A 1,153,433-nucleotide genomic window follows, 5' to 3' on the forward strand; every position below is an offset into this window, starting at 1 on the left:
GTTAATGTAGCTTAGAGATCTCACTATGGGCTGAAACGTTCTCCTAGAATTCCTACGTTAAAATTCTATACCCAAGGTGATGGGGTTAGGAAGCAGTAGGCCTGGGAAGAAGTTGAGGCCATGAAAGTGGAGCCCTTATGAGTGGGATTGGAGCCATCATAAGAACAGACAGAAGAGAGTTGTTGGCTTTGATCTCCACCATGAGGACTCAGGAGAAGACAGTCATCTGCAGAACAGGAAGAGAGACCTCACCAAGCCCAGACCTGCTGAGCTCTCGGGCTTGGATTTCCTAGTCTCTCAAACTGTGAAAAATGCCATTCCATTTTTCACATGTCACTCTATGCATGGTACCGTGTCATAGCAGCCCGGAGACAGATATTTCCATATATCTAGCACACACTGATTGCCCTCCCTGTGTTTTATTGCTGCATACGACACCTTGGTGTAGGAATCCCATACTTTGATTAGTCTTTTTGATGAACAATAGAACTATTTCAAAATTGTCAACAATAGTATAATGCGTAATTGCGTATATATTCCATTTACATTCATACAAAAAGATTGAGCAAAATGCATCTCTCATGTTACCATCTGTACAAAAAAATAAATAGAATTATGTAACTACGTTGGCTGATCAATCATAATAAGTCATTGAAAGCATGAAGAAAGAACTATGTCTTTGTTGGAAAGGTTGGAAGTAGAATCCAGCCAAACAAGGTGAAAAGGCTTCATTATCTGAGTCATGTGACTGTGCTGCAGCACCACACAGCCACTTTGACAAGTATGTAACAGGTGCAGGAATCCGTTAAGAACACATTTTAGATAAACTTATAAGGAGTTCTTTTTGTAAACGGACATCCCAGTGCCCTCCCTGGCTTGTGGCATTACTATCAGCATCAATTTTTATGATGTTTCTTCCCCAGGTAGTTCATTGACTATTGCTAGAACCATCTTTCTTTTTCCGAAATTTAAAACATGTTAGAGTTATGATGGGACTTCAATAATTTATGGAAAAAATGAATTAAAAGATAAGTTAACTTTGGTGCAAAAATTCTTGAAATCTATGCAGTTTTTAAAATAATATGCATGTCCATGAACTTTTGGAAGTTCTCTTATACCTACTATCTCAAAAATGTGTTTATATAAAAACAAAGAGTCCTTAAGTTCCATTTTCACAAGTTTTGTATTAGTTAACACACCTTCCCTAAAAAATTGCATTAAGAAATACAACTAAGAGATGGCATCCAAGGACAGTTGGTTAAACCACCATTTGAAATGCCAACATCCCATGTCAGAGTGTCACTTTGAGTCCCAGCTTCTCTGCCTACCATTAAGTTCCCTGGCAATGCATCTCGGAAAACATCAGAGGATGATTGAAGTACTTGAGTCCATCCACCCATATGGATGAGTCAAATGGAATGCCTAGCTCCTGAATTCTGGCCTGGACCACGTCCAGCTGTTGCAAACATTTGGGGAGTGGACCAACAACTGGAAGATCTATTTCTTGCACTTTCTGCAACTGCTTTTTCTCACACCCGTGCTCTCTCTTCAATGAAAATTGCTAAGGATATTGAAAAACTCAATCCTTTAAGGTTCATGGATCTTTTTCTCCTTCCTTCCAGTCCTGGATTTTCCCCCTCTCTTTCTCCTAAGAGCCTTCCTCCATGAAAGATAGGTTCTAGTAAGTCTTTCACTCCTCAGGCTTAAAACTCCCTCTGTAGTTGCATCATTTTAATATTACAAGTGAATTCAATATGTCACATTGATTACATCATACTAGATTGTCTCTTTTTAGAATTCTAGCAGAAGGTTAAAAAATGGGGAAGCAGCAGGGATGGCTCAAAGTCTTGGGACACTACCCACACGGGAGACCTGGAAGAAACTCCTGACTCCTGACTTTGGACTGGCTCAGCTCCAGCCATGGCAGCCATTTGTGGAGTGAACCAATGGAAGGAAGATTTCTGTCTTTCCTCCTCTCTGTAAATCTGCCTATCCGATAAAAGTAAATAAACAAAAATTCTTATTCTAAAACAAAGTGACAAGGGATCCAAGCTTCCCCAGCATTGCAAATATTCATGGGGATATATTCACGGGAATAAAGGGAGGTAACTTTGTTTTCATTTTCAATATACCCATGTGTTATCAGTTGAATTGTACCTTCCCACCCCTGCCTCCTGCCTAGATGTGTTTTCTTCCCACACACTCCACCTTCAATCTGTGTATAAGGCCTTCTGTAGAACCTGGGGGGGGTGAAGATACAATCAGATTACAGTGAGGTCATCCTGGTGTAGGTTAGTCCCTGATTCAGCGACTGCTGACTTGATAAAAAGATGACAAATTACATACAACCAAACACAGCGGGAAGACAGGCATGTGAATGCTGAGGCAGAGACTGGAGTGAGGCTTCCAGGAGCTGCAGGAGAGATAAGAATTCTGCCCTAGTCTTGGGAAAGAGTAACCCTGTCTTGCAGCTTCTGGAACTGGGAGAGAAGGAAATTCTGTCTACTAATATTTTATAATCCCTCCTGAATCAAGGGGGATTTGTTCCAAGAACCCCAAGAGATACCTGAAAACATGGGTAGTGAGGAACCTCCTACAAGTGCACTTTTTAGAAAGTTCATTAGGAATGAAATTAACATATGAGTGCAAGAAGTTTTTACATCCTTGCATTGCGATTAACAACAGTGAAATAGAACAGTTAGAATTATGCTGTGATGAGGATAATGTGAATGTCCTCCCCCTTTTCAAAATTCCCATTGTCTCAATTTGCTGTGCGCTGTGGGTAACTGTAATCGAGGATAACAGGGACCTATTGTGCCAAATGTGAGGGTACTTCAGAAAAGTTTATAGAAAATGGGATCAAAAGGTGTGAATCATTGTGAAAAAAATCTTAGATATCCATGAGTAGTTTCTCTTTAATGTGCATTTCAATGCATTCTTTGAAAATCCCTTGTGTTTATTCATTTCTAAAAGCGTCCAGAATGTGCCCCACGCCCCATCTGTGTTTCCATCCACTCAGTCCCAGACCAGAGAGAATGTCATTCAAGTACCTCAGAGAGGCTGCAAGCTGCAGTAAAGAGGCCAGCGTCGCATCCTGTGCCCTAGAATCCGAGGCCAAAGGGCTGGGCCATGCCATTTCACTGCCATCCTCCATTGGCCATTCCACAGCCTGGGCACCACATGGGGTCTGGGGTAGGTCCCAGGAATGTTCAGGAGACCAGAAGTCTGGCTCCATAGCATCACCTTGCACGTAATCCCCGCATTCAAAGGGCTTCCCGATCCTGTCTCGCTCTGGCTACAGGCATTTGGAAAACACATCTTGCTTAGCCTCCTTCCACCTCATCACACAGGGAGCCAAACCCATTAGCTTTGTCTGGCCCAGGTGCCTTTGAGCTCTCCATTGACTAACAGCAGAAAAGAGCCATTTTCAAAGTCATTTGCTTGCAGAGCACCTGGAGGACCGCTTTGGCAGGTTCTTCCTTCAGATTTCCTTTCAGGTGATCACGGATTTGGCAGTGGGGCACTTGGCTAATCCTCAAAGAACACAAATCAAAATGCCCCTTTCTCCTGCCCCATAATTACATTATCCAGTTACTCCCGTGAGCTGGCGATAAAAGGAAATCTACCCAGTGGGTGCTCAACAGGTAGCCTTAAATGGTTTAAATTGCCACTTGAAGCGGGGCTGATGAAAGAGGGCCTTGCAGGTGTGACTGAGGCAGACGCGGACAGGACACACTTGCTTAGGGTGGGGCTGCTCGGAGCGCGCACGCCCTGTGGTAGAGGATTAAGTAGATATCTCGCTTGTGGTTCACTTCTGGCTACTGATCCAGTTGCTGGGGCAAAGCCTGTACCAGCGGCAAGACTAGCACTGCACGTGGAGCAGTCTTCCGCAGCCTGCCCTGAGACCACAGACGGTCTGTTTCATCACCTGTTCTGCAGAGACCTGAAAGAGTGTTTTCTGGTAGCCTGAGAATGTGGAAAGGTTCAGCTCATTTAGGATTTCATCTTTGAGATCTTGTCTGATCCAACACATTAGCATTCAGTTACCTCCCTTATTTCATCCTGTGAAAAACTCTTTAGGAAGCTCAATGTGTTGTTCTTTTACACAAGCATTCTACTTCCTCTCAGATCTCATGTTTCTATGAGCTTCTAAGAAATTTGAAAGTCTCCTGTCCCTCTTGGGCCATTTCCAGCTTTGGGATTTCTTATCTTGGGATCATGTTAATTGTTTTCTACAAACTTCTTGAATACACACAAGGGTACATCAAGAAAGTTCATAGACAAATGCAATTAAACAGTTCATTTGGTGCCAAAAAGTTTTGAAGTGCATGCATTTTATGATATGTATTTTCTATGAATTTTTAGAAAACTTCTCCTTTGCACAGAGTTCAACTTTTTTCACCAAAATTGTTCTATCTCTTAAGTCCTTTTCCCATGATTATTGTGAAGTCATCTCATGTTTCCCTAAGGTCTACTGCAGGCAACCTAACAAGCCCAGTGTTCCCTTGGCTGTATGCAGTGTTAGAATAAGAATACCCCTTTCTCCGTGGGTTGCTCTGACTTTGTCACCAGCCAGCTCCTCATTTGGTTGAAACTGAATTCCAAGGAATTAGGATTCTCTATGTTTCATCTTTTTCCAGATGGATTTGCATGCACAATAGAGAAGCATCATTACTCTGGGGAGGAGAGCCATCTCCCACACATTCCTACTGTCAACCAAACCTTTTTCAGTTGCTATCATTGGTACAATATTTAGGGAATGGTCTTGGTTTAGGCTGCTATAGAATTACCATAGACCGCGTGACCTGTATTCAACAGAAACATATTTCTCACAGTTCTGCAAGCTGAAAGTCTGAGGAATCAGGGGCCAGCATAGCCAAATTATGAAGAGGGCTCTTTCAGGCTGCAAAGCACTTGATGGAGAGAGAAGCTCTGTGCTGTCCCTTGATAAGGAAACCAGTGCCAAGCCTGAGGGTCCCACCCTCCAGAGGGCCTCGCCCTTTGATTTAGCAACTGTTCAGAAGCTCTGTTTTCTAATACTGTGACCTTGAGAGTTAGGATTTCAGCATGAATTTGGGGGAGGAGGACATAAATACTTCCTTGCAGGAATGTTACCTTTGGGTTAGTGAGTGGGGCTGTGGTGAGCTAGGAAGTCTCCACAGATCTTTCAAGTGAATTTTGCCTGATTTTTTGCACTTCACATATTTTTAAAATTTTTTTTAAAAGATGTATTTTATTTTCCTTGAAAAGTCAGATACACAGAGAGGAGGAGAAACAGAGAGGAAGATCCTCCATCTGCTGATACATTCCCCCAAGTGACAGCGACAGCTGGAGCTGAGCTGATCCAAAGCCAGGAGCCAGGAGCCTCCCCGGAGTTTCCCACTTGGGTGCAGGTTCCCAAAGCCCTGGGCCGTCCTCAACCTTTCCCCCAGGCCACAATTAGGGAGCTGGATGGGAAGTGGAGCCACCAGAATTAAAACTGGCACCCAAATGGGATCCCGGCACATGCAAAGCGAGGACCTTAGCTGCTAGGTTACTGCGCCAGGCCCAAAAGTTTTGATTTTTTAAAACTTATTTTGTGAAGTACACAGTCTATTTCATGCATTTTTGAGAAAGCACCATGCTTTGTGCAATTGTGAACATTATCCTCTAGAGAGATGAGAAAACATGGGTATATTATCTCCAGGATGCACTTCTTCCAAACCTTGGGCTTGCCATCATCTAGTCTTGAATCTCATCCATCCTACAGGAGAACATATTGTCTTCCTTGGTGGTCACTGGGAGCCACTAACAGCCACCAAACATCAATGCCGAATTTACTCACAGCCCAGCTACAGTGACTGAATCTTCACAAGCAGTCAAGGCAGCTGTGTTCTCCTTTTTCTGAGACTCCGTTTCTTGACCTTCCCAGGGCTGGGCCAGGTGGCCACATGACCAGGTTCTAGCCAATGAGAGAGAAGGTGAGGTTGTGAGGGCTGCCTAGGAGAATCTCCTGCCCTGATAAATGAGTGGTACTTGCTCTCTTACCCACTCCTTATACGTCCTGCTAGGGATAACGCGGCAGCAGACAATACTTCTTCCCCAGTAACCAGTAATTCAAAACTATCCCTGCCTCTGGTCTCTTCTCTCCCACTCCTGCTTTTATGTTATTTCCATCATTTCATAAACGAACCTGGCTTCTCTTGCCTAAGGGATTCCTCCAAATGCCCCCACTTAAGGCTAAGTTTCGTCAACCATGAGAAACTTTGGTACCTATCTGTTGATGCAAGGCTTGCAGCTTGAGGCAGAAGAGCACATGGCAAGGAAGAGCCATGCACATGGGTAGAAGCAGGTCAGACCCTCTCTTGAAACACCCCCTTACAAGGGGAAAATCACTAAGTCTCTCATGATTGTTCTCAGCATCCACTGATGGAGACTCTCTCAACCTGACTCAGTTTCTCGTCTTCTTCACAATGTATCTTGCCTTCCTGTCACTATCAGCTGCTTGAACGTTCTCACGCCTTTTTGTCTTTATTCAGGGTTCTCTCACTACCTAGCAGTGTCTCTCATGTTTCTGTTCCAGGCTGGTATGCACTCATATCCTTCCTTCACATTCAATTCTAGTGGTTTATCCTACCGAACTTCAGTTAATTTTGCTTAGGCAGGTTTAGTCTCCTCTGGGCATTTTTTCTCCTCCTCAGTGGCAGACCAGGCACACAATGTCCTGTGGCTATTAGTTCACACCCTTGTCTTGAGGTCAGCGGTAGGTTTTTGTTTGTTTGTTTGTTTGTTTGTTTGTTTTTTAACCTAGTTCTCAGTTCTGGGCATCCAGCATAGTGCACTAGAGGTGCATAATAAATGCTTCTTGATATAGCAATCACTAAAGCCTTTTCTATCCAAGATGACCTGCCACCATTCCATGGTAGGAGCCCAGGTCACACCACTTCCCTTAGCCTTTAACATCCCCTCATGCACTAGTTGTTTGTTGACAAGTGATTCCTAGAAGACTCAGATTGAAAGAGACTTTAGAGTTTTCTTAAGGCCTATTACAACTACGGCTATTGAGGAAAATAATGGATTCTAGGAACAAATATCTTTGGGAAAGCCTGAGACAAATACAATTTAGCCAAGACCTTCACTGAAGAACTTCCGAGAACCCAACAGATGATGTGTGGAAATCTCTGAGCAAGGAAGAGTGCAATGTTTCTGAACATTCTGCCCCATGTAGAACACCTCTCTCTCAACGTGCTCTCCGAAAGCATTCCATGGCATCCACAGAGGGACCCTCAGGTGCCATCCTAGCTCGTTGTTCTCAGGAAAAGAATCCACTGCCTTGGAACATATTCCCAAGTAGAGCAGGCTGCCTGCCTCCACATTTGGAATTGCTTCATTTCACCCTGTGGCTCCATCATCATCTTCTCTACCACTTTCTGTCCACACCACCAATTTAGCACTTTGCATAGTTGGTCATGGATACACTTATGTCTAGAACTAAATTATAACTTTCTCAAGGGGAGGGGCCATTTCAACGCTCTTCCAGTCTCCTCACTGTACACAGAGCCAGACATGTGGTCACTGATACACTTGTACTGAAGAACAAATGGTGAATGAATGACTATCACACAGATAAAAGCTTATCACATTGTTTCAAAGAAAGACCACATCTCCTTGGGGACAAGAATAGATGTGCTATTATTTTTTGTGTGCATTGAAAGAAAAATGCTTTCCATGACCTCAGCACAGTGATTGTTTATCATCAGTTGTAGGGAGGACCCTAATTTAAAGGGTGTTAAAGCAAAAACAAATATGTATTTTTACAGTTAATGAAATACAGTAAAGAACTGTACTTGAAGCAAAATTGAGTGTCACAGATAACCTTGTTCAGTTGGAAACTCACTTTAAAATTGCCCAAAGCCTCAGAGTGTATAGAGAGCGGGAAAAGCGAAAGACTTGGGGTCACAGGATTAAGGAAGAACACTAGGAAAGTTCTGCCAAGGGCCAAAGTTGCGAGTGCCTGAGGTTTCAGAGGGTGGTGGCCATTGCTGCTGGGAAGCCTCCAGCAGAAACCCAACAGGCAAGGCACACAAATGGCATCAATTAATCTGAGATTGGTAATGATATGTTTGCTTAGGGTTGAAAGAATGTCATTGTGGCTTCAATGCAGTGGCTCGGTTGCTGTGGATGGAGGGTGGAGAGATTTGTGTCCTGGACATGGTCATGTTATGGCCATTGGAAGCCACCCAAGAGGGTTCTGGGGTGTTTGGGAAGAGTTGGAAGTTTCTGGGTAAAATCATGTTCTCCAAGAGCCTGCAAGAATGCAGCAACTGCATACAATGATCCTTTGGAGCAGGGGACAGAGCTCACCTGCTGATGGCCATCAGGCATTTCCAATGGATTTGCTTCATTCATTGACAGAAACTATAACACCCTCAAGTCGATCTGCACATCTTCCCTACCACCCCTTTCTAAAGAAAGGCTTCTTTTTTTCTGACTGTGTAAACACTGGGCAAGAGAAAGTCATTTTCCCATTTCCAGAACCCAGTTCAAGTTCACGAGTTCGACTTCTCAAATCAGACCCAAGCCCTTGGTGGTCAGGTTGGTTTTCCTTTGACCAGACAAAACCTTCTGCACTTTGAGAGGGTGGTCTGGGGTGGAAGGGCACTTGCAAGGCTTATTAAAAGGGGCACCCAAGTCTTCTGAGGAAAGAAAACAGCTCTTTCCAGAGAGATTTTTCATGATTAAGTGCAAATGAATCTGAAACACATGTATTGGATTTCCCTAAAATTACACAGTTTTAAAAATTAAGGGGGAAAGGATGGTTTTTCTGGTAACCCCAAAACATCTGAAGAAGTATAGACACACACATGTAGTCATACAAACAAAAATAAACCCAATGATGGTGTCAGGCCTTCTATTGGTACAGGATTCAGCTGAGGTTGGCCTTTCTTGGAGAGTATGGCCAGGCCTTCACCTCTGCTCACCAAACAGGAGAATCTGCGGCTGGAAAACTTTCTCCAGCTGAACACGCTGTAATTTTGGAGAGAGAGGCAGGGCATCCGGGGAAAAGCCCATTTTCTGTCAGTTAAGCTGCCCCATTAGTTACCTGTACCTCTATGAATGCTGTTAAGATTTGGGCTTTAACATACATAACTTTAAATCAGGGATGCCTTCATGGTTCCATGATTTGTCGGCTCCATATGTAACCTCTCAGCCCGCTAAATTGGCTCCGACTCAAATCCTGTTGTTCCTTTACTTTCAGATTTCTTTCTGTTGAAAGCGAGGGGGCATAAGGGAAGGAAAGAGCAAGCAGAAGAAATCAAGAGAAGCTAGGGAAAGCAGAAAAAAACCGGGATTCTTTCTACTGAAACTTCTAAATGTGGAACTCATTGTCTGAACTGGCTTTGAGGCAGAAAAAAAAATAAGTTTAAATATTTGTTGAAGTCTGGACTTCCCCCCACACCCGTCCTGCTCCCCCACCCCATTCCCTCTTGTAAAATTAAAGCTGAAGCTAGCAGTTCACGTCGAGCTTTGGAAATGTCACCAGCAATGCTGCTATTATTCCGATTTTCTGGGCAACGCCCGGCGGTTCCCTACTGCAGCTCAATTAAGCTAACTCTGCTTCTCTCAGATCTGGCCTGACAGCTGCATTGAATTTGGGTTTGCTGGGTGATTTATCGGGCCTGCTGATGTACAGCCACATGATTTAAGAGTGAAAAAAAAAAAGCCCAGAATGCACTGAGAAAGCAATATATGCATTAATAATAATAATAATAATAATAATAAAGATAAATGTCAGCCCCAAGTGACTCTGGTGGCCCTTGCCACTCCATTTAACATTTTAACAGTCGCATGTGGCCCCTGCGTGGCACTTGGTTCTGTCTGGTGCCTTCTAGGAGGCTAAGAAAAGGTTATTTGTCAAGCACTAGGTCCGAGTGCAGGGGGGATACTTTCAAAGCTCTGGGTCAGACCAGCCCAGCTGCATTCCTGTCCCTGTCATTGAACGAGCTGAACTTTGTCACATTATTAAGCTGTCAGCAACGCCAGGGCGTTGTTTAGATTTCTGGTGGGAACTCCTCACACATGCTCTGGGGCTCCATGGGGATTTTATCAACACCATTGTAAAACATGCACAAATGAGCTGTGCTGGAATTGCCCTGGGAAGACCAGGCTCACTCGGCCTCATCAGGCAGGAATGGAAATACCAGAGCCAGGCTCTGGTGCCACCCACAGGCATCCTGCCCAGTACCCTCTGCAAATACCCACCGCAGAACAGGACCTTGGCCTTGCCAGGGCACTTCTTTCTGGATGTTGGTGGCTGAAAGCTTGGCCTTGGCCTTCATCATATTGGATGCTGAGAAGCTCATCAGAGCTCAGATTCAAGTGGAGCTGATGTGACCTACCTGGACTAGGCCCATAGACCAAGTGTTACCCTTCTGCATCCCTGTTTTTCTCACCCCCTCAGTGCAGTTCTTCCCTCACCCATGAGATTTGCATGTCTGCCTATTGTTAGTTTTGCAGGCCAGACCTGGGAAGGCTCCAGAAACAAATAAAAGAAGTTGCCTTGTTAAGAATCATAGGGTGCACCAACACCCTGATGAAGGTCTGTATTCAAACGGGAACTAAAATCAAGAACCAGGCATCAAATGTTACCTGTTAGCAAAAAGACTCCAGGCAAAAGGTACAAGCCTTGGGGCTTCCCTGCAGCTTTCACATTATACCACTGCACTCAGCCCATTCTTCCCACTGTGTGAAATGTCCTCTTTGGAGGGGCTGAGCAGTGTGGAGAGAAGGGCAAGTGGGAAAGCAGATGGAAATTAAGACCCTGCACCGCAATTTCAGGATTCCTCAGGTCTTTGCAATCAGCATTCCTAAATTGAACAGCCTCATTGCCTAAAATGGGCAAAGCAACTCCAGGATGGTTCTGGTATGTGTGAGATCTGTTAAAACATAATAGTTTGGAGTAGTGTGAACAATACCTCCTTCTACTGGGTTCGTGAGTTCAAGTGTTGGATGTGAAGGATGTAATAACCAAGAAGTGAGGATATGAGAAAATAACACAGATAACAATGCCGAGCTTAATCCTCAACATACTAGGTGCGCAATAAATTTGGCTGTCATTATTATTCCCCATCACAAAACAATTGATTTTTTTCCTCTTGCATCATTTATATGAATATAGAAAGACAAGAAATAGGTTCCTTAAACTGGGCCACAGATACACATTATGCTAGTCTTTGGATGTCTTGTAGGAGTACAAACTGTTAACCGGATTTAGAAACTACTTTTAGACAACATTTGATCCACTAAAAACTTGTATGTGTTAAGAGAAAAGATGGATGGATGGAAGACTCTGTGTGTAAACATGAGAATACAAAAAGCTTTGGAAAATGAGTAAAAGATTAAGTTTTTAGCACAAAATATTTAAGATATGTGCACTTTTTAAATAATGTGACTTCTATAAATTTTTTGAAGTACCCTCAGATGTATGAAGTATAATATTATGGATCATATTTAATCAATATACATGTGTACATATACCATAAACGGATAGAGAGATGGATGGATGGATGGATGGATGGATGGACAGAATATTCCTTATGCATGCTATGTGTGCCAATGTGTACGTATGTCTATTTATTTATATGTATGGATATGTTCACATGGGTGACAGACAAAAGATGGATGGATGGAACAAAACTATGGGTAAGTAGATAAAGATAGATAAGATGCACAGACCCACAGATGCACATACAAACCTGTCTCAGATGATTCTTTGTGTTCTGGAGTCACAAAAATCTGTCCCTCCATTTTCTGGGAAAATCAGAGCCTGGGCCTGGGTACTTTAGGGTTGTGTCATACGGCTGCTCTGACATTAACCTGCTGTGTGAACTCATTCAACCCTTAGGTCGTTGAGCAAGGGACATTAATTACCCAATCCTCCACTTCCATTATTCTTTCTCACCTTACATGACCAAAAACAGAGTGAAAGAATCAAGGCCAGTATTCACAGCCCACAGGCTACATGAGACTGAACCAATGTAGGCAGGGACACTCACACAAATGAGCACCACACACCTAAGTAGAAGCACATGACCACATTCCTTCCCCATGCCAGTGCACACAAGCATGTGGGTGGTCCTCACAGGGGAGTGGAAGCATGTACCTGCTCACAGGCTTATCTCCCCTTAGACTTTTCTCCAGCCTTTCCATGGCCGATTCTTGGCCTATCACCTGACAAAGAGCACCTTAAGCAGAGAGCATTTCCTAACAAGGTTCCTTGCTATCACCACAAGGAACTGGTTAACAACATAATTAAATTGAGTCCATCCAGACCTTGGGATAACTGCTGTGAGCATATTATGCTAGGACATGACAGACCAAATCAGTGCTTCTGCTACCAGTGGTTGTGGTGGTGGGCTGTTAGGAACAATTAAAGATGGCTATTTCTCTGACCGTTAACAAACAAAGCCAATAAGACATTGAGATACCAAGACAGAACATAACTCAGACCTGGATTTAAAACGTGAAAACTCAAATGCATGCTGGTTCTGCTGTCACATAATGCTTGGGAAGCGCCTGATTGCAGCACGGCAAAGGGGTTGATTAGACCTGACATACCTGCTTTCCAAAGGGGCTTTAGTGGGTAGGAATAATCAGTGGAAATGGGGTTTTTAACTAGTGCCAATCTCAAAGAAGATTAAAAACTATAAAATTCTTGATATAAAGGCAGATATAAGGAGCTGGATCCTTATTTGCTGTTATTGTCATTATTGATGTATCTACCTTCTAGATGTAACTATTGCTGCATGCGTAAGATTAGGATTTCATTCAGCCCTCATGACTTGCAGGGGAAACTAATCCTTCATACAATGGAAAACGGAGGCTCTTGAGAGGGATTCCTCCCAGGTTTCCAAACTGGGCTGAGCTCCTGCCCAGGCTTTGCAATCCAAAGCTAGTACTCTTCTACTTTGTGGGAGGAAGTATGAGAATATTGGTAACTGACTATTGTTGTTTCTCAAAAGACCTTGGCTACCTAACATGGTTCTCCTCAGTGAGTATGCCTCTGGTGCTTGCACCAGGATGCTCACCTATAGTGGTCCAAGTGATAAAGGCATTATATTATCACCCAAAACAGTAAGAGCAGCGAGTGATTCAGTGTCTTCATGAAGTCAGAACATGAATGGCTTGGGTCATCTCTTAGCCCTTTCAGTTTGTTGTAGCAAACTTTCTTAGACTAGGTCATTGAAAGACCATGGAAATTTGTTGCTCACGGTGCTTGCAGGTTGGGACTGGTTGGAAGAGACACAAGCATTCAGACCATAGCAAGTCATTCTCAAATCTCCCCCTAGATGGCTGCCAAAGATCCAAGCAACACAGCTTCATCCTATGGCATACCTAAGAGAAAGGGGATAATAGGAAGTGCCTTGCTGTCTGTGCCTCTCTTTTTCAGACCTACAGCGAGTTCTGCCTCAGTCTAATTGGTTGGCTTGAAAGTCACACACCCATACCCAGAACAATCACTGGCAAAAGGAAAAAGAAGGACTGTAATTAGATTATAAGAGTTATACCCATCTCCTGACGTAAGAAGGAATTGAGTTTCTGAGCACAATGGAAGGGGACCAAGCTTTGGTGATCAGCACCTCTTCATAGCTCTCAGTTTCCCATTCATCTGCCTACCTAACAAGACCACTTCCCTGTTGATGGTCCAGTTCATCTTGTCCCCTGCAGAACCCTCCTATGGTCAGCTAGTCTCCTCAGTATTTGATACCTATGCCATGCTCAGATCTAATTCTGCTTTCTCCCTAATGCTCCCTTTCTTCACTATGCCAGTCCAGTAACAATACATAGACATCCCTAGTGAATGCAGTCTCCACCAATATCAGCTCTGTGTAAATTCAAGAGCAATTACCACATTACTCAGAGGTGATCCTGAGTGGTAGTTAAAAGAACAGAGTCTAGATCCACTCTGATGGAGCTGGAATCTTGCCTGCATTACCTTCAAGAAGTGTGAGCTTAGGAAAGTTACATGACCTTTCTGGGTCTCTATCCTTATCTATAAAAATGGAGTGAGAGGCTAGTACAGTGGCAAATGGGTAAAGCCACAGCCTGCAGTGCTGGCATCCCATATGGGTACCAGTTCAAATCCCAGCTGCTACACTTCCCAACCAGCTACCTGCTGATGACCTGGGAAAGCAGAGGAAAAGGGCCCAAGTTTTTTTTTTTTTTTTTTTTTTTTTTTTTTAATTTTTTTTTTAAAGATTTATTCATTTTATTAGAGCCAGATATACACAGAGGAGAGACAGAGAGGAAGATCTTCCGTCCGATGATCCACTCCCCAAGTGAGCCGCAACGGGCCGATGCGCGCCGATCCGAAGCCGGGAACCTGGAACCTCCTCCGGGTCTCCCACGCGGGTGCAGTGTCCCAATGCATTGCGCCGTCCTCAACTGCTTTCCCAGGCCACAAGCAGGGAGCTGGATGGGAAGTGGAGCTGCCGGGACCAGAACCGGCGCCCATATGGGATCCCGGGGCTTTCAAGGCGAGGACCCTAGCCGCTAGGCCACGCCGCCGGGCCCAAAGGGCCCAAGTTTTGAGCCTCTGTGTATATGTCGAACACTCAAATGAATCTCCCAGCCCACAACCAGCTATTAAGGCCATCTGGGGAGTAAACTAGCAGGTGGAAGATCTCTCTCAGTCTCTCTCGGTGTGTGTGTGTATGTGTGTGTGTGTGTGTGTGTGTACGTGTTCCTCTCCCTCTCTGTAACTCTGTTTTGTAAATAACTAACTAACTACATAAGTATTTTTTTTTTAAGATTTATTCATTTTTTTATTACAGCCAGATATATACAGAGGAGAGACAGAGAGGAAGATCTTCAGTCCGATGATTCACTCCCCAAGTGAGCCGCAACGGGCCGATGCACGCCGATCCGAAGCCGGGAACCCGGAACCTCTTCCGGGTCTCCCACGCGGGTGCAGTGTCCCAATGCATTGGGCCGTCCTCAACTGCTTTCCCAGGCCACAAGCAGGGAGCTGGATGGGAAGCGGAGCTGCCGGGATTAGAACCGGCGCCCATATGGGATCCCGGGGCCTTCAAGGCGAGGACTCTAGCCGCTAGGCCACGCCGCCGGGCCCTACATAAGTATTTTTAAAATAATGGGATGAACAATGACTCTACCTTATAGGACTCTGGTAAAGGCTAAACGGATTAATGTCAAATGACTCGCTTTCTTATTAAACTATTCCTTTCACTATCTCTAGATGATAGGACTGAAGGACAATGCATACATCTGTCAAATTATGTGGTACTTAAGGACATGAAGGGTTGCAGAGTTTTAAAGTGATTTTTTTCAAGATTATCAGTAGGCACTTACATAATACAGGCATGTCATTGAGGCATGGTTGTTTTGTGAAAGTGTCATAGATGCTCTTGATAAAACTGTGAAAAATTTCCAGTCACTAGACCAGGGCTTCTCAAAGAAGTTCTAGACCAGAATTTCACCATCATCAGAATCCTCTGGAAACTTTGAAAAATTATGATTTTTTTTAAGATTTATTTATTTTTATGGCAAAGTCAGATATACAGAGAGAAGGAGAGACTGAGAGGAAGATCTTCCATCCAACAATTCACTCCCCAAATGGCCACAACAGCTAAAGCTGAGCCGATCCAAAGCCAGGAGCCAGGAGCCTCTTCCAGGTCTCCCATATGGGTACAGGGACCCAAGGCTTTGGGTCTTCCTTGAATGCTTTCCCAGGCCACAAGGAGGGAGCTAGACGGGAAGTGGAGCTGGGATCAGAACCAGTGCCCATATGGGATTCCGGTACTTGCAAGGCAAGGACTTAAGCTGCTAGGCTACTGTACCTGACCCAAGTGATGATTCTTGTGAGGGGTGTGTGACATTGTGGTTCAGCATTTTGAGCTTCCCCAGTACAGCTGCATCCTATGTCAGCTGAAGTGTCTGGAATTGAGTCCCATCTCCCTTTAGCTTTCCACTGATGCATAACTTGGGAGGTTGAAGGTAATGGCTCAAGTACTTGGGTCCTGCCATCTGTGTTGTAGACAGATTGAGTCCCAAGCTGCTAGTGTCAGTCTGAGTTGTCAGGCCCCAACTGTTGTAGCCACTTGAGGAGTGAATCATAATCTATCCCTCTCTCTACCTCCTTGACTCTGCCGTTCAAATAAAGTGCATAATCACGATTCCTGGACTTTGTTTGAGACCCACTGAATCAGGCTGTCTAAACGCAAGGCTCAAATCTGCTGTTTGAACTAATTGCTCAGATGATCGATATGAGCATTTGTCCTCATTGCTGAAGAGGCTGTCACTTCTTTCAGACACAAGGTTCACATGAACAGTGCCTAGGAGAGGGAGAAGGACACCTCTAAGGACCAAACCTGACTTCTGTGGTGTCGTGACCCAGATTCAGGCAGAAGAGCATGTGGCCAAAGAAGCTTTGACCCTATTCAGTCACCATTCATCAGAACCTGCAGGATTTTTGAGATGGAAAGGCTTGGTCAAAGCTTTGGATTTTCTTGAAGAACTTGGCTGAAGGTTGAGATAAGCTAGGCAGGGGCCATTTTCTTGAGATTCACCTATCACTCAGCTCTCAAAGTGGGCATTTCCCCCAGGGACTAATTCCATTTAAAATGTTGCTGGAGAAGCTGTAAGACTTGAAGCACAAGTAGGATAAAAGGCCTCAATAGTAGATTTCTATTGCTATGAGATAAATTGCCACAGACTTAGAGGATTATGACAACACACATTTTTGAGCTCACAGTTTCTGTGAACCACAAGTTGAGGCATAGTCAGTTGGGTTCTCTGCCTGGGGATCCCTCATACAGCTGCATTTAAGCTGGCACTGAGGACGCATGCCAGGGACTGCCCAGGGAAGAAGTGGCTTTCTGGCAGAGATGGCTGTGGGAAACACGCAGTTCCTTATGAGTTATTGATGTGAATTGCTTCTCTCAGGTTGCTGCCATACTGTTGGGCTCTCCAACATGGTAATTGACTTCACCAAAGCCAGCCGAGGCGTCTGCTAGTGAGAAGCAAGGAATGATCCACGTAACTTATCCATGTAACTTAATAACAAAACCTAACCCACCACCATATTCTATTGACTAGAGGAAAAGTGATTCAAGGAAGGCATGGCACAGAAGGTGAATATCAGGACTTGGGGAGCATGGGAATCATCTTACAAACTGCCTGGCACAAACCTTGATAAAGTTCTGAGTTCACCAAAGGGACTGAAGCCATTGAAGAGAAATTCGGGAGGTGCATACCATCACATGGGCAGGATCACAAGCATCCTGGTGTATTAGCTCTCAAATCACTCATTTGCCATAGTCACCTCACATTTTTTTTTTAAGAATTGCTCAGAATTTGGTAGTTTCCCAACACAGGTCGTGAATACAAAAGGCGACTATCCTAAAGACATGTTTTTAGTTCAAAAGGAAAGGTAAATGATTACAGTGCCTGTTCTGGAATTCTATTGCCCAAATCCTCACTGAAGTTGCCTCTGGAAGCCAAAGCACAAGTTCTCCCACAGACTCCCAGGAAACATAAATGGGGCATCCCAGGAGGGTAACATTGTCTTTGACATTTGAAGGACAGTCACAGGACAGGTACCTGCCCTTGGAGGCAGGATGATGAGAGCAGTGCTGCCCAAGCCTCACAGGGGGTTGAAAGGAGCCTGGCAGGTCTGAGAATGGGAGAAAGACTATGACAGAAAGTGCTGGAAGGATGCTTTGCCAAAGGAACATTCTCCACTAACACTTCTGTCTGGGGTAGACTTGAATTTTACCCAATAAAAAAATTGGCCAAAAATGGCACTTGATGAAATACGAATTCCTTTAACCAACAAACACCTCTCCTATTTGAATATTCTAAATGCAAAACTAAGTAACAGAAATGGGATCCTTAAATGGTTTTATGAATTCAACTAACACTTACTGAGTGCCTACTCTATGCAAAGCCTGCAAGCCCTGTCCTTCCTCCTGTACAACTTGTCCTGTGACAGCAGCAGGATAGCTCCGCGCCCCCCTTGTAATACATGGGAAGAATCATTGTACAGTTAGCATGGGAGCCCTGCCAAGAAGAATAAAATATGACTCCAATCTTTGCATGGAGCACTCTGTGAGTGAACAATGAAAGAAGCCAAGCTGAAGTTTATAAAGTGGGAGCCTCAGTGAAAAGCACTTTGTGGAAAAACAGCGGGGCCCAGTGGCTTGGAAGCAGCCTTTGATAATGATGCTGAGGGGCTTCTCCTTTTGGAGATTGTAACCTGGTCCCTGAACTCCAATTAGTGTGGGAGAAGCTAAGCTGCAGAGAGAAACAAAGCATCATTTGAAAGGATGACTGATGCCTGCAAGCATCAGTGCCAGGCTCACTCCGGGCCAAAGAGGATGAATGCTCAGGCTCCAGAGCAAAGTCAGTTGCTCTAAGTTGTCCAAAAACACATGGGGCGAGGAAGACAGAGCTGAATGTCAGCCCGAGCTACCTAATTTTTGTATTTTAAGCCTCTGGCTCTCCTGATAAACACCACAGGTATTTAGTTACTCAAACTTTCTAAATCAGAACCACACAGAGAAGCAAGCATTTGGCACAACAGTTAAAATGGCCACATCTCATACTGAAGTACCTGAGTGAATCCCGACTCTGCTCCTGATCCCAGCTTCCTGCTAATGCACAGCAGGTAATATCTCACATATCTGGATATTTTTCACCTATGTGGGAGACATGGATTGAGTTCACAGTTCCTGGATTTAGCTTGGCCCAATCCTTGCTCTTATTTCAGGCATTTGGGGAGTGAACACACAAATAAGAGTGATCTCTCACTCTCCTTCTCTCTCTCTCTCTCTCTGTCTCTTCTCCATTTAAATAAAAATTGAAGCTAAAATATCTATCCATTGAAAATACACATATTATAGTGCACATACATGGAAGAACAAACCAACCCTCCCCCCTCCTCACCTCTGGAAAAACAAAAGGCACTCACTGAGAACTCCAGCCTTCACAAGGCGGATTATTCTTGCTTAGAACAATCAATCAGGGCCCAGCGCAGTGGCCTAGTGGCTAAAGTCCTTGTCTTGAACGCGCCGAAATCCCATATGGGCACTGGTTCTAATCCCAGCAGCTCCACTTCCCATCCAGCTCCCTGCTTGTGGCCTGGGAAAGCAGTCGAGGACAGCCCAAAGCCTTGGGACGCTGTACCCGTGTGGGAGACCTGGAAGAAGCTCCTGGCTCCTGGCTTTGGATCAGCACAGCACCGGCTGTTGCACTCACTTGGGATGTCAATGATCAGACGGAAGATCTTCCTCTCTGTCTCTCCTCCTCTCTGTATATCTGACTTTGTAATGAAAATAAAATAAATCTTAAAAAAAAAGAACAATCAATCAGCAAGTAGGTAAAACCAACCAGCTTGACTCTTCTGTCTAGCAAGTTTCATGGTAGCCCTTTTCATTCATCATAACAAACTTGGTTTCCACCGTTAAACATGATTAAATAACATACCAATAACTGGCCGTGAAACTTACTCCAGGAACCAAAGGGAGAAAACTTCAGAATGAGAAGCCTGTTTCCACACAGACATCTGGGTCAGCTGAATATCAAGGGATGTATTGGGTAGAGCTGTCTGCCTCTTTTCTTTCCAGGACTCTAGGAATTACAGTTATTTACCTCAAAAACACTATATATAAACAAGCATCTCCCCCACTTATGCTCCATTTTTTCCATCCTTTATGGATGAACCTGAAAGAATTTGGTTCAACCCAGTGAGAAGTGTTGAGGCAGGCAGACACTCAGCAAGAATTACACGTTCAACATATTAGCCATAGATGCGTGTCTAACACTACAATAGAAATATCTAACTTTTACCTATGTAGGATGAGATAATCCTCAGGCAGACTTAATATTGCTGTTTTGGTTTTGAACAAATGCAAAGATCTTCTTTTCTGAGTGTGGTATAGTGGTTCAACAGGCTAATACTCCACCTGTAGTGCTGGCATCCCACATGAGCACTGGTTTGTGTCCCAGCTGCTCTACTTCTAATCTAGCTCCCTGCTTACAACCTGTCAAAGCAATGGAAGATGGTACAAGTGCTTGGACTCCTGAACCCACAGGGGAGACCTGGAGGAAACTCCTGGCTCTTAGCTTTATATTGGTCCAACTCCAGCTATTGCAGCCATTTGGGGAGTGAAACAGCAGATGGAAGTTCTTTCTCTCTTCTCTTTCTCCCATCTCCCTTTATTCTGTTTAAAATAAATGCATAAATATCTTTAGGAAAACAAATTAATAAATTATCAGTAATATTTTTAAGAAATAGCACACTGAACCTCTCAAGAGTACATTAGTTAAATACATATATAGTAAGACAGAAATTGTCATGACTGGTCTGCAATCATGTCAAAATCACATTTTAAAAAATCAGAAGCATAAAAATGCCATCTCCAGTGTCCCTACCCTGCATTTAAATATTTGTTTCACTTTGCTTCTACTGTATCTGTATCTTCAAATTCATGCCAGTTCCTAGAAATCATTAATTCCAATGAGGAGGGCCCAACCCAGTGACTTTGACCTAGACTGGCCTCCAGGCTTGCATCCAGCTCTTTGGTGGCATCTCAGAGTCAGCTCAGGCTGTGGAGCCAGCATGACAGAAAGGTTCCACGAGAAACAGCTGAATGTCAGCATTCAATGCCTCATAAGGCTTGCATGTAGGATGAACCTCCAAGCCAAGGGAGGGAGAATCGGAAACCCAACAGAACCATAAAGACTGTGAGACTCGGACCACAGAGCTAAACTTGGGGCCAAATGAGGTGGGATGGTAGGTCTTGTTCAGAGGCAGGGTAAGGTGTGTTGAGAGCTAGTCTTGTCACATCCGACCGACATGTTGAATGATGCGTGTACATGGGACTGAGGAGAGAGAGCAGTCACCTGACTTCCTGTGACTGCACTCATAGCTGCTTTAGTTTTTCTTTAAAGATTTATTTACTATTGTTGTTATTTCATTGGAAAGTCAGATTTACAGAGAGAAGTAGAGACAGAGAAAAACATCTTACATCTGTTGGTTCACCCCACAAATGGCCGCAACGGTTTTGGCTGAGCCAATCTGATGCCAGGAGCTTCTTCTAGGTCTCCTATGTGGGTGCAGGGTCCCAAGACTTTGGGCCATCCTACACTGTATTTCCAGGTCATAATCAAGGAGCTGGATGGGAAGTAGAGCAGCCAGGACATGAACTGGCGCCAAATGGCATGCTGGTGCTGCAAAGCAGAGGATTAGCCAGTTGAGTCATTATGCCAGCCTCTATTTCTCTTAAGTTTTTCATTTCCATCCTGTTTTTGATATTTGTGATCTTTAGACCAACAGAGAACAATGACATAGGCCACACATGGCGCAACAGAATATGTTGGACTGGTACAACATTATGGTTTGTGTTGTTAAACAAATGTAAGACTTACCTCCTTGCCCCCAAATTGCTTCTCCACATGCTGAAGTCAGAATTGTCAGGGTAGCAGGATGTGATGTGTGAGTGAATACTGGGAGGGGTGGATACAGAGACGGAAGCCACATCAACTTGAAGTCCCTTCCAATACCTTGATGTGACCCTTATGACCTAGACAACGCTCCTGCAGGTTGGGTAGAGCAGTAGAAAAGAGGAACCTCTGGATGTTGGAAGAGGCAATGTGGAGATCCTGTGCTAACATTCATTCAGTTCAGAAACCAAGAAACGGAAGTCATTTCCCCAAGTCACAATGAAGAAGGAGCAAAGCCAGGATCCCAGGCAGGTGAACTGGCTCCCAAGCCCAGATTCTTTCTCCATGTTCCTCTGCCCTGGGGAGATCAGACACTGGTACCATAGTAGGATTCGAACATCCTACATACTTGTTCCCAGTCGTTTTATAAGAACCTTATACAAAGTTCATGAAAAATGTGCATTATCATTTAATTCCATGTGATCATGAACTTTGCAATGGACTCACATGACCCATCTCTATTCTGTTCTCCAAGAGTCTCTCTGTTCTGACCTTTATGATGTATCTTCCCTGGTGCTCCTTCGTTTGCCCAGTCTTCTCCTGGGTGCCAGTAGATAAGTGTTTGTCCAGTTGAATTAAACTTGGAGACAGAGCACTCACCTTTCCCACCCCTCTAGTGTAACTTTCCATGGAATAATCTTAGAACAACTTCACACACACACACACACACACACACACACACACACATGGAAAATAGCAACAGTTAGCAGAAAGAATCTGAATCTAGGAAAATATGAGTCCGAATGCAAGAAAATGCAGAGAAGATACTTTTGCTCAAAGAGCAGAGCTGATCTGGAAATAATCTGGTTTCGATATGCCTCTTGTGTAACCCTTTCAATATAGGAATTCACTATCTCTAATTTCTTTTGTATCAATTTTCCAATAAAAACTGGCAGGGGGCCAAGTTCTCAGAGAACTAATGGGGATAAGAATGTCCCTGATTTTCCTTCAAAATGAGAAATCATTTCATCGTGAGGAGTCCAGCCACAGCTGGCACCAGCCCCGCGGCTCCCTGGATTTCAGGAAGGGGACCAGGACTCCCTCTGGCCATCCCAGCAGCCCCTCAGACTTATAATTATTCAGTCAGCAGCCCAGAATTGTGGCCTACTTAGTTTTCTCCAAAAGCACTTAAGGACAGTTTAATGAAAGGAAAGAGCAGCAGAGAAAAGGGAAAAAATGCTTTTTTTAGGAACTGCACAAAATATCATGTTTTCTTCTCTCTCTCGCTCTCTTTTTTCCCCTTTTTGCAATATTTCTCCTCAGAGAAAATTATAGTCTGCAGGGCCAGCAATGTGCTCTGTATGTTTTGCTTATTACAGTGGTTAAAATGAGAACCATGGGTGATGCAGTATCATTATAACATTCTTGATACTCCTGATGTATTTGTGCAAACATAGTTGTGGGCCATGCATGCGCAGTGATGAGCCGGGGCTGTCTGGAGGAGTTTCTCGTCAGCTTTGTTTATTTGCACAGCTTTGTGCCTTACTCTGGAATCCATAGTTTGTGTTCCTTTTTACAGTTTCAGTCTCTACAGAGTACGCCTGTCTTTAACTTATCTTCTTGTCCTCCTGCCTCAAGCAGGGTTGAAACATTTCTATGCCAAACAATTTGCAAAGGAAATGGCTCAAGCTAGAAATGGAAGAAAATGGAGGCCATAATCACAACACAGGATTTCTGCCGGTTACCATGCCATTCCCTTTGGTTTATATCTGAATCTCACTGTGTTTTTCATTCTTTATCCTGAGAGCACAAGAAAAAGCCTCTGTCCCCCTACATAGGGAGCCAGAAAAATGTATATATATAACTCTGAGCCAAATGCTGGGGGCACCAAGGAACTGCACCCTCCCTTCACCCCATTTTATGCCCTAAAGATACTTTAAATGCACTGAAAAAGAAGATACGAAATTGCAATGTGGATGGCAAGTTAAGGAGTACAAGGGTACTGAGAAACAGGAGTCCTCCAAAGACTGGAGGATTCTAGGAGGCTCCATGGAGAATCAGGACCTTTGCAAAATCTGAGATAAGGAGATAGAACTTTCCAGAAATAAGGGTAGTGGGACTTGAAGACGGGATAGATACCTCACCAAAGGGAGGGCTTTTGAGAGGTTTGTGGATTCCCCTCAGGGAAAATTTACAAATGGTGTGGGACTTTGATTCTGTATCCCACAGCCTTCACCCTCTTTGTTCACCTTTAGTGCTGATAATGCATCTTCCGTGAGGCTGGAATCCCCTTTTAAAATTGTGCTTCTGTGACCAGTGTTATGGTGTAGTCGCTTAAGTTGTCGCCTGTGATGCCAGTATTTCATATTGGAGTGTCACTTCAGGCCCTGATTACTGCTGATGTAGCCCTCCTGATGCACCTGGGAAAGCAGCAGACAATGGTGTGAAATGGTTGGGCCCCTGCCACCCACTTGGGAGGCCCAAATGTAGTTCCGGGTTCCTGGCTTTGGCACAACGCAGCCCTGGCCTTTGCAGCCATTTGGAAAATGAATCAGTGTATGGAATATCTCCTCGTGTCTCTATCATTCTGCCTGTCAAATAAAATAAAATAAAAAATGTTTAAATAAAATATTATTTTAAAAAGTGATTTTTGTTCATATTCATAGCCAATTGCAAGAACACAAAAGTTGATAAATAAAGATTGAACAATACAAGAGTAAAGTATGTGTCTTTCACTTTTGGGATCCCTGGGACTTCTTTATTTTTTAAGATTTGTTTATTTATTCTTATTGGAAAGGCAGACTTACAGAGAGAAGGAGAGACAGAGGGAAAGCTCTCCTGTCCACTGTTTCACTTCTCAAGTGCCTGCCAACTTCTGGAGCTGAGCCAATCTTAAGCCAGAAGCTTCTTCCTGGTCTCTCACAAGGATGCAGGGTCCCAAGGCTTTGGGCCACCCTCCATTTCTTTTCCAGGCCACAAGCAGGAAGCTGGATGAGAATCCAGGATACAAACCGGTGCCCATATGAGATCTCAGAGCATCAAGGTGAGGATTTAGCCACTGAGACATGGCATTCCCTATTCCCCTTTGGAACTTTTGTTTATCTGCCTTCTCTAGACCCCACATTTATTGTACCCATTGCTTCTAAGTACTCATGTAAAGATTCATTGGATCTGCCCTGTGTGGTGCCAGATTCTGTGTTGGTAACCTAAAATGTCCTTTTCAGGAATCTACTTTTTCATTGCTATTTACCCATCTTGCATCTGCTATCTGGACAGCTGGGCTATCTCTGCCTCTCTGGTGGCAGCTCACCTGTTCTAAGAATTCTCCCTGTCATGGAGAAGGAAGAGAAAGAAGCAAGGTTCCCAGGTTTCCCACGTGCAGCCACTTGCATCCTCAGCATTGCTTTCTGGAGGCAACCTTAATTTCTAATCCTGAAATGTCTAAACATCTCCTGGGAGGGAAACAGAAACTCCTGTATGCTGTTGGAGGGTGAGAGAAGACACTTACAGGGCAGCAGCAGCTGGCAACACAGCCTCTGGTCACACTTCACATTTAAAATGCAAGCTTGAGAAATAACACAAAAGCTAATCAAGCTTCCTTTCATAGTCATCCAAGAGCCTTGTTTTGCAAGCCTTAGTAAGCCTTACTAAGCCAAACTGTCCTAGGGAATTGTTGCTTCGGTTTGGTTTGGGTGTTTTTGTGTTTTTTGTTTGTTTGTTTTTGTTTTTTTTTGACATATTTAATACTGATTAGGAGCTCAGACTCTGTAAGGTTAGATGCTAATTGGCAGAAGATTGATAGACTGCTTATAATTTCTGTCTGGCAGAAATGCAAGTAATTTCTGCTTGGTAGAAAAAAATAGTAACTCCAAAGATAATAATTTTATAGTGCTATGAGATACCTACTAGCTTTGTATTTAGCATTTTAATCTTATTTTAGTAATCTTTCTTTCATTGATTCTGTATGCTCCACCATTTCTCATATTAAGTGAGTTTGTAGCATCTTGCAGGATTCCTGGCTAATGAGGTCAATACATCTTTGTGTACTCCTCCTCAGTGGCTGTATGGGAACGTTTATAGCTGCAAAACCGTTAGCTACAAACAGAAACTGGTGTCAGAGGTTGTGTCAACACGTGGAGTGCAACAGGGCAGCCCTGCCAGCCTCAATGGTGCGCAGAAGTCACTTAGGAACTAGTTAAAAAGTAGGCTTTGATTTGGCAGTTCTAGGGTGGGTAATCCTTACCAGCCTCCAGGTAATGTCAGCTCCTAAGTGAGGCTATGGCATCCAACTCTCTTCATAAAACCTCTTGAAGCCACAACCCCAGCCCTGTCCCCAGTCCCCTAAAGAACTCCCACCACCACCAACACCAAAAAAAAAAAAAAAAAACAGTCAAACCTGGGAAGGAGTTCTTGTTGCTATTTGGGGGAGAGGCTTAAGTATATTCAGAGGGGTGTGCATGTGGAGGAGGAAGATAGGACAAGAAGGAAAGGCAGTGACACACGGAAATCCAATCTCCCCAGTGCAGAATCAAGTGTCCACTTGGCCTGCTGCTCTCCCAGCAGCGTGGCCTTTGCCTTCCTGGAGCGGCCCCACCCATGCTCTCCACCACACTTGTCTGTCAAGTGCATAGAGCTCTCAGACTCAGCTTTTTACCCCCTGTGGCCATAAATCTGCTTGCACTTTCTGTGAGAAGGAGAGAGGTGGACCTCTTGTTTCACTGCAGTGGTGGCCCAGTTTCTCTTACGTAAGCTTCTCTTACGTCATCACAGTTCACTTGTGTTTTTCATCCTTCTCGTTCTTGTAAACACAGAGAAACATACAGTGGGTTAAGTTCATGGCTACCTTGGGGGCTTAAGCAAAATGAAGGAGTATGTGTTCCCAGAGAGGGTGGAAAACTTAAGTGGCTCTAGAAATCCTGTTTAAGGGATAGATTTTAAGGAAATGGAAGAAAGAAAGAGAGGGTCAAGGACTTAAGAAAGGATAAAATTATTGATAGAGTGAGATTCTTTTTTTTTTCATTCCATGAAGGAACTGTTCATTATCTGAAAGGACTTTCTCTCTTTTCACAGGAAATGTCCAATGCTTTCATAGAAATTATATTGGCAGTACATGGCAAGAGTTTTGCTTTCTGTTTTTCTATACCTCCATCAGTAAAACTAAAAAGTTGACAGTTGCATGTTCATCCTCCAATCATGGGTGGGAGGAATGGTTCTGCTCTGCAAAACCACACACCCAAGAGCCTCTGGGCTTGGGGTCTGCTGATAGGACGCCCGAGGGTAACAGTCCCCACCTCCAGCTCTCTGGGAAATCCACAAGTGGGAGTGCCCAGTCTTCTTAAGACAGGAGTGCTGGGAGAAACACAACAAAGTCCCTGGTGCTTTTGTTTCCTACAAAGTTCCAAGCCTGGGAGTGAGCAGCTCTGGTTCTGCCACTGAAAAAGCCCATGAACTTCCAGTGTAATCTTTTTGAGGCTGAAAAACTTTTCAGAGTTGCCAAGATAATAAAATCAGTAACATATATAAAGAGCTCTGTAAAACATAATGTAAAAGAGCTGTGAAAATAAAACATACCGTTACCAAACCCCCTGCTCCCTGCCTTGCATCACGTTTCTTCATACAGTCCAAACCCTGCAGAGAAGATAGTTAATGTTTCTACTCACTTATATTCAGTTTTGGTGTGGGCCAGCCCAAATGATCTTTAAGACAAGCAAACTGACTTCTAATTATTCATTAGATTTTATTGATCGGGGTAGTTAGGGCATCACACATCTTCCAGATAATTCCAATATGTATCCATGATCACTAACCATTGCATTATAGAAAGTGAGATATAGAAAAATACATACTAAAGGGGGGTCTTCAAAAAATTCATGGAAAATATATCCTATGAGAAATCTATGCATGAATTTTTAAAACATTTTGATTAATTTCCTTGGAAGTGATTACAAAAAGCAAAAACATTTGGAAACAGCAAAAATTATAATCACTGATTTTTTTGAACGAGTTATTTCATCAGAAGCCAGAACTTACTCTTTTTTTCTGTAAATTGGATAAGTAAAATATCATTTATGTTTATTTTGTTTGGTGAATGGAACTTCTCATACCTGAAGGGTTAAGTAAAACGTTTTTATGTGATTCACAAGGAATATCAGCTAATTCCTTGAAGTGATATTGGACATTATCCCATCAGTATAATGCATGAATCTGTTACTGATGCTAAACATCTAATTGGGGGATTGGAAACATAATAAAGAGAATGTATACATGAGGAAAACTAAACTCCAAAATACTGTAAATTACAACATGATGCCTTCCACTTCATTTAATCAAATCCTTTGTTATAACTCAGTTAAAGTAAGAGAGAAAGAAAAGTCAGACTAAAATTTATTCTCAATTGTAACTCTGAAGTACATAAGAATTATAATTATTTGGTGAAATAGTTTAAACTTTCCAAAGAAAAATAGGTTTGTTTTGTGTGAGTGGTGTGTATGTGTGTGTGTCTCTGTGTGTGTGTGTATACCTTAATCATCTTAATTCTCTAATCTAGGAAACTTGAGGTTAGGTGATGTGAATATACATGTTGTAGAGATGTTCTTGGAACACAGTGTTTAAATGAACAAGGGTCGGTACAAGAAGATTCAATGGTATTCCCAAACTTATCAACTGAAAAAAAATAAGACCCCAAAATGACCCATTTGTAAACCATAGCTTTTGAAGTCCATGTTAATCTAAGAATGATTTTAAAAAGGGGCAAAAAATAAAATCTTAGTCCTAAAGATTCCTAGTTTTATCTTTTCTCTTCCCCTTCAAACCCTCCTATCCCAAAGACACCACACGTGATGGGTGCTAGCAATGAGTCTGCTTCACACGGCAACAATGGAAGCCGCAGACACACCCCTGGAGGGTGTCCGCTCCCTCAATATGGAAAGTTTCCAACCCAAGGGAGACCCATTGGAACAGAAGAACTTTGCCTTGCTCTTTGTTTACATGTTGTTCTAGGGCTACTTCTGTGCTACAAGGCAGGATTAAATGCTTGCCATTGAAAGCAAAGGGCCACAATGTGTGAAATTTCTTTCCTGTCTGGTTTCTTGCAGAAAAGGTGTGCTGGACTTTGTTTTAGAGAGAGCTCCAGCTCCAGAACACCAAGACTGTCATATTCCGAGCTCTAAAGGCTGTGTTTTTCAGTCCTTCTGTAACACCTCCATACCTGAGGAAGAAACATTCCCATTATACACACTGTCTTACACCTGTAGTGGAAACACATCTAGTATGCACATCCTTGAGAAAACAAGGCTCCATGGATTTAGGAAAATTAAGCTCAGAGTCACTCACTTCCACAGGGTGGGATGCTCTAGTGATATATTCAGGTGAAGTTAAGGTTGGATGTGCTTTGTTCCCTAGGGGTCCATGTAGTGAAAGTGTGATGTTCAATGTGGTGACATTAGGTGGTAAGCTCTTTTTTTTTTTTTTTAAATTTTATTTTATTTTTAATTAATATTTAGCATTATATGACAGTTTCATAGGCTTTGGGAATCCCCCTCCCCCTCCCCCTCCCATCCCCCCTGGTGGATTCCTCCACCTTGATGCAGCGTTTTTTTGTTATTTTGTTCTTTGTTTTTTTGTTTTGTTTTGTTTAGGTGGTAAGCTCTTTAAGTGATGGGGTCTAGTTGGAGACGGTTGGGTTACTGAGGGTACTTCCCTGGAGAGAACTAAGATAGCGCTCAGAAAAGGGTTGCTACATCAGCAGGGCTGGTCCTTTCCTGCTTTCTGTGACTTTCTGTTTCTTCGTGTAATCTCTCCTGTCCCTGACATTCACCATAGTACTATTTTCCATGAAGCCCTCATTAGATCTGGCACTATGTTGTTTCGAGTTTCAGCCTCCAAAACTGTGGTTTAAATGAATCTATTTTCTTGATGATGTATCAAGCCCCAGGCATTTTATTACAGCAGCAGAAAACTAATTAATATCTATGGTTGTATGTTTTCATAGTATTTGAAAAAAATGAATTGCAGAAATCATTGTCTTTTCTCATTCCAATTTTGCCTCTATCAATCTGTTTTTTAAGAATTATTTTATTATTTATTTGAAAGGCAGAGAAGAAGGGAATGAATGGGGGGACAAAAGGGGGAAGAGAGATTTTCCACCCCCTGTTTCATCCCCCAAAATAGTTGCAATAGCCAGGACTGGGCTAGACCAAAGCCAGTAGTTTGTAACTCCATTATGATCTCCCTTGTGTGATACAGACCCAAGGACTTGGGTCATCATCTATTTCCTTCCTAGTCATGTTAGCTGGACACAGGATCAGAAGTAGAACAGTTTGGACTCAGAGGCTGATGTCAAATAACAGCTTAACTCACTGGATCACAATGCCAGCACTTGTCTCCATCAGTCTTGTCCAGTGATGGGTGGTACAAAATGCTGGTGGGGATTTTGAAGAGCAAACTAAGCAGAGACTGAGTTGAGGAGTTGGGGATACATCTTGTTTGGTTTTAATGGGGCATAAGGAAAAGAGAGAAGTGCAGTCATTTCTTTGTCTGAGTAAGTTATTCCTGGTCTTATCAAGGTAGGAAACACAGGATCTTCCTACTCCCCATTGTGTTGATCCATTTCGTGTTGTGGATATGAGAGTCCAACCTCAGAGGTCTTAACACTGTGTGAATACATCCTGTGGCACTTCTCACTGAAGTGGGTGGTAGTACGGGAGAAAGAAGGTTTGAAATGTGTGAAGCCAGAATCTAGTCTGGAAAATTCCTCCAAGCCTTTTGGTTCATATAGGAAAAAAAGCTTAATAGATTTTCCCAAACAAGACAGAAGTCTTACAAGGTTTAATTACACTATGAATAACAAGTTGCAAGGCCAAAAGCAGATTTTCTTTCAATGTTATGTAGACGTCTCTGTCAACACTTCTAACAAGAAATAAAAGGGGTTTTTTTTTCTATTTCTCTCTGCAAAAATGTTTTTTTTTTTTTTTAAATGGCAGTGTTACTGTAGAAAGACATAACTAGAGAATGGAGTCACCAAATGTGGGAAACCAGAAGGTGTCAAACTGTTCCTTAATAATATATATTTTCCAGGCTCAGTAGCCTAATGGCTGAAGTCCTCACTTTGCACATGCCGGGATTCCACATGGGTGCTGGTTTGTGTCATGGCTGCTCCACTTCCCTTTCAACTCCTTGTTTGTGGCCTGGGAAAGCCATCAAGGATTATCCAAAACTTTGGGACCCTGTGCCCACATGGGAGACCTGGAAGAAGCTCCTGGCTCCTGGCTTTGGATCAGCCCAGCTCCAGCCACTGCAGTCATTTGTAGAGTGAATTAGTGAACAGAAGATCTTTCTCTCTGTCTCTTTTTCTCTCTGTAAATCTGCCTTTCCAATAAAAGTAAATGAATCTTTAAAAACATTACTAATTTCTAATCATTTCATTTTTGTTCTGAAAATTTTACATCATCATTATATATCCTTTTCCTAAATGTCCCCACCCCATCAGGTATCAGGTAAGCTTTAATTCCACTAAACCTGCCCAAGCATACCTGTTGCACTAACACTTAATTCAAAACCACATTTCTTTCTTTTCTGTTTCTAACTCTGGTAGTCAGACACCACAATGTGGATACAGTGGCCTAATAATGAAGAGAAGGCAAATGAACTATAAATTTATGAGGCCCCATTGCTAACTGCAGCTTGCATCACTCCCAGCAACTCTGCTCCATTTTGCAACCAAAGGAACATGGATCCCAGAGCTCAGCCCACCCAGGTCCAAAACCCAACTTCACTGTTTTTGCTCAATGAGTTCTTGAACATATTATCTAAGTTTCCATTTCCTCTGGTTCTTTTCCCATCCAACAGGGGAAGGCATACACTTGATTGGGTCTCTGGGAAGGTGAAACAAGCGGGGGGTGGTGGGAGAGGGGAGAGGACCCTGGGCCCAGGACCCTGCAAGTGCAGGTCCTCAGTGCCCTTGGCTTCAGCACTCACATCTCCCAAGGAGCCCCCCGTGGCTTGTGCATAGAGAACACAGCTGGCAAAGAGACATTCAGGGGAAAGCCCCCGTAATTAATGTCATATTCACTCAATTTCAAGTCTAGACAATATTTTTCTAAAACAATTGCTTCTGAGGGCCAGTAATAAAAACAGAACAATGTCAGTCATCAGAACTCAGAAACAGGAGGATAAATACTGCCTGACGGGTTCGTTCTAACTTTGATCCAAGATGCCGCATTCCTCCGGGAGACTCGTAGTAAATGATTTCCACACTTCTCCTCGCTGTGGTCCTTGCTTGCTGTGCACACCCTGGGTCTTGGGAACAAAAGACAGGAATGCAGGGAGAAGGTGGATTGAACTCTCCCCTATAAAGGGCCAGAGGAATCACAGAGAGGAATCATCCCCCTGGAAATTATTGTTCTTGATGCAGGCAGAGATGGGGACTCTGAAAGCTATGGGCAACCCCAGACCTCTTACCCAGGGTGTTCTGCTGATGCTCATTCTACGGGGCAGCAATTTCTACCCATCTGCATCTTGGGGTTTGACCTGTTGCCTACAGCGATAGGTCAGTTTGTCTTGGTATTGAGCCAGTGGAATGAGGGCTTTACTGTCACTCCATCCTTGCCCTTCCTGTTTCATAGTGAGCCAAGAGTATGGCAGGGACTGGCCATGGCCACCCAAGTATCACATCTTAGAGAGGGTGACAGTCTGGTGGCATGCCATGCAGATGACACCCTCAGATACGGCCACGGTTGGAGCCCAGGTGCTGGTATTTGAGTTTCCTGTCCAAGACATGTTTTCCCCTCTCCCTACATGGAGAGAGAAACTGCCACTAGAGAAACTGAGAAAATACAGGAAATTCAGAGAAAGATATCCAGAGGTCAATGGAGACAGGGGGACTCGGGAGCCAGGAGCAGCAGAAAGGCCTTGGTGATGGTTCCAGAGAGTAAACCAAAAGGCTCTTTCAGCAGCTAGAGTTCAGCAAAGCAACTGGCAGGAATACATAGGACACAGCACGGGGACGGGCCACCCGGCACTCCAGCTCCTTTTCCAGGTCCTGGCATTCTGACACCTGAAGGAGCTTTCCCAGTCAACAGGGGCCCTGGGAGACCCGTGTGTTTGCCACCACCACCTCAGAGCCCTTTGGCTGAGTGAATGAGGACACACCCTCTGGGATTGAAAAAGAAACTCCGCATGACCCTCATACTCCTCCTACTCAGTAACTAGAGATTTGGGGTACATGAAAGCACAGCTCAACCCCAAATGTTGGGCCCACTCCCCAATCACCTGGCAACTCATTTTAAGGTTTCCTTCAAACCTCCCAAAATAGGTCTTCCTCTGCTTGTGCTCCAGCTGAAAAATACAAACAAAACAAAACCACCTTTTTCTCATGGACAAGTACAAAGGAGGATCTGATTTAACCAAATGTGACCTTTCTCAACTCTCTCAGGACCAGTCCTTCTGCAGATGGCAGCTACCAACAAACAGAACCTCATGGTGAATCTGTGCTTTGTAGGCTTTCCCATGGGGTGGCAAAGGACAGAGAAAAGCTTCAAGAAGTATAGAAGAGAAGGCTGAGCTGGTCTCCTGGCTGCTTCAATCATATTATGAGTGCCACTACTTCCTCCATTAGAGCTACAGCTGCTTCAGCGGCCAAGCAAACCCACTCCTACTTTTATCAGAGGCTAGCTCCATCTGCTTGCTTCCATAACACCAACAAGAACATTAGGTGCTGGCAAGGCAGTGGCTGTCCAAGTGGCCAGGCAAGCGTCACCTGGGAGAGAGTAGAATGCACCTTCTTGGATCCCTTCTTAGACTGAATCTGAACTCTGGGGGTACGCCCAAGGACCATGCATGTTTCCATAGCCCTCCAAGGACCACCTAGGTGAGACAAACATGGAGAACCACCTAGGCAGAGCATGGTGACCTGGGAGCATTCTCCCACCAGTCTGTGCCTCAGCTAACTCTGTGAATGGCAATGTTTCTGAATGTAAAAGAAAGTGACTGAATCTCATCTATGTTCAGGGAAAACCAGCCCTTTTAGATGCTCCATGAAGAAATTATTTTACTGCCAAATAATTCTGGGAAATCCCTTCTTATGTAGCCATCCTATCTATTAGCCTTTTACAGACTCCAAAAACCTAAGTAACAGTGAAAAATCTTGTTGAACCATGTTTATCTCGGCTTGCCGGATGCTTTTGACCACAAATTATCTTTCTTAGACAATTTACCTAGAACAGGTGAATTCAGACGATGGTCAGGGTCTCTCCCACCGCTGGCTGTAAAATCCTACAGGTTCCAGAGCAACCCCTCAGTTCCACGTTTGCTGCCGCATTTGTAAAATCAGCTCCATCAGGCATTGTTCAGCCTACCCAGAGCCTGTGGCCTGCACCAGGGTCAAAGTCGGTAACTGTCCGTGTGCACTCATTGCGTTCATGTGTCTGCAGTCTTACCTTCCCTTGCCACCCAGGGAAAAACCACAAGGTAGAGGGCTGCATTACCCAGTTCTGAGGGTCGGAGGTGGGGTGAGTGGGGAACAGCAGAGGAGGTGAGGAAGATGTCCTGGAACGAGGGAAGGGTGCTAAGACTGGGACAGGAACTAGCAGGGTGTGGGTCAAGATGAAGGTGGTGTCAGAGAACCATCAACTGTCACAATTTCTCCTTTCTAAATGCTTTGCCTGTCTTAGGGGACACAGAGGATGAGTTCCCTGCCTGGAATGACCTAGTGTCTGATAGCAGATGGCACCAATCAAAGGACTGACTAACTAATCACTCTGCTCTGCTTCACAGAGCACTTCACAGAGACATCTGCACACATGCTTCCTTCATCTTTACAAGAACAAAATTGTGGAGCATGAATGAATGACTTCCATCCTCATTTTATAAACAAGACAACTGAAGCTTTGTTGGAAACTTCTGAGCTCAAATGGCTGCAGGTAACTGGACTGGACACCAAGACTCTTACATCAAGGGCCACAGACTTCTATCCTCAAGCAATCTCCACCCAAAATCCTTGTTGGTGTATGCACAATGTTTAATTGATTTCGCCATAGCCATGAAAAGAATAAGTGGTGTGATGGTTAAGAACATGGTTTCTAGAACCAGTCACTTGGAATGGAGCCTAGCTTGTAACATCAATTGTGTGATTATAGGTTTTGTGAGACTAGCTCAGTGCCTGACATTCTAAGTTGTATTAGTTTGCCTTTCATCACTATTACAAAACACGTACAGCTGTCTCACTTCCTAAAAGAAGCAGGCTTATTTTGAGTCACAGTTCTGGAAATTCATAATCCAACATAAGGCCCAACTGGTGCAGCCTCTTTAGAGGTGTTGTTCTGGCTAATAGAGCTCCAGGATCAAGCACAGCCTCACTCCCATGGACCCCAGCAAGCACCTATGTCTGTTTTTGTCTGCGATCTTAAAAGCCACCAGGGTTCAGTCATGCAGACTGCACTCTAATGATCTACTTCAATCTAACCATTTTCCAAAGGTCCTGCCTCTGCAAATCAAAACTGAATTAAGTACCATTAACATCAGAGACTCTGGGTACTAAATTTATAAGTGTAGGGAAACAAATATTCAAAACACAGAATCCATGCTCCTATGAATGCAGCTGGTGCTGAAAGAGTATAGACTTTGGTCGGGCTCAGATAGCAAGAGAGATAGCACTATGATGAAAAGCCACCAACTGTGCCAAGACCCAGGAGGCAGATACCAGACAGACTACTGGACATGAGAAATGGAAGACTTGGGGTGGAATCTTTGTTGCTTAATTGCAGGTGACCTTGAGCAAATAACCAATATGCCTTGTTTTCTCTTCTGCCTTTTGGGGTTGTTATTGATCAACTTGCTTTCTACACAGGTTGTCTGAAGTGCTCACAGGCCAGGCATGGGTACTGTTGGTTGCCTATGTCTTAGTCACTCACACTGATTTCTTGATAACTGAAACATGATTTCTATCCAGAGCGCTGCCTCTCAACATATGGCCACACACTCAAGGGGATTGCTCTCTTTTGTCTAAGCTCATAATGGTGGCTACATTCCCTCTGCCAATGAGGGGGTGAGGAAAGGTGGGGGATGAAATTCTAATCACTGAATCACCCAGACGTGAATAAACGATGGGTGTGAGGACTTGGGAGAAGAGGAGAGTTTTTTGTTTTGAGGGTCCTAAGAAAGAAGTAATATGTTCTGTCCCTGGCAAGGGCCAAATCTGGATATGATATTGGTCCTGCTATTACAGGTGTCTTGACACTGTAAGGACAGGAACTTAAGAACAAAGCCAAGTTTCCAAGGGAAGCCTAGCATCCACAGAGACAGGTGGCCTTCAAAAAGTTTGTAGAAAATTACATTTGAAAAACTCATGGATTTTTTTATGCATCAAATAGACATCCTTAAATTTCATTTTTCATGAACTTTTTTCCCCATGAACTTTTTAAAGTATCCTCATAGACTCTAGGTGCGAAATGGAACTTAACTGAACTTTTCAGTGTATTTTCCTCTTAAATTCCATAGTTCACAACTATGCCTCCTCTGTTTTTTATGCTCAAAGCATATTAAACATCCAAAAGGGGGAGAAAACAAACATTCATAGATATAGAAGATAGATTAGACAGAATGATAAGTAAGAAAGGCAGATACTTTGCCAAATCCAAGTATTCTCTCCTATGTCATTGAGATTTCCAAAACTTCATGCACATTTATTGTACATTAGAATATGGGTAAGCCAACCGTGCGAAATAATTTGAAAGTCACAAGCCCAAGTACTACTTCTTCTTCTTTCTTTCTTTTTTTTTTTTTTTTTTTTTTTTTAGTGAAATGGAGAGATGCTGGCTGGACAAAGTGCTCCATTTTCTAAATAGAATGCTTTATTTGGCTAGGCCAGATATGACCTAGTGACAGAGATTTAGTTGCATCTGAAAGGAAGATAAATTAAAATATAAGTAGTGAAGCTGCATATTCTTACCAAACTGAATGTGGTGCAGAAATTTTTTCTTCTAATACTGTTCACGCTAGCTGTTCTCACTGATTTGACAGCAAATGGCAAATGTCTTCAAAATTATTTAAAATGTTGTGGGGCTGTGTTTATTTTAAATTTGGGCTTGGGAAGGCAGACAACCATTCCTGGTAAAGAGTCAGGATAATGTCACAGAGTGTCTTGATTGGACTTGTTACTCCTAGTAATGACAGCCCATGTTTGGTTCTGGTATATGATGAGTGCCCAGCAAATGTTTATTGAAGAACTGGAACACAATATCCTGTTCTTCAGTGGAAATCCTATAGATCCTTGAAATTATTAGCAGCTTAATATTAGGTGGATAAGTTTGAGATACAAGTTGTAGTAAATTTCTGGAGTAAGCAATAATAAATCTTATTCATTAGAAACATCTGTATTTTTCAAAATTACATAATCATGGTAATTGATGTCTGTGATGAGTCCTTGGACTCTTGAACTCTATGCACCTTTATTGGAAGCATTGTTATAAGCAATGGAATCAGGAGTCCAGGCACCTGGGATTCTATTTTGTTCTTTTCCCAATGACTGGTTGTAATGCCCCAGGCAGGAAATTTAGCCTCTGCAACCACCATCACTTCTCTAGTGGCCAGACAAGGACAGGAATGTCTACCTCCTAATGTGGTTGTGAGATGTGATAGAGTTATTTCATCGAAAGTATTTGCCAAGGCACCTGGCCCTTCAGTGCTTGCTAGAACCACCCAAAATATAATTAATTAAATTGTGAATGTAGGCCTTGGAACCCAATCTATGATATGATATTCTGTGTGATCACTCTGTGTATGCTACACATAGAAACTCAGCTAACCAGATTCTTGGATGAACCAGACTTTGTTTCTACAGTTGTATATACCTGCCTGTATCATCATTAGCTGTCTGCAAGTGCATATTAGGGGGGATATGAGCCATATTCATCATTTTATCTTCAATACATAACGTTCGTCACTTGGCAAGCACTTAATAAACAAACATTTGTAAAATGAGTCAGTGAGCGAGAGTGAGTAGAGAAAGTATTTTGCCTCAGGCCAGACCTGGGTTCTGTATAATATTAGATGATTGACAGGGAACTCATTGGCAGTCACTAAGACAAATCAAGATGAAGCCACTACAGAGAACCCTCTCTGAAGGCTAAAAACTATAGGCTCCTATTGCTCACCCTGCTGCCAGACGAAAACCACATTGTGTGGCAATTTACATTGTGTTCTCCTAACATCCAGAGATTCAAGACAGCCTGGCTCCTACCATCTTATGAAAAATTCTGCTCCAACACACTGGCTACTGTTCTCTCTATTGAATTGCAACATTTTTCCCCCTCTGGGTATCGATAAACAGCTGCAGAGTCAAATTAGCACTGTTTACTGTCAAATTATAATGGAAAGCGATCCTCTCTGTTCTTTGTTTACAGTGCCTGTACTGCTTGTCCTGAGCCTCCAGTGTAACTAAATGCAAGTGGACGGCTTCTGACGGTGGATGCTAACCCAGATCAAACAGAAGGCAGATTTTGTTTGTCTTCTAAAATAAACTATCTTTTCAGGTTCATGGGCTCGGAATAACAGCTATCATATTTCGCCAGCTGTTTTTTATTCCTTTCCTAATTTTACAGCTTGGTCTTTTAGAAGGAGGGCTCTGTCTTTGTTCCATTCCTATGGTGCTGGTTCAGTGCCAGGAGAACAGAATATTCACAGACGCTTAGGAAGCCAAGAGGGAGAGAGAGGAGAGTGTGTTTGTGATTTGGATGCGTGGATAATAGTGTTCTGAAAACTCATCATGAAATAAACAGTGTTTATTGTCAAAACCTAAATACTCCAACAATCTCTAAATAACAGTTTTAAATATCCTGGTCCTATTACCTAACATCTATTTTTCCTCCCAAACTCTTTACCATTTACATATTCAGTAAGTAGTCCTAAATGGCTCCCCCCGCCATCGTTTTCTTAAAATATTGAACAAGACAGAGATCAGTAGCATGTCATTTGAAACTACAGACTGAAAAGATTCAGCGGTCATTACTTTGGGGACAAATCAACAAAGTGCATCATCCTTCTGCTTACTTGTTTGTCTCTTGTTCATCAGTCTGTTTATGATGAAGAATCTTGCAAATTGCCTCACTAAACTCCAGATGCTCAATTTCTGTTGCATTTTTTGGATTGGCCAAGTAGTGCAGGTAACAATGGGAGTGCCAGGGGAGGGACATAAAGAATCCCCAGGGAATGCATGTTGGCTCCAGGGGACTGCCAGTCCTTCCCTTTGTGCTCTTAAACAGGTTTTCAACGGCTTGAACTGGAGTCTAGCCAGCAAGCCAGGTCACATTAATTGATCTGTAGGTAGAGCCTATTGTTTTTGAAGATAGGGCCTACAGTTTGCCAACCTCACCTGTCATTCATTCCACAATGATTGATTTTAGTCTCCATGATGGTTTTAGAAGACAACTACCACATCCCCGGCACGTCCTGCATGAGCGTTGCAAGCAATTGACCATTTGTCATGTGAACTCTCCTGCTGCAGCTTCACGTCTCTTCCCTGCAATTCAGAGCCTCAGCCTGGCGTCTGAATCCTCTCTGTTGTGGTCCAGCCCATGTTACAATTGTCTACCTTTCATCCTCAATGGTTTAAAAGTTTGTCCTCACAATTCACATGTTGGGAACTTAATTCCCAAAGTCACATGTTAATGGTATTTGGAGGTGGAACCTTTGAAAGATGACTGGGTCATTGGATCAATAATCTATTCATGGGTTAGTGGATTGAAGGGTTATTTAAGGAGTAGTTTTGGTATAAAACAGCCCTCTTTCTGGTACGTTTGTTCTATATGGCCACCAGGAGCCCTGGGTCAGCTCCAGTCTCTATGAAGAGACCCTAACAGCAGGAAGTCCCCACCAAATTTAGCCCCTCACCTTGGATTTTCTTACCTTCAAAAGTGTTAGAGATAAATCTCATTTTTTATCAATAATCTGGTTTCAAATATTCTAAGACATCCTCCACTTGAAGCTCCAGTAAATCTAGGCTACCCCCTAAACCTGCATGTTGGATATAATTGCACCATATTTTGGTTACTGTGAAAATACTATAGCTTCTCTGAATCCTTCCCACATGCATATACAAAGAGTTATTGCCTAGTTTGGTGGGTCAACTGACAGCTGAAACTTTTGCTGTTAATCTTGTGTGTCTGTAGCTAGCTTGTGAGATATGAAAACTTCTTGTGCAGTCACCATTCATTCCATCATTCTTCAGTAAGAAGGTGGAAACCATTGACCATTGAAAATATCAAGAAGAACAAACAATTGTACGAAGAATGATTCCCTAGCTCAAGTTGATGTGAAAGACAACCTCAAAGACCATAAATCAAAGCAGTTGCACACAAAAGTCTCATTAAGCACAAAGATACAGAGCAATCTCAGAGTTCAGAAGACAAGAAAAGATACTCTTGCTGGCTGTAGAGACAAGATGGAGATTAAGAAACAGGAAGGACTAGAAGAGATAAATGTGTGAAGTGATGACCAAGTCTCTGCTAGAGCATATGCTTCCTTCAAGCCAGGGGGAGCAGCACAAGAAAGACTGAAGTAAGCTTTGAGCATCAGCAGACACTGTTCTCTTTTACAGAGGGAACGCAGAGCCATTGAAGGTTTCCGAGCTGAGTTTTTAGACCTGCTATGGCATACCATCATTATCATAATCATCTGCAAAAGCAGTAGCATCACTACTATGAGCCTGTTCTCTGCCCACTCTTTGCCAGATTTAACTATAGACTCATTTAATCCTGCCATTATTGTAAGTCAGAGAACAGCGGGTGACCTTCCATATGTTCAGCACAGTATTTTGATTCTAGGATCTAGTTGTAATGTACATAATCTAGACTCCAAGGAAAATTTCTAATCTACGTCCTGGGAACTAGTCCATGATGCAAGATGGTATCATTTGAGTTTCCGGCTTGGCTCTATCTTTGGACTTGATTTGGATCAAGATTTTTCTTCAAATACTTCTTGAGCATCTGCTATGTGTCTTGCATTTTGGTGAACAAGGCAGGCATGCTTCCTGCTTTCACGATGATTTGTGTTTGAAATGTTAGAAAGTAGAAACATCCATCCCCAACTCACAATAATGAGGATAGCTGGGTGTAAGCCTTGCCTCCGATGATAATTATTCTGGGACCTTGGCCAAGCGTAACTTCTCAGAGCCTCAGTTTCCTTGTGGTTAGGAAGACAGAATTCACTTGGGAGAGTCTCTGCTCTCCATCAGAGACTATGATTTCCAGAATCTCAAAGAGTGAAGTTGTACTGTAGTCAGATGCTTTCTCCGTCTGCTGGCTCAGCCTTTTGGCTACCAAGGCTGAAAGGGCAGGCTTCCACTTGTGTCTATCTCGCAATCCCTTCCCCAGTGATTCTGATTGGAGTCACTCCAATTTGGGAACACCTACATTCCCACAGGGCCTAACAGCTCTGATCCAGCTGTTGGCTAAGCGTCACTCTGAATTTAAGCCTGCCCCATTTTAATCAGACTGTTTCTCTGCTTGCTTCACTCAATAAGCATATCATTTACTGCACAGAAATTTCATTTTGAAGATGAAATGGAATTGGGTGTGGAGCCAAAAAAAGAAAAAACTTTTCTTTCAACTTCATTCTCTGATTTTCTTGAGCCCAGTGAATAAAACTGAAAATTGGTGCCTTAAGAAGACACATGGTCCCTGCACAATGGACTCATTTGGATAATTCCTGCCTTGCAGGTGCCAAGCTCCACTTCCCATTCGGCTCCCTGTTTATAGCCTAGTAAAGCAGTGGATTATAGTCCAAGGCATTGGGACCTTGCACCCATGTGAGAGACCTGGAAGAGGCACCTGACTCCTGGGTTTGGATCAGCTCAGCTCTACCCAGTTGTTCAACTGGGTAAGAGCAACTGGATTCTAGTTGCTTGGGGAGTGAACCAACTGATGGAAAATCTTTCTCTCTGTTCCTCCTCTCTGTCTTTCCAATAAAAAAAAAAATAAAAAAAAATACACATGCTGACTGATATTGTGACACAGTGGGTTAAGTCCCAACCATGATGCTGGAATATCATAGGAGTGCCACTTCAAGACTCAGGTGCTCCATTACCAATCCTGCTTCCTGCTAATGCACCCAGGAAAGCAGCAGAAAATGTCACAAATGCTTGGGCCCCTACCACCCACATTGGAGACCCAAATGAAACTCCATACTCCTGGTTTTGGCTTGGTCCAATCCCACCCATTGTGGCCATTTGGAGAATGAAACAGAAGATGGGAGATTTTCTCTCTCTCAAGTTCTTTTTCTGTAATCCTTTCAAAAAATCTTTTTAAAAATACATAAATGGGGAGTAATAGATGGCTTTCAATTGATTTGATTCCCAGTAGAAACCCAAAAGACCTAATCTAATCCAATCCTACAAATATCCGGTGAGCACCTACTAGACATGTTGCTGTGCCATGTGGTGTCTCAGATGGAGCTGGGTTCTAGTTCTCTCTGTGCTGCTAATGAGCTCCCTGCTGCTCACCAGCTCCAGTGCCTCTGCAAAATGAGCAGGGGGAGTTCTCATTAATGATTCTTCCAGCACCAACATGTTACAATGCTAATGAATGCAGGGAAAGAAACTAAAACCCAGCTTCTGCAAAGATGGAATAGCTTTGCCATTTCTGTTCTTTATTTGACCACAATTACTGGAATTATTTAGAACATATTTCCATGTTAAGGTCTAATTACAGAATTTTCTAATTTTATGTTTTGTTGTTGTTGCTGTTTAAATCCCACTTGTTTTGTTCATTTCCTTGGGTGGAAACTTTTAACACTGAGTGCATTTTTATGAGTATCTTTAAAAGAGAGACTTAGATGTACTCCCTCTGCCATGGTCTGGAGTTCCCTGAAATTTACAGGAAAATAAAGCATCTAGTCACTTTGAATTTAGGTCAAACCAAATTTTAATATCTGAAGAATTTAATCAGAAGGCTGGAGTCCACATTACTGCTTTAAGATACCAGATTTGGCACATGTTCTATTTTGTTATAAGGTCTCTACCCATCTCAAGGCTAATGCGGTACATATTAGCATTTGAGACCTCAGGAAATCTCATTTTGGTTTAAATTTAACTCTATATGTCCTAGATTTGTTAAAGAACCTGTTGCTTCAGATACAGCTTCAGAGATCATATTCAGATTTATTGGCATAGTTTAGGGTGATTCAAGATTTATCAAGTTGTTTAACACATTCCAAATGCAGATATGGCTACAATAACATCTCATTAACTTGGATTTCACTGAATTGTCTTGTGCACTTTGAAGGTAAAAAGGTATCAGTGATTTGTAAGGATTGTTTCATGTTCTTAAGAAGACACTGATTTCAGTTTGTTAAACTGTAGTTTTGAGGGAGACAGGTTGATGAACTCAGTTATTAAGGTGCTTTAATAAGCTCTGGCTCCTGATCACAGCTTCCTGACATTGCAAACCCTAGAATGAAGAAGAGACAGAACAAGCAGCTGTGTTCCTGGCACATATGTGAGAGACCAGGATCTTGTTCCTGCTTGTGGCTCTGGTCCTGGTCCATCCTCACCACTTTGGGCATTTGGGGAGTGAACCAGGGAATAAGAGTACTCTCCCTCTCTCTCTGTGACTTTATCTGCCCAATAACTAAATATATAGTTTTAGACTTTTTTGCATTAAAACAATACTAGATACAATTCACCCTAAATTACTTTCAGAAGTTAATACATTAGCTTCACTTCGCATAGTATGTGCTTAGTCATTATTTATGACACCTACTGTAGTTGAGCTTGTTTTTGAAACATGACATAATTCTGTTTCATTTTGGGGTCATGCCCATGTCCCAATTTAATAGAAATTAACACTATTACTGCTATGTAATACACTACACTGAAAAAAGGGATGTATTTGAATGTGGTTATAGAAAAAAGTGCTCTTTCTTTACATGACTCACGTCAGGGTCATAATGGAAGCTTTTATGAAGGCACCAACATTTGAGGTGGGTTTGAGTAAACTTAGGTGAAAAGCACATCAGTAAACAATGGGCCCAATCAACTCATCGCAGGGAAATTAGGACCAAGAAAATGTTGCTGATTGGTCTAAGAAGCTTCAGGTTAGCAGGAAGTGCAAAAAGAATTAGAACACATGACTTCTGACTATAGGCTCAGGCTGTTTCCTCTGTCCTGGTGTTTAGTTTATAAAAGGATCTGACCTCACTCTCCGCCTGACTTGTTCATGGTTGATCTCAGGCGACCCAGGACCAAAACATCACATAGCCTCCTAATCACTGGCTTAAGGCACATGGAAAGCCTGTTCAGTTTCCCCAAACATGGTACGCCCGCTCCAAACCTTGCTTTCACTCTAAAGCATCTGTTCTCATAGCAGCCACATTACTCTGTGGTAGCAGAGGACATCTGTGCCCCGCCACGTGACTTAGCCTGACCCTTCTGCCTCTGCACTGACGACCCAAGGCTACATGGGCGTTGTGGGCAAAGTGTGTTGGGAGATCACCAAAGCCACTTGGGTCTTCTTCCAGCTCAGCTGAAGAGCCACAGGCCACACAGTAACCTGATTCTTAAAATGTTCACCACGGTTTCTGGAAGCTGTTTTCTTTCTGGTTTGTGATTTTTTTTTATTAAGGTCTCAAGCAACCAGTTCGGGCAGAGGCAGGGAGAGCAAAAAGAGAATGAGCAATGAAAGAAAAGCCCTTAACCTTCCCAAACGAGGCATTCATTACAGTCATTCACACCACGGCCTCAAGGAAGGTCACAGCTACTTAAAAATTGGCCATGGTGGCATGGTAAGCACCAAAAGACGTTTTTTGGTCAAACAAGCCAATTAGCCAATGATCGTATCCACTTCCTTGCTCCTTCCTGAATTTCTTAAACATGTATTTTTTGGACTCTGTCTCTTTAGCCACAGAGACCAGAGTGACAGATCATCATACCCAAAGATCCAGTGGTCACAACACAGCATTAACATGTGATGTTGCTGCTGGAGGCCCAGGTTATGCGATGAGCCAGAGTTCCAAATGTGGAAGGAAGGAAGGAAGGAAGGAAGGAAGGAAGGAAGGAAGGAAGGAAGGAAGGAAGGAAGGAAGAAAAAAGAAAGAGAAAGAGAAAAAAAGGAAGAAAGAGAGAGAAGCAAATTTGTCTCTCTTGGCTAAGTAGTGTGCTCAAGAGTGAAGTGGTGGCCACTCCCAACTTGCAGAATGTCCTGACACCTGTTACAATTGAGGAGAAGCTCAGGAGAACACTGTCACCAGGGACAGGGTAGCTGGCTGCCATGGAAGCGGCAGCCTAGAGGTTACTGTAGTCCTCACACTAGCACTCAGTTCGACAGACTCAACAGTTAGATTCCATCTGCAAGTCCCAGAGGTGGAAAATAAGCAGCTCATGGATGGCTGCTTGATAATCAAACAAGGAGCTGATGTAGAAACGCAAGATTAGCCTACAGCCACAGTGGGTAACTCTGTTTGGGAGCTTTGCCCTGTTTCCCTACCCATTCTCATCTGCAATGCTCTGACCTGGGTAGCTGGGCACCCAGGAATCTAAAGGCAGCCAGCCAGCTGAAGGCCTTGACTCAACGACTACAGGAAGAAGACCTTGCAGGGCCATTTGCCCCAGGCAAGCTGGCTCTCCTGTAGACGACCCTGCACCTTTTTTCCTACAATTCCAAGATGCCTGCTTCCTGTTGTCTCTGTCTTTCTCAGCATTTCTGAAGCCTGACTGTGGGGAAGCCAATATATGAAGCCCTTCGTGTCTTTCTCCAGCTACTTCCAAGATGTCCTTGGCCTCTGCAGCAAGTATGGTTGCTTCCCTTACTTGGGTCATTTGCCTGAATTTTAGCTGAGGAAGTGAATGGTGAGGCCTTTGGCTGCCTGTGGCAGAGAGAGAAGGGAAGAGTCTACACGTTTGAAGACAACTCACCATTGGTGAGTGAGTGAGCCGCAGCGGGGAAGGGGATAGAAGATCCTGGAGATCAGCTTTTTTGTTTGTTTGTTTGTTTTTTAATTAAAACAACACAAGTGACAATTATACTGAGGAGTCCACCTGTTACATGCTAATCTTTCCAACACCCTTTCATTGCTTTCCTATGTTGGTAAGTAAAATCTAATAAATACAACTGAACCTTTCTTAGATTATTGAATGTGTCAGTATGCTTCGAAAAGTTTGCGGGAGAAAGCACATGAAAGGATTAGAAGTGCATGTATACACGTGCTTTTTGATAACACACATTTCCATGCTCATGTGATGGGCATGAAGTATTACAGATATAGCTCTAGCTGACAGCAAAAATGATTCCAATCCCTGTGTTGTTGCCATTTTCTGCTGTCCTGTAAGGCAAGCTTGTTTTCTTGTGACTTCTGAAAGCTGAAGTAAGATAAACTCCAAGTTATGTGAAGGTGAAGAGCCATTAACCTGTGTCTACTTGGAGTTTTCACAAGCATAGTTATTTGCAGAGTCTGATCATTGATAGCATGGGGGATCCTGGTAGTACCAGCCGAGCACTTCGTTACATACCCAGTTAGTAGTAGAGTCAGCATGTCAATCACATCTCGCAACAGATTAAAGGTTCTTTCCAACCAAATGGAAATAAAATCAAGGATCAGGACTGTCACAATGATGAGAGGCAGAAACACAGAGGATGTCCTCTTATCTTGCCTCATTGTTTTTCTGAGATCCTAAAAGTCATGAGACCCCAAGCAGCACCAACTCTGAAGGCAGCAGAGCACTGCCTCACTCCTGTACATTATGGCTTACATGCTTGAGCACATTTCTGGACTCCACCCAACAGAATCACAGAGATGGCAGGTATTCAATCGCAGACCCTTGGCTGATGTGAACCCAGTGTCACCACCACTGTGCAAAAAAATTGGGAGCCAGTGAGTGAAAGACTCAGCATCCCTGATGGATCTAGACTCCAGGAGGGAGCTAGTTCCAGGGAACCAAGGGCAGGGCAGAGAGCAAATGGAAGCCGGGTTCAGAGTTTCCACTGGGGCAGGGTTGGGAAGCAAGCTTCGTTGCAAGCAGCACCCCAGGTAAGAGAAGACCCAAGCAACAACCATGTGGGAAGATGGCCTGTGAGGGTGAGCTGCAGGAGGTCCCTTTGCTGGGAGCCAGAAGCACCCTGTGGTGCTGCTGTCTGATGGGAAATGGAGGGGGGGGATGGGGAAACTTGGCCCTGGCTTCTCCCCCAACCTCAGCTGGAGGGCTGCAGATGACGCGGATAGGAAGATGGCGCAGTTCCAAACACTCTAACGCCGCATCCCAGCCAGAGCCAGGTCATGTGGAACCTGAAGCTGATACAATTAGATTTCATTACAAAATCAATGCAGTTATGACACAGGTGATGAGTTTTGTTGAACATAACCTCTTACATATGCCAACCTTTATGTATAATGAGAAAGGAAATCACAACACTACAGCCAAGAAAAGGCTATCAAACAGCACCAATATGACAAAATTTAGAAGTTAATAAAATGAAATTGTATCCTCTAACTCTGACACCTTTTGCTATGTTCTGCTACATTTCTAATCAGTATATTCTTGGAGCATCACCTCTAAAGAACAATGAATTTTAAGTGCGATTTTTTATATATAGAAAAAAAGGAATTTCATTCTTCTGCAACTGATCAAAATTTGTTTTTCTTTTCTTTTTCAGGATTTTTAAATAGCGATTTTAGTTAGGTATAAATGAGAGTTGGATCTTCTCAGTTCAATGTGAGACACTGAATGGTAATTTTTGCCCCAAATATCTGCTATCTTGCTTCCCCCATCATACCTTGTACCATCTATGCCAGGTGCTTTAGGACACAGGAAAAATGAGAGCTGAATCTGATCATGCTCTTTGGTGTCATGTTAGGGAGGACAGGCCTTCCCAGTCATGATAGGAGCATCTCTGTCCATCCAACTCCATCCCTGGCACAGAAAGCATGGCAAGCCCTAAGACACCCCAAGAAGGCTGTACTAATCCTCTTTCCCATTCAGTTGCCCTCTACCCATAGCCCCAGGTTGCAAAAGTCCCGCCAAGAGAGTCTGATGAAACGCAGGTGGGGAATAAAGGCCTATGGCCCTCCTTCAATGGCTATGTGTAAAACTGCTTACTTTGGCAAATTTTACAGATGTATGAGCATTAGGACCCCTCCCATGCAAGTGGTAGGGAGTGGGAGTGGGGAAGCAGTCCTGCAGCGTAAACTTCATCGGCCTTGTACAGAATCTAGGGCTCAGTCTGGAACTGCCAGGCCTGCTGATAGTTGAACAACCCGTTCCCCAGTTAGGCAGGCTCACCTGGTGTCTGCACGAAGGAGTTATCACAAGTCTACTGTAAGGGCATGGCACTGGGGGTGGTCCCAGATAATCCTTAAAACAAATCCATATGTGCCTGGATTTGTCTGATGGAGTGAGCAGGAGGGTAGGGAACCAAAACAGGCAAACATCTATATCCAGGGGCTGATTAGCACCATAGGGGGAAGGAGATGAAAGCAGAGTCCTGTGTTAGTATGGGAAACTGGGTGGAGGGAGGAGAGCGTGCTGTCTGATACACATACATAAACCCGCACACACACCCATGCACATGCAGGAGCACACACATGCATATGATTCCAAAATTGGGTGTGGGCAGAGTTGAAGACTGAGGCTGCAATGTGGAGCTGCAGCAGGGGCTTCCTAAGGACTCCCCGAGTCACTAGCCTCTCATGTCATCCACTGCCTAAGCCCCAGGAACTAAATAAAGTGTGTGACAGACAAGGTAGTGGGCCTTGCATGATTCAACAGAACATTGTGTAGCTCTGGCACCATGAGGGCTGGCAGCTCTCAGAGGAGATGGCCCTGAATGTGTGGACCTTTGGTATTTACTCCTGCCATGGGTGCTGGAACAGGGTAGAGGGGAGGAGAGGATACTGCAGGCAAATGTTGCTGACACTGGTGACGCATTGCGCTGAGACTCTCAGTGGGGAATAACATTGCAAGAGGAGTGGTGGCAAGTACAGGAGGGATGTTGTTGTTGCCATTGAAGGCCACCTCCCAGACACCAGCATCTTGGTCTGCATTGTCATGCACCAGAGTTTGAGGGCTAGGCAGGAGAATGCTGTGATCCTCTTCAGGCCCATCCTATAGGAGATACAAGATTATATTGGAACAACAATCTACTTACTCATTAAATATTCATTCTTCCATTGTGTGCCAGGTACTGTTGTCGGGTGAACCTGAGAATTCCAGCTGATAGACCACAAAACTGCTGTGCACACTACAGGAGGCAGGGCACAGTCAAGTTCTGTGATATGGTTTGCACTCACAGCCCTTCCCAGCTGTGAAAAGCAGAAGAGTCATTGAACCTCTCTGAGCCTGTGACACATGGCCCTTCACTATAAGAGCCTCAAAGCCCAAGGATTAGTTGTACAGTCCTGAAAGTGTTGGAGTTGATCTTAGTACACAGGAAGGCTGAACTCTTCATCCTTTGCATGTGCCACGATTCTCTCCTGCTCCGTGTGGAGGAGCTACACAGCAGCACAGAGCTGTGTGTGTGGCATTGCACACACAGTTAGAAAGCTCCACCTGCAGCAGGCAACAGCAGGAGCTGGTGTTGGAGGCTCAGCACTATGGCACTGAGCCCACTGTCAGCAGCAGTAGAAACATGGCACAGCTCTTCCATGGAGAAGAAGAAATCAAGAGTCATGAGAGACAGGTGCACCTGCCAACCCAGGGAACAGTGGCAGAGACTCTCAGGGAAACTGGAAGAGAGGGCATCAGAACGTGGTTGGGGAATCCTGAACCACAGCTGGGGCCAGAGCAGGAGAAGGTACTTTCACGGAATTGTGCTTTTCCCTCCAAGCTGGAGGCTATACCAGAAGTTCCGCATCCATACCTTTCCAGGCACTGGAAAGGACATGGCACTGAGTGCATCTGGAAAAATCAGTAGGTGCTTGCCAGGTAGACCACCAAACATTCTTGGGAGCTACCTCAGTCCTACAGGGCAGGGGGAATGGTGCGGATGGGAATGCCTTTGAAAAGATAAGTGGGAGCCAATCGGGCAGAGCTCTCATGCTAAACTCTACCCAACTCCTCAGGTTCATGGACCCCACTGGGATTGGATAAGCTGGAAATAGAAAACAGAACAATCAAAAGTTTGTTCCATTTAGGGTTCCTATGACAGCTTGGGGAAAATTGTGTGTGTGTATGCATATGTATGTGCAAGTGGAGAGAGAAAGACGAGTGGGGCTTCAGGTCCATAAACATATCAGAAAACGGTTGCTGTTAACCATAGTGAGATACGAGAAGGACCAACGAACAGGTGGAATGTGGAGTTCTCTCTCTCTCTCCAGACTTGGCAACTTCAGATTTTCCTCCAAGGCTGGAACATACCAGAAGCTCCTGCTGAGAGAGCTGGCTCCTCTGATTCCTCATCCATAGAACACCTTGGGAAACTTGATAGAATGTAAACGTCTGTATGTGCAGAGCAAGGCCACTTCTGAAGCAGCCTAAGAACTTGGAAAATGTAAGGTTCCACGGAAGCGAACGTGCATGGTAAGTTTATCTCAAAGCCAACTTTCTAGTACCTTAGACCAAGCCTGAGGTGCTTTCCAGGCTTATTGAGCCAGGTTTGTAGTTGTGCACTAATGAGATGTAAACAAATGATCTGAGAAAGTCAAGAATGATTCTTCTGTGTTTAAGTTGATTCTCTTTATCGCATTAGGTTACAAACAAGCCCCAAACTGTGACTATGGATTCTTGTTCTTGCATTCTATGTGGCCATCATCAGGACATGATGGAGAGTAGGGAGACAAATGGATGCTTTGGATAGGACATGCTAACTCTGCAGTACCCTCAGGACCTTCAGAGCCTGGCCCCTTCCCCACTCCTCAGCAGCCCCCACATACCAGCAGCACCATCTGGAGCAGGGATCAAGCTGTGCACAAGACAGACGGGACCCTGTCTTCATGCCCTCAAGATGACCCAAGAAGAGGCTGTCCTGTCCACCATAGATGACGTAACTGGATATTCAGGGAGTCAGATGCTCATCCCCAAGCCTGTGCTGTGGGGAATGATGAAGCCAGCAGAGGCAGCTCAGAGTGACTCCAGGCTTCTAGGCACCGCAACCCAGTGCTCATCAACCACGGTCTCATAGCACACCATGTCAGAGTGCAAGTACCTTCAATGATTTCTTGTTTGTGTGTGAAGGATTTATCTCCTGCACTGACTGAGGTAGTTTAAGGCAGAGGCCTAGTCTTCATGTCATTATTTCCCACAACACCTGGTGCCATGCTAAGCCTCAAATATTTGCGCAGTGAGACAAGACCGCTTTATCTGGCCCCCAGACTCCCGTCTCCATTTTTTTTAAATCCATAAATTAAATAACAGAGCAAGGGCCTGTGGGGGTCCAAGATAGAGCTGAAACTCCAGACAGCCCTGCTGTCTGCAGGACCCATCTCCTCTAAGCTTGTAGCAGTTGCTCTGATGTCACAGATGGCCTGGATATGCAGTAGGTAGCAAGAATCCTCTGGATGTACTCTCTACTCATGCCACATATGCCAATCCTGTGACATCCTTTCTGTCTCCCAGGCAAACCATGAATTACCGATAAATCCTAAGACATGAATCCCCAGCCAGGCGTTGTTCTACATCAGCATGAGCCTCACCCAGGAAACTATTGGAATCGAGCATTGTAGGGGGCCCAGGGAAGCCCAGCCAATCAGTGTTTTCACAAGCCCTCCAGGGGTGACTCCAGGAAAATTGCAGTAGAGAGCCACTGTTATCAAGACTTTTCATATCTATCTATAGATAGATAGGGAGATATAGATATATATATAATTTTTGAATTACGTGGTACAGTTTCGTACAGACTGGGATTTCCCCTAGACTCCCAACCCCCGACACATTTTCCCCATTTTACTACAATGGTGTAGTCCTTCATAATGAATCACAATTCCATAAGTCTCTTATTTAAGTGTACCCCGCCATTGCTGGTACAGACAATGTCAGACAGTTCAGCATCCCATTGTCTCTACATTTCCAACGGTTTCATTGGGAATCCATCTTTTGTCTGGAAGGAGGAATGCATGTTGCATTGTACTCCCACACCTGGATATGATGGACCCCAGTACTCCATCACTATTTTCATGGATCAACTCATTTCATTCTCATCCCAACCCTAGGAAGCAAGCTCTATTATGAATTCCAACCTTGTAACTGGGAGAACCAAGGCAGAGAGCAATTTCATATAGCTAGGAATCAAACCCTGCTAGGTGTGCCTCCCATGTCCAGGCAACGGAGGGAGAATTTGACCTAGGAGCTTGAGGAAGCCCAGTTAGGGAAGCTGACATATGCTTAAAGGTGATACAGTAGAACAAATAAATCATGCTTATTTTAAAATTTTTATTTCTTTATTTTGTCCTTTTGAAAACAGTAAAAGAACAGGAGTAAGTGTGAGAGCAAGAATGAAAGAGGGGCTAGTGTGATGACTCATTTGGCTAATCCTCAGCCTACAAGTACTTGTATCCCAACTGGGCATGGGTTCATGTCCTAACTGCTCTACTCTCATCCAGCTCTCTTCCTGTGGCCTGGGAAAGTACTGGCGGACAGCTCAAAGCCTTGGGACCCTGCACCCACACGGAAGACATAAAAGAAGCTCCTGGCTCCTGGCTCCTGGCTCTTGGCTTCGGATCAGCTCAGCTCTAGCATTGTGGCCACTTGGGGAGTGAACCAGTGGATGGAAGATCTTTCTCTCTGTCTCTCCCTCTCTCTACAAATCAGCCTTTCCAATAAATTAAATATTTTTTTGAAAGAATGAAAGAAAGGAAGAGATAGGGAAACAGAGAGCAACAGAGTCAGTCCCCAAATACAACAGCTGAGGCTAAACCAGGCAGGGGGCAAGAGACAAGAACTCAGTCTGGGTCTCACCTGTGGGAGCTGGGATCCAAGGACTTGAACTACTTCTACCTGCTGCCTCCCAGAGTGCACATTAGCAGGAATCTGGAAGCAGGAGTGGAGCTGGAACTTGAACCCAAGGATTATAATATGGGATGTGCATGTTCCAAGTATATCTTACTTGTTGTGTCACCTAAAGTATTTTAAAAATCACCCTCTCCCAAGTCCAGACTGTTTGCTAATATGCTGTCCTCAGAGCCTAAGGCAATAACTAGCCTGCACTTCAAACTTGAGTCCAGTGACAAGTTCAGCAGGATGCTGCCACAGCCCTTGACCATGGAATGTTGGCATCAACCTTGGACCAGAGGCCTAATTTATCCTGTCATCACAGAACAGCCTTATCCAAAGGGAGAAAGAACATCCAGGAGACTCAACCACCTAGATGCCAAATCCAGCTGAGACCCTCTACCTGGGGCCCTGGGGTGAAGTGCAGCTACCTTGCACTGTAAAAGCATGCTTAAAGATTACACTAGCTCTGCGGGTTGGGGAAGAGACAGAGCAGTAACCACAGAGAGACCCAGAATCAAGATGTGAAACTGCAGTGAATCAAGCACTGCAGCTGTAAGCAGCTTTCATTTCTCTTCTTCTATGCTGGTTCATTCGCTGGTCTCTATGGGAATGGAATTAACCTTCCCAGAGAATCCATAGCAAGTGTTCTCCACATACCAACCTGATCCAACAGCAACACCACCCAACATGGGCACTGTCATCATACTCACTGAGCAGAAGATGGAACCTCTATTTTTCACTAATCCCATACTTCTGTTGCATCAAATCATCCCAAGGAGTCTTCCAGATGTAAAACAGATCTGCAGACATAACAATAACTGTACTTCAGAAACATGAAGTGGGCCAGCACTGTGGCAGAGTGGAGCACCAGTTCAAGTCCTGGCTATTCTAGTTTTACTTGTCTACTTATTTATGGGGAGCAAGAGGGAGAGCTAGAGAGAGAGGTTTTCATACTGGTGGTTCACTCTCCAGATAGATGCAGTGGTCAGCTCTGAACCAGGCCAAAGCTAGTAGCCAGGAGCTTCAAGTTCCCCATGTGAGTGCAGGTGCCAAACACTTGGACTATCTTTCATTACTTTTCCCAGATCATTAGCAAGGAGCTGGATCAGAAGTGAAGCAGCCAGGATTCAAATCAGCACTCATTTGGGATGCTAGCAAATCCAGTGGTTACTTTACCCACTATGATTCAGTTCTCTACTAATGCACTAGGGACAATAGCAGAAGTTGGCCCAAGTACTTGGGCCCCTGCCACCACTGGGGAGGTGGGGTGGGGCTGGGGAACAGATGGCGTTCCAGATCCTGATTTCAGCCTGAACCAATCACAGCCATTCGAGGACAGTAGTGGATAGAAGAGCACTTTCTCTGTCATTTTGCCTTTCAAATCAATGTTTAAAAATAAACCAATCTAGGGCCCAGCAACGTAGCCTAGTGGCTAAAGTCCTCACCTTGTGTGCATCGGGATCCCATAAGGGTGCAGGTTCTAATCCCAGCGGCCTCCACTTCCCATCCAGTTCCTTGCTTGTGGCCTGGGAAAACAAGGGAAGGCAGCTCACAGCCTTGGGACCCTGTACCCACATGGGAGACCTGGAAGAAGCTTCTGGCTCATGGCTTCAGATTAGCTCAGCTCTAGCCATTGCGGCTGCTTGGAGAATGAATCAGTGGATGTAAGATCTTCCTCTCTGTCTCTCCTCCTCTCTGTATGTCTGCCTTTCCCAATAAAAATAAAATAAATATAAAAATATAAAATAAATGAATCTTACTAAACACATATACAGTATTTTTCTTTATTCTTACCCTCATTTCTGCACCCCAATCCCGAACTCCATTCTCTGTCATCTCATCAGTACATAGACAGATCAAGTGAGTGAGTCCAGATGTGGATACGCATTTATTTAGAGTGACATGAAGTGACACTGTTTGTAGGGGAACAAGGAAGCACACAAGAGCAGGTTCTCTGACTCCTGAGTCCCCACTACAACAACCCTTCTCTCCTGGACCACAAGATCTCATATTCATTTATGGAACAATCACTTATTCATTTCAAAATCACTTTTACATTGTCTTCCCTCAATTCTACCTCAATCCACCAAAAATAACAACAAATGCAAAAGAATAATCTATTATAAATGAGGAATGATATTAATTTAAAATCAACCCCCCCAAAAAAATTATAAATGCTTGAAAGACAGAGAAAATGGGAACACGGTGATAGGTAAAACTTAAAGGAGAACCTTCAGGACTAGGGAGAGGAGCTTTCTCTGGTCCTTGCCCGGTTCCGACTTTGGGTCCCCACCCTCTCTCATAATGACCATCAGGATTGCTCCAGAAACCCCTCAAAACAAACAAATAAACAAACAAAAAAACTAGAATAGATAGACAGAGAACAACAAGGAAAGCTTAGAAACATACAGGAAACATTCAGCGGGGATGCACTTATAACTCACTGGGTGGAACACAAAGATTAGTTACTCCTCACTGGGGTATTGAAGGTTTCTCTGCACTCCTCTCCTAAAACTGTTCACCTAAACTGTTGACATATGTCTTGTTAGAGTTACAGAGTTAGACTACCCGAAAAACTGCCAGGTTCAGCAAAATCATGCTTCAACGCTATAAACTGCTAAACACTAAAATTAAAATAGACACGAGACAGCTGAATAGTAATCTATAGCCATTTTAAGGTGTATAGCATCCGATTGTATATAAACTAATAATTGAAATGTCAATGTAGAAGTCACAGGATGTGGTTCAGAACTTACATTCTTTTTTTTCTTTTTCGCTTTTAACATATTGGTTACTCAATACCATGTCAACTAATTCCGTAATGTTGTAAATTGTTACTGATGTCATGTCGGGGCTTTTAATATATAACTCAAAGGAGAAATCTGCACTCCAAAGATACGTGCAGGAAAAGCCTCATGAAGGATGCCTCCTGGAGCTCCCAGGTCACGGGTTCCAATACCTCTTGGATTCAGAGCAGGGATGGATTCCAAGGGAATTAATTACCTAACTGCTTTACCAAAGTTGGCAACATCCACCCTCCTCCTCAGAGAGCACTAGCTGCAGAGGCTTTGGTTTCTAGAACATTCTCTGCAGTAATGTGAATTTGATCATACTTTTCAGTTCTGCAGTAGAGGATCTTTTCATGATCATATGCCTTTATGTCTGTGGATTGTTTTTTTCAGTTCTTTGAAGCAACCTATCTGTGTCAGGACTGTTCTGGGCCCCTCTAGGCATCAAGGCACTAAAACAGACATTCTTGACCCAGGGATGTTTCATTTTAGTGGCAAGTCAAGGGCTAAGATCAAAAAGTGGATGAATCACAAGAGAATTTATGTATATTAAAGCCATTGCAAGAGTTATTGAAGATAACACGAATGTGTAAGAAAAATCGTGGGAGCCAAGAGACAGTGTAGATGTGTTAAAACTAGTGCCGAGGCAGGGATGAGGGCACGGCTTAAATTGGATGATTTCACAAAGCAGATGTAAAGGCAGTTACCTAGATTTGTGGCAGAAATCACCAGGAGTGAAAAATCTACATGGTTAAGGAAGTGCATGAGCCCAAAGCAGGCAAGCAAGAGACCTCTTCTCCACAACTTCTGATAGTTTTCTTCATGTGTGTGCATTATTGAGAAAAGCAATCAGTAAGAAATAACTTTGTATGCATACTCTTGGAGAAGTATAAGGAAATGTGGAACTTGAGGAAAACAGAACTAAAAGATAATGTGAATTTTCCTTGATTTTTGGAAGTCCCTTTGCATTGTCTTCCTGTTTTACACTGGCCTAAACAGTAGCCTGCTCTTGATTTTGTTTCAGGGATTAGAAGCCAGGTCTCTTGACCACCAGCTTCAAATCCCACCTCCTCCCCAGTTCCCTAATCTTCTGTTTGCATGCAGATTGTCAGGGGTTGGAATCCTCAATACTTTGCTGTGAACCCTGAGAAATCATGCTCATTTGTGGAACATAAACAGAAGCACATCTAAAGCCTGTGATGAGGGCAAGGAGTCCACTGTTCTATTCCTCTGTTACTTTTTTTTTAACTCATCCAACATTTACAGCATGAATATCATCTGTAGATCATGGTACTTTCCTATCCTTTCATGTGAGTTATCGTGAATTCTAACAGTAATTTCTTCTAATGTGCAAGCTCAGCCACAGCCAGCTCAACAAGATAGGAAGTATCAAATTTAAAACATTTGGCAGGCAGGTGTAATTGCCATGACACACACAACCAATGGTCCAGTGGGTGTTTGTGGGCCTTGGATGTGAGGGATGATTGGAAGATGTGTCCGTCCCTTCATCCTCCGAAAATAATGCCAACCTACTGACCCCACTGAGCTGTCACCTGAGGACATTCTTTTAAATCCTGATAAACTAGAGCCAGCATGGTGGCATCAGTATCCCATACAGGTGAGAGTTTAAGTTCTTGCTCCTCTAATTCCTATCCAGCTCCCTGCTTATGACCTGGGAAAGAAATGGAAGATGGTCCAAAGCTTTGGGGTCCTGCACCTGTGTGGTAGACCAGGAAGAAGCTCCTGATACCTGGCTTTCAGTTAACCTGAACTCTGACCATTGTGGCCTTTTGGGGAGTGTGTCAGCAGATGAAAGACATCTTTTTCTCTGTAAAACTCTATCTTTCAAATGAAAAGAAATGAATCTTTTTAAAAAAAATTCTGAGAATTTTATATTTCAGTTCCCTTGTGACAATGCTAGCTACCCTAGTGATGGCCAGTTGGAAGGTGCCACTGTCCAGTTGATAAAACATGGTCCCAGGGATTAGATCCCAATGGTTTGTGCTAGAATGGATGGAGAAGAAAGAGGGAGGGAAACAAATAAGCATTGAAGAGCAAGGAGCCATAGACAATCTCACCAGCTCTGTAGGCTTCTCCTGCCTGCTGTGTCCTCTTCCCAAGGGCCCTCAGTGATTAGCACATAGGAGCTAAGTGCATCTAACAGGAGCTATGCATAATGCTTCACAGGCATTAACTCAGTTAAACGCCACTATTGTTATTTCTCTTACAAGTAGGCTGGGTGTCATGGTCAATGACACAGTTGTATGACAGAGCCTGGATAAGCCCAGACCAACTCAACCTAGGCTATGTTTTCACCATGTGGGAGCACACACACTCACATGCAAGCACACACAGTCCTTAGAAAGACTTGCACACTCCAGCCTGCACTCAAGAACTGCTAGGTGTCAGGTTCTACATTTCAGAGGAAGTGAGACAATGAGACCTCTTTCCATCGTATATAGAGAGTATATCTGACACATTTTGGTGGATCTACCTCTGTCATTGCAAGCGAAGGACAAGTCCAGAGAAATGATAGGTGGTACTTACAGGAGGCAAATGGCAATTCAACATAAGCATATAAGAAGAAACGAAGAGCTATCGCTTCTCGGCCTTTTGGCTAAGATCAAGTGTAGAAGACATGAAGAGCTGAGTGATAGGGATTGAGATCCCTGCTGGTGGACAAGTTTCAGTTTGGGCAGCTTCAGTCTGAGACTATGCACATCATCTATACCTTGGAGACAGGTTGGAAGAGATGGAAAAATAAGCTCCACCACCAGCCCAGCCTTCACTTCAAACACAGGTATCTAGCTGGCTTCTGGAAAGCAGTATGCAGAACCAACCAGATCCACACTGGCCTCTCTGAAGTTTACACTGCGGTTCTCAGATCACCTCTTATCATCTTCGTAGTGTTGCTGGGATGAATTTAATAACAACAGTGAACAGTCATTCCTTTCCTCTCCTAAGAGTAAGTCCATCCTGACCTGCCAATTCACTTTTCTCTTCCCTGTCTGCTTCCGGAGAGCATTATGGGGATTCAGACTTACTTTTTTTAAAAAAATTAGACAGACCCATGTATGATGCGTTCTGCACCTTTGCCTCCGCAGAGGAAATGCTCCGTGTTACTGTAAATAATAATTTGCAGGTCAGTGAGGGGTGTTAAATGCCCCTGATGCTTTTTCTCACTTCCCTCCAGACTCTCATAATTACTGTTGCTCTGAACCCAGTGGGGAAGATGCATATTTCTCTGTCCAGGAAATGACAGCGATGAACACCCTCTTCTTAATGCGGGAAAAGCTTGCGTGTCTGTGTATTGGGCCCATCAGAGCCCATGGTAGAGCTGTTCGCATGCTGGCACAGAAGGAGCCCCAAGGGGATGTAACAGGTGGTGATTCAGAAGCCCTTGGTTCTAAATTTGGCTGTACCACTGGATGTGTGACCTCAGACAAATCACCGAGCTCCCAGGATCACTGGTTCTTCACTTGTGCAGCATTTACCAAGACCAGTAAACCTGCTGTTATGAGAATTCATTCTTTCATTCACCATTTTAGTCAAATATTTGTGGATCATCACTAAGAACTGGGCTCTGTGATAGGGCCTGAGCATGCAAGAGTGTAGAAAACATGTGGAAATCTTCCTCTCCCCCAAGTTCCAGTTGGGAAAAGCAGATCAAAAAGCGTATACACATAGCAAGAAGGATTTTTAAGAACTTGGGTGAAAAGCAAAGTAGTGAAGATAAATGGGGAATGCTAGGGAGAGAAAGGAAGACACTTTGGGATGGTGCCATGAAGAGGTAAGGATGTGAGCTGAGAGAACATCTGGAAAAGGAGTATGCAGCTGTGACGATAGCCAGGAGAGTGCAGTAGTGATGCTGAGTCAGGCATCTTCATGAGACAGGCTGGAACAAAGCAACTAGGAGGAACACAGTCACTCTGAACTCATAGGAAAGCAAGACCAAACACGGCAGGACTTTGTAAAGCTTTTGTCTTTTCCTCTGAATGCAACGGGAGCCACTCATGGGTTTTGAGCAGAAAAGTAGCATAATCAGATGCAGGTTTAAAAAGGATTTCTGCAAGTGCTATCTAGATCTAGAAAAAAGAATCAAATGAAATGATATCATTTTGGTGTTTTGAAAGCACAAACTGCAGCATGAAAGTGAAGAACAGCAAAACCCCAGTCCTCTGGACCCCTCAGGGCGTAAATTTTTGGAGATCAGATACGGTGGACTTAATGGAGCCATCCATTCATTGTCACTTTCCCCCACTGCGATGCCCTAGAGTCCACTGCTTAGCAGCAAAAGTTGACAGGAGCGACGTCATGGCAGGTCTAGGCCCTGGCTTTTAGAGAACTGGCAGTTTCCGCTCTTTATCTCTCGGACTCTTTACTGCTGAGACTGCTCCTCCCAGGGCTTAAGTCAGTTGCCATGCTGTGAGCAGCCAGTCATACGGGGAGGTCAAGGTTAGACACTCCAGGTGGCAGACAGCAGCCACCAGCCATGTAAGTGAACCATATCAAAATGTTCTAGGCCAATAAACCCCCAGATGACTTCAGCCACAGCCAGCATCCTTTGAGGAAGAAGAGCCTCCCAGCTGAGTACAACCAGCCCACAGTATCATGACATGTAGTAAAATCACAATGTTTGAAGCCACTCCATTTTGAGGTACTTTTCACACAACAATAGATAACCAAAACCTCAAGGTTTTCTAATGAGAAAAGAGTCTACCCAGTGAGATAGCAACCTGAAAAAGAAAACTATAAACCATATTGAATAAGAAAACCTCTTGAAACAGAATATGTATTTTCCTTCCTTCCTAAAATTCACCCAAAATGACTTTTTCTTGTTTTTTTTTTTAAATCAATCAAGCGCAGATGTATATTTGTCTTGCTCTTGTAATCTAGTCATGCCCTAAGAACCTATAATTGTTTTTTTTTTTCTTTCTACTAACAGGTCCTGCACCTGTTTTCTGTGTGCCTTCATCATCTACTTCCTATACCTCTCCTAATTTGTTCTTGGCATTTTGAATGAAAGAAGCATTTTAAAAATAATTCAATGAATATGAATATATGTGCTCTAAAAAAGAATGTGACTCTGCAAAAAGTCAGGGCTTAACATTAGTGAATTTTGTCACAGCTGTTGGCTTATACTCTCATTCTTCATCACCTTCCCTATGAAGAGGCCTGCTAGAGAATGGACTTTAGGGTGGGGAAGGGCTTTCGTATTATTTCTACAAAGGTAGTTAGGTATGGCTTCACGGCATCCAAAGATGGAAGAACCTTCCAAAAAAGTTTAAGTTCTGTCCAACAACATGCAGATGAGGGTTCAGAATATATGTTTGACTTGTATAAGGTCAAAGAAAGTGTTAAGAGCTGAAGCAAGGCTAGAATCCAGGCCTCTGCCTCACAGGTCAGGGTCTCCCACTAGGTTCTGCTTGGCGTGATTCTTTCATGCTGATCTGTAAGTCTGTAGTGGTGCCAGGAACTCCAAGAAACATATTTATGAGTGTCTGTAGAGCATAGAGGAGACACTCTGCCAATTATCATCTGATACAGGATAAGTTTCTTAGGCCCTCTGAAACAAATTATTTAGCATAGGAAATATCATTCCAGGCTTAAGGAAAAATAAACAAGATAATACAAATTCCATACCCAGCATCATGTCTGATATACAAGTATTATTCACTTAATTATCATTAATTACTATCACTCCTTTGTCATGTCCTGTTATTCTAACTGCCCCACCCCCATACACACACATAGAGGCTCCCTAGAGCTTGGATTAAAGTCCCTGTAACCTAAAGCACTTGACAGGAACATTTCATATCTAGATGCTCCCTCTCTGAGGATAGCCTTCCAAAGGTAGGAGATTGTCCAGTGAAGGCTTCTGAAAGATGCACACAATTTTGGGACAGGGAGAAGTTGCAGAGGGAATCCAGCCCCAAAGAGTGCTAATTCCTGTTGATGGGTCCCTCTGCTGGATAAGGACTTCCTCAGGGATTGCTTAGCAGAATGGCTTGCCAGAGAGCAGTGTGAAGGAGACACAACCCTAGCAATGAGATGCAAATACCCTCCTTCTTCGCCTCTTATGCGTCCCTCATGCCTCCCCATCATCAGCTCTCCCTGAAGACTGTGAGGCCCTCAATACTTGTTATGGAGAGAATTTAGTCAGTGTTCAGAGGAAAGACAAGGTGAGGGGAGAGGCCAGTAAATCAATAACAGATTTTCCATCCCATCAGTTGGTTTAAAGTATTGAGCCAATGTCAACCAAGCTAGAATTTCTAAGTTGTAAATAGAAAAAATTGAACGGTAAGATTTTAATCTGAGCTGTTCCATAAAAGCCACTATTCAGAGTCTGGATTTATCATACTCCTCACACAGTCTAAGCCAAGACACAGGGGCAACGCCTCAGATCAGTGTTGGGAATTCAGTAGGAAAATGTTCGTGTCTCCCTGGCTCAGACATGACACTTCAACCAGAGCCTCTCGTTTCTCCTCCAGTTTCTTTTCCTCACAGATTTCTCACACCCTGAACTAATCCTATAGAAGCATCAGACCAGTGAAGGACACTGCAGTTCCCTGGAACAACTTCATTGTCTAGGTTTCATCAGTCAACTTATTGCAGCCTCAACACTGGACAGTAGCAACAACAACAACGAGAATGATAGCTACTCTTTATTGAGAATCTACCTGGTGCCAGCCCTGAATCAGCCACTTTTCCTATATTGTTTCTGATTCTTCCAGAAGTTGAACAAAGCAGTTCTTATTACCTCTGCTGTATACGCAAATAACCTGAATTTAAGCAAAGTTTTGCAACTGTTGAGAATGAGAATGGGAAACTATATGGTAATTTCCTTGTCCTCTGAGTTTGAAGGAAAACCATCTCTCACCAATTATCTAGGCATGTTCTCTTGCTTCTAGGCACACATTGACATTCATACAGTCATGAATTTTTACAAAGTACCTCCTAACTGTATCTGCAAATGCAATATTGAAATTAGGGGTGTTTCATTATTCAGCTCTGAGGAACGTAACAAAGAGAGAGAGACAACAGTGTGGACCAGAGAAACTAGGGAAGATTTCAGGGAGGGCAGGGGGCTTGAATTGAATTTTAGAGAATGAGAAACTTTAGTCAAAAGGCATTCCCAGCCAGGATAACATAATGAACCTAGTGCTGAGACAGGAGCAAGCATGACAAGGAGGAAATAGAAACAAATCTTTTTTTGTAAAAGATTTGCTTATTTATTTGAAAGTTAGAATCACTGAGATGAGAGAAGAAGACTCTTCCATTAATTGGTTGACTTCCCAGATGGCTTGGAAATAAGTCTTCAGTGGAAGAAAAAGACTATTCTGACCTCCTGCCAGGATTGGGCAAGAGGATAGCATTCATCTCCAAACGTAATTAGGCTATTGAAAATGATCACTCCAGCCAGCATTGTGGAATAAGGGGTTAAAACACCACCAACATCCTATAGGGTTTGAGTCATGGCTGCTCCACTTCTGATCCAGCTTCCTGCTAATGTGCCTACGAAAGCAGCCAAGGATGGCCCAAATGCTTGGGACCCTGAACCCACAAGGGAGACCTGAAAGAATCTCTTGATTTGTGGTTTCAACCTGGCCCCACCCTGGCCATTGCAGCTGTTTGGGGAGTGAAGTAATATATGGAGAGCCTCTCTTTTCCATCTCTCCCACTTTCTCTAGCTCCACTTCTCAAATGAAATAAATAGATCTTTTTTTAAATTATCATTTCAATGCTTTAAATCCCTTATTATTAGAATATTTGAAGATATATTTAAAAGGCAAAGATAAATGGAAAACACTACTCTGCATTAATACATGGATCACTAACTCTGCTATGAGAGAGGCAGTCTAACAAACTGGGAACTAATTGGGAGAGTGCTTTCTTCCCCTCTATGGAAACTCTTTGTCCTCAGAATTCAAGAGTGAGTGAGAGAATGAGCGTGCATGTATTCACATATCAACAAGGCATCAGAAAACTAGACACACAAGAAAATGTAGCTTCACCATAATGTGGAAAGTTCTGCAAAGAAAAGGCGTACTGTGTCCATAGTCTCTGTGAATTAGTCTAAAGGTCCTAGAATGTCAGAAATCATCGCAGGCCATGTCACTACTCTTCTTCCCTCACCAGTAACTCCCAAGGAGAGAAAAATATTCAACAGCAAACAAATCAGATTTAAGCATCTACTGGATGAAGGAGGGATCTTAGGGTGAGAGGAACTCCTAAGAGCAAGGTGGCACTTCTCATAGTGAAAAGAAGGAAGCGCTCACAAAAGGAGAAAGAGACTTGAAGACAGAGAAGGGGAGCAAGTTTAGGAACTGTGAAAACTTTGAGTGAATTTCCTAGGTTGTCTAACTTTGGAGCCATTCTTCAAGGAGGGAGAATCAAGACATTTAATTACAATTTTCAATGGTTTCCTTTTGTGACAGAGCCCACTGGCTGTCCACCTTGTGCTCCCCTTTCATTATGCAGAATTATTTCTGAGAAGTGACCACTCCGCCAGGGGTCTCCTTTCCTAGCTCTCCTGGATCTAAGTGAGATCACACAGAATGTTACATGGATGGTATCTCCCAGGGAATTCTGACTGTTCAGGTCATGGAAGTATCTTATTCCTTCACATCCTCCCTTGTTTCTTCATAAGGATTCCATTGCTGATAATATTTCAATCATCAGGATAATAATAGTTTACAATAGTGTCTACATGTATGATCTCATTTGATATCAAAAATTCTACCAAGTAGACACTTGTGACTATCACTATTTTAGAAATGAAGAAACTGAAATTTGTGTGTTCCCCGTATTGGTAAGTGGTGGAGCCATAGGTGGAGCTCACACTTAAATGAATGAATAGTCTATAATGCAGAGTTGATGGGGTCATTTCCAAGGAAATCCTTGGCTGTCTCTGCCCTTTGTCATGTTGTTGTCATAGTGCCTGTTTTCTTCTACCCTCCTTTGATTGTTCCCGATGAGACAGTTCTCTTGCATTTTCACACCCAAACAGATAAAACACTAAGAAGACTCTGAGGCTTGTGGTTTACTTCAGAATCTAAAATCAAAATAATAATTAGATGTGAAGAGAATAGCTCAAACAATGACATAGAATTGGCTAGATCTCTGACTACAGGACTCTGCTCATACTGTTGTCTGGCTATGAAGAAGCATTCTGTGACCTCAAGCAACACATTACTTTTGTTCACTCAGGAATAAATATGTTTAAAGCTTTGTTTGTCAACTTTTTAAAAAAATATAATTTCCCCAAAGAGCTTTTTTAGCATCATGAAACATTAATGTCATGGGTATACTATATATCTATTTATGTACTGTGGCTCCGTGAAGGGCAATAAGCCATTTTACCAATTTTTTTTCCCACAGCCCATGCCCTGAGAATCAACTTTCATCCTTTGGGGACATTATCAGCCCCATTGAAGATGCTTGGTTTAGACCAGTTTGTGTGAGGTATGTAAAATGAAATCAACCAGATCCTTGCCATCATGAGCAAGCAGGCTTTGTCTTGCATCATCAACATCTCAGGAAAGGAGAGAAACCAGAGGCCCTGGCTAATTTTTGTCTAAACCACCAAAGGTGATTTTAAATCCTTCTCAACCCAAGAGTTTGGAAACATTAGATTGGGTTTCAGTTCTGAGCCATCATTGCCAGGGACTCTATGTATAGAAAAATTGGCAAAGACCTAATGCCTGGGTGGAAACATGGTTGGGAGGAATTCACCACACATTTATGGCATGAGGAACAATTTTTACAAAAAGAAAAAAAAAAGAAACTGTTTAGGTTGAAACACAAGACAGAATGGAACAAATTCCTCCAAAATATGTTTTTGTTAATCACTTCTATTGAAAAACCATTCGGCAGGATTTAAGTAGCCAATCCTACTCAAGATAATGTTTCAGTTGCTTTAACAAGGGAAAGAATTTGAAGCTGAAAAGCTAACTGCTGCTTCATTATTTTAATGGAAATAGTTTTGAATGCTGTGATCCACTCAATCAGGGGCTCAAAGAGTAAAGTCACACAAAGGAATTAAATGGGAAAATCATTCTCTTTCACATTAGCACCTTAAGACATGATAGGTTACTGCTTCTGATGGCATAGGAGAGAAAATTAAACATGTGCCACATTCTTTCATCTAGCCAAATTTTATTAAGTGCTACTAGGTACCAGGCATTATGTTAGGTGTTTTTCAAAAAGTTCATTAGGGAAAAAATTGAGACTTTTCTAGCATCTGAGCAAGAGTGTTTCATATTTTACACAAAAGCAACAGAAGCCCAGGGTGCTACATTCACTACTGAGTCTCTGCCTACGGGCCTCTGCCAACTACCTAATGTCTCTACATCTTGTTTCTCCATTAGCAAAATCCAGTGTGCTCCACTAGACCATGGCTCTTAGCTACAACTGCTACCTGGTCAGCTGGAAGGGCATACAATGTTGAGTCACAACTACGGACTCAAAAATCTCAGGAAGAGAAGGACAGCTAGGCATAGATTGGTATTTTTAAAAACTTGCTTAGCTCTATACTCCTTGCTGGAGATTAAAGACACAACTCTAGAGAGAAACAGCACCTATAACCAAGATGGAAGCTCTGACTTCCTGACCACAGGGTAATTAACATAAAGGACAAAAGGCAAGGTCTGCCTCCAGTACTTCTTGTTCCCTTTTAGCGTATTTATTCGTTCCTTCCTCCTTTCCTCATTACCATCTGTTTCCTGGTCCCCTTTCTCTTCTCACCCACTTGATATGGCCCAGTGCTTGTTGCACTTTCCTTCTGCTTTTTGTAAAACATATGGTAACATTCATTTGCAGCTGAAAAGTGAATTCATTTTAAGAGTTCTTCCTCTAGGGAAGGACAACCTGCAACAGTAAAAATGAAAGGCTCTGTAAACTTGAGAAAGTAATTACAAGCTTCAGGAAAAATGGTTGGGACACTTACTCGGAAGCATCAGGAGCAATCCAGAAATGAAGCCATACAGAAAAGTAACTTCTTTGGCTTTGCATAAAGAGTACATACACTTGATCCACTATTGGGCAAATCTGGCAACCTTTACTCACAGTTTAACCTAAAACGCTAAGAAATATTGGCTGGATTGAAAAGGGTCTTTGTCAAAAACTACCTCCTAAAATTTAGGTTCCCAAGTACATCAGCACAATTTCATCTGATGTTCAATTTGTGGGTGCTTTCCTCAAAAACTGTAAGTTGCATTAAATTAAGAACTTTTTAAAAAATCTCTCCATACTGAAAACTTCAGGTGCTCATTGAAAGTTCACTTCTTTTACCTGTCTGAACACACACTACACTGACATTCCTAGCTCACACTCACAGTAATTTGAACACACAAGGTATTCGACTAATACTCCCTACTCTCCTCTTGAAGGAAATACAATCCACAAGGTTAAAGTAAGTCAAGACATTTTGAACAAATGGCTTACTTTCATCCCCCAAGCCAAAACCTTTCAAGGGAAGAGAAATTGAATGTATGTTTTCTCTCACTTGGTAGAGTGTCACAGGAATGGATGGATCAATGAATGAACAATTCTTTCAGTGATGACATCCGTAATTTCTGTATCAACCATTTCCTTCTCTTATTCTCAAGCACGTGTTCTCTCCCATCACAAGGTGACTTCAAGAGCTTCACGATTAAGCAGCTTCAGGTCCATACTACCTGTGTGGTGGCCACCGCCCACCCTCCCTGCTCGGGTCAGGTATACCCTGTGGATTCATTTTCTACAGAGCTTTTGTCTTTCTTTATGGGTCCCATCAGGTCACATAAAAATTCCCTGTGGTGTAGTTATGAAAGGTTTATCCATTCCTTCCGATCACATTTCTTAAGATAGTTTTTAGCTTTTGTTCTAAAATAATTCCATATTCACAAGAAGTTACTGAAATGTGCAGAGTGGTTACTTGCACCCTTTGCCAAATTTCTTCAATTTATCAAACTAGCTTGCAGTTCCCTGGACTAATTTTTGCTCAGAGTTCTCATCTGAGGGAAGTGGAAATTGGGGTGACCAACTGTCCCGATTGCCCAGAATTAAGGCAATTCCCACAACATAAATGACTTTCAGTCTGAAAACTGGGACAGTCCCAGTAAACTGGGAGGAGTTGATCACCCTAGAGATATCCACATAAAATTGCAAAAGTAAGCAATGTCTGTTTGGGACACACTCAAATAAGTACTTTTGAGCCTAGAAGAGGCTTGTTTGTGCTACATAGGTACTTTCATTAATTTCTCTTTCTGCTTCAGGCTTTCCCTCTTCACTCTCTGATCCTATATTTACCATCCCCTACCCCATACCTTTTAGAATTTTCTGCTCAGTTTTTTGAATCTACCTTTGGTTACCGAAATTCTCCTTCATTCCAAGGCATTGAAAAGAGCTCTAGGTGAGGCAGTAAGAGGAAGGGGTTCTTGTCTCTTTCCTACCACCAGTTGTTTAATTTGCTTTGTGCAAATCACCTTCCAGCTCTGAACTCCGTAGTATTGAAAAAAAAAAAAGAGAGAGAGAGAGAGAGAGAACCAGAACCAGTCTAAAAACAGGCTTTTTCACTGACACTTGGGGCCCAATAATATTGCCCTGAGGGGCTGTTGTGTGTATTGTACGTGGTCAGAAGCATTCCTAACTCCTGATCACTACAGATCAAAAGCATCCCTACATTGTGACATCCAAACGTGTCTCCAGACATTACCTTGAGTTAAGGATTGGCCTAAAATGATTTTCAAGTGATTTCTAGTTCTGAAATATTTGATCAAATTAATCTCCAATGAAATATGGTGAGGTTTATTCTAGCACTCTAAGAATATTTGCTGTTTCAAAGTATCACTCATATTTAAGAAAGTCTGAAAGATTCTATTTGAAAATTTAAGAACTTATTTCTTAAGGTTTAAGTTTTCTTTCTCTCTTCCCCTCTCCTTCACCTCCCCCCTTCTCCTCTTCCTCCTCCCATTCCATCTCTTCTTCATATTCATTTTTAATTTTAATACCTATATGATCCTGCTTTGCTCAAGTTATTTAAAAAATAAACCTGGATATTGTCCATTCCAAAAAGAAATCAGTTGGTGGAATTTTAAGTCAGCATGGGGAGCCCGAGTTTAAAGAGGAGAGATTACAGTAAAAACAGTGCTTCACAAAGTCCCATCATTTTGAACTACATAGATGTTTTCATATGGCTGTATTTACTTGGAAACTTGTATGATGCATTTCTCCAAATCAAATTGCTTTGGCAAACAAACAAGAGTTTTTGAAAATACTTTTCATGCCAGAAGCAGCCTTCCAGTTCAGGGTACCTTTGTCAATCAAGCCTCCCCAGATCTCACCTCCCAGAAGCAAAGTCAACCAAAACAACTTCACCTTCAACATGGGCCTGTCTGCCAGAGGCAGAGCCCTAGAGAACAGACTTCCTGAAAAAAAAATTAATAACACTTCAGAAGCTTCTGAATCACCCACTCCATACCATGTAGAAAAAGGAACTGAACCATGTAAAGCTGGCTATCATTACCTCTTTCTGACCTACAAAAATGGCAGTTTTATATGGTTTTCCCGATAGCAATGCTCAGAAAATGTTGAATAGGGTAAAAGATTCACTCATCAGCTGTGTGACGCAGGCTGCTGTTTTGACACCTGAAGTGGGTGGACCAGAGGAAGAGGAGATGGGGTCAACCCTACCAAGTGTCAAAACCCTGGGTGGTCTATTTCATTGCAACCTGAGTGGTGGGGAACAAAGCAGACGCTGTGACCCTCCTTAGGCTGACTTGATCCACAGTGTTACCAAGAGAAAACATCTGAAGAGTCCTAGCTTTGGCTCACACAATATGCAAGCTCCTTGAGGGCAGGGACTCTGTTCTATTTATGAAGCTCTGTACGTGTGCCTCTCAGGCTGTGTTACCTGTAGCAGGGACCCAATAATGACTACTGATATGTTATGTGAACATAGGCTTCTCATTCATTTAGCGTGACGACATGATTCATTGTGATTTTCATTCACTCACAGGTTTCTTCATTCAAATTGTATGTTTTGCATAGTGTTTGCAAAGGAAAATATTAGATAATGCGGCTGGGTTAGTTATTTTGTTCTAGCTTCCAAGAGACTTTGGTCCCATGCAAATTGGGCCAAAGGAAGTAGTCTCACAACGCAGAATTCAAGTGCTACATGGCTCCTCATGAATGACTTCACCATTGAAGTCAGTGGTCTGGGGGAGTTCCGTTGAAGTTATGTTGGTGACCCTTGCCTCTGACAAATGACAGTACAAGCTAAAGTCAAGCCAATAGTCTGTTTAGAATACAAAAAAATGCATTAATAGTTCAATATTCTCAAGCTTTGCAATTCATTTTTGGACTCTTAAGACTTGTAAATTTGGTCCTATTGCCAAAAATACACATTAGCAATAAATATTCCAAAAATATTCTAATATGTTAAAGTCAGATTGAAGCAATGAGAGACTAACTCTAAATTTTTGGATTTTTTTTTTCATTCATAATATTTATGGTTTACTAGCAGAATTAACTGGGTTCAGGTCTTACCATTGGTGGAAAGTCAATTAGAGTCATTCCTGACTCTCAGACTGCCATTAGCTTTGACTTGAGTGCAATAGAATAAAGAAATCATTATTCAAGAGTGTCTTGAGACATTCAAGTTGCTATAAAAAAATAACATAAGCAAGATAAATTGACTTCTTCCCAGTCCTGGAGGTTGGATGGTTTAAGATTGAGGGGTCAGTGGTTTAGTGTCTGATGAAGGCCCCCTTCAGCTCCATGGATGCCAACCTAGGCTGCACCATCGCAGAGTAGATGGGGCAAGCCAGCTCACTTATTCAACACGATCACATGCATGAAGGCTGCATCCTCATGACCTATTTACCTCCCAAAGACCTATTCTCTCAACACCATCACATTGACATTAGAATTTCTGAAAAGGAATTTGGGGCAGGAGAATCCTAACATTTCAATCCGATCAAACAAGAGGACATTGTTCAATTTGCTATGACTTTCAGCAAGGTTCTGAAAGTCTGATAACCTGTTAAAACCTTTTCTCATTTTGCCCCAACATTTGCTTTACTAATAATAGCTTCTTCCAGCATGGATTTGAATGGCTCTAGGTGGCTGTTAGAATTGCACAGGACCATCTGCAAGAGGTTCAACCTTGTATTGAGAAGTGGTCCCACTCTTTGAAACTTGACTCTCAAGTTACCTGTAATTTAACTTCAGTCTCTTCTCCTAAAGAGAACCTCACCTTGGTTTCCTAGGTTCCTCCGCAGACAGCCAACATTCCCAGAGAACAAAGAAGGGGGGTGGAAAAAATGTCAGGGAAGAGCAAAGGGACTGGAGCCTTGAGTGCAAACCCCGCCTTTCTACCTCCTGTGTACCCAAGAGCATCTCTGCACTGTCTCCCACCTCAGCTACCAATTCTATGCATTGCAGGGACTGAATCAGACAACCCTGAAGTCACTTCAAGTTCTAAGTCTTTGCAATTCAATGCCCAGTTCTGGAGGAAAAGTATGCCTCTTTTCTGCTGTCTACTCTCCCTCCTTCCCTTCTTTGCAATCTTTCTCCCCCTCTCCCCCTCTCCTCCAACCCTTCTTTTTCCATAGGGCTTGCTAGAGACTGGCAAATGCTTCGCAGCAGCCAAGTAGAAGTCATTACCAGAAGCACCGCAGCTAAACAGAGGGAAATGTTTAGGTAAGCATTATAATGGGCATGGAAATAAAGAGACCACAATTCAAAGCATAAGTCATCTTCGATGAGAATGCACATGTTTGGGGCTAGGTTTATGAGAAATGAGTGCGACGATGCTGCGCTGGCGAATCTCTGGGTCTGTGTTTTCTTAATGCCAGGAGTGATTTATTTTCTGGTAAACAGTTTTGCTCAAGTAGGGCATCCAATTACTACAAACCTTGTTTGGTATAAAAACTAACTGCATAGAAAAATATTGCCTTAGCAAGGTTTAACTGGTTGTTAATCCAAACATGTGGCGGAGCCCAAATTCCAGGGCTCAAAATATCCTCCCCCTGTGCTGCAGCACCCGAAAGACCAGAGATCATGGTCATCGCTCGCAATGAGGCATGACTTGGGGGTAGTGTATGGGAAGAGGACATTTCCAGAACAATCATGGTATAGAATCCAGGCTTGCTGGGGGCAGCAAGGCCTCCTCTAGGTGAAAGTTCTGCTCTGCTTCTTTGAAGTGCAAGGTTGAGCTGCTCCAGGGGAATGTTGAGAAGGATGAAAAAAAGAAACTTTCAAATCCTCCTTTCCTCACAAATCTCTTCACATACAGCATCGTGCCCTGGGTTGTTTCAACACCTTAAGAAATATATTTAAAACAGACACTGGTAAGAGGATCTTTTTTCCTGAGTGAAAAGAAGCCTTAGACTTTTTCATAGTTTACAAAGAAAAAAAATCTAATTGCCTCCCTTAAATTCTCTGGGTTTGCCTCAGCATCCATGAGACCTAATTGTCATACTTTAAATATTTTGTTTTCAAGGAAGGAAAAAAGGCAGCTTAGAATAAGAACCCAGGAGAGAAATGAAAATGAAAAAAGAGAGAGGGACAGTATGGGGGAAGAAATTCGTAGTCATCAGGAAAATCCAGTTTGATGTGTCAAAATACATTTTACAGAGAGAAAAGGAGGTCTGTGTAACATCCTAATGTTCCCATTCCTCCCTCTCTTTTCTAGGGATTTCCATGGTCTCTAGGAGGTGTCCGGTGACCGTGTATTACAAGAGCACGCTGCGAATGCGTACTCAGCCTGCCTGTCCTGGAGGATTTGTTTAAAATACTTTCCCTATTTCAAGGTGGCAGTTGGCAGTTAGAGAGAGCCTAAACGACTTTGGAGCCATTTGAGTAGAAAGGAACGTGAAGTGTCAGCTTACTCCAGCACGCAGAGGCAGCCGCTTTGCCACAAGGCAGCAGGCTCCTGGCTTGTTGCTCTGGCTTCCCTGCCATAGGCAATAGATTCAAAGAATCATGCTACATGGGGGGAATTGGCCTGCACAGTCCCAGGCTGCTGGCCCCTCCTGTGGCCAATGAGCAGATAACAAAACCCTTCCACCATGTCAATCCATGCAGATCACATTAATTTGAGAATTCCAAAGATGGGGATTTCACTATCTTTCTTGGTTGTTCATTCCAGCTTCACAACCCTATCAACCAGGACCTTCTTCATCTCTCACCCTAATCTCTCCTGATGCAATTCCAGCCTCTGGGGTTTTTTTTTTTCCATCTTCACTAGAAATGAAAAACAGCTGGACACCATCTTCTGCATAAAAATCCTCCAAAACCGGGAGGCCACTCCAGTTCTCCAGGTTGCATGACGCCAGTGCCTTCAACTTTCCTTCTAATTTGCTGATTTCTTATTCATTATTGTCAGGACTCCCTGTGTCACTCAAATTGTATAGGACCAAATGGGAACTTTCTGAGGAGCTAATACTAAGTAAATAATGTGTGTGTGTGTGTGTGTGTGTGTGTAAAGGAAGTTGAGTTCACAGCCCTCACAAGCAAATTTTCAAAACTTATTTAATAGTGAAAGATATCCAAAAGTTTACAGAAATGTACACACAACTTAAAAACCCAAATCAAACAAAAATCCTTGCTTCCCTACAGCTCTTTGTTCCAGGAGCATTGACTTTGTGTTCAAGATTGCTTTATTTGAGACCTTAAAGGGTGATTCTATTTTAAGACATGTACATGTCAATCGCATTGGTCATGTTTTAAGCAAATGATACCAGGTTAACTTAGACACGTTTGCTAGAGCTGCTTTCAAATCTGACAACATTTTAGCTGAGGCATCCGATGGCCCAGGCAAAGAAAGCTGAACACAAATCAAACAATCTTTAAATGAGGAATGTTTTCAATGAGCCAACTTTACTGAGTCTAGTTCTCTGTTATTGAAATATTCATGTCTGAGCTAAGACACAACATTTTCATCAGGAAATGTCAGGAAACAGGCCATTTAATCATGTCTCTATCAGATGTTCTTTGATGGTATCATTCCCATCATTCAAACAAACTGCCAAGAATCAGATGTGCCTGGGATTCAAGCTCCTCTAAGATTTATTGTCCTGATTTTTATATATCTTATCAGTCCAAAACATACCCCTTTAGGAAAACAGCTGAAATGCAGCAGCATTAACTAATCACTATTATTTTGCATACTTTGGGGGAAATATGTTAATAAAGTATCCTTTCATCATAGATCCACAGCTTTCCATTTTAGTCAGTCTGAACTCTGCCTGAGTCAAAAGGTTCCCGGACAGGAGGCTACAACTTTCAGTTCACTTGATGTGAAAGGATTTGCAAGCGTTCCCTGTGCCATCCACACGGCACCAGTCATTGGGCCTGATCTCAAGAGGACTGCGGGCCCAGCAGGATGGCATAGTTGTTAAGGTTCTCACCTTGCACACGCCGGGAACCCATATGGGCACCAGTTCTAACCCCGCCGGCCCTGCTTCTCATCCAGATCCCTGCCTGTGGCCTGGGAAAGCAGTCCAGGACGGCCCAAAGCTTTGAGACCCTGCACCCACTTGGAAGACCTGGAAGAGGCTCCTGGCTTCGGGATGGCTCAACTCCAGCCATTGCGCTCACTTGGAGAGTGAATCATCAGACGGAAGATCTTCCTCTCTGTCTCTCCTCTCTGTATATATGCCTTTCCAATAAAAATAAAAAATAAATCTTTAAAAACAAAACAAAACAAAAAAAAAAGAGGACTGCGTTACCCTGATCAACTTTTGATTGCTGACTTCCCATGTTGTAGAAAAGGATCTGAATTAATTGCTCTGCTCTAAACACCCTTGTGCCTCTGTTCCCCCTGGCACACTGAGGTCATTCTGGCTTCTTTGCTTTGGTTGGTTGGTTGGTCTTCTGTTTACTTCCCACCTACCCATTCTGTCCTATTTATTGTACTTGGTGTTCATTAGGTGCTTCTCTCAGGACTTGACAAAACTCTGTGACTTGAAGACAAGAAATTTATTTTTGTTTTTGAAAACAAACCTCAGTGACTATATCACATGTTCCATGGAAGTTGTGCACAGTTTATATCCTGCACACAATCCTTTTTCTAATACCCACACTTTCCTCTTAGCTTTGGAGAAAATATTTTTAAACTAGTTTCATGCTCTCTGAGAAATTATAAAGACTATTCGTTTCTACTTTTTTCCCCTTGTGAATGCCCGTGTTTTATTCTACTTCCTGTTGGTAACACTGAGAACCATATAGAATATTTTTCTCCTCTACGCCAATAACTTCCCTGTGAACAATTTCTGCAAGGATGTCTCCCCATCTTTAGAACCTAAGCCAGATGGTTTCTTGCCCTCATTAAAGCCACTATGGAGTCCAGACAGAGCAGGACCAAAGAGCAGGCTCTGTGCAGATTCCAAGGTAAAAATGACCTGGGCTACCTGTCCTATAAAAGAGAACCTTGTCCATTAGGGCCACCCACCTGACACTGTCCTGGAGCTTCCTTCTGGCCTTTTAAGAAGGAAGGGGTGGGGGGAAAGAGAGGCAGAGAAAAAATAATAGAGCAAAACCGATCTCAGCACTACCCATGGAGTCATTAATGTGGTTTCCAGCAAACTGCTCATAAAATTCATGGCAGCGGCTAATTGCTACCATGTTCTTCCTCATAGACTCCCATATTAAATTTGAAAGAAAGAAAGAAAAGCTCTTTCAAAGCCATATTAATCCATGCACAGCAGTGGAATGCATGATCTAAAGTAAGCCTTTCGCATCACCACAGCTATGTGGGCTAGCTGTCAAACGGTGGATTTCATGTCACTCACAATACAATGAACAATGCCTTTGCCAGCCGCTGGCTCTGCCTGAGCCCAGCTCCTCTTACTCCCGGCAGCACTCACCAGCACGGAGGGCCGTGTGGGCGCATACATGTGCATGTCAGCATATCAGCCTTCAGCTGTCTCCAGGGAATTCGAACGAACTCTTGGCATGCGTTTTTGTGCCTCTACCCCACAGACACGTTTGCTTCAAAGTCTGTAGCACCAGAGTGATGGCCAGCAGCCAGAATACAGCTACTGACTTATCCCCCACCCCATGATGATGTTTCATTAAATGTGCTGTGAAACAGGCTAAGAAGAGAAGACCAGTGTTGCCTCAAAGAGTGCTTACACCGACTTAAGGAATCGCAAATTCACTGAGCCTATGCTACAACCTGAAATTCTTACCAATAGGAGGCTCCACCTGGAATTCATTATTCCAAGTATTCATCTGAATTGGTTGCTGCTCGGCTGGTCTGCCCTGGTAGGGCTGTCCCAGTGGCTTAGGGTCAACTTCTGTTGGGCTGGTTCTGAGGTCTATTGTGATTGGGCATGGCATCCTCTCCAGCTGATCCTGGCATTCCTTCTGGTTGTTCAAGCCAGGGTCCAACTGATCGTTACATGTTGTAAACATAATACATGTGGGAAGTCTAGCCAAAAAAAACCAGTACATTCAAACAATACATTGGGAAAACTGAGTAACAGCTAGCAAAGTCATGCACTGAGAATTTTCCTGCCACCCGAGAACAGCAGCCTCCCTCAGAGATATCAGGGATATTATTGCAGCATCACTACAGATGACTGTCTCTTCTCTGAATCCTCACTTTTTTTTTAGTTATATTTTTGGTTCCAAAGTTAACAACTTTTAGCATTTTCTACCTTTGCTTCAAATATAGATATCACATATATACACAAATATAATATTTTTCTTGAAGATAGAAATACTAGTATCACAGAGTGAACGATTCATGGCAATGATCATAAGGGATGGGGAGAAGAAGGGTGTCTTGCTGCTTAGTAGGATTCAGTGAAACTGTGTTTGTAACCATAGGCTCAGAAGGACTAATGTGGGTCTCTTGGTGAGGAATGATGAGTTTGCATCCTCTCACTGGTGAGTACCACATCTGTCTCTCCTACGGCAGCTTTATCTGCATTAGGAGCCAAAACACTTCCTGTTCCACACCCCACACCTATTCTTACCTCCACCAGCCCTCACAAAGTAAGGCAGTAAATTAAAAACCTATTCCTCATCCACAGCATACTTGAAGCTGGTGGGGAGTTAATTCTACAAACTAATGGCTGGTAGGGATGGGTGGAGTATTCTGTGAACACCAAACTGCTATCCTTAGCCCCATGCGATCATCCGTCATTCCTTTGCATCTCATTGCTTCATTGGAGGTGAGTACTGTGTTCTGTTCAAAACCCCACAAATGCCCTAACAATGATAGCCCTAACCTTCCCACTTCCAGAAATAACTCAAGGTATCTCTTCTCCAGTTGGCATCCTCACTCCCCTCATCCCTCTGTCTGCTCCCAAGAGGAAGACTTCTAATAGCATGGGATCCCAGTAACAGAAATGAATCTCACATCCAAGCAGTGTTGCTTTGGACGGGAAAAGATTGAATGAGCAAGAGCAAGGCTTGTTTCTTTCTTGTGCACTCCTTAACTTGTGTGATTCCTTACAGCAGAGTGGTAATAATAAAAGCAGACAGGAGGTCGAAGAGGTTTGATGTTAGTCTAAGTCTTGAGTTAGAGGAGAAGGATGAGGTGCTTATAGTTTACACATAGTCCACCCCAGTGGCTCAGGAATGAAATGAGAGAACTGTGTCCACAATCTACACTAGAAATGTTTCCCTTTTGCCCTTTGCCCTAGTGAACCTATACTAGTGAAAAGCGACTGCCCAAGCAGTACAGATTTACAAGTTTGGCAAAACATGTCAACAAACATCATTCTGGCCCAGTTTCTTTCCCTAGGTTCAAGGGCCTATTTCCCATACTCTCCTATAGACAAAGTTCTTAGATTTACGAGGCATCCACTCTCCAGATAAAGAACGTTGTCCCTATCCAAATACTTATATTGACTTACTCCCCATGCACTAAATCAGCATCTTAAAATGTTTTTGTCAGGCCTGGTGTGATAGCCTAGTAGCTCAATCCTCACCTTGCACAAGCCAGAATCTCACATGGATACTGGTTCATGTCTCAGATGCTCTGCTTCCCATCCAGCAACCTGCTGTGGCCTGGAAAAGCAGTGGAGGATGGTCCAAAGCCTTGGGACCCTAAATCCTGAAGATACTCTAGCAGTTGCAGCTATTTGAGGAGTGAATCAGTGCACAGAAAATCTTTTCTATATATATCCTTCTCTCTGTATAGCTGCCTTTCCAATAAAAATAAATCTTTCAAAAAAATGTTTTTGTTAATCATATTAAACCCAGGTTCAGGCACTGACCTTAACCTGGTGACCTACACTCAGCCATTCTGGGGACCAGTTCTGGAGTTCAAACATTCTAAAATTGTCCTACTTCTGCTGCCCTGCCTTGGAAGTATCAATGTGCTCATGTTCAAAACTAGAATTGTCCCTGAGTGTAGATCTACTACATATCAATGATTGTGCAAGGGGAAAACTACAAGGCAGTTAGACAAAGTCATTATGCAAATCAAATTTTCAGTAGAAATTGAGGTGTAATCAATAGCATTTACCAAAGTCATTTGAGGGAATTCAAAATCTTCCCTAAAACAGAGGCTGGTTTATTTGTTCCTGTCTGTGGTGCTGTAACCAAATGCCTCAGATGGAGTAATGCATAAACAACAGACATGTGTTTCTGGCAAGTCCTGGAAGTTGGGAAGCCCAAGAACAAGCTGGTAGCACTGATTGTCCAGTGAGGGCCAGCTTGCTGCATCCTCACTCTGCAAAAGAGCAGGGGACAAGAAGGATGGAACACTGTGACCTTACGTGGCAGAAGCGAGGTAAAGGCAAGAGTGGGTTCAACTCCTTTGATATGGGGGCTGCCCTTGGCCATGTGAGTGAGCTCTATAACTTAGTCAACACCCCTAGACCACATCCTTAATGCTATAGCACTGGAGATGAAGTCTTGCGTTTCAGCATGACTTTTGGAAGGCACATCATCATCCAAACCATAGAAGTTCTGCTATACAAAACAAGAAGGTTCTCATGATAGACCTCAAGCGACCCAAAACCTACAGCTAGTAGGCATTATCTTTCTGTTCAACATTGAATATTCAATATTGAATATAGATTAAATCGAACTTTAATCTGCTGCAATGGTAGGGAACTCAGTGCCTCCCCAATATTTCTCAGGAGTTCCCCACAATAATTAGATTCTTCTACAAGACAACATATATGTATCAGCCTCCTTTTATTCCACACAGCACAACTGCCACTCACCTTGGGTAGAAAACACTACAGAAGTTAAGTGATAATACAAAACAATTACAGTGAATACAGGAAACAAGTTAAAACTGGATCTCAGACACAAATGCCAACATAATTAGTTTCCAAGATACTCATGGAGAATGCTTTATCAGCTGTCTCCATCCTTCTTGGGTCACCATGTGACTCCAGACTAACCCATCACAGATGACAGAATCTCTTTCTAGTGACCTTCTACTCCAGGTCTCAATGTGCCACTCCATCTCTTTCCCAGTGGTGTTCTTGTAGGTTTACCCAAAGGTCACAGAAACTTGTATAAAAATCATGCAGAGTCACCACAGGCTATTCTGTGATCCAAAACCTTCCACGCACAGACAACATTAGCACTTATTAAAATGCTAGCTTAGGGAAGAGAAGTTCCCTACTTAATGCAGAAGCTCTGCCTTCCTTCCAGGAGGTGGCATGACAGCAGCTCTGAAAAGCAGTATCTTTCTTCATTTGGTTCCACTGTGATAGGTTAATCCTAGGATTTATTCCAATCAATGTGGAGGGGTTTCAACGTTCTTAGTTTCTTAAACATTTCCAGGTGGAGTTTAGATGTGTCCTTGTATTTGGAGGAGAGAGGAGAAACTGCTTATACACTAAGATAGCCTTTTGTTTGATGCATAAGCAAAGAGAAGATGATGACAAGAACTATGTTGTCTTAGAGATTCCCAGTTTTTAGCAGGAGGGTCTTGAATCTGGAATTGGAAAGAAATAGACTAGTAACAAATGCCAAGGAGAGAGGCAGTTACTTTAAAATTCTCAACCTTAAGTGAAATAAACCAGTCACACAGAGACAAGCATTGCATGCTTTTTCTCTGATTGATAGAAGTAAGTATGAAGTATGTCATATAATTTGGTGTACAGTCATAAATATTGCTTCACAAAGTTATATCATTATTATGATCACTGCCTTGAATCTCTCACCTTGAATCTCTGCCTTGAATCTCTGTGTGATATTAATATTTTTTCATTTATCTAGAATGCAGAAAAATATTACAAACTTGTGATAGAAAAGTTGCTAAACAACATGTGGAAGTGAGGGGATAAGGACAGGAAGAAGGACATTGCTGTGGTTAGAGAAGGACATGGTCAGCCAGAGGATATGCATGGTGCCAGCCAAACACAGTGATGGTGATGTGTTATGAATAGATAGGCAGCAAGTCAGGCCTAAGTAAACTGGAACTCTTGCAGCTTTTTGATGTAATGTTTATCTCTTTCACTGTCAGTTAGATACACACACCTTCCCCAAATGCCACGCCTTATCCAGCATCTATCTAAACAAAGTACAATCCCATCTCAAAAAGAGGCTGAGAGATCATGAAGCGGCCTCTTTTGGCCACAGATCATGCTTGGAGGTGCCACTCTTTTTTGTCTCACAGGCAGCTCTCTGTCCCCTCATGATGGATATTTCTGTGTGTGGGGCATCCCACACTCATGTGAGTATATGCTTATTCCTTTACTGTTTATTAAATCCTGTTCTGACTTGTGATATATCTATGCGTGTTAGATACACTGTTTCTTCATATATCTTTTTCTATATGTATGTAAGTACTTTCACTTTCAGTTCTTACCTGTATAGGGTAGAAATTAAAATACTCAGATCCACATCATTTGGGCGCCCCAATAGCAGAACACCTACCAAATGCTCTGGTTGAAAGGGAGCTATCATCTGAAGACTCAACCAGAGGCATGTGTCAGAGAGAGTGAGAGACTTTTTTTCAAGATTTATTTGTTTTTGTTGCAAAGTCAGATATACAGAGAGGAGGAGAGACAGAGAGCAAGATCTTCCATCCAGTGATTAACTCCCCAAGTGACCGCAATGACTGAGGCTGAGCCGATCCAAAGCTAGGAGCCAGGAGCTTCTTCTGGGCCTCCCACATGATTGCAGGGTTCCAAGGCCTTGGGCCATCCTTGACTGCTTTCCCAGATCACAAGCAAGGAGCTGGATGGGAAGTTTGGCTCCCGGGATTAGAACTAGCGCCCATATAGGATCCTGGTGCATTCAAGGCGAGGACTTTAGCCGCCAGGCCACTGAGCTGGGCCAGAAAGATATTTTAAAAGTGCAGGGAAGCAGTTATTTCTGTGATTTGAAAATTGCATCTCAAATTCAAGTGAAAGAAAAGAAGGAAATGCCTAAAATAGGCAAATGGTTTATTTAGTTTTTTTTTTTTTAAGTCATGTGTAACCTATAGCACTGCTTCCTGTACTCAATTTAAATACTAGGGACTTGGTATAAATTTAGAGAAAACTAAAAGTTGATTTAGTTTTCAGTAACTTGAGAAATTTATAGTAATAAATTTAGAGCCAATGAATTGAAAGGAGTCAGGTAATATGTTGTCCCTGACCAGTGACAAATGTGTTCATTTTGAGACTATCACAGAACTCAAGAAATCCCTTCTCTTACATCAGTACAACAGTCCTCTTATGGTTCTAGTCCCTTCCCTAGATAACGTTGGAATCAACCACATCAGAAGGCAGACACAAGAGAATCGGGTTGGGTGGTATCTGCAGAAGGTGTCAGTGCCTGCTTTCTTACTTAGCATCATCATAGTACTATTGGCTTGATATTTGGATTTCATCCTTTTCTAAAGATTAATGTTAACACATAGAAGCTTTTTTGACTTAGAAAACAACACAAAGTGTCCTAAAACACTAACCTGTAACCATACATAACTGATAAGGAAAATCAGACTGTTAATCCATGACTCACTGCAGAGAGGCAGAAGACTAGCACACAGACAAATCCTGGCAAGTCTGAGTCCGCACCTGGATGCTTATATAGGAAGGTCCAAGTATTCACTCATCCAATAATAATCAAGCAACACGTCCATCTGGCTTTAAGAAAGTAAGATCATTGAAAAACAAACAAACAAACAAACAAGACCCTGTTGCATTGGAACCTCTTGAAGAAATATTCAAGAGACAGGCATAAAAACAATCATCAAACATGAAAATGCATGTCTGGTTTAAGTTAGAGGTATGTCAAGAAGGTCAATGCCTTTCTTGATAGGATGACCTGTCATTCTGATTTTCCGTCCCCCAAGGTTATGCCCAGAATATGGCACTTCCAGTGCTCACACGGCCAAAGCTCTACACAAACCAAGGCATGCATTACCCTGGTCCACAGGAAATGGGGCCAATGACAATACAAGAATCTGAAGAGGACTGTGGTAGCATGCAATGAGAGAGACGGGGGGCTGAGTGCAAAGTGCATCTTTGAAGGATAGTGTGATGGAAGTTGCAGATCACCAACATCTTTGTTTCTGTGCTGTCTGGAAAGAATGACTTTCAGGCCAAGCATAGCATTTACAAAGGGATCAAGAGTCTACCAAAGTTCAAAATGCATGTGGAGCTCATTAGAGTTGCCCAAAATGAAACTAACTTGTTGATGGCCAACAAGTGTTTACTCTGAGAGACATTGCTGTGGACACCATGAAACCTCTGTGGATAGTCTTCAGTCTTCCAATCTCAGAGTGCTTCTTGTCTTCCTGGGAAACATGTTGAGACTGCAGATGGCAGCACCCCACCTTCAGATAGTCCTGTTTGATGGCTCTAAGACACCAGTCTTCCTTTTCAGTAAACACTCTAAGTGATGCTTGTAAACATGGGCCTATAGTGGTCTGTTCTGAGAAGCATGCCTTTAAAGAGTGTTACTGAATCAACTGGTAAGCATATACCAATTCAGGAACACACACATACTATGTATTTAAGTATGTCTGTATTATCATTTTAATTTCTTTTTTCCTAAACATCAGTCCACTTTATCTTTCCCAATAAATCAGTAACATTTTTCAAAGTATAGAAACACCGTCTTTTGGGAAATGAGATGATGTTGAGAAGATGTCAGTCTAAATTTTCCATAAAGATCCTTATTCCTAACTCATTGAATGCTTGTCAGATTAGTTCTGTTATTGTTTTTACAGGTCTCCTATATGAGTGACAGGGGTCCAGGGACTTGGGCCCTCTTTTACTGTCTTTCCTAGTCATTAGCAGGGCGCTAGATTGGAAGTGAAATTACTGACACATGAAACAGTGTTCATATCAGATGCCAGTGTTGCAGGTGGAAGTTTGCTCACTGTGCCACAACAGTGGACCCTGGATTTCATTCTCTTTTTTTGTGGCTGAGTTTTATTCCACTGTGTGTGTTTTTGTAGAGATAGATAGATAGATAGATAGATAGATAGATAGATAGATAGACCAACTACATTTGCTGCCTTCATCCATAGGTGGATATCTACGTTGATTCCAAAACTTTACTAGCCAATTCAATTCTTAAATAAAAAATTTCTGTGGTGGATTTCACAAAATGCAGCTTGGTGAACCACATGCTGTTTCCTATTAGAGGCAGGGCATTGCCTCTCAGAGTGAATCAGAGTGAGGCCAGCACAATTAGTAATGGCAGGGCCTGGCCCTTGACACCCAGTGTCTCCTGAGAGCTTTGCTGCGAGCATACCCAAGCAGTGCTCTCGGCCAGCTGTTTGTGTGTTTGAGGTCAATGTCTTTATACAAAATAATGAACCTTAAAGTAAAAATTAAAGATTTTCTGGCAAGATGAAGCATAATACATATATGTATCAGTGGAGGTATTATTACTCATCTGTGGGCTAGACAGTTGCAGATATGCAAATCAGTCCTGGAAATCACACCACCAAAAATGCCTCAGCTGGCACCTCCCTGCCACACCGCCAGCCCATCTTCTAATCATAAATGGCATTTCTACATACCTGATAGCTAGCTCTCTCTGAGATGCAAAGAAGAAACATAGGGAAAGACATTATCTTCCCACTTGCTCCACTGAAATAACTATTCTTCCCAGATTGAAGATGTTTATCTCTAGTTAACTTGGTCCCTGAAATAATAACTAACATGTGCAGGGTGATCTATTCTGTATCAAAGTCCTTTTATGTATATTTTTCTCTTATTTGATCCTCCCATCAGCCCAGTGAAGTTGAGAGGACAAAGGGCTGAGGCAGGGACAGAGTGCAGTTGATCAGAGCTGGGACTCAGTCTCTGTCTCCAAGTTACAACTCTGAAACCACAGCCCCCTGGAGCCAGACAATATCATCTCCTTAAATCCTTTGTGGAAAAAGTGCAAATTACTTAACGATATAATTCAACCATTAAAGAAACTGCTCAAACAGTTGTGGCTAGTCTCTTGATCACCGTGATATTTGTGTTTGCTTTTCCTCAAAATATCAAAATTAACTTCATTATGTTCAGGAGTCCTCGGATGCCAACACGTATCTACAGGAAATTACAATTCTAGGCTGGAAGGAAGCACCAGCTTGGATGTCTTGTGAGCACTGTGAAGGAACTTGATGGAAATTGGACCTGTCGTTAATGAGACAGGGCAATTTGGCACAGGAGGAAAGCAAACCTCCAGCAACCTCACGGCTGCTCTCTGTTGACACAGCACTGAAGGATGGCGACCATGTGAGTACACACTCACATGTCCCAGGGTTCCTGGAACAGTGTCACAGGTGGAGTGGGTGCCCAGGAAGATTTGTAAATGAATAATTCAAGATGCCCACATATTGAGTTGCAGGCACCAAAGTCGAGTACGAACAACTCAGCACCAGGGGATATTCATCCCAGATCCAGCCTTGTCCTCTTCTTTTTCCTGGGTAAAGCATTCTTCCCTCCCCACGGCAGAGGATGAACTATACATATTAATGCTCAATGTGCAAAATCCACCTGATGGGGTTAAGCAAGAAAAGCAATGACAGCACAGAGCAGATTAACCACAGAGGAAGAGCAGGACAAATCCATAACTGGGACTGCAAAGCATCCTCAAAAGGTTCACAGGCAACAAACGTTATACAAGAACAAAAACAAAGAACTCTGAAGGAATTTCTGAATTTTGAACTCAAATAAACTAACCATTTAATCCCATTTTCCCACAAAGTTGCTGATGTACCTCCCTCCGAAGGAAGATAAAATCAGCTTGCCTTTGTTCAACAATCCTGGCTAATGCAAGGTGGATGCCTGCTTAAGGGTTAACTGCATTACCAGCTGGCAAATGACCTCAAGAGAGAAAGGGGAAGCAAAAGAGGCCAAGGCTTCAGCAGGAACTTGTTTAATAAAAATCTCTCCCTCACATTTCTGACACCACCGGGCAGTCACACCATCCCGCCTCGGGTCACCAGACGCAGCCCCGTGAAGTCAGAGGAAATTACAGAAATCCATCATGGCTGAGCTTTCTGATCTGGTTATTATTCGCTGCTTTATATCTTCCAAAAGCTCCCCCAATTTAATTGCCTCCTTGTAATGGATTAACCTCAGAGGTCCACAGTAGCATTTGTATTGTGTTCAAAGGGAAGGCTCAGGTTCAGAGGATGCTGGTTAACATAGTCAAGTCACCCCTGCTCAGCTCTGGGTGTCTCCAGTAAGCATTTGTCTCCAGGGTCACATGAATGCCTGGCAGAGAGAAACAGAAAAGCACGCTGACTTCCACCTGAAGAAACCAAAACTACACCCTTCTCAAGCTGATTTCAAGATGGAAGAAGAGTAGGCTGTGCCCATTTCAACTGTAGCTTTGCAATGGATAGAAAAGGCATTCACTTTACATCACAAATCAATAAATCTTACCCAGATCTACATTTGTTTTAGAGCATCCCCGCTCACAAATTAACAGTCCAGCTATCAAGTGTTTGTCTTGGCCCACATCTCTATTTTTTTGCTATCCCTTAAAAATAAAATGGCCCCAACTCTCTGACCATTGCAGCCATTTTGGGGAGTGAACCAGTGAATGGAAGCTCTTTCTCTCTTGTCTCTCCTCCTCTCTGTGCAATGCTGTCTTTCAAATAAATAAGAAAATAAGCTATTGAAGATAAATAAATAAAATTCTTAGAAGATACTATCAACACAAGCAACTTGGAATTATTCTCCCACTCCCCTCAAACTTCTCTGTTGGAATCTTCCACAATCTTTGATGGTACCTGATTCAAGATGTAATTTGTTTTATTCAGTTCCCCAAGTAATGCGATTTACACAGAAGACGGTCCCTGCTTTTTTGAAAAAGTCCTTCCTATCAGCTTTATGAAACCCACCTCCACTGGTTTATTCCCATCTTTGACCATTCCTCCCACACCTCTGGGTCAGCTTTACTACTACCTCCACCTTAGCTATTCATGTCAATGTTCTTTCTGAACCTTTTCATTACCCTGCGTCATCTTTCCCTGGAGATCCTTTATTCCTAAAGCCCTAAGTGCCACGTATCTACTAATAATTCTAAAATGTGCAGCTCTAGTTTCTAACTTTTTTCTAAACTTCAACCTAGAACATTCAATTATTTATCTATCATTACTGATGCATTCCAGTATGATCATAAACATAGGCCCAAATCTATTTTCTTGAACATTCACCATCTCAGTAAATGGAATCACCATCCATCCAGTTGCTCAAGATAAACCCCAACTGGGAGGCATCGTTGAGGAAACCTACCCCACTGATTGAACATCCTTAGTATCTTCCTGGGATCATAATAGTCTCTCTAAAAGACACATCCATGTAAGAACTGCTTGGGTTCAGACCCAGGGAGCTGAACAAAGTTCTTTATTTTTGGAAACCTTTTGTTGCCTTAAAGGACAGTACATGTTGCCACCGCAAGGGCAGATAAAGAGAAGATATGGAGCAGAAATGTGTGTTCTGTGTGCAAGTCCTGTAGATATGAGCGGAGGAGACAAGTTCCGAGAGAATGGGAGGTTGCAGCGGCCACTAGCAGTGCTCATGCCTAGTCCTTCCTCTCTCCTACATTCATGGTTTGTTCCATAGAGTTCATGTAACAACTCCTGTGAATAAGACACAGTCTTGACAGCTGGGAGGAAGTGCTGTAGAGCACAAGAGCCATAATTTCTGACCAGTTGGGGCTACAGTCAAGTATGGGCCAAGATATGAACAACTAAACACGGATAACTGCTGCTGTCTTTCTTTGATTCTGAGACATTAGCTGTTGTAAAGAATGCTATCTCATTGTATGTCTTTACAAGTTGTAGGCTGTAGCTCAGTTAGAAAATTTTTAAGTTCTGGAGTTGGATATGTGTTTCTGGGAATGAAACAAAGCAGGATCTCAGAGCACTATAGGAGGTGCTAGTGTAGTACAGGGAAGATGGATTGAGAGGTTTTCTCTTACAGTGAGTGATATGACACACAAGGTCTGAAGAATGAAGAAAGAATTGAGCAGGTGGAGAAAGGTAGCTTGAGGAACTATCACTTGGGAAAAACTTCAGGCAGGACTCATGCTAGAGACCTAAGGATTTGAAGGGACAACTTGGTCCTGGTGGGGCAAGTGTGTGCATGAAGACGAGAGACAGTGTGATATGAGGGTAAGATTAGCCATCAGTCATCATGTGGGCCCTCACAGGCCTCATTAAGGACATTGGGTTGTATCTTGAATTCATGGAAAGCCATCAATGGGTATTAAGCAGGGAAGCGACATGGTCCATTTCTTCCTTTTAAAAGTTACTCTGGATGTACTACGAAATATAGATTGAAAGAGCAAGGGCAAGCAGAACATGAGACCCTTGCAGCCTCATAAGGTCCTGGAGACCCACAGCAGTCCAAGAAGAAAAGATGGACCCTTAAACTAGGAGTTTGGAGGGAAGCTGACGGATTCTAAACAGATTGCGGAGATATAATTGAAAATACTTGGTGGCATTTGGCCATATCAGCATTGACAGATTTTGGTGATATTCTACATCAGGTCTAAAGAATGTAGGAAGAGGTGGCTAATTACAGAAACAACGCTTTTAAGAATGTTGGCTGGGCCCAGCAGTGTGGCCTGGTGGCTGGGGTCCTCGCCTTGAATGCCCCGGGATCCCATGTGGGTGCCGGTTCTGATCCCGGTGGCTCCACTTCCCATCCAGCTCCCTGCTTGTGGCCTGGGAAAGCAGTCGAGGATGGCCCAATGCATTGGGACCCTGCACCCACGTGGGAGACCCAGAAGAGGTTCCTGGTTCCCGGCCTCACATCGGCACGGCACCAGCTGTTGCGCTCACTTGGGGAGTGAATCATCGGATGGAAGATCTTCCTCTCTGTCTCTCTGTATATCTGACTTTGTGATAAAAAAGTAAATAAATCTTTCAAAAAAAAAAAAAAAAGAAGGTTGGCTAACCATGCCAGTGCAATACGGTTAGTAAGAGTGATGGAGTCCAGGGAGGGTATTGGTTTGCTTTTATTTGGAGAGTCATTTGAACAAGTGAGAGGCTAGCACAATGATCCAGACAAGAGTGAATAGCTGAAGATATAAGTGAGATTACTGGAAGAGTAATGTACCTGAGACCTTGCGGACCCTTGAATCCAGAATATAGCATAAGCCACTACTCTACTTTTAAATTTCCTAGCAGCTGCATTAGAAAAAGTACAAAGAAAGGAATGAACTTAATTCCAGTAATGTATTTCATTTACACTGTATATTACAAATACTATCATATCAACATGTAACTAATTTAAACCTACGAATAATGGTTCATTAGATATTTTACGTTCGTTTTGCATTTGAAATGCTCCATAAACCACTCGTGGCTGATGGCTCCCATGCGGCAGCTCAACATGATAAGAGGATCAGCCTGTGGGGCAGTTGACAACATCTCCACTGAAAGATGGGAATGAACAAGAGCATAGCTACGAAAAGGTTTGAAGATTTGTTGATGGACAAATGAGAGAGGATGGGGAAAATATTAGGCCATTTGTTGTAATTGCCAATCTGTCCATCAACGGACCTCCTATCCTTTGAAATTCCTTTGACTTCCTCAGTACTTCAGCCTTTACCAGGTTTCTTGAATCAGAGCCTATAGGTGGTTTTTATACTGGAGAGCTCCCCCGTAGCATCTCAAGAAAATCCCTTTTGAAGCAACAGGATGACTTTTCACACATTTTCCTCCCATACATTTGGAGAGACAAGGACTTATCCAGTGGCAGATAACGTGTAAGTTCTGGGTCCTAATGCCAGACTTATCACTAACACTTCATGGTGCTAGGAAATGGGGGCTGGAGGGGCATTCTGCTCAATCAACAAAGCAAAGGAAAAGACACATTGTTCAATGCCAAAAGGCCTCGTTCACAATCAGTAACAATAATAACAACTATGACAAATGTACACACCGCACCAACTGCATCCCCCTAGTCTCTCAACTGAAGATCCCTTGCCCCAAAACTGTCTTTCATGCATGTAAATAAAACCCCAAGTGTGACTCTGCCTCAGCCTCCCCCTCTTTTCCTTCAAACCCGCATGTACTTTGAGGTAAATCTAATCCACATGTTTCTGATTCATTTACACTTAACTCATCAAAATTTTGTTTTCTAACAGCTATTTGATGGCCAAGAAATATTTCTTAAAGCTCTTTCCTTAAAAATAGGATGTTGTGGTTTGCCAAGGCGGGTGGGGGGAGGCGAAAGCAGGGAGGGCAAGCTCATCCCCAAAGGTTTCAATTCAACTTGAAACTAAGAAATTATGAAGGTTGGACCAAATCTGGTCCAATGTTTTCTCATTATTCATAACAATCCTTCTCCCTCAGGTGATTTTTCAACCTGATCCCATGATGGGACCCAGAAAATGCTTAGGACAGATAGAGTGGCTGGTCCTGGATCGTACTTGATTGCATTTGAGGCAAGCTGAAGCAGACAAGAGGATGCAAGCAGAAAGGATAGATACCATTCTGTGGATTTGTGCTGCCTCTCTTGAATTCCCTTTACCCCTTGTTATCTCAGAGGTAGCTCCCATACTCACCAGAGCACTTGCTGATCTCACAAACTGTTCCCCTAGGGTGGGTTTATTCATGGCACTTGGAACCCTCTTCGTTCTTCATTTCCTCTTCTCAATGAGAGCTCTGTGTCAAAGGCTTCTGAAAAAAAAAAAAAAAAACAGAAATCCCAGAGCATGAAGAATGTCATGGCCCTGCAAAGAAACAAAAGATACATTAGGCTAGATGGGAGGCTGATAAACTCACCAACTCCCTTTAACTTAAGACTTTAATTAAAATGATCCTTGTAAGGGGCATGAAAAATAAATAGCCAGTTATGGCTTCTTGCTGCAATCCTGTGTAATGTACATGAATGCACAGTTTCTAGTTTATTGTAGCTTCTTAAGACATCCTGCCCAGATGGATTTTATTCCTACCATTTGAAATGAAGACTACTCTTTAGCAGCCCTCACAGCCATAGAAACTCTGATCTTCCTCCATGTTTGTTTCTCTTCAGGCAGCTTCCAGACATGGGCCATTGGACACATGTGACTCTAGTGAGATGAGTTTATGAGGTCTCTATGGTGAAGGAGCAAACTGTGTAGTCTAGCAGCAGTAACTAGGACATAGTAAATGTCCAAAAAATATGTATTGGATTAATCTATATCAACAAAACTCAGAGGTCTGTAGACCCAGTGGAAAAGAGAGGCGGACTGGTTTGCAAAAGATGGAAAGAAACAGAAAGACCAGGGAGGGGACTAGAATGAGAACTACAATGAGGTTCCCAATATGTCACTGTGCAGACAAATCCAACCCCAGATCTTCAATGACCATTTATAGAAAGCTTTGCCTAGGTGTGAAAATTACAAAGCTAAAAAATAAATAAATAAATAAATAAAATTAAAAAAAAAAAGAAAATTACAAAGCTAAGGCAACTTTGTTACTATCTTGCTAGAACAGGGTAAGAATACCACAGTTTGTTGCATTTAAATACAATTTTATTTTGAGGGGACTTCATGTTCTCTCTGTGAAGAAGGTAGGATGATGGAAGAAATGAAGCAGAATTTTTATAAAAGAAGGACTTTCCTGACCATCTCAGAGGCTAGGGGTTCACTGTGCCCAAGCCGTAACACATGGATAGCTGGATCCACTCCAACAGTGAGGATGAGCTGCCTCCCGGGAGGGTAGAAGGAGCCAGTAGCAACAGCAACTCCGATTTCTGGAGGCAAGGCAATAGTCAAGATGCCTCACAGACACATCCGGTCAGTCTAATGTTCCAGCATCAGTAATGAGGTCCACAATGAGCAGTCCCTGTGAACTTGAGGGCTCCGTTTTGATGCTCAAGTGAGGGCATCGCCTGTAGATAGCCCATGAGAGAGCAGAGGCAGCATGAGTCACTGCAAATGCACCAGAAGTAAGAAGAGCAATCAGAACCTGCAGGTCTGATCTGAGCGCAGCCTACAGCAAAATTCCCGAAAACAGATGTGGGACGGGGATCCTGCCTAGTAAGTCAGCGAGCAGTGGTCTGTGTTCTAACAGTCTGGACATGAAGCAGAACTAAGTTCTTTAGAACCTAAGTATGGAAGCACATATAGGGGCTGTGATTAACCCGGTTCCTCAAGCCCCAGTACACTGTTGAGTCCTCAAAGACTCACACTTTAGAATGCCTCTCCATTTGAAACCATATCTGCCATCTTCTGCCCCAACATGAAATATCTCTCTCTCTCTCTCTCTCTCACTCTCACTTACTCGCTCTAGCTCTCTCTTTTCCTGAAGTAAAATGAGGGGCTGGAATTGAGGGTTCATTTGCATTTGTTAAGAAAAGCAGGCAAGTTGATTTTAGCCGAGTTATATTCCTGAATGCCCACCTAATGGGGAGCACCTTCCTTGAATTAAAACACTTGAAAGTTCCTATTCCACATTCAGGAGGATTCCAATTCCCTTGCTTGCAATCTGCCTCTGCCAGCTTCTCTTCTCTCTCCTCCTCAAAATACTGAGCTTTCACATATCGACGGCCACATGATGAAAGATGTTTTCCAGACCTTGTTCACTATGACCCATAGTCTGAAACACATTATAACTGACATCCACGCATACCCACATACCCATGTGTGCACACACTCACAGACACAGCATTTTAATTTCATTTTTTCCAATGTTTTGATTTTTTTCTTAAATGTTGGTCTTACCCATTAAACTGATTTTTATAAGCCAATAATGTTTACAACCCATAGTTTGAAAAACATTGAAATGGATTTGGGCAGGTGTGTGTGTGTGTGTGTGTGTGTGTAAAGAAGAGAAGGAGAAAGAATAAGAGGAGAGAGACATGGAGCATAGAATTTGGTCCTTGAGGGTCAGAAAAAAATGAGACTTTTATAGCCTAAGAGTAACTTTGGAGCAGATCATAGACATTTAACGAGCATTTACATCAGTTTCTTCTCTAAATTGCAGGAGAATCTGCATTCATCAGTGTAGGAATGCTCAGGGCTTGAGCTACCTTGCTGGAAAGAAGGTATACAAGAAAGCACTATACCAAGGCAGGTATGTTATAGCTGGTTAAGACACCTGCTACAATGTAAGCATCTGGTATGGGCACTAGTTCGTATTCTAGATGCTACACCTCCAATCCAACTCCCTGCCAATGGAGGTAAGAATGTTTTCTTTTTCAGTAACTTTAATAAACTATATTAAGAATAAATAGATTAGGGAGAATAAAAAGAGCTAAAATTAAGGATAAAAATTGGAGATAAAACAGCTAAAAATAATGATAAAAATACTAGCTTTTGATATGTAATAAAAGTTTGAGGCACAAATTTTATCATATAGCTAGCATGGTTTTTATTTTATTATTTGTTTGAAAGTCAAGTTGCAGGGTAGAGAGATGGAGAGAGAATCTTCCATCCACTGATTCACTCCCCAAATGCAACCAAATCCAGGAACCAGGAGTTTCTTGCAGGTGTCCCATTGAGGTGCACAGCACTCAGACCAGCCTCCACTGCTTTCCCAGGCCATTAGTACAGACCTGGATCAGAAGTGGATTAGCTGGGACTTGAACTGCAGGTGCCCATATGGGATGCCAGCCTTGTTGGTGACAGATTAATATGTTACACAATAATGCCACATCTTCTAATGTTACAGTGGTCACATGATTCACATAATTAGAACAAGCATGTACACAAAAGCCCACCAGCAATGTAAAAATGTAGTGATTAATGCTGTCTTTCTGTTTTTATGTTGTATCAAGCTTTGTTTAGGCTAATACTGTCAATAAAATGTTGGCATATACCACTTGGGGATATATGTACATTTCTATTGCAATTAGAATCATGTATTTGGGATAGTGATAATTCCATAGTTTCAAACAAATTATGCGCTTACTTCTTAAGAGAAAAATAAAGGCTTGAAAATCTCAGGAGGGCAAAGAATCTTACCCAAACACAGAATTTTGTAAAGAACTCTGAACAATTGGAGTACAACCAGATTATCAAAAAAATATGTATTTATATATGGCTGTTCATCTCTTCTATTTTTTAAGAATTATTCATTGCGTATAGTTTAGAACTGACCACTTAATAGGTCATTGAAGCAGGGGCCTGACTGTTGATCAAGTTATTTTCATCTAAGTTTAGATTTTATCTGTAACTGTCTCGTGTACGCATATGCACACATCAACACATCTGCAGTCAGATGAATACCTCTTCCTTCTGACACGTTGCTGGTGTATTTCCCAAATAAAATAAAGCTCATCCATTTAAGGTTGTATTTTTAATTGAGATTACAAAATTTTCTAAAAGAAAATACACACTGCTCCAACTTCCTAAACAGAAAATCTTCAACATGATATAAATTGTAAACAAAGACTCATGGTGGTTCTAATTATGAGCATCAGTCATTTCCCTGAGCCCTCACCTTCATCGAGAGTCTTTTGACAATCACCAGCCTATTTTTTATCTTTAAACTGCTTTCCAAATAGCTGAGGTGGCACCTTCCTTCTGCTGGCACCTTTTGGCTTCAGAATAAAACCCAAGAGTTGGTGTCTGCAGGAAATAGGTTTTCTGCCTGAGAAAGACCCAGAATTGTGGCAGAGACCTTATTAGACAAATCTGTTGGGAAATCTAACCATCACCCCAATTAGATTGTTAGGGAAATAAGAAATGGTTCCAGCCAGGAGCAAAACAGCCCCAAAGGACAATACCCTTAGACTGAAACCTTCTTTAATTGTCCCCCATGGGATCTGCAAGCTGCCCCATGCCCATGAACACTATAAGGAAGCTTGTGCTCTGCTCAATCAGAGATGGCAGCCTGTGGTACTGCTCACAAGAGAAACCTGTTGGGCAAACAGCTCTCCGTGAAAACCAGGAAACCTCATCACCAAGGCTCAGCCAGTGTTGCAGAATGACTGATCCCATACAAGATCAGAATCCAATCAATAAAGGATTCTGTTTGGGGACCACCATTATTGCATGATGACTTAAGTTGCTGCCTGAAATGCTGGATTTTCAAATGGGCACTGGTTCATGTTTCTGGTGCTCCTATCTAGTTTCCTGCTAATGGGCTTAGGGGAACATTGGTTTAACAGTTCAAGCATGTGGGTTTCTTCCATCCATGTGGGCAGAGTTCAAGGCTCCTGGCTTTGGCCTGACCCAGCCCCAGTCACTGCAGCCTGCTGAGAATTGAACTAGCAGGTGAAAAATGCCATCTCGCCTCTTTCTTGCCAATCCTTCTGTCTCTCCCTTTCACCCTGTGACTCTATTCAGAGAATATAAATGATATTTTCTTAAAAGCAAAGTTGGTATTCCCAGAGAGTTAAGCAGGCAATGCAGTAGAAGCCAAGACAAGATTGCTAAAATGCAAGAAATATTTAAGAAGCAAAAGTTCCTGAAAATTGGGCCCGGCGGAGTGGCCTAGCAGCTAAAGTCCTCGCCTTGAACGAGCTGGGATCCCATATGGGCACGGGTTCTAATCCTGGCAGCTCCGCTTCCCATCCAGCTCCCTGCTTGTGGCCTGGGAAAGCAGTTGAGGACGGCCCAAAGCTTTGGGACCCTGCACCCGCGTGGGAGACCCGGAAGAGGTTCCAGGTTCCTGGCTTCGGATCGGCACAGCACCGGCCGTTGAGGCTCACTTGGGGAGTGAAAACATCGGATGGAAGATCTTCCTCTCTGTCTCTCTGTATATCTGACTTTGTAATAAAAATAAATAAATCTTTTTAAAAAAGTTCCTGAAAATAAAAATAACAGTCACTTCAAAATTAAACATATCAATTATAAAACAAGGTATAACAGTCAAGGTGGTGATATGGACTGTGGAACTGAACAAAACTGTCAGAATGTAGAGCAGTTAACAAAGAGAAGGAAACTACAACAGGAAAGGGAAGAAACATGGGGAGGTAGACCTACTAAACCAATATACATGCAATATACACATGAGTCTTATTTTGTTTTGTTTTATTTTATTTTATTTTTAGTGGAACGGCAGATTAAATGGAGAGAAAAAAGAAATAGATTTTCTGTCTGCTGGTTCACTCCCCAGTTGGCCACAATGTCTGGAGCTGAGACAATCTGAAGCCGGGAGTCAGAAGCTTCTTCTGGGTCTCCCTCTTGGATGCTGGGTCCCAAGACTTTGAGCCATCCTCTACTGTTTTGCTAGGCTGTAAACAGAGAGCTGGAGGGAAAGTGGAGCAGCTGAGACACAAACTGGTGCGCATATGGGATTCCAGTGCTTGCAAGTGAGGATTTAGCCACTGAGATATCATGCCTGACCCCATGCAGTATGAACTTTAAGAAGAGAGCAGAAACAAGGACAAGAAGAAAACTCTCTATAAAAGGTGGGATAAACTTTCCTTGAGTTGAGAAACAGTAAAACTTCAGATCAGAGGGAGTCCATGAGATAACAGAAGGCCTAAAAAATCCTACATAAGGATAGGAGATATGTCAACATTTTAAAAGTGAGTAGAAACATAAATGCTTCTAGGAGAAACCTTTTTTCCATAAGAATCTTGCATCAAAGTCACATCAGACTCCTTGTATTGATGATATCTAACAGAAGCCAGTTAAGCCATGCGAACACCAGCGAACTTCAAACTGTTTATCCTAAATAGAAAATAGGGATAACTGTTTGGGTGCAAAATAACTGAACTCCACACTTAGTTTTTTTTTCCCATGATCTCTATCACTCGTGTGCTGTTTGAAGATTCCCCTCATATGCACATGAGACAAGCAAAGTACTCAGAGAAAGTACCTGTGGATCATACAAGGAGGCTGTGGACAGACGGGGCTAGTTTCTTGTCAAACTAGTTTCTTTTCCTATGAGAACCCTAACTTCTTGGTAGTGGAAAAGCAATAATGTTGCCAGATAATATTTCTCACATCACCACACACCCTGAAAGCTGAGAGAAGCTCTGTGGGAATGGATAGTTGGCACAAGTGTGAAGAATACACTGCTTGCTGCTCACACATCCCGGATCAAATAAGCTGGGTTCATGTCATGGCTCTTCTTCCACTTCTATCTCCCTGCTAACATGCACCTTGGCAGGCAGCATGTTGTGACTCAAGTAGTTGGGGTCATTGACACCCAAGTGAGAAACCAGGAAAGAGTTCCAGACTCCAGGCTTCAGCCTGGTCTAACTTTTGGGAAATCAACCATCAATAGAAAACTCTCTCTTTTTTTCTCTTTATCCCTCTCTTCCTCCCACCCTCATGACCCTTAAAGATGATAGATAGATAGATAGATAGATAGATAGATAGATAGATAGATAGATAATCTTTTAAAGTAGTGGTCATATGACCCAGTCCTGGCCAATGAGTATAATCACAAAGTGATCATTGCAACTTGCTGAGTAGACGTCTCAGTCTTCATAATTGTGTCATTCCTTTGTCTGCCATCTTTTTTCAGAACATGAACTTGGTACTAGAAATTCACATCACGTTTTGTCCAAAAGGACCAATTCCTACTCAATAAACATGCTACTAGAAAGAAGGGACAGAGTCTGGATCCCTAAGGAAAAAATGGACTAATTAATGTAATAAAATGAATGTGGAAAAATTAAGAACTTTTAAGGAGAAAGGGTCATCTGATTGGCACCCAAAACACAGAAGTCATGAAAGAAAGATAATTTAACTTGGCAAATTACATTTTTAAAATTTCTGTATGGGTGTATGGGGGGGGGAAATAACCTCACAAAGTAAAATAATTGAAAGCAAAATGGAAAATACAATTGCAATTCATATCATAAAAAGGTAATTTCCTCAAATATAGCGAATTTTCTACAAATTACAATAGAAAAATGACTTGACTCAAATAGAAAAACAGGTGAAAGATAAGAACAATTCACAGGAAAATACATGTTATTGTTCTCATGGAAAAAGATGTTTCACTCAGAAGAAGATTAATGCAAACTGAAACTAAAGTAAAATGCCATATGTATACTCCTATTTGAACTTTTATATTCAAAAACTCCTGAGGAGACCAGCAGGACAATCACCTTTTGATAGAAGGATTGGATATCTAAGAGACAATAACAGATGAATTTTACTATTCACCTCTAACACTGGACATTCTGATATAGTTACAGATTCACAGATAAGTTCCTTTGCCCTTTACCAGTTACCGCTAAAGAAAGCAACTTGCAAAACTGAACAGCAGCACAGCTAGGATATAAGACGCGGGATTTTCTTTTCTCTTAAGATTTATGTATTTTTATTGGAAAGACTAATTTACAAAGAGAAGGAGAGAAAGGTTTTCCATCTGTTGGTTCACTCCCCAAGTGGCTGCAACAGCTGAAGCTGAGCCAATTAAAAAACTAGGAGCTTCTTCCTGGTGTCCCATGCAAGTGTAGGGTCCCAAGGCAGGTGCAAGATCCAGTGCTTTCCCAGGCCACAAGCACGGAGTTGGACAGGAAATGGGACATGAACTGGTGCCCATATGGTATCCTGGTGCTTGCAAGGTTAAAATTTAGCCACCCCTGCCCCCTTTGCCTTTTTAAAGCCTTTTATACCTCTCAGGCCCAATACCCAGCAGACACTAATTTACTATTTCTATAATTTTGTCCTTTCAAGCATATTATACAAACAGAACCAAATTCCTGCCTCTTAGCACAAAAAAGTCAAAGTGGAGTCATACAGTTTATTACAGGTAATACAAAAGTGCTCACTCAAGAAATCAGTCAGACCAGTTCCACAGAGAGAGCTGCTTGAACAGTGAAAGCACACAAACTAGAAAAAAACATATCCTCAACAAAGAGGAAACAAACAACAACAAAAAACAGTGTCAAAGCTGCCTTTGACCAGATTAGCCCTTCTCTTGAAATCACCCAGAGTTCATACAAGGTGGTAGATGGGTTAGAACACAGCGGAATACTCCAAAGCTGGCAGAGTTTAGGTGGAGCTCAAACACTACCCATTTGTATGCCATTTTCTGGAAACATCACAAGTGTCAGGTATCAGGTGCATAACAGAAGTGGAAGTGCTTCCATTGCAACTTATCATAATGATCTAAAGCTCAGGGAAGGAGGTAAACTCGTCCTTTAAAAACCAGAGTAGATGTTTCCAACTAGCACACTGTGGAACTTGCAGTTTCCTACCGGGAGGGTGGGATCTTGGTGGTTCCTGGACGGTGGATCCAGAGAGTACACAGAAAGGGAAGCTTGGGTTGATGCACACAGATGAAGGGAATTTGGATGGTGCACAGAAACAGAGTTGTCCCACAGGCAAGGATGGATCATGAAGTGGGGGCTGGCCACAAATGTCCTCTGCAGGTCACATTCCCAGTGACAGCCTGGGGACGGCCTGCTGCTGTCAGTCAGCAGCCCTGGAGGGTCTGTTGGAGCTCCTCCACTTGTCTACCTAACTTCCCAGGACAAGAGAGTATGCAGTCTTTGGCAATCAGCTTTAATCTCACAGCAGTCTTCCCTGGAGATTCAACCAAGTCTCATATATTAACAGTTTCTTCCTTTTCAGTGCTGAGATACTCCATGGTATGGTGCCTACAACATATTTTTGAAATTGTTCATCTATTGTAAGACACTGGCATTCCCCACATGTTTCGACTACTTTGAATATTTTGAATGTTGTTATAAACATTCATGTATAGACTTTTGTATGAACCCAAATTTTTCTTTCTCTGAGACAAATTCCCAAAATTGTAATTGATGGGTGGGTTGGTTTAAGAAACTTCCAAACTCTTGTGGCTGTATCATTTTACATCACCATCACTAATTTTGTGTTTAATACGTTCATCATCCATTGTTAGTTAACTTGTGTAACGTGTGAGGTCAAGGTTATTCTACAGGAAAGAAGTGTTCCGGATGCCCAATGTCCCAGGTCCATTCATTAAAAGGGCTGCCTTTCCTCCACTGAGTAGTTTTTGCAGCGTTGTCTGTATGGTTCTATTCCCAGGTTCTCTGCTATGTTTCCTCAATGTGTGTGTGTCCATCATACCACCATCAATCACCACATAGCCTAAGTGGCTGTGCATCTTTAAATCAGGTGCATTGATTTCCTTCCATCCAGTCTTCTTTTTCAAAAACTTGTTTCATTATTCTAACCCCTTGTCTTTCTATAAGTTTCAGAATTACTTTATTGTTATCTACCAAAATACTTGCTGGAATTTTGATAGGAAATGATTTAAATCTACAAATCAACGTGGGGAGAACTGATATCTTTAACTATTTTGTCTTTCACCAGTAACTATGGGGCCAACTATAAGGGGTTTTGTTTTGTTTGCATATCATCTTTATTATCCTATTTTTAAAATCCTGCTACAGGTTTTTCCTGCAATACTATCACAAATGGTTGTTGAACTTTATCTAGTGCCTATATTGGACCGCTTGATATGCTCAGGTGATGACATGGTTTGATTCTCAAATATTCCAACAGTTCTGCGTTCCTAGAATGTACAGAAATCAAGGATGATTCACACAAGGCCGTTGTGGTCTCTCAAGTAAGCCTCACCTGCATCATCCTTTCCCTGACTTCACTCTCCTTCCTCCCCTGCCGGAGAAGTTACTCAGACTGGCTGTGATGGAACACCAAGAAAAGAACACTGGGTTGAGGTGCTGCACATGCGTGGGCAACCAGTGTTTCAAAGCAAAGAGTGCTGTGATACATCAAGGTAAAGAAGGGAAATGTGGGGCACTCCATGCCAACTTGCTGTCTCCAAAACCCAGTGATGAACCCGCCTTCAGCTGGCCAACAGTGCTGCTTGAGAACAATGTGGCTGGTTAATTCTGCATCCACAAACATGTAGAGCAAGAAGGGCAATTGTATCAAGTTGTTGCTGGAATGTAGCACTCAGAACACAGAAAGGTTCACATTAGCTTAATTTGCCACACTACATTCTGAGAATTCATTTTCCATTTTTATGTGTGTGGAATAAGTTCTTTTCATCAGCTCCTAGGTTTTGCCTTGTTAATTCCATGCTATGACCTAAAAATACTCACAGGCCTTGAACATTGCTAACATACTAGATTAGTACATTGGTGAGAATGGAACTTGGAAACTTCCTTTCTAACCCAAAGTCTGTATAGCATTTGAGACACCTGGAAAAAAACAGGCAAGATTTGGTGTGTATAGCCTCCTTTGAGTCCAAGACCTCCAGGGAAGACAGAAACAGAGGCAAATCTCCACACAAGAACAGAGGCCATCTATAAATCTGATTCTCTCACATGAGCCATCAAGACAGGAAATTACATAAGCCTAGAAAAGTGGAAAAGCACTGTCCAGCATTTTAAATTCAATGATTCTATTTTTCTGTTTCTTCTCCTTAGACCAGAGTTTTTCAAACTGCTTTCATTATTACTCCAAGTAAGAGAATATGTAGGATACATTTATTTTCCTAATTGTCTTCTCTAAGGTCACCACAGAGATACTGTGTGCCTGTTCAACTTGCTGGGTAGAATTGATTTTGGAGATCCACAGATCACCGTGCTTTCTTCACTCCCTCCCCACCCAGTTTGTCCCTCTCGGGAGCAATTATTGCATCAATTAAAAATCTGTATCCTAGAAGAGTGAGTCTTGAATTCTTCACAAAAACAGAAGCAATGAATATGATTTTTAAAGCAAACACAACCTTGGGACCAGTGTGATGGCTCAGCTGGTTAATCCTCTATCTGCCAGTACTGGCATCCCACATGGGCACTGGTTCATGGTCTGGCTGCTCCACTTCCCACCCAGCTCCATGATGATGGCCTGGGAAAGCCCTGGAGAATGGTTCAAAGCCTTGGAACTCTACACCTGCATGGGAGACCTGGAAGAGGCATCTGGATCCTGGCTTCAGATCAGTTCAGCTCTGACCATTGTGGTCATTTGGGGAGTGAACCAAAGGGTGTGAACCAAGATCTTATAGTCTCTCCTTCTCTCTGTAAACCTGACTTTCCAATAAAAATTAATAAATAGTTTTTTAAGTCTTAAATCTTAGAACAGTGCCCTTCCCACAATTTAGCCTAAAGAAATCTGCCCCAATATTGCTCCATAATGCCTTTCGTTCCCAATGGGATACTTCTATTTGTAATTTTGGTGATTCTGAAGTTTCTGCCAGAACCATGGCCCTTGTCCGCAGGGTTTTCTTGGCATTTCTTATCATGGACTCAGCAGAGAGTTGCATTCTTCCTTTCTTGTGCACCTGTAGGGAAAACAAAGCAGGAAAATACAGCATGGTGTGAGAGAAGGGATTCAGAGGAAAAAAAGACAAAAGGCTAAAAAGGCAAGCAGACTTTTAAATACAGAAGCAAGTCCACAGCCTGTCTTTGGGCTGTTAGATACATGATACAGACTTGGCTGACCTTCCTCTCTGATTCACCCCCAAGCTACGCTTTCCCCAGGCATCCACAGCCATTTTTGCACACCTATCTGAAGCCACATCCAGGAAACACATCTTCAGAACAGCAGAGGTACGTGTGTGAGGCTGGAATGACCTGTAATCAGCCATCAGCTATTCTGCAGATGGCTGCAGTAAAACACAGCCATGGACCTCTTGTTCTGCTTGAAATAGCACCTCAGAATCTGGGAATCGTAAAAATGACTATTGACACTAGTAAGGAAATGTCTCCCTTTTATTTTAGAGGCTGAAACCACTGTTTTTATTAATTATTTATGATTCTTTAAATAAGCTTGTATTTGAATATTTTCTTTAAAAACACAATCAGTATAACAATATCAACTTAAAGGCATATAAAGAAACATTTGGACCAGCATAGTAGCAGGCTAATCTTCAGTCTGCAGTGCCAACATCTGACATGGGTGCTAGTTCACATCCTGGCTGCTTGAATTTCAGTCCAGCCCCTTGCTTATGGCCTGAGAAAGCAGCAGAAGGTGGCTCAAGTTCTTAGACCACTGCACCTACATGTGAGACCAGGAGGAAGTTCCTGGTTTCTGACTTTGGAGCACAGTTCTGGGCATTATGGGCATCTGGGTAATGAACCAGTAGATTGTTCTGTCTCTTCTTTTCTCTGTAAATCTACCTTTAACATAAAAACAAATCTTTAAACATATACACACAGAAAAAATATCACCTCCCACATCTCTCCCTTTACATTTGGAAACTACATTTTTTTTATGTCTTTAAATGGTCTCACGTGATCTTTTGTTGTTGAGTTCTACAACTGTTCGACTTGTCATATCTTGTTTTTCCTTAGAAAATGCTATTCTCTAGATTGAATTAAGGTTGAGCTATGCTGATTTTTCTGGGAGGAGAGCCTCTCACCCTGCCCCCCAACCTTGTTTTATGGGGAAGCTCTCATGCCAGGCATTCCCCGTCTTTGGGTGGCAGCTCCCTGAATCAAAGGCATAAAGCCTCAGTGTATTTAACTTGGCTTTTGAAAGTCTCCTTACAAACTCCAACTTACTGAGGACAGGAAAGTTGTTACAGAAGTGTTCTTCGTGGAGCACAGAGGGAGGGTGCATTTGCCACCAGTCAGTGACAACAGGCTGCACCCCACCCTGTATCTGTGCCAGCTCAGCCTCCCAGAATTTCCCTGAGGCCTCATTGCCTCAAAAACCCAATAAACAGTCTAGGTTGTTTATTGGAGAGAGCTCTGTTCCTCACCCACCATTCACCATGGTCGTGGGTGGCCTGGTCACCCTTGCTTTTAGGTTGGGAAAATGGCAAATTCAGACTTATGCAACATACTGAATTCTCTCCTGGAAGAAGAAAACAGAAGGAGGATAAAAAAAATCACTTACATTGATCATGAAAACTTGTACATGAGAAGGAGAAGAGAAGGATTGCAGACTTGGCTTGGCTTTGAAGATGTCGGGCCATTTTGTGATGGTGTCAGCCCATGCAAATAGCATCTTTCAAGCTACAGGTTGGTAAACTCAGACCTGCGCGTTTTCCTGTAAGTAAAGATTTAGTGGAGCCCAGCCACACCCACTTGTTTACAGGGTGCCTGTGGTTGCTTTTTGTGCTACAGAACAGAACTGAATAGTTGCAAAAGAAACCATATTTGGCCCACAAAACCAAAAATATTAAATACCTGGTCCTTCACAGGAAAGCTTGCCAACCCACCTTAGTCCAACACTAATTTAGCATGAGGAAGTTTACATATCAATGCAGAAGTTGAAGTTTATTAACCTGTCATTGTGTTCTGTACTAGAAGCTTATTCTGGAACCAGGTACTCCATGCTTATCAACCATAAAATTTGGAACTAGTCATATGTTGAGCCATAACCTCTCATGCCTCTGTTTTCTCATCTTTGCATGGGGACAGCAATGGCACCAATCTTGTTAGGTTTAATGAGGGTTAAATAAAACAATACATGTGACAACACCTGGCCATAGTGTAGCCTCAACGAACATTGCCTCCTAAATATTTCCTTTCTAATCTGTAGTCATTTCTTTATCCCCAACACTCCATGAAGCTTTCCTGTATCAGAGAGAGGCTAGAAACCCAATTTGTAATTTAACAAGATCTAAATTACTATCCCTCTTTTGCAAGAATACTTCAAACAATTGCTGAAAATTTAAAAAAATATATTGATTTAATTGTAAAAATATGGAAACAACCGAAATGCCCAACAGAGAACTGGATAATCTAACTATGGTTCATCTACTCTATGGAATACTACTCAGCTATTTAAAAAATGAAATACATTTTTTTTTTTTGGTGTCCAAATGAGCCCTACTGGAAACCATTATGCTAAGGGAAATGAACCAATCCCAAAAGGTCAGATATCATACGTTTGCCATAATATAAGATAATACAATGTCAAATCTAAAAATTATACCTGTGAATTTATCTTATTGTACTTCCTGTCTGTGTCACATGTAGTAAGATCTTGTGATATAACCTATTAATCAATAATTCATGAGAAACCAATTGCTTGTGATCACCTGAGATTAATATCCCTCCTATCACTGTCATTACCACTACCCATGGGTAGCAATGATCTAGTCCTTATTGTACTCCCGTTTGAGCCACACAGGTCATATGCCAGCATCTATTTCTGCAGGAAGATGTTGAACACTCTTTTGTACCACCCTACCATCACTCTGATACCTCTGTTATGAGTTTGACAACACCAGGGAGATGAAGACTCACTATTTTATTTTATTTTAATTTTTTTCTTCTCAAACCGTGATAGACTATACCTAAGGGGATGTATAATGGAAGCATAGAGGAAATAAATATGTTCATAGGTAGAAACAGAGAGCAGTATGCTCCTGTGCCTGCAGTACAAGGATGAACAACAGATAATCTATACTGGTGGGAGACACCTCAATGGCAGTGTGATGGACTTCTGAGGGTACACGAACGGCTGGAAGGCAGAACAATGGGGGAGGAGAGTAAAAAGGGGGAATGCCTATTAAACTGTGTCATAAAACAAAGAATAACAAAAGGAACATATTGCAGAATATTCTTGAAATCCACGCCTAAGCGGTATCGCCAAAAAGTTCTTGGAAAAACGCATAGTGTGAGAAGGCTTAGGCATGGGACTCAAAGCTTCAGGTATTGAAATCAACTTAACTCTTAATTTCATCTTCCCATAAACTTTTAAGCACCTTTGTATTTTTCCTACAAACGGTTCAGAACCCATACACCAGGTGTTTTAGGACATGGGCAACAGAATGACAAATCTTTGCTGCTTGCCGAGGAAAAAGACCAGCCTTGGCTGCATAGGAGTCTTCCACTTGCTGCTTTCACGCGCCCGGTTACTTCTATTCACTCTGATGTGTCTGTGGCTCATGTGTTCTTGGATAAAAATCTCCTGTCGCAGCTCAGCACCCAGCTCTTCCAGAGTACCTGCATACATCCGTGTGCCACAAAGTCACACAAGGTACAGGATTGCCAATCAGGGTTTGAAGACAGAAAATCAGGCTGTTGCTCAAAGCCTGGTCTGGAGAACAAGAGGGTAATTTGCCCCCAAGCACCCAGCCCAGCGTTGCCCCTTGACAGGACTGTGGAATCAATTAGCCTAATTAAATGAGGTGGAAAATTACTCACACAAATAAGTTGCTGTGAAAGGCAAGTCTTAATTTGGCCTAAGGGAAAGCAAACAACTCTCTCTATGTCTTGCCAAAGTTTTTGAATGGGAAATAATTGGCAATGTGTTTGTGTGTGTGTGTGTGTGGTGAAGACCATGGGACAAATATATTTTTGTTGACAAGCAGTAGAGGCTTTCCCTGGTATAAAGAAAGGATTTCTAATTAAAGGATGGTATCATTGTGTGTGTTGGCACATATATCCTCTGTGTACGGTGGCTCACACTTCGGCTCCCTGGGATCCACCCCACCACAAGGAACAGGGACTCAGGCCAAGTTTGACCTCTGGGTCTAGCAGCTCCAACCAGTAGAGTAGGCCTTCACTTCTGCCTCCATCCCCAGGGGAGGGCTCCATCCCAGGTGAGCTGGAAAAGGACCAGCATACAGCTTATAAGGATGCACAGGAATGCACTGCAGACCTGCAGGACAACCCTGGAGAAATATGCTTCTCCTGTAGGGAGGCAATGGAAATCACTTAGCTAGACAAAGTTCTAGGGTGGTCTATGATGGTGTGGACACTGCTCTCTTCTTTGCTCTGGTGATCCAAACCATGATACCCTCTAGACACTGCCCATTTCACAGCCCAGCATTAACGGGGTCCCTCGTCCAGCGAGTGAAGCTCCGACACAGGTGCTTGCTCTTATGAGGATTTATTGAAGGACAAACTAATTACATAACATAACAAAACAAGAAATCCAAGTATAATACAGAAGGACAGTAACTACAGCATATTTACAGGCTTCCTCTTCTACTACTACCACTACTCTACCACTCCTCCTCTTTGTTCTCTTCTTTGTTCTCTCTCAAACTTATGTTAAAACCCTCTCAACAGCCAATTGCAACAGAGCTGCTTGGCCACGCATCAAACACACCAATCACAGCCTTGATCACGCACACACACACCAATCACAACTCTGATCACGCGCACACCATGCAGACTGCATGAGACCTTGAACCAATCCTCTGCAACTTCCTAAAACTTGTTTACTGCCTTTGTGCCATGAGAAGACAATAACAAGCGCCATCTTGGGGCATAGTCCCGCTCTCCACACAGCATGACCTGGGGGGAACCTCAGAACTCCTGTCTCAGGAATAAGGCTTCAAGTTCCTGCGTGATCTCAGAAAGAAACATCTACAAACCCAGCAAAAAAGCTTTTGTGTTTTTTAAGTCTTTTTTCCTTCCTTCCTCCTTTCTTTCCTTCCTTCCTCCCTTCCTTCATTCATTCCAGGATATCTTATTTTAAAATAATCAGAGGGTGTGAACTTATCCAAACAGCCTATTCCAGAGTGACTGTAGCCGTGCGGCTCCAAGCCCAGAGGCAGCTCAGATGAACAGGGCCAGCATGAGATTCTCAACTGTTAATGGCTTTCTCCCCTGGTTACCTATACACTCAAACCCCTATGGTTTGCTGTGTTTCCTTGGGAGCCCAATGCATCCTTGATACGGGCTTCTGGAATCCTGGACAGGGTCCTACTACACTCTCCTCCAGTGTAGCTGAGGACAACTGAATGATGAACTCAAGACCCAACATGGAGAAGAGTCAATAAACCTGAGATTCCAAAGAAGAGAACCCTTGGAATGATAAAGGAAGACTCAACCAACTCATGTGTTAGTTGACTGAAGGCCTCAGTATAACACCTGCAGATGTCAGGAAAATTAGTGCCAGTCCTGCCATGTCACAAATGGACAAAGGTTCAGGTTTTTAATGTTAAGTTTTGAGGCGGTATGCTTTAGGTAAGAGTATAGGCTCTGAAACTAGCTATAAGGAAGAAGAGAGTATAGGAGGAAGATAGGGAGGAAGATAGGAAGGAAGGAAGGAAGGAAAAAAGGAAAAGAAGGGTACTAATTCTATGCTTGGCATGTGCTATGTTCTTTTAGAACCATTTCATTTAAACCTGCACAACAGGCATTTGATCAGCAGCTGGGATGCAGCTTGGGATGCTGATTTGGGTACTGGGTCATGTGCACCCTGAGGGGCAGCAGGTGATATTACAGCCAGTCGGCCATTGCAATCCATATGGATGCAGTTGGATTGCATTTGTTGTAGTGTCTTGCGAGTGAACCAGTAGATCTCTCTCTCTCTCTCTCTCTCTCTCTCTCTCTCTCTGTCCCTTCTCTCTTTCTCTTCTGCCCCCCTTCTCCCCTCTATGCCTCCCTTCCTCCATCCTTCATTCTGCCTTTCATATGTAAAAATCCATTTTTAAAAAGCCTATCCAAAACCTATAGAATTAATCACCAAAAAGATACATTTCAAAGAGCTGCTTATTTATAAAACTCATAAATCATGGTATTGAATATTGCATGCAATTTATGGCCCTCCACCCATCCCTGAACTCCACATTTCTGTGACCCTTAACCTTGAGCCTGATGTATCCTCAGATACCCTCCTATCCCTGAGATGAGCTCACGGGTGGAGTAGGAGTCAGGAGTCTGAGTCTGTGTGATCGTTTTTTAAGATTCTTATTTTAAAATGGATTCTAATGTTTATTCTTGAACTCTCTCTGAAAATGAAAGTATAGGAGCCAGCCTGGTAGCTCAATTGGCTAATCTTCTGCCTACCAGTACTGGCATACTTTGTTGGTTGTTCTCCTGGCTGCTCCATTTCCCATCCAGCTTCTTGCTTGTGACCTGGGAAAGCACTGGAAAATGGCCCAAAGTATTGGGATCCAGCAGCGGTGTGAGAGAGCTAGAAAAAATTTCTGGCTCTTGGATTCAGACAGTCTCAGTTCCAGCCATTTCAACCATCTGGGGAGTGAACGAGAGAGAGTAGAAGATCTCTCTGCCACTCTCTCCCGCTCTCTCTCTTTCTGTCTCTTAAATCTGTCTTTCAAATAAAAATAAAAATTGCTTAAAAAGAAAATGAAAGTAATAGAAACTTTTTGTAGCAAATACAACAACAAATAAAGAAAAAAAATCAGTAATTCTTCAGCCAGGTCTCACTCCAAGTGATAGTTAATGTTAATTATGTGGTTATTGTAACATAAATGAACACACACATCCACACACAGACCATTGATCCTTGGTATCCACTGGGAATGAATTCTGGGATCCCTGCTGATAGCAAAATTCTAGGGTCCACTGTGACTTAATTATAACACAGACTTACAGATCTTGCCCATCAAGCATCTAGAAACATACATACCAAGAACAAGTAAGAAGTGCCTATCCAGTCTGGCAACCAGTAACACATAGCAGATAGGCTAACAGGGCCATCAGGCTCATCTCAGCAAGCCAGTGGGAGTCCCCCACAATCAAGAATTTTTCAAAATAGCATTCTGAGTGATGGATATATGGACAGTGGGCTGAACTAGCACTTGAAACATTCACATCCTTTATCAGAATGCTGATTTGAATCCTGGTTATTCTGCTTCCAGCCCAGATTCCTGCCATAATAACAGCAGATGATAGCCCTAGTACTTTGGTTCCTACCACTCTTACAACCCAGATGGAGTTCAGATTGGATCAGCCCTAATTTTTGGAAGCATTTAGAGAGTAACTGAACTTCTCTCTCTCTCTCTCTCTCTCTCTCCTTCTCTCTCTTTCCCTCCCTTTCAAATAAGCTTGTTTTTAAAATACATATAATATTAATACATGTCATATAACTTATATTATAGATAATAATAAGCATTCTGAGGTTTGTTAGAACTTCTGTGTCTCTACAAAATCTGGATAGCTCTGTGGAGCCAAGTTGGAGCCAAGATAAGATTAAGCAGAATTGTAGAGATTTTCAGAATAAGCAGTTTCTTACTATTAACTACAGGTAAGGCTTAATCCCACCTCTCTGTTTCTTAGTCTAAAAGGATATATAATAATTTTACTGTGTGTTATACATAGTGTGTGTATGCGTGTGTCTGTGTGTGGCAAGTCACATACGCACATGCATAGTATAAGCAATAATTGAATGGCCATATCCTCATTTTCACACTACAAAGTTGACCAAGCTTATAAAGAAAATATCTATTATGGATTCCAACACGCATTTTTTATTTTCATGCATATGTGTTTATAAAACTAAGCAGATATATCTCCCTTTTCTTCTTCCTGCTTCTACTCCAAAATTTTCATCAAATTGGACATTCATTCTTTTCTATTTCTGTCCAGTCCAGATTTTGTATTAAATCAACTTCAGGATCACATCAGTGAATTTTTGAAGAGACTGAGTCAAAGGACCCAGAGCCCCTGATTCAGCTTTCCCTGCTGACTATGACCCCCCTGGGCTATCTCCTACCAGAATTCTCCAGAAACATGTCATTAATCAGGAAGCATGACCAGACTTCTTGAGTGTTCCTTCTGGGTTATGTTATAAATTTTGGCTGAAACATCAACACATGTCAACATGTTACTTTCAGTGACATGTTTGTCTTTTCTTTGTTAGCTTTGGTTCAAGGCTGCAAATCCATTTGGGGAAGCAATGTTTCCAAGCCTAAGCAAAAGTCACCTAAAATTCCTAGTAGACCTTGGGATTTCTCTGTACCCACTCCCTCCTTCTATCCCATCCCTCCTCCCTTATTTTTCTTGAAAATCCAACTGAAAAGGATATTTAGTGATCAAAGTGAATTCAACTGGCAGGGTATGAATGAATACATACCAATAGGCTCCCAGTGACCTGCTGTCTTCAGTGGCAGCTTAAGGAGATCCATCCATAGACCCACATTTGTTAGCTGTGAAGGCATGACAACCATCTTTGCTTTTCTTAATCTGAGCTCTGCAGTCAGTGTCTCTCTCTCTCTCTCTCTCTCTCTCTCTCTCTCTCTCTCTCTCAGGATTTTTTTTTTAAATGTATTTGTTCATTTGAAAGGCAGAATGACAGAAAGGAAGACAGATCCTCCATCCATTGGCTAACTCCCCAAAAAGCTACAGCAGTCAGGGCGGGGCCAGACCAAAACCAGGAGTCAAGCACTCCACCCAGGTCTCCCACATGGGTGGCATCATCCATCTTCTGCTACCTCCCAAGCACATTAGCACAGAACTAGAACAGGAGCATAGCAGCCAAAATAGAATCAGTATCGTAATGTGGGAAACAGGCATGCCAAGCATGGCTTGACCTGCTGTGCTACACCACTCACTCCTTTCCCTCGTGTTTTAAGATTTGATTTATCTGAAGTACAATGAGACAGGTGGAAAGAAAACTCCCATTCAATGCTTCACTTCTCCCAAAGGTCTACAACAGCCAGGACTAATTTTGTCCAAAGCTGGCAGCTAGGAACTCAACCTGGGTCTCTCAAAAGAATGACAGTGACACAACTGCTGTAGCCACCACCTGCTGCCACACAGGGTCTGCATAAGCAGGAATTTGGAATTGGAAACCTAGCTCAGACTTAAACACAGGCATGCTGATATGGGGATGTAGGTGTCCCAAGAGGGATCTTAACTTCTGTACCCAACACTGGCCCCTACAATTGTCTCTGTCTTGTCATATATCACAGTGGTCTGCAAACAGGCTTAAGCTTGTGACTCCCCTGTTTCATTATTCAAAATATCTTTGACCTGTTGGTGACAGGACCCTGGGGTATATGCAAATGATCCTTTCAAGAGTTCTTTGAGTTCTAAATTCATGTATAATTGCTCTACAGGGGCTGCTTTTCCACTTACTTTTCTGGCTTCACTCTATGCAATGAGGAAAGCAGTGCCGAAGTGGACAAGCTCAAAGGTCTAGCTCATGACAGTAATGTAAAAGTGGAGGTGCACTGCACTTAGATCTGACCAAAGGGAGACTGCAGGAAGTCAGTGCACGGGTAGCAAAGAAAGATGCTGTGACTGCTTCTTCCTTTAAAAGAGAGAGAAAGAGAGAGAGAGAGAGAGAGAGAGAGATGCTCCTTAGGTTTTGAACAAGAAATATTACACAACAGGGGTCTTCAAAAAGTTCATGGAAAATGTATATAATGGAAGAACCAGCATAGATTTCAATTTGTTGCACCAAAATAAACTTATCTAAACTTATCTTTTAATTGCGTTTTCTCATAAACTTTTAGAAGCAGCCTCATATCTCATATATAGCTTGAACACACATCTTGATCACCTACCTTAAATCTAACTCAGTTTGGGCTGTTGTAGAAACCCATCCACAAAGACTTGACCAGCCCACCAGTAGGACATCCCAGAGAATTGTCAGAGACACTGAAAAAAACCTATATTGGAAGACAACAAAGGACAGTGATTGCACCAATAAGTGAGAAGTCATGGTTTCACAGTTCTAACCCCAGAACTACCTCTGTGAGACCATGAGCAATTTATTTAATTACTTTAGGCTTCGATTTCCTTATGGTAAAGGACGGAGGTGGTCTAATCCTTTAAACTTCTATGGGTTTCAAAAAAAAACTTTCCTAAAATATTGCCAGCAAGCAATATGAAAAAAACCCAGCATTAGTATTCTCCCAAGGCAACTGCTTTGAAGAAAAAATATATATTTATTTGGATATGTAAGTTCTGGTGTTTGTTAAAAAAAAATTTCATTGCTTTATAATCACACCTCGTATATTCCAGCTTCTGTTAGAAGCCTTTTATGACTCTGTCATTCATAAATTTGTCCAAACTCTTTTTTAATCCATTTACATTTCCTGTCTGTACAGCCTCTCAGGGTAATGAGTTCCATAACTTTATTATGTGCTACGAGAAGTATTATTTCCTTGTTTTTCCTAAACTCACCTCAAGCTTCCAAACTGCCTGCTTGCCCTAGGATTTCAGGATTTGATGAACAAGTTTATCGATAGTCCTTGTTTTATAAACTGTCATTAAAATCGTTTTAGCCTGGTTTTATAAAGCAGCAGCCCATTGCACACCTTCCCCTAATGACTGTAGTTACACAGTAAGTAATTCACACAATAAGCATGAGCCCCAATGGTGGAAGGCAGTCCTGTCTCCAAATGACTGCTAGTCAGGCAATGCCTGGAGCTCTAACACACAGGCTTTGGAGTCCAGCGAACCCAGCTGAGGGCCCAGCTTTGCTGCTTGCTGTGAGATCTCTCAGAGCTTCATTCCGTTATCCAGAATGTGGAAAAGAGTACCTACTTCAGATGCTGTTGAAAGGACTGGCTAATATAATTTTTCTAATGTGCTTAACACAGTGCCAAGTCCATTGTAAATCTAGCAACGCTTGGTGATAGTGAGTGCACAGCCTCACCTTAGGTAATTTCCAGTGTTCAACACAGTCTAGAATCATGGCTCAGTCTGTGAGTAGGGAGCACATAGGTGGTTGACAATGAACAAGCAAAACTTCCACACATAGGCTGATGGGAAGATGACATGAAAATAATGCCTCGGACACCAGCAACTGGGGATGCTAGAAGATCTTTGGCAACAGATGTGTAAGAAAGCTGCTCTCAGCTTGAACTAAGTGGCACCAGACATGGACAATAAATATTTACAAGGTGCTAGAGGGAGATTTTAAACCAAAAGAAGGAAGAGAGGAGGGGAAGCCAACATGTTCTTTACAGAGCACTGGTCCTTGGGACTCAGGGAGCAGATACTTGGTATCATTCTAGCCCATTCTAACCAGCCCTGAGACCTTGAGCAAGTCAACGCTTATCTCCAATTCTAGGTTTTCTTGTATATAAAATGCAATTAGTCTAATTTACTTGCCTACAAACTATGCTTCTTGATGCATGTGCTATGGAGAAGAGGAAATAAATAGGGAGTAAAGATAAAATTATTCATTCTTAACTCAGTGCAGGCAGCTATACTGATAAGATGCTAGGATTGGCTCATAAAGTATATGGAGTTAAAATCACTCTTCAAAAATTCTAGAGGTGGGGCTCAGTGCAGTAGCCTAGTAGCTAAGGTCATCTCCTTGCTTCGGCTGGGATCCCATATGAGCTCTGGTTCTAATCCAAGCTGCTCCACTTCCTATCCAGCTCCCTGCTTGTGGTCTGGAAAAACAGTAGAAGTTGGCCCAAGGCCTTGGGACCCTGTACCTGCGTGGGAGAGCCTAAAGAATCTCCTGACTCCTGGCTTCAGATCAGCTTAGCTGCGATCATTATGGCCACTTGTGGAATGAACCAGAAGGTAGAAAATATTTCTCTCTTTCTGTCCTCTCTCTGTAAATCTAACTGTAAAAAAGTAATAAACTTTAAAAAAAATCCTAGGGGTATGTATTTGGCAGAAGATGTTAAGTCACCACTTGAGATGCCTACATTCTGTAACTGAGTACTAGTACTCCACTGAGTATACTAGTGGAGTCCAAACTCCATTCTCCTTTCCAGCTTCCTACTAACGCACGCCCTTGGAGGCAGCAGCTGACAATTCAAGTTTTTGGACTCTTGCTACCACGTGGAAAATCAGCATTGAGTGTCAGGCTCCAGTTTGCCTCTCAGCCTTGGCTGTGGTGAATATTTGAAAAGTGAGCCAGCAGACGGGAGATCTCACCATCTTCCTCTCTGTGTGTCTTTCAAATATATATTATTTTTAAAATTAAACCATGCAAATGTACAGAAGGATCAAAACCAAATGAGAAAAAGCAAAATCTCCTCTTTCATCTTACAGTTACTCTGGGATCAACCCTCAGACTGAGTGTTCTGTCTCTCTCTCCCTCTCTCTGTCACACACACAGACACACACTCCTCTACAAGTACATATGCTTTAATTCATTTGCAAAACTGAGCTATGTTCCTGTACCGGCTTATGTTCAAGGATGAAAAAGTAAAATAATTGATACCACTAACTAAATGCTGAGGTACCTCCCATTCTAATAAACTAAGATTACAATGGAAAGAATTTCAGCTTTGATTCAAGATTCTCAGTAAAGGGTTTTGGAAATAATCCCATTCACATAAGGAGAAACTGGGACAATTTATTTGTTCACCTACTCAGGCAACCAACAGGTGTGGGAAATGGAAGGAAAATAAGCCCAAATACGCAAGCATTTCTATTGTTGTTAAACAACAGAAAGAAACACTTGGCATCCAGCAGCTCCATCACCAACTGGCATCCCCACAAACAACTGATTGCAACAAAGGAATGCAGGAGACTGTGTAGGCTTTTCCCTGAAGACATCATCCCAATGTGTGGCAAGGACGGAAAGGGCCAGTAACATTCCAGGCACATCATCAGCATGATGGCTTTTTAAAAAACAATGGACATTTTATCCAACCCATAAATAAAGACACAGTGTAACTCAACTGGCATAATTTACGTTGTGCTCATTGTCTCATCCTAAAAATATCTAATGACCTGGGCAAGGCAACCTAGTGCACAAAAAAGGATAGTAGAGCAAAACAAATACTCCAAAGGGAATGAGAGAAGGAACCATGGAGGTCAAAGAGAAGAATATCAAAATAGGAAGAGGCTGGGATGATGAAAGAGATAGGAAATTCTTCAATTAAGAACACTTGAAAGACATGTCACCAATAGCTACAAAATGAGAAAGAGGAAAACCAGGTGTCCACAAATTTTACCTTTCCTTCCTCTCATTCAATAGGAGCTTATAGAAAGACATTTGGTGACTGACAAAAAGCACACTTAACCTCACATACTTACGTCACACATCACAAGTATAACATTCCCACTTCTCAAAAGTACAGAGAACCTAACAGATGTCATAAATACATTTAAGAAATATCAGGAAAAAATTCAGATAACTTGGAATTTGATTTAAGGTGAACACAGCTCTCCATGTCTCTGACCAAAGCATATGACTGAAAAAGGTACTTAAGTGTCTTTTCAGTTCCCTATTAGTCAGGACCCAGTCTTATGCTTCTCTGTATCCATCTAATTCTCCAGGGAGCACACTGCCTGATCTAGACTCAGCAGTAATTTATGTTAGGAAAAATGAATCTAATTGCATCCACAAATGGGAAAAGCTGATAAACATGGGCTCTCTATAAGGACCCTTGATGCTTTCAGCATTCTGTTTGGATACACAACGTCAACCCCATTACATGTTTGTCATCTGGAAAACTTTTTTTCTTCTCTTTTTTGCTTCTTTGAAAGATCCAACCTATTTGGTTTCCCAAGATTTCCATCAAATAAGTCTTTTATAAAAGCATGCAATTTGAATAACAACAGAATGAATTTAGCCTTTGCCTATTTGTGATACTAGGAAACAGTCAGGGCCAATCAATTTCAAAGCAAATCCCAGGGTTAGTGCATCCAAATAAAACAGCAGTCAACCAACAATTTTCTTCAGAGCATGACCATTGGTGCTTTGCCTGAGAATGAAAAGGATTACCCTTGCCCTATAGGGATTTGTCATCATGCTTTCGGAGTATCCAACCAGGTCACAGGAAACGCTTCCGCTCAACTCTAAGCTTCCTCTCCCGAGTGAACTCCGACTTGGCCCTTTTGGGCCTCAGTTTCCACTACTTTAAAAGGCAAGAGGTTATTTACTAAGGTCACAGCACTCAAATTCTAAACCTCTAGCTTTTTAAATCTATTGATTAAGAAATAATATGTGGGCCCGGCGCCATGACCTAGAAGCTAAAGGCCTCGCCCTGAACGCACTGGGATCCCATATGGGCTGCCGGTTCTTATCCTGGCAGCTCCACTTCCCATCCAGCTCCCTGCTTGTGGCCTGGAAAAACAATCGAGGACAGCCCAAAGCCTTGGGACCCTGCACCCACGTGGGAGACCTAGAGGAAGTTTTTGGCTCCTGGCTTCAGATCAGTGCAGCACCAGCTGTTGCGGTCACTTGGGAAGTGAATCATTGGGCAGAAGATCTTCCTCTCTGTCTCTCCTCTTCTCTGTATATCTGACTTTGTAATAAAAGGAAATAAATCTTTAAAAAAACAGAAATAATGTGTTTTCAGAAAATAAAATTGTAAGTTCCATTTTTAAGAAGATGCATTATCTGTCTAATCCTAGCTACAGAAGATGTTTAAAAACCCAAAGCAATATGTGATGTGTGTGTGTATGTAGTGTGTGTTTAGGATAGGATGGGGTAAAGAGGGTTACATAAGATAAGAATTCATTAATATACAATCCCTAAATTCCCTTGATTCTGGAAGAAGCCAGATTTTCTCTTTGGTGTAATCATATATCAAAGCACATGTCCACGCATGGCACAGTCTTCCAAGAAATGTTCCTTGAGAATTTTTTATTTTTTTGAGGCCTTTTCTCTCCTCAACCCCTTGATGAGGGAAAAAAAAAAAAACCTTCTGCAAGGTGGAAACTTTACATCACAGTTCTGAAATGGTTCAAGAAGAAAAAAAGGGAAGAATGGTGCTAAAAGAAGTGAGCTCTGGAGCATCCCTTCAAGTCTTGTTAAAGAAGTCAAAGGTCAGAGTCTTGCTGGCTCATTCTGGACAGCTACAAACCACAAGGCAACAGAAGTCTGCCTCCAGAGAATCCTACAGCCCTCCAGAATTCCAGGTCATTAGCAGTCACACAAATTTATATCAATGAATGACATGTGGTGTCATGGCAACAGGCCCCCAAGAAAGAAAGTAAAAATAAGAAAGGACATGCTCCTTAAAAGACCAATGGACCCTAATGACTAGTGCTTGGCTCATGGTAAATACTACAGAGGTGTTTGTAAATAAGTAAAAGGTAAGAACTTTTATGAGTCAAAACCCACATGAAATATAAAACTTTCACAAACACCCTAAAACATGTTTAGCATTGATATCTACAAGACTTTCTCCATTCATATAAATAATAGGTCTGGGCTCTAACTGTGTTGTAACAAGACTAAACTGGGACATACCTTGCTCAATTGAGGCCAACTTACTTGAACTGAAGCCTGCTTTTCCTGTAGGAAAGGAAGATATAAGAAAGCAGAATACAGGAAAGTAGAATGAGTAGCAAGATCACAAGGAATTTTCCCAAGGGTCCTAGCTGACAAGGTAAATTTTATGTGTGTCTCCAATTAAACACCTACACAAGAGATGCTATCCAACAACGTAAGAAACCCCAAGTGCCTAGGACAGACAGGCTTGCAATAGGTGAGAGGATGGGAAGTGGAGGAGGCAAGTAAGAGAAGACACTGCAGGGAAGGGTTTTGCAAGTTAGGCATGAAAGACAAAGGGAAAAGGAAAAAGAAAGACTTCCAGAAAGTTGGAAGGGTAAGTAAGCAACACCATCGTCAGAGGGGAAGGAGCACTTCATGCAGGGTGGCATGGAGACTCAGCAGACGGCAGCAGTAAGATGATACTGCAACAACTGGCCTGGCCGAGCTGATGGCCTATATCTTTTTGAATAATAAGGAAACCTTAAGGTTACATGTTGCAAGACAGGTTCTTCCAAAATTTCCTAGGTGAATCTAGAACATTGCTCATTTCTATCAGTGGTACTCCTTGCTTCTGATAGTCATGGAAATACACACCAATACATCCTCATCACGTCACAGATCTTCCTGAGTATTGAGTATCCTGACAACCCAAACAAAGTCTAGAACCACAGTAAACCAAATTATCAAATCCTATTTCCCAGTCAATGTAGAATTTATTTTTTTTACAATATCCTCAAGAATCATGTATTCATAGGTGGCACTCTACCTAAGAGGAACTCCATAAAGTTTGATGAATAAACAGATGAGCAGTCATTCTTTAAATGATCTTGGGAACATGGATTTCACTGGCAGGGTTAGGCAGCACTGACACTTTAGAAATTTTTTTCTTGATTTACACTAAGATTTATCTAAGAAGAGTCCAATGGTTCTGATTCTGTCATCCAAAAAAAATGTAGAGAAAAACTACTAACTCTTCCATGGAATTTGTCTTTTAATATCTGGAGACGCTTTTTGTCTTCTTTGCTTCTTCCTGTCTAACTAAACAGCTCTAGTTACTTTGTAAAAAGCTCAAATGAATCAACCTTCGATTGTGAATAAGCTGTGTTACTTTTTCTAATTCACCAAGAAAGATAGCTCTCTAAAGGGCTGGAATATAGATTGTGGAAGGAAAGGTGTCTCCAGAAGCTAGATCTTTGGGTCTTAAGCATATGTACCCTGCTTTTCCAGGGTGTACACTCTACCACCACCATAGCCACAGCCATCTGGCCACTTTCCATTAAGTCTGATCCCTTCTTTCCATAAGTCCGCAAGCCCCCAATACTGTAGGATCTGTGGGAGCTTGTCAACATCCCCCACTTTCATTTCCAACAAATGGCATTTTCCCAGGAAGGAGCTTTGTCAATGTCTGTTGGCAGCCTTTGCTTCTAGGCTCTCTGTCTACTCTAAATCACAGCCATTCCTATCTAAACCCACTTCCTCCAGTTTGGTCCCCAGCGCCTCCAGCAAGCAAGAGCAGCTGGATCCTCATCCTCCACACCATAATCCTTCAAATCCTTGAAAACCTTCATTAAATCACAATCCCACCAATGTCACCACACCCCTAAGCTTCAGAAAATGCTCAGCTACAAACCTACCCTTCACCTTCTAAGAGGGTCATAGAAAGCATTTTAAGAAAATAAAATTTCAAAGGTTAGACAAAGAATGCAAGATATTTAATAAGCATAAATATGGTTTCTGAAGATTTTGTATGTGAGGATGTTTTTGTTCAGTTATATATGTATAGATCCTTTATCCTAAAAAAATATTTCTTGTACACTGAGATGAAACATTAGTGTCTTTGTTGTAATGGGTCATGGTCAAGACTATATAAACACCTTTTCCCCAGCCAAAAGTTGTGGCTGTCTCTAGTTCATGTCTGAGCTTATATGACTATACGGTAGAAACAGCACCAGGTCAAGGTCATTAGATCCTGGGTTCTCATGGCAGGTACCACATGCAGCCTGTTCACAGGGGTATTCCTGGGTCTATTTCAGTGTCTGACAAAGTGAGTGTCTCATAAATATTGAATAAATTAATCAACATCAGCCACTAGTGTAGTGACCTCTGAGACTCAGTCCCCTCTTTGTAATATGAGTTTTCATCACTTCATAATGAGCTTTGTGCTCACTCAAATCTTGTCCAAAGAATCCAAGACCATCATTTGCAATAATAAAAATCAACTCTGGTGACTTCTATCTTCTCCCAAACTCACACTGTACAAATAACCACCTCTGGGTAGGAAGTGTGAGGATAAGCTGGTGCTGAAAATGAGCTATGAAAAAATATATATATAAAGCAAATCCTGCCCAGTGTATGTCAGCCTGTGGTTTGTACTAGATTAATGAAAGCCCCACATGGCATAATTGTGTTTACAGTGAGCTTATAGGAGTTTTCCCTCAAGGTAGGGAGAGGGGATGGGGTTAAACAAATTATTTAGCTTTTGCTGACCTGAACTGGCAACAGTGATGGGGAGCAGTAGCAGCTGAGGCCTGGCCTTCTCAGTGTCAGCCCCGACTATACTGCCCTTGAGCTCCTTTGCAACCAGATGCGGCGCTTCCATCAGGGAGGTGGAAGACAACTCCAAGGTTTAAAGTCCCAAATTGCTTCCTGTAGGCAATTGTACCATGTCCAATTGTGTGGAAGCAACTTCCAGCTACACGGCAATAAGCAGCTGGCATTACAGGAATTAAAAGTTCTGCTTTTTGGATGGAAAAAATCAAAGCAAATAAGTAAATTTGATTGCCCAGAACTAGAAAGCTGTTATCTTTATGGCTATCGCCCAAATTTTCTTCCTAAAGGAAAAACACTCCATGGAATTATATGCAGCCCACCTCTGTAGGAATGAAATATAACACCCTTCTACTAAAAAGAAAACACAAATCCTATCTGGATCTTGATTCTACACAGACATAAAAGGTATCATTTAAATTAACATTTTGACTGAATGGATTCAATGAACTACATGTTGCAATGGTATATTTTGGTCTAAAAGAAAATTAATTTTAACTACAGCTTGGGGAATGTGGATATAATTTTGCTCAGTATTTATATGGTTGATATTTTTTTGCAGTCAATCTATGGCCTTTGCCAGCTTCCCTTTAGTCTCTGAAGATATTTTTAGGTATGAAGCAGTACTAACAGGATGTATGTAATTTATTGGCAGAACTTTTCTGTCAACCTGTCAGTCATTTTTGATTCCAAATTACATGGGCCCAACCCAGGTCTGGGATGCATTCACATTAAATGATCGAGGATCATTTATTTCAAAAATGATAGGTTGAAGAAAATGTGCTTTGCACATGAGAAATGAAATCCCACAGCACACCAAGTTTCCTGTTTCCTTGAGATCCTAATTTTTCCATTTAGTTCTTATTTTAACTTTTCCTTTCTTACTTAAAGGTCTAGAAAGAATCCAAAAACAGACCGGGGAAGGCCTCGCCACCCACTCCCCGGCCTTTCCTTGTGTAAAACCACACTCCCAAAGCGGGGGGAAGGAAATCATCACAATCACAACTGACATTCTGGAGAAGCCTCCGGAGTTCAGCAAGGGAGAGAGAAGAGACGTGAAGACCTACATCTTCCGCAGACCTAGGCTCACCTGGAGCAGGTGTCAAAGTCATGGTCACCCAGCAAGGAAATAAACACTACTCATTTGTTACCTATTCGTGTGTTCTCACAACCCTCCTTTTTCTCCTGGAAACAGACCCCAATCAGCATGAACTTCCTCATGTTCCAGTGCCCTGCCCAGTAACTGTCCCTAGCCCTCAGCAGCCTGCATTGGCCAGGGCTCAAGCAGAGAAGCATAAAATCTACAACTAACACAATGAGAGTGCTCAAAAAATTCACAGAAGGAGAGAATTGAAGCATAAGCATAGAGAAGTGAGAAACAATTGAAATGCAGGCAGATTTGTGTGTAATATGTATTTTCTGTATTCATTTTCATTTTCAAGACCCCCCATGTGCATGAAATTCAACAATATTTTCCACCCTAGTACACTTATCTTTCAGTTCTGTTTTCCATGAACTTCTTTGAAGTGGTTACAGATGTTCTAAGATGAGCTCTTCTACAGTCCTGGAAGTGGGTGGGTTAGGTGGATTCTAGAAGTCTTCTGCCCACTGTCCAGATGGGCAGTCAGGAGGGAAGGAGGGAATGCTGATGGGGAGGCCATGGAAACAGGAGCAGTGTGTATGTACCTCTCCAGGTGTCACACCAGGTGATGTGGGAGGTGTGTAGGATGAACCAGACCTTCATTTCAAAGCTGCCCTTGTCGCTGGCCCAAGCCTTGGAGAAACTGAAGAAGACATTTTGGTGGCATCTAGGAGTGGCAGGCTTGTCCACTGCTACTAGCTTTAGAGGCCAGTCAGCTGCACCACAGCCATGAGTATGAGTACCAGCAGCACTTCTCCATCCTTTACAGAAATATATGTCCCAAAGCAGCTACACTGTTTCTACAGAGGGGCAGTTCTCTCACAATCTTTATTATCACTTAGATTTTGATAAACTTTTTCCAGAGTTGCATTTGTGAATCTCACCTATAACTGTGACTGACTTTGACCAACACCTACCTCGCTGTAATGCGTACCCTTACCAAGATCCCTTCACTCTTTCAAAACATGTGCTCCCTGACAGTTAACACCTCCCCTCCTCAGCACCACCAGAAGCAACCACTGTAGTACTGCCAATTCCAGTACATTAGCTTTAGTATGAAATTAGTATTAGAATGCTATAAGAATAAACAGAATCCCCTAGTATTTATTCTTCAGTGAGCTGGATTCTTTTATGTAATAGAAGGGAACTTCAAAGATTCCATGGAGAAATGGAATTAAAACAGAAATTTGTTTTGGTGCAAAATATCTTGCAATTCATGCATATTTTTGTTTTATTTTGTTTTTCTTCAAATTTCCCATCTTCTATGAATCTTTTGAGGGTTCCTCTTAGGCGAGGGGTTCTTGTTTCTGCACTAAGATAGACTTACAATTCATTACATTTCCACAATTTTTTTTGCAGTACCCTTGCATAATATGTATAAGATTATATGAGGCATTTGGGGGAACAGAAAGTGATTTAATTGGATACTTAAGAATGGAATTACTGAGTCTAGCATTGGGATATGTTTAATTTATTAGAAACTGTCAAACTGATTTTTAGAATCATTGGTCACAAGCCGAATTGTATCCCTGCAAATTTTTGTGTTCAAGTTCTAACCTCCAAGACTTCAATGACTATATCTGGATGCAGGGTATTTATAGAAGTAATTAAACTAGAATGTGTCTTCATCTAATGTGACAGCTATGCTTATTGAAAAAGAGATTGTGACACACACACACAGGGAAGACTAGGTGAGCACTCAGGGCAGAGAAATTAGCCATGTACAAGCCCAGAAGAAAGGTCTCAGAAGAAACCGTCTGCTACCACCTTGATTTTAAACTTCAAGCCTCTGAAATGAGGAAGAAAGAAGTTTCTGTTGTTTAAGTCATCAGGCTGTGGTTGTTGGATACAGAGTCCCCAGCAGACTAATCCACAGTAGTGTCCTTCTAAAACCCTCAACAGCACAGTTCAATATGATTGCCAATCGCTCCACATCCTCACCAAACACTTGATATTGATAGTATCTATTTTTACCCCCTTTAGTGGATGGGAAGCACAGATGATTGTGATATGCATATTCATTTCCTTGGTAACTAGTGATGCCCAACATAATTTATACACTACCTACCAGGGGTCCACCCACATCTACACTAGCCTCTTCCCAAATTGGTTTCTATACCAACATCTGATCTTGTCAGCATCTAAAGCCCTAAAATCTAAATGACTTCCTGTTTTTAAGATGAAGACAGAACTCCTTCCCACAAGTTGTCAGCTGGCCTTGCCTTGCACCCTGGGCTACATGCAACCTGGATTACATGTACCTTGGATTCTTCAATGCCCTGTTCTTTCTGCCACAGATTTCCTAGTCACTGCTCCCTATGCTTGGAAAATGTTGACTTGTTGCCCTTGCTCGGGAACCACATGATCCATGTAGCTCAAGCATCTCTTCTTCAGGGAACTCCCCTTTAAATCCCTTAGTCATGCACCCATTCTCTCTCTTTCTCCTATAAGCTCTGTGCGCCTCTCCTTTACATCAGTAATCAGGAAAAGAAATTTTCCCTTGCATTTCTTATTAATTGATTAACTTACCAGTGCCCCATTGTCCTCCTCCCACCATAAGGACAAGGATTGTTATAGATTCTGTTGATCTTTATATTTTAGTACCTATGTCAGATCTCAGTCCTTAGAAGGTGCTCAGTAAATATTAACTGGATAAATGAATGAAAAGCAACGAAGTCAAGGAAAAGAAAGGACAAAAGCCTGCTCCGTTTTTGCTTACCCCATCACCTTTCAACACAGTCACATCCAATCCATCTTCAGAGTGTAAATTCCAAGTCGGATCACTTCTCACTATCACAGTTCTTCAGTCTGGTCCAGGACACCATTAATCTCATTGAAACCACTACAAGAGCTCCCTTCATGGCTTCTCTTGTACTCTAAGTACATTTCAGAGCAGCATGCATAACCATTTTGAAAACATGAACTGCCCTGGGAGCCAGCATTGTGTCACAAACAATTGAGTTGTCCCACTGTAATGCTAGCATCCCATATAGACATGCCAGTTCAGATCCTGTCTGCTCCACTTTCAATCCAGTTCCATGTTAACGCACCTTGGAAGACAGCAGAATGCTCCAAGTACTCGCACCCCTGCTATCCACTTGAGCAACCTGGATGGAGATGAAAGCTCCTGACATCGGCGTTGGCCAAGTCCCAACCACTGCAGTCATTTAGACAGTAAACCAGCAAATAAAAAAACAAACAAAACCCTCTTTCTCTCTTTCAAATAAATAAATAAATTTCTTAAGGTATATAAATACATTGCTCTTAACACAATCTAGAAGCTCACTACAACAGTCATGGGACATTCAGAAGAACTGGTCTAAGATGTTTGATCACCACTCCCAACTTTTCATTATTCCATTTATTAGTCCCAATATAGCCACTCTAAATACCTCACTGCTACTTCAATACATCAAACCCATTTCTGACTCTGGGGCTTGGTCATGAATATTGGAACTTTAAAATAATGCAAAGAAATCTAATCTGAGGGTTGATATTCCATAGTAAGATAGGTTCAAGCCTTTACAGTTTATCAGATATCCACTGAGAAACTTTTATTAAAAAGTCAGATATACAGAGAGGAGGAGAAATAGAGAGGAAGATCTTCCATCCGATGATTCACTCCCCAAGTGAGCCGCAACAGCCGGTGCTGTACCAATCCGGAGCCAAGAGCCAGGAACTTCCTCCTGGTCTCCCACGTGGGTGCAGGGTCCCAAAGCTTTGGGCCGTCCTCGACTGCTTTCCCAGGCCACAAGCAGGGAGCTGGATGGGAAGTGGAGCTGCTGGGATTAGAACCGGCACCCATATGGAATTCCGGCACGTTCAAGGTGAGGACATTAGCCGCTAGGCCATGGCGCTGGGCATGAGAAACTCTCATATATGGTAAAAGGAGAAGAAAAATATTTAACATCAAATCCATCATTTTAGCTATGTTTTTAGTGAAAAAGAAAAAAAATGTTGAAAGCAGTGTTATTGACATTCATTCCACACAACTCAACTTAGAGGAGAATCATCCTGAAAAATGATGGTGCTTCCCTAAAATCATACAATGTTAAAAAATGAGCATATGTCACTCAGGTAGAAGTTGACTCTTAAAACCTCCTGCCAGTATCCTATCTATAAAGAATATGAGCCCAGCATTTATGTAGAACTTATCTGCCTTTGTTGGTGTTTATGTGAAAAAAAAAAGAACAAAAACTAAGGTTTCTAACTGAGGAATATTGCCCATGAACACCTTATAAACTTTTATTTAGTCGTTTTTCTAGCATTCCATTGCATAGTATCTAATTTATATTATTTATACATATTCAATAAGTGTTTAATAAGGATAATATTCTCTGTGCTTCTAATATTATTTTCTTAGTGGCAGATATTCTTATGCATTGCATATGTTGGAACTTAAAGCACTGAGCTTGCAATATTGTAGTGCACTAAAAGGCCTCTTAGAGAACTCAAAGGAGGGATTGTAAAAAATTTAATGAGAAGGGATATTGTTTTGTTAAATGCTTGAGATGTAAAAGTAAAAGCCTTTGAAAACCGAGTTTAGTTTGTAGATTCCTAAAAGCCAAAGCCAAAAGGGAAACATGATGTCTCCCAGTGAAATTAAGCCTCTCACTGGTGCAAAAACATGCATGGAATATCACACAGAGCCTTGCATACGTATATAACACCTTGAAATAAAATGGATGTCTTTAGCTTAAATTTCAGAGAAAATACAGAACTTGTCTTCAACATGGCCACAAAATAAAAGCCAAGGGTACAGCATCCATTAAGACACACACACACACATATATTCAGGTACATGTATGTGTGTATGCATATACACTTCTTTAGGGACCCTGAGCATCAGCCTTGTGCTGACAGTATAGGCTTGGGCGAAGACTCCATAAGGACACTGAGCTAAACCCAGTTCTTCTCGTGGTAATGGCCAGGGCAATACCAATGTCACCAGAAATGAAGGTAAGATATCTTTGGAGAGAGAGAAAAATCCTACCAGCTGATCACAGTGCATCCTATGGTAGGACATTGTACTCTGGCACAGCGACAGAACCTGAGCTGAGAGGTGATGACCCCTGGGATTCCAGAGTCAAAATTCTGGGCTACCTGCAGTACCAAGATGCAATTGGGCAAGTCTCAGGGGATTAACCTGAATGTAAAGTGAGAAGAGAAGTGCAGCCACTTGAATGAGCTGCTTGTCACTTGACAAAGTAACGGAAAGTGTATGACTGTGAATTGTGATCATTCAGCCAGGAAAAACAAGTCCCTGCATGCTCCTTCTGTATTTTGTTTCAAAACAAATCTGCTTTTCTATTTTTTCCTACTTTTTTGCACAAATACCCAGCAACCATTAGACCTCAAACTCCGGGACAGTCATATAACTATGGTGCAATTAAGCACCCACTCGCCTGTATTAAAAAATACCTAGAAACCTGGTAAAACATTATTTTGGCTGTGTTTTTCTTTGAAGGTGTTTCCAGAGGGGATTAACATGTAAATCCAAGTGGAATACTTGGGGGAAATATAGTTTCAATGTAGGCAGGCACTATTCAGTCACTGGGGAACTGAAGGGAACAGAGAAAGCGAATGTGACTGTCTCATTTCCTCTCATCTTCTCCCTTTGGAAATCAAGAGCCAGAGCTTGGCCTCCAGGGCTTAGGACATCAGCACCATTCTCTCTCTCTGAGGCTTCTGCTTTGATCTGAGGGGGACATCATCAGCTTTTCTGGTTCTATGACCCCTGGACTTCGGGCTCAGACATGCCATGAGAATCCAATACCCTCTAGCTTGCAGATAGCCTGTTGTGCAATCTCTCAGCCTCCAAAATCAAGTGATCCAATTCCCCTATTAAATTCCTTCTACCCATACAGACACACTTTCCTGGCTCTGTGACGAATGTAGGAATGGTCATCAGCATATCATTTATTTCATCTGACAATCTCTGTCTTTTAATTGGTATGTATAAGTCACTGGGGTTTAGTATAATTATTAATAAGGTTTGATTTACATCTACCATTTTATTATTTTCTGCTTGTTCCCCGATTTCCCCTTCACTTTCCTTCCTAGTTTTAGATTATTTGGCTGATGTATCTATTCATTTTTGGGGTTATGTATTACCACACTTCCTTAGTGGATGTGCTAAGATTTGTATGTTTAGCCATTTACAGAATAAAGATGTAGACGCTTTCAAATAATATGGGGAAGCCTTACCACTACATGCAGATGCTTTAAAGAAAAAGAACTCTGGCCCGGAGGCATGGCCTAGCAGCTAAAGTCCTCGCCTTGAACGCGCCCAGGATCCCATATGGGGGCCGGTTCTAATCCCAGCAGCTCCACTTCCCATCCAGCTCCCTGCTTGTGGTCTGGGAAAGCAGTCGAGGACGGCCCAAAGCTTTGGGACCCTGCACCCGCATGGGAGACCCAGAAGAGGTTCCTGGTTCCCAGCTTCAGATCAGCGCAGCACCGGCTGTTGCGGCTCACTTGGGGAGTGAATCATCGGATGGAAGATCTTCCTCTCTGTCTCTCCTCCTCTCTGTATATCTGGCTTTCCGATAATAATAAAATCTTTTTAAAAAAAAGAAAAGAAAAGAAAAAAAGAGAACTCATGGGAAGTGGAATTTTTATATTGTTTATATAGCCCCTTCTTTAATTATTACTATTCTCGTTATTTTTATTTGGCAATGTGGTTCTATAGATGCTGGGGTTCCCCCCTCCATGTCTCTTCTACTCACTGAGTTTCCCCATGTTGCTGCCGTAGTATAGTCTTTCACAACAGTCACATGGTCATCAATCTTCTAGTTAAGTGTAACCTTACATTTTAAGTAGGGACAATGACAGAGTGTCCAGTGTCCTATTGTCAAGACACATTTAATAGTTTCTTTGGGAGTTCATCTTCAGTTTGAAAGTCGAGATGTGTACTGCATTGCATCTTCACAACTGGTTATAATAGTTTTTATTACACTGTTACTGTAGGAAAGTGGAATTTAAAAAATAATCTTATTTTGGCTCAAAAACTTTAAAACTTGCTTTTTTTTTCATCTTATACATTTCCCATGAGCCTATTTTATTTTCCTCCTGAAGAACTCCCATTAGCATATTTCTTATAGCAGTCCTGCAAACAAAATTCCCTATGAACAAAATTAGGTTTTCTATCACCTAGCAATGTCTTTATTTCGTCTTTGTACTCTTGAGAGATTTTTGTTTTGAATTCAGAATTATGATTTCACAGCTCCTGTTTTAAAAAAAGATTTATTTTATTTTTATTGGAAAGTCAGATATACAGAGAGGAGGAGGAGGAGAGACAGAGAGAAGATCTTCCATCTGGTGATTCACTCCCCAGGTGGCCACAATGGCCAAAGATAAGCTGATCCGAAGGCAGGAGCCATGAGCCAGGAGCTCTTCCAGTTCTCCCACACGGTGCAGGGTCCCAAGGCTTTGGGCCATCCTCAACTGCTTTCCCAGGCCACAAGCAGGGAGCTGGATGGGAACTGGGGCCGTCTGCATGAGAACCAGCGCTCATATGGGATCCCGGCAGGGGTAAAGTGAGGACTTTTAGCCAGTATGCTACCACATTAGACCTGACAACTCCTTTTTTAATTCGTAATTTTGAAGGTATTGTTCCACTGCTTTTTTTGTCTCCTTGGTTTCTAATGATAAATTCGCTCTCATTAAAATTGTTCTGGATCTATACATGCTGTGTTTTCTTGGATTCCTTGGAGATTTTTTTTTTTGTCAGAAACTTGATTATGATGTATTCAGGACTGTTTTCTTCTCGTTGTTATCTTGAATGTGTATATTTATTTTTCCACTAATTTCAGACATTATGATTCAAATTTTTCATACCAAATGACCTTACGTTCTGAAACTCCATTAACATAAATGTTAGACCTTTTGATACTGTCCTAGAGGTTGTTGACACACTTCATTTTTTTTTTCTTTTTCTTAGTTGTTCAGACTGGATAATTTTATTAAAATTATCTTCAAGTTCATGGTCTTTTTTTCCTCTGTCATCCTCATAAATCCATGGATCCCATCTCCTGAAATTTTAATCCAGGAATTGTACATTGTATTTCTGAATGCCTTCATTTGTGTTTTTCAGTTGAAAACTTCTTTCCATATTCCTTTCAAAACTGTTCATCTTTATCCTAAAGGCATGATTCTATTCATTTCTACCAATCGGAATATTCTAACATCCATGTGCCCTTGAGTTTGGCATTTCCTTCAGACACTGGTGTTATTTTTATGATTTTCTGTATGACAAGTTGTCACCACCCTGAAGCGACACTAAAATGACGAGGAATCTTGAGGGCCTGGAAAAAACAGGAACCTCCACCGCAACCGGCACACACACACACACACACACCGAACGCACACACACCGAACGCACACACACACACCGAACGAACACACACACACACCGAACGAACACACACACAAACGAACGAACACACACACACACACACACACCAAACGAACACACACACAAACGAACGAATGAAAAGCCGAACCAAAAACAAGGCGAACTAAAAGGAGAGGGCAAACGAAAAAGCAAACAAAAAAAGGGAGGCAAAGGAAAAAGCCAAACGAAAGATTTATTGCCGGAAGCGGGCTGCTTATATACAGTTCTCCACCAATCACGTCTCCCCATGGGTCCACGGGGCGCTATCTGATAGGCCAGCAATCACAGCGGGGAAGCATTAGCCTATCCTTGTGACTTCCTGCCTGCCTACTGGCGGGACAAATCCCGCCTCCTGGCCCTCGGCCAGCCGCCATCTTGCGGCCCCTCATACACGTGGGGTCAGCTCCCGGTGCACTGCTCTCCACAGCAAGTAATTCTGGTTTGCATTTTGAAAATGTGAGTATTATGTTGTGATACTCTGAATACCATTAAAATCTTTTGAAAAAATTTTAGCTTCTGTTTGTTGTATAAGACAGTCAGTTGAGGTTTGAACCACAGTCCTGCTTGGTTTTCTGTGGGAGTTGGTGCCAATGGTAATTCAATTTTCAGAGTCTTTTCTCCATGGTTTGCAGCACTCAGCGCTTGGTGTGGCTCTTGGACGTTAATATCTCAGTTCCGTTCTCAAGGACACATGCATAACTCAGGGTGAAACCTGAACTTCTGCTAGTTCATCCTTGGAAGGTAGGGATCTCCTCTCCTTTTATAAACTTCCTCCAGACCTTCCACCTCCTAGAGGCTCCCTTCCCTAGTTCTTAAGGCAAGCAATGTGCATTTCCTGCAGAGTGGCAATGTCTTATGCTGTCATGCAGTTTTGCATGGCTGGAGCTGTCTCAGAAGAAAAAAAAGAAAAGGAAAAAAAATAAAGATTTCCTTCACACATTTGAGACTCCAGGAGTCTGTTGTCTCTTCTCTACTAACTGGAGAGATGGATTTTTTTTTCTCTTTGAATTTTAGATGCATTATCTATGATCATATTGATAGTACAGCTTCATAACAGAGGCCATTCTCCAGGCAGGCCCAGGAGAGAAAAAAGATCATAAAAGGAAGGAAGAAAAGGGGATTTATCTGTATTCTCACGCTCATGTGGGCCCATTTTCGCTTTAACTGGAAACAAAGATATTTTTCCTCCAACTGAACAATTGTTCCCTTGACTTATAGGTCACCAACCTGTCAACTGACATTGGGAATCAATACTCTTAAAGTTTTGTTTCCTTATCTAATATTCCTGCTAGTATTTTCCCTCCAGAGTCCTCATTAAGTTGCTTCCTTTTTAGTCTAGAATTCACAGTTGTCTTCAAAAGGAAAGATAAATTCTCTTTCATTCCTGATATCGAAATTGTGTGATTTTTTTCTTTTATCTTTGTAAGTCTATATCTAAGAGTTTAACAGCTTTGGATATTTTTCAAGCAATTAGTACTTAATTGTGTTGTTTTTTTAGGTATCTATTATGTATTTCACTGATTTCTGCTCATAATCTTACTGTTTCTTTTATTTCATTCATTTTGGATTGAAAATCTTTTTCAAACTTACAAAATTGAAGCTCAACTGGTTTCACACCTTGCTTTTTCCCTCTGGCTATGCACTCCCTCCAAGTTACATTCACAAACTCTGAAATTGCTTTTTCACTATAATTCAATTCAAATTAGTTTTCCTTCTTTCATCCCCAGGTTATTCATGTTGATCAATTTTAAACATTTTATGTTTTGAAGGATATTCTTTTGTTAAAAAATATTTATTTTTATTGGCAAGGCAGATTTACAGAGAAAGGAACCACCATCTGCTGGTTCACTTCCCAAGTGTCTGCAGCTGCCAGAACTGAGCCGATCTGAATCCAGGGTCTCCCACACAGGCACAGGGTCCCAAGGCTTTGTGCCATTCTCTATTGCTTTCCCAGGTCACTAGCAGGGAGCTGGAAGGGAAGTGGAGCAGCTGGGACAGGAACTAGCACCCACGTGGGATCCCAGCATATGCAAGGCGAGGACTTTAGTCACTAGGCTATTGTGCCGGGTCCTCGAGCATATTCTTAATAATTTACTTCTAGTTAAATCTCACAGAACATATACTCTTTATTATGTCAGTCCTTTGGTATATATTGAAACTTGTTGTGGATCAGAATGAAATTATACTTTCTTTTAAAATGTCAGCTACTTAAAAAGAATTTGTTCTTTGAAGATTTAATTGGTAGTTTTTTGATAGTGTTAATGAAATGTACCATTTTGTCTCCAGAAGTATTTCTTGTTCTTCGAACTATGTTGTCTGATATTCATTTACCCATATCAACTTTTTTTAAACTTCTTTTTATTATTATCATTTTATGATACAGTTCCATAGGGCTTGGAATTTCCCTTATCCTCTCCCCAATTCCCTCCCCTCACTGAGTTCCCCTATAACATTATTGTAGTATAGTTCTTCATACACAGTCATACGTCCATTATTTCGGGCATGGATAATGACAGAGCCAGCATGCTATTGTCAAGATACAGTAAACAGTTTCATTGGGAGTCCATCTTTGTCTGGAAGTAGAGATGCATACTGCATTGTATCCTCACATCTGGATATGATAATCTCCTTTACACAGTTGCTATATATTCCGTTAAAGGAAAAGCCACAATACAAAATCAACAACAGGAAGAAAAATACAAATTTACAATTCCATGAAGTTCTCAAGGGGTTTTGATAGTTCAACAGTCCTGAATAGTTGTCAATCCCACCACTCCAATCACAGAGAAATCTCTCTAGAATCCACTGGCATCTATGGTCCACCTTAGAGTCTCCATCTGCCTAGATATTCACTGGCAAGGCTTGGTTGGAGTAGTTGATCAATTTGTTCTGTCCTCCGTCCTCTGCCATGGTACCAGACATCCTCTGGAGGCTATAATGTACTGCTATATCCTCCATGTGCATTTGGATATGTTTTCCACTGCTCCTTCTGAACCACTGAGGAGGCCCAGCTCTGACACATGCACTCCATGGTCAGACCATGAAACCTGCAATTCTCTCTGTGGTTGGGTTCTGAGTCCAGTGGTTCAGTTGGTAGGGAATCGCCAAAGAAACCTCACCTGAGGTGATCCCAGACATGATTCTTGTGTGTGTTTGCTAATACATGGTCCGACATAGCCCATCACCTAAATCAGCCTACTCACACACTGGTAGTTTCAATTGCTGGATGAGTTCTGTCTCCAGCCCTCTATTTTATGCAAACCAATGGATGTTGGAGTCAGCCCAATCCTGCCCACCACATACTTGGCCATCACATAAACCAGTGGGAGCTGCAGCCTAGTTGGAGCCACCTGCACTCACCTTCACCAGGTTAGCCCCCTACCCTGGTTCCCATGCTTACTGGTATGTACAGCTGACTGGTCCTGTCTGTCCCAAATCCCAATCAGCTCTCATACATGTCAATTGGCATTGAAGCCCATTTCATCCCAACCAGCCCCACTATCCAATCCATACTGGTGCCAGCGGGTGCTACCATCTGTCTAGCCATGCCTGCACCTGACAGAATTTGCTCCCCATGCCAGCATCTGCCAGCAACTGCAAGATGATGCTGCAGCAAAGCCTGACCCACCCACACCCACTCTGACTTATGCATGTCCAGAAGATACAGTCAGTCTCAGCCTGGTTTTTCCCTGGTATTTTTGTTTTTATCTGTGCTTTTTAATCATATGAGTTAACTTTTCATCCATATTGCTTGTATCACTTTATGTTCTAATTGTTTTGTTTCAGTTAAGTTCTCCAACTTAAACTTATCACAGTCTATCAGATATTTTATTTCACCTACTTCCAGTACCTGCCTGTTGTACTTTATCATCATGTATTTTCATTCTTCATATGTTATTATCTCCCTAACATGTTCTCAATACCTTTTGTTTCAACCTACTAGTCTTTATAAGAAACTAAAAAGAGTGGAGGAGGCTTTTACATTTGCTATGTATTTAGCATTTCTGTATCTCTTTATTTCACCTTGTAGTTCTAAGATACTATCTGGTGTTCTCATGTCATTTTGCTTCTAGTAAAGGTCTTCAGCTTTTATTCTAATGCTGATTTGATGGTGCTTAATTATGCAAAATATTCTTTTATTTATACTTAATCTTTGAAAGATACTTCTGCATATTACAAGATAAAGAGTTCTTAGTTGAATCTTTTTGTTGATTTCAGCACTTTGAAGATAATTTTGGAGTATTCTTACAGCATTCAATTGTATCATATTTCTCCTGTTTGTAGAATTTTTTTTCCATAATGAGTTTTCTCTTTACCTTAGCTTTTCAGCACTTTGATTAAGATACAGCAAAACTGTGCTTTTGTGATTTCATTAAGTTTTGAGGATCAGTAGAATTATGTGTCTCATTATGTTTTTAAATTTCAGCCTTTAAAGTATGTTTTCTGCCCCATTCTAACTTTTTGTTCAGAGATTCTGACTGCACACATGTTGAGCAACTTCATACTGTCTTGCAGAGTGCTGCCTCTGGTTTTGTATTTGTTTCTTCTTTCTATGGCTCTCATTCCCGACAGTTTTTCCCTCTCTCCTCGAGCTCACTGTATTTCATCATGCCCAATCTATTGCTAAGCATTTCTACTGACTTTTTTTTACCCCTGATGTTATATTTTCAACTCTGTATTTCCTTTTCCATTGTGTATATATATATAGTGTGTATGTGTGCATATATGTGCACACACATATATATAACATGTGTATTTTTCCATTTCCCTACTGAAATTTCCCATTTGTTATTTTATTACTTTAATGTTTTTCTTTACATCTTTGAACATATGTTAAAATGGAAGTTTTTAACGCCTTGTCTGCCAATTTCAAATCTTTGTGATCTGTGCTTGTTTATATTGACTAGTTTTTTTCTCCTAGTTGTGCATCACATATTGCTGTATTGTCATATGGGCAACAGGACAAGAACAAAAGAAGTTTCAGGAATAAACTGAGTATCTGGTGTTTTTTTTAAGATTTGTTTATTTTTATTGGGAAGTCAGATATACAGAGAGGAGAGACAGAGAGAAGATCTTCCGACTGGTGATTCACTCCCCAAGCGGCCACAATGGCCAAAGCTGAGCCAATACGAAGTCAGAAGCCAAGAGCTTCTTCCAGGTCTCCCTCACTGGTGCAGTGTCCCAAGGCTTTGGGCTGTCCTTGACCGCTTTCCCAGGCCACAAGCAGGGAGCTGAATGGGAAGTGGGGCTGCCGGGTTTAGAACTGGTGCCCATATGGGATCCCAGTGAGTTCAAGGCGAGGATTTTAACCACTACGCTATCATGCCAGTCCCGAGAATCTGGTGTTTTTAACAATAACAATTCAGCAGCAGCAGCATGAGTATCACTTATTTTACAGAACCACAAAGTCTCAGAATGGGAAAAGACTTTGAGCTAATGAAAGGGATTCCAAGAACTGAAGCATCCTCTCTTTTCTGCTCTTTAGATATACCTGGCCTCCGACAAGGCAGCCTATCGAAAATACGAAAATACGAAAATCAGTTTAATAAGCCTTAGCTGTCTCAACCTCAGCTGTTCAGTAGCTGAACAGCTACTTTTGGATCCTTGAAACACTGGGAGTTTTCAAGGTAAAAGGTCATAACATTCTTACTTATTTATAGTGTAGAACATAGAAGAAAAATAAACACTGCAATGTAACTCTAAGCAGCACAAATAGTTGGCCTAGTAGTTAAGAATCTGGTTAATATGCATACATTTGGAGCTAAGGGAAAGACTAATCCTCCATCAGCCCTGGCTGCTTCATTTCTAATTCAACTCCCTGCTACTCGCCTAGGATTCTACTTTCTGCTAGAAACAGCTGAGGATGTCCCAACATCTTGACTCAGAAAAAGCTCTTAGTTCCCAGTTTTGGACCCACTCCTCTCTGGCTGTTGTCACCATTTGGGAGTGAACAAGCGGATGGAAGAGCTCTATCTATCCCTGTCTCTCTCTGTAACTCTGCCTTTCAAATAAAAATAAAATAAATCTTTAAACATATACATGCGTTCCTTATTGGAGTACCTGGTTTCAATCCCTAAATCTAGCTTCTCATTTCAACATCCCCATTGCAGACCCTGGCAGGCAGCAGTGATGGTTCAAGTACCTGGGCTCCTTGCAGGAAGCCCAGACTGAGTTCCTGACTCCAGTCAGCCCCCAGCCACCGTGGACATCAGGAGAATAAACCAGCAGCTGAAAACTCTCTATCCCTCTGTCTCTCTGTTCTTTGACTCTATGTCTCTACCCCTCAAGTAAATTTTAAAATAACTCTAATTGAAAAAGTTAGACTTACTTTCTGTCTGCCCTCGTCACCACCATTCTCAACAACATTATCAGACAATTAAATAACAGAGCTCTTTGAAATCTTCTCTATTCTCCAGGAGTTTACACTCATACGAATACTAGACATAGTATAAAAAGAAGCATAAACATTCAGACGTGATCAAATCCTCAAAGGTCATTTCAGACATCATTCAATTCTCCATTGTGAAGCTCTTGTTAAAAACCAGTAACGTTCTGATTCTCTTGAAATGAATTAAGGACACCTAATACCAGCTCACCATATTATTTTGGTCAATTTAGGCTATATTAAAAAAAAGTGAAGTAGTGCAACCACTGATGTGGCCGCCTGTGAAACATTATTGAAGGTTGTGTAGAAACTCACCCCAAAAAGGCAACTGGCAAAACTGTCAACTTTCCATTGTTTACACAAAGACAGAGCTATTAAGAAAAGCCTACCAACAAAAATAAATAAATACATAGATCTCTGTATCTCCGCCATCATACTGGAAGACAGGTTCTGAAGAACCACAAATGAGTAGAGAAATGACTATTAAAAAATTGAATCCGTGTCTACACAAGGCCAAAACATCTAGTAAGTCTGGTTTAGAAAAAAAAGAATGTCAACCCAGATGTTTGGCACTGCATAGACAAAACATCCAGATGACTGGCTGAACTTGTGAATAAACTGCTGAAATGGACCAGATGTTCTGGCTTCTCAAGCCTTCAGGGCCTAGAGATCCCTGGGGACATAAGGAAAAAGCAAATGTCCCTAGCAGACCTTCACCACCTGCATACCTTCCCTAGAAACTGCAGTGGGTGTGCAACACAGCATAGTTTAAATTAAAAACGTCAGCAACCGCTTTATGAAAACCTAGTGAAAAGTACAAGAAAGGACATAATATGATATTTATCTGAAATCCATGTTTTGGGAAGTCATTGAGTCACATCTATCTTGAGGCATTGTGGTTGCATTTCTAAATAGTTTTCCCCTCAAAACTTTCTCCTTCAACCCAGGCCTTGGGCTACCCTTTCCAAACCCAGGGTACTGAGGGGTTTTTTTGTTGTATAGACAAACAGTGGAAACTGAAATCTAGAACTTTTTCTCTTTTCCTCATCACTCTGCCCCTTTCTTGCTCCCTTCCTCATGCCTCCTTCCGTGCCTTTCCTTTCCTATTGTGTGCTAAGTGGTAAAAGGAGAAGAAACATGGCACAGATTCTTCTAGTGCAGCCCAAGCCATGGGTGGCCTTGGCAGGAGAGAGCCAATGCTGAGCATGGCTGGGCCAAGCAGGGGTGGATGTCAGGAGCAGGGTACAGAGAAGCGGTGGTGCTGCCACCGGGAGGAGCAAACCCACAGGGCTGGCAGCTGGTGCAGGCTCAGAGCAGCACTTAGAAGGATGCTAATTGACAGGGTGGGACAGAGCCACAGAACCCAGGGTGCCCTCCAGCAAATTTGTCTAAAATGATGCCTGGCAGGAAACTGAGGGCAGCAGGAAAGGAAACGTCTCAAAAAACACTGTGTGATTACTAAGCTCCCAACTGTATTTAGAAAACAGCTTTGGCTTCCGTCAGAAAGTTCTGATATGCATTTAATTGGTTATATAATTTTTGCCTTCAGAGAGGGATATGGTTTTGCTTCTTTTTTAAAAAAGTCATTAAAAGATTTCCTTCACGTCAGTGTTTTCTGGGGCCTTTTTGGGACAATTTCTGCTGTTTTTTGAAAAGAAGAGAGAGAGAGAGAAGGCAAGCTTTCTTGCCTCCCTCTGAGAGAGTTTATTCAAACAACCTTCCAAGGACGCTGGAGGAGGACTTAACGCATCTCTCATCAGGATACAATTAATATAACAAGTGAAGCGATGTGGGAAAGAAAAATAAAAGAAAGACTCATTCCCTGTTCCCTTTGTGAGGCTGGCCAGAGTCTTGGCTGGCAGAAGAAAACCAGGGCACCAATCTGAGCGCTGACAAAGCCAGAGCTACACTCCCACCTGGACGCCAAGACCCATGGGACACACCCAAGTTCACGGATAACAAAGGATGCAGAGAAAGGGCCATCTTAACACAAGAATCAGCAGAATTACATTCTTTTCCAAAGAAAAGTCTCTCCACCGTTTCTAACCACCCCTACCCATCTTGCTTTCCCCCTCTCCTTCCCTCCTCCTCTCTCAGGGATTGGCTTTATTTAAAAAACTATATTTCTGCCCAGGCATTCAAAAATGCTGAGTGCCTGAAGCAAAGTAGTAGAATAAGCATGTTTCTTACTGCTTCTTGGCAACTTTGCGGACCCAGACCTGCTTCCAATTAGAGATCATGTGGCTTCAGTTTAGTATTATCATGAAAATGAAATTACCACTTTAGAAAAGTCAAGTTATTTTGGAAGTGAAAACTGCAGGTCAGAGCCCACCAAAATTCCAAAAAATTTGCTCAAGAAACATCTTGTTGAAGGGTCAAAATGGCCTGGCTGATTTGCGCCATTGCTCCTGCACACCCTTCTTCCCCCTCTCACCCTGCCCCAATGCCCTGCCCCACTCTGTTCTGGTGGTCAAGTTCTTTGTCCTTGAAGAAAAGGCGTCCTTCTGATGGCAGATCCAAGCTCGCCCTGCTTGCAGAGAACAGAGCCAGTTTCTCTGAAAATTCTTCGACCTCCACTGTTCACCTGCCTGACAAATATTCTACCTTAGCTAGCTCCTTCTCAAGTGGGCACCTTTCTTCCCCAACAAGATTTCTAAATTCCTGAAAGTAAAAACCATGACTTTCTTTTTTGTTGTAGCTGCATAAATCCTTAGAATAAATAAAGGGACCTAGTCCAATCCCCAAATTTTAAAGATAGGGCCTATTGGCTAGTTTCTGCTCCACATGCAATGAGAGCCAAGGCCTCTGGCTGCATCAGGGCCTGCCCTGACCCCACAGACCACCTTCTCAGCAGGTGCCCTTGAGGGGTGGGGCCTTGGCCAGACATGACAAACCCTATATACCAGGACTGTGCTCCAGACCCTTGAGATCCAGAAGACTAGGTTTAATACCTAATGCCTTCACTAGCTAGCTCTGTGATCTGTGATCAATTGCTTTACTAACTCAAGCCTTCATGCATTCATCTTTAAAACTGGGAAAATAGCCATATCTACCTGGTTGGCTATCTAAGGATTAAATAAATGCATATAATATTTATTCCATGTGCATCCAGTTAGTAAGTACTGCATAAATGACTATTGTTTTATTTTCATTACTATTATTATTAGAAATGTGATCTCTGGAGCACAAACACAGTGTTTCTTTAATAGAAACCTCCACAGCTATTCATATGAAAACATGGGTTTGTTTAGAGGAAATGGCCTGTGTCAGCTTTCTGGAATCATCTCTGTCATTATGAAATTCCAGGAACTGGAATAAAAGAGCAAAGGGGTGGGAGAGAGGGCAAGTTGGTTCTTTACAAAGCAACGTGGACCAACCAGCCAGATCCACAATTATAGGTTGTGAATCAACAACATATTGAGCACACTTTGAGTATCAGGCGCTGTGTCAGGCACTGTAAGAAACTCAAGAAATATTACACACACACTGAATCTGCCTGTAAGTAGACATAAGGTAGCCATGCATATCAAGGGCATGGGAAGAAGGTTCCAGATGTGCACACGGTGTCTCCTGGAGTCCTCTGACAAGGGCCACAGGCACTTTCAAAGGACATGCATTCTCGGTAGTGTGGGCAGGCAAGATGCCTTAGCGGAGATGGAGCGTCAGACAGGTCTGGAAGGTGTAGGAAAACTCCACTGCAGAGAGAGAAACCAGCTCTCCATAACCTAAGGAAGAGTCTGTGCAAAGGCCCCGAGGCAGATGCATCAGGGAATATTTGAAACCAGTGAAAGGTATCAATCGCTCTAGCAGTCAAATGCCCCCTTGAGACACCTGCATCCATTTCAGAGTACCCAGGTTTAAGGCCTAGCTTCACTTTCTGTTCTAGCTTCGTGCTCACACACAGCCAGGGAGGCAACAGCTGATGGGTAAAGAAGTTGGGTCCCTGCCGCCTACATGGGAGACCCCCCACATTGAGTTGCTGGCTCCCAGCTTTGGCCAGGCCTAAGACTAGACAGTCTAGTCTCTCTGTGTCTTCTCTTCCTTCTTCCTTCCCCTTCCCCCTCACTCTTAAATAAATTTTAATAAATAAAGGCAGTGAGACCAGAGTGGCCAGAGGTGAAGGTACACCTGCAGGCTTAGGGAACGTGGGATTGGGAGCTCTACTTGGAGCCACACTGCAAAGCCCCCTTGAATGCTTTGCTTCTTCCAGGACCTCCACGTGGTTGCTCAGAGATCAGTGCATTTGAGCACTGGGCAGGGTATAATTTAAACTGTACTCAGCATGTTGCTTAACTCTGCTCTTCATTCTGCACGTTGTTGTGAGGTGCTAAAGTTTGTTTTTGAAAAGGATATCAGAATATAGTTTTTCTATGGAATACTGAGGATCATTCACTCAACTTGAAGGAGCTTTGGAAATGGACAGCAGGTCATCAAAATAATTGACCAAAGATTGGGGCGGGGGCAGGATGTAGAAGGAGAGAAGCTGACGTACTCGGGGTTAGGGTTTTGGTTTTTGTTTAATTGCTGGGTTTTTTTTTTGCCATTCACAATCTGAGCACTTTGGGAATCCAAAGAATATTTGTCCAATCTAGCAGTTTTTTTCTGAGATGATTGACAGTAGAAAAGTATATAGAGATGATTGACAGTAGAAAAAGTATATATTTAGATAAATAGGTAGATGATAGATAGATAGATACGAAGCACATCACAATCAGATAACCTGTATGACAGTCAGTTTCTTCTTATCTAGTAACAGAATTTCCAAAGGGGTCGAGGGGTGTGTGGCAGGTTTGTGGGGCAGAGAAGCAGGCAGAGGAGACAAACCCGCTAACCTTTGCCAAGAGTAGGGAATGAGGCAACAGGTGGGACAGAAACGGATTGGGTATCGATTTGCCCTTTCCCTGTCTTCGAGAACAATGGTTTCGTGGTCCATGTCACAAACAGAGACAGCTCCAGGAGTGTGCCAAGAAAAATTTCCCTGGATGGAGGATAATGCTGAGCCTAACAGGAGATTTTAGGGGAGGGAGCGCGTTGCGAAAAGCAAACAGCGGTGTGTGGTCTACACACACACACACACACACACACACACACACACACACACACTCTCCGTGGCAACTGATGGGTGACTTCTGGTATATGCTACTGCAAATGCCACTGTGCTGAGTCTCTAAACCGTTGCCTGTCCAGGGAAGGAGGAATCCTAGGGCACCCTGAAGGCTGCCGGCTGGCTCCCCCTCCTCCTTACCCTCCCCACCTCCCATAGCTCTGGGTTCCCCTGCACCCCAGGGTGGACTGAAACTCAAAGGGGCTTGGAGATTTTCCTGGGAGCCCTAAAGGTGTGGAGCTGGGTGGAGGAGGGTGCCAGAGGGAGGGAAGCAGATGCCTGGGGGTTTCTGCCATCAACACCTACTTGTAGAGTCAGGTCAGCAGTCCTGTGCAAATGCCTGAGTAAAACAATCCATCTCCCTGCCCTCGGCGGAGCATGACTTGGCTGGCCGGACAAGGCATCCTGGGGATAAAAGGCAGCTGACTGGGAACTTCACAGAAAAAGTTGAAAGATCCCGCCTCGGGTCCAGAGGGCTCTGCAGGGTCCGGGGAGCCCAGAGGCCCCCCAGCAGGCGCCGGGGGTGCTAGAGAGCACGCTCTCGCAGCGGGCAGGGTGCCCCGGACCCGCAGCTTGTCTCCCTGAGTACTTCCGGACCCCTCTTCTGGGGACATCGAAGGACTCCGAGATGCTAAGGGGACGCTCGCTGGCTTGGCCGTGCTTTCCTAGTTCACCGCACTGTTTCTGTGCCGCTAGGGACGTTCCAGTCCAGACTGCTGAAGGGCCGCGGAGCCCAGCGCCGGGGCTTGCAATGCCAGATGTTCCAGTGGTCACCCGCCACTTTTCCCGCCTTCTCTCCCTGTCTTTGCCGTGTTTTCCGCACACTCACATAAGTGTGTGTACACTCGAATATCCAGTCACAGCTCCCCTTCTGATCCAGCTTCCTGCTTAGGCACACCCTGGGAGGCAGGTGTGGTTCAAGGACTTGAGTCCCTGCCACTCACATGGAAAAACTGGCTCCTGGCTCAGTCCCAACCATCGAGGACATTTGGAAAGTAAACCAAGGGATAGGAGCTGTCTTATTATTTTTTTTTAATTCAAAAAAATTTTTTTGAGGAACAAACTGTGCCTCTCCAGTCTCGTCTTTGTCTATACCTAAATGGGTACCATACACCTTACTCAGGTAAGACGCAGATCTGTAACTCTCCTTTTTTGTGTCACTGTACATACAAAGAAAAAAAATTCTGCCAAATTATGGTGCCATGGGGTAGTATGTTTAACCTCAACTCCAGTTTATGTCCTGCTTCTCCACTTTTGATCCAGCTCCCTGCTTATGACATGGGAAAGCAGTAGCGAATGGCCCAAGTCCTTGGGCCCCTGCACTGCCCTTAAACAGGTGCATGATTGCCAGCGGGCAGGTGGATTCCCAAAGTAGTTTAGGTGGACAGCAACCATCTTCAATCAAAAACTCAACCAAGAGAAAGTAAAGAATAGCATGTACACTCAGTGTCCAGTGTATTTGCTGTAGCTTCCTTGGGCCAAATCTGCATGTTTGTGACTAGATTTCTCTGGGCTATTGACACAGGAGTTCCAACTTCTCCTGTGTATGACAGACTTAAGATGGAAACATCCTTTGCACTAATTTTTCTCCCGTGTCTGACCTCATCTTTTTCCTTTTATACAACCTTCATTTTGGATTAGAATGGTCTCTTTTCTTTCCCCTTTGGACTTCTTAAAATGCTGCACAAGCATGTAGGTTTGGTTAAAGATTCTAAGGCCGCCATTTGATGATGCGCTTCGTGACAGCTGGCTGGAGAGTTTCCTGTCTAGAGATTGCACCTTCTTGTTTCATTTGCCCAACACTCTTTCCAAAATAAAAACCTTGCTGGGCCATCTGGAAGGGGTGGGGACAGAGTATGCTCACTTTCTTGAAATCATTGTCTATTGCTGATTGAAAAGCTGAGACAGAGTCAAACTTTTGGGGACGAGAAATGGAAATGAAATGGAAAAATAGGAAAAGGGTGGGACACTAGAAAAGGAGAGAAAAGAGGAAGAGAAGTGAAGAAAGGAAGAAAAAGAAGTGAATGATGGCATGGTAAGTGTAGCGACAGGAAATATCTTAGAAAAATATTTCCAGAGCTTTGTGATGTGCTCTTTGTATCAGGCATACGGGCCTCATTAGTGTGTGAGTGTGTGTGAGTGTGTGTGTGTGTGTGTGTGTGTGTGTGTGTGTGTGTGTGTTGGAGCATGTATTAATCACCCTGGTGACGAGCAGATGAAATCCGTGATTTCCAAAACTTCCTCTGAAATCAGCTGGAGAAACCACGAACGTGATGTTTCCTCAAACTGGCACCAACATGTTCATCCTTCATGGGCCAGCGTCCAAGATGCCTTCCTCTTTTGCCTAACCTCACACATAGGGAGAAAGCCCCTATGCCTCTTTTTCTAGCCTGCAGGGGCAACTTCTGTGCCATCCATCTCCCTGCCAACCTCATCCAGGCAAAGCATGTGCCTCTCCTCTCACCTTTCACACTCTGTCTATAAACTTCATTGCTCCACTTTCTTCTTTCTGGTTCTTGTTCTCACTGGCATCCTTCAGTTCATTTTTCACCCCCACTTGCAGGTAGATATCCTGGTCTTACAGAAACAGTTTTCACACTGGGTATGTGAAGCCCTGCGGGGACCCAAAGACTTCACAAGAGGGGTGAGCATGTATGAATCACTTCAGAGACTCATTTGCAAATCCTCAACAGCCACAGAGGCTCTCAAACTCGGCACTCATGGTGCCACGCTTACACCTTTCTGCATCCCCTTTCACCATTTTCCTGCTTCACAAAATGTGATATTTTTCTTGTCCACCCAAATCTCACTTTGGTACATTACTTTGGTGATTGAAACATCTGAGACACCAATAGGGGACAATTCAACAACACCATCCTCCTAGAACACCAAATCAATGAGGAATTTAATAAGAACTGTTGAATGAAAAGAATCTCACTTTTTCCAAGAAATCAACTATCGACAAAACTCTATGCATTTAACTGTGTGTCTGTCTCCCTATGATTTATGATTGGATTGTTGCCATGGGGATGCATGAATAAGTGTATTTGAGTTGGAAACATAAGTCAGATTTGCTCTCTTAGAAAAAATGGGACTGATTTAATGTGTAGTCTGACCACATGAGCCACTTTGGCCAAGGGGTTTAATATAACTGGATACAGTCGCAAACTGAGTTTTAAGATGATGGCCACAAGTACATAGAAAGCAAATGCATAGTATTACAACATGAACAACTATTAAACTTGTGATGATTTTTTAGGTGTTGTGATTTGCTGCTGTCTTTATGAGAAGACTTTCCGGGTGGCTTGCTGTAGCCTGTAGAGTGGGAGCCTCAGCTGTGGCATGAGGCTTCACAGGTCACAACCGGGTTCTGCAGCACTGGTGTGTCCTGGCACTTGAATCAGCAGTTAAGGTGCCACTTAGGATACCCGCATTCCATACTGGCATGACCAGGTCCCAGTCCTGGCCTTGATACCTTGATACTTGATACTACAGCTTCATTCTGATGAGTAACTCAGGGACAGTAAATGATGTCGCACATACCTGGGTCCCCATCACCCATGTGAGAGACCTGGATTGAGTTCTTGGCTCCTGGCTTTGGCTTAGCCAAGCTCTAGTAGCTGCCAGTATTTTGGACTGTTCTCTCATTCTCTGTCACTCATTCTCCCTCTCTGTCTCTCTGTCTCTCTCTCTCTCTCTCTCTCTCTCTCAACCTTCCTCTCACATTTTTATTGCAGTGTCCTCAACAGTTGATGCTCCTTCAAACTGAATTTTAGCAAAAAAGCAAACAAAATAATCATGGAGGTCAAACATACAGAAAACCTGCAACCTTGTGTCAGGTAAGCAAAAAAAAAATTTAAAAGTCTATGATATTGAAAGTCCAAGATTCATCCAGTAGCTGTGAAATGGAGACTAACATATCCAGAGGTGAGAATACAATGTAGTATGCATTTCTACTTCCAGACAAAGATGGACTTACAATGAAACTGTTCACTATATCTTGACAATAGGATGTTGGACTCTGCCAATGTCCATGCCCGCAATGATGGACATATGACTGTGTATGAAGAACTATATTTTAGTAATGATATAGAGGAACTAGGTGGGGGGAGAGAATTGGGGAGGGGGATAAAGGAAATGCCAGGAGCCTATGGAATTGTATCATAAAATAATAGTAATAATAATAAAATGTTTTAAAAAGTCCAAGATTCAGAGTAGATTACTGCAGCATAACTTAATTAAAACTGAGCAACATGCTGGGGCTACTGACATGACACAGTAGGATAAGCCTTTGCCTACAGTGCTGGCATCCTATCTGGACGCCGATTTGAATTTGGTGGCACCACCTCCAATCCAGCTCTCTGTTAATGTGACTAAAGCAGCAAAAGATGACCTTTTCAAAGTTTATTCAACAATTATGAAAGTAAAAATTTAGAGAGTTTCTTTTTAGAGCAATGCCATTTCCCATTAAATAAGTCACCTTTCACTCTTCCTTCACATGTATTGTTAGGTGCTAACACTGACACACTCCCTAATGTCAAGTGTATTGAAGTCTAATCACAACTGAGATATACAAGTAGGTGCTTCATTAGATAACGAGTATGATTGTGGATGCAAGTACCCGAAACACAGATATCACAAAAATAAATGGCTGCACTTACAGAACTAGAAACATATGGTATTACCAGAATCCACTCTGAAGGGAAAGTGCAGTAAGCTACGGCCTCTGGCTCCTGGATGCTAGAACTCTGGCTTCTGCTGTTCATGTGCTTGTATCATCCTCCCTCTTTGGAAGTAGGAGAAACAAAGATTTGCTGCTGACCAATACAATATGACAAATGTGGTGATGCATCACCCTTAATGTCTTGTTCCTTTACCTAAGACACATGGAGGACTTGTACTAGAGCTGCTTTCCCCCCATGAGAAAGCAACTTCGTCAAGTAAGTGGAAGCTCATGTGTCAAGAAACTTCTAGAAATTTCAACTGACCAAGTTTGGTCTCAGTCTGCAAAACAGTGAAATAAATTCTGACACTCTCTGTGGAGACAGTAGCCATTGCAGCTAGGTTACATAGACTGGCTACAGGTTCTTGACCCACAGAAGCTGTGAGATACCAAGTATATTTTGCTTTGCATCACTAGGTTCATGATAGTCACACAGTGGTAAAAAGAAAAAAAAAAAACAACTAAAAGACAGCTAGAGAGAAGGAAAGGTGTTGTGCTATACAGTTCAGGTTTTATTATAAGGCCAATGAGTATCCTGGAGCATGGTATGCTCACTTCCTTGAAATCATTGTCTATTGCTGATTGAAAAGCTGAGACAGAGTCAAACTTTTGGGGACGAGAAATGGAAATGAAATGGAAAAATAGGAAAAGGGTGGGACACTAGAAAAGGAGAGAAAAGAGGAAGAGAAGTGAAGAAAGGAAGAAAAAGAAGTGAATGATGGCATGGTAAGTGTAGCGACAGGAAATATCTTAGAAAAATATTTCCAGAGCTTTGTGATGTGCTCTTTGTATCAGGCATACGGGCCTCATTAGTGTGTGAGTGTGTGTGTGTGTGTGTGTGTGTGTGTGTGTGTGTGTTGGAGCATGTATTAATCACCCTGGTGACGAGCAGATGAAATCCGTGATTTCCAAAACTTCCTCTGAAATCAGCTCAACTCAGGAGATGCTAGCATAGATGCCAAGGAGTCCATTTTGAAACTGGTACTGCCACCACATACCTTGTGTTGGCCTCCACCCAGAGCACAACACACAACAATGTTGGTCACCTGGGACAGAGTGGCCCCCAGATACAAGAAGACACAACTAACAGTGGGTAAATGACTGTCACAACCATCCCTCGAAGCAGGGTAAGCAAGGTCACAGAATAACCAAATCTCACCCACATCTCAAAATGTATTGTTCTTCAAAGAGCCCTGAAAGGCAGTGTGAAAAGTGAACCGCGCTGGCTTGGCAGCCCCACTCCAAAGCTGCACAATGCTTTTATTGGCAAGTCCTCACAACAAACTTAGGAGCTTGTTGTTGTTTTAAAATCATCATTGGTAGATAAGAAACCAGGAGATTTTGATCACCTAAGGTCAGCTGGCAAATTAACAGTGGAACCAAGGTTCAAACTCCAAACCGCTGAAGAGTCAACATATTTATTGAACAGGCATTGTTCAAATGTGAACTCTCAGGTTTCATCTGGTGATTTCATTTCAATTGCATGTAGACCGAGCAAAACCCCAGTCTGGCAGAGGACTTAATCATTAGAATTGTAAGAGGATTTAGAACTTGCTGGGGTTAATGTCAAACTCAATGCTGAGGACAGACTGTGAGTTAAGAGGAAATTAATACCCGAAGAACATGACCTTTGTGAGAGAAGCAAAAGGGGAAAGTTGAAAGAACCCAGCCAGGCAGACTTGGAGCTCCAGGAGATCCCTGTGCAGGGAGAAGGGGTCAGTGTTGGGTGCTTTTAGCAACTCGGAAGAAATGTGCTTTAAAACTGGGGTCAATGAATACATTGAATTCTGGCTCTAGTGCTTCCTGTCTGGGTGACCTCAGGAAATTGATTTAATCTTGTTAACTAGTACTTACCTCATGAAAATGTTATGAAAATTTAAAAAGTGGGCAATTCCAGTAAGGTAGACAGCCAACCATAGCTTGTGGATCCAATCAACTACCTCTTATTTCTATAAATATGGTTTTATTGAAACATAGCAACACCTGTGAGATTGTGTGTCATCTGCAACTGTTGTCATACTACGATGATGAAGTTGAGTAGCTGGAACAGAGACCTGGGGCCCTGCCAAGCTGAAAACCTTTACTTCTTGACCTTTTCCAAATAAGTTTTCCAACCCCTGATGCATAGCTTCTAGCAAAGTATGTTTCATACATAGCCTAACACTAAACACAGAGGGCTCCTGATACATAATGGTTTAACTTGCAATTGTTTGACTTACAGTGTAGATCACAATTAATACACACTCAGTAGAAACCACACTTAGAATTTTGAGCCATAGTTTGATCTTTTCTAGGGCTAGCAACATCTAGCACTATATTCTGTTGTGATGCTGGACAGCGGATGCTTCCCGTCGGCTGCATGTCCGTGAGGCTCCAGTGAGCTCTGTGGCTAGAATGTTTGGTAGGTTAGTTGTACCTAATGCATTTTCAGTTTATGATGCTTTCTACGTTCCATGACTTCACTGGGATGTAACCCCATGGTAAGTAGAGCAGCGTGTATATTAGCTCTTACTATCTAATCCCTTCTTGTTGGGTCTAAGGAGGGTCGATCATTTTCTCAGGGCTGCTGAGTGAGGCAGTAGAAAAGAAACAGGGCTCAAGAAAGAGGATTAGGGGCCAAGCCAGCTATATCAAGAAACATGATCCCAGAAGAGTGCATGCCCAAAACACAGGAAATTCATTTCAAGGAAACCTGCATGTCAAATCCAGTGTCTTACGATTTGAACTGGCTAAAAAACCAAAAGTTCTTTAGTCAAGAATAAGAAGGCTCTGAGCAATAATTTTTCTAATGTATGTTTCCCTAATGTATGTTTTTTAAAGAAAAATCGGGGAGTATGACCTAGAATGAAAGGCTTTCCGAAAGACGCTTTTGACCTCTGACTAAATAGCGAATCTCTATCTTAATTAAGTTTGGGGATTAACTAAACATTGTGATGCATGACTTATATACCAGGACAGTAGATATGAAACCTTCCATTCATTTTGTGTCTTATAGCCCAACAAATATAACCTAGGGTTTAAGCAATAAAAATAAGTGCTGTCAGTTCGATCATACCTTTGAAGGATCAAATAACCTTTTGGGTGTGTTTGAAGGAGAAGCACTCACAGAGTGCGCTTTTTTGAGCAAGCATACAGTTTTGAAGCAGCAAGACCAGAGGCAAACATGGTCTCATTGCTGGTTGCTTTTGTCTTGTTTTGCTTTGTTTTATTCTTCACTCACCCATGACATCTAATGCAGGGATGGCAAACACTGGTCCAGTGTGCTTTTGCCCCTCTGTCCATGGCAGACATGAGTATTTGATCTTGGTGCATTTTCTCACAGATCCCAGACTGCTTTGGAATCCTCTGGAAGGTTAGGTTTTATGAATCAACTAGATTACATACGAAATGAAGATTTCCATCTCAGATCCATGGCACCTGGTGGGTGATTTAGTTTTTATTGAATGATAAATGAATAAACAGATTAACAAATAACTGAGTGTACTTTTCTAAATGTAGTAAACATGAATCATAAAGAGAAATCGATCAAGCAAATATGGGGTTGGTACAGGTTTGGATTTTTGCTGGAGAAAATCTACAGCATATGCTCACAGCCTTGAAATAATAGTGGCAGCTATATTTCTAAATCCGTATGAAAGGAAAGGTCTTTGGACCCTGCTTATTGCAATTGTCCAGCAGTGTGAATTACTAGGGGGAAGCCTCATTCACTGATTTATGCCACAAATCTTAATTTTGTCACTCAGAATCCCAGTCAGTTATAACGAGATAATAAAGGAAGCAGATAACCACAAAGATTGTTGTTTGAGTTTAGTGAAGCTTCTGTTAGGGTAGGACAGTATGGTACTCGGACAAGGAACAGAGGAGACACATCACCCTATGATGCCTTCCCATGCCTTCCAGGAGCCTATCAAGACCTTGCTGCAGGGTCCAGCATGGTAGCCTAGTGGCTGAAGTCCTCGCTTTGTACGTACTGGGATCCCATATAGGTGCCGGTTCTAATCCCGGTGGCCCCACTCTCTATCCAGCTCCCTGCTTGTGGCTTGGGAAAGCAGTTGAGGACGGCCCAATGCCTTGGGCTCCTGCACCCACGTCGGAGACCCAGAAGAAGCTCCTGGCTTCAGATTGTTCAGCTCCAGCCATTGTGGCCACTTGGAGTGGGTTTGGAGGAATAAAAGCAGTTCCCGCCATGAGGCTGGGGGACCGAGGCCTGTGAGGCATTGTTCCAGACAGGAGGATTCAACAGGGAACCAGAGGAGCAAGTGTCCCTTGTTCACAGGAAGACTGCAATCCATAGAAGGGGGAAAAGAAACCCTGGACTAATTAAATGTAAAAGTAAGATGATTTCACATAGCTTAGGAAGCCCAAAGCTGGTGGTCTTTTACCATATTTTTTCTATGACCTTTTCCTAAGTTGAAAGATGAAGCATCACCAGTGGGTAACTGTTTATTCTTAAAAAGAGAAATCAGGCACTATTTTCCTGTCTTGTCTTTGAATCGCATGTTGACTTCCAGTGTCAGTCTCTCTTTCAGAGTTTTGGTTTTGGAATGGGTGCCTTGTTTAATCCTGGCTTCTGCAATCTTGGTAAATCAGGGAGAAAGATATATTCAGTGGGCAACACAAGAATGTTTTATTTGCGTAAGAAAAAGAAAATAAATATTTTTTTTCTGAGTTGCAGGAATCGAGTCTTAACCAGACTTCAATCCTTACCATCCGCTCATCCTAACAAACTTGATTTCCAATCTGTTCTGGATTCTCTTCCGAGAGAACCATGACTTTCTCTTTACCGATAATGTGTCAAAGGATATTATTCTATGTGGTCTCTTTTTCCCCTAGATTGTGAAAGGAAGTGATGCTTTGTCTAAGGTCTTTGAAGATGTTTTTATTGCAGGGACTTTAGGGAAGGGTTGACAAGAGGGCAGCGAAGGGGTTGAAAAGTTTCCTTTTGCTTCTAGAGTATCTATTAACAGGACACCACGTCCACATCCCAGAGTCATCAAGCAAAGTTAGGAAAATGGAGAAGGGCTGGCCAGACTTCAGAAAAACATACAAACAAACTCACAATGAGATGAGTTCATATTATTAAATGAAGTGATCAGCAATCACAAATCCTACAACACATTCCAGAACAATGAAAAGAGAAAGGACTCAAGACCCAAACCAGCTGAGCCAGTACTGAAAGGCTTTTTAATTTAACAGAACCCATTTTGTATGATATCCAGGATATGTTTCTGGCTTTTCCAGCTGTCACATGATCTCGTGTCCAGATGTGAGGGTGTATCTGAGCCTGCACCAGCCAAAGACCGCAGTGCTTGCAGCCTGTTACCGTAACTCAACCGTACTCCTCTCGGCTACAGAAGCCCCACATTAATATGTGGTACAACAACAATAACACAGGAGGGGATAAAGTTAACCAAAACATTCACATGAATCTGGAAAAGGGGAAAGGCAGGGGGCGGGCGGGAGAGCCAGGCCAGCTCAGTTTGTCAGCTCCACGCAGCCCAGAAAACGAAACCTCCATGTGTGTGGTGGACCTGAAGACTTCCCTTTTTCTCACCTACTGTGAACAGCTTTTACCCCAGGACAAGACTTCCTGGAGCTTTCTTCAGGAAATTAGCAAATGCCTCAGTTTGGAACGTCAGGTTGCAGGAACCCACAGCCAGGCCTGGGCAAGCCTCAGGAACCACAGAGGGCAGGGCTTCCTTCAAAGACATTTCTGGAAGCACAAGCCTTGACCACAGAAGGGGTGAGAACGAGGAGGGAGGGGGCTACTGCCTGCCTCTGCGACTTTGCCTGTGACCTTTGGGAAACCAGCTCTTCATGCTGCGCACACGGCTGCTGGCAGCCTATTCCCTGTGTTAAGCCTTGATTTCCTGATGCGTGGAGGGGAGATGCAGAAGCTGCCTCCAGGGCTGTGCTCTGACTTGGTTATGAGCATGTAGCACGGCGCCTACCCGACAGCCCGTACTGACCTTCGTTCTTACTGACTTGACACCCACTCTGCACCTGCTGTCCTTGAGCACGGCCTGCCTCGGGGTGCAGAACAGACAGGGGCCCTGACCTGACAGCCTCACACAGGAGCGCTGGCAGAATCAGCGTGTATGGAGGCGACCTGTGTTAAGGGCAAAAAAACAAAGGGAGAGTGGGAAAGGCAAAGGCAGCCTGGGACAGAGATGTTCAAGGAGCAGGTGCCACTTAATACAATGATCAGCTCAGCCCTTGCTGAGAAAGTGGCTTCGAAATGACTTAAAGAAGACAGATGGTGTTTCCAATCTTGTTTAAATTCACAAAGGACATCTACACAGCCAGCAGCACATCTCACCTTTATTTCTAATCCGCACTGTCGAGAACAAGTGGACTTCCAAGGATGGATGCAAGTAGCTGGCTAGGACTAGAACGGGGTGTCTCGGAGACTCCCCCCATCCACCCACCCACATAGGGGAGCCGTTCCTCTGCCTGCCTGGCCCACACATCGTGCAGCTGGCACAGCCGGGCTGTGGATTTCCTCTCACTCGTGAAGCCAGGACCTTAAGACAAGCAGAGCCCATGTCCATTTCACGGTACTAGGAGAGGCAAGAGCAGGAGAGTTATTCAGGGTGCCTTCATAACCCTTTGCGCCTGCGCTCATACGCTTAGGTGCTACCCGGCAGACACCACAAGGAGTTGTGTTCAGGGCACCTCCCTCGACCCATCGGGCTTTCAAGCCACTTTCCCTTCTTCCTGTGAGTGTCAATCCTCCCAAATCCTCTGTGCTCTACTCGGTTTGACTCCAGCCCCAGTGGTGAGAGGAAAGATTTATTTCTACAACTTTCTGTGGGGAGTGCTTCACAGAAGACGAATTGTTCCGAGCGAGATTTTCACCAGGCTGGGTGAGAGGCAAGAAACCTGCTCCCCGCCCTCCCCTCCTGCCCCTCAAATAATGTCACCTTGCTGTGAAATCCCGGACTGTGGAAAAGAAAGAAAGCAAAGCCTATAAGCGTTTGGGTTAAGGAGGACGAAGGTGTCTATATTTTATGTATAAATACATGCAGGCATGTGACATTGCACACATATACACATATTAAATCACAGACGCTGAGGGTCAGAAGGGCACGTATAGTAGAAGTTCTCCCCTCCCCACAAGGCTCAGTGAATTATGCCTGCCTTCAAGGTCACGTGCATCACAGCCAAGGAGAAACAGGGACTCAGCTGCCGTCCAGCCCAGCTCTGAAATCCTGCAGATGGCGCCTGACAAAGCCCGGATCTGAACTTGCAGCCTGAATTATGAAAATCAGGTTCATTTGAAAGCACTTTTACTTAGTTGAAGGTGAGTGTAAAGGTAAACAAGTTCATGAAAGACTGTTACAGTTCAACTGCAGTTTCCATCTATAACTGTACTGCAGGTTTACCTGGACTGTAGAATTGTTCCTTTGTAATCTGCAAAGTCTTACTTGCAAAGTATTCCAGAATTCACTGTACAGCCTTCTTTTGTTTTTTTTAAAGGATTAATTTACTCATTTAGAAGTCAGTTACAGAGAGTGAGACAGAGATTCCTGAAGTCTTCTACCTGCTTCTACCCCAGACAGCTACAACAGCTAGTTCTGGGCAAAAGTACAACCAGGAGCTAGGAGCTTGGCTCACATCTCTCATGTGGGTGCAGGGCCACAAACACTTTGGCATCTTCTACCAGTTTTTCTATGTCATTAGCAAGAAGCTTGATAGGAAATGGAGCAGCTGGGACTCAACTGGTACCCATATGATATGCCAGCATTTCAGGTGGTAGCCTTACTCACTATTCTACAACACTGGTTCCTCCGCTATACTAAGTTCATTTTTGCAACAGTGAGAAATATTCTGCTTGTAATAATGAAAATCTGTAGCAATAAAGTTCATAATTTTCCACTGATAGTGTCTGCAACGTGAACTACTCTCCTCTCCACCACATACCCATCTTACACTGCTAATAGGCTTTTGATTCTCCGTTGCAGGTAACTGGCCTGGTGGAAAGAATATTGGTCTAGGAATCAAGTAGTATAGTCATTTCTGTCTCTGGCACCAATTAGCTGTATGGTTTTAGGTAAGTTGTTTACCATCCTAACCTATTTGCTATTTCATAAAATCAACATGATTTTAGGCTATCCTGAAAAGTCATTTTCTTTAGAAATAAGGCATTGTGAAAGAAGTGTGGATTTTTTGAAAAAAAAAATCTGTTTATACATCTGAAAGGCAGAGTAACTAAGAAAGGGAGACACAGAATTTTAGAAAGAGAAGGAAAATGTTCCATCCACTGGTTTACTCCATCAAATGCCCACAATAACCTAGCTAGGCTAAGCTGAAGCCAGGAGCCACAAACTCCATGTGGGCATCCCACATGAGTGGCAGAAACTCAAGTACAGGGACATTGATGGAAAGTGGTGTGGGGCCCAGCACAATGGCCTAGTGACTAAATCCTTGTCTTGCACATACCAGCATCTCACATGGGCACTGGTTTGTGTCCTGGCTGCTCCACTTCCTAGCCAGCTCCCTTCTTGTGACCTGGGAAAGCAGTTGAGAATAGCCCAAAGCCTAGGGACCCTGCAGCCACATGGGAGACCAGAAAAAACTCATGACTCCTGGATTTGGATTTGTTCACCTCCAGCCATTGTGGCCACTAGGGGGGTGAGCCAGCTGATGGACGATCTTTCTCTCTGTATCTCCTCTCTGTAAATCTTGCTTTCCAATTTATATAGATATAGATAGATAGATAGATAGATAGATAGATAGATAGATAGATAGATGATAGAGAGATAGATACACACATATGTTTTAAGTGAAATGGCAGAGACTTCAACCAAGATTGTGCCACAATACCTGCTAGAGGGATGGGAGTTTAATTCTCTTCTCAGCCACTTCCTAAGCAGTGGATCTTGGCTTATCTTTGAGTTACAGAAACTCATTGGTCAAGTTTATTGAGAAAATGAATTGAGCTGCTACACACGAAGCACCATTGCAAAACAGACACAGATAAGAAGTCTTCCCATTCCACTTGGGTCCCTTCTTCCCTCAGAATCCTCTCTCATACCTTGTATTGACAGATGACACTAATAAGTTAAAAAGTGGTTAAGACAAATGGAATTTCTACTTGGCATATATTTCCATCTGGTAAAATTATTTTTTCCTACTCATATGGCCTGAAGGAGACAGAGCTACTCAGCAGTAACCAAGCCTTTTACCTTAATTTTGCTTCCTGGAGTTAATGATCCCCTTTGAGACACTGATGGTTGAACATTTTGGGGCTATGGAAGGAACATCCGGGGACCAAGCCCTGCAAAGAAACCAGATCACATTCTGTGGTCACCCATTGGTTTTTCTAGTGTTAGAGAAACCCTATGCATCTTGGTCTCTTTAGTCACACTGAGGGCTGGACCTCTGAGTGGCTATCTTTGGGTGAATCTGATGTTTCAGGCTTTCCATGGGAAGGTGAAAGATGCTTAAGAGAGAGAGAGAGCAGAAGCTGGCATTCAACCTATAAGTTGAGATGCCTGCATCCCAGATCAGAGTGTCTGATATCAGCTCCTAGTTCCAGCTTTCTAACAATGCAGACTCTGACTGGGTCTGTGATTGCATCCCTGTCACTCACATGGGAGATCTGGACTGAGTTCCATGCTCTCTAGCATGCCTCTAGCCAGCTATGGCATCTCTCTATCTCTCTCAATCATCCCTTAATTAAACAACCATTTTTTAAGGCAGAGGGAAAGAGAGAAACCAGACATTTTCTTGCCATCCCTGCAAGGCTTTGCAATAACCCAGGTGTCCTGGGGCTTTGCCTAGCCCTCTGTGTGGAAGGCTTCCCACCCTGAATGGAACAGTCCCTTTGATTGCTTCCCATGTCAATCCCAGGAGATTCTGAGCCCTGCATAACTCCTTGCTTCATATAGCCAGACTACAGCTAAGGGAACATCATTTAGTGTCTGGATGGCTTTTGTGAGTCTGGAGATGGGAAAAACATCAAAATCTGATCTGTTCCCTGAATGAATATGTTTTCAGGTGGGAGGGTGGGAGGGAAAAGAGCAAAATGAACTGGAGCTGTGTGAAATTCAGCAGTTTCCGTTCACAGGGGTGCTAGATAACTTATTTTAGTTTCAGTTCACGCAGGCTTCCCTCCTTTGGTGAAAAGTTTTGACTTTCAGGTTGAAAGAATCTAAACGGAGCCGAAACCACAGTATTTGACGTACTTTCAGGTTGAGTCGAGGAGAAAAGAGGTGGAAAGGTTGTTCCAGCTTCATTCCAATTTCTCCTCCAAAATCTGCCCCCAGTTCACACCCACAGTTCTGCGACTTCCCCTAACTAGACCTGAGTTGTGAGTTCCCCCAAATATTGATCCTATCCAGCTCCCTAGATCCAGGCCTGAACTGGAACAACCAAGCCAGCCTTTGTAGAAGGGGCAGCGCCCATCCTGAAGGACCTATCTCTGATCTGTTGGCCTTATCTGGTCTCCATGGGACCAGGGCTGAGGTTCAGTGGAGAGTGTGGGCTTGAGTTCCACCTCCTGAGTTTACCATCTGTAGGGTCTTGGGTGGGTTGATCACCAAACTCTTGATGCAAACATCAGTGGGGTTTTTTTTTATTGTAACATTTGTATTACTGACCTGAATCACATTGTTTCCCCAAGATTGGTCAAATCAACACATTGAGAAGCAGCTGGTTCATCTGTGGAGAACCCAGTTAAAAGGATCTGGGGGGAGTTCAAACCAGAGGAGTTCAGTGTATGAGGGAATGGAGATTGTTAAGCCACTGAAGAGAACAAGGATGGCAGAGCTCAATGCAGCCAGACCTGTGAGGGTAGAGCACCCAGGAGGAAGGTAGAGGCTTGTAGAGTGGAGCTGGACAGTGTTGAAACTAACCCCACCTCTTGCAAGGTTCAGCCACAGACCTGAATACGCCCAAAGCCTCCAACAAACATAAGGTCCCTCCCCACAGCTGTGACTGCAGCCATCCCTCCCCATCCTCTCCCTCTCTGCCCCATTGTTATCCCTTTTCTGTCCACACCGCACACATCCTATCCCGTCTGAGCTTTCAAGTTAAGGAGTGGATGGCCAAGGGATCAGTCCTGCCTACCCCATGTTACATGCATTTCCAACAGATGAGAGGGAAAGGGAGACAGGGAGAAAAGTATGGAGATGATCCTGCTCACAGGAAAGGCAACTGCTTTCCAGATGGTGTTGATTTCCAATGACAAATTCACAAGCACCCTGACCAAATCCCTGCTGTAGGTGGAATAGCTTTAGGCGGGCCTCACACCGCAGAAGGAGGCAGGATCAGATGTGATCTAGAGTAGGAGGAGGACTGTCAATTAATTCTGAAAGACCCAATCTATGCAAATCTGCATTGCCAGACATTCTTGAGTAACCAGATGGGCTGTATTAGGTGGTTAGGAAAGCCTTTGTGACACTGATTGCAATGGCCTTTTTGTCTGTTTGTTTCTTGTCCTCAAAGAAAAGCAATCAAAACTTTCAAGGCTGATCTGGGCTCAATACTGACTCGAGCTACTCTTTGACAACCAGGGTCATGTGCACTGATGCCACAACCACACATAAAGCACAGTATTTCAGAAGCACCCCTCAGACCAAAGCAGAATGGCCAAGGGCTGGGCCACCAGAATGCACCTCCTACTGCACAAGGTGGAGCAGGTGCATGGGGTGGGAGGCTCCACCCTGATGTCAGGGCTTGGGCAGAAGGAGATGGCTTATCTTAAGACATGTGTCCCAAACTCTTAGCCCCTGGTTACCTAAGCAAAGATTGTTGGACTACCTCTCTGGACTGCACAAAGCCCCGGCAACTGAAGTGACAGACTACGACTGGTACCTGGTTTCTCCTTCTTCAACAGTACTGAGATCCATAATTCCTTGTGAGGAAGCCAGATGCCAGACTATAGAACACATCTCCCATGCTCCCTGACAATGAAATGTGACTCCATAACTCAATTCTTGCTGCTGGGACTAAAGTGGTGCATGCAGTCTACCAGGAGTGATTTCAGAAGCAAGATTGTGCCCTTTATCCCTTGACCTTCCAACCCAGTCTTCTTCCTTCCCACCAGGTGGAATGTAGATATAATAGCTGGAGTTACAGCAGCTATTGAGGACGATGAGATAACTTCAGAAAGCCATACATGGAGGAAGACTAAGATCAAAGATGCCTGAACTCCTGCTGTCATGGACTGATCACCTCAAAGTGTCTTGAACATGAGATATAAACATCTACCTTGTTTATGCTGTTGTTCATGGTGCAGCTTCAGCATCATTGACACATTCCCGTCATAGACTAAATATTTGCCTACTTCGTGTCCACTTATTTCAATGTTCCTCTTCCAAAAATTCCAATTATTAAGTTCACAAAAATGAGACACAGTGTGTGCTATGTATGTGAAACTGGTCTAAATCTTTTAAGAAAGAAAGATTTATTTTTATATGAAAGGCAGAGTTATAGACAGAGAAGGAGAGCCATAGAGAGATCTTCCATATGCTGTTTCACTCCTCAAATGGCCAAAACAGCCAGAGCTAGGCTGCTCTAAAGTCAAGAACCATGAAATGTTACCATGACTCCTGTGTGGATGCAGGAGCCCAAGGACTTGCATCGCCTTTTGTTGCTTTCTCAGGTGCATTAACAGGGAACTGGATCAGAAGTGAAGCAGCCAGGACTCCAGCTGATGTCCAAATAAGATCCCAGTGTCACAGGTAGAGGCTTAGCTTGCTACACCATACATAGTTCCATGGTCTAAATATGTTATTTGAACTAACTTAATTGTCACAATTATATAAGTAGCTACTTTGTTCATGGATATTTATTATAAGAACGCTTATAATACCAAAAAGATGGGAAACATTTCTGTCAATTGCGAATTGATTAAATAATGCTGTGTATATATGTATTAAAGGAATCATACAATTTTATATGCTGTGTATTGATCTGCAAATATCTCCCAGAAATGTGATTCAGTGAAAAAAAAAAGCAAGTTGTGTGTGCTTTCGTAAATCACGAAACTGAGTCATGAAGTAAAGAACTTGCTCTAGGTTTCATTTCTTGTTTGTGATTTGGTTTCTGAATCCAGATGATCTGATTTCAACTGCAACAACAGTAACAAATCCTAGAGAGGGAGTGTTGTTGTGGGTGTTTGTCACTGGTGGAGGTTAAAGATGATGGATAAATCCATCCACGGAGTACAGTTTCTGAGATCCATTCTATTCCATAGCAGTGTGAGTGGAAGCAATGTAAGCTCCTGAGGTAACCAGTAATGATTTACCACCAGGCATTTCACTTCTCTTTCAGAGAGAAAACTAAGTGACCTGGAATGTTCTAGATGTATTTTTTGCCGTTGTTCCAAGGTGAGTCTCTGGATTCATCTGAAAACTCCCTAAGAACTCCTCAAGTTTCTGGTTAACCAGTTCTCTTCTCCATCACTCATGATTTTCTCAGTCCAGAGCAAGCCAAATGCTTTCCATTTGTCAGTCACTGTGCTGAACGGACAGAGAGGTGTATCGATGAACCAAAATAAAGAACATGCTCTAACTCCAAAGACCTGTGAACACATGGAATGGATCCTACAGAACAGTCTTACACCTGAGACCAAGTTTGAGTCCTGAGCCTCAAGAAAGTCACTTTTTCTTCGTTGAAGATCAAGTTCTTCCTGAGTTAGAACTGATGAGACTTGGCTCAAAAAGTTGGCATGAAGATTAAGTGGCACAAGCAAAATCTTATAAACCAGATAGTACTGCAAACACATACAATTTGTTGGTACCCTTCCTCATCCAGGTACCCCTTCATGTACATGTTCAATATCACTTGTTCCTCATGGAAGTCCTTTGAGATTCATAACGTATTCTTGCTCTCCCCTTCTTGCAGAGGGGGAACTGGGACCCAGAAACATGAAGAAACTTGGTGAAGTTCTTTTCTGCTGTGCAGCGGAGTTGGGTTTAACAGCAGAGAGCCTGTCAACTGAAGTCCCAACTGTGTCACCTCCAGATAGTGCAGTTACGGAGAGAAAACTTGGTGACAAAGGACATGGGCTTGAGCCAGGCTCCAAGTGTCACTCCTATATCTGCCACTGCAGTCTGTGTGACTCCAGGAATGTGAGCTAATCTCCTCTAGGCCACAGCTTCTGCATCTATAAAAGACCAAATACTGAGTCAGGGTTAGTGACTCTGTATGATATTTCGCTCACACGTTAGCTTATTCTCAGATCTATCCACTAACAGAAGGCACTTTGCTAAATAACAGTACAAGGACTGGTGCACTGAAACAGTGAGTTTGGCCACCACTTGGGATGCTGGCCATCCCACATGAACACTGGTTGGGGTCCTGGCTTCCGCCCCTTGCAATCCAGCTCCCTGGGAAAGTAATGGAAAGATGGCCCAGGTGCTTGAGACCCTGCTATCCACAGGGGAGACCCAAATGGAGTTTCTGGCTTTAACCTGGCCCAGCCCCAACCTCTGTGGCCAATGGGGGACGAATCATTTGGGGAGTGGCTAGAAGATCTATCTCTGTGTGTGCTTCTTCCTCTCTCCGTAATTCTGCCTTTCAAATCAATCAATAAACTTTTTTTTTTCTTTAAAGGGCAGTCTCATGCTTGTTTCTAAAGAAGCCTGACTTGAAGTTGGTCCCTTTTGCCTGTTCTCTGGTTTGTGAGTCTCTGCTGTCCACACTGTTAGCCTTAGTTGGAAACTTCAGGAAGGCAATGGATAGAACAGGAAGCACTTTATTTGCACACTGGGAACTAGAAGCCATGGCTGCAACACTCGCTGTGCTGAGTGCTTCCACCTCTCACCATGACAGGAAACAATCCTCAGAGCACCAGGTCACAGTGGGCAGAGGGAGCAGATCCTGGCTGTCCAGCAGAAGTCAGATCAGTGACTGTCACCATGGAAACACTCTGCCTGCGCAGGGCACCCATGGCCACCTTCATATATACGTTTACACTGGGATGAAGTGGATGAATTGGTTCAATTCACTAACACTTCTGTTTAATTTGGAGCCATGAACACCCAACTGCCAAGTGCAATGGCTGTCTTAGCAAGCGCTTGTGTATTTTAAAGGAACATTGTATGCATTTTAACCTAATATTTCCTCTGTGTGTCTGTTTCCAGTAGTGCAAGTGCCAGCAGGCAGTAATTTTGCTGCATTTCCACTGTGGTTGTTGGGACAAAAAAAAAACCAGCCTCCAGGAAGACACCAAAGGATGGCTGAACTGGGGGTTCTGTGGGTTCCTCTGCCTTCCCCTGCCCATTGTTCATGGATTGGAAGAAGATACCAGTTTGTGGAGGAGGAAGATGCTGGAAAATCTGAAGGCTGGTGTGCCTGCAGATGATATATTTTATTCAAGCTGTCATGATAGTACTTCCTGTTTGACAATTGCTTTTCAGGTGGGAATTCTTTCACAAACATTCTGCCAACTCCCATGAAGCAGAAAGGCTACTGGTCTTCCCATCTGGTCACCTCCTGGGGCATGTGTAAGATGATCCTCGGCTCAGGCAGGAAGCATAACCCAACAGTGGCAAGTGCCCTACTCACTGAACTCATACCACATCCAAGGACAAAGAGCTGAAACACACAACTCAGACTCTGAGTGATTCTCTTCATTTGTGTTCCTACTGATGGGCTTGTTCACACATAGAAGAACTCAGACCAGGGATAAGCATGTGGCACAGGGATTAAGATGTTACTTGGGACATCCACTCCCAGTATCGATATTACCTAGTCCAAGTCTCAGCATCTGCACTTCTGATCCAGCTTCCTGCTAATGCACAGTCTAGCAGGCACCAGATGATGATTCAAAGACTTGGGTTGAATTCTGGGCTGTTGGCTTCAGCCTGGTACAGTCTACAGTCTTGCCTGTGGCAGACACACACACACTCTCTCTCTCTCTTTCTCTCTCTTTCCTAAGGTAGGTGTGTGTGTGTGTGTGTGTGCATTTGTCTTTAGAACATAATTAAAAATTATATATTAAAAATAATATAGAATAGTGATGTAAGAACAGGTAAGATGATTTACTCACCTTCTTTTTGGTAAAAACAGCAGTGGATTTCCTAAGACCTAAATCAGTAAGCTACTATGCTCATGTCTAATCTTTACATGAGCATATGGAAGGTTATAAAACTAGATCAAGGTCACATTACCAGCGAAAGGCATAGGATTTGGGTCAGCCTATCTTCATTTCACACCTTTCCCATCACACCTTACTGTGCACCTCCACTCTCCTGTAGATCATTAGTCGGGCAACACTGAGTTTGCTCCACCCTGACCCTACATTATATGAGTAGTGAAGCCAGCAATCCAGATGCTTCAAAGAGAAAGGATGAAGTGCTTTCTTCAAATGAAAAGATGAAAGATCTTGACTTCCTAAGGAAAAGAAAAATAAAGCATATGCTGAGGCTGGTAAAAATCTACACTGAGAATGAATTTTCTCTTGGTAAAATTATAGAGAAGGAAAAGAAGTCATACTAGTTTTGCTATCTTACTTTAAATTGCGAAAGTTAGAGCCATAATGCCTAGTTAAGAGCCATGGTGCTTAGTTAAGACGAAAAGGCATTGTGTTTTAGGGCTGTGTACCCTCAGCAAGCACTGAGGTTCTTGAGACCTATGCTCTTTGGATAAACTAGAGCAATGTAAGCTGCTAAGTGCTGGATGAGCTGAGTGGTGTCAGCTCAACACCCATGATATAGGCCCTTGTTTGACCCTGCAGTGTAATTCTTCAAAATGAAACATTGGCCCACCAAATGTTACCCAAGGGGTCTATGTGTGGTCATGCTCTCTCCTCAGTCAGCTCTGTCTCTAGACGGGAAGAGGTGATGGAGCCATTCAACTTCGTCTTTAACTATGCACACCTTAGAGATCTGAATCAAATCCCACCTCTTCCTGTACCAGCTGTGTCCCAAATAATTTCAATAATACATAACATATATATAACACAACACAATCTTGACTGGCAGAGATGCAGATAAAAACAGGTCCAGCCCCATCCCTAACAGGAGTCAAGACTTGGTCAACATAAAATGGTCATACTTCTCAGTAGAGGACAGAGATGTGCAAAGGAAAACCCTGAACTGAGGGGTCTCTTGAAGGCCCCTTGGACTACAATAGTCTAAGTCTCACTTGTACAGGTGAGGAGGAGAGGCCCATGTCCCAAGGCTGAGTGCGAGAGAGATGAGTTGTTGGCTCTGCCCTTCCTGATGCATGTTACCACGCTGAAAGGAAGAAAGTGTAGGAATGGGAAGTGGGTCTTCATCCCAAGTTAAGATGCCTACATCCCATATGAGAGTACTGGCTTTGATTCCTGGCTCAGGCTCTGTCATGTGACTTCAACTGATGCAGACTCTGGGAAGCAGCTGGTCTTGCCATCCACATGGGAGCTTTGGACTATGTTGCTAGTTCTCTGCTTCTGGCCCAATTAGAGGCCATTGAGGCATCTGGAGAGCAAAGCAGTAGATGAGAATGTGCGCTGTCTTTATGTGTCTCTTTCTCCCTCTATCTCTCTCTGTTTCTCAAATAGATAAATAATTTAAAGAGATTATGGGGTGCTGGGGTGAGTGGCAGTAGTAGGTTTTGGTGGCTGAATGCCTTCTGCCAGTCTCTTCACAAAAGAGATTGAACATTGTAGTTCAAATGTTCATCATCAGGATTCCAGAACAGTCGAGAATCTTCACAGAAGTTCTCAGACCATTAGCCAACCCAAAACACTTTTCTAATGACCTCAAGTGAGGGAACATTGTTGTCATCTTTTGCTTCCAGAAGACCTGCTACAAACTTGGGAATCCATCTTCCACTGACCCCATCTTCCCTCCCACTTGAGCCAAGCACAGAACCAAGGCTTCTGTTTCAAGGCTCTAACTTCCTGGAGAACTAGTGCCAGCCACCACCACTTCCTCTGGCTGGATTGCAGAGGGTATCCTGCTCTTGGTTAGGACGTGATGAAATCTGCACAGGTTGAGGAGCAGCCAGGCCTCGGCCCACAGCATCCACCTCCTGTCACATTTGCTTATCTGGTAAAGGACAAGCCCACAAGGATAAGCTAACTCCAGAGTCAAGACACCTGCAGGATGAAACCAAACTTCTTGGGAATCATCACCTAGACATCCAGTGCCTTCTGGTCCTGATAGTGCCTGGGCCCTGCTAGGGCATCCAGGAGGCGGGTACCACTGCAGAACTGGTGGTGCTGCTCTCCACCCCTATCCAGGGAAATTAGGTCCTGAGGAACTCTAAGCTTCCTTCTTCTTGGACTCTGTTGACTTTGGACATACCTGTCCTAGTCACATCCGTATCTTAAGAGAAACATGTAGGAATGGGGAACAGGTGTCCCATGCCAACCTGGAGAGGAGCCTAGGAAAACTGGGCCATGTGTGTATAAGACATCATGCACATCAGGCCAAGTGTGGGAATATTGGGTGGCTCACCTGGGTCAAAGCCTAGAGACATGGACACTCCTCTCCCCAGCCCCCAATCTGCAGACTAAAACACTGTCTTAATAATGGCCTTGTGTAGGTAACAAGGCAGCCACGTAAGAATGTGACCCAGAAAAAGCTAACCCCACATCACAAAAAGAATTAAATCCAGGCACCATCCTTACAGAGAAGTGCACTCATCCCATTAGCTCCAGTCTTACAGTGGCCAAACACCTCCTCTGTCCATGCAAACAGCAGCCAGGATGGAAAATGATTGCTCAGCGCTGCAGCCACTGATTCTGCAAGAGTTCTGATCCCAGACCAGAACCCATAGCTCTGGAATTTCCTCCAGAGCATGAAGCTTTCCCCCTCCGTGTTGAGGCAGTGTCCATGTGCAGGCTGATTCGGAGGAAGAGCCTCCTGCCTTGGACTGGGACTGGGCTCAGGTTCCCACCCATCATGTCATTCTGCTGAATGATCAGAGGACAACGAATGGTCAGGATCACTTGGCTTCACATGAGTCTTAAATCATCTGTATGGAAAAAAGCAGCTTTCTTTCTCAAATCCACTTGAGTTACATTTTTAAATAATCTCTACTTCAATGCATTGCACAGTATTTCTATTAACTCTTAGACTCCCATTGGTGTTGACCACAAACAGGAACAGTGTAGAAGGCAGCATAGTGATGTTGTGACTCTACCTACATGTGGTACTTGCTTCAGAGACCCCCTTTAGACTCCTTGCCCCCCCAAACTCTCTCCTGCTAGCCTGTCAGCATCCAAGCACTTGCCATCATTTAACGTTTCATTCCTTTGGGTTAAGATAGTGTCCTCTGTCAAAATACAAAAATTCCTGGGAGGGCTAACACATTGAGTATCAGTCTCCAACATCTCAGAATCCATTTATCATGTTTTCATCACCCTCGCCCTGAGCTTTGCAGTGGCCTCCTCACTGGCTGCACTGCAGCTCTGCTCTCCTCCCTCCTGCTCAGCTTCCGCTTCATTGCCAGCAACAGCTCTGTAAAACAACCAGCAGCAGTTCTTGTCACTTCCCTGCCTGGAAATCCGTGTTAACGCCTTTCTCCTGTGACTCTGACTATGTCTCTTCAGCATTCAAGGCCTCTCGAGTGGCAAGGAGAGAGTGCCTGTGTTCCACCTGTGTCCCAGATGCTGTACCCCAGGGTCCAGGGCACCTGCCAGAATCACCAGGCTTGGTCACATCAACCTGTTTCCAGGCCATCCTACTGGCCTTCCTCCATTTCTCCTGAAAAACTGCCCCTTCCTCCCAAAATTTATCTTGACTGTGCCGAGTTCCCATGTCCCTAACCTACACTTCAGTCCTGTTCTTTTCTTCATCTCAAAGATGTTTTCTGGAACCCTCTGTGAGGTCTGTCACCGCATGACCCTATGATTGTACCAGTGTGCTTCAGAAACATTTGTGGAAAAGAAGAGTTAACAACTTGGGTTTATTCTGTTTTCAAAAACTCTTGAAATGGGTGCATAGGTTTTTCACAGTATGTGTTTTCCAGGAACTTTTTGAAGACTTCCTTGTATATGATTGTGACAGATATTATATCTCTCTGTGTGTGTCTATGCATGTACATGTGTATGAATATGCGTTTGTATATATAAAACAGACATGATAATATTCTGTTCTCCCTTTCCACCTTGTACCCTTTATGAGTGCAGCCTATGTTGTAATCATCTGAGCATCCAACTCCAGCAGCGGGTCCACAGCCAGCCTCCCCCAAGTGTGTGTTCTCTTCATCTCTGAGAGCCAGCTGGGAGATTCTGAGAGGAAAAAAAGGAGGGATGCGGGTTCAGGTGAAATGCAACGGCCAAGAGTAAAAAATGCAATTTATGTTGGTCTTAAACCACTTAAATCTCAGAGGAAGGAGGTGAATCCTAAAAGGCAAAGAATAAGGATAAACGTTGTCAATCTGGCAAAGTTCTCCAAGGCCTGCTTCGACTTGGCCAAGAGCACTAGCTTCCTATACATTTTAAGAAAGTTTACATCATTTATCTTGGATTTCCAAGTTATTGAGAAATGTGTTTCAATTTCAGTGTCTCTGTGTATTACCCTGTTGTTATTAGTTACAAACCTAATTATGCTGTATTCAAAAGAGTCATCTGTGGGTTACTGATTTATCCATTGTTTCATGTGTGGCCAATTTTGTAAGCATTTTCACAGGAAGGATAATGTTAGTCACCATTGGGTGAGGGAAGGGCATCTAAGGCTTCCTATATATCCATCAAATGTGAGGATGCTTCAAAAAGTTTGTGAAAAAAGAAAGTTAAAAGATAGGTAAATTTTCCATGAACTTCTCGAGATACCCTTCATAGATCTGATTCAATGGACTGTCTGAACGCCCCACCACCACCACCACCATGTTCTCCTGTGGGCTGTGGATCTAAAGAGAGTTACCATCTTTCCTTCCAGGCCACTCATTCTTTAAAAATTGTATGTTCTCACTTGTTTCATGGAGTTGTCAGCTAGGAAGGAGAGATGGTTCGTAACCTACAAAGATTCATGTGCAAGTCAGTGGTATTGTTGAAAAACCTCACAAGGCCTAGTATATCCTGAGAAGAGTAAAAAAGCCTTTTTAATTGATTTGAAATGTAGAAACAGTGAGAGATCTTCCTTCCATCACTCTACAAAAGCCTGCAGCAGCCAGGACTATGTCAGTCCAAAGCCAGAAACTCAATCTGAGTCTCTCACATGAATGGCAGGAACTTGAGTCTTCGAGCATCATCTGCTACCTCTCAGGTTGCCCATTAATTAGAATCTACAAGAAAACCTCAGAGTCAAGTTCGTGCATTTACATGTAGAATGCAGGCATTCCAAGCCACATCTCAACCACTAAGCCAACATCAGCTTCCTGAAAGCATGTTTTTAAAGTTTATTTATGTGAAAGGCAGAGTTACAGAGAGACAGGGAGGAAAAAGGGAGAGAGAGATGTTCTAACTGCTGGTTCACTTCCCTGATGACCCCAATGGCTAGGGGTGAGCCAGGGCAAAGCCAGAAGTCAGAAATTCTTCCTGGTCTCCATGTGGTACAGGGCCCCTTTGGCTTGGACCATCTTCCACCACTTTTCCAGGTGCATTACCATGGAGCTGCGTAGGATGCGAAGCAGTTGGGACTCCAACAGACACTCATATACCAGTTCCCTATAATAAGCCTTTTTCGCACCTCTGTAGGCCTTTCTCCCTAACCTTCCTCATCATCACTCCTACTGTGTGTGGTCCCTTCTCTCTTGGTCCCCAGATTTATCTTCAGATCCCCACTGAGAGGTGTCCTTAGTCACAGAGGGAAGAGCCGGGCCCAGATTCCTTGTTAACAAAGCAGCAAATCCTGGAGCAGAGCCCAGGCTGGCCCACATTCAGCACTTTTGCCTTTATTACATTTTGTTTCATTGCTGAAGTTGTTTTTCTAATGATGAAATATTTCATAGAGACACATAATAATACACATCACACCCTGTAGAAGATATAAAGGACGGTAAAACAAGCTCGTATTCCTGTCACACAGCCTAGCACAGAGCTGTGAGTGCACCTGTCGCTCCCTCTATTCCCACGCCCTCACCCCCTTCTCCAAGGCAGCCCTCCCCTGAATACTATGGCTTACTTTCTCAATAACTGTGCTATAGATGTGTATACACAGATACATATAATGACCAATTATTAAGCTATGTTTGACTCTGAACTTTGTCTAAATGGGTTCGTCTTGCACAGCTTGGGAGAGTCATCTGTGTTGATCAGCTGGAAGAAGTCTATTTCTTGGTCCCCTATATTCAGATGCCACTGCTTATTTATTTCTGCCATTGCTGGTGGCTGTTCAGTGTGTCCCTGCTCTTCACTAGAGTGACAGTGCTGTAAATACCCTTACCTGTTGGTGCACACATGCAAGAGTTAGTTTCTGCAGGCTGTAAACATGAGGAGTGCATCTCAGTCAGGGCTGCCAAAACAAAAGAGACTGTGAGACTTAAACACCAGAAAGTTATTCTCTCATAGTTCTGAAGGCTAAAAATCCAAGAATTGAGGCGATGGCGTTGCTAATTCCTAGTGATGATCATCTTCCCTTGTAGACAACCACTTTTTCTCTGCGTCTTCCTGTAATAAGGTGAAAGAGAGAGAGCAAGCTCTCTCTCCTGATAGAGGCACAATCACATCACATAATGTACTCTCCATGACCTCACCTAAATTTGATGATTTCCCCAAAACCCTATCTCCAAATGCCATCCCAAGAGAGGCAGGTAGGGCTTCAACTTATACATTTTGGAGAGACACAAGTTCAGCCCATGACAGACTGGAAACTGCTAGACTATGGCATATGCCTGCCATTGACCTCATGGGAGATTGCCAAACAATTGCTAAAAAAAAAAAAAAAAAACCTCAACAATCCATGCTCTGGACTAACTTCCTGACTCAACCACTGACCTCTTCAGTTTTGTCTGCCTAAGAATCCTTCAGGTTGATTCAAACTTTTTCCTCTCCAAGAGTTCAAGAATTTTCCATGTATCGTAACCTATTGCTTCTTCCTACTCTCACCCCCAGACTCCAGGCCTTGGTTCTCTTCTCATCTTCCTGGCAGTGACAACTGACACACACCCACAACTCCACTTGTATGCTCACTCACCTTAAGAGAAATCACAGTCCCAGGAATCTGAAACGCTTCTAGGGCAGAACACAAAAGAGCATCTGTCTCTCAAAGACACCCTCAGAAATGGTGGCCAAGCCTCCTTACAGTTCACCAGCATGAAGAAGCCAGGTAGTTAGGGAATCAATGGGCACTGAGAATCTTGAAGTTAGAAGATATCGCAGGAATTCTCAACTGGTCCAGCTCCCATCCCAAAAACGAAGGCCCCAGGGGGTTAGGATGTGGGAGAAGTGCTTTTCCAAGCACTGCCAGGAAGAGCCAGCTGTGCTGGAACCCTGGCCCTGTATCCTAGGGAAGTTGCCATCCAGGCTTGCCACACAGGTGAAGGGTGGAGAATGGATTAGGGAAGTAAAGTAGAAGTAGAGCAATGGTTGCTGCAGTTGTCCAGATTGTGGGCAGGGGTGGAAGTGGGAGGCCGAGTATTGCAAGGAGCCTTTGAAAAGCTGTCTTATTGTGAGGAGACCTAACAGGAAGCACCAGGAGGATTTCCTAAAGGATTGGATGTAAAGAATGATAGGAAGAGAAAGTTGGGATGATTCCAAGGACTTTGTCCAGTACACAGGAGAATGGAGCTGCTGAGGGATGAAATCAAGGCACACTTCGACCAGCGAGTTATACTTTACATCTACTCTGGCCTCCTGAATTTAATTTTTAACTTGGGAAATAATACAGCACAACTGATCACTTACTGAAGCATCAGAACTTACTCCTGTCAATGAGCACTGTCCCCAAAGCTCTACAGGTTTCTTCCAAGCCTGCTGCCAAACTATTTTTGGAATCTCTTTCTAGGAATGGGGTTGATTTACAGACCCTACAAGAAAACAGACCTTGTCATGTCTCCCTTGGAAGGTCAAGTTAAACACTTACTTTATTCTCCAGAGCTGGCCTGTCTCCCAAAAACTGGAAACCATTTCCATGGGATGACCATCTGTCTCTCACAAGAATGTGCTCATCTCCACCTGTGCTGTGTCCAAGGAAAAGCCAGCTCCCCTTCCCAGGGAGGAAGAGCATCCTTCTAGAAACCAGGAATTTCAGCACTAGAAGTAGAAAGTAACCCCCTACTTCCTGTTACACAGGGTGGGGGAGCAAGGTCGAAGATCCTCTGGCCACTTCTGCACTCACTTGGTAATGAATTGCCGAGTAGACTATGGTACTTACCATGTGCTGCCTTTTGAGAGTAGATTATCTACCTATCTCTTGTGATGTGTTTCTCTCTGGTCTCAATACCAGGCCTAGTTCTGATTCTCTCATGGTCCCAATGTATTCAGATCTCACCAGTTCAGTGAATATATGCTCGCTTCTACGTCTCGCTTAATTCCACAAACTGGGAAATCCTCTGGACCCAGCTTGCCCAACTGTAAAGTATGGTCAGATTGTGTCTTTTTGTTTTTCACTTAAGAGGCAGAAAGACAGAGCCCTTTTCTACTCATTGACTCCCCAGAGGCCGCAGGGCCGGGCTGAGCTGAAGATAGGAGCCAGGACCTCAGTCCAGGTTTCCTAGCTGGGTGACAGAGAATCAACCACTTGAGCCATCACCTATTGCCTGCTAAGGTATCCATTAGCTGGGAGCTAGACTCAGGAGCTGGAACCAGGACTTGATTCAGATACCCTGATACAGGAAGCAGCCAAATGCTGTGCCAACTGCATGCTCTCCAAAAGCAGTTTTGAAGAAGAAATCAGACATTTCATCCACAGCATTTCAAATGATGTCAAGGACACTCTTCAGAGAACCCTAATCCAGACTGTCGTACCTGTGTGGGGCCCCAACCACCAGACCTCCTGTTCTCACCATTTGTGTTTCCTTTAAAGAACCTGCTTTTCAGTTCCAAACAATTGTGTCATGCTTTTCTCATGTTTGTCTGTTGCTCTGAAACCCCCTTTGTGTAACTACATAATTGGGAGGATTGGGATGGGGCAGGTGGTTGGGGCCTTGGCCCCTTTGGCCCCTCTGTCCACTGACTGCCTGTACCATTCCAGAAGCAGGAACGGAACGGTCCTGGCCAGCCCACCATTCCTTACATCATCAGCCTCCTCTATGTCTTTCATGAGTGGCATGCAGTTGCTCGGTACTGCCTGGCTCCACCTGAGTGGAATCATTTTAGAGGCTAGGTGGAGTTTCCAGGCAGATCAGGAGAGGTGACATTGACACAGGGATCCCCTCCTTTCTGTTAAAAACCAACCACCAAGTTTGTCATTACCTTAAGAAATGGCATGTGCTAGTTCCGAAGATTTGCCAGGGATATTTTTGCAAGGCTATCTGGCTCATGCCTCCAATCTGATTTAAAAAGGCTGAGGAATTGGGGATTTTTAGTCCAAATAGTTCAGCCCAGAATGTCTTTTAGATGTACATTCTGCCCATGAACAATTGTCCATCTTCTTGGTTGGACTCCAGCTTAGAGTGGATCCTATAGGCAGAGTGATGCTCCTCTCCATCTGCCCTTCCCTCCTTCCCTAACCACACTCCTTCCAGGAAGCATCCTGCACTCTGGTTAACCGGGTCATTATCAGATGAGAAGTAGGTTTCCAAGTGTCTCACTCTGGGCCTGGTATGCAACAGGCACTTTATCAAGGTCAAATGAATCATCTCTCAATGCTGCATTTGCCCACCAAAACCATGATGCTCAGACTCCAGCAGCTAGCACTCCAGAGTTGTGGACAGGCCACTGAGGTCCCAGCCCATAGAGCCTTCCCCAGCCTATTTAGTGCACCTCAGTCCAGCTGCCTATGGACCAGCCATGCCTGTCTTTCTTTCTGAGACTCCTGACTTTGTAAAAACTTCCAACCGTTTGATTTGACAAATGACTTTCTGAGTGGAGGGGGGGTGACATTGAATACAGATCATAAGAGACACCAGGGCCACGCTCAGGAGATCAAATAGTTTCTTCAGCTAAGAATGTAAGCATTATCCCTATTAATATCTTTCCAACAAAGGCCAGGCTCCCCCACCCCCGTCCCCCATCATCTCAGTTTATTAATGTTGTAGCCCGTCCCCCGCTCGGCAGCCCTCACCACAGACTTTCATTCCAGCCTGATGTATACTCTCCATAGAACACACATCCTTGGCAAGTGCTTAGAAATGTAAAAAAAAAAAAAAATCCTCCATCATCATAAATCGTAAAATCAAACAACTGTATACCCTCTCCTGGGAAATAAAATTCTGAAACTTTAAGAAGGGAAAAGAGAGCTCTAAGATTATTTTAATCCCATTCCAGATGCTCAACGACTCTCCCCAGACAAAACCCAAATTAAACTTGAGTCCAATTCAAAGGGATAGTGACTGTACAAGTGCATGAGATGGCCCTTGGCAATTAGTAGGTGCTCAGTTAATACACACAAAGCAGCAGCCCTGGAGACTGTGCCCAGTCAAGCCCTTGCCTGACCAGACAAGCCCAGTTGTTGTAACTGCAGTCCTCACACTGACTGGGGGTGTTTCCTCCCCCTCATCAGATGAGTTGATTCATGCAGCATCACACAGCTCGCTCTTGACCTTGACTGACTGTACCCTTCAAGGTCCCTTGAAGGATGCAGTAATACTCACACAAACACTGAGAAAACCCTGTTCTTACGAGTTTTGAGCTACTCAGAAATGTGGAAACCTCTATCAATACTACAAAAAATGGCTAAGATTGAGAATGTTGGTTTTTCTTTTCTTTTTAAAAAGTAGAGTAAATGCAAATATCTTCTTTACCAACACCACCACCACCACCACTAGAAAGGCACTGACCTTGTAGGGTGGCTACTTCAGATCCAGAGCTCAAAGGGACAAATATGCCAATGAGCGAAGCTCCTTGCTATGTAGCCAAACCAATTCTGAAATCAGTAACACAGTCATGGGACTCCCTGGATCCTGGTTTCTGCAGTTGCAAGGCTGAAAGGAAAAAAAAGGAATTTGAGCCTCTCTACCTGTCAGGATTGCTGGAAGAATCCAAGCTGACAGCACCAGACATGACCTAGAGGACCAGAAACTAATCCATATTAACTGCCAGCAACAGAAGCAGGAGAAAGGACATGAGAACTGAGGAAAGGTGGTTCTGGATGCTGAGCAAGAATGACCAGGTTCAGCTTGTATTAGAGATAGCACTGGGTGGACATTTGTAATGTCGCCTGGGCCAGATTCTTGGCTGCCCTGGCTGAGAACGCCAGAGCCAACACAAGGCCACACCATTTTGTCCCTTGGCTCCCACACCCTTTCGCTTCCTGCCATGCAGGGTAGACAGACCCAGAGAACCTCCGTTAGGGCACAGGGAGGCGCTATTCAGATATTGGTACAGTTCGAAAGCCTTCAGAGGAACCACTCTGCTCTCAGAGACCCCTTGAGGGGCAAAGGTGCTTCATTACAGCGTTCTGTGTAACTTTGCCTCAAGTTCTGCCTCATCACTCAGGGTTTCCTCCCAACACCCTCTCTGCAGAACCTCCAGGAGCCACAGAGAGTCCCATGCTGGGCAGCAAATGGTCCTTTGCCTCCTGTTCAGTCAGTCCCTTATTGGTGAAGGTGGCACCCCGTGGGCAGGAAGGACAGCCTACAGCATGGAGTCTGGTGACAGTCGGAACTGGAGGTCAGTTCCGGACTGGGTGGCATTCACACCTAGCAATGCCCTAAGCAATTCACTAAACTAAATCATGCCACTTTCTTCTGCGTGGTTTGTTCATCAGCTTTTTAGCACCACACCCCACTACAAAATACTAAGCTCTCTCAAAGATTTTGCACCAGTGTGCTGGCCCTGGAACAGCCCCTGCCTCAAATTCTCCTCAGACTTCAGTGTTCTATAAAAGGACTTGGAGACACCTCGCTGCACTCTAACCTGGGTCCCTGGGATCCTCATGTTCTACCAAGCAATGGTGGGTACTGGAGCTGTTCTTGAGGTTTTTCAAAAGCCATTTACGAAGGTGCATCAGGTGACCCCAACCAGGCCTCCTGGCATTCAGGTGGAATGATGTCAATTCCCTTTGACCTCTCTGGCTAGCTGATATAGATCCAAGTTCTGAAGAGCAATTTATAGTTTCAGATGTTAACAAAATTATTTTTCATAATAGCATACACAAACTTTTTATCTGAAAAGCAGTCTGGGGAGAGAAAATCATGAAAGAGTTCCTCGGTTACAAAAAGGTGGGGAACCAGCTAACCTCCCCATATTCCTTGATTGATTGACTGATTTATGGACTGACGAGAGAGAGAGAGAGAGAGAGCGCGCACTCTCATTTTCTGTTTCACTCCTCAAATGCCTGGAAAGATTGGGGCTATATTGAGCCAAAGCCGGAAGCCAGGAACTCTATGCATGTTCCCAATGTGAGTGGCAGTGTTCCAAGTGTTTAAGCCATGGCTAGCCAGGATGTATATGAGCAGGAAGATGCAGTCAATATCCCGAAGCCAGGTATTTCAACATGGTGTCCTCACTACTAGGTTAATTGCCTGCCTCTCAACCTCGCCATATTGTAAGAAAGCACACAAAGTTCCAGGATTCAGATCTTTCCCAAATCCACCTGCCTACTCAGGAGCACAAATGAGCTGCTTATCGCAGTGTTGCTGCCTTCTGCCCCAGCGGTAGCTGCTCTGCCATGTCCTGGCTCCCAAGCAGCTCTCCACCCAGCCCCATTGACTGGCAAATGACACCTAATAAGGAAACCATTGTCTTGTTGGTCAAATGATGCAACAGTCCCTTTTAGGTCTGTGCTGCGCAGCAGGGCACCACTAGACACATGTGGCTATTTCAATTTAAATTCAATAAAATGTACAATTTCTCAGTCACACTGGTCACATTTCAAGTGCTAAGTAGTCATATGTGGCAGGTGAGAGTCCTTTCTGACATGGCAGAATGTTTTACTGGGCAGATTGCTTTAGACATAGGGATTTGAACAGCAAAGCCTTATTGACCCTGTGATTTGGCAGGAAGTGGCCTGGATGTATGTTCTGTGCATCACCGAGGAACAGGGGCCAGATCCTATCTGGCTCCCATTGGCCAGGGTCATTGGAGTTCTAGATAACCCCACCCTCGGGGAAAGTGACTCTGAAGGACATACAGAGAGAGAATTCAAAGGACCGCTTCTTCCTGAGCAGTCTTCCAAACTCTATGGTATCAATGACCAGAGCTGCTGTCAAGACTCAGTGAGGCACTACTCTAAGTGACCCTATCATAGCAGAAAGAGCATGCCAGCGGAAGCCAGGAGAAGGGGCAGGGCACAACAGCCCCAGGGCTGTGTGCCTTTAGCATGGACTACTGTACCTCTGGCCCTCAAATCACACCTCCCCAAGGGAAAACAGCCCGGACTCCCCAAATCGAAGGACCCTGTGCTGCTCCTGCCAACATTTCCAGCATCATTCTTTGGATATGTGTCTAATCTTTTGGGGGTTGTGCACCTTTAGAGAATTTTCATCTTAATCAGTGGAGTTGTGGAGGCAACAATGGGAAGCCACCTTAGCAAACTCGAGTGTGCGTTTCAATGTCCAAAAGAAGTCCCAGAAGATTCTCCAAAGGCAGTAGCGGGCGGCTGGGGCGCTGTCTTCTCTGCAAAGTCCAGTAGAGGGGGATATTGCACAGAGCCGCGGTCCCAGCAGGCCTGGCCTTGCTTGTCATCCTGAGTGCTGGAGCACAGAGGGGAGGAAACATCTTGTTCGTCCTCGCAGGACCCCAGATATGCCCTCCGTTTACCAGGACTCAATGACTCACAGCTGAAAGGTTTGGGCAGACACAAGAAGTCCCCCCCCCCATGCTCTTTCTGTGCATTTAACTGTAATGAGTTTTCCCTTTCCACTTCCAAATTATAAGACGGGAGCTATTTTCTCAGGTGCCTTATTTAGCAGCTGTCAAAGGCTGGAATCTGGCAAGATCAACAACTGTTGAACAGCTCAAAATTCACTAATGTCCTAGATGGGTTTTTCCCTCTTCTACACTCCCCCTCCTTTCCCAGAGCTAATGTTCAGTGGCCACCATGGTGGCCCAGACCCTATCCGTGTTTCTCATGCCATGAAGGAACATTTTAAAGGAAATAAAAACTCCTTTCCCATTTACTTGCCTGGCTGTCTCATATTCCATCTCACCCAGACCATGGGATTCTTACATCCCCCACTCCCACCCCCGCCCCGGGGCAGGCTGATTGGCAGCTGGCATCCACAGTCTCATAAGAATGAGACTCAGACTCCCATCCTCAGCACAGCAACTAAGACCAAAAGGGTCCTCAGAATTTCCAACCCCTGTGATTTCTCCCTGCAGTTCTTCTTCCAAGGAAACCACAAGGTGGAAGATTCTGAGAGGCCTCCTCACCCACTATAAGCCCCCTCAGTGGGGCTGGGGCTGCGGCATCAGCAGGGCCCGTGTCCTTTGAACCTTCAAGATGAGATTTCTTAGAAGGGATGTTATGCTTGTAGATATCCCATTGAAGGCTTAAGGACTGCATGGGGTAGGTAGGCCTGGATTCCTGTCAAACGAGGATCGCCCTGTGCCAGACTTCCTCTGAAGCCGGGACGGGATCTAGTAGGATTGAGGCCTCCCATGACCAAAGCTTTGGAAGAAACCAAAGGTATTTTTCTTGTAAGTGAAGATATGTACAGCAGTCTTAAATTCAACCCAAAAAGGGGGCAGTGAGGGAATTTGGTGTGTGTCTCCAAGCTGAATAGACCAAGCTGCAAGCAAACACCCTATGTGGCATATACATAAGCTGAGCTGGTGAGTGAGGGGAGCATCCAGGCATTGGGATATGACATTGGTTCAAACCAACCTCGTCACTTTCAGTCTACTTGTATTACTTCAGGTGAACCACTGAGACCCACTGAACCTCCGGTTTTCTTATCTCTAAAACATAGCAGTACTGACTTCAACAGATTTATTGCGGGGAATGAATGAAATCATCTACTTAAACTCACTTAGCACTGTGGCTGGCATTAGTTTAAAATTCTGACGCCAGCATGACTCAAGCCTGACCCAGAAAGAAATGTCACAGGAGATTTAGACATGCATTGTCCAGAATTTGCTTCATGTTCTACGTCAAAAAGCCTGTGTTTGGGGAGTTTTACATATAAAGTCACATGGCAGAGATCTAAGGGAACAAAAGTCAGCTATGTCTCAGATTTAAGGGCAACACATTCATATGGAAACACACAACCATGATCTGGTCACTTGAGTTCCGACTCAAAGGGTCGATGTCATCATTCTAGACCCCATCATACTGACTAGACATTTTCTCTGATGGAATCCTTTGGGCTGCGTTTGGAACATCAGAGTGAAGTTTTGGGTGTGTTTGGGGTCATGGGGTCATTAGCCCTGGTCCAGCACAGATCCGACTTCAGTTCTCATCCTCATTCCTTAGGCTCCAGTTGGGGGTCAGGCATGGCAACACAGCCTCAACCCCAGCTGCCACTTTTGCAAGAGAGGTCCTCTGTTGTGCCATAAGTACCCAAAGTCCATGCCAATAAAGCAAGTTTTAAATATTTAAAAATAAATGAAAATAAGAGCACAATTTCCGTGATGGAGGCTTTCCAGCTTGCTTAGAAACTGTCTATGACACATGCCTCAAGAGGTCAAGCTGTTGCCCCATTTTCATGTTTTCATCAATTTTTATAAAGCACCTACGGCATAACAGACCATGTGATTAGGTCCAGAGACTCAAGAACGAGCTGGATGCAAGCCCAGCTACCAGCGACCTCACCAGGGTGCAGGAGAGATTAACAATGTGTGAGTAGGGGTTGGAGGTGCCAGGCAAGGTAAGTCCCGAGCTCTGTGCTGCCAGAGTCACGAGCCAAGGTAGTTGTCAAGGCTACTTGGTGGTTACCAGGTCAAGTTCTGAGATGGGAGAATTGGCATGCCCCAGAGTGTCAAGGGACTCTGGGGGACCTGGAGGAGGAAGCAGGTGAGGAGAGCCTGAGGTCAGAGGAGGTTGGGTACAAGTGCAAGGGCTTCAGGGTGAGGTCAGCAATGGTCTGGGACAGTCTGATTATCTCCTTGATGATTACACATTGAGAGCAAAGCTGTGCACGCAGTCTCTGATGCTCCCTAACGATGTCATGGCGTTCTTGAATAATCATTTCTGATCTTGCTCTTTGAAAGTCTGGAGACATGTCTCACACAGCCCTATCCCACAGTGAGCCAGCAATCTCTCACTGGGTCCCTAGGATGGGTACAGACTAACATTATTAGTTTCATAATAACAACTTGGGGAGAAAAACCCTCACAGGATAAAACAATGAACAAAATGACCCATGCGTTGAACTTCACTGTATTTCCTAAGTCAGCGAGTCTGAATTAAATGCTGGGCGATGGAGTCTCCGGGGGGAACTGGGGCCAACTCACCCCACACTTACTTAGGATTTGCAAGGCGCCAAAAAACCTGCCCTTGGTGGCAGCATTCCAATAAGTTCTTCAGATTTTGAGGGAAGCTGGTAGGGGTTTAGGTTATTACTTGTTTTTCTTTTCTTTTTTAGCAGAGGAAACCTTCTTTCCAATTAAATTTTACATACTACCTGTATGTTCATGACAGCAAATTCTAATACAGTAGTTGTAAGTTACTGTACACTAGATGTTTTGACAGCAGCCCTGCAAGGTGCAGACAGTGGCCCGTCATGTTTTATAAGGCACAGAGAAGTTACATGACCTGCCCAACCTCACGTGGCTGACAGGTGGTAAAGCTCAAGTTCTGGCCTCAGCAGTCAGGCTCCAGAACCCACCTCTCTCTGGCCACCACTGTGTGTATTGTCCCATGGTAGAAGGTATAGAAAGGTCGATTGGCCCTTGTTGAAGCCAGACGGAGAACAGGGGTACAAGATCTATAGGAGAGTCTCAGGCACATCCATGGACATGTAGGACTCCTCAAAACAGAGTTCTGAAGTCACTGGGTTGAGACATTGTCTACCAAAGATCACTTTAAGAAGCAACTTCCTGGGAAGGAGTGATAAAGTAGTGAACTAGTGGGCACTCATTCATAGCTACCAGTTCTAGGAGCAGATATTTAGCCTCACGGCCATCATGCCTGCATCCTGCTTCACAGTGCCTGATTTTAATTCCCCCCTCTGGTTGCTAATTATGGCTTCCCTGCAGCAAAGGCCCTTGCAGGCAGCAGTAATGGCTCACATCATTGGTTTCTCATCACCCACATGGCAAACCTGGATGGTGAGTCGTGCAGTTCTAACTTTAACATGTATTTAGAGAGTTCTCCAGCAGATGGGAGTTCTCTGTGTCTCTGTCTTCCCAACTTAAAAAAGATAACAGCACAGGCATTTTGAACCATTATTACGAGAATGTCATTTAGCTCACGGAGGTAGTGACTGAGAAGATCCCAACTGCAAGTCAAGGACACCACTCCCAGGTTCACATGAAAGAGGGGGCTGGACTTTTGGGTCAATGTGGGAGGGAATGAGAGTGACGGCGCTTCCAGGCAAAGCTGGGTTCTGACCTCCCAGGAAACAAGAGAAATCAGGTCTCAATATGTGAGGACTGTCTGAAGGACCTCAAAGCCAGCAGTGTGCTGGGATGGAGCACTGAACAACAGGGCCATGCCTTCAGAAAACCATAGCGTGACTGGGTTCAAGGGGTGGGTGAAGAGAAGAAGTCTGTCGTGAGACTGCCAGGGCTCCTCGTGAGGTGACAATCGGCATTCTGGTTTCTATCTTGATAAAAATGTTTGTGATTTTTCATAACTACAGAACAAACAGAAGACTGACTCATATCTCACAATTTGCTGGGAGAACTCGCTGTCTGACCACGCTTCTTGCAACCACACATTTCTCGGGGGCAAGAGGACATCAGCACAGAAAACTTGGCCCATGGGGCATGTTTTCCTAGGGATAGTAGGACATCCGTTGCACCATCCCATGTCCACACTCATTCCCAGAAGCCAGTGATTTATGTGCACACAGCTCCCGGCGAACCTCAGAACATGACAAGTTTTGACATATCCTCATGTGGATTTTACTGTCTGATTTTTAATCATCTCTGAACCACATCTCCATTCTCTGCAACTTCATGAGATGACTTACTTGAGGTTCATGATTTTTTTCACAAAATGATTTTTAAATTAGAAGGGTGGGAGTTTGAACAGAAATCTTTCAGATAACGTAATTCAGAGCTGCTGAGACATGTAATGATCCTGGCACTGTAGGGGAACAATTAAAACATCACGTGAAATGAAAACTAGGAGTTTTGCCCGTCGGTTGTCAATTGAGGAATCAAGTGAAGAAATGTGTAGTCTCTAGTGAAACAGACACAGGGATCGGCCAAAGCTGTGTCACCAGTAGGTAATCCATAGTTTCATAAAAGAGATCATCAATTGTGAATGAGTATGACCCTGTATATAAACATACAAGCCTGCTGTCTCTGTAAGTTGAAATACAGGACGCCATCTTACCACACTTAGGAACCGCTTTCCTAAGGTTTTCGTGGAATCTGTTCCCTTTAAAAGGTGTGTTTGTTAACTTTGGAAGTGACTTTGCATGCCAAAAGAATTACTCCACGTCCCTTGCTTATATCTCCCATTCCTGCAGAGCCTTTCACTCAAACTCTTGGAAATCATCTACATTTTCACTTCTTAGGCACAGGTGGCCTGTTGATGCTCAAGGTAAAGGTCACAGCTTTCCCTGTCGCACACCACGGCCTGCCCTCTCCTTCAGGTGTTCTTGGGGAATAGAAACCCGAGACTGGTTAGAGCACGAGTCATTTAAAGAACAGTCTGAAACCAGCATTTGCTGGCCGCCTACGTCTCTGGGCATTGATTGGCACAGACCCGGAGAGCATCTTTGCTTCATTCAGTTCTTCCAAACCACCCACGTTCCCTTTTGGACATGAGGCCTTCAGACACTCATCTGAGCTCCAAAGACAAGAAATGACAGCAGTGGGATCCCGCAGGCCAGGTGTGAGTCCAGCCTTTCCACCAAGGGCTAACAGCGTTAGTGCCGATGGGAATGAACAGAAAGGAGCATGTTAACAGGATTAAAGCCAAAGGGAGAACGCTGAGCAGCAGACCCAGGAGCACAACCGGTACTGAAGAGACCCCCTAAGACTCATCAATGCCGCAGGCTATGCCCAACAGCTTCTGAGCCCACTCTTGTTACTCTTCAAGGTCACCCCCCACATCGAGCCAGCCTGATGAGATGCAGGTCACCCCCTTTGACACTGTCTTGTGAGCCCAGAATCAAAACCATAATTGCCACCTCCTAAATGGCCCCTCCTGACCAAGCCACACTCATCTCATCCCTGTGGCTAGGCTCTCTGCTCCTCGGGCACAGGATGCTGTCCAACTTCGTCTCTCAGTCAGGGTTCTTTTGCTGCACTCCTGCTCTTTTTCTCTGTCTCAGGGTGCGTCCCTTCCTCCAAGAGGCCCCTGTGGTGCATCCCAGGGCACCCAGCACTCATCCATTTGCCTAAACTTACTGCTGCAATCCCACACCCCAGGCAGAGGGGGAGCTGTGACTTGAGGCACAAAACCGTATGAACCGAAACAGCTTCCCCTTCTTCCTTTCCTTGTTTGCTACCCGCTTAGCCACGTCAGCACCTGACATGTAGGCGCGAACTTCACCTATGCGGCTGTCAGTTACACAATCACAGCACCTGCTACTCAGGTCCCAGGCCCAAGGCCTCGGAGTATGCGGGCGTGCTAAGCGCCTGACTTCCTGCCTTCCATCCATCCACAGCCCCGGAGAATCTGGCGGAGCAAAGGCGTGGCGCTCAGGCCCGCCCTGGAACGGTCCCCACCCCACCGTGCTTTCCTAAGCTTAGGAACCACCAGGGCTCATAGAGTGTAACGAGATCTTAGTAGCTGCAACCCAAATCCACATGCGCGGGCCTGGTTTCCTGAGATCAGAGCTGAGTCACAGGAAATCCCAAGCTTTAGCATGGAGGATTTGCTCCTCCCAGACCTCACCCCCTACCACATCCGCCCCCTAGCGCCTCAGCCCTGCTGTGTGGGGCACCACCTGCTGGTCTTCTCCTGGGCAGGACCTCAGCCTGAGAGCTGGGCTGCAGGGTGCTCTGGACCCCAGTGCCTTTTCTGGCTACATTTTTCTCCCCCTGACAACCACCATCTGCTAGAACACTGGTGGTGCTACCTGTCTCTTAGTTCCTGGAGCACTGACTGGATCCCAACCTCCAACAGCAAGGAGTCCAGCTTGATCCCCAGTAGGAAAGTACGTCTTTCTAAGGTTGCCAGGCTGCCTGTAAGTGGAGGCGTTTTGCCTATGGTGTTCTCTGCTCTGTTCTTTCTGCCCAGCACATGGGAATAGCAAACATCAGGAGTCTTTACAAAGTTCATTTTAAAAATGCCAGCAGTCTATGCTTTTCTTTGCACCAAAATCAACTTATCTTTTCATTCCATTTCTCCAAGGACTTTCTAAAGTTCCCTTTTAGGTGGGTTGTCAGTGGGCGCCCTCATTGTATCCTTGCCTCAGTCCCAAGGGATGTACACGGTACCCCAGCTCCTTCCTTGCCGCCTTGTCTGCTGATGACAGAACTGCCCCCCACCTCCACCCCCTCTGCTGGGTGGATGACAAAGAGAACCAGGAAACTGAGTCCTCTGCACATACGGGGCTCACAGCACACTCTAGGCTGTCCTGAACTGGTGCCATGTCTCATTGTGCTATGCCTTCTCTCTAGCCCAAAGTGTGCCACCTGGAACTCTGATCATTGCTTGGCCCATTGGTCATTCGATGTGGGTTAGAGATGGAGGTCAGTGGGGTGGGCCCTGCTCACAGCTATGGCTTCTGCTACTCAGTAACCACTTCAGGGTCTTTCTGCTCCACTGCTTCCTTGCTGATTTATTTTTCAAAAATAGATCCTATTAACCTTCTAAATATGGAATGTTTAAGAAAAGCACCATTGTAAAATAACGCTCCTGGCTAAACACAGAGTCATCCACACCCCCTGATCCCAATTGCCAAGGGCCACATGGGTGCAGCTGGGTCCCAACTAGGAATAAACATTCAACTTCTTCTCAAGGCCCAGGTTGTGCTTCTGCACACAGGACAGGCTCTGGGTCCTGAGAGAACCATGAACTTCTCTTCCCAACCCATGGCTACTCCAGGTTGCTGCTCTCTCTCGCCAACATTTTGCTGCCAGGTAAGGCCTTGTCAGTGTCTCCAAGTAAACACTTCACTCTGTGACTCCACCCTTGCTCCCCACTTCCTGTCCTGTGTCTGCTGCCCTACCCCTTCCTCCAGTGTCCTCATCTGCAAAGTGTTCCTCTGTATTCGGGACAACCAATTCCTTCTGTGCCATCCAACTGCTGTGCTCTCAGATTCCTCCCTCTCCTTACATCTCTCTTCCCTCATCAGTGAAACCTTCCTGGGAGGAGTCTCCCTGCCTCCCGCCACTCCACTCTGAGAATCTGAAGGGGAAAGAGTAATAGTAGAACTGAAATTCAATGTCAGTTTCAATTAAGCTGAGTAAGACACACTTTCACCGAGTGTTTCAGGTCTTGCCTCCTCGACAGATTAGGATCACAACAGCATGGGGAGGTGACCTTCATCCTCTCAATCACAATTAACTCCTGGTTCTGAATAAGCAGGATAGGGACTCTGTTACATTCTCTGATGCCAGGCAGTGGCAGGGCACCGTGCCCCCGGGCACTCCTTTGGGCAATCCATTACAAATGCAGCCCATAGTGATCATGTGATTTGTTTCTTTGAATGCTAGGGGTTTTACAATCTGCAAGAATGCTCTGCTGTATTGCAGATATTCTAGAACCGTGATATATTTTCTAAAATAGAATTTATTTTGATAACTCAACTGCTTCATTTGAAACCCCATGGCATTTTGGGACTTGGCAAAAGAGCTGAACAAGGGCTCAGGAGAACTGGAAAGGTAGCCTGTCGGTTCTACTTATTGGGTGATTAACTGTGGGGAAAAAAAAGCCTGTCTCCCTCGTGCTTTGAAAGAGTGTGACAGCAGATACCCTACCTACATCACAGGAGCTGCTGTTTCTTATTCATCTCCATGTCCTTGGCAATCAACAAGATGCCTGATACAGCAGTCTTTGCAAAAACACAGACAGAACTGAAGATTCCAGTTAAATTGAGTTAGTAGTGACAAAGAACCTTTTTATGGAGTCAGACTTTGCTGAGATGAAAGTTCTGTTTCTGTCGAACAGAATTCTGTGCATCCTTCAAGGCCTGGATCTAACTGGATCTAATACAATTTTATCCAGCAAAGGGCAGCACCTCCACCCAAAGGGAGAAAAGAACCAAGAAGATTGGGTGGCATCTTCGGACAGCAGATCACACTTAGGAAGTGCAGCCCTCTGGAGTGGAACTCTTGAGGACTGGCACAGGAAAAAAACCCAGTGCAGGAAATGAAACCTGGGAGCCCAGTTCCTGCAGTGAGGAGAGGCAGCACCGAGATCGAGAGGCCAAAAGGAAGACTCCAAGCTGTGCAGAGTAGGGACAGAGCAGATAGGAGACCTGGGGAAGAAGGCTGGGGTTTGTGGAGGACACAGAATCAGTGTCAAGGGACAAGTAGGCAAGGACAGAGTCATACTCTGAGTGCTGGAATGTTCTCATGCAGCTGAATCATGCTGGATACAGACCATCCACCCTATCTCAAATCCCATAGCGCTTTGTTCTTCTTGGGGCACTGCCCAAACTGCCTGCCTCTGGGGTTCTTTGAGGATCTGCCCATCCTCCTTTCCCTTCCAGAATATAAACTCTTTGAAGGCAAGATCCAAGCTTTTCTCCTCCTTGCATCCCCTTCCCAGCCCACACCCAAGGCCTAGCCCAATGTCTTGCATATAGTCGGTATAATAAATATTTGCTCGATGGATTAATGAAAGCATGATACTCTTTTGGCTTCAAATATAGCCAAATAAAATACAACCCCAAACATTATTGAACCTTGTGAACGAATTTGCTCTAGCTTTGTCCTCTGGCTTTTAAGTTTTCTGCCCTAGCCTTCAACATTTTAGAGCAAACTTAGTCTCTCCATCTGATCAAATCACTGCTCCCCTGACTATGTGTTTCAAGCCAAATAATGTCAAAAATGACTAGCATTCCCATAACATTATGGGAATCACTAGTTGTGGGTTAGAAATGGTTGACCACTTCCATAGTATACAGTTATTGCTGAAAGTTAACTGCTACACTATTCCTACATTTCCTAGCATTCCTTGTGCTTGGATGAGGTCACATAAGTGTTTACCGTCAAGGAAATGTGAATGAAAGTGGCTAAATCTCACCTCTAAGTTGACAGCCTTCAGAAATAGGTAAGGCTTTTCCACTGCCCCCTTCATTTTTATCATCTGGAAGCAGAGGGCTTTGAAGTTCCAGTGGGTAGGGAATTCATAAGATGAATGTGTGGATCCCTGTGTCATCACACGAAGGAGAACCTCCTACTGTCCCCATTTAGTCTATTACATGGACAAGAAGTCAACCTTACTTACATTAAACTGCTAGAATTTTCATTTAACTGTTAGAACAGCTAATGTCACCCTAACTGATACAAATACCTAGTATGATTTGCCAGCTGTGCCACACAAATGATTTTGCTGAACACTTGCAAGAGTCCTGCATGATAGCTATCCTGACCCTTCATTTTTATTTTCCAGATAAGTAAATCAAGACACAGAGGGGTTAAGTTCTTTAGCCAGGTTGTCTCAGCTGATAAGTACTGGAACTGCAATTTGACCCATATTTGTCTGGCTCCAAAGGCTGTGTTTTCTCCAACTACACGATACTGTCTCCCATCAATTGATGATCTTGCACTGTTTCTCTGATATCACATTTAAGTGAAGGGGTCCTACCTTGGTCTTGACCTACACTTTTTAGAAGACCTTTAGATCACTGTCTCTCCTTTCTTTCATAAAAATCAAAACCTCCATCACCTAAAAGAAATATGTTTCCCAAGCTCTAAAGTTTTCTGTAAAGACTTACTTTCTTCTTCACCTGTTTTGATGTAATTCTTTTGCTGTCAACATTAACTTCTTTCTCTAAGAAAATATATCAACTCAGTATGGTGTGGCTTCTGTTTCAACACCAGTTACCCAAGGTGAGAAAGAGATTCACAGGGCTCGGCGGCGTGGCCTAGTGGCTAAGGTCCTTGCCTTGATCCCATATGGCCACTGGTTCTAATCCTGGCAGCTCTACTTCCTCTCTATCTCTCCTCCTCTCAGTATATCTGACTTTGTAATAAAAATAAGATAAATCTTAAAAAAAAAAAAAAAAGAAAGTGATTCACAGTGGTCATGGAGTAGGACAGGAAGGAGAGTACAGCAAGAGAAATTATATTGACTCATCAAATCCCTTCGGATCCTTGCTTGCTACAGGAAGCCTCTGAGACCTTCGGTATACAGCATTTATGCCTTCCACTTATGTCTGCATTAGTTTTGTTTCCTTTGTACCTTTTGCCTGAAGCACAGGAAAAGTTCAAGTGACTTATTCAAGAGGCAGAATTGCAAGGCCAGTTATGTGGCAACAAAAGGCCTAGAAAGAGAGGTGACTCATTCACAAAGACAAGCTCATAAAAATGGGGACTTTCTCTGAGCCTTTACCTAGGAGTACAAAATGGCAGTTATTCAGTTTTGAAAGTAAGTACAAAGAGTAATCAAGCCAGATTTTTTTTTTCAAAAAATTAAAATGAGCTTCTTTAGCTACCTGAGTGGTAACCCTTCTGAAATAGATATACTTGCTGCCTTCCTAAATTATATGAATGATTCTTGATGATTCAAGATCAATACAGATTATTAGAGGGAATTGCTAGCTAGTGATGCCAAATAGGATGTTAAAGAAAGCAAGAGTATTGGGCCCTGTGATAATCATCCTCAAAGTGCTGGATGTTACTAATTCAACAGATTCCATGGAAGCAGAGATTTGGTCTGAAGTAGCTAGCCAATGCCTGGCATGTAGTGATTGCTCCGTAAACAGTTGATACTGATTGAAAAAAGAAATTGGGGAATGTTTTGCCTCCTACTCATCCCATCTCCTTCTACATCAAGCTGTTATTGTCATCATCCACTGAGTGTTCACTACTTCCGATTTTCTATGTGTTGGGAAGCCGGAATATAACTCAATAGAACAATAGAACTTTGAGAACTTTCTGCATTAATGAAGCTGTTCTGTATGTTATGTCTACTTACCACTGTTGGACACTTCAAATGTGACTACTTTGGGCCCGGCGGCGTGGCCTAGCGGCTAAAGTCCTCGCCTTGAACGCCCCGGGATCCCATATGGATGCCGGTTCTAATCCTGGCAGCTCCACTTCCCATCCAGCTCCCTGCTTGTGGCCTGGGAAAGCAGTCGAGGATGGCCCAACGCTTTGGGACCCTGCACCAGTGTGGGAGACCTGGAAGAGGTCCCTGGTTCCCGGCTTCGGATTGGCGCAGCGCCGGCCTTTGCGGCTCACTTGGGGAGTGAATCATCAGATGGAAGATCTTCCTCTCTGTCTCTCCTCCTCTCTGTATATCTGGCTTTCCAATAATAATAATAAAATCTTAAAAAAAAAAAAAAGAAATGTGACTACTTTGGCTTGGGGACTGAATTTTAAACTTTATCTTAAGTTCTATTAAATGAAGTTTAAATAGTCATTTGTGGCCAATGGCTATTATTCAGTACAGCACAGGTTTTGAACTAGGTACTAAGTAAGAGTCAATGAAAATTTGTCAGAAGGCCAAGGGACAGATATTTTGAACACTCAGCACTCAGCAGCTTTTTTTTTCTTTAGCTTCTGCCCTGCTCTGAAAGCATAGTGACGTGATCAAGGCCTAAGTAGAGAGCAAGGGCTAGGGGTGGAGGACAGTTCTGCCCCAGTGATCATGGTAAGAAGACTGGGAAAACAAAAAATCTCTGCCAGCATGCTCCCTGGGGCAGGTACAGCTGGAGGAGGGAGCTCATCTTGCTAGGGAGAAATCCTGATGACTCAGGTGGACAGACAGAACCTGCTGGGATGCCAGGAGCGGCTCAGAGGGCCCACCAGGCCACAGCCTGACCAGTGACAGCCAGCTGCTCTGGAGTTTTATTTATTTTCTGAGCAATCCCCACAATTGCACAGCACAGAGGACTGCCAGCAGATAAAATTGGCATGAGAGGTCTTTTGTTACTATCCTAAGGGGCGAGGATCATTCTAATTTAGCTGAGACACTTTAGGTCCCCTGGCTTTACTACACTGGGGGATTTGGGGGCTGTTCTGTGTCCTGAGGGAGTTTTTTGTGCTTGCTGTAAGGAGAATGACCTCAACATCACCTTTCTAAGTATTTCCTGGAAATGGGCGCATGTCAGTACTTTAGACCTCACAGCTCATATAGACCCAATCCAAGCTCTGCTTTATTCAGAAATAGCACCTGCTTATGTCTATGCAGAAAAAGGCCTTGCTGCTGGGTAGACTGTGCCCTTCCTGGTCAAGGATGACTGTAGCTGTGGTATGACCTGCAAGACTCAAATTACCAAGCTTACCCACTTGCTCCCTCCTAAAAGCAACAAGATTTGTGGTAATTAAGTTTTCACCAGGTCCTTTCTGTTTCAATACCAAATCTATACAGCTCTTTAGTTTCTGAAATAGAGAAATATATTAAGATACATCATCAGACATATATCTTAATATACCTCGATAGATAGATAGATAGATAGATAAATTTCTTACAGCTTTGCACTGATGAGGGACTTTCCCCACCTAACCCAGCTATCAACTTTTTATCTTGCTTGTTTTCTGTGACCATGAGAGTATTTTCCTTAGCACCATACAGACTTGGTGAGTATTCTGTTAAGAGCAGTTGCCATAATCATTAACCATTGCCACTCATTGAGGACATTTGTTCTCTAGCACTATCCATGAACAAATTATGCTATAAAGCAACTTGTCCCCAACTTGCACCACTTTGGGGATATCTTCTTCAGGACAGAAGCACAGAAGAGGCATTTTTGAACACAAGGTCATGATCATTTGTTGAGTGGAAAACTCCAAGATTGGGAGCTGAGTTTCAAAGTGGACGAACACAGCCAAGTTTCTGAACCAGTAACCTTGACCATCGTGATGTTCCACTCAGAGATTCCCAAACAAAAACCTTGTTATAGTTGGATTGTCTGGACACCTATTTAGCTCCATCTACCCAGAGCAATGCTTATGTACTGAATCAGTTTCCTGGGTTGAGTGTGGGCAGGGATGGATAATGCCTCCTCCTGGGCAAAGCAAGCTATAGGCAGGAACACATTTTGAAGAGCAACTTTATGAACCTTTTCCTCTGCAGATAACAGGCCTATTCCTAACCCTATCTCTTGGTAAGTAGAAAAGGTTCCCAGTAGAAACCAACGTAATCCCAGACTGTGGAGGCGTCATGTCGTCATCCCAAACTGACATTCCCCTGAGGAAAAGCCTTTGCCCAGTGTGACCTTGGGAAGTCAGCTTTCCTCATTTCACTTATACTCATTTTCTCTGTTTTTCCCTTGTAAGCTCTCTAAAATCCCCTTGGTTAATATTCTTATTTTCTCTTTCCTGATTGGTGGAGAAAGAGAGACTTGATAGCGAGAGAGAGAAAGAGAAGGAGAGAGCTGATAGTTCTAATTTTAATACCCAACCACCTCTCTGAAGTTTCAGTAAAATAATGTTACAATGCCACCAAGGGAGAAGGTTCTGGAATCATTGGCAAGATCCAGCAAGGAGGAAAAGAGAATCTGTCTCCAACCCAGGCTGTGTGAAAACTCTCGAAACCCTCACCCTCTCCCTCCTACCCAGGGTGCGCCCATGATGTTCTTTTGATTAAGGAACAAGTAAGTCACACAAACCAAAACTGAGAAACAAAGACAGAGGCACAACTGGGGTCGAAAGCAAGGGACCAGTTGTGAAGGCTATGGGACCTCAGGCCGAAGTAGAGTGTGATCCCCAAGGCTCCCACTCAATGGGATTGAAGGGAAGCAACTTGCCTCCCACATCTTGGCCCCAGGTCAAAGTCTGCTTCTTAAAGAGGCGCTGAAAGGGCGTCTGAGTATTCATTTGTCTTTTGTGAGACATTTTAGTGCTTTCATAAATCACGCTAGATCATAAACAGGGCCACACCAGAGGTGTCCCTAAGCTGCCTAAACTTGATGAGACATGAAAAAATTCCCACGTGTGTGTGTGTGTGTGTGTGTGTGTGTGTGTGTGTGTTAGAGGTGGGGGATGGAAACCATGATCCATCTTCAGCCACCTGAAGTGGTTATAAGGTAATGGCTCTGGTGCCACAAAAAAAATCACCCAACAGAAGTGGACCTGGAGATGGGAGTTTTTAAAGGAAGTATTCTTCAAAAGCAGGGATTGAGTTCAAGGTTCAAGATGGGAAAGACAGTTTTGATTGTTTGAGAGAGGCTTCCTCTATTAGCCAAGCAGTTAGCCAACCCTAGGTGGGTCAGGCATGCACATGAGACAATGACCAGGACTCCTGGCAGCCTGGCCAGGTCATGACTGTCACCTCAAAGGAACACAGTGCCTTGGACTTTGAAGTCCCTTTCCCCACATCTCAGACCTTCCCGTAGCTGCCCAAGGATGCACCAGCCCCCAAGAGCTCATTCCAGAGTGTTCCAAGAGATTAGAACACAGGCAATGCAGGAACAAGCTCACGTTCTCACTCTCAGTCTATATGCTTCTTCTCTTTGGAAAGCATTCAAACAGGGCCCAGTGTGGTGGGTGAGTAGCTAAATCCTCATCTTCTAAGCTCCAAGATCCCATATGGGTGCCAGTTTGTGTCCCAATTGTTCCACTTCCCACCCAGCTCCCTGTTGTAGCCTGAGAAAGCAGTGGAGGATGGCCCAAACCCTGGGATCCTATACCTGCATGGGAGACCCACAAGAAGCTCCTGGCTCCTAGCTTTAGATCAACTTAGTTCCACCCATTGAGGCCACTTGGGGAGTGAACCAATGGATGTCTCTCCTTTTCTGTGTAGATCTGCCTTTAAAATAAAAAATAAATAAATCTTTTAAAAAAGCATTTAAACAAATGGCCAGACACACCCCAGGTCCCCCTCCACAGATTCCTGGAGTGGGACCCAGGAAACCAGGAAACTGGGATGTCCTCTTTCCTTGGAAAGATTGTGGAATTGGTGGTTGAAGGACCTTTGGGGACTGAGCCTCTCTCCCTGAGCTCCTTGGCTGCCTCAGTTCGGGGGAACCGCAGTAGAACGCCTCTAGCCAGGACAAAGCAGCTCTGACATAGACTGTCCTGTGGGGGTGAAAAGGCCATGGTTTCACAGCTCTTTTCTTGGAATGAATCTCTGAAGAAGGATGATGCATTTATTTTTGTGCACCCAAGCTGATGACTCAATTCTGGCAGCAGCTTTCTTGTAAGATGGCCTTTGTCGGGCCCCCTAAGCACAAAACTTAGTCAACTTTGCTAATTCAGGTAGAGCTATAATTAGCTGAGTCAGACCACACCTCACCTTCAGAGTGACCCTTTTAGACTGTCACACTGTTCCCGAAAATTTGTTCTCCCCTTATCCACCAGAGCAGCAAACACACTCGTCAAGTGATACAAGCTCTAAATAAATGTTTATTCAGCTGAACTATTAAGATACTGGGGCTGCTTGTTACTGGAGCCATAGCAGCCATTCTTTCATCCAGCTTACTTCTTTTACGTTTGATGGACAGATTGTGAGAGACAGAAAGCAAGAGACAATTGCACAGAGAGCAGCCTACCCCCCATTTGCCATACCATTTGCCAAATTCCTGCAACAGCAGGCAAGGGGCCCAGCTGGAATCTAGAAACTCAATCCGGGTCTCCCATGTCATTCCTGCTTCCCAAGCTCTGCATGATCAGGAAACTGGGATTGGGAACCAAGGCAGATACCAATCTTAGGCACTCCAATATGGATTACAGTCAGCCCCAAACAGCATAACCCTTAGGCTAAACACACAGCCTTTCCCTGCAACACCTCCTGGATGCCAGGTACCAACATCACATGCACAGAAACTGACCATGGCCCACAAGTCAACTGTATCTCCTGCTGTGGAAGCACACCAGGCCACCCTCCATTCAAAGCCCTTCAAGGAGCCTCCAGCTAATTCAGAATTAAACACTGCATCATTCCCAATGACCTACAGGGCCCTGCTCACATAGCCTGGCCCTTATCACATCTGTGACTTCATTCTTTCCCACGCCTTTGCCCACCTGTCTGTCCAGCCACATTGACCTTGCTATTGCCGCTTGAAGACCCCACAAATACTCCTACCTGAGGGTCTTTGCACTTGCTGGTCTTGCTTCCTTGACTGTTGCTCCCCAAGTCAGCACAAGGCTCACTCCCTCACCTTCTTCAGTGTCACCTAAGACTTCCTTGACCACCCAATTTGAATTGTAACCCTCCTCCCTTGCTCTCCTATACCTCACCCTGACCACATCTTTCTAAACTGCTCTTATCACCATTTAAATTGTGTGCATCAGCAGCCGAATCAGTAGAGTGCATGCTGTGCAAACTCACAGACTCAGAGAGGCAAGGCGTCAGGACTGCTTGCGAAGCAACAGTAATGCATCTAGGACCCTTTTTTTGTGCACTGACATTTGCTCGGGGGACGTGGACGCACTGATGAGGAATCCGCTGTCACATACCTGGATGTGAATCAAGCCAATGACACCAAACTCTTCCCCTGCTCTCCATACACTCATGATTGAAAATAAGCTTGTTGTTGTTCTTTCCTCCCATCCTTCCTTTCTTTCTTTCCTTCTTTATTTCTTTTCTCTCTCTTCTTCTTCTTCTTTTATTTTTAAATGAACAATGTTCGTGATCTCAGCTGTAGGAAACTCTCTTAGCTGCTTTCTACCTAGGCAAGTGTTACACTGGTGGGAGAAAAGCAGCCACCAACTGGAGGACATTCTGGACCAGGTGAATGCCAAATTTATGTTAATTATACCAGTGTGCCAGAATAGTTGCCTAGTCTTTTTTTTTTTTTTTTAAGCCTATGTGGGGAAGAAGGAAACATCAGACCTGGACACGCCACTCCAGCCCCCAGATGGGGGCGCTAAAGATTGCCTGGAGAAGTGGGTTGGGGATGTGTTGGAGTGGAAGCTGTTGAAGGCGTGTTGGACAGGGTAAGAAAGACTTCTGAGGACTTTCACAGACTGGACCACTGCACTCACAGGTAGGTGAGGGAACTGAGATGGAGTAGTTAAGAGGAGAGAAACCAGAGGGCATGTCTGGGTCAGACCAAGACACCCACCCGTGGGAGACCTGGGCTGAGCTAAGTAGCATTGCTCACTGCACGTAAGCACACATGGAAGCAGGGGCTGAGGGTGGGGATGCATACCTGGTTGGGTTAGACCATGGTATCCACCTGTGAGCATTGGGACAGGAGGTGGGCCACATGAAGCTAGGCTACAGCACTGACCAGAACATGAGAGAACTGGATCTGGGGACATATTATGTAGAGGACTTGTTGTCTCACCTCTGTGGAACTGCAGCACTTGCAGTTTGCACGAGAGGTGGGGGTGGGGGTGGTCCAGGCCAGGCTGGACCATGGAACTCATCTGGCGCATGCAGGAGCTGGGACTGGGAGGAAGCCAGGTTGGACCAGGCTGGAGCACCCACTGGCAAATACAAAAGCAGGACTAAGAGCAGACCATGGCAAGCAGGGCTGTGACAAATATTGGCACACGTGAGATCTAGGGCTGGGAACGGGCGTGGTAGGAGATCTTGAGGAACTCATGATAAGCATAAGAATTGGGGCTAGGGGCGGGCCAGGTAAGGCAAGGTTACGACCCACATGAGAGCCAGGACAGAGGGCCAATCACATCTGACTGGTCTAGGCTGCAACACCCTCCAGCAAGAGCCATGCCAGGCTAGATTGAAGTACCCACCAATACTCCAGAATAGGTGTGGGACAGACTGGGCTAGGTCACAGTACCTGCCAGGGCACATGAGATCTGGGTCTTAGATGGAGCAGTCTGGACTAGGCTGTAGCACCCACCCAGTGAGAGCTGGAGTGAGTGAGTTAGACCACAATTATGCCATTGAGTGCTAGGACCTGAAGCCAGCCATGTTAGACTGGGTTATCACATCTGCCAGTGCATGCAAGATTCAGGGCTGAAGGTGGGCCTGGTAGGGGAATTTGGAACACATCCCTGCTAGGCCACAGCTCAAGCACAGAAGCTGCGGCTGTGGGCAGGCCAGATGAGGCTGGGCTGTAACACCCATTGGCATACATGTGGGGTGGGTCTGGGGGTGGGCCAGGTTGGGCTAGTGTACAGCATACACTGGGACAAACAAGAGCCAGGTCAAGGTGCAGACCAGGCTGAGGTGGACCATGTGCACCCACCAGTTCACATGAGAGTTGTGATTGGGTGTGGGCTAGGCTGGAATACCTACTAGCAAGAGCTGGGACTGGTGGTAAGCCATATCAGACTGGGCTGCAGCATCCACTGAAACACACAAGACTCAGGGCTGGAAGTAAGCCTGGTAGAGGAACCTCAGAGACGCCCGTGTTGGGCCACTGGTAAGCATCAGAGCTGGCACTGAAGGGCAGGCCTGTCTGGTCAGGAATGCAGCACCCATCAGCTGGCATTTGGACTGGATCTGAAGGTAGACAAGGTTTGGCTGGGCTGCCACACTTACTGACAAGTTCCAGGACTGAGTGTGAGTCTGTCAGGCTGGACAGACCTGGCAGGCATAAGATCTGGGGCTGGAACATGTCTGGTAGGGGAACTGTCCACACTCCCATGCTGGGCTGCAGTTCCCACTGTTGTGCATGAGAGCCAGAGTTGGGGACAGGCCAGGCTGGTCAAACAGTAGCACTCATTATATTGTATGAACTTGGGGAGACAACATGTATTGAAAACCTGTTTAATACTAGGCACGGGCTTACAGGTGAGAACAGACTAAAGAATCATGAGACATGCCTTTCCAGGTGGGCTGGGTTGGGCTGAGCTAAACTGCAGCACCCATGAGTGTGCACAAGAACTAGATAAGATATAGAAAGGACCAAACTAAACATCAGCACATGCCAGTACATGCAAAAAAATGGAGCTAGGGGCAGGCCTGGTAGGAATTATTGGTGGTCATCCCAGTTAGGCCATGGCACTAGCTGGTGTGCATGAAGACTGGGCTGGGCTAGACCGCATCACCTGTCCGTTCACATGGGAGATGGGGCTGGGGATGGAGCTGACCAGGCAGCTGCATTCACTGGTGCATGTGTTGGCTGGTGCAACTGATAGACTGAACCTGAACCTACGCGGGTTGGCACACAAAGTAGTCAAGCCTGAGATCATCCCATATAAGGTTTCTTGTGGGACTCTTAAGTGAAATCACTGGACGCAAACCCTAGCCACAAGCAGCTTATCCAGGCCAGCAAAAGATGTTAACTGCCTTGTCATCAGATGGAAAGCAGAACAGGTTGGACAACTCTCTTGGTCAAGTTTTGCAGAATGTTCCTGGGTCTGCAGATGCACTAAGTTGGACTTCATCAGCCAATAGACCTTGGAAAGATTTTCTCAACCCTGGTACAAAGAAGCTAATAATGTTTCAAATCTGTCAAAACCACTCAAGTAACATCCTCAGGACACTCTTCCCCATATCAGGCGTCTCTAAGGCTTCATCAAATGACTATCCTCATTCCCAGGGGATTGATGTAGTTTAACAAAAAGAAGTGACCTCTTTCTCTTCTTCCATTGCAGGCACGGGAGGAAAAAAAAAAACGAAAAATTTTACTACTCACCTTTTTCCATACCTGACCTTCCCCACCCTAATCAGAGATCCACATAGGCATGCATCCCTCTAAACTATGTAAACAACATTGAAAACAAGATTAAAAGTTAAAAAAAGAATGCTCATGAATGAAATGTACTAATTATTAACTTCATTAAATCTAGAGCCCTGAGTATCTACCTTTTTATGATTCTGAGAAATTCGCATAAAGCTTTCAGCCACCAATCATAGTAGTCCTGGCAACTAAGAAAAGGACTTGTACAATTGCATGACTTGCAACTTAACTGCCTGTTGTTTTCATGGATACGTTTATCCTTGCAAAAATGGTTATTGACAGACCAGTCACGCTTATTCAGATGGGAGTATTGTAGGCGGTTTCTGAAAACTGACAGTATTTTTTGCTAGCAATGCAATGCAGGCTTTGAACAAACGTTTTAATTTTTCAGAATTTTCATCTGCTACTTTCTAATATTTAGAATTTTATGATGTGATGTATAATGCTAACGTATGTGACTTTAGGGTATTGGATGGTAAAACCAAACACATCGTCATGTTGAAGATTTGCATAATTTGGTGAACCCATAATCAATACATTATGTATGAGTAAAAAGTTTATTGAGAAGGCAAGACTGACCACTGAATCTTAATGAAACAGTCTCTACTTTGAGATTTGACATTGCACATGGCGTTTAAGAAGCTGCCACTTTTTGAAATCTGGTGAAGCACACCCACAATTAAATAAAACAACTATTGAAAGTCTCCCACTTTCAACCATACGTCTGTGAGAGAACTGATTTTCATCATATACTTCAGCCAAAACAAGGCATTAACCCATATTGAATATAGAAGCAAATATGAGAATCCAGCCCTCTTCTCTTTTCAAATCCAAGAGAGCTGTGAAAAAAAAAAAAAAGCAAAATACTTCTCTAAAGTTTTTACTTGGAAAAGCAGTATTTTTCATTAGCATGTCATTTGTATTAAAATTTAAGGTATTTCATTTTTATCTTAAAATTCATGTACTTTACAATTTCATAGTTATAACTCCCAGTACTATAAATATCAACAGCTATAGTTTACATTAATGAAAATTCTTGGGCGTCCTCAATAATTTCCAACACTTTAAAGAGGATCTAAGGCCAAAAGTTTGGAAACTGCTGCCACATATAACATAGTGATTATCTTTAATTTTTTCCCTTTAGAACATAAGTTACAAGGAATTGTTCATCAGTGAGTCCCTAGAATTCGGACAGCAGAGTTCAGAATAGGATCTAGCACCTGTAGGCACTGAGTAAGAATCTGTTATATGGGTGGTTGCATGGATGGATGATGAATGATGAACGCATGGATGGACGGATGAACCCATGGATGGATTTGTTCCTGAGTGTATGGATGCTTGCATGGCTACATGGATGGATGCATAGAAAGAAGCATGAATAATGGCTGAATACTTGTATGCATGCATGAACAGATGGATGGATGATGCATGGATAGACAGTAACTCCATGGATAATACATGGATGCATACATGAATGAATATATATTCATGGAAGGATTGATGGGTGCATGGATGATGAATGGGTAGATGGGAGGATGAATGGACAGATGGATGGATGCCACCCAATGATATCCTTCACTTCCCAGTGCCTGTCTGTTCACTTCCATGAACACCCCTGAGGCACAACCTACAAGGCAGAGCCAAGATCCCATATCCAGTCATTCATTGTAAGATGTTTTCTCATTTCATGCACTCTTCACATCAAACCTGTCTCACCCATTCTAAACTCTCCATGAAAGCCACTCCCTTGCCTTGTTTATGCATCTTTCCTTTCCTTCCCATCAGACTGTGAAATCCTGGAAAGGCATGTCTCATGATTCTTTAGTCTGTTCTCACCTCTAAGCTCGTGCTTAGTATTGAATAGGTTTTCGATACATGTTGTCTCCCTAAGTTCATACACTATGTACATCTGTTCATGTGAAGATGCACATACATGCTTAATCACAAATCTTTGTTCCCAGGAACCAGTTAAGACCTTTTTCCATGGACAACCTGGATCCCATTCATCTTCTCTTAGACTAAATCCTTCCCCAGATTCTAGAGAACTTCTAGCTGACATGCCTTCAGGCACATCTGGACCACAAGGCAAGTGATTCAGAATCAATGCCTTTTTGGGGAGAATCCCTCACTAGCTAGTGTCACAGATCTAGTGCCTAGACATTCTATTCTGGCAGCCACAGGTCCAGTTATCAGGCCATGCATCATCTCCTTACAGGAGTTCTGACCTCAGGAATATAGGAAGGATTTTTGAGCATCTCCAATATGTCAGTGAGCATAACCATAAATATACATGATCCCCCAGAACTTCCAGGCCACTAAAGAGGAAGAACCCTAAGAACCTAAAGTAAGACTATATCTACTATATTTGCTCCACAATCAGCCCCTACCATTGTGTTTGGTATAGCTGAGCTCAGTTAATGGTTGCTGAATAAATGAGTGACTCAACCCCACAAAACCAATGTTCCTAGGCCATATTAGGGAACAGCAGTCAAAGCCTCTCAGAGATCCCACAGGTATGCGTCATGTCACCAACCCCTCTACACATTCAGTGCTACCACGGCCTTCTCTCTATCCAGACGGACATTGTGATTTTTAGCTTAGAGACCTTCCTTGTCGGGGTTGTCCCCAGTGTTCATTCAGCAAGTCTCCCAACTCCAGTCACCTGAGCCAGAGTACCTCAACTCTACCAACCCTGTAATCCTTGGCAGATGAAACAGGTGTGATTGCCAAGTGCCAGTTAGACCTCTTGATTTCAACTGATCCATCGATTCTTGGGTATAGCCAGCAGCCCAAAGAGCAGCACACCCAGGTCAAAGCAAAGAGATGCAATTGGGCAGAGAAAACAGAGCTGGAAAGCAACAAAGAAGATCAAAGTCTGTAACCTTCCCCAATGTCCAGTCCCTCATCCTAAACCCTGGCAATGATCTCACCACCAGCATCCTTTGTCAGTTATGGCCACTGTCAGCACAAGGAGCAAGGATTCCTTTAAGGTAGATAACCCTGCAGCTGGGAAGGAGCACCAGGCAGGGTTATAGGTAGGACTGGGAGGCCCTGATGCATGCAGGTGGGAGGGCGTGTGAGAATCTCAGAAACCCTGTGGCCAGGGGACAGCACCTCTTGGCAATGGAAATTGAGAATCTCAGAAAAAGCATGTCCCTGAAACCTCTGCACAAAACTCAGAAGCTGTGAGGGCCTTCATCAAAAAAGAAACAGAAAGGAAAAACAACCAGCAAGAAAACAGTATTTCACTACTTTAGATTGTCATACAATTCAAAAGTAGAAAATTTGAATAATGCATCAAAGCCTGTAAGAAGATTTAAACTGCCCATGGTCTCATCCATCACTTATAAATGAAAGCTATGGAAGGAGAGTAGGCATTTGGCCTATCGGTTAACAGACTTGTTAAGATGCCCACATCCCACACTGGAGTGACTGCGATTGGTGCCCGGCTCAGACTGCTGGCTCCAGCTCCCTACTAAGGCAGACAGACCATGAGATCCAGTGGTGATGGGTTCCTGCCACCCACAAAGGAGACCTAAATTGAGGCCATCATCAGGCCTGGAAGTTACAGGCATTTGGCAGGAAAACCAATGAATGGGAGTCCTATCTCTCTCTCTCTCTCTCTCTCTCTCTCTCTCTCTCTCCCCCAATCTGTTTCATTAAAAGAAAGAAGTGACTACTACAGACATTTCATAGAAATGTTCTGATCATCTTTCTACATGTGTATTTTTTTAACGTATTGCTAACATGAAGTTGTACTGCTTCACAAGCACTACCAGATAAAAATTTTCACCACCATAGCAAATACGACTGTGTTATTTTGAAAGCACACTGTCATCTGGAATTTATTTAAGCCTTAATTTTTTCCTTTAACTGTCCCTCTTCATTGAGTCTCTACCTTTTTTCCTTTTTGTCCACTATTCTACAGTGTGCTGACAATCTTGAACATAAATTGGGCACTTCTTCAATTATTGCCTTAGGAGAGTTACTAGAAATGGAATTATCGGGTCAAATAATATACATTTAAAAAAAATTTAACAGTCTTATTAAAGTATAATTGATGTACAATAAATTGCACATATTGAAAGTGCACACTTTCATAATTCTTGGCATATGTGGACACACATGAAAGCATCGCCACAATTACCATGATGAACATGTCCACCACCCCTGTGCATTTCTGTGTGGCCCTTCCTAATCCCTCCCTCCCTCCCTTCTCCCATTTGCCAGGCAAGCACTGCTCTGCTTTCTGTCACTGTAGATTAGTTCTCACTTCCCAGGCTTCAACATAAGTGGACTAATACAGAACAAGCCATTCTTTCTCCCCAGCTGCTTTTGCTCGGGATAATTATTTGAGATTCACTTGGATTACTGCATCCACACGTACATCAATAGTTCATTCCCTCTAATTGCTGAGTCATGTTCTATGGACTAGGTGGGAATGTGGCCCTGGCTGTCACACTCTGGAAGCATCCAACCACTGGCACCTTGGGAACCCTGGGTGTGCATGATCTTTAAAAGAATACCCATTCTCAGAGTTGATACCCCCTTCCCCCCCCTCCTGAAAAATCTGGGATTGGAAGTCCTCTTGTTCCCAGGCACCACTTTTCCCTGAGTCATTTGACCTCTCACCTTCTCTGGTTGCAATGCTGATTGTTGGGGAAAAAAGAAAATCTGGCGCAGAGACCAGGAAGAAGCCCAGGAGAAGCATAGCAGGTGCAGGAGACAAGGTGGACATTAAGTGCTGCTGAGTGGTCAGTGCCTGGTGTCATGCCAACCATGGGTGCTATCCACCCAGCAGTGGCAGCCTATGGAAGACCTCCTCCCGACAGTGGCAGCCCATGGGTGCCGTCCTCCTGGCAGTGGCAGCAAAGTCAGCACAGGTGGTGAATGCTGAGCAGGGCACTGGAACGCTGTGGCTCTCAGACCACATGAGTCAAGATGCCAGGACCTGTGTTCCCCTGTCCTTTGCACAGTGTGTTAAGGTTTTATTTCTACTAACAAAATGCCAAGGGATTCTGCCAGGGAGGGAAATGGAATCAAAAAGGAAGTTTATTTTGCTGCAAAACATTTTGAAATTCACAGAGTTGGCTTTTTTTTGAGTCTGCCTTTTCTGCCGACTGTTTGAAAACTAGTCCACCCTTATATCTGCTATTTGCTTCCCTACCAGACTGTAAAACCACTCGGGGGTGGCCGCTCAGGCTGACTCATCTCACCCACACCTCTGTATTCCTCTCGGTCCTCAGTGCACTTTTCTGGAAGGTTGTTGACTACTTTTTTTTTTTTTAAAGAAATAGCTCAGCTGCTGCCCAGCACCACCACTGAAGCAAAATCAGGTGATGGCAGGGAACATGGCGGGGGCAGGGGACTAGGACAGTTAGGAAAGGTGTAGCCTTCTCCCCACCCTCTGCCTACTCACTCCATCAGCTCCTTCACTCACAGTCCAGGGTCCCTTATTTAAAGCCACTCTAAGCTCCCCACAGGAAGTTGGTCGCTGAGCCTGAGGGAGACTGGGCCTGAGCAACAGTGCTGAAGACCCACAGGAGCTGTCTAGATGCAAAGATGCCAGAGAAAGGCAGGAGCCAGGACACAAAGATTAAGAGGCCGGTGGAGTGGGGGGTCAGGGAGGGCCAAAGGAAAAGTCAAAGCCAAGCCTAGCAGAAAGACTGGACACAAGAACCCAAGAGTCTGTTTGATGGCTCATGAGTGTCTACCAAAGGCAGAGCTGGAGAGACAGGTGGAAGACAGAGATCAAGGACTCTGTGCTTCATGTTGCAGGGACAAATGGGAGGCCGAGGGAAGGCTGGATGAGTGACTTCCTAGAGGGACAATGCAGGTAGGTCACTTGCACTGGGGTTTGAGGTTAGTTACAAAGGAATTTCAATAAATATAGATAAGGTAGTAAAAGACCCAACTGGGCAATGGGATGCAGAAGCCTGAGTGGAGTGTGCATTTAGAAGTTGAAATTGGTACCACCTCATGCTTGAGAGCAACACAGGGACAACAGTCACTCTTGGGTATCCTAAGTGGCACATGTGAAAATGATGGCCATGTCCACATCATCTCAGACACTTCTGGCCTATCTGTGTCTCCTACCCCAACAGCAATGCTGTTAGAAAGACTTAGCCAGATCTTGGTAAAGGCAAATGAATGAATGAGTTGAAAAGCAGAGCCATAACTTGTTTTCACACCTTACCCCAAGGGGACATGCACAGAGTTCATCATGACAAGTATCCCAGAGCAGAACAACTGTCAGCCCTGCAAAGAAAGCCTCAGTCTAAGGATGTCCCTGTCTCAACCACCTAAACAAGTTGAGGACTCAATGGTGCTAAGGATTGGGGGATGCTAAGCAGAGGTGCCCTGAATCCTTGTTGCCTTTCCGCCATGGACAGCTCATGACAAAGCCTGAAGCAGAAGGGTCTCAGGAGCCTGACTTGGCAGGAGAGAGATGAGATCCAGGGTTCTTGTGTCAACCACAGAGACTGCAAGTGGACAAGACCAATATTTGCAGAGTCAAGGGGAGGAGAACTCAACAAGGAGAGCCCAACTGCTTTTGGAGGACAAAGAGGTTATTAGAGGTCAACTTAATGGAAACTCGACTTTCTGTAAAAGGCATTTCATAACATGGCAAACCTCCCTCTCCTACTAGAAGATTAGAACAAGTCCTAAAATTGATTTTAAGAGATTTTAACTAAGCAAGACTCGTGAATGACACATTGGGTACATGGAGCACATCTTGGTGCAGGGTAGAGCAGCTGAGTGCTTCTCTCTTTTTTCCTGCTCCTATTCTCCCTTTGTTAAGAAATTCATGGCTGTGTGACTTCCCTGGGAGAGCCTTCATTGTCCTCTAGCACATTCCTGAATTTTCCATTCCTCCAACTCTTCTCTATAGAATGATCATCATAAGACTAACCACGGCCGACTGTGGTGAGACTGATAGTTCACATAGTATGTGTTCAATAAATGAAAGATTGTTCTCAGAGGCAGGTCCCTCTTATTCTCTTCACACAAGTCAATCTTTCTGAGCTTCAGCTCCTCCCACTCAAAGAGATGCATGACCAGTTATCACAGACATTAGATAATGGAGAGTGGCATGTTTGGTATGTTGTAAAGAATTGCTTAAAAATCAAATGACCTTGGTTGTATGAGGATTAGGAAGAGAAGCCAGGCCTCTGATTCCCCTGGAGGGACTGAGGATTTTCACCCGGAGCAAGCTACTTTTTGTCTTTAATTCAAAGTCTGCAGCTCAGGATGGAGAGCTGCACACTGGACTGCCCACGAGGTAGATTGGGGACCCCCTTCCAGGACCACCCAGGTGTCTGAGCAGCCACAGGACGCCAGCAGTGTTGACTTAAGAATATGAACCATTGGAATGTATTACACCTGTCTGTGCTGGCTACCTAGCCTTTCAGTCGTTCAAGGTGTTTAATTTAATCTGCAGAACCCTATACAGTGGGACCCTCATTCCCTCTGTGGTTATTGCTTGCTTTTATAACATCAAGGTAGGAAGTTATAAAATTGCAGAGTGTGGGGAAAACACCAAGAACCTAACCTTGCTTTGACCACCAACCAACTGTGTGGTCTTGAGCAAATTGTCTCACTCCTCTAAGACACGGCTTCCTTTCCTGCAAACCTGAGCTCTCAATCCCTGCTGTTCATTCAAGGTTGCTATCAAGGTCAAGAAAGCATTTAGTACCATCTTTAAACACATTCTTGTCATTTCCGTCCCATTAGGATAGGGTACACAGGACTGTGATGACACAAGCTGTTCCTGTATGCCCAACAATGTGTGCCAATTGGGTGGCTCCTTGGGAGCAACTCTTCGCTACGGCGACTGAAAGAACCTAGGCTCCCTCCATCCCAGGAGGAGTTAGCAGGATCATTACAGCAAGGGAGATTATCTTGATTTTGTTCATATAATGGTTAAAAATGACAGAGTGATTAGAGTCATGCTTTGTCTATGACGTATCTTTAGAACACATCTTTAATTGGTATAAGCCTGTTTTTCTCCAAATCAGGATGGTGTGAGTGCCAGAGTGTTGTATGCAGAATTACAATAAACCACAAGTAAGATAAAACATTAAAAAGTGGGATAAATAGTTGAGTGGGTTTTTTTTTTCCTCTCTTGTAAGTAGGCATGCATAATGAGGGAAGGCCAGCGCTGCTACTGTGACCATCCCATCAGAGATCAAGCTATTCTATGCTTCCTGTCAGTCCTTATCAGCCAGTCCTCTCTCATCAGGCTGTCATATGCCCCAGCTTCAACTTTTCCCCCACTAGGCAGCAAGAAGGAAAAAGGTAAGCTCTACCTCCCAACCAAACCTTCATTTGCTTCTCATTGGCTGAAAAAACATCACATGACAGCCCCTTTCTACAAAGAAGCTAGGACATGTAGGTTTTCAGTTGGGCATGTGCTTCTGATGTAAGAAAGAAGAGGAGGATGAGTGCTGGGTACACATTTAACACTGTCCTGAATGTATTTGGGTAGTCATTTGAAAATAGGAAAACACCTGTGATTAAAATACATCTCTGTAGGTATGCTCATACGGGGTCATTCCCCTTATCAGTCATCTCCTTCCTCAGCATCAACTGCCTCACGATCAGCAAGCCTCAAGGTCACGCAGCAGTAAACATCTAGGGTCAGCTGGAGGTCAGCTAGGCGGCTGTGCTAATTTTGGCCAGACTTGCTCACATATCTGAAAGCTGTCGCCAACAGTTGGGGATCTAGACTGGGACAGCAGTGACAGCTTCTCTGTGTTCCTCAAAGTCCCTTCCTCCAACAGAACAGTTTGAATGTCGTGTCATGCTGGTGATAGGTGCATAAGGACAAAGAGAAAACCTTCAGGCCTCTTAAGGTCTACGCTTGGAAACGGTACATGCCAATCTCACTTTCCACTTGCTGGCCGAAACAGGACAGTGACCAAGCCCAGAGACGATACTTGAGGGGATGTTAAGCTTCATGGTAAAGGGCAGGGAGACAAGGATGAAGAATTGGGATTCTTTATACAGATTTCCACATCCTCTCTCCATGGACCCTCAGACCTGTAAGCTAGAGGAAGCATTAAGTGGTGAGCGAAATAATTTTCTAAAAAAATCAGGTTCCTCACGTTCATGTTCAGTCATAGGTCTGTGATAGAAAGGCATAAAAATTTTAAGCTGTATAACATGATGTATTTATGCCCTCTAATATGGAGACCATGGATTTAAGAACCCTTGTTTTATTTAGATCATCAGAAGTTTGTGGCATTTTGTTGCCACTTTTATTGTGGTAAAGACTTGCAACCTAAAATTCATCATCGTCATGACTTTCAGCATCTACTCCCAGTGGTATTACGACTGTTTAGAATATTGTTTAGCAATCACCAGCATTCTCTCCACTCTTTTCATCTCGTAAAATCGAAACTGTTCTCATCAAACATTGATTCCCCAGCCTCTTCCCCACCCCCAGCTCCTGGAAATCACCATTCTGCTGGCTATTTCTGTGTTAGCTTTTCTAACTACCACCTGTCAGTGGATCACACAGCATTTATAACTAGATGAGTTCACTTAGGGGAATGTCCTCAAGTTGTATCTGTGTTTTAGCTCATGTCAGACATTTCTTAATTTTTAAGAAAGAGTAGATATATCACATTTTGTCTAACCATTCACCTGACAGTGGATCTTTGAGTAGCTTCCACATATCTGTTGTGAATGATGCTGCTATGAATATGTTGTATAAATCTCTCTTAGAAAGCCTTCTTTCAATTATTTCTGGCCAGGCATACATAAATGGAACTCATGGATCATGAGTTCTGTTTTCAATGTTTTGAGGTACTGTTGTGCTATTTTCCGCAGTGACTGCTGTGCTTCACACACTTACCAACCACGTGCAATTGTTCCAGTTTCTCATCATCCTTGCTAATCTTGGTTTTTTTGTATTGCCATTGTGGTTTTCATTGTATTATGAGTCTTCCTTATGGATAAGAGGTAGTATGTCATTGTAGTTGTTGGACTGCAATTCCCTGTTGACTATTTAGATATCATCTCTGGGGAAGTGCCTATTCAAGACCCCTGCCCATCTTTAAATTAGGTTCTCTGTTTTATGTTGCTGAATTTTAGTAGCAATCTTTGTGTTCTGAGTATTAATCATGTCTCAGATAGATGGTTTATAAATATCTCCTCCTATTCTGAAAGCTGCCTTTTTATTCGGCTGCTGATCATATTTTTTCACACTGTCCATTTTGAGGATGGCATCCTTCCCAGAACGTGGAGTGATGATGGCAGAAGTGCTACAAGGAGATGATCCAGGATGCCCAAGGCATCTGAGGGGTGGAGCCGGAGGCGGGGGAGAAATACAAAATTTCAGCTGAAGAAGCAAGCCCTCGTCTGATTCACTAACTGTTTGAAAGCCACCTGTTCTGCACAGTATTGCCATTGTACTGTGGGTGGCACAAATGGAGCTAACCCTACAACACCCATGTCCCAGGATATACCCTGCAAGGTTTCTGTGGAGCTTGTTACTCACACCTCGCTGCTGATTGCCCATTCCCCAGGGTGGCACACAATGGAAGTAAGGACTGTTTCTTTAGGGTCTTGGGCTTGTGCATTTGTGATCTTCTGTAAGTCACAGCAAGGAGCAAGGAAAGAAAAGCACCCTTAAGAAATGGCCAGTGGGACCCAGCGTGGTGGCCTAGTGACTAAAATCCTCCCCTTGAACATGCCAAGATCCCATATGGGTGTCCGTTCTAATTCCGGCAGCCCCACTTCCCATCCAGCTCCCTGCTTGTGGCCTGGGAAAGGAGTCAAGGAAGGCCAAAAGCCTTGGGATCCTGCACCCACATGGAGATGCGGAAGAAGTTCCTGGCTCCTGGTTTTGAATCAGCGCAGCTCTGACCATTGCAGTCACTTGGGGAGTGAATCATTGGACGGAAGATCTTCCTCTCTGTCTCTCCTCCTCTGTGTATATCTGACTTTCCAATAAAAACAAGCAAATCTTAAAAAAAAAGGAATGGCCAATGGCACCAAATCTGGTGTAAGCCAGTTTTGGAAGAACCTAAAAGGGATCCTGATTTTCCACAGGGGAAAAGCACAATACTGCAGTCAGCCAAGGCTTGTGCTAGGATGGAGCTAGCTGGAGTTGCTATAGCATGAGTCCTGCATTAGGCAAACAAGTGGCCCTATCTACATCTCAGTTTGCCCCACTGAACAGATAGAGCTGAGTGAAGTCTGCATTTGGGGAAAACCAGGAGGCCTTCCCACACCGGGTATCTGTGCAGGCCATGTGTGTTGTTCCACATCAGAGAGGTGGTGACTGGAAAGCAGGCCCCTAATGGGAGTGTACTCCCAAGGGGGCAGTGGGCATGCATGGTGCGCCCCAGAAATGGGGTTACCAGACAACGTTGGAAAGGGGTTTGAGAGGGAGCTGATGCAGAAGGCAAGTTTTGAATAGGGCATGGGCTGTCCCCTAAGTGTGTGGTGGCAGCACCCCAAACTCCCAGCTCCCAAACAGATGCCTGTATGTACGGAGGACAGCCAGGTGGCACATCTGTGTGTGACAGATAGTTCTAAGAGGCATGTGGATGGTCACATTCAGCATGGCTCCAAGTCCTTCAGTGAATCACACTTGAACATCTATTTGTCAACCAAGCTGACCTGGCCACCTGGGGGGCATCTTGTTCCCTTCCTGTCTCTGTGGCACAGAGGACAAGTGGCACCACCTCTCCACTGCTGAGGGCAGAGATATAGGCTGGGACCCTGGCCAGGGAGCCCTCCAAGACATTCCAATCAGCCCTGGAAGAAAAAAAAGCAGCAGGACGGCCCCCTGATCCTTTACATTGTACCTTCTGGACCCCATTTCCTGGCCTTGGGATGTATGTGTCCTTCCACAGGGCCAAAGAACACAAGAGAGGCCGTTTAAGATGAACACGCTCAGGGAAAAAGGGGGAGGAGGAAGGATCTTGGGAGAAAGCGAGTGATTTTCTTTCAGCGTTTGCTTTCCAGTCTGGAGATGGGGAAAACGTTGATTCATGACTTTATAGTTCTTACTCAGCATTGATTTATGGCCTGACCAATCTGGGTCTAATCAGTAGGAGAAGGATTGGGGGCTTTTGCCTAATAATGTGATATTTATGAGCCCGCCAAGTGCACCGTGACTGCAGCCCTGGCTGGAGTCAATGAAAAGAACTTCTGAGGTCTCAGAGAGGCGCTCACAATCATTTTCCGCCCCCGCATTGAGCTAAAGCGCCACTGTAGGCCACGCCACTGTCTTCGTGTGTTGGAACCCCCATCGGCTTGCCTGTAAATCTCTAACTCCAGTGAACAGCTAGGGCAGGCGGGCAAGCTTGAGTGTTCCTGGGCCCAGGCGTCTGTCCCTTGCTGTTTTCCTCTTCCAATCCCTGATGGTGCAAGCTGCACTTCTGAGGCTGGGGCTGCAGCCATCTGCTGCCCACTGCTGACTGAATGCTGCCAGCTGCAGCCACCCCAACTGGAGCCCAGTGCTCACTCGCTCACTGGCGTGGGGAAACCCAGCCAAGTCTGCGAGGAGTTCAGCAGGTTATCGTGCGCTTCCGGCTTGATTTGTGGTTATTCTGGTTCAGCGATTCTAAAGAAATAAGCAGCCTGGCTAGACAGGATCTAGTTGAGAAGTCTGTCATGTCGGGGAGGAAATAGAAGTCCTCAGATGGCGTTTGCTTTGATGGAAAGACCTTGTGGCACCCTGTGGCTGGCTGAGACTGCTGGCCACTTGGCAACCATGCCCCTACCTCCCTGTCACCAGGCCACAGGTGAAAGTCCCCACCCTGTGGCTAATTCTGGGGAAGAGAAGGGCTGAACAACAGTGGGACTCTTGGAGAAGTCTCCGGCATCGGATGGGTGAAGAGAGACAGCTGCAAATCCTACAGGGCAGTATCTGTGCTGTGGGGCAGGGGACTAGCTCCACCCACCTTGGGACCCATCTCCATCCCAAGGAGACAGCTAGCAACACCGGGGTGGACCATCACAGGGACCTCCATCAGCTGAGGTTGACCTGTTTTTTCTCTGCTGACAGCTGGAGCCCACACTCTCTGCTTTGAGGGTCACATATGGTCTCTGTCACTTGTCCTGCTTCCACTGATTCTAGAAGGTGAACGTCATTCTGAATGAGTATGCTGTATAAGATCAGGCCACCACTGGATGATGCCTGCTTAAGATCAACGCAAATCTTTCCATTTAAAAACCTTGAGCCCCTTCCCCATGTGTGCACAAGTGTGAGAGTGAGTGTGTGTGTGTGTGTGAAATCAAGGAAGAAGGCTGCGAAAGAAGAGACAGCCTCCCAGCTCCAGGTGGCTTTAGCCCAGCACACATCACTGTCCTGGGGTAGGTGTAATACTGGGAAGATTCGAGGAAGTTGAGCAAGGGCAAGCTCCCATGGCAAACTCCAGGGCCTCGAGAAGCACCAGGGTTCCTTCTGTGCCCAACAACCCCAAGCATGTGGTTAGAAGTCTTCTGGCCTCCATCTGGGAGGTGCAGGGGAGACCGCCAGATAAATTCTAAGCTTCCTCTCAAATGAGATGCTCAACCTGGGCATCTCCAGCCCTGGGTGGCACAAAATGGAGCATCAGGGGAAGGCTGGATAAAATTGGATATATTGTTCACAGCCCAAAGCACAACCAAGTTCAAGGTGACCCACACTTCTCCCCTCCCCAATCAGAAAACTCTCTTTTGGGAACAGAGTGACTGGTCTGAGCCCTGCTTGGGAAGACCCAGGAGAACTGCCCATCAACCAGGGAGGTTGACCATCCGGTGGTACTCACCACGGAAACAAGCTGTGCGGCCCACTCACTATGCCAAGAATCTGGGCTGCTGAAGGAGCCACGCCGTTGTGGGCAGACACCGAGGCTCCAAGAAAACAAGCAAAGGCGAGGCCTGGAAGCTGCAGTGGAGACAGGTTGTCACGACCTTCCCTCCCCAGCCAGCGACAGACTGGCCCACAGACAGGTCTTCATCTCCAATCCAGGCAGCCTGGATGCCCTTAGAAAGTGAAAAATGGGGCTCACTGCCACCAGGCAGGGCCCCAGGACTGTGCCCTCCATTGGCATTTGTTGAGCTCCAGCTACGATGAGCCTGCAGGGAGTTGGGTGGTGTGGGGCTGAAGTGGGTAGCTAGGAAGGATGGCTGGGCCAGAGGCTCAACAGCCTTCAGCGAGTACATGGGTATCTCATGTGATTTGGAGGAAGAGGATGGAGCCCAAAGGTTTGGAAGATGCTCCCTAGTGACCTCACCATAAAACTTTGCACATCTGTTTTCCAGAGGCAGAATTCATTACCTGGGTACCCAAGCAGCCCTATGCAGAGATCCAGATCTGACAGCTGGAGTAAGGCATAAGTGGGGACCTTGTTCTAGAAGAATCTCAGCAACAAATTGGTAGCAAGTGTTCCTGGGCCTTGGGGTTTCCATGCAGTCACCACAGAGCATTGCAGAAATCCTTGCAGATTGGTTGTTTAAGTCATGGTGTGGAGGGATTTGGGGAAGAGGGGATGTAGGAGACAATAACAGCACATAATGCTGTGTGTGTGTGTGTGTGTGTGTGTGTGTGTGTGTGATGTGGTTCATGGCGTTGACCCTAAAGGCCCTACAGAGTTAGGGACAGGACTTCAGAGCCATCAAATTAGCCCAACCCTCCCACCCTCTCTCCTCTTCTTCCTTGCACCTTGTCCCACCCTCAGCACCTTTTGTCCTCCCTCCCCAAGGGCAAGGATTATACATCACCATGGATGCTGCTGTGGGCAGAAATGGGACAGTGGTACTTGTGGGGCGGGCCTTTCTTTTTGCAACTTCCCATTCCAGTTTCCTTTCTCGCTCTCTCTCTTTTTCCAGGACAAATACTTCCACAGAACAACTGTGCCACCACCCAAAGGGAAAACCACCAGCCAACAGCAGCTAAACACTTCTCAGGCTTTGAAGCATTCCTGAACGGAATGGGAAGTCCTTGGGCAAGACGGGGGTGCGGTGCACAGGAAGCAGGTACAGCACATGGGAAAGGCACACGGATAGAACCTCAGACACAGATAGATCCTGGTTCTGTTAGTTCCGAGCTGTGCGATGGTGCACAGGCCACCTACCAGCTTGCCTCCATTTCTGATTGGAGAGACAAGAGCGCCCAACCTGAGAAACATACAGGGTTGCTATGAGAAATCAGTGCACCAGGGCAAGGCGTTGGCCAGTGAATGCCTGATCCATGTTAGTACAGGTGTCCTTCTGCTAAAGAAATGGCCAAAGGCCAGGCCCTGGGGGTGGGTGGCTATGGTCTCAATGTGTGCATCCTTCCACAACTATATTCTAGTTCCTAGGACCCAGTGTGACTGTATTGAGAGGTGGGAACTTGGGGGAAATGCCCAATTTCACAAGGGCCTCAACCGCCCCATCATGAACCCTGGCAAGAGGCTGGCTGTCACAAAGTGCAGAGGAATCATTCTCACTTCTTCTCTTCTGGATTCCAGCAGACTCTGAGGCAGTCAACTGAGCTTGGGGGGACACCCCCAAGGTGATGTGATAAAGGCAGCCTCGAGGCTGGGCCACCCAGGGCTCTTCCTGATTTCCTCTGATGCGGCTCAGTTCTGGAACTGGAGTTCAGGCTTCCTATGGATCCTGGTCCCTGGGAGACCTCCCTGCTCTGGCCCTCCAGTCCAGGGCATGTGGCCTCTTCCTGCAGCTGCTAGTCTCTGGTTATCCACACACTCCATTACTCTGCCCACCCAGCACCCTGATTCCCAATTCCCCAATTACGTACCCTCAGCTGGACAAAGCTGGACTGCTTCTATCTGCCGCCCAGCCCACAGCCCATGCCCCTTATGAGGGACCATCCACAAGTCAGCTCTGCAGAGTGGCTGGTTTGACCCACTGTGAGCGATTTTAAAGCTTAACCTACAGAAGACAGCCTTGGCTTTACTTCCTTTTGTGCTCAGCCTCTTGAATGAAGCAGTCCTAGGCTCCATGCAGGAGCCATTTATCTGTCTCCCCTTTCTGAACTTGATGGAGCCACAGCAGCAGTGGCTTGAGTAAAGAGGCCAGAGTGAATGTCTTTGGATCTAGCAATCATACCTCTAGGAACTTACCACACCTAGGGAAGAGCCAACACAGCATGCTCAAACACATTCACCTCAGTGCGGCTTATCATTATGAAAAGTCAATGGTACAGACAGAACATTGTTGAGTGCATTGTGCTTCATAGGCAACATTTTTTCAAATTTTCCTTGTAAAGATCTGAATTTATCAGCTCTCTCTGCGAATCTAAAAATGTCAATACCTCATTATCTTTTTTAAAAATTTTATCTATTTATCCGAGTGACAGCAAGATTCTCCATCTGTTAGTATACTTCCACAAATGCCCACAACAATCATGGCTGAACCAGGCTGAAGCCCAAAGCCAGGGACACAAGCATTTGAGCCATTATCCACTGCCATTCCAGGTCATTAGCAGGAAGCTGGATCTGAAATGGAGCAGCTGGAACTTGAGCCAGCACTCTACCACAGAATATGCGTGTCACAAGTGACAGCTCAACCTGCTGTGCCACAACATCATGTTTAAGTTTGTTTTCAATTGCTTATTTTTACTTATTTAACAGCCACAGACTAAGAGAAAAGCAGGCAGAAACAAAGGCTCCCCAAATGACCACAGCCTCTGGGGTTTCGCTAAACCAGAACTGGTAGCTGAAAACTCGATTCAGTGTGCCTACCCAGGTGGCAGGAACTCAATTACTTGTGGCATCACTGCTGCTTGCCAGTGTCTGCTTTAGCAGATGCTGGAGTCAAGAGCAGGATAGGAATCAAACTCACTCACTCTTATGCGGAACAAGGAGTCTTAATTGATGTCTTAACTATTAGGCACAACACTTGTCCCAACATCTGTTTTGTTTTGTGTTGTTTCGTTTTGTTTTGTTTTCTAATAGAAAGATTTCTATCCCAGCACACTATGATCACAGTTAAGCAGAACTGCATACAAGTAAGAACCTATGCAGAGACACATGTGTGTCCAAGAGTGGCTGCCAAAATCCTGACAGTAGTTATCTCTGGGGGAGGAATGAGTGGGTGGAACTCTGGGTGGGTTTTATATTCAACCACCAGCTAGACACACTCTAGTCAGAGAACTCATTCACTGCATCTGGATTTACGGGCCAGTCCTTCATTCCTCAAAGATCTGGGCTTCCGTTGTTTGGATCATGTACAAAGGAAGTCAATGTGAGAGAACAAGTGGGCGAAGTTCCTATGCTTCTGGTACCCGTGGTCCAATGCAAGCTTGCTCTTTCTTCAGCTGAAGGGCAGTCACTCTGGGGCCCCAAGTCCTCTTCCTGAAAACAAGAAAGGGGGCAGGGCTTCATCCCTTATGGGTGAAAGAGTAGCTAGGACTCTGTATACAGGTCTCCACCAGCAATTCACCTTAATGACATTGCAGCTGGAAGACTTGGAGGGAGGAGGAGGTAACCGAAGCCGACAGCCATGCACGGGCATGTGAGCAGCACACTGGAGCAGTGAGCTTGGAGGGATTAGGGCCTCCCCTCCCCTCAGCTGATACAGATTGGGTGATGGAGACCTCGAGGAGTTAAAGAACCTTCACCAAGCCCCACGTCAAGAAGCCAGGCCTCCTGGGAATGTTGTTTTCACCACACCTTGCTGCTTCCCCGAGCCCCTTCAAATTGTGTGCACATTGGCACTGTTGATAATCCCTCTCTGTGTGAGACTCGGTGCTGCTGGGGAGATGCTGGAGGGCGGGGACCTTGGTCTTCTCATCTGCATGTCCCCTGAAGCACCAGCATCGCAGCACTCCATAAACATTTGTCAAACTGGAGTCAACTGCACAGAAACCCCTTTAGAAGTGAGTGACTAGCCCCAACACAGCCTGCCTCACAAATAACAGGAATCATCACCGTCATGAAACTAACAGTCCTCCGAAAGAGTAGCATCAAATGTTTTGGTTAGAGGCTGAGCAATCTAGGTTGCTCTTGGATATAAAGACAAGAAGAAGTTCCTGGAGGGAACACTGGCAAGCACAACAACCCTCAAAGGGAATCTGGACCAGAAAATCAGCATCTCCCAGGAGTGGAGGAGGGACAAGAGCCTGATTGGAAATGCTGAGGCTCGGGCCACAGGATCAGAACTGCGTTTCAACTGTCTCTTGGGGTGGTGCCTGCCTGCTGAGATCTGGAAGGGACTGAGGGGCACAGTGCTGCAGACACCAGGTTGCCAGCAGCCACAGTTGTGCCCTTGTGGGAGTCCTGCCAATACACAGGGATAGACTTGTACCCTGTGCAGTATCTTTGCAGACTACTGGGGGACCAAAAAAAAAAAAAAAAAAAGGAGCGTGTTTGCTTGTGGTAAGTGAGCACACTTTATGAGAATTCAGATCCCAATAGACAGCTAGGAAGAGACCTGTCTCACTGTGGGAAGCCAGACCTTGCAGAGTGTTGGTTTGTCCCAGGTGTCTGAGAGACTCCCTAGGTTCCTGGGTCTCAACCAATAGGCACCAGCAGTGTCCACAGCCACATTTGGGTGCCTTTCCTGGGGAGCCTGGTGCCAAGGGTTTCTAGTGAGGAGAGGCCAGAGTGGCTGGCTTCCCCGGGGCCCAGTCCTGCTGGTACTCAGGGTTCACTGAGGTTCACAGGAAGTAGATGGCTTTATTAAACTCAGAGGGATGTTGAGGTTTTAGTTGAGAGCCATTAGGATGTTATTCTTCAGAAACCTGAGAAAAGCTACAGTGGGACCCAAGGAGTGGAGGGTGGCTAGGACAACCTGCTAAAAGCAGGAAGCAGGAGCAGTACAGGCAGAAGCATGCATGGAGAGGGCAATACCCAGAAAAGACTATAAAGGAGCCAGCTCCACAGGTAAAGTTGCCACCTGTGACCCCAGAATCCCATAGGGGCCTTGGGCTCAGTCCTGGTTGCTCCACTTCCCATCCAGCTCCCTGCTCATGGACCTGAGAAAGCAGTGGACAATGGCTCAAAGCCTTGGCACCTTGCACCCAAGTGGGACACTAGGAAAAAGCTCCAGGCTTTGGACTGGCCCAGCTCCTGCAGCTTTAGCTATTTGGGAAGTGAACCAGAGGATGGATGGAAGATATTTCGCTCTCACTGTAACTTTACGTTACAAGTAAATAAACCTTTTTTTAATGAATATACTTTATTTCTTACACAAAATTCTTATTCAAACCAAAGACTTAAATACCCTTATGTCCCTCAAATACATCACACTTACATTCACTTCTTTACTTTGCAAACTTCTTGAAATGCAGTTAGAACGAAAAACAATAAATTTCATGTGGGAACAAAATAAACAGTTTTTAAAAAGGAAATTGTGCAAGTCACCAAACACTGGTTCATGCCATCCACGACTCAGCCTGGAGCTGCCCTGACCTCCGCTCAGGGATCAAGCGAGAGCCAGCCCACCTGCACCTGTACCGGAATTCTCAGGGGGTGGGATATAAGAGATGGATCCCCCAGCCCCCGCCGACCTGAGGCTGTGACAAGCAGCATTGGAAGGACAAGAGAGCCGTCGTCGAAGGTGTGGCAGCACCGGCCTGGCCTTCCTTCCGGGCTCACATGCAAGGTGATGTCCATTCCTGGCTGAGTCCTCCGGGTTGATTGTGCAGCACCAGCGGGTAAGGAGAGTTCCTTTGTCCCGGATCGCCCGGTCTCGCCCAAGCTGAGCGCCCTTAATTGGCGTCCGGTGCATCCGGCAGGGCCTGTGGCGGGGGTGAGGGACCCAGAGACGAGGCCAGTTTAGTGAGTGCCCTGGCTATGACGTCCAAGTGGCCGTTCATCGTCCGCAGCTCCACCAGGATGTCCCCAACATTGGCTTCCAAACTCGCGGTGACGGCGGCAGCGGCTGGCGGGGCGCAGGGCGGCGGAGAGGCGCCCGGGTCCTCGGTGACCTCCTCCCTGGCCGCTGCTCCCCGGCGCGGCAAGCCACTGCGGCCCCTCTCGGCGCCCTGGGCCGGCGCCAGCCGCTCCGACTCCTCCGCCCGGACGCCGGCCGGAGAGGAAGCCGAGGGGCAGCCCGGCAGCCAGTCAAGGCGCGCGGGCGCCTCCGGGGAGGTGGCGACGACAGCGTAGAGGCCGCCGCGCCGTGGGGCGCCCGGGCCAGGGGGTGCAGTGGCGGCGGGCAGCGCTGGGGGCGGCAGCAGCGGGGGCAGCCCTGCGGAGGCAGCGGGGCCCGGGGAAAAGGCCTGGGGCTCACAGGAGGAGGCTGGCGATGGCAGGGCAGCAGTGGAGGGACCCGGCTCCTCGGAAGAGAGGAACAGGGTGGTGGAAGACTGGGAGTCCAAAGTACTGGGCTCTGAATCTGTCAGGGAAGAAAGAGGAGAGGGGTCACTCGGGTAGTCGTGCACATCAGGGTGCCCAGCTCTGCCCTAGGCACCTAGGAAAACCAAGGAGAGGGGATTTATAGGCTGCCCCCCGCCCACCATCACCACCACTAGGGACCTGGCAGTCCGGCCAGGAAAAGGGGCCTGTGTGAGTAGTCAGTCTCAAGAACAAAGCAGGTGCACTAGGTTGTAACGTGGGAACTGGGAGTGGCATCAGAAGGCAGCCTGTGGGGCAGTCCAGGGACCAGGAAAGTGTCTCAAGGTTAGGGGACCCAGCTGCGGCTTATCCCCAAGTGATCTGGCCAAGGAGGGAAGGTGAAGGCTGGGACAGAATTCTTCCCTGATACCCTCAGAAACAGAGGTGTCACACGTACCCCTTGCCCACACCAGCAAAGCCAGCATCTCAGGATGAAGGTGCAGGAATTCAAGACCTGGAATCCACAGGCCTTAGTATTGCACCAGCAAAGGCCCTGGCTAGGATCTTGGACAAGCCTGGTCCCTCCTTGAGGACTTAGTTTTGTTTTCCCATGCAAACAGTCAGGTTGGGCTTGGGGATGTGTCAGCCCCTCGAGGACACATCTCTTCCGGCTCCACCTGAGTCCACAGCAGGCTGCACCTGACGCGCTGGAAGCTGCTCTGCAAACCTACCTTGTTGAGTTCTCCCCTAATCCCTCTTGCCTCCCAGTAGAAACTGTGCTGCTGCAGCTCTTTGTGACTGGCAGGGAAGCAAAGTTTCCCAACCTCGGATCAAAGGATCCACATCAATGCAAAAGACCTCAGCTGGGCTGCCTCAGCCAGCCTGGTTGCCACCTCTGAGAAAGGGTTCGTGCTCACACTGTACGTGGTTCTGGGCCTTCCCTGAGCCAAGTCTCTGAAACCCCGCTCATCGTTCCAGCCCCACGTCTAGGCTGGGTTCTTTGCATTGTCCGTGCTGGGGTCCACCCTTAAGGCCCCACCCTCTGGGGAATCTTTTCAAAAGGCAGAAGCTGCTGAGTACTTGGCTTATTATGTTGGGGTGAGCTGACTCGATGAAAGAGACCGGGAGTAAACATATAAGGGGCCACCGCCCATGAACACGTGTGCATCCGTGTCGCGGATGAGCTGCTCCCACAGCTGGCGTCTGGTTGGGGCTCAGGAGCCCTCGGCAGCGGGTGCACCATCCCTCAGCTGTCCCAACTCCAATGACCCACGGAGCTCTCAGACCCCAGAAGTGCGGGTAGGCAGTTTGTGTGGTTGTAGGTCACGTCTGATGGAACCAGAGAGGCAGCAAGGCGTCATGTGACAACCCTGGAGAAGCTGTCAGGGAGCCCGAGAACTTCCCTGGTAGACATTTCCAGTTCCTGCTGTTGACTTTTACAGAGCTGCCTCTTCTCCACCCAGGTGAAATCTCCCAGGATTCTGTGATAATCCTTTGTAAACCAAGAATCACAGACACTTCTAAAAGCAGAGCTACTAGGAGTTGAAAATAATTTAAAAAAAAATTTTTAAGTAGGGTCCAGCAAGGTAACCTAGTGGCTAAAGTCCTCGCCTTTCACACACCAAGATCTCATATGGACACCGGTTTGTGTCCCAGAGGCCTTGCTTCCCTTCCAGCTCCCTGCTTGTGGCCTGGAAAAGCAGTAGAGGATGGCCCAAAGCCTTGGGACCCTACACCCATGTAGGAGACCTAGAAGAAGCTCCTGGCTTCTAGCTTCAGATCGGCACAGCACTGGCTGTTGCAGCCACTTGGGGAGTGAATCAGTGGATGGAAGATCTTCCTCTCTGTCTCTCCTTCTCTCTGTATATCTGACTTTCCAATAAAAATAAATAAATTTTTAAAAATAAATAAATAAAAAATAAGACAACTTTTTTAAAATGTAAAAGTCCATAAACTGTTCTGGTTTGCCTTAGGAAAGATATTAATGAGCTTCACATGTGCCATGCTTGTAGCACATCAGAACCTCTGTGTACGTTGTCACAGAAGTCAGATGTGTCAAATGAAAAGAGGCAAACACATAGAATGCTCTGGGTTTTCCCAAACCTTCCCCTGGGAAATGGCAGATCGGGACTGGAGCCCTAGGGCCCTGACTTTCTTAACAGCTCCCAGTGATACCAATTCTGCTGATCTGAGGAACACACTTGGAGCAGCAAAGCGTGGGGAAATACACAAACTTGGCAATGAAACACAGGATTTAGGATCAGGGAAGCCAGAGTGACCAGGAGTAACGAAGCAACCTAGAAACCAGTACGATCACGAAGCTTGTGACAGAGATGACCCTGAATTCTCTGGGCTGCCGTGAGCTGAACAAACCCAGGCTGAGTCCCAAATGGAGGAGCACCAGCTTGCCAGAGGGATGCCTTAAGGAAGAAAACACTCCACCCCAAATGAGAGTTTCCAGGACTTATCCCAGCTGGAGAGGTGAATCAAACTGAGAAACACACATTTTTCACACAGACATCGCTACCTGTAACTTCCTCCTGGATATCAAACTTGGCCACAGCCCTGCTTCAGCTGAAACGAGAGCTAGATGTTTTCCTGAGCTCTTCCCTTCTAGCAGGTGCGCATTTTATCTTTGAGTTGGTCCAGGGCTTGTACTGATCAGTGTTCGGCATCGCCAGGAGCTTGCTGCACAGCCCTGGAGGTGCACAGACCTCAGTTCATCAGGTCGCCTAATTCCCTCCACCGTCCCTGACACAGTCTCTCTTTCCCTCCCTATTTCATGAGTGTTTTGAGTGTGATCTGATAATGTAGGCATTTGCTATGATTACTAACCAAAATGTCAGCCTGATGAAAGCAGGGACATTGCTTATTTCATTTTCTGCTGCATTACCAGGAGCTAAACAGTCTTCTCAATAAGTACTTATAGACATGATGCCATACATCATCTTATGTCCAGAAACAACTCCAAATGCAACAAGCTAATCCACCTGTGTGTCCTCAGGCCATCAAGTGGTCCGTGACCAGTGGTGCCCGTGTGATACTTTGCGGTGGACTTGTGCCACAAAAGGATTCCTTGTTTAACTGACATTCACCATTTAGCTGTGTCTCCTATTTTTTGCTTTGGGAACCTTTGAAGAAGTCAACATTTCCATCTTGTTTCATAGATGAGGACATTCAAGCACCAGATGAGCTAAGCATCCTCCCAGAACTTCAGAGCTAGACGGATTCTTTTCTATTGTTTGCACCAAAATGTGGCCATGGAGACCAATGAGAAAAAGGGAGTAGCCGCTTAGTGCCACAGCAAAGAGCAGAACCGAGAAGAAGAATGGTACCTCTTCTTCCTGGGCATGGAGCAAGTATGTATTGAGGGCCTACCATGTACCATGATGTAGTAGGTTCTGGGGACACAGCTGAGCCAGACAGGGTTCCCACCTGAAGGAACAGATGAGGCCATGTGCTGCCTGCTCTCCCAGTCTGTGAAAGCACACTTGTTCCAGGAAATTCTTTGACCTGACTTCTGCTGCCTATAGCTTGCTAGGTTGGAAGGTCCATAGTATGCAAAAACAGACCTAAACCCTGCCCTCATCTTGGGGTAGAGAAAAAGAATCCAATACTTGCACACACCAAATATGCAATTGCAAGGGCACGGCAATCTGCATGTTACAAATCAGACACGTGAAAAATGGGAACCCCTTCTCAAACAGAAGGTCTGAATAGAGCTCTGAAGGTGTACAATTACTTAGGCAGGGAGGGGAGGGTGTTTATATGTGAGCAGGCTCTCTGACTGGAAGGTATGTTGCAAATAGGTAGACTCCATGAGAAATCCTAGCGCACTAAAGCGGAGAGCAAGGGAAAAGCGAGCCTGGGGCAAGATGAGGCTTTAAGAAAAAGGGACCATCGGATAAGGATGTGATACAACCTGCCAACTGTCAGCCAATATCCATTCTTCTCCCTCTGCCTTCTCTTTTTCTAAAAGCTGGGCCATGGTCATTAGAGTAAAAATGATCTTTTCTACACTCTCTTGAAACTAGCCTTAGCCATGTGACTAAAAGCAGCACAGAAGGATGCAAGGTAGAAATACTTCATGCAGTTCCTTCTTCCTGTGGCTTAGGATTTGATTGCAAAGGCTGGAGCTCAAGCATCCCTCTTGATTCATGCAATAGAAACAACATCCTAAAGGTGATGTAGCAGAGCAGTAAAGTAGCCTGAGTCCTCAGTGACTCTGAGGAGTTGTATGTTGATTCTGTCTAGTTTAACAATTGACTCTCCTTGGAAGAAAACAAAATTATATCCATTAAAAGTTAGGTATTTGACACATTTGGCCTTGTCACATTTGCTATGACGTTTTCATTATCCTAAGTGAAATGAAAAGCTTTGTAAAGACTTTGAGAGAATCATGTTCAGTTATGTATTTTGTGGAAGTTTTTTCTTGTAAAGATTTATGTATTTGTTTTTGAAAGGCAGAGTAACAAACACACATGCTTGCATGCACACACACATGCACACTGGTACACATATACAGAAGTTTCATCTGCTGGTTCACTCCCCAGATAATCACAGCAGCCAGACTTGGGCCACATCAAAGCCACGAACCAGGAGCCACGTGCTTCCCTGGAGGTCTCCCACATGGCTGTCAAGAGCCCAAACACTTGAGCCATCTTCCACAACTTTTCTCAGGCCATTAACAAGGAAGAGGATCAGAAGTGGAGCAACTGGGACACACACCAGCGTCCATAAGGGATATTGGCATTCCAGGTGACTACCGGTTATACCACAATGTGGCCTCCTAGTTTCGTATTTTAAAACATTCACCTGTGGCAGGTTTGAGGGGTGCAGTGGAAATGATGGGACAGATAGAGAGAAATTAGGAGGTTGTAATTGCAGGTAAGAAACTGCAAAATGAGGGCAACTTTGGCAGCAGTGGTGCTGCGGTGTGGACATTCCAGAGACAGATGGCACTTGGAATCCGTGGGGCATCCCAAAAGCAAGGATATGTAAGGCAGGTGAGCAAGAAGGCATCAGCCAAGTGGGTGTCCTGCCTCACTCACTACTGCTTCAGCTTAGGTCTCCTAAAGTCCTGCCTCCAGAAAGGAACTTTCCCTTTCTTGTTCTCTGGAGGTTGGGTGGCCCCCTCCTGGCCTACACCCAGCCCTCCAGTATAGCTCAGCCCTGACACACCCCTGGAGGGAAGGGAAACTCCGTGGCCGTGGGGGACTGGAGGCGGCAAAGCCCCGTGGGAAGAGGATGATGCGTTCTGTCTACAGGAGAAGCAAACCTCTCGGCACTTGGTTGGGTGGCGGGCGGCCCGCTGTCTTCAGAGCAAGCAGCACACAAAAGGCAGGGCTTGAGCGTGTGATGAACTCAGCCCGATAATATTCACTTCTTTTATTTTTCCAGGAACGTCATGAGACCCACAGGGCAATCTTAACAGTTTTAAGACCTAGTGAGTCAAGTCTACAAATACCTCTGACTCAGTCTGATCCCAAGTTCTCACCCATGAATGTGGCTCTCTCAGCAGGGGAGCTGAAATGGGCCAACCCCTACAGGGAAGGGGAGGGTGGGGTTCTTGGATTTAGCGTGTGGAGAGGAAGGGGGATAAGAAGGGCTGAGATTCTTAACTTGACATTGACTGTACTCACAGGAAGAGACAACATGTATAGAGCACTTAATAACTCCATGCCGATGCTTTAGTCTTCTATTTTTATTTTTTGATGGGAAACCATGAGTGAACTCTCATCCCCCTGAGGAGACTGAAGCTGAGCGATGTTAGATCCCCTGCTTGCCTGCGCAGGACTGGGATAGGAAGCAAGGTAGCTAATGCCAAAGGCCTGGAAAGAAGGGCTGAGAAGGGAGGCTGGCCGATGCGCAGGGTCCACCACACTCCAGGCCTGTGATCACCCACTTGGATGGCACTTGAGTAGCAAAAGTGAAACCCAGGCAGGGTTAAAAAAAAAAAAACTGGTTTTTAAGACACTATGGAATTCCCAAAGAAGACTAGGACTGCTCAGCTTAGATGATTCCTGTATTTTCTCATTTTATCCCAACAATGACCCCAAACCCACTTGCTGGTGGACAAACCGAGACTCCCAGCATTGATGTGCTCTAAAGAAAACCCAAGGCTGGCAAGACCTGTCTTCCTCCATGTTTGCTTCCACCCCAATTCCTGTGCTCACCCATGATGATTCCATTCTGTCATAGTTTGACCTCTTCTGTTTTGAAACTTTGTGAGTTCTTGTATATAGAAATCTTTTATTCAATTTGCATCTCTTTTGTTCTCATTTAAGTGCTGGCCCAGGGGCTGCTGAGATCATGGTCTCAGCTACATCCAGGCTCTGTTATAGCTGAAAGCACCTGACTCGCCAAAAAGGTGCCCAGGAGCCCTGGCCAGGGTGTGTGCCAGACCTCTGTGAGCTGAGGATTAGAAGGTCCAACCCTGGGGCAACCCTTGCCTTCCAGGGGTGTGGGTAGCATCCCCTTCACCTCTATATAAAGCATCCAGCCCCTATCTTTCATGTGGCTTAGGGTTGAGCTATTGGGAAATAGCATTCATCACCCAGTAAGGTAATCAAACAAACTCACTTGCAAAGGAGAGGGCAGCCATGCCAGATACATTCAAGCAGTTGGAAGGCACTCTTGCTCAAAGTATACATACAAAGAAGGAGCTAAAGAAGTACAGGTAGGCATCTGTACACCTGTGCATGTCATCCATCCTTTCTTAATTGATGAACACACAGCTCCCTCCCACCTCTTGGCCATTGTGAAACATGCAGTCTGTCTGTATAATGGATGGACCTCAAAAATGAAGGCATTTGGAGAAACACTATCTGTATCTGTGAAGACATTATGCTGAGTGATGGCAAGGTGGTCACCAAAGCTAACGCACACAGTACAGGCACAGAAAGTAGAATGGTGGGTGCCAGGGGTTGGGGGTGGGAGAGTTCATGTGTAATGGACACACAGTTTCAGTGGAGAAGGATGGGGAAGCTCTGAAGATAGAATACTTCCCCAACACTGTGAACGAACCTAATGCCACAGACCTTCCTTTTAAAAATGGTGAGAACAGGGCAAGGGTTTGGCCTAGTGGTTAATACACCAGTTAGGAGTCATGTCTCATAGTGCAGTACTTCAGTTCAACAACCCCACTCTGGCTCCTGAATACAGCTTCCCAATAATGCAAACCCTGGGAGGTAGTAGTGGTGACGCAAGTGGTCAGGTTCCTGTCACCCCCCCCCCCCCTTGGGAAACCTGGTGCCTCTGGCTCAGCCCAGCCTTGGCCTTAGCAAGCATTTGTGAAGTGAACCCACAGATCAGAGAGTCCTCTACTTCTCTCCCCTCTTTACTTCTCCACTAAAAGACAAAAATGTTAACGGTGAAAGTGCAGTTTCATATTGAGTATATGTACCATAATCAAAAGAGAATGACATCCTGATTCACAATTTTCCCCCCAAGCACTTGAAAGGAAATCTATCCATGACTTTTCCATAAACATCCATGAAATGGGAATAGAGAAGAACTGATAGAGTTAAGTGGCTGCTGAGAAAGTTACAGATCAGGTGTGGGTTAGACACACCAAGAAGGCCCTCAGAAGGGAAATCACTGGCCCAGTCCTACACCTCAAGGATGAATGCATCCTCAAGGATGTCATTTTTCAGTCATCCTCTGAAACCGTGAAAACCTCCATGTGTGCTTGCAGGTTGGAGAAAAAGAAGTCCTAGAATCTGATAGCTGAAGAACTACTATTAGGATCACTCTGCTTTTGTAAGCAAGATTGCTGCCACCCTTCCAGCATTTTACAGCCAAGCAGCTGGCTTCTCAGCACAATGCATCCTCACAGGCACATGGGGTGTGAATACAGACCAAGAGCTTCCTGGTCCTTAGCCAGAGGACCCTACCCCTGCCCCAGGAAGGTAGAGACAACTCTATCTCTTCCCTCATGCCTGGGATGCTGTTCCTGGAGGTAAGCACTTGGCTATGTCTCTCATCCTCTTCAGTCTTTGCCCAAGATCACCAGCTCAAGAGTCTTACTCTAGCCACCCCATCTTGCCACGTCAACTTTCTATCTCTCTCATCCTATTCAACAGACACTTCTAACACCATCTCAAGTCCGTAGGACACTGCAGGTGCAGGGAACATGCGAAAGCAGGAGACTTAAACAGACAGAAATGACTGGAATGCAGAGTGTACTAGCTGCAGGCTTTCCTAAAATGGCTCCAGGGATCACAAGGACAGAAGGCAGGGGAGCTTGTCTACTAGACTGAAGACATTGAACTTCAACAGGCAATGGGAAGCCATCAAAGGATTTTAAGTAGGAGAGTGATTGATTAGACTTGTATTGTTAAGATTACTCTGGCAGCTGGTCCCATGGAGGCTGCAGTGAAGGGCTGAAGCTGGAGGCCAGGAGACCAAATGTAAAAGTAACATCTTGGACGTTGCACGAGCTGCAGTGAGCTGCAGCAGAAAGGAACAGCGGAGTGAAGTCCAGCCAACCAGTATTAGAAGCTATTATTATTTTTTTTCTAGGAATTTCAGCAAGAAAAAGCTGCACTTTGACTTTATGACTTTTTGACAATGCCTTGAGATGCTGGCTCCAGCGCCACTGGGGTTGGCCACCCTCGGCCTTCCCCACATCACCATTCAATAAAAGTAAGCATAGGTTTTATGGGGTTGTTTGTTAAGGCCCAAGCCAAGCTTTGCTGCTCAGGCAGGGCTGCTCTGGTCATTTCCAAATTGGCTGCATTTTACTTATAGGGTGTGAAAGATATCTCTATGCATCTCTGTGAACACACCCAATCTGCAAGGAGCCGCATGTGGCGATATATCATATTTTTATGTGATGTCTCAAAGAGCTGTTTATACAACCCATAGTCTTTGGCATGGATATTCCTGCAGCATGGAGAAAGAAAGAGGCAAGCCGAGAAAGCTATTCCCACACCACAGCTGCCTTGGCCGATGAAGGGAAATCCAAAATAGATTATGTTCCTGAGCGATGCTGCTCGCAGAGTTGAACCATGCCCAGATGAACTCATTTAATCTCTCCTCCTGGAGGGTAACTCACCTTTGAATTTCATGGCTCTTTTATAATCCATTACAAAAAAGCGGTGAGATAGCACAGCCCAGACCCTCCTCCTACCCCAGAGGAAGAGCTCCACCAAAGAGGCCATCCCCTTGTTAAACATAAAATAAAATAAAAACAGACTGCCTGATGAACTTGATGGAAAGTGCCAGGTTGTAAATGATGGCATCTGGCTTTTAACAAGGCCAGGAAGCCCAGAGTGGAGCCAGCTGGGTAGTCTGAAGGAACCCGAGGATATTAGAACCCTGGGGTCACATGGAGCTGGGCTGTCTCCAAGAATGCAAGCGAGAGAGACAGTCTGGCAAGGGGCTGAGGGAGCAACTGGAACCCCACACTGCCAGCTCCATATGAGTTAACAGCAGACAGAGGCAGTGGCGGCCAGGAGGGGCCAGGCAGAGTGGTGACCCTGCCTGGCAGAGGGCAGCTCTGTGCCCAGATATTCAGGGCTGGCATGGGTCCCTAATCATACCACAGGTTCCACAGTTCTGCGGGGAGCCAGGTATGGCAAGTGGGCAGATCAATCAGAATAGGCAACTCTGAGTTTGCACCATGGCACCATCAGGCTTGATCTGCTCTAAAGAGGGAAGCAGTGGCAGGGATGTCCCATCTGGAAAGGAGGGAAATCAATGGTTCCATCTCCCAGAGCAGTAAGTGGCCTGGTCTTTGGACAAGGATATTCAGGAAGTTTGGTACAGAGCAGAAATAACCCAGGATCCATCAGGACCCTCTATTGTCTCCAGGTACAAAGTGGCCACATGCAGCCCTAGACATACCAGTGGACTGGGTGAGCCTGCTGCTCTGGGAATTCCATGGAGCAGCCCCTGCCCTCATGTCGGCCACCATTCACAGCCATAACTGCCCTGCAAAAAGTCCTAAGGATAGGGCCCGGCGGCGTGGCCTAGCGGCTAAAGTCCTCGCCTTGAACGTCCCGGGATCCCATATGGGCGCCAGTTCTAATCCCGGCAGCTCCACTTCCCATCCAGCTCCCTGCTTGTGGCCTGGGAAAGCAGTTGAGGACGGCCCAAAGCTTTGGGTCCCTGCACCCGCGTGGGAGACCCGGAAGAGGTTCCAGGTTCCCGGCATCGCATCGGCGAGCATCGCCCGTTGCGGCTCACTTGGGGAGTGAATCATCGGATGGAAGATCTTCCTCTCTGTCTCTCCTCCTCTGTGTATATCTGGCTGTAATAAAATAAATAATAAATCTTTAAAAAAAAAAAAGTCCTAAGGATTGTTGGTCCAGAGATGGCTCCCCAATGTCTTGTCATGCCCAGTCCTTTGTCCTAAGAATTCTTCTGAGACCAGACCTCCCAGCCTTGCCACTGCTGCTCTTCCTTGCAAAATTGTTTCTAATTTGGGTCCAAGCTTTCCCTTCTCTGCGTTTTATGCCATTCTCCGTAATGATAACCTTTTGTGCCAGCCTCAATTACATGCAGAGCTCAACTGAGCAACCCCAATGCTAAATATGGCCCCATCAATTGGAAGGGGGGGGCTTGGGCATCTTGCTTGGTCCAAAAGTGGAGAGATGCTGCTTTCCCCCATGAGGAAACAGAGCCATGGATATGGAGAATGTAGAGGGGAGGGGTACTTTGGGCAAAAATGCATGAAAGTCTGGAATGACGAGAGACCAGCACTGGCTGCCCCTGATCAAGGGGGCTGGGGACGGAGTCTCTGTCTTGAACCAAGACCCCTCTGCCCTGGCACAGGCAAGCAGAAGCCACCGATGAGCTTTGATTCTCCCTCCAGCCTGACCCTACCTTTGCTCTAAACAGGGTTAGCAGAGGGTGAAGTGAGAACATTGGTCAGGAATTTCCTGACTTCTGTGGATTTTTTTTCTCAAGATCTGGTGTGAGACAATGTGATACACTTTGTGACACATGGAAGAGCTCACAGAGGTTACCCCTCCCCTCTGGGATACCGTGAAAAGCACCTCCCAGCTGAGTAACTCAGGGTGAAGTTTGAGAAGAGCCCACCCACACCCCACCCGGTTCTTCCTCCACACCATCACCAGTGCAGAGGAGCTGGGGGGTGGGGGGCAGAATGCAAAGTATCACAGAAAGTTCTCGGCCAGTCTTCCTCCTGCTCCCTTCAGAAGTTAAACAATCCTGGATGGTGTCAATGGCTTTGCTATTTGGATTATCTGGAAAACGGGAGCAGAGAGGTGATGAGAAGGGGCACAGGGAAGAATAGGGGGGAGCACTACCCAGATTTACAACGTCTGAAGAGCTCTGAGGACCATCCCTCCCCCCGCAAAGGCCCCAGTAAACTGGGCTGCAATAGGTAGGCAGACCAATCACTTCAGTTTTATTGTTGCTGACAACTCATCTGAATTACTCAAATGCAGTGGATCAATTACAATTTGCTGTGTAATTTGTCTGCCCATTACATGCCAAAGGAGACCAGCTTGGATCAGTCTCTTCCAAGGATCACTGATCATCATCTTCAGAGTCAGGATGGTGAAGGGAGTAGCGCTCAGATCAGTGACATCCTTGAAAAGATCCTGGGCTTCAAAACCCAGCCCGTGTTGGAATGGGGAAGGTCAGTGTCTGGGGAGCCCAGCCCGACATGGAACTGCTGGCAGCAGAAGCGGAAAGCCTCTGTGATTGTCAGCTGCCAACCAAACATCGAGGTACACATGCTCAGTCAACATTTGGCAAAGAAGCAAGCCTTTTATCAATGCAGCTAGAATGGCTGGCACGCTTGGGATCACAGGAGCAAGGATACAGACGAAGCTGAGCCAGGCACTGAAGGCAACAGAACTCCCCATGCCCTAAAGCCACAGAGCCAGAAGGCCCTCTGTCCTCACATCACTGGGCAATGCCTACCTTGGGAAGGACTGTCCCAACTAGAAGCAGGAGCTGGCTGAGGAGTGTGGCCCCCCCAGTCCTGCACAGCAAGAGTGGCTCTGAATGGGGACAACTGCAGGCAGTTTTGCAGTCCCGTGCTGCTCAGGACCCAGGCTGTCCTACTGTCCTCCACTCTGTGCCACCTGCCAGACCTGCTTCCCAGGGTCGCCACGCAGCTCTCACAAGCCCTGTTGTCCTGAGATAAAACCAATGAATGTTTTCAGAGACTCTCTCAACCCAGATGAGGAAGATAATTTTCTTTTTCATCCCCTTTGTCACTCCACCCCTGCCAGTTCTGGAAAAAAAATTTTGAATAGCTGTTCTTATAAAACCAAAACAAGAGAATAAACTGATGTTTAAAAAAGTCAAATTTTGATGACTTTTGGTCCTTTTTTATGGAAACTGGCATTTTATTTTAAATGTTATTTAGTTATGTATTTGAGCTCCCACTGCTTCACTTCCCCCAAATGCCTCCAAAGGCAAGTGTAAACTGGCAGCCAGGAGCTCAATCCAGGTCTCCCAGGTAGATCTGGTGACCCCACCACCAGAGCCATCATTAGTACCTTGCACGGGACACATTGTTAGGAAACAGAAAATCAGAAAAATAGCCAGACATGGTGTCCCAGCCGGCATCTGCCCTTAAACTATGATTTTTTAAAATTTTTTACCTTGAATATTTTTCATGGCATTTTGTATTAGATATCTTCATTACTTATGTACTGTAAGCTAACAGACCCTTTCTCTTTCCTGGCCAGTCATCTGCCTCCTTCGCTCTTTATATTTGAGGTGCAGAGTATCTGAGTCTGGCTTTTCTGAAACCCAACAGGCTGCTCTCCTTAGCAGACTCAAGGAACATCTTCTTCCAGACATTTGTGCTGTGGTTCACCTTACATAAAATGGGCAAACGAATGTTGATGCTCACGGCTATGGGATGAGGTTTACTCATCACAAATAAATTGAGTGTTTTAAGTCTGGATTAAAGACACAACACAAGGGGGGAAATGCACTTTAGTACAGAGTACAGACCTTCTTGGTGGTCATGTGTTTCCTGTATCTCTTTTCCTATGTCTTCTATTAGTGGGCATGAGTCCGATGAACTGGGAAGTCTTTTGGAAGGCCTTGAAGCATTTTCCTGGCCTGCCTTTCTTTACAATTTTCAAAGATTATTCTGCCGCTGATCCTCCTTTTCTTTTTCCCAATGCAGCCAGATCCTTTTCCTCCTTCTGTGTCTTATCAGTATGAAGTCATGGCTGGGGACGGACCCCTTCCCATCTCTTTCCTTTCTGTCCCTAGTCCCTTCCTCTCTGCTGTCTCCACTCTCCTGCACCTGCAACTCCTCCTAGCTTTAGTTTAGCATAAAGTTTCCATTGATCCAAGCCAATGTAACTTTGGAGTCCTTGGCTGGGAAATCTGTTTCTGCCACCTGGACTGATCTGAGAGATGGGTATTGTGCGAGCTGTCGACCCCAGAAGGGCAGGGTATGGGCACAGCAGAATGACGGGAGCAGAACCCTGGTCCAGGGAACTCAGAGCTCATTCCCACTCCAAGCTTCCCGACGTCAGCATCACACTCGGAATGTGGGAACACACCCAAACAGCTGCTCGGGCCGCCATGAGGCAGGGCCAAGAATGCTTCTTGTTCTAGCCACAGCTGCGTGCCCCCGGTGGCTGAGTGCCTGTGTGTGTCACATCCTCCTCCAGATCAGGGACACACTGGTGCACACAATTGTGCACCCGAGAGCTCTCTCCCACTCCCCCCACACCAGTCCTGTGACTGTGGAGACTGTGACAAACAGCACCCAGCGCCACGTTCCTCCTCTGACAAAGGAGGTCAGCCCCTCCACGGGCCCCTCTCCTCACTGCAGGGGAGGGGTGTCTCCAGGGACGATGTATCTGACCTCTTGTTGGCCAGCTTCACAAGAGGGACCAATCAGCAAATGCCACTCCACGGCACCCTCACACTAGAGTTCTAGTTAGGCTCCAAGTCCTCTGCCTCCCCAGATGGAAGAACCCAAGCAGGGCAAGCAAAAGCAAAGCTGAGGTTCCCTGTGGTTCTTTCTACTCTCCCTCGCCACCCACACCCATCCTCCCTCTCCTGTCCCCGCCAGCCTGCCCTCACTCCTGTCTCCCAGCAATGCACCTTCCTCTCAAGATGCGTGGTTAACTTGTGTGTGCACATGTGTATGTGTGCACATGCATGCATGTGCAGTGTATGTATGTGTACATAGGCGCACATCTGTGTGTGCACCACTATATGTGCATGTGTATGTGTGCTTCCATGTGTGTATATGGGTGCACATGCATGTACACTATATGTGCATGTGTGTCCACACATGCATGTCTATGCATGTGATATGCATGTGAACATACATGCACTCTGCGTGTTGCTCACTCCAGACCAGGGTAGGAATCATGTCTTACACAATAGACACTATAAAAACTAGTCTCCTGGCCTTTGGCAAAGAGCACAGCCTCAGAGCTCCAGCAGCAGGACCTGTGGCCCCACAGCCTAAGCATGACAAAGCACAGCCAGCCACAGTGCTGTTCCTGTAGGCTGTGCCTGTCTTCACTGACAGCCATGCCCTCCTGTGTCCCTCTCTCAGTCCTCTCTCGCCCCTCATTAGGGACTCTCACCTCCCAGTTCCCAGAGGGCTGGCTTCATGTCCAGATGACAAGGCCCTGCATCTTGCTCCCTTCTGTGGCACCCCAACTGCCCTCTGGCCTGAACACATATTGAAGGACTGGATTTGTTTCCCTTGAATCCTGGGAGAAAGTGAAGGAGGCCTTTTAGCGTCCTGGGAATGTTGGCAATGTGTGAGCAACATCCAGTGTCAGGGTATACTGCAAGCATGGGAGCTTTGCATGTTGCAAAGGATCTTTGTGCCAGATGCTACTCCCAGAGACATTCCCTGTGGCCACTGAACTCTCTCCCATCCATTCCTCCTCATTCCTCACTCCTACAGGGTTCCCCCACAGGGGATGGGGCTACATAAGAGTCAAGCAGGGCTAAGAACAGACCAGTGGCACTGCAGGCCAGCACATGTCTTCCTCTTCCCCCCCTCCTTAGGCCGGAGGACCCCTGTGCAGCAACCAAGAAAGCCCAGTACGGGAACCACCAACACTCTGGGTCCTGGTGTGGTCACTTTGCAGCCCAGAGTCTCAGCATATTCATTGGCAGCCTAAGGTGCACGTCACATGCAGGTGTGAGTACATGAGAGAACTAAGTACTAATTGGCCCTCTACTGTTCCAGACTCCAGCCAGCCAGCCCATGCATGAGGGGACAGGAGATCAAAGAGCATTAGATACTTAGTACTGATTTTATGGCCAGACTCCCCTGAGTAGCCTGAACTGGGAAAAGCAGTGTGTGTTTAGGAAGATGGCCCTAGCTCGTCCCTTTCCATTTCCCCTGTCCTAAGGTTGTCTGAATACCCAGAGCTGTTGAGCAAGCGCTCTCCTGGGAAGCTCTCAAAGAGAATGGCACAACAAGTATGACTTTGAACCTGTCTGAATGCTAGCCCATGTGGTCATGCCTTCCTCTTCCTGGCACATCTTTGTGTGGCAAGGTGTGGATGGTCAGACCGAGTGCATGGGGTGGTGAGATGATAGAAGATAGGGAGGAAGAAAGAGTGGCTTTATTTATGCTGCATCATCCGTCCTCCAAGCTGGCTGCCCAGGACAGCATCCCAGCTCAGGCACACTTGGCAGTGAGCTGCCCACATTCCTGCCCAGCACAGCTCCAGTGGAGGCCCAGGACTGCGCAGATGCCTGTCCTGCACAGAACCGCTCTCCCGAGCGCCAAGCCTAGCAGAACATTCACTTCTGGTTCCTGGGTTCTTGTGCCTGGGACCATGTCTTGCACTGCCTGTACTCAGCTCTTCTCAGAAGTGTCGTAACCTTTCACACCCCTCCAGGGCCCGCAGAGGGACCTACACATAACCTTCAGTCTCTAAGTTGGTTCAGACAACCCCTGCGGCTCACCCAGTGAGGCAGCAGAGGAGCAAGACCCAAGAGACTTAGATCTCAAGATCCAAGGACAACAGCCAAGGATATGAGGGTTGGAGAGAAAAAGGGCAGCCAGCACTTGAGGAGTGAATCATCGGACGGAAGATCTTCCTCTCTGTCTCTCCTCCTCTCTGTATATCTGACGTTGTAATAAAATAAATAAATCTTAAAAAAAAAAAAAAAGAAAAGAAAAAGGGCAGCCAAGGCCAGGAAAGACCCCTTTCAAAACGAGCTTTTTCTTCTAGACAAGGCTTGGGGTGGCAGACAAATGTCACGAACAAGAGTGCCCATGGGTGCATCTAACTGACGATCATTTTCTGGGTGGGTAGAGAACGTCCGCTGGTGGTCTCCCCTTCTTCTTGGGGGGTCAGCCCTCATCCCCGGAAAGGAAACTGGGTCATCCCACATCTGGGCCAGTGGGTGCCAGACGGCCAGCGAGGGAGCACAGTGGGCGGCCACACGGCAGCATGCGGTCGGCCCAAGTGTGTGAGCAGCACTTTGATACCTGGCCACGACAGGGCCTCGTCTCAAAGCCCCCATTCATGGACCCTCCACAGAGAAGCAGCACACAGAGGAGAGAGGGGGAGAAAAGGAGTTGTTTCCCCACTGGGCTAGCAAGGTGGATTCCTGTTTATTAATGGGAGACCACATAAAGAGTGCGTGGTTATGAATGTTCCTCCGAGCAGCGCGTCAGACGGCGCCCCTCCATCCGCTGACGGCTGGGGACAAAGACCAGCCGCCACCACCGCCGTGCTGGGTTGGTGTGGAAGGAAAACCCAATCGAAAGCATGGGCAGAGAGGAGAGCGGGGGCACACAAAAGTGTGGCTGTCCGAGGCCTGATGTCAGAAAGGTCAAGGCGGTGGGGTCGGCAGCACCAGCCAGGACCTACCACCGCCTCACCTTGTTCTTCGGTCTACTCCCGGTCTAGCTTTCCTTCCAACTTTGCAGCAGTGGTGCAAACATCCAGGGAGGGCTGTGAGAAAGACCTTGGGCGGTCATGTCCGTTGTGGAAACTGCAAGTTCGGAGCCACGAACACTCACGAAGGGGCGGCTGTGGCGTGGCCACACCAGGAAGGTTGCAACCTCCTTGAGAGATCACAGACTTCTTCCCACCTACAGCAGGGACCGTGGAAGATGAATTATGGGGCAAACTGGAGATAAGAGGGAGGCTCGGGCTGCCTTTTGAAGCTTAATTAAAGCAAACCGATCAGCCTGCTCCCGCACATGCCGCAGACTACACAAATGGCGAGGATAATGGTTGCCAGGGAGCCGCCTTAGTGCAGCATAGGGGTGGAGAGGAAGCCACTGGGGCTTCCAGCTCAGTGCAGAACCTCTGAGCCGCCATAATTAAATACAAGTCGCGCCTGGAGGCAGAGGAAGCGGGGAGGTGTGGGGGGGAAAAAAACCTGGCCTCCCAGATAAGGGGAAGAGAGGACCAGCAGGGGAAACGGATCCATGGCCATTGCCGTTTAATTTTATTCCTTTGGCAGATTCTACTTATTTCTGGGTGAGGGGATCAAATGGGCCTGTCACCAAATCGCAAAGTTGTCTCAGATATGTGCAAACGTGTAACAACCCCCTTCCCCCAAGCTCCTGGACCACCAGCACGTTTTACGGTTTCTTTAGACTACAAATATTTGGTGTGCTGAAATCACCCAATAAAATCAACCTGGGCTTCATCTGTAGGTTTGAGGTGCTCTCCAAGTGTTTGCTGGAGCCTGGCCCACAATAACCTGCGAAAAACATGTGCCCCTTCCCGTGTCTGCCTATCATGGTCTATGAGTGAAAGGAAGGGCTCGCTGGGGTGCATGTTGCTGTGGCTGCTGACAGGCGGCTGTTGTTTTCCATACACACAGACACAGACATGGTCAAGATGAATTGCCCGTGGGTGACAGCCAGGTCCCATGAGCAGACCACAAGGGCAGTCCTGACCCCCTACAAAGTGTCTAGGCCAGCCACCAAGGCCGAGGCCATGCCTGCCCACATGGGCAACCACAGAGGTAACAAGACCTGAGTCAGAAGGTTCAGATTCTTCCACTCTGAGGCCTTCTCCTCTCTCTTGCCCTCCACCTTCCAGTCTGGGCAATGAAGCCAGGCCTTGTTCAGGCAGGGATGCCCCCAGAAACAGGAGCTCAGACCTGAGTCAGGGAAGGATGCCAGAGGTGGCTGCCTAGACAAGTGCTGGCCAGGACCCAACTTACACCAAAAGACACCCATATCGGAGTGTGTTTTGGAGTCCTAGCTGCTCTGCTTCTTCTGATCCAACTGTCTGCTGATGTGCCCCGAAGAGTGGCAGAAGATGGTCCAAAGACTTCGGCTCCTGTCAGTTATGTGGGATATCAGGATGGAGTTTCTGACTCCTGTCTTTGGCCTGGCTCATACCTAATGAACCAGCAGATAGGAAATATCTCTCTCTCTCTCTGACAATTGGCCTTTCAAATAAATATGTTTTAAAACAAGTTTTGTTCAGGACAAGAGAGAAAGAAGAAGGGAAGGGGTCCGGCATACTAGCCTAGTGTCTAAAGTCCTTGCCTTGCATGTGTGGGAATCCCTTATGGGTTCCGGTTCCTGTCCTGGTGCTCCACTTCCCTTCCAGCTCCCTGCTTGTGGCCTAGGAAAGCACTCAGGGATGGTCCAAAGCCTTGGGACCCTGCACCCACATGGGAGACCTGGAAGAAGCTCCTGGCTTTGGATCAGCTCAGCTCTGGCCATTGCAATCATTCGGGGAATGAAACAGTGGACAGAAGATCTTTCTACCTGTCCCTCTCTCTGTAAATCTGCCTTTCCAGTGAAATAACTAAATCTTAGATATAAAAAAGAGAAGAGGGCAAGGTGGCTCAGCCATAATTCTTCAAATCATTGGACATGGAGGATCTGTCACGAGCGAGACGATAGACTGTCTTTATCACAGCAGAGCCCACTGCACATTGAGATATTCACACATGACTTTATTATCTTTCTCATCGAAGGCAGGGGTCCTTGAAGAATTTAGGTTCCAACTCAAAGCCATCCTGGCATTGTGTAGAAAAGTTGGGCTAATGTTCCCCTCTTTACAGATGTGAAAGCACAGTACAGAGAGAAATCAGTGACATAGGAAGTCCAGCAGGTGACCCCTGAAGCTGTACAACCCAGACGTGTCAGTGCCTGAAGGAGGAGCCTGGAAAGTCTTACGGGCATCTTTAGTTGGTACATCAGCTTCTCTGCCTATGCACGTAGGACCATGGCTTAGATCAACTCTCTTCTTCACAAGCCAGCAAGCTTCCAATGCCTGGATGATGCCATATGAAGGAAGAAGTCATGCCAGGCAGTGGCAACAGCACCAGACAGCTCATCCTCACATCCTGGCTCACAGGCAGAGCAGGCCCCAGCACCCACCCTCCACTGCCAAGGATGCTCTCCAGGAATGGCAGCTAACGCTTGGTCCAAGGGAGTGTGAACAAGAAAGTCCCAAGGATCATCAAGTGGAGATAGCCCTAGACTACACAAGGCTCAGGGCTAGTGCAGCGTTCCCTCCAAGACAGCACCATGCTGCAACACAACCAACCATTCTGCTTCTGTTCAGTGCCTGCCTGGCCAGTGACTTCCCCAGCTTGCCCCTTTCTTGCTGCCCCGAGTGTGGCTGAGATGCCCTGTTGCTGATCAGCCCCCTTCACACTGGCATACCACCCAGGGGAGACCCACCACGGTCTACCTGGTGTCTCATTATCAGTACTGAGCATAAGTCCAGAGTAGATGGCCTCACCCCATTCCATCCTCCTGGGTCAAATGAGGCCCGGGGAATTTCAAGTGGCTTTTGATTCATCCAATGACCCTTTTCGGCCCCACTTCCTCAGGGTCTCTCATGTGGCAGTGATTTGGCCCATGGCTCAAACCCCGTCCCCCTCACACAAACCTCTTCCCAACCTGGCTGCACACAGCTCTGTCCTGCTCCCCTGTGCATGCTTCATCGTCCTCTGCAAGTTATGTAACTTTGTATGGTTCTGACCTCCCCCATGTTCTTCACAGAACCTGCCATGTCTCTCTGAGAGTGCTACCTGTTCACTGTGCTGCATGGCATCTCCAAGATGCTACCCTTCCCCGTGTATCATGTTAAAGAACATGATGAAGATGGACATCGCTTTAATCCAGTCAATCTGAAAATTCGGATGTATGCTGGAAATTAATTAGATGGTCATTTTTTAAATTCATAAAATAATTCCTTGCCTTGAGGACAACATACAAACACCGGCATCCCATGTAGGCACCAGATCATGTGCTAGCTGTTCTGCTTCCAACCCAGCTCCCTGCTCAATGGCCTGAGAAAAGCAGAGGAAGATGGCCCAGGTGTTCGGGGCCCCAGCTTCCCAATGTGGGAGACCTGCATCGAGCACTTGGCTCCTGGCTTCAGCCTGTCTCAGCCCTGACTATTGTAGCCATCTGGGGAGTCAATCAATACGTGGAAGATTTTCCTCCCCTTTCTCTGTCTCTCCTTCTTTCTTTGTAACTCTTTCAGATAAAAAAAAGTGAACAGATAAATTTTTTAAAAATAGTAATTTCTTGCCTAAGGAAAGAATATGTTGGTTGGGGTTACCAAAATGCATGATTTGTACCCAGCATTTTGGGTGCAGACTTATTGCATTAAAAAGATGTGGGCACATCTGGGTCCCTGTTGGGGTATATGTTTCTGCCTCCATGAGCTCAGGCCTGTGGTCTCTGGCCTCTTTAAAATCAGGACCAGGTTGCCTGCCATTTAGCTCTGCCCTGGCTGCCACTCACAGAAGCAGCCCCGGCCGGCCAGATCTCTGCTGTGCAAACAGGTGCTGCAGGGTTCACCCAAAGCATTTTTTTTTCCTTAAAAAAATAAAACAAAAAAAAAAACTTTCCACTTTTTTTTAAGTGTTACTTAACAGAAGGCCTCCTAAAGCTCATAAAACCTTGGAACATCTGGTAAACAGTGTCAACTTCACAGTCTCCAGCACAGGCTGCAGGGCTGTTGTTTGCACTGGTGTAACTCAAGGATGCAGAGCCTTGGGCTGGTGTGTCTCCAGGCCTCTTGCCCGCCCTGACCTCAGGGGACAGTCCCAAGCCAGCAACTCTGTCTGCACCTTCCACCAGCCCAGCAGCCTCAGATCCAAGAGACAGAAGAGGAGGTGAGGAGAGTAGAATAACCCAAGGCCCCAATGACATTGCCTCTGCCGCGACAGCCACACACTACATGCTGTCACCTGTGATCAGCAGGCTCCCTATTTGGGGGGAGGTTGCCTTTTAAACTATCATGAGAAACATTGCTCCTAAAATGCATTAATTTCTCCTGGGTGATAAGAACACTGCTTTTTGCCTGGGTCGCATGCCAGAGTTCTGGGAGGGTGACTCAAAAACATTTAAAACCAACGTTTCCAGAGTCTTCTGGAAATGAGGCCATGGTTCCATCAGCAAATGCTTTTTCTATATCTGTTTTTATATCTTGGCAAGGAAGGCTCCCAAAGGCTCCACCGTGAGATCCTGGCTTTGCTATCAGAAGAAGGCTTCTTTCTCTCAGGCTGGCCTGGCTTCCTACTGACAGCAGTGAGAAAACATCAGAGAGATTATGTAAATGCTCAGCCCCTGAGCATTTGGCGTGTTTGGTATGTCTGCATCCCAATTTGTAGTGTCTGGTGAAAGTCCCAGCTTTGCTTCCCGTTCTACCTTCTTGTTGATGCACACCTTCTACCTTTTGTTGAGAGGCTCAAGTATGTGTGTGCCCACCACCCATTTGGGAGACCTAATTAAGGTTCAGGCTCCTGGCTTGGGCCTGACCTAACCTTGGCTGTTGTAAGCATGTGGAAAGTGAGACATCCAGTGGAAGACTTTCTCTCTCTCTGATTTTCAAATAAAATGAAAGTTAGCAACAATAGCAAAAAAAAAAAAATAGGATTCCTGAAAAAATATCAGACAGCAAACCCTCTGGGCACTTGCATGCCCCTTTGAGGATGCATGGCATTTAGGGATCAGGATTGTTCCAGCATCCCAAACCCAAAAAATACCCTGGCTGAGCAGGACCCCGCCCCCAAGCTGAGGAGTGCTGACTGAAGGAGCACTGACTGTGCATTCCTGGGAAAGTCAACCGAGCCTTACCCTTCATCTGACAGCAGCTGTGTCTTTCTCATAGGACTGACTCAAGAATCAAAAGGTTTAATATGCCTAAATGTTATGCAAGGCCTTACACAAACGCTACTTCTGCATTTGTCAATGCTGTCATCTGCACTTAAAATCCCAGGGGAGAGCAAGGCAGTGCTGAACGATTTCAGGGAAAGGAATTTTGTGACTGCTGAATCCACTTGTGGCAGAGAAAGAAGTTGTGGGCTGGAGGGTACGTAAGCCCCTCCAGAATGTCACAGTAGCCCTTCTACAATCAAGAGGCTGCAGACCTATGGGTGAAAAGTCACAGGACTAATGCCAGCAACTGCCTAATCTGGACTTCTCCTGTGTTAAGAAGAAAACCCTACTTATGTGATGCCACTGTTAGCTGGCTTTCCTGCTTACTTACAGCCAAAGGCATTGCAATGGATTTGGTTCCCCTATTGTCCCTTCTCATAAGACCTTGTATTTTCCCCTAAAGAATTCATCACGGTTATAATTATTTAATAACTACTTGATTATTAGTGTGCTTATCTGTCTAATGTCTCTATCTGCAACTAGAACCTAAGTTCTAAGACAGCAGGAAGCACGCCCATCTGGTTCACCACTGATACTCCAGTTCCTAGCTCAGTGCCCAGGACACATGTAGTAAATGTTCAGTTAATGATGATTGAATGAATGAGTGAGTAGCATTTACTCTGAGAAGATGCTAGTCACTTTGCTTGCTATAGCACTAATACTGTGATCTCGCAAATTAATCAGTTTTGGCAATATGGGGCAGCTCCCCTAACGCTGACTTGATTCAGATTTTTTTCTGCTAGGCAAACAACCTCTCTTTATGAAGAATAATGCCTCGGAAGAGCCTTAGTAAGCATTTGTTGGATAAAATTTGTAGCCTGCAAGAGTCACCCCCTACCCCTGTGAGATGCACATCCTCCTTCCTAAAGGCAGTTTGAGTCCCTTCCTCTGAGCTTTAAGCCTTGCCTATAGCTTTGAGAGCAGGCAAGCACCGTAGTAGATAATATCGCCCCATCTTCACCCCACCCACCCCTGAGAGAGACCTGATTTCCCTTCAGGAAAAAGGAACAAAAGTGTCAGAGTGAAAAATCCTTCCTCCCTTTCTAACTGCCGAATGGGCTATGTGTTACCACTTCTAGACTCAGCTGGAACTGACAACCCAAAAGCAGTCCCAGAATAGGAAAGGAAAAAGAATTAAACCACACCATCCACAGAGGATCAGAAGTTTACAAAACCTTCGCCCCATGGTTGGCTGCACATTCAGGATGGAGGGTGGTCTCTTGCTTGTCAGTGCTGCCCCCTGCCCTCTCTGTGCAGAGGGGTATATATTATGACCTCTCCCTTTTGTCCAGTGCCAACACCCAAGCTCCTGGAAGGGGTCCGTCAGCAATCCACAGGCACGAAACTAGAGGATCCCCCATCTCCACATCCTGTCTCCATTCGCAATGTGCCTCCCGAAAGGAGGGAGCCGGGCTCCCAAGAGGCCATCAAGCGTGATGGTCCAGAACCAGGATTCCAGACCTGGGAACTCCGCCACTTCCTGGTTATATAATCCTGGCTGCTTTATCCAACCTTTGTATAAACTTACTCTGCATTGGTAACATGTAGAAGTAAAGGAGACAGTCCATATGGAGTGCAGGCTTACCACACAGCAAGCCTCCAACAAACTTCAGGCGGGTATTTTTTTTTTTTAATCCAAGCTCATCTAAGCTCAGGTATTTCATAGGGCATTGTTCCCCCTGGAGGTGTTAAAAAGCCTTCAAAGCTTTTCCTCCAGAATAGTGGATTCCCACTCCACCACCCAGTCTTGTCTATGTCTTCTCGGAGGCCTCCGACCATCCCTGGACTCACTTCTCCTCAGCAAGCTGCTTCAACGGCACAAACACCAGCCCGGATTCTCCCTCACTGTCTTCATCCGCCTTAACCTTGCTCTCCTGTACTTTGCCTGGCGCGAGTTTCCTCCCTCGGCCTGTTTTCATCGTCTAAAAGTCAGGGATAGCAATCTCTGCTTTGCAGGGCTGTTGTCAGGTTTAAAAACTAAATAGCTGTAAAGTGCCAGGCACATACCAGGCACTCAAATCAGGATGAGTGTTACTATTATTGTTGTTGTTGTTATTGTTCAAGATCCAAATTAGCATATGCCTAAGTTAACTGGGGGCAACTGTGGGAAGGGGTGGAAGAGAAATAAGAAAAAAAAAGCAAAGGAAAAAAAGATTTTTTTTTTTGTTATTTTCTTAAAGCTCAGATGCAACTTGGCATTCTGCTGGGGTCTGGAACGGGAGCCGGCCAGCCACCCAACGCGCCACTGCTTCCCATCATAGCCCTTCTTGGAAGCCCAAGTTCCCTGGGCAGGGTCCAGAGATGCTTGGCGCAGTGCTGGCCCCACCACACAAATAAAGAAGAATGTGTGGTTGCAAATACAGGTACAGATTTGGGTAGAAAACAAGGTCCCCGGATGGACTCAGCCAAACTTACAAAGATTTCTCTCTTTCTCTCTCTTTCACTCTCTCTTTCTCTCTGTCTCTATCTGGCAATGTTCAGGACTCCTGAAAATAGAGGTTTATTATGGAAATGCTGACAGACCCTTAAATAGAGCACTGTATTTGCAACTCTGTAATTATGCCTCCATTGAAAAGCTCCAAAGAAAACATGATTTCCTTGCACAAATAAATCATGCGTGGCTTTAAAGGCTCAGATTTAAATCATTTGGCCCATAAAGGATCACCATCTTCCATATATAAATGGATTATAAATAATAATGACTTTAAACAAAATCTAGTTCTATACCACTAAAATGTAGACAGACCTCTATCGCATTCTGTAAAACTGGACCTACCTCTCCTTACTATACTACTGCATGAGAAGGTGCCAGATTAGCCTTGTTCCAGTGTTGGCTTGATCAAAACCAACCTCAAAATCGCCCCCCTCCCCTGGATAAATAAGAGCCCGATACCCTCTTCCATGTGTGCCTAGCACATGAGTCTCTGATTCAATCTCTCCTTGCTACCCTCTGGCACTCTGACATAGTTGCTCTGTGCCTTTCCTCCACAGTTGCTCTGTGCCTTTCCTTCCTTTCCTGGAAGCAGCCTGGACCCTGTCACTGAGCACCTCCAGGTGCTGCAGTAGCTCCGATGCGTGCAGCGGCCACACATGTGCGTTCTCCCTCTCCACACGTCTTGTTGAAGATGTGAGGCCCTCCCAGGACTTCAGAACATCCTGACAAGCACTGTGTGTTTGACATATAGCATGTGTCTGCAGCCCCAGCAAAATGCGCTCCAGATTTCACAGCCATTGCTGCAGGACTGGATAAGGGGCCATTATGTGAATTTGCAGCAGCTCCCAGTAGTAATCAGAGAAGCAGACCCTTGCATGGGAGGACCAGCTTCCCCATGCCCACTCCCACCCCAGGCGGTCCTGATTGCGGTTTGCTTATTTTCACACAGCTATTGATACTTCCAAATGGTAGTCACTAAGCGACAGGCTTCATTTAGATGATTATCAGAAATGAAACTAGCACACTGGAGGCTATGATTCTTTTTCTGAAGAGCAAGAGAAAATCTGCATTGTAACTATGGAAAACCACATGCGGTAATAAATCCTGACCCCACCAAGAATCAGTGTTTCTTCAACAAGAAGGCCATACCTAGATTTTTTGCAGCTGTAACTTTCATGTTTTGGTGGTAGGTTAACTCCTAAAACACCTTTCAAATAAGAATTGAGATGAAATTATACTTCTTCTTGATTGCATTATAATTCTTTGACAATTGGATGCGACTTGCCTGAATCCAAGCAGCACATATCCACCCACCTAGCGCATTCTGCACAAGAGCTGTGTAAGAACACAGTCCAAGAGAAACATCAATATAGTTGAAAAGAATTTAAACCTTTTCTTATATTTTTACAAAACATGAAGTATATGCTTGACATCCTAAAATAGCTTTTAAACTTTCTGATATGGACAGAGTCATTTCCCATGGGATCCATATATGAAAGCCTTAACCCCTAAGCATGACTGTATTTTGAGACAGAGCCCTAAAGGAAGGATTGGGGTTCAATGGGGGCCATTAAGGTTGGGTCCAAGTCCTGCAAGCCTGTTGTGCCAAAGAGACTGACAGGAGTCACCAAGGAAGCAAAAGCAAAGGGGTGATGCTAGGCAAGGACACAGCTGGAAGACAGTCACCTGCCAGCCAAGGACAGCAGCCTGAGGAGTAAGCAAACCTGCTGATAACCTTGGTCTTGAAATTCCAACCCCCCAAGCTGCAAGAAAGCAAACTTCTGCCGTATGAGTTACCAGCCTGTGGCAGACTGTTACGACAGTCCTGGCAGACTAAGACAGTCTTCTTTAGCTGTCCTGCCACATTCACTGCCTCTCTTCCACCCACCTGTCTGAGCTCCTCTCCCCAAATCCATGGACTGACCCCCTCTCTGAATGGTCCTCAGACTGTCCTGCAGGTACCTTTCATGCCTGTTCTCAGTCCTCTCTCCCTGTCCCCATCTTTGGCTCGCCTATTTATTATGTACATCAACTGGGCCTCTCTGGCTCCTTGAGATATTTGTCTCCCCCTCTCTCCTTTTCTTCTGATCCTAACCAACGTAGCACATTCCAGAAACTTACAAGCCTTCATGCAAAGAGGAGGTAGAGACAGAGACTACAAGCATGAATCACAATCTTTTTCCGTGTTACATACTTCAAGATTATCCTGTCACAGTGACGGGGAAGAAAGAAAGAGATGAAGGCTCAGGACAACAGAGGTGCAATCAGCAGCCTTGCATATGTGACGTCAAGAGTGCAGCAGAGGCCACCAATGTCTTGTCATCATTAAAAAGCATCCAAATGATTGTCGCACTGACAAAGTGAACCAAACGCTGTTCAATTGGTCAGAAATGAGGCTGCAGTGATATGTTTGAGTCACTCCAGGCTCCTCTCTAGCAGAAAGTAGACAACTCAGAATATCATTTGGCAACCTCCTTCACAGGAGAAGGGAATCGGAAATGCTCCACCATGGAGCAAGCACCAATGAAAAGCCTGGTTGTTGTTTTTTTGGTTTTTTTTTTTTTTTGGTTTCCGAATGAGCTTGTTTACAACCGGCAACCAAAATATTTAGACATGTAATAGGGAGAAAAGGTCACCACCAACTCCAACAGATTCTACTATTAGTCAGCAAAGTGCCTGCCAGTCTGGATCCAGGCATCTGTGTGCAATTATGACAGTATTTACGACGCACTCTTCACCTTCAAAGCCCTTTCCCCAAAATTATCTAATGAATCCTCACAACACCCCGCCCCTCCCATCGGAGGTGTGATTACATCTGACTTGCGGTGAGTGGGTGGGGTAGCTCAAAGAGGCTCCACCTTCTCGACACTTCTCAAGATGCAAATCCTTGGCAGGCTCTGGTCGGTGGGAGCTTTTCCAGGCCTCTGAGGACTCCAGGTTTCTGGGAGCCGGAGACCCAGAGAGGAGGCCACGCTCCGAGAAATGAAGGACACAACCACCCTCTCTTGGGGGAGGGACAGAAATGAAGGCTCAGTTCTACAGCCAGATTGGCATGTCTCCTCCAACTATCAGTTTTCTGGAGTCCTCTTGCAACATGTGTGGCTTTGTCCTGTGTCGGCATAACTCAGATGTAACTGGGAGTCCCAGAGTTCTCCTTTGTGTGTGGTGCCAGCTTGGAGCTGGCCACAAGAGACTTTGGAGAGAAATCTTAGGGGAGGAAGTAAAGCAACTCCTATTATGACAGGAAAGAGTTAGGGGGTTCCCAGTGCCTCTGCAGCTTGCACTTGCTGCTGCTGGTTCACTTGCTCACATTTCTGGAAGACAGTGGAGCTGGGTCTATCCTGACAAATTTGATCAGCTCTCCTCCAAGCTAATCACATGCTCAGCTCCTTGAAGAAAGGTGCTTGCTTTTAGACATCTTCTGTCTTATCAGTTGCAAGTGCTACGGTGTAAGTGTTGGTGTCTACCCAACATTTAGAATCTAAAGATTCCTAATATGTGATAGCATACAGAGGTGTGACCTTGGAGGAAGTGATGATAGCATGAGGGTTCTGCCTTCATCCACAGAGTGACTACCCTTATGAAAAATATCCAAGGCTCTGTGTTTGCCCCTTCTGCCACACGAGGAAACAGCTAGAAGGCATCGCTTGAGAAACAGAAAACAAGCTGTTCAAAGCACAGAATCTCCAATCTCCTGGAAGCCTACAGAGCATATTGGATGGCGACCACAGTCTGAGTGAGCCTCTTGTTTTTCCTGTCTGTCAGTTCTGCCTGCTTGGTCTCATTCCTTGAACCAGGACTCAGGAGACCTGTGAGTCTGAACGAAACACCAGGGCACGGGCCTTGTCCTCTCGTCTCTCCCTTGCATCACTCAGTGAGGGTGAAGGACATGACAGCATAGCATCCAGCCTGAGTCATCACATGTCCAGTCTGTATAGCGTGGAGCTGCCTAGTAGGTGCTCCATCCATGCAAATGTCAGTTTCAAGCTTGAGGCTAGTTCCCATAAACTGTCAAGGTTTCTCCAGTGCCTCCTGCTTGGTTTGATCAATGAAAAACACAGGCAGAAAATTGGAGAAAGGGCAGAACACAAAAGCTAGATGCTCACATCCTTCCCGATTTGAGGCTGAATTTTCCTCATCCAGAATAAACCACTGGGATTCACTGGAGAACCAGCTTCCAGCAGGTGTCCCAGGTTCTGGAGCTCACAGACTATCTTCATTCTTCCAGCCCAAGGACAGGTAGTAACTTTCAGCAATTGCTAATCCTGGGGCTGCCTGGCCTCCCCTGGTTGCTCTTCAACTCTTCTGAAAGCCTCTGTAACTAATTTCCCATATTAAATTTCCTCTATTAAATCACACTGCCTAGGTTTTGTTTTTTCTGGAGAGACATTGGCTGATACAGATGCTTTCAACTCCAGGGACCAGAATTTGCCAAAACTGACTTCCTTCCAAGACCTTAAGCTCCCTGGACTAGCACACTTTCTAAAATTGCTTGTAGACAACAATATACAAAAGAGGAAAACTGAACAGTGACTCTGTACTTCTCCTCTGTGTGTGGCAGGGGTGGGCATGGGTACAAGAGAGGGAAGATTGACTCAATTTTCCCCTAACCCACAAAGAGCAGATATGTAATGAGGGAGTTTCTCAAGTCATAACTAATGAGAGCTGGCTTTCTATTCACCTCTTCCACACTGTCTCACCCAAATTTCATATCTTTGGCTGAATCTACCAACTTATTTGCGCATTTACTAGGGTTTGAGACTACAAAATGGGCAAAACTGTTGCTGATCTCAGGAAACTTTTAATCTAACAATCACATAGGATCATGGACAGGCCCATTCTAGGATCAGCCTTTGCCTTTAGAACAAAATGAAACTATATCTGGCCTTACTGGATTGAATCTGTGGTACTAACTTAGGTTAAACCCATGGTACCCACTTGAGTCAAAACAATCAGATGAATTTCTTCAAAACTGGACTGTTTTTAGTAAGTTAGATAGAGGTGTTTAGAAATGTAGGGTGATTCATGTTCCTCCTCACAGTGTATTACTGGGGTCACTCACACAGAAGGGCAGTAGTATCCACCAGAGTAGAAATAATACTCTCCCTCTAAATTAGGACTTGGTCTCTTTCAGGGCTGGGCTTCCTAACCCTTCATATTCCTGCCAAGTGCACTCTATTTTCTAGTCCCATCTGCTAAATCTTCCAGGGCTTCCTAGTCTTTCAATTTCAAAAGATGTCTTACCTTTTGTCTTCCTCTTCTCTGATACACAGATCCTGCCACTCCATGAATTTCTTTTGCAGTATTTCTCAGTTCTCGGTTAATTTCTAACACATAGAGAATATTCAATCAGAGTTTTCTGAATGAATGTTTGCATAGATGCAGGGATGACTTGAGTGAAAATAACCACTGAGAAGTTAGCTCAGAATTCTCTATAAAGTACAGGTTTAGAAATCTTGTTCTAAGTGTGGGAATGTGCTCCTTCTCAACCATCATTTGACTTGTATGCCAAAAAGAAGACTTACAGGGAAAGAGGCTAAATCCCCATCCCCAGGCATAGGCCAGGCCCAAGGTGTGCAAAAGCAGACTGGCTGCTACTCCTAGACCTGCAAAAATACTTTTGTCCCCAACTCAGCCCATTTTAGGAAAATCAAAACTCCTAAGAAAATATTTAGCGCTCATTTCCCAGAGCCTCCCCCTGAAGTTGGCTCAGTGTTGATTCAATATTTTAAAATCACTGGTATTTCTAGTTGCATAAAGTGTGGATCATAACAGACTATAGGCAGACAACTTCTCCACTTTGCCAAGGTAGCCTGCAAACTCCTTCTCCACTTTAGCTTGCCAACAGAGCCTGCAAACTTAACACCCACAAAGTCCTCTGCAATGCAAATCAGAGACCACAGGAGAGTGTGTCTGTTTATAGTGCTAAAGCTCTTGCTCTTCCCAGGCTTCCAACTTTGGTCTCTGGCTCCTTAATGTTAGAAAGTATACTCCCCCAAGGCCCAGTTCTATGCCCAGACTATGAGAAATAATAAACCAGAGGTGACTCAGCTGCTACCTAAACCCAGACTGACTTTTTCTACAAGCTGTGCTGTTCTTTTGAGGTATCTAATCATGTGTGTTCTTGACCCTATATATGTTGACCACCAAGACATATTAGCTTTCTCTGGCCTCTACTCATAAACTGGTTGGGCTCTGGGCTAGCCTTTGACCTTGAGAGAACAGGTTCATCACTCCTAGTCTACCGGCCCCGCATCTCAATTTCTGCCTCGACTCTACATGTCCAGTCCTGACTAGAAGCCACCCACACTCTAATCTGGGAATACCTCTTCCCACACGAGAAAATAAAATATAAATCAACAAAAAAACCCTAGTTGAGTATTAAATAGCAGATTCTCACAGACTTTGGTGCCATATAGAATTATCTAGTATGCCTCATGCCATAAGGTGAAGTCACAGTACCCCAAGATGAGCCAAAGGATGGCCTTCAATGTCCCCCTACCCTGCCAGGACTGACTGGCAAAGGCCTGCCCTCTTCCTGCCCTCCCTTCTGGGCAGGAAGTCTTACATGGTTTTGCATTCCACCTAAAAGACAAGAGAGGGGGTGGATTTCTCTGAACCCTCTCCAGGTTGCACTGAGGTGGGTGTTGGGTCTTTTGAAGCTGTCAGAATGAGTGTGCTTCTGATTATGGGGTTCCCAAGACCCTGAGCCAGCTTTTTTTTAAGCACATACATTTTCTTTCTGGACCAGTGCCACATTGCTCTGACTATGTTAATCCCCCTAGCAGTCCCATTGCTTTCCAGGGCATTCAGGGAATTGCTCGTTTTAGGGCAATCCTGTGAGTTTGAACTCTGTTCAAGAATGTGACCAGTGTACTTCATCCCAGGAGCAAAGTGGGATTTCACCTGGAGAGTTAAAAGCCATTGGGTAGTTGGGGGTGGAGAGAGGAAGGATTGGCCAAAGATGATCTGTGAGACTAGGAAATACAGGTGAATCTGGGGGATTGGCTAGCATGGTTCTGCAGTGATCTGACCTAGGATCTTGGAGATGGCCAAACCCATGAAAGATCTGCTTGTATTATGATGGAGGCAACTCGTGGGATTGTCTTGGTTACTCTACCTCTTCTTTTGGAACGTTTTTCTTCTAGTACATTCTCTATGCCCCCATCCATATCTGAGGCCCAAGTCTTCTCAATGAACTGCTTTTCCTGATGAGAAAATAATGCTACTCTGTCTAGGTATTTCCCTCTTACTCTCTCAACTCATAAACACTTGCCTGTACTGTCTCTATGCTGATAATAGGAGATGATGACTAGCCTACTCTTGTGTTGTCCAGGGTAAATCTTAAAAAGGAACAGGAGTAGGCCCTTCTATATGATGGGACTTTGAAAGCACTTGTGCTTTGCCTCCCTTATTCTAAGAACTCTCTACTTTTGAGTCAAGGCTCTTTAAGTCACTAGGTTCACCCTCAAGAGTAACTCATTTGGTTTAAAGTTTCTATTATACACCAAAAGGCAAAGCAAAGACAGTTTAATAGACTGGCTGGAACATGAGACCAAGAACCTACATGGAATCAGGGGTCTCAGTCTTCCTCTGCATTTCTTGGTTGTATGACTTCAGCGAGTGGCTTCCTCCCTCAGGTCCTTGGTGTGCCAGGAATCGGTCCGCAAGAACATTGGCATCTTCCTGAGTCATTACATTACATGGTCCTGAGCACTACCAGTAGGGGCACCAACTAAATATCTGATGAGCAGATGTGTTCCTTCCATAGCCTAGCCTGCAGGCCAGTTATGACCTCAGGACCACGTACACATGTGTGTTCATCAGATTCTTTCCTAGGATAGGACTTCGTCTCACTGGGGATGGCAAAAAGAGAGAAGAAGAGAAAGGGAAGGTAAGCTACAGAGAAAGAGGAACCAGAATACACCACCAAGAAAAGGAAACAGCAGAAAGAGAAGGCAAAAGTAGTAAGTAGTGCCAAAGAGCAAATGAGCCTCTTTCACACATTTTCTCAAATGTGCTTCTCTTAATTATGACACATTTAAAATGTACTGTAGGCCCTGTGTCTCAGCAGACATGTTCTGAATTTGAATCCAGAATCTACCTCTCCTTTGAGAAATGGATTTAGTCTTGCTATGACCTGAATTCTTACTCAATAAAGGGAAGTTAACCTTAGTATCTATCTCCATTGGTTATTTTGAGGACTAAAAATAACAAGGTATGTTAAATTCTGTCCTAACCTGGTTTTACTCCCTGAATTCCAGCAAGTGTCTAAAAGAAGAACTATTCTTTACACAGGATAACCAGGCTAGTGAGGGTTACAGAGTTTCTTGGGTCACACGAAGTAAAATAAAAGAATTAACTCTTCTGGATGAATTACATGAAGAAAATGCCTGACACCTGCTTCTAAACTCCAAGTAATTCATAGATACCAAGTTACTAGCAATCTGAGTGCTAAATGCCAAATACGATTATCATAACATGGGATTTCACTGCACCTGTACAATATATCCTCTTTGAAATACTCTGAATTTTGGTAGTTCTTGACCACTGAGTTATTATTTTTAATTTTTAAAAATATTTGTTTATTTTCAGGTTTCATTTGAAAGCCAGAGAGACAAATAGACGTCTTCGATTTGCTGGTTCATTTCCAGAATGCCTGCAACAGCCAGCACTGCACCAGGCTGAAGCCAGGAGCCTAGAGCGCTATCTGGGTCTCCCATCCTGGTGAGCGCCAAGCACATGAGCCATCCCCAACTGCCTCCCAGGGTGCCCATTTAGCAACAAGCTCAAATTGGGAGCAGAACCAGGACTCTATCCCTGGCTCTAACATGGGACACAGGTGTCCCAAAGGACATCTTAACCATTGTGCCAGATGCCCCTTCCTCCAATGAGATATTTTTATCCAAGAATAAATAGACCAAAATTCCTTATAAGTGAAATTATCATTTAGATTACAGCCAGCTGAAGCCAAACCAGTCAGCCAAGCTCAAAGGGAATGGGGATGAGTTGGGTGAAAGCCACAGCTTGAGTTGTTTTTTTGCTTTTGTTGTTGTTTGTTTGTTTTGTTTTTAACTAACAATAATGTTGTAGGCTCACAGGCCACAGTACCTTAGTGAACTGTTATGACATAAAGAAGTTATGTGAACGAAGAATGTTCTAATAAGAACACTTTTAAAATAATTTTGTAGAGTTCTGAGTCCCAAGTCTCTACAATGGTGGTGATAGTCCACATGACCTAGCCTCTCATATGACCTTATCTCCTTCCATTCCTACCCTGCTCCTCCTCCATCACTGCCAACGTCATGCTTCTTTTACTTGCTTAAATCTGTTTCTAGAAAATTCTTCCCACATTGCTTGCTCCTTCACTTCATCAAGATCTCTACCTAAATGCTACCTTATCTCAGGCCCTTTCTTCATTGTGCTATTTACAAGCAATACCTATAATCTCTTCCCCATTACATTCTGCTAAATCAGAAGGTATTTGGTACCTCCTTACATATCAATACAGGAGTGGGAAAGTTTCTATTTTCTTCTATTCATTTGAGTATTTGTACACAGGAGCAGGCACGTTTGACACCCAATGCCCACTTCTTGAATGAATGAATTTGCTAGATGTATGGTGTATGAATGAATGAATGAGAGGTAGTAAGGTAAGAACCATCAAGTCAATACTGATTCCAGGAGTTGGCTCTTAGAGAAAACCATGTGATAGTAATTCTATGCTTTGTTCTTTTTATTTTTTTTTCAATTTTTCATGATATAGTTCCTTAGGCTTAGAAATTTCCCCTTCCACTCTCCCTCTCAACCTCCACCCCCTGTTTTTCCATATATTATAACAATAATACAGTTCTTTCAACAAGAGTCACAAGGCCATCATTCTGCTATTAAAGTGTATCATGAAATTTTAAATATACACAATGATGCAAAGTGCAGTATTGTATTGTCAAGATATATGTAACAGTTTCATTTGGAGTCTATCTTTTCTTCAGAAGTAGAGATGTATACTGCGATGTATCTCGACTTCACGGTATACTTGCCTCATTATGCAATTCCTCTAGATAAATATATTTATATACATGTTTACCTATATATCCATTTTTTCTATGAAAGAGAGCATAAAATAGAAGATTTGACCTTTGTCTAGAATCCATTTGTGTTCTTACTTAGTCCTGAAAGTATGAATGTAGCCTTCAGCTCATTGTGGGTACAAGAACCCTGTCATGGAGTCGGTAGTCTCTGCAGTCAGTCCTGGTTTGCTGACTTCCAGGAGCATAATCATAGACAAGACACAGGAGATGCCTGACTCTGAATTTTCTCATAGGTAAAATTAAGCTAAAAATATCTTATTTTGAAGGTGATGAGAATTAAATGAGATGCTCTTTGCAAAAGCCCTTGGAATTGTAAAATTGGTGAACTGGAAGGAAGTGGAGGTAGTAGTCAGGACTGTCTCTAAATCAATGCTTTTTTGAAACTGTAGGCATTATAAAGTCAATTCAGTAGCTTAAAACAACTGTTCCATTGGAAAGAATAGAAAATATTAGGATAGTTCACAAAATATTTATTTTAATTTTGCATGCAATAGATTTTTTTCACCATGGGTAGTCTTTTTAATGCTTGAAATGTACTGATTTTAAAGGATTTATTATGAAATAGTTTGGGTGGCCACAGCCTGAGTTTGGCTAGGAGTAATAAGAGATCAACAATAATGAATTTTATTATTATCTCTTCACAGTAACTGTGGAGCAGGTGCTGTGCCACTGATTTTTCAGAAGTTGGAAACCCTCTGGACTTTTGGTCCACACAACCAAAAAAATGCAAGAGCCTGGTTTTCACCCAATCTTTTTGGCCTGTTACTCCAGACACTATAGTCTGATCGCTGGATCATCTGCCTCACTTCCACAGGGACTGAGGGAGAAGATGAGGAATCTAATATTGATGCTCAGGTTTCAGCACTAAATGGTTGAACAAATGCTTGCTTGTATGAATATCCCAAACATGCACCATAGCAGAATGAGTGGTCTCATTGGGGGAGCAGGAAAAATATGAATTCTTAAGAAACAGAGGGACACCCAAGTATTTAATTTGCAAGCAAAACAAACCAACCAAAACAACAAAACTGACAAAAAAAAAAACAGCCTTCAAGCCATCAACAGAGATCATAGGATTTTGTGAGAAGTGAGTGACCTCTCCCTGGGATCTTGGGGTCAGAGCCAGCCACTGATGCCCCTTGTGTAAAGGTGCACTCCCGCTATTCCAAGACAACCTCCAGGTGCCTGCGAGTGGTGCACTTGCCTCATTGTGGCACCAGCAGTCCACTGGCACAGTGGGATCATGTGAGTCTAGCAGCCTGCTCCTGTGTGTACACTTCCACTATCCAAACCCCAAGTTGTCCACCACTTAGAAGTCCAAGGATACAGTCTCCCAGGACCTCTCAACTATCCCTTAACCTTTTCCCTCTCCAGGTTGAGAAGCAGCTGACCCTGTCACTTGCCCCATGCTTAGCTCTTGTACAGGGAAGTCTTCATGTTTGTAGTAGAGCGTGGCACCAGGAGGAACATTGCCTTCCACATAACCACTGGCCAGGGGCAATCATATGTTTAGCAGATGAACTGAAAGCCAGCCTTATAAGACTAAGGACCAATTAAAGTGTATACCTCAGCCAAGAGTTAACAACATGACACGGATGGACGGAGTAAAAATCACTACCCCTACATTGGTACAGAATGACTTAAACGACTAGATCATTCCTCTCTATGCCCAGACCAGGTAATCCTCACCAGTGAGACATATAGCTAGCAAATAGGACTGTGGAATTGGAAATCCGAAGCTAATGACAACATAAAATAAGTGGCTAAGTTGCTAACTAGGCCATTATATCATATTAATGATTAGTCTGTGGAACCTGAACAGGAGTATCCCCCAACATAACCACACCCCAATTCCCCAGAAGTGGTGCCTGTTTCCTTAGCTTGGAAAAAAAAGTAACTTTGCTGAAGTTGAGGATTCTTGAGATGAGGAGATAACCTTGGATTATCTAATTGCGTCCTAAGAAACAATCACAGTGCCCTTCTTAGGAGAGGAAGGCAGAGTGAGATTTCACAAAGAAGGAGGAAAGTACTGTTTACCACAAAGGCCAAGATCACAGTGACATGGTCAAAGCCAAGGAACACTGGCAGTTACCAGGCTCTGGAAGGGGAAAGGGACAGATTGTGCCCCTGAGCAAGTGCAGGTGATTTCAGCACCATGCTGCCTGTAAAATTATAAGGGCAAAATCTCTATTGTTTAAGCCACTGTGTGGTGATTTAATATAGCAACCATAGGAATGACTACAGTCTGCAACACATATATGACAACGCCTTCCACAGTTAGTGGTAGACAGTGGGTATACAATAAATGTCTGCTTCTTAGGGCCACCACTGTGGCACAGCCAGTTAAGCCTCCACCTACAAGACTGACATCCCAAATGAATGTTGCTTTAAGTACCAGCTGCTCCACTTCCAATCCAGCTCCCTTCTAATGGCCTGGGAAGGCAGCAGAGGATGGCCCAAATGCTTGGGCATCTGTACCCAAGTGGGAGACCTAGAAGAAACTCTCGGCTCCTGGCTTTGGCTAAGTCTAGCTACCATTAGCTCCAGCCTTTGGAATATTTGACAAGTGAACCAGAAGTTGAAAGATCTCTCTCTCTCCTTCTTTCTGTAATTTTGCCTTGCAAATGAAGATAAATTAAAAAAAAGTTTGCTTCTTGCCTACACACCTTTCCCCATTTCTTTCTTACGTCGCCTGCTTTCTAATTCTTCATCCTCTTATAAACAAAATGTCAAGTGTGGGAGCAGGCCTTTGGCCTAGATTTTAGGACTGACAAGTCGTACATCAATGTGACTGGTTTGACTCCCAGTGCTGCCTTCTAATTCCAGATTTCTGCTAGGGCAAATCCTGGGAGGCAGCAGCAAGGGATCAGGTATTTGACTTCCTGGAACTCATGTGGGTAACCTGGCCCAGGCCTGGACTTTGCAGGAGTTTGGAAAATGAACCAGCAAATAGGAAAGTCTCTTTCTCTCCCACTCTCTGTCACATACATCAACTAATACATTTAAAGAAAAACAATTTAGATAATCAAGATGATGGAATAGGGTAAGGACATATTTAAACAGACAGAGAAACATTAGCCTGTGTGAAGCAGAGAGCACATTCCAGGAAATAAGAGAGGACAGAACAATAGCAGATGGGCACCTAGAGACTGACAGACACGAGAAAATAGCAGACACAATGGTGTGGTGTTGCAGTGACTGATAACCCAGTGGCATTCCATCTGAACTGTACCAGCAGCCTGAATTCCACCAACAACAAGATGGGAAGAGATGTTCAATGGGAGATCAGGAGGTGAACCCAGACAAAGAACTGCCCATCCTGCTGGCCTGTTTGATTTGACCAGATGCAGAGACAGAGTGGAAGGTCTAGGAGGGTAATGTAGGAACAGGGTGGATTTCATAGCCCAGTTTGCCCCCTAGAGCTGAATCCGGTGCCATTTTGTGTAGGGAAACAAAGACTATGAGACAGTACTGCACATGCACTGAGTTGGGAGTGAACTCATTTCTGGCTCAATGAACTGCAACAACATGACATCCTACAGGTTCCACACAAGATAGGTCAGGTAGCCCTCAGATATGACAGTCAGCAGATCAAGAATTCTAGCAGTAGTACATCAGGAACAATTTTGTGCAGTGTGGCGAACAAAAGCTTTAAAACTGCAGGACAATAGTGAGCTGCACATGTGCTGAGCTGGCAGCAAACTCACTAAGCTCAGTGCATTGCACTGATCCCACAGGGAAAATAATACTGACTGTGGCATCGTATGGGTCAAAATAGGTCTGGTGGGCCTGAGACATAACAACCAACAGGTTCTGGCAAGATCAACACTGCCAGCAACCTAGCTATATAGGACTCCTGGTGTCTCCCTAATCCTGGGAACTGCTCTAACTGAAAGTGGGAGAAAGTTGTACAGACAACGGTGCAGCCTCAGCATGGTATTCCAGGAGGTGGAAAGTGGTGAGCCAGGAGCTGGGGCTACGAAGACCATGGTGGAAGTCTAACATAAGAACCCAAACCTGGAACTCACTGGAGGGAGTTGCACAAGTGACTGCAAACAAAGACCCATGTGCCAATCACAATAAGTGAAATAGGATTGTAGACCTGTGGGTGACACAGCTTAGAAACCTGCCGCAAGGAGAAGAATCTGATAACCAGACGTACAATGACCAAGAGTAAAAGAAGAGACAAAAGCACAATGAATATTACTGAAGACTCCCCTGCAAAGGAGCAAAACCCTTTGTCAACCTCAGAGTTAACAGAGGAAGACATCAAGAAAATGTGGGATACAGAATTCAAACCACTTGTTACAGAGCTTTTTATCAATGAGAAACATATAATATAGGAGCTCAAGAAATTTAAGGAACAGGTCACACTGCAAATGAATCAAATGAAACTTGTTATATCAGAAATGAAGAATGCAGTGGAGCAAAATTAAAAGTACAGTTGAGAGTCTCCAAAATATACTGAAAGAGGCAGAAGAAAGAATCTCAAAATCAGAAGATGTTTCCTGTCACCAGGAAGGAACAAACAAAAAGCTGGAAGCAGAGCTGCATCAAGCTAAATAAAGTATTCAAGAATTGAAAGACGCTATTAAAAGGCCAAATATAAGAGTTAAGGGAGTCCCAGAAGGTGCAGAAAGAAAAACTGGGTTTACAAATGTATTTAATGAAATAATAAGGGAAAATTTCCCTAATCTAGAGAAAGAATTGGGAAACAACATCAAAGAGGGGTACAGAACTCCCATCAGGGTTAACCAAAAGTGATCTTTACCATGATACATGATAATTAAGCTCTCTTCAATCTAACACAAGGAAAAAAATCCTTAAATGTGCACGTGAAAAAAAAAAAAAAAACAACTGACATATAAAGGAACCCCAATCAGACACACAAGAGACCTCTCACTGGAAACTCTACAGGCCAGAAGAGACATATTACAGATTCTAGAAGGAAAACTGTCGGCCCAGATAACATACCCAGCAAAGCTTTTTTTTGTCTTTAAAAATGAGATAAAATTCTTCCACAGTAAAGTTAAAAGAATATGCCTCTTCCAAACCTGCCTTACAAAGGATACTTAAAGATGTTCTCTTGACAGAGAAGAGGATTAACACCCACCACAACCAAAGGCAAATGTGAAGAACATTCCAGTAAAATAACAACAGAAGACTACATCAATGAACAACACACTGCTAAAATGACAGCAGCAAATTACCACCCATTCATGTCAACCCTGAATGTAAATGAATTAAATTCATCAATCAAATCCAATCTATATTAGTAGATTGGATTAAAAACAAAATCCATCTATCTGTTGCCTACAAGAGACATATCTCACCAACAAAGATTAGTAGAAGCCATATCTCATGGATTTTGATTTTTTTTTTAGTTTCATCTCTTCAAAACTTTTTCTCATTAAATTGTTCACTGACTTATAGATCATACAGTAGCATCATTTTCTTCAAGAAGCATTTCGATTGTCGTTTATTTCATTTCTTCAGTGACACGTTAATCATTCAACAGCATGTTATTTAACTTCATAGCATTGTAAATTTCTGTTGTGGATTTTGTATTGTGGCTTTTCATTTTTAAGGGGATGTATAGTAACTATGTAATGGAGACTATCATATTCAGATGTGAGGATACAATGCAGTATGCATCTCTACTTCCAGACAAAGTTGGACTCCCAATGAAACTTGTAACTATATCTTGACAATAGGATGCTGGACTCTCTGCCATTGTCCATGCCCACAATGATGGACATAAGAATGTTCATGAGGGGGCCCGGCGGCGTGGCCTAGCGGCTGAAGTCCTCACCTTGAAAGCCCCAGGGATCCCAGATGGGCGCCAGTTCTAATCCCGGCAGCTCCACTTCCCATCCAGCTCCCTGCTTGTGGCCTGGGAAAGCAGTTGAGGACAGCCCAGTGCATTGGCACACTGCACCCGTATGGGAGACCCGGAAGAGGTTCCAGGTTCCTGGCTTCGGATCGGCACAGCACCGGCCCGTTGCGGCTCACTTGGGGAGTGAATCATCAGACGGAAGATCTTCCTCTCTGTCTCTCCTCCTCTCTGTATATCTGGCTGTAATAAAATGAATAAATCTTTAAAAAAAAAAAAAAGAATGTTCATGAGGAAGTATACTACAGCAATAATACAGAGGACCTCAGTGGGGGAGGAGGGGACTTGGAGAGGGTTGGAAAGGAAAATCCCAGGGCATAATGAACTGTATCATAAAACGCTACTAATAATTTTAAAAATTAGAAATAAATAAGTTAAATACAAACCAAAAAAATTTAAAATGTAGTCTATAATGCATAGAAACAAAAAATTATAGGCTTTGAAGTCAGAGTTTACACTGAACTACTGTTCAATATTTGTAAGACTTAGGCTCATTCCATAACTTCCTTCACTTTTCCTATCTGCAAAATGGCAATAATGCCACCCACTTCATGAGGCTCTTGATATATCCCAGTCTTGATATACAGTTGGTTTCTATCATATATTTATTTACTTCATAGACTCACTTTTATTTGGGGGACAGGGAAGGAAGAAGAACAAAGAAATCATCATAATAATAAAAACAACAGGCAAACAGAGCTGTGACGTACGCCTAATGTTTCTCTCTGAGGTGTTTGCCCCAGCCAGCATGCAAGAGGAAAGACACGAATCTTCTGCACGTTCTGAGCCTCAAGCCTCAACTGCTGCTGCAAGTGCACATGCTGAGTACATGCTCAGGCCAGAAAGAAGCACTTCTATGCAGCATGATCTCTACACACAACTACTTTGTCCTCTGGTACCTAACTGAACAAGCAGAAATCTCATCCTAACCACAGAAACACATAGAAAAAATCACCACGAAGGTGCCTTTTTATGTATTTTCACTAGTGATTTAAGCATTTGTGGTGTACACTACCTGCAGGGTGTTAACTCCAAGGTGTGGGCCAAGGTAGCACATGTCTCTGTGAGTAGTGATTCGTCATTCTCCTCCTGTGCAAGGAGGCGCAGGCTTGCTCAGCCCTTGCCTTTCATCCGCAACTGAGCCACCTCTCACCAAGCCCCCACAGACACTAAAGACCACTGACTGATTTTTGCTTGTTTGTTTTTTCAGCAACATTTTATTTGAAAACAAGTCTCCTTTCAGAATCTTCATTACATAATTTTCATGCTGGCATGCCAATTACTGAAGCCATTCCTGCTGCTTCCATGAGTCTGCATTAGCAAGAAGATGGCATCAAGAGTCACAGCCAGGAATTGAACCCTCGTACTCCAATATGAAAGGTAGCATCTTAACCACCAGGACCAATGCCCACCTCTGAAGTTATAGTTTAATTTCATTTTCCATGAACTTTTGGAAGTCCACTCATACATATTTAGAGACCATTGGGTTTCCTACAGTCTTATACCATTTCAAAAGTCATTTTTAAAATTGTGGCAGATGTTACTGCTACACAACCACTTCTACAGTCAATAGTTTTTTGAGAAATTATAAAACCAACAAGTACCTCTATTGGAATCATAACAGAGCAAAAACCTCATCATACAACTGAAAAAACAGGAGACCAGAAATTTACCCTTCCTACATTAAAATGGAAGTCTGTCAGGGAGAAAAAGAAAGGAGGGGGAGACGGTTTCTCTGGCTTCTTTAAATATCTCCCTGTATTTAATTTCACTGAAAACCACACTCCTGTCCCTACCATGCCGGCAGCCTTCTCATTACCTCCAGCAATTTACATTGCATCTTTTTTGAACTCTGAATTCCCGGACAGAGTTGAGTGTGGTGCAGCAAATTAGTGAATCATAAAAATTAGAGCTGGAAAAGGCCTCTGGGGTCATAGGGTTATCCTCTGCCAATTCTAGACGGTTCTCTGTGGTTTATTCTTGAATGCTTTGTTCAAACTGGTTTTAAATCAACAGAACATCCCAAGGGAGGGGGCGGGGGAAGAGTGGTAACAACAAGGAAGACTTTTACTCATACATTCTCTTGCCAGCCCAACCCAGGGTACAGGAGCCTAGGGTTAGTGACTGGGAAAGCAGAGATGAATTACTGGACAAAAGGGCATCAAAAGGCATCTAGTCTAACATTAAATTTTACAAATAAGGAAAATGAGGTTCAGGTGGACAAAAGCACAATCCCATGAGGATTACAAGAGACCCATGGCAAGGAAAATGGCCTGCTACATCAAAGGAATTGACAAGTATTGGTTCATTTCTTCCATCAAATCATTAGCTTTGTTTTGCAGCATGCTGTATACTGGATTAAATTGTGGCTTGTGATTCCTTGAGTTTCTATCTTATTTTTATAATCCCTACAGTTTCTAGATTAGGGTCCTGCCCACAGAGGATGACTAGTCACATTGAGTTAAGCTACTACCAAAAAATGATCTCTCACCAGCTTGTATGTGTCTATGCTTGTCCTGTCCCCATCTTTCAGACCTAAGAACAATGGATGTACATTACAGAAAGTAAGACCAGAACTTTCTATGAAGTGCGCATGACATGGACTGGTCTGTTTCAACGGGGGTGTCCAACAGAACAGGACACTGCGCAGAGACTTCAATGGGAACTCAAACATGGGAACTGACCTCTAAGGGCCCATCCAGTCTTCCAACTTGCAGACTCCGTGATATAAACGAGTTTGCTTCCAAATGCACATAAGGTTTCAACTAGTTGAATCCCTTAAAAGTCAACGCCCTCTCAAGACAGATCCCCTAGTCCCTCACCCTTATAAATCAACGACATAACAATATGGCTCCTACCATGGGCAAGGGGAAAGGGTCGTCCCCAATGTTTTTTCTCAAATGCACCTCTTGATGTAGCTTAGAGACTTCAAAAGTTATCCTCTAATACACTTTTTAAAACCTCATTTAACATAGTCTAAAGTGGAATTAGTTCTGTGACTTAGTTTGGCAGAGGGATGAAATCACATCAAATCCATATTCATTATAGACATCCCATATGTCATCTACGAGGATGGATGGGCACCCTCTTTCTTGTGGGAGGAAGGGTAGCTAGGTAGAAAAACTTGGAGGCTTTTAGAGACCTGTCTGCTGTTTTCCTGCTTCGCCTCCTTTTAATTGATTCATCCCTGAACACTGGGCAGCGAGAAGGACTCACCCATGCCAGCTGAAAGCTTCACATGCTCAATACCCTTGTTCCCACTCTTAGCACCAGCTAGTTCTATCTAAGCAGGCCTTTAAAGGCCATTCTGATGTGTTGTTCTAAGTTTTAACTTATTTAAAATTGGGAGTTCTATGGTAGAACAATTAGAAAATGCCAAGAAATAAAATCCCCATCTCCTAAAGAGAATCCAAGGACTCTCTGCTTAAGTTGCAAGTTTTAAAAGTATTTTTCTCCCTTGCTTGTCCTATTGAGCAATGAAAGAATGGGTAGCTTGAGAGAAAATAGCTTTACAATCCAAGCCACAGTGAGGTCCAATTGTAAATTCTCTAATCTTCACTCTAGAACGCTGAACATGGAGCGAGCCAACACCAGGGGTTAATGAAAAAAAACCTTTGGAGAAAAAAAAAGCCTTTCCCTCTCTTGAGAATAATCTTGAGAATAAGGGAGCAAGGAAAAGGAAGGGATGACCTTTCGACCCAAACTATTCAGATTTCCCATCATCGTAATCGTAATCTTAGCTAGCATTTATTCCACGTTTACAATACACTGGATATCTTTCCTCTCACTGACTTCACATTTCCCGTAGCTCTCCAAAGGCTGCTGGTAAAGCTTAAACACTGGTAAAGCCTGGAAGAAAGCCCTGACATGCAGCATTTGCCATTTTCTGTGGTGTAAATATTCCTGCCAATTTTAAGCTACAGCACAGCGTTAGGAAGAGAAACTCAGGGTACCACACCACAAAGTAATTCTGCCATTCAGATGCAGCAGTTATAACTAGCCACAAGAGCATGGACAATACTGAAATGGAGCAAGTGCTCAAGACTCTAGTGAGCTGTATATGCTTTTTACTTATATTTTAAAATGATTTATTCAATGTAAACTTTACATAACTTAACTTTTCTTAATGGCTTTAACAACTGGCTCACAACATTTCTGGAAGATGCTGGTTATTGTGAGCTCCAACATACTACGGAGACTTCTTCCCCACTTTTCCATCACCTTCACTGTTAAATTGAGTTAAATATAACCCAATTCAGGAGATTTTGCTTCACCTGGTTTTAAGTTTTGTTTGCATTTCTTCCCCATCCTTTGGTCTTGCCTTCCAACAATGGGAGAGGTTGGAGTGGAGAAGGAAAGTCAATGTCCAGAGGGAATGACTTGTTCACTGAATAAGGATTTTTAGGTTACTAGTGTTTGGCACACTTCATAGTGAAGTCAGCCTTGGAATGCTGGGATCCCATATCAGGGTGACTGGTTCAAGTCATGGTTACTCAACTGCAGCCTAGCTTCCAGCTAATGAGCATCCCGGGGAAGTAGCAGATGATGGTTCAACTACTTGGGTGCCTGCCACACACATGGAAGACCTAGACTCAGTTCTGTGCTCCTCGCTTTTGGCTGTTGCAGACATTTTAAGAATAAACTAGCAGATGGCAGATCTCTCTCCAACTGTCTTTAGGTCTCTCTCCCCCTCTGCCTTTCAAATAAAATGAAAATAAATAACTTATAAATGTTTCAAAGAAATGAGAGCATTGAAGCAATAAATATGAGACATGCTCAAAAGCTGCAGTGTCCAACATGGTAACAACGATGTCCAAAATGTGGTTATCATGTACTTGAAACATAGGCAGTGTAAGCCGAAATATGCTGTTACTGTAACGTATATGCCAGATTTTTGTTGACTTAGTTCAAAGTTATGTAAACTACCTCATGGATAATTTCACATTATATGCTGACAAATTTTAAATGATGGGTTTAAAATTATGAGATTAACTTCACCTGTTGTAACTTTTAAATCACATCTACTAGACAATTTTTAATCAAACATTGTAGCTTGCATTATCTTTCTATTGAACCGTGCTTCCCTAGAGAATCATCAGGGCTCAAGGATAACAGAGACGGCACTCTGACTTACTTAGGGCCAGCTTTCTCCAGCCGGGGCACAGCTATGAACCTTGGTGGAAAGGTTCCCTTAGGGTCGCTCAGAAACTTGGGCTGGCCCTGATTTGTTCCACGCTGACTCTTAGATGCAGCGGGAACAAGCAGCAGCATGTGCCACTACAGCTCTAATGAAACACTGCTGCCTTGCATCATCTGACTTCCTGGCTGCACCACTGTCTGCAGACCCAGCAGCACTTAAGTGGCATCCAGTGAGGAACTCTTGAAAACAGTGGAGTCAACTGAATTCCTGAGCAGCTACTAACCACTTTCAGTGTGTTCACCTTGGGCTGAGGGCTGTGACACAGTGAGGCTCTGAACTACAGAATAAATATGGAAGAAACCATTGGCAATCTTGCTTTGGACAGATTTCTCAGTTATGGTAATCAAAGCACAGCCAAGCAAGGAAAAACATTGAAATTGGCTTCAGCCAAATCAGGAATTTTGATTCTTTTAAAGACACCGTAAAGAAAATTAAAAATACAAGCCACACATTATATAAGAAAAGTTTATAAATCACACATCTGATAAAAAAAATCTAGAATATGTAAACAACTCTCAAAATTCAACAGCAACAAAGCAAATTAGCCAATGTGGAAATGAGCAAGTGATTTGAACAGACATCTCCCCAAAGAGGATTCACAGATGAAAAGGTACTCATCATTAAAAGGAAAATTCAAATTAATTCCACTCAGCATCACAGTCATATTAGAATGTCTAAAATTCAAAGTTCTAACAGTAAGAAAAGTTGAGAAAGATATTGGACAACTGAAAATCTCCTATAATGGTGGATGGGTAGGTAAAATGGCCCAGTCACTTCAGTAATACACTGTAGCACATTCTTGAAAAAAAAAAAAAAAAGAAAGAAAAAAAAGAGATTTATTTTATTTTTATTGCAAAGTCAGATATACACAGAGGAGGAGAGACAGAGAAGACGATCTTCTATCTACTGATTCACTCCCCAAGTGACCGCAACAGCCGGAGCTGCGCTAATCTACAGCCAGGAGCCCGGAACCTCTTCCCGGTCTCCCATGTGGGTGCAGGGTCCCAAGGCTTTGGGCCATCCTTGACTGCTTTCCCAGGCCACAAGCAGGTAGCCGGATGGGAAGCGGGGCTGCCGGGATTAGAACAGGTGCCCATATGGGATCCTGACACATTCAAGGTGAGCACTTTAGCCGCTAGGCCACCGCACGGGGTCCCAGTATAACACATTCTTAAAGTTATACATACACCTGCCACAGAAACCGTTCAATGTGGATCAGTTTACTAGTGAAAAGGGATGGACTGTTAACATGCAAAAGCAGGACTGAATCTCTGAATATCTGTGCTGCGTAACTGAATCACCATTGTGGAGATGTGGCAGGGAGGGCATATATTATGAATACACTTTTGCAAATTAATCTGCAGTGACAGAAAACCAATTAGTGATTGCCTGGGGATGGATGTGATGAAGAGAGGACCAGGAAGAAACAATTATAAAGGATCACAAGGAAACATTTTAGGATTTTAGGAAAGATTCTGAATATGGTTTTAACCAGTTACATCTTTATGTATCAAAATTTACCAAATTGGTGCACACTAAATACGTTCACCTTACTATCAATTACATCTCAAGAAAAGAACAGTATGTGAGACATGTCCTTGACCTTGGGAGCTTGCAACAGAAAGTGTACAATCCAGATTCACAATGGTTTTCCCTAAAAGACCAGCCATCTGAGGGTGGCCTCAGCGCTTCTATAGAACAGAGGGTGACATTAACGGAGGCAAATGGGTGCCAGGGAATTCTGGCACCTTATCCTGAAGCTGAGTTTGCACAGAAGCATGTTAAGATGTTTAAATTTGATGTTTGGGAGACTGTAGGTATTTGTGGAGATGACAGGAAGCAGGCCAATGGCCTCTTCCATCCTCACCTGAGACTCTGCTGCTGCAGCTAAGGCTCTGCCAAGAATCCTAGCAAGCACACAAGATGGATTTCATTCAATATTCACTGCCATGTGACCCAACTTGGGGCCCACCCTGGGCAGCCCTCCCACTGCTTGTATTCCATGTCACTCCCTGCGGCCATGTTTCCATGCCCTTTGAGTAGCTCTGATGCCCATTCCTCTCATTGAGAAATCAGTATCCAGCAAAATGTTTCTGTTATTCTCTCAGTGGGACCTGCATTTGTATTAATCTGCTGAATGAAAAGACTGAAAAATATTCCTTAGAGGGACATTTCAGAACTTGTCGAGGCTAGTGAGACCTCACAGCCACCGGGACAGCCTCCTACAATCACAAGTCAGGAGATCTTCAACCCTTGGTGCTGGCAGAAGGAAGCCAAGCTAAAGTCTCACTGTCCTGCAAGTTCAACACTCACAAACACGGGTAGTGGAAAAGCCCAGGAGCCTCTGCCACCTGCTAGGAACCCAGGCGTGCAGTTTCCACAACGGTGAGCTCCTTGCTGAGAAACGGGACAAACTCAATGTCCCCTGAAGATACATGTTACCTAGACTAAGCATCCTGCCCAAGAATGGCTCAAAATCACCCTAGAACAGGGTCTCTCTGATCTTCAGATAGCAGTGACTGAACCAGGTTGGCTCCACTTGAAGCCCAAGGATGAGCCTGGACCGTGACTCAAAGGCCCCGCTCTCTGCCTCGTCCAGGGATGGTTAAGCCCAGGTCAGAATCCAGACAAAAACATACAACCACAATACTGCTTCTTGAGTGGGTTTGATTGTCTTTTGATTCTTTGGGAAACTTGACAAAGGAGCAGGAAATCTCAGCTGGGGAACAGTAGATGCATTCTAGCCTGACTACCTTGCTGACACATAAATCTCTACTCATCATACCTGAGAACCGGCTGTCTCGTCGGTCTGAATGCCTCCAGTGACAGAGTTTTATTTTAAAACAAGCTCTGATTGTTAGAACCGTCTTCCTTATGTGTGCAGCTGTTGAAAAGAATGAGGAAGTTCTCTTTGTACTGATGTGGAAAAATCTCCAAGATATACTATCAAGTGGAAAAAAAAGTGATCAATGTGTATAATACATGAATGCTGGGCCTTCAACCTGAGACAAACAAGAATTCATGTTCATATGTGCTTATAAATGCATTCAGAGACTCTGAAAGAATACTCCAGAGAGTTTAAAAAGAAATGATTGCTTGTAGAGGACAAAGGAACTCTAAGCAGAAAGTAGAGTAAGCTAAAATATATACGAAATTTACTATCTTCTAGGGACTGTTCTGAGTTCTTCATACACTCAACTTCTTATTTCTCAAAACAACCTTACAAGACAAGTATCATTATTACCCATATTATTCTCGCTAGGAAGCTGAGAAGCAGAGAGGCAAAATGATTTGCTGAAGGTAACACATCTAAGAAGTGACAGGGCTAGCACAGAACCAGCCTGGCATGTGGGACAGCACTCTTCACGACCATGCCAGACACTCCCCACCAGGCCATAAGAACAAGGGAACAGGTGGTGTTTTCCTTGTGAATGATTTTGTGCTTTATATAAGGTACTTATTTACTTTTCATGCATTGTTTACTTGTTCATTCACTCATTTGTTTATGTGGCTGGTTGGTTGATTGGTGTTTGAACAACGTGAATACATTGTGCTTGTTAGGAGTTTCTGTGGCTGTTGTGTGCAGGCAATGTTAGAAGTCGGGGGCATAGGTAAAAAGGTAGACAGGTGGGCGTTGTGGAGTAGCCAGGTAGGTCACATTCCGTGTCAGAAGGCCTGATTCAAGTCCAGGATACTCCATTTCTGGTCCAGCTTCCTGCTAATTTGTCTGGGGTAGGCAACAGATAATGGATCAAGTCTTGGTTCTCTGACATCCATGTAGGAGACACAAATGTACTCTGGGATCCTGATCAGCCTAGTCCAGCCCTCCCTCTGGTGGAGCCATTTAGGCAGTGAACCAGTAGACACAAGATCTTTCTCTCTCTCTCTCTCTCCCTTTCTCACCCCTACCCCCACCCTTCTCTACTCAACTTTCAGATGAATAAATAAATCTCTAAGAGGGAGAAGGATATATAGAAAATGAAGGAGGAGGGAGAGGAATAAAAGATGGAGGAGGAAGGAGACAGAAAAGAGGAAATGAAGGGAAAAAAAGATGAAAACTCTTCTGAGAACTGAACTAAACCCACTTTCCAGAAGCTGTTTTGTTTCTTCGTCCTATGTTGGGTCTCTGAGTGTCCCCATGATTGAGAAAAGATGTTTTCAGTTCTCTCCACCTATCTCTAGAGGCACCGGGGAGTCTGAAATACAGTTCAGGGTATCACTGCCTGACAGAAATCAGCTCATCAGCACCAGTGTGGCCAAAATGGTTATCAACACTCTTGTTTTAGAAGTGTATTTCTAGTAATGCAGCCTATGTTTGCACTTCTGTTTTGGAATTCTCATTCCCATGTTGCAATTAATAAAATATCCAATGGTTATTCCCGGAACGCCTGCTCCACTCAGCCCCTCCTCATTCCTGACAGGTTCTGGTGTTTTCTGAGCCTCTGAGACACGAATCTCTCCCTCACTAAACTCTGTCTCACCGGCCTGTTTGTTCATGCCTAGTCCTGAATCCCACCAGCTCAGTTTCCCAAAAGAGCCAAGATCCTACCCAACCTCATAAGAGTCGTTTGGTAGACAGGGGCACTCAACCCAGACAGGGCACTTGCCCAAGATCTCACCAGTGTGTAGGTGCCAGGAGGCAAAATGCACCAAGAGCTCTTGATGACCACTCAGTGCTCATTTCAGTAATTTCTGGGGCCATCTTAGGCCCACAGTTAGGTACCTTTCGGAAGAATGCCATCCTGCAAGCACTGCTCCGGCCCCAGTTTCTGTGTCACCTCCCTGGCAACCGTGCTAGCACTTTGGGTAGCAACCAGGGAGACCCACCCTTGTGATCCAGTGCTATAGTGAGAAGAGAGGGCTGCCATGTGCAGGGCACATGTCTGAAGCTGACTGTTGATTACAGCAGCTTAAACCATCATGTTCTAGATTAGTTGTGTGGGGTTTTGTGAAGCTTGTGCCGAAAACAGAGATGCCGTGGGGATGACATCTTCCTTATCTGTGAAGTGATGGGAGGTTGAGTTACTCAGCAAGCAATCCCCAGAGATTGCAGCCCAAGGAACCCGTCCAGAATTCCGCTTTCACTGGCTCATTTGCCAGATGTGCGGGTCGAAGCGCGGCCCCTGCTCCACATGTCTGCTCTCCAGGAGAGGAGAGCCATGCCATTCCCAAGGCCAACCTCAATTGCAGCAGAGGGGCTGCTCTTACTCCTTGGCTGGCGACTGCAGGCAGGGGGATGGAAGCGATGTGGAGGGAGAGTTGGTGGTGGGAAGGTGAACAAAGTGAGAACAGGGCAAGTCCCTGGGTGAATCAAGCAGTGGTGGGGAACCCATCAGGAGACATGGCAGCAGGGACAGAAGGAGCATCCATGGGAAAGTCAGGAGGATCTGAGGAACACCAAGTGACCCCCAAAGAAGATGCCTTTGCAATGAAGTGAGGTTAGGTTGCAGAGAAGTGAAAAGGTCAGTGCCCTTCCAAGGTCACAGAGTAAGGACTCAAGTCTCAGAAACTCTTAGAACTCTGGCTTCGCTGCATGGAGCTGTCTAACTAAGGAGCATTTGATTATTACATTAAAAAAAAAAACTGAGTACCTTAGTATTCCCATTTGTGGGTGGATGTTGGGAGAGCAGGAGGCACAATGAAAGAGATGATTAATGATCCCCACCCTGCCAGAATAACTGATGCCCTATAAATACAGAGGTGATAACATCAAGAAAATCTTCTGAGTTATTCCCAGAATGACAGAGAATAAATAGCGTTTTTTATTGCTGCTGCCATGAGGAAATGCATAAAACAGCCCGTGAGGGTATGTCTTCTGAAATCCTGAGGTGTAGCCTCTCTCTCAACTGTCTAAGTGTTCACCTTGTCAAAATGCAGCACGCAGAGTCCCCAGGACTTTATCGCGATAAATTACACCCCTGGAAAAGCTGAAAGATCTCTAAACTATGCCCTTCTGACCCCACTCCGGTGCAGGAAGATGTTTTAAGCTTGTTCAGTTGTGAACTGGGTGCAGCTGGCACCCCTTACTGGATAAAACTGGTTCCAAGAATGAGTCATTCTGAGTGTACCCTCGGGACATCATTCATAAATATCATCTGTCCCCAGAGCCATCCAAAACGCAGGAGTCATGGCAAAAACCCACACATACACACATATACATGCAAGCAGGCCTTCTAACAATCAGGCCATTGTTCACGGTAGAAATGCCAGGCACACCCTCTATCTAAGATAAAAGGAAAATGCAAAATGCAATCAAATGAAACCCATCTTGCCCAACCTGAAAAGCGACAGCTGGATGAGAACATGGTCCGCAATCCACCTTTTGGGGAGCATTTCAGGCAGCAGGAAGGCTTCCTCTGGGGGGTTAAGGGGCCCTCACTGCCTGAACCTGTGAACCCTTTTTTGGGGGACAGTATTCCCAACAGGTCCCATCCTGCCAAAAAAAAAAAAAAGTTCCCAGAAATCAGTTTCTCTCTCTCCCCCTGTCTCTCTCCCTCTCTCTTCCTCTTTCACAAGAGTAAGAAATCTTTACACATAAATGCTAATTTCAATGGGGCATCGACAAGTTCTTAGAGAGAAATCCAGAGACACGAACAGAGAAAGTATGATCCAGTGCCACAACCCAGAGCCTATGACTCAGTACCTCAGGGACTCCCTCCCACCTCCTCCTTCATTCCCACACAGAACAGAAAGTCTCTAAACCCTGACATAGTGGCTATCTGGTCCCTATGGTCCCCTCAAAACAAAATGCCCCAAGGACCCCTTTCCACAAAGCTGACTTAGTGCAAGCGCAGGTACAGGATCCAGTCACCCTCCCTCTGCCTGCAGGTATGGTGCTGAAGGTTCAGGCTGTGTCTAACCTGTCCATCTCCTTGCGAAGACTGACAAGCCACAGAGAGATATGCATAGGACGGACTCCACGGCTCTCCCCACTGCTTCTTCCTCACCAGCATTTTGGGAATTAGGGACTCACGGGATCCTTGCCCACTTCATATGAAAGCTCAAGTGAGGCTGTGGCTCCCAGACCCACACCCTGCAAGAGCACCAACAGTCAAAGGGAAAAGACTTCCCAACTGCCCTCTTTAAGAGGTCCCAAGATAAGCAACTCCCCGTTAGACACACAGCTAAGTCATCCATAGAGAGGTTGTTATCTCCATTGTAAACTATTCTAGTCGTGATTCTGCATGTTCAAAGCAAGGAGACGGAGAAAGAAACACAGATACAGAGCTCGGGAAGGGAGGGAGGGTATCACAGGCCCCCTATGGCTTGCCAATCCCTCCTTGTTTTTTCGGTGGTGTGGGGTCTGTTCAGGTTTTGCATTTACTTCAGGTCAATTGTGGTGATATCCCGTAGGAAACTGTTCACTTGAGTTTTCCCCTTTACATTATAAGGTTATTCAATGCATACCTGTATTTTGAAACTTCATGTGCATTGTTGTGTCTTCTCTTTTTTATTGGTTCTCCAGATTTAATTTTAGCACAGTTTTGTCTAGCAGTCCTTACAAGGGGACGTTTTTATTTTTATCAATTCCCTATTGATTTGTTTCTGCTTCACTAATCTCTTCTCATACGATTATTTGTCCTTCTTTCTACTTCCTTTACCTTTCCTCTTGATTTGCCCCTAATTTCCTAAAGTGGTCACTTGGTTCATTCATGTAAATGTTTTCATTCATAATTGCAATGCCCAATCTCAACCAATTGCATGACCACAAGAAGTGCCTAGGATCAGCTTCACTTAGAAACTGTAAGACAAGAAACACAGCAGCCAGCAAGCCTGGATTAGACAAGAGCCTTCCATAGAAGTTCTCAAAATAGTCCAAAGGTTAGTTTGCTTTTATTTTTTTAATTTTTATTTATTTACTGTTTCAGAGAGAGAAAGAAGAAAAAAAAAAACCTCCAGTCTTCTGGTTCACTCCCCAAATGCTTGCAGCGTCCAGAGCTGGACCAAACCAAATCCAAGAGCCAGAACTCAATACAGTCTCCAAAGTGGGAGGCAGGATCTCCACTCGAACCATCACTTGTTGCCTCTCCTGTGAAGTTCCAGATCTATGAACGTTGACTATCTTACCAGATCCCAATGTATTCCTTAATTTACTTCCACAATGCTTTGTAGTTTCAAGGGATAAATCTTACACTCCCTTGGTCCAATTTATACCTCTCTCTTCTTTTATTCTGTTATACTTAGAAATTTATCATTTTATTTTGGATTATTAATGGTTGATGTTCTAAAAATAAAATTGAATTTTGTATGCTGATATTATATCCTAAAACCTTGCCTGATTTACTTATTAGCTCTTAAAAGCTTTCTGTGATTTTCTTGGAATTTTATATACATGCATAAGATTATAGCCTATTTCCTATGCAAAATAGCTTTGTTTCTCACTTAACAATTTGCTTGCCTTTGATTTATTTCATTTTCCTAATTTACTGGACTGAAATTTTCAGTACAAAATTTAATGGAAGTTGTGAGAATAGGCATTCTGGTCTTATTCCTTACTTGTGTGATTTTTAGTTCCAGGTTTCTCATCATAGATTTATGGGCATGTGCAGCAGTGCGTCTTATCTCAGAAAGCTAAATACAGAAACAGACAATTGGCTTAGCCACCACCTGAATTGACTATATCCAAATCAGAGTACCTGATTCAAGTCCCAACTCCATCTGCTGATTCCAACTTCCTGCTATAGCACATCCTGAAAAACAACAGGTGATGGCCCAAACAAGTGGATCCTATCATCCACCTGGGAAACCATGATTGAATTCCCAGTTTATGGCTTCAGTTTGACCCTGTTCCAGCCATTATACACATTTGAGGAGTGAAACAACATGTAGCAGCTTTTTCTGTTTCTCTCTCTCCACACACAGACACACTTTTCCCTGCCTTTTAAACTTAAAATAATATAAAATTAAATATGAAGTTCCCTTAAGACCTAGATATTCCACCCTTAGATTTATAGTCAAAAAATTGAAAATGGGCCTACATAAAACCTGTACATGAATGTTCACAGCAACATTACTGAAAATAGTCAAAAAATAGACCATCCCAAATGTCCAACAACTGAAGAATGGCTAAACATGTAGCATATCCATATAATGCATCATTCAGCCATGAATAGAATGCAGTATTGGCACATGCTACATATGGATGAACCTTGAAAATATTATGCTAAGTGAATCAAGACAGATACAAAAGGCCACATGTTGTATGATTCAATTTATGTTAAATGTCCATAGTAGGTAATCCAGCAAATAGCAATAGATGAATGATTGCAAGGAAATGAGGGAAGGGGGTAATTAAGTGACAAATAATGGATACAGGTTTATTGTTGGAAAGATTAAAATGTACTGAGGTTAACAGGTGATGGCTACAAAACCCTGAATATACTAAAACTACTGAATTATATACTTTAAAATGTGAAGTATATCTCAGTAAAAAAAAAATGTTCTTTAAAAATGTGTTCTGAGGTCAGTCCTTTGGCATAGGAGGTAAAGCCACCATCTGTGGCACTGGAATCCTGTGCTGGTATGGATTTGAATCCCAACTGCTTCATTTATGATCCACTTCCTTGCTGATGTGCTTGGGAAAGCAGCAGAAGATGGCCCCTGCACACTTGTGGGAGACCCGGAAAAACTCACAGTTCATGGCTTCGGACTGGCCCAACTCTAGCAAGTGCAAAATCTTTCTCTCTCTCTCTCTCTCTGTCTCTCTGTCTCTCTCTCTCTCTCTCTCTCTCTCTCTCTCTCTCTCTCTCCCCCTCCCACCCCTTGTCTCATCTTTCTGTAACTCTACCCTTCAGATAAATAAATCTTTCAGAAGTTTCCCTTCTAAGTATTTTAGCAACAACATAAAGTCTGAGTGATTTGTTTTATTTTCATTCAGTTAAAAATATTTTCTGGAGAGTTGTTGTGACATAGTGCTTTAAGCTGCCACTTGGAATGCCCACATCCCATATCCGAATGCCAGTTCAAATCCTAACTACTCTAAATTCAGCTTCTGATTAGTGCATCCTTGGAGACAGCAGATAATGATTCAATTGCTTGGGTCCTTGCCACCTACATGGGAGACCTAGATGGAGTTCCAGGCTCCTGGCTTCAGCCTGATCCTACCCTAGCTGTTGAAGACATTTAGATAGTAAGTCAGGGTTTCACAAAATCTGTGTATTGTGTGTGTGTGTGTGTGTGTGTGTGTGTGTGTGTGCGTGCACACACAAGCGCACCTTTAAAATAATATTTTTAAGATTTATTTTTATTTGAAAGAGCAGGATTAGAGGAAGATAGAAATCTTCCAAAATACTGGTTCACTCCCCACATGGCCACAATGGCTAGTACTGGGTCAGCCCAAAGCCAGGAGCCAGAAACTTCTTCTGGGTCCCCTATGTGAATACAGGGGCCTAACGATTTATGCTGTCCTCTGCTGCTTTCCCAGTATAGTAGGATGGAGCTGGAATGAAAGTGAAGCAGCCAAGACTCAAACCAGCTTCTATATGGGATCCTGGTGCCACAGCAGAGGCTTAGCCACCTACACCAGTGTCAGTTCACAAATGTAATTGTTTTAAAATAGATTCTGATTTCTTTTATGATCCATGGTTATTGAGACATGTTTAGTTTTATTTCTAAATATTTAAGGTCTTTCATATTTATGTTAATTTGTAACATAATTCAATTGTATTTAGATAACTACTTCAAATTGTTTAAATGCATTTAAATTTTTTGACATTGCGCTTCATGTCCTGGCATATGGTCTGTCCTAAAGAATGTTCCACTTATGTTTGGAAAGAATATGGAATCTCCTACAAATGTCAGTTAGGTCAATTTGGCCGACAGTTTTGTTCAAATTTTGGCAGCTTTCTGTGTAGATAGTCTATCAATTATTAAAAGTGGGGCACTAACAGCCCCAACTATTGTTGAACTACCCATTTCCCCTTTTAATTTTGGCTCACATATTTTAGGATTCTTTTCTTATGTGTGCCTATTTTACAACTTCAAATCTTTTCTTGTTTAATTAATTCAGTTGTCATTGTGAAATGTCCCTCTTTGTTTCTCCTATAAGCATTGGTTTAAGTCCTGACTGGTTTGCTTCTGATCCAGGTCCCTGGTATTGTGCCTGGAATAGCAACAGAAGATGATCCATGTCCTTGGGGGCCTGCAACACAAGTGGAAGTCCCAGATGGAGTTCAAGCTCCTGAATTTAACCTGGCCCAGCCCTGGTTGTTTACAGCCATAAAAGGGAGCAAATTCAGTGGATGGAAGAATCCTCTCTCTCTCTCTCTCTCTCTCTCTCTCTCTCTTTCTAATAAATAAATATTTTAAAAGTTATTTTCTTAGTGATTACCCTGAAAATTACAGAATATATCTTAATTTATCACAATTCACGTTAGATTGTTAACTGAATTCCAGGGACATAACACCAAAGTCTGTTCCAATAAAGCACCATCCCATCCCCTCTCCTGTGCAATAATACTATTATAGTACTTCTTCATATATATTAAGACCAATAATATGGTTTTATAAATACTGTTTTGTGTGATTACCTTTTAAATCTGAGGATGAAAGAGAAAAAAAAACAAGCAATACAGTCATTTCATTTCCCTAGTTAGTTACCTTTCCCAGTGCTCTTTATTTCTTTATGTAGATTCAAGTTATTTTTCTGGTATCACTTCCTTTTAGCCCAAATGATAGTTCTTATAAACTAGATCTTGCTGGCAATGAACACTCATCAGTATTTGTTTATCTGGGAGAAGTGTTTAACCCACCTTCATTTTTAAAGGAAACTTTGCTAAATAACCTCAGCTGACTTTTTCTTCCCTTGTACTTTGAATAGCTTATGTGTTGCCATCTGACTTCCAATGTTTGTGATGACAACCAACTTTGATTATTCATTATACCAATTATATGTGTATTATGCCTTCTTTTGCGTCTTCCAAATTCTTCTCTTAGTCTTTGAATAGTTTTAACAAGTCTTTATGAAGATCCATTTTATTCTTATACAACTCGCCTGTTAATCTTCTTGGATGGTTAATCATTCTAATAAAAATTCGGGTACTTTTGAACCATGTTTATCTAGTTTTTTGCTTCTTCCCCCTTTCCTTTCCTGAGACTCACATTACACATGCTCATTTGCTTGATTATGCTTCATCAATCACTGTAGTTCTATTCATTTTTTATCATACAGTTTTCTTTCTGCTCTTCAGTTTGAATTACTTCTACTAATATTTCTTCATGTCTGCCAATTCTATTACTATAGAAAAATCTGCTGTTGAGGATCTCCAGTGAATTTTTCATTTCACTTATTATACTTTTCAACTCCAGAATTTCAATCTGATTCTTTTCTATAATTTATCCCCTTATTGATATTCTCCATTCGGTATGTCATCACTACACTTGGATTTAATTCTTTAAACATGGTTTCTTTTAGTTTTTGGAACATGTTTATTAGAATTGCTTTGAAGCCTTTGCTACATTCAAAATCTGGGTTTCCTCAAAGGCAGCTTACATCAGCTGCTTTTATTTTTTTTCTATGTATGGATCATGCTCGTCTGTTTATTTGCATGTACTGTAATTTCCTTGTTGAAAACCGAACATTTCAGTTACTATATGAGAGTAAGTCTGAATTCGGATTCCTCTTTCCCAAGGATTACTGTTGCTATTTAGTTTTTTGGTTGGCAATTCTTCGGAATAATTCTGTACAATTTGTCTTCCTCCAATGTGTAGCCACTGATGAAACTGCTCAGAGTTCTGTTTGTCTTGTTTTAAACCTGGCTTCCTATACCTCATGTGTAATCACAATTATGTGGACATATCAGGGCCTGCTCTGGACACTCTTGGGTGAACAGCTTTGCATTTGTGTACAACCCTTATCCGGCCCCTCCTTTTGGGCAAATAGCTTCCCTGCTGCTGGCCTGAAGCAGACTGCAACCACAGGACTATAATGTTAGCCTTTCCTTTCGTTTGCCACCAAGACAGTTACTAGGTATTCATTTTGCTGAAGGTAAAAAAAGAAAAAAATAGGAAATGCTTTTCTATTTTATCAGGAAAATCTGGCTTCTTTCAAAGATTCACAATATGTCTAAGGTTTGTAACCTGAAAGGTTATATGTAATCTCCTTCCTCAGTAACGAAGTGTTTTTCAAATCACCTTGCAGTACAATTTAGCTGAAAGGCAGCGAGTGACTTTCAATGACTCTTTCAATTCTGCCTCAAAGTCCCAAGTTAGGACAGCAGACTCTTCATCCAACCCCAACACATGGTGCTCATTTCTGGTGCTTTCACACCTTTCTCTGGTTCTTGTAATAAAATAATAGTCTTATGAGACACACTCCCCTTTATGTGAAGCCAAATCCATATTCAAAAGAAAAAAGCACCCACTGTGTGAGTTTCAATAAAGAGATGTGTAAAAGCACCACTGGTTGCCAGGAAAATCCCCCCACTTGATTTAACACTTTCAGGTAAGGTATAATCTGCAGAATTTGACTGGGAAAGCACCTACACTGCCTTGCACACATCTGCTTAAATACACCAGCACAGCAGGCTGGCCAGCCTTTGGAAGCAGTGACTGTAACAGAATACTGACTTAGATCAGAGGAACTCTGATCTGTGAGCAATGAAATACAGTGGCTGAGACCTACTGGTACTGACAAAGGAAAAACTCATATACATTCAGAGAGGAGTGGACCAGTGGCATGAGACATTTGTCCTTCACAAGTATCCTTTGGTCTAGTCTTCACTCACATCATGCAAAACTTATTCCTTGGAAGCAAAAGCCAGAAATAGGGGCCTAAATCCTGCACCATGGCTGTACCTCCACAGCCAGCTGGAGCCATAAGCATATGTTTTCACATTCACATTTATATTAGCTTCATTTTGCTAGAGGTTTCATTAAAACCCACTTCCAGAGCTGATAGGTGCAACATGAAATCCTCCCGTTGAATTGGTTCTGGGGATAGTGACAACACTCTCGCCACACTCCATGGATCAAATTTCTCTTCGTCCACTTGACTTGACCAGAATGTAAAAGCAAATGCTATGAAATCAATAGCTACAGAGTGTTTGGTTTTGGCTGATATTTTCCCCCTGTGCAGACTCATAGGAGGCTGACATGCAGATTAGACAAATCACTTTTCATAAGCCTAAAGACTGCTGCATGATGTATTCAGAGTATTAATCAAAGGCTGAGTCCGAGTAAAATGTGAATTAAATTTCTTAATGGAGAGAGACATGAACTTTCTATCCTTAGATCTCTGGCTGTGGACGTCTCTAAAGCAATGAATAATGCAGTTACCCAGTTTATAATATTGTGAGGGATATATCACAAAAGTGACACAAGTTATTGTGGTTATAGTTTCTGTTTAGAGAACTTAGTTTCCGATGTGGTCAAAGGAGCTCTAGGGTTTATGTCACAGAAGTTCATGAAAATTTAGGTCGTTTAGAAATTCCATGATTCTTTTCTCTAGTGTCTTGAAGCTTGCCCTGAGTCTCTATCAAACACCAGTGGCTTAATAGGTTTCAGTTAGTCTACAGAATTGTAATAAATGAAATGTTATTGCTTTCTGCATCAGCAAAGCTAAGATGGGCCATAAAGAAATAAGAATGAAAGACAATGAGATTTAATTCTGAAGTTGGGAACAAACCTGCATCATGGTCTCTTTGGGGAAGGCTGAACTCACACCAACTGAAATCACTGCTGTGACACTGGTCACATTAGGTCAAATAGCGAGCAAAAAGATGAAACAAAGGCTTTTGTTGTTGTTGTTGTTGTGCCTCAAGAAGCAACCTTCAGGAATGTAGCAGGGCAAAGTCAAATCAGTACAACTGCCAACCTCAGAGAAGTGAACAAGGGCTAGACCTGATTCCACCCCTTCTGGGACTGTGTTGGACATGCCAAGGAGAGATGCGGCTATGGACCCACAAGGATATTTTAGAGGGCACAGTGTTTGCATGCAAGCAGCTTTCTCATTAGGGCTTAAAAGGTTTTTATTGGCATTATATGATTTATCCACACTGTCTCCTAATTGGATGAAGAGAGGAAACATCAAACAGAAATCCATGAAGACTGCGATAGGACGGATCAGCCACTTGCCTAAAATAACACAATCTGGTCAAAAGAATGAGAGGCGTTCGGTTTGCTCAAGGAGTTGGTAACTGCAGCACTGCAGGACTTGTCTCCCCCATCAGGCACATGCCCCTCCCTGTGACTGAGTTCTTCGTTTCTAAAATAGAGCTTATACTGCCTATTTTAGTGCCTTGCGGGATTTTGATGAGGATTCAAGGGAAATTATCTAAGATGAAAAGTTTTCAAAATTTTCAAAAGTAATTTTCCCCTAAACTCTGCTTATCTTCCTTAGCTGATTTTGTCCAGAAAATGAACCAGCCACAGAAAGAGGCATACCCTAAGAGGCAGCCCATTGAGTAGCTGCAAGGGTTGAAGCTTACAACAACCCCTCAAGCAAAGCACAACAGAAGAAGGCAGCATGATAGAATGCAATTTCCATTAGGTTGTTGAGAGTACACTGGATCCTTAGCTGGAATTTCAGCTTCCCCAGCCATGCCCATCACTTCTCCTTGCCACTAATGGAGTTCTCAGTAATTCAGAAAAGGCAAACTCTTCTCCCTACTACCCACTCCATTGTACCTTCCCTCCCGCCCGCCAGGCCCCCCTCCCCTCCCTGCACACACACACACACACACACACACACATACACACACACACACACATACACACACACAGAGTTTGGTGACCTGGTGCACACAGTTTGGTGACCCCATGGGATTATCGGCAATTGTGCAGTAAATCTTGAAGATCTATCCCTCTTCAAATGCAGAGTGCCATAGCACACCCGGTTACTACAAGCATAATTAAGGCCCATTTGGCTGACAGATTAATGGGAGTGCAACAAAGGCTAGATGACAGTAAATTAGGCAGCCAAACACAGCACCCTCTGGTTATCACTGGCATTGCAATTTCATATCTTTTATGGCGTGGTGAACACCTTTTACAGATTCTTAAACATGCATCCGTTTGATGAAGTCTTTTTTCCTAAGATATGCCTCAGCATAAATACAGTACAGGGAGCTCAGCCTACTTGCAATCAGCATTCCGTTGCCCCACCACTTCAGAATCACCTGCTTGATATGTTCATGTGCACATCGAAAATGCTTATTATGAAAAAACTGTCAGTGGATTTCAAAGACTCTTTGGATTGAAATATCAGCTTTTAATTCTACTTTTCAACAAAGCTTTTGAAGTAGCTTCATGTATAATATATTGCCAGGACCTACCATTGCATGAACAGCTAAGTGCATATTCGGCAACAATTTCACAATATGACTTGCAAACACTCTTCCTAACAAGCTAAAAAAAATACTATCAAGCTCATTATGTATGTACATTACCGCTGGTGAGAAGAAAACTAAATTCCAGAGTGTTCAAATGGCTAAAACAGATACACCTGAATGACCAGATCAGTGTATTTTCATTCTGGATAGGATAGTTTGCCAGGCCCATGAAATGTCAGACAAATTCATGCCCCTAGTTTAGATAACAGTTTCTTCCTCCCCATGACCTTCTCTGCCAGAACCTCTGAATTCTTTTGATCCTTTTCCACCTCTTTTCAGATTTCTACAGCGTTGAGAGTGTTTTTCTAATCGCAAGGCTCTTTTCTGCCTGTACACAAATGTCCTTCCTCCTTGTCTCTGTCTCTAATTTTTCTTTTAACCAGAGGTCTTCAAACAATTTATGTACATCCTAAAAGAATGTGTTAAGACTACATTTTAAAGGTGGCACCTGAAATTCAAGTTACACCTTCTCTTGGTGAGGAAGGCAGTGCTGCTGGCTGGAAGCCTGTGCACTCTGCTCATCTTCAGCTCCAGTTGTAACATCAGAGCTTTCCTGTCACTGATTTAGCTATTCTGGTTCAAGGGGATGCCTGCCATATGACCTAACAGGCAAAGCAGCTCTCGTGGTGAATCCAATTAGCCACATCACACTCGCTTTCTCACAGAAATTCTAACCACATTTTTCAGTTAAAAGAAGTATGTTCATGTGTGTCCCCATGGCAACTGCACGGGTGCTGAACTGTCATCCTAATAAACAGCTGAAGCAGTGGACAGGTGGACAGTTATGGTGTCTAAGGACATGCATATGCACACACAGACATGGAGGTTGGCCATGAGTTTGTCAAGGGACAAGCAGGGCTCAGCCCCTTTTAATGTTTCTCCCCAGAAGACCATTGCTTTGTTCTCCTGGGATTCTGCCTTGGGACAAATCTCTATCAGTTTACCTCAGTGTTGGGAGACCTAAACATATCTCCATATTTAGACCCTGAGCCAGTGCTCCAGAGGGAGCCAGGGATGGTGGGAAGACATCTCTTATCTGGAAGTGTGAGAGGGGTGATTGTGGAGGGGTGGTGAGAATGGAAAGCTGGTGGGGTTCAGGAAGAGGTGACTTGGAAGCTAATGACCTGGAAATTTGCAGCTGCAGTTGCTGGAAAACCTTCGGGTGCCACCAGAAGACAGTCGATGGCAGATGAGACAGGGGCCACTCTGGGACGAGCCACAGGACATCAGCTGCCTCTGCTATGCCAGCGAAGCAGGAGGCTTCACCAAGGGTTCCCATATTCATTTATTCATTCAACAAACATCTTTGTGTGAGGCACACCACTTTCATGTACTGCCTTGGCACATCACAACCTGAGGAATCATCCCATCCAAATATGGAAACTCTCAGCCCTCATTGGTGATAGCTGTATCATGACAAAACCACGGTGTACGTGGAGAGTAACAGGTCATTTGGTTAGGAAAAACAAATCTGTCTACAGTATTTCCAGATGCTCCAGCCATCAAGTTTCCAGATCCCAAATAAAACAAACTAAAAGAGTTGGGAGGGGTGCCTGAGGGAAGAGGTCATATCCTAAACTCATCATTAAATTGCTGGGAAGTGTGAGTGATGAAAATGGCCAGAAAATATGATCCTTTGGTGAATTGGGATCTCGCTAACATTTAATTGGGTCTCCTGTGAAACATTTAAATCTATGGGCAGCTATCAAGGGTGAGAATTCGACTCTAGAGGCCCCCAAATGATTTCACCTTCACTTTCATTTTAGTGGTGGAGGAAAGCCAGGACATTTGCTAAAATATTTGAACTATGGGTGTGTGTTTTAAGGTCTGTATGTGTGTGGCAGTCACCCCTGAGGAAATTCAGAGTCCGATGGTCTCTTTCAGCACATGAGCTAAAAAAAAAAAAAAAAAAAAACCAAAACAGAGCAGCCACTCTGGAGTCCCAGTCCCCTCATACATACCCTGGCTTTCTCAGTTTCCCTCCAAAAAAGCTTTGCTACGGCTGACATTCAAGTGCTTCCAAACAAGCAAAATGTGCTGGCAAAGCACTTCATAGCCTCCGCACCCCACGATTTTCCCAAACTAAACAAGAAGGGGAGATGTGGTACTTCCTCCTTTTAAACCCCACCTCAGTGTTACAGGTGTATAGACCAAGACAGGCTGCAGACACATGAGCCAGGAGGCAGGAGGTGGTAGCTTCAGCCTCAACATGGGCCATTCTGGCCTTCCTACTCCTTGCTGTATGATCCAGGACAAGCCATTCACCCACACTTTGCCATCTGGTTTTTGATCTCAGGGAAGAGGAGCTCTCCGCACCCCTGACGTCTCCACAGGACTGAGTACGAGTGTGTACGGAAAGTGCTTAACCTTGTGGACAGCAAAGACGTTGGACTCAGTTATGACTGTGTGGAACACCGGCCCAGTAAGTCGCTTGGTATTGTTAGACCCCCATTTCCTCCTTAGAACACACACACACACACACACACACACACACACGCTTAAAGTGTGAGTTTCACCGAAGGATGAATGGATCAAAGTCATTCTCTTCCTCTATAAAACTGCACAATGTCCTAGGGCCTGAAATACAAATCCTGTTTGTTTTATCTTCTGACCTCTGATCCTGCCCTCTGGCTCTCTCCACTGCTTACCAGCACTTCCTACGAGTGGGCCAACAATGAAGAAATGGCTTCTGTCCGAGTGACCTCTAGGGTTAGCAAGTGATAAGGGAAAAAATGAGCAGGGCAGTTTCTGTGGGGCTGTTAGATGGGCCTAGGAGAGTCTGTGCCAAGGACAGCGGGTATATCTACTGGTGCTTCAGGGAGGGGCAGGTGGCTGCACAGGAGGAACACATTTCTGTCATGACTGAAGTGGCATTAACTGACCCTGAGACTTCACACAGTAACATAAATCTGTATCCAGCACACGGAGATGCCACTACTACAACAGAGCAGACAGACATATTTTCACTCTTGAATCTGATTTTGAAATTGATCTTTCAAAAATTAGTGTGTGGGGGGAGAAACTGAGTTACATGTTTTCCGTCTTTGCCCTTTCTTGTCTTCTGTTTATTGAAAATGTCACCGAAACCTTTTTTCTTTTTTCACTTTAGAAAAGAATGACCATGAGCCCCTCTCCCATGTGGAGCTCCCCCTGCCCTGCGAACAACACCAAGGACAGAGGCACCCCTCCCCACCTGCCTGAGGAGCCAGGACACTACACAAGCAAAAAAAAAAGCCTTAAAACCAAAAACAAATGGGAATTTGTTTAAACACTAAATGGGAATTTCTTTCATCTTTCTTTTAAAAAAAAGTGTTTTACCTGGCACGTGTTGTCTGTGATGACTAACTTCGAGAACATTCTTGCGGGGAGCGGGGAAACCCACCTCACTTCCACCTCTAGGAAATTCCCTCTTCGCGGGAATGAAAATCCCGGCTCCCACGCTCTCGGATCTGGAGAGCACAGAGTGGGGAAGGGGCTTGCCTCCCTCCCGGGGGAAGCTACAAGCCCCAGGGCCGACCAGTGCTCGCTCTCTAGCCAGATCATATTTTTCGATCTGAGCGATTTTATGGCGGGGGCTTAAGCGACTTCCTACGTTCCTGTTGTTGCTCTTAATTTCTTCTGCTTGGAGTGAAACCCCTACTGGGAAGCTGTAAAGAAAATAGAATAAATAAAGAAGGAAGAAAATGTTTCTCTTCTCTTTCCTCCCTAAACCCCCACTCATAAACATCCCACCCCATGTCACAAAATGTATGGCGCGCGTTAAGCCTCGGCAGTATTTTGACGCGGTGCACGGCTCTTTTCTCCTCCCCTGGCCCTTTGAGGTTCATCTCGCAGCCTGGGGCTCTGTTCCCCTGCCAACTTGGTGGGAGTGTTTAGTGACTGGAAGGCTGTGGCCTGCTCTCCCCAGAACTTCACACTTCATTTTTCCACATCCCTGGGAGCAGCAGCAAATATTTCACCAGCCTGGTTTGTTGGCTACTGCCATAAATCAGACTTAGGCCTCAAAAAAATATCCAGGCCTGTCAAGGCATTAAGCTTTTATTTTCTGACTCGATCCAGTGGTAAATGAGAGCTTGTATTTTCCTTTAAAACTATAGAAGGATTTTTTTTAGGATTGTCACTGGATGGCTGCCAACTGCGACAGATACAATACAGCATGTAGTTGGTTAGAGAGAGATTTGAAAAAGTCTTAAGTATGAAAAATGTCTTTTCTTAAAGGTTTCTCAATGAAATAAGAAACGGGACTTCAATTTCATAAAGTTTAAAAAAAAATCTTGACCTGTTGATGAGAAAAGCATTAGGAATGGAAGTGCCCTGCTCTTGGGGCACTGTGAGTTATATTTGTTTTGCGTGCTCGCTCCTGCTTCCCCATCCCCACCCCATCATCCGCGCTTTCTCTGTGTACACAGATACTCGGGCCGGTTCATTAGTCAGTTCCTGCCATCATTACTGATGATATGACAGCAAGAACAAACAGACTGGACAGTTTTATGTGCTGTATATTAATTGCTTCATAATTTAGCTCTGCAAACCAGGACAGTGAAGCAAGTCCACTTGGAAAACCCCCTGCTTAAGATTCTAAGCAAGTTTGCAAGGTGCAAAACATGCCTGTGAGATCACTCCTTAATGTTTCCCCTGGTTGAGTCATCAAGTCTTACACGCCGAATGCTGAAAGCTGCCTTGCAATGCAAGAGCGATGGAGTTAAAGCAGGCAGGTAGTGTACCAAAACACCATGTCCAGGAAATCTGGCAAAAGGTGCAAGGGACCAGGTCCTAGGCGTAGAAAAACAGTCTGCTTAGATTCTGTGATGTGTCGTGTTTCATTGAAGTGCACAGTTAGTTTCAGTAACATGTGATTAAACAAGAGCAAACATAACCTTTCCTCTGACTGGTCAAGGTCACTGCATGTACTTGCTGCGTGGGGTGGTGCCATGGAGGTCTGAGAAGTGGGGAGGAAATAACTAAGGAAATACTGACTCTGTGTTTATGAAGCATTCAGGGTAGCACTTAAATCAGATGAGGCTGGTGAAGACAGTAACGAGGCCCTTAAGACAACATGATCTGATTTTATGGTCAGGACAGTTGGGAAGGAAGTGGGTGGGACTGATGGGAGCAATGGAAGCCAGGAGTGGAAATGAGAATGTGAGTGAGTGTAAAAGCATGAAGGAGAGCCGTGGGGAGGGGGGCAGGTACCCCTTGAGCTGGATTGCAAGGATACCCACACCCTAGCAAAGTCATTCATAGTGCACCTGCCCCTCTCTCAACATCAGGCTGCCCAGTAGTGTGACAGCGAGGGTGTTTCTTGGGGGGAGCTTTGTTTTTCCTTCGTGAGGGAGTACTGAAGAACCTGAAATCAGATTTCTAGCCTAGTAGCTTGAGCAACAGCAAGAACCTTGGCGCACTCCCAAAATAGATATAGTTTCGAAAGCTCACTCCAGCTCATCTGCCATCCCTGCTGCTGCACCCTCAAGTGGCACATGGAGCCTCACTGCTGGTTGTCTACTCCTGCCCAGGCCAAGTACTATCACAACTTCAGTCAGTTTTTTGAACAGCCTTTGGCAAACCATGGCCAGTATCTAGTCTGCACCTACTTCATATGGTCCTCAAGGTAAGAATCACTGTTACTTGTAGGAATGCTGTTTACGAAATCAGAAGAAGAATATTTTGTGACGTGTGAAAAATTACATGAAATTCAAATTCCCATGGCCATACCTAAAGCTTTATTTATTTTTTTTATAAACACAGCTCTGCATATTTGTTTGCATATTGTTCATAGCTACTTGACGTAGAACGGCCCAACTGAGTGTTTGTGACAGAGAAGATATTACCTAGGGACATTCACTACCTGGCTCTCCTTCCTCTGATCGCCTCCCACCTTCACACTGACCTAACCAATCCCTCTTCCTTCTGGTAGCCCCTTGGACTAAACTCCTAATCTGGTTGCTCCTGATGTATGCATGCTTGCAATTCTTGCATAGGCAAAAATGTAATGTTGAATTCATTTTTAAATGATTTTTTCATGCCATCTACAAAATGGCAAAACTAGTACACTTTAAAATAGTCAATCATAAAAAAAATAGCCCTAACTCAGAACTGGAATAATACACCTAAAATGATCAAAGTGATTTTCCATTTTGGTGGAATTTAGTGTGTTTTTCAGTGTCTTTGTTTTATATACACTTTCATCAAACATTTTTTAAACTTTGTCTATGGTTCTGAAATTTCCACAGTGTGAATTCTATCATGTAAATATGTAATGTTAGTGGGAATTTTACAAAATCATGTATCATGCAGTTTTCATAACCAAAGCACTGAGCTAAGCACCATGGAAGAAATGTGAAATTTGCTTATCGGTTGAGTATTCAAGACAGCAGTGACTGTTGGTCAAAGAGATGAGTTTTAAGTATTACTGAATGGTGTACATCCATATATAATCTGTGATCTATTTTATTCCCTTCTTCCAGGGTGTCTACTTAATTACTATGATACCTTGAATGTGTTCATATCTTTATTAAAAAATGAAGTACAGGCTTTCATGTACATGAAAGGTATCTGCTATACCATCATTATTTTACTTTTATTTCTTTAAAAGAATTCTTTTGTAATTTTCCCCAAAGATTGGACAATCTTCTGTTCAGTCAATTTGCAGGTTTAGCTGATGTTGTGAATGGTATCTCATGGTCTCCTATCTTTTCTAATTGATAATTGCTGGTGAATAACAAATCTTCAATACAGCAAGCTTGCCTGGGAAAGAAAAAAATTAACACCAGAGAAATTTCCTCCTGAGCAAACTATGGAGTTTGAGGCTGCACTTGAAGTCTAACAGACTGGGGCAGGGTGGAGGTGGTTAAGGAGAAAAGACATCTTTGTCACCTGTCATTAAGCATATATTCCACCTTGTAACTGAGTCCGCTGCATAGACCCAGCATGACCTGCCACCATTTCACTGACAATCCAACCATATGTTGAGTCCCAGTAACCATCAAGTAATCCATTCTTTCTTTCTTTCTTTTTTTTTTTAAAGATTTATTTTATTTTTATTACAAAGTCAGATATACTGAGAGGAGAGATAGAGAGGAAGTGGAGCTGCCGGGATTAGAACCAGCGGCCATATGGGATCAAGGCGAGGACCTCAGCCACTAGGCCACGCTGCCGAGTCCCCAATCCATTCTTTCTTAAAAAAGATCTATGCATTTTTTGGTTTCTTCCTGTGGAGTCTCGCCATGGAGTCTAAGAGTCTGTTGGAAGAAGTAGCTCTGGTTGTATTCCCTCCCTCTACTTCAAGTTTCATTTGTTCTCTCTGAGCTTTCCTGATGGGTTTCAGTTGCCTGCAGTATCTGCCACATAATGCTGAATGGAGTTCCCTATTCAAGGGCACACCTACCACCAATCCATCAACATCTAGAGCCCTGAGGAATGATGTCATCATCACAGGCTTCAGTTCTTGCTTGGTCCTCTTACCAACACTACCATCTGGGCTGAGTCATTTCAGTGATGTGTCAGAACTTCCTAGTTCTCCCAGGAATTTTCTAGACATATCACTTCACTAGGTGAAAAATGAGCTTTGCCCATGTCCATAAATTGGTAGGAAATTAGCATATGAGAAGCTTATCAAAAACCTGAAGGTAGTCAAACCAACCTCAGCCAGTGTTCATGTAGGAAGGAACAAAGCTTACTCTTGTTACTGTGGCTGAGCTTGACATTGATCCCCAGTGTCTTGTCTGCTTTGGGTTAGGAGAGAGCAGATGACTACATATAATTTTGATGTAACTCCTGATTGTTGAATTTTTAAATTTACATTTTCATGATACTACTCCACAGGCTCAGGAATTTCCCTTTCCACCACCTTCATATTCTTCCCACCCCCACCGCCACTGTTTTCCCCCATACTACTGCCGTAGTATAGTCCTTCAGCAACAATCACAAGTGCATCATTCTGCTATTTAAGTGTATCATGACACTGTAGGTATAGACCATAGTAGAAAGTCCAGCATCCTATTGTCAAGATATATTCAACAGTTTCATTAGGAGTCTTCTTTTTATTCTAGAGTAGAGATGCATACTGCGACATATCTTCACTTCCAGTCCCCATTAAACATTTCCTCTAGGTGAATAGATGTATATACATGTTTACTTATATATCTATTGACCTTGCATCTTGCATGAAGATTGCCTTATATCAGAGAGATAATGTCTTGCTTTTTAGGTACAGTTGAATCATTTGTTTCCTTCAAGAACTATACCAGTGGCTCTTAATCACCTGGGAGTTTCTAACAACCACCAATACCTAGGCCCCACCCAGAGAAACTGAATCAAAATTCCCCCATCTGCTATGCAGACTGTCATATTCTAGTCTCTGAGACTGAGTTGGGCACATCTGAGGGGTATGGGAAGGTGGGGGAGTGGGGTGGAGAGTTTTTCCTCTGACCGCACCTCTCTGTAACCACATCTAAGTTAAAACCACAAAACCAAGTAAACAGGCAAGTGAGGGTTGATGCAGTGATTGGTGGAACAATGGAGGAAGGGAGGGGTGGGGTGTTGAGTGAGGGGGAGAGGCCACATTTCATTAGCAAGGTATTCCCCAAAATCAAAACTCATAGTCCATGGGGGAGTGATCTTGGAATGCCAGGGATGCATTGCTGATCTGAGCAGGGCGGGACGGTGCCACCCAGTGTCCAGACAGGAGAGGACCGGGCCTTGGCTAAGTTCAGGCATCACTTTTGCTTCCTTCCAGCAGCATCTGGGTTATCCTCACACTTCACCCTAGCACTCTCCAAATTCACAGTCACTCCATCAGTGCTACTGTCGCCTGTGCTTCTTGGATGTTCCATCCAAGGAAGATATTAGCTTCCAAAACTGCCACAGCTTCAGCAGGCCATGTCCAGCGTGGGTAGCAGGGTGGACCAGGTGCCTTGGGAGAATGTATACCCAACTACGGGGGTGGGGGTGCTGAATGCACATATTAGGGATACTTGTAGATTTTGTTCACTGGGATGTTTCTGAGAAAGAAGGAAATCAGCACGAGGACCATCTCATGTTCATCAAGGTTAGGAAGTCATACAAAGAACTTGATTCCATGTTCATTTCCTGCTAAAATTACCTCTGTTTCTCAGTACAGGCTTCGAGTCCTCCCCATTAATAATAAAGATCTTTTATTGAATGCTTGCTACTTACTATGTACATTACATGAAGTGTTTTTCCTGTTTGCTTTTCTGCAATACCCTGTACATAAAGAGATGGAGGTCCAGGGACAATGCGGGCTTGCCTTGAGTCACAAGGTCAATACTCGCAGAGGAAGGTGTAGACTCAAGATTAAAACTAAAGTTAAGAGCTGTGTAGGTTAGAGATTCGGCTTGTCAACCAAGTCTGACCTGGCATTCAAGGATCTCTCATCATTGAGAAGGTTCATCAGAACTCAGAGCCACTTGGAAGACTCTGAAGGGAACAGTATAAGCTCATATTTGGATCATCCTCAGGTTTTGACTCAGTTGGTTATTTGGTTCTCCATCCTTCCTACCCATTTGTAAAATGGAATGCCTGTACCTACAGTGGATTCATTAAGTACCAATCAGGGAGAGTTCCATGTAATATAGCCATCTTACTATTAATAGTGATGTGATTAGCAGTATAACAGGAGAACATGAACTCACTCACTGAATATATATACAGAGAACCCTGTCCCACGCACCAAGACACATTTGTGCACCATACATGGAGTGGATGAGTTCATTCTCTCTCCAGTCAGAAAATCTGCTACAGAAGGCAAATCGCTGTCAGAACAGATGGAAATTGTGGAATTATCGCTGAACAATGATAGGTTCCTGATTTTGCTATCTTGAAGTGGTTACTTCCCTTCTAGCATATTTGAATGCTGGAACCAAGGCTCAGGACAATCTGTTCCATGGACAGAGTGTTGAGAAAAGAAACCAAGACTGCACAGCACCTCTTTGATGGATGCCTATAACTCACAATGAAGGAAATGGTTTTAGGGAGCACCTGAGATGCACTCCAGAAGCAGGGAGTCACAGCATTAACTGACACTGACTGCGTAAGAGAAGAGTCCAGAAGGGAAGAACTCTAGCTCTGTACCAAATCTCTGTTTCTGTCATGTCTCCCTCTCTACCTGTGAGCTCTGAGCAGGTGATTCATACTCTCTCAGCTTAGATGTCCTTAGCTGAAGGAAATATTAAAGTATAACTGTCAGGGTTGACCTTGTGGCACAGCAAACTAGGCCACTGCTTATAGTACCAACATTCTGTATGAGTGCTGGTTCAAATCCAGCTGCTACGCTTCTGATCCAGCTCCCTTCTAACACACCTCAGAAGGCAAAAGACAGCCCAAGTGCTTGGGCCCCAGCATCACATGGGAGATCCAGGTGGAATTCTAGGCTCCTGGCTTTGGTCTGGCCCATACTTGTCCATTACAGCCATCTGGGCAGTGAAGAGCTAATTGAAGACCTCCTTCTGTCTCCATCTCTGCTTTTTCCGGATTTTGCCTAATAATTATTATTTTTTTTTTAATTTTAAAGCATAGCAGTCTCCCCAGCCCCATACCCATAGTTTAATTCTCCACAGTTTTCATCACCCATGGTCAAATGTGGTTGGAAAATAGTAAGTGAAAATATTAAATTAGAAATAAACTATTTATAAGTTTTAAATTGTGCATTGTTCTGAGTAGCGTGATTAAATCTCACACAACTCATGCTGTCCTGCCATATATGAATCATGTCTTTACCCAGCCTATATATGTTTCCTGTCTGCTAGTCACTTAACAGCTATCTCAGTTATCAGAATGTTGACATCCTGCAGTGGTTATGTTCCAGTAACCTTTACATTGTAGCCTCATACTATGCCACCTGTCTAAGTCATCCCCCTTATTTTATCTCATCACACAGGCATTGTATTGTCTCAGATTGTCACAAGAGGGATGAGTATATAACAGGACATTCTGAGACACAGAAAGAGCATATTGAACTACTTCTAGCACAAAATTTTATTGCAATTATTCTATTTTATTAATAGTATTAATTAACCCCTTTTTCAAGCTCCAAAGACACTACTGCACCTACTTCTTTTTTTTTTAAGTACAAAGACAAGTTAAAACTTATTCGACATTAAATCAAATGATAAATGCCAAAAAGTCATAAAGATGAATTAATGAATAGTTATTGCATTTGTGGACATTACATTTTTACCACATATAATGTTATTCTGAAAAATAAAAAAGGTTGATAAGCATTTCTTTCCATATAGCTGTTTCTTTGTTCACGTGGAGTTGAGAAAGCAGTGTCTATAGGATCTTAAGTATCCTTTCTCATCTTTGTGTTGTATCACTTTTAAAGATTTTATTTCAGAAAATCAGTTATTGGTGGCTAGAGAAAACCAACGGTTAGAATTATAACACAGTTCTTTTCAGGTTTTTGTTGTTTTTGTTTTTGTTTTTAGCTAAACTGTTTCCAGTGAATATTGATCAGGTCTTTAGTGGTCGCCATGAATTCACCAAAACCATATAATCATGTAGAATCTAAAAGATTTTTGAAATTCAATAGTAGACAATCTATTGGTAGGTCTTCTTAAATCTATTTCCAAAGGATATAAAACCAGGGGTGTGGTCTTAACATGCCATATGCCATTGACATGGTTCTATTCCCCCTGCCCCGGGATAGCATACCAGCCTTGGGGAAAGGCCCCAAGTTGGAGCATATTCAAGTTAGGGACCTCCCCCTAGTTAGGAGTACTCCTCAACCCCTTCTCAGAAACACAACTACAGACTGTCTCTAGGCGCAGCCTTCTTTTGCATATGGTTAAGTTCACCCACAGGATATCAGTTCTAATACTTCCTTAGATGGCAACCGTGGCACCTGGCTGTGGTGGCACAAGTCCCAGCCACTCATCTGAGACAAGTGAGCACATTATCAAGCTGCAGAGGGCACAGCCCCATGACGCCTTCTGTTTCCATTGTAATTCTGAGACACCGGGCAGACGTTACAGTACCAAGCAGTTCTTTCACACAGCTGTGGCTGTGGGTCCTAGACATCAGTGAATGAAAGTGTACAGGGGATATGAATGAGAATAGGAGATGAGAATCACAGCATGTACAACTTCCCTGAAACCACACAGTCTCCTTTTCTGCTTTGCACAAAAGGGGATGAACCTGTGTGAGACCACTTGACCTGTCCAAGGCCATGTGCATCCCAGTCAGAAATCAGCTGTGTTCCTCTTTGGGCTCTGAAAGCCATTTGACCCAGAACTTCATTAACAATGCTTTACCATGTCTTTTCTTCAATGGGTAATTTAGAAACAGAAATAATAATAAATAGAACACCTCATTGTATATGCACAGCACCTTTCCACCAGTAAATGGTGTGCTTTGACTTGGCCCACCCATGCTGCACAGAGCAAAGTGTTTCCACAGTGGATCCTGACATCAGCGAATGACCAGGCTCTAGCTTCCAGGCCACACACACACACACACACACCTCTATCGAGGCACAGCTCAGGGGACAAGGCTCATCGTTGTTACTAACAGCTTCAGGAGAAGCCTTTAAATAGTCCCTCTTCCATATAATATATGTGAGAAATATTTTCAGAAGGTTGAGATTTTAATGACTTTATAGTTTCCTTTAAACAGATATATTTCTTAGTCTTCCACAGAATAAAAGATCTGTGATGTGAGTTGTAGTAGTTGTTTTACTAATAAAAACTGTAATAGCATTAGTAGCAATAAGTACTGGTACTAGTACTAATAGTAGCAAAAGTAACAAGCTTTTATAAAGAAGACAGTTATATCTACTATTTTACTGAACATCCACAAAACTCTTAATGATGTAGGTATTATTTAATCTTACTAATGAAATAAACTAAGCATCAGAGATATAATTTGGCCAATATTACAATGCAGAGCAAAAAGTGAAGTTTTGTCTTTTTGGTATGGGGTTAAGGCTGACTTTTCAGAGCATTCCTCAAAGCATTAGGCAAAATATAAAAACATTTTTTAAAACATATGACAGATATAGCTAGGCAAATTCCAATATTGTATGAGAAAAATACTTTTAAATGAAGCCTTAAAGAATTACTATTGGGGCTGCTACAATGACTCAAGTGGTTAATCCTCTAACTTCAAGCATGGAATACCATAAGGGCACCAGTTCTAGTCCCAGCTATTCCACTTCCCATCCAGTTCCCTGCTTGTGGCCTGCAGGAGCAGTAGAAGATGACCCAGCTCCTGATACTTTGAACCCATGTGGCATGTGGCAGACCTGGAAAAAGTTCCTGGCTCCTGGCTTCAGAACAGTTCAGCTCTGGCCATCGCAATCATTTGGAGAGTGTACTAGTGGATGGAAGATCATTCTCTCTGTCTCTCCTTCTCTCTGGTTTTCCAATAAAAATAAATAAACCTTTAAAACAAGGAATTACTGTGTGTTGTTATGAGGTAAATAAGGTGTTTAAAATAGATCATTAGACATACTACTAAATAAATCACTAGAATGAGAGTCAGAAGAATAATAAACTTTAGAAGCAGACACAGATCCTAGTATTACACAAATGCAGAAGATAACACGAAAAGAAACAGAAAGTACACCAAAGGGAAAGGGAAAAAAAACTACCATAATTGTCCACAATTGGAAAAGAATAGAATCAAAATTTAGAAATCAAAAAATATGACAAAGAGGGCCTGGCACAGTAGCCTAGTAGCTAAATCCTCGTCTTGCATGCACCAGACACCAGTGATTCATACCCCAGCTGCTTTAGTTCCCACCCAGCTCCCCGCTGTGGCCTGCAATAGCAGTCAATGACGGCAAAGCCTTGGGAACCTGAACTTGTATGAGAGACCCAGAAGAAGCTCCTGGCTCCTGGCTTTGGATTGGCTTAGCAGCAGCTGTTGCAACCACTTGGGAGGGTGAACCAAAGGATGGAAGATCTTTCTCTCTCTGTCTCCTTCTGTCTGTAAATCTGACTTCCCAATAAAAATAAATAAGTCTTTTTAAAAAGTAAGACAAAAGAAATTAGAATTTTAATAAAAAATACATATGAGACCATAAGCACCCTGGAAGTTGCGGGACCCTTTTAAACCTTTCCAGTGCCTCCAGAGAGGGATCCCACGGCCTCTTTGTGCAGTCTGCACAGGTTAGTCACTTCTCTTGGCCCCAGCTTTCTCATGGGAACAAAGGAAGAGACAACTGACAGATCAGAGAGCACTAAAGGTTAGCAGTGAGTGTTAAATGGGATTTTATCAGAGAAACGACTTGGTACAGTACTTGACCAATGTACACATTTAATGCTTTTGCTTTTTTCTAAATTAAGTTTTCTAGAAAGAGAGGCTAAAGAGAGCCTTTCTGCTTCTGGAGACGAGCTAGTGAAAACATACAGGCGAAAAGAATTTTAAAATACAGTGGAGGACAAGCAGCAGCAATGGGACTGAACAGAGAATGACAGAGATGGCATTTTCCATGAATTCAAAACACACAAAGTTCAGGCCCCTTTCAAGAACTATGTTATCTGCAATCAAAACAGAGATGGCTGTAAAAGAAGTCTTATCTGTACAATGAGATTCTAAGATATCTGAGGCAAGAAAAAAAAAAATGCTTCTTTGTCACACCACTGAGCACCAGTCAAATACTATTTTAGTTCTAAAAAATGAAAAGTGCTTTCTGGATAAACACTAAGTAGGTGAACAAGTACATGAATAGGGGAAGAGCAAAAGGATAAGGGGGGAAGGAGAAGAAAAAGGGGGAGGAGCACACAAGAGGTACTGTCTCCTAAGGCTGGGATTGCTGGTGATTTTTGCACACTAAGGAAGCTGCTGTTGAGGCATCCATGACCACCGTTTTATTGTTTGCCAAATTAAGATGGGATACTAAACCTCGAGGACTTTTGTATAATACTAACCTGAATCCTTTCTGAGTAACTGACACTGTCCTGAGCTTCATCCTCACTGCTCTCCCACTCCTCGCCCCTGCCCCCATACAACACACCCCTCAGAGTATTTCTAGAGGTCTGAGCTCTCAAACACAGCCAAATGGTTAGCAATTCATCCAAAGGTGTGTGACCATCACTGGTTTTGCAAGTTACAAGTGCAGAGGGACATCCTGAGCCTGAGCTTTTGGGTCTGCTCTGCCCCAGGTCTAATGTTCACCAGAAAGCTCCCAAGGCATGAGCTGACTAATCACTGGTATTTAATAGGGTCCCCCATCAATACTAAGTAAAATGGTATTTGAGAACCCTGTAGAAGGAGTCAGGAAATGGATGGAATTCTTTTCCCTGAAGATGGTTTGTTCTTTTGATAAACTGAAGTTTTGCTTTGTTTTGTTTTATTAATGCCAATGGTAGATGGAGTTTTCTCATGATTAAGCTTGTCTCCTCCCCCTTCAGACTGTGTCTATAAATAGAAACTTCTTTGTTCTGTGTCCTCTGGGCAATAATTGCAAACATAAACTGAGCGAGACACCCTTATGTCTTTCCATGTCTCTTGGTTGTTTCTCCACAAGTAGGCAGTTGCACAAACAAACAGGCTGCTCTGTTTGTGTTTTCTCTGAAGTCACCATTTCTTCCACTAAATGTTTATGCATTCCAACATCTCAAGAACTTCAGGGCCAAGATTGATGGTCTTTTAATATTTGTTTGAACATGTGCACTTAATGTGTTTGGTTAATTGGAGTAATTAGTCGTCTTTTCATTTCAAGGCCATTGCTGAAATTAAAGCAGGGCTGTTACTTCTCTAAATGGACTAACTGAAGAATTCTTGCTTTGAACGTGGCACAGGACTGATGGAGTTGAAGGTTTGCTCTGCAACAGGGGAGGAAGCGACAAGCAGGCTGAAAAGCTGAGCATCTTTTGGGACACACCCAATCTCATTTAGTCCTTCTAGGTTTCAATCTGTCAAGAGTTACAACATCCAGGGGGATAGAATTTTGTTACCCAAACCAGGACACTTTGAAGAACGAGATGGAGTCCCATTAGTTGTTTGACCAGGAAAACGGTGCTGAACAGGGTTTGGTCCCAGGCTAACCGGGAGAGTGGTTGCCCTATCGATGCCTAATGTGTGTGCCTCTTTACATAGGGGATTCACTATTAGACCCCATTTGTTCCTTACACTCAACCAGGAGGGAGAAATTAAGCCCATTTAACAGATAAAGTAACTGAGGCTGCAAGGCTCAGTGACATGCCACAGACACCCTGGCAGTAGACCGAGTTGTGCTCCACCCCCTCTCTTGTTCAGAGGCTTAGTCTTTGCCCACCACATCTGACCTGCAATCCTGATCCATCAGGAAGGTACTGAGGTTCGTTAGTAGCATGTGAGCATGTGTGGCAGGGCTGGTGTGGCAGACAGAAGAGCTGTCTTGGTGAGAGGAGCTGGCAGGATGGTTGGCTCGCAGAGCTCACAGGTCAGAAAACTGGGTTTCCCCAAGAGGTGAGCTTCTTGGGGAGTCTCCAAATGGTTGCCACCTCAATGTTCTGACCCAGCTTGTCACTCCTCAGGTAGCATGCTACTGGAAAGAGATCCTGGGGTCCTGTGTGGCCAAAGGAGTTCATTTTAAAAGCACCAATTGTTGTGAACATTATTTTCCAGAAGGTGATTTTTGACAAATCTGTAGACTGAGAGAGCACTGGCCTTAAGACTGCAGTGGTGTGTGTACTATTACAATTCATCTCTAAATTACCCTCAACTCTGACGTATCCAACAGGCAGCACCAATGCTCTAGTTGCCTCCCGTGGCTTCTCACCACCTACCAGCTGCCTGGCACTCATCATCATTCCAGCCGAAGGAAGGCAAACGCTAGCTCCCTGTGCTTCACTAATTCCCTCTGATAGCGGCATTTCTAGCTTCACAATTTGACGTCCCTGTGAAGTTTCCCTTTGTACATTTTCCTGTTCCCATAGTCCCATTATTTAGGTATCATCACTCAATAACCATCTGACAGCAATAACGTTCTTCACATGGAAAGAATTGGGGTTTTATTGATGGCAAATGTTGTGATGAACTTTCGTGCCTGCTTGGAGCCTGGGAAGCTCTGCTGTTGGGTGAACCTCACTTAAGATGTGGTTGCAAGAAATGTCTTTGGAGTGTGGACCGGGTTGTACTTTTGGGTGCAGGTCTTGTAGCTGGTGTATAGTGGCAGGGCGTAAGGGGGAGAGTGTTTTATCATGATCAAAATCTCATCAATCAAAATGTTACATAGCAACATTCCTGATGATTCTACGATTGCCTCACATTTAGCATTTTTAAGTATGTCCTTGCAATCCTACAGCTAAGGCAGGGCAGATATTATTATTTCCACATTACAAATCAAGCAACACTGTCACAGGACTGACTGATCCCATGTGCAAGAGATCAGTTGATAAACTGACGAGTGTCCCGTGAAGGGGAGACTTCTCGCCAGCCTTGGCACTGCCTTTGTAGTCTGCTGTTGCTTTCTGAAGATCAGGAATCCTCCCGAAGATGAACTTTTCTCAGGCCTCCTCTTCCCCAGTCCCAATAGAAGAAGCTGGACAAGCATTTCCTGACATGGCTGTCATCTCAAGTGCCCACCTGCAGTGCAGTCAAGTGGTCTAGACACAGTGAGAAATGAAGGACTATTTAGCAATGTATGTCACTGGCATATAGTGTGAGGTGGGATGTGAATGTCAGGGATTAAGTGTCCTACAGACTAGGCTGGAAGTAATGTGGATAAAAGTCACAGGCACTTCTCTACGGGGACCCAACAAGAGAATGGCAAACCCTGGATGACAGAGGTGGTGATGCCGGTGCATCCCCTTAGGTCACCAGCTAATCCAGCTGGGACCCTAACCCAGCCCTGTACTCTCCAGAAGCCAGTCTTGGCACCTGCGTTGGCAAAAAGAAAATGAAGGTGTTAAGCAGAGTTTGGAAATTATCTGGAGCTGCCACTATCACCACATTTTGTTAGCAAGAAAGCCAAACCAGAATGGGAAGAGACTTATCTCAGTGGCAAGATTGACTAAGGCAGAATGGTGGTAGGGCAGAGACAGTCATCCAGTCTCACACACTGAACCGAGAGGGTTTCCTCACTCAACAGGAGTTCTTTCTCCTGCTTAACCTGTTAACTTTCCCGAATTGTTGTCTGCAGCTGGTGTTCAGTGACTGAGTTGCGAAGTTGCTACACATCTTCTTTTGCGCGCTCTGTCCCACCCTTATTGTTGCTACAAAGTGTAGCAGGTGTCCATCTCCTTCATGACAAGGGAGCATCCACCCACCCGAAGGGCAAGGCTCCCTGAGTAGCTAGTTATGCAAGGAGCATTGGGAAACGGGTGTGAACCCGCAGGGTGTCATAACTCAGTGGAAGAGGTACTTGCTCGTGTGCACCTGGCATATCCCCAGGGGCTCGCTGTGGCCTTTGCCCTGAACTCAGCTTCGCATTTGTCCTGGCTCTGAACATACTACATAGCACAGGAATGTGCTGGGAAGCAAGGTGCCTTTGTTTCTCGGCCACCTGCTTCCATTACTCATCATCATCTCTCAACAGGGCCATGCCTCCTTGATGTGTAACTAACTGGCTCATAATGGAACCCTTGGACCTTTTGGCGTTCAGATCTTTCATCATTTCACACCTAGCCATTCCTGACTCAAGTCTCAAGAGATGTTTTTTGCCTGTCCATTTTGGTTTGCTCTAGTCCTTCATGGGCTTCCCATGTTCCACACACCTCATAAAATGTCATTGTCATTCTAAGCCAATACACTGCTCCTACCTCAATCCTATTTCGAGCAGAAAAGAAGAGAAACTGAGGCCGTGATTATTGTCTATTGACACTAAGATCATGGAAAATTCCAACAAATCTACAGCTAATCACTAATAGTACAAACAAGGCCCTTGGTCTACATTTTGTTTGACTAAAGAAACAACTCATGGGAATGTTTTTCTCCCTTACTTCCCTTCAGAAACCAGCCTTCTTAAAAATCAATCTTCTGGTGCTACTCCTACCACCAATCAGTTGAATATGAAGTCTAAACCACCAGAGGCAGGTAGCAGTTAACAAGTCCCTGTTTTTGTGGCTGTTATAGCATCTCTGATGCGGCACTTGCCTCACCGATCCTTCTTGTCCTCTGTTTCTTTCAGCATCTCTCATGCCAGGTCCCTCCCTCTGTCTTTATTTCCACTGGTTCCTCTGTGTTCTTGTGATGAGGACTGCTTCAGAGTTGCTCTTATGCATACCAAGGCCCATGTTCTTCACATTGGTGAGATTGTGAATTGAACTCTTTATATAATTTTTGACATTTTATGTACTTCACATACATTATCTCGTGTGATCATGGGAACAAAGCTCAAAGAGTGTAATAAGTGCCCAAAATCCATGAAAGATTGAAATTTGTCACCTAATTCCAAAGTTTGTGCATGATTCAATACTCCACCACTCTGTCAGTTTCTACCAGGGCGCTCTGCCAAGCCCAGACACTTTCTTCATAAACCAGATTTTCTCCTTTCTCTTTGCATCTAATTCTTTTTCTTCCTATTGCCTAAGCTTACAGGCAAGGCTGTGACTGCAGGGAAGCAAGGATCATCTATCATGGCAGCCAGCAAATTCATTCTGGTGAAGAGACACAACTATGGTAGGATTAGCAAACCTGAAACAGTTTAAAACAATAAATCCCCTCAACTTCAGCCACACACACCAAAGCACAGGCAGTTTCTAAGTGCCGCTTAGAAAGTTCATTTGTGGTTTCCATTCAACAGTTAGGAAGAGCCACCGGAATCTTCGGAGCCCTCTAAAGAAAAAAAATTAGGTATTTTGTCGAAACAGAAAGGCTGGATGTGCTAGAGTTGGTCCCCACCAGCTTGTGGGAACCAACTGCATGCATAGTTTCTCCACTCTGGTTCCAGTGACTTCTTACTGGCAGTCTGAACTTGGCCACAGTATGAGTATTTATATCACACACACACAAAAAAAATGGTCAGTATTGCAAATGAAGTTTTTTGTCTTCCCCCCTCTTCCTCTATTTTACCTCCATTTTACAGAGAGTTAATGATTACACACACACCAGCATTTGCAGTAACAGGTACCACAACGAGAAACAGCAGAGTAGGTAGGCTTTGAATGGCTCCCATGAATGCCATCAGTTCAACACTCATTTGCCATGTTGTCTCCAAAGTCAGGAGTACTTCCCAGACCAAACCACAAAAGAGATGGCTCTGCCTGAAAGTACTGGACACAATACCCCCACCCCAGGGCGCCATAGGTGTGGACCAGACTTCCCCCACCCCCGAGTCCCACCCCCTTAGGAACTGGCTTGCTCAGCAAGGACAGATCACTAGCTCCATGCTGAGGACAACAGCAGCTGGGTCTGTAGCTTTCTATTCTACCTTCCTGGTGGTGGGATGGGAGCTTACAGCCAATAGGAGGGTGAAAAAAGAACTTTGCAGAGGCCAGAAATTGAGCTAAAAATTGAAACAACAAATTTCCTAGGTCCAAAGCTTTCATTTATTCCTTTTCAAGTGCTAGGAAAGGACTGCTCTGGTGCACTCCTCCCCACCTCCATCCTATGGGGTTCCCTGTTCTCTGACCAAAACCCCAGCTTCTTCTCTTGCCATATCAAGTTTTAGGTAAAGATTTCTGAAGGCAGGGGTGAGGGGAGGAAGTTCAGGAAGAGGGAAGGGGAACAGAAATGAGGGTAGAGGTAAATAAGCCAGCAGAGGAGAGGCCTAGGAAACAGCACTAGTGTTTTAGGCACTGGAGTAAAGAAGCGAGGGTAGGGCTTGGAAAAGGATAAGGCCAGGCAAATGCCTCCTTCGTTCCTTCGTTCCTTCCTTCCTCCCTCCCTCTTTTCCTTCCTTCCTTCCTTTTTTTTTTTTTTTTTTTTTTTTTTGCATGCAAACAGATGACTCATTTTAGTGACAATTTAGAAGATAGTCTCCCAGAATGTTTCTCAGCTAGCAACAATTAGTCACTAGCAAGTCTGTACTTACATGCATTTACACCTTTAAATTTTTTTTTCATGATACAGTTCTATAGGCTCCAAGATTTCTCCTTCCCCCTTCCCCATTCCTCCTTCTCTCCCACTGTTTTTCATTACTACAATAGTATAATCCTTCAGCAACAGTCAAGTCCATCATACCGCTATTCAATGTATCATGGCATTGTAGATATAGATAACAGCTGATAGTCCAGTATCCTCTTGTCAAGATATATTTAACAGTTTAATTGGGAGTCTTCTTTTTATTTGGGAGCAGAGATGTATATTGCAATTTATCTTCATTTCCCATTATGTCAGTACCCGTTACACACTTCCTCTAGATGAATATACGTATATACATGTTAATCTTATATCTATTGATCTTGTATTTTGCATAAAGGTTGCCTTAGATCAGAGAAAACATATGATATTTGTTCTTTGGGGATTAAATGCCGCCATTTTTTTATTGCAAAGTCAGATATACAGAGAGGAGGAGAGATAGAGGGGAAGTTCTTCCATCTGATGGTTCACTTCCCAAGCAGCCACAGCAGCCAGAGCTGAGCCAATCCGAAGCCAGGAGCCTGGAGCCTCTTCCAGGTTTCCCACACAGGAGCAGTGCCCCAAGTCTTTGGGCCATCCTCGACTGCTTTCCCAGGCCACAAGCAGAGAGCTGGATGGGAAATGGGGCCGCCAGGATTAGAACCAGTGCCCGTATGGGATCCCAGCGTGTATGAGGCAAGGACTTTATCCACTAGACCACCATGCTGGACCCGCTGTCATTTCTAACACAAAGTCCATTTGGCAGATGAACCACTCTGGAATACCACTTTCACTGGATCATGGTCAAATACTTTCAGTGAATCCCTAAGAACCAAATCACTGGTTTCACACCTAAAGTCCAACTTATTTGGCACAATCTCCCTGTCAAACCTATGTCCCTTTTCCTTCCCCTAAGGTTTTCTTTGTATACATAAAGAAAGGCACAATGAAATATCAGTGAATAATCTAGATGAAGTTTCTGTTAAAGTTCTTTCAGCCTTCTGATGGCTTGAGGATGCTCAGAGTAGATTAAAAATAATAGAAAAAATAAGACCTTAGCACTCCTGCCCTCTGTCCACTCTCAGCACAGCTTCCACAGTGACCTTGCGACAGAATCTTCCTCTCCACAATCCCTGCACAGCTTGGCCCTTGCCACTTCCCTGACATCACCCCCCACTGCTCTCCACTCTCTTACCACATGCCAGCTACAGGCGTCCCCCTTTGTTTGGAGAGCCAAACAAGCATCATCAGATAAGGAATGCAAGATGGGTTTGTGTTAGTGCAAGGAAAACCAAGGGTGTGCCTCCTTTTGCTCCTAGTGGACCCTGTTGCCTACAATAATTTCAAAAGCTAGTAGGGTTACATTCTCACATTTTTCAGGTGTCTCTTCAGGTAGGCACTATTCAGAAAGCTCTCTATTAGCCAGCCCATCTTAAATGATAGCCCCACCCATTCTTTCCACTTCCTTGGCTTTTTGTTTATGCTAAGCACTTATCACAACTTAGTGTTGTATTGTTTATCTTGTTATGAGTTTACTGTATATCTGCTAGTGCCTAGAGCAGCAGATAGCACATGTCTCATAAGAAATGCAAAAACTAATGACTAGATGTGAACTGCTTGATGCCTGAAAGGGAACTGTTGGCTACTTTTCCAGGTACATGCCTCCTTCATCACAAGTAGTTGTGGTAAATTACTTTTCACTGTAATATTCTTGCCTGAGAATAATTTCAGGAGAGACATAAATGTGCATACAAATGCCTCCTTTTTTGGGACATATACAGTGAGAGAGCCTGCGCTGTAATCCTGGCACTACCAGCAACTGTTTATAGACATCAGCCAAGATGCTTAACCCCTCCAAACCACGGTTGCTTTACCTGGATGTCCTTACTCACCCTGCTTTTCAAGGCTGCTACATAAAAGAAAGTCAAGTATGGGAGGACAGTTTGCAAACTACAAGTACCTGGAAAATATAGTATTTTATCTCTGAGAAAGACTTGAGGAAAATGGTACTTCAAGTACCGCTTGTTAGTTTTTTTCACCACAAACCCAAGACACCAGACACAATAAGCAAGTCACCGGAGAGGTCTTAATTTCAGCAGAGGAGGTAGCCATGGGGGAAGGGAATAGCGAGAGTGGAGAGAGAGAGAGAGAGAGAGAGAGAGAGAGAGAGAGAGTCAGAGAGAACAGAGTAGAGAGAGAGACGGAGCAGAGATGGGAGAGAGAACAGAAGGAAGAGGCAACTTTATAGTCTAGAGGAGGGTGTGGGGTGCAGGGTCAGAGATGGGCAGAGGTGGCTGTAGGGGCACACCAGAGGTAAGTGCCTCAGGGGATTGGTGGAGCGCACAGTTTGAACCTGAAGGTCACTAAACTTACTTAGACAAGTGGTCCTTAAGGGGGCCCTAGAGGAAACCTAGGTTATTTAAAGTAGTGTTGGGTACAGCAGGTGTTCAAGACATTCAGGGAGGCACTGAGTCCAGGATGGCAAGATCAAGGGTCAGTTTTCAGGGCCTCTGCTCAAGTCGCTCCTTACACCAAAGTATTAAACTAGTAATAGCACTAGGTATAGACATGCAGTTCTTCCTTTACCTGCTCTTTAAAGTAGCACTGCCCCAGATCCTGCCACAGCAAAGGAAATCCTCTCCGCCTATACCACCTAATGCGGTAGCCACTAGTCATGTGTGACTAATGAGACTACAAGAGAAGGAGAGCAGAGGGCTCCTTCCCTGTCCGGTGGCCATGCCCTGTGGCCATGGAAAGTTCAAAAAGCCCACAGAACCTACCCCCTCTGGAATGTCAGTGCCCCCCTCCTCTTTCCTGTGTGACCTTGGAACAGATTTTCAGCCCCTCTTGAGCTGGATATTTTAGTGTAAAATAAGTCATGATGCCTACCTCATAGGAGTATCATGAGGCTCAAATGAAACAGACTATTTCACAACATACAGAATACAGTTTCCAGCTCAGAGCAAACTCCGAACTCATCTCCCTCCCCACACTCTCCTGCTATTTCAGGCACTACAGGAGGTAAGGCGGGGAGCACACAGCACTGATGCGTGTTTCCCACCGCTAGGGCAGCTTAGGACAGCACTCCAGCCTCACATGGTCCTGAGGAGGCCAGGGCTGGCGCACACCCAGCCTCCCTCCCTCCATTCAAGACTCCTGAATGCCGCGACCTCGCCCAGCACTTTGCACTGAGGATCCTGAGGGCTTCAAAGGCTGCTCTTTGGATTCCATACAAACCATGTTCCTTCTGGGTGTGTACACAGGTGGGGGAAGACAAGCGGGCGGAGCCCAGTCACCTCCTGCAAAGAATGACACCATTCCCTCTTCGTTCCTAGGGCAACTTTCCCTCAGTGCTTTGTGCTCTGCTGTCAGTAAAAAAAGAAAGGGTGACGTCTAGTTAATCGCTACATGGGAAGTAGTTCAGGAAAGGGGTCCTTTGGTGTCCACTGGGGAAGTCCAATCCAGTTTTTATATTTTTAAGATTTACTTTTTATGTATTTGCAAGGCAAAGCTACAGAGACAGAGGAGAGACAGAGACAGTCTTCCAGCCCCAAATGGCTGCAATGGCCAGGGCTGTATCTGGCTGAAGCCAAGAGCCTGGAGCTTCTGCCAGGTTTCTCATAGGGGGTGCCAGGATTCAGGGACTTGATTTGTCTTCCACTGCTTATCTAGGCAAAGGAGCAGGGTATGGTGGATCAGAAGTGAAGCAGCAGGGAATCAAATCGGCATCCACACGATAAGCTGTTGTCACAGACACAGCTTTATCCAGGAGGCCACAACACCAGCCCCCTTTTCCAGTTTAAAAAGCAGGCAGCGGTGGCCCAACTTTTCAGTGAAAACTGAAAACCATAAACCATCACAAGATGGTGGCCTTTTTAATCGCCCTGTTTCTATGAACTTCCAAAATGCTTCAGAGAGCCGATCTCATCACATACATTGCCTTTTCCTCCTGGAAGTGGCACCAGAATCCCTTGAGAGGCAGAGATTTCTGTCGCTGTTCAGAAAGTGGGATCACAGGTGGGACTAGAACAACACAACTCTCTGTTCCTGTGAGTATGCTTTAAGCAACCAACTACAATTAGAGTGGCACCAGTGGCCTCAGTAACGATGCTGTAAAAGACCATACAGCTCTCACCAAGCTGACAGGAACACTTGTTCTCAGAGCCCACGCAGCCTTGGAAGAAGTCCCAGCACCCTAAGATCGCTGTGCTATAGAAGCCATGTGGAGGCCCGGCAGAAAGTTAGTCTCAACACAGATGCCTCAATCATGCAAGTCCAGACCCCTGACCTAGGAAGACACTTCAGCAGAATGCAGCCCCAGCCTTTCAAGTATTCCCAAGTGGGGCCATTCCAGCTAAAGTCAAGATGAGCCATTCCTGCTGAACCTGGCCAAATTCCTGATTACTGAACCTGAGAGCATGCTGAAATGTTGTTTTGGGGTGATCTGTTGCCTGGTAATAGTTAGGGCCCTGCTACACTATGTCACAGGACCTAGGTCTCCTAAATCCCAGCCTGCCTGGAGACCTGAATCCAGACAGACAGGCCCTGCCTCCTCGTGGCCCCCTGCAGTTCCCACTGCTACTGTTGAGAAGAGGAAGGCAGAGCTGAATGTGTACGTGGAGTCTGCAAGAGAACTGGCCAGGAACGAGACAGTTTGTTGTTTTATTTTATTGTAATTCTGAACTCTAATCTTTAAAATAAAATAGAGGGGGTGAGGGTGAACACTTGGCCTAACAGTTAAGACCTCAGTTAAGATGCCAAGGTTTGATGCCAGCTCTAGATCCTAACTCCAGCTTCCTGTTAATGCACCTCTGTGAGGCAATGGTGATGGAGTAACTAGCTGGGTTCCTGCTGCCCACATGGGAGAGCTGGATTCAGTCCCCTGCTCCCGAATGTGCATTTGCGGAGTGAAACTATAGATGGGAGTTTCTCTCTCTTTCTTCCCTGTCTCTCAAATAAATTAAAAAAAAAATGAAAACTGATAAATAAAGGAGCAGGGGGCTTTTTGTATGTTATTTAATGGGGCAGATTTATTCAGATCCTTGTGTTGAAACTGTTGCTGTTTTAGTTGATTTATTTTTGCTTTAACATTATGCTTTGCTTCTTAAGTTAGCATTTCTTCTTCATCCCATGTGCTTCAGGGTCATATGGGAACTCCAAGAACAAAGGTGATTTGGTAAATGCCTCCTACCTCTACAGGAGTTTAAGCACCTGCAGAACACAGAAAATCCTGGGGAAGAGGCAGAAGCAGGATTTACCAATATGCGGCTTAACCTGAGGAAAATCATTTCACTGCCTCCAGGCCTCAGCGTGGTCATTCACAAATTAGATTTTGTGATTTCTAAGGCCCCTTCTCTAATATTTTGGAGAGATAAGTTAGTATGCATTAAGTGTGAGCACCAGGCAAGGTCCTTTATAGATTATTTTATCTGTATCAATATCTATATAGATATCTAGATAGATACATTTATATACTATATATACATATACACTATACACACACATACATACATACATACAAGTTTTCAGAATCGTCACCCTCATTGTGTATGGGACACAGAGGCTTCATAAGATGGAGAGATCTGCATTTGGGCAGTGTCTGGACTCCAGAATTAACAGGGTCATTCCTCAACCCACCCAGGGATTGTTGCTTCCCCCTGTGTGCTTCCCCAGTGTTCCCCCCTCTTGTTCCCACAGGCTCCCATAGTCTGGTGTTTCAGTATCTAATCCTCCATAGTTAGAAGGGAGGTCCTACATTCCTTTGTACTGTCATCACATACTTGAGGTGGCAACAAACAATAGCCTCTTTCTCTGGAGAGGTGAAGCACTGCCTTCCTGGTTCTTCAGATCCAACTGAATCTCTGAGTGACAGTCAGGGCAGTCCTGCCAGCCCAGCTGCCCCAGGTGTCCTGGGCAAGTCTAGAGGAAGCCTGCCACCGGTCTTCCCTGCAGACCTAAGATTGAGTGATGTGACTTCCATTTCCCCCTTACCGAGGGGCACTCAACTCTACAGAACATATGAATCCTTTTATAACACACATCAAAACGTTCAAGAAAAAAATGAAATCCAAAGGACATGTGCATTTTTCTGTGAACTTTAGGAAGACCTTTTGTACTAAAAACTCAAATCTTCTTGCCAAATATGTACCTTCTGCATACCAAGATGTCTCTTACCCTTATGTTTGATGGAGAGACATCTATGTGCTTGTGCAGCATCCCTCATGCCTCCACATCCCTCCTCCCTGCACAGCCGTTATCAATGCCAGTATTCTGAAATAATCACCAAACTCTTTCTAAGTCCCATTGTAATCTGCACTGAGATGGATCTCGAGACCTGAGATACCTCACAAGAGGAATCACTACAGGGTGGGTGAGATCATGAACTTGAAAATCAGACAGGATGGATTTCAACTTCATGTGGTAGCTTAAAGATAACTGTAAATCCTTTGTCTCTTCCTATCTTGCTGCCCTTGCCCCTAGCCTGGCCTCAGTGACTGACTTTGAACAACTGAACACAGTGGACGTGACCCTTACTAACCCCCTTTCCAAAAAGATTTACAATTTCCAGTTTTGTGCCTCTTAGAATCCTGTGCTATGTAAGAGTTCTGATTACACTGGGGCCATATACTCTGAGGAAGCCCAAGCTAATGGCATGGGGAGAAAGTCCATGTGGTAGAACAGCACAACACTAGACCCAAGAGTGAAGCCTACATGGACTCTGCAGCACAGCCCCAGTAGATTGCAGCCTTGTGAATGATGCTAGCTGGTCCCCTGTGAAGCAGAACCACCCCACTGAACCCTACCCAAGTCTCTGACCTATAGAACCATGAGCAGTAAAAGGGATGTTGTCCCAAGTCATTATCCTTTGGTGTAGTTTGTTAACCAGAGAAAGATAGCTGGTAGCGGATACAAGATTAGAGTATTAAATTAACAGTAAAGCCATTTATGTGATTGCTGAGCAGCTGGGATAGAATAGCAAAGAAATCTTCAGAGAAGGGCTTGAAGGTCTGAAGAAGAGGATGGGTTCAGGTGAGTGAAAAGACAAGGTGCAAGGGTAGGAAATTCTGCCAAAATCCAATCACTCCATAGGCCTCAGGGAAACGTGCTGAACACTGACAGAGCTTCTCAATTATTTCTGCTGCAGCTCCCGATTGGCTTAACTCTGGGGAGTTGACCTAAGTTGGCAAAAAGGAATCTCCTGCATGTAGATTATTTCTCATGTACCCTGCTTTATCTGTATAGATCTTATGAATTTTCCAATAGAAATTCTGTATACAGAATTCCAACACAATGCTCTGTAGTTTATTCATCCATAATTTTACATAAAGATGGTTGCAAATACTTACCAATTAAGCTACTAAATCATATCTTGGATGACATATCCCTTCCCACTCCATGAAGAATCACAATGAGACCCCAAGATTCTATACCTGTAGAGGGGGCAGCTTCCCTCTTTCCCTGGAATTAAAGACTCAGGACAATTCTTTCAGAACTGAGTCACACATATGCAGTAGTCAGAACTGGCCTTGTGGGTTTCCCTACACCTGTCTCAGTCCAAGCTTTAAACCATCCTTAGATTCCTAAGGAACATGGCTTGGGAGCTGACCTTCTGACCTGCTGATCCTCTCCAGATGCAGGTTGGGGAAAAAATCTGCTGCTGCAGGACCAAGCTTTGCCCACCCCACCCCCCAGCCCCTGAGTCTGTGCAAGCAACCTGAGACAGTTCTTGGTCTGTCCTGAACGCATCCAAATGCTCCCCCAGTTTTGTCTTAAACAGACAATTCACATACACATTGATAGACTGTGCAGGTACGTTGACTCTTAGAAGCAAAAGAGAAGAAAGTTTTATTATTGTTTGCCATTTGCAAATGATTATCTGGTGGAATGATGAGTATTGAAGGAGACAACTTGCAGTTAGCATCCCCGGGAGAGCTCTTTCTAGACCTGGGTGAATTGAGTGAGCCTACACTCCCCCCAGGCTTTGAGACAGGGGCCTGCCTGGTGTCAGACCTGGATGCCTCCCAGCATAAGTTAAAGCAGGACGATGCTTCCTCGATGGGAGGTGAGATGCTGGGAATGAAAATGCTAAGAATTTTTAAGGGATCATCACCTCAGCAGGAAACCAGAAATATGCAATAGAAAAAGTAGCTACCCCAACAGACGATCCTCTCTGGTCCAGAAAGTCATTGATTCCATGTTACTGTGAGATTCCAGATCATGTCTCTGATGTGCTTCACCTGGGCCCCAGTGCAGATCCTCCACCCTTTCCCCTAAGAAATTCTCTCTCTCCCTCCCTCTCTCTCTCTCTCTCTCTCTCTCCATAGTCCTATCTGAAAATAATTTCTTAATGGACATTGTGCAACTCTAATAAGATGTTTTGTGGAAACAAGGCTAACATATTCAAAAATGGATCTAACAGTAGAACCAGGGAGCAACTGCTTACTGGGTTCAGGATTTCCATTAGGAGTGATGAAAGTATTTGGGACTAGTAGGAAGTTGCCATGGAATCCATCGCTTATGCTGATGCTAAATCTCACACACATACAAAACATATATATATATATACATATATACACACATGTATGCACATATTTATGAAATAACACAGGTGTGTGTGTGTGTGTGTGTGTGTGTGTGTGTGTGTGTGTCTAAGATAAAGCTTTCTAGAATTTGATCAACCAGCATACATTTGACTCTGGAAACTTTGTGCACTGCTATGCTGATGGGATTAAACTGCAGGTGAAAGAATACTTCTACCATTATATGATTGTTTCAATCCTTAGTAGGACAAGGACTTCAGATGATTTCAACTCAGAGGGAAAATGAGATCAGTGAGTCTGTAGAGTAGGTCAAGTGGCACCTTGTGAGCCCAGATCCCATGTAAGAACGCCTGGAATTGAGTCCTACCTCTGCTTCCAATCCAGCTTCCTGCTGATACATCTAGAAGGCAACACAGGATGACTCAAGTAGTTGGGTTCTTGCCACCACGTAGAAAAACCAATGGAGTTCCTGACTCCTAACAGCCTGGCCCGGTTCTGGCTGTTACAGATATTTAATGGGTGAAGCAATGAAAGGCAAGCTCTCTATTTCTCTTTCCATCTCCCTTTCTTTACCTTTCAAAAAATAAATAAAACGTAAAAAAGTAAATCCAGTGAGTTTCCCAGTAGACTAAAATTAATTGATCCTCAATGGTCTGGATTTGACAGTGTCTAAACTTCTCTTGCGTTTCTCCTCTGTGAGAGCAAATATACCATGTGAGGCTCTTGAGAAGAGACCATAAAAATGATTACAAGACTCAGGCCAAATCTAGGGAGTTATACATTCGAATCCTTTCTTTCTTTCTCAATAACTAGGTCCCCATGTCAGGTAACACAAGAGCTTTCTTAATGTAAAACTTTTGTCTTCACCAGCCCTTGCCAATTTACAATAAAAAGAAGAGGATACTGGGAGTATGCACCCCACAATTTGAAAATAAAACTAAAAATGGTCTCATCTTGTACTTCAGTGAGTTGATTTGGTATTTGGAAAAATGATCCTTTGACCAAAGAGTATTTTTACTTTGTGTGTCTATAGAAATAAGGTTTTAAAAAAAGTATGTAGAAAGCACATCAATATTCTCTTAAAGCTAAACATGGTTTTGATTGAACCAAGCTTACATTTATACCTGAAGCACATTTGCTAACAATAGCACTGGCTTTCCCATTTGCCAAGATCAATGTTGACCTGTTTTCACCTAACTTTTATAGATGTCAGAAAAAGAAACTGTTCACTAACGCAGTGGCATACCCTGGCCTTTTTCAGCCACACTTGCCTACATTTTTGCAGCTCCTTTAAATTCTCCTTGTCACAAAAGCTAACAATAAGGTCAAGTATTTCAGTAAGAAATATTGAATTATTATCCAATGTTGTCAAACAGCCAAGAACCTACGAAAGCTAAACACAAGCTGTAGAAGAGCACAGCCTAATCTCAGGCCTCCAGGCCCTGCCTCTACTGCACGGGGAAGGATTTTTGGCACTGAGAGGGTTAGGGAGGAAGGGGGAGGGTGGATGAGTGGAATGGGAACTGGACAGCTCACAATCACGTCCAGGCTCCTGTCCCTCAGGAGTGTCTTGTTGCGCTCGTTTGCTGCTGCAAAGAGCCAGCTTTGATTTTTCTTGGAGAGGACTCCAGGCACCCTATCATCTCAGCCATGCCAACACCACAAGGCTGCCGAGCTCTCCTGATCCCCTGGCCATATCCCTGTCCATCAAAGCTAATTTCTGTGACAACATAAACTTCACTGTGCAGCCAATAAACTCGAACCCGATGGAACCTGATGTGGCCAGGAAGGAGAATGACAAACTGGCAAGCCATCAGGGCCTGAAATAGAATTCATTTCACCAGCCAATGGTTTGGGAGGGGGTAGAGATGGATTTATGTGTGTGTATGTGATTTATTTGTTCTAATAATTCTAATAAAGATTCCATTAATCAATAAACAGACTCTCATAAAGACAGAAATAAACACAAGGCTGCAAAATGGGTCCCAGGTAAAACCAGGACTCTGGCTCACCTTCAGCTTAATCCACAGAGGCTAAAGGTGCAGATCCTTATTTCAAGAGATGTGGGTGGGCAAGAGAGAGAAGCCTGAAGGAATCCCACACCTGGATGGGAGGGGAGGGATGCCAACAGGGCTGTTAGGGAAAGTCCCTGTCCTTTTTATAGACTGAGACTTTGCAGATGAAGTTTAGTGGTTCCAGCGAACTTCCTTTGAAATGCAAACAAACTCGCTCCTCAATAGCAGGAGTCAAAACAGGTTCATTCTATAAAAAGGGCAGACCATAGTACAGTATGGGGGTAGCCTGAATGGGTTTGGGATAGAAAACAGTGCATGTGAGGTCATTTAGGGGGCAAGGTGGGCCTCCAAAGAGAGGTCTGGAGGTGCGGGCAGAGATGACCCCAAAAACTAACTTTAAAATATTATTTAGGGTAACAGGCATAGGTCTTGTTCAATTCTCTGAATATGTGACCTTCCAAAGTGCAGATTTACCCTACTGTTAATGTGTGTCATCCTTCCCTGGTCAATGCCAAAGAGCCCTGGGGACAAAGATACCTTTCACTGGAGGCCCAGCTCATATAGTAGTTGGTGTTGAGTTGAGCAGTTGGATAACAAACTGTCCTCAAAATTTAACATTCTGTATTGTGGTCATCTCCTAATTTTATGTCTACAGTCTCATGCAAACATTAAAATCTCACATTCTTTCGTGTTACGTATTTTGATAACATAGGTGTTTCTGCTGATTTTTTTCTTTGTTTTAAAGTTTATTTATTTATTTATTTATTTATTTATTTATTTATTTGAAAGGCAGAGAGAGAAAGAGAGAGGCCTTCTATCCACTGGCTCACTCTCCAAATGCCAGCAAAATTGCCAGACACTGGACCAGCCTGAGACCAAGTTGAGTTTTCCAAGGGAGCAGCTGGGAGCCAACTACCTAACCATCAGCTATTGCCTCTCACGGTGCTTTTTAGCAGGAGGATGCTATCAGAAGTGCCTTAACAGCTGCGCCAAACACCTGCTACTCCTCGCTTTCTGATAAGCTGTGTGTGTGCACTCTATGGTGAGGGCACTTCTCTATTGCCAGGCACTGTACTGTAGGGAGGATGTAGAGCTACACCAACTTAGCTTTGAACCCAGACTGGCAATGAAGAACCAGCCTTCCAGACCCACCTCCAACGTCATCATCCTGACTTTCTCAGGAGTTGCAGCCCCCTTGGGGCCCCAGTGTCTTTGGTTCACATCTCTGCTGCGGCACTTGCCAGACTGTGAGTTTGTATTTCTGTCTCCCTGTGCAGATGGTGAGCTTCTTGAGGGAAGCTTTGTGTGTCACACATTTCTATTCCCATCACTGCTCATAAAAGTTCAAACAACACTTATTAAATGATTAAAATTGCAATGTCTCAAGCAAGAGATAGGGTGAGGTTACCAATTCCTCCTCCTCTCAGTCTTCCACCTCCTGACATCCTGCAAATGCCTAAGCTCTGGTATCTGATCATCACTTGACACAGTGGCAGTTACGTCTATCATTAAACAGGGGTTATATAATTCACCATGTTATCAATTTTGTCTACATTTAATACTGTGCTCTGTTGCTGCCCTATTAGCACAGCTCTCTGCTTCTGTGTTTTCAGTTGAAGAAACACTGGTTATAGGTAATTCAGAGACCAGGCAGAAAAGGAATGCAATTGAGCTGCAGTCTATCTTTCCTCAGAATTAACTGCTTACATCCCATTTGCTGAGGTGCCTAGAACATCATGCTAATGAAGTCAGGAGTGCAGCCTCCTCTCTGCAGGCCAGAGAATGGAACAGATAACTTCATTTTTCCTGAGCACTGAGGGCAAAGGGGTCCAGGCGAGAAAAATTCTCTAGGCAACTTGAAGCACATTGCCAACAGTCTGGCCATCATTGTCCAAAGAGTGGCACTGCCAGTCTTTGGCTGATTTTCTCACTTATCAAGTTACTGGTATTCTAACCTTGTCTGTGAGCTTTTCTTTTTCGGAAAACATACAACAGGTTTTTTTTAAATAAGCTTAGCTCAAACATGCTATGGAATAAATATACTAGAAATAAATTGATAAGTGTGAGAATGAGTTAAAGAATGTTCGAGGTTATAACAAAAAAAAAAGGACTCATGAAGGTGGAAAAAGTAAATACAGTGCTTAATGAAAACATACTGAGGCAGATACTACTGTTAGAAAAAAGGGAAATGTCTCCCTCAGTGAATGAGCGTAGGGACTGCTTTGAAACAGACGTGCTAATCCTCGACTTCCAGTCATCCATCTCAAGCATGAGCTCATATAAGTGATTTGACCCCTCTGGGATTCCATTTCCTCATCCTCCATAAAATAGCCATTTTTGTGTGTTTGGTGAGAAACAATAGATCCTATTCTCTCTCATAAAACTAGGCAAACTCTGGCTATCTTTTAAAATGCGCCATAATCTCTACACTCCAAAATCCATTGCAAACCTATACATAGGAGTTGCATGGTACCTCCACAGACTACATGTCAGGCAATATATTATTGGCTACATTTAGGGAAAAGGTCAAGAGGAGTTAAGTGGCTTGCTCAAGGTCACACATCTAGTTAGCAGGGGTTAAGAATCTGGAGTGCAGATCTTTCTGCCCTTTCTGCCCATTTCAATACGCAACTGCTTAATGCATGGTGGTTACATGGCTGCAACAAGGAAGGGAGAGTGGAAAAGAAGCATTGTATAAAAATATGTTTATTGTGATCTAGAGAAAAACAAACTGAAGCAAAATGAGATGCTGTTTTTCACATACTTTCTTCAGTAGCTGTGTAATGGAGACTGTCATATCTAGTAACATGTCATTTAACTTCATGGCATTGTAAATTTCTATTTTTCTTTCTATTGTTGATTTTGTATCATGACTTTTCAATTCAGGGGATGTACAGTAGCTGTGAAATGGAGACTAACATTCAGATGTGAGGATACAATGTAGTATGCATTTCTACTTCCAGATAAAGATGGACTTACAATGAAACTGTTAACTGTATCTTGACAATAGGATTCTGGACTCTCTGCCATTGTCCATGCCCGCAGTGATGGACATATGGCTGTGTTTGAAGAACTATATGTTAGTAATGATATAGAGGAACTAGGTGGGGGGGAGGGAACTGGGGAGGGGATAAGGGAAATGCCAGGAGCCTATGGAACTGTATCATAAAATGATAATAATAATAATAAAATGTAAAAAAAATTTAAAAAACAAATATCATGGCAATGGCTCAATTCTAGGTGGCAATGTCATAAGCCACTATGTAAATGTTTTTTTGATATATTTACTGGCCATAAACTGTTTCTTAAAGGTAAGATCTTGTCCAAGCTACTTTGGACTTGAACTCAGAAGAACAGACTTTACCGCTCTGAATATAAGAAAATCACCCACTCTCGAAACACCATGGCACCCAAAATGTGGTAGGAAGGAAAGACTTGTATGACTAAACATAGATACTGAGTACCTGATAAAGACTAGAGTGTTTCAGGAAATGAGAAATGGGAAATGAAATTGGCTATAAACAGAAGTCGAAGCTATCTAAATTCTCCCTACAAACTAACTGCTAACTTTGTAACCTCTGCTTTTTTTTTTCTTGGCAATTTGCCTAAAGAACAGCATGACAGAAACTTCTCAAACTGAGACAAATTGGGTTGAAAGTAAGGGCTTTCCAATTGCTTCTTTTTTTTTTTTTTTTAAAGATTTTATTATTATTGGAAAGCCGGATATACAGAGAGGAGGAGAGACAGAGAGGAAGATCTTCCATCCGATGTTTCACTCCCCAAGTGAGCCGCAACGGGCCGATGCGCGCCGATCCGAAGCGGGGAACCAGGAACCTCTTCCAGGTCTCCCACACGGGTGCAGTGTCCCAATGCATTGGGCCGTCCTCAACTGCTTTCCCAGGCCACAAGCAGGGAGCTGGATGGGAAGTGGAGCTGCCGGGATTAGAACCGGCGCCCATATGGGATCCCGGGGCGTTCAAGGCGAGGACTTTAGCCGCTAGGCCACGCCGCCGGGCCCCAATTGCTTCTTAATGATGGTAGCTAGAGTTCCACAGATATTCAATAGACATTTGTGGAGAGAAGAAAGGAAACAAGGTCCAAAGGATAGAGAGAGTTCATTTCTATTATTTGAACTTCTAGTAAAGTGAGATATTATTTTCATACAAAGTGCATTTCAGAAAAATGATCTTTAGAGTGCTTTAAGATACTCAGAGAGAAATGTGCTTATTCATTCAGAGTGACTTACTTAAGTGATCATGCCCCATCCCTGGGTTTCTACAGATCATTGCATATGGGCAAAAATCATTGTCCTCCCCAGAAGATCCATTTCACCTGTAACCAGGTTTCCCTAAGCTTCAAATCTTCCAGATCAGCTCTCTCCACTCCCCTGCACTTAGTGATGTCAATTCAGCAAGTATGGGACTGGGCGCTGCCCCTTCATCAGGTGGCAAGGAGGTGCAAGGAGGCACCCACATGCATTCATGGAAAAGTAAAACTGACAGGAGTTTCTTGGCCTGGGTCTTTTTCTTGTAATAAGATGCCAAGGTTGCCAAATAAGGTTCAATAATCCCGTTTCCAGTGACTGTGCTTACAACCCAATTCACCCAAATAGAAAACATTGGGTAAGGCTATAGATTGGAGGTGGGGATCAGAAAAACAGTTTGTTTTTCTGATCAGCCCAGCAACCCATATGCGTACTGATTCTAGCCCTGGCTGCTTCATTTCCAATCCAGGCCCTGTGAAAGTAGCACAGGACGGCTCATGTCCTTGGGCCCCTGCACAATGAGGGAGACCCAGAAGAAGTTCTTGGCTCCTGGCTTCAGATCAGCTCAGCTTTGATCACTGTGGCCATTTGGGGGAGTGAACCAGCAGATGGAAGATCTCTCACTCTTTCTCTCCTTCTGGCTGTGTAACTCTGCTGTTCAAAAACAAATCTTCTAAATAAATGCTCTGCTATGGCTGTAGCTCTTTTGAGATTCAAACTAATTGAATATTCTATTAATTTTAAAAAATATTCATCTTATTAGTATAATAATCACTACCACCTATTTTATATCTATCACAAACAGACACTTTGCTAAGCATTTTCATGTCTCATTAATTTATTTACTTCTACTAGCCTCCATTACACAGATGATAAAGAAGAAGGGTCCAAATGTCTAGATTAGGAATATGATCTTTGGAACAAAGTAAATCTAAGCTTAAGTTATTAGTTGGATAACCTCGAACAAGTCAAGATGGCACAGGAACACTAATGCTTTGGTAGGTTACCGGGAAAATTGGAGATAGGGCAGTGAACTAAGAAAAGTACTAAGAAAAGCACCAGGTCCCCAAATGATGATCCTAAGGGTACCAAGTCTGACTACTTGCCAAAATAAAACTAAAGCCATGGCCTGTAGAGCCACCCTGAGAGGGGGAAGGAGGAGAAGCATCTTGAGTCCCCATTCGGCTCTCCCTGCGGCTGTTGGTGTTGGTGAGGTGGGGCCAAATGAACAACCAGGACAGATGGGGAGGAATAATGAGGTATGGCCAGGACAGTGTGCTGCACGCAGGCGCAGGAGTGGAGGTTGTTGAGAGGAAGTCGTGGGGCTCAGGTGGATGGTGTGAAGAGGACTGGAAAGCGAGGGGCCTCTGGGGACCAATTATCTAGGGGTGAGCTTCTCATCCTGCTGCTAACATCCCTTCCTTCTCTTTCCCCACTCTCTGCTGGCCTTGAGACAAAACCCCAAGAGGCAATTGGACGACAGTTCCACGCACTCCCGCCACAAAGGAACCCTGCTCTCCACGATGCTACAGCAGCATCCTAGGGTGGCACAAGCCAGCAGAAGCGTGCCATTCAGTCACCATCTGCTTCGGTCAGCCTGTCTCCACAGAGCCGCACACTGGCTGTGGCAGCTTCCCACGAAGGAGAAGGCAGCATCTTGTACGTGTGGCATATTCCAAAACAAAATAATATCTGACAGGTTGGTTGAAGCCTGACAGGAGAAAGTAGGGAATAAAAAAATGGAACAAAGATGCCATTTTAAAACTATTGGCTCACATTCAGGATTTCATTATTTTCTATGGCCAAGAGCGAATAAAAAATTCCTGCTATTGATGAGTATTTTTCTACAGTCATTGGAAGTCAAAGGACTCGGGCTTCCTACTTTCCCTCCTGGGGAACATGTGAGCCAGTCCTCTGGATAATTTGGAAAAGGGCTGGATGGTGAAGGGGCAGCCCAACAGCTCCAAGCAAGCAGTTCAGCCGAGGAACGGGTGCAGAGAGGACACACCGTGTTTTCAGTTCGGAGTCTGTGATCTTTCTGCCAAACGGGGGTTTACAAAGCAAAAACCTCCGGAGAATTCTCATACTCTCTGGCTTATTCTCCTGGTGTTCATCTTAACAGGAATCAGCTGTTTGCCTTCTCACTTATACAGCATGTGGCCGAGGAGAAGTTAGCATCTGGTCTGGCTATTATTAAAAACAAGAACATCCTGCTCTGTTGGGAGAACAGCACCGCTGGCGATCGGAGGACAGAGATCATTTGCATTCGGGATTCCAGAGATGTGTTTCGCTTCAGTCTCTGCTCTCCCTCCTCCACCTCTGCTGCATTTAAAAATTTCCTGATGTATCCATCATTTGGTCTCCTTTTTTGTGAAACAGGGACAGACCTACTTTTCTGAGAGGCAGGAATCACTGGAGCTGTTGGAGCCAGATATGTTCCTGCAGTGTGATAAAGTTGAACTACCAAAGGAATTTTTTTTTTTACAACTGCGGAAATGAAAAAGTAAACAAGACTGGGACTGCATTGATATTTAGGCTCCAGTTTTTTGTTGTTGTTTTTGTCTTTTTCCTTTTTTAAGCATTGGGCTAAGAGCCTAGAGGAACCATATAATATGAAAAACCCTAAGAGGTTTTATTAGCTAATTAAAAAAAAAACTCGGTCACTATTTACCACTTAACTCTTTCCTAGAGTCTGTGGCTTACTTCCTCCTGGTGCAGCCCTTCTTCCATGCCCACCAATCTCTTCCCCATGCAACTGGGATTCTCCATTTGCCTTCTAAAATATGTGGCTGAAAATTACTTTCAAAACCATCTCTGCATTTCTCATTTGTGAAATCACCAATAAGATTTCCATAAAAAGTCAAATCTCTTATGTCTCCACAAAGCCACACATGCAGACTCTAAGCACTCTGTTAGAAAGCAGTAGGTTACTGTGCTTTTCATGATTGTAAACATTAGAGGACTTAAAGATCATGAAATCCAGTGAGGGTGCTCCTGGGACCAGTAGAGAACCTACGCACCTCAGAATGAGGAGAAACAGAAAGTGAAACCGGGCAGAGGAGTGACACAGTCAGAGGAGAGTGGGATTGTTAAAAAATGCAGAAAAAAAAAGACTTGATTTAGGAAGAAAAGTTGTCACAGAAGACTTAAAACAGGCCATTTTATTAATACTCTTCCTGTTATGTGCCACATGGTTTTGTTACCTGCTTTTCCTTTTTAAGTAGTGACTGCAGAGACATCAACCCACCATCTGCTTGTGTTTGGGGGTTCTTGGTACTCATATTTCTCAAAAACACCATTAAGTTCTGATACTATCCTGTGTCTCTAATTCCATCAAGCCTACTACACACTAGCTAACTCCCACAGTCTTGGTGCCACAGGAGAAAGTTCCTCTGGCCTCAGATGCACACAGCTACAAGACGGGGCTGCATTTTCATGTTCTAGCTCCACCTGAAGGTCTGCTGGGAAGAATTTTGCTTTGGGGTCTTGGTTTGTTTGTTTTCCAGCATATTGTTATATAGTCTTGCTTTATTTAGGAGAATGGCAGGTGGGTGGAAATTCTTCTCCATCAGCTGTGAAGTGGGGCAGAATGACATGAAGAACAGATAGCGATCGGGAAGTGAGCTATGTTTGTAATATGAAAACATAAAGCAATTCTTCCAGAAACCGCTCTAAGGAGCTCAACATCCTGCAACTGGATAATGAGTAAGTTTTAGTAAAAGTTAGATGTGGTTCCACAAATTTGATCCTTCTGCTTTCCAACTGCATGATCAGGGCTGGATGGAGTCATAAGAAGCTTTGGAACAGAAGCTTTACAAAAATCAATAACCTCTTCTTAAATGTCAGCTTCACCATGCTGTGCTAGTATTAATTGGCCTTTCAAGGAGCACCCTGTGTTCCCTGAAGAGTAGTTGTGGGAATAACTGAGGTAGGAAATGTTCTGCCAGGGGCACAAGCATGGGGCAGTGAGTTTCACCTTTCCCTGAATGGCTGCTCAGCTGTCCCCTCCCACCACCACCCCGCTCTAGTCAAGTGTGCATGGTGCATACACCTGCACAGACATGACCATCTGCGCATGCACACGCATGCTCACACACACATGTTGGTCTAATAGTTTTGCATCTGCAGTCGATCTTCTTTGTAAACTTCGATCCATAACTTTCCTAAATTTCAATTCCAATGCCTTCTGACTAGATAGTTACTACGGAGAAACCCTGGGAAGGCAGAGAGAGGCTAATCCCAGTGATTGGGAATAGTGGTGAAGAGGAGAACAATTCTTTCGTCTTTACTAAGAGACTGTAATGTAAGTACGAAGCATTAGCTGTGTCTCGGATCCTACCTGACTTCTTTTCAGCTGCTCTTCAGATGCAAGCAGTGAGCCAATGAGGGAAGAGGGCATGGGTGGAGATTAGTTTGGAATACAGCCAGAGCGGATAGTCATGACGTGAAACCCAGGTGTCTGACCACCTGCACACTCATTGCACCATTGTCCAGAGAGCTTAGCCCTTTAGGAGCTGACTGCAGAACCAATGCATGAGTCTGCCATGCTTTTAAAGGCGAGCTGACCTATATGCTGCACAACAATGCAGTCAGGCTGGCGGTCCTCCGCTTCCCCACATAGTGCCCCATACCTTTGTAGGTATCCTGAGCTTTTATTTTCTAGAACTGGTGTTTCAAATGATTTTCAAAGAGTCCTGACAGAAGGCTTATTGTTGGTGAACCTGATAATTTCCGTAGGAGTGTTTGTTTTGATCAAAGCAGTACCTCCATTTCTGCCATGTCTCCTGACTGTACCATTACTGTCCGCTCCTTTCTAGAGGGAAGGGAAATACAACTCACCAAGATCTGCAGGACCTGCTGCTCACACTGACTAAATGAGGGCTTCCCCGACATCCTTCCTTGCCTTTCAGACTGCTTTCAAATCTCATAAATATAAACATGTGGCTCTTCAACCACATCTGTAGATAATAACTTCAGGGGGCTTCCTGTTTACACGGCAATACCCATTTCCCAGCCAAATAAACTCTGCAACAGAGAGCTGAGGTGTTTATTGGGCCAGCCTTGGCTGGGATTCAGTTAACAGGAAACACCCACTCTCTCAGAAATGTCTGATGATTAAATATTTGGGGGACGAGGGATACAAGGGGTCAAAAACATTGGAGAAATTGCTTTCTTCATCCGCCTGTCGTTTCCGTGAGAAACGAAGGAGCCATGATAAATATGGCCAACCAGCCCAGGTCCAGCACTGCCCCACAGCTGTGTGGCTCGCGGGCTGTGGAGCCTGTGATGCAGACAGGAAGGAAGAAGCACAGTTGATGAAGCTGAGTAACTGGCAGGAAGGAGTGGAAAATGCAGAGGTACACTCATCACTGGGCAGCCCTTTGGCCTCCTGCCTGGCTGCCCTGTTTTAATGAGCAGTGAAATTTCATGTCGGCTCTGCCAATCATGCCTGACCTAGGAATTCAGAGACGGCCTCAAGCCCGCCAGTTCACGATCAGTGGAGATTTTGCTTCCCCCGCCCACATGCACATACCCAGAGGACATTCCATTTGGCAATGTCTGGAGGCATTTTTGACGTTTTTGGTGGTCAGGCTTGGGGGAGGGGAGGACAGGACATGCTACTATCATCTAGTGGGTACAGGCCACAGGTGATGCTAAACATCGTGCAATGCACAGAGGAGCATCCTTGACACACACACAACAATGGACCATCTTGTCTGAGAAGTCTAAAGTGTCAAGTTTTAAAGTTCCTGGGTCCTCCCGGCTTCAACCTGTCCCAGTCCATTGCAGCCATCTGGAGAGTGAATCAGCAGATGGAAGATCCCTTTCTCTCTCTCCATTTCTCTCTGTAACTCTTTTAAATAAATAAACAAATCTCTAAAAAAAGGGGGAAAAAAAGTGCCAACGCCTAACCCAACATCTTTCTGTAAACCAAAAACTGAGGTTGAAAGGAGTTAAGTGGCCTTGTCCCAAACCATGCTCTGGAGAAAGATCAAAAGGGAAAGAAAACCATTGTGCCCACCTCCCTTGTAGATGCCCTTTAAAGTTACACAGAGTTAACTTAAATTAATATATCCTCAAAGAAACTGCAAACAAGTTCCCTGTCCAAAGCCCACCCAAGTGTTTGCATTGCTCCTATTCTTAGGAATCAGCTGTTCCCAAGATTTCTCAGAAAGCAGTGCCAGTGGATTAAAAATCAGCAAATCCTCTGTGAGGATGCCGCCTCACCCCCTGGTGGGACTGAGTTGCTCTGCACCACAGGATCCTGGGTCCCACCTGAAGAGGTGCAGGAAGGCCAAAGCACCCTGAATGCACAGGACACAGACCTGTAACCCCAGGCCCTCAACCTTGCTGCAGGGGAGGGACTTACTGAAAATAAACAATGGCCAAGTAACAGCCCTCTCCAAACCATAACCGTGTTCATCAGCAGAAGTGTCCTGACACTATAGCACTCTAGGGTCATTTTTACTCATCTTTGGGTTTTGCTTGACCTGCAGAATCAAAAAGTCATAGGGATGCCTGGAACCATCTGACTATGACCAGGGGTTTCCTTGCTGGGTCCTGTTCATGTTCCCAGAGAACAGAATCATGAAAGCATTGAGGCTGCAGTTTATGTACCCTGACTGGTCCCTGAGTTGGAGTAAGGGCTTCTTCCCCAGAATGAGTCAAGTACTCTTCCCTTTCCAGGTTCCTCGCCCACTCCTCTCAAGGAGCGGAACAAAGTAACAAGACAAGGCTTATCAAGCTTTTTTTTCCTCTCACCAGTGATAATAGGATCTCCGCTCTTACCCAGCCCAGGCAAGTCCTAAGTAAGTCCAGTAAGCACCCAGGTGTAGGCAGGGGTAGGAATATCACACCAGAGAAGAAACCGCGGATGAGAAAAGACCCAAGGTACACACATAACAAAACCAAAAAAGCCATTTTATTGAAAATTAAATTCAAACTTCAAATTAATATTACAATCATGAGAAAAACGCCAAATAATTCAATTTACAGTTGCAACATACAATACAAATGGTCCCTTTGAAGTTAAGGGTAAACTCATCCACAATCATGTCCTGTGGCACAAAGCAGAATTTGTACAATATGTGCATGGAAAGCAAATCTTGGGCAATAGCAATGGAAAAAAATAAAAACGAAAGCTTGTATTTACACAAAATGCTACAAATATTTTTGTTCCACAGAAATCTAAAAATGGTGAAGCATATCCAAAAAGTGGAATTTTATTCAGAATACCTAAGAAATTACTGTAAGTTATGTTTTGGCTGATATATTTCAAAGTACTGCATTAAAAAGCAAACAGTTATTTGTAAACATGAAGTAAACACCTAAGAAATTCTCACATAGAAATAATTTTTAAATGCATTATCTTTTTAAGAACAACAAGTTCAAGGTTTGGAAGAGTCATCATTTATTCTGTGTATTGTTTTCTTGTTCCTTCAGTACCATGGGTGTAATGATCTCTTCTGCCAATGCTTTGTGTTTCAGCATCTTTAGCCCAGATCCCGGGTCAGTCCCTTTCCTCTGCATAGAGGGGACCTTGGAGACCAGTACACATCTCCTCCCTTCTCAATTTACAATGGAGGCTCCCTAACTGTGTGGATTTTTCTGCTCATTTTTAAAGTTCTGAAGGTGGGTGGGGCATGACAATCTAAAAAGCAAATAGTTCAAATGTTGAGTCTTTCAGTTCTAGACTGAATGTCTCTCTACTAATCTACGGCTCAAGTTGTGGCACCTGCTCTGGGAACTCTGACATAAGTTAAAATTTGTGAGCAACTGAAATGGACTTTTTCAAAAAATGCACTGGTCACGCTGTAAATTCCAGCAATGTTTGTACTACATCAGAAACCACACTATAACCCCAAGGAAAGACAGTGCTGACTAGAACATGGTTCATGATAGAAGTAAAATTTTACTTTGGTTTTGAAATCACAAATCTTATACACGACACCCAGTACAAATAAAGGGTTCAATGAAAAGATAGTTTTAACCCCTAGGCCAAAGAAGAACAGAATCTGTTGAAGAAATGTCAATTACCCATTGGAGTGGTAAATGAGGGTGCAGCAAAGAAGTGCTTGAATTTTTCCGAAGGAAAAAAACTTTTTAAAGTGTTTCTGGGTTGCTGCCTGCAGCCACTCTAATAACATTTCAACACTAGAGCATCCCTATGTGTACTCATTATGTGTACTGTAAACTTTTAAAAAGCCCTTTAATATTAAAAAAATAATGCACAATTAGAGTACCTTTTTCATTAAATAGGGTGCAGCTGGCACTGGTGGTAACATTTTTATGTCAATTAATTAAACTGGAAACGTGTAACCAGACACTGGTATTTTTAAGTGCTGTTGAGACAAACACACATATTTCACACTTAAAAATAAATGGACAGTGGCGTGCTTCAAGCTACCACACACAAATAATAAATAGTATCAATTACTACTTCCATCTTAAGCAACAGAAAAGTGGCTTATTTATCTAAGCATACTTGGTATACATCCTTTAGAAGGCGAAGTGTTTTGTTTTGTTTTGTTTTGTTCTCTTTCCCCTCCATTTTTATTGGCAGATGTCAGGATGAATTCCAAGAGAAATTTCCCAGTAGAAAGCATAGGTTTGGCTGCCCCACAGACTGTCCTACATGGCCTGGCAGCCTGTGAAGGTGAGGTGGGCTTCAGAATGGTTGAAGAACCCATGCAGTGGAGGAAACCTCTGCCAGCCCTGCTCAGGAAGACAGCATGAGCACCAGTGGACCTGACCTTTGAGAGGGGGCAGGGAGTTGCCTGGTGTTGTCATCAAGTGATCATAGCTTGGATTAAGGATTTACACCTGGGAATTTGACATGTGGGCTCTGGAGTGGACAAAGTGCATCCTACAGGAGGGCTCTTGCTCAAATTCATACACAGTAGTAAGCACCAAACTCCCCACTGCCTAGCCCTCCCTGGATCCTCCATCGTGAGAAATGCCAATGTCAAAGGCTGTATGTGGGTGCCAGTTCGGCTATGTGTGCTCTCAGATTAGTACCTGTGCAGGATGGGTCGCTATTGAGATAACCCCCCACCATAGGACAGTGGTTCCATTCTGCTCCTTTCAATGCAAATCATGTGGGAAGTTCTACCTGGTGGGGACTCAGGTAAGGCAGATTTGGTTCCCCTGATGTACTGCTTGGTAAGGCCAACTGGTTAAGAGTCCCTGGTGCAATTTTGCTTTCCTGTCCTCCGTTTATCATGATGGATCCTTTCTCCATATGCATGACTCTAAACTGTTTTCACTATGAAGCCTGGTAATTTAGAGTTTTGCTTAACTATGAAACCACAGAACATTTCTCTGCAGTCAGTGATTCAGTTGTGCTTGTGTTTTTATATGACAAGAATCATAATGACCCAAATGAAATTAGGAAACCACATCACTCCAGCATTTCATGCTGATAAAGGGCAATGTGAGTGACAAAGGGCTAAGAGTTGCTTTTTACATCCATAATTATTGCTTTAAAAGGCAAAGCTGTGTTAGAGGCAATCCTAGATAGGAAAGAATTAAACATAACATTTCCTTCATACGTCACAAAAACAAGCTACATCTAAAGTACATGGAGACGGAAGCATTTTTAAAAATCACATTGTGCCTGGATAAACTGAAATTGCTTAGCAATATTTCAGATATGGCTCTAGCCCACTGAAGAAATTTGTTATTTAATAAAGAGCACTTTTAGAGACCGAAGTCAACATATCAATACACTAAGAAATGTTTCAAGGGTCCAAATGTCATTAAATAATTATAAATATATCTTTAAAGTTATATGACCATTCACGTTAGCAAGTTACCTCAGATTTTTACACATATTCATAATTTAAAAAAAAAAGAAAACAAATAACACACAGCCAAACGCAAACACTATCTATACCATTATGGCTATAATAAGGTATTGCCATTTTTAAGTTTTGCATAATAGGAGGAGAGCTTTAAGGGATGGGATTTTCTTTTTGGTTAAATGGGAGAACAGAGAAAAAGTATTAAAAAGGCAAAATGAAATAATCTATCCTGATCAGTATTTTTGAAGTCACTTTCCTAGAGGAAGATTGGGGGGCGGGGATGAAACTGAATCAGATAGTTCAAATGTGTGCCCGCAGCAGGCCTGTGAGCAGATCCCGGACAATCACCGTGTACACCTGCTGCTGGGGGGGACGCATCCATTCTACCTGTCCCCTCTCCGCACCCCCACTGGCTTAGTAAGCTGCTCGGCAGAGGGCACAGGCCTGCACGGCTGCGACCAGGCCATGCAGCTTTGGGCACAGAGAGGAAGCAGCTTTGCTCCTTTACCTCCTGTGTCCGGAGGCCACATCTCAGCATCAGCCCGTTAACCGCTTATTTACAACAGACCAAAAGCAACATCAAAAATACCTTTTCCTTTGTTTGTTCATTGCAAAAGTACTTCTTAAATAGTAAACAATCTGAAACCCGATTATGATCATCTCTCTTGGGCCTTCTGTTTCTAACATCTACTCTATTGTGTCGGTCAGATCATGACTGAATGAATGAATGAAACCTCTTCTTAAAAAAAAAAAAAAAACAGGCACTTTGTAGATAGTTAGTTGATATACATATATATGCACTCTCTATATATGTATATATCGATACATGTGGGATGTGGCCCCAGATACCGCTGGGCCACTGCTGGGCCATGGCTGAGGAATTTCAGTATGGTCGCCAGACAGATTCATCCATTCTGCCACTAGAATTCAAAACAGTTGGGGAACTGCTGTGGCTTCCATCAGCGTCAACACCATCATTCTGGTTAGGCAAATTGGGGTTTAATAGCGTGCTGCCATTCGAGGTGGTGCTGCATGGCGGAAGCATTCTGGAAGGAGACCGGTCTCCCCCCGGCACCATGGGGAACTGATAGGATCCTGATGAAGTGCCATAGTAGAGATATGGAGTGCTGCTGGTCTGGAAGGGTCCACTCTGGCTTTGGGAAGAGCCGGGGTAGGGTGGTGGCAGGTAGGTATGGTAGTGAGTGGTGGCGGACATACCGAGGGACATGCCTGAGGTGACTGGCGGGGTGTAAGTAAAGGTGGCTGGATAGTGCATTCGTGGGTTGGAGAAGCGGCTCTCAGTGAGGGATGAAATGCTTGGGAATTGCCTGGGGTCTGAAAAAGGGCCCAGTTCTGAAGCACCTAAAAATTACAACAGAAGATGGGGGGAAAAATCTGTAAATATCAGTTAAAATAATGATAGAATTTTTACAAGAAAAAAGAAAACTTTAGCTTTCCCAAAAAGGACAGCAAGCCACAAACAGACTTTCAAAGGCACCAGTCACTTCACAGACTTTTTTTCCCCACTTTGTAGTCTTAACAGCATTTATCCTTTTTGTTCTTTACCTACAGAGAATCCCGAAGGGCTTTAAAAACCCAAACGTGAGCTAGGTCCTCTGTGTGAACCAACCCAACACTCATATCATATAGGTTCACTCACCAGACTTTAAAACAAATCTTGTTAATTTGTTTGTTTGTTGCTCACTTCAGATATTTGAAGTAAAACTTTTACTATATCAGACAAGTTTATTTTTCTCAACCCAAAATAAAGAAATTCCAAAATGATCCGTTTTATTATTCGTGCTCCTGGCAGGATTCCCTGATCAATGAAGGGACATCAGAAAGACAGCCTAACGTGTTCCTGTCATTTCTTTTAAGCACTTAAAAGACCCCAGAATTTCATCATAATCTTCACCTTAGTAACAGTGAAATAAAACCATATTCCAATATTATCTGAAACTATCTTACTTATCCAGGAGCTACAGGGAAACCCTAGCTACCAGAAATTTTCTGACCAGTCATAAACTAGTGGGCTATCTGGGAGGGGAGGAGAGGCTTATCACCTTAGAAATCACTGCGTTTCAGGCCTTAATGGAAGATGCAGGCCTGTTCTAGATCAGGTGCCATAGCAACACTGAGACAGGTGCACTGCATAGGGGTGACGCAGGGGAGAACATCTCCCAGCCCCTCCATCAAATTCCCACGCCATGTCTACAGCATCAGTTTCAGGTCAATCTGAAGCAGACCAAAGGGTAAAGATAGGTTTCTCCTGAAAGTGAAGTCCTTTCATTGCTGAAGCTAATAGTATGCTTCCCCAAGAGCTACTTCTGGTGCCTAACATATGAAACCACAGTTATGAGCCATTTCATATGGAAATAAGTTTTCTGAAATAACTGAAAACTTATTGCTGAGATCTTTAAAGACTGGATCAATTATGATTTTCTGGATTTGACAGAACTGTTATAAGCCCATTGGTAATACCAGTGCTCTTGCTAAGATTTCAGTCCCTTCTAAAATTGTTAAAGGATTTGGATCTCATGTCATGGCTTTTTACCATAACTTCTAGCTACAGGGAAGAGTACTCAGCCATTCTGGAAGACCTCAGTACTTCTTTGGCCTCATTTTTATTCAGCCATTTCCCTTGGATATCTCAATATTTACTAAAGGAATAAATTCTAATGCTTTCCTTTAAAGATGTTGATTGGGACTTGCTGATTTTTGTTACAATGCACACTGCTATGACTACCTGAAATACTAGGGGGCTAACTGCCTTGATGTGCATTTGTAATGTAAAGTGACTATTTGAAGGCATACATAGCTAACAAAACTTTCGCTCACAAATCGGATAGTATCAATCAGACAGCCCAGCCCGGCCCAGCCCGGCCCAGCCCAGCAATTGTTAAAAATCTCACCTGCCTGGCTCTTCTTACTGAGAGTGGAAGGCCAGAGGCAGAAGTCAGAAGTGGCAGTGTCATCATCTGTAAAATGAGGGGGATGAGCTCTAAGTTCCCTTCCAGCTCTAATGTTCTGTGACCACGGATTGCAAGGCAGAAGAAGAAGCAACAGCTTTAGAGGTGGGGCTAGACAGACAGGTTCCAACCCCTCATTAGTGCTTTCCCGGAACGCCCAGGCCCATAAGCAGAGGGTAAAAAGTTAGCGAGCAGCTTCTAATACCAGAAGCAAACACTTTCAAGATGACAAACTCAAACTTACATAGACCCAGAAGTCACTCTCTGCTTTTCTTCCATCCTCAACCTGCCTCTGCCTAATCCCTCCCCAAAATGAAATTCTGACAAGCTCAAGTTTTAAAAAATATGGGAGTAGTGATTATGACAGAATCAGAAATGGAAGCAGATGAGATGGAACAGCTCCCGTGCCCAGTACTTCCACACAGCCTTGTACAATACAAACACTAAGTGGGGATACAGATGTTCCTCAGCCAGCCTTCAGTGCAGAGCATCTAGGTGAACTCGGGTTGGCAGAGCTAATAGTTATAGGCAGGTCACTTCTGTATGCATTAAGTTCAATACTCAGCTCATATGAGAAAAACCAGAAGAACATGAGCAATTTAAAACAGAAAGAAGTCACACTTAAAATGTCAACATTTGCCCCTCACAAAGGCTCACAGATAGGTACGTGGATGTTAAACAAAAAAAAACAAAAACAAAAACAAAAAGATTTTTCTGTGAATTTATATGTAAAATATACAATTAAAATTCCATGTGGATTCATTTATTTTGATGCAGAAGCCTCATTAAACTTTCAGTGTGGGGTCCTGCCAGTAAACGCCAATATGGTTTTGTATATGCCAACCCCTGCCTTCTTCTCTATTTTACCTGATAAATTTTGCCAATGTCTTTATTACCCTTCATGTGCCAGGATTACTGTACCTCTGTGGTTTACAGAAGACAGCTAACACAAACAGACATTCATTTGTCAATTAATGAGCTCTGGTTGTGGTTTATCGAAGCAATGTAGCAAATATCCACTGGGTTTACAATATTTGGACAATTCAGTTGTCATTTGAAATTATAGTATCTTAAGGGTGAGCTCTTCATTGAAAAGAGTTAATATGGACTCTAAGTGGATTACAGCATAATTTTTATAACTCACAGACAATAGAATTTTCTGGAATTTGCTTAGTCCTTTTTATGTTACTAAAAAATGCTTCTGAAACATACTGTAATATATTCTGTATGAAGAAGTTTTAGTAATTTGCTGCAGTATAAAATGACATCTCTTATATAACTGTCTATGAGGGGAGGTAGGAGGGATCCTACCTAATCTTCAACTTAAATCTTCAATGTACAAGAAAATAATATAATTCAAGATTCTTTCACAGAATAAGGCTATGTCTGTACTTCTAATCTTTGTTTTGTATGTGAAGTCAGGTTTTCCTTTATTCCTTCTTGGATATTTTCACATTATGTCCTAAACTATTCAGACCTTGTATTATTGGACCATGTTACAGCTACAAACTAAAAAAAAAAAAAACAAGGACTGGATATTACATCAGCTAAAGCCAAAAAAAAAAAAAAAAAAGTAAACTTAACTTACCAAAAAAGTCTACAAGATTAAAACTAACCACATTCTAAAAGCACTATTTCTCACATCTAATTTTATAAACATACACCCAGAGTTCAGCGACGGCCCTAGTACTGTCTGTGCCTGGCAACCTCCAAGAACCAGTTTCAACTCCTGAATAAAACCTACTTAGCAAATAAACCCAGGGTGGTTTGGAACCTTTCTAAAATAAGAAACAACTTTCAAAAACATCATGCACTTTACTGTTATCCATATGTATCTTCTGTGTCCCTAAGCAAAGCTGCTCAAAAATGAGGGGTGCCCCAACCAGGAGTACAACAGCTTGTCCTAGAAGTTCCAAAATGACGGCATATGCCAGGAGTTCCTGGAACCCAAAGATAAATAAGGTGCATGTTCCTAATAGGATGGTTTTAGTTACCTTGGGGAAAGGTACGCTACTAGGTAAAGTAAATCTGAATATGATACAGAAGAGAATGTTTGGACAAATAAACAGTTTCAACTACATCTAGCCCTCACTAAGCTTTCAGCTACACCCCAGATCTCTAAGGTGCCCATGTCTCTCCTCTGTTGGGTGGAGTGCCCTCACGGGAAACTTCAAACTATGCTTAGATAATTCTAACCTAATCCCCATTTGACAAATAGATAAGCTCAAGACCAAAGAAGGGACACTATATACTCAGCATTCTGGAATCACAATTCAGGCCAAGCACAGACACTAGAGAGATTTCTTTGACTTAAAAATTATGTAATCTGAATTTTCCTTCAGGAATTAAGATGACATGATCATAGATTTCTCTCTCTCCTTATCTATTTATCATTCTGCAGAAAAGAAAAGTACTGAAGATCTTGATGCTTCAATGAGTATTACTAACTTTGGGATACTATTAACAACTCTTTTCAGCCTTGTTGTTGATCTAATCTTCTAAATAGTATACAATCAGTTCTCTTGCTCGGGGCACAATATGGGTAAGAGTGAGGTCAAAGGTTTGATCCCTCTAGGACCTGCTGGCTTCCTATACATGCACTTCATTCCAAAGCTTCTGTCTACACCCCAGTCACAGCTAGACAGCTTGCAAACAAATGGAACTGTCACAGAGAGTGCTGCAAGAACCTTAAAACAGCAGCAGTAACAGCAGTTTCTCATAACTTAATATACATAGAGAAGAATGTATTAATAAAGCGCCCACAAAGCTTAAATAAAAATAAAACCATGAAAATTAAAGCATCTTGCCCCAAACCACAAGGTCTACGAGGGGAAGTGAAATAGCCTTTCTTCTTGAGGTTCAGAGCAAGTAAGAAGTCTGTGAAACCAAGAGGGAGGAATGAAAGAGAACCCCCATTCTCTTTTATTCATAGCCCGCAGTTCGTCATGTGACATTTTTAACATGTTACCTTCTAAGGTTGCCTGAGTCATGGTTGACTCTTGGTGAAAAAGCAAGCTGTTGAAGGCACAGAGCTGGTAATACCTGGTCTCCCTCTTAGAAGTTAATAGCAACAATACTTGATATCCCTAGGCCTTTACCAAAGTCTTTACTTTAACATGCACTTTCTCCTAAATGAGAGACCCCGAAATGAAAGGAAAGTACAGGGTAAGAATAACAGACCAGAATTTTGCCATTCAGGCTGTCAGCGGGAAACATCACACCCATGTTATCTTCCCTTCTGAGCCCAGTGAAGAGGCAGACCAAGGCAGAAAGAAGCAATTAGGCCTTAAGTCCAGATTTGAATATCGGCATATTCAGAGCCCTCTGCTCCACATTTTTAATGTGATGGCATCATCTTGCAGAATGAAAAAGCCATCATACTTCTCAGCAATGAGGTGTTAACTTCAAAGCTTCATTGGGGCCTTTTAAATGGTAGGGATTATTGCTTCAACAAATCTCAAATAAAGTCCTAGAACTATTTTATTAACCCCTCCTGGCATTCTACTGGTACGTGAAGCATACAAGATCCATGCAAAGTGTTCTCTGGTAGCTGGAGCTTCTTCCTCCCTTTTGAGAGCATTTATTTCCTATCTCACTCTTATGGGCCTTTGTTCACAGCTTTCCAGAATTATCAGCTGTCGCTTAATGTGTGATTTTCAACTACAAAGTCAGCTTTGGAAGGTAAGAAATTTATTTCCCTCTCATAGACCTCTCGGAATCTAGTACACTGTAAGTGTTTAAAATGAAAAAAAAATTATACATCTATATGTAAGGATTGGTAGAGAACTAAATGAATCTAAGGACCAGGAATTTTATACAATAGCTAGTGCATTTCAACACATTAAAAGAAACAGATACGAAACTGATATAGAATCCAAATTGTATTTCATATACATTCTATATCTTGTAAAACTTAGAGTGTTCAAAGCTGTTCTCTGCATGCCTACATCACTTGATCTCAGAGAGCAGACAGCCCCACCAACAGTATCTGCCAGATGTAAACAAATATAGCACCTGTCCTGTTTCAGAGCCAAGGCCTATGTGCAGGTCCACACTGGGAAGCATTGAAGAGAAGAAAGAGGAAAGGGGACTGTCCAGAAATGCCTGACCTGCTGGAAAGTATCCTATTTCTGCTCCTCATGATCCTGCAGCAGTGACTGTCACTAAGGTGATGGCATTGGTTTGGAACAAGTAAGGCAGCAGAAGGTAAAATGCATATCTCATCTGAATTCTAGACTAGTATGTTCAACTGGTATGTTAGAATCAACAAGAATTACTGGGAACTTTCACAGATGAGGACAAGGAAGTCTGTGGTTTGGGTGAGCCTAAGTGGCTCCTTGGGAGTCAATGATCTGGGCTTGCGCTATGCTGCTGCTGCCTGGCACAGCATGCTGGTGCCAAAGGTTAGCGGCTCCACTATGAGCTTCCCAAGATCTGCATTCTACAAAACACAGAGGAGAGAGAAACTACCACTTACACACTACTTTGTCAAGGCACACAGGTGGCAGTGCCTTAGGACCAGTGTCTCACCCCTTTCTTTCATAGGGCACAACCAAGCAACTTTGCAAAGAAGGCATGGGAAACAAGGGTGAAGCTGCAGGCCTCTGCTGGCATATACACTACTGAGGACCCTCCCGGGAGATGTCTTCATGCTAGCCTCTACACATGTGACCATCTCTCTTCACTTAGCCAGACAGGGTACAGAAACAGTCTTCAAAGCTCACAACTATACTAGTATAGTATATCATTACCATACATACTTTGGGCATTTATATACATAAATGTATATATAAATCACATTATTCTGTAGGTTCTGAACCATGATTATTGCTTTCAAGCAAGAATTTTAATTTGTCAGCCAAAGAGAAAGCAAATTAATAAGATCCATATATCCTTTTAGCTCTTACCTACTGTGCATGTTGCTGAGAAAACCCAGATGTTTCAAAAAATACTCAAGAATCTCTACACAGCCTCAAGCAGACATCACAATGGAAGCAGATATGTTCTTTACACATGACCCAAAAAACTGAGACTATTCACATGCAAATACTACTTCATTCATTCACACTAAAAAGCATTCCAGTCTCTATACCAATGCATTTTACTTTTAATTCTACTAGCTTCTAGTAGAGAAACGTAATGGATCATGTTGACAGAAAGAAACCAGCGGAAGAATTTGAGATCGATTTTTCTTAAGATAATGAAATGACTAGAAAACTCCATAATTTTGTAAAGACAGGGAAAATGCCTCAACTATCCAGTATAAATATTTGTTTTCCATGTTGTAATGAATTGTACTTTTCCACTGCATGCTCACAGATTTTGAAAGAAGCAGCTGAGCCTAACTAAGGCTAAGAAACTATGTTACGCTGGAGGAAAGACTGAGACAGAAAAAAAAAACTGGCAATTTTCAGAAACTTCAATCATTCCTTAAACCAACCAAAATTTTGCGGCTATTGCTGGACTAATGTATTCCCTTTTCTTTAAGGCAAAGTGAGCAGGCAGTAGAAGACATGCAAGCGTATGTGTTCACATATGAGGAGCCAGGGCAAGAGAGAAAAGGAGCCGAAGAGAAGAAGGGGAAAGGAGAGGAAAAAAAGAGAGATCTTCTTGCTGGGCCTTGATTAAGAACTTTTTAAATCCTAGGAAGGGTGGAAGGTCTTTGAAACCAGATCCACTGCAGGCAGGAGGCCAGCACCCAGGACACCGTGTCTTTCAGAAGGGGCCACCCACAGTGCCATGGCGGTCATATGACTGCTTTGTCACATCCTGAAGCCATTTCCAGCCCATGCACACGTCTGTGCTCCCATTTACAGAGGATGGGATATATTGGGAACACACATATGGAAACACTTTCAGAGAATCAGTTTCCATGAAATTCATAATGAGCCAAGTGGCTTCAGATGTGGTTGCGTTCCTCCGATTAGCCAGGAAAAAAGAAAAAGAAAAAAGGAGGAAAAAGGGGACAAATCCACCCTTTCAGACCTTATTTCAGTTTCAGAAAAATTAGAAACCACTAATGACTTATGGCTACCAAAACAGAGAGCCACAATTAAGAGAAGAGGAACTAAGAAAATGAGGGACAGAGGTTTAAAAGCAATAGCCCTTTTTTCCTAAAAATAACAGCTTCAGTATCAGTCATCTCATCATACATCAGGGGGAGGCGTTCCAGGATGGTATTTTCCTTGGCAGTGGGGCACGGTAACTCTGCTGGCATCCAGGGTAGCACACATGCACACCTAAGGGTGCTGGAGGAGGTAGAGATGGAGAAAGAGACAACTGCTGTAAGACCAACTCCTATTTGATAACATATGTGGTCAATTAAGATTATTTTTAAAATTGCAACTAAATGATAAATTGCTCCTAAGTAAATCTTTCAAGAAGAAAGAGGACAAATCTTTCAAAAACAAAAATTCGGAGGACAGCCTGGCACTTTCCTATTGCCTGGGCTACTGTTAATTTGAACTACATAAAAGCAGATACATGTGAACTGACTGAGATTTGATATGTTGGAGACCAAAGCAAAGCTGATAAGAAGATATGAAACAAAAGAAAGGGACAAATGGGGGCAAGATTTTAAACATTTAGCTAATGGTAGTAAGTTACAACAGTTTTATATTAGAGCAGAACCAGGCACATTATGGAGTAAAATTCATGAATTTTTTCAGGTAAAACATGACACTTGAAAATATTCCCCTTAGGTGGCTGTGGTTGTTTTAGATTATGCCTCAACAATGGAGGTTGGAAGTGTAGGTATAGGGAAAAAGTCCTTGAATTCCCTCTACCGTTTGGGGTGCTTCTTCGGCAGGGGGTGGGGAGTGAAGGGGTTCTGTCAAGTTGGGTTGCAAAGCCTAAACCCACTGGGCAGAAATGTTATTAGGATACTTGATGATTGGCTGGGAACCAGAACTGGCTCTTGCTTAAAAAGAAGTCTTTGCTTTGCCCCTAACCATACAGATCCTATAGGTGATTTGAATATTCACAGCATCCCACTTAAGAGTAGAGTGGCTAACCAAACAACTAGGATGCCATTGCTGGGACTCGCAAGATTTCATTAAATTCTCTGAGAGATGGAATATTAGTGATTCCACTTCTTTCGAGAGTTATTTATTTATTTATTTATTTATTTATTTATTTATTTATTTATAAGGCAGAGTGACAGAGTGAGAAGGAAAAAGATCTCACGCCCGTTGGTTCACTCCCAAAACAGCCACAAAAGACCCATCTGGGCCAGGCTAACGTCAGGAGCCAGGGGCTCCATTCTATTCTCTGACACCAGCATCAGAGGCCCAAGTACTTGGACTATCCTCTGCTGCCTTGCCAAGCACACTGGCCAAAAGCTGAATAGGAAGCACAGTAGCCAGGGCTTGTAGTAGTGCTCCAATATAGGATGCCAGCACTGCACGCAGAAGCCTAACTTGCTGTACCACAATACTAGTGTCTCCACGATGACACACTTGGGCTCCAAGACATTGTGTGAGTTCCTCAGGGTTACAGCACAGTAAATGGTGTCCTAGCAGCTGCGGGGGTCTATTGCCATGATTTCATTGAAAGGAACAGGAACTGGGGGTCTTTTTCATGTGAGTTCTAACAGCCCTGGACTTCTTGGGGGCAATGATGCAAGGGATTTGGCTGAATTATTAGTGGCAGCCCTGGGGATGGTGACTGGAATGGAAAGTGGAATGGGAAGGCCAATGCCCTGACATTCCAATATTATCGTTACTCCTGATGTTCTGAGTGATCTGAAGCAGCCTAGTCCTCTGGATTAGACCCTCATTCGTGAAGACTGGTAAACAAACAAAAAAATACAACAGCAGATCTCTCCATCTCACAAATGCATTGCCTCTTGCTGATGCTCCTTGAAATAGTACAGCCAGAGGGAAAACAAACAGGGTCCAAGCTAGAAAACACATGAGTTGAGAGCCAGAATCTTGAAGTTCCTGATTAACTTCACATACTCAGCATCACATCCCACCAAACTTATCGTTTTACCAACAATAACAACAACAAAAAGTCACCACTCCAACAGCAGAAAGGAGGGCAGTGAGAGCAAATGAACAGCAGAGGGGCTGGCTTTCACCACTCTGAATGCACACACTGTGTTTTCAGATAGACTTTGAATTCTCTGCTTCCAAAAGTAAGAAAAATCTCCCCCCACCCCCATTAAATAAATACCAACCCAGTGTTACAACTACCCTTATAGCTCGTTCTAGCCCTGAATTGGAAGAGGGGCCTATGGAAGGAAGGCATCAGTTGCTTCTGAGGCAGAATCACACAAAATCTGACAAGTATGTAATCCGATTTTTTCTGCTACAACTTCCCAAGTTAGACTTCAAAAGGCTTAATCCTCTAGTGTGGACAAACATATTTGGAGCATCACAGACCTCAAAGCATGTGGCCCAAACTGCCCAATGCCCCCACATTCAGAATCTGAACTAGATTACCAAAGTGCTGTAACTTAGCTCCAAGAGATAACAGCCACCCTAGGCCTAACACAATCCACACTTGTCAATGATCAAAGCCACAGGTTCTAGCCTTCAACTTTTCCCCGCCAGAACCTATGCTTACCTTTGCCTTCTCTTCCATTACAAAGCATGCATGAGCTCATGCCTGGAGATGGGTTCCTGTTCTAACAGGAAGGCTTCCTGGTTGTGATAGTGGTAGTCTTATACTCCAGTTCCACTTCCACTTGGGTGGCTTATCTGGGTTTCTGAATCCTTGCCTTGCTTTTGTTGTCTCAACATTTCTTTGATCATGTCTGCCTACCTGTTCTGTAACTTCATGCCATGCTTTTTAAATTCAGATGTGTGTATTTCTAGAGCTGTGTATTAGGCACACACAAACATTTTTGGGAGCAACGAGCTTTTCCCAACTTACCTTTGCAGTCTCGCCTTTCATTCCAATCTGTGAGCTCTACAATCCTAGTCAAACTGGATCCTCTTCCATTTCATGCACTACCCTAAATTATCAAACCTTCCTTACTCCCTCAGCCCTTAACATAACCCGAAACACTCTATCCCAGTCCCTTGACTTTCTAAGCAGTCTTTAAAATTTGACAAACACCCTCTGTTTCAAAGTTTCTTCCCACATTCTTGTTTTAGCCCGCAGTAACCTTGCCTCCCTCCACACTTCTCCATCTGTATCTCTCTTGCAGTATACAGACAGAGCAAAAATCATCTTGTCATCTGTTACCTCAGATGCCTTAAGAATGGGAAATCTAGGACCAGCATTGTGGCACACTGAGAAAAGTACTGCCTATGATGCCAGAATCTCATGTGGGCACAGGTTCAAATCCCAACTGCTCCACATCCAGTCCAGCCCTGGGTTAATGGCCTGGGAAAAGCAAAATAAGATGGCCCAAGTAATTGGGCCCCTACTAACCATGAGGCAGACACAGATAAAGGTCCTGGCTTCAGCCTGACTTGGTCCCCCTCTCTGACTCTTTTGAATAAATAAATAAACCTTTAAGATTAAAAAAAAATGAGAACTCTTCCCTCTCATCTGTCAATGCATTTTAGCCCCCTCTAAGTGGGGTGAGGGTTATGTAAAAAGCAGTTAAATGTATGTGAGAGAAGAAAAAAAGAGCAATACCAGATGTAACTAAAATCTTTGTCTCTGGTTGTAATCTGTATGTCCCTCCTCTCTGCCTATACATGTCAATTGCCTTCCCCAACCTACTACCCATACATGCCAACTGCTTTCCCTAACCTACTACCCCCGTCTTTACCAGAAATCAAAGGGTTCCAGTTAATTATAGAGCCACAGTTGAGCTCTGTTAGTTCCATACTGTCACCCACTGAGACCTGATCTCCAGCTTATTCCCTTATCGTACAAACAGAACTTTTTTTCTGATCTTTCCATTCCAGCAATCTGCAAGGTATCCAATGACTCTTAAAAGTAAAATTTAAATAAAAACAAAACATTTCAAATGTATGAACTGCATTTTAAGGGGCCAACTCACAATGAAGCTTAGTCAAACGAAGAGTGTACCATCTCTAGGATACAGCTCATCAATGGCAGAGCCAAAGGAAGTTGCTGGGTTTCCTTATATGTGTCCCCTTTCCCAGCAGACCTGCCTCGGCATCTACTACTTTTCATCCAGATACAAGTCCTGATAGGGAAAATTATGCTGTTTTCTTTAAAATGGAGGATACTTGAACTATTTTGCTTTAAAGTGTCTAGTATGAGAACTCCTTTCCTACATTGGATGTTTATATCCAAAGACATCAAACACCGAATTGTTACCTTTAACTTAACTAAAAAACTAGCTTACTTGAAAGGAATTTCTTTTTCTCTGTTGCTAGGATATAGCCTGAAACCACGTGTAAGAGTCATCACACTATCATGAGACAACGCTCCTTATGTAACTCCCGAATCCAGACGTGGTGCTGAGGTAACTGACAGTCTCAGAGTTTTTCCACTCAAGCCCTGCACACAAAACTAACTCAAAATTCTGCAACGAAAACGTCCTTTTTAGAGTTGGATTTGGCATCCATTTCAAAGAGCTGTTTGTATATTTTAGAATATGTAGAATTTTCCTTTGATTGAAACCTCTCTTTTAACAATGGACAAGAGATGATTTCTCTTCTGAATGTTTTAAACAAAAACAAACACATGCTAGTTATATGGAACCTCGTTCTCAAAGTCATTTCTTGAGAGAAATCAAACCCTTCAGATTGGGAAGCATTTGGAAAAACCCCTTCAAATAACCAAACAGTGAAATTTTCCTTGTAAAAAATAAACAAATACTAGGGCAAATATGAAAAAAAAGGACTTCTTTCACTTTCTCCTCTGCTTGATAACATTCCCATCTCAGTTTACAGATGAACCCTCCCCGCCTTCAGAGGGGTTTCATCTTTAATGTTTATTCCTAGTGCTATAGCAATAAACTCATCACAAATGGACAATTTCAACATCTGTTCATGGCTGCTGCGAGGCTCCATGTTTTTTTGGGGAGGTGAAGTCCTGTCTCCCAAGTATAAACAGACGCACCTAATTATGTATTAAGGTGTATGAAAGGAGCTGCTTGTTTTGATGACTCTAAAAAAGAAAAAAAAAAAAAAAAAAGAAGGAAGACTGAGTCTGCTCACTGATACTTCAGGCCGTGGGACCGACACACAGTACTTCAGTAGCACTAGTAGCTCCTCACGCAGTGAAAGTCCCTTGCCTGAAAAGCACAAACCTAAGTCCTATTTTTCTCAGTTGAAGAATAATGTCCACTCAGTTCATTCCAGATACGGACCAAACCACCAGCAACTGGTCAAGAGAGATGGTGCTGTCATGGATTTAGGGAAAAACTACTCACTTTCTGCATAAAGACTTAATTTTAAGATGAAAAGAGTGAAGAATCAACAATAGGGAATCCAGAGATAATTTGGTTCTTCTTTTTCTTCTTCAGATAGCAATGGCCACGTACAGTCATCATCAGCACCACCCGAGGAAGAGTGAATGAATGAACGCTGCTTGGGAGGAAATGGACCATTCTAGAGTGTTGGGACAGCAGCTAGCCATGTGGGACCTGGTCACAGCATTGCCCCCACTGAGCAGGGTGGTCACAATGGACAGAGCCTTTCCTTCGCTAGAACATTCCTCATCACTAAAACCAAGGGATTTGGCTAACTCACCTCCCTGATTAAGTCTGGTTCTGCTACATATTATACAACACTGAGAAGTAAAGTACAAAAAAATGCCTTGAAGTTTTCCACTAGAAACTTCTGCTCCTGTAAAGAAAGGTCCCCGTTCATTAAAGAACAGTACAATAATTTTTAAAATGAAGTAATAAATTTATACAGCTAACGTGCAAAAACAATCCAGGTTTTTTTTCCCTACATACAAAATAGAAATTCAAAAATCTAGAATTATTTCCACAAAACTAAAAAATATATATAATTACTAACAATTTACAGTAGAGAACTAAAGAAAATGACAACACTATCAGTTTTTCAAGAAAATTACTTTCATCAGTAAATTCAGCAGTAAAGGAGGCTAATTTTAGAATATATTAACATTCTCTGAAAAGTATGATGTGAGTTGTCTTTTTTATTTGTTTCAGATTCTTTAAGCAAGGCAATTCTTTGTTTCAGATTATTTTAGTTGTTTTTATCTGAACTATCTGAAGTTAAACAATTTTTACGTCAGTGTTCCTAAGTCTTCTATGGTGAAATCTACTGTTAATGTGTAAGTTAAATAATGTCAAGTTCCCCGGTCCACACATAAAGATATATATTTTCAGGTTTTAAAATAATTCATTAATATGTGCATTTTTAACCTCTAAAACAAAATTCAGTTGTATAGAACTGGGGAGAGATTATCTCCACTGTTATTTCTGGCTAGGAATTTGGTGAGCTTTCCTTTCTTTTGGGTCCCCTACCTACATCAAGCATGATTGCTGACGGCTGGCATTACCCAGATATGGCTTGGAGAGAACAGTGAGTTACTAAATTCATCTTAGGGCCATTTCAATAAACTTTAGTAGTGAGGTCCATTTAAGATTCCAATGACAAAGCATGGCAGGAAACAGCTCATCGCTAAGAGGATGACAGAAATTACTTAAAGCTGTGGGTAAAGAACACTGTGGTAAAACCTTAGACAAATTAAACACGGGGAAAACAGGAAGGATTATACAGCAGCCAAGCAAAGGTGAAAGTAAAAATAACTGCATAGCAGACATTTGTCAGCGTCACCCTTTCATGTTCCAGGGACTCGACTACAGGAACCCGCATCTCTTGAGGTTTGTTCAAATTCCCTGTATAAAATGGCATAGTGCTTGCAACTAACCTGTGCATAGCCTCCTGTGTACATTAAATTATCTCTAGATGTTGGAGTTCTTGGGTTACAGCAGGCTATGCTCCTCAGGATGCTTCCTCCTTTCTGGTGGTATCCTCAGATTATCTCTTGCCCCTCCTGAACCTCCACCTCTCTTGGCTGACCCAGCTGTTAAGCCAGAAGCAACATCCTGAGACAGCAGCTGACAGGCTGCTGGAGTCTATGTAACAATAGTGCACCATGAGCCTCTTCACATGCAGGGGGTCGCTGTGAGAAGTGCAACAATCTTCTCACAGTTTGTACCCATATCAGTTTCTTTTTCTATCTTTTCCTAAAGGTTAATCTGCTTGTTTGCTACGCTTGTTAGTGTTTATGTGGTGGATACATTTCTAGATAAGTAAAGGGGGTCAACTCAGAGTGAATGGCTTCCATTTATCTTTCTGTATAGTATAACCTAAATCAGTACTATTTGATTTTTATTAATGTTTAGATTTTCCAAATATCTAACTAGAAGCTCTATAATGTGTGATTTAAAACTGAACCTTTCTTCTTTTTTTAAAGAATGTTGATAGAACTTTGGTCCAACCAACATGGCATAAGAGAGCAGGGACATATAACACAGCCACCTGCAGGGAACCTTGGCATAAACTGTGGTTTTGCAAGTAGAAAAATGACACTGATTTAAATGCTAGCTAAGAATGTATGCAGAAAGGCTGAAACATAACCACATTTTCAGTTCTTTGATTTTAAGGTCTTTAAATGTGTGTCTTATCTGGTTACCTAGCTCCTTAACTCATGTTTGTGGTGACTTTCCATATTGTACTGCAGGGTTGTGGTGAAAAAGATCAATATCCAAGCTTTCAGACTAGAGGAGAGGGCATGCAGGAGCAAGGCCAGTGCTTCATCTAAAGAGGAGAGAAACCAAATACTTCTGTTCCATTAAGTCTTAGACCTCTTGGCTCATGCAGAGAAAACGCTCCTCCTTCCGACAGACAACCCGAGAAAGTCACTGCTTTTCCCAGTGTCTCATTATTTGCTGTTTCTCATTCTGGTTTTATATCCTTCTTATGTTGAAGTTTTTTTCATTACATTCCTTTTTAACATACTCTTCTAAGTGAAGAGCCGGAGAGAAAGGTGGGAAATGAAATTGCCAAACAGTCTACTTATCATCCAGAGCTTCCATCTATATGTTTTGAGAGTTCTTAGAATCAAACCAGATTTCCTTTGAACTACATCTTCTCATGAATCCTTAGAGCTTCCAAAACTCAAAACAAATCCATTAAACATATTTTAAGTAGCTTATGTCACTAGGAAATGTGCTCTCTAGGCCTATATTTTACTGCTGCTCTTTTAAAAACAAGTGGCTGTATTGGTTTTCTTTTCTTTTTAGAAGGAAAGGCAGAGTTAGAGAGAGAGGAGAAACAGAAATATCTTCTATCCACTGGTTCACTCCACATATGGTTACAATGGCCAGAGCTGGGCCAGCCCAAAACCAGCAGCCATCTTTGGGTCTCCCCTGAGGGTGCAGGAGCCCAATAACTATGGCCATTCTCTGATGCTTTCCCAAGGCATGTTAGCAGGGAGCTTGATCCAAAGCGGTATACCAGAACCCATATGAGATAGGTCACAGCACTGGCCCCTCTAATGGTTTTCAGCATACACTAAGTTTCAGTGTTTTCAACAGCACCTCTACACTTCAGGATACCATGCAGAAGACAAAGTTTATGTCCACGGAGAACAAGGCATGCTGCTTTTCAATCAAAAATCTATAAGAAACTGTTCATGTTTCTGTAAGATCTTGAAGCTAATGTTTAGAGTGCCAAACCAGTGGTTTTCTGAGAAAGAATGTCGTTTTCAGCATTTAGTTAAAGAAGCTGAGAATGTCTTTTTAGGCACAGTTAAAGAAGCTGGGAAGGAAGTGATGGCTTACTACAAAAGCTTTACTTTCTTAACCTTCACTTGCACTTATGAGATTCTGCTTCAAACATATTCCTCAATCTTTCTATTTAGCATGTGTGAAGACTATTTGCTTCTCTGTGAAGAAGCTGCTCGGGATGTTGATCCCAGGGGGGACCTGTGCTGGTATCTCACCCAGCTTTGACTTTCTAAGTGCAGGAAATCAGCATGCATGCTTGAAACGCCCATTGATCACACACGTGTGTTACTACACACGCCACTGCATATATTAGGATGATTCTCTGGTGAGCACTTAACATAGACAACCTGGTCATACCTACAAGGTGATCATCCTTTCAGCCCACATTAAAAGCAATAAAAGGAATTGGTATATATAAAGGGTATTAAAAATTCTAAATCACACAAGGGCAAGGTGAATACAGAAGTCTTGATTCAGGCCCTAAAGCTCATCTCATCATTGCATTTCACCACACTGACATCTGGCTTTACACAGTGCCACAAAGCAGAGCCACTTAAAGTAACCAGGTTAACATTAACCTGTTATTGAATATTAACCATTTTCAAACAGACATAACATTTTACTCCTCAAAAATGAATTTCTGGCCTGAATTTTCTACACGGGTCATTATGTATTTGCACAATAAATCAAGTAATTTCTGAAGGACCACTTCACTCTAGGGTATGAATAGTGTCTAAACATTAATTAAAATTTCGTAAGATGTGGTATTACAACTTTTAAAGGAAGGTAACAGTTGAGAAAAAAGTATGACTAAACATTGTGATGCCATAGGCATACCCTATAGAAGGACAGAGCAGGCCAGAGAAGCCTCCTCTCTACATTTGCAAGAAAGCCCTGGCCACCACCCCTCACCAGAGTGACCACCAAAGCCTCTCAACCATACAGCTTGCTTCCTCTCCCCTACTCTCCACTCTCTGACAGTTTCCCACCAAATATTCAGAATGATCATGGACAGAGAAATCAGTTAACATCATGACCCTATTTAAAATTTGCCGACAGTTTAACACTATACCCACCAGAAACTCCAATATTCTGATCCGGATCATTGGAGGCCCTGCAAGGACCTGGATCAGCCTACCCCTCTGATTCATGCCATTTGCATACTCTAGTCACTGGGCATTCTTCTTCAAATGCCCCAAACCTTCCCCACTAAAGGCCCCTGCACTCCTCTTTTCTCACTACCTGGAATGTCCTCCCTTTGCTTCATCTTAAGATCTACACCTAAACCTCAAATCCTTCACATCACACTCTTTTACTTCTTTTGAAGCATATATCCCTAGATAATATTTTTCTTAATTTCAACTGGCCCACCCTTCCACGGTAATAACTAACTTTCACTGAGTACTAGGAATCATTCTAGCTAATCTCTAGTCCCTATAACAACCTTTTGAGGCAGTTGTTATTGCCCTTGTATGCTCATTTCACAAAGGAGAAACCAAGGTATGAGTAGGTTGAGCGATCACAAGATCAAAATGGCTGAACCCAGAACATCTGACTCCAAACCCTGAGTGTTGTATCACTATGGCATATGTCAATAGGAAAAAACAAACTCCATGGGCTTCCCTGTCTGTTCCACCAATGCGCAGAACTGGACTCAACAAGTTAATATTTTGTATTAACAAACAGTTCTATCATGTAATCATAAAACACGATGACAGAAATATTTCACTGAGAGGAATTCTGTTATGATTCAAATTGCTTTTTTTTCCAGCCTGTAGCTAATTTCTTTAACGTAGTAAACTTGGTCCTCTAGTTCCATTTATTCTGTTACTAACAGAATTTCCCCTGTTCCTGGATTTTAGTTACCATTACTTATAAGAGCTAACGTTCTGCAGTAAGGTAAATTATTCTTCACTATAGTCTTTCTCATACCAAGAGAATTAACACAGATCACATAAAACTACACAAGGGAATGCAATATATCAACAAAATAAAATTCCTTAAATTTAAATTCCCTTGGGCCCGGCGGTGTGGCCTAGCGGCTGAAGTCCTCGCCTTGAAAGCCCCGGGATCCCATGTGGGCGCCGGCTCTGATCCCGGCAGCTCCACTTCCCATCCAGCTCTCTGCTTGTGGCCTGGGAAAGCAGTCGAGGACGGCCCAATGCATTGGGACCCTGCACCCACGTGGGAGACCCAGAAGAGGTTCCAGGTTCCCAGCTTCGGATCAGAGCGCACCGGCCGTTGCGGCTCACTTGGGGAGTGAAACATCGGATGGAAGATCTTCCTCTCTGTCTCTCCTCCTCTGTGTATATCTGGCTGTAATAAAATGAATAAATCTTTAAAAAAAATTTAAATTCCCTTAAATTCCTTTAATTTAAAATTATATGTCTGTGATTTCAAAATCTCTAGTCTCTAGCAAACACGTTCATATAGAAGACTTCACATTAAAAGGAAGTTAAGCTGAGAACAAGTGTCACATTCTATATGCACAATTTTTGGCAACAGTCAGCTTCAACACTGACTGGAATAACACAGTAAAACTTTCTCTGACACTGACAGCACTTGTTCCTCTTAATTAAGTTTCCTCAAATATTGCACTAGCCTTTGTTGTTATTATTGATGGTGGTATTTAGTTTTACAAGGTAATGGTTACTAATTTGCTTCTACAAGAAAACCTAATGTTTGGAGCCTTGATTTAGAATCACAGCTAAACATAGAAAACATCTAATCCAACCATCTTAATTCAAACTGAGGAAACTAAGACCCAGGGAAGTGATGTGCTGAAGAACCCAGAGGCAAAGGCAAAGCCCAAAGAAAGATCCCCAACTCCAGGCAAGTTCCATTTCCAACATGCTGTTAAAGATATTATAAGAGTTTAATTATTATGTCATATGTCTGAACAGCAAAAGAAATGCTTTCCTGATAAGTCAAAAATCAAGTCAATATAATTTTATTTAGAAACTCCTATTTGTCAGTGCTGGGTTCAGTCCTCCTTGATGCATGCCCTGATTCAAACACTTCACCCATTTGCTGGATTATGAAATTAAGGTTTCATTTATCTCTGAAAGGGTACCTGTGACACATTCCAAATCTTAGAGTCACAGAACAGTTACCTTTATTTATTGCCCAAATAGTCAAACTTTCCCTTGAGGAATCTCATAGTTACGAGGACCTGCAATAAGTGGGTAAAGCAGCCCACTGCAACACATTCGTCACATAGGACAGCAGTTCAAGACCTGTCTGCCCAATCCAATCCGGCTCCCTGCTAACATGCCTAGGAAATCAGTGGAAGATGGCCCCAGTACTTGGAACCCTGTATCTACATGAAAGACCTGTCAAGAAGCTTCAGGCTCCTGGCTTTGGCCAGCTTTGGTTGAGTGAACTAACAGATAGAAGATGTATCTCTCCACCCCGTCTCTAACTTTGCCTTTCAAATAAATATTTTCTAAAAAAAATCATAGGTCAGTTCACCACTGTACCTTTTCTGTAATGTTTATTTATTTTATTGATCTGAGAGCAAGCCATGCTGAAAACACACTGTGAGCTTACGGGTTTGTTTTCTTTAATGATAAGTATCATACACACTATTACTAGACTTTTCCAGGCCTGTTTTTATTTCCCTTGTAGTTTCTGCTTAGAAAAGATTCTCCTTAATTCTGTATGGACTTATTGTGGCCAGATCGCCTTGGCATAGGGCAGAGTGTGTTTGTAACTATCATTAGATTTGTTATTACTGTTCCAATAACTGCAGCATTATTGCTGATTGCCATGGGGAGCTGGACCAGTGACCATTTTGGTTGGAAAGAGAAAGATAAATCTCAGTTACAGAAACTCTGATCCCAGGCTGCCTGTTTGACTTAACTTCCAGGGTGGTCACTTAAGGTCACATTCTCTCTGGGAAAGATATGACACCTTCCTGCTTAAGAAATCCTTTGACACATTCAGAAACAATGTTGTCTGAGTCTCATTTCATTTGCATAACTTTTGTGGATTTTAAATTCCTTAATATCTTGGGTTACATTAAAATGCTGCAGACAATACAGTCAAATAAGGTACGAGATTTGCCACAGAATAAGTTACTTAAATTCTGACCCAATTAGGTATATATGCCTTCCTGACTGATTTTCAGGAAAACAATTTGAAAGTCACTTTGAACTGTTCAAAATAAAGTGATATTCACCAATGACTTTGAACAATCAAAACTGAAGTGCTGACATTTGCATTTTATCCCTTGGAACTTAATTATAAAAAATATTTATTTGTTCACTTTTTTTCTAAAGTTTCCCTTATACTCATTTCTACAAAACAGCAAACTGAAGAACTGATATAAACTAACAATCAAGTTTCTCTGCCCCTTTTTCATAAGAAGCGATCAATTAATACTTCCCTGGGAAATCAATGCTGAGTAACATAACAAAATAATACTTGGATACATGACTGCAAAGATCCTATTTTTCCTGCGATAGAGGGAACATTACCTTGGCTGGGTATTTATGATTGTGATAATGTGTCTGTCAAGAATACTTGCAAGCATGTTCAGTCTAAATGTCACGACTAGGTAAATATACACACACGAGCACACCCATGTTAAAGCACTGAGTTAACAATATTGTTAAACTTCGTCAGAGATATTGGGAATTCCATAATACGTCATGTGCTGGGATCAGACTTGCGTTTATGGAATGTGAAATAAAGGCAACTGTCATTTGTTTCTGGTAGAACCCCGCTTCTGTATCTACAGCCAATTCTCAGTGACAGTTACAGCAGTGGTGATCCTGAAACGTGTGCAGCACTGACTGGAGGGTGGATTTTTCTGTCAGATACAAGTCTGTCCCATGAACATACACATGCAGAGCATTAAAGTAAGAATTACAGAGAGACAACAAAGGACTAGAGAGGCAGGCTTTGGTTCTTTGGGAGCTTTCAATGTGACTGGACTTGTGCAGAGATACCAAAGGATTCGAATGTAGGCCCTGGGCCTGGGGGGAGGAGGGCTTTCAATTTAGCTGGGAGAAGACAAGATCTTATATAGTCTTCCCACATCTTAACCTCTTGAAGCCACACATATCAACATGTGTACTGTTTAAGGTTGCAAATGTAAGTAGTGAAGCAACTGAAAGTTAAAGCCTAATATGAGTAGAACTATATTGAAACTGATTTAATTTCCTAAAAGAGACAGCTTCAAGTTGGTTATGGATGAGAGCTCACAGAGCAGAGCGGCAAAGGAGATCTCCTTTCATTAAAACCCCGAGTCTTTGCATATTCACACGTCTGCAAGAATTAACATTGTAATGCAACTATGATCTTTGTTTGATCCTCTTGTCTCTTAAATGAGCATGAAAAATCTCATGAAGGCACAGAATGTGTCTTCTGTTTGTTCTTTACTCCTTGTCTGACTAAGCACATTATACTTGCTGAGCTGACTTGAAATGATTAAAATGAACTGCAGAAAGAAGAAGGAATGCAAGAGGCACTCATACATAGACTAATAAACTTTAAATCTAAAAGATTTTTGGAGAGCAGAAATTGAATCAAATACAGATAAAGCTTAAAAAGAATAACAATAGTTAACCTCATAGACAACAGCATAGGTAAAGCATGGGAGAAAGGCAGATGACAGAAGAGTAAATGTGAGAAAGCAGTGTACCAAAACAGCACGGGTCACTTTTAGCCTGCTGAAAGAGACAAAGAGAAATTTGCCAAACATAAAAGAACATTTACAAACTACAACATGTGTACAGACCATTGAGCAAGACAGTGAGACAATGTAAAACCATGTCCTGCAGAAAAAGTTTAAAGGGTGGAGGGGAACACAGTAGAATCTAGCCCAAAGAACATAAAACTGGGTAAGAACGCAAGTTGCCACAACCAGACCTTCTGCTTTGCCTTAGAGGAATAACTGCCTTCAGTCTACAACTTGGCTGAATTTTTTTTTTATCATTTTCTCAGAAAAGACCTTGACACTTTATTATATGATGCCTGTAATTAATGTCAGACTCTAAATTAGAAATCAAAAATTCTATTTGATCATTTGCTTTCAAGCCGGACCTAAAGTATGTTTGGCATTATTACTAACTGTTAGCAGCGAGTTAGTGAAACAGATGCAGTCTTGATATGTGTTCCAAATACGAAACACATTGCAAAGACTTGGAGATAAAAATATATACTGCTTATGTACACTCTTACTGTGCTCTTTCCTGTCCTTATCAGCAGTAAAAAGCTTCTTTTTTGTGCCCTTTCTTTGGTATTCCAGGTAAACAAACATTTCTCTACATGCATACCTTTTTCTTTTTTTTCCTATCCCTATTTCCACTAATACTTGTTTTGGACATCACCAAGCATCCTCCATGGGCCAAAAATTATGCTAGCTTGTCAAGATTCAACAGTTTATAATTGCTGGTTAAAGAAGGATTACCTTGCTTAACAATGGAAAAGCCAGGGTGGCGTGGTGGTTCAACCAGTTAGTCCTCCACCTGCTAGCATACTATATGGGTGACAGGTCAGGTTCTGGCTGCTCCTCTCCGATCCAGCTCCCTGCTTATGGATCTGGGAAAGCAATGGAGGATGCCTCAAGTCCTTGAGCCCTGCACCCACATGGGAGACTCAGAAGAGGCTCCTGGCTCCTGATTTCAGATCAGCTTAGCTCCAGACATTGTGGCCATTTGGGGCAGTGAACCAGCAGATGGAAGATCACTCTGTCTTTCCTTCTCTTTGTAAATCTGCCTTTCAAATAAAAACAAATAAATAAATCTTTATTGAAAAAAGGTGAATGGTACATAATCAGTTACACAAAAAGAAGTATACACATTCAAGGTGACCCAAAGTGTATAGGTGACGTGCAGTGACTGTAAACACAAAGGTAACTCAGTTTGAGGAAAGTGATGGTTGTAGAACTGATACCCAAGGGACAGCAATATGACTGTGCCACAGATGCAGAGAAGTGAGCTGGCATGTAAGTGGGAAACAGCAAAACAGACTAAAGAAACACCTGCCAGGCTTCCTCAAAGGGAAGAGGAACATGCATTACCTAGAAGAATTTAGAGGCAGCTCAGCAATCACTTTTTAAGTATTAAAAAGTATTACTTTTTAATCATGTTTGTTCTGTATTGAATTCATGTCAATGATCATCTAAAGACGAAAATTTAGGAGTTTATCTACAGGGAAAAGTTTTAATTAAACATCGGACCAAATCTATGGCATTCACAGAGAAAGCACTCCCCAGTAAAGACTGCATGAAAAAGCCTTCCAACAGGAAATAGCCCAGGCAATGCATCAGCAAAGGCATAAGGGAGGTAGTACTTCTGGGGACAGAAAAAGCAAACTATCATTTTTTAAAAAAAAATATGGAATCCTTTTATTGAGGTGCTCCAGTCAAGCCATGGACGCTCATGGAGGAAACCTGCATGCTGCTAACTAGGAAAGGAAAAACCACAGAGATAATAAAACAGTGGTGGGGCTGATGTTGCAGCATCAGCTGGTAAATGGGTGCGTGTTCGTATCCTGACTGTTCCACTTCCAATTCAGCTCCCTGTCCCAAATATCTGGGCCCCCTGACATGCACATGGGAGATCCAAATGAAGTTCTTGACTTTGGCCTGGCCCAGCCCTGGACATTATAGCTGTCTCGGTGGGGAACCAGGAGATGGAAGATCTCTATTTCTCTGTTTATATTTCTCCCTCCCTCTCTAACTCTGATTTTCAAATCTATAAATAAATCATAAGAAAAAAATCAGTGGTTTCCAGGGGATAGAAGGAGAGGAATAGATGAGAGAGATTTTTAGGGCAGGAAATTATTCCCCACGAAATCTGTAGTGGGCATTATGCATTTGGCAAGACCCACAGAAATACACAATGCAAAGAGTGAACCTTAAGGTAAACTATGGACTTTATTTAATAACAATGTGTCAATATTGTTACATCAGCAAATCTAAGATATAAACAACAAAAAAAGCGGAAGGTAGCAGTAGAAGATATGGCAACTCTACCTTCCTCTTGTGAGTCTAAAAAAACTACTAAAAAAAGTTAAGTGTTAATTTAAAAACATAAGAATATATTTCTGTTCTTGTCAAACTAATAATACAACTTAGCTTTTCCACTACCACTTATCTAGCAAGGCAAACTTTATCAATAGTTTTAAGAAAAACCAATCACTGGACAGATATCATCTGATACCTTGCAGAACCTCTGAGACTGAAGACTAGACATGTTTAAGTAAGCCTTTTACATTGTGCTATTGACTCACAGTTTGAGTAAGCAACATGTCTGATAGTAACACATAGAATCTCTAAGGATATTAAAATATGGTTTCTGAAATTATACCATGTGTTCCCCCTTTCATCCCATGCTAGAGCTCTACAGAAGCCACTGTAGTTGGAAAATTAACATTTTTGGTCACATGAGATTCATACTCCCAAGTTTTTTTCTACAAAAAGGAGATTGCAGCAAATCTGTCAATAAAATTTATAACCATATGTTTGCCATCCCCGTATAAGCATGATTCCTCTCATTACTAAATCTTTTCCCTATGTGTGGGTGGTTGTACATGTGTCAAAAATAAATCCCCTCAAAAACAACGGACAAGAACCATGTATAAAATCAATCAAACCACATCCACAGGCTTCGTTCTGAGCTTTGGTACCCGAGTCTAGCCACGAATAACAATCATTAGTCATGGCCAGGCTTCGTCAGCTATGTGAGCAGGGTCAGCCATCTCCCACTGATTTAGTAGGAAAGAAACCACTTCTCAGGTCCTCAGCACCAGTAAATCAATGGTTACAGTAAACTGAAGTCCAGGTAAGATTAAAACATCACTTGTTCATGCCAGAAAATGCCTATTTTTAGACCAAAAAAATGAATCAAAACTTACAGAATGCAAAAATAATCTAATTCGTCTTACTGGATAAAAAAGAAAAACACTAAGCATTCAGCTGTTAACACAGGGCTCTGCTTTTGTTGAGGGTCCATTAAGTTGAACAACTTCCCCTTCTGTGGCTTTAAACAGAGAACTTCTTCAAAATAAGAGTGGCTCCTATTAAACTTAACTATTTGCCCGTGGCTGCTGCAAACAGGTGGCTCTTACTAAAGGAATGATTCTGCAGTTTAAAAAGTAGATGCTCAACTGTTTTATTACAATTGCTTTAACTTGCTGGTTTATCGGTATTGATAGCTGGCGTTTTCCGAGTAACCTTTCTGAAGGCGCTGTTCCCTCCTGTGATTTTAAAGCTGCTCTGCTACAGCTAGCATTCATATACACTTGGCATATTACTGAAGCCCCGGGCTTCAAAAACTTGATGGAGACGTTGTTATAAGGAACATCCCTAAATCAACTTCATCAAACTCCACAGGCTTTGAAATTACATGAAATCCTCCTGGCAAGGCCTGAGTGATCAACTTGGGTTTTCCACAGGCAATTTCCAGATTTTTTAGTAACTTTATTTATTATTCTACTGCCTAGTCTGCTGACCTTTGAATCCAAGATAGCTCAGCAACTGACACTCAGAAAAATGGAGACAACTTTTACAGACCTATGCCGTTGACTAAATTTTCCACAGGTAATTATTTTGAAAAAAAAAAAAAGGAATTTAAAACTTCTTCCTTAAAAAGGCAAATAAAAAAACCTTTTCAAAGACCATAGTTTTGAACTCTGTCCTGTTTAAGAGAAACTCCACAGGTGGGTCCAGCAGGTTGCCTCAGTGGCTAAATCCGCACCTTGCAAGCACCAGGATGCCATATGAATGTGCCTGTTCAAGTTCTGCTGCTCCGCTTATCATCCAGCTCCCTGCCTGTGGTCTGAGAAAGCAGTGGAAGAAGACCCAGAACCTTGGGACGCTGCTCTTGGTTGGGAGACCTGGGGGAAGCTCCTGGTTCCTGGCTTTGGATCGGCTCAGCCCTGGCCACTGCAGCCACTGGAAAAGTGAACCAGCAGACAGAAGATCTCACCTTCTCTCTATAAAGCTGCTTTTCCAATAAAAATAAATAAATATTTTTAAAAACTCTACAGATGTAGAGAAAAATTATCCATACAACCTGTAGTAGCCTCTCCCAGAATGACTAAAGCAAAAAACACCCAGGGCTCTCTCCTGTGCATGTAGTCCTATACATCATAAATTAATGTATGGTTACTACATCTTAAGTCTCTAAGAGGCCTCCAGAAAACATCAAAGGGGCCCACTGGCCACTGACCACCATAAAAAAGTGATTGTGCTAGCCTCTTCCACCTCAATTATGCCAAACAGTGGCACAGACCTAGGTCAACCACAGGGGCGGGACAGAGGAGTAGTTACCTGCAATAGAGAAAATTTACATAAGTTCTTTCAGGAGACTGAGCCATAAGCCAAAGAATCAGGATTAATAAACTCGTGTGATTCTTTTCATAGAGGATAACTACGTAAACTACATTTTGGAAGTCAGCAACTATTTATTTACACAAGTCTTCTGTAATGACCTCCAGAAAAAGTGACTATAATCTTTGTGTCAAGCTTCACAAGTGCTTTGAATATCAAAAATGCTGTGGTAGTATTACTACAACAACGCTGTGAGCTGTTTAGAGCGAGTTGGCCCTTGTCTTACTATACAGAATCTCTGAGAATGAACTTTTGGCTACCACTGTATCGTAAAATTCTTCTCGGACTACGTAAGATGAGATAATTTATAAAATCATTTGGGTAGTTATTAGATGGTAAAGCTACACACACAAACTGCAGGAGAAGACGGCAAGCTCTTCTGCTGCTTCTGCTCTATACTGATAGGTAGTGCGTGGTTATTATAATGTATCTCAGTGCAATTCTAACTCATCATAGAAATGCAGATCCTGTTGGTCAATTACTTGTGAACAACATTGTTGATTTATAACCTTAGCACTGCTACCATTAAAAAAAAATTTAAGGCTATCCAAGGTTGGGGAAATACTTCTTGAATCTTCGTATTGTATCTTTGAACATTAAGATATTTGGGATTTTTTTCTCTACTGAAATGCATGGTATTAGAGGTAACACAACTTAGCCACATCAATTTATGTTATCTTACTTTGCTTTTAATTTGCATTCAAAAAGAGTCTAAGGAAGCTTACAGAAACATTCAAGCCAGCATAACCGCCATTATTATAATCCATTAAGTTATGGAACTGTAGTCACACATAAAAATTTATTCAAAAAAACACTAACCAGGGCAAGTATTTGCTGTAACAGTGGTGATGCTACTTGGAACACCAGCATCACACACTGGGAAGTCTGGGGTGTAGCACAGTTCTATTCCCGGTTTCAGCCTCCTGCTAATGAGCACCCTGGAAGGTAGCAGAGGGTGGTTCCAGTATCGGATCTCCTACTCCTACAGGGAAAACCCAGATTGAGTTATGGACTTCTGGCCTCAACGTGGCACAGCCTCTGCCATTTTGGGCATTTGGAAGTGAATCAGTGAATGAGAGATCTGTTTTTCAAATAAATAAAAATTAAGTAATATTTTAGAAGAAAAAGGTAATGATAAAGTTGTGAAAACAGATCCCCTTAATACTGAAGAGAGGGAAGGAAGGGAGGTCTGGGGGAAGTGTGATTATCTTCCTGGAACTATACTTATGGAATGCATAAAATCTATTCTCTTCTTATTAATAAAAATTTAAAAAATGGACTCTGAATCATATTTTTTTCTCTGGAATGATCTTTTAGGATGAGACGTAATTTCTTTAGGAACAGTTCTTTCAAACAGATCTTTTAAAATGCGCTTATTCTTATGATTCTTTGGAACAAAATATTATCATCCCCAGGCAATGTAGTGTAACAACATTTTCTATTTTCAAGCATAACTGAAGAGCTATTTTTTTTCTTAATGCTTTACTGATTTTTGTGTGACTGGCTCCCTACTGTTTTTTACTATGTAACTTTTCATTTTAAGTCTATAGTAATAATAAACACAACATTTGAGTACTTTGATGTTTTAGTACTTTGTGAAGTACTCTGTGAATACTGTAGGTATTAAATTTAAGTAATCCAAATTATTTTTATTTTAAATATGTTCTTTGGTAACTCATTTAGTAAAACCAATAATCCCACTTAAAAGTTCGGATTTTTATGTATTTGGTTCCTTTAAACCAAAGTTTACCCACAAATTACACATGGATATTTAACTCTTAGTAATTTTAACTTCATAATATCAGTTACAATCTATCCAGAACATGCTGTGTCAGATACGAGTACATTATACCCTCACAATAACCATAAGGAATAAGGACTGTAGCCCTGTTTTACACGTAATGAAGTTTCAGGGAATTAAGAAGCTTGCCAGATATGGGTAGAATCAGGAATTCAAAATTGGGTCCAATCTTACCCTGCAAGTAGAGAATTTTATACTTCCTTGTTCCAAATCATACAAGATTGTTTGGGGGAAGGGAGAAGGCAGCATGGTGACATAACATGCTAATCCTTTGCCTGCAGCACCAGCACCCCATATGGGTAACCACTTCCAGTCTAGCTCCTTGCCTATAGCCTGGAAAAGCAATGGAGAATGGCCTACTGCCTTGGGTCCCTGCACTGGCAAAGGGAAACCTGGAAGAAGATCCTGTCCCCTGGCTTTGGATTAGCCCAGCTCTGGCCATTGCAGCCACTTGGGGAGCGATCCAAAGGATGGAAGATTTCTCTCCCTTTCTCTCTCTTTCTCTTTCTCTCTCCCTCCCTCCCTCCCTTCTGTAACTCTGACTTTCAAATAAAAATAAATAAATCTTAAAAACAAAAACATTATTTTGTGTATCCCTTTACAGGGAAGTGATTTCCACACATAAAAACAAAATGTGAATTTTTCCAAGAATCATCTCTGTAGGTGACCGTGGAACTGCTTGGGCACATGAGCCGCACTTTCTATTTTAGCTGTGCACATGGATAAAGGGAGTAGCATGATTTAACACAGAGCATGGGGAAGACTAGTGGCACAGGGATGGACTTAGGCCACAGGGTGTTATTCACAAAAGCACTGAAAAGAGGAGGGGAAAACCTCTTCATTACTGAATCTCCTTGCAGGATCCCCCAGAACAGAGACTTTGGGAACAGCTTTACCTAGGCAAGAGGCTGATGAGACAGAAATGTGCTCTTGGCATCTGCAAGACAGGGCCTAGGAGACAGGCTCCTCTCTGCAGAGTTTCCCAGCAGGTCTACCCCCGGAAGTGAGAAAGGCCAGGGCTGAAGTGCAGCCTCCCAGCCCAGAGCAAGGCCAGCAGGTAAATCAGGGTGCCTCCAGTTCCCTGACAGCATCTGGTTGCTTCTTCCTGTTTCCCGACATGCTGACAGGAGGGATTTTCTGTTCCCTTTAATGTTTATACAGAACCTTCCACCCCTGTCACCTTGCTACTTTACCAGTAGATGCCTGGGGTAGGAGGAAAAAACTGGACCAAACTCAGTTGTAAACTAGTTTAAAGCAGAGCCGCATCCCTACCTTCTGCCTAAGTAACTGCTTTCTGTGCCCAGCTCCTCTTCTGTGCTGTCTTAAGGGGATGTTTAAAGTATTCCTCAGTAAACTGACTCAAAGTAAACTGGATGCTCTACATTACACTTTAAATGATAAACACTGAGTACACATTTATGCAGCATTTTTTTCAATGCTATTTCCAACAGTCTCCCAATGAATTCACATACAAACAAACCCCAGTAAGAAAATGCTGTAGACAAAGGTCTCTGAGGCTACCATCACTTTCTGAAGTGTGGTTTCTGCCTCCTCCCACCCCATGTACTACTAGAGAACAAAAAATAGCAAGATCTGCTTCAGCCTCAGAGGGCTGGGCAGATGAAAACCCCAGGGGTACAAGTCATAGGTCTGTACTATTAAAGTGACATCTTGGCCCCATGTAAAACAAAATGGATGCTTTTGGTGTAAAATATAGAAGGCATGACTAGAACTAACTCAGTGTCATAAGACACTGTGCCGTCAACCCACAATATCCTCCCTGGCTCTCACTCCTCTTTATTATGTCTGTAATTTGTGTCCAGCCAGAGGGACACAAATAAAATCTATACTCCGTACAACTCCCCAGTAAACTCCGTACAATTCATAAAAAGTAGTCATAGCAGTCATAACACAAAGTGGTCACATGGTTTTCCAAATAATCTTGCCGTTCTCCCTCCACCCCTCTTTCCCTACTCACCCCCACAGGAGTCCATCTGCTGCAGAAAATGTGAAGCCACTAGGACCAGAGAGCCCTTTCCTGCCATTGCTTGAGAAACAAAGCCTTCCCTCCTCCCAAGTTGAAAGAAATAAAGGAGTCTGAACTAATCAAAACCTGCAAGCCTGCTGGCGGAGCTTCAGCTTGTCAGTGATGCAACTCAGCGGAGTGAGTAACGGCTTCGAGCTTTGTGGAAAATGAGAGAAGGGAGAGAAACAGAGACAGAACACAAAAAGAAAGAAAGAAAGGCATTAAGCTGGCCAGGATTCACACAGGTACTTGGGGCCCGAACCCAGAGAGAAGTGTTTGCTAACACAGAATGCAATGGATTGGGTTTGTTTGTTTGTTTGTTTGTTTATTTATTTATTTATTTATTTATTCATGGGGGACAGTATTGTAGTTTCTGCTCAAGGGTTTTAAACTTCCACTCTGTCAGTTTAAAGCACCTCATGGATGCTTTCTGGCTCCCTAGGATGAGTTCTCCAGGAGAGAGAAGGGGAGCAATGAGGTCATGTAACGCTCCCATCATAAAGCACAAACGTTGGTGGTGCCTTTGGAGCAACGTGCAAGCAAAGGGCTACCACATAGAAAGTGAAGGCAGGGTGCTCCATGCTTCACAGAAAGGTCTGTCCTGTCCTTGAGCTGGCTGTTCAGAGGCCACACACTGTCTTTGAAAACTCTTCCAGCCCTCATGACACTTCAGGTAACTAGTTTCTGATAAGGATCTTAAGTTGGCCCCCACTGTCTTTGGGAGCTGAATAGCTTGGACTCCTGGGATCTGTAAGCCTTTAGGAATGGGGCGGCTGTGCTGCCAATCAGGAATCTTGTTCACAAGCAGAAGTTAGAAAAAGAGAGTAGCGCAAGCAGAGGAAGGCCCGGCTTTAGACCCTCAGGAGAAGGCCCTAATCAAGAGATAAAATGCCCACCAAATAGGATACAATTCAGCAAGACACAAACCAGGTGGTAATAAAGGTTATCCTATGAAAAATATGCCACCACTGGTAGGTTTTTAGTCTCTTGACTTTAAAATGCTTGAGTGTCTGATAACCCCATAATTCAGAAGACCCAGTTTGCCCACTGCCACACCCTTGCCCACATGCCTCTAACAGGACTGCTGTAAGTGCAGATAAGACAAAGCTTGGCCCATCCCACTTCCCTGAACCCCTGCACCAAGGTAGGTTTTTAGTTCAAGCATAATCTTTACCTGAAATACGCCTGGGCACATCGGTGATGGCAGGAAGCCCCGTGCCTCTTGTGGAAGACAGTGGGGTGGTGGAGTGAATGGACGGGGATGTCATCTGGCTCAGGTAAGAGGGGTAAGACTGATCATAGGACCACGGCGGAGAAGACTGTGCCTGCCTGGGGTCTGAGAAAAGGAGCAAGGAAGAAATCTTTAGCATACCAGCAACTGAAGTCTTGAGAAACATGCAACTCAAAACTCAGGAAGGACTAAGCAGAAAAAACTAGAATATGTATTAAAAAATGACATTTATTCCCCACAACCTCATCCTTTCATGGCCTGACCAGCAACAAACAACAAAGTACCTGGAGTAAGGACTCTCTCTCACACAGGCACTTGTATTTGGAAGCCTAATGTTCATTTAGAAAACAGTCCACCTTGGTTATTTTTACACAGTGAAATTATGTCTTACTTACTTTCTACATTCTCCAAAATTCCTCCACTATATATAATATATATGTATATCATATATAATTATCTAAATATATGTGTATATATAATTATCTAAATATATATACATATAATTATCTAAATATATTTTCTAAAAACATTACTAACATTATATTTATATAAATTACCTAAAAACATTTATCACCTTTTATATATAATATGCATATACACATAATATAATGTGCATTATATAGTACACATATGTAATGCTAGAAATGTTTTTTAGATAAATAACTTGGTTAAAGGACATATAGACTGTGCCCTTTTACTGCTATATATCCCGTGGGGGAAGAGCTAAGGGGACAGCTCCTAAGATGAACAGAATGGAAGGAAGCCGACTACACCATTCCTATGCTAATTTAAACCAGAAAATAACCTTTAGGGAAAAGATAAAAGTTAATTTCAAAGTCAACTATCATTAAAAACTGAAACGCTTCATCACTATCCGGTTTCAATGTTAAGTTTCACTCAAAACAGGAGACCAGGGAAATGTGTTTAATTCTACTAGGATCTGACTTCAAATTGTCACATGTTTGGAATGTGGCCTAGTGTTACAGTCACGGTGGGCAGTCAGCTGGGTAGGGTTAATGACTGAGCAATGACAATACATTCTGAAGCATCTCTATAGAATCCCTTGGAGGTACAAATTCAAAGTCCAATAAACTGACTATAAGACCAGTGTACCTGTTGTAAGTTTCCAAGGCAAAAAAAAAAAAATTTCAAAATTTTACTTTTTCATCTTGGGACAAATCAAATAATCATAAGCAATTTGCTTTTAAGATATGTTTTGGTGCTAATTTTCAAACTTAATACTAATTTTTAAAATTCTTACAGACCAAATAGTTCACAGGGCAGTTCAGTCTATCAGAGTCTGTTTTTAATTGTTCAGAATTAGTCCTCACTACAAAATCTCATTAGTAATGAGACTTCTACTTTCCTATGCTCTTGACTTAATGATTCAGTCAAATTTCTCTGAGTCTTGGTTTCCATTTCTGTCAAGGGGAAAGAGTTAATACTATCTGAATTACAGGGATACAAGACTTGCACAATAAACTAGTAAGAGTAGCATGAGAGATACTCAAAAGTATAAATTCTTATCTTTAAAAAAAAACACAAGTGGAGCTCCATTAAAACACCTCCAGTGGAGATTAAACATTTAGAATAGTTTTTAAGTTATCCTGTTATCTATCACTCCTTTTAAATGAAAAATTTAATTCTTAAAAAGCTATTAACTTTCAGCAGTAACTTCAACTTTAAAAACAAAACATATGTAGTAAGACAGAAGTTTCTCTTAAAATAACTTCTCTTTTGAAGCTTCTCAATGTTTCTGCAGAGCCAAAGCAACTGAATCTCAGCTATTCCTTATTTATTTGTTCAAGTCAGAAACAATGTATTTAAAGAATGCCCAAATAAGACATATCTCTCTGAAGTAATTAAATACACCTGAATATTTATCTGCTGGTTAGCAACATCAACAGACACAAACAAAAAAATTCATTCAATTTTAAGGAACATGGCACCAGAGTTTGCAATGTGAACAAAAGTGCAATACTGTAAATTGTTAATATCTGATTTCCTTCTGACCATGAATTTGTGCGTTTTAAAACTCTCAAGGCTGAGATGGCATAGATAGGCAACATTTCCAACCTGAGTGATTGACCTTGATATACAGCTGTTTTATTCCATAATGTAATTCATTGTACAGAGAAATGGCAAATGATCTTCAGGTGGGAAAAGATTCATTCCTTAGAACATAAAAAAGCAATTTCACAAAGGCAAGCCCTTCTCTCAGACAACATGGGAACATGGTACTCAACTTTAGAGTTGAATTCTAATCTAACTTCACCAGATAACTTCATGAGCATGCTGTTTAACCAAAGGTTGCAGCCTGACATGGTAAAGTGAACAGCCTAACAGCTGGGTAGAAGGACCAAGGCTTGAATTGTAACTCTGCATCATGCTTACTGAGTTACTTGATTTTTAGGTCCTTCTGCATTTTTAGGTCCTCAATTCATATGAAAAACAGGAATAATGGTACGTGTTAGGGCTTTTCTGAGCTTCACATGGAGTAGGCTGTGTCTGATAAAGTATCTGGCACTTTTAGCACACACTGAAATATATAATAGAAATGCTGCCTACAATATGAATACAAAAATGACTACATCATGTTTGAAAAATCAAATGAGGTAACATAAGTAAAAGCACTTTGGTAATTATAAAACACTAAGTTAAAACTATCAGTATTCTGTTTAGGAGCTCATATGCCCAAGGGTCCCTACCATGTGACCTGAAGTGTGTTTAACGTTGCTGAGCATTAATTTCTTCATCTGTAATTCAGGAATGATAATACTGGGTTTGTCCAGAGTTGACCCTAACAGCTTTCAACATCAAACTCAGTAAAATTAAGTAGAATGGCTGATACTCAGTAAACAACTATTGAATGAAGGTCCCAGGATAGTTTAGCTTTAATGAATAATGGAGTATTAAAGCAAAGTTACAAGAAACTATTTCATTTCGCAGGCTCTAATACATCGACGAAATTTTAAGTTTGACACAAATATCCTGGTTGCCACAACATACACTAAGAATAGTCTGTTAAAAGATAGTATGATTTATAGTTGAGGCCTTTCCTGAAGATATGCCAAGATTTAAAAAAATTAACTTTTTGTTATTCTGAAACTGGTGAGATGATCTGTGTTTTTTCATGTCTCGCAGGCAAATTACATTCTAGCCAAGTCTAGCCAATTTTTTTATTCCTGTCCTAATATTCTGTGCAAATATACTTACAAAAAAAAGAGGACCATTATAGAAAAATAAGATACAAGGTCCTCCATATAGGACAAGCCAGATTCTAGTATAAATAATCTCAAGACAGGGACCACAACTTAAGGAGAAAAAATAAGTAATGATCTCCTAGACTAATATCCTGTGGATGCTTGATCATCAAGCCCAGATTCATAATTTCTGAGCTGTGTAACTGAACAAATTATATAACCCAAGTTTCATATTTCTGTCTTTAAAATGGAGATAAATGAGATTATTTTCTTCAGAAAACTGTTACCCGAATAGCATGAGAGAAGGTAATAACACAGAATGAACCTGATAAATGTTAGAACATCTACCCTTACTGCACTTTCATGCTAGCCTTTAAACTCTTATTCTGGCAGAGCACAATGTTGAAAGATTCCTACAGTTTGTAGGTTCACAAGGTGGAGAACATGTCTATGTTAGCTGTGCAGATAACTTTGATGATCACTTAACTTCCCTCATGTCCTTCTTAACCTTTGTTTCTTCCCAGAAGGAAAGATTCTATTCTTCTTAGTTTATTTTCAAATACTGCACACTTTGACAGTCTTTGGTGGACAAAAATGTCCAGAAAGTATCTTGACTTCCTAAATGTTAAATCATCAAGAAAACACAGTCCTATCATAAACATATGTTTATGGCATACTTGTCTTTTCGTGGGTAATTATTAATGCTTATGGTAGAGAAAAGTCACCATAACCTGATCTCATAAATAATTTCAAAACTCAACTTCCTGAAGAAACCTGAGACTTCTGAGATTCACTCTTAATTTTGATGAGTCAAAGGAGGTGACAGAGGGTGTTTTTGGTATCACCGGTGAATCTTATATTTACTAGAGAAAACACAGGGCATATCCATTAACTATTTATAATCAAAATTGCTTTCATCTCAACTTCAGGTTCCATACAGCAGATAAATCCATTCCTACAGAGTTATACTGCATGGTTGGACCTTCACAGCACTCTGAAACATGGAGAGAAGTACCATGTCATACCACTCCAACAAAAAAATGACTTCCTGACTTTTATGTCCTGATGGACAGAGGTGTCAACCACAGCCTGAAGGTGATATCCGTCATGACAAGTAACTGCCAGCCTCTATCAGCTTGCAGAGGAAAACTCAAGAGGAAAACTATTGCACAGAAAGTTTCACCAAAAGATGAAAATTGTTATGGAACTTTAAAATCTGTAACTCATTCTTTATATGTGGAAAGCTTCACAAGTAACATCAAAATTACTTTCATTACTGTATTACACAAATCCATTGTACTGTATAGTTTGTACATAACTACGACAAACCTGAAGCCAAAACTTGGGTATTTAGAGTTCTGTGAGTACATTCTTTAGCACTTGGAAAATTTCACAAGAGCATTTCAATATGGCTTCATCCCTATATCTTCACAAACTTCTCCTCTGTTACCTAAAATAAGGGATTTTAGAAGCACGTGGGAATCAAATTTGACCTGCGATATAAACTATCAGCTATCTCCACACCCACCTCACCGCTCCCCTTTCTGACCCTTGAGATAAACAAATCTACACGTTTTTCAAAGATCTTTCACTTTAAAAAAGAAGAAGAAGAAGAAGAAAAGGAAGGAAGAAAAGGAAATGTATCATGGAGGACTAATGTCAGAACTAACTTCTGGGGGATACTGTTACTTAGGACCAGACTTCATGGAAAGAGCTTGCAACTCCCTTCCATGCTGTAAGCTCCCAAACCTTAAAACTAGAGGGTAAGATTCAGAGTATGCTAAAAGTGCTAACTGACAGAGTGATGGGCTCATGTCTCAAGCTGGCAAAAATGAAGACAATCATATGAAGAAAGCAAATTGTCTTCTTTCAGCTGAACCATAATGTCTGAAGTTCTATCACCCAAATGGGTAAGAAGAAAGGGGGGTTGCATACTCCCTAAAAAGAAGTACAAGGTTCCAAACCCCACAAGTCTCCATACTCCATACTCCATACATGAATCAATAGTGAAATTTCAGATCTGCACAATTAAACCCTAAATAATCTGGGTTCCCAATAAAAAAGGAGGGGGGACAGATGGTTAGAAAAAAAGGGCATCCTATGATCATGAATTAATTAAAAGAAATTATGTTGGATTTTCTTTCAATAAGTCAGTTCAAGCATGAAGAGAGCTTTGTAAAAAGTAGCAAAAGGTATGCAAGTTTGCTACTAGCAAGTCTCCTTTTGTAAACATTTTGGCTAAACACATGTGGGTGTGAAGAAGGATCTGCTTTCCTAAGAATCACTTACAACAAGCACACTACGGGCATGGCGCTGGGTTTCATGCAGAGATGGGAGGAAACAAATCAACAAGGGCAAAGCCCAAACCAGCACACAAAAGACTTCTTCCTGTTTGTGCTGCCAGCAGGCTTCTATGTAATATGAAACTGTGACCGCCAAAGGTTCCTGCCAAAGACAGTATGTCTACAGTGAGTACCTGCTGTATTTGGGCAGTAGGGTACAATTAGGGAGCCCTACATTCTAACCCATTATCCTGCACCCATCTTTCCTTAGTACTCAAGATATATTGTGTAAACTTCAGCCTCATCTTGAGAAGATAGAGATATTTAAAACAAAATATAATATGGAACTAAATATTTTAGAACTATACCTCTTAATTGCTACAACTGCTCCTTGGGTCAAATAGAGTTGATCATTTTCACACACAGGAGTAGATGACCATTTCCTATCCTAGTTCTGTCATATTACTGCCATTCATAACACAACCATGTTCATACACACATTCATGCAGAGTCCATTTCAAAACAATTTACACAAAATACTAAATGTTGAATTCTGTATTCTCTAGGGGCTCTTTTTGCTAGACTAGATTTTTAGAATGAGTTTTCCACACTGAAGTCTGATTCTTTTGACTAATAGAAAATACAGCCTTACAACAGCCTCCCTTCATCTACAAAGGATTTGGTACCAACTATGCAATGGTGAGCAAAGAATTTACCCACTCTGAGTCTCTTTGTTCTCGTAAGAGTGGATGGGTTATCTCCAAGGCATCTTGCAACTATAAAATGCTGTGCTTCTTTCTACTCGAAGAAGTGAGCTCCCTAAGCTTGGTCCCTTGTAGAGACAGTAGCTGTATCAGAAATTACTCCGGGCATACAGAGCTGATGTGGAGTGGCTACAAAAGGTGACTGACAGGAACTTGTGTTCATTGGCACCTCCTGTTGGCACAGAAGAACCAACAGCCCATTCTGGTTCCTCGTCTTGTCACCACCAGGGGCCTTGTGAAACTGAACAAAGTGGTGATCAGAATCACTTTGCAGAAGACCAACCCAGACCAGAGCTTTCAAGTGAAATTCGAGAAAAGTGCAGCAAACTAGATAAAACTGGTTGCTATATAGGACACACCAAGCATGACAACAGGTTTTAACAATGCAAACAACATGAGCAGAAGGGCTTAAGTCTTAGGAGAAATCACAGGGAGAGAAAAAGAAACGCTATGGGCAGCCTAAGATACCACATCCTGCAGTAAAATGTGAAAAAGAAAAACCAGAAGGAAGATGCACTGTTAAGACAGGGTGATAAATAGCTCACCTATAGCACTGACTTTTGACTGGACAGGACTCAACGACTGTCTTACAGAAAAAAAGGAGGGGCTTTTCTTCTTAAAGAAAAAAACTAACAGAAGAAGCAAGAGGTTAAACTACAGGTCACATTTGGACTAGCCTCAACCTTGGCATATCCTAAACCTCGATGGTAAGGAGAGCAGAAGGGAAAAACATGTGATTACATACGACCTGAACTTGCAACGTAACTGGGATTGGTGCTGGCCGGGGGAGTGATCATAGTTCAAATTACACTATCAAAGTGGGTGTCATGCATGCAGGTTCAAATCAGGATGGAGTCAATATCCTGTTCCAGTTGGAACAGGTAAGATGTTTTGGATACCTACTGTCAGGCATCCATGGTTCAGGAATTGTCTCCCATTCATTCCTTTAATACGTATGTATCATGTGTTACACATATGTGAACACTCTGAACACTGTGCTAGCACACCAGGATATTACTGGAAATTAAAGATAGTCTCAATCCCTGCTCTCAGAGTTTACAGTCAAGTGGAAGAGACTGACATTAAACAAATAATGGAGTAACTGTAGGATATGTCCAGGGCACTGTAAGACTATGCTAACTTGGGCATTAAGCAATCTTCTCTAAGGTGATTGTAATTAAGTCAAGACCTGAAGCAAAAACAGAAATCCAAAAGATGAAAAGGTGGGCTCAAGGGAGTTTGTAAGCAAAGAGAACAGCATGAATCCACTTTCCAGAATGGAGTTGCACCACTTTCGAGTACTTGATAAAAAGCCAGTGTGTCTGAAGCACCGACAAAGTTCAAAATACTGTGAGATTAAATAGGAGCACAGATAGGGTGTGCAGAACCTGCTGCTTAGGACCCAGCACACAGGGACGAGTGTGTAGGATAAACAGCAGCGGAAGTGGTGCTGCACTGAGAAAACTGGAAGGAGGCTTAAGGCACGTAGCCACCCCCACATGTCATCTAACCACAGGATAAGATCCCTGAGATGCTCCACGTTGAACCAGTATTGGCTCTGGATGCACATGGTGAACATGAAGCAACAGGCTTGTGCCTACAGCTGCCAGGTGATGCTGGTCAGCTATTCTTCTGCGAAAAGCCTGGACATCTACATGTTTAATACATTCCCTGGTTCATGCTAATAGACACCAAATTTTGAAAACAATAGGCACAATCTTTATTAGTAACAGTTAGAAAGGAAAATCACCCAATACTATTTTGATTTAATCATTCATATCAAGCTAGATCTTCAAATAGAAAGGAGCAGAACAAACATGCATAAGAGGAAATTAAGGACCAAGAGAGGAGACAAGATAAGGAAGAATAGCTTGCTGGTCTAAATGAAGTCAAGACTCTGCCCCAAGATAAACGATATCCCACAATAATGAAAGAAAATACAGCCACTAGTAGGCAGCGGGCATCTCCTTGACAGACTACGGAGCTAACATTCTTCCCTACGTTAAGTAAAATGTGTCTATGCCTGTAACTCCACTCACTGATAATCTTCAAGTTTGCTCTCCTAGATCACTATTCAATATGTGTCACAAAATTATGTGAAGATAATGCCTTTCAAATTAACCATAGGGGTGATTCTGTGGCTCAGCAAGTTAAGCCATCATTCTCAATGCTGACATCCCATATGGGTTCCACTTCAGGTCCTGACTACTCCGCTTCTGATCCAGCCCACTGCTAATATTTCTGCATGAGCGGGGGAGGGTGGCTCAAACGCTTGGGCCCCTACATCCATGTGGGAAACCTGAATGAAGTTCCTGGCTCCTGGTCCAACTCTGATCATTGCAACCATTCAGGCAATGAAACAGTGGGCAGAAATATGCATCCTCAACCTTGCCTCTGTAACTCTGCCTTTCAAATTAATAAATCCTTTTAAAAAGAAAAAGTAAATTTCATATTTGCTATTCCATTTTCCGTATTCTAAAAGTGGTACTGCAGTGAGTAAAACCCAAGTTTCAGCTAGTTTGGGGGAACCATTATTGGTGTTGACTTGTCTGCAAATGACTAAAAGTCGTTTTCAAGAACCAGTATACAAATAGCTTTTCATACTTGAACTCCATAATGACCACCAGAAACCAGAAGGGATCCACTAAAAATCTTTCTCCTAGGATTACTGGAACAACAGATTAGAAGAAAGCTCCTCAACCTACTGTGTGTCTGGACTTCAGCAAGACACATGCCTTATCTCTAAGGATTTATAGCTATTTCACTAAAAGACCGACAGGGAAGTGGTTGCCAATCTAGGTCACAGCTTAGAGACAAGTGTGTAGTGGCACAATCAAGGGCATCACACTTTTAATCTGTCCAGCATTTTTACTGGTCTTAAACATATTATTTTAAGATCTATTAACAATATGTGCTGACCCCTGCTGACCTAATCAGACATGGCTCAAGGACTGTATCCTTGCAAGGCACCACTACATTGAAGCACTGCTGTTGGACTTCCACTGCGAGGAGGGACTGAAGAAAGTGCAAAGGGCTTGTACCTACTCTCGGTCTTTCCACATAATATTCCTACTTCCCACCTGAACTGGAATTTTGATTTCCCCCAGATCTTTCCTCTTGACCCTTCTATTTGGCTGCTGGTCAATTTCTAACCTGGTAAGTTAACTCCAGAAGTTTTTCTTATCTTTGCTGTATCCTACCAAACTACCAGACATTCCCACTTTGTTAACTACTAGCCCACTTTCTTTCTTTACTTGTACTGAGTCCTAGGAGATGAGGTCGTTCACCCTGATGACTGACCACACTATAGTCCACTCCTGTTCACAACGTGAAACTGCTGCAGGAGATAATCATGCTGAATGGCTCTCCCAGTGATCTCTATCTTCATTTGGGTCCTGTCCCATCATTCACCCTGGTGACAGATCCAAACATTTACTCTTCCTCTTAATGCTTTCCCCTGCACTCTTACCCATTCATATTACAATGAACAAAGCCCTGGAAATAATGTAATGGTCATAACTGGAACTGATGCCATACAATCCTATGCCTACAATACTTTCATATACATTACACTATAATAAAATACTTTTTTAGACTGATAAAGCCTACAATATGTCATTGTTATGAGTACTGCAGCACTGTGAACCAACTTTCTCAAAACTCCAGCTGTCTGTCTCTGTGGCTGAACATCAAAACATTTACAGGCATCCACTGTACCAATCTGCATGCCTGACTTGCCCCTCTCCGGGTTAGCCCTATGGCTGAAGCATTTCGTTTAACTTCAGTCTTATATTCTGATTCTTTGCCAACAGCCCACCACAAGGTTTAAAAGAGGGTAGCAAAGATCCTTTGGCAGCTAGTAAAGAGAAAAGTATTAATATGTGTGTAAACACATATGAAGACACTTCAGAAAGTCTGTGGGAAAAGAGAACTAAAAGATAGAAATTGGTTTTGGTATAAGGAAATTTTTAAGTCCATATATAACTCTTTCTTAATATGATTTACTATGAACTTTCTGAAGAGCCCTATATCAAACCATGAAACAGAGATAATGCTTTGGAAAAGAGTAGGAGAACGAAACCAAGATGAGTAAGAAATAGAATAGTCTTGGGGAAGAAGGATAAAGTGAGCCATCATATGGAAATGGATTCTTATCATAATGATAGTAACTAAGGAAGAAAAAGATCACAAAAAGAAGTTTCTGGAAAAAGAAACTAACTTTTCTTAGAATGCCACTCCTAGGGCCCAGCATGATGGCCTAGCAGCTAAAATCCTCGCCTTGAACGCTCCAGGATCCCATATGGGTGCCAGTTCTAATCCCGGAAGCTCCACTTCCATCCAGTTCCCTGCTTGTCGCCTGGGAAAGCAGTCGAGGACGGCCCAAAGCCTTGGGACCCTGCACCCGTGTAGGAGATCGGAAGAGGATCTGGGTTCCTGGTTTCAGATTGGCGCAGCACCGGCCGTTGTGGTCACTTGGGGAGTGAATCATTGGACAGAAGATCTTTCTCTCTGTCTCTCCTCCTCTCTGTATATATCTGACTTTGCAATTAAAAAAAATTAAATAAATCTTAAAAAAAAAGAATGCCACCCCTCTCTAGTTTTCTAACAACATAATAAAGCCAGAAAAAACTTCAATTAACAAGGGAAGTCCAACTGATACCATCCAAAAGAGAACGTCCTTGAGAAGCTAAATGTGGGCAGTGCTAGCTAGCAGGCTGAGCAGCACATAACATTCTGACCGTCAGCCCTCCACAGACCCTTCAGAATTCCATTCTTTAAAGCCAGCACAGCCTGCACTTAAGTTCTGCTCTTCCTCATCAGGTGGCTGCCAAAGCTGAATAGACGTGAAGCAGTGTTTACACATAGGATTTGTGCATCTTTTTAAAAATAAGGATCGTGACCAGCAACCTCCTCTAAAGAGATTTCCTGCTGACTATGCTTGGCAGCAACAAATAGGCACAGTAACTTTCCCAAAAGGTCTCAAAGGAAGAAGCTAAAGCAAGATTTTCTAATAACTTCAGAAATTAAAACATACCACCACCAACATAAAGATACTTCTAACAACCTGTCTTCGAATGTTGAGCTGAGCCCAAGCGAGTAGAGCCTCACCAGTTGTGAAAACTGACAGCTCTCTTACCTCCCACTCTCAACATCTACACTTAAAGTGCCCTGCAGATCTGCCTACTCACCAACATCCCTGACACTAATGGGTTCATTCACCCTCATACTCAATAGCCACCACTCTAGGTCCACTTCACCTCTCAATATGCTTCACATTAAAGAATTACGTGGTTGCCCAGTACTTAAACAGTATAACAATTTGAGACACATGCTACTCATCTGTGCTTTCCCATTTCTGTTTCTGAAAGTTCTACACTAATAAATACTCCACGAGGGACAGGCACTGTGGTGTGTCACGTTAAGCTCCCACTTGTAATGTCAACATCCGGAACAAATGCTGGTTCCAGCCCCAGCTGTTTTGCTTCCTATACAACTTCAATGCATATGACTTGCCACCCAAGTAGTAGACCCAGGTGGAGTTCTAGGTTCCAGATTTCAGCCTGGTCCAGCCCTGGCACTACAGCCACTTGGACAATGAACCAGCAAATGGAAAATTCTTTCTTTCTCTCTCTCTCTCTGTCTCTCTCTTCCCTTCTCTCTTTAATTGCACTTTTCAAACAAATAAATAAATGTTATTTTTAAAATAACATTTTAAGAGGTAGACACATATTCCCTAATCCTGGCTGGCCTAATTGATGGAAAGCTTCTTAATTCTACAAGGAGCACTGTTTACTAAGAGAATACAGAATCACTCAAAGGTTGGGCTGAAACCACTTGGTTTAAGTCAGAGTAACTTTTGATAGGATCATTATTATTCCATAGATGTCTGGAAAGCTGGTTCTTTTCCTCCAAGATACTCCTAAAAGTATTACTTGGAATGCATGCTTTATGCAACTGTAACCCAATCATTAAAAACCATTATATTGAATTTCAAAGTATATACCAGACACTCTTTATTCACCCTTTTAATGACAACATCCTCTCTAAGGAGCCCAAATGAAAAATAAATTAGTCTCTTGGGACCCATGCCATTCAGATTATCAATATGTCCTGTTTGATGGGGAGGGTAGGTAGTTGCCTGCTTAGAACTGGAACTCATAGTCAGCTATAATGACTAAAGTGGTCTTCAGCAATTCATTTCCCCAAGAATCCATTTATCTGTAAAACACGTGATTTTCAAAATTGCTTTAATGTTTTAGTGAAAACATAAATAAAACTAGTTTGTACGTGAAAACTAGTTGCACAAAGTTGTTAGGTACACAAGTGGGAGGACACTAAATCACAATCAACCTCTAAAGGGTACAGGGTGCTAAAAGTACTGGGCCCTGAAGTATGTAGATCTGGCCTTAGAATGTGTTTGCCACTCACTGACTTTGTAATGGAACTTCACTGAATTATCTCACCTCTCTGACTCTGTTTCCATAATAGTGTCACTTATTTCATATAGCTATTATGAGGAGTGTAAGAGTCAAGTTCATTAGAACAATGCCTAACACAAGATAAGCATTTAATAAAAGTACCTAATAGTAATTCAACTAACTGGGCACTAGAAAAAAAATAGCACAGCTAAAATAGTAATGGATCACATTTCCTCAAGAAGTCAGCACCAGGGACCCAGTGTGATAGCCTAGCAGCTAAAGTTTTGGCCTTGCCTGCCCAGGATCCCATGTGGGTGCTAATTCATGTCCTGGCAGCACCACTTCCATCCAGCTCTCTCCTTGTGGCCTGGGAAAACAGCCGAGGACGGCCCAAAGCCTTGGAACCCTATGCCCACATGGGAGATCCAGAAGAGACTCCTGGCTCTTGGCTTCGGATAGGCTCAGCTCTGGCCATTGCAGCCAATCAACTGGGGAGTGAATCAGTGGACAGAAGATATTTTCTCTCTTTCCTCCACTCTGTTTATCTGACTTTCCAATTTATATTAAAAAAAAAAAGCACCAGAAGTCATCAAACAGGAGAAAGAATGCACGATAATGGGTACAGGACATTGAATAAATGTAGGTGTAGACTTGGAGCTTTTAAAAGTCTGATAAAAGAGACAAGCATGCAAGCAAGTAAGTTATCATGGAGAACATGATATAATAGAGGATTGTACAAGGTGGTATGGGAACTTGACTCAGTTTGATTATGTTGCAAGAGACTTGACTAAGGTGGCAGCATTTGGGGTAAGTTCAGAAGATAAAATAGAAATGAGTTTAGAAAAACAATATAAGGAAGGGCATCCAGGGAAAGACAAATGCATGCAATATAATAACATACTAATTTAGCATCCAAAAAATAGAAGGTGAAACGTCAGATGAGCTGCTTGTATATTACAAAAGCAGAAAGCCACCATAAACAACACAATGGAATGCGCAAGCAGTAAATGCAGAAGTAACCTAGATCTGTTCCTGACAAAAGCCACAGCAAAGGGGGTAAATGTTTCTGTGCACTTCCTTCTAGTATTTACATACAGGGATAAACAACTTTCATTGAGTGTTAGGGGAAAAAAAAACAACTAAGAATCAACAGCTGCTTCAAAAGAGAAAGGAATCACAACAAGGAATCCTGCAAACTAGGAATAAGCATGGGAAAGTAAGCTCTTTGGATGGGATTGTAGTGGAAATTTTGTGCACTGTTACTGTACTGAAAATGTCATTCGTATTCTCTCTCTCTGTCTAGCACCCTCTCCTTTCTCCATGTGACAGCTTTTCTGGGCTCCCCAACTGCACCCCAGCCACATCCTTCCAATCATCCCATATCAGTAAACAGCACCGCCAGCCTCTATTTCCCATATCTTTTCTTCTTCTCACCATATCTCGAAGATATGAGGTCTCTGCATTTCTTACTAAGTGTTCAGAAAATGTTAGCATCCTTCTGTCTCTACTACAAACACCTTAACTCTCTCTCTCAGTATCTTCCTGAACATAGTCATTCTTCTCTCTTTACCCTCTTATGATCTATTCATCACACAGCATACAAACAGATTTTATTCAAATGTGTAAAGTAGGTAATATCAACCTGTTCTTCACATCTTTGAATAGCACCCATTACAGTCACAACACTCAAGTGCCTTATGGCTTTCAAGAGCCTCCATAATCTAATCCCTGCCTGACTTCCTGTCATTCCCTTTGCCTGAGTTTGCCACAACCTGAAGTGCTGTTTCTCACAGATCTTTAAATCTATTCAAAGAACGCTTTCCAAACCTTCTAATCAAAATGAGCTCTTTCTATCCCCAAATTGCTCTTCACCAATTACCTCATTTTATTTTCTCACAGCACTTGTTATTATTTGAAACTATTTTCTATACTTGCGTGCTTATACTAAAATCTAAGCTACTTGTGGGAAGAAATGTCTGTCTTGTTCACTTGAATTAATGCCTAGTCCTCAGTACTTTTTAAATAAGTGAATGACAGAAGAACAGTGTCCTAAGGTGAGATTAGTGTTCCAATCTATCCAAAAGGTCTGAGTCAGTATAATTACTTTCCCATGTAGCTGAGTGATCCAGAGGGTACTGGATTGAAATAGCAATTATAATGAGATATTTACTAACATAGTATCCTTACTCTACTACGATCACCACACTCTCAGTTTTTAAAAAAAAAAAAGTGGACCTTTGTGACTGAGTAGGTATTTCCTGGTGTCCAGAGGCAGGTAACAGATATCAGAGCAATTAAGATATGCAGAGGAGTAAATTTTCTTCGGAAGCTGAGGGCATGCCCTGAACACTAGGGTGGAAATATCAGCCTCAAAGACTTCAACAGAGTTAATATCGTCAGATGGGCACTTCAAAGAAGCAAGCTTACCCTCCACTAGTGCCTTTGTCCTAGGAATAGCAAGAGACACTGGAGAAGGCCAACAATTCTGAAACACTAAATGTTTATGACTTCCTCAACTTAAAATTTCTAATTTCATTTCACTCTTCTAGGAGCCAAAAGAACCCTGCCTTTTATGGTGGTAAGTGGGAGAACTAACGGCAACTACACAATCTATACTATCTACAGTTTTAGGGTAAGAGCTTGAGATATTGAAGTGCCAAGCCAACGAGAGGCAACTGGGTCCCTCCTGTTACAATGCCTTTGCCCAATGGCCACATGAACTAAAATGCACATGTGGAGGTGGGAATCAGCCAAGCAGTTACGATGCCAGTTAGGATCTCCACAACCTGCATGGGAGTCCCTGAGTTCAATTTCTGACTCCACCTTTTGCTAGTGCAGACCCTGGAGGGCAATAATGAAGACTATATTAATTGGGTACCTCTCACTTAGGTGGACTGAGTCGTGGCATTGCTTCTGAGGAGTGAACCAAGACAGCAGATAAGAGCTAGTTCTCTAATTCCCTCTCTCTCTCTTTCTCTCTCTCTCTCTCTTAAATGTTTTTTAGAAAATAATAAATATGCTGCTTAAAATACACTTGTAGGAGCGAGTGGCAAATTAAGTCAACACCTGCAGCACAGGCCTCCTATTGGGCACTGGCTCAAGTCCCAATTGTTTCTCTTCCAATCCAGGTCCCTATTCAGGTGTCCAAAAAAACAGCTGAAGATAACTCAAACGCTTGATTATCAGAAGACGTGTGTTATTTCACTAATAATGTGGGCCCATTTAAAGAAATCATGTATATGTGCATCTACAAATTTGGAAAGTTTGCTAAGAATTTTTGGATCCAAAACCTTTGTGGGCAGTACCGAAAATGTGGGGAGAAGACAAGCTAGATACAGTTCAGCCATTTGACCTGGTGATGAAAACACTTGCATCCCATACTGGACTACCTGAGTTCAATTCCCAGCTCTGCTCGCAGGTAATGCATACCCCGGGAAGCAACAGGTTACAGCTCAAGTGCTTAGGTCCCTGACACCCATGTGGGAGACCCAGACTGAGTTCTTGACTCCTGGCTCCACACCTGGACTCAGACCTGCCTGCTGCAGTGACCCAGCAAATGACAGCTCTCTCCCTGTCTCTCTCCCTCTTGCTCTTACTCTTAGTATCTCTCAACCTCTAAAAACATTTCTAAAGAGAACGTTATTCCATAAATCATTTCTACTAACACTAATAATCCTCAAATTAAAAGCTCACACTCATAAAAATTTCAAGAAACTATCAGCATCCAGAAGTAAATTTGCTTTATACTTTCACTTTAAGAAATGTATCCAGTGAATATGTCCACTTTCCTGCCACAAATTTTCTGCACAACTACAGACAAGAAGGTTAAGCTCCGCAAGCCTCCACCACCAAGGAGGGTAAAGAGTAGCAGACACCAGAGAAGCATCTCTGTCTCTGTCTCTCTCTCTCTCTCTGTGGAGGTGGCCACAGTCCTGACCTTCTTAGTTGCTCTTCTGACACTGTATCTGCACAGCCTCACTCCCTGCACTCACCATTGGTGGGCACAGAGGCTGCTAAAAAGGAAACACTCTTCACAACTTTTTCAGTCTTTGGTTTAACGGTATCTATCATGCTTCTGGTTCTATTGTATGATCTCACCTTTTTTTTTTTAAAGCAACAGGCCATTAACATAACAAAATTAGCAAACAATTAAAACTAAAAACATAGAAATCAAATATTTAAGGAAACTAATGGTTACCAAGCCCTGGAACCTCTATTTACATAAATGTGTGCAAACAGAAAGTCTAAGAATTACTGTAAATACAAAGAGATTCATTTTTTATGAGCCTTAATAATCTTAAGTCGACTATTTTAAATGCAGGTGTACCTACAGCTACAAACATAAAAGTCAGAAGTTAACATTAATTTCACTCTTGCATATTTATCAACTATACATGTCTAGTGAGTATATAAACATTTAAACCATTAGATTAGCAAAAACATGGCCTTTTTCATAGATTTCTGATCTTTTTCCTTGATATAGATGTTTGGTTGTCTTCAGTGTTGGAATATTTTATTTTTATAACTCTATTTTTAAAAATATATGTGCATATAAAACTATATACTCATATATCTACATATATATATAAACTGAAACCTGCTCTAAGAAAATATTCAAGAATACATTTACATAATATGGGCAGAAGAGAAGAAGTGGGTCATTTAGATTATGAACAATTATGCTTTGAGACTGTTAGGAACATTCAAGGCTACCCATTATAGTTGAAAATCTATAAAAAGATTAATGTTAAGGATTTATTACATATTTTGTTTTGACTTATTTTCCTTCTATTCTAGTACACCTACACCAACAGTAACAACTACATGACATACAGAGTGATCTTCATCTCTCAATACTTTGTGATCTGAAAATTAAAATCTATGTTGATTAACACACTCTTTTGTCACTGTGATCAAAAAACAATCAAATTAGTCCTAAAATAAGATTTGCTTCTGTACAAAAGAGCCACAAAAAAAACCAGAGTTGGGGGTCTTAATGACATATTTAAGGGAAAAAGGTAAAGTGGCATACTGGAATGTATATGGAGAAATGTTGCATGATGGATTGGAGTTAAATATAAATCAGAAGTGGTTCTTTCTGCCCAATGAGTTCCTTACTGATCCTGTCCTGTAAACAACCACTTAAGGCTTCCTGTTGACCTTGAGAAATTTTCAAGCAAACTTAATGAAACAGTTATACAAATAGGAAATTTAAGCCCAAATCCGAGACAGCAATGCTAATTTTCTAATAGTGAGGATGTGATGTACCACCCTGTACCACCCGGACACAACAAAGAAACTTAAACATTCTCCCAAACAGCACAGTTATTATCATCCCAATCAGTGTGTAGGTTGACAACACTGCAGAGTACAACATCAGTATAAGTTTCCCCAGAAACTTTTATCCCAAACTTATTGAATATTCAAATTTTACATATAAAAAGAAAAAAGCAGTATCCTGAAGTTGATTCTTTAATAATAACCCATTTCGTGGCTCCAGGAGTTTTCAATGAACACATCTCATCTGGTAGCCCCTCACCCCCAGTCTGCCACTTTGTGCAAGTGAAACCTAGGAGTCTGTCTTACCTGTAATCTGACTCTGTCCTTGTGGATTAAAAGGACTTGGTGCAGAGTTCAGGGAGGGCCGTGGGTTCTGAGGCGGGACACCTACTCTCATACTGGGATGAGGAATGCGCCCTAAATCACTGAGGCGGTCAGAGAACAAACTAGGTTTAGAGTCATCAAGCTTCTGTCTGTGCCCTGGAAATAGCAAATCATAAAATAAAAGCATATTAATTAGCTGAACAATTGACCATACTAAATAGATATGTGAACATACATACTGGAGGTTTAAGCCAAGGAATCAACAATACTGGTATTTATAATGATGTGTCTACAAATGCCTTACAATCCCAGTAGCTTTATAACAATTATCTGGTGGTAAGCGTTTCTACTTCTGCTCTATCAGTTGACACTTAAGGCCCCTGAAAGTGACTTGGGAGAGCTCATGAAGAGCTTTACAGACACCCCTTCTAGTACTCTCAGTGAAAAGATGGGGAAGGCAAGTGTGAATTGAGCAACGTTTGCTTGTTTCATGTCAGAGGAAGCCCCCTCAAAAGGCTCAAAGAGTTCACACATGTCAGACACACGGTCAGAGAACTGGGGCAGAAACAGAGACAAACATTTGCCAAAGGGAAAATTCCACAATGATCACAGTAACCTTTTCTTTTTTATGTTAAAACTGTCCCTCTCTGAGATCTTTTTCTAAATAAATAAATAAAACTCAAACCTGGAACTTTAATTAAGGGGAAAAAAACATAAATATGAGCAAGGAAACTCAAATTTTCTAAAAGAATCTAGATAGTTCGTGATACGCCAAAGCCCAAAAATGCATAACAAGCTCTGTTAAGTCTGAGAGAATGCTTTTTTATTTTAAATTTACCACTGTAGTTTTGTAAAAGAAACTGAAAAATATTCTTTGGCTGAATATGCGAATGCAGTAGTCCATTTAACTAAAAAAAAAAAACAAACAAACAAAAAACCTTTGTTTTATTTAGATTTAAAGCATAAGAAGTCTGGATAATAAATAAATAAGTAAATTAAAATATACCCAAGGCAATCAGATTTTCTAGAAGTCATCAAATTATTCTATTCAGATGAGGATACTGGATAGTGTCTTGGTGCAAATATTACAGTAAAACATCTGAAGCTAGTCTGACACAGCTAATTCTAACTCTGCAGAGTGGTACTGTGATGAGCAAGTACAATGCCTAAAGCATAAACAGGAATACACAATAACTTCCTTTCCTCATATTCTGAATCTAGCATTACTGTTCTGGTATTTCAGCAAAAATATTAAGAGACTGAAGCTGATTCCAAGGACGCATACAATGATAACTGGATTCTGAATTTATCCTTTGTTAGGATTATCATCCATAAAAGAAAAAAAACAAATCTTGAAGGGGAATTATTAAAATTCTTCAAGATGGAGAATCCCTCACTAGGTTATGGATGTTACAAACACTATGTTCCATGTAAGCAGGACAAGAGGACTGTATCAAGATAGGGTTAAATTGAACATTACCGTTTCCCAACTATAAGCTGTCTTCATAAGACAAATTCCTTATTTTATTTGCCCCAAAATGTATTTTCCTGTCTCCTTTTTCATTGCCTACCCAGACCAAAGAAAACAGACAGGAAAGCCAAGGCTTGGTAATATGAGTGTAACTGTCTCCACAGCCAAACATGTTCCAACTAGACCCATTAACTGAAATGCACCCACCACCCTATTTCCTGCCAGTGCAAATTTGGGGCATCTGCTAGAAGGACTGGACCTGGTTAAAAAAACAAAAGACCAGGAAAAACTGGAGAAATTCATTGTTTATTAGTTGTTTTCCTCCGTATTTATGAATTTTTAGACAGATTGCAAAGTGATTTTTAAAACCCTCAAAGACTTTTAGAGGTGATCCAAAATAGCTCCTAGGCCAAACAAGTAAGGTGTTAGCAAATAAAGAAACCAATGCTTGTGGAAGCAAGACAATTAGCCTGTAGTCCTCAGTTATTGATAAGAATAGTGTAGTCCAAGTTGACTGAGCTTTCCGTTCATCACGTGCTTCCATCAGTGTTGGCTTTCTAACATTCTCTACTCTTTCCACAATTGCTATGCAAGACTAAAAATAACCAGACTGTAGTACTGTAAGACACCTAAGAACTAATCTCAGTGAGGTGCCACGGCTGGTTTTCAACATAAGCAGAAGTAGCAGCAAGGATTCAATTACAAAGTTAATAACTCACTCATTACCCTAAACAAATGGCTGCAGCCTAGCTCACCAATCCCATCAATACATTTCGCCATGTCTAGCAATTAGAGAATTATATAGTATTTCTCTTTCTCCATTCCCCCCACCACACACACACACACACACACACAAAATGTTAGTGTTATGTTGATACAGCTGTAAACATGAACAAGAAAGCTTATAGAATTGTCCTTGGAAGTTATTTTTCTTAACAGGCTATATTTTTGGAACACCAGATCCCCTAAGGGATAAGGGGAGGGCTACAGAAACTTGCATGGTTCCTTTATGTGCTAAGACTTTATGTGGGCCATGGGTCACAACAAAATTTAATAAGTTTTCCTCTGATTTGTACGTAAAGCCTCTTCATTAGGTTTTCATGAAGGCTGGATAAGATGTGAGCTCAGTATATGGATAGCTGAGTACACTTTTATTTTCTCTTAACCCAGCACTTTAAGAAGTAGTAGGAAAGTGCAGGCATAGGTAAAGAACCGGGAGTAGCACTGGGAAGTGTGAAAAATTTAGGAGCAGGTAAAATGCTAAAGTTTCAGTGATCTTTTGGCAGTCATCTTCAAAGGAAGCTAGCAAGACTCTGTTGACATCAGGGAACATCTCTCTGCAGATGCACATACACAAAACACACACACTTCTCCCTGAAGATGTCTACCCCTTCACAGCAACCACTGCAACCACAAGAAAATTCCTACAGTACAATTAAAAGCAAAACCCAAACAGGTTCTTCATCTTTCAACCATGACAAATACCCACTACCACTAAACCACATCAGGGTAACATTCAAACGATGGGCTGAAAGAAGAAAAGAAGATTCACTTAAATCCTCAGCACTGAAAAGGCACCTTCAGAAATCAAGAAGACGGCAAACAAAGGACACACTGACTGAAACCAAGGACAAGATAATTGGTCAGGGTGCACCAAGGACAATCATCAAAAGACCAGTGGGTAGATCTTCCAAAGAGGGAAGAAGATGAAAGAATGGAACAGTTGTGTTTTACTAGAGACTATGTGAAAGTTCAGTTGCAAATCCTCTTCTCCAGTTGTGTTCCCTCCTAAAGCAGTGGATCTTCCACCGTGCAAAGATAAGAAAGCTCTCTAGGAAGCTTTGAAGAACATGGTTGTTCAGGCCTCACAAAGAATTTCTGGGAGTGATTACTGGGGAAAAGCATCATTTTATTTTACTTTTATTTGAGAGAAAGTGAGATAAAGAGACAAAACACACATACACACACACACGTGTAGTCCATACTTTGATTCACTCCTTAAATGTCTGCAATAATTGGGGCTGAGCTAGGCTGGAGCTTGTAACCAGGACACAATCCATGTCTCCCATATGGGTATCAGAAACCCAACTACGAGAGTCATCACCACTGCTTCCAATAGCCTACATTAGCGGGAAACTGGAATCAGGAGCTATAGACAGAATTGGGAACTGTACACATGCACTTGGATTTGGGAAACAGTTATTTCAGGTGCCAGGATAAATACTCTCAAAAGTCATATTTTAAAAGTGCATCATATGATCCATTCCATGCAGCCAAGGTTGAGAACACTAGTCAAGATGGTGTCAGTTCAAGGCATGAACTGTCACCTATGCACTCCAAAAACTCCCTTGCCTCTCAGGTAAATCAAGTTCTGAGTTTTAGAGTATGTGTCTCTTTGCCTACTTGACAACTCCCCTGAAAAGTATATTAAGTGCAATATATTTGAGGCATAATTCTTGATTCTTCCCTCCAAAGAACTTCTTTCTTCCCTAACAATCCCCTATCTCAGTAAATAACAACAAATGCTTAACTCAAAAACCCAGATATTTTTATTTTTCCCTATTTCTTACCTCCTAGGTTCAATCCATTACCAAGTTTCTCCAATTCTATCTCCTTGCATTTCTCATCTGGTTCAATTCTCTCTACCTCTACTGTTACAAGACTCTATCATCCCTCTCTGGGCATCCAAATGCCTCCATTTCATTTCCCAGCATAATAGCTATGCATCTTTCTGAAACACTTCTTCTCTGATTCTCTCTGACCTGTTCCTTCTTATTCCTTAGATCTCAGGGTGAACACCACCTCCCACTAGAGTCCTTTGCCTGTTTCCCATAACCAAAATAGTTTCCCACCCTCTCATGCATGCCCTCTCTTTCTTCCTTTATGGTGGTTACCACAATCTATAATTTTCTTGCATATTTGTTTGTCTTTTCTGCCTGCTAAATCCCATGAGAACTGAGTACTCTGTCCTGTTCACAGTTGTATTCTCACAGCTTACTTCAGCGCCTGCTGTACAGCAGGTATTCAATGACTATTTGTACAATAAACGAGTGAATACATATTCTCCTCTTTTAAACAAAGGCCTAATTGAAAGAAAATTTTCTGGTCCAAATATCATATTACAGCAGTATCTTTCCCCAGTGCCTCTCAAAATTTTTTTTTTCTTATTAGGCAATCCAGTGAATCCAGTGGGCAAACCCTACAAACAAGCCTTGATTGGTATTTCCTACAAATTTTTACCAAGAAGTATTCATTTCAGAAAAGTTTTCTTTCGTTCTGAAAAACCCCACTTGTTCTTGTTGTAATCCTTAAGTATTATTGAAAGTTTGAGAGTGATTTAGAATTAGAAACATGAACAGGGCAACAGAAATAATTTAAACTAAATTTTCAAGTAATGTACTCCCTTTTATGAATAAGGACCCTGAATCCCTGAGAGAAGACATAACTTGCCCAAAGTCACCCAGTTAGTGGCAGGACTAGAACTCGGGTTTCCTAAATAGTGCTTTCTTCTCTCTTGTGAACATATAGCTGGTTTCAGATATTTCTAGTGTGACAGCAGTTATTCAAAGTAAATCATGACCAAAAATGAATTTAAAATGGCAAAGAAAAAAGTTTTCAAAAAAGATTTCCATCAAAAAGGTAGGTATGTTTTGCTGAATATGACTTTTGTTGCAATAAATTCAAGAACACATGATCAAAAGGTCAAAGAATTCACACATCCTTAGACCAAAGATTCTAGAGGAACTGTTAAGTCACTAAGCAAGTCCAGCTTACCACCTCATTGTTCCCTATCCAAAATGCACATTAGCAATGTAATTTCTGCTCTCAAAACACCACACACCTAAAACTGGTACATAAAGGCCCTGAAAATGTGGTTTGTAAACTGCAGAAATCACTTGCCTCTTTAATATAATCCATTTGCCCACTTTCATAAAAATTGATTGAGAAATGCATAATAACTTTGAAGAGCTGTATGGCCCCCAGGCAGACACCACTCAAAGCAAAATATCTACAACATGATACATTACACCAGTTAGAGCATCACCCCTAAATAATGCCATGATGCATTAAAAAAAAAAAGCAAAAATAGGAGGGGCTAGCATTGTGGCTCAGGGCATCAGACCACCATTTGCAGCACCAATATCCTACATTAAATCTCCAGTTCAACTCTTGGCTGTTCAAATCTGATCCAGCTCTCTTCTAATGAGGTGACAATAGAATATGGCCCATGTGGGAGACATGATTGGTGTTCTGGGATCCTGGTTTCAGCCTGGCTGAGGCCCAGCCTTTGCATAACCAGTGGATGGAAGATCTTCCTTTCTCCCTCTCTCTTTCTCTTTCCCTCTCTGGTTCTCAATGTGTGCGCATCACTTTCCCTTCCAAGTAAATAATTCTTCACATAAATAAATAAGTATGCTATTTTTCAAAAGCAGTATGTTATCTGCAGCTCACCCCACTAAGGCACAACAAAGTTATTCTGCTGATTATTAGGGCACACTGTCAGGAAGCTCATTTTTTTACAGCTGTGTCTTAAATAGTTTTAAACACTCACTTCTTTAATAAGATATATATTTGTAGTATCTTGGTTATCATCAAGGTGTAATTTTTAGCAAAATTTAAAGATCCACAATGTAACATCAGTAAAGATTCACAACATCCACATTCAAACCAGTTATTCCAACCAGTGTATACTGGATATCTATTCCATGCAAGTCTCACTAGGCAATAGAGGAGAGAACAGCAAAACATGTTAACATAAGCTATTTGTTTCGAAGAGTCATAATCTAGTGGGGAAGACAGGCAACCAAAAAAACACTACAGAATACAAAATTAATGAACACAAATCAATGGCACTAGTGTATACAAATAATTCCACGGATAAGAAAAAAATTTAAAGTACAGTCCCCTTTAAGATAGAGGAGAGGAATCTTAAACCCCTAAGAATTAAACTAACTATATATGTGAAAGACCTCTATGATGAAAACTATAAATCATCTAAAAAGGAAATAGAAGAAGATCTTGAAAAATGGAGAACCTTACCATGTTCCTGGATTGGCAGGATCAACATTATCAAAATAACCATATTGCCAAAAGCAATATACAGATTCAATGCAATCCCAATCAAAATCCCAACAACATTCTTCTCAGAAATAGAAAAGATGACACAAAAGTTCATCTGGAATCACAAAAGGCCACGAGTAGCTAAAGCTATTCTGAAAAATAGAAATCAGGCTGGAGGAATCACAATTCCAGACCGGAAGACATACTACAGAGCAGTGGTCATCAAAACAGTCTGGTACTGGTACAGAAACAGAGAAGAAGATCAATGGAACAGAATAGAAACACCAGAAGGGAGCCTACACATGTATAGTCAACTAATCTTTGACAAGAAAACTGAAAACAATCCAGGCAAAAATCCGGGTCTATTCAACAAATGCTGTTGGGACAACTGGATAGCAGCATGCAGAATTAAGAAGCAAGACCCACACCTATCACATTATACGAAAATTAGCTCTAAATGGATCAATGACCTAAATCTACACTCAGAAACCATCAAACTATTAAAGGAAAACCTAGGAAGCACACTCCAAGATATAGGAACAGGGAAAGACTCCTTAGAAAAGACGTCAAAAGCAAAGGCAATCAAATCCAAAATGAACAAATAGGACTGCATCAAACCAAAAAGCTTTCTGTACAGCAAGGGAAACAACAAAGTGAAGAAGCAACCAACAGAATGGGAGGAAATTTTTGCATACTACACAAGTGATAGGGGACAAATACTCAGGATTTACAAAGAAACCCAGGGACAGAAAAAAAAAAAAAAAAAAACCTGTAACAAAATGGGCAAAGGAAATGAACAGACATTTTTCAAAAGAAACAGATTCAAATGGCCAACAGACATATGAAAAGATGTTCATGCTCCCTATCCATTAGAGAGATACAAATGAAAACCACGTTGAGGTACCACCTGGCTCCAGTGAGATTGGCCTACATTCAAAACTCGACTAACAACACATGCTGGCATGGATATGGGGAGAAAGGCACCCTCCTTCACTGCTGGTGGGAGTGAAGGTTAGTACAACTACTGTGGAAATCAGTATGGAGAGTGCTTGGAAAATTGCAAGTAAACTTGCCATATGACCCAGCTATCCCGCTCCTAGGAATATACCCAATAGAAGTGAAATCTGCATATGAGAAGGGGATCTGTAATCCTATATTTGCAGCGGCACAATCTACAATAGCAAAGACATGGAAACAATCCAGATGTGCATCCAAAGAAGAGTGGTTAAAGAAACTGTGGTACATCTTCTCCTTGGAATATTATTTAGCAATTAAGGAGAATGAAATTATTCTATTTACAATCAGGTGGTCCCAGCTAGAGACCATTATACTCAGTGAAATGAGTCAATCACAAAAGAACAAATACCATGTGTTCTCTCGTATACAAGGAAACCAGCATGGAAAGTATAACTTCAATAATCCAATCCATACTGTTTTTGTTTGTTTGTTTGCTTTTTTGACTGTCTCCCATGTGTTTTGATGTTTTTTTGTATTTCAGTTTCATTTATTCCAAATAATTTATTTTCTCTTGTCGAATTCATCATGGGCTCATGGATTATATGATGGCATCATTTTTCCCAAGAGACTTTTGTGTGTCCTTTTTGTCACCCATGTGTTGGTACTCAGTGGCGCATTTTTTTCATGGTGCTGTGATTTGTTGTTGATGTTGTTGTTGTGGCTGTTCTAACACATACCAGTTGTTGACCTTGTTTTATGACTTCCCACTTATGGAAATGTATAATGATGGAGTACTTGGGTCTATCATATACAGACATTGGGGTATAATGGAACACACATCCTTGCTTCCAGACGAAAGATGGATTCCCAATGAAACCATTGGAAATGCGTAGGCAATGGGATGCTGGACTGTCTGACATTGTCTGTACCAACAATGTCAGGGTATACTTAAATAAGAGACTGGTAGAATTATGATTCCTTAACAAGGACTACGCTATTGTAACAAAATGGGAAATATCTGACAGGGGTGGGAGTTTGGGGGGGAATCCCAGCCTATATGAAATTGTACCACATAATTCAAAATTCAAAATAAAAATATATTTTAAAAAAAGAAACACTATAGAGAAGGGAAAATTACTGAAACACTAAATTGGGGATCAATTGAAATTTGAATACGAACCATTTCAAAGTCTTAAAGAAACTCAGATTTTTTTGTTATTATGTTAAAAAGTCCTCATTTTTTTCAGATAGGCATATATTTAGGGGTTAAATGTCTTGATGTCATGTATTTGCCTTAAAATATTTACGCAAAACATATGTAGCAAGGATGGACAAAAAAAAGAAATGTGATGAGTTTGGGGAAATTTATTAACTTATATTTTCACATACATTTTAAATTTTTTATTTTAAAACTACCAATAAAATGTCATAAGAAATACAGAGGAGCAATTAACTTTCATCTGAAAGAAAGAAGAAATCTTCCCTTAAGAGATCATTATTGCCTAGAAGGTTGAGTAAGATTTTGATAAGCAGGGAAAACAGGAAAGCTAGCTGGAGAGCAAAATTGGACACATAATAGTAAATATCTTGTGAGACTGAGGATGCTGAACACATATATGATAGCAATCCAAACGCACACCATTCCTCCACGACTGCTCTAGTCTTACTGCATACAGTAATTGTATGGACTACTGCAGTCCATATGGGACTATGTCCTTTAAAAACCAGTATTCTGATCATAAAATGATACTTTGGTAATCCATGAGCCTCCAGGAGATGCACTGAGGCTTCCCTGGTAGAAAACAGTGACTAGAGAGGCATTAGCTAATTCTGCTGTCACCAAGTATGTGATAAAAAGAAATCTGATCCAATACTCTAGGGTACAAGCCACAGGATATCACAGTTTAAGAATGATTTGACAATGATCCTTGGAGCAGAAAAGAAGAGACAGATGACTTGAATCAAAATTACCATGTTTCCAAATAAGTAGGTTATATGTCAACAGAACTGCTACTCCACAGCAATGCCAACAAATGTTATGAGGGAGGCCCTTTCATTCTAATCGGCTATCTTGAAATTGGTACAAGAAGGTACACGTTTATAGGGACAGGCTGACTAATTATGATGTCAGAATTAAATTCCTAATAAAGTATTTGGAATTCTAATAAGGACGAGCCTTAGTGTACCTTCATGAGTTCAGCCAATGGCTTCCAATAAAAACAACAGGTAAAATTACATAGACTTGGGAGGGTTAGACATGAAAGGTTCTGAGCCAAACACAGTGTGAATACTGAAACTTCAAACTAAAAACCTTGATTTTCTGCATTCCTACATATGCCTGAAAATACTATTGAGAGAAATGAAACTCTTCTCTGTTTACATTTATATAACAACACTTCACCAGAGGCTCATCGAAGACCTATAGATTAAGGCTTATTTGAGTCCTGTGTGCTTCCTCTTCTCTAACATTACAATACTGTTAACCTTTTCTAGTTTAAGAGCCTCCAAATCTAGCAACCTACTTTCCTAGATCCCATTATCCATTCAAGCCCATTACAGTTTCTTCAGGAATGGTCCGTTGCTTCCCACTAGCACCGCTCCTAACTTCTAGCTTTTGGCTCATACACCACAACAGCAGATTGGGCTATTAAAAAGGGCACCAACTGGTCCCTATAGCCATGGAAGAGATTTAATGGAACTCTGTAAATCTTAGTTTCTTTGATTAACAAAAATAAGTGGTTAGTTGCGCTAACTTTTTAAAAAAGATTTATTCATTTTTATTGAAAAGTCAGATATACAGAGAGGAGGAGAGACAGAGAGGAAGATCTTCTGTCCAATGATTCACTCCCCAGATGACCACAATGGCCGGAGCTGAGCCGATCCAAAGCTAGGAGCCAGGAACTTCTTTCGGGTATCCCACACAGGTGCAGGATCCCAAGGCTTTGGGCTATCCTCGACTGCTTTTCCAGGCCACAAGCAGGGAGTTGTATGGGAAGTGGGACTGCCGGGATTAGAACTGTCACCCATATGAGGTTCTGGGGCATGCAAGGCAAGAACTTTAGCCACTAGGCTACCAGGTCGGACACAGCTGCCCTAACTTTTAAAGCTTCTTCTGCCCCAAGATATTAACATCATATTGCTTAACTTAAGCTCAAACCTTTCATTGTTTTTCTACTGGTCATTAAAAAATTGAGCCTCTTGAGCTCAGAAAGCAAGGACTCTGAGAATGGGTTCCCTGTTTGTGATCATGCTCATCCAAACTCAATCATTCCTAGTTTGTGCTCTACTCATACCAGTCGATCTACCACCCTTCAAAGAGGCCCCACACCTCTAGTCAAGTTGTCCCCTTACTTGGAACACGCTCTCCCCAGAAATTCCATTTTGCAAAATCATTTCTTATTTTCAATTTGATTATCACAAGGTTCTAGTATTTTCTGTCTCATAGGCCTTGGTGATCCCTTTACTTGATGCAGCTGAGAACAGATATAACCATTTTTGCTCGTTTGTTTTAATTTTAATTTATTCAAGAGGCAGACAGGGAAAAAGCTAAAGACAGATAAACTGAACTTGCATCTATTGCAACATTCAGGGCTGGACTGCAGCCAAAGTCAGGAGCTGGGAACAAAATCTAAATCCCCTATGTGGGTGTGACAAGAACTCAATTACTGAGCCATCAGTTGCCTCCCAGGATCTGCACAGGCAGAAAGCTGAAGTCTGGAGCTGGAGCCAGGGATCAAACACAGGTACTGCAACATGGAGTGTAGACGTCTTAACTACCAGGCTAAACGCCTATTCCTACCACTGTTTTTTTCTCTACTGTACATGCTTTTTGTTTAAGTACAGTTGGTATTCAGTAAGAGCTAATTTATTATAATTGATACAAAGTATTTCACAAAAACAGAAATCCAATTATATTAGATTTTCCTAGACTTAGCTGTGAAATCCATGCAAATGAGTATCATATTCTATGTCTAGCACAAACGTAGACCCTAGGTACATACAGAGAAGGTACAACAGATGCTTGTTAATTTAATAAGTAAGAACATGAATAAGTTTAAAATTATCTCTCCTTTTGTCAAGAAAAGGCAGAAGGTGGGGGAATATGGAGGGAGCAGTGGGACTGACTATTGGGAAACATTTCCCACAGTAAAATTGATGAGTCTATAATCTTTGCTGGGAAAGGCTGCTGACTCATCTTTTTCTCCTAAGAGTATACTGTCTGGTTCAGGTCAAAGAGCTATTTCTGGACTAGAATAATGAAACTGACTAAGAAACTGTCTTCATGTTTAAGGCTTCTAGCCCCTCTTAAGCCACTGGAAATTAACAGCCGTGCAGATATGACACAGCACAGCTCGTGAGAGGAGACAGCCCTAAAGCAATGTTAGTGTGTGACTTCAGACAAAGGACCACAGATCATAAACAAAGCTCCTTCCAGGAGATTCTTCTCTGATGGCATTTCAAAAATGAGCTAACAGAGCTCCTCTCTAAGGGCCACTCTTAATATATAAACCAATTACTAAAGGAAAAAAAATTATAATCACTGCCACATATCTTTAAGAGCTCCCTTTTCAGCCCTTGAACAGAGTCAGGCATGCAGGATTCAGAGTTTGTCAAGAGAAAAGAGAGGAAGAGCAATTTCACCCAAGAGAGGTCTGAAGCCTTTCCAGTCTCTTGGGTAAAACATAATTATGGGAAGAAAAATATAATCTACTCAAGAGACATAATAACATAGTTAAGCCATAGACTCCATAGAAATATTCTAGGAACTCCAGTTCATAGGAGAAAAAAAAAAATGGCAAAGCTGAATTTGCTATCTTTCAATAATAAAAGGCTGCAGTTTAGCTTAATAACAAAAAAGTTCACTCTCCAAAAACTACAATTAGATGCGGGTGGAAGGCCTTAAGACCCATCCCTTTCAAAATTAGCCCTCTAAACATTAAAGAATTCAAGACATTTTCATAAACATACAAACCAAAGATTGTAAAATATTAATTTTCATACAAGGTTTTAGGTTGTTGCACATCACAACAATCCAAAGCATACAGTGTTTAGAAGAAATGTCAGGGCTTTCAGACTGTGGCTGTATCAGTCACACATTAGCGAGTAAATTCTAATAGCCATTTACTTAAAGCATAATCCTTTAAGAAAAAGCAAACTCAACAACTTGAGACATTTAAGAAAAAGAAAATTCATGGGAGGTAAAAAGAAAGAAAGGATTTAATTTTTTTTTAAAGAAATACCAGATGAAAGCATAATGGAAATATAAAACAGGAGATATGGGTAACATGTTTGCAGGAAGAAAACTAAAAAAATAACTAATATTGTGATTTTCTTAAATCATTGAACAAGGCAGTGACGTAGGAAGCATCAGACCCCTCCTAGAAATCAGGCTTCCCACACATGCAAAGAAGACTAAGAAAAGCTGAGGAAAACAGACCCAAACGACAAAGTAGCAAAAAATAGAGAAGCTGACTTCAGAGATTTTAAGACATTATAGCTTGTCTTTCTGATTACATTTTACCACAATATTTCTTGTTCTCCGACTAATTACAACTCAACATACACAACCATCCTGGGCCATCTGACCCTTCATTTCTCCCTTCACTTTCCGGGAAATGAACAAAAGATCTCTTTCTCTATGTCTACTCTTTACTCCCAAAACTTAGTAAGACTTGAGTGGCTTAGTTCCAAAAACATTCTTTTGCCTTCTTTTACTCTGATATATTCACTCACACACACACACACACACACACACACACACTCTCACACACACCCCATAGTTCTTAATGGAGACCTCACCGAGATGTGAAGATTTACTTTTAATAAGGTTTTTAGCAGTGAAAATGGTAGTTTCCAGAGCTGAACAAAAAATCACTGTTTATTTGCCAATAATCCAGCTAAACATGGATGGCATTATTCTTCAAAGAGTACAATGACAACTAGTCTATAAACGGACTGTCACGCAATTCCTGGTTTCTGGCTCAATTTCCTTAGTATGCAGTCCTCCCTGTTTCCCCGTCACTATGATGGTTTTATGCATGTTATGTGAGACAAACAGAGAGAGAGAGAGACGGGGAGAGACAGAGAGAGAGACAGAGAGAAATTTAAGCAAAAAGAAGCACTACACAATAGTAAATAAGAAGTACAAAGGGCTCCCTTTTTTTTCTTTGTAATGCTTTACAGTCAAAGGCTTCTTAGAGATAACACTTAAAGCACAACAAATAAAGAAAGCAATACATAAATTTGACTTCACCAAATGAAATAGTTGTGTGTATTAAAGGCTATGTGAGGTGAAACAAGTAGGTGGCTTAGTAAGGTACACCAGTGATTTCCCCACAGAGACATCGATTTGAATAGCTGTTCGCCCACCAATTCACCTTTAGAAGAGGTCACATAAGCCAGGTAAGAGACCACCATGCCTGATTTTAATACAATAATTATAAAAGGCACAGTGAAGAATGAAAGTAAGGATAGAAACCATGTCATTGATTCCCTCATCTTCAACTAATGCAGTATAGACACAGATAACTCTTCTCTTAATTGGAAGCAAAGGGCTCCTCTCTTCTTTGTTACTACAGCAGCAGAACATCATTCTCAATTTTCCCATTTCTGAAACAGTGAGAAAAGGTTAGAAAGTAATAACCAAGGAAAGAGTCAGCCAGCTCCTGCAGTCTGGTCTTGCTGTGCTGAATGGCAGGGAAGATCACAGATGAAGAAAAAAGAAAAAGAATTAAAAAAAAGGGGAGGGGGTACTTCTTACTTAAATTGGACCTAGTCCAGCTGGCAAGAAGAGGTGGTTTTCTTAACGCTTGCGAAACCTGATTACTTTTTAAAGGAATGAAGAAGAAGGAGATGTAAACACAGCCATTAAAACAGATTTAAGGTACTTAGTTTTAATCTAGTCTAAGGCCTCTCCAATTGTGTGCTCCTCTGCAATTCTCTGCTTGCTAGACATTAAAACAGCACATACAGCGCATGTCAGTGTCTTCTCACCAGCGAATGTGGTCGGCTGAGCTCTGTGGTTACCCTCTCAGGTCAGGCATGGAAGGAACAGCAGCTTAAGCAATAAGGGATGGATGTCTATTATGGGCTATGTCTGTCAGAAGTCTGTTTTATTACATTAAAGGACTATTGTGTTTATATCTACACAACAGGTCTTAAACAGATTGTTTAAACATGATTAAACAAGATATGTCTTTGAAATAACTCCCCTAATAAAATTCAGATGGGTAAGGAACTAAAAAAATGCAGCCAACAATATAAACAACAAAAAACCATTTCTCTCTAGGCAGCAAGGGTAACATGATACACACTCCAAAATAAAACAGTTTTCACAAGTTAAACTGGAAGATTACATCACATATCATCACCCATTTCTAATGCAATAGCATTATCCACCTATCCATCCACCCGTCCTTAATGCCACTGCACAGTTTACCTGTCTTGATAGACAGGTAATTGCTGTATTCAGCCAGATGTAATGAAGGGAGCCTGTTGTGTTAATCCCTGTATTCTTATCTCCTGTGGACGCTGAATAAGAAACTGAAAACTCTACTCTTCATTCTAAAACTCCTTGAGTTTACTCACATTCAAATCTTCTAAAGTGTTCCTACATTCCACTCTGTCACGAAACGTGCCAAGTATTTTGAGTAGGATCAAGTTATTGTTATATAAAAGGGAATCTAAAGTAATGTTAAATAGTGTTAGAAGACACAAGTTTTACGCCTTTTGTTCAAGGTACAGCAAATTAGAAAAGTGATTTCAAACCAAAGGAAGTAAACAGGTATGGGTTAGTATTTTTAAAAAACCTACAAATGATTAAAATGAAAATTTCTTTCTGTATTCAAAAGCAAGGATAGTGTCAAGTTTTGTAGATTTCTGTAAACTAGCTTCAAGGTGAATTATTTAATTAGCAATGATAGTTTAACAATTTTTTCTTCCAACTATGTGCAGTATATAAGATAAACGTGTCAGTCACATATAACATATGTTCAGTGCATACATACTTACAGGGAAGGAGTGCCCATCAGGGACAGCAGGCCTACTAACATGAACTCCACTTCTCTTCAGCCAGCAAGGGATGCTGTCCTCTTGAAAGTCAACCCTCACAATAGGAATACATTGGCACCAAGACTCCAAAAGCACTCTTGACCACAGCACATACCTTTCCTTGCTGCACAATATTCTCAGATTAAAGATTAACTACATGATTTCAATTTATTTTAAAATGATGCATGCTCAAAAAATTTTGAAAACCACTAGAAAAGAAGTAAGATGATCTGGAAGATTAAGTGATCAATAAAGAATGTCGTCATTTAATTCTTTCTCTTCTGGGTCCTAGCCCTCTCACAGACTTTTCACTGAGAATATTAACAAAAATGGTATTCTTTCTGTACAGATAGGCTCTTGCCAAGAATTCACTGGCCTCAGGGCTAGTGTTCGTGTCTGGGATTGGGTATGACCTCTACCTCTGCTTCTGATCCAGCTTTCTGCTTATGTGGTGCCTGTGAATCAGCAACTGATACGCATATAGTTGGTTTCTTCCTCATCAGTCATGTTGGAGACCCAGATGGAGTTCCTGGTTCCTGGCTTCAGTCTAATCGTGCCCCAGCTATTGTGGGCGTTTGCAGAGGAGATGGAAGATCTTTCCCTTCCTCGACGTCACTCTGCCTTTCAAATAATTAAGCACATACATTCATATATACATATATGTGCATACTTCAAAAAGAGAATTAACTGCTTAATGGCTCAACAAATTCTACTAAACAACTCTGGAGCTTCAGTAGTGAAACTCCAGTAGTGAAACTCTGTCCTATAGAAATAATGATTGCCAAAAATGTATTACAAAAGAGAATATGTGAGTAAAAGGAATCCCATCACTCACAACAACTCATGAATTACTCATTACAGAATTATTCACATCTGTGGTAACAAACTACCCAACTCCATTTAAGAATCACTGATTCCCCACTTGCCCCATTGAGTTACACATACACACAAACACACAATCAGTGAGCTTCACACAATGGTTTAAAAACAAGGTTAACAGTGGTCTTTCTACTTTTTAATTCTTGAACTCTTTACTTGGTGAAGCACTAAGTCTTTGACTATAAAAATATACTACTGCAAAATGTAAGGAAGGAAAGAGGGAAGGAAACAAAAAGGGAGGGAGGGATGAAAAGAGGGAAGGAGGGAGAGAAGGAGGACAGGAGAAAATGAAGCAGGGAAGGAGGAAAAAAGGGAGGGAGAAAAGAAGGAAGGAGACATGGGGAAAAATGAGTGAGGGAGAAAAAGAGAGATGTACGCATCATATTCTTAGACTTCCATTTACCAACTTCACTGATTCTCTATATAAATAAAAATTTAAGTAAGTATATAAAGAAATAAAAGATCTAGGTTATATCTAGTAAAAAGTAAAAGGCCTTATCTAAATCCCAGCCTGACTATACAAGAAGCAGAAAAACTTGAAAGTTCCACTTTGCCACTAACATGGCTGTGAGAGTGTGGGCAAATAATCTTTTGTTTCTGTGACTCAGCTCTCTCCCGTGACTCAACTTCCTCATCTGTCAAATGGGGATCAAAGTATATGCATCATATGATGTCATCAGCACAAAATGTTAAGAGGTGTAAATGTCCTGCACAGGAAAACTCACTATGCAAATATAATATTCATTTAATCAATGGAAACACTCTATGTACTTATTATTCACTAGGAACTATGCTAAGACAAGGGCTCCACCATATAATGGGTCGAAGATATCATAAAAATAAATGATTACAGCAGTAGTTATTCATTATTATTCATTATTTCTTTATTATTATGTTAAAGAACATAATAAAGGAATAAATATACAACCAAAGGAAAACCAAAAAAACCAAAAACCAAAAAAAATCAAACTTCCATGAGCAGCCACGAAAAGTTCCCAGAAGATGGCATCTAAGAAGACTCAAAGAATGAGTAGAATGCAGTCAAGCAAATGCAAAAGACATTCCAAACAGAAATAACAGCAGATGCAAAGACCCAGAAATAACAAAGTGCAGGGTGAAGCAATTTGACAGGGCTGGAGTTCAGCATCAGAGGTATGAGTGAAAGGCACCTGGGCAGATCAGATGCTGAAGGGTCTTGTCACTAGAGCATGGAGGCAGAATTTCACTCTTTAAACAACAGGGAACTGCAGAAGAAGGGGTATGCCATGAGCTGGTTCCAAGTTTATGTATATCCTTTTCTTTACAAGGAAAGATAGGTTTAGAAGGGAGTAAAGCTAGAGGCACAAAACCAGTTAGGAAATTACTTTTCTAATCAGGCCAAGAGTTAAGTATAAACTAAGCTAAAATATCACTAACAAATATGAGGGAATGCATCTGAGATGTAGACCATAGATACAGACAACAGTGCAGTGGAATCAGATGTAGGCAATAAACCTGAAACAGAAAATGAGTTTCAGGTTTCTGGCTTGGTCAACAAGATCGAGTTAACTAAAAGAAGTTCATGTGTAAGTGGAGAACTTAGGCTGAGGCAGAAGTGGGGAATCCCAAATGTCACACTGGATGCATGAAGTACCCATGTGTGGCACATGCGTTTGAAGAACCCATGGATATAATTAGGTGGAGATACCCAGGAAACTAGAAATATGAGTCTGCAGTTTACAAGAGACTGCACACGCATTTTCAGCAGTCATCCAAACATGAAGCCATGACTCTTAGGGAATAGGTGTAGAATGAAGTGTTTAAAATGTGACCCTAAAAAGCACAAGTATTTGAAGGGTAACAAGAGAAGAGATGAGCGAAGAAAGACTCAGTGGTGTCATGAAGATCAAGCAGGAGGCAGCACCCATCCTAGAGGACTGTAGGACAGCCACTGAAATAGTTCTGAATCAGCTCTTGGCTGTTTCAAGGACAAAAAGAGTAGGGCAAGAGAACCTGCTATTCCAAGATCAGAATATAAAGTTAATTTGGACACGAGCGTCAAAAAGGACAATTTTCCTCTATTAATTCCATTCCCCAAGCAACCTCACTAGCACCTATAACTTCAAGTTCCTATGACTACTGAAGATGCATCCCCAGACTCCTGAATGTCAGACTCATATTTCTTGTTGCTTCACAGGCAGCTTTGTATAAGAATACTTACTATGGTTATTGTAAATTGTTTACACTGTTGCAGAGAGAGAAAGTACCTGACCTAAAAACCCACCCAACTGTATGGTGACAAGCCCTTCATAGGCCAACTCACAGGACAAACTTCAGTTCCATACTTCTCTTTGGCACAAGTCATAGAGTCAATGTTTTTCTCGCCTCCATATTAAATCAAGAATGCTAATATCAAAGTCAGCATCAGTGGAGAGACAGCAAAAGAAAGTATGAAGTGGTAGCAAAATGTCCTACAGTTAACCACCCTTTCCAGCATAATCTTCTCAGCAGTTTTTCTCCAAAGGCTCCTTCTATCTCAGGGCACAGTGTATCTGATCAGTTCTCATCCCATCAGCTGCCAGCCTCATAGCCTTAAGAGAAATATGGGGAAAAACTGTAAGACTCAATGCCTCTTTTCTAATCCCCCTTTTGCAGTCACAAACCTTAAAGAATGTATATAAGGATGAAAGAAAGAATTCACCTGGTATGAATGAGGATATGGCAGGAATCCAAAGCAGACAGCATCATTTAGAGACCAGTACATACACAAAAGAACTTTACCAAGAAAGGCTGAACCACCCAGTTGACTTGAAAAATTTGGATCCCCTTTTCCTCCCTACGAAAACTGAACTCCCAAAGTTGCTAAAGTCTAGAATAACTTGGAATATTCAATGAAAAACCACTTCGTCACCTCTAATAATTTTCTAATGAAATTATTTTATATTAATTCAAAATTAGACTCCAGACTGATCTTTAAGTTTATAAACCATTTTGCAGTGTAACTTTTTATTCCTTAACACTAATCTGAAAACAGGCTTCAATATGCATCAAGGGGATTCATTCAATACCTGAGCTATTTTTGTTCAATCAAATTATATTCATCTGAATATCTACAATGTGTAAGATACAATCACATTGGTGATTTTGGTGCAGCCTTAGCAGGGAAGATCAGTAACTACAGAGTTCACAAGTGGTAGAACTGTTAAGGTTCTAGAAAAGATGGCATTTTAACGTGGCCCTCAATTTTGAATCAGTCCTAGATTAACAGACAAGAAAGCAGATAACAGTTGTAATAGAAGAAATCACCTGAGTTTGTACCTTCATTATAAAGCTGCAAATGGAGTGGATGAAGGAGTTTTTTTTTCTATGATAAAAATAAAAATCATATCATGTTAACCTTTTCAAAGACATCATCTATGTATCCAGTGTTTAAACCAAGAATTTCTGCCAATAAGTTTAATCAATGATCCTCAAGACTCAGCTCGACTTTAATAAAACCCTCCTTCCACAACCTAAATAGAAGTAAAACTACTTCTTCACTTCCACATCATTTTAGCTGTCAATTTTTTATGCCCTTTCTCATTTTCTATCACAGTCACTAATATCCATGCCTTATTTTCTTATTATATTAAGCTTCTAATTTGGGGTTATATAATGATGCCTAGGTCACTGCTTAATTCTCACACTACTTTTTGAAGTTCACATAGTAGATACCCAAATTGTTTACTTAATAAGTAAATGATTGAATACAAATGTGAGCCAGTGACTGAAATAATCTGTATGATAGCAATCATTCCACCTAACAAAAACATTCTCACAAAAGAATATTCTTTACAGTAATGGGATATTTTGCCTTCTTCCTCTTGGATAGGAAATAAAAAGCTGAAATAATGTTTAAAAAGTACTAACTTTGAGTCTTGCACTCAAGGAGGCATTTCAACTGCCAAGCATTATCAACAGCCAGACTAAGCTCTACAGAGCCTAGTAAGATTTCAGGCTCATTAACAGACATCAACAAATACCAAATTTTATTACATTCTTTCTACAACAAGGACTAAAGTTGAAAACTGCCACCCCCCACCAAAAAAATTTGCAATCTACATTTATTCATTGCAACTGGCACACTGTATTATATTGTTAAGTACTCAAATATATAGATATAATTAAAATATTATAGATGTTACGTAGCAATGACCTAATACAGTTCATTTGCAAATATTTCTAGCCATTATCTACCTTCTTATTTGACTTTTTGCTCCAACAGTGCTATTTCTGGGAGACCCTAGCACTGTAACAAGTAGTTCAGAGGAAAATTTTATAGCCACTGATGCAGAGCAAAGGAAAAAAATAATAGCAAAGCCAACTAAATCTGCACTAATGGTTTATACAGGCAGAATGCAATTATCCTGAGCTTAAGATGTGTTTTCATTGATGACATCTACTCCATGGACTGCTACTCAGCCATTAAAAAGAATGAAATTCTTTGCAACCAAATGGTCCCAACTAGAGACCATTATGCTCAGTGAAATAAGTCAATCCCAAAATGACAAATATCATATGATCTCTCTGATAAGACAAGCTTCATGCAAAATACATGATCAATAGATGTACAGGTAAACATGCATGTACATACAATCATTTAAACGAACTATACAATAGAGACTATCATATTGACATGTGAAGATACAATGTAGTATGCGTCTCTACCTCCAAATCAAAGATGGACTCCCAATGAAACTTAAATATATATTTGACAATAGGATGCTGAACTCTGCCATTCTCCATACCTACAATGTCAGGATACACTTAAATAGCAGAATGATGGACTTACGATTGTTTTCTGAAGGATTATATTATTGTAATAAAATAGGAAAAATCAGTGGGGGTGGGGGAAATTGCAGAGTCTTTGGAACTGTATCATAAAATATTTATAAATAAATTTCAAAAAATTTTTTTCAAAAAATTTTAAAAGATGTGTTTTCAGTACTGACAAATCACATTGCACTGGATAAAGGGAACTGTAACTTTTCTTCTAAGAACAAAACTCTTGGTCCTAACTTTTATACCTGCAGCAGCTGTGCTGCTGTAGCCCACCCTACTTCTTCCCAAGGACCTTGCACCTGGTGACCACAGTGACATCTGTGAACAAGGCGAGGTATCATCTGACTCTCACAGCTATGCCTGAGGAAGAAAACTTGACAGTGGTTTGCACACATATGTGACTCTTTTCAAGAACTCCTGACTCAATATTTCAGAGGGAAGTGGCCCTGTAATAACGTCTCTTCTGAGAATAGTGCCATATGTTTTTAACAGAGGTTTGTTTCCTGAACCCAAAGAGGGCTGCTGATTCTCAATCCAATGAAAATAATTATGCAGACAATTTCACTCTATTACTTTCAGTGAAACCCATTCTGTGTGGTCCACATATGCCTGCTGACACCTTCAAAGAGACATTAAGCCAGTTTTATGTACCATGCCCTTAATGGGTGGAATGCAAGGTAAATTTCCTTGAAGATTAGCACCTGTCGTCATGTGTAAGGCACCGCTACCCCCATCTCTGACTGCCACATGTTAATGCTCTGCATGGGTCAAACAGAAAAATGAACTGGACTTCTCAGTTCAGAAACAACTAACTATCAAGCAGATATTAAGGCGCACACACATAGAGTATGAAGCGGAAATACTGCATCTCCCAAAGTTAATAGCTCTGCTGGGAAATGACTTCAGCCACAATGGGCAGGTGAGAAAACTGGAGCACGGTGGAGCTGGGGGGAGGGGAAATGGAAACCACACCCTTGTGTAAATTCTAGCAACATTCAACTACTAACACTAAAATAATCAAGAGAGCAGGAAAATCAAATCCCTTCAGTGAAAAGGCTGAATAACACACATGCTATAAAAATAAAGACTTAAACCAAAAAAATACTACTATTACACAGTGCTTTCAAGGACCACCCTTTAAGCCTTAAGAATATTCCCTTAAGAGCAGAATATGCTAACCTATGCCAGAATGCCCCTGAATCCAAATTTTATTACGGAAGTTGGCTACGAAACCAACTAATTCTCTGCTTCACACTAACAAAAATCAAGTTTGAAAATGAACCAGTGAAAACTGTTTTTTATTTTGCTGATATACTTGGCACACTGCATAAAGAATCTCTTTGCTTCCCATAACATCTTTGCCTTCTGATACCCACCCACATCTCTTTGGATCAGTGTAAGAATAACCCAAGCAAGGTAAACTTGTTCTAGCTATCCGTGGCAGTATCACTAAATAAAACAAAAATCACAAATATTCTTTCAAAGAAAGCAAGAAACAGAGAGAGAGAGAGAGAGATTGTAGGGGCCGGAAGAGAAAGAGAAAGAATGGCTTTAAGAAAGAAGTATCGAAGGCCCACAAAGTCAGAGCAGGAATGAGATACAAGCTGGCACAGTGTGAACCACAAGGCAGACCCACAGGCTCTTCAGGACTGTTTTCTTTAGAGTGCCTGAAAGGCTTGCCAAGAAGCAGGCTGATGCTGCTGAAAGGCTATCTTCCACAACTGGCATCTGGGTTCCGTGACAGACGGCCCTGTTCCTGCGTGTGTGGCCTATAGAACGTATCGAAAGCTTGGGAGGGAATACTTGGCAGTACAGGAGAGAATCTAAGGATGTGCTTTTTGAGGGAGAAGGAAACATAATTCCAGATCATGTACATCTGATTGAAATTTTGCCTTCACTGCCAACACTCAAATTTTGTTTCTCACTTTTGCTATTTGTTTCTGATGCCTACTACTGATTGAGTAGAGAAATCCCTCTGCCCACTTTCATTTCCAGTAACCTTCACATCTCAGTTTTGCTCAGCGAAAACTAAGGGGTTTTTTGTTTGTTTGTGTGTAATAATATAGGAAAAAATGTTTAAATAAAAAATGAGCTGAAAATCTTGAAATTTCTTAAGAACAGAAACAACTAGAAACGGCCTAGCTATGCATTAAAAACATGTCACCAAACAAGTTTTGAATTTTCTTAAATAAAAAAATTAAAAATAGGGCCCAGTGCCATGGCCTAGCAGCTAAAGTCCTCACCTTGAACGCACCTGGATCCCATATGGGTGCCGGTTTTAGTCCCGCCAGCCCCACTTCCTATCCAGCTCCCTGCTTGTGACCTGGGAAAGCAATTGAGGATGGCCCACAGCCTTGGGACCCTGCACCTGCGTAGGAGACCTGGAAGAGGATCTGGGTTCCTGGCTTCAGATTGGCACAGCACCGGCCATTGCAGTCACTTGGGGAGTGAATCATTGGACAGAAGATCCTCCTCTCTGTCTCTCCTCCTCTGTGTATATCTGGCTGTAATAAAATGAATAAATCTAAAAAAAAAAAAATTATAAAAAAAAATTTAAAATAAACTTAATTTCATTTATCAGATTTGTTTCCTTAAAACAAAATCAGCATCAAAGTTTAACTTGGATAGTATAAAAGCTAAAACAGTAAGACAAGAACAGAAATCTGTTAAAGAAAAGTAGTGTCTACTGTACATTCTTGGTGCAGGAGTAGGGGACAACCCAGCATTCAATAGATAAAAGGCAACTGCACCTGGGAAATTAACCATCAAAAGAGAATACTCATTTTACAGACTTATGTATGTTAAATTGTCTAGACAATTTAACTCAACAATCCTTGAAGATGCCTGGAGTGAGAAAGACACAAGTTGAGTTTTGCACATGGGGAAAAATCGCACAAAATACTCTGCTTTTAAGAAAAGACAAGACAGAGCTATTGTCTTCATTACAACCACAACTGTCCTCCAAATGCTAGCCTTCACAGGGAAGCCATGTGTACTCAGGATGACCAGCAACGCCTCTGCTCTGGACTTGGCTTTTTCATGTAATCAACCTTGTGAAGCCCACCAGAGGGAATCACTCTACCCAATTTCAAAAGGTGAGGCACTTTTGCAAAAAAAGAAAAAAAAATAGGAAGAAACTAGTCATCTCCCACACAACCCTATGCCCAACTTCCATATGTCCCTGTTTGTTAAGATGGCTCCTGGGTTGATTTTCTTTCACCCTTGGCTCTCACTGGCAAAACAAACGAGCTATACCAGTATGATTACTACAATACCATTATTATGTGAGCTTCTGTTAAATCTCAAATTTGAAGGGCCTGAATCCACAAAACCTGCAAAAAATTTTCCAGGAACAGAGTAGTAAAGGGAGAGGGTTAAAATGAATCAGTTTAATTTCCATGGAAATTTTTGCTCTCCCCAAAAGCCACAGAACCCACCAGAGTCTTGAGCTAACAAACGTTAAGAGCTACTGACTTTGAGGCATGTCTTCAGAGAAATATATTACAAAGGGAAACAAGCCTGGAAGCGACATCTTTTAATGCCCAGCCATGGTGCTACAGAAGGCACAGTTTTTGAGCCCAAATGGAAACGTTCATAGAATTCAAGGGAAGTATTTTGGAGTACCAAAAAAAGGACAATCTAATTGAAAGGCAACCTTAGAAGAAGGCCAAAATCACCACCGACCCTGAACTAAGCAGTACTCTTGTCCGTATCACTCAGGTCACTCTCCTTTCCGCCTTTGTAATCTCCTATGCCAGGTATTCCAAAACGTCCAAGATTTATATAACATCACTAAAGGCAAAGTACATCTTTGTACTCCACTGGGTGATTCAAACTATGAGAAGAGCTGGCTTTTAGTTGACTGAATCGTCCAGGGTCTGGGCGTTTTTCTTTCATGTTGGGGTCTGCGCAAGGCTTAAATGCACATGAGGCAAGAAATGGAAAGAGAGTAATGAAAATTAATCATGTCATTTGACCGTATCATTTTCTTGGATCATTTTGCATGGTCTCTACATTCAAAGAGAAATATTTCCTACTTGAGAAAAAATTATAAACAAGGAACTATTAAGTTTCTCATTACCATAACTTTTCATCATCTGCTTTCATTATTAACGCCTATAGACTGACTATTTAATACATGAAAACACAAAATGAACACTGTATATTGCTAGAGAATTGCAGATGGAATGCCAGAAAAAAACAATATCTACTTTTCCAGTGGCAGTAGTAGTGTGCAGTAGCTTAAATGTGTTTTTCATTGTTGAAGGGGTCTGATTTCTTTCATACGGATATTGTTAGGAGGCTGAGGACTGGTGATGGAGTTAAGATGACAGAAAATGAAGGCATGGCAGGAAAGACTGCACAAACGCTTCATGCTCCTCTAGTTAGAGATGAAAGGTGGGTGGAGTGAGCAGTGGGCTTTCCTAGCTCATGTCACTGGAGAGGGATGCTCAAGAAAGTTAAAAGCTTTCAGTTCTTGGAAAATTTGCTCACTCTTTAGACTGTATGTGTTAGAAGGAGATCTTGAAGGAATTACCCACAGTGGTTTTGAGGTTTCTGAATAAGAGGGGAAACAGGGAAGCAGCATGTGCATTCTGATTGACTTCAAAAAGCTGATTTTATCTGTACATCTCAGAATCAAATGAAAAGGAGGCACTTTATCCACATTTTACTACAAGGCTTGAATGCCAGTTTAATTGCACTCCAAATTCTTACATTTAATAGCAATCAAAAACAAAGATATCTTTGCAAATATATAAACAAATCAAGTCACAAAACTGTATTTTATATGCTTTTTCTGGTACTGATTCATACTACTAGAAGTTCATGATATGAATATAAAATGTAAACATCATAAAAACAAAGCAAATTCCATGATCAGAACCAATTTTTCCTCTTGTTCTTCTCTGCAAACATTCTTTCAAAAGTATGCATTCTCTTACCTAATAAGCATCCACTGGACACCTACTTTGTGCAAGACTTTTGCCAGATATATTGAGAAATACGAACTCTTACACGTGATCTGTATATTCAAGGACCTTACTTACAAGCTGGCAAGTAAGATAATAGTTGTACACAGTACAAAGCATTGGTTTCAAATACTGTGAAGTGTCGTACCCAGAGCACCACAAGATTGCAGACTGACAGGTATCACTCCTGAAGAAAAGGTTAATGGAGTGATGCCATCTAAGCTAGAGAGATAAGATTTCAAGAGGATAAGGTTTCAAAAGATGGAAATGAGAGAAGTGTATTCAAAGAAAAAGGCACAGCGGGAAGAGAGGTGCCACCGGGAAAGGGCCAGACATGTTCGCCAACAGTGAGATCAGTTTGGTTACAATGGTAGTTCTCAGTACAGGACAGCACGAATGCCTGGGGAAATTTTGAAATCTGTGGCAATTCTGTCACATGCTTGAGGATGTACAACTGTAACTTGGAAAGCTGAAGCTATGGATGCTGGTTATCCTACAATACACAGGACAGTCAGTCTTACAGAATGAGAAGTCCCACATATCTCATGACTTCTGGAAAACCCATCAGACATTCAAGTAGGTGAAAAAATGTGGTTATAATTATCTGAGCCTAGAATCAAACCCTACTTGAATATAAAGTGGTTTTGCTACAGTTTTAATGTTTTTGGATTGTCTAGAAATAAAAATAGAGACCCAACGAAGAGCGTACTTTCTTTTTGTTAGGAACTTCAATTAGCTTTGCTCTACATTTCAGAAAAGAATTACCCAATACCATCGTTCTTGGTATCTGAGCCACGAAGTACACATTTGCATCAATCTCAACTTGCAACTGTCACATTCAAGATGGGTATACACGTGAACAAGCAATTGACTAAGCTTTCTGTACACTCCTCTCCAAACAGATATTTTAAAATCTCAACATATTGTAGTTGTAATTAGCTTCACTTTTTTCCTTTCATATTACAGTAACAGCATTATACAAGTCTTTTGGAAACTGTATGGGTACACCGAGGACATCTCTGAATTTCATTTCAGGATGGTAGGGTGTCTAGGAGCATCTGCACTCCAAAAGTGCTGGCTTGAATATGCTTGCAAGTCACTGAACCAGAATGTGTGTGATAAAGTGACTGCAACTATAAAAATAAAATGGGGTAAAGTTGTTGTAGGTGTAGGGGGACAGGCTGAGAAGCTGTTATTGATCGTATGCCATGCATACGGGGCAACATACAGGGGTTGACAACAAGAGACCCTCATGTTCCCCTAATCAAAGCTGAACCTCTGGAAGACAGGGCAGCACCATGTAAAGAGAACTTCAGCTAAGAAAGAGCGAATCTGGAAGAACCATCAGTAATCTTGGCTTATCACTGCAATTTCCGTTATTAATACACAGCTTTTATAGAGAGACAGTATTTAAAAAGTCACAAAGGGAACAGGGGCTTAATAGAACCTTAAAGACCTCCATGTCACTCACTGTTGGATTCCCATTTCTGACTCTAAACTGTAGCTTCCTGCCAGTGCTGATTCCGACAGGGAGCAGTAACGGCTCAGGAAACTGAATTCTTACAACACTTTTCAAAGTCCTAGGTTGTGGGCCCAGCTCATAAGCTCAGTGACTAAATCCTTGCCTTGCAAGTGCTGGGATCCCATGAGGGCCAGTTCATATCCTGGCTGCACCACATCACATCCAGCTCCCTGCTTGTGGCCTGGGAAGTCAGGGGAGAATGGTCTAGAGCCTTAGAACCATGCACCCACATGAGGGACCTGGAAGAAGCTCCTGACTCCTGGCTTCAGAATGGCTTAGCTCTGGCTGTTGCAGCCACTTGGGGCGTGAACCAGTAGACAGAAGTTCTTTCTCTCTGTCTCTCCTTCTCTCTGTAAATCTACCTTTACAATATAAGTAAATAAATTTTTATTTAAAAATAGGTTGCATTCCTAGCTCCTTGCTCCAGCTGCAGTTTACACCCAGATACTGTGGGTATCTGGGGAATGATCCAGCAGATGACAGTACTGTCTCTTTTCTCCCTTTCTATCCCTATCCACCTCCCCGACTTTTTTTTAACTTGTATTAAAGAACAAAAGGATCCTGTGTCATTCATTTTAGGAATAGGACAGGAAATTTGATCTGAATCTGATATAAAGAAGTGGCACTTATTCATAAAATCAAGGTAATAATTCTGAACTTTCCAGAGCGCCTAAAATAAAGCAAGTGAGGAATGGGGAGGAAAGGAGGACTGGGAACCAGGAGACAGGAAGGACAAGTTCTAAACTTTGGTTCTGTTCACTAAAGGGAGTCTACAAGCACCCTGTAGAAGAGCAGCACCTATCAGGCTGGAGGAGGAAAAGTGGGAGCCGAACTGCAAGAGGCTGAGAGTAAATGGTGACAAGAAAGTGGAATCTACAGGCCCAGTGCCATGGCCTAGCAGCTAAAGTCCTCACCTTGAACGCATCTGGATTCCATATGGGTGCCGGTTTTAGTCCCGCTAGCCCCACTTCCCATCCAGCTCCCTGCTTGTGGCCTGGGAAAGCAATTGAGGATGGCCCACAGCCTTGGGACCCTGCACCTGCGTAGGAGACCTGGAAGAGGATCTGGGTTCCTGGCTTCAGATTGGCACAGCACCGGCCATTGCAGTCACTTGGGGAATGACTCATCAGACAGAAGATATTTCTGTCTCTCCTCTCTCTCTCTCTCTCTCTCTCTCTCTATATATATATATATATATATATATGACTTTACAATAAAAATAAATAAATCTTAAAGAATGTGGAAGCCACAAGTCCAAGTGATTTCTTCAAGAAACTTGGTAGTTTGAAAGAGAAGGAGTAATTAAAAAAAAACCATTTTTTTACATTTTACGGTAGTAAATCTGACCACCTACACAGAACACCACAGGGATTGTCCGTTTCCTTATCAGTCAAACACATGAACTGAACCAAAACAGCCTTTGTCACAATTCTAAGATGCCATGATGAACTGCTCAGATTTACCAATATCTTATTCATTAAGATATAAAGCATTCCCAACAAAAATCTGTTTCATGCAAATAGAAAACATGAAGAAGGAAAATGATAAAGGTCTATTCCAACTAGGTTGCTACTGAAAACTACAAAGCAAATTACTTGAAAGGATCACCAAAGTTGCCTGTTGAAGAGATGCCGGAGCCAGACTGGCTGCCCTTCTTCTGGACTTGAATGACCACTGCACAGCGACACTCAAACACTGCAAGTTAAGCCATCACCTGGACCACCAACATCCCGTATCATGGTGCTGGCTTAAGCGTCAGTTATTCTGCTTCCTGTCCTTCCAGCTAATGCGTCCTTGAGCTATGACGGCTCAAATGTTTAGGGTCTGGCCACCATGTGGCAGATCCAGGTGGAGCTCCAGTCTCCTGTTTCAGCCTGAACCATCCCTGGTTGTTGAGGGCATCTGTAGAGTGAATCGTGGGATGGAAAATCTTGCTCATTCTCCCTCTCTTTATCTCTCTCTTTCCCTCACTACCCCTGTGCCCTGCTTCTCTCCATTCTTGCCTCCTCCCACCTTCCCCATCACTGTCTTTCATGTAGATGAAAACAAACATTGGAAAAGAAAGAAACCCATGCACAACCAGGCTAAGAGATGCCCCACAACCCAGTGAGAGCTCAAGATCAGATGTCAATCCTGAGTTACAGTTCTGATTCTGCAACTCCTTGAGTGTAAGGACTTGGTCATGTCATTGAACTTCTCCATTATTTCTTCCCTTCACATTTAAATTGAAATCACACCAGCACCTACCTCAGATAGGGTTATCAAGATATGATATAATGCAAGACATTATTATTCATATTCTTAATATCTCCATATTACAGATATGAACTGATTTTTCTAATTTCCAAAGAGGGATAAGTCAAATTTGTAAGCTAACAATATGTAATCATATCAATGAAACCAAAACTACTTTTTTATTCCCTGAATAGTTTATACTAGTTCAGATAATTAAGTTTTGGTATCTATTATAAAAGATAAGTGTGGTGCCAAAATCAGTTACTTAAGAATAGGACTCTTGCATCCAAAAAGATTTATTAACTTATGAATACTTGGAAAATATCATATAACTAACAATGAAAGACTAATATTTCAAAAGAATGAACTTGAAGGGTAATTCATGTTTCCATTCTTCCACCCTATGATACCTTAGATGTTAGTAGGAACTTAAGAGTTCTCAGAGTATGTATAGAAATACCCACAGAAAGGGATTGCCAAGGCTTACAAGTAAGTCACATACAGGTAAACTTATTGTGGAAGCATGCTAAGAGGATTATGAAGAAATGTGGTACAGTCAAAAGAAAGGGCATCATTTATAAATCCTAAAGCATTCCCTCTGCTTTTAAATATTTATCTTACAAGGCACAGAAGATGACAAACCTTATGTACTTAAGAATCAGCGTCACTCCCTTTAGAGTTTCCTGGTGTTTGGAAGCAGTGAAGCAGCTGTGATATAAATGTTTCAGATACTTCAGAAGCTGCCGCAATCCCACTGTGCATGAGAGGCACTGGGATCCACACCCAGCAGAGACTTTGCTCTGGAGGACACTGAGGCACTTTCTGAGGAAAGTGATGATATGGGTAGCGTTAGGGCAAAATGGGGAAAGTGAATGTACATATCTGCTCCATCACATACAGATTCTGAAGAGGAAATTCCTGTAAGAAACTATGTATTGGACAATGTGGTGATGCTGGTCTGGGCTGGTTTTTCCAGCTCACAACGGGCATACCAATCTTGTTTGAGGCAGCTCATGTCACCCAAGGGTCACTGTAGAGACAACTTTAGAGTAGTAAATGCTCATCAAAATGAAATCAAGAACTTACACTTCATTTTTCACCATTCTTATAGCAGAAAACATGTTTATATTTAGGGTATTTTTCTTGGGCTCAGCTGCCACTTAACAGCTCACTTACTTCTTTGAAAACTTTATTGGTAATCACTACCTGATAATGAACTGAGACCTTGAACACCAGGGTGGAAATACAGTGCTAAATATAGAGAAAACTTGCTAAGTGGTATCTTTGTTGTTGTCAACATTCTTTTTTTTAAAAAAAAATCAAAATTTATTATCATTAATTGCTTTATTTTAATATTAATACAAAGGTGAAGGGGTTGCAAACTCCTGTGGGCCTAGTATCTTTGCTGTTGTAAACATTCTTCTAATTTTGAACAAAACTCACAACGAGTCCATGTCATTATCTAGTTTACCTTATCTCACAAACTAATACAAATAGAAACATTTCCATCCATTTCTATATTTCCAAGATAAAGTGAAAATGAAGAACTGGATGCAAACACTTTATTGTCTCCAAACAACATGATCTAGTTCAAAAAGAACAGCAGACTACAGACTACCAGACACTGATCTTTCAAGGAAAAGTAAACGAAAAGAAAAAAGGAAAAAAAAACAAGAGAAAGGGGAAATAATTTCTTAAAATATTAAATAAATTTGAGCATGGCTCTGTAGATCTTCTTGGTCTACTGCTACAAAACTTTTGCTGAGAAAATCCATTAGATTTTAATTCTACTGACAAAACAAAGGAGGAAAAATTCTGCATAAAACAAATGAAACAGATTTAATATTGGAAAGAATTACTCTCCTCAGCTAGAAAGGAAATATCTCCTTTTCTTGGAAATAATGAGCGCACTTTAAATGCCTTAATGGCAGACTATTTCGTATATATTCTACCTTATAGCATTACCTTAATATTTTGTGTCTTAGTCAATTCACTCACTTTTTAATATGCCTAAGAATGATATAAATGCCTCCTTGTACAGACTTTTCCTCCTGCTTCTGTATGGAAAGCTTTTATTTCTATTGGAGAGAAACTGTATGCATTTTATTTCCATTGGAAAGTACCAGAATGTACTCTATTTCCTCTGCTTATATGACCAAAGAGAAAAACAGTGACCCAGGAACTAAACCTTTTGGTACAGATTCCTCTTTAAAAGTCATGAAACACTATTTACCGGAAAGAGAAATTGGTTGTGATGTGCTCCTGTTTCAGCTCAGATACACAAGTGGCTGCTGCTCCACCAAGCCACCTGTGCCAATGTATGCATCCTTCTGGCAGGTCCAGATGGGGATGACTTCAGTCTCAGGGGCTAGCCAGCCAGCATGATCTGGGGTTAAACAAGCAACTCATTGCTTCTCTTGCATGAGCACAGAGAGAAAATTACAGTATGGCCCACAAGAAGTATAGCAACTGGTGATACTTTCCAGACCTCTATGTCAAAATTAACTTGTAGCCGATGCCCACTTGCTTAAGTTTCATTCACTTGAATTCAAATTATTTGCTTTGAAAGGGAAATGTTTACTTTTATACACATTTTGGTTTTAACCTCCAAAACCATGGCTAGAAATTAATCTTAACCACTGAACATCTGCTTTGAAACCCAAACCCAAGTCCATCATTTTAATGACATCAATTACAAAAGTATTGTACTGTTTTGAACACTATTATAAATAGTGGCATATGGTCATCACACAAATTATGAAAACAAGAGTTCCAGTCCTGATGAATTATTCAAAACTATAGTTTGCTAATTAAGTGAGCACTCATTATTTCATGCTTAAAGTTAGTTTTTAAGCCAATTCAAGAGCTCATTTATTCATGTGTCTGTTTATTCTCACCTAAATCTCCAGTGACACTGTTGTCTCCTTACATATCCTTTCCACAGATACACATAAAACCTATGAGACCACCTAGGTCAAGAACAAACTGTGGTAGAACTATCATATCCCATTAACTGAATGCTGAATGAATGATGGTGGACCAGTGCCATCCCCTTCCTATTCCCTTAGTAAGGATCCAACCAACACTATTCATAGGATCAGAAACAGCAAAATGTGCCCCTTCACATATTATTATAAATAACTCCACAGTACACCTCATCCATTCTAAATCCTTTCATGTATTTAAACAAATTTCCTTAATACAGACTGTCACACATAAAACCTTTGTTCCCTTGATTTTCAATCAGTGTTCTCTGTAAATTTCATGCTATTTCTCCTAAGTAATGCCTTCTATTTTGATTACATACTCATCTGAGTGTCACAGCATGGCTATGGTGCTGGCAGGGGTGAACAGGACACTCTGTTTCAGCAGCTAGATAAGCCAAATCTGGTCATGCATTCCAGCCACAAATGCACTGGGAACATTTTTAAAGCTCATAATTTATATTACCCAAATTACATCTTTTTTTATCACAGCATCAGATATGTTGCTAATTCCTTTAACAAACATAGCTAATCCATTTAACAAACTATGTAGTAGACAGAGAATATGCAAAATCCAGTTAAGTTATACTCCCTCACAAAACAGAAAGGAAAAAAAAAATGCAAGCCTACTTCTGTCACCATTTGGCTTCCTCCCACACATTTCCTGCCATTAAGCATGTTGTAGTCCATGCTTCGAACAGAATTTGGAGCAGCGCCCAGACAGTGTTGAGAACAGCAATGGTGCATAGTAGATTCTCAGTAGTCGCTTGTGGACTGACTAACCTAGGACTCGTTTCACCAGCTTTCCCTCCTTAACACACATCTTTTCCTGAGACTTTCCTGCTCCATGATGTTAATATTGACTTTAGTAGCACATGCACTTCCTAACAATGAGGTTCAATCCTGATTATCATCACTCTTAGGTTGCAGAAATAACTTTCCAACTGGCTTCCCTGTTTTCCATATATTCCTTACCTCCTGTGTCTTCCATGTGTTTGGTTCTTCCCACATCCCCTCTGCAAACCAGGACATCCCAGTTGTTTCCAAACACTAGATCTCTTCTGTAGACACCGAACTTCTTCCAATTCCTACAGTTACACACCATGCAGAAATCCAAAGCCTTTCCTTTCAATTACCTGATTGGAGAGCTCACAGGGCCACCCTACTACTGGCCCCTCAAGATACTCTCTTTTTTGCTTTTTTTTCAGTCCTGCATTACTGACCCAATTCTACCTACCTGATTTGGCTTTCTTCCTCTTCCCCAACATTTACTCTCTGTTCCAATTAGCCCTTCTCTCCTTACTTCATTCTCACACTCCCTGGTCTTTCCGTGCCCCTTCCCAATCCAAACATTCGTAACTCTTCTTCAGGACTCAGCTTCCTCTAAATGATCATGTCTTTGTGAATTTCTACTACAAACTAATGAGGTGATAACTTGTGCATTTATGATGCCCTGTACAAATGACAAAATTCTTATTATACACTATACCTTATAATCACCTTTACTGGTAAGTTTTATTACTCCCATTTTAATACTGAAGATGCCAAGGCCCTGAGAGGCAAAGCAATTTGTCAAGAGTCGCTTTGAACAGTCAGCATGAGGCCTCCAGTTTTGTAACTCAAAGTCCAAATGATCTTTCCACTATGCCAGAACCTCTGCCAGTCACTGCCTCATTTCTTCGCTGCGTTTACAACGAACACTTTGAAAGTGTGACCATTTTCTCAATTCACTATTCTTACCTATCCTCCGTATCTCCAAACTTTTCGCCAAACTGTCTTTTGGATCTATCCTTCTACTGGCATGTCTTTTGCCAAGATCATTGATGGTTTTCACATTATTAAATCCACTGATAGTTCTGGGCCCGGCGCAATAGCGTAGTGGTTGAAGTCCTCGCCTTGAGTGCCAGGATCCCATACCGATGCTGGTTCTAATCCCGGCGGCCCTGCTTCCCATCCAGCTCCCTGCCTGTGGCCTGGGAAAGCAGTCCAGGATGGCCCAAAACCTTGGGACCCTGCACCCGCGTGGGAGACCCAGAAGAGCTCCTGGCTCCTGGCTTCGGATTGGCTCAGCTCCAGCCATTGTGGTCATTTGGGGAGTGAACCATTGGACAGAAGATCTTCCTCCCTCTCTCTCCTCCTCTCTGCATATCCACCTTCCAATAAAAAAAAAAATAAATCTTTGTAAAAAAAAATGAATCCATTGATAGTTCTTAGTCAGCAAAACTAACACAATAGATGTCAATCTTGAATACTGAGTCCCTGGTTGCCTGCATGCCACATTCTCTGGCTTTCCTACCAACAATGGCTGCACCTGCTTAGTGGTCCTCACTGGCTCCTCCTCTTAATCCCTGTTTCAAATTATGGAAATTACCTCAGGGCTCTGTCTTGGCCATCTCCCTAAGTTTTTACTATTCTTTTACAGCTTTAAATATCACTCCAGACTTGATTTTTTTTTTTAATTTTATGGTACAATTCCATGATGTCTCCAGATCTTAAGCCTGCATTCCAGATTCATGGTCTACATCCTACATTGATGTGCCTTGTCCAGCACCAGAATTCCCAGCCTGCACCTACCACTGAGTCTCTGTGGCCTCATTGCCTATCATGTCCCCAGTCCCTCACACTGGCATTCTTGCTACTCCCTAACCATGCAAAACAGCTTGGTCTCAATGCTTTTGCTTTTGACATTCCGCCATGTGGACCCCACCCCCCACCACCCCAGATATTCATAGGTGACTTTCTTTCTAATTTAATGCAGGTCTGAATTCAAATGTAATTCACAAAACCTGCCAGATCTATATGAAAAGCATCCATCTCCCTCCATTGTCTCTATCTCCTCTCTGTTTCATTTTTTTTAAAGATTTATTCATTTTATTACAGCCAGATATACACAGAGGAGGAGAGACAGAGAGGAAGATCTTCCGTCTGATGATTCACTCCCCAAGTGAGCCGCAACGGGCCGGTGCGCGCCGATCTGAAGCTGGGAACCTGGAACCTCTTCCGGGTCTCCCACGCGGGTGCAGGGTCCCAATGCATTGGGCCGTCCTCGACTGCTTTCCCAGGCCACAAGCAGGGAGCTGGATGGGAAGTGGAGCTGCCGGGATTAGAACCGGCGCCCATATGGGATCCCGGGGCTTTCAAGGCGAGGACTTTAACCGCTAGGCCACGCCGCCGGGCCCTCTGTTTCATTTTTTAAAACAGTTATCACTGCATGTATAGTTTCCATATTTTTTTTTTAGTTTATTGTCTCTCTCCAGGAGAGGAAAAATCTACATGCTCTATGAAAGACTACTTACTATATCCCTAACACAAAAAAGAATGTCCAAAATATAGGCCTCAATAAACACCTGTTGAAGAAGCGAACATGCTATAGCAGCACACAACTGAATACTTAAGTGACACCTGATTGTTTATTGTACTGGTATGATTACAGTAGTAGCTTCTGACCCACATTTTAATACCTTAAGAGTAGAATTTTGTGCTTTTTATTGCAAATTTGCACATAGTTGGCACAGTTGCAGGCACATATCAGTTGCTCAGTGAAGACAATAACTACCTGATTTGAGCAACATAGAGAAAAATGAGATCAGAATTTCATGTATATTCAATAAGTACTTTTAGATAATTCCATATGTGAAGGTTTGTATAAAGAAACTTAACTGATATAGTCCATGCCCTGTGGGAATATAGTTTTTATAATATTAAAATGGAAAATCAGAAGTGGGCATTTGGCATAGCAGTTAAGACAGTGTTTGGAACACATACATCCCTTATGGTTTGCTTGGATTCAGGTTCTGTCTCCATTACCAACCCCAGTCTCTGGATAATACCTATCCCGGGAGGCAGTAGCCATGCACCAAGTAGTTAGGACTGGATTGAGCTCCCAACTTCCACTTCAGCCCCAACTTTTGCTGGGGCACTCGGGAATAACACAGTGATGGAGTCTCTGACTTTCACATATATAAAATAGCTGATTTTTAAATTCAAGACTATAATAACATTAACAAATAAATAGGTTAAGCTATTATGGTAAGAACGCATGCTGAAATAAAATCTCAAGCATAGAAGAAGAGTTGTGACTGAAGAGGGAATATGGGTTTTAACTCAAGAAACACAGTCCAAAGTAAGGAGGGAATATTGTTACACACAGGAGAGATGAATCAGATGAGAGGAAGGAACACATAAGCAGCTCAAAGCTACAGGTTACTGACAGATTCTTAAAACACACTCCCTGGAACGCAGCAGTAGTTCTCTGGAGTACAAGGTTTTCCTGGGGGATGGACTATGAGCCTTGAGGCTTTGTCCCAGTAGTGCCCACTACATCAGCTCACACCTGAAACACTAACAGAACAGCAGATCTGAAACTCCAGTTTTATTTTAAATGGATATATGAACCTATCAAGGTTCATTAAGCTAACTGGAAAATTCTGCTGGCAGTTTATTTTTCATAGATTGTCAATGGGATTGTTAATGTCAAAGAAAACAATTGATAAATTATGAATTTACTGACTTCAGTTACATAGGAAAAAAGAAGAGAAACTGAAATGGATTGTATTATAGTTTTCAATTAACAGTTTTGGGCAGTGATTGATTGAATGAATAGTTCAAGTTATCACAGTTCTGTATAAATCCAAAATTTCTTTCTGATACTTTAATATGTAAGTAGAATGCACTCAGTAGCTTCATCATAAATTTTCAATGCTTAGCAAATGCTCTGCACTGCCTGTAAGTTAGCACCATTCTTGTTTTTAACTCCCTGCCCCAGAACATTACTTGTTTAGTTGCCATGCTGTCTATTAGGACAAGATTGGTTGTCTTTGTGTATCACTACACACCACAGTGCTTTTTAGAATCATCTTTGTGCACTTTCCACAGATCTTTGAAATGCAACAGTCTGCCTGAGCCTCTACTCTTTCTCCCTCAGTCACAATCAAGTGCCAATGTCATCGCTTCTTTCTTCAGCACTGTTCTGCAGGACAGATTCCCCAACGTATGGACACTTGGAATCAAACACTAGAAGCGCTGCTTTTCTTTTCACAGGCTTAAAATAAAAAATAACAATTCCCATTACATGTCCTGGTAGATTCTGTGGTTTAAAACAAAGCACCTGCCCAGCAGTATTTCTTATTTCCCAGATGTCCCTGTAAACAGACAACATCAAAGTTTGCAGGATTTTGCAAGCATGTTGCATTTATAACCTATTATCATCTTTCAAAATTCTAGAATCTAGAAATAAGAAACAGTATTGTTTGACACTACGCCTTCCCTCCATCTCCCCTTCACTAGAGAAAAAGAACTACCTTACCTGACTGAATTAATCCTAACCTGACCCACAATCTTCTTGGGTGGAGAAAGGTTAACATATTCCCTTTCAAGGCCAGCACCATGGCTTATCATGCTAGGCGTCTGCCTACAGTGCCCGCATCCCATATGGGCCCTGGTTTGAGTCCTAGCAGCTCCACTTCTGATCCAGCTCCCTGCTAATGATCGGGGAAGGCAGCAGAGGATGTCCCAAGTCCTCTGCATCCATGCAGGAGACCTGGAGGAAGCTCCTGGCTCCCAGCTTTGAGTCAGCCTAGTTCTGCCTGTTGCAGCCATTTGGGGAGTGAATCAGCAGATGGAAGATCTCTCTGTGTCTCTCCTTCTCTCTGTAACTCTGCCTTTCAATTAAAAATAAATCCTTAAAACAAGAGTCCTTTTCTTTTCCAACCCCACTAGTGAGCAAGCTGCTACACTAAAGAGACCATCTTCATCAACACATATATTTTTTCTACATTAATTCCCTCTTGCCTTATCTTCCACCAGGACAAGAGAACAAAACTATCAACACATAACTCTCAAAATTGATTTAAATTGTCTTTTCTTCCTTGTGCCTGATTCCTACTTCTCATAAAAACTTGTAAATTTCTACTTAATCAGAAATTATTGTGGCTGCAGAAACTTAGTAATATTGTCTACGTGTTCCTTCAACAGCTTTAAATCATGATTCTTGAGTTTTTGAATCAAATAGAAATGTGTAAAACTGACAAGTCCCCTAACTTCTCAAGTCCCCTTTCTCATTTGTAATATGGAATATTCTCTTCCTACGTCACCATGAAGTCATCAGTATCAACACAAACTTCGCAAACCACACACATATAAAAAATTTATTTTCTTAGCAGACCATGCTACAGGGCAGGTCTGAGCATCCTAGGCTAAGGCTTCTAAGAATACAAAAGATGACAAAGAGATGAAGCCTAAAAGAAGTATGAAGAGGAGACTGAAGAGTTCCTCTAAGCATGATTATGGTACCCAAAACAGCACATTTTTATTTACTTAGCCTCCCATACATCTCATGAGCACCCAGAAAACATAATAAAAATTAAAGAAAATCAAAGGCAAAAATAGCAAGGAAGAGAATGTACAAGTAACAAAAGTTACATTCTGACATAGGCAACCAAATCAGGAAATGAGTAGTCCAGTAGACTCCAACACAATGGAACTTCAGAAAGTTTGTAGAAAATAGAATGAAAGGATAAGCTATTCTGATGTGTGATTTTTCATAATACGCATTTTCCATGAATGCTTTGAAGGTTCCACATGAAGGAACAAAACTAGGATGTTTACACTAATGTTTATAATTATTGAAATTTTCATCTTTACCAAACAGAAGACATACCATGTTGAGATTAAGAATCACGATATAGATCAATCCCTTCTAATAAATAAAATCGTACAATCTGCTTGGAAGATGTAATAATTATATAAAATAAAATGGATATATATATATATATACACACTTACACAAATATGCACATAGGAAGATAACTGAGATTATCTTTGGTTTTGTGTTTCAAGTGATCTGAACTTTGTTTCTTTCTTTTTCTGAGCTCTCTGAGAGAAATTTGTGGACATAAGACATCTTATGTGAACCCTTGTAAGCTAAAGGTTTTATCTGCCAGAACAAACACACACTTTACATTAAATGAGTGTTAGTGCACTCTCTTCAGCTTTTGAACCCTTTCTTTATATCCTAGCATTCTCAGGCAGCCTTTTGGGCAGGCGCAGAGGTGCATCCTCTACTGAGTGCGAGTGAATGCTAATGATGCTGGGCACTGAAACTAAAAGGTGCTGGTCAGGAAGTCCGTCCATGACATACAGGGAAAGCCGGCAGAGAGGGGGTGACATGACAAAAGATCAAGTGTGAGGCTAGGGAAAGGTGCCCAGTGAGGGCAGAACCAGGTGTGGTGGAGACTGGGGACTGAAGGCTGTGGGAGCTGTAGGCCAGAGGGGACCACTGACAACAACCTACACTTTTATAAATCACAAGCTCTTATAAAATATTAAGGGATAAAAAACTGAGATGTCTGTTCATTTTCTCCACAAATTCCGCCCCATATATTCAAAATAATATTCTGTACTACTCTCGGCTTTATCACCAATTCTGCTGGTAGCCTTGGAAACTTACTTTTTTATTATTATTAGCAATTAGCAATGATAAATACTATGGTAAGATGACCAGTTCAATACTTACTTTATAATAATCTGAATGTATTTGGCATACAAAGGCCCTGTGACAAAGTAGGCATGATGTTTGCCCAATCAATGTAGAAACAGACATGCAAATATTATCAAAGCAGATTCTCCTTCTAGGATTAATTTAATTGCTAAAGTCATAGAAATCAAAAGGATCTCAGATTCAATATGAAAATTTCACTAGAATATAATTACTGGCAATTAAAATAAAGAATTTCTTCAAATTGCTTCAGGAAATTTTAAGTTGAGCAGAGGTCTTGAAATTCAAGATCCTAATGTATAAAAAAATACTTCAAAGCAGTCATTTAAAATAATTTTAAAGCCATGAACATTTTAGGAACCTGGCTAAGTGTGGAAGACACCAGTGTCTTGAAGTGAAAAAATATTAGAATCAAATCCAAGAACTAGCCAAACAGCAACAGGGGTTGGCCTAGCAATAGAACTCAGCTATGGTTCAGCTTCTTGGGCTCTCCCTGCAAAGGCAAAGCAAAACCAATTTTCTTCTGTTAGATTGCAGGGGGAGGGGTGCGGGAGGGCAACAATTTATTTCAACCTAGAACACATTAAAGCAAACCTTTGAAAAGTAACCATAAGTGTCACCTGTTCTTTCAAACAAAGATTTCTCTCTCTTCCTTGAACATTTGTATTCACAGCTGCAACTGATGCATCCTGTTGTGTTCCTAGCACAGCAGTGCTCAACAAACTTGCTGCTAACCAGAGACATCTATTTAGATCATCAGGCTCCTTCCCTTGGTCTGTATGCACCAGGAATCTCATGCTACAAAAACTGTATTTCATCTAATGTCAACTGCAAATTTGTATTCACTTAATATATCACTTCTCTTAACAAAAGCAAATAAGTGTTGGTTCCATACCACTAAAGGGCTTTTGACAGCCATAACTGACTATGGAGGGTTGATCAACAGCAAAAACAGGAATGCTTACGGCTGTTATGCTTTGTTAAGTCCCTTTCTTTTAACTGGACTAGCAAGTGAGAAATTAACTATAGTCAATATCTCGATCCACCACCCTCAGCACAGTTCCTGGATAGTCCCTGAAGAAAGCAATGGGAAGAGACATCTTTACATTTTATGCTGTTCAGGTCCATTAGTTCTTCTAAGGAACTGCTGCCCAGGCTTCTCAAATTATAAAACTAGCATGTAATAAACACACACACACAAAAATACATGCTTTGTACAAAATGAAATGGGCATTCATTCTTAGTATGTACCATCCACACTTTCCCAATTATAGAATCTAAAAACTCTTAAATCCCTGCCCCCTCCACAACTTCCCTTGCTGTGCCTGTCTGTGCCAGCAAGGTAGAACTCCACAAATACCCAGAGGAGAGTCCATGTGGGAATCCCCTGAGAAGTAATCAAAGCACAGGACCAGGACTATCCAAATCACCCACTCTTATTTCATTTAAATCTTAGTCTTTGACAAAACCCCTTGATTATGTTTTAGACATCATCATGGTCATGAGCCCAATCTTCCATTATGCTCTGACCACTGACCACTCTCACTCACTTTCCATCACAATTTCTCCTAACAAAAAGGAGGCTGCTTCTTAAGTCTTCCGTCATAAGTATTGTGGGAAAGAAAGGAGCTCAAGGAAGAACAGACAACCAATAATGCCTATGAGTGCATCGATGAACCCATGGGTCAATCTTGGCTTGCTTCAGATAAACCAGTGTATGATCCATTTTACAGCTTAGTCCTTGACAAAATTATATCTAACTTCAGTTCAAGGTATGTCAAAGTTATTACATTAAAGTGTGGAACAGCTGCCTCTCCCCTGCATTGTGTAATGAAGAATTGTATTGTGCAAAGTATTCAGGAAGAGGGTGCCTCCTTTTTAAGATTTATTCATTTTGTAAAGCAGAATGACAGAGAGGGTCAGAGAGAGAAATAAAGATCTTCATCTGCTGGTTCACTTCACAAAAGGCTGCACCAGGACTCCATGAGCCTGAAGCCAGGAGCCTGGAATTCCACCTGGGTCTCCCACGTAGTTGGTGTGGTCCCTAATACTCACAGGTCATTCACCACTGCCTTCCCAGTTGCATTAGCAGGGAGCTGGACCTGCAGTTGAGTAGTTGTAACATGAACAGGAGTTCTAATGTGTTATGTTGGGGACACAAGCAGTTTAACTCACTGCACCACATATGCAGGCCCCAAGAGGTTTACTTTTTAAAAAGATTAACAATAGAAAAAAACCAGAACCCGCTTCAGTAGATTTTCCTCCCTGCTGCCAATCGTTTGACCTCAAGAGCATAAAAGAAGGGCTGCTAATTTCCTAAGGGGCAGTAGTTATCAACAATCCTGACAAGTGGCTTCGAAAACAAATTATCCTAAAGTGAGGAATGAGGGAGACAAAACCGTAGAAATAACGAAAAGGACTAAATAAAGCCCAAAGGTGCCAAAAAGGACCACTAAAAAAATCTTACAGATGAGGAAGAGAGGAGGGCAGTAGCGGAAGCAGGTTGTGACTTGTCACGCAGCCGTAGGCCCTGGGTGGCTCTGCACCGGAGGCTTTGGAAAGGTAAAGGGTCTGAATGTGCTTGATGATCCAAGAAGTCGAAGTTATTTTCGGAGGAAAGAAAAATATGTTTTCTGAGTACTTTTCCTTCCCTGTAGCTTACCGCCACACCCACTTAGCCTTCTTCCCAATCCTGTCACCTGTTTCAAAGTCTGTTTCTTTGATTATTTTTTTCCCTTAGAGAAAACTATCTACAAAACAAAGAACTCATCCGAGAACAGAAACATGAGTGTTATATGCTTTTGTGTTTTCCACAGTTTCACAAGCAAGCTATCATGCCTGCTTAAAACAAATCATCTACAGACATGTTGACTTATTACAAGCATTGCTCAGACAGGTATTTAATGAACGAGTGGATTAAAGAATAAATGTACAAGGAAACAGTCTGCTGCATGGCTTCTCGGAGAAACGTTAGCCTAGGGTGCAGAGCCCTGGGCTCCCCTACATTGCCAGCTAAACAGCAAGAAGGGCTCACTCAGCCGACCTTTCTCCCACCAGTTCTTTCAACTTCTTCACTTCCCTGCCAGCTTTTAAATGCACGAAGGTCTCTGTTTTCAGAAATAAATCCTGCCTATTTCCTCTCTCCTTCCTTCTCTCTGACGATCATTTCCCTGAGGTTGACTTTTGGATTGCATCTCGCAAGCTCCCAGGTTACACAAAGTTTTAATTTCTCCCAGTAGGAAGAGAAAAGAGAAAAAGAAATTAGCTTCGTAAAACCCTATCCTCTATACCTGGAATATGAAAAAATCAAGCAAACCTGAATTTTTTTATCAATAAAACCATTATCTTCATTATTAAATTCTTAGTAATGCATCTATTCTGATTACCAATAACAATTTTTTTTATTATGTGGCAGATCTGTTTCTCTTTTTGGTCATATTTCTCTCAATTAAAGATTTTAATGGCCACTGAAGCAAGACAAATTACCCTCATCATTTATGTCTACAAACCCCTGTGACTGTGCACTTCAGAATCATAATAGAAAACAGAAATCCTGCCTTTGATTTTCAACCCAGCAAGGTGGCACTTTGCTGCACTTCAGCACAGAGAATCACTAGGACAGAAGATGATCTGAAAATCCCTCAGCCCACTGTAACTCACTTTATTTAAAAATTCTTAAGAGCCGAAAAGTCCTTCTTTAAATCTAACCTAAATATATCATGCTTCAGTTAAAAACCCAGTTTTCTTTCTCTGACTTCACCAGGAACAAAACAGCTGGTCACCATACATGGCTTAATAACTCTCATAATTTTGAAGTCTGTTATTAAGTCATTTTTCAGTCTCCTCTTCTTAAAGCTAAATAATCCTAACTCTTTCAACTTATCCTTATAGGTTCAATTTTACAATCCTTTAATCATAATCAGTGCTCTTTGCTAAACATTCTGAAATTTTCCATGCTGCTCTTAAGTCTTGAAACCCAGCTCACCTTTGGAATTGCTTCTCATTGTCCATAAAAGCCCAAGACTTTAGTGCATTACACACAATCCTAAGAGAATCTACTCAAATAGGTGACCTACTCTTCAGGGTTATTTGTAGTATAAGCCCCCCTCCTATTTCTTCTTCTTTGAGAAAAACATGATCTTTAGGATCCGGTACCACACCAAGTGCTGCTCCAGAAGAGATCTTCCCCATCCACCTCTTCTGCCCCACCAGTGATCATCAAGGCCTCTCTCAACCCATTCGGCCTACCACTTTGAGTCCCATGATCCTCTGGTTACAAAATTAGTAACTAACTAATCTGATCAGATCCACTTTTTAAAACCAACTTGTTAACCAAAAATGGCTTAAAATGTGTTATTCTTTGCAGATAGCATCAATCTACATCCTGTCCTCAAAACCTTAACTCAAAGAAGATTCTCTGGCACCTGGTAAGAACAATACAATAGAGTCTGGGGCCAGTGGGGTTACCCATGAAGAATCAGCTGTGTTCCTCAAATTACAGCACAGCAGCCCGGGATTGAACTACAAACAGGCACTTCCGGCAACCTTTTCTTCTCTTCCCATTTAGGCACATCCTAAAGGATTATGTCCTCTGTGCTTTCAACATGAGACGTCAGATTCTGATCCTGAGGGAGCTCCAGGCCTTGCACAGAATGTGCCCATTGCCCTGAAGTTGCCCCCTCAACCACCTTATCCTTGATCTGGCTTTTGCTCGCCCTACAGATCTGTACTCAAGAGTAACCTCCTCAGAAAGGCACTTTTTGGAACACTGTGGAATAGGTTTATTACCACATCAGTCCCCCTTCCAGCACTTATCACAATTTGCAATTAGATGCAATTACAGATAAATGTTCATTTACTCATTTTCTCCACTGTCTTCCCTGCAGAATGCAGGCTCCTCAAAGGCTGGGATCTGGTCGGCCTTGTGTTGTATGTCTGGCACCTAGCTAACAGTAAGTGTTCAAAAATAATGTTTTGGAAAAAGCATTCGCACTACTGGAAATATTTGTATTTTTTAAAACACCAGCTCTCATTGTCACAAGAAAGGCTCTGTCAGCTCAAACAAAAGATGGTGTTTTGGGAAAAGGAATGGGGCAGGAAGGGGATAAAGGACCCTCTTAGATCCATCTAGCCTCACATCCTCCAGGTAAGCACCTCCCTTCTCATCTCAGAGGCAGCTAGCAACTGCTCTCCCTCCTAGCCTCATGCTCCTTCTTAGAGCAATTATTCTCATTTATAATTACTCTCTCCCAATTCAGCTTCATGTAGCATTGCGCTCCACAGCATCTCACACTTTCCTGATGCTCTCCTCACTGTCACTATCTGCACAGAAGCAACAGCTTTGTCACAGAAACACATGCGGGAGATATGCATCACAATACCACTAATAGCAATCTTGAAAGGTGTAATTTATTTGTATAATTTTTAAAGTTAACTTTTTTCCAAGTACTAACTTCACTGGTGTTTAATGAATTCAATATTCATTCAACCAACATAATAAACACATATGAAGTATATGAAATTCATGCCTAGTGTGTGACAGATCTTACACTTCGGACTTATTTATTAATTAGCAATGTTACTATGTCACTGTGCATACTGGTGCCAATGACATTGTATTACCAAATGGTATTTCCTAACAGTAACCTAGAATGTCCTGTGCCCAACACCAGGAGCTTCCAAAACTTTACTGACAAAGGCATCGAGCAGGTTCTGTAGTGACTAACTGAACAGAAAGAGACCTGGAATCCTTGCCCAACCACCTCTATGCATCACTGGCTAACTTGCAGAATAATGCAAAGCAAATGAATTTTTTCAACTTCTGTGCCTCAGTTTACCTAACTGTAAAATGTGTAATGCCTCCCTAGAGGGATGTAAAGAGAATCAATGAGGTAATGTCTAAGCATTTGGAACTCCTTGGCAGAAAGGCGCTACATAATTACTATTTGGTATTTAGGCTGCCCTTCATGAGTGCCAAGTACTTTATAATCATTCCTTAAGAGTTACTCCCAACTAGTCCATAAGTTGTCTTCATGTCTATTTCTACTTTAAAAAAAAGAAATGGAAATTACGATTTTAGTGATTCCTCTGAAGTTACAAAGATGGTACTGAGATTTCAAAAGAATTTTCAAATCTTTCAATAGCTTTAGCCATAAGTGAATTCAATACAAACCATCCCTGTAGATGAGTTCCTTAAGCTGCTCTGAAACAGATCTCAAGGTATAAAAACACACTTCGTCACTAACTTGTGTATGCTACAGTGAATGGTTAGGGGGTGAAACAGAAACCAAAGATCTAGAATTAGTAACCCAGAGTTTACACGCATTTCTTTTTCTCACATCTATGTTTCTCCTCACTTCCTGCCTTCATTTGGTAGCTAACTTCATAAGCTTCTTAAACGGACTCATTTAAAAATATATATTTATTTGTACTTGAAAAGCAGAGTTTCAGAGAGAGAAGAGACAGAGAAACCTATTCCATCCATCGATTCACTCCTCAAGTGGTTGCAAGAGCTGGAGCTGAGCCAATCTGAAGCTGGGAGCCAAGGGCTTTTCCCAGGTCTCCATGTAGTGCAGGGGCCCAAGGGCTTGGGCCATTCTCCACTGTTTTCCCAGACCACTAACAGGGTGCTATATTGAAAGTAGAGCAGCAGAAACTAGAATTGGCACCCATACGGGATGCCAGTGTCCCAAGAGGGGGCTCAGCCTGCTGCACTATGGCACTGGTCCCCAGTAGAGCTCATATTTTTATACTGGTAAAATTTAAACAGGAGAAAGCATACAGACTGGATGAAATCATCTTGAGTATCCCCGTCAGCCAAAATACACCTTAGCATTTTTACCCAGATTGTTATCTCATGAAAATTAACTCCAAGAAAGCAACAAATAAAAAGGTGGTAATGATGTTGCATAGGCAAGTCTGAGGATGAAAAAGCAGAAGGGAGCACACACCTGCCCCTTTCTGCACAACCCCAAGGAAATGTGCACTGAACTGACATGACCATCCACCTCACCCAAACCACAATCTCTGGGTGCCTCACTACACCACACACCCATTGTCTTCCCTCCGCCTCATTCAGCAATCAATTCACAATATGAAAGAAACATCTTTGGGTTCTGAGTACTGTACTCTCACTAAAATGACAGAAATGCGCGGGTTTTTCTTGATCGATAAGTGGATGACTTCAAAAGATCAAATTTGAGGATTAGAGTGATTACACATAAACTGGGTAGAAAGTTTGAAAGTTCCATGATGGGATCTACTCAAAGAAAAACTGTGAAATAAGGGATTTAATTCCTTGTTTTCACCTTCTCCTGGCCAGAAGCTTTCCCTCCCACCCACTGGCCCTGGACTCTTGAAACTTCCCCATGCTGACACGCACTCGGAAATATGTCCTGTCCTCCACCTTCCATGGAGACTTACTGCCCTGTGTTCCATCCCCTTAATCACTACTCCAGCTAACCTGGCGAAAATGACTTGAAAGTCTTACCACACAGGCACTGACTACAAGAATGGCTCTCGGCACTCAGAGCAGACACTCTGGACAGGGTGTCTCCCACATCTCCACATGCTGCAGCAGCCATGACACACAACTGCTAACATTCTCAGGAACAAAAGTGTTAACAGTTTGCCAGAAACAGCCTTTCAGCGAAACAACTACTGTAGAGTTGACATCAAGAAAAAGGAAACTGAACCCAGAAGCAAGGTTGAATAAATAAATCAGAAACATTAAGGAGTAAATACACACTAAACACAGTTTGGAACACTGACTAATGATGAATCCAGTTAGTATAAAATAAGGATAAACTAAAATATCAAAAAAGCATTAGCAATGAGGTGAGTAATTGCATTTTAAATTACACCACAACTTTTCATTTGACAGAGATCATGATTAATTTTATTGACAACTATATATGCTTAAGTCTTAAGGATAAAAACTAAAAGGAAGAAATTAAAATGATTTTTTTTCTTAAAGATTTATTTTACTCGAAAGATAGAGTTACAGACACAGAGAAGCAGAAACAGAAAGAGAGAGGTCTTCCATCTGCTGGTTGCCTCCTCAAATGACCGCAGCAGCCAGAGCTGGGTCAGTCAAAAGCTGGGAGCCAGCAGCTTTTTCTGGCTTCTACATGGGTGCAGGGGCCCGAGCCCTGGAGCCAATATCCATCACTTTCCCAGGCCATTAGCAAGGATCTGAATCAGAAATGGAGCAGTCAGGACTAGAACCAGTGCCCATATAGGATGCTGGCATTTGCAGGTGGAGGATTATCATGCAATGCCACCATGACGGCCCCTAAAACGATGATTTTTCAAACCTGTACTGAGGAAAATCCAACGTGTGCATAAAGAACAAAATCTAGCAGGAATATTCTGAAGGGGAAACCTTTGCAAAGGTAAAAATACAGAAACGCAAAGTCTTAGTTTAAAATCATGACACTTTAACTAATGCAGTAGACCTGAAATGCACTGGGAATCCACACTGCGGTGGCTGACGTCCTGCAAGTGAATGGCAAGGCATGAAGCTGCCAACCACTGCCTTCAGGGATGCACACTTTGAGTCACTGTTCACTTTCTGGTACCCAGAACTGCATGCATCACTCTTCCTCTCTTTCTCAAAGCCTAACTCCCACTGAAGCAGTCTGTATCACTTATTTTAATCTTAAAATCAGTTTAGACTACCTTTGACAGAAAGGCTTCAATTTAAGCCCTAGTCCTAAATGTGAAGAAAGGAGTTTTGTCTACCAGCAAATAGCTCATAGTCATCAGTGCACAGGAGCAGAGGAATTCTGACAGAGGGGGCTCTGTTTTTGCCACTTCCATACCACATTACAATCACGATTTCTTATTTAAAGTGTTTCATGTGATGCTGAATTACCACTTTAATGTAAATAGTTTATATCCATTTTTGCTGTTTCCAAAGTTTCCAATTATTTTCCATATTTGTTTAAGTAGAAACTTTTAAGATTTTCCATGGGGACCAAAGATGTCCTTTAGTTGATATCATAAACGAATCCTATGAAAGTGCAAATTAGGGGGCCTGGCGGCATGGCCTAGAAGCGAAAGTCCTCGCCTTGAACGCCCCGGGATCCCATATGGGCGCCGGTTCTAATCCCGGCAGCCCCACTTCCCATCCAGCTCCCTGCTTGTGGCCTGGGAAAGCAGTTGAGGACAGCCCAATGCATTGGGACCCTGCACCCGTGTGGGAGACCAGGAAGAGGTTCCAGGTTCCCGGCTTCGGATCGGCGCGCACCGACCCGTTGTGGCTCACTTGGGGAGTGAATCATCGGACGGAAGATCTTCCTCTCTGTCTCTCCTCCTCTCTGTATATCTGACTTTGTGATAAAATAAATAAATCTTAAAAAAAGAAAAAAAAAGGAAAAGAAAGTGCAAAGTACAAAGTAGGGAGCTGTCCGAATGTGAAAAACAACATGGTGAGTCTTTCTCCCTGTTAATTTTAAGCATGTCCTATGCTCCTCATTTTCTATAGCACAAGCACAGTGAAATAAATGAAATGCTTCAGCTGACTGATCAGCAATTATCTCTTTTGAGGAAAATGAACAAATAAGACACCCCCTCTCAGGCAATGGAGCTCATTCTCTCAAGTCCCTGTTTTAAAAATGAATGGTTTCTGACTTACACCAAGATACAAACTACTTGACACACTTGGATCAAGTATGTGTGTGTTTTTAGAACACATATCACTTAAAAACCTGCCATGCTATATTTAGTTGGAAGTAAATGTATCAACTGGAACATATGCAAGTGGAAAATGTGCTCTGATGGTGAGAGCTGCAGGTCCTTGTTAACACAAGTCCAATACAATGAGAAAGCACATTCAGAACTGGGAAGCCAGCAAGAGTGCAAAGCAGGGACACGAGCATGTTTTAACGGCTGTGATAATTTGCCATGAAAGGATGTTAAGGCCATAGCTCCTTGCTGCAGCATGCCATGTGCTGCTGAATTAAATTACTGCCATGCAGCCTGCTAGCAAAGGAATGTGTAAACAGGCCATATATCCTTGCATCAGTTCCACAGAATGTTGCACAACACAAAATGCCTCTCGATGTGTCATTTCCTTCTTGGCCATCTTCCCAGCTCCTGACAGCCAGTCAACCAAAAAAAAAAAAAAGAAGAAGAAGAAGAAGCCAAAAAGCAAGTACTGAAGAAATTTAAAACTGCTCTTCTCAAAGAGCACATTCCACCAACACCAGAGACAACCTCCACCAGTGCTTCTGACTACCACGCCCCCACACACACACCCGCTGCCAACACAAGTTCCTTGGAGAGGTGGGAATAGCGGGCTATTAGCAATTATTATTCTCTTCAGTCAAAGACTAGCAACATTTTTAAAAGCTTATTTTTATTTATCTGGACAGCAGGACAACAGAGACAGTGAAAGAAGAAAAGTTCTTCCACACACTAGTTCACTCCCCAAATTCTCACCAGAGCCATGTCTGCGACAGACCAGTGTCAGAATTCTGGGACTGTATCAAGCTCACCCATGAGAGCGGCAGGGCCCCTAGCTCTTGAACATGACTCGCTGACTCCTAAGGTGTACATTAGCAGGAAGCTGGATCAGAAGTGGAGGCTCTGGAACTGGAGCCAGACACTCCAGATAATGGGACACATATCCAGAATAAGCAGTGGCTTAATCACCATCCCATAACAGCCACCGCAAACAATGTTTCATATACTAGCAGCCAAATGATTAATGTCTACGATAATCAAACTACTTCTATTTGTTGACTTGTAAATATTGAACCATGACATTTACTCTTAACTGCTTTTCCTTACACACTTAGAACGAAGTCGTGGGAAAGTCTGGAAGCTAAAAATCTAGGGACTCTTCTGCCAATGATCTACACTAAAAACCAAAACTTGGGTCTGGGGCATCATCAGGACTATGGCACAAGGCCTATCAAGAGTTCTTTAAATTGTCTTCGCAGACAGTGAGAATGAAAATGCAAGCACTCTGACCAGAGGAATCAAATAACCTTATAAATTCTTCTGCTGTTACTCCATTCAACACATTGTACATGTAACACCACCTTCTTTCATATGTGACCAACCTCCAAATAAGCATTTGCCATTGGTAAATAAGCAAAGGTCAGGGGTCAGCCACCATAAAAAGCCTATTCTTTCACCCAACAAGGATGAAAAGTAATGGGGGAAAAAAGCAAACTGTCCCTGACATCATCTGGAAAAGAGGAAGAGAAAATGCCAAGCCCTCCAATCTCTCTGCCTTCCCTGAGATGGCAAACAGTCTCAGAACTAGGAATAGCCTGAGAGAAAAATGAGATGATGCTTTGCCCAGACCACCTATTTTGTTAAATCCATTATCTCAAATTTAGAACGTCTGCAACTGGACGTGCCATAAGAATAAGTAAAACCTCTCAGCACAATTATAAATTTGCTGATCCTCTGGGCACAGATAAGTAAACAAACAAGAAAAAAAATCATTTAGCTGCAGGACCAAAGTCTAACAAAACATGCTAACCATGCTTGACCTGGGAAAAGCAGTAGAAAACGGTCCAAGTACTTGGTTCCCTGTACTGGCTTGAGAAACAAATAGTACTCTCTCTTTCCAGATAGCTTCTCACTCCTAAGCTCCTGCCACTTGCAGGAGTCACAAAAGGAATCACTCAGAGAACTGTTGCAGTCCTGTATTCTAAGCCTGCAGGAAGGGAGCTAGGTCCCTGGGAGAAGGGGAGAGCATTTCCTTTCTCCCACAGGCCAGGACAGGTGGCTGGTTAGTGGTGAACAGTAGCGCACCAACAGGAAGTATACAGTTGACAGCTTGGTATCTCCTTGAGAATAACTGTGGCTTTCATTCCTAAGGCACAGCTCAAAGCAACTCACAGAAAATCATCTGAGTCAAGTAAGGTTTGCAGGTGTCCCAGCAAGAGAGTTTCAAAGCTGGATGATGTAAAGTAGCACACAGAACCTCTAGGCATGTCTGTCTAAGGATTCAGGGATATTATTGCTATAGGCTCAGGCTTAAGGCAAGTCCATACTTCATTTTCTCCAAACATGTAATATTCTCTTAACAGTATAGGTCTGGCTCAATCTAAATATTAGATTTGCTAATAAGAAACATGTCTAGATAACAGCCTCCTTAGTTCCTCTGATTTTTGCCAAATTTATTCATCTCAGGAGAAAGCTACTATAATTGAAACTTGGAGTCACTTTTCAGAACTCTCAATGTGCCTCTGATTGAAAAAAAGAAAACAGATGGGGCCAGCATTACAGCATAACAGGTAAAGCCACACCTGAGATGTTGGCGTCATTTGAGTGAGCATAAGTTGGAGACCTAGCTGCTCCATTTTAGATCCAGCTCCCTGCTAATGACCTGGGAAAAGCAGTAGAAAATGGCCCAAGTACTTGGTTCCCTGTATTCACATGGCAGATCCAAAGCTCCTGGCTCCTAGATTCAGCTCGGTCCATCCCTGGCCATTGCGGCCATCTGGGGAATAAACCAGCAGATGGAAGCTCTCTCCCCTCCCCTCCCGTCCCCTCCCCTCCTCTCCTCTCCTCTTCTCTTCTCTTCTCTTCTCTCCTCTTCTCTCTCTCCTCCTCACGTTTCTGCTCCTCTAGATAATTCTACCTTTCAAAAAATAACTAAGTCTTTAAGAAAAAAGCCAACAGACCTTTCAGAAAACAGCACCTTGAAAAAAATTACTTCTGACATTCTCCTGTCTAAATAGCAACATTTAGCAGCTCAGCATCTGTGGAAGCTAATGAGGAAGGGAGCCCAGGGAGCCATTCAGCCCATTCCTTAGAACCTTGTGTAACTTCTTCCCCTTGAATTCAAGCTGCTTCTGTACCTTGCTTTAGAAACTGTGTTGCTGCTGGCGGCAGGTGAGGGGAGGAAGTAACTTCGTGCCAGGTCTGAATCTAATTGTTAAAAAAAAAGCCCCAAAGCTCCCAGTTTGCACCTTACAAAGTCCTACAATGACTTATAAGACGTTAGCCACTGCTAACAGAGTGGACAGGTCACAGTGAAGGGAGGGTGTGTCTTAGGACACCTGGAAAGAGACAGAAGCCTTACCATCTCATTGTTCCAGCTGAGCTCAAACTCCCAACCACCCCACCATGGCACCAGACACCTGAGTAAAGCCATCTTGGATGTCCTAGCACCAGCCCCCATCTGACTAACAGCCACATGACAGATTCCAAGGGAGACCACAAGACAAATCATTCAGATGAACCCAAATCAACCCACTAAATTGGGAGAAATAATAAACTGGTCATTGTTTTATGACATTACATTTTAGGGCAACTTGTCAGCAATAAATAATCAAAAACACCACAAGAAATCAAGGGATTCTGACTACACCAGATAATTCATTTTTTTCCATCCCTCTCATGGTGAACAATATCTTTTTCCATCAATCCTCTTCCCAAACTCTGAACTACTACTGTGGAACATGACACTGCCAACCAAGTTTTCACCTTCCAGAAGAAATTTCTTAAATCAGATTGGAGTTTGAACCAATTGCATAATTGGAACAAGGAATCCTAATAGGAGTTGATGCTTTAAAGTGTAAGGCATCCAAAGGCATTACCATTGCTGCTGCTGCTGCTACTGCTGCTGCCGCCGCTGCACTAATTCCTGCTGGTGAACATACGGCACTTGTCTCCATAGCTAACTTGCCAACACAAGGTCAAAACGCCTCGCCTAAACACAAGACTTACAAATTTGGGATCTTAAGTATGATGTCATGTCTTAAAATGATAAGCAGGCAAAGAAAATAAATGGCATTTTGCAAAGATGTGCACCGTTTTCATGTTTACACTACTTAAGATGAAGGTTCTAATAAGTCATCGGCTATGTTCCTTTAAAGGGAAGTTTTATAACTGAGATGAATCACAACTGCAGAAGATCAAAGTTAAAAAACATCAATGATGCCATGGGGTACTTTTTAATCTTGTAATGAGTGATGATCATGTGCTCTTATGAAGTTAGTCCAACTGCCAACGCCAGATGTGTATATTAAGAAAAGAAGTTGTTTGTGATGTGACAGCACTGATTCAGCTGCCAGAGACAGAAAACATAGACGGATGAAACCTTTTGGATTTTTGAGTGAAAAGCAAGTCTTGGCAGATGCGCTGATAAGCAGGGCTTCAAGAGTGGGTTACTAGTGCCATCGCGTCCTATCTTGGCCTGCGTGCAAATTGTATTTGTCATCGATTCCACACCAGCTATCCCTGGAAAGCAGGAATATCTGCGCAAAGCATGATTTGTAACAATTATTACTGTCATTTACCATTGAGCCAAAATCAGTAAAGTCATCTGCAAGGGAAACAGTCATGCCCTGGAGAAAAGAAGCATGATGCTATCTGCTTTCTAGAAGCATACCATAAGCAAAGTCTGCAATAAACCTGACACGACAGAAAATGGCCTAATAATATCTGACATTTAGTGGGCACTCAGTGCATGGCAGTTACTGTGCTACTCATCTCGCACACATTATACAACAGCCTGGCAGCAACGGATGAGAAAGATATTCATTTTTATGAGAAAATCAAAGTAAAAGAGAAGCTAGGTGACTTCACCTTGTTCAGACAGCTGAGCCACAGGAAACAGCCTTTTCAATATATGCTCAGATCATTAGGGGAAGGAGAAAAATCCCAGTTAACAGCAGCCAATAGTACAAAACCATCAATGCCTTCAAATTATCACACTAATAAATAGAAGTATACTATTTCTAAGAAAAATAGCCACTTCTTAAGAAATGACAATTTCATGGGCCTGGCGCAATAGCATAGTGGTTAAACTCCTCACCTTGAACACGCCGGGATCCCATATGATCGCTGGTTCTAATCCCAGACGACCTGTTTCCCATCCAGCTCCCTGTTTGTGGCCTGGGAAAGCAGTCCAGGATGGCCCAAAGCCTTGGGACCCTGTACCCACATGGGAGACCAGGAAGAGCTCCTGGCTTCTGGCTTCGGATCGGCTCAGCTCCAGCCGTTGCGGCCGCTTGGGGAGTGAACCATTGGACAGAAGATCTTCCTCTCTGTCTCTCCTCCTCTCTGTATATCTGCCTTTCCAATCAAAATAAATAAATGTTAAAAAAATGAAATTATAATTTTAGAGAAAGAGAAAGTTAAAACAATTGCATTTTTTTTCCTCCTCTGTTCAGGAAAGCCTTTTTATTAAAGCTTTTCTCAGTTAAAAGGTAATAAAATAAAAGCCACTTTGAAATCCAGAGCAAGGATTGACAAAGCATAATTTGTGGCCAAACATGGGCCACCCCCCATTTTGTCAATAAAGTTTTATTGATCAACCAATTATGTATTAGCCTAGGCTGTTTTTGCACTAAAACGGGCAGAGGTGAGTGCTTGTAACATAAACCACCTTGTGAGCCACAGAATTATTCACCACTTGGCACTTCACAGAAGTCTGTCAATCTGTGTTCTAGACTCCTCTGTTCAACGTTACATACAAGTCAACCAAAACTCCCTAGTACTCACTCTTGAACAAAAGTGAAAATCCTGTCTGCTTTGCACATTCAAGAGTATCACAATTAAACATTGTTGACAAGAGTGCTACACTACAAATGGTCAACACCCCAAGATGGCCAAGAGCAGGATGGAAATAAATAATCCAGCGCTGAGGCCCGGTGGTAACATTAGTACCGTTATTGGTAACCAGATCCATCCTGACTTCAGATTCTGACGTTAGCAACTGACCACATGATGCCAGGGAAGTGACGTTACATTCCCACAGATATTTTCAGCTTCCGAGAAACGTAACCCAGGATGATGTAGGACAGGTGGTCCGCCACCTGCAGATCTATGTCTGCTTCTCTCGCCCAAACCTGAGCACCACCCCAAGTCTGAACTCCTGTCCCACAGAAGCCATGGACTCTCTCTACACCTACCCTCACTGCTTTCACAGCTTTTCTTATAGCAATGAGTCTATTCAGTAATTAACTCTTCCCAAAGCCCTTTGAAATGAGGTAATGCTGTCCACACTTGAAACACAAGCAACTTTCCCAATGCTGCTCTGCCTCCTGCTTTGTCATGTCTTTCAGAATGGGGCAACACCTGCCCCCCCTTTCCTGTTTCCTCAAAAAAAAAAAAAAGCAAAGAAAAGAAAAGAAAAGAAACTTGTTTGAGCATCAACTCTGGAGTGTATGTTCACATCCACACACACAGACATACACACACATTAATGGTTTTTCTAAGAACTGAGAAGAGCAGCTGAGATCAGCCGGAAACATCTTTCAAAGACAAGCATTAGTGGTGCAAAATGTGAAAACTTCTATCCTGCTTTCTGCACTACTAAAACGGACACCCTTGCCTTTTCAGAAACTCGAGGGCTAGTTAGAAATTGTCTTGCATCGTAAGATCTCATCTTTGATTTATGGCAGTCCAGAAAAGTTAAGGAAAGTCCCAAACCAGGCCACATAGCTCTGCTCTACTCTGTTCACCAGCCCTGTGTAAGCATTGCCCCTGGGACTTGAGCCTTGGGGTTCCATACACATGTGTATACCAACCACCTAATAGGACATTCCCAAAGTGAACACAGGACTAGCACTGACCCAATGTTATGAACTTGGAAGAATGCCCATACACATGAAAGGAGAAAACAAAACCTCAAAGACTAGCTTTTGAGGCAGGAAACCTCCCTAATTCAGGCAACCAGTCAGCCTTTGTGAAAGGAGACAGCAGCAAAAGGGATGGGAGCCACTGTATATTCCCACTGCTTGAAGACAGGGTACTAGGGGAGAAGCTAAACCTTTACCAGCCTGCTTCTCATACCAGGGGAAGACATGCCTCTCTCATGATCTAGGCAGATAACTGCTATAGAACCAATATTTGTGCTAGCTGTGCCTCTACCACAAACCAAATTTAACTCCCTAAATGCAAAGGCTAGGCTAGGACTCTAATATATTCACACAGCAAATGCAGAGTGCTATACGATGTTTCTATTGGCACAGAACTGTTCATTTTTAATATATCAAATACTATTTAATCTCTACATATTTTTAAGTTCTGCCATGCCAAGTTTGGTCAAGTCAGTTTTGAAGGGAAAGCCAAATCTATTTCAAGTTAGTTTTAGAAGGAAAATACATACTGGCCCAAACAGATTCAATGCAGTTATCTTAATCTGACTGCTGGTTAAACTTTATGGGTGATCAGATGGACAAATAAATCAAGAGGGTTTAAAGCTGGTTTGACTCTATCTGTTAAAAGAAATTATCTATAACAATTACTTGAACATGACCAAACAACAGTGTTGTAACAATCAAGCAAGTTATCATTTGCAAATAAATTCTTTGTAATTAAGCAGTGTGCTCTTTATAAAGGGAATTGAGTGGGCGAGTTAAAAAGCTAAAACACATTCTTAGGCCATGGGAATCATACACAAATGCTTTTTGACTAAGCTCGAGATTTTTAAGTTTATTGTTTTTCTCCTTAGCTCTCATGGGTCTAGTCTGTCCTGTCTATTGTGTGCAATGGATGAGCAGAATTTCTTAGCAAACAGTTACAGAGAGTGAATAATTATTCATTGGATTGCCAAAGTTACAAAGGCCTTAGTAATGCTGTGGCAAAAGTTAAAAACTATAATTTTATCTTCTACTAACTCCATAATTCTACTAACTGTCCCTCACTAAAAATATACAGGTAACAAACTTTGCAAAGACACACCTTGTTCATGAGAGTAACACTAACTCATTTGGGATGAATTCCTCATGGGGGCTCAACAAACTCTTACCCTTTTCAACAGAAAGGCAAGTACTCACTTCTGGGTTCCCGAGGGCCATCCACTGTAACTTTAATAGCTCTGTGATAGGTGGCTACTTGGGGAGGATTTGTGAAGACAGTTATGGTCAAGGTGAAACTCTTGCCTGCAGACAAAAAGGGGAAAAACACATGGTGAATACAAGAAAGTCATACTGATGACTGTATAGCTTCATAGATGTCTAAATTTTTTCAGAAGAGGCAGTGAAATGAAGAACCACAACTTCTTACTGTAAGTTGGAAACCCTCCAATAGTCCCTTTAGGACGTTTGTGAACTCACTGAATGTTGAGACCATTCTTAACATTCTTTATGGCAGTATCATACAAGAAGACTCCCTTTCCAAAAAAGCTTCTCAGTAGCAACAGTTGTAATAAAAACAAAACCCCGGTACACTTGAGGGTTCTCTTCCTTTCAGCTTTCTCCAACATGAGGAACATATCCAAGCACAGACAATTTTAGAAGTCTTTATTTAGGATTAGGTCATGACCCCATGAGAGAACAATGGTAAATCATTGTTGATTATGTTATTTACTTCACATGGCTTTAGCATTTCATTTGCTTAACTGCACTACAATAAGAAGATGAAAGAGGAAAGTTCTTATGGGAATCATTTTAACAGGAGCCAGTGTCTCCTGTCCTGGCCTTAATGTGCCTGTGGTATGATGATTTCATCATTACTGGAACAAAGTTTTTTTTTTCTCCTCCCTGTCCACCCCTCCCCTAACATACAGTCCTGCTGTTAAACCTTGAAATAACTCTCTAATAGTGACTTCTTCTTCTTCTTCTTCTTCTTTTGCTAAATGTATATGACAACTCTTAACATAAACATGCAGAGCTGCACTTTGAGCAGAGGGTATGCTTCCTTGAAATGTTGCATCTGATGCTTCAACTGAATGAGCTAAAAGCAATGAAAATAAAAGGAGGGCAGACACAGGAAAGGTTCAGCAGCTGCCTTGCATGTCTGCTTTCTCCCGAAGACACCAGACTCTTACCCAGACTCACTGACAGTTGTAATCAGTTAGATTTGCAACGGTTAGTCATGTCAGATAGTCAAAACTGCAAACTGTTACAAGACAGGAAAAGGTGGGCGTGAAACAGTGACTCAATAAAACATTCAGCAATCTTGGGCTGAGTCCTCATTTTGTCTGCTCCTGTAACCGACCTTTAAAAAGCTCCTTTTTGTTTTGCTTTGTTTTTTGTTTTGTTTTGCTGTTTTGCTTGTTTTTGTTGCTGTTGTTGTCAGACTCTTTTTCTCTTTACTGAGAGTTGAGGGTATTAATCTTAAACAATATGTAGCAATGCAAAGTCTAATACAATCTTTTCAAAACTTAATATGGAACAGGTTACAGACAAGGCTTAATGTGGAACAGGTCTTCGGCTGTCAGGTCTAGTGAAGGGGTTTTCTTTTCAGTTCAGACCATGTAAAGTTCCTAAAATCTGTTTAAGACACACATCATTTGTTACTGAGGACTTATGTAGAATCTTAGGTCTTCTTGGTTATACTTTTCCATGGCCAAGGGAGGAAAAATAGAAATGAAAAGGTAAAGATGGGGGAGGGGTGAACATGCAAAGATGAACTCTGACTGGACACCCATTAAGAGCAGCCACTTCAAACACATCATTGTCTTCGGCCTCCCCATGACACACACACCCGTTTCACAGATGAGGACTTGAAGCCCAGAGAGGCTTAGCCATGTACCCATGGTCAAACATTCAGGAAATGGGAAAATCAGGATCTGAACCCAGGCTCTTCAAACTCCAAAATTAACTCATTTTGCTTACTACCATTCTGCCACTTGCCCACCCCTCCATTTTTTGAAACATTAATGGGTAATTTACTCCTAGATGTATCTCAATCAGTTCCATGTGTTCAAGAAACAGAAATACACATGGACAACTGTCATCTTTTAGGATGATGAAAGCATCTCTAACATAGCAAATTTTACCCACTATATATTGGCTATTTCACATACTTAAGTAACTTAATTTGATAGGGAAAAGAAAATTTATTGTAAACATTAAGACTAACCAGGGCTGGCAATTAACTTACTGGTTAAGCCACCGCTTGGGATTGCCCATGTCCTGAATCAGAGGGACTGGGTTGAAATCCCATCTTTGCTTCTGATTCCAGCTTCCTGCTAATGAGAACCCAGGGAGGCAGCAATGACAGCTCAAGTTCTTGGATCCTTTCCATCTACATGGGAGACCAGACTGGATTCCCAGCTCCTGGCCTCAGCCCGGCCCAGCCATGACTGTTGCATGCATTTGAGGAACAAAGCAGTAGACAGAAGACATTAGACATCTCTCTGCCTTGCTCTCTGTGTCTCTCTGCCTTTCAAACACTTTTTAAAATATATATATTTTAAGACGACTGAGCAGAACAAAACAGCCAAGAGTCTAAACTAGTTACAGAAAACTAAAAGCCTACAAAAACGGAAATTAAAAACTTAAGAAGGAAGTTGTTGTTTCAGGTGGAAATCTCAAAACAGTGGAAAGATATGGAGCAGTAAAATAGCTAAACCTCTAGATTGAGAGGTAAGGTGCATTGCAACACTAGAAGTGCCATCCTGGACCCAGGGCTGCATTTCCAACAGCTATTCAGAAGGCACTTGTCATCCATGACACTAAACTTAATAAATCAAGGATGTGTCTATCTCAATTATGCTTAATGTCTATAATTAGCCTAATAGAGATGCCATCCATATATTTAGTTAGACTCATTTGGGGAATATTTCTACTTTAGACCTTTACAATTTATTTAGGATTTTAAAAGTCCTTTATGTGTTTCTCAATTCCGCCCTCATGTAGAAACCAAAGCAAAACTCAAAATTCACTCTTCAGACATCTAAATGTTCAGACAGGAACCATGTTTTTCCATAAATACTTATTTACAAAAGGAAGGAGCCTGCAGAAGGAAACAGGTATTTAAGCAAAACTATGGTCTTCCAAAATCAAATCATCAGGATCAAGATGTACTTGAACCTAAAACAAGACAAAAAGGTTCTTCCTTCAGAAAAAACATGCACATAACACTGAATGACCTCTGAAAAACTATTGCCCAAACTGGAAGTTGGTTTTCCATCTGAAAATAATGATGCATTTCTTAAGTCAAATGTTTATGTGGGAAGTCATGATTTCCTTAGGTTAATATATAGAGATATAGATATCACTTTCCATAAATGATAAGAATGCAAACTCTTATCAATGGAGGCGTTTCCTTATAGAGCTATTCCTTACTGGGATAGCTAATTCTATCACCCACAACTTCATCATGAATTTATAACATCCTCAAGTCATATTTCCTAAGATAAACAGAGAGCAATGACACTGACAGATAATTCCCATCTAGCTTGATGGGCTGCCAGAAATAGTAGGGTGGGAGTCGGGGAAGGGCAGTGTGAGTGGATTGTATCCTAAATTGACAAAGCCCCATGCCCAATACACTGTAGATGGTTAACAACGCTGTAAATTAAAAAGCAGCATGCTTGCTGTCAAAAGAGAGGAAGCAAAAAAACAAAAGACCGAAGTCATTTAAAACACTTCTGCTTAAAATATGGAGAGAAAAGGAAAAGACAATTACAAACCACCAGGCAATGCAAGTTCATTGAGGCTCTACCTTCGTTCCATGGCACTTCTGAAAGCTGTGGTCCATAGGATGACCCATAAAAGCCAAGGTAAGAAGTAATGGGACTCCAAGGTAAGTATAAAAATATTTTACTTTTTTTTTTTTTGAGAGTATATGTTCCCACCAATGAAAAGTGAAATATTGTACTTTTTGAAGAATTTGGTACACTTCTATATTTGCTAAGGCTACTAAAACAAACAAACAAAATCCACGCTAGGACAGAAAATACATTGGTAGTGCTGTATTGATCCAGCTTAGTCACTTACGAGAAAAGTAGAAGTGTGGAAGTCAAAGAGGAAGCTGGAAAGAATCTGCTATAAAGCAGGTCAGGTGCAAAGGGTACAAAGGCAGGTTAAAGAGTTTCCTGACACTGAAACACTGGCTTATTTTTTTTTTTTTAAGAGTGTGATCTCTTCTCAGTGTTCCCTGCCTGTTTCCTCTTCATTTCACCTTGATATTACTGTTTCCTTCCATACAACATTCATGTAGTGATTAAAAACTCTATTATTAGTGATAAATCAATTTTTCTTTCTCTCTCTACCCACCGTCCCAGCACCCCCCCAACCTAAGTCTGGAAGACAAGTCTGGACCAGTTTCTGCATCCTGCCTCTGGCAGCAGACTGTAGCGTTTCAGATCCTCCACCAAGTCCCGGCTGCTTCAAAGGAAAAATCCTACTTTCTTCAGTTAAGATCATAAGAAATATAGGGGGAGGGGGTCAGCTCTGTTTGGACATAATTACACTTCATCAAAAGAAGCTTTCTTCATCTTCCATGCGTGAAAAGTCTGCAAGCAGTTAAGTCTGTCTTTTTTTTTTTAAATATAAAAATTGCTATTTGGGAAACCAGCCAAAACTCAGAAAGCCAATATAGTAAAACAGTGCACACCCTTTGTTTCTCTTTGAAGTTTCTTAAATAAATATGTTGAGGGCTTACAAAGTACACTATCACTTTGCCATAGTTTCTACTCAAATTGATCAGAAAAAAAATAAACTATGCAGCATCTATATGACACACACACATACAAAAAAAGACAAACAAAAAGACTAGCTTGAATCTGTAAAGCAAAGCTACATAATGCACCAAATCCTTTAAATACTCAAATTCATTACTCTGGTTAAAAAGAAAATAATTCTATTAAGAAGAAGATGCTATTTGGAGCATACAGGTGAGTAACCATATTCACATTTCTCCTGTTCCTTTCTGAAAGAGATAATCAGAGGAGGCAAGTTAGGAGAGGGAGAGCGGAAGAGAGAGAATTTAACTGTACTGTGGACCTGCATCAGTAACGGGGGGAAAAAAATGAATACACACACACACCCCAAATCTAATCAGTCAGTACTGATGCAGGATGTCTCTCTCTTTTCATTTAATGAAAGTGAACTAAAACTGATGCACAGATAACTCTTTTAGTTTTGATTGTACCAGAGGCTCTGCACCTCATTTTATTTCAAACAGCCTTTCAGTGACACTGTCTCATTAGCATGCATCATTTTTTTTTTCAAGTGAAAAAGTACAACTTCTTGGCTCTGTTCCTAGAAAGTAAACTAAAACTACTCATCGGAAACAGCCTTGCTTGAATTTCCCTTATCAAGTTTTTACAATGGTAATAATTTGACATCTGATCCAAACTAAAGAGCAATTATTAGCCAAGGCTTCAAAACGGGTGCTTCCCGTTTCATACTTCAAACCTGAATTGCAGTGATTGCATAGCACTTGCTCGTTTTATTTCACTTCAGTCCTAAAAGGGTCCGTTTTGCTTGTTCTTATCAACATACATACAAGGGAAATACTAGTGTACATCATATTTCTAATAGGTGAGTGACTAAAAGAAGTCTCTGTAGGTAAATAAAAGTCAAAATATTGGCCATCTTAGACTCCATGAAAAAACATTAACTCCATTTATGAAACAGCTGTGGAAACCCTAAAAGGGATTATTTTTTTGCTTTATAATCCTTTTAAGGATTCTTAACATTTGAATATGGATTGAGATCATGGGAATCCCTAAACAGCGTGAACCACCACACAGATCACTCACTTGTCCTGGCAACGTCACATAGTCATTTTCACATAGCTAATACATTAGTCATTCATTCAAATGAAATGCATTCCAATAAAAAAAGCATGACTTTTCCTAGATTCTTATTGTGAGAAAAAAATTAAATTATATAGAGGTAACATGTGTGATAAGCACAAAAAATTTTCCTAGCTGCTCTTGCTACAATTTAAAGTAAAACTGATATCATTGGGAAATGGAGCCAATGCATTCATTTTTCCTACCTTTGCCATTCAATGTACTTGGTTGTTTGACTTCTAATTCAGAACTTGATCCTCCAACTATTTCCTCCCTTCCCTTCCACTACTCACACTAACATAGTTAGGAGTTAGCTCTTTCAAAAACATGGCTCAAAATTGCAATATTATAAAACAAATTTTAAAAGGCCTAAATACTCTGAAATAACACTTAATTGTGTTTGGGTGTGTTTAAATAAAATTTTAAGTAATTCCACTCAGTAAAAGGTGCTGACTTATATGCAGACTAGTCTACATTTCACCAGAGGATTCTATTGTGTTTATTCCATTATCCACATTAAAAAAAAAAAAATCAGAGACCTACCTCGTCCACTCCGGCCTACAAATCTCAGATCGTTGAACCTTGCTACTTGGTTTTTCATAACAGCAGAGGCATTCCGGAGCTCAGCAGAATAATTTTCGTCATTACCCGCCATGACAGTAACCACAGTCCCATCTGGTACCTCTCCAAGGGCTACCACCTACATGAAACAGGAAACACAGCAGCAATAATGGCACATTAGAAAAGCTTAGATTGAAAACAAACTCTCATTGTAAACGATGTCTTATCAGGCCTTAATGCTCCAGTCGATAATAGTAAGCAAAGCATCTATCCCTGGGTTAGGATGCCACTTCAAACAGAAATTTTGAGATCCACCCATTCCAAAGGGAGGCAAACATTTCCTGCATTTGTTGTTGGATTTTTTTGCAGAATTTGTGTACATTTGTATTAAATCCCCATGTTAGGTTGTTCGTGCAGTTATACCACAAAAAGAAGGTTGATGCCCATCTGTAGATTGCAACCTGCATAGAAAGGCATTGCCTGTCTACAACTGGGAAAGCACTTGGGTACAATCTCAACCAGATGACAGGCTTAAAGAAAATCCAGTTTGCCCTATAGGCAAAGACTTAGGTGAAACCCTGGAGTTTCCGACTACATGGAGCACCAGAAAAAATGGGGTCTAGGGCCACCACTGTGGTGCAATGGGTTAAGCCATCATCGCCTGTGATGCCTGTGCCTGGGAAGACAGCAGAAGGTTCAAGTACTCGGGTCCCTGCAATCCACATGGGAGACCAAGACGGAGTTCCAGGCTTCAGGCTTCCACCTGACCCAGGCTGAGCCACTGCAGTCACTTGGGGAGTGAACCAATGGATGGATTATTTCTCTCTCTCTCTCTCTCTCTCTAACTCTGCCTTTCAAATAAGTAAATAAATCTTTAAAAATAAAACAGTGACACAGTCTACATAGTGTCTCCTTGCTTTGACTTACATCTTCAGCTTTTAATGACTCTACAAACAAAACACCCACCCGCAGTAAGATAGCCAAAGTCATCAAGAAGTTTACAAGCTTAGGTGCACGACAAAGCTACAGGCCAGGATGGAAACCATCAATGACTAAGTCACACTTTTATCCTGAAATACTGCTATTTATCTTCTATTCTAAGCTGCCCTTAGTCTTGAAAAGTTAATCTAGGCCCCAACACGATAACCTAGTGGCTAAATCCTCACCTTGAAATTGCTGGGATCCCATATGGGTGCCAGTTAATGTCCCAGCTGCTTCACTTCCCAACCAGCTCCCTGCTTGTGGCCTGGGAAACAGTAGAGGACAGCCAGAGCCTTGTGACTGACCCTACACCTGCGTGGGAAACCCAGAAAAAGGTCATGGCTCCTGGCTTTGGATTGGTTCAGGTACAGCTGCTACAGCCACTTGGGGAGTGAACCAACAGATGGAAGATGTTTCCTTCTGTCTCTCCTTCTATCTGTAAATATGACTTTCAAATAAAAGTAAATAAATCTTAAAAAAAAAAGTTAATCTGGGTGGCAGTTCTATGACATAGTGGGTTAAAGCTACCACCAGCAATGCTGCCATCCCATACGGATGCACTTTAGAGTCTTAATTGTCCCACTTCTAATCCAGCTTCCTGCTAATGCACTTGGAAAAGTAGCAGAAGACGCCCCAAATCCTTGGGCCCCTGCAACCATTTGGGAGACTCAGAAGAGGCTCTTGGCTTAAGACCAACCCAGCTCTGGCTGTGGTTACCATGTGGGGAGTGAGCCAGCAGAAAAAAAGACTTCTTTCTAACTGTAACTCTGTCTTTCAAGTACATAAATACATTTTTTTAAAAAGTTAATCTGATACAAGTTAACTCAGTCAAGTAAAGATCCAATAGAACCAGTTTTTGAAGCTAATACGACTAAGACTCCAGATGAAGAGTCACACTTGAACGTATGTCTGGTAACTTAACAATGTGTCCCTCTGATTAGCACAGAATCTGGAAAGTGCAGACCCCTTAGCCATATTGATGGTACTTCCAAAAGCTCAAGGAAATGGAGCTAAAAAAAAAATCTCTGTCTCTCTCTTTTTTTTTTAAGACAGAAAAGTTTATTTGCAAAGGGACCAGGTGAGCAGGGAAGGGACAGGGAAGAGGAAAGCACCTCTGAAGAGAACACCGGGAAGTGGGGTACTTCTCAAAAGAGGAGGGAGAAAGAGACACCCAAAAATCTCTCTTTTCATTAAAAAAAAAAAAAACTTAGGTCATACGTGCTATAAAACACACTATTCTTAGTCCACTGTCAAGAGATTACACCTCAACAACAGTACTTTAACTCAACTATCTTCCTTTACTGATTATCTCTTTATTGAGCTTTCAAATGCCCTCTAGCTTTCTAAGCACTGGTTAAGGTAGCCTTCTATTCCCAATGATAGCCCAGATGTGCTTATCCATCTGACAAATACCCATGTATCTCTACTTCCAATGTTATTCTATTCTTGAACAAGATTCCCAGAAGACAAACTCAAATATTTAACCCTAGGCTCCCAAAATACCTGATATAGATGCTCATTAAAACAGTTGCTGGCACAATGACTCAACTGGCTAATGTTCTGCCTACAAGAGTCAGCATCCCTTACGGGTACCAGCTTATGTCCTGGCTGCTCCATTTTCCATTTAGCTCCCTGCTTGTGGTCTGGGAAAGCAGTGGAGGACGGACCAAAGCCTTGGGCCCCTGCACCCACATGAGAGATCAGGAACAAGCTCCTGGCTCCTGGCTTTGGATCGGCTCAGCTCCAGCCCTTGCAGCCATTTGGGAAGTGAATCAGCAGATAAAACATCTTTCTCTGTCTCTCCTTCTATCTATAAATCTGCCTTTCCAATAAAAATAAACAAATCTTAAAAAAAAAAAAAAAAAAGCTCCTACAGCATGATAAAACAGACACCATGCTTTCATTTTGTGGCTAAATTTTCCCCATCCATGAACCTAGTTTCCCCACCACCCAGCCACCACATCCTCTCCTCCAACCAGGGAAACAGGCAAATAAAAAAATTCCATCAGTACTTTTGTCATTCTCAGTTTTTTTTTTTTTAAGGCTATTTCTCAGTCCCTCCTTGTTACTTTGTTATTTGTATTTTGCATTTTGTTGTTCAAGTCAAAACTACAAAGCTTTGCTTTATCAAACCCAATTTCCACAGCATCCAACTAAGATTGCAGTGAGCATCATTTCAATATATATATGCATGTATTAATGATCTGTCTACTATCTTGAAATACCTAACGCTGAGGGATTCACTGCTAGAAGAACACATGATTATATTAGTCTGGAAACTACATGAGGCAAGGGCCTTTATTCACCTTGTTCATCTTGGTGCTATATGTGCCCCACACAGTGCCCAGAACATAGATGTTTGATAAATACGTTTGAAATGAGTAAATGAGAGAGATCCATAAAAGAGCATCTCTGCCCACAGCCAGGAGTCTAGGGAGCTATCAGCTAAAATGCTAAGAGAGAGAGGAGTTGCAGGTTGAGTCAGCATCTGTCCCCAACAGCTATGTGCCTGCTCTAGTTTCTGACTTCCCAGGGAAGAGGGAATCATGCTGACTACCCTTGGGCTACCTCAGTCTGAGAGGTCTCCTGGGTCAGGATTTATAAATGCCTTAGGCCAATTTCCCCTCTGCATCCTTGACCTGGTGCCACAGTTAGCACTGCACTCCTGAGAGAAGCAATGTGCTTTGCAGTATTTCAACTGCATCGTGTCTAAACTGCCAACATTTGAAAATACTAAAACAACTGACCACCTTTGCCAGTATTCATCTGGATGGTAGGCATTTTGTGCATTCAGCATACTGTGTTTTAACACCTGCTGTGTGGCTTTCTACGTCAAAGTAAACATGGAACCAGCAAGTATATGAGTAAGAACTGAAGAAAAGCCGTTCTGTCCGAGAATGGTTACACTAAAAATCAAGGCGATCCACTTCTTTCCCCCACTTTTGCAGCCTATCTGCTGCAACCTCACACAAATAACTTCGTCTCCAGGAACCATAGCCTTCCAACAAAAATGCGAAATAAATTTTTAAATCTCTAAGATGTGGAAGATACTGTGTAAGTAAAGTGTAATGATGTGCTTTTTTTGTACCGTGAGAAGGGTAGCAGTGTTTTGTTCCAAATCCACTGCCTGCTGAGCACAGGCTTTCACCATCAGCACCCTCACGGGGTTCACTGAACATAGGGTTCGTCATGCCACATCCTACTATGTTCTTCAGTGTTGTGGAGGTACAGGAAGGCTGTTGGTGGGTTTTATTCCCATATAGCTAAATTTCACAAACAAAAGAGAAATCTGTCCTAGTATCAAGGTTTTCAACAGCTTTAGGACATTATCATTTTACTGCATATTTTTAACATAATGGATATTTTTTAGAAAGAAAAAAAGAAAATTGATTCAATATGAGAAAATATGGAAAAAATATCCCTAAGAGGGAAATATATAAATCCATTTCACTTTGCCTAAGTAGCATAAAAATGATCATATTAATCAGTGGTAAGTTTTATGTATCACATTCAGCAAAACAAATAGATAATCACAAGTTGTATGAGTCTCCTGTAAGGTTTAGGATTTGGCCTGAAAAAGTAAAAAGCTAACAAAACACAGCAACAATCTTTCCTGTTATGCCCAAATTCTAATTTAACATATATATATACAGATATATAGATACATATATATACCTTTTTTTTTTTCTCCTGTAATTCACCCTACCAAGTCAAACTCCCAATGTTTTTCTGGGAGGAGAGGGGAAGTATGTGTTGGAGATGAGGGGAGTACTGTATTTGACTCGACATCCATTGGAACTGTAATTACATGTTTGAGAAGTTTTTGGATGTAGACCTCTGAAACTAAAAAGTTTCCCTTGGAGATTCTCAATTGTGTTTATCTAAAAGAAAACCAAAAGAATCAAAAATTTTTTGCACATCTCATCTGTACCAAATCCAAGCAATGAAAAAGCATATTAAGGGGTAAAGCACAGTTAAAAATCGTTGTTCAGTTAGCAGACATGAATTAAAGTTTGTATCTGTAACCCAATACAAAATCAGATTTTGTGACAAAACCTTAACAATTACATTCCTAGGTCTTTTTAAAATATAAGGCATACAAATTCAAGAAATTTAATGGGAAAGGAAGAAGTAACTTTCGGTCTTACCATTACAGAACAGAAAGTCCTTTACTTTAGCACACCTCGTCACATGATATGCACCCTGAATGAAATAAAGGGATCCTTAACTCAAGCAATGTTATTGAAGTCTTGCATGAGACTCCTTACGACTTTAACATGAACTATTCCAAAAGAGAAGCAATGGAGATTTAACTCAGACCCTTAAGAGGGTTTCTGTAGTCTTATCACGTGGAAATTAAAACTGTCCACCACATTTTCATGGTAGAAATTTATCCTTAGCTACTTGATTACTCTTACAGGCCAACAACATTTGGCACATTGCACTTGCAGTACAATTGTGATCTAATTTTTTAAGCCAGAATCTGATACAATCCAGTAAAAAAATAAATGAGACTAACTGCAAAAAACAAAAATTGTATGCTTATGGTAATTATTTAAAGATAATGGTAAATAAATTTTTAAAAATATTTTGACAGAAGGACTACACTATTGTAATAATATGGGAGAAATCAGTTGCGGGGAAGGAATTTGGGAAAGGATAGGGAAAAATCCCAGAGCGTATGGAATTGTACTATAAAATAGAGAAAAAAATATTTTGACAAATACTACAGCTAATTTTTAGAATGTAATCCAAGATTTACAAAAAAGCTATTTGAATTCTAGAGAGAAAAAATACATCATTCATATATTTTAGAATTTGAAATGACATGCATACAGATGCCAGAGAAAAACAATGAAAGATATCTACCACACTTTTCTTACATACATATTTCCTAAAACATGTTTTAAATATTGATTTTTCATCTAAAATTACTTGTTTTGGCTGTCTTATTAAGTTTTAAATATTAACCCCAAAAATATTTAACTATAGGTGCTTTTAAAGCCATGACACAAAAATGCATCCTTTTTCACACAATTTTAAAATCTCCTCTGATTTACTCAGTTTTGCAGAGTAATTTGTACTGAGCTTACTGAGGATTTGACAGATTTGGTACCTATTTTCCACTGTTCGGATATAATCGGATTTAAAAACATACAAATATGAAACCTAATCATTAAATACACAAGGGAAAATATAATTCACCGATGTTTAGTATTTACTAGTTGCATAATTGTTTTTGAAGAGGAAAATGGCCAATGGTGTCAAAAAGTATTTTCAAATAGAAATTGCTCTGTCATTTTGAAACCCTCCTTTTAACAATACTGAAAGTTCTTATTAAAGATACAAAATCAGCTACAAGTACCGTATCATAAATCTAAAAATGTGCCTTCTTCCCTTAATATGGTCAGGAAAACAGATGATTCACGCAAACAAACTGTCCAGTGTTCTGTAACTTAAGACAGCACAATAGGCTTACACTACTTTTAGTCTTTAAACATACCTCTGGACTTAAAAATTTTTGCATGGTGTTTTAGCTTAACCTATTTAAAGACACTTAATTATGAACCCCAAACATCAGCCTTCATAGTGGAAATGCTGACAGACCCCTCACTGAAGGGCCCTCCAAGATGCAGGCTGGACACGGTCCATGTTTCCTCCACTATTTTTAAATGACCCTCGGCTAAGGAGTCGCATTTGCAAAATAGCTTCTTGGTCCTAGAATCACCTAGGACAGCAGGGGCCTGGGATCTCCTAATAGCATGCCTTAACTATTTTAAGCTTTCAGTGAGATACACCTGAAAGAAATGTTAAAAATATTTTCATTTCCTTGACACCTGGGGGAAATGGACATTTCAAAACTGCAGCACTTTGCTAAAGACACTGTATAAATAAATAACTTTACAAAGGTATCAAGTACACTGGCTGGCTTTTACATTTTTACATATCAACTGAAAATGAGTACTTTTTAATCATCCCCAAATAAGATCAGATGAGCAATATTCATAATCACTTAGTTCTTAATGGAATGCATTGTTGAAGCTCTATATATATTAGAATATGAAAACACAGCCTACTAAATTCATTTCTGATTGTCTCAGAACAGTGCCAAGTTGAGTGTCACCGGCATAGAATATTGTTGTATGGATTTGGATATCAGACTTCACAACAATTAAGTCCTCTGTGTGTGTGTGTGTGTGTGTGTGTGTGTGTGCATTACCTACCTATCTATCCAACACTCACTCCAATTTATTTTGTACATAGCTCTGAATAGAATAGCCAAACTGCTGTCACCACTTCTAAATTGGAGACTTCTTCACACAATTTCTTCCCTGCAGATGTGTTTGATTACATTGCTACAATGTGGAAAGTCTGCTGCTCTCTAACTTTAAATCCAAAAATAAGGCAAAGAAAGGGTGTTTTACACCATTCAGGTGGAAAAGACAAAATTGTTGTGGAAAAATGTGAATATTTGAAGTAACTACATGTTGTTGTTTTTTTTTTCAGCAAAAGAAACTGCATTGTGGAGATTTCAGCTATCCTTCCACTTAATTCCATTCAACACAGGTATGGGGTGAGAGTCAAGTTTTACGATAACTAAATTCCTTATTCAATTAATACGAATTAAAATGCTCAACTTACTAAAGCCTTGTGTTATCTATGATCGGTTTACTGATTAAAATAACAAAAATGGACTCTGCATAATTAACAAGTATGATGAATCGCAAAGAAACCTATTTTCAAAACCTTCTCAAAGGCTCATAGTGAGAAAATCTAGATAATGAAAATATCCAAATAGTTCAAACTAAATCACATTTTACCTTTATGCGAAAAATGTCCTTTCCATTCAGAATACTATTCAACATTATAAACCTAACAGTTCAAGACAGTCAAGCCCCAAACATATTTGGCAGAAGGGTACGCAGAACTTCCAACATCTGTATATCTTTACAAACATAAACACCTATCCCTTTATTTTCACATAACCTGATCTGCAAAGTGCAAAGTCCTGTACTGTGCAAACTGCCTGCTGTTTCTCCATTTTTGCTGTTTTTTTTTTTTCCTACAAGGCTTTTTGGTCTAGTTTTAGGGACTTTGGGGGGGAGGGGATTGGACACAAATTCCCATGGTCCCATGGGGCTAATTAGAAAATTCTGGGCCTTTGAATGATGTACAGTGTAGAAGATATCTCCTGTATGGAAATTTAATTTTCTATAATTCACATGTACTGTGATTTTGATACTGCAAGAAACAGAATATTACCCTATAAAAATTGGGTGGTTTATAAAAGGAGAAATGTGACGGTTTAAAAAAAAAAAAGGGTTTCTTGGGCCAACTGCAAAATGAAACTTGCCCCAGAATGCAACATCCCCTTTCCACAACAATTCATTCTGATTTCTGTTCTGATACAGAGTTAGTGAGATAACCAGCTCTAATTGACCTGGGCTCCTTTCTTTCCACCCCACCCACACACGGAATCTGAATTGGTGCGTGGGGTGGGGGGGTGGTGATCAACAACCGGGAACTGCCAGTGGCCTGTGGGAGTTTAGCCCCGGGGTTCATCAAGCAGCGGTTGGCACGATTCCTCCCTTTTCAGTATTTTTTTTTCCTCCCGGGAGGCCTCTGCTGACTTCCCTGCTCCCTACAGATCCCACAGCCCAGGGGGCCAGGCCCACCTACTTTAGCAAAGGCTGTGAAATCTGGGGAGCGCGCTCGCCGCCCGTGGGGCCCCGCGCAGGTCTGGCCTGGCCGGGTGGGCAGCCGGAGAGGTGCTGCCAGGGAGCGCCCGCCCCGGGGCTCCGCGTCTCCCCCTGGCGAGGGCTCCGCCGGGAAATCTGGATCGAGTTAGCGAGCGCCTCGGGACCCTACACCCGCAGTACCTGCCGAGCGGCTGCCACACTCGCCCTCCAACTAACGGGCCGGCGGTGCGGAGGAGGCCGCGCTCGGGTCACCGCGACTCGACCCCTCAGCGCCCGCGCCGCGACCTCTCCAGAAGCACGAGTGGTCTTCAGGCTTTTGAATCCCTCCAAAACTCAAGTGATAACAAAAACACACCGTCCAAAATTTCACCTCAGTTTTCCAGTCGGACGAACGCAAGTACTTCACGAGTTTCCCTCATCCCTCTCAGGCGGACAAGCTCGGTCCCGGCCCGTGAGGCGGCCGAGCCCCCGCCCCCTACCCCGGCCCCCGGCCGCCCCGCACGCCACGGCCCCGCTCGCCGCGGACGCCGGACCTCCCCGCCTCAGGGCGCGCGGAGACCCTGGTGGCCCCGCCTTCCCCCCCGGTAACGGGAGCTGCCGCGGGTCGGCGGGCAGAGCAGACGCCCCCATCCAGCGCCCTCAGGTTTGCTCGCGACCCTCCAGAGCTCAGGTAGCGCGGCCCACGCGTCGCCCCCAGCTGCTTGCTTCAGCCCCCGACGTTGGTGCGGGTCGCCAGCACCCCGCAAACGCCGCCCCCGCCCCCCGCCCGCCCGAGCCCGGGAGGGGCCGGGGCTCGCTGAGCATCAGGCGGGTCAGAGCAAGGGGATGCGGAGACCCGTGTTTGGGAGAGAAGGGCTTGCGAGTGCCTGGAATCCCGGATAGAGGAGGCACGAGCCCCCGGCGCCCCGGGATGCCCAGGGAGGGAGACGCGGGAGTCCCTGGAGACTGCCCGGGGCAGGGGGCGGGGTGCAGCGAGTGGGGCTGGCGGGGCACAGTGGACACTTTAGGGCTCCTGGGGGGAGGGGAAGCGCCTCAGAGGAGTGGGGTCGCACGGAAGCTGGGAGACTGGCGGGGTGACGAATGGGTCAAGGGGGCTTGGGGTAGAGGTCCTGGCAGCAGCGGACACAGGTGGGCGAAGGAGGAATTCGCGCGCGGCGACTACTCCCCGAGCACGACTGGGCTGCCGGGGAGAAGGGGGCAGCCGGGGAGAAGGGGGTGATCCCCTGGGTCAGAGTCGCCACGGCAAGAGGTCTCAGAGGACGTCCAGGTGCCCGGCCCCCCGGGGGCACGGAGGCGGCGGCGGGCAGGTTGCGCGGGGCCCGGCCGGGGGCGGGGGGCGGCCGTAGAGCCTCTTACCTTGAAGGCCACGGGTAAGGTCTTGTTGCAGCGCCAGTGCGAGGGCAGCACCGAGCACAGGAAGTTGGGGCTGTCGGTGCGGACAAGTTCGGCCGGGTGGTCGGCGATGATCTCCACCATGGTGCGGTTGTCGTGTGGCGGCCTCAACCGGGGCACCGCTGCGGCCGCCGCTGCAGCAGCCGCCGCCGCCGCTGCCGCCGCCGCCGCCTCCTGCTGCTGCTGCTGTTGCTGCTGTTGCTGCTGCTGTTGCTGCTGCTGCTGCTGCTGCTGCTGCTGTTGGGCAGCCACCACCGGGCTCACGTCGCTCATCTTGCCGGGCTGCAGGCTGCTGGAGGGGGGGCTGAAGCGCCGGCTGGTGCTCGGATCTACGGGAATACGCATCACAACAGCCACAAGTTAGCGAAGTGGCCGGGGGAGGGGGAGGAGGGTGGAAATGAGGGGCGAGGAGGAGGAAATTGGGGGGGTGGAGGCGAGACGGGGGGTGGGAAAGGGATGGAGGTGATGGGGCTGAGGAGGTGAGAAATCAAGTTCGTAGAAGCCGACTGCCCGGCGGAGTCTGAGGGGGGCCAAGTGGTGGCGTTGCGGCGCAGTTGGGGTTGCGAGCAGGGAGTAAACCCGGAGGCGCAGATCTGGTGCCAGAGCCTCTGGAACAGCCCCCCCGAGGTGGCAGCTGCGGACGGGCGCGGGGGTGTGTTTGGCCCGGAGAGGCAAGGGACTTGAGTTTGCAGCGTGGAGTGGGGTCCCTTGGGGCACCGCGTCCGGGGTGTGCTGGCGCCCCCTCCCAGTTCGAGTCCAGCGGTGGAGCCGAGTCGATTCAGCAGCCCAGCCCCGGGGCCGGCACTGCCCCGCGCTGTCCGCCACCGCCGCGTCGCGCGCTGCTACCCAGCCGCAGGCGGCCACGCCGCCGCCCTCCCGCGCCGCCGCCGCCGCCTCCTCCGCGCCGGCCGCCGCTCCCCCCGCGCGGGCGGGCGGCACGCTCAGATCCCTCCCGCGGCGGCTGCCGGCCCGGCTCCCGGGCTCGGCCGCTTCCTTTCCCTTCTTGTCTTCTCTGTCCCTCACCGCCACCTCCTCGCATCCACTCCCTCTTGCTATTTGCAAAGCTCCCCCTGTCCCTCGCGCTTCGAGGTGCCAGGAGGTAAGTCGCGGGCAGCGGATCTCGGGGCAACGGATTTCGAGCCCGCGAATCGCTGCCGCTGCCGCTGCCGCCGCCCGCCGGCCGCGCGAGAAGGAGCCCCCCGCGCGCCGCGCGCAGCTTCCCAAGCCGAGAGGAGGCGGCTCCCAGGGACCCGGTCGGAGGCGATCCCGGCTGGTCGCGTCCTCCTGCGCGCGCCCCCACCCCACCCCCAGAACTAGGAACCCCCCTCGGGGTCGGACGAGCTGGAAGCTGAGCCGTCAGAGAGCTGCCGGCTGATCTGACTGTTGTTCTTTTTTCGTGGTAACTTCAGGAGAGGGGGAAGGAAAATTCTTGAGCTTCTGTGCCGACTTCTCAGCACTCTTCACCCGCCCCCCACCCCGCCCCCCACCTCTGCCCGAGCGGCTCCCGGGAAGAAGAAAGATTTTAGAAGGATTTGGTTGGGTTTTTGTCTTAAGTGACACCAAAAATAAGGGGGGCGGTGGATGTCCCTAGTTAGAAACTCAAGTGAATGGCTGAGCACCTCCCCCCCTTTTATATTCCTTTCTGTCATTCTCAGAAAAACAAGGATGAGTTTCTTAAAGACTGGGGAACTGTCAGCTTGGTGATTAAAATAAGTGGCAAAAATTCCTGCAGGGGTGAAAACTCCGGGAAGGTGCTATAAATTTCAATCTTATTAAGGTCCTCTCTGATTCTAAACCTACGTCTGGCTTCTCTTTTTACCCTCCGCTGCTACAGTAAAAGCTACATAGGTTAAAAATACAAAATAAAAATGCAAAATGCTTCAATGACTATTTATGTATTTCTTTCCTAAAGTGGGTTTTAAAAAGCGACTTTGGATTCCCCCAAAACGTTGTGGTTGAGAGGATGAAGGAGTGAGCAGGGGGAAAGCGGCAGTTTTTACCTAAAATGTGGTTTTTGGAGGCTGGGATTTCTAATGATTAGGTTTTTGTGGTTTATATAGACACGACTCTGGCTAAAGCGATCATTACGCTGATGAGAGTCAGAAGCACGTGGGTGTCTCCGACTGGCCTCAAGCTCGGAGCCTTCAAAACAAATAAAACAATGTGCGGCGCCCGCAGAAGCCGGCAATGAGCTGGAGGCTGCTGCGCCCGCAAACAGCAGGCGCAGGGCCGCACCCTCTGTGCCGCCGCGTGCTGCTGCGTTTCTTGTTTATTTTCAAGCTCCTATAAGCCTTGCAAAGCCTGAAAACGTTGCAAACAGAATCACCAGTTGTCAGAGTTTCAAAGAACCCTAACAGGGTAGCTGACACAGAGATAAGTGATTTTATTAAAGATTAGCACGCCTCCCTCTTGGTGCACTAAGGAAATAAGATAGTTGCGTCGTCACTCACCTCCTCCCATCTTATTTTAAAATCATCGCATTTCCATTAATTGGTGTTTTTATTGCTCAGGGTAAGCACTCCCCTCCCTATGGTAGCGACCTGGCACGACCCTTCTACAGGGTGGGTTTTATTACTTTTTTTTTTCCTTTTCAAGTGTGGGTTTCCGGGTCTATGCCCTTGAATAGGCAGGCAGGAAGGGGGTCCTGAAGCCATTTGGGGCTCGGGAACCCAGTTGAAGCACAAAATGAAGGCTTGCACACCAGGACTGCCTGGGTCTTAGGGCTGTGTGCCAGGCTTTGGGGCTCAGGTGGAGCCTCAGGAGGTCACCAAGCTGGCGCTCTCACAGGGTGACGATGGAGCTCTCGGGTCACTGTCGTCCTTTCTCTTGGGGTCTATTTTGACCTTTCCTTTCTCTAGCCTCGACTGTAAATGCCACCTTCGTCCTTCCCTTAATCCACATTCCTTTCCACATTCCCACCTTTTCCCCCAAATCCCACCTCAGACCGAAGCCTCCTGGCCGCGCCCCTCCCGCCTGGTCGGCCTTCCCAAGGCCGCCTCTTCCCCCTCCACCCTCGGTGGCGCTCAGCAGCGATGCTGCAACGCCCGTTATGACACCCACATCCAAAGCTACTCCTCCCGCGCGGCCTACTGGCCTGCGGGTCGGGACGGGACGGCCCGGGGCTTCGAGAAGCTACTCATCTGGACCAACCAGAAGCGCTGCGACCCAACGAAGCCATCTCCTGCGCGTGCGGTTTTTAATTATCTTTTTCGTCACAGGGGAGAGCTCTAACCCCGGGCACGGCCGCGCCTGGTGCGTGCACACGTCTCCCCTAGCCTCAGGGAAGGAAAGATTGACTGCCCCCGCGGCTGAAAAAAAGAAAAAAGAAAACATGGGGGGGGGGGGACTGGGGAGGGATGGGGGGCGTCATCCTTTCTCCTCCAGCTTCATGCCCTCACAAGCACCCTCGTATCTCCGTAGGGACACAAGCCTGGCGCTTTCCCTTTGGAGTTTTATTGGCGGCACGTTGTGCCACTCTTAACAGAGATCTCTGGCGTGTTTTGTCTTTTAACGTGTGGGACCGCAAGTTGCAGAGGAGTGCAGGAAATGGATTACTTCTGTGGTTGAAGGGAAATCGAAATTCTAGGATGGGTGATGGGCACCTTGTGGTCTGGTCTTGTCCTCCTCTCAGAAAATTCAGGGGGCAGGGGACTCCAGTGAGAAGCAGTCGGTACTTCAGCTGCAGGCATTGACCACAAGGACTTTTCTTGAATAAGAATTCCCGGGGCTGTTGAAATTTAAGAAATCATCTTGGACACTTCTACTCTTTCTCAGTCGCTGGTTTGTCCTTTGTTTCCCTTGGTGTGTAGTAAAATGTGCAGGCCTCAATGTTTGGGGATTTTAAGGGCAATTTAATCAATGGTGAGATTATTTATTTTAATTAATCATATCCGGTAATTCAGCTTTATAGCCTTCCTCACATACTCCCTCCATTAAACATTTCAGTGGAACTAATATAAGCAGCTCTTGGAAGTTACTAGTCTTGGATCCCTTAAAATATCCTACAGTTATTTATAATGTGGAAATGAAATTTTCCACTGAATACCCTAACAACGTTTCAGGTCTCTGGCACAGAAGATTTTCAGTCTCCTTTTTAAAATATCCTCTTGCTGAACATTCACACTCTCAACTGGAACTGACACTGTCTTGGCTCTGAGTGTTACACTTCAAGAAGAAAACATTTTTACAGACCCCCTAAACCAAACCTCTCCTGTAATAGTAGGCACATAGGAAAACCATGAGGCTTGGTATTTTGTGCTCAGTCCCCTCGATCTCACCCTTAGGCTTAGCTTTTCTTCTCTGTCACAATTCAGAAATACTCATCTTTTCACTTATGTGTTGTGGCATAGGAAACAGCACACACTATGGCTGCTCTGAAACATACAAGTGTGTTTTCCTGCTCGCTCTGCTTTAACATTTAGTAGAACTGTTTAATAACCACACCTGAACATTCTGACTTTCCAGACAGGGTATGATAATGAAGTGATCGAGTTTATCTAGTCAAAAAATGGAACTCTCCAAGTAGGACCAGAACCTCAGTTTCTTTCATTCTGGTTTCCTGATCTAAGTGTTGTAAGTTATTTTTTTTAACAGTTGAAAGTAGAAGGGATTTTAAAAAAAACCCTGTAAAATAATGTTATTATCAATAATAGAGGCAACCAATGGAAAATTATGGACAGATTGATGAGTCCCTAAGGCTTGAAATGTAGCTGGCCTAATGCCTGTTTTTACACAACCTACACATTAAAGATTGTTCTTATATTTTTAAAGAGCTGAAAACAAGTAAAAGAATAATAACCAAGGTATTTGAAAATGATATTCATTGCAAAATTCAGTATCTGCAAAATTAGTATCTAAATCTAAAGATTTATGGAATTTAGAAATTTTGTGTATTATCTGTGAGTGCCTTTCCTAGAACAGTAGCATTGTGTGATTGACAAAGATTATATGGCCCAAAAACCTATAGTATTTACTGTTGTTTTTGTAGGAAAAGTGTGCCAACTCCTCCCCTAAAGTGAAAGAGACATGGGATCTAGAAGATAAGAAGACAGAAAAGAGTAAATATCAAAGACAATATTGAGCTGAAGTGTGTCTGAAGTTCGGATTAGTTCTTTAAAAGAGAAGAATATGTAATTTAACATACTTGTTTCTGAAACACATGTTAATACCTTACATAAATGTTTTTCGCTTACTAATTTTAGAAATGACAAAACAAAAAGATGAATGAGGAATTAATGCACTTTGATAAGTTCCTTAAGAATAACTAACACATCTCCATAAGCCAGCATCTTCCCTTATCCTTAAAACACAGTGGGAGCATATTAATTACATAAATGAGAAAAGAGTAAGAAATTCTCATGTACTTTGAACTGAAGAGGTAAGACTTTAATAGGTTTTTATTCTATCTGGTTTTCACATGTTAACACATGCAATACAAATGAGCAAACCAACAATTTTCCGGTATTCAATATATTCACAAGTCCTATATACACTTTTAAGAACTCATTGTCATAACTTGAGTGTCTCAGAGCTTTCTAACACTTTTTTTTTTTTTGCATTTTCGTTTTTACCCAGTTAAGAACTCTAATTTGTTTGAAGCTCAGTAAATTTCCCATTGCCAACAGACCTGTAACAATTTGCATGGCTGTAACAAGAGATGAAATGTTTGTAGTGGAGGACTTAGCATCGTAAACCACTCCTTGTTGTTCTATTGAGCTTTCCCCTGGGCCATTTCCAGGTCCTTTTAAGAGAGTACAGGGTTGTCATAAAAAAGCTGACACTTGCCACATGACCTTTCGGAATCATGTTTATGGAGCAGCTATCTAACTGCTCTTCCGGAATGCCACTGTCTAAAGAGGTATCCAATTTATTCAGCTCAAATACCACCTTACTAAATAGCATCCTAGTTACTGGAAGAAACTATGAGAATTTCTAAAGAGGGCCTAATTAATTACCGAAGAGTTCAAGAATCAAAGCTGATTTTTTGGAATCAGCCTTCTGGAAGTTTGGCTTTGGCACTTGGCATTCATCTCTGAGCAGCAATGGGAGTTACACGTAATAGTGCATGGAGGCCTGCAATGAACCATCTGAGAAGACCCTAAAATTCAAGGTTTCCACACAGTATTTCATTCTTCCTTTATCAATTCACTTACCCAGTAAGATGTCAACCAGTTACAATTCTTGTGTCCAAGACCCCAAAATTTCCCATAAGATTTTGGAGCAATGGCCTAAACCTTTTCTTCCCTGTCTATATCTTGCCATCAGGATGATACATATAAATTGCAATACTCTCAGCCCATGTTACAAAGTAAAAAAATCAACATTTATATAGTGGGAGAAATTTGAATTACAAACCAGAGAGGAAAGGAAAATATAACAGAAAAAAAACATAAAGGCAAGAGTCCAAGTTAGTCCTACTAGCTGCAGTCCCACAAGATGCCCTTCACAGGACACCATTTTAAGTGCTTTGCTCGTCTGCATTTCAGACATACAAATTCTCCTTTGAGTGTGTCCCCCCCAAGCTTGCCTTTACTGGAGTTTTCTCAAAGGATTTTCTTCTAATCTATCCATAATCACGTCCTATAAGCATAATTATTTCATCTTTTCCAACTTTAAATGGTCTCTTGGGGCCAAGGTTGTGGCCTAGTGGGGTATGCTGCCTTTTGCAGCACCAGCATCCCATGAGGCCATATGAGTTCCAATAAAATCCCAGCTGCTCAACTTTCTGCCTGAGAAGGCAGCAGATCATGGCCTAATGACTTGGGCTCCTGCTCCAAGATGGGAAACTAGTTGGAGTTCTGGGTTCCTGGCTTGGGCCTGTCCCAGTCCCGGCTATTGTGGTCATTTGGGGAATGAACCAAGGCACTGAAGATATTTTCTCTCTCTCTCTCTCTCTCTCTTTCATTATTATTCTGCCTTTCAAATAAATCTTTTACTTTAAGAGTGACTCTTGAATTTTCTTTTTTAATGGTAGTATCTTAAGTACGTTACTACCAGTCACTGTTTTTCTTCCCTAGATGTATCCGTTATCAGGATACTTCCTCTCAGCTCCAGATTCACCTTAACTACTTGCTCTGGGGCAATAGATCTGGGCCTGTTCAGTTGTTTCCTTACCAGCCAACATTGATATTTTGCCAGTAGGGGGCGCTAGAGAAGCGTCGCAGGGGGACGAGAATTTGCTTCCCCTTCTCTTTGGGTTCTGCAGTACAGCAAGAGGAGCTTCTCTTGCAACTGACACACTCGCACACAACACACACATCATTCCTAAGGTCCAGCTGCTCCAAGTGAGGTTGGTTTCTTTGGGGCCAGCATCCTAGGGTTGATGTTAGCCAGCAGCCCCCAGCACCTCGCCAGTCCTCCCTCATCCACCCCCAACCCTGTATTGCCTGTAGCAGCGTGCCTCTGCTGAGACGCTTCCTTTGGAGGAGCGTTCCACAGAACCAGAGCTGGAAGACTTGCAGCCTTGTCCACTGACCCAGTACACATTGCCTGCCATCCAGCGAGTCCAGGCCATGGAAGGCCTGAGTGGGTCTCAGAGACCAGGGGAAGAATTCCACTTGGCTTGTTCCATGTCAACGCTGGGGAAAGTGGATGCCTCTATCCCTACATTCTTTAACGTTGTCTTGACGTATTCCTAGCCAGCCAGTTCCTTATTACTCCAAATCCCGTTATTGTCTATATCAAATGTTACTTGTTCAAATTATTGTGTGATTTCTCTCTCTTCATTAAATCCAAACTGTTATGCTAAGATTTCCATTTCCTGGCACCTAAGATGTTCTTGTTTGTGTTGTCAATTTTAAACCCCTTAATTTGTATAATAAGAGCATTTCTAACATCACGTCTATTGAATGGTTTAACTCCACCTGATAGGGATGGTAAATACACATTTAAAATGCTAAAGAAATGAATATGTGGTAAGAGAGTAGAGATATTATAAAGCATAGGTTAAAACCAGTGAATATTTGCCCCAAAAGTTCCCCTCACATCTTCCATTAAACATGCCACACTTCAAAAACCCATCAGCTGCTCATGACTGGATGTGGTAGAGAGCTAGGGCCAGGGCAAGGGAATAGATAGCTTGCAGGAGCAGAAAAGCAAGATTCTGCTACCAAGGAAAAGAGGGACACAAAATGAGATGATTGCTACTCTAATGTAGCTGAAATCAGAGATAAACAATGCTATGGTGTATGAAATAGGCGGGGGTGGAAGGAGAAGTTGGGGTAGAGGCATTTAGCCTAGAGTTAAGAAGCCAGTCTCCCATATGGGAGAAGCTGGGTTCAATACTCAGATTTCTAACTCCAGCTTCCTGCCAGTTCAGACTCTGGAAGACAACAGAGATGGCTCAAGTAACTGGATTCCTGACATAGTCTTGTATTCCACGTTCCTAGCTCCTGGAATGTTTGTGGGCACTGGAGTAGTGCAACAGCAGAGAGGAGCACACATTCTCTCTCTCTCTCTGTCTGTCTCTCTCTCTCTCCCCACCCCAGGCCTCTCTGCCTCCCTCTCTTTCCTCCCTTAAATGAACAAATAAAAAATTTTAAAAAACAAAATTAAATTGAGGGACTGGTATTGTGATGTGGCTGGTTAAGCCACTGCCTGCAGCATTGACATCCCAGATGGATGCCAGTTCAAGTCCCAGCTGTTACATTTCTGCACTAGCTCCCCACTAATACACAGGGAAAACAGCGGTATATGGCCCAAGTACTTAGGCCTCTGTCATTCACCTAGGAAATCGAAATACTCTTCTAAGCTCCTGGCTTTGGCCTGGCAAAGTCCCAGCCACTATGGGTATTTGGAAAGTGAAACAACAGGTGGAAGAACTCTCTTTCTCTCTCTCTCTCTCTCTCTCTCTCTCTCTCTCTCTCTCCCTCTCTCTTTCTCTCTCTCTGCATATGTCTCTCCTCTTTCTGTAACTCTCCCTTTCAAATAAATAAGTCTTTTTTTATAAAATACAAAATAAAATTGTGAAGGAAGCACTGGATTAAATCAAATAAATTGATGTTGTCAGTTTTCTCCCACTTTTTACTATGCTATATACATCTTGAATCGCCTTGAGAATCTAAAATACAGGATTTACAAACATAATTATTGCTTCCAAAGTAGTTTAAAGGTCTTTGAATATTTTTAGAAAATGCTGAGCTAAATCAAGGAGGGGGAAAATTAATTCTATTTGCTGTCTAGATGAGAATATTGTAATGTACTAGAGCAATAAAGGCAGCTAGGCTGCTTGTAGCTAGGTCACATAGGGCTTTAGTACCTCAATTTCTACCTTTGTGTACATTTAAAAGAATATTCGGGTTGAATTTAGAAACTATGCTGCTGATCCCTGCCCCAGTATCCCTGCCCATAACCATACTTGGTCTGAGTAGCAGAGATAAAAAGAAGATTCTCTGGTCAAGGACAGAAGAGTCATACAAATACAGGTTGGAATCCTTCCCTTTTTAAGATTCATTTGTTTTTGTTTATTTGAAAGGAAGAGAAAGAGAGCTTGAATCTACTAGCTCATTTCCCCCATGTGCTCGTGTATTGGGCCAGGAAAAGCCGGAGCCCAGAACTCAGTCCAGGTCTCCTATGTTGGTGGCAGGAACTCAAATGTCTGAGCCATCACCCAGGCACATTGATATGGGTTGCAGGTCAAGTGACATTTTAATCATTGCACCAAATATCTCACTGGTCTTTATTTAAATTTTTGATCATTGGCTAATCACAAATTCTGGGGTGTTAAATTTTATTTTTAAGTATGCAGTATTGAAATATGACCTTAAATACTAGGATTTTTGAAATCTCCTTAAGTTTTGCACCCAAGGCATGTGCTTTATTCATTTCATCCTAACCTTGGTCCTGCCAGAGGTATTACCAGCAAGGTAAGCAGAACTTACAGATGTTTCAAACCTCCCTGCTTCACCAACAACATCTTTCGTTTTCTTGCACATTACTAACAGCAAAAAACAACTTTCAATCAATCCATATTCCACAGAAGACAGCATTTTAAATCTTCAGTACCAACTGAGGCATCAGCAGCACGCATATATAACTAAAGTTGACCTATGTGATTGGGAGTGTGTATGTGTAAAACAGAGAGAGATTTACCAGTTATCACTCTTTGGCAGCAAAGATGCGAATCATCTGTTTATTAAGTAATTTTCAAAAGATGAAATATGTGCCTTCTCCATAGCTTTCACTCATTTTAGAATTATCTTCAATTTTATTTACACATGTTGCAAGCAGAATACTCTTAGGGCCTAGAAACTTTCATTTCTGTAAGCATGGTGTCTTTGCTACTAAATTAATTACATAGTTCTTTCAATGAGTGAAATGGGTTCCATTATCAAATCTTTACAAGCATTTGAAAGAAGTATTCTCCACTGGTGTCATTATAGAAAGTAGACTTGCAGCAACGTGGGACAAAAACAGGAAAATGAAAAGACATTTTTAAAAAGCAGGCTTATTGGGGCCCGGCGCAATAAAGTATCAGTTAAAGTCTTTGAACGTGCCGGGATCCCATATGGGTGCTGGTTCTAATCCTGGCAGCTCCACTTCCCATCCAGCTCCCTGCTTGTTGCCTGGGAAAACAGTTAAAGACAACCCAAAGATTTGGGACCCTGTACCCACATGGGAGACCTGGAAGAGAATCCTGGATTCGGATTGGCTCAGCTCCAGCCGTTGCGGCCACATTGGGAGTGAACCATTGGACAGAAGATCTTCCTCTCTGTCTTTCCTCCTCTTTGTATATCTGCCTTTCCACTAAAAATAAATAAATGTTAAAAAAAAAAAAAAACAGGCTTATTGGAATCAGCATGCTGCCAGCTGATCCTGCACCTGCTAGCTTTGGCAGCCCATTTGGACACTGGTTCATGTCCCAGCTGCTCCACTTCCCATCCCTCTCTGGTTATGTCAGGGAAAGCAGTGGAGGGTGGTCCCAGGCCTTGGGCCCCTGTGCCCATGTGGGACACTGGCAGGAACTCCTGGTTCCCAGTTTCAGGTCAACTTAGTTTTGGCCATTGTGACCATTGGAGGAGTGAACTAGCAGATGAAAGACCGAGTCTCTCTCTGTGAAAAAATGCCTTATAATAATAATAATATATATATATATATATATTTAAGCTGACATGGTCAGTAGTCTTTCTATCAATACAATTCTTTTTCTGTTAATGCACATCTTTACTCCAGGCAATATATTTACTTCTGTTCCCTAAGTAAAATCTCTAGCATTCTATGGTTTTTGCTGCCCAGGTTTGAACATTCACCTTTATGGGCGATTCTTGAGCTTTTTGAAGCATGACTCTTTCACACATCTTAAAATCATCCTCCTCATATATACAGAAGAGTTTTTACCAAGTTTTAAGTTAAGTAGCTGCCTCAATAGTTAAGTCAGATTTGCATGCACGTGGATAATCAACAAATCTAAAATCCTATCGGGTGACACTAAACTCACTGATTCTTAGAAATAAATCCTACAGTAAATTAAACTGAATGAAATTTTCTAGATCTTCATCTGATGCATTCCGCCTGTGCTTATTATTCTAAGGATTGCTTGGATGTGGTTTATTTTATTGAATCTGCTTTTTTTTTCTGTTTTTAACTTATTTTACTGGTGTTCATTCTTACTGAGGGAATTATTATGGTATGTCCATGACTATAAACATGGAAACTAGCTGAAGTGTTAGTCTGTTACATCTTGCCATTCATGATTTAATCACAGCTTCTCTGATGCTAATGATACTCATTCAGAAAAAAATAAATACCTTTTTCTTATAGGAATCCATGGAAAACTGTGAAACACTGAATTCAGAAAAAGAAATTGCTAGAAGTATAATACATAAAAAGCATAACTCATCTTACAGTCAGCCTTAAAAATTGAAAGCCTTTCAATTTTTAACTTTGTTTTGCTAGCGTTTACAAACTCAACCATAAAAATTCCCTCTAGGCAGAAATCTGGCAAAAACATTCAAGTTCAAAGCCAAACTTTATATAGAATGCTTCTTCCTGTCAGTATTAAAATTACAAAACTGGAAGAAAAATAGTTGGAAAGTTGCTTTGCACTTGTCACTGAAAAAAGAAGGAGAGGCATACATCTAAATAGATTAAAGTCTAAATATTCCATCAGTCATCTTTATTAGACATGTATGGAAAGAAAAAAGAAAAATGAATTCATTTTAGCTCATTCACTTCACCCTTGAAATTGTTCTATATGAAAAACCTATGCGGCCTTGATATTCTTAATATGAGTTGCTCAATTTTCTAAACTTTTTAGTTGGAGAGTATATAGTTTGAAGCCATTGCATGAAATGAAAAGGGGAGAAGGGGTATGTTGGACTGGAGGAATGGTCTCTTCCCTTTGAACTTCCTTCCAGGAGCACAGCAACAAGATCACATACTCATCCTAGGCGAATAGAGCTGCAAAATGGGACGGATACTGGCTGCAAGCCTGTTTAAACAACTCACTATGAAACTCTTAACAAGGGCTCCCAACAAATGTATCCCATGGCCTCCTAGAAATTTCCATCTGGAGATTTTTACAAACCCTTCAAGGTCAATATATCCAGTATTCTTAACTCATTATTTCAGACACACAAAGACAAAGGCAAAAGGCAGCATTTATGATCCCATGACGCATCACCCAGCAATTATTTTTCCTCCATCCTAGTTAACGGCACCACTGGACACAGGACTGAGCTCCACAAGAGGAAGAACTACATTGGCCTGGCTCACAGAGCATCCACAACCACACCATTGAAGACCAGGGAGTATCATTCCTACTCCAGTCCATATACAATTCGTATGAACAGTTTCCCTTGGAGTCATGTAACATGATAGCTATAGGTAGCTCCCACAATCAACAAAAGGCCTAGCATACAGCAAGTGATTGATATATATTAACTCATTAGATGAGTGAATATACTCCCCTAGGTGGAACGTTGGCTATTGTGATTAACTGTTATCTCCTCCATCATCTTCTATTTCTTCTCCATTACCCAATTATGTTAATGTTATATCCTGAAAATAGTCATGTCTAGTTTCTTTTCATATTCATTGTCAATGTCTTATGTTAGACCTTTCTCATCTGGAATCTCAACTACAAAGGACCCCTAACCTGTTTCCCTTCCTCCACTCTTGCCCACTTCAATCCCCATTCTTCACATTGCCTTCAGCATTCTTTTTATAATACATTCCAATCACATTGTTTGCATTCCTTAAAACTCTTTAGTGGTTCTATATCATCTCTCATATAAAATTAAATCCCTTCATGCCCTGGTCTTCTCAGATTATCAACACAGAATCATGATTTCAGAGTTTAAAAAGATGATACCCAAAGCCAGCATTGTGGCACAGTGTATTAAGTTACTTCTTGCAATGCTGGCATTCCATATGAGCTCAGGTTTAAGGCCTGACTGCTCCAATTTCAATTCAGATCCCTGCTGGTACAACTGGGAGAGCAACGAAGGACGGCCCAGGCACTTGATCCGCTGCACTCCTATGGGAGACCCAGATAGGATTCCAGGCTCCTACTTCTGGTCCATGACAAGCCTGGCTATTGAAGGCATTTGGGGAGTGAATGACCAAAAAGCCTGTCTTCATCCTCCCTCACACTGGAACTCTGCCTTTCAAATAAATAAATCTGCTTTTTAAAAATGGCACCAAAATTTGAAAACAAAACTGTCTTATGAAAAATCACAACTGTTCATCTGTTAACATCCTTTGTACCAAACTGGACATATTTCCATCTCTCTTTGTAAGTGCTGCAACAATTGGTACTTACCTCCATTATTGCACTTATGAACTGGATTCTTTTTTCATGTATAGGTTTCTCATATAGAGTATACTTTCCTTAAGGATTGGGATAAATTTTATTCATCTTTCTTCCTCACTGCTGGAAATAATGATCAGAAGACAGCAAGTGCCAAGAAATGATTGTTAAAATGATGTGAATTGGGAGGAAAGACTTGGGACAATAGTCTGACCTAGTAAAGTTGAAATATATGTTCTATAACTTAGTGCTGCCATGACTAAGTATCATGCTAATTACAATATGCATGAAACATGCTAATATTTCATATACATTTTGCAGTAAAGCAATGAGAAGTTGGGGGGCAGTGTTGTGACACAGCTGGCTAAGCTGCCACTTGCAAACCCACCAGCATATCATATTGGAGACACAGCTGTCCCTTTTGCAACCCAGCTGATAGGTCCAGAAGGCAGCAGATGATGGCTCAAGGACTGTGGCTTGTGCCAACCGCATGGGAGACAAGGATAGCGCTGTAGGCCCTTGACTTTTCCAGACTCTTGTGGCCATATGGGCAGTGCACCATGCTGGAAGCTCTCTCTTTCCCTAACCTCAAGTTTCTCCCACTCTGCCTCTTTACTTTTCAGCTAATTTAGCTTAAGAAAGAAATCAGAAGTTGTGCTTAGAGTCAGGAGAGTGAAGCTTCAGCTATCTCAGTCGCTGTTGTTGGGGATCAGTATGTCCGCACCTGTCCCAGTGGTGGTTTTCCAACCAGATGTAATGCAGGGCCAGGCATTATGGCATAGCAGGCTAAACTTCCACTTGGAGGTGCCACATCCTATTTTGGTTTTCCTATTTGAGTCCCACTATCCCACCTCCAATTCATCTGCCTCCTAATATACCAGGGAAACAGCAAATAATAGCTTATGTGCTTGAGTTCCCACCACCCATGTGGGAGACCTGGATGGAATTCCTAGGTCCTGAGTTCAATCTGACCCAATCCCAGCTGCTGTGCCCATTGCGGGGATGAACTAGAGGTTGGAAGAGTCTCTGTCCCCTTCCCTCTCCCTCTTCACTCTTTCTCAATTCATTAACTCTTGCTCCCTCTCTTTCTTTCCCCTGCTTGCTCACTCTCTCTCTCTCTGTTATTCTGCTTTTCTAGTGAATAAATAAATCTTTAAATAGATTCATTTTGTTGTGAAGATAGGAGGAATATATCCAAAGGATAAATAGAACAGCTACTAGCTTCTGAGCATGTTAGACATAATGGAGATAATATGTATGGGTTTAACCTCAACAAGGAGGGACAGAAGGACCAAGAACACCAGCTATTAAGCATATGCTAAAGATTTATCAGATACTTAATATTCATAAAATGTACACTTGATCTCTTATTGATAACATCCATCCTAGCAAATGTGTCCTTGGCCACTAAACCCCATAGCTGCTTATCAATCTGAGTGGCCAGGTACACAGCAGAAAAGTGTTACTGGCTTCAGGCGCTGAGGTCTAGTGCTGAAATCTAAATCCTGCCTTGCAGCCACATCATCAAAAAAAAGACTGACACACCAGATATAGGTAAAATGCATACACTCTGCTTAATTCAGGTATCAGGCTGTGTAGACCTTCCATCCTGCCTGTACCTTATCCTACATGTATTAACCTGTGTCATCTCTATTCTCATACTTTTCTGTTTTAAACTAACTCATTAAATTCCATAATAAGAGCATCTGAGTTTGGTCAGAAAGTCTTTTGGTTAGGGAATTTTAGGATTAGTTATCTTAATGTTCTTAAAGACAATCATTGCACCAAGGCAGTTTTCCACATGATCTCAGGGTGAGTGTACCCTGGCAGGAATAAAACTCTCCATGAGGATAGTTTTATGAGAATTGGTTCCCAAGTCCTTTAAATAATAGATACTCCTTCCTAGAAGTGATCTGCCTTCAAATTTGCCTAGGGTTCCCATTTTCTCCCTTTGCATTTCGCTTTTCTTATTTCACAAACGCAAAGATACCTCCATAATATTTACCTGCCTTTGCGATTACTCAGGGTCCCCAGGCACAAATCATATGATTGTCACACAGTCAGTACACTAAGAAACACAACCACTTCATTCTACTCCTAGAAAGATGCACTTCCAAAGAAAGTTGAACTTTTCATATTTAATAATTATTGAAGGAAAACTAAAATACAACTGTGTTGTTTTCATCAGTCATGCATTATGATGGTAATAGTATTGTAAGACTGGAACTGGAAATGTTTCCACAGATAGTAGTCACCCCACACAGAAAGGAGGGCAGTGACTGTAAAGTAACAAGCAGAGAATTGCTAGGATGTGTATTGTTTTGTGTTTTCAATCTCAGTGCAGCTTAAATGAATGTATTCACCTGTGGAAATTCTTCAAGGGCCACATATTTCTGTGTATAAATTGTGTTTCAAATAAAAATGAAAGTTAGAAAGAAAAACCCAGCCAGTTGTTGAAGAACTAGTGAAATGTGATTCCATTTATGAGAAGTAAATGATGTGAATAACCAAATCATATATTGCAGACACTAACATTTGGTAAAGTTATAAAGTAAATCAGGAGAATGATAAACTCCAAATTCAAGTCTGTGGTTACCTTTGTTCAAAGACCAGATCAAGGTTTCACAGGTGATTTACTGTTTTATTTTATAATCGGGTGTTTATGATAGTTATTCCTTATACCCAGTAATGTAAATAATTTTGTTTTTATACTATTCATTTAATGAAGCATTTTTTAAAACTCTATTGTGGATAGGTTTTTTGGAATAGTGAATTAAGCCAATAACTTCAATGCCAGCATCCGATATGGGCTTTAGTTCAAGAACTGGGTGATCCACTTCCAATCCAACTTTCTGCTAAGGCTTTTGGGAAGCTGTGGAAGACGGTCCAAGTGTTAGGGACCCTGCACTCACACATGGGATACAGATGAAGCTCCTGGCCCCTAGCTTCATCTAGCGCAGCCCTGGCCATTTCAGCTGTTTGGGGAGTGAATCAACAGTGGCAAGATCTCTCTCTTTATGTAACTCTGCCTTCAAAGAAATAATTTTTTATTATTTTTTTAAAGATTTATTTATTTTATTACAAAGTCAGATATACAGAGAGGAGAGACAGAGAGGAAGATCTTCCATCCGATGATTCATCCCCAAGTGAGCCCCAACGGGCCAGTGCTGTGCCGATCCGATGCCAGGAACCAGGAACTTCTTCCGGGTCTCCCACATGGGTGCAGGGTCCCAATGCATTGGGCCATCCTCGACTGCTTTCTCAGGCCACAAGCAGAGAGCTGGATGGGAAGTGGAGGCGCCGGTTCTAATCCCGGGGCGTTCAAGGTGAGGACTTTAGCTGCTAGGCCATGCCTCCGGGCCCAAATAAATAATTGTTTAAAAAATACAATTATATGATTCTGAATACCAAAATCTATAACTTAAAACACACATTTCTCAGTGCTGGGTTGGGCTGGAGATTGGTTGGAAAATGTGTTATTACTTTTAGAATCTTCTTTTTTATTTTTAAAGATTATTTTATTTACTTTTTTTTTTTTTTTTACTGGAAAGTCAGATATAAAGAGAGAAGAGACAGAGAAGATCTTCCATCCAATGTTTCATTCCCCAAACGACTGCAATTGCCAGAGCTGAGCCAAGCCGAAGCCAGGAGCCAGAAGCCTTTTCCGGGTCTCCCATGCAGGTACAGGGTCCCAAGGCTTTGGGCCATCTTCCACTGCTTTCCTAGGCCACCAAGCAGGGAGCTGGATGGGAAGCGGGGCCACTGTGATTAGAAATGGTGCCCATATGAGATCCCGGTGCATGCAAGGCAAGGACTTAGGCGCTAGGCCACCACGCTGGGCCCACTTTAGAATTATTATACATTATTAAATTTTCATTTGGTTCAATCAAGAAATTAGGGAAATGAAATTTTTTGGTTAAATATAATGTGAACCAGTTAAAGAAAAAAATCAATAGTTAATTGCTGAGTATAAGCAGCAATGAATTCAAAATTACACAAATTTTATTTACAAAAGGATTTTTATAGTAGTAAGAAATAAATCAATAATTTGTCATATAACAGCATTATGAAAATTGATCTGCAAAATCTAATTAACATACAATAAATCTGAATATATGCTAGTCTTACATTCTTCCATTGATTCTATGGAAAACAGGTCCAACTATGATCTGAAAAATCGAGATACCGGAACAAACCGCTGACTAGTACAGCCTCAGTCTCTTAACCAGTGATCATTTCTTTTGTACTATCTAGACAGAGGGATTTCTACCAATAGTTAAGTTCCCTTGCATGAGAGGAAGGTTAAGAGGAGTCTGTTGGGATAGCAAAAGAGGTATACTGAGGAGTTGTGGAAAGTAATGCTGCAGAGACAAAGTGTGATTGTGTCGCAGTGTTGAGAGCTTTGCAGAACACAAGACAATGTGTGAATGACATAGATGCTTTCATAAAAATCAAGCTATCAGTTGCTGAAGACAGAATATGTACCAAAGCTTTTTCTAAATGCCTCCATACACTCACTTTGCATTTTTCCAAAATGGCTAATTTAAAATCCCCGTTTTTAAATGAAGAAAATGAAATGAGCAGAGTTATCTTGCTATCATGCAGTTAGTAAGTGGTAAAGCTAGACATGAATTCCAGCATACTTATTTATGGAACTTAGCAATACTTTGGTATAGATGTTCCTATCCAAGTTAGTTTTAGGCTACCAAACTAATAACACAAATCCTAGGTTACAAAGAGATGTGTACAGCTGGCAATGACAAGCTTCACAAGTCACCTGTAGTGCCTAACTAAACACAGATTTATCAAAGGTACAAAACTGTTTGATATCCAGTTCTTGACCTTGTGGTAGAGACAGTCTGAATGGACAGCTAATGAAATGTGAAAGAATACGTACATGTGGGACTGGTGTTGTGGTGCAGTATGTTGAGCTGCCACCTGCAACATCAGCATTCCATATGTTCAATTTCCAGCTGCCCCAGCTCCAACCCAGTTTCCTGCCAATATGTCTAGGAAAGCAGCAGAGGATGGTACAAATACTTGGGCCCTGGAGACCTGACTGGCATTCCAGGCTCTTGGCTTTCATCTAGCAAAGACCTGAGCAGTGGGGCCATTTGGGAAATAAACCAACAGAGACATATCTCTCACTCTCTAATAATTCCACCTTTCAAATAAGTAAATACATCTTTTAAGACTGTGTGTGTGGGTGTGTGTGTGTAATTCTAAAGAGGGATGATAGTTCATATTTAATTGCCAAATAAATGCTCCAGATATTACTATACAGGTGGGGATAAAGGCCATAGCTTCAATAGACAAGTAAGATTTTCTTAAGAATTTAATTGATAATCATTGCAGAATTTGTTGAGTGAAAAAAAAGAATTCTCAATAGGAGTATAAGCACAAAAGTACTATTTTAGTAAGCTAATGTTCTTTCAAATCAGTTCAGTAAATTGGACTATTGAGATAGACCAGAACTCTCAATGGAAATTTTCCCAGTGACCTGATTTTCACTATGGCAGGAGCAGAGGGGAGGAGTTGGGAATTACTCAGATGACTTTTAAAAATCTTTTTCAAGTTTGCTGGCTCATAAACCCATAATTCATTAGCCTATCTGATCTCATGTCTATACCATAACTTTTCCTGAAATGCATTCATGAAGAGAGCATTGAAATCTAATCTTCCAAAAGTCAATGATCTGGCTCTGGAACGTGGAGAATCTTCCTGTGGCTAAGATAAAATTTCACATCCTTTTTGTGTCAAACAGTGAAGTTTGGCCCCTGTGTATTTCCTCTCAGTTAACAGGTTGGCCAATTATGTGGGAGTCTAACATGTTGACAGACATCCTGAGAACTGCACATTCTGTTCAACTGCATGAATGTTTGTTTTTAAATACTAATTCACATTTTTCACAGGGATGGTCTGTTGGAGGGAAAAAGACAGAAAGCTGTTTCTACATTGTTGGATTCCATAATGGCAGAGAAGGAGAAGAAACATTTTTGAAGGCCATGGAGGGGGGAGAACAAAGAGGCAGGGACTTGGGAAACGGAGACACTGTGGAGTGTGAGTGTTTCAAGGTGAGTGCGTGCACATGGCCGAGAACATTTTTCTCTGCAGGATATCTGTAGGGTTCACTTGCTTTCCCTTTTGTAAGTTTATTTTCATTTTATTTAAGAAAGAGCCCTTCCACCCATTGACTCACTCCCCAGGCACAGACTGCTGGCTACAGTCAGGGCTGAGTCTGGTCGAAGCCAGGAGCACTGACCTGACCTGGGTCTGCCTCAGCTACTCGAGCCATTACCTTCTGCTATCCGAAGTGGATATTTTCAGCAAGTGGTGTGGAGCTGAGACTCAAACCCAAATATTCCACATGAGATGCAAGTGTCCCAAGGACAATCAGTGTTCCAAATGCCCACTCCTGACAGCTCTTTTCCCTAGGACCGTCCTGAGACCATGTTTATGAAATCCCAGATGTGGTCTCTGGACCAGACTGGCTGCCTATTTCCTTTCCCTGTTGGTTTTTTTTCCCTCCTTTTCTTCAATACTTCACCATTTGATGCATATTTGCTTGTTTATAAACTGCTTTCCCTCTTTTACTAACTCACAAACATATTTATGGTAGAGTCTCATCCACATGACACCTTGTCTATTTTAGTTATTGGTGAATCTCCATAGGCTTTCATGCAGTGCATGCTAGTTTGAATAAAAGTAGATGAAGAAGATGTGATCATGGAAGTTTGGTCTGCTTCATTAAACACACTTCTATTAATTAAAAGGAAGATCAAAATGATTTTTAAGTATTGAAGAATACAGCTGAAGTCTATTTGTAATTGAAGATGAACAAATTACAGTTTAATCATGTTTTTGTGTCAATGGTACACCTTATGTAATGCACTTGGATCTTTACTGTAAATGTTGTGATGATATTCTTGAGTTTATAACATTATGAAAAATGTCCTGTGTGCATTACTTTTTAAAATTGCATAGATAAATCAAAATATTTGCCATTTATGTAATAAAGATATTATTTTAAAACTTATATACTTTTTTTTGCTTTTCCAGAAAGATCTATCAGATATTTAAGCACTGATGATCAGACCAAGACTTTTAAAAATACTTTCAAAAGTATTAGCTTTGGAATTTTAGAAAGAACATCTGTAAAATGTTCACTAAAATACACATCAAACAATAATATATATTTAATCAACTTGGTCAAATCATCTCAAGGTTTTAAAAAAAATTGTACTTATCTATTTAAACTTTGGCTTTCAAATGACTTACTCTGGATAACATTCTAATATGGATTGACCTTTCCAAATCCAACTGGTAACCTATGATTTTTGCAACTACAAGTTTAGTATAAGGCAGTTTGCCAAATTTGCCAGTTTGTAAGGGGAAATTTCCTCTTAATCCTCATTTATATTCATTTCCATTTAAGAATTACACAAGCTAAAAAGAGGCAAAAATATGTGTAAATTGTTTTGAAGCAAATGAGATAGTAAAGAAACTCTTCAATAGGTAAACAAAAATCTGTGGAGAGGAAGATAAACACAATGAAATGTTAGCATATAGTATAATAGTGTAAATAGCCAGCACTTCCCTGGCATTATCTAACAGTATAACAGAATGGTAAGTAGGACATCCCCTGATGCCCCTTGCAGTAAGTGCTAAAACCTAAGGAAGACGGAATCAAAGCTGAAGACGAAAAGAGATTGAATATTGGCACTACGACTATGTAAACTGACATGGATACACGTGTTTTGTTTATGCCAAATGGGTACTATGGAAAGTAGCTAAACTAGAACCATCTGGAGGGTATCTTATTTAAGAAGGCTGCCACTGTGTTTGCAACAGGGGGTAGGAGGAGAGAAGAAGTTTACATTCCATATTAGGAAAACACACTGGCTTCAAATGCCTGTAGTTCATTAGCCAGAAAGGCAAAGACCCCAAACAGTCACACAGTTCAGTCACATAAACAGGTTTTGCCCTCTGTTCATTATCCAATTATTCAATTATTAGTTGTAGTTTTAAAAGCCCTTATTCAATTTAATTCTCACAGCAATCCTGCAAGGTAGATACTGTCTAAAACTCATACATCATTTTCAGGTCAGAAAACTTGGAAGTGGCCTCAGAGAAGCTATACTGCTAGTCCAAGGCATCAGACATAGTGAGAGTCTGGACCTTCACCTTTTATTTTTTACTTTTTCATCATGTAACACAACCTTGTGGTCATATTCAATATTTCTTGAAGACCATGTGTTAAAGGGTACACAGATATATATAAAATGGCTTTTTATTCTTAAAGAATCCCTAAAGAGGTCTTTGTTTAGGAGTGGATTTTAAGCAGTTTGATTGAAATGACCAGAAGGCTGTGGTTAGTAAGTGATACTACAGCAGAGAAAACTAAGCTGCTTTCATTTGAAATGAGCAGAAAATTTGATAGTTTTCACTCCACAATTAAAAAAAAAAATTAATTAGGACCTGGCATAGTAGCATAGTGGCTAAAGTCCTCATATGGGTACTGGACTTCATATGGGTACTGGTTTGTGTCCCAGCTGCTCCACTTCCCTTCTAGCTCCCTGTCTGTGGCCTGGGAAAGCAGTCAAGACAGTCCAAAGCCTTGGGAATCTGTGTCTGAGACCCAGAAGAAGTTCCTGGCTCCTGGCTTCGGATCGGCTCAGCTCTGTCTGGCCATTGTGGCTGCTTGGTGAGTAAACTAGACAATGGAAAATCTTTCTCTGTATCTCCTTCTTGCTGTAAATCTGACTTTTTAATAAAAAATAAATCTTAAAAATAGTTCATTTAAAAAGCAGAATGACAGAGACAGAAAGACACATCTTTTGTTATGGGGTGCAGCCAGTGATAGCCAGCACCCATTGACAGTGGGCAAATGAAATTTGGCTGTGTCCCCAACCTCTGTCCTGAAGATGGGTCCTACAGCAATGTAATAGTAATTGCATCCTCAACCACTTCCCCCACATCCTAAATGAGCCAGGATATTGGAAGTCCAATTAGTCTAGGTGTTTTTAGCTACAAGCCCAGTTCCTGTTCCTGCCCATCCTAACGAGTATTAATCAACTCTTTAGCCCACAACACTTGGGTATTTGCTCTTGCCCACCTGTGACTCACCTATCAACTGAGAGGGGAGGGTATTACATTGTTGTGTAACCACTCCCCTCACAAGCCCCTTTAAAAAGGCCCATGAAGCAGGGGCTGTCACTCTCTTTCTGGCCAGGTGCTTCTGTTACTCTGCTACCTCGACTCTTGGCTGACCCAGGACAGGTAATCCCCTGAGCATGGTCCCTGTGTGCTGCTTAGATGGGACAACGGTTATAATAATGTTGTTACTGGTTTGTGTACTATCGGGAGTTCCAGGAGGGGTGAGGCCTAGCAGTAGTAGAATGTGGGCAGAGAAGCCAGGGAAAGGTGAATGTCTGCAGGTTTGTAAGTGTGTCCAGGTTCTTTGTGAGTGTGTCCCGGTTATTTGTTGCATGTCTCTTAGGATAACATATATTGTTGGGGAAGCTGGGACATAGGTCTTCAGCTTAATAGATGGACTTAAGGATGATGACCATTTGTTTCTTTTGGGATTATGATTGGTTGGATTACGATTAGGTGGATTGCTGTATGGGCTAGTAATTTGCCATTGTGCTCTGTTGTTTTCAAGCTTGATTAATAAAGACTCCTTAATAAACCTTAGACATGTCTGGTGTGATCTCGCTCACACCCTGCAACACTTTCATCTGCTGGTTCATGTCACAAAGGGCTAGGTGAGGCAAAAGACAGAAATTTCTTCTGAGTCTCGCAAATAGGTGGTAGAAGCCAAATCACTTGAGGCACTATCTCCCACCTCCAAGAATGCAATAGCAGGAAGTTGGATGGAAATAGAGAAACTTGTTGACCCCAAACTTATCTTCTATTTTCTGTGAACTATTTGAAGTATCATCTCATCTGCTTTATTATTCAAGTATACATATATTCATTTCTTATTCAGCAATTTGTCTTCCTACTAAGATGAATTTCAAGTCAAACGCAGACATTAATACAGTTGAAGATATTCCTCTAACAAAAAAATTAAAGGACAGGCAGAAAGAATGACAGAGAGAATGCTCCTATTCAATGGTTCACGCCCAAGGTATCAGCTGTCACAAGTCTGGCACCATCAGTCATTAGAGAAATGCAAATTAAACCACCTGAGATAATTTCACACTTATTGGGAGATTATAATCAAACAACTATCAAATGTTTTCAAGGATATGAAGAAACAGAAAATTGCAAATGTTATTGGTAGGGAGATTAAATGATAAAGCATTTTGAAAAGTAGTTGAATTGTTTCTTTCACGTGCCGGAATCCCATATGGGCAGCAGTTCTAATCCCAGTGGCCCTGCTTCCCATCCAGCTCCCTGCTTGTGGCCTGGGAAAGCAGTTATGGATGACCCAAAGCCTTGAGACCCTGCACCCACGAAGGAGACCCAAAAGAGGCTTCTGTCTCCTGGCTTCGGATCGGCACAGCTCTGGTCATTGCAGTCACTTGGGGAATGAATCATTGGATGGAAGATCTTCCTCTCTGTCTCTCCTCTCTTTATATCTGACTTTCCAATAAAAATAAAAAATAAATCTTAAAAAAAGTTAACCATAAATCTGCCAGATGTTCTATAGATTTTATTCCTCACTTAGAGCCAAGAGAAATGAAGGCATACATGTGGATTAAAATTTCTATAAAGTGCATATAAATGTTACTCATAACAGCATTATTCTTAGGAGTCAAAAGATGGGGATGATCCAAATGTCTGTCAGCTACTGAATGAAAAAAATAAACTGTGCTCTGTCCATTCCATGGCTATTATTATTCAGCAGTAAAGAAGAATGAAATACTAATACATGTTCTAAAGTAACAGCATGAAAACAGATAGCCACATATTGCATGATTCTATTTTCAGGAGTCCAGAATTGTCAAAGACTCAGACACAAAAAGTAGAATGGGAACCAAGATTAACTGTAAATAAGTATAAAGACTTTTCCTGGGACAATGAGAAGTTTCTGGAATTGGATTATAATGATTGTACAACTCGGTAAACTAACAATCATTTTTTGTGGCACTTTTTTCTTTTCCTAATTTTCTTTCATATTTTCTTTCTTTGCCCTCTCAAGCATTTTTGTTTCACATAGAATGGACATTGTTCTCACCTTACAGGTAAGAAAATCTGTGCTTAGGTTGAATGATTCAACCTAAATAACAACTCTATCTGAGAGCAAAGTAATTTGTCATTATACTGTTGAGCAGAATCCGAATAACTGATGCTAGCTGGTAGGATTCTAATATTCACCAATTAGTTGTATATATGAGATTGGAATGCATTTCCAGATTCAAGTTCAACATCTAAAAAATCTGGAAATCATCACTGTATATTTCATGGTAAGTAAAAAGTTAAACAAACTGAGCATTAACCCTTTTGTTTGGTTCCATCAGGTCAGTGAGGCCACTGGACATACCACTGTCAGAAACACTGGGGAGACAGATCAATGTTCATGGAGTCGATCACACCGTACCAGCAATAGACCTGTGGCTGGAATCTAGAAGCAACACTTGGAGGATAATTGAGCAATTGCTAGCAGCAAAGCTTGTGGAGTACTGAGAGAGAATTTAAAAACTCCTAGACTTGGCCTCTCCTCCCACATTGCTGGGTTTTACCTCAGAAGTCCCATTTAGTCAAAAAGGAGCAAATATTTTTTTTTTTTTTTTGCCCTGAGCTTCCAGAAGGCAAGGAGGGAAAGTAAACTTTTGTCAATATACTCAGAATCTGAATAACACCAACAGGCTCAGAACACGCTATTTCGTTTAACAAAACCCTGTCCTCAGGGGATTGTGAAAGCCAAAGTCCACGAAGACTGAAACTTCATAATGTAATTACAAAACACTTCTGCCCCCATACTTTCCTACATGCTTCATAATAATGGAGGCTGCAAAAGATCTGCAAGTGTCAAGACTCAGTTTCCAGGAAAATAAATGGGAGATAAAAATTCAGGACATTAGACTTTGACACCACAACTACAGCAAAAAATAAACTTAGTCTAATTTTGGCCAGATAAACATAAAAATTCACACACAAGCTCTACATATCTCAGGTCCTTTTTACCAGGTATGTTATATCTTGTTTTTAACAAAAACATTGCTAGGTGCACTAAACAAACAAACAAGCAAAAACCCATTGGTCTGAAGAGACAAAGAAAGCTTTTGAACCAAAATATTTAAATACATTGAATTTTTTGATGAATGCTTTTGATGTGCTCATCAGTAGATACAATATGGACAGAAAAGGACTTAGTAAACCTGAAGACATGTTAGTAGAAACTTCCAAAACTGAAGAGCAAAGAGAGAAAGAAAATGAAAGGCCTGGATAGAATAGCCAACAGTTTTAGTGAAATAACAAAAGGCATAACATACTTGTAATGAGACCATCAGAAGGGAAGACTGGAATACAAGAAATATTGGAAATAGCAATGGCTGAGAATTTTCCAAAAATTAATAGGAGACACTAGATTACAGATTAAAAAACTCAGAAGACATGAAATAGCCCCCAAAGTGTATACCTGATTGTTTTCTAGGTAATTTCTATACCTACAGATTAATAATATTATATTTCCCTGGTTCCCTCTTCTGTCCTCTCTGACTCCTCTCACCTAAAATTTCTCCTGTCTGAAGAATGTGAGAGCAAAGTTACAGGGGTATGTGTAATCTATTTATTTTCTATTTTAAAGCAGAAATGTATTATTAAATACAAGGATGGGCTGGCATTGTAGTACAATGATTTAAGTTATTCCTACTGACGGTGCTATCCCATTTGAAGTCTTGGATGCTGCATCCCAGTCAGCTTCCTGCTAAGGCATTTGGGAAGACAGTGGGTGACGGCCCAAGTCTCTAGGCCTCTGATGCCCAGGTGAGAGACTAGGATGGAGTTCCTGGCTCCTGGCTTCAGATTGGCTTAACCTTAGCTACTTTGGCCTATAGAGGAAAGAAATGAATGTGAGATTCTCTTTGTCTCTCTCTGGACAAATACCTTTCAAATAAATAAGTACGTAATTTTTTTTTAATGCAAGGTTAAATAGTAAATGACAGCTTTATCTTCTCAAATGGACTAGACATTTCTTGAAGTCAAGGATTATGTATGATGTAATTCTGAATTCCCTAAAGTCTCTGGTATGTTTCAAGTGTACATGTAAAGGACATGAAGTCTAAAAGCTTAACGGTACCAGGACCTGCAGATGAACACTAAAAGCTGAAGAGAGGTTCCAATCAGATTACTTAATATTACTGAAGTATCTTTGAAGTAAACACATATCCTATATGCTTCCATAATATATTGTGCATATGTAAATCCCATAATAATTTATGAGAAGCCAGTTCTCCTGTTAGACTTTATGTTCCTTTAGGTCAGGGGTCATAGCTTTCTTTCTTTTTTAATTAATTAAATTAATTTATTTATATTTGGCAAATGAGTAAAATTAAAGATTATTTCCAGGAGGAAAGAGTGTCCAATGCCATAAAGCATTACAGTCACACATTTGCAAAGAATTACCTGAATATTATACTGTAGAGTAATTTTAAAGACTTTCACACCAAGATGCATCTCCTTGCCCCACAATTTAATATTCTTTTGGAGCTTGAATTCTCAATCACTCCCTATCTCCCCTATAATTTTCATAAGTATATTTACACTGACTTTTTCTCTTCTCTAATCTATCTTATTTTCACAAGAAAATGAAATCTTTCTATTTGCCCTACTATCTTTTCCACATCTCATTTCCGTTCTTCTTTTAACTGCTAAAGTTCTTAAATGAGTGTTCTGTTCAAGACAGTCTCACTCACACCTCATCATACCATGAGTTGGTTACAAGAAGTCTAAAAAATATCTGATGAGCTCAGAAGTCACTGCTCAGTTGCTCATCATCTCAAATTCTCTATGTCTTACAATCTTTCCGTAAGACAAATGATCTTTTTACAAAGTGAATAAGCATGTGGCAATTTATTTCCTTTGTTAGTGGCCCAGAAGAATGTCAAGTTTCTATATTGGGATGCTGCAATGGAGGACTGTGTTTCCCTCCCAGACTGTCTTCAGGTTTGGGGTTTTGCCCCTCCACTCGCTTCAGGAAACATATTACTTGCAGAGGAAACCTACTGTAACTTATTAGAGACCCAGAATAAAAGCCAAAATGTCACGTTATTGATTGGCAGTGAGGAAAAATAACTGTTGAACCGAATGAAGCTTCCTAACAGTCTGATCCTCACTGTATTTGGAAGTACAATGTTCTATTATTTGACAACCATCATACTATTCACGGAAACCAAAATATCTAAAGATTGCTTAGTTGCAACAGGATCTGGATAACAGCAGTTACCTACAGATTTTGAATTTTACAATGATATTAGATCTCTGATTTTGACCCATTTATATTCTTTCCCTTTACCTCTACACATTGGTATTACTCTGTCAAATGTTCTAATTGTGATTTTTCTATGCTTCAGGAGTAATCAACCTTTCTTCTTATCACATCATAGCGTAATCAGGTTATGACTAAATGTTGCTGACATGCAGCTATCCTCCTATCTGGTGTGTTACTTATTACTTGTTTGTTGTATACATTCTCTTTCAGAGTTTAGTCTTATCTGTAAATTATTGAGGGAGCATGCCAATGTTATCTACATGGGCCATTATGGTTTGCAAATATGGATTTCTGCATATTATGCTACATTTTTTAAAAAACAAAGCACATCTGGAAAAATAAGGTTGATTATCCATATCCATATTTGTCTGTAAACTATGTGATCCTTTTGGGCCACAAGCTTGTTGGCCTTTCTATTGTTTAGGATATTCAAAAGAATATCTAGTTAGATCATGAAGTTAGTTTCAATTTACATTTCAAATATTTCAGTGATGACAACTTTAGAACAATGGTAGGAAAAATTTGTTATTAGCAATGTAATATTAAACTCACAAATATGTGGTTAATTAAACAGAAATATTAGGATTGACATTACAGCACAGTAGGCTAATCCTCTTTCTGCGGTGCTGGGATCCCATATTGGCCACTGGTTTGAGTAGTTGTTCCATTTCCGATACAGCTCCCTGCTAATTGTCTGGGAAGGATGAATAGTATGACCAAAGCCCTTCACCTCTGTACTTACTTGGAAGAACCTGGAAAAAGCTCCTGGCTCCCAGCTTCAGATCAGGATAACCCTGACCATTGTGGTCATTTGGGGAGTGATCCAGTGCATAAAAGCTCTCTCTCTCCCTCTCCCTCCTTGTAACTCTTTAAAGTATGATAAATAAATCTTTTGAGAGACAGGGGTTGGAGGCAGGAAGGAGATAGAGAAAAACTATTTAACAACGGAGTATTAACTAGATTCAAGTTCATTAGAAGTTGATTCAAGCCCACAACATTTGATCACTTATTTTGTCATCTACTAGCACTTGCTGCAGGATAAATATTAGCCAGGGCCAAAAATTTAGGAAATGGTTATAGAAGAGTAACTTAAAATTGGGAAAATTTAATTCATAAACATGTCTCCTATGAATTGGGAAATGACCATCATTATTTAGTTAGAATGGGATGGCACCAGTTCCAGAACATAACTTGAGAGCTGCTATTATAGAGTGAGTCACTGAATATTTTCGACACAGTGAACAATAATTTTATTATTTTCCTATTATAATATAAAAATTGAGAGGCAGGATTTTTTCCCCTACAGTATGTGCTGTGTAAAATGGGAGAAAGGAATCCTTTTGTTCAGAGCTTTAAATCTTGCAGCACATCCATGTCCAGAGAGAAACCAGTGTGCTTCAGAGTCACCTGGAGGGCTAAGGTAGCCCTCTGTGCTCCATTGCCAGAATTTTTTCATAAAGTAGGTGTGGGTCAGGTGTAAACAGCCATTTCTAGCAGGAAGCAGATGCTGTAACTACACCTTTAGAACCCCTACTCTATATCATGTGTTATACTGTACACCACCTGCTGCTAAGTCTAAATGTCCATCTACTCTCCTGAAGTCTCAACTTCTTCTAGATTCTATTCTCACCATTATATGTATATATTAGTTATATACACCTGGCATTCTGTATACCAAAGATGTCTAAAACACCACTTCTAGTATTCCTTATCTCGATAAATGGGGCCAATATCTATCTGTTCAGTAAGTCAGAATCCTTGGCCTCATCCTTGAATTCCTTTTGTTGGTTTTCTTCTATTTCCTCCTTTGAAAAAAATTATTAAAAGAGGAATTACTTATTTATTTATTTGAAAGGCAGAAAATGATACACACAGAGAATAAAAAAGGAGAATGAAAAAGAGAGAGAATGAGAAAGAAAATGAAAGAGAGAGAGGAAGATATCTTCTACCTGCTGATTCACTTCCTAAATGAGTGCATTGGGTCAGAACACATGGATGTTATCAGCCCAGGCACTTGGGCGATCTTTGGTTACTTTTCCAAGAGCATTAGCTCGGTACTAGATTTGAAAGTTGAGCAGCTAGGTCTGGAACTGAGACTCATATGGGATGCTGCTACTGCAGGTGTTGACTTAACCCAGTGTGCCATAATGTTGGCAACTACCCTTTTATCTGTGTTGCTATTAATGAAGTTCCAAGAAATTCTTCTTCCTTTGGTATTCCTCCTACCTATTATCTTCTATTGTTTCCTATTTCGATAACTTAGCTATGTCCCATATCATCTCCTTCTTGAACTATTAGATTCTGCAAGTCTTTAGCCCTTCCAACCTTTATTGCACATTGCTGCCAATTATCTAATATGTAAATTCAACCATTTCATTGCATTAAAACAAAAAAGATGTGATAGCCTAGTGGCGAAATTCTCACCTTGCATGCACCAGGATCCCATACAGCACCGTTTTGTGTCCCGGCTGCTACACCTCCCTTCCAGCTCCCTGCTTGTGTCCTGGGAAAGCAGTGGAAGACTGCCCAAAGCCTTGGCACCCTGCACCTGCATGGGAGACCTGGAAGAAGCTCCTGGCTCTTGGCTTTGGATCTGCTTGGCTTTGGGTTTTGTGGCCACTTGGGGACTGAATCAACAGACGGAAGATCTTTTTCTTTGTAGTTCCCTCTCTGTAAATCTTCCTTTCCAATAAAAGTAAATGAATCTTTAAAAAAAATCCCTTCCCAAGCTTCTCATTTTTCATTAAGGTCTAGATTCCTTAACATGCTACTTAAGACTGTTTCTGATCTGATCCCAAATTACTAGCTTCCATTTTTGTACCCTACGGTCCCATAATACTGAACAAGTGAGAGCCAACTAACACTGAGACTTTGCCAACAGGGCTCTCTCTGCTTAAGTTAGTTTCCCTGTCTTGTTTAACTGGCACTCACTTTTGAAGATGGACTTTTGGGGACAGTGTTGTTGTGATGCAGCTGGTTAAGTCACTACATGCGAGCTCAGCATCCCATTTTGGAGTCCCCAAAGTTAGAGCCCCAGCTTCTGGGCTTCTAATCCAGTTCCTGGGGAATCAGTGGAAATCAGCTCAGTACCTGGGCCTCTGCCACCCATGGACCTTGATGGAGTTCTTGGCTTCCTACTTTGGCCTGGCCCAGCTTGGTCGTTGCTGCCATTTGATAAGTACATCAGCAGACAGAAGATCTCTTTCTCTGTTTCCTCTGTTAAATAAATACATTTTTTTCAAGATTTAATTTTGAGTTTTCTTCTCAATAGTGAAGATAATATTGATGAAAATCAGTGTTCATTAGATACATACTGTATACAAGACATTTTATATATACCTTCATGTAATCTTCATAGCAGGACTTTGGAGTTCATATCACTATCCTTGATTTAGAGATGAGGTAACTGAAGCTCCAAGAGGTTGCCTTGGGCTTGGTGCAATGCTTCAACAGTTAAACCCATACTTTGTAAGCACTGGGAGCCTATATAGGCACCAGTTCAAGTCCCAGCTGCTTCACTTCCCATCTAGCTCCCTGCTTATAGCTTGGGAAAGTGACAGAGGATTGCCCACAACTTTAGGACCCTGCGCCCATATAGGATAACTGGAAGTAGCTCTTGGATCCTAGTTTCAGACTGGCTTAGTTTCTCCAATGCGACCATTAGGGGATTAAATCAGCAGATGGAAGATTTTTCTCTCTATTGCTTCTCTCCATAAATCTGATCTGGTTTTCCATTAAGAGAAATAAATCTAAAAACAGGGTTGCCTCTTTTGTTATCATTTGTTGCTCTAGTCATTCAGTATCCTCAAATTATTACTCCCTAATTTTTTTTCTTGGCTATAATTACTTATATAAACATGAAATAATTTATATTAGAGCTGATAGTTTTGAAAAATATAGTCTCCAAATTGCTTAAGAAATTTTACTAATGAGCTACAGGGTTATTAGTAACTTCTCAAAGACTTGGCTGCTAGAATCTAAGAAGCACATGAAATAACCTAACTATCCAGTGTTAGGAAGAAATGAAAATTTACGAGTGAGGAAGAGCTGAGAAGGGTTGAGTAGAATGCAGGACATTGTTGAGAAACATGCAATATGACACGAGGGCAGTTAGGGTTAAGAACTTACTCATAAATTGTTTCTATGCTGTAAACCCTTTCCTAATCTCAAAACTTTAGTGAATCTGCTTTGCCTACGCAGAGTTTTGTGGAAGCACTTTTGGGTGAAATCTATGAAGAAGGCTAAGTTCTACATCGGAGCTGATGTTTGTGGGCTACGGGCAGATGATAGCTCACTTATTAATCTCACTCTTTGCAGAAGAGGAAGTTGCAAGTCAGCAGGAACTCTGAGAATATTTGTTCCCTAGGAACATGATGAAATCTTGGATTGGCCATTAGGCTTGCAAATGAGGTAGGATGGGGATTCAGGCCAATCTTAACCTATATCTTGAAAGTCAGGGAGCTCTTAGCTAACACTGGACTTACATACCATCATGGCACTCTTATTTGTTTTTATTGCTTTGTCTCTGCTAAAGCAGCCTTTTTGAGGGCAGAAATTCTGTTATTTAATACTTATATACCCAAGTTTATATATAATACTTATATACAAATAACTGGTATATAATAAATGTCAAGAGAATGTCACAGTTACATGGATTTATAGAAATAAAAAGAAATGATCTGTAAAACTTGAGAGATTTTGTGTTTAAAATTCCCATGCCTATTGCATTAAAATAAAAACATATAATTACTCAAAAAGCAATTAAACGCTGGAAAAATAACAGTAAAAAAAGTTGGGTATTTTCAGTTGCCAGGAACTTCCCATTTCAATCCTGAAAACAACTCTACCACTCAGATAGTCTTGCATGTGTCTTTTAGTGGAGGATACTTTTCTTCTTCAAGGGTTAAATAGCTTATCCAGGGTATTATAGCTAATAAGTGGTATCAAAGCCCATATTTTACATTTTGTACTGATTAATGAGGTTGTTTAAGATAGATCCTGGAAAGAGAAAGTCAGTTTATATTGTGTCTTAAGAAAGGTAAAAATAAAAACATATTTAAACCTGTTAGTACAGTGCCTTGGTCACTACTTAACAATTGATCTGAACATTACAGTCAAGGAAGTTTATTACATGCAGCTTCAGATTGTGAAGTAGGAATCGTGGGTTATATTCACTATGCTGTGGTTTACTTCACATGGCACCAATTAATTTTTGGCTCTGTTTCCATGTGTAATAGAAAAGGAAGGTGGTTATTCAAATAAATCACTGAAATACATCTAACTTTACACTTTTCAAAGAAAGTATTTTGAGAAATTGGATGTTTCTTTATATTTACCTCAATTAAATTATATAATTTACTTTCAGATATTGATAAAAAAACTTGTATAATTTTTTCATGGTTTTAAACAAAGCGATATTAGCTTTTCTCACATTTTCTTAGAGCAAAAGTAAAATATTCTTTGACATGTTGGACAGGTCAAATTTGGCCTTTATGCAAAAAGGACTAAAAATTAATTAAATAATTATTATTATCCCACAACTGTATCTTCCTTCATTTCTATGAGAATGTATCTAATGATGGCAAAGGCGTTAGTGATAATACAGCTATTGCACTGGATTACCTATTTATTCCCCCAAAAGTTCTTAATTTATTCCACACAGCCAAGATACTCCAACTCCACATTTCCTCATTTTAGCTAGTATAGCTAAGTCCATTTCTTTTTAATTTCTCAAAACTAGATCTTACCTAATCATCATCTCTTTCTCCGGAACCCCAAAGCCTGTCTGTTGGCAAATCATTCCAGGACAAGTGTTTTACATATTAGACACTGGGTTTCACAGCAATGACAGCAGTTAAGTTTCTTTGTGCTCAGGGAGTTAAAGGGCTCTAAAACCCTGAGCTTCTATGATTCCTTCTAATTTTGGTTCTCAAAAACAGTGATTGCTTTGTGTATAAACTAAAATTGAAGTATAGGTGAGGTGGTCACAGAAGGTGGCTGGGGAGTGAACCAAGGACGGAAAGACTTCTGTCTCTTTCTCCCTAAAAATCTGTCTTTATCAACAAATCATTTTTAAAAAAGTTATTTGAAAGGCAGAGAGACAGAAACAGAAATGTCTCCCATTTGCTAGTTCTTATCCTAAAGGCCACACAGAAGACAGGAGTCTGAAACTCAGTGTGAGTTTCCCAAGTTGGGATCAGGGATCTAAGTACTTGAGTAATGACACATGGGGGGTGCTGATGAGTAAGAAGCTGGAATGGAGAGCAGAAGTAGGCCTCCAGCCCAAGCACTCTGACATGGGCTGTGGCGTCCTAGAGAACCACTACATCAGAAAACTACACTAGACATTCGTATTTTAAAGCAACATAGGATTTTAGGACGGTTCAATTTTAGTTCATTTTGCTCAATTAACTCATTTTATAGATACAAAAACTTAGATCTAATGATAAAGGTACCACAGAACTGAGTAATTTCTATGATCAAAAATTTCCTTTAAAAACAAAACAAGTATCATCTACATTTCAGTTGAAATTGTTGTCAATGTCAGAAAGCAAACTAAATATAAAAATAATTAAAATACATAATTATAAACAACACAGAATTATATCTAGTTTATTTCTATGATGACAATTTGAGCATTAAAAACTTAAAAATAGCTAAGAATAGGGCAGGTACTGTGGCATAGTGCATCCCACATGGGTGCCAGTTCAAGTCCTGTTTGTTCCATTTCTGATCTAGCTCCCTGCTGATATGCCTGGAAAAGCAGTGGTGGTTGGTTTGCGCAGTTGGGCCCCAGCACCCACATGGTAGACCTGGAAGGAGTTCTTGGTTTTGGCCTGATCCAGTTCTGGCAGTGGTGGTCATTTGGGGAGTGAATCAGCAGATGGAAGATCTCTTTCTGTTTCTCTTGGCTCTGTAAACTCTAACTTTCAGATAAATAAATCTTTAAAAAAAGAAGTTAATGGATACATGAACTTTCTTTTTGCATTAGTGAGTCTATATAAAGGTCATCATGTCTGAGGAATGCAGAAGTGTCAACTAACAGTGTTTCACTTTTCTTTAATGACACTGATGAAGAGATTAGGACATTTTTGTGGTCGCAGGAATTCAGTTGTTCTCCTAATGTGTTTTCCCCACTTGCTTTGGAAACCTTTTCTTTGAGATGTGGTAGTCAGCCACACTTTAACTTCAGTAACATCTTAATTATTTTAACTTTGCCCTAATTAAGATAACCTAACAATATTAAGTAACTCAGTTTCCTTTCTCCACACCTACCATTAACTCTTGTTGCATGTGCTATCTGGCAGACATCAATAGCCTGAGTGTAAGAGGACCACTGTTCTGTTCTGATGAACGTAGTCAAATTCGGAGGATTTCCAATGCAGCGAAACACCTGTGCAAAGAGCTACTATGATTACTTCAGTTGGATTTAAATTTACTTGAAATGATCAGTTTGCGTCATATTTCCTTAGCTGGGGTAGCTGAGTTTAATTTCCCAACTATTTTCTTGATGATACAGTCAAAAAAACTTTTCAATTACTGCTGAAACTCGACTTCCTTTTCCAGAGGTTACACTGTTATTTTTCCCTATACTGCATACTTTGCCCAACATCGAGCAGAACCATGATTTACACATCATGTTTAGCCTCATTTCCTACATATATTTCTAGAAGTTTAAATATTTGGCAAATATTTAAGTTTGGGGTGGTGATTAAAGAGAGCCACACAGAAAATTAACAGAAGGGTTGTACAGTCCAAAGAGGAAATAATCAAATAAATTGCTATTTTTAAACAACATCAGCAAACAGAAGGAAGGAAGGATTATTTCAGAATACATTTATTCATAAGCAAGAAAATAACAGAAACGGTAATGTTTAAAAAGACTGCAAGGCTAATAGTCGAATCCCCATTAAACGTTTTTCATTTGACGTCTTACTAGTGGATGTGAGCATTGATAATTAGTTTCCTTTCTTAAGCAGCCAAAAAGGATGTTAAAAATATAAATAAGACTTCAGAAAACATGAAGAGTGAAAGCAACCGCAATCATTGTTGTAGGAATTGTATTATTTCAAGAACTGCAACTGCACTGATCAACTGTGAGAGCACAGGATGTACAGTCCACCACGGGGAGTGTGTGTGTGTAGGATTAAAAAACGAGGAACATGCCAACATCCTCAGGAAAAATAAACATAGTTTCGTCCATAAAAAGCCTCCAAGCAGAAAAAAAAATTTCCAGTAACAAAAAACACAGATTTCAAATGCCTGGACTTAGATTTAGTTGGGGAGAGGTCGGGGGCGATTTACTGCAGACCAGCTCCCACCATCTCTTGAGTGATTCTGAGCAAGGGTTGGGCAAGCAGCAGAGCGGTGAGGGGACAGAGCAAAGATTGGGATTTCACCGTCCCAGAAAGTGTTCCAAGGCCACACCTTGTAGTGGACCCAGGAGCATTTCTTCCTGATCTCTCCCTTTTCCGTTCACTAATCAAGTGACAGTCCAGTTAAAATCTCCGACCGACCTCCATTGCTGAACAGAAGTTATATGAGCCTGTCTCCGCCCCGGCACATGGAAAACAAACTTCCAGGGTACGCAAGCACAACTCTACCACCCTTCAGCCTCAGTCCTAAAGAACTGCAGTTTGGGCCGCTAAAAGGCCTAGGTCTCGCAGCTCACCCCTATGCATCTCCCAGCAAGCCCCGCTCCGGGGCCCGCCACGTGGCTGTGGGCGGCCCTCAGGACGCTCCGCCCCCGGCAAGTGTGGCGGAAGTACCCTGAGGAACACGGGACCGCGCGCCACCGAACCGAACGCGCATGCGCTGACGCCGAGTGCGGGGCGGCCGCCGAGCTCGCTCCCTCCTCTTAGTTTCTACGGCCCCCGCTTCAGAGTCGGCACACGCCATCTTGCACCCCCCACACACAGCCGAGTCACCTTTATCCTTCTTAGTTCCCCCGCCATCACCCTTCCCGCCCCTTTTTAATCCTGTCGCGGGCCGCCGCAGCAGAAACCGTGCCATCTCTGCCCCCACATTCTCCACGCGGGACGCGCTGCCGGGCCACAAGTGTTCTTAGAGCAGAGGTTGTAGAGGGCGTGGGGGGCGGCGCGGGGCGCGGTTCGGGGAGCGGTCAGGGCGCTGGGAGGGACGCCGTGCGCGGCACCGTGACGCGGGGCTCCCCGGCCGGCCACGCCCCGACCCCAGCCCGAGGGCGGCCGCCGGGGAGTCGGCGGCGAGTGCGCGGCGAGGCCGGGGGGACGGCGGCCGCGTGAGGCTCCATCTCGGCGCCGCTGCTCTCCTCCGGCTGGGATGGAGTCGGCGTAGACTCCTCCCCGCCGGCGGGTGGGCGTGGGGCGCGGGCGGCTCGCTGAGGCGTCGCTCGCGTGCCGCCCGGGCTGCGTTTTGAGGGGAGAAGGCGGGTGTTGCTTTACAACCCGTGAGGAAGAGCGAAGTGGGCCGTAGTGGAAGTGGAGCTCCCAAGCGAAGGAATAATCAACTCTGGCCTCCCCGGGGTGCGCCCATCACCGTGACCCCTGGGAGAGTGAGTTAGCCTCCATCAGGACTGGGAGCGTGATGTGATGTGATGTGAGATACACGTTAGATGCCGGTCCTTGGCTCTTCGTGTTTTAAGAGCTGACAATGTTTTGTTCATTAAAAATCAAGACACATGTCTAACAAATGAAAGGGCTAGTGGAAAATATCTGAGTATCTGACTATCCTGGATACAATGTTACCACTTTACAGGTTGATCAATTAGCTTGTTCCCACAAGCCTGTTCCCCAAATAACTAGAAACGTGTGTAAGTTTGGAGCAGAAGGAAAAAAGGGAGGGGAGGTGCAGGGGAGACCGTTGTCTGAGGACTTGAAGAGCAGATGGAGGTTGGCAGTGGTGGGATTTATGGTGAATTCAGAAAAGCCTTCAAAGAGAGTGGACCTGAATTTGAGGGACAGTTTCTTGATAGTGCATTGCAGAAATGGAATGCATTCATCATACGAGGCAAGAAAAATATGCCTAGGTTTTGAGCCCCAGTAGCCAAGAGGACTTCCTGCCATTACGGAAGTGCTCTCTAACCTGTGCCTGTCCAATATGTTAGCCATTAAGAGATAAGTGGCTCTGGGGCACTTGACATGTCACAAGAGCCACGGAGCGTCTTAATTTTAAATTTTATGTTTTAGTAAATTGATTAGCATTTGCGCTTATGCGGCCACATGTCCTTACTTCATTGGACCACATAGGTTTTGATTGTGAGAGCCCTTCGAATTCTTAATTGGGCGGAGTTTTAAAGCCAATTCTTTGAACATTTATTGCTGCAGGGAATCATAATTATATTCAAAAAGTACCTTTCATTCAAATACTGTATTTGAAAGCTTGGGTCTGTTAGTATTTATTTACAGCTTGACAAAGCAAAGCATTCTTTTGACTCCTACGTTGTGCACAGCTAGTGCCAGATTTTACGGGAGAGCCAAAACCATGCTAAAGGGAGCTTCCTGTAACAGTGATGGCACTTCACTGTGTGCATGAGTTTACCCCTAACTTTTATCATTTTGGTTGGTTTTTCAGTGACTTTGCAATTCTTCATCCTTTTTATTCCTGGAGTTCTTTTCATTTGAAAGGTAGTGTTTTTTTTTTTTTTTTTTTTAACTTTTTATATAATGAAACAACTTGATAAATTACTTAACAGTAACTTTTGAGCATTGGAATATTTTAGAAGTATTTTTATGGTTACTGTAGTCAGACTTTTTAAGGAGATAAGGGAAAATTGGTGATGGGTGTTTCGCAAGATTACTTTGTGAGGATTCTCTAAAATATATATATGTCCTACTTTACAAGCAGCTTTTTTTTTTTTTTTTTGCAAGACAGATTTGAAAGTAAAATTTTGGAAATACTTTTATAGAAAACACACTTGACCCTGGCTGTAAAATGGTGCCCTTGGTCTTTAGGCAGATGATAGTTGTAATGATCTGGAACAGCTTCAGTTCATGAATTTAAATCATATGCAGACAAGTTCATAATCAGAATGAGTTGCTCTATGTCAAGTGACTGTATAACTTTTTTTTTTTCAGTGACAGTTGTGGTTGTCCCAGGATAACTATTAATATAGTCCCTTTCACCATAAAAAATGTCCCAGTTGGGACCATGTACTGATATAGCCACTGTACTTTTTGACTTGCTGAAATTTGCAATACAGACTGCTATAGAACAGTGGCAGAGTTGCTGCTTTTGTATTTAAGTAATAGATCGACTGTCTGGCCAGCAAGTGACTTGTCCATTTAATACACTGATAACTTAAATATTTTTCTTTGGAAAGAAATTTTGAACACCTTGATTTTGATTCTCTAGAAGAAAATGAAATTTTGGTATAGAGAATGCCAGAGAAAGTTAGGCTCTGTATCTCAGAGAAGCAGCCGAGTGTTTGTGGTGGGACTTTATCAGGTCAGAAGTCTGATTGTTGTAGAATAACATCGTCAAGAACAAGTTCACTGATTTCATGAAATAGTAATCTAGCCAAGTGTATTATTGTGTTCACGTATGCTTCAGTGGATAAAATAGTAAGGGTCAAACACTTGGTTTACGTCCTCCCTCTGCTACTTTTTATCATGTGATTTCAAGTAAATTATTTAATCTTTCAGGAAACGTCAAGTTTCCTCACTTACAAAATGAAGGTAGTAGTACCATTTGCTTGTAGTTCCATAGGGGTTACGTGAGGCAGCCCACATGATGGGCTGGGTGAAGCTCAGTGCATCTGAGCTGCCGTGGCCTTCCGTCAGTTGCCTAGCTAATGCTCTGAGATGCACAGTGCAGCAGCGGAAGGAGCGCTCAAAACCAGATCTGGAAGCTTAGCTTTTGCCCTTTTCTGCCACATTCTCTCTGTGACTTTGGTTAGCGTATTTAACTTTTTGGAGTTTCAGTTTCCTCATCAGTAAAATGGATTAGTACAAAACTTCATCTTACAGAATTGTTGATGGACCACAAATGAGAATATTTCCACGTTTTTGTCTTATTTCACAGACATTTTAAAATTTAATTGGTTGTCTTATCTGGTGTACTTTCTTCCTCAAGAAAAGACTGACGCTGAATCTGCAAAGGGCGTATATTGTGTGTAACAACATAAATAGTGTGAGGCAGGCACTCTACCAAAGTTCCCTTTTACTAATGACTCTCTGGATTACAATAATTGCTCTATTATACTAGATGAGAATCAACATTTTCTTAGGCATTTGTTGTGAGCCATTCACTGTACTAAGCACAATACCTCATTTATTTAACCAAAATGTCATTTCCACTGAAGATAGTTTTACTTTCTGGATCAGGTCTGTCAGGCATTTTTCATAGTATGAAAAGATTTGAATAAATACATGGAGAAAGGCTATTTGGTAAGTTTCTTTTGGTGCAAAAAACTAAAGTCAATGCATAGCTTTCTCATAAGATACATTTTCTGTGAAAAAAAGTTTTTTAAAGATTTACTTGTTTTTATTGTAAAGGCAGTACCGTAGGCAAGGGCTTAGCCTTATATGCCGCCATGCCAGCCCCTCTCATGAACTTTTTTTTTTTAATTTCCTTATTATTTCTATTGGAAATTCAGCTTTACAGAGAGAAAGATCTGCTGTCCGCTAATTCACTCCCCAAGTGGCTGCAACAGCTGGGGCTGAGTTGATCCATGGCCAGACGGCAGGAGCTTCTTCCAGGTCTCCCACAGGGGTGCAGGGTCCCAAGGCCCTGGACCGTCCTCTGCTGCTTTCCCAGGCCACAAATAGGGTTAAGCAGGTCTGAACCAGTGTCCATATGGGATTCTGGTGCAGGCAAGGTGAGGACTTCAGCCACTAGGCTACTGTGCTGGGCCCCCTTTCCATGAACTTTTAAAGACTGTTGTATGCATGGATTTTAAAAAAGTTTTTGTACCAAAATAAATTTATTCTCTTATTGTTTTTCCAGAGATTTTTTGAAGTACTGTGGTATAGTACTGCCTACTGATAGTTAAAGCGTAGTGAAGTAACAAGGTATTAATAATGAAAATAGCACATGGCCTAGCGTATGATATGTGATAGTTATTGAAAAAAATGTATTGATTGAAATCAGGAAATATTAAAAATCTAAATAATTTGTATGAATGTGCTTTATAAACAAATACTGTACCAATTTATTTAAAAATCGTGAAGAGTACTTTTGCTATTTAATTTCGTTCTAATATGTTTTTTGACTCAATCTTCTGTATTTCAGTTTAGTCCTATGTTTAGAAGAATTCTTAATCATGACATTCTTTGAGAATATACAGTCTGTTTACTGATATCCTTTGTGATGTTTTTAAGATGCTCTGTCTTATCATGGTGACTGACATGCACTGGGTGCTTTACATGTGTCAGGTATTATTATTATATTATTATTGCATGTAGCCTATTAGAGGAGCTGTTCTAATTGGCATTTTAGAGATGAGAGAAACTGAGGCAGGGAGGTAACATGACTAATTCAATGGCACTTGTTGTTAATGCTGTGTTTGAACTCCAGAGCCCAGGTCTTGACTGCTACCCTGTTGTTCAGCATAGGCAGGTATTTCACAACAAAGTTTACTGTGACAGACACATTGTAGAGGTGTGGTGAGTTAGTCATGATAAACTTTTATTTGTATGTTCCTCGTTGTATAGTAGCAAGAACTCTGGACCAGGAGTCAGGGGAACCTCAGTTTTAGTCCCAGCGTGTATCACTAAATAGTGATGTGTCCTTAGGCAGTTCAAGAAACCTCTCTGGACTTCAGTTTCCTCACCTGAAAAATGAGGGATTTGGATGAAATTAGTGATATTCAAACTATGATTTGAAGGCTTGTCAGCTGTCTTTAGTCCCCTTCCCTCCATTTTGCTATAATAATTGTTTATCTATCTCCTTAAGATTTCTGCTAAAGAATTCTGAATTTAATGTTTAAACTTACAAGTCTTCAAAATAGGTTAATGACAGTATAATTCTCCTGACTGCTATGTATACATGGTTCAGCAATTTCACATTAAAAAAATGTATTTGTTGATAAGTATTTGTATATGTATGTATATGTACACATACACTCACATACATGTATGTAGAATATATCATATTATCAGCTATGTGGGATAAAAGAAAGCTCTTTTAAAAAAGATATTTTAAAAATTCATTATTTTATTGAAAGGAAAGATTTATAGAAAAACGGAGAGACAGAAAGATCTTCCTATCCACTGGTTCACTTCCCAGATGCCTGCAATGGCTAGATCTGTGCCGATCCGAAGCTAGGAGTCAGGAGCTTCTTCCTGGTCTCTCCAACTAGGTGTACAATCCCAAGGCTTTGGGCCATCATCATCTGCTTTCCCAGGCCACAAGCAGGGAGGTGGATGGGAAGTTGAGCAGCACAGATATGAATTGGTGCCCATATAAGATCCTAGCACGTAAAGGGGGAGGATTAGCCAATTGAGCTACTGCAACAAACCCGTATTTATTATCTTTATCCAGTCTTGTTACTCCTAATTCTCTTGTTTATAGAGGGAAAATATGAAATATCTTCTTAAAGTCCATGAAAAATGCATATTGTAAAAAAATGTGCATGGGACTGGTGCGGAGGCACAGTTGGTTAAGCCATTGCCTGCAGCACCAGCATCCCATTATGGGTGCTGGTTCAAGTGTGGGCTGCTCTCCCTCTTTGCTATTGTACCTGGGAGAGCAACTGGAAATGGCCCAAGTACTTGGACTCCTGCTGTTGCGTAGGGACCTGAAAGAAGCTCCCGACTTCTGGTTTCTGTCTCTCCTACTGCTGGCTGTTGTGGCCATTTAGAGAATGATCCAGTGCATAAGATTTCTTTATCTCTTACTCTGTTAGTTCTGGTTTTGAAATAAGTAGATGAATCTTTTAAAAACATGAATTTTTTTTTTGCACCAAAGTAGTATCTTCCAATTGAATTTTCTGCCAACTTTTTGAAATATCCTTATGCCTGCCTTGTTGGGTGATTCTGCAGAAATGTGAGCTAACACGTGTAGAGAGACCCTCTATGGATTGCCAGTTCATTTGGCTCTTTTGCATCCTGTAGTGAATCTTCCATTCTTTCTGGCTCATCAACTGTATTTTTAACCAAATTAGACATTCTGTTGAATGGTTTGCTTAATATACATCTCTTGTAAAGTTGACTATTTCTGAGAATATAGATTGGGAGAGAATCTAGATATTTAAAGGACATGGTCCTTCTTTGCATTTTTGTAAAATACACTTAATTTTTACAGTAGGAGTACAGTTGATTTCAAAATTCCTCATAAAAAGTCTCATAAAATGTCTCTAAAAAGTTAACATTAAATAATTCAATAAAACTCATGACGTTTTGGTCTGGGGTAAGTTAGTTTGTTATGAGCTGTTTGTCAGAGTTGGGATGTTGTGTGTTTTTGTGCCTGTTAGACACATTTGCAATGAACTTTTGGCATCATTTTGCATAGAAAAATTTTGTTTTGAATCTTAACTTTTTGTGTAAGAGTACCGGATAAGAAAGCACATAGAATAGAAAGTTATATTAATAGGAGAGTAAAGAAAATATGATAATGGAACCTCTGAGTGGTGTTAGTGGTGTTCTATGTCTATAGGTCTTTCTACAGGATATGTAAACACCCTGTTCCCTTTTACCTCTCCTCCTCTCTCTCTCTCTGTCTCTGCCTTGATTCCCTCTAGGAAGAAAGAAAAGGATTTATGTAGTTTGCCAGCTCTCTTTTTTAGTATTTCCAATTCTCATACTTTTTGAGTGATCCTTTGATAAGTACTGTGGTTTTTATATTACCTTGAGATGACAGAAATAATTTCTCTTAGCGAAGTTTAAGAGATTAACTGATCCTTATACATAGTTCTGTAATGTTGGTTAATCCTTAACAAAAATCCTGACTTTTATTTTAATTTTCTACCTTATAATACCTCCCATAAAGGAAGAATTTCATCTCCACTTGAATATATCATTCAAAGGTATTTCATAAATTTTGTGGAAAAAAGTAGAATTGAGAAGGTAAGTTTATTTTGGCATGAAAAAAATTTAAAATTCATGTCTAATGTTTTCATACAATACATTTCCATTAACTTATTTGAAGACGTCACATATAAATGACTTTGATTTTTTTTGAGTTATATATCTCTTAATTCTATCTTCATGAGTTTTTTTTTTTTTTTAAGATTTATTTACTTGAAAGGCAGAGTTAGAGAGAGGACAAGACAGAGAGAGAAATCTTCTATCCATTAGTTCACTCTCCAAATAGCTGCTACATGCAAGGCTGGGGTAGCCCTTATCTCTCATGTGACTACAGTGGCCCCAGTATGTGGGCCATCTTCTGCTGCTTTTGCAGACACATTAACAGGGAACTGAATGGGAAGAGAGCAGCCAGAGTACCAGCCAGTGCTCAAATGGGATGCTCGTGTCTAAGGCAAAGGCTTAACCTGCTGCCCCACAGCATTGGCTCCTTCCATGAGCTTTTGAAAGTGCTCTCATAGTTGCATCAAACTTGATGTGATTTGAACTGAACTCCTGTTTTGTTCTTTTTTTTTCTTCCCCAGCATTCCTAATCTCAGTAAATGGAACCACCATTCAACCTGTTGTTTCTCCTCACTCAATGTTTAATCCATTAGCTCTTTTTTTTTTAAAGATTTATTCACTTCATTACAAAGTCAGATATACAGAGAGGAGGAGAGACAGAAGATCCTCCGTCCGATGATTCACTCCCCAAGTGAGCCGCAATGGGCCAGTGCGCGCCGATCCAAAGCCGGGAACCAGGAACCTCTTCCGGGTCTCCCACACGGGTGCAGGGTCCCAAAGCATTGGGCCATCCTCGACTGCCTTCCCAGGCCACAAGCAGGGAGCTGGATGGGAAGTGGAGCTGCCGGGATTAGAACCGGCGCCCATATGGGATCCTGGGGCTTTCAAGGCGAGGACTTTAGCTGCTAGGCCACGCCACCGGGCCCAATCCATTAGCTCTTTAACTCTGCCTTCAAAATTATTCTGGAAATTGGTCATTTGTCATCATCTGCACTTGGTACATTAATTTGAGTTAGTCACTTGCCTTTATTGTGTAAGTAACATTCCTAGCTGGTTTCCTTGATTGATTCTTGCTTTTTATAGTATATTGTCCTAGCAGGTGGAGTTATTTTTGGATTTGGTTTAAATTTTTTTTCTTTAGTTAATTTACTTGAAGGACAAAGAGAAAACCAAGACTATTTCAACTAACTTCCTTTTTAAAATTCTCTAATAGCATCAAATTTTACTAAAGTAAAGAACTTAGCAATCATTGGAGAGGTAGAGGGAGTGAAAGAAAAGAAGGCAGGATTTGGAGCAAGGGAGCTTTCATTCACTGGTTTCCTCAGATGCCCAGGTTAGCCTGGACTGGATCACACTAAAGCTGGGAGTCAGGAGCTAGGACCCAAACCTAGGATTGTGGGTTTCTGGGACCCAACACTTTGATCCATCATTTGCTGTCTCCCAGGATGTGCATCAACATGAAGCTGGATTATGTGTAGCAGTCACTCTGACAAGGGATGTGACATCCCTGTTCATATCTTAACCCATAGTCCGAATGCCCACCCCATGAAGTAACATTTAGCCTATGGCTTGGAAAGCTTTAGGAGATGTAACTTGTTTCTACCTCTCAAATCTTATGTTCTATTGCTTCTTTTTTCACTTAACTCTGCCACATTGTCCTTAACAACTGTTCTTTTTACATAGAAGTTATATGCTTCTTCCTGAATTTCATTCAAATATTATGCTAAATGTCACCTTCTGGTTGAAGTAAGTTAATTTTCACAGCATTTGTTACAATCCCGAGTTATATTTATTGATTTGCTTATCTGTTTCATGACAATGCAGTTCTTTTTGTCTGCCTTGGTCATTGGTATATCCTTATTTCCTAGGATACTATTTGGCCTATATCAAGTGCCCAATAAAGAAATTATAATAATAACACAAAATATAATTAATGTTGCCTTTAAGAAGGTACTACTCTGCTAAGAGAGTAAAGGAAGCATATGCAGTGTCTTTGGTAAAGGAGAGAAGAGGGAGTTATTAAATTCCCTTTTTATTTTTTTATGAAGTTGATACTGCCTTCTGCAGTAGTTGGGGGAGGAATTTGATGTGGAATAGGCTTTATTGTTAAACTGAATAGAGGTTTGTTACTAAAGTAATTAGTGTGCATTAAAATAATGTAATGTTAAGATACAGTAAATTGAAATGATTATATGTTAAGAGAAAGGAGAATTCTTTATGCGTTTGTATATAGGACTACTTAGAGATGTTGAACTTGGGTCAATTTTAAGTCCGCTAGGATTTGGGTAGACGGAGAGGTGTGGCATTGTATCAAAAGGTGTTAGAAGCAGGAAGAAGTGTAGAGACGCTGAATGCCTGATTTCACTGCTGTGGAAAAAGAGGCTGGGAAAGACATGTGACTGATTTTAGACATGTTTGATGACCAGGATTTTAAAAATATGTTTTTTAAATTTAAAAAAATAAACTTTTTCAAAATTTGAAAGGCAGAGTGAGAAAAAACGAAGAAAGAGGAGAGAGAGAGAGAGAGAGAGAGAATGAGAATATGAATGAATGAATGAATTATGTCTTTATTCCAGTGGTTCATTCCCTAAATGGCCACACCAACCAGGAACCACGAACCAGGAACTGCGTCTAGGTCTCCAGTGTGGGAACTGGGCTAGGTATTTGAGCCATTCTTTAGTGTTTTTTTCAGGTGCATTGGGTTACACAGGAAATGGAGCAGCTGGAACCCAAACCGGTACTCATGTCACAGGTGGCAGGTCAGCCCTCTGTTTCATAATGCTGTCTCCTTTTCATAACTTTAAAGGTCTGCTTGAAATGGGGAATATACAAATATATTGGAATTACCACTGTGATGCTCAGCGCTAGATACAGATTCTTTTATAGGTACTTCAACATTTGATTTTTTTTAATTCTCAGTAATTCAGTGACTACTTGATGTTTTTCATATCAAGAGAAATTTACATTATTATGCAACCTTGAGTTTCTTTTTTTTTAAGCAAATGTAAAATGCAGTGTGTAGTAGTGTTTAACATAATTGCTTCCTCCCTTTAAAAAATTATGGAAATGGAAATGTTCTAATTATAAGAATATTTTATTTTTATATTATGTGGGTTTGTCAGGATGCCAATAATTAGAATTGAGACTGTAGAGTCTCTGGATCAGTACATAGTTTGGCTGAATTAATTTTTCTCAGCAGTGATGACTGAAGAAATGATAAAAACATTCTATTAGTTTTTAATTAGTAGGTTGACTGATAGATTTCAGCTAAGATTTTAATGTTGCTTTGAGGATGCAAAAACTAATAACAAGGTTCCCAACTCTTTGAAATATTCTAAGCTTAAAGATATTTTGTGATATTTCTTTTGTCACTTAGTCGCCAAAAATGCAAGCCTTAAATAGAAACTGTAATATGTTTATTGATGCACTTTTTGTGGTAATTTTACTAGAATTGAAACCTCTTTTAAGGAGGTATTGTTGTTTTCTGAGGAAAGGGTATATCCTTAAATTCCATTGTTTTAAATTAAAATGCTAATTTTCCTTCTCTGGAGCAGGATTATGTAGGTGTGACTTAGTATTGGTCATTGGTTTAATGATCAGGTTTAAGTAGTATTAATCAGAATTGAACTTATTCCTTGGGTTCACATTTAAACTGGCATGTTGAAATAATCTAGGTCCCAATCTGCACATCTGAATTCATTTTGTAAAATATGGCAAACAGCTGCATTTCAACTGAAAGCTGAAACAACTGCAGGACATTAACCCATTGAGAAGATTACAGTAGGTTTTCAGTTCCATGTTAACTGTATTTATTAGAGAAAATTGACTTGAGTCCTGCTTTTAACAGACATTTTTTTAATGTCTGGAAGAAAGGAAATAAAACATTGAAATGATAGGACTTTGATGTGTAAAGAAGTTAATGTCTAAAGAAGTTAATTATCTAAATCATCAAACAGAATGTGGATACGGGAAATAATTATTTTAAAGAGTTTAATGAGCTATCAGCTCAAAATGTCAAGAAAAATGTTATTCATTTGTTTGATTTAAAAACTAACTTGACTGTGAAAGGATGATCATTGTTACAATAAACAAGGTTTAAGACTTTTTATCTCTCATCAAATACCTTTGATGTGAAACCTTTGCAGTAAGGAGGCAACTGAAGAAAGCTGTGATTTTTAACATGAATTTACTCTACGAAATATCTCGTCCACAGAGAGAGTTAAAACAGGGGGGCAGGATTTGAAGATGGGAAGGTTGCTCTAGGGGTGTCTCGGGACAGTTGGCCATATGATAATCTCACAGAACGAAATTTGTGTCATCTAACTTGAGTCAGTTTAATGTCATGACTGTGCTTTGAGGCTAGGGTTCATACATAATCTTTAACAGTTCCTCCAGGATAGCTTCATCATTCAACAGTTGGGACAGTCAGTGAAGGTTTTCTTAAGTCCTTTAGAAATCCAAAGAAATCCAAACCCCCCCCCCCCTTTTTTTAAGCTCTTTGTTCTGATTCTACAAAACTGTTTGTGGAATTCTTTGGTTTTCTTTCCATTTTGCTCCAGTCTTGGAAGGTGTTGTAATTTATTTTTAATCTCAATTTTCAAATGGTAATTTTTTTCCTATGTCATTTGTAGAAAATACTTATTCCAATAATCTGTGCAAAAAATAAAACAAATTGAAGTTTAAGAAGTTTTTGGCTATTTGGGCAGCAGGTTATTTATGTGCTTGAGAATTTTGGTTGTTAGACCACATTTGAGTGGAACCTTTCCTCTTTTCCTTCATTTTCTTTGCTCTTGCATTACCTGGTGGTTTTGACCTACCCTTTTGGGCCCTCATTCTAGGCCAGAGGCAGTGGCATACTGGAATATTTTACATCTAGTCACTTAGTTAATGTGCTATTCGTCTTACATGTTTGTCTTGCTGCTCATCTCAGACAGTGAACTGGAGTAGTGTTTTTTTAACAGCTGCCTTTATTGAAACCCTGCCTGTCATAGCAGCCCTTGATGTATGTGTCTTTGGTTTAGGTTCCCTTTGTTAATTTTTCCCTTTGTTATTTTAGAAATGGATTTTTTTTTTTTTAAATTTAGGTGGGAAGTGGAGAGAGTGAGTAAATCAGCAGGAGAGCAGGTGTGTGCCCTCCCTAAATACCTGTAACGGGTAGGGTAGGGCCAGGGAAAGAGCCAGAAGCCAGGAATGCAAATCACATCTCCTGTTTGGGTGGCATGAACTCAGTTACTTGACCTGTCACCTCTCCTTTCCAATGTCTGCAGTCAGGAACCAGAAATGGGAATCAGACCCAGGCATTCCGGTGGGCAGTATTTATATGTTACACTAAATGCCTCCTTCCCTTTTATTAGGTTTATCATTATTCATTGTTCATAGGAGTCATTATTCACAGGCAGCAATGTGGAGAATTAATCAAGATGGAGAGAGAACATGTATTAAGAATTTTTAGAGGGTGCCTGGCACAGTAGCCTAGCAGCTGAAGTCCTCACCTTTCACACTCCAGGATCCCATATGGGCACCGGTTCTGATTCCTGCAGCCCTGCTGCCTATCCAGCTCCCTGCTTGTGGCCTGGGAAAGCAGTCGAGGACAGACCAAAGCCTTGGGAACCTGCACCCAAGTGGGAGACCCAGGAGAGGTTCCAGGCTCGTGGCTTTGGATTGGCTTGGCTTTGGCCGTTGAAGTCACTTGGGAAGTGAATCATTGGATCTTCCTCTCTGTCTCTCCTTCTCTCTGTGTATCTGACTTTCCAATAACTGTAAAATAAATCTTAAAAAAAGAACTTTTAGAGGGCCTTAGAGGTTGAGAAGGAGTAGAAACACGTAATAACAGAAACTATAATTTGTCTTATTTCAAAACATAGGGCTCAGCAGGATCAAAGATAAGAGTTTGAGATTTAAGCAAATTTTTTGAACAAAAAGGTATCTTATTTGTTGGAAAGGATAAGAGACAGAGGTAAGGAGAGGAAGAGAGAGAGGCAGGCAGGCAGACATCTTATCCCTCCCTTGGTTTGTTCCTCATACACCTAAAACAGCCAGGAATGGGGTAGGCCAAAGGGTGGAACTGGAAACTGCGTCCAGGCCTGCAGTGTGGGTTGCAGGGACCAGGCCCAAGAGCCACTCCGCTGCTTGCCAGGGTGCATGTTATCAGGAAGCGGGAAGCAGGAGTGGCGCTGGGACTTCTACACAGGCACTCCAGGATAGCTATGCAGGCATCCCAGGTCGTGTCTTAGTCACTGTGCCAAACTCCCACCTCAGGACAGATTTGGAGCTGCAGAAACTAATGGTTGTCTTATTATAAGCTTGTTTTATAAGGAACCTACTTAATATTTGTTACAATTGATGTCTTTCGATGAAAATATTTAAGATTTTTGAATTTGTGTGATTGTGAAATAAAGGTAATTAAATGTTCAATAAGGGGGATTTCTTGAAGTCTTTCTATTGATTGTAATAGCTAACATTTGTTAGGTACTTTCTGTGTGCTCAGTCAAGTTTTACATTTAATTCTCACAACTCCCTTAAGAACGTGCGTCTGTCATTCTTGTGTTAAGGGTGAGGAATCAGAATTATGTTGCCCAAAGTTCTAGTAAAGTGGCAGAGCTGAGATTTGAACCCAAGCAGTCTGACTCTAAAACCTACCCCCCGAACTGCTTTATTCTATTTTATGTTATGAACTTGTTTCTTCTTTAGAAGTTTTTATTTTAAGGAAAATTGTAGCATTACAAAATTTACATACATAAAGTAATATTTATTGGGCATTTACTATATAATAATTGACAACTTTTGTTTCATGGATTTATTTTAAAGTTGTCCATTTTGATGTTATTTTGTCTAATACAGCATTAAATAAATTGGCATACACCATGATTAGTATCTAGCTTTCTCGTCATCAGCTTAATTTTATGAGTGAAAATGCCACATTTTAGATTAGATGAGTCAGTTTCTCATAACATTACACCATACCCATGTTTACTTTTTTTTATCTGCTGATTAGTCTTATTCAAGGTCACATAGGCCTTGATTCAAACAGAAGTTCAATTATGCTCTTTAAAAATTTATTTTTCACTGGTTTTTGAGATAGGATTTTGTTAGTTTATATTACAGCAGATTTTGCTTTGGTTTTCTCTTTAATTCATTCGAGAAGCAGAAAGAGCCAGAGAAAGAGTTGCAAGTGAGTGAGTGAGAGATAGGGCCTGCTCCAGAGGGAGAAAGAGAGAGCTTGCTAGCTCACTCACTTGCTCACATCCTCAGGTAGCAAAGACTCAACAACTTGAACCATCACCTGTGCATCCTGGGAAATGGGGTGCTGAGCTTAAAACCCACTCCACTATGGGATGTGTTCATCCCAAAAGGCCTCTTAAACTCTGGACCAAATCCTTGTCCCTGCTGTGGTTTTCTAATTTCCTCTTATAATTGTGATTTTTTTTTTAAAAAAATCTTGCATGGAACTTTGTACATAAAATAGAAAAATTATTATTTTAGTGGTAAGATGAAGCATATAGAATGTATGTATTTGTGGGCACTATAAACTCTATGAAGAACCATTAGTGAATCTTGGGTCTTCCTGAAATACATTTTGAATAATTAAGCTTTACTATGGTATCTTTTGTTTTATTACTTAATGCAGAGTAGTTATAAAAAATATTTTTCATTCAAATGAGTAGCTGATGTATTAATTGAACAGTATTTTCTACTTTGCTATTTCGTTTTAATAAAGGAGAGTACATATAAAAATTCAAATCCAATGAAAATAATTGGACATGTAAAGTTTTATTTTTTGAATTTATACTTGCTTATACTTTAATGCGTTTTTTTTTTTTTTTTAAGGGTTTTAAAGAGATTGTAAGCCTGATTTCTCCTTTCTATTTAGATGAATAATACTGCGGCTAGCCCAATGTCTACTGCCACCTCAAGTAGTGGAAGAAGTGCAGGGAAGTCTATAAGCTTTGCAGCTGAATTACAGAGCATGATGTAAGTATGTCTTTGCATACAGTTGCTAGTGCGGCTCATGTTGATGAAAGACAATAGAAATCAAATTTATAAAATTAATTTGGAAATATTTTTCACTTAGTCAAATCAAAATGAGATAATCTGATAACATCTAAGATAGACAGTGTGGAAGAGGCAAAATTGCTTAACAATGCTGGAGTTGTCCTGTATTTAAAAAATGAATATTATTTCATCAGTACAAAATGGAATGAATGATCATTCAAGTATATTTTGTTTAATTATTTTCAAATTTACGTTATGAATTGTTCATTATTGCTTTAGTTTTATATTTAGAAAATTTTGAAACTGATTATACTGATTTTCTTGAATAATTTAAATGTCTTGGAGAAGTTCTGTTTATCTCAAATGCCATAATACTTCTGTGAACCTAATTTAGTTTTTAGTTTTTGTAATACTTGAAACCACTGTATGCCAGAATGTTGGGAAAAAACTTAGAACTTTTAAAAACATGTTTATTTAATCTTTGAGAAATTGTAGCCGTTAAGATTGCTTTCCTAAGGCGTTTTCCAGCTTGATTTCTGGCTTCTAGTATTGAGAATGCATATTTTAATTTGATGAGGCAGCATATTTATTGGAAATGTCTGTTGGCACGTATTAGTTTCTCTTTACTATTGGTTCAGGAGGCAATTATGTGCATGGGGTGGGGAACACATTATAAGTCTTCTCCTATGGATACATTATTCATGACTTTCCAGATAGTTTAGAAGAATATTCCTGTTGACATTTTAAGTGTCTTCTTGTGGGTATATGCTGATACCTTTCATAGTGGATTAAGTCTACTCTGTGATGACTATCATGAAAGATAAAATGAGTTTGAACATATATGTCTAAGTTGCTTGGTGAAAGTACTTTTAAAAAGCCTTGAAAATTTTGAGGTTGGGGGCCGATGTGGTGGCATATCAGGCGAAGACTGCCTGAAAGCAAAGACATTCCATAGGGCACTGGTGCGAGTCCCAGCTTCTCCACTTCTCATCCATCTCCCTGCTTATGGGCTTGTTAAGCAGCAGAGAATGGCTCAAATCCTGGGGAACCTAGGGGAGGCTCCTGGCTCCTGGCTTCAGATTGGCTCAGCTGTGGCCATTGTTTCTGTTTGGGGAGTGAAACAGTGATTGGAAGATCTTTTTTCTCTCCCTGTCTCTCTGTGCCTCTCTTGTACCCTCTGTAACTCTGCCTTTTCTATAAAAATATTAATAAATAAATGTTAAAAAAAAGAAAAAATGTTGAAGTCATAGATTTTCAAAGTTATGATTTCAGGATTCCTTTTCAGCTGTAATTATTAAAAATCAGAAATGCTTATTTGTAAGGGTTATACCTTAATATTTGTATTCTGTATTTAGAGTTCAGAAATAAAAAACTACATTTTAAAATTGGTGGACTTATGTTATAAATAATGTATTTCTCATAGTATAAAGGGAAAAATTATAATACTTTTGATTAGATAAAAATGGGCATAAATTAAATGTAGTATTTTAGGAGCTGTATGATATAAGCCTGTATTTTGAATTAGGGAAACTTTAAAATTTTTACTTGTATATGCTTTTGTGGTTTAGTTTTCCATTATAGTTTAGTGATTCTATGTTAAGACTTTTATATTGTACTAGTTATATTTAAAAATATAAAATGTATTATATAATCTGAAGAAATTTCTTGTAGAGCTTATTTAATTTGGATGTTTTAGAAACTCAATTTGAAACTTTTAAGCCCTTGAAATTATAGAAATAGTATAATAAATTCTACATATCCATCACCTCTAATTGTTTTGCCAGTCTTATTTAGCCTTTCTTTATGCTTTCTATTCATTAAAAGATTTATTTTATTTGAAAGTCAGAGATAGCAGAGAAAAAAAAGGAGAGAGAGATCTTCTACCCATTGGTTCACTCCCCAGATGACCATAACGACGAAGGCTGGTCTAGGCCAAAGTCAGGAGCTCCTGTGTGGGTGCAGGCCTCCAAGGACTTAAGCCATCTTCTACTGTGTTGCCAGTTGCATTTAGCAGGGGGCTGGATCAGAAATGGAGTAGCTGGGACATGAACCTGTGTCCATATGAGATGCTAGTGTATCAGGTGATGGCTTAACCTATGCCACAAAACTTTTCCCCTATTTCTCTTTTAATGAATATTTTAAAGATTTTTATTTATTTTTATTGGAAAGTCAGATATATAGAGAGGAGGAGAGACAGAGAGGAAGATCTTCCATCTGATGATTCACTTCCCAAGCAGCCACAACAGCCAGAGCTGTGCCAGTCCGAAGCCAGGAACCTGGAGCTTTCTCTGGGTCTCCCACTTGGGTGCAGGTTCCCAAGGCTTTGGGCCGTCCTCGACTGCTTTCCCAGGCCACAAGCAGGGAGCTAGATAGGAAGCAGGGCTGCCAGGATTAGAACCGGCGGCCACATGGGATCCCAGGGAGTGTGCATGGCGAGGATTTGAGCTGCTGGAATACTACGCTGGGCCCTTAATGGATATTTTAAAGAAAATATCAGGTATTTTATAACAAATTTTGTAGTATTTATTAAAACAGTGTATCTTTTATTCAAAAAACACATAGTCTATAGAAAGGTCAATGATACATAGTCTATGGGAAAGGTCAGTGAACCAAGACTATGGTTTTGCTTAATCATTTTGTAAGTACAGTTTGTTTTGGGTCACAGCTGTGCTGACGCATTTATCTGTAGTCTTGTGGCTGCTTCCATGCTACATGGCAGAGTTGAATATTTATGACAATGATTGTATGGGCTGTAGAGATTGAAGTATTTTATGTCTCTTTACAGGAAGAAAAAGGTTTAATGTCATATGATTATAAAGCAGTTATGTTTAAGAAGTAAGCTGTTGCATGGGATTTTTTCCTTTGCCACTTGTATGGAGGAGAGGTTCTATTTACTATATTTGAATGACCTTAGACCATTTAAGAAAATTGAGTAAAGTTAAAATCTAAACTCAACACTTTTCTTATGAAATTCTTTTGCAAACATCTTCTCAACTAATGTACCTAGGCTGGATTCAGAATGCAGCAGTTATTGTTGGCTACAGCTCTGGAAGAAATGTACATTTTTGTTCTATTTTAGATTTCATAGGCCACTTCTAGCGGTTATAATAATCATTGTAGTCTGGAGTTATTTTCTTCTCTCTTATGAATTTCTTCATGGAAAGGGACATGAATTATTATTGGGGCAGTCTTAGAATTCACTAATATTTCATATATATATATATATATATATACACACACACAAAAATTTCATCCTTTGCATAAAATTTGAATCAGACTGTATTTGATCCTTCCTGAAGTACTTTTTTTTTTTCAAATGAGAAGCTATGTTGCTGGGCTAATTTTGTATTGTAAGATTTCTGTTCCTCAACTTTCTATTTTACTGTTGCTGTTGCACACACAGTATTTCAGTTATTGCTAAAGAGGCCTAATGTTTATAAAATATGTTAGTTTAGGGGGCCAGTGTTGTGCTGTTATGGGTTAAGCTGCTGCCAGTGATGCCAGCAAATCTGGTCGCTCCACTTTTGATCCGTCTCCTTGCTGACACAGTTGGGAAAGCATTGGAGAATGACACAAGTGCATCCGTGTGAAAGACCCCGGTGAAACCCTTTACCCCCAGCTTCAGGTTGGCCCAGCCTGGCCACTGTAGCTATTTGGGTAGTGAAGCAGCTGATGGAAGATCTCTTTTTGTGTTTCCCTTGCTGTTTCATTTATGTATAGGTTGTTTAAAATATATATTTTTGTGAAATTTTTAAAGACTCCCGATAATGCTTTGCCAACATTGAGTAATGTATATTTTTTTAGTAAGACTTGTTTTTCATGTAGTTTTTAAAGGTAATATATTTAGACATTAAACACTAGTTGTGGAGTCACCACTGCTTCGTTATCCATGTTGCTTTCTTTCCTCCCTTTGAGTAACAACATTCTTTTTCCTAAGTTCTTTCAATTTTTTATCCACATGCAGGCTAATGCAAAACACTTTTCCTTTTTTACAGAGTAAAATATGTAAAATACATACATGTATTATGTAATGTATTATATTTATATGTATGCATATATATTAGGTATTTTTCAAAAAAGTTTTTAGTAGTTTTAGTCATTCTGCTTTGTCAATACCTGTGTTCCCCCGATATACTGAAAAACTTTATAGACTTCATTTTTTCATTATAGCAGTATCTTTTATGTCATTAGTTCTCTGTTAAGTCAGTTATTTCCAGTTTTCTACTGTTATTAAGAATGATGTAATAAGGGACTGATGTGGTGACTTAGCAAACTAAGCCTCTGCTCTATTAACATCCCGTATGGGTGGCAGTGGGAGGCCTAGCTGCTCCATTTCCCATTCTTCTCCCTGCTTGTGGCCTGGGAAAGCAGTCAAGGACAGTCCAAAGTCTTGGGACTCTGCACCCATGTGGGAGACCTGGAGGCGGCTCCTGGCTCCTGACTCCTGGCATCTGACCACCCTTGATGTTGCCATTGCAGCAGTTTATTGAGTTTGAACCAGTTGGTGGAAGATCTCTGTCCTTCTCTGCCTGTAACTCTGCCTTCCCACTGAAAATAAGTAAATCTTTTTTTTTTTTAAAGTTTTATTTTATTTTTATTACAAAGTCAGACACACTGAGAGGAGGAGAGACAGAGAGGAAGTGGAGCTGCCGGGACCAGAACCAGTGGCCATATGGGATCAAGGTGAGGACCTTAGCCACCAGGCCACGCTGCCAAGCCCAAGTAAATCTTTTTTAAAAAGCTATAATAAGGTTTTGATAATTACTGCCTTAAAATCTTTGCATTTTTGAGCCTAAAATCTCGTTACCAATGTTCTAATTTTTTTCCTTCAGGAAATTTGTATTGGTTTACTTACATTCCCATTACTATTCCAACTTTGATAGTTGAAATAGTAGTTTTTTGTTGTTTTGCAGGTTTTTTTTTTGAACTGCTGATCTTGCAAATGTTTTAGCCATTTGTATTTCTTCTTTTTTTTTTTCTTAAAGATTTTATTTATTTTATTACAAAGTCAGATATACAGAGAGGAGGAGAGACAGAGAGGAGGATCTTCCATCCGATGATTCACTCCCCAAGTGAGCCGCAACGGGCCTGTGCGCGCCGATCCGAAGCCAGGAACCAGGAACCTCTTCCTGGTCTCCCACGCCGGTATAGTGTCCCAATGCATTGGGCCGTCCTGGACTGCTTTCCCAGGCCACAAGCAGAGAGCTGGATGGGAAGTGGAGCTGCTGGGATTAGAACCGGTGCCCACATGGGATCCCAGGGATTTCAAGGCGAGGACTTTAGCTGCCAGGCTACGCCGCCGGGCCCTGTATTTTTTTGTGGTAGTTTTCAGAGTCCCACTGTAATTGTATCAAGTTTCTTGGATTTTTTTTTTTTTTTTTTTGTGACTAATATTTAACCAGAGGAGAGTCATTGACCCTTTGTTGTTTGTATTTGGCATTCTACCTCTTCCTGTCAGTCTTTTCATTTTCTTAAGGTTTGTTTATAGTGATTTTTAAAAATGATGTGAGTTTTCATTCGTGTTTGTAGTATCTTCAATCATATATCTGACTGCTTTTACCTTTGAAAGTCTTAATGTTAGTTTTGATACATATATATGTTTACTTCTTATATTTCAGGTTTTTATTTTGTGAATTTAACATTTACTCTTTTTTTTCATAATGCTCAGAAGAGTTCAGAGTTAAATCAGTTTTATTTCAAATTGTTTTGTCAGTGGTCATACCACCAAACCCTTTTTCCTCAGAATTAAAATGCTACCTTTATGAGATTATAAAATATTACTTTTTACTTTTGGCTTTGTTACATTGAATTGTCTATTTCTCTGCCAGTACTGCTTTATTTTAGTTATTATAGCTTCTTAATATGTTTTAATATTTGGTATTATAGTTCAAGTCCATCTGCATAACTTTTCTTTTGAAAATATTTTGGACTATTTTCCTATTTTTATTTTACCAGATGAATTTTTAAGAATCATTTCATCAAGCTCCAAAGCAAATTCTAAGTATGAATTTAAGCAGTTTCATTTTTTTCCTTTCCTTTTTATACTCTTTACTGTATACTCAGATTTCAGACATTGGTTTGTATGATTCATATTACTTTTTAAAATTGATTAATGAAGTAATTTTACATTTAGAAAGTTTATTTGAAAGAACACTGGATAGAACAGCAAAAACAACTGACTAATGAGTAGGTTGGTTAGCTAGTGTATGATTAGAGACTCTGAAGAACTTCTCAGTTTTCTTTAATATTTATTTTTCTTGTTTAAATGTAAAATTGTGCTGTGACTGCATTATGTAAAAATCAAGCTGTTCCCTTAATTTTAAGTTGCTCAGTTATTGTCTTATTTTTAATGGTGAATGTGGTTGGAAATAAAAAGCCAGTTTAATCTTTTATGTAGGTATGTAAAACTGCATTTTTTACTATTGAAATTAAATATAAGGCTATTTCTGTCATAATTCATAGAAAATAAATATATTGATTCATTCTTTTTATAAGCACCTGAAGATGATTTAAGTTATTTTGGCCATTATCATAAAAATTATAATAATAATGATACTGATAATTTATGAAAAATATATACATAGAATACTAACTACAGTTGTGCTGTGGTGCATTTCACTTTGGTAATGGTTATGTCTTTGGGCACTGTAGAGGGAGAAAGTGTGATTTGCTTAAGTGATAAATTTTCTTTGCTATATCATTTCATAATTTTAGGTTTTCTCTCTGCTTGGCAGCTGCTGTTTTTCCTGTAATGCCAGACTCTAGGCATTTTTTACTTTCCTAGTGTTTTGAGTACTACTACTTGTAATCAGATTTCTTTGGTTTGCTTCTAACATAAGAGTTAACAAACAATGAAAATTACACACTTTTTCTAAAAAAGGTTGTTTAATTTCTGGTGCATTAATATCGTGTTGGGAATTGAGGGTCATATTTCTCAGTTCAGATTTTTATTATTTTCAGTGGCTAAAATTGTTAGGTAGCAAGTCAAAGTTTATTTTCAGCTTCGCCTAATTATCCCTGCTATACAGAAGGAGTAGGTAAGGCCACTAACTGGAGGGGTGTAGGGAGTGTGAGCATTGGAAATTTGTGGAGATGATAAAGATCTATAATGGCATCAGTAGAGCTAGAGAACACTTAATTCGATTAAAAATATGCTTAGTGTGGCTCAGATTACCCAGGATTCAACTAATTTAGCAAGACTGTATAATTTTCTGTAACAGTACTGAACTAATAAGCGCAAGACTAGGAAACAAATATAGTTGGGTTGATTTGCCAAAAGGAAATTAGAGGTGTTGGAGGTTCTGATCATTGAACTAAAGTTGGGTACAGAAGTATGGAATAGCAAGTAGGAAGGACTTAACTTGAGAAAAATGGGGAAGGAAGAAATGTTTCAAGTTTTAACCAAATAGAAATTAGGTGGTAATAATTAAGAGAGTGAAAGATAGAAATTGTATCAAAAGATAGATGTGCTAGATTGGACTTCTCCAGGATGTCTTCTAGGTGCTCTCTCGTCTTAACTGCTTGTTTGCTGTGGTACCTCCTACTACTGTTCTAACAGTCTCCATTTTTTTATTTGACAGTGCTTGTCTTTCCGTTCCCACTGTAACTTTTCTGATTACAGAGATTGTTTAAATTCTCTTGTTTTGCAGTAGTTGGTACCTAGTATGTGTCTAGCAGGTGTTGACTTCTATAAATATAAAGTTGTAATCATAGTAGAGTATTGTTTTAGAAGCCAGCCTCATGGGGTAGCTGGAATTGAGAAGAGGTTAAAAGTCTGAAAAGCTTGAAAAATGTAAGTAGTGAAAAGAATTTGGTAATATCTGAGTTTTCATATTAGAAATTCAAATTACTGTCTTATTTTGATCATCCTGTTTTTTTTTTTTTAAGATCCATTTATTTTACTCAGAGTTACAGGGAGTGAGATACAGATCTTTCACCTGCTGGCTCGCTCCTGAAGTTGCAATGGCTAGAGCCTGGCTGATCTGAAGCCAGGAACCAGGGGCTTCCCCTTGCACTGGGGTGCAGGGGAATCAACAGCTTTGCCCATCCTCGACTGCTTTCCCAGGCCCCAAGCAGGGAGCTAGATTGAAAGTGGAGCAGCCAGGATTCGAGCCAGTGCCTGTGTGGGATCCTGGTGTTTGCAGGCCAAGGCTTAGCCGACAGTGCCAGCCCCCAAGTTATTTTCTTATGTGCTGTTAGGGATTCAGAGTTGCTCTCCCACTAGGATGACCTAGTGGAGTGACACAAATGTGGATGGATCTCATTAGTTCTTTTTTAAAATATTTCTTTGAAGCTTTTATTGTTTATGAAATCCAAATAACAATTTTCATCCATCAGGCTATTATGTGTGTGGATCAAATCAGATTTATATAGACAATGGGTATGTGTTCTTTGCAAATCTATATCTTTCAAATTAGTTAAGCATTGTAGGATTCCAGGTAGAATTAATTTCAGCTTTTTTCCCCCCCTTTTGGGGCCATCTAAATGCCTTCATTTAGAAATAGTGAAGTGGGGCCAGCATAGTAGCGTCATGGGTTAAGCTGATGCCTGCAAGACCTGCATCCCACATGGGTACCTGCTCAAGTCCTGGCTGCTTCACTTCCGATCCAGCTCCTTTCTGTGGCCTGGAAAATCAGTGGAAGAAAGTGCAAAGTGCTTGGAACCCTGCACCCATGTGGGAAACCTGGAAGAGGATCCTGGCTCCTGGCATTGGCCTGGCTGGCCAAGACCAGCTATTGTGGCCATTTGTGGAATTGAGTCACCGGGGGAAGATTGTTTCTGAATCTCCCTCTCTAACTCTGCCATCCAAATAAGTAAATACATAAAATAAAATAAATCTTTGAAATAGAAATAGGAATATGTGTATGGGTAATATTAGATAGTGTAAATGGACAATCTGAGTCTTTAGACATTATTTATTTAGTCTTTTTATTTGCTCATGAAAAACAAAATGCTGAAAAGGTGAGGAACTTTGCTATAGCATGTGCATTTGGTTAGTTGTGGCCTTAGGGGTGTATTACCCAGTTTTCTGAATGGTGATCATCTATACTTTCTCAGTATTTCTTTGCAATAAATTGGTGTAACTTAGGTTCTTCTTATTATTTATTGTTTCTAAACTGCAGTAACTTAGTTGTTTAGATTTGAGATGACACTAGGAAACTCAGCTCGTTATTAATTGATGGGTAGTTACTTACTACCAGAAATGTTTTCATTAGTACAAACCAATTTTTTTTTAATGAATCAGCTGTTGTCAATATGTAAGGACTTCATTAATTTAGACACTACTGGAGTGTCTTACATTCATTAATTAGAATTTAAGAACTTACCTTAAACTTTTTTGTTTTCATGTATTAAAAAGCTTTCTTTAAAAGACATTGTGATATGGGCCTGGCATGGTAGCCTAGAGGCTAAAGTCCTCGCCTTGTACATGCCGGGATCCCATATGCGAGCCAGTTCGTGTCCTAGAGGCCCTGCTTCCCATCCAGCTCCCTGCTTGTGGCCTGGGAAAGCAGTTGAAGATGGCCCAAGACCTTGGGACCCTGATTGGCTCTGCTGCAGCCATTGCTGCCACTTGGGGACTGAATCAGTGGATGGAAGTGCTTTTTCTCTGTCTCTTCTCTCTGCATATCTGACTTTCCAATAAAAATTAAGTAAATCTTTTAAAAAAAAAGACACTGTGATGTAATTATGGGATTTCAGTAGTCAGACATTACTTTTTACAAATAATTCTTTGGTATGAAGTTGTTCTTTTCCCCATTTTAATTTCTTTTTTCATTTTGAGAGAGACAGACAAGTAGAGACAAAGATATATCTCCCATCTGCTGGTTCACCTCCCAGATGCCTGTAATAGCTCAAGTAGAGTGAGGTTAGCCAGGATCTCACTCCCGAGTTCCACGAGTTTGGCAAGGACCCAACCACTTGAACCATCATCTGCTACTTCTAAAGATCTGCATTGGCAGAAACCTGGAATCCAGAATCCAATCCATGCACACAGACCTGTGAAGCGGCCGATGACATGCCCTCTTCTTCCCTCTTATTTCTTCCTCTTATTTCGGCTCATTGCGTATTCTGCAGCAGTGTTTCATAGCCAGTTTGGGATCTTTGTCTTCTGCGATATAAGTGTTTTGAGCTAGAATGTGGATCAATTCTCTGCTTTTTTGTCAAGAGTTTTCTAATGGTGAACTAGGGCTTAATTGAGTTAGAATCACCTGATGCTGTTGGTTTACATTCTGCCATGTATGCTTTATAAATATCTCATTGTGGATTTTAACAGATCTGTTACTAGCACTTGCTGGCTGACCATATTTGATTTAGAGTATTATTTCATATGAATGCTTTTTGCTTAGGTATTCCTACTTTATTTATGCCTACTTTGTGCATGAAGCTGTTCTAAGCTCTGGAAATACATGTGTGAATAAAATAACAAAATCCCCAATGTCAGGGAACTTTATTATTATTAGTGGTGCTATTATTATTATCAATATCATTGTTCCTCATTTCACAGAAGCAGTATTTTTGTAGTAAACTGTATACGTCCTCCCAACCCTGTCCCATTCTTAAGGGAGCAGGAGGTTGGGAGAGAGCAAGACGGCTGCAACAGCTCTGAATGAGCCAGCACCAAGCTAGGGTTCTGGAACTCAGTCCAGGTTGGCCATCTGGATGGCATATTTTTAAGCATTCTAAACATCATCTACTGCTTCCCAAGCACATTTTAACAGGAAACTGGAATGTAAGTGGAACAGTTAGGACTTGGAACAGTATTTTGAAATGGGATGTTGACATTTCATTTCAGCTTAACTTGCTGTTGACCTGGAAATTATGTTCTTTCAGTTCAAAATTTTGTGACTTTTTTTAAAAAGAGGTCTTTGACTTAGTCATATATACATTTATATATGATGGCAATGCTACTTTTTTTTAAGGTTTATTTTTATTGCAAAGGCAGATTTACAGAGAGAACGGGAAAGAGAAGAGTTCTTCCATCATTTGCTGCCTCGTGCGTCTCAGGGTATGCATAAATCAGAAGCTGGGATTGGAAGCAGGGCACAGACTAAGTCACAGACACAATCATGAAATGCAGGCATCCCAACCTCTACGCAAACATCTGCCCCAGCGATAATTCCCGAGTTTTTTTTTTCTCAGATAATTTTATTTTTCTCTTGTGTTTTATAAACTTTTGAAAATAATAATTGTAAGTTAGAGTCACCACGTAATTTTAGTTAAAGTTAGATTTCTGAAACAAGGCTCTTTTTAAAGGAGGAGATGTAGAAGGAATTGATTTCCAATTAAAGAGAATGATAAAAGGAATTGATTATGTAGCAGATAGAGTAGTATGTTAAGCAATCATTGCTTGATTGTCTTCCTTTATCACTGACAGTTGTGCTGTATTTTGGAATTCATACTGAAATGTTAATATATTGTTGAAATATGAAGACTGATGATAAACAAAGCCAGTGAAACAAACTATTGATAATAAGCCTCTAATACAGTGGTTCCTGGACCTCAAGATGCCTTAGCGTCACCTTAAGAATTATGTTTCATCCCTTAGCTTTCTGGTAGATCTAAGTGAATCCAATAATTTGCATTTTTAATTAATTATCAGGTGATACTAATGATCTTGGATCATACTTTGAAAGCTGATTCTGTAATATTATCTAGTAGCAGCTTGCTGACTCGTTGATAAATGATTGATTTAATTATAACTTGAGCAATTGGTGATTTGAAGAAAACAGACATACCAAAAACCAAGAAAGAATTAATTCATAGTTTAGTAGATTTACCAGTGGAAGATCAAGGAATGTAAATGTAGAGAATTATTGTGATTAGAGCTTTGACACTTTATGTGGAAAATAACTAAAAATGTTGGTGGTGCTGTTTCAACTGGATCCAGAAGAATAACTGAAACTTAAATTCACAGTTTTATTAGACAGTAACTTCTGTAATCAGAATCCCACTGATTGTGTGCAGAAACAATTTAATGATAAAAGGGGAAAGATTGTAAACCTCTGTTTATAATTTCTGGTATTTTATTAAAAAATGCAATGTGCTATGCTCCATGTCCATGTTTATAAAACAGTGTGAATTGTATAATGGGGAAACTTAATTTGGGAGTAGTCTTTTAAAGGAAGTTCATTGAAATTGAAACCTGGATGAAGAGCAAGTAATACTGTTTAAATAGGTTTGTACACTAACGTCTTTCTGAATACTCTTTAACAGATATGCTAATTGGCTGAAACTCAATTGTTTTAAAGGATTTTGTTTATTTTTATTGGAAAGGCAGATATACAGAGGAAGAGAGACAAAGAGAAAGATCTTCTGTCTGATGGTTCACTCCCCAAGAGGCCGTAATGGCCAGAGCTGAGCCAATCTGAAGTTAGGAACCAGGAGCTCTTCCTGGTCTCCCATGTGGGTGCAGGGTCCCAAGGCTTTGGGCCGTCTTGGACTGCTTTCCCCGGTCACAATCAGGGAACTGGATGGGAAGCAGGGCCACCGGGGTTAGAACCAGTGCCCATATAGGATCCCAGATGCACTAGCAGGGAGCTGCATTGGAAGTGGAGCAGCCAGTACGTCCATATGGTATGCTGGCATCTTGGGTGGTAGCTTAACTCACTTTGCCACAACACCAGCCTGGCCACTCCATTTCTAATCCAGCTCCCTGCTAATGTGTCTGGGAAAGCAGCAGCATAGGATGACCCAAGTGCTTGGGCCTTTTCGCCCAAGTGGGAGACCTGGATGAAGCTCCTGCCTTTTGATTTCAACCTGACCAGTCCAGTTCTTTGCTCTTTGATGAGTGAACTAGGCAATGGAAAGCTTCTCTTTGTCTCTGTCTCTCCCTCTCTTTCTCCAAGTTGGCCTTTCAAATAAATCTTTTAAAAAAAAGTACAGAAGATAAAGCTGTCATTTGATATCAGAATGTGGCAAGCTTTGACTAACAAAGAGCCTAGTGTTTTTCATGACCTCTAAAGATCCTAAAAGGTATTTTAAAAGATAATGATAGGGGTCAGCGCCATGGAATAGCAGGTTAATCCTCCGGCTGTGACACCAGCATCCCGTGTGGGCACCAGTTTGTGTCCTGGCTGCTCCGGTTCCTTTCCAGCTCCTTGCTTGTGGACTGGGAAAGTAGTAGAGGATGGCTCAAATCTTTGAGCCTCTGCATCCCTGCGGGAGACCTGGAAAGAAGCTCCTGACTCCAGCTTCAGATTGGCTCTGCTCTGGCAATTGCGATCATTTAGGGCATGAACCAGAGGATGGAAGATCTTTCTCTGTGAAAATCTGCCTTTCAAAAAAAAAAGATAACATGTGTACTGATGCTGATTAAGGTGGATTGATAATAGACATTGTGTAAAATAGTCCATCTGTGAAAAGTTCTGTTATTATAGACGACATAAGAGGAATTGCAGTGAGAAACACTATTGAACAGGTGCAAGTGATAAGATTGTTAGATTTTGGGGACTGATGAGGTTACTAAATTGTATTCTGAAGATTTTCAGGGTTTGTATCATAGAGGAATTGGAAACTCATGCTGCCAGTTTGAGTACTGGTAGCATTTGTATTTATGTTGATTCCAAAAAGATTTGAGAAATCTTTCATAATTGTTTTGAATACAACAGAATAGGATACAAGGAAAAAGGAGATGAAGATGAACCCTGAAAAGAGTTTAGAGACAAAATTATCCAATAGATAAAAATGTCTGAGATGTACATAATAAAGTTCCTGTAATGTTGTTGAAATTGGGCAGAATGTGTATGAAGATAGCATATGAGTCTATACTATACTGTCTCCAGAGAAGCTCGATTACCAGTTAATGAAATACCACATAGCAGTTTTATGAACAGAACATTTTTTGGTGATGAGACTTGATAGAATTTTCTTTCTCAAAAGCTTTTGTGGACAATTTATTCTATAATCAACTCATCCGAGAGCCTCCAAGAATTTTGTAGGGCAGCAGGTGTTTGGTGTAGCCGTTAAGATGTGTGTGTTCCATATTGGAGTGCCTGACGTCAATTCTCACTTCCACTCCTGAATCCAGCTTTTTACTGCTGCAGACCCTGAGAGGCAGCGATGATGGCTCCTGGCTTTGCTTTCATACCGCCCATAAGATTTTGTTCCTGGCTTTCATGCTAAGACCAGGACAGCGGCAGACAGTTGGTGGAGGGGAAGTAAATCGGCAGATGAAAGTTTGTGATCTCTCTTTCTGCTGCTCAGATAAAATAATAATATAAATTTTGTGGATAAATGAGATTAAAATAAATTTTATTTTGGTACAAAAACATTGAAAGGCATGTTTTTTTCATAATATAGATTTTCCATGAATTTTTAAAGATTCATTGTACCCTTCATTATAATCTGCTTGTAAATATGGTGTCATATTCTGCTGAATTTTACATCTTTGATTTGGTGCTAAGGAAATAGTGCTAATCAATACAAGTACTTTTATTATTTCTTTTATTATTTATTTAAAAGAGGATAATGGAAAGTCTGATCTCAACTGATTTTAAATAGTGCTGTCTGGAACTAGAAGAGTTTCACCATGGACTTTCAGTTCTCTCTTCAGTTGCTCTTTCTTTAGTCAAAGCAGCTCCAGCTTTATCTGTTTTGTGAGTTAAGTTTGAATTTCAAACTGGTTCTGTTCAGATAGTTCTACAGACTTTAAATCACTGAAATGCAGTGTGAATTCTGAAGTGTTTTTGGAAATAATATTACTGAAACCTCTATTAGTATATATTTTTTATACTATAATATTTGTGTTTTCAAAAGTAGGTTATAAGGTAAATAATACTTTAGAACAGTAACACTTAACTGCATATAATTTTCAAACAAATAATACAGTGATCAACATGGTTTTTTTTAGCTGATGGACAGAGTATAATAAGAAATATTGATGATACTGAGCTACAGGAATATATAGAGTAAATTTGTGATAATTTTAATCATTTTACTGTTTTGTTTATTTATTTATTTACTTTTAAAGATTTATTTATTTTTATTACAAAGTCAGATATACAGAGAGGAGGAGAGACAGAGAGGAAGATCTTCCGTCCGATGATTCACTCCCCAAGTGGCTGCAACGGCTGGAGCTGAGCCAATCTGAAGCCAGGAGCCTGGAGCTTCTTCCGGGTCTCCTATGTGAGTGCAGGGTGCCAAGGCTTTGGGCCATCCTGGACTGCTTTCCCAGGCCACTAACGGAGCTGGATGGGAAGTGGAGCTGCAGGGATTAGAACCGGTGCCCATATGGGATCCCGGGCATGCAAGGCAAGGACCTTAACCACTACACTATTGTGCCGGGTCCCATTTTACTGTTTTATTTATATGTTTTTGAGGGGAGAAATAAAGAGAATTTTGTCTACTGATTTATTCTCTAAAAGTACAAGACCTAGGAATTCAGTCTGGTTTCCCATAAGCTGGCAGGGACGTAATGATTTAAGCCATCACCTGCTGCCTCGCAGGATGGATGTTAGCAGGAAGCTAGCATTAGGAGTGGATTTGGGACTCAAACCCTGGTGTTCTGATATGGGATGCAGGCATCTTGCCGAGTGAGTGCTTAACTGCTGCAGTGAGCCCATGCTCCTGTGTGATAAGCATTTTTTTTTTGCGGGCTGTTAATAGTTTTAAATGCATGATAATTTAGTGCTTAATTACATTATTATTATAGGTGATATTTAAAGAAATCAACAGATATGGACAATACTAGACATTTAGGATCTAAGGGCTCATAGGACAGGAAGGAATGAAAAGAAGGTACAGCTAGAATAAAGCAGTTCATGAATGGGCAACAAAATAAGTTATTTATACCTGAGGGTAAGGCTGTTTTAAGGGTAGAGCAAGAATAAATGTTTTTTTTTTTTTTTAAGAATAAATGTGTTTTTAAGGATAATTTAAGTCAAGTTAATGAGGAATTTCCTAGCTAAAAAAGAAATTATAAAAAGTCAAATGTTACGCTTTTCTCTTAAAGGAAATTTAAGTTATTATACTGAGCTTAATGTACCACCGAATCTTACAAATTTTTTTCTGTTCTACTTATTACCTTTTATGTCAATAAATTTGAATTACTCCTTGATAATTTTTCATTTATACTTATTTTGTTCATTTGTTGTTTTATTTTAACAGTAGTGATGTGAGGAAAAAAAAAGAATAGGCATCGATGACTGTAAAATATTTTCTCAATACATATTTTTCTCAGTACATCGAAGAAGAGGAGCTAGTTGAAAAATGGAAGTCTGTATACCTGTCAGCTTGAGACCACTGCTTGCTGAAGTTCTAGACTGGATTGTTAAGGCGGAATTTATGAGCACCTGGAAAATGAGTGTTGGAAGCCAAATGATTTTTCTGAGCAGATGGTGATGTCTCATGCTGTTGTAGAAGCTACTAGTTAATTGTCTCAGGAACATGGACAGATGTGGCATTTTTAATCTTCAACAAGGTATTTCATAAGTTTTGATGAGACACTGACTAAATAGAGAAATCTAAACATGTCTATCAATATGATTTTACAGCTTAATTTATATAATATCAAATTTTTGAAAACATTGTTTTACAAGAGAGTTACACACATCAAACTCTGTCCTTCAGCCATTGTAGATAAACTGAGGGGTTGAGTGATATTTTGTAAGTCCTTGGTTTTGAAGTTACTTTTTCTGAAAGAGGTTTACATTCTTTTTCAATTCTTGAGTTTCTCAGAATTAGGAATTAAAATTAACTATCAGACATACTTCACTCAGTATTAGAATTCAAGTAGAGAGATGTATTAGCCAACTTCAGGGAGCTGCTAATGTATAGACTAGCTGTAGATTCCTTTCTTTGAATGCAGTTTTGAGCAGGACTTCTCAAACTGTTTTTCCTGAAGAGCTTGTTAAAATAAAGAAAGGTCTAGGACAGGGTTTTAGATTCTGCAGTTTTAATGGCCTTTCATGTCTTAAATCTCACTGCTCTGTGGTTTGCAGTATGAGTAATTTAGTTTAGACATCACAGGATTTAAAGATTGGAAAGCTGATTTTATTTGCTAACTAATGAGTTTGTCAGATCAGGTGTAGGCAATTTACATTTTATTTAGTTTTCGTAGAACTTTCAGTGTAGGTGGTAATATTTTTTACATGAGAAGATTGAGTCCTGGGACATGTGAATAGCTTATTCAAGATTTTACAATAAATGGCGTAACTGGAATTTAGAGCTAATACCCAAGCCCTTGCCATATCTGTTCCTTTCCCAGGACACTCTGTGATTAATTGTGAGAATAGTTTTTTCCCTTAGCAAGAGTTTCTAATTGGAGTACTCAGCTCTGTTTCTTCTAACTTGAGCATGAGAAATAAAAACATTGCTCCTTGTATCAAATTTGTTGCATGCGTTCAAAGTATAGTATTAGCTAAATCTTAAAAATTGTAATATGTATTCATGTTTCTTAGTTGAACAGTATTGGCAAGTGTAAAGAAGCAAAGTTTTATATTCCTTCTATAATATCACAGAAAATGATTTTGGGTTCCTCTAATATAGATAGACAAAACAGTTGATGTGTTGTAAAATTTAGTTTCCCCTTATTTTGCTCTAAATACAACTTCAGTAATAGCAAAGATGTAACTCTTTCTACCTTAACCTTTTCCCATATTTTTTTGGCACCATCACCATTCTGTCCTCAGCTCCAGTTTTATTTTTGATACCCTTTGCTTCTTCAATTAATTGAAAGATCCCTAGTCATAGTCTTCTGGTGGTTTCTTTGTTTCTTCCCTTGATTGGCAACTGTTTTTTTTTTCTGTGATATCTTCAACTTGTTCATGTTTTCCAGATTTAATTTCAACCTTTTAGACTAGTCAGTGACTACTGAATCATCCTGCCATTCTTAACTTTGTTTTGTTGCTTTGATTGACTGGATTTCACAGGAAACCCTATGTCTTAACATCTTTTTAAAGACATGTGATGAAATAAGTGCCAATATATTTGGAGCTTAAAATGAAGTCAATAAACTGTCTTGACCTATCACCATTTATTTCTAACCAGATCTTTTCCTGGCTTTGTTCCATTTCCAGAGAGCATACCAGAATCTGGGAATTTATAATAATATTGCAATTACTGAAGCCTGAAACTATCCCTTATTCAGCTATTGTTTCCATGTCTGTACAATATTTTGCCCAAATATGGTTTGCCTTCTCTTTGTTGGAACTGATTGTGAATGGAATTGGAGTATTATGTGTTGAAGATTTTCTTCCTAGAATATTGTGAATTATATCTTTGGTAGACCAAAAGGTAAATTTATCAATGGGGTGTTGGGACTATCAAATATATTGGAATTTAAGAAATTATAATTAGAAATTGAGGTTGTGTAGGTCAGCATATATATGGGGATGCTGGCCTGTTTGGGTGGAACAGTAAGACTGGTCTCATTGTTATAGGAAAAACTACTGACAAATACAGAACTAGAACTTGAATCTAGATCTGATTGATACCAAAGCCCATGATTGTAATCATTATTATTTTAATTTTATAAATAAGGAGTTCTTAGTGTGTAAGAATTTAATTTTTAAAATCCCAAATATGATTTTCATGTCAGATGAAATATATATTGTTTTGTGTCAATATTGAACAAGATTGTTTGTTATGGTTAAATGTATACTGATCCTTGTAGCTTTTGTTTTCTTATCAAACCTGGCCTAAATCTTACCTGTTGGTATATGTATGTCTGTGCGTGTGTGTGCATGTGTGTGTGTGTATTTTATATATATATATATATATATATATATATATATATATATATATATATAATCTCTCTGCTCTCTTTGATCAGTATTACTTAAAATGAATAAAATGATCATTTGGAGATAAAAAAGAAGATCTCCCTCTGTGTGTGTGTGTGTATGTGTGTGTCTGTGTGTATTTGTGTCTGTGTGTCTTCAGTTCAAAAGCTTAGAGTAATTAACATTTTCGTATATGAGGGCAAGAAAGTCATTTCATTAAGTCATGCATAATACTGTTACATAGCATCAGTTAAAACACTTGGGTTCAGTTTTCGCTTTTCATGTGTGCTTGGACAAGTTTTATTACCATTCTCTTTTTCTTTATCTTTAATTGCTCTGCTTGTCTCACAGAAGAGAGTTGGGAGAATTAAAGGAAATAATGTTTGCATAGAGTTTTGCACAGTACACTGGTGGAGTAATCACTCAACAAAGAAAAGCTAACATAAAAATGAAGGATAATTGTAAGGAGGGTATAGTTGTAACAATCATGACTGTTAGTTGCATTGATTTTTCAGTGTATGTTAATGTTTAACATACTGCTTTTGAAATAGATTCATTATTTACTTTATTTACATTATTTATTTATATAACTTTTTGAGCCTAATAGAACTAAGTATTAGTTTTTTGACCTTATTGATATTATTGAATTGCCTATGTCTCTTTATTTTCCTTATTAGTATTACTTGTTGATCACCTAATCATTGAGTGAAGTATGGGCAGAAAGGAACTATAATGTCTTGTTCAACATACTTTGCAAATGTTTTGTGGATAGACATTTTGTAATTAATACATTTTGCATCTCTAGCTTATTTTTAGCATGTTTTGTTGGATTCCAAACTTGCCTAATGTGCCTGGGGAGCTTTGTTTAATAATAATTCCCAAGGCTGTTTTTTCTTCTAGCCCCATCCCCTGAAGAGCAGATTACTATACCATTGGACTACATGTGTATCCCTCCATGGATAGCTCTTCGAACTTTCTAATGGAACATGCTTGTCCTTTTTCTAAAAAAATTCTGGCCAGATAATAATTTCTTTTAATTTATTTTGCAAGATACTTATTGCAAATGCAAGTCTCGTTTAGGAAAAATTGAGAGCTATTTACGTCATCTCAGAACTCTGTAGGTTTGAATTAAATGTGATCATATATTTTAATGATCATATTAGAGTACAAATTAGTTAATTCAGTAAGGACTTAACTTCAAATTGATCCTTTTTAAAAAATATGAATCGGATTATTAAAAATGTAAGTGTTCTCATTCCTCATGATTTTTATTCTTTTAAAAATGATTTATTTCAGACGTGAGAGACATCCCCATCTGCTGGTTCACTTCCCCCCATGCCCACAATGGCCAGGAGCAATTAGGGAGCTAAGAAATTAGTTAAGCCATATTATCCACTTGGGTGACAGGAATCCAATTACTTAAGCGTTGACACGTTCCAGAATCTGATTAGCAGGAGCCTATAGTCAGGAATGGGAGCTGAACTCAAAGCTACTTAAATCCAAGATTAGGCTCAGTTGTCCTAACCAGTGCCTATCTTCCACCTTTATACATAAAAAAAAAAAAAATTATTTGAAGGACAGAGCGATACAATGAGTAATTTTTATTGTATTTCCATATTGCTACCTTTTGTGTTATCCTGCTTAATTAATACATATCTCATGAAATGATTTATAATATTTGTGTTCAGAACAGCAGTAGCATGAGGTACACAAAATACGTAGGGTACAAAATAAAGGGAGGCTGTGACTTTGAAGGTTGTACAAGAGTGAATATCTCTTTGAATTGTACTTTACACCCTGACTTGTCTTGTCATAGGTCTGGCCTTGAGGTGTAGGCTATACATACATCATTTTGATTATCATTTAGTGTAATCTCATGCATGTTGAGATGTTCTATTAAGAATGATAAGATGAAAATAATATATCCCAAGTTTCTGTTAGCAAGGTAAAAGCTGTTAACTATTTGAGTTGAGAGTGTTATGCTTTTATCTTGCGCCTTAATTGTTAGAGCTTCGAATGTTTTAAGTGAGTGGAATTTTGTCAGAAACAGAAGTTTGTCAGTTAGTTTACCTATTGGCAGCTACCTGATATCAGTGCTCTTGTAAGTATCATAAGCTTCCTAATTTGCAATATAGTGCTGTCATCTCTAAATTTAATTTAAGAAAAGATTTACTTATTTTTGTTGGAAAGATAGATTTACAGAGACACAGAGGAGGAGAGACCTATCTTCCATCCACTGGTTCACTCCCTGAATGGCTGCAATTGGCAGGAGTTGAGCCAATCCGAAGCCAGGAGCTTCTTCTGTGTCTTCCATGTGGGTACAGGGTGCCAAGGTTTTGGACGATCCTTTGCTGCTTTCCCAGGCCATAAGCAGGGAGCTGGATGGGAAATGAAGTAGCTGGGACAGGAACTGGTACTTGTAGGTTGGAGCTTCTCCAGATGAGCCATCATGCCTGCTCCGTTTCTTAATTTAAACATACTTTTATGTGCTTCTTGAAGTAACAAGCAGCTACTCTAGTTTTTCTATGTTTTCTACTTTTTAAAAATCAATTTAGAATTTGGAATTTGTGTGTAAAATTTTTTTTGAGTGCTACATCTGGAAATGCTTAAAAATTGTTTACCATTTTTTAAGAGAACAGTCTGCAGTGAAAGTGCAACTTTTAGAGGTGAGAGTTCAAGTTAGTGAGTGATGACCCATAATATGTAGGAAGCATAATATTGTGTATTATGAATTATAATTTGGCAAATATACCTAATGAAGGTATTAGTTGCTGAAGTTTTCTCTGAAGTACCACTTGCAGAAAGCTAGAGAGATAGGCTATACAGAATTTTCTCTGTAAAGTTTCAGAATGTAAACTAGAGTACAGCTTGGTTTTTTCAATAAGGACTAAATTCTTTAAGTTTGATATGTGTGTGTGTTCCAGGATTAATGTATAATTAGAGTAAGAAAGGAACATTTAGAATCTGTTAAAATTTGTAGGTGTGACATCATTGTCAGGAAAGGAGTTTTATTTCCTTAAGTTAGATTTTATTTAAATGTTTTTTTCTCTAAAATACATTTTTATTTCTGCTTACAGTAGTGCCAAAGCTGTGTGTTCACAAATAATTTTTGAATATTTAGCTCTATTGATAGTGTTTAAAATAAACAAAAATAAACCCATAACAACCCTGGGTGGAAGGGTGTCTAGATTTGTTTTTAGCTTTCTTTTCCATGGCTTTTCAGAAGTGTATCGTATTATAAATACATTCAAAATGTTTTGCTCTGAGGATATGCAGCATTCCTATAAAGGTTAAATCAATAAAAATGATTTGGACACATTCCTAAGCGTGGCTGGAACAGGTAGCCCGTTGTTTTAGGTACCCTTGAGTTTCTGGAGCAGATCATTATGGCGTAGTAAAGAAACTCACTAAAAGTTGCTTTCTATGCATCAACTTAAAAAAAAATTAGGTTTTCTAGCCTTCTTGAAGTGAATACTCTTAAAGTATCCCTGAATATACTGATTTGATTATGTTTTTAAAATGTAGTTAAAGTTTTGGAGCTGCTTTTTTACTTTCCCTCGAATGCTGAAGATACACCGTAATTGATAAGGAAGAGGTATGTACAGGAAAAATGTTATGAGCAAACCTTTTCCAAAAATGTAGAATAAATGGCAGGGTTATGATTGAAGAAACTGTCACATGTTATTATAATCATAAAAATAGGAATTAGTTGTAATTATTTTTGGTCTTGCCAGTTCAGAAAAAAATTTTTTAGTTGCTGGAATGTTGCTCTGTTCATTTGAGCAGTTCAAAAGCAAAGCTTTAATTTGAGCTTTTATGTTTAAAAGCCACATTGTGATCTCCTGTACTCGGGGTTTGCTTCCTATCGTGTTACTGTTGGTAGGTAATTTTGTACATTAGTTTTAATTTTTCTTGTTTATTTCATATGTTTGGGTGTGCACATTTTCAGATCACACTATCCATGGCTGCTTTTTGAAAACTTGTCAGTTTATAATAATGAGCAAGGGCACTTTCCTAAGTTTATTTCTTCAAAGAGCATTGAGTTCACCAAATGTTTTTGGGTGAAAACATAGGAAATTAACCATGTATTTCAATAAAGAAGGTGTTGAACAAAGGTAGAACATTTGGTGATATGTGCTGATGTAGTTTTATTGCAGAAAATCTGTTCGTATTTTTCAATATATAATATATAATCACTTTGCAAATAAACTGAAAAATACTGATATGTTATTTGTTGGAGCACATACTTTGATTTAATTAGATAAGAAAATGCTGCAGCTATGTCTCAGTAGAAACTTTGACATATATGCAGAAATTTAGCCATTTAATAAATGAAGTATCGATTTAAGCCAAATTATTTTACTCTTAAAAAATAGCAAAATACATTTGATTTATTTGTGTCTTGGTAAACTCAGAATATTGTGTCTTGAGAAATTCAGAAATAATAAAATAAGCCTAATGTAATATAGCTCTATTTTCTTTCTGAGTTCTTGGGACTATGTAATTCTCCATGTCATGTTAGTATACTAAAATGTTCTGCAGTGTGTTTATATTTGTTATAAGGGAAATATGTTTTCCATATTTATGATATGTGATTACACTTAAAGTGTATATCATTGATGAAACGTTTTAAGAATGTTAAGTTTTCCTCCTTATTTACAGAGTGTATGTGTGTATATATGTGTCAGTGTGAAAATGTGACAAATTCTGTGAGCACATTGAAGTCTACAATGTGAAAAAACATGTTTCTGTGTAACAAGAAGATTGAATTAATGATCCAGCTTTGACTTACATTGACTTTCATGTTAGTATTGCCTTACAGTTGTACCATATCACAACATCTTTGTGAATAGCATTTACTTTATGGAGTATGTTCTTAGTGACTTTACTGTTTGTGTTGAACCATGTATTTGTAAGAGCAGGAGCAATTGTTTTTACATTATATCAAAAGTTGAATTACTTAAAGCTTTTCAAATTTCAAAGATGTAAATTGATTTCACCAAATTATCTTTTAGAGCTGGTTATCACCACCTATTGTTTGGATGCTACTGTCTTGATGGAATTTTGCTGGTAGACTGCTTGTCAAAGCATCTTAATATTTTTGGTTTGGATGTTTGAATCTTACAGTGTGAAATGTTTATTTACAGTTGTCAGTTTCAAGGAAAACACAGTGAATGCTATAATGTGAATTAGCAATGTGAAGAAGTTTTCCTTAATTGATATTGTACTATTTTGCAGGTATCTGTACTCTTAATAGAAGTTTATAAAATAGGAATTCAATTTGCCTATAAAATAAATTTAAAAAATTGATTTGCTTACAAAAGCATTTGTAATCAATTATTATGAGTTTAAAGCTGTCTGTATCCTGTGTCTTAATAGTCTTGCACATACTTTTTGATTCAAATATTAAAGCAGCAATATGGCATGTTATTGCGTAATGAAATAGGACAAATGTGATTCTTTTGTTTTCTACTTCAAACAGAATTCACGTTGAACTAATTGTTTAGAATACATTTTTAATTATTTGCTAGAATTTTTGATACCTGTTAACTTAGATTGTCCCAGAAGCTTGAAGTCTTTAAGGGCAGTAGTTCAATACAGAGATTTAAGAATAAAATTAATTATAATAATTGAAGCCTGCAAGATAAAAATCCAGTGTTTTAATTGTTTACTCAAGTTACATGGACAATAATTAAGTAATATGTAGAAAACATGCCTGATTTGCTATATGTCAGATTTGTTCTTTCAGATAATATCTGTAAGTACTGTTTATTAGATTATGTTCATATTCTTGTAAATTGTAATGATTTGTATAATGTCAGTTCTTAGTTGGTATCATTCAAGAATATAGCTGTGAAGTATCTTTGGGATTTACAAGTATTGTATTAATTCTTTCAGTTTTGACTTTTCTAGTAAATGTCTAGTCTTTGTTATTGGTTTCATTGGTTGATCTTTCTTTGTTAATATACATGCAAATAAATAGTTATAGTTGACTAGTTACAAATGGTGCTTAAGTAATTTACAGTGTTTTCCTGGTTTGCAATCATCATATCAAGGTTTATAGTCATTGTTGTGTATTTGTACTCATGTAAAGAATTGTGTGCTGTATATTAAGATTTTCAGCCAGTTTGATAACTGCCAAGAATTAAAATTAATTAAATGTATGTTACAGATACTTTGTTTTTATATGAAAATATATCCAAATACATGTAAGTTTCCATGGAATACGCACATCATTCCAATTTTTCTGAAAATGGAATATACATATACCAGCATATATTTTGAAAGCATTATTGATGAGTATTATAGTGAGTTAGCTAGCGTTTTTCTAGATGCTATTAATGCAAAATAAAATTCAGTGTATCTGACAAACAGTAAAATTAATTGATTTGATTTAGAGATAAGAATCATTTGTCCTGCATAGAATGTTTGGCTTTGTTAGAAATATCACTCATCAAATGTAACTATATAATTTCTGAAGAGAAATGATAGAAATAGTGAAGATAAAATCTTTAAACTAGCTGCTAAAATAAACATGCACACCTTCCTGAGAAAACTGTTAGTTTGGCAAATTTTCTGACATTAGGATAATAAATACTAAACATTATTGAAAATTTCACTTAATATGTCTGCATGGTGAAGGATTCCATGTTTTGTGGGACACTGGCTTAAAAGATGAAAATCATTTAACCAAGGCAAACTCATGTTTATCCTTTCATTAGAGGCAAAATTCACACTTGGTGTACTTTTTGGTTTTGTGCTTTTTTGGCTCTTGGGTATATTTTTTAATATTAACAATATAGGACATTTACAGGAAGTGACTTTAAATTCTGTAACCCATCTTATTTGGAGGTTTTTTCCTACATCCTGTTAGATGATACACTTTGTATTTGTTGGTAGGAGAAGGTATCTGTGAAAAAGCATGCTTCTGAGTGAGTTCATGTTCAGCAATAATAACAAAAACCCTAAAACATTTGACAAAGTGTTGCTTATATCCATTCAGTGCTGCCCAAAGCTTTGAATCGCGGGACCTTAATAAAAAGTGTTAGAAGTAAGAAATGGCTGAGAATTGCACACAAAGTGAAGATATTTTATACAGTGCAATAAGGCAATATTTAATCTCAGTTGTTACACAGGTCTCAAAGTTATTTGGGAATATATGGCTTGTTGTGTGTGTACTTGCTGTTAAGTTGACAAAAGCTTGTGGTTAATTGTGGTAGGGAAACTGCCTTTGAATAGAATGCAGAGTTTTGAATTATAACGCATTCATCAAAATACATAACCAGTGAATCCTACAATCTTTTTCAATTGCAAGAGATTGTATTAAGGTATAAAATTTTGCTCTATGATATTTCCTTTTCTAAAAATTTGTCTCAAAACACTAAATATTTCAGATTTGATGAAGAATTTATACATACCTTAGAGTATTTTACCTTTGGAAAATATAAGGTTATCCTTAATATGGGAGCTTAATGACAATTCTCTATTTTTGGGTGGGATTTTATTCTCAGAGCAAACTACAGAGTTCTTGGCATAGGAGAGAAAAACTGCATTAAGGTAATTTATTAGAAAGTCTATGCTTAAATTATCATTTGTTTTAGTACCCATTTAATAATAAGCATGACATGATAAATGGTTAAAAAATAGTTACGGTTTGTCACAATTATAAATTTAGTACTAGCAAGAAGGAGTTTTTTTTTTTTTTTTTTTTTTTGCTGTTGAATTGGTGGTAGTTTGTCTATCTGGCCACACATATAATATTTTTAGGGAGACATGTAGGAGTAGACCGTTCCAGTGAACCCTTTTAATAAAAATACCTCTAAAGATTTGTGTTAGGTAATGGTGTTTGTGGTCTGAATGTTTTTGATGAGCTTTTGTATGATTTCACTATTGACTTGCAGTTTCGTATCTTTTTATCCTGTAACACGTGTGAGAACAGCATTTTTGAAAGGTTGTATTTGTATGTTTTTGGAAAGGAATTTGAGATGGTGCCTATTTTCCCATCAGTTTTCAAGTATGCATGGGTGCATCATTAATCATAGGAAATGCAAAAATAAATGATCCAGTCCCATTGGATTTTTTAATATGAACACTCACCTTTTCGTGTGTGTGTGTGTGTGTGTATGCAGTTGAGGTATTTAGGTAACCCCTAACTTTTTGCTTCAACAAAGAAGTACAGTATAAAAATATTACCACAGTTTTCATGTGAGCAGTTTTTTAGAAGGGGGGAAAAAAGCCCTCTAGATGAATATTCGTTGAGAAAAAAAGTTGTGATACAGAATGTCTTAACTCAGCTCCAATACAGTACTTGAGGACCACCAGTGTGTAAAATTGAAAGCACATGAGTTTTGAAGCACTAGAAAAGGTTTGTAATTGATTAGCGCTGCTGGAAAGTATTGAAGTACAGTGAATTTTGATTTGTGAATGGTTCTATTCAATAAAGATTAATTTTGTGTGTTTGATAAAATCTTAGTGCCTTCGATGAGTTAGCTGCCCCCATCCCACCGCCTGCTGTTTATTTAACCATCAAATATTTCAGTGTTCTTTTAACAAACTGGAACATTTCTATCTTACTGAATTTAACTTTAGCATGACTGATTTAAACAAGTCAGACTATCAGTGATTAGCTTTCAGGATGTAATTGAATAAATAGATTAATTTTTTCTTTAAAAACTAAAATATACATTAATGTAATCATGTATATTTCATGCTTTTCTTGTAATTTAGGAACTATTAGGAGGGTCACACAGACGATGATCTTTTCTTGATTTCTTAATTTTTACATTTCAAAACATTTAAAAAAGTACAGGAAGTATTTAACAAATCTTCATGTATAATTAAAATTAGTAATAAAATAATTTATAAGTGGGAATCATGTTGATGTTTCTAGCTTTTAAGGGTGATCTGTGTTTCTTAGGGTTTTGGAATTTAGCTCTCTTGTTTTAAAGGCAAGTTACAAAACTTTGGCACTATTAAATTTTGAAACTGTTATTGACACAGACTGCATCTATTGCTTTGGATATCATGTTCTCGAATTGTGTTCATTTAGTTCCTGTGGTCAGTTACAAAGAGTGTATGAAGAAGTTCAATTTGTTTACTGATCTATTTTCTTAAGTTCATGAGTCACATCTATCATTTCTGGCAAGCTGTATTTATGATAAATAATAACAGAATTTGAATAGCACAGATTGAAAATTGTTGATTAATTAAAAGTAGAGTATAATGAGATCAACATTTAGAATCACACACACAGACACATGCTTTCACTCTTCTTTGGGGAGAAGCATTTGGTCAGCATGTGCTTTGTCCCTCATCTTGAAAGGGTTATATTATTTTTTAGCTACTTTATAAAATCAGGGCATATACACAGGACATATCTTGAAATGGTTAATGATAATCATTAAATAAATAGGAATATGAAGCCTGGAGTATGGTTTTAGACTTCAAATAGATCATAGAATGTGGAAATGTTTGCAGTGTGATGATATTCTGTAGAGAATGTCCACACTCATCTGTAATTAGGTTTATTAGGTTCATGCTATGTTTTCTATCTAAAGTGTAAGGTACATTTTCTTTCCCTCCCTCCCTCCCTTCCTCCCTTCCTTCCTTCCTTCCTTCCTTCCTCCTCTGCCTTTCTTGTAAGTGGAGGAAGGGAAGATTGAGATTTAATTTTGGAATAGGAAGAATTAGTTGTACTATTACATGTGACATGTAATAGAAGATAATATCTTTTTAGTTTGTTATTATACCTTGCTAAACAACTTAAGGTTGGAAGTTGCAGTGTAAAATAAGTTAACAGTGTCGCAAAAATTTACAATTCCTAGTGTGAAGCAATAGGGAGCATTTTCATATTTTTTTTGGTGACAGCCTTACTTCTAATGCTGAAGTATTCTTTGAAATTTGTTCCTGGTCTGCTTAGAAACATTCTTTTTTAAAAATGAGATTTTTCTAAAAGTGCTGCTTTACTGCCTGACTCGTCTATTTTAAGTAATGCCTCCATATAACAATAGTTTTAGACATTTTTTATTTCTCCTGAATAGTAAGAGCAAAAATTCATAAGTATTACATATAATTGTTATATGGGCTATAAAGTAGTCTAGTTATATTTGTATTCTGCCTCCTTAATACATGATTTTTTTGAGTAATGCCTAATACTCACTATTACATTTCAAATATTTTATGATTGTTAAATTACATGTATTATAACTGAGGGGGCCTACTTACAGCATTTTACATTTTGGTAAAATATGAAGTACATGTCTTCATCTTATAAGATCACCTATTTTCTCCCTTTCAGGTTTAATTATTTCCCTTTAATCTCAGCTGGGACTGATCCTCTAGTAGTAGCCAGTCACAGTGTGTGAAGTAGGAGGAGGAAAGAAAATTCCAGTTGTTAGTTGAAAATTACAAAGACAAATTAGTACAGGTATACACAGCAAAAGGATTTAATTCAAATGAAAACAGGAAAATTTGAAAACATAGACTTTAAGTTGGAACATGTTGAAGATCATAGAGAATCCTGTGAGTGTTTAGTGTTTAGATATTTTGTTGTAATATGCAAACTGATGAATTTGAGGTCATTTATGTATCTGTAGCAACATTTAACTTGGAATTAAATATGAAGGGACTATATTATGCCTGTTTTATTTTGAAGTCCAGCATGATTTAATAGGTAAAGCTCTTTTAAATCATGCCAACTATCCTAATGGAGCTTTATTTTTCATAAGGTTTATGTTTTGTGGCAGGTCAAAGAATGTGATTAAAACAATCAGTTATTTCAGTGAATGCTGTATGTTTATAACAAGTTCTGTGTATGAATAATACAGTATTAATTCAATTAAGATTATGTAATAAACAGCAATTCCAGGTATATTTTACAATTCTTCTGTGGACTTCTTATCCTATGCTATTGTAAAGATTCTTTTGAAACTGGCTATGAGATCATGTTTATATGACTTTGTTTAGAAACAAACTTATGTAGTTATGCACATTAAAAGTTTACATGAATTTTTAAAAATTGAACTTGTTAAAATATGAACTGTATTGTAAGTTTATTTCTCTTTTTATACATGGTAGACCATAATACTGATATAATTATGTGGTCTGTTATTTTGAAAATTACTTCCTTTTTGAAGTTTGCTCAAATATTGGGAGCTGCCGGAGTCGATAATTTATGATATTTTGATTAATCTAGGGTCTAATTTTATTCTAGTAAATATTAATGAGACTATTAAACTATTTCTCTTACTGTTTTAGCATCCTGATTTCTGCAACTCTAGAAAACATGTTGATTAAAGCAGAATAACTTAAGTTTGTCTATTTTAAGTCATTATTCTGAGAATTAGTTGTTACACATGCCAAATGCAAATATGAACAGCAATTTCACTTTTAATGCAAGAAAATATCATTGTTATGATATTCAACATACTGTTATTTGGAAAAGCTAGCAGCTTAAGAAAAAATTTTTATGCTCAATAGGTTTATATCTTAAAGGATTTTAAAATATAACACTTACCCCAAAAGAAGTTTTGCTGACATGGTGTCACTGTGCTGAAGAGGCTGTTTGATGCCATAGTCCCTCCTTTTTTTTCAGATAGAACTTGTGCCCTCTCTTGTAAATACTGCTTGCAGCCTTAAACTGAAAATACAAACCATACCCAAACTTTGTTTTAGTTTTACAGTATGTCTGGAGTACATAGACTTTATATTTATTTTTTCTGTCAAGAAATTATGTAGCTGGTAACATGTGAAAAGCAAGGAAACAAAACAAAAAGAGAATGAGCAAATATTTGAAGGACCTACTATTACTGCATAGACTGTGGTTAGAGAGCACTCACTGACTCTGTTGGTCTCGGTGGCTGGTAGTGACCTGCGAAGATTAACCATTTAAAAACCAGAGACTTGCTGTCCTCCTGGAGAAAGTTTGCACCGCACTTGTGGTTCTGTGGTTGTTTGTGAGGCGAATGAAGCATTCACACAATCCAAAAAAGCAAAAGCTTTAAAACTCCTTTTTTTTGCAAGCACTATTACTGGAGAGAGAGAATCATGTGGTTTGTGACCTCACAGTACTCAAAGTAAAGTGGGACTGCCTACCACTGTGGCTTTTCCCCCTTGCTCTTGCTTGCTCTCTCTCTTTCTCTCTCTCTCTGACAAAAGGCTTGTGGTAAGGCCTTTCCTGGCATCCAGAAGGATATAGCTTTTTAATTTTTGTGACTCATGAGGATTTGGATAGAATACAAATGCTGTAGGAGCCCAAACTCCAGGTTAAGCATTTGTAGAACAGAACTCTGCAGTTAAGGGCTTTCCTTTCTGCCACCCTCCCCACTTTCCCCCCCTCCCCCTTCTAGTTCATTATTGTGTCTGTGGCAAAGTGAACAAAATTGGCTCAAGAGGCTGTGTGAAATTCTGAACAACAGTGATGATTTACAATAATTTACATCTTTGGATTGTATCACATTCTGGGGTCTGCTTCGTATTTACTTGGTGGCTGGATTCCTTCTGTTTTCCTTTTTCTTGTCTTCTTAAACTTGTGAATCTGTAACTCATTGTAAAAAAGTTTACCTTTCTTAAGGTCTGGTTGCAAACTGCTTGCTGGACTTGACTGTAATTGGTTGTCATAAAAGTGCTAGTCTGGGGATTCCTTTACAGATTTTAAATCATGTTTGTCAAGCTTGTTATCAGTATTAGCTATGGACTCTTAGAACACAGTTGAAATGTAATTGATATCTTTTATATTAGGTATATATCTTTATCTCTGGGTTAGTTTGATGGTCTTAAATGAGTGATAAGAATTGTAACAATTTTCCTTATGAGTATAGTTTTGTTATTCAAGGAAATGTTCTTTTTAAAAATAATTTCTCAGTGAGTAGCCCGGACATTAGAAGGTTATTGTTATTATTGTTATCAAATCTTATTATAACTTAGATGGTTTAGTGTAGGTTTTCTAAATTCAGAGTGGAGTGGGTTAACAGAAACCCTGTTTTTGTGTTTATAATGGAAGCTTTGAAATAAATTGCAAAATGCTGTGTGTAGTAAGGAATAATGCACACAGACAGAGTATGTTAGTCGTCTCGATTTGCTAATTCTGATTCAGAAGAAAATTGAAAACATCTTTGGGAAACTATCTCCTTTTTTACCCCTTTGGACATGTATGTATAGAACTCATTTTCCTATTAGGATGATTATATATCATAGACAGTGAATTTTGTATTTATGAATAGAGCTTCCTGTTTTCATCAGTTGGGAACGATGAGGTATTTTTCAACAAAAATTATAAAGGCGAACAGGCCAATTTTCTAGGCATTTTTTGCCATTTATCCACGCCGCTCTGAATTTGCATGTTAGGCTTCTTTCTGGTGTGGTAGTCACTAGGAGTGGCATGAAGTAAATGACTGGGATGGTGGGTGGAGACAGTGAATTACAAAAGATTTTTTGGGGTATACATTGGTGGAAGGGTTGGGGAAACACTTTGGGAGGATGTTAGATCTAAAATATCCTTGTGTGTGTTCTTCCTAGTACGGTTCATTATCTGCTTTTGGTTTATATTAAAGATAACTTTAGAAACATGTTTATAGATTGCTCTAAAAAGACTGATCTTTCCAGAATGCTTTGAAATGGCATGATTATGATTTTAATCTTTTATTATTCAAATATCCAGAACTTTTTCAGACTTAAATTGTAGTGGTCAAAAAATACACATTGGTGCTTTAAGTATGTGTTTATCACGACGTATTGTGTATGCAAGCAAGTTTTACAGTGAAAAGTAAAAATTTTCATGTAACAGGCAGTTCTTCAATCGAAGAGATTTTTCTCTTTCACAAATAAAAGTATGCTTGTATGATCCATATCTCTCTCATTATTATCCAAAGTAAATACAAGGAGAGTTTTGCTCATCTAATTTGTGGGATTTCCAAACATAGTTCCATATGCATGTGTGATAGCAGAACCAGGCGGTTGAAAAAGTTTAGGTAGCTGCAAATGGTTTTCTTCTTTTAGGACACATTTATGGTTTCTGCCTCAGAGTTCTCTGACACATCTTAAAATCCAAACTTTTTGCTGAATATTACTTCCTTCAGATTTTAACAATTATATGTATTTCGGCTCTCCAAATTTACTTCATAGGAATTTGAATAATTTTTTTACATCAGATCGTCTTTTAACTGCTTGTTCTCTTTTTGCAGGTAGCTTTCCTGCATGTAATCTTTGGGTCAAGATCATCACTCTTTTGTGTTTGAGTTTAGTACATACCATTGAATATATCTTCTCTGTCCTGTGTGAGACCCGTGAAATTGTGGCAGGAGAAAAATAGTAAAATCATGTGCCTTAATATTTGTATACCCATTATCTACACATTTTTTTCTCTCTAAATTGAAAATAAATCTTCTTTGGAACAAGTATAACTTTGTGGTAAACTGCTGAAAACAGCAGTGATAACTGGTATGCATTAGATAACTGGCAGAGTGTTTCATTAGAAATGACTTACTGCATGTGATGAAGAGACTGATTTCTGAAAAGCCACTGCAAAGAATGCTCTTGATTATAGATTTATACCCTGCTTATATTCAGAAATGGACACCACAGAGTTTCCTGGTTGTTATTTTGCTTTTGGAAGAGCCTTAAAACTTTATACTTTTTAGGGCTATTTTAATATTTACTGTGTTTTAGAAACAAGTTTAACATCACTGCATCATTTTGTCTTTAAATGCTATGTAAAGAAAATGTAGCTTTGAATCAAATCAATTTGAAAAAAATAAAAAAGTGTCTTACTTCCTCATCATTATATAGTTAATAACATTTGTCAAGCCTTTAAAGATATCAACACAATCAGAAGATAATAGCTTAACAGTGTTTGAAATGGCAGTCTTCATTGTTGTATTTCAAATTTTTATTTTCTCAGATTGCATTTTTAATAGTTTTGCTTTATCAATGTTTTATTCTTTGCATTTTTAAAAGGTTGTTTCAGACTTTTGTTTGCTGCTATTTTTTTTCCCTTTAGTTGGGGTAAGAATCTTATAAACTGTGAAATTCCTAATTTGTGTTATAGTATTCAGTGAGGTTTTAGCAAGGCATTTTCTTAATTTATTGTTTCAGCTTGTTATGTGATTATTTTTCTAAGCTTTTGGCTAATTTTATTATTTTTCCATTTGATATATAAGTTTTTGAAAAGCTTTTTGTTTACATAATACCAATTGGACTGTATTTTGCCAACTTAAATTTTAAAAATTAGAATGTATATAGTTGCATATATTAAATTATTTTTCCCTTATTTTAATGGGATTATCTTTGTACACAACTGTGTGCATATATGTCAGTTTGTGTGCATGTGCAGGGTATTATTTTGTGTTGGTTTCTGTGATGAGAACATTTCTTTCCTGCATAGTTTGTTTTAATTAGATCATGTTAAAACCCAAAGTGGCACCATTTCCTTGTTTGAATGCTCCATTTGGATAGTTTTAGTAGCTGTCGGATCAGATTCTATGGAAATTGTATACTAAAGGAGAAAATACTAAATCAGTTTCAGTCTCTTCCTTTTTTCTTCTTCCCTCTTTCCTGTCTTTTCCTTGGGCTTTTTTGATTTTTCTTTCCCTGTTTTGATGTTTCTATACAATCTCAAAGTAAATTTTTAAGGTGGTGGTAGTGGATATTGACATTCATCCTCTCCATGAAGACCTAGTAGATTTGAAGCTCTTAACATTCATTGCAGATTGTTAGATCATGATATATTGTACCTCATTTGTTAGTCTTGGCATCTGATTACAGATTTCCCTTCTTACAGTTCCTTTAATTCAAAGTTCCTTGAATTCTTCCTTTGTGTTAATTTTCTTTAACACATGTTTCATATGACAACGTTTTATGAATGTGACTTTATTTATTTTTGATTATTCTTTGAAGTATGAAGTGATCCATACTTGCTTAATGTAACTGTATAAATCTTTTTTCTTTTAATTATTAGAATTATTCATCTTGTACTGCTGAGTTTTGTAGGAATAAAAAAAGGCGAGAACTTGCAGAAAATATGGGAAACATGCTCATATGACAGCTGAGGATGTGGCTGGAGTAAAGCAGGAAACTGCTACCCACAATGCAATGTTACATACACTGCCACTTAATACAATTTATATCAAACATGCTACTGACAAAACCAAAGAAAAATAATATCCCAACTATGCTTGTTAATATGTCTAGGAAAAAGTAGAGCTAATCTTTTTAGAATCTTTGTATTTAGTGTATGTAGTAAATGAAACTGTGGAGCATCATAGTCCTTTAGAGTTTGCTGTTTTTTTGCCTTTTGTGCTGTGAGACTTGGGTGTGGGTGAAACTCTTATATTGTGAACCTTCTAGATATCTAGTATACTTTTCTTAAAGAAAGTATAAAGGACACCCTCTCTTTCTCATTTGATTTTTCACAGTATTAAGTAGTGTTAGAAGATATTGTCATCTAAAAGGAAAAAAGTCAGTTTAATTTTCAGATATTATAATTATCCAAACTTTACAGTTTATTTTAAATTGTCTTTTATTTCTGAGCTGAAGTGTGGAACTTTTCCATTGAGACATACTATTTTCCAAGTAATTGTTTTTCTTGATGTTTATTTATTTACATTAATCCAACCATAGCTCATCTGATCAGTCTGTATGTCTTACTATAATTTACAGCAAAAATGTGAGCGCCTTTTATAATGAAAAGGAGTTGAAAAGATGGCAATTGATTTTCTTGAAAGTTAAGTTTTAATAAGTTAACGGTTTCTGTTTATACATCTTAATTATTTTCTTAGCTGTCAGATTTACGCACGTGTGACAGCTTTGGTATCAATATTTCAGATGAATTTTGAGGTTTTGCAAAGCCAGGTGTTTAAGGTTTAAATAAAGAGATGCAGTTTTTGAATTGATAAATATAAATAAATAGAAATATTATTGATAAGAAAAGATTGTGAGATACTGTTATTTAAGACACGCACCAAGGCTTTCAGTATATACATCATCACTGTTTCAGAAATGATGCAACAATTATTTCATCACTCACGTGCGAATGTCGTTGTCTATAACTCTTTTAAAGATGATTTATTTCATTGTTTGAAGTATTTTTCCTAACCTTCTTATCAGTAACAGCTGTAGTGCTGTGGCTTCTCTCCGTGAAGTCTTGGTGGTCTTTGGAGCAGCAACCCCCAACTTTGACAGGTGACACAGAGGCTCTGCAGTGCCACTGCTCTTGGATGGATCTCACTGTGGTTGGAGAAAGTGCATCTTGCCAAAATATATGGGTGAGACCACACACAGCCTTTAAAATAGTTATTGTAGGCTTATTTTTAGGAATACATATTTTGACAGTCTTTTATTTGCTTGCCAGTTTCATTGCTGCATATAGAATTTTTTCATTTGCTTCACTCAAGGGCAGTTGCAGATTTAGGTCTCTGTTTATTAAGCCTTTGTAATTTTTGCTGGAAAATAAAATGACTTCAAGCATGATTAAAAATATTGAAAATATATTGAAAATGAAGCACTAGCACTATTTTTTGTTTGGTTTTTATGAATTTGACATTCCCATTACAAATCTCAATTTCCCAATTTAGCAGTGAAAAAAGGCTCCAGTTTGAAAGATTAAAGATATTGAGATGATTTAATTACGTTAACAGTAACATAAATTTTGTAGTTTTTATTCAAATATATATTTTATGATAGTTATTTAATAAAGCATTATTTAAAATATAATTTCATACTTTGTGGAACCTTGAAAGAACTTAAGCAGATGATTGAAGAAGTTCGTTTCTTAATACATAGGCATGATATGCAAGTTATCCAGTCTTTTTGTAGGATGATTAGAACATTAATTCAACTTAATGAGCTGTAAAGTTAACTGTAGGATTTTGTTTTTAGTTTGTAGACTGCTTCAGTTGCTAGTAGAGACACTTGGACTTGTATAAAATATTCCTCTTCATCAATTGATACTTTTGGATAATTTTTCATGGTCTTGAAGTCACTAATTTTAACTGTTAAAAATGAATCTATTGATTCATGGAAGAAAATAAAAACTTTAATTTGCTGAATGTTCCTATGTTTATGTAGACTTTTACCATGTAAGATAAGATTACAGTTTCATTCTAGTTAGCTTCATTAAACTCTAGAAAGACAAATGGGAACTTAATTTTCCCATCATTATTGCAGTATCCTTCCACTGCTGAATGATTATGACAGAAAGGTACTGAGGGAATTATGTTCCATGTTTTTTAGGAAATAAGTTTATGAAAAGAACTAAGACCATATCATATATGAATAGAATACTTTAGGAAAGTATTTGGGGAAGTACATGAGGAATTGTTATGAAGTTAGTAACATAAGCAACTAGGTACATAAGAAAAGTGTGCCACAGGATTATTAATTGGGGAATCTAAGTAAAAAAAAATATGAATACCAAGTCCTGATTTTATTATTTTCAGCCTAAGTAGTAAGTTCTGACAGGTGAAACTTTTTGTGTTTAATGAATATAGAAATCAAATAGTTGGGAAAATTCTTTTGTATGTTTAGCTAAATGAAAAAAAGTGAGTGAATACATTATGTTATTCATAGCAATTTCAGATTTTGGCTTATGTTTTTATTCTTTGTATTTAAACTTTGTTCACACATAATATGACTAATTTTTGCAAATTTATGTATGGCAAAATATTTTCAAAAATTTTAACTTAAAATTTCAAGTTTGTACTTTAGTTACTCATGACTAGCAAGCTTTTTGAGGATAAAACCAAGCTCGTATTACTGGTATGTCATTTGTTTATTCTTAACTGGATGTTTGTAAAATATGTATGTAATATACATGAATGTACACACACTCGCACATATATGTATATGATGTCTTTACACGTTCACTCGAGATTGGCATAGGATTTGCATAGTTATTAAGACATTATTTGTTATTCTCATGTTTCATGTTAGAGTCCTGGATTTAATACCTGGCTGCAGTTCCTGATTCCAGCTTAATACTAATGTGCATTCTGGGAGGAAGTAGTAATAACTGAAGTGGTTTGATTCCTCTACCCATGTGTAAGACCTTGATTGAGTTCTGGCCTATTATACTTGGCCTGCCCCCAGTCCTAGCTCTGATGTACATTTGGGGAGTGAGCTGAGAAATGGGAATTCTACCCTCAAATAATTATTTAAGACTTCATTCATATTAAATAAATACCATTAAACTAATTGAACTTTCTCAATAAGAATTTTAATGAGCAGAAGTCTATATCAATTTATGCAAAATATTAATTTAGAATTTGCATCATATTAAATGATGCCAGGGTTAGACACACTTTTTTTGTAAAGGACCAGATAAGTAAATATTTTTTTATTTTGTGAGCCATGAGATTACTGTCAACTGCTCAACTTTGTTATTGAAATCTGAACGTAGACAAAAAGTTAATGAGTGGATGTGATTTTATCTCAGTAATATTTACTTACAAAACTAGACAGCTGTGTGTGGAAGGACATTGTGACTCTTTGCCAGTGTAGAGTCAAAGCTATTTGCAGTGCCACATGGAGGGTCTCAGGAACAGTTAATGTGGAAATGAATAGATAAGAAACTCTCTAGTCTGCAGGTTTGGATAATAGGTCAAAGAGAGGTGCTCCTTTCCCAAGGCAAGGGAACAGGAATTAGCAGACTGAGGAAAGGAACCTGCTAGAGGAACAGAAAGTGTATTAGGTCACTACCTTTTGCTGTTGAAATGTAAATTCCTCAAACCCCCTCCCTGATTCTTACATAACAATCTCTTTTAAAAGTCTGATCTGCTATTGATCATCAGTCACTAGTCCACGTGTATTCTTTGTCAGGCTCCGTACACCAAGTCCATCACTGCTGGACAGGGAACAGCTTTGAGTTGGCATTGTGGCACAGCAAGTTAAGCTGCCACCTGCAACACCTACATTCTGTATGAGCTCTGTTAAGTATTGGCTGCTCTAATTTTTTAAAGATTTATTTTATTTTAATTGGAAACTCAGATATACAGAGAGGAAGAGAGACAGAGAGGAAAATCTTCGGTCTGATGATTCACTCCCCAAGCTGCTGCAAGGGCTGAAGCTGTGCCGATCCGAAGCCAGGAGCCAGGAACTTACTCCAGGTCTCCCACGTCAGTGCAGGGTCCCAAGGCTTTGGGCTGTCCTCGACTGCTTTCCCAGGCCACAAACAGGGTACTGGATGGGAAGCAGAACTGCCGGAATCTTGCCCACATGGGATCCTGGTGTGTACATTTTGGGGACCTAAGCTGCTAGGCCAGTGCTGTGTGCCCATCTGCTCCACTTTTAATCCAGCTTCCTACTGTTGCACCTGAGAATGTATTGTGCTGGCCCAAGTGCTGGGGTTCCTGGGGTTCTGACTGTCCTGACACAGCCACAAGCAATGCTACCACTTAGGAAATAAAACTAGTGCGTAAGAGAAATTTCCCTTTCTGTCTCTCTCTCTCTCTGTGAGTCTTTCTTAAAAAAACGAAATAAAATGAAACCAGGGGTGCAACAGTAGTCGGCCATTCTGCCTACCATGCTTTATCAAAGTCCTTTAAAATGTTTCTGAAGATCAATTTTATGGTGGTACTAAAAAAAAATTCCAGGTCTATTTATAGTTTTACATAATGCATTTTCTATGCGCTTTTTTTTTTAAAGATTTATTATTATTGGAAAGCCGGATATACACAGAGGAGGAGAGACAGAGAGGAAGATCTTCCATCCGATGTTTCACTCCCCAAGTGAGCCACAACGGCCAGTGCTATGCCGATCTGATGCTGGGAACCAGGAACCTCTTCCAGGTCTCCCACGCGGGTGCAGGGTCCCAAGGCTTTGGGCCGTCCTCGACTGCTTTCCCAGGCCACAAGCAGGGAACTGGATGGGAAGTGGAGCTGCCGGGACTAGAACCGGCGCCCATATGGGATCCCGGGGCTTTCAAGGCGAGGACTTTAGCCGCTAGGCCACGCCTCTGGGCCCTTCTATGCGCTTTTGACCTTTATATACAGAACTTTGTGGCTCAGTGGATATCTTCTTATAGGACAAATAAGAATGATGTATAATCATGGTGACATTTTAGTCTTCATAATGGAATTTTTCCTAAACTGTTGATATTTTTCAAGTAGCTGTTTAACTGTATGTATTTATTTTCATTTTTTATTTGAAAGGCAGTGCAATGTCCATAGAACCAGTGCCGAGTGGAAACCCAGAGCCAGATATTCAGCCTGAGCCTCCCACATGGTTGGCATAAACCTGTCTCCTACATACTGCCTCCCAGTGAGTGCATTATCAGGAAACTAGAATCAGCAATGGAGCCAGGACTTAAACTCAGGCATTCGATTTTAGGATGCAGGCATCTGAAGCAGTGTCTTACCTAGTATGCCAACAACCTGAATGTAGAAAAACTCCTTTTTCTTTTTTGATTTTAAAATTTAGTTCTTTTTATTGGAAACACGGTTTTACAGAGAGAAGGAGAGACAGAAAGATGGAGTTTCCATCCACTGGTTCACTACCCAAATGGCCACAACAGCTGGAGCTGAGCTGTTCTGAAGCCAGGAGCCAGGAGCCTCTTCCATGTCTTCTACAAGTTGACAGGATCCCAAAGCTTTGGACCATTCTCATCTCCTTTCCCAGGCCACAGAGAGGGAACTGGAAGTAAATGGAGCTTTCAAAACATGAACTTGCCCATTATGGGATGCTGGCGCTTGGAGGTGGAAGGTTAGCCAGTTGAGCCAATGTACTGGCTCAATGTTATTATTATTTTTTTAAAAATATTTATTTAATTTTATTGGAAAGGCAGGTTTATAGAGAGCAGAGACAAAGATTTCAGGAAAAACTATTTAAATTGTTATCTGAAAAATGATCTGTGGTGCTAAAAACAATCCACTGAATTCAATGACGTTAAGTGTCTCTTATTTTTAAAAATAAATTAAGTGTGGGCCTGGCACCCTGTCCTAGCAGCTTAAGTCCTCGCCTTGAACGCGCCGGGATCCCATATGGGTTGCTGTTCTAATCCTGGCAGCTCCACTTCCCATCCAGCTCCCTGCTTGTGGCCTGGGAAAGCAGTCGAGGACGGCCCAAAGCCTTGGGACCCTGTACCCCTGTGGGAGACGTGGAAAAAGTTCCTGGCTCCCGGCTTTGGATCAGCACAGCACTGGCCGTTATGGCTCACTTGGGGAGTGAATCATTGGACGGAAGATCTTATTCTGTCTCTCTGCTGCTCTATATCTGACTTTCCAATAAAAAAAATCTTTATATTTCTAAAAAAAATTTTTTTTTTACAAATTCATCTTGATTGTGTAATTATTACATTTTTTAAAAATTTCATTTTATGGGGCCTGGTGGCATGGCCTATCGCCTAAAGTCCTCACCTTGAATGCCCCAGGATCCCATATGGGCGCTGGTTCTAATCCCGGCAGCTCCACTTCCCATCCAGCTCCCTGCTTGTGGCCTGGGAAAGCAGTCGAGGACGGCCCACTGCTTTGGGATCCTGCACCCGTGTGGGAGACCCGGAAGAGGTTCCTGGTTCCCGGCTTTGGATCTGCACAGTACCGGCCATGGCGGACACTTGGGGAGTGAAACATCGGATGGAAGATCTTCCTCTCTGTCTCTCCTCCTCTCTGTATATCTGACTTTGTAATAAAAATAAATAAATCTTTAAAAAAAAATTTCATTTTATGACACAGTTTCATAGGCTCTGGGATTCCCCCAACCGCTGATTTTTCTTAAACTCCAAATTCACCTGTAGTCTGTGATTGGCATTCAGATAGTCTTGTTTAGAGGCCTTGCACAAGTTGTTATTACTATTTTTTTTAACTTTGCATTTTCCTTTAAAATTTTTTTTTACATTTTATTATTATTATTATCATTTTATGATACAGTTCTATAGACTCCTGGCATTTCCCTTAACCCCTCCCCAATTCCCTCCTCCCCACCTAGTTCCTCTGTATCGTAACTAACATATAGTTCTTCATACACAGTCATATGTCCATCATTGCGGCCATGGACAATGACAGAGAGTCCAGAATCCTATTGTCAAGATATAATGACAATGACAAATGACATTTCATTCTAAGTCCATCTTTGCCTGGAAGTAGAAATGCATACTACATTGTATGCTCACCCTGGATGTTAGTCTCCATTTCACAGCTACTGTACATCCCCTGAAACGAAAAGTCATAAAACAAAATCAACAATAGAAAGAAAAATAGAAATTTACAATGCCATGAAGTTAAATGACATGTTACTAGATATGACAGTCTCCATTATACAGCTACTATACATCCCCTTAAATGAAAAGCCACAAAATAAAAAAACATCAGGGAGAAAAAAAAATTAACACCAAAAAGTTACATAACATGTTATTAAATGACTAACGTGTAGCTGAAGAAATGAAGATCAAGAAGCTTATTGAAGAAAATGATGCTACTGTTTGATCTATGAGTCACTGAACGATTTGATCAGAAGAAAGTGCTTTGAAGAGATGAAACCAACAGAAAACAACAAAACCCATGCAATATAGTTTCCGCTGATTTTTGTTGGTGAAGCGTATCTCTTCTAGACAATAAATAGATGGGTTTTGTGTTTTAATCCAGTCTACTAATCTTTGATGTTTGATTAAGCTTAAGCCATTTACATTCAGGGTCAATATATATGGGTGTTATTTTGGTCCTGTCATTTTAGCAATGGGTTGTTCATTGGTTTAGTCTTCTGTTGTCATTTTACTGGGATGTTCTTCATTTTTGCCCTTGGTTTTGGTAGGTGCTATTCCTCCTCTCTGCCAAGAGAACATCTTGAAGTATCATTTGTAGGGCAGGTTTGGAAGAGGCAAATTCTTTTAACTTTTCTTTACTGTGGAAGAATTTTAAATTTCATTTTCACAGACAAAGGAAATTTTTGCTGGATATGTTATCCTGGGCCAACAATTTTTTTCTTTTAGAATCTGGAATATGTCACTCCATTCTCTTCTTGCCTGTAGAGTTTCCTGTGAGAGGTCTCTTGTGAGTTTAATTGGCTTTCCTTTATATGTCATTTGATTTTTTTCACGTGCACATTTAAGGATCTTTTCCTTATGTTTGATTGAAGAGAGCTTGATGATCATGTGTTGTGGTGAAGATCGCTTTTGGTCAACACTATTGGGAGTTCTGTGCCCCTCCTGGATATTGTTTCCCAATTCTTCCTCTAGATTAGGGAAATTTTCCCTTATTATTTTATTAAATATATTTTTAGACCCAGCTTCTCTTTCTGCACCTTCTGGGACTCCCATAACTCTTATATTTGGCCTCTTAATAGTGTCTTTCAATTCTTGAATACTTTTTTTGGCCTGATTCAGCTCTGCTTCCAGCGTTTTGTTTGCTTCCCCCTGGTGACAGGAAATATCTTCCAATTCTGAGATTCTTTCTTCTGCTTACTTCATTCTATTTTGGAGACTCTCCACTGTACTCTTAATTTGCTCTACTGTGTTCTTAATTTCTGAATATATCAGCCTTGATTTGCTTTATTGCTTCCTTAAATTCTTTGAACTCTTGCATGAGCTTCTCTTTGTTGATCAGAAGCTTTAAAATGAGTCGTATGGATTCTGTGTCCCCCATTTTCTCGATGTCTTCCTCAGTTAACTCTGAGGTTGGCATAGGGTTTTGCTCCCTTGCAGGAGAGTTTTCAGCAATATTCATTGTGCCTTTGTCTCTTCTTTTGCTCTTGAGCATTGTACTTCTGGTTAGCAGAGTCTTCTCCTTGGGGCAGGTTTCTAATCTGCGTAACCCACAGGTCTACAATGCGATTTTACTTATTGTGGTTGGTACACAACTTTTTGCTTGCACCCACTTGTGCCACAACCTCCAGCAAGTTCCAGGTCTGGGTTCTTATGTCAGATTTCCACCGTGGTCTCCACAGCCCCAGCTCCTGGCTCACCACTCTCCACCTCCTGTGATACCGTGCTGAGGCTGCACTGTTGTCTCTGCAACCTTCCTCCCACTTCCGGTTGGAGCAGGTCCCAGGAATAGAGAGACACCAGGTGTCCTATATAGTTAGGTAGCTGGTGGTGCTGATCTTGTCAGAACCTGTTGGACGTTAGGTCTGGGTGACACATGAACCTATTTTGAGCTGTATGATGTCACAGTCGGTATTATTTTCCTGCAGGACCAGTGCAATCTCGGACCTCAGCAAGTTCTCGCGAGATCAGCACATGCGCAGCTCACTCTGGTCCCCTGCAGTCCCAAACCTATTGCCACAGTGTGCCAAATGGCGCCTGACTACCACTACTAGAAATCTTGATCTGTTGGCCCTCAGTTCTGAGGGCTACCCATACCTGTCTTTGGTGAAACCTGTAGAATGCCACATTGCTGCAGTTCACTAAGTCAGAATGGAGCTCACTCCCAGCTCAGCGCATGCTCAGTCCTCTCCCTTGCCCTTTCCTCCTTAGGCAAAATGGCGCCCAATTCAGCTCTAGGGGGCTGACTGGGCTATGAAATCCACCCCGTTCTCACACTGCCCATCTGGGGTCCTCTGCTCTGTCTCTGCTCCTGGTCAAATCAAACGGATCAGCAGGACGGACAGTTCTTTGTCTGGGTTCACATCCCAAGCTTCCAGTGAAAGTTCCTTCTCACCTGGTTGTTGGTGGAGTTCCGGCTGCTCATGGATTTCAGATCACCCATTAGCTGAATGCTGCTGGAGTATTAGTCACTGCCACACCACACCATTGTTTTTGCTGCTTTCCTGTGTCTGTCAGTCTCCAGGTACCCCTCTGCTGTAGTTCTGTGCTTTCCTATTTCCTGAACTATGTCCTCTCTGCTTCATCCTGATTAAATGTTTTTCCGTCCGTTTAAACATGTACTTACCGTATGCTGCCATCTTGATTCTCGTTATTACTATTTAAATCTTTATTTATTTGAAAGAGTTAAGGAGGGACACACACATATACACACACACACAGAGAGATCTTCCATCCTGTGGTTCACTCTTCAGATAACTGTAATTTTCACTTGGCTGTGATGTATTATCCATTTTGTAGATTATTTTGCTAATGTATTTTTAAAGATGTAGCTTTGCTTCCCTAAAATGAATATCTTCATCTGGTTTTAGTATTTGTGTAATATTGTCCTCAGAGAATAAGTTTAAACATATTTCATGTTATTCTGTTACCTGAATAAGAGAGGGAGAGGGGAACAGAGGAAGAGAGAGAAGAGAGAGGAAGAAAAGGGGGAGGGTGAAAGAAAGAAGGTGGGAGATGGAAAGACAGAGAAGAGGGGAGAGAAGAGGATAAAGTGAGAGGGATTGGAAAAGAGGGAAAAAGAGAGGGATAAAGAAAGAGATGGAGGATAAAAGAGAGCTGGGGAGAGTTAGAGAGGGGGAGATGAAGAAGGGAAGTGGGAGGAAATGGAGAGAGATTTTTCATATGCTGATTTACTCCTCAAATAACTGCAGCAGTCAGGTCTGGGCCCGGCAGAAGAAATGAGAAACTTCTTCGGAGTCTACAATTTGTGATACAGACATCCCCAGTGGTGGCCTAACCTGCTGTGTCAGAGTGCCTGCCTCCTTTTGTTTTTGTTTTTAGGATTACTTATTTATTTGTAAGGCAGAATGACACAGAGATCTTCCATCCGCTAGTTCATTCCCCAAATGCCTGTAGTACCTGGAACTGGGCCAGGCTGAAGCTAGGAGCTGGGAAATGCATCCTGGTCTCATGTAACTGGCAGCAACTGCTGGAGCCATCATCTGATGCCTTGTGGTCACATTGTTAGAATACTCAGTGGGAAACCAAGTAGCCAGCACCGGAACTAGGCACTACAGTAGGAGATGTGTGTATCCCACAAGTTGGCGTATTTTGTGGCATTATTGTGCCTTTTCCCATGTCTTCAATTTCTTTTATCAGTGTTTTGTAGCTTTTAGAGTACAATGCATGGCTTCCATGTTCTTGGTTAAATTTATTCCGAAGGGAGCATGCATTTATCCTAATGTTTAAGACACATGCCTCTCATGTTGAAGTGATTGGAGTTGATTCCTGGCTCTAGCTTCTCAGTCCAGGTTCCCCTGATGCAGACCTTGGAAGCCCGCAGTGATGGCTCAAGTAGTCGGGTTTCTACCACTGTCTTAGGAGGCCCATTTGTGTTTCCGTTTACTGGTTCAGGCTCAAGTCCTTGGTGTGGCCAGCTCTGGCCTTGTGGAGTAATCCAAAAGTTGGGGGCTTGTTTGGTCTGAGTAACTGCTGGTCACATAAATTGTTTAAACGATTAATATAATTATCTTGAAATATTTTATTCATTGTTAAAGCTTTTATAAGTGGAATCATTTTCTTGATTTCTTTTTTGGGTAATTTATGTTTATATAGAAATGCTACTCATTTTTGAATATTGATTTTGTATCTTAAAACTTTACTGAAATTTTAAACAGCTTTTTAATGAGTTCTTTAGCTTTTCTGTAAATAAAATGTTTATAAACAGATTATTTGACTTCCTTTTTTCCTGATGTAGATGCTTTTTTTTTTTTTTTTTTTGCCTTAGTGTTGTGGCTAGGATTTCTGGTACTAGGTTATCAGAGGTGGGCAAGCATGGTTATCTTGAGCTTGTTTTTAGTCATAGAGGAAAAGCTTTCTCCATTTCTCTATTGACTTTGTGAACTTTGGATTTATCATAAATGGTCATAATTGTGTTGAGGTACAATCCTTCTATGTATACTTTGTTGAGAAACGTTTTTTTAAGATTTATTTTTATGGGTAAGGTAGATCTGGTTTATGGAGACATGAACAAAATGCTCAGGCTCCCTCGCTATCAGGGAAATACAAGTAAAAACAGCATTGAGGTTTCACCTGATTCCAGTGCATTGGCCTACATCCAGAACTCTAAATCTAACTGCTACCCTGGTTACACTTTTGAGGGGAATGTAGGCTAGTACAAGCACTATAATTGTCACGATGCACTTAAATAGAAGAATGATGGACTTGTGACTGTTGCTGAAGGACTGTACAGTTGTTACAGTATAGAGGAAGACAGTGGACTGGATATGGAATGGGGAAGGTGGAAGGGGAACTCTCTGAACCTAAGAAACTTTATCATGAAAAATAAAAATTAAAAAGAGAGAGAGAAAAGGCGAGACAAAGAGAAAGGTCTTTCATCTGATTAATTCCCCAAATGGCTCAATGGTCAGAACTGAGCTGATATGAAGCCTAGAACCAGGAGCTTCTTCCAATCTACCACGTGGGTACAGGTTCCCAAGTCTTTGGATCATCGTTACTGCTTGTCCAGGCCACAAGCAGAAAGGAAGATGGGAAGTGTAGCAGCTGGGATTAGATCCAGTGCCTATGTGGTATCCTGGCGATTGTAAGGTGAAGATATAGCCGTTGAGGCGTCATACTGGGCCTGAGAATTTTTGATAAATTATAACAATTTTCAGTTTTTTCTAATGCATCTTCTGAATCTGTTGCTGATTTTGTCATTTTTGTCTTCTACTCTGACAATATAGTATATCGCATTGATTGCTTTGTGTATGGTGAACCATCCTTGCTTCACAGTGAGAAATCCTGTTCATGGTGAATGCTGTTCCTTTTAATGTGCTGTTTTATTTGGTTTGCTGTATCTTTGTTGAGAATTTCACATCCATTTTCATAAGGGTTGTTAGGCTTTTCTTGAAGTGTCTAGTTCTGTCTTTGGTATCTGGGTGATGATAGTTTTCTATAATGAGTTTGAAAGCCTTCCTTCCCTTTTGATTTTTGGAGCAGTTTGAAAAGAATTGGTTGTTGGGCCCGGCGGCGTGGCCTAACGGCTAAAGTCCTCGCCTTGAACGCCCCGGGATCCCATATGGGCGCAGGTTTTAATCCCGGCAGCTCCACTTCCCATCCAGCTCCCTGCTTGTGGCCTGGGAAAGCAGTTGAGGATGGCCCAAGACTTTGGGACCCTGCACCCGCGTAGGAGACCTGGAAGAGGTTCCAGGTTCCCGGCATCGGATTGGTGCGCACCGGCCCATTGCGGCTCACTTGGGGAGTGAATCATTGGATGAAAGATCTTCCTCTCTGTTTCTCCTCCTCTCTGTATATCCAGCTTTCCAATAATAATAAAATCTTTAAAAAAAAAAAAGAAAAGAATTGGTTGTTGTCTTGTTTAATGTTGTCTTGTTTAAATGTAAGGTAGAATTTATGACTAAAGAATCAAATCTGGGCCTTCCTTTAATGGGAAACCTTTTATTAATGATGTGGTCTCCTTACTTGTTATTGGCAATTCCAGATTCTCTACTTATTCACTATTCAGTCTTGGTGAATTCTAAGTGTCTGGGAATTTATTTGTTTGTTCTAGGTTGTTTGGTTTGTTGATATATGATTATTTGTGCTAGTGGCTTATGATGCTTTGTATTTTTGTGATGTTAGTTGTAATATTTTTTTCCTTTTTAAATTAAGATTTATTTTTGTTTGAAAGCCAGAGTTAAAGAGGGATAGAAAGAGGAAGCCATCTTCCATTTTCCACCCACTGGATCATTCTCCGAATGGCCACAGTTCCATCTGAGTCTGCCACCTTGGCACAGGGCCAAGTTATAGGGCCATCTTCCACGGCTTTCCATTAGCAGATGTGAGTCTGGACTTGGAGCAAGCTGGTACATGGAACTGGCACCCTAATGGGATGCCCGCACCACACTGCTGGTGAAAACTTAATCTAGTGTGACATGGTGCCAGCTCCTGTTGTGATATAGTTTCATTTTTATTTATTTGAGTCTTTTTTTTTCATATATGCCGGAGTCCAGCTCCAGCCTGGGTTTCGGAACTCGGGAAGGGTGCGTGGATGAGGTGCAGAAAGAAAGAGACGGACCACTAGGATTCCATGATGATAGTGGACTATGCAATAAAGCCGTCTGCTTTATTTATACAGAATCAGTCAAACTCTGGCTCAGACTTTTTACGTCATGATCAAATGGGTGTTGCTAAAGATAATTCTGCCATTTGTTTCACCTAAGGCAAGCTCAATCAGTAACACATACCTCTTGAATCAGCTAAGGGTGGAAATGTAACTCAGGAGGCAGGACCCAAAGATCAAAGGAAGAGGGAAAGATTGGGTTTCCCCTTTACCTGGAGACTAGCACCCTTGATTAGCACAAGGTCAATAGGGGAAGAGGATTCTAAGTGAAGGTAACTGCTATGCCTCTGATTAGCATAGGATCAAAGGGGGCAGCCATACGTTAACTGTTAACTCTGCAGAGGCAGACAATGCCTAAATAAATTACAGAAATCTCAGTGGGATAGTCCGGTGTCCATGTAAAGGGAGGTGAAGCTGCATTCAGGTGATCTAGAGATATTCCCGCAGGAGCCCTGCTGCACAGCAGGAGGTTCCCTGCGGCCCTGCCAGCAATGGAACAATATTCTTTACACCTTCCTGTCTTCCACACCCATCACAGGGACCCCAGCAAATATAGATAAAATTCCATTGATTGTATATATCTTTTTGAAAAATAAACTCTCAGATTTGTCTTTTTCTGTCATTTTCTTGGGTCTATTCGAGTTACTTCTGCTCTGATCTTTTCCTTCTGTTAACTTTAAGCTTTGTTGGTTTTTCTTTTTCTACTTCAGGTACAGTATTAGGTGGTTAACTTTGGAGATCTTTCTTCCTTTTGTTACACATGTTTATTGCTATAAAATTCTCTCTTTGGATAGTTTTTGTTGTACTTTCTGAGTTTTGATGTATGGTATTTCCATTTTGGTTTGTCTCTGGGTATTTTCAAGTTTCCATTTTAGTTTCATCTTTGACCCATCAGATGTTTAGGAGCAATTGCTCCCATTACTGATTTCTGCTTTTGTACCATTGTGGTCTGAAAGATACTTGGTACAATTTCAATTGAAAAAATTGTTTAAACATCTCTTATGGTATAACAAATGCTGTGTACTGGAGCATACAGATGTTTTCTGTGCACTTGATAGGAATGTGCGTGCTTCTGCTGTTGGATGGAAGGTTTCATGTTTTTTGGTAACCTTCATTTGTTCTGTATTTCTCTGGATAATCTGTCTGTTGTTGACCATAACTATATTGATCTTTCTTCAGACCCATTTTATTGTTCCTGACTTGTGGAATAACTGGCAAAATTACAGTAAATCATCTAAAATGTTTGATTTTTAATTGTGATCTAAAATTATGACTGCTGAGCTGAGCATTTGGAAACTGGCTTAATGTTGGCTGAGGTAAATTGGGCCTCTTATGGTTGATTTTTGTGAATTTTCTGTGTTTGGGGATCCTGTTTGAATATTCATTTTGATAATGTGACATTTAGCAGAAATGACTCAATTCTGTTTTGATTAATCTCTTAGGGTTTCACTTGCTTCTCGGCCTTTTGGCTAAGATCAAGTGTAATCTCTTAGGGTTTCTTTTAGGAGGTTGTTTACAAATTTGGTCTCCTACAAACTTTATGAAGTCAGATCTGCTTTCATAAAGGGTATTGAAAAATGCCTTTTGGTTAAATTAAGCTATAGTTATATATTAAATTCCTTTTAGTTACATTAAAACAAAGTACAGTGTAAAAACTTTTTCAATTTTCTACTGAGAGCTATATACCAATGATATGCTAGACAGTTCTTGCTTTCAGGTATATTAAAATTTTAAGATCACATAGTATTGCAAACAGCATGAAATCATATCTATAAACAGGGATTTTAGGGACATAAATTATAGTAATATTTTCTGCCAGATGATGTGACATGAAGAGTTTGCCTTGGGGGAAACCAAAGGAGGGCAAAGATCATCACAGGCTGACCTGAAGGAATCATACTGACTAGAAAAAAAAAAACACCTGAAAAAGAAAGAGAAAACAGTGGTATAGAGGTACAGAACAAAATCCAAAATGTTCCCCTGAAAAACCTCAAACAAATCTAAAAGTAATAGCCAGGGGTCAAACATAAAGGACTAAAGAACGGATAGGAGTGCACATGAAAATAACTTAATATTACATTTTAATAGGTTAGAATCTAACTGAACATGGAATAGAAAGTAAGTTCCAGTTCCAGTTATACATGCTTTGTGATTCCCAGATAAATCATTCAATTTTATTAAGCCACCGTTTCCTGCTTGAATCCTTTTACCTGGATGGTGTGTCCTTGCATCTCTCCCATGTAGTGTGAATGGGTGACTCATAGCCCTCAGTTCTTAGCACCTCCATAGAATTGCTGGGAGCTACCTGCTCAGGGATTTCCTGAGACATTATGCTCTCCACTTTCCCAGGGAGTGGATAGGTGACTTCTGACCAATGACTGACTGATACAGAGAATAAGAATTTGGCCACTTCTCAAGATAGAACAACACCCTGGTACCAGTTAGACTCCAGAACTCACATTATGATCAGGTTGAGGCTAGATTTTAGCTGAACCCACAGATTTGTTGTTCTATCCACTTCCTTGAATTTTTAATTAGGAATACTTCATCAGTAAGGCACAAAGGTTTCTTTTTGATTTTCCAGGAACTTGTCATAAGAATTGCCCCCTCACTCTCTTTATATTGCTTTCTAATAGATGCATATAAAATTTAACATTTCAAATAAACATTAAATTCACAGTATTACAAACTGGATCATTTTAAAATGTACAGTTGACATTAAGGAGATATACTGTGTTGTGCAACCATCACTGTTGACTAGTTCTTTTTAATAAACCCATAAGAAAACCCCAAATCCATGTAGCAGCCATTCCTGTTTTCCCACCCTGTGTTACCACTGGTAACACAAATGGGATTACTGTGTCATGTGTCTGAGTTCTTAAGTGGAATTTTTAAAGATGTAATTTTAAATATGATTATTTTGATGCAAAAACATTTGAAATCCATGACGTTTTCTTATGTTTTCCATTAATTTTTTGTGAACTTCTCATTTGTATGGATTTCAAATATTTTTCCACCAAAATACTTTTATCCTTTTTTCTATGAACATTGCAAGTTCCCTAAATAAGTGCATGTAACTCATTTTGGAATCAGCACTTATTTTCCAAAGAGGCTGCTTTGTTTTATTATGTTCTTATTAACAATGTGCTAGGATTCCACTTTTTTATGTGCTTACCAGGATTTATTATTTTGTTTTTATTTTTGCCTAGTGAATATGAACAGTCCCATTTCAAATTGAACTAATATTCATCTTAAATTATTGTGAAAAATCAGACAAAACATAAGCTATATTACAAACAATTGTTTGTTTGTTTGTACAGAGGGCTTTACGATGCATGGTTCTAACTAAAGTTGGGTTTAATTGGTAGTTTTGTTCCATCTTAGTTTTTCTTTGATTTGTGTAGAAAGAAAATAGAAATATCTCGATTGTGATACAGGTAATAGGTGAGATTAAAATGGTCTGTGATATTAAGCTTTCGCTCATTTCCTTTCACATTTGAAAAGTGTTATTCTTTTGAGCAGGAGCAGGAAAAAGATTTTTTACTTGCTGGTTCACTCCCCAAACATTGCAGTGGCCAGTGCTGCACCAGGCCGAATCCAGGAGCAGAGAAGTCAATCCGGGTACTCTGTGCGGGTAGAATGGACCCAGGTACTGAGAGTGTCCCCTCTCAGAGTGTACTGAGAGCTGCCTCCCAGGGTGTGCATTCGAAGGAAGCTGGAATCAGGAACAGAGCAGAAACTCTAACTCATCCAGTCCCAGGTAGCAGTTGGTGTCCCCCGCAGATTCCTGCCCCATTGTATAGTTTGTGGCTCTGCTTCCAATCCATCTCTCTGCTGAAGTGCCTGACAAAGCAATAGGAAAAAGGCCCATGTGCTTGGGCCCCACTCACTTGAGAGACCCAAACAGAATTCGTGGTTCCTGGCTTAGTCCTAGTTTAGCACTAGCTCAGCCTTGGTGGTATATTCATTTGGGGAATGAACCAGTGAATGGAAGATGATCTGTTTCTGTCACTTAGACGTGCAGATAAATAAAATGTATGCTTTTTAAACCAGAAGAAACAGTTTTGTATCTGTTTTATTTTTGGAACCTGCTATTAGTTAAAGGACTTCATTAGCAAGAATCTACCATTGTTGTGTTTTGTTATTAATCATATTACGTACTAATTTAGAAAATAGAAAAATATTGGACATATGTAAAAAACATAAAACCCTCAATTCTTTTTCTTATAGATAAAGATTTTAAATCAGTCTTTTTTCTTTTTGTATGTCTTTAAGATGTGTGAGTGTATGGTTTAAGTGTTTTTAGTTGTTGTTTTGTAAATATATTAAACATTTCTATAGCATTTTCAATTACTAAATAATATTTTTTCTTACAAAAATTATGCAATTTCCGTATGTTGAAATTACATTTCTTGGTATATGTAACACATATTTTATGTATGTGTGAATCTGTAGCTGTTAAAAATCATAGATCATTTTAGTATTTTTGTTTATTGTTTACCTATTTTCTATTCTTTCTTTTTTGTATGGTCATTAAGATCATTGCTTCATTTTAATATTAAGAAGTTAGTAATTTGTTTTTTTTTTTTTTTTTATTGGAAAGTCAGATATACAGAGAGGAAGATCTTCTGTCTGATGATTTACTCCCAAGTGGCTACAATGATCAGAGCTGAGATGCTCTGAAGCCAGGAACCAGGATCCTCCTCTAGGTCTCCGAATGGTTGCATGCTGCCAAGGATTTGGTCCATCCTCGACTGTTTTCCCAGGCCACAAGCAGGGAACTGGATGGGAAGTAGGGCCTCCAGGATTAGACCTGGCACCCATATGGGATCCTAATGCATGCAAGACAAAGACTTCAGCTGCTAGGCAACTGCACAGGGCCGAGTTTGATTGTTTTAAAGCTTTGCACTTACAGTTTTATAATTTTCTGTCAGAAATAATAAAAAAGCAAAGGATTCAAGTTTTCTGTATTTTGGAAGCATTCATTTTACTCTTTCATGTAGAGTTTAAACATTTTAATACAAAAAATGGATCTTTGTGAGATCAAGGTAAAGTTAATTGGAAATTTTAAAATACAACTTGGAGATTTCAGATATGTTTGATATATTCTATGGGCTAGGTTGATAGATGTAGATTGCCAAAACAGACTTTAAATTTTCCTGTTTAATTAATAGGAAAGTTGGGCCCGGCAGTGTGGCCTAGCGGCTAAAGTCCTCTCCTTGAAAGCCCCGGGATCCCATATGGGCACCGCTTCTAGTCCCAGCAGCTCCACTTCCCATCCAGCTCCCTGCTTGTGGCCTGGGAAAGCAGTTGAGGACGGCCCAATGCTTTGGGATCCTGCACCTGCGTGGGAGACCTGGAAGAGGTTCCAGGTTCCCGGCATCGGATCGGTGCAGCACTGGCCCCCTTGCGGCTCACTTGGGGAGTGAATCATCGGACGGAAGATCTTCCTCTCTGTCTCTCCTCCTCTCTGTATATCCAGCTTTCCAATAATAATAAATAAATTAAAAAAATAATTAATAGGAAAGTAAAGAGTAAATTGATAACCTTCATTCACTGTTCTTTGTCATTTGAGCAGATCTGGTAGTTGTGTATGTTTTCCCATGTAATGTTTGGATGTTAGTTATTTGTGATTAAGTTAGAAAACATTTTAAAAATATTTAAAAATATAGTCCTTCTTGAAAGATTGTTCTGATTCTTGCATTTTTTAACAGAAAACATGTTATAGGTAAGTCAAGGCACAGCTGCCCGAGAGTTAATTATGAAATATCTATAATTCTCTAAATGCTTCCTGTTTTTCTGTTAAGTAATTCTTTTAAAAATGAACTTCGGTTTTATTCTAAACTTTATTCATGTACATTGTTAAAAATTATTATTTCAGTCAACAAATCTATAACTATCTGTGAGCCTTTTATTTTAGTTATATTTGTGTATCTTTTTCTTCCCTTCCCTTTTTTCCATCTTAACTTACACCCTACCGTCATCGCCACTTATGAATTATAATGAGGCCTCTTGCCACTGAATTTATCCACTTAGTCCTTCTTTTATAACTACAACAGTTATACATTACAGCAGTAATGTTTTCAAAACTCTTATATACCTGTGTCCCTTCTCTTACGTTAAAGGTTTGTTGTAGGTAACTATGCTGGAGGTCATTGCCTAACCTCATTCCTTGCTGTATGTCTTTCTGTGTTTGCATTCCATTCCTGTTTTCTGCCTGAAACGACCTCCAGATCTCTGCAATGTCCTGATCCTCCATTTAAGTTATCATATGTCTTAACATTCATAAGGTTTTTCAGAATAGTCTAATGCAAAAATAGATGGGCCCAGCATGGTAGCCTAGTGGCAAAATCCTCGCCTTGCATATGCAGGCATCCCAGGTAGGCACCAGTTCATGTGCCAGCTGCTCCACTTCCCATCCAGCTCCCTGCTTGTGGAAAGCAGTAGAGGGTTACCCAAGGCCTTGGGACCCTGCAACCCCCCATGGGAGACCCAAAAGAAGTTTCTGTCTCAAGTCTTTAGATCAGCTCAGCTCTGGCCGTTACTCTTGGGAAGTGAACCAGTGAATGGAAGATCTTTCTCTCTGTCTATCTGCCATTCCAGTTAAACAAACAAACAAACAAACAAACAAGTTAAATAAATAAATACATCCATAAAATAATTCTTTAAAGATTTTTCTTTTTATTACAAAGTCAGATATATACAGAGAGGAGGAGCAGAGACAGAGAGGAAGATCTTCCATCCGATGATTCACTCCCCAAGTGAACCACAACGGGTCGGTGCGCCGATCCGAAGCTGGGAACCAGGAACCTCTTCCAGGTCTCCCACGCAGGTGCAGTGTCCCAGTGCATTGGGCCGTCCTCAACTGCTTTCCCAGGCCACAAGCAGGGAGCTGGATGGGAAGTGGAGCTGCTGGGACTAGAAGCGGCGCCCATATGGGATCCCGGGGCTTTCAAGGCGAGGACTTTAGCCGCTAGGCCACACTGCCGGGCCCGCATAAAATAATTCTTAAAGGAAAAGCAAAATGGGTGAACTTAATTATGATTGTAGCATGAGGCTATGAAAACTACAAACTTTGGATATTTGTCAGAATATCATTCCAGTTTTATCTATACAAAAACTGTAAACCCTGTGACCTGAATCAGGTTGTGTGACTTTTCTATTTTTCTGCTTTTTTGTCTCTAAAGTTGGCATGATAATATTTTATGGATATTATTATTGAGCATTAATTGCAATAATTGTTGTAAACATTATAAGCCTTATAGTTTGTAAACAATACCTAGTACAAGGAGGTGGTATGCAATTTATGTTCAATCACTAAATACCGATTGATGTGTACTGTCGGCTGAATTTTGTGTTGGTAATGGCCTACATGGAAAGATGTTGAAATTTTGGGATTTTATATTACCTTTGTAATTTGAAAGAGGGAAAATATATAGGTGAGATAAAGCAAGACTACCCTTTTTTTTAAGGGTAAAAACAAAAGTTTGCCTGATTTCGTGTTGGGAGAACCTGTTCCTTCTAGGTATAACTACAAGTTAAAAGGTTGTTAAAACGTCTTCAGAGTCGATCTGACCTTTTGCTGCTTTGGGATGGTGTGCTATTGGGTAAACCTCAGTATTTTCATTCATAAAGTGTTACAAATTGCTTTCCCTTCTGTTTGGCTTTTATAAGTTTTTGACTGAACATGGTACTTCTCATCTTCACAAAAAGCCTACTGAATATCTGATATTTTGTTTGTATTAAAACATGGAAGCAAACAAACACTTAAGTGACTTATTTATAGTTTCCTAGTTAATTGTGCTGCCATTGAAAGCAGCTGCCATTGGCATACACTTCTCCCATTGTCCTCTGCTACTTGTGGTCTGATCTCAGCGGTTTTCATATATTGATTTTAATGCACATTTTTGTTTCATAGGGCAATATGCAAGGGGAAAGAACTACAGTGAGTTTTCCTTGGCTGCTAAAATTGATAGGAAATCGTGCATAGGTATTTTGTGATGGTAAAGGAAGGGATACTGTTTGTCTTTAAGATTGTTAGATTGCTGATCTGATAATCTGTTTGTAGTTCAGATTAACTTTTAAGAGAAAAAGTAATAATCTGAGCTCCTCATTCTGTTTGGTGATGCCTTTGGTATAAAAGGAACAATGTAGTACCTTTGACATTTGTAGTGAATTTTAATCTTTTATCATTATCTCTGACTTGGAGTAAACCACTGATCTCTGACATGCCATTCTAGACTATCGAAAAGAATGGTAATATTTCTTGAAGGATCATAGACTAAGATGAGGTAATGTTTAATTCCTTTGTAGAATGATTCGTTACTTTGCTCATAGTAGATGTGACATTCCTGTTTCCTTACTTAATCTTTGTCACTTGTGAGTGGTGCTCTATTTTTATCCCTATTTGCATGTGAGGAATAGTTTAACACAGATGTATTTTAAATGGAAATTTAGAGTAAAAATGAGAGATCAAATATACTGTAAATATCCAAGAAGGTCCTTTGAATTTTACACTGTATAGCTTAGTGCTGTCTCATAGGATTACAAGGCAAGATTTTTCTTTACCCTTGCAGTACTTGGTTTGTATTTGAATGACCATGTTGTACAAAAGTTACGTAAGATATTTTTATACAGTAAACAAAACTAAATACAGAGAAATGCTCAAGCTGGAAGAACCAGAAAAAATTTATGCTGAAAAAAGAACATGTTTTCTAAGTCACACTGAAAGGATTTGTCAGTTGAGGGTTGTATTGGACATTGAAGTGACAGTTTGAAATTATCCCATTGTAACAAATTTGTTATCTGTGTTTATGTGTAATTTTTTAAATTGTGGATTGGGAGGGGCAGAGATTTCTTTTTGTATAACTTCTTAAAAGTCTCTAAATGCTTGATGATAATAGAATAAGCTGAGGTTTAAAGTATTTAAACATACTTGAATAACACTTTATGCTTGCATTTCTGCTAACCTGTCTTTGCACTTCCATGATTGAAGAGCTCAGTACGTAAAAATACAGAATATATTTTCATTTGAGAAAATTTTTCCTTTTGTTGTACTGCTGTGACTTTCCTTATGGTTTTTGTCATTTCTGATTGTGCATTTTGGGATCCCACAGAGAAAAACATGATGAAAGTAAATTTGCTTCTTCATGACCTTTCAGGTGCTTTAAAGGATCATGCTATCACTATAGGACAGTCTTTTCTGTAAGGCAACCTTCTTATTTTCCTATCTAGAGAGGTAATGCTAGCATCCCATTTCAGAGTGCTGGATGGAGTTCTAGCTGTCTCGTTTGCTAATGTGCCTGAAAAAGCAAGGGATGATGTGCTTGGGTTCCTGCCACTCATGTGGGAGACCAGAATGGAGTTCCAGACTCCTGACTTCAACCTGGTCCAGCCCAAACCCTTGTAACCATCTGAGGAGTGAAGCAGTAGATGGGAGGTCGCTTTCTTTCTCCGTCTCTTTGTCATCTTGTCTTGCAAATAAATAGAATGAATCTTACAAAAAAAGAAGAAGAAGAAGAAGCAGCAACACCAAAGTTCTTGGTTCTGAACCCTGGTTTTATCAGTTTCTTGCTGTACGATAGGATGAAGTTCATTGTTGTCTCTATGCCCGTAGCTAACTTTTAACTTCAAAAAATTTCAAGGTATGCATCAAATAAAGTAACTTGTGTAGTTGCTTGTCACAAATAGTTATTAGGATAAATCAGTTAAAATCGAGATATTCCAGTTTGTTTATTCATTTATTTATTTGTTTATTTTTTGGAAGAAAAAGAAATGGTTCAAGTGTATGAATTGTCTTGACCTTGTCTAAAATCTTACACAGTCTTTCCAGGTGTCACTCTTACTGCTGTTTGGAGCTCTTCCATTCTTTTATCTACTTGGCTGTTTTACAGATCTCTGCTCCTTGACTTTCCCTAGGGAAAGTGATGGCACAATTAAACACTTTTTGAGCTTTAATTATTAGTGGCTTTATTTAGAGAATTTTAGCAACGAAGTAAGGACTATAGACTAACCTGTGTGTACCTGAATTTTACCTGATCATATAGACCTGTGATTTTTAGGTGGGTATCCTTTGAGCTGTATTCTGGAGTCATCTTAAGACACCCTGCTTGACAGAAGTTTTAAATCAGTGTTTTTTTACCGTCTTCTAGTTTAGGCTTATAACAGGGCTTACATATGAGATAGTTTGTGTCTTATCTCTCTCTACCTGTCCTGCTTTGATTGAATTAGACTATTTTTAAGCCTAGATTACTCCATGTAGCACATTTTTGCGATTGTGGAACTAATACCCATTCTTATAAGTGAACTAGAAGGGCCTGGCATGGTAGCATAGTGGCTAAAATCCTTGCCTTGGACATGTTGGGATCCCATATGGGCACTGGTTCTAATCCCAATGGCTGCACTTCCCATCCAGTTCCCTGCTTGTGGCCTGGGAAAGCAGACAAGGTTGGCCCTAAGCCTTGGGATCCTGCACCTGCGTGGGAGACCTGGAGGAGGGTCCTGGCTTCACATTGCCTCAGTTCCAGCCTTTGTGGCCACGTTGGGAGTGAATCAGCGGATGGAAGATCTTCCTCTCTCTCTCTCTCCTTCTCTCTATATATCTGTCTTTCAATAAAAATACATAAATCAGAAAATGACTCCTTCTTTGGGCTATTTCTGTCATCCATGGTTAGGTTGTTTAGCCTTTCCTTGTATTCCCAGTTAAGTGCTTTTGTTCAATGTCTAAGTCCTATCACATATCACAATAACCAAGTTCATTTATCCCTAACTTGTATTGAAGATCACGTGCCTTGGAATTAGCATATACTTTATTACTTCATTGTTTTATTCATTAATCTTACTGAAAAAGTATTTTCTAGTATGCACTATCTGTATAATTATGCTTGGTGCTGAAGATAATGTATGGTTAAAGACCATTAAAATGTATTGCGTGGTAAATAAATGTATAATGGAACATGTAATAAACAAGAGATGCTTAATTTACCTGAGTTGATCTTGGTGTGAAACTTGAAGTGACTCTTAAAAATGGTGGTAAGGGACCCAGTGCAATGGCCTAGTGGCTAAAGTCCTCACCTTGAACGTGCCAAGATCCCATGTGGGCACCGGTTCTAATCCCAGTAGCCCCGCTTCCCATCCAGTTTCCTGCTTGTGACCTGGGAAAGCAGTTGAGGACATCCTGAAGCCTTGGGACCTTGCACTCATATGGGAGAACCAGAAGAAGCTCCTAGTTCCTGGCTTCAGATTGGCTCAACTCTGGCCATTGCGGTCACTTGGGGGGTGAATCATTGGAGGAAGATTTTCCTCTCTATCTCTCCTCCTCTCTGTCTCTCCCCCTCACTGACTTTGCAATGAAAATAAATAAATCTTAAAAAAATGGTGGTGAGGGAGAATCAAGATGGCGGAATAGGGTAAGGACATGTTTATACAGACGGAAAAACATTTAACCAGGATGAAGTAGAGAGGACATAGTTTAGGAAATAGGAAAGGACAGAACAACAGCAGAGGGGTACCTGGAGACTGACAGACACAGGAAAGCAGCAAAAACAATGGTGTGGTGTGGCAGTGACTGATACACCAGCACAGCGATCTGAACTCCACAGCAGCCGGAACTCCACCAGCAACCAGGTGGGAAGGGACTTTCACTGGGAGCCTGGGTAGTGAACCCAGACAAAGAACTGTCCGTCCTGCTGGTCCGTTTGATTTGACCAGGAGCAGAGACAGAGCAGCAGATCTCAGACGGGCAGTGTGAGAACAGAGTGGATTTCACAGTCTAGTCAGCCCCCTAGAGCTGAATTGGGTGCCATTTTGCCTAAGGAGGAAAGGGCAAGGGAGAGGACTGAGCATGCGCTGAGCTGGGAGTGAGCTCATTTCTGTCTGGGTGAACTGCAACGACGTGGCGTTCTACGGGTTCCACTCACGGCAGGTCTGGGATAGCCCTCAGATCTGACGGCCAGCAAATCAAGAACCTTCGTGGTTGCACGGCAGGTGCCGTTTTGGGCACACTGTGGCAATAGGTTTGGGACTGCAGGGGACCAGAGTGAGCTGCACATGTGCTGATCTCGCGAGAACTTGCTGAGGTCCGAGATTGCACTGGTCCTGCAGGAAAATAATACCGACTCTGTCATCGTACGGGTCAAAATAGGTCCGTGTGTCACCCAGACCTAACGTCCAACAGGTTCTGACAAGATCAGCACCACCAGCTACCTAACTATATAGGACACCTGGTGTCTCTCTATTCCTGGACCTGCTCCAACCGGAAGTGGGAGGAAGGTTGCAGAGACAACGGGGCAGCCTCAGCACGGTATCACAGGAGGTGGAGAGTGGTGAGCCAGGAGCTGGGGCTGTGGAGACCACGGTGGAAGTCTAACATAAGAACCCAGACCTGGAACTTGCTGGAGGTTGTGGCACAAGTGGGTGCAAGCAAAAAGTTGTGTACCAACCACAATAAGTAAAATCGCATTGTAGACCTGTGGGTTACGCAGATTAGAAACCTGCCCCAAGGAGAAGACTCTGCTAACCAGAAGTACAATGCTCAAGAGCAAAAGAAGAGACAAAGGCACAATGAATATTGCCGAAAACTCTCCTGCAAGGGAGCAAAACCCTATGCCAACCTCAGAGTTAACTGAGGAAGACATCGAGAAAATGGGGGACACAGAATCCATACGACTCATTTTAAAGCTTCTGATCAACAAAGAGAAGCTCATGCAAGAGTTCAAAGAATTTAAGGAAGCAATAAAGCAAATCAAGGCTGATATATTCAGAAATTAAGAACACAGTAGAGCAAATTAAGAGTACAGTGGAGAGTCTCCAAAATAGAATGAAGTAAGCAGAAGAAAGAATCTCAGAATTGGAAGATATTTCCTGTCACCAGGGGGAAGCAAACAAAACGCTGGAAGCAGAGCTGAATCAGGCCAAAAAAAGTATTCAAGAATTGAAAGACACTATTAAGAGGCCAAATATAAGAGTTATGGGAGTCCCAGAAGGTGCAGAAAGAGAAGCTGGGTCTAAAAATATATTTAATAAAATAATAAGGGAAAATTTCCCTAATCTAGAGGAAGAATTGGGAAACAATATCCAGGAGGGGCACAGAACTCCCAATAGTGTTGACCAAAAGTGATCTTCACCACAACACATGATCATCAAGCTCTCTTCAATCAAACATAAGGAAAAGATCCTTAAATGTGCACGTGAAAAAAATCAAATGACATATAAAGGAAAGCCAATTAAACTCACAAGAGACCTCTCACAGGAAACTCTACAGGCAAGAAGAGAATGGAGTGACATATTCCAGATTCTAAAAGAAAAAAATTGTTGGCCCAGGATAACATATCCAGCAAAAATTTCCTTTGTCTGTGAAAATGAAATTTAAAATTCTTCCACAGTAAAGAAAAGTTAAAAGAATTTGCCTCTTCCAAACCTGCCCTACAAATGATACTTCAAGATGTTCTCTTGGCAGAGAAGAGGAATAGCACCTACCAAAACCAAAGGCAAATATGAAGAACATCCCAGTAAAATGACAACAGAAGACTAAACCAATGAACAACCCATTGCTAAAATGACAGGACCAACGTAACACCCATGTATATTAAACTCTGAATGTAAATGGCTTAAGCTTAATCAAACATCATAGAGTAGTACACTTGATTAAAAAACCAAACCCATCTGCTTATTGTCTGGAGGAGACACACTTCAACAAAGATTAGCGGAAACTATATCACATGGGTTTTGTTATTCTCTGTTAGTTTCATCTCTTCTAAACACTTCCTTCAGATTAAATTATTCGATGACTCGTAGATCATACGGCAGCATCATTTTCTTTTTTTTTAATTAATTAATTTATTTATTTCATTGCATTATGTGACACATTTTTTTTTTTATATACTGGAATTCCCCCCGCCCCTCCCCAAACCCTCCCCCCTCCCCCGCCTCGGCGGATTACTCCACCTTGTTGCATTTCCATAGTTCAAATTCAGTTGAGATTCTTTCATTGGAGGTTTTGACCAATCATAAAGTCCAGCATCTTATTGTCCTGGTAAGTTCAATGGCTTCTTGGTGAGACCATCTCTGGTCTGAAGGTGGAACCAGGAGAGTATCATCCCAATCAAGTAAAAAACCCAACATAATAGTTACAACCATTTACAACATTAAGGCATTATTTGACGTGGTACTGATTAACCAATATGTTACTAGGGAAATGCAGGTTCTCGACCGAAACCTGTGACTTCCTCATAGAGATTTCAATTTTGGTTTATATTCAACCGTGTTCCATATACCATAAAATGGCTATAGATTGCTATTCAGCTGTCTCTTGTCTATTTCAATGTTAGTATTTAGCATTTTATAGCATTGAAACATGATTTTGCTAAACCTGGTTGTTTTTCGGGTAGTCTAAATCTATCACTTTAACATGACCAATGTCAACAGTTTAGGTGAACGTTTTTTTGGGAGGGGTGTGCAGAGAAATCCTCAACACCCCAGAGAGGAGTAACTGATCTTTGTGTCCCACCCAGTGAGTTATAAGTGCATCCTGGCTGGCACTTCCTGTCTGTTTCTAAGCATTCCTAATTGTTCTCTGTCTATCTATTCTAGTTTGTTTGTTCATATGTTTGTTTGTTATGAGGGGTTTCTGGAGCAATCCTGATGGTCCTTACAAAAGAGGGTGGGGACCCAAAGTTGGAAGCAGGCAAGGGCCCGAGAAAGCTCTTCTCCCTAGTTGCGAAGGAAATTTAGACAGCATCATTTTCTTCAAGAAGGTTCTTGATTTTCATTTCTTCAGCTACACATTAGTCATTTAATAGCATGTCATTTAACTTCTTGATGTTGTAAATTTCTTTTTTGTTCCTGTTGTTGATTTTGTTTTGTGGCTCTTCATTTAAGTAGCTGTGTAATGGAGACTGTCATATCTAGTAACATGTGATTTAACTTCAGGCATTGTAAATTTCTATTTGTTGACTTTGTATTATGACTTTTCATTTAAGGGGATGTACAGTAGTTTTGTAATGGAGACTGTCATATCTAGTAACATGTCATTTAACTTCATGGCATTGTAAATTCCCTCTTTTCTTTCTATTGCTGATTTTGAAACATGACTTTTCATTTAAGGGGATGTACAGTAGCTGTGAAATGGAGACTAACATTCAGATGTGAGGATGTAGTGTGGTATGCATTTCTGCTTCCAGACAAAGATGGACTTACAATGAAACTTTACTATATCATGACAATAGGATTCTGGACTCTCTGCCATTGTCCATGCCCGCAATGATGGACATACGACTGAGTATGAAGAACTATATGTTAGTAATGATATAGAGGAACTGGGGGGGGAGGGAACAGGGGAGGGCATAAGGGAATATGAAACTGTAGTATAAAATAATAAGAATAATAATAAAATGTATTAAAAAAATGAAAAAACATGGTGGTGAATATAGGTTATGCTCAAATTTTATTTCACATGGCATATTCACTTTAAGGCTTTGTATAAATATTAATTCATTCCTGTCTCTATAAAATAGTTGGCTTACCCTTAATTTGTTCATAAGGTTTTTGTCAAGTTGATACAGGATTTAGATCACATTAGAACAAGAATTTAGAATCATGCAAATCCAGATAGTTGGTCCCAAAATTTGTAGTTTTTAAAATAGAGTATTCATGTATTTATTTATATTGGAAAGTTCAATATAAGAGAGAAGGAGAGAGACAGAGAGTAAGATCTTCTGAATAGCTGATCCGATGCCACTAGCCAGGAGCCCCCTCCAGGTCTCCCCCCTGAGTGCAGGGTCCCAAGGCCTTGGGCAGTCCTCAACTGCTTTTCCCAGGGCACAAGCAGGGAGCTGTATGGCAAGTGCGGCCACCAGGGCACGAACTCGGGCCTATATGGGATCCCAGCATGTGCAATGTGAGGCTTTAGCCGCTAGGCCATTGTGCTGGGCCCCAAAATTTGGATTTTTACTTTTAAAGATGTCTATATTTATTTGAAAAGCATAGTGACAGAGACAAGGGGATGCTTCATTTGCTTATTCATTTTCCCAAACCTTCAGCTTATTGGAGTTGCTACAGCCTAATGCCAGAAGCGTGGAACTGAATCTGGTTCTCCGATATGGATGTCAGAGACTCAAGCCTTTGTACCAGCATCTGTTACTTCCCAAGCATATCAGCAGGGAGCTGGATTCTAAGTGGAGTAGCTGGGAGTTTAATCGACCCTCCCTTATCGGAAGTGAATCTTTTAACTATCCCCTTAATTGGCTTTGTCACCATGCCCTCATCATCCAAATTTGCATTCTTAACCATGATGCTATGCTGTAAGTATGCATGAATTCTCAGGGTTGAGGGTTCTGCAGAAGGTTGTGGGACAAGTGGAAGAATTATGCTATTAGGGATGCAAGTCTTAGAATGTCAGAGAGAACATTGGATGCTTCACTTCAGAGACTTGAGAGATCTTAACCTTACTTAGGTCATGGGAACTGCAGGTTTTATACTTTATCCTAAGCTATCATGTTGTAAAGATTTGTGAGCTGTAACTCCAGCAAGGGAATGGACTTAGATCATCAGAAACTGAGTACCAGGCTTACATTATACTGCTTTTGGGGGTAATGTGTGTGAGTTCTGTGGTTTACTTTTAAGCCAAAATTAATCTTCATTGTTAGTTTCATTAACATGGAATGGGGAGTAAGAATGGGTTAAGTTTTTTAGCAGATAAGAAAGTTAGGGTTTCTGTCATATAGGGTTTTGACTATTAGTGTAAGGACTTCTCTTGTCCTGCAAAATGCGAACATTACAATATGTTAGCCAAAGGAGTGGTATGATTTTAATTTTCAAAGTACGATTTTGTGCCCTATTGAAAATAAAGTGTAAGGAGTCATGAGTAGAAGAGAGAGACTTGTTAGGAGGCATTGATATAGTAACAGTGAGAGGTACTTTGGTGCAGTGTGACAGTAGCAGAGGAGATGGCAAGACATGATCAGATTCTGGATATATTTCCAAAGCCTAGTCAAGAAGCTGTGTCAGGAAATTAGACCTGTGAGTTGAAAGGAAAACAGTTAAAAGTGACTCCACCATTGTCTTTGACAACAGCTATTATGAATTGTAAATAAGCAAGGAAAGGGAATTGAGTTTAAGTTATCTTAAGTTTGAAACAATTCCTAGATGTTAAGTTGTAATATCCAGTTTGCAATCAGGTATGATAAATCCAGGGTGGATTCTCGACTGCAGATACTGGCTCAACACTATGAAGATTTTTATAGTCATATTTGCATATGTACATACACATCTGCACATGTAAGTAATGCACACATATGTTTACATACAGAATATCTAAATGATTTGTCTTAATTTTTTTCTTTAAACAGTATGAACATTTTAGCTTGTCTAAGGTGATGCCTAATAATTACATGGTTTTTTGTTGTGCTATTGTACCATAATTTGATTTAATTAATATTTTTGTGAGGAATGTTAAATATTTATGCACTACTTTAAAATAAGTCATTGAAGTGGTATTAAACAATAAGGTATACTAGAATTTTATTGAATGAATTTTCTTCTTTGTACTTGAGTTTTGCATCAAGTGAATTACATAGAATATTTCCAAAAAAATCAAATATTCAACTTTTTTAGCACTACGCTATTTAGCATAGATTCTCCATCAGATCTATTTTATGAAATGATTCTTAATGTTGTTTGAAAGAGTGAGGTCTTTTTGAGTTTATTCATGGATGATTTACAGTCTTCCTAAATATGTCTGCTTGTTGTCCAAAAATGCAAGTCAAATGTTTTGAACTGATTGTTCTGTCACTCATTATAATCATCATCACTGAACAATTCACAGAGTTCTCATTGTGTTCTCCTCAGTATAGTTCTTGCTCATAAATTGTAGTTCTTTGAGGAAATCATTAGTTCTTTTGAAATGACATTTAAAATGAAATCAACATTTAGTTTTCAGAAAAAGTTAACAGCTGTGACTTTATGAGCCAGTATTAGTTGTCAAAATGAGGTCATCTTCCAAAAGAAAATGCAGTGATTTACGATCTTGTTTTATCCATACTGGCCTTTTTATCTGTCCAAACATTTTCAAATTATACATTCCTAATGACTTATTTCCATAGTGTTAGTTAATGTTTTGATGGGACTTTTTAACATATCCAGTACGTGATTTTTATTTTGTGCTATAGCTAGAAGAAGACCTCTGTATACTAGAATAGTAACAGTGTATATTGCCAGTGGGAGAACCAAGTAGTCTTTAGAATTCACTGTATAAATCTCCTAAAAACAATATGGAACTCTACCAAGAACTGTGTTCTCCTGAGTTTGTGTAGGCCAGTGATCTTGTTAGTACAAGACAGTCCTCATTTGCTTGACTGCCTTTGGTTTCACCATATGTCTTCGTATTTCTGGAAGGTGTCTGGCTCTCATGATTTATTGCATTGGAAAGACTATGAAAAATAGAGATAAGAAGTAACTGTTCTATTCATGGTCATCTGTTTTCATGATGCCTGAATTTTCTCTTTTCTCCTGAGCTATGCAGGTTCATTATTCTAGCTTTGAAGATCTTGACACTTCGTATGTTTACTGATGTTTTATAGAATATTTCATGGACAGTTTTGAAAGGACCTGTTATGTGAACATATTTGGAATTATATTATAGTTAATTTTTTCCTTTTGCCAAGATTAAAAATGTAAGACATACATTTCAAAAGGAGCACACATCCTAAGTATACAGCTCAATGAATTTTAAGAACCTGAACATAACTCTTGAAACCAGCATTCAGACCAGGAAAGAGAATATTGCCGTCATATTAGAATTTTCTTTCCAGTTCCTGATTCATTTATTTCTGTATTCTTTCAGTCTATTTTATTTAGTATTACTGTTATGAAATCAGGAATCACAAGAAAAGTACAGATTAATATCTTGTAACAATTCATGCACAAGTATCTTCAACAAGTATATTGTCAGCATATAAAGATTATGTAACGGACCAAGTATGATTTATCCCAGGATATAAAGTTGGTTCAGTATCCAAAATTCAGTGTGGCTCATCTTATCAGTAGAATAAAGGACAAAATATACATGATCCATTTCAATAGGCACAAAAATCACATTGGATGGAATGCAGCACTTTTCCAAATGGAGAAACTGGACACAACCAGGAATTTTGTCAACCCCTGAAATCCCCACAGCCTACATCATATGTAATATTATAAGACTGGTGGCTTGCTCCTTAGAATAAAAATATGGGAAGGGTGTCTTCTATTACTATGTGTATTCAGTGTTTTTCTGGAGCTAGGACGATAAGGCAACAAAATGAGGCAAAAGCCATACAAATTGAGGGAAAAAAGTATATTTTGTCACCTGTATTTTCAGATGACATGATCTTGTAGCTTAAAAATTTCTAAGAAATGTAATCTAAAAAGTTAGATAAAACGATCTATGATTGATACACAAGAACCAATTATGTTTCTTTTCTTTTCCATTCTTTTTTGAAAGGCAAATTTGCAAATGTAAAGAGAAACAGAAAGAAAGATCTTCAACCCACTGGTTCACTCCCTCAGTGCCTCCAGTGACTGGAGCTGTGCTCCAGAAGGAAGCCAGGAGCTAGGAGCTTCTTCCCAGTTTGTCACACAGATGGAGGGTACCAAAGTTTTGAGCCATCCTGCACTGCTTTCCCAGGCCGTAAGCAGAGAGCTAGATGGAAAATGGAGCAGCTGTGACATGAACTGGTGTCCGTATGGGGTGGTGGCACACTTGTAAATGGAAGATTAATTAATTGAACCACTGTGCCAACCCCCATCAATTGTATTTCTATGTATTAGTAATGAAAAATATGAAAATAAAATTAACAAAATAAGGATAACATAAAAGATGAATCTAACTCAGGAACCTATACACTGAAAACTAAAAAAAAAAAAAACAAAAAACTAAAGAAGACATATTTATAGAAAGTATTTTTAAGATGACAGTATATCCCAACCAAAATCTAAAGATTCAATACAATTTCTACCTAAATTCTTCGTGCATTTTTCTTAAAAGATTGATTTTTAAATTTTCTCCTTTTTTAAGATTTATTTTTGAACAAACTAAAAAAAAATACAAAAAAAAAAAACCCTCAAGGAAAAAAAAGATTCATTTTTTAATGTGAAAGCCGATATATGGAGAGAAGGAGAGACAGAGAAACATCTTCCCTGGGCTGATTCACTCCCCAGTGGCTGCAATGGCTGGAGCTGAGCCAGTCCCAAGCCAGGAGCTAGGTACTTCTTCTGGACCTACCATGTGGAAGCAGGGGCCCATATCTTTGAGTCATTTTCCACTGCTTTCCCAGGACACAACCTGGGAGCTGGATGGGAAGTGGAGCAGCCAGGACATGAATTGGCACCCATATGGGATCCTGGTGTATGCCAAGGAAGAATTTTAGCCACTTTGTGCCAGGCCCTTGATTTTAAATTCTTATGGAAATGTAAAATTCTGGCATGAATGTGGCTTATTTTTTTTAGACTGCATAGCCGATTCTACTAGAGAAAGAAGGATAGATGTGGCTGGCTCAGCCTGTGGTGTTTTTGTCCTTTGGGAGGGAAACTCGTAGGTGGAAGATTCTCTCTGTGTCACTTCTCTCTGTGTAACTCTTACTTGCAAGCAAATAAGTATTTATAGTCATTGATTTTGTTAGCTTTGAAACATCCTAATTGTGAAAAAAAAATAGTTGTGCCAGTAATGGTGATGGGATGCATGCATAAGAATGAATTTTGACCTTGTTCAAATACTGTATGTAAAAATCAAAATTCATTATGCATCCAAATTTGATAACTAAAACTATAACTTAATTCATGGAAATATATGAGTAGATATTCACAGAGGCTAAGGGTAGATATCTATAGATATGACACCAAAAGTACAAGCTACCAAAATCTGAAGGCCTTTAAAATTTTCGCTAGACTTATAAGTTCTTCAAGGATTACTACTTAAAAAGTGAACAATTAGCTCATGAGGGGGAGAGAAGTTTTATAAATCATAGTTTGATAAGTTGTGAATGGATTATACAGCATTAGCCACTCAGTCAGTAATAAAAAGACAAAATGATTGAAAGATGCGGAAAGAATTAGATTTACAAATGACCAGTACATACTTGAAAAGATATGACTGTTAGTCATCGGTGAATTATGAATAAAAATCTGACATGATAGTTTTACATCTACTAGAACAGTTAATGACCAGAAGGAGGTGAGAGGGTGTAGTCGGGATGTCACATGATTTCCCTGCATCATATGTCATAGTACCTCAGTTCAGTGCTTGGCTCAAGCTGTGGGGGTGCCAGCTTTGCACTAGTGCACATCCTCGGAGGCAGTAATGATGGCTCAAATAATTGTGTTCCCGCTACCAGCATGGGTTGAATTTCTGGCAGCCATGATAAGATGGACATAGAGAGTGAACAAGGGGTGAAATTTCTCTTTCTTCTTTCTTTCTCTTCTCCCCTGTCCAAAAAAGAGAAAATGAAAAAGAGAACCCAGTTTAAAAACTAAGCACATCATTGTGCAGAAACTGGAATCTTTTTATATTAATGATGCAAATGAATCTTTTTATATTTTAATGAAATTATGCCTGGTACATTCACTTAGAAGAACATCTTAGAAGTTCTTCCAAAACTTAAACAATTTTGCCATGTTATCCAGCTGTTTCACCGTGAATGCAAGAAAAAATGAAAAGAAATGGAAAAGATTTACACAGAACTTTGTGAACATATTGCCATAGCATTTTTTTCATAATGATAAAATAGTGGAATTTGTGACAGATGTTGTCATATAGCAAATTAAGCCACTACTTGGGATGTTTGCATCCCATGTTAGAGTGCATATTTTGAGTGCTGTTTATTCTGTTTCTGATCTAGTTTCCTGGTCCCTGCTACCCATGTAGGAGAATTCAATGTAGTTCTAGATTCCTGGCTTTGGCCTAGACCAGCCCTGACTGTTATGAGCAGACGCAGAGTGAACCAGTAGATGGAATTCTGCCCTTCTCTATTGTAGGAAGTTGAAATAACTGTTTAAAAAAGTGGAGATGACCCAGATTTTCATTATTTTATGAATGAATAGTAAATACGCAGTTATCGTGCATGAAATAAAATGTTATTATTGATATATGTTAAAACTTGGATTAATATTGAGAATCATATCAAGTAAAAAGCCAGTCAAAAAAGGCAGTCTATCATATGATTCTATTTATTTGAGAAGTCTACAAAAGGTATATTAATAAGAACAAAATATCTGGGTATTTGAGTAGGGATGGGAGCAGGGAGCCAAAGATCAGGATAGAGGAATGGCTGTAAATGAATAGAGGGTTTGTTTTTGGGGCTATTAAAACTTTCTTAAGTTAGATTGTGTTGATGGTTGTACAAGTTTATGAGTTTACTATTTAGTTTGAATGAATTAATTTGTGAGTTATTATTTAATTAAGCTGTTAGAAATGGTGATAGAGAATGAATGTTTAATGATTAACACTTCTGCATTATACATCAGAATACCTGGATTCAGTTTTGGATCTGGCAACATGGGCCCCAGGAAGTCAATGTTAATGGTTTAAGTAATTCTGTTCCTACTTCCCAGGTCGGAGTATAAGTTGTTTTACTAGCCTCAGATTCCAACCCTGGCTTGATCCCTGCACAGTTTAACCATTGCTAGCATTTGGGGAGTTAGCCTGTGGATGACAATTCTCTCACTGCCTGTCTTTGCTTGGTTGTTGTAATATTTTTTTACTTGAGAGGCAGTTAGAAAGCTATTTTTTTGTGTGCTGGTTCACTCCCCAAATGGTTTCAGTGGCTATGGCTGGGCCAAGTCCAAATCGGGAACCTGGATTTCCATCCCAGCCACCCAGTTGGGGGCAGGGGACCAAGTTTTGGACCATGATGGTCCACTACTCTCCCAGGTATATTAGCAGAGACTGGAGCACAAGCATATACCCAAAACTTGAACTGCTGCTTATTTGGGATCCCAGGGTCACAGGTTCAACTTGGCATGCTGTGCCACAAGGCTGCCCCTACTTTCTCTGCTTTTGAAAAAGACATCAGTTATCTCTTGGCCTTTATACATATTTCTTGCATCAATATCCAGTTTGTTAATTTCCCTTCTTTAAAATTTGTATTTTTTTCTCTTTCAGTGTTAACACTGATACTGTGTTATACTGTGTTATACTGATATTCTTTGCAGTAAAATAAACTTGTTTATTTTTATTGTGTATACATTCAAGTTTTATTCAGTTTTATTTATTTGAAAAACTGAGTGATAGAGACTGGGGGAAAGCAAGGGAGATCTTTCACCGACAGACTAAATTACACAACTTCCTCAATAGTTGTTCCTAGGCTAGTCTAAAACCAGTAACTTAAAACTCAAACTGCGTCTCCCATAGAGACTCAAGTAGGTGGGCCAGCATCTGCTGTTCCCTGTGCTGTATTTCAGCAGGACACTGGATTAAAAGTGGAGCAGTGGAGTAGGGACATGTGCCCAAATATAAGATTCAGGCCTCCTTTAGTGCCATCTTAACTGCTGTAGCAAGTGCCTGCCTCTGAATTTATATTTTAGTTGTATGTTTCTTTAATCCTATTTCCATATACTTTTAAGGCTGTTTTGATAATTACAGTAAGATGACAATGCTAGTCAATTTCATGATTAAAACCGTGTATTGCTTGAAAAACTATTTGTTCTACATTAGCATGTCCTAACATTTGTGAGATTTTGTTTTACATGTTTCGTGAGGGGAAAAAGTACTACTTTTAAGTGAATGTATCCTCTTCTTGGTGTTTAATACTTTCATACCATATTAAAAGCTCTGGGTAATCCTATAGTAAAGAAACTCATTTTGTGTAGCTTAGGGTTTCCTAAACGCAATTTACCCAGTATTCTGTTTTTCTGAGGCTTATAAAGATTTACATAAGTGTTTATTTTGAAAAAGAGAGTGAGAATGAGTGAGAGGGAAATATCTTCTGCCGACTGGCTTACTGTCCAGATGTTTGCAATGGTCAGTGCTGGGCCAGACCAAAGCAAGGAGCTTTAGCCCATTCTCCCACGTGGGCGACAGTGGGCCACATACCTGGACCATTCTCTGCTACTTTCCCAAGACACTGATACAGAGCTGGGCCAGAAGTGGAGCAGTTGGGACATGAACGCCTGCACATATGGGATGCAGGCATTGTAGGTGGCAGTTTTTCTCATTGTGCTTAAATATCAGCCCTTGGGCCCGGCGGCGTGGCCTAACGGCTAAAGTCCTCGCCTTGAAAGCCCCGGGATCCCATATGGGGGCCGCTTCTAGTCCCAGCAGCTCCACTTCCCATCCAGCTCCCTGCTTGTGGCCTGGGAAAGCAGTTGAGGACGGCCCAAAGCTTCGGGACCCTGCACCTGCGTGGGAGACCTGGAAGAGGTTCCTGGTCCCGGCATCGGATTGGCGTGTACCGGCCCGTTGCGGCTCACTTGGGGAGTGAAACATCAGAAGGAAGATCTTCCTCTCTGTCTCTCCTCCTCTCTGTATATCCGGCTTTCCAATAACAATAAAATCTTTAAAAAAAAATTTTTGTCTCCCATGAAGTTTTGGTGTTTATCACATTCATTGAGTTTTTTAGTTCCAGATTTCTCTAGCTCTGCTGCATTTTCTTATTCATATCTTGAATGTTTTCATATTTTTATTGTTGTCTACATTATTTATTTAATGATATAATTCCCTAGGCTCAAGGATTTCCTCTCCCCCAATCTCCCTGAGTCCTAAATCTATCATTCTGCAATTTAAGTGTGTCATGACGTCATAGGTATAGACAAGAGCACAAAGCTCAGATTTCTATTGTCAGGATATATTTTAACCGTTTCATTGGGAATCCCATCTTTGATTTGGAAGTAGAGATGCATACTGCAATGTGTATTCCTATCTCAAATGATAATACCTATTTATACAGTTCCTCTCTGACTATGTACACATGCATGTTCATGTATATATCTATTGATCCTGTATTTTGCATGAAGGATGCCTTATATCAGTGAGAACATGTGGTATTTGCTCTTTTTGGATTGGCTTATTTCACTGAGTATAATGGTCTCTAGTTGGTAACATTTGGTTGCAAATCGTAAAATTTCATTCTTTTTAATTTTTTTTATTGAAAAGTCAGGTATACAGAGAGGAGGAGAGACAGAGAGGAAGATCTTCCATCCACTGACTCACTCCTCAAGTAGCCAAAATGGACAGAGTAGAGCTGATTCTGAACTAGGAACCTCTTCTGGGTCGGCCACACAGCTGCAGGGTCCAAAGCTTTGGGCCATCCTCGACTGCATTCCCAGGCAACAAACAGGGAGCTGGATGGGAAAGTGGGGCCCCCAGGATTACGACTGGAGCCCGTATGGGATCTTGAAATTTCATTCTTTTTAATGCCTGAGTAATATTCCATGGAGTAGATATACCACAGTTTCTTTAAACACTCCTCTTTCAGCAGGTATCTGGGTTATTTCTGTGTCTTCACTATTGTGGATTGCACTGCTGCAAATCTAGGAATACAGGTCACTTTTCCATAAGCAGATTTCATTTCCTTAGGATATGTTCCCAAAAATGGGATGGTTAGGTCATACTGCAGATCAATTTTCAGTTCTCTTAGCACTCTCCACACTGACTTCCATAGTGATTGTGCTAGCTTATACTCCCACCAACAGTAAAGTATGGTACTTTTCTTCCCACTTCCATCCCAGCAGATATTTTTAATAGAGTTTCGATTGTATGACAGCTACACTGGAGTTAGGTGAATTTCAATGAGGTTTTTAGTTATTTATTTTTATTGGAAAGTCAGAATTACAAAGAAGAGAGACAAAGAGAAAGATCTTCCATCTGCTGATTTACTTCCCAATCGGTTACAACGGCAGGAGCTAAGCCAATCTGAAGCCAGGAGCCAGGAGCCTCCTCTGAGTCACTCATGTGGGAGCAGAGTCCCAGGACCCTGTGTCATCCTTGACTGCTTTCCCAGATTACGAGCAAAGAGCTGGATAGGAAGTGGAGTAGCTGGGATATGAACTGGCGCCCACATGTGCAGGTCAAGAACTTTGGCCACTAGGCTACTGTGCTGGGCCCCTTTATTGTGGTTTTTATTTGTATTTCCCTGATTGTTAGGGAGTCTGACCATTTGTTTCATATGTCTATTAGCCATTTGAATGTGTTTTAAAATATGTTGGTTTTCTTTGCCCAGTTCTTCATAGAGGTGTTTGTTTTGCTGTTGTTGAGTTTCTGCAGCTCTTTATAAATCCTGGATATTAGTCTCCTGTTAGTTGTCTAGTGTGCAAAGATTTTCTCCCATTCTGTTGGCTGCTGCTTCACTTTGTTGATCGTTTCATTTTCTGTACAGAAGTTTATTAGTTTGATATTCCCATTTGTTTGTTTTAGCTATGACTCTTAGAGAATCTCTGTATTATTTCAAACTTGTTTTCATGTAATTTGTTGTTTTCCTTAGAGTCTGATGCTATTGTGATATTACATGGATTCTTTTGTCTTTTTTTTTTTTTTTTGACATCTGGTAGGCTCTCTGCCTCTATAAATTTTATGTAGTGACTTTCATCTTAAGTTTTGCTGGTAAGGTATCCTTGAATATTGGTCAGATGTGCTATCTTGACTCTGATTCCACGTGGACCCTTATTTATTGTTTATGTTGTGTGGATGTTTCTCAGGATTTGTGGGTTTTGAGCTACTTTGAACGGGGGGTCTGGTTCCTTCCCAGCATTCAAGGTGTGTGTATTTTGTGGTTTGCCTGGCTATTTCCTAGTGCCCCAGGAATATGCATTTGAAAATGTAGACTTCTTGCTGTATTTGACTATTCTTGCCCTTTGTCTCTATTCTTCAAATAGAATAATTCTCGATATCACTGGTTCTTTTTTTCCTATTATCTGAATTTTTTTACTGAGTACCTCTGGTACATTTTTCATTTTAGCTATTGTGATTTTAAACCTCAGTGTTTTTACTTTTCTCTTTTTTTATAATTTCTGTCCTTTTATTAATATTCTTTCTTCAGGGCCTGGCACATTAGCTTAATGGCTAATTTCTCTCTGCCCCATGGCAAGTTTAATTACAGGATGGATTTTGTCTTATTCTCCATATCTTTAACATCTGATGCAGAGTTGTACCTTCTAGAGAATAGGCAATCATATAATATTTCTTGAATTAATGAATGTGTCTGAGAAACTTTTCAGTGTAAATATAGTTGATAAACAGTATATAAGACATGATTCTGTACAGGCTCAGAGAATTGTAGTATGTAAGTGTAATATTTAGAAGTACATGCCTGATGGGTTTTCAAGTTAAGAATTTGGCTTTGGATAAATTTTGCCAGCTAAAGTGTCGAAATGTTTCACTGAAGAAGAAAGCTCTTTTGGAATCTGACAGGAAAGAGCTGGCGTGGATTGGCTCATGCCTCGCTGGGTGGGACACAAAGATTAGTCACTCCTCACCATGGTGTTGAGGATTTTCCTGCACGCCCCCCAAAAAAAATGTTCTGCACCTTAATTGTCGACAAATGTCTTGTTAGAGTTACAAGCCAGTCTAGATTATCCCAAAATCTGCCAAGATCAGCAAAATTATATTTCAACACAACAAATGGCTAAATACTAAAATGAAATAGACACGAGACAGCTGAATGGTACCTTATAGCCATTTTAAGGTATATAGCAGCTAGTCCTGTATATAAACTAAAATTGAAATGTCAATGAGCTAATCATAGGATGTGGTTAAGAACTTGCTTTCTTTCTTTCTTTTTTTTTTTTTTAGCATACTGGTTACTCAAAACCATGTCAATTCCATAATGTTGCAAATTGCTCTTGATGTTATATTGGGACTCTTAATTGACTGGGATGATATTCTACCATCTCTAACTTTGGACCAGAAATGGTCTCCCCAAGAAACTGTTCAACCCATCTGGACAATAAGTAGCTGGACTCTATGCTTGGTATACGTTTGCAAGGAAAGAATCTTGATTGAATTTGAACTGTAATACTGCATCAAGGTGGAGGAATCCACCAGGGGGGGAGGGGCGTGGGGAGGGGTGGGGAGATTCCCAGAGCCTATGAAACTGTCACATAATGCAAAATCAATAAAAAAAAAAAAAAGAAGAAGACAGCTGTTTGAGCTAGGCAAAGGTGGAATTGAAATCTGCTGAGAAAGGAGACAGAAAAAGAGTTATGAAAATATCCTTGTCCAAGAAAAGCAGAGGAAAGAAATAGCATAACAATATAGTGTTTCTCACATGATGGGATAAAAATCTTTTCAGGAAAGTTCTTCAGCTGTTGGACTAAGAGACACTTTCTGCTTTTAGCAGTCAAACGCCAACCCATTGAGAGAAAATAAGCTGGTAATGCATGTCCATTTTCCAGGAAGTCTGACTTAGATAATTGTGGTGTTGTTAACTTTTACATGCATTCCTTAGGGAACAGAATTTACTGCTATTATTTTTCATTGTTGGCTTTGAATGTTTAAGATTGTTGTCTGCTATATTTGATATTTATTTTCACTTTTTTCTGAGTTTAAATTTTTGTCAATGATGGTGATTTATTTCTCTGAGATGTTGAACAACCATAGGAATTATTTATATTTATCTAGCTCAGTTTCCAGTGTAATACTTCGTACATTAAAAGGAGCAAGTATATGCTTTATTTGCTTAGGCGAAGTGAAAATCCCTGATTTGAGCCATTTTGCTTTTTTTTGTGTGTGATGAACATGGGTATCCTTAAATATATAGAGACTTCCTTAATGTTGTTGAAGATGATGTTGAACCTTTGTGTACCCAGTGGAGCAGAAGATTATCAATTGCTGTCCTCTGTTGCAATCTTTGTCTCACTAGGGAGAAGAGTAGTGACTGGTACAAAGGATTAAGTTGGTCATCTTCCTTAATCTGTGGCGTTGAAGAGAAGGAATTTTAGGGGCTGCTCTTGGGGCTCAGGATTAAGCCCCTGCATTTCCATATCAGCATGTGCTTTGAGAGCTTACTGCTCCTCTTCCAAACTAGTCCCCTGACATTAAGCTTGGGAAGGCAGTGCAAGATGGCTCAGATGCCTAGGTTTCTGCCTCTCAGGTGGGAGACAAGGTTGGAGCTCTAGGCTCCTGACTTCAGTCTGGACTGGCCCTAGCCCTTGGGAGCATCTGGGGAGTGGTCTTTCCCTCTCCCCCATCCACCCCCCCTCCCTCGCTTCTTTTGTTTCTAAAAATGTGTTTATTTATTTGAAAAGCAGAGTTACCGCTAGAGAAAGGGAGTGGGGGAATCTTCAATCTGCTGGTTTCTTTCACCAAGTAGTGGCAGTGGCTGGGGCTGGACCAGGCTCAAGCCAGGATCTAGGTGCTTCCTCAGGGTCTGCCCAGGAACCCAAAATCTTGGGCTATCTTTTGCTGTTTGCTGTTGCATTTTGATGGGAAGCTGAATTGGAATTGGAGTATGTGGGACTTGAATGGGTGCCCATATGGGATGTCAACATCACAGGTGGCCGCTCTATCCGCTGTGCTACAAAGCTGACCTTCTTTTGAGGAGTAATTTATTGTAAGAAATTGAAGTGGTATGGTCAAATAGCTAGATCGAAAATCTCTGTTACTAATTTTAATCTTTGTGATTTCTAGTTTAGCTCTGTGAGGTTTTCATGTATTTCTTTACCTTGAGAATATATATCTTATTGTGATATTTTCATTTGGCCATTGTGTCAGCTTAGTAAGAAATTGTTCCATTATTCAGAAGTGATTTTGTATAACCTATAAAAGAATTTTCAGGATATTTTTATTCCTCATATAATAGTAATGATCAGTTGAACAGCTTTGTATACTGGTCCCCCCCAAATTTTTTTTTAAGGTACTAAAGATTCTTACGCAATTTATGCCAATGCCTTGTTTGTTGAATTGATATATAGAGATAGCAAATTATTTGCACTGCGAAAGATCCAAATATTAATAAAATTATTGTTACTTTTAATTATAATTTAAAAAATTATGATTGTCTCTACTGAAAAATACTACTAGAAAGCTGTTACTTTATTTGAATTTTTCCAAAGGTGTTAACTTTCTTAAGGTACAGTGATTTTTTGATAGTAATAAATTGAATGTGCAGTGACCTTGGAAGCTTTGACCATGATTATTTATGTAATCCACAGCTAATTCATAAAGTGCTGTGGACCCTTTAATACCTACCAAAAGTGGGCAGATTTTCAATTTGGAAGTTTCCATCTGAAACATATTCTTTCATTTGGCCCCTGAAAAACTTTCCTGCAGTGAATAGAACTTAGTTTATTTACTGAGAAGAAGGAATGGTTGAGTCAACTCACAGGAGATAAATCTGTGGTAGGTGTTACAAGGCTGATTTTAAAACCAAACAACATCTCTCTCTTTTAGTTTATTTTACTTGCTAATATGTAAATTTTATGATGAAGCCAGGAGTGCTCATTCAGAGGTATTTTAGACTTCTTTCAATGAAGAAAAACAGTGCTTTTGTTAGAACTAACAAATTAGTTTTGTTTCTGAGTGAGTTCAAAGCTTTTAGGAAAAAGATTAGATTATTGTTTTAATCTATGAAGATACGAGAAAATAACTATCCAATGTTAATTTATGTGTGTAAAGATTAATTTACAGTGATAAATTGTAACATCCAAAGTTACCTTCCTTGAGATTAACTGAAATGAACCTATCATTTCCAACGTGAGTTTTGGATGTCAGCATTAGGCTGCCTGTGGTGGAGGAGATTCGCAACAGTACCCAGATTCCAGCCAAGGCCTCGCTGGGCAGCAGAGGTCCTTGCTTTACATGGCTTGATTTCAGAAAGAGGAGGTTCTTAGGCCCTGAAATTTTCTCTTTTAAAGCAGGCACATTTCCCAGTGCAAACATGATACTTCTATACTAATCAGAACACAGTCTTATCCTGCATGGGACTTAACATTTTGGGCTTTTCACCACATCATTGCTGTTTTCTATGTGGTCAAAAATAGATATAGAGTAAACCAACTCCAAAAGTCAATTACAGGGTTTTATAGTGATGTACTGTGAAAAATTTGGTCATGTTTTTCATTATACAGAATGTTCTTTCCAGAGACATAAACAGAAAAAGCACATATGTTTGATTTTAAAAATAACTGTGCTTAGCTCTTGAAAATGCTGTGGACACTTTAAATGATCATCGTTATTATCATTACATGACAAATCCTTTATCTAAAGGAAGGCTTCATTTGTAATTATTTATTCAGTTGTCTTACCTACCTTTAAATCAGCCTTTTTATTTTAAATTAAAGTAGGAATAACAGATATACTCTGAAAGTGTATCTGATGTCCAAATGAATGATCTGATAAACTCAGTCTTTTCTCATCTTTTTTGGTGGCATGAATGCTAAAATGTACTTGTAAAACATTTGGAGTGTACATGCTACTTTACAAGTATTAAATAATTAAGAGTGGAAAATGAAGATCATTTGCCTATTATAAATGAATAGCATATTTAAAATACGATTTATGAGGTTAATTGTACAGTTGCTACAATTATATAGTACCGAAAATTGTTTCAAATTAAGCTCTCTATGATGTTTATTTATTTTTAAGAAAGGCAGAGAGAAATGTATTCCTTCCATTGGTTCATCCTGCAAAATGCTACAACAGGCAGATCTGGGCGCTACTGAAGCCAGTAGCTAAGAGCTCCATTCTGAACTGCCATGTGAGTGGTAGAGTCCCAGCCATTTGGTACGTCCTCTGCTACTTTTCTAAGAGAATTGACTCTTAAGAGAGTTGAATCAGAATTGGAGCAGCTGGACCCTCAACCATGGGATGCCAGAGTTAGAAGCGGTGATTTAAATTGCTGTACCACATCGTAGGACTCAAGCTTTATATTGTTATGTAAATTTTACCTGTGCCTCATAAACCTTTATGTTTAGGCTCTGTGTTTGTGCTAGCACTTGTTCAACTGTTTGGGATGTCCCTGTCTCACAGCAGCTCATCTAGGTTTAGTGCTGAACTCTTGCTAAGGAGTCCAGGTACCTGTTGGTTGGCACCTGAAGATACAGTGGTGACATCCCAGCAATTGAGTTGTTACCACTCATGTGGGAAACCTGCATTGAGTTTCCCTGCCCTGGCTCGGCCCTGGCTCTGACTGTTGTGAGCATTCTGCTAATGAAACAGTGAATGGGGAGCTTGATTGTTTTGTCTGTTTGTGCCCATCCCCACGCCCCCCCCAAAAAGTTTTAAGGACATTTTGTTGAAAGGAGGTACTTTGAAGACTTGTAATTTAAAATCTTCCCTCCTCCCCCCCTCCCGCAAATGATTATTTTCTGGATTTCAGCTTTAAACTCCAGTTTATGTTTTGGAGGGTTGGAGAGTATGTGATATATGTTTATTTAATGCTTTCTTCCTATACTCAAAGCCTCATTTTTCTTAGGGACATTTCAATCTAATGCAAGTTTTAGTTTCTTTGCTTTATTGAAATTGGTAATTCCTGTGTTGTGAAGTCTTTTTCTGACTGACATTATAATTACATATCTACTCATAGTTCTGCAAGTAACACCAGCACAATAGAAGTTGAATAATGACATTTTATCTTACTGATATATTTTCTCATTTCTAAGATAGTCTAAGCAAGAAAAATAAATGGTTTGTTTTTATATTCATTTGATCAAGAGCTGTTCTTAAAGTCTTTTTGAAAGAGCCCTCAATTTGCTTGGAAATCCTGAGTAATTTGAGAAAGTTATGGTTGTTACTGGCTTAAATGTTTATCTACTCCAAACCGGAAGTGGAAAGTTAAATCCCAATATAACAGTAGGAAGAAGTGGGACTGTCAAGAGATGATTAGGCTATAAGAGTTCCACCCTGGTGAGTGGGATTGGTCACATTTTAAAAGAATGAATTTAGCCCCTTCTTGCTCCCTTTTGACCTTTCTATGTTCAGCTGTAGGATGATGATGCAGCAAGCAGGCCCTTGCCAATTGCCAGACCATCAGCCTTGTACTTCTAACCACTAGAACTGTGAGCCAATGAATTTTGGTTTAGCTCAGTTTGTGATAGTTTGTTCCAGCAGTAAGAACAGTGTAAAAGAATTTTATTCCTATTCTGATCAATAATGGCTTTAGGAAAGATCATGTGCCCTGTTTGAAATTGGACAAGTCTGAATGCCTTCTGCGACTGTGTCACTGAGAAAGCATACTACCTGGAAAAGGCAGCTGCTGGAGAATAAGAAAAGATTCTGGGCCCACCATTCCACTTGCTGCTTTCCTTACTAACTTTGTGACTTTAGGCAATTTATTGTTGCTAGTCTTTGTTACTTCAGTTTTTCTTTTGGTAAAAATGGGATTGATATTCATTTGGAATGTTGGGTATTAGACAAAGGATGTTGTAATTATTAGGGAAATGCAAATGAAAATCAAGATGAGGTAATATCTCTCTCTCTGTAGGGTTGCAAAAGCTGAGAGCCTGAAACTCAGCCTGGATCTCCTACATGAGTGTCAGGAAGCCAAGCAACTGCACCTAAACTATGTCTTAATTGTTGCACCAAATGACCACCTCTGAATTGTTTACTTTAAATGGGTAAATTACATATGGCATTCTAGTTAGTGAAATTGGAGATTTGGAGAAAGCTGTCTTCCCTGCTTTGAGACTGCTTCTGTTATAAAACAAGATGTGTGATTTTTGTGCTTTCTATTTAAAGTTTTCTGCTGCTAAAAAAGAAAATTTTCTGATTCTTACAACTGAAAGCCTTTTAACTGGTGTAACTCCCTTCCTCTGTTAATTTATGTGTTCCTGATCATAGAAGATTGTCACCTTCTATGGACTATAATAGTCTTTGCCCTCTTTTTTTTTTTTAAATAAATCTTAATGTCCTCGTGACTAATTTATTTCAAGAATTTTATGTCCTTTATATTACCAAGTCCAGGTCTTAGGTTACTAACATTAAATAGTTAATCCTTTCTTAATAAAGAGAGCAAGGAAATGACTTACATTTTGCAGTATTCACTTAAAATTTGCAGGTTTCTCTTTTCTTAAGCTTGAAATCTTCCTCATCAAGCTTAATACCACATGGCTTCTTGTTTCAGTTTTGATTATACTAGACATTGAAATTTGATAACTTAAACTTTCCTTTTGATTTATTTATTTTTAATAATTTATTGATTTTTTGGGAGGGGGAGTAAGAGAAAGAGAGAGAAGGAGCAGCAATGAGAGAGCACTCTAATCCCCTGGTTCACTGTCCGCAAAAGCCCACATCAGCCAGAAATGTGCTGGATAGAAGCCAGGAAACCAGAACTCAATCCAGGTCTCCCACGTGGATGACAGAATTGAACTATGTGAGCCTTCACATGCTGTCTCCCCAAATTCTTACTAGTAGGAAGTTGGAATCAGGAAAGGAGCAGTACTCTAATGTAAGCATGCCAATATATGATGCAAGTTGCAATCCACTTGGCAATTTAACTGTTAAGCTAAATGGCCGCTCCTGAACTTGACATAATGGTTTGATTGTGTTCTGAATCATGACCTTCATTTTCTGGCCAACTCTTCTCAATTTGTCATCAGAGAAATAATATTTCACTTAGTTCTCTAGCTTTGATCAATAGCACAATGGATCTAGAAGTGGCTTTATTTTTGTTAAATGTGGAATTGTATTACAGTGTTAAGAAGTTTGAGACATTTCAATCTTGTCAGTTGCAGATAATGACACTGATATTGGAGAAGTAGGCAGAAAATGGTTGAGCTGGGAGATTTTTTTTCTCACAATTTATGTCTAGCTCTGCATTTTAACTTCACCCTTTATATGTCAATCCAGTAGACCTCTTTCTCATCATACATCTGCTTCTCCTGTACCAGGAGATAATGGTAGTATGAAAGCTAAGCTTCACATCGAAAGGTCAAGAAATTTCCAGAAAGCCTTATACATACTAAACCTCACCCAAACTCCATAGTGTTTGAGAATAGATTTTTAGATTTCAGATCATTTTGCCTTTATGTTTTCAATCCTTTTCACCACTCTTTTCTTTTCTTTACTTTTTTTTTAAAGATTCACTTTATTTTTATTACAAAGTCAGATATACTGAGAGGAGGAGAGATAGAGAGGAAGTGGAGCTGCCGGGATAAGAACCAGCGGCCATATGGGATCAAGGCGAGGACCTTAGCCACCAGGCCACGCTGCCGAGCCCTTCACCACTCTTTTCTAACCTTCATTGTTATCAGAATTTTCATGCCATTCTGATCCAAGGAATTTTTTTTTTAAGATTTATTTATTGGAGAGAAGAATGAATGAGGGAGATTGATTGAGCTTGCTTCTGCTAGTTCACTCCCCAAATGGCATAATGGCTGGTGCTGGGGCAGGTTGAAGCTGGAAGCTTGGACCTCCATCCCTGTCTCCCATACAGGTGGCAGGGGCCCTAGTACTTGGGCCATCCTAAACTGCTTTTCCAGGGGTTTTAGCAATGTTCTGGATTAAAATGGGAAATGTGTGACTTGAACTAGTACTCTTATGGGATGGTAGCGTGTAGTTGACAGTTTAAACCGCTGTGTCCCAATACTGACTACAATCCAAGGGATTTTCTATGACCCTTTCTTCTCCTCCTTTGTGACGTTTCGTCTGTTGTATTCTGAAGTTTTATGATTGTGCTGTAATATAAGTCTTTTATCTTATTGTTGGGTAGTTTTCAGTTTGATTCTTGGAAACTTTCTTTAATGATTTCTTTGTTGGGTTTTCTTTATTTTTCTGTTTTTCTTTCAGGTTTCTAGAATTGGTACTTTTCAGCTCTCAGATTTCTTAATCTGGTTCTTCATCTTACAATTTGTTTTCTCTATCCAATTTTTCACTCTTTGTCTTCTATTTTCTAGGCAATTCTTTTCCAATGTGAAAAATTTTTAAGCCTTCTGGATCTTTTCATGGGTGGAATATTGTATTACCAAAGTATTTGTTAAGATTGTATGAATTTTTTAAACTTTATTTATTCTGCTTTCTGCTTTCCTTTTTATGTTGTTTGCTTTGCCTCTCGTTGTGTGCAGTAGCAGCAAGTTGAAATTAAAATACAGCCAAAATATGAACTCATACACTCCAATAAAGGATGTGGCTGTCCCTGATGCTGTCTTTACTGTTGTACCAAATACTTGCTCCTCTTAGAATTTTTGTACTCCTCATTTAGAAAGTTAGGATGTTATGTAATTTTTTTCTTCTTCTCTTCCCTTTCCTCCTTCTCAAACTTTTTTTTTTTTTAAGATTTATTTGAAAGGCAGAATGAGAAAAAGGCAAAATTGTGGGGTAGGGGCAGAGAGGGAGAGAAAGATAGAGAGATGGAGTCCTATTCTTCAAAGCTGGATCAGAAGTGTAGTGTAGCCAGAATTCAAATTAAGCATTCCAATGTGGGTGTAGGTGTGCCGAGTAGAGGTTTAATGCCTTATGCTACAACATCTCTATTTGTATGATTTTTAAGTGATAGGTATTGTAGAAGTAGAATTGCTAGTTCATATGATAAGTTTGTGCTGAAGTTTATTTAAAAATGTCAGATTGTTTTCAAGAGTAACTGTCATACTTTATATTCTCATCAGCTGTAAGTGAAAAGCTAAATGTTTGAACTATTCTAATACGTGTGAAGATGTACTTCACTGTAAATTTATTTATTATTTGCCAAATAACTAAATGCTTTTGAGAGTCTTTTCATGTTCTTATTTACCATCTGTGGAGCTACTTTGGCCAGGTATATTGTTTGGATTTTCTTTGCAACCTCTATTCCATTGATCTTTGATTCCAGCCTATTTTCAAAGTTTCTTCAAAACTGTAGCCTTGTAAGAGAACAAAATATAATTCTCTGTGCTTTTTTAAAAATGTTTTATATTCTAAAAATGAAGTTTAGAATTGACTGCTTTTTTTTTAAGGCTTTAATTAGTTTTATTTGAAATGGAGACTTACAAAGAGGAGAGACCTAGAGAAAGATTTCTCACCTACTGGTTCATTCCCCAGATGTTTAAAATGGCTGAAGTTGGGACCGTCTGATGCTGGGAGCCAGGAGTTTCTTCCAGGTCTACCATGTAGGTGCAGGGTCCCAAGGATTTGCACCATCCTCTACTGCTTTCCCTGTCCAATAACAGACAACTGAATCATTAGTTGAGGTCCAGTACGTTGAACTGGTGTTCATATAGGATGCTGGTGCCACAGACTGAGGCTTAGACTACTACCTTATAGTGCTAAAACCCCTAAAATACATTTGTTAAATCTGTTAAGACATTCTTTCTAATTCATACATTACTTGCAATCATGTTTTAAAGTTCATGAGTATTTGGAGAATTTTTCAGTTATCTTTTTATTAATTTCTTTTTCATTGATATTCATAGTATATACTGTAATATCTTATTTCTTTATATCTGTTAAGATTTGATGATATTGAATAATTGAGTATTATGGTTAACTTTCAAAAATATATGATTCAATGAAAAGAATGCACATTTGTAATGGAGTGGAGTATACTTTGTCTTTAGAGCAAGTTGCTTGGTAGTATTGTGTGATCCTAGATATTTTTGTTAGGTAAAGCTGTTGAGCTCTTCATGTCTTACTAGGTTTTTATCTGCCTCATGTGACTTTATTCTGTGTGCTTTTTGTATTTAAAGGCTCTGTTGTTGGGTGCATATACATTCGGAATTTTGTTTCTTCATGATGAAGTAAGGTTGTTTATTTCTGGTAATTTTTGTTGCATTTGAGCCAATTTTATAGATCATTAATTTAGTTTCTATTAGTTTTCTATTGATTAATGTTGGGTTGTTTTGTTTTTAACCTGCCTATACAATTTTAGTTGAAATATGTTAAACCTTATTTTGTTGATGCCTCTAAATTCTTGAATGGATTATGAAGAAATTCAGCTTTTCTACTCATGAATGAAGTTAAAAAAAGTTTTGGGATTAATCAGGAATTGAAGTTGTTATTGAATTCTTATTTTAGGATGTGGTTGTAATTGGATTGCACCACTGGACCACAGTACCCGGAAAAGTAATAAAAAGAATCAGAACACTCCTCTTGGGAGCAATTGCCAGCCTGTCTATTTTGAGGTTTATTTATAGGCCCTGGGTAAAATGCCTTTTGCACTCTCTATCAGGATCCTTTGTCACAATAGGCAATGTCACTTTTCAGGATCAGGACTGTTTGGATCACCGACAATTTTGTTTCTCAGTAGTGTGGGCTAGTAACATAAGTATTACAGATTGCATTGATACTTGGGAGTGATGTTTGTGGTAAATAAAAGTTTTATGAAACTTCAGTACTTCGAATTGCTCTGCAATTTCTTTTGCATTATCTGTGGAAACCATTGTAAGAAGGCTAACTCAACTTTGTGAAGAATTATGTATTTCTCAGACAGTGAAACCTAGTCTATATGTTTCCTTTTTTATATTTCTCAATATTTTCTGTGTACTTCATGGAGTTTATTTTCTGGAAACATAGATAGCATAACACGTAGTATGACAATACCAATTTTAAAAAATGGTCTATTCAACTTTCAAATGCTAATTTCAGCGCTTGTACAGTATTGCGTAGGAAGATTATATCACTAGTATTTTCTGCATCTGGAATCTTTGTTAAACTGACTCTAATGTGCATTATCTGTAGTGTTTTTTCTGGTCTTATCCTTTCCAATACCTTTAAATATCGTTTATATGTTGATGACAAAGTTGTATCTTCTGTCTGTACTTTTTTTCTGATCTCTGCATTTTTCAGTTGCCTAGTCTACATCTTCATTTAGTTTTTTAACTGTTTAGAACAACATTCTTGATTCTCTCTTCCAAACTCCCTTGCTTTACCAATTTTAAAATCTCAATTTGATACTGGATTCCTTACCTCATCTTTTCTTTATTCTTGTTATTAACAAATCCTGTCATGCGTTTCTTTATGATTTCTTTAAATCAGGCTACTCTTTCCTAACTCCAATATATGTATGTATGTATTTGTCTATCTATAATGTGTGTTTGTGTGTGTGTGTGTGTGTGTGCGTGCGCGCACAGACAAGAGAACCAAATTTCAGGTGGAAAAAAAATTCGTTTTTATATATTCTATTTCTGCGACCTTTAGTAGGTTTTTAAATATCTACGTGTATAAGTTTTCTCTCTCTTTTTTCTTTTGTTTATTCTTTAAGGATGTATGTTATTTTTATTTGGGAGGCAGATTTTTACAAACAGGGAGAGGCAGATCTACTGGTTTGAGTGAGGGACACAGATGTGGTTGGCAGGATCGAGTTGGGCTTCAACACCCTTTTGTTTGTGTAGAAGACGGGGCTGGAGGCAGAACTGACCCAGCAGTTGCAACTACCAGCATATGCATAGGCTGATTGGGGCGACAGTCTGTGCTGGACCCTGTTCTGGCAAGCACACACAAGAATCTGCTCTTGGATCACCTCAGCCGACATTTCTTTATGGATCCCTCCAGTCAAACTGCTGGACTCAGAACCTCAGCCATGAATTGAAGGGTCCATGGTCTGACCGTGGAGTGCATGTGTCAAAGCTGAGCCTCTTCAATGGCTCAGACGGAGCAATGGATAGCATATTCAGGTGCACATGGAGGATATGGTAGTACGTAGGAGCCTGTATAGAACACCTGGTATCACAACAGAGGACAGAACAAATTAATGGAGGTGCTAAGGTGGACTGTGTCAGCCAGTGGATTCTGAAGAGATTTCGTTGTGCTTGGAATGCTGAGATTGGCAGCAATTCAGAACAGCAGAACTATCAAAACCACTTGAGCAGTGCCCTCAGAACATGCCCTGTATCGGGTACCCTAGGATGGTAAGGAGAGTGGCTTTGGCTTCTCCCTTTGTTCCTTCTCTTCTTCCCCCAAATACAGGAAGCAAAAAAGAGAATGTGGAAAAAATGGTCTTTCCCATTTTCCTGTAGCCCTTGACCCTTTGTGCCCTAATCAAGTATGTAAAGGTCATCGAAATTAAAACAAACAAAACCATTTTTTAAACCCCCCCCCCAAAAAAAAAAAACAAAGAGGTAGAAGCAGAGAGATTTTCTGTCCACTGGTTGACTTCCAAAATGGTCACAAAACTGGGAGGTGAATCAAGGCGAAGTCAGATTCTTCTGGGTGTTCCACGTGATATATCTTGCCCCAGGACTTAAGACATCTTCCAGTGCTTTCCCAGGCCATAAGGAGGGAGCTAGATGGGAAATAGAATAGCTAGGATGTGAACTGGTAGCAATATGGGATGTCAGCACTTGCAGGTTGAGAATTAGCCATCTGTGCCAACATGCTGACCCATTTTCTAGTCTAAAAAATAACCTCATAAGGGTTCCAGTGAAAAATTTGAAAGTATTTCAAAGATTCTTTGTGCATGGTAAGCTAGATATATATGTGCTGTTATCTCCTGCAATTAGTTTTTTTTTTAAACACCATTTTATTATTTTTCTATCCCAGAGTAGTAAACCTCAGCTTTGTTAAAAAATCCTACATTATCTGGTCCTAGCTAGCTCACATTGCCTTTCTTAGGTATGTTCATAGCATTCTAGCTACATTAGCTTTCTATTTCAAAAACATAGCAATCATATTCCTAATAACAGTAAAAATTCATAGTAACAAAATGTAGATTAGGGTTTGCCAGCAGGACTGGAGGTCAAAGTTGGTAGTTGTTGCCTAATGGGTATGGAGTTCAGTTTGGGGTAATGCAAAGTTCTGGCTATGGATAATGATGGTTGTACAATGAAGTGTGTTTTAGAATACCGTCGAAGGTTCTTAACTTTCAGAGTTGGTAAGCTACTTTTGTGTTTTGGGTATTTTAACTCACAAAAATGAATTCAGTTACATTTTAGTTGTTTGAATTTCAGTATAGTTTACCAGTAGTGGTATTACTTAAGGAATTAAATTCTCAGGTTTCAGCAAAAGGATACATTTGGAAAAATATGAAATAGTTGCAGTGAAAAAAATGCACAAAATGTTAATGATTTTGTTAATAATAAAACCAATACCAGTCCCAACAAACACTTCAAAAAATTTTAACTTATTTCCACTTTTTACTTAAAAGGCAGAAGAGCATAGAAACCCACACACCCAACATATTCACACAATGATTCTCTATCTGCTGGTTCATTCCCTAATTGCCACAAAAGCTAGGGCTCACCATACCAATGATAGGTCTCCAGAACTCAATCTGTGTTTCTCACATGGTAGTAAGAGGGACTCACTTTCCTGCCTACAAAGGAGCTCTTTTAACAGGAAGGTTGATCAGAAGCAGAGTAATTGAACTAGGCATTGCAGTATTTGATATGGACATTTCAAACTTTGAACTTTAACTATTGTACTCAAATATCCACCAAGAAAATATTTTTTATAAAATCTTGAATATTTGAGGTAAAACAAATTTTACTGTATAAGACTTATTAGAAAGTGCAATTATACTTATTTTATATGCTTTCATAGATATTTAGCAATGTCTTTGTTGCTTAAATCAGCTCAAATAAAATACTTTTGAGTGCTTTAGATGTGCATTTGTTTTATTCCCTTAATTTTGTAATTGCATTGAAAACTGAGAAACTTTTGGAGGAAAGGAGTGAGCAGGCATGTTTCTTAGAAGATTGGGTTGGACTGTATTTTATTTGTTGGTTAAAACCAGTGTTTTTGGATCACCTGTGTACCTTGTCAACATGCTGTTTAAAGTGTTTGTGTGGTAACACTGTTAAGTTGCAGACTCTTTTAACCCCCTTGTTTTTTTGGGGGGTGGAGGGGTTTTCACTCTGTTTTTTTTTTTTTTCAACAAACTAGATACAACTGGAGACTACTAGTTTTTTTTCCCCATTTATTTGTTTTTGTTTTATGACAGTTTCTTAGGCTCTGAGATTCCCCATCCCCTTCCCGTGCCGTCCCACGATGGTGGATTCCTCCACATTGTTGCAGTAGTACAGTTCAAATCCAGTCATGGTTCTTTCATTGCAAGCATGAACTGTGTATAGAGCCCAGCATCTTATTGTCCAGATAAATTCAACAGTTTCTTGGGGAGACCATCCCTGGTCTGAAAGTAGAGCTGGAAGAATATCACCCTGTCCAATGAAAAGCCATAACATAACATCAACAACAATTTACAACATTATGGAGTTAATTGAGATGATATTGAGTGACCAGTATGTTAGAAAGTGCAAGTTCTTGACCACATCCTGTGACTACTTCGTTGACATTTCAATTTTAGTTTATTTTAGCCGCTAGGCCACGCCGCCGGGCCCTCAATTTTAGTTTATATACAACCGGCTGCTATACACCTTAAAATGGTTATAGGGTATTCAGCTGTCTCGTGTCTATTTTCATTTTTATATTTAGCTGTTTATGGTATTGAAGCATAATTTTCACTGAACTTGGCAAATTTTAGGATAGTCCAATCCGGCTTATGACTGTTACTAGGCATATGTCAACAATTGAGGCACAGAACAGTTTTAGGAGGGGTGTGCAGAGAAATCTTCTATACCTTAGTGAGAAGCAACTTATCTTTTTGTGTTCTACCTAGTAAGGTATATGTGAGTCCAAGCTGTCCATTTCCTGTCTAGTTCTAAGCTTTCCTTCTTGGTCTCTAGCTAATCTAATTTTAATTTTTTTAATTGGGGGGTGCACCAGAGTGACCCTGCTGGTCATTGCAAGAGAGGGTAGAGATCCAAGGATGGAACTAAGTAAGGACCAGAGAAAGCATCCTCCTCCCCACCTCCCCCCAGTCCCAAAGGAAGTTTCCTGTTTATTGCGAAAGGTTTATAGAGGATAGGAGAGATAGTGAGGAAGATCTTTCATTGATGATTCACTGCCCAAGTGATTCAGTGGTCGGAGCTATGCCTATCCAAAGCCAAGAACCAGAAACTTCTTCCAGGTCTCCTATGCAGGTGCAGGGTCCCAAGACTTTGGGCTGTCCTCAACTGCTTTCCTAGGCCACAAACAGGGAGCTGAATGGGAAACAGGGCTGCAGGGATTAGAACCTGCGCCCATATGGTCCAGGCACGTTGAAGGAGAGGATTTTAGCTGCTAAGCTACCCGGGCAGGCCCAAGAAATCAGAATTTTAATTTTATATGGTTTTCCAAAATTTTAATATTTGTCCTAGCATATTTTAGAAGACCAACTTATTTATTTAAATCAATGCTTTCATATAAAGGTATGTGTTCCCTTCAAAGTGTCAGAAATTCAATAATCTCATTGATAAAGTGATTTTAAAGAATTTTTTTGAAGCAGTGTTGTCTAGAAAGCCTGCACTGCATGTGTGTTTCAGTTTTCACCTACTCATATTTTGATATAAAATGAAGATATGAAGGTTTTTAAAAAATACATAGATAGGACCTATTGTGGTGGCCTGGTGGTAGAGGTTTTTGCCTTCCATGTGCTGTAACCCCATGTGGGCATCAGTCTATGTCCCGACTGCTCCATTTCCCATTCACCTCTCTGCTTGTGACCTGGGAAGGCAGTGGAGGGAGGTCCAAGACCTTGGGACAAGGCCACCATTTTGGAGTTCCCGAAGAAGCTCCTGGTTCTAGTAGAAATAAATAAATCTTTAAAATATTTATATATACAAAAAATAATTATTCTCCGAAACTTCCTATCCCATTGTAAATATTATATTATCCTAAGATACTGGATGTGTTTGTGTTTCTTTAACAGGGCAAGCAAAACATTTCATTGAGGAATTGTTACTGTTGAGTTGCTGGTGACGTAGCTAATACTAATGTTCTGATCCTTCTCTTTTTCTTCCCTTCCTCTTTCTCATTGCCAACAAGTAAACCTGCTAGGTGTTTTCATACTCCTCAAATCTACGCAGCAGCTCAGTGTGAGCTGGGCAAAAATCAGGAACGTGGAACTCCAATAGAGTCTCTCATAAGCATGGTAGGGCTTGAGCATTCATTTACTGGCTTTCCAGGCATATGAGCAGGAGGCTGGTTCAGAAATGGAGTGGCAGGAATGGAAATCTGTTTAACTACTGTACCACAAAACTCACCTCAATTCTTTTCTCATACTACTGTAACAAGTCAGATGGGCTAATAGGTAGTTAGGGTCTCAGGTCCCTTATGAAATTTCTCTTTGAAAATATAAAATCTTGCTCCTCCATTTTACCCTTCTAAGGGCACATTCTTCCTAGGTCTTTTTTTTTTTAATTTTTAATTAAAAAAAATTCTAAATGATAGCAATTTTGGAGGTGCCTTGTTGGTTCCACTGGCTAATCATCCATCTCCGAGTGCAGACATTCTGGCTGCTCTATTTCCCATCCATCATTGCTTGAGACCCAGGAAATATTTGGGACCTTGTAACCACATGGGAGTCTGGGAAAAAGCTCCTGGCTGCTGGGTTTGGATCAGGTCAGTTCCTGCCATTGTACTCATTTGTGGAAAGTAGCTGCATATAGAAGATCTTTGTCATTATCGCTCCTCTCTGTCAATCTGCCATCTCAATGAAAATAAATAATAAAAAAAAAATTTTTTTTTAAATAGAATAGTAATTTTGGAGCCCCTATCGGAATGTAAATTCTGCCTCCCTGAGTTTTAGCTATGTCAGGAATTCTCCTTGAGACTTCCCTTCTCTGAGTTTGCATCGGGAGAAAGCAAGGAGAAGGTGCCTGATTATTCATTCTGTCACTAAGGGTGGGAGGAGGTTGCTGCCAGTCCCATTCCTCTGAGGAACTTTCATCAAGAGCAAGCTAGACAGGATTACAGTGGTGGCCATCTGAGGGGCTTTGTCCCTGACATCTTGTTGAGTTTTAGCCATTCACCTGAATTGTAATTAAGAGGCAGTCTTTCCACTATTTTCTTGAGTCTTTCCTTTCTTGAAGCCTCCCTGCTGTCAGTATGACAGAGTCCTATCTCTGAGATTTATTTGAAATTGTGCACATGAAAATTATTCTTGAGGTAGTAGGAGTCGAGGTTGCCCTTAAGTCATTTGCATCTAATTCCCTGCAGCAGTATTGTCTATCATGAATTTACCAGTTAAATTAATCACAGTATGAATCTATTTTTTTTTAGATCTATTTTTATTTTTATTGGAAAGGCAGATATACAGATAGGAGGAGAGACAGAGAGGAAGATCTTCTGTCCAATGGTTCACTCCCCAAGTGGCTGCAACGGCTGGAGCTGAGCCAATCTGAGGCCAGGAACCAGGAACTCTTCAGGTCTCCCTTGCATGTGAGGGTTTGGGCCGCCCTCGACTGCCCTCCCAGGCCACAAGCAGGGAGCTGGATGGGAAGCGGGGCAGCTGGGATTAGGACCGGTGCCCATATGGGATCCCAGCGCGTTCAAGGTGAGGCCTTTAACTGCTACACTATCGCACTGGGCCCGAACCTATTTTTATGAGGCAGATCTTGGCCTTTTGGGAATAACTGTGGGTGAAGGATGATGTTGGTCCTCAGATACTGTAATTTTAATTGAAATTTTCTTTCACTATTTCTTTCTCATTAATTAAATAGGCTTGATAGTTGCATAGCTGGGAGATTTTTAAAAATCCTTTTAAGCTAATAGTCACTAAAGGAATTAAATTTTGATTAATATTCTATAAGGTTATTGAATATCACAGTGCATTCAGTCATTGTGCAGACCTAAAAATTTATTCTGTATTTGAGTAATCAAGCTTTATGCATGTATAAACTATATCCTTAGTCCTGGTGTCTACCCAGTTGTTCAGAAAACAATGTAAAACAATTTCATTTCCTTAAGATAGTAATATTTTTCTGAAATAAAAGTTATAGTTCTAATATAAAAATTTTAAAAATTTACGATTTCCTGGATTTTATTTGGTTTGAAATTAAAAGAATAATATGTAGAATTATCAAGGAGATGAAATTATGTACTATACATAAGGAGCATACTACTCAGCACTTTTTTTAAAGTTTTATTTATTTTTATTGGGAAGGCAGATTTACAGAGAGGAGGTACATAGACAAATATTTTCTGTCTGCTGGTTCACTCTCCAAGCAGCCACTCTGGTTGGAACCAAGCAGATCTGAAGCTAGGAGGCAAGAGCTTCTTCAGGGTCTCCTATATAGGTGCAGGGTCTCAAGGCTTTGGGCCATCCTCCACTGCTTTCCTTGGCCATATACTTGGAATAGGAAGGGAAGCAGGGCATCCAGGACAACAACTGGCACCCCTATGGGATTCTGGCTTCTGCAAGTGGAGGATTTAGCCACTGAGCCCACCCCTGGGCACTTTGTAAGTGCTCAGTAGGGTTCATTTTTATCTGATTCACTGTATTGAGGTCTCCTGATGATGTCAGTTTTAGGTTGATTTTTCACCTTAGTATATTTATCACTCTTCTCTGCTCAATTACACTAAACAATTTCCTTTATGCTCGTCATTTATTTGTAGAGACAGAAATATTTTAATGATGTATTTTAGTTTTACCACAAACAATGGGAGAGGTGGAGGTTGAAGGCTGTGTGTCTTTTTTTTGGGGGGGGGAGTGTGTTTAATGTGAGAATTGGGTGAAGTTTCATACATAGTAGTGTGATGAGAGTGAAATGTGCTACATTGTGTATTTTGTTCTAAGGTAGTCTCTGAAAAAGTAGATTTTTGTCATATGCCTTATATATGTTTGTATTTGAGAAAGAGACAGTGATCTCCATTCCATTGATTTATTCCCCAAGTGCAAAAGCCAAAGTTAGTTTTCAAGCTGAAGCAAGAAGCAAGAAGCTGGAAACTCCTCCCTGTCTTTGTCATGCATGATAGTGACCAAACTGTTTGAGCCATCATGGCTCACTCTTCCTGTGTGTATAGGCAGAAAGCTGCCTTGGAGGGCCAGGGTTGGAAATCAAATCGAGAAATCTTGCCAGTGGGTTCAGAGTTTTTTAACTCCGAGCTAAAACACCTGCATTTTTAAAGGAAAGGATTGAGTAAAGTCTCTAAGATGCTTTCAGGCTGAGAAAAACCTAATGTAGAAGTTTCAATCAGTTAATGTTTCTCCACAAGTGAAGGAGACAAATGCATTCATAAGTTCTAATTTTAGCAAGTGGTAACAAATTTTGTAAAAATGATAGCTTGGGGCAGAATGAGAATATGACAGAATAGCTCTCTAATGTTGAACCTGAGCCTTGAAAGTTAAGACATTCTGAAAAATGTAGAATAAATTACTTTTTTGTGTTTGTCTGAATGTTCTTTTGGCCTTATTGTTGAAGATCATAAAATCTCTTCTTACAGTGTGGATTATATATGTAACATTTTGATCATTAAATAAATAGGGATTTGTGTGTGTTTAAAAATTTTAATTTTGCTGCTTGAAATTTTAGTGACCGTGATTGATATTGTAGTTGATGAGATACTCTGTTGCCTTTGTTAAAGTTTAATAAAATTTTGGAGATATAGCTTTAAATGAACTGTTGTTACATATTCAACTGATGGTAGCCTAGATGTGTAGTTTTTTTAGATTAATTTGTACTAAGATACTGTACAGTGTATGGCGTCACTATTGTATTTTTTTTTAAAGATTTATTCATTTTATTACAGCCAGATATACAGAGAGGAGGAGAGACAGAGAGGAAGATCTTCCATCCGATGTTTCACTCCCCAAGTGAGCCGCAACGGGCCGATGCGCGCCAATCCGATGCCGGGAACCTGGAACCTCTTCCGGGTCTCCCACGCGGGGACAGTGTCCCAATGCATTGGGCCATCCTCAACTGCTTTCCCAGGCCACAAGCAGGGAGCTGGATGGGAAGTGGAGCTGCCGGGATTAGAACCGGCGCCCATATGGGATCCCGGGGCTTTCAAGGCGAGGACTTTAGCCGCTAGGCCACGCCGCCGGGCCCTTGTATTTTTTTTTATGATGGTGAACTCAGAGTGCTGACAGAATCACACAGTGAGAACCATTGTTTCAGTATGTCACAGCTTGTTCTGCTTAAACCATAAAATATTGTACATCTTTTAATAATCCTTTTGAGAGAGTTGCATGTTACTTGCATATGTAAAATGACAGCATTTGTAGTAGACTGTGGACTATGTGGAAGCAGGACAGCTTAGAAACAGTGACCAGTAAGAGTCATGTTGATAAATCTTAGTGATATATTTGGATTTCATTGATCTGTACATTTGATTTTCATTGCTGTAAATGCATACTAATAGGAAGGAAATTGTTCCTGTTCCTTTGTGAAGTTGTTTTAGAAGTGTCTTTATGTACAATACATCCTAAGCTTAATGAATGTCTGAGAGGACTACGGAGAGTTCATGGAAAACAGTATTAAAAGATATATTTGGGGGAGTGAATCATCGGACGGAAGATCTTCCTCTCTGTCTCTCCTCCTCTGTATATATTTGGCTGTAATAAAAATGAATAAATTTAAAAAAAAGATATATTTGCTATAAACTTTTTTGAAATTTTTATATAGATAAGGGTTCTCGGGTTCCCTGGAAATGTATATTATGAAAAATTGAAGATGGCTCTTAAAATTTAGTTTAAATTCTATTTTTTATGTTTTTTGAAGTGCTCTCATATAATCAACCCAGATTTTTAACTACACATTATTATGACTTATTGAGGTAATTTTATTTTGGAAAGTATCTCTATTTGTATATAGGATTGTGTTTTTTTTACATAGCATCACTAGAATAATATTGTACATGGTAATTTTTTTATGATTGCGGGAAACTCAAACGGTAAATGTTTTGTTGCCACATTTTTCAAATCAGTGCATTTGTTTTCCCATAATGCACACATCCCACAAGTTTTTGAAACTCTTTGGATAATAAAATAGATTAAGAAATCTATAATAATAAGATGCTGGACTCTATGTTTGGTATATGCTTGCAATGAGGGAACCACAACTGAACTTAAACTGTGGTTATGCAACAAGGTGGAGGAATACACCATAGGGGGAGGGTTTGGGGAGGGGGTGGGGAGAATCCCAGTACCTATGAAACTGTGTCACATAATACATTGTAATTAGTGAATAAATTAAAAAAAAAGAAAAAAATCTATAATAACTATTAATGTTTGTCTTAGAGGTTAAAAATACCTGGATTCTACATCTACCTCTGACTCTGTACTCCAACCTCCTGGTAAAGCCCATCCTAGGAGGACAAATAGCTCAACTGATTAAATTCACACCAATCGTGTAGGAGAACTGGAATTAATTTCTGGTCACTGCTTTTGGACTGTCTTTCTACTGTGGAGGGAACCAGCAGAAGAGAGCCTTCTATATGTGCTTCTCTCTGCCTCTAAATTAAATACAAATTTTACAACATATAGAGAATTTAAAGTAGAATTTTAGAGTTTCCTAGTAAATTATCAAGTAGAATTCTAGTTTTCATTTAAATGTTTATTTTATTTTGAAGGCAATTTCACATCTGCTGGTTACCCATCAGTACTTGCTGTACTCCTGACTGGGCCAGGTTAAAACTGGGAGCTAGGAGCTCAGTGCAAATCTTACCAATGAGTGTCAAGAAACCAACTACTTGAGCTATTGTCCGCTGTCATCCATGCTTTGCCTTAACAGAAACTAGGCTTGCTAGTAGAGGTGGGACTTGATTCCAGATACTCTTATATGGGAAGTGTCATCCCAAATTTGGTAAAATGACAACCATTCCTCCTTATATTTTGTGTTGCATTAATATATTTTTAATATATATCATGGTAGGATAAGTATAGTAAATATGTTTTGTGCTTTAAAATTTTAGACACCACTCATTTAGAATTTGCTGGTGTTTGATGTAGTGTACAGGCTTGATTTATGTGTTGTAATAACTTAGAATACGATCTATTAAATTATGAAAAATTTTAATTTACAAGTCACTTAGTAAAATTATAATGGCCTAATACAGCATGATTTAACTAACCAGTAAAAATTTAAATGTTACCAATAGTTTATATTTTAATTCTAAAAATCTTAGATTGGAATTGCAAGTCAAATGATTTTGATAATGCACACCTTACTGAGATTTTACATTAGTATATTGTGCCACTTCTTTCTTTATCTTTTTGAATTAATATATTTTTAAAATTTCAAATTCAAAGACAGTTGTAAAAAATATTACACAGAGATTCCAGTGGTAACATCTTGCTAAAGTGTCGGATTTTTCAGAATTAGGTTATTAATATTGATGCAATTCATTAATCTTAGTTCAGAATTCTTCAGTGTGTGTGCTGTGTATGTTTACTTTTATGTGTGTTCACTTTTATTACATGCGGTTTCATTTGGTCGCTAGTCCAGTCAGCATGTAGAGCAGGTCCATTGCTACAGATGTATTTGTGTTACCCTTTAATTGCTTTTCAGTATTAATGATTTCACTCAGCATAATACTGTGGATTTAAATCCACATTTTGGGAATAATCAGTTCATAGTTGTTTGTTGCTGAATAGTGTTCTGTGATAAGCAGGCATCACAGTTTACTAGTTACCCGTTGCAAGACATCTGAATTATTTGCAGTGTCTGACTACTGTAGGAAAAACTTATGATACTTTTAATATCTTATTCTGCTAGTTCTTTTCCACACTTATTTGTGTATTTCTAAATTTTCATCCAGTTTTATGTATTTTAAGGCTTTCTTTGGAAGCTTTGCTTTGACCCATGGATTACTTAGAAGTGTGCTGTAAAATTTCTGAGTACTTAACAGATGTCCTTATTTTTGTTCTTTTATGCGCTAATTTGAATTATGGATAATATGCTATGTGTGATTTTGTTTTTAAAAAGATCTTTTTTTGTTGTTTTTGTTGGAACGGCAGATACACAGAGAGAAGGAGACACAGAGAACGATCTTTTGTCTCATGGTTCACTCCCAATGTGGCCCCAGTGCCAGAGCTAAGCCAATCCAAAGCCAGGAACCAGGAACTTCCTCTGGGTCTCCCATGTAGGTGCAGGGTCCCAAGGTTTTGGGCCCTCCTTGATTGATTCCCAGGCCACAAGCAGGGAGCTGTATAGGAAGCGGGACCACCAGGACATGAGCCAGTGCCTGTGTTGGATCCAGCTTAAGCAAGGAGAGGATTTAGCCACTAGGCCCGTGCGCTCATGTTTTATTAAATATGTTGTAATTTATTTTATTGTCAAATACATAGGCTTACTTGTTGACTGTTCTGTAGCCACTGTTATTGAGTAGAGTATTCTCTGTTTCAATTTGACTGTATTCATTTTGTTTAGATTATCTATGTTCCTGATGACTTTTTTTTTTTAACTTATCATCATCATCATCATCATTATTTTTTTTAAAGATTAATTTATTTTTTATTACAAAGTCAGATACAGAGAGGAGGGGAGACAGAGGGGAAGATCTTCCGTCCAATGATTCACTGCGCAAGTGAGCCGCAACGGCCGGTTCTGTGCCGATCTGAAGTGGGGAACCAGGAACCTCTTCCGGGTCTCCCAAGTGGGTGCAGGGTCCCAAAGCTTTGGGCTGTCCTCCCAGGCCACAAGCAGGGAGCTGGATGGGAAGTGCAGCTGCCGGGATTAGAACTGGTGCCCATATGGGAACCCCGGGGCATTCAAGGGGAGAACTTTAGCAGCTAGGCCATGCCTCCGGGCCCCCTGATGACTTTTGGATTAAATTATCAGTTGCTTAGAAGTGGCTGCTGAGTTCCTCAGTTATTGTAGTATTTTTGTTTCTTTCTGCTTCCACTTTTTTCCTTTATGTATTTTTTTTTTGAATGTTTGATTTTGTGATATGATTCTGTAGAGTCTGGGATGTTCCCCCCACCCTTAAATTCTTACCCCCTGACTGATTTTTCCCATATTGTTACCGAAGAACGTGGGTGTTTTCTGCCTTTTGTGATTTCTGCCTTAATTGCTTGGCTGGGGGCTGTGTGAGCTCCAGACCTGACAGTCTGTGTGACAGCCAGCAGGACACCTGGCAGGTCACTTAGGCAGACCACTCCTCAGGAAGGAAATACGTGGTGTTTGATAAGACCCACTACCCTATAGCTCACCAATTTGTACGTTTTGAAAGTTGCTGGCTTCAAACCCACCAATAGAACCCTGCTACGTCACGACTATATAATTAATATCCTGAAATGTATAAGAACCCTGTGCTGTTCAATGTGTGGGCTCTTTTGCTCTTTTTTCTGCCCTGCTGTTCCTGCAGCAGCCTAGGCTGCAGCGGCCCCTCCCCTTCCAGCCCTGCTAGGCTGGGGTCAGGGGGGCTGAGAGACCTAGGTTAACCTAAATAAACCACCTTTATGCCTTAGCACAGACTTCAGACTCAGTAATTTTCTGGGGATATCAAAATTTGGCACAACATTAAAATAGCATAATCCTTCACAAGAAGTTAGAATTCCATCAGTGCAATATTTAAATGTGCCCCTTCATTGCTGGTATAGACAATGTCAGACAGTCAAGCATCCCATTGTCTAGATATGTTCAGCAGTTTCATTGGGGACCCATCTTTGATTTGGAAATAGGGATGCGTATTGCAATGTATCTTCACATCTGGAAATAGTAGTCTCTGTTACTCCATCACTATGTATTTCCTTTAATGAGAAGCCACAAAATAAGGTTAACAACAGGTATGAAGTTAAAACAACAGCAAAAATTACAGCACCATGGAGCCAAAAAAACATACCACTGAATAACCAATGCGTGGTGACGAAAAGAAAACGCAAAAGCATAATTTGCATGATGGTTTCCCTATATTAGAGCGTATGATATTTGTCCTTTTGGGATTGACTTATTTCCCTGAACATAATGGTCTCTAGTTGGGACCATCTAGTTGTAAATAGTATAATTTCATTCTTCTTAATTGCTGAGTAATATTCCATGGAGTAGATGTATCAGTTTCTTTAACCACTCCTCTTTGGGCAGGTATTTGGATTGTTTCTATGTCTTTACTATTATAGATTGTAATGCTGCTAATATTAGATTTCAGATCCCCTTCTCATATGCAGTTTTCTTTGGAGGGGGGACTTATATTCCTAGGAGTGGGATAGCTAGGCCATATGGCAGGTTTATTTGCAATTCTCTAACCATTCTCCACCCTGATTTCCATAGTGGTTGTACTAGCCTGTACTCCCACTTGCAGCGAAGGAGGGTACCTTTCTTCCCACATCCATGCCAGCAGGTGTGTTAGTAGAGTTCTGAATGTAGTCCAACCTCACCGGAGTTAGGTTGTACCTCAGCATGGTTTTCATTTGTATCTCCCTGATGGCTAGGGAGCCTGAGCATCTTTTCATATGTCTGTTAGCCATTTGAATCTGTTGTTCTGAAAAATGTCTGTTCATTTTCTTTGCCCATTTTTTCATGGGACTTTTTTTTTTAATTGTTCCTTGGTTTCTGAAGCTCTTTGTAAATCCCGAATATTTGTCCCCTATCATTTGTGTAGTGTGCAAAAATTTTCTGTCATTCTGTTGGTTGCGTCTTCACTTTGTTAATTGTTTCCCTTGCTCTACAGAAGCTTTTTAATTTGATATAGTCCAATTTATTTATTTTGTCTTTGACTGCCTGTGCTTTTGGCTTATTTTCTAAGAAATTTTTTCCATTGCTATCCTGAAGAATAAAAATTAAGCTGGAGGAATCACAATTCCAGACCTCAAGACATACTATGTAACAGTGGTCATCAAAACAGTCTGGTACTGGTACAGAAACAGAGAAGAAGTTCAGTGGAAGAGAATAGAAACAGCAGAAGGGAGCCTACACAGGTATAGCCAACTAATTTTTGACAAGAATACTGAAAACAGTGTAGGGAAAAAACGTGGTCTATTCAACAAATGCTTTTAGGACAACTTGATAGAAGCTTGCAAAATTAAGAAGCAAGAACCTCAGCTGTCACATTATTGAAAAATGAGCTCTAAATGGCTCAAGGACATAAGTCGACAAACAGAAACCATCAAACATTTAAAGGAAAACCTGGGAAGCACTCTCCTTTATGTATTTTATATTGTGTTTTTTGTTTTGTGAATAACTATCATATGGCTAGGTTCTCTTAGTTGATCCTTGTTTTAGGTAATGCCTATTTATTTTCTTGTCTCTGAAATCTACCTTATCTAGTATTAATATGCAAATGGTTGTTTTTCAAGCCTTTATTTCTAAAAGAATAATTTTATGTCTTTATGAACTTTTCCTGATTTAAATGGTGTATTTTAAACATTTCTACTTAATTTAGACATTAATATGTTACAGCTTGTTCCAATTATATTGTTTTTGTTTTTTCTTTATATTTCTTAACATTTCTCTGTTTTTTTTTTATTGACCTCTTGTGAGAGCTTGAACAGTTGCTTTTGGAAGCCATCTTGAGTTATTAATAGTTTATTTGTGTATATTTTGTGCAATTTTAGTAAGTTGCTAACTGGTTACTCTCAGGCATTATAATATTAGGCTACTGATATGAACTTTGTCGTGTACAAGCTTCATTGTTAGCTAGCTCTAGTTAAACCATTTAAGAAGCTGTTGTGGTCATTTCTGGATGAAAAAGATTTGAATCTGTTTTGGAATTGCAATAATGAGAATGGATAAAGGGGAATAGAAGTGAAAAGGGAAGGACACCAGGATCTTGTGGTTTATTGGATGTGCAGAAATCAGGAGTAAGAATTATGATGTTTTGGGTTTCAGCTTGTATTATTATGGGTGTATTGGTTTGTATCAAGCAGTAGTTTGGGAGTGATTACAAGAAGAGGACATCGTATATGAATGCTTGAACTGCATCAGGATTTGAACGTTTTTCAACATACATGTTTTCAAACTTTCTAAAGTAATATTATGTGATGACTCAACAGTCAGAAATTACTGAAGTCCTCATTGAATTGCTCCTGCCTAACATTTGGTGATGGCTTGTGCAACTTCTGGGTTGGGTATGTCTTACTGTGTCTTCTCGCTTTAGTAATTAACCATTATTTATTGTTTCAGATTTTTTTCTAGGTTCTCGGAAATTGTTGAGTAAGAGATATGATCTTTCTGCATTTTAATTAGAGTTTATTCTAGAGAGGTAGTATTTAAAGATAGCTAAACATTATTACATAATTCTAAGCAAAACTTACAAAATGTTAATAGAGAAGTAGCAGATCTGAGTTAGAAAGAAGATCTAGTACTACAGGGATTGAGGAGACTATTGAAGAGAACTTCCTTTGGATAGGTTTGTTTGAGCTTGCCTATAGATGGAGATAGAAAAGAGGAGGAGGGCAGGCAGAACAGGTTGTATATGGGAAAGAGAAAAATTCTTCATGACCTCCTAGGCAGATGAGGTTGGAGAAGTGTAAGGTGAAGCTGGAAAGAGACACAGACCAAATCAACCTATGTCAAATGAAATATTCAGGGCTTTATTTTGAGAGCACAGCTAAGTCTTGAGCAGTTTATTGTGAGGGAATAACATGACCTTAATGAAATTTCAAGCCCACCAATGTGGTAGCACAATGGAGAATGGCTTTTAGATGAGAGTGTGGTTGCAATGAAGTTTAGGGACATAGCAAGATTACCTTGCAGGCCAGAGCAGTAGCTTAAATAGGAATTGATAGTATATGTGTGTTACTGGGTAAGTAAAAGAACTGAAGATTAGCTTGGAAAATAGAATACATTGGAAATTGGTGATCATTTAGCCTGAAATAGGAAGAAGAGGAAAATAATTTGCTGACTCTTGAGATTTTGATTCAATAGTTGGGTCATTGTAGGTGCCATTTATTAAGATTATATTGTGGCCATTAGCTCCTTTACCTTAGTTGTTTGTGTAGTTTTTGTGTTCATCTATTTCATGCCTGCAAGTTCTCACTAAAGCCTTTGAAGTAGCTGCTAACCTGCAGCTCAATTCACTTTGAGGATTTTTCCCAAGGCATAGTCCATGACTTCCTTCATGGAGCTTTTTGTCATTACTCTCATCTTGTGATTATTTATCTTTATTTTATTGTTTATCAGTATTTGTGTATAATATGTGGCTTACTGTGTTGCACTGGAAACATTTTGTAGTTACTGTTTAGGTTTTTATGTGTATTTCTAATAACATCTTTATAACTACACCTGAAAAACATAATAAAAGGCACAAATACCACTTCGTTCACATTTTTCTTCAGCATGTTTAACAGAATTTTACACGTCATACATTTTACTGAGACGCATTCATGTAAACACTTTAAATTATAAAGAAACTATGTGATTAATAAAGAAGATTTATGGGAGAAGTGATAATTGTAAATTTTGAAGTTAGTTATTAAGAAAGATTTTTGCATAAAATAATTTAAGTGACCAAATTGGAGATTTAACTAGCTTTCATAGAAAGGCCATTAAGTAAAACCTATGAGGTTTTTAACTTTGTAAATGGTTCTGAGTTTACTTTTAGATTACTAGTAATCTTACTTTTCAGTTTTTGAAGATGCTCATTTTTTAAACAATTTATTCACTACGAATCACGTAAAGAATTTATTCTTTTTCCTTTTTTACCTTTCTCTATCAAGCATTTTCTTTTAAACATGTCTTGTTTTTTTCTTTTTAATTCATTTAATACTTATCTATAATTTTTTAAGTTCAAAGGAGGATACCATCATTAATTAAAATGGTCATATAATATCTTAATAGTGCATGTTTTTAATATTTTTAGATATCAGGTAGATCAAAAGTAAAGTGATATTTAGAATTAGTTTTATTGATTTTTGTGGTCTGATTTCAAAGTTTGATTACTGAATTTTGGAATTAAAGGGAAATTAACTCTTAGTATTAAAATAGCAAAATATATGTTTGTACCATTTTTGGAATTTACATAAATGTCAGTCAATAACAAGTTCCAAAACTTTGGAAATCACTGACAAGGCATGCATACTATAATACTTTTTAAAATATTGTTAACATAATTTAAAATTTTGAATTATTGTAAGAACTGAACTATTTGTAAATTGAAGTAAGACAAAATAAAGCTACAATATTTTTAAGTCTTAGCATAAGACGGTTTGGTAACGTTTAAGAACATGAATGTTTTAGTTGGAACATATGTGAAAGACATATTATTTAAAGGAAAATGAGGTCCACAGCTATCTGTTGGAAATGCCTTTCAATTACAGTGGCGTCCGTGAATGTTGGATTTGAATGAAGATTTGGCCAGAACTTCTCTCTTATCCTATTCTGTGCTTCCTTCTGAATAAGAAATAGCATGTGTGAAATGCATTACTATAATCCATTCCATACTGGGTAATAAAATTTCTGTAAAGAATGATTATGCATGGCATGAAATTACCCCGATTATATGTTTTTTTCACTTTTAGCTAGTTAGTATTTTAAAGTCTTTATAAATGTTATAGAGTGTGTTGATACATTAATTTATTTTTTTAAAGTGGCAATATGGAATAACTAACTCTTGTTATAGATAATCACATTCCTTTGGTGGTGTTACTTCCTGCGTTTAACTACAAGTGAAACATTATTCATTGAGAAAAAAAATAGAAACGTTTTCTGAATGAATAACAAACTCAACTAGTAGATATGAATTACTTGCATTTTAATTGAAGAAGTTGCTGAATCAGATTATTTGCATAAACCCATTCTTGTATTAACCTGTAAGTTGCCGTCACTCTCTAAATTGAAAAATTAGATAATTAAGAGACTAGCTTTTAGTTTACATTAAAAGTAGAATGGTGAGTATATTATCTATATCATTCATTTAACAAAATACTGAAATTTCAATATATAGAATTTAATATCTATTTTGTTATGTAAGCTACTAGTCATGAGAAATATCTTTGTGCATGATCTGAAGTAAGTTCAGTTATACTGAAGGTTTTGTGCTATTCCCATATGGAATTGACATGTATGTGGATGTGTATACTTGTACATTTGAAATTTTTACTAAAATTAATCGTATAAAAATCAGTTTGATTTTTTTTTTACTCAGTGTAGAGGCTAACAAGTGAGGTTAAAAATGGTCATTTATTCAAAGAATAGTAATTTTGTGTAATGTTTACAGTAATATACTCATACAGGTACCTGCAAGTTTGATCCAGATTTTATATCAGTGAACATTATTTTTAAATTTCATAATGTCATAATTTTACTGAGATTTGTTTGTAGGTAGGCTTGCTCTGGAAGCAAACAATCCTTTCTTAACTGTGCTATCTGGTAAATTACTTCAATTTCTGAGTCTCATTTTAGTCATTGATAAAATGGAGATTGTTTTGAGCATTAAGGAGGTTCACAAATATAAAGTACTTACCAACATCAGTTGCACATAATCAGTGGCATTAGCATATTTTACGTGTTAGATAGCTGGTGTTGAACATAGGTGATTTGGAGGTATATTGATAAATGTTCATTTTTAAAAAATGGGTCAAAAGAGAATATGCTTTGTCTCTTGCTGGATATTTTGGTTATGGGTTTATTTTTCATTAATACATTAATTCATATTTGTTTTCGTTTAACATTTGTAGAATTTATGTTTCATTTAATCTTGGTAGCTTTTTTTCCCTTTAAGAACAGAGAGCCAATGAATATATCCCATAAAGAGCAACAGTATTTTATACAACAATGTAGAGCACAGATTTGTAGATGTTTTATAAGGAAAACTATGAAATCCCCAGAAATATGGCATTCATTATAATCACCTAATAAGATTTTGATAAATATTTGCTAAGCAGAATAGAAACATTTAAATAGTATATTAAGGATAAAGTGCTATTGCGTTTTTAAATCAAAGATGTTTTATTTCTTTACATCATTCTGCTTTTCATTTTTCTACATTGGTTGTAGTGAGTAACACATTCTCTTACTTGGTTGATGGAAGGTAACAAATGTTTTATGAAGCACTACTACTGTCGATGTCTATGAGCCTAGAGGCTAGATTATAGTATTTCAGATACAAACTGACCAACTTTCCCTGGACCAGAAGAATTCTTGTCAGTTAAGCCACAGACTCACATAAATAAGGCTCTGGTCTTAAAGAAACACGATGTTTAACTGATCTTTGAAAAAAATCTGAGTTCAAAGTCATGCAATGCGGAAAAATTTTTCTGAATTATGAATGTTTTTTGTACTCCTGATAGATAAAAGATATTCTTTTTAAGGTTTAAGAAAGAAAAAATACCGATAGGAATACATGAAATGTGTTATAAGTTTAACAGTGGTTTGAACTAATGTAAAAAATTATGCTACGATGAAATTACTAAAGAATTATCATCTAGCTATTGAATTACCTACAAATGTCAGTTTTCAGTATTTGGTAGGTTTGTTGCCTGACCATAATTTAGAGAAAAGAGTCTATTGGAATACCAGATATTTTTAGTATTTTCTTTGCTCTGAAATAAGTGACTGTTTCTTTGTAAGAATCCCAGGAAGTAATCTTAATATGGTTAAGAAAGAAATGTGCAAAAATTATATTTTTCTTGAAATCTTAAAAGGTGCTGCTGGACTGTGAAAGTTCATGCTTTAATTGGTAATTCCTCATGTAGCTACTGTAAGTCTCCTGTTCAATTATTTGTACATAGTTTAATTTCTGAATGGTGAAAATAGTTACAAAGTAAGTCCAATTATTTTTCCTGAAAAAGAAAATTTTAATAAATTTTATATCTTTATATTAGAAACCCATTAGTCTACTATTTCATTTAATCTAATGTTGCAAAGAGATTTTAAAATAGCTTTTAAAACTAAGTACAGTTTATTATCTTTGGGACAATACTTTTGAAATACTAAATTGAATGCATTTCTAATTCTAGAGGAATTGTATCTCTAACAATAACAACAGCTTTTATTTAAAAGCACTTGGAGAAGTATACTTATTTCTAGTCTTAAGATACAAAATGTTGTGGAATAACACAAGTATCTGTAAGGGAAATAACAGTATTAGTAATAAATTATTTGTAGGTAACTTCATTTTTATATACCTTGAATCACATTACTTAGATTCATATTTCAGGGCTTAATATAATAGATATGATTAGAAGTTAATGTTTCTACTAAAGAATAGACAGCTATTTCAGGGCAGTAGTAATTAAGTTGTTAGTGTCCAAATGCCATAATTTCAGGTAGTATGACTTAACTCCAAGTAACTCAAGGACAATGTCAAAAAGCATTCATGTCTAATATTGTGAGTACCTCAAGAATTTCTAGTTTTCTTCAAAACTAACTTGTTTGACTTAAAATAGAGAGTTCTTCTAAGTGTATAAATGTTATTATAGATGATAACATTGATACTTTTTTGATGGCTGTTCCCAAATTCTGAATATAGATTTGTTCTTTTGAGTGGAATTTTCAGCAAATTATCTTGATATCTTGGGACCAAATCTTTTCTTTCTTTCTAATTTTTTATGGTTAATTTCTTAAAAAGTTATTCAATCATAGTTTTCATTAGGAGGAAAGTTTCTAGTTTTAAATATTGAGGTTTGTATGTTCCATTTAGTGCTTATGCTTAATTCTGTATTTCTTTCCATTTCAGACTTTAGTATTATTCAAATGATATAACATTTATACTTTTCATTCTTTGTTTTCATGCTGTTGCTAATATAGAATGATACTTGATTTCTGTCGAAGCATAGTGTTTCAGATTGGAAGCCTGCATCATTGGAATTTATATTCCTGTTTGAAAAGTTGTTTTGAAAATATTATTTTGTTTCTGGCCTTCATATTGATTACAGCAGCTCTTATATTTGTAAATTTCATCTTAAAGTAATAGTAGGCAATTCAAGCATCTAACATTTTAGCTAAGTTGTTTAGCAGAGCAGAAGATAAGTTGCGAACTTTGAGAGATTTTGTGGTGATAACTAGAAAAGTAATGATATAATATTACCAGGTTTGTGTTAAACATATTCAGAGTAGGAACAAGCAAATCTGATTTCTTTTGTAAGTTTATGGTCTGAATAGGTGCAAAAAATACATTTTTATGTTTTGAAAGTCATGGTGTAATTTGGATTGGATTTTGAAATTTTTGGCAGTTAAGGCTCTTTCCAATTTGTAAATCCAGTGAAAAGCAGTTACTTAGCATAATTTAATACATATTAGAATACACAGGGAGAATAGCAAGGTTAATTTAGTATATTTGGTGGCCTAAAATACAAATGTAATAGTTTTACAGCCTGGAGTTTCTTGTCTTAAATACAATAAAATATGTAGAACTCAATTTTTGTGTAAGTAATGCAGAAATTTTTCAAATTCAGTTTACCTTTAATTTATTACAGTGTGCATTTTAATTTGAATTTTGGTAATATTTTTTGAACTTTAGAAAGTATAGTGTGATATTTGCGTAGCATATTCATCCAATTGAATAATATATTTAATGTATCTTTGAAAACGTTTCTTGCTTAAATATGCATGGGAAAAATTCAAATAAAAAGAAAGCACCATGAAAAGCAGGAACCACTTAAAATACTCATTATTGGATTTATTTTTGTTTTTAATCACTAGACTAATTCGATCATAGCACTAAATATTGGTTGCTGGATTTTTTATCCTAAATTTAGATAAGTTTGTGAAAAGCAGAAGTCATCGGAAATGTCTAAGTTCCACCCTTTCTGTAATTATTTAATAATTTACTCAGTGTTGTTAACAACTTGCTTATTGAATACATCAATTGATGAAAACAAATTTTTCAAAATTACTACTACTGGTCTTCAAAACCAGCTTTAATATGTAGCAGGTGGAATTTTAATATTGAAATGAGTAATAAGAGTATTAAAATTATTCAGAATGACAAAACATTTCCATTTATTATTGATTTTAATGTTATATTATCTACTTAAACTTTTTGTACCAGCAGTAGTTTTCCTTTTTTTTTCTGCTCAGAAGCTAACGTGTGTCATTTTAGATAACAGGGAAGAGACATAAAATTCAAGTTGTGGATTACAGATGGTATAATTAGCTTTTTTTCTTTTTTAAAAATTTAGAAATTCAAATCAGTGTTTTTCTGTCTCTTTGAATCATGTTCATAGTTTTGTCTTTTAGCAGTAGTTTTGTAATATTTTTTGTGAAATCAAATGCCTAATTGACATACAGAGATAATCTTTGAAAAATCATAAAAGTGTAATTCTTAGTTTTAATGATATCCATAAAGCATAATAATCTGAAAAGAGATATTCTATTTAGTCAATTTTAAATCTAAAACTCTAATGCAAAAGGATATCTAAGGTGAAAGATGTTTGTGTAACGCTAAACATAACCAAAGAAACTGTGGTTTTAGCAAAGGTACTATTGCTCTATTTTATCAAGTGCCAAAAGCTGCATAATGAAAGTCTTTCAGTTAGTGAAAATATAAGTAAAAAAACATAAAAATGCCACCCAGCTGGTAGAGATCTTCCTAATTTTTACCTGATTGTATTTCTGAAGAAATATGGCAGGACTGTTGTAAATTTTCAACATGAACTGCATTTTTGTTGCCAATTTCCATATCCTTTAAAAAGTGCTGAAGCGTGCATTTGCTATTTATGTTTGCAGTAGACTGAGTACACTTTTACTATTTGTGGTTTTAGAAATTGGAAACAACCAAACAGTGGTGCTATGGTCTAAAAAAATAAATTTTAAACAGCTGCCGGGCAGTATTTTTAGAATGGTAAGAATCCTTCTAAAGCAATATAAATGCTCCCACCCCCATTTAAAATGATGAGATAGTGTCACAAATATAGTTTAGGGGCAGGCTTCCACTCCCTTTCATCTGTGCTGGCTTAGATCACTTGAAATACTTGAATGTATGCTTTTGATTGATGTAAGCATACCTCTAGCATCCCAATGTTGGCTCCCTTTGCTCAACTGGAAAGTTTTCAACTATATTCTTGATGGTGGGTTTTCACAATTTATCAGCATATATTCCTCACTAACATTCCTCTTGACAAGCTCTTGCCCTGTCTTGAGAAATGGACAGCAAAGAGAGGAGGCCAATAACTGTTCCGGATGTTTATATGTGATAGACCTTAGGTTCAAGCTACCAGTCTTTTAAAACTTGTCCAGGTGTTTTTCAGTGACAAGCTTTTGTGTGGATGCCATTAAGTAGGGCAGGGGAGAAGTCCTTTGGAGCTCTAGTCTGAATTCAAAGCATTTTCTGTTAACATTATGGAAACATCTGCAAGCGAAGAAACCGAGATAGTGACTGTGTTTTGCATTTAAATATAATACTACTATAAAATCAAAGCAAATTTAGAAATAAAATCTGCAATATCAATAGCATTTAAGATAATTATTTAAATTTAACCTTATATGCTATTCACTACTGAATATAAATCTTCTTCCATGTGACCACTTTAGAATTTGTTATGTACTCCATCCCTCTTGCTTGCAAACTTTTTCGTGTCATGGCCCAATGAAAAGTGGCAGTAATCATAGGGTCCTCCATGCAAAAGCATGAGGTTACTCCTGACAGCAGACTAGGTATGACTAGGGGTTTCCTCAACATCTCTGACCCCACACAACACACTCCGTGAAATGGGCATTAAAATCTTTGTACTGGGGCCAGGCAAATGTATTATCAACAGGCTAATAATCCTCTGCCTGAAGAGCCAGTATCTTGTATGGGTGATGGTTCTAGTCCTTTTTGCTCCATTTCGTATCCATCTCCCTGCTTATGGATTGGAAAAGCAGTGAAGGATGGCTGAAATCCTTGGGGCCCTGCACTGGCATGGGAGACCCTGAAGAAGGTCCTGGCTCCTAGCTTCAGATGGCTCAGCTCTGGCCTTTGCAGCCATTTGGGGAGTTAACCAGTGGATGAAAGATCTATTTATGTCTTTTTCCTCTCTGTAAATCTGTCTTTCAAATAAAAACAAACAAATCTGTTTTAAAAATATGCATACCTGTATTAGTTGATAGTTTTTGTTCCAAGGGGCACACATTTGAAAGTACTGATTATTGACCTTTTTGATTAAGATTGCTCAATTTTTGAGACCTGCCTATTCCAGTTATGTGAGGCCTTTTTTGTGGAGTATTATGGTATTGCTTGGCCATTATTTCTATATTAAGGTGATCCATTGCATGTCCTCCATCCTTCCTTCCTGTGTTGCTGCCCCAATTAAAGAGGCCACCAATTCACTTTTATTTTTTAATTATGCATGCAGTTTTAGTTATATAGGAAAAAATCACAGAAGCTGTACGTTCTAGGAATTAAATCCTCATTCAAATAAAAATACTTTACTATTATTTTCCACAATAGTTCAACCATATTTTCATGTCATTATCCTAATATAGGTATGGTGTTTAAGGTTCAGTGCTTAAATATCAGTTGGGTGACATCTGATATTGGAATATCTGCAATTTGAGTCCTGGCTCCACTTCCTGCTGATATTAGCCCTCAGAGCAGATGGTTGGATCCCTGCTACCCATGTAGGAGACCCAGTTTGAGTTTTCAGGTACTAGCCTTGGACTGTCCCAGCCTTAGCTTTTATGAGTTTGGAGGAGTGAATCAGCTGGTAGGAGGTATCTCTGTGTGTCTGCCTTTCTGGAGGGGGGGAACCCTCTTGTAGCTGATTCAGCTTAATATTCCTTCTGTCACAACTGCATTCTTTTTGTTGTACAACAGCATGGTGTATATTCTGTAGAACTAAATGTCTGTTGCTCTAAGCATGGATGGGGCTTTGAAGAACAGCTCTTATAAATATGCGTATGTATTTAGCTAAAATATTTTTCTGCGTGTACTTAGGCTGTTATTAGAGAAAAAAATTTTTTTTTGCTTCCAGTTAGTCATGGAGACAATTTAGTCATAGAGTTTTGGATTATTGCTGTACTGTGCTTTTTTGTTGGTTAAAACCAGTTGTCCATCAATGATAGTTGACACTAGAATAGTGTTCTTCACATTTATGGCTTTTGTATTTTGTTTTAAACAATTTGCTTAAAAATTTTAAATTTATAGGTGTGTAATAGCTATGTTTTTTTCTCTCTTATGTCATTAACAAAGCTTTTAAGTACTGTTTAGCATTTGTTTTTTCTTGTTAGCCAAGTTCTATAAAGCATGATTCTCCTGGATGTAATTGATACATATAGTGTAGGCTAAATATTGTAAATATGATTTATTTGTATAATGAATTTGTGTATTTTTTAAATACAGACTGTCAAGTGGCACAATTATTTGGTTGTGAAAGCATGCTGATGGTTAATCTTCGACACAGACCTAAAAATGCATGATTTCTAAAAATAAGCTTATCTTTTATATAATCTCTTCATGAACATTTGTAATTCTCTTATATTCCTAACTGAAATTGTGGTTTACTCTCTATTTGGAAGGATGGCTGGGTTTTTTTGAAGATTTATTTATTTTTGTTAAAAAGTCAGATATACAGAGAGGAGGAGAGACAGAGAGGAAGATCTTCCGTCCAATGATTCACTCCCCCAAGTGACTGCAATGGCTGGTGCTGTGCCAATCCGAAGCCGGGAACCAGGACCTCTTCCGGGTCTCCCGAGTGGGTGCAGGGTCCCAAAGTCTTAGGCCGTCCTGGACTGCTTTCTCAGGCCACAAGTAGGGAGCTGGATGGGAAGTGGAGCTGCCGGGATTAGAACTGGTGCCCATATGGGATTCTGGTGTGTTCAAGGTGAGGACTTCAGCAGCTAGGCCATGGCGTCGGGCCCCAGAAGGATGATTTTTTAAAATAATTTATTTGTTATGCAGACTGACATAGAAAGGCAAACCATAGAGATTGAGTTAGAGATCTTCCATTTGCTGCTTGACTTTCCAGTTGGTCATTACTGCCCGTCCTGAGCCAGCTGGAATCAAGGAGGCAGTAATGCCGTCTGAATGTTCTATATGGGTTGCCGGGCTCTAGTACTTGGTTCATTTTCTGCTGCCTTCCCTAGCACATTAAAAGGAAACTATATAGGAAGTACAGCAGTAAGATCTTGAACTGGCACACTGGTATGGGACGCTGGCATTGCAGAAAGTGAGTTAAACCACTGAGTCATAACGCCATCCCTCTTATTTTTTAGTGAATGAGTGAGTAAACTAGAACAGGAAAACAGTACCCTATTACATAACTTGTGTTTTAAATTTCTAGTGTGGAATAGATGTATAGTCCATTCAATGACTGTTTCAATCAGTCATTAGATATTGTATCTAAATAATTAAAATGTTTGCTTACTCTTGGTATGTGTCAAGAATTTTAGTCTTACTCTGTGCAAGATTTTGTGTAATGTTTAGTATTAAATTCCTACTATAGGTTACCTCTTAGAGTGACTCTTCATTTAAATTTTTTTAAAGATTTATTTATTTTCTGCATTTCATTTTACGTATTTATTTTTGACAATCTTTACTTGGTTAATTAGGGCACAAAGGTTCAATGGCTACAGAGAAGTTGGTAAGATTATTATTTCCAAATTCTGTCTCTTTTTTGTTTCCTTCTGTATCTGAGGTAAATGGGGATGTAAAGGGAGAAGCCCCTCCCAGCCTCCCACCCATCCCAGATCCCCCATGAGGGGGATCCCCTCTGAGGGTCTTGCTCAAATGGTTTTGATAGTTGAACAGTTATGAATTGCTGCCAGTCTCGCCATTCCAAGCATGATGAAGTTGTTGCAGAATCCACTGATTGAGATAGTCCATTTTAGAGTCTGTTTGCCCAGTTTTTCACTTGCAACATATGGCAGGGGTAGTCGATTGATTTGTTCTGTCCTCTATTGTGGTGCCAGGTATCCTCTGCAGGCTCCGATAGACTCTGCATTGCAATTTTTTTTTGGCTCACTTGTTAAGTGACAAGTTTTTTTTAAACACTCACAATATAGAAATGAATTAATACAGTATCTTGGTATTTAAATTGATAGTATGCAACATGTTTTTCATGATGTTAATCTAATAATATTGAAGTGACTGATTAAAAAAGTTTTTAAAAGTTAAAAATTTCTTAGTAAAACAATCCATTTTAAATTTTGCAATCAAATTTTAAAACATCCTACTTTATTTTGAACTTAAAATCCTTACTGATGTTGTTCTCTGGATCAGTAATGCAATTCATGTTTGGAAGCAGTGTGTAGATGTTTACATAAAGTGCATTTTGGGGTTGAATGTTAATGTGTATCAAAATTATCAAAAAGGACTATGTTTCTATCTACATATGCATATCCTGTGTTACTTCAGATTTTTTTTTTGAAAGTAAAGGTCACTGACTTAAAGAATTCCAGCTTATGCATTCAGAATACACTGAGTTTATTTTAAACCCACTGTTGTTTTTGTTTTTATCTGGGATAGTTAAGTAACTCTCACTAAATCTGGAAATTTTGGACAGCCCATAATCAGATGTTTTTATGTTCTATGTTTGAACGGTATTTATCATATTGTAATGCTTGAAGTATGAGTTATTTTTTTTGTCTTGAATCTCATGGAATTTTATCTCTTTTTTAACTGTGTGTATTGTAGCTAAATTCTCAGTACTAGAGATTTACATTTATGTAATATTATGAGTCATAATTAAAAGATTGCTATCTATTCTCAAATTTGGCCATTTTGCTTCATTTAGAAATCTAGATGTCAGAAAGTGAGAAAGAGAAGAGGTTTCTATCCACTGCTTCATTCCACAAATGTCTGCATAGTTAGATGTGGGCCAGAATGAAGCTCGGAACCCAGAACTTAGCCCAGGGCTCCCACGTGGATGCATAAAACCAATTGAGCGCTCATCATCTGCTTCCCAGGGTATGCATAAGCTGAAAACCGGGTTGGAAATGAAAGTGGGGATCTATCCCACGCACCTTGATGTGGGAAATAGGCCTCTCAGGGCAGCAGCTTATTTCACTGCCCCACCAAACTTGCACCTAGAAATTTCAATGAGAAAAATATTATATAAATTTTGTTTTTTGTGTGACTAAACTTTAAATAATGTACATTTTTCCTGATTCTAAAGAAAAAGCCCGTATTAAAATTATTTATTAATAAATTTTTAAAAAGTAAAAATTACCTGGAGGTTTCATTTTTGTTAGGTTGATTTATTTATGCCATGCATAAATAAAATAGATGTCTAATAAGTACAAAAAAGTCCAAAACTCATATGATCCTAATGCATATTCCTAGTTGAAAGCACATAATACATTTAGTAAGATTTTTTTGCTTTCCTCAGTTGCTGTTTAATAAATCAACATGTCAGGTAAATAGGAGGCATTATTTGCCCCATAAAGCCCAGTAAGTTTTTCAAAAAGTTGATGTCATGTTCAGGATCCATACTACCAGAGTAAGAACTTTGACCCTCCCTTTCATCACAGGACTAAGAGAATTTACATGAGTGCCTACAAAAGGTACTAGATATACCCTGGGAATCAATTTCTAGCAAATCTAAATTAAAGGATTTGGAAAATTGAAGTATTGAACCCAGAGAAAGGAGAACTTATTTCCATGTCAAAGCTTTTAGTGAGCTAATATTTGCTCTCTCTTTTTTTTTTTAAAGATTTATTCATTTTATTACAGCCAGATATACACAGAGGAGGAGAGACAGAGAGGAAGATCTTCCGTCCGATGATTCACTCTCCAAGTGAGCCGCAACGGGCGATGCGCGCCGATCCGAAGCCGGGAACCAGGAACCTCTTCCGGGTCTCCCGTGCGGGTGCAGTGTCCCAATGCATTGGGCCATCCTCATCTGCTCTCCCAGGTCACAAGCAGGGAGCTGGATGGGAAGTGGAGCTGCCGGGATTAGAACCAGCGCCCATATGGGATCCCGGGGCTTTCAAGGCGAGGACTTTAGCAGCTAGGCCACGCCGCTGGGCCCAATATTTGCTCTCTTGTCATGGTCTCCCTGACATTAGTTTACTCAGCAAAATAAGTGAATATGACGTGACTGCAATAAAAAATATTAAATACATATAGTGGACATAATATTTAATGGCATCACATTTATGAAGTATGTATTTTAATATTTTTTACTCTTTTAACCTGAATTGTCTTAAGCCATGGACAGTAGGCATGTTAGGAAAGTTTCTGCTTATGTAACCATTGATGATGTCAATATGTAACACCTGGTCTTACTGTGGGCTTGGAATTTTATTGAAACAATGTTTTTATAAAGCTAAGTATAGGTTGAAATTACCTTTTTGAGCAGTTTTATGTTAATAGAAAATGACTTCAGTTTCCTTAAATTTCTTCTGCCTTTGTACGTGCCTCTTCCTAATTTCAATTTTTTGAGTTGATGAACCAGTATTCTGTTATTATTAACTAAAGTCTGTGGTTTACATTATAATTCATTATTTTTGTTTCCCACTTTGGGGGGCAGTTGGACAAAACTATAATGATAGAAATCCATGTAGGATTTTCACGTAGAATAATTTCATGTGGAATAATTTCAGTGCCCCAAAATATTAGCTGTATACACCTATTCCTAATTCCTTTCCTCTGAACTACTCGTAACCATCATCTTTACTACTTCCATAGTTTTGCATTTTCAAGAATATCCAGTAATCTAAAAGTATGTTTGCAGCCTTTTTGGCTTGCCGCCTTCTACTAAACCGGTGATTTGATAGCTCATTTCTTTTTCTTTCTGAAAATTGTTCCATTTTAGTACATCTTGGGTTGCTTCCAAGTTTTTTAATTATGAATAAAGCAGCTGTAAACATTTATGTTGGCCTCTCTGTGGAAATAAGTTTTGACTTCTTGGGGTAGATACCAAGGAATTCAATTTCTGCACCATATTGTGAGAGTATGTTTAGCATTATAAGAAACTGTCAATGATCCTCCAGAGTCGTATATCATTTTACACTTTGACTAGCAATGAACAAGCATCCTTGTTGTTCTATACGCTGTTATGTTAGCATTTGGTATGGTCAGTGTTTCAGTGTTTGCTGATCTACAGAGATATAGTCGTGGTTCATTATTGCTTTAAATCTTCAATTTCCTAATGAAATACATTTAGTATCTTTTCATATGCTTGTTTATAATTCTGTGTATCTTCTTTGATGACATAACTTTAATCTATGCTGTGTTTTTTGACGTAACTTTTATTATGCCGTGTTTTTAACTGTCATTGTCTCACTACTGAATTTTTAAAAATTCTTTGTACATTTTGGATCCCAGCATTCTATCACATAATTTTACCATAAAGAGGATACTAACTAAATATTAAGTATTTTGTTTTCATCCCTCACGACATAAAATCTGAAATCGTTTTTAAAAATCATATGTCAGTTTTGAAAGCGTTTAGTGGGTTTTTAAGTTTTGGTTTGGTCCTACTGGTCTCTTTGGGTCAGTTTGATTCCTCATTCATTTTAGTTTGCATTTAACATATCATTTTCCAGATTGTGTTCCATGGAATGTGAGTATTTTTCAAGATGTGTGTAGACTTTTTTTAATCCATTGTGTTTTAATTCCTTAGTCTCTTACTTTGGGAAGTATTTCATAGTGCTTGTTATTGTTTAGAAGTTGGTAATTTGCATTATAACTTCTAACAAGTTTTTGTAATGTAGAAAACAATTCTATTTGTTTAATGCAAAGGTTCACATTTTTAATGATGGAACCTGTTCTTTGGGGACAACTATCAAAATGCCATTATACACAGCATTTATAAAGAAAGCGGTGTACTAGAGCTGTGTGTGTTCAGGAGTGATGGTGGACTATTACCAGAGGGAATTTAAAATCCTACAAAGTTTATGTTTTTGTTGTGACTTTTTTTGTGGCAATTTTCCACAAAATGTTTCTAATCCTATAATTATTGAAATGACCAGTTGAGATATCAAGGAACATGGGGCTATTCCATAATGAATTTCCAATCAAAATAAAAGCATTTTGTTCTTCTTCTGTTATTAACGGGGCTATCAAAGGTAAGGTTTTGGGATTGTTTCATGAGTATATTATTCTGGAAACAGTGATGTTTGCTTTGGTAATTAGGGTTTCCTCTTTTATTTTCTAAGCCTTAACCAGTGAAAATGTCTTTGGGTGGTCTTTTAGCCTGAGGAATGAATACAGAAAACTTACTTTTCCCTTTCTGATTAATAACCACTACAGTTTTCCTTATCCAAAGCTGTGTTATGAATTCCTTCATAAACTTGACCAAATGAACTTCTAAGAGGCTCACTTTTTTAAATCAGAAACCATGCTTCTCTGATATCTTGGATTGATGAAGACCTTATTTTTTATTGGTTAAACTGAAATGTGTGTTAAATATATTTATGTTTAAGTTAAATGTTTCATCTCAAAAACTGATATTTCAAAGTTTTTGCTTCTGATTTAAAGGCTCTAAACTTTGAATGTCAAACTATAATTTATGAACACTTTTTTAAGGAGAAAAAATATCTTCCTCTTGGGTTTTATTCCTTCTGAGAGTGCTTTGTATTTTCAAAACGTAAAATTGAATTCATAATTAGCTTATTTTGCATTCCCTTGTATGTTTATTGTCCTTCCTTGAATACTTCATTTTGCTGTGTAGACGTTTTTGGTTCCTACATCATGCACTTAATTATTCCCCAGTAATAAGAAACTGTTGAGGGTTGCTTTCAAAGTATTTTATTTCTTAAAATTATATTAAGGGCTAAATGATGAAAACTTTATCTACTTCCTTCTAACTCTTAGAGAATGAATTTTAAAATTAATATATAATTACGTTGATGATACAATAACTATGTAAAAGTTTATTTTACTTTGTGTGCGTGTTTAATTATTCATTTGAGAGAGTAACTTGGACAGGAAGACATCAGATTTTCCATCTCCTGGTTTATTCCCTGTAAGACAACAACTGCTAGATATCATCTGGGAACTCTTTCTGGATCTTCATCCTGTGTGGCCAGGGTCCAAATGTGTTTGACATCTTCGCCATTGCATTTCCAGGTGCATTGTCAGGAAGCTGGAGCAAAAGCAGAGCAGCCAGTGCTTGACCTGGGTGTCTGCTGTGGGATACCAGAAACACAAGCAACAGCTTAACCTATGGTACCCAAATGACCACCCTAATGTTTTCAACACTTAAAATTTGCTTTTGACCAATAAAATTTTATTTGAGGGAGAGGAAAAGAGAAATTACCTCTTATTTATTTAATTAAAAATTTTATTCTATTTATTTGAAAAGTGGGGTTGGGTATATTTCCTAAATGTCAGCAATAGCTGAAACTAGGTCAGGGAAAATCAGAATCTGGGAATTCAACCCATATATCACAGATGAATGGCATGGACCCACAGCTTGAGCTATAAACCTGCCTCCCAAGTTGCTGCTTGACGGAAGCTGGTATCAAGAATAGGGACCAAATTTATAACCGTACTCTGATTTGAAATAGGGGTTTCTCAAGTGACTTAGATGTTGTGCCACATACCTTCTCCATATTGTTTAAGTTCTTTCCAAGTTAATATCGATCATCGAACAAATTTCAGGAGTGGCTTTTTGAGAGAACCACAGTTCTCTCAAGATCCATTGTTTCCTTGAAGAAGGATTTAAAAAAAAATCATCTTTGTTATTTTGACGTAATATAGGCAAACTTTTTTTTCTGAAAAGATTTTCATTAATTTCTTTTTTCTTTTTGTTTGTGCTGTTAAATTGTGATTATTATTTCCCATGGTACAGTTTTGTAGGTATAAGGATTCTCCCTTTATATTTCTCCCTCCCAACTATTTTTCCCAATATAATTACAATAGTATTGTCCTTCAGCAACAGTCACAAGTTCAACATTGTGCTGTTTAAGTGTATCCTGGCATTGTAGGCATTGCCATTGGTGGAAAATCTAGTGTTCTATTGACTCCTCCGTTTATTTGAGATGAATACTGCAAAATAGGCTCATTTCCTGGTATGTTAGTCTGCATTACCCAGTTCATGTTTGAGAATATATGTATATACATGTTTACCTATGTATCTATTTGTCTTTTGCATGAACGTTATCTTATATCAGAAGAAACATAGAGCATTTCTTTTGCTATTGATTTATTTTAAAATGTCAATTTAGATGTGCTTCATTGTGTTCTGTGCCTATGATTGTTATATTCAAAGTTAGGATTCCACCTGAAATATGAACATTGCATTAACCCTATTCTCAGTAGGTAGTAAACTTTTTGTGAACCTGTTATTCAGAAAAAAAATATTGTGAACTTAGTTTCAGTATGCATTGTGCTTTTAGAGTATGACTTGTACTTCTTATCTAAGCAAACATTTACTTAGTCACTTTCTGAAAGAGTTATATTAGAAAATGTAGAGTGGTAACCACCATTCTTAAACCTGTGTGAAACATTGGGTTGAGGCACAAATTATAGGTTCAAAATAGAATTAAGTTATATTGTAAATTCCCTTTTGGGAACAAATTTATCACATTTTCTTTCCAAAGTCTATTAAACTCAGTGCTGTCATATATCTAACTGATATCTAGTAAGAAGATTTGGTCATAAAATATATGTCTTAATGTGTACTCATTTCTATTGTAATTCATAGAAATTCTGAGTATGGTTGAAGAAGGTTGATGTTCCAAAGTAAAATTGTCCTAAATCTTACATTTCCCGTCTTTTGGGTATACATAAGAGCATAACACTAGGTATTCCTTTTTTTTTATTAATTATTTTGCATTATGTGACAGTTTCATAGGCTCTGGGAATCTCCCCACCCCGGCCCACGCCCCTCCCCACTGGTGGATTCCTCCACCTTGATGCAGTATTACAGTTCAAATTCAATCAAGATTCTTTCCTTGCAAACGTATACCAAGTATAGAGTCCAGCTACTTATTGTCCAGATGGGTTGAACAGTTTCTTGGGGAGACCATTTCTGGTCCGAAGTTAGAGCTGGTAGAATATCATCCCAGTCAATTAAGAGTCCCAATATAACATCAAGAGCAATTTGCAACATTATGGAATTGACATGGTTTTGAGTAACCAGTATGCTGAAAAAAAAAAAAAAGCAAGTTCTTAACCACATTCTATGATTAGCTCATTGACATTTCAATTTTAGTTTATATACAGGACCGGCTGCTATATACCTTAAAATGGCTGTAAGGTTAGGTATTCCTTTTTGATACCTTCAAATATCTGATAAATGCCAGGTAGTAGAGAATAAAAGACTAATAATAAACTTCTGTGCTATAGGATCTTAATCTAGCAGTAAGGATGGCACACATACGTAATACCACCAACACTTGTTGGCAAGGATGTGGGGAAAAGGGAACCCTTCTCCACTGCTGGTGGGACTGCAGATTGGTACAGCCTCTATGGGAATCAGTTTGGCGAATACTCAAACAACTGAAAATCAACATGCCATATGATCCAGCAATAGCACTCCTAGGGATATATCCAAAACATCTCCTACTCAAGAAACCAACATGCACGTCAATGTTCATAGCAGCACAATCTAAAGACTGGATAAGGAAGCTATGGTTTATCTACTCTATGGAATACTACTCAGCTATTAAAAAAAACGAAATGCAGTTCTTTGTGGACAAATGGGCCCGACTGGAATCCATCATGCTAAGAGAAATGAACCAATCCCAAAAGGTTAAATACCACATGTTTGCCTTAATCTGAGATGAAAAGATGACAACTTGGAAGATAGTACCTGTATATTGTAATATTAGTGCAATCTCTAACAACCTGTATCCAATACAATAAGATAATGCGATATAATCTATTAACCAACAATTAATGTCAGAATACTTAAGATCTACATCGAAAAACTGTAAAACCTACTATACCCTCAATACGTTATGTTAATCCGTAATGGGGGGGAGTGCAGGGAAGCCTTTCAGGACCATAAAAAGAGTGAGGAAAAAGTATAATATAGCCTATCATGATCAAATCTGGTAATTCATAGACAACAGACTCAAAGCAGCACTAAACAATAGTAAAACTACTATACCAATGCATGAGGGGGGAATCGGGTGCGATCCTGACAACCTCTTAACAGGAGGTCATGTGCGTGGAGCAGGGGGGCACTCCAGGGTAGAGCAGATGGCAAGGAGAAAGCCTGGATCCCAACCATGAAGACTCCCAGACCTTCACCACAAACTGTTAATACGAGCAACAAGGACTATATCCCAACTGCCAAGGAGGCCACAGGGAATTGGATGCCCTCGGAGGCCGAGTACTCTGAGGTCACCCACCCCTAACCGGAGCTCCCGCAGGGGATGGAAGAAGTCCAAACACTACCGCGCAGAAACCAACGTCATCGGAAAGACAACCAGAAGCCCTGAGCGGTCCACAGAAACAGAAGAACAATAAACGTCCCTCGGGACCAGGGAGGAGAGCTTTCTCTGGACCGAGCCTGGCTCCACCTCTGGACCCCCACCCTCCCTTGCAATGACCATCAGGATCGCTCCGAAAACCCCTCACAGCAAACAAACAATCATACAAACTAAAAAAAACCTAAAATAAATAGACAAACAACAAAAAGTAGAGCTTGAAATCTGACAGGAAAGAGCTGGCATGGATTGGCTAATGCCTCGCTGGGTAGGACACAAAGATTAGTCACTCCTCACCATGGTGTTGGGGGCTTTCCTGCACACCCCCCCCCAAAAAAAAATGTTCTGCACCTTAACTGCTGACAAATGTCTTGTTAGAGTTACAAGCCAGTCTAGATTATCCTAAAATCTGCCAAGATCAGCAAAATTATACTTCAACACAACAAATGGCTAAATACTAAAATGAAATAGACACGAGACAGCTGAATGGTACCTTATAGCCATTTTAAGGTATATAGCAGCTGGTCCTGTATATGAACTAAAATTGAAATGTCAATGAGCTAATCATAGGTTGTGGTTAAGAACTTGCTTCTTTTTTTTTGTTTTTTTTGTTTTTTTGTTTTTTTAACATACTGGTTACGCAAAACCTTGTCAATTCCATAATGTTACAAATTGCTGTTAATGTTATATTGAGACTCTTAATTGACTGGGATGATATTCTACCAGCTCTGACTTTGGACCAGAAATGGTCTCCCCAAGAAACTGTTCAACCCATCTGGACAATAAGTAGCTGGACTCTATGCTGGGTATATGTTTGCAAGGAAAGAATCTTGATGGAATTTGAACTGTAATACTGCATCAAGGTGGAGGAATCCACCAGTGGGGAGGGGCGTGGGCCGGGGTGGGGGGATTCCCAGAGCCTATGAAACTGTCACATAATGCATAATAATTAATAAAAAAATTTTAAAAAAAGTGCATATAGACATATACACAAATGCAAAACTATATGCAGATATAGCAGAGATTGTGGCAAGTGAACTGAAGGTTAAGTTGCTGTTGGTGCAAAAATATTTGAAGTCCATGTATGCAGAATGTCTGTAGAGGTTTCATGGAAACTGTGCATTATGAAATGACTATTTAGATTTAAAAAAAAAATTAGTACTGAAGTGAACTCACACTAACTTAATACAAGTGAGCAGCATGTAGTTTGAGCTACCTAATGATAAGACATCAATTTGAAAAGAACCCCTATCAAAGCAAAACTAATTCTGAAATGTGAAGCAAACAAACAAACAAACAAACAAAAACAAAAAAACCCACTGAATTTTGGTGAGACCCAGGAGAAATTGTTATGTGGAAAATTCTGCAAAGAAACCAGCATTTGACAGTTGAATAACTTGATGTAAGAAGAGGTGATATGATGTTGAAGATTAAACAGCAGCAGACCAACTGCATCAATTCATGAAGAATATTCTCAGCTTTTCTGTGTCATAAGTGGAGAAGACTACTAGTTAGCAGAAGTAACAGTAGATATTTCACTTGACTGGATATATATAATTTTGAACAAAAAAGTGGAGCAGATTTTGTTCTAGATGGGTGCCAGAATTGTGCTCACATCAGTTATAGGTTAGCAGAACACTCAGTGGAAAATTTAAACAAGTAGAAACATGATCTTGAAGCTTCAGAGAATTGGAACAGGATATGAAACATATGGCTTTCCTGGTATAATCCTGGTGACATAGCATCATCAAAGCAATGGTTTCCGAGAGGTGAAATGGCCCAGTCAAATGAAAATAAACCCGTGTTGAGTAGAAGTCATAGCAACAGTTTTGGGAGTTGACCAAGGCTTTTTTCTTGTTGGTTTTCTGAAGAGCTAAGTAACTATGGTATCTACTCAGTAGGAGGGTATTTTGAAGAAGTTGGCCAACTCTTTAGCAGAGCAATGCCTGAGAAGCCTCATCAGATTCTCCATGGAACACAGCAGTGTGTCTTCTCATTCTTTTCTTTCAACAACGACAATTTTTTTAATGATCTGATGATAGATCATTAGTTGTCTGCTTTACATTTTTTATTCTGCTTCTTCTGACTTCTTTTTGTTTCCTAAGCTTAAAAAGAAATAATTACAGGTCACCCCTACCCTTTTTTTCCCATTAGTAAAGGAAAAAAGATTGCATTGACATGGTTAAAGTCCCAGGTTTCTCAGTTCTGTAGTGTCTCGACCTTAATTGAAGTCATGTTAAGAAATAAGACTTTTTCTTTGTTAGTTTCATTTTGTACTAATATTTTTGAAGTCTTCTTTTGTATGTGTGCAATAAACAGTTTTGACCAGATGGTAAGTGATAAAGCAAGAAGTTCTATATAAAATGCCTCTGTATGGTGACAACAACAAAAAAGTAATTTCTTTTTTACAGAGATTTTAGTGAGTTATGTGTTTGCATAAATTAATGGAAGCGATTTCCAATGGGCATTTTGAAGAATGGCTAATGTTATTTTTTATACTGTGCCTCATTCAGTGTCATATATAGACATGTATCTATTTTTACATTTATAAATGTGGTTTGTGAGGGTCTCAAGCATATTTGTTGTACAAAAGGGAGACTACAGTAGGACCTAGCACTTGGGGCCCTGTCACCCACTTGGGAGACCCAGACGAAGCTTCTGGCTCCTGGCCTCAGCCTGACACATCGCTGGCCCCAAGTGCTAGGACCATCCTTCATTGCTTTTCCCAATCTGTGATCAGGGAGAGAATAGGTGAGGCAGCCAAAACCTGAACTATTGTCCAGAAGGGATGCTCGTGTTGCAGTTGGCACCACCACAAAATGCCAGCCTCTAAGCTTACCTTTTAATTGTTTTTTTCTCATGAACTTTTTAAAGTCTTCTCATACATTCTGGAATTCCAAGGTTGTTGTTATTCTTGTTTTTACATTACATTTGTTTATATTTATCATCCCCAAATTGGAACATAAAAAAACTTCTTGTAAGGCACGGTGCAGTGTCCTAGGGCTAAATCCTCACCTTGTATACACTGGAATGTCATATGAGGCCCAGTTCAAGTCCGAGCTGCTCCACTTCCCATCCAATTCCCTGCTTGTGGTCTGGGAAAGCAATACAGAATGACCCAAAACCTTGGGACTGTACTGTACCCACCTAAGAAACCCTGGCTTCCTGGTTTCAGGTCAGCTCAGCTCTGGCCATTGCAGTCACTTGGGGAGTGAGGCAACAGTGGATAGATCTTTCTCTTTGTATTTCTTTCTCTCTGTATATTGCCTTTCCAAGGAAAAAAATCTTAAAAACAAAACAAAACAAAAACAGTTTCTTATTGTAAAACATTGTTATTTTTCTTTGTTTTGCGTTTGAATGAATATCACACAGATAGTATTGATTTAAAATGTTTTCTGAAAAAAGTAACACCGTATTCTTGCAATTAGAATTAATCATTTAAGTATCAGAACAGGAAAAGGAATGAAATCTTTGAGCCTGTGTCTTTAAATGTGGCATGAAAGGTTATCCTAAGAAGCTTTTGCATTGGAGCTTTTGACCATTCTGGGACTCAGGAAGGATGGAACCGTTTTGTTAGTTAAAAAACACTATACAAATGTTGAGGATGTCTGCATGGCAATAGATGATTGAAGGCATTTTGTCATCCTGCGATAAGAACAAAACCAGGTGGCTCTATTCTGTGGCTTAGGATGTGGGTTTCTTTGGTTCTGCTAGTCTTAGATGCTGAAGGAAACAAGTAATTCATGCAAAATGAGCTGTTATTTTTAGTCTGTGTAGCGTGGTAGCATAATTATTAGTTGTGCACACTCTATTCTGTGGACCTCTTTGTATTTCTTCACTACAGTATATATATGTATATATAGGTCATATTGACAAATTACAAACATGTAATACACTGAAAGATACAAAGGTGACACTGTCTTTATGTTTGTTGTATTTGCATGTCAGATGAATTATATGATGTGAAGCATATTGCAAGCATGAAAATTTCCTCATTTGTGGATGGAGTTGTCTGTGCTACATAAACTTTCATCATGATAGCCCTAGGTTTTTGCATTGCTCAGGTCTCTGGATTTTTCCGCAGCACAGAGACCATGGAATCTTAACCTTGACCTTTAGTCTTTTTTTCCCCTTACTTTTCTGTGATTCATTAACAAGCAGCATTCTCATCTAGTTGTTTGTGGTGTAAAAATCTACTTACTGTTTCATGAGAACATTTATGGTGGAATTATGAATTATGCATATACAAACTGGGTGTGTGTGTGTGTGTGTGTGTGTGTATGAAAGTCAGAAGGAATTAATTTAAGCATTAGTTTCTCATCAATCCAGTGGGCTTTATTTTTTACTGTCTCTACACTAATTTTGATGGACTCTTTTCAGACTTACCTCACTAGTTTTAAGGCAAATGGGGTTTCTTTTTTAAATTAAAGTAAAATAGTATATTCCCCCAAAAAGTCATATTTTGAATGTTTGTATTTCAGGCACTTAGACATAAATTATTCTTCATATTTTGAAGGCAGTCATAGAAATTTTGCTCATTCTTTCATTGTAGAGTCATTTCTTTAAACTGACGGTGAGCATTATGCTCTAGTCATTTTGGTTCTAATACTTTCAAAATTATTGATATGTAAGAGCATATTAGGTAACAGAAATGTAATTAAACAGTAACTTTTTAAAAATTTAGGTACATGATTTTATAAGTCATGTTCTTTTTTAATAATACATTTTCCATGAACTTTTTGGAGGCCAATTTCAGAATTGCTCCATGCAAGAGTAAACTTACTTAAAAAATTTTATTTTATACCAAAATTTTGTATACTCTCTTGTAGTCAGTGTGATGTAGATCTTCTTACCCAACTTGACTGTTTCTTCAAAATTAAATGTTATTTTGAATGATTCTAAATATAGATTAATAAAATTTTCTTGTAGATTAATGTTATATATTAGATAGATTATTCCATATTGTGGCAACAAATAAAAGGTAGGTGAATTATATTTAAAGTGCTTTTATAATTTATATAGTACATTTTATGTGATACAAGCAGATTCATGGAAATACAATTGTGGTGGTTATAGACAAATCCCCTCTCATTTTAGTAAGGAAAAACATGTATTGGAGTAAATGAAATTTTATTACCTATTTTAGTTGTGGAACTATTGACTTGAAACTAAAACAATATAGTACTTTGTGAATATTTAGGGTATATGTATATGTTAGCATTGCCATTGGTGACATAGGGTATCCACATTTCATTTATTTTCATTGTTGAATTTTAATTTAATTTTATTACTAAGGATTGTTTAATGAAAATGAGAAATATATTCTGCTGTCCCTTTAAATGAGTAATAAATAGTTGCTTAATTAACAATTAGCAATTAATTCATTCAGCAAATGTCAGCGGCTAGTTTGTTTTACAGTGGATAAGGGTAAAGCATCGCATATGGCATTGGTTGTGTTCCAGCTGCTGCATTGTCAGTCTAGTTCCCTACTTACGGCTGGGGAAAAAGTAAAGGAAGATGACCCGAGTACTTGGGCCCTTGCCAAGTGGGAGACCTAGATGAAGCTTCTGGCTCCTGACTTTGACCTGGTCCAACATTGGACATTATTACTGTCTGGGGAATGAACCATTTTTTTGGAAGAAACTCTCTTTCTTTCAAGCAAAACATCAATTAAAAAAGAGTTTTGTTGTGCACATACCATTCCTTAGGCATAGTGGTAGCCAATAGGACTGCAGTAATAAACATACGAAGTTTCTGTTTTCATGGAGTTTGCTTTGCACTAATGGAAGTAAAAAACAGATAAATTATATCATCTCTGCTTGTAGTGTGTCCTTGGTAGACTCATAGAGCAGGTAAGATGACAGAAAATGGTAGGAGATAATATTTTCATTATGAGGATTATGTTAAGTCCAATCTGAAAGGTGATATTTAAACCGATCTGAAAAGAACTTTCTCTGCCTGAGGAAGTAACAAAAATAAATACCCTTATGTCAGGACATGTTTGGTGTGGTTGAGAAATGACAGAAGGATATTTGGTAAGGGAAGGAGGACCATGGTACAGCAGCACCAAGAATCCAGACCTTGTATAAGTTGTGATTTTATCTAAATTTATGTATTTCCTTAGCTAGATGAGCTTGTTTGAAGATGGGTGCATTTAACTTTTAAAAGGCCACTTTACCTGCTGTATGGAAAAAGACATGCAAGACAAATGTGACCACAGAGAACCAGATGGAACGTTGTTCTCATAGCCCAAGCTAGTGAGGATAGCTGCTTAGATGAAGGCATTAGCAGTTGGAGATGTGAAAAATGCTTAGATTCTGGGAATGATTTGGAAATAGCTAGTGGGATTTACTCATAGTAGTAGAACAAATGTATAATACAGGAAAAAGAAGCTTAAAAATTAGCTAAATCCTTTGAATCAAGAATTCAGCAAGTAGTATTGGTAATAAACTAAAGTAGTAAATTTAGGAAAGAAAGTCAAGATTTGTGAATTTGATATGTTCTGTTTGTGATAATAAATTAGTGGACTGAATTTGTGTAGTGAAATTGTGGGGAAACTGAGAGTAAAATATTTAGAGTAAGTTTATGAATGATGTTTGAAACCTTGGAACTAGATGAGATCACCTTAGAAGTATCTATATATGTAACGGAAAAGTTGGTTTGAGAACTTAGTCTTGAGTACAAATTAATCTTTCAAGAAGAGGAAGAGAACCAATCATGAAACTAAGATGCTGCAGTAGAGATATAAGAAAATCTGAACAGGGTGCCTTGAAGGCTAACTGAAGAATTTACAGATGAAAATGATCAACTGTATTAAATGCTAAAAACCTTGGTTAATGCTAACCAGCTAGCCTACTGGTAGACAGTATATCCTAGAATAGAGAAAACTGTATGAATTAATATTCATTTTTAAAGGAGTATGAATTAGAAAATAGTTGAAAAGCAACTGGTTATTATAGTTTTAAGTTTCATACACTTAAACCTATTATTTGAGGAAGGTTAAAATTTTTAAATCTATTTTATGTGTACAGTTATTAGTTAAGTGATTCTTTGCTTGGCTTTATTCATAATAGTCTAGTTTCTGTGTATTAATTTTAGCATATACATATCTAGACTTTCCAAGAATGTGGACTTGGTTCAGCAATTTCAATTTTAGACAGTAGAAATTGCTTTTGTCGAAGTAATATATACATTGTATGGTCTAGACTTTCAGTCTTGTTTTAATTTGTTTTCCAGGGAAAATTTAATAATTTATATAGAAATTTACACAATGAAATCTTTAATCTTATTAAACACTCACCACTAATACAAAACGTTTAAAAATTCTTTAACCTGTAGTCATAAAGGTTAAGATAAAATTAGGATTAGAGAAATATGTATAAAATGTCTTTGTTTGGACTTCAAGAAGTTAATTTCTTCATTTTGTCATGATTTCTGTAACTGTTTTGAAAGCAAATGAAAGGTTACAAGAAATTTTGAACTTAATTAAAAAAACTCATTTATTTTGGAAGTTAGAGTTAGACATAGAAAGAGGGGGAGGTGGGGAGGGAAGAAGAGAGGGGGAGGGAGGGAGGGAGAGAGAGATGTATTTTACGTCTGCTTATTCACTCCCCAGATGGCCACAACTACCAGGGCTGGACCAGGCCAAAGCCAGGAGCTTCATATGGGTAGTAGCAGCCAAAACAGTTGGACCATCTCCATTGCTTTTTCTATGCTGTTAACCGGAACTTGGGTTAGATGTGGAGCAGTAGGATGGAAACCAGTGCCCACATGGGATGGCAGCATTGCAGGTTGTGGAGCTGTATTCTATTTTGTTCTTTCATTTGTAAATTCCTTAGGCTTTTACCAGGTAAATGTCAGAAAGTATGTTATAAAATAGTAATACTGTTGGTCTAGCATCGTAGCCTAGCGGCTGAAGTCCTTGTCTTGCAAGCACCAGAATCCCACATGGGTACCACTTCATGTCCCTGCAGCGCTGCTTCCCATCCAGCTCCCAGCTAGTGGCCTGGGAAAGCAGTCGAGGATGGCCCAAAGCCTTGGGACCCTGCACCTGCATGAAAGACCCAGAAGAGGTTCCTAGCTCCTGGCTTTGGATTGGCGCTGGTCTGGCCACTCCAGCTGCTTGGGAAGTGTATCAACACAGGGAAATCTTCCTCTCTGTCTCTCCTCTATGTACAGCTGACTTTCCAATTTAAGAAAAAAAAAAAAAGGATAGTTGTTGAAGAGAGCCATTATATATAGGGTTTCTGCATCGTTTAACATTGGTCTGTGTTACATCATAGAGGTGCTTTTAAAAAGATTGCTTATTTATTTATTTCTGTTTGAAAGGCAGAATCATACATGCAGAAGCAGAGGGGGAAAAAGAGGATGACAGAGGTAGACATCTGCCTTTCATTGGCTCACTCCCCTAATATCTGCAACAGCTCAAGCTGGACCACACCAAAGCCAGGAGGCCATGTGGATATCCCATACAGTTAATGGGAACTTAAGATATTTGAGGTACTGTCTTCTACCTCCTATGGTGACATTATAAAGAAGTTGGATTGAAAGTGGAGTCGGGTCTTCCTACTATCCAGGCATCCCAAATAGTTACTTAATCTTCTAAATCACAATGTTTAAGTAGAGACACTTACTTTCATAGTTTACAAGGAAACTTTTGTTAATTCTTGAATATTGCAGTGTTCTAAATAGAATTTACTTTAATCTGTTATAATATTCTACTTATGGTTTTATTTCAAAGTTTCTTAGCTGCTTGTTTTTGCATTTTGTTTGCCATATTAGTTTCAAAATCTATATTTATTCTTGTTGAGGTTATATTGAATGTCTGGATTCAGCATGTCACAGATTCAACACTTCATTAGTCAATAATATCAACACATGACAAGAAGAATGTAATAATAAAAGAATAAACCCCTACTGTTCCTTAAAGGTTACACAGATGTATTACACAATAGTCAAACCCCACAAAGTCACTGTATCATCTACGGATAACAGTTTTTATATTCTGTTTGTTAGTTATCACAAATTATGGAAAACATGATATTTGTCTTTTAGAGATTGGCTTAATTTTACTAACCATCCTGATTTCTAGTTGCATTCTTTATGCATAAGTAGTGCTGCACAATTTGTTTATACATACTCACACTGAATTTTCTGTTATTTTCTTTTAGCTTTCTGAGATTAATTACTTAATAATTTTATAATCTACATCATGTAGTCTATATAGAAACTTCAGGAAAGGCTCATATTTCCTTTATAAAATTAATTTCAGAGGAATGTATTAGAAAATCATAGTTTTCTGCTATGCCAGGTGTTTTATTTAGGTAGGAAGGAATGAGTCTTAAATCATCTAAGATAGTGTAAATACCGATAGCTCAATTGACTAAATCCTCACTTTGCAAGTGCCAGGATCCCATAAGCGCAGTGGTTCATGGCCTTGCTACTCGATTTCCTGTTTAATTCCCTGCTTGTGGCCTGGGAAAGCAGTCAAGGATGGCATAAAGCCTTGGGTTCCTGCACTTGCGTGGGAAACTGAAAGAAGCTCCTGGCTCTTGGCCTCAGAATAGTTCAGCTCAGGCTGTTGTAGCCTTTGGGAAGTGGTCTCCCATTTGATGGAAGGTATTTTTTAAAAGATTTATTTATATTTTTTATTAAAATGTTAGATATAAAGAGAGAAGAAGAGACAGAGAGGAAGATCTTCTGTCTGTTGGTTCACTCCCCATGTGGCTGCAATAGCTGGAGCGGCACTGATTCAAAGCTAGGGAGCCTGGACCCTCCTGTGGGTCTCCCATATGGGTGCGGGGTCCTAAGGCTTTGGGCCATCCTCAGCTGCTTTCCCAGGCCACATGCAGGGAGCTGATGGGAAGCGGGGCTGCTAGGATTAGAAGTGGCACCCATATGGGATCCCGGCTTCTGATAGGTGAGGACTTTAGCCACTATGCTACTGTATCTGACCCTTGGTGGAGGATTTTTTCTGTCTCCTCATTTCCGCATAAATTTGATTTTCTAGTAAAAAATGAAAACTTAAAAAAAAATAATAGCAACAGTGGGCCCAGAGTGAGACCCTTTCTCCTGATGGCCTGCCCGAGGAGCAGCTACAGACTACCAAGCTATAAAGCAAAATGCAGAGCAGGTTTGATGTGGCTGAGATTGCGATAATTAAGGCATCTTAGAAGTGTGCCTTGTTTGGCTGTGAGCTCCAGTTGGCTTCTATGTCCGTGTTGACATCCAAGACATTTACTCAGAAATTCTTGAGGGTGCTGCAGGTCATTGTCCAGCTCTGGGACGACACATGCCAATCTAAGACAAAAGCCAAGCAGCAGGCCCGGCGTGGTGACAGGGCAGCTAAAGTCCTCACCTTGAACACACTGGGATCTCATATGGGCTCTTGTTCTAATCCCGGTGGCACTGCTTCCCATCTAGCTCCTTGCTTGTGACCTGGGAAGGCAGTCGAGACGGCCCAAAGCCTTGGGACCCTGTACTTGCGTGGGAGACCCAGAAGAGCTCCTGGCTCCTGGCTTCGGATCGGCACAGCATCGGCCGTTGTGGTTACTTGGGGGGTGAATCATCAGACAGAAGATTTTCCTCTCAGTCTCTTCTCCTCTCTGTATATCTGACTTTCTAATAAAAATAGGATAAATCAAAAAAAGAAATAAGAAAAAAAGGCAAGCAGACAGGCAGACTAGGTCCTCCACTGTAGTTTCAGCCTGCAGCCTCTATGTAGCTGTTCGGCAGTTCGAGGCCACAGTGATGCCACCGAGCTGCGAGAATACAATCTGAAACAGCATTGGCAGGCTCGTGAAATCACTGTGAGGGAAAGGCGACGAGGTTCAGCAGCATGAACCACTGGAGACAGTCTGATTGAGCAAGTCCATTTATTGTAGAGCCAGCACAATCTTATCTAGGCTAAGAAAGTGAAAGGCAGAAGGGTAGTTGACTAGAAGGCATGTCTCTCTGGATCATGTATAACAGGTCACATACAACATGCATGGCTAGCTGATATGCTGCAGGTCAAGATCAACAAATGTGGCTGTTGGTCAGCTGAAGGTCATGTGCAGCATGTGTGGCTGGCATTGGACCTGGGACCATACCTGCTTCTCATAGTTGCTTATAAAGGAAGTCCCAGCACAGCTCGTCCAAGGACAGAGAAGAGAAACTGGGATGCAGCCTAGTGAACAGACCAGGTTGCGGTCTCAGCCCAGACCTTTGTCAGGGGATTCCCCAGGGGACACGGTGTGCCATGTGCCCATGACCTCCCGCTTATGCCAAGCAGGCAGATATCCAGGGACAATCTCCCACCTATAATATTTTGGAAAGTCATATTTTTATGGCAAGAATGTAATTTTGTATTTAATATTGTTTGTGAAACAATGAGTACTTGTCATAATAATGGAAATTAATTTTATGGAGTCCACTGCATGTTACAAAGCCATTTGAACTTTATACAAGTTCAGTAAGATGGGCAAGACAGGAGCTTGGTTATCTTTTTTAGTGAGAGTAACAAGTCTGAGTTATTTAATAAACCTGTATTTTCATTTGTTAGTGAAAAGTATCTGGAAATGGTAGTTCAAACATTTATGCTGCTTGACTTATTCAGAAAACTATTCTGGCCAAATTATTTCCATTTCTCTGAGATATAATTATCACATCTGCAAAATATAATAAAGGGCACCTTGTCTTCAAAAAGTTACTGAGAAATATTGCATGAGGTGACTGCAAATGTTTTGGATATGTTAGTACTTTCTAACAAATGAAATACATTATTACCAACAAGTAGAATTTAGCCTTATAAGTGAATAAAATTAATATCAAATATTAATATGGAAATAACATCTGTGGGTTCAGTCATATACAGTAATAAAAAGCAGATTGACTTTTACATCTAGTTTAGGAAATAGTGTTTTCTCTCCAGTGCAACTGAAATTTAAATGTATTCATTAGAAAACTTTATCTTCAGATATTTTAATTTTTATTATAGGTACTAATTCCTATAACTAGCGTATAGTGATTTTTATTATTATGCTGTTTTTTTCCAGTTTAGTATTATGACTCAAATGCTTAGACTGTTGCTTACTTTCAAGAACAACCTTTTCAGAGAACAAAGCAAAACTATAAAAAAAAAACCCTCTGAAGCTTTATTGAAAGAATTGTGGTTTGAGCTTATATATAACAATTGATTTTAATTACCTATTTTATAAGAACTGATGTGAAAGATACTAATATATGCTTTTATTTTGACCATGTTATTAGAAACCCATGCATATTTGGGGTCCATTGGTTATATACAGAGTTGGAAATATATTAACTTGTGATGTATCTTGAATAAAGATAGTATAGTAATAAAGAAAAGGTAAATTGCAAGCTTTCAATAATAAAGCCTTAGAATATAAAGCCACTTTCATTAAAATTTGTCACAACATTGTTTGAGAGTTGGCATGCTAGCAGGGGCTGAACTAATTACTATCGTGATGATGGTAGTAGTAGTACTGAGAAGATACCTCAGGCTCTTGATCTTCATTCACTGTTCTGTGTGGGTGCTAATGAGAAGTCATTGCTCCAGTGAGTTTCTTCCAAATTCAAAGTTAAGGGATAGCTTTAATAAGCTCTGATGAAAAGGGTTGATAGGAAGAATGCAGTGCCCACAGCTGGGTCTATAAAGAACAGGAACAATCATGTGCACAGATAGTCATAAAAGCGTTATTTACAACCACTGAAAAGTGAAAATTAATGCAAAGGTTCAGTAACAGGATTTTATTATACATAAAATTGTCGTACCTAAGCTTTGGAGTCTTATTTGGTCAACAGATAGTTGTACTGACAATATAGTACATTGTGATGAACCTTGAAAACTTTGTGCTTGCTACGTAATACAGACACCAAATAGCTGTGTATAGAATATCCAGAATATGAATATCTGTAGGAATAAAAAGTTGGTTAATGGCTAATTGAGCAGGAAAAGAGTGAGAGAAGATACAGGGCTGGGGATTGACTTACTGACAGTGGGTAGAGAAGTTCTTTCTGGGTTGATGAAGGTATTTTAAGATCAGAGTGGGGTGATAGTTTCGTAACACTGTGAATTTACTAAACTCCTTTGAGCCACATGCTTTAAATAGTTGAATTTTATGGTTTGTTAGTTAAATCTGAATGCAATTATTAAATATAATCTTTATTATACTCTGATCACCTGGTTTTCTTGTAACGCTTGGCATGCTGCTTTTACCAATCATTAATCTATCCTCTTTTAAATTTTTATTATATCAGTTTTATTTACTTGAGAGGGAGAAATGGGTGTGGGTAGAAAGGAAGGAGAAGAGACAGAGGGAGAAAGAGAGAGAGAGAGAGAGGGGGGAAAAAAGAGAGAGAATCTTCCATCCATCCACTAGTTAATTGTCCACATACCTGCAGCATAGTCAAGATCAAAGCCTAGGTCTTGAACTCCATCCTGGTCTCCATGTGAGGGGCAAGCACCCAAGTATTTTAGCCATCATCTGCTGCCTCCTAGGTTGTCCATTAGTAGGATGCTGACATTGAGAGTGAGCAGATGTGGATCTTAAGCACTGCAATACTGGATGTATCCGAACTGGCGTACTTTTGCTTTATATTTACTATTTTAATAAATTATATCTTTTAAACATGGTGGGGGAAGAAAAAGAGGGGAAGAAGGAGGGAAGTTTAAAGATAAAAAGAGAGATTGTCACTCCCCCAAGAAAAGCATCCCCAACAAGCATCACAACTGAAAAGAAAGAAGCAAAATTGTTTTTACTCACAGATGATGTGGTCTTCCATAGAGAAGTGCTAAAAAAAAATGATAACTTAAAAATTATCATACCGTCCAGGATTCAAAATCAAAGTGCATTCATATCTTTCTATAACTAAGCAGTTAAAGTTAGAAAAACAAATTTAAAACAATACATTTGTAGTAGCATGAAAATATTAAATGGGAATAAATTTAAAATGTGACAGTTCTATAAAATGATAATCACAAAACATTTCTGAGGGTAATTAAAGAGGAGCAAAGTAAATGAAGACATATCACAACTAAATTGAGTGCTGCTTTTCCTCAAATTGACTTATTGGTGTATTCAACCTCAATCATCAAATAGCATGCTTTTCTTAAAATAGAAGTTGATACCCTCAACACAAGATTTGCATGAAAACGGGTAAGAGCCAAAGCAGTTTTTAAAATGAACAATGTATTGGATTTTATTCTAATTTCAAGATTCCTTAAAATGTAATATGGTGCAATAATCAAGGCAATGTAATCCTGGCAGGATATGTCTATAGATCAGTGGAACAGAATGGTCTAGAAACAGATCCATATGTATAATTAATTGATTTCTGCAAAAATGTTGACGTTACTCAATGACGAAAAAACAGCTTTTTCACAAATTGTTCTGAGTCAATTGAACATTTTTACTGAAGAAAAATGAATATGCAGTTACAGACCAGGAAAAATGTTCTTAATGCTTATGTTAAACAAAGGATTTGTAGCCAAAATAGATGTATAGTGGTTGTATTTCAATAATAAAATTTTAAACAAGCCAATTAAAAATTGGCAAGAGACTTACATTAGCACTTTACAAAGGCAGGCATATTAAATGCCAGTTAGCTCATGGAAAAGCACTGAGCAATGTGCGTCTTGAGAAAAATATAGAAGTATAATGAGATATTAGTGTAACACTATCGGCTTATTACATGGCAGTCTCTGCAGCTCTCCCTATATTTGCTGTGGTTTCCTTTTCTCATAGTTTCTGCATGGTCCTTTTTTCTATCTTATGATTTTTAATTGCTTGGACTTCTGTTGGAGTTCGCTATAAATTATTACTTCCTTGGTTTTGATTCCTTCTCCCTAGCCTGCTTTGTACTCTTGACTAGTTTTTCCGAGAAAATAATGGTAATCAGCTAGTATGTTTTAGTGAAGAAAGCTTTTATGTTGGTTCACCTCATATCCCCCCTGGTTGCTAGTAAATACGTATCTTCATACCAATTGGCTACAGCCCAAGTATTGAGACTGTTGGGCTAATGATTTTATTCATTTTTGTAACTACTTCATGTCCAGTGTGTATAAGCATCCTGCCACGCGAAAATGCTCAATTAATATTTACTAAATTTGAACGAGCTACAGTTGCACCTTTGGTATCTGTGTGGGACTGAGGATACCAAAATTCCTGAATACTAAAATCCTTTATATAAAGTATGTTTTTTTGCATATTGCCTAATCCTTCCATTTACTTTAAATCATCTGTATTTAAAATCTAATGTGCTATAAATATTTTTGCAGTTAGTTGTTATTATCTATTCTTTAAGGAATAATAGCCAGAAAAAATTGTTGACAATTTTAAAGTGTTGACAAATTTTTTTTTTAATTTGTTGGCAGAAATATACACAGAAGTGGAGGGAGAAAGAGAGTGCTATCATCTGCTGTTTCATTCTCCAAATGTCCCTGACAGCCAGGACTAAGCCAGGCTCAAGTCAGGAGATGGGATTTTGATTTGGGGGATTCGGCTCCTTCTGAGGAATGTGCCATAGAGGGGGTTGCAGGCAGGAGCAGAGCCAAGACTCAGTCCCAGAAAGTCTAGTGTGAGATGCAGGGATCATCCTAAGGGCTAGGCCAGACTCCTACCCTGTCCTTTCCATGTTGGATCTGCAGTTAATTGAGTCCATGAATGAGAAACCTGGAGATATAAATGGCCAATTGTATATCTGACAAAAGGGTTGAATGTGACTGCTTAACTTGAAGAGTACAATAATATATGAATACAATATTTTAAAACTTTACTGGGAAATGTGATTAAGATTTATTTTGGTGAAAAAGTTTTTTAACTCCAGGTTTAATTTGTTGTATTTAGATTTATGATCCATACAGATGGCTTTGTCAAGGAAATATATTCATGATTTCTTGTTCTTTTTGAATTTGGAGAATATCTTAACACTTAAAAGTACAGTACTGACTCCGGAGGCAGAGTCCAAGTTTGTGTTTTTTGGGACAAATTACTAATTTCTGAAATACTTCATTTTCCTTGTTTTTAAAATGGTGATGTATTCCTGCCTCGTAGTACTACTGTGAGCATTGAATGATTAAATGTTGTCAAGTGCCTAGAAAAATGCTTGGCACACTTTATGATGGCAATGTTCATAATTGTTATTATTTGCACTACTGGTATTCGTTTTAGGGGGGAAACAGCATTATTCACATCAAGTATAGTAAAGGAGTCAGTTTTCTGAGCCCATAATGTGTTTTATCAGCACAGATTTTTAAAGGCAAGACTTTTCTTCAAAGCCCCTTTTCTCGTTTTGAAAGAAGTTAAATTATAGAGATGTTAAAATGTAGGGATCCAAGTGGAATATTCTAAGAAACTTTCATGTCTGAGAAAAAACACACAATAAGGCCTGGTCCTTTGCCTGTTAAATCCTAATGTCCCTTTGTGGCCACCACTGTGTTTCTTTTACTCTAAATTCTGGGTACCTTCTTGGGAGGACAGACTTGTTCAGTGCCCTTAACTGTAACATTTCTGACACTATCATTCATATCTTCTGGATGGAACCTTTAATTATCAATCTCAGAGTGTCCTGTAAATCTTCATTTAGAAATTCCTTCTGAACTCTTGCTGAAAAGTAGTTACTGTGCACTGTGTGTGTGTGTAGCAGCTGTTTGCCAAAGATAAAAAAAAAAAATGACCGTTTTAATTTGCTTTAAAAATACCCACTGGCACTGGTTCTCATTACAGATGTGTGGTTGTGTAGCATTTCATTTTTAAAATGTGTATCCATCTTTTTTCAGTTCTAAAGGAGTCCAAAGAAACCATCTAAAAATCTTAAAAATAACCACTAAACCTTCAGTGTTTTTGGTTTTTAAAAATTCTCAAGGGAGGACATTTTTTATCTTGGACCTAAGTTTCATACAGGGTGGCCCATTTACAAGAGGCCTTGTACACAGCCACATTATTAAATGGGAGCTGTTCTAAATAGGCCACCCTGTAAATCAGTAGCGATTTTTTTTTCTCGCAATGGATATTTACTTCTTCGCACACTTTGGAGTTTAGTGCAACTTTTCAGTTGCAGTACTTGATAAGCGGTCCTGAAATTTAAATTTGGGTATCCAGATGAGATTGAAATGCCCAAATTGGAGTTCACAGATGTGAAGAAGCTTGTAAGTTCATATTGTATGAGCTGGAGTGTGGATTTCTTTGAAAATCTGTGTATCTCATTTTAAAAAACTTTTTAAAATGGTAAAAAAGAAGTAAAGTGAAATGGAAACTTTTAACATACATAGTAATATAACTTTGAACTATCTTTTACTGGAAACCTTTCAAGGTAGAACAGATGTCCTTTAAAAAAAATAGGGTCAGTAGTTCTCAAAATTTTAATCCACACGTTCAGAGTACAAACTATTTTTTAAAAAATAAAGCTGCACCAGAAATGAAATTCTACTTGAGCCCTCATATGTCTAGCCCTGGTTTTGCTAAAGTCTGCCCCCGCAAAATTTGCAGGGCTCAGAACATGAAGGTGAATGGAGATTCATGTGCTAATGTGTCAGCTTTGCTGCCTCTGAGAGCACACATCAAAACCAGCAGACAAACAAGGATTGCATGGCAAATGGCATTATTTAAAAAAATGACATTTTTTTTGGTACCAACATCTTTTGCATCCAAATTCTCTGAGAAACTTGAGAATCTAAGTATATCTACTAGTTACACCTGCCTGCTCTAGAGCAGTGTGTATTTTTGTTTCAACAGCAGTATAAAACCCTAAATTTGTGACATTCTGATGCAGTTGCACTTTGTTCTTAGAAATATACAGAAGACTTTTCCCTTGGGCCTGTCTGGTGTTACTGACCAGAATAGCTGAGTTACAGCTAATGTTGTGCCAGTGATGAGTGTGACATTCACACTCAGAGTAAGATTCTTCTCAACACGTCTCAGGGTGATGTTGTTAACTCATGTCTAATTCTAACAGACTTCTCAACTTCTGCTTTAAAAATTAATGGGATCCTGATCTCCAGGATGTCCTTTATTTGCCTCTCCTAAATTTATTACCAAGGAGATCTCTTACTACATTTCTGCAGTTCTAAATAATTCTTGCCCAAACTAGTTTTCTTACACAATTTGAGGTCATTATACTTGGAGGGACTATGGTTAATGGTTGGATGAGAACATGCTGCCCTGTTTTATCTGCAACACATTGCTGAATAATACTTAAGGGGGAAAAGAATAGAAAAGATCTCTGAAGAATTGTGTAATTTGAAAACCTGTGAAGGAAAAACAAAATAAAAAGTTATAACAGTTAATTATGGCCTCAGTAAATCCATCAGCTTCCTATGGGTAAATGTAAAGAAATTCAAAGTTCAGTTCTCGTTAAGATTCCTAGTAAGTCCATATTTTCAAAGTTGTTCTCTTAAAATGTAGGATGAACATAATTGGGGTCATTCTTAATAGTAATAGTCAACTACCTTTAATTAAAGTTAGATAAATAATTCATGTGTTCTCTCTGAAAATAGCAACAAAAAGTTAATTACCAATTTTGTGGTAGCCTGGATGTAACTGACGTAGTTTATTAATTATTGAGTGATTTTGATTGAAGACCATATCTCAATTATCCTTTTTTCTTTTGTTTTTGTTTTTCTAAACATCAAGCAAGACTATGGTGCTATATACATCCATTTATAAAGCATTTAATGAAAATGCTAAAGCATAGCTATTATATGAACAGAGTACCTGGGTTAGATAGAAATGCTCTTGTTTTAAGAAAAGTATTGCTTTTATTCTTTCATATAGTAACTTTGCCATGCAGAAGAGGGAATAAAGAAATTAAAGTGAATTTTCTGGGTGCTGATTTTTTTTCCTTTTTTGTCCATTTGGAGAGACAGTAACCTTTAGTCATGACAACACACTGGGAATTTTTAGCAGAGGTGCCATGTGATGACAGAGGATACCAAGGACCCCTCACTGACACCACTCATCTACTTCATTCAGAATGTTTTCGTGTGACATCAAGGAACAGCAAATAGATATGTTTCTGTCTTTCTTTTTGATATCTTTCTACCAAGTTGGAGAACATTTGCTTGAATAAGGTGTAAAAAAGATGAGACATGAACTGTAGCTATATTTCATTTTAACATGATGATAACTTCTGAAGATTTTATTATTATTTGAAAAGCACAATTAGAGAGAGAGAGATATCATCCACTGGTCCACTCCCCAAATGGCCACAAATACCGAAGTTGCAAGCAAGGATGTTCTTCTTAGTCTCCCATGTGGGTTCAGGAGCCCAAGTTCTGGGGCTCCCCTCCGCTGCCTTCCCAGCCTGTTACCAAGGTGTTTGATGGGAAGTAGAGCTGCCAGGACTCAAGCTTTTGCCCATATGGGATGCTGACACTCTGGCTTATTATTTCTGGCTTATTATTTCTTCATTGGATGGTGGCAAATGTTATTTCAAAATAACAGTGATAAGCGTTACAAAGAAAAAGCATTCCTATTAACTTTGATCTATTTAATATTAGTTTCATTAAAGACTAGCATGATAGTGCATTCTGTCAAACCATTTGCAATGCTGCATTTCTTATAGAAGAACTGGTTGGAGTCCTGGGTACTCTGATCCAGCTTGTGATACAGCTTTCTGCTAATGCACCTGGAAAAGGAGTAAGTGATGGCCAAAAACCTGGAGCTCTGCTACTTCTGTGGAAAAGCAGGATGTGTTTTTGGCTCGTGGCTTCAGCCTGGCCCAGCCCTGTCCATTGTGATCACTCAGGAAGTGAACAAGCAGATGGTAGACATTTTTCTGTTTGGATGACCACTGCTCTGTAGTATATCTTTGTGGAGAGCGGGACTATGCCCCAAGATGGCGCTTGTTATTGTCTTTTCACGGCACAAAGGCAGTAAACAAGTTTTAGGAAGTTGCAGAAGATTGGTTCAAGGTCTCATGCAGTCTGCATGGTGTGCGCATGATCAGAGTTATGATTGGTGTGTGTGTGTGCATGATCAAGGCTATGATTGGTGTGTTTGATGCGTGGCCATCAAATTGGAATTGGCTGTTGATAGGGTGTTTTTTTTTTTTTTTAAGATTTATTTTTATTATAAAGTCAGATATACAGAGAGGAAGAGAGACTGAGAGGAAGATCTTCCGTCCGATGTTTCACTCCCCAAGTGAGCTGCAACGGGCCAGTGCTGCGCCAATCCGAAGCCGGGAACCAGGACCCTCTTCCAGGTCTCCCACACGGGTGCAGTGTCCCAATGCATTGGGCCGTCCTTGACTGCTTTCCCAGGCCACAAGCAGGGAGCTGGATGGGAAGTGGAGCTGCGCACATATGGGATCCCGGGGTTTTCAAGGCGAGGACCTCAGCCGTTAGGCCACGCCGCCGGGCCCTGTTGATAGGATTTTAACCTAAGTTTGAGAGAGAACAAAGAGGAGGAGTGGTAGAGTAGTAGTAGTAGTAGAAGAGGAAGCCTGTAAATATGCTGTAGTTACTGCCCTTCTGTATTATACTTGGATTTCTTGTTTTGTTATGTTATATAATTAGTTTGTCCTTCAATAAATCCTCATAAGAGCAAGCACCTGTGTTGGAGCATCACTCACTGGACGAGGGACCCCGTTTTATCTTGGGCATTTGAATTGTGATTCTGTAGCTTTATTTTTATTCTTCAGGATAGCTTTGGCTATTCATGGTCTCTTGTATTTCCAGTTGAATATTTTTTATATCATCTTTTTATTTCTGAGAAGAGTGTTGTGGGGATTTTGATTAGGATCACATTGACTCTGTGTAGGAGTTTCAGTAATATGAACATTTTGATATGTTGATTATATTGATCCAGGAACATGGTAGACTTCTCTGATTTTCAATGGATTCTTTTTCTTTTTTGAATGTTTTATAATTTTCATTACAGAAGTCTTCCACTAATTTGGTTAGACTTATTCTGAAATATATAAGGTTCTTCTCTGCTATTTTAAAAGGACTGTACTTACAAGTTTTTTTCTCAACTATGAAGTTTTTTGTGTATATACTAAGGCTGTCAATTTATGTTTATTGATTTTGTACCCTGCTACCCTGCCACACTTTCCAATAATCCCCTGATTGAGTCTTTTGGTTGTCCTATTTATAGAATCATGTCATGTGTGAACAGGGATAATTTTAAATCCTTGTTTGTAATTTGAACTTTTTAAATTACTTTTTTTATGCCTAATAGTTCCTGTGGGAGCTTTCAGTACTATGTTGAATAGCAGTGGTGAAAGTGGACCTCTTTGTGTATTATTCTTGTAACATGTACTAAAAGGTGCTATAGACAGCCTGTTAGTTTTCTATTCCCTTTCCCATCTGCCAGCCAAAAACCCCACCCAAGTCTGGTATAGACTGTTGTAGGCAATTGAATTAGAAACAGCATAACAGGTGAGAATATAGTGGTAGTGAACAAATTAATTTTTCATTTTTTTGAAAGTTGCATCTTATGTATGCAGAATTTATAATTTCTTCATTCTGGCATTCAGGTCATCTTCCTAAACTGGCTTAAAAATGCATTTGTGCCTGGTGTTCTGGTGCAGTGAGTTAAGCTGCTACCTCTGGTATTGATGACTGTTATTGGAGCATCAGTTTCAGTTCTGACTGCTCTGCTTCTGAATCAGCTTCCTGCTAATATGCCTGGAAAGTCAGCAGAAGATCCCACACATACTTACGCTTCTGCCTACCTGTGTGGGTGGTCTAGATGGGGTCCCTAGTTCCTGATATTGACCAGGACCAGTTCTGACTGACTGTGGCAATTTGGGGAATGATCCAGTAGATGAAGATCTCTCTTTTTCAGATGGGTGAATGGATAGCTCAATAGATAGATTTTTAAAAATGCACAAATTGAAAAGGGCTGGATGCATTAAGATCTATTTAACTTGAAATTTTAAATATTTTGAGTAATCCAGGTGTGAATGATATGGCTATATTCTAAACATGATTTTATAGTTTTTTGGGGGGGATCTGGAGAGGGACAATTCCCTGTTGTTGAAAAAAATTAGAAAAATATCTAATATTTTAGTTCCCAATAAATACTCAAGAAATCAAAGGGTTTACATCTGTTTAAATGCTGAAAAACTTGAGGACCCACGACATAAGTCATATTATATCCCTTTCCCACTCAGAGCTGCATAAGCATTCACTGTTAAAAGACTAAAGAGATTATCTAAAGCATTTGAGATATGAAATTTCTTCCCAATAAAGGAAACTCTTATATTTACTTCTATGGTAACTTGAAGTTATGGCAATAAGAAACCTGAGATTCCTAGAGTCATTTGGTGGAAAGCTCCAGTGCTGAACATTTTCTTTAGCTTGTCTGTTTCCCAGAATCTCTGTATATGGTTTATGAATGTTGTTGATTTCTTTAGGCTGCATGGAAATCTTCACTTTGAATTAATCAGTTTTCAAGTATGATTATTAATAATGAATTGGAAGATATATGAAATGGTAAGATTAATCCTATGTATAATTATTCTGGTATTTGTGTAGTAAGGCATATATTTTCAGGTTTTAGCTTTAGGGGGATTTTCCCATTTTTTAGTTGATTAAATTTTCAATTTTGACCCAGAACCATAAGAACTTTCATGTGATTTATGCTAAAAGTCATCATGGATTTTCTCAGTTACATGGTTTTTATATTTACAATTAATTCTTGAGATTTAAATGTAAAGTGAGCCTCATGGGGTGAACGTAGTTCTTTGATTAAAGGGAACTATTTGTTTACATTTGATTGAATTTTTAAAAATTCTTCCGTATTTCCATGTTTTGGTGATTGATTTGAAAAAGCATTTGGTTGTCTAATTATCCATTTTTTTCTCTTAATCTTTTAAATTTAACTTTTATATCCTTTATGCATTAGTCTGCATTTCTGCACGTATTACTTGTAGTTGTCAAAAAGTCATTTCTAATTTTGTTCTAATGTCATCCAGTATCCTTCAGTTACCACCATAATTGCACATGTGCTTATTGCTTTTTACTGCTTTTAAGTTTTAGTGTAGTAGAGATTGAATAAGTTTCCAGTTTCTATGGAAAAAATATTATAATAGTGGAGATCTGTAGTGAGACTAGGAGGAATTGAAATCTATTTTGCCTATCGTTAAATACACATTTAAATATGCGAGTAGTATTTTGTTTTATCCTTAAAATTTATCCACAAATTTAAACGAGACATATTCTCCTTGTATTCAAAGGGGGAAAACCTGGTTAATAGAAAAATGTGATGTAAAAATAAGGTTGTCAAAGGAGTTGTATGGAAGCATCTACAAGAATGACAATTTCAATACTTGCCAAAATGATGTTGTATAAGAAAAGACCCCAAAATCTTGGTAGGAAAACCTGATCATTTATGCTTGTGTGTTCAGTTACCACAACTCTAGGCAACTCTAGCAACCTTGACTGGGATTTTGTCAATCCAAGGCTCAATTGAGTATCAGCTGATCTTGTGTGACTCAGCTGGGATAACTGGAGTGATTAACTTGTGTTCCATTTTTTTCTGCTCTCCCAGCAGATTAGTCTGGTCATGTTTTCAGTGGTAGAATGCAACAGAACAAGTTGAAATGCTTTAGTGCTTTTTAGCTCTGCTTGTACACATCTGCTTAGCATCGCAGTTTCCAAAGAATGTATGGTTGAGATCAATTATTCTGCTACTGTATGTGAAATTTCTTAGCAGCAGGATTTGACAGATAGTATGAAGTAAATAGTGAGTTAATGCTGTCAATGTGATATGTCATAGAGGAATGCCTAAGTTAACCTGGGGATTAGGAAAATGTTCCAAGGATGGTGTCCCTTGAATTAAATTTTGAAGGCATTGAGTGACTGAGAGAGGAAAAAGAAGACAAAAGGTGGAATGATGTAAAAGTCCTTTTTGTGATCAGCTAACTACAGGTACTACATGTCAGGGAAAAAGCATGCGTGGCTGGAAACAAAACAAAACTGTAGACAGAGCCAGTTTTTAAAGGCTTTTAGTTTTGTGCAAAGCAGTCTGAGATTTGTGAGATTCTCTGAAGCAATGCCCAGAATCTTGAATTCAATTTTATTGATATTGGACCCTACGCATAACTGAATCACAATTAGGCTAATAGTAGGTACCTGTACAGTTGTCACTTGTTACCTGCAGATTTAGCACTTGCAACTTCAACCAACCTTTGCACAGAAATATTTGGAAAGAAAATGGCATCTATTTCAATATGTGCAGATTTTCCTCCTAATTATTGTCCTGTAAAAAATTCAGTGCAACAACTATTTACACTGCACTTACACTGTGTATTAGATATTATAATAATGTATGACTATATATTATATAGGATGATGTGCAAAGGTTATGAACAAATGCTGTGCCATTTTACATAAAGGACTTTGACATCCTGCAGTTTGATATTCAGGGGTGCCTTGATCCTACCCTTGTTTATAACAAAGAACTACAGTATTCTGTAATGTAAGTACAGTTTTTATTAACTCTTTTAGTATACTTAGAAAATTTCATATGTTCATTCTAAGCTAAAAGTACAGACTAAACATCGCGCATTGCAATTTAAAGATTAATATATGAAATTTCAGTAATATATGTGTAAGAATTCATGAAACATTCTTATTTACACATGCCAAAATTTGAAACTCTAAGCAATAATTTAAAGCAAAACCAAAGGATCATTCAATGTATATGTTTATTCTCAGTAAAATTATTATATATTATTGTGTCTCACCAGCTTTCTCATGTCATCACTTTCTCCCCATGTTTTGGAGAATAAAATGAAAATGTATATCTTTTGAGTATACTAAGTTACATTTTCATTTGAGGTAAATAGTTGAGCCCAGAGATAAGTTTTTCCTAATTTTCTCAGAACAAAAGTGATTGTTGTCCATTTTACAATATTCCAGAAAGATAATTGTCCTGGACAGTTCATGATTCAAACTGAAGCCCTTCTTGATGGAATAAGAGGAACACATTATGTAGTACAAATAGAAAATATTATGTATTTTCCAATTGGCAGTCACAGATACTGCACAGTTAATTTTCAGGTTGAATAATTTGTAATATAATTGTTTTACAGTTTTTTCTGTATTGTTAACTTACAGCTTTATTTACCTTATGTTATGGTATATGGGAACATAACCATTGCAAATAACATCTCTTTCAATACAAAAAATTCATACAAGTAGAGTACTTCCTTATTTCAGCAAGAAGTTCAGTATCATCCACTTTAAATACCTGATTATGAGGTTGAGAATTATAGTGTAAATAAACTCATCTTGAAAGCTGTCCTGAATTTTCTTAGCCCACAAAGTGTTGATTATTGTATCTATTATTGTGATAATATCTTTTTGTACATATCTCTTTAGTATCTATCTCTTCATATTGGCTTGTGACTTTTTCAGGTCTTGGAATTTTTATTCCTTTTGTTTATCAAATTTTTTGGAATTGCTTGCACCAAAGGAAAAGCTGGATGGACCTCAATATATGAACTACACTGATTTAAGTGAGAATTGAAACTGGCTATAATTAAGAAAGTCTTTGAGAGATACACCATTTACAATGGGACTTAAATAAGACATGGAAGATCTTCAATCTGAAGACTTTTGGGAATGCATGGTTTCTTCAGGTAGATTAGTGGTTGCCTTGGGTTAAGGGAATAGGGATTAGCTATAAATGGGCATGGGATGGTGTTTTGGAGAAATGTAAATGTTCAAAGATTATGTTGTTTTTAAGAGATGTTATTTAGCCAGTAATTAAAATACTTCTTAAAGCAAACTTTCATTTTTAAATAACTGTTATGCTAAAGAGGTAATTATTTCATGCAGTTCTAGGAAGTAGAAGCAATTCTACTTGTGGAAAGTTAAAAAAAAAAATTCACTTGGTATAAGGACTATTTTTCCCAGAGTCATAGGAATAAGTGAAGTTGGCTATTAGGAGATTAAAATTAGACAATTCATGTAAGTATGAACCATATTCCTGGTACATGGAATGCACTTAGTATTTATTGTTTCAGGAAAATAAATGTACAACATGTGTGTATTTTTTTCTTTCTAGAAAGAAAGTACTAAAATAATAACCATTGGTGATTTTAGGTGAAGTATATATAGTTACTTCTACTTTTTTCCTGTTTATTAAAAACTTCCAAAATAAGAAGATAGAAGAAGAAAAATGATACAAGATTGGGCTATTATAGTTTTGATATCTGAATTTCTTGAAAACCTTGCATCAAAGTGATGAAATTGCTATTTTAGTGTCTGAAATACTCAGATGAGATTGTTGTTGACTGATTGGCAGAATATAAAAGATGAGGAGCTGTCATTTTATAGTGGTCTGGTGAATAAAGAGAATGGGATCAGTCAATTTCTTAACCTGTGGAAACTCTAAACTTCTCAGATAGTAGAAAATTCGATGACTGACATAACATAAACTCACTGTATGTTATATCTATATTTATATCTATCTGTATCTACATACATACCCATAAATACACAAATACATACACACATTTAAATGATTTTATGAGGGTTAGAGAGAGAGGGAGAGGAGGAAAAAATCTCATTACTCCCAAAATGCACAAATGCTTGCAAGAGCTGGTGCTAAGGTTGAATCTGGGAGACAGAAGAACCCAATCATGTCTCACATGGCTGGCAGAGATCCTGCTATTTGAGCCACTGCTGTTACTGCCCAGTTTATATTAGCAACAAGCTGTGGCCAGGGGCAGGAGCTGGAAGTCAAAACCAAACACTCTGATAGGGGAATGTTTGTGTCTTAACTGGCATCTTAACCTCTAGGCTAAATGTCCTAAAAATAAATATCCTTTCCCAATAAATATTTTCTGAATGAGTAAATTAGTTTTTAAAACCCCAGATGTTAATAACAGTCACCAAAGTCATCATTTAAATTTGTTGTTTATAACTGACAAACATGGCTTTGAGGTTCTAGTGTATTAGGCTGAGGTTGGTTATCTGAACTCCTGTCACCAAAATCCTTGAGTTATTTGGGAGTCTTTTGCTTAAATACCTGTTTCCTAATTGATTCAGGTTTCCTAAATCCTAAATATCTAAATGGATTTAGAAAACTAAAATTATACACCATGAACATATTGAAATCCAAGTTTGTTTCCTGTAGAGTTTCTGAGAGCTTCTAATATGGTATCATGCTTCAGAAATAAAGAGAAGATAAAATATAAGGCATTTCCCAAACTCACATAACCATGAAATGCTTTGTTTCTTTAACACCCTCAATTTTGGAAATGTTTGTGTAATTTGCTACACTTTCCTTTCACTTTGTATGGCTTATCTTTCTTACAATTAGAAAAATGTAAATTTATTTTTATTGATTGGAGATGCAAACAGCTCTCATCAGCTGGTTTGTTCCCCAGTTACCTAAATCCGACAGATCTTGCTGGAAGAGAGGAATTGGAGCTCCATCTAGGTCTTCCATATGGGTAACAGGAAGTCAGCTATTTGAATTACCAAATGCTAACCCCCAGGGTTGACCTTGCTAGGAAGTTGGCATCAGGACTCAGAACTGGGAATCAATCCCATGCACTCTTATGTAAGATGTGTGTGTATTGACTGCTCTGGGAAATGCCTGATCCAGGGGCCAGCCTGATGGCTTAGTTGGCTAATTCTCTGACAAAAGCGCCAGCATCACATATGGACACTAGTTCATGTTGTGGCTGCTCAACTTCCCATCCAGCTTCCACCTTGTGGCCTGCAAAAGCACTGGAGGATGGCCCAAAGCCTTGGGACTCCTGTACCCATCCTGTACCCATGCGGGAGATCTGGAGAAAGCTCCTGTCTCCTATCTTTGGATCAGCTCAACTCTGACCATTGCAACCATTTGGGGAATAAATCAGTGGAAGGAATATCTTTCTCTCTGTATTTCCTTTCCTCTGTAAATCTACCTTTCCAAATAAATAAGTATATCAAATTTTAAAAAGAGAGAGAGAGAAATGCTTGCTTCTTATACAGTTAAAAATCTAAAGATCTGATACTGTACAGTTCTTCCTTATCTATATGACTATCTCAAAACAGATTGATTCTGTTGGACACTTTTGTGACTGCATATGTAAATCTCTTGACTTTCTCGAGTCTGATTCATGATTGATAAAAAATGAAGCATACCTTACAGTTTATTTTCAAATCATAGGTGTGGATAATTCTCAGTCATTGTAAGTTGTTATTGTGATTCTAGTATGTCTATTTCTAATTTTACTAATCTAATTTTCTTTACTATTTCAACAGAAATAAGATTATATAATATTAGTGTTGCACAACTTACATATATACTTTAAATGTTTGGAGGGATTGAAAATGATTTTCTTGAAGTCATGCCTTTTCCTCTGTAAAAAGCCTGAAGAATTTTAATTACACAAAATAATTGAACCAAGTACTTTTTATATTCATTATTAATCTTTCATAAATTACGTTAAGTTAATTTGTATATTCTGTTGTTGTCTTTACCCATCTGGTATAGTATTGTATCAAAAAAAAAGTTTTGGATGAGTTAGATGTCCCAACTTTTGCTTCTGACTGAATTTGTTTCATCGAGGTAGTTATTATTGTGTGTTACCTATGTTTTCCATCTGTTTAAGACAAAAATAAGTGGAATGAATTATTGGTTAAATCATTTCCTGATTAATTTACAGTAACTGCTGTACTTCACTTTCATTGTTTTCCTAATCCACAAATGGAAACTGTTTATGAAAGGCTGTTTTATACTGTTATCCTTTTTAGTTTGAAAATGAGAATATTTGCTTTTTGGAAATAGAGGTTTATATAAATTATATGTCCACATATTTGGAAGATATAGTAATGAATGTTGAAAAATTTATTAAACAAGAAAAATCCCCAACAATCAAGAAAATTATTTATCTATCATTTTGACTTTCTCAAAGCCATTACTAGGTACATTTATTTATTCCTTTGAAAAGCAGATGAAAAAAGTGACAGCTATGAATATTTGAGATTTTTAAAATAAAATAAGGATAATTTACATGTTTTTCACACTTTTTGACTTCTTATAGCATCTTTATTAAGACAGAGGTGACGTTACAAGAATAATTATGATGGTTGGAGGTAACATGGATGATGTGAGATAAACTTCTATAGAATATCCTTAAGTTCTAATTTTCAGTCAAATGGACATTTTTATACTACTGATCTATAGATATCTATTCTGATATAACAAAGAAAGGAGCACTATTTCTGGCCTAACTTATTCTTTCAGTAGCTATTATGATGTTGAATATTTCTAGAGTAAAAGCATTACACACTTTTATTCTTATATGACTGAACATGATCAAACGTCAAGATTCCCCTGGTACATTCTGATGGTGGACAAACCAATATCAGTAAATATTAAGAATGACATAATAAGTCTATTGTCGGTGTTTGCACATGCTGTCTCATGCCAGATTAACTGCCTAGAGGACTAGGCAGAAGGCTGCAGCTTTCTGTTCACTGTAATTCATGTTAGGACAAATTCACAGGTCTGTAAAGCATAATGAAGTAAATGTTCTGAAAGCGAAAAGAACAATTTATTTTTGTAAAACATTCTTAAACTAAGACATGGTGACACCGTGTCCATTCCAAACTAATGTCAATTAGCTGAAGTAGGAAAACATCCAAACTACCAAAGCTAATTAAAAAAAAAAAAAAGCTCCTGAGACCACAGCAATTACTTAACCACAACATCCAAAATAGTTTAGCCACATTAGAGTTTGTAGCCAGTAGTAAATATTTTAAGCATCTCAGCATCCAAGAAGATGCATACATGACAGTAACGAAATGCTTCTTTGTTCTTGACTATGTCTGCTGTGCTCCTTGTCTTCTTAGTGCCTATCCTAACAGGCTCTGTCTTTCAAATTATTAGCAGTCTGATTCTTGCTTCTGTGGCAGATTCTTTTTTATTTAAGCTTAATTGATTCTTCCCTTCTGGGTTCTCTCCCTTCTCCCCCTCCTCCATGATATTCGCATAGTTGATTGTGGTGGGAAGGATACATGTCTAGGAGAAAGTGAGTGATACCACTGCTTTCAAATTTTCTTTTACTTCTTCCTGTATCTGGGGGGTGGGGAGGGGAGAAAAGAGGAGAAGCCACACCTAGAATCCCAACCACCTCAATACTCAGGGAGGGGGAATATCCACCTGATACCATCCCAGGGTCCACGGTGTGGAGCATGCTCTGGGGGTTCTGCTTAAGTGGTTTCCATAGTTCTGCAATGCTGTTGATTTCATTTATCTAAGGATGAGGAAATCCTTCTAGTGTCCATTGGCTGACTTAGTCCACCTTAGAGTCCATTTTCCCAGAAACTTGCTATCAAGCTTGGCTGGGATACTTGATCAATTTATACTGCTTTCCTCCCTCTGCTATGGTACCAGATGTCCTCTGCAGGCTCCAATGGACTGCCATCTTCTCCATGTGCATTTGGGTTTGCTTTCCACTGCTCCATCTCAGCCATTGAGGAGACCCGGTTGTGACACTTGCAGTCCACGACCTGACCAAAGTTCTCCCCATGGTTAGAGTTCTGAGTCCAGCAGTTCAGTGGGGGGCTCCCCGAAGAAACCTCATGAATTGATCTCAGACCTGACTTGTGTGTGTGTGTCAGTCTCGGTCCATCACCCACATCAGCTTATGCATGCACTGGTAGTTGCAGTGGCTGAGTCAGTTCTGTCTCCTGCCCTGTCTCTTAAGTAAATCAGTGGATGCTACAGCCAGCCCAGTCTAACCCTGCCCACCACACCCTCAGCCCTCATATACCAGCGGGAGCTTCTGCCTGGTCAGAGCGACCCCCAAAAACCCTCCCTAGGTCCACCCCCAGCACTGGTTTCTGTGCTTGCAAGTATGTCTTTCTCCCTGGTCTTAATCAGGAGTTGAAAATTTGAAAAGAAGAATTTTAGATTCAAAGGTAGAACTATAAAATAAAGTTGAAAAGAAAAGAATCTTACAAAATCCTGTGCTAGTATCTCCAGCCTTTATAAAAAAATTCTAAGCGACAATGGGATATTTTTGGAGTTTGTTTTGCATGTAAAACTGGTAATATATTCTAGCTTTACTTTCTTTGCTCCTATTATTTTTATTGATTTATTTCATGGCTTTAGTTATTAGAAAGCTATTTTTCTTCTTTTACTGATAATACCCCATTTGCAATTAAATGTAAGAATTTTCTTAGAATAGTGTTACTTCATTCTTGAAGACATGGGTTATAGGATTTAAGGTTTGTAGTTGCTTTTGTAAATCATATCAACCCTCTGGAAAGGCATCTGTAAATCGTATAGTCATTTTCTTTCATTGTTAAGTCATGGAAACACTGACCAGTGGCTTACTCATGACAACATCTTTTATCAACAGTGCAGGAACTAGAACCAGGTTATCTAAATCCCAAATTTTTCTGTTGTTTTGTTTTGTTTCCTGTTTTAGCTGACTTCCCCTTGTTTGTAGTTGATGGGCAGGATGTAGTACAACTTTCAGCTGCATTAGCACACTCTTTGTAGCTGGACATTGTTTAGATGAACTGTTTGCAATCAGCTGTTCCCCCGAGTCGTGCCTGCAACTGCAAAGAGATACCAGTTGTAAGTCAAAACATAGAAAAGTGTTATCTCCAGTAGAAAGTCCTCCTGAGCTGTTTGTTTCTCTACTTTTGGACCTAGATCTGACATAAACAGAGTAACTGAAGGCGAATGTTTGTTTTCATTACTAATTATTTTTTAAACAGGTTTTTTGTTTTGTTTTTTTTTTGCTTGTGCAGGTTTTACCACAAGTGTATCATGATCTTTTTGGGCAAACTATACTGGCTGTTTTAATGGAGAATAGTTTGGGAAGCCACTGAGTCTCAGGAAAAACTCAGATATGCCTATGTGAGAGCAAAAACCATTTTCTCGTGTTAATTAATAAAACATTTATTTTAATATTTGTGTACCTTCAGCCTGCTTCAGTACTTCTTTTGTTTGTTTCATGCTCTTTGTTCTCATGTATTTGTTATAACTTGAAACATATACATACTACCTGTGTTAGTAAAAGTATAAAAAGTTATAAAAGTATATTTCCTTTTTCTCATCTATAATTTCTACCATTAAAAGAGTTTAGATTTGAGTGCCTTTCATAATTGGGCATAAGTGGATGTCAGGAGAGTGAATCCGTCATTACATAACAACCTTTTGGCGAAATGAAATTATACTATAGAATTTACAGGGACACTTAAAGGAGAATTGCCGTAACTGGGAAATATTGTAGTTTTGTTGTTGGCGGGGGCGGGGAACACAATGTATTATTGACTTTGTATGTTCTAAAATATTTATTATGTTTATTTTTAAATTATCTCTAAGTTTTCGGTTTTTATTTTAGCACTTTCCATTCATACCTTTTTTCCTTCAATACTTATTTATGTATAACTTCTCTTCCAGTGTTAGACTAAATTGAGAAGATACATCACAAACAGAAATCTTAAAAGTCCTAAATTCTACAAGTTTTTTTTGTGGGGTTTGTGTGTGTCTCTATGTGTGTGTTAACAGGAAGTCACAACTGTCTTTAACATTCATCTTCTTCTATCTCAGTGTTAAGTTGTAAAACTTAAACAGTGTTAAGACTATTTGTGAATGTTCTTATTTATTTCATATATTCGCACTGTACTTGACAAAGAAGTTATACAGTTGATTGTGTTCAACTGTATAACTTCATTGCAACATTCAGTTCTGGAAGTGAATGAGATAATTCCGATTTGGGTAAGAAGTTTGGGTGAATTAGTTCTATGATCATCATTAAGATGATTCCAATAAGATTGCTATGGACCCACTAGCAATTATGGCTTTCAGAGTTATACTTCTTCCTAAAATGGAGGGGTACTAATTATATTAATGAAACAATAAGATGGGGTAGATAGTCTTTTCAGGTTTTCTGGGAAACCTCTATTGGCAGCTCATCTATCAGTAGTGGTGTTATTACCAGCATCTAGGCAATATTGGAAGGAACTGGATATTAGATTCCATCAATGGGAGTAGACCCAGAACAAGTGAATCGAGTTGTCAGTGGTAAAGGGGGTCTGTAAGGTTTTAAAAAAAAAAAGTCAGACAAGTATTGTGAATATGAATTACTTGTGTTTAATAGGTTTACATATTTTATAAGTACATATTAAATTTAGTTAATTCTGACTGTCAAAGTAACATGGGACAAATTTTCTGCTCCACATGTTACAGAAATATTGTGCCCAGGTCATCTGCAGACAACTACAAAGCTTTCAGTGGAAGCTTTAAACATGTGACTTAAAGATCTTAAAGCGTTTCTTTGGAGATCTTAAGTAGGGCGTGAAACATCATTTTACTAGTGTAATGGTGAAGATGAAGCACAATGAAAGGCAAGACTATGAGAGGTAGAAGTGCTTCCCTCAAAACATAAGTTGACCAGTGAGGAGCAAAGGTCCTGGCAGCAGTTTTGCAGGGATATGGTTGAGGCATTTTGCTTAAGAACCTACCTTCTTAATAAGAATATATTTTGAGAATGTTAGCTGTATCTTAAGCAAAAAAATGCCCAGGAAAGCTTCAGCAGTGTCCCTGTCCACCCAACAATGTGTCCGTTTATTCTTCTTATCAAACAGGGACAGTTATATGAGAGTTTAGATTAGAAATCATTATCCATGTACTTAACAGTTCTTGATTTCTTTTTATTTTCTAACTATAAAAATCTTTTTAACTAAAATACTACTTTCAAATGGTTAAATTCCAGAATTCTCAGTTCCTAGTGGAGGAGCTAAATGGTGTCTCTTTCATGGTGTTCTTGACTCTGATTGAGTTTAGATTTGATGTTTTTAATTTTTATCTGTTAATTTGCTTTGTCCACAAATCTTGCTTTAGAAGTTAACTTGTATGCATTAGTTTTGTGTGCTTAATTTTTAGTTTCTTGGTTGTTTTCACTCTCGTGATTTTTGTTTCTGAGCTTACACAGTGAGTTTTGATTTTGACGTCATGTCCCCCAATATGGCTGTTGAGACTCTTTCAGATTTTTGTTTTAAATATACTCTTGAAAAGATGCTACCAGATATCTCTCATCACTATCAATATAAATTAATTCAAATTCTTTTTTACTTTATTTTAAGCTATGTGTATAGCATGCATTCTAAAGTAGATTTTTCGTTAATAGTTATTAAGTGAGATTTTTTTCCCTCTTTTTTTATTACTTACGCATTTTGAAACTTGACTTCGATCAGCAAAGTTCATTTATGGGTTAAATATTTTCTGCACTGAAAAGATCACCATCATGAGTATTAGGTCTCTCAGCTTTATACTGAATACTTCAAACTGACTTGCTGGAGGCGCCCATGTTCTTTTCTATATGTTGATTAGATAATGCAGCTCAATGCATTTTCGAGATTGCTGTGATTAAATTCTAGATTGCTATGAATAATGTACTTATTCATTCCTTCATTATAAATTTTGGATGTGGTGTTTTATCAGGTGGAACATATTTTGTCACTTGGTTATGCTTTGTGTTTTCTACACTGCTAGTTAAGGCATATCTTTGATACAAGTTTTAGCAATATTACTATACATTTTCAGTTGTTCTTACTAGAGAGGATTTGTGGCATAACTTGCCCTCCACATGAAAATTGGGAAGCAGACTTCTGGGACGTATTTTCTAATCAGTTGTTAAAAATCTATTTATACTTAATGAAATATCATAATGGAAGACCTTCACATTTTTCTGAGTGAAAATTATGTTACATACTTTTGAAAGTATGCTTATTACCATGCTTTTTTGTTCATTTCTTTGTGGTAGTAAGATTTTCTGGTTGCCAGTAGTATGAAGTTGTGCTGTGGTATTTTGCATTTGCATGCCTTTCAGAATACTGTACATATTAAGAAATCGCATGGCTAACGTTCCACTTTTCTTTGGAAGTTGCAACTTGTATAGGAAATGTTAATTTTCTTCATCTAGCGAAACTTGTACATCAGTTTATTCATTTGAGAAATCAATTTATGTTGTCTTTATTGACATGATTCTTGTAATGACTGACTTCTTAGCCTTCTTAGAATCCTTAATGTTTGTTTGTTGATAGGTTTTCTTTAGGTGATGCCAGGAGGCCTCTTCATGAAACAGTGATTTTGGTAGAAGATGTGGTGCATACTCAGTTAACTAATCTGGTAAGAGAATTTTAATTTTATTTGGTATTTCTTTTTCAACAGTATGCTTTTATTAGTATCACAGTCCAAATTATTTTCTAAAAAGATACTTATTTATATATGATATTCATTTTGTCAACCTCACTGAGGCAAATCTATACATAGCAATATTTACTATTTGTAAAATATCCATCCATTCATTCACTTATGATTCAATCAATCGATTGATCAATACAATCAGAAAGTTACGGTAATACATTTCAGGTGTTCTTATGGAAACAAAATAACAGATTTTGGAAGTATCTAAATTGATCTGTTTTTATTGTAGTCAGAAAATGAAAGTTTCTTATAAGACAGGAAGGAATTTGTTCATCTGTGTCACTATAAAAAACCAAGTGTCAGGCCCAGCGGCGTGGCCTAGCAGCTAAAGTCCTCTGCCTTAAGCGCCCCGGGATCCCATATGGGCACCGGTTCTAATCCCGGCAGCTCCACTTCCCATCCAGTTCCCTGCTTGTGGCCTGGGAAAGCAGTCGAGGATGGCCCAATGCTTTGGGACCCTGCACCCGTGTGGGAGACCTGGAAGAGGTTCCTGGTTCCCAGCTTCGGATCGGCGCAGCACTGGCCATTGTGGCTCACTTGGGGAGTGAATCATCAGATGGAAGATCTTCCTCTCTGTCTCTCCTCCTCTCTGTACATCCAGCTTTCCAATAATAATAAATCTTTGCAAAAAAAAAAAAAGAAAATAAAAAAAACCAAGTGTCCGTTTTCCCAAAGATGGAATGTAATCAATAAACTAGTCTTTTATTTCCACTTGATTTTCAAAACCAGTTCTTTATGCTTGAGTTGTATGCTGTTTAGTAATCATTAATAACTAAACCTGTTTGCATATTAAGGCAGATTTGAATGATGTTCTCAGGAGTAGAAAGCCTATTTTTTAAACATATCTAAGTTCCTTCATTTAGGCATTAATGACAAATTTGGCCATTGGTCTATCAGATCATCTCTGATCAAACCATATTGGTTTCCAGTTCAGTTATGAACGATGTTTTTTAAATGTGCGTTGAGGAAAAGGATGAAGCAGAAGCCTCGGAGTCAGATTTTCCAGGTTTTCACACCTGTCTGGGGTAACTGAAAATTTTAGAGAGTAGTGTAGTCAGGAAAATGGATACAGTAACCTGCATATTATATGTAGAATAGTAAAAGATACAACATTTTTTAAAGATTTATTTTATTTTTAGTGGGAAGTCAAATATACAGAGAAGAGACAGAGAGGAAATTCTTCCATCCATTGATTCACTCCCCAACTGGCCACAATGGCCAGAGCTGCACTGATCCAAAGCCTAGAGCCTGGAGCCTGGAGCCGCCTCCAGGTCTCTCACGCGGGTGCATGTTCCCAAGGCTTTTAGCCTTCCTTCACTGCTTTCCCAGGCCACAAGCAGGGAGTTGGACAGGAAGCGGGGTGGCCTGGATTAGAACTGGTGCCCATATAGGATCCTGGCGCATGCAAGGTGAGGACTTTAGCCACAAGGCTACCACACTGGGCTCTCAACAAGTCAAGTCTTGTGAAGCCAGATAGAATGAGAATTGTGTGTTTACTCACAAGGTATTACTATGTTGGGTCCCAAAGTATTCTGAACTGTGTATCTAGGGGGTGAAGACCTTAGATTTAAAAGAAAATGTGAAGCTTAGAATATGCAGGATTTTTGAGCAAAGGTTTAGAAGTAAGAGAAAAGCAGAGAGGAAAAATTATTCCTAACCAGTTGGGAGAATGTCAGTTTTATGAATTAACATGAATTAGTCTGGAAGAAGGAAAAGTTTATGGAGAAATAATGATTTAATTAGTGCATTTGACACTAAGATTGATGGAACAATCCGTATGACAGTCAGATCTACCATGACAGTTGTTAACGTTTGCCTCAGTGAAAAGCTGATGGATACTAAGTTGTTACTGCATTTTATGTGTCCTAACTTGGTATGTTTTCCTTTGTTAATCATTCTAAATTTCGCTCCTCTGGTTATTTCTGGAAAATCCCCAAGAGTTTATGAGCCATCATTTGGGAAATGCTAGTAAAGTGGGAAATATTTTGGAGACAAACCACTAGGTTTGAATTTTGGCTCTGTAACTTTCAAGAAGTGCAATCTTGACCATATTCCTTAATCCATCTGATATCCTCTTTACTCTTGTGTCAAAATTTACCTGTCTGGCAGGAATTACAGATGATTATGTATGTAAATGACTTACCACTGATTCACACTATTCACCACAGAAAATTCTTTTAAATTAATGACTGTTGAAAATTGTAATCCCAAGTCTAAGTCATTAGGAATAATGAAGCCTCGGAGGCAAAGGCACTCAAGAGCCAGGAAGAGACTGTGAAGATCCAAATGCTATTGTGTTTCTGGGGCCAGTTTGCTCTTTGAAATGTTACACCTTGCACAGTTTTAGCTGTGTGTTAGAATTCTTAGATCTCAGTTTAGATCATTGATTGTATGTGAAGTTCCCTTGAGTTCCATCAGCCCTCAAGTTCCTAAATTTGTGAATCCATTTCAATCCTGGGAGCTTGGAACACTTTTGATAAACATTATACCTTCTTGTTGTTTGCCTGTGTTATGATCACTGAAATTAATCTGTGAGGAAAACAAGAACATAGTATTGCCTAAAACATATATTTTTATTCAAGAAATCCTTGAATGTTCTCCTTCATGATTTTTGAATCCTCATATTTTGTATTTTAGTGATAACTGCTGTGTTTAGTTTTGTTTATTTTCCAGTCATGATGGTTTTCAGAATGTTTATGAAAACAAATTGGAAAAAGCCAATAGTGATATGGAATTTGAGAGAGAACACAGCAAACAGAGATTGGTAGACAGCAGAGTTCAAATCCCCAAAAGACTACTGCTCTAAAAGGAACATGTATTTATAAAATTATTATTATTATTAATCTTGAGTTAGGTAATACTATGGTTGCACTTTGTAAAATGTGTAACTATTTTGATATTAACTTCCTTTCATTATTATTATTGACAATCACTTTTTAAATTTGTGTTTTAAGATTCTTTATAAAAAGTTTATATTGAGAATTGTTTATCTGAAATATTGATAGTTGTAGGTAGCATTTTTAGTAGATCATATTTAACATTCATATTTTAGATATATTCTCTCGCTAAAAGGATTTAGGGGGAATCAGTTGAATTTATCAGATTCATATAATCTTCTCTGTGTGTGAATTGACCTTCAAAGCATTTTAATATTAATTCCTTGAAATTTGTGTAGCAAACTTGTGTTCAGGGAAATGCCTAAGATTCAGTAGCCTTTTTGGATGCTTAATAATTAATAATGGCATTTATTATATTGGAAAATACTATTTATCACCAAATAAATTAATGATGCATAGTATTTATATACTTGTATCTGGATTTAACACCACTTTTCAAAATTTGTATTATTAAAAGTAAAATCTTCAAAACACAGATTCTTAAAATTTAAATTTGCATAATATATCTTGTAACTTCTAATAATCAACTTAATCTGATTTTAAAATTTTTTAAATATATTTTTTTATTTCTGAATTATGTTGTACAATTTAGTACAGGTAGTTTCAAAACAGAATATTTTATTTGAGAGAAAGTTTGGTTTGTTAAGTGAATTGTGCAATTATAGGTAAATGTGGTCATTGCTGCTTTTAATCTTTTTTGTTACATACCTGATTGGAAATAACAGGTTTTTAAAAATATTTTGCATTTCTTACACTGACACCTAGTGTTCATTATTTCTGATATCTCAAATGTTAAATTTTATTTATTAATCACTATAGAAACAGATTTATAGTCCACATGTTTTCAGTAGTGCACTTGTCCACATCAATAATACTTACAGCTACTTATGTAAAGTTATAATGCAGTTGTTGAGGCTATTTGAATGCAGAAAAACTCAAGAAGCATAGAGTTGTAGATGTGGAAGATTGAGTTTTAAAATTAAGATTCTTAAAATAATGTGCTTTGTTATATACATGGGTCCTTCAAGAGTCCTTCCACTCACCCTGAATGGACGATTTAGTTTATGTGAACTTTGTCCTTGGTTCATACAGATAAAATTACATTTAACCATGCAAGCTTTAGAGTTGATATTATTGGTTGAGAAGAATGAAGCAAGGTTCAGTTGTTTTTGAGTTCTTTAAATGGGTAACTTTTTAGTGTTATGTCTTCACAATTTCCTGTGAATTTTAAAAAATGGTTCAAGTGCCTCAGTTATTTTAGTATTAAAACCTAAAGATCTTATTTAGTATTAGATTATTTATGAGTGAGAATATGTATTTAGTAAATTAGACAGAAACAGTTGTCACATCAGAATTACAAGTAACCAATAAATGTGATGAAATTTGTTTGTTTTGATATCCTTCATTAAAATAACACATTATGATGAAAATTTTTGATTCATTGAAAATTTATATTTTCAGCTTCTGATCAATAATCATGAATAAATTTCAAGTCATTTCTAATAAATTGCCCACAGATTCAGCATGATTGAATATCCAAATGTATCTTTTTTTGGGAAATCAGTTTTATATATTTAAAATGCAAAGGTTTTAAGCATAGGAGATTATCATTGATTGAATTGGATTTTTAAAATTTATTTATTTGAGAGGCAGAGAGTGAGAAAGAAAAAGAAATAGGGCAAAGACAGAGTAACCAATTACCAAATTTTAACCCAAATGTGTATACCAGCCTGGGCTGAGCCACGTGAAATCTGGGAGTCAGGATTCCAGTTCAAAAAAGTTATGGATGTGGAAGGGACCCAGTTAGTTGAACCAATACCTGTGACCTCCCAAGGGGCACATTAGCAGGATGCTGGAATCTGGAGTGGATATACAGCTAGTTAACAGAAAAAATAAAGGTATTGAAACATGGGGCCTGGCATGGTGGCTCAACAGGGTAACCCTCTGTCCCTTATGAGTACTAGTGTAGTCCCAACTGTTCCACTTAATGATCCACCTCCCTGCTTAGAGACTGGGAAATTAGCAGAAAAGGACTCAAGTCCTGCACCCACATAGGAGATCTGAAGAAGCTCCTGACTTTTGATCAGCTCACCTCCAGCTGTTGCAGCAATTTCAAGGTTGAATGATTAATGGAAGACTTCTCTATCTTGTTTCTCTCTCTGTGTAACATATGCCTATCAAATAAAAATGAGTAAATCTTTAAACATGTTAATTGGCATCTTAAAGAATTTCTGGTAGATTCCTTTCATATTTTGGGAGAATTTAAGTAAAGTATGAATAACTTTTAAATTTGCATAATATCCAACCTAGTTCTTGGACATGCTGGTGCTAAATCTTTCTATATCTCCATCATAAAACCTAAATGGAGTGAAAGGAACTTAGATAACACACAAAGAAAGAATAATGAAGTAGATAATAATTGTGAAGAATGTTATTTTTCCTTGGCTTAAAGGGATTGAAATTTGTAATTCAAGAATGCTACATTTATTGATGTGAGTAAGCTTTGTGCAGTAGTAAATAATGCATGCAAATAACTTGTTTCTTTTTGGGTATAGATGCTTTTTAATCTTTATTTTAAATTGCTCTTCCTCCTGAGAGGACAGAATAAAATATAAGTCACATTTGTCCCTTACCACTTATTGAAATATGGAGGTATTATATTTTATTTGCAAGTTGATTAACTTCTATTTTATTCAAATTGTTCATTTTATTTGGAGACCCAAGTAAAATGAAAAAGTAATGCCTCACAGATATGTATAACTGAGTGAAGCTTGGCTGGCTACTTTCCCTTTCTGTTCCAGGTGTAAAAATTGGCTGCAATCACTTGGTTCTGACAGTTATTTACGAATGATGTCTGATTTAATGTTTTGTCAGGCCCACAAGTAAAATGTTCTGCCATTACTGCAATAGTTAATTGCTACTCTTAAAGTAAACCTCTGTTAAATGATGTAAAATTATATATACCCAGATATGATAGAACTGAAATTCCATTTCCTCAACTGTTCTGTGTGAGTAGATGGAGTCTGGAGAGGTGGACTGAGTGCTGATTTTCAGCCACATTGGAGCTCCTGCAGCCATTTGTTTGTCAAAGCTTTTATTGATAGCCATGACAACCAAGCAGGTTTCAGGTGTGGCAGACATAATGGGATGTTAAAGTCACTGTCCTACTCTAGCTCGTATTTCGGTTTGTATTGAAGGAAATACGTAAAAATTTATATCATGTGATAGTATTAACTGTTTTGAAGAAAAGAATGCAGCACCAGGAGTGAGAGTTCTAGAGTCCCTCAGTTTCCATTCTCTTAGATGCACACTTCCCATCTGCTCACAGCTTGTCTAGACCTTAGGCAGGAGCCTGACACTCAGTCTCGGTCTCTCACATGCATGCCGGAGAACTAGACACCAAAGTCATTACCTGCTGTATCTCAGGGTCTGCATTAGCACAAACCTGGACTTGAACCAAGGCACTCTGCTGTGTAAGCACTCTTCCCAAGTGGCTGTGTTAAATTGCTCTGTGACAGATCCCTACAACAATCCCTGTCCCCCAGCATCCTGTAACATATCAGATTTTCAAGGATTACTCTGGTTTCTCTGTGGTGATTTGGCTGTTAGACTTTCAGTGTATAAGAAGAGTCTGTAAGAATTCTCTGTGATTGGTGGTGATGACAAAGAGAAATAGTCTAATTTTATTTTGAAGATGGCCTCGATACACGCGGCTCAGAGTACATATGAGTATAAGGGAGTACTCAAAGGTAATTTTACAATAAATAAATCTTGAAGACAATGTGATGTAAATTGCCATACCCAGTATCTTAAACAGATTAAAATAGTGTTCGTTTAAGTGATCTAATTCAGTTACTTCTGTCTTAAATGAAATGTATGATTGCAAATATAAAACAGTGATCTTGCCTTTTTAAAATCCTATGGCTTTTGGAAATACGCTATCCAAAAGCAAAAGCATTGCCATCCTGATTACACAAAGGCTTAATCTCTTCTTTGCTAAGACAGTAATTCTATCGAAGTAGAATGCATAATTTATTTAAGTAATTGGTAATTTTTTAAGGAGACATAGAATATCAATCTATCAATGAATAAAACAGCTTATGTCTCATGAACCTTAATACTTGTATATATCTAGAGCACTTCATTTTCTTTATAAAGTAAGAGTTAATTCCTTCAGCCTAAAAGTGAAGAATAGTTTTCAGAGATGCAAAGTTGTAAAACCTTTCTTTTAGAAAATACTTTGAGGGCCCAGCAACATGGCCTAGCGGCTAAAGTCCTCGCCTTGAACGCCCCGGGATCCCATATGGGCGCCGGTTCTAATCCCAGCAGCTCCACTTCCCATCCAGCTCCCTGCTTGTGGCCTGGGAAGGCAGTCGAGGACGGCCCACTGCATTGGGACCCTGCACCCGTGTGGGAGACCTGGAAGAGGGTCCTGGATCCCAGCTTCGGATCGGCGCAGCACTGGCCCGTTGCGGCTCACTTGGGGAGTGAAACATCGGATGGAAGATCTTCCTCTCTGTCTCTCCCCCTCTGTATATCCAGCTTTCCAATAATAATAAATAAATCTTTGGGGAAAAAAATACTTTGAAAAACAGAGTGATAAAAACAGACAGAAAGTTCTGTTTGCTGGTTCATTTCCCCAAATGTCCACAATATGCGGGAGTCAGCAAGGCCAATTTAAGAGAGAGGAACTCATTCCGGATCTTCACCACGAGTTGCAGGGACCTATGCACTTGTGCCATTGCTGTCTCCCTCCCAGGATGCTACATTCTAAATGAGGAAGCCAGGACTGACAGAAGTGGCAAGCATTTGAAGTGACAGCTACATTTTGGAGGCTACATTCTAAATGAGGAAGCCAGGACTGACAGAAGTGGCAAGCATTTGAAGTGACAGCTTAAGCCACTGTACCACATTGCTTGAGCCAATTTGCAGTTCTTGACATCTCTTTTGAGGCTCTGTATTAGAGACTCTCTCTGTTGTAACCTTGGAACAGCATGGTAATTTACTTCCAAGTCCCTATAATAAACCGGACCATGAATCTTCTCTACTGCTATGAGTCTGTTACTCTGTAGTTATTTTCTCATGAACAAGTGAAACAACAAACATCCACTTTTCCCTTGGTGATGATTATCTGTTATTATTATTTCAATGACATCTAATTCCACTTAATGTTTATGTCAAAGTAGGTTTCCTTTTATAAACACATCCTTGAAATGTAGAAGGAAGTAGAAAATGCCAGGAATTTGGCAGAAATTCTTATCTGTCTCAACCATGTATGTGATTAAATTTTTGCTTTCTCTTTTATAGTGTCAATACTGTATTATATCTAAGCCTTTTTTTAATTTAAAATTAATCACCCAAGAACAGGATGGCAGAATAGGTGAGGACATGTTAAAATGGATAGAAGAGGACTAGCCAAGCAAAACGGACATGATTGTGGGAAAAAGGAGACGGCAGTCCCATAGCAGAGGGATACTTGGAGACATGTGGATACAGGGTAGCAGCAGAGAAACAGAGAAGTGCTGCAGCAGATACCCCAATAGCTGTAGTCTAAGCAAGAAGAAATCACGATAATAAATGTATACATACCAACAGCCAGAGCATCGAGCAGCATGAAACAAATTTTAATGAAATTAAAGGGAGAAACTAATTTTAATACAATAAAATTGTGGTCTTTAACACCCCACTAAGTTAGGTGGACAAATCTACAAGACAGAAGCTTCACAAAGAAACGACAGCAGTTACTCGTATAGTAGAACAAATGAATTTGATTGATATGTACAGAACCTTTCATCCTACAAATGCAGAATATGCTTTTTTAATTCATCAGTATATGGAACTTTCTCCAGTACTGATCTTAGATGGGCCACAAAACAAGCCTTTGCAAATTTCAGAAAATTGATTATCATGGAATAAAACTGGACTCAACTCAAAATACTCAAGAAGGTATGCAAATACTTGGAAATTGAACCACATGTTGCTAAATGAACAATAGGTTACAGACAAAATCAAGGATGCAACTGAAAAAATTGTTTGAAGTGAGTGAATCCATCAGCACAACATACCAGCACTGTGGGACAGAGTAAAGGCAGTGCTAAGAGGAAGCTTCATTGCAATTACTGTCTATGGCAAGAAACTAGAAAGGCACCAGAGAAATGGACTAACAATATGTCTGAAGAATAAAGGAAAACAATAGCGTAATAATCTCAAGATTAACAGATTTCATGCAATCTCAACCAGAATGCACCAACATTCTTAGAAATAGAAAAGGTTTTACAAAAACTTATCATGTCATACAAAAATCCACTGTAAATGGAGCAAGAATACAAATCTGTATGCAGAAACTATCAAACTGTTAGAGGAAAACATAGAAATTTTTAAACACTTCTTTGGAAGGTCACCAAAAACACAGGTAGTCAAGGCCAAACCAAATAAATCGGAACACATCAGAATAAGAAGCTTCTATATAGCAAAAGAAGTGATCAAAAAATAAAGAAGCAAGCAACAGAATGGGAGAATATCTTTGCACTCTGCACAACAGATAAGGGACAAATATTCAGGATTTTCAAAGAGATTCAGAAAGTTAAGTAGAGCAAAACAGACAACCCTGTTGGGAAATGGGCAAAGGAAATGAGCAGGCAATTTTCAAAAGAGTAATCCAAATGACTAATAGACATTACTTTTCAGGCTCTTTCGCTATTTGGGCAATACAAATAAAAACCGCATTGAGGTTCTGCCTATCTCCACTGAGGCTGGCCTACATTCAGAAATCTACTAACAATACCCACTGCATGGATGTGGGGAGAAAGGTACCATATTCCCACTGTTAATGGGAGTGAGCATATGCTAGTGTAGCCACTGTGTCAGTTAGTATGAAGAGCTGAAAGACAACTTCAAAGTGATCTACTGTAGGACTCTGCTATCCATATGCTGGGAATTTATACAGAAGAAGTGAAATCTGCATATGAGCAAGAGATGTATAACCTTATAACTATAGTGGCGCGAAAATCACATTAATGTCAACATGGAAACAACCCAGATGCCTACCGAAAGAAGATTGTATAAAGAAGCTGGTACATCTGTTCCATAGGATACTACTCAGCCATTAAAAAAGAATGGAATTTTCCCATGTGGAACAAAATGGCCCTAAGTGGAGACAATTATCTTAGTGAAATAAGCCAATCTCAACATGAGAAATATCATATGGTTTCTCTGATATGACAACATTCATGCAAAGTACAACAGAAATAGACATATAGGTAAGCATGTATGTGTGTATATTCTCATAGATGATATATAATTAAGACTAGCATATTGAGAAGTGAAGACACATTACAGTGAGCATCTCTACTCCCAGATAAAAAGAGGATTGCCAATGAAATTGATAGTTGGATACTAGATTTGATGCCATTACCAATACTAAAATGCCATGATTCACTTAAATAATAGAATGTCGGACATGTAAGTGCTGCTATAAGACTAATACTATTGTAAAACTATCGGGGAAAATTGTGATAGTGATAATAATGGGAAAGGAGGAAGAGGAGCTGACGAGGGAATAATCCTATGGCAAATTATCTGTTATCAAAAGGAATATGTCAGCAAGAAGTGTAGAAAGTGATTCTTTTCTTTCTTTAAAGACTTATGTAATTTTCTTGGAAAGGCAGATTTACAGAGAAAAGAAGAGAGACCGTTTGTCCGCTGTTTCACTCCCCAAGTGGCTACAGCAGCTAGAGCTGAGCTCTATGTTTGGTTTGAAGCTCTGGTTTCTTAAATTTGAAGTTGGTCTTTTTTGCTGGAATTCAGTTTTTGCTGAAATGAAAATTCAGTATTAAAATAGAAGACAATGTTGATATAAGAAAGAGGCTGGCCTGGCACAGTAGCCTCGTGGCTAAAGTCCTAGCCTTGTGGCCAAAGTCCTAGCCTTGCACACACTAGGATCCCATATGGGCACCAGTTCATGTCCCAGCAGCCCTGCTTCCTATCCAGCTCCCTGCTTGTGACCAAGGACAACGCAAAGCCTTGGGATACTGCACATGGGAGACCCGGAAGAGGCTCTGGGCTTCTGGCTTTGGATCAGCTCAGCTCATGTCATTGCAGCCTCTTGGGGAGTGAATCAAAGGACGGAAGAACTTCCTCTGTCTCTCTCTCCCCCTTCTCTCTGTGTATCTGACTTTACAATTAAATAATCATTAAAAAAAAATCAAGGTGCTAGATATAAACTCAATTAAGTTTGAGTATAGACCTGAAAAATAAAATGAGATGAAATGATAGAAACAAGAAGGAATTCACAGTAAAATTAAAAGCAAAATTTTTATCATCAGATTTGTCGACCTTTGTATTTTGACTTTTGTATTCCTATTTCATGTCTTGAATAGGAAGGTCATACCCACTCTAATAGTACGGTAATATTCTTGCCATTTTCTTGTGTTGCATTTGAAACTTTCATGCATGTTGCATGTTAAAACCTTTATACATCTTTAAATGTCTCATGACTTTTTTGTTATGTTATCGGTAATGATGGGATCAGTTCATTCTTTAACACAGGTTAATATCTATAAACATTTTTTCATAAGTGCAAGTTTAATTTCATTGCTTTTCTCAATTTGTATTATAGGTAACACTGATAAAACAGTAGATATTAAAAATTACACTATTGTTTTTATGTTAGGCAAGTAATTCACAATATTCTTTAAAAAATTGGTAAAAAGGTTTTGTTTTGTACCTTAGCTTATAAGTCAAATCTGCATGTGAGCCTCAGAAATGTGTTTTCTGTTTGTCATGTTCTAAGCAGCATTGGACAGTGTGCTCTTCATAGTAAGATGATTTGAAATCTTTTCTGGTGAACAGTCTTTCAGTATTTAACATAGCCCTGTTTGGGGTGTCCCTCCGTTTTTCTGATGCATGTGCCACTGGAGAAATGGCGAGTGTTGATGGTGGTGTAATAATATTTGCCAATCTAGCTATGGTGTTTCCTTCTTGGTCCACATCTGTCTTTAGTGATTTTTTTTATCACTGCTGTTTTTTACTGATTTCAGTGAACACCAATACTTGAAATTCTGCACTACATACGGAAAATATTTTTTTGTTCCATTTCTTTTCATACTTCCCTTTTCATGTGAGCAAATTGCTTGTCAGTGGCAGAAACTGATTTTATGTTTTTGATTTTGTAAGGGAAGAATCCATGTGTATTCTAATTTCCTTCTGAATTTGTAAAGAAACCAAAATGAAAGTAGGAAAAATTTTGGCCCATATCCATTAGTATGGCATAATCTGTCTGTGAAAGCACTCGTAAAGCTTTTCTTGTGTGTAGCAGCAATCCTGGAGATGTTTTGAGGCCAGTATGATTTCTCAGTATTGTTAATGTATGAAATATAAGAAATTTCATTTTATGCGCTACTCTTTGTTTTACACCAGGAAAGGTTTATCCATGTTGCAACTTCTGAGTGAAAATACTTGGTTTCTAGCTGATTTTCCTGCTAATTAGTATATAGAAGCTGCATAAGTATAGTCAAGTGCTTCGGCAAAAAACTTTCTTAAAAGTGAGTTAATATCCTATAAAAAGAGAACATTGTAAAAAAATTATTTATAGTATGAGAGTTCTTATATTCAAGGGCTTAAGTCAAAACATTAACATGTCAACTATATTAATCAAGTTTTAAGCATTTTTGTTTTTCTCACTGAGATTGTTGTACAATGTTCCCTTCATTTTGTTCAATGATTTATTTATTTGAAAACACAGCAGAGAGAGAAGGAGAGACAGAAAGAGAGAGAAAGAGAGCTTTTATATCCAGCAGTTTATTCTCCAAATGGCTGCAACAGCCATGTGTGAACCAGGCTAAAACCAGGAGCAAGAAACTCTATCCTGGTCTCTTCACTGGCGGGGACCTTAGTACTTGAGACATCATTCAGTGCCTCTCAAGGCATATTAGATGGAAGTTTGATTAGAAGCAGAGTGGCCTGGACTTGAACCAGCACCTTTGTATGGGCTGCCAGTGCCACAGACTAAACCACTTTGCTACAACATTGGTCCCAGTGTTTCAGTCTTAAGAGCACCTCTAGCAGCTATCTTCATTTTTTTTTTGTACAGGGTGAAAATTACTTTCATAAGTATGTAAAATGTATCTTTCTCATCTCATTGTAATATGAATAAAACTGAGAATGAAATCACCTAAATTCAAATAAATTCTTAATGCAGAAATCATCAACATTTTCATGACCATTCTTCTGAACTTCTCTTTATTCACATGTGTGATTACAAAAGTTTATAATTGTAAAGAAATACATAATGTACACACAGGTTTTTGTCACCGTTTTTTCCCACTCTGTGCCTTCTGTGCCTCATTTCTTTCTACCACTATAGTTTTCTATACCCTTCTCCATGAACATATAGAAAAAATTTGAAATCATGAAATGGTCATTTGCATTATTTCATAAAATTTGAATCATTGTATTTATTTATTTTTTTTTTTTTTTTTTTAAATTTGCTTATTTTTTTTTTTTTTATTTTAAAGATATATTTTATTACATTATTTATATATCTGAGGTGAAGGGGAATATTGAGGGAGAATCCCCACCCAGTCTCCCACCCGCCCAAGGTCCCAGATGTGGGGCATGCTGAGATACTTGCTCAAGTGGTCTTTATAGTCTTCCAGTTATGGATCGCTGCCAGTCATATCCCTCCCAGCTCGATTAGGTCATTGAAGAAGCCACTGATTGTCACAGTCCATCATGGAGTCTTCGTTTGCCCAGTATTTCGCTGCCCAACGTTTAGCTGAGGTGGTTGATTGACCTGTTCCATCCTCCGTCCTCTCCTAGCCAGGGCTCTGAGTCCAGCAGTTCGATTGGGGAGATCACCAAAGGGACTTAGAGGTATTCCCAGATCAGATTCCCGCATGTTCCAGCTAGCACCGGTTCCAGCACAGTCCATCGCCACAATCAGTTGGTGGTTGCAATCGCTGGGCTGGCTCCGTTCTCAGTCCCGGCTTGCACTGGAACCAAGGGTGTTGCAGTCCAGCCTGGTTCTGCCCAGCATGCACTCTACTCTTTCATCAACCAGTGGGGTCTGCAGCCCAGTCGGGTTGACCCACAATAACCCCCACCAGGCCCACCTCTCACCCTGGTCAATGGGCATTGAAGCTCTAGAACCGGCAGGAATAATCAGCCCAAGCTGGCTTTTCCCTGTTCTAGTCCACGTGCGGTGCTCAGGTGTTGCAGCCCTGCCCAGTCTGGTCTGTCCCCATCCCATCCCACACTATCCAATGAGAGTAGCTGTCCAGTGAGGGGACCAGCCCCTCCATCCCCCCGCTGCTCTACCCTCTCCCTTCCTGGTTCTCACGCGTGTTGGTTGGGTGCTGCATTCCAATCCAGTACAGGTAATCTCTCCCAGGAATTCCGTATCATGCACTAGTTTTAGTCGCGACCGAACTTGGCCCGACCCCCACTCTCCTCCGGTGCCCGGGTTTGCCAGTGGATGACATGAACTGATTCAGCCTGGTCCGCCCCTGACCCATGCCAAATGTATGCCAATGGGAAACTTTCCATGGCCCATTCGGGGCTGTTTCCTATCATACTTCTTGCGCTTATTTTGCGCATACCAGGGGGTCCATGAGCCAGCCCTTCCCAGTTCACCTTCTGTCCTAGCAGGAACAGTGGCTTTTCATGGCTGGCTTTCACCCCACTCTGGTTCCTGTTGCTGGATGACTCAGCCCATCCATGGCTCGTCCATACCCATGTATAGCTCACACATGGCTCAGTAGGGGATTGAAACCTAGCCAAGTCAGTCCCACATCCACCCTGGTTCTCCAGGACACCAGATGGTGCTGGGGTCTGGCCCAGCCCGGTGCATCCAATCCCTGTCATACTAGCGTCATGGGAGACCACGACTGTTTCCTAGCTAGAACGCAGCCCCCATCCCAGCACTCGTGACCTTGGTGGGAACCTCAACCCAGTTAGGGTGTCCCCCCCCGCTGACCAAATGGCCCGCTCCATGGCGGCAGATCACGCACCCGACAGTGAATGTTCTGACTCAATTGTCTCAGGGCCTCTCCTGTCTTGGCCTCTACCAGAGACACCATGGCCCAGCATCCCCGATGAAAGTAGACCTGCAGGTGTAAGCGCAAACAGTTACCTGTCCCTATCACTGGCAGTTGCCAGGAGTTCATGTTTCACCTATACTAAAGTTGGCCTAATTCATGAGTGTCCCTGAGCAGCTATTACAAATAATAAAATCCCCAGAGCTCGCCGCTGGGCGGCCAGCAGGCAGAGCCTGGCACCAATTGGTGCACTGGCCGCCCTAAGAGGCAGGATGGAGCTGGATTAGTCCAGCTCCCAAATTGCCCTCATGGTTTGCGAACATATGGGGGTCCGCTTACCGGAGGGATCGTTGCTCCATGGGCGTGGAGAAGACTAAAGGCTCGCCCACCGCCTTGCGGGGTGGTTTTGGCTCGAACCCTTAGCCGGATCCGCCTTAGCCGAGGCGCCACCCCACAGCCGCCACCCTGCGAAGTGGATCATTCCGTCCCCGGCCCCAAGCATGGGATCCGCCCTAACTCGTCCTGCCTCCATGGCGGCAGGACGGAGCTGGATTAGTCCAGCTCCCAAATTGCCCTCATGGTTTGCGAACGTATGGGGGTCCGCTTACTGGAGGGATCGTTGCTCCATGGGCGTGGAGAAGACTAAAGGCTCGCCCACCGCCTTGCGGGGTGGTTTTGGCTCGAACCCTTAGCCGGATCCGCCTTAGCCGAGGCGCCACCCCACAGCCGCCACCCTGCGAAGTGGATCATTCCGTCCCCGGCCCCAAGCATGGGATCCGCCCTAACTCGTCCTGCCTCCATGGCGGCAGGACGGAGCTGGATTAGTCCAGCTCCCAAATTGCCCTCATGGTTTGCGAACGTATGGGGGTCCGCTTACCGGAGGGATCGTTGCTCCATGGGCGTGGAGAAGACTAAAGGCTCGCCCACCGCCTTGCGGGGTGGTTTTGGCTCGAACCCTTAGCCGGATCCGCCTTAGCCGAGGCGCCACCCCACAGCCGCCACCCTGCGAAGTGGATCATTCCGTCCCCGGCCCCAAGCATGGGATCCGCCCTAACTCGTCCTGCCTCCATGGCGGCAGGACGGAGCTGGATTAGTCCAGCTCCCAAATTGCCCTCATGGTTTGCGAACGTATGGGGGTCCGCTTACCGGAGGGATCGTTGCTCCATGGGCGTGGAGAAGACTAAAGGCTCGCCCACCGCCTTGCGGGGTGGTTTTGGCTCGAACCCTTAGCCGGATCCGCCTTAGCCGAGGCGCCACCCCACAGCCGCCACCCTGCGAAGTGGATCATTCCGTCCCCGGCCCCAAGCATGGGATCCGCCCTAACTCGTCCTGCCTCCATGGCGGCAGGACGGAGCTGGATTAGTCCAGCTCCCAAATTGCCCTCATGGTTTGCGAACGTATGGGGGTCCGCTTACCGGAGGGATCGTTGCTCCATGGGCGTGGAGAAGACTAAAGGCTCGCCCACCGCCTTGCGGGGTGGTTTTGGCTCGAACCCTTAGCCGGATCCGCCTTAGCCGAGGCGCCACCCCACAGCCGCCACCCTGCGAAGTGGATCATTCCGTCCCCGGCCCCAAGCATGGGATCCGCCCTAACTCGTCCTGCCTCCATGGCGGCAGGACGGAGCTGGATTAGTCCAGCTCCCAAATTGCCCTCATGGTTTGCGAACGTATGGGGGTCCGCTTACCGGAGGGATCGTTGCTCCATGGGCGTGGAGAAGACTAAAGGCTCGCCCACCGCCTTGCGGGGTGGTTTTGGCTCGAACCCTTAGCCGGATCCGCCTTAGCCGAGGCGCCACCCCACAGCCGCCACCCTGCGAAGTGGATCATTCCGTCCCCGGCCCCAAGCATGGGATCCGCCCTAACTCGTCCTGCCTCCATGGCGGCAGGACGGAGCTGGATTAGTCCAGCTCCCAAATTGCCCTCATGGTTTGCGAACGTATGGGGGTCCGCTTACCGGAGGGATCGTTGCTCCATGGGCGTGGAGAAGACTAAAGGCTCGCCCACCGCCTTGCGGGGTGGTTTTGGCTCGAACCCTTAGCCGGATCCGCCTTAGCCGAGGCGCCACCCCACAGCCGCCACCCTGCGAAGTGGATCATTCCGTCCCCGGCCCCAAGCATGGGATCCGCCCTAACTCGTCCTGCCTCCATGGCGGCAGGACGGAGCTGGATTAGTCCAGCTCCCAAATTGCCCTCATGGTTTGCGAACGTATGGGGGTCCGCTTACCGGAGGGATCGTTGCTCCATGGGCGTGGAGAAGACTAAAGGCTCGCCCACCGCCTTGCGGGGTGGTTTTGGCTCGAACCCTTAGCCGGATCCGCCTTAGCCGAGGCGCCACCCCACAGCCGCCACCCTGCGAAGTGGAATCATTGTATTTAAATGTTATACAGTTTTCTGCTTCTTGCTTTTCCTTGCTAATAATTTTTAGATTAATTTTTACACTTTTTTATTGGTTCCTAGGCGTATACTTCTAAAAGCTTATGAAAATGGTATTTAAAGAAAGATTTATTTTGATTCAGAAAGTTCATGGAAAATGCATTTACCACAGTATCCAGTTTACATGAACTTTTCAACATATTTTTGCCATGATTTGTTAAACAATTGCCATTATTTGGTAAGCTATTGCTAAACACTTCTATTTCAGTCTTTTCCTACTCAAGCTCATATTGCTGCAACACTAATTTTTATAATGAATATCCTTTTGTGCCAGATCCCCCAAAGTGGGACCTCTATGCAAAGGATGATTTATTAACAAATATTTTTGTGTAGAAACAGCTGTTTAGCCTAGTTGTTAAGACACCATGTGTGATACCTGCCTCCCAGTCAGTGTTTGGCACTGCAGTTAATACACCACCAGGAACACCCACTTCCCATGTCGACTTCCACTCTTACCTGTTCTTCTGTTCCAGCTTCCTAATAAAACATACATGTGTAGGCAGCAAGTGATGGCTAAAGTGAATGGGTCTCTGTCACTCATTTCGAAGCCTGATTAATTTCAGGGCTTCTGGGATTGGAAGGAAGATGTATTTATGTTTTTCCCCCCGTGGGGTGTTTTTTGTTTGTTTCTTTGCTTCTTTTGTTTGTTTTTGCCTTTTCAAATTTCGTAAATTTACAAAGATGTTGGTACGTCGTTTCATTGTTCCTGGTTTGAATTCCTGGATCCAGTTCCTGAGTCCAGCTTCATGCTAATGCAAGTCCTAGAAGGCAGAGGTGATGGCTCAAGTAATTAAGTTCCTGTTACTCACATGTGAGATCTGAATTGATTACTGGCAATTAACTTAAGACCTGCCCCAACTTTAGTAATGGAAGGCATTTGGAGACTGAAGGATGCTCATTTTAAAATCAGTGTCGTTTCATAAAACAAGCAGGGTAGCTTTCAGTTGTTTCTTTGAGTATCAAAGAAATGTTTTGATTAAAATTGTGGGTTTTTTTAAGTATTTTAACAACAGCCTATCAGAGATTTTTTTTTATTAATTACGTTGCATTATGTGTCAGTTTCATAGGCTCTGGGATTCCCCCATCCCCTCCCCCTACCCTCCCCCCCATCCCCTCCCCCTACCCTCCCCCCCACCCGTGGATTCCTCTACCTAGTTGCAGTATTACAGTTCAAATTAAGTCTAGATTCTTTTGTTGCAATCATATACCAGGCATAGAGTCCAGCATCTTATTGTCCAGATAAATTCAACAGTTTCTTAGGGAGACCTTCTCTGGTCTGAAGGTAGACCTGGCAGAATATTGTTCTGATCAATTAGAAGTCCCAGCACAACATCAACAACAATTTACAACATTATAGAATTAATTGAGATAGTATTGAGTAATCAATACGTTATAACAGTGCAAGTTCTTAACGACCTCCTGTGATTACTTCATTGACCCTTCAGTTTTTGTTAGTACTCAGCTCTGGCTGCTATACACCTTAAAGTGGCTATAGGGTACTACTTAGCTGTCTCGTGTCTGTTTTCATTTTAGTATTTAGCTGTTTATTGTGTTGATGCTTAATTTTGCTGAACTTGGTAGATTTTAGGATAGTCTTAAACTGGCTTATAAATCTAACTAGGCCTTTGTCTACAGTTGAGGTGCAGAACAGTTTTCAGAGGGGTGTGCAGAGAAATCTTCCATCCCCTAGTGAGGAGTAACTAATCTTTGTGTCCTACCTAGTAAGGTATATGAGGATCCACTCTGATCGTTTTGGTATATATATTTTTTTAAATTAGATTGAAATGCTATGTGAAAGCTTGAAAGTACTAGGAATACTTTAAATTGTTCATTTTCATTAAAATTTTTGGGCTTTTATTGTTGAATGATCCAGTCATGATTTTTACTTCCATGACTAAATCTTGTACTTCATATTTTTGCTAGGTTTGATGGTTAACTGTTTTTGTGAACTTGACACTGCTAATATATATTCAGACAGATGATGAAACATGATTTTTAGAGTTATGTGTGAAGGTGTTTCTGAAAGAGATTAGCATTTTTATCTGTAGGCTTATTAAGAAGGAAGCACTACCAAAGCAACCAGGTATCATGTGATCTCTTGAGGAGCTGAACGGAATGGAAAACTGGAGGGAGAAAGGATTTACTTCTAGGTTTCCCTTGACATGACATCCATCTGCTCCTGCCCTCAGATATTAACAACACTGAATTTTGTGGTTCTGCAGCTTGCAGGTATATGTTTCTGTTGAGAACTGTAATGTATTTGGAGACTTACTTTTCTTTGGGTTTTATTTTAAGTTTTTATATTGGCTATACTGGCAGGGATTGGTGGTTGCTTATTCCTGAATCTATTTGCCTTTCTTCCCTGGAAAAATAATTCCTTTATTTTTGGCTCAGCTACCAAAACATGAAACTTCATTTTCCAGTGTCTCTTTGTGACGTATTTCTGTATGACAAGTCCTTGGAAATTAAAAATGGCCACTAGACAGATGCTTTTTTTTTTTTTTTTTGGTCTGAGGCACAATTAGTAGCTATACTTGAAGCTGCTCTGTTTTTAAAAGATGACATGAATGACTATATGTGGCAAGCAACAAGGTTAAAGATGGACAATTGCATTTCTATATATCAGTGAGTGAATGGAACTTGAATTTAAATCATTGCCATTTATAGTAGCAGTCAAAATTTTGAAATAGATGTAGTCATTATGTATTATACAGTATCTACATGAGATAAACTTCAATTGAAATTCTGTTGAAAGAGTAGAACTAAGTGATAATGTGTGCCATGTTCACAGATGGGAAGACCCAATTTTTGTTTTTTAGATTTATTTTATTTTTATTGCAAAGTCAGAAATACATAGTGGAGGAAAGACAGAGCAGATCTTCCATCTGATGACCCATGCCCCAAGATGCTGAACCGATTCGAAGCCAGGAGCTAGGAGCCTCTTCTGGGTCTCCCACGTGGGAGCAGGATCCCAAGGCATTGGGCCATCCTCGACTGCTTTCTCCGGCCACAAGCAGGGAGCTGGGTGGGAAACAGGACTGCCAGGATTAGAACTGACACTCATATGAGATCCTGGTGTGTTCAAGGCAAGGACTTTAGCTGCTAGGCTACCACACTGAGCCTGGAAAAGGGATTCTAATGTCAGTGTGGGTAAGCACAGACCCTGAAAACAACATAACTGGGTCCAGCATAATGACTCTATGACTAAGTCCTCACCTTGCATGCACCTTGCATTCCCATATGGGAATCTGTTCATTTCCCAGCTGTTTTGTCTTTTGTCCAGTTCCCTGCTTGTGGCCGGTGAAAGCAATAGAGGATGACTCAAACCCTGAAACTCTGTACCCAGAAGAAGCTTATGACTTCGGATCAGCTCAACTCTGACGTTGTGGCCACTTGGGGAGTGAACCAGCAGAAGGAATATCTTTCTCTGTATGTCTTCTTCTCTTGGTAAATCTGGCTTTTCAATGAAAATTTTAAAATACAGTCTTTTATAAGAAAATCATGGTTCTGAATGAGAACAGAACTGCAGTTTTCACACTACCTCAATAAAAGAGCAGCTTTAAGCAAAAAATAGAGAATAAAAATGGACGAAGAAACCACATGTGAAACACACAGGTGTAAACACCTGTAAGATAGCTTAAAAGAGGCACTGGTGCTGTGAAATAGCCAGTAAAGCTGCTGTCTGCAACGTAGGCATCCCATATGGACCCTAGTTGAGGTCTTGAGTATTCCATTTCAGATCCATCCAGCTCCCTAGTAATAACCTGGCAAAACAGCAAAAGATGTCCCAGGTATTTGGGCTCCTGCCTCTTATGTGGGAGACAAAGATGAAGCTTTTGGCAGAGTGCTTGCAATGGTAGCAACTGGGGAGTGATCCAGTGGATGGAAGATCCCTGTCTCTTGATAAAACTATGACTCAAATAAATGATAAATCTTAATATACTTATTCTATATGTACAGTATCGTAGATAAATCTAGATGTTCTTCATTTTGATAATGAGTTTTAGTTAATGATGGTAAAGGTAGTATTCCCCCCCCCCCATCTCTCTCTCTCTTTCTCTCTCTTTCTTTCTTTAACCTTACAGAGTTTTTATAGTTTTGTGTTCTACATGTAGCCTCCTGGTCCATTTTGAGTTAATTTTTATGAAGAGTATAAGGTCTGAGACTATTATTATAGTTTTGTAGTTAGTCAGATATGTTAAAGAATTCGTGATCTAAACTTCATTGAAAATACAACTTTTTTCCTCTGAGAAAAACATTGTCAAGCAAGTGGCAAGACAAAACACACATTTGAAGCTATTCACAGCAGCTATATTTTATAAAGGAATATCCAAAATGTACAAAGAATTCTTATTTTAAAGATTGATCTACTTTTATTGTTAAGGTAGATTTGCAGAGAGACAAAGATCTTCCATACACTGGCTCACTCCTCAAATGGTTGCAATGGCTGGAGCTGAACTGATCTGAAGCCAGGAGTTAGGAGCCTCTCTGGGGTTTTCCATGTGCCCAAGGGTTTGGATCATCCTCTACTGCTTTCCCAGGTCACAAACGGGGAGCTGAATAGGAGGTAGAGCAGCTGGAACATGAACTGGTGCCCCATATTGGATACTGGTGCTTGCAGGGGAAGGATTAGCAGTTGAACCATAACACTGTGATACATGATTCTTAAACTCACCAATAAAAATATAATCATGTTAGAAAATGAGCCAAAAACTTCCAACAGTTGCCTTAGAAAGAACAACACAGATAACAAGTACGCATGCAAAAAGAAGCTCCAAGTAGCCCTCGTGTCTACATTTTTAAATGCCATTTGGAAATCTTGCATCCAGTGTCAAAGTACCTGTGTTCCTGCCCCTGTTCCTCTTCCCACCTTTCTGCTAGTGCTCACCCAGGGACACAGGAGATAATGACTCATACTTGGTTCCTTGCCATCTACTTGGGAGCCTGGGTCTGTTTCACTCTCCTGGTTTCTACCTTGCAAGTGGTTGTGAACATTTGGCACATGTACCAGCAGATGACAGATACCCATTTGTGGCTGTCTGTCTGTCACACTCTGCCTTACAAGTCTAAAAAGTTCCATATCATTTGTCATTAGAGAATACAAGTTAAAACACCGATGCTAGAGGTATTAGTATTAGTGTGATCAAAGTCTAAACATGTCAACTTCAAATACTAGTGAGGATTCAAAGCAACAGGAACTCTCACTCATTTCTGGTGGGGATGTAAAATGATACAACCACTTCTGAAGACACTTTCGTGGTTTCACGCAAAACAAAAACACACTCTTACCACTTAATCCCACAATCATACTCCATTATATTTACCCAAAGTAGTTGACAACTTCATACCTACATAAAACCTATACTCAGTTGTTTGTCACAGCTTTATTTAACTTTGCCACAATTTAACCAAGGTATCATTCAGTATGTTACTGGGTGAACTGTGGTGTATTCAAAAAAGTGAATAGAATTTGGTTCCAAGACGAAATGACCTATCATGTCATGGAAAAAATGTTACATAGGAAACTTAGATGTGTGTTACTAAGTCACAGAACCAAATCTGAAAAGGAAATGTACTACATGACTCCAGCTAAACTCATATAACCATATGTAGATAAAAGCAAAACTGTGGGTATAGTAATAAGATTGGTGTTTTCCAGGGGTTGGGGGAGGGAAACATGAATAAGTAGAGCACAAAACATTGTGTGGCAGTTAAACTGCTCCTGATGATGCAATACTTGCAAATATCTATCATTAGAAATGTGTGCAACCCCATACCTGAAGTACCAAGAAAGACCCCTAATGTGAATGGTAGACTCTGGGTGGCAAGATATGTCAGTGCAGGTTCATCATTTATAACAAAGGTACCTCCCTGATCAGGATTCTTAATAATGGAAGAACTTACACATATGTGGGGAAGGGGAAAATTTGTACTAAAACTGCCCTAAAGAAGAAAAGTCTATTATAAACTAAACAGTATTAGGACAAAAAGGAGTTGATGAAAGCCTCAAACCTGCCTGTAAGAATGGAGCCTTGGCATTATTGACAACACAGAACTATTAGAACTGTTATCAGTTTATCCTAATGGAAACTATTTTGGTAATTGGGTTGTGAAAATATTTTGAAAAAAATTGCTTTCTTCCAAACCTCTTAAGTGGCCATTGCTAGTGTATCTGCTTTTTATTCTTTTATTCTTTTATTTTTCAGTCTCCTAGGAAGTTTGTCACTTGTAGTAGTCTTCTAAATGAAACAACACTTCTTTGATTTATTGTTTAAATTCCTGTGTTGTATTCATTAATTTATTGTTTTATCTTTGTCCTTCCTGAGTTATCTTTGTGGTGTTATATGTTATTCTCAATTTAAGACTAAATTAATTTATATTTCATGTTTTACTAGTGACTTGGTTTCTTACTATAATTTACATATATATGTGTGTGTTTAAATTAAGAAAAAAGATTTACTTGAGAAGCAAAGTTACACAGAGAAATCTTCCATTCGTTTACTCTGCAAATGCATATATATAATGGCCGGAGCTGGGCCTGGTCAAAGCCAGGAGGTCTCCCACATGGATAGAAGGGATCCCAGCACTTGGGCCATCTACCATTGCTTTACCAGCTGCGTTAGCAGGGAGCTGGATCAGGAGTGGAACAGCTAGGACATGAACTGGTACTTGTATAGGTTCTGGGCATCACAGTTGGCAATTTTATTTCTAATATCACAGTGTGAACCCTACCTGTTTAAATTTGACCTGTGGTTTTGTTTTTTCAATACTAACAATGCAATTTCAGTAAGAGGTTTTATTTCTTTTTGTTCTGTGAAAAATGTGCCAAGTCTCTGAGTCCTTTTATGATCATATTTTGTTTCTAATTGTATGGCAATGTTTAAAGAGCATGCAAGCCTTATATTTTGTACATGTGAGATTTGCTCAAAGAGTTTTCGTTGCCAGTTTGCTCATGGTATTTGTTCTTTTAGACAAAATGTACCCTTTTTCTTCAAGGGATATAATAATGTCACACATAAGTAAAATGCCCACACAACATTCAGTTCATATATATCTTTTGTCATATTAGACTACAATAGAGAGGTAGATCAATAATCATCTTCATCTCCAGTGACCTTTTCTATTTACATATGAAACTCTTCCTAAATTTTTACATTTTTGTATCATATAGTTAGGTTCTATATTATGTACATTTATAGGATTATAAATCTTATGTCTTCAGAAAAAGACTTTATCACAATCGCTTATTTGCTGTATTTTTGTTCTTGTGTACTGTTTGTTATTTATCTTTACCTGGTATCTCTTTTATTTCTTTATTTTAAGAACGTATACTTAAAATCAAATTTTGTTTACTTTAACCAAAATCTGTTTTTAATGAAGAGGATTCAATGAAGATGTGAACCACTCTGTTAGCTTACAGCTTACTTTGTGATTATCACTTACACTGTTTCTGTGTTTGACAGCTTCATCAACTTACCATTCTTTCTTTTTTCCTTATTGTTAGTTTCTAAATTTTCCTATACTTTTAAATTATAGTAATACAATACATAATTTTCCTACTTTAATATTCACTCTAAGCACATTTTTATACAGGTGTACAAAGACAGATTGCTAATTGTTCTCTCGTTGTTGGGGCCCTGTGTCCCTCTGCTTCCTGTCTCACAGTCAGGGCAGTGGGATTCTTTCATTTCTGTTCTGATTTGACCCACCTAGCTTTCCTATTTCTCTGATTCTCTGCATTTTACTGAGATACTTCATGAAATTTCATTCCATTATGTTATTAGACTTATGTTTTCACTTATTTCAAGACTCTCTTTGTCAGTATTGGATTCCATCTAGTCATATTTATGTAATTATAGCACATTTTACTTTTCAACCTAATTTTCTCTTCTGAATCAGTTTTGAGGTCTGATTAACTTGTTATTTATCTAGTTTATTTTCAAGAATTTTACAAAGTTATATAGGAAATATGTTTGATATCAAAAAGATAATCCTTTACTAAGTAAAATAAAATTTGAATTGTGTTTTGAAAATCAATCTGTATCAATCATTGTATGTGCCTAAATATCTATAATGTGCATATCAAGTTAGCCTATTGTCTGTAACAAAGGTTCTGTCACTTGACAGATACCTGAAAGTGCTTAAAAATTCATGCAAAATGGAATTTAAAAAGAAAATTGTCTTGGTACAAAAATTTTGAAATCCATGCATATGAGGGATCTTTATAAGGTTCATGAAAATTTTCATGTGTTTCATGGAAAAGCTATGTGTATTATGAAAAGCTATGCATGAATTTCTTTTTGCACCACAGTAGGCTTATGTTTATGGATACTACATTCTCACCTCAAGATTGCAGACATGTTTTTAGATGCTCCGGGCTCACTGTTAGAGGTACCTATACTCACAGTAGTCTCACTTTAAGAGATATACCAAATGAATCTTCTGTTTTTCAGAGTTAGGTTTGAAACTGAGCAGAAAATTTTGAGGTTCTGGAAACACAGAATGATTGACTAGCTTTGCTTCTCCTCTGAGCCGCACACTGTCCATGACCCTCTCTTCTGGGTTTCCCTGCAAGCAGACCCCTGAAACCGCTGAGAGGATGAGGTGACAGTATTCTGTAGTTGAAAGAGTCACCAGAGACAGTCTGGTCAAGCATGTCTGTTTATTGTAATGCAAGCACAAACTTATATAGACTAGGAAAGGGGAAGGCACAAGGATGTTTCCTGACACTCCTACCACCCACCAGTGACACTGTAATTAGCTAGAAGGCATGCCTATCTCTCTGGGTCCTCCAATTAGGTCACAATTCACGTACAACACTCATGGGTGTCAGGTATGACTTCAGGTCACAGGCAGGTAGGCAGTGAGTCAAATACAACACATAGGCTGGAAGGTATACCTCAGATCATGTTCATGATGTTTGCTGGCTGGTAGCTGTGGGTTGCTTATGAAAAAGTCCCGTCGTAGCTTGTCCAAGGACAAAGCTGAGAACCTGGGATACAGCCTACTGCACTTGCCTGTATAGCCAGTGATTAGGTTAGGTTGAGGTCTCCATTGTCAGGGGATTCCCCTGGGAACAAGGTGTACCCTGTGCTTATGACCTCCCACATAGGTTAAGCAGGCAGAAACCCAGGGTCCATCTCCTACAGCTCTCATCTCCACTCTACAGGAAACAGTCTTAATTCCTTTTGTTTTGTGTGGCTCTTCACCTTTCATTCACTAATCACCCAGGTGATTGCCACAGGGATCACTCTGGTGTATCTCCACTTAATTTGGAAACTCCTGAGAATTCATCATGACTATCAATTGATCATAACTATCAACTGTCTTCTCTTTTTATGTTTTGGATTGTGGATTTTTCAGACCTTCATTTCATTTCATCTGATTTAGTTTAATCCCTATCTTCTGAGAATTCTTCAATGTTTTGCTCAGTAAAACCTGTCTTTCTTTTCTTGGGTTATTTTTCAATTATTCTCTATTTTCCTCCAAACCACATGTTTCTGTTTGTTTGTTTGTTTTTAAATTGCTTAAATTTTGTGAAATATCAGGTAAGAAAAACCAAGATGTGAGCCTTGTCATTTTAATCATACCTTTCTTTAGCTTTTTGAATTTTTCTATGGATAATGCAGCTTTCGATTATTAAGGAATGTCTTTAGTAGTTGCCATAGTGCCATAGTGCCATAGTGCCTGATCCCACAAGCATAAAGGTTTTTATTAACCGATCCTATGAGTATATCATAAGCAACAGCATAACAAAATCCTGTGCTATATTATAGATAATGGCTTCTGTGTCAAGAGAAGAGTCTATAGTGGATGTTGTATGTCTAGGAATGAACATACTACTAACAGCAAACTAATGTTTGTTTTACAAGGTACCGAAATGATTTACAAAGGAAGAAATTATTTTTTTCCCTTCTGAGAATTTGCAGAAGCATTCTATAGGAAAAAAATTTGGTACTAGTCTCGGTATTGGTGGTAAATGACCAGGAAGAAATTCGAAACAGGATTCTAGCAATGGAAAGTACAAGTAGTACAGTTCTAATAAAGCAAATAAATCATTCTAAAGACAGTATTGCATAAACGAAAAGAAACAAAGGGAGATAGGAATTAGAAAGCTACCAGTCCTCAGTCAGTACGTTTCCATTTCAATTTTCATCTGTGTTTTTGGATGGTAACCATGTATCAGTATCAGTACTGGGAAATATGAGGAGCACCCTACCAGGAGACTGGACATAGAGAACCCAAGACTTGACAATAGATTGGATTTTATTCAAAATCGGTAATGTTGCTTAGCAGAGTGCAGCTTAATCATTAGAACTAGAAAAAAGAGACTTATGATTAGAAGGTGTTAATCTAATTTTTCAAAGATATTTGACGACACATGATAATTCCAGCCTTAATTGTTTTACTTTAAAAATTCAGAAGCATGTTGGTGCTGAAGAATCTTTGCTGAGAAGAGCCTATCTGTACCACAGAATTCGTCAGAATTTTTGCCCAAGTTGTTTTCCCCTCTCTTCTTACAGCATATTCTTTATGGCATCAGACACAGTAACAGGAAGAACATTTCCATCTGGTAGTCATTACCTGTAGGATGTATGGCTTGTATGTGTCTTCTGGAAGTTCACTTTTAATGTTAAACAAAGGAAGCTGATCAAAACCAGCTGTAAAGCCTTCACTTAGTTCATGTTTTATACAGTCAGCGTTAGGTTACTACTCACATGACTGCATGTCTGAAGTTTTAAAAAGTAGGGCAAATCTTTTCCTCTTATTAAAATTAGTGTAATTCTGATTTTATATTTAACAGCACTTTAATTGTTACCCTGTTTAGAAGGAAAATTTAATGTAGTTGAGATCACTAAGCATGTATTTTATGCACATTGGAGAAATAATGGTCATTTATTCACTGTATGTGCCACTATTACTATGTTTTGGTAGCTTTGAAAATAAAAATAATTTGTAGGCTAAAATATAATTTTATAATTTAAAATTATGTGTTTGGTAAGTGTAGAAACTTACCAAATAAACATGTAACAGGCTATTAAATATACTCTGTGAACTAATTATATATTGAAAATTACTCTGGTAATTTACCCTTTGGCACATGGTAAGTACTATTATTCTAGGTGTGCAACAACATAGTAATTTTAAATCATTATTATTTATGATAAAATGTGACTCAGAATTTTAAATCAAGAGATGCTTTTTAAGGCTTTTCTCAATTGAATTTGCAAGTACCATGGAACTTGATAAGATCAGAAATTTATCTTGGGCCATGATTTGCATACACTGTACATTGTGTATGCTAAATACTAATTAGTTTCTTCTGCTGGATACTTGCAGTTGTAAATACAATGTGAAATTTCAAAATCTCCAAGAAGCACATGAATTTAACGACACATATTTACGAAAGATCTATAACAACAGTTTTCAGGGTTTGTTATCATGAGGTGGAATTTAATGACGAGAACGTGCACCTGATAATGCCATGACTCAAGCATTACAATCTAGGCCGAAAAAAGTAAGCATTTTTCTCATAGAGAAGTATTTTGAAATTCAGCAGTTGTTTAACTAATGATTAATTGTTTTGTTGGAAATGTTCTGTCCTAGAGAAATCCAAGTATTGCTCACAGATACCATGTGAGCCAAGGACAGTTCTGATTGTCCAGCTATACTATAATGTCAAGGATGACCATGTCTGCCATTGGTATTACTGGTTTAAAGATGCATTTCTAAGCTTTTGCTTTCCTGGCAAATCTGAGGAAATTTTCAAAATTTATACGTATTAAGTTAAAAAAATAACATACGTAAATAACTTCTAAACTATTGTAATTGTAGTTGTCTGTACATTGTAACGTTTGTTTTAAAAGATGTAAGATACCATAATTGTGCATGGAAAGGCACTGAACCATGTCATCTGATAATTGAAAAGCAGTTCATTCAGAATAGAATTTGCAGTGCTTTATTTAGTATTTATATGTCAACATTGAAATAAATTTAAGATCTTCATTTTTAAAAAAATCTATTGACGTATTATTTGAGAAACGGAGACCTCCCATCTTATGGTTCATTTCTTAAATGCCTGGAAGAACTGGGAGAAAAGAACTCAATCCAGGTTTCCATCATAGGTGGTAGCAACTAAAGTTCTTTAGCCATCACGTGCTGCCTCCCAGGCTGGGCATTAGCAGGAGTCCGTAAGGAATGTAGCCAGACATGCTGTTTAGGATTGGAACATCTTCATTTGCCAGACCACAGCATGATCGCTTTTTAATATAAAAATAATCATTTAGACCATGTAGTATATACTGAGAATGAGCGTGTATTGTTTGGTAAGCTCTATTTTTATAAAAAAAAAAAGGTAGTATTTAATTGTTAAAAATGGCTTTTTGTAGTATTCAAAAATCAATATATTTGTATATATAAAATGAACACAAAAGTACAGATTTTAGTTCATTCTTTCAGAGGATTTTGGCAAGTTTGCATTTCTATATAACCACTAATCCGAACAACAAATAATATTTTCATTAACTTTATAAAGTTTTCTTTCCTAGCCATAAACTTCTCACTGCTGTTAGATGATTTGTGTCATATATGACTTGTTTTTGCTTTGATTTTTAATGAATAAAATTTTATGGAGAGTTCTAGTTATTGTTTTTTTAAAATATTTATTTGTAGAGCAGAATTACAGAAAAGGAGAGAAAGAGGAGGAGGAAGAGGAGGAGGAAGAGGTGGAGGAGACAGATTTGCCATCCACAATTCATTCCCCAAATAGCCACAATGGCCAGGGCTAGATCCACCCAAAGCCAAGAGTCTGGATCTTCTTTCAAGTATCGCAAGTGGGTCCAGAAGACAAAGTGCCTGAGTCATTCTCTGCTTTCCTAAGTATATTATCAAGGAGCAGTGTCAAAAGTGGAGCAACCAGAACTTGAACCCTGCATGCGTAGGATGTCAGCATCACAGTGTTGACAGTAGATTTATCCACTGTGATATAAGCCAGAGTATATTTTTGTCTGTAGTTTCCTTGGTTTTTGCATTTATACATTCTAATGGATGTGTAGTGTTAGTGTACTGTACTTTTAATTTTTCTATTCCCTATGCTGAATTCTTGAAATTTACCTATTGCTTTTCATATATTTCATGCATTTTCACTTTTGATTGAACCATTAGCATTTTCTTTCATTTTTTAAGATTTACTTATTTTTATTGGAAAGGCAGATCAGATTTAAGTAGAAAAGGAGAGACACAAAGATCTGTTTGCTGTTTCAGTCCCCAAATAGTTGCAGTGGCTGGAGCTGAGCTGATTCCACACCAGGAGCCTCCTCCAGGTCTCCCACGTGGGTGCAGGGTCCCAAAGACCAGTGACTCAGGTCTAATCTTAGAGAATGCCAGTGGTCTATATTTTGGGGAGGGGGCGATGAGGGAAAACAGGTCTGTCTGGGCACTGGTAATCTCCGCCTAGTTAAAGGAGATGGGTTGAATATGTCCTTAAGTAAGAAATTGAAAGGGATTGGCATTGTGGTACAGTAAGTAAACCACAGACTGAAGTGCTGACATCCGTATGGATGTTGGTTCAAGTTCTAGCTGCTCCACTTCAAGTTCAAGTCTCCCCAGTAATGTTCTTAGTGGAGGATGGCACTTGGGTATGTGCACCCACACAGAAGACCAGATGAAGTTATTGACTCTTTGTGGCCGTTAGGAGAGGAAACCAGCAAATGGAAAATCTGTCTGCCTGTCCTTCTCTCTCCATAACTTTGCCATGGTGAGAGATCTGATAAAGGCTAAGATAGCTGTTTAGGCCTTGATTTTAGAAACTAGTGTTCAAGATAGGACTCTGGTATCTTTCACCAAAACTGGGGTGCAACCAGTAACAAAGACAAAAGCTATTCATGGAATGTGTGGATAAAAGGGTTCTGAGAGAGTTGTATCTTGGCTGATACGAGAACATAGGAAGTTTTACCGGTTCCTAATGAATATTGATTTTAGATAACAATTCTCTTTCACTGTTTTCTAGCTGCTGGTTTCTTCTGTTTGGCTCTAAGTAAAGTAAAAACTTACTTTACAGGTTAATTATCCTTCACATATACAGTGTGAGGCAAGACACAAATAGGGAAATAATGAGAAGTGTACAAGATTTGTTTGGGTGGATTCATTATCTGTGAAAGCCAGGTTCTGACAAATAGTTTCAAAATATAGATTTAGAGGAATGTGTTTGCCTTAGCAGTTGAAATGCCTACCCACTTTGGTGTGCATGGATTTAATGCGCAGTCCTAGTTTGTGACTCCAAGTTCTTGCTATTGTGTACTCTGGGAGGCATTGATGATGCTTCAGATAGTTGGGTTCTTGCTACCTACATGAGATTCAGTTCCTGGATCTCTGCTTCAACCCCCAACTATTGAAAGCATTCAGAAAGTAAACTTAACAGATAGGGACTCTCCTGCTCACTCTCACTCTCTTCAAATGAGATAAATAAATAAATAAATAAATAAATAAGATACATGAAGAGAGAGAAAGAGTAGATCTTTTTGATGTTGACTTGAGGAATACTTGTTTTGCTCTCCTGTGAAATGATTTAAAACTCAGTTCCCAGATTTCTGTTATCCATATTTTTATCACTGATATCTCTCAATAAACTTGAAATTCTTGCTAAATATAAACCTGCCTGCAAAGAAGATGCTTAGATGTGTATATTTCCAATACTGTGTTCATTTTGTTCATTATATATGTATATGCATACATAAGAAAGATTAATCTACTTATTTGAAAGAATCACAGAGAGAGGGAGAAGAGAGAGAGGCACCTTCCATTTGCTGTTGAACTCGCAGATGGCTGCAGTGTTCAGCCTACGTCAGGTTGGAGCCAGGCGCCAGGCACTTCCTCTGGATCTCTCACATGGGTGGCAGGGACTCAGACAGTTAGAACCATCTTCCACTGCATTTTCCAGGTCATTAGCATGGGGAAGCATTAAAAGTGGAGCAACAGGGACACAAACTGCTGTTGGTATGAGATCCTGGCACTGTACCTGTGGGTTTAGCTGTTGTGCTACAATGCCAACTCCTTCACTTTGTATTTTCCCAAAGAGTAGAGATAAAGTACTAAAATATGACTTTTTAAATTGTAAGCCATTACTCTTTGCTGCATTTATCTGCTAGCAGTAATTTTCTAAATTATGTTAAATAAAAGATATGCTATATCAGCGGATTAAGAAATAATGAAAGTAAACATTTTCTTCTATGCTTTGGGTATCTTTCAAGAAGTCTGTTTTAGAAGTTCTTCCTCGCACCCAGCACAGTGGCCTAATAGCTACATCCTCACCTTTTATGAACCAGAATACTGTGTGGGTGCCAATTTGTGTCCCTGCTACTCTGCTTCCCATCCAGCTCCCTGCTTGTGGCCTGGAAGGGTAGGGGAGGATTGACCAGGGCCTTGGGACCCTGCAACTGTGTGGGGGACCTGGAGGAGATTCTTGGCTCCTGGCTTCAGATTGACTCAGCTGTGGCCATTGTGGTTCTATCATCGCCAAATTGCCTACTTTTGCCAAGGTGAGCAAAGCCTTTCTCTTCCATCAGTTACAAATGAGGAACCAGGAGCTGTGGATAGTGGTAGAATAGAGTTTCTGTCTTTTTTCTTCATGGCAGAGAAGATGTTACAAATGAGGAACCAGGAGCTGTGGATAGTGGTAGAATAGAGTTTCTGGCAGAGAAGATAACAGTGTTGACACAGAAAGTCTTTCCAAACAACAGAACTAACTCCATGACTACTTTTTTTTTAAAGTAAGAATTCTTTACAAAATACAGTTTTGTCAAGTAAAAATGTGGTTTATTTGGTAATTTCTTCCTACTTTGCTCATTTACTTGGGACTTTTTTTTGTCATAATGCAGAGACTATCGCAGGACCTTTCTAGGAAATACAAAGGCGGCTCTGATTGTGCTGCTTCCTCCCAGTAGCTTCCATGTGCTTTACATGGATCTTACTTAGTTTTCCCCTCCAGATACTTTCTAATCCAAGTCAGATATGTCATACCACTTTGCAGGAGGTGGTAAAGGTAAGCAGTGTTAGGACTCCAGAGTTATCCTTTTCCTTTTCCTCTTCCTACAAGAGTAAGAATAGTCCATGTAATGATATTTGCAATATAAATTCCTCTTATTTTCTGTCCCTCTGATACATACCATTATACCTAAAAATGGCTTTTACCATGTCATCCTTCTCTATTCAAAGTTCTAGGATGTTGTCTGACATCTGCATTAAATATTCATCCTTACATACCTTTTTTTTTTCTAAAGGTTTTGTCATAATGGTATGCATAATTTGCTGCCTTGTTTTTACTACCATTATAGTTTTTTGGTGACAGGATCCATAACTTCATTTATCCCCCATATTCTAATTCAGTGTTGAACACTCAAATATTCTATATGGTATTTATTGGCCTTCAACACTACTCTAAACTCTATGAACATGTATTAGAAATCATGCATTAAATCTGTACATATACTCTTAATAACTTTGATATATTTTGATGTTGTGTAATATATACTGACTTTAATGTTTGCTATTATCATGCTGATTAGGAATTAAAATTTTTCATGATTTACCATTTTAGGAATTTTAGGTTTTAAATATATATTTTATTTTTTGGATTTTTTATTATTTTAATCTTCGGTAGTATTGTTTATTATTTTGTAACATACGTACTTTATCTTGGGCTGGATTGCGGTGAGGCAGGAATTCACATCCAATAGGAGGCCTGTTCAGTGAGGATTGGAGCATGGACAGCAACTGCTGGTGCCACCCTGGGCTGAAAAGCCTTTAAGGGGACCTGTAGCTATTCTTACAGGATGGACAAAACCAACTTAGAAACAAGGTGCAATATCCTGTCTGGACAATGCTACCTCCAGGCCCTGGACAGCCCTCCTTCAGGCTGGGCTGTGCCAGACTGGAAATTCTCTCAACACTGGGACTTGGCAAGGATGGGCAGGGTTTGAAGCCTGCATGAGGTCCTGCTGCAGGTACCAGACAAGCAGCAGACAGCTAAATCTTTTTCAGCAAATTGTTTCTATTTGAATTTGAATCTGTTTCTATTTGAATTTAGGCCCTTGCCAAAGATTCATCTCATGGATAAAAAGCTGTTTGATTATGTGCAGTTTTGGAATTGAAGTTCAGAACAGTGTGTGATTTTTGCAATAATATCATGAATAGAATTCTTGTACACATTTCTATCATATAAATATCAGTATTCAGTTGATTTATATGCTCATTTATAATGGGTTTTTAGAACTCTGCTATAGTAGTCCCTACTTATTTGGAGGGATAGATTTCAATTCTCTCAGTAGATGTCTAAAGCTACAGATAGGGAAAAAATCCCGTAAATTCCACATTTTTTTTCTTATATGAAGGTACTTCAGAAAGTTCATGGAAAATACGCACAAGTGCTGTGGCATTGCATCTATGAAATTAATATCTGGGCCCGGCGGCGTGGCCTAGCGGCTAAAGTCCTCGCCTTGAAAGCCCCGGGATCCCATATGGGCACCGGTTCTAATCCCAGCATCTCCACTTCCCATCCAGCTCCCTGCTTGTGGCCTGGGAAAGCAGTCGAGGACGGCCCAATGCATTGGGACACTGCACCCGCGTGGGAGACCCGGAAGAGGTTCCAGGTTCCCGGCTTTGGATCGGCGCACATCGGCCCGTTGCAGCTCACTTGGGGAGTGAAACATCGGATGGAAGATCTTCCTCTCTGTCTCTCCTCCTCTGTGTATATCTGGCTGTAATAAAATGAATAAAATCTTTAAAAAAAAAAGAAAAGAAATTAATATCTGACATGGCTACGAAGTGACTCATGGATGGGTAAACTATACAAAATACTGTGAACAAAGGGGTGATTCATGTTCTGGCAGAGTGGAATGAAACAGTGCCACTCTGAATGATACGTAATTTGAAACTTATGAACTTTCTTTCTAGAATTTTCCATGTAATATTTTTGGGCCTTGGTTGAATGGAGGTAACAAACGATAGGAAACTAAAGCATAGATGAGGAGGAAACTATTGTATACACATGCATTGCAGAAGCTTAAAATAATAGAAATGATGACTCTACATTATAATAAACTGCATTTTAAAAGCATGAACACACTGCCTGTTTTCTGAATAGAGTATGGTCCAGTGTCATAAACCGAAACTGATTGTGTGCCGTGCATAAAGTGCTATGTGGGATGACTGAAAGAAGGAAAAACAAAGGTGAGACAGACACAGAGGCTCCTGATGCTTCCCACCTTCTATCTGTGACATGTCCAGGAACCATAAAAAGGAAACAAAGTGCTCAAGTGGTCAAAGGACAGATCAGAACTGCCTAAAGATGAAAATCACCCTTATGATGCACTTGGAGTGCTTGAATGTCCTTAAGGATAAACAAGCTTGCAAATGGCAAGATAGCTGAGTGGAAAGGGCAATAATTCAGTCAAAAGGAACAGGTAAACGTGAACCTGTACAGCTGAACAAGCGCAGACTTGTGAACAGTTAGTAGTGACTTTATCTAGAACAAAGTGATTTTGTTGGAAAGGTGACAGAAGCACGCAAAGATATGCGTTAGAGTCTTTTTCCTCAATGAGGAGGAGAGACAGAGAGGAAGATCTTCCGTCCAATGATTCACTCCCCAAGTGAGCCGCAACAGGCCGATGTGCGCCGATCCGAAGCCGGGAACCTGGAACCTCTTCCAGGTCTCCCCCGCGGGTGCAGTGTCCCAATGCATTGGGCCATCCTCAACTGCCTTCCCAGGCCACAAGCAGGGAGCTGGATGGGAAGTGGAGCTGCTGGGATTAGAACCGGCGCCCATATGGGATCCCGGGGCTTTCAAGGCGAGGACTTTAGCCGCTAGGCCACGCCGCCGGGCTCCGAGTTATATCCTTTTACCAGGAAGGTTTTAGAATCATTAAAGAAAGTTGATGTACTATACGCATATACATTTCCTGATACAACCTCTCAAAGGTATGCGCTCCCCAATTGAAAAACACCTTAATAGTACTTTATGCCAAACACTGTATTAAGTACCTTTCATCTAGTAATCTAATCTTTACAGTAGGTTTATCTGTAGCATTCTTACTGAATGAATAAAGGGGTTTTAAAAAGTGAGACCAGCTTGTAGTTATTACTTTTCCAGTTTTCCAAAAGAAGACAGTTAGCTTGCAAAAACTGTGAGTGTTAGAAGTCAGTTGCCAAACTCAAAGCGTACATCATCTCCAGAAAGGGGGGCTGTTGCTTCAGGTCTTCTTACCTTTTCCAATAATGTAGCGTAAGTTCATTTCCTACCCAAATAATCTATTAATTAATGTGGGCGTTTTTCTCACAGTAATTTTGGTGTCCAAAAAAGATACTGTTGAGCTAACTTTCTTATTGTCCTTTTATGTAAGCAGTTAAGTGAAGATTTTTCAGACAGTATTCAAGTGAAACATTTTCAGGTAACGATCCTCTACAACAATGCACTGATTCTCTCTGGAAGTGCCTTTATCATCAATTGACTTAAACATTTTTTTAGCCTTGATTTTCTGTTTTCCTTGTTTTTGGTTCTGCTGATTAAAACCGTTACCAATTGACTCCTCACACCGCCCCGACTTGGCCAGGCCTCCTGGTAGTTCGTCAGCAGGCGTGAGTGAAACTCTTTCACAAGTGTAGTTTTTGTAAGTATTGACTGTCTCTGTTCACAGACTCAATAACTAAACTTCATATTTTAGGTCTTGCAAAATATTTGGTTATCAGATGTCCAAACATTCTTTCTTTCCCCTAAAAAAAAGATACACATGACTTGAAAAACCAATGTTACACTGAGCAACAAAATAAATACTTCCATCCTCTCCCAGCCTGTCCCAAGATAGAAGTTTAAAGCTTAGTTCAATGTTTAATTTGTCATACCCCACTTTAGAAGGTTGGTTTTCCAGTCATCACAGAAACTTTTATGTTTCAACCTTTTTTTTCCAGAAAAAAAAATCTTAATTTTTCTAGGTAAACATTTCTGAAAACTTACTTATATTTAATCAAGATTTACATATATCTGAAGGTAGTTGAAAGATTAATATGAATATTGTCTTTGCATTATATCGTACTAAAAGTATATGATTGACCTCCATAGGAAATGACCAAATATTGGTTCTAAGATAAGAAAGACTATAAACAGGAAAATTCTACAAAGGAAATCAGTTTTATACATAAGTTTTACACTTGCTTTGTTTTAAAATGCCAGTTGCCATTCTTGGGGGCAAGTGAGGAATACCAAGACCCCTGGCTTTTGCCTGGCTTGTACTTGGTTGTTGTAGACATTTGTAATGTGAACCAACAAATGGACAGTTTATCTATCCATCTTTCTGTCTATCTCTGCCATTCTGCCTTTCAGGTAGGTGAAAGCATTAATATTTAAAAAAAAAAAATCAGTACTGATAGTAAGCTGGGGAACTTTGTGAGACCTGTTTCTTCAGGTTTTCTTTTTTTCCCGGAGTTGTTTCTTTACCTCTGTGTCTAGAGCACATGAGATCTTTATTCAGAGTGGTCTTTCTTCTGCTTATAAGGAAGAAAAGATTTCTCAAACATAACAATGTTCATGACTGAAGCCCCTAATAAGAGATTGTTAGGGGCCCATGAAGGTGGTCTCAGTTCTGGTGTCACCCTGAAAATGAATTTCCATAGAACTGGGACAGTGAGCTGAATAAAATTGATTTAAGTGAATAATCCCTTGCTGCAGCCTCAGAAGTGGGTGCTTCAAAGAAGTACGCTTGCCAGTGCTGATTCTTTTGTAGACAGAGTGGCTACCTAGATTTAACCGAACTGGGGAGAAGCAGAATAGTAACTAACAAACAACTAGAGGACTAAAATAACAACCAGAGAGCTGGAATAGCAACCATTCCAAAGCAAGAACAAAATCCGTCTGACTGGAATTGTAATCTTGGCTAACCTTGTCATGATAACACTGAAAATTCATCGGAGGGGGGGAATTAGTAACCTTGGCTATCCTATTTGGACCAAAAAATTTGAAAAAGCTCTGTGTTGCTACAGTCAGCCTCTGAAAGGAGCTGAGCAGTTTGTTTACACTTAAAGATAGCATCTGAAAATCAGCTGCTTAGCTCATCCCTCAATATTTCCCTGAAATATTTCTCATAGATGAATATAGCCATCCACTTGTTAACATAACTGAAATCCAAGAATTCATCCTAGACTTACTGGTTTCTCTTTCTTTTCACACTTCTCATCCATCTTCCCTTGATTATTTTTTTTGTGGGGGATGCCTGTGTCCTTTCATACTGTTCTCATTCCTTCCCTTCCCAGTCTGCCGGGCCCATTAAACCATGATCTGCCTAGGATTAAGGACCACGTTTTAATCATATTTGCATTCCCAGCCTCTGGAGTAGTGTCCAGTAAACAACTCAAGAATTTGGGGGAAGGTATAGTCTATGGGTTTATTTCTCATGACTGTAGGACTAAGGTAATGTCTGTTAGTAATAATGGGGCATTTTGTAAGGACTGTGTTTATGTGGAGTTTTGTTTTGCTATTGCTTTAAATTTGGTTAAATAAGAGTGTCTGAGTCAAAAGTGTTTAATTATATTGACAATTATCCACTGAGAAATGCAGACTGTACAGAATTCTACTGTTTGTATGATTGCATTTTTTTGCACAGCTATTGAAACATATTCATGTCATAATTTGGAAATTGTGTTCAGCACATTTCTAGAAAACCTTTCAGGGAAAATTGGTATGAGTAATGTATCTGCAGCAATCTTTTTTAACTTTTGTTTCTAGCAAGCAAAAAAGCAATGATTCCTTTAGTATGAAGTTAAATTTTGTAATGAATACAAGTCAACAAAAGTGATGACAATTTGTTTCAGTATTTTTAAAAAATTGTTTTTGGAAAGATAAACAGAGATATGATATTTGTCTACCAGTTTGCTTTCAAACTTCTTGCCAAGGCTGGAGCTGGAATATGGTGCAAACTAGGAAGAGTTGTGAATACAGTCCAGGTTTCGCATGTGGGTTGCAGGAATCCAGTTAATTGAGCTATTCCTGCTGCATTGGCAGGAAGCTGGGGTCAGGAACAAAAAGCTGGAACTTTAACCCTTATCCTATTTTAGAAAACAAATTCTATTATTTGCTACTGAATTTAAAAAGAGCTTTTTGTTCACTTCCTTGTTAGTATTACATGTATCATTCCATCAGACAGTGCCACCAAATGTCTAGATCATTCCCATTAATTTTGGAACTGATTTTTTTTTCTAGCTTGTTGTCCTTCTGCCTGTAATATTTCTGTTAGGCTTTCTGGTCTTATCAATAGCCATTTATTGGTCTTTCCAATATGATGGCCATTTTATTTTATTCTTCAGTAATATTGTTTTCAACCTTACTTCAGCCATTAATTTCATAATTGTCTCTTGGACTTTTTGTTAACAATAACGGTAAGCTCTGTGTAACTTCAGTCTTCAACTTAAACCATTCTACTCTCCCTTTATCCCTGTCTTAACTTTAAATTTCATGGTGGGTAATTATAATCACTTCCTTGTATATATGCTTAAATTGCTTGGCCCCTTTCTCTTTGTCTTATTGATCTGGCAAAATCTGTATTGCCTTACTTCTGCTCTTCATGATTAGCAAGATGGGCATCAGTAAAGCCAGGCCTGGAAGCCAGCATTCTGATACAGAATGCAGGCGTCCCAAGCAACATGTCTACTGCTGTACCAAGCATGCATCCCACCATCGCACATTTTTAGTTACACACATTAGAGTTTTAGTAATCTAGATAAAGATAGTCTTCTTTCACTTTCATTCTCATTTAAGATTTTTTTTTCACGCTTCTTGCATGATTATTTTCCTGGCACATAGCTAGTAACTAATAAATATTTGGGTTTATATTTTTAAGTGTCAGAACTGCTCAGTTTTGTGGCTCATGAACAGATTGAAAAGGCAGTCACAAAAAGTGTATTGTGCTAGTACGTATACACTGGGAGGATGGAACAAGTTCATTATTTAATCGATCTGAATTTGTTTTCATCACATGACGTTGTGCATGGTCATCTACTGAACCAGATTTATTTTTATTTCTTTTTTTTCTTTGAGATTTATTTTTAACAACTATTTTAAAACTTTATGGTCACAGTGAGTTCTATATAAATTGATAGTCTGTAAGTTACTTCCTTTGTGTGGACTGGTAACCCTAATTTCACTGCAGAGTGAAAAAGTACGCTGAAGAAAGCATAATTGATCACTTTTTTAAAAGATGTATTCTTATTGAAAGGCAGATTTACAGAGAGATGGAGAGACAAACATAAAGATGTTCCATCTCCGGGGTCCCTCCCTAAGTGACCACAACTGGATTTGAACCAAAACAAGAATAGGAGCCAGGAGCTTTTTCTGTGTCTCCCACACAAGTTCAGGGACCCAAGGCCTTGGGCCAGCCTCCACTGCTTTCCCAGGCCACAAGCAGGGATCTGTAAAGGAAGTGGAGCAGCCAGCCATATGGGATGCCAGAATATGCGAAGTGAGGATTTAGCCACTGTGCCATTGGGCTGGGCCCAGTTGATCATTTCTGTAGAATAATATTGTTTCTATAATTTGAAGCTTTCTAAATGAATAGGTTCGGGCCTGACGTAACCCTAAGAGGTGTTACAGCCATTATAGTATTTAGCTTCTCTTTTATTTGCAGGCTTCAAAAACTGAAAGGAAAGTTAGTGTTTTGTCCACGCTCATCATGACACCTGCATTGTAAGATTCTCCACAATAGTGGCATGCAGAAAACAGAATGACCAACTGCCTCTTTGCAAAAAAAACTCATATCCATCTTGATCTGGTACATTAATTAGTTGCTTAATTTGCTCAATTATCTCCATGTATTGAAGATCTGGTGATAATCCTACATGATAGCAGAAGATTTTATCATCCACAGGGGCTGCTTTTAGTAAGCAATTAAAACATCCTAAGAAAGTTGTCCATAGCTTGATGTTTTATCTTCTTTTGCTGTATATTTCGAGTGGTGCTTCAGGTTCTCTGATGTTAGGCTGACTAAGAAAGCTATTTCTTGACTTTAAACAAATCCTTTGCATTCTTACCAGGCTTGGCCTCTCTGACTTTGAGTAGTTGTTGGATGATGCTGTCATGTTGAGTTTAATCTATATCCACCATTGTTTTCCCACTACCACCCCTGTCCCCTTCTCCCCCCGCCAAGTGTTGCCACTACCAGATCACTCCTGGGACTCACACACCTTCTTTCCACACCAGGGACACAGAGCTGACAGTGAGAGTGCTGGCAGAAAATGCTCTCAGTGATGATAATATTACAGACATTTAGACAAACTGCTCTAAATAATAGTAGTTTTGTTTTCTTTGTTTTACATACTAGCATTTGATGGGTTTCTCAAGATATATGATGAATTCTATTCCAGAACAGCCGGGGGGAGTCCACTGTTAAAGAACAAGGAATGAAAAAGAATAGTTTTGTTTATGTATATAGCATAATACACAACCACACACATACATAATATTAAAAATTCACAACCTTAATAAGCACAACTGCATGATTACATCCATGAGCAAGGTAGTTTGAGATCATGACGGTATTTTAGAAGAATTTAGATGTCTTAATACTTTGATATTTTTGGCTTAAGGCACAGGATAAGCCTTCTCCCCCTAACAACAAGATCAAATTCCTGAGTTAGTGAAGAAGAAGCTATATATATATATGTTATTCTCAAAGTGTGGTCCCCACAGACCAGTCATGATCTCCTAGGTGTCTCTGGGTGGTCTACCAGCTGGGTTTTTTGCAGTTCTAAGGTTTATAATATGACAGTTTCGGTAGTCTGTTTTATGGCATGGATTGATAATTTACTTATGGCATTTCTAAAGTGTTTCTGCAGATTCTATTCTTCCCATGAGTAATGGTGAGGTTTCTTTTTCATGGCATAGTGGTAATAGGTGGAGTTGGTGGTACACTCGTTTGTTTTTCTTCTCATGAAGTAATCTGTAATTTGAAATTGATATTCACTACCTTAGAGATATCGAACTTTATGTGATGATTAAAACTTTGAAGAAGTACTTCAGTTGCGACTTTAGATGAAAATATCTTTTAAAAAGAAAGCCCTGAAATTCTTGTTCCTGTGCTTTAAAATTACTCTTGGATTCAGCAGAGCATGATTGCTCTGTCTTCGCAGTCAGGGAGACCCCACCTGGGAACCTAAGAATTTAGCCATCTCAAACAATACCCCTGGTCTGAATCCCAGCTGACTTGCATTTCTTACTGACTGTATCGCCTAGTAACAATGAGACCCTAATCACGTTATTTTAGATCACTGAAATGATTATCAATAATGATGTTAAAAGATTTGTTGCCATAAATTTTATTTATTGATTGATTGATAGTTTCATAGGCTCTCAGATTTCCCCTCTACCTCTCCCCAACTTCCCTCCCCCTACTCATTTTCCCTTTATTATTATAATGCTATAGTTCCTCAGAAACAGTCATAAGTCCATCATTCTTCTATTTAAGTGTATCCTTAAATTGTACATATGGATTGGCACAGAGACCAGCATCCTATTGCCAAAATATGTTTAATAGCTTCATTCAGAGTCCATCTTTGGTTTGGAAGTAGAGATCTACACTGCACTGTATCTTCACTTCTCGATATGGTAGTCTCTATTTTACAGTTCCTCTAGGTGATTATATGTACATGCATGTTGTGGGCTGTGGAGCTGATTTACATTGCTTTAGCTGAGCACTCAGTAATCAGGCCTAAGGCAGTAGCACCTGGCCTTTGCAGACTCATTGGCGTCCTATTGTCCTGTTGATGGACTTGGGGGGAAGAGGAGATAATATGTAACAAGGAGGCTTAGGAGCAGGCCGCGCCCAGCAATTCTACCACCACCATGGTCTCTGTGTGTCAGTGCTTTTCACTTGGACATTCGCCGTGCCTACTATGCCGGCTCAGCGGAAGAATTCTAATCTGTCCAGGCATTTTTGCTATTGTGAGACTGGCTTTTTACACAATGTGAACTTGGAGGTTAATGTTCCTGAAATTAATAAATATTAATAATTGGCATATTTTTGAGTTTTACATTCTTTTGGAATGGCAATGAATAGTCCCTCAATTTCTTCTCTTTTTTTTCACTTCACACTGGAGTAGGCTTCTTTTTTAAATTATTTTATTTTGATAATATTTACGTAGTTGATTCGGGCACAAAGGGTCAAGGACTGTAGGAAAGTGGGTAAAACCATTGTTTCCACATCAGTATCATTTTTTTTTTCCTGTATCTGGGGTAAAGGGGGAGATAAAGGGAGAAGCTTGACCCAGCCTCCCACCCATCCCAGGTCCCCAATGAGGGGCATGCTCAGAGGGTCCTGCTCAAGTGATTTTCATAGTTCAGCAGTCCTGAATTGCTGCAAATCTCGCCATTCCAAGCACGATGAAATCTATCCAGAATCCACTGGCTGACATAGTTCACCTTAGAATCTCCGTTTGCCCACGTGTTCACTGCCAACATATGACTGGGCTATTTGGTTGATTTGTTCTGTTCTCTTTCCTCTGTTGTGGTACCAGGTGTCCTCTGCAGGTTTTAATGGACTGTCATATCCTCCATGTGCACCTGGGTATGCTGTCCACTGTTCCCTCTGAGCCTCTGAGGAGGCTCAGCTTTGACACTTGCACTTCATGGCAGACCATGGAACCTGTATTTCTATTCATGGTTGGGGTTCTGAGATCAGCAGTTCAGTTGGAGGGATCCCCAAAGAAACTTCATCTGAGGTGTTCTCAGACCTGATTCTTGCATGTGCATGCCAGTACAGGGTCCAGCACAGTCTGTCACCCCAGTCAGCTTTTGCATATGCTGGTGGTTGCAGTTGCTGTGTCAGTTCTGTTTCCAGATCAGTCTTCCACGCAAACCAATGGGTGTTGTAGTCCAGCATGATTCTGCCCACCACACACTCAACCCTCAAACAAAGCAGTGGGAGCTAGCTGCTGCCTAGTCAGAGCGACCCACAATAACCCCCACCAGGCCCACCCCTGCCCTGGTTCCCATGCTTGCCAATATGTACAGCAGACCTGTCAAGTCTGTCCCACTTCCCATTCAGTTCTCATACATGTCAATGGGCATTGGGGTAGGCTTCTTAAAGATAGTGGGACTTTTTAATTTTCTAATTTTCCATTTCCTTTTATTATTATCATTAATGGTACCATTTCAATTTTCATCTAATATAACATTCTCTATGTAGAATAAAAACAGAAGTTCAAATTAATATCAGAAAGCAGTATTTTAATCAATAGAAGTCTGATTTCTTCCCTTTTGGAATTTTTTCTAAATTTTTCTCTGTTAAGAAAAACTGACATTTAGAACACTTACTTGTTTGCATTGATGTTTTCCTCTGATTTTTATGAAGAACAAAAATGAAATTCAGTGATTTTTGAGTAACCAGTATGTTAAAAAAAAAAGAAAAGAAAAAGAAATTCAGTGAGTTAACAGTTTTAGATGCTTCTTATAATCTTTGATTGTGGGGGTTGTTTCAGAAATGTAAGGCTCCTTAGAAAACTTTTCTTTCATGTGATAGTCCAAATAACCAGTGAGACAGAAAAGTTTCTTTTAAACTAGCATAGGTTTTAAATATTTATAAATACTTCTGGACCAGTGCCATCTTGTAAAATCCTTTTAATAAAGGATTATTATTTAATAAAATAGATTAAAAATAGAAATGTAATCTCCTCTCTGCTAGTTTCTGCAGCAACCAGAGCAAGTTTTCTTTAGATTTTTTTTACTTGAAAGTTGGAGTTACAGAGAAAAGAGGAAAGGACAGAGAAAGAAAGAGAGATCTTCCATCTGCTTATTCACTCCCCTAATGATTTTGTGACAGCCAGGGCTTTCTTCCAGGAGCTTCTTCCAAATCTTCAAAGTGGGTAAAATGGCCCACTTTGAACCATCTTCTACTGCTTTTCCGGACCATAGGCATAGAGCTAGATTGGAAGTAGAGCAGCCGGGACTTGAACCAGTTGGTACCCTAATGGGATACTGGTTCCACAAGCAGAGGATTAGCTTGCTACACTGTAGTGCTGGCCCCACAAGCTTTCTTTAATAAAACCATATATGAGTGTCTGATCTTTACCAAACTTGTTAGAATTTGACTGAATATTTTTTTCAGCGAGTTTCATGTTTATTTTGAAATTTTCTTTTCTGACTACAAAAGTTTAGTTCAAATTTTTATTCTATGCCATGATGTCTCTCTATATTTTTGCATAAAAATGTCTTAATTGCTTTTGAATGTAATTGACACTTCTAGAGCTATACATTTTTTCTTTTAACTTTATCAGCCTAGTCCATTGGTCTGTGTCCCATAGTATCTTTATACCCTGATGGTAGAAAGTCATGATTATCTTTCACCTCCCAGAAGGAAATAGTTTTTGTTTTTGTTTTTGTTTTTGTTTGTTTTTTAATTGCTTGTTTGTTTGAAAGGCAGGGTTATCGAAGGAGACGAAGAGAGAATTCTTCCATTTACTACTTCACTTTCAGGTGGCTGCATCAGTGGGGGCTGAGCTGGAGGACTGAAGCTAGGTGACAAGATCTTCACACAGGTTTCTGACATAGGTGTCAGGGGTCCAAGGACCTGCACCATCTTTCACTGCTTTGCCTGAGATCTTGATGAAAATTGGACCAATCAGGACTTGAACTAATTCTCATATGCGATTTTTGGCATTGCAGGTGATGGCTTAACTCACTGTTCCACAACATTGACCTCCAGGGAGCTAATATTGCATTCCCTATTTCAAATGCGGAAATTGGATCACAGAAAGACATACATCCTGCTTTCTACCTAAATATATTTTTGTCATATATTATATCTTGTTTTAAGACTTAAAACTACTGAGAAGAAAATGTTTAGGTTTTAATATAATGTAGAAAATAGAATAAGGCATGCTTTTTTTTGTATGAATTGTATATGTCCTAGAAATCGCCATTTCATATGTAATGGTTCTGATTTGGTTAGTTTGCCATTTACTGTCATTAATTTTGAAGACTTACAAACAGATGACTAGCACTGTCCTGCATGAATTGGCTACTGATAGTTTTCTTATTTTTCTTCAACTATTGTTGTCTTTTGATTTCTCAGGCACAAAAAGTTCTTTGTTACCCCAGGCTCTTTGCATATGTGCTCCTCTCTACCTAGCAAATCTCCATCTTTTTGCTACCAGTGAGTGCTGCTGGAACTGCTAGACAGCTGTAATCTTTAGGTTTCAAGTAGTGGCTGAAATGGCATGCTGTTAGCCATTCCTTGACATTGTATTTCAACAAACTGTTTTTTTTCTTCTCATGTTTAGTTTGGCTTGAAAACCTTCCATTTATTTTTTCTTTCATAATGGAAACTCCTGGTAGGATGAAATTATAGCTGTTTTTCCATTACGGCAACCCAGATCCTAGTATCGCGATAGGTATACAGTAAGTACTTGTTGAATTAAATGAATGAGAGAAGACAGAGAGCCAAAACTTGTGTCAATCTAACCTCAGTAGGACAAACACAAAGCAAAATTTGTTCTCTGATGAAATTTGCTTGACAAAGTTCTGAAGTGGAGAGCATGACCTGTGTGTCATGCTTATGACCCTCACTATGTTCACCATGCACATGAGGATGCTTAAAATATTTCATGGCAAGTAAAATTAAAAGGTGTTTACTTTGGAACCAATAAATAGAAATGTATGCATGATTTTACATGGTACACATCTTCCATTAACTTTCTGAAGCAACCTTTCTAGATGGACAGGTCTGTGTAAGAAAATGGAGAATATTTAACTTAAATATAACAAGTTAAAAGCTCATTCATTCCTTGGTAGTTTGGATTATCTTTTTCAGGATCACTAATTACAAATCTTTGGAGCATTTTGTCATTCAGTAGTTTTGTAAAATACTATCTAACTTGTTATTTACAGATATATTTTGTTTGAAAGGCACAGAGGGAAGCGCACAGAGAGAGTGAGTGATACAGAGTTGGAGAGAATGCTTTCATCCACTGGTTCTCTCCCCAAGTGGTCACAATGGCCAGGGTTGTGCCTTGCCAAAGCAAGGAGCCTGGAACTCTATCTGGGTCTCCTTCAGGGATGCAAACAGTGACGCTATCTTCTGCTGCTTTCCCAGGGGCATTTGAGGGAGCCTGAAAGTGGAGCAGCCAGGACAGGAACTTGTGCTAATATGGGATACTAGTGACTTAGCCTGCAATGTGACAGCACTGTTTCCAGCACCATGTAGTTCATTCTTTGAGAGAAAATGAGAAATACAGCAGTAATAATATTAATACAGCAGTAATAATATTATCAGGATGCTCAAGGGCATGAGGTTTTTTAAGATTTATTTTTTTTTAATTGGAAAGTCAGATACATAGAGAAGAGGAGAGAAAGAAAGGAAGATCTTCCGTCTGATGATTCACTCCCCAACTGACCACAATGGATGGAGCTATGCTGACCCAAAGCCAGGAGCTTATTCTGGGTCTCCCACGCAGGTGCAGGGTCCCAAGGCTTTGGGCCATCATTGACTGCTTTCCCAGGGCACAAGCAGGAAGCTGGATTGGAAGCACGGTCACCAGGATTAGAACTGCACCCATGTGCAATCCTGGCACGTGCAAGTTGAAAACTTTAGCTGCTAGGCCACCACGCCAGGCCATGGATATGAATTTCTATTTGAACTATTTTAGTATGTTTTGTTTTGGAAGAATGTCTACTTTGTGTTAATAAGGATGTTAAAACATTCAGAGCAAATAGAACTTTCCAACTATGTAATTTCTAAGTAAGTGTCAAAAGTCCTGATTGTTGTTTTAATAAATTATTCATATGGTTATATCATAACGTCTGAATACCTAATGTAACTTCAAGATTTTATATTTCTGTGGCTGTTATTATCTGCATGTATAAATATTAATTGCATACTTAAAATTTAAGTTTGCATTCAGTCTTCAGGGCTACTCACTTTTTGCTTTGTGTTACTTTTTTAATCTTTTATTTATTTATTATTATTATCATTTTATGATACAGTTCCATAGGCTCCTGGGATTTCCCTTATCCCCTCCTCTTCCCCCTCCCCAGTGAGTTCCCCTTTATCATTACTATAGTGTATAGTTCTTCATACACAGTCATATGTCCATCATTGTGCACATGGACAATGGCAGAGTCCATTTTGTAGCATATAGTGAACAGTTTCATTGTAACTCCATCCTGGTCTGGAAGTAGAGATGCATACTACATTGTAGCCTCACTTCTGGATATGTTAGTCTCCATGTCACAGTTACTATATATCACAATACAAAATCAACAGAAATAGAAATTTACAATGCCATGAAGTTAAATAACACATTAATGTTAGAGTCCGGGCCAAAGCCCCTGGACATCAGGGTGCGAGCTAGTCAACCCCCAGAGAACAACAGAGTCTCACTGGTAATGCAAACAGCAAACAGAGTTTATTGTACAAGCATGCTGGGGTCAGACCGCACTTGAGTCACGCAGGCCAGCTAAGCCGGGCGGTCGGACCCCGAACGAGTCCAAGACAGAGATTATATAGGCCCTTTTGGGCTCGGAAATACATCAAAAGTAACAACCTTAGACTTGTTAATTTTTTATGACCTTCAGGCACAGGGAGCCTGTTCTGTTCCCATACCCACTATCTTTATGGCTCATCCCATTCTCACACCGTTATCTTCCTCCTGTTCCTGGGACTGGAGAAGAATTGCGTCCTTGCCCCCCCTTCACCGCACCTAGGTTCATAAAGTTGCAAGGCAGCAAAGAACAGATTTATTGCTAAAGCGGAATCCACCCAAAGTCCAGGCACCTCCTGGCCTAGCAAAGTAGCAGTTTTTCAGTACAGAGGAATCTCACACTGCCCAACAATAACATTTTACCCACACTCTAACATTACTAGATATGACAGTCTCCATTACACAGCTACTATACATCTTCTTAAATGAAAAGCCACAAAACAAAATCAACAACAGGAAGAAAAAAGAAATTAACACCATGAAGTTAAATAACATGCTACTGAATGACTAATGTGTCTCTGAGGAAATGAAAATCAAGAACCTTCTTGAAGAAAATGATGCTTCTGTATGATCTATGAGTCACTGAATAATTTAATCAGAAGACAGTGTTTTGAAGAGATGAAACTAAAAAATAAAATCAAAATCCATGAGATATAGTTTCTGCTGATCTTTGTTGGTGAAATGTGTCTCCTGTAGGCAACAAATAGATGGGTTTTGTTTTTTAATCCAGTCTACTAATCTATGACGTTTGTTTGAGCTTAAGCCATTTACATTCAGGGTTAAAATATATGGATGGTAATTTGGTTCTTTCGTTTTAGGAATGGGTTTGTTCATTGATTTAGTCTTCTGTTATTTTACTGGGATGTTCTTCACATTTGCCTTTGGTTTTGTTGGGTGTTATTCCTCTTCTCTGTCAAGAGAACATCTTGAAGTATCATTTGTAGGGCAGGTTTGGAAGAGGCAAATTCTTTTAACTTTTCTTGACTTGGAAGACTTTTATTTCATTTTCAAAGACAAAAGAAAGCTTTGCTGGATATGTTATCCTGGGCCGACAATTTTTTTCTTTTAGAATCTGGAATATGTCACTCCATTCTCTTCTTGCCTGTAGAGTTTCCTGTGAGAGGTCTCTTGTGAGTTTAATTGGCATTCCTTTATATGTCATTTGATTTTTTTCACGTGCACATTTAAGGATCTTTTCCTTATGTTCAACTGAAGAGAGCTTGATGATCATGTCTTGGTGAAGATCGCTTTTGAACTAGCCTGTTGGAAGTTCTGTGCCCCTCCTGGATATTGTTTCCCAATTCTTCCTCTGGATTAGGGACATTTTTCCTTATTATTTCATTAAATATATTTTAAAACCAGTTTCTGTTTCTTCACCTTCTGGGACACCCGTAATTCTTATATTTGGCATTTTTAATAGTGTCTTTCAATCCTTGAATACTTTTTTTGGCCTGATCCAGCTCTGTTTCCAGCTTTTTGTTTGTTTCTCCCTGGTGACAGGATATATCTTCTGATTTTGAGATTCTTTCTTCTGCTTCCTTCATTCTATTTTGGAGACTCTCCACTGTACTTTTAATTTGCTCTATTGTGTTCTTAATTTCTGATATATCAGCCTTGATTTGCTTTTTTGCTGCTATTTAGTCCTTATCAAATATAAAATTATAACACCTTTAAAACCTTTGATAAATAATTCCTTACTTCAGATTACCTGTGTGTATTTTATGGGATGTATTTATTTACATTGCAAAATCATTCTAGTGTTGTGAAAAATAGTTGTAGGTTTATATTTAAGAAGTCCTACGTTTATGGAAAAAAACAAGAAGAGGATTCTGTATATTTACACTTAAGATGATAGTGATAGGGATAGTGTTAAAGTTGAAAGTGGACTCAGTCACTGTCATCAGTTCTTTCAATTTATTATATCAGAGAAGTTGTCAGCAACCACTTGGGATACCTTCTACTTCTCATTGAAACTTCCTGCTCAAGTACATATCATGTTTAGGTGGGTAGTAGTCCAAGTAGTTGAGTAGTAGAGGCATGAGAAAGAGAGGTTGAATAAAAGATACCCAAACATAATTATCAGTAATAGACTCTAGGGTTTCACAGTTCAATGGGACTACTAGAGAATACCATAAAGGATTATATCCTATATAAGAAACTGAAGAATGGAAGCTGGTGGACTACAGATATGGAGAGAGAATAGGGAGATGGTTGAGGCTGGCTTCCTGGTTTGCTGAGTTTATGCGGAAAGTGTATTCCTGTGTGTCCTTGAAGGTATACAAGAATTACATGTTGGTAAAAAATTTTTAAGAATAATGATAAGAGTGGTTTATGGGCATAGTAGCAAAGAAGTACCACAGTATTTCTGATGATTTTCCTGAAACTTCACTCCCATCCTTGCAAATGGTTCTTGAATTAATTCTTTTCCTGTGTTAATGATGCTTTTTCCCCCAGACACGTAGCTTACAAACATATATTTAAGTAATTAATTATGAACCCATATGGGATCATTATGAAAGATGTTCTAGATGCACACACATTAGCAGAGATTCAGACAGGCAAATTCTGAGAATTAAAGATTTCTCCAAATCTTGATTTGGGACTTGCAGGCACAGTCTTATTTGCCTTTAAGACCAGAAATTTATCCTGGCTCCTGTCTTAAGTGAATGTTAACTACAGAGAAATGAAGATTTTTTTAAAGCTTTTTAGGTAATCTGAAGCAATCTAATAAGCTTAATTATCTTAATGTAGCCTGTTTTCTTAGTGCATTTTTTGCAGAGTTTAACTTAGTTAGCATCCTCTTCAGCACAGTTTATGCCTTGTGGTATCTACCTAGTTGTAGCATGAATTTGTGAAGCCTATTTATTTTAGGTTAGACTTTATAATATCTGCTGGCAGTTGTTCTACATCTTACTTGTTTTCATTACTTGAGAGGTAGAAAGAGAGTTGTCATCCACTGGTTCACTCCCCAAATGCCCAGAACCAAAGCTAAACCTGGACAAAGCCAGATGCCAGGAACTCACTCCAGGGCTCCCACATGGGTGGCCATCACTTCTGTCAAATACCTGACCTTATTGTACATCTCAACTAAAAAACAAGCAGTCCATAAACCCTATAAAGCTAGGCAGTAATTGTTGATTTATTTTCTTTTTGATTTTTCTGTTTGTTTTTTAATGTATATGTCGTTGCTTTGCTTTACTTTGCTTCTGATTAGCACAATTTCTAATCTCGAGCCCTATGGTAAATGCTTATACCAAATGCTCAATAAATACAGTTGAATGAACAAACCAAGAACCAGCATTAAGTTTAAAATAATAAATTATTTTAGTGGTCTGATTTATGACATACTGTGGGTGTGTGGATAAGCCCACAGCCAGCCTCTGATGCCATCATCCCAAGTGGGCAGCAGTTTGGGTTCCTGCTGCAGCTGTTTTGTTTTGTTTTCAGAGAAGTTTATTTACAAAGTGTCCAACATAGCAGGGACATAGAGGGAAGCGGAAAGCACCTCCCAAGGTAAAGCTGTGAGGAGAGATGCCTCTTCAAAGGAAAGAGGGAGAGACACCAAAGGTTTGAGAAAGGGCCTTGGGATTTTAAGTGTTCCCTGACCCCTCATTGTTGAGCGGGATCCTGCAGGTAAATCATTCTTCATTGGTGTTCTCTTAAAAAATTAGGAAATGGCCAGGTAGTATTTTTTTCTGCCCATTTGAAGATGTAACCAAGATTTCTGCAGGCTTGAATGGTCTCAGACCCCCCCCCTCTTGGAATCCCGCATCCTACTTCAGAAGGGTGTAGAAGGCAAAGGCATCTTCTAGCTACTTCCTACTGAAATGGGGCATCATTCCGGTAAAGAGGGCCCTAGAGGTGTGAGATCCACAGAGCGATGGCAGGGTAATCCAAGTTGTTGTGACAGAAGTTGGTCCTAATACAAAGTTTCATGTTCGGGCCCATCTGGAGTCTGAAGACCCCTAATCGGGAAACAAAGAACACAAGAGTATTGAGATTACAGGGTCCAAATATAACTGACTTTTGAATACCACTCTCCTAAGCGCTTACACAAGACACTAGAGGCATCTGCTTTGGCCAGCAGATGTCATTCTCAGATGTGAGAATTTGATTGTAACAGTTCCTGCCTACAGAGCCAGCATTTTGTTTACTAAATGTATTTGGCAGGTGCCTTTCTGAAAAGCAGCTTCGAATACTGCAGTGGTCCACGGGTTGGTTCTGGAGAATCAGGTTGATTGCAAGTGCTGATATCAGGCAACAGAGTCAGTATCTACCTCAGAAGGGGAAAACAACCTTGAACATCAAGGGGGACCTACAAGGACCTTCACTAATACACCTTGCCCCACTAAGGGAGCAGGTGTCTCAGGAATAACAAGTGAATATTAGTGGAAGTGGAGATCTCACCAAGTGCAAGCCAGTGTTTGGGTGAAATACCACTTGAGAAGCTAGCCAGAGATGTCTTGTACAGTTACCTTTTGAGAGGATCTGGGTCCAGGAGAAAAAAGCAAGGTAGAAAGTCCAGCACCTGTGTCTAGTAAGAAATTAACTATTTGAGATCCCACCATCAGGGAAACCTGAGGCTCCTCAGTATAAACTCAGATGATGAGAGTCTGGAGAAGAGACTCCGGGAACCATCACTGGGGATCCTGGTCAGCTCCCTGTGGAGCTGGGGACATTATGATTTCCTATGACCCCACCCTTTGCAGTTGGGACATGGCCTTTGGTTTGAGGGCATTCTCTCCAAAACGGACCTGACTTCCCACAGCTGTGGCATCACAGTGTTTTTTGTTTGTTTGTTTGTTTGTTTGTTTGTTTCCTTGAGGTGAACGCACTCATAGCAGCCAGCATTTCACTATATGACAGCTGTCTTTCCACCTTTCCTTCTCTAAGTCTCAATTATAGTAAACAGTATTAGCTGCCTGGATCAATTGGTCCAAAGAGAACTTACCAGGGTCTGCCAAAAGCATGGAGCTTTTTCCGTATATCCAAGGCTGACTGTACAAGGAACTTGTCCTTGAGGATTGCTCCACCTCCACTGTGTCTGGGTCCAAGGCAGAGAATTTTACAATTGCCCCCTTGAGGTGTTCTAGAAAGCTAATTGGTGCCTCAGTCTCCCTGATGAACAGTGGTAAGTTGACTATCCACCAAATTCCTCTATCCTCACCACCTGAAGGGTAATTTGCAAGTAGATAAGACTTTCCTCCAGTTTTGAAGCAATCCTCTGAAAGCCTTCTTTCTGCTCCCCTTCCTCCACAGGAACCTCACCCCTGCTTATCTCCCTTAGAGGAGCCCTGCCCTCCTTATCCCAATACCTCAGGGAAAAAGCCTTCCAAGTCTTAACCTGGCATGGAGAGAAGCAGTGCTGCTGCATTTCTCATCCAGGTACCTGCTTGTGGCCCGGTAAAAGCAACAGCAGATATTCCAAGTTTTTGGGTCCCTGCCACCCTCCTGGAAGACCTGGATGAAACCCCTACCTCTTAACTTCAACTGGTCCAGCCCTGGTCATTGGAAGTGATCCAACAGATGGAATCTCTCTCTCTATCCCTTGTACACACTCTTTATCTGTCAATCTTTCAAATTAATTGATTAATTAATTAATTAGATACTTTAGTTTCAGTGCTTGCCCACGTCTTTGTAGCCTCATCCTCGATACTGTAGTACAAAGATTTGCCACTCTTGGTTTCTCTTCTGGTAGCTTTGATAACATGTTGGCTATTCTTTGGGCATTTTCTTTTCCTGCTTCTATTTTTCTTTTATTCATTTGTTCTTTTTAACATTTTTTCACAATAGCTGGCTTCTCACTTTGTCTGTTTTGGTAAGTTAGTAACACTTACACTATAGCAATTGACCATACATATGTAGTTCACAGAGATCAGAGTAAGATCCAGCAATCCTCAGCCGTCTGACTGTAGTTCCTGTGTCTGTTCTCCCACATCTGTCATAGTAAGAAATCGCTTAAATACATTTTATTTTATTCTAATACACCTTGACAGAGAGTTTACAGCCTGCTTTCTTATTGTAAAGGGGTGGTTACACAACAGAGCACTAGGTGGTAAGCTGGCTGAAGTCGTGTCAGCTAACTCAGGCAGCACAGTAGAGAGTGGTTAATTCTATGCTTGAGTCAAAGACTCAGAAAGCTGCAGACTTCTCACTTAGGTCTTTGAAGGCTATACAACTCTACCTTCTCTATGTTAGTAGCTTTCTCAAAATATCTGTGTGTGTATTGTTGGATGGAAAATGTCATGAATTTGGTTTAGTAACAAGCTAAAACATTTTCTCAGTCTACCAAATTATCATTGGACTCTCTTCCTTTCCTATATACATTTCTATTTTACTTTCCCCTGGCCAAGAACCAATTATTCCTAAGCAGTGTCTTGTGCTTTGTAGTGTTTTGTACATGTGTATTTGCCTTACTACATTATTTCACTTGATCTTTATGATGATCGGTGAATGTAATAAGACCTATACTATATCATCTTTTTGAGCCCTTTTTGATAACCTCATGGTAGAATCTAAAGCTGACATCTGGACTTATGAAACCCTACTTTTCATTTAGTTTTACATATACTACATCTAATTTGACAAATACTATATACAACCTGTATTACTTTTCCTATGCAAGCAGTCTATGGATACAAGATTTGAATAAGGTCTATGGTCTCTGATAGACTGAGGGGGAAATATATCCAAATTGTGTCTGGTCATCATATCATAAAAGCATAGGGCAGATGGGAAATGGATGGAGGCCAATCTCTTTTATGCATTTGTAATTGCGTTGCTGTAATCCCATTTTGCAACTATCTTTGGCTTTCAAATGTATCTGAAACTGTTGGGTGGGTAGAATACTGAAATAATTAACTGTGTCACCTGCTGATTTGTGTACCTTGGAAAACATTGTGGTGAAATAAGTTGTTAATGCTAAATAAGAGCCCAGCATCATGCTTCCTTCCAGACTCAATTGATTGGGTTCATTGAGTGGAATTTCTTTGTAAATTGCCTCCTATTTGTACCTCATGAAGTTATACCATTCCTCCTTTTAAGTCTGCATTTCTCTCAATAACCTAAAAATTTACTTTGGAACTAAAGCTATACCCAGGGTTAAATATTAGAACCAGAAGATACAAAGAAGTTGGGAGCTCTTTTGGTTTTCACCTCTCTTTAGTGCACACTTAAAGAGCCTGTGGTCTACAAAAACCAGCTATTGTTACAGTGGCGGGAGATGATCTAGAGTTTCAACTGCTGGTTTGGATGTCGGTATCTGCTGTCTGAATCCAATGTCTGCTTTCACTCTTCAGCTTCCTGCAAGTGCATGCCCTGGGAGACACAGCAAGGGATGGTTCATACAATTGGCTCCCTGCCACCCACTTGGAATACCTGGATATAGTTTCTGGCTCCTGGCTTTACTGCTCTCCAGCCTTTTTAGGCATTTGCAGAGTGAACCAACAATAATCATTGTTTCTTTCTCTTCTCTCTATCCCACCCTCTCTGCTTCGCCAATAAGAAGTTATAGCTACAAAACACAATGAATACTAAAATATTTCTTTCGTGTTTCATATTTCATGTTGCACTGGCTTTTGTGTGAGAAATTATCAAAGGAGAAGATAATTCTCTATCAAGAAAAGCTCACATAGTACTTCCCTTAAGTTTAGATGAAGCCTAATGTCTTGTGAAAAAAGTGTGTCAGGTACTATACATCCATATGTTATGCATTTGCATACTCAGCATACATATATGTACATACTTACATATTTAAAGCTAAAGAGAAAAGTTTTGCATAAATATATAATAATTATGTAATATATCAACATAGATTTTTTTTTATATCTTGTACTGTTATCTTTTTGTTACCATAACTGAATACCTAAGATAAGCCACTTATTTTGGCTCCTAGTTCTGGAGGTTTTCAGTCCAATGTTGGGTGAGTCTTGCTGGTTTGGCCCTCTGGAAGGCCAGAGGATGACAGTGTGTAGAGGAATGGAATAAGTTTTGAAAACTGATCATATTGCAAGCCAGAAAGCAGAAAAAAAATTGCTGAACTCAACTCAATTTGCATAACTAACCTTCTCTAAAGGACTACTTCCCAAATACACCCCAGTGTGCTAAGAACTTTCCCTTTGGCTCAGCTCCTAAGCACCATAATTGAGTCATTTTTATTATTTTTAGTATTATTTATAACAATGTTCTATTTATGACTTTGGAGTTTAATTTCCAGCCTAAGTTCAATAGTTATATTCTGCACAAACCATAGCATTCTGCCCCAAGAGCCAAATTTTTTTTCTTAAACTAATTAATTCTGAATGAAAGTTTTTAATCTCTGTGGATGTTAAAACTTGATAAATATTTTTATGTATACTACAAACTTTAGTTTCTCTTTTCTAAATGTAGATAATTTATTTAGGGCCTGTGGAATCCTAAATGTCATTATTTAAACATCAAATAAGTATTTAAAACTAATGTGAGAAGCAAAATGGCAACAGTTTTTGATGGTTTTTGTTGTTTGTGTTATTATTTGTAAGTCTTATCAGTTGATAAATGAATGTATATAGAGCAATTGCAATGAAATTGTGTACTGAGATTATAAAATGAAAGTGATAACCAGGAGATGACACACTTCACTGATGAGGCAGCCAGATTTTAGTTGAGCCTCAGGGCAGATCCTCGCAAACTATGTGGATGAGGTTCTTAGATCCAGCCTATGAAACTAGTTCTAAAATTCCAAAATTGGTGTTTTGTCCGTCAATTTTCTCAACAAAAAGACAAAATTATAAAGTTTCTTCTGCCAAAATTAAAGGTGATAGTAGTAGATATAAAATTAGAAATAAATTTCCTTACTCCCCATAATTATTCTTCCATATTACTTTATTCTTTCCATTTGGTAACTTTTCTAATCATTATAGTGGTCTGTGTGTGGTCTAGTATAATTCAGTGCTTTTAGTACCATAATCTAACCATGGAGATTTTCTGCAAAACCTGTGTTTATTCCTAAGCATTCAGGGTGTGATGGAATCCGGCTAGTTTCAAAAAATTAAGGAAAGTTCTGAAAAAAAGCAGCTAACTCAAACTGTTGTTAAATCGTTGTTCTTTGAAGAAACAAGCTATAGCTGCCACTGTCACAGTTGATAACATTTTAGAAATGTGAACAGAAGGAAATGTGGTGAAAAGAGGAAATTTGCCAAAAAGTAAAGCAAAGAAAAAGGAGACATTATTAATGACAAAAGCAAAGCACACACCTTATAGGCTACCAGAACATTTTGTGTTCAGAAAATTGCATGTATCAGCGAATTTTGAAGTATATTGTTTTTTGCATATTAGGAACCAAAAGATAGCTATATATTCCTTTATACAAACACAGGACAAGCTCCCATCTTTCGGAAATTTTAATTTAAATTTTTAAAATTATATTTAATGTTTAATAGTTGATACTAAATTTTAAAGAATACTAAACATATGTAGCACCACAGGGGAGTATTGTACGACTTACTGATAGCCTAGGAAAATATTAAAATTCAATATTAGAAGTATGTTATACACTTAACTTACAAAGTATCTATATAATCATAAAGTTTTTTAAAAGCCCTAAGCTGAATCATGATCGATTTGGGGACCATGTTATGAATATTTTATGAGCAGACTTTTTATGCAATATAAGTCTTGATTAAGTGAACATATATATCTTCTTCAATTCTGAATAAGAAATCAATCTTGGAGAGAAACAAGTGACTTGATGTTATACATTTATTACTTAGGACCAGCTTTATATGCTTAGTTATCTCTTAGGTTTGTCATGAGAATTAGGTGAAATAATATATAGAAGACACACAGCATAGTATAGTAACTTGATATAATTTAGTATAAAAGGAATGCCAGCCTCAAGAAAAATGAGTGGTACATGTGCATTTCTCAAAACCCAACTAAATAACAGCAAAAATAATTTTAAATACATAAGATTACAAAGACAAAGAAAATGGGAGATGAACAAATAAGACATGAGAGATGTCAAAAATTTAAACTTTGCAGTGAGTTGTAATGCTATAGGCTATACATAATTGATAAAAACAAAACTTTGGGACTTGGAAAAACTCTAAATTGCACTGATTTTAGACAAAAGGCTGAGATACAATAAAACTCAGGATTAAAACCAGAAAGATTTGTAGAAAGTAAAGGAAGAATTTTATTTCAGTATCCTATCCAAATCATAATGCAGTCGACTCTCCTCTTGCCAAACTGGTAAATCACTGTATACTCTCTAAAGAGTGAAATAAAAATATCTTGAGTACTGGAGATTCCATACACAAATTCACAAGCACTAAGTCGTTAGACATTCCAGAACAAACCTGTGGAAAAAGAAGTAAATTTTCAAAGCAATCCATGACAGTTTCCCAGATATGAAAAACAAGAATATATAGGTTCAAGTATTCCTGTGAGTACTCATCAAAATATGAAAAACGCCTGTATCAGAACACAGCATTGGGGCTGGTACTGTGGCCTAGCTGGTAAAACTACCAGGTATGATGCCTGCATCCCGTACAGGCAGTAGTTTCAGTCTCAATGCTCCACTCCCATCCAGTGCCCTGCTAGTAGCATAGGAAAACCACAGCAAATAGTCAGTGTGTTTGGGCACATACCTCTGCATGTGAAATCCAAATAAGGTTCTCAGAGCTTGGCTTTGGCCTGATCTAGCCCTAGCTGTTAGGCCACCTGGGTAGTGAACCAGCAGGTGTAAGTCCTCTCTCTATGCCTTTCACTCTCTCTGTATGTAACTCTGACATGTAAATAAATAAATAAATAAATAAATAAATAAATAAATCTTTGAGGGAGAAAGAAACACATATGAAATTTGGGGATTTAAATTATGAAGAGGATGATAGGAGCTTTGTAGAGTAAGGGAAAAGTCACCTAAAGGCATGGGAGAAAGAAAGTACTGCATCCTAAAGAATCAGGAAATTTTCCTAATTCAAATCTAATGCTGTGTTAGAGTTCTCCAAGTAAATAGAAACAACAGGGTGTATGTATTTTTTTAAGATTTATTTAATTTTTGGGCCTGGCGTTGTGGCTTAGTGGCTAAAGTCCTCACTTTGAATGCCCCGGGATCCCATATGAGCACCGGTTCTAACCCCAGTAGAAACACTTCCCATCCAGTTCCCTGCCTGTGGCCTGGGAAAGCAGTCAAGGATGACCCAAAGCCTTGGGACCCTGCACCCGTGTGGGAGACCCGGAAGAAGTTCCTGGTTCCTGGCTTCGGATCCGTGCAGCACCGGCCGTTGGGGCTTCACTTGGGGAGTGAATCATCGGATGGAAGATCTTCCTCTTTGTCTCTCCTTCTCTCTGTATATCTGTAATAAAAATTTTAAAAAAAGATTTATTTAATTTTTTTGGAAGATATACAGAGAAGAGGAGAGACAGGAAGATCTCCCATCCGCTGGTTCACTCCCCAAGTGGCCAGAACGGCTGAAGCTGTGCTGACTCACAGGCAGGAGCCAGAAATTTCTTCCAGGTCACCAACATGGGTGCAGGTTCCCAAGGTTTTGGGTCATCCTTGACTGCTTTCCCAGGCCACAGGCAGGGAACTGGATGGGAAGTGTTTCTACTGGGGTTAGAATCAGCACCCATACGGGATTCCAGCGCATGCAAAGTGAGGACTTGAACTGCTAGACTACCATGCAAGGCCCAACAGAGTATGTGTATTAATGTATCTATTATAATGAACTTGGGCTGTCCTGGACTCCAGTAAGTCCCATGGCCCTTGGTCATCAAGCTGAAAACCCAGGAGAGACAAAACCTAGATGTGTGGCTCCAATCTGCACATAACCATCCCAGGACACATAAATCATGGGTGAGACCAAATGCCAGAGAAGATCAATACCCCAGCTCATGTACTCAGGCAGAAATGGTTCCCTGTTACTCAGCCTTGTCTTATATGTGCATAGGTCTGTTCAAGTCTTCAAGTGATTATAAGAGACCCGTTTACTTTAGAGAAAAATTCACTTGTCACTACAGTGACATTGACAGGTAGAACCTCCAAGTGGGGAGTGGGTTATGAGTTCTCTCTCTTCATCAGTGGGTTCATGGTAGTCTGTGGAGTGGGCTACTGAGAAGAGACTACAAGTTGAACCCCACCCACTCCCTCTGTGTTTGGTGTCTGCTCGCTTGCCTTTTACCAGGTTTTGAACAATCAGGAAGAGCTTCTCCAGGTATAGGCATCATGCTCTGGGTCTCTAAGCATCCAGAAACATGGGCCAAATAAATTGACATGTTTATAAATTACCCGGTCTATGGTATTCTGCTATATCAGCAGAAAATGGACTCAGAGAGCCATCTGCTTTACTCTGTCCACTGAATGAAATGCTAATTTCATCCAAAAACACCCTGCCAGACACACTCAGAATAGAAGTTGGACTATCTAAGCACTTCATGGCCCAGTTAAGTTGATACATAAAATTAACCTTCAAAGTACATAAGGCATAAAGGACCAAAATTTCAATATAGAATTCTGTGAACAGAAACAAGAAAGGTAATAAGAATAAAGGCCTAGGGAAATCTGTGAGGTTATCAGACTATAGAGACTAATGAGGTTAGATAACAGTGTATTGTCATAAACCTTTCAATGAAATTTGGACATTGTATTTGAGAAATATATCTTTTGGTCAGTTAAATTTAGAACTTGCAATAATTTGGCAACATTGAAATTTAGAAAACAGCCCTCAAAAAAATCGCCAGAGGCATGGAATAGTTTTAGTAGAAGCTGAGAACATGTTCACAACCCTCAACAGATTAAAAATAAATCAACAGAATTGTTGATAACAATAATGCAGAAGATTATTGAATCAGAATATTGTGTCATTGATAATGAGAAATTGCGGAGAGATTTATTTAAGGGATCATTGATGAGATATTTGAGATGACATGTCATTACCTTTCAATATTCAATCTTTAAAGAAAATATCAAAAATGAAAGCAAGGCATCTTCCAAAAGCTCCTGAATAATGCCTGTCATGAAAAAATTATGCTTGAATTCAAGGTTGGCATTAGAATACATTGATCATTTAATTCCAGTTTTCCATGAACTTGATTATGTAGTATCCTTGCCTATGGTTGACTTGAATCATGGAAAAATATTCATCAGGTAAAACCAAACTGCTGTAACTGAATCACAGTTATGCTAGAATAATATCTTGATGTAAATGTTTTACTAAATTGCAAATATACTGCTAAAGGTTTTGATTACTGTGTCTTTATTCAAATGGTGAGACAGTTAGATTTGGGCTTATTAGACCAGTGATTAGGCTTAAAGTATCATTCTGCTTTATCATTTCTTATACAATTTTATCATAATTGTAAATACTCATTACTTTCTTTGTAATGAAAAAATTTGAAAAATTAGATAATGCTTATTTCTTGTCTTAGTTTAAATTCTTCCAGCAACACATGACTTACTGCAACCAATAATGAATCCAAACTTCCATCTATTTAGATTATAGAATTCTCTCCTATCTTTTATTTTTAGGCGCATTTTTGATACTAGTTTTCTGATTCTCATATTGTTTCCATATTAAAGATATTCTTGAGCTCAGTATACGGGTAGTCTTGACTGCCAAATTGCTAACTTACTCAATTTTATGTTGAAGAGGAATTTTTTTTTCCTTTATTTTAGACATAGCCAGAAAAAAACTGAGAAAAGCAGGCCATTGAGTAATGGATGCATTTGTATGAATTAATTTATGTGATAATTATGCACAAAGATTCTTCTTGGCACAAGAGAGATCAGAGTTTGAAACTGGATTTGGAGCATGGGATACACCAGAGATGGGCGGCCTTTGATGAGGTGACAGTGATACTTTCAGTCCCAAAGACAGAATAACCAGGCAAAGCTTAAAACATACTAGGGCATTGGAGCAATGCTAGTGCTAATAAGGTTACTAGGTGAGTTCATAGAAATGAGAAAAGCAGGCAGATAAAATAAAAAAATTAAAAAACAAAAAATTCTAAGTGGAATTTTATGGTTGTAGTGTAATGTTTTGACAAAAGCAATTACAAATGTCAGGTGCTCCAGTGCCTTTATTTTTAGTGTTCATTCTTCTCCTGGTTAATATTTTGAAAAACTTATATTTTGGAATTTATTTAATAAATATATTATTTGTAGCTAGCGTGGGTAAATATTAATTGGGGAAACTACTTGAAGGATACATGTATCTGCTGATCTTTTCTTAACTTGAGTAAAATTAGTGTTGTCTTTATAGTGTTTTCAATATTCCAGTCATTGCCATTTTTCAGTCAGTGCTGTCTCCTGGTCAGTGTGAAGTCAGATAAATGGATAGGTAATCCATATTCTTCTCCTGCACGACTACATGTATTTTAGACCGTTTCAGAAATGTTTTTATTTGAAAAAAACATGTGTATACATATTTTCCTGACAGTCTTAACAGTTTCTGGAAGAATATTCATGCCTTTTAAAACCTATTAGAGACAAACAACAAAAAGTAGAGCTTGGAATCTGACAGGAAAGAGCTGGCGTGGATTGGCTCATGCCTTGCTGGGTGGGACACAAAGATTAGTCGCTCCTCACCATGGTGTTGAGGATTTTCCTGCACGCCCCCCAAAAAAAATGTTCTGCACCTTAATTGTCGACAAATGTCTTGTTAGAGTTACAAGCCAGTCTAGATTATCCTAAAATCTGCCAAGATCAGCAAAATTATACTTCAACACAACAAATGGCTAAATACTAAAATGAAATAGACACGAGACAGCTGAATGGTACCTTATAGCCATTTTAAGGTATGTAGCAGCCAGTCCTGTACATAAACTAAAATTGAAATGTCAATGAGCTAATCATAGGTTGTGGTTAAGAACTTGCTTTTTTTTTTTTTTTAACATACTGGTTACTCAAAACCATGTCAATTCCATAATGTTGCAAATTGCTCTTGATGTTATATTGGGACTCTTAATTGACTGGGATGATATTCTACCAGCTCTAACTTCGGACCAGAAATGGTCTCCCCAAGAAACTGTTCAACCCATCTGGACAATAAGTAGCTGGACTCTATGCTTGGTATACGTTTGCAAGGAAAGAATCTTGATTGAATTTGAACTGTAATACTGCATCAAGGTGGAGGAATCCACCAGGGGGGGAGGGGTGGGGGGATTCCCAGAGCCTATGAAGCTGTCACATAATGCAAAATAATTAATTAAAAAAAAAACCTATTAGTTTTTTTTTTTTGTATAGATTTATCATCTTTTTAAAAACTTACCTCCCATGATTTCTTTTTAAATGGTTCACAGTTAAATTTAAATTTCTTTGTTTAGATAGCATTATGTTTATATACCAGCCACCAGTATCCAGGAAATTCAGTGGTAAAGCTAACAAAATAAGGAGTTTATAGTCTGTTTTGTCCTATGTGTATTTGTAGAAGTTTTGAAGCTTACTTAGCAGAATCACTTAAACATTCAAACAATTTCTTTAGCACAAATTCACTATTTGATTCCAGATAATTGTGAAGATAACAGTGTACCACTTTTTGAAGATTAGTTCCCAAGAATAATTGTTAGATTTATTCATTTCATAGCAGATTGCATTACAAACAGCTTTTATACATAAATATTTTTTACAGTATTTCAGATTGGCTAGAGTTGGTTTGGTGCAATCAGCATGGTTTGATCAAATTTGGAAGACGTTACGGCCACATTTTTGTAGTGTTTTCTCCAGCATCTTTATTTTTTTCAGATGGACATATTTTATGTTTCTTCCCACTAATCAAAATAAGAAACTGAGTTTGCCTGTGCCAGAAAATAAAACTATCACTTTTCACATTCTTTCATTTTTCAGGTCATTTTCAAATAAGATTGTGTTTCTAGTACTTCTGAATTCCTGAAAACTCTTAAAAAAGTTTGTAGAAATAAGTGCCTAGATGAACATTTCAGGGGGAATCTAAATTTTCATGCAGTATGTTTTGTGTTGTGCATTCCAGATACAGTTAACTTTTTGTATGTGTGTGATTAGTGTGGAAAGAAATTAATGCAGTCCAGTATTATGATTTATGGACTGAATCTTTTAACCACTGAAGACTTGCCAAAACTAAAAGTATTTTTTTCCCTTTGGATATTAGAAACAGCTACTGTTTTTGTTGATCTTTTAAAGTTCTGAATGGGCCTATTTCAAATCATACCAGCATGGGAGCTCAGATTAATAATATACTTATTCAACTACTGATACTGAGTGAAACCATTGCTCACATGGGTAGGAAGGATAAAATTTCATAAAATTATTTTCAGGTGCATTAATGCATTTCTGGAAGCTGTGCATGATATTTCTTTTGCATGAAAGAAATCAAAGATTTCTATTTATTGTATCAGTTACAGGTGGGCTCATAAGCTAATTGCAGTTTTAAATGTCTCACAAAATGTAAGATATTTGCTTTTAAAATCAATAATGTGATTGCAGCATTATTCCCTAAGGTTTTCAATTCTTAGTGTATTGATCTGTTTTGAGACATCATGACTGTATTTCATTTATGTTATTAAGAAATATTTCTGATTCTCCTTTGTTGTTAGTTACAGCAAGCTGCTGAAGTTTCGCAGCTGCGGGGAGCAAGAGTGATTTCTCCTGAAGATCTTCTCTTTTTGATGCGCAAAGATAAGGTAATCTAAAATAATTCCAGTGTGTTAAAATTCTAAGTGTGTGCCTTAGTATAATTTAAAGGAGGAACCTATGCCATCTTTGTTCTTTGGTTTTCAAATTCGAATCAGAACTATTGATGTTTTAGACTTCAGAGTTCATACAGAAAAATAGGTTTCCTACACAGAATTAGGATTTACAGGAATGGATGTGTTTATGTAAAAATTGTGCTACCCTGATCTTCATTTCTTCCATGTCTGTTTTAATGTTTTCATTACTACATAAGATTCACTAAATATTAACTGTGTGTTTTGTTCTTGTGACTGGGATACAGTCGGTGGGCTTATTTGTTTTACTTCTCTTTTTGTGCACTAACATTATAATCATATGCTTTTGTACATTATTTTTTTATATTTGAAGCACAAAGTTCTTTTGTGACACTGGGTAATGGGAAGTAGGTCCATTAAGATGAATTTATTAGTAGCATCAGAATGTGCCCCAATTTCCATTTTTCGAAAAGAACTACTTTTCTTGCATTTTAACTCTGGCATTAAACTAGTTAAACCAATGTTTAAGTATAGTTTTGTCAGGATTATTTTTTATGAGTACCTAGGCATAAAGGCTTTGTAGCATTTTACACGTTCTACAGACTCATCTCTTAGATAATATGAAATGACTTCACTCTCCAGAATCTTCTAACTTGGCTGAGAAAAATCTGCATGACTGAGTTGAAAGAGCATTTTAAGGTCCACAGAATTTCAGGATTACACAGTGAGATGGCAATATTGTAGGAGTGTTGCAGTGGAGATTCTGTCTAGACTGAGGCCCATGCACTCATGTACAGATTAGACCACATGCAAGGGAATTTACAGACTGCTGTGTCAGTAATGAGGGTGAAGTTTGATTAGTATGGAGTCTCTGGAAATGAAAGAGAAGGAAGAATTCCAAGAAATAGTGTAGAGTTAAGAGTTTATCAGATTTGGTGACTTCATTGTTATTGGAAGATTAAGGAGGTGTATCATCCGATACCATATAGAAGTGGTGGTTGGGGAAAGAAAGCAGAAAATGCCACAGAAATGAAACCAGCGGGGGCATAAAAGAATGGATACTCGTATTGCACCGGTTCTGTCAGCGCGCCTTTGCACTGATGGAGGTGAAGAAGGAGCACATAAAGTCCACACTGACAGCCAACAATTTTTCTTTCTTCTGGGCAAGCCTGAATTCTAAATTAAATTGAAGCTTCAGGAGTGTATACCATTTGACACTGCTCATGTGCTTTTCGCAAGGGCTCTTCAATCAGGAACTTTGTACCAAAAAACAACAGCTGTGATGTAAGAGTTGCCAGCTCTTTTTATTTCTATGCTTCCCTGTTCCAAAAAGAATGTAAAGGACCTTACATAGGTAGAGTATCAGACAAAGGAAAATTAAAGTACAGTATAGAATTAAGAGAGAAGGGTAGGAGGAAAAAAAACATGTATGCAAGTGAATGCCTTTTCTCCTAATAATTTTTCTGTTTTTATGTGAGAATTATTTATTCACTGCTGTATTTTATAAAATATACCAGTTCTTCAAACAATAAGCATGTGAGGTAAAGATTGTTTCCTCGCTTTGTAAAAATAAGATTCAAAGGTTGTATTCTTTACCACACACTCTTTGTACAAAAAGATGCTGATGTGTTTACCTTCGTGCGAGGACTATTGGGAATGTTAGGTGAAGAGCATGTGAAAAGCTTAGTAAGTTACACTTCTTAGAAGTCTTAAAGCCAAATGTCAGGAGTCAGAAATAATGTGTACTATGCATGGAGAGAACAAACTACTAAACACTTACTCTGAAAGTTAAGGAGCACAGAGATTAATAAAGCCAGTGAAGGCCATCATTAAGACCTAACTGTCATCATCAGCTTTAAGATTCATGAAACAGATTTCTCAGATTACAGAGTGTCTTCCAGGGCTACAACACGTCAACCAGTTTTATTAGAAAATAAAAAGCAGTAATCAGGCATTTTAAGGTAGTTGTTCTAAACTCACTATCTAGATGTTTATGTCAACTTTTAAAAATAAAGTTTTCTTCTGAATGTTTACAAAATTCTACAGAGTAACTACATTTTGCTTAGTATGAGGAATGTGGTATCACATTCTAAAAAAAGAATTTCAGACTTTTCAAAGAAACACAAAGTGATTATTCTGATTATGGAGCATCTGAAACTTGCAAACAAAAAATTGCTTTTTTAAAATACCATTTTGGCTTTTATGTTTAATCTTTTCTCAACACTTTTATTCCATAGAACCATGCTAAGACTTGCTATATTTTTCCCAGTTATACTAGGTGTAATCAGTAAGTGAATACAAGTATAGATTATCTTTTTACTTTTTATTTTTAATAGAAAAAGCTTAAAAGACTGCTAAAATACATGTTCATCCGAGACTACAAATCAAGGATTATTAAAAGCATAGATGAGGATGATCTTCTGGAAGGTAAGCAAAAACAAACACTAAACTAAAATCACTAGTTTATGATACATGTATGCTGTATAGCATCTTAATGGAATGTCAAGATAGATATTGCCATCAGTACAGATGTATTTTTTATATAATGTTTCCTTTTGTAGAATTTTAGAAAACTTGTATTTGAATTATTTCTTTTAATGATATGTATTGCTTTGCATCAAGCTATGATTAAATTTTAAAAACTGTGTTCAGTGCATGGTCTATAGATTTCAGCTCACATAATATTTCTGTGGTGTATATAGTGAGGTAGGTATGTATGTGGTGAGCTATTATGTGTCTTGAGAACAATGATTATGGTATTTTGCTAGCTTATCATGAAAATATTTCATATGTTTTATGATATACGCTTACTTCGTTCTGTTGTGTCATTCCCATTCTATTTGAAATGTTAAAAAAAAAAAGTAGTTAACACTAGGTAGTTTTCTGTTTCTCTATTTTATGATGTTTAAAAAACCACTAATGTTACAAAATGAAATAGTGCTAAACCAAAAATAGTAAATACTAAATTCTACTCACTGATTCCAAATACTTAAATAAAATTGAGAAATACCTACATTTAACGTATTTAGACATGTTCTTGGGAATTCCTTTTTTATTGATTCTAATAGAGTGTCATCTATTACTATGAATACACTGTTATATTAAGTTAATCAAGAAGATATTAGATTAAGGGGAATTTCAGGAAAATATAATCAGTAATTTTTGAAATACAGTTAGCTTCCATTTATCATCGACAAATAAAGTGAAATACATTTATAAAATGTTATTTTTGATCAAATACGTTGCATAGTATCACCTGTTTAATATGCCACAATTCTTATATTTCCTGGAAACTATTTCTGCAGATGAATTTAAATGTTTCCTTCTATGGAGCATATGAAGAATACAGACTTGGGCCAAGCAGATCTGGATTCTAGTCAATCCTAGTTCTCTGCTCTGTCTGACCTTATGGGTCAGGTTTCTCATTTTAAAGAAGGAAATTATACCACTTAACATGTGGAATTCTTAGGAGAGTTCGATATAATTCACGAAAAGCACTTGATATTTGCCTTCCACTGAATAAATTACAGCTGCTTATACTATGATATGAACACCAATAAGTTCAGAATGGCAGGACTTAATATTCACTTTTGCTGGCATCTTACTAATTTGATGCACTCTCATTTATTTCAAATCTTTCCTCTTTATTTTAAATTGTGAATTTAATTTTGTGCATAATATAAATCCACACCAAAATTTCATGTAAGTTGATATAAATGACCAAAGTACTCAGATAAAACAAAACCATGTGAAGAACATGGCAGTTTCTTCCAAGTGAAACATTTAACTGGTTTAAATAAATTTTATATGTTATATATATTATATGTATATATGTGTGTGTGTATGTGTGTGTGTGTGTCTATGTTGTGTGTTTGCATATGTAATCATATATAGCCCCTGGAAACTTCCTCAAGAGCATAACATTCAAACGAGAAACATGTATTCAAGAAAATCTACCAAATGTAGTTAACTGCAGTATGGGTTTGCCAATAATGATCAACCGCTCTTTCCCAGTTTGCTGTGACAAGCTCTATTCTGAGTCAGAGTGACAAGCAACACTTGGCTCCTGATCACTCCTGTCCCACTTTAGAGGAAGTTTCACCCAAAGAAAGGTAGAAAATTAGCCCTCTTATTTCCCCGACTCTGTGCGTCTCTCTTTTAGCTGCTACAGCTGAGGTGATTGGTGTTTTGTTGTTTCACTTATCCTGTGTTCATGGAGTTAATCCTATATTCTAGCTCATACAAAACAGGTTGAGAATATGGAGCTCTTGCCCCTGGTGTAGCATGCTCATATTCTACAGAACACCACTCTTAGCCCAGGGTTGTCTTCCCAGGACAAGTCGTTTTCCGTTCCCATGTGATCTTGTAGCATGTTCATATAAGAAAATGAAAGTAATAGGGTTCAAAAGCAAAATGACCCAAATGAGAAAATTATCAGAGGAACTCAGTAGTGGCTTCAGTCTGGAACAAGAATCAGTGAAACATTAAACAGTCAAAAGAACAGAAATAAAACAATGGACAAAAAAATAGCAGAGCTTCTGAAAAATATAAGGCATACGTACTATAGGAGAATTAGAAGGAAAAGTGAAAATGGAGTAGAAAACAAATGCTGAAAGCAATAATGACTTAGTATTTATGTTCAAGCTTCATATAAGGCTCCTCATAGGACTAACACACACTAAGAAACCTGTCCTGGGCCCATAATGGTTCAGCGGTTAAATCCTCTCTCGCCTACATGGGGGTCTTATATGGGCGCTGATTCATACCCCGGCAGCTCCACTTCCATCCAGCTCCCTGTTTGTGGCCTGGGAAAGCAGTCAAGGAAGGCCCAAAGCCTTGGGACCCTGCATCTGCATGGGAGATGCAGAAGAAGCTCCTGGCTCCTGGCTTTGGATTGACTCAGCTCTGACTGTTGCAGGCACTTGGGGAGTGGAACCAGCATAAGATCTTTCTCTCTATCTGCATATCTGCCTTTCCAATGAAAATAAATAAACTTTTTTAAAAATCTGCACTAACACAGATTACAGTGAACATGTTGAAAGATAAAGACAAGGAGAAAAATCATAAAAGCTACAAGAGAAAATACCTCATTATGTTAAAGATAGCCCCGCAAATCCTATCAGCTAATTAATTTATCAGTAATAGAACTCAGAAGGCAGCAGGACAATATTCAAAGTGGTGAAAAAAATTGTACAGTAAGAAACTTATACTCAACAAAATTTCCTTTCAAAAGTGAATGTGATGTAGACATTCAAAGATAAATAAAATCAAATGGTTCCTGTGATCAAATGGTTCCTGTGAACAGAAGTTCTAAAGGCTGAAAGTAAATGGTGCCAAATAACAATTTAAATCCACAAGCCTTTATTTGGAGGGCAGATTTGACAGAGGGAGAAGGAGAGAGAGAAGGTCTTCCATTTGCTGGTTCACTCCCCAAATGGTTGTTACAGCCAGAGCTGCAAATCTGAGCTGGAAGCCAGGGGCTTCTTCTGGGTCTCCCACATGGGTGTAGATGCCCAAGGACTTGAGTCATCTTTTGCTGATTTCCCAGGCTTCATGCAGGAAGCTGGGTTGAAGGTGGAGCAGCCAGGACTAGAATAGGCACTCCAATGGGATGCCAGTGCTGCAGGTAGAAGATTAGCCTGTTGAGCCACTGTGCTGGCACTAATCTATGTCTAGGAAATTGTTAAGAGAAGATTAGCCTGTTTAGCCACTGTGCTGGCCCTAATCTATGTATAGGAAATTGTTAAGAAGGAACACACTAAAAACATTTGTAACTAGTGACAAATTTAGCAAGTTTGTTTGATGCAAGATGAAAACACAAAAATATCAAGTGTGTTTCTGTACACTGGCAATTAACAATTCAATGATGAAATTATTGAAATAGTGACATCCATAGTAGCATCAAAAAATACCACATTCTGGAATAAATTGAGCAAATTCAAGCACTTGTAACTGAAGTCTAGATTCTAGATTGTCCAGAACCTTAAGTAGCCAATCTAGATATAGATCAAATTTGTAGGACTCATGCTTATTGAGAGTTAAAAGGCTATCCACAGAAAGGAGTAATAAAAAGAACTCTTTTTAAAAAGATTTAATTCATTATTTGAAAGGGCAGGGGAGAAACAGAGATTTCCTATCTACTTACTGTTCACTATTCAGATACCCACAGTAGTCAGGGCTGGGTCAGCCCAAAACCAGGAGCCAGCAGTTTCACCTGGGTGTCCCCATGGATGTCAAAACCCAATCTGTAGGGTAATCTTCTGCTAATTTTCCCAAGCCATTAGAAGGACACTGTATCAGAAGTGGATCAGTCGCGATACTAATTGGCACCCATACAAGATACAGGTAGCAACCTTGCACACTACACCACAGTAACACCCTCATAAGGAAGTCATACAATTCAACAATAAAAAGATATCTCAATTTTTAAGTAGGTAAAATGGGCTAGGTATTTGGTATAGTGGTTCAGGATCCATCAAATGCTTGTGTCTCTTACGGGAATACCTGGGTTCCAGTGTTGATTCCAGTCTCGACTCCAGCTTCCCACTGATATGCACCATGGGAGGTGCAGACAGCAGGTGGTGGTCAAGTACGTGGATCCTTGCTACGCATCTCTCCCAGATTGAATTCCTGATTCCTGGCTTCTGCCTAGCCCAAGGTTGGCTGTTGTGAGCATAAAGGGAATGAATTAGTGGATGGAAAATGTCATACCCTCTTTAAATTTGTTTCCATTTGTCTCTTCCTGCCTCTTTCTTTCTCAAATCTCTCATCTCTGCCTTTCAGGTAGTTTTTTTTTAAGTTTATTTTTTAAATAGGCAAAGAATATAATTAGGCATTTCTTCAAATATTTCTAATGTCCAAAACACACCCCAAAAATTATGGTTAGTCATCTGAGAAATTTAAGTTGGAAAGTATAATGATGCTATACTCATTCCCACTAGGATGGCTGTGATAAAAAAAAAAAGACAGATAATAACAAATATTGTTGAGGGCGGGGAGAGTTCGATTGCTCTTATGTTGTTAGTGGGCACATCAAATGGTGCAGCCACCCCAGAAAGCATTTTGGTAATTACTCAAAAATTTAAATAGAGATTGACCAAGTGAAATAGAAGTTGAAATTCCAGTGGTATGCAAAGAACAAAAGTATACACACAATAAAATATTGTGCGTGAATGTCAGTATCAGCATTACTTGTAACAGCAAAAGATGAAAGTGAAAGCAGCTCGAATATTTCTCAAATGTGAATACATAGTTCGGAAAATTCATGCAAAAGAATATTATTTGGCATTAAAAAGATGTTAAATACTAATGTATGCTAAAATGTGAGTGAAGATTGAAAACATTAACCCAAGTGAAAGAAACCAGTCACAAAAGCCATATATTTTATTCTGTTTAAGTAAAATATCATAGAATAGTGGCTGCCATGCCACCATGCTGTATGAACAGTGTTTCGTGTATGAGCTGCATCGTTTCTGAATTAGCTATCTGCTAATGACCAGGGAAAAACAGTAAATGATGGCCCAAGTGTTTGGGCCACTGCCGCCCACATGGGAGGCCACAGTGAAGCTTCTGGCTCTTGCCTTTGGCTTGCCCCAGCCCTAGCTGTTGCAGATGGAAAATCCTCTCTCTCTTTTTCTCTCCCTGGCTGTTGCAGATGGAAAATCATTCTCTCTCTCTCTATTTTTATCTCTCTCTTTCTGGCTATTGCAGATGGAAAGGGTTTTTTTTCTCTCTCTCTCTCTTTTCCTTCCTCCCACTCCTTCTCTACTCTTCTCCTTTCCTTCTCTCTCTCTCCCTCTCCCAACCCCCCTCTTTTTCTTTGTGTGCATCTTATCTGTCTCTCCCTCTCTTTGTAACTGACTTTCAAATAAATGAGTATATCTCTAAATAGATAATCTAGAATAGAAAAAGCCATACTGGCACACTGTAGAATAGTGGTTTCCTAGAGCTAGAAGTCCATTGAGTTGAGTTGGGGAGTCATTTAAAATCCCATCACTCTTTTCAAACCTGTACTGCTTACTGCTTTAGGTGCTGAGTGTCCTCCTACATTGAGTCTGCAGCTGTTATAAGGACATCTGAATCTGTGCTTAGCTTAGAAAAACAGTATCTTATTAGAATGCTGCTTGAAAAGCTGTCTGAGTTAGACAATGAAAGATTTAACATTTTCATATTAATGAAAAAAGGCATCATATGACCAACTAACACATAATTGTAAAAATTTTTAAAACCCATTTTTTTCCATTAGGACATTTTCTCATCTGTGTACTTAGAATATATTTGCAACAGATACTCTTCCTCATTTAATAAACGTGTTAATCAGTACCGCTGCTTAACTATATTTGAGAATCTTTATTTGTTCTAAGTGTATTTAATTAGTCAAATTATAAAAACCTAGATTATCTTCACTCATTAAGTCACACTGTTATTTTTATGCAATAAGCTGTATAAATTACATAGCTGCTATTTCCATTCTAACCTTTATAGTAACTTTCTCAAAGTAATGTTTTGCTTTTAGATAACTAGAATGATAGCTCTATCTCCTAAGATCCCTTAAATTTTCAATGAACTAACCCAGTTCTACTCAATATTTTCTTTTAAATTCATGTTTCAATTTTAGTATGATTTATTTGTTTTTTAATTTTCTTATTTAGCCTGGCCATATTATGTTTTTGCTTTTTTCCATGAGGCAGTGTTTGCTTAAATTTATCATTTTAATTTTTCTTTCATTTCAAAATTTATTTTTTCCCACATTTGTTCACTTTGTTTCTTTTATTTTTAAAGATTTATTTTTGCTGGAAGGCAGTTTAAATTTTAGAGAGCAGAGATAAAGAGAAAGATTTTTCATCTGGTGTTTTTTTTTCCCCCAAATGGCTGCAATGGCTGAAGCTGAGCCAGTCTGAAGCCAAGTGCCTTGAGCTTCTTCTTGGTCTCCCTCCTGGGTGCAGGGTCCCAAGACTTGGGCTATTCTTATTGCTTTCCAAGGCTATAAGCAAGGATCTAAATGGTAAGTGGAGCAGCTGTGGCATGAATTGGTACCCATTTGGGATCTTGCCAGCCGCCACCACCCTGCCATGTTGGTTTCTTTTCTTTTTTAATCATTTACTTGAAAGATAGGGAAACAGATATCTTTCACCTGTTGGTTCAGTCCCCAAATACCTGTAATAGGTAGAACTGGACCAGGCTGAGGACCAGAACTCAGAACCTCTAGGTTTCGATCAGCAGACAAGTTCCAAAACCATCACCTGCCGCCCTCAGCATGTGCATAAGGAGGAAACTGGGATCAGATAGAGAATAAACTTAGTTCTAGCACCCTGTTTTGGGATGTAGCATTTCAAACAGTGTCTTAACCACTGTGTCAAATACCTGCCCTTTCCAAATGTCTGGAGTCTGATTCTTAGACGACCTGTTTTTCATCATTTTTTTTACATACGAAGGAATTTATAACATTTTATTGATAACAGGAACCTTAACAATAGCTATAATATTTTATAACAAATGTACTTGTTAATTTCTAGATAACTTGCAATTGGAGTTATTATTTATTCTAGGGCTTACTAGAAAAATGTTTTTAAATTCTCAAATAGAAAGTGCCTCATTTGGGGAATTTTTTGCATGATTAGTATTTTAAATTGTTATCTTTTAGAAATTATAAAGGTTTTAATCTTGAGTAAATACAAGTATCACAAGAGATTTTTACAGTATGAAGACTAGATATTAGACCAGCATTGTGGTACAATGTGTTAAGCTGCTGATTACTTGTGCTGGCCAGCCAATGTCCCAGAAGCTGTGCTTCTGCTCCAGGTCCCAGCAAATGTGCCTAGAAACGCAGCAGCAGATGGCCTGAGTGCCTTGGTCCCTGCCATCCAGCTGCCGGCTGCAGTCCTGAGTATTATGGCTATTCAGAGGATGCAGCAGTGGATAGACCTTTCTCAGTCTCCCTCTTCCTCTGTCATTCTGCCTTTCAGATAAAGAAATCTTTAAAAATAAAAACTGAAAGCTACTGTGCTTTATAAATAAGCAAGGAAAGAGAAAGAAAACTAGATGCAGTTCCCTTTTTCTTTGTTTGCAAATCTGATTTTTGTTAGTAAATTTGAGTACATGTGGGGCTTTAGGACTTGTAGCAGTCCCTGGGCAGAAAGTGGGCTGAAACTGCTCTCCCCAGCACCCCAGTATTGCCTACCCCAGCAGGAAGATGGCCTGAACTAAAGAAAAGTAGCTGTGAGAACCTGAGCTGGCATAGTCATGCTAATTCCCATGGTTAAGAGAATTTGAATTTCTAGAGTAAATCTTTAATCCTTGCTGCTGGAAGACCATAAGCAGCAACCACGTGGAACCTTCATCAAGCCCCTTGGTAGGGTAGTAGCCATCTGCCTGTTTCTACTTTTCCTGTTTTGCTTCCTCTTACCTATGAGTTACCCTTACTTAGTGTACTCCAGTAGCCACACTTGAATCCCAACAAACAGAAAAGGAGAGGAAAAAAATGTCTATTGGAGTGAAGGCAATAATGCACCTGGGAGAGCTGAGCATAATATCTGCCCAGCAAAATAGAGTGCGGAACTAGCTGGCAAGGTTAATTTGAAAAAGGAAGGAGGGAGGGGTGAAGTGGAAGGAGGTAAGAAGAGAATGGTTAGTGAGATTTAAACACAACACAAGAGATTTTCTAAAGTTAACACATAGCTTTCCAGTAAAGTAACTTAACACAGTATTTTTTTCCTTTTAAATTATTCTTCGAGCCAAATTCGGTCGTGAAAGATAAAAGATAGAAGTTATTTCAAACTACACAGGAAAATATGACAAAGATATGAAAAATTATGAAGGAAAAGGTTTAAAGATGTAGAAGATGAATCCAGGGATACTAATATGCATGTGATAGGCACTTAAGAGAATAAAAAAGAAGAGTTGGAGGTGAAATAATAAGAGTCGTTAAATAAAACATAGGGGTAAGTATGCTTAACTAAGAAAATCTAAGGTTGCAATTTAAAAGAGTTCATTGAGTTCTAGTCTCTGCTGTTGACCGAAGATATCCATCTGGAGCCAGGGTTGTGGTACAACAGGTTAAGCAGCAACTGTATGCTAGTATCTTGAATCAGGATGCCAGTTTCAGTCCCAGCTGCTCTACCTCTGATCAGGCTCCCTGCTAATGAAACTGCACGGCAGCAGAAGATGGCCCAAGTGTTTGTGTCCCTGCCGCCCGTGTGGGAAACCAGGATGAAGTTCATGCCTTCTGATTTTAGCTTGGTGGAGCCCCCACATGCTGTGGCCATATGGGCAACGAAACAACAATGGAGTAGCTCTCTGTCTCTATCTCTCTCTTTCATGCTTTGCCCTTCAAATAAATAAATAAATCTTTTTAATAAAAAATACACATCTGGAATGTCTTAGTAAAATTCTTCATTTCTAAACATAAAGAAAAAAAATTTTTTCTAAGTGTTTAGGCGCCTTTACTCCCTGAAAAAGGAAGACTGAATCAATGAGATTGTCATTGGACTTCTCATTTGTAAACTTGGAGCTGAAATACACTAGATATCCAAGGACTTTACAACTAGCAAAAAAATAACATATCATTTAGAGCTTAAAAAAATCTGAAAATATGCCAAAAATGCATAAAATGTGTCATATATGTATCTTATGTAGAGATTTAAAAGTTAGAAAAAAAAGAATTGTGAAGAGAATATATATTGAGTGTAAGGCCCCCCAACAGGGAAAAACCTTACCAAATGTCTCGAGGGAGTGAGTTTCCCCAATGACCACCGAAGACGAGACTTGATGCAAAAGCAAGAGGCTTTATTTGATTACCAGCGCGCTGGGGCCGAGGCCAGTTCCTCACGCAGGAGGTAGGCATCGACCCCGAATCATTAGACAGAGGGGTTTTTAAAAGGCTAAGCTAAGGCTAAAATCATGAAACCATAAGCAGGAAGGGTGAACCATTAACATGAGCAGGGAGTGGGAATCATTAACATAAGCAGGGAGTGGGAATCATTAACATAAGCAGGGAGGGGGCCATGCCATTAGGGGCGGAGGCTAGTTGCAGGTGCCCCTTATCTCTTAGGCCCCCAGGCTCTATCATGAAATGTTTCACTGCCCTTCACTGTCCTTTTACCACAAGCAGAATACAGAAAGTAAAAAGCAAATTAAATTCTTCTGTCATTTCAATCCTAAATGTCCCTTTTCAGAGTAGTTTGTCTTCTATGGACTGGATTTCATATTTTTCTCTAAATGATACAGTGTCTGACAATAAGCAGTATCAATGGTATAATCTTTCTTTTTTCAAGATTTAGTTGTTTTTATTGGAAAGACAGATTTACAGAGAGAAGAAGACACAAAGAAGATCTTCTGTTCCTTTGCTCATTCGCCAACTGGCTACAATGGCTGGAACTGAGCTTCTCCCAGGTCTCCCAAATGGGTGCAGGGTCCCAAGGCTTTGGGCCGTCCTCCTCTGCTTCCCCATGCCAAAAGCAGGGAGCTGGATGGGAACTATAGCAGCCAGGATATGACCTGGCACCCATATAGGATACAGGCACTTGAAAGTGGAGGGTTAACCAGTTGAGCTAACACACTGGCCCCGGTAATAGATTCTTGAAATAAAGTAAATGAAATTCTGCTGATATTGTATAAATGATACCCCTTTTCATTACAAGTCAAAAGATAGAAGGGGTGAAGAAAATATTTTTGGAAATGTATGAGTGGAGAGAGGAAAAATGAAAATTATCTAGAGGTCTCTTGTTACTGGAATGGAAGAAAGATTAGAAGTTACAAAAATTCTACCTCTTCATGGAGGTACAATTGATAAGCAAAGCCTTTCTTCTGGAAACTACCTCCATCAGTCATGATCTTAATCACTTTCATTTTCTCAAATTGCTCAAAATAATCTCAGAGGTGACAATCTTCAGTGTCTTTCTTAATGCCTCCAACAAAGATTTTTTTCACAATTAGTTAGGCACCTGTCCTTAGAGAACATTGTCTAAATTTAGCCTTCCCTGATTCCATCACTCTTCTATCTACCGTGTGTGACCTTGCATTCACGACTACATTTACCACCTCGACGGTGGCATAGATGACAGTCGCTAAGCCCTTGGAGCACTTGGTGATTGGATATCTAGTCACCACATGTTCTAAATGTTCCTCTTGCTTAGAATAATTCCTCAGATTCCCGTTTGTTGTTGTTTCATTGTTTTGAAGTTCAGCCCCCCATGAAGTTTCTGCACCTGTTCACCTGTTCAGCCTCAATGGTGTCTAAGAGCAAAAAGATAACTTTTAACACAAAAAATAAAAGTACAATATAAAAGAGCTCCTTAAACAGGCAAGAATAAAAGCTACTTAATTGAAAATGGACAGAGTATTCACAAAGTCCTATAGCTGGCACATGAGAAGAATTATTAAATTTGCTCATGCCTAACATTTCAGTCACAATGGTACAGCAATTTATGTTCATCATGCTTTTTCCCATGTGGCAAAAACACTATGGAAATGTAAAGATATTTCAGCTCAGAAACATGAATAATTACTAGAGATTGAGAGAGATAGGACAGGAAAAGGGAGGTTGATAATGAGTGCCACCAAATTGGAGTTAGGAGAAAAAAATTCCTGGAATTACACAGCATAGTGTGGTGACTGTAGTTCACAATAACCTATTGTATTTTTTTTTTTTAAAGATTTTTATTGTTATTGGAAAGCCGGATATACACAGAGGAGGAGAGACAGAGAGGAAGATCTTCCATCCGATGATTCACTCCCCAAGTGGCCGGTGCAGTGCCAATCCGAAGCTGGGAACCAGGAACCTCTTCCGGGTCTCCCACGCGGGTGCAGGGTCCCAAAGCCTTGGGCCGTCCTCGACTGCTTTCCCTGGCCACAAGCAGGGAGCTAGATGGGAAGTGGAGCTGCCAGGATTAGAACCAGCACCCCTATGGGATCCCGGGGCTTTCAAGGCAAGGACTTTAGCCACTAGGCCATGCCGCCGGGCCCCAATAACCTATTGTATTTTATGAGCAAATAAAATACCTCCCAAACTTAAGTCATGTCAAAAGGGATAAATTACCAATTTGATCAGTATGTACTATACACGTGTATTTAAATGTCTCATGATATCTCATAAATATGTATATTTATGGCCAGTAGATTTTGTTTTTTAAGATTTATTCATTTTTATTGGAAAGGCAGATTTACAAAGAGAAAGAGAGACGGAGAGAAAGATCTTCTATCCACTCCCCAAGTGGCTGCAAAGGCTGGAGCTGGACTTGGGCCATCCCCCTCTGTTTTCCTAGGCTCCAAAGCAAGGAACTGAATCAGAAGTTGAATAGCTGAAACAGATGTTGTGCCCATCCAGGAAGGCTATGCTCATTGATAGAGGATTGGCCTACTAAGCCATCATGCCAGCCCCAATGGCCAAGGAATAGTTAAAGTAAAATATTTTTACCCTGTGATTCAGTAATCACATTTTAGGAATCTGTACCTTAAAAATGAAGCTGCCCATACAGAACACCATATAAATTACGCATTTATTGCAGCATTTCCTCCATTGATCAACACCTGAAACTGTGTGTACTCATCGATAGACAGGTTGGAAAGCTGTGCTGCAGAAGCATCATAAAATGATCTTTATGTAGCAATCAAACATATACCAGTTGATTTCAAGGGATTTATTTTTCTCATTGATAAAAAATTGAAAAATTGAAATTATAAAAGAGAGATAGAGAACATCTTACAATCTCTTTCCTAAAAGCAAAAGGAATACAATTTGCATAATGGAACCTTTATATGGATATGGAAGTATGAATATAGAGAAATATAAGGGCAAGTACGTACAAGGTACTGGCTTTTCCAGGGGAAGAGCAGCCAAACAAAAATGAGTATATGTGCTATTAATATAAGGCATTCTAAAATGAAATTTTAAACATTTTAAAATGAAATTTTAAGAGAAAATAATTAAAAAAAGAAAAATTAACAGAATAGTGTAGATTCTTGGGTCTATATAAGTATTACAATGCTTATGCATTTAGAAAGAACAAAATAGGTGTCATATTCCAAATGAAATATTTTCATGTAACTCATTTTAAAAACCATGGACATATATTTATTAAATTTTCCTTTGTGTTATTCATTTTGCTGTTATCCTTGGTACATGGAAGTTTATTCCTGTTAACCTTGCTGTAATAATTAGGCATCCTTCCACCTTGACTCATCTGGTGTTTTTCCTGTGGAACCGTATTTTCTAATACCTGTGTTATTAGTTCTGCTCCTTGCTTATATTTGTCTACTCTGTCCTTTCTACTAATATTGCCAGTAATCTTTTGTATTGGCATTTAATATAAATGTGTCTATTGTGAATAATGTGTAACAGTGTTCTCTTCTAAATCTGATAGCTTCTGGGTTTTTTTTAAAGAGATTTCAGTGAGTCCTTTCACAGTTACTGTAATTGATAGTTTTATTTTATTCTTTCACTCTAATTTGTAACATGATTAAATGATTTTATTTTGCATAATTTCCACTTTTATTTTGGATGAAAGTGTTCTCTTTTAAAATATTATTTTAAGAGATTCCAATTCTAAATTTTCTATGCAGTATTTAATGTTTAATATATTCAGTTTTTCCTGTTTATGTAAACATGTTGAAATTTTTTTTTCTTATCTTCTTGAAGACAAATTGAGTGGCAGTAGTAACAAAAGACAAAAAATTGCTCAAGACTTCTTCAGCTCTATTGACCAGACAGGAGAACTTATGGCAATGTTTGAAAATGATGAAATCGATGAAGTTAAACAAGAAAGAATGGAGGTATGGTACATTCTTCACTTTTTAGAATAATAGAGCAGCCATTTCAGTGCTTGTATTGTTTAGTTCAACTGTTATACTCATAATGTTTACAATCCCCAACCAGTCATTTTATGTTTAATAGTATATGTGTACAGAGAAGTAAGCCCTGGAAAAACTCCACCTTTAAAGTTGACTTTGAGAAATGACTTTAGTTTTGTGTTTCTCTATTTCCTCCTTTGAAAATAAATGGGTTCCTCACCTTGGGTCTGACGACTGTTTCGTCCCACATATGCTAACTTATTCATAGTTACTTGTTTTCTTATTCCAGATCATCCAGTACTTTGGTCATTCTTACTGTGTTGATATAGAGAGTGAAAAGCAACCTCGCAGGCCTTGTTTTCAAGCTGTGATTGGTTTCACTAGCTAAAATGGCATTCAGGACAATTATATGCTTTTCACTACTGTACTCTTGATCTTAGCGCTATGCTTCATACTATTGTAACATAAAGTTAGTGATGCGTACTTTTATTCCCGGGATATGTTTCAGCAATGAATATTAAAATTGTATGTGCTATATTTCCCTTAGATATCTACACATAAAATTATTCTTTAAATACTTTTGGAAAACTGAAAATAACGATTAATTTTATTTGAATGTCTTCCAAAATACAGGGCCACTTTTTTAATGATTCTTAGAACTCTTATTATTCATCTACATTAAAAAAAATCTTCATCTGCCCCTGCTCTTTAAATTGGGCCACAGAGGTAATTCCGAAATTCCAAGACTGTGCTAAGTGCATGCTTTATCATGTTCTCTATGCACGCTAAAAATATAATTATTTCATGTTAAATTTTGGAGGAAGTCCAATAGGCATACATGCTTTATAAACTTTAACAACCTTCTTTAAAGAATTAGAATTCCTAGATCATAAACTGTGATGTAAAGGCAATGTTCTTTTAGGTATCAATTACCTTAGAAATGTGTGGTTATCTTGGTCTGGGAGAACTGCAAATGGTTTTAGTTCAACTTTGCCTTGAGCCAAAAACATGTTAACTTGTCCAAAGCAGATGATAAACATATATTTCTGATGTCATTATGGCCTAAACAGGATATGATTGTTTAGTGGCATGGTTTCACTTAAAATATATTGCAAAGAGAGAAAATATTATTGTGCTTTATTTTAAAAAGTTTTTTTATATTATACAAATTGAACATTAAGAAAGGTTCATTAAAGAGGAACTCTGTATAAAACATTACTAAAATTGAACAAGTAGCCTTTCAGTTTTGGTGGGAAAATGTCTGCTAACCAAGCCTATTGCCCAGAAGGGCATTCCATAATCAAGAAGAGAAGAAATGGAGCATTTTGTAACACTAAGCTCATAATTGCAGGCTACTGAAGGCCTGGAAAAACGATGAGTCAGTAAGGTACCAGTTAGTCAATAAAATATCTGGAAATGCAGGGTACAAAAGGCTAAGACACTTGCGTCATATACCTCTTCCCCACAGTTATGTTACATACTACAGAATGGTAATCAGAATAAGAAATTATCAGTAGTTGATAAAAAGATAATTACAATGAAAGTGACCCTTCTCTATACAGTAAACATGAGATTGGCAGCTTCTTCAACCTTTGTATTATTGCTAAAGTCTTCTCTAACCGAGATCACACAGGCTAGTTTTGGTATACTGCTCATCCAAATAACAGAGTTTAACAGAATAAAGAATGTTGGACTTCTAGACATAACTGTAGACAGTGGAAAGTGGAACCGTTAAGAGCAGAGGCTTTGCCTGCTTCTAATTTGACAGGTTATAGTTTCAAGCCTAAACCACAACTGTGGCAGTCCATATGAAACCACTTTGGACCCACAGACTACAATCTCTCATTTTTAAAGTGCAGTAGACTAATCAGACCTGGCATCATTCAGTGATTTAATTTTCCTCTAAGCATCACTTATGGTTGCAGAGACTTTGTTTACTACCTTCTCCCCTAAAACGTATGAAAATGGTACAGACCTACCAACGAAGCTTAATCTTGGTTTTCTTTCTTTTTTGCTCAAATGTAATTTAGAAGGGAAAAAAAATTTATAGAATTAAAAGCTCACTTGAGACTCCACATTTTTCTCAAAACAGCCAACATATTAAAAAAAATAGACTGAGTTTTGAACTGTTGCTTTCAGCTGATACTTGGGTACCTGTCCTTGTGTTTCGCTCATAATTTGCTTCATTACTATGATGTATGATGAGACTGGAAATAGAAAAGTGTCCTTACATTTTTCCATCTACTTCTCCTAGCCAGTCTGTCATTATTTTAGTAATTTTTATTTTTTGTTTCCTTTTTCTCCTGTACCAGATTTCTGACAGTGTGATATATCCATTGTAAATATATATAGGGTTTGGATCTGTAAAAATCCTTCTAAATGATCAAATAAAAATAAAATAATGATCAGAGTTTAGAGTATTTGCATGGCTGGGAAGCAGAAGCTGTGTAAGCAGATTAGCATAATACATGTAAATACATCTCCCTTCAGCATCCCTTCGTCCCCATCACCCACATCCCCTAATGGTGCAGTTTTAAACCAACTGAAAGTGCGTGTGTCAACAGACACCAAGAAAGGGTCACTGACAGTGCAAATGGCTTTGAGTTTTGAGGAATTTTGGTCACCGGCAGATGAGGCCTCCCTAAGATCCAGCTCTCAGTTTGTGAAAAGTCTGAGAAACTCAAACATAACATAATGAAGCTGACCTTCTCTTCTGAGAAGTCTCTAAAACATTGGGTGGGACCTTATCTACACACCAACCCTCAAACAAATGAAAGTTGTTGAGAGTAAGGATTAAAGGTGACTAGAAAGAGCAGACTTCAGACACACTGGGAGACTGAATATCTAGAGTGCCTACATATCTTATGCTTTTAAATCAAACCTTTTATTTTTGAATCTACAGAAAAAACAGTTTGACATACATAAAACGTAAGACAATTTAAATGTTTTTAAAATACACTTTAAATTGAATAACATCACAGGTGACCCTCTAAGTTTGCTTAACTTGGAACGAACTTGGAATGAAATTTTAAAAGTTTGAAACACAAAGGCAGCATAACAAAAGAAACTAAGTGTATCATTTACCTGTGCCCCAAGTATTACGAGATTATGACGTCTGTGGACTTTGAGTTCCAGGATTACAAATTTTGGAGGTAAATGAACTGGAAAACTCACTAAAGATGGAATGGAGCTGTGGAAATTCTCCATCTTCTCCCAGTTTTGAAGTGTGTTCTTATTTACACTTTTCCGTTTCTATGTATCTTGATTATTTTTCTAGTTATAGAAGAAAGAAAGCAAAATGCCTATTAAACCAAGAGTCTAAAAATCTCAGATAAGATTCATCATAAAAGAAAAAAGACAAAAACCAGTTAAGTGTCATATGAAATTAGAAGGTTAATTTCAAAATTGAAAGTCCGAGGACAAAAATGTCACTGTGCCCAGGATTAAGAAATGAAGATAGCAATATACTAGAAATACTCATGTAGTTTTATATGTATATACAGATATTTATATGCACTTACTTATACATTTACAAGCCTTTGTATTTTTATATACACACTGAATTATACTTGTGTGTATGCATTTAAATGTAAATATTTAGGTATAAAAATATAATTTTGATATATGTTTAACAGTTGAAAGTAAGGAAAAAGAATAATTAGACTTATGTTAGACAAAGAAAATGCTGGTGGTAAAAAAATTAGCTTCTGAAACAGAATTTGAGAAGGGTTTTAAAATAGAATAAAAGAAATTATCTTGTGTCATTAAAATATGCAGCATATAAAGATGCAAAATGTTAAACCCCAAATTCCAGTTCATTGAAACATAATAAGCAAAAGCTGATTACAGTAGCACAGGCAATGCCTTTGTTGTAGAACCTGCACCACGCCATTCTCAATCTTTAACACATTGATTTGGAGACTAAACGATTTTAAGAAATATCGTTATTTATTAGATGCACATACATTGTAACATTGTGCAACTAAACAACAGTTAAACAGCCTTATCCAAGTAACTCCAAGGATTTCACCAGACTCTTAGGAAAGTGGAGAAGTTTTGGTGGGGCTTGTCCCCCATCCTTTCCTCACACCTTCTTCAACCAGCACCTTTTCAGCTTTATGTGATGGCTATACCATCCATTAGGAGAGTGTCTCATTGTATTTTTCGTTTCTTATGTATTTGTATTTGCAAGAAAGAGAGGCACACACAGAAATCTCCCATTCACTGATTCCTCCTCAGATGCCTGCTACAGCTGAGGATGGGGCAGATGAATCCACTAATTAAGTGCCTGAATCTTAATCTGGATCTCAAGTGCAGGCTGCAGGTACCCAGGTACATGAGCCCATCTGCTTGTCTTTCAGTATGTACATTATCAGGAGGCTGGAATTGAAACTGGAACCAGAGCACAGACTCGTGCATTCCACTCTGGAATTCAGGTGGCCCACAAGGCATGTAAAACTCTGTGCCACACTTGGTGCTCTCGCTGGTTTTTTTTTTTTTTTTTAATTTTAAGTCATTACAGAATACCAGTTTTCAACATCCATTTAAGAGAGTATCTCCCATGTTCCTTGTATAAGCACACAGTTGGTAAATTGTAAAAATTCTAATTTATAAGGCATATTACACTTCCTTTTGGTTTTGATTCTCGGTTTTTTCTCACTAGAAGCATTTAGTTAATACGTAGTATTCAATATAATGTGCTTTGCCAGTCAAATGCAGTAGACTCTGTAGGCACTTACAGCTAATACTGAAAAGATGATGAAGGGATTGAAATTATTTAGGTTGTCTCCTCATAATATCAAGCCATATCAATATTATCTACATATATATTAGTAGTTGCATTCTAATAAAAGTAAATGTACATTGTGAAAAACAATACATTGTTGTTTCATGTCTTCTGGGGAGTCTGGGTGGCACCTGCTATTGTATTGAAGTACTAGTGATTAGAAATGAGTAAAATGTTAGTTAAATTTTAGAAGCAATAGATGATGATGGTTTGTGACTGGCTAAGTAAGCAATTGCTGCTTGTGTATATTTTCCCGTTTAAATATCCTTGATATCGCAATGCAAGGCACCATAAGGAGGTAGGGAATAGAAACTGAGTTTAAAAGAAAATGGGGTATCTATGAATTAATATACGAAAGTCAGTAAAACTTGTATAGCGTCTTAGATGACACATGATTATAGCAAATGCCAACTCACTAGTTTTTTTGTACGAATGGTGTAGCAGTTTTGAGATGTTCTCTCTAAAACAAATAGATAAATGTTCAAATGATTGTCAATAAAATAGACATTGGCTTTTAATTCTTTGAATATATAGCTTGTTTGGTTCTATATTCTCAACTGTTGCAGAAAGCTGTTGTTCCAGTTGGGAGATGTAAGGATATTGCATTATACAGTTGGAAGACATGTAAATTCTAGCTCTGTGCAGTACCAAACTGACTATATTTAGAGCTGTAATAGTGATGGAAAAGCTGAAAATAGTTAATATTTTTGCATGATAGCAGTTGACAAAAATCCTAGCTCAAATGTAATTAAGTAATTGGGAAAGGTGTTGGTTAAGCTAAATGAAGATCAGCATGTACATTGGATTTCTAGTTTTGATTGTCTCAGTCCTCTTTCTTACCTTTTTTTCTATTTTGTTTAATATTTTTAAATTTGGGGGTTGTATTGTTTTTGTTTTAAGATTTATTTGTTTTACTTGGAAGTCAGAGTTTCAGAGAGAGGGGAAAATAAAGATCTGTCATCCACTGTTTCATTCCTCAAATACACGCACTAGCCAGGACTGGGCAGTCCTAAGCCAGGAGCCAGGAGCTTGTTTTGTGTCTTCTACAGGGAGACTAGAGGCCTCCCTCGGTTGCCATCCCAGGGCAAGGTGCTGGATCAGAGCTGGAACAGCCAGGACAGGGACCGGCACCTACATGGGATGCTGACGTCCTGGCCCCTATTACTGCTTTTGTTGTTCTAATATTCAGGTTGGTTTCTTGCGTAAGAGCACAAATACGTATAGGAATTATAGTTCAGAGCGAAAGAAAATACCTTTCTCCCAGGATTTACTCTTAAAAAACTCGAGTTCCAAAGTTGGAACTAAGTAAGGATCAGAGAAAGCTCCCCTCCGGAGTCCCAAATGGAGTGTACTGTTCTGTTTCTGTTCCAACTTTAGATCCCCACCCTCTCTTGCAATGACCAGCAGGGTCACTCTGGAGCCTCCCCCACCAAAAAAAAAAAAAAAAATTAGATTGGATGTACAGAGACCAATAAGGAAAGCTTAGAACTAGACAGGAAACAGTCAGCTTGGACTCACATATACCTTACTAGGTAGGACACAAAGATTAGTTGCTCCTCACTAAGATATTGAAGATTTCTCTACACACCCCTCCTAAAACTGTTCTGCACCTCAACTGTTGGCATATGCCTTTGTTAGAGTTATATATAAGCCAGTTTGAACTATCCTATAATCCGCCAAGTTCAGCAAAATTATGCTTCAGTACTATAAACTGCTAAATATAAAAATGAAAATAGACACAATACACCTGAATAGTACCCTATAGCCATTTTAAGGTGTATAGAAGCCGGTAGTATATAAACTAAAATTGAAATGTCAGTGAAGTAGTCACAGGATGTGGTTAACAACTTGCACTTTCTAATATATTGGTCACTCAGTACCATGTCAGTTAACTCCATAGTGTTGCAAATTGTTGTTGATGTTATGTTGGGGCTTTTAATTCGTTGGGATGATATTCTGCCAGCTCTGCCTTCAGACCAGAGATGTTCTCCCCAATAAACCACTGAATTTATCTGGACAATAAGATGCTGGATTCTATGCATGGCACATGCATTCAATGAAGGAATCATGACTGGATTTGAACTGTAATACTGCACCAAGGTGAAGGAATCCACCATGGGCAGAGAGCATGGGGAGGGGTTGGGGGAATCCCAGAGGCTATGAAACTGTCATAAAATGAAATGAAATAAAAAATAATTGGGTTCAGATGTTACAGAAGTCATGGCAGGAGAAAGCTGTCTCTAAAATTTCTGGATTATGTAACTTGTCTCCATGAGATATAGCAGATTTTTTTTCCTCCAGATTGTTAAGAAACAGCATAGCTCCTGTGTTAGTGCTTCATGTGCTATAGCTCTTTTCATTGCAACACCGTGGGCTGCAGCTGCGCACCTTCATTTGGATCACAGCTTCCCCTCTCTACCAGGTTTTTCCAGAAGTGTCCCAGTCTTCTGCATTGTGCCTCTGCTCTGCCAGGTTTGTTTTCAAGGAATGAGGCGTGTGAACAAGGGAGAATAAGCAAAGCAAAGCAAGTTTATTGAAAGAATTAGAGAAAGCTTCTGGCTGCGCAGAGGGGCCTAGAAAGAGTTGCCGGACCAAGACTGCCTCACACAGTATTTTTATGTGTATTTCAAAAGGAGGAAATTTTACTGATTGGTCAATATTTAAATTAATGAGATATGCCAAGTGAATCTATCAGGGAATCGGCGAAGGCTACATGTGATTTGTTTTTCAGGGAATCAATCAGTGTAATCTCTTGCTACATAGGGAAGTAAGGAGTATGTTAAAACCAATCTGTGATAGACTGGGGAACTGGCCCTGGTGACATGCAGGAACACATCAGCAATTGCCTGATGAGTTTGTGGCTTCAGGATGTTGTACATTCATGAGATTGCACATATTCAGACCACTAAGCTAGATTCTCCAGAAACTTGAGTGACCGTTGTATCAGCAAGTTTTCTCCAAGACACCTGCCGGCCATCGGAAACTAGAAGGATGAAATGTCCTCACTTGCTTAGCTTAAAATTATATATATATATATATATATATTTCATTCCAAAACCTGAGGATGCAGTCTCTAGGAAAAGCATGGATACCTTTCTAGAGATCCTGGAAAAGCACCTGCCATGTTCCTTACGAGGACCTCACCAATATGCCAGCCTGAATGAATAGAGTGATGTGTTACAACCTTGGCTGGATGCACATGTTTAGAAAGTTCTCCTTAAGAAACAGCATTCTAGAGTGAGTCCAGATTATTCTCTGTGTATATAAGCAAGCTTTGATGTACTACTCTTTCATTTACTCAGTGTTTATTTACTGAAATTGTTTCTCAAGTTAGTATTGTACTAGGTCTTGAGGTTATGGCTATACAAAAGACAAAATAGGGCTTGTTCACTCACAATACAAAGGTAGTAACTGGCTAAAAGACAACTAAGTCCTTATTAGAAATAGGCACCTGACAAATGGTTGCTTTTCTTTTTATTTAGTCTATAATGTTGAAACTTCTTAGGGGATTATTGGTTGTGTGATTGAGCCACATGTTTTCTGTTTCGGTTTTGCTTTTATTCATTTAATTTATTCTGAAGTATGTCACTTTCTTAAGTTTCCATGACAAACAAAGATAGAACCACTGAGTTAGCTTTAACGTGACTTATGAAAAGGGTATGAAAGAAAGTAGAACTATAATGCACTTTGAGACATAAAACAATGCAATATGTCATGGTTTGTTTCTGGAAGAGACTGATCAGGAGAAAACGTTACTCTGTGTGCTGATTCTTCTAAAAGGAATTGTTAAATACCTTATGATTAATAATCTTAAAATGCTTTATGAAATCATAATTCAAGGTATTAATAGAGAAACCTTGAAGAAATCTATCCATACAGCAGAATTAGTGTAATTTAGTATATTTCTTCTGGCCTACATACTGCAAACCAGGAAATATTTGTCTTTGTAAGAATGCAAAACAGGTATGGTATGTACTTTTGAATCTGAGTTTGATTTGTGTCTTTTTTTTTTTTTTTTGTTACTTTGCATTATGTGACAGTTTGATTTGTGTCATTTTATAAGATTTTTTGAAAGGCAAAGTTACAGAGAGAAGGAAAGATAAATGGAGAAATCTTTCATCTGCTAGCCTACTCCCCAAATGGACACAATATCTGGAGCCTTGCGAAGCCAAAGCCTGCAGCCTGGAGCTTCTTTCATGTCTCCCACAGAGGAAGCAGGGGTCCAATCACTTGGGCCATCTTCTGGTGCTTTTCTAAGCACATTAGCAGGGAGCTGGGTCAGAAGTTCAGTAGCTGAGACTCAAACCAGGACCCGTATGAGATACTGGCACTGCAAGGAGCAGTTGTACTTGCTCTGCCACAGTACTGGCCCTTGATTTGAAACTTTCCACATGCTTTAAATTGGGCTTTATCCCTAGCTGTAGCTAGCCTCTCATTATGTAATGGTAATAACTAACTAACTAACTAAATAAATAAATAAATAAAACCTGTTTAAACTACATTTGTTCCTAGAATGCTTATATAAGCTTAGGAAAACATGTTTTCTGGAATAGTTGTTTGTTTTAATTATTCTCTACCTTTTCTGCTTATATAGATCTTGTGGTAACTGTTTTACTATAGGAAAATTGTATACCAAGACTAAATACATGATTATTATCTCTCTCTCTCTTTCTCTCAATCACTTTCTCTCTCTGTTAAAGAGTTGCTCAAGTATTTGAAAGAGAGAGAAAAGAGGGTGATTTTCCAACTAATGGCTTACTGACTAATGGCCACAGCAGCCAGAGCTCATCCAATCCAAAGCCAAGAGCTAGAACTCCATCTCAATCTTCCATGTAGGTAACAGGGGCCCAAACCTTTGGGCCATCCTCTGCTGCCTTCACAGATACATGAACAAAGAACAGAGCACCCTGATATAAAATTCCAACATTGATGACAGCAGCTTAGTTCACTGAGCTACTGTGGTGATACCAACCATCTTTATAATGAAAATGTAACTACCACTCTCATTTGAATTCCATGCTCAGCTATTTAAAATTCTTCACTGTGAGTTTTTGGATGAAATCAAGAAGGTATTTTTTTTTCTTCTCTGTCACATGCCTCAGTGTGCCAGGGAACAAAATATGTAGTGGCTGCAGTGAAAAACATACAGTAATTCTGCATTCCCTAACCCAAATCAGAATGTATAATATAAGTATCTTTTGTTATAAAGACAAAATGTTTTAAATCAAAATTTGGCAGTCAGATAAAAGAACAATGATTACTGTTCCCTTCCACCTTTGCTACATCAAGGGAGGTAAAACAGTTATTTCCTAGGAAAAGATACGTATCAGCCCTGCAAACCATCAGCATTCCTGTTCACCACTAATACTGCATGGGTTCAGGTCTGCTATACGGCCGTATTTACCTTTGCATAATGGATGTTTGACGAACACATGCTGATTATATTCCTCAATTAAGTTTTAGAATCAATCAATATTTTCTGTCTCCAACAATTTCAATGTTTCTTGTGAAAATGAAGTCTTTCTCCTCTCAAAGAACCATTCCAAGGATTTTCTTAGAGATCAGCCCACTAGCTTGTTTATAAAACACCTTGGCAGGGCAGAGTTTTGAAATATCTCTGAATTTAAGAACACCACAGGATTTACCACTAATTTAAATTTAATGTTTATAGTTCTCAAATTGTGGTTGTTGTAATAACCAAAATATTTTTGCCTTGAATATTTTGTGGATTATATTTCTCTATTCTTTATCCTTCACCCATATTCCCCACAGTAGGTGGGCAGATTGTTGTTACATAGACTGGCTTTTATTTATCTTTATTGGTTTAATCTCAACAACTTAGTGTTTCTAAATATGAAAATAAGCATAATCTATGGCAAGATTTTTGTTTTTCTGATGCTTTGCTTAGTGGAATTAACAGATCATTGTTTGTTTGGTATATATTATCTCTTTATTTTCATTCAAGAGCAAAAGCTTCCTTTAGTTCTTACTGTAACTTATTCACTTAGTTTGTACTGCTACTTTATGATAAATCATGCAAATCACGATATTTGACTTAATTAGATTCACTTCCTTCTCTATGGTAGTATATCTGTTTCAGAATTAATAATTTAGTATTAATCCATACATATTTATGTTTGGAACTTTTCTTAGCGTCTATCCAAAATGCAGATGAGATAGTGGAAGGTTTCTGCTCTTCATGACTGTTGTCTTCAGTAGAGTTTTAATAGTGTAGAATGGTGTTGGTACGCTTTTTCATACTGTTGCTAAACAAGCTTTCTAATCTACTTCTACATAGGAGATTGAGATGGAGTTCAAATCTCCTGGCTTAAATCTGGCCCAGACTCTGTGATTGTAGCCATTTACAGAATGAAACAGCAAGTGGAGGATCTCTCTCTATTTCTGTAGATCTCTGGTATGGGCTCTCTGTTTCTGTGTCTTTCAAATAATTAGTTTTTTCAAAATAAGCTACATTTTAATTTAAGCTATAAAATATGTTTTGGTTAAATGTTTCCATGGATGTATAGAAATAGATATCTTCATATATCCAGATATGCAATTTGCAGCTACTACCCTAAGGAGATAATTTTATTTTTTTATTTTTTTATTGTTTTTATTCATTAATTACATTGTATTATGTGACACAGTTTCATAGGTACTGGGATTCTCCCCACCCCTCCCCAAACCCTCCCCCCATGGTGGATTCCTTTTCACCTTGTTGCATAACCACAGTTCAAGTTCAGTTGAGATTCCCTCATTGTAAGCGTATACCAAACATAGAGTCCAGCATCTTATTGTCCAGTCAAGTTCAACGGCTTCTTAGGTATACCCTCTCTGGTTTGAAGACAGAGCCAGCAGAGTATCATCCCGATCAATTAAAAGAAGGAGATAATTTTATAAAGATCAGAAAAGTCATATCCTCATTTAATAGGAAAGATTTAAAAAATGGTAATATAGTTTTCACATAGCCTAAGGATTCTAACAATATATAGTATTCCTGTTGCTTAAGCAGGTCTTACAAATATTCTGTAATTACGTTTTTAATTACCCTTTGGCTTATTTTTTAAAGATTTATTTATTTTATTACAAAGTCAGATATACAGAGAGGAAGATCTTCCATCTGATGATTCACTCCCCAAGTGAGCCACAATGGCCAGTGCTGCGCCGATCCGATGCCGGGAACCAGGAATCTCTTCCAGGTCTTCCACGCGGGTGCAGGGTTCCAAGGCTTTGGGCTGTCCTCGACTGCTTTCCCAGGCCACAAGCAGGGAGCTGGATGGGAAGTGGAGCTGCTGAGTTTAGAACTGGTGCCCATATGGGATCCCGGGGCGCTTAAGGCAGAGGACTTTAGCCGCTAGGCCACGCCTCTGGGCCGAATTATTTAGAATATTTAAAATGTGTACATATATATCTTCCAAGTGGCTGCATGTTTTGTTTGTTTCTTCTTTCTGTGTATATTTTAGTTGTTATATTACATGGTAATCAGATTGTTAGATATACTTTTTTTTAAGATTTATTTATTTTTGTTGGAAAGTCAGATATACAGAGAGAAGGAGACACAGGGAAAAAGATCCTCCATCCGCTGATTCACTCCCCAGGTGGCTGCAATGGCTGGTTAGAGCTGAGCCAATCCAAAGCCAAAATCCAGAGCCTCCTTAGGTCTTCCATGAAGGTTCAGGGTCCCAAAGCTTTGGGCCAATCTGCACTGCTTTCCCAGGCCACAAGCAGGGAGCTAAATGGAAAGTGGAGCAGCCAGGACATGAAGTGGCACCCATATGGGAGTGGCACCCACATGACTTTAGCCACCAGGCTATTGTACAGGACCCAAGATAATACTGTTTTTAGTTTGAAGATTTTATTGAATTTTTATTGCTGGGGCCCAGTGCAATGGTTCATTGTCTAATCCTCACCTTGCAAGTGCCAGGATCTCATATGGGTGCCAGTTGATGTCCTGGCTGCTCCATTTCCCATTCAGATCTGTGCTTATGGCCTGGGAAAGCAGTAGAGGATGGCACAAAGATTTAGAAGTTCAGGGAGACCCAGAAGAAGCTCCTGACTCCTGGCTTTAGATAGTTCAGTTCTAGATGTTGCAGCCACATGGGAGTAAATCAGCAGATGGAAGATCTCTGTCTCTTTCTCTCTATAAATTTGTTCTGCCTTTCCAATAAAAATAAATAAATCTTTAAAAATAATAACAATAATAATTTTTAAAAAGAAATTTTTTGTTGATCTAATATGTGGTGGCTTTTGGTAAATGTTCTGTAAACAATATAAGAAGCATTTTAATGTATATGTTGTGTGATCATTATTCATACTATCATATTTTATCATTAATCTCCAAACCTTTTTTTGATCACATACCCACATCAGTAAAATTTTATCACATTACACTTATGTCTGCCCTAAGAAAACTACAATTTTTGGTTAAATCCAACAATTATCTGTTTCATATATTTGTATTTCCTATTGCCAGTAGCAGCACATGGCTGGGGAAAATATACAATTAAACTGACCAAACTTACTTCACATCTATAACCAAGACTTCAGATAGTCCTAGAAAACATATCCCCATCCTCCTGCATTATTTAAACTTTTTCCCCCTTCCTGCTGCACTGATTCCTTGCACTGTCCCAGTTAAAACAGAGAAAAGTACTTCCAGAATATACTTCTACAGCAGATACCTCTTTTTGGCTTATTTTTATCCTCATAGAAAAATACGGTAACTTTCCCTGTCTGAAATCAAAAGAAGCTGCCAGCTACATTTTTTTAGTGTAGAACTTCTCAAAAACCTTGTATTTTCTCACCTGCAGTTCTTTAACTTAGTTGAATCATCCCTAATACTCTCCGAAACAGTTTAAAGTCACAAATAATCTCCATTCTTGCCAAATACCTTGATGAATTCTCCATCTTTATATTTCCCCGATATCAGCTGAGGTTGCCACTTCTGGACTTTTTATACATAGTATTTTCTGGTCCTCTCACTTCCCTCAGGTTTCTGCTTCCATCTTATAGATGTGTTCAACCCTCCTGAGGATGCCAGAAAAAGGGGCTATTTGGAATAAATAAAACAGAAATAAAAAACATCAAAACATATGGGATGCAGCTAAAAAGAAAAAAACAGTATGGATTGAATTATTGAAGTTGTACTTTTCCTGATGGTTTCCTTATATAAAATAGAACATATAGTATTTGTTCTTTTGTGATTTCACTGAGCACAGTGGTCTTTAGTTGGGACCACCTAGTTGCAAATAGTATAATTTCATTCTTAATAGCTGAATAATATTCCATGGCGTAGATGTACCACAGTTTCTTTAACCACTCTTTGGATGCACATCTGGATTGTTTTCATGTCTTTGCTGTTGTAGATTGTGCTGCTGCAAATATAGGATTACAGATCCCCTTCTCATATGCAGATGTGGGGTAAAATGCAGCATGCATCCCTGCTTCTGGATGAAGGATGGATTCCCAATGAAACTGTTGGAGATGTATAAACAATGGGATGCTGGACTGTCTGACATTGTACCAGCAGTGTCGAAGTACACTTAAATAAGAGACTATGGAATTATCATTCCTTATGAAGGACTATACCATATTAGTAAAATGGGGAAAATCTGTTGGGGGTAGGAGTTTGCAGGGGAACCCCAGTCTATATGAAAAAAGGAAAAAAATAAATAATTTTTTAGAAAGGGGATATTGACTAGTCAATAATTTGATTCATTGACTCCCTAACTCACATTGTGATGGTATTTGGAAATGGAGCAAGGCTCTCCTGATAAGATTAGTTTCCTGATTTCCTTTATTTTTGCTAGTCATATCAGTTAATTTCCAAACACAATCACATTTTAAAGAGAACAGGCTTATCATATCTGGTTTACATACTTGATAAGCAGTTACACTAATTTCCAAAATTTTAAGAAGCACAAGAAGGGCCAAGGTCATATCATTATTTACATGTTAACATAAATCAGACTCCTTACATGTCACTCATTAGGGAAGAGGGACTTTCTTTACAACTCAGTCAGCAAAGAGTAAGTGAGCAATGCAGAAATTTGAAAAGTAAGAAACTTTAAGTGATGTCCTGTAGTATGGTATTGTGGGAAAGAGAAAATTCTAGATGTTACAAAGTTGAAATTCCAGAAATAAAAAGAAATATAAAAAAATTTGTGGAAAGAAGACAGATTTTTCTTAATTATGGCCTTTTAAATTTTTATTAGAGGGCCTGGCCCAATAACAAAGTGGCTACATCCTTGAAAGATCTTTCTTTCTGTCTCTGCTTCTCTCTGTAAATCTATCCTTCAATAAAAATAAATAAATCTTTTTTAAAAAGACAAAATTTTTTTATTATGAAGATAGATTTGCAGGGAGGAAATATCTTCCATCTGCTTCTTTCTTCCTGAGGTGGCCACGACAGCCAGAGCTGAGCCAATCTGAAGCTAGAAGCCAAGAACCTCAACCTGGTCTCCCACACAGATGCAGGGTCTTAAACACTTGGACCATCTTCTGCTATCTTCCCACCCCACTGGCAGAGAGAGAGCTAGATCAGAAGTGGAGTAGTCAGGGCACAAGCTGTGCCCATATGGGTTTCTGATGTTGTAGGAGTAAGGTTAACCAGTTGAGCCATTGTGCAGGCCCGTTATGTCCTTTTAGAGGCATATAGGTTATTTTTCTAGAGTGCTTGGAAACCTAATCAGCTTTTAGGACAGTATTCCTATGGTCAGATATGATCTGCATTTTAAAAAAAAGAACCTTTTGGGCCCGGCGGCGTGGCCTAGCGGCTGAGGTCCTCACCTTGAACGCCCCGGGATCCCATGTGGGCGCCGGTTCTGGTCCCGGCAGCTCCACTTCCCATCCGGCTCCCTGCTTGTGGCCTGGGAAAGCGGTGGAGGGCGGCCCAATGCTTTGGGATCCTGCACCAGTGTGGGAGACCCGGGGGAGGTTCCTGGTTCCCGGCTTCGGATCGGCTTCACATCGGCCCATTGTGGCTCGCTTGGGGAGTGAGACATCGGATGGAGGATTTTCCTCTGTCTCTCCTCCTCTCTGTGTATCTGGCTTTCCAATAATAATAAAATCTTAAAAAAAAAAAAAACTTTTTAGGATACAGCATATTTATGAAGTGGAGGAGTCTTTGTTTCAATTTTGAATGTGGATTTTTAGATGATCACAGATTTTCTCTGAGACCGAAGTACTTGTCATCTTTAAACACTTTCTCGTCAAGCATGTTTTTTCTGGAAACAGAAAACTACTAGTAGTGTTAGAGATGAATATTAAGTAAAACTTGGCATTACTCCCTGATTTCTTTCGAAGTTATTTAGAAATTTATCTTTTTTTTCAGTATCTGTTTATTTTTATTGCAAAGTCAGATATATATGCAGGAGGAGAGAGAAAGAGGAAGCTCTTCTGTCAGATGATTCACTCCCCTAGTGGCCACAACAGCCAGAGCTTAGCAGATTCAAAGCAGGAGCCTGGGGCTGCTTGTGGGTCTCCCACGTGGGTGCAGTGTCCCAAGACTTTGAACAGTCCTCAACTACTTTCCCAGGCTACAAGCAGGGAGCTGGATGGGAAGCAGGGCCGCCAGGATTAGAACCAACACACATATGGGATCTCGTCACATTAAAGACAAGGACTTTAGCTGCCAGCCTACCACGCCAGGCCCCAGAAATGTCATACTCCTTTTTTTTTTTTTCAATTTGGTTTATTTTGACACACTTTACATAGTTGATTAGAGCCCAAAAGGTCAAGGGCTACAGGAAAGTGGGTAAGACCATTGTTTCCACATTACTATTTTTTCTTTCTGTAACTGGGGTAAAGGGGGAGATAAAGGAAGAAGCCCAACCCAGCCGCCCACTCATCCCAGGTCCCTGATGTGGAGCATGTTCTGAAGGTCCTGCTCAAGTGGTTTTCATAATTCAACAATTTTGAATTGCTGCCAATCTAGCCATTCCAAGCACAATATCATACTCTTGCCATGATGTTTAGACCTTTATGTAATTAATACTCCGGTTTCTGATCTTTTTTGATGGTAAAGGCTATATTGTTAACTAAAACAGACATGTTAATTAGATATACTGCTAATAACATAAAATTAAGTTACAAGTGAAATTGAAGTCTGCTTTTTCAGGATGCTGAAGCAGTGTGGCTGGGAATATTTTTCAGGTGGGAACCAACTTGTATTTGTTAAGGTAATAAGTAGTGAGTAGTGTGCAGAGTGTACAAACTATGGATTCACGTGGTGGCCAACGACTACAACAAAGCTAATATATATAGTATATATTATCAAAAAAAAGTAGTTAACTATGTACAAATTTCTCATGTTCCAAGGATGTTAATCTTCCAAACAACTTGAAGATGGGACTACAGCTAGACCCAAGGAATTGCAACTCATACAGCAGTGAAATAATGTGTTTCTTTTCATAGATCTGATATCCACTTCGCTTTCTACTGGGGCTTATTTAGCTGTGTTTTTTACTCTGGGGACGACATGGCACCAGCAGTTTCCAAATTAGCACCTGGCGTGTATCATGTGTCCAGGCCTGGCCTGGCATTGTCACTGTCAGCGAGGATGCTGTTAGAGCTCTCTCACATCAAGGCTTGTTGGGGAGCCTTGCGGTGACAGAGGCAGCAGGTACAGGCGGACAGTGCCTTTAACTGCATACTACATTAGATCAGCAAGCCACTCATCCACTCAACATTGTAAACATGCCCACTATATAGAAATTCGATCGTGAGAATCAGTGTTAAATTTCACAGCTAATCTTCATAACCTAAATTTTATTTTCTTTTTGCAATTACAGTGGATACTATTCAGTTATCTTAGGCTTAAAGCAAAGTGGCTAATAGAAGAATAAATGCAAAATCCCATTAAAGTTCATGGAATGACCAGAAGGAAGCAAAATATACTTCCAGTCAAGCTCCTTCTCCTAATATTCTCACTAAAACTGTAAAACATTTCAATAAAATCATTTCTTTAAATCTGTTATTTTAAATATTATATTACTTAAGCAAATATTTAAATACTATATTAGTTTCTCTGCATACTTGACTTGAATTTAATTCTACCTGTCTGCCAAGTATGTTGAAACCCCAAATCCATTTTCATTTGCCAGGTTAAATGTTTATTTTGCTTTCCCACATAATATTCTCTTTAAAGAGTCGCAAGCATACCAAATCTGATTTCTTTTTAATATGGACATGAGAGGGTTTTTGTTTTCTTTCTTTAGTTAATGGGATAGTATATGCTTCTCTCAAGGAGCACATAAAGATATGCTCATATTCCCGACCTACCAAAGGGACCTACTGCCTCCATTAGCTGTTAGAAAATAAACATTAACCTAAAAGAAGTTTAAAATATACTCACTAAATTTAACACACTTTTTTGAAGCCTCACTATTGTTACTTTAGAATTGAAATAAAAGAGGCCTTTATTCTCCTGGAAGGTGTCTGTTTATACCTAGTGTGTTACTCTGTATGGACTAGTACAGTGAATACATGTGAGGCTATAGTGATATACAAATAACAGATGCTATTTGTGAGGTTTTCCTTTTCTTTTCTCCATGCTTATGTTGGTTAAACATCCATTTAAATATTTTTGTACTTGTTTTCAAAAATTACTGGTAACATGTTAGAAGACTAAAATCTCTTGGGTATATATTTAAAACATCCAGTTTTGCTGATAAGATCCAGTATGTATTTTCTTTACATTTTTTTTTTTGATTTTTTTATTTTTCTTTATTGATTACATTGCATTATGTGACACAGTTTTTTTTTTTAAGTTCTTTTTTTTTTAATTATTTATTATTTAACTTCAGTAATTACATTGTATTATGTGACACAGTTACATAGATACTTGGGTTCTCCCCACCCCTCCCCAAACCCTCCCACCATGGTGGATTCCTCCACCTTGTTGCATAACCACAGCTCAAGTTCAGTTGAGATTTCCCCATTGCAAGCGTATACCAAACATAGAGTCCAGCATCTTATTGTCCCGTCAAGTTCAGCGGCTTCTTAGGTATACCCTCTCTGGTCTGAAGACAGAGCCAGCAGAGTATCATCCCAGTCAATTGAAAGCTCCAACATACCATCAGCAAAAATTTACATCATTATGGAATTAATTGACATAGTAATGAGTAACCAATATGTTAAAAGTAAATGCGAGTTCCCAGCCACCTTCTGTGACCACCTCACCTATACTTCAATTTTAGTTTATACACAACATATAACATTCAAAACATAACATGTTATACATAACATCATATCATCTTAAATTAAGGCAAACATGTGGTATTTAACCTTTTGGGATTGGCTCATTTCCCTTAGCATTATGGTTTCCAGTTTGGCCCATTTGGCCACAAAGAACTGCATTTTGTTTTTTTTAATAGCTGAGTAGTATTCCATGGAGTAGATGAACCATAGCTTTCTTTTTTTTTTTTTTTTTTTTTAAAGACAAATTTAATATTAAGCCTCTGAGTGCCTTCCTTTTGCAAAGTTTTATTCATTTATGTTACTAGTATTTTTTTTCTCAATGGTTCTATAGACACCAAGATTTACCCCTTCCACTCACTCTCCTCCATTCTATACCCCACTGTTTTCCTCTATATTATTACAATACTCCTTCAACAACAGTCACAAGTCCATCATTCTGCTATGTAAGTATCCTGACATTGTGGTATAGACAATGGTAGAAAGACTAGCATCCAATTGTCAAGTTACATTTAACAGTTTCATTGAGAGTCCTCCTTTTATTCAGAAACAGAGATACATACTGCAGTGTATCTTCTCTTGCCAGTATGCTTGTCTTCATTATATAGTTCATGTATGAGAATGTGTGTGGAAAGATTTTCTCCCATTCTATTGGTTGCTTCTTTTCTTTGCTGAGTGTTTTCTTTGCTTTACAAATGCTTCTTAGTTTGATGTAGCCCTATTTGTGTATTTTGGCTTTCACTGCCTGTGCTTTTGACTTCTAAAACACTTTTACCACTGCCTCTATCTTAAAGAGTACTTCTTATGTTTTCCTTTAATACTTTTATGGGTGGATTCTGTGTGCAGATTTATATTCTTGATCCATTCAGACCTGGTTTCTTTTATAAGGTGACAGGTGGGGTCTTGCCTCCTACCTCTGCAGGCTGCTATTCAATTATCTGGACAGCGTTTGTTGAAGAGACCAATCTTTTTTCCTGGGTTATTTTCAGTTTTCCTCTCAGAGATTAGTTGGCTGCATACGTGTGGGCTCACTTTTGGGGCTTCTATTCTGTTCCATTGATCTTCTCTGTTTTCTGTATCAAACTAGACTAGACTGTTCTGATTACCACTGGCTTGTAGTATGTCTTGAAGTCTGGAATTGTAATTCCTCTGACTTTATTTTTATTTTTATTTTTATTCTTTAGGATAGCTTTGGCTATTTGTGCTCTCTCCACCCATGTGGGACACCTACCCTACTCTAGCTGTTGCAGTCATTTGGGGAGTGAACCAGTAAATGAAAGATCTTTGTCTATCTTGTCTCTCTGGCTTTCAAATAAATAAAAATAAGTAAATATGATAGTTTTCTTTAAGTTTCTGAAGTGTAGCTAGTGTTCAGGTAATCTTAGTCTAGTACAGAACTTGTGTTCACTAATGTCTGATACACACAGAATTTGAATTCTGTTTTGCCTAGTGTTAGTAGAAATCCAGGTTCTGTTGTATAAGCTGGTTCTAATTGTAACAATGAAAAGAAGTTATAAATTAAGTCATTCTTCCTGTCATGTGAGCTTTGTTAATGTGTCAGGGACACTGAAGAATGGCCCATTGATAGTCCTCAGATGCAAGATCTTGGGTGGACTCTTTGGTTCCTAAGTTTAAGCCAGTTTTTTTGCCTTGAATATTGATTCCCCCTGCCCTCTCTCCACCTTGGCCCCTCAAATCTTCCCCAGGTAACTGACAAATGAAATCTTTTTTGTATTGGATATTTTATTATGGACTGTGATTTTCAAATAATAATCATAACTGTGGGACAAGCATTCATGTCTTAAGGTTTTTTGACTTAAGACTCGTACTAATTTCAAGACTTTTGTTCTTCAAATCTTATCAATATCAAAAGGTTGAAGAAATCAATTCATCATTAGTATGTTTCCTGTATTTTAAATTCCGGAAGAAAAGGGGGGGAAGGGATTTGATTTTAATTTTTTTTTGTTAATCAAAGTATTCATCTTGCTCCTTGTGAAGTTAAAATACTATAGAAAATACATATCATCTGGGCTATGTGGTTTTTTTTTTTTTTTGTCTCTTCTAAAGAGCACTATGCAAAGGAGAGTATGCAAAGTAACAGGACATGCTCATTTAGTCATGTTTATCAGATAACCAATGTAGTTAAATGGGAGTATTATTTCAAAGTTGTACATAAATCAAGTTGTAGTTTATTATAATGTGAATGTCCCAGGAAGCTACCAATACAAAAAAAATTCAAAGAGATTACTCTGCACTGTGAAGGATCTTAATTTATTATTTCACAAGTCATGTTTTCATAGTGTGGTTTTGTGTCACTCATTTCAGCACTGGCTATGTTTTGTTTTTAATCCACTGCAACATTGGTCAATTTGATAATGAAATGTGTTGCCTCACTGACCATCAGTATTATTGCCCTGTTCTTGCTGACTGATGAAATTTTCCTCTCTATTTAACCCTCACCTTGCTCTTCCTGTGTGGTTCCTGTTGCTTTTTACTCAGTGAACTCTTGTAACTCATTAGTTTGGGAATGCTTATACATTACAGCATGTTCCTACTTGAAACCTAAAAAAGTTAAAAAGATACACCTATACACACACACATACTACATATTCTCAGAGTGTTTAGCAAATGTGTTTATACCATTTAGTATCATTTTCCTAATCAAAGGTATAAAACATAACAAAAAAAATCTTGAAGTCTTTGTTATAAAATTAAAGGGTTTTTTTTGATCTTTTACCAAACTATTCACAATATGCCTGTCTCCTTCTTGATACTCTCTTCACACTGTGTGATATTATGTCCAAAGCATGGGCTTTAGGGTCTGACCTAGGTATTCAGATTATAACTCCAGCCATTCTGTAAGATATATCACTAAATGGACTGCTTACTTACTGTTTCTAAATCTCAGATTCCTTATCTGTACCTGCATCTTCAACTATTGGGAAGGATTTGTGATAGCATAGATAACATATCTGCCTCACTACATCCACCATATGGGTATTTAAGAAATGGTAACAGTCATTAACAAAATCTTCTTTATAAAAATATACAATGTGTCAGGATTCCTATGTATATACATACAAATGGAACAACTTCAAGAATAATTTTATCTTCATAGCAACTAGGAGGAAAAAACAAAAAATTTATAGCATACATGAGATCATGTTTTTGGAATATCTAACATTGATTGCTATTGACCAGTAAGATGACTTAATATAGCCTGTGTTTTTAGTAGGTACTATGTAAGATAATTCTGTAATATTTTTTCCACCTATGCATTACTGAATAATTTACTCACTTTAGAATTTATTTCTAGATCTTATGAAAACTTCCCATAAATCAAACTTCAGATTTTCATTTGTATAAAAGCAAAACTAGTACCAGAACTACTAAAGAGCATGTAAGATAGAGTGTTTTGGGGTTGCTGTAAATATTAAATCTCTAGAGCTACAACATGAAGTAGTAACGTCCAGTCTGAATACAACTCTGGATGATTTTATTTCATTAGAGAAAAAGTTTTATAACTGACTAAGAAGTTTTATTCTAGGACGCAGTAACCTAGTAGAACATTGATTTTGGAATAGTTACAGAAATTCTCAACCAATTACTAAACAGACTTGACCTCTGTGGCTTGAAAGATCAGATAAGATGAATTTTGGGTCTGCGTTTGCACTCTCTCCTGAATAAAAACTAATTTTTATCTTAATTTTTAAAAAGATGTATTTGGAATGGTCAAGCTGGCTAGTTTGTAGGAACCCTGTAGGATTTTTGTAATTTCTTCTATAAATCTAAAATTATTTAAAAAAATATTTTAAAATAGACAAGCAGTGGGCTTCAGTTTCTACATTTATAGAACAAAAATGACATAGTAGCTGATCTTCCTACCTGATATGGTTGTTGAGGGTAAACATGTAAGGCATTGTAATGTTCAACAATGTTATCATTCTAGGTTATCTTTTGTTCCTTTAGAGCTTTTGTGATTTAAAAAAAAAAAAACAAACACCGCCTCTCATCACCAAATTGCTAAGACAATTGTCCTTTCTTCATTTTTCTTTGTAATCCATTCTACACCCTCTGTGGTTTGCCTTCTTTAAGCCTCTTACTTAAAACTGGGCCTAATGGCTACTGACATTTCATCAAATAACTGTTTTAATACATTGACTTATGAGTAAAGGCTGAATAAAATTTGGGCACTGACATCTAAGTGGATGAGAACATCAGCGTCAAATAACATAAACCATTTTTTAAATAACCATAATTACGGGTTTCACATTTATGATTCCAGGAGATTTTTACTCTTCTGTATTCTTCAAAAGCCAAGTTGCAGCCATGTGTTCAGGCTGCTTGAAATACCTACAGTGACTGTAACCAGCTAGGGCTTCTTCATGAGTAAGTCTCTCCAGGACTACACTATTAAAAATTTTTATACTCACAGTTAGCTTAAAGATGACATTTGGCTTTTAAAACTAGCTATGTAGACTTTTAATATAAGTATGAAATTAGATGATAATTTTGTGACTGTAGATATTTCTGCTTTCTATCATTAAGTATTTAGTAATTTTCATTTATTACAAGTGGAACAAAACCAATGTTATTGCATGCTCATCATAGTCATATTGATGAAGACCATCATTTTCTCTTTTTGTCTTCAATGACTAAATCTGGGCATATGCAGGAAATAATTTCCTTCTTTTTGTGCAAGTGGTGGTTTCTATTGATGAACCTACTCATTTCTAACTCATGGAAATAGCTTAGCCAATTATGAATAAAGTAACTTTAGCTTTAAATACTTAAGAGCTTCTCTTTAGGGAAATAAACAACTTAATTTGGTTGTTTTGTTTCCAGTCTTAACTCAGATGCTATCAAGTTGTGAAAGCCAATTTTTTCTTGATGATGTATTCCCTTCCAAGTATTTCCTAGACTGCTGACTTTACTTCTTCATAGCAGCCTACTGTAATAGACTTTGTTATTCATGTTTCCACAGTTTCATCTTTCTTTTTAGATTTTTAAAGCATGTGTTTTTATATGTACTGTTGGTGTTTTTGATATCTTTGTGGGTTTTTTTTTAGGTTTATTTTTGTTAAGTTCAAAATTCCTAAATCAGTAATTGAACCATTTTATTGGGGTGCCTTCTGGTTGGAATACTTAAGATTTATTATCTACTTTATCAACTGAGAAAGTGGAAATATTAATATAGAATAGAGATAGGAAAGGCTCATCTTAATACATCCTTGACCCAAGTGTCTAGCTACTCCTTAGCATTTCTAGCAGCAGTAGTGAAAGTTTCAGAGACATAAGATTCTGCTCAGAGGGGAGGGGAGGTCTTCTTGTGTGGCTCAGATTACATTCTTTTAGTACCTCTGTCCTGATGTCTCTGTGAGAAACACCCCTTCCTGAGTGCTCTATAGATAGACCTGTCCTGTTTTTCAGGAGACCATGATGTGACAACCAACGAAGGTTTTGATAAAACTAACTGTTAGTTATTTAAAAAGATTGGGAGAGTTCTAGTTCATAGGATATTGCGATATTATTACGATATTATTACGCGCAGCTAATTCCCACAACCTGGTTCTTTACCGTGAGCTGAAACACACCAGACGCAACAAGGTATCTTAGGAGGTTTATTCCAACGGGGCAGGAACAGCAAGAAAGAGGGGGAAGAGAGAGAAGGGTAGGAGAGGGATAAGAGCGGGATAAGAGAGGGATAAGAGCGGGGTAAGAGTGGAGTAAGAGCAGGGTAAGAGCGGGGTAAGAGGGAGGGATAAGAGAGCGAGCCGCACCTGGGGGGGCCTTTTTGTCCGCCAGGTGTAGGGGGTGGGGGCAAGTGGGCGGAGTTGGGGAGGGGGCTGGAAGATTGGGGTGGGATTCTCAGGTGGAATGCCAGGTTACATCCTATTGGTGGGTAGATAGGCTGGCGCGAACTTCATGAGCTGTGAGGAAGAAGGAATGGTGCCGGGTCCAGGGAAGGCTATTGGAATAACTCCTTACACTAACAGCATGAATCATAGTTTGAAAGATCACTCTGCCTGTTGCATGAGAATTAGTTGTTGGTTCAGTACTTTGGTCACCTGTGAGTTTCACATGTGAAATGCCTCATGCTTTGAAACTAGAGACATAGTGCTTGTTTCCTAAAGGTTAAGAGCCATAAGATCATGAAGTAGTTTTCAAAATCTGTCCTGCATTTATTGGTGTTTCATTAAGATGTAGCTTACAGAGGAGAAGGAAAATTGGAGGGTCCAAAACTCCTTCCTGTATCTCTGTCAGAGCACTCCTGCTTTCAGAAGTTTCATTTATGAGCAGTTCATAAAAATCTCTTAAATCACACACATACACACACACAACAATTTTGATAAAAATCCCCCAACACATGCACATACCAAAACTCCTGTAGTAAAAACATTATCTTTGAGAGAAGCAGGTCTCATTTCAGATTGAAGCACATGTTTCTTCCTTAGCAATCTTTTTTTTTTTTAAGATTTACTTTTATTGTAATGTCACATTTACAGACACAAGGAGATACAGAAAAACTTCCATGTGTTGGTTTCACTCTGCAACTGGCCACAACAGCTAGCACTGAGTTGATCTAAAGCAAGGAGCCAGGAGCTTTTTCCAGTTGTCCTACACAGGTTCATGTAAGGTCCAAGCCTTTGGGCACTCCTCCACTGCTCTCCCAGGCCACAAGCAAAGAGCCTGATGGGAGATGAAGCAGCCGGGACATGAACTGGCACCATCTGGGGTCCCACACTTGCAAGGCAAGGATTTAGCCACTGAGCTATTTCATCGGGCTAATTAGTAATCTTTGACAAGTTACCTAACATCTAAACCATAGCTTCTTCATTTAAAAAATACACTGAACATCCCACAGTACGTAGGACTGTCCCCATATCAGAGAATTATTCAGTCTAAAATGTCGTTATTACCATGATTGAGAAACCCTGCCTTAGAGTGATTATATATAGTATATATACAAATAGAAAACACAGGGACTAGTGCAGTGGTATAGTTGGTTAATCCTTCAACTATGGTGCCGGTACCCCTTATGGCTGGGATACTATACCCATGCGCACACAGAGGAAGCTCCTTGCTCCTGGCTTTGGGTTGGCACAGCTCCAGCTGTTGAGGCCATTTGGAGAATGAACCAGTGGATGTAAGAATAGATTATCTCCTTCTGTCTGTCCTCTTTTTAAGTTGCCTTTCAAATAAAAATAAACCTTTAAAGAAAATAGAAAACATATACAGAGAACCCACATATGGGTTTTCTCATTCCAGTTATAAAATACCTACTATGTGTCATGCTCTGTAGACGTTTTTGGGATTTAGTAGGCACAGATTTAGCCTGCTATACCCACACCAACCTCTCAGAATTGTATTTTTTAAAGGCACTGAACTTTCAGATCTTGAAAGTCAAGTAAAAATACATTGTGTGCGCATGTTTGATTATGAATTTGTTCTTGGCTAAGCCAAGACAGCAAAATCTACATTCCAATTCAAGGTTAAAAGTATGAACTAGATATTATATGATAATGACTTTATATATGAAGGCACTTCAAAAGCTCATAGAGGGATGGTCATTGGACTTAGTCATTAGAATGTGTGTTAAAATATCTCACATTGTGGTAATTAGGTTTAGTTCTCTCTGATTCTGGATTCCAACTTCCTGCTGATGTAGACTCTGGGAGGCAAAGGCAATGACTCCAGTAATTGGGTTCCTGCCACCTGGGTTAAGCTATGCCTCATGGCTTTGACCCTGGTTCAATTTCTTGCACTTGTGAGCGTTGGGGGTACAAGCCACCAGCTAGGAGATCTCTCTCTCTCTCCCTCCTCCCCATCCCACCTCTGTGTCTGCCTCTCAAATAATTTTTTAAATATTTTGAAGTACAATCAGTTTTGTTCATAATATGCTTTTTCTGTGAACCTTTGGAAGACCCCTGTATGAATGGATTTCAAAAATTGTTGCCCCAAAATAAAATTATCAAGTAAGTCCGTTTTTTTTTTTAAAGATTTATTTATTTTATTACAGCCAGATATACACAGAGGAGGAGAGAGAGAGAGGAAGATCTTCCGTCCAATGATTCACTCCCCAAGTGAGCCGCAACGGGCCGATGCGCGCCGATCTGATGCGGGGAACCTGGAACCTCTTCCGGGTCTCCCACACGGGTGCAGTGTCCCAAGGCATTGGGCCATCCTCAACTGCTTTCCCAGGCTACAAGCAGGGAGCTGGATGGGAAGTGGAGCTGCCAGGATTAGAACCGGCGCCCATATGGGATCCCGGGGCTTTCAAGGCGAGGACTTTAGCCGCTAGGCCATGCCGCCAGGCCCGTAAGTCCGTTTTTTTCACAAACTTTTGAAATCCCATCATACATATTTTCTATACAGGTTCTAAAGTTTCACCTGAAATGGCCAACATATTTAACTGTATCCCCACAGGTTTGCTGTACTTTAAATAAAACCATGTTGGCCCATCTGGATATTGCCTAAATCCCTGAGAATTTTTAAAATACCTAAGAACTTACACATTTAACCCATTATGTTCCCTTTTTGATTTTCAGCCAAATAAAAGCCATGCACATACACACAGAGAGAGAAGCATCCTCATTTGGGTGAGGAGGCACGGGGAAGTACTCAGTCTTCTACTGTGACTTTAAAGAAGTAATTGGAGCAAAACGTATATAGATTTTTGTATTCTTTGCCAACTTAGATATTCTAGAGCATGTTTACAACTCTAAAAAACACTAGGAAAAAATGGTAGTAACAATAAGCATGTTGATTTGAATTAAACATGGAATTTGGTTATGTAGTACTGGTTCATTAGCAAAATGATACTTAGCACACATTTTTTCCCACGGAAGGAAATTTTCCTTTAAAAAAAGATTTATTCATTTTTATTGGAAAGACAGATTTCTGCAAAGAGAAGAAGAGACAGGGAGAAAGAAGATCTTCCATTTGCTGGTTCACTTCCCAAATGACCACAGTAGCCAGAGCTGAGTGGATGCGAAGCCAAGAGCCAGGAGCTTCTTCTAGATCTTCCACATGGGTGTAGGGTTCCAGGGCTTTGGGCCATCTTTGTACTGCTTTCCCAAGCCATGAACAGGGATCTGGATGGGAGATAGAGTAGACAGGACACCAGTAGAACCAGCACCCATAGGGGTTCCTGAGACTTGCTGGGGGAGGGTTAACCAATTGAGCCATCATGCCAGGCCCAGAAATATTTTATGTTATGTGTAATATTTCTTCAGTGCCAAGTCACTAAATTAACATGAAAAAGATTTAAACCTATTTAGACATTTTAAGTGTATTACAACTATTTTTATTGTATATCCAATTCATGCCCATCTTTGATAATCTAAAATACACAGAAAATGCAAGATTCCCATGATCATATCAGTTTGCATTTTTAGACTTGTAGGGTGTGGACCGAAAAACAGAATGCAGTATTTTGAAGCAACTTCAAGATGAGCTAATATTACAAATATCCTTTTATGTACTGTTCAATCACTGGTGATTTGTACAAAATGAAAATTACTCACTTATTTTCAACACAGAATTCCTTTGAAATCTCTAAATATGCCAGAATCTATGGCTATTTCTTTTTCAAACTTGGTATGATTGCTGTAATACATATTTAATATTTCTGACACATAAAATTGGTATATTATGAAAACCACTCTAAGGGAGCAAATTAATATAAATGAAAACCTTTTTATTTTTAGGACATGATACAGAAAATATTCTGTATTTTTATGCAATTCTATAGTTGGTGAAAACTCAAGGTTAAACCTAAGTGAAACATTGAGTTCTAGACCATCATTCATATCTCTGAGTTCATTCTCTAAGTATTCTAAATATTGTGATAAGATTTTCCCTGTGCTTTCTTTTCTCCTTGATTTTGAAAATATACTCCTGCCTGTGTTGTCATTCTGTGATTTTCTGTGTGGTAATTGCTTTGATTATTTTTGTGTGTGGACATTTAATGCCTTCCTGTAAGTCAAGTAAAATCAGCTCAAGAGAAAAGATTTCCTTCCTTTCAAAGATGTTATTTTTTCTGATTGTAATTTACTGTTTTCAAAAAAAGTTGAAACATTTCTGATATGTGTGATTACTGAAGAAAAACTTTTTGATAATCTTGCCCTCAAGTATTTTTTAAAATGTATGTTACTTCTTTCCCCTATGATTGTAAGTGCACATCTGTGTGTAGGTGTGTGCGACGTGGGGTTCATACATTATAGTTTGCAATTTGACTATTTTGGTTCATCATATATGACAGTATCTGTAATCTTTAACAAGAGGCAAAACTGGCACACATAGGAAAATGCAGAGAGAGATTTGATACTACTATCCAGCAGAACACATGTTTTTGAGAAAGCCAGTGCAAATTGGGGACTTCAGGAGAAACTTCCTGGAGGAAGTGGCATTTAATGCTGGGCCTTGAAGAAAGAGAATGATTTATTTATTGCAGGGTTTAGAGAAGGAATAGGCAGCACAGTAAAAGGGAAGGGACAGGGATGACCAGCATGACTAGGGTAACCCAGGTAAAAGAGTAAATGAAGTTTTGTAGAGTTCAAGCCGAACTTAGATGTTTGCACTTGTAAGACAAGCCCTCTGTTTGAGTTTATGAACCAAAGAAAGAAAGCAGTGTGGAGGTGAAGGAAGACCTACTATGGATAGGTTTTTCTGTGTGCCAGGACCTTTCTTTACTTATTAGTTTCCCAAGGACAGGTTGACAAAAGAAAGATATACGGCAAAAACCAACCTAGAACCATTTGCAATTCTCCAGGCTCAAAATGATGAGTTAATGCAGTGAAGTAGAAAAGAAGGAGATTTTACCAAGTGTTTGGAGGGTGGCCCGTTTGAGATTTGGAGAGGGAATCTACTAAATTGAAGACTGATCTGGCATGAACAGTGAGCACTGTGTGCAACTACCCAGGTGAAGGCTGGTCTTTGCGGACCTCAGTTTGTCGGGATGTCTCCAGCAGCCTACAGAATTTACTCATCTGTGAGCGGTGACACGTCATACAGGCATAACCATATTCCTATGCTGACATGTTGCCAAGGGTTGCTGCCAGCCGCTTGTTTGAAGCTTTCAAGTTCAGCAATCAATTCCTCTCTGACAAGAAGTAATCAGATGGTTACAATTGGCATTTTGCCTTTTCCATGCAAGAGAGGACTTTGCATTTGAATTTTAAGAATAATCAAAATAAGATTTAAAACAATTTTTTTAGGTAAAAGTGAGAGCAGATAAACTTTCATCTTGGTTTGAAAGTTATGTCTGTGATTCTGCATTGCTGCGGAAAGATAAATATCATGTGTCTTGAGAAGCTGCCAAGAGATATGCCATCACATAGCTTCTATGACCTTTAAATACGCTTCAGTGAAAACATGAGTGGAATTTAAATGGCACTGTGTGCTGCCTAAGGAATCCAGCCTTAGATCGCCCGGTGGTGTAAGCAGGGCCAGATGGTCAGTGTCCTTTCTAGTAAGATTTTTCAAACAAAAGACAAAAGCAGCTTCGTGTTCATTCAAACTGAAGTTTTTCATTAAAAATTTAAATAAAAAATACTCACTGAGGATGTGTAGTGATGAGGGAAATAGTAAGCGCTGCAAACGCAGGAGTACTTGCTTTCCTGCTTGGGTTAGGTAGGATCCAGAAAAGGAATTCATCTGGCATGGGAGTCTACCTTCTACCTCCAAAAAGACTGTCAACTTTTTAGTAGTTAGATAGATAACTGGTGGCATAACTGTTCTTTCGCCCTTTCAAAAGACTATTCCAGCTAAATTTAAACATATTGTTTTCTGATCATTTCAGGAATAATCATTTCAAAAGTAAGTTTCTCAGGTGTACTCCTTTATTGTAATTACTCTGTTGTACTACTAGTGTGATTTACTTTCAGAAATTTCAAAGAAACCAATAGCTGGGGAGACTTGAGAGATTAATCAGAAGACTTGCAAAAATGAGGACATAACTAATACAAAGATGACCTTCCGTTTATGTGGCAGTCTGTGATCATGAATCATGTAAGCTGAGGATGTTCAGTGTGACTGGAAGCAGTGATAGACCAGCTCTGATTTTTCAGTCATTTTTATTCCATAGATTTGTGTTTTCTGTATTTGAACTATATGATGTCTTGTTCATTCCAGCTTTGTGACCACAACAAATGGTCAGAAGAATTTTCTAACTCCTTTTTAAAGTGCCTCTTTTAAAATCAGTTTGTGCTGTGATTTTTTTTAAAGATTTATTTATTTTTATTACAAAATCAGATATACAGAGGAGGAGGAGAGACAGAGAGGAAGATCTTCCGTCCGATGATTCACTCCCCAAGTGACTGCAACGCTGATCCGATGCGGGAAACCTGGAATCTCTTCCAGGTCTCCCACATGGGTGCAGAGTCCCAAAGCTTTGGGCCATCCTCGACTGCTTTCCCAGGTCACAAGCAGGGAGCTGGATGGGAAGTGGGGTTGCCGGGATTAGAACCGGCGCCCATATGGGATCCCGGGGCGAGTTCAAGGCAAGGACTTTAGCTACTAGGCCACGCCGCCGGGCCGTGTGCTGTGATTTTTGCTTCAAAGGAAGCTAAAATCTAGAGAAGTACAACATTCATTGGAGTTAATGTGATACAGATCAGCAGTTCTGAGAGGAGGGGCCAGTATTGTGGCATTGTAAGTTAAGCTGCCATCTGAAGCACTGACACCCCAGATGAGCACCAGTTCAGGTGTTGGCTGCTCCAGTTCCAATCCAGCTCCCTGATAACGCCCCTGAGCAAGCAGAAGATGGCTAAGGTACATGGTGCTGCCCACAAACATTTAAAATTCAAATGAATCTCCTGGCTCAGGACTGGTCGTTGTGATCAATCTACCCATCTTCCATTCATCTGGTTAGTCTGCAGATGCACACTGGGGTTCAAATAAATCCAAGCAAATATTTGGCTTGACACAGATTAACGAAACAAGGCACAATTTCTGTCTTTAAAGAACATGTGGTGCACAAACATTGTATATTACTTTCTCAAGAAGTGTTGAAGATATTAATGTAAGGATAGGCGATAATATAATAATCAGATAGTGAATGAAGCACATCATTGTATTAATTTCCAAAATGTGAACTGTTCTCTCCGTTCTTTGAAAGAATTAATGGGGAATAGAAAGAAGTAAGTAAATATTTGATGATCAGCATATCTGAGTCCTCATCATCATCCTTAAATCCAAGTCAGATTTTGTGAACTCGCTTGATCATGATAACACACTTGGGATAAGTCATATAATATTCAAGCACATCAATAATAACAACACAAAGACATAACAGCTTTTCTCATGATGGCATGCATAGAAAATGATCATCTTTTTGCGACACAATAAGATGAATAGATAAGGCAGCTATCTTGATACCAGACACCAGCTGAGGCATTCTGTTGCTCTTAGCCTTACCTGTCCTGCAGACAGTCGAGGAGATGCAGTGTCCCTGAATGCCTGTGATATCTTTGCAGCACACTTGTGCACTATGTCTGCCAGGCAATCAATACACAAGGCACTAGCTCACCCTTAGCTGGTACATTTTTTACTGGCCCAGTCGCTTGCTGATTTCTTCTCATAAACAATTTGGACATGTTAATATAATGACTACATGATATGTTTTAATAAAGCATTGTGTGGAATCTACAAGATCTCAAAGGAAAATGTTGGAGTAAGAATTACTATAGGTTTGAGACAGTTTTTCATAATGAAAATAAGCTTGCTCAGACATTGGGAACTCTGGGCTTCTTTTCCAATATAATCACCTTTTTCAAATCACATCACTCTAAAGCTCAATTTCCTTATTTTTAAAATGAAGCAGCTTAACTAAGATAACCTGTAAGTTGCCCTCACCTCAAAACCATGCATTTGTAACTACTTTGCATTGTGCTCCCTGTGTGTTGGGCACTGACTCGCAATGGTTTCTGATACATGCTCTGTAGCTAGTTTCATGGAACTCCTCAGACTAAAGATTTCTGTTTAGATGCTGGAGGAATTGGAAAAGATCTAAGATGCTAAGAAGGAAAGAGAATAGGTACTAGGAAGAGTGCCTGGAAGGAATGAGGCCAACTGTGTTAATTCAAAGTCCTTCTGATGGTTACAGAAAGACTTAGTTTGCTGGTCCAGATTTTCGAAATGGCTAAACACTTCACTAATTAAAGCTGGTAACCTGATAAACTTAGCCTCTTAGGCTAAGTACTCCTAACTTGATTTCTAGAAACACTTACTGTATATACTCAGATACTATCTAAGTGCATTGACAAAAGCCAAATCTTTTATATGTGTACACACACACACATAGGTTTTTCATGATAGGGTTCCATATACACAAGAATTCCCCCTTCTACACCACATTTTCCTCCTCCCACTGTTTTTCTCCATATTATTACAATAGGATGGTCCTTTAGCAAGGCGCAAGTCCAGTATTCTGCTATTCTCACAGATGAACTGTATAATGGAGACTACTATACCAGGAAGTAAAGATATATTACAGATTGCATCTCTAATCCTGAATAAAAAGAGGACTCGCAGTAAAAAGAGGACTCTCAGTAAAAACCAAATTTTGCTTGTCAAGCATGGTAGAAGAGTTTGCAGTAAAAATCCCTTAGGAGCAAACATTTATTGAGTCTTGTGTCAGATAAACTAAGAAGAGGACAAAACTAGGTCCTACAATGATATACCTGTGTATACTTTCAAGTACATAGAATGCTATGCAGTACTGTCTCCTTCAGGATGTAGCTCTACTACATCTGCAAGAGGACACATAGACATACATAGACAATTTAGAATTTTGTAATATTATTACTTTATATAATATGTACTTATGTATTCTCTAAAATGATAGTTGTACCTAGAGAGTTAATAAGCAAGAGAATTCTGTGTTTCTGTCTTCATATATGTATATAAGTATTTATGAAAATGGTGGAAAAGAATGGAAAAAGAGACACGTAGGAAAGAGAAAAGGAAGGTGAAAGGTCAGGATGGGAAAATAATCAGTGGTCCTGGAAGGGAAGCACAGGACTTACTAATCTCTCCCTTAACTCCCACTGCCCCAGCTATGTTTCTGGGTTGAGTGTACAACTGAATCTACGGGCATATCTTTGTAATTGATCACTCAAATTAACAAAAAGAAAAAAATAATTTTAAGTTTGAAAATACAAAAGCATCATAAACTTCAGAAGTGGTACTTATGTGCTGTAACAACTATAATAAAGATAACTTGCCAAAAGTCCTTCCAAAGCAGAAAAAAAAAATTAAAATCCCAGGGAAATTTTTCCTTTACTATCAAGAAACTCATTCCGAGAAGTACCAGCCTTCCCTTACCAGGGAAACGGAAGTGGTCATATACTTTCCCACCAGACTGTGGCTGAATTATAATTATACTATCTCTTGTGGAACAATGAAGCAGCAAACATCTGCTCTGCTGAATTCAAAACTGTACTAGACTGTGAATCATACCTGGACCCAGATGAAAGATCCTGTTATTTTCTCTGCAATTTGAAGTATGGATTTGTTAATTCTGGCTGTATGTTCTAAGATGAACTATATTAATTTCACTTGCTGACTACTGTTTTAGCATTGAGAAATCACTGTATTAGAGCAGATGGACAATAATCATTTTTCTGAAGTTAATTCTTTCACAGTTCTATTTTTAGAAGGATGATACGGATAAGAAAAATTTTAAAGTGCACTATTTAAGAAATGAGGTTTTGAGCCTAATGCAGTAGCCTAGCAACCAAAGTCCTCGTCTTCACTGTGCAAGGATCCCATATTTGTGCCAGTTTTAATCCCAGCTGCCCCACTTCCCATCCAGCTCTTTGCTTGTGGCCTGGGAAAACAGTTGAGGACAACCCAAAGCCTTTGGACTCTGCACCCCCATTGGAGTCCTGGCTTCAGATCTGCTCAGCTCCGACTGTTGCAGCCACTTAGGGAGTGAATCATTGGATTGGGAGATCTTCTCTGTCTCTCCTCCTCTATATTTATCTGACTTTCCAATGAAAATAAAATAAATCTTTGGGAAAAAAAAAATGAGGCCTTTTGTTTAATAACAAAGGAACAGAGAAAGTATATTAAGCTATATTTTTTCAGAGAAACCAGCTGCAGAACTACTGTTACTATAATACCGAGTGTTGTAGAATATTTGACAGTATGTTATAGAATGCATGCTAGCACTAAACTTTTTCATGGTAAGAAAAACTATACCTCAATTCTAAGTTTTTGTTTTGAAAATATATTTAATAACCTACCTACTTAAATCTGTTTTACTTTAAAATTTTACTTTAAAATGTGTGTGTCTTTGTGTTTTTCTGTATTTAGAGAGCAGAAAGACAAACTCGAGTTATGGATTCAGTTCAATATGCAGAATTCTGTGAAAGTCGACATTTAAGTTTCTGTAAGTACACACTTTGCTTAATTATATGTGTAAGACATTGTGCACTACAGATGTTCTGAAGTATGATGCAATCCCTGTCTTTTAGAATTTGGAGGATTTAATCTATGCATAGTTACAAGTGTTTATTAGGAACAACCATAAAGGAATTTGTTGTACTCTAATATTTTGCAGTTAATAGTATTAAAAGATTTTAAAGGGTTCTAGAAACACACAGAAAGCCGTGCTAATTATTCATATCACTTTTTACTCATAATTTTCCTTAATATTCTGGTTTTTCATTTCTTCCCCACTTGCTTGGGCATGTTGATGCTAGTATTGCTGATTGTACAAGACCCATAATGGATTCCAGTGGTATAATCATGACATTTAACGTCCCAATATTAATTAGAAATACCAGACCTTCTCTTTAGGCCTCGTCATATTACCACAGAGAGACACATCAATAGTCTCTTCTGTTTTTGTCTTCCACCTCACGCTGTGACTGGCATTGAGTGGTGACCAAACTCATTAGTCCATGCTCTCACAGCTCTAGTGAGCTGGTGTAGAAGTAGTACTTTCCCATCATTGAAACACCCGTATTAAAAGTACATGAGAACTCATGATAGTAGGTTGGATTGTGTAGCAAAACATCCTTGGAGCAGTTCAGTGATGATTAATGCTGTGGGGGTAAAGGTCAAAAAGAAAGTGTGATGAGAAGTTCAGTTAAAAATATGACGAAGTAGCACATGACCCTGGTCTAAGGGATTATAGAAACAATGATGTCTTTTAATGAAAAGCTATTATGTGGTCACAATAACAATGCATTTGATTTGGAAAAAGAAAATGAAAGCTTCATTTATAGATCATAAAGTGCATATAAATGACACATTGCAAATAGTACCTCATGTGGATGCCAGTGAAATATAGGAAAACAAGTTTGGGAAGATTTTTTTCTAACTAAATATACTTTCCAATCTAACAATTTGGCATCATACATCTGTGAAGCATTAAGTAAATGACACTACAGATCCTGGCAATTTCAGCAAATGAGAGGTTTTTGTATTATAATTCTTAGGTTTAAAAATGGCATTCAACTCTTTTATAAGTATAAATCTCCAGTTTATAAAGTAACATTTAGTGTAATTCAACTATTTTTTAAAATCATATTCAAATTTATTTCACTTAAAGGAACAGAAGTGCTATTTCACAGCAAAATTAATAGTCTTAAGACTTCTTAATATGCCCTTGTTTTGAAAACCAGGTTTTTTTTTTTAATATTTTTTAAATTTCATTTTGTGACACAGTTTCATAACCCTTCCCCAGACCCTCCCCCCCATGGTGGATTCCTCCACATTGTTGCGGTATCACAGTTCATATCCAGTCATGATTCCTTCATTGCAAGCATGTACCATGCATAGAGTCTAGCATCTTATTGTCCAGATAAGTTCAACAGTTTCATTGGGAGACCATCCCTGGTCTGAAAGTAGAGCTGGCAGAATATCATCCCGACCAATTAAAAGCCCCAACATAACATCAATAACAATTTACAACATTGTGGAGTTAATTGGCATGATATTGAGTGACCAATATGTTAGAAAATGAAAACCAGGTTCGTAGTGACTTCATTTTTGTTTTTAATTCAATCATAAAGTATAGTAGATTGAAAATTTTGCTGTGTGAAATAATTACAGGATAAGGAGTATATTATTCTTAACTTTCTTTTCTTGGAAGAGATTTGGTTATTTATAAAAGTATTTGTTTATATGATTCCCATCGGTACTTCATTATGAAACCTTGGAGGGAGAATGTTTTATATGACCAAACTCTGGGAATGCTAATCCAAGTATGGGTCAGCAAATTCAGAAAATATTGCTCAGAGTGTTGAGTTCTCTTTATTATTCTCTTTTTGGTAAATTATCAGGACATAGAAATTGTCATCCTGCTACTATATGTGTCTTCTTAAGCATTTAGTCACAGCAGCCACTGGCATTGCTGGAGCATTTTAGAATAAATGAGTTAATAGGCTAAGTGTGGGCTGTAGCATCAGGACAACGGCCAATCCACCAGTCTTGTAACTGAATAAATCTAATAGCCCTTTCCCTTAAAATCTGTTATAATCTGGGCCCGGCAGCGTGGCCTAGCGGCTAAAGTCCTCACCTTGAAAGCCCATATGGGCGCCGGTTCTAATCCCGGCAGCTCCACTTCCCATCCAGCTCGCTGCTTGTAGCCTGGGAAAGCCAATGCCCAATGCATTGGGACACTGCACCCACGTGGGAGACCCAGAAGAGGTTCCAGGTTCCCTGCACCCGTGTGGGAGACCCGGAAGAGGTTCCAGGTTCCCGGCTTTGGATCGGCGCGCATCGGCCCGTTGCGGCTCACTTGGGGAGTGAATCATTGGACGGAAGATCTTCCTCTCTGTCTCTCCTCCTCTGTGTATATCTGGCTGTAATAAAATTAATAACTCTTTTAAAAAAAATCTGTTATAATCTGATGGTAATGTTGATTCTCAAAATTATCTTAACTGCAATTTTCCTGATAGCTTATCTTCTAATCCTTTCCTTTCAAACTTTTATTTTTATACATGGGTTTTGTAAACAACTAATAACTAGGATGATCTTTTTAATAAAGCAGAGAGAGGCTGGCTTTGTAGTCTGACAAGTGAAGCTGCTGCTTTCATCATATTGCTTCCTGTGTTGGAATGCTAGTTTGAGTCTGCTGCTTCTTTTCCCTTCCAGCTCCCTGCTAATGGGCCTGGGGAGGCAGCAGATGATGACTAAATACTTGTTTTCCTGTAACCTATGTCAGAAACCCGTGGTTCTTGGCTTTGCCCTGGCCTAGCAATAGCTGTTGTGGGCATTTGGGAAACGAACTGAGATCTTTCTCTTTCTCTGTCATGCTGCCTTTCAAATAAATAAATCTTTATAAATCAGAATCTGTCTCAATTGAAAAATTCCAATTATGTGCATTTAATTGTGAATACATTTGAAATAGCATATGCTGTTTCTGTGTTTTACATCTACTGAGTATTTAGAATTCATTTTTTTCTGCCTTTTCTGTATTCTACTGTATTGATTGGACTTTATTCACCCAATTTTCTTCTTCTGGTTTGTTTATCCTGTATTTTATGTTTACTATTTCAGTTGCTATCTTTAATTTTTTTAAATATATGCTCTTGACTTAAAATGTTTAAGTCAAATGTTCTTGGCTTGGTGTTTTTTTCTTACGCTCTGAGAGTCCTTGAAGTACTTACTTTATTTAAAATAACTTCATTATACATCTATAGTTAAATGATTATTTTGTTGGATAGGAACTTGTAGAATGATGGTTATTTCTTAAAACATGATTTCATTGAGTTTTAGTTTCTGTCATTGATGTAAGTTTGCTGTTACTCTGTTAGATTTGTATATTTACTGAGGGAAGACTTTGTTCTCCTAAGGGAATGGAAATAATGCCTAGAGGCTCTTTGTTAGGTAAGAAAATGAACAGACTGACAATCAGTAGCTGCCTAATATGTACAGAAGAATAGTAAAGAACCACTGTGGAAATTCCAGGGAAAATCATGCCTTCTGAGGAATGCTATTTTCACTTAATTTAAAGAATCATGATTTTGAAAGGCTGAATCGTTGTGGAATAATTTCTTGGGGCCTGGCTCTAAGATACAGCAGGTAAAGTAGGCATTCCATATGGACACTGGTTGAGTCCAGGTGCCTGCACTTCCAGTCCAGCTACCTGTTAATGTACCTGGGAAAGAAGAGGAAATGGCCCAAGGACTTGAGCTCCTGTACCCATGTGGGAGACCCAGAGAAAGTTCCTGGCTCCTGGCTTCAGATGGCTTCAGCCCTGGCTATTGAAGCCGTTTGTGGGGAGTGAATCCACAAATGAAAGATCTGACTCCCTCTCTAACTCTCTTTTAAATAAATAAATAAATTGGGTGAGGGAGAGATTTTTTTTTCTTTTTGAGTGCAATGAGTGGGACAGGCTTTTGGTACAGTTGCTAAGACACTAGTGGAGATACCCATAACCTGTATCAGAATGCCTAGATTCAAGTCGCAGCCTTGCTTCCAACTCCAACTCTTGCTAACTCAAGGAGGCAGCAGATAATGTTTCAAACACTTGATTCCCTGCCATCTGCAAGGGGAAACTGGGTTGCACTCCAGGTTTCTGGCATAGCCCCAACTATTATGGGTATTTGAGGAGTGAACCATTGGATAGAAGTTCTTTCTGTGTTAAATTAGAGAGAGAAAAAAAAGAGAGAGAGAGAGACTGATGAGAGGGATGGGGTGGAAATCATGAAATAAGAGAATGGAATATTACAGGAAGCCTAAATTTTATTAGTAATCCTTGACAAGAAAGATAGGAGGGGTGTGAAAATAAAAAGTTTCCATATTAAATCATTATATGAATTGTTTTATGTCAAGTTCAGAAGGAAAACTCAGATGGTATCAGGAAGCTGATCAAGATGGAAACTTCAGGTCATTGTTAAGGATTCTATTTAAATTGTTAGTCAATTTCCAGATTGTCCTTTCTCCTGATATGTTGGAGAAGAGAAAAGTTGAAGGAACTCATTCATTCCAAGATTGTCTTACCTAGTGATGAAAGCAAACCATCCTGCTAGGGGTGGCTGTGTCTTTCCTACTGGAACCAATAGGTCCTTGAACAATGATCTTTGAAGCAGTCCTTTTTCAGGGTACAAAGAGGAAATTAGGTCAGAAAATCATGTTAGTAGAATAGCAAAAGCAAAAGATTTATGCACCCTATACACATCTTTAATAATGCATAGAATTTGGACCTTTTGTTTTATTAAAGTGAGTTGTTTTTTTCACTGATACATGCATTTCTTCTAGAAATATTTCTTGTGAGTTTGCTAATGTCAGCCTGGGGTTGCCAGTGGTGAAGCATTCTTGGGGCTTATGTGCTAGTGAGGAGGCTGCAAATTCTATTGATCATTTAGCTATATCTGACTGTATTCTAACAACATTTTTCCTCAATTTAAAATATACTGTTTTAAGCACAATCACCAAATCAGTGTTTCTTTTTTCCGAGTGATCTGACAGAGGTATTCTATAGATGTTCAGTAAGTGTTTGTGAGCTATTGCAGCTTTCTGGTTAGATGGAATGTTGCATGCTAGAGAGTATTTGGAAGACTGGTTACTTTAGGGTAATAGCTTTGAGGGGAATTATCGTAATTCTGCCATATTTGACAGTTTTGAGTATGTGCTTTGATAGCAGGACTTGCATCTTCTCTGATTTATGTAGAAGGAAACTCTTCTGTATGTAAAATGCATGGAAGATTCTATCTATAAGGAATAAAATATCATGCTTTGAATTACTATTAAGTGTTTTACAAGACTTATGGGACCAGATTAATCTAAATAATCAGTGGGTTTTTGAAGGTTTTTTACCGATTATATGAAATCTTCATTAGTAATCTTTTCCTTCTAGCTTATTTAAATTAGAAATGTGTAGTGAACCCTGTGCTTAGCACTGTGGGAGTTTAGGATAATTAACTGAAGATTCCATATGTGCATGTTACGTAGGAGATGCATGGTACTTTTAGGTACACAGAGAAGTGTAAGGTATAGTCTTCCCCCACAAAGAACTTACATTGCGGCTTGAGAAATTATAAAAAGACCAGGGCCAGGCACGCTAGACTAGGAGCTAAAGTCCTTGCCTTGCATGTGCCTGGATCCCATATGGGCACCACTTCCCATCCAGCTCACTGCTTGTGGCCTGGGAAAGCAGTCAAGGATAGCGCAAAGCCTTGAGAGACCTGGAAGAGGCTCCTGGCTTCTGGCTTCAGATCGGCGCAGCTCCGGCCATTGCAACCGCTTGGGGAGTGAATCAGCAGATGGAAGATCTTCCTCTCTGTCTCTCTCCCTCTCTGTAAATATCTGACTTTCAAATAACAATAAAATAGATCTTCAAAAAAGAAAAGAATTTATAAATAGACCTGAATTGATGTGTAATGATACAATAAATGGCTATCACAGAGAAGTAAACTTTTGACTTGAGTGGTCAAGATTCACACAGTGAAGAAGAGTGATCAGAAAACATTCATGGAAAGAAAGGAGCAAGAGTGAAACAGAGAGGATTACAGTCAAGGCTAGGTGGGAAATTATATGGCAGTAATATGAAGCTGCATTTGAAAGTCAGGCTTAAGAATGAGCCTATCTTCTTTCTTTCTCTCTCTCTCTCTTCCTTTTTTTTAAGGCTCCCTTAGTTTGAAAGGCAAAGCAAAAGGAAGGGAGAGAGACACACATGGAGAGCTTCCATCTGCTGAGTCATTCCCCAGGTGGCTGCTGCAGCAAGAGCTGGGCTAGGACAAAGCCGGAAGTAAGGAACCCCAGGTGATTTTCCACATGGGTGGCAGTAGCCCTGGTACTTACTTGGGCTACCTTCTGCTGTGTTCTCAAGCACATCAGCAGAAAACTGGTTGGGAAACAGCTGGAAATTTAACCCACAGTATGATATGGGATGCCAATGTTAAAAGCAATGGCTTAACCTTATGTGCCACAAGGCTGGCCCCAGAATGTGGACATCTTTGCACTCAAAAACATACAACCACGGGTTTAGATCAGACCAGATGTTAGTTTATTTAATTCAGAATTCACAACTTTTGAGACTGAAGTATTAAAAATGCAATTTCTGTGTGTTCTATCACAAATTCTCTCTGAGGGGGTTTTCTTTTCACAAGAATAAATTAGGTTAAATCAAGCAAGCAGAGTCCTGTGTGGTAACCTAGTAGCTACATCTTTGCCTTGTGTGCAACAGGATCCCATATGGGTGCTGGGGAGCACTTTCAGCTCCCTGCTTGTGGCCTGGGAAAATAGTCAAGGATGGCCCAAAGCCTTGGGACCCTACACCCATGTGGGAGACCCAGAAGAAGCTCCTGGCTCCTGGCTTCAGATAGCTCTGATGGGCTGTTACAGCCACTTGGGGAGTGAACCACTAGATAGAATATCTTTCTCTGTATCTCTCCTTCTCTCTGTATATCTAACTTTCTAAATAAATCTTTAAAAAAAATCAAACGAGCAGCTCTTCTTCCTGTCCTTGTAACATAAAGTTACAGCCAGGAGGACCTTATTGTGAAACTGTGGGAAGTGTAAACAGCAGCCGTTCAGTATACTATGTCATAGAGCGCAGATGACAAAGAATCTGAAAGCACAAGACGTTTCTTGAGTGCAGCTATTTTGTTGCTTTGTAACAGAGTTAAAACTTAGGTTTCTTGTGGTTACATTATTAAAATTTAAAAACAATGCCTCTTATTCATTATTCAATGCATTTGCATAATTAATGTATAATTACTTTTATGTATAATTTTAGCTTGGCAATAGTTATATACAGTATTAAGCATCTTAAAAACTAATTTTATTGGGCCCGGCAGTGTGGCCTAGCGGCTAAAGTCCTCACCTTGAACACACCGGGATCCCATATGGGCGCCGGTTCTAATCCCGGCAGCTCCACTTCCCATCCAGCTCCCTGTTTGTGGCCTGGAAAAGCAGTTGAGGACGGCCCAATGCATTGGGACCCTGCACCCGCGTGGGAGACCCGGAAGAGGTTCCAGGTTCCCCGCATCGGATCGGCGCGCACCGGCCCGTTGCGGCTTACTTGGGGAGTGAATCATTGGACGGAAGATCTTCCTCTCTGTCTCTTCTCCTCTGTGTATATGTGGCTGTAATAAAATGAGTAAATCTTTAAAAAAAAAAACTAATTTTATTTTATTTAATTAATTTATTTATTTTTTGGCTAGCCAAAAAAACTTCTAAATTTCGAGACTGGTTGGACTGCAGCAGTATGGAAATCAAACCAACTATTGTCGCTATGGAACTTTTAGCATATTTAGCGTATGAAACTGTGGCACAGGTAAGAACATGAAACTCTCCTGTCAGGCTCCTAAGAATAATTTTTCCTTATTTCTATCTGTGATCAGTCCTTGTACCGACTGCACTGTACCAGGAATGAAACTGGCCATGAGTTGTCTTCTCTGACAGTTCATGTCATTTTTTTATATTAATTTAGTTCTTTGGATCCTCAGCTCTTGTGGCTGTTAGGTAAAACAAATGTTTTCTTGTAACTTTATGATAAGGAATGCCTGCATACTTTTTCTTGACGTTGAACTCTTAGGTCCACATCTGCCTCATTTAGATGTTATTTTTAAGATTTGAAAAATTGCTTTCCAGGTATATGAGATCTCCCAAGTGATTAGCAAATCTGAGTCCAGAATCTCTGCCTTCTAACAGAGTTTCTGGAAGTGTGGTCTTTAGACCACAGCATCAGCATTTCCTTGGTTTTTGTTTAAAATGCAAATTCCTAATGAGTTAGAATCTCTGGGCATACAGCCCAGAAATCTGTATTTTAAAGTACTTCCCTAGTGATTCTGAAATAAATTTAAGAACCACTCCTCTAGCAAATCAGAATATACCATTTGTATTCACAGGTAAGTCACTTCTCCAGCCAATGGCAGTATATTCTTACATAGATGATATAGTTGTAAGCAGACAGTATTGTCAGTATTTGGAATGTATTACTTTGAAGTTTACCTTTGCAATGATATTCATGATTATTTCCAGCTGTATGACTTCCCTCTCACTACTCTGATCTTCTTCTAGTTAGTGGATTTGGCTCTGCTCGTGAGACAGGACATGGTAACCAAAGCAGGGGACCCCTTTAGCCATGCCATTTCTGCAACCTTCATTCAGTATCACAACTCTGCTGAGGTAAGAATCAAATTGTTTGTCCTGAACGCATCCATGGTCTTTTCATGTATCTGTTATTTCATTAGTGGTTCTTGACAAATAGTAACCTTTAGTGAAAAATTCAACATTCAAATACTTGAGCACCTACTATGAGCCAGGCCCTGATAATCAAGTGACACAACAAATTGTTCCAATTTTTCTTTGCTTCATTTAGCTTTCTAATCTCTTCAGAAATTAGAGAGGGATAATTCTAGAGGTTGTCCCTTTTCCATGAGTGATGAATATCTATTTTAGGTAATTCGATAATGATACAAAAAGTTAATTCTTGGTGCCCCAAAAGATGAGATATTAGAAGTTACAGAATAGTTCCTGACATTTATTCATAACTTTCTGTCTCACCTGTTAATCCATATCCAAACAAAATTTAAAGTAGCATTTATCTTCATTTATGGATTAACCCTATCATGTGAAAATCATCTTTCTTATCTGATTGATACTGCTGGCATACCCAGCTGTAAACTCTTCTTGCCAATTTTAAGACCTTCTATAAAAGCTGTATACCACTTCAAATATACTGAATATGTTCTGTAAGTAGTATGTGTCTAAAAACCAAAAATATAACATAGTATGCTGGATACATTTGCTGGCAAAAAACAACAACTTCATGCAATTCATTGTAATCACCATAGTAAAGGGAGCAATGTTAGGCTAATATCCACATGCATAACTGTGAAGCAAGTCAGGTTGGTTATAATGTGTAAAGTAACACTGACTGAGCACTGTTTTATATCCATGCCTTAATTACAAATATCTACTCCCTGTTAATTCCTGCAGGTCAAATCTGAATAGTCTCTAAGAAGTAGTAATAATCCTTTTTTAGGTTACATACCCCCTTTGATAATCTAATGAAAACTGCAAAACCTTTCTGTGTAAACACATTTGCAAATTTTGCGTATCATCTCAGGCTGTGGATCCCAGGTTAAATATCTCTGCTCTGTGATACTTAGAAGCTACACATGCACACAGACATGTGTGTGTGTGTGTATACACCTGCATAACTTTTGCCTTTTCCAGACAAAAAATCAGCTTAATATCCTGGTATACCCCCTTAGAAGATCATATTGGCTTGGAGTTGAAGTAGGGATTAAAGCGTTTATGCTCATTAAAAATCCATCTTTTCCCCTTGGGAAAGGTCATACATCATTATCAGCCGACATACTTTAAAAGTTTCTAAAGCTTACTTAGTTGATCAAACACTATTTGTTTTCTTTTTGTTACAAACACAAATTGTGATGTCAAAGAACACCATTTAAAATATCTTTGATGCATGTTCACATTATGAATATGTGCGTAAGTATGCTTTCCATTAACATCAGACAGATTTGTTGTAACATTTCTAATTGAGGAAATTTACTGTGAACATAACAAGCCTAGTTTTCCCTTAACATTGAAGTGATTGCTTGCATGACTAGGAAAACGTTTTATTTCCCTCCACCTCCACCCTTTCTTGGTTCTCCAGGGTGGCCAAGCTGCCCTGGGCGTTTGCTCAGCAACCACAGCTGCTGTTCTCAGCTTACCCAGCAGTTGAGAAAAATGTCCTGTTTGCTGATTTCCTGGGCTCTCTGGGAGGTGGGAGCATGAATGTAGGAGAGCATCCTGACAAAATATGTTAGTACAAGCCTCATGCCTTTTCCTGGCCTGGCAGACACCTTTCCTCCTCTAAGCTAGTAGTCAAAGAGGCCACCTTCTCTGCCCTTTGTTACCTGACAAAATATAAGAGAATGATAGGGAAGGAATCTTGCATCAGTGTTATAGTCCAGCAACCAACATCAAGGACCTGAACATTGAGGACTATGCCACAGAGGGATTCTGAAGACTGATGTGATATATGTTCAAAGAGACATAACAAACAAGCCAGCAACTCAAGATGGTGTATATTCATTTTCAAATGAGTAACCCAGACAATATAGACGACTGAAAAGCAAAAACCAAGAAAACTTTAGTTTACAGTCACAGGCTATGGAGAGAAGGCTGAATGTTGAAGAAAAGTCCCCCATGTGGAAATTACTTTCAGGCTGCAGACACAGCAGAAATACAGTTGTACAAGAAAAAAACAAAACAAAACAAAAAAACCCCTCAACTAAATTCCTCAAGCAAAGCTTTCTTTGACACTAGAGAATTAAGGCACAACTTGTACAGGGTGTTGGACTACTAGCGTCAAGAGACACGTGAAGGTTTCTTGGCTGAAGAGTGATTCATTCAAGCGGATGTTTTAAGAAGATCCAAATAGTGATGCTATGTACAGTAAATTGGAGTGAAGGAGCCTAAAAGCGTGTCTCATAATAACTGGCTGCAGGAACTTGGGGTGTTTGACTAGAAGAGAAAAAGTTCTAAAAATAACAGTTTTCAAATATTTAAAGTGCTTCCATATGAAATACAGAACAGACTTACAGTCATGGCCAGAGAAACCAGATAAGAGAGATAGGAGGAAGGAATTAGATGTGGGAAAGGTGGTGGGATCTCCAGTGCAAGGGTTTGAGTGAGCTTCTGAGTAGATACTGGTCACAAACACAAAATACCTGAAACGCATTCAGTTTGTGGAAAAAGTTTTAAGATTCCTTTTGAGACATATAAACTTGAAATTCTAGCAGAACTTTAGGTAGGAATGTAGATATCTCAGAAATGTTCAAAGCTGTAAGTGAACAGCTATGATTTTATATAAAAGTAAACATACCAAAATTAACATTTAAAACCTGGAAGGACAAGGCAAGGACATCATTTCTCTAGAATAGATAATGGTAATTTTTTTATGTTTGTAAGCTGTGAATAATACTACCTTCATGAAATGGTGAAGAAAATCTTATCTTGATGGTAGTTGTGGACACTTTATTTGAAAACTATATCTCTTTAGGCAAGTGTCTTATTTTAAGTGCTGTCTGCTGGACTCGGTTATACCCAAGCAGGGTTAGGCAGGGGGAGATTTGTTATATTTAATTTTCTGCTACAGAGTGGGGAAGGATCCATTTTGGTTTTTTCAGAGATATAAAGAATGTACTGTTTTGTTTTCACTGCCCAGTAGCATTCAACAATTCTCAATGACTTCTACTTAAATTTCTTATTACAAGAGGGTTTTTTTTTAAAGATTTTTATTTTTATTTCAAAGGTAGATTTACGAAAAGAGGAGAAGATACAGAGAGAATTTTTCATGCTCTGGTTCATTTCCCAAATAACCACAAAGGCCAGAGCTGGCCCAGTCCAAAGCCAGGAGCCATAGCCTTCTTCTGGATTTCCCACATGGGTACAGTGGCCCAAGGCTTTAGGCCATCTTTCACTGCTTTCCTAGGTACATTGGCAGGGAGTTGGATAGAAAGTAGAACAGTGAGAACTTAAACCGGCACCCTTATAGGATGCTGGCACTGAAGGCAGAAGCTTAATGTACTATGTTTTGTCCTTCTTGCCAGCCCCTCTAGTCACACTTTTTAAACAGCTTTCTTCTATATAAAAAGGGTAATGATTTTCTAATGTTTTTTTATGAAGTTTTTCATGCATAGAGAAGTTAAAAGGATTACAGAATGAGCATCCTGTAGCTATCATGTAGATTCTACACTTAATGTTTTACTGTGGATACTGTATAGTTGTGTGTTTATTGTGTTAATGGTTATTCCATATATCCATCCCTTTACACACATAGTCCCAATGCTTGTTTTCTCTGAAACATTGCTGAGCACCCTTTCATTCCTAAACACTTCATTGTATCTACCTTATGGTTTTTTAAGGTGAAATTAATTTACCTGAACCACTTGACTCAGGTGGACTATTTAATGTGTTTTAACAAATATAAAATTTTTTGAAAGCTCTATTAGGATATCAAACACTATCATCCTTTCAAAAAGTTCATCTATACTCCCTGTCCAGCAGTTCCTGCCACCAACTCTGGAAAGGCAACCCGTGCTGAGCTTTTTTCCTTTTTCCTTTTTTTTTTTTTTTTTTTTAATTAAGAGGCTAGTTTATTCTGCTGTGTTCTAGAATGTCAGGTAAAAAGAATATGGTATGTATTCATTTCTCGGAATTCTCTTTTAGTTGGAAGGTTTTTGAAATGTATAGTTTCAATAGAATTTATTTTCTTTATTGCTGAGCAATATCCCACTGTGTGAATATATTCATTTATTCATTCTCATGTTGGCAGCTTTTGAGATCTTTATAAATAAACGTTCTTGTGAAAATTCTTGTAGAAGTTTTTGAGCACAGATATTTTGGTTTATTTTCAGTTGATACTTAATGATGTTGCTGGCAGTGATAGGCATGTGTTTTGTTTTTAGAGAAGCTACCAGACTTTTCTTTACCATTATACTTTTACTGTCCATATCTGAGTTTCAGTTACTTCACATCCTCATCAACATTTTGTTTTGTCATTGTTTTGACTTTTAGCCATTCTCATGCATGTCTAATGCTAACTCAATCCAATTTTTTGTTTCATTTATGTTTATTGCCTTAACATACTTTAGCTGTAAAGTATTTAGTTATTCCAAAATCATGGTAATATTCTTTTGTGTTTTCTTTTAGAAGCTTTGTAACCTTACTATTTGTTCTGCTAATCTGGTCCCATTAACTTTTACTAGGTGAATTGAGGCTAAATTCAGCATTTCACATACAGATATCTGAATATTCCATCTGTTTGTTCAAAAGAATTTTTTCTTTGCATTGAAAATGTATGGGAAATGGAATCAAGAGATGAAATTTAATTTACTATAAACACTTGAAAACTGTGTATAAGGGGGTTTTTTTGATGGTATATAGTTCTCATGCACTTTGTGAAGTACTCTTTTGTCCACGTGACTTTATATCTGGAATTTCATTTGTATCTCACTGTGTTGTCAATTCTTTTGCTAGTGTCATCCTGTCTTGATTACTGTAACATTGCAATAGATCTGAAAGTTAAGTAATTTGAGTACTCAAACATATTTGTTTTTCAGAATTCATGTGAATATGTTTTTTTCATTTCTAATTCTATGTATGTTTTGAATCAGATTTTTAGTTTCTGCCAAAAAAAGTGTGGAATTTTTGGAAGGGATTGGATTAAATGTTCATATCAGCTTTGGATACAAACATCTTCATGATAACAATTATTACAATCCATGAACATGGAATATATATTTTGAGTTAATTAACATTTTAACAGTTTCTATTGGTCTCTTCATGTATCTCTTTGCATCCTTTTTCCCCCTGGGAATGTGCTAAAGACTACAACATATATCCGTACATTTTCAGTGTACTTGAAGTTGCTTCTTTTCCATGAAGTGTATGACTTTTGTGGTTTTATTAATTCGTCTGCCTCACTTCTGTCTTTTATGATGTAATTGTCATATTATATCTAACATAGTTATAGCTCTTAAGCAGTCAAATATGCTTCGATAAAACTAGAAATGTCCAATAAGGGCCTATTTCCTGGTTCACATGCAGTCGTCGTTTGACCCTAATCTTACATTGCAAAAAAGGTAAAAGGCCTCTGTTAGATCACTTCTATGATGCCACTAACACTATCATGAGGGTTTCATTCCCATGCTTTAATCATCTCCTTAAGGTCCCGTGTCCAAATACTATCACCTTGGCGGTTAAGATTTCAACATATATGTGTTTTGAGGGGTATATACAAATTCAGGCCGTAGCAACTTCCTGCTTTACTTTTCTCAAATCTTAATGGATTACTGTGCCAAAAATTCTGAAAGATTTTCTGTACCAAACTCCAAACTTATTTGGGAATGTAAAGGGAAAATATTACATTTTTTCACTATGGAAAAAAAGAAATGGAAAACAAATCCAATTAACAAAAAAAGGAGTATATTTAGGAGGTACCAGACGAACACACAGGAAGGACTTCCCAGCCCACTTACTACAGAAGATCTTGCTGTTTTTCTGTCTCGCTCCATATTTCTGCTGAGCTTCCACTGGAATTTTCAGGTTAATATTTGCATGCATTTCCTCAGAAAATTAGAATTAATGCACTAGTTCAAAAGTGTGAGTATTAATCACATTCTTACTGTGAGGCGCATTGGACTCTCAGAAGGCTTTATCCTCATCTGGGGACCTGATGATTATATTTATTCTAATATATTTCAGCTGAAACAAAAAATTTGGAATGAGAATTGAGAACGCATTCAAAGAAACCCTATGTACTTTAATATCAGTGCCAAAGTTAGGGTTACAATAACTTAATTTGTGTTATTGTGGGCACAGCAAATATGACTTGTAGAGTATTGTTGGAATAAAATTGAGAAAGATATCTTAGATATCTTTTTTAAAATTTCTTTTCAGTTTATTTCAAATCTTGTCAAAATCATAAAAATAGAATCTGTTTTTTTTTATTTTAACTCTCATTTCAGGTTGAGCTTGAGTAATTAGCAGATAAAATTTTTGCAGAGATTGTTATATTATTATACTAATTTATAATGGAAAAACATGCAGATGGCATAAAGATGTATTTTAGAAGCCAAAAGACTATATGATAAAGAGTTAAATCTGCTCTGATGGCTATCCTCTAGCTGCTAATTCTCCCTCCTAAGATAAGCACTGTTACTGATGTTCTGTGCTTAGGATGACTAAATACTGTGTTGAAGATCCTTACATATGTATGGTTTTACACCTGTATCATTTATTGTGTTAAGTCTTCAGAGCTAAAATCTCATGGGAAAAGAGGTTGTGCTTTTTTTTACTTTAGTGAGACTTTGCCACATTTCTGCCCATGGAAGATATTACCTAAAGACAATTGCAAGGAATTAAAGGAATTGTAATATTAAAAATTATAGTATTAACTGAAAAATTATAGTGATGGCAGCATTGTAAAAAAAAACACAAATAATATTAAGCTATGTGACTGCATATCAGTTTTAAACTATGCTTACAGTTGTCTGCAAGCTGATTATTTCTTTCCCTTGATTCTTTAAGGTTGATGACCTGACATCTGGTACCCACTGTGCTTTACAGTAAATTAGCTCAGATCTCAGGATCTCAGATATATAGGCATTTCATTTTTGCCCTTAATTTAAATAATAATATTACTAATTACTCATTTATAAATAAGGCACTATTCTTTTTTAAAACTTACTTTCATTTTTATCTGAAAGGCAGGGTTATAATCAGAAAGAGAAACACAGAGATGTTCCAAAAGCTCATTCACTCCCAGGACTGCAATGCCCAGCTGAACCAATCTGAAGCCAGGAACCAGAACTTCTTCCCAATTTTACATGTGGGTTCAGGGACCTAAGGACTTGAGCCACCCTCTGTTACTTTCCCAGGCCATAAAAGCAGGGAGATGGATTTGAAATGGAGTAGCCAGGATACAAATCAACACCCCATGGGATGCCAGTACTGCAGGCAGAGGCTTTGCATAATATGCCACTGTGCCAGCCCCAAGGCACTATATATATTTCAATTCAACTTTCAGAATAATCATATGAGAAATTTTAATTGTTACTCCCAAATTATAAATTAGAAAGCTGAGGCACCGAGATATTATATAACTTGACAGATGCTAACCAATAGAGCTTGGCTGTAAATGCAACGCATTTTGGAAGAAGCTGAACCATGAAACTGTCATGTCCCTATCTGGCATTTTAATTTTCTTGAAAAATTGTATTACACATGTACACATACATATACAACTATAATTTTTTGAATTGATATTCATACTGTCTTTGCAAATAATCTTTCCTTTGCTAATGTCTTGTGTGTTCACGTCTCCCTTTTATAGATATGGCGGATTAAAACAAGAAAGTGTGTAACTTTTTCATATGTGTTGACAACACCTAGAAAATTAGGAGCCAAGTTGAAATGATCTTTAATGACAGATCCCAGTATGATAAATAAGTGTATAGCAACTTCACAGTTTTCATTTTAAATTGATGACCCTCAGGTTATTTCAGAAATATACCCAGGAAGCTCCCAAGACCATTTATAATAATAAATGTTTAAACTTTTTTTAAAAAATAGCTTCCTGTGGTTCTTTCAACACACCCCCATGACACTTCTCATATGTATGCAAGTGGCTATATTCTCCTGTACCTTGACATGCAGGCTTAGATGAAATATTGTGGGTATAAAAATTGCATTTGGTAGGTCTGCTCGGAAGGGGTCATGTAAAAGTCATCTTTGATTTGTTAATAGAATTTTTTTTAGAGGTAATATATGGCAGCAGTGCTGTGCATACTAAGGGAAAGAATGGTCCATGTTATAAAGGTTTATTTTCATATTTTATACACTGTAGTTCTGTTGTGTGTTTTTGATTTAGTAACAGTTTATGTGTCTCTGTGTTGCAGAGCACTGCGGCCTGTGGTGTTGAGGCTCACGGCGATGCCATCCAGCCCTGCCACATCAGAGAAGCTGTGCGACGCTACGGCCACAAGATTGGCCCCCTCGCCCCGTTCACAGTACGTAATAACAGAGCTATAAAAAGTTATATTTATAATCTAAAAGAATTTTGATTTTCAAGTGGTCAAATGAAGAAGCAATGGAATTGTTGAAAGCAATTTGTGGTGACTGTAATTTTGTTGTATAAAAGTGGCATAATTCTCCTGGGAAATAAAGTCATATTTGTCTCTTTTTAGAAGGACACTTTTTTCTACAAAATATTATTTTCTTTCAATTACAAATTAAACTTTTTTGTTGAGGTTTATATTTTCTGTTTTGCAAATCCTAGGTTTATAAAGCTTTTTTGTCAAATTATATGTATCCAAATATTGCTAGAAGCATTTTTTTTATTTTAAAATTGGTTAGATTGGCATTACCACTTCTATCAGATGTCCTCCTAAACATACTTTGAGTTGGAAGAAGAAGAAATGATTTTTTACTGGCTTTGAACTAGGCTGAAATGCAGACTATCTTTCACATCTTCAAATAATTTGAAAGCGTATAATCAAGGCTTTGTTTTTTGAAAATGGAAACTTAAAAACTTGATATGTCAACAGCCTAAAGAGAGGTGTGTGGTGTGAATATGCATATGTGCTTTAATTAAATGCTCATCTGTGACCCTTTTAAAAATCTTTATTTATATTAATAAAGGTTTCTTCAAGTCCTTCTCTGTAGAAAGAAATTAGTTGACTTTCAAAAAGAAATGTGTTATTTACATAACTGAGGAGTGGTAACATTTGCTTTACTTAACATTTGTTTCAATTCTAACATGCTGAATGCTGGGATACAAATTTATAATATCATACATAAACAAATAAATATATAAATACATAATAGCTATAAAATAGTATGTATTAGTACCTAACAGTAGATTTTGTTATGATTTGTTTCCAGAAGTGATTTCTTCTGAATTTTGTCATCTCTGTGTTTTCTGAGTTTAAAGAGAGTGCTTTCTTTCCATTCTTTATTCTTTTTGCTTTTCTTTTAATTCTATGAAATTTCTGGCAGCAAGAATATGTTTTATGTCTTAGAAGTTTTTTGTGATGGTAGTGACTATTTTTACTTGTTTCATTTGAAATTTTTCTTACACATCATAAAAACATGATTTTAATACTGTTGACTAATGTAATGCATCAATGGCATAAATATTTTTGTATTCTAAAAGAAAGGATGAAATCAAGTATTCCTATTTTTTAAGCTGTAGACCAAAAGGAAGTTGATATTTAGAAAAATATGACATGATTAGAAGTAAAAAAAAAATTAAAGTTGACTGAAACGGAAACAACTTATCATGAAGGATTAAATGGAAGACTCAAATAATAACCAGTAGTTTGGGGCAAAAGAGTAGAGAGAAAAATAAGGGAAGCAGTAGTGATAGCAGTAGGAAATAATATTTTTGAGAACTAAAAGTGGTAACTAAAAATGATGAACAAAGTTACGTAAAGGAAAATGTGTCTAATGTAAGGGGAAAACCCCGTAATCGTCAAGTCTCTGAAGGAAGCGGTGGATGCTTCATTCTGCAAGGTTTTTGTTTTTAAATAGACCGAACAGATTACTTAAGAGTCTTCTTGGTTAATGATGATGATGATGATGATGGTGTGTGTGTGTGTGTGTGTGTGTGTGTGTGTGTGTGTGTTTCCTCCTGTATCCAGCCTATTACTCATGTGTTCCTTTTATAGTCTAAGACTGTAGCGTAAGGTCAAAAAGTACTATAAACTAGGTTCAGTATAACCTGAGCTATTGTTATCTAGCAAACATAACCAATATGCTTTTTTTTTTTTTATAATCCATTTTATTGTATTGTTGTTGACAATCTTTACATAGTTAACTATAGTTGAAGGAAAATCAAGAAAGAGAAGAAAAAAAAAAAGGTTCAGGGGGATAGGGAGGTGGGCAATGCTATTATGTCCATATTGTTTCCATCATGTATCTGAGGTAAAAGGGGATATTGAGGGAGAAGCCCCACCCGGTTTCCCGCCCACCCCAAGTCCCGGATGTGGGGCATGCTCTGAGATATGTGCTCAAGTGGAGTTAATAGTTCTCCAGTTATGAGTCACTGCCAGTTTCGCTCGATGAGGTGGTCCACTGATTGATATGGTCCATCATGAAGTCTCCATTTGTCCCATATTTCGCTGCCAACATGTAGCTGAGATGAATGATTGTCCTATTCTGTCTTCTGTCTTTTCTTGGTTAGAATTCTGAGTCCAGCAGTTCAAGTGGGGAGATCTCCAAAGATACTTTGAGGTATTCCCAGACCAGATTCTTGTATGTTCTAGCAAGCACAGGGCCCGGCACAGTCCATCACCCTGATCAGCTGGTGGTTGCAATTGCTGTGTTGGTTCTGTTTTCAGTCCCAAGTTGCACTGGAACCAATGGGTGTTGCAGTCCAGTCTGGTTCGGCCCTTACATCAACCAGTGGGAGCTGTAGCCTAGTTGGGGCGACCCACAATAACCCCCACCAGACCGCCCCCTACCCTGGTTTGCCAGTATGTGTAGCAGAAGACCAATCTGTCCCCCATCCCATTTGGCTCTGGTACTTGTCAATGGGTATTAAAGCTTGGTTTTATCTAACCAACTCAACCATCCAGCCCTCACAGATATTGTTGAGTACCTCTCTATCTAGCCATCCCAGCCCCCGTCCTAGTTTTCATGCCCTCCCACGGGAATAGTGACCCAAGAAGGGGGAACCCACTTTTTCCCTCCCAGGTCTCTCTGTCCCGGTTTATGCACTCTTTAGGTGGTCCTGTGATTTGACTCGACAGAATTAGTCCCCAGTGCCAGCTTCTGCCAGCTGATGCTGTGGCCCTGATCTTGTCCACATGCAGCGCACGGGTGTTGTAGCCTTGCTTAGTCGTGTCTGTCTCTATCCCAGCCAACACTCTCCAGTGGGAGTGGTTGTCCAGCGAGGGGACCAGCCCCTTAACCCCCCTGCCAGCTCTGCCCCTCCCTTCCTGGATCTCACGTGTGCTGGATGGGTGCTGCATTCATATCCAGTACAGGCAACCACGCCCTGGCGTTCCATAATGTGTACTGGTTTTGTCGCAACCAAACCCGGCCCATTCCACACTCTGTTCTGGTGATCGGATTTGCCAGAGGATGACATGAACTGATTCAGCCTGGTCTGCTCCTGACCCATGCCGAATGCGTGCCAGTGGGAAACTTTCCATGGCCTATTCTGGGCTGTTTCCAATATGCTTTTTTAAAACCTATGCTACAAGGTAAGGTCATTTGGTACAGTGGTCAAAATGCAGCTTACAATTCCACATCCCGTACTTGAAGTGTCTGAGTTCCAGTCCCAGCTTCACTTCTGATTCCTGCTTCCTGCCTGGAATGCAGCAGGTAATGACTCAGGTACTTGGGTTCCTGCCAGCCATGTGGGAGAAACCCAGATGGAGTTCTAGGATCCTGGCTTGGTTTGACAACTCTAGCCCTGGCTGTTCCTGGCATTTGATGGTTGAAAGAGCATCTTTTATATGTGTCCCTGTTGTATTTCAGAAAAAAATGAAAAATAATTTTTAAACTAATGATACAATTTTGAAAATGTTTGAGTAGATTTTGAAAATGGGCAAAGTAAACATGACCTGGACAATTTACTTAGCCAGTATCAAAAGAGACAAGCAGACCAACAGCAGATGGTAAACAGTGTCACTCCAATAGGGATACCCAAGGTTTTATCACTCAGAAAAGTTCCACCAGGAAGGATCCACTCCATTACCTACAGAAGTAAGACTGTGCCCATACTGCATGGCTAAATATGTTTAATCCGTAACTAAGATGATTGGGGTGGTAGTTTCATGGTGTATGTTATAATTCATGATCCTCCTTTTATTGCTCACTCAGATTTTTAGTTGTACATATCCATGTGGTACTCTCAACACATGTACAAAATGTATAAGAATCAAATATAAGTAAATAGCACTTCCATCTCCATATATATACACACACACACGATTTCTTTAAAAAAACCTTTTTTGTTTTTTATTTATTTGAATTTATTTGTATTTTATTTATTACAAAGAGAGCGGCAGAGAAAAATCTTCCATCTATTGGTTCACTCCCCACATAGTTGCAACAGCTGGGGCTGGGTCAGGCTGAAGCCAGAAGCCAAGAGTCTTCCAGCTCTCCCACATAGATTATGGGCATAAGCACTTTGCACATTTTCTACTGCTTTTCCAGATGCATTAACAGGAAGCTGGATTGGAACTGGAGCAGCCAGTCTCGAACTGGTGCCCATATGAGATGCCTACATCACAAGCAGAATCTTGGCCTACTATGTCACTATGTCAGCTCCCTATTTATAATTTCTTTACGTTAGGAATAAATCTGCCTTTTTAAGTTAAAAACTCTCTTTGAAGTGGAGTAGTTTTGTAGACTGCCAATAATGCGGCTACTCTGTGCTGGATTCTACATCGCTGCAGGAGCCAAAAAGAAAACTCATGGAGAAAACCTCTTGAAGTTGAAGGGCTGCTGAAGGTTCACTGCCTGAGGCTTACTCAAGTACCTAAAATGGTATCAAATGTGCAACACGAACACTTTGCGTCTAGGCTGTAACAGAGGCTTCTAACAATAAACGAGCATATGGGCTACCTCTGTAGAAACTAAGGCACAAATCTAAGTTTTCATTCTGAAAGGCTGAGCTTATTTAGCTACAACATAAATTTTCTCTGCGAGTTAAAATGCCAGAGAGCAACTAGTTTATGAAACAGACTGTATCTTTGTAACATGTCATTCTAAATCTAATGTTAATGTATATTTAGACATAATATCTAATTTCATATTTCCAATCATTTTAAACTCATTTAGAGAATTAAAATAGGGGTAGATGTATGTCACAATTAAGACACGGCTTGGGATGCATTCATCCCCTATAGAAGTGTCTGGGTTTTTTTTTTTCCAAGCTCTGCTTCCAATTACAGTTCATTGTTACTGCACACCCTGAGATGCAGCAGTAATGGCCCAAGTGCTTGTGTTCTTGCCACCCACGTGAGAGACCTGCATTTTTGATAAGGGACTCAAGTTCCTCTGTTGAATCAGAAAGGCCACTGTCCTCTTTCATGTGCATCCCAGTATGTTGTCTCTCCTTGCACAGTCAGTAATGGGGTGTGGCCCAATCCTACAACATGTGCTCTGAGGTCAGATCAGATGTCCATGTGGTGTTCCCTGAGGTTGGAGATCAAGTGAAATCAACCATTGGGCCAACTCCTGAAAGCCTCTGCTGAGTTTCCACCCAGATCTGGCTCTCACATGTTGGCACATGTGATCTGGCTCTCACAGGAAGGCACTGAAGTCCAGCCCAACCCAGCCTGGCCTCATGTGTATCAATAGATGCTGTAACCTAGTCAGGATGACCCCCAAAACCCCAGCCAAGGCCATGCCCATACCCAGCACTTACTTGTACCAGCAGCCAAAGAGACTCCTAAGGTCTCCACAGGCCCAGCTCCCAACCTGGCTCTCACACTCGCTAATGGGTACTACAGCCTGACCCAGCCTGACCCAGCCTGCCCCCTCCCCACCCTTGCTCATGCATACCTGTGGGACTGCAACCTCACCTGGCTTGGGCCACCCCTGACCTGTCTCACGTGCACTGATGTGTGTTGTGATCTGCCCTGACCTACCCCCAGACCCAGCTTTTTGCACACACCAGGCTAGGCTCTTACTTATATCAGCAGATGCTATAGCATGGTTGGGAGCACCACTGAGGACTCCACCAACCCTGCCTCCTTACCCTGACTCTCAAATTGGCTGGTACATGTTGCGGCCTAGCCTGGCCTGGCCCATCCCAACACTAGCTTGCATGTGCCAACAGACGTTGCAGCCTAGCTGGACCAATCCTGGACCAAGCTCGCAGACTTTGCTTTTATGTGCACCAGTCAATGAGTGCTGCAACCTAGTTGGAAACACCAATAAGGGCCCGGACCCCTACCTGTGATGCTCCCAGACCCGGCTCTCAGATTCTCTGGTGGGAGCTGCAGCCTAGCCTGGGCCAGATTGCCCACAACCCTGCCCCTTATGTGTGTCAGTTGGTGCTGTGGCCTCACGCAACCTTATCCATCCCTGTCTGTGGTTCCCGCATGTGCTGGCAAATGCTGCAACCCAGCTCAACCTGCCCCCAACCCCAGCTCTTACACATTCCAGTGGGTGCTGCAACCTAGTAGTGTCCACAAAGATCCCCTACTGGGCCCACTCCCAGCCCTGGTTCCTATAAGCCTATAAGTGGGGCAGCCCAGCCCGAGGTGGCCCAGCCACAGCCCCAGTGCTCGTTATTGGGTGCTGTGGCCTACTCGGGGTGACCCAGAAGAACCTCTACCAGACTTAAGTTTATCATTATCAAATTAGATTGGGTAATAAAATCATGGCTAATTTTCACGCCTCCAACCCCAGAAATGCATGCTTTTGGAACTCTCCCCTCCCCATTGTAGATGCTTTTCTATTTACTAATTTTACTTTTTACTTCTTTTTTGCTTCCTGAGTAATTTTAAAATCACTTCCGAGTATATGATTTGTATTAGCTATTTCAGAGTACTGATGCAACCTAGAATGTTCCGTATCATTTTTATCTTTTCCGTCTTGACTTGCCCTTTTATTCACAGTGGCTGAGAAATGTGAGGGTATTGCACATGGAGATTAATAACTTTAAAAAGTTATTTTTGTGGAGTTGACATGTGGCATAGCTGCCACCTGCAATGTTGGCATCTCATGTGGGCTACAGCTTGAGTCCAAATGGCTATTCAATTTCCAGTCCAGTTCCCTGATAATGGTCTGAGAAAGCAGTGGAGGATGATTCAAATACTTGGTCCCCTGTCCCCCACATAAGAGAACCAAAAGAAGCTCCTGGCTTATGTCTGACCTGGGCCTAACTGTTGCAGCCATCTTAGAAAGTTAACCAGCAGACAAAAGACTCCCCTCCACCTATCTCTCTCTGTAACACTGGCTTTCAAATAAATCAATGAATAAAATTTTTAAAATTCTCATTGGTTTAAGAGCCAGGTAGAAAACTCCCATCCCTGATTGAGAGTGTTGATCCTGCCACCAAATGTCATGGGTTCATATTCCAGTGCTCCCACTTATAACTCAGTTCTTCATCTATGAAATGAGGATAAGAACTAAAACACATCATGACAGATCTAAGTACTATGAACTTGACATGTACTCAGCTCTTAATAAGTAATTTCAATGATGGTGGAACTAGAAATAACTTTGGTGGCTGAGTGAATATTTTCTAAAAGCAATCGGATAAAAAAACAGAGTAAAGGAGAAAGCATTCAACCCAACTGTGCTCTCTGCTTCCCAATACATAATCAACAGTTAAGTAACCAGTGTTTGAGAGTATAAGCTCTAATCAACATTACTATTTTTGTTATTGTTATTGGAAAAGCAATTATAGCAGTTTATTTATCAAATATGTATATGAGAGGGATTCAAAAAGTTCATAAACATTTCTCATTTTTAATTGTTTTTCATTAGCTTTTTATGCTCCCTCTTACCATACACTACTCACTTGATTCTAACAGCAACTTTAAGTTATCGCTATCTTATTAAGAAATTGATAGATTTTAATTAGCTTCCTCAAGGTCATATATGGCTAGTGAATAATATTGTATTTTTTCTTTATTGTCAATAACTGATGATACTGAATATATTCCATGTATTTCCTGATTGTTTGTACTTCTTTGGTTTTTAGAAATTTATGTCAGAAAGCAAGAACCCCTGTCTGCATTTTCACTCCCCAAATGCTAAGGAATGTGAGATGAGACCTGAATCCAGGTTTCCCACATAGGTGGCATGACCCAATTACTTGAGCCATCCCTACTGCCTCACAGGGTCTGCAAAGAGTGGCCAGAAGCTGAAGTCAGGGATCAAAACAGGTCCTTCCGTGTAGGACACAAACCCTTACTGGGATCATAGCTGCTAAAGGCCCACCCTGCCTCTGATTTTTTTTTATTGCATCTTTGCCAATTTTCTATGTGGTACTGGTAGATTTATATTTATGTATCTACCAATATGTGTGAACAGTTTTTTAGTTTTTCATAATTTTATTTTTAAAGCTATCTGCAATTTATACAGAAAACCTTTGTCAAGTTTGTTAGAAATATTTTCCCCAGTTCTCTGTTTATATTTTAATTTTTTTTCTAATTTGGTATTTTTTTCAACAGATAGAATTTTGCATAGTTAGAGCTACCAGTAATTTCCTCTACTTAAAATTTTTTTAGGTGAGATTAGTTAAATATGCAGCTGTGCTTTTAATTTCAAAAATCTATTTTTCTCCTTTTTTTGCATTACAAGTCTCCTTTTTTGCCTAGCATATGATGTGAGAGCTTGTTTAGTACAAGAACTCAGCATGAAAAATTAAATTATAAGCTATCATTTCCTGTTTGTTAGGATTGTTTCATTTATTATCTGTTACACTATTTTATTATCTATTACATTATAAGTAGTATATTTAATGTCTACTAAAAACTATTGTATAGTATACTTAATGTCATTCTATTTTCTATTTTGTATCTCTTCTAAAATATTGGTAGTGATTTATATGCATTACCTCCTCATAAAAGAACATTCATTATGAATGGTATTGCGACCCAAAAAAAGATGTGAAAAATATGGACATAACTTGATAAGAAAATTAATTGGCACTTAAGTATTTAAACATTTTCTTTCCACAGTCCAAAACTGAAGTGTTATTGGTAAAACATTTCATGAAAATTATTTTTTTAAATTTTGTTTTGCAAGTTTGAAGTAAAAGAGTTTTTTGATGTTTATGGTTAGAACGTTTGGCTTTTTTTGCCCAGAGAAAGTACCCTGAAGGGTAACACACTGGTCTGTCCACCCTTTGTCTGTCGGAAGGTGGTCAGACATATGTTTTATCTAGATCATCACTGTTTACAAGCAGTGGATGGTACCCATGGTTACTCACAGTGAAGTTCAAGGCCTGCTCTCAATGGGAGTGCCATAAATGGCTGATATAAAACCAGGTCTGTAATTTTGAAAGCCAAAGAAAGGAAAATGCTCACTGAGTGTGATGACATAACCCCATGTGTAATGCCTAAATCTGTTTTCATTTCTTCTGTTCTCCACAATGGAAAGTGTTAACCCTTGAGTTCGTATGCTTTCAGGTAGCTTCCTGTTGAACTGGAGTAGTGCAACAATAAAATTGCTCATTTAAGCATGGTTATATTCACCTAAGTAAGTATATGCATTTCTATAAGCGAGTCACTTCAGTATAGACTCAGCTTTCTTAAGTACTGCATAGAATCATAACATTTTAAAGCTGCTAGAATTTGAGAGAGCCAGTCAGTCTTGGCCTTAGAGGTTTGTGATGTAGAATTTCACATTCATGAGTAATACATATGTCATAAACATATTGGATTTGTCTGAATTTTATGTGTTCAACATAGAAAATTAAATGTCATAAAGTATTAGAATATTTTTCAAATGTAAATTCCAAGCAGAAATTGGATAGTGTTCTTAAATGTTTCCATTTACATTAGAAGTAAAAATTTTTCGGTAAATTTGTGTGAGTGCTAATATGGAAATCATTATACATTAGAGCCAAATTTTTTTGTAACCGCACCTAAAAATTTTCACACCCACGAATCTATAACTTTTAATTAATTTGTTTTTAATTTTAACATGGGAGGAGCTCTAATTATACACTTATTAAGTCAGATTTATTAAATTATAGTTTCTCCAAATGAAAAACTATTGAATATCAAAAACTTTATATGGCTCAACTAGTAACATGCAGTTTAGGATTTATCAGAGATAGAGTGTTGGAAATGTGGAAATAAAGAAGTAGAAGAGTTGACAGAAATTACTGGTATTAGAGACAAATACTGATTAATCAAGTGCTAATTTATATAAAAGCATAAAAGAAACTTTATTTGCATTTTCATATTTAATCCGCACAATGCAGTAAGATCGGTGATGTTAATCATCCTGATAGATTTAAAAACTGAGACATACAGACAAGTTATGCCACCAGATTAAGATCACACAGTAAGTACAGGAGTTCTTTCTGTGAACAGTAGCTCAACAACATTGAGTTTCGTGGTGCCTTGGGCTTCCATGAATCCTCAATAATGCTACCAGTTAAACTTTCTCAGTGCAGATTGACTGTGTTCTTAATTCTTTAAGTGGCATTCTCCAAAATACGGGCAGTAGCGTTTCCTAAGCAGCATTTATCAAAGATGAGTACTCAAGTGTTAAATCTGTATGATATATATAAAACATCCCCTGTTAAAATCTCAGTAAGAACAGTAGGAGTGGTTTGGAATTCATGTTTTGGATGGCTGTTGCAATGTGTGTGTATCAGTATCCTCCCTTTTCCCAAATTTTAATTTAGTAACAGTATCAAAAGGAGTTTGTACTGCACTGGTTTGCAATAATCTTGGATCAAACTAGAAACAGTAAGATTTTTCATTGTTGTTGTTCGGAAATTTCCTCACCAACAGTATCTCATGCGACTAGAGGAAATCAATATCTGAGTTGTTTAGGACTCTTTAGAATCTCCTGGGAAAATATTTTTTTGTTTCATGAATCTTACAGCCCTATAAGCTACTCAAAAATGTCACAGGGAAAATCTCAGTCACCTGAGGGTTCTTTTTTCTGATATATTTTTTCTTGAAATTACAGAATCATTATTCTTTTTGTTGTGGCGTGGCTTTGCTTGCCAAACCAAAATGTAGTAAACTTCATTGTTAATACTTTTCCTGCTGTTGTAAGCACAGCATTATGATTCCTTATTGCCAGATGAAGTTGGCACAATCATATCATGTTGTTGTAAAACTATTGAGTCCCTGTTTTCATCAGCAGATACCAGGAATTGAAGAGAACTGATATCTCATCTGATCTCTCGAAAGCGTTTTCTTACCTTAGAGCAGCCAGTGAATGTCTGTAGCAGATTATCCCAGTTCATCTCTGGAAATCCTGACATTATTAACAACTAGGATTTTTCTCTTCAGTCCATGGTGATCATTTAATGACATTTTCCTTTTTCCCTTCCTTTACTTTTGTTTTAGTAGTAAAGACTTCACATTTAGTTCAGCATAGGATATACATCCTAATCTGAAGCACTGTTGATTTAAACATCAAAAACAAAACAAATCCAAATTCCAAGGTGTAACTTCTTAATTAATTAAATAGTTACATGTTATTCAGATATGAAAGTTGGCAACCTTTATGTTAAGTAGCGTGAAAATTATAATGCACAGTCAAAGCAAACATCTCTGAGGACCCTGGAAATACTCCAGAGAATCCCAGAATTTTCAGAAACACAAGTTGGAAAAGGAGAAAATCAGTCTTCACTAATTAGGTATTAGAGGTGGGAGGTATGGTTAAGGTACCAACGAAAGAAACAGTCCCACTCAGCCCTGGGCCTCAGGTGCAAGGAAGGAGGGTGCTAAAGAACTTTTTGAGCATAATATTTTTAAAGAACTAAATCTTGAAGTTGAAATATTCTATTATACTTTAAAGCTCTTTGCAATCTTCTAGAGGAATAGAAATGGAGTGGAAAAATCTTTTGAGTGACTCCCAGAAGGAAAATATCTCCCTTTAAATAAAATGAATCATAGTATTCCTTTCACTCATTACTTCATAAAAGCAACAGAGGGATTATTGGGGAGGAACTAAATTAAGTTGAGCTATTTTAAATTTTAAAATTATGCTCTAAAAATGGTCAAAAAAGCTTCCTAAGTCTGTGAATAAACAAGAAGATTGTAAATATTCAGTTAGACATAACAACTCATTCAGTGTATTAAATTGCTTGTGTTGACTTAGCAAAAATACCCATCTTTTAAAATTAATATTATAACTCTATTTAAGTGAATATTAGAAAACAGCACATTATTTGTGTTAAGGTAGATCCTTTATTTATCACTGCCAGAAATATTAAACATTCATAAGTATGCTTTGTTTAAGTGAAATGGTTGCACACTGTTTTATTAATAGTGTGACAAAAAAATCTGCCACACCAATCCCCATGATGAGAGCCTGTTGGACTTGCAGTGATTTACTCTTTGGTGATTTATTAAATAGTGTTACATACTTTAGTCAACAAATATAATCATTGAGCTCTCATTTAATTTACTGATGTAGTTGCAAAGTAATCCCACAACATAATAAGTAGATTGTTTTAAATGGGAATTTACACCTTCCAGAAATGAAGGTGATACCTTACACTTATTACGCCCAATATATGTTTAAGGCTACATGCAAGGTAGGAAAAACATGCAGGAAAAAAATAATTATGCCTTGTTTTCCTGACTGGTGTTTTAATTATGATTTGACTTAAACCAAATCCCCTAGGCTCCGTTATGTGCAGATCAACTATTCCACCCGCACATACCACTTCTCCATGACCCCAAGCTGTAAGAAGAGAAAATTCATGACCCATGTGTCAGTCAGATGTTAATTCTTGCCCTGGCACCTGGATAGGCTCTCCCACCCGATTACAGTACACTTGCAGTTCTGGTATTATTCCCAACATGTGGTGTAGGCTCTCCAAATCTGGAAATATTTTGACTGATTAGTTGGCAGGAATCATGAAGAGAGAGCCCAGAGTCAGGTTGTGAATTTGTGCAGGAGCATTCGAGGTGATAGGCAGCTGTGTCCCTGGCTGAATGCTGGGGTGGGAGTGTTTCAGTTGACTCTGATTCCAGAGGTTCATAACCTGGGCTGCAGGTTCCTGTCAATTACAGTGCAAACACTTGTGCAGATTTTATGGTTTCTTGTAAAGAAATTAAAGACTACATTTCTGGCTTGGATTTTCTTCTACATTCCAGGTTTAACCCCAAACACCCATTTCCCTCCTCAAGACTAGTTTGGTAGGAGCCTAATAAATAAATAAGTTATAGTTGACAAACATTCTTCATCCAAGCAAGCATTCAGTGTCAGAAAAGAAAGAGAGAGAAAATAACAGAAAGCCAGCCTGGGCATACAGCATGCTTCCCTTTGAGGGTACAGCCAAAGAATAGTATTAAGGGTTAATCCTCAGGTGCTAGAACTTGAGTTCATTTTAGTTTTTGATGGCAAGTAATTCCTGTCACCACACAAGCAGTCACAAATGATCAAAATAATGAGGCAGGAAGCCAAGACAGACTGTGAGCCGGTCTGTCACCCATGGCTGCTGGGGAAAAAATTAAAAGTATGTGTCCTCCTGATTGATGAAATCATATTTGCATACAAAGGACACTTGATTTCTGAGGAAGAGCTGGGCAGTAACAGTCCTTTTGACAAAATCCACATTTACCCAACTGAACCACAGATGGTTTAGAAGTAGAAGGGCTGTGTATCCTGAGAGCCTTACAGCTCTGATAACTATTTATTAATAAAAACACATTTGCTAATCATAGTGTTAGAAGTGTGTTGGGATGGGACACAATATATAGAAATAAGTAACCAGGTGCTTGAAAAGGTAAGATTTCTTATGGAAAATTTTCTTTTTAAAACATCTCATTTGGTAAGCTGCTTCAGATATTTTTGAGCAAGGAATTACTGTGAAAGGCTGTTTTTTAGAAAAATAGCATAGAAGGTAGTGTAATGAAGAGACTGGTGTGAGGAGATAAATAGAAAAAAAGGACAAATAGACTGATGCTGCAGTATTGTAGGTGTGAAGCCAGAAGAACCTCCTCTAAGATGGTGGCCATGAAAACAGAAGGCAAACTTATTGGAGATATGTGACAGGAGAATCAGTGGAATAAGATCCTCAATGAAAAATGAGTGAAAGATTGAAAGTTTGTAATTTGAGTCAATGCATAGAACAGACAATATGTTTGTTGTTTATTTGAGAAAGAAGGAGATAACTCCCATGGACTGGTTTACTCCCTAAGTAATTCCATCAGACAGAGATGAGTTGGGGCCAAACCAGGAGCCCACAATGCAGTCTAGGTCTCCCATAGGGGTGTCAGCAATTTGAGCTGTTACCGCTGCTACCCTGGGTCAGCTTGAAGGAAGCTGAAATTAGGAAACAAACCCAGGCACTCTATTATGGGATTCCAGTGTTTTAGCCACCAGTCCAAGACCTGCTTCCATAACAGACTTTTAAATGCTCTCAAGACTAAATTCATTTTTTTACGTGTTTACAGAAACTTCACATGAAGTTTAAAAATTAAACAGGAAAACTAATTTCAAGGCAATGGGGTGGTGCTTAATGCATAAGTCACCTAAACTTAAAAATAAAAAAAGACCCCCTAGCTTTCTGTTTACACTTCTGGGAGTATATCTACCTATCCTTATGACCAAAAGATCCCACAGATAATTATGCTGTTGTGGTGATCAAATTGACTCTCTAGGCTATTGATGATTTTGATCATATATTCCTGAAAGATCACTCTAATCTAGCCAGATTGTGAAGTGTGGTTTTTTTTTTTTTTTTGTAATCATAAAAGCTATGTATCCAATAGCTTTAAGCCAGCACAAATTGTAAACTATCACTTCTCTGTACTTTTGATTAGCAGCTTTTATCTCCATTTGAGTCCGGTATCTACTGCTCTTCTACCCACCATCCCTGTCATAGAAATATAAGCATAATAATGCCTGCAACACTAAGACACCAGATTTTACAAGGCTTTTGCAGTGACATACCAGCATTTTTTACATAGTTTAAAGGAAATCTAGACTCGCTGATTTAGTGATGCCTCTAACTAGAGACTCGCCGTGAAGCTCATTGTGGCCAACACGGTCCTTCCATCTCGTCAAGCCCTGCTAGTCTGTAAAAAACTCAGTCTTGATTTCAGACTTTTTGCCCTTCCCAATGAAGCGTCCCTCCTTCAGATTTATGAAAGAAAACATTTCTTTCTGTGAAAGGTTTCTGTACACCCGCATCTGGAAGTGTTTATTTCAGTGGCATGTAAGCTATCTGTGGATTTAGTTAGCACCAGACCCCCTTTTGTGTACTTCTGCCTTAAAAATTTTATAAATGATCTTATTGAATTTGTGCCAGTGTGCACATGGTTTGGCTGATTGCTGCATATATCCTTTACCTGCCAGTCACCTTTGATTTATGTTCTTTCTGCTAAGCTTTTGCCTTCCAAAAATGGTGCCACTGAACTGTCCTCTAAATCATCTTATTGGTTAAATTACTCCAAGATGAGTTGGCATGTTTTTGGTTGCCTACAGACAGATGAATTTATATTTTTCTGCCCTTACCCACTTCTAGTAAAGCCACTTATAGAGGAGGATTGAACAAGTTATGTCATCGATCTCTTTATTCCAAATGAATACCATCTGAAGCCCTGTGCCAACTCAAGACTAACGTGATAAAGAAGTATTCTTTGGCATCCTCTGCTGCTGTGAGTCCTCCTTTTGCAAATAGCTCTGAGCCTGAGCTGAATCTGAAGTGGCAACTTTTTTCTAGGGGAGGAAATACTGTCTTGAAAACAAATAAGTAAACTTTGTCAGAAATATGGAGTTTTTATAGGCTTTACATAGCTTTACTAACTTGTGGATCTTGGAATGTGCAAAAAAAGCAGATGGTTTGGCGGTTATTGAAGATGTTAGCTAGTTGTGATAAGTTTTCTAGGGCATTTATATTCTTAGAATAGATTCTTTTTTGGAAGATTTATTTTATTTATTTGAAAGTAGAGAGACAAAGATTTTCATCCACTGGTTTATTTACCTGAATGGCGGCTATGGCCCAGGGATCCTGGAACTCCATTCGACTCTTCCATGTTGGTCACAGGGCCCCAAGTTCTTGGGCCATTACCCAGGTGTGTTACAGGTTACAGGGAACTGGGTCAGAAGCATACCAACCTGGCCTTGAACTGGTGTTCTGTTATAGGATGGTGATGTTACAGACAACAGCCTAACCCACTGCAATACAGTGTAGGCTCCAAGAAGAGGTGAGAGTGTCTGACAGAATGATATATTGTTTTGATCTAATTGTCTAGACATGTAATGGTTATTGAGCATGCCAGTTAACTTGACGTTGTAGCTAGAAGCTCTACTGCTATGCACCTACAGTAAATTTGCTAGTGAGGGAGCCAGACTTGTACTGATGGAGCATGACATTACTGATATCGTTTGTTTTTTATTTGAGAGACAGAGACAGATGGACAGAGCTCCTGCCCACTGATTCCCTCCCCAAGCATGCACAATGGCAAGGCTAAGCCAAAGTCGAGAGTAGGGACTCAGGAATCCATCCCAGATCTCTCCTGTGGCTGACGGGGACCCAACTCCTTCAGCCATCACTTGCTGCCTTGTAGGGTCCATAGTAGCAGGAAACTAGACTTGGGAATTGAAACTCGAACTCAGATCAAGACACTCCAATATGGGACATAGATGGCCAAACTGGTGTTCTAACCCCTGGACCAAATGCTAGTCCCTGCTGATACAACTTTTAAAGTAGGGTTTAGATATTCAAATGTGTCATTTTAATTAGCTTTGCAAAGAACTGCTTTTTTTTTCTGTACTGCATAATGCAAGATTTTTAGATCTTTATGATTTTACTTGAAATAGTGTAAGGAAGCATTTACAATACTTCAATAACATACGTCTCAGTATCATAGTTCACAAACTATTGTAAGCAAAGGATAGAAGTTCTAGGCTGATTGGCTGTGGTCCCACCAATCCTGGAGATATTTATTCCAACAAGCTTACATGACTTCATTTTATACTCTTGAAAATTTATGTGGCGCTCCCTGTACTCCACCAAGGTGAAAACTATCTCAGCATTGTCAGTCATGTTGGCATGGCTTAGTCAGTCACAGAACTGAGATGCTTGTCAGAGAAGCAGCACATGCAGAGCTACTGTTACTAGAAAATCAGGACCAGTTCCCAGAGCCTATGAAACTGTCACATAATGCAAAATAATTAATAAAAAAAAAAAGAAAAAGAAAATCAGGACCAGAGTTGTGAGTGCTGTGTTTCCATTGTGATGTCAGTTTTACTTTTAGCAAATAACTAAGTCTGTATATAATCTTTTAGGCATACTATGTGTGCATGTATATATCTTATTTTGAAAGATTTCCTACGTGAACATAAAATTTCATTGATTTTCATGTAAGTTGCTACTAACCGTTCTACTCTGTGATGGTTTTTCAAAACTTCGAGTTGTGAGCCAGATGACTTGCCTGAGCCTCGGTGTTATCCTTTGTAAAAATGTTCAGTTTTTGGTGTAGTAACAGTTTAAAGCTTATAGTTGAATGCATAACATAAAAACCAAACAAAAAAGTGTTTCTTTTAAAACCCTCATCATCCAAAGAAGACTCACAAATATAGATTACTTTGCAAACTTGCCAATAGTGCATTTCTGGGACTCACACAGGGAGGCCTAGACAACCTCTGAGAGTAAGATGGGGACCAAGAACCTAAATGACTGCCTGTTTGGCACCTAGAAAGTTCCCTAATCTGTATCCATTTCCATATATATACAATAAGTAATAATGTGTTCTTTTTCTCAGCAAGTGAGTGTCTGATGTCCATGCATGTTTGCCCTGATGTGAGCAAGCAGACCCACACTGAGACATTTTACTTCCCATGGCAGTGGCATTGCTGATTGTATATAGGCAGCAGGCTTGGGAGCCGAAATCGTATTATAAAAAGATGAAAACCTACAGAAATTGTGGGTTCCAAAAAGTGACTGTCAAAGGCTTTTCCAGGAATGAAAGCTCAGAGCTGTTGGAAGATTTAGATCGAAAGGAAAAAATGAAAGATGTAGTACATTGTGAATTGACTTTAATTATAAGTTTCCAACTTGAGAATCAGCATAGGATACTTACCCGGAAATAGTTCCTGCTACTACCTTCACCGATTCCTTAATTTCTACTTGTGTAGTCAGAGTCCTCTCTTAAAATGTATCTTGTCCATCTGTGAAAATTCAGTATTTCAAACCCTGTAAATGAATTATTTGGCACTAATTCTTAAGCTGGTGTTTAGCATGATTTGTGATCCATTCTCTCAATCTACTTTTGTGAGACCTTTCTTAAGTTACTATTTCCAGATATCCAAGGGTTTTAATTGTGAAATCTCTGTAGCTAGGCCATTCCAGCATCTGATAGTTACAAACTTTTTCAAAGCAAAGTACAAAGTTTTCCTTTATTTTTCTCTATTTGAAAGGAAACTAAGAATAGGATTATATGAATAGAATCCTTTCTTAATTTTGGTAGCAGTGTTTCCCATAAACCTAGTGGGGAGAATTTCACCACTGTTTCACATTAATTCTTGAGACAGTCTTCTAGGCATCCTTGTTTTTAAGCATTCAAGTTTTTGAAAAGAGTCTATTTCAGCCTTGGATAGACTTGGTTCCAGGGAGTTCATGATGATGCAGGACATAACAGGACAAGTCCAAATCTCACTTCTTGTATTTCCTTGACTTTCTGTAAGCCCTTTTCTCCTGTTCAGTCCTGATAAGTCTTGGAAACACTTCCTCCAGGATACATTGTACTTCCCTATCTCATCCAAATTAGGTGAAAACTCAATTTAAGGTGGACTAAGGAACTTCATCTTGATCCTCTTGGTGCCTCCTTTCAGCAAAGGGCGGTGGTTTGGTTTTTGAATGGCTCAATGGATACGTTAAGAGAAAATTAGTCTGAATAAAGAAAACACATGCACCCCTCCCACCACTAATGAATAGAATTCAGTTATAATCACCCTGATCTGTTTTAGATATAAGAGGACATTCCGGTACCTATGACTGTTCTGTTTACACATAACTTCAGGGCACCAAGAGGAGTGTTTGTTTCATTGTTATAACCCAACATTGGTCATTGACTTCTCAGGTATCTATAGCAGAACCGTGTTCAAGCTACCTCATGAGTAGTGTCTTTGGAAATGAACCTGTTGGTAGAGTAGGGTACCTGTTGGGTAGGTATGTTATGTAGCTCATGTTCTGAAGAAGCCCAAGCATAAGGGATGTAAATGAAGCCTAGTTCCCAGTGTTAATGCTGTAACTGTACTTGGAGCTAAAAAACACCCACTTCATTTATTGAGCCTTGCATTCAACACCACCTTCAGCAGTAACGAATAGAGCATGCATATGCACTCAACCAGTGAAAACAGATTTTGCTGTTGTTGTAAGGCTCAAAGGGTTATCTTATAACAGCCCTGAGGAGACTCAACTCATTTTTGCAGTGTGCAATTTAGGAAATCAGACTATGTGTCAAAACCCCTAATCTTTACCATTGTTATTTTCATCACAGAAATTGATCTTTTTATGTCGTTGCTCTTGACAGTGAATAGTTATAGACCTACATATTCAAGTGAGCAACATCCAACTATTGAGTTCTAGGAAGTGGCCTAGTAGTAGATTGTTATTCATTGCAACAGAATTTGATAAAGCAAATTATACTACTATGGCAGTTTTGCGACTATTAAGCTGGAAACATTTAATGAGCACTTAGTTGATAGTTAGCAAACCTGATATTAAAATAACAGGTTGTAAAGGTGAAACTCTACTCTAGTGAGGCAGGGGTGGGTGGCATGAAATCTTTATTGTCCCAAGTCATCACCTGGAAAACAAGATTGGACGAGCCCAGAGTAGCAGTGGTAGTAAGACACACTGTCTGTTGCCAGGTTTGAGTTCTCATAGATACAAACTAACTTCTGTGAAAAAAAGAACCTTTGTTAGAAATATGCTCTTGCACAGCTTCAGACACATTTTTATAGTACATTTTTTTTTATGCAGAACTATCAATTAGAAAGACTCTAGACATCTTTTTTTTTTTTTTTAAATTTAGAAGATCTGTTCTCTTGGATAACAGCTTCACAATCTGCCTTGAGATATGGCAGGTTCTCTTGCAAATGGTAGGTGTCTGCCTTCTAAAGAACTTTTTTCTTGTCCCATTGAGAAATGCATTTCCAAAATGTAATATTGTTTGTGGCGTGGCTGAATAAGAGTTGGACAACTACAAGCTAACGGTGGAGCTTCATGTGTTTCTTCAATGGAGAATTCATCTCTTTTCGTGCCAGACAAAATCAGACATTCCTGGAGATGCCATAATTCTACTTTGCTTAGGAAAGTACATTCTCAGGATTGTAGCAAAGGGGAAAATAGTGCAGAGCAATGTGTCCTGGTGTAGATGGTCAGATGGAAGGTTGGGGATTCTGCTGCATAAGCACGAAAGTGAGGCCTGGAAACAAAGGAGAAATAAATACCCACTCCCATCTGTGATCAGAAAGTCCGAGTCTCAAAGGCCTCAGTCTTGTTCCTGAAGGCTAGGATTTGGTCTACCTCTTCTACCCAGTCAGGGATCCATTTCTTTGATGAACAAGGAAAGTGAAGGTCATTTACACGTTAAATTAGGAAAGAGGCATTTTCTAGCTGTTCATTTTGGATATGTGGCGTATGACCACTGTTCCCTTAGTGATGAACAAGAGAGGAGGGAAGGTGGACAACCGCTGAGCTTCTTTACATGTAGCACCCTCAGAGCCAATGCCATTCCCTTGTGGATTAGCTATTAACAGCTGGAAACAATAAGGGAACCTGAAATATTTGACAACAGCAGAGCAACTCATACTGTAGATCTGTGTTACACTTAGCTTCATTGACTGTAGGTACTTTCAGAATGCAGAGGTGGAAAGATGCGTTACAACCTGGAGGCATCCAGGATCTGCATCCGGGATTCTCTTGGGTATCAGTGCCACTCTGTCAGGTGTGCGGGCAGGACACATGTCATGGCCCCTACCGTGGAGAGGGCACCTGACATCACAGCACTGAGCAACTGTTACTTCTCCACATCCTCTGCACTGTGTCATAAATCAGAAGGCCATTGCCAATGAATGGGAAAACAAAATGTGGCATATACATGCCATGTGATATTATTCAGCTGTAAAAACAAATGAGGGCCTGGTGCAGTAGCCTAGTAGCTAAATACCCGCTTTGCATCTCCATGGATCCCATATGGGCACTGGTTCATATCTTTTTTTTTTTAAGATTTATTTATTTTTATTACAAAGCCAGATATACAGAGAGGAGGAGAAACAGACAAGAGATCTTCTGTCTGATGATTCACTCCCCAAGTGACTGCAACGGGCCGGTGCTGTGCCGATCTGAAGCCAGGAGCCAGGAACTTCCTCCAGGTCTCCCACGTGGGTGCAGGGTCCCAATGCTCTGGGCCATCCTCAGCTGCTTTCCCAGGCTGCAAGCAGGGAGCTATTTGGGAAGTGGAGCTGCCAGGATTAGAACCGGCACCCATATGGAATCCCAACGCATTCAAGGCAAGGACTTTATCTGCTAGGCCACGCTGTCGGGCCCACTGGTTCATATCCTGGCAGTCCCACTTCCCATCCAGCTCCTTGCTTCTGGTCTAGGAAAGCAGTTGAGGACGGCCAAAAGCTTTGGGACTCTGCACCCACGTCAGAGACCTGGAGGAGGCTTCTGACTCCTGGCTTCGGATTGGCGCAGCTCCGGTTATTGCACCTGTGGGGTGAATCAATGGATGAAGGATCTTCCACTCTGTCTCTCCTCCTCTCTGTATATCTGACTTTCCCAATGAAAATTAAATAAGTAAAAAAAAAAAAAAATAAAAAAATAAAATCAATACCATCACCATCCCTCTGCCAAAAAAAACAAAAAGAAAAAAGACAATTGCTGCTGAATGCCATGAAGGCCTGTAGGTTATTCTGCCACCAGTGCCCATCTAACATATTATAAAGCATGAGTGGAGAATAAGAGCTGTACACACTTTTTGTGTTTACATTTATACGACAAAGAAAGAAACAGAGAAATCTTCCACCCACTGGTTCATTCCTCAAATGCCCACAACTGTCATGGTTGCCTCGGGTAGAATCCAGAATGGGCAGCTGGGACCCTCTTACCTCTTCTGGCACACACTGACAGGAAGCTGGAAATGAAAGCAAAGCAGGGACTCAAATCCACATCCTTACAGGATGTGGGTGTCCCAAGCTCCATAAAGGATTGCTTGGATTCTTAACTACTGTGCCAACTGCCTGCCCTGGCATAATTTTTGATTAAGAGAAAAAGCAAATTGGCTCATCAAAGTCTTCCTCCTGGCATGAATGCAGAAGAGTTTAGTCTGCGGAAGTATTGTTTCCCAGTGGTGCCTGGCATCCATTTCCTTACTCTTCTTCCTGTTCCAACTTCAGGTTTCAAACATACTTACAAGTTAACACAGTAACCACAACAATTGCATATGAAGGCTGAAAATGGCAACATTATTTCTTGCAAATTTGTACATATGTAGGCACACTTGTACAATGAGTGAAATGTAAGACATTCTTTTTATTGGCCAATAAGAGGGACATTAAATATTTGAACTGCCAATACCTTCATTAAAGCAAAATAATAGTTAGATTCTGTTATATTTTCAAAAATATTAATAGAAATTTAAGCTTTATTCTAGTATTAACAAAGTTGACCAAAAAATAGACACCTACCAACATTTTGGCATAAACTCCCGAAGTATTTTTAATGCCTTAAGTAATGCATAACATAGTGTTTTGAATTTTTTAGTAGGAGTTGTGGCCACAATTTTGCCAATAGTGACGACATCCTTTGGAAAAATTTGATGGTTATTTATGATTTTCCTAGATCTGTTTAAGGAAATACATCTTAATCAAATAAACACCACATTTGACCTTGTAATCACTCTCAAACAAATGGTCAGAATACTTGTTAAGTTTATTAATTAAATGTGTATTTGAGGAACAACAAGTTCAAACAACTGAAGATTCAGAAATAAAAAACCTTTGGAACAAAATTTTTAAAAAGTTAAAAAAACCTTTGGAGTAAAATGAAATCAATTTAGAATCGTGCTATTAACAATTACTTGGTAGGAATGGTAATATGAGCCAAAGCTTACCAATAATGTTAGCAATAGTTTACAAAACAAACTTACTGCAGACTTCAACATCTGTAATATTGGAATTTCACTATTTCATACTTAGAATTTCACATAAGTGAAATTATTTTCAAATAAAAATAGATTTTTAAAGTAGTTATAAATAGTAAATTTCTAGATAAAAATAGGTTTAAGATAATTTGTGTTACATTAGTATAGCATATTGCTAAGATTTAAACATGAGTGATTATAGCCTAGAATTATGTGAATTTAAAGGTGCATCATCTCTCAGGACCGACATGTGGCACAGCAGTGAAGATGCCCCATGGGACACCCACATTCCATATCAGAGTGTCTGGATTTGAGTCCCAGCTTCCTACAGTTGCCAGCCGTGGGAGGCGCCAGGCTGGGGTTCAAATGTACCTGTGCCCCTGCCATCCATGCATGTGAGCTGGATTGAGTTCTTGGCTCCTGCCTTTGTTCTGGCTCAGCCCCACCTGTTGTATGCCTTTGAAAAATGAGCCATCATACTCTTTCTTACCATGTTTACCTAAGGAAGTCTGAATAAAGATGTGATCCAACTCATCTCTTTGTCTAATACCATCCCCTCCCTCCCCAAATTGAACTCTATGTGTACTGTCTAACAAACTGGAAAACCTTTAAAAAGTTGTAGGTTTGTGGGACTGTCCAAAACTTTAAAAGGTTTTCACTAAAGCCTTGCATGCAGTAGGAGGAGGAAATGTTGTCTTTCATTGTTAACATTTTGCAAACATGTTTCTCTGTGCTAGAGAAGTTCCATGTATAGGGAGTGTTCCAAGAAGTGAGGATCTCTGGGCACTTGGGATGCTTTTCTATTTCCTCAGTGCTGATGAGTTCAGTATCTATGGAAATAATGCTTCACAGCCTTCTTGACAAGCTCCATGGTTGCTGGGGAGAATTTGTGCTGAGGACACATTGGAGTAGGAGACCTCCCCACTGGTAGCAGTGTGATGAGCTGCTTTGCAGTTATGCAACTTCATGACACTGTGACAGTGTTTTGTGGCCATTAATAACTGAAATGTCAAGCAATGTGAACAATGGGAGGATTTTGTTGATTCTGAAATGGAGGAATAATGTCAAGCTACTTTGGGGGAAAATGGAAAGTAGCATTCTCCTGGTGAGTTTCTGTGTGTAATATGTACATTAACTTTTTTTAAAAAGTTGCATGTTAATCTGCATCAAATATTGTCTCTTATGCTTTGCGTAAAAAGGAAAAAAATGTTACTCTGTTATGTGCTTTTCCATATACCTTTTCTTTTAGAAAGGGTTAATTATAATTACTATTCCCAAAAAAAAAGAAAAATGAGCCATCAAATGAAAAATTCTCTCTCTTCTTCTCTTACTCTTTCTCTCTTATTTCTGCTCCACCAATTCTATTGCTCTGCCTGTCAAATAAAATGAAAATAAATAAACATTTAAAAGATGCATCACCTTTTATTATTTTTTTAATGCTCATTCTGTATATTTGAAAAACAAGCTGAGAAAGAGAGAGAGGTCTTTTATTTCCTGGGTTGTTCCACGTATGGCAGCAATGACTGGATCTGGGTCAGGTCAGAGCCAAAAGCCTCTTCTAGGTTTCCCACATGTGTGAAGGAGCCCAAGCACTTTAACCATTCTTCACTGCTTTCACAGGTGTATTAGCGTGGAATTGGGGTGGAAATGGACCACCCAGGACTTGAACCAGTACCCAGACGGGAGTGCAGCGTCTCAGATGGCAGGTTTACCCATTTATACCACAAAGCTGATCTTTTTTTAATTATTTTTTTTTTATTAATTACATTGCATTATGTGACACAATTTCATAGGCTCTGGGATTCCCCCAACCCCTCCTCAGGCCCTCCCCCCATGGTGGGTTCCTCCACCTTGTTGCTGTATTACAGTTCGAATTCAGTCAAGATTCTTTCATTGCAAGTGTATACCAAGCATAGAGTCCAGCATCTTACTGTCCAGATAAATTCAATGGTTTCTTGGGGAGACCATCTCTGGTCAGAAGGCAGAGCTGGCAGAATATCATCCCGATCAATTAAAAGTCCCAACATAACATCAACAAAAATTTACAACATTATGGAGTTAATTGACATGGTATTGAGTAATCAGTATGTTAAAAAAAAATGCAAGTTCTTAACCACATCCTGTGACTACTTCATTGACATTTCAATTTTAGTTTATATACAACCGGCTTCTATACACCTTAAAATGGCTATAGGGTACTATTCAGGTGTCTCGTATCTATTTTCATTTTAGTATTTAGCAGTTTATAGTGACAGAAACGGTCAGTGTGGACTCACACATACCTTACTAGGTAGGACACAAAGATTAGTTACTCCTCACTAAGGTATTGAAGATTTCTCTGCACCCCCCCTCCTAGAACTGTTCTGTACCTCAGTTGTTGACATATGCCTTATTAGAGCTATAAGCCAGTTTTGACTATCCTACAATCTACCAGGTTCAGCAAAATTATGCTTCAACACAAAGCTTGTCTTAAAATGCACCACTTTTGGTCCCAAGTTTTAAAAATCATAATTAGAGTTGAGTGGAGAGACAAAGTAGGTGATCCTGAAGTTCATTTGAAAAAACATGAAGCAGATGCAAATAACCAAGGAAATTCTCAAAAAGTGCAATTTCAGAGATCATTCATTAGGCACACCAATTATTAAAACATAGTAACAGTGTAATGGAGACTATCATATCTAGGAGCATGTTATTTAACTTCATGGCATTGTAAATTTCTCTTTTCTTCCTGTTGTTGATTTTGTAATGTGACTTTTCATTTAAGGGAATGTATAGTAACGGTGTAATGGAGATTATCATATCTTAATGTGAGGATACAATGCAGTGTGCATCTCTACGTCCAAACCAAAGATGGACTCCCAATGAAGCTGTTTACTGTATCTTCACAATAGGATGCTGGACTCTCTACCATTGTCCAATGCCCGCAATGATGGACATATGACTGTTTATGAAAAATTATACTGTAGATAATATAGGGAAACTCAGAGAGGGGGGAGAGGATTAGGGAGGGAATAAGGGAAATCCCAGGGCCTATGGAACTGTACCATAAAATGATAATAATAAAAAGAAGAAGTAAAAATTTTTTAAAAGTTCTCCCTCTTTCCATATCATCTTCCTGCCTTTCTGCTTCTCAAATTAATATATTTTTAAATTGAAAAAAAAACAATAAAGCTACAGCAATCCAAAGTTGAGTGTCATTACATAAATAGATTAACTGAGCAACATTAGAAAAACCAGAAATACGTTCAAACATGATGGTGTGTTTAGCAAATGATAAAGTTAGAAAAAATAATCTCCAAAATATACTGTTAACCAAAACCAAAAATAAGGTATAAAGCAACAGAAAGATATATTGGATATATTGCATCATTCATTCATATTATGAGAGGCAGTAAAGTGTGTCTCTATAGCTACTCAAATGCTCCTGGACTTCCAATATGTTTCATACTGAAAGTCCCATTTTAGGCTGAAAATATTAGTCATCAGAATATTGCTTGTTGTGCCTTAAAGTATCATTTCTTCTACTGAATGCTGTTGTACAGTCTTCAAGCCAAAAAATCATAAGTTAAATTATTGTAAGTTGGGACCTGTCTATCAGCATGCATATAGACATATATCTGTGTATATTAGCGTATACATTGAATTGTCTGGAATGTCATAAAACTGGGGAAAGTGGTTGCTGGGAAGATAGCTGAGTTCAGAGAAAAGAGGGTATACAGTTTAATAATATACTTTCTTATAGCATGAAGTTTAAAAACCAGTCTCAATTATAGCCTGTTTTTAAAGAAAATATTAGCTCAGCATAAGATTGGGCCAGTGGGTAGTTCTACAAAGCAAATATGTTGATGACTTATTTAACCTGACTCTCAGCTGTTTCAGTCCCTAGGGTATTGAATGTATCAGAAGATGTATAAAACTACCTTTCTGTAGTTCTTGCATAGTCATGGGCACATTTGGCTTATAGTGAAGGTTGTGAGAGTGTGAAGGTAACTTTCCTTTGCCATGGAATGGGTCTAATTTAGGAAGCAAGATTACATAGTTGGCAGTCCTCTTACATACTTTCCCCATAGAACCAGTGTAAAATAGCAAACCTTTGGCTGCCAGATAAGTTTTATGAATCCATGTGTAGTGTTTCTTTTCTATTTAGAATTAAGATCCAATGCCCAGTGCCTAGCTTGTAGAAATGATCTTTCTAAAAATCTTGCTACATTTTTGCACTGGTGGAAATAAAGTTCCTTGAACACATGGGGAATGCTTAAGATTTCCTCCTTTAAAATCATTGAAATGGATTTCAGCAGAGATTTATATCTCGCTGCCTTTTGCAAATTCTGTTTAGCTCTCAAAGTTTACCTCACCACAGTCATCACAATTTATATTCGGAAAGTAACAAAGTTTTCTTTTCTTAACTTAGCATGAAATGAATGTAGAAAAATATGGATAAACATGCTGCTTGCTACCTTTAGCAATTCAAGGATTTTGCAAGTGTATGAAGTTAGCATTTCAGTTGAGACAGCCATGTTTCTGTATGTGTATGTCTCTGTGTGTGTGTATACAATCATTCTGAAAACTATCACCTCCTACTGTTATAGGTCCGGCACAGTAGCCTGAGAGTCTGCCGAAAGACGTGATGGTAAATCTAGCTCTTCCAAAAACTGCCAAACCTATGTCCCTTCATTTTGATGTCTAGCCTAAAGCCTAGCCTAAATTTTCAGTTCTATACTTAAATATAGATGTAGCAGAGATAATGTGCCTAAGATGCTGTGACACAATGCCCTAAGGAGAATCTAGATATGGTAGATGAGATGATATTGCAGCTGCCCTCTTTGTTTCACCGTTGCAACTAACAAGCAGTTGATCTTGGCCCTCTGACTGTCTATACTACATACTGACTCTAAGGTATTGAGGTTTTTAATTCTTTTATCATAGTTGGTTTTATAGCTTTCTTTCTCACTTTTCCACCCTAGAGCAGTAATAACCGTGTAAGTGAAATGATATATGAAAATAAGAGAAAAGTGAAGTAGAAAAACAGTGGTTTGTTTTTGTCTTTTAAGATTTGTGTTTTTTTTTTTTTTTATTGCAAAATCAGATATACAGAGAGGAGGAGAGACAGAGAGGAAGATCTTCCATCCAATGATTTATAGCAATGGCTGGAGCTGAGTCAATCCAAAACCAGGAGCCAGGAGCTTCTTCTGGGCCTTTCACATGGGTGCAGGGTCCCAAGGCTTTGGACCATCCTCAACTGCTTTCCCAGGCCGCAAGCAGGGAGCTGGATGGGAAGCAGGGCCACCGGGATTAGAACCGGTGCCCATATGGGATCCCGGCATGTTCAAAGCGAGGACTGTAGCCACTAGACCACCACACCGGGCCAGAAAAGAGTGATTTTAAGAGACCATAGGGATAAGACTTGATCTTAGTGTCTACAATTAAGCAACTATTATGAAGCTGAGATGCCTACTACTTACAATTAGATCTTAAATCACAAGCTCTTAAAGATCCCTTCCATCACTAATAAAAATTATTGGTTTTGTGTTTGGTCTTACTTCAGCCTAATACAATATATGTTTTAAATGTTGTTATCTGTTTCTGAAATAAAAACTGACCCTCATGACATCTAAATAGCCAGAGGCCTGATCAAACTCTGCCAGCTAAATATTTTATAGATTGTGTTACAGGAAAAGGGAAGAAGGAGAAGTTGGGATGTTGTTCATTCCTGGGCTTCCAGAGTACCTGTAGATGGGATGGAAGGAAATGCCCCCTTCCGAACTGAGAAGTCCCACCAAGTAGCACCACTTAGGTGTGAAGGCAGAGGAGAATCCCAGTTCGTGTCCAAAGCTATTTGTGCCTGTTTCACTTACCTTACCTTGGTTAAGTGTCCATCTGTTCCCCACTTAGTTGAACAGAGAAAATGAATGTCATTTCACACTCTACAGCCTGTTCAAATAGTGAAATAATGGCGTGGTTGTAACCAAATTCTTTGTTGTACCAATCTGTTTGTGTAGTTCTACATTTGATGAACACACATAAAATAAAATCTCATTCCTGTCACTGCAATTATTCAATCACACTGAACCATAGTACCAGACAATATAAATATTGTTTTAGCCATGTTAAAAAAAAAAAGCAGGTGAAACTAAAAGGCAATTGTACTAGTTTGTTTAGTTTGTTCTTTTTTTTTTTAAAATGAAACCTTACTATTTTTTTTTAAACCTTACTTTTTTTTTTAAATGAAACCTTACTATTCAGAGAATCTCTCAAAACAAAATGCCCCTTAAAATCTTTATAATTCCAAACAATGCTGCCTTGAGCCAAAGTATTTTTTAAGTGATTCTTCAGTAATTCTCTCCACAGCCTGTTACATTTCAAAACAAGACAAGTGGTGATATATCGGTGATATTGTTATCACTCTGTAGTTATGGATTCAAATTGTTAGTTACAAAAATATGAAAAAAAATATAGAATGGACTTTCTTATGATTCAATCAGTGATTATGTGTAGTAACTCTAAATTGGGGGAAAAAGTTAAGTAAATGGTAACAGAAAAAAATTTTAAGTAATATAGCAATATTACTTAAGTATAAGTAATATGGTAATAATAGGTTATTACTACTTCTAGATATCGTTGGCAAATTTCCATCCTAGCAACATAATTAAGAGTATTTATCTTCCTACATTCTACATTTACTTAGTGGAAAAATGAAATAAAAGTTCTTTAAGAGCAAAATAATATTCAACTGTTGTTCAAATTTAAATTATTTTTGAATGTTATTAAAATGTTTTATTTTATTACCATATAAAATCCACATGGTTATTAACAGTGTTTGGGGACTATTTACAAGGATGTTTTATCAAACTGAAAATTTTTAATGTTGTAAGAGTATAATACTTCACTAAATTAACTATGAATGATTAATTTGGAAAGTAAATACGTTTTTATTATTTTTCTGGAGTGCCTTTATATGTTATAAATAAGGAAAATTTAGGAATTAAGATGCCTTCTATATGCACATACGCTACCTTTGGGCACACAAGCCTTTCTGTAAATGCATAATTGGATTGACATTAATCAAACTTAAGTTTTGTGTGTGTGCGTGTGTGTGCACTTATCCTTTTGTATATTTACATATGTACATTTTGTATTTATCCAAAACATTTCTCTTTACTTCTTCTCCTGTATAGATAAGTTGATTTGAGGTTTTAAAAAAACAAAGTAAGAGAGGAAAGTATATGGTTAGAAAACTGGAGTTGAATTTCTGAGAGAAATTATAATTTTGGTTGCTAACACTTGGCTCAAGAGTTTGATTTAGTGAAGCTGTGTGGTGTGGCAGAGAGAAGTCAGGAGGACTGAAGTCCTTGTCTCTGCCACTAATCTTTCTGAAGGACTTCAGACAGATCACTGTATCCTGTGGGCTTCCCTCACCTCGTGTCATCTGTAAAATAAGAAGCTCGATGAAGTGAGTGCTTCATTGCTTCCCAGCTGTAAAATTCCAGCATTCAAATGCTACACGTGTAGATTCAGACCTGCCTTTCTTGCTGTTATTAGCATGCAAACTATCAACACATCTATAGTTGTTTCAATTCCAGACTTTGAGTTAGTCAGTGTGGCCTGCCATAACAAAATACCGCAGACATGATGGATTAAATAACAGAAATACATTTTCTCCTGGTTCTGAAGGCTTGAGAAGTCCAAGCTCAAGCTGTCAACTGAGTCAGTTCCCAGTGAAAACCCTCTTCCTACATGATAGACAATCGCCTGCTCTTTGTGTCTTCAAATGAATGTGTACTTGCAGAGAAAGAATCTTCATATAATACTACCAATTTTATTAGGTCAGGACCTTCTATTTATAGTCTCATTTAACTTCAATTTGTCTTCTTCAATCTCTATGCACAAATATAGTCACACTGGGCATTAGGTTTTCAACGTAATAGTGAAGAGAGAGGCTGCAGTTCAGTCCAAAGTTGTTCTCTTAGGTAGCTCACTGTAGACGCTCTCTTCATTGCAAGTAGTTTGGACTTAAAACCCGCATTTTAAGAAGAGGGAGAGAACAAAGTTAATCAGCTTCCCAACACAATTAAATAATACATACAGTAATATGAAAGAAACAAAAGTAGATATGAGATTTTGATGAAACTTTTCTGAGTATTTTATGGGCATTTTGTAACATACAGAAAAAATAATAAACATAGTAAAAATCTATATCCATATACTCACCTCCAGTGTTCACAATTAACATTTTATTTTTCCTGTCCTAAATCTATCCACCCTCAACCATTTATTCAGTATTGAATCTTTTCTTAAAATACAAATAACAAAATTTATTATTTATGACTGTATTTTTTATATTTTTATTTATATTTTATTTTTTATTTATATTTTTTATATTTTTATATTTTTTTTTCAGTGTAACAGAATATGAAAGGTTTATTTATGTGGTTTTAGGCTACATATTGCACATGATATTTAATAATGTCTGACTTGCCAAGCTTGGTAAAGTATTGAAGAATATCTACAGCTATATACATTGTCTATTAAAAACTTCCCTTCCCAACTATTCATCTTTCTAATAATGGATTTTCTTTTTTTTCTTATTTTTATTAATTATATTTTATTTTGTGACACAGTTTCATAGGCTCCGGGATTCCCCCAACCCCTCCTCAGGCCCTCCCCCCATGGTGGGTTCCTCCACCTTGCTGCTGTATTACAGTTCGAATTCAGTCAAGATTCTTTCATTGCAAGTGTATACCAAGCATAGAGTCCAGCATCTTATTGTCCAGATAAATTCAGTGGTTTCTTGGGGAGACCATCTCTGGTCAGAAGGCAGAGCTGGCAGAATATCATCCCGATCAATTAAAAGCTCCAACATAACATCAACAAAAATTTACAACATTATGGAGTTAATTGACATGGTATTGAGTAATCAGTATGTTAAAAAAAAATGCAAGTTCTTAACCACATCCTGTGACTACTTCATTGACATTTCAATTTTAGTTTATATACAACCGGCTTCTATACACCTTAAAATGGCTATAGGGTACTGTTCAGGTGTCTCGTGTCTATTTTTATTTTAGTATTTAGCAGTTTACAGTGTTGAAGCATAATTTTTACTGAACTTAGTGAATTTTAGGATAGTTCAAACTGTCTTATAACTCTAACAAGGCATATGTCAACAGTTGAGATGTTGAACAGTTTTAGGAGGGGTGTGCAGAGAAGTCTTCAGTACCTTAGTGAGGAGCAACTTATCTTTTGTGTCCTACTTAGTAAGGTATATGTGAGTCCGCGCTGACTGTTTCCTGTCTGGTTCTAAGCTTTCCTTCTTGTTCTCTGTCTGTCTATTCTTAAGGAGGGGCTCCAGAGCGACCCTGACGGTCATTGCAGGAGAGGGTGGGGATCCAAAGTTGGAACTAAGTAAGGACCAGAGAAAGCTCCTCTCTCTAGTCCCGAAGGAAGTTTACTGTTCTTCTGTTTCTGTGGACTGCTCAGGGCTCCTGGCTGTTGTTCCAATGACCTTAGATCCTGCGAGGAAGGATTTGGGCTTCTTCCATCCCATGTGGTAGATCCGAACAGGAGTGGATGACCTAAGAGTTCTCGGCCTCCAAACGCACTCCAATTCCCAGTGGTCTCCTTGGCAGTTGGGATGTAGTCCTTGGTGCCCATGCGGATAGTCCTTGGTGAGGATCCAGGAGTCTCCAGGGTTGGGATACAAGCCTCCTCGTGTCCACCTATTCCACTCTGGTGTCCCTCTCCTGCTCTGTGCATATGACCTCCTTTTAAGAGGTTGTCAGGATTGCTCTTGATTCCCGCTGTATATTTTTGTCGTTTTACTATTGTCTAATGCTGATTCAAGTCTGTTGTGTATAAGTTACTTGTTATGTTCTTGATAGGTTATACTTCATGTCTTCCTCACACATTCTCACCGCATTTCCGAGTAGCATAGGGTCTTAAAAGTATATTAGGTTTTACAGTTCTTTGATGTAGATCATAAGCAGTCTGACTCACATTGATTGTTGGTTCATTGGTTACATCACAATATCTTATTGCATGAGATACAAACTGTTTGCGGTTGAAATAATATTACAATTTACAGTTACTATTTTTCAGATTGTCATTTCCTCTTAAATTAAGGCAAATGTGTGTTATCAAACCTTTTGGAATTGGCTTATTTCCCTTAGCATAATGGTTTCCAGTTGGGCCCATTTGGCCACAAAGAACTGCATTTCATTTTTTTTAATAGCTGAGTAGTATTCCATGGAGTAAATGAACCATAGCTTTCATATCCAGTCTTCTGTAGATGGACATTTCGGTTGCTTCCAAGTTTTTGCAATTATTAATTGTGCTGCTATGAACATAGGGGTGCATATTGGTTTCTTGTGTAACAGGTGTTTTGGATATATTCCTAGAAGTGCTATTGCTGGATCATATGGTATGCAGATTTTGAGTTGTTTGAGTGTTCTCCATACTGATTTCCACAGAGGCTGTACCAACCTGCAGTCCCACCAGCAGTGTAGTAGGGTTCCCTTTTCCCCATATCCTCGCCAGCAGGTGTTGTAGGTGGTTTTTTGTAAGTGAGCCGTTCTTACTGGCGTTAGGTGGTACCTCATTGATGTCTTAACTTGAATTTCCCTTATTGCCAGGGAACTTGAGCTTTTTTTTCATATGTTTGTTTGCCATTTGTGTTTATTGCTTTGTGAAATGTCTGCCCATTTCCCATGCCCATTTCTTGAGTAGTTTGTTTGTTTTGGTGTTTTGGTTGTTCTGGAGTTCTTTGTATATTCTGGAGATTATCCCCCTATCACCTATGTAGTGTGCAAAGATCTCGCGTTCTGTGGGTTGCTTTTTTACTTTGTTGATTGTTTCCCTTGCTGTACAGAAGCTTCTTAGTTTTATGTAATCCCATTTGTTTATTTTGGTCTTGATTGCTATTGCTTTTGGTGTTCTGTTTAGTAAGTCAGGGCCTACACCTAAATCTTGCAGGATGTTTCGAACATTTTCTTCCAAAAGTTTGAAGGTTTCTGGATGTAGGTCTAGATCTTTTATCCATTTAGATTTGATCTTAGTGTATGGTGAGAGATGTGGGTCTGTCTTCTTGTTTCTGCAGGCTATTAACCAGTTGTCCCAAGAGCATTTATTGAAGAGAACTTCCCATTTGCCTGGATTGTCGTCTGTTTTTTTGTCAAAGATTATTTGGTGGTATCTGCTTGGGTTCCCTTCTGTTGCTTCTATTCTGCTACATTGATCCTCCTCTCTAGCTCTGTGCCAGTACCAGGCTGTTTTGATAACCACCACCCTATAGTATGTCCAGAAGTCCGGAAGTGTGATTCCCCCTGTTAACTTTCTATTCTTAAAGATGGTCCTAGCTATTTGTGTTTTTTTGTGTTTCCAGATGAACCTTTGTATCATTTTTTCCAGTTCAATGAAGAATGTTTTGGGTAATTTAATTGGGATTGTGTTGAATGTATATTTTTCTTTGGGTAGTATGGACATTTTAATTATATTGATTTTACCTATCCAGGAGCATGATATGTTTCTCCATGTTTTGAGGTTTCCCGCAATTTCTTTTTTAAGTGTTTTGTATTTTTCTTCAAAGAGGTCTCCTACATTTTTGGTTAGGTTTATTCCTAGATACTTCATACTTTTCTCTGTTATTTTGAATGGTTCCTTGCTGGGTAGATCTTTTTCCATCTTGGGGTTGTTAGCATACACTATGGTTGTTGATTTTTGTTCATTTATTTTGTACCCTGCCACTGTACCAAATTCTCGTATAAGTTCTAGGAGTCTCTGTATTGAGTCTTTTAGTTCTTCTATGTAAAGGATCATATCATCTGCGAATAGTGAAAGCTTGACTTCTTCATTTCCAATTTGAATTCCTTTGATTTCTTTTTCTTGTCTTATGGCCTCTGCGAGTACCTCTAGGACTATGTAGAATAGCAGTGGTGATATTGGACATCCTTGTCTTGTTCCAGATCTTAGTGGAAAGGGTTCCAGTTTTTCTCCATTCAGTATGATGCTGGCGTTGGGTTTTTCATATATTGCTTTGATTATGTTGTGGATTGTTCCTTCTATGCCTACCTTGGTTAGGGTTTTTAACATGAAGTGGTGTTGGGTTTTGTATTATTTATGACTATTTTTAAGTGTACAACTTAGTGGGATTAAGTCTATTCACTGCTATGAACAAGCATCACCCCTAGTTATTTTCTCATCATCTAAAATCCTTTGGTTGTTGCTTCAAATCCTGATGTGTAAGTATCTATTTTTAGCATATGCCCAGCAATTGAATTGCTGGCTCACATGGTCATTCTATTTTGAACTTATGAAGAACCACCACACTGTTCTTCACAATAGCTGTACCATGTTGCCTTCCCACAAGCAACACACAAGGTTCCTACATACATTTACAATGTCTAAAACATTTTTTAGCACGGGATCCATGCATATACCCTATATCTTTAACATGATAGTCTATTTATCAAACCTCATTAGTTGATAAGACAAGTCCTCATTCTTCACGACAAATCTAAATAGGAAGTCTCCAAGAAAAGCATGTCTTAACAATTCATGGTAACAAATTAGCATACAACAAATGACACCTTTACTGTGTGTCACCATACAACAAATGATATATCTGCCCATCGTGAGCATCACATTGATATGAATTCAGTGCAGTACAAATCGTTTTAAATCAATTTGGCTTCCAAAAACAGTCCCAAAATCAGCAAAATCTTTCTTTTTATTTGTTTGTTTATTTGAAAAATAAGAGTAACATAGAAGGAGAGACAGAGAAAGAGATCTTCCTTCCACTGGTTCACTACCCAAAATGGCTATTCAACCAGGGCTGAGTCAGGCCAAAGCCCAGAACTAGAAGCTTCACCTGGTCTCCCATGTGGATAAAAGGGGCCCAAGCCTTTGAGCCATCTTCTGCTGCTTTCCCAAGTACATTAGTAGAGAGTTGGATCAGAAATGAAACAGCCAGGACACAAATTGACACCTGCATGGGATGCTAGCATTGGCAGGCGATGACTTAACGAGCTGTGCCACAACCAGCTCCAATACACCTTTTTAAAAAATTTTTTTTTTATTCTTCCTTAGATTTTTACTTGAAAGTCAGTTGCAAAAAGGCACCTTCTATCTGCCAGTTCACTCCCCACATGGCCACAACAGCCAGAGCTGGGCCAGTCCTAGGCTGTGATCCAGGAGCCTGTTCGTATCTCTCCCAAGAGTGCAGGGGCCCAAGACCTTCACCAGTCCTCAGCTGCCTTCCCAGAGACCTGGTTCAAAAGTGGAGCAGTCGGGACTAGAATTGACACCCACTTTGGATTCTGGCAGAGCTGGCTGAGGATTAGCTTGCTTTGCCGAGTGCTGCCCCCCACCATACACCTCTTTTTATAAAAATAATTTCAAATAGGGCCCGGCGCCATGGCCTAGCGACTAAAGTCCTCACCTTAAACATGCCTGGATCCCATATGGGTTCTAATCCCGGCAGCTCCACTTCCCAAACAGCTCCCTGCTTGTGGCCTGGGAAAGCAGTTGAGGATGGCCCAGAGCATTGGGATCCTACACCTACATGGGAGACCTGGAAAGAAGTTCCTGGCTCCTGGCTTCGGATCGGCACAGCACCGGCCGTTGTGCTCACTTGGGGAATGAATCATCGGACGAAAGATCTTCCTGTCTGTTTCTCCTCCTCTCTGTATATCTGACTTTATAATAAAAAAATAAATAAATCTTTTTTAAAAAATAATTTCAAATAAAATCTTGTCACAGCATTGCTGCTGTATCACTTTATCATGTGGAGTGTCACATCTAAGTGCTTACAACAGCACTTGGAGTATTTAGAATGTATTGAAAATGTATGTACACTCGAAAGCAATATATCTGTTAAGGAGCAGCCAGGCTTCAGTGCTGAAAGGCCTTCCCTAGCTAAATGTCATAATAATCTTAATGCCTGCCGAAATAAAGAAATAGTATGTTATTGTCATAAATTTTATAGTCCATTCCTTTTAGACACAATACAGGAATTTAAGAATTTTAGGTTCAAAGATAGAAATCTGATTAAGTTTGCTCAAAGAATCTTTGGAAATAAATAAGGGGGAAAATTCTAACAACCCCAAACAAAACTAGCAAAGAAAAAGTCAGAAATTCACATAAAAGTACAAATGGCAGGCTTTACTGATAATGGAGTTGTATAAAAACAATGATAAACCAATGTCCTGGTTAAACTGACAAAAAATTAAACACAATATTTGCTGCTCTAGGAGTCTGCTCAAGACATCTACTCCTGAGGACAGTTAAGAAAAAATACATGCATGCCCAAACTGGTTACCCTCTAGGTATAGCAAAGTAAAGGCAAGTGAACAGTATTTATTTAGGAACATTCATTGCAGTATATTTATGTTAGTGAGAATTTGGAAGCAGTCTGCTTATCATAAGGAAGCAGAATCTCAGTGCATGAAAGGCAAGAACTTCAGCCACTAGGCTACTGCGCCAGGCACTGAAAAGAAAAATATTTTAAAAATTTATTTTAGGGCCCGGCGGCGTGGCCTAGTGGCTAAAGTCCTTGCCTTGAACGCGCCGGGATCCGATATAGACCCCAGTTCAAATCCCGACAGCCCTGCTTTCCCATCCAGTCCCTGCTCGTGGCCTGGGAAAGCAGTCCAGGACAGCCTAAAACCTTGGGACAATGCACCCACATGGGAGACCCAGAAGGAACTCCTGGCTCCTGGCTTTGAATTGGCTCAGTTCTGGCTGTTGTGGTCACTTGGGAAGTGAATCATCGGATGCAAGATATTCCTCTCTGTCTCTCCTCCTCTCTGTATATCTGACTATGCAGTAAAAATAAAATAAATCTTTAAAAATTTATTTTAGTTTCATTTTTGTTGGAAATATCAAAAAGACAGATCTTCATCCACTGGGTCATTTCTTATATGCCTGCAACAGCCAAGACTGGGTTTAGGAGTCTGAAATTCTATCTGGGTTTTCCATATAGAGAGCAGCCCCAAGCACTTGTACACTCTAGTTATCCCCAGAGTGTACATTTCCAAGAAGCTGGATCAGAAATAGGGGTTGGGGCTCAAACCAAGAACCTTGATGTGGAATGAAGATGTCTCCAGCTATGACTTAACTACTAAACAACCACCCCAAAGCTGCTTTTACATGAAAAAATGTAAAATCACCAGCTTATTGGTAATAGAATAGTTATAGGTACTTAAGTAATTTATCCACATTATTTGTATACTCTGTTTTTTTTCTTTTACTGCGTAATTTTGGGGATAAAAAAATTGAGATGTGTCTTATTTCCACTATTCTTTGACATTCTTCTCCTGTAATGGAGAGTGTTGTGTTGTATTGACACATAGTTGACACTACTGTAGATGAGTGAGTCAATAATGGAAAATCAAGGAATATATGAACAACTATCTTAACAGTCAGAAAGCACTTTCTAGAGACTTCCTAGCCAGTGGTCATAATTAATATTTCTCCCAATGGATTGTAACACTGTGCTTCCTGAAAGTCTTATAAGAAGAAATTCAGAGCAAATTAGAAACTGGCTTTCTGTTCATGGATATGCATAACTGGTTTAGATTTCTTTGCAGATAGATATATAACTAGACAGCACACACAGGCATTGAGGTTGTCTAAAACTACCATGAATATTTGCCTACATGCCTTTCTGCTAGTCTCGAATGTATCATATATTTCTCAGGACAGCTGGAAGAAAAAGTCTGTCGGAATCTCTGGGTATATAAGTTGTTCTGAGTGGTTTATATCTCAGCTTTTTGTTCACTGCTGGGAATCCTCCACTGCCTCATGGAACACCCAGAATCTCACAGTATCCATGGCCATCATTCTTCAAGATCCCTTGAAGTGAACGCCTACGTACCCGAAGGAATTACTTGTACAGGAGACAGTTTTAAAGAACAGCTCTTTTGATATTGCCACAAACAATAAGATGTCATTGGCCAATTGTCTTTCCAAGGAGAAATTACTGAAGGTGGCAGGGGGTCAGGGGCTAGAGAGATAAAACAGTATGCTCTCAATGTTGAGAATTGCCTGCTTTTGATATGTAGGGACAAACTGGCCCTGTTGGAGATGTTCTGCTCATGCTGTCCATGCAGTCACAGTCTCAGCAGCTCTCCCATCTTACTGTCACTGCCTGCCACTGGGGAAATGGGGAATGGAAACATCAGTGGGATTTGGCCCTTCTGTTCACAGTAATAGAGACTGGCCAACCTGAGCCAGGATCCACCCTCAGGAGCAATAGAGCTAAGCAGCATTAAGAGACCAAGAGGAGGCAACAAAGAATCTGTCCTATCAAGGAGTTGGGACAAACTGCAGGGAACATGGGAAATGATGGTTATGATGACACAAGGAGCTCCAGTGCTGGGGAAACAGGCTAGAGCTGATAGGTGTGGAAGTGTGCAGAGGCAAAAATGACCCCTTCCAGGATCCCAATGCCAGAGCCCTGGAAATGATGGAGCAGAGTGGGTGGCATACAGCTAAGACAGAGTTCATGGCATGACAGGAGAGGCAGGGCAGGGTGCACAGAGCAAGTGCCTATTCAGAGCTGACTGCCTTGCCACCTTGCTTACACATATGCATCCTGAGAAACGGTCTTCCCCAGACAGGCAGTGGTGACATCATCTATAAGAAACTGAAATGGATGGTTCCATCCTCAGAGCTTTCTCTTTTAAAAAGTATAATTATTGGGGCAAGGAATCCTGTTTTGACCTTGGTTTTTAAATCTTACTTTACATTTTCCTGGGGTTTCGTTCTGTTTGCTTCAGCACGGTCCAAATACCTACTTCAAAGCAAACATTCTAACAAGAACTTGTTAAAAGGAAGGGAAACCAGCTCCTGTGGCTTCTTGTACACCAGCTATGGAAGCACTCACAGAACCACGTTTGTGAGTTGAGTGTAAATGAATCCGAAACCTACAAATTAGATTTCCCTTGAAATACACATGGGTTTAAAACCTTAACGGGAAAAGAACTTGGCAAACCAAATCTGACCATATTCAGTAAAACCTCACTAATTTGCACTAATGACCAGGATACCCATTGAGAATTACTGATTTTCTGTGAGTATGTTAGTATGGGGGAAAAAAATACCAAAACAGGGACGCAGAGGTGGAGATTGGAGGAGGAAAGACAGGGAGAGGAAGAAAATCAAAGTCCCAAGCATCAAACAAACATACTTCATGGTACAATGAGGAATGTATTTGAACGGTTACTGGAATGAAACCCAATAACTTAATGAGTGCCTTGCTTTGTTGCGCCTGCCCGCTGGGGCAGCCGCCATGTCACACAGGCTGCTGAAGCCAGAAGCTAATGTGCACTTAGGTAAGAGGCCCTGGCTTTATTGAAAGTTGCAGGAAAGGAAAGGGGAATGTGGTTTATGCAAGAGTGTGAACCAGTGAGATTCTATCAGGTGTCATGCACATTGGTTGTGGACTTGCACTTGAAACTGCTGATTACCATCTTAAAAAAAGCAAAAGCTTCTTAGTGATAGCAAGGGAGGTTGGAATTCTGATTCACTGATTCTTCTTTGGATGTTAATGAATCGGACCTATTGTAAAAGCTACATAATTTAGGTAATCTTGAATGAAGATTGAATATTTGGGAAGCTTTTTCTGTAACATGACTTTTATTAATTGGAAAAGTTGGAAAATATAAATTTTGAAAAGTAAAAGTTGCATCTTTTTAATAATCAGTTGCCTACTAAGTTCTTTGGAGGTTTAATTATTCATGGCCCAGATTTTAGAAAACATGGTGGCTGTTTTTAATTAATTTCATTTAAGAAAAAGAATACTGTCATTGTTACTATGTTAATTCACATGTGCAACTAAAATATAGTCATGCTTCTTTCATTACACTTTTAATAATACCTGCGAATATCTAGGGTTCACATATTCTTTTTAACAGTTGATTACATTTTGACTAAATGTGCTGATTTCTGGCTTAGGAATAGTCCTTTGTAATGATTTATAATTATACTGATGTCAGTTGCTCCCTCACACCTGCCTTCTGCAAGCTGAAGGCTGTCAGAACTTCTGTTCAGAACCCATACCCAAAGCATCTCTTAAGATATAAGTGGATCAAAAAAAAAAAAAAAAAAAGATATAAGTGGATCAAATGGTCTCAGTTCCTGTGGTTACTGCTGAACCAGAGAAGTTACTACACTGGCTATTGCAAAAAAGAGCAAACCTCATTTTGCATTCCCTAGATCCTTCGATGTTCATCACTTTCAATTTTTCTTTCCTTTTGACAGTTAAACAGTTAAGATACTTTATGCCATCTTCTCTTCAAGCCAGGGAAAGGGAAAGGAAATTTGAGGGGTTCATTTATTAATACCCCATAGGAACAAAACAAAGGTTGTTCACGCTTCTCAAACCCCCAGTTTTGCCCCTCTGACTCTCAGGTAGAGAATCTACTTTGCTTGGAAAAAAAATCCAGAACCATTATAGCTTTCTAAATTATTTCCTTCTCCATCTCAAAATTTCTATATTTCATTTGCTTTGTTTTCTTGGATGTGTTTCTGAAGAAGTACTCATTGCTTTGTCAAGGCAGCCTCTTGAACTGCCTCGCTGAAAGTTGTCACTTGGCTCCCTTCCTCCTCTCTGTGATAAGTCCCAAGTCTCCATCATTGAAGTCCTGTCTTTATTGTCTGTTACTGTTACCACGCTTTTGCAACAGAGCTCCTTAGAAAGTCAGAGAACCTTCTGTGTAACATGTAGAATGTACTCCAAGTCTTTACTGCTAAGGCCATACTTGATCTTGTCCCTGAAAACATCTCTGAATGTGTTTCTTGATCACTCTGCTTCAGCCACAAAGACCTGTATCCTGTGTCCTCTGTGCTTCACTTTGCTGTGACCTTAGAGTCTTTCCGCTTGCTGTTCTCTCTACCTTCATTTTTCTTCTATTTCATGTTTGTATGACTTATTCCTCATGCACGGTGGGTCTCTCTGATCATATGTTGTCTTCACACACAGACATTCCTGATCGTTTATATAAAATAACAACTGCACCAGCAGTCCAGGACTACTCACTACCTTTATCCAGCACATCTTTTCCCATGGCACTTATTGCTATGGTTGGTTGGTATGTATTTCTCCCTCCGCAGTGTTTGGTGTGAGAACATAAACTTCGTCTAGTTCACTCTCCAGTACCTAGAAGGTTGATGGGTAAATAAGTAGGGAAGGATTGGGAAAATGGTAAAACATGGGTATATACAAATATTCCACAAATACATAGTGATTTTCTGGTTAACCTTGTTGTTTAGTTTTGTTTTTAAATAATTTTTCAACTTTTTTTGCTGATGAGAATGTTTGTGATTTTTTAAAAAAGATTTTTATTTATTATGTTATTTCAGAGAACTGGAGGAGGAGAGGGAGATGTTATTCATTCACCCTCCAAAAGCCCAACACAACTAAGGCTTGGCCAGGGGCCAGGAATCTAGTCCCAGTCTCCCGTATGGGTGCCAGGGCCTCAGCTGCTTGAGCCATCATTTTTTGCCTTCCAAGGTGTGTATTAGCAGGCAGCTGGAATCATGAACAGAGCTCAAACTTAAACACAGACACTCTGAGATGTGATGCCAGGATCCCAACCAAAATCATCTGCAGTGCCAAATGCCTGCCTTAATCATAGAGTTTTTTGTTTGTTTGTTTTGTTTTTTTAAAGGTTTATTTTATTGGGCCCGGCGCCATGGCCTAGTGGCTAAAGTCTTCGCCTTGAACACGCTGGGATCTGATATGGGCGCCAGTTCTAATCCTGGCTGCTCCACTTCCCATCCAGCTCCCTGCTTGTGGCCTGGGAAAGCAGTCAAGGACGGCCCAAGGCTTTGGGACCCTGCACCCGAGTGGGAGACCCGGATGAAGTTCCTGGTTTCCAGCTTCAGATCGGCGCAGAGAGGAGGAGAGACAGAGAGGAAGATCTTCCGTCTGATCCCCAAGTGACCACAACGGCCAGTGCTGTACTGATACGAAGCCAGGAGCCAGGAACTTCTTCCATGTCTCCCACGCAGGTACAGGGTCCCAAGGCTTTGCGCTGTCCTCAACTGCTTTCCCAGGCCACAAGCAGGGAGCTGGATGGGAAGTGGAGCTGCCAGGACTAGAACTGGTGCCCATATTAGATTCCAGCGTGCTTGAGGCGAGGAATTTAGCTGCTAGACCACCACTCCGGCACCATTAGTCATGAAGTTTTTAAGGAGACTATTATGGCTCCATAATTCCTTAATGTGACCTGGGGTGAAGATGTTCACATAAAAGAATGAATCTTCTGAGATGAGCTGTGTAGCAAGTTTTTTCAGAATTTTCAAAACATTTTTTCCCAAATTCAAGGTCTTTCTGGGTTTTTGTTATATTAAAGATTTATTTTTTTTTTAATTGGAAAGGCAGATATACAGAGAAAAGGAGACACAGAGAGAAAGACCTTGCATCAGCCGGTTCACTCCCCAGGCAGCCACAATGGCCAGAGCTGAGTCGATCCAAAGCCAGGAGCCAGGACCAGGAGCTTCTTCCAAATCTTCCACATGGGTGCAGGGTCCCAAGGCTTTGAGCCTTCATTTACTGCTTTCCCAGGCCACAAGCAGGGAGCTGCATAGGAAGTGGAGCAGCCGGGATTAGAACCGGTGCCCATATGGGATTCCAGTGTGTGCAAGGTGAGGACTTTAGCCTCTAGGCTACTGTGCTTGGCCCTATTTCTGTTTTGTAATGTCCCACTTCACTTAGTCTTACTTGAACTTTTAGTCACTAATATTTTAACAAATATGAAAGAGAAAAGCATTGCTCATAAGGCAATTATATCCTAGAAGAGGCAGTATAGAATTATGTTGTTTCTTTCTGGTGTATAATTACTATGATAACCCTTCAGAGGCTGTCATGCAAGCCAGAGGAGGGTACTTCCCCTGCTTCTGGGGTTCAGAGAAGGCTTTGCAATGCTTTGAAGGGTAAGAAGAGGTTAGTCAAGTAGACTGAAGAGACAGACAGAGGGAGTCTGAGCAAAAGCAGAGTTCCGTGCAGGTGAACAGCAGTGCGTAGCAGGAGATTGCCAACATTTTGACATTATTGAAGCATGAAGTACACACTGAAGAATGGCTAGAGATGAGAAAGGGAGAGGGGTGGCTGAAGTGTGGAGAATGCAGAATTTAGTAGTTCAGACTTCATCTTTGGGCATCCCTGTTGGGCTTTCAGCTAGGAAACCAGCATCAGAGTTAAAAGCAATATTGTAGTGCTTTAAGCTTTTCAGTGGTTTTCAAACTCTAGCCACATTACTTGTTTTTCAAGTAAGAGCTTACATATTAGTTTAGAATCAGAATCAGATCAAAGCAGAACTTATGTATTAGTTTAGTATCAAAATCAGATCAAAGCAAAACTTATGTATTAGTTTAGTATCAAAATCAGATCAAAGCAGAACTTCCTAGTTGTTGTTGGAGTGGGAAGTCAGAACTTCCAAGCTTGGCTTCCGTTCGCTCTTCTCTTAGCCCTTTTGTCAACTCCTAAGACACCTTGTTACACAACCAGTGTGGTTGCCCACACACATCGAAGAGCTACACATTGTACCCATGTTCTTTTGAGAGAAGAAAAGATTTTTCAAGGCAGCCATGTAAGGAACCAGGCGAAATGCTCAAATCTGACTCAGAGGAGGACTTTTGCTAGGCACTTGTGAAGGGATAGAGAGTGAGTAGGGATCTGATAACAGAGGTTGATTGTTCAGCAAAAAGCAGAGTTTTTGATCTGTCTGCAGCAGCAGCACAGTCACTTCCATGCATCTTTATAAGGAAGATGTTAAAGGAAAAATGGTGGCCTTAGCATGTTTGAATGTAGAGATTTGGGCCCAAAAAACTGAAGTATCTTACTCTCAGTAGCACATGTGTCTCTTGCCGTCCTGTGGCCCTGGCAGGTTTGCACCAGCTTGGGGAGCTTCAGTATAGATTCTTCAAAGGAAACTCAGAAAGTTTCAGTCATCTGTAGGGTATGGTTTCAGCCACCACTGAACTTACAAGAATTTTTTTTTTTCAACACGCATTTGTAAAAGAGCTCTTTCTGTTTATAGATTAGAAAACTATGACTTGAAAGTTAGTGTGTCTTAGCTAATTATTGGTGGAACCCAGAATAGAGCCAAGCTTCTTGGGTTTTATTTCTCATACAGTATCCTGTCGTTGGAGAAAAAGAATCCTACTTCACACAGGAGTTCTTCATTCCTGTTAGTACAATAGATGAAGAAAACAAACAAACAAACAAAAAAACTGCACAAGGTGTCATTATTGACCTTCTTTGTGCAGAGTTTTTTTTTTAAATAAAAAGGATTCTTTTAGAATTGGATCCTAATTTATTAGTTAGTCCCTTTGACTTATACTAACAGAGGAAGTTCCAAGTTATGATACCTCAATTAAAATTTTTATGAATCAGTTGCAGAGTTTTCTGTTAAGGCCTCTTGTTGCTCGTAGAATCTCTTCTGATTCAGTCTTGATAGTGCCTGGATTGCTGACCCTGTTTAAAAGCATGTCATGGCTGATCCTGTTATAATGGCAAAAGCAGTGGAATAGGAGTCAGGAGACCTGGTTCTACTCCCAGGCCAGCCATTAACTGGCTAGGTAACATTTGGAAAATTCACTCAAGCTCAACTGTACAGTAAAAAGGTTGAACTAAATTACCTTTACAGCCCATTTCAGCTTCTACAGTCTGTGATTCTAATTATAACATCTGTTGTGTTTTATCTATGAAAGTGGTAACGTTTTATAGACTGCTAGAAGCTCTCGTGTTTGGTGGTCCAAAAGACTCCAGCTAGTTGGGTACATGAAGCAGCTGATTTTGAATATCACTGAGGAAAAGTGGAAGTGGGCAGAAGATATAAATGCTAATGTAATACATTTATTTGCAATTACATTCCTAATACGGGAATTTTAATGGCTTCACCAAAATTCTGGCAATACAGTCCCTGTGACCTTGTCATTGAACAGCTCATCCTTAGACAACTCACTTTAGCAGACAAGAGGTCATTTTTGAAGCCCTCTGCTGATCTCAGTGGAAGCCATGGTTTATAAACTCTTTTAGGACTCAGGAGTTATGGAAGTTCTTCATAGTGCTTTTCTGAACTCTTGATTCTGAATTTGATTCCATAATATCATTTTTCTGCTGAGCTGTTTCTCTTCACTGTGCTTTTTAAAGTCCTTCAAAGTCTTACTACTTTAAGAGTGTGATATAACAAACAATGACATTATTGTGAGGACGAGAAATAGGGGTTAAGTTAAAAAGCAGAACATTTTTTATTTATACAGCAGTGTTTTAATAACCAGCAAAATTTTGGAAGAGAACTAGAAAAATAGTTAAAAGATAAATGGACTTATGTTTCAATGTTATGATTTTTCACATACAGTAAAGTTGATTTTTACTTTTTTAAATCCTTGAATTTCGGACAGGACCCTAGGAGAGTTGTTGGCATCCTTTGGTCAACACATTTGTCAGGGTATTTTCTTTTTCAATGTCCTTCTATGGTTCTATTAAGCAATAACCTCATTAGCAACACATTCTGAGTGGTATGGTATGATAGCTTTACTACAAAGGGGTTCTGTATTTCAGTTGCCAGGATATAGCACTCCTATGACAGGGGAGAAAAAGAAAACTTGCTCTGAAGGGGAAGCTTAGACATTATTTACTCTAAATATTGGAGCTTTCCATTTGAAAGTTTACAGAGGCTGAAGGAATTGTTGAATTTGGAAATTTCAAAATTAAAACTCCAGCAACTCTAAAAATGTTTCCACCTTAAAAGCAAGTTCTGTTCCCTTCTGTGTGCACTTACCTTACATCGCTTTGGACTACTGTATGTTATTTTCATCACAAATACCTTTTACTGAGAGACCCAGTGTCACCCTCTTCTGGAGTGAAACAAATAAAACATTCTGGCTGAGGGCTAGACAGCTTGAAAACAGAGTATCAGTTGTACTGAGTTTGGTGGACTCTTTCTGCCTCTTTACATCAGGTCTACTTCTTAGACTGCATCAAGTCAGAGTAAATGCAGATTCCGAAAGGCCAAATCGTATTCACTCTGGAATTGACAAATTTAAATTACTTTTCTCTGCTAATCTCCTCCCCCTTGGCCCTTGGTTTTAGTTATCCTTTATGAGTTAAGACTATGGAAGACCATCATTACAGGTTGTAACTCTATTAAGATCCTTGACTTGGTTCAACAAAACAGAATGTATTACAACCAAAGTAATTGTTCAGAGAAAATTTGTACAAGGACATATCACAAAGACAGCATTGAGTTTCATACAGCCATAGAAAAAAAGGCTTTGTTAACATGGTTGAAAAGAATTCTATGCATAAATTCCTTCTCTGGCCCCTTCCCAGGTTTCTATTGCTCTCTAGCATGACAATGCAAACAAATGAGATTGAATCATATGAACTTGTCATGTGTGTCAGCCCCAACCAACTGACTAGCAACATTTTTATATTACTCAACCTAATAATCATTTTGCTCTGTTATCAGTTTGCAGTAACTCTTCAGTTCACTTTGTTCCAAATGTAAACTAAATTTACCTGAACTGACAAGCTACTTCTAAAAGAAAGCAGCTTACAAAGATCTCTACAAGGTTCTGGGACAGCTATTATATTAATCTTGTGGGACTGTTGTTAAGATTAAATGTAAAGGATATAGTGGCCAGAGGGAATTTCTTCTGCATTGTAGTTTTGCTAAAATAAACAGAACTGACAATACAAATTACTAGAAGACATGCATAAATTTGTCATGATGCAAAAGCACAGTAACTATACAAAATATGAAATTCAGAAAGGACTAGATGGTTGAAGTTAACTCATTTGCTCCTAGGGGAGGAGAGGTAGGAGTGGGTACCTCAGGAGGGGTGTAAATGACTTAGGAGCAGTGAGTAAACCCAAGTAACAAAGGGCAGCCTAAGACAGAGTTCTTTAAGCTTTGAGGAGATAGCAGCAGGTTGTAAGAAGTGTTTTAATAACCAGCAAAATTTTGGAGAAAGAGGCACAATTTGATGTGAGCAGAGGATGTCAGTATGCAAATTAAGCTTCCTAGATAGTTTGTCTCAATACTAGCCTCAAAAGAATAGATGAACATGGGGCCGGCCACGTGAAGGCTCAGCTTGGCTAATCCTTCACCTGCAAGTCCCACTTCCCATATGGGCACTGATCCAGTGGACACTTGCTACCCAGTTCTCTGCTTTTAGCCTGGGGAAGCAATAGAGAATGACCCAAAGCCGTGGGACCCTGTATCTGCATGGGATGCCCAGAGGAAGTGCATGGTTCCTGGCTCAGACAGGCTCAGCTCGCCATTGTGACCATTTGGGGAATGAACCAGCAATGGAAGATCTTTTTCTGTGTCTCTCCTTCCCTCTGTAAATCTGACATTCTAATAAAAACAAAATAAATCTGAAATTTAGATGGACAACCTATCTGGTTGTGGTTATAACATTCACTATGTTCTGGTATGTGATAGGAGTTCCAGGGAGGGAGTTTCATCTTAGGGGGCAATTTCTTCTGTTAGGTAAGGGAACTTCAGAAAGATCCCTTCCTTTCACTTTCAGAGCAAAACAAGGGAAAAATAGAGAGATCTTATTTGTAAACATTCCATATTCTTTTAATTCAAAGTACTCAGCATCTGAAAGCATCATACTTTGGGTTATAATGATCCCCAGCAAGGGCTTAGAATAGTGCTCAACAAAGAAAAAGTACACTGGTAGGTTTAGTCATTATTAGCTATGCCATCATATCAGCATACTGCTAACTCAGTTCTTCAGGTAGTTATTGGCATCTGACTGTGGCAGGTGGACGAGAGCACCAGGAACTGAGAGCGTAGTCCTACTTCCCTCCTACTCTGCACTGATTCCCCGTGCAGCAGCAAGTTTTATTTGTTGCCACCGTATGGCACAGTTATGTGTGATTTCTGCTAATATATCCAAGAGCTTAGTGTCAGTTGCCTGTTTGAACAGTTCAAGAATTGTTTACCAAGGAATTTCGACTCTCATGTTTTTATCCTGTATAGAGGTGACTATTCTCTATAGGTATTTATATAATTCTGAATTTTAAAAAAAAGGTACTAAAAAGTGAAAATTGGCCTCTGAAATTAAGAACTTTTAAATATTTGTTAATACCATCTATTAGTAGCAATAATAAAAAGGTTTAGAGCAGCTACATTATCTGTTGAACAGAATAATCAAAGGATGTGTTTTCCTAAAACAAAGGCAGCTAATATTGAGTTAAATATGGACATTAAAAAAAATCAGCCTGATTGATGCAAATATTTGGCCTGCCAGTCAAGATGCCTTGTGGTGCCCACATCCCATGTTAGAGTGCCTAAATTCAAGTCCCAACTCTGCTCCCCATGCTAGTTTCCTGCTAATGCACACCCTGGGAGTCAGCAGTGATGGCTTAGGTGGTTGGATCCCTGCCACTTTTATGGGGGAAGACAATACCTGGCCCTGGCTATTGTGGGCATTTGGCGGAAGTGAACCCATAGAAGGAAGTCTCTGCTCCCTCTCTCCTCCCTCTCCCCCTCCCTCCATACCTCCCTGTCTCTCTTTTTGCACCTTCTCCTGCCTTACATATAAACAATATGTAAAAATTTAAACAACCCAATTGAGCTAGATTGTTTTATGTTTTGAGAGCAGATATTGGTCTCCCCAGCAAAGCAGCCCTCTCCTTCAGCAAGCCCCCATTATGAGAAATTGTTTTTCTTTCGCTTCTCACCTCTAAGGTAAAAACTTACAGATGTCCATTGTGACACTCTATTTTGTAAGGGTATTTAAGTGATGCCTTAAATATTTCTTTTCCACTTGAGAACATCTACATCAAAAAATTAAAATGGAAAAAAAGTTGGGAAAGCAAAGACAATAAAAAATAAAGTTATCAATTAATATCCTATTTAATCTGAATTTTTTAGCAAAGGGACATATTTCTTTGAAAACCGTTCAGCTTATATGTTTTGGTTTATGATATAGAAAATTGATTGAATTGAAATATATACCTTTCTCCCATATAATAACATACCTAACTCTGTGCTCATGCATACTAAGGTTCCCATGATTTCTTTATTACACATTTTATTCTCATTTATGAGTTCTATGTTAAACTGTTAAATCAGTGGAATCATCACCTTAGCCTTAAATTAGCATAACACATCATTAGGGAAAGCAGTGCCGTACATTTAATTGCTGTTTTTAAAAGTTATGTCATGTTGTCATATCCTACATTTGTGTTCATGTGTTACCATGTTTAATTTATAAGGAGTTTGTTTAATTTATAACAAGGTTCTGGGCTGCTTCCTGTTGTTCATTAGCTGCCTTAAAGCCCAACTATTTTTGGTAATAGCTGTGGCTATTGCTCTGCGAATATTTGAAATATAGTGAAGCTGAAATGATATAGGATAAGAGGGCAAATGTAAGAAATTTGGAAAAATAGGAAAACAGTACAGCACGAGATGTCAAGCCACATTTTAGGGTACTTTTACTGTATTTCCATAAATGCATGAGGGAATTATGTTGCAAATACTTGAAACTGTTTATTTTCATTTTTGGCCTGATTTTCTAGCATTGAAGAAACCATGTCTAATGATCTTGAGTATTTTAAAGAAGAAGAAATTATATTTTACATAATGGTTTGCATGTGTGAGTTCCCTGGGGCAGAAGCAGGGTAATTAGCTTGTCTTCTCTCAGAGGAGAGTCTATCTGTCTCAGAGATTCAGTGGACACATTTGACTGCCAGAGCTGAGTGCAGAACATGGTGATTTTGTTCAAAGATAAGTAGCATCCCTTTGTGCTTCTCCATTTTCTCGTCCTGCTTCTTTGGCCCTAGTAGAACAGCAAAGGATAACTAAGTATAGCAGTTTTCTTCTTTGCTCATTCAGTGAACCATGGAAAAAGATTTTGGCTTCTTGACATGAATAACTTTGCTTTAGCTCCACTTGGAACTATTTGGGCTGTTTTTCAAAAATGAAAAAGGTACAAAGAAGAGGACCAATCTTCCTGTTTTACTCAGAAAGTAGCAGATTCAGCAAAGGCCTCCTCTGAGAACAGCTATAGCCCTCCCTGGAGACAAGAGATCGTTATGTGGATACTATTTCAGTGTGCAGCTTTCATTGAAGATTTTGAGAGACAATCAGCTTGATGGACGTAGTGGCAGACAGTGTGAAGCTTTTCTGTCTTGTTATTAAATATGAATAATGGTAGTATAAATGCTTGGCTGTCTGTAGACCTTCAAAAATGTTCCTAATCAGAGGCCGGAGGAAAGACCCAAAGGCTGTCTGAAAAATTGGGAACTCACATGGAAGTGGTGTTTGAGAACTGTATGGAATATTGGTATCTGTCAGCACTGTTGGGTGTGCTCATGAAGTCATGCCCAAACCATTTCTGTCACTGTAACCTCTGTTGTATGTATATTAACTCTTGATCCCCTGCAGTATTTGGTAAAGTAAAATTGACCAAGCGTGAAATACTACACACTTCAGATCATTACCTTTGGCCACACAGTAGGAATAATGTAAAGAAATGAAGAAACCATTGAACAAATAAAAATGACAGTTTCATTAGTAGAACGAATCTAGAAAGGTTCTGCCTTTGGATTCTGTTTGGCATCAAGGTGTATTCATTCTTGAGTGCACCAGAGACAGTGTCTGCTCTACTGATCTAGTGCAGTATGGATCCTAACACCTAGGGGATGAAAAACTGCTGCTTCAGTAGAGGCATTTGCCAGACAGAACTGGCTAGGCCAAGTGATGGGACTTAAGCCCATCAGTGCCTGCCTGCTCTGTGTCAAAGTGACTCAGGAGGAGGGTGGGGCAGGGTCAAGTATGCAGGGTTATGTGGCTCTCTGTAGAAGGTACAACATGTTTATGCACATTTATGTGTCATACAGAATGCTTTGAAATTAGGAAACAGAAGTCCTTCAACTGAATCTGGCTGTTCTTTGATAACCCAAGAATTACAAATTACAAAACCTGTAGGGATGACTCTGTGGTTGTTTTCATTCTACCAAGTACCACAGCAAGGACACATGTTTGCTTCCTCCTTGTTTTTATCGTTTAGATAAAATGCTGTTTTATCTTTGGGGTTTTCTTGGAATTTAAAAAATAAAAGTAATTCTGTTTCATGAGATGAATTTTCAAGGATCTTTGAAAATCGCCATGTCTTCAGATTCTGTTAGAAAGAATCTAAATGGAAATAGGTTTCTATTTCTCTTTTATATGGATGATACATTTGAAAAAAATGTTTAGGTATACTTGTACTAGCACTTTAGCTGTTTTTAGTTGTGAACGGAGATGGAAGCATGAAGGAATACTTTCTTTTTTTTTTTTTTTTTTAAAGATTTATTCATTTTATTACAGCCAGATATACACAGAGGAGGAGAGACAGAGAGGAAGATCTTCCGTCCGATGATTCACTCCCCAAGTGAGCCGCAACGGGCCGATGCGCGCCGATCCGAAGCCGGGAACCTGGAACCTCCTCCGGGTCTCCCACGCGGGTGCAGTGTCCCAATGCATTGGGCCGTCCTCGACTGCTTTCCCAGGCCACAAGCAGGGAGCTGGATGGGAAGTGGAGCTGCCGGGATTAGAACTGGCGCCCATCTGGGATCCCTGGGGCTTTCAAGGTGAGGACTTTAGCCGCTAGGCCACGCCGCTGGGCCCGAAGGAGTACTTTCTGAGCAAAAAACTGGAAATATCTGGGTCTGCAAGAAATGTAAAAAAGAGAAAAGGGATGGTAAAGAGGTGAGTGCCGTAGTGTTAGGTGGGGGTTAATTCAAATTAGGGAAAACTAACCTCAGCAAAGGTGGCTATTCAAATTCATTGACTCCACTGAGCAGACCCACTTCAGAACCAAACTCATTAAAAAGCAGAAGGGCTCAAAGTGTACACTGAAGTATTTGTCTTGGCTGACTGATGGCTTCTTGTCAAAGAAAATGGTACATGGTCACTCTGATTGCCATAAACAGGATATCCTGAAGACCAAAAGAGAAGCAGGAAGACAGGTTATAGCGGCGTAGAGATGGCAGTGCCATGTATTTTGCTTTGGGAAAGTTGACTTCCGTTCATTAATTCTTGCCTGTCACCAAAGCAAATGGAAATAATTTATGCTCTCATTTTTGTTCCTCTCTTTGGAAGAATCAGTTTTATTACTTGTTTTCTGTGCATTTCTAAGCTCTAGGCATGGAGTAAACTGTTCATTTAGTAAGATGACTAAATGCCATGTCAGTGGCTGTTGTGTCATGTTCATTCTTCTATCCTGAGTGCAGAGCCCAAGGTTAGACATCAAGTAAACTCTCAGCATGTATCTGTGTATTTGTTACATGTGAAGGGGTTCAAAATAAGCCATTCAGCCATATTGATTATTTTGTGCTAAAGTTAATTGAGAACCAGCTGATGCAGAAGAAATTCTTTGCTTTCCCCTCAATTATTAAAAAAAAGGTTTCTTCTTTTGTTAAAGAAATTTCTAATTATAAAGGAATTTCCATTAGTTAAGATTTCCATTCCTGAAAGGAGACACTCCTAAATAACTTTAATCCCCTAAGAGACTTCTTTCTGCATAATAGGATTCACTACAAGCTTTCTTCTCTCTCATTCCTAGTTTGTTCCACCTCCCCCTACCTACCGGAAGCTCCCAAACCTCAGTTCATTTCTGAAGTGCAGGACACTGTATAAATCTCAGACATAAATTCTTAGCACATGTAGGTAGTTATTTTTTTTCATGTTCATCTATCTTATGCAAATTTAGTTATTAAACCAACCACTCTCTCTACCCAGAGAAGAAGAAAGCATTTTTCCTTCCATACACAGGCATGTTTTTATTAAATGCATATTTTCATGTTGATTTTAGAGCTTCAAGAGTCTGTGAAGGTTCCAAGGCAAATATAATATAGATGTTGAAAACATGGATTGTGAGAAAACTTCCTACATCCTAACTACATGACTTAGTAACTGTGCCCTTGGGCAACTTCTATAACCTACTTGATAGCATTAACCTAGAGCTGTTTTCAGAACTAAATGAGCTAATACAAGTTAATGCTGAGAATAAAAGAGTGAACAGTGTGTGAGTCTTCCCTGGTAGAAGCTCTTGGGACAGGTGGTTGGCACTGCACCACTTGAGATGCCTACATCCCATATCAAAGTACCCAGCTTTGACTCTCAACTGCATGTCCAATTCCAGCTTCCTGTTAATGAGTAGCCTGGGAGGCAGGGGGTGATGACTGCCTTAGGGACTTGGGTATAGTGCTATGCATGTGGGATCCAAATGGAGTTCCTGGCTTCTGGTTTTTGCAGGCCTAAGCCTGACTGTTGGAGGCATTTGGGAAGTAAACTGGTAGAGAGGAAATATCTCTTTCCCTCTCTGCCTTTCAATAAATAGATTTTTTTTAATAAAAGCTTTTTTCCTGTTAGTCTCTAGAAAAACAGGAGAGCTCTTAGGCAAATTGCTTTCTATAGTCATTATTTAGGAGAATGGAGCCTCTCAATGTGAAAGCAAATAGCTACACGGTGAACTAAGAGTTTAATATACCTTCCCTTAGTGTTAGCTCTAAGGTCAAGTAACAGAACAAAGACATATATATAGGCAGTAGTATTTGTTCTACACATATTACTCATTTTGTGGGAGAATAAGACTGTATGTTGCTAGCATTTTCTGTTTAAAAAAAAATTAAAAGATAAAACATTGTGTATAGTTATCATAGCTGTTCTGTAAAAATAATATGCTCCCCACATTAGAACAGATAAAGCATAGATTTGTAAGATATTTGCAAATCTCATATATACTATTTCTTGTAAGGAAAAGCAGGAAGGAAGCAGAAGCGTGGGAGCAAAAACCTTCTCCAATTAGTTTTTCTTATTTTTTTAAAGGCTTTTTTCCCCCAAAGATTTATTGGTTTCTATTGGAAAGTCATATTTACAGAGAGAAGGAGAGACAGAGAAAGATCTTCCATCCTCCGATTCACTACCCAAGTGGCCACAACGGCCAGAGCTAAGCCAGTCAGGAGCCAGTAGCTTCCTCTAGGTCTCCCATGCGGGGGAAGGGTCTCAAGGCTTTGGGCCATCCTCAACTGCTTTCCCAGGTCACAAGCAGGGAGCTGGATGGGAAGTGGAATAGCTGGGATACAAACCAACACCCATATAGGGTCCTGGTGCATGCAAGGTGAGGAGGTGAGGACTTAAGGCACTAGGTTACCACGCTGGGCCCTCCAATTAGTTTTTCAAGGGATGAGATCTTTTAATCATCTTAGAACTGGGATAAATTAAAAAACTAGTAAAACTAGAAAAGTGAAGCCTTGCTGAAACTCAACTTCTACAGACTGTGTGAGGGGAATGCCCTGTGATTTGGCAGCTTGTTTGGTGAATAATCCACAGAGTTAGAGGCTGAACAAGGCTGAACCAAGTTCAGTGCTTAAGTAGGGGAAAAGAGAAGAGTAAGGTTGCTTGAAAAATGAAAGAAAGCAAATTGAAAATGCGACTGTTAGTTAGAAATTTGTCCACAGCCACCAATAATTCTTTTCCTCGGGTGCCTGTTTCCCTAAATCTGGCTTAAAGATGCTTAAATAATTAATTCTTAGCTTCTCCCTTACTAGAATAGAGTGAAAATTGGAAACAAGTTTTTGTGTTTCCCCAAGGCTGGAAAATAGAAGATAATGTATTATTACCACAAATTCAGTCTTCTGATGCCTGAGAAGGATGGATTTTCCATTTCATTTTGCACACAAGTGTATAGGAAATACCACTGGGGTCCCTGTTCTTTAAGCAAAATGTCAACCTTTGTCCCCTTGGCAAGTTAAAATCCTGAGAAGGGTTTGGGAAGTCAAAGTGATATAAGTCGATTTCGAATTTCCAATAAAGTGGACAGGGGAGTTTGTAATCTTGGCCAAAGACTAGACATCTATCTTTTTTCTAGAAATAACCACAGTCACCAAACTTCAACTAAATTCATTAAAGTACTATAGTGTTTTATAACTTAAGCTTTTGCAAATTTTTTTTATTATAAAGTATGAGCAAGCCAAATGAAATACTTTTTTAAAAGTTGTTGCATTACATTTTTACCTTAAGGAACTAAGGCAACAATGTGCCTGCACTAGTGTGGAAATTCAAGGGAACATTTGGGAAGCATTTTGGCATTTCTTAGAGGACACCTACCTAAGAGCACTCAAGAATGGTTCTTCAACAAAGAGATCTTATTTTTTCTCATTTCTAACTCTATATCCAGTATGATTCAAGAGAACTTGTATTTTGGTAGATCAACTGGAAGGTGTATCAATTACTTCTGATTATCTGACAAGTCTTTCCCTGCTGCCATCCATAATCACAGTGGAAGGAAAAGGAGCACAGCAGTCACTGTGTCACAGTGGTGTCCCTCTAAGGCCACCTGTGTACCAGTGAAAGAGAATCCTTAATGTTCCCACTTCTCTCATCTCAGCCATCTTGAAAACTGCTTTCTTGGATATTCGTGTGATTTGATCATGTTCCTGTATTTAGATAATTTCATACACAAACATTTTAAAAAGTGTATCTAAAATGCATCGTAGATTAGTATTCGGAATTACTAAATGTATTCCTGTAAATAGAACTAAACACTGTCCTTTTCCTGTGATATCCTCACATGGAAAAATCTCCAAATCTTTGGTACTGAAGCCTAGCCCCCATCACACAAATCAAGTGTAGTGTCAGTGTACCCCATCTAGCAGTGGTCACAGCCATGTCATTAGGTCTTGAGGTCCCCAAAAAGAGAAAAGCTGGTTTGTGGGTATGGCTCCTCCTCCAGAAATCTGGGGTATAATCTGAATCCATACTTCTAGATGACTCAGCAGCTTATTAGGAATATAAATATGTCTGTTGCAGCGACATGAAGTCATGATATATGGTGGTTACAACACTTATGTGTGTTGTTTTGTATGCACACAAATGTGGATGCATTAATGCATAAATTATGTAATGACAACAGAAGCCTACCTTCTGAGAAAGAGCAAAGTCATTGAACCAAGAAGCAACAGTGCTTTAGTTAGAAGCTTCAAGCTTCTGTTTGGGAGTCCTTTTGTCTTGCTAACCACAGAAAGCAGATCAAGCAAATGGGTCATTTTATTTCCATTACTTCTCCGGCACTGGCCCTAAGAGACTGACTTGATGATCTAGTAGGTTTTTTCCATCTCTAATATCTATAATTTTGGCTATACTGTGGCAGCTTTTTATTGCTTTAAATAAGCTACCTTAATTCAAAAAACATACATCTGGATTTGACCTGTCTAATAGGGGTCAAGGAGTGTGTGTCCCTTTGAGGCTCCAGCAGAGACACTCTGAGAAACTCCAGAAATGGAAAGAAAGCAGAAAAAAATGGAGAAAGGGGGAATAATGTGAGTCAAATAATTTTATATTTATTTAAGCTTTTATTTTTCAATAGTGAGATTGTCTCTTAGGCCTCTTTAAATCATTTTCTGGTTATAACTTAATCTGAATATTAGGACATTCTTATTACTTCAGTAATTTTTTTGAATTTTAGATTCTGTGTCTTGGAAGTTGTCCTACCATTAACTAGCATTCTGTTCCACAGATTTTAGTCATCATCTCTGACCAATTCTTGGCCTCAATTCCACTCTGTGACTTCTCAGACTTGAACGTCTGAAGAGGAAGTGGTATCTATGCATTGTTCCAGTGGTAGTCCTCAGTGCAGGTGTGCTCGGAGCATATTAACAAATAATACACAATAACTGACTTCTCCCTAGCTAAGTACATCTCAGACACTGTGAATTAGCTCTTAAAATGTATAAATACGTATCCTCTATGGACATCCCAGGTCATACATCTGGTTGAGCTGCTAGAGCAGCTAACCTTTATTCTTCCTACCCAGTGCTTTTAATTTAACATGTAGGTCTTATGAACTTTTTGGTTAGTATTTTCTCCTGCACATATGTACTTACTTCCTGAGATTATTCTTCCAGACAGGAAGAGTGGAGGCTCATGTCTGTGTGTCTTATGGTCCATCAGTTTGTCTTTTTCTTTTCTCTAAAACTAATTCAACCTGAATCCTGAGTAATCATTTCTGACCCTTTCGCTGGATCCTTATGATTAGATCAAACCATGAAGAAAACTAGTCTATTTTTAGTGCTTACCTCCATATCGGTGTTCTGTAGGATTTTACATCTGTTGACTGCATACTGTATCCTAGACTCCTCATTAAATTACATTCAGCTGCTCCTGTGTGTGGTTACCAGTGCTTCAGCTGTAAATTAAAGTCACAAGAGAATGCATGGTACAATAGTTATTTAGACTAAAATGCCTTTAAAAAGAAACTCATCTCTCATGTGCCTGTTCTCCAGTGGAAAATGCAGTAGAATGGAGCAGTGGAACATGTTCTTGGTTGGGATTTAGATGTCCTGTTTCTATGTCCTAGTTCCTGTCATTGACATTTGAGATGTAGACAGTCATTTATCCTCCCTGATCCATGGTTTCTCTCTAAATGGGTAAAGTGATCCCAGCTGCTTTTTACAATCATGGTGAAGCTCACAGGAGTTAATGCTTGTAGAAGTATCTTGTCATCTGTAAACCACTATGCAAATATACACACAGAAGGTATTGTTAGAGTCTTCTTGTCAGTGTCAACTGAAACAAAATGAAGATCAATCAAGTAAAATGTCTTTAAAGCTAGCAATTTGGACATCTTTAATATCTACTAGTTTCTAATAGAAAAAAAAAAATCAACTATCTCAGAAAAAAAAAAACCTAATTAGAAAAGGTCAGTTACAGAGATCGCCGTGACAAATGTGCATAGAATACAACCTCAGTGTTTCTCTTGACATAAGGGATGACAACAACTCAGAATTAAACAGGAAGTGAACTCGAAAGACCAAAGAGTTTCAGCCTATCCCACTAAATTGATGATTCTCCATTCTGGCTGAGCGTTGGAATTGATACCTGGGTCCCACCTCCCCAGATGACCAGGACTGAACAATGATCTGGGCTTCAGGGCATTTAGAAATTCCCCCAGGCAATTCTAATGTACATCTTGCCAATTCTGAGAGTCCTTGTGCTGTGGAGATTTTAGAAATCCTCCAAAATGATCAATAGGGAGGTAAAACTTACAGACTAAAAGAGACGGCCGTCAGCACTAGGAGAATCTCTGCCTAACAAACAGTAGAGAAAGTTGATGAAACGGTGTAAGTTTAGGTTGATATCTCACAGCTAGAAAATAAGGACAAAAGGAAAAGCAGGAGTTAAAACAAAAACAAAAGCAACCTTTCCATAATTGCTAAATTTTTCACTTAAAATGTAGTTCCCAACCAGTGGTATGATAGCTCTAGGGTGTGTCAAGTGGCATTAGGTATACATAAACATAAGCATACGTGTGAGTTTTGCAGTCCTTGTTCCCTGTAGTAAATATTTATGTAATGGCTAAGCTGAGTCGTTGTAACCAATCATGACTGATTCCCTTTAATGTGCACACACTGTTTGTGACCAGACTAGCAGTCTCAGGTCATTTACAGAACTTTTCCACCACCACCACCACCACCACCACCACCACCCCACCCCATAGAACTTTCCACAACAAAGGCAGAGAGGTATGTTATCCCTAGCAAAAATAAATGTATCAGCAAGCTCCTGATTTATGCCTGAGGGCTTAATTTGATCCTGAAAGTCAGTTCACATTTATGTGCTTTCAAGTTCTGCTTTTAAAATATGGAAAAAGCCAAGAAATTGGATGAAACTATATTCTGAAAGTTACACCTCTGATATAGAAAGGTTTTTTTTTTTTTTTCTCTCTCATTTTCAGGAAATTTTCTCAGAATAAGACTTAAATGTTCAAAAAGGTTAGGGCCTCCCAAGTTCTCTTCAAGGACCCTTCTCAGTTTCCCTGCAATATACATGAGTATCCAAGTCTTCTCTGCTTTCTCCGTTCTTTCCTTTATAGGAGCTTCCTTTATTTCATGTGTAGTCTCCTTCCTCATGCTTTATTGAAGCAGTCTAGGGTTCCTCTTAGAGATTTTGTGATGTCTGTACTACTCCTAGACCTCTTGCAACTCTCCCTATGGCAATTAAGAGGCCTTGAAGTCTTACTTTTTTTTTTTTCAGATTTATTTGATTTATTTGGAAGGCAGAGTAATGGAGTACACACACACACACACACACACACACACACACACACATTTTCTGTCTACTGATTCACTGCCCAAGTGGTCATGACAGTCCAAACTGTGCCAAACCAAAGAAACACTATCCAGTTCTCCAGTGTGGCTGGCAGGGGCCCAAGTATTTGGACCATCATCCACTTCTTTCTCAGGCTCATTAATAGGGACCTAGATCAGAAGTAGAACTGCTAGGTCTTGAACGAATGTTCCAACATGGGATGCCAGTGTCACATGCAGTGGCTTAATTTGCTGTGCCACAATATGAAAGCAGAACTCCCTTTTCCCCTTAAGATAGATTTATTTATTCATTTATTTGAAAGACAGAATTAACAGGAAGGAGGGTGAAATACAGAAAGAGCTCTTCCATCTGCTGGTTCACTCTGCAAATGTTTCTATCCACCAGGGCTAAGCTGGGGCAGAGCCAACAACTTTATTTAGGTTTCCTGCATTAGTGCAGGGGCTCAAATGCTTTGGCCATCTTCAGCTATTTTTCTCAGGTGCATGAGCAAGGAACTGGATCAGGAATTTAAACTGGTACCCATGTGGGATGCTGTCATTGCAGATGGCAGCTTAATTGACATGCCACAATGCTGACTCCCCAGATCCTAACCCGTAAAGAGATCATTGAAATCAATAATATTTATCCTTAACTAGCCTTCTGCATTAAGATGAAGAAAAGCTCATTTTTGTTAAATCTAAAGTATGGTGCAAAGTGAGAGAGCAAAATTGGAAAGCAAATTGACAAAAGAGCAAGGTAAGGAATGGCTAAAAAATATATATATACACATATACCATTCTGTATGTATATATATATATATATAGAGAGAGAGAGAGACAGACAGGCAGACAGGCAGGCAGACCCATTTTGGGCAGCTCTCCAGAATGGGATTTCAAGCGCTCTATAAAGAAATACCATTTCAAAGCTTTGTGGTGCCTGCTGATTGCATCTAATGGTAGGATGTGAATGGATGGCTTAGATGTACCACATTGAATCTCCTGAGACCCCGTTTTATGCCTCAGCTGTCTGTTTTCCTCCCAAACAAGGCCTAGTACATAGTAGGCATTTAGTAAGAGTTTGCCAAAATGAATTGATTTTATACTTATATACACTGTTTGGCTTACTGGTAATGCAGTACTACTCTAACATAATTTTTATATTCAACTTAGCCCTTTCTAATGAAAACATAGCATGCCATGTAGAAATCCAACAACTTTGGAAATTTATCAAATGTTGCTTTTTCATTTCCTAATCCTAAAACTGTGATGGATAAATCCTGACTAGCCCCCAAAAAGCTTTAGTATTTTTCATCCACTGTACTAATAGTTTATATACAATAAAATTCTCCCTTTAAAATAGATGATAATGTGTCGTATGTGTATAGGCGTAACCCCCATTAGTTAGGGTAGACAGCATTTCCATTGCTACAAGTGTTCTTGTACAACTTGGTAGTCAATCTGCTCTCAATCTCCAGCCCTGCCAACCAGTAATCTCTCTTTTGACCCTGCAACTTCTCCATTTCTGGAATGTCATATCAATGAAATCATGTATATGTAGCCTTTAGCGTCTGACTTCTTTCATTTGGTATGATGCATTTGAAATCCATCCTCATTCTTGCTTGTAGCAATAATTTATCCCCTTTTTTAAAAGTCCGCTGACACATGATTTATTTTAATTTCCTTTCTTCCTTGATTCCTTTCTTTCTTTGATCAGAGAGGGAGAGAGACGGAGATCTTTGATCTGATGGTTCACACCCCAAATACATGTAACAGCTAAGCTAGCCAGTTAAGTCAAGAGCCTGGAATCCAGTGGGGTCCTTCAGATGGATGACAGGTTCCCAAGCCCTCGGTTCATTATCTGCTGAATTCCACCATCTGCTTTACCTGGGAGCTGAAATCAGAAGTGAGATACTCAGACACTCAGATGTGGATAGGATGCAGGCATCCCAAGGATCATGTTAACTAAGGTCATGCTATGCTAAAGGCCTACTCCAACTCCTTTATGTTCGTGAAGAGTATTCCATTCTGTTGTATCTGGGCATTGGACATTTGGGTGATTTCTAGGTTGTGACAATTCTGAATACTCTTACATTAAAAATATAGAAATATTTAGATATAAACCTTTAGTGGGCATATTTTATTTCCTTTGAAGTTATAATATTTCCTTTGAAGTTAGTAATTTTTCTCTGTATGTGTAAATTGTTAGCCAATAAGCTTTTCTTATCATAAGGACACAAAGATGTTCTCCTATATCATGTTATACAAGGTTCTTATGCTTGGGTCTGTTTCATTTCTAGTTAACATTTATATATGGTGTGAAGTGAGTAGCAATGTTCATTCTTTTATGTATGTGAATTTCCAATTGTTCCAACATTGTTTCTTCAAATGACTATCCTTTCCCTATTGAATAATCTTGGTACCTTTGCCAAAATAAATTCACCAAAAAATCTGTACTATTAATTCTTTCTCTTTCATGTTTTGCATTGATCTGTATCTCTGTGTACCTGCACCACCATCTTGATTATTTTATACTGAATGTTGAGATCAGATCATGTGCGCCATCCTAATGTGCATTGTTGTGGTGGTTGTTTTCCAACATTTTTTGCCTGGTTAGAATCTTTTGAATTTTAATGGAGAGTCAGCTTGCCACTTTATTTAGGAAAGTATCATGGAATTTAGAAAAGAATTACATCTGAATCTGTAGATAAATTTGTGCTGCTGTCTTATCAATATTATCAATATTATATTCTTATCCACTAACATGTTTTATTTCTCCCATTAAATCTTGAATTTTACTCAGAAGTGTTTTTTCAGTATATATCTATTCCACATATTTTGGTAAAATTTCCTCTAAAAGTATATTTTAATGCATTTGGAATTTCAATTTCTTCTTGATTGCTAGTATGTAGAAATCCTGTTTCTTATGTTGACCTTGTATTTTTCTACCTTGCAAAACTCATTAGCTCTAGAAAGTTCTTATACTCGATTTTTTGTGCTTTCTATATACACTTAAGTATTTTTGTCTTCATGCTATGCTTCACTGGTATTAATGGTGAAATGGGACAAGTGAGAATGGGTATCCTTGCTTATCCCTGATGTTATGTTGGGGAAAGTATTTATATTTTCATCGTTAAGACTGATGTGTGTTTCTCATGGAGGTGATGTGTCTTATCAGAATGAAGAATATCATTTATTGTCTATTTTCATGTATATATACATGCCATATTTTCAGAATTCTAGCATCTCCTTATTTATATCTCTTAGAGCATTGGAACAACTTATTTTTGTTTCCACAAAGAACATATCTTTTGTTAGCACACCAAACTGTATCTGTCACAAATGTGGGGTTTAACTTTTAATAGTTCCCAATTTTTAACAATATTGGATGCTTTTGAGCTAGTTCACAATGTCCCTTGGGAAATTCACATTGTGCCCAGGTTACATCCCTCCCCTGTAACAAACAAATGTCAGTAGACATGGGTCATTTTCCTTGAGCGGTGTCTCTTTGTTCCCACCAAAAACAGTTGACATCATTGAACAGTGAATGATTCATCTGGTTTAAGCAGCCATAACCATGAACTTGTACTAGTGCCTAGTGATATGATAAATGGTCCTTTCTTGTCTCACAAGAGACTAGATAAACAGGCCTATCTGTCACCACACTGTAATCACGTCCCTTGTGTGAAAGCACAAACCCAGACTGCTGTTACATCACTGGAATTTTAAAGAACAATTTTTCTTTTATGTAATCTAGTTGTAGTTCTAGTATTTATAGCATTTTTTAAAACAGGGATGTGACAATATAAGCTTTTGCATGATTTGTGATTGGTAATCTGTCTCACTCTTTCCATTAATTTTCTCATATTGAAATCATCCCCAGGCCATGACTAGCCTCATGATCTCAAACCTGACAGGTTTATTATTAAGCTGATATCAGTAAATAATACGTTTTTGTCGAGGAAGCACACCTTTCACATTTATCTCCAAATCTAAGCTACTTTTGATGAAACTTTACCCATGACCTAGCATTCTCAGCACTGTTTCTTCTTGAAAGAATTCATAGTACTTTCCATTGCTAAATGAACTTTCTGTAAGACTTCAACCCTAAAGAAGCGGTGGATCACATATAATATATGACATAGTTTGAGATGCTCATAAATTAGTCTTTGTATGTTGTTATATGTAAGTCAAGATTGCTGCTAAGTGCTCCAGATACACATCTAGTACCTCTTTCTCCCAAGTAACATCATAGTATTGATGAGATTTTCTACTTCCCCATATAGATCTTCACAAACTATATGACACCTATATATTTAAGAATCTTGTCAGGGAATTGCTTCACTGCAATCTAACTGCCTCTGAAAAAAGATAATTTAACTGATAATATTTGGATATTTTAAAAGAAAATAGAAAAGTTGATTGGGAGGTGGTTTCCTATTCACATGAGGCTACTTCAAAAACATCATGAAAATTGGAATTAAAGAATAAAACTTTTGTATAAAGGAAGTTTTAAATTCATGATTAGTTTTATTAGTACATATATTTGAGATGTTACATATACAAAAATTTCAATATTTTTACACCAAAATAAACTTATCTTTCAATTCCAATTTCTATAGAACTTTTGAGATACCAGCTCTATGTTTTTAGAGCTCACACTCAGTCCTTGCCAATGAGAATATGAGCAACGGACAGCTGAATATCACTTCACCTTTTTGGGGATGAAAGCCCTGGTTCTTTCATTCAGTAGGATTATGACTGCGTCCTTGAAAAGGCTATGTTTGAAGGCTTTCTGTGTACAAAGGTGCAGGTGAACACACATACACTTCCAAGTAAATTTATCCCTCTCCCTCTACCCTGGTCCAAAATGATGACTGTTTCACTGGTTCCTCAGGCATACCCTCTGCGGTTCACAGAGAATACACACAGGGAAATATTAGAAGGAAGTTTGGCCATTCTTAGTGTTTGCATCATCCCGCCAAGATTTTCCTTTAAGATATGATTCCAGTTATACAAGTACATTCTGAACTTGTATCTACAAGGCATCTGCGCTTTAGTGTCCATGTGATTCACTTCCTTACTTCTTTTAGTCCTCTTACTGATTCTTTTTGAGAGAAACAATACCTACTACCTCCTTGAATCCCCCACCCTGCCACAGTTGTTGTTCCAGCACTTCTTGGCATTGGCATGGTGTATATATACTTACTTCTAAGTTGTTTAATTCTACCATAATGAAAGAGTTGATATATTCATCCTATATCCCCAGCACTGAAAGTGTCCATAGCAGGTTGTAGGCATTCAATAATGAATGAACATTAATAAATGAACAAATGATTAACATATGTAGACCAGGACAGTGTTTCAGAACTTGTGACCCTTAGTTCCCCAAGAGTCTTCCCAAGATACATTAAGCTAGACTAGAGAGGGAATGTCTAATAACTCTTGATGTTTTCAACAATATAAATACTGCTGTGATTAGTAAAATTCATTTAAACACATCAGTTAAAGCCTTTCATTATTACATATTTTCCCAATCAGTGGCTACCAGGAGTAAAAGTATTCCCGAGTGAATGTCCTTAATTTTTTTTTATTTCTTGATGCACAATTTTTTCATCATAATATATTTCTAAATATTCCCATGTACATAGTTAAGATAGTTCCTAGGCCAAAAATAAAACTCCTTAGTTGCTATTTACCTTTAAAACGTTGAAGGTATTTTCCTTCCTCTAAAGTCCATTACTTGATACTTTCTTTTCTTATATTTTCTTTTAGTGCTTGAGATGAAAATAGCACAGATTTAATGATATCACACTAGCATTTTCCTCTCTAGATGTATCATTTAGGGAAGCTTTTCTATAAGTACGCTTTAGGACAATTCTTTGTTTCAAGTGACTGTAGCACCTCTGTCTCTTCTGCAAAAGTCAGTTAGAGAAACTTCCTCACTGAATGAGTAGAAGCAGACTTGATCTCACTTTGAAGCTCTCATCCCAGAAAACTGGGGATTTCAACATTATAGACACAGTCATTTCTGCTTGCTAAGCTGATGTAGGTTTTCTGGGAACTTTCACAGTGGCCTTAGTTTCCAGACTGAGTTAAAACTGGAGAGGTGGAAGAAGCCAGATTTCTTCTAATACCATTAAGTGGGTTACCATCTGTATTAATTGCCTAGGGACTGTTTTAAAAATGTATCACAAATCAAGTGGCTTTAAACAACAGAAATATACTGTCTCACAGTTCTATAGAGCCAGAACCCGAAATCAAGGTGTCAGCAGGTTTGGTACCTGCTCTGGGCCTCTGCCAGCTTTCAGTGATGGAGAGCCGTTCTTGGTGTTGCTTAGCTGAAGATGACTTACTCCAGTCTCTCTGCCATCTTCACATGGTGTCTTCCCTGTGCCTATCTTCTTGAAAGTACAGCAGTTCATAGATTATGGCCAACCCTTATAGCCTCATCTTAATCCAGTTATGTCTACTGCAAAGACTGTTTATTCTCTAGATCAAATTCTTTGATACTGGGGAATAGGACTCTACTAATATATAATATGCTAATATAATATACTAATATATAATAATATCATAAGTAAAATAGCCCTGGTATAAGACCCATAGAAATAGCCTTATTAATGTCATTTTTATGTTTATTTTATTTTTATAATCTTACTTAATGTCATTTTATGAAACAAAATACCCAATAAGCTTAATTCAGCATGCCATATTAAAGTGGTAGATACAGAAATCTGGTATTACTTATTAATGATTAAGGATTTTTGACATGTTAATTTTTTGAAAAATTTATTTGAAGGGCACAGAAACAAAGACTAAGACAGACAGATGTACAGAGATCTTCTATCCATTGATTTATTCGCCAAATGCTCATCACAGCCAGGGCTGGCAGTCTCCCATGTGGGTTGAGCCACCACTATTGCCATTTCAGGTATACACTAGCAGAAGCTGGAACTGGAGCAGGGCCCAAACACAAACATACATTCTGATAGGGGATATGGGATATGGGCAACTCAAACACCATTAACTGCTACATTCAACACCTGCCTTGGTTTTCAAGATTTTGAAAAACATTCTTTATAACCTAACTTTAGAATAGCAAAATAATGTAATACCTTCTCTTCGGCTCTTTTTGTAAACAAGAGGTTTAACTTGTCTTCATAAACAATACTGATCATGAGCAAATCTGAGGATCCCTTCTCACCTAAATATATTTTATGAATACCTGCCTTCTCTTCCATGATAGCAGTTGTGCCATTGTTTAAAAATTCTTAAGAAGCTTATGATAGCAGTTATACAATTCTTTAAGAAAAACCTAAACTTGAATATTTTTTACTTAAATTATTTACTGAGCATCTAAATATACAACATTATGAGAGCTTTTATTCTGGGTAAAACAGTGTTTAGATGGTGGGAGTTATTAATTAACAATATTAACATTTCCAAATAGAAATATATATCACAGAGTTATTTAATGGATATACATTTGTTAAAGTGAAACTTCCCAAGCATATGACTCGTTATATGTTGCCATAATTAAACTAAAAATACATACTGAATACAAATATAAATACTTTCCCTTCGGTTTTGCATCACCAAATTCTTCAATGTACATTATCATGATCAAATGCCAGTATCTCTTCTGTAAAGTTAGGTTACAGCATCATGTTTTCAGATACAACAACCTTGTTTGGCTTTCTTATATTAAAAATTGGACTTTTTAATATCATCATATAATTCTGTTTATATAAAGAATTGGAAAGAAAGCATAGCATCTCCGTGTGCTCATTTCATCCTGGGTGGCTAAATGGCTTACAACAGCCAATGCATGAAAATGGCCTAGATTGAATGAATTAACAAAATCACAAAAGGAAACCACTGTAGGAAATAGTTTTACACATGTAATTGCTGAAACCCTCTGGTGAATGTGTCAATCTGTACTAACTAAATAAATTTGTTTATAGACATGTTCTGTATTAGCTTCCACTCTTTCACAGTCCTTTGCCAAACAAAATCCCAGTAGAAGTAGGATGTTCACACCCGAGTAGGAGTTTCTTGGATAAATATTTTTACTATATGGAGACCAAAACCACTTTTACAAATTTCAGGCTTTGATTGAAATACTATATTTCTTTAGGTTTTTTTCTCCCATGTTTTCTCCCAGCAGCTGCTTGTGTGTTAGTTGCCTCCTCTCCCCTCCCTGGGTTCTAGTGCACAAGAGCCCGGCTGCTTGAATTGGAAGCCAAGATGTCTTGAGCATGCAAAGGAAGACCAGCCCATTAGCAGATGGACTTGAGAAGTAGAGAACGGTCCATTTGCATAATAATTCTTCTCTACTCCTAAGTATAGTTATTACACATCATCGGACTACATTTTTGTAGATTCCTGCTTACCTTTCACCTGAGTGAATAAAACACATAAAAATAAAATTCATTCAGCTCATCCTCAAAATATCATAGTAAGATTTACCAAAAAATTGCAGACACTGTCTTTCATAAGGATGACTCCCATCTCAACTCTTTTTCAATAAAGGCTTCTAAGTAAATCTTCAACTTTATTTTCATTTCTTTGAAAGGCAGAGAAACAGGAAATAGGAAGGAAAAGAGAGAGAGAGAGGGAGAAATCTTCCATCCACTGAATCACTGTTTGCTCATGGTAGCCAGAGTTGGGCCAAACTTGGAACTTAGTCTCCTGCTTGGGTGGTAGGAATACTTGAGCCATCACCCACTGCCTCCCAAGATGTCAGCAGGAAGCTGGATTTGGAAGTGTTGCTAAATGTTGAACCCAAGGGCCTCTAACATGGAGCACATCTCAGTTGCTGTGTTAGCCACTATGCCAAACTTATGCCCAGATCTAAATTTTTGCCACAAATGGTTTGGAACAAGAATCTCAAATTGACATCTTAATTCTCTAGGCATGGACCTAAAGATCTATTTTGTTGATTTGGCTGTTGACTAATAAGGCAACAGTTTTTAAACTGTTCAGCTTCTGTATTTTATGCTAATCTGAGCCTTCCCACTGTATTTGAGAGATAGCATGATCAGTCAGCAATTGACGTGGCCAGTAATAGTAGTTGTGACCAGGAAGGGATCTAGGTCTCTGTACCATCCCAGTTACTATGATCCCAGAAATCTACCTTTTAGAATAATTAGACCAATGACAAATAAAATGAATATTGTCATTGTTACATACATAATCTATCTGACTTGGCATAATCGATGCCTCAGCTGAGTTCATCATTTACTATGATAGTTGTGTTCATGTTCATCTTTCATACCGGAGGTTATATTTCATTTATGATATTTCAAGGTAAATATCTCAAAATAGCCAAGGCAGATTGTAAATGTCCATGGCAAATCCCATGACCATAAAGGTGTTATAACCATTACGTGTATAATGTGCTCACAGTGAAAGAATGTGCTAGGGAAAGACAAAGAGGGTTGGAGGAAGCATAACTTCCTATTGCCAGAATACCACAGTTCAATTTGGAAATAAAAGGCCAAGACAGAATATTCCAAGTTAAATAGAAAATGTTATATATAGCAGTACTGAATAAAATATATTGAATACTGAATTATATACTGAATACTAAATAAAATACAGTAACCTGAAGGAATTTTTTTTTGTATTTTTTGAATGCTTATGTAACATCCATGTAATTTCCTACCTGGATTTTGATGAACACTTGATAGTGTGGGCTAGTGTCTTGTATTTAATCATTGTTGACTAGCCTGTAGATTGTCATTTGAGAATAAAAAAAGTCCTGCTTTTTCTCCTCTCAGTTTTATCTGGAGCACTCCTGCCTGTTCCCTTTACATTTCCAACTCTGGTCTCACCACCCTCCACCTCTACTGTTCTCTTACATGGGTCCCATTATACTTTATTTTGTAACTTCCATCACTTTTTCATTTATCATTTAATGTATGTCTTGACCATCAGACTGTCCACCTTAGAGGGCAGGAACCACATCTGTGAACCTACTGTGTGCTCTGCACCTTACATTCTGTGTTTTTGTTGAATGAATGAATGAATGACAGGAAATTCACAAAGGAATATACCTTCGCAGGTGGCTACCAAATGTGGTTAATTTCATTCATGACGATGTCCTAGTTCTGCATCACAAATTTTTGTATTCATTATCTTCAAAAATTCTCAGAAGCTGTTATTATTTATTTATTATCTAATCAAATTGATGTACTTTGACAAAGTACCTATTGATGCCCATCTTCTTCTTGGATAGTTTGTTTTGTTTTGTTTTTATGCCACAAAGACCACTGGGGCAGTTTTATTTTTCATTTTACCTGGTATTGTAATTATCTGGGACCTTGAGCTTTCAACTGAGCAACATGTCTACAAAACAAAAATTGTAAATAATAATAATAATACGTTTTATATTATTTACTATAAGCTTACATTTCATAACTTACCATAACTTACAAGTTAACTGTTATTTTTGTTTTTTTAATACAGAGCATTTGAACCTTAAATGATTACACATAGCAAAATAATTTGTCAGTGTTATTTTTGATGACTTAAACAATTCTGACAGAACAAGGTGGTTGACTTGATTGATGGATGCGTTTTCATTTTGGGAAGTTAATCAATAAGGAAAAGCTCAGAAATGCTCCCAGTGGGAACTGAAACCTAATACCAGGGCAACTGTTTCCTTTGTAGCACTGCCAGTGATTGGTTTCTAAAGGTCGCTTGGGAAGTGTTGCTGCTGGTTATCTTGTAACATGTTAAGTGTGAGGACTAAACCCAGCTTTTAGTATCTGAGACTGAGCTCAATCCCTGTTGTCATGAGAAACACATGTTAGCATAGCTCCTTATTGTCCAGAGGAAGTCAAGTTCTCTGCAATCAAATGCATTTATTCATTAGGTGAACATTTATTCAGTGCCCTAACTAACTAACCAAGCATTGGGATAAATCTTGGACATCCAAAGAGAAATTCTCTACCTGTTGGAGGGAATAAGTCAGTCAAGACAAATGTGAACTAACTCGTTAGAGCTGAACCTCTCCAGAAATTGGTATTTTTATTAATCATTGCAGACTTCTGTGTTTTCATCTAAATTCATATAACATCATGGAATATTTTATTCATGTAAATGATCCCCTTTTAGTCTCATAAAATTGCTAGGTAATCTTTACCAAAAAAGAAACTTTTTTCTAAATGAACTGTATCAACTGTTTAATTATTTTGCGCAACAACAACATCAAAAAACATAGCTTTCATATAATATGATATGACTTGGACAGTTAAAGATGGTCATTTTTAGTGAGTGAGTTTCATTTAGGCATTTTTGTACTCAGAAATGTCTTGATAATAGCCCAGAAATATAAAAACCCAATGTTAGCATTCTTTAACAAAGTAAGAATAATCTGATATAAAGTTAGAGAAAAGTATGCATAAAATGACAAGTTCCTTAAGATTTATAGGCCTAGAGTTACTAGAAATAGAATGAGAGTTAATGCTATGTCTTTTTTTGCTGGTTCTGCCAGCTATAGAAGACCTCTTATTTAAAGGGCAGGGCTCCCTGAACTGTTCTTAAATCAAGACTCTGCTGTCTGAAAAATCGTCCGCCCATCCCCGGGGTATTTGTAACACGGGGAAGTATATGGAAAGGAGAATGTCTAATGAAAAGTTTTGTTATAACATCATATGATTCTCTGTAATATCAGACTAAGAGGGAAATTATCAAGGGGAAAGTAACATGGCAATAGTACAAACAAGATGTGCCTATTTGTATTTATGTTTGCTAATGAAATTCAGCCATGATTCCCACTTTGATTTTAAGAGTCTTAGACCACCGTTCAGGTTTTTGTTTTGTTTTGTTTTGTTTTTTGTTATAATTAAATCTGTTGCCCACACGCAGATACAAGGGCAGGAAAGAAATAGAGAATACTTTATCTTTTAAGAAGCTATTGCATTGCTTTGATATGAAGCTCCAGAACTTCAAAGATTTCTAGTATTAAAGCAGAACAATATGTCTCTCAGAGTGCTGTCATATCCTTAGGCAAAGCAAGAGGCCAAGCGAAGGCACGGATTTCAAATCCACTGTGGCCCACAGTCAGCAGAGTTGAGTTGGGGCAGATACAGGCCATGAACAACCTGAGTTTGATGTGGTCTTACTCAGTATGGTCTACAGATTGCAGTCGTAAAGTAGGGAGAAAAGGCCAATTTAAAAAAAAAAAAAAAGCACACCTGATTATGACTATAAAGCTTCAGACTGGGGAGGACAGAGAAGAGACTTGTGATACAGTTTATACGAGAGTCATGAAATGCCTGTCCCTAGCCCAGCTCATCTGGGGATTAAGAAGTAAGATGTGATAAGGGCTGTGAAACTCCTACTTCTGGTTTACTCTGCTCCCTCCCTTCCTTTTCCTCCCAGTAGAACTCAGCCAGTAAGTATATTACCTTGGCCCTGTTTACTTTTTTCATCCCTGGGAGAGTAGAGAAGAGCTTCTGAGAGAGCCCAGGTTCTTGGGAGCCTGTAACCCACAAAACATCCAAGATGCATAGTGCCTAGTTATATAGTTATACCCAGTTACTCAGAAGTTAATGGTAGTTTGAGAAGCAATGAATGTATATTGCAAGTGGCATATCACCCCCTTGAAGATCCTAAAAGATGCATACATTTGACTCAGAGCCTTTTAGCCAAGGCTGTCTTAATTATTTTGATTTTTTGTCCATTTATCAAAGTTACTATTTGGGGCACTCAGCGAAATTCACTGATTCTCCAAGGGAGATATATTGTATAGCAGAAGAACCAGAAGTAGAAATAAAAGCTCCCCATGGCCTGGCCGTTTCTAACTACTCATCTGTCCTGCTTGGGACAGCATTAAGTCATTCCCAGCCCACAGTGCCTTCACTTTCGTTCCGTTCCCAGGGCTCTTAATCTGGAAAAACAGTTTCTCTTGCTACATCTGTTTTCTCCATTATGAACCGAGAAGCTAAGCTCAAAGCTTTGGGGAGAATTAGAACCACCCAATAAGAGCCTCAAACTGGGTGCAGAGTCCTTAGTTCTCCTCCTGTGACCATCACTGCATCTGAATCGCCATTTCTTTATCCGTTCAATGAAAAATTGGGGTAGAAGAGTTCAGAAATTCTGATTTCAGAGTTCCAGTGGTCTTTGATTTTGCATACTAGCAGAAGTTTCATTCAGTTTAAATGAGCAGACTTAATTTCCAGGTTCCTTTCTGCTTATGATGGTCACTTGTGGCTCTGTGCCTCAGCAGCGACATCTCAGCAGCTGAAAAGGAAGCCTGCAGGGAGGAGCCTGAGACTGACCCATCTGCTCCTGGTGTAAAAACTGCAATTTCAAAACCATAATTTCTGTGTCTTCTACATTGCTTTCATTAATGCCAACATTAGACCTTCCACTGGGAATTACTATTTACTACTTAGACGGGACACGCTCTGAAATCATTCCATTTATTGACAAATCGATTGTGAGATCCCATTAATGAAATACTCGTCCATTCTTTATAGGTGCTTCTAAAACCTGCCAAAACCTGAGTCCACAAAGAACAATTGGCTTTCAAGGACTGGAGCTGGAGTTTCTGTTGTTTTTAAAGCTCTCCAAGTGATTTTGACACACAGTGTTCCACACTGTGATACTCTGCTTAAGGCCAGTTTTGAATACCTGTAAATGGAAAATGATTTTGACTTAAGGTTCATCTCAGCCCTCTGAAGTATTGTGTCAGGCTGATCTAGTTAAATTCAAAGTAAAAATTTAATTTGCTCTTTATATGATGTTTAGCAAAAAAGGAACTTGTTAAGACTAGGAAAACATGTTTCCTGAGTGGAGTAAATTATGCCATATTTTAACGGGGGTTGTTTGTTTTGTTTAAGACAATGTGGTAGAAAGAAAAGAACGCAGGCCCTGGATTTTAAATCCTGAATCTATCACTGAGTAGTCATGTCACTTTAAAAAGGAGAACATGAGACTTTTCTTACTAGTTGTGGTAAGGCTCAAATTAGATATGGACTTGAAGGCACTTCGTAAACCATAAAACCACACATCTCAGCATTTTTTTAATCTTTACCCCTCCCTGTTTTGAGAAATACATAAATCTCATGCCTCTTAAAAATGTTATTTGAAATTAAATATTGTGACTAAAAGTAAAAAAGCAGACCAAAGGCCGCTTTGTTTTCTGCCTCCTTGGAAACGACCTCTCAATCCGTTTTCCTTGTGGTAATTCAGAATGTCAACATTAGACTGGAAATTCAGGAACATCAAGGACCGTGTGACCTGTCTTGCTGTCCCATGTGCCACCAAGCATTGAAGGAAGGACTCAGTAAAAATTGACTAAAATCAGCAAGTTTGTAGGAATTCAGACAATAGAATCAAAATCCTCCTTATAAGGTGTTTGAGAAATGAAGTATTTACAAGCCAATTTTCTGGAACCTGCTACAGTGAAATTCTTATGATGTTTTATCTAAATTTGAGAAAGCAGAAAATAATAAGGAAAGTAATTAATGAGAATAAAAAATATGTCTGAGCCAGGGGATGAGATTATCTATAGATCATGCTTTATTAGTTCAAAAGGCACAAAAGTTGTAACTACAAGGTAAATTTTCTGACATATTTATCTTCTTTTACACAAGACAAATATTCATCTTTGGCTTCTTAATATTTGTATTCTTTAAAATGTACCAATTGATATTGACCTATTAAAAAAAGAAAAGTAAGCCACTTGGGGATTCTGGTGATTTCTTATCCATATACAGATAGCCAAAATAGAAAAATAATGTAAGAGGCAGGCGTGTGGCACAGTGGATTAAAACCACTGTTTAATCTGCCGTTGGTTGAAATTGCCTACATCCCATATCAGGGTGCCTGGGATCAACTCCCACCTCTGTTTCCAATCCAACTCCTACCAGTGCATCTAGGAAGCAGCAGATAATTGCCCAAATGTGGAGCCCTGCTGACCACATGGGAGACCCTGATGGAGTTCCTGACTTCTGGCCTCAGCTTGGCTCATCCCAGGCTCTTGTGGTTATCTGGAGAGTAAACCAGCAAATAGAAGACCTTGTTCTCTTCCCCCATCCTCATCACTCTACCTTTTCAATAAATAAATATTTTCTAAATCACAATTTTAGAAAAATCAAGAGCTAGTGTGATTCGCAATTGAAAGCAAAAAGCAAAAAGCTAGAAACTACAGTTGTCCCTTAAAAGAATATTAAATGTCATTTTTGGTGCCAACTTTGAGAAGTGTTAAAATATGTAAACTTTTCAACAGTTTCACAAAAGCACTGATGATTGAAAAGAGACCTTCATCAGATCATCGAAATAAAACTTCCGTAGTACCTGGTCCAGCTGGTTACTGGGCAGGTCTGATTGAGATATTGATTAAATCAGAGCTCTTCCTAGCAACTAGAAGTCCAGGTAATTTCTAGTCAGAGACTCGCTCTTACTAACCAGGAGTGTCTGTAAAGATGCAGAAACTGAGAACCATTCATGGGATTGACATAAGAAAGCAAGTGGGATACACAGTATTTCCTGAGAATGTGGCCTCTGGAAGGCCTTCATACCAATCCATGTTTAAATATAACTTGAGCGTTCTCAACACAAATAGAGGAATTCACAATTGACACAAAGATGAGTTGTCTTCATCCATCTTCTGGGAATGTTGCTTACTCAGGAACAGATGCCAAATGTGGGAGGTTCCCATCATGGCCCTACACAGGCAGCTTGCATCCTTTGTACATCAAAAGGAAAGCAGTGAGTCATGGTGGAGGACCCTGGGGGATTGCTTTGCTATAATTGCACTTTACTAATTACACATGATTGTTCCTTCTTTATTTTAGAATTAGAATAGAAATAACTCATTGCAAAAATCTAGGTCAGCTCTCAACTTTGGTTTTCTCATTAGATTTGACTACGTGAAAATCTATGTTATTAAGTAAGCCAGTCAGATTTCAGTTGTTTGCAAAATACAGTGGTAAGTCATCTGTGAAGGTGAGCTGACGTTTCCAAAGTGACCTTTTCAATACCCGAGAAAACCATATTGTCCACCCTGGAAAGGTTAAGCCTGGTTACTTCCCAGGTAAGCTCAGCCAAGACTCAAACCCCTAAGCCAGAACCTGCTTGCTGAAGCACTTCCACCACTCGCTTTTAAGAGAAACCCAGCTGTACTCCCAGAGCTGATTTATCTACATGTAAAACCATTGGTGTGCTTTAAATATGGTGTTACATTAAAGGTTGACACTGTTGCTGTCAAACTGAAAATATTAGGGTCAAAAAAGCTGAGAGTGTTACTTTGGCTTAAGCCTCTGCAAGGCAGTCAAGGTGGTAGTGGGCTCTTCACAGTCTGAGGCGGCTCTGCCTGCAGATAGAGGAAGACACCCCATCCATTCTGACGAGTTATTTGTGGCTGTCTGAGGATGTCTTTTATGATGTTCCCCAAGGCAGCATCTGAGGAAGGAGAGTTGGAATTCTCTAGTCCTGAGTAGGAGGACTTTTTGCTGTACTCCAGAAATGTACTGCAGCATAGATAGCCCGATGATTAGGAACAAGCTCGCTGAGCGCTGGCCAAAGAATGAAACTCGGAATGTGCTCCTGTTTTCCCATCCTAGCTATGCTAATCCAGAGTGGGCTTATGTAACAGCATGACCCATAGATGAAATCCCAGCCAGGCTTGCATGGCCTGACAGCCACAGTAAATCCTCTGTAGGTAGGCGCTTTCAAAGAAGGGTCTCAAGATAACTGAGTTTTATGACTAACAAAAGGTTATCCAGAAAAGTGTGTGTTTCACCTTGAGTTAATGGAAGTCTTTCTCAAAAGGTTAGGTTCACTTTTTGTTTTTTGTGTAATTGCAAATGTAGTGTAATCATTTTTAAAGATTGAGACTCTTCAGTCCCCTCATAGCGTTATCTTGATTTTAAGAGGTCATTCTGTATTTCTGTGATCTGGCTATTGACGGTAAATTTGTTGGGCTAAAAGTGGAAACTGAGGAACAGCCCCAGAGTTACTAGTTTCAGGAGAGAAAAATTTCCTAATACAAGATATTATAATTTTGTCCTTTTTTTCCCTGAAAATATGTTATTGAAAATTTCCATCTAATTGAGGGTCATTCATTCTCATAATGTGACTGTTACTAATTTAAATAATGAAAAAATATGTCAGTAAAGGGAGAATTTTACAACTGAAAACTGAATTTTGGTTCCACTCTACTCTGTCCTCAAAATAATATCCAGGACAAGGCACAAAAGTCCTGTGTGGTCCAGGTCTTCCAGTGCTGAAATGCAAAATACATCTCTTGGGACGAAGAACAGGGAATTTTGCTTTCGCTATTGGAATATGTGGTATTATTGCAATTAGTATCTGCTTTCCCTTTTCTTTTATAGGAACATTTCCCCACCATACATATCCACATGCACACACACACGTATGTAAGATCTTGTAACCTGTGAGTCCTCTATCGTGTGGAATTCCTCTGAGACCACATTTTAGGGGAAGGAAAGGCCTCAGTTCTTGTCTGTTCCCATACCTTTTCACTCAGACTATAAATTAGGACTTGGAAGGCTGTAATGAGTCAGTAATTTATAGACTATTAGGCTACTTAGTTAGAAATGATTCTTGAGCATGTCGAATGGAGAACATATGTTTGTAAAAGACAAGCAGATTCAACACAACATCTCTTTGGCCTAACCAAGCCCAATCAATTAACAAAATACATGTCTTATTTTGCATATCTCCTGCTTCCCAAATATAGGATCACTAACCACTTGTTAACCACATTAACTTTTTAGTAGATAGAATGGTTGCCACAGCTTTGCCACCAGAACTGTTCAGATTAAGCACCCCGCTCGATGTAGCCACCAGACTCTAGAAAACAGGAAGAAAGCTCTGCTTGTTCTCTGCCTCTTTTCCCTTTGACTGGATGTGATAATTCACTGCAGATTTCTTTTTCTTTGTCAGAGTGCCTACCGCAGGAGTGGGATGCCGTTTCTAGCCTGCTGATGGAACTGTGACTGTGCCTGCAACAACAGGAAAAGCAGTGTTGTACTAAGGTTATTTCTTTCCCCTTCCTTGGACAAAATAAAACACAAGTTTGCCTTCTTGGTATCCTAGGGAGTGGGCTGGTTTGTTGTGACTATCAACTGGCTGACTCCTCTTTTCCAGCCCCCTCAACCTTTTGTCTTGTTTACTAGATGGGCTGGTTAGCTAATTAATGGCAGGATGTTTGGGATAGTGTGTAGGTAGACAAAAATGCAGATCATACAATTTTGAAATTTTAAGTTGGAATGGGTTTGCTGCCCTAGGCTCACGTATCTTGAAAGCAGTGTCCTCCCCCACCCCCTATTGTTTAGTCTGTGTTTTATTTTATGCAATTTAGGACCCAGGTTTGGAACAAAGAAAACTAAGCTTAAAAGACAGTCTACCCTCCCACCACCCTACCAACTCTACTTTCCAACAGTCATTGGGGAAAAAATGTACATGAACTTAAAGACCACTCCTTTTAGAAACTTAGACTGATGGAAAGTCTGATGGACTGAGTGAACTTCTGTTCCCATCTCCTTCCTTCCCCACCTCCTGGCCCACCATACATGAATCCTTTGCATGCCGCAGTCTCGCAACTTCTGGCCATCCAACTACTGTATGTGTTTCTCCTTGCCTAGAGTCTCCTCCTCAGGATCTGTTCTCTGTTATCCCAGTTCCTCCAGTCCCATGCCCACCAGTCCTGCCTACCCAGCCCGTTCACAAGCAGAGTCCTCAGAATGGGATCTAGACTCAGGAAGGGGCAGAGTGAGAGCTTCCTTCCAAGCTCCCATAGCTGCACTAGAAACCAGGTGGAACAGGGGAGGGGAGTGGAGGGGAGTGTTGTGTCTTGTCTAGCACCTCAGCGTTTTCTCCAGTAAATAAGGAGCTGTAAGCCTTGAGAACAAATCAAAATGCATCAGACATAAAGTTCCTTGGTGAAACAGGAGTTGCAAAAAAACAAAAAAAGTTATTTCTTGCATTCTATAGTTTTGTGTAGTTTTACCCTTTTTTTCAGGTTTTTACCATCATGAAACAACCTTTATAAGGAATTAATAAAAATAAATGAGACACGTGAAAATTTTTTTTCTTGTGACCAAGTCATTGTCTCTGCTAATATGATTATGCCATGCTATTCACACATGTGTTAACTGTCATTTACCTGTTCTGTGCTCAGATTTTTAGGGAAAGAAATTTTTGTCTTTGACCAAAAAACTGCAGCTATAGAATATCAAAAAAATTTCCAGAAGGTTTTGATGTTCCATCTGTGCTTGTTGAAATATATGATTAAACTTTTCTTTTTATCATCATTCTTATTTTCCTTGGCGTCCCTAATCATGGAAAATTATAAGCTTTCAGTAAACAACCTAACTTTTAAAATGACAGCATTTATTGTATTTGGTTTCGATCTGCCAGGCTTATAGATGGTATAAAATTCTCAGGGACTAATTTTTCAAATCAAAATTCCTCCTCTCCCACATTATACATTTTAAAGTACGCATAAGGCAGAAAATGTAGGGTTTAGTTTTCCCCCTTCATTTTATTATACCTGATCTTATAGTCCCAGAGAAGGAAGACTCAATGTACATTTCTCTCAGAAATATGACGAATCTATGTTGTTTTTGGTCTGGTCTATGTTTGTCTATCTTGAACAGCCTGACAGGTAATTATTTATAAAATCTGGTTTTGCCCAGTAAGTTCATATAATAACCTTTCACTTTTCATCATAAGCCAATGAGCTGAATTTAGAATAAAACAAGGTCATTTATGTCTGTCCTGAACCAGCCTGGATGTCCCTTTAATTGCTCAGTGTTAATATTTTTAATTCTTTTTTTCCCCGCTTTTCTACACTTAGGTTCTTTCTCTGACTTTTTTTTTTTTCTCTCTCTCTGACTAAATTTAAGGTGAAATAAAATTTTCTCAAGCAGTGAGTACACAGGGGAAAAAATGGTAGGAAAGTTTCAGAAAATGTGACTCAGTAAGTTATAGTCTCAAAATTAAAATGTTGTACAATCATATGTGAGAGCACAAAAGGGTCTGGAGATCACCAAGGACTAACATTGGTTTTACGGATGGAAAAATCATGGCCCAGTGGCGGGCATGGACTTTCCCAAGATCCAATAATGGGGGTGACAGACCAGAGATGAGAAATCATGGTGCTTAGTTCTGGTCAGTGTTGTGCTCAGCACTAGACTGAGTTTGCGTAAGAATATTGCCAAGATGGGTAGGGAATTCAAGGCGTGTTTCTTCTGGACCACAATATAAATTTATCTCTCAGTAACATTAATCATGGATACATCCTAAAGCATGATTTGCTATTTATTGAAATCTCATATGAGTTTATTGTATGATCTAAGTGGTCCGTATTTCCTTAACACACCAGACTCAAATGTAAATCGAATGTGAATACACAAAAATGTCTTCTATTTTTTTTCTCCCTGTGTTTTAGTATTGAATTTGGAAAATAAATAGGCCAACAAATAGAAAAATAATCTCTTTCTTTCTCTCTCTCTTTTGTTTTTTGAAGAAATTGAGGTTGTCCCCTAGATTTCAAGCAAAGAAATATAAATATTTCTCCCTTCAACTAAATTTGGAATAGGACATTTTGAATATATTTGTTTAATGCTATGTCGTTAACCTTCCTGCCTCCATATATTGTAATAGTGCAATTCAAAAATAACATGCCAATTTTAGAGCCAAGAGTTTGAAATCCATCAGAAACACAAGTATTCCTTTAACTGATGTATAAAATTACTGTGTATGAGGACAGCTTTTCATTTATTACTGTTTGGTGTTTGTTTTTATAAAATAATAAACAACCCATGTTTAGTGCTTTTCCCATGTAGAAGACAAATACACATAACTAGTGATCCTGATCTGAAAGAAAACTCGTTTACTTGTCTGGAAGTTACAAAGTTTAATTTTATAAAATTTTTTACAGTTCCCAAATCAGGCCTTGCCTTCCAGCTCATATAACCCCCTCACGTATAACTGAGTCATTACAGTGAGCATATTCTCTCATCTCACCTCCTAGAATTTAGATAGAACCTTCCCAGGTTGCATTTAAATTCTACCATCAACTGTATATACATCTCATAAAATATTTTACAGTTTCCTGTATGCTCTGGCTGAACATTTCATAGTACATAAACACTTCTGCAAATGATTGAAGGGCATCAAGTTGAATATGCCATAGCCCTGGCCCCTGCAGAAAGCTAATTTTCTAGCAATGTATTATTTTTATCTTGCTATTTGAAATCCAAGGTGAAACTTTCTCTGTGTTGTCATATGGTGGAGGGCAGGAGGGAGCAGTTTGAGTGAAGTTAACATTCATTAAAGCCAAGACTTTCTGCAGAGGGCATCAAGCCAAGCTCAAGCAACAAAACCATGCCTGCAGGAATTGGATGTGAATGTGATGGCTAAATAAGGGCCAGATGCCTTTTAAAACTCAAATATTAAAAAGTCATATCTCTTAAAGTAAATCCCAAGTGTTATGAGTAGGGTAGCGATACCATGGCACTTTAAAAAAGGAAAGAGACTTGCATTTGTTTCCTGGAACAAAATATCAAGTATTCAGGCTGTCATAAGTCATGGAAATGTTGGCAATTGAGCATATTTTAAAACAATCAGTTCCTACAAAGGCACCAGAAACCCAGCTACAGTATTTCATTTTTGGAAACCACTGTAACTCTGAATAGAGCACTGTATTCGTGATCCGTTTGCCGCTCATCACCACTCACTCTTCGCTAGGCTCATTTGTTTTTCAAAGAAAAGTAAAGATATGAAAAGACAGGAGAAACCAAGAATCAAGATGATCAGATAGTCTACTTGCTGTCCAAGATGAGGATCTGTTATATCAGCATTCTAATGGTCGACGTAGTCATTGTAGCACACCACACACCGTGTGCATTTAATGCTCACCACCTCTGCCACAGGATGAGCACTCTTGTTCTCCTTCTTGCTCATAGATAGGGCAGTGTCCTACAGTTACCCTAGATGGAGCTGGCATTTGTCCCCAGAGCTTCCATCTCATAACTCATGCCATTGGTTGCTGTTCTACAACATGAATTGTACTGAAGATTTGTGGCCAATATAGTAAAGACAGTTTCTGCCTGACCTTGAGCCTAGAAGCATATCTCAGCACCAAAAAATTTATTACAAGAAATTTTCACTTCAACCTACTTCATTCTCTAACACCAAGAATAATATGCACAATATAATATGTAATATATGGTAGAATAGGATTATTTGGAATCATGCTGTTTCCTCTCTACTGTCTTAAACTTTAGGGTTAATCCACATGATCAATAGAGTTCCCACACAAATTATGAGAAAAGATCCCTCAACGATCTGTGTTCGTAAACCTCTTCTTTTTTTTTTAATTATTTATTATTTAACTTCATTAATTACATTGTATTATGTGACACAGTTACATAGATACTTGGGTTCTCCCCACCCCTCCCCAAACCCTCCCACCATGGTGGATTCCTCCACCTTGTTGCATAACCACAGCTCAAGTTCAGTTGAGATTCCCCCATTGCAAGCGTATACCAAACATAGAGTCCAGCATCTTATTGTCCAGTCAAGTTCAACGGCTTCTTAGGTATACCCTCTCTGGTCTGAAGACAGAGCTAGCAGAGTATCATAATGCTAAGGGAAACGAGCCAATCACATTGTTTGCCTTAATTTAAGATGATATGATGTTATGTATAACATGTTATGTTTTGAATGTTATATGTTGTGTATAAACTAAAATTGAAGTGTAGGTGAGGTGGTCACAGAAGGTGGCTGGGAACTCGCATTTACTTTTACCATATTGGTTACTCATTACTGTGTCAATTAATTCCATAATGATGTAAATTTTTGCTGATGGTATGTTGGAGCTTTCAATTGACTGGGATGATACTCTGCTAGCGTAAACCTCTTCTTGCTAAAGTCTGGGTCTCTCCAAATGACTAATTAGAGATTACTATTCTGTGCTTTCATACAAGGGGTTTGTCTGTGTTCTAAAATAATTCCCATCTTGTTTATGTGTGTATGTCTGCCGGATACAAAAGCACATATGTCAATGCTCTCAAACTTTATACAAATGACCTTTTAAGTGTCCTCTCCTTAGTTTTGACAGTTATTGTAGTTTTTCCCCAACCAGCCTTCTTGAGTGTATTTGGGGAAAGTGGCACACAGAGATAAACAGAAAGGTGGAAAGAAAGTTGTTGATCATAATTTAAATTGCAAATGATTCTTCCATGCTGGGTAGGTGTTAGCTGCTCCTCAATTCAAGCCTAAGTCTGTTCTGTTTCAGGACAAGTTACCTGATTTATGTTCTTTAAGATCACAAGTAGCATGGCACCAGCCTGTGGTGCTATAGCTGTCTTTTCTGAATGACTTCGATTTGCTTCTTCCAAACTCATCCCCAGTGAGCAGTTAGTTCACTTGACAGGGCATGGGCCACCTTCTCACCACTGACCCCTGACCTGTAAGTGCCAGTCATCCAAGCAATCCCTAAGCAGCAGCCACTGATGCAGCTGTTGGATTGCTCTCTGTGCTCTCATGGATTTGGTCTGTAAGGAGACAACAAGCCCGAGTTCCTTGACATGGTTGATAACTCACACAGCCCCCATGAACAAAATCTGCATGGCATCAACCCTTTATGTTCCCAACCATACAGCATACAACCAATTCACAGGGACCAGATGACATCAGAGTCACATTAATGGATGGGTCGCTGTGTCACGGGGGAGCCAACCTTAAACTATAGCAGAGTGGTTTTTATGGCTCACCTCCATCCAGAATAAGGGGTAAGTAGAAAATCCCATTCCTCCCTGAAACCCAGAGTCCCATGAGAAGCAATCTTAGGGCAGCTGCTCATCAGACTGGCTGTCTAGCCATGTTCTGGTGACAGTCACAGGCTGGGTGCCCTTCCACCACAATACTTGAGATGCCCTGTTACTGCAATGCTGTGAAAGTTCATCCTGTCTTTTGTTTCTTGTGTTTTCTTGTGAAGTGCTTCTCATGACATTCCCTGTGCGACCCAGCACTTAATACCTTCTGCTCCCTTTGCCCTTCTTCAGCCCCTGATCTCTCTTCTTCCTTAATCTCTCCATAAGCTGTCAGCTTGCACCAGAATAAGTGCTTTGAGAGCAACTGTTGAATCAACACCTCTTTGTAATCCCCACATGCATATATTAGGTGCTCAATAAATATTTGTTGTTAGCCAGAAAAGAAATTATTCATTTAAATATAAACTCAGAATCTTCTTAAAACCTGGTTAATATCACACTGATGTTTATTTGACTTATTTGCCCGCAAATCTCATGAGCTAAAGACGATGGCAGCTTTTGTCTTAAATACAGTGTCTCAAGGAAACTGTCAGGTGCATCCCGTGGGCCAGGTTCCTTATGTCCTTGCTGTGACCTCTGTCTTATTTGAGGGGTCCAGGCCCCCATCACCATGGCTCTTCTGAAGCCCTGAAACCCTTTGTGTCCCATCAGAATCTGCACAGAATTGAGAAAGGATTAGAAATTAGTACCATTCTATCTTTTTATCTAGTCCCTCTTTGAAAACCTGCTAGTTTTCCCACCAGCTTACTAAAAACACCATGAGCCTTTGAGGTTGAAATTCCCCTAAAGATAATGCAGTGGTGGTATGTTCATTGGATTTAATGCAAATATAAAAATCTGTTTTCTCTGAAATGAAGATTTTTGTGAACTGTAAGCAATAGCTTGTCACCAAAAAGTAGCTGGAAATTAAAATGTTTTTGTCTTTTCATTTTTCTAAAAAAAATTTTAATGTGTTTTTACTACCCATAAAAGCCAAGGACTCAAAATACAACTTGTAATTCCCAAGCAGTAAGTTAAGGACGTAAGAACAAGTGTAGAATTCTAGAATAGGGCTCATGAGACTACCTAGATCAAGTTACCTATCAAATAAATATGGCTTATGTTTCCCACAGAGGTGCAGCTCTATTTTAAATACATATGTATGTACCATCATAATTTGTAAACTATGAATTCAGTGATATTTAAATGCTAATGATTTTGACATCATTTTTTATTAATATGAGAGAGATCAGTGAATTTGTTCATGTTAAGTGATTCTCAAACTCCCCCAAAACCAAAAGATAACCATTGTTACCTCATTTCTGCACTGGTGAATACATTGTATCTTGATAAAGTTTGCAGGCTGCTTTAACTTAACACTTATGGATTTTTTTTTTCCCTTGGACATAAAGTATCACCTGAACTTTTTTCATATGTCTTATTTTGGAAAAAATTCATGATATTTTTAACCATAGGAAGTTTTGCTTTTCCTGGCATTTTATTACCTTTCCTATTTGAAACATTTCAATCCCAGACAATAAATATTATGTGATTATTGTTTTCATATGGATAAGCTATTTCCTTCTGTTTCTCCTAACCCCTTTCCCAGCTAATGATACTAAAAAAATTCATTAATACAAAAACTATACCATTCACCTCTCCCAGAATCACATGTAATGAAACTGGAAGAGAGGCAAGTTGGAGAGAGGAAGGGTAGCAGTTGATAAAAATAAATCGAGGTGTGTGGTTTTCATTCCATTGGATCTCATTTTTTTTTCAGTTGAAATGAATATTACATTTAGTTTGTAAATCACTTTTATAAACTCTCATAACCAGTTATCCCACTGTATGGTATCTTTTTATATTATTATAATTGGAAGCAAACTGGTCTCAAGAAAGTGGATGGGTGTAGGAAGGAGTGGCATTGTTTAAAATTATACACCTTTAAAAGCCATTCCGCCTTCTTCCAGTCTTATATCAAACAACATTTTCTCAATAAGCCCTTCTCTGACTCTAAGCATTGAAACCCAGTGGGGCCAACATTGTAGTGCAGCCACCTAAGCCACTTCCTGGGATACCATTTTGAGTTCTCACTGCTCTACTTCTAATCCTACTACCTACTAATGCACCTGGGAAGGCAGCAAAAGCTGACCCGATGCACCTACCACCCATATGGGAAGACAGGATAAAGTGCCTGGCACCTGGATTAGGCTTGGTCCAGCTTTGCTGTTTGTGGCCATTTGGGCAGTGATTCCAAGATATTCTCATTCATAGTCTCTCTCTCTCTCTCTCCTTCCCTCCCTCCCTCCCTCTCTCCATCTCTCTCTCTTTCAAATATTCACATCTTGGGGTTTTTTGGTTTTTTTTTTTATACTTTTAATATACTCCTTCCTGTCTTCTAGGACTTCGATTCCATGATGTCACCAGTACCAGCTCCTATGAGTACGTGTGTGTGTGTGTGCGCGTGGTGTTTTTTGGTTTTTGTTTGGTTTTTTTGTTTGGTTGGTTGTTTTTTTTTTTTTTTTTTTTTTGGTGAAGAACAAAGTGGTAATCTTATAGTTGAAGAACTAAAAACTTAAAATTTACAATAGATGAGCTTCATAGATTTTTAGAAACAGAAAAAGAGAAGCTCAAAAATAAGATGGCCCAGTATAAAATCCTGAGTGGAATGGAGAAAAAGGACAGGCAGAGAAGAACACAGGCAACATTGCACATAGAATAAATCTGATGACATCATGGAATTGAAGTCCTAGAAGACAGGAAGGAGTATATTAAAAGAGTGGCTAAGGTTTTTAAAAAGTTGACAAGAGAGGGCCAGTTGTTGCTGCACAGTGAGTTATGCCACAGTTTGCAACTAAGTTTGTTTTTTTTTTTTTAAGATTCATTTATTTTTATTGCAAAGTCAGATATATAGAGAGGAGAGTGAGAGGAAGATCTTCCGTCATGATTCACTCCCCGAGTGACCGCAACTACTGGTGCTGTGCCAGTCCGAAGCCAGGAGCGAGGAACTTCTTCCAGGTCTCCCACGCAGGTGCAGGGTCCCAAGCGTGTTCAAGGTGAGGACTTTAGCCAATAGGCTACGGCGCTGGGCCCCCATCTTTCTTTTACTTGGTGTTTATATTGAATATTTTTTATCCTCTTTTACCTATATGTTTATATTTAAAATGTTTCTCATTGAGACACAATAATTTTCACCAAGTTTACAATGTCTGGCTTTTAATTGAGATGTTAAAAGAGTGGATATCTCTGTCTTTTTTTTCTCTCTCTGGCACTGTGCCTTTCAGATAAATAAATACAAATTATTAAACGCACACTCTTCCCATCCCTTTCTGGTTTCCTGTATAATCTGGGTTGTATCTAGATCTGTTTTTATTGTTCAGGTTTTCTTCCTTTTAGTCTTCAGTCACTTGGTTCTGTTTCCTGCTTATGTGGAATTTGTTATTGAGAGCCCAACACTGTGTAAGAAAGAGATGGAGGATCTGTGGATGCTGACCTCCTCTGGTATCCTGGCAGTCAGGTGGAGCTCAGTCACATCAAAATGATCTCTTTCTGTCTTCCCTGTATTGATGGACAGAATCCCTGAGATCCAACCTCTAGCTCCCCAGCTCCACAGGGTTGACAGTGTTTCTGTTCACCTTTTAGCTTTTAAACCCTCCCAGCTGCTACCTTCTACACACACACACACACAGAGATTGCAAGCTGACACACTTCAAGGACAAGTCTGCATGGAATTGCAGGCTCATGTCTCTGAAGTTACTTCTTTCTGATCTGGGATCCTCAACTGCCTGGTCAGCTCCAAACTCTGGCCTCTGTCCGCTCACAGTTAATGGACAAATTCCCCCAATCAGAAAGCAGGTTCTCCGTTTCTCCAGTGTCTTGCTCTCTCAGTCCTGGCAACCTTGGCTTTCTTTTTTTTTTTTTTTTTTTTTTTTTTATTGGAAAGTCGTTGTACAGAGAGGAGGAGACACGGAGAGGAAGATCTTCCATCCGTTCACTCACTCTCAAGCGGCCACAACAGCTGGAATTGCGCCAATCTGAAGCCAGGAGCCCAGAACCTCTTCTGGGTCTCCCATGTGGGTGCAGGGTCCCAAGACTTTGAACCATCCTCAACTGCTTGTCCAGGCCACAAGCAGGGAGCTGGATGAGAAACAGGGCCACCAGAATTAGAATCAACGCCCATATGTGATGCTGGCACATGCAAGGTGAGGACTTTAGCTGCTAGGCTATCACGCCAGGCCCTCAACCTTGACTTTTCGGTGATATATTAAACAATTGGTTTCTCCATAGCCTCTCACCTCCCCACAAGACTGTCCATATCCAAATTCACAGAACCTGTGGATATGGTAGAGTAAATAGCAAAAGGGAGTTTAGGTTGCAGATAGAATTAAAGTTGCTGATTGATTTTAAAATAGAGAGATTACACCGGATTATCCAGATATGCCCAGTTTAATCACAAGAGCTCTTAAAAGCAAAAAAGGAAGTAGAATGGGTAAGAGAGATGCAACATGAAAAGACTGACATTGCTTGTTTCAAAGTTACAGAGGGCCACAAGCCAAGGAATGTAGTGACCACTAAAATTGCCTTTAGTTTATTGCCAATAATTAAGTGCAACGTGGTCCTATACGAACTGACTTCTCCCAGCAACCTGGATGAACAGGAATATGTTGATTCTTCCCTGCAGCTTCCGGAAAGGAACATAGCCTGCCCTCACTTTAGTTCAGTGAGATTCATGTGGAACTTCTCACCTATAGACTTTTTATTATTTTTTACTTGAAAATCAGAATTACAGAGTGAAAGAGAAGATCTCCATCTGCTGATATATTCCCCAAATGCCCAGAGGTCAGAACTGGGCTAGTCTGAAGCTGGGAGCCAGGAGTTTCCTTCTGGTCACCCACATGGCTGCAGGGGCCCAAGACCCAGGGCTATCCTCCAGTCTTTCCCAGGCAATCAGCAGTTAGCTGGGCTGTAAGTGGAGCAACTGGGACATGAACCAGTACCATATGGGTGCTGGCACCAGAAACAGAGGATTAGCCTGTATATTGGCCCCTTCACCTATAGGTCATTAAGTGTGTATTATCCAAGCTGCCACATTTGTAATGTTTTATGGCAGCATAGAAGATATGACACAATTGCTTTTGTGTTTTGCCCAGCTTTCGTAGTTGTTTTCAATTTGACAATTTGTCTCTCATAGCTTTGTGTATGGGCTCAATGACCGAATCAGAACTTCTGTACAAATAGGATACATAATAGAAATCAAACTTGATACAATTGTGGAAGCAGGGGAGAACTGGAAAACTGACAACACAGAAAGAAAGTTGGAGGCTGAGAAAAAGCAACCGATTCTTCAGTCTAATAACAAAAACCAAAACGGCCACACTGGCTGCAGACCAATGGCTCACAGGAGGGAAGGAAGCCATGTGTCTGTATTACTCTCACTTCTTTATTTTTTTAAGATGTTATTTATCTATTTTTATTGGAAAGGCAGAATTATACAAAGAAGGAGAGACAGACAGAAAGATCTTCCATCTGCTAGTTCACTCCCCAAGTGGCTGCAACAGCCAGAACTGAGCAGATCTGAAACCAGGATCCAGGAGCTTCTTCCAGATCTCCCATGCAGGTGCAAGGTCGTAAGGCTTTGGGCCATCCTCCACTGCTTTCCCAGGCCACAAGCAGGGAGCTGGAAAGGAGGTGGAACAGCTAGTACATGAACTGGCACCCATATGGGATCCTGGTGCATGCAGGGTGAGGACTGGAGCCATTAAGCTGCCGTGCCGGGCCCACCACTCCCACTTCTATGAAACCACCACCCCATGTCTGATACAGAAGTTGGAGCCACTGCTAGCCACCCGAGTCCTCACTCAGAACTGAAGTTAGAGTGGAAGAAAATGAAGCCAAGCTAGAACCTGCTGGCATGCCTATGCCTTGTCTATAACTGCCTCTAACCACAAATGAACTTCAAAGATGTTTTAACTACTCCGCTTTCACCTTCCAGATGTGTAGAGAATTCTCTTTTGGTCCATTCCAATTCAGAACCATATAGAGAAGAAGATTTGGGGGAAGTAGTTTCAGTTCCACCACGTAGGCACGCTGCCAATAACCGCAGTCTGCCCTTTGTCAACTTGGCACCCTTATGTGTCCCTTTTAGCCATTTTAACCTCTAACAAAGATAGTAGCAAAATGTTCGCAACCGACACATTCATACTAACCTTATACTCTGAAAAGGATATAAATACTTGCGCTCCTGCTCTGAAACCTACAACCCTAGTGGAACTTTGAGAAAAGCATCTGACAACTCTCAGTTGATAGTCTATGAAATACCTGACCCTAATCCTCCAAACTGTCAAGAAAAGTCTAACTGCCATAACCACAAGAAACCGAAACACGAGAGACATCAACATAATGTCATGTTCTGGATGCAACTTTGAACAGAGAGAGAACATTAAGTAGAAGGTAAAGGAATTCTGAGTGTGAGCTTCAGTTAATAACATGTCATTGTTAGTTGATTAGCTATGATAAATGTGTCATAATATGCAATATCTGGTAATTGAAGAAACAATACAAGGTGTGTGGGAACTTTACGTTGTTACCGTTACAGGGGTTTTTGTTTTTGTTTATTTTTGTAAATATAAAATTGTCCTAAAATAAAAGCATTGCTTTTCAAAATAAAATACTAAGATTTACATGACACCGTCTAGGGGGGGTGTTTGTTCCTGTTTTCTGTTAATTATGCTTCCCCTTAAATATACTGAAACCTAATACAGAGACACGTGGCTAGTCACTATTAATGCTTATTATTTTGGATAGACTGGGAATGGAAGAGGGAGGGGAATAAATCTGAAGTTCCAAAGTTATAATAATTTATCAAATCCCTGTGTCCCTAGCTAGCTGCTTGAGATTTGATAGATTATTGTAACTTTGGGGCCTTAGATTCCCATCTATTCAATGAGAACACTGAACTGCTGGATGACTCTGAGAAACATTTTTACTCTTGAGATTTCTTATTTAAGAGGAGCTTTTTAGTGTATGTTAGGAGCAAACCAGCATAATTAGAAGTCAGGATTTTAAGGAATTTATTTCAGCCTAAAATGTCTATTTTTGAACGAAACTTAATCAAAACTTTTAAAAATACTTCTTAATTATGGGTTGAAACTTGCTGTTATTTGTAATACCTTTTTAGAAGCATGAAAATAGCATTTCTCTCTGAACCAACTTTGTGCTTTTTCACTTGGTAAACACTGATTTTGTTTCTCTTTGTGCCTGTAGGAATAATCCAAGCCAATTCAGTATTTCCTGTTGACTTCCTTGTCATATGTATCATAGATGGTGACAGACCTGCTCTCAAAATAAGCTTTTGTGGTTTAATTCTGCATTTTCTGGTTGGGACACCAACCCATCAGTAATTGAACAGTAAAACAATTTGACTACGGAAGACTGGTCTCTAACATCCCCGTTTCAACTTGCCACTGAGGGAAAGTCCCAGGTTGGAATGGTAGGGGTAACTTTTAAATAAGGTGTATCAAAGTAACTTTCAGTTGAGAGTATCAAAGCATTGGCAATTATCTTTTATTTTAATATTTTAATATTTTATTTGAAAGGGCAGAGTCACAGAAGAGGAAGGAGAGAGAGAGAGAGAGATAAAGATCTTCCACCTAATGATTTATTCCCCAAATGGCCACAGCGGCCAGGACCAATGCAAAGCCAGGAGCTTCTTTCTGGTCTTCACACATGCGTGTAGAGGGCAAGGACTTGGGCCATCTTATGCTGCCTTCCTAGGCCATTAGCAGGGAGCTGGGTCACAAATGGAGCAGCTGGAACTTAAACCAGCTCCAATATGGGATGCCAACTCCACAGGTGAAGAGTTAGCCTGCAGTACAACAGTACCAGCCCCCACGTTGTCAACTCTTAAACTTTGCATGTGTAACACTGGCAAACAGTGATTTCCTCTAGAGGTTCTTGGTGTTCTTAATATCTATTTTTTTTAAGTAAGAACATTGAATTTCATATGTATTGAGTGACTAAAGTGTAAGCTTAGAAATATTTTATGTTTCCTTCCTAGTTTATTCTGCTTAGCATTAATCATCAGAGCCAACCATAACTTACAATTTACTAGAGCTTTTTCAAAGTCAGTTGTATTACACTCATGTCAGACACACCTTCGTACAAGTCCCTCAAGGTCAATAGTTTAGAAATCCTGCTTCTTCCTTTCCCTTCCCCACTCAGCACTTATAGAAATATATGCTAATTGGAACAGAAGCAGCCTACCCAGCTAACGGGTTAGACCACTCTTAACACAAGATTAATGAAAAAGAAGTTAAGGAAAAAATAACATTTCTCAAATAGAGAGTAGGTGCCAAGTAAAAGCCAACGGTCTGGATCAGTCGGATCCCAGCTCTGCTCTGCCGTGACTTCACTCAAAGCACTGAGGAAAGGAAGTTCTGTAGATGAAGCCTTGCTCCGCACGATTGCCCTGCATCTCACGCACTGGGTGCGTGGTTTCCTTGTTTCCCCAGGGCCTCACCTCAGCAGTCCCCATTGCAGAAAGGAAGACTACAGACTCAGGAGTTGGAAAAGAACCCTACTCATTGTTGAGGAGGTACAGCACAGGAAGGAACGAGGAGGCACAAGCCCAACACACCTGAGTGTTCGCGACCAGCCTTCATAGGTGTGTGACTGAGACCCACAGCACTTAGAGGTGCAGGATCTTGGAAGGCAGGAAGTCAAGTTTGTGAAATGGGTGGTTTAACTGTGAGTCAGCTGGTATGGATAGCTCTCAGCAGTAACAATAACACACCTGAGAAAGACATGCAAGACAGTATTAGCTGAAGAGGGAGAAAAGTCTCGAGATCTTACCCATTTGCTGAGACTGTAATCGGAACATGTGTGCATCATTGGTCAGGCTGTGGGGGACTGATTTCCCCTTCGATTTTCAGTTCTTTCAGGATCCAGTGGCAGCAAGCTTGGCACATGCTCACTCCTTTAACAGCACCTGAAATTCCTCCAAAACTGGCCAGTTGTTCTGGCAATGATTTTGACACATTTCAGGAATTGATATTCACATCTACTACCCAGGTCTTAGTTTCTAAATATCTTCTCCATTGGTACTCAGAGCTGCTTGGAGAAAAAGCTCATTCCAGTACCAGGGCAGGGAAAGATGCTTGGAAAATTGGGCATTGTGCATTTCCTTATATAAGATATCATGGGACTGGTGCAGTGGCATAGCAAGTTAATCCTCTACCTGTAGCTCCAACATCCCATGTGGTCACTAGTTCCAGCCTGACTGCTCCGCTTCTAATCCAGCTGCCTGCTTTTGCTCTGGGAAAGCAGAGAAGGATGGCTCAAGTCCTTGGGGCCCTACCCCTTTATGGGATACCCAAAGAAGCCCCTGGCTTCCAGCTACAGACCAGCCCAGCTCTGGCCATTAGAAATATTTGGGGAGTAAACCAACAGATGAAAGAGCGCTTGCTCTCTCTCTCTGTGTCTCCCTCTAATTCTGATTTTCGAGTAAGATAAATCTTTTTTTTTTTAGATTTTATTATTATTATTATTATTATTATTATTATTGGAAAGCCAGATATACAGAGAGGAGGAGAGACAGAGAGGAAGATCTTCCATCCGATGTTTCACTCCCCAAGTGAGCCGCAATGGGCCGGTGCACGCCGATCCAAAGCCGGGAACCTGGAACCTCTTCCGGGTCTCCCACACGGGTACAGGGTCCCAAAGCTTTAGGCCGTCCTCCACTGCTTTCCCAGGCCACAAGCAGAGAGCTGGATGGGAAGTGGAGCTGCCGGGATTAGAACCGGCGCCCATATGGGATCCCAGGGCTTTTAAGGCGAGGACTTTAGCCGCTAGGCCACGCTGCCGGGCCCGATAAATCTTTTTTTTTTTTTTTTTAAATCATTCTGGGATCCGTGGATCTGTTTTAAAAAAAAAGATTTATTTATTTTTATTAGAAAGAAGGATCAGATTTCTTTGCAGAGAGAAGGAAATACAGAGAAAGATCTTTCATCCACTGGTTCACTACACAACGACCAGAGCTGAGCCGATCTGAAGCCAGGAGTCACAGATCTCACGTGGGTGCAGGGTGCAAAGGTTTTGGACCATCCTCTACAGCTTTTCCAGCCCACAAATAGGGAGCTGGATAGAAAGTGGAGCAGCCAAGACACTACCAGTGCACATAGGAGATCCTGGTGCTTGCATGGTAAGGACTGAGCCATTGTGCCAGGCCTTAGGTTCTGTTTTTTCCCACTGACCTAGAATTCAGTTTCGTTTGTTGTTAGGCCTAGCAAGAGCTGGTGCTGCTGCATTTCATCCTACTAACCAAAAAAGCATGTGATTAAAGCTCTATGAATTGTTGCTTTCTGGGATTTTCCAGTTGAGTTGGTTGGGGGTGCTGGTGCTGAAGCCACAGAAGATGACAACGCAGGTGAGGGAGAACGGCTGGATGTATGTGTTGTTGGCACTCACCAGTGATGAAGTATTTCTTTTGCTTCAGTTTCTCTTTCTGCAGGCCATGCCCTCAAGTAAGAAATGCAGACAGAAAGTTATTTAGAACAGTTCAAAGACTGTCTCCAGCAATGGGCCATCCTTTGGTCAAGTGTGTAAGACAGCTCCTTTCGTTCAAAGTCAACCCAGAAATTGTTCGTGCCTCCATAAACTGGAACAACCAAAGGCTTTGGCACATGGGGGATATGAAGGTGCAGGGCTCCGAGTTCTTCAGCCAGAGAAAGACTGTGTACCTACAACACCCGGAGGGTCAGGAGATGGCCAATACAGGTTGGCACCTGCACCCTCACCGGCCCTTTCCCTCCTGAAGACTCTATTGTTCTGAGTACAAAAACAGTTGTCTGTGGCTGGGACGGTTAAGGATCTGAGACAGGCAGGACAGGGTGTCCAGGGGAGGGCAGATGGGGTCAACAAGCCGCCCTTCTGATGCTGGCTCAGCTAGGCTGTGGGCCACCTGGTTCCGTGTGGTACTGCGCTGGCACTCGCTGGAGACTGGACAGGCCCCTCAAAGACTACATCCAGACGTTAAAATACGCACCCACAAAACAGCCATCCCAGACCTCTAATCTTACTTTATGACCAAACTGTAATTACATTATAGCAATTACTCGAATATTACATTTTTATTACTGTTATGTCATTATGTCTACTAGGAAAAATATATGCCTACTTTAACCAATAAAATTCTTAATGACTCACTTAAGTTGTGTCTACATGAAAACCCCTGACTTAAACAGTTTGGTCAAAATAATTTCGAGGGCCTGGGGGAAGAAGAGGGTTAATCCCCACCTATGTGCATGCTCCAGAAAGCGAGAAGGCTTCAATTGGTCAATGTGCTTCCAGAGGTGAAAATGTTCCAACCAAGGCTAATCAGAAAATGACACTGGGGAAGTTGAGGAGCCGTCTTTAGAAAACCATCGGTCTTGATCTTCTGCTTATCTGTTCCAGCTATTAACAAAATTACAGAGCTGGGGACTCCAGAATCTCCCAGAGGCCCAGGCTGTGTGTGTCTAAAATGTCACACGGGCGCGACTGTGGAGTGCTCAGAGTCAGGTCTTAGAAGCCAGTGTGTAAAAGCCTTTCCAACAAAAATAAATGGATCTTTTAAAAAAAGAAAAGAAAGAAAAAGCCAGTGACTTCTTTGGAACCCACAAGAATATTCACCAGTTTCTGCTGGGCAGTGCTGCTATGTTTGATCCTTAGCTCTCTCCAGTGTCCCAGTCTCTCGTACCCTCACCTTAGAACCATCTGCTGAAGATTTCCAAGCTGGCACACTTGGTGTGTGTCCTTGGCCAAGGGACCTCGGACCTACACCTTCTCCCAGCCTCGCCCACGCCCTGCCCATCCCTTTCCCAGGCCGTGCAGGCCCCAACAAGCACAGGATGACGCCTGTCTCCGAAGTAATTCTATGCTTGGGAAGGTCGACTTCAGGCCCTTGAGTTTTGAGAATTTACTGCAGGAGCAGGAGTAAGTCACAATAGCCAGAGTTAGTCATATTGGACAGCTGATACTCACACATATAATTTGCATATGCATTTTACCCTCAGGTTCCCTATGCATCAAACATACACTTTTCCTACAGGGACTAACAGGTATTTTATTCCCCAGAGCTTGGCCTCCTTTTAGCAGCTACGTGTATTCTGTGTGACTGTGTAGAATTCAATGCTTAATTCTCAAGTTATGTACGTCTGCTGGGCATATACACTGGGAAACACTCATGGCTTCCCCAAATGTGGAAAATATTACCAGGTCTATTTTTAATGGTTTGGCAAGGCTGCCGCTGTGTAGGAAAAAAATATCCTATAGGATCTTACTGAGAAGACTGAAGGAATCTGACATGTGACTGTGACTCCCGACTTAGTGGTGAAGTCACTGCACAGGGACTCACGTGCAGCTGTGGAGTCATCAGTGCCATACAACATCAGGGCCTGAAGCCACTGAGCTGTGCCTTCCCTGTGACCTGGGAATCACCTAGTTCCTGGCGTTGGCCATGGCTCAGACCCTGGGTGTTTGCACCTTCATCACAGAAGAGTGCACTGTTGGGACGAATTCCTTAGAGAACTCCACCTGCCTGTTGGCTCGTGATTTTTTGTTTGTTTTTGGTTTTTGTTTTTATTACTCTCATTTTTTTTTCAGCTGGTGGAGAAAGGGAAGAAAAGGAGGTGGGACATGGCAGGGGAGGGAGGAGTTCCCCAACTCACCTGAGTCCCGTTAGTCACTTAGATTAACAAGTGGCCAAAAGTTCAAAGACTTCTGGAGGGACTAAAGAATGTATGGAGAGGCTGGCAAAGAAGGCCTTGGCTTGTTCCCACCCTGGCGTGCTCTGTCTCTCTCCCCACTCTATTTAGCCCTCCTCAACGACCAAAGTGCATCCTCCCTATCCTGGGCTAAGCAGGTGCAGGGAGGAAGATGGCAGGCTGTTGGGTTCTATGCAGCAGGTGGGGCTGGGCAGGATTGGGGTGCTTGTGGCCTCAGCTCCACAGGAGCCAGGGGCCAAAGTTCTGTGAGAAAGCCTTGTGTTTTTCATTTCTCTACTTAGAGGAGACACTCTTTTGAGATTGTGCTCTGCAGAAACACTGTGGTGGTTTGTGCAGTCACCATGTGTAGCTGCTGGAACCCAAGGCCAGGCCATGCTGGAATTGGGATGCGCCTCCCCTTAGGGACAGAAGTAAATGCTGGCTGGGTCAGCAGGGCTTGTGAGTGAGGTCCTTGCCTCTTAGAGCCACAATGCTGGAAAAGAAGTTCCTTGAGCTGATCAGCAAGTCCAGACTCCTTCATAGCCACAGGATCAGCAACAGCTGCAGCAGGACAGCGTCCGTTCAGCCAGCGGCCTGCAGATGCATCCCCTGCAGACCCGTTTTCCCCCGCGTGGTGATTGGAAGCAGTAGTCATTGTTCATGCACCCAGGCTGTGTTCCCTGCAGCTGGCCTAAATGCCAGCAGTGTGTAGTCTCTGTTTACCATCAGCCCCCTCAGAGGTCCCAGCATGTCTCACAGCCAAGGCCACTCTGGAAATGATGTGTGTACTTGAGTCCACTCTTCGGCATGTGTATGTCTTTACAAAGAAGGATGTCTTTTGGGCAGGTTAGATTAGTAAATCTAGAAATCAAGACTGGGCGGCTCAGTTCAAACTGTCACATTTAAGAGGATGCGTACCAGGCCCTAATACGATGGCTCAGTGGCTAGAGTCCTCACCCTGCATGCACCAGGATCTCATCTGGCCACTGGTTCATGCAAAGCTGCTCCACTTCCCATCCAGCTCCCTGCTTGTGGCCTGGGAAAGCAGTCAAGGATGGCCCAAAACCTTGCAACCCTGCACATACATGGGAGACCTGGGAGAAGCTCCTGGCTCCTGGCTTTGGATCAGCTCAGCTCCTACCATTGCAGCCAATTTGTGAGTGAACCAGCAGATTAAATATACTACTCTTTATAAGTCTACCTTTCCAATAAAAATAAACAAATCTTTAAAAAAAGTGATGAGGGTACATGTCATCATGATGGGTCACAGGAGGCAGCACTCATTGTTACAGTAAACTTACTGTATAGCCCTCACATAAATACTGACTTTCAGAGACTGCTTCTCACACATGAACATTCATTCCATTATCCTGAATCCCAGGTCGGCCTAAGGCACAACCAGGACACTGTCTGCTGTCCCACGCTCTTGCCCTAGATGCCTTTGCTGAGGACTGGGATCCCTGATGTTTCTCTCTTTGACTGGTTGCAGGTGCCGTTATCATTTCCAACATCACTGCCTCAGATGAGAACTTTTCCTTAGTTGTGAATTAAGTTTGATCCAATGTTGGCAAAATCCTCCATGAGGTTATTGTATCAGGAAGCTACTGCCCCCAAACAAGCATCCCCAAGCTCAGCAGCTTAACCAGTGAGCATTTGTCCTTGGGAGTCAATCCAGGCATCTAAGTTCAGCCAGAGACTGTCGTCTGTTTGGTGGTCAGGTGCCTGGGTCTGAGTTAGTCTCGTGCAGCCGCAGTCTCCTGCCCAGGCTTGTTCCTGTGGAAGTGGCAGGACTCTACGAGAGCCAGGTGTCTGGAGTCCCAGGCTCTGAACTGGTCCGTGGTCACTTTAGCCGCACCCTGTGGGCCCAAACAAACCACAAAGCCTGCCCAGATTCATGCGGCAAGAGAGTTGACTGTGCACTTGACCAGTGCTCTACCAATAACTTTTATTTTTCTACTCCCTCACTAAATATCTTCCCAGTGCCAAGGCTCTTGGCATAATATGCCCAACTCACATGTCTTCTGCAAGAGGAAATGAGATTGAATGGCTTGCCAAGACCTACTAAGTGGCAATCCAGGCCTCTGACACCAAGTTCAGGGTTCTTTCCAATATTCTACACCCAGATGATCCCCTTTGGGCTAATGATTTGCCTTTAAAATAAAGTTTGCTCCAGAAAAGGGATGAACTTGTGGCTCTGCAGTCCAACAGCCTGCCCTGTTCTCTTGCACCCTTCTGCCCTCAGACCAGTGTTGACCCCCCGCCCACATGGTTCCAGGAAAGGGATGCATCAACACAACCTCCATGCTCAGTTCCCGAATGGGATTTCATGCCCACTTGAGATACCTTACATCATGTTAAGTGCAGGCCACCCAGCCAGCCCCACCTCCGAATCTTGGTCTGTTTGCACTGCCACATTTTGGTCTCTAGCTGCACAGGCCAACCCCAAACCTGCCCATGCCTTTCTCCCAGGGGCCGGATTTCTCCCCTGGCCCACAGCCCTTAGGCAGTTTTTACTGCAAGGATCAGCTGGTGACCTCACAAGCTCCTTGCTGGCAATGCAACCACCAGCCTTGGGGGTTTAATAAGAAACCTGACCTGGGAGCTCCTGGTTCTTCACAGCAGTTTGGTGGTGGCTCAGGACCTGCTAAAGTGTTGCTTCCCCTCTGGCCTCACACAAGGATTGTAAAAGGCTAGAGCCAGGAGAGGCTACAGTGGGAGGTGGGAGGTGGGGGAAGGTTGGGTGCCCTACTCCAGCCAGCATCCCTTCCTTCTCTCCTGGCATGGATTTGCCATCTCTCCCCCACCATCTACTGTGTACCCTAGACAAGCAGGGGGCTCAAGAGAGTTGGCGTCTGGTAGGAAGACAAGAGGAGCTGGCTCACCCAGAATTGCTCTTGACACGTGACACGGGTCTTCTAAGCCAGGCATCCTCCTAAGTGTCCCTTTCTTGGCATTATATCCCCTCTGCCTTAAGCTCCTGCTGGGTAGCTGTCAGGGTCTCTTTGGAAGCAGCTGTGTCTGCCAAGCTTGCCACAGCAGGGTGAAGGGTGTGCTCCTAAAAATAATGAGATACATCTTCAAGATTCACTTAAGATTGTGCTCAAGAGGTGCCCATGGAGGGAAGGGTGACTCTCTGCTCATGGGAGAATTCTTCTCTGGGCGGCACTGAGAGCTAAGCCACGGGGGCGGGGGAGGGGGTGTATTGGGGTAGGGGGAGGGAAGTGAGAACTGCAGGCTGATTGGGCGTTTCTTTGGGGATTATAAAAAGCAAACAAACAAAAACAGCTTGACACTCAATAAATGGCCGATTTACAGCAAGCAGGGATGGGAAGGGTGCCTGTGCTTGCTTGGCCCCTACAGTGTGTGCTGCTGGCACGCCAATTAGCAAGAAGGCTGCGGATTGTGCTAACGCAGCAGCGGAGCCCTGTGCCAAGCACCTTCTCAGGTTTTTCCCCCCCTCTGCATTTTGCTAATCCCTGGATGAAACATAATCGCAGCAAAACGGGCAAGGTTGGACACTACCAGGAGGAACTCGGCGCTGGCACCCACCCAGTGGAAATAACAGGCCGGCACACTGCACAGGGGCAGGAACAAAGATGTTACACAAACACACACTCACACACACACACACACACACACACACACACGCCCTAGCCCTGCCTAGCAACGGCCAGCACGCTCTGCTCCACGCCTGGAGCCCCAGGGTTCCCGGAATTCAGCACCTGAGATGTGTTTTGCGAGAAAGAAACGCAGAGCATGAATTCTAATCAAGAAAAGAGAGAGGACTCAGTCATTTATCCCCCTCAGGGCAAAATAAGAATAACAAAGGTATTCCCATAGAATAAATATGTAAGGAGAGATGGTAATGAAATGCCAGCTACTGGCAGTCGCCACTCTTGTTCCCTTTGGCTCAAGCCTGGAAGACAACAGGAAGCTGGTGCGGTTTCAGGTGCCTGCCTGAAAGAAGTCAGCGGATCCTGTCAGCTACTTTTGGATGGGGCAGTGGGGAGGAGAAGCAGAGAACAGCTGAATGTTTTCTGGGGTGGCAAGAGAAAAAAAAGTGCCCACGAATGCTTCAAATATCACATCTGTGGGAGCAGTGTATGCACGAGCATGTGGAGGGTTTATGCGGTTGAGCCTTTGTAGGACTCACTGCCATGCAGTGGATCCTGCTGTCAGACACATGAGGTGGGCTGGAGGGGAGGAGGCCCCAGGGACAGACTGACGGAGTCGTGGAGTGCTGTGGGGCTGGGGTGGCCTCCGGGATTTCCCGGACTGCAAAACAGGCAACGTGGGTTGGTCTGTGGGCATCCTAAGAATCTGTGCCAAAGCCCACCAGGCTATAGATCTCCCCCTCCTGTTGAAGCAGCCACCCCTGAAGTCAAGAGGTGTGGAAGGCACCTGCAGGGCCTGAGGTGTTTCAGCTACACCTGGAGTGGAAACGGTGACACGGTGGCCTCTGTCCTTGCAGCTTCCCGAATGTATGGGAGCGGGAAGCCCTGGGAGTCCTGTGGCTGCAAGCCACTCGCTCAGGCTCTGTCATGCTCAGGCTTGCCTTGAATCCCATGGCTGGGCCAAGTGTTGGGGAGCACCGTCACTACGGGCTTCCAGCAAGACGGCCCACGCTTCCTCCTTGGGTCGCTGCTCCCTCCTGGAACAGATGCACAGGGAGGATACAGGACCGCCTGCTTCCTCCACCATGTAAAGTGAGGCTTCCCTTTGTGTCCCTTTGTGTTCAAAATGGGATCCTCTTATCCCCACCCCCTACAAGAGCTTAGGACTTGGCAGCAACCTGAAGGAGTGCGACCTCTGGCCTCTGAGTCCGCACCTCCATTCTGGTGGGCCACCTACTCCCAGGCGCCGCCTTGATCTCTGTGTGCTCACCCACCCCTGCACCAACAGCTTCCACCCAGCAGGAGCTGAGGCCGTGACCTGTGGTGCAGCTGGCCCTGGACGCGGCCAAGTCATTCTTCGTCCATGCATCTCTCTCTCTCTCTCTCTCTCTCATTTTTCATGATGCAGTTTTTTTAGGCTCAGAGATTTCCCCTTCCAGCCTCCCCCACCCTCTTTCCCTCACTGTTTCCCCTATAGTGTACTGCGAAGGCACCTTCAGCCACCCTGGAAGCCACTGATTCCCGCAGCAGCTGTGTGTTTCCCTGGGTGTCTGGGTCAGTTTGTGTTCTCCAGACACTGACATCCTGCAGCAGGTGACTCCTGGCCAACTTCTTTGTAAAGTTGTGACAGAGGGCAGCAGAGCTGAAGCATAAGGCCACCAGGAAAGGGAGTAGAATGAGTGATGATAATCCCATTATGTCTGCAGAGCCTTCTATGAGGAGGGAGCGAGGTGCGTGTGTGAGAAATGTGGTACTTTCACATCTTCTGCCTCTGTTCGTCAACCACCCTGATAAGTCATTGGCAGCAGATGCTCTCTGCTCTTCTTACACAGAAGTTGCTCTCTCTTGCCTGGAGGTACACAGCCAATCAGCCATACAGGCAGGTCTCTGAAGCAGGTCTGACTTCCCACCAATGCTCCTGCAATGCGCACATGGAGCCTCTACTGGGACAAGTCCTCTGTCTTGTAGGACCTCATGCACAGGGTGGCTTGGGAACCCTGGCTGAAGAGTAGTGGAGAGAGTGGGTGACCCAGACCCACTGCACCTTCTGCCTTTGCCAAAAGCTCTCAAAATAGCTTCCTTTCCCAGGAAGCTGGGGAGTGAGGGCCTCGAATTCCTGCCTCAAAAGTGGAGTGAATCCAAGCGTTGCATCATTGGAAGTCCAGGCTCTCATCCGCCAGCCTGGCCTCACTCAAGTTTGCACTTGAGCTGCCTGGGAAGCCTTCAGGGGCAATTATCCCAGATGAGCCGGGCCGGGCTGCCTTGTCTGATAATGGGGGATAATGATGCCTGCTCTTTCTGCTGGGATGACTTGGGAGCAAGCTGCTGCTGCCCTGTGAGCCTCCTGTACAGGCAGGTGTTAATTCAGGGCCTACAGGGGGATGAGCGGGAACCAAGCCCAAGAAGGGTCCTAGATGAGGAGGAGATAGCAGGTCACCGGGATTGACCGTTTATGGGATCTACACTTCAGTAGAGAAATAAACATAAACAAAGGATGCTCACAAGCTGAAAGAAACTTATGTCAAGCCGGGAATACAATCACATGGAAAACCAGTGACTTCAAGGCAAAACAGTATTTTAGCATCCATGATAAGACACATTATCAGGTCAAAACAAGCACAAAGCAAACCTGCATTCAAGAGTCTCATTGACAATCAGAAGGAATTAATCATTTGTTATTCTGGAAAAGAATAACATATTTTCAGGCCCTACACATTAGAAAGGCTTTAGAGCTAATGATCCAGTAGGAAAATGCTCCAAGATGGTAATTTCTCTATTTTCTTCTTTAAGCTTTATTTTTAAATTTTTATTTGCAAGGCAGAGTTAGAGAGAGAGATCTTCTCTTAATTGATTCATACCCCAAATAGCCACAATGATAGTGGCTAGAGCTCAAGTTTGCACTTTCAGCCAGATACCAGGAGCATGGAGCTTCTGGGTCTCCCAGAAGGGTGCAGGGGCCCAAGGACTGAGGCAATCCTCCACTGCTTTCCTAGACAATAAGCAGGGAGCTGCATTGGAAATAGAGCAGCCAGGACTTGAACAGGTAACCATGAGAGATGCCTGCACCACAGTTGGAAGCCTAGCTTGTTATGCCATTGCACTGGTCCCCATAGATGGTGGTTTCTAAGTTATATTTACCATCCAGAGGAACAGAGAATTCTTGGGGAAAATGGTTGACTCCATGTCTAGGGCCGGAGACACACAAGGTGCAGCTTGGTTGTCTATGCCAGAAACCAAGGAAACAATCCAACTCACTGTAGTAAGTCTGCTCATTAGAACAACACCAAAGAGTCTATATCAAGGGGCAGGCATCAGCCCATGCTAAGATAATCTGAACATCAAAAGAATTCAAACACACCAAATGCATGCATGCGCACATACACACACACACACACACACACACACACGCCATCTATGAGCTCAAAGCAGTTCTAGACAGAAAATTTGTGTTACTGGCTTGCAGGTTGCTGAGCCACCAACTCATTGTTCTGAAATTTGATTTCAAAAATTTAAAGGAATAAAACATTTATCCTATCTTCACAAAACTATTATTAGGAAAAGATGTGTGTGTATATTTACAAAAAATTACAGATGATGAAAGCAAGGAAGAAACGCTGATTGAGGGCCCGGCGGCATGGCCTAGTGGCTAAAGTCCTCGCCTTGAAAGCCCCGGGATCCCATATGGGCGCCGGTTCTAATCCCGGCAGCTCCACTTCCCATCCAGCTCCCTGCTTGTGGCCTGGGAAAGCAGTTGAGGACGGCCCAATGCATTGGGACCCTGTACCCGCGTGGGAGACCCGGAAGAGGTTCCTGGTTCCCGGCTTCGGGTTGGCGCGCATCGGCCCGTTGCGGCTCACTTGGGGAGTGAATCATCGGATGGAAGATCTTCCTCTCTGTCTCTCCTCCTCTGTGTATATCTGGCTGTAATAAAATGAATAAATCTTTGAAAAAAAAAAAAAAAAAAGAAACACTGATTGAAGTATTTGGGGGGCAGGGGGAGGGGACTCATGCAAAAGCTCAATTGACTGATCCTCTACCTCCAGGCGCTGAGATCCCATGTGGGTGCTGGTTCCTGTCGTGGTTGTTCCACTTCCCATCCAGCTCCCTCCTTGTGGCCTGGGAAAACAGTGGAAGACTGGGTGGAGAATTAGCTTGATATGCCATGTTGCTGGCCACTGTATTTTTTGTTTGTTTGTTTATTTTAATACTTTTAAGATCTGAAAATGGCCTGCAAATGCACCTTAATGAATAGAGTGCCTTGAATTTTGGGATGCAATTAGCAATGTCTACTGTGGTCAGTGGCATCGGGGCAGGGTGGGAGGGGGAAGCTGTGAGGATGCCACTTGCTAGGGCACAAGGGTTTGGCCAGGTGTGATGCAATAAAGGCTCTACAGATAGTGGGCTTGTCCTGGACCAAGCAGGAGCCAAATCAGACACGTCCTTGCCATAGCAAGGAGCTGTTGGTCTGAAGACATGGACAGCCTCTTGACCCCCCAGCCTCTGTCCCCCCAGCAGCTTCCAGCAAGGACCCCAGCCCTGTTAACACCTATAAAAGAATAAATGTGTGAAGCCTCTGAGGCTCTGGTGATTTGTTATATTAGCTGTAGGAATCAAAAGCCACTATGTGGGGTACCTGTGAGAAGATTCTGCTGGGAGCAGTGGCGGAGGATTGGAAATAATCCACGATTACCAAGATGGGAGAGGACTACTCGGATTCATCATGTGCTTCTGTCTGGCTTTATGTTTGCACATTGTCATAATTGAAGGGATTTTTTAAGACCCCTTGGGGTGAGTAGAGAGTTGATGGAGAAGGGAAGGGTTTGGTCGGGGGGAATGGTGGTTAATGGGACAGCACGAGGCCAATGGGCTGGAACCAGAAGCCACAAAGGGAGACACATGGTGTGAGGGAGGTGCTGGCCCTCCTCTCCATGCAGGGTGCTGACGCTGCTCAGGGCTCCATGTATGGACTGAATTAGAAACTCAGGATGCTTTCTAGGAAGAAATGATCATTCCCTCCATGCCGGCTTCTGCAGCGTCTGACGTGGCATTGATCCCTCAGCTCCACACACCAAGAGCTTGGCCTCTGCAAAAACTAGCAGGAAGCACTTACGGTTCCAGCCCCGTGAACTGAGATCACCCACACTTTCAGCACTGCACCTGGCTGTGAAGCAGGGCTGGTTTCATATTTACACACCTCACCTCTGGTGAGCAGCAGTCCAGCCAAGAGAGCTACCTGGACCATTTATTACACTTGCTCAAGGAGGCAGGGAATAAAGATCCCTTCAATGGGGTTGGTGAACGAGAGGCCCGGGATGCATGAGGAGCTGTCCTGAGAGGCTCCCCACCTGTGCTGCAGCAGGTCCTCCTACCCACTCCCATGTTCCAGCCAGGCCCGGAGGTGCTCCTCCCATGTGCCCAGCATCTCTGTATCCCTCTCTTTGCCAGTTCTGCCCACTCGCCTTATTCTTCTCTTGTGGTTAGATACAATCTGGAATGATTTGTTCTCCTTAGCCCTGGTCCTGTATCCATCAGTGGTTTCCACTGTCTATGGGACACTGGAACTGTTCAAAGGAACACAGAGGGGCATAACAGGCTGAGCTTCTGCCTGCAGCACCAGCATCCAATATGGACATCGATTCTTGTCCCTGCTGCTCCACTTCTGATTCACCTCTCTGTATATATACTGGGAAAGCAGCTGAAGATGGCCCAAGACCTTGGGACCCTGCACTCACTTGGGAGACCTGAAGGAAGCTTCTGTCTCCTGGTTTTGGATTGGCTCAGCTCCAGCCATTGAGGCCATATGGGGAGTGAACCAAGAGGTGGATATCTGTCTGTCTGTCTGTCTCTCTCTCTACCTCTCCTTTTCTTTGTGTAGCTCTGCCTTTTAAATAGATAGATAGATAGATAATAGATAGATAGATAGATAGATAGATAGATAGATAAAATAAATAAGAAAAAAAGGGGTGCACAGAAAGAAGCTGTCCGTGCCCCCTCCTGGGACAGGGACTGCTATCACCACCAGGGAAAATGTCAGCCTTTCAAGGCTTTCAAGCCAGCACTACTGGGGTCTGGCACAATGGCCTGGTAGCTGGATCCTTGCCTTGCACACACCAGGATCCCATATAGGTGCCAGTTCATTACCTGGATGCTCCACTTTCCCTCCAGCTCCCTGCCTGTGGCCTGGGAATGCTGTGGAGGTTGGTCCAAAGCCTTGTGCTCCTGCTACACCAACATGGGAGACCTGGAGGAAGTTCCTGGTTCCTGGCTTTGGGCCAACTCAACTTTGGCTGTGGTAGCCACTTGGGTAGTGAGCCAATGAGTGGAAGATCTTTCTCTCTGTATCTCTTATCTGTGGACCTGCCTTTCCAAAATAAATCAATCTTTAAAAAGAAAGAAAGAAACAAAGAAAATCAATGCAAAACAAGCTGTTGGCTTCTATATCCTAGATTATGGAAACACAAGTCCCCAAAGGTTCCTGTGCTGTAACCCAGAGATGATCAGGAGAGGAGACAGATGGACCCCAGAGACCAGTGGCTCCACAGACCAGGAATGGATGGCACAGACAGGACAAGATGGAGAACTGTTCTTCACAGGCAATCAATCAGTAGCCCCTGGCATCCAGGTCGCTCTTGTTCACCTTACCTGGAAGTCTAGTCAGAATGCACATGGCCTGTCAACGTGATCTCCTGAGGATGCAGCCATGACTATTCCTGCAGGAGCAATGCCCCAAGCCACTGTTCCAGCCCTGGCTGATGGTGTCTCCCGGAAGGGCACAGACACTCACGAACTCCCCAGGCAGGAGGGATGGAAGAGCTACAGCATGCGAATGAAGGCCTTCAATACTTTCCTTTCCATGCACCTGGCTGGCCTGGAGTCTTTCCCTAGCTCGAGCAGTGGCGCGTCCTGTCCTGTTGCATTAGAACAAGTCTTCCCAACAGGTCAAAGTCCTGTGGCTTTGAACACTCTCTCTTTGTGATTCTCACACTGGCTTATCCCATGAGCATCCAACTAACATAACCACCTGTTTGCCTGGTGTCTTCATCTATTCACCTCATTCAGATTCTCTCTCTTGTCAAAGACATGTTCTTCCAATCTCTAGTAGACAGCCCCAGCATCCACATGTGACATCCTCCTCCCTTAAAACCTAAGAGCCAACACATTAAGCCAAAGCACCATATTCCTTCTCTTCTCCCCAGATCCAGTGCAGCACCCTAATGCCAGACCTCACTGTTCCTGTCTTAAACCTATAGAATTTGGGCTTGGCAGTGTGGCCTAGTGGCTAAGGTTCTCGCCTTGATCCCATGTGGCCACTGGTTCTAATCCCGGCAGCTCCACTTCCTCTCTATCTCTCCTCTTCTCAGTATATCTGGCTTTGTAATAAAAATAAAATAAATCTTAAAAAAAAAAAACCTATGGAATTATCATCTCTTTTCTCATAGCCATGTTTATGCCCCTATAACACAAACCCTAAATTTAATCCTTAATCCTCAACCCTAACACCTAACCCTAACCTGAACCCTAACCCCTAATCCTTTTTTTGTTTTGTATCTTAGGAGGTTTATTCCAGTGGGGCAGGAGCAGGGTGAAGGTGGTGGAGATCAGCGGGAAAAGGGGAAGGAAAGAGGGGAAGGAAGGCCAGAAGGAGAAGAGAGAGAGAGACAAAGCCCACCTGGGGGCCTTTTTGCCACTCAGGTGAGCCTGCAAGGCTTGGAGGGTGGGGGTTGGGAGGGATTGAGGGCAGGCCCCAGGGGATTAGTGCCTGAGTCTGTCACAGGTGATTGCCTAAGACTGATTGGTAAGTGGGCAGAGCTGGGGAAGGGGCTGGGAGATTGGGGGGATTCACAGGTGAAATGCAAGGTTACATCTGATTGGTGGATGGCTGGACTGGCACGAGTTTCGTGAGCTGTGAGGAAGAGGAAATGGCGCCCGGTCCAGGGTGAGATATTGGAATAACTCCTTACATTCTTCCCTTTTGTTATATATAAAGGAAGAGGGACATTGTTCTCTATGGCTTCTTCAGGCTGAGTTTTCTCTTGGCAGTGGTGGCAGCCTGGTGGGAGGAATGGGAGATGGAGGGATGCTCCTAGTCCTGCAAAAGAAACTGGTTAATGGTTTGATTAAAAAAAAAATTACATTTGAGTGGATGACACAGGAATGGAGGGAGGGGTTATTAAGAGTTCTTTTGCAAAGGTGGCTTGAGTTCTTTTTCTCTTAGCCAGGCCTTCTTGTACTTTGGTCATTATATCTTCATTACTCCTGAATGGTCAACATAGACAATGTAGCTTAACCAGGAACCAGAGACCCTGACTTCCTATCATCCTATCTAACTCCTCACATTTCCAAACAGAGGAATGAACCCCAACTGTTCTTAGGGATAAAGGGACGGCGACTGCTCTAATTGCTTCAAGCTGAAAGGAGGTGTTGTTGAGCAACAGCAGCAATAGGGGGTTCTAGAGGTTCCTGGTGGAAGGTAGAAGTCATCAGATGTCTGAAGTACTGCCTGGCACTTGAAGGCTTCTTTTTGTTGAAATCTAGATAACAAAGCACAACATAGTTATAATCTTTCCCAACCTAGCAGGTCGTGAGTTCAGTTAGAAAACCACATAACCCCTAATACTAACCTTTAACCTTAACCCCTACCCCTTATCCTAACCCCTAACCCAACCCTTAACTTTAACCCCTAACCCTAAAACTCTAGGGGTTTAAGCCTACCAGCAGGCCCCGAGGTCACCAAGGGTGAGATGATGGTGTTCTTTGGCTGTAAGAACCACTGGAGACAAGCTGGTGAGAAATGTCCACATTATTATGCATGAATTACAAGTTTTAAAGGTTAAGGAAGAGGAGTACAGAAGGGCATCTTCCAGCAGTCCACCCACCCAACAAAGACACTGCATTTGACTGTAAGGCACTTCTATTCCCCTTGATCTTCTAGTCCCCTCAGAAGTCACGCTCCACGTGTATTCTCCTTGACCCTCTAGTTCTGTCAGAGGTCATGTTCCATACATAGGCCTGGAAGCTGGGCCTTAGGTCATGGGCAGGTAAGTTCTAAGCCACACCTTCCAGGTAGCAGGCAGAGACCTGGGAGTCATCAACTCCTAACCCTAACCTACGGCTGATGTGTTCACTTCTCAGACAGACAGAAGACCTCCACTTGCTGGTTCACTTTCCAGATGCCTGCAATGGCTGGGGCTGTGCCAGGCTGAAGCCAGGAGACAGAAGCAGGCACACTTAATCCAGGTCTTCCACTAGGTGACAGGGACTCAAGCACTTGAGCCAGCATCTGCAGTGGCAGCAAAGTGTACCCGGAAGCCCAGCTGAGACTTGATTCCGGGCACTCCACGATGGGATGGGCTGTGTTAGCTGCTGTGCCCAGTGTTCACCTGGGCACTGGAGCATCCATGCCTCCAGGAATGCAAGAAGTGTCCCTCTGGTCTCCTCACTGTCAACACAGTAGTGAGGTGGAGGGATGACCCATGTTCAAGTGGCCAGTTAGCAGGATTGGGTGTGACGTGGTAACTGCTGGATGTGCAGGTGAGGAAATTCTGGTTTGGCCACACCTCTCCACCCACTGCGCTGCCTCTGGCCACAGGGCATGCACAGCGTGGCTGGCCGCCATCTGCCTGGGTTCTCTGGGCACCTACCAGGGTGAGGACAGACACAGGCTTAGCAGGAGGAAGGGTTTCCCTCCATCTCCTGGGATATTTGCCCTTGTGGCCTCAGAATTCACTTTGAGGCACACGCTGCCCCCATCTCTTTGCCCAAACTGCCTTTCTGGTTTTTGAATCACCAAAGCAACATGGGATGGCTCAGTCCAGGTCTCTCATGGTGCAGATGAGGAAACCGAGATCCAATTGGGAGGAGGATGTTGGGAACATGGGAACAGCCCAGGGTCACACCCCCTCCCCTCTGTGGCAACTCTGACCATTGCTTAGAAACCAGCTACAGCTTCTGTTGTAAGATGTGTCTGAACCAGGTCCAATGCAATGGCTCCATTAGCTAAATCCTCACCTTGCAAACACCAGGATCCCATATGGGTGCCAGTTCCTGTCCTTGCTCCTCCACTTCCCATCCAGTTCCCTGCTTGTGGGAAAGCAATAGAGGACGGCTCAAAGTCTTGAGACTCTGCATCCATGTGGGAGACCTGAAGGAGGCTTCTGGATTCCAGTTTCAGATCAACTCATCTCCAGCTGTGGTGATCACTTGGAGAGTGAACCAGTGAATAGATTTCTCTCTTTCTCTCTCTCTCCTTCTCTCTATAAATCTGCCTTTCCAATAAGAATAAATAAATCTAAAAAAAAAAAGAATGTGTCATATCCTGGGGGCCGGCACCATGGACTAGCACGCTAATCCTCTGCCTGCTTCTGATCGAGCTCTCTGGTTGTGGCACGGGAAAGCAGTAGAGGCTGGCCCAAGTCTTTGAGCTCCTGCACCCACATGGGAGACCTGGAAGAGACTCCCGGCTCCTAGCTTTGATCAGCTCAGCTTTACCTGTTACAGCTAGTTGGGGAGTGACCCAGCAGATAGAAGATCTTTCTCCTCTGTAACTCTGCCTTTCAAATATTAATGACTAAATCTTTTTTTATTAAAAAAGGAAAAGGAAAAAGAATGTGTAACATATTAATTCTGTCTATTTCATGTGTTTTTTTTTCATAGTTACCAATATTCTAGCCCGCAGCTTGCTGGGATACAGTTTCTTGCTGCGGAGGGATAACTTGTGGCAGCCTTCTCAGCTGCAGGTTGCTATCTCACTGTCTCAGACAATGCTGCAATGTGGCTTCTAGACCCTGGGGCCCATCGCATCCCTGGGGAGAGGCCTGGCAGCTCTACAGGTAGTGAGCCCTTGCTCTCCTAAGGAGGCAGCCCCCATCTCCCCTGAATTAGCCATCTTCCCTGATTCCAAGCTGCTGCTTCATTTGGCTTTCAATCCCTGATGATTTATGAAAGGCAAATATCAAAGAGGTGCCATTACCTTAGCATCAGACACACATAAATCACCTTTGTAAGGGAGGGTTTGGAACTCAGGTCTCCTGAGGGCCAGACCAGGGGCGCAGGGAAACAAGAGACGTATGGAGTGTGCAGCTGCTCCCGGAACAGCAGATAGAATTCACTTCGAGGCACAAGACCATTTGTGCTTTTAGCCTCCCTGATTCCCATCAGGATGTGAAGGGAATGTGGCAAGACACCAAAGACCACGCTGGTGCTCAAAGACTTGCCAAGCACGGCAGACTCTGCAAGGCAGAATCGCAGCTGGTAATGAACGTTGATCTGGGACCCGTATCTGCACCAGGCCAGTACCTTCCCCCTAGGGTTTATATAAGGTTAGGAGCTCTTCTCCTGGGTCCAGAGCCCTCTGTCCCTCTCCTGAGCCTTCCCAAGATGCTCAGCAGATGCTCCCCACAGCATCTTAACAAGTAGTCCTGTGCCCACCCACATTCCTGTGGGCTAGTGGACCTGCTTGCCAGCTGGGGCCACATCTTCCCCACTGGGGTTCCCTGCTTGGTGTACCCTCACTCTTAGAGGCAGAAGGAGGACAGTGCCTCATCCCCTGCTTGGACAGTTGGTGACCCTGACACCCCTGCATGCTGGACTGTGTGACACCAGAGCAGTGCTGAGCCATGGGCAGGCAGCTCGTGTTACTGGGCGGCACATGGCAGGTGGGCCAAGCGGAAACTTCATGTTTCGCTTCAGCTTGTAGCTTGTTGCTGACCCTGCCTAGCTGCAGGTCTCCTTTTACTGGCGAAAAAGCAAATGGCAGAAGAAGCCATTCTCAATGAGTTCATGGTGCTGCCTATTCCCTGGGCAAAAACGCCCCAAGAAAGCCTGAGGAGAGGAAGAATGAGCCCCGTGTTCACTGGGGAGCGTCCCCCCTCACTTCCTCCTCCTCCTCCTTGTTTTGAGCTGCAGTCTTGGATCCTGCAAATTACAGGCTCCTTCAGCATCGCCTCTGTGGTTGGAAAAATGCTCATTGCACTTTTAAAACAAACAACGGAAAGTTCCTTTTCAAGAAAAATTCTTATTAGCACAAGTCCCAGAAAGTCGGCCAGGACTTTTCCTCACATCTGTGGGGGAGTGCCCAACAGGCAGGGCTGACACCCCACAGGGGGCAACTCCATTTGGGGTGCGTCTGGGTCCCCCTCCCCTAGCTCATGGGCTCTCTTCCCTGACAAGCCTAGGGGACCTCCCAGTGAAAGTTCTCCCCCCTCCCCAGGGAACAGCTCAGACATGAAAGGGACAACATGGTTTGCCCAAACAAACAGCCCCGGGAAGACAAGGAGGCGTGTGCAGGGCCCCCCAGACAAAGCCACAAATCAAGATCACAGAGACTGAGCCTGGGATCGCCTCTGTCTGTGAAAGGTCTTCCGGGAAGCTGGCCCCGGGCTGGCAACAGACCAGGGCGCCTACCATGGGCGCCGTGCTGGGCACTCAGCGGCAGAGCCGGGGCCACACAGCTAAGAGGCTGCGTGAGTGCTGTGAGGGCTTGCTATGTTCACATCAGAAAAATAGGTCAAGCCGTGCTGAAGGAGAGAAGCTACCAGTTTAAGAAGTCAAAGAACATAATGCAACCAGAGAAAGTAGAAGGAAGCAAAGAATGAAACTTAAGGCGGAAGTTAGTGAACCCAAAACAGGTGATAGAATGCGACTGCACAATTTTTTTTAAGATTTATTAATTTTATTGGAAAGGCAGATTTACAGAGAGAAAGATCTTCCATAAAAGCTGAAACTGAGCAAATGTGAAGCTAGGAGCCAGGAGAGCTTCTTCTGCGTCTCTCACGTGGTTGCAGGGTGACAAGGCTTTGGGCTCTCCTCAACTGCTTTCCCAGGCCAGCAGCAGGAAGCTGGATGGGAAATGGAGCATCCAGGACACGAACCGGTGCCCATGTGGGATCCTGGCGCTTGCAAGGTGAGGATTTAGCCGCTGAACCATCACACTGGGCCACACAAGTTGGTTCTTTGAAAAGACAAAACTTCTGGCAAGATTCACCAAGGAAAAAGGAGGGGTTGCCTGCCTTTCAATATCCCTGCAGCAATAAGTTAGTGTAGTAAAAACACTCTTCGTGAAATAAATGCTACCTATAAAATATTCTGAAATAAATTCAGCAAAATTTGCAAGTCTTTTGTAGCTAGTTATAAGCAAGTGCTAAGAGATACAAAGAAAACCTAATTAAGATGATTTGTACTTGGCTAGCAAGATTTCATGCCTAAAAATGCCGCAGCCTTCCAAATCGATGCAGTTATATGCAAAATCTCATTAAGTTGTGTGCATAACAAGGTGTTGGTGGGTGGTCGGGACAAGATGACTCTAAAATTTATGTGGAAAAAGAAAGGGTCAAAAGTAACTTGAAAGGAAAGCAAGGTGGAGAGACTTGTTTTTATTACTAATTATTGAAACTGCTAATAAAGCTATAGACGTAAGATCCTATAGTATTGGCACAGAAGAGACAGAGACCAGTAGAAAAGGATCACAAACCCAGGCTCAAGGCCAGAGCGAAGCCGGCAGTGTGGGCCGAGCAGTACTGACTAGGACGATTTGTTACCCATGTAGGACAAAAGTCATTTCAGATCGCTCCTTCACACCCCACACGGCAAACACAGCAGCAGCTTCAGGCAGGGTAGAGGCCTGTGGAAGGCAAAGGTTTCAGGAAGACACTGGGGGGAGGGAGCAGTGGGGGCTAGCTTCTTGATTGCAAAGCAGGCTAGGAATTCCAGAAATGTAAGCACAGACTCTAAAAGACAATATTGACAACTTGGACCACACTGAAATTAAGTTACCATAAAGAACTGATATTACGCAACAATGAGGAGCAGTGAACTCGCTACACATATAATCATATGGGTATTTCTCAAAACAGTGCTGAGTGGAAAATAGGAAACAGAACAAATATTATAACATATTTCCACTTAGGCAAATAGAAGCATGTAGACACAAAACATTGCCTATTTGACAAGGATACAAACAAATTTAAGGATATTCATCCGACACGTCACAGCGAATACCAATTCAGAATGCTTGAGAATGTGAGTCAGAAGGGCGGGGGGACAATGGAATCAGCTAGAACAGGAGAGGGCTCCCTCAGGTGGGTGCCAATGGTGCACAGTGACCCAGAAGACCAAGCGATCTCCTCTCTGCTGCCTGAGTCCTGCTGGAAAAACAACAAACAAGTGCTTCCAATGTCACTGTAATCATGAGCCCTTGAACTTGAGCCTGAAATCCATCTTGTTCTTTCAGAGGCTAGTATCCAAGATGATTTTATAAAATTGCCCCAAATGTTATTATGAAGTGAAAATACATTGCGTGAGCACTGCTTTAGTTGTTAGGAGTCATCTAGGATGAATTTCCAAGAAGCCCCTGAGATGAGGGATGCTTGCATACAAGTGTATCGCTGAAGGTACAAAGAAAGCAACAGTGGGGCAGGGGAGGAAGCCAGGCAAGGAAGCAGGTGCTGATGGAAGCCGTCTCAGTCCACCCGGGGACCCTTGGAGCAAGAGTGACAGCAGAAGTGTGTGCCACAAACAACTCTGCAGAGGAACTTGTGTGTGCCCCAGGGAGTATGGGGCACTGCAGCTCTCCCTGCCAGGCAGGAATATGCTCCTGGAGGTGACATGGGTAGAGACGTCTGAGAGGCTGGCTGTTGCACTCTGTTCTCCGGACCTCGAAGTCACATCCTCAGGGCAGGTGAAACTGCCTTCTGCAAGCCTGCATCCCAATCTGAAGTGTGGGGTCACATCCTGGCTGCTCTGCTTCTGTTCCTGCTTCCTGCTAACACCACTGGGAAGGCAGCAGAAGACAGCCCAAGCACATAGGCTCTTGCCACTCACCTAGGAAAGCGAGATGGAGTGCCTGACTCCTGGCTCCAGCCTGGCTCAGCCTTGCCCCTTGCAGCCATTTGGGGAGTGAGCCATTGGATAGAAGATCTCTCTGTCTTCTTCCTGTCTCTGACAATACAGATTTTTTTTTTAAGCCACATCCCTCCTAATCTCCCTCTCCCAAGGTTTCTCCAAGCTGCATCCATTGCCAGCATCTGTTGGAATCTTACCATGTAAGCCTCATCATCCACAGCTGTTAATGGGTGTCTTGGGTCCAGGCAACTCCTTAAGGATAGTTCCTTTAAACTTTTAAAATCCTCAAACTAGACAGACAGACAAATGAGTACCTTCCACCATTACAGTGTTGGAACATAGTTGGGATAACTGCAGTAGCAACCCGTTCACAGGGAGGAAGGGGATGAGTGGCTGGTCTGTAGCGACTCTGAAATCCAGTGGACACAGCTGGAGGATCCCTGTTTGGAAACCAGGCATGCTCTGCCAGGGAAGAACAACTGGTGCCTCCAACACTCATACCTCTATCTTGGGGCTCTTGGTTCTTTCATCTGGGGCTCTTGAATTCATTCACGGAATCACCCTTTCTTCTTCCCACCTTGTTTCTTGCCAGTAGCTTTTTGGAGTTCCACAGGCTTCTATTGATTTTGGATCAGTCACTTTCTCTCCAAGCTGTTTTGTCACTGTAATTATCTTAAAAATTTTTATGGATTTTCTAGGAATGTTGATGGTGGCTTAACAAGCTAATCCTCCACCTGTGGTGCCAGCACCCCAAATGGGGGCCAGTTTGTGTCCCCGATGTCTCACTTTGAGTGTCAGGAAATGTGTTGGAGATTTTCTCCATCAGTCAGCAATCACACTCCTCTGTGTGAGCTGAGCATGCCTTGCTGTTGTGGGCTTCCAGTGGACTAGGGGAGCATCTTTCATCTCTCAATTGAGGCACTCTGTGACACACGTCCTTAAGCATAGTTCTCTTTCATCTATCTGAACAGTACTCCAAGACACCCCCAATTGTTTCTGAAATCTTTTTTTTAAAACTTTTTTTTTTCAATTGGAAAGTCAGATTTGCAGAGAGAAGAGACAGAAGGATCTTCTATCCACTGGTTCATTCCCCAAGTGGCTACAGCAGCTGGAACTGAGTTGATCTAAAGACAGGAGCCAGGAGCTTTTTGTGGGTTTCCCACACGGGTGCAGGGTCCCGAGGCTTCGGGCCATCCTTGACTGCTCTCCCAGGCCACAAGCAGGGAGCTGAAAGGCAAGTGGAGTAGCTGGGATACAAATCAGGTGCTCATATAAGATCCTGGAGCATGCAAGGTAAGGACTTTAGCCGTTAGTGTACTGCGCCAGTCCCAAGTTGTTTCTGAAGTCTTAACAAAGGATTTTATAGCTTGATTTTCAGACTTGACAATTTCCTGGCAATGCCTTTGGGCTTATTTTTAGTTGAGGTGGTGAGAGATGGCGGGCTACTGGACACAGGCTGCTATTTTGAAGGCAGAGCTGCCACGATTTGCTGATAGATTGGCCAAAGAATCTGAGGGAAGGACCAAGAAGAACAAGGTGGTACTGGCCTGAGCCAGCACCATTCAGTGAGCCAGCCACTGCTGTACGCCTGAGGAACCATTGCCATTCACATCTCTCAAGTGGGGAATGTGAGATGATGCTGAGGCTTGAACAAGTGGCTGAAAGTCTCCTGAGAAGTATATGACACAGTCAGTTTTCAGTCATTCTTCACTACCATCTGTTAAATCAGAGACCTTGTTACATGGAGTTCCTTGTCCTCACACTTTACTGGAAGCCACTGGCCAATGCCTGTGTTGATCAGAAGTGGCTGGCCCAACCTCAGGGGCAAGCATCCCATACTCCAACATGTGTGGGGCTACAATGCTCACTTCCCCTGCCACCAACATTCTGAGTCCCCAGCCCAGTTCTGGTGCTGGATATGAGCCAATCTGATGTGGAGGCATCCAGACATGAACCTATCACTCCTGGAGAAAGGCAAATGAGGAGCGAAACCTGTCCCTCAGGTGCCACCAGGCTACCTGCTTCTCATTTGTGGAATGTTTCCACCACTGGAGGAGTTCAGAGCCAAGGTCAGCTTGGCAGTGCGAAGTAGCTGACTTTGTATGTGGTGGGACCAATGGCAGGAGCCTAAAACACTAAGGCAGGGCCCCGGGGACAGCCATTTCTGCAGCTCTCCATATCTGGGCTACGAGGGGGAGGCCAAGTTTCTGGAGTCCTTACTAAGCAACTAAAATTTTCTCTTTTCTTTTCTAACTCAGTTTCTTCTGAGCTATCTCCCAGTCGCTGGGAATGGGGAGGAAATTTCCAGGAGGTTTCTGTGGGGAGGCTGGAGCCTGCTCCCCTTGCTTGGCAGCGCTTCGCAGCTTGGAGAGGCAGGTGGACTGGTCCCTCCTCCCCCTTTCTGGTCTTTCTTCGCCTCTGGAGAAGTCTGTGTCACCGATGCTTTATATACCTATGAAAATTTGTGGATAATCACTCCTGCCAGAAAAGAAAAACAGTGAACTTACTTCATTTTTCACTACAGCAAAAAAAAAATCTTTGGGAGCAGGGGAGGAAAGAATGTTCCAGTTGTTTCAGTCGGGGCCTCCTATGAGAGTTTCCTTGAGCTAAACCTGGAGTAGGGCACCACAGACCTCAAGCTTGCTGATCCTAGAAGGGCCCTGGGGTGCCCACACTTTGTCACATCAAGTGGAAAACACAGATGGACCCAGAGAAGATTCTACAAGAAGACCGCAGATGGGTGGGAAACTGAGGCACGGAGAAGCGCAGCTTCTCGCTCGTAACAGGAGAGCCCAGATGAAAATGAGGCGTGCTTTGGTCCCTGTGGAATTGTGAAGCTGATGAAACGGTTAGGCTGGCACCAGGAAGCAGGTGAGACAGCCACTCCTATGGCAGGTGGGATGGAATCTGTGTGAGTTCCTGACAGGCAGTTGGACAATTCGCAACCAAAAGCCTGAGAAATGGGTCTAGTTCATCCCAGATGCCAGGCTTACTGTAAACAAAGGACGTGTTCCAAGAACATCTACGTGGTCATGGGGGGTGTGACATTCTCCCACGAGTGCCTCACTTTGCTGGTTTCTGTTCCTGCCCAAATAGAAACCTGTGTGGGTAGCCTACACGGGTGCTTACTCCGCTACCCTGGGCTTGCTCACGGTAAGATGTTGGCAAAAAAGACCATCGGTGCCAAATGAAAAATGGCCAAAGGAGATGAGCAGCAAATTCACAGAAAATGAATATAAATGTTCCTTTAAAATGTAAAGAAATGGCATAATAAGAGAAATGCATAATAAAATCCCAGTGAGATATCATTTTTCACCTATCAGATTGGCCAAATGTTTGACAACAGATTTTTCTAAAAAGTATTGATTTATCTGCAGTGTGGAGAGAAAAAATATCTTCCATTCACTGTTCACTCCCCCAAAAGCCAGCAAACAGCCAGAGCTGGCCCATGCTAAAGCCAGAAGCCCAGAACTCACTCCAAGATTTCCCACGTGAGTGGCAGGGACCCCACTAGTTGAATCACCACCTGCTGCCCCCCAAAGTATGAATCAGCAGGAAGTTGGTTGGAAGCAGAGTAGCAGGAACTTGAACCAGGCTTTCGGATATGAATTTAAGCACCCAAAGCAGTGGCTTAAGTGCTGTACCAAATTGTTGCCTCTGATTACAGATCATGACACTTGTCAGTTCTTAAGTCCCGGACTCAGCCACAAACTCGTCCTTCTCTCTTCTGCTTCGCCACGTTGAAGCTGGAGACTTCTGCCATCCTTCTCATTTCCACTTTGCCAGCTGCTTGCTTCTCAGGCTCTGCCAATAGGGGGCGCTGGAAGGAGCCAGTGGGGCTGGAGGAGCGGATAGTAACGACCTCTTCCCACTTCCCACCTGCTTTCTGCTGGCTTACTGTTCTTGCAAGAGTCACTCTGGCTCTGGATCGATAAAGTTGGTTAAGCTGGCAAGAGCACAAAACAGCATAACCCCTAGGGCGATTAGCACTATCTAATTACAATTTCAATTACTATTTGGCCCAGTAACTAACTCCTCTTCCTTGTGACTTACTCAGCTCTTATAAAGTTTACAGGGGACTGGTTACATAAACCACACTATATCCATACAATGGCTACTCTGTAAGAGCAGAAAGAAGAGCAACTTACATTGTTCAGTTAAAAAAAATGCAAAGTGCAAGAACTAGTATTCTACTTTTGTGTAACAAAGTACATATTAAGATATATTTATATTTGCTTAGCAGAACCCTGGAAGAATCCACAGGAGGCTAGTAAGTACCTAGGTACCTAAGCATCAGGTGCTGGAGACAATTTTCTAGGCGTTTTTTGAGCATAGGTTCTGGTAAGGGTTGTTAACTGTTATCTCTTCAAGGATGCCGTGGAGAAGCAGCTTCACAAGCTAAAGGCAACATCCGCTTCAAGGCCAGCAGACAGGTGTGTTGGCTGTCCAGAAAAGAAAAAATAACTTCTTCTCCCAGAGCAAAGAGTCGGTCAGTTTGTTCTCAGTCCGGTAGAAGCAATGATGATTCCCTAAGCTTGGGATTCCTAAGTCAGGGTAGAAGTTTACCCACTAGCCTCTCTGCATGGTCCCATGGAACTTGGGCAGTGCACGGAACTGACATGAACATCAAACACATGCTGCCCTCCCTGTGCCTTGAGTAACCAAGTTGTATGTCTTGGACCTGACTGCCGCATGTCTTTGCCGGGGCATCCATGACACAGCTGTGGGCTTACCTGCTAAGGTACAAGCTGGGTGTCACCTTAGGACCCTGAAAGTTCTTTTTTTTTCTTCTTCTTCTTTTTTATTTATTATTTTTAATTCATTAATTACATTGTATTATGTGACACAGTTCATAGGTACTTGGGTTCTCCCCACCCCTCCCCAAACCCTCCCACCATGGTGGATTCCTCCACCTTGTTGCATAACCACAGCTCAAGTTCAGTTGAGATTCCCCCAGGACCCTGAAAGTTCTTACAAGAGAAGAGGGAAGATAAGCTGGGTGGGGATGGAGAGGGCAAAACTTCTTACTGTGTGTCTTTTCATGTTACTATGAGGTTAGAATTGCAGGCTTCTATTACCTTTTCAAGCTTAAATAGCTTTTAATTTGAAACAAGAGGGTTCTTCATGTGTATTAGTCATGACACCCTATGGGAAGGCGTCGGGCATCACCTTGGACTCTTAGAGAAGTGCCAGGCTGAGGGCCATGAAATGGCAGATCTAGTTGGTTTCTGGATGAATTCTTACCTCCTTCTTGCCAGTACACAGGCCGGATCAAGAGAGCCCATGAGATGTTCATAACAAGGGGGTGGAAGACCTTGATTTTGATCTCACAGGTTAACCCAGATCTGGTCCTGCTTAAAGTTACATCACCAGGCTGTCTTGAGGGAGCCTTGTTACAGTACTGTCTACTGCAGCACGTGCTCTTAGAGTACACCTCCTCAGATCATGCTCAAAAGCAAACAGCGGGGCCAGCACCATGGCATAGCAAGCTGGCCCTCTCTTTGCAGCACCAGTATTTTATAGGAGCACCGATTCTTTTCCAGCTGCTCCACTTCCTATCCAGCTCCATACTTAATGGCCTGGGAAAGCAGCAGAGGATGGCTTGGGATCCTGCACCCTTGTGGGAGACCCAGAAGAAGCTCCTGGATCTTGGCTTCAGATTGGGTCAGCTCCAGCCACTGCGGCCATTTGGGGAGAGAACCGGTGGGTGCAAGTTCTCTCCCTCTCACTGCCAACTAAATCATTACAGCATGCAATGGAGAAGAGAAGTGAGCAGTAAAGTTTGGGGTAAGCTCTTTAGAAAGATGTTCAGAAGCCAAAACTGAGGTTCATCTATTTAGCAATCACATGTGCTCCTTCAAGTCAAGATGCCTACGGAAGACGCTAAATGAAAGTTTTTCAAATGAAAAGTGAGAAGAGCATGTGTTGGTTTCACTTGGGAAAATTCCTAGAATCAGTAACATCAGGTTCACCTGCTCTGAGAGAAGTCCCCAACAGCCTGTTGAGCTCTGTGCCTTCTAGATCAGCCTTCTAGAATATTATTTCTCTTTCATGCTCCTCTTAAACCAAGTCATGCCTGAGCCTGGGTGCCGGGCAGGTTTTCCATAATGCTCACGCCTTGCTTCAGTAAAGGGGAACCTCGAGTGTGGAAATGCTCACACTGAGACTCAAGTTGTTCCCCTTTGAAGTGACACATGGCCCCTGACTCAGGCACCTGCCTCGTCTGGAGAGGGGCAGACTTGGCCTAGAGGAAGCAGGGACAGGACTGGGCCTGAGCCGCCACCACTGCGGGGCTCACCCAGAGGGTGCTTCTGGATGAGCCTGCTGAGCTGAGTTCCAAAAATCTAGCAGGCCGGTCCCCCAGTTGGGAGGCGTGGTGGGGAGCTCCCAGGGCCCGCCTACCTTATTTCTTCAGCGATTGGAAGGAGGCCCCTGCAGATGCTCAGAAATGTCCCTTGTAGGGTGTGTCGCTGCAACTCCCCCACCGTGTCCTTCCTTATGTTGCCCCTGACCCCTGACTGGGACAGGGGGTGACAATGGACTTAGAGGGGACCCTGGGGCCAACCTGGGTAGCTGAGACCTGGGCAGCCGCAAGTCTCACCAGCTTGGAGGAAAAAGGAAGGAAAGGCAGGATTAAGGCAGGAAGGGAGGGAAGTATGTTACCTTCTTTGAACATCATCTATGAAGCAGATGCAATGTGTTCTTGTACCTATTAGTAAAAATTAGGGCCTAGCGTGATGGCTCAGTGGTTAAATCCTCGTCTTGCAAACATCAAGATCCTATATGGGCACTGGTTGGTGTTTGGCTTCTCCACTTCCTGTCCAGTTCCCTGCTTGTAGCCTCGGAGAAGAGTGGAAGATGGCCCAAAGCCTTGGGACCCTGCACACACGGGAGACCTGGAAGAAGCTCCTAACTCCTGGCTTCAAATCAGCTCAGCTCTGGCCACTGTGACCACTTTAGGAGTGAACCAGCAGACAGAAGATCATTCTCTCTGTATCTCCTCTCTGTAAATCTGCCTTTCCAAAAATAAAGAAATAAATCTTTAAAATAATTTAAACTGGGAAAAATTGCTTGGATGTTGGCTGTCCTTAAAGGAATCCATTGCTCTCTTTCGTTGGGACCATTTTGTTGTAAATGATAGAAAGTTATTTTCTAAAATGGCTGCATAGTGTTCTATAGAGTAGATGCGTCACAGTTTCTTTTATCCATTCCTCTTTCAATGGGCATCTGGGTTGTTCCCATGTCTTCACTAATGCAGATTGTACTGTTGTAAATATAGGATTACAGGTCACTTTCTCATATGCAGACTATTTCTGTAATTGGCAGCGAATGTAGCTATTTGGGGCTCCCACCCTGGGGTCTTCAGCAAGCCCCGAAGCACCATGTCAGTGTCTGCACGGAACTGAGCCTTCCCACCGGAAATCCTGCAGGGAGCAGAGGCCTCTGCGAAGGGAGGAGGATGCCTCTTTTCCTCCTCCTCCTTCTCCTCCATACGGCATCGGCTCACCTTTCTGTCTCTGTGATGAACCCTCCTTGCTCCTCCCCTGCCCCAGGTGAACTCAGTGAGACCCCTGACCTGAGGTACGCTATACCAAATAACTTGGTCTTTGTACCAAGGAGGTCCTGCTCCCATGCCTGCATCCTGGACGGTGATGAGGGAGCCCCACCCAACAGGGACTCAGCTGGCTGCATCCCCCCAGTGTGCTCCGCAGACCCTGGGACAGGAAGGAATCCCCAGGCAGTGCTCACAGCTCCGATGGAGAGGCCCCACGCAGGCAGAGCAGAAGTGCTTCTGTGTGTGCTGCTTGTTCTCCCAGGCTGTACCAGGCCCTGCACTGCCGCAGGTGGGCCTGAGGGGGCATCTGCATGATCCAGGCGGGCGTGAGTGAGGTTCCTGCAGCTCTCCTGGAGTCCTGAGGCCCAGGGAGCATTCCCAAGGAGCCCACAGCCAGGTGGCTACGGTCAGAGGTGAGGGCTGGCACCCAGGCAATGGGGACTAAAAATGACAGGGGCAGGGCTGGGAGGGCCTGAGGAACCCTGAGCCAGAAAACCAGGTGACCTACCCCAGATGCCAGAGCAATGCTAATGCCTCTGCCTCACATCTGTAACTCACACAGCCAGCCCAAGAGGGAGCCGCCTCCCATTTCACAGGTAGGGAAACTGAGGCACTTGACAGCCCTACAGCTGGAACACACTCTGTCTCTGTCCCCAGGGTCTCCTCTTCACTCAACTGGAGCCGAATAGAGGGGAAAGGCCTGGGGCTGGGTCCTGGGTCTGTAGCCTTTCAGCAGGTCCAGCCATGGTGAGGTGCTTGTTTGCTACCAGCTGGCAGGCAGGGTTAGCCGTGCTGGTTCTAGAGGTATATTTAGTTGCTGGTGGCTGGGACACTGGGTGCACCCCAAGGCCCTTGTCCTGCACTGGAATACTCTCACCACCAATGTCTCAGCATGCTGGACCCACTCCACGTGGGTCAGGTGACTGCTTGTGGCAGAGACCTCACTGGCCTCTGATCCAAAGAGGCCCCCAGGCCCTCTCCACTAGCTCCACTAGCTCTCCTTTCTCTGTGGGATTCTCTCACTCATTTGTTCATCTAGTGTTTGCTGCCTGCCCTGCCCTGACCATGGAGCACATGTGTGTCCTAGATCAGCCTGGGCTGGGTACACAACAGGCCCTCACCATGTCCTTCAAACCAGGCAGGGAGGGTGACACAGCACAGGCTCCTCCTGATGTCCCCTGCCCTTTTAGGGTGCCTGTTCCAGCAACCACAGCCAGCACAATCCATATGTCTTTGCTCAATCCTCTATGACAAACACCATGGTCAATATGCCATCTCTACCACATGCCACAGACAAACATCTAGGTCAGGTCACATGATCCTTCTCCCCTATTCTCTCCATGGATCTCCAGCTCTGCCTTGTCCCTTGCCCTATCCTCACCCTAGCTCTGCCTAAGAATTCAGTCCCATCCTACAGCTACCTCGGGACTGTGGTCCCTGGAGACCAGGTCCTCACGATTGAATATCAGGGGTACAGAGCCCTATTGCGACCCAGCTCTGGGAGGCCCCAGTCTCAAATCAGGGTTCCAGGGCTCCTGTGCCTTGGTAAGGTGTCCAGGGCTGTGGCCACCTGCTGGACTCAGCTTGCTGCAGCAGCTTAGTAGCTGACATCCTCCGGGACCAGGAGGCGGGGCTTCAGACCCACCCCTGCATCTCAGAGAAGTGCCTGTGCCATGGGGAGTACCACTGGCTCTGTCTGAGAGTCTGCACAAGGCCAGCAAGTTTGAGCCTAGAAAAGCACCCACTCTGCCCCATCCTGGGAGGCTGCTGAGGTCAGCCCGTGACATCCATGTCCCCCAAAAGTCATCAGAAACTCCACCCGCCTCCCCCAGCTCCTCAGCGTGCCCAGCCGCCTCCCTACCATAGGGACCAGCCCTGCACACATGGCCCCTTATGCCTCACCACAGCCGGCTCGTCCGAGGCGGGAAAATGGGATGATGAATTCATTCCCATCACCGCACTGCCCATAAGTCATGGCTGGAAGGGCCTCTTTTCCCCTCTCCCTATTGGAGTTTCCAATGACAAAGATTTCATTATTCAAAGCAATAATTTTTAACCAGAGCGATGCAAGAATTGCCTCTACCTGAATTAGGCCCATATGTGAGAGGGCAGTAGAGATGGGGGAGGTTTGTGGAGGGCTGGGTCCCCCTCTGTGCTCCTGCCCCTGTCTTGCCTCCCCTCCTCACTCTGTAGATGCTCAATGCTCTTTGTTCTCAGTTACCCTTCTCCCGGGCAAGCCTTACTTCTGGGCTCTGTACCCCCACACTGCTGCCGAACAACACCCCACACTGGTGAGAGACATTTTGACCTCTTAGAAGCCACATTCAAACTATACGGGAGCCATAGCACATAGCAAGTGCAAAGTATCGGGGCTATAAATAATCTGGAAGCAGTTCAAAGTGCTGAGAGCATCACATAGGTCATACATGGGTACCATGCGGCCTTATCCAAGGGGCTTGAACACCCCCAGATTTGGGATTCATGGGGGGCCCAGGAACCAGTTCCTATGAATACATAAGCACAACGGTTGTGCCTAGATTATTATGACACAGCAAGTCCTCTCCTAGGTAGGCAACTGAAAGAATTGAAAGCAGAGACCCTGCTCGCGCAGGAGGGTCATTCACAATAGCCATGGGTAGTAGCATACGTCCATCAAAACCGAAGCATGCAGCAGATACCTCCAAAACACACTGCACAAGAGAAGCCAGACACTGGGTATCACAGGGGAAACCACCAGTGACTGAGTGGCTAGTGGATCTGGGGCTTTCCTGGGGGTAAGGGCAGTGCTCTGGGCCTAGTACTGCTGGTGGACACACGGCATTGTGAATGCACCACACGCTGCAGGATTGTGCACTTGACAATAGCTAACCATGCCATGTGAGTTTCACTTCTCTCTTTTTTTTTACATTAAGAAAAAAAAAAAAAAAACCTTGTCCCTGCCAGTTGACCTCACAGCCCTTGGCAGGCCCATCTATCATCCATGTCGCCTGCTGCTCAGCAGCGTTCCGCTCTGACAGGAGGTAGCTGCCGAGGCTGGTGTGGCTGGGGTCTGGGGATAGGGCTGCAGCAGGACCAGGTATGAAGGGGTTGCTCTCGGCCCATGGGTGTACCTGGAGGCGCCCAGTGCAGGCACCACAGCTCTGAGCGTCATCTTTCATGACAGTGCTTGTCTCCACCCACAATGCACAGCGTCTGAGTGCCGTACTACATTTTGTGGCAGGGCTGACCATCTTGAGAAGCCTCGTGGATATACGATGTCTCCCTTGTGGCTGACTGGAAGTGACTGTGAGGTCGGAGCCTTAGCCCAGCTTCCAGACACTGGTGGTGGAGCCCATAAATACCAACGTGATGGCTCCAATTCCAACCCAGCTCCACTCCCTGCTCCTGGTCATTCTGTTAGAGACCCTGGGGTCACTCCTCTCTCCATCACTCTCCTTTATACCTCCCAGGCTAAGACTCTGGAAAAGCCTGCTTGGATCTTCCAGAATTCAGTCTGAATTCAGAATTCAGCAAGAAGGGGATGAGCAAGGAGGAGCTGACAGCCCAAGCCACTCCCGGCAGCTCCACCTGCACTGCCTGCCTCTTCCTCTGTATAGCCGCCTCTCAGGACTATCGCGGCTACTAGCTGTGCACCTGTGATTACCACTAGCTAACTGTAACATCACTGTAATAAAATTATCATGGCAAATACTCCTCCTCCCATCACACACTTGACGCCTTGTCATTTCTGAGATGACACCTGGGATGCTGGCGTCACAGGTGGCTGCTTTCCCCACTGTGCTACAGTGCCAGCACCTGTCTTGGTTATCCATGATGTGAGTTGGGGCTGGGATTGCCATGCTGGGGCCCAGAACCATCATACTTCCATTCTGTTCGGAGCAGTTCCTGGAAAGTGAGGTGTGGGGTGGGTGTCTGGCAGCCAGAAGGTAGTCCCAGGTATGGTCCTGGGCCATGGCTCCTTGAGACAGCCTCAAGCATCCCAGAGAGTCAAGCCACTGAATATCCTCACTGCCCAGTTTCTGCTTCTGCTTGTGGACAGCAGCCTGGGAGCCTAGTAGCTCTGCAGAACCCATTCCTGAGGCTGGGCTGCAACATGAAAGGTTGCACATGTCAAAAAGGAGCCAGTATGCTGTCAATCACTACTGACAGCTACTACCTGCTTCCCAGCCACTCCTGAGCTGGGCTACTTGTGGCAGCCGCCCCAGGTTTCTACTCTGGCCTGCCCCAGACTTTCTCCTTGGACATGAAGACCCTGAACTTGAGAGCTGAAAGCACACTGTGGGAGGAAGGTCGCTGGGCCTGGTCTCTCCCCATCACTCAAGCCCAGAGCACCGCCCCAGTGTTTTCTCCCAGAATGGAGCCCAGCAGCCCCCAGGCCCTGCATGCTCCTCTTGGAAATGATGCTGCCTTCACTGGAGCAGACTTTCATTCACAGGATTTCTGTCCTTCCCCGTTCCACCCCCACCCCTGCATCCCAGCTCACCTTACCTGTCAGAAAATCAAGAAACAAAGTAAGGAGCAACCAGGTTCATACAGCTGAATGGGCCAAGGCACAGGACTAGGGGTACCAACCAAGCTTCCGAGGCTGACTGGGCTGAGCCACATGGGGAGCAGGGGGCCCTGTTGCTGGGGATTGTGTAGGATTCAGTGCTGTCAGCACTCTCTTCAGATGGGTGTTTGGGGTGCACACAAGCTCCTGGGAACACTCCCCAGATTCAAACCCAAACTTAGTTTGGAGAGCAAGATGTCCCCTAAGGCTGCCTTTCTGCCTCCGGGGCAGTGTGTCTCTAACCCCCTTGGGCCATGCCAGCAAGGTGACTATCTATGGAGATGCTGAACTTACAGAGGGGAAGCAGTGGTTACAGTGGCTGCAAGGAGTGGGAAGTATGGGGTGAATGCAGATAACTCCCTCAGAGCTCTCAGGAGGCTTCCAGCCCTTTGTCCAGGCCAAACACCCCAAAGAGGGCCTGGCAGGAAATAAGCACAAGGCAGTCATTTGACAAATTTTGACACAAAAAACTTCACTGCCAAATTAAAAACATAGACTCGATATGGAAATAGGATCTTGCTGTCTCTCACATAGAAAAAGCAAAAGGTAAGTTCACTCTTGCAATCCCATTGTCCACAGAGCATCTACCCAGTGCACACTCGTGTGCAAAGATTTGCCTGTAAAATAGGGCTGCAATTTTAGTACTCTTTAGGGCTAACAGGATGGCTTAGCTGGCTAATCCTCTACCTGCAAGGGCGAGATTCCCATGTGGATAATGGTTCATGTCCCAGTTGTTCCACTTTCCATCTAGCTCCTGCTGATGGCCTAGGAAAGCAACAGAGAATGGACCAAGTCCTTGGGGCCCTGCACCCATGTGGGGAGACCAGGAAGAAGCTTCTGGATCTTGCCCTCAGATTGGCTCCATTCCAGCTGTTGCAACCATTCGGGGAATGAGCCAATGGATGGAAGATTTTTCTTTCTGTCTCTCCTTCTCTCTGTAAATCTGCCTTTCAATACTAGTAGTAGTAGTAGTAGTAGTAGTAGTAGTAGTAGTAGTAGTAGTAGTAGTAGTAAACCCTAAAAAAGAGGTTGTCTCTGGCCATTCCTGCTGTTTGTGACCATGCACATTACCAGGTGGGGTTGCTGGCCACATCTGTCCTGTTGCATGACCCATCCTATGGTGAGGGACACTGATGCCAAGCTATTCTGTTTTGCAAGCTCAGAAAACGAACCTCAAAACTGGCCCCAAGCTGTGGGGAGGCTCCCCTGCTGGGTCACTGCTTCTCTGGCGAGTGTGAGAACTGGGATTTGGGGGGCATACCAGGCTGGGAAGGGCTACAACACTTGTGCTGCATGTGAACTGGGTTAGAGGGAGAGCCAGGCTGGGCTAACTGTGTCCACTGGTGTAAGCATAGGCCAGAGTAAGTGCAGGCTGGCTGGGCTTTGCTGCAGCATCACTCGGCAAAAGCTGGGGGAAAAATCCTGTCAAGCTAGACAGCAGAACCACCTGGAGAATGCAAGGTCTGACACTGGAAGTGGACCCAGTAGGAGAACCCTGGGCACCTATCTGATGGGCTGCAACTCCCACTGGTAAGCATGAGAACCAGGACTTGGGGCGCTCCTGGCTAGACAGGTGGTGGCACCTACTGGCATGAGTGTGGGCTGGGTAGTAGGGTCGGTTGGGTTGAACTAGGCTTCAGTGCCCATTGATGTATACAAGAGCTGGCCGGGTTGTGGGGCAGATTGGACCAGTCTGCAGTACATACGGGCAAGTACAGGAACCAGGGCTGGGAGTAGGCCTGGTAGAGGTAATTGAACGTTTCTCTGACCAGGCTGCAGCTCCCACTGGTGTATGGGAGGGCGAAGTGTTTAGTGGGCTGGGTTAGGCTGGGCTGCAGCAACCATTGGTTTGTGTGATAGGGCTAGAAACAGAAGTGACCCAGCAATTGTCAACTACCAGTGTGTACATAGGCAGATGTGAGCGACAGACTGAGCCAGACGCCGTACTGGCAGACACACACAGAAGTCAGGTCTGGGATCACCTCAGATGATGTTTCTTTGGGTATCACCCCAACTGAATCACTGGATTCAGAATTCCAACCATTGGGAGAATTGCAGAATCTGTGTTCTGACCATGAAGTGCAAGTGTCAGAACTGAGCCTCTTCAGTAGCTAAGAAGGAGCAGTGGACGGCATGCCCAGATGCACATATAGCAGTCCATTGGAGCCCGCAGAGGGCATCTGGTATCATAGCAGAGGAAGGACTAATTCTATGAATGGACCCCGGAAGGATTTCTTCATACTTGATTCATCAAGATCGAGAGCATTTCAGAACTATTGAAACCACTTAAGCAGAATCCTTGAAGCATGCTCTATATCAGGGACCCTGGGATGACATCAGGAGGCCGTTTCCCATCCCAGGGGTACAGAGACGATGGGAGGCTGTATGCCCCTTCTCCCCTTATCTCTCCCGTCCCCCAGATGCAAGAGGAAGAAAAATAAATAAAATTTGGAAACAACGATCTCATCCACTTTCCCCTAACTCTCGACCCTTCACACCATGATCATCATAAAAAATATGATAAAATAAAATATGATTTGTTATATTTATATAAAGTGACCACAGAACCTTGGAACCTCCGGGGCTGCACTGACACCATCAGATAGTCTCCATGCTCCTTCCCCATCCTCAGGGCACCCCTCATTAGATGCCTGGAATGTTCCCTGAGGGCACAGTACCCTGGGTCTGGCTCTGAGGAGTTGCAGGACCCAGTGGATCACTTCCTCACCCAGAAGCCATTTCCAGGGGCCACTGTGACTCTCCCTCCCAAGGCTGCTTCCAGCTCCAGGAGGGAACAGGGACCTGGAGCACTCCCTCAGTCAAGCCCTGTTGAAGCCGACAGGAGCCTTATCTTGGCCCAGTCAAGATGTCTGCGACATCCCTTGACTGGCTCCAAGATCTATGAACTCTTCTAGTGTTTTCTTTTGTCGCTGTGTAAAGCAAGCTTAGACTCGGCCAGCACTGCCTTTGCAAAGACCTAAAACCACATGTTTATTTTCCTGAACTATAAAAAGTTTATAGGGGTCTGGCCTGCTGGCCCAGCACATGCTCACAGCCGCTACTGCACCCACACAGAGACATACAGGGCTCTGTGTCAGCCACAGCTAGGAGGAAGTGGGTGGGTTGCAGTGGTCTGGCCCTCAGTAGAAGGGCACAGGGTACAGGATGGGATAACACGGGGTGGCCATGGGGAGGAGGTGTGACGGAGATTGGAACGTGGCTGTAACTTGCAGCAAAGCTGTGAACACGGTTGGAGGCTAAGAGGCCAGCTTTTTCCGGGCGTTCCGCTCTGCAGGGGCCCTGTCCAGGCTGCTTAGAGGATGCTAAGTGGGTAGTAGCACTGGGATTGGCCCTGGGGTGGAGGCCCTGACTCTGGCCCTCTATCCTGGATCAGAAAGGCATGGAAGGGGGTGCCTTACACCAACCCTACCCCAACCACACCATCATTCTCAACCAGAGAAGCAAATGCCATGGTACCATCCAGAACTCAGGCTCCAGAACATTCGCTCAGACACGTGCTGTTTGTCTGCTGGCTTGGCCATCCTGACACACACTGGCCTTGGCAGATAGGTCTGTGTTTTCCCCAAAGCTGGTGTTAATACCTTTAAGCGGACAGCACCCTGAACAGATTGTAAACTACTGGCACCTTCAACAGCTCCTCTGCCAAGCTAGGTCTCTGGTCCCCCCAGGCCCACTTCTCCTTGTCCCCCATCCTGGGGCCTCAAGAGGGACACAGGAGGAAGGAAGCAGGGGGCAGAGGGAGAGTGTGAAGGCCATGGCCCCTCATTGCACCTGCATGGGGTTCAAGCACAGGGTGGGGGCAAGGGACATGGTGGTCCATGAGATCTCTTCAAAACCTGAACTTCTGAAATTCTTTAGGAAAAAAGAAAAGGCCATCTGGTCGGAGTTGTGATTCTCAGCCTTCTCAGTCATGATACCTCCTGTCTAATGCAACAGCTCACAATTTTCCTTCCCATGCTGTGCAGGCCTGCAAGTACAAGGTAGCAGAATGCGTCTACATGCTCATCGTTAACATCAGCATTGTAAGCATAAGAAGAGGGGAGAAATGAGTGATGAATAGATAAGGTACAAGTGTGACTTCTTTGCAGACCCTGATGAGGGCCAAGAGTGTGCAGGGCCTCATGTGTTCTCAGTGGGGCAGGGTCGCCAGCATGGCACCAAGTTCCTTTGGACTCAACACTGAAACCTCAGTTAATGGATTTGTAGCACTACGTGACCAAGACCATGAAAGTAACCAGGGACTGCTGAAGCCTTTCCGGGGCACCAACAGCCCAGGAAGGTCTCATCTCTGAGAATTTTCCACCTGTTTCCATTTTGCTACCAAGTTAAGACTTGAGTTAGGGTGCTCACCTCCCGTCCATGCTTCAGCCAGGCCCAGGTTCTGTGTCTCCAGGCAGATTGGGGAACAGAACCTTGGGGCAGGGCATCTCCAGCCTCGTGTGTCCCTTCTGGCAGCCCGGAGAAACCAAGAACCCCTGCTGATGCATAAAGCAAGCCATAAAAGGTTACAAAGGCAACTGGGCATATCAGCTACTACTGTTGCTTAAAGGATGAGTGTTTCCCAAGAAAATCCTGGAAATCATATTTTTAAAAATTGGTTATTTATTATTTTATTGCTTATTTGAAAGGGGGAAGAACACAGAGAGAGGAAGAGACACACACAGTTTCCCATTCACTGGTTTAACTCTTCAAATGCCTACAACAGCTGGGGTTGGGCCAGGCCAAAGCCGGGAGCCAAGAACGCCATCTGGGTCTCCCACGTGGGCAGCAAGAACCTAAGTACTGGAGTCATTACCATCTGCCTCGCAGTGTTTTCATTGGCTGGAAACTGACTCAAACCCAGACGCTCTGATACAGGATGCAGGCATCCCACGTGACATCTCATCTGCTGTGCCCAATGTTCACCCCGATGTCTTTTCTTTGAAAGTTGACATTTGTGGTGCAATTTTTCTGAGAAATTGTTTCTGATCTCTCTTCAGGAGCTGCTGTCAAGCACACAGCTCGGCAGTGTTGCACATTTCCCACCATTGTGCACCCATCGCTAGTTGAGGCCCTGATTTTGATTCTTTCAGGTACTGACCCAGAAGTGGAACTGCTGGCACCAAGGGTGAGTCTGCTTTGTTTGCTCGTTGTGTTTTAATGAGACACTGCCAGGCTGCCTTTCACAGCAACTGCCCCATTGCACATTCCCACCAATAACACTCGGGGGCTGATTCTACCACCTCCACACCAACATTTCCTTTTTTATTTTCTGTTTGCTGATAACGGCTACCCTAATGGGGGTGAGGTATGTGATCCACGTTATATCCACTTTTTATTAGGATCTTCAACAACAAGCCTGAAGGATGGGTCTACTGATTGCCCTAACACTAAAGTAGCAATGGACTTAAGTAGATGCCCAACTATAACATGAACATGTGATTCTGCCATTGATAAGGCAAAGCCAAAGCCACACACTTGAAAGGAGGGTACTTTTCTTTGTTTTGCCTAAGATTATGTATATAGAAAGGCAGATTTATAGGGAAGAGAGGCAGAGAGCAATCTTCTATCTGCTGATTTACTCCCTGATTGGCAATAATGACTGGTCCAATGCCCAGAGCCAGGAGCCAGAAACTTCCTTTGGGTCTCCCAGGTGGGTGCAGTGGTCCAACAAGTTGAGTCATCCTCTGCCACTTTCCCAGATACATCAGCTGGCAGTTAGATCAAAAGTGAAACAGCTGATAATAGAATCAACACTCATATGGGCCTGTTGAGCCACCATGCCACCCTGGGAGGGTTCATTTCAACTGGGAGTGAGTGCAAATAAAGAGGTGTTTTATATCTCATCCAAATTCTGGGAATCTCTGAAGGCCTAAACTGCAGAAAGAAAACTGAAGTTAGAAAGATCACTCCAGGAGAAGCTCATGGACAAGTCTGGCCAGCTGTGTGGGCAGTGACAAGGGGAGAGTACAGCTGCGTTCCCTTCTACTCTCCCCCCACCTCATCTTCCCACAATATGACTGAGACTTGCAGAGGGACCTGATGGTCCCTCTGTCCTCCTGAATCCCAGCGTGAACTCCAGCCGCCACAGGAGTTCCTAGCCAGGATTTGCAAGCCCAGGGCTTCCATGCATCCTGCCCTCTGCAGCTTGGGCCACCCATCTCCATCCATCTGAGACTCCAAGGGCTCTGGAGAAAGTCCCCCTCCAGGGCATTGTGCTCTCCATTGAGTTCCTCTGTGGCAGAGGAGGTGAGCACTTGTTGTCAGCTGCAGGTCCAGCTGTGCTGAGATCTGGAAGGGCCTTTCACAGTCCGGAAGTCAGCCCTCAGTCTGCCCCAACCACATATTGAAGCGTTTTTACTATCAAGAAGCATCTGCATGCAGATTTCAGAATCTGTCTCTTGGTTCTTTCTACACAGAGTGTTGCAATGCTGGCATGTGGGGAAATCCAGAGAGACAGCGTAATGGGTGTGGACGACTGCTAATGGGACCTTCGGGTCCCTGGGCTGTCAGCCCTGTCTCCCCTAAGCATGCACTTGGAGTTCAAGCTCAATAAGGTGCCATTGGGTTCTGACTTGTTGATTTAAACAGGTGGACAGACAGAAGACACATACACGTGCGCGTACACACACACACATACACACACACACACACACACTACCGATTTTTTTTTTTTTGGAAGCTTTGTTTTCTAAGGAAAGTCAACATTGCAATAATCCATGCATTCAGGAAGAGCAAGTATTCTTTTCCAGCACTAGCCTGTGGGGCTGAGATAAGCCTTTTTTTGTCCCATATTTAAAATCCTTCTTCTGTGTCCCGGCTGCAGCAGCCCAAGATGCGTTCGGAAAGAAACAGGGGTAAGGAAGGTTATTTCTTTACAACGTCCACTGCTGTGTGTTTAACTTTTCAACTATTTTGTTCTCCCCCTCATTTCTTTACTCCCTTCCCTCTCTTACATGTTCAGGAAACCCCAGTATGTCAGTCTCACTGCTCAGCAGACTTTAGCTCTGTAGGGAATTAGAGGCTCCACTTACTGTGGCTACTATTCCAACACGGGAAGGGCTGGGGCCCCTAGTGGGGTCCTGCCCTCTGGTCCCCGCGGCCCTATCAGCTGTGTCTTGGGAGATAGCACTCTCATGTCCCAGGACTGCAGTCTGGGCTTTGGATTTGTCTCTAGGAAGAGGTCTGGCTCCCCTTCTAGTTTCTCACAGAAGGTTCCCGAGTTCCTTCTACAAACATGCTCATGTCTTTCTAATACGTTACAGGTAAGTCAGGTGCAACTCTCACAGAGGAGCCAGTGTGTGACCTGGGTTGGGGCAAGCCACCCTACAACTTAGTGGTTTCTTTTTTTTTTTTTTTTTTTCTTTTTTTTTTTTTTTATAATCCATTTTATTGTATTGTTGTTGACAATCTTTACATAGTTAACTATAGTTGAAGGAAAATCAAGAAAGAGAAGAAAAAAAAAAAGGTTCAGGGGGATAGGGAGGTGGGCAATGCTATTATGTCCATATTGTTTCCATCATGTATCTGAGGTAAAAGGGGATATTGAGGGAGAAGCCCCACCCGGTTTCCCGCCCACCCCAAGTCCCGGATGTGGGGCATGCTCTGAGATATGTGCTCAAGTGGAGTTAATAGTTCTCCAGTTATGAGTCACTACCAGTTTCGCTCGATGAGGTGGTCCACTGATTGATATGGTCCATCATGAAGTCTCCATTTGTCCCATATTTCGCTGCCAACATGTAGCTGAGATGAATGATTGTCCTATTCTGTCTTCTGTCTTTTCTTGGTTAGAGTTCTGAGTCCAGCAGTTCAAGTGGGGAGATCTCCAAAGATACTTTGAGGTATTCCCAGACCAGATTCTTGTATGTTCTAGCAAGCACAGGGCCCGGCACAGTCCATCACGCTGATCAGCTGGTGGTTGCAATTGCTGTGTTGGTTCTGTTTTCAGTCCCGAGTTGCACTGGAACCAATGGGTATTGCAGTCCAGTCTGGTTCGGCCCTTACATCAACCAGTGGGAGCTGTAGCCTAGTTGGGGCGACCCACAATAACCCCCACCAGACCGCCCCCTACCCTGGTTTGCCAGTATGTGTAGCAGAAGACCAATCTGTCCCCCATCCCATTTGGCTCTGGTACTTGTCAATGGGTATTAAAGCTTGGTTTTATCTAGCCAACTCAACCATCCAGCCCTCACAGATATTGTTGAGTACCTCTCTATCTAGCCATCCCAGCCCCCGTCCTAGTTTTCATGCCCTCCCACGGGAATAGTGACCCAAGAAGGGGGAACCCACTTTTTCCCTCCCAGGTCTCTCTGTCCCGGTTTATGCACTCTTTAGGTGGTCCTGTGATTTGACTCGACAGAATTAGTCCCCAGTGCCAGCTTCTGCCAGCTGATGCTGTGGCCCTGATCTTGTCCACATGCAGCGCACAGGTGTTGTAGCCTTGCTTAGTCGTGTCTGTCTCTATCCCAGCCAACACTCTCCAGTGGGAGTGGTTGTCCAGCGAGGGGGCCAGCCCCTTAACCCCCCCGCCAGCTCTGCCCCTCCCTTCCTGGATCTCACGTGTGCTGGATGGGTGCTGCATTCATATCCAGTACAGGCAACCACGCCCTGGCGTTCCATAATGTGTACTGGTTTTGTCGCAACCAAACCCGGCCCATTCCACAGTCTGTTCTGGTGATCGGATTTGCCAGAGGATGACATGAACTGATTCAGCCTGGTCTGCTCCTGACCCATGCCGAATGCATGCCAGTGGGAAACTTTCCATGGCCTATTCTGGGCTGTTTCCAATCATGCTTCTCGCGCTTACCTGCAGGGACTGTGTCCTGCCAGAGGAGTTGCCCAGGCTCCTCCATCAGAACCCCTCCCAATGCCAGATTTTGCGCTTGCCAGGGGGTTCTTGAGCCAACCCTACTCAGTTCACCTCCTGTCCTAGCAGGAACAGTGGCTTTTCCTGGCTGGCTTTCACCCCATTCTGACTCTTGTTGTTGGATGTTTCAGCCCAGCCATGGCTCGTCCATACCCACATACAGCTCACACATGGCTCAGAAGGGGATTGAGACCCAGCCTAGTCAGTCCCACATCTACCCTGTTTCTCCATAACACCAGATGGTGCTGGGATCTGAACCGGCCTGGTGCATCCAATCCCAGCCCACACTAGTGCCTCGGGTGACTGCAACTGTTTTCTAGATAGAACGCAGCCCCCATTCCAGCACATACACCCCTTCGTGGGAACCTCATCCCAGCTGTGGCATCCCAGATTGGGACCGTTCCTAGCCGTAAATCACGCACCTGCACGTGGTTGCTCCGAGGACCATTAGGTGCCAGCCTGGTACAAACTTAGTGGTTTCAAATAAGAACCATGGACTAGCTCCCACTGCTAAGGTTTCTGGAGGTTGTCCTGAGGCTGAGCAACTCAGGAGGTGAGGGCAGAGGACTGGGGCTGTCTGTCCCTGTAGTAGGGTCCTGGGACTCACGTGGAATGGCTCAAAGCCCTGAGGAGTTGGAGCCTTCATGCCTCTCTAAGCCATGGCTCAGAAATTCCAGAATGTTCCTTTCTACAAGGCTAACCCATGCTCAGGGGGATGAGACCAGACCTCTCAGTGGCTCGCCACGAAGATGGGAGCAATCGTCATGGCTGGGGGTAGCAGAAAATCCCGTATTCCAATGACAATCTGTCGGAAATGACACACTGGCAGCTCTCATAGCAAAAAGAGAGACAGCATCAAAGGCTCATTCCTGGGCTTTTGCAGGCAGGATCTGGAGTGACTCTGGGGCCAGTGGGCGGGGGGAGTGACACTGCTCCTGGAGCCCCTCACTTGCATGCCAGCTCAGGCAGTGGCGGTCACAGAACCTCAACACTATCTGGCCTGAAACAAGGAGCACCCTTCAAAGGCAGTGCGAACTACGATCCTTTTGCTGGGTCTCCCAGAAAGGAAAACAAGAGGACTTCCTATTCCCTTGAGTCACAACTCACTTACCATGGAGTTAAGGGACGTCACTAAATCATATGTCCTCTCTCTGGAAAATGAGGCCACTGTGGTGGTTAGAGCAAGACTCCGGTGTCATGGGGTCCCAGGGCGGCTATGTCTGGTTTCCTCATATGTCACCAAGTGACTCGGGAAAGCACTGAACTCTGCAGTTCCAAGCAGCTGCACTTTCTATTGACCAGATGATGCTGACACTAATTCGGTGGCCCTGGAACAGTGGAGGGTTGGAGGTCTAATGTCACTAAGGGTATGTCCCTGGGATGAATATCCAGAGTTTTCAGCCTGAGGCCTGGATCTGCTGGATTCCACTGAGCGCTTTTGGGCTTTTTGGATTAAAAAAGAAAGAAAGAAAGGACAAAATGGCCACATCAACCAAAATTCAATGATAGTCACTATGTCTGCCGTGGTGCTACAAGGTGAGATGTGCGATTCCTGCGGGCCAATTTTTAAGTAGCCCTCTGGTCCAGACCCAGAGGCCCAGCAACTTGCACTGTGGCAGGTGTGGCGTCTGCGAGACTGCTGTGCTCCCCACCCCTGCACATCCCAGTGAGCAACACAGAACAAGAAGTTGAAATCTGGTTGGCCTTGAACTACGCCAAGCTTGGAACCCCCAAGCCAGCCTCTGAGCTGCTCTCTTTAATGGAAAGCCGAACTCAACTCCAGAGCTGTTTTTCAGATTTTGCCACACTCCAAAGTGAAGTTTCCAAAAGCCCAGCATATCTGGTTTTGGGGGGGGAAATGAACCTGTAACATTTTTGTGTGTGTGCATTTGTTTTTTAATGAAAAGAAAGACCTGAGCTGGAACAAAAACGTGGCCAAAAAGTGCTCTCCGAATTGGACAGCTCTTTGCTGTTTGACTGGAGTTAAGTGTCTGGGAACTCTGAGGTCACACGGTCTGTGACCCAGATGTGGAACTGGGCCAGGCAAAGCTCATTTCTCCTAATAATCGTTGTCTCCCAGCTGGTGAGGCAACTTTTCACACTCCCGCTGACACCTCTGACGCTGCTCCGCCTTTGGCCCTTACTGCACCAAGGAGGCACCACTGGGTGAAGGGTGGGTGCTGCTCAGGATGAGCCTGCTTGCTGGGGTGTCTGCCATACTCCTCCCCGGCCGACCTGAGCACCTGTGGGACCAACGTGGAGCTGGGGGATCCTGGGTGGCAATGTAGGCCTCAGAAAGCCTGCATCCTGGCACTTTTATGACTGAGTCATGGATGTGGGCTTGTAAATTAGGTCACTCCGGAAGCAGCATGGCCCTCTGATGGTACAGCCAATGTTGAAAGGGATTTGGCCCCTCTGCTCCGCTCTCCACCTGGCCCTGCTCCCCCTGGCTGCCTGCTGTGGCAGTCTCTGGGGAAAGAGGCCTCAGAGGGCTGTGGTTGGGTTCTGGCTTCCCTTGCCCTTGGGGATACCTTTGCAACTTGTCTGGATCGGGGTGAGAGCCATTCATCTGGGCCTGAAGACCCCTCAGGAGGACAACTCCAAAGCGGGTGGTGGGCACTCAGCCCGGGGCCAACAGCACCTACCAGAGTCTCCTCTTGTGTCTAGTCTGAAGCCATACCTGGAGTGATGGATTACAGCAGCATGTCATGAACCTGGGACAGGAACCAGGATTCCTTGGGGAGGTGGGTGAATGGCAGGGTGAACAGGACCAGGTCCAGGGCCTGGGTCCTCCAGCAGGTCCTCAGTAAGCAGCATCAGGTCCTGCATTGATTCTAGGAGATGCTCAGAGACATCAGAAGTGGGTGACAGAAGTAGAGTTGTTACGGTGGATCTATCTACATTCTGTGTAGATCTACATGCTGGTTCACTCCCCAGATGGCTGCAACAACCAGAGCTAAGCCAATCTCAAGTCAGGAGCAAGGAGCCAGGAACAAGGAGCCAGGAGATTTTACTGGGTGTCCCACCTGAGTACAGGGTCCCATGGAATTGAGCCATCCTCCACTGCTTTCCTAGGCCACAAATAGGAACCTGGATCAGAAGTGGAGCAGCTGGGACATGAAGTGGTGCCCATAGGGGTGCTGATGTCCTAGGCAGAGGCTTAGCCTACTACATCACAGTGCTGGCCTCTAAGTCACTCTCTTGGGTGCTGTTTAGGGATTCAGAGTTGCTCTTCCTTGTGCTTGTCCTCTAGGGTGCTTTGTGCATCAGATGTGGAAAGAGAAAGCTCTAGCTCCTAGGTGTTCATGGGCAGATCTGGGAGTGGATGCCTCTCCTCCTCTCACATCCCATCAGCTGCAGCTCAAGCACATGACCCAGCTAATTGTAATGAGACTTAGAAATGGATTAGCAGGTGTACAAGAGGAAGGGGAGGAGGGCTTTGCTAAGCAGCGCTCAGTCTCCATCACCCACACGCACATTGGTGAGACCTGCAACGTTCAGAAATCACTTCTCAGGTGACAACAAAAGGAGATGAAGATAGTGAAGGGGTCAAAAGCAATTTTTTTTTAACCAGGGTGAACTGAGTCAATTTAATCTAAAGTCACAGATTAAAAAGACGAGCCTGTTTGAAGAATCTATCCACTCTGCTTTAAGAAACTTGTTCTCTCATGCAGCAGTGCCCATCACCACCTTATGTGTGCTGTTACGTATTCGAGAGAAAGACAGCTCTCACCCATTGAATCTTGAGCCCATGACTTTCATAATGACATTCTCAGTGCCACCTTAAACAGGCTTAGATTCTAAGTGTGAGATGCAAGGGCAGGAGAGAGGATTGGGTGGACAGTAGGAGGGCCTCTGGTTAACACCCAGAACATCAAAGAGAAAGTGTGGGAAGAAGGCAGGGCTGAAGGCGTCAAGAGACCAGCCATAACTGCCATAGGGTAAGGGAGCTCTTGGAGATGCTGTTCCCTGATGTTCATTTACCATAATGCTGAAGGATTTCCAAGAGAGTATGTACTGGCTTTGAGAGGGGATAGATTACAGGAGGAAGGCTTAAATGCCTGGAGAGGCACCTCCTTGCATTGTTTGCTCTAACCTGGGCCTTCCTCTTGCTCTTTCTCCTCCTTCACACTCCAGAGGGTTGAGCAGCCATCGCTCTGCTCCCAACCGCCATGTCCTGGCCAGTGTCCACCTAGTCAGGGATGGTGAATGTGTGTTCACCTCCATGCTATCTACATACACATGCATGTAAGTGTCAAAGACTGAATAGAAATGAAAATCAACAGACAGAAGATGTCCTGATCAACATGAAAGGCTCAAGGACTGAGGTTGTTAACAGCTGAGACACTCCAGCTGAGAGTGAATAATGACAAGGAACAAGTGATACAAAGAGAGAGATACCAGTGGTGTGCTGTGTGAAGTGGATCCCAGAGAAGACTGCTGTAGTGCAGAGGGAAAATGCAGAAGGAGTTGAAGGAAGAAGGGGTTGGGTCATACAAGGGCTGGAAGGCCACAGGGGAAGCTCTGGACGCAGTTCTAACTACAATGGGAGCCATAACTACAATGGTTATGTTGAGAAATGATGCATCTGAGTGATGTTTTGAGAAATGACACAATCTCTGGGGCAGCTGTGTGGAGCATGGACTGGCTGCAAAGCAGGAAGGATGGGGAGCAGAGATGACAGAGCTGACCTGGCAGGTGACCAAAGTTGTCCAGACAGAAGCTGCTGGAGCAGAAGCGGCAGTGGGTGCATCAGGACCCAGGTCATACCTGGGGCCTAGGAGTCACACTTCCCAGACTTCCTGATGGATCCGATCTAAGGAATGAACACAGGGAGCTGTAGAGAAGGAAGTGGAGAGTCGCAGCTCGTATAGATGCTGTTGATCCTGGTTGAGAGGGGAACAAGGCAACAGAAGCAGAGTTTCATTCCAGATATAGGTACACACTTGGACATTAATTATTGCACCTGCTTTTCTAGGAAAGGCTGCCATGAAGCCTGCAATGGAGTCTTTAAAAATCCGGCTGTCCCTAGGAGCAGCAAGCACAGTTGCACATACGTGGGTGCCAGAGGCTCGGACACCTTGGGCAGGAGGGCCTGACCCCTGGGGACCTTTGGAAGGCCCAGGGGAGGCCAAGCTCCTCTGGGGAGGCCATGGGGTGTAGGGCAGTGAGACTCACTGAGGCACCAACTCCATTCCCTTGATCAGAGCTTGGCAAAACCCCAAGTGCCTTTGGGCCTCCAAACCCCCTTTGCTCTGCATAGACGTCCCTACAGATTTCAGGAAAATCTGTAACCGATTTGTGAGCAATCCACGTACCCTGGAGCAACTTTGTCACAACATAGAGTCTTTTTTGCATTCTTATCCAAGCCACTGATGTGTCCGCCCCCGCTGCCCAGACTGTTCCCACCCCACTCCGCCCCCACCAGCCAGAAACTCCGCACATCTCCCCAGGCCAAGTGATTGCCAAAGCCAACAGCGGATTATCTCCACAACCCTTTCTGCCTTCTGCAGGGCCATGTGCTCCGGGCCGTGGTTAGGGGAAGGTGTTCTGTGTGTGAGGACAGCCTGTTCTGGAAGCCATGCTTTAGAAACTCGACGGCAGCCCCCTGCTTTTGCTAATCAGCCCCATGGAAGTGGCATGGGTCTCTCCCTTAGTGCTGAATGGTCGAGTTAGCTCACCCTGTTCTTGTATGTTGGGCTCATGGAAACCCCAAAGGCTTTTTTGCCCCCACCTTTCCCCTCTTGGTTGACATTCTGTGTATTTCAGAGAAATTATATCCATCTGCTTCTGATTCATTGACCCCAGCTCTTCCTGATCTCTGTTTTGCAACAGCTTTTCAGCAGCTGAGAAGGGATTTCTAAGCCCAGTGTGTGGAGAAAGGCGGTGAATGTCTCGCCATGTACACACAGAATATCTAACATGGTCGGAGTACCTGAACCCCTACACGGCAGCCAACATGCCAGCTGGGTTGGAAGGATTAGAATCCAGCTGTGGGTCTGTCTTCGAGACCAAAAGTCCCAGGTGCTACGCACTTAGGAGGTGACCCACCTCATTCCAGAAATACAGGAGAAGAAAGGACAGCTGAGCTCCAGTGGTCATCTGATACCCCAAGTTCCACCCACACAGCCTTTTAAGGTTTGTGGACACACAGGAGCTGTGGCCCTAAGGGTGACAATGAGGGGCAAGGAGTTGTGCCACAGGTGGGCTCAAACATTGCCCTCCCAAGAGTCAAGCTGGTGTGAGACAGCGACCTTAAATATGATCAACTCCAGCCTCATTTCAGAAAGGGCTCGTGGCTGCTGCTAGGAGCCGCTGGCTCCCCAGAGCCTGGCTCAGGGCACAGCTGCTGAAGGTGATCCCTACGGGAGGCAGGCACAGGCTCCTTGGTGGTCCAGGGGCGGGAGTCCAGGCCAGGCCACCAGGAGCCCAGCCACATTCATGAAAGCAGAAGGTGCTGGTCCAGGCGGCTCATTTCCACGGTGGTCGCAGGGAGGGTGGGACTGTCTGTCCGACCTTCAGCTACCCTCCCAGCATCTGGCTGTGGCCACAGCCAAGTAGCTAGCGTCCGGCTCCTGTCGCCATGGGCACATCTGGCGGGCTGGGCAAAGGGGCGTGGGGGAGTACAGAGGCAGGGCAGAGCAGGCACCATCTGGGAGCCATTAGAGGCTGGCTTGTACCCCGGGGCCTCTATAAACCATCCATCAGGGAGGCAAGGAGAAAAAAAAAAACACACAAGCTTCTTTCCCTTTTTATTTATTTATTCTCTGCTTTGTTTATAGTGACAGTGGTCACAGTTTCCCTGAAAGGAAATCACTGAAAATTACAGGGTGTTTGCCTGGGCTTTTTAAAAATTAATTTCCTCTATTTTTGCCTGAATTCGATTTGCCCTCATTCCCATTCCCCTCACTCACGCTTAGTGAAAAATCTCTTTTGATTTGTTCTTAATGTGGAAAATGTTGGCAGTTCCATGAGGCCATTGGAAAATCTCCGAGGAGCACAGACCAGGTAGAGCTTTCGGAGGCCTTCCAGGGCTCCGGAGACAGTGGCTGTAGACCCAGGCTGCAGCCCAGCCTCTCCCTGAACTCATGCTGATTTCCCCAGTCTCATTTCCCGGCTCCCGCGAGCATCCAGCCCATTACCCACAGGCGAGCTTTCCTTTTTCCCCACCTTCACAGCTTCTTGCTTCTGCAAGGTGTCTCCGATTCTCAGAGTTCATCACAAACGCAAACCTCCCTGGCATTGGGCACCAAGGGACCCAGGGGCTTCCTGGCAAATGCTGGGGGTTGCCCAGAGTCAGCCCTCATCTTGGTTAGCGGCTAGAGTGAGAATCAGAAGCCTGGTCCCAGATCCAGTTCCACAATCCATGCATGGCCTAGGACGGGTCCTGGTGCATCCACAATCTCCCAGATTTTCATGAAACATCATCATCATCACTGTCCCTTCAGCGTGTGGAGCTTTGCCCCATGCTACCCTCTTTACTGACATCACCTTACTTCATCCTTGCAATGGTCCCGAGAGATAGGCACTTTTATCCATTTCACGGATGAGATGAGGCCCTCAGAATTTGTATCATCTGCTGAGGATGACAATCAAGTCAGAGGCAGACTTGGAATTGGTACCCTGACCATTGGATCCTTGTTAAAAAGTTGCCTGAGACTTATTTTAAAATTTATTTGTTGTTGTTGGTTTTTTTAAGTGTAAGTGGCAAAGCGAGGGAGACATAGAGAGAAAGGGATCTTACATGTGACAATTCACTTCCCCGAAAGTGCCAACATCCAGGACTGGGCCAGGCCAAAGCCAGGAATAAAGAACTCCGTTCAAGTCTTTCATGTGGGTTAGACCATCACCGGCTGCTTTCCCAGGCACATCAGCAAGCAGCTGGGTCAGAAGCGGAGCAGCTGGGACTCAACTGGCTGGAGAAAGATTACAGTTTAACGCATTGTGCCACAACGCCAGCCCCAAGCCCGATTCTTTATTTTTATCAGAAAGTCAGATATACAGAGAGGAAGATCTTCCATCCGATGGTTCACTCCCCAAGTGACTGCAATGGCCTGTGATGTGCCGATCTGAAGCCAGGAGTCAGGAAATTCCTCTGGGTCTCCCACACAGGTGCAGTGTCCCAATGCATTGGGCCGTCCTCAACTCTTTTCCCAGGCCACAAGCAGGGAGCTGGATGGGAAGTGGGGCTGCCAGAATTAGATCCGGAGCCCATATGGGATCCCAGTAAGTTCAAGGCGAGGATTTTAGCTGCTAGGCTACCGCGCCAGGCCCACCCACGCCTGATTCTTAAGCAGGTGCTCATAACCACCACAGTTTTGTTCTGCCCACTTACCAATCAATAACAACAGCAAACAGCATCGAAGTTTCCTCACCTGTGATGAGGTACTATGGAAAACTACTTTTTGTCACTCCAGTCCTTAACCATATTCAATGTGTCTTACAGGCAGGTGACTCCCGAGCTTCTTATCAACCCCACGAGGCGGGGTTGTTGTGAGCCACGTCACAGCTGAGCACACAGCAGTCTGACAAGGTAAGTAACCTGCCTGAGGTCCCCCGCGGCCGGCTTGACTGGACCTGTGTGCAGAAAATTGACTCCGAAGAAGAAAGAATGAGATGCAAGATAGAAGGGTGAATGAAGAGCTTGGAAATACGGAAGCATTCTTATTGATTCTAAATACCGCATTATTCATTTCTAAACAGCTGAAGGGGGGACTGAGTAAGTGATTTTAAGATTTTTTTTTTTGTCAAAAAGAAGGGAAAGCACTTGAGTTAACTTTAGACTTTGTTGGGTCAAAATATGTTGCCTGTGTGTCAAGGACAGCTTGGTGTGAGATCAAAAACAGGTCTCTCCACACGGTGTCAGTGACTTTTCCTGTAGAGCAAACAGACTGAGCAGGTGCTTCGGTGTTAGCCAGGGCATCTGCATTGAGTCCTTCTCTCCCACATGCTCGCTGTGTGACTGGGGGAAAGCCACTCAAATTTATTCATTTGAGAATGAAGTGAATTGTTGTCCAAATTATGCCTTGCACAGAAAGCAAACTCAGTGAGTTATGGTAAGAAATCTAGAAATCATGTTTCTGGCAGGACAAGATTTCAGAAAAAAAGATTAAAGATTTATTTATTTTTTGTTTGAAAACAGATTTGCAGAGAGAGAGGAGAGACAGAGATCTTTTGTCCACTGCTTCACTCCCTAAATGACCACTGCAACTGGAGCTGGGCCAGTTCAAACTCAGGAGCGGGGGGATTTCTTTGGCTCTCCCATGTGTCTTCAGGGGCCTGGGGACTTGAGCCATATTTCACTGCTTTCCCAGGCACATCAGTAAGGAGCTAGATCAGAAGTGGAGTGACCAGGATTTGAACCAGAACCTGTATCGGATGCCCACAATGCAGGAAGAGGCTTAGCCTTCTATGCCTCAGTGTGGGCAAGACAAAATTTTAAGATGAATAAACTTTTCTTTTTTTAAAAAATTATTTTAAAATAATCTTACTTAGTTGATTAGGGTACATAGGGTCAAAAGCTACAGGGTGAAAGTGGGTAATAACATTGTTTCCACACTAATATTATCATTTTTCCCTGTATCTGGGGTTAGGGGAGTAACAAAGGGAAAAGCCCCACCCAACCTCCCACCCATCCCAGATCCCCAACGGGAGGCATGCTCTGAGGGTCCTGCTCAAACAGTTTTGATAGTTCATCAGTTCTGGATTGCTGCCAATCTCTCAGTTCCAATCGCAATGAACCCTATTCAGAATCCACTGGCTGACAGTCTCTTCATGGTTGGGGTTCTAAGATCAGCAGTTCAGTTGGAGGGATCTCCAAAGAAACTTCATCTGAGATGATCCCAGACCTGATTCTTGCGCGAGTTTGCTAGCACAGACTCCAACACTGTCTGTCACACCAATCAGCTTATGCACATGCTGGTCGTTGGGATTGCTGGATCTGTTCTGTTTCCAGCCCTGTCTTCCTCGTGAACCAACGGGTGTTGTAGTCCAGTTTGATCCTGCCCACTTCATACTCGGTCCTCACGCAAACCAGTTGGAGCTGCAGCCTAGCTAGGGCAACTCCCCATAACCCCCACCAGTTCTGCCCCCTACCCTGGTTCCCATGCTTGTCAATATGTACCGCAGGTTTGTCAAGTCTGTCCCACATCCCATTTAGCTCTTGCACATGTCAATGGGCCTTGAAGCCTAGTTCATCCCAACCAACAAACTATCCAGCCCATGCACCTACTGGCAGGTGCCTTTCTGTCTAGCCACCCCTGCCCCTGTCCTGGTTTTCATGCTGTCCAGTGAGAGTAGTAACCCAAGAGGGAGGTGCCCACTATTTCCCTTCTAGGCCACACCCACTCCCAGCTTATGCACTCTCCAGGTAGTTCTGGCATTTGACTCGACAGAATTATCTCCCAGTGCCAGCCTCTGCCAGCTAATGCTGCGGCTAAGCCCAACCAACCCTCTCCCACTCTAATTGTTGCTTGTACCAGTCGGAACAGTCAGCCCACCATGGCCCTTCCCTTATCTAGCTCACGTGAGGCCCACAGGTGTTATATGCCTAGTCTGATCTGCCCCCATCCCAACTCATGCTTTCCAATGGGAGTAGTTGTCTAGCAGGGGAGCCCACATTCGCCTGTCAGCTTTGCCTCCTCCCCCTGATTATCACATGTGCTGTTTGGGCGCTGGACCTGTGCTCCAACCTGATTTCTATTGTTTCTTGTGAGTTAAGGTTTGTTCAGCCCTGCCCATTCTGCCCATTCTGGTACGGTTCATCTCACCTTGGCATTCCTTAATGTGTACTGGTATGTGTCGCAACCGAACCTGGCTCAACCCACACTCTGTTCTGGTGCTTGGACTCGCCAGCGGTTGATGTGAACAGGTTCAGCCTGGTCTGCCCCCAATCCATGCCATGTGTATGCCAATGGGATAATTTCCATTGCCTGTTCTGGGTTGTTCCCTATTGTGCTTCTTGCGCTTACCTGCAGGGACTGTGTCCTGCCAGAGAAGTTGTCCAGGCTCCTCCATCAGAAACTTTCCCAGTGCCAGATTTCGCGCATACCAGTGGGTCCATGAGCCAGCCCTACTCAGTTCACCTCCTGTCCTAGCAGGAACAGTGGCTTTTCCTGACTGGCCTTCAGCCCAATCTGGTTCTTACTGTTGGATGTTTCAACCCAGCCAGGGCTCTTCCATACCCACATACAGCTCACACATGGTTCAGTAAGGGCTGAGACCTAGCCTAGTCTGTCATACATTTCCCCTGGTCCTGCAGAGCACCAGATGGTGTTGGGGTCTGGCCCGACTTGGTGCTTCCAGTCCCAGTCCACACTTATGCCAAGTGAGATTACAACCATATCCTGACCAGAATCCAGCCCCAATTCCAGCCCATGCACTCCTTGGTAGGAAACTCTACCCAGCTAAGGTGTCCCCTTAGCTGCCCAACCGGGCCTATTCCCAGCCTTAGATCATGTGCAGGCCAGTGGTTGCTCTGACTCAGCTTGGCAGAGACCCTCACTTGTCCTGGCCCCCTAGATGCTGTGGCTTAACTTCCCTGTCTCAAGCAGATTAATAGGTGCAAGGACCTACTTGGCATGACCTGTGCTCCAACCTGATTTCTGTTGTTTCTTGTGACTTAACGTTTGTTCAGCCCTGCCCATTCTGCCCTCTTCCAGTGGCAGCCCGGCCCACCCCACATCCTGTTTTAGGATGCACGTTCAGGTGCTGCTGCCTTGACCTGCCCTGACTGTTGTGGGTTTACCTGACTGTTTACCTGCGAGTGATGGCAGGTGCCATGGTCACACCTAGCTTAGTCCATCGCAACCCCAGCTTGCAAGCTAACCAGGAGGACTTGTATTCCCCCGGGGTTGGGCCCACACAACCCCATCGAGTCTACCCCCAGACCAAGTTCTCTCAAGTGCTGGATGGAGTCTTGACCCTGCCAAATGTGACCACTCCACCACTCCACCACACAGTAATGGTACACAACACTGCCAAAGAGGCCCTCATCCATAGCTTTGGTGTGGGCTGGTGTGTGACCATCAGTGGTGCTCTATGCTAACAGCCCATCTCTGTATTCCTAATTGGGCTGGTGAATCTGTCTAACGCAAATTGTCTTCTGGATACTTCCCTCAAAACCACCAGGTCTCAGTCCCCACACAAGCCTGAAACTTTCATGACCCTGTCACTGGAAATCACCCAGAATTCACTTCTCACCATACTGAAACTGGCCTTAGTCATGGGTGTCCCCAGGCAGCAACTACGTACCTTAAAAACCCCAGAGTTCACCACCAGACGGCCAGCAGGCAAGGCCTGGCACCACCTGGTTCCCTGGCTGCCCTGGGGGAGGCCAAGGACTCATTCACTGCCTTCTGGCAGTGTCTTTGGTGTGAGTCCCCAGCATTGGGTCCAACCCGGCAGGGGCACCCCCCCATAGCTGCCACACTGCAGGGAGCTGCACTTGGCCCCAACCCCAAGGCCCGAACCCCATGAATAAACTTTTCAAAGCACAAATTGCACTAAGCCCAATTCAATATTTCAGGTTTTTGTCCCCGACCCACCCACCTGCCCTTTACTTTTCTAGAAATCTTGAGTTCTTTTTCCAGTGTACCTGTTTGGCATTAAAACCTCTCCAAATAATCCCCTCTTGTTATCAAGAATCATGCTTAGCACAGCGTTGTTTTCTGACAGCTCATCCTTACATCACTTGAGTTCTCTTGAAAGAGCGTGGCAGCAGGCACAGTGCTGGAGACAGTTGATACAGTCAGAGTCTCTCAGTTCTAACCTGCTGAATCCCACTGGGCTTGAAAAAAAAAAGTGTCTGGGAGAGTAAATCAACTCAGTTTCTGCATCTCCAGACACCATGCACAGAACCCGGCTTTGTACATGGCGCCTGCTCTTCCCTTCCTGCCTTGCTGGGGTCCACGGGGCAGAGCATGTGTCTATCTGCTATTGTTGGTCCATCCACACAAGGTCCAGCTCTTGTTTCCTGCTTCCAGTCCTCTCTGCATGCGCAAATATCCTGAGATGCTTCATGTGTGCATCTGCTTTGGAATATCTATTTTCCCATACATGATATGCTACTTAAACCTGTCAGTACTTGTACCTACTTTATACAAAGGTGAGATGGTCCTGTGGACCTCATTCTGTTTCTTAGATTGTGCCCCAATGAGCACTGAAGGTCTAACCATGTGTGCCTTCCTCTTTCTTATTATTTTTTAATATTCATTTTATTTTAATTGGAAAGGCAGATTTTTTTTAAAGATTTATTTTATTTTTATTACAAAGTCAGATATACTGAGAGGAGGAGAGATAGAGAGAGGAAGTGGAGCTGCCGGGATTAGAACCAGCGGCCATATGGGATCAAGGCCAGGACCTTAGCCACTAGGCCACGCTGCCGAGCCCGGAAAGGCAGATTTACACAAAGAGAAGGAGAGACAGAAAGATCTATCCATGATGGCCATCTACAATGGCCAGAGCTGAGCCAATCTGAAGCTGGGAGCCCCCTCTGGTCTCCCATGTGGGTGCAGGGTCCCAAGACTTTGGCCCATCCTTGACTGCTTTCCCAGACCACAAGCAGGGAGCTGGCTGGAAGGGAGTAGAGTAGCTGGGACCAAACCAGAGCCCATATGGGTTGCCGGTACTTGAGAGGGAAGTGCCAGCCATTTAAGCTGTCATGTCATGCACACCTTCTCTTTTTAAAACATTCTTTGCAAATAATAATAATAACAATACATCCTTTGCCCATTTGTTTCTACTTGATGAGCTCTATAAGATGTAGAATTGTTTGGCAAGGCAGAAGATCGCCTTTTGGCTCATCTTTCCTTGACACAATTATTTATGACTTAAATTTTTTTTTTTAGAGTAAATGCATTGAATTTCTCAGAAATGCAATGGATTGTAAATATTTGAATTGTTTGGAATTTGTGGAACATTTAAGCATTTAGCCTCATTGCTTAATATTTTCATCAAAAATTCACGCTGGAAATAGAATTTACAGTCACAATACTGTCATGGTCCTTGTATATCTGTAAGAAGTCACAGATGTGGATCGGACAGACATCCAACAATAGTAGGTGACACTAGCAGTACAAAAAGGAAGAATTGACACTGTACTAATTAGACTTAGTATTCTCCTTGGCAGAGAAAAGCTGATGAGCAGAAGAAATCTCTGAACTCAGTAAGTTGTCTTTTTCAGCTACAAGTTGAAATAGCCTCATGCTTTGCTATCACATCTCCATTTCTTATTTGGTGTTTGCTTCTCCCTTTCTGGTGATTTGCAGATTTCAACTGCAGAGCAAAAGAGAGAAACAGATTAAGAGACAGAAAAAAAGAAAGGATCTATCCTTTGGTTCACTCTCCACATGAGTGTAACAGCCAGGTCCTGGTCAGGCTAAAGCCAGGAGCTCCATCTTGGTCTCGCATATGAGTAGCAGGGGCTCAACTAGCCATTCATTTTCCATTGATGCCTGGGCTCATTATCAGGGAGTTGGATTGGAAACAGAGCATCTAGGACTCTGATAGGAGATGCCAGTGTCAAAAGCAGCTGCTTCACCTGCTGCACCCCAATACTGGTCTCCCCTTTATCCTCCTTGAAGATGCACAGGTTGCCAGAAGTTCTCAACTTGTTCTGCTGTTGTAGAAGACAAGTTTCTGGCCAAAGAGATAAACCTCTTGACCCAGCATCACCAGACCCTAGGCTGTCCCTACCAATCCGCACCACCTGGCCTGACCACCAAGCTCCTTTACCGTACTGAAATCTCTGTGGTTCAAGGAAAGGAGGGCAGGAAACTACCCTGGGAACCTTCTGTTCCTTCCTCTCTTATTGCAGCAAGAACTGGCTGTGTCTCCTCGGTGAGTGCTGGCGATGTACCAAAGACCTCCCCAAGAGGCGAGGCCTGGAACATGAAGCATGGAACATGGAGCAGACAGCCCTGTACCCTGCACCCCACTCTACTCCAGTGAGAAAGAAGCAATGCCTTTCAGAGTCCCCACTGCAGGAGATGTGTACTCTCCTGAGAGATGGAGAGAAGACATACCCTTTTCCAGAATGTCTCATTCCTTAGTTTTCTGTTTTCCAGGGACTGCGTCCCCATGACCCCATGGATACTGGGGTCCATGCGGTGGGTGTGGAGGATACGAAGGTGTGAAGAGAACTGTTCGATTGCAGGCAAAGCCGCAAGAAATTTCCCGCTGCATAGTAGGGCCTGGTGGATGTCTCTACAACCACCTGAAAGCAGTTCCACCTCCCTTTGCATAGACATTGGACAAGCCCACTGAGAATTCTGTAATCTATTTAGGCATTGTCTGCCACTGCAGAGTTGGTCTTTACTATCAATGTGAGCTTGGAAGTTGATGTTGTTGATAAAAGTTGGAAGTTGATGTTGCTGGCAAAAGGGCCTTTTACTATTCATGCTGTCTCAGCTGCTCCCATTGGTCATATGCTAATCAAGGGCAGTAAGTCCCTGGATGTAGTGGGATTCTATGCTTAGGGATTTTTTCCCCTTCTTTCCTTGATCTTTAGATTCCTCCTTCTGTGATGCACTTCCTCCCTTAACTGATTCAAGATTAAGTTGTAGAATGAGGATTGTAATAGGAAAGTGTTACTGATTGATATGTCTATTGAGAACTTCCTGACCACAGGATTAGGACAGCTGATATCCTGCCTCAGGTGAGACAATTGGCAGAACTATCCTTACGAATGCCCACTTGACCAGGTGTGAAAAGTCAATGCCAGAGATTGTGAAGGCTTCTGTATAAATAAAGAGGGCAGCTTTCTTGCATTGTCCATTATGATCCTGAAATTGTAGTGGTCCATTTCTTTTCTCTACGCCTGCTCCACGCACCCTTCTCGAGTTCTGAACTCAGCTGGAGTTGGACTCTGGCACATGGAGATCACCTTTTAGACAGTGTGAAAACCAACTTCCAGTTCATGGCCTCCTAGGTGGAAACTACAGCCACTACACGACAGAGCTGCTGCACAGATCAATGTTCTTGTCCTTCCTCTCCCCAAGTCCATGTATTTCAGCTCCAATCCCAGAACGACAGTAGAAGGAATTGAGGTGTTTAGAAGGGGATTTGGCCATGAGCACAGAGTCACTATGCATGGGATCAGTATCACATCAAAGAGGCCCTGGAAAGCATGCCCTGCTTACTGCCACGTAATGACATAGAGAGAACCTATGCACTGTGGAGCAGGGAGCGGGCCCTCGCTGGAAACCTTGATCTCAGCAATGTGAGCCATATGTGTCAGCCATGTGTAACCACTCAGTGGAGGGCTCATGACACAGCATCCTGAACAGATGGAGAGACATATGCAGCAAGTCTCAAGGGGCCACTTGCTAAATGTTGGGTGTCGTGTTGGGAGCTTGATGTCAGGAGCTCATTTCATGAACTGGTCATCAATGAGCAGGTCTCTTTCCCATTTTACAGAGGCTATAGCCTCAGCCAGGTTAAACCACCTACACAGGTCACTTGACTGTGCATGTGGGAGCCTGAACTTACATGTAGCTTAGGCCTGTCATACTATCTCCCTTACTTTTTTTTTTAATGTTTATTTATATGAAAGGCAGAGTGACGAAAGAGAGGGATCTTCCACTTGCTGGTTCATTCTCCCAAATGGATACAACAGCTATAACTGTACTAGACTGAAACCAGGAGTCAGAACCCCATCCTGTATCCTGGTCCTTTACAGAGGAGTTGGGGTCCAAAATTTTGGGACATCTTCTGCTACTTTCTCAGGTGCATTAGCAGGGAGCTAGTTTGGAAGTGAAGCAGTAAAGACTTGAATCCATGCTCTGATATGGGCTGCTGCTGATGCAAATGACAGCGTGACCACTCCGCAACACCAGCCCTTCTTTCAGGCTTTTGATCAGCTGAACCAAGCTGGGAGCGGTCTCACGTGAGATAGTACCTGAAATCAGGAAGCTCAGTGTCTCGCCCCCACCTCTGCCGTGCCCCTCTCTGGGCCACCTAGTCACAACGTCTTTGCCTTACCAGGCAGAGCAGGTGCCTTTTAAAAGCGGTTCTAGGGTCCAGAAAACATCCCCTGCTATTTCACACTGAATTCCACCACATTTCTTGTGCCCAGATCTGAGGAGCCCACTGGAAGACCTCCTTCTCAGCCCCAATTAACAGCTCTGTGCAGAGCCAGGGGTATAGATGAGCAACTTCACGAGGTTCCTGACCAAAGCTGTCCCCACAGCCCAGACCACTAGCACACTCCCAGAGCCTGTGCTGAGCATCTGGCTGTGAGGGAAATCTGCAATTAGCTGTTTTAATTCTGAAAACAGCTTTGCTACCGTTGTCTGGTCATGAAGGGAAACAGCAAGCCAGGGGCCACCACAGCACAGTCCAGGGCAGTTGGAGATTCCGTCCGGCGCACAGTCACCTTCCATTAGAGTTTGTGTGTGGTTGCAGATAATGGCCTGATTTCCAGGGAGTTGACAGCTGGGATGAACAGCCGCTTAACCCGATTAGATATGCCTGAGCCACAGCCGCTGGGCCCAGACGAGCACTCATTTGTGATGCATGCCACTGGCACCCGTCTGGGAGAAGAGAGGCCAGCCTCAAACAGACAACACATTCTTGGATGCAAACCTTATGGTTTCTGTACTTTATAACCGCCTGGGGTTCCTTTCCACTGATGATTCTTTTTTACAGAGTGTTTAGAACAGCTTGTAACTTTAGCACTTGCCTGTAATTGCAGCTTGTCATTTAGGACTTGGCGCTATGTGGGGGAACCCCGAAAAGCAGGAAGGGGGAGTTCCTGACTTCAGGGCACTGACTCCTCTCTGCCTTGCCCTCCTTGCCTCCAAACCACCCCCTCAAACTCCCACCCCTGCAACCTGAGGATAGCTGCTCCTGACTGTTCCCATCAGCCCCTATCTCACTCCCAGCCAGAATCACAGCCCCGAAGAGGTCTCCTGGTACATACACAGAGCTCCCAGCCCTATCGTGGTTCTCTGCTGTGGCTCACATGACATGTGACCCCTGTGGTGGCTGCCTCGAGGAGCCTTATGGGTGTGCCATGGGAGGATGATGGGCAGGCCAGAGGGTCTTCTCCCAGACACCGCCTCCCTGAAATGGGATGGGGCTGGCCATTCTCAGCCCCAGAAGCCCCATTTCCATTGCTGACCTGTGGGACACTGATGTGTGGAGCACAAGACCCAGCAGCCTGAGTACCTGCTGGTAAGAACACAGCCTCCTTAGAGCTGTCCCCTGTGAGATCAGGGTACACACTGCACCCAGAGAGCAACGGGAAGTCTTCAAGTTGGCCTTGAATTGCAATGGCCTCATGTTGCATGCTCATGCTGCTCATAAGGCTTGCTTCCATGCCTGCCTCTCCAATTCTCACCCTGCAAAGCCTCATTTAAATTACATCTCCTTAGGTGATCCCCTCCTCTCTATGCCCCCTACCCCTACCCCTTACCCCGCTCCTGGTCATCTCCCAACTCAAGAGTAAGATTGACTTTTCCCTGCCTCTCATCTCCTACACAAACGTCACTTTATTGCAAAGTCAACAACCTTTTTGTTAAGGGTCATGAAGCAAGCATCTTGGGCTTTGCAGGCAGAATTGTCTTGGTCCTAGTTATAGAATTACAGCAACAACTTTAAGACATACACAAATGTGGTTGTGTGTTTCAATACAACTTGATTCATCAACGCAAACAGCCTGTTTTCCCAGCATGCTCTGTGCCCTGAAAAGGGTGTCCCCAGACCTGGGAGTGTTATGTGTTGGGTGGTAGAGGCATAGGGATCCCTGTGCCCAAGGGTGGTAAGGGTAGCTGCTGTACACCTCTGCTCTAGCTCATTGCATCCCCTTTCCAGGCCATTATGTTCCCCTAAAAAATGAACCAGAGGCAGTGGCCCAGAAATAAGTGTCCAGCAAGAACCTGAGAATCCCTCCCAGATGGCAGCCTGGCCAAAGGACTCCTGCTTGAGTCCGGAAATCCAGTCCCCACCTCTGCTGATTTTTTGTGCTTGTTGCATCTAGAGAGACCCACATTGTCTGTTTCTAGTTGCCTCATCTGTAGTCTTGCCTTAGAGGCCTCTATTGTCCCTTCAGATACTGGGACCTGGCACCAAAAGTGGGGGGTCAAGCTAGAATTCAAATTGCTGAATGAGAACAGAGTCTATGAGATCCTTCAGGGCAGGGCTGGCATGGCATATGGTGCCTGTGATGGTGTGGGCCAGAGAAAGACACTAGTGGATTGATCTTGGATCTCCGGGACTGCACTTACACTGGTTGACCAGATGATTCATAGAGCTGAACTGTGTGTATACAAGGAACTTGATATGGAGAGGAATTGAGCTGGACACCTTCCTTGGCAATGTCGGGCACCACTGTAACTAAGTTAGTCCTTACTGATTTCGGTTTGGCTGAAAGGTACAGAGACAACAGCACCGGGCAACACGAATGAAAGTGTCACTCATGGGAACAGCATTTGTTTCCTCCTAAATCTAGAAGTTTTAGCTTACACGTACATGAACCACTGGCTGTGGTCAGGCATTTGCACTGGGTGAGGAACTTTGCAGACCAGCTCTTCTGGGCAGCTTTGCAGAATCCTGGAACTGTGATGGTGGATGTGGAATCAGACAGATGGTGTCTAGATTTCTATTGCATTTGCTCAAGTGAAAATGTTTGCTAAATGGTTGGCATCCACAAAAACTAGTAGAGAAATTGTTCCAATGTTTTGTTAAACCTGTGTAGACATCTGGACTGTTGATTAGGACACCAGCTGGGATGACTGTGTACCATATCAGAGTGCCTGGGTGAGGGGTGGGTTGCATCCCAGCCCTGCTCCCAGTTCCAGCTTCCTGTCAATGCACACTCTGGGAGCCAGCAGGGGACAGCTCAAGAGTTTGGGTCCCTGGGCCCGGTGGCGTGGCCTAGCGGCTAAAGTCCTCGCCTTGAACGCCCCGGGATCCCATATGGGCGCCGGTTCTAATCCTGGCGGCTCCACTTCCCATCCAGCTCCCTGCTTGTGGCCTGGGAAGGCAGTCGAGGACGGCCCAGTGCATTGGGACACTGCACCCGCGTGGAAGACCCGGAGGAGGTTCCTGGTTCCCGGCATCGGATTGGCGCGCATCGGCCCGTTGCAGCTCACTTGGGGAGTGAACCATCGGAGGGAAGATCTTCCTATCTGTCTCTCCTCCTCTGTGTATATCTGGCTGTAATAAAATGAATAAATCTTAAAAAAAAAAAAAAGAGTTTGGGTCCCTGCCACCCACGTGGGAAACCTGGATTGGTTTCTAGCCTGTGGGTTCAGCCTGGTCCAGAACTGGCTGTTTCAGGCATCTGGGGAGTGAGCCAGCAGAGGGGAGCTCTCTCTCTGTCTCTTTTTCTTCTCTCACAGTGTCTGTCTTTTTGTCCCTCTGCCTCTCATCTAAATAAAATTTTGAAACTTTTATTTTTAACTATGATGTCTTCAGAAGAATGGACATTCTTTAGCCACAATTGTGATGACTTCAATTGCTCACAACTGCGCATTCTTCAGGGCTTTTCCATCACTGGGGTTTGCAAGCTGTTCATTTAAAGCATTCTTGAAATGGCTGGCTTTTTGAGTGCATGCCAGCTGATGTGGTACCAACAGAGGAATCCAGTGTCTGTGGCACATAAGAGACTTCTGACTTGTGACAGAAGAAAATCCTGTGACCCCAGGTTATCCCGAGCACCTTGCATTCACTGTCTGCTGTTTTTGGTATTCAGCAGAAACATGTGTGTGTGTGCATGTGTGTGTGTGTGTGTATGTGTGTGACATAAATGGAATTATTATAATCATATGTGCTGGGATTTCATTTTTATTTTCAAATGGGAAGAGTTGTTTGAGTTTGTTTATAAGTCCACTAAAAACTAGAAACTATTGGGAAAAAGCAAATGCAAAAATGCCTGGCTGACTCACTTTGAAATAAAAATCTTTGCCATTTTTGGATAGCTGAACAGACAACGGTCTAGTGGGCCCCTGGCTTTGCCAGCCTCCACTTGGGTGCCTAGGAGCTTGCTCATCAGCTGTCCTGTGTAATTGATGTCTGAGCTCCTCTCAGCTTATCGAATGTAAGCTTTTTAGGGGTACAGACTGCATTTTTCAGGCAGCACAGAGAATTACTTACTCTTTGAAGGCAGGCTGGAGTCAGGCAGGCCAGAGAGCTAGGGGTGGATGTTGAAAAGACAGACACAGAAAGGACACCCAGAGATTTTCAGAGGCAGACGTAGAAAACACGACACATTAGGCCAGAGAAGAGGGGCTAGAGCCTCAGCAGGCTCTCCAGGCACAGGTGCCCAGGGGTGACAAATGTGCCGAGGGAAACGCTGAGACCCCAAGCACAACCCATTTCCTCTGTTGAAGTCCAAATGCCCGCTGCCTCTGTCTGTGGGCATGGTGTCTTCAAAGAGGTGACTCAATCTGAATGAGATTGGGGGGAGGACCTGAGCCTCCAGAGCTGTGAGAAAATGGGTTTCCGCTATTTAAGCTCCCCCTAATCTGTGGCATTTGGTTCTAGAAGACTGTATTAATGCACAGTAAAAGATCCAGTAGAAGAACAGAGAGAACGATCCCACTAACTACTGACTAGTTCAAGTTTTCAGAAATCATGCATGTCTGAAGACATTCAGGTTTTATTTTTTGAGAGGCAAGCAGCTGGGAGAGATACAGATGGATTCTGTTTCCATGTCTCGTTGTCCAGTTTGCTACTGAGGCTCACGTTTGTCAGATCCTCTGTCCCGACAACTCTGCTGCATGCTGCCCTCAGCCAGTTGCTCCAACTTTCCCAGAAGCATTTCTTCCATGTCTGCTCAAACTTCATCTCCTTGGTGCCTGCTATTTCTCAGGGACTCCTGAAGGATTTTACTTGTATGGTAGAGCTGAAGGGAAAAACATTTGCTCCTTCTACCCTTGTCAAAACTCCAGTTTGGAGAATAAATTTATTTTCCCCTCTAGGTTTATTTTGTTTAGCTAAAGCCATTAGAAATAACTTCAGGTTGTGTGTGTGTGTGTGTGTGTGTGTGTGTGTGTGTGCCTGTGTGTGTTTATTTCAATCTGCTTAAAAAGTGTGTTACCATGGTGGTTGAATTTCAATGGCTTGGATTGTTTTGGGTGACTTCTATGTTTTTATTTCAATTCCTAAAATTCTGGTTGCTATTTGGGTGACCAGAAGGAAGAATTAATTATTGAGTAGGTATTTTCATTGAGTAATGTCTTACATGTGTATATTGGAATTGAAAATCTCATGTTCCTGCAGTTGGGAGTTTATTGTGAGCTTCCAGAGATTCAGCAGCTAGTAGTGCCTCTTGGCCACAAGTGACTTAAAGACCTCCCAAGCTCAAGTCCTTGGGCATTTGCTGTGGCCTCTGTTGCCTAGGGAGCACACCTTCCCTAATGCCAATAACTGACACCCATCTGTAAGAGCTGCACCTGCCTGCATCCTGTCCCCCGGCAAGTAAAACAATGGCAAGTTTCCTCTTGTGTACTTTTCAGATATCCATACCAGACGTCCTTATATTTTCCTAACCACCTTGTAAAAATAGGTAATGTTTTCTCATCATCATTCCCTTCATACTGATAAAGAAACCAAGGGCCAGAGAGGTAGTGGAGAACTGCCTCACAGGTCAGTTCTCTTGTGACCGCCTTGCCCAGTTGGAGTTTGCTGCTAGAGAACTCTCTGGAAGCGGGATCTGCATTTTCTCACCTGTTTAGATCCTCTTCGTGCCTCATAACATCATATATAGTGATTCACAGTGGTGCTAGAATTGAACAAAATATTAATCTCAATGACCGAAATCCAAATCCTTAGCCAAGAGACATCAACCAGGCAGGACAGGAGGCAATGTTTGGCCTTGAACTTCCCAGAAGATGCACTCCACTGGTGACTGCCAATTCTCTCCCTGCACGTGAACCTGCTCCTATGGCAGACAAATCTCCAAGGTGCACACACTGCCCTAACACAAGCCCACACAGATCCTGTGCGATGGTGAGGTGAGAGAGCTCACCGAGTTGGGAGAAGGAGGTCCGAGCTGCAGGAGCTCCCCCTGCTGCAGATGCCCACTCTCTGGGCACCCCGGGCACTCCCTGCATGGTGCCATTGTTGAGCTCCAGCCAATGGGGAGGGCCTTCCCTGAGGTTAGGACTGCTCCCTAAGCAGAAAGTAAACCTTGAGATACAACAATCAAGACCCAAGAGGGTCTCGATCTGGGTCCAGTTTTATTGAAGAGGAAAGCTTCGAGCTTTTTTTTTTTCTTTCCTTGCCATCCAAAGACACTCCTGCTGCAGGCATTCCTTCCCTGGCCTGGCGGCTGGCTCCCTAATCAGCTTGGGCCCCACCCCTGCCTTGCAGAAAAGCCAGGGATAGAGCTCCCGGGAGCAGCCCCACACCCAGCAGCCTTCACACCTGCAGTGCCATGATTTAATGAGGGCTGTCAGGGATTATCGAGTTGGGAATTTGCTTGCAGCCGCTAGGCTAACCTGAATAAGGCGTTTTGTTCAGCTGCGCCTCTCTCGCTTAGTATTTCTTGGAGCCTGCGCCAAGAGGAAAGGCAGTTGAGTGAGCTGTTATTTGGGGCCAGGCTCAAGTATTTGAGTGTGATGAAATACGGGGCCTATCAAGTCTGTTATTTTTGTAGCTTTCTTTTCTCTTGCTCTTCCTCCCACCTATCTCACCCCACGGCCGCCTGCACACTGGTCTTCTGAGAGCCCTCGGGTGCCCGTGCTGCTGGGCCAATCCTGGGAACTTGGTGATGGCAGTATGGGGAGTCACAGCTGGGTATCTGAAGTAGAAATCAGCTGGTGCAACCCCAATCCCATCCCTCACCCTCGACGAGGTCACCGGCAGCTGGACCACTGATGGATGAGCTGCAGGCCGTCCCTTGCCTTCCCATCGTGGGGCACAATGGGTACCTAATTCACAGAGTCCTTCTGGATCCAGATTAATTTTTGGAGGCAAAGGTCTTATGCTTGAGTGACATTTACAAGCCTAAAACACACTTGTTGATAAAAAAAGAAATGGTGACTTGGAGGCTCCATTGCTCTCAGCAGCAGCTGTTTTGATCAAGAGGAGGTGGAACCTTGCATGTAAGAAACAGGAAATGGAGGGAGCACGGGATGGCCAGGTTTTGGTCCACAGGTAGGAATCCGTGTGTTCAGGCATCGTAACTGCTCTAAACATGTGTATCAGCAAAGAGTTAAAAGAAACACTGTGCTTTCAAACAATTGGGTGAAACTAAATGTTAATCGTTGTGTTATGGACAATCATTATATACGAGAGTTCTATTTTTTGGCTGTCACCCCAGAGAAGCCCCAAGCCCTCTGACACTATTGGAATGAGGACACAGTGATCATGCTGATGGTTTCCTAGCGCCTTCCTGAAAGCCAAGGTGACGCAAAGATTGCTCGGAGCCAGGTCCTTGAGACCTGTGGTTTTGCTGGAAGAGCTAGGGTTGACCTTCAGGCCACACTTCTTCTAGACAGAAGATAAATGCTCCTGAGCATGCAAATGCTCCTTGACAATACCGTTAATTCATCCAGCCGCACCGTGAACATATATTTCCTTCTCCAAAACAGGCACCCTCCCCACCTTCTGTGGCCGCGGAGAGAAGCCTGTTGACCAAAAGGAAGTGGAGGATGGAAAGCAAAGGCACCATTGGCCTGGAGCTTCCCAGGTGAGAAGTTCAGAAGCCAGGCGCAGAGGCTATTGTGTTGGAAACCATCAAAGCAGGGTAGGGCAGCACAGCCATTCAACACAGGAGCTGTTTGTGGCTGTAAAGCTTCTATTCTGGACCCAGTCCACCACAAACCACAGGAACATTCAGCTTAGAGGCCCTGGGAAGGACTGAAACACAAACCCTGAAACTTCGTGTCATTTTGTGGCCATCCCCCCTGCCCCCGCGGGAAGCCTAGGGGAAGGGCTTCTCGCACTCCAGCCTGGGGTCCGTGTGTCTCAGCAGAGTGCAAGCGTGGCCTCTGCAGGACGCATTGTGGCTTAGATTTCTTGTGACAGCTGCGGATGGAGTTGACCATGGGTGTCATGTAACCAGGATCGGTTGACAGTTCCGGAAATCGAAGGGTAAAAATAGCTGTAGGCCGGCAGACCTCTGGTCAGTGGCACCACGGGGGACAGGAACGATGGACTGCAAAGTGCTGAGTTTCAGGATCTTCTCTTCCGTCCGGTGGTGGGAAGTTCTCAGAAGATCTGGCCTTTGGATTTCTCCCTTGAAGGTGCTTCCGGGCCCTGCTGAGTCAGTATAGTTGGATTTGGGCTAGCTCTCCGAGAAAGACTGCTGGGTTTTGGGATGAGGAACCGTGGGAGTTGAACAGCCTTGGGTTCAGTGGCCAGAGGAGGTCCCCACCAACAGCCTTCCCTGAGCCCTCACCTCCAGCAGCCCCTTGCCAAGAGTTAACAGCCTCCCCACCTCCTCCTGCCGCATACAGCATCTGTCTTGCTCTGTCAGTCCCACCTCTCACCAGTTCTGTCTCTGTAGCTGGTCATCTCCTCCCTGCTATCCTCACCTCACCAGGAAAGCTGGTACATTGTCAAGTCATGGGCAGTCCCCTAACTTGGGCACCAGCCCCATGCTCTCTCTCCTTTCTTAACCCTGCTGAACTGCTGTGTACCATGTTTGCCATATTTTTTTTTCTGGTAAATGCTCACTGCAGCAATGTTCTGGGAACCACCTGCTCTGGGAGAAGCAACATAGCCTTTCCACAGATGGCTATAGAAAAGCTAGACTAACCTGGACTTGGAAGGAAGTACAGTTGAGCCAAGTGCACAGATGAATTCTGGGATGTCTCTAGAAGAAGGACAATCTCACTACCTGAGTGCTCACAGAACAAACAGAGCAGGGCTGACCAGAGTTGGGCTAGTATCAACTCTGGGTCTTCCTGCTTCCCTAACTGAAGGGGTATGACTTTAGTCCCTGTGTTATTCTTTCAAATAAAAAGTGTTTCTGGGAGGAACGGGCCTCTGGAAATTGTTGATTGAATCTTAAGCTTGATTGGACCTTGCCAAATTCAATCTATCCCTCTCCATTATACAACATGCAGGTTTTAAAACATGGATTTTTAACTTCTTTTTATTATTATCATTTTATGATACAGTTCCATAGGCCCAAGAATTTCCCTTATCCCCTCCCCAATTCTCTCTCCCATCTGAGTTTCTCTATATCATTACTATTGTGTAGTTCTTCATACACAATCATATGTACATCATTGCAGGCAGGGACAATGGCAGAGAGTCCAGCATCCTGTTGTCAAGATAAACAGTTTCATTGGGAGTCCAACTTTGTCTGGAAGTAGAGATGCATACTGCATTGTATCCTCACATCTGGATATGATAGTCTCCATTACACAGTTACTGCACATCCCCTTAAATGAAAAGCCCCAATACAAAATCAACAACAGGAAGAAAAATAGAAAATTACAATGCCATGAAGTTAAATAACATGCTATGTTATGACAGTCTCCATTACACAGTTACTATACATCCCATTAAATGAAAAGCCACAAAGCAAAATCAGCAGGAAGAAAAAAAGGAATTAACACCATGAAGTTACATAACATGTTACTGAATGACTAATGTGTTCCTGAGGAAATGAAAATCAAGAACCTTCTTGAAGAAAATAATGCTTCTGTATGATCTATGAGTCGTTGAATAACTTAATCAGAAGAAAGTGTTTTGAAGAGATGAAACTAAAAAAAAAAATCAAAATCCATGAGATATAGTTTCTGCTGATCTTTGTTGGTGAAATGTGTCTCCTGTAGGCAACAAATAGATGGGTTTTGTTTTTTTTAATCCAGTGTACTACTCTATGATGTTTGATTGACGGATTTAAGCTGTATACATTAAGGGTTTATACAAATAGGTGGTAATTTGGTCCTGTCATTTTAGCAATGGGTTGTTCATTGATTGAGTCTTCTGTTGTCATTTTACTGGGATGTTCTTCACATTTGTCTTTGGTTTTGTTGAGTTTTATTCCTCTTCTCTGTCAAGAGAACATCTTGAAGTATCATTTGTAGGGCAGGTTTGGAAGAGGCAAATTCTTTTAACTTTTCTTGACTTGGAAGAATTTTATTTCATTTTCACAGACAAAGGAAATTTTTGCTGGGTATGTTATCCTGGGCCAACAATTTTTTGCTTTTAGAATCTGAAATATGTTGCTCCATTCGCTTCTGGCCTGTAGAGTTTCCTGTGAGAGGTCTCTTGTGAGTTTAATTGGCATTCCTTTATATGTCAGTTGATTTTTTTCACGTGCACATTTAAGGAACTTTTCCTTATGTTCAGTTGAAGAGAGCTTGATGATCATGTGTTGTGGTGAAGATCGCATTTGGTCAACTCTATTGGGAGTTCTGTGCCCCTCCTGGATATTGTTTCCCAATTCTTTCTCTAGAGTAGGAAAAATTTTCCCTTATTATTTCATTAAACACATTTTTAGACCCAGCTTCGCTTTCTGCACCTTCTGAGACTCCCATAACTCTTATATTTGGCATTTTTAATAGTGTCTTTCAATTCTTGAATACTTTTTTTGGCCTGATTCAGCTCTGCTTCCAGCTTTTTGTTTGTTTCCCCCTGGTGACAGGAAATATCTTCTGATTTTGATATTCTTTCTTCTGCCTCCTTCAATCTATTTTGGAGACTCTCCACTGTACTTTTAATTTGCTCCACTGTATTCTCCATTGCTGATATATCAGCTTTCATTTGATTCATTTCCGGTGTGACATAATCCCTGAATTTCTTGAATTCCTGCTTTATGTGCTTCTCATTGTTGACAAGAAGCTTTATAACAAGTGTTTTGAGTTCTGTATCCCCCATTTTCTTGATGTCCTCCTCAGTTAACTCTGAAGTTGGCAAAGGCTTTTCCTCCTTTGCAGGGGAGTCTTCATTAATATCCATTGTGCCTCTGTCTCTACTTTTGCTCTTGGTCATTGTACTTCTGGTTATCAGATTCTTCTCCTTGGGGCAGGTTTCTAAATTGTGTCACCCACAGGTCTACAGTGCGATTTTACTTATTGCGGTTGATACACAACTTTTTGCTTGCAGCCACTTGTGCCACAACCTCCAGCGAGTTCCAGGTCTGGGTTCTCATGTTAGATTTCCACCATGGTCTCTGTAGCCCCAGCTCCTGGCTCACCAGTCTCTACCTCCTGTGATGCCATGCTGAGACTGCACTGTTGTCTGTACAACCTTTCTCCCACTTCCGGTTAGAGTAGGTCCCAGGATTAGGGCGACACCAGGTGTCCTATATAGCTAGGTTGTTGGTGGTGCTGATCTTGCTGGAACCTGTTGACCGTCAAGTCTGGGTGCCATATGGACTTATTTTGACCCCATACAATGCCATAGTTGGTATTATTTTCCTGTGGGACTGGTGCAATGAAATAAGCTCAGTGAATTCTCACTGAGCTCAGTGCATGTGCAACTCACTGTGGTCCCCTGCAAGCTTAAATTTTTACATTCTTTGCCACACTGTAAGAAATGTCATCGATGTGCCACTACTAGCGTTCTTGATCTGCTGGCCGTTAGGTCTGTGGGCTACCTGGACCTGTCTTGGGTGGAACCTGTAGGATGCCACGTTGTTGCAGTTTACTGAGTCAGAAATGAGTTCACTCCCAGTTCCATGCAAGCGCAGTCCTGCCCCATAGCCCTTGCCTTCTTAAACAAAATGGTACCTAATTTGGCTCTAGGAGGCTGACGGGGTTGTGAAACCCACCCTGTTCCCACATCACCCATTTGGGACGTGCTGCTCTGTCTCTGCTCCTGGTGAAATCAAATAGCAGGACAAGCAGTTCACTTCTGGAACTCCCAGTAAACGTCCCTCCCCACCTTGTTGCTGGTGGAGTTCTGGCTGTTGGTGGAGTTCAGATTGCCATTTGCTGAATGTCGCTGGGGTATCAGTCCCTGCAACACCAAACCATTGTGTCCGCAGCTTTCCTGTATCTGTCAGTCTCCAGGTACTCCTCCTGCTATTGTTCTGACCTCTCCTATTTCTTGGAATGTGCCCTCTCTGCTTCACACTGGCTAATATTTCTCCACCTGTTTAAATGTGTCCTTACCCTATTCTGCTATATTGATTCTCCCCGAGACACACAGTTAAATTGTTCCCTGTTGGGCTGCCCGTTAGAGACAGGGTCTTAACAATTCTCCATTGCCAGCACCAATACGTTTCATGAAATGTTAATCAAATTGGACAGGATCACGTGGAAAGATTCCTAAGAGAAATTCTGTTTACATTGTTAGTTTGCTTACAAGTTCTCTCCTTCTAGACAAGTAATAAGACATACCTCATTTCCACTCCTCTTCCACATTCAAAACTGCAGCTTAGTGAGGCTCCATCAGGCCCTCTGGGAGCCTGGGGCTGGACACCTCAGAGCAGGTCTCTGTGTCTTCCTGCAGTATTCAAGGAGGACCCAGCCTGGCTGGCCCCATTGCCAGGACTGATGCTGACGTGTTCAGAACCAGATGTTTGACCTGCTGGAGTCCACCAAGACCCTGTGGCCCCCAGTCAGGCACTGCACATGCATTTGGCCTTGGGATGAAGTTGGAAGGACACAACTGGTATCCATGGAGAAGGGCAGTATATTATATGTTGTGGGTTTTGAAGCAAACCTACCCTGATTTGGATCCTGGTTCCAGGGCTTTGTTCTGAGTATGTGGGCTTGTGTCATCAGTACAACTTCATATCTAGCACAAGCTACTGATGGACAAAAAAAAAAAAAAAGGAGTTTATTTTGGCTCACAGTTTCAGAAGCTCAAGCCAAAAGTTGGACAGCCCAGTTATTGGATTTGGAGTGAAAGTGCTCACTCTCTCTCCCTCCTTCCCTTCCTCTCTCTCTCTCTTTTTTTTAAGGATTTATTTTTATTGGAAAGGCAGAGTTACAGAGAGAAACGGATACAGAGAGAGAGAGAGAGAGAGAGAGAAGCGGGGGGTGGGGGAGAGATCTCCATGCACTGGTTCACCCCCTCCCAAGTGTACACAATATCCAGAGTTGGGCTGGTGCAAAGCTGGGAGCCAGCAACTTCTTGCCAGCTTCCCATATGGGTATAGGGGCCCAAAGACTTGAGCCATCCTCCACTGTTTTCCCAGACCATAAGCAGGGTGCTGAATTGGGAGTGGAACAGCTGGGATTCAAACCAGTACCCATATGAGATGCTGCTATTGCAGATGGAGGATTAGTTTGCTATGCCACTGCTCTGGCACCAAATGAGTCCCAAGCTGGTACAGAGTGCCACATGGCAGGAAGCAGTCTGTGTCTCTCCTGGTAAAGCCAATGGAAGTCTACCCTGGGTCCCAGTCCAACTACCGGATCCCATCCAATCACTTCCCAGAGGTCCCCATCTCTACCCATTGCAAATGGATTACATTCCATTCTCTTGGTGACCTTCACATGAGATTTTGGGCACACTCCAATTAAGATCCAAACCATGATGATCTTCGTGTGTGTGTGTGTGTGTGTGTGTGTGTGTGTGTGTGTGTGTGCATGCCAAAGAAAACAACAGCTGCTCTGTAAGAGTATGGAAGGAATTGGAAATAGAACATGAGAAATGGTTTTTCAGGAACTGAAGCTATATAAGTAGTAGAAAGACACAGGAAGATGTGCTTTTTTTTCCATGGGTGAGAAACACTGTGGTAACAAGGGTGGATATTTTCAGTTCCGGAGCCTGTGTCAAGGAGTGGCTTCAAAGCATAGAGGCCAGCTCTAGGCTGCGGTAGGTAGTGCTGGCCAGAAAAAGAGTAGTGACTGGGAACCAAGCACTCAGTAGTATCATGCATGAAGCTAAGGACTCTGAATGGAATGCTCAATTTCATCCCCCATTGTCACCATTTATAGGTAAAAAAGGAAAGCTCGGCAAAGCTAAGTGCCCATTTCTGATCGAAGTCAGCCCAGTCCCAGAAAGAACCAGGCATCACACAGAAGACAGACTCCTGCGATGTATGGCCTGATCATCTCCAAGAGACTCCCTGAGGGGTCCTCCTATTGCTTGAGCTCCAGAGTCAGGGTCCAGCATGGAGCAGCAGACACACAGAGTGAGGAACAGCATGACGCCAGGTGTACAACCAGGCAGAGATGGCACCTGGGGGATGAGGCATACACCAGGTGGAAACACTGGGAGCTGCAGAGGTGAAAAGAAAGAGTTGAAACCCACTGGGCCCGCCCCATGGGGATGAACGAAGGAACCAGCCCACGTCACCAAGCCCTCAGCACCTTCTGCCTGACTCAGTCTAAGCCAATCTGGGCTGGGATGGTGGGAGGAAGAAAACAGAAGCCAGTGACAGAGAAAACCCAGGTTGGAACAGTGCACTTCATTTGGTGCAAATCACACCTCAGCCAGCCAAGCCCTGACTGCCAGGTCCTGGCCAAGTCTTTGGTTGTCAACGCCTGCCCCTCTGAGAAGTTTCCGGGACAGTTCCAAGAATCCAGCGATAATCTCCTTACATCTTTCAGCTTGTTTTCCCAAGGTTTTCCAGAATTTGCTCTCATGAAACACTCAAGCATATGCTACCCTGAGCCTTGCGCACATCTGTTAGTGTCTCCCTCTGCCTAATAGGCAAGTCATCATGCCCCAGCACAATGCTGGGGTTTTGTGTTAGTGCCAGTGCCATGAAAAGAGAGAGAGACCACACCTGTCAAACTGAGCAGCTCCAAGGAACTGCAAGCCAAGATAGGTGATGTGCTCCAGGGTGCTGTCATTTAGAAACAGATGGAGAATCCAGCTCCCTGCTTGTGGCCTGGGAAAGCAGTCAAGGACGGCCTAATGCATTGGGACACTGCACCCGCGTGGGAGACCTGGAAGAGGTTCCTGGTTCCTGGCTTCGGATTGGCGCGCACTGGCCCGTTGCGGCTCACTTGGGGAGTGAATCATTGGGCGGAAGATCTTCCTCTCTGTCTCTCCTCCTCTCTGTATATCTGACTTTGTAATAAAATAAATAAATCTTAAAAAAAAAAGAAAGAAACAGATGGAGAGCCTAGAAGGAGAGGGCTGGTTGCCTGTATGGAGGGTGCCATGCCGTGAGGCTGCATAGCTCAGGATTGGCTGCCCAATGATGCCTAGGGATGTCAGGGAAGGAAAGAGGCTGGTGTGAAGGTCACAGTGTATTACAACTGGACAACCAGCACTACACGCAGTGGGAAAGCCTGCTGGGGTTCTTGTTTGAATCTGCAACCTCAGCCCTCTTCATGCACACATGCACACACACAACTGACATGCTCTAGATAAAAACATAAGATGTGCTAGCTCTTAGTCAGAAGGGCATCTTTGGATATGTAGACTAAGGATGCTGTGTTTTTAAGACACAGCTTCTAGCTCGGGCCTGGGTTTAGAGAGTCAGAGCACAGGTGTGGAAAGCCTGGTGACATCCTCAGTGTCCATTCTGTGCAGGTGCGTCACCACATCTTGAAACTTGACCCTGGACTTCTTAGCAGTCAGATGCTAGCAGAGGGCTGTAATTTTCCCTCTTGGATTCCACATACCGCACCTTGACTTTGACCTTTCAAAGTTACAGAGACTCTCTGCAAAAAGTGGTGGTAGTTGAGGCAAATCCCAGAGTGGGCTGACAGGACAGGTGTGTGCTGCGTGGAAGATCCTAAGCTATTGTCCCAGGGACCACAGTCAAGGGCTGGCCTGGTAACCTGCAGGAGAGTGGCCCAGGCTTCCAGAGAATTCTGAGCTGCTGTATGTGATCACTCAGCACCCGGGCTCCTTCTCCCTAGGGCTCTGCCAGAAAGCCAAGTAGCCACCGTATCAGCACCTCACAGGCAGAAAGCTCAGCACACAGGACAGTTGATTTGCTTCTAAGCAAGTAAGGCAGTTGGATCCATGTGTTTTCCATCAATAAGAACTTAGTTGCATGGTCCTCCCTAACTGCTGCCTCTGTCTCCCTGCCTACCTGTAGATCTTCAGTATAGATATATTTTCACTGAAAACATGGTGGAACATTTGGCAGGAAGAGAGACTGAAGGTCACAAACATAAAGGAAACTGATTATTTGTTTACTCATTCAACAAACTTTTATCAGGTTCCTATAATAGCAGGGGCTACAGTGGACACAAGGGACATGCAAATGGGATAGTGTGTATCATGATCTGGGTGGTGATTTCTAAATTTACAACATCATTCTGAGAGAGAGAGAGAGAGAGAGAGAGAGAGATGGAAGAAGAGAAGGGGTGGCAGGTAAGAGAAAGCGAGACTTCTCTTTTTAAGATTTATTTTTCCTTGAAAGGCAGGTTTATACAGAGAAAAAGAGACACACAGAGAGAGAGGCTTTTTTTTACTCCCCACTGTGACTGCAAGGACTGGAGTTTGCAATGACTAAAGCTAGGAGCCAGAAGTTTCTCTCTTGTCTCTGATGTGCAGAGTCCCTAGACCACATTATTAGCAGAGAGCTGGATCAGAAATGGAGCAGCTAGGACTTGAACCATTGTCCATATGGCATGCCAGTGCTGCAGGCTGAAGCTTAGCATACTATGCCATGGTGTTGGCCCTGAGACTTTTTTTAAAGATTTATTTATTTTTATTGGAAAGTCAGATACACTAAGAGAAGTAGAGACAGAGAGAAATGTCTTCCACCTGTTGATTCACCCCTCAAGTGACCACAACAGCTGGAGCTGAGCCAATCCGAAGCCAGGAGCCAGGAGCTTCCTCCGGGTCTTGCACTCAGGTGCAGGGTCCCAAGGCTTTGGGCCGTCCTCCACTGCTTTCCCAGGCTACAAGCAGGGAGCTGGATGGGAAGTGGGACAGCCAGGACACGAACAAGTGCCCATACAGGATCCTGGTGCATGCAAGGCGAGGACTTTAGCCACTGGGCCCTTGATACGACTTCTTCTTCTTCTTCTTCTTCTTCTTCTTCTTCTTCTTTTTCTTCTTCTTCTTCTTCTTCTTCTTCTTCTTCTTCTTCTTCTCTTTCTTCTAAACAGACACTGAATGCTGCTTCCTAGCCACCTTTGTTTAATTGAAGAGCATCCTGGGCTGGCAAGTTAATTGAAAACTATTACCATTTGTAGTTGCTGCTTTTCCTGAAGCCTTGAACTAATTGTAACAGCAACAACAGAAGCAAGAGTCGACTGAATGTTGATATGAATGTGGTCAGAACTGATGCTGCTAATTCCAAGTTTGCAATTCTGGGGTCCATCAACATGACACCATGTGCACTTCTGTTGATTTTGTAATAATCCTTTGTCAAACTGATCACTTTGGGAGTTTTCATTTCCTTGTAAGAAAAATTACTGCAGAGATGAGATCCACGGGACTGAGCCACCTTGAATCCTCCACCTCAGAAACTCTGTGGTTCCCTGACCCTTTAGTGATGCCTTGTGGGCTTGGGACGTGGTGTGGGGCTGCTGAGCGGGGCCCTGTTAAGACACGGGAGTGCCTGGGTGCTAGGCTGAGGGCAGTCACAGCCAAGAGCTGACAGGCCGGGCAGGCGCTGAATCTAAGACCTCTCAGGTGGGGCACGAGTCAGAAACCCTGTGGAGGCCACACTCCATGTCTCCTGCAGCTGCCAGATTCGTGCTGCAGGAAAACGACTTCCCCTCAAGCACATGTTGGAAACCCACACGCTGCCGGGCACGTGGGCTGCAGTGCCGGCTCAAGCAGCCTCTGGCTCAGCCCCAGCACCCTCACTGCGAATGCCAAGAGTCGGGCCGAAAGGAGGAAGCTAGTTCATTGTCAACAGTTTGTCGTTCTTCAAAGGGTTGACAGCTGGAGCACATTTGCTGAATTCCCAAGGCCTTAGCATGTGCCACTCCAGAGTTGCCAACCTTCCCGTGCCGAGGACTGTGACATGCTGCCCAGTGCTACCTCTGGGTAACACATGAGTGAGTGGCTGCTGAGTCCAAGTTCAAATCCAAGATTCTGGCACTCTGTGCTGTTCTGTTTCCAGCACAATAGTGAGCTTGGTTAATGTGGACGTGTTTGTGGTTAGAGAAAGGAGACAGGGGCCCAATGCAATGACTCAGGGGCTAAATCCTCACCTTGCATGCACCAGGATTCCATATGGGCACTGGTTCATGCCCTGGTTGCTTTACTTCCCATCCAGCTCCCTGCTTGTGGCCTGGGAAAGCACTTGAGGACGGCCCAAAGCCTTGGGACCCTGCAACCATGTGGGAGACCTGGAAGAAGCTCCTGGCTTCAGATCAGCTCATCTCTGGCCATTATAGCAGCGTGAGGAGTGAACCAGTGGATGGAAGATATTTCTCTCTGTCTCTCCTTCTCTCAATAAATATCCCTTCCCAATAAACGGAAACAAATCCTGAAAGAAAGAAAAAGAAAGAGAGAAAGAAAAAGGGAAAGAAAAAAAGAGAGAGAGAAAGAAGAAAGAAAGAGAGAGCGACAAAGGGAAAGAAAGAGAGATAACAGACACGGGCAGCACACCTGTCTAACCATGAGCGTAACCTCGTTTTCGTCCCACCTGTACCATGTATGCCCCAGTCTTCACTAACAACCTCACAGAGGAGACAGGAAGGGACTTTGGAGATGCCCCAGCACCCCTGCTGTCTATGGCACACGTGTGTCAAAGCAGGTCTCCTGGCCCTGACCAAGGAGCTCCCCACCCTACTGCTGAGCATTCCCATGGAGTTGCCCCTCCCTCAGGGCATAGTTTAATCTTTTGCTAACAAGAGACAAGAGAAGAGAACATGAAACCACAATGGGGTCTCCAAAGACATCTGCAGTCACAGGACTCCTAACCCAGAGAGGTCTTGGTTCACAAAATCAGAGATCTGGAAAAGTTCAACAATACCCAAAGACATACATCCAGCCAGGGGTCAGGCTAGAAGTAAGGCCTAGATCTCTGGGCCTTGCTGAATTTGCTGGGTTCAACAGGAGGTGTGGCATTAGCTAGACACTCAGTAACCGTGAAGAGCACGGTGGAGTAGAGCTAGAGCAGGCTGGGAGAGAAGCATCAGGTGGCTGTTCATGATGCAGGGGACAGAAACCTGGCAGCCTCTCCTGTAGATGCTTTAGGCAGGGTGACAGCTCATACCATAATAGACGTTGAGGCCCCACGATGATGGATCACAGTCCCCTAAGCGGAATGCCGCCGTTCTAGTCTAAGTGGAGGAAAGCAGCTGCTTTCCTCTTCTCCAGGCAAGACACCCACATTCATGTTCATGGGTACTGGCAGAGGTAGACGCAGCCCCTTGCCCTGGCACCCCAACCCTGCCTCACCTTGGAAGAGGGAAGCCACCTGATGGACATGCTTCTCTCAGCTCCAACAACAGCCCAGATGTCCCTGTCCACACGTGGTGTTGGAGTTAGCATCTCAAGGGAACCCATGGCCCAGATCCCAGCTTCCAGCGGCCTTGCCTCTCTGGCTGCGATGCCGACAGCCGGCTGAGCAGAGCCCCATCTCGCAATCGCAGGCTTCCGCGGGCGCCGTGAACTGTCTCCGAGCCTCCTCCAGGGCCAGTCGCGGCCGCCACTGTGGTTCCTAAATGGCTGACAGATGATCCAGGTTCTGAGGGAGTCAGGGGAAGGATTAGCACTGTCTGCCTCCATCCCATCACCTCCCCCGCCAGAGGATCCCTCCCCGGCATGTGAGCATGTCGACAACCCAGCCACGCTGAAAATCTGTCAGTGACGTTTCCCAAACTGAGGCATGTGTGCTCGTGTGCGTGTGCATGTGTTTGAGACAACAGCAGGAGCATTGCAGATGGACACCTTCTGCCTCGTAGGGTGGAAATTCGGGGGGATAGGAGGGAGATAGGCCTGAATGTAAGTCCATGGGATCCCCCTCCTGGCACCTGTGAACTTTTTTCTCACTCAGAATCCACCAGTCCCTGATCCCCCAGCATGAAAGGCAGGGCAGTTCAGGGGCTAACCTCCATAAACACACATGCAGGCCACACAGCGGGGCCTGGCTGAGAATTGCACACCTGTCGGCCAGCTGCTGCCTAGCGCCCCCTCGCCCTCTCGCCCTCTCTCCCAGCCAGCCTGTCCCTGGCTGTGCAGAGCCCTGTCTGGCTCGGGGAGGCGCATGGGCCCCACCAGCTGCAGCTGTGCTAGTGGAGCAGAGGTGCAGCTGTGCAGCTGGGTGACCCCCGGGGTTCCATGCTGGTCTCACTTCAGGGCTGTGAGGCGTGCCCTACGTCAGGCTGCGCTGAGCTCTGAAGGATGGAAAGAGAGTGCTTTCTGAAGGGGGTCATCCCCATGGTGGGATAACACCTTCCGTCCTACTTTGCACGTGCCTGCATCATCAGAGATCTCACTCCTCGGAAGCAGCCTGTATCCTCCCCACCCCCACCCCACCCTGAAGCGGGGTTTGGTCTGGAGAGGAGATGGAGAAGTGGGTTATCACTGGTTTAGAGTGATTTTCTCTCCTGTCTCCTCACCGTCCCAGGCCACTTGCCATCCAGCAGGAGCATAAAGCACTCTGGGTGTGAGGTCAAGCCTCTGCCCCCACTTGTACAGTGTCACATCCATTTCCACCTCCTCCTAACTTTGCAAGGGCAAGGCCAAAGCCTAGGGAAAAAATCTACAACCCTGTTCCCTTGACCATTTGCTAAGTTATGTGGAAAACTGGTTATGATTCAACACTAGGCAAGAACAAATACATTGGAATATTCCTTTATTAAAGAAAAAATAAAATTGTGTCATTTCACTTTTCTTTAACTTTCAATGGACACTGGTTCCTACACTCTTTTGCTTATAATTCATATTAGAGGAACTCAGTGTCAGGGTCTCTGGCATGGCTGTTATTAAGACATACAATCACTCACACAGTAACAGAGTAAAAGATAAATCAATGTTCAGACCACAAATAGAAAGACATATTGTCTTCTATTTCCAAATAAACTATACTACAACTAATATAGAACTATTTTCTAAGGTACAGAAATCCGTGCTGTAAATCAGTCATCAGGCCAATTAATAATTTCCAAATCATCTGTGGTATTTTAGAAATTCTTGGTATGAACTTTAAAAATTTTGATACACCTATGATTAGCCAGATGACAAATGCACCTAGCCATTATTTGACAGATTGCACTGTATGAGGCTCTCCCAGAATTCCCTGGGCAGTTAACAGCCAGCGGGTGGCTGTTCCGGTGTGTCTCTTGGTGGCACTGATATGGCTTCTGGTGTGAAATCACTCAGTGCCTGCCCAACTAGAACAATATGTTACATTTTTTTCTAACTCTCACAATTCCACTTGTGTCTTTTTAAAAAATACTCTGTATCTCTCTTTTAATAGAGATTTAAAGTGGTCACAGAATTATTTATTGGAATGTCACACTTACCTGGACTAAATTGTGGATTCAACATGAGATCTAAGCCCCATTTGTCCATGATTTTGCAGTCAGGAACTAGAAAGCATGCCAATGTTCATCATATACATATATATATATATATATATATTTTTTTTTTTAAGATGTATTTTATTTTTATCGGAAAGGCAGATCTACAGAGAGAAGAAGAAACAGAGAGAAAGATGTTCTGTAGCCACTCCCCAAGTGGCTACAATGGCCAGAGCTGAGCTGATCCAAAACCAGGAACCAGGAGTTTCTTCTGGGTCTCCCACATGGGTGCAAGGTCTCAAGGCTTTGGACCATCCTCAACTGCTTTCCCAGGCCACAGGCAGGGAAACGGAGCCATCAGGATTAGAACCAGCACCTTTATGGGACCCTGGCGCTGCAAGGCAAGGACTTTAGCTGCTAGGCTACCACGCTGGGCCCCATCATACATTTTTGATTACCAAATAAGACATATCCTTCCTTTCTTTTTTTGTGTAAAATGGGTCCCTTGAAGAAAGTTTAAATGAGAGACTCCTGACCAATAGATGGGTAGGGTGCATGAAAATGAACAGGAGCAATGCAGTGCCCCAGAGTGAAGCACAGCAGGGGACCCTTACTTAAACTTGGGTTACAGGATTTGGGTTGGGTGGGGAGGCGGTGGACAGCACGGAGAGGCTCTGCTTCTAGAACCTGAGGAGGAAACAATGAGAAAAGACAAGCCCAATAGACAATCTGTCAGAGGAAAGGTGATGGCAAGAGTTCTCAAGTGTGTTCCCCTAGAACCTGCTGCTGTGTTCCAGCAGGCCAGACCCCTTGGGCGCTGGCATGCTGAGCTCACAAAGCGAGCAGGGCTAAGAGGCAGCCAGAAAAGAGATGTTGTGCTCTTCTTCCTCCCTGTAACACCTTTGGCTTCTCTCATAGTCATCCATATTTCAATTTTTAGTCGCAATAATTATTCCTAAGTTAACCATCACTGAAATTTTTCTTTCTTGTAAAGAATTGACATTTTTATTAGGACAGAATTTATTAAAGCTAAGTCTCTAAAGGCCAATTTTATTCTCAGGAGTTCCAATTCTTAGGAGTGTTGTGGTTGGATTGCCATGTGAGTCACGCACATTTCATGTCAAAGAGCCTGGGGCAGGTCCTGGCTGGGCGCCTGGTGTCAGCTCCCTGCTCCTGCGGACCCGGGGAGGGCAGCGGGTGATGGCTCCTGCAGTTGGCTTCAGCTTGGCCCAGTTCCCCTTCTTGTGGTCAATTTTGGGGGCATGAACCAGAGGATAAGCTCTCTCTCAGTCTCTTTCCCTCCCTCTCTCTGTGCCTTTCTAATAAATAAAATGACTAAAAATGAAAAAATGTTTTCAACTGTTGCCACCTTGTAATTTGTGTTAAAATAAATATCTCAGCCTTAATACTCATTTGCAGCCTGCTTTTATGCCAGAGATCGAATATACTTCCAGTCATTATTGTCTAAATCCTAAGTACTTCAAGCATATTATTGAGTTCCTAATACTCTTTAAGTTGATAAATATAAAATTTACAGGATAAAATCTGGACTGATTCATATTATTCATAATATTTTGTGTTATTTGCATTTTCACTGACTTTCAAAGGTTTCAATTGAGAGAAAAGAATTTGAACACAGTGATTCAGCCTTTATTAAATTAAGCCACTTGGAAGTTTCTCTAAAATTCTGAGTTGAGGGATAGGCACTTGGCCTAGTAGTTACTACGCTGGTCCAGGTCCCACACTGGCATGCTTGGATTCAGCCCAGCTCTACTCTTTATTCCAGTTTCCTGATAACTGGCGCCCTGGGGGGCAGCGGTGACAGCCCAGGTAATTGGGTTCTCAAGGGAGACCTTGACTGAGTGCCAGACTCCCAACTTCAGCACAGCTCAGCGCTGGCGATTTGTGCACTTGAGAAGCAAACCAGCAGAGGAGAGCGCTCCTTTCTCCCTCTCTCATAGTTCTCCATAATACTTTTCATTTCTTTATTGGCAGACATTGACAAACTTTTTTCAGAAATGTTGATGTTCTCCAGCAGTGTTTTAAGTCACACTGATACTTGACTGGCTTTCAATATTTATTCACTGATGATTACAAACTTCATTGTATTTGTCCTATGAACTTTACCAGAACAGAACTGTCATTCTGATTAACTAAGTGTTTAGTATGGTCAACTTTCATTAATATATTTTGAGCATGATCTACATTTCATATTCACAATGCTAGCAAAGTACGCCAGCCATGGCCATCATTGTGGCACAGTGTATTTAACTGTCATCTTCAATATTAGCATCCCACAAGGATACAGGTTTGAGTCCCAGTGGCTCCACTTCCAATATAGCTGCTTGCTAAATGCATGGAAAAACAGCAGAAGATGGCCCAAGTCCTTGGGCCTCTACACCCACGTGGGAGACCCAGAAGAAGCTCCTGACTCCTGGCTTTAATCTGGCTCATCCCTGGACAGTTGAGGAATAAACCAGCAAACAGAAAGCTCTCTCTCTCTCTCCTCATCTCCCATCCTTCTCTCATCCTTTCTGTAACTCTGCCTTTCAAATAAATAAAAATAAATCTTTAGAGATAAAACAAACCAGCCATATTTTGGCTTGAAAAAATCAAAATGGTAAATTTTTCTTCCTCCCAGTACTAAAAATTACTTGTCTTAATTTGTAGAAGTGTATCTAAACATCTGATCAATTCTGTTAGAGTTTGTAGTGATTTACATAGTATCTTCTTTGTTTTCTATGGGAGTTAGCCTTGGCGCACAACAGGTTAAACAGCCACCTGCATTGCCCATAACCCATATCAGAGTATCAGTTGATTGCTCTACTTCCTATCCAGTGTTCACACTAATGGGTCCTTTTCCTGCATGGTCACATATGATTGCTGAACTTCCAATTGTACAACCCAAATCTCATGCAGGAGTAGGAATCAAAGGGAGGGAAGGAGAGTCAGAGGCAATGCCAAGACAGAAAGCCAAGTGTTCCCCCAACACCCAGGAGGCTTCTCTTTGTGGTTTATCAGTCAGGGTGGTAACATACGGGGTCTTTTAGTTGAGTGATGGCCCTGTGAAAATTGAGATCTTATTCCTAAGGAAGAGGCATGAATGGATTCTTTTTAAGATATTGATTTATTTTTATTGGAAGGCAGATAAGATTTACAGAGCAAGAGAGAAGTATCTTCCACCCACTGATTGAATCCCTAAATGGCTGCAAAGGCCGGAGCTGAGCAGATCCAAACCCAGGACCCAGGAGCTTCTTCTGGGTATCCATGTGGGTGCAGGGTCCCAAGACTTTGGGCTGTACTCTACTGCTTTCCCAGGCCACAAGCAGAAAGCTAGACGGGAAGTGAAGCAGCCGGGACAAGAATCAAAAGCCATTGCGCTGGGCCTAAGAATGGATTTTAGATGAGAAGGTATAAATGGATTTTAGATATGTCTATCAGTCAGAAAAAGACCCATATTTATAGAAAGTTCTGAAGAAAAGAAGGAGAGGGCAGGTGCTAGCTTTGAGAATTTGTACATCCCTGGCCCAAGAAGCCCCCACCCAGGCGCAGAGCCACCACGGCAGGTGGTTCACGGCCAGGAGTGGGTGTAAACCCCATGTCTGCCCAAACCCGTGTGTCTACGCACCACTGTACCTCTCCTCAGAGGAGCCAAACTGGCCATGAAGCCAGCAAAAAGTAGACTTTCATCCCCTGAAAATGGAGGATGGCACAGCAGGGAGCCAGCTGTCTGCAGAGGTGCACAGTGGCACCACCAGAATCTTCTCATGGAAGGATTGGCAATGTCCCCAGGTGCTCCTACTGAGGCACCACCTGGGTAGTCACTTCTGTAGGGCGAGATACCACTGCTTATGCTCCCTGTGAGGACAAAAGGTCACCCCAGATAAATGCCAAGAGTCTCAAAACCATTCGCACCTGGGCCACCAAATCCCACTCAGCTTTGGCATGCTCTGTTACCCCGTGCCATCAGATGTGAGTGACTTGGACTGACCTGTGCTGGAATCCCCGAGAATGGCATCTGGGTCAGAGAAAGGATTGTGTGGCTAGGGTGGAAGCTGATTCTCTGCTAGGCTGAGGGTGGGGTGGGGGCACAGAGGAAGCAACAACCATGCCATGGGAGCTGCCAATGTGAGGAGCTGATGAAGACGTCAGCGGAGGGCTCGCTGTCCCATCAGCTGCTCTGGGGAAGGTGGTAACTCTGAAGCCTAAGTCCCACGTGGCCAGGATGCCAGAGGACGCCACGGCGAGCAGCCAGGAGGACTGTGACTGAGAAGCATGCAGAGGGGTTGGGTGTCATTGTCACAACCTGGAGCCTCTGTCTCCTCTAATTATTATGTACCCTTCATACAATCCCACACACGATAAGAGTCAGGAACCTGACTCTGTGACCCTGGCAACACAAAAGGCAGAGAGCAGAGAGGGGGAGCTGGGAGAAGAGAGGGAGGAAGCCAGTTTCACTGTTGCTTTCTGTGCTTTGAAAACCCAAACACATTTAAAGGGGATTTGAAAACTACTTGATTCGTGGTTGCAGGAATTTCCACAGAAGGGCTCCAAGGAGCCAAAAACACATCCCAGGGCCTCAGCATGCTGGACTGATCGCTGCCTGAGCTGCACTTGACCTCAGAGACTGGGAAGGTCCACAAAGCATAGAAGCTCTTTATAGGGACTATGGAGTGAGTGAGAGCAGCAGCTTTGGAGCCAAACCTTAAAGTGGATGTGAGCTTGTTGGTACAGCCAACAGCAGAGGTTTCTTCGAAGGAGGGTGATGTCATGACTGAGTGGAGTTCAAGTCCACTCCATGGTCATCTGGTCACTGTTCTGAGCTGGGGCTGGAGGTCAGCCTGGACTTCCTGAGACAGAGAGCTAGGGGGAGGAGGGAAGGAAAGCCAGGATGAAAAGTGACACACAGGACCTGGACACAGCCTGGGGCTGGTGCCCATCCCCTTTGCTAGAAACGGCTGACCCTGGAGGAGGGGAGTCCAGCCAGCAGTGAGGGAGTCCTGAGACTGGAGTCAGGGTTGCAAGCTGGTGGCCAAGAATTTGGGCTTGCAACCATCATCTCCCAGTATGGACACTGCTGGCAGTGGCTGCCAAACATGGGGCTCTGCAGATGGCACCTATTCCCTTAAGGGGTGCTGGAGACTCCCTGTTGCTTCCAAGATAGGCAGGACATCTAGAGGGGATCTGATTGGCTGATGAACAGCTGAGCTAAAGCACCAACAGGGCAAAGAGGGGCTGCTGTAATGCTGGCTGCCTCTGGGTATGTATGTGGTGTAGGGGTGGCCCCAGTGGGAGGCAGGAGCCAGGTCTCCCCGTGGGACTTGCCACCCGGCACTCCGCCCTGAGGCACCCCACCAGCTGGCTTCAGATTCCACTTGAGAAACTGTAGAGACGTCCAGGTTGACCTTCAGTAAACCACAGGGTGACCCAGCAACCACAGGACTGGGACTGGGGAACTGGGTCAAGCTGGGTCAGAGACTCTGTGTAGACTTAAAACAGCAGCATGCATGTCACACTGGGGACCTCACGCAAGGGGTCAGGCCAGGGGGTCAGGCAGTGTGGGAGAGTACAGTTTGCAGCTGGGGCTGCTGAGGAGCTGCCTGGGCAATGGGAGAACAAGAGTAATGGGACCCAGACGCACAGGCTCCTGAGGGTCAGGGAGTGGGGGGGAGGGAAACCAGCGTTCCACAGCTGGATATTCTCCACCCAACTAGCATTAGGACCCCTACTGTGTGTGGATCCCACTTCAACTGCTGGGAGATGCCTACAAGCAGAGCAGAGGAGCAGGTGCAGATTTACATCCAGATCTGATCCGACATCGAGCAAAGGCAAGGTCATAGCTACACATCTGCATCGCCCTTTGACCTCTGCACTCCACCCCTGAGAGGAGTTTTGTCATCCTCCTTCTGGAGGATAAAAAAAAAAGAAAGAAATGGCACACTCAGAGAGACATTGCTTAGAAGGATATGTCCACGGTCTCAAAGCCGATATAGGAGAGCCGGAGGCCCTGGTTTAATACCTTCATCCCTAGGGTCCTATCTCACTTTGGACAGCAGGAGAAAAAAAGCTTACCCTACTCATTTCTCCTTTCCAGAACTCACTGTTGCATCCTCGCAGTAACTGACCATGAGTTCAGTCAGGTCTCCAAACGTCCCGCCTCATTGATAATCTTTTATTTGTTAAAAAAGAAATTTCAAATTATAACACTATCAAGTGATAACACTAAAAGTAATATTGACAAACATCCTCCTGTCTTTGGGAGCTTATGTTGGATTGGAAAAGTCTGACTATACCCTTGTAAGTTAGCCTGAGAATGGTGACAAAGGAACCAGCTCTGCAGGTGAAGAACAAACTGTGCTTCTGGCACACCAAGCAAGGAGGCACCCCAGGTGGAGCTGAGGTCATTAGGGAAGGCTCTCTGGAGGAAGAGAATGTCAAGAGCGTGCAATATGGATACACATGGAGTCTACATCCTGAGGTGGGGTCTAGTCATAGGAGAAGACTGGGGAACAGAGCTGTGGAAGGCAGTGGGTACATAGGGAAGGACTTTGCTCTGCTTTGCTTAGAGCCTAAGTCGTAGAGGAGAGTAACCAGGGTGGGCTTGGGAGGCTGTGACTACCCCTGCTGAGAGCTGTGAGAGCTGGGGGGAGTAGGGTGGCCTTGTGCATACAAAGTCTTTCTGGGGGACTATTACTGTCTGTCTTTATACCAACCAGGATTAAAGTCTTTCTCAACTGACTCCCCCAGCCCTGAGTGTGGAGCCATCCAGGACTACGGTTCTGTGATGCATCTAACAGGTGAGGAGCTGCCCCTTGGCCGCACAGCCTGCAAAGCCTGCTGGGGAAAGGGCTGACTGTGGGCTCCGGTTCATACCCATGGTCAGGAGTCACCCCATGGTCCATCACTGTCTCAGTGCTCCACTCCAGGCTCTCCAGGGCAAGCAGTTGCCCATTCCTAACGTGCCACTTGGGCTTATGCCGGCACCAATGTAAAGCCACTCACAGCAGGGTTTGAATACAATGTGCACACTTGGCTCTGGTGAGCTGATACCAGCCAGCCGTGCCCCCACCCGGCAAGCCTGTGCCACCTCCACTGTCCTGATTCTCTTCCACCCTCTCTCAACTCTGCTCTTCCCTGCCCTCCCCCACCCTGCAAATCTGGTCTGATGCTCTCAAGAGTCTCAGCATCTCCGTCACTGCACTCCTGAGACTCTGTCATTGTGTTCTGACTTTCCTCCTGTGACCCCTCAGGAGCACAGGGCTGTGTCCTTTCATTCCCCAACGCAGTACCTGGCCTTTGTAAGGATGAATGGGAGACTGTTCCATAGAGGAACGAAGAGTACCCGATCTCATCTATACAGTGACACTCCTTCAGTCTCCAAGACGCCACATAGAGATGTAGACAGAGAAAGATGCTGGGAGTAGGAGTATGGGAGGCAAAGGACCGTGGTTGCTGGGCACAGGCAGGAAGGAGAACCCGAGGCTCCCAAGCAAACGAATTGCATCCAGCGAATCTTGGCCTTGAGCTTCTTGGTGGAGCAACAAAGGTAGTCATGGAATTTCCTAACGGACACAGCCCACCAGGCAGACTCAAATGACTGTATTGCCATGCCTGGCTGGTAGAGAGGGACCCCTGGACAGGCAGGGCTTGAGGTGGGATGGGCCTTCCTCCTGAAGTGTGGCTAGCACCTGATGCTGAGCCTGGCGTGCCTTCAGCCAGCGTTACACTCAAGCGGCTGAACACTCCGGGAGCAGTTGTGTGAGAGCAGCTGTGCGTGTTTTCACATGTATGTGTGCACATATGCACAAATACTTGTGCACACGTGAGCATGGAGGGCAGAGAGTGATGCCATGGTACATTACCAACACTGCTTTCTATTTCCCCACTCCAACACACACTTTCTAAAATCATAGAATTCTTGCAGTAGTCAACAAGTGCTATAGGACTGTGCATCATGAATCTCATTTCATTTCTGTTACATAAAATACATGCAAATGTTTCTGGGCTAGGATATAGTTTTGGAGTAAACTGCATGATGTTGGAATCAGGGCAAATGTATCTACCTCCTCAAACATTCACCATTTCTTTTATGATGAAGGCATTCAAAATCCCTTCTTCTGACTTTTATTTTTTAAGGAAAAATACCATTATGTAAACTCACCCATCTGTACAATAGCACTCCAAAGCTTCTCTTTAAGCCAATGGAAGCTTGTGGACCTGCTCTGTGGCATACTAGGCTAAGCCTCTGCCCTCAGTGCTTGCATCCCATAAGGATACTCCACTTTCCATCCAGCTCCTTGCATGGCCTGGGAAAGGAGCAGAGGACGGCTCAAGGGCTTGGGACCCTGGACTGTGTGGGAAGCCCAGAAGAGGTTCCTGGCTCCCAGGTTTGGACCACCTTAGCTTTGGCCGTTACGACCATTTAGGGAGCGAACCAGCAAACAGAAGATCTTTCTCTCTTGTATCTCTCCTTCTCTCTGTAAGTTTTTCAAATAAAAATAAAATGAATATTTTACAAAATGGAAGCTTGCCACTGGCTACATGAAAATGCATTAAACATGGAGATCTGGTTGAATTGTGACACATGTGTGTGAGTGGAAGGGTGGGTGAACAGCGATCAGGTCATATCTGCCACGTATCTTACTCAGGGAGGGATACCAACATCTTCACAGACATGACCCCTGTGGAAAGGGAACAGCACACACATGATCCCTGACCTCATCAGTCGCAGGTCATTGGGGAGGGTTGGCACTGAGCAAGCAGGCCTCTACCCTGGGGACTCAGATCTCGGAGCTGGGCAGCACATGCACCCCTTTGACCTTTGTCCTGTGGTTTCATGTGTGTGAATACGTTATGCTGCGTAGCAGGAGACACTGTGGTGTGATGATAGGGGCCTTAAAATGGTCGGTTCTGGGTTGCCCTCATGGAACGGTCCTGACCATGAATCCTTAAAAGCCGAGAACTTTCTCTGGCACAGCAGAGATGTCAGAGGGATGGGAAGCGTGGGAAGCACTCAGACACTGCTGCTGGAGGTAGAGGGAGTGGCAGTGGAGATGACTTCGAGCTCCTGGGAGAGGCCCTAGGCTCCCCACTGCCTATGTGATCTTGCAAAGAGCCCGGATCAGCTGGGTAACTACCCTGAGAGTTCAAGTGGAGCCGCCGTGGTGGGGTCGAGCAGAAGAAAGCGCTTGTTGCTCTCAGTTCGGTGCCGCTTGGCCCAGCGTGGGAACCCAGAGAGGAATTCTCACCGTGGCAGAGGTTCCATCTGGATTTCACAGGAGCAGCCTGGGGTTTCATGGGCAAGTCAAGCCGAGGATAGCGCTGACTCCCGCCCCGGCTCAGCAGGCGGCTTATGAAGCTCAGCCTCCTGACGCAGATCCAGACAGTCATGGGCCAGGGCCCGCAGGCACAGCCACCTTGGGGCTGACTCAGCCTGGGGTCTTATGGGATTTGAAGCACTGGCTCCAGCGTGTCTAGGCCTAAGGACAGGAGACCACAAAGCCAGCATCCTCTGATGGATCCAGGCGGGTCCCACCATGGTCAGGAGTCACCCCATGGTGAGCCCCTCCCTCTGTGGAGGCATGGTAACTGCCATTTCTGGGAAAATCATCCCCTCAGCTCTATTCCTCAGCCAGGGTGCCCTCCCTTCGCAGTCGAGATGTTGGGCCACACTGGCACTGACTCTGGCAGCAGCCCCCACAGACACCCTAGGCAAGGCCTTTACCTTCTACAGCCCAGCCCTGGTCAGTTGGCTATACTCAGCCAGGTTGCAAAGTTGGGCTCCAATCCTTCAGGGGACCCATGCACACCCACTGCTGTCCTCTGGGGTATGCCCCGAGGTTCACCGATCACTACTCCCTGGCCCCCAGATAACAAGCAGAAGTTTTCAAATCTTGGGCAAAGAGAGGCATTTAGGCTTCAACATGTAAGTGGACTTCAACACACTCACAGAAAAGTAGAGTTAAAAATATGTTTATTTTGGTTCAAAAATGATCTGGGGTTCAGTGTTGTAGTACAGTGGGTTAAGTCATCATTTGTAATGCCAACATCTCATTGTTCCCTGATAATGTGCCTGGAAAGGCAGGGGATGATGGTCCAAGTACAAGGGCCTCTGCAGCTGCAGCAGAAACCCAGATGGAGTTCAGGGCTCCTGATTTCAGCCTGGCCCAGCCCTTGCTGTTGCAGACAGTGGAGAGGTGGATGGAAGCTGTGTGTGTGTGTGTGTGTGTGTGTGTGTGTGTGTGTGTGTGTGTGTATGTGTGTGTGTGACTCATCCTATCAGATTTTTTAAAAAATAGGCCTTTAAAGGACTCCCCATCCTAGAATAATGTAAACCCATGCAAGGGAACTGCTTCCTCACTGGATGTCAGCACAGGGCCCAACACAACATTCTTGATGCTCCAGTCTCGTTTAATGAATGAACACGTGAGCCAAGTAATAATAGTATGTAACGGCTCAGTGCAGTAGCCTAGCAGCCAAAGTCCTTGCCTTGAAGGTGCCAGGATACTATATGGGTGCCGGTTCTAATCCCAGCAGCCCTGCTTCCCATCCAGCTCCCTGCCTGTGGCCTGGGAAAGCAGTCAAGGACAGCCCAAAGCCTTGGGACCCTGCACCCACATGAGAGACCTGGAAGAAGTTCCTGACTCCTAGCTTCGGATTGGCATAGCTCTAGCTGTTGCAGTTACTTGGGGAGTGAATCAGCAGAGGGAAGATCTTTCTGTCTCTCCTCCTCTCTGTATATCTGACTTTCCAATAAAAATAAATAAATCTTTAAAATTAATAATGATAGCACGTAACAGAAGCCCCTGTGCTTTGGGCTTCTGGTGGGTGACACATTATTCACTCCGAGAAATTGAGTTGGTTGACAAAGCCTGGTGCTGGCCCCAGGGGACCTGCATTTTCTGGAGGAGTCAGAGTGCAGGCGTTGGATGCCTGGCTCCCTGTGGCTACCTCACCCCTGTGCCTTCCTCCGAGGCTCTCAGCTCTGGGCTTGCAGACAAAGGTACAGCTGTTTTCCAGGAGAGGGTGGCCTGTCAGCCTACACAGGGACAGTGTCCATTGTGAGGCCTTGGTGGGGACCAGTAGCCCTGGTGATCTGCATATGACCTCTGTCCTCCTAGGAGACGCCACATCCACCTGTGCAATTTTTCCTGTCTGGAAGGAGATTAGGAACCCGGGGAGAGGTGGGTGACTAACGGCTGCCCCGCCCCAGGGATGGACAAGAGCTGTGCGCCCAGGCAGGGTGTGCCTCTGCGGCTGGCTCCAGCCGGTGGCCGGTTCAGCGCCTAATGACAGGCTTTCCAGCAGGTAGACTCCTGTGGCTGGGGCCAGTGGCAGACTTCTGGTGCCTGGGGTTGACTCATCTATCTTCCTGTGCCCCAGGCGAGGCTCCATGTAGGCGCCTTCTCTCCAAGGGCTGTGCTGTCACCTGTGGCCATGGGGCGCAGCTCTGGCCCCAGGCTGCCAGTTTGGCTGGTGAGGAAGGCACAGCCACCCGCACCGCCAGCTGAGATCATGGTGTCTCTGTGAGCCAGGCTCTGGGCTTGGCTCTCCTCTGAGGCTCTCCCTCCATCTGCTTCTCTGTTCACCCTCATCAATGCTCTGGCAGTTGCATGGGACCCCTGTGAGGAAATACCAGGCCCACACCGCAGACCTTCATCGGAGCTTTCAGCAGGCACTCTGCACCAAACATGATCTTCCAGCAGGATTCTCAGAAAAAAAAAAAAGAGTCCCAACTTCTGTCTAGCACATCCCCCTCCAATCCGGCCACCACTCATTCCCCATCTCTGGCTTTCCTGCCACCTTAGAGCCACACTCAGCCATCACCACAAAAAGCCTTTTAGAGGGTTCACATTGGCCCTAAATTCCATTCCATATTATGTCTCTGAAATCCTTTGTCCCAACCTCCATCTACTCTTTCTTCACAGAACAGGTCCTAAGCGTTCAGTTATGCCATGCAGGGATGATTTGGGTGGAGAGCAGGTAGAGAATCTTGTATAGAAACACAGACTGTGCACATGGCACCAAGGGCATCTCTGCACAGGGCGCAGCACCTTGCATGTGCTGGAATCCCATATGGCCACCAGTTCGTGTTCCGGCTGTTCCACTTCCCATCTAGCCACTTGTGACCTGGGAAAGCAGTCAAGGATTACCCAAAGTTTTGGGATCCTGCACCCATGTGGAAGACCCAAAAGCTCCTGGCTTCTAGCTCCGAATTAGCTCAGCCCTGGACATTGCAGCCACCTGGGGAGTGAACCAGTGGATGGAAGATCTTCCTCTCTGTCTCTCCTTTTCTCAGTTTATCTGCCTTTCCAATAAAAAAAATAAATATTTTAAAGAGCATCTGCATAGCTTAGCATGTGACTGGACACCTGGAATTGTGCAGGGCACAGCCTGGATGAGTGGACAACCTAATGTGTTTTCTGCTTTTGGCAGAATATCTGGCATGTGATAGGTATTCTGTCAGCGTTAGTTGAGTGAAAGGATGTACACAGATGCAGCTTTAAGTGGGAGGATAATATGTACATCCTATAAAGCTTAATAAACAGTAGCCACAATCCCAAGATCCTAGAACATCAGAGAGATAATGGAGAGTCTACAAGTGTAAATATGGAGTTGGCAGTTGATCATCACAGCAACAAATGTTTGCCAATCACCTGTTAATGCCCGACCCAGTCCTGGGTCCCTCATATGCTTTCTTGCGCTCAGTAGCTGAGTGGTCAGTAGCATGTCCCTAGGCCCTGGCTCGTCAGTAAGCAGAGGGACAGAGGAGAGTCTCAGCAGGCCTCCTGAACCTGGTGGCTTCTCGCTCAAGTACAAGCCCAGGAAGATCTTTCTTACTGGCTGGGGGCAGTGGAAGTGTGGGCTGGGGACAAAGGCTACTCATGAACTCTGAGCTTTAAAAATGCTCCTATGGTAGTGACTGCTACCACAAAATATTGTCTGAAGTTCCCAGGCATCGCACCAACTCTTTGGCATATGCCACTTTGCTGCAAGGCAGATGGAATTAGACATATGTTATAGCTGGGAAAGCTGAAGACCATTGAGATGAAGTAACACATTAAAGTTCCCTAACCCACCTAGAGTTCCAATAGGGCCTATCAAGATCTGGAACCCATGATCTTGCCTGGGGTTCATATTGTGTCTAAGACTAAAGAGCAATTTATTGGGGATGCAGACAGTGGGATGGCCCTCCAATCCCTCTGCCATGGTGGGGTAGTTGTGCCACTTGGTGGAGTTCATCCCTCCCTCAGCTGTGAATCAGTCACTGTCATCTCCTCGCCCTTGCCATGATGACCAACTTGTTCAGGGATGGGAAGGAACCCAAGCTGAAGCCAAGCAGGGCCCTTTGGCATTCTACTGGTCAAAACAGTTGTCTTAGCCTGGAGGGATCCCGGTGAAGTGTAGGATTCATGGTAATTTTGTGGGGCCAAGGAGAGAGAGAGAGTATGGTATGTGGCTAGGAGGCTCTAAATGGTTAGTCTGGTTACTCGGGACTATAATAGAACACCCGAGGCAAGTATCCTATCAAAAAAAAGTTATTTAACTCACATTTTTGGGAGATTGAGAGTTTAAGATCAAGTGACTGCATTAATTTCACCTCTGGTGATTGTGGTAAATGGCTTTGCAATGCCAAAAGTATGCCAGAAGGAGAGGTCAGATACTGAGACAGGAAGTCAGAGAACAGGAAGAGATCATCTGGTCAGATAGGAAGTCAACTGGGAGATATCACATGGTGAGATGGGAAGTCAGAAGTTGAGTAGGATCAGTTTTGCTCCTTTATAACAAACCTTTTGTTTCTTACAGAGGATCTGGCAGTTTGTGAAATGCTTGTGAAGGCCAAAGAACCAAACCAAGATGCTACAGGTCCAGGCACAATGCAAAGCAGGGAAATTCCATCATTCCACAGGGCGATTTCAGCTGAAAGTCTGCCCTCATGATCCAGGGAAATGGTCAGCTGATTCCAGAAGAAACAAGTGCCTCCACAAGAGATCTGGTGTCCCCTGCTCACACTGTTCACTGGCACCTGCCATGCCCATCTGGGGAGACACTTGTTAACACATGACATCGGCAGAAGTCGACTCTGAGCCATCAGGCCTGAGAGATCAGGAAGGCAAGAGGAAGCTGCTTGGGGCAGGTGTTTTCTGGGACAACCAGCAGTGTCCACCATGCTGGGGTCTCTCAAAGCCTCTTAGGGACTGGGCTAGGTCCAGAAAGAGCCTGCCACACTGCCTGCCCTATGCTGTTCCCTTACCTGGTCTGGAGCCAGGAGCTTCAGCAACTCGGTCTCCTCACACACCTTCATGGGACATGAAGGCCTCCCAGGACCCAGCCACTGTACTTTCTGACCTGGCTGTTACCTCCTATCTACAGAACTCCCTGCCTCCAGGTAACGCAACCTCCTGAGACCCTCTGGGGGTCTGGGAGAATGGACTCATGCACACAAAGCTCTGATTTTAAGTTCAACTCCTGGGGGAGAGGGCCTTGTGATTGACCATGGGCCTGAAGTCCCTCACCTAGGGACCTGGTATTGTAGCACCTGGGGCAAAGCTGCACTTGCCAATTTCACTGGTCAGAATGCCTGTTTGCCTCCCAGCTGCTGCACTTCCCACCTGGATCCTTGCTAACACGCCTGGGAAGGTAGCAGAGAAGGGCCTAAGTGCTTGGATCCCTGCTGCACATGCGGGAGTCCTGGTTTAACCCTGGCCCAGCCCCAGCTGTAGTGGCCATTTTGGGGAATGAGTCAGTGGACGGAAGACCTCTCTGGCTCTGTCAGGCTCTGTCTTTCAGAGGAATCAGATAAATCTTAAATAAGTAAATCTGTTGCCTACGATCATCACAACACCTGCCATTGAGCAACTCCAAGAAGAGGCTGGAAGAGAGCTGCAGGAGCAAGCAGCACGTGGATCATCCTGCAGAGCTTCACCGTCCCTCCAGGCTCAGCTCAGCCCCGACGCTGCCCACCAAGCCCGCCTCGCTCTCCGCTCGCTGGGACTAGTTCCCAGGACCTGTCAGCGTTCCTGAAAACGTCCTCCACAGCCAACCTCCATCAGCTAGGCCCGACTCAATACTCAGAAGCCACTGCAAGTCCACAGAAGTCCATTCCAGTGACTTCAACGAGTAATCGAACAGAGATTTGAGGTCAGTCATGAGGCGGGATGGAGTGGCTTTATTTTCTTTTCCACAGGGCTCACACAATGAGGCTCTGAAGGCGATTCCAAGAGAAGCCACGGGGAGCAGAGCAGTGTTGGCTTCTGCAGGGCCTCCGGGTGGAATGTCTTTGGAGCCCCAGGCTGTTTGCTCAGAAAACACAGTCGTTATTTTATAATCACCTCTTGCGTAAACATCAGCTTTCCTCTCCTGGCTCTGAAACGGGCGTAGTACGGGCGTAGACAAATGGCACACGTGGCACTCCAGTGTGTTTTCCTGAAGTCAGAGCCCAGTTCGCAGGATGTGTTTTTAACTGTTGGCGTAGCTGTGGCTAGGTGGCTTGGACAAAAGGTATTGATACTCTTTGTCTCGTTTTGGTACAACTAATCCAAGTGCTTTGGACACTTGCTGGGTGGGGGTGAGGGAGGAGCTCTCCTGCCCCCTTCCTCCCTCACCCCCACCACGCTCTTCTCCCTACCAGGCCTTGAGTGTGAGGCCACCCAGGCTTAAACTTGGATGTGTCCCCGTACCCAACCACCAGCCTGAGCTCTAAGAACAGTGGGCTACGGGCACTGCCAGCTCTGTCTTCAGGAAGTACACGGGCTGGGAGGCAGGCAGGCGGCTCCTGTAGGCTGCTGGGCCCAGAGGCTCGCTCCTTGCTCCCTCCCTCTTATGATTCAAGGGCCTGGATCCAGAGACGGGTCCTAGGATGTGGGGCATCCGTGCCACCTAAGCCAGGAACCGCCCCAGGCTGTAGAAGGCTGGTCTGAGGTGACCTGCAACAAGACACTCTCCCACTGTCCCTCCTCACCCCCTCCCACCCACCTAATGTTAGTTTCTGATGACAGCACAAAGGAATGGTGCCTTTCTACAGGGGAAGGGAAAAGAAGGCAGGCCCTCAAGCAGTGATGCCAGCACCTGCCCTCCGGCAAAGATCCCAGGAGCCACATGATGTGCAGGGCAGGGCAAGGGGAGGGCACCGTGGACCCCCATGGGGAGGGTCTTTGGGGTGTGGAAGAAAGGAGGGAAGTGGAGGTCCAGTGTAATTTCCAGAACCTTCCAGCACCTGAGTTGTTTTCACTCACCTGGTGTGGGGAACTGACCGAAGGCAGGTGCTGGGGGATGAATCACAGGAGTGCGGGGTGGGGCAGGGGCACCAAACAGGCCCTGGGTGGGGCACCGTCTGGAGGTCCAGGAGAGCTCGGCCTGCACACCCCAGAACTTGGCTGGATTACTTCAAGGTGGGGGGAGCCAGGGAGAAGGGCAGGAGGCATTCAAGTTGAGGAGTTTATGAATGGGCCAGAATCTCTCCCTGGAGCCAGATAGAAGGGGATGGATAGAAGGGGTCTGAAGATCCCAGAAAACAGGTGGGGTTGTAGGGGTGGAGGATGGTGAGCACCTGGAGCAGGCACCTCCGTGGCACAGCACCGGCGTTGCCCAGGCCTAAAGGCCTGCCAGAATGTGACTCATTCGTTAATTTAGCAAGAAAGCGGGTGGGGGGGGATGAAAACAAGAGAATAATAATACAGACAGAGGCATTCTTCTAAAGCCTTCTTAAACCAGATTCCTTGGGCTTCCCAGAATATCTTCATTTCTGCTTTCATGAATCATTAGCAAGATGGCACCTAAACACCACAGGGCGGCAGCCGTCTGCGCAGTCCTTGGTGGCTCAGGAGCAAAGGGTGCCCCCCTGCAGTTCAGCAATTCTTGAGGTGGGTACCCGTCCCGAGGCCTGGGGTCTCCTCCTCCATCACCCCTGCTCCCCTCCTCCCTCCCCTCCAGCACCTCCTTCTCTTTCTCAGGGTCTCCCCTATGAAGCAGGTCACCTTAGGCCACTGGGACCGCTCCCCTTCCCTCATCTTACCAAGCCGTAGTTCACAAGCCCTCACCTTGTGCCCGCACCAGTCTCAGCCCAGGCTCCTTTGCAATGCAGAACAAACTGGATTTAAGCACACCTTGGCCAATTTTTTTTTTTTTTTAAAGAAACGGCAGAGTGGGAACGCTCATTGAGGCATCCTCTCCCACTGTCGGAGGCCCTTTCTGAGCCTCCCCCAGATGCTTGCTTTGGCTTTGGGAAGAGACTCTTGATATCTGACACCTCCTGAAAGTGTAGCTTGGCAATCAAAGGTTGTGAAGGCTACTCCAGGCAGTCTGACCTGCCCGTGGGCTGCACAGAAACACCGGCATTTCACCTCGTGCCCAGAAAGATGGCCAAGTGGCTTTCAGGCTCCCTGCCCTTTGAACTTCAAGATGTATCAAAAACCTGGGTACCCCAAGCAGATGGAAAAAGCAGGCAGGAAAAGGCCTGGCTTCCTGAGAGGTGGGATGGGGGGGCCATCACACAGTGGGAGATCCAGACACAGGATTTGGAGGGGGTCCTTACCCTACTACCTCCCATAACTTTGATCAGCCACACCCTTCCATGACTATCCTCCAAGCCTAGCAGGTGTTTGGGCTGGTTTTGGATGTCCTAGCACTGAAGGTAGATATGGTTGAGATATCTCTAACAGGCTCCCTTGGAGCAAGCCCCCCGGCCAGCCATGCTGTGCCTCCTTGCAATGCCCTCCAACAAGACATGGCCCCATGCACCATTAACACAGGCATTTGCTGCTCTAGATGGGTCCATTAAAACCAGCCCACAGCACAGCCTTGGGAAATTTCTTTGCTTCCAGGATAGAAGAAGCTGCAGTCAAGTAGGCCACGGAGGGCCAGACAAATAAATGTGCAGGCAGCTGAACCACAAAGTGGCTAGCAGGTCACAGAGCAGGCCAAGGCCAGTCAGCTGTTCACCAACATACAGAGCTCTGCATATGGCGTTGGCTCTGGTCATACTCCCATGTGCACTAGCGCACACACACACACACACACACACCTTTCACAGGCCGCAATGGGATTTTGTGTCTTTGCACCCATTCTTCCATCATGTATATCGTTGGAGAAAAAACAAACAAACAAAAAAAATTCCTGTTTCTTTGTCAGTTATGTTCTCAGAGAAGACCTATGCTGCTCAGACCTATGTGCAGACCTATGCACCTGTACTCCCCAGCCATGGGCTCCCACGAACGGCAGAGAAGACTCCTGTGCAGGGGGGGCACAAGGATCTTCCTGTCCTGGCCCCCATTCAGACCCGTTTCCTGCCTTGGCATCTTCGCACAGTGCAAGTGTGAGACCTGGACTGGCATTGTGGCAACATAGGAGAAACCGCCAATTGGAATGTCGGCGTCCTTGGAAAAGCTGGCTGCTCCCTGCTTCTGATCCAGCTTCCTGCTAATGCACACAGGGGCAGCAGCTGGCAGCTCAAGTATTTGGGTTCCTCGCATGTGGAAGACCCAGAAGGAGTTCCTGGCTCCTGGCTTTGGTCTTGGCTACTGCAGGCAGATACAACAGCATATGGAAGATCAACCTCTCTTCATTCCCCCACCCAACCTCATCTTTGTGTCACTCTGCCTTTCAAATACATAAATCTTTAAACAAGTGTGTGGCCGGAATCTCCTTGAGGACCCTTGGTCTAGAGTCCTGCAAGGCATGGGTGTAAATTGCCCTTTGGTCCCCGACCTTGCAGTTGGGGGAGACCTGGCCTTGCTCTCCAGGAAAGAATAAGAGCAGGAAGATGCTGAGGTATCCCCAGGCCATGGTCTGAGCCAGCTGGACAAAGTGCTTCTGTGTGCACCACCTTCTTGGGCAGACACAGGCCCCAGCTGGGGGCATTGTGGGGAAGCCACATTCTTCCCCCATCTTGTGCCAAGCTGTTCTCCTGGGTGACCTCAGAGTATGACCCTCTGGCCTGGACTAGGGATGTCTTCTTCGTCTAATTCAGGAATACACGTACGCACACACATGCATACCGGACTGGGGACAGGAGCTGTGGGTTCAGTCCCTCTCTGGGTAAGCGCTTAACTTTTCTTTGGCTCCAGACGCATGTTCCAAATATGAGGGTTTACATATAGACAGATCTATTTGCAGATAATTTGTCTGAGCCCTTATTATCCTGTAATTGCGTTAAATACTGCTGTGTAGGCAGTCGCATACCAAAGCCATTGCCGAATGTTTGCAAGGCCTCAGCAGCACACACTCTTACACTCTCTTGTGTGTGCATGTGGGGACACACATACACACACACGTGCATGTGCCTTGGGCCAGTGTTCCCTCTGCAGCAGGCCTATAGGAAGAAAGAGGTAGAAACATGAGTTAAGGCAAGCAGAACATATTTCTTTCTCAGAAGGAGCTATTTAAAGAACAAGCCAGATGTGCAAATAGACTTTTCCACTTCTTCTTGACATTGAAGAGGGCTGTGTGTGCACATGAGAGAGAGACCTGAATGCACCTTCCCTCCATTCTGGAACCTGCCCACTCTTCACCTCTGCCTGGTGGATCTGGGGCTGCTGACCTTTCCTGGTGAGTCACTTTGCACTGCAACACTTTGCACAAAGGTCACCCACCCTGTCCTGCCTTCCTAAAGCCTCTTTTAAAAAAAAAACTAAAATAAATGTTTAAAATTTATTTGAAAGTCAAAATTATAGAGACTGGGGAAAGACAGAGAGACAGAGCGAGGAGAGACCATCTGCTCATTCTCATTTGGGCCAGGGCTGAGCCAGGCTGAAGCCAGGAGTCAGGACCATCTTCTGCTGCTTTCCAGCAGGAAGTTGGATCAGAAGTAGAGCAGCAGGGACACAAACCAGAACCCTATAGGATGCCAGTATCACAGATACTGGCACCTATTTCCAAAGCCTTTGCACCTTTGTGTGGGTCTCTAGGTTAGGGACCACCTCCTGCCCAGACCTCTAGACCCTCCCATCTCAGCAGCTGGAGTGCCAATTTACAGCCTCCATGTATCAGGAGGGGTGATGGGGGGACAGGGGGTGGTGGGCAAGGAGTGGGAATGCACTGGCTTCATAAGTGGCCCGATTGTCACCAGACAATGTGACTCTTTGATACCTTTGTTTCACAGAACTCTTTCCTGCCCTAAAAAGGCACTTGCTACCATTTCAGCTACAATTGAATTGAAGATTCATGACAGAGAGATGGGCCTGGCTTGGGGAATGAGACCTGGGTTCCAATCCCAGGACCTCACCTAGCCTCTGAGACCTTGACCATGCTGGGAAACTGCCTCCTCACAGCAGATGGCTCTGATCTTCAAGGGCGTGGGAGGATGAAATGAGACCAACACAGGGATCCCCTCTGCCCTCCTTCTTGCTTCTTGCATCCTGGGGCTGGCTTGTCCACGATACTGCCACCTTCCAGGCAGCTATGGCTCTTGGCTTCTTCTGTCTTGGCACTTCAGCCAGATGATTTTTGCGCTTCCCCATCCTCTCCCCACCTACACCCCAGGCCTGGGCACTGTGCCCCTGCATGGAGCAGCCAGGGCCTTCTATCCACCCTTAAGCTCAGCACAGCTGCTGGCTCCTTCTGGATGCCTTCCCTGGCTGCATGAGGCCCACTTGTGCACGGTCCCTTCTTCGTGTGATTTTTCTCACCCCACCAAAGCCCTCCATGCACTTTGAGGCCCTAGCCTGGGTCTCTCACCCTACACAGCCTGGTGCCCACAGCAGTGAGCAGTCAAGTCAGCCCTCCCAGCTTATGGTTCCATGGTCTCTTCTTGCTCTTGATGACTAACACCCAGTTGTCCTTGACCTTGGCACTAGTGACTGTAATTCCAGCCTGGGGTGGAGTGAGGCTGCTGTCTTCTACCCTAAATAGGCCCAAACTGCCCGAGCTTTAAAAAAAAAAAAAAAAAAAAAAAACCTAGTGCTTGTTCTGTTGTCAGCTCTCACCTCTCCATACTGACGATGTGTATCATGTTTTAGGACAATTGTTAGGCGAGACCCTTGCTGGCCTTCAAGAACTTGGCAGTTCTGTTTTTTTTCTGACCAGGCAGGAGTCTCTTCTGACTATTGGGTGACAGGTATTTAGCTATGGGACAAGCAGCACAGATGCTGTGTGGGCAGTGAGAAAAGTCCCATGCAGGTTCAAGGAGTTTAGATGGACACCACTCTGGCTGCACAGCTGACACCTTCTTGGCTGCTTGATAATTGATTTGATGAATAACTTCAGGAGCCAGCGTAGTGGTACATCTGGCTAATCCCCTGCCTGCAGTGCAGTATTCCATATGGGTGCTGGTTCAAGTCCCAGCTTATCTACTTCTGTTCCAATGTCCTGCTAATGGCCTGGGAAAACACTGGAGGATGGCTCAAGTGCTTGGGCCCCCTGCATCCACATAGGAGACCTAGAAGAAGCTCCTGACTACCAGCTTTGAGCCAGCCCAGCTCTGGCTGTTGCGGTCACTGGGGGAGTGAACCAGCAGATGGGTGATCTCTGTCTTGTCCTCTGTCTCTTCTTAACTCTGACTTTCAAGTAAAATAAATAAACCCTAAAACAGAAAAGAGTAGCTTCAGTTCCTGACAGCTGGAACCTGCTTTGAAAATTGGTATTTGTATCATTATCAAAATGTCTTTGTGTCAAATCTGAAACTGCACAAGCACAGATGGTGTATGTAAGCTGGAGAGTGGCGGCTCACACGGAAGGAGGGCTCACACGGAAGGAGGACACTCAGGGAGGCCACCCAGGTAGAGTTTGTAACACCTGTCCCCCAGCCCTCGGGTTCACACAGTGCATCCCACAGGCATGCCCTGGCTGCCTGGCCAGTGGACACCAGGAGCAGGAGTGAGTGCCCCTGCCAAATGCACTGTGCACTCAAGGTGCAGGAGCCACCTTGAGGAACATGTTTTTTTGTTTTTATTATTTATTTTTATTAGAAAGGCAGATTTACAGAGAGAAGGAGAGACAGAGAGAAAGATCTCCCATCTGCTGGGTCACTCCCCAAGTGGCCTCATCGGCTAGAGATGAGCTGAACTGAAGCTAGGAGCCAGGAGCTTCCTCCAGGTCTCCCACGCAGGTGCAGGGTCCCAAGGCTTTGGGCAGTCCTCTACTGCTTTTCCCAGGTAACAAGCAGGGAGCTGGATGGGAAGCAGAGCAGCCAGGATTCAAATCAGTGCCTATAAAGGATCCCGGCACATGCAAGGCAAGGATTTGACCACTGAGCTACCACGCCAGGCTCAAGGAACATGTTTTAAGGATCCAGCCTGAGGGTCCAAGAGAGTAAGATGCCCAGGAGCACATCGGATTGCATCACAGGCATGCAAGGAGTGAAATCCTTGTGAGGAACGGGCGCCTGACCTGAATGTTGGAGTGTTTACCAGCAACACTGCCTCTGCCCCAGCCAGGTGCCCACACATCCCCTCACCCAGTGCGGCAACCAAAAACCTCTCCAGGGAGGGAATGTTCTGCCCACTGATTCATACACCATGCTCTATATCGAATTACTTGAATTTGACACCTGGTTCTGGCTCCAGATCCCAGTGTCCCACTAAGACAGACACCGTGGGAAGCAGTGATGATGGCTCAGTCACTGGGGTCCTGCCTCCCACATGGGAGTCCTCGATCAAGTCCCTGTCTCCTGGCATTGGCCCTGGCCTGGCCCCACTGGTTGCAAGTATTTGGGATAGTAAGGGACAATTCTGTGAATGAGAGATCTCTCTTTGCCTCTCTGTATCTTTCTCAAATATAAATTAGGGTGAAAAGTGCCCCCTGGACAAGAACTCCTACCCTATATTAAAAGGGGCTTGGGAAACCTGTTGTCTGTTCCCACTGCAAAGAACTTACTAGATCCCAAACCCAATCAATGCATTGCTTAAAAATAAAAAAAGAAACACTCAGGGGGTAAAAACCACAGAATGGTATGTTTGATGCTGTGAGGGAACTGCAAGGATTTGTTCATTTTAAGTGCATTTAGGAGTATCTTCTCACAGTTCCTCATCTTGAGAGAAACATCTGGAAAGGTGGGGAGGGCAGTGGTGGGGTGGTGGGGGAAACAGAGCAGACACAAAGGTGGCTGTGAATTGCAGACACAGATGGGTGCCAGGGTCAAGGGGCCTGTGAAGTCATCTGAATGTACATATTTTGAAATGGTTCATAGGAAACACAAGGAGAGAACAGGAGAGAAGCAGCAATGAGGACCTGGCAGTCAGACTCATTGTTGCATCTGCTCTGAGTCACCAGCTTTCCCAGGTCTGGCCTCTTCTCAGTCCCCTGGGGAAGCCGCTGTTGATGGAACTAGCTGCCCCCCAAAAGCTCAAGCTGTGCACAGAAGTTCTGTTTGGTTCAGCCAAGAGTCAGTGTTACCTGCATGACCCATCTAGGCCAAGCCTTTTCTATACAGTGAGTTCAGGCAGGACCAGGTGGGCACCGGTGAGGGGATGAGTGGACAGGTGGGCAGAGTTGGGGGCAGTCTTTGGGGTCTGTGGAGACTCAGGGTCACGGGTAAGCCCGAGCACCCACCCGGCAGGCCTCACTGTCCACTAGGGGCCAGAGACGTTGAAATAGTCACTGTGCGAATTGTTCAGACCAAAGTCACTGCTAAGTAGATTCGAAGCAATGTGACAGAGCATGGCTAATTGCGAGGCCCAGAAAGAGCACGGTCCCAGCTAAGACCTTAGGGACCCGTGTCAGAGAGAGCGGCACGAATTCTTGTGACAAGCAGTGGGTTTCTTCAAGTCACTCAGTTGTGAAGTCATAAAAGCCGCCTGCTCTAACAGATTCACCCAGAGATTTTGGCTGGTGACAAAAGGGGCAAGTCTGTTTACATTAAAAAGCAAAAAAAAGCTGAACTACTGCAAGAAACCCCCAAATCAGAAAAAGCTGTTGATGGTTTAATAAGCTCTTTGGTGGCTGCACAGGCCTGACTCATGCCTTTTCCTAATATGTCTTCCATGTCAAACCCCACCACCTCAAAGGAGAGCGGAAGGCAGCCTTATGGAGACCATGCTCAAGACAGCCGCATGTGAATGGTGCCAATGTGTTAGCTCATCGCCCCAAGCACAAAGTCCTTTTCGGAAATTGATTTTCCTTGGATAAAGTCACTTCCCCTCTCTGCACCTCGGTCTCGTCCACCATAAGACAAAGCAGTTGGGTGAACTCAAGCATGGCCAATCTGTGGCGCACTTGCCACTCCTTGCTACTCCCGGCCCAGGGCAGACATCACTAGTTAATCTGAGCACCCCACCCGTCTGAGCCAGACAACCTAAGAGTCCTCAGCACCAAGGAGCTGAAGCTTGCCTTGAACCCACTTATCCTCTCTGGGCTGGTTTCAACGTGCCAGGATTTTAAGCAAGGAGGCAAGCCAAGCACACTATTAGTTCGCACCATGGGGATCCACACAGCCAGAGGGTGAGAAACAGCCTGCCACTTGCTGAGTGTCCCGACGGAGTCGAGACTCAGGCAGAAGTCATGACCCACTCTCCTCCCTCCTCTTCACAGCTGATGTGGTCTATGATTTGGATAAGGGGAACAGGGAGTAGAAGGGAAGGAGGTCAGGGCCAGGTGTGTGACCCTGGACAATTGAGCTGCGGGGTTGAAGGAGGACGTAGAGGGAGCAGTCTGGTGGAGATCAGTTTCCCAAGAATCAGAGACTTCAACTGAACCTGCAAGGAAAAGCTGGGTAGGCACAACAGCCAGAAGAACCAAGGAAACCCAGAAATCAGGCCCCTGCTCCACGGGCCATCAGCAAGCCCCTTCTTTGCAACTCTGCTCCACGTCTAACCCACTTCCCCAACAACGGAATGACAGCAAGGCCTGGCAGCATCCGATACTGAAACCTGAATCCAAGGACTCCTTTCTATGCCCACAAAGGAGACACCTGGACACTTACTAGTGTGTGGGCATCTCATCCCTCTTCCCCAACACAGCTGGGCCTGGCACGCAGGATGGAGACCACGGACTTGGGGAGCCTGTGTTTTTCACTGGGGGAACCACAGGAGGCAAGAAGACTGTGTGTCAGCACACTGAGATTCTTCTGCCGGATCTTCCAAGAAGCTTCACGAAGCCCTCTTGCTGGGAGAATCGCCAGCAAGGCAGAGCCCACAGAGGAACAGTTGTGTGCCGGCCACTTGGGACCGGGGCGCTGTAAGGGAGTGTGAAGCAACGGGGCCCATTCACTTCTGCCACGGGACCAGCACTTGACTCAGTTGCCTGTTTCTAAGAAGTGAGTGATTTGAGGCCTCACCTGCTGTGTCTCTCCCAGCTCTGACCCCAGGGCTACCAGACAACATACTGAAACACGTCCTCTCTCCACAGGGGCCAGGCTGTGGTTCAAGCCCTGGCCGAGTCTACCTCAAGCAACCCCAACACCACCCATAATCCATCCAGCCACGTCTTGCCCCTGCCACTTGCCTGGCTCTTGGTGCCCCCGGCAGAAGAAGGGGAGGAGGCAGGTGGCCTGGACGGTAACTTTGTGGGCAGAGGAAGCAGCTGCCCATCAGGTGGGCTCCGAAACGGAGCAGCGGGGGTGGGATGGATGATCCCAAAACTGGGAAGCTGATCTGATTTGGCGTTTCTGATTGCACAAGCCTTCGTCCATGTGAGTCACCTGAGAGAACACCCAAGCACGCAGGCCTTGCTTCTCTCCAGCTTTCTCCTTCACCAATCACAGTGTGTCTGAACTAGTGCAGGGACTGGCTCACCCCACCTCATTCCCTCATTCCTTGCATGGTAGTACTTTCAATGGGTTATTTCCTAAGAACTCTGCTCTGTTGGGGTCATATAGCAAGTAAAAATAAATAACTTGAAGGCTGGAAAATAGTCAACACGCATCAACTAATGAAGTATAAATTGTGTTCTAGTCACATAAAGGGTGAACTACTATGCAGCCATGAACACGGGCTGCCTACAGCCACATGGTAGACTGCATGAAGCAGCTTTAAGGTGCAGAGCAGAAACAGACGAAAGACCTCACACAGAAGCCAGCAGAGGGGTTCTCGGCCAGGGCGAAGTGGGGAGGCTGGATTGGGAGGCAGTTTCTGTTTCATGATTTGGGTGATAGTGACCTGGGATATGGGCTGCTTATGAAAAGCTGTCCAGCTGTACAGTTGTATGCTTTATGTATATGAGACATCAATCAAATACCTTACAAATCTCTTGCATGAACCTTGTATGATTCTGTTTGAATGAGCCACTCATGGGAGGTAAAGGCAGAGGGGCAGGCGGCAGACTGGTGGTAGCTAGGGCTGGGCAGAAAGTGGGTAGAAAGGGCTTGTGTCCTGAGTGGGAGACTTCTTTTCAGAGTGATGGAAATGTCTTGGAATCAGACAGGGGCGGCAGTCACACAACACTGTAAGTACTAGATGCTTAAGAGTTAATTTCCTAGGCCTGGCACAGTAGCCTAGCAGCTAACGTCTTCACCTTGCATGCACCAAGATCCCATATGGGTGCTGATTCTAATCCTGGCAACCCTGCTTCCCATCCACGCTCCCTGCTTGTGGCCTGGGAAAGCAGTCGAGAACAACCCAAAGCCTTGGGACCCTGCACCCACGTGGGAGACCTGGAAGAGGCTCCAGCCAATGAGGCCGCTTGGGGAGTGAATCAGCAGATGGAAGATCTTTCTGTCTCTCCTCCTCTCTGTATATCTGACTTTCCAATAAAAATAAAATAAATCTTTTTTTAAAAAGCCTGTATGAGGGTTCCCCCTGCAAGGGCCATTTTTGCCACTAATATTGTACAGATCTCCAGCCCTGCCTGGCACAGCTCATTAAGCAGCCACCTAGGATTCTGGTGGAAACACAATCCTGTAATGGAAACACGGGTTCAAATCCCGATCCCTGTTCCACTTTCAATCCAGCTCCTTACTAATGTGTTTGGGAAAGCAGCAGACGGTAGCCCAAGTTGTTGGGCCCCTGCACCCACCTGGGAGACCTGGGTGGAGCTCCACGGAGACCCCGCTTGCACAGCCAGCGATGCCTGGGCCTTGGGCTCCACCCTCCCTTCCTCTGCTAGGGCAGAGCTGGCTCTCAGCAGCCAAGGCGGGAACCGAGCTGGTGGGCAACGGGGCTCCCCCTGCTCCGCCTTTCTTCGTGGTACTGTTTAGGTTAGAGAATGAGTTCCAAGTTATATACCCTCCCTCCTGCTGAGTAAGAGCTGCAGGCTGGGCTGCTGCTGCCCAGCTACTGCTCTCTCCAGGAATGTTATGACAGCGGCGCTGGCCCGCCTGGGCCACGCGGCCTCTCAATGTCCTCATTATGTGCTTCGGCTTTTTCAGGCCATGTAACTGAGCTGTAAAAGGGTGCCCCAACTGCATCTGGCATGGAAGTGGCACACAGGAGAGGGGATTTGGGAGAGTGTTAAAGGTGCTGTTAAAAATAAATTTATGAGAGAAAGGGAGAAGAAAAGAGAAAGCAAGAGACTGAGATTGGGTTTAACCGGAGCGATGGAGGAAGAGGCCTGAACAGAAGGTGTGCAACCCTGGCAGCAAAGTCCCCTGTACACGTGCATGTGTGCATGTGTTGGAGTGCACTGGCCTAGGCGTGTTTTTTTTTTCCCCTGAACAATTTCAAGCCAGCTTTGTTTACTAAACAAAGATTTTCCAGATTGGACTGTTGGTTTGTGATGTGGTTTGGTTGACACCGTGCAACATTCCATGTTAAACACACAGGTACATCAGTGCAAACCGACTGAACAACCTCCATTAGGCAGAGCAGGGCAGCAACTAACTTTAAATGAGCATTTTCGTGGTTTCTCTATTTTTTTTCCTCTACCTCCCTTCCTTCCCTGAGCAGCCTAATTCATAAGCCTCTGCATGAACCTGGCCTCCTCCTCCTTCGGTGCAGGAAAGCTTTGGCTCTGAAATCCCTATCCGGACACCAGGCCAGAGGCTCAGGTAGCAGGTGGCCTGCCCGCAGCCTGATCTTTGGGAAGATACCCTGGCCATGGCGACCTCTCCGTCTGCATTGTCCCTCGGGCCATACAGCCTGCCAATGTGGTGCCACCTCTACCGCGGGACAGAGGCTCGGCTGATGCTGCAGAGGGTACGGGGGCCAGGACGTGTCCAGTGGAGTCCTTCGCAGGCGGGCAGCACCTGGGTTTCCCTGCGCTCCTGTCGGCTCCCTTGGCTCCCCTGCGCTCCCCTGCGCTCCCCTCTGCTCCCCTCCGCACCCCTGCGCTCCCCTCTGCTCCCCTCCGCACCCCTGCGCTCCCCTCTGCTCCCCTCCGCACCCCTGCGCTCCCCTCCGCACCCCTGCGCACCGCGCTGCAGTGCTTGGCCTGACTCGGGCGCCCCCTGGCGGCCCCGTGGGTTGCCGTCACTCGGTGCTTCCCGGGAAGCGCGGCTCCGCCGTTCTCTAGAACCTGGCAGGTCCAGTGGTGACAGTGGGGTCGGTCGAGGGGGTCTGAGGACGAGTGAGGTCAGTTTGTCTTGTTTCCAAAAACAGAGAGAAAGGACTTGGAGGTGGGAGGGGATGGAATCACGGGTTACCGATTGCCTTAGGGGATGGGCTGGGTCTCTCCCTTGACTCAGCCACCAATTGCCCCTGTTACACCCCGGCCACCCTGCACTCTGCCCCTGCTTTGCAAATGGAGAGACCATTTCCAGAGGGTGCCTGGCTTAGCAGGTGGAGGGAGGAATAGATCACAACATGAGGATACTTCAGAAAGCATGTGGAAAGCGGAATTTTAAAAAACATAAGTGTACTTACATTAAAGAAAAACGCATGCTTTAGGCTTCTCAGGCTGGGTCTCTGCAGAGGTGATGCCTCCTTGGTGTGGGGGTACCTCTTCCTTCCCACTTCCCACCATACTGCTCCTCGAGGGCTGCCAGGAAAAGGGACCCTGACTGCATACCCCTTTACAGCAGAGGCCAAGCATGCATTTCCATCCCAAACTGTGTGCAAACCTGGCTAGTCAGTCAGAAGATAAATGGCATTGACTCCAGTTGTGGAGCTGCATGCCGAGATCGGCTGGCACCTGCTGCTCCAGAAAGCATATGTAGGGGGCGTTTAATTACAAACACCTCGTGATCGACTGGGAACAGCCCCTCCCTGGAGACCAGAATTGCTATCCGCAGCACATGGGCAAAGAAGTTGGGGCTCTCCTGATTCAGGCCACACACTTGGGAAACTGAGCTTCCCACCAAGTTGAAAACCCAGCTACTTGTCCCGGAGACCTCCCACCCTCAGGCCTAAAGTGGCCCCTGCTCGTGTGGGTGAGGGTGGAGTTCTTCCGTAGCCTAGCCTGTGTTTGAGCCAACCCTGAATGACACTCTCCTCCTGTCCCCAGCCTTTCCTGCACAAATCAAGTCTGGGTTCCTGCCCGTGGGTCACTGGTCGGACTCCCAGCTGTCTTCCAGGTAGTTCCTAGCGTGTGGCTATATTAAGAATGTGAACCGTAACATTAACACTTCAAAAACAATCCCCCAAAAATTTTTTTTAAAAAGGAAGAAAGAAAGAAATTCCTCTAAAAAGACTAATGTCAAATCCAGCCAAGGGTCATAAATCAATGTCAGTAAATTTATAAACAGTTCATAAATGTAAGTGCTTTTCACAGGGCTGTTTGTTATTGTGTCGGCTGGGAAGGGGCTGGGGGCCTGGAGCGCAGGAACGTCCCGCATCCCAGTGTCTGCACTGCGCAGCAGCAGGGTCTGTCCAGCCCTGGAGGGTGCTCAGAACATCGTGGCAGATGGCAGCCGAGCTTCAGCTGGAACTGAGGGTTTGAAGACATTGACTGAAAACCCAGTGATAATAACTCGGATTTTCACCCCACCTCCAGGTTCCTGTATTCACTTTTCTCAGTGCCCTACTCTCTGTGTGCTGGAGGCTGCTGGGCAGGGGAGAGTAGCAGAAAGAGAACACCAAGGAACCAATGACATGGTGTAGCGGGTAAATCCACCACCTGCAGTGACAGCATCCTAGGTGGATGCTGGTTCGAGTCCTGGCTGCTTCACTTCCAGTCCAGTTCCCTGGCCATGTGAATGGGAAAACAGCAGAGGCTGAGCCATGCGTTTGTCCTGCAAGCAAGTGGGAGACCTAGAGGGAGCTCCTGATTCCGGACTTTAGCCTGGCCCAGCCTTGGCTGCAGCTGCCATCTGAGGCACAAACCAGTGGGTTAAAGTTCTCTCTCTTTCTGTCCCTCCCTCTTCTCTCTGTAACTCTGACTTTTAAAAAAGAAAGGAAGGGAGGGGTGGGAGGATAGAAAGGGGACAGAAAAAAGCAGAAGACTGAGGGCTTCCCGAGTCCTCTGCGTGCTTGGCACCAGATCCCAAGGCCAATGCCAGGACACAGGGCCCAGGGATGCCAGCTCCTGGCGACACGCCTGCTGCAGCTGAGGGCAGCAACTAACCAACTCAAGGCCCACGGGTCATTCTGGAACAGTACCTGTGCCGTCGGAAGCTTCTCCCACGACAATTCTAAGACACATCTGTTTCTGAGCGATTGATTAGAGCTCTGTTGTTTAGAGGGCCTTTTAAAAATGCCCTTTTCCATGTATTTAAAGAGTTGTTAACCTGTCCCCTCATCTCAGAGCACCCCCAGTTCACTGTGTCCTCTTTGAAAGGCTGCTGGATTGCACGGAGCCACTTGGTGCAGATAGAGCTACCCGTGAAAAATCCTTTAACCAATTGCACCTTTCCAGGCCAGCCCTAAACAGGGATTTCATTTATTTGAAAACTAGGTATTAAATATGTCAGATCTAGGAAGTCAAATGTAATGGGCCCAATTCCACACTCGGTTCCATATGTGTAAATCCCACTGATGGGGAACAGAATGCGGCTGGAGCAGCAGGGATGAGGGCCGGGACTGCAGGAGGAAATTGCACCCATGATGGATCTCAGCTGACATTCTAACGGATGCCGAAGCTGGGTCCTGCAAACCAGAGGGGCCCTCGGAGTCCCCAGGGTTTCACTTGGCATTTTGAAGCTTGCCAGGTTCTCCCACTCCTGTGTTTTAGTCCTTGTTGCTGTCGGTTGCTTGGTTAGTTCCTAACTCAGAAAACATTTGCCTTTTCACTCCTGAGCTTTTGTTTGTTCATATCGGAACCACGATTTCCAAGAGCATGATCGAGAGCCTGGCTAACCATCCGGCAAATGCCTCCAAGGCTGAGTCTGGGAAGCAGACCCCTCGCCACTGAGATGGCCCTTCCCGTCTTGTTTCTCAAGGTCAGCTCCCTGGTCCAGGAGCATCAGCAACTCCTAGAATCATGTTGTACAAAGCAAGGTCTCTGACCCCTCTCCAATCCCACTCAATCCAACCTGCATGCCAGCACAGTTAGAAGTGTTCTCCTTGCACTTTACGGGGAGAAAGGCCCTGCATGAGAGAATAGACATTGACCATGACCTGTTCTCTGCTGTGAATTTATTCCTAGGCGCTAGCTTGGAAAATGCCAGCCTTCAAGCCAGATATCAGTGTTCCCCCTTCAGTGGCACCTGGGTGGCCCAGGTATTCTCATCCCCTCCTGGGCGGTTACGGTCACCGAGAGAACTTGATAAAAAGGGAGGTGAGTAGGACTTGACACAAGTGACTGTGTCAAGTTGCAGTTGAAGTTTGCGAAGGGGTGGGGACAGGTGGCTTTACTTAGAATCCCCAGGGTGGCCAAGAGGCCCTGGGATAGATTATCACCTGGACCACTGAGGCTTCTTTTTTAGGAGTGGGGATAAAAGAGTCTTCTGGGTCACTGCCCCCGACAGCACGCTGGACATGCTCAGAACCGAATACAACCATTGTCCTCCCTGACTTGTGCTTCAAGTGAGGAAACCTGAGGCAGTGTGAGAAGACATTAAGAGACATGAGGAGAAGCTGGATCTTTTTTTGAGACATGCGCATACTCTGGAAGGACAGGTAAGAGGAGGCAAGCCATGTGGGAAGGGACAGGAGCAGGACTTGGGGTGGAGGGCTGGGGAGAGCTAGACCTGGGAGCGGAGAAGGGCAAGCCCCAAGGCACACATCTGAGGTACATATTAGAGCCGGAAGGGCTCTTGGAAGCTTCTAGCATTGCCGCAGATTACCACACTGCAGGAGTTACCTGCCTCAGCCCCCTTGACAGTGCCTTGTTGTGGGAGGTGTAGAAGCATCAGTCACCAATCGCACTCCCTCCCCCATGGGATGACCCAGAAAGTTTCAAGATTTGCCAGTTGTCTCTGTGGCAGGTGGAGAGCTGTTGGCCTGGGACAGTTAGAAAACATGGTGGTAGATGCTTGGTACAGAAGGCGCACTGATACACGATGCCCAGGATGAATGCTGGGTGCACAGCTTGAGGGTGTGTGTGTGCCCTAACAGCAGAAGTAGTGCCTCCTTTCCAGGCGGTCAAATCAGGAGGCTGAACTCCAGTGTTTGAATTTTTGCCCTGATCTTCTTTCCAGCCATTTCTGCTATTTACTATCTAGTCTAGCCAATATCCTTAAAGCACCATATTCCTCAGTTTTCCCATCTATCCAATGAGTCTGACAGTGCCTATCTGTCAGACCCATTGGATAGATGAAGACCACGTTTAGTCATTCAAGGATTGGCAAGGCATGTGTGGCCAGGCCTGGCACTTGGCAAGCAGCTCCAGGGTCTGGGCCATAATTCACACCAACGGCTGTTGGGGAGGTGAGTGAAAGACAGGAGAGGATTTCTGAGGGGTGGAGACTTCGTGTGTTGGCCTTGTAGACTTGGCTCAATTGGAACACAACGATGAGATTGTTTATGTCCCAAGTGTGTGTTTAGTAGGGTGCTCAAGTCCAAGAACTGTTCTAACTTCTCCTCCCCATCTTCACACACAGTGTGGCATCGCCTACAGTGAATACTTTTTTTTTTTTTTAAAGATTTTGTTGTTATTGGAAAGCCAGATATACAGAGAGGAGGAGAGACAGAGAGGAAGATCTTCCATCCAGTGTTTCACTCCCCAAGTAAGCCGCAAGGGGGCCGGTGCGCGCCGATCCGATGCCGGGAGCAAGGAACCTCTTCTGGGTCTCCCACGCGGGTGCAGGGTCCCAAAGCTTTGGGCCGTCCTCAACTGCTTTCCCAGGCCACAAGCAGGGAGCTGGATGGGAAGTGGAGCTGCCGGGATTAGAACCGGCGCCCATATGGGATCCTGGTGCGTTCAAGGTGAGGACTTTAGCCACTAGGCCACGCCGCCGGGCCCCTAGTGAATACTTTTAAGACAACATTAGGTTGGACCAGCAAATATCAGCACTAGCCCGAAGTATTTCTGCCTGCCTCCAATCTGGTTTCAGTCCCCCCAAACATTATCCCCTTCCATTGTTGGGGAGTAACAGTCAACCATACAAGGGCATGCAGAGAGATGGATTACAAAGAAACAGCTGGTGGAAGTGAGAGGCATAGGAGACCCAGTGCTGTCATCATGGTCCAAAGCCCAGCATGGCCAGGGATCCCATTCTGTGTCCCGTGGAAGAACCGGGGGAGATCCTGTCCCAGCCAAAGCAGGTGAGCAGGCAGCGTTTCCTGTTTCTCAGCTCTTTTGTTCTCATCAAGCCTTCAACCGCTTAAAGGTCCACCATGCTGGGGAAGGTTGCCTGCTTTCCTCAGATGCTAAGCTCTCCAGAGGCACTCCTCCCTACTCACACAGAACAACATTGGAGCAAATATCTAGGTGCACTGTGGCTCAGTCAAATGGACACACAGAATCAGCCATCATACACAGGGTCAGTGCCTCTTCCAGCAAGGAAGCCGCTCAGAGCCAGGAGCCATGGAGTGGGGGGCTACAGATGCTGTAGCCCACATTGGAGACACTGGGGTAGAAGGAACCTCCAGGCAAGAGGCCTAAAGACTGGACTCCAGACCGGTCATTTCCTTTTAGAAAAGTATGCATTTGGTTTATTTGAAAGGCAGAGTCACACACACACACACACACAGAGAGAGAGAGAGAGAGAGAGAGAGAGAGAGAGAGAGAGAGAGAGATCTTTCATAGGCAGGCTCACTCTCCAAATGGCTACACCAGCTGTGGCTGGGCCAGGCTGAAGCCAAGAACCTGGAATTCCATGTGGGTCTTCCATGTGGGTGCCAGAGACCCAAGCACTTGGGCCATTCTCTGCTGCCTTCCCGGGTGCATTGGCAAGGAGCTATGGGATGCAGAGCCACTGAGGTGGTACAGCATCCTGTTCCCTTCCCAAATTCCTGCTGCCTGCTGCTCCGTCCCCAAGGCCCAGGCCCTTCCTGTTTCCAGATTCTCAGATGGGATCTCAAGCCCACTCTTCTCCCTGTTGCCCCCACTGTTCCAAGAGAAGGGCAGGAAGAAGAGGGATGGGGAAGTATCAGCCCTGACCCTGACAACAGTCTCCTTTGTGGGGAGGGGAAGGGCAAGTCAGGGATTCCCATGCCAGGCTGGCTGTTCCTAGTGCAGTTCTTGGGGCATGGGTTACAAGCCCTTCTCTGCCTTGGCTACCTGGCCCAATGCACCTTCCATTCCTCTGACTTCCTGGCTTCTCCCAGAAGGGGAGATGAGGGTGGGAAGGAGGCCCCATCCCTCCACACCTTCTCATCAAACATCGTGATAGGATGTGCCAGGGGAAGAATAAAAGGCTCCCTACAGCTTCCAGAAATTAAAAGACAGAAAACATTTTTGGCTAGATTGTGTCTGAGTGCAGGGTTTAAAAAAAAAATCCATAGGTATAACACAGTTGTAATTTTTTGGTGACAGTTTTCAGGGTAGTGTTGTCAGGTAGGGGAAGTCACAGATGTCTGTATTCCTCAGGGGCTGAGGTGAGTTCCAAACCAGCTGAGGCCCCTCTTCAACCCTCGGTTTTGAGCAGGAAAGGAGACAGGCATGGGAGTAGTGGGGGGGGATTGGCCAAAGCCACCCCTGAGTCCTGTGGTCTCTTCCCAGGAACTAGAAGCCCTGGGCTCCCCCACGGCTGCTCCCCATGTGGAACAACGCCCACTGGAAGAAGAGGTGAGTCAACGGCAGACAGCCCCCAGGAGCAGCAAGGACAGACAGCCTGACCGCAAGCAGGCCCCCTGCATGGCCTCCAACTCCCACGCACTGCCCGGCAAGCCTTCCTGGAAGCCTGCCTCCTCTGGCCAGGAAATTGAAAAAAAAAAAAAAAAAAAAAAAAAAAACCACCACCAAAATGAACCACACGTGGATCTTGGGATTCAGATCATCAAAGAGGATGAGGGGTGAGAAAAGGCCGGAAGAAGCTGGGGTGCAAATGTCCTGGCCTCAGTCCAGCTCCCAGAAACAACCATGGTGGCATGCTCCTGGGTGCAACAGGGAACCTCCTAACTTGGTGGCCCTGGTCCAACATGGAGAGCCAGGAGCTCAGGGCCAGGTGATGGGGGAGGGTTGGTGAATAGGCAGTGGGGAGTCCTCACCCAGCTTCATGGGCCAGAATCTCAGTGCAGCCAGCTGTAGGAGGCATCTTAGTAAGTGCACAGAACTGACAAGAGAGTTGCAAGGGATGTTTCAAATAAGTGCCTAATGGGGCTAGCACAATGACTCAGTTGGCTAATCCTTCACCTTCAAGTGCTGACATCCCATATGGGTACTGGTTCATAGCTCGACTGCTCTACTTCCCATCTATCTTCCTGCTTGTGGCCTGGGAAAGCAGCAGAAGATGATCCAAAAGCCTTGGGATCCTGCACCCACGTGGGAAACCCAGAGGAAGCTCCTGGTTCCTGGCTCCTGGCTTTGGGTCAGCTCAGCTCTGACTATTGGAGCCACTTGTGGAATGAAACAATGAAGATCTTTGTCTCTCCTTCTCTCTGTAAACCTGCCTTTCCAATAAAATAAATAAACAAATAAATAAAAGGCTTGTACCCAAGGGTCTTGGAGATGGTCACAGGGAAGCAAACGGCGTCCCGTAATTAACTCTGAGTGGACTGTGGAATGGGCTGCTCACCATTGGCACAGAGCTGACTGGAACATAACAGTCCCTCCTGCCTGACTCTGGAGGAACCTCCATTGGAGGTCCTGGCATCATGTCAGCCTTTACTTTGAAGGACGTCGGAACCCCAAGGATGCCTCCTGTCCTGGTGGGCTGGTTGCTTGGCTTCCTGGGAAGGCCACTTCTGGGTTCTGCTCCAGGGCAGCTGCCCTGAGAGCCCTAGCTGTCATGGACCCTGCATCTAAAGCAGCCGGCCCTGAACAGGGGCACAGCTCGGTCTGCTTCCTCCATTCCTGTCCCAGGGTCTGTACACCTGGCCCAGGAAGCCTGGTTTAGAAGACACCAGGTCGCTCCAGGATGAAGCCTTAGCATCTTCAGGCTCTTCCCAGAGAAGAAAAGAACCTCCCATGAGGCTCTTGGAGCTGGAACACACAGAATGCCTGGAAGCTCCAGTGGCTGCAGCTGTGACAGAAATCACAGATGCCTTCCATGGGTTTGCTTTGCTGTTGCCACACCCACCCTGCACCCAACAGACAGCCACACGAGCAGTGCCTCTCATGGTATGTCCTGTGGCCAAAAAACCCCAGGGAGATCTTTTCCGGTGTTTCTCCTCATCTCCATCCTACTCTCTCAGTCTCAAATCCTTGGACTCTGGCCAGGAGGAAGTTAGCAGTAGAGTTCACCAACCAGCCACTGCTGATTAAACACCTCTCATGCACACCCACTCTTGTGTCCAGCGCCTCGCAGGGATTAATTCCTCCTGGTGTGGAAACCTCAGGAAAGCACACCCTGCTCCTGGACAAAGCATCAGCAAGAACAGCAGGTGGCTCCGCCGTGGCATCCTTCTGAGAAAGGGAGAGCTGGGACTTTAATGTACCCATTGTGTAGGTGCAGAGACCCAAAGCATGTGGAGTTTGGGTGCAGAGACCCAAAGCGTGTGGAGTTTGGGGTCAAGGTCATCCCTGTGGGTGCCTGGAACAGGCACCTTGGGGTGATTAATGCATATATGTGGTGTTGGCAACAACTGCAGCTTCTGGCATCCTCTTCAGGCTTTGTGGGGCTTCCAAAAGTGGAAGCAGACCACAAAGAACATTGTTGTGCAACAGGCTCTCAGCGCCTGGCTGGCCTGCCTGCCTTTCCCCTAAACAAAATCCCAGTGGCTTGGGACTAGGTCTACACCTGATGACATAGACCCCAGCTGGGCAGTGTGGTACACCTCAAGTGACGTGCACACGAGGACATGCCAGGAAGCGGCTGTCCCTGCGAGCCAAAGGGGGAGCTGACACATCTGCATCACACGTGGTGAAGCAGGGCAGCATCCAGTAGGGTCAAGGTCTTTGTGCATGTCTGGAGCCTCCCCTGCCTCCCCTCTGTCTGCCCTTGGTCACCCTGTGATGATTTCTTTAGGGGAGCAGAGGACAGCGTTGGTGAGGGAGTATATTCTCCAGTTTCCTTGAACTTGAAATCCAGGCCTCTGACTCTCACAAGATTGTTAACGTCTTTAAGCACTAGTTTTCTCTCTGTACAACGGAGCCTGTACCGGAATTAAATAAGACTAAGTACATTTGAGGACATTTATCAATAAGTGCAAAATATGTGTATCAGGTTTGTTTGTAGGATTCCCATATTAGGACTGAGGTAACTGACCGTAGGATTAGGCTAGCCTATGATTAGACATGGTTTCTGTTGTCTTAAGGTTTTGAAAGAGGCCTAGAAAAACTGTGACAGCATTTCAAAAGGAAACAACAAGATTGTCAAAGAAAGAGTAAAAATGCCTAAGGGGAAAACATAGATGATTCAAGGCTTTCTCTTTCTTTCCACTTTCATTTGTCAGTAATTCTCAAAGGGGGCAGGCTAACCTTCTTGGGAGTCAGAGAGATATTTTTCCCACTTTGTCTCGTTTTGGAATTCTTCAATCCACTGGGCTAAATTGGGATCCAGGTTCAATGGAGGGATGGCAGGACCCTGGCAAAGAAAGATATAGTGGAGGTAGAGGTGAAGGTGGAGCAGGCGAAGGTGGAAGAGGAGGAGGTGGAGGGGTGGAGTTAGAGGAGACAGAGATGGAAGAGGGGGAAGAAGAGGAGGGGGGTGTTGGGGTTAGAGAACCAAAACAGTGGTTAGACTATAAGGCCCAGAGTGGGTCTGAATGTAGAGCATGGAATCCCCAAGCCCCAGGGTGCCACCTCTGTACCACCTGAGCCATGACTGGTGACAATTTTGGACATGTGTCGCAGACACAACTCTGTTGGAAAATTCTAGCCTCTGTGTGACAAGCAGACACAGTGGGTGGTCCACAGGGCTGCAGCAAGAACATGACAGTTGGAAAAGAAGGAAAGGAAAAATTAGGCTCAATAAAAGGAAAAAGCTCTATTTGGCTGCTGTTTATGCCCTCCAGGGAACACGGAAGGACTTGAGTCATTGAAATGCTGCCTGGGAAAAGTCGTGGAGGATGTACAAGAGACAGGCCTGGGGTTTGGATTAGTCTGGGGGTGGGGCCAGAAGACCCGGTAGATGATTTTCATCTGCTTTGTTCTGACTCACCAGACAGGGCCACTGTTGTCAGGCTCTGCTGAGCAAGGCCAAGGTGATGACTGTGGCCTTGACGTATATGAGTGTGGAAGCAAGGACGTGTACACACAGAGGTGCTTTCCAAGTCATCATTGCTTCACGTCTTTGGCCCGACAGGGGTGTTTGAGAAGTTAGCAGGTTCATTCCCATCCTATGTATCACATTTCTTCCAGGGATTTTGTTTTAAAGGGAGATAGGAAATAGAAATACATGAAGCGTATTCCAGCTGAGCTTATAGGAAACCATCTCTAATCACACATTTTAGGTTTTACAATTGTGCTTAAGTTCAATGCTGTTGTATGTGCTACTTTTGTTATTGTATTTTTTATTTCTTAACAAAAGTACATTACTCTTAATTATTGGTTTTTCCTAGAAGTATGGGTACAGATGTGAGTTCTGTGAAATTAGGCCATTTTGAGTCATCCACATGATCACTGTTTGGTTGAGTGGCATGTTGTGTTATGGCTTCATAATGCTTTGTTAAGCCAAGAGCCATTACCATAGAAACTTGGTGCAGACAAACTTCTTAATACTCAATGTCATCTATAGCCAGTGCAGTTCTGGTTCAACAGTGCTCAGTAATTGTACCTTGGTTGGCTGATTTAGGGAGTTGCCTAAAGTGATATCCTTTCCAGGGTCTACACAGGAAGTAAGCCATTCAGGGATTAAATGCAAGTCACTCTTTGAAAACCATTTCAGAAACGCTCAGGAACCCAAGGTTATGGGGAAAGTAAACTAGATCTTGTGTTAAGGGAACTAACTGGCTTTTTGGGATTGGGCTACTCCAAAGGCCCATGCTGGACAGACCACAGAGGGACAGGAGAGAGATTCAATAGGTGCCACTCATGACAGGTACCTAGCCTGACCACTAGACACATCAGTGAAGACTTTGAGTTGACCCTGGAAATGAGGATTATCTGACTGTAAGCTCCTGGAAAGTACTGGGCTCAACCACTCAGCTGAACCCCAACACAACGGAAACTGTGGGACTGATAAGCAATCAGGGTTGTTGGAAGCTATGAAGTTCAGGGCAGATGCCTACAAGTATTTCCCATGATCTGCTCTTGCAGACACACTGAAGACTCAGTGCTGGTTCAGGAGGGTCCCCGGAAACAATCCCCAAATGCATCCTAAGAAGGGTTTCCATGACAGCAACACCAGTTTCCGTTGTGTCATCATGTATCTTCCATGCTAGCTCTCCCCATGGATCCAGAATTGGCCTGGGAGGCAGCAGTCAGAGAAGGCCTAGTTCTTGTCCACTGCAACCCTTGCCCTTGACCAGTGTCCTCCCTGATCACTGCTCTGGGCCATGCCTGTCCTATAAAATGAAGGGATTGGGCAGAATGTTCAATTCCTTCCTCACAACGGGATATTGCAAACCTAGGCAGCTAGGGCATGAGCAAGGCAAAAAGAAGAAAAGACAGATTTCCTGCCTATGGCATGGAAGGAGACAAACTGTAAATGCTAGAGCTGCATGTGAGGTCAGGAAGTCACGTCTTCAGTGATCTTGAACGGACGGTGCTATTCATGATTGGACACAGAAAGTGTCTGTGTTGCAACTATTGCCCAATGGGACGGAACTGGGAGGGGAATAGATCACAGTGGTGCAGCTCTCTTGAATGGGAGAGCTCTACTCTTCCTCTACTATGTGAGCACAGAATGATGCCAGTCATCTGCAGAGCAGCCAGAGGGCCCTCACCAGGCATAGGATCTGCCAGCACCCCGACCTGCAGTACCGTGAGAAATAATTTCTGTTGTTCAAGCCACCCAGCTCATTATAATAGCTGAAATAAAGGCAGCTAACATAGCAGTTACACTTTTTGATTGCAAACAACAAAATCCATTTTGGTTCATCTACAAGGAAATGATAAGTTTAATCTAAATTATCAGAGAGCCTACAGAATGTCCCAAAAGGCCAGCCTTAGAACCATTACCCACCAACCTTGCCCCATTGCATCAAGGAGTGTTTTAGGGAGCACCAAGCCACCACACAGTCCCCAAGCACTACATACTGCAAACCAGTTCAATCCTTCCTCCATTCTCAGGAATCTTTCTATGATTAGTTCTCAACCCATTGCACACCCAGTTCTCTTGTGGACATGTCATGTAGAATCAAGGGATTCATTGTCTGTCCCCACTTTATGAGGTGAGATTTGTATTCTGGGGGAAGTGAAAGGCAAGCAGGGTGTGCAGAGCTGGTTCCTTAGCAGGGCCAACACCCCCACAAAATGCAGAGACTGCAGAAGCAGATGATGAAGAATAATGGGGAACGTGGTTTGCGTAGGAATAATCACAAAAGGATCTGGGCCAGGAAAGATGCTGGGGACTGAGAGACCAACTGCCCCAACCAACATGTAATGCAGGCACAGTGGAGGAGAGGAAGATGGACAAGCCATGAGCCCTGTATGGCAAGATGCTTGTCGCCTGGCTGTCTGCACCCCCTGTCCAATCTCAAGTTGATCCCGCTTGGTGGCTGGTGGTTGGCAGTTGGCAGGGAGCACTCTACCTGCTCCCTATGACTGCCTGTCTTCTCACCTTCCCCTTCCAGACAAGATGAACCCATTTCTCTTCTGCCATGTGAACAATATACCTCGAATTTGCTGGCAGCAGACACTCCTGGTGTTGCTTTTGGAACCCTGTAAGAGTTTGTTCTATTTCTTTTCCATCTAGGCTAGAATCATGCCAACCAGGATTTCCCTAATTTTTTTTCTTTCTTCTTATCCTTGTACTGCAACCCAGAGACTGTATCTCTAAGCCCTTGGATCTCTAACTCTGCCACCACCATCAGTTCTTCACTCCTTGTGCCTCCCCACGTACACTTTTTACCCAGGCAGCTGAGTGGTCAGTCATTCTAGGTGGAGTCCTAACCAGTGACTCCCTTGAACTTGGTGCTCAGAGGCCATCATTAGAAATGGACATTTGACCTTCCATTGGAAATTGATATGATATATTCTTGGCAGCAGTTGGGACAGACAGTGTTAGTGGAATGTTGCTTTCTCTCCACTCATAGGCTGCAGAAGCAGGTAGGGGCTGTATAATGGGAAAACCAGGCTGATGGTGGCAGGTGGAGCTGTCAGCCACGAGCCTGAGAACACCAGTGCCTGGCACTGGTAGGCACTGGAAACTATCCACCATATGGAAAGCTGGAGAACACGAAGGGAGAGCAATGCATGGGAACACCTTGACTTTATCAGACCTGCTCAGCCGTAAATGCCAGTCTCACCACATCTGTCTCCTTAAGCTTCCTGGCCTGAGGTTATTCCCATTCCCTGTGGCATCAGCAGTTCTTCCTGCCCTCCACATCACCCCACGCTGCTATCCCCAGCTTCTTCAAGGGCCTGCTGACGTCCAATTCATTCAACACACCACAGTAGCAGTTGAACTTTTTAAAAACAGCCCTGCTGGGCCCGACGGCGTAGCCTAGTGGCTAAAAGTCCTCGCCTTGAACGCACCGGGATCCCATATGGGCGCCAGTTCTAATCCCGGCAGCTCAACTTCCCATCCAGCTCCCTGCTTGTGGCCTGGGAAAGAAGTCGAGGATGGCCCAAAGCATTGGGAACCTGCACCCGCGTGGGAGACCTGGAAGAGGTTCCTGGTCCCGGCATCGGATCGGCGAGCACCGGCCCGTTGCGGCTCACTTGGGGAGTGAAACATCGGATGGAAGATCTTCTTCTCTGTCTCTCCTCCTCTCTGTATATCCGGCTTTCCAATAATAATAAAAATCTTAAAAAAAAAAAAAAAACAGTCCTGCTACACATGTGGCTCTGGATTCAACACAGGAAGGGGCCATTGATAGAAAAAGTGGAGGAATCTAGAAAACTCACAGGCTGGTTAACACGAAGGTAATGATGTCAACAGAGTAATCTGGTGCTCTTTGGCAATCTAAAATTATTTTACCACACATTTTCTAAAGGTAAACTTGCTAATACCATTCTGCAGGTTAGAACTAGGGCTGCCAACCCCTGAGATACCTTGAGATGTGAGATTTTGGCTGCAAACATCAAGAAAGACTCTGGGCAAACTGGGAGAACCAGTAAACCTCCACCTTCAATGGTTTTCATTAGATAAAGAGAAATCTAGATTCCTCAGATGGGATGTCCCAGGCCTCCCAAGGTCTGCATCCCCATCTGGGCTCCTGCCACCTGGGCTCCACTGGGTACTCCTCTGTCTCAAGCCTTCACTCATGCTGCAGTTCTGCCTACAGGGTCTTTCCCTATTCCCATGGTCCCTCCGGACACACACACACCCCACTCCTGTTTCAGGGACAGCTCAGGACTACGATGACTTGAAAATGTGTGTCACTCAGACACCTGCATGTGGAGGTGGATAGCAGCTTAATGCATCTTGGTCAAAACAGCAGCCCTTCAGTAGATGAGCAGATCTACAAACTGCGCATCCGGACTGTGGGACACCATCTGCGGGTTGGAAGCTGCTGGAAGACACAGCAGAGACTCAGTTGTACACTAGTGTGTATGTCCTTTCGCTAGGCATCATCTGCAAGAAGCAAAACTATGCAGCTCCGTGGTTATCGAGGGCTGGGAGTGTCGGGGGCAGGAGGAGCTTTAGAGCAAGGAAACCCCTCCTCTGTGCAGGACTCTGCAGGTAAGCGGTGACCATGACACACATATTAAGGCCTGAGAAGTGAAACCAACGTTAATGCAGAAGCTAGCTGGCCATGACACATCCAGGCACATCCATGCACTGGAGTTAATGTGTCACTCTTGTCAGACACACAGATAGCAGACACGGTTGTGCTTGTTGTCGGTAGCTACGGGGGGATTTGGGGGTCTATGGTAACTCTGTACCTCCCATTGAGTTTCCACATGACCCTAAGACTGCTCTAGAAAATAAATTCTATTTAAGACAAACAAGCAACCCAAACCCCAACAGCCAGCCCATCCCTGGGGAGCCATTCCATGGTTGTTTCAGGAGCTGACCCAGCTCCTCTCCGGTTCCTCCACATGCCCTGCCTCTGTGCTGTATCTGCAGGAGCTTCTGTAACAGAGGATACAGTCACCTGTACTCCTGTTCACTTCTTCTCTGCTAAGGGTCCCAGGAAGAGGGCACATGATGTGCCTGTTTCTGCATTCCCCAGGGACCAGCATCTTTGGGGATGCTCTGGATGCTGGTCAGACAAAGTTATGTGTTATCCACCACGTGCCACAGTCACAGTTGCACCCTTTGAATGCTTCCATTCTCCTCCGCTGCCTATGTACTCCCTGTTGTCTCTGCCATCCCTGCCTAAGTATCACCATGCTTGCTGGTTATAGCACAGGCGCATTTCCTGCAAGGCAGCTCCTGGTGTTGCCATCTGCATTCCCTGCCAGCTCACTCCTAAGTCCCTGCCTCTTGTTCACCTGCAGTTCTTCCTAGCACAGTGTGTGTCCCAGCCTTGGGCCTGGATGGCCTGTTCTGACTGCCCTATTTACTCTTTATCTGGCCTCACTCACTGAGCATCTTCTGTTTATGGCCTCACCTAGCCCACAGTTCTCCAAAGTTGAGCATGAATTCATGGTCTTGCCCTTTGCTCCTTGACCATGATCCTCTCTCCTCAGCCTGCCCTGCCCTGGGGTGAATGTCCACTGTTTGCAAGGCCACCTCACCACGTGGTCCAAGAGCAGGCTGTTCTGTCCGGGCTGCCCAGCCGGGAAAACAGGAGCCAGGAGCTTCATCTAGGGTTATGTTCACCAAAGGCTCCACTGGCGTCTGCCCTCACAAGCTGTTGGGATTGTTGTCAGGGTGCCCCGTATTCTTGGCAGGATAGGACACCGTTGTCCCCCACCTTGGAAAAGGGAACCTGTGGAGCAGTGTGGGAGAGATATTTACGCATGTTTTGCTTCAGGTGATCTTGCCAGCTGGTGTAGGAGCTGATTAGACAGACATGGATCCCATACTTCTCATGAAATGCCCCAGCTCCGTAAACAGTTAACTAAGGGGGAGGGGTGGGGAAGAAGGCCTGGCCTGTTGCAGAAGTCCTGCCACACAGCTTGTGCATCTTCTTGGGATGTGTCACCATTCAAGCCCTACATTTCCTTTTATGCAAAGCTAGGCTTCTACCCCAGAGACAAGAAATGTGCAGGCAGAGGGTTCCTGCCCTGGTAAAGCACTGAGCATGATCCACCAGTGCACCAATAAGCAAGTGGGTGCACAGGCTGAACAAAGCCCCTGCAATGGAATGATATAAAGGGGCCACAAGCCCATTCGCTGGGCCCAGTTCGTTCCTGTTTTTGTACAGTCTATGAGCTACTGAGGCTTGCTATACTTTTAAAGAGTTGAAATAAAATTAGAAGAATGGTATTCTTCTAATGTAATGTTCATGAACATCACATGAACTAGAGATCGGTCAGCATCCATAAGGGAGCATGGCCACACTCACCCATTCATGAAGGATCTACAGCTGCTTTCATGTTGCACAGCAGGACTGAGTACATAGGACAGAGGCAGCTTGTCGTCTGGTCATTTACAGGAAAAGTCAGCTGATCTCTCTCTGCTCCTATCAGCCATCTGCAGCCCAGATCAAGGACCCTTGCCTGAACACAAGCATGTTGGCATCTTGTCTCTTTTTCACACTCCCAGAGCTGTGAGAAATAATCTTCCATTGTGTGTGAACTGAAAATACAGAAGAAAGGAAGTTTGCCAGCCCCTCATCTAAATGGTAAAATGCAGCTCATAGAGTCCTCAAAATTCATAGACATGTGTGATAAATAGGCACAGATTAAAAAAAATGCTTTCACCAAAATGCACCTGTCTTTTTATCCTGCTTAACCTTGAACTTTTGGAAATATATACTATCAGACTACATATAGGTATGTGTCAATATCTATATTTATATGATACCTTTCCTAGATTAGTGCCACTGCAGCATGTAGCCCAGCAATTAAGATATCTTCAACCAACATGTGAGTGCTAGGGTTTGATTCCCTACACCCACTCCTGACTTCAGCTTCCCATCAGTGCAGACCTGGGAAGCCAAAGTAAAGGCCTGCACCTTGGAAGACCTGGATTGAGTTCCTGGGCTGTTGTGGGATTTTAAGGAGTAAACCAGCAGATGACAGTACTGTCTCTCTCTCTCTCTCTCTCTCTCTCTCTCTCTTTCTCCATCTCTAAATAAAGAATTTAAGAATAAGATATTCCCACAAAAGTATGTATATTATGTTAGTCATATATTAATATTTAAGTATATAAATTAATAGAAAAGTGTGTGGAAGGATACACCCCAAGTGGTTAAGGGTGGTTCCTTATGAGAGAGGAGTGAGATTGGAGAGAGAGGGGTATATTAAGAGCTAACAAATTCCGTCATTTGCATCTGTATTCCTTTCACTTTATCCTGCATATGTGGGTACACTGGCACAGGCATTCGATTCTGGCTGCTGGCAGTAGGTACGTTCCTTGAAGTTGCTGCCATCCTGGGATAGCAAACAACGAATGAGCCACTGGACAAACACCAGGCTAGATTGCTGTGGAGTCTCTGCACCTCAGTTAGGTCAACGACTCTGCAGGTCACCTTATGTGAGCATGTTTCAAAGACACCTACCTTTCTCTGTTAGGTACAGCCTTCACTGGGCAAGGAGCACCCTGCAGCGCTGGGCTTAGAGACCAACACACGCAACAATGTGAACAAGGTAGCCCTGGGGCCACCACCCTGGCATAGCAAGGAGAACCTATCATGCTGGCATACTATGTGGGTGTTGATTCAGTTCATGCTGCTTCACTTCCTATACAGCTTCCTGCTGTGTCCTGGAAAAGCAGCCAGAGGATGGCTCAAGTACATGGGCCCTTACACCCAGGTGGGAGGCCCAAGGGAAGCTCCTGATTCCTGGCTCCTGGCTCCTGGCTCCAGACCCACCAGCTTTAGCCACTGCAGTCATTTGGGGAGTGAGTCAGTGGATGGAAGATCTTTTTCTCTGTAATTCTGTCTTTCAAATAGCATAAAACAAATCTTGTAAAAATTAGCGCACTTTTATACTCAACACATAGAGCTATGTAATGTTGACCTTTGACCAGAATGTTGTTCCTTGGCATGTCTGTGTAGCAGCAGGAAGAGCATCTGGAACCAAGGTCTCTGACGGGTAGAGGTGACAGAAAATTTTGCTTCCATGAAAGTGAGGTGGCCCTTCCCCAGGACCTCCAACAGGCAGAAGACAGGGCCACACCTTCCTCCTGGCCAGGTCCTACTGCAGAATTGGAGCCTATTTGTGTGTCTATGAACAAAGCTTCCTGGGGCCTGGCAAAACCATGTGGACCCAGATGGGGCACAACACACACAGGCACCAGAGGCATAAAGTGGAGTTTGCCTCTCCTCACTCTGGCTTCCATCTCTCCATCCATTCTTCCATCCATCCACTCATTCACACCATTCATTCCTCCATTTTAAAACCCTTCATCCAGCATAGCTGTCTTGGTCTCTTGTCTTCTTCTCTCCCTGGCACCACAACCTTCCAAGGTTGGGTCAAAGGAATGACTACCGCTTGGGTTTCTTAATGGGAATGAATTCCTGAAATGAGACACCCTCCTCCCTGCCCTTGATGGGTAGTTTGTTGGGGTCCTCTGGCAGTGGAGTGAGCAGCTGGAATGAGATTCTGGGTAGTGTGAGGCCCCCACTCCTCCACTCATTCTTCCCTCCTTGTCCCCGAGCTGCCCACCCAGTGTACCCACTGGGCAGCCAGAGGTGGCCAAGAGCCAGGGCAAGAGAGTGCTCACCCAGGAGGCAACTGGAAGAGGTTTATAGGTTCAGCCAGTGTTGTATCCTGGGAAAGGCACTTTCTACTTTTGTTTTCAAATAAAACCTACAGAGGCTGGAGATGTGGTGCAATTAGCTAAGCTGTGGCTTATAGCCCCTGCATCCTGTATCAGAGCTGTGGTTCCCACACCAGCTGCTTCCTCTTCCAATCTATCTTCCTGCTAATGCTCCTGGGAGAAGCGGCAGCAGATGACCCTAGCACTTGGTCCATGGCCACCTTTGTGGGACACCTGGATGGGGCTCCTGGCTTCTGGCAGCCCTGGTTGTTGCAGCTATTTGAGTAGATGGAAGAATGCCCCTCTTTTTCTCTGTGTTTTCCCCTATTGCTACGACTCTGTCTTTCATATAAAAAGATAGAGGGTCTGGTGCAGTGGCTCAATTGACTAATCTTCCTCCTTGCAAGTGCTTGGAGCCCATATGTGTGTTGACTCGTGTCCTGGCTGCTCTACTCCCCATCCACTCCCTCCTTGTGGCAGTGACCTAGGAAAGCAGCAGAGGATGGAACTCATGGGACCTGGCACCCACATGGGAGACCCAGAAGAAACTCCTGGCTCCTGGCTTCAGATCAGCTCAGTCCTGGCCATTAGGACCATCTGGGGAGTGAGCCAGTGGATGGAGGATCTTTCTGTCTCTCTTTCTGTCTGTAAATCTGCCTTCCCAATAAAAATAAATAAATCCTTAAAAGAAAAAAAGCAAAGTTGAAATTCAGCACCACATATAGGACTCAATTGTAAGAAAAGATGAAAAGATCAGTTTATTCTAACACAAAAATTGAAATAAATGCATGTATCTTCAAAAAGTTCATGGAAAATGTGGGTGATGAACATACTGTGCGCGGATTTCGTTTGTTTTGCATCCAAGTAAGTTGGTGGTTTTATTCCATCTCCCGCCGAGTGAGGGACCCTCATGTGCATCTGCCCTATCTAAGGAGAGGGAAGCAGCTCTGGCTGGTCTCCCACCGGCTCTGGGGTCCTGTGAGTGTCACCCTGTCCTCCTGTAAAACAACAGGCAGGAGGCAGGGCAGGCTCAGCTGCATCTGCTGGGTGCGGATCTGAGTGCCAGGCAACTTTATCATCAGGACATGGTCAGGCCCTCATCGACTCACCTCTCAGGCCTGACCTGGGGATGCAGGCAGTAGGCTCAGCCCAGGAGGGTCAGGCATGTGTGGCCCATCCCAGCAGGAGCCGCATCCACTCCTGCCCCAAAGATGGGACTCCTACAAAGTTCTGTTGCCATCTTGTGGTAGGTTGAGGTTCGCCCCAGGGCTCTTGGGCCATTCCTCCAGGCTGCCCAGTCCAGTCCTAAGAAAAGGAGGAGGCCTGGACCAGCATTGTAACTGCAGAAGCATTCTCTGAGGCCCCACACTGTATGCTGGTACTTCCGGCTTTTCCAGGCCTCACCTCCCCTACCCATCCCTTCCAGCTCCTTCTGTGCTGCCTACAGAGTTACTGTTCTATGCCAGGCACCGGGTAGGGAGGACCTAGTAGCTGCTGGAGGGGCTGCTCCTGAGGTAGGGAAGAACTGGGAGTGTCCAGGTGGCAAGAGGTAGCCTGGAAAGGACAGTGGCTTCCTGGACCTACCATCCATACACAGAGGAGAAGGATGGACAGTGTCTCCCACGGCAGTGGTCAGGGGGCCTGGCAGATCAGACCCAGGAAGGAGACAAGGGAGAAGGTATGAATGAGGGAGTGTACAAAAGAATGGGCTTCTATGGGTGTGTGAGTGGGCATGTGAAGGCATATGAGGTCTGTATGTGTTGCATGTGCAATGTGGGTATGTGAGAGTGGTCATACATAGACATGTGGACCTAATGTGTGTGTTGTATATACCGTGTAACTGTGCAAGTTTTATGTGAGTGATGGACAAACACAGGCATGGGGGATAGATCTGTGTCTCCATGTGCTGTGTAGGAGTGTAAGTGAGTAAATGAGCACACACAGGTGTGTGGGCCGAGTGTGTGTATTGTATGTGCAGTGTGTGTTGCTGAGCCCACAGGTTGCCCTGTGTTTTTCTGTACAAGAGGAAATGGGCTTAAGCCAAGACCCAGAGGAAAAGAGGGGGACCAGAGCTTCTTTTGGAGCTTGGGGAACAGAAGCACAGTTTTCTTCCAGAAGTGAGGGCAGGTCCTAGGAATGAGTGGGTCCACTTCCTAAGGTTGTCAGCCTGGAGTTTTGAGTGCAAACTACGCAGCCTGTGGTGGCAGCAGTGTCCCACTGCAGTACACAGGAACCCACAGCATTGCCCTGGGCACTCTAGCAGCTCCTACCACCTCAGGCACACACCCCAGCCCTTCTCCTACCAGCACCACCATGTAGGACTCAGTCAACAGGCCCTGTGCCCACTGCAGCCCCTCCTGTGTCAGGGTGCAGCTGGGTCTCCACACCTGTGACTGTCACCCATAAGGTACCCAGAGCTCCTGACAGACCCTGGGGCCCAAGTTGTAGCCAGGCTCCCACTTGTAAGCCTCTAATACTTCTCTTTGGTTTTTGTTTGTTTGTTTGTTTATCCAGGGAACCAAACCCACAATGTGGTAAGTGGAGCAGTGACTGGAAAAGTGGGAGTCAATTTTCCATGCTCTCCAGAAGGGGTGTGGGTTAGGCAGACGGGGACAGCATACCAAGGAGCTTGCATTGTCCCCATTCCACAGGGGAGGAGTCTGCAGGCATCTAAGAGCACCAGAATGAATGCATGAAACCCTTTCGGCTTGTGCAAAGAACACTTGGTCATGTCTACTTACAGAAGCAGAAATGGGGCCATGAGGCTGTTCATCCATGAAGCTGATGCATGCACCCACATTTTAATTTTCACATATATCCATCAATATAGATACCTAGACACGTAAGTTATTTGCATCTACTTTGTATTTTCACCCTCCCAGAATCCTCCTTGATCCCCAATAGCTCTGTAAGATGACAAGGCCAGAGTGACAGACCCTCAGGGTATGGTAGAGCTTGGCTAGGTCAGGGTTCCCACATTTCCAGCTGGGGGTGCTATGGATGGTTTCAGTACTTTCCAGCCCCCTCCACCACTGGCCATCCTTACAGAGTCCAGTCTGGGCTTGACTCCACCATGTGACACCTGTCAGGGGAATAAAATCCCAACCATTAGACAGTGACCCCAGCATCTGTGCTGGTGTGCAGTTGAGAATCCAAGGCAGGCCCCAAACAGGGCAACCTCATGGCTGTTCTCCATCAGGTGGGTGGCTTACATTGCCTTATTCAGACAGAAGGGGAAAATGTTCCTCAATTCTCCCTTGGTTGTGCCTTGAATCAAGGGCTGGCATTGTCACCATGACAGACGTCAGCCCAAGGACAAAGAACAAGAAAAGGGCAAAACAAGTAAGCTCAGAGAAAAACAGAACCAGTGCCCTCATCATACCTTACCTGAAGCCCTGGCCCTGGCCACCTGTGAGACAGTACTGTAAACCCCTTTTCATAGAAGTCAGTGTGTATTGAAGAGTTCCGTAACAGGCAACTCTGGCTGAGCCCACTTCTCAGCCTTCTTGCCTCCCTCCTCCAGCTCCCCGCCAGAGCCAAGCTGGCCCACATGCCAAGGGTCAGGGCAGACCAGACATGTCCTCTGGCCACCACAGATGTCTCTTGTGGTATCTGAAGACTTTAGGGACTGTGCAGGGAGCCGCTACACAGCTCAGCCCTGCTTCCCGTTAGCATAAACACATCCCTGAGTAAGGACCCCATGTTTGGCTCCCAAAATACCACAGAAAACGCACTTCATTTGACAGGCTTTCCACAGCCATATCATTATCACATAATCTCTTTTATCCACCCTTTTCTCCCACTTGAAGTTCAAATTGCATCTTTAAAATGTCTAAGTGGCAGTTTAGGGATCCTCCGTGAGCCTAGACTTGATTCGGAGTTGGGAAACGCAACATCCCAAGCCCAACCCAGAGACACTTGGGTGAGAGGGGTGGAGTAGAATGTTGACACCCCACTATTTCTCTGTGCAGAATATAGGCTGTAAATACTTCACCATGGGTCTTCTTTCTTGTCTCCAAAATGTATTTAGTTGAGAGAAGGGGCCAGAAATAAGGAGAGCTCCTATCCATAGGTTCACCTATTACAAATCCTGCCTTGGCTGGCATTGGGTTGGGTCAAAGCTGGAGCTGGAAATCCAATACTCAGTCCTGGTCCCCTAGGGGAAATGGAGGAATTCAATGATTATGAGTTGTCACCACTGTCTGCCAAGGTGTGCCCTTAGCAAGAAGCTGAATTCAGTAACCAGGGCCTGGGCACCAAATGCAAGCCCTCTGGTCTGATAGGAAACGTGGACATCCTACCCTACATCTTAACCACTAGGGCCAAACCCCTGCCATGGGCTAACTTTCCAAATCAAAAGGTCTAGCTTCCCCCTTCCAGATTAGCAACAGCAACCCCATAGTCTTTGCCCAGCATCCATGATGTGTGTGTGTGTGTGTGTGTGTGATGCTCCGTCCTGGGCCCTGGCTGCTGACTCACACACTGGCTGCCTCCTCGCAAGACAAGCATAAGCAAGCACAGGTGTAGATGGTCTGGGGCTCCAGAGGAAGGCAGGAGCTGGCAGTGCAGCAGCTGCGGGAGATGGGGAATGCCAGTGTCTGAGAATGCCCACCAAAAGCTAAGGGACAGCACCAGACCTGTGCCCTGAGCTGCAGGGTGGTATGGAGGGGGTGGGGTGGGAAGAGATAGTTAAAGGACAGTTGAAAGACAGTGTGAGGTGGAGGAAGGCAAACCCAGCTCTCCCAGCAGAGTCTTCACACAGGGACAGTGAGACTGCTGGGCTCCCTCTCTGGGCAATGGCTGGCTCTCTGCCACCTCTTCCTGGCTTCTATCAGAGGCTTCTGCTTCCACTCAGCCACTCACAGCCCATCTGTCCCTTTGTTCCCTCCAGAGATGCACCTGGCACAGTCAGGCCCTTCTGAAAACAAAACTTACTTTCTTCTAGATGTTTCCAAAATGTTTTAAAAGGGGGAGGGGTTCTTATTCTTATACTTGCAGGTGAGGAATATTTCGTCACCAAAACGAAGCACCAGAGAAGCAGAGCCGACCTGCTTCAAATGGTGAAGTTTCTGGGAAAGACAGTGTCTGGTGGGCATGTGCATGCCCTGGGTGGTTGCCATTGCATGTCTGTGGCATGGGAGGGGGGGTGACACAAACCCAGTGAGCACTGAACATGCAGCATGGTGCACTGGAGTATCTGCAAGTTCCATGGGGTCCCAATCTGTCAGAAGCAGCCAGGAGGAAACCTGCAATGAATTGCAGATGTCATAAAAACAGACAGCAAGAGCAGCCATCATGGAATACTATGCCACCTTGACTGGCAGCCCCGCGCAGGGGCCATCCCTAAAGTGCAGGGTGTGTGTGGGGGGGGCTGTGAGCCTTCCACTGCTAGTCATTTTCCTCCCAAGAGTACACTCAGCCTTTTCCTGGAAAAAGGGGTGGGGTGAGCATGACGGGGAGCGGGTTGTGAAGAGGGAAGGAGACCCCCCCCATCCCTGGCCGCCTTAGATCTGCCTTAAACATGTCTTTGTTTTTAATTATCCATATCTTAGGCTACAGTGAATTAGCCTCTCTACGGAGTTCCAAACTCAGACACGACAGCCAGCCTTACAGGCTTCTTTTCTCTCTCCCTCCCAGAAGGCGGCCTGGCCCCACTTGAAGGCTATTTATTGCTTCTTCGCCACTTTCATGCACTAAATGATTCTCCATGCTCAGGGGAGAAACCAGCCCAGCAAGGTCTGGTTTCATGACCCTGCAGTGTTATAGACCCAGTCCACCCAGGGAGTACTTGGAGTGTGTATGAAGGCAGGGCAGGGGAAGCCCGAAACCAACTACACCTCTGCCACTCCATGTCCTTGGCTTTGGGGGAACAGCCCAAATAGAATCCTTGTCCCTGAAGGTGCCTCCAGGCTGGTGGGACTGTGTATGTGCCAAACAGGGGAAATTGCACTGGGCTTGGCAGCTACTTCACCCTCCAATATCTTCTGTAGGTGGTCACCCATGTGGCCTTGAAAATGCAGAGTTGGCCTAAGTGAGTTAGTGCCAGCCCCTCTTGGCTCCCCACCCAGGTTCAAAATAAATTCATACCTCCTCATTTCTGTCCTATTAATCAGGCAGGCCAGGATGGGGAGGAGGGAGGGAATATGCCAGCCAACCCCAAGGGCCAACTGGATGGAGCCGTGGAATACACGTTTTCAGATATTTTAAAATTAATTTTAGTTCCTGCTCCTATTTTTAATGTTGCTTCTACGATCCCAATGCCACTGGGCTACACCTCTTATTTTTTTTTTTTTTATAATCCATTTTATTGTATTGTTGTTGACAATCTTTACATAGTTAACTATAGTTGAAGGAAAATCAAGAAAGAGAAGAGAAAAAAAGAAAAAAAAAAAAAGGTTCAGGGGGATAGGGAGGTGGGCAATGCTATTATGTCCATATTGTTTCCATCATGTATCTGAGGTAAAAGGGGATATTGAGGGAGAAGCCCCACCCGGTTTCCCGCCCACCCCAAGTCCCGGATGTGGGGCATGCTCTGAGATATGTGCTCAAGTGGAGTTAATAGTTCTCCAGTTATGAGTCACTGCCAGTTTCGCTCGATGAGGTGGTCCATTGATTGATATGGTCCATCATGAAGTCTCCATTTGTCCCATATTTCGCTGCCAACATGTAGCTGAGATGAATGATTGTCCTATTCTGTCTTCTGTCTTTTCTTGGTTAGAGTTCTGAGTCCAGCAGTTCAAGTGGGGAGATCTCCAAAGATACTTTGAGGTATTCCCAGACCAGATTCTTGTATGTTCTAGCAAGCACAGGGCCCGGCACAGTCCATCACCCTGATCAGCTGGTGGTTGCAATTGCTGTGTTGGTTGTTTTCAGTCCCGAGTTGCACTGGAACCAATGGGTGTTGCAGTCCAGTCTGGTTCGGCCCTTACATCAACCAGTGGGAGCTGTAGCCTAGTTGGGGCGACCCACAATAATCCCCACCAGACCGCCCCCTACCCTGGTTTGCCAGTATGTGTAGCAGAAGACCAATCTGTCCCCCATCCCATTTGGCTCTGGTACTTGTCAATGGGTATTAAAGCTTGGTTTTATCTAACCAACTCAACCATCCAGCCCTCACAGATATTGTTGAGTACCTCTCTATCTAGCCATCCCAGCCCCCGTCCTAGTTTTCATGCCCTCCCACGGGAATAGTGACCCAAGAAGGGGGAACCCACTTTTTCCCTCCCAGGTCTCTCTGTCCCGGTTTATGCACTCTTTAGGTGGTCCTGTGATTTGACTCGACAGAATTAGTCCCCAGTGCCAGCTTCTGCCAGCTGATGCTGTGGCCCTGATCTTGTCCACATGCAGCGCACAGGTGTTGTAGCCTTGCTTAGTCGTGTCTGTCTCTATCCCAGCCAACACTCTCCAGTGGGAGTGGTTGTCCAGCGAGGGGGCCAGCCCCTTAACCCCCCCGCCAGCTCTGCCCCTCCCTTCCTGGATCTCACGTGTGCTGGATGGGTGCTGCATTCATATCCAGTACAGGCAACCACGCCCCGGCGTTCCATAATGTGTACTGGTTTTGTCGCAACCAAACCCGGCCCATTCCACACTCTGTTCTGGTGGGCTACACCTCTTATAAGGAAATTGTGAATTCTATAGTAAGTCCCCCCGCCCCCACCATCACCACCTTCTAAATCTACTGCCTCCCTCTTAGGCCCGACCCTAGGGAGGGGACCATGCCCCCCCCTCTTCCTCTTGCGGGCTCTAATCTGAAGTTCCACATTCTCACTTCTTCACCCACTCCTGGTGTGTCCTGGGCAGCACCCAGAGGTGGGCCTGACACGCAGCGCTTCCCAGGTCTTGGCTGCCTTGCTGTGACCCTAGAGGTCAAGGCTAGTCCCTGGGACAACCTAGCTCCTCATCAGTCCAGCACCCCTGTCTGCCTCTTGGTCTTCCTCCTGACCTGACATGCCTCATCCTCTGATTGGCTCCTCCCTTCTGTTCTTGAGCCTCTTTCAAAAACAAAATGAACAGGCAGGCATTTCAGCTGCCAACCAGCTAGCTGCCTGACCCATTGGGGAGTCCAGCACCCTGTTTTGCATGGAACTGGGGCATAGAGAGGCTGGAATTTGCCTGATGTCACCCACCAAGGAAGCAAGAGAGGTGACATTCAAACATTCGTGGCTCCTAACGATTACACTGTTGATCTAAGCAGACATTTCTCTGGTGGGCCAAAAATAGACTTTATCATTTAGACCAGTATAGTAGATTTCACTGTTCAAGAAGTTTTAACTATTTGATCATCTCAGCTCTTTGTATCTCAAGCAAGAACTGAAAATATTAATCAGAGGGGACTCTGAGAGGCTTAAGTCAATGTCACAAAATGAAAACCAGAGGCTCCCCGGGGATCTTCTGTGTGCTTCCCGTGAGACATCCAGGAGGATGAACTTTCCCTTGATACAGAAGGACATTCCTGGAGGCTCCTGGAAAACAGAATTCAAGGTTAAGGCCATTTGGGTACAATTTCTGAAACCCATGCATGGATTTTTTTTTTCATAATACTCCTTTGTGTGAGATTTTTGGAGACTCGTTCATAGGCAAGGAATTCAAATTTTTTTGCACCAAAATAAGCTGATCTTTTCATTTTATTTTCCATGCACTGTTTGACATATCCACTAATGGTGGGGCATGTGGGAAAGGAGGTGATTTCCCAGTTGTTTCCCACTAGGAACGAGAATGAGTGAGGTTCATGGTAGCCCTTAGGGGATATGCGAGTTACATCTTCACTCCATGTCCAGACGTATTTGTAGCCCAGAGAGATAACAGTGGTGAGCTGTACATTAACATACGAAATGTTTATGGTATAGCTTAGAAAGTAGGAGACAGAATGGAAGCTAACGGCTTAACTTCAGCATGGAAAACAAACACACAAAACTCAACACTATGTGGGAAAAGATATAATGTGGGGAAAATGCCAGTATACAGTTTTTTCAAGCACCATGAGCGATGTTATTTCTTTCAACCGCCAAATTTCTTCCTTTTTTCACCCCTTACCCATCAAGCCTTGTTACCGAATGTTTTATAATAAAAGACTCCTAAGGGGTAGTGGCGGGGGTGGGGGACTTTAAAAAGAGCTACAGGGAAGAGGAAGGAAGAGAAAACACACAGGGAAGGAGAAATAGAGGGAGCAAGGGTGGGCCCCAAGTCAGGTGCATGCTGGCTGTGTAACTAACTGATAATGAGGGAGAGGAAGAGAAACTGTAGTTCACGCCCAAGAATACAGATTGCTTGATAGCGCAGGGGCCATCCCCTAGAAGGGCTGGTGGTTCCACTTTAGTCTTCTCCTTTGCGGATATACTGTCTACTAACGAAACTCTAACTACTACTGCTGAAGCACCTGCCTCTTTCCAGCCATCCTCCCCTCCCACTAAGGACCCTAGGCTGAGGGGTGCCAGACTCAATTCCCCCGCTCAGAATGGATGCCCTGCAGCTGGGAACTGTCCCAGATGAAGTTAGATTCTGGGCACGACACCTTGCTAAGGAGACTATGAAGTGATAAAAGGTAGACGAGTCCCCATGTAAAAAAGATAAAGTGAATGGAAACATCTTATTATTTAAAGAAGTTCAGGCATAAGAGAGTTACACGCACACACTTTGGCTCCAGGAGGTACATAAACAACGGAACTCTAAGCACCTCATTACCTGCACCCCACAGAGACCCCAAAAGAACTGGAACAGACACTGCTTTTCACTAGTGACTGCCACCTTGCAAAGCCCTAAAACCCCAAGGAGATGGACTACGTGGTCCCCTTTTTCCAAGAGGTCTTAGGAAAGAGAATGGCAGGGAAGAGAAGAGTTTCTGTGACCACCACCCACACAACCACATACGCACACAAAGGACTCCATGACCTCAGCTGCTGAGCCAGCCTTCGGCAGTGGCAACCAGGCCTCTGACACAATGTGAGTGGTGGGGCTAGCATTGTGATACAGCAGGTTTAGCTGCAGCCTGCAAAACAGATATCCCATACTGGAGTGACAGCTTGGGTCCTGGCTGTTCTTCTTCCCAACAAGCACCGTGGTCATGTGCTTGGGTAAGATAACAGATGATGTGCCAGGTACTAAAGCCCCTGCCATCCATATGGAAGACTTGGATGGAATTCCAGGTTCTCATTCCAATGTGGTCATTTGAGGAGTGATCCAACAGGTGAAAGACATCTCTGTCTCTGTCTCTCCCCATCGGTGGGTCAATCTCACTTTGCCTTTCAAATAAGTATATATACAAGCGGTACTCAGGAAAGCTGTTTAAGCCATGACTTCAGCTCTGGAGTGAGCATGAAGTTAAGAGAGCAGCACATTTGGAGACGTAAGAATTGGGTGTGAAAGCCAGTGTTGTCTGCGACGGGTTAGCTGCCACCGTTGACACAATATCCTATATGGACACGGGTTCAAGTCCTGGCTGCTCAACTTCTGACCCAGTTCCCTGCTAATGCACCTAGGAAAGCAGCAGAAGATGATCCAAGTGCTTGGGCCCCTCTACCCACGTAGGAGATGCAGAAGAGGTCAAACTAACACAGTCCTGGCCTATAATCATTTGAAACATTAACCAACAGATGAAAGACCTGTGTGTGTGTGTGTGTGTGTGTGTGTGTGCGTGTGTGTGTGTGTCTGCAATTCTGGCTTTTAAATAAATAAAATAAATCTTTTCAAAAAATAATCATGGGTGGGGGGGGCACAGTAGCCTAACAGCTAAAGTCCTCACCTTGAACATGCCAGGATCCCATATGGGCGCCAGTTCTAATCCCAGCAGCTCCACTTCCCATCCAGCTCCTTGCTTGAGGCCTGGGAAAGCAGTCCAGGACAATCCAAAACCTTGGGACCCTGTACCCACGTGGGAGACCTGGAGGAAGTTCCTGGCTCCTGCGTGGCACTGGCCATTGCAGTCACTTGGAGAGTGAATCATCAGATGGAAGATCTTCCTCTCTGTCTCTCTTCCTCTGTGTATTTCTGACTTTGCAATAAAAACAAATAAATCTTAAAAAAATAAGCATCGGAAGAGAGCCTTTGCCTTTTCCTTAGAGGCAGAGTTAACATGAACTGAAGTTGTCTTTGAGGCAGATCCATGGACTAGTGGGGAAACCACCAGGTGGGATGACCTCATCCTGTACAGGAGTGCCTGGGCTGAAATGCCAGCTCCACTCTGTACTGCACCTGCCAGCTTCCTGGGAGGCAGAAGTGATGGTCTCTGCCATCTGCAAGACAGGTCTGGGTTGGGTTCCTCCCTCCCAACTTCAGGCTGGTTCATTCCTGGTTACTGTACGCATTTGGGGAGTGAACCAGTAGATGAGACCTCTGCCTCTCGCTAGCTCTCAAAAAATATTTTTAAATAATCAATATATCAAAAATGAAGCTGTCTTCATAGCATCATATCATCTAGCTCTGAAAGTTACTTTCACCCAGCATCAAACTTCTTGTCAGTTTCTCATTTTATACATAAGGAAACCGAGTCCCACAGAAGGGGAGTCAACCTCCCAAAGGTTATATTGCAAACTTGTGTCAATCTGAACCAGAACTTCCTTCCTAAATTCCTGCTCTATCAAACTTCTGACAGTGAACTTCAAACCGACTGCAGAGACTTCCGTTTACCTTCCAGGCTGTGGGATGCTGCTGCTTAAGAGAGAACAGACCAAGCGTGGTTTTCTCAGGCCAGTTCTTCAAAGTTCTCCAAGACTTGGCTTTCTAGGCTACCATTCCTGCCCTTTCCCTCTGTGATGCATTAAGATAAGGATCTTGAAAACATCCAACCTGTAAAACTCAAACCAGAGGGAACCTCAACCCTGGGCTAACCCTAATCTGCATCCAACCCAAATACCCATCTTTTCACTGAACCTCAGCAGGAACTAAAGTCTCTCGGAGAAATTCCTAGTGATGTGTTATGAACCCAAACCAGATGGGCACACATTCAATACCCTGACAGGGATCAGAAGCCCCTTTAGCTCAGTACTCTCCAACCCTGAGGAGTTTCAGCTGCTGATCTTCAGTGTAATGTGGGTTAAGAGAGGAGGGAGATGGGTGGGGAGAGAAGGTCTCTCCTGATAGACAGTTCATTGGCTGGCAGTGAATTACTGCCATCAGTAGGTGCCTCCCACTGAAAGCCTGGTTAGGCTGTCTGAGCATCCTGGGTCGGGTGGGACAGGATGTGGAGCTATGTCCGCTTTAGCTGTCATTGATCTTCAGAGGGTCAGAGAAGCCCAATGAAGGCAAAGACTGAAGACAGACCAATGGTCCATGTTCCCTAGGCCTTGTGTTAGCAAGTGGTGCTAAGTGAGGAAGACGCTGTTTTGAGAAGACAACACAGATTGTATACATAAGCTCATGGCAGCCCTAGCCAATGAATGCATTCTTCTTTCCCAAAAGGAAGTGTGAGGATGTGAAGAGGTATATGCCATCAGGCCCATGTGCCACCTTATCCAAGTGGAGACCAAGAAGGTAGGTAGTCCTGGCATAGCGGCGATGAGTGACAACTGTAGAGAATTAATTGGCTGTTGCCCAGAACATGGCTGGGCCCTCAGCAAACTTTTCTGAACATTCTGCCATCTGCTTTTTGGCTCAAACTGCTGATCTCCAGAGGTTTGCATTGCTCATTTACCTTTTTGCTTCTTAGGGACTAATTAAGCCACTCTGAAGCCAAAGGCCTGGTAAGCTGCCTTGGGCACCTTACCTTCTCTGAGTTCCTACTAGGCCACAGGATGGCCCAGCACGGTCAACAAAAAGGCTCTGCTGAGCGGAAGGAAAGAGGCCTGAGGTCAAGCCTACCTTGCTAGGGTCTACATTGCAGCCCAGAAGGCCAGACTGGAGGGGGACACACACAGTGGGTGTCTGAGTCATCACACTGGAAGAAGGGTTAAGTCCCCAGCAGCAAATAGGAGACTGACGGCACCCCTGGGATAGAGCGTTGGGAAAAGGAGGATGCAGAAGTCAAGAAGACAGAAATGGAGAAATTAAAACATGCAGCAATGTCAGATTGAGGCTTTGCTCAAGTCAAGGGGAACATGAAACTCAAGCCCCTGGCTCACTTCTAAATTTAGGGCTGGAGCTGTCAGTGGGTTTAAAGCCTGGCCAAATCACTCATCCTTGGGGTTCAGATCTCTTGATAGATTCAAAACCACAAGCACAAATTTTCTAACAGAGGAACCACAAGCCAGAGAGATCAGCTGGGTGGATCTGGTCTCCTTGATGATGGTAAACATCCCCAAGTTCACAAGGAAGAGCCCACCACCCCCTGTCAAAGGGGCTGGAGAGGGTGCTGTCCTATAGGTGTTTTTCCTGGGGTTTCGCTGGCACTCAGGAGTCAGTGTGCAGCCTGGGGTGCCTGACCCCTTCCTGTGTGCCAGGCATGCAGCTGCTCCATAGAAGGGCTCTCCAACACCTGCCCTGGCCCAGCCTAGGCACTGACTCACTGCACCTGCAGGACAGAGCAGAAGGTAGCAGAGGCCAAGACCCATAGGCAGTGGCTCTGGAAACGACATCCCCAAGATCCCGAGTGATCTGAGCGTCAAGGAAGCTGGGTGCCTCTACTGTTTGATTCCCCATTTGAGTGTCTTCTTCAGACCCAAGCTTCCAGTCTTTGGCTAGTTTGCTTTTTTTCTTTCTTTCTTTTTTTTAATCAGAAAGTCAGACAGACAGACAAGAGAAGAGACAGAGAGGAAGATCTTCCATCCATTAATTCACTTCCTAAGTGGCTGCAATGGCTGAAGCTGACCCACTCCGAAGCCAGGAGTCAGGAGCTTCTTCTAGGTGTCTCACATGGGTGCAGGATCCCAAGGCTTTGGGCTGTTCTCGACTGCTTTCCCAGGCCACAGGCAGGGAGCTGGATGGGAAGTGGGGCTGCTGGGATTAGAACCGGCATCCATATGGGATCCCAGTGCAGGGTGAGGACTTTAACCTCTAGCTATCACACTGGACCCTCCCCTTCCCCCCGCTTTTCTTTAAGCTTACATATAACCACTGTTTTTCACAGTTCTTGAATCTGAAACGTTCTGGTGCTGGCAGATCCGGTGCCTGCTGAGGGCACACTTTCTTGTAGATGTCTCCTTTTCACTGCCGCTTCACAGAGAGGAAGGGCCTGAATTTCTTTTTTTATATGATTAATTATGTTTTTTTTAAAGATTTATTTATTTCATTTGAAAGGCAGTTACAGAGAAGAGACAGAGAGATCCTTCCATCCACTTGTTCATTTCCTAAAAGGCTGCAATAGCCAGAGCTGATCCAGTCCAAAGCCAGATGCTGAGAGCTTCTTCCAGCTCTCCCATGGATGTGCAGAAGCAGAAGCACTGGACCAGCCTCTGCTGCTTTCCCAGGCCATCAACAGAGAGCTGGAGCAGAAGTAAAGCAGCTGGGACTTGAACCAGTGCCCATATGGGATCCCGGCCCCACAGGTGAAGGCTTAGTCTGATATGCCATGGTGCCAGCAACCAGTAATTACTTAAAAAAAAAAAGATTTATTTATTTTATTGGAAAGGCAGATCTACAGAGAGGAGGAGAGACAGAGAGGAAAATCTTCCATCCAATGATTCAATCCCCAAGTGGCTGCAACAGCCAGTGCTGTGCCAATCTGAAGCCAGGAACTTCTTTCCAGGTCTCCCATGCGGGTGCAGGGTCCCAAGGTTTTGGGCCATCCTCGACTGCCTTCCCAGGCCACAAGTAGGGAGCTGGATGGAAAGTGGAGCTGCCGGGATTAGAACCAGTGCCCATATGGGATCCTGGCGTGGTCAAGGCGAGGACGTTAACCATTACGCTATCGTGTCGGGCCCCATTAATTACTTTTTAAAAGATATGTTTACTCCTCTTCATAATCTTGCTGTGAAATGGAAAATCGAAAATGCAAGTATGAAAAGTTTCAGGTGTACATAAATAATAAATGCCTCATGATAGTAAAAAAAAAAAAAAAGATATGTTTACTTACTTATTTGAAAGGCAGAGTAACAGAGGGAGAGACAGATCTTCCATCCTCTGATTCACTCCTCAAATAGCCACAACAGCTGCAGGTAGGCTATGCTGAAGCCAGGAGCCTGGAGCTTCTTCAGAGTCTCCCATGTGAGTGGCAGGTACCCAAGCACTTGGGCTATCTTCTGCTTCTTTCTCAGGTGCATTAGCAGGGAGTGCAATCAAAAGCAAGGAGCCGCTAGGACTGGAACCTGAGTTCTGATATGGCATGGGAGTGACACAAGAGCAGCTTAACCCTCTACACCACAGTGCCTGACTCTGGACCCAAATTTTTATTCTAGGAATTCTACTTCCTTAGAACAGGTGTGTTTTTTCACTTTTGTTTTTGTTTTTGTTTTTAAGATCTGCACAGAAAGCCCGTAAGCTCCCCCTCTGCAGGGGGGAGGCACACACAGACATGATACAGGAGGTTTAGGAAATGGGCCCACTTTGACACCTGCAGGAAGCAGTTCTATTTCCCTTGCTGCTACTGCCTTCCACCAATCTCCCATATCTGTCTCCCCCAGCTTGGGGGAGAGTTCTTCTTGTCCTCTTTTGAAAGGCAAGACAGTCTCATCTCCAACTGTTAGAAGGCCTAGTACAATTTAATTTAAACAGAGGGATAAAGAGAAAAATTAAAAAAGGGTTAATGGCTTAAAACATGTGCCCTGTCTGCCTGGGACCCTGCAGGCTGCGGTTGGTAGGGCAACGAAACAACAGCACACATGCTTGCCACCATGGGTCCTGCAGCATGTGCTACCACCTTGCCCTGAGTGCCCAGCCAACAGCCCCACACTGAGTGGCTCAGAGCTTCCTTGTTGATTCCCTCACTCTTCTGAGCCTGGATGTGTGACTCATCCCCAAACACTGTAAGTCCAGGGCCCAAGCCCAAGGAACCCCCAGCTCTGGAGTGTCATCAGTTCTCTTGTACCCACTTGAGAGACCCAGATGGATTCTGAGCTTCAGCTTGGCACAGCTTGGCGGGCATATGGGGAGTGAACAAGAGGATGGAAGATCTCTCTTCCTCTCTGTCACTGCATCTTGCAAATAATTAAACTAAGTGTTTTTTTTTTTTAAAAAAAAAAACAGGTAATCCACAGTGGATCTCAAGTAGTTGTGCTTCAGATTCTGTCTTCCTTCAGTATCCTAAAGTGGTCCCAATTTTCAATTTCCACTTTAGGGTGAGCTGTCCTTGAGAAAGTTTTCAAGCTGAACAGTCACTCAGGTTTTATTCCAGTGGTCACTCTTAAAAGATACACAAAGGGTCTTCTGAAAGTTCATGGAAAATACATATGATAGAAAGAAGAATGCACAGATTTCAATTTTGGCATCAAAATATCTATCTTGTAATTTCAGTTTTCCATGCACTCCCTTGTATTCCTCACTTTGATGCAAGTTTTTCAACCTGTGTCCTTCTACTCTGACATTTGGTTTATGAACGAAGAAGTGAAGAGAAAGTGTTTGAGCTCAGTGCCTTACTTAAAGCCTGGCTCCTAGTAGGTGTTCAACTGATTGCAAAGTGAGTGGGCAGGTGAGTGGGCTGTGCTAAGTGGGGACCATGGCCCTGGAGCCTGATAACGAGAAGGCTCAGGTTTGATTTCAGCAGGTAGAAATGGTGTTCAGTGTTAGAAGAAATTTTCTGACTTGAAGGAGATTGAGGCTGGGTAGACTGCCAAGGTAACCTACATGATTGCCACTTCTTGGTAGCTGTGTTCTTGTGTGACCCCCAGCCCTGGAGTGGCTCTTGAATTGTTCTTGCGGACTGTGACAAACATGACAGGTCACCGAGATTTCACGATGGCGTTACAGGAAACTCAAATATCTGCCTTACTGGAGTCTTGCTCCCTTGCTGGCTTTGGAAAAGCGAACTACCGTGTTACAGCCTCCTGCGGCAGAGGAATTGAAGTGCAGAAGTTGTTGGTAGCAGTTATGGTTTTACATCCGTGCCAAAGTAAAGTCCCAAAGGTGAAAAACTGCTAAGATGTCAGTGACTTTTCTCAGTTGACGAGTTTTTGATTCCTTACCACAGGACCCACGATCTCTCTTACTTAAGCTCAGTGTCTATGTTTCCGTGGTCGCAATCAAGACATTGGCTTGCTTACATGGGAGTCACTTGTTGCTGCTGCTGCTGCTTTGTACATTTCATGCATTTGAAGTTTGATTGAAGCTTAAATTAGACACACATGTCCAGCATGTGCTTCAGAATTTAAATGCTGGTGCTTTGGGATCCAAAGACAGGGTGTAACTGTGAGCCCAGCAGATGTCAAGGAACGCCCAGGATTGACATCCCAAGAGAATAGAACTCATCCCAGATCCTAAGGGCAGTCCTATGTTCATTTTCAGATACAGGGGGGAGGAGGGTACGGAGAGAGAAGTTTCCAAAATAAAGGGAAGAAATACCCTCAAGGCGGTTGCTCCTGATTGTCAGCGGGGAAGCAACAAAGTGGAATGGGTAGGAACTCAGATTGCAGGATAGACCTTGGACCTTATTTGAACTTGACTTGGCAGTATTCTTAAGTCTCCAAGCTTCAGTTCTCTTAAATGAAGATATATTTGTTTCCTGTTGCTGCAAAATCCATGTCCACATATAGCAGCCCTTCAAAAAAGAAGGCATTTATTTATTCTTATTTGAAAGAGTTACAAAGAGAGGAGACACACAGAGAAAAAGAGCTTTAAGGCATTTATTTATTCTTATTTGAAAGAGTTACAAAGAGAGGAGACACACAGAGAAAAAGAGCTTTCATCTGCTGGTTCACTCCCCAAATGGCTGTACTGGCCAGAGCTGGGATGATCTAAAATTGGGAGGCAGTAGCTTCTTCCAGATCTCCCACATAGGTGTAGGGGATCCCAAGAACTTGGGTCTTACTTTGCTGCTTTCCCAGGCCATTAACAGGGAGTAGGATTAGAAATCAAGAATCCAGGACTCAAACCAGTGCCATATGAGATACTAGTGTCACAGGTTTAGCCTACTACACCATGCTGCCAGCCCCAACAGCAAGCTTTAATTTATTCAGTCTTACAATTTCTGTAGTCAGCATCCAGGCAGAGTACTCTGCGTGGGACCTCACCGGGCTGGAATCCAGTGGCTGCCAATCCCTGTTCTCATCACAGGTGCCAAGGGACTGGTACCACGTTGAGGTATCTTGAAATTCCCATGTGACATCACCTAAGCTAAAATACCACCCCTGCCACCTAAGAGACTGAGCGTGGAAGGGAATCCGCTTTTTGCTGTAGACTGGAGTTCGGGAGTGCTATTCGACCTTTTTCCTCTCTCACTGTTTGGTCACCCTCTGGGCCACTCGTGAAAAGGGTTTTTCTGTGTAGGTGTCCCACACTCACACAGGAATGTATCACTCTTACTATTCCTACCCATGCCCATTACTAGTTCTCTATTTAAGATTCTTTTCTCTGAAGAAGCAGGAATGAACACTGAGACTCTCAGACTCACACAGATAGGTTGCCCATGGCTGCTGTCACACTACAGCAGCATGAGGGCATGACTGTGATAGCAATCGTGTTGCTCCCAAAGCCCAAACTATTCACAACCTGGCATTTCCAAAACACTTTGGCTGGCTCCTGCTTGGTGCCATTGGTGTGTCCTGTACCAGTTTTGTGTTGCTCATCCCTGAGTGCTTTAGGGGTGGCGGTGTGAACCCCACTTTTGTCTCCAGCCCTCCAGAGCAGCTTTAAAATATATACTGCCTCCGGTAGGACTGTTTCTGTGCTGTTGTTACAGCAGTTGGTGAAGAAGGTGCAAGGGGCTTCAAAAAGGGCATGGAAAAGGCAATGAAAAGATAAGCTTATTTCTAGTGCAAAAAAAAAAATGAAATCTTTGACTCATTTTTCTCATCATTTGCATTTTTCCATGGACTTTTTGAAGGGTTTGTGTTGCTGAGAGGTTGTAAATTGTAGGCATCAGAGCACTCCCCAAACTGATCTTTTTGGGAAACCATTATACTTCTTGTCCCATGCATTGAGGGTGTGAATTTTGACCACCGTGCACAGGGTTTTCCAGGAGCCAGCTACTGAGAAATTGCTTTCATGGGGGCTTGAAGAAGGAAGCTGCCTTGCTGTGAACTGGTTATGGAGGCACCCAGGTGACAAGGAGCTGAGAACAGCCTGTAAGAGTTGGAAGTCACCCAGTTCAGCAGCCAACAAGAAAGCAGGAACCTCGATCGCAGAGCTGCTGGGAAGCACACTCCACCAGAGCCTGAGTAGAACTTCATTCTGCCTCAGAGAATCAGATGCCACCAATGCCTGAACAAAGATCAGTAAAAAATGTTGATTGGTGGTATCTCCCCTTCTTAGTCCCTGATGAGACACAGGCCATCCTGGGAAGGCAGGTGTTTTGACAGGTCAAGAGATCGCATTGAATTGTAAGGATTGTGAAGACCCCAGCCTGCATAGACTGAAATAACTGTCCACTTATTTATACCACAGATCCATATTAAGAAATGGCCATGGCTGCATTCCAACAAGGTTTTGCTGACAAAAAGAGATGGCAGGGTGGACTTGACCTCTGGGTCCCATTTTGCTGACTCCTACCATTAAGAACCTCTTCTCTCTCTCTGGCTCTCTTCCTGCCATGCCTTAGCATCCCTCTGTTGTTGTTTGTCCTGCCCTTGTTTCAGGTGGCTACTTTCCCCTCTAGCATCAAGTCCTTTGGTCCTGCCAGTTCCAAACACATGATTTAAACCTCCACCTCATGGCCCAACCCATATTGCATAAGCACCTATATCAACCAAAACCAATCAGAATGTGTGATTTTTCGAAAGATATTAAATGAACCCACAATTCATTGTGGAAGGAAGGTAGAGAATGAAGGAGATGGTCTGGGTAAAAAGCAGGCAATAATCAGTGTGTGTTGCAAGCTAGGGCTATTGCGCTCACTGTGGCAGCCCCATACCCAACAAAGCACTGGGGTCACAGTAGCAAAAAGGAGGAGGAGGAGGACAGAGGGGCCGGTCTCATGCTGGGCTAATCAATTCTCATTCATTTGCCTATTTAAGCCATCCCTTTTGCATGGGGCCCATCATCTTCGCAGCTTTATAGATGATGGAGATTAAAATGAAGTAATTTTCCCAAGGTCCTTATTAGGAAGTGAGCAGCTAGGATTCAAACCTGTGTCGGTCTGACTGTGAGCCAGTTCCTAAAGCCGCTGCATAACCAGGATGTGTTTGTGGAAAGCATTGGGGCTGAACCAGCCGACCTTGGCAGCCCTCCCATTCCATGGGTTGTGATAGCTACTGTTGCTCACGCACACGGAAACAGAGCCTGCCTGGGATTTCTTTCTCATAACCAAGCCTGGGCTCAAATTACTGTCCTTTCCAATTTCTCTCTCTGCACTTATGCTGACCATATTTTCTGAAACAGCAATCAAGACCTGTTTGTCTGGCATAAGCCTAAGAAAGAGTCCCCCAGCAGGATCGGGGAGGGGGCAAAGTGGCCACTCCACAACACCTCTGATCCAGGACTTGGGCCACACCCATCCAGATACTGATTCTTGGGCTGATCAAGCTGGAGAAGCTCCAGGGTGACTGTGGGTGTTTGGAATTAAAGGAATTGAAAGTCCAGAGGACTAGCAATGAGAGATCTGCTGGCACATTAGGGTCTTAGCGCAGACTCCTGAGGACACAGCCAGAGACCCAGATGGTGGGAGCACCAGAATCATCAGGTTCAAATTCACCCTCCAGACCAGAGCTTATCTGGGGATCTGAGAAGGAAACTCAAAGAGATGAGTTCAGATCAGAGTTAGCAGAAATGGACTGGCTAGGTGGGATGCCCTTCCCATACTGACCCCAGGGGTGCAATGACAAGGGAGCCAGGGTGTCCTCCAGGGCTATGCCAGGGACTGCCTCCTTGTTGGACTCAAGCCCTCTTCCACCTGAGCAGGTGTCTGGCTGCTTCTACCTCCCTTCACTCCACAGTAGCCCCAGCTTCCTTCTGGAACCTTCCTGAACACAACACCTCTCTTCCAAGAGCCCCTGCCCGTGATGCCAGCTGCACTCCTCCTCAGGCACTGACCCATGTGTTAGAAATAGAGAAAGATCCAGATTCTCCCACACTGTCGCTTACAGCAGGAGCTGGAAAAGAGAAAAATCTGGGCTCTCCCCACCTCACAGTGCTCCTCCCATCCTGCTACAACCCTACAGACACTGCAGACACCCAAAGGGCCACAGTGCTCAAACCCTCTGGGAGACTACTCCCCTTGAGGAAGGGAGGATGGTCAGTCAAATAGCACTGTGTTCCATCAGTGGACTGGAGATGAGCAGTAATCCCGTGAGGTGCCGGAGGACCCACTACAAGGCGCAATTGGAGTGCCTTGGACCCGGCCAGGCTCAGAGCAACTGAGTAGAAAGATAAGGAGGATGAAGGTTCTGGAGGCCTGCACCATTCATCACACATGCCCACAAAGGGACAGCCCAGAGAGAGAGGACTGTGTCTCCATGGCAGCCCTGTCATGTTGGAGGGCACTACCAGCCTTGATATAAATTTTATCTGTGGAGAAGCCAAGTCCAGAGCCTGCTGGTCCATCTGCATTCAGATTTTAGCTCTGCCATCTGCAAGCAAAACAGTGACCTTCTCTTTTCTCCTCTGAGCCACTCTGAATGTCAGTTTCTTCATTTGTGAATGGGAGACATCAGTGGGCTATGGGATATACATCACTTTGTAGGATCCTGACACCTAGAGAGCAAGAGAAATTGTTTCTTCATGCAATTCAGACCAGTATCATCCCCCACTATTTCCTGAGCATAGAACAGGATCCTGCCTCATCTTCAGTCTTTGCACAGCCCAGGGCCAATGATATCAAGGCGTGAGGGGTGGGGGTGCAATGAACTGTCCAACACCTCCCATGAGGCAAGTGTCAGAGCTGGGACTTGACCTCTGATTGCCTGGCTCCAGGACAGAAGCAAGGACACAAGATTTTACACTCTCGGGAAGTCAATTAGAGGAAAATCCAGTCCCTCAGGTCAAGTTCATCTATTTTCTCATTGTGCTTTCCCCTCCCAACTCCAGCAAAATGATACACAATTAACCAATCTTTTTTAAAAAGATTGTTTGTTTGAAGGACAGAGAGAACAAGCAATAGAGAAAGGTCTTCCACTTGCTGATTCACTCCCCAAATGACCACAACAAACAGGACTGGTCCAGGCCAAAGCCAGGGGTTTGGAACTCCATCCAAGTCTCTCTCATGGCTGAGACTTGGAGACTTGGAACTCCATCCAAGTCTCTCAAGTCCCAGGGTCCCAGGGACTTGCACCATCCTCCGCTACTTTCTCAGGCATGTTAGCATGGGGCTGGGTCAGAAGGGGAGCAGCCAGGATTTCAGTTCAGGCTGTGATACAAGATTGCAGGTGGTGGTTTAATCCAGTGTGCCACAGCATTTCCCCAACCACTCATTTTTTCAAAGCTGATGGTAGCATCAAGACCGATTCTAAAACTTTCCCTCCTGCCCTACCATATTATTGAGGCTTCTGGAAAGCCTCATTCTCATGTCTGGGGAAAGGAGCCATGGTCCTGGGACCCCACCCCAGCTGTGGTCTGGATGGCCACAGGGTGCCTCTGAGCTAAGGAGCTGCCCCACAGCTCCATCCCCACCCTCTGGGACTCTCTTGGGTAAAAGGCCACCTTGTCAAGTCCCACTTGTCTTTCTGTAAGGCACCTCTGTGTCCCCATAACCCATCTAGCTCCCTTCCCCTTTCCTCCACCAGCTTGCCCCCGGCTGTTCACTTCTTGCCACTCCCAAGGTCAGCTACTTGTAGCTGGTCTTCACAGGATCCAGTGCAAGGCTGAGTCTGGGGACCTGTACTTACCCTTATCTCCCCAGGCAGAGGAAATGCCATAGAGGCAGCTGCCTTGGGTTCTTCCCACAGGGAGACATTTTAATCAGTGATGGTGGCTCTCAAGGCGTCCAATCCCATTCCCTTCCCATTCCCACTAGCAGAGGTCCCATAGCCAGGATTTATCCTCTGTACCCAGAGCCAGTGTCAGTGATGGGAACCAAGCCAACACAAGTCATCAGACTACAGGTTGCAAGAGCTACCCAGTGTAGAATTGGCCCTACCCACCAAGTCCACAGGTCCAGGACAGGGGAGAAAAGAGGCTCCAATACCATCCCACCATCACCCCCCATCAGGCCACTCACATGCCCCCCAACACACACATCAGATGCTGTTGCCAAAACCTATGCAGGCTTAGGAGCATGAATCTACCTCCTGTCTCTCCAGTCGTGACTGAAAAACACTAGGTCAGGCCATCTACATGACAGACAGGTCTCTTTTTTTTTTTAATATTTATTTACTTATTTTGAATTAGAAAGTCAAATATACAGAGAGAAGAGAGGAGGAGGAAGATCTTCTGTCTACTTGTTCATTCTCCAAGTGGCTGCAACAGCCAGAGCTGAGCCAAGCCGAAGCCAGGAGCCAGGAGCCAGGAGCCAGCAGCTTCTTCCAGGTTTCCCACATGGGTGCAGGGTCCCAAGGCTTTGGGCCATCCTTGACTGCTTTCTCAGACCACAAGCAGGGAGCTGGATGGGAAGCAGGGGGCTGGGACACAAACTGGCTCCCATATGGGATGCCCGCATGTGCAAGGTGAGGACTTTAGCCACTAGGCTACCGTGCCGGGCCCTACATGACAGGTCTTTGAGGGACTCACAGCTGGAGCTGAAGGTTGCGTGCAGATCTGTTCAGCCCACCTATATTGGTGAGCTGTACTAGATGGAGGCACATGAAGGGAAACTTACACAGCCTGGCCTGCTCTCTGAGCATGGCAATGGCTTCTTATCTTCTCCCAAACCCAAGACCCAGGGAACTTTGTGGCCTACCTCCAGGGAATGCTCTTCACCCCGTAGGGGCATCTCCACAGGGTGCACCAGCAAGAACAGATGCAGCAGTGGCTCCTGGGCCTATGCCGAGAATGGCCGCTCTGTCCTCCAGGGACTCATACCACAAGGGAGAACAGAAGGTTGGGAGTCCATGGATCTCAATAATCTACACCCTAATTGCTCTCCAGTGTATCTCACTTCACTCGTTCCAAAACTGTGAGATCACCAACATTTCTCCAGCTAAGTTGCAACCTCTCCAATCGCATCTTCATGCTGAAGATGAGCACCTTACCCAGTGTTCAAGCCAGGGTACTTCTGACATTCAAAGGAGAAGGCATCAGGAATGACAACAGCACAAAAATGTGAACCAGGGCTGCCCCAGACATGGAAATCATATAGTTCCTCGACACAAGCTTCTGTTCCCTCCAGACCCAGCACAGAGCTTTGCATACAAAGAATATTAAGAGATAGTGAGATAATTAAATATTTGCATGATTTTTGAAAGACTGAGTTGTACAGAGAGGGAAAGACAGAGAGAGATCTTTCATCAGCTGGGTCATGTCCCCAAAATGGTCACTATGGCCAGTGCTGACCAGGTTGAAGCAGGAGCCAGGAAGTCCAACCGGGTCTTCTATGTGGGTAGCAGAGGCTCAAGCACCTGAGCCATTTTCTGCATCAACAGGGAGCTAAATCAGAAGTGGAGCAACCAGGATCTCAACCAACGCTCACATGGGATGCTGACTTCAGAGGCTGTGGCTCACACTGGCTCCAAAGATTAAGTACTTTCATTGCTTGGTAGATCAATGTTCCTCTTATCAATTGAACCAAGGACAGAAACAACCACTGTTTTGAGAAGATCTCATTTTATAGTGCCAAAGAAGTAAGCAGCCTCATTTCCCAGGGAGACACAGAACAGCCCATTCTTGTAGCAGTGGAAAAACATAAGAAAATGGCACGTGTTGAACTCACCTCCAAGACCTCATAGATGGGTGCATGAGCCAGGGACCACCCAGCACTCCAATGTGGCCACTTCCAGAAGATTGTCAGACCCTGCCTTTGATGCTTGGGTTGTGCTGGGGGAGATGTGAACCAGGTTGCCATTTCTCTTGCAGAACACAGTGGAAGATAAATGACTGATTCATTCCATGCCTTCTGGGTCTACATTCGGTTGGTTGGACAGTGACATAGGGACTCTGTCATTTCATGCTGTAGTTTCCCCAGGCTGCACCTTCCATTGGAAACCCCCTCACCTGGGTCTCTTCCCTGAGGAGGAAGTGTGTGTGCAGCTGCCTGCTAATGGGAAGCTGGTTATCCCTGTCCGGGCTACCGCTGCTTTTGTGTTTAACAACAACCATTGGGTTCCCAAGACCTATCTTCTCGGAGCAGAATTTCTATTTCAAGTCCAAGGGTAAGTTGGACATTTTGGAATTCTTCAAATTACATCTTTCATAAGTGGATACTTCTCTGTGGCCCCACAAGAACAAGGAAGACAGAAGCCAAAGCCATTGGGAGCTGAAAAGTGGCATTCTGGGGCCATGGGTTATGTTCTTTGGTTTTGTTTGCAGCTCACACACAGCCCAGCCTCTTAAAAAAAAAAAAAAAAAAAAAAAAAAAAAACAGGTCTACTTGCCTCCCCATGGCACAGCCCTGTCTACAGAGCCTCAGCCGAAGGGGCAGGGCATCACTCCAGGCTCCTGACAAGGTTCTCCAGGGGCCACAGGGATTGAAGCCCATGCCGCTTGGCAGGGATCGGGTTCCACAGCACATCTAAGAAAGAAAGAGGGGAGGAAGAGCCATGGAAATGGCGGGGATCTCCAGAAGCTGGAGGGAGGTCAGGGAGGGATGGGGATTCTTGTCCACTGGCTCTCATCACAGCTGTTTTTGTTTTGCCAAATGTACTGGAATTAGAACTCTGATTAGAGTTAGAGTCTCAATCTGAGGCTTCAAACGGGACTCCTCTCTCTAATTTGTGGTCTGTGTCTCATCAGCTGTTCAGCAAGGGACATACGGTTCCCGCTTGCCGGGACTGGCTGCAAGGCCCCTGGCCCATTCCAAATGTCCCCGAGGAGCTGGAGCTGACACGGCCAGCAGCTAAGCCATGCCTCTGCCTTGGCCCTCCCAGGAGTCCTTACTCTCTGCACCCCCTGTGAATGGCTCTGGCACCCCAGACGAGGCACCCTCAGGCTGTCTTGCAGTGCCTCCCCATTCCTGTGTCAGTGTCCTCACACCAGATGCTGGGGCCTTCCTGGACGTGTGCCAGACCTTCCTAGGGAGAAGGAGCATTTGTTAGCATCTCAGTCCTCGGTGCTGTGCTATGCACCATGCACTCACCTTCACATGTAGCCTTCTCCACCCAGGACCCAGTGCACTTTGCACCCCTGCCACCCATGTGGGAGATGTGGAAGAAACTCCTGACTTTGGCCTGGGCCAGCAGCAGCCATTGCAGCCACCTGGAGAGTGAAGCAGTGAATGGAAAATCTATTTCTCCCTCTGGCTTCTGCCTTTCAAGTAAATAAGAATTTTTTTTAAAGTCACTATATGCATTATGAAATGGTGTAAAAGAAGCCTTTCTTGAGAAAAGATTGAGAATCATGCATGAAAACACCACCCAGCCCCTATGCCAGTCTCAGCATCCTCCAGTTACAGACACTGCGTACACTCAACAGGTGTTTGCTGGGTGCCCACCTGATGCTGGATGCTTTCCTCAGCACTAGGGTGGTGGCAATGTGACAGCAGGCCAGATCCCTAGCATGTGCCTTCTGACAAGAAGGACCAGAATACAACAAACAGCCAAAACACACCATCCATCAGGTACAACATGCAATGGAGGAGCACTGGAAGCTTCAGGTGGGAGGCCTACAACTTCAAACCCAGTAGTCGGGATGGAGCACACTGAGATGTGGTTTGAGTTTGGAAACTATCAGTTACTGGCCAGCAAGTGACTCAGTCAAATCAGCCGCCCCTTTTTGTAGTGTCATGGTTAAGAGAGGGTTCAAGAGAAACTGCCAAAGACTAGTGTGGGAGAAGCTGTGTCCTCAACGTGTCAGAGTGATTTGGGGGGTGGGCTTTAGACCTGGTGGGAGGTCACTGGGAGCCTGACCCTTGGAAGAATTCAGATCACTCTGTGGGATCCTGTGTTGGTTTTTCCAAGAGGCTGGTTATAATGGTTGCAAGCCTGGCATTCCCCGTGCTCTCTGTTTTCTATATGGCCATGTAACATTCTCTCTCTCTCTCTCCTGCACCCATATGTTCTTGCCTTATGATGCCATCTGCCATGGTGCAGGTTCTCATTAAAATCAACCTAACACTCTTGATCTTTCACACTCTGAACAAAATAAACTTATTTTCTTTTCTAGATGTATTTATTTATTTTGAAAGACAGAGTTACAGAAGGAGAGAGAGGAAGAGACCAAGACAGGGAGAGAGATCCTCCATCCACTGGGTCACTCCCCAGATGGCTACAACAGCTTGGTCTGGGCCAGGTCTCCCACATGGGTGTCAGGGGCTCAAGTACCTGGGCCACTCTCTGCTTTTCCAAGACCATCAGCAGGGAGCTGAATCTGAAGTGGAGCAGCAGGACACAAGCTGGCACCCATGTGGGATGCCAGCATCGCAGGCTGCAGCTTTATCCAGCATGCCAAAATGCTGGCCACTAAACCTATTTTCTTATTAAGCTCACTCAGCTTCAGCATCCTGTGACGGTAATATAGTGAGCAGATGATGGCAGGCATGGCCAAGAATTCAAGAGAGTAATGAGGGAGAAGCTAAGGGGCAGTGAGCACCCCACATAGTTGGCCGTCACACAGGGGCACTGGCCTCACAGAGACAGTTCATTTCCATTGACCGTATGCCCTTTTGTGGGAGAGCACAGGGCCCCTGCTTCATCACTTGTGCTTCCTCTAGACCAGAAAGCCAGATTCCCTACCACGGGAATCTTTTGGTGCTGACTGGTTAACCCCAAATGCTCTTGACATTCACACAGATTCAAACTCCAAAATAAGTCAAAGTGTCTTCACTCCCCAAGCATTGGCAAGTTGGAGACCCCCCTCGGCGTTGCAGCTCAAACACCTTGGAAACCATCAGCAAGGCTTTCTCCAGTGACTCTGGGCTGAGGCGCACCCAGAAGAGGAGAGTGAGGAATGGCAGCTGTGCCCTGGGGCTCCTTTCTCCACGCTGTCCCCATGGCAGATGTAATTCAAACCCACACACAGGGCCCAGTAAGTTGTCTGCACACTTCGTGGTGCTGAGCAAGCTGAGGCAATCAAAGTGCTACAGACACCTATGGCCAGCCAGATGGAGCTCCCCACCCTGTGACCCCCCCTCCCACTCTATCCACACCCACCCTTGCCTAATGCCTTTTGTGTCTGATGATTTGCCAAAGCTAGACTCCTGTCTACTTCTCAGGAGTCAAATGGGCCATCCAGGTCCAGGGGTGCCACTCACAGTCCTGGAAGGACCCAGTGTAGGGGAGTATTCAGGTCTCTGTGGGGAAAGGGGACCAAGTCACAAAGAGGACAAGAACAGCAAACAGAAGATCCTGGGGTAGCAAGGAGGAGGTAGGGTAAGGGAAGAAGAATCTTGCTGAGAAAGCCAGAGAAGAGCTTAGCAGAGGCAGCCCAGCAATCCACAGAGAAGCCCTGGGAGCGATTGCCCTGAGGTTGCCCCAAAACCAGCTGGGCTTCCCTGCTTGGTGTCCATGCTCAGGTGCCCAGCTCCCAGCTCCTTACTCAGGCTGTGTCTGTGGGGTTCAGTTCCCTTAAACCAAAACAACCCACAGGAAAACCCTAATCCAGGCCCCAAGGCATGCTAGCCACGTTCCTGCTCCCAGCTGTTGGAGATGAGTCCTGGCATCTTGCAGGGGGTACCCTCGGGTTTCGAGGTGACCTTATCCTCCAAATCCCTGCTCCTGGAGTCCTGTCTGCAGGGCTGCTCTTTGCCTCCATCTCCCTGATGGCACTCTGGCTCTCCCTTCTCGGCCTAGGTTCTCATCCCCTCGTTAGCACACTTTGATCCTGATCTTGAACAATACAAGGATTGTTCCTTTATTACAGCAGCCATCATCTTCTGATGACGAAAAAGCAGGACAACAGCTACTACAAAGGATACACAAAGGGAAACCAGTAGGCATTGGTAGCATTCTTGTTTTGGCCCAGCAGTGGTTGAGAGGGAGTCTCCTTCCTCAACAGGCAATAGACCACATGCCCCAGCATGGCTGTGCACTTCTGTGTGTGTGTGTGTGTGCGTGTGTGTGTGTTTATGTGCATGCTGCCTATCATGGTGAAAATATGATTTTGGAGCTGAGGACTTTGCTCTAGCCCTGCAAAAGAGGGGTAGGAGCCAAGAGGGTGATGGAGAAACCTGGCCATCTTCTGTTGGCTTCTGCCCCCGCTGCACCTGCTGCCTGGTCCCCACTGGAACCTGCTCCTGCTCAGACACCTTCCTCCCCCCACTCCATATCCTTGCCCAGCCCTTCTGGTTTCCCTTCCTCCCCTCCTTCCTGCAGGCCCACAGCCTCTGTACCAGCCTCTTTCTTTCTATATTGGTTGAGATTGCAGACTTTCAGTTCTGGCTACCCAGATGTCCTTCTCTCTACCACCTTCAGGGCTCCTTCCCACGTGTCCTTTGCTCAGTATTGGTGACAGACACTCCCTTGTCACCTTAAATTCCAACCCAAGGACCACAGGAGGTTGGGAGCAGGGTGCAAGCTGGGGATGCAGGAAGATTCCAGTCGTGGCTGTCAATGTGAACAGCTAATACCAGTTATGGATTTGAAAGTGTTTCCATCGCCCATGGGACTAGAGCTGATGAAGAGGCACCCAGGAAATCTTAACCAACTGCAAACATAAGCTACATTGAGTCTTACTCAGGAAAACCCATATTTTAACTGAGTGAAATGCCAATGAAATGTTAATATGTGGGGTTTTTTTGAGCTAGATTATCTGAGATTAAATCTCATAGGGAAATATAAACAAGAATAACCCAGAGGGCCAGGCGTAATGGCCTTGCGCCTAAAGTCCTCGCCAGTGCCAGGATCCCATATGGGCACCGGTTCTAATCCCAGCAGCTCCACTTCCCATCCAGCTCCTTGCTTGTGGCCTGGGAAAGCAGTCAAAGACAGCCCAAAGCCTTGGGACCCTGCACCTGCGTGGGAGACCTAGAGAAATTTCCTGGCTCCTGGCTTCGGATCGGTGCAACTCCAGCCATTGCGGTCATTTGGGGAGTAAATCATAGGACAGAAGATCTTCCTCTCTGTCTCTCCTCCTCTCTTTATATCTGACTTTGCAATAAAAATAAAATCTTAAAAAAAAAAAAAGAATAACCCAGAGTGCACATTAAACACAGCAGTTAAGATGTTGCTTAGGAGTTCTGTAGCCCCATGTTAGAGTTTCTTGTTCTAGTTCACCCTTGCTTCCCACACACTAAGAAGCAGGTTATGGCTTAAGTAATTGGATCCCTGCCTTGTGGCTTTAGCTTAACCCTAGTTTCAGTTGTTGTAGTAAAAAAGAAACAGTAAAGACCACCCCAAGGAAAATGTTTTCAGGCATTACATAAATTGATCAAAATAGTGTAAGATAATAGTAACTTATCTCATTGACAAGCAGTTTATCTATACAATAAATGAAATTCCTATAAATTAGTAGGGAAAAAACTAACACCACACTGCAAAAAGAGGTGAAAGATAGGAACAGAGGGTTTACACATATTTCTACACTTGAACTTAACCAAAAGGCTGAGAAGCAATAGTTTACACATATTTTTTAAGGACTAAAATCTCTTCTAAGCTTTTGAAACCTGAGTTATGACCTGAAAAGTGCACATTGAAGGAGTCTGCTTCTCCTCTTCATAATGACACAAGTGTGCAGTGCTGAGTACCAAGCCACTCTGCTGAAGCTGCGGCCAGAAAAGGGCCCAGCACATCCCTCTGGGGGGACTAGAAGGTGGCAGCAAGGGGCTGGCACTGTGGAGTATGTAGTGGGTTAAGCCACTGACTGCAGTGCCTGCATCTTATACGGGATGTCGCTTTCACTTCTGATTCAGCTCCCTGCTGATGCACCTGGGAAAGCAGTGGAGGATGGTCCACGTGCCTGGGACCCTGCACCTGCATGAGAGACCTGGAAAAAGCTCCTGACTTCAGCCTGGCCCAGTACCAGCCTTTGTAGTCATCTGAGAAATAAACTAGCAGATGCAAGATCTCTATCTCCTTCCCTCTCTAACTTAGCCTTTCGAACAAATAAGTTCAAATCTTAAAAAAAATAATAATAAGGAACGTGGCATTTTGATATCTGTCTAAATGTAGAAGACACAGACTCTGGGACCCAGCAATTATACTGTTAGACTCACTTCTCAAGTACATTTGACTATATGCAAATTGCTGCATCTGCAGACTGAGCATTATGTCACTATTTATAATAGCCAAAGAACAGAACCAACTTACACAGCTATTAATGGGAAATCGGCTGAATAAACCATGGCACAGCCTTACAATAGGAGATTATCCATCTCTCGCGAAAGGAGGAGCAGGAACAGAGGGGGAATATGGTTTTTATGCCCTTTATTGTTGAACGGAAATGCCTGCAAGATTTAGTAAGTGGCAGCACAATGACTCAATGGCTAAATCCTCACCTTGCAAGCACTGGGATTGCATGTCCCAGCTGCTCCACTTCCCTTCCAGCTCCCTGTTGTAGCCTGGAAAAGCAGTCAAGGATGACCCGAAGCCTTGGGACCCTGCACCTGCGTCAGAAACCAGGAAGAAGCTCCATTCTCCTGGCTCCGGATCAGCTCACTTGGAGAGTGAACTAGCAGATGGAAGAGCTTTCGCTCTGCCCTTCTTTCTCCCTGTAAATCTTCAAAAATATATATTAAATGAAAAAAGAAAACACAACATGGTACATCAACCTTCATGAAAAGGGCAAGAATAAACTAACTCATATCTCCAGTATCTTGAAAATTTATGAAACACAATCTAAGTGGAATAATAAACTAACAACAGTAATTACCTGTGAGCAAATAGCACACAAGCAAGAGAGAGCACTTTGGCACTGCACATGCCTTTCACTGTTTAATATTTCAACTATATATGCATGATCTATTTAAAAATAAAACAATGTGAAAAGACAAGAAAACACACACACACACAAAAACAGAACCAATCCTTGGGTGGCCTAACCATAAAGGATGTGGCTGACAGTCACGGAGTAACGGCAGCCTGGTGAGCAAGGGGTCTGCTCTGGCTGTCTCCTCCCCAGCTCCTCTCCCAGGCATTTAGTTTTCTGCAGAGTCCCTGTGGTTAAGCCTTTCTCACTCTCCTGGCCAGAGCACACCTGTCACACATTTCCTGTGATAGCTTTGAAGATCCTTCCTATGTGTTCATTTCAGCATTGAAATGTTGGAACCCAATTGAATTGTTGGAACCCAAATAAGCATCTTTTAATTCCACTTTCCATGAACTTTTTCAAGTACCCTTGAATGGAGAGAAGGGGGAGTCAAGACTCCTTGAAGCAGCGCTTTTCCCTCCCTTCTCCCCATGTCTTGACGCGGCTCCCTACCTAAATCCATATCCTGTTTAATCCCTGCCTCTGTATTCCTGCTTGCTTTCAGCTGTGCCACCTGCAAGGCCTTGGGCAAGTCACTGCCACAATCTGCTCATCCGTCAGGAGAAGAATGGAAGCGACTTTCCAGGGTTGCTACAAAAAGCTAGTGAGATCTTGTAACTGCAGGGCAACATATGATGTGAGTGGTTCTAGTAGCCAAAACTTGCCATGCCAGCAGTCATAGGTTGGAATCTTTGGTTCTCAGAGTCTTAGCTGAGTGTCAAACAAGGGCTAATGTTTCTCACTCGGAAGCTCCAGTGCAGTGCTTGGCAATCCTTCCTCACCTGGCAGGGAAGTCATTTGGACCTGTGATTTTCAGAGCTGTTATAGGAGGGTTTGGGAAAGATACCACAAACTCAGAAGCAATACATCATTCAGCTCATGATCTGTTAGCTACACCGAGTCCCGTGACCCCATCATTAGCCCGCAAGAGGCCAGGAAGAGTGAGGAGCACTGGGGATACTGAGAGCTCTGTGCTCACCCTAAGCTTCCTCCATCATAGCACTTCCACCAGACTGCACACTCGAGCACCCAGGAAATCCCTACCTACCTTCTGGCCTGCATGCCAGTCAAGGGACAAAGAAATGCCAACCATGTAGAATTCCATCCAAGTCTCACTTTTGCCCTCATTTGGTACATGTGCCAGCCCTTGAGACATCAACTCCTGTTCAGTCTCCCCTCCTACCCTATCTGGCTCTACCTGGTGTAAGGTCCCACCAGGAGGAGCACTACTGCAGGTAGGCACCTGGATCACATCGTGGGTCCTCCTGCTTCTTACGGGCAGAGGCTATGGCCACTTGGTCTTGGTGGCCCACAAGGAGGCTCTCCATACAGATATTTTACTTTCTCTTTTCCCTACAACTCCAAGAAATTCCAGTGAGAAATGGGTTTCCGCAGTCATCAAAAAGAATTCAGTTGGAAGAGTGAGAGTGGCTGGGGGAGGGGTGGTCTTTTCTGAGGTTATCCATGCCTTCCTCTGTCAAGGTTGCATCTCTTCTTGGAGGTCAACAGGTGAAAACCAAGAAGTTAGGAGGGAGGGAGAACCAGGGGCATTCCATTCCCCCATCCGACCCAGTCCAAGCCCCACAGCTCCTGGTTCCAAGAATAGCCTGGGCAAGGAGGGGAGAAGTGAGTGGGAGCAGCCGCCTTGCTCTCCACCCTGGGCGCTGCAGCTGCTGACCAGCTGCAAGGGACCACTTCCTCCTCATGGACCATCCTAACAGTGTGGTGGTTTTTGTTGCTGTGTGTGGGTGCAGCACCCTTCCTTCACAACCAAGGTGACCTTCTCTGACCCTTGTTAGCCTAGTCTGTGAGAGTTCTGCTGTCCTCTGAGGACCCCTGTACTTCTCAAGCCAAATGAAGGGACTCCAGCCTCATCCCTGTGGGAATGTGGGGGTGGCAATCTAAGAAATGCAGCTGAGTCCCCAAGACCAGGGGACTTCCAGGAAGCGGCCGTCCTCAGGGCTGCCTTTCCACAGGTGCTGTCGTTTTTCTGCACACCCAGGGGACCCCCAGGCTCTCTGGCCCTTTCTCAACACAGCCATGAACACATGCAGCAAGACTGAGAAAGGGACAAGGACACGTGTCCCATAGAGCCTGCCGACAGAGAGAGAGCAGCCCTGCTGACACCTTGGGTTTAGACTTTTCTAGAACACTGAAGAAAAAAATAATGTGAGTTCTAGGCCACTGGCTTTGCAGCCATGTTCAAGAGTGACCTTAGGAAGTGAACACAACCTCCCCATCAGGGCCTGACACAGAGCTCACGTTCAGGTCCTATTGTTGGACCTGTTATTGGATCTGATCATTCTCCAGACCCAATGTTTCATTCAGAGATCACGAAAGAAAATCAATAAATAACAATGCTGTTTGCTAAAACCAAGAAACCCTTTCCCCAAGTCTCCTCCTGAGTGGTAAGTAGCCACCTGAAATCACATTCTTGTCAGAACAAATCCTTGACCTGGCTCTCACAGCACTCAGAGCTGCGTGGCATCTTTTTAGCTGGCCCACGTGTTGGGGCCCTCGGGTACATAGTGCTGGTAGCCTGGAGACTGGGCTTGCTGTCTAGAATGCACTCTGATGCATCTTCTCCTTGTTGCTCTGCTGCAGCCAAGGAGAGCACTTGCTATAGCACTGCAAGTCCCTGGTCCAGTATTGTCCTGTCCTCCTCTCCTGACCCCACCTGCAGCCCAGCCCTCTGTGAATCCCCCGGGTAAGCGATAACATGAATTCTTGCCTCCACATGCCTCTCCTTAGGCATTTCACAGCCCTCTGATGATGCCAGCCCTTGGTGGGGTGGGAAGAGCTGATTCTACTTCTCCATTCTGGGTTGATACCAGCAGTCCACTCCTCAGTGGCCCTGGCTGCAAAATGGGGCCAACTGTTCTGCTGCAAAGGGCTGTGAGTGAGAGCCAGTGCATTCACTGATCAAGTTCTCACAACTACATAGATTGCTCACATGTTGCCCCAAGGGTATCCCAAATACGTAATCTCTGCCGAGGTGCTTGGCAACACTGCAAGAAAAGCAGAGATCACTCTGTTTAACAGATGAGAAAACTAAGTCTAAGAAAAATCCAGACTGGGCCTGTAGGTACACTCAACACTGGCAGGCCTGGAACATAGCACAGTCCCACTACAGTTTCTCAGGAAGACTTTAAGGCAGGCACTTTCAGTCCCTATTTGATACACAAGAGAAGTAAATGACCTTGAGAAACCTAGCAACCTACCCAACTCAACTCCCCACCAGCCAGCGTCAACACCACAACTTGAACCCAGTTCCCCCAACTTCTGAAGCAAGGGCACCTTGCTGATCCACAGCTCCACCAGGAGCAACAAGTAGCACAAGAAATAACTGGTGAGCAGGTGTGAGAAGGCGAGCAACCCTGTATAGGAAAACTCTGTATAGGATCAACTCTGTATAGGATAAGTAGCTGACTGTGCCTCAAGTCCTCCACATGCAAAAGAGGTTAACTCACAGGCAAATCTGTAGAATAGCAGCTTCCGTGGATCTGGGAGATGCCCTGGTTGATCGGCGTGCTTGGCCCTGGACTTGGACTGAAGCAGACAAAGACTGGGAAAGTGCCTTGTGAACAGCGAGAGCTTGGTGACTGCTATTGTGCTTTCAATGACAGGTTCCTCCAAGTAACGGAAACATCACACATAGGTTTTCATTTGGCTGGAGAACCAGAATCCCAACACAGATTCATGCGCAGTGTAGCCTGCAATTGTCTCACCCAGGTTTGAAAGCAATCCCTGAGGATAGATCCCTGGGGAAGTGCTTGGACCTGGTGGCTCATTGATGGTACAGAATTTGCAATTGGCTTCTTTTACAGGCATTTTGCTTTTGAACTTGCAGGAGGCCCATGATATTGGGATTAGCTTTCATAGGTGGTGACATTATAATAGTCCCAGCTTCACACTGTCCTGGGAAAACAGTACAGGCAGACACCATCACAGTCACATTGGAGTTACGTGACTTTCAATAGGTCTCCAGTTTCTCATCTACAAAATGAGAATTCCCTCAGAGGGGCATTAGTGGTTGAAAAGAAGAAATGATCCCATGTCTATAACAAAGATTTACAAGAACGAGAGACATCCATTGGGATGGCATCATTCTACCTCTGCTGCCTTAGAAGTGAAATAAAAAAAAAAAAATCTTTAAAAAGTAAAAGTGAAATTGCTTCTTATGAAGCCTTCAAAATGCTGAGGTCCTCAGACCCCACAGTCACAAGGAACTGGAATATAGAGCTGGGGAGAACATAGGCACAGGACAGCAGCTCTTGGGCATGGCTTTGACCTCAAACGTTTTGCCACAGAGATGGTGATCGCCATGAACCCAGTGTCCTCACCAAAGGCTTCCAGGGCAGGATGCTGGGACTTGAGATGAAAATCCACCATCTTGAAGTTCCAAAGCTTTACATGTTTTATATCTTAAATCCTCTTCCTTATTTCCTCTTTCGCTAGGCTTCCTGGCTGTAACCATCCCTATTAACTCAAGAGTGATATGATTTAAAGGGGACGTAAAGTTTCAAATAGTTCTGATTGCCCAGAATTTTAAATAAGGCACTCAATTCCCTTTAAATGTGTTTTTTTGAATGTTGCAGCCCAGGGGAGAAAAAAATGGAGTTTTTTCTTTTCCTTCCTTGCAGAATTTTCAATTAAAATCAATTTGGCAAAATTTTGTTCAAATAGCCTTTTGAAAGACATGCAGAATAAAATAGTTTTCACTTTATTTTTCCAAAGCTGATGTAATCAACTTTTTCAAACAGTTAGTGGGAAATGGATAAATACATTGAAGTACAAAAATGTTTTAAATCTGTGCATAGATTTTTTCATAATATGAATTTTCCATTAGCTTTTTTTTAATTTTTTTTTTTTTAATTTGAAAGGCAGGGTTACAGAGAAAAGGAGAGAGAGAAAGAGAAGAAGAGAGAGATCTTGCTCCCACTGGTTCATTCCCTAAACAGTCAAAACACCCAGAACTGAGCCAATCTAAAGCCAAGCGCTTCTTCAGAGCTTCCCACGTGGTGCGGGAGCCCAAGGACTTGAACCTTCTTCTGTTGTTTCTCCAGGCCATGAACAGGGAGCTGGGTCAGAAATGGAGTAGCCAGGACACAATCCAGTGACTTATGGGATGCTGTCAGCACAGTCAGAGGCTTAGGCGACTATAACCATGGCCCTGGCTCCTCCGTGAGCTTTTTGAAGACCCCTTGTTTTAGATTATGTTCTGTTTCCTGTGTCTAATGGTTAAAATCATCACTGATTATTGTTTGGCAGATAATAACTGCACAAACCATCCATTTGTTAAGCACTTTCATATTCATTATCTCAGTCATTTTTGCAGATAGGATTTTACAGACATAGACACTGAGGCTCAGAGTGCAAGGCCACACAAGGCAGGTCTCAGGCTCTAAGGTGCTGCTCCACGACAGCACACCTTCCCAAGTAGCTTCTGGGTCTGCCTTCAGGGTTGCATTTCTGGGCTGGCAGCAATCAGACAACAGAGCTGTCTTGGAAAGCCCAGACAGAAAAAGCAGTGAGGGAGGCATAGTTGGGGGAACTGGGAAGGGGGCACCTCTACGATGGGGAAAGCCCCTGTGCTCAAAGGATCTTGAAGGGGAAAGGTGCAACCCAAGAAAGTTAGACAAAATAAAGTAAGCAAATGCCCTGTCCTCCAAGGGCTTGCAGAGCCAAACACTGTTTGGCTCCTTTTTGGCTCCAAAAAAGTCACATGTAACACTCAACCTATGCTCCACCCACATGTGGGGTCTAAAAAGTATTCATGAAAATTGCATAATATGAAAAAAACTATCAATGGCTTGCAAAATATCTGCATTTCAAAAGACATTTGTCTTTCAATTCCATTTTTCCACAATCTTTTTGGAGTGACCTTGTAGATTCAGCATGAAGCCAAACACCACGGGCTTTTTTTTTTTTTTTTTAAGATTTACTTATTTTTACCTGAAAGGCAGATTTTACAGAGGGGAGAGATAGACAGAAGGTTTTTCGTCTCTTGGTTCACTCTCCAAGTGATCATAACTGCCAAAGCCAAGCTGACCCAAAGCTCAGATTCAGGAGCTTCTTTCAGATCTCCCATGTGGGTGCCAGGTTCCAAGGTCTTTGGCCTTCCTCCACTGCTTTCCCAGGCTGTAAGCAAAGAGCTGGCTCAGAAGTGGATCAGCCAGGGCCCAAAGGGCACCCAAATGGGATATCAGCACCACAGGGCACCACCTGATGAGACACTGCACCATTCCCGAGCCATGAACATTCGCATGATGGAATAAAGGGGTGCTGCCCTTGAGGAAGCTCCACTGCAGTGGGGAAGACAAGACTGAAACATGAACGGCAGAAGAAATGGTGCTTCACAGTCATCATCATAGTATCAGCTGGAAGCCGTGTGGAAGCTTAGAGCAGAAGGAGAACTGTGGGGACCACAAAGAGACCAGAGGTAGCATGAGGAGGCCAATGTTTCCTATGAAAGTTCCAGAAGAAAAGTAGAAGGAAGAGGGAAGAGACAACTGTCAGAGAGATGATAGCTCTACTGTCTCTAGAACGACTGAGAAATCTGAATTCATACATACAGGAAGTACAAAATATATCAAACAGGACTGAAAGAAAAACACACCAACACACACTTCATACACAGACCCACACTTGGACACATTATAATATACAACAGGATACCAAAAAACATCCAAGCAGCCAGAGAGAAAGAACAGATCACCATTAATCAAACGAAAAAGTAACAATTAGAGAGGATAACTCTCAACAGCAAATGTGGAAACCATTTTCAAAATGCTTGAAGAAAATCACAGTCTACTTAGGCTCATGTACCTGGAAAAATAATCTTCTTCGAATTCAGGGGAAATAAAGACATTTTCTGATATACCAAAACTAAGACTAAACTCAATAAGACACGTATTCTCAAGAATAGATTAGGTGGAAGAAAACTGATGATGGACATTCTAAGACACACCCCAGCTGTAGGCAACTGCCTAAATTGCTTTGTACCTAAGCAAGTAATTGGCAGGCATCCTAGGCCTGGTTAATGCCAAATTTGTGTTATCTATACCAGTTAATTACTATTTTTTTAACAGGTAAAGTCAGATGCTTGCACACCAATAGACAGAGTCTGGGGACCTGCGCTGGCACTGCATACCACCATAGGTCCGGGCTTGGGGATCTGCAAGCTTGTGGGCATGGAGGTTGTGGGTTGCTCGGGAAAGTGGGTCTGGAGATGTGTAGGAGGGAAGACTGCTGAGGGAGAATGTGACAGGTGAGGGAGTGACTTCTGGGGGACTTCCACAAAGCTGGCTACTGTATTTGCAGGTTGTGAGGAGGCTGATACTGGGTGGCTTAAAGGAGGGAAACCAGAGGACCTTTGGAGGCCAAACCAATAAGCCTCCCATGTGGGAGACCTGAACTGAGCCGATTGTTATAGACCACCACCTACCAGTGTACACAAAAGCTATGGTTGGAGGCTGGCATGGCTCGACCATAGAACCCGCTAGTGAATGTCAGAGCAGAGTGTGGGCCATCTTAGGCTGAGCCATGACACTAACAGCTCATGAAAAAACTGGGAAATAGGAGAAGATTTTGTGGGGGATCATGGATTCACCATTGCAAGACTGCCATCCAGTTGGTTTGCTCGAGGGCTGGAGGCAGTGACAGGCTGAGCTAAACACAGGCTTCAGCACTTGCAGGTGTTCCAAGAATTGGGAGTGGGGTAGGCTGGGCTGCAACATCCACCAGTACATACAAAGGCCGAGACTGGAGGACGAGTGAGGGGTGGGCAGACTGTGCCGGTTAAAGGGCCTAGCACCCGCTGGCACACATGAGATCTGGGTCTGGGAGTGAGCCTGATGAGGAAACATGGGAAATTGCCTGGTAGGCCATCACTCCCACTGGTGAGCACATGAGTCAGGGCTGGATATTGGTCAGAATGGACAAGGCTAATTCACTTGCCATCAGGTGTATGGGTTGGCTTGGGCAGGGGGAGGTTGACAGGGCAGGACCAGGCCAAACCATGGCATATTGGCATGCATAGGATCCAGGATGTGGTGAGGGCCATGCTAGGCTATCACACTTATGGATTTGCACGAAAATCTGGGATGGGGGGCATACTGGGCAGGACTAGGCTGCGGCACCCACCAGCAAGAATTGGGATGGGAGGGCAAGCCAGGTCAGGTTAGATCACAGCCTCTGATGGCAGAGGTCAAGACAGGTAATGGGTAATGCTAGGCTGATTCAGAGCAACTACAAGTACATACAAGATACATGGCTCTGAGCGAGCCTGGTTGAGGAGCTAAAGGGACACCCTAGCTGGGCTGCCAAGAGCCAGATTGGGGGTGGTGAACTGGGTTAGACATGACTGCAGTATCCTTCGGCATGGGTGTGAACTGGATCTGGGGTGTGCCAGACTGGGCTAGGCTCCATCACCCACTGGTGCTCATGAGAGCCAGGGTGAGTGTAGGACAGGCTGGGCCAGGTCTCAGCACCTAAAGAACCACATGAGAGCTGGTTCTGGAGGTGAACTAGGCAGGGTTGGGCTGTAGCACCCAACAATAAGAGCCAGAATGGGAGTGGGCTAGTTGGGCAAGGCCATTATACCTTCCAGGACAGGAGGTGGGTCAAGTCAGGCTGGGCCAAAGACCCATCAGTGCACACAAGATCTGCCACTTGGAGGTAATCTGATACAGGAGCTTGGGATCCCTGCAGGTGAACACAAAAACCAAGGCTGGGAGCAGCCCAAACCAAGCCAGGTTATAGTACGCGCTGGCATAAGTGTGGGTCAGGTCATAGAGGCAGAGCAGGCCAGGTCAGTTCATAGGACCCACTGGCAGAAGTGAGAACCAAGACAGACTGCAAGACAGGTCCGGTTAGGCCACAACATCTGCCAGTTCACATTATGGCTGGGACTGAGGGATGGCTTGCCTGGGCTAGGTTGCAGCACCCACCAGCATGAGCTGGAAGTGAGGGCAGGCCTGGCCGAGCCAGGCTTCAGCATCCACTGGTAAATGCCGAAGTGAGGCACGCCATGCCAGTATGGGCCACAGCTCCCACCAGCACACTTAACACCCAGGATGGGGGACAAGCCTAGTAGAGGAACTGCGGGGATTCCCCTGCTGGACCACTGCTCCCACTGGTGAGAGTGAAAGCTGGGATGGGATCAGAGCAGGTTAGGCAGGACTACAAAACCTATCAGCCTGCATGCAAGCTGGGTAAGGGGGAGAGCCAGGCTGGGCTAACCGACTGCACCCACTGCTGCATGCATGAACCGAGTAAGTGTAGGCTGGTTGGGCTTTGCCGCAGCACCAGCTAGCAGGTGCTGGGACTGGGGACAAGTCCTGTCAAGCTAGACAGTAGAACCACCTGGAAAGTGCGAGGCCTAGAAGGGAAATTGTGGGCATCTCTCTGATGAGTTGCAACTTCCACTGGTGAGCATGGGAACCAGGACTGGGGGCAGGCCTAGCTGGAGTATGTACTGAATAGTGGGGCTGGTCAGGCTGAGGTAGGCTTCAATGCTCACTGATGTGTACAAGAGTCAAATGGAATGTGGGACAGACTGGACCAATCTGCTACACATAACGACATACACAGGAATCAGGGATAGGGGAGGACCTGGTTGGGGTTATTGGGGGGTCACTCCAACTAGGCTGACGCTCCCATTGGTGTATGTGAAGGCCGAGTGAATGGTGGACAGGGTCTGGCTGGGTCACAGCATCCATTGGTTTGTGTATGAGATGGGACTGGGAACAGAACTGATCAGGTGACTACACTCACCACTGTGTGTTGGCTGATGTGGGGGATGGACTGAGCTTGACCTCACACTGGCTGACACACACAGGAGTCAGATTGGGATCACCTCTGGTGAAGTTTCTTTGGGGACCGTCCCAGTTGGATCACTGGACACTGGACTCAGAATGCCAACCACAGTGAAAATCACAGGTCATGGAGTACATGTGTCAGAACTGGGTCTCCATGGTTGCTGAGGCCTGTGTCATGAATAGTATGCCCAGATGCTCATAGAGGACATGACAGCCAGTTCATTGAGGCCTGCAGAGGATGGCTAGTACCATGGAGGGCAGAACAAATTGGACAGCTCTCCTGGTCAAGTGTCATCAGCTGGGTGAATTGAGACTCTAAGACGCACTATGTTGGCAAATAGGCCTTGGAAGGATTTCCTCAACCTTGAAGCAACAAAATCAATAGCATTTCAGAACTATTGAAACCACTTAACCAGCACCCTCAGAACATGTTCCACATTGGGGACCCTGGGATGACGTTGGGTGACCATCTCTCATTCCCAGGTACTGATGTGGTTGGGCTGCTGGGAATGGCCCTCTACCTTCCCTCACTTTCCCCAGACACATGAAGGAAAAAGGAGATTGGAAGCAGTTGTCTCATCCACTTTCCCCCATTCCTCGACTTTTCCCACCCTAATCAATGGTTCACATGGGTATGTCTCCCTCTTAACTACTTAAACATCATCAAAAATAGAATTAATTATTAATTTTAAAAGTAATTTCTAAGACATGAGAAATTTATCAATTTTATATTTGTATCAATAAATCTATAAATCAAAGTATTTTCTATATAAAATTATAATATCAATTTTGTAGGTTTTTCTAAAGGCAAGACTAAATACTATACATAAAAGCATGTATATCTGAAATGTATACTTAAAGAATTAACATTTTCAAGATTCCCATATTGTCGAGGAAAGCAATCCTATTTTCTAGTTTCCTATATTGTCAGGGAAAGTAGTGATCAATTGGTTTGTTATATGTCATGAAATACAAATGAAGGAATAGAAAGCATGTATGACACCCAAATCAGTGGGAGAGCAAGAGGAATGAAACAGGAAAACACACAACCCAAAACGGAAAGCTAGGGTTGCCATGTGTGGCACAGCAAGCTAGGCTGCCACTTCAAGTATCTTCGGTCCATATTGGAGAACTAGTTTGAGTCCTGACTGTTCTGCTTACAATCCTACTCCTTGCTAATGTGCCTGGGAAGTAAGCAGAGGATGGCCCAACTGCTTGGATGCCCATCACCCACACAGAAGACCCAGATGCTGTTCCTGACTCCTGGCTTCGGCTTTGGCCCAGCTCAACATTTAGGGAGTGAACCAGCAGATCTTTCTTTCTCTGTGAACATGTATGGTTCTCCCTCCCTGATATTCTGCCTTTTAATAAATAAATAAGTCTTTAAAATAATCATAGAAATATTAGGAAAACTTGAAAATCATTATAAAATGATAGAAATGAGCTAAAATGTGATCACAATAAATGTAAAATGACTAGACTCATCACTTAAAAGATAGGGATTGGAATTTTTAAAAATCAACTATACACAGCACATTAAGAGATACATCTGAAGACATCAGAACACAGAAATGCTGAGAGAAAAATAATGGAAAAATATACATCAGACAGATGCTAACTAAAATGAAGGCAGACCTACTAAACAAAATAGGCTCAAGGACTTAGAGAGTCCAGGAAGCCTTTGCTCAGGAAGTGGAACCTGACGAATACTTGGATAAGCCAAGAAGGGACCAATCTGGAGGATAAGAAGTGAACAATTCCATGCCAACAAGAAAAGTCTGGGCAGTGGAAAGACACGTGTTGGCCCTTCCAACCACACATGACCAATCTAATTCCACCCTCTTCTAGCCACACAGACCAATAGATCAAAGCCACATACCACAGGACCTGAAACACAGACAGCTCAAGCTCCCTGTTTGAGACCACCTCCCTCTTCCAGATGTAGAAATGAAAGCCTAGCTTTGTGTAATGCACAGCCCTTGGGCAAGCACCTCTTGATTTGAACTTCCTGCAACTAGAGCCGAAACAGCTTTCAATGGGATGTGAGGGCCCCTGCCTATCTGTTTTCTCTGAAAGAAATTCTTTTCAGTGAATGTTCAAGATTCAGAAGGATGGTGCAGTAATTTCCCCCAAAATACAATATCTTCCTAACGCATCCACAAGTAAGGCGTGTCAGTCTGAGAGTTTTGCCAGAGAAGGCCTTCCAAAAGCTTTACACTGAGTTTGCCAGCACACTTTGAAGGTTCATCTCAGTCACACCTGTACCTGGCTTTTGTCTCTGCTTCTTGTTTTACAACAAGCAAATTCTCTCCACTCTACTCCATTCTGACCACTACAGGAGATAAAATCTTGGGTATCCAAACCCTGAGATCATAAAACTTCTCTGCTCTCAGAGGGAAGTCGTGTGCATTTTCTTCAAAAGCCCAGCTTCCAGCATAAATGCTGACATCAGTTCAGTCAGCTCAAATTCATCATTCCTGTTAGTGACTATGTCCAGAATTCCATCTCCAAGTGACTCTGTTGAAAAAAAAAGTCATCTGTGCCCACTCCCAGAGCCATACTCTCTGTGAAGTGATCAACATTGTAAACAGAGGCCTTGGTAGACTTGTAACCAACTGCCCCAGCACAGAACGGGGACACTCACCTGCCATGTATACCATTCTGCAAGCCATCCAGAGGGCTGTTTGTATGAACCTCAAGACCTACCTGATATTCTTACGTATTTGTCTTTTTTCAAGGAGATGATGTGACATGCATGCAAGTGCAGAATCTATTGAACCTGACACTTGGTTATTTGATTGGAACAATTAAACAACCCCTCTATGCTGTGCAACAGACAAGTGAACTCAATTGTAATTCCCTCCTGCAACTGTTGCCCCACCAGACACCACTTTGGATGTGTGAAGATGACAAGCAACTGTCAGATTTCAGCAAACCAGGACTGATTTCTACTGCTCATGGTCCCACCCAGAGTCACTGGTTCCCATCAGGCATGACAAGGAATCCAGAACAAAACTGGGACCTCTGTGGTGGATTGTAGCAGTTTTGAAGCCACATAGTAAATCACAAGTGAATTCTTGTGGCTAGAGACTGATGGTAAATTAAGCAAGTTTTACTTTCGACACAAATGTCAAGTGGTGAAGGAGAAGATGAAAAGACGGGCATGGCTGGTCTAGGTTGCAGAGACTATCGGGCCGGAAGGGGAGGTTCATACAGACCAAGGCTTTGTTGCCTGAACAGTGCTTTATCTCACTCTTACCAAGACAGTAGAAAGTACTCTCCAGATTTTCATTGCAGGTTTTCATCCAGCAGAAGGAGATTTCCTGTGAGTTGACCAAATGCCCTCAAACCTGAAAGGTAATCAGTGACCATAATGTGGGCAGTGGGGTCCCCAGCTGGGCTGACTCCCAGGCTCCTCCCACCACACATGCAGATATCCAGGGCTTCAATACAAAGATGTGCAGGGAAATGGAATTCATTTAAAACAAAGCTGAAGTACACACTAAAGAACTAAGTGCAGGCAAGAGACAGCAAATAAAAGGAAATGTTCCCTCCACAAGGCTTAACCATCCTTTCATGCTATCTCTGCTAACTGGTTAGAGACATAAGGGGTGTTATCTGGGGGTGGTGATTAATTGAATATTCAAAAAGGGTGGTCGTCAGGGGTGGAGCTTGAGTGTTATCTATTTTCAATGCTTTTTTTTTCTATATATATATATATATATATATAAACCCAAATTTACAGAGAGAAGGAGAGACAAAAAGAGAGACTTCCATCTGCTGATTTACTCCCCAAGTGGCCACAATGGCCAGAGCTGAGCTGATACGAAGTTGGAAGCCAGAAGCTTCTTCCAAGTCTCCCACATGGATTCAGGGGCCCTAGGACTTGGGCCATCTTCCACTTCTCACGAAACAGAGAGCAGATTTGGGTTTGGGGCTCTCTGTTGAAAGAAAACAGTGCTTCCTGCTCCTTCAGTTCTAAGATGCGCATTTTGGATCTTGGTCCCATGGCAAAAATGGGCAGACCTGGGTCTAACACTGTGGTGCAGCACATTAAGCTGCCACTTGCAATGCTGGCATCCCATGTGGGCACCGGTTTGAATCCCAGCTGCTCTACTCCCAATCCAGCTCTGTGCCAGTGAGCCTGAGAAAGTAGCAGAGGATGACTCAAGTGCTTAAGTCCTTGCCACCTGTGGAAGACACCTGGGTGAAATTCTTGGCTCCTGGCTGCAGCCAGGCCTAGCACTGGCCACTGCAGCCATTTGGGGTGTGAACCAGAGGATGAAAGCATGCTCTTTTCTCTCTCAATCTCCCTCTCTTTCCCTCCCTGCTGCCTTGCTTTATAATTCCGCCTTTAAAATAAATAACCTTTAAAAAAAAGTAACCAGTCCTGTGTGTTATTCCCTTGGGGTTCTACTCTCCCAATGACAAGATGACATGAACTATCCCGATGGGAACCGTGACCTTCCCTCCCAGAAACACGTGTAGGGGATGTCTCTCCAAGCAAATGTTGCTTGCTACACTTCAGGTCTACTTCTCTCAAAACAAACCCCATACCCGACAGGTGGAGTAAGCATAGCAAGCCAGGAAAGAAGAAGTTACGGTTCTGGCTGTTCTTGGGATCCTGCCAGTGTTCCTACCCACCTTCTTTGGGTGGCTTGCCCCCTTTCTCTCCCTTCAGACCCACAAGACCCCAGGTACCTGGTCATGGTAGTCTGGTAAACGCCCCAATTCCAGTTGACCCAATCATGTTGCCTGGATTTTGAAAGGCGCTAAAGACAGTTGTTGTATCCTTCTTCTGCTGCTAAATTGTGAATCAAGAACAGGTAGCAGGTATGGCCACATTGCCTAGGAAAATTCCATCTGAGTTTGAGGACAATGGAGCAAAACACTGAGAAATTTCTAGCAACTTCAAGTCTCCAGCTGCTGCCTGTACCAACCTCACCCCCTGCCTGGCCGAGTGCAGGGACTTGTCAAGGCTAATTCCAGCTGGATTTCTGTCACTTACAGCCTGTATCCCTGACTAGAAGAGGAAATGCCCTGACAAGGACCCTTGCCCTGGTCATGGCTGGGCTGTAACAAGAGTCCAGAGCCCCTGATTTCACCTGTTCAGGCCACAAGGTGCTTTAGCCAGCTGCATGATCTCAGGCAAGCCACAGCCCTGTTCTGAGCTGTGTGGGGGATCGGATCCAAGGCTGCAGAAATTTCCCAAGAAGTGAAAGTCTGTGATTTGACTTGGTTTCAGATCGCTGACGTTGAGAAAGAAGTAGGGAGACAGAAGACCTGGAGCCGGAGGAAGAAGGAGGGGTTGCAGAGAGAGAAAAAAGCACAACTACTTGAACAAAAGCCCAAATGACACAATTACTCTCCATTCAGTACTTGAAGTTGAAAAGAGGAGATGACTAGGAGCTGTGAGACAGCCTGACGTCACCCAGCTGTCCGGCACCGGTGTTTGGTTACAGAACCCCAACACCCCACTGAGCTGGTGGAGCACCAGAGGGAAGAGTGGGAAGAGCCAACAGCACTGGTTCAAGTTGGTGTGGCAGGGAACTGCTGCAGCTCTGGTCTTGTATTGTGTAGGGATTTGGTCAACACCATAGCCCAGAAGTGGGTAACCAGCTGAGTTCTGGAAACTTCTGTGGCTCAGAATTTCCATTCTTACTGGTATGGGTGATCACAGAGGCCAAGAGGTCCCAGGTCATCTGCAGAGGAGCTGGCTTCCAGATCACAGCAGCTCTGCAGCCAGGTTCTAGTTGCTTTTCTGGAAGCTTAGACCTAGCATTTGCTCAGCCCTCCCAGAAAGTCTGAGCATTAGTTAGCCTTGTCTCCTGCTACAGCTCTTTTCTGTATAAATTAGCCAGCGTGGATTCTGTTGCTTGCAACTAACTAGAATCATAATACATTAATGTTCACAGGACAGCATGGAACTTGATTGGGAACTGCACTGCCCAGCACATGCCAGGAACTGCAGGGTGCAAACATGACTTCTAAATCATCTACAAAGCCCAGGACAGGGATGATGCTACCTACCCTGTGCAGAGGAGAGAGGCACCTGTCAGAGATGCTGCTGCCTGCCCAGAGTGATCCAACCATTGCAGAGCTCTGATCCACACTCAAGGCTGCAAACACAGCCTGTACTCTTCCCTCTGCTACAGATATCATTCACATGCACTTAAGAGTTCACTTCATTATTAAACCAGTTTTCTTTGTGTTTACATGCACCTTAGGAAATCATCCTGATTGGGCCTGGCACAGTAGCCTAATGGCTAAATCCTTGCCTTGCATGTGCCAGGATCCCATATCGGTGCCAGCTCATGTTCTGGTTGCTCCGCTTCCCATCCAGCTCCCTGCTAGTGACCTGGGAAAGCAGTAGATGATGGTAAAAGCCTTGGACCCTGTACCTGTGTCAGAGACCAAGAAAAAGCTCCTTTCTCCTGGCTTCAGATCAACTCAGCTCCAGCCATTGCAGCCACTTAGGGAGTGAGCCAGCCAATGGAAGATCTTTCTTCCTGTCTCTCCTTCTCTTTGTACAATCTGCCTTTCCAGTAAAAATAAATAAGCTTTTAAAAAGTTATCGTGATTGCTTTGAGACATGTCCAGTAAGACACTCCAGCTCCACATGGCCTTCCTCATCAGTCATGTCTCTTGGTGCTCTAGTTCCCTTAGCACAGGGAACTGAGCTCTTGGGTCACCTTGATCCTGCATAATCTGTCACCTGTCTACCTTTCCAGTCTTGTCCTGTAGCATGCTCACCTTCACACGTGCAGCCCCTCACACCAACTGGAACTTTTCAAGTTCTTTCCTGTGTACTAGTTCAGCATGAAACTCATACCTCTAAAACTGTCCAGTGTACCTGACACTCAGTCAATGCCCAGTGAATGTTTATTGAATGACTAAACGAGTAACTGCTTTGAGGGGTGTTTGTGTTTAATCTCATAACACAGTTGGAGTAGGAGTTGTTGGCAGAACTTCAAGTTCTACTCCCCAGAGTCCTAAGACTGAAGAGCAGTGGAACGCAAGATCTGGGTTATTTTCCTTTAATGTGAGAGGAAGAGATAGGAGAATACAACCAACAAAGATCCTCTGGGATATATTTTCCACAACATATCACTGATATGACCATTGGATTAATTCTTTCCAGAGACCTAAACCTGGGATTATGGTTGGAAAGGGAGAAACTGATGGAGATGGGGTCTCAAAACAACCCTCAATGAGAAGTCCATTAGTGCTCCTTCAACTCAAGCCAGCATTGTATGCATGCACATGGCCGTGTGAATGTGTGTAGATACACACGTGGAGTAAGTCACCCACAAATTTCCTGGGTAGATGACAGACATTCAGAAAAGGCAGGAGACATGGACAGGTAGAGTTAACTGGTGCAAAGATGGGGTTAAAAAGCCATGTAGCATTACTCAAGGGCAACGTCTTCAACCAGCAACATTGCTGTCTGGTTCCAAGGGTCTGATTTGATCATCACAGAGGTGGCATCTCAAGGTCCATTCCCATACCACTTCACTCCCTTACTTCTGGATGGGGGTGATGCGACATGAACATCATTATGACTGTAGAGCACCTTGGGTCTCCTGTTGTGGCTTCACCTCAAGTTCACAGATTCTTTGGAGGTGAGGAGATGACTTATGTATCCTTCTTAAGTCATAGAATAAATCAGACTAAAGCTCATAAAATACCTTCGAGACCACCTAATGTGACCTATCCATATTTCAAAAGCCAAAGAAACTGAATCCCAGAGAAAGAAAATCAGTCTACCCTGTGTCACACTACTGGCAGAAGCAAACATTGTACCTGGGTGTCCCAACACCCCATCTGAGTCTCTGGTCATGGGATCACAGGCTTGATTTACATCACAATTTATGGGGTTTGACTGTCTCCAACCAGGGCTCCCCAGCACACAGTGGAGTCTTGATGCACCCCTGACCCCACACATTGACTTCAACAACGCCTGTCCATTGGTCGCTCTGCCACGGAGCCCTAGTCTCCCATTGTTCATCATCTTTTAAAGGAGTTTAACATCTGCTGCTGGAAAATTTACTGGCCTCAAGTTACCAGCTATAATTCTGGCCATTTGGGGAAAATAATGATGCCATAGTCATCACTTACCAAATGTTGCAGGAACCTGACCCAAATCAAGAAACCTCTCAATAAATCAGTTCACAAACAGCATCCGTCTCGAGCCTTGCTGTTTAGAAGGTTGCAGCTCTGAAACCGTGTCTGGACTGGGGAAAGCATCCAGTCCAAGCCTCTAGATTTTAATAACAGCTGCCGTTGTTCAGAGAGGGATCGGTAACTCTCAGTGGACTCCAGTCAGAGGACTTGAGCCAGACCCAGTATTTATGTATGTTTGGATGTACTAAGTACTCTACAGCCTTCAGGAGTTCTTCTTTCAACATGGGAGCTACTCTAGCTTTCCAAACCATGGCCCTGCCGATGGCCATCATCTCACACCCAGCCCTCCCTGCTGACAAGCTTCTATAAGTTTTTTTGGGCCCTTGATTTGTGGACACAAGGCTGATGAGGTCATTGTACATCATGACATGGGTCATTAACAAGAAAAGCAACAGCTAACTCTTAGGCAGGGCTTGCTCCCAGCCTGAAACCTTCCCATCAGTTTGTGGGATTCTCATGACAACCCCACAAGGCAGGTGCAACTGTTAATCTCATTTGATTGAGGAAACTGAGGCACAAAGGAGCAAAGTAATGCCCAAGATCACACACAGAGTAGTTAGAATTAGAGGGGTTTTTTTAATTATTTTAAAAAATGTTTATTTCAGAAACAGAGAGAAAGAAAATGTGTGCAATGGCTAGGGCTAGGATGGGCCAGAGTCAAGAGCTGGAAATTAATCCAGATCTTCCAAATGGGAGTCAGCAACCCAACAGCTTGAGACATCACCGCTGCCTGCTAGGATCTGCATGGCCAGGAAGCTGGAGTCGGGAGCCAGAGCCAGGTATTGAACCCATGCATTTGGAGTAGAGACACAGGTACTATCACTGGCATTTTTTAAGATTTATTTTTATTGGAAATGCAGATTTACAGAAAGAAGCAGATACACAGAGAAAGATCTTCTTTCCTCTGGTTCACTCCCCAAGTAGCCACAATGTCCAGAGCTGACCCAATCCAAAGCCGGGAGCCAGAAGCATCTTCTGGGTCTCCCATGTGGATGCAGGCTCCCAAGGATCTCGGTCGTCCTCAACTGCTTTCCCAGGCCACAAGCATGGAGCTGGATGGGATGTGGAGCAGCTGGAACGTGAGTTGCTACCTATATGGGATCCTAAAGCATAAAAGGCAAGGATTTAGCCACTGAATCACCATGCCAGACCCTCTGAGTGACATTTTAACCAAACACCTGCACCCAAAGAACTAGGGTTTAACTTTAGTATTCTGGTTCTAGAACACCACATCCTCCTAATAAAAAGAAAGAGAGAGAGAGAGAGAGAGAGACTTGTTGATATATAATTAACATATTAAACTCACCTTAAAGTTTGCAATTCAGTGATTTTTTTATTATACCTTCTTTCTTTTTAATAACTTGCTTTATTTATTTAAAAAGATAGGTAGAGCAGGAAGGAGTGCTTCCAACGGTTGGTTGACTCTTCAACTGGGCACAATGGCTTGGGCAAAGCCGGGCCAAAGCCGGGCCAAAGCCAGGAGTATGGAACTCCATCCAGCTCTCCCATGTGTGGGCCATTTTTCTGTTGCTTTCTCAGGCACATTAGCCACGAGTTGTGCGGGAAGCAAAACGGCCAGGATTCCAGCCAGAGCTCAAAGATGGGATGCCAGGGACGCAGTCTGCAGTTTAACTCAGTACATCACAATGCCGGCCTTTGCATGTATATTTTCTTTAGGGAAATGTTTATTCAAAACCTTTACCCATTTTTTTTCTTTTAAACATTGATTATTTGCCTTGTTATTGTTTAGTAGTAAAGGTTTTCCCATACATTCTGGATATAGGTCCCTTCTCAGACAAATGATTTGCAAATACATTCTCCTGTTCTGGGGACTGTTGGTTCAGATTCTTGGCAGCACTAGTGAGTTATTGGGGATCCTTAAGCCAAAGGCAAACATGTATCCAACTCTAATTTGGTGATGGTCTGGGCTCATCCACGCTGAATGAGTGTAAAGTGGAAACCCTGTTAGGTGGAAAACCCTGTTAGAAATTAGCCAGTGTGTAAGGGGCACTCCAAAAAGAACGTGGCAGCCTCAAAAGCAGCCCAGTGTTTTACACTACAAAATCCTGCCCATATCCCCAAAATCTTACAGGTGAGCCCAGCTTTCCCCTGACAGAAAGCTCCCAGGATAATCTTCCCTGCCCATTGCCTTTAATATGAACTTAGGGGGTGGATTGCTGGTGACTGCATAGTTAAATCTTACAGGAGCTACCTGAGTCATCCCTTGGGGACTTGTGTCCATTCCCTTTCACTTCCCAGCTCAACCCCTTGTGGGGAAGACTTTGACCAGAGCATCCTCTGTGTCCTCAGTGCTGCCTTCACTTCCCCCACCCCCAGATGACTCTGGAGGCCTCTTTCTGTTAAGCAGGAGAACAGTTGTTGCATAATGGCTCAGCGATCCTGCAGACAACCTTGTGGTACAGCTGGCCTGCTCACTGTGGGGCTAGAAGGTTAAGCATGGCTCACACTAGGGCTGGGGCAAAGCCCATTCGTCCCACCTGTGTGGACTTCATAGTCCAGGGGTAGGGAGGACACTCCAGGGTCCCTTAGCAGCCCAGGGGTACCTCGTACCTCGTCCAGAGGTGGGGGGGGATGGGGAGGCACATACAGAAGCAGCAACATTTCCAGTGTTTCCACAAGCAGCCACACCCCTTGCCCACGTCAGATCTACGTGCTGGTATTGGAAGTACCTACCTGAGAATTCACTGCTGGGTCCCTAAGACATCAGAATAACAGCCCAGCCCTCTCTCTGTGACAAGCTTTGGAAAAACTGAGCTGAGGTTGTGCTGGAGGCAGCTCCCTGAACCACAGTCAAGGCCAGGTCTGTGAGGAAGGGAACAGCCAGTACCAGCTCCCCATCGCTCACTGCTCTGGCTGCATTCCCACCTTGCTAGCCGCTTCCAGAAGTTCTTCACGGTGGCAGAATGGGTGAGAATGAGGGAAATGGCATTACTGTCCCAGCCTAGTGTCCAGGGCTTGCTGGTCACCACCCTGGCAGCTACAAACCAGACAGCAGCCAACTGCAATGACAATAAAACAAACTTCTTGGCAGCAGAAGGCTTCCGTCTGTATGCCGGGGCTGACAAGCAGGATGTGGAGCCAGCTCTGCCTCCGGCTCCTTGGGAAGTCTTGGAGCTGGGCCACAGTCTTCCTGGCATCTGATCCCAAGGGCGTTTTTCAGCTCAGCTGTGAAAGTTGTGATGCTCACTAGCAGGCCCACTCCATTAACCTGTAGAAATTAGTCTCACAGTTCAGACCTCCTGTCCTATGCCCCTTCTAGAAGGAGGGAAGATATGTTTGCTGTCATTTGGCCAGCTGTTGATCAACCAGCCAATCCAAGAGCACTTAGAGGGCATTCCTGTGTGCAAGAACATTACTCAGGACTCGGGTGTTTGATCTGTGCTCTGAAGCACCTGCTGGATGAAAGGCTCCGTGCTGGATGTTGGGGGTGCATGTATGGGCCAAGGAGAAGAAAGCCCTGCCCCAGCCGATTGTGACGACAGAGGGGAGAACTAGATAAGGGAGTACTGACATTTACCCCAGAGGTGGGCATTTAAGGTGCCCGTATCCTATATCAAAGTACCTAGGCTCAACACCCACCTCTGACCCCAGCTTCCTGCTAATGCAGTCCTGGGAGGCAACAGTCATGACTCAGACAATCAGGTTCCTGCCACCCAAATGGACTCAGTTCTCAGCTCCCAACTTCAGCAAGACCTAGTCACAGCCATTGCCGGTATATAAGGAGTGAAACATGAAATGGGAGTGCTCTTTCACTCTCTCTATGCCTTTCAAATACATTCTTTATATACAAAGAATATATAAGGGTTTATGTAAATACAAACCCCCAGGTGACCTCTTTCTGGACAGGGGTGACAGTAGGTGCTTCATAAACATGTGGAGGAAGAAACAGTCACACACCCTAGCATGACCTGGGAAGCCCAGGCACTGCTTCTTAGAAGTCCTTTTGCTGCTGGAACCTCAGGTGGACACCTAAGACAGGTGGAATTCAAGCTGGGATACAGAAATATGCAGAAAGGGGATGACTGGGCACATGTGAGCAGAGCAATGGGAATGACAGGGTCACAGGGTCATTCTAAGGAAGGGAGATTCCTCCAGCAGCTGGGCAGGTGGAGTCCTGGGGAACACTCATTTCTTGCCCCCAAGAAACTTGTAGATCTGTTGGTCATCTTCCTCAACCGGCCCTCCCAACTGGAGGATCTCACACCAGCTTGCCCATCACTGTCACCTGGTTCTCAGTGACAGAGTCTCCTCCATCTCATTCTGGGCTCATACATCAGAATCTGCAAGATATCCTGACAATGGTGCAGACAGGCCACTTTGGGATCCATGGTACTGGCCCTATGCTGCCACACTCTGCCTGCCTGAGTCACTCCAGTGACAATTGGAGGGCAAGGGGAGCCCAGCAGGGACTCTCCCCACTGAGCAGGACTGGTCTGTCCACATGTCAGTCTCCACTGCACGCCAACGAGGAATAAGACTACATCCCACCCTGCTGTCTGAAGAAACAAGCCCTTAAGCAAAAGAACATTGAGAAGCAAGTCTTAGACACAGTTGAGCTAAACCTGGTTCTACCAGATACCAGCCTCTGGCTGTGGTCATGACACTTAACCACTCTGAGCCTCAAACTACATCTATTCAATGGGTACAGTGATTCCTGCCCCTCCTGGTTTACAGGATTTCCGAAAGGCTCAAAATGAGGCAACTGGTATCCCTGCCAGCATAGGTCAAATGTCCTTGGGAACTTCCATTGGTGGTGAAGCTTGGCACACACAATGCAGAATAGGTCACCTTGAACTCTTATCTGACTACAAGACCAATCTTATCCATGGGTTTATCTTCTTGAATATTTTCTTCTGCTCTAATAAGACTCATTTACTCATATGGGACAAAGAATTAAATCATACCCTCTTATGTGCAGGATACAACATTTGATGATGGGAACCCACAAAGGAATAAGACAAAGTCCTTACTGTTACCAAGCTCAAGTTCAAAGTGGGAGGAGCAAGCATGTGGGCAGAGGAGCCCATGCAAGCAGGTGGGGCAAGGGTGATGGTCTCATGCTTCACTTCCAGCAGAAGAAAATCTTTGAGAGTTCAAGGCAAAAAAAAAAAAAAAAAAAATGCACAGGGACCAAAGGCAATGACCAGCAAGTCAGGTAACATGGCTAGGGTAAGAACTGAAAAGGTGCAGGAAAAGAGGCCAGCAGTGGATATAAACCTTGAAGAGGGCACCCAATGATGCCAATGCCCTTGAATCACCCCCTGCCCTTGGATGTGAAATGCATCTAGTGACCCACTTCTAACAAGGAGAAAATGGCAAAAACAAGGAGATGCCTCTTTCAAGGTTGGGTTGCATCAGATGCAATGCCTCCTTCAGGAATGTTCTCTCACTCACTGATGGAAGCCAGTGCCACGTAGTGAGCCACCCCCTGAACAGATGCACATAGTGCGGACCTGGTGTTTCTGATCAAGAGACAACAAGGATCAAAGACCTGGGAAGAACTGAATTCTGCCAAGAGCTGCTTGGATGCACTCAGAATTGAGTCCTTCCCCAGCGGAGCCTTCAGATGAGGCCCCTAGACTGCAGCCTGATAGGACCCCAAGATGGAAGATCCGGCTGGCTGTCCCTGGATGCATGACCCACAATAACTACAAGATAATAAATGTCTATTGTTTTAGCCTCATCAGTCTGTTAGTAAGACAATAGGACAAGTGGCCATTGTCAGGGTTTTCAAGCATGAGACTGAAATCATGGAACCTGTTTCTTAACAGCCAGGCTGGCAATGAGGGGTCTGTGAGAATTGCAGCAAGGAGTGATGGGAGCATGAGCAAGACAAATGTAGAGGGAAAAGAGAGAAATAAACGAGAGACTTGGTGAGGCACTGTGGGCAGGACTTGGGCTCCAGCAGGTCAAGGTGCCCACTCATCTGGTTATTCAACTGAAAAACCCTGAAGCTGCCACTGACTGCTGCCACTGACCACCTCATTCAATCTATCTGCCCACCCCATCTTTATCTTCTCCTCCTCCCCGCAGGACCAACCCTCTACCTGACAGCCAGATCTTGCCACCTCTCCACTGAAAACCAATTCCATGCTAAAACCAGCATTGTGGCACAGGGCATTAAGCCTCTATGGGGGACACCAGCATCTGATATTGAAGTGCCAGTTCAAGTCCTGCTGCTCCACTTCCCAACCAGCTCCCCTCTAATGCACCTGAAAAAAAGCAGTAGAACATGGCTCAAACGTGTGGGCCCCTGCCACCAACATAGAATACCTTAATAGAGTTCCAGGCTTCCTGAGTTTGACCTGGTCAAGCCCTGGATGTTGTAGCCATTTGGGAATTTAAGACCACCATGCATTCTTTTTATAAAAAGATTTATTTTATTTTTATTGGAAAGGCAGATCTACAGAGAGAAGAAGAAACAGAGAAAGATCTTCCATCCGTTGATTCACTCCTCAAGTAGTCACAACAGCCAGAGCTGAGCCAAACCAAAACCAGGAACCAGGAGCTTCTTCTGGGTCTCCCACAGGTGCACAGAGTCCCAAAGCCTTGGGTCATCCTCAGCTGATTTCCCAGGCCACAAGCAGGGAGCTGGATGGGAAGTGGGGCAGCCAGAACACAAACCAATGCCCACATGGGATCCCGGCGCATGCGAATTAAGGATTTAGTCACTGAGTCACCATGTCAGGCCCACCAGCCACTCTTTCAGTCCCTCTAGAAAAGGCTTCCTAAAAGGGAGGCATTTGCATGAGATACTAAAGGAAAAATCATGGAGTTTGCCATGTGGAATGGCTTAGAGGAACTTGCTGTATCCCCTCAGCATCAAGCACCAGCCACAGAATTAACAGTGTCAGCTGTCTTGAATGCTTTCTTGGCTGGTGCCAGGGCTGCAGGGGGCACATTCTTGCAGCATCTTGGCACACCTGTCACTGTTCCTCTAACCGCCCCCAGTGCTCCCATCACCTATAGGCTTGATCTTCCCAACTGCAGAGCAACACTTTCAGTGTTGTGGTCACCACTGCCTGGGCAGTTGAGACCACAGCAGCACATGGGATGGGGGTGGACAGCCCTTATCTCACAGTTTTTTAATTGCTGGTTCAAGGGTACCTCATCACCCTTGGTTTTCAAAACAATGAGAGCTAGACAGATTTTTTGTTTAAATCCACCTCATTAGAAACGTAAAAGTGACTTCCAGAAATATTTTGTCAACTCTGATTCATTCCATAACAATCCTAGCTTAGTGTGTTGTGGATTTGAAGTACACCTTCATTAAGCTGATGCACTGGCTATATAGTCAGGCACCATGCTGGGTAATGGCTATGGACGCTGAGGACCCAGGATGTGACAGGGTAGGGTCTGTGTGGTTCAAGGTGGGGCTGCCCAGTCTGCACAGGAGACCTGGAGACGGAAGGACCTGGGGCTGGGAAGAAGAACCACAACACCCAGTGAGTTCCATGCCAACCCAAGGGTCTTCAGTGTCCTTGTGGAGCCACCCGCCTCCTTCTACTCAGACTCCCAGGGAGACCATGCAGGGCACTGCCAGCTGGCAGCCAGTCCCCAGCCAGAGGAGTGGTAGTCTCCTTGCATGACCTGGCAAATCAACTGTGTGCCCCTCTCCCCAGGTTTCCAACTCGTCATCCCCCTCTCAGGCCACCCACGAGGTCCTAGAAATGCCAGCTCTTCTCTCTCTCTTTTTTCCCTTAAGCACAGGAGCCAGACAGTGCAGTAGAGGAGCCAGGTGGGGCCGTGGAATTAGCCCAGGAGCAGGGAGGAGAGGAGGCTCTGGGAGCAAGGATCAGTGGGACCTCACGGGTGGAGGACCCCTCTCCCACACTAACATGGGTGTATGGAGCACTGTGGGCCAGAACTTAAAAGGAGATTTAAAGACTGTCTCACCCAACCTTGGCTTTCAGTCTCCTGATGTTCAAACAGGGTAGGTGACAGCCCGTGTTCCTCATTACAGCAGATTTGTCCTGGCCTTGCAGCCTGGAAGAGAAAGTTGAAAAAATAATTACCTTGGACAGAAAGCCTGCGTTTTAACACACTCGGTCATCTCCGAACACTTCATCACCTACCTGTGCCCAGACTCCTGTCCCCAGCCAACGTTCCTTCAACATTGGGCTTTTTCCAACACTCCCTCTATGTCATGGACACCCAGGAAGTGTTGGCTCCAATCAGGTAAGCAAAGGGGAAAAACAACAGTGGAGGAAGCTTAAACAGCAGACAGAATAAATGATGCACCCAGAGACACCTCCTTCATCCTCCATGGCTCCTGGTTCCCACCGAGAGGCCAAAGTCAAGTGAAAACCCAGTGTGGCCTAGTGGAAAAGCAGAATCATGAATCATCACAGTAATAGTGACATCAAGATAATTGGCCGGACAGCTGACGTCCCACCTCCCTCCCACCACCCTAATGGAGTGCCAGGGCTCCCACTCACAAGGCCGGCTCCCTGATAATGAGCAGTCTGTGGGACGCAAGCAGTTGGATCCTTGCCACCCACGTGGGAGGCCTGGAGGCTCCCAGCTTCAGCCTTGCCTTAGCCCTAGCTTTTACGGACAGTTGGGGGCATAAACAGCAGAGGAAGTAAGCACGCTCTCATTCTCTCTCTTTCTCTTTCTCTCTCTCTCTCTCTCTCTCTCTCTCTCTCTCTCTCTCTCTCAGGCCTTCAAAAAAAAAAAATTCATGGAAATAAAAGAAGCATTTATTGAAAAGAAACATAGGTCCCTCTGTATATGCCTGCATCCCAGAGTCTCTCCATCATGGCAGGTAAGTGGGCAGACGCAGGCCCACTTACACCCCTAGCCTGGCTCTAAAAGCCCCTGGGCGGGGGGGGGAGCAGTTGACCCAGGGAGAGGGGTTGCTGCTCCTTCTTGCTCACTACCCCTGCCAGACCTGACAAACTCAATTTTCACACCTGCCTTGAATGAAAAATAGCATTTTTTATGCCTGCCTTATGCTTATCTAATTCCCCAGGGCACTTGAGATATTTGGAGAAGGCATGATCTAAAATTACCACTGCTTTTTTTTTAAGTCACTATTTCATTTATTTTGAAATTTCAAAAAGCATCAAGTGAGGGCATAAGGCATTTGTTTTTACGCTCATCGCTCACCACCTGGGCCCAGACAGCTGGCTTTGAGAGACTGTGGAACCGCACCACTCAGGCGGCCAGCAGGGTGCAGGCTCCAGCTCCTAGCTTCCTGTCTTCAGCACTCTCCAGCCACACCAGGGAGTCCACTCCATTCCCCTCCATCCTCCCAAGTACTGGAGGCCCACTGACTTTTCCCAGCATGCACTGCATGCTGCCATGGGCCCTGGGCACCTGGTCAGGGGTTTCTAATTCTGGGTGTGCACCAGGAGTCAGTCTCCCGACAGGTTCTCCTCTCCAAGGAGGATTTAGGAGGTTCAGCGAGAAGGGGCTGTTCTCCCACCCACACCCTGTGAATAGACTCCTGATTCCGCACTAGAAGCCCAGAAATGTAACATGCCACTGTTTGTGGGGGACATGGAGGATCCCTGTTCCCATATGACAGGTCTTGCCAAATCCTGCTGGGGTCCCGCCTGCTGTGAGCCCAACTTGCTCTCCAGGATAGCACAGGGGAACTTGAATGGAAAAGAGCCCCCCACAAGGCAACATGGAAAACAACCAGTGTGGATTCAGGCCAGGCATTCTCTTTGCAAGTCCCAGATGGTTGCAAGGTTTACTCCCCTACCAAGAGAACTGCTTTTAGAGTTTGGGAATGCCCACATTTACAATTGCTCTTAGAGTTTTGGGAATGCCCACTGAGGCCCCAGAGTAACTCCATGCTCAAGCCAGGAGGTGCACAGTGGCTTGGGCTCTGCTGCCCACCCTGGCTGTGCTGCTATCGTTCACATACACATCTACGTTTCTCCACATCTGTGTCAGGTCTGTACCCGGTTGCCATGCCACCTGCTGCAAGTCTGAGTGGAGTCTGACTCCCATGTTCACCTGTGGTTCCACATTAGCCGGTGCACATGGCAATGACCCACAGACCACAAGCTGCAATACCAAGTGTATATGTGTACTTCAAAAAGTTTGCAGAATTAAAAGATAAGCATATTTTGGTACTGCAAAAATGGTTTTATTCCTTACCCCACTGATGCCGACATGTCTTCCATCTTGGCATGGAAGACATCTTCCCAGGTCCCCACAACACGGAGTACCCAGGAACCAGGAGGAGGTGTCTCACTTCACAACCATCATATAACATATGTGAGGATGCCCCATTCAGCTCCAGAGGGTAGCTGGGTACTTCCGTGGGTGGCTGTGCTCATGCCTCAGCCTTGTCATTTTGCTGTGTGGCTTTCCATGGGCAACTGACTTCTCTGTTCTGAGCTGCAATTTCCTAGTTTGCAGGAATCACCTGTTCATGGCAGATAAAGTCTGGATGGCCAGCCCACTTTGAGGCTCGGGGATGGATCTGGGGAGAGGAAAGCTCTTGGGCTAGGAAGTTTTCCTTTCAGGGCAGGATGGGAAGTGAGAAATGGACCTGCAAGTCAAAGAGGGGACTAAGGAAAACTAAGCACCCTGGGGAAGGAGTGCAGGAGCCTGGGACACAGCCCAGGATTTTGCCAAAGTCCTGCCCATACTCCCATCACGTAACCAGGGGAGAATCCTCCGCCCACTGCCAAGTGGGCTGCCCAGACTGATAACACTGGGTATTAAAACCTGCAAAGGAATTCCACTAGTTTCGCACCCTGCAAACCCTTTGTCCAGGAGTAGCTGTTCTGTGAGTCACACTTTGTCCCCAGCCCCTTAAGTGCTTTTGCATGGGACACAGACACCCCTAGGGTCCTCCTCTCCCCTCCCCTCCCCTCCCCTCCCCTCCCCTCCCCTCCCCTCCCCTCCCCTCCCCTTCCCTCCCCTCCCCTCCCCTCCCATCCCATCCCATCCCATCCCATTCCCTAGCCGGCCCCTCCACTCAGCCTGACTAGCCTCCCACAGTCTTCTTTCATATCATGCTTCATCTTCAGGCTCACGGGAAACAGTAGTCAAAAAAAGAACCAGTCCCCACGTTTCCCCAGCCCCGCAAGAAACCTGAGCCGCAGGAGGAAAGGCGTAATTATGGTCAGGCCCTCCGGGCCCCTCCTTTCTCAGCTTCTCGCCTTGCTTTTCAGCTTTCTCCTGCCTTTGGAGGATTCGGCAGAAGCTCGTCTACCCCGGGTCTCCACAGCCGAGCTGCGCTGGGCCCTCCCCGCACTCCCTGCCCCTCAGCCCAGCTCCAGGCTCCCCCTCTCCCAGGGTGCCCCCCGGGCGGATGCACTGCCCTTGGCTCCCGCCCGCCCCTCCCGCGAGAGAAAATTTATTAGCAAAGGCTGCGGGGCGGCCGCAGTCCCAGGGACTGCATTAGTGTTTGAAAATACTCTCTGGGACGTTTACTAGTGTCCCGCGAAGTGCATCCATAAATCAGGGGCTGCAGCCACTCTTGTCAAAAGTAAAGGGGGAAAGTGCAGCTGCGCGTGCCTGCCCTGGTCCTTCCCCCTAGGGAACCAACCTGGCACCTGTCCCTGGTGGGACAAGGCCACAGGCTCCCCCTCCCCCGCCGCGGTGCACCACTTGCCTCTCAAGGCTGGCTCAGATTGCACACTTTGAATGATAATGTCACTCACTGCCAGAGACACACATTTCACACCTTCAAGCAATGGTTCCTCTACAAGGGTTCTGTCCCCAGAGAGCTACAAACGTGCTGTGCAGCCTAATCCTGCTTCTGGTATATCTCTCTGTGTGTGGATAACAGAAATGCAGCCAGGGCATTTTTCTCAAACCATATATTACAGGTGACTTTGTTAATTTATTTAATCCCTCCCAGATTCTACACACTTTCTAAAGAATAAAAATGTGTTACCGTCTGCATCAGAAAAAAAAAAAAAAAAGCAATACCCAATTTCCAGGAAATGTGTTTGCTTGTGTTATTTATTAAAATCTGGAACCTTAGGGGCCAGTGTTGTGATGTAGTGAATTGGGATGCTTGTGTTGTCAATGCAAGTTCCAGCTGCTCCGCTTCCCATCCAGCTCCCTGCTAATGCACTTGGGAAGGCAGCAGAGGATGGCTAAAGTCCTGGGGAGACCAGGAGGAAGCTCCTGGCATCTGGCTTCGGGCTAGCCCAGCCCTAGTCATTGTGGTCATTTGGGGAATAAACCAACAGATGGAATATCTGTGTGTGTGTGTCTCTCCCTTTCTGTCTGTCAATCTGCCTTTCAAATAAATAACTAGGGCCTGGGGGCGAGGCCTAGCAGATAAAGTCCTCGCCTTGAATGTGCTGGGATCCCATATGGGCGCCGGTTCTAATCCCAGCAGCTCCACTTCCCATCCAGCTCCCTGCTTGTGGCCTGGGAAAGCAGTCCAGGACAGCCCAAAGCCTTGGGACACTGCACCCACGTGTGGGAGACCCAGAGGAGGTTCTGGTTCCCGGCGGCTTCGGATCAGCACAGCACCGGCCATTGCGCTCACTTCGGGAGTGAATCATCAGACAGAAGATCTTCCTCTCTGTCTCTCCTCTCTGTATATCTGACTTTGTAATAAAAATAATTAAATCTTTTTTAAAAATAAATAAATAACTATTTTTTTAAAAAATTAGAACTTTAAGTGTTTAACAATTAGTCTGTATTTCCAAATCAGAATACCACTCAGCCACTGAAATATTGCTTATGAAAAAGTGGGGGAAATCCTTGTGACTGCTTTCTTAGCAAGTAAATAAAATATAAAAAGACAAAAAGCAGGCTCTTGTCATATCCAAATACTATTAGTAGGATATAAAAATTACACAAAAGAAAATACCTAGAAAGATACACTGGGTATATTAAGATACGGACTTCCGACATTTTTTTTTCTCTTTGCTTTCCAATTTGTATGGTGTGCCTTTTAAATTTCTGGGTCATTTTTAGGTATGTGAGAAAAGAAAGGAAGATGCAAGCTGAGTCTTACGCCCCTGCCCTGCAGCCCAGTACCACACAGGTGTGCTCCCCCACATGATAACCAGGCGCCTGGGATCCCCAGGAGCGTTCAGTTCCTCAGAGACAGTCCATTCCTCCAATGAACTTTTGATGGAGTTTCCGACTTTGAAGCAATGTAATGAGACCTGACCACTAATCAGGCCCTGAGTGGTTCCCACTGCCTCCCCCATCCATGAGTGAATCTGAGGCTCCCGGGGAAGTGGCTGGCAGGAGGCAGCCAGAGGGAGATGGGAGCTGGGAGCGTGTGAGCCCATGACCAGAGCCCAGGGCCAGGGGAGGAGAGGAGGACCGGGTATCCCCAGCTCCAGACCCTGTGTGAACTGCGTCCCTCTTGCCACCAGCAAGAGAGGCAGCTAACAAGCAATGAAATTCCTGAGCTCTGAGTTCTTGAGTGTGTTTGTGGAGGGAGACACTGGCTGAGCCTGCAGCACCCCCTGAGGAGGGGATGCCACTCCTAACCCTTGTCCCACACCGACTGGCCTCTCTTCAAAGGGAGCCCCTAGATACAAAGGAACTGTTCCTTCAACCCCACCCTGGGACCTGTCTGAGCCAGGGGACTCAGCCCAGAATAAGTTGCCTTCTGTGGGGTTGCTGGGAGCCGCCACACATGTTTCTGATAAGAAGTAGCTTCGTCTCGCACTCATAGGAAGGAGGTGACCCACTGGCGATCACTCCTCCCATCTGAATGGGTCTCACAGCATTTGGAATGGCATGGCATTTGGTTTTGATTTTTCAAAGGGGTTTTTTAAAAAGGTACATTTTCCTTGAAGCAATGAGTTAGCTCTCTTGGCACCTGGCAGCATGGAGATCTTTGCTGGCAGGGCTGGGAGGATGCACCGGTCACAGCAGCCACAGTGTGTTTGGAAGTTTTAAATAAAACAGCAGCAAGACAGCAAAGGAGATCTGGGGGAGGCGTGGCTGGACTCAGATCTGCTCTCCTCTCCAGTGCAAATTACAAGCCCGCTTTCTGAAATTTCCTTTCCCAGAACAATGTTATTCATTCACTTCCAAAATAAACACTGGGCTTAGATACTCAGCAGTTTGGGAGAAAAACTGTCCCAGTTCTTAGGCTCTTTACCTGTCAGGGGCCTGATTAAAGCCATCTATCTTCATGGCAGCCCCCAGGGAGCTACAAAGAAGGACTAGGCACTAGCCCCACCCCATGTCCCCATCTGAGCAAAGCAAGACACACACACTCACACCAGAGCCACCCCTGGCCAGGCTGGGCTGCCACTGTCCTGCTCCTAGGCTGAGCTGCAAACGGCATGCACCCAGGGCTGGGGACTAAACCTGGACTTGAACCTCTGGGGCAAGGAAGTGAATGGAAGAAAATGCTGGGGAGTGGGGGGTGGGGTGTGACTAGAGGACACCAGCTAAGGGGGTGGAGGGAGAAGGTGGTCTTCAAAATGACAGATGAATGGATGGGAGGGGAGTTGATCTGGGGAGACAGGCAGGCCTTGGGTAGTAAATCATACAGCCCAATGTCAGTGCTAAGAATATGGAGGCCCATTTCCTCTCTCCTGGGGGAAAGCTGCTTAATTAAGAGATCTCTAGGTTCTTGGCTTTCCTTATAAATTTTAGACAGCAGTGAAATTCAGTGCGGGAATGTGCATAGCTGTATGTGCATGTGCTTGCATGTGTGTGCACACATGTGTGTGTGTGCAGAGAAGACCACGTTGGGAACTGTGTCCTAGAGTGGAGGTCACAGGCCCAGCACGGTAGTCTAGCGGTTGAAGTCTCACTTTGCACACACCGGGATCCCTTATGGACGCCTGTTCTAATCTCAGCAGCCCCACAAGCCCTGCTTGTGGCCTGGAAAAGCAGTCAAGGACAGCCCAAAGCCTTGGGACCCGGAACTCGCGTGGAAGACTCAGAAGAGGCTCCATGCTCCTGGCTTTCGGATCAGTACAGCTCCAACCATTGCGGCCACTTGGGGAGTTGAATCAATGGACAGAAGATCTTCCTCTCTGTCTTTCCTCTTTGTATATCTGGCTTTCTAATAAAAAAATAAAATAATAAAATAAATCTTTTGGAAAGAAAGAAAGAAAGAAAGAAAGAAAGAAAGAAAGAAAGAAAGAAAGAAAGAGAGAGAGAGAGAGAAAGAAAGAAAGAAAGAAAGAAAGAAAGAAAGAAAGAAAGAAAGAAAGAAAGAAAGAAAGAAAGAAAGAAAGAAAGAATGAATCACACAGCTGTCCCTCTCTGCCACTTCCCCAGCCTGAGACCCAGGGATTCCTGCAAGCAGAGCTGCGGGAATGAGCCCCTGCAGAATGCTGTGGATGGAAGCTAAACTTTCCCACCATCCTGCAAGAAGGATATAATTTCCATAGTGTAGTCTGTGCCTCTTCTGATCATGGGTGTCTCAGGGAGCAACTTGTCATGTATCCTTCACCACACAACAGAACATTAGCAGTTGGGGAGCTGCACGCAGGCAGGGAGCTGGTGATGATCAGCCTGGGACAGGGAGGGCTTCGGGGGAGATGACAGCACAAGCCAGGGGCAGGGAGCACAGTCGCCCCCACAAAGATGCCAGTCAGAGTGAGCTTTTGGTGAGGTTGGAGTCTTGCAGTTTCTCCTGGCAGTGTGGGGCAGAGGTGGTGGTCAGGTAGGGCCAGGATTATTACTTTATGCTGTAGAACATTCAGCTGACCACAGGCAGGGTGATCTGGGGGAGTTGAATCCAGAGGTCAGCAAGCCCCAACTCCTGGTTTCTCAATCACTCTGAGACAACCAGCAAAGACACAGCATGGGCAGTAAATAATAGCCAAGAAAGGTCGGACTCATAAAGGCACTGTGACGTGGTATGTTTCAGGGTATAGCAGCTCTCTGACTTCTGGGGCTCGGATGACCTGGACCAAGAGGATATCGATATCTGGGACAGCTAAGGCATGCCACTCACCTGCTTGCTCTCAGGAGCCCTGAATCCATTTGGCAGTGAGCACTAGCGCTAAGCTGACTTGCCAGTCTGTGAGCTTCCATGCCTGGAGAGCTCCTCCCTACCAGGTATTACTTCCGTTCTTCCAGGCAATGGACACCACACACCTGGCCCATCGTACTCCTCCTGAGACGTTCTTTTCTTCTCATCTTTCTTTCCTACACTAAATATTAATTATCTGCCGAATGCATGAGATAATGAAATTTTTTAGAGGCAGATTCACATTAAGGGCATGTAAGATCCCTATTTCATTTCTTTGAGAAAGTTAAAAGTCTGTATTAGACAGTAGAATAGGGCCTGGCACAGTGGTTCAGTGGGTAAATCCTTGCCTTGAGTACACTCAAATCCCATATTAGCTCGGTTCATGTCCCGGCTGCTCCACTTCCTATCTAGCTCCCTGCTTGTAGCATGGCAAAGCAGTCGAGAATAGTCCAAAGCTTTGGAATTCTGCACCCATGTGGGAGACCCAGAAGAAGCTCCTGGCTCCTGGCTTCAAATCAGTTCAGCTCCAGCCATTATAGCCAGTTGGGGAGTTGAACCAATGGATGAAAATTTTCTCTCTGCCTCTCCTTCTCTCTGTAAATCTGCCTTTCCAATAAAAATAAATAAATTCCCCTATCCAAGAAAAGGTAGAATAAATTTATAAAAACTTGGTTCAGACAAACCCTTCTGAGGGTCGACCATACATGCTTTGATGAAAAGTACGTGTGGATTGTGTGGTTTGTGTCAGACTCAGTGCCAAGCACTGGTAACTCAGAGGAGGCCTCATGGGTCCCTGACCAGCCCCACTCAGCTTCCCACCTCAGAGGCAGTAATGGGCGGGGACCAAGTCGCCACCGGCCAATGAAACAAGGTAGGGGAAGGACCAGCAGACCTGGTTCTGTGTGAGGGTAAGGGTCTTTCCTGTCAGGGGCTCGGTTTCCCCAGCCTCACACCAAGGGTTGGCACCAAGGATTCCCCAGGTTCCTCCAGGCCTGCAGGTGAGGAATTTCTGGCCGAAGCCATGCTTGCACAGCGAGGTCCTCTGATCTTGACCTATACTGGCTAGGTCCAGGGCTCACCAGAGAGTTCACCCAGCCTTTCTGTACACAGGTCTGATACTGTGGCTGCCTTCCAGACATGGGCTTGGGCAGGGTCTGGAAGCACATTTCCTTTCCAGAAGTGAGAATTGTTTGGGCAGGAAGCCTATAGTTACCCTCTCCCTGATTCTTCCTATTCTCCCCCCCAAACTACCCCCATCTCCCACCTTGCTTAATGAAGGATGGGGAGGAGAGGTCAGGTGAGGAGCACCATCAAGAGGATGGAAAACTCTGTACCTGAAAAGGCAAAATGAACCCAAGACAGAGGGAGCAGGACAACCCCAATATGACACCCTGTCTCTATGGGATGACGGGGAGGGGGACTTCAGAGTCTGAGCTGACCTCAGGCTCCAGCTTTCTGTATCTGAAGCAGAAATGAGAACTGTATGCTCTAGGCTGACATCTGGCCTCCCAACACCTAGCCCAGAGTGCCTCACACTGAAAGCCTGAGCAAATTTCATAATAATACGTGGAAATACATACTACACATGAAGAAAGTGCACAGACTTCCAGAGCTGTTGGGCTGAGGTGAACTTCTTGCATTGTTCCCATCAACTTCTCAAGGCACCCTTGTGTGTAGCTGCCCAGCAGAGTGGACAGGAAACCCTGGTCCAGGGCCCGTTCATGATCACCCATGTCTGCACCACCCTTGGTGGATGCCATTCGCTTCTGCCCCCACAGTCACCCAGCCATGGGCCCTCCAAGGCTCTGCCAGCCTAACTGCTGGGACATGCAGGACAGGACTCTATGAACAAGGCTGATCTGGGTGGCACGGATTCCTCCGGATGAGGAGAGACAGCCCTGCTGTCCTCTAAGATGCTAACCCACCCACCCCGGGCCACATGCTGCTGGCCACACAGAAGTCCGTGTTCCCTCTCCATCCCATCCATTCCACTGACCACACCAAAAAGCTTGCACAGGATAGGCTCTGTGTGGGTCTGACTGGTTCCTGAAGGCCCAGCCTCCTGGTCAACCTCCCATAGTTCAGTTTGCCAAGAACAGGCCCAGTATGCCCTTTGGTTTTCATGTAATTATTAGCAACTTGGGCTGGTTCCAATCTGTGATCAAGCTTGGGATCTTCTTCCCGTCTTCCCCCTCCTTTGCAGTGTGCCACTGCCCCCATCTGAGGCAACTTTCCTTCTCCTTCCCCACAATAACAGCACTCACATTTGCTGTCTCACTCCCTGCCCTAGTGGCTCTCTCATTGTGGCTTACAGCATCATCATCACTCTGGAGCAACCAGCAAAGGTACAGCATGAGGAGTTCACAGCCCAGAAGGGTCGGACCACATCCTGATTTCTCATAAAGGCTCTGTGAGATGCTATGCAATGGATGTACGGAAGTTGCTCTGACTTCCGGGGCTCGGATTGCGTGTCTTGGGATAAAATTCAGTGCAGAGAGGGGGATCTTCAAAAAGTATGTGAATCGCATGCAAAGGCCTCGTGCAGTGGGGTGGACACTCAGTGGTGGTCAACACCAGGATGGGAAAACAGAATCAGCCACAGGGACGTGTGTTCCCTTTCTCCTGCATCCCAATGCCAATGTCACCTTCCATCTGAGAAGGTAGATCTGCCTTCAGGAGAGGCTTGGCTACAGTGGGACTTCCCTCCCAAAGCACAGGTGCCTGGCTGCCTTTAGTACAGGTCAAAGTCAGGCTCCTTCACAGCAACCTCCCAGAGAATATTCTCGATCTCTGCCCCATTCCAGGCTGAGCACATAGGGAAGTCCAGATCATACACACTGGGCCCCTCCACACCAAGCAGGATGAGAAAGTCCAGAGTCCCACATGAGATGGAAGGATCAGAACCTGGGCAGACACAAGGTCCTTCTTCTAAAATCCAGCTGCTTCCCTCTCCCCTCTGCTCCAGAGAACCAGGTTGCCTGGGAATGAAGGGAGAGGATTGACACAGCTGCCAGTCACTTTGGAGAAGCTGAAAATCTGGGTCATTATAAGATGAAGTTTCCAAAGAAATAACTCAATGATTTTAAGCAGTTCCCCAAAGTAATCCGAGCAAGCAGGTGCTATGAACATCCCTCCTCCCAGCCCTCTATCAAGGAAACTGAGACCTCATCAGATAAGCAGAATGGGGTAACGGGGAGAGTCCCAGTGCATGAGGGGTTAATGGAGGGCCTGGAGGCCCTTGCACTGAATAAAAGGAGACAGAGCCAATTTTTTTCTACCCTAACGGTAAATTGGCCCTAAATTAAGCCAATACCCAGTTCTTATTGCTTCTGCAAAGAATTAATAAACCATGACATCTTCTAAAGCGGGGGCAGACCAACTGCTCAGAACGATGTCAGAAAGCTTTTTACGGACTTAGAGACGCTGTGCCTTACCACGCAGAGCTGCCGCAGCACCTGACCCACTCCTGGCCAGCCCAGGCGCCTGTTTAGCACTGGGGGACCATGTCTTGCGGTGTTCATGGCTGTAGTCTTCCAGAGAATGTTCCAGAATACTTCAGGTTTCTACTTTGCAGGTGATGTGCCCAATCCTTCCCTCATTCTGCCTGTTAGAAGGTTAGCTTCCTTTTACTGGTTAAAGGATTAACTCAACTGAATGGAAACTGCAGCAGCCACAGCAGGGACAGGGGTAGCGCCACAGGAGCAGCTCCTGGCTGGGGCAATTGCCCCTGGCAGGGGATTGAACCCACCTTAGGATCCGAGCCAGACTGGAAATTCCTAGAGGCCCTGGCTCAAAGGGAAGGTTACAGATGAATCAGCAGAGGGAGGAAGGTGGTGGGATCAACATTTTACTATGAAAAGTTCCAGAACTCCATGCTTTGAGAGGGATTCTTAAAAATACTCCATCCTGATGAGAAAGCTGTGATTCAGAGGACAGCATCACGGTATAGTGGGTAAAACCTCAGCCTGTAGTGCCAGCAATTGACATGGCTGTTGCTTTGAGTCTAGGATGCTCCACTTCAGATCCAGGTCCCTGCTATTGCACCTGGGAAAGCAGCAGAGACTGGCCTAAGTACTTAAGTATCTACACCACATGGGAGAAGCTGCTGTCTTCAGCCTGGCCAGTGCCTGGCTGCTGTGAGCACTTGGAGAGTAAACCCGTATCCAAAAGATCTCTCTCTAGCTCTGCCACTCAAATAAATAAATCTTTTTTTAAATCCAAAAGATATGGTCCAGAGCTGAGCTCTGACTTACAAAGGGTCACACAGCAAGCTGAAAGGTTCCTAGCCCCAGCGGTGGTTTCCCCAACTTTGAGCCATTAAAACTCATTCTGAGATGACAAACTTCTCGAGTTCTCAGATTGTCTGTAAAATAAACCAGTGGACCTGATGCAATGCAAGTATCTGTTTACATATCTGTTCCCAGTCTAATGGTGCTGGCAGTGAATGACTTCGGGGCAGGGAGAGAGCACTCTCTGGTCTTTGGCATTGGGTGTTCTCTGCATAGCCAGACATGTGTAAAGGGACATCAGTATTGATGGACCAAGTGAAGACCTCACTGGGGCGATTGTGAGACATCATTCTTGGGCATGCCATCTTCGTTAATCTCTGTGATACATGTACCTGGACCACAAGACGGTATCATTATTGCCATCAAAGCAGATAAGAAGCCTGGGTTTTAGGAGTAACGTCAACTATGGCTGATGTCATTTGTTAACTCTGGAGGCGTTTGTCACACTATTATAGCCAAAACTACCATATACTTTCAGTTTTCTAGAACATGTTCATAACAAATCATAGAAAGGGAATTAATAGGGCCTGGCCCAGTAGCCTAGTGGCTAAAGTCCTCGCTTTGCAAGCTCTGTGATCCCATGTAGACACCAGTTTATATCCCAGCTGCACCAGTTCGCGTCCCAGCTGCTCCACTTCCCTTCCAGCTCCCTGCTTGTGGCCTGGGCATTGGGGGACAGGCGAGGGGTGGTCACCAAGGAAGATGCCCCGGGGCCTTGGGGGTCTGCACCAGTATGAGAGACCTAGAAGAGGCTCCTGGCTTTAGATCAGTTCAGCTCTGGCCGTTGTGGCCCCTTGAGGAGTAAACCAGCGGACGGAAGATCTTTCTCCCTGTCTCTCCTCTCTGTGAATTTCACTTAAAAATGAAAATGAATGAATCTTTTAAAAAGAAGCAGAGTTAATAGTCATATGAAGTTTACTCTTAAAAATGTACAAGCTTGGAGGCAGCACTGTGCCTCAATAAGCTAATCCTCCACTTGCAAGTATCAGCATTCCATATGCATGCCACTTCATGTCCCAGCTACTCCAATTCCCACCTAGCTCCCTGCTTATGGCCCAGGTCCTTGGGCTCCTGCACCCACATGGGAGACCTGGATGAGGCTGCTAACTCTGGATTGGCTCAGCTCTGGCCGTTACAGCCATTTGGCTAGTGAACCATCAGAGGGAAGATCTCTCTCTCTGTCTCTTCTTCTCTCTGTAATGATCTAGATTCTTTGGTGACATAAAAGTGAAGAAGACATATAGACCTTACCCTCATGGAACTTGAGGGGATATGAGACTCAAGTCAATGCTGCCACAAAACAAGGAGGAAGTGACTTCAGGGAAGGTGTGTAGAGTGTTGGGTTCGGTCCACAGACACCACCTCTGACCAGCTCAGGAGATATCAGCCCACCCTGCAAGGCAAGTGTGGGCCCTTCACACCTCATTTCCATAGAGCTGTATACAGAACTCATGAGGCTTAAGTGAAACAAAACCACCAAGCCATCCAACAGCAGGGCAGTGTGGGTTACATATACATGGAAGGGAAGTACAGAATCATGGGGAGCAGGGCTGGAGGGCTGGGAAGTGAATTCATGAACTGATGATGCAGTTGTGAATGTCTGTGCCAGTCTCGTTCTATTCTTCCAGGGTGAAGCAAGAGAACCAGCTTTCCTCCCAGACAGGTGACAAGGGCTGGAAGGTTGGCAGGCAAGTTGGCGGCCAGCAGAGGAGTTGTATAGAAGAGCACTGCAATCTGGGAAATGAGGCTGTGGATCAAATGGCCAAGTCACAGAATTTATGCCACTGCCTTTCAGTAAGCGCCCTTCAGATAAGCACACAGGCTACTTTTAAAGACTTACAAAGAATAGAAAGTCCCCCAGAAACTACCAACCTAGCTGTCCCAAAAAGTTAGGGAAAGAGAGATCGAGAATAGGGAAGGAAGCAATTGTTCTGTTTCAAGCCAATAAATCACTTTCTCAGCCAAATGATTCAGGGGACCCGCCAGGAGCCGCTTGCCCTCCCCACACAGGACCAGAAGTCAGCCCTGGGCCCAGTGGCTTGGTTCCTTCCTCCAGCTGCAGGCCCCATGGAGATGATGAACAGCTGCTTGCCATTCTGAGTGGGAAGCCTTGCATATACTTATTGACCTGTTAAATCATCTCTTAATGATGGCTGAAAAGAATTGGTACAGCTACCACATGGATTAAGCACCGAGTGTACATGCGGGTGTTAAATTTGTCTGAATAACAGAGAAACAAGATGGTGGAATAGGGTAAGAACACGTTTAAACAGATGGAGAAACATTAGCCAGTGTGAAACAGAGAGGGCACATTCCAGGAAATAGGAGAAGACAGAATGATAGCAAAGGAGTACCTGGAGACTGACAGACACAGGAAAGCAGCAGACACAACGGTGTGGTGTTGCAGTGACTGATACCCAGCAGCATTTAGCAAACAGTGATCTGAACTCCACTGGCAGCAAGAACTCCACCACCAACAAGGTGGGAAGGAACATTCACCAGGAGCTCAGGAGGTGAACCGAGGCAAGGAACTGCCCATCCTGCCGGTCTGTTTGATTTGACCAAAAACAGAGATGGAGTGACAGGTTCCAGACAGGTGATGCAGAAACAGGGTGGATTTTACAGCTCAGTCCACTTCCTAGAGCCAAATCAGATGCCATTTTGTGTAGTAAGACAAAGACTATGGGGACAGGACTGTACATGCACTGAGCTGGGAGTGAACTCATTTTGGATCAATGAATTGCAACAACGGGGCATCCGACAGGTTCCACCCAAGTAAGCTCCCCTTGACCCTCAGGCCTGATGGCCAGCAGATCAAGAATTCTAATAATGGCATATCAGGCACAATTTTGTACAGTGTGGCAAAAGCCTTAAGACTGTAGGGATATGTAGTGCTTGAACCTTTTTTCCCTAATTATGTCAAGATTGTCAAAAAAAAAAAAGAAAAGAAAGAAAGAAAGGCTCGGTCTGGGCCCGGCGGCGTGGCCTAGCAGCTAAAGTCCTCGCCTTGAACACCCCGGGATCCCATATGGGTACCGGTTCTAATCCCAGCAGCTCCACTTCCCATCCAGCTCCCTGCTTGTGGCCTGGGAAAGCAGTCGAGGACGGCCCAAAACCTTGGGACCCTGCACCCGCGTGGGAGACCTGGAAGAGGTTCCTGGTTCCCGGCTTCGGATCGGCGCGCACCAGCCCGTTGCGGCTCACTTGGGGAGTGAATCATCAGACAGAAGATCTTCCTCTCTGTCTCTCCTCCTCTCTGTATATCTGACTTTGTAATAAAACCAATAAATCTTTAAAAATAAATAAATAAATAAATAAATCTTAAAAAAAAAAAAAAAAAGAGGGCCCGGCGGCGTGGCCTAGTGGCTAAAGTCCTCGCCTTGAAAGCCCAGGGATCCCATATGGGCGCCGGTTCTAATCCCGACAGCTCCACTTCCCATCCAGCTCCCTGCTTGTGGCCTGGGAAAGCAGTCGAGGACGGCCCAATGCATTGGGACCCTGCACCCGCGTGGGAGACCTGGAAGAGAATCCTGGTTCCCGGCTTCGGATTGGCGCGCACCGGCCCGTTGCGGCTCACTTGGGGAGTGAAACATCGGATGGAAGATCTTCCTCTCTGTCTCTCCTCCTCTCTGTATATCCGGCTTTCCAATAATAATAAAATCTTTGAAAAAAAAAAAAAAAAGAAAGGCTCGGTCTGGAAAAAAAAAAAAAGACTGTAGGGATAACAGTGAGCTACACATGTGCTGAGCTTGGTGAGAACTCACTGAGCTCAGTGCATTGTACTGGTTCCACAGGGAAAATAATACAGACTATGGCATTATACAGGTCAAAGTAGGTCCGTGTGGCCCTCAGACTTAACGGCCAACTGGTTCTGGCAAGATCACCACCAACAACAACCTAGTTATATAGGACACCTGGTGTCTCCCTAATCCTGGGACTTACTCCAATCGGAAGTGGGAGAAGAGCTATACAGACAATGGTGCAGCCTCAGCACAGTATCACAGGAGGTAGAGAGTGGTGAGCCAGGAGCTGGGGCTATGCAGACTATAGTGAAAGTCTAACGTAAGAACCCAGACCTGGCACTCGCTGGAGGGAGTGGCACAAGTAACTGCAAGCAAAGAGTCATGTACAACCACAGTAAGTAAAATCGAATTGCAGACCTGCCCCAAGGAGAAGGATCTGCTAACCAGAAGTACAATGACCAAAAGCAAAGAAGAGAAAAAGGCACAATAAATATTACTGAAGACTCCCCAGCAAAGGAGCAAAAGCCTTTGCCAACCTCAGAGTTAACTGAGAAAGACATCAAGAAAATGTAGGATACAGAATTCAAAGTAAAGCAGACATTCAAGGAATTTAAGGAATATGTCGCATAAATGAATCAAATGAAAGCTGGCATATCAGAAATTAAGAATACAGTGGAGCAAACTAAAAGTACAATGGAGAGTCTCCAAAATAGAATGGAGAAGCAGAATAAAGAATTTCAGAATTGGAAGCAAACAGAAAGCTGGAATCAGAGCTGGGTCAAGCTAAAAAAAAATATTCAAGAATTGAAAGACACTATTGAAAGGCCAAATATAAGAGTTATGGGAATCCCAGAAGGTACAGAAAGAGATACTGGGATTAAAGGTGTATTCAATGAAATAATAAGGGAAATTTTCCCTCATCTAGAGAAAGAATTGAGAAACAACATCCAGGAGGGGCACAGAACTCCCCAAGGTTGACCAAAAGTGATCTTCACCAAGAGACATGATAATCAAGCTCTCTTCAGTTGAACATAAGAAAAAGATCATTAAATATGCACTGGAAAATATCAAGTGACATATAAAGGAATGCCAGTTAAATTCACAGGAAATTCTACAGGCCAGAAGAGAATGGAGTGACATATTTCAGATTCTAGAAGCAAAAAAAAAAAAAAAAAAAAAAAAAAAAATTGTCGGCACAGGATAACACACCCAACAAAACTTTTCTTTGTGAAAATGAAATAAAATTTTTCCAAGTCAAGAAAAGTTAAAAGAATATGCCTCTTCCAAACCTGTCCTACAAATGATACAGATGTTCTCTTGACAGAGAAAAGGAATAACACTCAACCAAATCAAAGGCAAATGTGAAGAACATCCCAATAAAATAACAGAAGACTCAATCAATGAACAACCCATTGCTAAAATGACAGGACCAAATTACCACCCATTCACATAAACCCTGAATGTGAAAGGCTTACACTCATCAGTCAAATGTCATAGATAAGTAGACTGGATTAAAAAAACTCACCTATTTGTTGCCTACAGGAGACATATCTCACCAACAAAGATTAGTGGAAACTGTATTTCATGGACTTTTTTTTCGTTTCATCTCTTCAAAACATTTTCTTCTCATTAAATTCTTCAGTGACTCATAGATCATACAGAAGCATCATTTTCTTTTTTTGTTGTTGTTAAATATTTTTTTAATTTATTTATTTTTTATTGATTACATTGCATTATGTGACACAGTTTTATAGGCACTGGGTTCCCCCCCACCCCTCCCCCCTATGGTGGATTCCTCTACCTTGTTGCATTACCACAGTTCAAATAGAGAAGCATCATTTTCATTAAGAAGATTCTTGATTTTCTTTTTCATTTCTTCAGTGTCACATTAGTCATTCAGTAGCATGTTATTTAACTTCATGGCATTTTTAATTTCTTCTTTTCTTCCTGCTGTTGATACTGCTTTGTGGCATTTCATCTAAGGGGATGTATAGTAACTGTATAATGGAGACTATCATATCTAGATATGAGGATACAATGCAGTATGCATCTCTACTTCCAGACAAAGATGGACTCCCAGTGAAACTGTTAACTATATCTTGACAATGGGATGCTGGACTCTCTGCCATTGTCCATGCCCGCAATGATGGACATATGACTGTGAAGAGCCATACTGTAGTAATAATACAGGGTAACTCAGTAGGGGAGGAGGGCACTTGGGGAGTGGGTAAGGGAAATTTCAGGGCCTATGGACCTCTATCATAAAATGATAATAATTAAAAAAGAAGTAAAAAAATTTTTTTTAAGTAAATTTGTCTGGACCAAGGATGTGTAGCCCTAGGGCACACTTTGACAAGTAGCACAGCCTGGTTTTGAACACTTTGGCTTCAGGCAAAGACATGGCTAAATAGCAGCATAGCTGCTACTTGTGGCCAGCATATTCATGCATCAGGCTAATCCTCCCCCTGTAGTGCTGGCATCCCATATAATTGCCAGCTCGTGTCCGGCTGCTCCACTTCCTATCCAGCTCTCTGCTTATGGCCTGGGAAAAGAGCAGAAGATGGCCCAAAACTTTGGGATCCTGCACCTACGGGGGAGACCAGGAAGAAGCTCCTGGCTCTTGATCAGCTCAGTTCTGGCTGTTGCAGTCATTTGGGAAGTGAACTAGTGAATGGAAGATCTTTGTCTCTCCTTCTCTCTATAAATCTGCCTTCCCAATAGAAATAAACAAATCTAAAAAAAAAAAAATTTAAGACCTAAGTATGAGAAGCAGCCTAGTTCTGAGTAGTTCTGCCTATTTCGATGTAATATACCAGTTACATGTACCTGTATAATCAGGGAAAAAAATATTAGGAAGCATTTAAAGGTTCATGGGAAAATAGAATTGTAAGATAAATTTATTTTGGTGTGAAAATGTTTGAACTTCATGGCTGTGCATGGGTCTCAGTAAGTTCATTTTATGAACATAAAAATGAATTTTATGGAAAATAAACACATATGGGTTTTAAACATGTTTGTACCAAAATGCACTTTTTAATTCCAGTTTCCTATCAACATTCCGAAGTATTCTTGTAAGCGGCATAGTGGTATACACTTCCAGACACACGTGCATTTTGTTAGCAGATTGTGACTTTCTCTGCCAGGGGCCTTCATACAGCACTGCCTTTTGAATGGTAGTAAGGCAGATGCAGAACACCTAAGGGGCAGAGGTGTGGAGGGGGTAACGCAAGGGATTACTCTCCCCCTCCTCCACCCCTCCATCCCTCCTTACCAAGTGTCTGCTGTACAGCAGGTGTGTAATCAGGACCGTGGGAAAAGTTCTTCTTTGCCCCAGATGTCTTAAACCCGAACATCTTCCTGTCTAAGGAAAACAGTTTTGGCACATAGACCCAGAGTCTCCCAAGGCGACTTCGGAAGGGTCTGTGTGTTAGAGCTCTGACTCTTCCGGCCACTGAGGGAAAAGTTTTTTGGCCTTTGGGGTATGGCTGAGGTTGAAAGGCAGGGATGCCCACACTTGCCTGGGATGAAAGAATCACTCCCACCCCACTCCACCCTAAAAATGAACACACTCACCGAAATAAAATGAACTGAATACTGGGGGATGCTGACAATAAAAGGCAAACTGCAAAAAGCAGTTCCTATAATACTGTATGAGTTGTGACCAGATTTATAATGACCCTGAATGTATAGCAAAAAAGGGCTTTAAAAAACAATCCACTGCACTGGGGTAGCTGAATTGTAGGGTAAGCAGTTTCGGGAAGTTCTTAACTGTTAGCTGTTCAGGGATTTGAGCTCAGTGTTTTATTACGAGCATTCTAAACACACAGCAAAGCTGAAGGAATTTTACCATAACCACCCTGTTATTTAGCGGCCACAGAAGCTGCTGTTCCGTTTTTAAGACATCTTAAGCTTTTTAAAATTATATCCTAGTTGACACTTGCATTAGCATGTGCAAATTATAAAGCCAAATTCTATAGGAATGCCTCAAGAACCAGAAGAGTTCCGTGGTCCTGGCAGCCGCCCACACACTCACTCCTATGCCTGGCCAGGAATGGCCAGACACTGAACTTGGGCTGACCATTACTCTCCTTGCCTGCAATGGTCAGAGTTGACAGGCTGGACCACAGAAACAACACACTCTAACATCCCAACAGCCTAACTCATCAGCAAAGGTTTGCTTATTGCTGGAGCAAACACCACTGCAGGTCCCAGAAGCTGTCCCATATGCAGCAATGCCACAAACCAGGTGATTTTGATCTGAAGGTTTCCCCAAGATGACCTGCTCTCAGCCCAGGAGTGACGGGTACTCCATGCACACCAAGCCCCTCACCACTGCTGCACTCGGCAAAGAGAGGAAACACGACCCCTCCAGGCACCCTGGACAGAACATCAGGGAACCCTGTGGAGCACCTCTGGGTCGCTCCTGCCCTCCTCTGCTCCTTCCAGCAACATCTTATCTTCCATTTGCTTAAATTCTTTTGGTTTGTTGAGCTTTACCAGGAAAACAGCTAATACCATCAGTTTTACATGTCTGAGACTCCAGTATCCACAGGTTCTGCCAAATGCAAATCAAAATTATCCCAAGAGGGGGAGGAAATGGGACCTGCACCGGGCATGTGCAGACTTCTTTCCCCTTGTCATTATCCCTTAAACAGCACAGTATAAAAACCGCTGACACAGCGTTCATGTTGTGTTAGGTATTAGAAGCAAATCTAGATGTTGTTTAACATATGGGCAGGTGTGTGATGTGCAAATACCATGTGGCTTCTACAAGGGACTGGGGCAGCTGCAGCTATGGATGGCCACTAGGAACCTGGAAACCCGCCAACACAGGGGGACAGCTGTAATTACGCTGCCTAGAGTTCTCCATATGCTGCTTTCTCTTACTCCCTGTCACATTTCTAAGATTTATCTATGGCACGGAGCCAGTAGTATTGACCTTCATTTTCACTATTGTGTAATACTCCGATGTGTGAATAATGCGTCTCCATTTTCCTTTGGATCAACCTTGGAGCTTCCTGTCTTTGGCCTTGCAGATAATGCTATCAGAGACAAGTTCCCTGGCGCAAACATTTTCTCTAGGGAACAGGTTGTTAAATGTTTTACCGAAAGGACAAAGGTGGAAGGTGCTGATGCTTCAGGACACAGGGTTGCAAACAAAGAAACACCAAGGAAAATAAGGCCAAGGGCCAGGGCAGAGGGCAGAACTAGCAGAAGTCTTGATGCGCCTTTGCAGCCAGACTCCAATGGAATGAAGGACAAGTGAGTCAGAGATGAAGTGCCTTTGCACGACACTCAAGGTCCCACAAAAGGAAACCAGCGAGGAACCCAGACAGCTGCTCCTTTCACGTAATTTGGAGTTTCAAGGGCAGTGCTTCTCAATGTCAAGGTGTCACCGTTTCAAAAGAGAACCCGGATTCTCAGAAGATTTCAATGCAAGGTTAGCTTTCATTTCCTCCCATTTTGAAAATAAATACCTGCCACACTGTGATCTTTTTTCTTTCTATGCTGGAGGGAAGCATGTCTTGAAATCAAAGAAATAATGACAAGGTGCTTCAACTCCCTGAAGATTGCTAATCATCAGCAGATGACCCTGGAAGGAAAGAAACGAAACCAGAGAAATAAAGTCTATCGGTGACAGAATCTGGCATCAGCGAAGGAATAACGTTAATCATGTAATTTATCCTAGTAGTTTCCTGCCTGGTAGGCTCCTTCATCTTAGCTTTGACCGCAAGCAAGAAACTATGGGCTTGCTGAAATCTGCTTGCTTGATTTCCAGTTGCTTGGGGAGCAACTCACCTCTTGACAAGTCCAGAGAATGTGAGATGATCTCCCATGGTTTTGGAGTGTAGTCCATGGATGAATCGGACAAAATATTGGGTGGCATGTGGGAACCTCTGTCCTGCTGACAAGAAAGAAGAAGATGGACCTTGGGGTCATCTCCCCAGGACCAGGACCTCCGGGCTTCTTGGTAGTGAGTGACAGAGCACAAATCTGGGTGGAGTCCAGCAGAAGAGAACTTGATCAAGATGATACCAGGCATCCCAGAGGAGTCCAGAGAGCATTCTGAAAATGACCAAAAGCCAGGAGAGGCCAGGACCTGATTCCAAAACACAGACAGCTAATGTCATTGCAGGGCACTGCACATGTCTGGTTCTGTAATCCCTGCCAGCACCACCACTGCCACCACGGCCACTAGATAAACTCCACTGCCATGCATCTCTGCACCATGGTCCCAGACTCAAAGTGCTGAGTGGAAAGGTGGGCTTAGCTGAGGCTGGACTATGTGCTAACAGCTAGGGGCCTGCAGGAGGTGGGCAGGGCAGCCTAGCAGGGAAGAGTGAAGTATGCCTTTTTCTCTTCATATAGTAAAGCAGCCCTGACAAATCATCATACGGAAAATCCCCAGTTGGGACGGCGTGATGACTAATGATTAGCGTGATGGCTAATCCTCCTCCTATAAGCAGTCGAGACCCCATATGGGTGCCGACTGGTCCACTTCCCAAATCCAGCTCCCTGTTTATGGCCTGGAAAAGCAATCGAGGAGACCCAAAGCCTTAGGATCCTGCACCCGCATGGGAGACCTAGAAGAAGCTCCTGGCTTTGGATCAGCTCAGCTTCGGCCATTGTGGCCACTTGAGGACTATAAACCTGCCTTTCCAAAATAAATAGGTCATTTTTAAAAAGCAAGGAAAATCCCCAGTTGCAGGAACAACTTTACCTAGTGGACAAAGGCAAGAAATCGGTAAAGGTTCCCTGAAGAGGAGGTTGAAACCCAGATATTGTGACCACACTTTTCATGTGGGACCATGTGGCTATTTAACAACTTGCCTGATACCCACATGGCCTAATGTTGATGTTTTCAAAAGCGTCTCAACCTTTATTATGCACATAAATCACCTGGGGAATTGCAAAATTCAAACTCAGTAAGTCTGGAACCAGGCCTCCATGTGCATTCCCAGTCAGTTCTAGGAATGTCGGTATCGCTGTCCAGCGACCACACTTTGAATAGCGAAGATTCAGCCGTAGTAAGCCATGACGCAATCAAGGCACTTCTCATGTATCAGGCAGCATGTGCAATCTTCAACTAACTTGGTAAAGAACTGGAACATAAAAAGATTTATTTTTCTCCGTATTTTGACTCTTTGTTTTCTGTCTGTTTTTAAGATTGATTGATTGGTTGTTTTGAGGGACAGACTAACAGAAAGAGATCTTTCATGTGCTGGTTCACTCTTCAAATGACCACAATAAGCAGGACTGGGCCAGGCTGAAGACAGAAGCCAGAAACTCCATTCAGATCTTCCACATGGGGTGGCAGGGGCCCAAGCATTCGGGTCATCCTCCATTGCTGTCCCAGCCCATAAGCAGGGAGCTGGATTGCAAATGGAAAAGCCAAGACACAAACCAGGGTGCCCGCTCTACCACAACACTGTGCTGTGCTATTTGCTTATGAGGTTTTGGAGGCAGGTAGGGGGTTATGGGAGGAAGGGTGGCATTGAACCAGTAAAATAGTTCTTCTTGTTGAATTTTATGCTGCCCCAGGCACAGGCAGAAAGTAACATGACAGGTTTGGAAACAAAGCACCATGCCTTCCAAAAACCTTCCAGTTAGCAAGATGGGAGTTTCACAGACACAGGGTCTCAGCACACAAGTCAAGACAATCAGAAGCAATTCAAAAATAAGTGCTCCTGAAATTTATAAATACCCAATATCCCTGCATGGAACAAGCACAAATAGAACAGAGTGTGAGACAAAGAAAACCTCGCAATGAGCAAGAGACGCCGCATGACTTTCAGACCCAGGCAGCTAAGACAAGGCCACATGGCCATCAGGCAGGCAAGCCCCTTAAGGCGGGCACAGGGGCCTAGAGGCTGATGGATGAGCTGGGGCAGTTGAAGAGAAGATTCTAATAACAGACAAACCCAAGGCTTTGATGAAGCCAAGCAGGGGGATCTCATGAAACAGCTACCTATCTCCCCGGGAAAACAAGCAAAGCGAAAGCAGGTGAATAGCCTGCCCTAAGCCCCGTCCAGCAGGCAGAGCGGGCAGCTCTGCAAGAGAGCACCCAGATGGAGCTGAGGGTGCTGAATGTGCAGGACATGGGTTCCCATCTAACCAAAGGGAGCGGGAACAACATGGCCTTGGACAGATGCGTTTGGGGATGATTATCTGGAAGCTGTCTTTGTGCTCTAGTGTGCGTCTGGGAGCCACAAGCCTGCCTGTAATCTGTGCTGGAGCCAAGGAGACAGCTCTGGTTTCACCAGAATCCCAGAGCTTTCACAAACCCCTACAGACAGCAGCCCTCCAAGCACCCCCACCACAGGCTGGTTCAATCCTTTCGGGCAGTACTTAGCAGCAGGGCTTGCTCTCCTCCCAGGAAGAATGCCTTATATGCACACTTGGAAGCGAGGAAATGTGGATGGGGATGGTTTTTGGTTTGGGGTATTGTTTTTTTTTGTTTGTTTTTTTTTTTAAGATGATGTATTTAAAAGGGAGAGAGAGAGAGAGAGAGAGAGAGAGAGAGAGAGAGAGAGAGAGAACATCCATCTACTAGTTCATTCAGTGGTTGAATACCCAGGGTTGGGCCAGGCCAAAGCCTGGAACTTCATCAGGGTTTCCCACGTGGGTGCAGGGGCCCAAGCACTTGGGCCATCTGCTGCTTTTCCAGGTGTATTGGCAAGGAACTGGGTAAGAGGTGGAGCATCCAGGACTTGAACCAACAGCCATATAGGATGCTAGCACTGCAGGCAGTGGCTTTATGTGCTACACTACAGTGCAGGCCACATGGAAATCCTTTTAGTCTGAATATTATAGCCCTGGCCCAGAGGCAGGCATGAGAGCTGGCCAGGTTTCATCATTGGATGCCATGTCCGTATCAGAAAGGATGTCTCTAACCCTGAAAACCCAACCCCCATCTGCCCAACCCACTGAAACAATGTGAGTTTTCATCTAGTAAAGGGGAGCTGGCACCACATGGCCCTGGACAGATGCATTTGGGGACAAGGTTTGACAGAGTGAGTCTAACTCCCAGAAGGCCCTGCTTTTAGCCCACTAGGGCCAGCACTAGTTTTCTCTCTCTCACTCTATCTCTATTTCTCTGTGTCTTTCTTCTCTCTCTTCTCTGTCTCTCTTTCTTTCTCTCTCTCTCTCTCTCTCTCTCTCTCTCTCTCTTTATCTCTGTCTTTCCTCTCTTCTTTTCTCTCTCTCTCCCTGGCTTCCCACTCACTGCCCCTCCTGTGGTTACCGCCAACTAGAGCTCCCGCCACACTTCCTGTTCCATCCATATTTAGAAAAGGTCAATTTTTGCTCCTACCTACCTCTTCCAAGCCTAGTACTCTCCATCACTGATATTTGGCTTTGTTTTGGAGTTCTCAGGCCCTGTGTGTGGAAGTCAATACTGATGGGTGTTATCACCCTAGATTCTCACACTGAACTTCAGGCTCTAACCTGAAGGTGTCCAGGGGGGCAGACTCCCAGCATAGCCTGGGAAGAGCCATCCTTCAGGCTTATCCTCATAAATTCTAGTAGGTCTCCTCCAAGCCTCTACTCGTAGCATTTGCTGTGGTCTAAGTTCATCCACCCGAAAATCTCTATGTTGCAAACAGGGCCAAGGAGGCTTAGGAGGTTAAGCCGCTGCCTAATATAACAGCATGCCCTGAGTGCCAGTTCAAACCCTGGCTGCTCTGCTTCGGATTTGACTCCCTGCTAATGCTCCTAGGAGAGCAGCAGAAGATGGCCCAAGTCTGTGGGCTCCTGCCACCCGTGTGGGAGACCTGGGTGAAGCCACAGGCTTCTAGCTCCAGCCTGGCCCAGCTTTGGCTGTCGTAGCCATTTAAGGAGTAAACCAACAGATGGAAGATCCCCCTTCTCAGTCTCTCTCTCGCGCTCTCTGCATTTCTACCTTTCAAACATAAATAAATCCTTTTTAAAATCTGCAGGAAACTTAATTCACAATGCAATCATGTGGGGATATGTCTGTGTCAGGAGAGCTCACTCCCCTGCTTCCATCCCTTGTGAGTTAGCGCCATTAGGACAGGGTTTGACAGAGGGAGTCTGGCCCCTCCAAGGACACTGTAATCCTTTGCGCTGGAGACACAGCAGCCGATGCGCCACCTAGGAAGCACATTGACCTTGCTGGTGAACTTCTCAGAGTCCAGACTGAAATATTAACCAGTGTCCATCCGTTTACAATGTTCCTCATCTGCAGTAGTGTGGCTTAGCAGCACACGTGGACTAAGCGCTGTTCCCACCTGCCCATGCTCACCTGCCTTGCAGCCAGGCCATGTTCAAGGTCACTCTTAGGAAGCAACTGTCCTAGCAGCCTCGGTGTACCCGGCTCCCTAGGAGACTTCCAACTTTGGGGAACCTCACAGCTCACCTCACAGGAGACTCCCCAGGTGCCTTGGACCGTGGAGTGTCAACAGTCATGTGGGATGTCTCAGGGCTGCATGCCCAGGGCTGCCAGTGTGTGTGTCTCAATGGCCAGACTCCCCTCTGGCCCCTCACAGCTGGCAGTCCCTCTGCATGTGGCCCCCTGACATTGATCCTCACGTGACTGATCCCTGGAAAATGGGGAGGAGGGTCTGCAGAATTGGTGTGATCTCCAGAGGTCCTTGCCGGCATATTCTCCAGTTTCTTTCTCCTCCATGTTCACATCAGACAGGAGTCTGGCCTGGTCTTCTAAGGCACAGGTACAGAAGCTTAGTGGACTCAACGTTTAGGCTGTCTGGCCAGCACACACTTCCTCCAGCAGTCCTGCCATGAGCTCAGTCCTTAGGCATGTCTTCTGTTTTGTTTAAAATTTGTTTGGGGTTGGTAGTGTGGCATAGCAAGTAAAGCCACCACCTGAAGTGCTGCCATTCCTTGTGGCCACCAATTGGTGTCTTGACTGTTCCACCTCTAATCCAACTCCCTGGTAATGGCCTGGGAAAGCAATGATGGATGGCCTAAGGCCTTCAACCCTTGCACCCACATTGGAGATCTGGAAGAAGCTCCTAATTCCTGGCTCCCGCCTGGCTCAGTCCTAGCCATTGCAGACATTTGGGGAGTGAATCAATAGACAGAAAATCTCACTCTCCGTGTGTGTGTGTGTGTTTGTGTGTGTGTGTGTGTGTGTGTGACCTTCTCTCAGTAACTCTTTCAAATAAATTCATTTTGAAAGAGTCATTCTTTTTATTTAAAAAGCATTGTGACATAGCGAAAGAGGGAGAGACAGAGATTTTCCATCCACTGACCCATTTCCCAATGGCTGCAACAGTCAAGATATGGCAGCTGGAATCCGGGAGCCTGGAATTCCATCTAAGTATCCCACATGGGTGCAGGGACCCAATCACTTGGGTCATCCTCTGTTGCTTTCCCTGGCCATTAGCATGGATTTGGATCACAAGTGGAGTAGCCAGGACTTAAACTGGAGCTCTGTATGTGACTCCATCACCTCAACTAGTAACGCAATGCACTTAACTGCAATGCTCAGATATATATGCTTCCTAGAAACTTCTAGAGTAGTAGCCAGTAAAGTTCAAAGGCCAACCCGTCCCCCAATCTGGTTTTTTAAATAAAGCTTTATTAAAACAGAATAAGCAATTATTAAAACATAATAAGCCATGCTTATTCATTTATACATTACTCATGGCCAAGATTTCTGAGAGCCAAGCCCGGGACATGTGAGTGGTCACCCTTGCAGGAATGTGTCAGGTGAGGTTCCAGCAACCTGCCAGGGACAGTGCTGCCAGCCTTGCCAACTTCAGGGATCCCAGGTCAGCCAGGCTCCAACCCCAACTGGGTACCACTGAAGACAACAGCTGGCCTCTCCCCCAAGTGCAGGAGCAGGAAGCAGGGCTGTGTTGCTATAAGGGAGGGGCCTTGGAAGGGGTCGTGGGAAACAGAAATGCAAAAAAAGTGACATTTGGTTCAGAGAATAGGTTGAAACCCAGCAAAGCTTTTTTCACAACATGTATTTTAAAAGAGCTTGCTGAAATCCCGTCCTCTGGTACCAGCTTGTCAGGGGCTGGGCCAGGATGAGTTATAGCACTCCCACCCCAGCACCAATCCTCTTCTCCCAGGGAAGCCATTCGTCTACCGCCCCTAGTGAGGCCCTGCTCCGGTGAGCGAGGGCGCGCTATTAAATTTGCATCACTTTGATATAAGGGCCTCCGTCAAAAGAATTCAAAGCTGAATGGGGACACACTTGACTGGAATAACACTGAGGTAGGTGGCCGGCATCCCCCAGGACAGGTCAGAGACAGCCCGGCCTGGAGCCCTGTGCCTTGATGATGCGACTGCCAGCAGATATAATAAGGCTGATTTATCAGTACAGAGCCGGCGTCCCAGGCAGGGGCAGCATGCAAAGGCTGCTACCCACAAGATGGATCACCCCCACGGAACGTTCACACAGCTGATGCATAGGGAAAGTGCAGGGAGGCCTTTCTGCAGAAGGCTTCCTGAGGCAGGATCTCATCCTCGTCACAACCAGCCTGGAAGAGAAGGCAGAGAGCCCAGGGCTGCAGAACCCCGTGGATGCACAGGTGCTTGCCAGAGCGCCCCCCATCACACTGCTGCTGTCAACCTGAGGCACCCATTTCACTGCCACATCACCCCTGCCAGCATTGCATCCCAGTACCACCCTGAACCTCACCACTGTGTCGTCATCTGCTTATCTCACCTCTGCCCTCATCACCCTTGCACAACCCCACCCCCACTCCCAATCAGGACCATCCACAGTCACCACCACTGCCACCACCTATCAAGGTCTCCACCACTGCTCCACAGCCCCGTGCACAGATCAGCAGATGAAAGAGCTCACTCTCTTGTTTCTCTCTCTCTCTCTCTCTGCCTTTCTAGTAAAATAAAATTAAATTAATGTTTAAAAATGTTCATAAGACAAAGTGGATTCAGTTTTCTGGCACTGCCACAACCCAGGATGGCTTCAAACAACAGGAATGAATTGTCCTGCACCTCTGGCCTCCAGATGTCCAGGGTCAAGGTTTCAGAAGGTCCCAGGCTCCCTCTGAGCCCTTCCTTGCCTCTTCCTGACTTCTGGTGGAGCTGGAGAACCTCAGTCTTCCACCTGCACTGCCGCGCTCAGCCTCTGGGCTGTATCCTCATGGTCTCCTCCCGCTGCCCTCTGCTGCTCTCTGTCTTTCCTCTGTGACCATCCCTTCCCCTTGCATGCAGTCATGGAGGCCTGCTGTCCTTGGCCATGAGCTCACTTTCACTTGACTACATCTGCATGACACTATTTCCAAATGGGATCCCAGCCACAAGTTACAGGCTCAGGGCATCACCCTAGTGTTTGAAAGTATGGGGGATGCAGGCAGTGGGAAGACATAATAGAAGCCACCATGCTGGTTTTCTCCTGTCCTCAATGACAGGAGAGGGGGCTGGTGGTCCTGAAGCTGTTTCCCTGCCCGCTGTTTGCATTGGTCACTCTGCGGGTGAGCCGGCTCCCACCTCCTGTACACCTTTGCAGGGACATTTGGCATGGTACCCGCTCTCCCCTTTCTGCACCCCCACCTTGAGGGCTCCTCCTCAGGGACACGGCCAGCCTCAGGTGGCTCCCAGCATGTAGAGAGGGCTGGCGCCCGAGGAGAGCCTCTTGCTGCCCCATACCAGCTTCGTGCCAGGCATTGCCATCTTCCCATCATTGCATGCTGCCTGTGATGTGCTGATCGAAACACTTGTTCTCTCCAGCTGATCGTAGCCCTAGAGTGGAAAGTATGAAATGTAGACTTTGGGTGGCTGAGTTCAAGGACAGGCTCAGCTGCTTATTAGCTGTGTGGCCCCAGGGCAGTGGCAATGCCCCTCTGAGTCTCTTTGCAGCCTAATGAGAGAAGAGCACCTTGGAGAGGATGTAGTCACAAAGACACACTTTCACGTCCCCTCTCAAGGATGCCTCACTGCCCCAGCTCCAGAAGTGTGCTCAGCTTAAGGCTCCTCCAGGAACCCATGTAACTGCAGAGTGTGCCTCCCCCAAAGCCACATCCTTTCCAGGACGATCTGTGATTAGGAAGTCAGGTTGGGGGGGGGGGGGCATAGGCCTGGTTGTTTCAGCCTCATCGAGTAATGCTTGCTCTGCACTCCTGTGAACTTGACTGATCCTGCATAGGGGCCTTTCCTGTGGGCTCTGCATCTTCTCTGTATGGCCTGTTTCCTCCTCACCCCTCCCTAATTAGCTCCACCTCTGGATCTGCTCCTGAGGCAGCAGAGAATAGCAGCGTGGCCAGCAGGGCACCTGGGGAGGCGTTTGGTGAAGCGCTGTTCTGAAGCACTGTACCAGATCCAGTTTCCTGCTAAAGCACGTCCTGGGAAGCAGCACAGAAAGGTCCAAGTGCCTAGGTCCCTGCCACGCGTGTGGTAGACCTGCTGTAGTCTTAGGCAGCTAGTTCAGGGTCAGGAGCTTGAAAGCCACACCTCTCCCACCCGTGCGGTCCTTTCTGCCCACTGTGACGCTCACCTATCATCACCTGGAACCTGAGACGGGGTTGTATTGTGTTAATGCATAACCATGCTCCTCCCAAGCCCCAATAAAGGCCCATGGTAGGAAGGGGCTCTCTCTCCTGGTCATGTGCTTCCATCATGCTGGCACTCTGACTCTTGGCCTCCCCAGTACCCACCTGCTCTCTGGCTTCCCATGGACAGACTCTGAAGACAGGTAGCCTGTGAACATGGACCTGTACATCTGTATTTCTTGCCCTCTACTCACTGCTTGGGCAAGTCAATGAAGATGTGAATGCTAAGATGCTTTGTATTTCTAATTTGTGTACTTTCTTTTTTAAAGATTTATTTTATTATTTTTATTAGAAAATCAGATATACAGAGAGGAGGAGAGACAGAGAGGAAGATCTTCTGTTCATTGATTCACTCCCCGAGTAGCCACAATAGCCAGAGCTAAGCTGATCCGAAGCCAGGAGCCAGAAACTTCTTCTGAGTCTCCCATGTAGGTGCAGGGTCCCAAGGCTTTGGGCCATCCTCTACTGCTTTCCCAGGCCACAAGCAGGGAGCTGAACAGGAAGCAGGACTGTTGGGATTAGGACCAGTGACCATAGGGGACCCCTGTGCAGGCAAGGCAAGGACTTTGGCTGCTATGCTTTCGTGCTGGGCCCTAATTTTTATGCTTGCAAGAATTCCAAGAGAAGTGAGACCTAGCAGTAATTGAGAAGCCAGAAAAAGGTGAGCATTTGCAGCTTTGTGTGTCCAGGTTGTTTGCTGCATGTTTGTTAGGATAATTTGTAGTGCTGGGGAAGCTGACACATAGGTCTTCAGTTTAACAGTTTCTCGTAATGACCATTTGTTCCTCTCAGGGTTTTGATTCAGACTGGATTGTCATGATGACTTCATTTGCTAATTTCTAATGGACACGGCCATTACCAAGCTTGGTTAATAAAGACTCCTTAATATATCCTAGATTTGTCTAGCGTGATCTCTCACACCCCACAACAAAGCTGGATGGAGTTCCTGGCTTTGATTTGGCCCAGTCCTGACTGTTGGAGGCATTTAGGAAGTAAATCAATGGATAGAAGATCTCTCTCTCTCTCTCCCTCTCTCTTTCTCTGCCTGCCTCTCTTTCAAATAAGATGACGATAAATAAATTTTCAAAGCAAAATAGAAATATGTTTTTGAAGAGGCAGTGGTTAGGCGTAACAGCTAAGGTACCGGTGTCCCACATCACAGTGCCTGGGTTTGATCCCCCACTCCAGCCCCTGTCTCCAGCTTCCTGCTAACATATTCTTGAGTGTCAGCAGTGATGGCCCAGCTAACCCGGCTGCTGTCACCACCCAAGCAGTTGGGCAATAAACCAGCAGAGGGAAGCATTTCTCTCTCTCTCTCTCTCTCTCTCTCTCTCTCTCTCTCTCTCCCCCACCTCCGGCTCTGTGCGCATGGTGTGAATTTTCCTTTGAAATACATACAAACATTTCAGAAGACATTTCCTGTGGGTGCAAAACTATTTGAAATACACATGTAGTTATTTCATGATACACATTTCCATGAGTTTTTTGATATCCTTACCTGCATGTATTTTGAAAAGTTTGTGCAAAAGACAAAACAAACAAACAAAAACCTTATCTTTTCATTTCAGCCCCATGACCTTTTTTGGCGTTCCTTTGGGCACTTACGCACCTTACATCCCTAGCCACCCCCGGTGAAGACCAAATGAAAGGTTCTACAGAGGGAGGCAGTAAAGTGGAATCTCTCCAGAGGGCTAGGAGAGTCCCCAGGATTCCGGCCCGCCATGTTCCGGGAGAGGCCACGCAAGAGCAGCCCGAGACACCCAGGGCCGCGTGATAAAAGAGACAGAAGTGAAGTCAGATGGCCAGGAAATGTTGAAACCCGGCCTGCGAGGAGCGAGCTGGGATGACTGGAAATCTAGACGCGGAGTTAATTTCTTCCAGCTCTTCCAGGCTTGGCTGCCCTGCATCTCCTGCTGGCTGCCCAGGAGCACAGAGACGCTCAACTTTTGAGGAGTTTTTCCTATAAAAATAACCCCCTGGCTATTTATTCTTTGCAGTGTGAAGTGGAAAATTACCTGGATGAGGTTTCATGGAGGCAGCAAGTTTGGCAGACTGCTGGGGTTTGGGGGGGTGGGGAGAGGCTTCTGAACAGAGACTAAGAAATGAACCCAGCCCCTGGGGTCCAAAATCAAAGGAACAATGCAAAAAAATAAATTTAAAAAGTGTGGTCTGACCCCAGGGGGCCTGGTACCCACATCTCGGCAGGAAAAGCTGAACTTGGAGAGGCAACAGGTCCCTGCGTCTGCCTCCTCACATCTCTTGATCTGCCTTCACCAACCTGAGCAGTCAGTAGAATGGCAGCCAGCCAAGGCATAGCTGAGTCCGGCCAAGCCAGGAGGAAAGCTGGCACAGGCAGGAGTGCAGCTCCAGGCCAGCACCAGCTCTGCCACTTTGGAACTGTGGCCTCAGGCAAGCTGGTTACCCATCACTGGGCTGAGTCAGCCATGATGGCTTTGGACCTTTGGGCTAAAGGATGAACGTTCCTTGAAACAAAGGTAGGGGTATGTTCTGCCCCCATTCCTGTTGTTCAAAGATCTAGAACAGGCTAGCTGGAGCAGTCCAAGTGGACTTTCTGCAGGAAGTGGCATTTGAGCCAGAACCTTGGTATGGTATGGGAGAGGATGTGGGAAGCATGAAATATATAGATGAAACCGCAGGGGCAGAAGTGGACATGGGATGGTTGTGTGGTGATTTGCCTGGGAGAATAACCAGGATGATGCCTGGAACCAGTGGATGGAAGGGGTGTGTGTGTGTGTGTCCTCTCTCAGTGTCACAGGGTCATTCTGCCTTACAAATAAATCCATCTGTAAAAAAATGGTTAAAGGTGATAGATGAGCCCAACTGGCCCAACTGCGGCTGTCATGCTGAGGGAATCAGAAAACAGCAGAAGCCAGAAGCCCTGACCCACCTGCCACCCCCGGGCAGGCCATGCAAGCATCCAAGCATCCTCTGAGCTCACTTGTCTCATGCTTTCAATGCGGCCTTTCTCAGACCCAGGGTCTCACCCTCCTTCTGCTTACTTGCAGCCCCTGGAGCTCTACTTTGCTAAAGACCAACTCAGTAATGCAAGGGACTGGCACAAGAAAGGGTCAGACCACCTGCAGGGGTGCCCAGCCACAGAGACGAGAGTGGTCTCAATGCTGAGAGCCGCACATCAAACAAAGGCCACGCCCAATCTGCCCATTGACCCCAGACTTGACTGCTACAAGGCGCTGAGCCATGTGGACCAGCCCAGCCCACAGCACTGGAGCTCAGCTTCAATCCTGGTGAGATTCACCACCTCTAGCCCCTGGGGGAGTCCAGAAATTGAGTGACACCAGCTTGACTCCTTGATTCCAGCACTGACGACAGCGAACTCTTATCATTCTCCACTTTCCTCTTCCCAGCCTCCAGGGTGTCAGTAACTGACTTGCTGTGCCTCCAGCGAGGCAACCCAGGTTTTTTGTCCAGGGAGGGGAGACTGTAATAATAAGACCCCCATTCCAGAAAGTTCCTCCCTATACCCAGAGAAAAAGAACAAAGAGCCTGAATAGATGGCTGAGTCCCTCCACTGCTGTTGCAGCATCACAGCCTTTGCTCTGCATCCTTGCTTTCACACAATCATCCATAGGAAGCAACTGTCCTTGTCTGTTTGGGTCTTCCTCTCCAAAGCCGCTTGAGTCATCCTGGAACTCTCGGGAAATAAGCCTGAAGGTACTTCTTGTGTTCACCTGTGTTTGGTTGCAGGCAGCTCCACCATGCACATTGCAAAGAGGGGAAAGCAGAACATTTTTCTCCCCTCCGTCAGTAGAGGGGTGGGCTGGGGGCCACATCAGGGTGACCCTCGACTGGCCGATCTTAGAATCAGGAAGCCTTGGTGGCCAGTGCAACAGCTCAACAGGCTACTCTATTTCCAAGTGCCAGAATCTCATATGTGCACTGGTTCATGTACTACCTGCTCCACTTCCCATCCAGCTCCCTGTCTGCGACCTGGAAAATCAGTCAAGAATGGCCAAAGCCTTGAGGTACTACACCCAAATGGGAGATCTGGAAAAAGCTCCTGGCCTTGGCTTCATATTGGCTCAGCTCTGGCTATTGTGGCCATTTGGAAAGTTAACTAATAAATAGAAGATGTTTCTGTCTCTCCTTCTCTCTGTAAATCTGCCTTTCCAATAAAAATGAATAAATCTTTAAAAAACGAATCAGGAAGCCTGGGCAGCAGCCCAGTTTCGCTCCCTTTCACAGTCCTACAAACATGAAAACCTCTCAAGCTCCTGGCTAGAGTATCCCTCTTTCTCTGCCTCACAGGCACCAAGGTGAGAACATGAGGAAGTTGCCGGGCACTCAGGACATGCGCCAAGGCCTTCAGTATCTTACACCCATCATGCCTGACTCCAGGTGGGCAGCTGGGCCTGCCCTCTGTACATGGAGGCAGAGGTCAGGGGCTGGAGGCCTGCCCTACACATTCTGTTTGGTAGGAGAACAACTGTGCTCCTGCCTTACTCCTGGTGTTTGGTAGCCAAAACAGGACTCCAAGACAGCAAGAAGAGCTGGAGAGCTGAGCCGCTGAGACAGGCCTGATGGGAGGGGGGCGGTTTGCAGGGCAAAGCAGGGCCAGGGGAAGGGTGGCTCCTGGCCACTGTCTATCACCCCATCTGGAAGCCAAAGAATGCTAGGACTTCCATATGGGAAAGAACAAGGCGGGAAATTAGAGGCAGAATGTGAAGTTAATAATAAATACTTGATTCAATCAGACTCCAACCATAGCCGCCAGCCCAGGACAGCAGCCCCAGTCAGGCAGCCACTGATCTGTCCCTTGGGTTCCTTACCTAATGGCTTGCAGGGCTCCCTGCTGCTTTATGGCTTGCACATTTTTTTCTTCTCTGCTCTGCTCTGCTCTTTGCCCTCTGGAGCTTGCCTGCCCCAAAGTCCATCTTGCCTGGCTCTTCTTTTTCCAGGGGATGCTGAGTCAACCCCTGGAGTTATCTAGAATCTCCATCCTTTCTGGGTGAGCAGGCACCTACAGTCAGGACAAGGAACTTGGGATCTGAGCTCTGTCTCTGGAAAACCATGGGTCAAGGTGGGACACAGATGATAGTGGAGAAGACTAAGACCAGATTGCCAAGTGTCTCCAACTGCACTCTGTAATGTGTGTGTTTAATTCCTTTGAAAATGCAAAGGCATTGAAGAGACTATTGGTTGGCCAGTTGCTGGTTGGCTGACTGGTTGGTTGATTATGATACAAGTTGGACAGGCAGCTATTCTAGGATCTGCTGAACTAAAAGTACCTGCAAGTCTCAAACCCCACCCTATGAGTAACCCTATCCTCCTGCTTGTCAATCAAAACAACCTCTTTCCCGGAATTCATCTGTTTGATCGAGGACTTGGAGGGAAGACCATGAAAACACGCATATTAGTTCCACATGGAATTTCATGGAAGCCTCTTTACGCCAACTGGGGAGAGCATTCTCTCCCACCTCCAGCCACAACCAGAAGAGATGCTGGGATGCCCACTCTGTTTCCCCTCCTCCTTTCTCCTTCTGGGCCCACTGTCCACTCATGACAGGCATCTTTCTGAGTGAGGCAACACGTGATGTGTGTGTGTGTGTGTGTGTGTGTGTGTGTACTCAGTGTGTGTGTACTCACTTTCTCACCTTCTGAGTAAAATTCACCTTATATATGTCAGCACTTGGGATTCTTTGTGCATGTCAAGGACCCGGAATAAAACTAAATACATCCCATACTCCACTCCCCCACTTCACATGGTTTTGTTTCCTTTTTGTTTCAGGGCTTTGTTTAAACCAAGAGGAACCAGGCTCCCCGCTGTGGATTTGGGGAATGTTGGACAGACACTTTGGGGAGTCCTCAGCTGGCTTCTTCTCCATCTCACATGGTCAGTGCTAGGAAGGCGGGGCAGGGTGGCCTCTGTAGGTCCCTGTGGTCCCATGCAAGGCAGATGAGAGCAGGTCAAGGGCCAGGTATGGAGACAGGTAAGGGTGAGGCAAGCAGAGCCGGAGGCGGCCGCAGAGGCCACGTTCCAGGCAGGGGCTAGGAAAGTGGGGGTATGGTCTTTGCCTTCCTGACAGTCCAAGGCCCAAGGTTGAGAGCACACACCAAAAACAGAAGAGGAGGTGGGGCAGAACCAGGGAAGAATTCATGGCGCCCACTGAGAGAGGAGGCCAAAGTGAACAAAATATCAGAAGCAAGGTCTCCAGGAGACAAAGGTGAGCTGAGTCAGTGTGTGACAGGCCAATGGGGAACACCTCCGTAGGAACTATTTCTGTAGGCTAGCTGTGCTCTCAAGGAATGATTGTTCATCTTCTGCCTTCCACACCACGCATGTTTGGGACACAGTCTGTCTCCCAGAGCTCTAGCTGGGCCAACAATTAGCCTCCAACCAACACATCAAACCCCACTAAAGACAATTCAACTCTGTTTCAGAGGTCATTGCTTTCCTCCACTCTTCCAGATGGGACTGATGCAGGACCAGGAGGCCTGAACTTTGTGACATCCAAAATCATGAACTGAGCCTGAAACCCTGAGCCTGATTCTTTTCCAGCAACCAGAGGAAGCTTCCCATAAGCTGGGGGCCCTGGAGCAAGGAAGACGATTCCCAGGTGCACTCCCCTCCCCGCCTTGGCCACTGCACCCCAGATGTCTACCTGACCTTACACAGACAAGTGGTAGAATTGGGGTATGAGAAGCACTCCCATTTGGCACGGGGGGCAGCCATGTGTAGTAACTCAGTCATCGTAATCCTTTAACATCCCCATGCAGCCAGAGGCTCCATGAAGGTGAAAGTGCCAAATCCCAACTACCGGACCACCAGGGGGAGTCTGTGGAGATGAATTATGGTAAACTTATGGTACCAGAGCATTTCCAAAAGTTTTCAGAAGAATGGAAATAAAAGGCAAGTGAATTTGGGTGCAAAAGATTTTTGTAATCTATGCATAATTTTTGTATAATACACATTTTTCATGAACTTTTTGAAGACCCACTATATATATTCTCATGCGTGAGTTTAAAACGAAAGAGTCCCTATAAAAATCATGATTGACATCCTTCACAAAATTTTTTCTTAAAAAGCCTAAAATGTGTAGGCACAAATGATTTAGGATAGCCAAAAAATCTTAAGAAAGAAAACCAAAGCGTAAGCCATTGTACTTTACTGGTCCTGGGAAAACCTAGACTATATACAAAAATCAAAGTAAAATGGGTGGAACGTCTTACTGCCCACACCACATCATAAAGTTCCTGGAAGTGAATTCAGAGGAAAGACCCAAGGTACGTACTTTCACAGTGATTCCTTGTATCTCTCACCAAAAGCTTATATCAAAAAAGCAAGAATAAATGAATGGGACTAAATGAAACTAAAAAGTTTTTATGTAGCAAAGAAAACAATCAGCAAAATGAAATGGCAGCCTATGGACTGAAGAAAATATTTGCAAACCTTATACCTCATAAGGAGTTAACATTTAAGATTTGTAAGAACTTGCACAACTCAATGATAGAAAAGTAAATGATCCAACTTTAAAAAAAATAAGGATAAACAAAAGGCTGAGGGGACATTTCTCCAAAGAAGACATGATGATAATCAACAGACACATGAAAAGGTGCTCAACTACACTAATCGTAAGGCCATTCAAATCAGAGTCACAGATACCACCTCGCACCTCTTAAGGACAATTTCTGTCGAAACAGTCAGAAGGTAAGCAGTACTGGGGAGAGCTTGGAGATAAGGGAACCTTTGTTGCCGTTCGACATGGTGACAGGTGCACCTACAGATCGGAAAACATCCAATGTCATTGTTTGAGATGCTGATGATCATCTCAGTCTCCTGAACTGACCCGGGCACAGTGCGTAAGTACACCCAGTTGAGAACGCAGGGCAGCCACTCTTAGCGCTCATCGTGATCCTTGGAGACCATGATGTGATCAGAGAATCCACCATGCACGTGCGCCCTGGTGAACACTTAGAGACGAGAATACTTCAAAAAGCTGTGGAAGAGTGTCTTTCAAAGCTGAGTTTATTTGGGTACAAAAACATACTTTGATATCCATGCATAAGGATGTACAGTGATAATCTGTCAATAAAATAAAAAGGAAACTAAAAATAGAGAACAATATGACCCAGCAATCCCTCTGCCAGACGTACACCCAAAGGAAATGAAATCAGCACCTCCTATGGACAGCTGCACTTCCGGGTTCACGCCAATATTATTCACAGCACCCATGATGCAGAAACAGCCATAGTGAACTGAGAAAGAAACTGTGACCTGGACACACAGAGAAATGGAGCTAGAGAGACAGAAGGAGAAAAAGCAGAGTAAAACAGGACCTTGCCACTTGCTACAGTACGGATGAGTGAAATAAGCCAAACACAGAAAGAACAGTATTCATGACTACACTTATCCATGAGGTCGGTTTTTAGAAAGGAATCCAAGTATAAAGCGATAGAGAACAAAAGAGAGGCTCCCCAAGGAGACACAGAAGTGAAGGAACACACGGAGTAGGGACATGTGGACACACAGCTGGACTGTCTAGGGGGCTCATGCTTTTGCCACAGGAGAAAAAAAAATAATTAACTATGTTAAATAATGGCTATGTTAATTGACTTAACTTCAGTAACCTTTTCCCTATCCACCCGCATCCCCTAACATCATGTTGTGTACTAGAAATATAAACAATAAAATTTACTTTAAAAAAAAAGTAAAATGAAAACACTTGTTTCAAAAAGATAGAAATGTTATTTCCAGGCCCCAGGTCATTAAAGAGTCAGACGGGGGAGGCCCGAATCAGGGGACGGCCGCAGGCCTATCGGGCAGTATGGAAGTGGCAGCCTAGGAGCCAAGAACTGCTACCTGCCCTGCTCCAGCAGACACGCCCGGCCGGTGAGGGCAGGCTCTGGGACACACACTGGGGACTCTTCTCTCCCAGGGACAAATACCTCTGCTTCTACTTCCAAATGCCCAGGCTGGGCTGCTGAAAAGTTTACGCCTTTATTCCTTGTTCCTGAAGGCCACCACTAGTACTGAGCATCCAGCGGGAAGCAGCGGGAAATGCAAATGAGGGAACGCATGAGCGCCGTTTTGGAATACATGTTCCCGGGTCCGACGCAGAACACTGCCTAGTGGTGTCAACTGTTAATTCTTTACTTTCTCATTTCTTTTCTTCTTTTCTTCCTCCTCTCTTCGCCCTTTCTGCTCTTCCTTTCCTCCCTTCTTTTTTCCTCCATCCTCCCTCCATCCCTCCTTTCCTCCTGCCCTTTTTTTCTTCCTTCTTTATTTCACACTAAAATTTGTTCACCTCCTTCTTTGTCTCAAAGCTAATGGAACTTCAGAGTCCCACGTTCTCACCTCCATGTCCTAATCAGATGACCTAATCCAGACAGACCTTTAGAAAGTTTAAGGATCCTTACACACATCCCCCTGAGGCACATCTGTGCTTCTGTGGCAAAACACCTCAGGCTGGATCATTTCTTAAGGAATGTTCCCACAGTTCTGCAGAGTGGGCAGCCCCAAATTGATGGCTAGCAGACTCACAGTCCGGCCAGGACTTGGAGCTGTGCTTCCAATATGGTACCATTTCTACATCCTGTTGAAAGGAGGGGATGTCCAAGGATCTAGAGTGCTGCCCCCAACCTCTCATAAAATACCTCACTGGTGGCCCAGCATGGTGGAATAGCATACTAATCCTCTGCTTCCAAGAACCGACATCCCACATGGGCATCAGTTTATGCAGCAGCTACTCCACTTTCTTTTATTTTTTAAGATTTTTTTTATTGGAAAGTCATATATACAGAGAAGAGGAGAGACAGAGAGGAAGATCTTCCGCCCATTAATTCACTCCCCAAGTGTCTACAATGGCTGGAGCTACACTGATCCAAAGCCAGGAACCAGGAGTCAGGAGCCTCCTCCAGGTCTCCCAAGTGGGTACAGGATCTCAACACTTTGGGCCGTCCTCGACTGCTTTCCCAGGCCACAAGCAGGGAACTGGAAGGGAAGCAGGGCTGTCAGGATTAAAATCGGCACCCATATGGGATCCCAGCGCATGCAAGGTGAGGACTTTAGCCACTAGGCTACAGCACCGGGCCTGAAGCTACTGCACTTTCAATCCAGCTCCCTGCTTGTGATCTGGGCAAAGAGTGGAGAAAGGCTCAAGTCCTTGGGACCTTGAACCCAAATCAGAGACCAAGAAGAAACTCCTGGCTCCCAGCTTTGGATCGGTTCAGCTCTGGCTGTTATAGCCATTTTGGGAGTTAGCTAGTGGATGAAAGATCTCTTTCTCTCCTCTTCTCTCTGTAAATCTTCCATTCAAATAAAGAGAAATAAATCTTTAAAATAAAATAGGTAAAGTAAAGTATCAACCTCATTCATTAAGGCTTCCCAGAAGGCTCCAACTCGTAAAACTACTGCACAGGCATTAGGTTCCAACTTGTGCTTTGGAAAGACACATAAGATCCAAGCCATGGCCCTCTGCCTGCCACCCACCAGGGGCTGTTCTCAGTCATCCTAGGACAGGGCACCATCCTGCATCAGGGAGCTGGATTCAAACAGGCAAGATGAGATCAAATTCAAAAAGCATTTGCTTCCTTGTCGCATCTGAGCCTCCTTCACTGGGAACTATTCCTAATTTCAGCCTGAGCCTCCAGTTCTACCCAAAGCTGGTGAAGCTGGATGGGCTCAGAGGCTTCTAACTCTGGTGAACAGTCCATCATGGCCTTGCCTGTCCCCCTTCTCCCAAAGGGAGATGGCAGCCGCTCCCATTGAGGGTGCCCAGGGGACTCAGGAGGCTGTGCATTCTGAGCACCAAGCCCCAGGCCTGGCTCTAAGTGAGATCTTCATAAATGTTAGCTTTAAAAAACATAGCCTCATGGATGCCATGAAAGCCAAAAAGGAAAGAAAAGAATATTTCTTAAACTCCCCTCTTGGCAAGACCTAATGCTAGTGTTCTCATATATCATGGCACTTACACTGCTCTGCTGTCCTACAGCTAGTCCCTGTAGCTTACCCCCAATTTTTCCCGTTTTATAAATCAGGAAACTGAGCAACCGTGAGGGCGACTTGCCCAGAATTTCTGAACAAGTTAAATGTCTTTGGGTTGCAAAGAATCCAATCTAATTTATGCCAAAAAAGGGAGGGGTTGTGGAGGGGGGAACACTTGCTGTTTCAGAAAGTACAATATCGTGTCTCAGAATCAAACTGTGCACATGGAAGGCAAGAGGCAACCAAACCTCGGAACAAGTGAAGCAGCAGCTCACACCCTGCCAGCTCCCTCCCTCTCCTCCACCTCTGCTCTAGCTCTGTGCACTGGCTTTCTGTTAGCAGCATGAATCATATCTGCACACTTCCCTCGCAGCTGCTATCCCTGCCTTCACCAACAGAGAGCTGACTTCCACTTCTCAGTTCCAGTTTCAGAAACCTCAAGGAAAAGCTCTGATTGGCCAGGGGCTGTGTTGTTGTGACAAAGGTAACTCCCTGTGGAACCACGTGAATAGAGTGAGAATTGGAGTGATCTCCAGATTGTAAGAGTCCAGTTCCTAAGAGAGGAGTGTGGGATGGATTGTAGAATACAAACATAGTACAGTTTCCTGGCCAGTATTTGGGAAAGACCACCATGGATGTCCAGGTCTGCTGGGCTTCAAAACCCACCTTCATTTCCCAGTGGATGTCCCATCTCTGAAAGTCAACTCAGTCATCAGGAAACCAAAGTTGGTCTGTCAGCTTCCCAGGGAAAGATGAGGCCGATTTGATACCTAGCTGTAGAAACCATGAAGACTTGCAAAAAGGGCAATCCTAAAGCATTTCCCATTTTTCCTGTCACGGTCATTGTTATCACTGTCTCCATCACCCCTTCTTTTTCATCAATGTTTCACTAAACTCTGTCCTTGTAAGTAAAGTCTTCTGGTTAATAGAGTTCTTTCGGTATTATATTTAGATGGCAAATTTCCTAAGCATGTCATTCTAGACTGTTGGTGCCAAAAGGGAATCACACACTACTAAATACCTCTTTCCTTCATTTCACAACTGAGAAACAAAAAGGCAGGAAGGAAACAGCTGGTGACAGAGAGCAAGACCCCAATCCAAGCTTCCTTCTCCCTGGCCCATTCCCCAGCCCCCTCCAGCCCACTCCACCTTCTCTAGGCTGGGCTACAAGACAATGCGGAATCGTATTATGTTGTCACAAGAATCATTTTGGCACAATATTTTTTCATAATCCAATAAGCGCTGGTTTTTAGTGACAGGAAGCATTCCTTAAATTCATAATTTTCCTTGCAGAACACTTCCTTCAGTTAACGGCTGTGTTAGAATCCTGCTGGCCTCTGAAAACATAGCTTCCTTAACACACTGGCCAGTAAGAACCACTTCTTTTCACAGATAAGGGCCTAGGCTTGAAAACATTAAGGAATGTCCCTGGGTCCTCCATGTTCTGCACATCCTGCCAGCAGAGAGACATGATATCTTCATGCTGGTGTCTGGGCAGTGAGCAGCCATTGGAAGACAGAGCCGGGACTGCCTGGGAACTCAGGGCACATCCCGGCATTTGTGTCTTACCAAGCTGTGTGGCCATTGTGAGGTTTCATGGGGTTTCATTTTTGGTTTTTGTTTTTAGAGTTGTTCTGTTTGGGTTTTTACAGCTCGTAGGTTTGTGGCAATCCTGACCTGTCAGCGCCATGTTCACTCCACATCTCTGTGTCACACGTGGGCAAGTCCCACAGGATGCCCAACTTCTTCAATAGTAGATCTATGGGCAGGAATCTGTGGGCTCAACACACTGCATCCACAAGAGCAAATTTCATGGATAAGTACTGGATGCATTCTGTCTGCTCCACCACCAACTGTCCCCACCCCCACCACCAACTCTGGGCATTCCCTGAGGCACAGCTGTGTTACAAGTAAGCCACTTAATAACCCCACAATGGCCTCTAAGTGTCCAAGTTAAAGGAAGGCTCCTAGGTCCCTCAGTATAGATGATTAAGCTTAGCAAGGCAGACACATTGAAAGCTGAAATGGAATAAAATGCAGTCTTTTACCTAAAGTCAGCCAAATTGTAAATAAAAGGGGAGCATTCTTGGAGGAACTTGCAAGGGCTTCCCAGTGAACACACAAATAATAACAATAACTTGAAAAAAAAAAAAGGCCCAGCACGATGGCCTAGCGGGTAAATCATCACAACTGCCAGCATCCTACATGGGGACTGTTTCATGTCCTGACTGCTGCTCCACTTCCCATCCAGCTCCCTGCATGTGGCCTGGGAAAGCAGTAGAGGATGACCCAAAGCTTTGGGACACTGCACCCATGTAGGAGACCCAGAAGAAGCTCTTGGTTTCAGATTGGTTCAGCTCAGCAGTTGTGGCCACTTGGAGAGTGAACCAGAAGACAGAAGATCTTTCTGTCTCTCCTTCTCTCTTTAAATCTGCCCTTTCAATAAAAAATAATAAAATAAAATAAATCTTGAAAAAAAAGCATCATGGAGCAGTGGATCAAGTCTTTGCTTGCAATGCCAGCATGCCATATGAACGCCAGTTCGAGCCCCAGATGTTCACCTGCTAATCCAGCTCCCTGCTAACGTTCCTGGGAAAGCAGCAAAGAATGGCCAAAGTATTTAGGCTTTTGCACCCACATAGGAGACCAAGATAGAATTCCTGGCTACTGGCTGCTGCCTGAGCCAACTTTGATCATTACAGCCATTTAGGTAGTGAACCAGTAGCTAGAAGATGTGTCTCTTTGTCTCTCCCATTCCCTGTTTTGCCTTCAGACAAATATCTTTAAAAAGAAAATAAGGAAAAACAATGCAGCCTTTATACTGTCAGGCAGAAAGTTTGAGCACTCTGGATAAAAAATCCAACTAGCCACAATATATTCTTGAGTCAAAGCCTAATCAAACGTGTTTTGATATAAAAGTAAGACATAAAGGGACTACTTTTAAAGATTTATGTATTTTTACTGGAAAGGCATATTTTACAGAGAGAAAGAGAGACAGAGAAAGGTCTGCCATTCACTAATTCACTCCCCAAGTGGCCACAACAGCTGGAGCTGAGCCAGTTCGAAGCCAGGAGCCAGAAGCTGCTTCCAAATCTCCCATATGGATGCAGACAGCATCCTAAGGTTTTGGGCCACCCTCTACTGTTTTCCCAGGACTCAAACAGGAAGCTGGATGGGAAGTGGAGCAGCCAGATCATGAACCAGTGTTCATATAGGATGCTGGCATGTGCAAGGTGAGGATTTAGCCATTGAGCCATCACACCAAGCCCAACCCTGTAGAAATTGTGGCTTAAAAAAATCAACACAAATGTACATGGTCTGGTTGAGGATCCTTTCTCTCTGACTCAGGAGCCTCTAGTCTTCTGACAGCATTCATAAGACTGGGGTAGGCTCAGCTGTTAGCCCGTAAATGGGGGAACAACCTAGACCCTCCACAGCTCCTGACAGAGATGGGACAATTCTTTTCCTGTCCTCAATGCCATTTCCAGATCATATAATCCCTCCTGTTAGAATTCCCTATCCCGGGGAGGAGGCAAAGCTGACAGGGGAATGTGGGCTCCCCTGCTGGACAACTATTTCCATTGGAAAGCGTGAGTCGGGATGGGGGCAGATCAGAACAGGCAAGGCTGTTACACCTGTGGGCCTCATGTGGGCTAGATAAGGGAAGGGCCAAGGTGGGCTGACTGTTCCGACTGGTGCAAGCAAAAACTAGAGTGGGTGAGGGTTGGTTGGGCTTAGCCGCAGTACTAGCTGGCAGAGGCTGGCACTGGGAGATAATTCTGTCAAGTCAAATGCCAGAACTACCTGGAGAGTGCATAATCTGGGAGTGAGTGTGGCCTAGAAGGGAAATAGTGGGCACCTCCCTCAGGGCTACCACTCTCATTGGACAGCACGAACACCAGGACAGGGGCAGGGGTGGCTGTACAGAAGGGCACCTGCCAGTAGGTGTGTGGGCTGGATAGTAGGTTGGTTGGGATGAACTAGGCTTCAAGGCCCATTGACACATGCGAGAGCTAAACAGGATGTGGGACAGACTTGACCAGCCTGTAGTGCGTCCTGGCAAGCATGGGAACCAGGGCAGGGGGCAGAACTGGTGGGGGTTATGGGGAGTCGCCCCAACCAGGCTGCAGCTCCAACCAGTTTGCGTGAGGACCGAGTATGAAGTGGGCAGGATCGAACTGGACTACAACACCCATTGGTTCACGAGGAAGACAGGGCTGGAAACAGAACAAACCCAGCAATCCCAATGACCAGCATGAGCATAAGCTGATTGGTGTGACAGACGGTGTCGGACTCTGTGCTAGCAAACTCGCACAAGAATCAGGCCTGGGGTCATCTCAGATGAAGTTTCTTTGGAGATCCCTCCAACTGAACTGCTGATCTTAGAACCCCAACCATGAAGAGACTGTCAGCCAGTGGATTCTGAATAGGATTCATTGCGATTGGAACTGAGAGATTGGCAGCAATCCAGAACTGATGAACTATCAAAACTGTATGAGCAGGACCCTCAGAGCGTGCCTCCCGTTGGGGATCTGGGATGGGTGAGAGGTTGGGTGGGGCTTTTCCCTTTGTTTTTTTCCCTGACCCCAGATACAGGGTAAAATGATATTAGTGTGGAAACAATGGTATTACCCACTTTCACCCTGTAGCCCTTGACACTTTGTTCCCCAATCAACTAAGTAAGATTATTAGAAAATAATTTAAAAAAAATAGAATTCCCTATCCCTCATGTTTCAACCTTCACTGACAAAATCAGTCTCTGAATCTCTTCATCTCCACCATCTAATAACCTGCCCCACGCCCTGAGAAATGACTTACACTTGTTTTCCTACCCCAAATACAGTCATGATTCTGGACGACTTCGCAGGTCACCTATAAATAGGACAACACCCATTCAACCCACTGCCTCCCAGCTTCTTCATCACTTTAACTCCTCCAGATGACTCATGGACCCGCGCCACATGCTCCCACTGGCCGTGCGCTGAACAATATCAACACCACTGTCCATATCATGCCTCAGAAACCTTTAAAACTGACCATTTCCTACCTTGATTGTTGTATTTTTCAATTATTAGAATTCTACATGAGTTTCAAATAGGCTATGGAAAATTTCACAATTTATGTGTCCTGCCAATGTTTTTTTATTTCTTTCTCAGATATACTAAGTATGATTGTTTTGTTTTGTTCTTACCATGGTCTGTATCTGTTAATATCAATATCTGAAAACTGTGGGTCTGTTACATTTACGTGTCCTCATGGTAGCTTATCCCCATGTGTATTTAGTTATCTTTGACTGTGTGCTGGCCATTATGTTTGAACAATTATGTAGAGGATGTGTCTTTGGAAACTTCAGTTAAAAGCACATCCCCCACCACAATTCAAAATTAAGGCTTGAGTTTGCCTTGACCACCCAAGAAGTACAAATCTGAGCTACAAAACCAAAATTGGATTGAGTTCATCTCCAGCTTCAAGGAAGTAGTCTTAGGAAGCCGAGTTTATAGTGGTGAGAGTGTGAGCTGGTCTTTGACTTTGGTTCTGGTAGACCAAAGGAAAGTTCAGATTCCCTCAGTGCAAAAGCAGACTCTGTGCCCACTTACCTCCCTGGGCTCTTCTCCCTTCAGTGTTGGCCTGGTACCTCCTTATCATCTTGTCAGTTGCTGCTTTCAAGTTATTTATTATCTTCTGTGGATGTTTTTAGCAGCCACAATAGTCCAAAGAGCTTAGCTCCCCACCATTACCCAGAACCAATATTCTAATAGTCCATTCTCTATCAAGGACCACTGCCCTTCCAGCACCTTCCCTCCCCCAACTTTGCATCTGTTTGTGTTCTTACTGAGATCCCCAGCCCCTTTCTTCCAGTCGGTCCTCCCTTTCTGCCCCTACTGCCTTCTTTGTACTCCATAATCCATTATGTTAGCCTCATGATATCTCATGGTAACACTTCATTCCTTTGACCCATTTTCTTTCCTTAGCATCTACCTGGAAAAACAAATCCAGCCTCCATTGTTCCCACACTCATTCATTGCTGCTAAGGACTTACAGGAAGCTCACTAAACCACTTACTTTTATGCTAGCCACTGATGAGATCTAGGCTCCCATCAGCACCCAGGAGATGCTTCTTCTTCACAACCAACCCCATGCCAATCTCTCTGGCATATTGTTTAATGTCCCCTCTTGGGAAGTCCTCCAACTCTTTCATACCCCAACCACTGTGGTGATGCTCACACCTGCTAGTTCACCATCATAACAACTGCACATTCCTGGTTGGCCACCAGCAGATCCACATCCTTGTCCATCTTGCCTGTTCCTCATCTGTTTCATAGGCTGGTTCTTCCTTCTCCTGAGGCTCATCTTCTCCCTCCCCCTTCAGAGCTTCAGCCCCATCACTCACCTCCTATCTCTTTCTGGTGGCCTTTCCCATCATCAGGCAAACACACTCAAGCTTCCCTCTCTTCAAGATAAACTTTGTCTTTAAACTCTACAATCTTTACCAGGTATAGTCACTCGTATAAGCTCCCATTGCACTCCAAGATTACCTATCTGATGCCCTAGAAGGCAATTTGTTCCCCATAGACAATGAATTCTTTGGGGACTAGAACTTTGCCTTAACCCTTACTGAATCCCCAACACCTAGCATTAAATGGAAGAACAAGGCCTGGGGTCGTGGTTAGGCCTGGTGGCCCCCTGCATCTCTGTGTCCTGGTCACCAGGGAGTTCTGCTTTGATGGCAGGCCAGCTGGCAGAGTGCTAACTTTACAGTAGGACTGATGCAATGTGATTCCTTCAGTCTATGGCAATTCTGGCTTTATTTAGTTAGTATCTAATTTGCAGGTTAATAAGTCATTGTCTAAAGGTTTTGCGTGACACACTGGGCTAAGATCACCTTTCCCAGACTTCCTTGGGACTTGGGGTGGAGGCGGGGAAAGGATCAAGTGTATTTGGAGGCACTAACTCTTTGGATGGCTTACAGCATCTCAATCTGGGCCTATTACTCATTAGGATTTATTTATCTTTTGTGGTGGCCTAGAAAGAGCCAAGTTTAATGAAGTGGTTACCAAAAGTCTTTAACATCATATTTTCCACAGAGTTCATAAAAATATTGACAATGGACTTAGATACCACATTGCATCTTTCAAAGAGATGAGCCCAAATCGCATGAAGCATACTGATTTGATTTTTTAACAAAGCCCTTCTAGCAAGAAGCCTGCAGTGCTGTCACCAGCAGCAGCAAGGAGGCCCTTCCAGCGAGGGACATACAATCCGTCTCATGGATTTGGACATGCCACTGTCCTTCCAGAGGTCTAAGTTTCCTCACTGTACTTGAGAAGCTTGGGTGACATGAACTCTCTGAGATGTCCCACTGTGAGGAAAAAGAGCCAGAAAGTTAAGGTGCAATTCACCCCATTCTTGTGTGTGTGTGTGTGTGTGTGTGTGTGTGTGTGTGTGTGAGGCGACCATTGTAGCAGCCTTTTGGTTTATAGTCTGGCTTGTCCCAGGACTTGCCCTGGTGTGATTCTCTGCAGACTTCCATCCCTGAAGCCCCCTGGGGAGGGAGCACACAGGATGATCAGGGATCCCTGAGATTCTGGTGTTGGGTGAGCACCTGGACAAAGAGGTCTCCCAGCATGCTGACACCCAAGCTCCACCCCAAACCAACTGGCCTCTAGGGTTAGGGCTCAAGCTTGAGTATGTGTTTAAAACTCCTTCGGTGGGGCATGACCTAGTGGCTAAAGTCGTTGCCTTGAACGTGCCGGGATCCCATATGGGCACCGGTTCTAATCCCGGCAGCTCCACTTCCCATCCAGCTCCCTGCTTGTGGCCTGGGAAAGCAGTCGAGGACGGCCCAATGCTTTGGGACACTGCACCCATGTGGGAGACCCAGAAGAGGTTCCTGGTTCCCGGCTTCGGATTGGCGCAGCACCGGCTGTTGTGGTCACTTGGGGAATGAATCATTGGACGGAAGATTTTCCTCTCTGTCTCTCCTCCTTTCTGTGTATCTGCCTTTCCAATAAAAAATAAATAAATCTTTAAAAAAAAAAAAAAGATGCCACTCCAGACAACTGCCTCCCATTTTTGAAATACTTGGATGTGAGTCCCAACTCCACTTGTGATTCCAGCTTCCTGATAATGTGAATTTTGGGAGCCAGCAGGGGAAGGCTTACGTATTTGGGCTCCTGCTGCTCATTGTGGGAGACCTGGATAAAGTTCCTGGCTCTTGGCTTTGGCCTGAGCCAGGCCTGGTTGTTGCAGACCTTTCATAAATGAAGCAACAAACATGATTTCTTTCTCTCCCACCCCTTCTCCTCTCTCTCTTTCTGCCTCTCTCTTCTTTCAAATTAATAAAAATAATATTTTTTTTTAAAATAGAGAGAGAGTAAAGAAGTACCCTTTAGTAGAAAGGAGGCAAAGACAGACCAAACAAATGGACTTGGATGAAAAAACGGGGTGGGGGCATTTCTGTGTGTTAACCAAGTGACTGTCCACAGTGCCAAGGCAGACTGCCCCAGCAGCACGGAAAGTGCAAAGGGTGGGTTATTTTAAATTTCTCCTTCTGTTCTGCACAACTCTTGGAAACTTTAAGTGCTAATAAAAAGAAAGGATGCTGAAAAATGTTTGAAGGCTTTAAACAGCTTGCAGGATTAAAAACCAACCTCAAATCCAACACCCACACGTCTCCTTAAAAGCATCAGCTGAAAGCAGTTCATAACTAAAGCCGCCTGGAGGAGGGGAGGGGAAGGTGCTGCTTGAGCTGAGGGTGGCCGCCCACAGACATCCCACAGCCTGGCACGCGGCAGGGGCTGGCTGCCCAGAGACTGCAATGGCAGGACAAACGGCTCTCCCCATCTCCCGCAAGCACCGAATCCTCTGTTCAACTCCCATGAAAGGTTCAGGAAGAGTTTGAAAATATTAAGCCAGGTTTTCTGGAAGCCAAGTAAAAATGACCTTGAAAATAAACCACATGCTGCCGCTAATTAATCTTAGTTCCTGGCTCTTTCCAATCAGACCCTGAACTATAATCCATCTTCATTACACTTCTTTTAAAGTAAAAATGGTGCATTTCCGCAAGTCTAATTAAGGAAGAAACATTATAAGGCCTTGGATCATAATTCTCTTTCTGTCATAACTTTTTTGTTGTGCCTCTTACACACACACACGTACACACACACCTTCAAAAACTCTACATAACCTGTGTAGTGGAAACCAAGGGCAGGCTACTCAAGAGGCAGGCAATAGAGCATGGCCAAATAAGGGCTATCACAATCAATGCCATGGACAGCCAATGTCCCTCTCCACTCAAATATCCTCACCTTATACACATCCACCCACCTTTTTGCTATACACATACTTGCTGGGCCCATGGGAACGTACTAAGGCAGATCTATCCTGGGTATGTGGCCATTAGTTGCTCTGTGACATTGATTGGGTTTAGGGCAGCATTTGAACCACTTCTTCTGACCATTGAAACCAAAGGGAAGGTCTGTTGTGGGCTTCTGGACAAGCTTATCTTCCTTGATAACAATAATGAACCCTGGATAATGCTGAGTTGTGTGAGGCTGAAATGCTCGTCTCTGTTCAACAGTCAACGCCGTGAAATGTGAGTGACTCAGAGTGAGAAAATACACCTGACTTCAGGTCAGAAGACCTTGGGGAGGAAAGTGTTGGGGGAAGCTGTGCTGTCTCTGTAGACTTGTCTGGTGGACATGTCTGGCTCCCCAAGGTATGACATAGGATCCTGACAGAAGATTGGAACAGTCTGGGATCCAGTTGTAGTGGACTAGACATTAAGAGTTAGGACCAAGTTGGGGTCATGTTTGAGGGCCTGCTAATAGGTTCTCCCAGCTTGGCTGAGTCCTTTCTATTGACACAGTCATCAACACTACAACTCTAGATGAATCATGAGCACATCGGGGTTTCCCCAATTATTGATTATTGGAGATTCTTTCAAAGGCTCTTGTGGATTTTATTGATGTCCATAAACCCAGTGACCAGCAAGAGGCCTCTGAGAATTATTCAGGTTTCATTCTCATTTTCCCCTACCCTCTCTAATCCCCATCCATCTGCCTCATCCCAGTCCCCCACTTACTGCTTCATCTTCTGTCAATTAAGCCTGAAAGGGCCCCAGTTCTACTTCTAGGCTGACATATACCATCAGGTACACATCATAGAGAGGTACACTGGCTTACTTAACCATTTGTACATAGGATTCGTATCATTGTCACAAGACCAGCTCAACCCAGGGCCACTGGTCTCCAACAACCCTTCTCATTAACAGAACATCACAGGCTAGTGTTTGAGGTAGCTATGAAGATGTTGTTTGGAACGCATTCATGACATATTACAGTTCCTAGGTTCAAGTCCTGGCTCTGCTCCTGGTGTCAGCTTTTTGCTTATGCAGAGCCTGGGAACCAGCAAGGAATGGTTCAAGTAACTAAATTTCTGCCACCTGCATAAGAGACCTGGGTTGAGTTCCCAGCTCCTGAATTTTTACACAGAGAAACATTGGAGTTTAGAAGGCACCCAAACACATGGGTGTAAGTGGATTTTCTTATAGACAACACAGACACACAGACACACAGACACACACACACACACACACACACACACACACACACAGAGTGTGAGGCCCAGCCAAGGAGTCTGTAACACTTGGGCCAGAGGAGGGGCTGCCAATAAGTCATGTTGGACCTTGACGGAACCATAACCCCTCTCTCAATAGATGAGAAACTAAAGCCAAGAAGGAAAAAGCCTTGGCCAGAGTCCCAAAGCTCCAGGCAAAAAATAAGTGAAAACAAGTGAGTTCACAGTGGTGTTAAGGATGCTGGTTTCCTGTGTAGTAAAACAGTGGAAGTGACTTTGTATACCATCCCAGGTGAAGACTCATGTTGGGCCAGAAGTTCACAGGGCACTTAGGTGGCTCATGGAAATTCCCAGGGGAGTGGTGGACACTGCCAGACATTGCAAATTGGCCCATGAACCACTGGCTACAGTCACCTGACCCCAGGAGAATGCCAGGCCCAGGCAGCTCAGGCACCTTCTGCTGCCACATTCTGCTTCCTGGGAAGTCAGCACGCACATAAATAGCCATGAGCTAGACCATTATCCTATCAACAGAGGATGCAGGGACTCCTGCTGCTGAACTGTTGGAGTAAACTCCATCACATGGTAAATAATTGTCCAAGTCTTTTAATTTAGGAAGCACTCCACATCCACCCCCCCGCCCAACAAACCACTGTTTCCTCAGCCTATGCTAGTTTGGAAGGGTTTCAGTCGCATGCAGCCAAAATCAAAACAAAACAAACAAAATAGGGTCACCAAATCCTGGAGTCCCCTGAGTGCCCCAGTTTGCTGCCTCTGGAACTTCCTGAGAAGCCCAGATGCCTGAAGGAGGGTCACTGGGCTCTGTACTTCCCACTCCTGATTACCAAGGCAGAACACACTTTTTTGTTTTAAGATTTATTTATATTTATTGGGAAGTCAGATTTACAGAGGGAAGGAGAGACAGAAAGAATAATCTTCCCTCTACTGGTTCCCTCTCCAAATGGCCACAATAGCCATAGCCTAGCCAATCCGGAGCCAGGAGTCAGGAGCCTCTTCCAGGTTTCCCATGCGGGTGCAGGATTCCAAGACTCTAGGCTGTCCTTGACTGCTTTCCCAGGCCACAAGCAGGGAGCTGGATGGGAAGTGGAGCAGCCAGAACATGAACCAGCATGCATATGGAATCCCAGCACATGCAAGGTAAGGATTTAGCCACTGACCCAGGCCTCAAAATTTATCTTTATCTTTAATTTGTTAGTGATATTCATTAGATTTGATTTTCTTGGGGAGCAAAACTGCCCACCCCTTGCCCTGCCACGCCTACATCTGGAATATGAAAGAGGGCAGTTAGCAGAGTGATTCAGCACTAAGACTTGGAGAAGCGCAGAGGGGACAGTCCCTATTTGCCCCCAGGGCTCAGTGGCTTCTTGGAGGTTGATTTCCTTACTGTCTCAGGCTACGTTATGCACTTTAATCAGGCCTGAGTTTTGTTATGTTTTCTACTTTGTTTTCATTTTATTTTATTTGACAGGTACAGAGAGCAAGAGATCTTCCATCTGCTGGTTCACTCTTCAAATGCGCACAACAGCCAGGTCGAAATCAGGACCCTGAAACTCAATCCCAGGTCTCCCATACTAGAGCCGTCATCCACTGTCTTCCAGATTGCACATTAGCAGGAGGCTGGAAGAGAAGCAGAGGAGCCGGAATTGAAGCAAAGTGTCTGATATGAGATGGGAGTGTTGCCAGAAGCAGCTTAACTGCTGCATAAACACCTTCCCACCTTGTACTGGCTTAATGAAAAAGAACACCTCAGCCCAGCCCAAGGTGGCCCCGAAGCCCAGCAAGGGGAACTCAGCTACTCTCTCGGTCCAGAAAGCTGGTGACACGACCACCCACTGAGTCTTTCTGCTTAAGCTCCAGCTGGGTGACCTTTCTTTGGGGGGCATGAACCTGGTTCTGCAGGGTAGGTGTGGAAGAGGGTGATGTTCTGTTTAATGCCACAGTGAAAGTACCTGGCGTGACTAGGCCAGGTTCACCTCCCATATCAGTAACTACTGACTGAGCTTACGCCATTCATCAGGCACTGAGCTTAAGGGGATCACGGGTTCTCGTTCGAAAAAGAAGGAAATGACTGGCAGGCAGTCCGTGGAGATGATTATCCATCTATTCAGAGATAAAGTGCTATCCCTGGGCACTCATTTCTCTTCTTTCTTGCATGGGCCACCAAAATGGGTATAGGACAGGGGGAGGAACCAGAGCCAAGTGGACTCTAGATGGGAACACTGACCAGCCTACCACGTACAGATCCCAGCCCACTGCCACTATGTGTTGGCTGCTGTGTACAAGCCCTGCCCAGTGGCCTAGGGCAGGCAAGGAGGCCACAGCCCCATGAGAAACTCTCTCATTACTCCATCCCACTCCAGTGCCGAGTGCACGGCCTTCTACATGGTAGTTCTCCCTGATGAGTCATGGAAAACACCCCTACACAGGCACTCGCATGCTGGGTGTTGGAAGTTTGTCCTCCTAGACACTGAAAGGCCCACCTGGTCACAGGAGTTAGGTGAGAGGCTCCAACATCAGCAGCTCTCAGGCTGTCCCAGGCAGCCAGGGCAAGAAAGTCCAGAGCAGAGAAACAACAAATGTTCTATCAGCCTAGCCTGTGGGGCGTGGAAGTGGAGGAAGGGTGGAGCCCCTGGGCTCCCAGGCCCCTGAGCTCCACTTTCGAAGACAGTTCTGCTCTGTGCCCCTCTCCAGGGCTATGCTTCTCCTACAGGGGGAGGGGCCCAGACCAACCACACCAGCATCACCTGAGAACTGGTTGAAAATGCACAACCTGGGCCCGGCGGCGTGGCCTGGCGGCTAAAGTCCTCGCCTTGAAGGCCCCGGGATCCCATGTGGGCGCCGGTTCTAATCCCGGCAGCTCCACTTCCCATCCAGCTCCCTGCCTGTGGCCTGGGAAAGCAGTTGAGGACGGCCCAAAGCTTTGGAACCCTGCACCCGCGTGGGAGACCTGGAAGAAGTTCCTGGTCCCGGCATCGGATTGGCGCGTACCGGCCCGTTGCAGCTCACTTGGGGAGTGAAACATCGGATGGAAGATCTTCCTCTCTGTCTCTCCTCCTCTCTGTATATCCGGCTTTCCAATAATAATAAAATCTTTAAAAAAAAAAAAAAAAGAAAGAAAGAAAATGCACAACCTGATCCCATCCCCAACCCCCTACCTACCAGGCAGAGGAATCTGAACGTCTTGGAGGTAACTTCCCTGCTCTAGCTCAGCCTGATTTCAGCAAGGGAGTGGATAGCAAGGAAGAGCTGAGGTTCGCAGCTCCTCCTTAGGACCTGCCTCCTCCACACAACCATACCCTGCATGGTACTGCAGAAAACAACCATTTCAGCAACACCACCACACAGAATCAACAATGGCCAAAGCAGCCAGCATGGCTGCTGACTGCATCCCCATGATGCCCTATTGCTGGTTCTAAAGTTATAATAAATTATCATGACAGGTACTCCTACTCCCATGATACACCTGGCGTCATGATACTTTTGAGACTTCCATGGAAAAAAAACAGAGAAAAGGGCAGAACTCCACCCTGTTGCCTCCCATCAAGCAGTGCTCTCACTCTGAAGCCAAAGCAGCCGACTGTGTGAGCTTGGACTTTGCGTTGGGAGGAGAGAGCTGCAGTAGAGGGCAGCAGGGCAGGCGTCTTTCCCATGGCCCAGGCACTCTACACCCTCCTGTCCAGGACTGCCTCAGTGACTCACTTTGTCCTCTGGTTTCCAGTTAGGTTCAGCCACAGAGAGGCCCTGGCAAGAGTTCAGAGGACAGCAGAGTGACAGTCACTGGTTGCTCCCTGTGCATTCACCTGGAGCTGGCTGTGTTCCTCAGCTGCACCATATGACTCTCCTTCTAGGAGATGAAGACCAGCTCCAAGGCAGGACAATGCTCCTCGTGGGACAGCAGCCTTCTTGGGTCACAGGCTTGCGCCTGATGGACAGACAGTGGCATGTGTGTGTGCAGTAGACGCTCACTACTCTCGAGGTAGAAGTGTAAATTGAAAGGGCACGGTGCCCTAGCTCCTCCCATCTTTCTGTTCTGCCATCTGTAGTGTGTAGTCACTACTCCCATGGTCAAGAACGCACTGCATCATGGAAGATTCAAGCAGTAGGATCACAGAGGGACACAACTTCCTCTCCCTGTAAGGGATGTGTCCTCCTCTCCCCCAAACGGCACATGTCACTTCCGCCATATTCCAATGGCCCGGGTTAGGGCACCACCCTTTATTCCTCTATCTCCACAAGGTTTCTGACAGCATGGGTGGCAGTCACACTCACACAGCAGACAGCTCTGAGACAGGAGGACGAGACTGCAGTTACCTAAGGGTATGGGCCACATTGCCACAGCTTCAGGTCCACCATATCCTTAGACTCAAAGCAGGCACAGGGCCTGCCCTATTTCAAGGTGAGAAAATTAGTTGAGAGGGGAGTGGCAAGGTCCCATAGGCAAAGGAGTATGGAGGATGAAGGCTGTGATTGGGACCATCTCTGAAAAATGCCAGTGTTGATGCAACACAGGCATCCTATACTCAGCTGCTCCACTTTCAATTCAACTCCTTACTAACGTGCCTAGGGAGCTGCAGAAGATAGCCCAAATGCTCCTATGTCAGAGACCCGGATGGAGTTGTAGGCTCTTGGCTTTGGCCCGGCTCAGCTCCAGCTGTTGCAACCATTTGGGGAATAAACCAACAAATGGAAGAGCTCTCTCTAAGCAGAGGTAGAGGATAAGGCCCACCTGCCTGCCCTCTGTGACCTCTGGGGACCTCCGCAGTAGTGCTCAGAGTGGCTACACAGTCCCCAAAGGCTTTGGCAGCCCTCTGCGGGGGAAGACCAGAGAGAGGGGGTGAGAGGAGGGTCAGCTGGCTTCCTCCCGGCTGGCAGGGTCGTGTGGAGTCCCAGCGAAGCCTCTGCTGGCTCCATGCAAGGCCCCAGCACCAAGGTGTTATAAAGCAGGCCCAAGTCAACGAGAGGCAGCTGCTTGAAGCCTTGCCCAGTTTTTCGTATGACTCATAAATTTGTTCCATGGTGAGGAAATTCCCTGGAAGCTTGTTGGCAGTCTCACGCAGTCTGACCAGTAGCTAAGAAACACATCACCTCCGCTGTACGAGAAGCAAGCAAACACACAGCTTGGACTCGGGGCTTCCACAGAGGAGGGTCACCAGAGAAGCCTTCCTTCTTCCCAGGACACAACAGCTTTTGGCAAGAGATGAGCATTTGTTAGGAAGACGGGCTGTTGCAGCCAACCTTCACGCTGCACCAGATGAGGGGGGTCAGGCAGTATTTGGGTGTGGCTTTGTGTGTCTGTGTGCACTTCTGTGTGTGCCTGTGTGCATCTCTGTTTCTGTGTGAAGCTCTGTATGTGGGGGGGGGCAGTTCTGTGTGTGTGTGCAGCTGTGTGTGTGTGTGAAGCTCTGTATGTGTGTACACCTCTGTGTGTGTTCATAGGCACCTGTATGTGTGTCTATGTGCCTGTGTGCAGCTCTGTATGTGTCTCCGTACAGCTGTGTGTGCGCCTGTGTAGGAAACTGCATGTGTAGATCTAGGAGGACTGTATGTATGGCTATCTGTGTGTGTACATGACTATGTATGTGTGTGTGGCTATGTGAGTGTCTGCAGCTATGTGTATGTGCGGGGGTTGTATGTGTGTAGTTGTGTGTGTGTAGCTGTGTGTGAAAATGGTTATGTGTGTATGTGTATGAGAGGCTGTGGGTATGTGTGCAGCTGTGTGTGTGGTTGTGTTGTGACTGTCTGTGTGTAGCAGTGTGTGTGACCTGGGTGCCTGCACCTAGTGAAGTTGGTAATGGGAGGTCAGCCCTGCCCTTCTGCTTGCCCCCCACCTTCACACCCATGGGCCACCCATGGGCCTCACATGATTGGACAGGGCAGTACCCAAAGGCACCAGCCCCTTTCTTCACAGAGGAACTCCATGCAAGTGATCCCTCCAAATTGCTGGAAGCCAAGATAATGTCTATCATCTTTGGAGAGGAAAGCAGGAAATGGTGGCGAGTCCACACGGGCTTCTGCGGCGATGCTCTGTTCCTTGTTCCAGGAGGCGATCAACACACTGCCTCTTTGTGTGCAACCCTTCGGGGTCTCAGTATCCAAACCTGTCTTTCTTAAAAAAAAATCTTTATTTATTAGAGAGTCAGAGAGACAGACACACAATGAGTGCTCCAGTTCACTGATTCACTCCCCAAATGCCCACCACGGTTGAGGCAGCGCCAAGGGGAAGCCAGAGATGGGAACTGAATTCAGATCACCCATGGAGATGGCAGGGACCCAAAGCACTTCAGACATCATCTGCTTCCGCAGGGAGTACACACCAGTAACATCAGTAGGAAGCCAGAAGTGGGAGCCAAGGCAGGGACTTGAACCCAGGAACTCCAGTAAAGGAGCCAGAAGCTTCTTCCAGATCTCCCTTGCAGGTACCTGGTCCCAAGGCCTTGGGCTAGCCTCTGCTGCTTTCCCAGGCCACAAGCAGGGAACTAGATGGGAAGTGGAGCAGCCAGAATACAAACCGGTGCCTGTAAGGAACGTGCATATTTGTAAGGTGAAGATTTAGCCATTAATCATCATACTAGGCCCCCTCTCTCGCCTATTTCGCGAAGGCAGGGGGCATGCTACTTGATACATGTCAGCAGTATTTGATTCTGTCAATCTCTTCTCACCACTACTGGTACATGCCTCTTTCCATAGTGTGTATACACTTCTCAATGTGTACCTTATACTTCAATTAAAAGCTTGCTTTTCAAGACTACCATGTTTAGCTGAGCCTCCATACATTCTTATCTATAAAACAGGAATAGTAATAAACACTACCACTTGGAGTGTGGCAAGGGTTGGGGAGCTTGACAGAAAGCACCCAGCTCAATGACGTCACAGCGTGACAGCCAACCCCTGATGCAGCCACCCAGCCCCGAGGAACACATTTCCCTACTGACCTGCCGAATGACATGGAATCCTTCTCCTTTCCTCTGGTCCGCTCCCAACCTTCAACCTGTTCCGTGTATGAGTTGCCTTGCATTTCAATTCCTTCAGAGTTTCAGAGTTACGAGCTCAGCCGTTGAGCAGGCATCCTTGGAAATGCAAGAGCCCAAGATGGGTGTTGCGTTACAAGCAGCAAGGACAATTCTAGCAGAAAAAGCTTCCTGTGCAGAGCTAGAAGGTGTGGGGGCATGAAAGGGCACGGCGAGTGGGGGGGAACACCATGAGTCGGGGGAACACCATGAGTCGGGGGAACACCGTAAGTGGGGGGACCAGTGTGGGGGAGGCAGGACACACCAGCTCTGAGAGAGCAGAAGTGGTGGCACACACAAGAGATCAAGCAGCTCCACATTGCCTGGTTCTGGGTTTGAATTTTACCCTGAAGGCAGAGAGGAAGACCCAGGGTATTAAAATAAGCATCAAGCTGGAGAGATAGTTCAGAAAGAAAGCCGAGTGGAGTGGAAGGGGGTTGAAGGAGGGGACAGGGCCAGGAGACAGTCAGATCTTTTTTTTCAATTGCAGCAAAATATGCATAAATAAAACTGACCATTTTAAACTTGTTCAAGATACTGTTTAGCAGCTGCAAAGTATTCAGCCTGGTGTGCGACCAGGTTCCAGAAACTGAAGCTCTCCACCCACTCATAGCACCCCATTAGATAGGTCGTGCCAACTTACAAGATAGGGGCCTGAGGCAGAGGGAAGAAAGAAAGGTATTTTTTTTTTCTCTTACGAACTTTTTAAAAAAGGGATTTATTTATTTTTATTGGAAAGACAGATTTACAAAAAGAAGGAGAGACAGGAAGATCTTCCATCTGCTGGTTCACTCCCTAAGTGGCTGCAACAGCTGGAGCTGAGCCAATCCAAAGCCAGGAGCTTCTTCCAGGTCTCTTATGCAGGTGTGGGGTCCCAAGGCTTTGGACCATCCTCCACTGCTTTCCCAGGCCACAAGCAGGGAGCTGGATGGGAAGTGGAACATCCAGGACATGAACTGACACCATGCAAGCGAAGGGCTAGCTAATTGAGCCATCATCATACAGGACCCTGAGAAACAATTTAACTCCCAGCTTCAGGGATGAAAACTGGCTAGAAGGCCCAAATCAGTCTCCCATGTGAGCCTGAGCCAGTGGCATGGGTTATACACCCCAGTTCTCCATTTCTCATCCTGCAACACTAAGCCAGCTTCCTCCCACGGTGACTGGCTTCCCTTAGAGTTTCATATCCCAAGAAGGCCAGCATTGTGGCAGAGTGTGTAAAACTGGTATCTGCAATGCATGCATCCATAAGGGCACCAGTTCGAGTACCGGCTGCTCCACTTATGATCAAGTTCCCTGCTTGACGTGTCTGGGAAAGCAGCAGAAGACGGTCCAGTGCTTGCGCTCCTACACTCACATGGAAAGTGTAGAAGAAGCTCCTGGTTTTGGACCAGCCCAGCTCTACCTGCTGTGGCCATTTGAGGGGTATATCAGCAGATCTCTCTCTCTCTCTCTGTAACTTTGACTTTCAAATAAATGCATCTTAAAAAAAAAGGAACCATTCACACATTTGCCATATTTGAGGAAGTAAGAAAGATGAGGGGCAGAGATGCAGAGATGGGAGAAAAGTACACTGAGTAGGGTGGCCAGCAGGGTAGAAACAGCCAGAAGCGGGGCATGTCCTAGGAACCGAGAAGAGAGCATGGGCAGCAGAATCACATGGAGCCAACATGCCAAGGAGCTGACTGCCAGGGATGTTTGTTAACACAGCCTGGAGCAGTGCTGACAGGTGAGATACTAAATAAGGCACCTATTAGATTTTATCGATGAGAGAGGTGACAGGAGCCCAGGATGGGGAGGGCTCAACCAGGACAGAAAGGAACCACAGAGAGGGGACCATTTGGACCAGATCTTGAAAAGTGTCTATCACTTTAGAAAGCGGGCCGCTGCAAGGAGGTCTGTAATATCCTAATACTCAAAATCAACCACTCTTGTGGCTTTTTTCCCCATATTATAAATTTTTCAAAAAAGCTTTCTATCCCTGCGGGTACTTGTGTCATCACAGGACTTGGTCCTTCCTACAAAAGAGGCTTCCAAAGGCTGCACTGGCACACTGGGCTGCCTACCAATGCCTCAGCCCAGCTGGTGCAATAGAACGTCCAAAGGAAACACAGATCTTTGAAAAGAACTCTAGACGTGCCTGAAAAATAGCGCACTTAGAGAGCCTAGGCAAGGACGTTCATGTATGGGAACTAAGACCCCTTCCTTCCGTGGGCCAGGTGGGCCTTGCAGCAGAGGGGGCTGGCTGAGGGGGCATTGTAAGGCCCCATGAGCAGCTCCCTCACCCCCACCTTCTCAGGGCCCTGGCTTTGAACTGAAGCAGTACACAGTGTACAGGTGAACACATTGGGTGCTAAACCTGCTGAAAAGCAGGAGCTGGCCCAAGCTCTGCAGGGGAGGATGTGGCAAGGCCTTGGGTGGGGAAATGGAGTCAGGATGACTGTGTGTGTGTGTGTGTGAGAGTGCATGCACACACACACACACACACACACACACACACACACACACACACATGCATGCATGTGCCCATGCACCAGCACACACATTCAATTTAGCAGAGGAAGTCAAGGCAAATAGCTTAATCACAACCATCCCTCGGGGCAATTTGGAATCATTTTCTCATTAGAGAATCAAGCGGGCGGCATGACTAATGTGCAATCAGACGGTAGCTCCCGCGCCCTCACGCTCTGCCAGCATGCAGCCTCTGCTCCGCTCTGCCTGCCTCCCTACATGAGGCAGGGATACGGGCTACTGGCTAGTGATGAGGAGGGGTGGGGACAGGGGAGGGAAGGTCACGGCCAGTAGAATCCTAGAGGTACTCAGGGCTGAGGTCAGAGGCTGGAGGTAGTGGGGAGGGGAGGAGCCAGGGTGCTCCACAAGGTCTGCCACATGGGCCACATACCGTGACTCATGCCCCTGGTGTCATGTGGGTGGGCGAGGTCTTGGGGCTCCAGATGGTTTTTCTGAAGCCCTTGAACTTGAGGAGCCTTGTTGCCAGTTGTCCATTCAAAACCAAAACCGAAGCATATTCACCCCACCAGAGATCTACAAGATTCTAGAGTTTCCTTTCTCTACAGATGCTCCCTGATGTCACAGACCCCCAAGCCACTGAATCACAGTGTGTGTTTCTCTGAGGTGCCCAGGTGATTCACGGGCACAGAAACATCCCGGGAGCGACTGCTTAGGCCCAACGTGAAACAATGCACCCTGAAGGAAAGTTGCCATAGCACCTAACCCAAGACCCCTGATTCAGGTAGCCCCACTCCTCCCACCCCCAATGATAAGAAGCCCTGTGGTCATGCAAGCCGCTCCTTCAGATACAGCTTTAGGAAAGACTGGGGCCAACTCTGGGTACAGCAAGTCAAGCCGCCATCTGCAACTCGAGCATTCCATATGACTGTAGGTTCAAGTTCCAGGTGTTCCCAGCTCCCTCCCCAGGCTCCTGGAAAAAACAGCAGAAGATGACCCAAATGCTTGGGCCCCTGTGCCCACATAGGAGACACAAATGGAATTCCAGGCTCTTTCCTTTGGCCTGGCCAAGCCCCTGTCATTGTAGTCATTGAGGGAGTGGCCCAGCAAATGGAAGATCTCTCTGTCATACATACACACACATATACACACACATTTCTTTAAAAAAAAAAAAAGTTGGAAGAGGTTCAGCTTTTCCTCCTTAAAAAAGCCCTCCCACCATCCCTACCCAGGCACATTCAGTCCAGGGAGCCCTATGCACCTGTCCAGAAGCACCTGTTGGGCACATGTCATCAGGGATCTCCATCCACAAAACAGGCCAGTTTCTCACAGGGCTGGAAGCTGGCAGTCCTCCATCAGGTGCCAACACAGTTGGGCTCTGGCAAGGGCCCAGACAGCAGACAGCCAGCCTTACTGTGTGTCCTGCCAAGAGGAAAAGCAAATGACAGAGCTCTGGGGCTCCTGCATACAGGGCCTCATTGCTTCCATGAGGACTCCACCTTCAGGACCTGACCATTTTGCAAAGGCCCCACCTCCAAGTACCTACAGGAGGGATGAGGGTTTCAACCTAGAAATTTGCAAGGGAATGAGACAGTCAGTTCTTGCAGAGGGAACCTCAGAGGACATTCAGAGTGGGTCTTAATTACCCCACCACCAGCAAAAAGCATTTGCTCCCAAAACACCAGGACTGTGGGCTGCTCCCAAATACACAGATACTGCATCATGGTAGAGGGGTCTCCAAATGGTAAACATATGCTTGGATGCATGGTTACCACACATATTCACATATGGCCGTACACACAGTAAGTCAGACGTCCCTGGGACTGGAATTTCTCAAAACTCTCCTGGAAGTTTCTCTGGGGACAAATCACCTCCTTCCATGACCCCCCCCCCCCCGGTTCCCTGGTGACATAATGCAGCAGTAGGCACTCCCTGGGGCAGCCTCTTATATCCTCGCAGGTCCCAAGGGGGCCTGGTGACAACATGAGAAATAGTCAGAGCAGGGGATCTCCCTCTGTGGTTCCAAAGCCATCAAGTTTTTTCATGAGCTCCGGTGAAAAAGATGGAGGTAAGGCCCCCAGTGGCAAGGTCTCCAAACACTATGTCTCCTGAGAGTCCAGTCAGCAGCAAGCATGATTAGGAAACTGGGGGTGTTTGAGAAGTGTCCTTAGAGTGATTTCCCTCACTCTCTTGAAAGCTAACATGCTGATCTACCTTCGAATCTTCCACACCATCCCACTAGCAAGCAGTAAGAAATCGAAAGAAATCTGCTGAGTGGATGAAGGAATGAATGGTTTCATGGCTGGAAGAATATAGCAGGCATGCCGGTAGGCAAGGGATAAAGGGATGTTGGCTGCTGGGCCTAAAGAGTGGCCAGCATGGCAGGCAGCAGTGGGAGACCGAGTGTTTCCCAGCAGCCCGGCACACCGTGGCCCTCAGCAGGGTCCTGCGGCTGACTCCTGTGGCTCCCACCACCTGCCAGCGTTTGGAGACCACCTCAATCCTGGGGCTGGGGAGCCCAGGAGACAGCCTCAGGAGACAGCCTCAGGAGAGGAAGGGCTATATATATATGGAGTAGAAGCCAGCACAACGAAATGAGTTAGCATTTAAAAGTTGATTCTGTAACTTTCTCACACACCCAGGAAGGCAACTTGAGGAAACAGACACCTAAGATTCCTTTCTGTGCATCCTGCACAAACCCCGCTTGCCAAAGCTGCTGAGTGTCATGGGAAGATGCTCATGATGGACAAAACGAAATCACTCAAATGAGCCCACAGAACTGGTCTAAATATATAAATACAACACACACGCTGTCATGGAGATGGGAAGGGCATTGTAGACTGTGAAACTGGTCTCAATGGAGGGACCAGTGTGGTTAGTATTTTTCCTAACATTGTAGGTGAACGTGCACACTAACTTAGTTTTCTTAAACAAAAATAAAGATACTTGGAGTTGGCCCTATGGCACAGCACATTAAACAGCTCCCTACAGTGCTGGCATCCCATATGGGCACCATGATCCAATTCCCATCCAGCTCCCTGTTGAATTGCCTGGGAAAGCAGCAGAGGATGACCTAAGTCTTTGGGTCCCTGCACCAAGGTCGGATACTGGATGAAACTCCCTGGCTCCTGGCTTCAGCCTGGCCCAGCCCTTGCTGATGAAGCCGTTTGGAGAGTGAACCAGTAGATGGAAGATCTTTCTCTCTCTCTAACTCTGGTTTTCAAATACATAAGCAAATCTTTGGGGAAAAAATTAAAAAAGAAGATGTTTGCGCTCCGTGTCACACAGATGGAGCCTGAATTGCAACAGGCTGTGACCCTGCTGTTTAAAAGCTATTTGTACTTTTCAAGCATTTGATGCTCTTGTGTATCTCCACTGTGCCTGAAGGCCAGAAGAGGTCTCACTTCTGCCTGTGTGAGACCCTGCCAGTTTGATGCATCAGCCCCTCTAGCGAGTTCCAACGGAGGGAGTGGCGGGAGCTGCAGGGGACCCCACCAGCTATGCAGGGCAGCTCACAGGCAAACGTTCCCTGCCCTCTGGCTTCCTCTGACCCAGAAAATGATCCACCTCCAAGGTACTATGGAAATCACTTTGCAAATTAAATGGAAGCCAGAGCCTTGGAGATAGCCAACCCCACAGCATACCCTGCAGTCCCACACTTGGGAACACAGTTACAGCCAAACAGGCGGCATCACCAGGTGCAATCTGGAGTTGTACCTCTGAGCTGACACAGTCATGGAAATATCCCACACGTCACTCCCATGGGCAGCTACTTTGGATTTTGTAAATGTTGGTTGATTTTTATCTTACTTGAAAGCCGAGAAAAAGAGGAAGAGAAATCTTCTATCTATTGATTCACTCTCGAAATGCCTGCAATAAGCCAATGCCAGGCACTTGGAGCTCCACCCAGATCTCCCACATGGGTGGCAGGAACCCAAGTCCTTGAGCCATCACCTCCCAGGCTGCGCATCAACAGGAAGGGAGATCAGAAGCAGAGATGGGACTATAATCCAGGCACTCTGATATGGGACATGGGTATGCGGTCCAACCACTGCACCTGCCCCCAGTTGGAATTTAAAGTGCAGGAGGGCCTTGTGACATCCAAGAAGAAAAGCGTTTGGGCATGATGGAGCCTCAACGATGGGCAGACAGTCCTCACCCACTATGGTATGGCTCCATGGGGCCTCAACAGGGACACCATGAGAGACACGAAAGGTGACCATGAGTGGCCTTCAAAAAATTCTCCCACTCACTCCTGTCATCCCGAAGTGCCCAAGACCCATGTCCGGTTGGACCCTAAGGCAGATCTTTGTCCCTGAGAGTCTCTCTCTCTCTCTCTCTGAATCAATCCTTTGATGCCAAGGGCCTGCTCCTCAGTGCATGGAGCTCAGCGACATCTTAAACAGAAAGAATGAGCAGACTAATTCATACTACAGTGTAGTTGACTAATGAATGACACTTACAAGCATAGGAAGTTGCCCAGTCATGAAGAATGTCTCCGAGTAGCTGAGGACCTCCTGCCCCCTGCTCCTTCCCCTCCAGTTCCCCCTCTTTCCCCTCTGTTCCTCCTCCTGCAGATACCTGCAGTCTGGAGCTTGCAGGCCTCTCTTCCTGGACTCCAGGGTGAGCATCTGCAGGCCCAGGGCCCCTTGCATTAGCACAGGACGCCTTTGTCTCAAGCTGAGGCTGTAGTTCCCACAGCGACTGAAATAAATTAGAGCATTTTCAACAAGGGCAGTTGAAAGCGGGGCTCTTGGAAAAAAAAATCGCAGCAGCTGCTCTTTATTGGATTATAACTAGGAGCAAAACACCCCAAACCACACAATCGCCTGCTGAGGGGGAGAAGCAAATCAAATATAGCATTGTTGTAAAGCTCACAAGAAACGTGGACCAGGTTCTCCTGCACTCACTGAGCGGCTCCGCCTACACACAGGCAGCCACCCACAGGCGGGCCAGAGCTGGGGCCCCTGCACCCAGGGTGGCCATCAGTGCAGGGATGCACCCCGCCCAGGCACAGAGGTGACTTGGTCAAGAGCAACGCTCACCCACTCACCCGTCCTGAAGTCCTAGCCCCAGGAAGCCCTTGAGGACAGTAATCCCATCATGGTACCCAAGTCAGTGCCAGCTCGTTAGAGGCCAGGAATTGGGGTGACTCTAACTGCCTATTCCTGGTTCTGTGGTCTTCAAGCAAGACATGTGTGTTCCTCTGTGCCTCATGCCTCTCCTCCTTGAAATGGATATACTCTGATTTGTCTTTCTTCCCATGGTGGAAGCAGGGGAGGTTTCTAAGCCTCAAATGAGAAGCAAAATGGGAAGGGAAGTGAGAGCAGGGGTTGTCTGGCTGAGGGCAGGGCTGGGCCTGGAAGGGGCAGACTGGCCTAGTCTCCAGGCTCACATCAACGTGAATCAATGCATTTACCCCAATGGACCCAGCGGGAGAGCAGTGGCCATGGTTAAACACCAAATCACATGCAACTGGACAGACACAAAATGAAAGTGTGGGACTAGTGGCAGCTCCTCCTGCTGCTGCCATCAGAGAGGGAGGCTGGGCTGGCCCAAGGCGATCACCAACAGGACACTCGCAAGGAAATGCAGCCTCACTCAGCCTTGGGTGGGAGAGGGTTTTGAAGTTCAGGTTCAGTGGCTTCAGAAAACGCATATGTTTGTGTCTAGTTCAAACTGGTTTGGTAGGCATTTAAGGGGAAAAAAAAAACATTAGTTCAATTCAGAGTGCAGGAGAAAAAAATAATAATATTTGGATTTGGTTTCGGGTTCAGTGAATCAGGGCAGTGTTTTCCAATTTGGGGGGGTCACGGTTCGGTTCAGTTCACGTCCTTGCTAGAACAGTCCAACCCCAAGGGTCGACCCCTGGATCCCAGCTAGCTTGGGACCCAGGGGAGCCCCATAAGCACACTTCCATCCCTGCTCTGTAGGCAGCAGCCACAGCCGACCTCCCAGCCTCTCCACCACCAAGAGGAGACAACAGAACTTCAAAGCGAAATGGTTACATTCCTCAGCCCTGGCAAATCCAATCCACGTCCACACTCTCAGCCACGCGGGCAAGAAGCAGCAGTCAGCCCGCTAGCTACCACCCACCCAGAGGAAGTGTAAACAGCCAAGCCCCAGGCACAGTAGATGCCCAGCCTGGGTGGCTGGGGTGGGGATTGCTGTGCCCTTCTGCAGGTGGAGGTCCCATGGGAATGGGGTGTGACTTGTCCAGGCTGCAGCCACTCCACCAAACTGCACATGACAGGGGCAGCTAGGGGTAAGTCTGCCACCCCAGACCATCCAAGCACCTTGCATGCCATGAGCCCAGCAGCTACCCATGCGGAGCTGTAACCCTCTTCTCTAGCCTTGGCATCTCTGCTTCAAAGGAAGGCTCCCACTTCTTAGTAAATTTTTTTTAAAAGGGTCCTGCATGGTGGAGTAGTAAGCTAACCCTTCACCTGCAGCACCAGCATCCCACATCAGCACCGGTTCACATCCCAGCTACTCCACTTTTGATCCAGCTCCCTGCTTGTTACCTGGGAAAGCACAGAGGACAGCCCAAAGCCTTGGGACTCTGCACCGCGTGGGAGACCCAGAGAAAGTACCTGGTGGCCACTTGGAGAATGAACCAGCAAAATGGAAGATCTCTCTCTCCCTCACCTCTCTGTAACTATGGCTTTCAAGCATAATAAGTAATTTTTTTAGTTTTCATTTGATCGCTTCTTGGCCTTTTAGCTAAGATCAAGTGTAAAATTTTTATTTGAGGGCCTGGTAGGATGGCTAAATGGCTAAATTCTCACCTTGCAAGTGCTGGGATCCCATATAGATTCCAATTCATGTCCCAGCTACTCCACTTCTGATCCAGCTCCCTGCATGTTACCTGGGAAAGCATAGAGGACAGCCCAAAGCCTTGTACCCATGTGGGAGACCCAGAAGAAGCTCCTGGCTCCTGGATTCAGATTGGCTCAGCTCTGGCCATTGTGGCCTGTTAGGGAGTGAATCAACAAATGGAAGATCTTCTTCTTTGTCTCTCCTCCTCTCTGTAAATCTGATCTGCCTCTTCAACTAAAGTGAATAAATCTTAAATTGTTTTTATTTGAGAGGTAGATTGATGGGAGAAATTGTTGATTGATTGATTGATTTCTATCCACTGGTTTACTCCCCAGTGGGCAAGGTTGGTCCAAGCCAAACATGGGAACCTGGAACTCCATCCAGGTCTCTAACATGGTTACAGTAGCCCAAGCACTTGGATCATCCTTTGCTGCTTTCTCAGGTGCATTAGCAGGAAGCAGGGTCAGAGGCAGAGCAACAGAGACTTGAACCAACACCCTGTGGAATGCCAGAGTCGCAGACAGTGGCTTAGCCTACTGCCCTACAACTCAGGCCCCTAGAAAGTTACCACTTTCGTTTCTAAATTTGTAACAGAAGTTGGCACCATGGGCAGAACACAGAATGAGAGCTGGTTCCTGAGGTATCATAGCCAAGTGGGGGAACGGGGCATGACCTCTGGGGGAGCTTGCAGACAAAAAGGCTTCTTCCAGCCTCCTGGCCCTCCTCCTTCCACTGTCTCCCTCCAGCCTGACCCCTGGCCCCCTGGACTCCTGAGTCCCCACCTTGCTTCCCACTCCCCAGTCGGCCTGGAGGTTTTATGCCTCTGGGCATTTGCACATACAGTTTGTCCACCCAGTGGGCCCTTCCTCCTCCTCAATAACTTTTCCTAGGTATTCCCCAAGCAGAGTTAGCCACTCTATGCAGAGAAGGGGTCACCTGGAAAGATGAGCACCACCTGTGTCCCAGACCCCCTCCAGCTATGCTCCTGGGCTCACTCTGATGAATTCTCTCCCAAAGGACTAGTCGCTCTTGAACACAAGCAGCCTCTGTCAACAGCACTGCCACTGCCATTGTGTAGTTTACACACTGCTCAAATATGTCCAGCTAAAGGAAGTAGATGAAGACTGAGTTCCGCTTGCACAGCTGCGCTGCCGCGGGAGGTGCCTTTCACCCTCCCTCTCACCTGCGGAGGAGGCAGTGGCCCTGCAACAGCAGGCACCTTGCCCCGCCTTATTGATTAGCTTGTCACTCACCCTGGTTGCAGTGACTTACCGGTGGTGGGGGGCGGGGGAGAGGGTGGACCAGAGAGCTGCCTTTTTCCTCAGTCCTCGCCCAGCCCCAGCCAGCCTGATCTGTGAGTCCCAGGCTGGGTGGTTTGGTTACTGCCCTAGGCACTATTTCAGATGCTTGCCGGGCTGTGGAGGAAATACGCCTACCTCCACTGGGTGGCGCTCTCACCAGCACATCCATGCCCCTGGGCCTTAGAGACCACCTGTACTCTGCCACCAACTCCCTCACCAGCTTCCCCCACTAACCATCTCCCTCACTTCTAGCCATGCATCTTCCCCGGGACTCGCCAAGCCCTCTTGGGCTCCTGGGCCGCTGCCCAAGCTCAGGCAGGCAGTACGCAGCATAATCATCCCAGCCCCTGACCCATTGCTGCCTGCTAATGGACATCTCTGATCTGCCTACAAAAGCCACCGCCCAGCTCCCAGCCCCAAAGACGTTCCAGGAGATTGAGCCACAAAGAAAACACTCAGGTCAAGAGTGGGTTCCATGGCTGAGGCCGGGAAGCTGTGCCCGCTCGGGACACCCACATCCTGTATGCTCTCCGTTTCTGATCCTACTTCCTGCTAATGAGCACCCCGGGAGGCCCCAGAAGATGATGGCTCAATACTGTCACCAAGTGGGAGCAACCTGGGTTGCGCTACACCGCCTGGACCAACCTTGGATTTTGCGGGCCTTTGGGGCCATGCGCAGGTGAACAAATTAAATAAGGAAATAAACAAACCAAGTGGTCTTGGACTGCAGTTGCTCATATTACCAGTAATGAGGGTAACAAGAAAGTGACTGCAGCCCAGTGAGGATGGCCAGCTTGTCCCAGCTCACCTGGCACTTAACATGGTGCTGGGCCAAGCAGAACCTGTCTGATGGCCCCGCACAGGTGAGCCGCTGCTTTTCTGCCCATCATGCAGAGCGGTCATTGGGGTGGGACCGACTTGCTGCTGCAGCCAAGAGCCGCAGATCCGGGTGCAGGCGTGAGGTCGCTGCTTTTACTGCCCGCCTGCACCCCACATCGGAGAGCTTGGTTGAGTTCAGGCTCCTCTGCTTCCCAGCCAGCTTCCTGGCAATGCACACCCTGGAAGGCAGCAGGGGATGACTCTGGACTCAGGCCCCTACCACTCACACTAGAGCCCAGCACTGAAGCCCTGGCACAGCCCTGTGTTGCATCCAATTGGGGAGTGAACCAGCAGACAGAAGCCTTCTCTCCGACCTAGCACGCCAGAGTAAGCAGAGCCAGGGACAACTGCCCTTGGGGTGAGCAGTCGGACCCACGGTGCTGCGTGCTCCCGGGCAGGCCCCCATGGGGGCTCTTGGGAGAAGAAGAAAAAGGGGGTCTCACTCTTTTTCTAGGGGCAGAAATGCGGCGAGGGCAGGTTTCCGACGCTGCCATCAAGGCACTGTCACAGAGTTGGGCAGCAGAACAAAGCGGCTCGAGCGTCCCAGGTCTCCGCAGCCCGCGGCTGGGGCAGCAGCGACACCTGCTGGCCGAGCCGACATCGCGCCGCCGCCGGCTCCCCTGCCCGGGGAAAGCTGGCCCTTGCAACTAACTGCCCAGCTCGGACTCAACCTTTTTCCAGAATCTTCCTTTTTGTATTTCACTTCAATCCCCAATGCTAACAGCTAATTTTCTCTTCAGGGCATCCTTCAGAAGTCACTATTTGGCGGTGTAGAGGGAAGGAGGTTGACCACCAGCGGCCTCGCCTGGGGGCCCAACTGCCCACTGTCCACTCCCTGCCTCATCACAGCAGGGCCCCAGACACGTCCCAGCTGTCACCTGCCCTCCAGGGCCAGGGGTGTTCATTGCATGCCGGTTCTGACTGCCATCTGGCAAAGCTTGGAGGCGTGCAAAGCTAGCTCCCGGCTGATGCTGGGGAATCCTCAGCCTGCTTTCATCTCAGGAAGTCGCCATGGTGTTTGGGGATAACAACATTATCCAACACTGGCTTAACTGTCGTCGATAACCAGCTGCTGATCTGACTATAGGAATAATTCATAGCCACCCAGTGCAATGATATGCTGACTCAAAAACAGGAAATCCAGGGGCCAGTGTTGTGGCACAGTGCGCTTAGCAGCTGCCCACAACTCAAACATGCCATACTGCTGTGCCTGGAGTCCCTGCTGCACCACACCTGATCCAGACTCCCTGCTGATGGGCCCACCGCTCGCCATTGAGACCATTTGGAGAGTGAACCAGTGGTTGGAAGATCTCTTTCTCTTTTTGCCTCTCTCTTTCTCTATCTTTGAATGACACATTTTTTTAAAAAATAAAATAATAAATGAAACTTGCCAGAGACTTCTGGAAAATCACCTCTTTAGAAAAGTTAAAAAAAAAAAAAAAGGAAACTCCAAAAAAGTGGGAAATTCAGATGGTGATCTAGACTTACAAGGGGGCCTTGTTTTAAGATGGGTTCTACTCTAATCAGCTCATAAGAAGTTGCAAAGCCGGTTGGAGGAATGGGCACTGAACACACATCACAGCTCAGAAAAACACAGCACAGGCCGAGTGTCAGCTGCTCCCCTGTGACTGCAGGGCTGACCAGGAGCTGCCACAGCCCTGCAGGTCCATAGCCTGGCAAAGCTATCGGATTTCAAACCCAAAGCCTAGGCCCATACTCAATGCTTAGCACTTTCGCACCATCATAGTTAAGTCACGCCATTGTAAGTTGAGACCTATCATATAACACTACCCTTACACACACACACACAGCCGGTTCTCTCCCTGCCTTTCACATAGATCAATAACTACAATGAAATAAATAAACCAGAGTGTGTGTATCCACAGCCAGACAGTTCCTTACACAACAGGTGGGCGCCGGGCAGCGAACAAGCACCCAGAACCCCTACGGTAGCCCCGTCCCTGGTGGTTCCGAGGGACTGACCAGCAGGCGCGAGTGGGCGTCCCACCAGTCCCGTGGGCCATCTCCCTCCAGCGTCCTCATCTCTCCGATGCCGGGATGGATGGCGGCCTCGCCCCTTCCCAGCCCGGGACGGCAGGAATTGGAAACATGCTGAAAGTCAAGCAACCGCACATAAAATACCCACGGCTCGTGAGTCCACGCTCGCTCGTGGGGACCCACGAGCCGCTGCGGAGCTGGGGCTGGCTGTTTCTAGGAAGAGCTGCGGCTTCTCTTCATTTCCTGCCCGCTCCCTGGGGTCGTGAGGATTCTGTTTCCGTACCGGGGCTGGGGGGGGAGGCGGCCCCCTGGAGGAATCTCCCCGGGCTGGGAAATTCTATCCAGTGTTTTGCAGCCATCACTCAGCTTCAAGTTGTCGTCGGGGCACCCACCTCTCCCCGCTACCCCCACCCAAGGACCTACTTTGTGACTCGCCCCTTAGGTACCAACAAGCCAATCTGTGAAAACCTCGGAGGCCTCGGCTGAACCGAATCTTTTTTTTTTTTCAAAGAAACACTTTCCAGCCCCAGAAAGGTAATATCCTGGAGGGCCGCCGCCTTCCTGCAATTAACTAGAGGCGCTTGTGTTGGCTACCGTTTCCCATGGAAATACCTCAAATGCTTTTCCTGCTGGCGGGAGACAGACAGCAGCTCTAAAATAGGACCTTTGTCTCTTTCCTGTTCCAGCCGCAGAAGGGGCAGCGCGGCCCAGCGAGCCCCTACTCCCGCCGCCCACCGCAGCCCAGGCGCCTCTGGCAAAGGCGCAAGAGGTACCAGCCCGTCTCCCTCCTTGGGTGGGCTCTGGACTCCAGGGACCCTGGAAGGCAACGCTGGGAGAAGCAAGGAGCTGTGCGTCTGGAGGAGGGACCTGAGGGATGAGACTGGACCAAAAGTTCCTTCAAGTCCAGCCCCACTGGACAGCCTCCAGTTCCATGACCTTGACCAAGTGCTGGCACCTTCCCTGACCCCACGTAGCCCACCAGATCCCAGTCTGTGGGTCCAATGGGGACCACATCTGACGCGGGGTTGTCCTGAAGAGTCCACGCAATAGCCCATGACACCAGGGTAGAGTTTCACTCCACGAGCTCCTTCTCAGATACAAATGTGGGGATGGACGCAACAGGCTGCGTGTGGCCTGGCCGTTAGGCTGCCAGCTGGAACACCTGCATCCCACCACAGCGCGGTTCACCCTGCAGCTCTGCCGTCGAGTCCAGCTGCCTGCTAACGCTGTCCTGGGAGGCAGCGGATAATGGCTCGTGTAGTTGGGGCCCTCTCACCCACAGGGAGACCTAGATTGAGTTCCCGGCACTCATCTTCAGCCTGGCCCAGCCCCAGTTATTGTAGCTCACTCTTACCTCACTCTATCTTTCATAAAAGGAAAAAGAAATAGCAAACACATACACACACAGTATTTGGCCTAGCAGTTAAGGTACCTATACTCAGGGCAGCCTAACAGGTTAATCTTCCACCTGCAGCATCAACTTCCCATATAGGCACCAAATCGAGTCCTGGCTGTTCCACTTCCAATCCTGTTTACGGCCTAAGAAAGCAGAGGGGGATGACCCAAGTGTTTGGTCCTCTGCATCCACATGTGAGAATTGGAAAAAAGCTCCTGGCTCCCAGCTTCAGACCAGCCCAGCTCTGGCCATTGCCACCATTTAGGGATTGAACCAGCAAATGGAAGATCTCTGTAACTTTCTCTCTCTGTAACTGCCTTTCCAATAAAAATAAATACATCTTAAAAAAAAAAAAAATCCACCTATGTCTCCCCACCAGAATGTATAGGTTCAATGCCCGTCTCCAGCTCCTGGTTGAGTCGAAGGTAGTGAGGATGATGATGGCTTAAGTAATTGGGTTGCAATTCTCCAAGCTCCTAACCATGTAGGCTTGCCTGGCCCCACGACCAGACTCCTGGCCAGTGCTTGGAAGTGCACACCCTCCAGTCCTCACTCTCTGAGGTTATAACCACCCACCCTATGCCCCTCCCTCTAGCATCGCCCCCACATGACCACGTGTGGAACTGCACCCTCTGCGAATAGGGATGCAGGCAGGCTTGGGGACCAGGTGGGTCCTCACAGGTGGGCCTGGCAGCAGGGAACAGCCACATGACAGCAAAAGGGACTAGAGACACTGTTGGGGGCCAACAGCTTCCTAGGAGAACATACATTTCAACTTGAATTAGCTGTTTATCCCTCACATTAATCCAACCATCAACAGAAGTGAAAGCCAACACCTTGCACCTGCTAGCTGCAGTACCCACTTGAAATGGATTCCACCCAGTAGGTGCCATCCATGCCACTGCAGTCAGCACCATTCCCACCCCCACAACCCAGGTGTCTGAGAACATAACCCACCTTAGACTTCTCCTCTCCTCCACCTCAAAGATCAGACTTGACATCATTGAACATGACAGTTCAAGGGGCAAATTCAACGATTTCATCCATCAGAGCAGGGCAGAATTTGTGGAGCCCCCAAACATCTGTGTAAGGCCTAGACAATATTTCCCTTGTTTGCTGTTATGTTAGGTAGCCAGATGATGAAAGGAAATCAACACCATTGCTAATGTCACTGATTTTAGCACACTCTTCCTGACTACCATTCAACCAGGAATTGGTGACAAGAGTTCTGCCCCCAAACAGAGATTCTATGGTGGACTATGTCAACCAGTGGATTCTTCAGTGATTTCATCTTACTTGGAATGGCGAGATTGGCAGCAATTCATAATTGTAGAACTATCAAAACCACTTGAGCAGACCTTCAGAGCATGCCCCACATCGAGGACCTGGGATGGGTGGGAGGCTGAGTGGAGCCTCTCCCTTTATCGACACCCCTCTACCCCAGATACGGGGGGCAGAAGCAATAAAGTGGAAACAATACTCTTACCCACTTTCCTGTAGCGCTTGAACCTTTGTTCCCTGATCAACTATGTAAAGATAGACAAAAATAAAGGAAAAAAAAAGAGTATGCCCCCAGTTCCCATATCCAAGACCAGCCCGAACCCATCAGCTCATTCATCAGTCTCATCAAACATAAGCTCAGGCCAACTGTTCCTAAAAGCTTACACGTCATCTAGAAATTGGAAGAATGAGTTGATAAACCATTTGAACTACAACCTGGAGACTCAGATTCTTCAGTATTTATTGATTCATGTGCCCTACACTACCAGTCCAGCAAGATGCCACAGCATCTGCTCTAGTCCCCAATAGATTGACAAGAGTCTCCTGGGAGTGAGCTTTCAGAAACGCCGTCCAGCGTGCCGTTGGGCGTTTTTATCCCAGTGTTCCCTTTGAACCACTCCGTAGCAACTCCTCATAGGACCTCCACCCCACCCCCACCTCAGTCAGTTTCTCTCTCCCCTGCTGGTATAGCCCAGGCTCTCGCACCTTCAGCATCTGAGACCACCATTTCTCTTTTGATCCTCATCAGTACTTATTATTGACTTAATTTTTTCCCATCAGATAAGTGAAAACAGCATCTCAGTGCTGTTTTGTTGCCTTTTTCACACAAAAAAAATGAACATCAGAGTTACAAAAGGCGAGACAAAAAGTGGCAGAGAATCTTCCATCTGTTAGGTCACTCCCCAGATGGCCACAACGGCCAGGCAGAAGCCTAGAACTTCCATATGGGTCTCCCACATGGTGCAAGAGCCCAAACATCTGGGTCATCCTCTGCTACTTTCCCAGGCACATTAGAAGGGAGCTGGATTGGAAATGGCACAACAAGGGCTCGAACTGGCATCCATACAGGATGTCAGTGCTTCAGGCAGAGACTTAGCTGGTTACACCACTGTGCTGGACCCAGAAATTCTTAAAAGCCAATAGTAGGTGCCAGCACTGTGGCATAGAAACTAAGCTTCCACCTGTAGCACCACCATATATGGTCACAGATTTGAGTCTTGGCTGCTCCATTCAGCATCCAGCACCCTGCTAATAATGTACCTCAGAAAGCAACAGAAGATCACCCAAGTCCTTGGGCCCCTGCACCTATGTGGGAGACCCAGAAGAAGCTCCTGACTTTAGAACGGCCCAACTTCTGGCCACTGCAGCCATTTGGAGAGTAAACCAGCAAATGGAAGATCTCTCTCTCTTTCTTCTCTTTCTCTCTCTCTCTTTTCTCTCTCCTCTCTGTAAATCTACCTTTCAGATAAAAACACATCTTTAAAAAAATATCAATACTGGGCTTGACGCTGAAGTGACTAAAGTCCTAATCTTGTATGCTCCAGGATCCCATATAGGCACCAGTTCATATACTGGCAGCCCCACTTCCCATCCAGCTCCCTGCCTGTGGCCTGGGAAAGCAGTCAAGAATGACCCAAAGCCTTGGGACCCTGCACCTGCATGGGAGACTCAGAAGAGGCTCTGGGCTCCTGGCTTTGGAGCCCAGTTCAGGTTGTGGCGGTCACTTGGGGAGTGAATCAGCGGACAGATCTTCCTCTGTGTCCCTCCTCCTTTCTGTATATCTGATTTTCCAATAAAAGGTTTTTTTAAAAAAAATCGATACCCTCAACTGAACTTGAACTGTGGTTATGCAACAAGGTGGAGGAATCCGCCATGATGGGAGGGTTTGGGGAGGGGTGGGGAGAATCCAAGTACCTATGAAACTGTGTCATATAATACAATGTAATTAATGAATAAAAAAAAGAAAAAAAGAATAAAAGAGAAAAATAAATCGATACCAAAGCTCTTTGTCCACATTTTTGTCCCCCTGCACCTCTTTCCCCCATCTGTCTACTTTTGATGCATTTTAATTAAATCTGTGCACGTATTTCCAAAGGTCACATCAGTCAGGACACAGACTCCTCCCTCCTCTGGTCCTCCATCTCTGGTCAGTGTCGCTGTGTCCCCCTCCATCTTGTCTCTTTTCCCACAACTGGCCTTTTCTAGTGTCTGACAAGGAAAGACTTCTTTCTCCAAACCCCCCCCCCCCGCTTGGGCCTCTGGTCAGTATTGGGGTCACAGGTTTCCCTGGGGTGGCCCAGCTTTTCAGATAACTCAGTTATTGCTAACGCCACCCAACAAACACCATACCCAGAGTGCATCACACTTTAACACACCCTACTTGTTATATATTATGAACATCTCAGGCGAGCTAAAATTTGCAGTTAGTAAAGTGTTACATCTCACAATTAGCACTGGTATATTTAAATTTTTTTAAAAATTCATGTGTTGGACAATGGTGCAGCCTCAGCACGGAATCATAGGAGGTGGAGAGTGGTGAGCCAGGAATTGGGGTTACAGAGACCATGATAGAAGTCTAACACAAGAACCCAGACCTGGCACTTGCTGGAGGGAGTGGCACAAGTGACTGCAAAGAGCCATGTACCAATCACAATAAGTAAAATTGAACTGTAGACCTGTGGGTGACACAGCTTAAGAAACCTGCCCCATATGGACGAGCTGTGGCTGGGCTGAAACTCTCAACAGCAGGAACCAGAATGGATTGAAGAGCGGAGCTGGCCGAAGGACCTGCTGGTATGCGTGAAGCCCGACACCAGGAAGGAGTCGGAGGGAGGAATCTGAACAGTTCCTCTGACAGGACACTGACCCTACAAATAAAGGCAGGAAGCATGGAGGTAAACAACCCAGAAGAGGCTTTGGAATGTGACCCACTGGAATACACTTGGCTCGGGTTGGGGCAGAGCAGGCTGAGTCAGTTCACGTCATCCAATGGCAAGCCCAAGCGCTGAAACTGTGTGGGGGCCTGGCCGGGTTTGGTCACGATAAAAAACAAAACAAAACAAAAAAAAAAACAGTAAAAAACACAAAATGCCAAGGTGAAATGGCCTGTGCCAGTAGGGAATGCAACACCCGACCAGCACACCTCCCACTGGTTTAGGTGAGGGACGAGAGTGTGATGGGCAGAGCCGGGGAGAGATGCGATACTCATTGGTTCCAATGGAGGTCGGGGCTCAGAATAGAACCAACCCGGGGGTAAAACCACCAGCTGATCGGAGTGATGGACTGTGACGGGCACTGTGCTTACTAGTAGTGCATGTAGGAGCCTGGACTGGGAATGCCTCAAAGTTTTTTTAGGGGATTCCCCTGAACAAAATGGAGGAATCAAAGCATTAACCAAGAAAAGATGGAAAATGGAGTAGATCAATCAACCACCTCAGCTATATACTTCCAGCGGAAAACTGGACAAGGGGAAACTCTAAGATGGACTATGTCAATCAGTGGACTCTGCACCAGCCTCATCATACCTGGACTGTTGCTGGTGGTATGTTGGAGCTTCTAATTGATCGAGGTGACGCTCTGCTGGCTCTGCCCTCGAACCTGAGAGGGCCTCCCTAAGAGGCCGTTGAACTTGAACTGGACAAGTGGGTTGCTGGACTGTGTATGGTGTGAACTTTTAATTAGGGAATCTCGACGGAACTTGAGCTGTGGTTATGCAACGGGGTGAGGGAATTCACCATGGGGGAAGGGTTTGGGGTGAAGGGGTGGGGGGGAGTCCCAGTACCTATGAAATTGTGTCATATAATACAATGTAATTAATGAATAAATGAATATATAAAAAAAAGAAAAAATAAATCCACATAGATGCAGCCAAAAAAATAAATAAATAAAATAAAATTAATACGTGCATAATATCCTCACACTTGCGGGAAGCCATACATCTGAACATGACCCTGGCCAGATGCTTTCAAGAAGAGCACCAATATATCGGGCAGTCTAAGAATATAACATGGTTAGGATGCCTCCTGTTGTTAAAATGGACAGATTGAGAAATAACTTAGTGTTATACTCATTTGGGGGCTTGAATAAATGCTCATATATATAAAAAAAAAAAAAAAAGAAAGAAACCTGCCCCAAGGAGAAGAATCTGCTAACCAGAAGTACAATGACCAAGAGCAAAAGAAGAGACAGAGGCACAAAGAATATTATTGAAGAATCCCCAGCAAAGGAGCAAAAGCCTTTGCCAACTTCAAAGTTAACTGAGGAATACATCGAGGAAATGGAGGATACAGGATTCAAACACTTGTTATAAAACTTCTTATCAACAATGAGAAGCACATAATACAAGTGTTCAAGGAATTTAAGGACTATGTCACGTAGGAAATGAATCAAATGAAAGCTGTTATATCAGAAATTAAGAATACAGTGGAGCAAATTAAAAGTACAGTGGAGAGTCTCCAAAATAAAATGAAGGAAGCAGAAGAAACAATCTCAGAATTGGAAGATATTTTCTGTTACAGGAAAAAACAAACAGAAAGGTGGAATCAGAGTTGGGTCAAGCTAAAAACAGTATTCAAGAATTAAGAGACACTATCAAAAGGCCAAATATAAGTTATGTGAATTCCAGAAGGCACAGAAAGAGAAGCTGGGTTTAAATGTATTTAATGAAATATTAAAGGAAAATTTTCCTAATGTAGAGAGAGAATTGGGAAACAACATCCAGGAGGGGCACAGAACTCCCAACAGGGTTGACCAAAAGTGATCTTCACCACAACACATGATAATCAAGCTCTCTTCAATAGAACATAAGGAAAAGATTCTTTTTTTTTTTTTTTTTTTTAAGATTTATTTTATTTTTATTACAAAGTCAGATATACCGAGAGGAGGAGAGATAGAGAGGAAGTGGAGCTGCCGGGATTAGAACCAGCAGCCATATGGGATCAAGGCAAGGACCTTAGCCACTAGGCCACGCTACCGAGCCCAAGGAAAAGATTCTTAAATGAGGACGTGAAATAAAAAATCAATTGACATATAAAGGAATGTCAATTAAATTCACAGGAGACCTCTCACAGGAAACTTTATAGGTAAGAAGAGAATGGAGCGACATATTTCAGATTCTTTTTTTTAAGATTTTATTTATTTTTATTACAAAGTCAGATATACAGAGAGGAGGAGAGATAGAGAGGAAGATCTTCCGTCCAATGATTCACTCCTCAAGTGAGTGCAATGGCCAGTGCCACGCTGATCCAAACCCAGGAGCCAGGAACTTCCTCCAGGTCTCCCACGTGGGTGCAGGGTCCCAAGGCTTTGGGCCATCCTCAACTGCTTTCCCAGGCCACAAGCAGGGAGCTGGATGGGAAGTGGAGCTGCCGGGATTAGAACCGGCACCCATAAGGGATCCCAGCATGTTCAAGGCGAGAACTTTAGCCGCTAGGCCACACTGCCGGGACCTATATCAGATTATAAGAGCAAAAAAAAAAAAATTGTCGGCCCAGGATAACACACCCAGCAAAGCTTCCCTTTGTCTTCGAAAATGAAATAAAATTTCAGAATATGCCTCTTCGAAACCTGCCCTACAAATGATACTTACAGATGTTCTCTAGATCAAGAAGAGGAATAGCACCCACTAAGCCAAACGCAAACGTGAAGAACATCCCAGTAAAATAACAGAAGACTCAATCAATGAACAACCCATTGCTAAAATGACAGGACCAAATTACCACCCATTCATATTAACCCTGAATGTGAAAGGCTTAAACTCATCAATCAAATGTCATAGATAAGTAGACTGGATTAAAAAAAAACAAAACAGGAGACACATCTCACCAACAAAGATTAGTGGAAACTGTATCTCACAGATTTTGATTTTTTGTTTGTTTCATCTCTTCAAAACACTTTGTTTCTCATTAAATTCTTCAGTGACTCATAGATCATACAGAAGCATCATTTTCATTAAGAAGATTCTTGATTTTCTTTTTCATTTCTTCAGCGACATATTAGTCATTCAGTAGCAGGTTATTTAACTTCATGACATTTTTAATTTCTTCTTTTCTTCTGCTATTGATACTGTTTCGTGGCTTTTCATCTAAGGGGATGTATAGTAACTGTGTAATGGAGACTATCACATCCAGATGTGAGGATACAATGCAGTATGCATCTCTACTTCCAGATCAAAGATGGACTCCCAGTGAAACTGTTAACTGTATCTTGACAATAGGGTGCTGGACTCTCTGCCATTGTCCATGCCCACAATGATGGACATATGACTGTGTATGAAGAACTATACTATAGGGCACAGCGGCGTGGCCTAGCAGATAAAGTCCTCGCCTTCAACGCGCCAGGATCCCATATGGACGCCGGTTCTAATCCCGGCAGCTCCACTTCCCATCCAGCTCCCTGCCTGTGGCCTGGAAAAGCAGTCAAGGACGGCCCAAAGCTTTGGGACCCTGCACCCGCTTGGGAGACCGGGAAGAGGTTCCGGGTTCCCAGCTTCGGATAGGCACAGCACCGGCCATTGCGCTCACTTGGGGAGTGAATCATCAGATGGAAGATCTTCCTCTCTGTCTCTCCTCCTCTTTGTATATCTGACTTTGTAATAAAAACAAATAAATCTAAAAAAAAATAGTAATAATACAGGGTAACTCAGTGGGAGGTAGGGAGTAGTCTTGGAGAGGGGTAAGGGAAATTCCAGGACCTATGGAACTGTATCATAAGATGATAATAATAATAATAATGAACACTAAAATTTTTTTAAAGATTCATGTATTTATTTGGAAAGCAGAGTTACAAAGAGAGAGAGAAATCTTCCATCTGCTGGTTCACTCCCCAAATGGCTGCAATGGCCAGAGCTGGGCACATCTGTAGCCAGGAGCTTCTTCCAGGTCTCCCACATGGATACAGGAGCCCAAGCACTTCCTCTCTGTATTCTCAGGCACATTACATTAACAGGGAGCTGGATAATAAGTGAAGTAACCAAGATTTGAACTGGCACCCATGTGGAAATGCCAGCACCACACAGATGACAGTTTTATACACTATGCCATAGCACCAGTCCCTAAATTATGAAGACAAATAAAAATGTTAGCCAGAATAATCAGGCAAGAGAATGAAATAAAGGATGTCCAAGTTGTAAAGGG

The 1,153,433-nt window shown here is 42.4% G+C and overlaps 2 protein-coding genes and 1 long non-coding RNA gene across 8 annotated transcripts; 2 read left to right on the top strand and 1 right to left on the bottom strand.

The window, feature by feature from the left end:
- Positions 1–213,647: 213,647 nt before the first annotated feature.
- RUNX2 (RUNX family transcription factor 2) lies at positions 213,648–530,598 on the bottom strand. Of its 6 annotated transcripts, XM_012928447.2 has the most exons (9): positions 530,459–530,598; positions 530,137–530,259; positions 447,684–448,048; positions 437,629–437,785; positions 431,390–431,494; positions 373,196–373,369; positions 354,885–355,046; positions 324,844–324,909; positions 319,031–323,293 (listed from the first exon to the last, which is right to left on the bottom strand). In XM_012928447.2, exons 2-9 carry the CDS (start codon positions 530,192–530,194, stop codon positions 322,815–322,817), a joined length of 1,566 nt encoding a protein of 521 aa, XP_012783901.2. In that variant the 5' UTR covers positions 530,195–530,259; positions 530,459–530,598; the 3' UTR covers positions 319,031–322,814. The 6 variants fall into 6 exon arrangements, with proteins under 6 accessions (XP_058518302.1, XP_058518310.1, XP_012783901.2 ...); XM_058662319.1 differs by lacking the exons at positions 319,031–323,293; positions 324,844–324,909 and adding an exon at positions 213,648–214,385; XM_058662324.1 differs by lacking the exon at positions 324,844–324,909.
- On the top strand, positions 446,698–467,939 carry LOC131480023 (uncharacterized). The gene is made up of 3 exons (XR_009245214.1): positions 446,698–446,997; positions 460,366–460,541; positions 467,379–467,939. It is a non-coding gene; the product is annotated as an uncharacterized LOC131480023 (long non-coding RNA).
- Positions 484,780–870,077, top strand: SUPT3H (SPT3 homolog, SAGA and STAGA complex component). Its single transcript, XM_058662338.1, has 11 exons — positions 484,780–484,980; positions 499,781–499,881; positions 658,191–658,275; positions 723,774–723,860; positions 726,221–726,311; positions 739,519–739,652; positions 774,973–775,048; positions 782,778–782,890; positions 783,637–783,744; positions 792,036–792,146; positions 869,929–870,077. The coding sequence occupies exons 2-11, from the start codon at positions 499,781–499,783 to the stop codon at positions 869,968–869,970; spliced, it is 948 nt and encodes a 315-aa protein (XP_058518321.1). The 5' UTR covers positions 484,780–484,980; the 3' UTR covers positions 869,971–870,077.
- The last annotated feature ends 283,356 nt before the right edge of the window (positions 870,078–1,153,433 follow it).

The sequence above is a fragment of the Ochotona princeps genome, chromosome 1 (assembly GCF_030435755.1).
Source record: "Ochotona princeps isolate mOchPri1 chromosome 1, mOchPri1.hap1, whole genome shotgun sequence".
Classification (NCBI taxonomy): Eukaryota; Metazoa; Chordata; class Mammalia; order Lagomorpha; family Ochotonidae; genus Ochotona; species Ochotona princeps.

Bases quoted from the DNA above. Each gene is read 5' to 3' on its own strand.
- SUPT3H (XM_058662338.1), top strand. From the start codon at position 499,781: ATGAATAATACTGCGGCTAGCCCAATGTCTACTGCCACCTCAAGTAGT. The intron at 499,882-658,190 runs GTAAGTATGTCT...GTTTGTTGATAG, and splicing joins GCTGAATTACAGAGCATGAT to GTTTTCTTTAGGTGATGCCA. The intron at 658,276-723,773 runs GTAAGAGAATTT...CTTTGTTGTTAG, and splicing joins ATACTCAGTTAACTAATCTG to TTACAGCAAGCTGCTGAAGT.
- RUNX2 (XM_058662319.1), bottom strand. From the start codon at position 530,194: ATGGCATCAAACAGCCTCTTCAGCACAGTGACACCATGTCAGCAAAAC. The intron at 448,049-530,136 runs GTAAGTGTTATA...GTATTCCCGTAG, and splicing joins TCAGCAAAACTTCTTTTGGG to ATCCGAGCACCAGCCGGCGC. The intron at 214,386-354,884 runs GTAAAGATTATG...CTTCCCTGACAG, and splicing joins TGTGCCCAGGCGTATTTCAG to ATTCAGAGCCCAGTACTTTG.